The following is a 1153433-nucleotide window of genomic DNA, read 5'->3' on the forward strand; positions in this document are numbered from 1 at the left end:
CCAGGGGATTTTCCCAGCACAGAGATTGAACCCTCGTCTCCTGCATTGGCAGGTGAATTCTTTCCACCGAGCCACCTGGGAAGCCCAGTTTCTTTTAGAAGGCAATGGTATTTTGAAGTGACAACCCAGGCACAAAGTATGTTCATTACTACTGTGTTGGTTATTGTTTTTAGGCCTTTTCAGCAGATGGAACTAGGAAATATCCATATATTTTTAAAGATAAAATGCCTCATAAGTTCATTTTGATATTTTCAGTTCAAATTTGATGTTGTAGGTTTTTTTTTTCTGTTTGTTTTTAAACACAGTAGTCTCAGAACAATTATACTATTACTAAGGCCACCAATATGATAATTAAGAGACATTTTAAAATTTGTTCTCTGCTTTTGCCTCTATTTTTATATGTGTGTGCTTTATTTTTTAACTTTTTAAATAGATTTTATTTTCTAGAGCAGTTTTAGGCTCACAGCAAAATTAAGCAGAAGGTAACAGAGATTTCCGCTTACTCTTCTGCTCCAACTTACACACACTCTCCCACTATCAACATTCTCTACCAGAGTGCTACAGTTATGACAATTTGGTGAATGTTATTGGCATACCATTATCACTTGAAGTCCACAGTTTACATTAGAATTTATTTCTGATGATATATATATATTATATGGATGTGGAAAAATGCATAATGACATGTATTCCTCATTATGTCATACTGAATAGTTTCATAGCTCTAAAAAATCCTCTCTGTTCTGTCTGTTCACCCCTCCTTTTTCCTCCCCTTGATCTTTTTACTGTCTTATTTTTCCTTTCCCAGAGGAAAGGAAATCATGTATTATGTAGCCTTTTTAGGTTGGCTTCTTTCACTTAGTAATGTGCATTTGTTTCCTCCATGCCTTTTTGTGGCTTGGTAGCTCATTTACTCATCTACCTGTTACTGTAATTCTAAGTATGGTAGCTCATTCTTTTTACCACTGAATAATATTCCATTGTCTAGATGTAACACAGTTTATTTATTCATTCTCTTTCTGCAGAACATCTTAATTACTTCCAAGTTCTGTCAGTTATGAATAAAGCTGCTATAAACATCTGTACATAGATTTTTCTGTGTGTGGATATAAGTTTTGAACTCCTTTTGATAAATACCAAGACTCATGATTGCTGGGTCATATAGTAAGAGTATGATTAATTTTATAAGGAGCTGCTGACTTGTCTTTCAAAATGGCTATACCATTTTTCATTCCTATCAGCCATGAATGAGAGTTCCTGTTGCTCCATATCCTTATCAGCATTTGATGTTTTCAGTGTTTTGGAGTTTGGCCATTCTAATAGGTGTGTATCTCATTGTTCTTTTAATTTCCAGTTTCCTAATGATATACAACGTTGGGCATCTTTTCATATGCTTATTTGCCATTTGCTTATCTGTTTTTGGTTAGGCATCTGTTCAGGTCTTTGGCCCCTTTTCTAACTTAGTTGCATTCTACCCACTTTTGAGTGTGCCATACTTAGAATTAGAGTAACAAGTAGATGAGTTATTCAGCAGGAGCCTAAGATGTATCCACTATGAGTTTCTGATGTTTGATGAATTGGAAGAACAGATAGGTAGAAGGCTATTTGCATGTAGAGTTTCTTGGAGATGAATCCATTAGGAGCAATTCTGAAGGCAGTAAAATGTATATTACTCCTACTTACCTCATGTCTGATTACTATAGATGTGGTTGGCTATAGATAAAAACTAAACGAGTGATTTCACCAAAAACTATGTCTGGTAGTATGAATAGGCTAGCTAATGATGCAGTAACAACCAAGTGTGGAATCCCAGTGGCTTGATAGCACTGGGATAGAAATAAATAATTAATTTATTTCTCATTCTACATGGTCAGTGCAGATTGGTGGGGGCTTCATTACCCCAGTCACTGGGACCCGGATTGATAAAGGCTCTATCATTTTAAGTTTGTACTGTGTGGAACACATGACCTTCTTGGTTAGAGGGACAGACTCAGGGAAGGTTCTATATTGGCTTTTCTACATTGAAGCCTGAAAATGACACACATCCTTTCTATTCACAGTCCATTGACCAGCACTAGTCAAGTGGATGCCTAACTGCAAGAGGGCTGGAAAATGTGGGAAATCAGCTGGAATGTTTGGTGAATTCCACTGTTTCTGCCATACTCCGTTAGCCATTGTGTGGACTCAATGAAGGTGATGGAAATCCTCATTTGGAGACTTGGAGACAGAGTCCAGCAGGAAATAGTGGTACCCAGTGAGAATTAGAGGTGATGCTTATCAGGAGACTTCAGGTAATAGAGGGAAATGAGGATATTTAGTTCTTATCCAAAGCTTACACACTTATTACAAGCTTCGTAATTGTATTATTGCTTCACATAAAACCTGAAATTACCAACCCTCTTAATTTGCATAGTACAAAAATGAGAGGAAGTTGCTACAAGAAAATATGATAGTTTTCAAACCTGAGCTGTGAAACAAGTCATAGGAAGAGGAAATACTTGTAACTCACCATGGTTCTTAAAGTACTGTGACTTCAAGTTCCAGGATTTTTTTTTTTTCCATTTTTTAAATTGTTCTAAAATACACATAATATAAAATGTATCATTGTAACTATTTTTAGGTATATAGGTAAGTGGTATAAAATACATTCGTAGTGTTGTGGGACCATAATCACCATCTAACTCCCTAAGCCTTTTATCTTGTAAAACTGAAACTCCATACTCATTAAACAATACCCGCCCATTCCTCTCTCACCCCGAGTCCCTGGCAACCACCATTCTACTTCCAAATCTCTATGATTTTGACTATGCTAAGTACCTCATATAAATGGAATCGTAAAGTATTTGTCTTTTTTTGTTACTGACTTATTTCACAATAATGTCCTCAAGGTTCATTCATGTTGTAGGATACATAGATTTTTCTTTCCTTTTAAAGTTGAACAATTTTCATTGTATATTTATATCACATTTTGCTTATCCATTGATTTGTCAATAGATTCTTGGGTTGCTTCCATATTTTAGCCATTGTGAATAATGCTGCTAAGAACATGGGTATACATATACGAGATCCTGTTTTCAATAACTTGGGGTATATACACAAAAATGGAATTGATAGATCATGTAGTAATTTCATTTTTAAGTGTTTGAGGAAACCCCATACTGGTTTCTACAGAGATTGTATCATTTCACATTACCAGCAGTGCACAAGAGTTTTAATTTCTCCACACCCTCACTAACACTTATCTTCTGTTTTTATCTGATTTTTAAATAGTAGCCATCCTAATGGGTGTGAGGTGGTATCTCATTTTAGTTTTGATTTGCATTTCCCCAAATGTTAGTGGTGTTGAGTGTCTTTTTCTGTGTGCTTATTGTCCATTTATTTATTTTCTCTAGAGAAATAAAGTTCTTTGCTCATTTTAAAATCAGGTTGTTTCATGTTGTTGATTTTAGGAGGTTTTGGTTTTTTAAAAATATATTCTGGGTATTAATCCCTTATCAGATGTGTGATTTATAAATATTTTTCTTCCATTCTGTGGATTGCCTTTTTACTCTGTTGATATCATCTACTGATGCACAAAAATTAAAAAATTTTGCAAAGTCTGGTTTTTTCCTTGGTTACTTGTGCCTTTCAAGTCGTGTTCTAAAAATCATTGTCAAATACAGTGTCATAAAGTTTTGTTGTATTTTTCCCTAAGGGTTTTACGGTTTTAGCTCTTACAATATGTTCTTGATCCATTTTGGGTTAATTTTTGTGTATGGAGTTAAGTTAGGGTCCACTTTCATTTTTTTGCATATGAATATCTAATTTTCCCAAGACCATTTATTGAAAAAGCTGTCCTTTCCTCATTGAATGGTGTTGGTTGCCTTGTCAAAATCATTTGGCCATATTTTCCAGGGTTTATTGTGGGCTCTCTTCTATTTGTTGGTGTATCTGCCTATTTTATGCCAATACCACATTGTTTTGATTACTGTAGCTTTTTAGTAAGTTTTAAAATTAGGAAGTGTGAGTCTTCCAGTTTTGTGCTTTCTTTTGAAGATTGTTCTGGTATTCTGGGTCCCTTGATATTTCATGTGAATTTTAGGATGAGTTTTTCTCTTTAAAAAAAAAAAAATATATATATATATATATATATCATTGGGATTTTGATAGGGATTACGTTGAACCTGTAGCTTGCTTTGTGTAGAACCGACACTTGAACAATATGAAGTCTTCCAGTCTGTAGACATGGGATATGTTTCCATTTATTTATACTGTTTAAAATTTCTTTCAACAATGTTCTGTCATTGTACAATTCTTCTACCCCCTTGGTTTAGGCAATTTCTAAGTGTTTTATTATTTCTGATGCTATTGTGAATGGAGTTGTTTTTGTAATTTCTTTTTTCAGATTGTTAATTCTTCATGTATAGAAATGCAACTGATTTTTGTGTGTTGACTTTTCCCCTGGTACTTTACTAAATTAATTAATTCTAACTATATATATATATTTGTGTGTGTGTGTGTGGCCTGTGAAAGCTTTAGAACTTTCTACATGTAAGATCACATTATCTGCAACTGGAGATAATTTTACTTCCTTTCTGGTTTGGATGCTTTTTCTTTCTTTTTCTTGCCTAATTGTTCTGGCTAGATCAATACTATGTTGAATAGAAGTGGTGAAAGCAGGCATCTTTGCACTGTTCTTGAACTTAGAGGAAATGGTTTCAGTGCTTTACCATTGAGTTTGATGTTTACTATAGATTTTTTGTATGTGGCTTTTATTATAAGGTAGTTTTTGTGAAGTCCTATTTTTTTGTATTTTTATCATGAGTTTTGTCAAATGCTTTTGCTGCATCAACTAAGATGATCATGTGAGTTTTTATCCCCTTTGCATTCTGTTGATGTACTGTATTACGTTAATTAGTTTATGTATGTTGAATCATTCCTGCATTCCAGGAACAAATCCCACTTGGTCATGGTGTATAATTCTTTTAATATGCCACTGAATTAAGTTGCTAGTATATTTTGTGGAGGATTTTTTGCATCAATGTTGATAAGAGATATTTGTCTGTAGTTTTCTTATAGTGCTTTTGTCTGGCTTTGCTATCAGGGTCGGAGAAGGCAATGGCAACCCACTCCAGTACTCTTGCCTGGCAAATCCCACGGATGGAGGAGCCTGGTGGGCTGCAGTCCATGGGGTCCGTGGGAGTCGGACATGACTGAGAGACTTCACTTTCACTTTTCACTTTCATGCATTGGAGAAGGAAATGGCAGCACACTCCAGTGTTCTTGCCTGGAGAATCCCAGGGACGGGGGAGCCTGGTGGGCTGCCGTCGCTGGGGTCATACAGAGTTGGACACGACTGAAGCGACTAAGTAGCAGCAGCAGCTATCAGGGTAATGCTGGCCTCATAGAATGAGTTAAAATGTGTTGTTCACTTTTCTTAATTTTTTTTGGAAAAGCTTGAGAGAGGTTGGTGTTAGTTCTTTAAATATTTGGCAGAATTCATCAGTGAAGACAGTATCAGGTCCACAACTTTTATTTTTGGGGGAGATTTTCTGATTACTGATTCAAAATCCTTTTAGGAAAAGGATTATTAAGATTTTCTGTTTCTTCCTGATTTAGTCTCTATAGGTTTTATGTTTCTAGAAGTTCATCCATTTCACACAACTTACCCAATTCGTCACTGTACTTGATCATAGTATTTTCATACAATCTTTTATATTTCTATAGAATTGGTAGTAGTGTTCCCACTTTAATTTATGATTTTAGTAATTTGAATCTTCTCTCTTTTTTTCTTAGTCCATCTAGGTAAAGTTTTGTCAATTGTGCTGACCTTTTCAAAGAACCAACTTTCGGTTTTATTGTTTTTTCTATTATTTTTCTGTTTTCTGCTTTGTTGATCTCTAGTCTAGTTTCTATTATTTCCTTCCTTCTGCTAGTTTTGTGTTGTTTGCTCTTATTAGCACTTTAGGCTGTAAAGTTCAGTTGTTGATTTGAGATTTTTTTCTTTTTAATGTAATGTAATGTAAAAAAAGTTTCTTTTAAAACTATAAATTTCTCCTTAGTGCTGCTTTTGCTGTGTCACATAAATTTTGGTGTGTTGTATTTTTATTTTCATTCATTGCTAAGATTTTCTAAGTTCTTTGTGATTTTTTTCTTTAATTAACTGGTTGTTTAACAGTGTACTATTTAGTTTCCAAATATTTATGGATTTTCTAGTTTTACTTCTATTATTGATTTCTAACTTAATCCTGTTGTGGTCAAAGAAGATACTTTGCTTGGTACTTGTCTTTAAAAATCTATTAGTACTTCATTTTTGACCTAAAATATGGTCTATCCTAGTAAATGTCCCATATGCACTTGAGAAAAATGTGTATAGTATTGTTCTGAGTATAATGTTCTGTTTACATCTATTAGATTTAGTTGGCTAATTGTGTTAAGTCCTCTATTTTGTTACTTATGTTGTCTGATTGTTCTATTCATTATTGAGAATGGGATATTGAAATCTCCAGCTTTGATTGTAAAACTATGCATTTCTCTTTTCAGTTCTGTCAGTCTTGCTTTCTATATTTTTTATGATCATTAGGTGCATACATGTTTATAATTATTTTATCTTCTTGCTTTGTTGAAACTTTTATTAATATACAATGCACTACTTTGTATCTTGTGACTGTAAAAGCAACTTAAAGTCTATTTTGTCTGATATTAGTATGGCCACCTCTGTTCTCTTTTGGTTATTATTTTCATGGAATGTTTTTTTCCTTCCTTTCACTTTCAGTCTCTAAAGTGAGCCTCTTATAGACAGCATATAGTTGGATCATGTTTTTAAAACCATTCTGCCAACCTCTGTATTTTGGTTAGGGTTTAATCTATTTACATTCAAGTAATCCCTGAGGATTTGTCATTTTGGTATTTGTTCTATATATGCCTTGTAGTTTTTTGTCCCTCATTTCCTGCATTACTGTCTTATTTTGTGTTTGGTTGATTTTTATAGTGAGACATATATGTATCTTCCTAATTTTCTTTTGTATATATTCTATTGCTGTTTTCTTTGTGATTGTAAAAACAGATAACATTTAATATCCTAAAATTATAGCAATGTAATTTGAATTTATACTCACTTCAATAACATACAAAATTTCTACCTCTTTAACATCTCTGTTAACGATGACCCTCTCAGTTGTTGATGTCACAAAATTACATCTTAATGTATTGTTCCAAAATATAAACTAACACTTCTTTTAAATGCATTAATATCTTAAATTATTTAAAAACCAAAATGTGTAGTTACAAACTAATGCTTACAATCATACTAGCTTTTAGACTAATGATTATTTTTAAAATGTGAATTAGTCTCTTAAGTCATATTTAAAACAAGAAGTGAAGTTACGAATGACTGTTATAACAATATTAACTTTTATAATTGTCCACCTGTTTTCCTTTATTAAGATACTTATTTCTTTATATGGCTTTTTCTAGTGTTCTTTCATTTCAGCTTGCAATAGTCCCTTTGTTGTAGCCAAGCGTTCTGGGAAACAAACCCACTCAGAAGGACAATGCAGATAGTGGAGTACCGGCGGGCCCAAGGCAGTCTCCTGACCAGTTTTTCTGAAAACCTTATATACCCTAAGTGTACGTGCCTAAACCCACCTCCCCAAATTCCCTGAAACTAGTCTGAAGAAAGGAAAAGAAAGATACAATCAAAGTCAACCCGTGACTCATATGCCTTAGGCCTACATAGTTAACAGTGGACAATTATCAATATGCCTGTGGTCATACCCCAATAAGGATAATAGAGTTTATGATTCTATTCAGTTACACAGAAAATTAGGGTATTCTTTTAGGCAACAGAGAGTCTAGGTATGAGCCCTGGGGCTCTTCCATCCAGGGGGCCTGGTTTTCCAGTTGGTATGTCGTTTCCATAGATACTGGGCATATATCTCAAAGTCCACAGTCTGGCCCAAGATGGAGTCCTGCTTTCAAGATGGAGTCTGTTCTATCTGTTTCCTCCTTCATTTCCCCCTCTTGATGCTCTTAACTCATAGTATGAGCATCATTCATAGGGATATATTGCACCCTGACTCTCTGACCTCCAATTTGGGAGAACAACATCAACCTTTGGGTTACAAAGTTCATAATAGATTGTAAAATAAAGGGTTCACAAAGCAGAACTATCAAGGCAACTATAACAATTATAAATATAGTTTTCCACCAATCACCCTTCACCCAAGATAGGACCGAAGTCCAAAAAGGAAGATTATCATCAGACATATCTTTTACCTGACCCTCATGTCATCTAGGGTGGCTGATATTTAGCCAGATAAATCAGGAATATATGTACAACATTCAACTTTGATTATAGCACAGGTCCCTCTTTGTACTGAAACTCTGGTTAGTCTCAAGATGATACCAGGAAGTCCTTGTAGCAGCAGTTGATTGTAGAGCTTCACCTCTTGTTCTTCTTTAAGATGATCTTGGTTTCATGGGGATCAGAGGGGTCCTTTTGTGTAGTCCACTTGGTGTCCTCTGGGTCTGCGTGGTATGCTCTCTTCAGTCTCATGTGGTGGATCCAAGGAGTGACACCTGCAAATTTAACTGGATTAGGGCTGGTTAGAACAACAGCATATGGATCCTTCCAATGTGGGGTCCCATCAGTTCATGGGAAATAGATGGGGAAACAATGGAAACAGTGTCAGACTTTATTTTTTGGGACTCCAAAATCACTGCAGATGGTGACTGCAGCCATGATATTAAAAGACACTTACTCCTTGGAAGGAAAGTTATGACCAACCTAGATAGCATATTCAAAAGCAGACACATTACTTTGCCAACAAAGGTTCATCTAGTCAAGGCTATGGTTTTTCCAGTGGTCATCTATGAACACGATAGTTGGACTGTGAAGAAAGCTGAGCCCCAAAGAATTGATGCTTTTGAACTGTGGTGTTGGAGAAGACTCTTGAGAGTCCCTTGGACTGCAAGAAGATCCAACCAGTCCATTCTAAAGGAGATCAGTCCTGGGTGTTCTTTGGAAGGAATGACGCTGAAGCTGAAACTCCAGTATTTTGGCCACCTCATGCAAAGGGTTGACTCATTGGAAAAGACTCTGATGCTGGGAGGGATTGGGGGCAGGAGGAGAAGGGGACGACAGAGGATGAGATGGCTGGATGGCATCACTGATTTGATGGAGAAGAGTTTGAGTGAACTCCGGGAGTTGGTGATGGACAGGGAGGCCTGATGTGCTGCAGTTCATGGGGTCTCAAAGAGTTAGACACGACTGAGCAACTGAAATGAACTGAATGTGGTTCCAAGGAATCATGTTTCCAGTCCTTGACCACACCTGATCCCTGGGCACAAATTCGTGAATCTGTTTCCCAAGGGGGAATGGCACCTTTTCTTGTACAAACTTAGTTACCTGATTTATTACCTTACCCAGTTATTCCATCTGCTGTGAAATCTCATCTCCCCTTACCTGAGGCAAATTTGTTGACACCTGTTTTATTATGGGAGGGGGCCTCCCATACACAATCTTGTATGGAGACGAGCCATGGGACTGTGGGGTCATCCTGAATCTGAGCAGAGCCGTCAGAAACAAGTCCACCCAGGAACCATCAGTCTCTAAGATCCACTTGGAGAGTGTCTCTTTAAGTGTCTGGTTGGTTCCTTCCACCATCCCAGAACTCTGGGGCCTATATGCTGTATGTAATTTCCACCTGATGTTTAAAGTTTTGCTTACTTGTTATACTAAATCAGCTACGAAAGCTGGGCCATTGTCCGATCCAATGCTGGTAGGAAATCCAAATCTGGGAACTATCTCCCTAAGCAGGCACCAGTCTACCTTTGATGCTCTTTCAGTCTGGGTATGAAAATCTTCTACCCATCCCGAGAACATACATAGTATGACCAGCAGGTAATGGTAGTGTCTGTGAGGTTTCATTTCAGGGAAGTCCACTTCCAGGTGTTCAAAAGGCAGCATGCCTTTTACCTGAATCCCTGGAGTTTTCTGTCTGTGCCAAGAGGCAGCATTGGCCTGTGAGCAGGCAGTGCAGTTCTGAGATTTTGTCCTGCATGGGGAAGACAGGTGGGGAACCAAGAAATAGTTTCAAATTATCTCTTCCAATTTATCATGGCCTAGATGGGTCGCTTGGTGTGTTTGGCTTACCAGAATGGGTGCCAGCTCCTCCGGTACCCATAATTGGCCACTTGGCAATTCCCACCATCCCTTTTCAGTCTTGATGGCCCCTTCTGCTTTGGCTAGTTAGTTTTGAGCTTCAGTGTATTTTGGAGAGTCTAGTGTTAGCTCAGGTAGCTCCGCCAATACGAGAGCTTTAATAGGGGCTTCACTTGCCACCCCCAAGCCCTCGGCTGCTTGTTTCAAGGTCTTATCTGCCAGTCTGTTCCCTGAGCCCAGGGAGTATCCTCTTTCTGACGTTCTCAGCATTGTATGACTGCAACTCTTTCTGGTTCCCAGGCAGTATCTAATAGAGTCTTAATTTCTTCCTTATTTTAAATATCTTTTTCACTAGCTTTCAAAGGCCTTTCTCCTTATACAGAGCCCTGTAGTGTGGCAAAAGCATACCTGGAGTCGGTGTCAAGGTTTGTCTTCTTACCTTTTGACAGCTGGAGGGTCTGGATTAGAGCATATAGTTTGGCCTGTTGAGTGGAGCAGTGTGATGGCAGAGAGCTAGCCTCTACGATGGTTTCTTCTGTGACCACTGCATATCCCGACAGTCATTGTCCTTGTTTCACCAGGCTGGTGCCGTTGGTGTACACGACCGAATCTGGGTCCGGGATTGGCTGGTCTCTCAAGTTAGGTCTGCTAGCATATTTCCTTGCAATCACATGAGGGCCCACCTTCTCCCACAAGAAAGAGAGTGGCCAGATTCAGGGCCTGACGAGGCTAGTAGTAACATGGGGGTTCTCACATAACAGTCCCTGGTATTGCATAATCTGGGATGTTGACAGTCATTTATGGGGGTCCCCTCACAGGAGAGTATTGACCTTGTGCAGGACATTTACGAACAAATCTTGGACCAAATCAGCTTGGTTGCGTCCCAGACCAGTAAGGCAACTGCAGCAACTGCCCATAATCATCCCAGCCACCCAGTGGCAACACTGTCCAGCCGATTAGAGATAAGTCACAGGTCTGTCCCATGTCCCCATAGTCTGGGACAACACTCCCATAGCCACCTTGTCCTTTTCAGTCACATAAAGAGTAAATGGCTAAGCAAGGTCTGGCAGGCCCAAGGCGGGTGCTGATGTAACTGTACTGGGTTTGAGTTCTATTGCCAGTGGGACTTGTTTTGCAAGCCTGGGGGGCGGGGGGCGGGGGTTGTCTTCTGCCCAGACCTCAGGGAATTGTTGAGTTAACTCTCTCTCTTGACCATTTAGCCTGTCCGGTTTCCCTTCTGGGAGATCGTGCAACCTCCCTTCATCTTGTGGGGTTACTGAGAGGAAGTAAATAGGTGGTTGAGCCCACTCAAACAGTGGGTCTTTCGTTGGGGGAAAGGTGACTTGTGCCCCCAATTTAGACAGCAAGTCTCTTCCTAACAAAGGCACTGGGCATTCAGGGATGTATAAAAATTCATGGGTCACTTGGTGCCCCCCCCCCGCCCCCCATCTGACATTTTCAGGGTAGGCTAGAGACAAAGGCTGCATTTATCACCATCTGAGACCCAGCAGCCTCTGGCTGGGTCTATTGGTGTATAAAGTCTATAGGCCTTGCACAGTCTTTTGCAGAACTCAGAGGATGATTCGCTTTCCCTTTGAATCACTTCGGAGGGTTTTTCGATACTCATAGCTTTTTGGGCCTCCCTCTTGAGACCTTGTAAAATAGTCACCCGGATAACTCTCCAGGTGGCCCCTTCCTTCCTCTGTGTTACAGTCCCAGCTGGGCCTCACCTCGGGGGTGGCTCGTTCTGCCCACGGCGGCGGGTTTGCAATACCCTCAGGTGCCATTTTTCTTAACCATTTTCTGGCCTCAGTTAGGATCCTGTGTCTGTCCTCAGTGCTGAAAAGGGAGACTAGTAGTTGGATTATGTCATCCTATGTAGGGCGGTGGGTTCAAAAAATAGTCTCCAATAGCCTAATCATGGCTTGTGGCTGCCCGAGTATGGTGGGGAATGTTTCTGCCAGTTTAATATATCCATAGAGGAAAATGGCTGGTAATAATAGGCTACAGGGGCTGATAGTAGTGCCTCATGCATCCTGAACCGGAGGCTGCTGTAGCTCTCTGAGGGGCATCTGTAGTGGGGTTCTTCCCCCTGTTCCTTGGCAGAGTGCAGCCTCTGTCTAATTGCTGTGTTTTCGCCCCCCTTCCTATCAGTACTCACTGGGAGAGGTGGATATAATCTAGGAGGTCCAGCTGAGGTGGAATTCTGGGGGCACTGACCAGAGGTCTCCATTGCTGGGATTGGAGCCTGCTGAAACGGCGGCTCTATGAACTCCAGGAGAGCTGGTTGAAGACCAGTGGCTGCTGCAGGAACTTCACCTGGCAGTAAGGTGGCCTCCGGTCCTGGTGGAGCACTGGGAGGCAGGCGTGTCATTATCCGGTATGGGGGAGGGGTCAGGTCATCCCCGTCCAAATCTTGTAGAATTTCCTTTTTTATCATCAGTCAATTTTTGTGCCATTAATATTTTTCCCTTTCCCTTCTGGATACAGAACCTTGTCCAAGTAGGAGCGTCTTGAGCTAATCCTAGCCATGAATCAATATATGGATATTGATCCAGGTGTCCTGGCTCTCCTGTGACTACTGTATAGGCTGCTTCCATTTTTTTTAAGTTCATGGTGTTCTCTGGTGGTCATCCTACTCCCATAGTGGGCCATTCGACCTCACAGAGTATGTGGAGGTGGTTAGGCTTCATCTTCACCCCATAGTCTCCTCCAAATCCCTTCTTTAAATGTTTAATCATGCACTCCAATACAGTTGCCTTAGATTCACTTCCTCCCATCTTGCTTACCTTCTCAGACCTTCTTCTACTTTTCCTTTTCGTTCTATGAAGTTCTCAGTACCCTATGTACTTCTGATATTTCCACTCAGTGACACTCAAATTGCCATTCTGCCTCCTTCCTAATTGGGGTGAGAAGAGCCTTACCTGCCAGATCCTGGAGGGAGAAGGGGGACCAGAGTGTCTTCACCTGCCAGTCAGCCCAGCCGAACCAGAACACCACGCGATCCAAGACTGTTTCTCCTTTAACTTTTGAAGTCCATTCTGCCTTGGTGGGCTTGATCAGGTGTGGATGAAAATATAGATGGTCCCATGTCCCAGGCCATCTCCGGAAAAGCCTATTTGTACTGACTTATATATCCCCCTCCTTCTATCCTGAGAATTCCAAGGGGGTAAAGAATTTCATAGCAGATGGGACACCTTTTTGGGAAGGGCAGTATACGAGCACATGAAAACCAAGTTTCTTCTCCTAAAAATCCCCTGGCAATTGCTTGGTAATAATTTTCCCAAGACGGGGTGGACACCACCTCCTAAATGCCCTTCACAAATTGCCTTCCTAAGCCCTAACACGCTCGTCAACCTGTGTACGAAGAAATCATTGCCACCTGCCGATTCCAGGCTCCGGTGGTTCTGTGCCCCTTCTAATCCCTCCCAGGGGAGTGATCAGGCCCCCCTCTTCCACCCTACTGGGTGTGTTCCTCCTCATTTAGTGCTCAGTTCCCCTGCTGCCATCCACTACCTGCTAACCTGAATGGTCTGGGCATTGAGAAGCAGAATCCTTCCAGAAGGGCGAGGTGCCTTCCCCCCTCTAGAAGCTTCAAGCCACAAAGCCTCAGAGTAGTCCCCAATGGGACTTGTCTCCTCAAAGTGAGGAGTTTTCCTGGCCCATGCACCAAATGTTGGGGCCACGCGTTCTGGGAAAAAAACTCACTCAGAAGGACAATGCAGATAGTGGAGTGCAATTTATTACATCGGCAGGTCCAAGGCAGAGTCTCCTCTTAGCCAAGGACCCTGACCAGTTTTTCTGAAAACCTTATATACCCTAAGTGTACGTGCCTAAACCCACCTCCCCAGATTCCCTGAAACTAGTCTGAAGAAAGGAAAAGAAAGATACAATCAAAGTCAACCCGTGACTCATATGCCTTAAGCCTACATAGTTAACAGTGGACAATTATCAATAGGCCTATGGTCATACCCCAATAAGGATAATAGAGTTTATGATTCTATTCGGTTACACAGAAAATTAGGGTATTCTTTTAGGCAACAGAGAGTCTAGGTATGGGCCCTGGGGCTCTTCCATCCAGGGGGCCTGGTTTTCCAGTTGGTATGTTGTCTCCATAGATACTGGGCATATAGCTCAAAGTCCACAGTCCGGCCCAAGATGGAGTCCTGCTTTCAAGATGGAGTCTGTTCTATCTGTTTCCTCCTTCATTTCCCCCTCTTGATGCTCTTAACTCATAGTATGAGCATCATTCATAGGGATATATTGCACCCTGACTCTCTGACCTCCAATTTGGGAGAACAACATCAACCTTTGGGTTACAAAGTTCATAATAGATTGTAAAATAAAGGGTTCACAAAGCAGAGCTATCCAGGCAACTATAACAATAGTAAATATAGTTTTCCACCAATCACCCTTCACCCAAGATAGGACCAAAGTCCAAAAAGGAAGGTTTCATCAGATATAACTTTAACCTGACTTTTCATGTTATCTAGGGTGGCTGATAGCCAGATAATCAGGAATATATGTACAACATTCAACTTTGATTATAGCACAGGTCCCTCTTTGTACTGAAACTCTGGTTAGTCTCAAGATGATACCAACAAGTCCTTGTAGCAGCAGTTGATTGTAGAGCTTCACCTCTTGTTCTTCTTTAAGATGATCTTGGTTTCATGGGGATCAGAGGGGTCCTTTTGTGTAGTCCACTTGGTGTCCTCTGGGTCTGCGTGGTATGCTCTCTTCAGTCTCATGTGGTGGATCCAAGGGGTGACACCTGCAAATTTAACTGGATTAGGGCTGGTTAGAACAACAGCATATGTACCCTTCCAATGTGGGGCCAAGGAGTCTTGTTTCCAGTCCTTGACCACACCCGATCCCTGGGCACAAATTCGTGAATCTGTTCCCCAAGGGGGAATGGCACCCTTTCTTGTACAAACTTAGTTACCTAATTTACTACCTTACCCAGTTGTTCCATCTGCTGTGAAATCTCATCTCCCTTTACCTGAGGCAAATTTGTTGACACCTGTTTTATTATGGGAGGGGGCCTCCCATACACAATCTTGTATGGAGATGAGCCATGGGACTGTGGGGTCATCCTGAGTCTGAGCAGAGCTGTCGGAAACAAATCCACGCAGCAATCATCAGTCTCTAAGATCCATTTGGAGAATGTCTGTTTAAGTGTCCGGGTGGTTCCTTCCACCATCCCAGAACTCTGGGGCCTATATGCTGTATGTAATTTCCACCTGATGTTTAAAGTTTTGCTTACTTGTTATACTAAATCAGCTACGAAAGCTGGGCCATTGTCCAATCCAATGCTGGTAGGAAATCCAAATCTGGGAACTATCTCCCTAAGCAGGCACCAGGCTACCTTTGATGTTCTTTCAGTGCGGGTAGGAAAACCTTCTACCCATCCCGAGAACGTACATACCATGATCAGCAGGTAATGGTAGTGTCAGTGAGGTTTCATTTCAGGGAAGTCCACTTCCAGGTGTTCAAAGGTCAGCATGCCTTTTACCTGAATCCCTGGCGTTTTCTGTCTGTGCCAAGAAGCAGCATTGACCTGTGAGCAGGCAGTGCAGTTCTGAGACTTCGTCCTGCTTAAGAGAAAGAGTTGGTTTTTTCCCTTTTAGGGGATAGAGTTTAGGACAAATTGGGGATCTGTTCTTGGGTCTTAGTGGCTCCTCATTATGGTGTTTATTGATATAAATGAATCAGTGAATGCATGAATGAATAAATATATGTGTAAGTGAATAAAGACAAATGGGTCACACGTGGGTATCCATGTTGGCATTCAAAGTTGGTGGGAGGATGATATAGTCATATATTTAGAAGCCTGGTGGCAATGGTTAGCATTTTTGGTATTCAAGTATACAGTGTGTAGATTCTCAGGTAATTGAGATAATATGATTTATCTTGAATGATTATTTTAAAAAGGTAAACTATGAACAAAGATGGAGTATGTGTTCTGAAGTAAGGTTTATAGCTAATAGTGATCTATCCTACTGATGCTCATATGAAGACAATAGGACCTAGTTTCTTCCTTCTAAGTCACATAGAGACTTATGCATGTGAAAATAGTGTTTCAGTTCTGGGTTTCAGTTAGAGAGTTTAAAACTTCATATATATGCATATATATAATTTTATTATAGTTTATATTTACAGTATATATTTTATTACATATTTGATATTTATACAATTTTATAACTTATTATAAGTGATATATTTTTTAGGAAAATAAATCGATGGTCAGATTATTCCGTCACAAATTAAATACATGAATGAAAGGCTTTGTAAAGTCATAGAGTAAGATAAAGCTAGGATTATTTGTGAGAATGTGCCATGACACTCGGAGAAGGCAATGGCACCCGACTCCTATACTCTTGCCTGGAAAATCCCATGGATAGAGGAGCCTGGAAGGCTGCAGTCCATGGGGTCGCTGAGGGTCGGAAACGACTGAGCGACTTCACTTAGGGAAGAGAAGCGGGGAACCAAGAAATATTTTTAAATTAGTTCTTCCAGTTTATCATGGCCTAAATGGGTCGCTTGGTGTGTTTGGCTACCAGAGTGGGTGCCAGCTCCTCCCGTAATTTGCCACTTGGCAATTCCCACCATGCCTTTTCAGTCTTGATAGGCCCTTCTGCTTTGGCTAGTTAGTTTTGAGCTTCAGTGTATTTTGGAGAGTCTAGCGTTAGCTCAGGTAGCTCTGCCAATATGAGAGCTTTAATAGGGGCTTCACTTGTCACCCCCAAGCCCTCGGCTGCTTGTTTCAAGGTCTTATCTGCCAGTCTGTTCCCTGAGCCTGGGGGGTATCCTCTTTTTGACGTTCTCAGCCGTGTATGACTGCAACCCTTTCTGGTTCCCAGGCAGCATCTAATAGGGTCTTAATTTCTTCCTTATTTTTAATATCTTTTTCACTAGCTTTCAAAGGCCTCTCTCCTTATACAGAGCCCTGTAGTGTGGCAAAAGCATACCGAGTCTGTGTAAATGTTTGTCTTCTTACCTTTTGATAGCTAGAGGGCCTGGATTAGAGCATATAGTTTGGCCTGTTGAGTGGACCAGTTCTGCCGAGAGGGAGCCTCAACTATGGTTTCTCCCATGACTACTGCATATCCCGACAGTCACTGTTCTTGTTTCACCAGGCTGGTGCCGTTGGTGTACACGACCGAATCTGGGTCCGGGATTGGCTGGTCTCTCAAGTCAGGTCTGCTGGCATATTTTCTTGCAATCACGTGAGGGCCCACCTTCTCCCACAAGAAAGAGAGTGGCCAGATTCAGGGCCTGACGAGGCTCAGTAGTAACATGGGGGTTCTCACATAACAGTCCCTGGTATTACGTAATCCAGGATGTTGACAGCCATTTATGGGGGTCCCCTCGCAGGAGAGAGTTGACCTCATGTGGGACATTTACTAATAAATCTTGGACCAAATCAGCTTGGTTGCGTCCCGGACCAGTAAGGCACTTGCCCATAATCATCCCAGCCACCCAGTGGCAACACTGTCCAGCCGATTAGAGATAAGTCACAGGTCTGTCCCATGTCCCCATAGTCTGGGACAACACTCCCATAGCCACCTTGTCCTTTTCAGTCACATAAAGAGTAAATGGCTAAGCAAGGTCTGGCAGGCCCAAGGCGGGTGCTGATGTAACTGTACTGGGTTTGAGTTCTATTGCCAGTGGGACTTGTTTTGCAAGCCTGGGGGGTTGTCTTCTGCCCAGACCTCAGGGAATTGTTGAGTTAACTCTCTCTCTTGACCATTTAGCCTGTCCGGTTTCCCTTCTGGGAGATCGTGCAACCTTCATTCATCTTGAGGGGTTACTGAGAGGAAGTAAATAGGTGGTTGAGCCCACTCGAACAGTGGGTCTTTCGTGGGGAAAAGGTGACTTGTGCCCCCAATTTAGACAGCAAGTCTCTTCCTAACAAAGGCACTGGGCATTCAGGGATGTATAAAAATTCGTGGGTCACTTGGTGCCCCTCCCCCCGCCCTCTGACATTTTCAGGGTAAGCTAGAGACAAAGGCTGCGTTTATCACCATCTGAGACCCAGTAGCCCTGGCTGGGTCTATTGGTGTATAAAGTCTATAGGCCTTGCACAGTCTTTCTCAGAACTCAGAGGATGATTCAATTTCTGTTTGAATCACTTCGGAGCGTTTTGCAATACTCATAGCTTTTTGGGCCTCCCTCTTGAGACTTTGTAAAATAGTCACCCGGATAACTCTCCAGGTGGCCCCTCCTTCCTCTGTGTTACAGTCCCAGCTGGGCCTCTCCTCGGGGGTGGCTAGTTCTGCCCACCGCTGCGGGTTTGCAGTACCCTCAGGTGCCATTTTTCTTAACCATTTTCTGGCCTCAGTTAGGATCCTGTGTCTGTCCTCAGTGCTGAAAAGGGAGACTAGTAGTTGGATTATGTTATCCTATATAGGGCGGTGGGTTTGAAAAATAGTCTCCATTAGCCTAATCATGGCTTGTGGCTGCCCCGAGTATGGTGGAGCGTGTTTCTGCCAGTTTAATATATCCATAGAGGAAAATGGCTGGTAATAATAGGCTACAGGGGCTGATGGTAGTGCCCCATGCGTCCTGAACCAGAGGCTGTTGTAGCTCTCTGAGGGGCATCTGTAGTGGGGTTCTTCCCCCTGTTCCTTGGTGGAGCTCAGGCTCTAATTGCTGTGTTTTCGTCCCCCTTCCTATCAGTATTCACTGGGAGAGGTGGATACAATCTAGGAGGTCCAGCTGAGGTGGAATTCTGGGGGCACTGACCAGAGGTCTCCATTGCTGGGATTGGAACCTGCTGAAACGGCGGCTCTACGAACTCTGGGAGAGCTGGTGGAAGACCAGTGGCTGCTGCAGGAACTTCACCTGGCCCTGGATGGGGCAGTAAGGCGGCCTCCGGTCCTGGTGGAGCACTGGGAGGCAAGCGTGTCATTATCCGGTATGGGGGAGGGGTCAGGTCATCCCCGTCCAAATCCTGTAGAATTTCCTTTTTTATCATCAGTCAATTTTTGTGCCATTAATATTTTTCCCTTTCCCTTCTGGATACAAAACCTTGTCCAAGTAGGAGCGTCTTGAGCTAATCCTAGCCATGAGTCAACATATGGATATTGATCCAGGTGTCCTGGCTCTCCTGAGACTACTGTATAGACTGCTTCCACTATTTGTAAGTTCATGGTGTTCTCTGGTGGCCATCCTACTCCCATAGGGGGCCATTCGACCTCAGAGTATGTGGAGGTGGTTAGGCTTCATCTTCACCCCATAGTCTCCTCCAAATCCCTTCTTTAAATTTTTAATCATGCACTCCAATACAGTTGCCTTAGATTCACTTCCTCCCATCTTGCTTACCTTCTCAGACCTTCTTCTACTTTTCCTTTTCGTTCTGTCTATGAAGTTCTCAGTACCCTATGTACTTCTGATATTTCCACTCAGTGACACTCAAATTGCCATTCTGCCTCCTTCCTAATTGGGGTGAGAAGAGCCTTACCTGCCAGATCCCAGAGGGAGAAGTGGGATCAGCGTGTCTTCACCTGCCAGTCAGCACAGCTGAACCAGAACACCACGTGATCCAAGACTGTTTCTCCCTTAACTTTTGAAGTCCATTCTGCCTTGGTGGGCTTGATCAGGTACGGATGGAAATACAGATGGGTTAAATATCCCACGTCCCAGGCCATCTCTGGAAAAGCCAATTTGTACTCACTTATGTATCCCCCTCCTTCTATTCTGAGAATTCCGAGCGGGTCAAGGATTTCATAGCAGATGGGACTCCTTCTTGGGGAGGACAGAATATGAGCACACAAAAATCAAGTTTCTTCTAAAAATCCCCTGGCAATTGCTTGGTAATAGTTTTCCCAAGACGGCGTGGACACCACCTCCTAAATGCCCTTCACAAATTTCCTTCCTAAGCCCTAACATGTTCATCAACCTGTGTACCAAGCAATCGTTGCCACCTGCCTATTCCAGGCTCCTGTGGGTCTGTGCCCCTTCTAATCCCTCCCAGGGGGGTGATCAGGCCCCCTCTTCCACCCTGCCGGGTGGGTTCCTCCTCACCTGAGCTCTCAGTTCCCCTGCTTCCATCCACTACCTGCTAACATGAAAGGTCTGGGCATTGAGAAGCAGAATCCTTCGAGAAGGGCGAGGCTCCTTCCCCCCTCTAGAAGATTTGAGCCGCAAGGCCTCGGAGTAGTCCCCAGTGGGACTTGTCTCCTCAAAGTGAGGAGTTTCCTGGCCCATGCACCAAATGTTGGGGCCACACGTTCTGGGAAACAAACTCACTCAGAAGGACAATGCAGATAGTGGAGTGCAGTTTATTACACTGGCGGGCCCAAGGCAGAGTCTCCTCTTAGCCAAGGTTTCTAAAAACCTTATATACCCTAAGTGTACGTGCCCAAACCCACCTCCCCAAAGTCCCTGAAACTAGTCTGAAGAAAGGAAAAGAAAGATACAATCAAAGTCAACCGGTGACTCATATGCCTTAAGCCCGCATAGTTAACAGTGGACAATTATCAATATGCTTGTGGTCATATCCCAATAAGCATAATAGAGTTTATGATTCTATTCAGTTACACAGAATATTAGGATATTCTTTTAGGCAACAGAGAGTCTAGGTATGAGCCCTGGGGCTCTTCCATCCAGGGAGCCTGGTTTTCCAGTTGGTATGTTGTCTCCATAGATACTGGGCATATAGCTCAAAGTCCACAGTCCGGCCCAAGATGGAGTCCTGCTTTCAAGATGGAGTCTGTTCTGTCTGTTTCCTCCTTCATCACCCCCACCCCCCGATGCTCTTAACTCATAGTATGAGCATCATTCGTAGGGAAATATTGCACCCTGAATCTCTGATCTCCAATTTGGGAGAACAACATCAACCTTTGGGTTACAAAGTTCATAATAGATTGTAAAATAAAGGGTCCACAAAGCAGAACTATCAAGGCAACTATAACAATTATAAATATAGTTTTCCACCAATCACCCTTCACCCAAGATAGGACTGAAGTCCAAAAAGGAAGATTATCATCAGACATATCTTTTACCTGACCCTCATGTCATCTAGGGTGGCTGATATTTAGCCAGATAATCAGGAATATATGTACAACATTCAACTTTGATTATAGCACAGGTCCCTCTTTGTACTGAAACTCTGGTTAGTCTCAAGATGATACCAACAAGTCCTTGTAGCAGCAGTTGATTGTAGAGCTTCACCTCTTGTTCTTCTTTAAGATGATCTTGGTTTCACAGGGATCAGTGGGGTCCTTTTGTGTAGTCCACTAGGACTACACAAGGAACTTTAAGTTGTTTGTTCCACATGCTCAAATATGTTTTTGAATCTCTCTTTTGAATTTTAAATTTCAGGTATTGTACTTTTTAGATCCAGCGTTGCTTTTTGATTTCTTTTTTAGGTTTTCTATCTCTTTATTGATATTTCTATTTTGTTGGTACACCATTTCTTGACTTTACATATTCCTTTAGTTCTTTGGTTTTCTTTAAGACAGTTGTTTTAAAGTCTTTGTCTAGTAGATCTGCCATCAAATCTTTTTCAGGGACAATTTCTGTTGATTTATTAATTTCCCTTTGAATGGGCCATACTTTCCTAGTTTTTTTGTATGCTTTGTGTTCTGTGTGTAAGTGTTGAAAACTAAACATTTAAATCTAATGTGGTTATTTTGGAGACCAGATTTTCTTCCCTGAGAAAGAGTTCGACATTTTTGCTATTGTTTTGTTATATATATATTTTTTATTTTTAAGTTGTTGTATACTGTCTTTTTGCCAAGGATAATCCTGAGGTGTATATTTAGTCTTCTCAGGCTTTTTCCTGAGCCTGCATCTTTCCCTGGGTTTTCATGTTCGTTTTCTAATTTTTCTATATATGCAGTTGCTTTTGAATATCTTAGTCTTTAATGTCTGGCTCCCAAAAGGGGAAAAAGAGAGACATGAAGAGAAGAAACAAAAGAGCACTATCTCTTTAAATCTCCAGGAAGTCACTTCAGCCAGTGGGGAGAGGCTTGACACAAAGAGGGGAAGTACAACAAAGGCAGCCCATTTCCTTGTCTACATCTCAGTGATTAGACACAGAATGCAGAGATGGAAGCACAGACCCCTGATATTTTGAGGAGAGGGTTCTTAATTCCTGTCCTGACTTGTGCAAAGTGTGTGCACAGGAACACATATATTGCTGCCTGCCGTGTGGCTAGAAGTGAGGGGTAGACAGCTTCAACTGTTTGAAAAGCTGAAATTGCACAAAAATTAACCGCAATTTACCATCCAAACCTTCTCCTGGAAGTCGCAAGCCTCAACAGACTCTGAAGTTCCAAAATGGTTACGTCAGACAGATTCTGTCAGTGCAATTATTGTCTAGGTCAGGAGACAGGTTCCTGGTGCTTCCTACTCCATCTTCTTAGAATTTTTTTCCAAGCCACAGGATTTTGCACTTGGAAAAACCATGTGTTATATCAATAGGAGGGCAAAACAAGCAAGATAGAAAATTATATGTGCAGTACACAAACATCTACGTTAAACAACTACAACAGAAGCTCAACACAGAAAAAAATGGAAAGAAAATAAATCGAAAGTGTAAATGTAGTAGTCATCTTCGGTGGGTGGTCTTAAGCAAAATATCTTTTTATTATCCTTTTCTGTATTTTCCATACTCCCTATGTTGAAAACAAAAACAGAATGAATTTACATCATAAATAAGTACCTAAGTTCTATGCTATAAAACTGTTCCTGGGGCACGTGACTCATTTGAAACATGTGCAATAGAAAGCCACACTGTCATTAACTCTGGGCTGGCACAGAGTAGGTGCTCAATAAATATTTGTTGACTGAATGACTACGTGTGTGCGTGTATGTGTGTGTCTGTGTGTATGACTTGGCTCACAAATAACCAAACACCTAGTATAGGTGTGGAGTTTTTAATGGAGTGTTACTGAAAATGAAAAGCCCAGATTCTCCATTCCTGGCCTGGCATCGGTTGTTCCTGGCCTCAGTGCATCCTTACAGGAGGAAGGTCTACACCAGGAAGACATGGTTGCCTCTTTTAGTCAGCAGCAAGAACCGTGTGTTCTGTCATTTTGTCCTCCTGATACCAGGAATAGCCCTGGCAAGAGAAGTTCCTGTCATTATGGACCTTCCAGGATGGGAACTGGGGAAAAAAAAAAAAAAAAGCCAGAAAATCCTACTTTCTAAAAATCTCACCAGACAGGTTAAATGATCGAAAGAGGTCATTTGGCAATATCTTGGGTGAGGCAAGAAAATAACTCAACATCTTACATTCCTTTTAATAGAGATTAGCAACTTTAGTATGTTCTTTTACTTTGGTTTTTGGAGGATGGGAGAGGGAAGTGGTTTGAGAAGGTGGGAAAGAGTGATAGCCAGCTGTCACTTCATTAGGAAATTCTGAAAAATTAGGATGGTAAAATGTTAAAAGAGAAGTCACCTATCTTGAGACATCTAAGTGGTACCTATAATGGAAATGGGAAACAGAAACCAAAAGTAATTGCTAGACTTGCAGAGGGTGCAATTTTGCAATGTTAGTAAGGTATTGGATTTTCTGAGTTACTGTAGTTATCTGGTGCTGTGACTTTAAAAGACTTCTGTAAAATTTCAGAGCAAAGACTGTTTCATAAAGTTTTGATCATCTGCCCTAATATCTTTCCTGATGGCCAGGCCAGTATCCTTTTAAAACAGGAAAGGGAAAATATTGAAAACACATTGTCAAGAAGGCTTTCATCTCAGTCTTGCCAACATCTGAATCTCTTAATGATATAAAAATGTGGCTCAAAAAATACCAACAAACACTTGTGTCTCATGTCTATAATATATGTTCCTTGAGAGCAAGGAACTTGCCCATCTTATTCCCTGTGACCCAACACCTAGAACAGTGCCAGCACACAGGCGATTCTCAATGTTTATTTGTTGACTGAATGTCATGTGTTCTTTGCCATACTCGTGGTTCTGAGAATCTAGGAGTAGAGGCTCAAGTTCCCATTATAGTAAGGAAGACAGATGATGACTGTCATTGTTTCCTAAAATCAGTGACCTGGTCTCCAAGTGGCATGCTTTCTTGTGATGGGATGTGACAGAGATAAAGTCGGAGTGGGCCAGGTCGTTAGCAAGAGTATGGAGGCTATTGGCTTTGTCTGAGGAGACCCCCAAAGTGGCATTTGGAATGGGTATCAGGGTGGTAATGAGTAGTCTCTTACAGCTATGGCAAGGAAGTATCAGACATTCTCATTCCACCAGCAGCAACAATTAGAAACCAAAATAGCCAGTTGGGTATGGGAGACAAGAACTGGAAATCAGAAATTTGGTGGTTCAGATGAATTTCAATGACTGTTTTTAATGGAATGGCCCTGTGTGTTCTGGATGCCATTGTGGGGACCATTTACTGGCACCACATGGCTTCTGTGCCCAGGCTAGCCAGAATGAGCATCTGTGTTATTATTCAGAGCAGAATAGCCCTCCTGTCCTTCCTGGTTTCAGACTTTTCAGGCATATAGAACTTAATGCATGAGAAAAAGAAATATTTCTCTACCTCAGGGAGAATAGACTCCCAGCAGGAAATTTTATTTCTCATCCACACCTGAGAATCAGACTATTCAGAATTATCCGAACACTAGCCTTTGGAAGGAATTCACCTCACTCTTGACTTTGGAGATCTTATTTAGAGGAAAGATAAGAAGTGTTCCGCTGCCCTGAAGCCTTAATCCCAGGTCCAATTCCTTGTACTGACTTCTTCCAGTAACTCTTGTTGAACAAAATATGGTGCCTGGAACAAAGAACTCCTGGAAACCAAAGCATCCTTAAAGCTTGCCAAGACTAATGTGTGGGATTCAGGGACTCTGGAGTGGTTCAAAACATGCCTGGGGCCTTGGGTACCTTCAGAGCACCTGGAAGCAGAGCCATAAACAGGGTGCTAGCTTAGGCACCCAGAGTCAGTGAGCTGGGGCTCCCACTTGTGTGGCCTTAAGTGGGGCTCCAGGAGGAAGACTGACCTGTCCCTCACTGACACTTAGACTCAAGAACTCCCTCCCAACAATGTGGTTGCTCAAGATTTGTTTTTGTGGGTACACTGCAAAGCCAACAAGACCCCTGAACTCTCACTTTAATGGCACTTTTTATTTCAGTTGATCTGTTTGCCCAGTTGTCACTTTGGGAACCATGGCCTGACTGTATCAGCATCATATGGAAAGACTTTAACAATGACAGATTCCTGAGTTCTTCCTTGGAGGTTATAATTCTATATCTATCAGATGGAAGCCCTGGGATGTGTATTTTTAGAAAAGATTCTGATGTGAAGTCAGTCTGCAACCAAGTGGTCTATTGCCCCTCCTTTGGCTCTGGCTTCCCTTGTGGCTCAGCTGATACAATTCGGGAGACCTGGGTTTGATCCCTGGGTTGGGAAGATCCTCTGGAGAAGGGAAAGGCTGCTCACTCCAGTATTCTGGCCTGGAGAATTCTGTGGACTATGCAGTCCATATGATTGCAAAGAGTTTGACACGACTGAACGACTTACACTTTCACTTTCAGCTCCTGGATATTTGTTGAGGAAAGCTCTCAGCCTTGTTGCCATGTTGATGAGGCACTGGGAACCTCAAAATCCTCCAAATGGTTTGATTAGAACTTTAAGTTGGTCAAAGTCATCATCCTTAAGAAATCTCAACAGCCCCCTCCAAGGTCATAACTATCCTCTTCCTCTTTAGCTTTCAAGAGCAGCTCCAAAGAAACACCCTCTCAATCCCATCTAACTGCTCTCAAGAAGAGAAAGTAGATCTGTATGAGAAAGACAGTTTTTGATTCCTTTATTCTTCCTAACAGAATCTCCGCTCCCCCCTCCCCTCATCCTATCCTTCCTCTTAGGATCTTGGCCCTGTTACTCCTCCTTCCTGTGACTTTGGTACATGTCAGTATTCCCTGTGACAGACTTGGGGAATGTGTCCAGAATTTTAAAATCATGGCTTTCTCAATAAGAAATGCATTTTATATTGTGACTCATTATAAACATTTGTTGTTGTTGTTTAGTTGCTAAGTCGCGTCTGACTCTTTGTGACTCTGTGGACTGAAGCTCAACAGGTTCCTATGTCCATAAGATTTCCCAAGCAAGAATATAGAAGTGGGTTGCCATTTCCTTCTCCTGAGGATCTTCCCAGACCAGGGATCGAACCCACGTGTCCTGCATTGGTAGGTGAATTCTCTACCACTGATCCACCAGGGAAGCCCCATTACAAGTATATATACCTAAAGAAAGGTTACATAGTGTTTATGATCTCTTGCTACATGTGATACACTCCAGTCTCTAGTGTATATACTATTCTGTTTAATTTTAAAAAGTAAAGTGGCTTAGATCTACAAAATTGTTTTTATGATCCACTTAGGAGATCAGTCCTGGGTATTCTTTGGAAGGACTGATGTTAAAGCTGAAACTCCAGTACTTTGGCCACCTCATGCAAAGAGTTGACTCATTGGAAAAGACTCTGATGCTGGGAGGGATTGGGGGCAGGAGGAGAAGGGGACGACGGAGGATGAGATGGCTGGATGGCATCACTGATTTGATGGAAGTGAATCTGGGTGAACTCTGGGAGTTGGTGATGGACAGGGAGGCCTGGTGTGCTGCAATTCATGGGGTCACAAAGAGTCGGACACGACTGAGTGACTGAACTGAGCTGGTTGAACCAAAGGGGGTTCAACCCAGTTTTGAAAAACACTACTGTCAGGATTCCCAGACTGACCTATATCTTAAATATGGGTGTGAAGAGAGTGAAAAACAGAGAATTCAAGTTATCAACAGATTATCAGCCTAGTTATTTGCTCTTTAAGACATGGGTCAATTATGTGGATTCAATATGTAGTAGTTAGAGCTTATAGGCAATACCTAATGCAATATTATCTGGAAACTGCTGGCATGCTAGCCTTGGCTAGGGTCTATAGCTGAATATTTTGAGTGGGATCAGCTCCTGAAAAGACTATAAAGGAAGAAGCACTTGCCAAACTGTGGAGCACAAGCCATCAAAGGCACTTCATTTTCAGCAACAGGAGACTGAGGAATCTTTGCTAAGAATCTATATGGATTTCAAACAGCATTCCAGTGGACTATAGTCCTATATGGTGGTGGTTGTTGTTGGTGTTCAGTTGCCAAGTCATGTTGGACTCTGTGACCCTATAGACCGCAGCACGCCAGGCTTCCCACCCTTCACTACCTCCCAGAGTTTGCTCAAACTCACGCCCATTGATTCAGTGATGCCATCCAACTCTATGATAGATTCCTTTTAAAAACACCTTGAATGTACTAAGAGTACAGGCTCATGGTTAAGATAGCAGGCTCAGGAACCAGATAAACTCTGATTTGGTTTCTAGCTCTTCAACTTACTAGCTGTGTGCCCTGGGGTAAATTACCTAACCTCTCTGAGTTTCAATAAAATGGGGAGGTAAGTAGAATCAACTTACCATTAGGGATATTATGAGGATCAAATGAAGGAACATCAAGTGTTAGGTAGGGTGCTTTACACAGCAATAAGCACAGCCTGTCAGTAATGATCTGCATCACATCAAATGCTAAAGTAGTGGATTTATTTTTACCTCAGAATATGTGGACCTCAGCTTGAGAATGTGTGGACAGAGACCTTATCTAAGCTAGGAGTATTGTGCTGCAGTATTCTTGAGCAACTGGTTAGGTGAAACAGAGAATGGCCAGCAAGACTGGTCAGGCTTCTCTGTGCTCTGTCAATCCTGGGCTCAGAGATACCGTGCAGTCTTGCTGAGTTCCTTGTGAAGCCTCTCCAGCCAGGTCCTCATCCTATCTATATTTATCCTATTTATATTACAGTCACCTATTTATATTATTGCAAAGAGTTGGACCAAACTTAGTGACTGAACAACAACAGATTCATATTATAGGAATTAAACTCTGCTCTCCCTTTGGTGGAGCTGAATCAAGCTGTACTGAGATGAGATTTAAGTTATGTAAGACCTTAAGGGCTGACTGGCTGTTTAGTATTTCTACATTAATTAACAAATGAGGACATTTCCTCCATGAGAACTTGACAAGAATCCTACTCAATTAATATTTTGGGGGCACTGATAATAATTATTAAAGTAATCATATCAGCTAACACATCTATAAGCACTATGTGTTCTAGAAATCTTTACATATATTATCTCACTTATGTATCACAGAAACCCACGGGATAGGTACTATTATTATCTCCATTTTGAAGATGAAGAAACTAAAGCACAGAGAGGTGAAGTAATTTCCCCCGGGTCACACAGCAAGTAGACTAAAGCACATGAGGTGACATGTGGACCCAGCCGGTTTTGGCTTTTCGCTTTCTCCTGTGAAGGTTGTGGTGGGTGGATGGTGGAGAGTAGCAGGAGAGTCACTCAAAAATAGGGAGCAGTGATTCTTTGGCCTTTGCAATTGCAGGATAATTATACAACAGCATCTGAACAGTAAGAAAGTCTCCCTAAGAAACAGCACCCCTTAACTTAGATATGGGTTGAAGGCTTCCCTGGTGGCTTAGATATAGCTGGAGAGGGACAAGTGTTAGACAGTAGGTGACATGACTCGGGGTGAGCAGTCTGTGAGGACCCTCGGGAATTCCCGTAGGTGTTTGCTGAGTAATCGTAGAGGGAGCCGACTCAGCGAAACGTCATGAACCAGGATTGTCCTCTCACGGCCTCTTCATTCCTGGCACTTTTCTCTTTACTGTTCGTCAATCTGTGTAACTTAGTACCTAGTAAGTTTCAAGCTTCTCTAGAGAAAACCCAAATATGTTGCTTTGACTCGAGGCGTTTCCCTTTTTCCAAATTCTGCGTCAAGAAGCCTCAGCATGTGAGATGAAAACAGTGAGTTGATTTGTAAAATTGACCGTCATTGCTTTATTCCCTGAGTTTACAGCACATCAGCACAGAAAGTTAAAAAAAAAAAAAGTTATTTTCTCAAGCCTGGATTTGAAGATTTATCTTTTGGAAGAGCAATATACAGGGAAGTGCCCATGGCCCGGGGCCCCTCTCCACCTCCTCTTGGCCCCAGGGTAGGGTTTCCAGCTGACTGACAACCTCTGAGGCCGTGCACTGAACACTGCTGCTCACTAACTCTTGCTGGAGAGAAGCCAGCTGGTGGAAGAGGGGGTGTGTGTGGAGAGCAGCCTTCTCTCCCCAGGCCTGCTGTCCACACCTACCTCCCTCGACTAGGCATGTAACTGGGCTTCCTCAGTTCCCAGCTTGGCTTGGCAGTACTGCTCTGAGCACCAGTCTCCAAGAAGTCTCTCTGCCTCCCCGGCTCCTGGGGCACCCGCAAGGGCAGTGCTGGATAAGTCTCAGGAACACAGAGCAGCCCCGGGGACCAGCCTGCTCCATGGTTTCTGGGCGGGCAGACCTGAAATGAGCTGGCAGGCTTTACTCCAGTCCTGAGGGACAGGTACCCACATCAGGAAACCACCATCTGAACTGGCCCCCTTCTTGGCAGTCTGAACTGAGAGGCCGAGAAGGGAAAAGGCGAAGGTAGAATTCCACCCTACCTTTAGGGCAGGCATGTGGTTGGCGGGGAATGGAGATGGGCAGGCCTGAAGGACCAGGTGGGGTCGGGGACAGGCAGGGGTCACTGGGTAGCACACGAGTCGTCTGCTGGGCAAGGTCTATCTTTGTAGACGTCCATCCTGTACATCTTTCTGCGCTCATAGGGGCACCCAGATGCGACAGAGAATGGATGAAGGAAAATATTTTCTTTTTCCAGCAGTAATTTCCTTCCATGACACTGGTTAGGACCTCCTTCTCTCCCTCTCCGCACCCCTCCCTTTGGCCCTTGCCAGGAAGGAAAATCCTACGTACACACCTGGAATCGTAGACTAGACGAAAACACTGAAGCCAGTCACCCGACTGTGCACACTTTCTACAGCTTCCCGGGGTGTCCGCACTAAACATCTCTCCTGGACATACCTGTGACTGCGTGTGGGAGGGAAGCCCCTCCTCTGCCCCGGCCCCCTACCCACACCCCCGAGTGCCTTCTTCTTGTCGTCTTGCTCTGCCCTCAGCCCATCTGCCACCACCCATCCTGTTAATGCAGCCGGATTGTGAAAGGGTGGAGGGTTTCTGAAAATAAGTCTGACCCCAAAGTGACGAAGGAGGGAAGAGAAGCTTTCTGAATATTGGATTAAGACTGGCTCCAAGAATATTGATATTCCCATAAGAAGGCCGTTAGCTTGCCCACTACTTTAGATCCCCATGAATATTTCATGGGTTGATTTAAGCTCTGAGATTTTTAAAACACACAGACATAGACACAGACAAAGCACCTTTTCAGCAACAGGGCCATCGTGCCCTCCTCCTGTGCTGGGGCTCAGACACACACTGGGGTGATGCCATGTGGCAGCTTGGAGACAGAGCTGTCTGTCCACCTCACAGGGATCTAAATTTATATCTTACCGGGGACATCTCCTAGTGTGGCCAGGGCAAGGCTTCCAGAAGGCAAACAGTGGTTTAACACACACGTGTGACTCATCAAGGAAGCTGATGTCCCTAGCTACCCATTGCCGAGGGGGACTGGTTGTCAAATTAGCTTATTGTGTCTGCAACTGAGTTAATCAAGGGGGCGAATCAGCTTTACTATAGCATCTGGGGGTAAAAGGAAAACTGAGACTATGATTTATATTGCCCTAGCCCTAGACAAGAATGGATGTTCTTAAAAGGATTTTTACATATTTCCAATTAATTTCAAAATAGCTTTTTACTAGTTCCCTCAGTCACATTCCCCTCTGATACTTTGACATTCTCCATTCTTCACTATGACACATTCTCATGCCATAGAGGGAAACGAGAAAGGCCATTCAATACAATCCAGAAAAATCTTCAGTCATACCAAAAGGTGTTAGTCCTCTTTCTTCCCTAAGCTGATTGCTGGCAGTCATAATGAATGCTGCTGCTTTCCTTCGCAAAGAGTTTGGTTTAGTGGAAAGAACTGCTAGAGATGGAAGACTTGGAAAGCACTGTTAGAAATAGAAGACCTGGTTTATAAAGTCAGCTTGACCACAGAGACTTTAGGCAAGTCAATTCTCTCATCAGTTGTTCTCCATTCTACAAGCGCTAATTAAACATCAGTATTTTGCTCATGACTCTCTCAGTTGTAAGTGAAGAAAACTAAAACACCATTGTCAGGAATAGAAAAGAAGGAGTTTATAATCTCATGTAACTGAAAAACCCGGAGTGGCTTCAGGCTAACTAGATCTGAGGGCTCACACACATGTCATTGGGGTTTGTTTTTTCTTAGCTATGGTTTTTTTGCATTGGCTCCATTTTCAGTCAGACTCTCCTGTTTGGGTGGTACAGTGAATACCAGCATCTCTGGGCTTATAACCTGTCTTCCCAGCTTCATGTCCAGTGGGAAAAGGATTCCTATTTCCTGGATGCTCTAGTCTTGCTGCCTGGGATGTCAATCTCAGTGAAGCAATTTGGGTTATGTGCTCATCTCTGAACCAGTCATTGTAACAAATGGGTGCCTTGCTCTGGCCAGGCTTATCATATGCCCAGCTGTGGAGTCAAGCCTACTCAGACCAGAGGTAATGAGAGAAGACAGTGGATGGCTTCCCAACAAAATCAGGACCTGATACCATGAATTGTGTGTGTTGGGGGGAGTTGATGGACAGGTAAAATTGGTCTACACTCTTTTCAAGGTTACCGAAAGTCCTCTGCATTGCTGTATCCCAGTATCAGTTCTCCATCCTCCTCTTACATTATAATCATCACCATTTGACTCACTGGGTGGCTCTCAATTTCCAGAATGTTTTCTTCCCTGGGATTCCAGGCCCCGCCCCCTTCTACCTGTCTTTGTTCGTCATTGACTGCTCCTTTGCCGGGTCCTTTCCTCTCCTTGACAGTATCAGTTAGGACCCAATCAGAAAACACACGAGTGATTCAAACAGAAAAATTATGATATGAAGAATTGTTTCATACTAGTGTATCAATTTCGGAGAAGTCAATGGCAACCCACTCCAGTACTCTTGCCTGGAAAATCCCATGGGCGGAGGAACCTGGTAGGCAGCACTCCATGGGGTCTCCGAGAGTAGGACGCGACCGAGCGACTTCACTTTCACTTTTCAGTTTCATGCATTGGAGAAGGAAATGGCAACCCACTCCAGTGTTCTTGCCTGGAGAATCCCAGGGATGGGGGAGCCTGGTGGGCTGCGGTCTATGGGGTCGCACAGAGTTGGACACGACTGAAGTGACTTAGCAGCAGCAGCAGCAGTGTATCATTTTACACACTAGAAAAAGTGGCTGAGAGAAGGAGTAAAAGAGGACTCTAAGGGAAATAGCAATAGCAAATGCAGAAATCCACCCCCAGCTGAGATTCAGAGCTTTTTGAGGGTAGCATGTCCACTCCAAGAACACGAAGCCTGACAGTGGTGAAGAAATGTGCCAGAGGCCGTGGGCAGAAGCTGTTGGGTGTGGGCTGCAGCTGATCCATGCAGACTACGAGGGGGTGGCTTCCAGAGCTCGGAACCCAGTCCTCACTCAGTAAATTGCACAGAATCCAAACCTATCTCTCAGTAAATGGCAACTCTGCATGTAGTTCATTTCAGTTCAGTTCAGTCACTCAGTCATGTCCGACTCTTTGCGACCCCATGAATCGCAGCATGCCAGGTCTCCGCGTCCATCACCAACTCCCGGAGTTCACCCAGACTCATGTCCATCGAGTCAGTGATGCCATCCAGCCATCTCATCCTCTGTTGTCCCCTTCTCCTCCTGCCCCCAATCCCTCCCAGCATCAGAGTCTTTTCCAATGAGTCAACTCTTCGCATGAGTTGCTCAGGCTAAAACATTAGAGTCAACGTCTCTTTTTGCGCACTCTGTGCTTAATTTCTCAGCATATCCTGTTGGGCCTGCATATAGATGTATCCAGACTTAGACCACCTCCACTGCTACCTCCCAGGTCCACATCAAAGTTCTCTCTCACCTGGATAATTACATTATCTCCTAATTGGCTTCCTTGTGTTAGCCCTTTCTCAGCTGCCACAATTGCAGTTCAACACAGCAGCTAGAGAGACTTTGTAAAAAATTAAGATAGAGTACATCATTCTTCTGCTCAAAAGCCTTGAGCAGAATTGTTTACATCATACTCAGAGTAAAAGCCCAAAGTCCTCATAATGGTTTGGTGGTTTAGTCGCTAAGTCATGTCCAATTCTTTTGCGACCCCATGGACTGTAGCCCGCCAGACTTCTCTGTCCATTGAATTTTCTAGGCAAGAATACTTGAGTGGGTTACCAATTCCTTTTCCAGGGGATCTTCCCAACCCAGGGATCAAACCCAGGTCTCCTACATTGCAGGTGGTCTCTCACATTGAAGACAGATTCTTTACTAACTGAGCCACTAGGAAAGTTCATAATGGTTTACAAGGTCTTAAATGATGTTTCTCCCCATTACCTCTTAGACCTCATATCTTTCTTTTTGTCTCATTCCAGCCACGCTGACCTCCTTTCTATTCCTCAGACTCTTCAGACATATATATTTCAGACCTTTTCAGTTGTTTGTCCTTGTGTCTAGAAGCTACATGATTCACTTTCCTATCTCCTTCAGTTCTTTGCTTCTATGTCAACGTCTTAGGGAAGTATTTTCTTATAATTTTCTTTGGATGTTTTAAAAGAATTTTTTACTACACTTTATTTTGCTTCATAGAACTCACTATGCTGACATCTGAATTTATATAGTATCTATAATGAGAGAATGCATGTGTACTCTGATAATATGTATGGGAGTCTGTGCAAGGGTCTGGAATGTTCAGTTCAGTCACCCAGTAGTGTCTGACTCTTTGTGACCCCATGAACCACAGCACACCAGGCCTCCCTGTCCATCACCAACTCTTGGAGTTCACCCAAACCCATGTCTATTGAGTCAGTGATGCCATCCAACCATCTCATCCTCTGTCCCCTTCTCCTCCTGCCCTCAATGTTTCCCAGCATCAAGGTCTTTTCAAATGAGTCAGCTCTTTGAATCAGGTGGCCAAAGTATTGGCATTTCACCTTCAGCATCAGTCCTTCCAATGAATATTCAGGACTGATTTCCTTTAGGATGGACTGGTTGGATCTCCTTGCAGACTCTCAAGAGTCTTCTCCAACACCACAGTTCAAAAGCATCAATTCTTCAGCACTCAGCTTTCTTTATAGTCCAGCTCTCACATCCATACATGACCACTGGAAAAACATAGCCTTGACTAGATGGACCTTTGTTGACAAAGTAATGTCTCTGCTTTTGAATATGCTGTCTAGGTTGGTCATAACTTTCCTTCCAAGGAGTAAGCATCTTTTAATTTCATGGCTTCAATCACCATCTGCAGTGATTTTGGAGCCCAGTAAAATAAAGTCAGCCACTGTTTCCACTGTTTCACCCTCTATTTGCCATGTCTGGAATGTTACAGACATATAATAACATATATTCCTCACCCTCGAGGAATGTACAGTCTAGTAGGAATACTCAGACAGGTATGGACATATTTATAGTGCAAGGTAGAATATCAATTCATACTACAAGAGAAGTTCTTATGTATCAAGTGCTATTGGGATTGGAACTTAGAGAGATCATACAGAATTTAGGGAATCAGGAAAGACTTCATGAAGGAGGTACTGTTTGAGCAGTATCTTATTTCTAGATGGAGAGCAAATGGAAGACTTCCAAATGGAGGGACCATCACAAGCAAAGGTCTAGAAATGAGAAAGCGCAGAGCGTGTTTTGAAACTGGTGAAGGTTCCGTTTGGGGTATCTCTATAGATAGGGATGGCAGCAGATCAGAATGGAAAGACACATTGGGACTAGATTATACTTGGCCTTGCATGTCAGATAAGGACAGTGTACTCAGAATTTAGGAGGCATTGGAGAGCCACTGAGGGTTTTTGAAGAAAGAGACTCTAGACATCTTGATCATGTTTACGGGTAGAAAGAAGAAGAAATGTTGCCATATGGAGGGGGAGGAAGGCTGAAGAATAAGAAATACTTGAAGTGGAACCAAGTCTAAAGAAGGTGAAAGGGGATGAGATCAAGAACCAGGAGAAAACAGCCAAAAGAGCTTACACACATCTTAAGGGAGAGCAATGTAACAAATTAAACAAGATAATCAAACATTTAAAAACATGCCTTGGAAAATATGAATGTAGATGATCGTTTTTTGTGTGTGGGTGTTAGTTACTCAGTTGTGTCCAACTCTTTGTGATCCCGTGGACTCAAGCCCACCGGGCTTCTCTGTCCATGGAATTCTCTAGGCAAGAATACTGGAGTGGGTTGCCATTCCCTTCTCCAGGGGATTCTCCTGACCCAGGGATCAAACCCAGGTGTCCTGTATTGTCGGCAGATTCTTTTTATTAAGAAGCAGCAAAATGAGTAGTTCTGAAAACATGGCTGTCAGTGTTACCAGTGGCTGGGTTTCGAGTCAAGACCATCTTGACTAAAAGCCACCCTGTAGCCACTACCTAACTGGCATCCCTTTGAAAACATGCTCTAACTCCAGCAGTATCCAGAAAGCCTGCAGCTGCCAAGCCTCCATATCTGCCCCTGAAGCTCCTGCATTAAAGTCTTCACTCCTGGAGCTGTTGATGACCAGCTGCTATTCTCTGCTGGTGTTCACATCTACCTTGGCTGCTATGGCCAGGTAGTCAGAATGTAACTGGGAAGCAAGTTGGTGAGATTTCAGAGAAAAAGTTCTAAACCGTGACTGGTAATTCAGTTATAAGAAATCCCAGAGAGATGAAATATAAGCTTTTATTATTCTTTTAAATTTTCATTATTTTTCTAGTTCTTCTGACTTTAGTTTTGGGCAAAAGCCTAGCAGGATACAGTCTATGGGATTGCCAAGGGTCAGACACGACTGAGCAACTAACACTTTCACTTTCACACCAAGACATAAAGGAGTGGGCATGCCATGTAGGTGGACAGGTCTGGGGTCAGTATTCACAGAAGAAACATGACCAGTTCCACACACTGACAGTCAGACTCTTTAGGCTGGTGGTTCCCCAGGAGTCATTGTTGTAACTCTTGGCAACCCCATGGACTGCGGGCCTCCAGGCTCCTCTGTCCATGGGATTCTCCAGGCAAAAGTACTCATGTGAGTTGCCATTTCTTCCTCCAGAGCGGTCCCAAAGAGTTGGATATGACTGAGTGACTAATTTTTTTTATATATTGCTACATATTTTCTTCCATATATTTTCGTACGTGTTCATCTTCTCCACTCGGGGATGCAGAAAGACTCCATCAGTCCACGCAGATGGCTGTGAGTTCATGTTTGTCTGAAGTATCCAGAGCTCAAAGTAGCCAGTACAGGCACTAGGAATCAGTTGCTCCATCGTGGTTCAGTACTCCTTAGTAAGAGCCATGCACTATGATGGATGGTGGGAAGGTTCAAAGGACCCAGGCCACTTGACCGCCCCTCCTGACACTCAGTAACTGTGGCAGGAATCCTGCATCCTATGTGAACCCCAAGATTTTCAACATTCTCTAAATAAGATTTTTTTTTTAATTACTGCACATCTTAGTCCAAACTACAGACTATCATTACTTACTGCAGAATGTCTGGTGACCATATGCTGATCTCCTCAGTCTGAAAATTGATTTATAACCTGATCACAAGGGCCTGTGACTCACAAGGGCTGGGCCTCTAACTGGCTTTGGTGCCTGATGGAGAAGAATGAGAATTTCTTTCATAACCTTGTCCAAGGCTATAAATATTGAGGAGTCATGATAACCTTGTTCTTTGATCAGACATTTACTATATATTTGTTTGTTAAGTGCCACGCACTGTGGAAAGGCTGGGATGTCAAACACGGAGGGAAGAGTCTCTGCCCTCAAGGGGCTGACGGTCTAGGGGAGAACAGATAGAACTGCGATGATATCCTGGGATACTTCCTATGCTATCCATAGGGATTACATGCTATGGGAGTCCTGAAGTGGGAAAAATTAGTTTTGTTTACGGAAGGTTCCCTGGAGAAGGGAATGTCAACCCACTCCAGTATTTTTTCCTGGAGAATTCCATGGCAGAGGAGCCTGGTGGGCTACAGTCCATGTGGTCACAGAGAGTTGGACACAACTGAGCAACTAACACTTTCCCCCTTTTTTTTCAGGGAGAAGTTGGGAGCTGCCTTTGCAGATAAGGTGACGTTTGGGCTGGGCTTGAAGGCGAGTGTGTCATTAGGGGAGGGAACAAGACCTTTGCATGAACAAAAACATGGGATTATGAAAATGGTGGACATGTTTGGGAAGTGCTGAGGCTGAGTGTGGGTACTGCATGGGGTGAGCAGAGTTGGGGAACAATGGAAAATGAAATAAAAACTGTAAGTAGAACCAGACTGTGAGAGGGAATGAATATCAAAGGAAGTTGCTTTTTGTATAAATAGTAATGTCATACTTAGTCGCTCAATCGTGTCCGACCTTTTGCGCCCCCACTGACTGTAGCCCACCAGGCTTCCTTGTCCCTGGAATTTCCCAGGACAAGAATACTGGAGTGGGTTGCCATTTCCTTTTCCAGGGGATCTTCCTGACCCAAGGATCGAACCCGTGTCTCCTGTCTTCTGCATTGCAGGCAGATCGTTTAACTGGGGGAAGCCCCAATAAATAGTAAATGCCAACTTGAAAAAAAAGAACAATATTTATTACTATTTTTATTTACTTAAAAGCATTTCTAAAATATATGTTACAGTATAACATATTGTTTTGCTCTCATTAATATCACTCTGGGGAAGTTGAAATATTTCCAAATGTTCATTAACTGCATTTTGACTCTTGATTTTCTATTTGGTCTTTGTCTGACCTCATTGGAGGAAGCAAGTATGATCAGAGAAATGGAATGATTTAGCAAGGTTATGAGAGAAAGTGGCAGAATTGAAATATGTGCTGAGGTTTCCCTTCCCTAAGACCTGCACTTGTCCAATGTAGCTGGGGCCCAGGCTCTTCTGTTATTGGCAAGCGTGTGGCTGGGTGCACAGTGGATGCTTTGGAACACTGAGTCTTGAACCCTGAGTCAAAATGCCAGTGGGTCAAACGTGTGTGACTGGCTAGAGCAGGATATTAGACGTGGGGATGCAAAATGTTATACCTATGGCTGATTCATGTTGATGTTTGACAGAAACCAACACAATTCTGTAAAGCAATTATCCTTCAATTAAAAGAATAAATGAATTTAAAATTAAAAAAAAGAAAAGCTAGAGGGTAGAGTCAGTGGTGTTCAGAGGGCCCTGGGCGATCAAGAGCCCAGTGCAGTGTGTCTCACGGGTGCCTGACACAGGTCATGGGAGATGAAGCAGAGCCCTCTCTCCCCCTTCCCTGGCTGTCCCTCAGCGCAGGCAACATCTCTGTCTCATCAGGGGCCCTGCAGCTTCTCCAGTAAAAACAAGGAGTATTTTTTTTTCATGTTTTCAGACTATAAAACAAAAATAGTTGATTTGATGATGGCGATGATAATAATGGTGATATCCTAAGACTTGGGGAAGTTAAATAATTTGGCTCAAGTTGTATAGTGAGTCAGTGGCACAGCTAAATTTGGATCCCAGTCTGTATAACTCCAGAGTCTGCCATAGCCATTACCTTACCCTGCAGCCTAAGGATCAGTCTGACTGATCTGGAGCTTGGTGCACACCTTACCTAGAGTTGCAAGCTTCTTAGAAGAGTGTAAGTGTGGGGTTGGGCCTGGTACTATGACTGCTTTCATGTTGAAGAGCTGCACAAAATTGAAGATCAGACATTTCCCCCATCATCATCATCATTATCATTGAGAAATCAAAACAACAGCTTCAATGTGGTTTGAGCCTTATGGTTTTCAAAGTATTTTCATATGCATACTCTCTTTTAGAACTACTTGGCTTCGTAGATAGAGTGGGTCCACAGTTAAGGAAAGTGGTTGAGGGTTAAGTGGAAAGTTGGAAAAACTGAATAGATTTCAAACATTTTAATCATAATCCACGATAAAAATATGTATTTTATATTATGATCCAGATTATCATGCCCTCTGACCTATTCTGTTTATTTCATTTCATTTCAAAGTCTTGGTCACCATCCAATAAATTGATTTCATGGCATGCTAACACCAATTTTGACTTTCAATTTGAAAACCACTGGAGATCTATCAGAGTTTCTCCACTCTGATGTGTTATAGTTCCATAATATATCGATAGTAAACGTTAAATCATGAATTATTCACCAAGTGTCAAAACCAAATTGAGCTTTGAAGGAGAGTGAGGACAGTGGATTCTTGCCGCATCAACCCTCCTCTCCCAATCTGATTTTCAAAGGCTGCCACTTTTAAGATGTGTTTTCTCTTTGATATTTGCTCCCCTATTTCTAAGTGATGTTCTTAGAAATTAATTGATCAGTTTTAGACATTAGCTGATAATTTATTGCTTGTCTGCCAATGCCCCTTCATTAAAATGTCAAGCTGGCAGATATCAAGATGGTGGCTCTGTTGCTCCTGAAGCTGTTGGAGAAAGTGGTTGACATAAGATGGGTTTGTGAATACCAGTCTCTGAAATATAAAAGACTTCATCCTCAGTCACAGGCAGAATCTTCACAGTGACAAAATCTGTGGCACAGGTGCAAAGCAAAAAAACATGTTCTCTGTAGGCAGGAAGATCCCAAAGACAGAGAAGCTGAGATACATTTGTTCTTGCTCCCAGCTTTCCCATTCATATAATCTATCTCTCCCTTAAGGAGGAGGGAGCAAGAAGTGACAAGTGGCCAAAAAGGCTTTGCTAGGTCAGGTCACCCATAAGGAAACTCACAGCTCAAGAGACACACTCAGGCACCCATCCTAGTTCTAAATAATTCAAGAGAAAGCCTGCTTCTCTGGACCCAAAGCAGGAAATAGATTTTGAGTAGCTGGATAAAGGAATCAGAAGGATCTCCACTCTCAGTTAAAGGATTTTTTTTGGTCCATTGGCCTGGCTTAATATTTCTGTTGAATCGTGTTTTACCACTTAGAAACTTACTGCCAGATGCTCAGGTCTGGGAGATCCAATTGTTAACATCATAGCATAAAATTAAATTAAAATTTTTACAAAACCACACATATATTAAGACAATGCTATGGATATGCCTGAAAATAAATTAGACTGAAATTTAGTTTGAAAACTCCAAGAATGCTAAGCCCCTAAATTTCATTACATAATTCCCCAGACATCTAAGGTGGGGAGTGGAGTCTGATCGGCACCACCATCTGATTTCAGCATGGTTGTTAAGCCCAGATGAGAAATGGAATTCTGTAACTGACAACGAATTAGGGCTACATGTTAGAGTCTTATCTGGAGCCACAGACAAAATCTTGGAATTGTACTTAAAGGTCTCACTGCAGCGGGCAGCCACACACAACTCATCAGCACCATACAATCAGGCGCTTCCAAGTCAGACTTGAGAAATTCAGTACTCGCTTAATGACATGGTCTGTGCAAAAGAGGAGATTGCCAACAGAACAAAATTCTGTTGCATTTTCCTGACCCTCTGGGGTTTAAATTTGCAACCTGCATCAGCAAAACATTTTGGCATGTAATTCTATTAAAATCAAAGAGCCAAACTTCTGCCTCCTGTTACATGAGCACCGTTCCTACTGACGTCAATGAAAGCTGTGCATGCATAACTGAGGGCAGATTTTGGCCTGGGCTGTAGACATATGAGAACTGGCACAACATGCTCACATCAAAACTCTGTCCCACCCGGCCTTCTGATAACGCAGCCTCCTCCTTCGTAACTCTCTCTCCACACACTGGGAGCTGGGCCTTTACCCAAAACACAAATTAGAAGCATCATCTCCTACAGAAATCTAAGCCAGATGCAAATTTAATTTAGATATGGCAAAAGTCACCTGAGTGGGTAACTAATTGCAAATTTCACAAACATTATCGGTGACCTCCTCTTGAAGCATAGTCCGAGTAGTTTTTGATCTATGTATGTAATCAGTTAGGAGAAGGGGGCTTGCCCCTATTCCAACCCGCTATTTAGTTTTTGTACTTGAGAAAGCACTGCCTACACCACTCAGACTTCTGTTGCTGGTTTAGGAAATACTACAAATATCCCTGTGCCTGGTGTATTGCCTGGTACAGAGGACATGCAGCCTAGTGAATGACTATGGGACAAATGGATTTTATGAAGCAAGAGATAGTCATAATAGCTTACAGTCACACAGTGCTGTGTGTCAGGCACTGTCTTGCTTATATTGAATTATTTAATTCTCACCACACCCTATCATGTAAGTTTACTATTTTATAAATGAGCAAACTACAGAAGTTAAGCAACTTAACAGCTAGTAAGTGGGGGAGTTGGGATTTTAATCCAGGCAATCCGGCTTCAGAGGTCAGGTCATTATTCACTCTGCTAAACTGCCTCTCAGTAAAATGCAGGAATTGTTTATTATTAATTAGTTACCAGTCAAATAATGTTTATTAATGGCTGGGTAATTCTACTGAGAAAGATAGAAACATTTTATTAGCAACAGCTTGTCAAGAACTATTTGTGTGATCTTAATTGTCTGAGTTTGGTTTTCAACCAGTTTTTCTAAATACTAAGAGCCATAGTGTAACTTCACAGCCTAGTGAAACATATTAGTCTCATGGCATCCTTGACAATTTTCAGCAAATAGGGAAATGAATTTTGTAGTGAATTTTGAGACAAACTGCATGTGTATCACATTTAAACAAAATTTAGTATTACACTGACCATTATCTCCTTCAACTAATATTTCTGTAGTCACTTTTAAAAAATTAAATATGTTAGGATTCACATGACTGTTTTTTAACATTGGCCATCTTTTCTCTCATGAGAGTCTATCTGAAGTTATAGCTGAGTTTGATACATATGATTTGACATATATTCACTTTACATGGAGGTTTCAGGGATACTGCTGCAACCAGAGGATGGAATCTTCTTCCTCGGCCCAAATTCTACTGGCAAAAAAATGGGAAGAGGATGGCCCTATCTAGAACTTATCAGGCCCCTGTGGAGGTAATTTCTGAGCTTTGGTTTGGTTTTTCTATTGCCCATGGTATACCTTTATGAACCCCACGGCTCAGCAATAGACCTGCTTTCTTATTCTGAGCACATCATTGTCTTTGGTTTCAAGTGGAAATTCTCTGTGTTGTCCTCCTACACCAGGATGCCTAGTTTCCTTTCTTTGATGTCATCTTAGAAGCTTCCTTCATGATAGCGGGCAGGGGATTTGCCGCTGGAGTCCAGAAAAAGTCAAATTTTGCAACTTTCCTTGACATGAGGAAATCAAGAAAGGAACATATTCTTCTTATGAGAAGAAAAGACAGTGAGGGGAACTGTTTTGGCAATCTTGAATTTGAAACCATGCTAGATTGTTACGCTGTTTGGAGAGTGAGGAATGTGACTTGTCCATGGTCATGTGACTCATGAGTAACAGAACAAGGACAAGAATCCAGAACACTTAACCCCCAAAACCACACTCCCCTCATTCCAAACATGCTAAGACATGTCATAGGGGCCAGGAAGACGTTTTTTGCAACTAGACGGAAAGAGATTTGGATTTATGTCCATTAAAATCCTATCCCATTGCCAGCACATGTGACATACGTATCTTCAGTGTGATCTTGCCTGCAGTTAGAAATATCATGCCATGTTGGCTCTCTCCGTTGTCTCTTTCAGTGATGTGTTAAACTCCAAGAGGATTATAGAGTTCTTAAATATTGTTTTCTACTTCTTCAGAATCTCTCTTGGAGAACACTTTCTGACCTCATTTCCAAAATTTCAATCTGTAGACCTTTATTGTGGACCAGTCAGGATCCCCTAATACCAGATTCATTTCCATAATATTCCTTAATGATAATCATTGGCTTCTACTTACCTACATCCAGGGACAGTGCACTAATTCACAAAACATCTACCACACAATTGAAGAGCTCTAGCTATTAAACTACATATAAATGATAAAAACTAAAACCCTAACTCGTAAGAATTTGAGTGATGAGTTTTAGATTTGCCTTCTTGAGCAGATATTTCAATCTGGCACCCCATGGAGGACCCCTTTCAACATAGTATTTTGTTTGGCCTGCTTGTTGCTTTTTAAAAAGAATCAGCCAACATTGAAGAAATTGAGACGTTTCATGTAAAAATAAGATTTTATAGCTTTTCTTTAAAAAAGAAAGATCTTGTAATATTGCAGCCACATTCTTAACAGTAACAGGTGTTTGTGTTAGTCGTTAGTTAAGTCTGACTCTGTGATTCTGTGGACGGTAGCTTGCCAGGCTCCCCTGTGCACATTCTTAAGGTCTTACGGACCTTAGTGGGAACTGCCTTTTTCAGAAGGGGCGTAAGTTCTGCAGGTCTCCAGAGACATCTGCTTCCTGTAGATTTCCACATCTTATGGCTGAGTGTCACTTACATTAATTATCATGCATATACTATTACTTTTCTAACATCTGGCCAGCTCTATTCCTTATGTTACCTTTCTGAGTCCTGTAGGCACATTTGTGACCCCAAGAACTAGGCAGCACAGAGCAAATATGCCCCTTCATGTACATGAAAAAGTTATCTTTTTTCCTGTACCTGTCTTTCGTCTTCCTTAAGTTTCCGTTCCTTTAACTGTACCTTGTATAGCTTCTAACACCATCCTTCCTCTGGACATTTCTTCAGTTTGTTAAAACATGGAACCCAGAACTTAGCACAGAGGTGAAAAGCTGGAACCATAGACTTTTATTATCCTTTCCAGTTCTTACGTCATGAGAATCTGGTAAGCAGTACAGATTGAATGAGTTCTATTCTGATTGCACGGCAGCTTCTTTCTTTCTAGACATAACCCGCTCCTCTTCTTTGGGATTTGTTCCTTGCCATGCTCTACTCTGGGAGCTGCTAGCTTGATAAGACCTTGGCCATAGAGATTCATCCCAGGATGGGCACCTGTCACAGACCAAGACAATGAGGAATTTTCCTGAATTTGTTTCTAACCAGAGCTTGAAATTTTGCTTTCTGAAATCATAACAAGAAAATCTGAAGCTACAGGTGACCAGCCTCCATGCCTGTTGGAAATGCTGGTCAGAGAGAAACCACCACACAGAATCACAAGAAAAAAAGCACCAGTTAGTGTCACTGAAGTCCCTGGTGCCAGTCATCCCCAAGCCTGCCCTTTGCACAGTGTTATTTTTTAAGCCAGTGTATTCTTTTTCCTTCTTACTATCCTTCCTTTCCTCCTCTCCCCACCTCCTTCCATCTTTTCTTCATTCCTACTTTAGAAAAAAATTTAGTTATTTATTAAAAATACCCCACAAGACTTTATTATTCCTATCACAAAGGGCAGGTTCTTGCAGGACTGGGGGCGGTATAAGAGGGTGAGAAGGAGACTCTTCCTTGGCAGCCATGAGTGGGTTCTGCAGGGCTGTGATAACCAATTTCCGGTGCAGGAACACCTTGGAGATGAAGCAGCACTTGGACTGCTTACCTTGCCACTCTTGGGAACGCTGGTCCCCATGGCCTTCACATCGTCCAGCACCATGCTGTAGTGCCTGTCAAAGGCCTTCACGTGGCACAGGAACTTCTCGTTGAAACAGCCTTGAGCACTTGAGTGGTGGTGTTGACCAACTGCACGAGCAGAGAGAGTGGACCCACTCCTCCCTTCTGCCCTGAAGGTGTCAGGAGGGGGCTTGCTGAGGGGCTTTCAGTGGTGGTGACTGCGCTCTCAGGTCTAGCCTATGCCTATCTTCTTTGTGTTGCTTCTGCCTCTGAGAAGAGTCTTGTCTAATTTAAACTGCCTTGGTCTAGCTGGCAACCAAGTAAGAAAATCTTACCTAGCAAATGAGTGACTCATAGGTGATGTGACTGCGGGGAAGAACAAATGACTCCCTGGCTGAATGAGAACTGGTTTCACTCTAGGATGGGCTGTGAATGGCCTATGATTTCTAGTCCACAGTCATCAGTTCTGGACCACATATTTGGGGGTATAATTATTTACTAAATTGACTTCAATAATGTCTTGTTAATCCTTGCATTTAAGGAGTAGTAAGTTAATAATAAATAATGATTCAATTTAATGGATTAGAATTTTAGAATATGTGGCTAGTCCTGCCATGGTCCCAGAATAGATCATAATTTAATCTTTATGTATACGGGATTCTCCTCATCCTGAAAACTACAAAGTCTGCAGGGCAGTTTATCACACTCATTTTGAACTAGTGGTTTGAATTTATCTGGACCAGGAAATGTACAATTAAAATAGATCTTACTGTAGAAATGGGCAGCATTGCTTCAGTTGCTGTGATCTCTGCTTCTGTGGAGCATTTGTGTCCCCAAATTTGACTTTTAGCTCAGATCTGGCTTCCAGCTGGGGAGGGGAGACAGGGATGGACAGCTCCCTTTATTAGCTCTCTTCCATTGTGATCCTCTCTACAATTCTCAGAAAGGGATTCTGAGGCTGAAAAGAACCACTGCATAAAGGAGAACTTGCCTAACACTGGCCTTATCACAGCCCATCCTTTATGGACAATTGACTAACTCATGCTTTAATTTATTTTGTTGATAATAACCTTTTGAGTCTGTGAGTAGGTCACTGTCTCTCTCCTAGCTCCTTGCAACTGAACAAATGCTTGCAACATCTCCCTGGGTCTCTCTGTGTCTATGTATGTATGGATTCGGAGATCACCGTGTTCTTTCAATAATTAATGAGAACACCTTGCTCTAAGCTTGAAATGTTCATACCCCTTTGCAATTTAATTATAAACAGGAATCCTACAATAAATAAGGGTGTGTTTAGATGCACATGGACAAATGTATTTAAATCAAAAAAGGTGACACTTCTTAAACTTTTTATTTACAAGTATCTATATGTGTGGAGAAAGTTGTGAGATTTTGTTAACTTGGTAAAAATAGAGTAATTTTCCAGTTATTTTGTCCTTCCTCCCACTGCTTCTCCCCCACCTAAAAAACATTGGAAAATTTTTCTATGTATTTTTTGTTTTCCAGGTATTTATATTTAAAAGATAAAAAAACAACAACTTTAAGGACAAGCCAAATTAAAAAGTGTATTTATATATTCCTAAACAAAAGAATGATCTTGATCCCTGTCTCCTGTACAATGTCACGAACCTCATTCCATAGTTCATCCAGCACTCTGTCTATCAGATCTATACCCTTAAATCTATTTCTCACTTCCACCATATAATCATAAGGGATTTGATTTAGGTCATACCTGAATGGTCTAGTGGTTTTCCCTACTTTCTTCAATTTAAGTCTGAATTTGGCAATAAGGAGTTCATGGTCTGAGCCACAGTCAGCTACTGGTCTTGTTTTTGCTGACTGTATAGAGCTTCTCCATCTTTGGCTGAAAAGAATATAATCAATCTGATTTCCGTGTTGACCATCTGGTGATGTCCATGTGTAGAGTCTTCTCTTGTGTTGTTGGAAGAGGGTGTTTGTTATGACCAGTGCATTTTCTTGGCAAAACTCTATTCGTCTTTGCCCTGCTTCATTCCGTATTCCAAGGCCAAATTTGCCTGTTACTCCAGGTGTTTCTTGACTTCCTACTTTTGCATTCCAGTCCCCTATAATGAAAAGGACATCTTTTTTGGGTGTTAGTTCTAAAAGGTCTTGTAGGTCTTCATAGAACCGTTCAACTTCAGCTTCTTCAGCATTACTGGTTGGGGCATAGACTTGGATTACTGTGATATTGAATGGTTTGCCTTGGAAACGAACAGAGATTATTCTGTCGTTTTTGAGACTGCATCCAAGTACTGCATTTCGGACTCTTTTGTTGACCATGATGGCTACTCCATTTCTTCTGAGGGATTCCTGCCCGCAGTAGTAGATATAATGGTCATCTGAGTTAAATTCACCCATTCCAGTCCATTTCAGTTCACTGATTCCTAGAATGTCGACATTCACTCTTGCCATCTCGTGTTTGACCACTTCCAATTTGCCTTGATTCATGGACCTGACATTCCAGGTTCCTATGCAATATTGCTCTTTACAGCATCGGACCTTGCTTCTATCACCAGTCACATCCACAGCTGGGTATTCTTTTTGCTTTGGCTCCATCTCTTCCTTCTTTCTGGAGTTATTTCTCCACTGATCTCCAGTAGCATATTGGGCACCTACTGACCTGGGGAGTTTCTCTTTCAGTATCCTATCATTTTGCCTTTTCATACTGTTCATGGGGTTCTCAAGGCAAGAACACTGAAGTGGTTTGCCATTCCCTTCTCCAATGGACCACATTCTGTCAGATCTCTCCACCATGACCCGCCCGTCTTGGGTTGCCCCATGGGCATGGCTTAGTTTCATTGAGTCAGACAAGGCTGTGGTCCTAGTGTGATTAGATTAACTAGTTTTCTGTGAGTATGGTTTCAGTATATTTGCTCTCTGATGCCCTCTTGCAACACCTACCGTCTTACTTGGGTTTCTCTTACCTTGGGCGTGGGGTATCTCTTCACGGCTGCTCCAGCAAAGCGCAACCATTGCTCCTTACCTTGGACGAGCGGTATCTCCTCACTGCTGCCCTTCCTGACCTTCAATGTAGGATAGCTCCTCTAGGCCCTCCTGCGCCCGCGCAGCCACGGCTCCTTGGACGTGGGGTTGGTCCTCCCGGCCACCGCCCCTGGCCTCGGTCCTGCGGTTGCTTCTCCCCGCCACCGCCCTTGGCCTCAGGCTTAGGGGAGTGGGGTAGCTCCTCCCACCCTTCGCCCCTGGCCTCGGGCTTAGGGGCGTGGGGTAGCTCCTCCCAGCCTCCGCCCCTGACCTCGGATGCTGGGTAACTCCTCTCTTAACTCCTCTCGTCGCCGCCCCTGGCCTCGGGCGTGGGTTGCTGTGAAAAGAAGAGAAGCGAAAAGCAAAGGAGAAAAGGAAAGATATAAACATCTGAATGCAGAGTTCCAAAGAACATCAAGAAGAGATAAGAAAGCCTTCTTCAGCGATCAATGCAAAGAAATAGAGGAAAACAACAGAATGGGAAAGACTAAGGATCTCTTCAAGAAAATCAGAGATACCAAAGGAACATTTCATGCAAAGATGAGCTCGACAAAGGACAGAAATGATATGGATCTAACAGAAGCAGAAGATATTAAGAAGAGATGGCAAGAATACACAGAAGAACTATACAAAAAATATCTTCACGACCCAGATAATCACAATGGTGTGATCACTCACCTAGAGCCAAACATCCTGGAATGTGAAGTTAAGTGGGCCTTAGAAAGCATCACTACGAACAAAGCTAGTGGAGGTGATGGAATTCCAGTTGAACTATTCCAAATTCTGAAAGTTGATGCTGTGAAAGTGCCACACTCAATATGCCAGCACATTTGGAAAACTCAGCAGTGGCCACAGGACTGGAAAAGGTCCGTTTTCATTCCAGTCCCAAAGAAAGGCAATGCCAAAGAATGCTCAAACTACCGCACAATTGCACTCATTTCACACGCTAGTAAAGTAATGCTCAAAATTCTCCCCAGGCTTCAGCAATATGTGAACCGTGAACTTCCTGATGTTCAAGCTGGCTTTAGAAAAGGCAGAGGAACCAGAGATCAAATTGCCAACATCTGCTGGATCATCGAAAAAGCAAGAGAGTTCCAGAAAAACATCTATTTCTGTTTTTATCGACTATGCCAAAGCCTTTGACTGTGTGGATCACAATAAACTATGGAGAATTCTGAAAGAGATGGGAATACCAGACCACCTGATCTGCCTCTTGAGAAATTTCTATGCAGGACAGGAAGCAACAGTTAGAACTGGACATGGAACAACAGACTGGTTCCAAATAGGAAAAGGAGTTCATCAAGGCTGTATATTGTCACCCTGCTTATTTAACTTATATGCAGAGTACATCATGAAAAACGCTGGACTGGAAGAAACACAAACTGGAATCAAGATTGCCGGGAGAAATATCAAGAACCTCAGATATGCAGATGATACCACCCTTATGGCAGAAAGTGAAGAGGAACTCAAAAGCCTCTTGATGAAAGTGAAAGTGAAGAATGAAAAAGTTGGCTTAAAGCTCAATATTTAGAAAACGAAGATCATGGCATCCGGTCCCACCACTTCATGGGAAACAGATGGGGAAACAGTGGAAACAGTGTCAGACTTTATTTTTCTGGGCTCCAAAATCATTGCAGATGGTGACTGCAGCCATTAAATTAAAAGACACTTACTCCTTGGAAGGAAAGTTATGACCAACCTAGATAGCATATTCAAAAGCAGAGACATTACTTTGCCAACAAAGGTTCGTCTAGTCAAGGCTATGGTTTTTCCTGTGGTCATGTATGGATGTGAGAGTTGGACTGTGAAGAAGGCTGAGCACCGAAGAATTGATGCTTTTGAACTGTGGTGTTGGAGAAGACTCTTGAGAGTCCCTTGGACTGCAAGGAGATCCAACCAGTCCATTCTGAAGGAGATCAGCCCTGGGATTTCTTTGGAAGGAATGATGCTAAAGCTGAAACTCCAGTACTTTGGCCACCTCATGCGAAGAGTTGACTCATTGGAAAAGACTCTGAATCTGGGAGGGATTGGGGACAGGAGGAGAAGGGGATGACAGAGGATGAGATGGCTGGATGGCATCGCTGACTCGATGGACTTGAGTCTCAGTGAACTCCGGGAGTTGGTGATGGACAGGGAGGCCTGGTGTGCTGCGATTCATGGGGTCTCAAAGAGTCGGACACAACTGAGCGACTGATCTGATTTGATCTGAAACAAAAGAAAAATGTGACCCATTGAAAAGAACATTAAAAGAAAAAAAAATTCAATTTGTGATATATTTTATTTCCAAAAATATTTTGCCTTAAGTTAAATTTTAAATAAAGTTTATCTCTACATGTGTGTCCATCTATGCATAGCCAATTGACTTAATACACCTGATCTGTGAGTTTTATACAGTCTTACAATAATAATTGCCATTTATGCCTCTTTATTCCAAATATCTTTGACCAGCAATATGAATTTGGAAATGTACCTCATGGAGACATACATTCTATAGTCATTCAATAAATCAAATAGAAACAGTTCTTACTGGAATTAACCTTTGATAATGACTCAATACCAATTTCCCCTAACCTATGTACTTAATGACATAAATCTAAACCATGGGTTACTGTTGACGTCAGCAGTTTTAATTGGCTAATGCCTAAAACGTCCTTGAAAAGTCATCCTGGGGCAGCTCATTTGAAATATTGACTAATATGTGCTTTACTTTGCTAACAGTCTGAACAAATTGGTTTTCCTTTATAGCATGTTAGTACTTGGAAGACTAGGTTAGCATCAGCTGACTATTGTCAGCCTTACCTGTTTCCAAATGTTAATCGTAAAATATATTTTAAAATATGTGTATGCATGCATATATACATATGTTACAAAATATATAAGAAAGAAAGCGATACCTACTTAATAAGACTGAATCCAAAAATCCAAAAGTTAAAATCATAGAAACAGTAGCAGTAAAGCAAATTCCCACAGTTGATGGAAAAGTCTTTTCTTACAGTTTTATTATCCCTTACAAGTTAGTTTTAATGTGGCTTCTAATAAATACCTTTCTATTGGTTTAGTTACTCCCTGTAACACTGTTTCTATTATTTTGAATGGTAATTGCAAACAAACAATAAGTGACAGGTTTCTGTTTAAGAGAACCTAATATTACTGCAAAATTCTTCTATGTGAAGTTGCCCCGTTTCCCTTTCCCCCCCTCTTTATCCCTCAGGCCACTCTTTTCCAAACCCCTGAAAAACATCCTAATCTCTGTTAAAGCAGATGAAACACAAAACTACAGAAATTGAAAATGGTGTAAATGAGACCAACAGACTCATAATGAACTACTGTACCCCTTGGCATTTGTGAAACCTTTTCTCTCTCGCTAATGTAATTTTCCAGTCAGAGATGGGGAAGCCTTTCTCGAGGTTATGTCTGTACAAATGGTTGAGGAAGAGCCCAGAGACTCCATTTCATCCTTTGTAATAGTCACAGAAGAGTGATTGCTTCCTTGACTTTGTGGCCCTGATCATTCCTTAAGTGGTTGAGTAAAAAACAACAATATGTCCCTGGAGGAGAGCTTTCTAATGGTTTTTCTGTGGTTGATTACTCCAGGGATGCTCACCATCACAGTAGGTCGCCATGGTGATGCCCCATTCTGTAGCCTCCTTCGGAACCTTTTGCGATAGGGACGCCAACATCTCATTTATAAAATGAATGCATTGTAGTCCAGCTTCACAGTTGCTAATAACAATCTTTTGTGGACTAAATAAGTGAAATAGTGTTGAACATAGACTGGCATAAGGAATAACTTCTGCTCTAAGTTCTCTGTTATGTCCGGATGTAGCCGTTTTAAAAAGTAAGCAGGACTAACACGTATTGTTGAACATAGGGATGACCTATCAAGCAATGTTAAAAAAAAAAAAACATGCAAATTTTTAAATCAATTTTTCTCCAAACATCTGATTTAACAGATTCTAATTGTTTGCACCATCCTTTCAGAAGTCTAACCATTTGTTTGAGAGCATTAGAACAAAGAGGTGATGCCCAGACAAGGTTCTGGCCCATTTTTCTTTCAGTGTAAATGATATTAGTGAAAACCCATGTCTGACATGATGTTGTACTAGCAACTATCCCATAGCTATAAAGCTCGAGATGAATTTCATTGTATTGTTGGTCATTCTTATGTACTGTTTCTCTGAAGTGGTTAATAAAATCTACATGAGAAAGTGTCAATCAGTTTTTGTCTTGGAAAAAATTTGTTGTTGAGTTATGCTAAGTAGGCTTATGTATATTATTCTTAATAGTCTCCTATTAGGGAAGTTGGGTCTTTCTCACACTGTATCACTCCAACACAGATATTCCTTCTGCCTCCCACCTCCAGTCAGCCAACCTTAATTCCATTTGCAGTCTTACTATAATTTAACATAATTTGTTTCCAGTTTGTCACGTAACATATTTATACATCCTAGAACTAGGACATAGGCATCTTTGGGTGGCCGTTCTGTCTCCCACATGAATATAAAAAGAAGAATTTCAAGAGAGGTTTAGTTAGTATCTAAACTACTTAGTATCTAAACATTAAAAATTTCAAAACACAGCCACAGAGATAACTATGAAATTTACTCTCACAATAAGAGCAATAGTTTCTTAGTCATTGTTCTGGTGCAAAGTTGACCTTGTTCTTGATAAAGAGGTCACTATTCCAATACTGTGAAGTAAGAGGTTTTGGGGGAAAGTGGTGTCTGTTCTTTGTAAAGTTTAAGCATAAGCATTCTGGAAAGTTATGTACTTGTTCCTATGCTTAGAAGGCAGGGGCTATAGAAAGAGCTGAAATAGTTAGTTCATAATGACAGATGTGAAGAAGGAAAATATGGCAGGAAAGGAGTTGTATAATTAAGCAGTAAACTGTCTGATCTCAGGGATCAGATTACATGAACTAAATATTTCATCAGCATAAGATGAAAAATGTCAGCATCAATGTCAGGACCTAAGGAGGTAACTTGAAAGTTTCATTTCATAGTTATATTTTTTCATTAAGTTGATCTCCAGAATCTATGAAAGACTTCCTGAAATGGGTCTAAAAGAGTTCATTGTCAGTTGATTCTTTGCTTTATCTTATGATCATTCTGCTGTGTGGTACCGTATCTTTTTATGATCCTCTAGAACATTGCTGGGGAAATTGGTTGACTGATATCAAACTCTTGTATATATATACACATACACATTCTTTCTAAAATTCTTTTCCATTATGATTTATCACAAGATATTAATATGGTTAAATATATCTGTATCACTTTGCAGTAAAACAAATTAACACAAAATTGTAAAGCAACTATACATCAATAAAAAAGAAAATAATAAATACCCTTGAAAAGATTTAAATAGTGCAAAAGGGCACACTATAAGAACACCTCTCTCAATTGAGAAAGCAGTACTGACATATATACACTATCATATGGAAAACAAATAGTTAGTGGGGAGTTGCTTTGTAACACAGGGAGCCCAGCCTGGCACTCTGTGATGACCCAGAGGGATGGAATAGGGGGAAAGGCAGGAGTCTCAAGAGGGAGGTGATGTATGTATACCTATGGCAGTGGCCGCAGGACTGGAAAAGGTCAGTTTTCATTCCAATCCCAAAGAAAGGCAATGCCAAAGAATGCTCAAACTACCGCACAATTGCATTCATCTCACACGCTAGTAAAGTAATGCTCAAAATTCTCCAAGCCAGGCTTCAGCAATATGTGAACCGTGAACTTCCAGATGTTCAAGCTAGTTTTAGAAAAGGCAGAGGAACCAGAGATCAAATTGCCAACATCCGCTGGATCATGGAAAAAGGAAGAGAGTTCCAGAAGAACATCTATTTCTGCTTTATTGACTATGCCAAAGCCTTTGACTGTGTGGATCACAATAAACTGTGGAGAAATTCTGAAAGAGATGGGAATACCAGACCACCTGACCTGCCTCTTGATAAATCTGTATGCAGGACAGGAAGCAACAGTTAGAACTGGACATGGAACAACAGACTGGTTCCAAATAGGAAAAGGAGTATGTCAAGGCTGTATATTGTCACCCTGCTTATTTAACTTATATGCAGAGTACATCATGAGAAACACTGGGCTGGCAGAAGCACAAGCTGGAATCAAGATTGCCGGGAGAAATATCAATAACCTCAGATATGCAGATGATACCACCCTTATGGCAGACAGTGAAGAAGAACTAAAGAGCCTCTTGATGAAAGTGAAAGAGGAGAGTGAAAAAGCTGGCTTACAGCTCAACATTCAGAAAACTAAGATCATGGCATCTGGTCCCATCACTTCATGGCAAATAGATAGGGAAACAGTGGGAACAGTGGCAGATTTTATTTTTGGGGCCTCCAAAATCACTGCAGATGGTGATTGCAGCCATGAAATTAAAAGACGCTTACTCCTTGGAAGGAAAGTTATAACCAACTTTCCTTAGACAGCATATTAAAAAGCAGAGACATTACTTTGACAACCAAGGTCCTTCTAGTCAAGGCTATGGTTTTTCCAGTCGTCATGTATGAATGTGAGAGTTGGACTATAAAGAAAGCTGAGTGCTGAAGAATTGATGCTTTTGAACTGTGGTGTTGGAGAAGATTTTTGAGAGCCCCTTGGACTGCAACGGGATCCAAACAGTCCCTCTTAAAGGAGATCAGTCATGGGTGTTTATTGGAAGGACTGATGCTGAAGCTGAAACTCCAATACTTTGGTAACCTGATGGGTAGAGCTGACTAATTTGAAAAGCCCCTGATGCTGGGAAAGATTGAAGGTGGGAGGAGAAGGGTCAACAGAGGATGAGATGGTTGGATGGCATTGCGACTCAACGGACATGAATTTGGATAAACTCTGGGAGTTGGTGACGGACAGGGAGGCCTGGCATGCTGCAGTCCATGGGGTCACAAAGAGTTGGACACGACTGAGTGCCTGAACTGAACTGAACTGATGGCTGTTTCATGTTGATGTATGGCAGAAACCAGCACAATATTGTAAAATAATTATCTATCAATGAAAATTAAATACATTAAAAAAATTTTAAAAAGATGAAGACAGAAAGAAATGAAAAAAAAGAGGGAGGGGATATTACATATATATATTTTTATAATTATAACTGATTTGTATTGTTGTATGGAAGAAACCAACACAACATTCTAAAGGAATTTTCCTCCAATTAAAATAAAAGAGTAAATCCTAAGACTTCTCATCACAAGAAAAAAAAATTAAAAATAAAAATAAGTAAATAAAAGACAAAAGGAAAAAGAAGAGTAGGAGAGGAAAGGGGGAAAAGGCCACATGAAGTCTGAGGCCGAGGGTGAAGTGATGCTGCCATAAGCCAAGTAACATCTAGGGCCACCAGAAGCTGGCAAAGGTAATGAAGGAGTCTCCTTTAGAGCTTTCAGAGGAAGTACAGCCCTGCTAACACCTTGTTTTCAGACTTCTGGTATGGGACGTGAGAATAAATTTCTGTTGTTTAAAGCCCCCCCCCGCAAAAAAAAAATCTCTCCCAGACTAGACCCTTATGTTCTACTCTAAGGAATCATTTCCTGGATATTTAGAAACATCTATTTCTTGTGCATTCTTTTAGAATATTTTACGCATACACATGCAGATATATGCATATATATTTCTTTTTACACAAATGAAAGTATATCATAAACTCTAGTCTGTATCTTACTTTTGTTCACTTAATATATTTTGGTAGTGTCCACATAGCAGTGGATGTAGAATCCGTTTACTCTTTTGAAGGCTCATAGTAGTCATTTAAGTACAGACTATGTGCAGTTTCAGGATGGAATCTATATTCAAATACTTAACTACATTTCTTGATGCTGTTTAGCTTTATGTTAGGAGCTAATCCAAGACAGAAGATGATAGGTATAGAGACACAGTAGGCTGTATTAACATTTACAAAGTATTTTTTCCCCTATAGAAAGATTTTATATCCTCAGCTTGTTGGAATAATGCATGGCCATGTGACTTGAGCCAATGCAATGCTGAAAATGTGTCATCTTCAAGGTAGAAGTTAACAGCTTATTAAGTTGAAAATGTGTCATCTTCAAGGTAGAAGTTAACAGCTTATGGCGCAGACAGACACCACTTCTTCTGCTGGGTTGCACAATGAATATGACATGGAACTTAGCTGTAACTTGTAACTCACCCATAACGGATGGGTAGCAAGAGTGAAAAATAAAATTTCATTATCTTAAGTAACTGATTTCAGGAAGTTGCTTGGAATCACAAAATGATTTAGTTTATCCTGCCTAATACAGGCAGCAACCTAAGAAACAATGAGAGTGTGAACATTTTTAATAAAATAGCTTTTCCTGTCAAGAAATGATTTTCCAGTGACTCTTTTTCCTAATTCCTTCTTTCTCAATTCATTAAATCAAGTGACCAAAAAAAACCTCACTAATAATATTTTCATTCTATGTATTCATTTTTAGACTATTTTCATTCTATTTCAAATTTTTCTAGGCTATTTTGTCCACAGATCAAAGTAATCAATATTCTTGTACTTTAAAAACAAATAATTTGGGGGAAAGGTGCAAATGTCTGCTCCTGGCCATGTGCTTTATTTTAGTTTTAGGTTTGAGGGATTCCTTAACAAAAGAAACCACTCACTACACACACATAACAACTTCAATATTGAACAGAGAATTATTTAACTTGATCTCAATATATAATCACTAAAAGAAAAGAAAAAAATAGAAACGATAGAGAAAGGTAATAGTACATACATTACAAAATTGAGCTGACCAACATCCAAAGCAGAATTAAACAGCACAGGGAAGTCTCTTGTTAACAATAATCTGGAGTCCCCGTGGGAAAAAGATCGTGCGTGGTGCATCCACACCATGGGTGAGACCTCACATTGCAGTTTTGAAGGCTCCTGCTTATAACCCCAGGCCACGACTGATACCATCATCAGTTTGCACACAAAAATGTGGCTCTGGTGTCAATTTAATCTTTTTGCAGTATTGTTTGTTTCACCTGTGTGTCACAGAATTTCATTAGACCCCAAGGAATGGCCAGACACTCAGGGGCTCAAAAATTCCAAGACCCATTTCCTTTCTTGTCTAAAGTGCTGCCTGACTTGCTGTGCTTGCAGGCAGGCATGGAACCCGGTCAATGTTCAGGCAGGGCAGAAGCAGGTCAGAGACCTGCTCTCCTGCTTCTGCAACCTGAACAAGACTTCCTCTATTTTAATTTCCCTAACAGCCTGATGGAATAACTGGGTCCAGAACGTCCCACTGTAAACAACTAGAAAACTGGACAAAATACATGGAGCAACTGTTTTGGATGTTGGAAAACAGGTGGCAAAGGACTGTGATTCCTGAAAGTAGAGAAGTAGAGAAACAAGTGAGGGAAGCTTAAGACTGTCCAACTTTATGGCGGAAGGCACTTTCCTCACCCTGATTCAAAGAGGGGGATCCTAAGCAGAGCACTGAAAATTTCCGAGTTTCTGAATCAATACTGGAGGTCAGAATGGCTGAGGTGATTGGAATTATCAGGACATAGTATTGGCAAATAGATGGGGAAAAAGTGGAAACAGTGGCAGATTTTATTTTCTTGTGCTCCAAAATTACTGCAGATGGTGACTGCAGTCATGAAATTAAAAAACGTTTGCTCCTTGGAAGCAAAGTATGACAAACCTTGTCAGTGTATTAAAAAGCAGAGACATCACTTTGCTGACAAAAGTCCATATAGTTAAGGCTATGGTTTTTCCAGTAGTCATGTATGGATGTGAAAGTTGGACCATAAAGAAGATTGAGCACCAAAGAACTGATGCTTCAAACTGGAACTGGAAAAGACTCTTGAGAGTCCCTTGGACAGCAAAGAGAGCAAACTGGTCAATCCTAAAGGAAATCAACCCTGAATATTAATTGGAAGGACTAATGTTGAAACAGATGCTCCAATACTTTGGCCAACTGATGCAAAAAGCTGACTTATTGGAAAAGACCCTGATGTTGGGAAAGATTGAGGGCAGGAGGAGAAGGAGGCAACAGAGGATGGGATGGTTGAATGGCATCATCGACTCAATGGACATGAGTTTGAGCAAACTCCATGAGATAGTGAAAAATAGGGAAGCCTGGTGTGCTGCAGTTCACGGGGTTGCAAAGAGTTGGACACAACTTAGCAACTGAAAAACAACAAGAAACATTGGAGAGAAGGGAATTGCAGGGGAAAAAAGATTCAGAAATATCCTAGGGATTCCCTTGAGTTTGTTGTTGAATTCTCTACTGTGCATGTATAAGGAGAAACACTGCAAAATTGGGCTATGAATGATGAAGCAGCTATGTTTCACAAGGTCTGGAAAATATTCAAGTTCTGGGCAATGAGGGTTCTTGTTGAAAACTTGGGACAATTGATGGCAATCTCAGAGCGGTCATGCCTAAATGGTGGGGCTGAACTAGATATTTAGTTTGTTTAGCTAAACTAAACAAGTGAACATTTCATGAAAAGATGAGAAAAATAAGGGATAGAAATGGTATGGACCTAACAGAAGCCAATGATATTAAGAAGAGGTGGCAAGAATACACAGAAGAACTATACAAAAAGGATCTTCATGACCCAGATGATCACAATGGTGTGATCACTCACCTAGAACCAGGCATCCCGGAATTCGAAGTCAAGTGGGCCTTAGGAAGCATCACTATGAATAAAGATAGTGGAGGTGGTGGAATTCCAGGTGAGCTATTTCAAATCCTAAAAGATGATGCTGTGAAAGTGCTGCACTGAATATGCCAGCACATTTGGAAAACTCAGCAGTGGCCACAACACTGGAAAAAGTCAGTTTTCATTCCAATCCCAAAGAAGGGCAATGCCAAAGAATGTTCAAACTGCAGTTGCACTCATCTCACATGCTAGTAAAGTAATGCTCAAAATTCTCCAAGCCAGGCTTCAGCAATACATGAACTGTGAACTTGCAGATGTTCAAGCTGGATTTAGAAAACGCAGAGGAACCAGAGATCAAATTGCCAACATCTGTTGGATCATCAAAAAAGCAAGAAATTCCAGAAAAACATCTACTTCTGCTTTATTGATTATACCAAAGCCTTTGACTGTGTGGATCACAATAAACTGTGGAAAATTCTGAAAGAGATGGGAATACCAGACCACCTGACCTGCCTCTTGAGAAATCTGTATGTAGGTCAAGAAGCAACAGTTAGAACTGGACATGGAACAACAGACTGGTTCCAAATCAGGAAAAGAGTATGTCAAGGCTGTATATTGTCACCCTGTTTATTTAACTTATATGCAGAGTACATCATGAGAAATGTTGGGCTGGATGAAGCACAAGCTGGAATCAAGTTTGCTGCGAGAATTATCAAGAACCTCAGATATGCAGATGACACCACCCTTATGGCAGAAAGTGAAGAACTAAAGAGTCTCTTGATAAAAGTGAAAGAGGAGAATGTAAAAGTAGGCTTAAAACTCAACATTCAGAAAACTAAGATCATGGCAGTCAGTCCCATCACTTCATGCAAATAGATGAGGAAATAATGGAAACAGAGAAATACTTAATTTTGGGGGGTTCCAAGATCACTGCAGATAGTGACTGTAGTCATGAAATTAAAAGATGCTTTATCCTTGGAAGAAAAGCTATGAACAACCTAGACAGCATATTAAAAAGCAGAGACATTACTTTTCCAACAAATCTGTCTAGTCAGAGCTATAATTTTTCCACTAGTCATGTATGGATGTGAGAGTTGGACCATAAAGAAAGCTGAGCACTGAAGAATTTATGCTTTTGAACTGTGGTGTTTGAGAAGACTCTTGTGAGTACCTTGGATTGCAAGGAGATCAAACCAGTGAATCCTAAAGGAAATCAGTCCTGAATATTCATTGGAAGGATTGATGCTGAAGCTGAAACTCCAATACTTTGACCACCTGATGTGAAGAACTGACTCATTGGAAAAGTCCCTGATGCTGGGAAGGATTGAAGGCAGCAGGAGAAGGGGACAACAGAGGATGAGATGGTTGGATGGCATCATTGACTCGATGGACATGAGTTTGAGCAGGTTTCAGGAGTTGGTGATGGACAGGGAAGCCTCGCATGCTGCAGTCCATGGGGGTGCAAAGAGTCGGACACGACTGAGCGACTGAACTGAACTGAAACTAGCTGTAGAGTAAAAGTCACTCAAGATCCACTTTGCAAAGCTTAAAAACAAATCGAAAACAATCAAGATGAGCTTTACGTAATGTAACTTTCTGTCCAAACAAAGTGCACCACTCTTTCAAGGAAGACCACAAAATCCAGAATTCAACAACATAAGACTAACCAAGTTCAGCGTTCAATTAAAAAATTGACCATGTGATCTTGTGAAAATAGGAAAATATGATCCCTATTTAATAGAAAATAAGTCAAAAGAAACCTGTAAGAAGTAACAGAGATGATGGAATTATCAAAAAATTTTTTAAACAGCTGTTACATGTGTGTATGTTAATTGCTCAGTTGTGTCCAAGTCTGTGCCCCTATGGACTGCAGTCTATCAGTCTCCTCTGTCCATGGGATTCTCCAGGCAAGAACACTGGAGTGGGTTGCCATTTCCTTCTCCATGCATAAGTACTTGAAGACAAATATGAACATAAAGAGGAGCAAAGTGAAATAGTATATAGAGCAAAGCAGAAACTCTAGTTTTGAAAAGTAGACTATCCAAAATGAAAGAGCACTGGGTGAGATTCAGAGCAGATTAGACATTGCAGAAGAAAATCAGTGGACTTGAAATCATAACAATAAAAATAAAATAAAGCAATAAACAAAAAACAAAAAAATAATAACAAGAAAATAAACAATAAATATCATCTAAAATTAAGTGCATATAGAAAAAAACTGAAACAAACAAATGAACAGAGGATCAGGAAATTTGGGAAACTTTCCCAACAGTCTAGCATTTATGTAAACGATATTCCAGAAGGATGGGAGAGGACAGAAAGATATTTAAAGAAATAATGGCTGAAATGTTCTAAATTTGCTGAAAACTGTAAGCCCACAGATCTGAAAAGTTCAAGGAATTTCAAATATGATAAACACAAAGAAAACCACGTTAAGACACATCATAAACAAATTGGTAAAAACCAGTGATAAAGAGAAAATCTTAAAAAGCAGCCAGAGAGGAAAAATCACATGTTATGGATGGAAGAATGAAGATAATTATGGTAGTTTTCTCATCCGAAATGGTGCAGACCAGAAGACAATGGAACAGCGTGTTTAAAGTGCTGAAACTAAAAACAAAACCAAAAACAGAACAAGAAAAGCCAGCAACCAAAAGTACCCTGTCAAACTAGATTGCTGTATCAAGTGAGTATTTCTTTCAAAAAAATAGAGGTGAAGTAGTGACTTTTTAGCAAACAAAAGTTGAAAGAAGTTATATCCAGGAGATTTAATCTATGAGGAATGCTAAAAGACATTGTAGAGGCAGAAATTTAGAGCTATATAAAGAAATAAAACCTCTACAAATTGCAAATTGTGGGTAAGGTTAAAAGAATTTTTTTTTTTCATTTTAAAATTTCATTGAAAGGCAACTGTTTGAAGCAAAATTAAGATTATATTTTGAGGTTTATAATGCTTGAAGAAATAAAATATTTAACCACAAAAAAGTTGGGAAAGAAGAAATGGAAGCATACTAATGTAATTGGTATAATAACATTTTAAGGTAGACTTTGATAAGTTAAAAATGTATATTTTAAACCCTAGAACAAACACACACGCACAAGCCATAACCTAAAAATACAGAGACAGAGGTAATAAACCAATAGTAAAGATAAAATCCAATCATAAAAGATTTTTAATTTAATCTAGGAAAAGGCAGAACAAGACTGGAAAAAAGAAAGAATCTAAGGAACAAACAGTAAACACTATCAATCTAGTCAATTCAAGCCTAACCTTATCAATAATATTAAATGTAAAGTCTAAACAATTCAACTAAAAGGCTGACATTGTCAGAATGGATGAAAGTGTAGGAACCATTGTTCTTGTTATTACATGTCTTTTAAAAGCCTACATTAAACATAAGATCACATATAGCTAAAATGTAAAAGAATTGAAAAAGATATATCATACAAACCCTAATTAAATGAAAGCTGGAATGGTTGTATTAACATCAGAAAAAGTGGATTTTAGTACAAGGTATGTATGTTATCAGGAAATATAAAGAAAAAGCGATTGAAAAAAATGCAAACTCCATTCATGATCAAAACTAGGAATAGAAGTAAGTTTTCTTAACCTAATTTACAGGGCATCTATAAAAAACTACAGTGAACACTCATACTTCATGGGGAACAATAGAATACTTTTCCACCTAAGATTATAAATAGATCAAGGATATTTGGTCTTGCCACTTCCATTCAACAGTTGACTAATGGTTCTAGCTGATACAATAGGACAGGAAAAGTAAATAAAAGGCATATCATTAGAAAAGAAGAAGAAAATAGTTTTATTTGTGGATAACCTGATGATTGTTAAGGGCTGAACTGTGTTCCTCCAGGTTCACGTGATCAAGCTCTCAATCCCAACACCCTAGAATATGACTATATTTGGAGATAGGCCTTTGAGGGGTGATTAAATTAAAATAAGGCCTTTAAGGAAACCCTGAATCCCATCTGACTGGTGTCCTTATAAGAAGAGGAAATTTGGGCACACAGACACAAGGAGCAGGCACAGGAGAGAGCTCATGTGAAGACAGAGTGAGAAGTGCGAGCTGCAAGTCAGTGAAAGAGTCCTCAGAAGAAAGCAGATCTGCTGACTCCTTGATCTTGGGCTTCCAGGCCCCAGAACTGTGAGAAATAAATTTCTGTTAGGTCACCCATTCTTTGGCATTTTGTTATGGTAGCCCTAACAAATTAATATGATGGCATTATAGACAGCCCTAAGTAATCTTGAGCAAAAGGGCATTAGAACTAACAAGTAAATTTAGGAGGATGATAGGATACAAAATCAGTATACAAAAATCAACCGTGTTTCTGCATAGTTACAACCGATTGGAATGGTGAAATCAACATGCGGTGCCACTAGCCCAATAACAAAAACAGGAAATTATAAAATACTGAGGGGTAATTTAGCAAAATATTTTCAATACTTGTGCAGTAAAAACTACAAAGCATTAAATGGAAAAATTAAATAATACTTAAATAAATGGAGCCATACATCATGCAAATCAAAAGACTCGATATTGTAAGTCAAATATTCCTTAAGTTCATCTACAGATTCAATGTAATCCCAATCATAATTCCAGAGATGGTTCTATACAAACTTTATTCTAAAGTTTATATGGAAATGTGAAAGACCTAGAAGAGCCAAAGCAATTTTGAAAAAGTAAAACAAAGTATGAAGATTTACATTATGGAGTTTAAGTATTTCCATAGAGCTACAGGATTCAAGACAGGGTGGTATTCATGTAAGCAAGTTTATGAAACACAACAGAATCCAGATATAGACCCCCATGCTGCTGCTGCTGCTGCTGCTGCTGCTGCTGCTGCTGCTAATTCGCTTCAGTCATGTCGGACTCTGTGCGATCCCATAGACAGCAGCCCACCAGGCTCCCCCACCCCTGGGATTCTCCAGGCAAGAACACTGGAGTGGGTTGCCATTTCCTTCTCCAATGCGTGAAAGTGAAAAGTGAATGTGAAGTCGCTCAGTCCTGTCCGACTCTTAGCGACCCCTTGGACTGCAGCCTACCAGGCTCCTCCATCCATGGGATTTTCCAGGCAAGAGTACTGTAGTGGGGTGCCATGCCTTCTCCGAGACCCCCATATACATGGCCAATTGATTTGAACAAAGGAATTAAGGAAATTTAATGGGAAAGGATAGTTTTTAAACAAATGGTGCTGAAACTAATGAATATCCACACAGAAAAAAATTAACATTTACCATTACTTTATTTCATAAACATTAATTTACTTGAAATGGATCATGGAACTTAACATAAAGGCTAAAACTATAAATCTTCTAGGGAAAAAAATGGGAGAAAGATCTTAACAACCTTGAAATAAAGATTTTTTGACATATAAAGCATAAGAAGAAATTACGAATTATAAATTATCAAAGTTAAAATCTTTAAAAGGTTAAGAAAATTAAAATTCAAGCCACAGATTGGGAGAAAAATACAGTATCTATGTCAAACAGAGGACTTGTATCAAACATATACAAAGAACACTTACAACTTAGAATTTAAAAATAGCAAAATATTTTATTATCACTGCACACAAGGAAATATATAAATGGCCAATAAACACTGAAAATACGTTCAATATTAACACTCATCAATCTCTAAAACCCAAAATAAAACTTTACAAGATAAAAAAATATATTAACACTCATCAACAAACGTAATTAAAACCACAGTGAGGTACCACTACATCTCTTCTAGGAAAACATTTAAAAAAACAACCCCACTAAGGGTTAGTGAGAATGTGAAACAACCAGATCTTTCCTACATTATTGGTGAGAATGTGAAAGTTGTACAACCAACTTTGAAAACAGTTTGGCAGCTTAGCATACTTTGGTCCTGTGATTCAATAATCACATTTCAAGAGAAATGAAAACTTGTCCACTTGAGGACTACTACATGAACATGTTTCAGTTCATAGCAACTTCAATCATTACAGTCCCAAACTGGGAATAACCCAAATAGCCATCGTTATGTGGCAAACTTGTATGTTCATACACTGGAATACCACTCAGAAATAAAAAGGAATGTAAGACTTTCCTGGTGGTGTACTGAATTAGAATCCACCTACCAGTGCAGGGACAGGGTTAGATCTCTGGTCTGGGAAGATTCCACATGCTGCCAACCAACAAAGCCTGTGTGCCCTAACTACTGAGCCCACACTCTAGAGCCCACAAGCTCCAACTACTAAAGCCCGTGTGTCTAGAGACTGTGCTTTGCACAAAAGAGAAGCCACTGCAATGACAAGCCCGTGCAGCTGCTACTAGAAAAAACCCATGTGTAGCAGTGAAGACTCAGCGCAGCTAAAAATAAATAAATAATACATATATGTACAGCAATGTATACATGTCAAAATAAGTAAATAAAAAACAAAAAGGAATGTACTGCTTCTAACAAATGCAACAACATGATGAGATTTAGTTGCTCAGTCGTGTCCAACTCTTTGGCTCCTCTGTCCATGGGATTCTCCAGGCAAGAATACTGAAGTGCATTGTCATTTCCTTCACCAGAGGATCTTCTCCACTCAGGGATCAAACCCAGGTCTCCTGCATCGCAGGCAGATTCTTTACAATCTGAGCTAAAGGGAAATCCTCAGCAACATGAATGAATCTCAGAAGAATTATGCTAAGTAAAAGAAGTCAGACAGAAAAGAGTACATGTGCTGTCATTCCATTTGTAAGAATGGAAAAGATCCTGATGGAAAAGATAACACTAATCCAAAGGAATAGAAAGTAGGTCATTCATTATATGGAACAAAGGGTGGAGGAACTGACTATAAAGGAGCATGATGGAGGTTTTTTAGGGTGATGGAAATATTCCATATTTTTTATAGTACTAATTACACTGATTGACATATATATATGTGTGTGTCAAAACTCACTGAACTATTGCTTAAAATGGGCCTTTTTGTTTATAGAATTATTCTTCAATAAGCTTGATCAAAACAATTTTTAAAACTTTAATAAAACATAATGGATTCTTTGACATTTCAGTCTCTGTTCAAATAAACAAAAGCAACATAAAAAGTGCCACTGGGTCATGAGGACAATATTTCTGGGTAACAGTTTGAGCACCAGTCTCACCAGATGTTTTGTGGGATGCTGATGAATTGTGACAGTTTCGAATTTTAGGGATGACCTGGTTTTTCTAAAAATTGTGAATGGCTATGACCTATTCATTTTTCTCTCATATTTTGTAGCTTGTTGGATAAACTCTTACCTGCTTATATTTTTCAAAATTTTCAGATAAAAATTTTAATTTTTCTTTCATTTTCTTCCTTCCTTCACTCCCTCTCTTTCCTTTTTCTCTCTCTTGTCCCTCTCCTCCCCTTTCCTTGTTCTTTCTTCATATGTTTTAAAGGGAAGATCTACCTCTTCTCTCTTACCCTCACTGGTTCACCCTTTCTACTTTTCAGCTAAAGAAACATTTATCAAAATGGGAAATACAGCTTAACGTTCTGAGAAGAGAAATCATAGCATGGTATCAATAAAACTCGGAAGATCTGGCTTCCCATCTTAGCTGTTCTGTGAATCGGCCGTGTTATCTTGAGCCAGTTGGCCATTCTCTCATTCCACAAACTCTCTGATTTTGGCTTCAAGTTCCTCATTTGTAAAATGAGAGAGCTAAATTCTATGATCTCTTCTGTTTCTCACAGTTCTTCCCTGAAAGTCCGACTGATAGAAGCCTCACAATTACTCCCTTGTCATTTACAAACTGCATCCTCTGTTATAGAGCAGTCCACGTCGTCTTGCTGGCAACTCAGGAGGAAGAAGAGGAAAAACTTTAAGCGTCTTACTTGGGCTTGGTTTAAAGATAACTCACTGTGGGGAAAGCATGATCATACAATTTTCCCCAAAGAGCACGACACACTCACGCTCAGGGCTCTCACACACGGGCTCTCAACATGAGTGGGTGGGCAGGGTTTATCACCACAATGTCATGGACAACTGTCTTAGATGGTAGGATATGCCTTGACTCCCCAGACCTTAACCAGGTCAGCTTCTGGAGTCCTTCCCTTTACCGTATGGGTTTGGCATGACAAAATCAAAACCCAAGTCCCTTCAGGCTTCAAATCATTCGGACTCAACCTCTGCTTCACTGCACCCAGGCTTTGTTTATTTTGACAAAACATAAAACTTTCAAAAAGAGGTGTAAATTTGTTCCTCCACAGTCTTCTACATGGATTGGATCTGTTTCAAGGAAATCTGGGGCTTTGCATTAAATCTTGGGCATGACTAAGACCAAAAAGGAGGCTCTGTGGGAATATGGTGATAAGGATGGCGGACTGGGAGAGCTCTCCCTGCACATCTGCAGGAGGTTTGCCCACCTCACACTGGCCCCATTGATCATGGCCTGTGCCTCCAACATCCAACAGTCCTTCCTTGGTGTAGAAATCACTCTTGAGCTCTCAGTGTGTACTCAGAATTGTTGAAGAGACAATGATGAGTCAGAATGAGGCAGCACTCTGGAGTTCGACTGCCATTGCCCTAATCTTGTTATATCAGGTGTGTGACCATGGGCAAGATATTCACCAAATTTACTAAACTTTAGTTTCATCATCAACAAAATGAGGAGAATAAAAAATATATACTCCTAGGATTAAGTGAGGTAGAGTCCATAAAACAATGGGCACAGTACTCGGTAGTTGGAAAGCCTTTCAATAACTGTTAGCAAATGTCACATCATTATTATTGAGGGAGAGAGAATTACAAATGTCAACAGAGCACAAGTATCCTTCAGGTATCCAAAGTGAGGAATGACTAGTCCTGGCCAGGTTAATGGGGCTGACTTCCCTGAGTAAGGGGCAACTGTGATGCCCTGAAGTGAGAGTGGGAGTTTGATAGCTGAAACTGGCAAAGGGCATTCCGGTTGGATGGATCAGCAATACAGGCCATACATGACCTCACCCAGGAGGATGTGACTGCTCAGTCATTGAAAAAAATAAAGAGCCCTAAGCTGACAATGGGAGCAGACGCGATGGAAGGACAATTAAGCTGCAGCCTGTTCATGGACTTCCTGCTGAACCTAAACAGATTTCTCAGGCCAGTGACTCATCAACAGGGCAGACTACATGTACCTGTTGCGTAAACCCAGTGCTTTTGGTTTATTTTTATCTTGCTTCTGTAACCTCTCTTTGTTCCATTATTAATACTCAGTGCATTGGGCGATGCAATCAACTCCTTTTTGGCTTTTTGCATTCATTTTGCATTTTGTGGCCAAGAGAGTGACTTCCTCTCCACCCATTTTCTTTCCTTTTTCTGGAAAAAATGTTCTTCTCTCTGATGTGTTACCTATATGACACAAAGTAGCTGTCATTTCTACACTTTGTTGCATAGTGTGATCACCATGGATATTCAATTGGAATTAATATTTACCGTCTATTGTGCTAGGCACTTCGAAGGCTTTTTCCCATTTAGTTCTCATGACAGTTCTCTGGTGTAGGTACGGTTTTAGCATTTTGTGGATGGGACTCAAAGAGGTGAAGTAACCCGACGAATGTCAGCAGGCCTGAATATGAAGTGTGCTGCTTGCTGACTTTCTTTTGTGGCTCTTGCTCTCAGGACTGGACAAATGTCCACAAGACATCCAGGCCTGGGAAGAGCAGCTGTGTGGGGAAGGCAGAGACCATTTCTTCCTTCTCTGACATTTAGAGCTCCCTCAAGCTCAGGTCTGTGGCTGTTGGGTGTCTCACTGCAGATGCTGCCAAGATTTCCATTTCTATCCATTCAGGTCAAATTTGCTCCATTGCTTTCACATATCTGAGGGTAGTTTAATTACAAATACCCTTGTTCTCATCACTTACCACGATGTTTTTTGTTTTTGTTTTTTTTAGGCAAAACAGGGTCCATTTTTAAGTCTTGGTGTTAAAGCATGGCAGAGACAGAGAAAAATAAGTGACCACACTTTTATCTGTGGATAATTTTCTCATCTACTGAATAGTGGGAACTATCTATCGCTGTACTTTTCACTTTTATATTATTTTTAAAAATTAAAAAATATATATATTATGTGCTTCTCCAATTCTCCGTTCTGTGATTTCTGATATGAACAAAACTTGTGAAGATTCTTAAGGAGTAATAAACTGAACTCACTTCAGTGTGAGCAATTAATCCACAATCTCTGATCAACAGTTCCACTCTTATCAATTCCCATATTCATAGAGATCCTTCTGCAACTTTCCTAATAAACCGGGAGAAGATTTCCTTTATTTAATATGCTCTTTTCTCATTAGGAAGCCAACACTACAATGGCATTTCTTCCTTTCTTCCCCGCCTGTCTGGCTTTGACTGGCGGTGGGATTAATTGGGCCATGATCAATCTCCTAAAAGATGGCAAATTGGGAATGGCAGGTGGAAGGAGGAAAGCATGAATATTAATTAGCTAGGATTCCAAACAGAAGCCTTTTAATTATATTAAAATGCACAGGCCTGCAGGCAGTGAGATGATTCCTGCTGTAAATCTGTCGACAGGCCATTAGCTCAGCCACGTCAATGCCTTTTTATGAATGAATATATACATTTCAAGTGGGGGAGAGAGAAATACTTTCCTGTTTATAAATATTAAAAGGAAAACTATCAACCTGAGGTGATATCTATGACAGCTTCTTTCAGGCTGGAGGTGTTTGGGGAAGGCAGGGAAGGTAGTCCCCATGAACTGCTCATCCAGGCTGTGAAATTGAAGCCTGTGGCTTATATGGGGACTGATACAATCAATAACCAATGACTGCAGCCAGGGTGACCCAGCAGCCCAGGTTCACTGCTGGTCTATGAGTGAGGCATTTGAGGAAGTTACATGAACTTTTCAGGTCACTTTCAAACCATTTGCTACAGGAAACAAGGAAGTCAGTTCTTGGCTTCTTGTTAACATGAAGAAAAGCATTTAAAGATTGAAAAGTGGCCAGTCACCATGGGGAAAGGGCCATGAACTGAGAAGTGTTAGAAATCCATGGCGGTAAAGAAATGGTAGAGAATAAATATAAGGACACCAAAGGGGAAAGGGGTGAAGTGGGAGTAATTGGGAGATTAAGATCGACACATATACAATACTTACACTATTTATAAAATAGGTAACTAATAAGCACATACTGTTATAGCACAGGGAACTCTACTTAATGCACTGTGGTGACCTGAATGGGAAGGAAGGCCAAAGATAGGAGATAATATGTGTATGTATGGCTGATTCATTTTGCTGTACAGTGGAAACTAGCACCACATTGTAAAGCAAATATACACCAATCAAAATTAAGTAAAAATAAAAATCACATCCATTCAACACTTTTCATACACCACCCAATACAAGGTGAATTTAACCCTATTCTTTTAATAATGCCAAACTGAACGCACACATGCCATGTGGATCAGCTATATATGACCTCATTAATTGAGTTCTAGAGAATGGAGACTTTTGGTCAAAACCTCAAAGAGTGCATTTGTTTATGGTGTTTTGTAGGGGGAAAAAAACAGTGCTGAAAAGTTACTGAATAAACATTCAATTTGCTCAAATAAATAAATAAAACCCCCAAAACAGAAATGAAATTTAAGCAGGCAGATCTCCATAGATCTAGTCACCTTGAGAAGGTCTGTGGAAGAGAATGGCAGGGAATATGGAAACACACCATGAGAATGGGAAAGTGGGATGAAGGAAAGCTGGTCACAGATGACGTCACAGATTCAAAAGGCTTGAACAGAGCTCAGTGACCCACTAGTCCAACCTCCTCATTTTAGAGAATTAGAAACTGAGCCCCAGAGGGGAGGAATGCCTTGTACAGAGTGCTTAGTTGGTAGAGGAATCCTCTTTTCTTCCCTACCTACCTACTTACTTATGTATCCATCTCCTTAACTATCTACCTACTTACCTATTTACCTATTCATGTACCACTTCCTTCTGTAAAATATCTGAGGATTCTCTTGACCCTCAGTCTGGAGGATTTTTAAAGACCTCTTGCTGCCTTCCTATTAATAACTTTAAATAAGAACACATTTGAGAGAACAAACTTATGGTTGCTGGGGGGGGGGGGTGATAGGAAGAAGAGGGGAAGGATAGTTAGGGAGTTTGAATGAACATGTACACACGGCTATATTTAAAATGGATAACCAAAAATACCTACTGTATAGCATGTGGAAATCTGCTCAATGTTCTGTGGCAGCCTGGATGTGAGGGAGTTTGGGGGAGAATGCTGCTGCTGCTGTTAAGTCGCTTCAGTTGTATCCGACTCTGTGCGACCCCATGGACTGCAGCCTACCAGGCTTCTCCGTCCATGGGATTCTCCAGGAAAGAACACTGGAGCGGGTTGCCATTTCCTTCGCCAATGCATGAAAGTGGAAAGTGAAAGTGAAGTCGCTCAGTTGTGTCCGACTCTTAGCGACCCCACAGACTGCAGCCTACCAGGCTCCTCCATCCATGGGATTTTCCAGGCAAGAGTACTGGAGTGGGGTGCCATTGCCTTCTCCTGGAGGAGAATAGATACATGTATATATACAGCTGAGTCCCTTTGCCATCCACCCGAAACTATCACAACATTGTTAATCAACTACACTCCGATACAAAATAAAAATTTAAAAAAGAACACATTCGAGGAAACTGCATATTATGCACACTTTAATCTGAGAATATCCATTGATAGGGCCATAATAGTTCAACCCAACTGCAGAGATGCTACACGATTCATCCCAGTCTACTGGAATGCCACCAAAAGAATGCAATGACTTAGTGGAGCTACCCTTGAATTACCCTTGATTTTGAAAGCCTTTCAGGTGAAAAAAGAAGCTCACCAGAAGATACCTGAGAACATTCAGGCCTGGACGTTCAGTACTGGTGACTATGAAAATAATTCTTTTGAGCACAATTTTTAAAAATGCTATATAGTTGAAATCCAATCAAGAGTCCTTATGATTCTGAAAAGCTTTTTGTGGACTTTTTAAGGATAAGTTCAGAAACCAGCTGCAGATGGGCACTCTCCTGTACACATACCTACACGTGTGTGGGAGTGTGTATGTATAGGTTTTGGGAGAGCAAGTCATAAGTTGGTTCTATCGTCAATGGAACAGCATTTCCAGGATGGATACACAGCTCCCAAACATCTGGCTTTAGCACAATAGGAACTCAGGAGAGAGAATGTGGATGACTTAACAAAGGACACTTCTTATTGGAGAAGCAGCTTAAAGAGTACGTCAAGAAAGGAATATGAAAGTATTGCTGCCGTGGGCTTCTCTGTTGGCTCAGACGGTAAAGAATCTTCCTGCAATGCGGGAGATGCATGCTCGATCCCGGGCTTGGGAAGATCCCCTGGGGAAGGTGAGGTCTACCCATTCCAGTGTTCTTACCTGGAAAATTCCATGGACAGTTGCTGCTGCTGTGTGTTCTCACACATTTTTCTAGCCACAGGGATCAGGCATGCTCAAAACTTCTTTGAGATGCACTTAATCTAGCCTCACGACTATGAAACATAGTAATGTACTTTATTTGGTAATATCGAGGAGAAGATAGAGGATGATAAATGTCACACTGCAGTATGTTAGATGTCCATTCAGCTCAGTTCAATGTGGATTCAATATTTCTTATGTGCCAGAGAGGGGATTAGGGGCAACTGTTTGTGGTATAGTGGTGAGCATAGCTGCCTTCTGGAGAGGGGATTAGGATCTAATGATGCAAAGGAGAATAAGACACAATGCTGCTCATTTTCAGCCTCCTCTTAAGGAAAGACATGACCAAGTAACTGTAACACCCTGGGGCAAATATAGCAGCAGGGGTGTGTACAGAAAACAAAGGGGTGCAGAAGAACAGCACTGACCTCGCTTGTGGGGTTGGGGTGGTTCTCGGAGAAGATACAGTCTGAGAATGAGCTTGGGTGGACAAGAGAAGGTTGGAGGGAGAGAGGGAGACAGGGAAGGGAAAAGACATGACCTTCAGACTTAGTATCAGCAGCAAAGGTAGATAATATGTGTGCTTCTTGACACTATGTTTCTTGTTAAAGAAAAACTTATTTTGCAGTTCCTGCTTTCAGATGAAGCTCAAGGTTCATCTGAATTAGAAATTTGCCTCTCCATGAGATGATGATAAGAAAAACTAATAAAACAGTGCATTCAACAACCCACCATTCGCTGTCCCGAGTTGTTCCTCTTTTCTACCTAGCTATTTGGAAGATTTGAGCACTGCTTATCTCCAGGAAGTGGAAACAACATGAATGGCCATCACCTGTTTGGATAATGAATTGCAGTTAATCAATATAAGCCAGGACAGTAATTTATCACAAACTCCCTGTATTTGCTGCTGGCACTCTTTCTTTTTTAATATTTATAGTAAGACAGTGAAACCGAAAGGCAGTAGTTGGCTAGAAGCTACAATGGGAATAAATTCATTGTCCCTTTGGTTTTTATTAAGCACTCTTCTTTTTTATTTATTTATTTGTTTGGCCGTGTTGGTTCTTAGTTGCAGCATGCAGCAAACACTTCTTTCTCTTTGTGGCTTGCAGACTTAGTTGCTCTATGGCATGTGGGATCTTAGTTTTCTGACCAGGAATTAAACCCCTGTCCCCTGCTTTGGGAGACAGGCTTTTAACCACTGGACCACTGGGGAAGTTCCAAGGGGTCTACTTCTTGATGCATTTCTTCTGTAAGGTGAGGGCGAAGCACAGCCGTGTGAATCTGGAAGAGTGGACTGGGGGAAGACTGTACCTTATCTCTGATTTAATTTGGTAATTAAGTTGGTTATTGGTAGTCTAGTTGGTAATTGTCCTTGGGGCAAGATTTTAGCAGTTGATCAGGTCAGAATCTTGGTTGCCTAGAGAACGGACAGTAGAAAAGTCATTCTTCTACAGAGTTAGCAGTTTTGTCTTCTGTGGGATAAGATGGGAATTAGAAATGTTATGCTTCTCTTTTTCCTGCTTGTCCAAATTCGTCTTCTACATTTATCCCCTAGGATTTTTGCTTGCCTCGGATCCAGACCCAAGGTTGATCAGGGCCCGTACTGTGCTGGAGATTTGTTGGGGGTGAATGGGCCTGTGTGGTTTTTCACCATCTTAGCTTCCCAGAACTACCAGAAACTTCTGGAACTGCATCTATTCAGTTAAGTTCAGGAACTTGTCTCACTGGGAGTCTTTTTAAAGTAGTTCAGGTTCAGGAAGTTCAAGCACACTTTCAGAGAGCTGAATTGCTGTGCTGGGTTAGATTTGGGGAACTTTCAGTGATATATGACTATCATGAACACTTTGAAGAGCCTGTCATCTCTGTGCCAATACCAGATACGTAGCAGAGACATTCCATAGTTAGCCCCTTATCAAAGATGGCACATGCCTATCTTTCTGATTAAGGTGAACTCGTGTTCTTTTGAGTAAACCAATGAAAGACAAGCTTCGACATGGTACACAAACCCTGTGATAAATGGACTAGTCAAAGGAGGAAGTGTGGTTGACTAAAAAGGGAGTTCAGGCAGAAAGAGACTGCTTGGCAGGGAAGAATTGATTCACTAGACTGGTCCTGCTACCAGACTCTCCTGTTCTGATGTCTAAGGCTTAGGGTGATGCTAATGGAAATAGAGTGGTTCTCATATAGATTCGGCAAGAAGTTGGAAATAGAGGGATCCTCAGAAAGTCAACAAGAGAAAGTACAGCAGTAGGGTGTGTGTGTAGTGTGTGTGTAGATGGCGGGGGGCAGAGTAGGTGGTATAGAATATTAAAGATGACTTCCAGTTTTCTTTCTTTCTTTTCTCCCCCGCTCAACTATTCCCCGCATCAAGAAGTAGAATATAGTTCCCCTCCCTTTAGGTTTTACCAATAGAATGCTGTAGAAGTGATGGTATATAACTTTGGAGATCAGGCCTTAAGAGATCTACAGCTTTTCCTTTCACTTTTCTTGGAACTCACTCCCCACATTGTGAGTAAGCCCAAGAAACCACAGAGTAAGACCTGCTGGAGGGGAACCAAAGCCTCCAGCCTCCAACCCAGCTGAGCTGCAGCCTGCAGAGCCAGCGCTAACCACCAGCCATAGTGAACGAGGTCATTTTTGATCTTCTAGCATCCTCATGTCCCACATGAAGCAAAAAAGATGCTCAGTCAATCCACAGGAACATGAGAGATAATAAGTCCTTGTTCGAAAACCACCAAGTTTTGGGGTGGTTTGTTACATAGTCATATATAACTAAAACATGTGGAATCTCCACGCTTTAGAAAGGATGGCTTAACTGGGATGCAGCTTTGGTCAGGAGAGAAGGGGACAGCCACTTGAAGCCACATCTGTGGTAAGAGGTAGTGCTGGAAGTGGGAAGGCATTCCCATAAGGCAAGCAGGCAAGGAGGAAAAATGATGATGGCCAAGTGGTGGCAGACAGTCTTAGTCTGGCATACATGGGCAATGTACCTAAAGAACATCTAGAAAGATTTGGGGGAGATTTTGTTGAGAGTGAAAGTGAGATCTATAAGTTCTACAAAAGCATGAACCCCAGAATGCCAATATACATGGATTTTTGTTATTAATCTATAATCTTGATGTTAGCTGGGCCTTTCTTTCTTCTTGAGATCTGGATAAGATTTGGTTGATGCACCAATTCCTCATTGTGAAAGACTAAAAGACTCCCCAGGATTAGTATGGATTTCTAGGGAAATTGTTTTTTATTCTTTAGCCTTAACTCTAAACTCTGGCTTCTTTTATGGGTGGTCTCACTGTCCTCTTTATGCTTTTTCTGTTTCACATAATATCAATCTAAACATTAAATCTTCTCTTAATTTTCACAATTTCTATGCATAGAAATTGTGCAAAAAATATGCATTTTTTTGTGATTAGTAGATATTAATAAGAAATGCTGGAGTCTGTGAAGAGTATTTTAAAGTGTAGCAATATGAACTTCAAATTGAACCCAAGACCATCCTCATATTTTTTGTTGTTGAACACTCACAAAGAGCTGCGTTTTTGTTTTGTTTTTGGCCATGCAGAGTGGAATGTAGGATCTTTGTTCCCTGACAGGGGATCAAGCCTATGTCCTTTGCAATGGAAGTGCAGTCTTAACCACTGGACTGCCAGGGAAGTCTCCTGTCCTTATTCTTTTTTTTTTTTTGTCCTTATTCTTAAAAATACTTTTGCCCCAGCACTGGAGAATTTTCACAAACAGTCACTCCAAGTGCTGGCCGAACCTTATTCTACGTCATGATTCCTCTTTTCCTTACATCTTTCAGGAACGAAACAAATTTCTCTCATCTTCTCATATAGAATAGCTATCTATCTGTTTATTACACTCAGGGACTCACTCTCCAACCTGAGCTGCTTATCAAGATATTTACTCAGTAGATACGCTTGTCCTCTGAGGAACAATTATGATGTCAGTTGTTATAGTGATAACATTTCACTCTCCCATTTTCTATCCTACTAAAATGACTGCAGTTTCCTGCGAAGGTACGCCAGTGTTGTTCTTTCTCTGTCCCTCTTGAGTGTTGACTGAAGGAAAATCAAACCTAATAAACCTGGGCTATACCCGACTCACTGCCTTGCCTCTCTTTCCTTCCTCTTAGAGGGTGGAGATTAGGTTCTCTTTAAGATGTTGCTTTCTTTGTGTAAACTCTTCTTCATTGCCTAGGTGAGGAAGGAAGAATCTCTGAATCTATTCTCTGGTGGGTGCCATTTTCAGTTTTGGGGAGATTTTAATGGGAGTGAAAGTGAGATCTAGAGATTGCACAGTAAGGAATAGGCATAAACCAGAGAACTCCAGCCTATGCAGGATTTCTGTTATTAGCCAATTGGAGACCCTCTTACACACAACAGTAGCATGTCAGAGATGGTGAGTGGTTTGTTTCAATTAGAAATCCATTCATTCATTCATTAAAAATTTTTTGGCATGACTTTATAGGAGACTTCTAAGGAAGTCAAACATGACTGAGACAGAATCTCTTGTTGAAAGAGCTTCTGATTCAGTAGGAGAAATAAAAGAACAAAATACCTACCCAGTTTGGCAGTATTGATGTCCCCTTGGAAAAGGGAGCTTTAACTGAGTCAGTGCAATAAGTTATTTGTGGTACAGTTCCTGTGGAATTACATTCCCTTCTTTGTACACTGGGCAAATGGCTCTTCTCTACCCTCCAGCTTGTCTGAGTCTATGACCTGTGGGGCTGTGATCCTTCAGCCCCATTCATACAATTGTCTGTTAGTCCTCTAAGGGGATGGTGATGGTTTAGGCCCCTCAAAATGTCAAAGGACTCCCATCAGTCTCTTGCCTGCTGACTTTTACCCTCTCTTTTCTTATCTATGATCATTTTCTTGAAGAATTTTTAAGCTCCTACAAAACTTACCTTTTGACATTCACCATATGACTCTCATGTTTTTCTTTCTAGTGCTATCATTTGCAGACATTTCCTCAGTTATTATGGGTCAAAGTGGTTGCTCTACAAACGTAAAACAAATGGAGGAATTCCCCGTCAGTTCAGCAGTTAGAACTCAGCGGTTTCACAGCTGTGGCCCAGGTTCAATCCCTGAATGGGGAGCTATTATCCCACAAGCTGCATGGCAAAAAACAAAAAGACAAATGGCAGACATAGAGTAAATGATGGATAAGCCACACCCACTGCAGAACACACTCAACTCTGATTAGCACTGGTTAGGAAATGGCAACCCACTCCAATACTCTTGCCTGGAAAATTCCAAGGATGGAGGAGCCTGGAGGGCTACAGTCCATGGGGTCACAAAGAGTTGGACATGACTGAGTGACTTCACTTCACTTCTTCACTTCACAGTATCCTTTTTGAGGGGGAGCATTTGCAACACGGTGCACTAACACCCAATGGCCAAGAGTGCAGGCATCAGGCTGCCACGCTAGTTCTCATCAGCTGGTACTCAGGTCATAGGAAAGAGAGCAAAAGACTAGCACACTTAAACAGACTTTTAAAGCAGAGTTAACAAGTTACCTCCAGTAAAGAGAGCAGAAGTATGGTCTCATGGAGCTGTACTGGCTCTTAATAAAATGTTCAGTTCAGTTCAGTTCAGTTCAGTCGCTCAGTCGTGTCCAACTCTGTGACCCCATGAATTGCAGCACGCCAGGCCTCCCTGTCCATCACCAACTCCCAGAGTTCACTCAAACTCTTGTCCATCAAGTTGGTGATGCCATCCAGCCATCTCATCCTCTGTTGTCCTCTTCTCCTCCTGCCCTCAATCCCTCCCAGCATCAGAGTCTTTTCCAATGAGTCAACTCTTCATATCAGGTGGCCAAAGTACTGGAGTTTCAGCTTTAGCAACAGTCCTGACAAAGAACATCCAGGACTGATCTCCTTTAGGATGGACTGGTTGGATCTCCTTGCAGTGCAAGGGACTCGCAAGAGTCTTCTCCAACACCACAGTTCAAAAGCATCAATTCTTCGGCGCTCAGCCTTCTTCACAGTCCAACTCTCACATCCATACATGACCACAGGAAAAACCATAGCCTTGACTAGACGGACCTTTGTTGGCAAAGTAATGTCTCTGCTTTTGAATATGCTATCTAGGTTGGTCATAACTTTCCTTCCAAGGAGTAAGCATCTTTTAATTTCATGGCTGCAGTCACCATCTGTAATGATTTTGGAGCCCAGAAAAACAAAGTCTGACACTGTTTCCACTGTTTCCCCATCTATTTCCCATGAAGTGGTGGGACCGGATGCCATGATCTTCATTTTCTGAATGTTGAGCTTTAAGCCAACTTTTTCACTCTCCACTTTCACTTTCATCAAGAGGCTTTTGAGTTCCTCTTCACTTTCTGCCATAAGGGTGGTGTCATCTGCATATCTGAGGTTATTGATATTTCTCCTGGCAATCTTGATCCCAGCTTGTGCTTCTTCCAGTCCAGCGTTTTTCATGATGTACTCTGCATAGAAGTTAAATAAGCAGGGTGACAATATACAGCCTTGACGTTAATAAATGTTACAGGCTTCAAATTTCAGAAGCATTTTGGTGGGTACTTTTAGGAAGCAAGCTTGATTGTAGCTTTCCTTTCCTTATCTTCTGGAAATATAGGAAATATTTATTTTTATATTCTTAGAGTCTAGCACAGTACCTGGCAAATGGCTCAATAATAATTTGCTAACTGATTGGTTGAATGAGTGAATGAATCAATCACTCAATCAAATAAAACTTTTCTGCTTTCTGATCCACTCTGTGTCTTCATTTAAGCATTTGTCTGTCAAGTTTAAAATGTTTATATTCACATTATGGTGCATTTGCTTGTGTTGTTCAACACTCTAAAAGCTATAACATGTTAGAGTGGAATTCTACTTTATTTAATAAATTATAAGGTGGATAAATAGGTATGTCAAAAAGATGTTTAGGATTTCTTTTAATAAATTAGGATAGAGGTTCTTAATGAGGTTAATAGAACAGTGCCAATCTGGCTATCTCATTATTAGCTGGAAAACTTGAAGCAGTTCAGATTTCTGGTTCTTACTTCTGTATTTTTGAAAATTTCCTCAGATGATCCTGATACACAGTCAGGTTTGAGAACCACTGCCATCTTCTTTAAAGTAAGATCAAAACTTAGAAAATCCTAGCTGTTGGCAATTTTCCAAAAATAGATCATGTAGTACAGGCCCACTGCAAGTTACCAAGGTAGCTTTTGGGAGGGAGGTACTGGTCTTTCTGAAAGTTATACTTCTTAATGCAAGCATTCGCCGAGTGCTTCTCTGGTCTTTTACCAACAATGTGTTTATTGTGTGTTCACAGACTCTTTCTCTGAATGCAAGTTGGCACCATTATCTTGGGCTTTTGAGATAGTTCTTATTTCAAATAATCTTCCCTCTTATTCTCACGAGTATAGATGTGCCACTAGGATCCACGCTTTTGAGATGGAGTTCCATGCTCACAGAGATTATAAACCTGCCCAGTGACTTCAAGCTGGTGAGGGGAACTCAGGGTCATGTTTGCCTCATTATACCCTTTGCCGCTCCTCTGTGACTGTTGACTAAGGGCTTATACTGACTCTGGAGCTCTGTATACATTCCTCTAGTCCTTGCAATAACCTTGCAAAGAAAATACCTCTGGAGTCCTCCATTTTGTGGATGGAGTTTTTCAAGAGTTGAGTATTTCCACCACATTGTTGCCATTCAAATATTCTTTCCCACTCTGGCAAAGATTGCTCTGTGTTCACTAAACCCCATTGCCTTTTCCTCATGCATGTACACCCACACTACATTTCCCAGCACCTGTTTCATTAGATGTGACCATGTGATTGAGTACTGGCCAATAGAATATGGGCAAAATTGATCACTCCACTTCCAAGGTTAGCCCCTTAAGAAGCCCCAGTATTATCCTTTGGGCTTTTTCTCTTTTCCCATCGGCAAGCTGAATGCAGCAGATGAAAAAAACAAAAAACAAAAAACAAAACCCTAGAGGATTCAGAAAAAAACTTGATTGTGTGGCTCCTTGTCAGAATTCTGTGGTGAGAAATAATTCTCACTGTGTTAAGATGGCCATGAGCCTCCCCTGATTAATGCATCTGCCCTGCCTTTGGCCCATAGCCTCTGCAGCTATAACACCAATCTCTGACCTGAGAGCCCCAGAGCAGTGGGCAAAGGTGAGCAGTCTCTCAAAGGAGCTGCCAGGAGGCAATGTGACATGAGGAAAAGCACTGGCTTGGAGCTGGAAGAAATGGGTTCACATTCTCATTCTTGGTCTAAGTGTGTGAACTTAACTGATTGCTGTTACAGCCAGAGAGTGTTCCCCTGTGAAATGGGAATAATGAGAGACGATATATATAAAAGAATCTGGTCGTGATGCCTAGTAAATCTAAAAACTCTTCAGAAATGTAGCAAGAGTTTGGCAGAACCTGGGACTTCCCTGGTGGTCCAGTGTTCAAGAACCTGCGTGTGCAACTGCTGAAGCCCGCAAGCCATGACTAAAGGGTCTGTGCTCGGCAACAAAGATCCTGCATGATGCAATGAAGATCCTGTGTGTCACAACTAAGACCCAATGAAGCCAAATAAAAACATAAGTAAAGCTGGTAGAAACTGAAGGAAGTGTCAAAGAGGAACAGTTTGTAGCAAGTCCAGAGAGTCGGAGGTACCCCCATGGTTATACTGGGCAGCTTCCTGCATGACAGCTCTGTAGTGAGGGTTCTGTGTGTATTACAACACATTTGACCCTATGATGGCTCTAGTAGGCTTGTCTAAGTCACTTGCATCTGAATAATTTTTTGAATCTTTTTTCCCCCTGCTTCTTTCTTGTTTCAGGATAATGATAGAATGTCAGTTCAATGAGGAGAGGCCTGCCATCTTTTCCCCTGATGTACATGGAGCACCAGCCCCAGAGCCTGGTACATTGCATGTGCTATATTTGTACAGGACATATTGTATTCGGCTCAATGACTGACTCATCTCAGAGGAACAAAAGGATGATTTGTTCTTTTCCTTTTATCCTCATATCTTTCTCCTCTCTCCTGCAGGTTTGAATGGTCAAGCCTGTATATTTAGACTTCTGGACAACTTTGCTTCTGGGGTTGTTTGATGAGTTTTTGGTTCACCTCAGGAAAAAAAAAAAAAAAGGAAGAAGAAATTGCCAGATATTCAGAAGAAATTCCTCACCCAGTTTAGGACTTCGGTTTAAAGAAGTAGAACTGGCTTTGAGACATAGATGGGAAGCTAGTAGCAAGTTCTTCCACATCTGTTGGCCCTATCCTATTCCCTGATAGAGCTCTGGTTAGACCAGAGTCTCTGGTGGGGTTGGGGACAGGTGAATGCCACAGATCTGGACACAGAGTGCCAGATAGGGTGGCCAGTTCATCCTAATTTGCTCTGGTCTTTCCAGGTTTGAAAACTGAAAGCCTTGCATCCTGGAAACCCCTTCAGTCCTGGGAAAACCAGGACAGTTGGTCACTACTGCCATGTTTCAGGACCTATCATCAGAGATCAACATGCCAAGCTCTTAGGGAAATTAAAATAGAGGAAGTCTTGTTCAGGCTTCAGAATCAGGAGAGCAGGCCTCTGACTGGATTCCATGCCTACCTGCAAGCAGGCAGGTCAGGCAGCACTTTAGATAGGAAAAGAAGTGGGTTTTGGAATTTTTGAGCCTCTGGAGGTCTGGCCAACCCCAGGGTCTAACAAAATCCTATGACCGACAAGGTGAAACAAAAGGAATTGCAAACAGTTTAAAGTAAAACCAGAGGTACATTTTTTGCACAGCCTGAGATTTTAAGTGGGAGCCCTCAAAACTGCAATTTGAAGTTTCACCCATGAGGTGGATGCACTGCCCAAGACCCTTTCCCAATTGGGACCCCAGATTGCTGTTAACAAGGGACTTCCCAGGGCTGTTTAATTCTGCACTGTATGTTGGTTGGCCCAATTTTGTGATGTACATGCTGTTACTTCTCTCTATTGTTTCTATTTCTTTTCTTTTAATGACTGCATATTGAAATTAAGTCAAATAATCTTCTATAAAACATTGAAATTGTTTATATGTGTAATGAGTGATTTCTTTTGTTAACAAATCCTTCAAACCTAAAGTGAAAGTAAAACTTTAAGCGAAACACAAGCGTAGCTGGGGGAAATGGAACCTTCCACATTCAGTGGACCCTGAGGGCTCAGATGTTAAGAAGTCAATATGCTGAGATGAACTAAAGAATAGAGATCTTTCCCCTTTCCTGTGGTTGCACCAGTCTTCTGAGATTCTGCTCTTCCACTGATCTTCGTCTACCCCCACCGATGATAGAGAATTCATTTCTTGTTTGCTAGCAAACATACAGAAGGAGATTTAATTTGACTTGGAAAAGGAGGGTAATGTGATGTTTCTTATATCTTAGGAGATGAGCAGATTCATAGTAGTTACCCAAGACTTGCTCAAAGGCCCAGAGCTAAATAGTGTAGAATCACTACTTGAATAGAGCTCTATCTGGCCCAAATGTTGGTTTTCTTTCCATTCTTCAGCACCTTAGGAGGTATTGAATGAAACACTGAATGAAAAGAAAAGTAACAATTTGTCCCTTCAAGTGGACTTTTAGACATGCTCTCATTCATAACTATCTTTTTCTTTGTTTCATTGGATTGATTTGATTTAGCCTCTACAGCACCAGCTCTCCCTTCTTTCCCAATGCAAATTTCTCAGTCTGACATTCAAGACTACTGGCTTTAGCTCTAGCCTACCTTTTTGGAGGTACTGCCCTGACATCTTCCATGTATCCTGTGCTTCCTCCAGGCAGGGCTCTTCACACTTTCCCCCTCTAAGTGTCTTCTGCTGTGCCTATACCATGGAATGCTCTTTCCCCAACCTCCCTTATCAAGATCCTACTGTCCTTCAAATTCCCATGAAGACTTTATTGATCCTTCCTTTCTGATATCCTGAGTTAAACATACCCTCATTCACTTAGTGCCATAATAACTTATTCTGCTTACTAGAGGGTTCCTTGAAGGCAGATTATTTTTTTTTAATAATATCCAAGATATCTTAGAACAGCAATCTGTACATAGTAGACACTCTATAAATACTTGTTGAAATGCAGTCCAGAGAATTAAAGGGAATTTAGATTTTCCCTGGTGTATGACTTAGAACTGGGACAAAAGCAATTTTGCTGGAGTATGTTTGAGAAAAATCAGGTGGGGAAAAAACAGATAATAGAAACAGAAGTGAGAGAGTGAGGCCAGCAGCCCATTTCATTCTAAGAGTGTCCCCGAAAGTCTCAGAAGGAGCCAGAGATTGATCTCTCTGACCTTCCTCCAAGTGTTAGGACACACCTCCCTGTGGGTAGAAGCCTATCCAAGGCTCTGCTTCCAGCCTGCAGTTAACCAGGGAAAGCAGTCAATCAGAGAATGCGCTGGATCTGACCTCCTGGCTGCTGAACTCACCGAGGTCTGATCTTCAAAGTGCTGGGGATGTCAGTTATATAAAGTTGTATGGCATGTTCTTCTCTCCTGGGGTGAGGGGAGGGTACTGGGGGGAGGATGAGGGAAGGAGAACAGCTATCAGCCCAAGAGAACTGCTGCAAGAGCTAGGGTTCTGCCTTCCCTCACCACACACATCTCCTCCAAATGTGCCCTTGATGTTGCATTCTCCAACCCAAACAAAAAACCTGGAGAAAAAATGATTTTGTGGCTAGCTCTGTTTTCAATACCGTGGAACATTTGCCGGCATGGTGATCCATCACCAGACTTTTTTTTTTTAACCTTGCAAGATGGCCACTTGTCTTTTTAATCAGCATGTTTGCATCCATGTTGCTACTTACTTTCTCTCAAGGCCAAGTTTTCTTTCTTTTCCTTTCTCCCCGATTTTTGCCATCTGTACCATATTTCTTTAGAGTTTTTCTTCTCTAATCCCCTCTTTAGTGCCAGGAGAAGTCATACCAATAGGCTGGAGAGATTCCGAAGCTTGATGCACAGAACTGGCTGAAAAATCTCAACTACATCACACACATTCTGGAAATTTTGCTCTTTCATATTTGTAAGTGGGCACATAGCATGCGCTGTGTGAAAAGGTGAGGCTCACGATTCATCAGAGACTTGTGAGCTACCTGTTCTTAGAACTGGATCAGTATAGTCCCTGCTGCCATCCGAAGTCCTGGAGATGAGATATCCCTGGGGATGTGAGGTGGCCAGGCCTAGGAATCACAACTCCATTTAAAAGAAATAAAATCTTCACTCTTTTCTCAGGTGTTGAACTGTCTTAAGTCGGCAGCTGTAAAACCTGTGAAGCTTAAGGCTCATTGCCATCTTTAGAGAGCTACGGAGACTTCCCTTTTCCCTCTTAAACTGTCCTGTGGTAGGTATAAAGAGGCTGAGACTGTGATACAGACTCCCACCAAGCAGTTCTGTTATCTTGGACAAGTCACTTAAAATCTCTGGATCTTAATTTCTTTATTCATAAAATTAGAGTTGGAAAAGTGCATGATTCTATATTAGGGGGTCTATATTTCATGGAGTTCTCTCAGCTACTGGGATTGCATTGGTATGAAAAACAGGGTCTAAGAACTGGAATCCAAAGTTTTACAGAGCTTAAAGGAGTTTGTACATATTTTTTTCCCTTTTCCTTTTCTCTGCACTTTCATGCATTTCTACTTCTTGCTTCCAACTGGGAGAATCAATTCTACAACCACATAAAAGTCTCCTTAGGCCCAATATCTTAGGCTACTTTGGTAGTTCATAAAAGACGACTGAAGTTTTAGCTCTGTCTACATGAGGCTCCCAGGCCAGACTGGAACTGAATGTTCTAATTTGTATTGAATTATTTGCCAAGCAAATATGAAGCTCTTTTGATGTAAACAGGAATATTCACACCAACATGGTCCTAGCAGCAGGCAGGCAGACCAGATCCAACTTGGATCCTGCCTGCTTCCGGTAGCTCTGCATTACTATTGATGTAAGTTAGTCCAGCTTGATCCGTGGGATGTTCGAGGTTCGCCATCATTGGTTTTCAGTGTATTGTGTCAAAGCCTAAGGCTGCAAGATGCCCAACTTTCTGAAAAAGGATGAAATCTGAAAAAGGCTGTGTCTGGGCATTAGAATGCTTAGCATGTTTTTAAGCATGATGTAAAGATGGGTGGAAGCCTGGAATTATAGTCAGAGAATCAATCACTGTTTATTGAGAACCTTTTGTAGGTGCTGGGGGATATCGCACTGATCATGTTTCTTGAAGTGCTATTTTTGCCCTTTTCAAGTTTTCCCAAAGAATCTAGATTTTCAGTGAATTTCCTCAAGCACACTGGTTACTGTTCTACCTTTATTAAGGTAGAGGAAAGGAAAGCAGCTTTCCTTTCTAGAATTTCCAGGAGTTCCTTACAAGGATTTGCTAAGGTTGCTGTTTAACAAACAGCTGATATCCGAGTTTGCTTAGGGGTTCCAGGTGTCCGTGTTTCTCTTTACATAATTCCCAGGACCTTCTTTCCAACTGAAGCGTGGGAAGTACACAAGTCAGTTTTAAAAAATCTCCAAATATAAAATGAAGTAAGTAGTCCTTGGTATATTATAGAACACCTAATAAACACAGGTTGGCCCTCTGGGGCATTTGGGAACAGATAGATGTTGATGCTAACAGTAGCATATCTATATCCTGGAAACTGGGCTCCCTAGAGACCTCCTGATTAAGGGCTGCCTGGGCTCAGAATCTGCCCTGACATTCTGGCAGAGGTGCTAAAGAGAAGCTGTCTCTCACTCTGAGGTTTTTCAGTCCATAAAGCAGGAGCAATTTTGTTGTGGAAGACCCCGGCAGAAACAACATGAGAAAATTGAAAACACATAAGCACATTTGCTGGGTTTAATAGCCCTGCTCAGGCTCTCCATCTCCGGTACCTTAGGCATAAATTGCTGACCTCTATTTAATTTTCTGAACTGCAAGAATTATGGGCCCAAAGTTCAGTGAATTGGAAGAGGTAAGCTTTTATGCCTCTGAGCCAGCTTCCCCATAAGCATTAAGTCTACAAATAAAAGCAACATTTCTATTTATACTTCCTGGGGTTTGTGTATCAGAGAAGCCAAGCACATCCCTGCAGCTAGGCGAAGGTGACTGCATGGTCAAATCTCCGTCCAGGTAGCGCGACGGAGCCTTCCAATTTGGGCCAGAGGAAACAACCAGAGCAGATGGACAAGAGATATTAAAAATAACACACGCAATTTCATTCGGAAAAGGGCACCTGCTCAAACAGTGACTGATTTACTCACAGCGGTGTTTGTTTGATTCTCCTTCTGGCCGCTGGTGACAAATGTGTACTAGGGAAGTCTTACGTCCAGACCCTTCCTGGGCACTCACCTTTAATGATGGCCAAGGACCCAAAGGGCAACCAGCTTCCTGTGCCCACCTGGCCGTGGGTCAACACAGCGTCATCCTCTCATTCCGGACACGCAAGAGCGTCATTCTGGCCACCACCATGCACGCAGGTGATCCAAACACCCACGTCATATTTTCTTCATGGCCTCGCCTGACTCTTTCTGCTCCATGCTCCCTGGACCCATCTTGGCCTCTGTTTTTTTCTCCATCTCTGGTGCCCAGTGTCAGCATCATCACTTGACTCCACACACGTGTATTGAACACTGCCCACCAGCCAGGGGTGGGGGCTACCCCTGACAGACTAGAAGCTTCTCTGTTCACCCCAGTATCCTCTCAACTAGGGGGATTAACTCAGATTTGTCCTTGGCAATAATATAGGTGATTCACAGTGAAGTAAAGCGCAGCTTTGTGAAATTTGTGTTTGATTCCCCACTCGTGCTTCTTTACATGCCCGCTGTCTTTCCTCGGGGTCATTCATTACTTGCTTCTTTCTTCAAACCATTTCCTCCTATTCCTGTCAAGGCATCGACTTTCTGCTCCTTTCCTCCTGCATGTGTGCTATAAGCAGATTCTCAATCCGGTTGCAAGTAAACCTATATGGGGAACCCCTTTCTAGGGATGAGCTTTGTATGTCATGTTGCCTAGGGCTTTCTGAAAATAACACCTCAATTCTAAAGTGTAATTCAAATGGTAAAAATTATAGCCACCTTGGCAGGCTGCTAGGGAGCTATTTTGGGGGAAGCGGTGATTCTGCTTGCAATATTCCCTGGCTCTATCTATAGGTTCTGCCTTGGCAAGGAGGTAGGTCAGGGACACCATCATCTTAAGCCATTTTAGACACCATCATCTTAAGCCATTTTATTCAGGCTGAGTGCAGGGTCCTGCAGCTGCGGAAAATGTGGTCAGTCTTTTATTTCTTTAAACCACTCGAGTTGGAGCTATTTGTTCTTCGACTGTAGTGATAGTTTCCCTGTTTTCCTCTGAGCAACCTGCCAGAGTTGAGTAAGCCCATTTTGCACTGCCTCCCTGCCCCCTTCTTTAGTGATGCTCAGACCTTCCTAAACATTTGTCACAAAGCACTTTCTTCTAAAGACTTCTGCTTGTGTCTGTGGTAGCACTTTTCAAACTCATATGTGCCTATCTCCTGGAGATCTGGTTAAAATGCAGGTTCCCGGATTCAGCAGTTTTCACCAAACTCCCAAGTGTCTGTTGATGGTGCTGGTTCCTAGAGCCGGCTTTCAGCAGAGTAGGTCTAGACCTTCGCTGTCCAACATAGCTCTCATTGGCTGTATGCGGCTACTGAGCTTTGGATGAGACTGGTTCAAACACGTGCCATAAGTGTGAAATACACACCAGATGTTGAAGACATAGTATATAAAACAAGAATGTAAAGAAGTCTCAGAGATAATTTTTTAAAATAATATTGGTTTAGATTTTGAAATTATAGTATTTTGAATATATTTTATTCCATAAACCGTATTTTTATTTATTTCACCTTTAAGAAACATGACTACAAGACGATTTTAAATGATATCCAGGACTTGTGTTACATTTCTGTGGGACAGTGTCTTTCCAGAGAACCATGCAACAGAAGAGAGATGAATTGCCAATTTGAGCTCTGGTCATCTCCCTGCATTTGTGTCCTGAGGTCCCAGCATATTTAATTGCTATTAGCTCCCTGTCTAGCTTGCCTTGCTTCTAACATTAGGATCTAGGTTGATTTCTTATTTCTGGGTGTTCTCAGGGCCCAACCTAATTACTCACTTTTCTCACAGTTCTGACTTCCCTCTCAATCTCCATGATTCATCACTTCCCAAAGCCTCAGCAAGATGGTGGCTCAACACCGTCCAGACTGGAAGAATCATTCCTACTGAGAACAAGGGAAGAACATGTTGTAAGTGTCAAATTGCCTTTAGATAAGAGAAAAATAATAAAAGAAGGAACACTTTTGAACGTTCTTGATGACTTCAACAGATACAATGGATTCACAATTAGAAGGAGGTTATTTGTTTCAATGCATGCTGTGGCTTAACTGAATCCGAGTTTATAGTGGGTGTCTGCACAGGAGAAGCAGTCCCCACACTGGGGCTAATCTCTGGGAGTAGCAAGTGTTCTCTAACTCAGTTGCCTTCTCCTGGGTAACCAGAGCAAATTGAGACTCCTGAAGCAGACATGCAGTGATGCAGCTTTGAGAGGGTTTAGAAAGAAGAATGAAGGAGAAGAGGGAAAGTTAACAAACAGTTGGGATGAAAATGATTTGCTTTGGGCATCCTGCTTGAAATTACAGTGAAATCTTTTGTAAATTGCTAAATGTCTTGCTTTTTGGGTGCAAAAGGATCCGAGATTGCTCTTTACCATGTTCCTCATACTCCTGTTACCATTCTCAAGATCAGAGGGAGATTGTAGAAGGCTGTGATAAAAAGTGGAGAGTGGAGAGGAATGGACCAGCTTGCTACAGGGTAGAGAAAAACAGGAAGAATGAAATGATAAAGAGGTAAAGGGTCAATGAATAAAATATGAGAAAAGATGTTAGGAAAAAGAAGCATGCCCTCTTCCAATTTCCTCCACATTGCTGGCTGGAATGTAGATGTGATGTCTGGAGCTCATGTAGCCATATCGGACTTTGAGGCAGAAATGTCGATACTGTGGAGCAACAAGAGAGAAGGGACCCTATTCTTGATGACTGGGGAGCCCATACTATGCTATTTCGCTGACCTCCAGATTTCATTTTCATAAGAGCTGAATTAAAAATCTTCCATCTGGCTGAATCTACTATTCTTCAGAATTGCTCTTTATCACAATTAAGCTAATTCTCCTGAGCACTGAGGCATGAAATGCATATAACTTGGGGAAACGAGCACAGTGGCCTACAGGCACGTGAGAAAACTAGGGGCTAGTGTTGGGGTTTCTTATGAGAGCAAAGCATGTTAGGGGGGACAGAGGAGAAGAGCACCAGGCTGGAGAGAGAGGGTGTAATTAGGGCCAGGGAAACAGCACCTACAGCAGTAACAAGAATGGAATCAGACAGACTAGGATTTTAGTGCCAGCTATGTCACTTACTAGCTTTGTGACCTCAGAAACATTCGTTATGTCTCTGAGTCTCAGTTTTCTCATATATACTTTAGGGATAAGAATCGTCCTTGCTTTTTAGATTTTTGTGAGGAATCAATGAGAAAATGCACATAAAGTGCTTGCGTAGTGCCTGGCACAGAGTAAATGCTACCTGTTATTGTTTGAAAGGGAAGGCAGGAAGCCCTGAGGACACATTCCATCTAGTGCTTTTGATTTTGAAGGTCTCCTACAAGCACTCTTAGGACCTAGGACTGTAAAGTCCCTGTGGGAACATATAAGGCTAGAATCTAAAGTTGATGGAAGAAGGGCTCGTCACTAATTAAACTAATTAACCATTCATCAGAGCAGCCTGTGGGGTAATACTGTCATGGGTATTTCCACTCACAAGAAAAATAATAGCATCATTAGCAGCAACCTGTCAGGGAAACAAGGCAAAAAGTTCTGAAGCAGCAGCCACCTGCTCGGTTTGTCTAATACTTTTCTTTCTGTGGAAAGAACAGCAGGTTGTGAGAAAGATGTTTTGCCTGTGACAGTTACAGAGGGCACAGGGGGTTGGGGGACCTTCTTGTGCTCCTCTAAAGAGTAATGATTATAATAGTAACAATAACAGTAACACATTAATAATAATGGTGTATCCGTTATCTATTGCCACAATGATGCTGTGTAAGAAACAATATTGTAACAAAGAAAACCGCAGTGGCACACAATGATACAGATTTATGTATCTCAGGAGTTTGTGGAATTTAGTTGATTTGACCTGGCTGATGTCTGCTAGACTAGTTCATGCTTCTGAGGTTAGCTGCAGTTTGGGTGTGTGCTCTGCGGCTCTAGGTTAGATTTGCTTATGTATGCGGAGTTGGCGAGTACTGCCTGGTCTAGAATTGGCTCAGTCAGGATGACTGAGAGCACTCTCGCTGGTTCCTAGTTCTCATCCTCCAGCAGCTCAACCTCTGTTTTCAAGGATACAGCAGAGCAGCAAGGTCAAGTACATCCAAAAAGGCAAATCATCCTCTACTTGGTCTTGTTCACTAATGTCCCACCAGCCAAGCCTGGAGCCAGTGTGGGAGGGTCCCACTGAGACAAAAATAGGAAAGAATAAGGAGCTGAGGGTGTTGACCAATTGCAGCAAGTGTTATTAATAGTAACTGATGTTGCAAACATGCAGTCTACATTAACACTGTTAAGCTCTGTTCATTATTATCTCATATAATCTGCCTCTACCCCTATGAAGGAGGTACAAGTATCATCCTGATTTTGTAGATGAGCAACAGAGGCATAGAGAAGTCATAGATTTAGCATTCAGCAGAGCTAGGCTTTGGGACTTCCTGGTGGCTCAGAGTAAAGAATCTGCCTGCAATGCAGGAGACCTGAGTTTGATCCCTGGATCTGGAAGATCTTCTGGAGAAGGGCATGGCAACCCACTCCAGTATTCTTGTCTGGAGAATCCCCATGGACAGAGGAGTCATGTACAGGCCATGGGGTCACAAAGAGTCAGACACGACTGCGTGCGCGCACACACACACTAGAGCTAGTCTTGGACCTCACTTACCTAACTCTGAAGCCCATGCATTTAACTTCTGTACCACACTGCTTCCATTCATGACCATGTTAAGATATAGCTCATTTTCTGGGAGTTTCTTTTTAAAGGGATCTTTATAGATTCCTGTAGATCTGGTTGAGAATGAGGGGAAAGCATGTTGTAGAAATAATTTATAGTCTGATAGCTTCTTTGCTTTGAGTTCACTTTGTACAGATTCAATTCTGCTCCCCAGTGGTGACTCGGTAGATTTCCACTGTCCACTTCCTCCAAGGCAGTGGGCAAGACTTAGACATTGGAAAGTGCAGAAGTCTGAATGTCGTCATCCATGCTGTACCATCTTACACCCTTGGTCCACCACTTGGTGACTATTATCTTGGGACTTAAGTTATTCTTATGCCATTTCATCTAGCATATACTTTCAGTGGTTCTATAAATGCAAGAGGTGCTCAATTAATTCTATATTTTGACATTTTAAAGTTCTGCAGATTAGTGATCAGATATTGGCATATAAAACTGGAAAACACCTTGCACCTTGTTCATGCGCCAAGTTCTGTGTCTTATTCTCCTTCTTTGCTCAGTACTTAAGGAGCCACATCTTTTTTTTTTTTTTCCACTGAAAAAAGAGAGAAGATGATCATTTAAAAGCAGAGGAGGTATGTTGTGTGTCTGTGTGTATGCTGCTGTAATTTCTTGATATGGTTAATCAATGAATAAAAGTAATTTGGGGAAGACTTAAGTTCAGCATTTCTGCAAATGTAAGAGAGACAACTCTTCAATTTCTCTGTGAAATTACCTCCTGAGACACCTTGATAAGGGACTCTGGTTCTGTTCACCTCATGCATCTGAAAGCCTGGTCAACACAAACAGAATAAGCAACCATGCCCTAGGGCCATTCATCTTTGGCTGTTAATGCCCTGAACTCTGAGATCCTGACCTCGCTGCTTAGACCTGTAGTGTGACCCTGTTCACCCTGCCTTTTCACCTCCTGGCTGCCTGGACCTCTGCTGATTCTTTCACCTCTTCCCCTCCTCATGTTTCACGGAATCCTTCTTCCTACTTGAGTCCCATGTCCTGAATCCAACCGTTCAGCCCAAGCCTACTTCTTTCTTTACTCTGAGGAAGGCTCTTGCCTCAGCTTTGTTTATTCTTCATCTCAACACATTGACTCAAAGCACCGTGGTCTTTCTTGGGTCTCATTATTTCTTATCCTCCCATCCTAACACTTCGCTCTACTCACACAAACTCCCAAGTGACAGGATTCCACTTCTAAATCTCCTCCCTCCTTTTCCAGCCCCAACCCATAGAGCCAGGACAAAACCTCGGACGGTCAGTCTTCACTTGTCTGGAACATGTGTTAGCTGTCAGACTGGAGCTGCGCACTTTACAGTCATTCTTCTATTTATTTGTTAATATTTACTTATTTATTTATTTGATTGCATCAGGTCTGAGTTGTGGCACATGGATTAGTTAACCTGCGGCGCGTGGGATCTTTGTTCCTGGACCAGGGATAGAACCCACGTCCCCTGCATTGCCAGGAAGATTCTTAACCACTGGACCACCAGGGAAGTCCAAGTCATCTTTTTGTTTAATCCTCACAACAACGTATGCAGCAGGTACTGCGGTAATTTTTCCACTCTGTAAAGGTGGAAACCAAGACAGGGAGGTCAGGACATTTATCTAAGGTCACACTGGTACTGAATGATGACACCAGGCTTCTGAACCACATCTGATTAACTCCAGAGCCTGTGCCTTGATTCACTATATTCTCTTCCAGATTTCTTCCTGAAGCCAAACCAAGCTGTTCTCCACTCCATTTTTGGGTCAATCTTGCTTTTCTTCAGTCCCTTTCTCTACTCCCCCTCCCCATAGTCCATGCTAGTCCAAGCTCCCTAAGCAAAATTCACACTCGTGCGATCTCTTTTCAAAATCCCTCTGCCTTATCTCTAGACAGTATTTCACAAATTTAAGCCAGCTATAACTCCTGCTTCCAGCTCTTCAATCACAAGTCTTTGAAAGAGATAAAAGAGGCCAGCAGAGATTCTGGTTCTGAAAGTCTTACAGTCTGTTTTTGCTTGGCCTCACAGGTTTAAAAAGTTTTGGTTAAAATTATGGTTGTTTACATAACCTTTACAGATTATCCTTCAGATTCTTGAAGAGACTTCAGTCATCTCTGAATCCTTTTTCTTTCACCTACATCATAATGGCTTGGTGGGTCCTGAGGCTTACATGGTGATGAATGAAATTGGGATTTGAGTTTAATAGGTGCTAAATAAAGGCCTTTTATTTCCCTGCTGGATAAGCCCCCTACCCCACCCTCTCAGTTCAAATGCCTGTGTGCTGGTCTAACCAGGCAGAGAAGAGCCATTCTGATGGCAGAGCTAGAGGGCTCAAGAGTTGTGCCAGTTTTCTCATCTGGCTTTCTGGGTTGGTATGGAGTGCAGGGCATGCACTGAGGTTGGCTGGACTGCTCTGGGCCTAGCCAAGGAGGAGGTGGCCAGAGCAGGTGGAAGGCAGTTGGAGGGGACTACAGGCTCAGGTCATGGTGGCCTGACTGTGGGAGCCACAGATGCCACCACGCTCAGCAGGGCAGATCCCTTGCACATGGCCTCTATTTCTGCTCAGTTCTGCAAATGTTTACCCTGGCTCCTATTTTATTGTCTAGGCTCTGTCCTAGGTTATAAAGACACAGGGCTGAATGAGAAAAGGTCCATGAGCTTAAGCAGCTAATAGTCTGGGGCAGAAGGAAGACATAGCAAGAGAGAGAAATGTCTGGGGCGCTGCTTATGACTCTAGCTGAGTACTATGTGGGTTTTTCCTCATAAGATATATGGCATGTGTTGAGCTGGTAGAGCAGAGATTTATGCACTTGGAAGTGAGTGCTGCTGCTCCAATAAATCTCTCTTCCTTTACTGAACAGAGATTTCTTTAGACACCTGATCTCCTACCCTTCATTCCACTGGGACTCCATGTGGGTCCTGCTCCATTCTCAGGAGACCTCATGTCAGGCAGGAAGTCAGAGAACATTCTGGTTTTGGCCGTGCTTTAAAAAAATTTTTTTCCAGCTTTATTGAAGTTTAATTGACAAATAAAAATTATATATATTTAGGGTATAAAATGTGATAATTTACTGTACATACACATTGAAAAATGATTTAAAAATCAAATTAATTAACACATCTATCACCTCACATGTACTATTTTTTAGGGAAAGGGGGATGAGAATGCTTACCATCTACTCTCTTAGTAACTTCCGGTCTACAATATAGTATTATTAATTATAGTCAGCATGCTGTACATTAGATCCTGGAAAATACTCATCAGTTTTGGTACCCTTTGACCAATGTCTTCCCACTTCCCCTACCCCCAACCCCTGGCAACCACAGTTCCTCTGTCTGGTTCTACAAGTTATACTTTTTTAGATTTTGTATATAAGTTGAGATCAGACAGTATTTATCTTTCTCTGTCTGACTTCTTTCACTTAGCATAGTGTCTTCCAGGTTTATCCATCCATGTTGTTGTGAATGGCAGTTTCCTTCTTTCTCACAGCTGAGTTATATATATATATGCGTGTGTGTGTGTGTGTGTGTGTGTATAACAATACATATGTATGTGTATTGTTGTTTAGTTACTCAGTCATGTACGATTCTTGGCAATCCCATGGACTGTAGCCCGCCAGGCTCCTCTGTCCATGGGATTCTCCTGGCAAGAGTACTGGAGTGAGTTGCTAATTCCTTCTTCGAGGGTTCTTCCTGATCCAGGGATTGAATCTGCGTTTCCTGCACTGGCAGGCAGATTCTTTACCACTGAGCCAGTAGGGAAGCCCATATATGTATAGATGTATACACATATATAATATATATAATATACACAATATTATATAATACACACACATATATATAATATACATATATATATATGTATACACACACATATATAAAATATATATATATGGGCTTCCCAGGTAGCTCCAGTGGTAAAGAACACATCTGCCAGTGCAAGACATGTAAGATATGAAGGTTCAATCCCAGGGTTGGAAAGATACCCTGGAGGAGAGCATGGCAACCAGCCCCAGTAATCTTGATGGGAGAATTCCATGGACAGAGGAGCCTGGTGGCTACAGTCCATAGGGTGGCAAAGAGTCGGACACAGATGAAGTGATTTACTGTGTGTGTGTGTGTGTGTGTATTTATATTTATCAAAGATTAATCCTGTGTCAGTTGCTTCATTTGCAATTATTTTCTCCCATTCTAAGGCTTGTCTTTTCATCTGCTGTGCTTTTTTTTTTTTAAAGCTCTTATTTTCAATTAAGTTCCTTTCATTTATTTTTGTTTTTATTTCCATTACTCTAGGAGGTGGGTCAAAGAGGATCTTGCTGTGATTTATGTCAGAGTGTTCTGCAAATGTTTTTCTCTAAGAGGTTTATAGTTTCTGGTCTTACATTTAAGTCTTTAATCCATTTTGAGTTAATTTATGTGTGTGGTGTTAGGAAGTGTTATATGTGTTTTGCATGTAACTATTCAGTTTTCCCAGCACCACTTATTGAAGAGGCTGTCTTTTCTCCATTGTATAGTCTTGCCTCCTTTGTCAAAAATAAGGTGTCCATAGACACATGAATTTGTCTCTGGGCTTTCTATCTTGTTCCATTGAGCTATATTTCAATTTTTGTGCCAGTACCATACTGTCTTGATTCCTGTAGCTTTGTAGGATAATCTGAAGCAAGGCAAGTTGATTCCTCCAGCTGTTTTTCTTCCTCAAGATTGCTTTGACTATTCAGGATCTTTTGTGTTTCTATACACATTGTAAAATTTTTTGCTCTAGTTCTATGGCAAATGCCATAGGTAATTTGGTAGAGATAGTACTGGATCTGTAGATTGCCTTGGGTGGTATAGTCATTCTCACAATATTGATTCTTCCCATCTAAGAACATGGTATATCTCTCCATCTGTCTGTGTCATCTTTGATTTCTTTCATCAGTGTCTTATAGTTTTTTGCATACAGGTCTTTTGTCTCCTTAGGTAGGTTTATTCCTAGGTATTTTATTCTTTTTATTGCAATGGTGAATGGGATTGTCGCCTTAGTTTCTCTTTCTGATTTTTTATTGTTAGTGTATAGGAATGCAAAGGATTTCTGTGTATTGATTTTGTATCCTGTGACTTTCCTAATTTCCTAATTTCAGCTCTAGCAATTTTCTAGTGGTATCTTTAGGATTTTCTATGTACAGTATTATGTCATTTGCAAACAGTGAGAGTTTTACTTCTTTTTTTTCCAATCTGAATTCCTTTTATTTCTTTTTCTTCTCTGACTGCCATGGCTAGGACTTCCAAAACAATGTTGAATAATAGTGGTGGGAGTGAGCACCATTGTCTTATTCATGATATTAAAGGAAATACTTTCAGTTTTTCAGTCCTGAGAATGTTTGCTGTGGGTTTGCCATATATGGCCCTTGTTATGTTGAGGTAGATTCCTTCTATGTCTATTTTCTAAAGAGTTTTTTTTTTCTTTAAATCATAAATTGATGTTGAATTTTATCAAAAGCTTTTTCTATATCTATTGAGATTATCATATGATTTTTATCTTTCAGTCTAATATGGTGTATCACATTGATCGATTTGCATATATTGAGGAATCTTTGCATCCCTGAGATAAACTCCATTTGATCATTGTATATGATCCTTTTAATGTGTTGTTGGATTCTGTTTGCTAGTGTTTTGTTGAAGATTTTTGCATCTATGTTCATCAGTGATATTGGCCTGTAATTTTCTCTTTTTGTGTGATATCTTTGGTTTTGGTATCAGTGTGATAATGGTCTTATAAAGCAGTTTGGGAGTGTTCCTCCATCTGTAATTTTTTAGGAGAGTCTGAGAAGGATAAGCATAAGCTCTGCTCTAGACATTTGACAGAATTTGCTTGTGAAGCCATCTGGTTCTTTGCATTTGATTTTTGGGAGATTTTTGGTCACAGTTTCAATTTCTGTGGTCTGGTCATAATTTCTATTCCTTTCTGGTTCAGTCTTGGAAGGTTATACTTTTCTAAGAATTTGCCCATTTCTTCAGGGTTGTCCATTTTATTGGCATATAGTTACTCATAGTAGTCTCTTATGATACTTGGTATTTCTAGGTTGTCTATTGCAACCTCTCTTTTTTCATTTCTAATTTTATTGATTTGAGACTTTGTTTTTTGATCAGTCTGGCTAATGGTTTGTCAATTTTGGTTATCTTCTCAAGGAACTGCTTTTACTTTTATTAATCTTTGCTATTGTTTTCTTCTTTTTCACTTATTTCTGCTCTGAACTTTATGATTTCTTTCCTTCTACTAACTTTGGTAAGTTTTTTGTTCTTCTCTTTCTAGTTGCTCTAAGTGTAAAGTGATGTTGTCTATTTGATGTTTTTCTTGCTTCTTGAGGTAGGATTGTATTGCTGTAAACTTCCCTTTTAGAACTGCTTTTTCTGCATCCCATAGGCTTTGGGTTGTCATGCTTTCATTATCATTTGTATCTGGGTAGATTTTTATTTCCTCTTTGATTTCTTCCGTAACGTCTTTGTTATTTGCAAGTGTGTTGTTTAACCTCACGTGTTTGTGTTTTTACAGTTTTTCTCCTATAATAGACACCTAATCTCACAGTATTGTGCCCAGAAAAGATGCTTGATATGATTTCAGTTTTCTTAAATATACCAAGGCTTGATTTGTGACTTAAGATATGATTTATCCTGGAGAATGTTCAGTGTGCACTTGAGAAAAAGTGTATTCTGATGCTTTTGGATGGAATGCTTTGATGATATAAACTAGGTCCACTGGGCATAATGTGTCATTTAAGGCTTGTGTTTCCTTATTACTTTTCTGTCTGGATGATCTCTGGTGTAAGTTAGTTGTTAAAGTCCCCTATTATTACATGTTGCTGTCAATTTCCCCTTTTATGTTTGTTATCGTTTGTCTTATGTATTGAGGTGCTCCTATGCTGGGTGCATAAATATTTACAATTGGTATGTCTTCTTCTTGGTTGATCCCTTGATCATTTTATAGTGTCTTTCATTGTCTCTTGTTTTATTCTTTATTTTAAAGTCTATTTCATCTATGAGAATTGCGACACTGCCTTTCTTTTGATTTCCACTTGCATGGGATATCTTTTTCCATCCCCTTACTTTCAGTCTGTATGTGTCTCTAGGTCTGAAGTGGATCTCCTGTAGATAGCATATATATTTTGTATCCATTCAGCCAGTCTGTGTCTTTTGGATGGAGTGTTTAGTCCATTTACATTTAAAGTAATTATTGACATTTATGTTCCTATTAGCATTTTCTTAATTGTTTTGGGTTTGTTTTTGTAGGTCTTTTCCTTCTCTTGCATTTCTTGCCTAGAGAAGTTCTTTTAGCATTTGCTATAAAGATACTTTGGGGGTGCTGAGTTCTCTTTAACTTTTGCTTGTTTGTAAAGCTTTTTGTTTTTCCATCAATTTTGAATGAGATGATTGTTAGATAGAGTAATATTGATTGTAGGTTTTTCCTTTCATTACTTTAATTGTACCCTGGCATTCTTTTCTGGCCTGCAGAGTTTTTGCTAAAAGATCAGCTGTTAACTTTATGGGGATTCCCTTGCATGTCACTTGTTGCTTTTCCTTTGCTGCTTTTAATATTTTCTTTGTGTTTAATTTTTGTTAGTTTTATTAATATGTGATTCAGCATGTTTCGCCTTGAGTTTATCCTGTATTGCACTCTCAGTGCTTCCTGGACTTGACTGACTATTTCTTTTCCCACGTTAGAGAAGTTTTCAACTATAATCTCTTCAAAATTTTTCTCAGACCCTATCTCTTCTTTTCTTCTTCTGGGTCCCCTATAATTTGAATGTTGGCGCATTCAATTTAATATTGTCCCAGAGTCTCTAAGACTACCTGTAATTGTTTTCATTCTTTGTCTTTATTCTGCTCTTCAGCAGTTATTTCCACCATTCTATCTTCCAGCTCACTTATCCGTTCTTCTGCCTCAGTTATTCTGCTATTGATTCCTTCTAGAGTATTTTTAATTTCAGTAATTGTGTTGTTTGTCACTGTTTGCTTATTCTTTATTTCCTCTAAGCCCTTGTTAAATATGTTGAAAGATTCTTGTATTTTTTCCATTCTGTTTTTGAGATTTTGGATCATCTTTATTATCATTACTCTGAATTCTTTTTTTCAGGTAGTTTGCCTATTTCCTCTTCATTTATTTGGTCTTGTGGGGTTTTACCTTGTTCCTTCATCTGCACAATATTTTTCTGTCTTTTCATTTTTTCTAACTTATTGTGTTTAAGATCTCCTTTTCCCAGGCTATAGGGTCATAGTTCTTGCTTTTGATCTCTGCTCTCAGTGAGTGAGGATGGTCCAGGGGCTTATGTAGGCTTTGGGTTGGGAGGGACTTGTGCCTGTATTCTTGTGGGAGAAGATAAGTTTTTTCCCTCTGATGGGCAGGATCTTGTGAGGTTGTGTGTTTTGGGGTGTCTATGGGCCACCTGTCTGCTGATGATTGGGTCTGTTTTCCTATCTTGCTGGTCTTTTGGGTGAGGCATCCAGCACTAGGTGCCGCAGACAGTTGGGTGATGCCAGGTCTTGGATTCAAGAGGAGGCCTTCATGGGCATTCTCCCTGATTAATGCACCTGCGACTCAGGAGTTTGCTGGTGGTCTAGAATCCTGGACTCTCCACTCCCACCCCAGAGACTCAGACCCAGCATCTGATTGGGGAATCAAGATCCCACATGACAGCTGTTTGTCATGGAAATAAAGTGGATTAAAACAAACAAAAGAAACAAAAAATGAAACCAAGACAAATCGCAAAAGAAAAATCAGGCAAATAGAAACAAAAACAAAGGGACACACACACCTACAACAAAACCAAAAGAGACCAATGAAAACAAAGGACAAGAGAGTGACCCAGTGAGCAAAGGAAACCGAAAAAATCATGCCAACCAATTAAAAACAAAATTAACCAAAACAAAAAGCAGAAAACAAACCAAAGCAGAATGCCAACTGAGAAATAAAGCAAAGAAAACAAGACAAACAAATAGAAATGGTGAAAAAATAGAAAAGCAAAATTAAAGAGAAGTATAGAAAAGATCTATGTCTATTAACGAAAAGCTACAAGAGAAGAACCGAAATAAATAAATAAATAAAAAACCACCAACAAAACAAACAAACAAAAAAACCTCAAAGAACTGCAGAAAGCCAAAGTAGAAGTAGAAATATGTAAAAGAAATTGAAAGTGTGATTTAAAAATGTTCCCCAAAGCCTAAATAGAAACAGTAATAATAAAAACAACAGAGAAAAAAAAAAAAAAGAGGAGGGGAAAAAAAGCCAGAATCAACCACAGAGCAAATCAAAACATGAGAATAATAATAAATGTTTTCTTTGTGTCTCAGCTGTCAGCATCCTTTCCCCCAGCTAGAAGACACAGCCCACCTCCCCCTCCCTAAGAGGCCCTCCAGTGCTGGGGAGGGCTGATCTCTGGACCTGTTGTGAGGACAGCTCAGACTCTGGTCCTATTGCTGTGTGCCCTTGCCTCCAGTGTCCACAGCTCACAGAGCTCTAGAGTGTTTTCTTTTTTGGGTACACTCATTGTCCTTTTATATATTCCAAAGACACAGAGTCTACCTAATTGATCTTGTGAATTTAATCTGCAGCTTATTTAGCTGGAAAGTTTTTTGATTCTCTTCCTTAGTTGCTCCACACCTGGAGCTCAATTGTGATTTTATGCCCACCTCTGCATGTGGGTCATCCAAAGGAATTTGCTCCTGAGGCTGCCCTGGAGGACGTGGGTCTGCCCCAGAGAGGACCAGATGTGGAGGTGGCATGGCTGCTTGGATTGCAGGGACCCTGGCAGCACCAGGAGAGCCAGAGGCCACCAGCGCAGGACATATGGCTCTATTAGGATTCTTTTCTAGCCTCTGGGAGCTTACATTCAAAGGGCTTCCCTGGCTGATCCTTCACTATTGCTCAGTGCATCAGGCACTCAAAGGGCCACTCTTACTGGGGTCTTTCTTTACTGCTCATCTGCTGCTGCCAGCATGTATGGGGGAGAGAGGTTATGGTGATGACTCCAGCCCCTGCCCATGACTCAGTAGTAGCACCCTGCTTCCACACCCACTTTCCTCCAAAGGCATTCCCCACAATGGATTTCCATCCTCCCATCTCCTCAGGCCATCTCCCCATAGTCAAAAACAGCCCTGGCTCCCCCCTGGGATTGCTCTGCCATCCCTGCCTCCAGCTCCCAGCCACTGTGCACACTGGTGGAGTTGCATTCCTGTCTTGAGGTATGTAGGGCCATGGCACGGATGGTCTGTGTGGTTCTCACTCCATTCAGAGTGTCACAGATCAGCTGCCTCACTCTCTGATAGCCTCAAATGTTTCCCCTCTGTCCCAACCGATTGCCTCGGATGCAGGGGTATCTCCCCTGCTTCAGCTTCCCAACCCTCAGCTGCAGGTCTTGTCCCGCTTTCTCTCCTTCTCTCTTCTTTCCTTCATCCTACAGACTTGTGTGTGGATCCACATATTTCTTTCCAGTTGTCATGGACATCAGCTGGTGTTTTATGAGAACTGCTGCATCTGTAGATGTATTCTTGATGCATCCATGGAAGGAGATTTGCTCCATGTCCACCTACTCCTCCACCATGTCGTCAACCCTCTGTTTCTAATTATTATGTATTTAACCACTAACATTCTAATCCAAGTGAGTTATGTCTTGCAATAATACTTTATTTATTTAAAATTGAAAAAAATGAAGCAACATTGATTTATAAGAGTATGTAAGTTCCATGTTTACAACATTATTTTTCTACTTCTCTATAGCCTACAACGTGCTTACTACCAAAAGGTATTTTTCATCCATCATCATACAGTGGTCCCCTTTGCTCATTGTGCCATCCTCCCAGCCCCTTACCCTCTGCTAACCACTACTCTCTTTTTTCGTACTCCCATGTTTATTTTTGTTTGGTTTGGTTTGTTGTTTCATTTTGTTTGTGTTTGTTTATTAGTTTTTTATATTCCACATGTGAGTGAAATCATATGATGTCTTTCTCTGACTTATTTCACTTAGCATAATACCCTGAAGGTCTCTATTTATTTTTAAGTAGAGGGAGCTTAATGGAATGGAGTGAACTGCTCCTTGAGCAAGGAGAAGTTCCCTGGAAGATATTTAGAAAGATGATCATTTGACAGAATGTGTGTTCTATACATCTTTGTGTGTATATGAGATACACAGAGTTCAAACCACTATTAAGGAGTATACACTTCAGCTTTATCACCAAATACCATAAAAATTGCAGGTAGAAGCCTCCACATGATTTCCTTCCTTATGGATGTTGGCAGTATGTCAAGAGCAAATATACACATAAGGTTCTATTAGATTTGTCTGCATAGTATTTTGGCCTCGAATTAGTCGAGTGGTTCTCAGTGGGGGAAGTGCTGCCCCCTAGGGACATTCTGGGAAACAGCGAGGGTGGTTTTGGTGTCACAATGACTGGAGGTTACCGCTGGCATTCAGTGAGTAGGCGCCAGGGACATCAGGCATCCCTGTAGTGCATGAATAGTCCCACTAAGTGAATCATCCTGCATCCTGTTTGATTCTTGAATGCTTGGGCAAACATTCATGTAGACGAAAAACTCATTTATCATGATCTGAGTCTAGGAGCTAATTCTACGTTCAATATAAATGCTGAATCACAAAAGTATTGTTTTGTATACTTCAAATAAACTCCCCAGGAATGCAACCATTATGTTTTTGAAGGAAGATTCCTTTTGATTTGTTTGCAAATTTTACCAAGAGTTGTTTCCCGTTCTGGAAAGTCACGCCCTTGATGACAGTGCCGCTTATAGTATTCAGTCACCCACACATACACCTCCATTGGTCTGCATTTGGAACTACTACAGTTATGCTGACTCTGTGAAAATACTACTTTACTTTGAATTCAAAATACAATATCAGTGTAGAGAAAAACACCTGTAATGTTTGGTGAATATTTTCTTCTCTCTCTTACATCTGAATCTATTCATGAGTAGGTTCAAGCATTTGATTGCTTCATTTTACTTTACTCTTTGAATGCAGTTGTGTCAGACACATTTATATATTGAAATTCATTTTAATTCAATGTAAAATATTTTCTTTTAATATAAATAGGACATTAATTTTTTTTTAAATTATGTAAGGTAGGTCCTACTATGTTTGGATTTTTAATACGGAATGTTTGCTATAAAAATGAGACTTGTGGGGCTGTCAGGAATGGGGATGATAGATTTAGACAGACAAAAGAGCGATTGGGACATATGAAAGGCTTATCTTTTGAGTACAGTGAGAAGCGGCATCAAGATGGGTCATTGGGAGTGATGGAAAGTGTAAGGCTTGTAAGGTAGAACATTTGAAGGCATTGACTTCTTCGATAGTACTCATGTTTATCTAATATTTACTCTGTGTCAGATTCATTGCTGAGAAATGCTCCTTATTACAGCCTCTCGCCAATGGCACAGGCATGCTCTTATCCTTAGAGGTGGCCCTGAAACCTAAGCCAGACCACACAGGCCATGCTTGTCATCCACAGTGCCTACCTTCTTAACTCTATGCACCACAGAGTTTAGTCTGAAAAAGAGAAACCTGAACTTTTCCTGGCACCTACTGGAAAGGGTCTCTGTTGAATGAGTTGAAGGGCATCTGACAGCTTAGGGGCTCAGCCCACCTTGGTTTGTGTTCCTGCCTCCAGCTCTGACTGTGATCTATGCAAAAGCTGGGCTGGGCTGGGCTGGAAGAAGGGTACCTTTCCTTTCTCATACACAGGCCTGCTTTCTTTGCTGAAGACATCTGGGGGACATATCCATTTTGAAATATTTATACATGGACCATGTTTTGGCAATTAAATGACATGAATACTACTCAATATTTAGAATCTGGGCTAAAACCTGGAGTTCTGTATCAGAGCTGACCTTAACATAGGAAGTACATATTTTATGATAGTTAGTAGACCATCAACTAATAGCTGTTATTAGTATTAAAAGTTTGTATCGGTTATAATAAATAGACAACCCAATATTTATCCATCTTGCTTGATACCTCCCAGATGGAGTTAATGAGTTGGAGAAGTGACTGGTTTTTCCTTTATGGCTGGTTGGTTAAAAGTCCCCTAGATTTTCAGTGTGAATATGGTGGATAGGGTTAGGGGGAGGGCAAGGGCAGTGAGCAGAGACACTCACAGGGATGTGTGAACGGTACCTTAGCACTGGCAGAGGTGCAGTCTGTGGCCGGCTGCTGCTATCAGCATGGTCATGTTTCTTGGAGGCTTTAGACCCTCAACAATGAGAGACTTGAGGGAGAGATTTAAGAAAAGTCTTCCCTTTACTCCAGAGAAACCACTGGGATGTCCTCAGCAGGAAAGTCTGGTTTTGGTGTGCTGAGAGTCACAGCATCATCAGCATGTACTTAAGTCCTCCATGGAGAGGCAACACAGGATAGTGATGGAGAGCAAGGACTTTGGAGACAGGTAGATCTTTTCCAGGTGGATAAGTTCAAATAAGTTGCTTGAACTCTATTACCTTAGTTTTTTCACCTAAAAATGGGGATCATAGTGGAGCTATCTCATAGATTAGTTGTTTGATTAAATGAGATAATTTATGTACATTGCTTAGTACATGCTACTTTGAGCACATAGTAGGTACTCAATAGGTGTTAGCTGCTACTTCTCTTCATGCGAGCATGAGGATAATGAAAGCACCCACTCAGAGAACTGTTGTAATATATATAAAGTGGCCAGAACTCTGCCTGCCATATTGTAAGTAATACATGTTCGTTATCACTATTACTGTCATTAATACTTTTATTATTACCACTGTGGGAAATTAGCAGACTTTAAGAATCTAGCACAGTATCAAATTTAAAACTTGTTCCTCGTAAGTGTTTTCATACTAAAACCATGTGTTCTAATATTTGATTTGCTAAATACATGGTATTGGCTCATATGTAGAGGACACCTATATGTATTAGAGCTTGAAAACTTCCCACACACTATCCTTGTTTTTGCCTATTGGTGTTCCAGTGGAGTTATTAATACATTGAATATATGGTTTTCTTTAAGGACTAAAATAAGTGTCATGTATCCATTGTTACTGTACACTTGAGTCTCTGGGATATTTAGGGAGGTGGGCAATGGCTTTATTTTTTCTTTGTAATAACTGAGCAAACAAAATCTCAGGAAAGTGTGGGGTTGAAAAATTAGAGAATGTTAAGTGTGACCTGGAAGGGAACTCGGAGTCTCCTGTTCCAAGCTCTCATTTTACATTTTAGATGGCTTAGAGAAGTTCAACAACTTGCCCAAGGACAGGTAGCTACTGAATGGCAGAGCAGGTCATTGACCAGTGCTCATTTGGGGATTGCTTATTTGATGTATTAGAATCCTTTGGGTTGATGGAACTGGGACCAGAAGCCAGCTGTGCCCTGTTCAGTTTGGTTCCTTAGGGTCCCCTCAGCCGGTAGGCAAGAGGATCAGCAGAGAGTTTGGGCCCAGAGTGGCCCCAACCCACCAGCAAGCAGTGTCATGCTGTCCTTTGATCTTTGGACACTTGCAGGATATAGACAGAAGAATCCTGTATTCAGAATAAAAAAAAACCCTGGCCTTACCTCTGGCTCCATTTTTCTGTCCCAGGTTTACTGAGGTATAATTTACATAACAGTAATCTATTTTCTTTTAGTTTACAGTTCTTTGAGTTTCGAAAAATGCATAGAGTCACGCATTGTCACACAATCAAGATAGTGAACACCCCAGTCACCCCAAGTCCCTTTGTGCGCCGTGTATTCAGCTTCCCCCCACCAGACCTGACACCCAGCTCCTGGCAACCACTAATCTAGTCTATCTCTATTGATTTGCTTCTTCTAGAATGTCACATAAATGAAATTATACCAGATGTGGCCTTTGAGTCTTTTTTTTTTCCCATGTAGCACAACACATTTAAGATTTGTCCCGGCCGCGTTCTCAGAGTCTACAGGTCCTTGAGTGAGTTGCTTAACTTTCAGCTTCAGTGTTCTTATCGGTAAAATGGGCATAGCCTTGCCTTGCATTTTTGTTGTTGTGGTTAGGAAGAAAGAATGCACGCCAATGTGCACCAGTTCAAAGGAAAAGCAAGTATATACAAGTGTACTTGTTGTTCTTGCTATGAGGTTGCCTCTTGAAGAGGTTCCAAGTACAAAGCAAACTCTAATTCAAGCAGAAACCCTGCAGAGCCTTTGTTTTTCTGATGAGCAGGGCAAGGTCTAGCATCTCTGCTAAACGTTTCCCCTGCCAAAGGGCTGTGCAAACTGGCTCCAAGATTTAAAATGTGGCCGGCAACACTTCCCAACAGGGACTATCACTAGGGGAAATAGATCTCTGGCATGTTACCTTCATCAGGCAGTTCTCATGGGGTTGGGAAGCCTAACCTGTGGATGAACTACTCTGATCTCTTTGGATGAAGCCACTTTGCAAGGCATTACAACTCACATCGATAATAAAATGGGAATAGCATTGTGGAAAAAAGATATGATTATCTAGCATACGGAGCAACAAACAGTTAGACAAAAAGATAGGGGCCTCTCTTGGCTTAAAATGCACAGGGGGGAGGTTGAAATTCAGATCTCTACTTTCGTCTGCATGTGATTCTGAGTTACAGAACACACGTGACCAACATACATTCCTTGGGCATCGCTGCCTGAGTGTGGAATGGGAGGGGCCCGCCTTCGATATTATCCTTCCATCCAATGAGAATGTGGGTGGCAGACAGCAAGACAGGTGTATACCAGAGGAGGGAAAGCCTGGACAGGGATTCAGGAGGCCTGGTACCCTATCTGGCCCTGCCCATTAATTGTGTGCCTTCACTCTTGTTCATCACCCATGGAAGAGGGGGCTATAATAGGTCACCCTGAAGGGATCTCAAGTGACCCCCATGAGTGACAGAGTAGCTGACCCCCAGCTCTGTGTATGGAAAAGGGTGTGCATGTATGCACGCATGCTCAGTCATGTCTGACTCTTTGCAGCGCTTTGGATTGTAGCCCACCAGATTCCTCCGTCTTTAGAATTTTCCAGGCAAAGAATACTGGAGTGGGTTGCTATTTCCTCCTCCAGAGGATCTTCCTGACCAAGGGATTGAACCCGCATCTCCTGTCTCCTGCATTGGCAGGCAGATTCTTTACCACTGAAGCCACCTGGGAAGCCCGTATGGAAGGGGGTGGGTGCAGAAAGCAACAACCCTGAGCCTTTAAGTGAAATCCTTCAGAAAAGCTCACTCTTTCCAGCACTAGCTGAATAAGATTCCAATAAACATATTGCTGAAATGTTTGTTTCCGGGTGTCATTTCAGACTTCAAGTAGCTAAAACAGATCCGGTTCCTATATATAGATACTGCATTTGGTTGTGTTCTGGGAGGTTTTTATTACTACACTCCCTGGCCGGCTCCCAGCTGAGCTTTTCCCTCAAGGGATCAGATTTTGGAATCAGAAAGTCAGAAAGGATCAGTGACCATATTAAGGGGTCTTTCTCCCTCCTCTCTCTCCCCACTGTGGCTCTATACTGCAGGTGGACGCCAGCGTGGACTGGCTCCTCCCTTTTGCTCAAAGACTCTTAATAATAATGATGACAATGCTGATGGAAACTGACCAGCTCCACTATGGCAGCAAATACAAGCAAAACAGCCCTGACGGTTCTGGGCTTAAAGGAAACATAGTATAATTTGGGTTGAAATGAAGTGCAGATTGTCACAAACAGCTCAGTCTTTAGATAACAGGAGCCAGGACTCTCTGAGGATAGAAGCAAAGACAGGGGATAGTAAGGGTGGGTTTTTTGGGAGGTGGGTGAATGGGTGGGTGGGTTGGTGAGTTCTGAATTTTACTCCTGAATTCTCCAGGGGAGGAATACTGGGAATAAAAAGGTTCATGAAGGAAGGTGGAGGTGGGGATTGGAGGAAGAGATGAAGGCAGGGAAGGAGGAAGGGGTAAGGGGTTTACTTAAAGAAATAAGGTTGAAGCCTGGGAGTCTGACTTTTTTCCGTGTGTCCGATCACTAACAGCGAAGCCCTCCACCGTATGCCCTTTGTTTTCTGTTCAGAAAACCGAACCTCTGCCCCACTTTATCGTGTCTGCCTTCACCTGCCTCTCTGACTCCTTTAAGTTTAACTGTCATGGGTCTGACTGCCTTCCTGGTCTCCATATTTTATGTGCCTCACCACCCCTTCTCTTTTTTTCTTCCTCTCTGTCCCTTTCTTCCCTCCTCTCTTCGCTGCTTTTCTGTTGCAGTCCTTTCTCCTCCCAGGCTCTGGTCTTTGCCCTTGCTCCCCCCTCCCCGTCCCCTTCCATTTCTCCCTTTTCCTCTTCCATCCCTCCCCTCCCCCTCCTTTCCCCTTTTCCTTCTTCCCTCCCTCCTCATCCCTCCCTTCCTCCTCTTTTCCCCTTGCCCCCTTCTGCCCTTCTCCCCTTCCCTCCTGTCTCCTCGTCCCCATCTCCCCATCCCCTCTCCCTCTCTCCTCTCTCCCCTGCTTCCCCTTTCCCTCCCTCTCCCTCTCGGTCCTTGTTTATCTGTAAGCTCCAATTTCTTGCCTTATAGATTTACCTGCAGAACAAGACACCGCTCCTCTTGCAAAAACTGTTTAAGAAATCCATATCCTCTCCCCTTCATTCCTTGGGCATTTCAGAAATGATATTCCTCCCCAACTACCCCCGTCAAAACAAAATAAATTCAGCCAGCTCCTGCTGTGTGTCCTTAGATCCATTCCTTCTAGCTTCGCTGGTTTGAAAGCCTGTACCCTAGAAGGGGCCTCCTGCATTTGCTGGCAACCCTGCTCCAGTCTGATCGCCACAGATAGTGCTTTGGAGTGAAAAAAAGGGGGAAAAACCCTCTCGTTGGAGATTTCAAAACAGATCCTACCAGCTTTCAAATCTGTGCACTTGTGGAGTGGCAGGGCTTGGGGAAGAGGCGTAGGAGACTTGGGGTGCGGGTGTTTGTCATAAACAAATAAGCCACAGGATTTATACATATATATAAATGTGCGTTTCCCTTGGCGTGTTTGGTGTCTTTCTCCCTGGCATCCAGGGTGGGTGGTGTGCAAGTCTGACTTCTCTCACACTTTGACTGGGGTCTGGCGAGTGAGCGTGTGTGATGGAATTGAGGAGGGGGTTGCTGGGTTTTTGATCTGATTCACTTGACAGATTATTTGAATCCAGCCCACCTTTCCGCACATGTCAAACAGATGGGATCATTGTTAAAGCCTTGGGAGAGCCGTGGCTGAGCGGTGGGTAAGGCAGGGAGGGGAAGAGAGGAGGGGGACGGTGCAGAGGGGGTGCCTTCCAGTAGCTTTGTGTTTTCACACGTTGGAACTGACAGGAGCCCTTCTTCTCCGTGGGGGGTGTTTTGGGGGCATGGGGCTGATGAGGGGTGGGATGGAAAGGAGAGAGAGAGGTGGGGTGTTGGTGGGCAGGGTTATGATGTCACAGCAAAAGTTACAACAGGAGGAAAACACAGAAATGGTTCAACATTTTTTTTTTAAACTTTGGACTGCCAAGAGCTGAAGGAGAGTGGTGAGCAAAGGAATGAAGGGGAGAGAGAGAGAAACTAAACTGGAAGCTTGAGTTTTGTGTAGCTTCTTGAAACCTTATGAATGGATTACTAGCAGCTGAGAACCAAGAGAGACCTATAGGGGATGCAAGATCATTCACACACTAGAAGGGGGAGAAACAAACGCACGGCGGAATTCTTCCTTGCTGTGTATCCCTCCTCCCTGAAATGAATGGTATGAATCCTTTTTCTGAGGGTCCTGGGGGTGGCATAGGGAGGGGCAAGTTTACTTCTCCTTTACTTACCTGGGTATCTTCCCTTCATTTAAACTGAGGCTCCTCTCCTTCCTTCCCTCCTTTCTGCCCTGGTTTCTCTCTCTCTCTGTCTCCTCTGCTTTCTGTCTTTCTCTGCAACCCCCCTACCCCTTTCCAAAGCCCCAATCTCTGTTTAGCTGCTTTGGTGGGAGGCGGGGAGGTGGAGGAAAGGACTGAGACAGAAAAGTGAAGGAAGACAGGGAGACGCTAAGAGGAAAAGGCACAGTCTAGGATTGAGGGATTTCTGTTTAGTGATATCCACGTGCCTGAATTGATATCTTCTTCAGGGACTTGCCTTGAAGTGTCAGTGGATGCTGTATAGGGAGACAGGGCACACCAGCGATGGAGGCTTTAGGATACAGCATTTGTAAAGCACATCAATCAGTGATTAGCTAGGGTAGAGGAACTTAGAAGATGATGAGGGGACCCAAGGCAGAAGAGGCAGGGTGATCTTACTCCAAAGTAATGTGGGCTGCATGTTTTATACGTGGGCAACACAAGCAGTGGTTTTAGAACTGTAAATGATTTTTCTTATTATTGAATGAAGGACCCAATATATTCCTCTCCCTGCTTTGTACTCACCCATGGTCAAACACCCTTACCTGTATTGAGAATTCAGACCCGCTTAGTGTGTATGCATGTGTGTGTGTGTGTGTGTGTGTGTGTGTGTGGGTACACACATGATTTTAGGGGGTAGGACTCCTTGAGATAGCTTACATCTAGGCAAACAGAAATTTGGAGGTTAAATACACATTATTTATTTCCCCATTTTATCCATTCATTTCAAATCAATGAAAAAAACTAGTTGTTTGGGTCTAGCTGCTGATATTTGTAATTTACTTATTTTGAGCATCTCATTTGTTTATTTGCTCACTCAGCATATGGTGACTTTTAGTAACTTCAGAGTGAGAAACTTGAGCGAGAATAAGAACTATATCGTGCAAATCCATGGCATTTCCTCTGAATGCTTCCTACAGCAGGATAATTGATTTCTCCTTTCTCCCAATGGCTAATGTGAAGTGAATTTGGGGTATTGTCCTTTCAAATCCCAAATGATTGAAATAAGAAAAGAATACAGTATATATGTGGCAAAACAAACAAACAAACAAAGCGAGACAAGTGGTCCCTAAAAGAGTGGTGTGGGTTTATTAGGCAGGAAGCAAGTCTGTTCACAACACATGTGTGAGTATGTGTATGTGAGTGTGTGTGTGAGAGAGAGAGAGAGAGAATACATACAGAAGAGAGTGCTCCAAAACAGTATTGATTGTTGGCTATTGATTGTGTAGGCTGCGGCTGCTGGAAGAGAAAGCGGGAGATGTTTACGGGGGAAACCAAGAGTAGCATCTGTCCCCTGTGCCTCAGTGAGGTGGGGAGGTTTTCAGGAGGGAGGAGGGGACAGGCAGGAGGTGGAGAGATGCACCGAACTTATTAGCTTTGACATCATCATTGTCTTTAAATGAAACAAACAAGAAGATAATTATAGGCAGAGAGGAAGGGAGAGAAGGGGAGCAGGAGGGACTGGAGAGCACAGGTCCCCTGAAGGATATGCTCTTCTTCTCATTCTCTTTTCCATCTTCCCAGGGACCCACAAGACTCCCAGAAGGTGAAGTCAAGGGCTCTCAGACTCCTAAGGTTATTAGGGCACCAGACTGGCAGCCCAGAGGAGAACTTTACGGAGACTTGCAACACACCAACAAGTTGGAAGGGGATTAAAAACAACCTTCAGCACTCACCAACCCCAGAGCTGAGGGAAACATTCTGACCTGCACAGGCAGACTGGAGGCTGGATGGGGAGCTGGCTGAGGAGGACATCTGGAAGTGAAGGCTAAGTACCAGCTGGCATTTTTTGTGCCCCCTAGATTCTTTTTTTTTTTTTTGCCTTTTTAGATAGTCAGCGTCAAATTCTGTTTCTCTGTATACCAGTTTTTCTAGCAATTTGTTGGAAGGTAAGTGTATTTGAGGTTAAAGACGACAAAGAAAAGGTAACTCCTAGGGAAGGAAGGGGGATAAAGAAAAGAACATTGGAGGCTAATATTCTTTTTAATAACTTCAGGTAGTGAGTGGTATGTGTGTGCACAAATGTGTATTTGAGAAGATTTGGCTCCTGCCCACGTGTCCCCCTCCTAGTATCAACGAGGGGAGGAGCTATTGAAGAAGGGGGAAAAAAAAGAAAAAGAAAGAAACCTGAGCTCTCTGGAAGAAATTCAAATGAACCCAGAGAAATGGACTTCATTCTTCAAGGACTGAACTAGAGCAAGGAGAGAGAGAGAGAGGTCAAGGGAGAGGTTGAGGGACATATATAGGGAGAGGTTGAGGGACAGAGGCTACGCGGTCACAGCACCCAGCGCAGGCAGCCAGGAGAGGTGCTCTTTGGGGGCTGCTTGAAAAGTCTGGTCCCTGAACAAAACAATTTGCCAGGGGACAGCAAATCCACAGCTAGCTGTCTCCTCCTCTTAACCCCATCACCCCGGTGTGGTACCCAGAAGCTGACTTCTGGTTCTGTATAAAGAGCCGGGGGGAGGTATGATGTGCTTCAAGATTCTGAGGGTAAGCCTGGTAGTTCTGGCTGGGTGGGCGCTCAGTACTGTTAGCTCGGAGCTGGGCTGGACGCGCAAGAGATCCTTGGCCCAAAGAGGACACCTGAGCCAGGTGCTGTCGGAAGGAGAGCACTGTTGGCTGGGGGCCAAGGTTCGAAGACCCAGAGTTGCTCCTCAGCATCACCTCTTTGGGGTCTATCCCAGCCTGCCTGGGGACTACCTGAGGCCCTACCCTGCAGGAGATCAGGGAAGGAACCATGCAGAATGCAGTGAGCAAGATGCCGAGGGAATGGCTGTGAGCTCTGTGCCCCCAGACCCAACTGCAAGTGCAAGAATGAGGAGTGAGGCTGAGCGGCCAGCCGCTCCATGGGGAGGGGACAGTCCTATTGGGCAGTCGGAGCTACTGGGAGATGATGACACTTATCTTGGCGATGGAGGATCCAAGGAGCCTGTAGGTGAGGCTGGGACTCTAGAAGGCACAGCCTCGGCTGCCACCATGATCACCACCTTCCCATGCCCAGGGGAATCCGGACCAGAGACCCAAAGGAAGGGTCAGACCAAGACCAGGCGTCGGCGCCAGGTGGTGAAGGGACAGGCAGGAGGCCTGTGGGGAGACCCCAAGTTTGCGCCCCAGCACTTCCAGCTGTGGCCTAAGCATCCCCTCACGCCTAGGGTCCGAACCGGCCCATCAGAGAGTGGCATCCGGAATGGTGGAGGGGACCCCTCCTGGGAAGCAGAGACCGTGAGCCCCCAAGGAAGACTGCCTGTCTTGTACTTCTCTGGGAGGCGGGAGCCGCTGCTGCTGCGTCCAGAAGTGCTGGCTGACATTCCCCGGGAGGCGTTCACAGTGGAAGCCTGGGTGAGACCGGAGGGAGGACAGAACAGCCCAGCCATCATTGCAGGTAATCACCCACTCCTGGGCTTTCCGTAGTCCGCGGGGTAGGGCTGGCTTCTGGTTTTGGTGAGGTTAGACATCGGGGGCAAGGAGGGGAAAGGGGCAGAACAGAAGAGCCAGGGAGGGCTAGCCGGGCAGAGGGGGGGAAGGGCCTCTATTCATCTGCGCAGCAGAATCCCAGGCATCATCTGCATTAATGACTCTATAACCACAAGAGCATTTGTCCCCTGTATTGATCTCGTGTGCTTCTATACATTGTGCTGGCACTTAGGAGACCTCCAGCTCACTCTCTCATCCCTCTTTAAAGGGGAAGATCTCTGGTTCTTTGTCAGTGGGGAAGAGGTGTCACACTCCATTTCTTATAGTCCAGTGTGAGAAACCCAGGCAACTTTGAAACGACATGAAAGTGTACAGACCTGGGCAGTGAGTCATGCCTGGGCTGGACTAGGTAGTGAGGAAACAAGGCTGCCGGCTACATAGCCAATGGGTCCTGGTTGGTTTCCTTTTCTTCGAGTAGCCCTGGAATGTAGCAGAACGCTACTACCTTGACCAGGTCCTGGAGTCCCCTTTGTCTTGTCCTAAAAATCATGTGTCCAGCCTGGGACTAGCAAGGTCTACTGGAAAAGATGGGCACTCACAAGCCAGGACCCTGGTTTCTGACCCGGGCTGTTGTAAAAGGGACCAGAAATGCACCTTGTATAATTCTATGGTCTTCATTAGGAACAGTGTTTGGGAACACTCTCCACATTTATTTTACAGTATACCCGGATCTTGGCTTTCATGGAAAGTCACCCAGAAGGACAAAGAAAAGAGTAGGATTAGGAATAACTGTCTCCCTTGCCTCAATGGGGGTGGGGGACGGTTGGGGGATACTGGTTTCAAGCAGGGAGTGGGTAAGGGATTAGAAGTGATACATGATCATTCAGTGTCTCTTTATCCCTTCAAAGCCCCCACCCCAGGACAGAACCTCACACAAACCTAGGTACATAGTAGAACCATTTTCATCTTATTAATCTGGATTGTACACAACACGCTTTGATGCTTGGCAGTCCCATGACATGGATGGGGAAACCAAAGTCGTGAGAGGTATGCCTGGGGCAGACGGGGAGCGGAACTCCAGAACCCCTGAAGGGCTTGACAGCTCCCAATATTAAAGACTTCTCAGGCTGGTGGGTGCCTGCAAATAAATTTTAGACCAGAGAAAGAAATCTGGAAGGAGGGAGCCTCTTGTGATGGTGTGTTGCTGGAACATCCCTTCCGGACACGCTGTCTTCCCCCCTCTTTGGCTGTAATTTCTCTTTTGGAAGCTGGGATTCCCAGACACTGAGCACTCTAGACTCTTGTGGTTTTGCTTGATTTTATTTTGGGGTGGGAAAGGGGGTGAGGGGAGAGGATAGAGAAGGGGCTGGGCTGGATGATAGGTTGGGGCAGAGAAAGAGTAGAAGGAAATCCTTATTCTGAGGCCAAATGGAAGAAATAATGAGATGATTATCTGATCGGAGTTGGCAGCTTCACAGTTTTTCCCAGATGACATCTTCTTGCTGCCTAATCTCGCTTCCTAGTACCCATCTGCCAGGGAAACTGTGTGCTTGCCGTCTAGACCACGACTCCACTTACCCCTCCTCTGGCAGTAGCAGCACAGGGACCTGGGATCAGTTCCCTGGCTCTGAAGAATCGGAGAAAGATCCAGCAGGAATATAGGAGGGAGGATCTAAGAAACCAGTGGTCTGAGTTGTTAAAATTTAGACCTGAGGGAACAGTTTCTGGACAGTGGGTACCTGACCCCTGTTCCTGAACTTTCTGCATCCTTCTGTTCTCATTCTCTGAAGAGAGGAGAACAGGGTCAGGATTTGGTTCCAGTTATAGGGCTCCTGTCTATGGGGTCGCACAGAGTCAGACATGACTGAAGTGACTTAGCAGCAGCAGCATAGGGCTTCCTAAGTGGCTCAGTGGGTAAAAGAATCTGCCTGCAATGCTGGAGACTCAGGAGAAGCGTGTTCAGTCCCTGGGTTGGGAAGATCCCCTGGAGGAGGGCATGGCAACCCACTCCAGTATTCTTGCCTGAAGAATCCCATGAACAGAGGAGCCTGGCAGGCTACAGTCCATGGGGTCACAAAGAGTCAGGCAAGACTGAAGTGACTGAGCATGCACCTACACAGCTTTCCTTAATGTACCAGCCCTCCCCCGCCAGCCCATACCTCTCCCTCCCATGCCCACCTCCACTGCCGCCCCCTGCCCCCCAACCTTGCCACAGCGCATACTCAACTCCTTCTCCAAGGTGCCCATCTGAGCCCTTGCCACCTCCCTAAGCATGTAAAATTAGGCAGGAAATCTTTCGCAGACAGTCTAGCCTCTGAGGTTTCTTTCTCTTCAAATCAAAGCATTCCCGGAGCTGTGCTGGCATGTCCCCTGTAGGTCCACACCGGAAAGACGGACAGCAGAGAATACTCGGGTCTGTCTCCTCTCCACCTCCCACCCTGTATCTTTGTTCAGATTTGTGCACCTCAGAAAATATTCAGAAAAGATTTAGGGTAAAAGTTTGGGAGAGATAGGGGCTGAGAACCCAGCCTTCGTTCTTCAGGATTCTAGCAACTGGGTTCCCAGGACATAGGCATCCTTGTCGACTCGCTGTGGTCAGCTCCATATGCTTTCCCTGGGGCCCCCTGGGCTGAGAACCATGAAGGGCCAAGGGTAGTCACCCCCAGGAATAAAAGTCTCCGATTTGCTCATCTATTCACTCTTACCAACAGATCAGCCCATCTTCCCTCTCTGACCCTAGCCCTGGTCCTTTTAGCCGGTACCTGCCTGTTCCTGGGATGGTTGGCCTTCAGCTGTTGCAGAATGACCACAGCTGAACTGTGCTCCTGAGGTAAATACAATTCAACCACGGGAGTTCTGCTGCCCCACTGAGGATAACACAAGATGATACAACACTTGGCTCCCACACTCTTCTAACAGCTCTCAAACCTCAGGTTCTACCTACTTAACCTAGACCCAGTTTTCTCCATCTACCAAACTTGGGGCATTTTCTCCTCGGCAGAGATATCAAGGGCTTCAGTTGCCCTAGCCGTGGTAGAGGAACCATCCCCCACCCCCACCCCCCCACCCCACCCCCAGAGATAGGAGGCCTCGGAGAATACTTCCTACACAGAGCACTAGGTGGCAGTGTTGCTTCGTGCACAGGAGAGTAGGCGGTGCCTTGGAAGCCAAGCAGTGGGGAATGCAGTCTGGTTTCTTGGAGGGCTGTCCCTTCCCGGGCCTCTGGGAGGTATTTGATCATTCCCTCCCAGAGCGTGTTGGTAGGCATCCCTGAGGGTCGGCTTCATACGAGTCTCTTTGCAGGGCCCATGTGAAAGGGCTCAAGTGGCATTCTTTGGGTTATGACTAACCGGCACTTGTAACAACTGTAAAGAAAACAAAATCAACTCGAGTTACCTCCCCCCTCCCCTCCCCCCCCCCCCAACTCCCACATGCTTCCAAAATAGGAAGTTTTTGGATTCCGGGTGGATTGCTGGAATACTTTCATTTAGGGCTGAGAGGACAATGTGGGCCTCACAGGCTGTAGGTGTTTAGCTTCTCTCTGGCCCCTGGAGGGGGAGCGATGGTGCTGGGCCGCCCGCAGCTTAGATCTTCTGAAGTTGCCAATCTCCTGTAGCTCTGACTCCCGGCAAGCAGGAAAGGACTGTGTGTGGCTGCTCCAGTGTCAGGGCCTCCATAAAGGTCACTGCTCGGGGGCCTGGCAATTCAGGGATTTGTGGCCACCGAGGAGTAGCCTGGGGTCAGCAGCCCATTTGGACGGGCTTTTGGAACTCAGCTGTGGACATAAGTCAAATGCTGTCCTATCCTGGTGTGAAATCTTTAAGCTCCAGCACTCAGTCCTGAAACCACCCTGTTTCCCTCCTTCTCAACTTCCTTTCCTCTCCTTCCACACCAACACACACAGAAGAGGAACTTCTAATGGGTTCCTCCTCACCCGTAATTGATTTCAAATGTTCCCTGAAGTTGCCCAGCTGACTAACCACCTGCAACTCCAAGTGGCCGGAGACTGAGTCAGTAAGTCCATGGCAGGATTGGAGCCCAAGCCCACGCTTCTTCATTCAACAAATATTTATTGAGTGCTTTGCCATGCAAAGCAGGGCAAGGCTTTGTGGGGGAATACAAAGATGTCTAAGAAACTGTCCCTGACTTGAAGATGAGTTTTCTTTCTCTGAGGATCCAGGTTGAGGTAGAGATCCCAGGGCAGAATCTGGGAGTCAGACCTGGAATCAGATTCCATCTGACACTTATCAGTGCTGGGATCTGTGGCAATCCATTCAACTTTTCTGAGCTTTGGTTTCCTCACTTGGAGAAATGGGAAAATGTCGCAAAGAGTTGTTATAGTGTTTAAAGAAGCCATGTATGTAAAGTGCCCAACACAGACTTGACTGTAAAATTCATTTATGAAGTGCTATAACAGCAGGAGGTGATCATTGCTAACAGCAGTGTATTAGCCTACTCATCTTTGGTACTAACCTGTCAACCTGTAATCTTTTCTTAGGTAGGGTATTAATTTCTTAAGAATTTAACTTACTCATTTGTCCAGCAGGAATGGTGGTAAATAGGGTTTTTTTTTTTTTTTTTTTTGCAAGATGGTCTCAAGATGATTGAGAACACTATTGAGTCAGTGGCTTGAAAAGACCGGTTTTTTTTTTGATCCTTTTTTTTTTTTTTTTTTTTTAAAGCCTGGGCTATACTCTTGCCTGGAAAATCCCATGGATGGAGGAGCCTGGTGGGCTGCAGTCCATGGGGTCGCTGAGGGTCAGACACGACTGAGTGACTTCACTTTCACTTTTCACTTTCATGCATTGGAGAAGGAAATGGCAACCCACTCCAGTGTTCTTGCCTGGAGAATCCCAGGGATGGGGGAGCCTGGTGGGCTGCTGTCTATGGGGTCGCACAGAGTCGGACACAACTGAAGTGACCTATATACTATTTAATACGTTGGACAGTGGTCCAAGGCTATTTTGGGGTCATGCACCCTTTTGGGAATATGATGGAAGCTCTGCTCACTTTTTAGCAATATGCCCAAGTCACATATTTCATGTAAGTTTCAAAGGTCTCTGGATTTCCTGGTAGGAAGGTCAGCATTTGCTGACCTTGTTTAAGGCATATGGATAGCTTTTGTTTTGAACGACCCCAGAGAAATGAGATTTCACAGGACTCTGTAACATCCCCTTCTCTCAGTAAGGGAGTAGCAGCCCCGGGGTGAGGAGTTTTATTGATGTGGGGTGTGGAGCTTTGCAGAAGGCAGATTGACACATGGAAGTATCCACAGAGATGTAAAGAGAATTTAAAAGGAAGGCCACGTGTGCTGCCTCCCCTAGTATCCAGCAGGGCTCAGTGACATGTGAAGCACCATGTCCATACCTTTCCCAGGGCTCCTGTGAAGATAAGGTTTCCATTACCCTCCTCCTCAGCTGCCTCTTCCTATACTGCATTGGTGGTCAAGGTCAGAGTGTTTGCCCTCGTGGGACCCTGAGGAATTGCCCATTTTATTCTCACTTAGTTCTGCTCCTTGATCTTGCCCCAGACATTCAGTGAAGTCATAGTAACCCTGCGTGAAAGAACTGTGGACACGAGATTGTTGGTCTCCGGGGGTGAGTATGCCCACTGTGATGGGAATGAGATCCATGAGTCTGCTTGTGTGGGCAAGCCATGTGCCCCGATGGATGTAAGTTAGCATCTGTGTACAGAAGAGTCTGTCCTGTGGAGGTGTGGTCCTCCAGAAGAGAGGCATTGTCTGGTTTTAGAAGGAAAACAGATGGTCAGTCTGCCCCCTCCTTTCACAGCTCCCTGACCCTTGTCCACAGAATCTTCCGGATTCCCTGTGTGGAAAAGATCTCCTCCACTGCTCAGTCTCCATAGTCCTTGACCTGTGACTTCCTGGGGTGCACATTGCTCCCTGCTGCCGTGGTTCTATACAGGTCTTGTTTTTATTTACTGAAAGTTCCCCAGGAGCCAAATGCGTGTCTGATTCACTTTTGTCGTCCCTAAGTACCTAGCACAGTGTTAGACTGTCAGCTATGTTTGTAGAATGGATAAAGTAGAAAGTTAGGTTGCCGATGCCCACTAGGAATGAGAAAAAGGTGAGAGAAACTTTCTGTAACTCGAGGCTCTTTGTGGGGAACCAGGGCAGTGACTTTCAGATTCTGATTTTGTTGCCTACAGAGGTGTCTCAGTGGTTTTTGAGGGGAACTGTTGGACACGGGGCTTCCTGCCCACCATCAAGATGGGTAGCCCCTCTCTTACCTGTTTCATATGAAAAAAGAGTTTCTGCTGTGCTTAGCCACTCAATCGTGTCTGACTTTTGAGACCCAGCGTGGGCCACAGGCCTTGCGTAGCCTACCAGGCTCCTCTGTCCATGGGGATTCTCCAAGCAAGAACACTGGAATGGGTTGCCATGCCCTCCTCCAGGGGATCTTCCCAATCCAGGGATCGAACCTAGGTCTCTCTCATTGTAGGCAGATTCTTTACTGTTTAGCCACCAGGGAAGCCCGCCCTCCCACCCCACCCCCCAAAAGTGTTTAATTGCTTCTAAAAAGTTTAAACCCTGTAACTCTAGAGCAGAGGTTGGTATACTCTGGCCCATGGGCCACATCTTGTCCAAAGCAAAAGTCTGTTTTTATAAAGAAAGTTTTATTAGAACCCAGCCACACCCAATTGGTTATGTGTTCTCTGGAGCTGCTCCTACTTTGAATGGCAGAGTAGTTGCAACAGAGAAGATATTGCCCACAAAGCCTAAAATATGTGCTGTGTGGCCCTTTGTAGAAAGTTGGCTAACTCCTGCCCTTGAGTTTGCTTCTCAAACTTAAATGTGCATAGAGATCCCCTGCAATTCTTCTCAAAGTGATCTCACTGCTATGGGAATACACCTTGCCGCAGATGCAATGAGAATGCCAAGTACAGTGCATTTCCTTTCCGAAGGACCAGAGGCGCTGTGCTATGAATTTGTCACCGCATGTACACTAAGGCTGGATGCCTTGGTGCAGCAGGGATAAAGGAAAACCAGTTTCTGAGAGATTCAGGACTCCTTTGACAGCCGACTCTGCCTTGAGGATTCATGAGGGCTTTGCAGATCACGCTTTAGACCGTATAGCAGTTTACAATGCTTTCACCCGATCTTCCTCCTCTCTTTCCTTCCCTCGAGGTCAGACCTGCATCGTGGACTAATGGCTCTCCTGGCCTTTTCGGGCTTCCTCCCTGTTTTATCTCCTAGTTATCTCTCCTAATAAAGTCCGTGTATATTGAGCTCCATCTTGACATCTGCTTCTTTCACTAATGCAACTAACTAACACAAGGTCTGGGGGAACCTGAGATTCTGCATTTCTAACAGGCTCCTTGGTGCTGCTGCTACTAGCATGCAGATCATGACTTAGGACTTAAGTGGACACATGAGTCTCGAGAAGTGTCAGCAAAAAAGTGCCTTTTTCTTTAAAGGCACAAGAATTTAGTAAATAATTTAGACTTTACAGGTTGCACAGTCTCCATTGAAACTATTCTGTTCCTAGAATGTCCAAGCCCCTATAAACAATATATAAATGAATGAGCAGAGCTGTGTTTCAATAAAACTTTATTTACGAAGACAAGTGGCAGATCTGATTTTGGCTGTGGGCAGATCAGATTTTGGCTGTGAGCAGATCTGATTTTGGCTGGCTATTTGCCAGCTCCTGGTATCCAGGACTCTTCCTGCATGCTGTGCGTCTTCCTCAATCCTCTTTTGCTTTGCTTCCTAGTTCTACACTATGCAGGATAATGCCTACAGAGAGACTGACAGTATCAGGGGTAGGAAAACTCCTTTTATTCAAGTAAACACAAAAATTCCCAGAAATTTCCTGCAAAAAAAAACAAATCCTGATGGTAACATTCCAGATGGAGTTTGTATTTATTTAGAGCTGACCCTTGAACAACGTGAGTTTGAGCTGTTGAATCTGAGGATGTGGACCCAGATATGGAGGAGATGGGAATACAGAGGGCTAACTATAAGTTGCACATGGATTTCTGAATGCATGGAGTGTTGGTGACCCTAACCCTTGCATTGTGCAACATCAACTATATTTTCTTTTTATGGCATTTTGAGATAAAACTTTTATACTGTAAACTTCACCTGTTCAAACTCTACAATTTATGTTTTTTAGAATATTTACAGAGTTGTGCAACTGTCACTACAATCTAATTTTAGAACATTTTCATTCTACCCAAAAGAAACAACTTACTCATTAGTAGTCACTCCCCATTTCCTTCCCCTTCTTCCCAAATACACAATAACTAGTCAGTTCAGTCGCTCACTCGTGTCTGACTCTTTGTGACACCATAAATTGCAGAACTCCAGGCCTCCCTGTCCATCACCAACTCCCGGAGTTCACTCAAACTCATGTCCATCAAGTTGGTGATGCCATCCAGCCATCTCATCCTCTGTCGTCCCCTTCTCCTCCTGCCCCCAATCCCTCCCAGCATCAGAGTCTTTTCCAATGAGTCAACTCTTCGCATGAGGTGGCCAAAGTACTGGAGTTTCAGCTTTAGCATCAGTCCTTCCAAAGAACACCCAGGACTGATCTCCTTTAGAATGGACTGGTTGGATCTCCTTGCAGTCCAAGGGACTCTCAGGAGTCTCCAACACCACAGTTCAAAAGCATCAGTTCTTCGGCACTCAGTTTTCTTCACAGTCCAAATCTCACATCCATGCATGACTACTGGAAAAACCAGAGCCTTGACTAGACGGACCTTTGTTGGCAAAGTAATGTCTCTGCTTTTCAATATGCTATCTAGGTTGGTCATAACTTTCCTTCCAAGGAGTAAGCTTCTTTTAATTTCATGGCTGCAATCACCATCTGCACTGATTTTGGAGCCCCCAAAAATAAAGTCTGACATTGTTTCCACTGTTTCCCCATCTATTTCCCATGAAGTGATGGGACCAGATGCCATGATCTTAGTTTTTTGAATGTTGCAACCACTATTTTCTGTCTCTGTAGATTTGGCTACTCCGGTCATTCCATGTAATACAGTAAGTACCCTACATGTGAATCTTTAACTTGAGAACTTCAAAGATGCGAACTTGTGTTTGCATGTCTAATCATGTAAGTTAGTTCACATGCCTGGCATATTTTTCAAGGTATTGTGCTGTGAGATTAAATATGTTCTATTTTTGTGTGTGTTTGTTTTTTATGCATTATTTGTGTGAAAAGTATTACAAATCTATTCAGCACAGTACTATACAGCTGATTGTATCTGGTACCTAGGCTAACTTTGTTGGACTTATATGAACAAATTGGATTTGTGAACTCTCAGAAGGGAACTCATTCATATGTAGCAGGCTTACTCTGTGTGGTCTTTTGAATCTGGTTTCTTTCACTTGAGGTTTGCTTTTTTTAGTATGTATTGGAGCTTCATTCCTTTTTATTGCTGAATACTATTCCTTATATATGTCCTATTTTGTTTATTCATTCTGCAGTTGATGGACATTTTAGTGGCTTCCGCTTTTGGGCTGTTACAAATAGTGCTGCTATGGACCCTGCACAAGCAGACTTATGTTTTTATTTCTGCTGGGTAGGCACCTAAGAGTGGGATTGTATATGGTAACTCTGTGTTAAACATTTTGAAGCACTGACAGACTGTTTTCCAAAATGGCTACACCATTTTGCACTCCTCAGCAATGCACGAGAGTTTGGTTTTATATTTTTGACCCACTGAAATGAAAAGGGCTTCTCTGGGCTTGTTGAAGGCTAGGGCTTGGCCACTGCTTACATCTGGTAGCACCTGGGTCTTCTTTGAGGAATGTGCTGATGTTTTGTACAATGAATAAACACCTGGATCTCTGCACTGAGACCTCTGCAATCACATGAAGGTCTTACTGATTGAGAAGGAAATTATCATCAAGCTCCTTCCTTCAGCCACTTAAGGGCATCCTAAGAGGGCCCTTTCTTCCCTGAACCTAACTCTGCCTGATGGAGTTTCCCTTCAGCCTGAACTGCATTACTTTCTATGGCTTTCCACCACATGAGCTCAGAATGACATGCTCATGGGGAACACTCAGGCCCTCCACAGTGCCTCAGATTCTGATGCAGCAGCACCTTCAGGAAGCAAAAGAGAGAAACAGAAGGGAGGAGGGAAAATAAAGGCCATAGAGTTCTGCTAATATGACCTGAACTTTTCCCTGGACTCCAGCTCTGGGTGCTCAGGCATTGCCATCTCCCTGTGGCCCACACTATTCAGGGCCTGTGTCTGACTCCCAGGGGGTTGGGATGCTGAAGTCACCCAGGTGTCTGGGGTACAGGTCAGGAAAGGAGACTCACTTCCAGGTGGTAGCACAGAGGGGCTTTCTCTGAGCATGACTGTGTGATTGTCCTCATCACATTGCAGGTGTGTTGCTTGACACCGCTCCCTGCCCTTCCTGTCTTCATCCCCTTCTTCAGTTACTACCCCCCTTCATGGCATCTACAATCTCAGGATGACAGTGTAGTCAGGAGGAGCCTTGGCCAATCCACGTGCCACCATCTGCTTCTCTCTTCTCTTTGTCTATTGGTTGTATATTCTCTCCATCCTCAGAGATGAGATGGAAACCCACAGGCACTCTCAGTGTAGTTCTTGGGTGGAGTACAGGTTGTCAGGTGGAAATATTCAGGAGTAATAGGGGTGCAGCTGGAAAGTAGGCATCACCTTTGGCAGCCCAAGTAAATTCACCCGTTTGCCCTGCACTGGCAATGCTTTGTCCTTCCTCACCTTCTGCTCCCTCCTCCGTGCTCTGCTTTATTGTTCCTCTGGAGCTGCCCATCTGAGTCATTTGGGATGTGTGTGCCAGGTGGCTTGGCTTCTTCCTGTTCCCATCCTAGCCCATGCCTTGAGGAGGCAAAATAAATAGGAGTGGAAGGCGGCACGTTAGTTTGTATTCTGAGCCTGTATACCCTGACTGTCCCTTAGCTTTGGTTCCTGCTGCCATAAACAAGTACATCAATTCCATGCTTCTGTGTTCTGAGGGTCAGTTACTCTGGGTACTCATCAGATTCCTTCCTGCTCACATCATACACCCCATGACCCTGGCACCTTCTAGAAAACACATCTCTATGTTAAGTTTGTGTCCCAAAAATAACATCCCCTCCTTCTCATGTTCATTACCTGCCTTAAAAAAATCCCGTGCTTTGAATTTTTTTAAAAAAGAGAGCATCCAGGAAATAAAGCCCAGTGGGCAAACAAAAACATCCCAATTCTCTTTATGAGTCAGAAGTGAGTCGTAGAGAAAAGTGGTCCTGCCCAAATATACAAAACGGTCATTGGAACCCAACATTTCAGAGCATTTTGAAGTTGAAACGTTGCCATGGCAATGCTTGGGATATCAAGACCAGTAATCATGGCTCATTTCTGGATTAGAAATCCAGTGGCTGATCAGAGGGGAAGTCACAGAGCTTAAAAGTTAATCAATCAGTTAGTGAGTCATCATTCAAGCAGTGACTCAGCATTTGCTGACTTTCATACAACTTGTTGCCCTGCATTTTGGACAGGTTAGAAAATAAATATACTTTTTTTTGGGTTCTGTTTATTATTTTATCCATTCATCCCACATTTATTGAGTTCCTCTTAGGTGAAGTATTAGACATTTAGTCATATGTTGGGGGAATCAAGAGAGCAAGGCAGAGGCCATACCTGGAAGATTCTCTCTGTCCGGTGGGAGCTGACCTGTAATTAGACTATTGCAGCTTGGCCTCTGGGAGATCCCAGTCCTATCTCGATGAGACCGAGAATTCCTCGAGGCTAGAAAGGGAGAGCCAGTAACTGGAGAGACTGAAGGAGGCCTGAAGGCAGCAGAATTGGGGAAAAGAGAAAAGGATGGATTTACCAAAGTGTCAGATGGTACAGAGCTACCCGATACGAGATCAGGCCTGAACTGGGCCCATTGGATGCAGCTGTTAGAAAATCATCAGGGACTTTAGAGAGAGCAGTTTCACTCTGGAGTTGGGGGTTCAGAGGGGACTCCACATTACAGCGGGTGGAGTTATGAGTGAGATGTGAGACTATGAAGACCCAGAACAGGGCCCAGCACAATCTGCTCAGAAACTGGCCATGGACAGAAGGCAGAAGTAGACACAGGGGTGTAGAGGGAATTTTTTAAGGTAAGAGAGAGCCAACGTCCTGTAATAAAGCACTAGTCATATAAAAGAGAAGGCAGCATAACACACAGGGAGGTGATACGAGATGGATCCCGGAAATGGAGAGCATGCCCATGCAAGTTCCAGTGTTTCAAGAAATTATTGAAAGGATTTTTATTTGACAAATACTTATGTAGTATTTACTCAACAGCACATGTAACTGTGGTCACTTTGAAAATGTTAACTCATGAACTCAGAACAACTCAAGGAAGTGGATGGAGAAGCTATAGCACAGAGAGGAATAGGATGACACACAGCTGCTCCTGCAGCATCGAGATTTGAACCTGAACGCTCGGTCCCTAGGATCAAAGTGAAGGTGAAAGTGTTAGTTGCTCAGTCACATCCAACTCTTTGCAACCTCATGGACTGTAGATCATCAGGTTCCTCTGCCCATGAGATTCTCTGGGCAAAAATAGTAGAGTGGGTTGCTATGCCCTTCTCCAGGGGATCTTCCTGACTCAGGGATCAGACCCAGGTCTCCCAAATTGCAGGCTGATTCTTTACCGTCTGAGCTACCAGGGAAGCCCAAGAAACTACTCCCCAAACCCACACTCACCAAACTTACTTCAAGTCACTCCCTGGGATTTTAGTTAATATGACACCTTTTCTAGAAAACCTTCCTTGGCCTCACTGATATAGATTTGTTCTCCAATGAATACTGATATCCTGCTGTTGTTATTGTTGCTTAGTTGCTAAGTCATGTCTGACTCTTTTGTGACCCCATGGACCCTGTCAGGTTCCTGTCTGTAGGATTCTCCAGGCCAAAATCCTGGAGTGCGTTGTCATCTCCTTCTCCAGGGCATCTTCCTGATCCAGGGACTGAACACATGTCTCCTACATTGCAGGTGGATTCTTTACTATTGAGTCACCTGGAAAGCCCCTGATATCCTGCACTAAGCCTTATCAAAACACTTAGGTCAACTTACTGTAATTTCCATCTTACGTTTTAATCATTAAACAGATACTCTTTGAGTTCCTACTGTGTGTCAGGCCCTGTGCTGGGGACTGTTAGACAGACATGGCCCTACTGCCATATTTCTCTTTTGGCTAGCTCTGCTCCTGGGCTACTGGAGGTCAAGGCTGTGGTTTGTTCATTGGACCTAGTGCAGCGATAGCAAATGAAACTCATCTGATAAATATTTGATAAGAGGATGAATGAATGAGTGAACAAACAGAAGGCACGATTAGTCTTACAAACTGGGAAGCGAATTTTTCTACTCGGAAGTAGGCACAGGTAACCTTTACATCCTATTGATTTGGAAAGTGACTAATATGTCTGAAATTCACTCAAAAATAACTAGAAGGGATGATTACCCTTATCTTCCACCTCGAATTCCTTTTCCTCAACCCCCCTCAATACATCTTTATTTGATAAATATTGACTGGAAACTAGTCTCCTAGAAGAATTGGATATAGTTAAAACTTGATTTAACTATGATCATTTTTGACCTTTCAGATATTATCTGTTCTATTTATTTGCTTCTTGCGGTTTGTATGCATTGTCTCTTTTATGCTCACATTATTCCTTGTGGAAGAGGGAGAAAGCAGTGTTTGTAGAAAAAAATCTTGCCAATCCAGAAAAGAGGTCAACAGTGGTCCAGAAACTTTCCTTAGTTTCCAAGTCTTTCCTGCCTTTGCTTCTGTGGTCTTCTCGAAATCTGGAGTTATTACAAAGTTTGGGGGGTGGGGGCGGGGAGGTGAAATTCTTTTAACATAAGATACTTATAGGTCTGAACACACCTGATCTCGTCTGATAAAACACTTAGAGGAAGTACATAGCTCTAAGTGCTTTTTAATCCGTTCACTCACCTACTAATTTATTTATTCAACAGGACTCTACTGAGCACAGAGTGTATGACAGGACTACCTGCTCTTAAGGAGTTTATAATACAAGGGAAGACATAAGCCCTATACCTGTTAAAATGATAATATTAACTCTGAGGGACTTCCCTGGTGTTCCAGGAGCTAAGGCACCATGCTCTCAACGCAGGCAGCCTGGTTTGATCCCTGGTCAGGGAGCTAGATCCTACATGCCACAACTGAAAGATCCTGCAGGCTGCAATAAAGATCAAAGATCCTGCATGACCCAGCTAAGACCTAGCACAGTCAAGTAAATAAATAAATAAGAAAATAGTATTTGGCAAAGTAATGGATAATAATATTGAGTGCTTATTGTGTGTTAAGCACTGTTTTCATTATTTTACATGTGTGAATTAATTTAATCCTCCCTCAAACCCTGTAAATTAGGTATCACTATTATCTCCATTTCATGGATGAGGAAAATGGGAGAGGATTGCTCTAGGCTGTAGAGTTATTAAGTTTGGCTGGTCTGGTGGATCTCACTCCACAATCTGCTCTATTAACTTCAGCTGAGTTCAGTTACTCAGTCATGTCCAACTCTTTGTGAACCTATGGACTGCAGCACGCCAGGCTTCCCTGTCCATCACCAACACCAGGAGCTTGCTCAAACACGTCCATTGAGTTGGTGATGCCATCTAACTATCTCATCCTCTGTCATCCCCTTCTCCTCCTGCCTTCAATCTTTTCCAGCATCAGGATCTTATCCAGTGACTCAGTTCTTTGCAACAGGTAGCCAAAGTATTGGAGTTTCAGCTTCAGCATCAGTCCTTCCAATGAATATTCAGGACTGATTTCCTTTAGGATGGACTGGTTGGATCTCCTTGCAGTCCAAGGGACTCTCAAGAGTCTTCTCCAACACCACAGTTCAAAAGCATCAGCTCTTCGCTGCTCAGCTTTCTTTATGCTCCAACTCTCACATCCATACACAACTACTGGACAAACTATAGCTTTGGTTAGACAGACCTTTGTCAGTAAAGTAATGTCTCTGCTTTTTAATATGCTGTCTAGGTTGGTCATAGCTTTTCTTCCAAGGAGCAAGTGTCTTTTAATTTCATGGCTGCAGTCATCAACTGCAGTGATTTTGGAACCCAAGAAAATAAAATCTGTCACTGTTTCCACTTTTCCCCCATCTATTTGCCGTGAAACAATGGGACCGGATGTCCTGATTTTCATTTTCTTGAATATTGAGTTTTAAGTCAGCTTTTTCACTCTCTTCTTTCATCAAGAGGCTCTTTAGTTCCTCTTCGTTGTCTGCCATAAGGGCAGTGTCCTCTGCATATCTGAGATTATTTATATTTCTCCCAGCAATCTTGATTTCAGCTTGTGCTTCTTCCAGCCCAGCATTTCGCATGATGTACTCTGCATATCAGTTAAACAAGCAGGGTGACAATATACAGCCTTGACGTTCAGTTCAGTCGTTCAGTTGTGTCCATGTCTTTGCAAACCCGTGGACTGAAGCACGCCAGACCTCCCTGTCCATCACCAACTCCTGGAGTTTACCCAATCTCATGTCCATTGAGTCAGTGATGCCATCCAACCATCTCATCCTCTGTTGTCCCCTTCTCCCCCTACCTTCAATCTTTCCCAGCATCAAGGTCTTTTCAAATGAGTCAGTTCTTCTCATCAGGTGGCCCAGTTTTGAAACAGTCCATTGTTCCATGTCTGATTCTAACTGCTGCTTCTTGACCTGCACACAGGTTTCTCAGCAGGCAGGTAAGGTGGTCTGGCATTCCCATCTCTTGAAGAATTTTCCACAGTTTGTTGTGATCCACACAGTCAAAGACTTAAGTGTAGTTAATGAAGCAGAAGTAGTTGATTTTCTGGAACTCTCTTGCTTTTTCTATGATCCAATGATGTTGGCAATTTGAGCTCTAGTTCCTCTGCCTTTTCTAAATCCAGTTTGAACATCTGGAAGTTCATGGTTCACATACTATTGAAGGCTAGCTTGGAGAATTTTGAGCATTACTTTGCTAGCATGTGAGATGAGTGCAATTGTGCAGTAGTTCGAACATTCTTTGGCATTGCCTTTCTTTGGGATTGGAATGAAAACTGACCTTTTGCAGTCCTGTGGCAAGTGCTGAGTTTTACAAATTTGCTCACATATTATGTGCAGCACTTTGACAGCATCATCTTTTAGGATTTGAAATACCTCGGCTGGAATTCCCTCACCTCCACTAGCTTTGTTTGTAGTGATGCTTCCTAAAGCCCACTTGACTTCCCACTCCAGGATGTCTGGCTCTAGGTGAGTGATCACACCATCATGGTTATCTGGGTCATGAAGATATTTTTTGTCTAGTTCTTCTGTATATTCTTGCCACTTCTTAGTATCTTCTGCTTCTGTTAGGTCCCTACCATTTCTGTCCTTTATTGAACCCATCTTTATATGAAATGTTCCCTGGTGTCTCTAATTTTCTTGAAGAGATCTCTAGTCTTTCCCATTCTATTGTTTTCCTCTATTTCTTTGCATTGATCACTTAGCAAGGCTTTCTTATCTCTCCTTGCTATTCTTTGGAACTCTGCATTCAGATGGTTATATCTTTCCTTTTCTCCTTTGCCTTTTGTGACTTGTCTTTACTGAGCTATTTTTAAGGCCTCCTCAGACAACCATTTTGCCTTTTTGCATTTCTTTTTCTTGGGGATGGTTTTGATCACTACCTCCTTTACAATGTCATGAACCTCCATCCACAGTTCTTCAGGCACTCTATCAAATCTAATCCCTTGAATGTATTTTTCACTTTCACTGTATAGTTGTAAGGGATTTGATTTAGGTCATACCTGAATGGGGGTCTAGCAGTTTTCCCTAGTTTCTTCCATTTCAGTCTGAATTTGGCAATAAGGAGTTCATGATCTGAGCCAGAGTCAACTCCCAGTCTTGTTTTTGCTGACTGTATAGAGCTTCTCTATCTTCAACTGCAAAGAATACAATCAATCTGATTTCAGTATTGACCCTCTGGTGATGTCCACCTCTTGATGTAGAGCCATCTCTTGTGTTTTTGGAAGAGGGTGTTTGCTATGGCTAGTGTGTTCTCATGGCAAAACACTGTTAGTCTTACCCTGCTTCATTTTGTACTCCAAGGCCAAACTTGGCCTGTTACACCAGGTATCTCTTGACTTCCTACTTTTGCATTCCAGTGCCCTATGATGATAAGGACATCTTTTTCTGGTGTTAGTTCTAGAAGGTCTTGTAGGTCATCAGAGAACTGTTCAGCTTCTTTGGCATTAGTGGTTGGGGCATAGATTTGGATTATTGTGATATTGAATGATTTGCCTTGGAAATGAACAAAGATCATTCTGTCATTTTTGAGACTGCACCTAAATACTGCATTTCAGACTCTTTTGTTGATTATGAGGGCTACTCTATTTTCTGAGGGATTCTTGCCCACAGTAGTAGATATAATGGTCATCTGAATTAAATTCGCCCGTTCCCGTCCATTTTAGATCACTGATTCCTAGAATGTTGAGGCTCACTCTTGCCATCTCCTGTTTGACCACTTCCAGTTTGCCTTGATTCATGGGCCTAACATTCCAGGTTCCCATGCAATATTGTTCTTTACAGCATCGGACTTTATTTCCATCACCAGTCACATCCACAACTGGGCATTGGTTTTACTTTGGCTCAGCCTCTTCATTCTTTCTGTAGCTATTTCTCCACTCTTCTCCAGTAGCATATTGGGCACCTCCCGACCTGAGGCGTTCATCTTTCAGTGTCATATCTTTTTGCCTTTAGATTAACCCACTACCCTTACCTTCCCAGTGAGATTTATTCTTTCATATGTGTTCTTGTTATTAATTAGCATCATTTCTTTTCAGCTTGAAGAAGTCCTTTTAATGTTTCTTGTAAGCCTTGTTTAGTGGTGATGAACTCTTTTATCATTTGCTTTTCTGAAAAGCAATTTATTCTTTCCTTCTTAATATTAATTTTGCTGATAATATTAACTTTGGAGGTTCTTCATATACACACTAAGATCTGAGCAGCTCTGGTCTAGAGCTGGCCTTGTCTTTGTGCACTTTTAGCCTAGTTCAGCAAGTAGAAAATAGTACCTCTTTTAAAGGTAGAAAGTAGTAGTGCTTTTCATTTAATTCCTCATGTCCACTCTCACCCTCATCCATAACAATAATAATAACTTTGAGATTAGCTAACATTTGGTGATGCTTTGATTGAAGGCGGGAGAAGAAGGGGACAACAGAGGATGAAATGGTTGGATGGTATCACCAACTCAATGGACAGGAGTTTGGGTAAACTCTGGGAGTTGGTGATGGACAGGGAGGCCTGGTCCATGGGGCTGCAGTCCATGGAGTGCTGCAGTCCATGGGGTCACAAAGAGTCGGACACGACTGAGTGACTGAACTGAATTGAGTGACGCTTTGTGTCAGGCAACTTGTTAACTACTTTCCATGGATGCTATGTATGGGTCACCTCTTCTGAGGATGTGCATGCCTTTGGATTTTTGTCCTTCATCTTATCATTCTGTGTTTCTCTGCTCTCCTCTCCCTGCCAATCTGCCTCATTCACTCACCGTATGCATGCATGGCCTACAGAAAGCATGGGACATCTCATTCTGATTGCTATCATCGTAAGGCATGACTAAAATGAAGAGTGGACTGTAAAGAGGTTTAAATTTTTTTCTGGGAAGATGCTAGTGAAATATTCTCAGGAGGTCCCCCCCCGCCCCCCCGCCCTGTAAAAACTTGAACTCATAGTTAAAAAGTGAGCCTAATCCTATCTTGAAGGAAAGTCATCTATAACAGCTGAAAAATACCTCCCTGGGCTTTTTTTCACTTTCTCCAGCTGACACAATCCTGCTCTCTGCCAGGTTGCACGGCTTTTGATGGATGGCCTCTCTCCTCCTCTTTGTTCCTTTTTGTTCCCCGCATGCTCTCCCTGGGTGGGGCGGTAAGGTATTGGGTAAGTAGTTCTGCAGAAGGCAGCAAATAGTTGTGCAGAGAGGCCATAGGCATAACTTCCTGAGAAAGAACCTTGCCTTGTACCAGGTTGATTTATAATCATGACCTAACCCGGCCCTATTTTTTGCTCATTTTTTTCCTGAAATCAAACTTGCACCACACAGCATGTTTTTCCAGTTACCAGAACTGATGACACTGTGCGTGACTTCTTTCTTTTACTGAACCTCACCTTCCTGGAAGCCAATGGGCTTTCCAAGAGAAGCAGAACTCTCACTCCGGACTCTAACCCTCCCAGAAGTACAGAGGAGAACTCAGCTGTGGTAGTTACTGGAACTGAGATTCTGCAGCCATTTCTGTGCCAAGGACAGCATTTTTATCTGGACTTTTTCTTCTTCCACCTTGACCTGTAGTTAAGTGATCTCCTCTATGAGACTCTGTTATAGGTAAATGACAGAGCAGGTCAGATGCAATTGCAGGGTGAGTGGGCAGCCCTACCCCCTACCCAACCATTGTCCCCTCTCCCCAAGAATGGTGGGATATCCTCCTTCCCCAAGTTAAGATTCTAATGACTTAGTTTGACTTTCAGAGAAGGTAGAAGGTAGGAACTAAAACTTGTTCCTCCCTTGACCCTTTGCAAATTCACAGGTGTCTAAGACAGGATCTTCTTCTCAAGGAACGTTCAAATTGCTTGGTTGAATAATGTAATAGCTGCAGTGCTATGAGGGTCAGCAAGCTGCAACAGAAAACTGCTTTGATTAAAGTATGGCCAAGCAAGGATTGGAGAAGGCAATGGCAACTCACTCCGGTACTCTTGCCTGGAAAATCCCATGGACGGAGGAGCCTAGTGGGCTGCAGTCCATGGGGTTGCTAAGAGTCGGACACGACTGAGTGACTTCACTTTCACTTTTCACTTTCATGCATTGGAGAAGGAAATGGCAACCCACTCCAGTGTTCTTGCCTGGAGAATCCCAGGGACGGGGGAGCCTGGTGGGCTGCCGTCTGTGGGGTCGCACAGAGTCGGACACGACTGAAGCGACTTAGCAGCAAGCAAGGATTCATGTACAAAGTGAAGTTTAGGTTAATTTTGAAGGGCACACCTGTAGATGGGACCCACTTCAGATAAAGGGAGCTCTCTAGCATTATTTAGGGAGTTGAGACTGTATTTGATGTTGGTTTTAGGAAAGTGGCATGTTGACTGGAGAGCAGGATTTTAATTGGGGAGTGTACAAGAATGAAGTCTCAATGCGTCGTGCGTCGTTCTCAGCATTACGCCTACATAGCCTCTCAGACAGGGACATATTTTTGGCTTTGCCTTTATTTCAACACTCTGAAACTGAAGTCCACATAATGTTCTTGAAACGCAGACACTTTTCTGCTTTGAGGAAGAAAAGGGTATGAACTGCTCCTTTCCCCCTTTTGTTATTATCGTAAAATCAAAATGCCAAGGACAGGTTGATTCCTGACAGTTCTCACTTCATATTGACCTTTATAAGTCCTGGGGTGGACACAGTCCCCCTCATTGTGATGCCAAGAGCACTGTTGGAGCACAACTCCCTCTTTCTGGTCTTGTGTTCAGGGGAGTCTCTTCTGGCAAAACCGCCTGACAGAAGCTTCTAGTTAGGGGAGCAAGGTGAGATTTCTGATGGAAAGGTAGGTGAGCAGTCAGAACAGTGTGATTGCATTGTTTGAGAGCAACTCTTACCTGGACCATCTCGCTTCCTGTCTCTGATGCGAACTCTTCCTCCACCAGTTACAATCCTAGTGGGGAAACCAAGAAGAAGGAGGAAATGCAGATGGAAGCCACAGGTTTGCAGGAGAGCTTTCAGTTGAGTATTCATATTAGCTCCCTTCCCACTTTCTCCAGCCTTTAGTCACTGTCCTGGCTTTGGGATACGAAGCTCTCCCTTTCTCTCAGCGTCCTCTAGAATTCATTACTGAGTGTCATGTGTCACAGAAAACCCTGAAGGGCCACCCAGATGTTTTATCAAATGTCAACAAGGCAGCCTGTCAGTTCAGATACTGGCCAACCTGGAGATATTAACTGATATCTCAGTTAATATTAACTCTCACCTCCAAACTATTTCCAGGTGTAAATGTCAGCTTATGCATTTTTTTTTTTTTTTTGAAAATCAGATCCCAGACAGTTTTAAACAAATGGTCTGAAAATTTGTTAATGTTATACTCACCAGCTTTTTTGCTCTTCATGCTCCAAAAGAGCAACTAACCACTTATTTATTTATTTATTTTAGTATTTGAAATGTTTTAGTGCAGTGGACTCGGAGAAGGCGATGGCACCCCACTCCAGTACTCTTGCCTGGAAAATCCCATGGACGGAGGAGCCTGGTAGGCTGCAGTCCACTGGGTTGCTAGGAGTTGGACATGACTGAGTGACTTCACTTTCACTTTTCACTTTCATGCATTGGAGAAGGAAACAGCAACCCACTCTAGTGTTCTTGCCTGGAGAATCTCAGGGACGGGGAAGCCTGGTGGGCTGCTGTCTATGGGGTTGCACAGAGTGGGATATAACTGAAGCAACTTAGCAGCAGCAGCAACAGCAGTGCAGTGGAAAGAGTATGGGCTTTTGGGTCAAAGAGATCTGGTTTTGATCCCTGCCTCTGGTTCTTCCTAAATGTAAGACTGTGGAAAACTTAACTTCTATGATCTTCAGCTTTTTGGTTTCTAAGTGAAGATAATAAAATTTAGTTCATACATTTGTGGTAGAGTTTAAAAGGGCTGGCACATGTCCGGTGTCTGGAGTATAGTAGATATTTAATAAAAGAGTGTGTCTTTTTACTTCTTCTTGGCATGAGCAGATCTCCTGAGTGCAGAGAAAGAAGCCCAGGAGGGAAAGAAGCAGGCTTACTCCTCTATAAGGGTTACATTTAAAAATTTCCACATTAAACAATTGTCTGTATCTCTCTGGCTTTGATGTTCACTACTATTAGACTTTTATCACCAGGGAGAGTAATTGATTCTATTAACTCTAAATTCTGGCCATTAATAATAGTAGAGAACTGAATGTAAATGATTTTTCCTGAAGACCCACATGAGTGTGTATACATCTCTGTTAAAGTAACCATAGTCTCTAAATACAACTTTTGGAGTTGAGAGCAGGAATAAAATGAAAAAGTTATGCTCTCTCAATTTACTTCCCTTTCAAAACTTAAGTACAGGGTGAAGTATCTGAATAATTTTAAATTTAATAAACATTATATTTAGTAAACATTGGTAAATAATGGAAGCCAGTTCCAAGGAAGAGCTGAAAGATTTTTTTTTTAATTGTGGTATAACTGATATAACATTAGTTTCAGGTATATAACGTAATGTTGTGATATTTGTATATACTACAAAATGATCACCGCGATGTCTAGTTATCATCCATCACCATACAAAATTTACATATATATATATTTTATGATGAGAACTTGTAAGATTTACTTTTTTGGCAACTTTCAAGTATGTACTATAATATTATTGATTATGGTCACTATCTTCTACATTACATACCCATGACTTACTTATTTTATTACTGGAAGTTTGGACGTCTTGAACCCCTTTACCTATTATATCTACCCCCTCAATCTCCTACTCTTTTGGTGACCACCATTCTGTTCTCTGTATCTATGAGTTTTATTTGTTGGTTTGTTTTGGTTTGTAGATTCCACATGTAAGTGAAATCATACAGTATTTGTTTCTCTCTGCATGACTTAAAAAAATGTTTTTATGAGAATATGATTGATTTACAATGTTGTGTTAGTTTCTGGTATATAGCAAAATGATTCAGAGAACATATATATACATATATAAAACTTTTCCATTATGATTTATTATACTATTGGCTTATTTGACTTAGCATGGTATCCTCAAGATCCATCTATGTTGTCACAAATGCAAGATTTCATTCTGCTTTATGGATGAATAGTATTCTATTGAGTCTATTTACCACATCTTTTTATCCATTCATCCACCGATGAACACTTAGGTTGTTTACATATCTTGGCTATTATAAATAATGCTGCAATGAACATGAAGGTGCACATATCTTGCCAAATTACTGTTTTCATTTTCTTCAGATAAACACCCAGAAGTAGAATTGTTGGTTCATATGTTAGTTCTAGTTTTAATATTTTGAGGAAACTCCCTACTGTTTTTCATAGTGGCTGCAACAATTTTTGTGCACACTAACAGTGCAGAGGGATTCCCTTTTCTCCACATCCTCACCCACATTTGTTATTTCTTAGCTTCTTGTTAATAGGCATTCTGACAGATGAAGGGTGATATCTCTTTGCAATTTTGGTTTGCATTTCCCTGGTGATGATTGATGTAGAACATTTTTAAAAATACCTGTTGGTCATCACTATGTCTTCATTGGAAATATATGTGTTCACATCTTCTACCACTTTTGAAACCAGATTTCTTTTGGCTTTTGTTTTGCTATTGAATTGTTCAAGTTCTTTATACATTTTGGATATTAGACCCTAATCACATATAAGATGTACATGTACTTTCACTATTTGGTAGGTTGCCTTTTCACTTTATTGACGGTTTCCTTTGCTGTGCAGGTTTTTGTTTGTCTGTTTGATACAGTCCCATTTATTTTTGCTTGGTTTGCCTTTACTTTTGGAGTCAGATCCAAAAAATCACTGCCAAGAGTAAGGTTGAGGAGCTTATATTCTGTTTTTCTTCTAGGCGTTTTATGGTTGTAGGTTTTACATTCTAGTCTTTAATCCATTTTGAGGTAATTTTTGTGTGTAAGATAGCTGTTTTCATCCTTTACAAGTGCTATCCAGATTTCCCAAGAGCATTTTTTGAAAAGAAGACTTGTGGCTCAGTGATAAATAATCTGCCTGACAATGCAGGAAATGTGGGTTTGATCCCTGGGTCAGAAAGATCCTCTGGAGAAGGAAATGGCAACCCACTCCAGTATTCTTGCCTGGGAAACCCTATGGACAGAGAGCTTGGCAGGCTGTAATCCATGGGGTGTGCAAAGGAATCAGACACAACTTACTGACTAAACAACAGCAATTTTTTTTTTTTTTTTTAAGAGACAGTCCTGTTCCCATTGTGTTCTTGATTCTTGTGTCACAAATCAATAGATCATATACAAGCAGATTTATTTCTGGATTCTCTAGTCTGTTTCACTAATCCATATGTCTACTTTTATAGCAATTCTCTTTTGATTACTATAGCTTTGTAGAATAGTTTGAAATCGGGGAGCATGAAGCCTCCACTTTGTTTGATTTTTTCTCAAGATTACTTTGGCTATTTGGGGTCTTTTGTGGCTTAGGACTCCTAAACCATACAAATTTTAGGGTTTTTTGTTCTATTTCTGTGAAAAATGCCCAACAATTTTGATAGGAGTCACACTGAATCTGTAGATTGTTTTGGGTAATACATACATTTTAGCAATATTAATTCTTCCAACCCATAAGCATGAACTATATTGCTATTTATATGTGTCCTATTCAATTTCTTTCATCAATTAATCTCTCACCTCCTTGGCTAAATTTATTTCTAGGTATTTTATTTTTCTTGATGCTATTCTAAATGCATTGTTGTCTTAACTTCTCTTTCTGATAGTGTGCGTAAACACAAGAGATTTTTGCACATTGGTATTGTATCCTGCAACTTTACTGAATTTGTTTGCTAGTCCTAACAATTTTTTGGTGTAATCTTTAGGATTTTTCTGTATATAAAATCATGTCATTCACAAATAGTGACAGTTTACTTCTTCCTTTCCAGTTTGGATGCCTCTTATTTCATTTTCCTTCCTAACTGCTCTGGCTAGAACTTCCAATACTATGTTAAATAAAACTGAAATAGTGAACAACCTTGTCTTGTTTCTGATATTTAAGGAAAAGCTGTTAGCCTTTTACCCTTGAATATTATTGGTGAAAAGTATGGACTTGTTATATATGACCTTTATTGTGTTGAAGTATATTTCCTCTATATTGACTTTATTGAATGTTTTTATTGTAAATGGAGGTTGAATTTGTGAAATGCTTTTTTGCATCTGTTGAGATGATCACATGATTTTCAGCCTCCATTTTGTTAATGTGGTATATCACACTGATTGATTTGCAGATGTTGAACCATTCTTGCATCTCTGGAATAAATCCCACTTGATCATCTCTGGAATAAATCCCACTGGTGTATGATTTTTTTAAATGTGTTGTTAAATTTGTTTTGTTAATATTTTGTTGAGAATTGTTGCCTCTATTTACATCAGGGGTATTGTCCTGTAATCTTCTTTTTTGTGGTATTCTTGTCTATTTTTGGTATCATGGTAATGTTGGTTTTATTAAATGAGTTTGGAAGTATCTCCTCCTCTTCAATTTTGTGGAAGTGTTTGAGAAAATTTGTATTAAATCTTTTTTAAATATGTGGTATAATTAATCAGAGAAGCCATCTGGTCCTGGGCTTTTGTTTGTTGGGAGGTTTTTGATTATAATTCAATATGCTTGCTAGTAGCTTGTCTACTCAAAACTACTATTTCTTCATGAAATTTCTTCTACTTGAAAGATCATTTGTTTCTGGGAGTTTATCCATTGCTTCTAGGTTGTCCAGTGTGTTGGTGTATAATTGTTCATAATAGTCTCTTACCACCCTTTGTATTTCTGTGGTATCAATTGTAACTTCTTATTTTTTAATTTCTGATTTTAATTGAGCCCTCTCTCTCTCTTTGCTGAGTGTAGATAAAGGTTTGTCATATTTGTTTATCTTTTCAAAGAAACTGCCCTTAGTTTCACTGATATTTTTTATTGTTTTTTAGCTTCTATTTCATTTACTTCCACTCTGGTCTTTGTTATATCCTTCCTCTTACCAACTCTGGACTTGCTTTATTATATTTTTAATTTGTTAAACAATTCCTTTAGGTGTCAGGGTATGTTGTTTATTTGGGATTTTTTCCTGTTTCTTGAGGCATTTATTACTATGAACATCTTTCTTAGTATTTCTTTTGCTTCATGTTTTAGATTTTGGTGTGTTGTATTTCCATTCTCATTTGTCATAAGGTATTTTTAAAATTTCTCCTTTGATTTCTTTGTTTACCCATTGATTATTCAGTAGAATGTTGTTCAATCTCCACATCAGTTCAGTTTAGTCGCTCAGTCGTGTCTGACTCTTTGTGACCCCATGAATAGCAGCATGCCAGGCCTCCCTGTCCATCACCAACTCCCAGAGTTCACTCAGATGCACGTCCATCGAGTCAGTGATGCCATCCAGCCATCTCACCCTCTGTCGTCCCCTTTTCCTCCTGCCCCCAATCCCTCCCAGCATCAGGGTCTTTTCCAATGAGTCAACTCTTCGCATGAGGTGGCCAAAGTACTGGAGTTTCAGCTTTAGCATCATTCCTTCCAAAGAAATCCCAGGGCTGATCTTCAGAAAGGACTGGTTGGATCTCCTTGCAGTCCAAGGGACTCTCAAGAGTCTTCTCCAACAACACAGTTCAAAAGCATCAATTCTTTGGCGCTCAGCCTTCTTCACAGTCCAACTCTCACATCCATACATGACCACTGGAAAAACCAGAGCCTTGACTAGACAAACCTTTGTTGGCAAAGTAATGTCTCTGCTTTTCAATATGCTATCTAGGTTGGTCATAACTTTCCTTCCAAGGAGTAAGCGTCTTTTAATTTCCTGGCTGCAGTCACCATCTGCAGTGATTTTGGAGCCCAAAAAGATAAAGTCTGACACTGTTTCCACTGTTTCCCCATCTATTTTCCATGAAGTGATGGGACCGGATGCCATGATCTTCACATATTTGTGAAGAAAAAAAATTTTTTTTTCTTGTAATTGATACTTAGTTTTATATCATTGTGGTTAGAAAAGATGCATAATATGATTTCTGTATTATATTTATTGAGACTTATTTCATAGCCATATAATTCACCCTGAAGAATGTTTTGTGAGCACTTAAGAATGTATATTCTGCTGCTTTTGAATGGAATGTTTTATATATAATGATTAAGTATATCTGGCTTAATGTATCATTTAAAGCTAATGTTTCACCATTGATTTTCTGTCTGGATGATCTAACCATTGATGTAAGTAGGGTATTAAGTCTTCTACTATTATTGTATTACTGTCTATTTCTCCCTCTAGGTCTACTATTATTTGCTTTATATATTTAGGTGCTCCTATGTTGATTGCATAAACATTTACAAATATAATATCCTCTTGTTGAATTGACCCCTTTATTATTATGTGAGACTCTTCTTTGTCTTTTATTACAGTGTTTTTTTTAAAGTCTCTTTCTTTTGATAACAGTACATCTGCTTCAATTTTCTTTTGGTTTCCATTTGAATGGAATATCTTTTTTCATTCCTTCACTTTTAGGCTGTGTATATCCTTATATCTGAAGTTAATCTTTGTTGGCAGTGTATAGAAGAGTCTTCTTTTTTTTTATTTCATTCAACTTCTCTATTAAAGAATGATTCTTAAAGTTTTAAGACGACATGACCCACATGTTTGGCTTCAGTACCACGATCATTTTTTGAGTTACGTCACTTGATCTGATTTTTCTAACTCATGTGCTTTTGTAGTTCAGTTTGGTGCTGAGTGATTTTATAAATTATGTTGATGATCTGGTCCCTCTGTTCCTCCCAAGAATGTGGTTTTGATGAGTAAACAACAGTTATAACATATTTGCTTCTGTCACATGTACGTCCAAAGTTATAAAATCTCAATATTGCATAAGCTCAGTTTCATCAAGTACATTGTGTTGGCTTAGCCTGTGTTGGCTTTGTAAGCCTTTACTCTGCTAGACTGAGAAATCTCCTAAATGAGGATATTGATAATTTTTCTTTTTTATCAGAGTCCGTCTTGCTTCTCCTTGGCAGAGTTAAGGAAGTAGGGCTGAGGATCACTCCTGAGGGCTTGTGGATGAGCTGTGCAGGTTTTTCTGTGATCCTAGTTCATGGTTGAAGGATATGAAAAGCAGCCCTGGTATGGGCAGATTTTATTTTATAGGCGCAGTTGGTTGCTGTGTGCTCTGGTAATTTTAAGGCTCAAAACCCAGAGTGGAAGTAATATTTACCTTTTCCCCCACCCAGTGTCTTTTAAAAATACTTACACTTTTTTAAAATAGCAGTTTTAGGTATGCAATAAAATTGGAAGGAAGATACATAGATTTCCCATGTATTCCTTGCCCATACACATGCTTTGCCTCCTCCATTATCAACATCACTTACTAAAATAATCTTTTTTTTTTTAAATTTCCTAGGATGAATCTATACTGATGCATCATAATCACCCAAAGACCATAGTTTAGAGTTTAATCTTGTGTTCTGTACATTCTATGGGTTTGGACACAAGTATAATGATGTGTATCTGTTATTATAATATCATACAGATTATTTTCACTGTCTGAAAGATCCTCTTTGCTCTGCCTATTCATATCTCTCCCCTCACCCCTGGCGACCACTAATCTTTTAATTGTCTTCATAGTTTTGCCCTTTCTAGAATACCATATTGTTGGTATCATGTAGTATTTAGCTCTTTTAGATTGGCTTCTTTCCCTTAATTAAATGCATTGACATTTCCTTCATGCTTTTCATGGGTTGGTAGCTCATTTATTTTTAGCACTGAATAATATTGTATTGTCTGGATGTATCATAGTTAACGTACCCATTCAATTACCGTAGAATGTCTTGGTTGCTTTTGAGATTTGGCAATTATAATAAAGTTGCTATAAATATCCATGTGCAGGCTTTTGTGTGGATAGAATTACAATTTTTTCTGGGTGAATACCAAGGAGAATGATTGCTGGATCGTATGGTAAGAGTATGTTTAGTTTCTTAAGAAAATGCCAAATGGTTTTCCAAAGAGGCTATATTGTTTTGTATTACACCAGCAATGTAGGACAGTTTCTGTTGCCCCACATCTTGAGAAGCATTTGATGGTGTCAGTGTTCTGTATTTTGACCTTCCTACTAGGTGTATGAAAGTGATGGTGTTAGTCGCTTAGTTGTGTTCTACTCTTTACAACCCGATTGACTGTAGCCTGCCAGGCTCCTCTGTCCATGGAATTTTCCTGGCAAGAATATTGGAGTGGGTAGCCATTCTGATCTCCAGGGGATCTTCTAAACCCAGGGATTGAACCGGAGTCTCCTGCATTGCAGGTAGATTCTTCACCATTAGTGGTTTCTAATTGTTGTTTTCTCTTTTTCTTTGTATTGATCGCTGAGGAAGGTTTTCTTATCTCTACTTGCTATTCTTTGGAACTCTGCATTCAGTTGCTTATATCTTCCCTTTTATCCTTTGTTTTTCACTTCTCTTCTTTTCACAGCTATTTGTAAGTCCTCCTCAGACAGCCATTTTGCGTTTTTGCATTTCTTTTCCATGGGAATGGTCTTGATCCCTGTCTTCTGTACAATGTCATGAACCTCATTCCATAGTTCATCAGGTACTCTGTCTATCAGATCTAGCCCCTTAAATCTATTTCTCACTTCCACTGTATAATCATAAGAGATTTGATTTAGGTCATACCTGAATGGTCTAGTGGTTTTCCCTACTTTCTTCAATTTAAGTCTGAATTTGGCAATAAGGAGTTCATGATCTGAGCCACAGTCAGCTCCTGGTCTTGTTTTTGCTGACTTTATATAGCTTCTCCATGTTTGGCTGCAAAGAATATAATCAATCTGATTTCGGTGTTGACCATCTGGTGATGTCCATGTGTAGAGTCTTCTCTTGTGTTGTTGGAAGAGGGTGTTTGCTATGACCACTGTGTTCTCTTGGCAAAACTCTATTAGCCTTTGCCCTGCTTCATTCTGTATTCCAAGGCCAAATTTTCCCGTTACTCTAGGTGTTTCTTGACTTCCTACTTTTGCATTTCAGTCCCCTATAATGAAAAGGACATCTTTTTTGGGTGTTAGTTCTAAAAGGTCTTATAGGTCTTCATAGAACAATTCTTCTTCAGCTTCTTCAGCATTACTGGTTGGGGCATAGGCTTGGTTCAAGATTGCCAGGAGAAATATCAATAACCTCAGATATGCAGATGACACCACCCTTATGGCAGAAAGTGAAGAGGAACTCAAAAGCCTCTTGATGAAAGTGAAAGAGGAGATTGAAAAAGTTAGCTTAAAACTCAACATTGAGAAAATGAAGATCATGGCATCTGACCCCATCACTTCATGGGAAATAGATGGGGAAACAGTGGAAACAGTGTCAGACTTTATTTTTCTGGGCTTCAAAATCATTGCAGATGGTGATTGCAGCCATGAAATTAAAAGATGCTTACTCCTTGGAAGGAAAGTTATGACCAACATAGATAGCATATTCAAAAGCAGAGATATTACTTTGCCAACAAAGGTCCATCTAGTCAAGGCTGTGGTTTTTCCAGTGGTCATGTATGGATGTGAGAGTTGGACTGTGAAGAAAGCTGAGTGCCAAAGAATCGATGCTTTTGAACTGGGGTATTGGAGAAGACTCTTGAGAGTCTCTTGGACTGCAAGGAGATCCAACCAGTCCATTCTAAAGGAGAATAGTCCTGGGTGTCCTTTGGAAGGACTGATGGTGAAGCTGAAACTCCAATACTTTGGCCCCCTCATGCGAAGAGTTGACTCATTGGAAAAGACCTTGATGCTGGGAGGGATTGGGGGCAGGAGGAGAAGGGAACAACAGAGGATGAGATGGCTGGATGGCGTCACTGACTCGATGTACATGAGTCTGAGTTGAACTCCAGGAGTTGGTGATGGACAGGGAGGCCTGCCTGCTGTGATTCATGATGTCGCAAGGAGTCGGACATGACTGAGAGACTGAACTGAACTGATTGTTGTTTTAATTTGGATTTCCCTGATGATATGTGACTTGGCACATTTTTTCATATGCCTTTTTGCCATCTGTGTACCTTATTTAGCGAGGTATTGTTACAGTTTTGAGCTCATTTTAAAAATGGACCATTTCTTTCTTATTGTTAAGTTTCAAGGGTTCTTTGTATATTTTGGATAACAATCCTTTGTTAGACATATCTTTTTGCAAATGTTTTCTCCCAATGTGTAGCTTGTCTTCTAGTCCTTGTGAGACCATACCATGTCTTTAGAAGAAAAAAATAGTATTTAATTTTAATGACATCCAGGTTATAAACTATTTCTTTTATGGATCATGTTTTGGTGTTGTATTTTAAAAGGCATCATCATACTGAAGGTCAGTTAGGTTTTCTTTCATATGTTATCTTCTACAAGTTTTGCTGTTTTACTTTTTACATAAGGTCAATGACCCATTGTGAGTTAATTGTGGTGAAGAATATAAGGTCTGTTTCTAGATTCTTTTTTTTGTTGTTGTTATGGGAATATCTGAATGTTCCAACACCATTTGTCGAAGAGAGTATCTTTGCTCCATTGTACTTAGTTTGCTCCTGGTCAAGATAAATTGGTTATATGTTGGCTTAAAGCTCAACATTCAGAAAACGAAGATCATGGCATCCAGTCCCATCACTTCATGGGAAATAGATGGGGAAACAGTGGAAACAGTGTCAGACTTTATTTTTCTGGGCTCCAAAATCATTACAGATGGTGATTGCAGCCATGAAATTAAAAGACGCTTACTCCTTGGAAGGAAAGTTATGACCAACCTAGATAGCACATTGAAAAGCAGAGACATTACTTTGCCAACAAAGGTTTGTTTAGTCAAGGCTATGGTTTTTCCTGTGGTCATGTATGGATGTGAGAGTTGGACTGTGAGGAAAGCTGAGCACCGAAGAATCGATGCTTTTGAACTGTGTTGTTGGAGAAGACTCTTGAGAGTCCCTTGGACTGCGAGGAGATCCAACCAGTCCATTCTTAAGGAGATTAGCCCTGGGTGTTCTTTGGAAGGAATGATGCTAAAGCTGAAACTCCAGTACTTTGGCCACCTCATGCGAAGAGTTGACTCATTGGAAAAGACTCTGATGCTGGGAGGGATTGGGGGCAGGAGGAGAAGGGGACAACAGAGCATGAGATGGCTGGATGGCATCACTGACTCGATGGACATGAGTCTCTGTGAACTCCGGGAGTTGGTGATGGACAGGGAGGCCTGGCGTGCTGCGATTCATGGGGTCTCAAAGAGTTGGACACGACTGAGCGACTGATCTGATCTGATCTCTGATGGGCTCTCTATTTTGTTCCATTGATCTATTTGTCTGCTCTTTCACCAATACCACAGTATCTTGATTATTATAGCTTTATGGTAAGTCTCAAATTCACACTTACCCCTTTTTAATTGTAAAAAATCTGATGGCCCACAAAGCAGCTACATCTACTTTAATAGCATGGGGTGAAGGGGACACATAGTGGCTTGCGTCTGCTTTCCTTTTGAGTCTTTCTAGTGGTGGGACTGACTTAGCCTAGCTCATCAGAGCCAGCTGTACACATCTCTCCCCAACTCCATGTTCAGTGATGTCAGTAAATTAGAATTTTACACCATAGAAACTAGCAAATGTTACAAATCAGTATTCACTTGGTTTTCTTCAGAGAGCCAGTTGTTAAACATGTATCTGCAAAACACTAATTTTATATCTAATTTGTTCTTCCCTTTGATAGTTCATCATCAAACTCCTTTTAGTTATCACAGATATGGTTTATTAATCACTTTGTATGCATTAGGCACTGTGCCAAGATCTTTCACATGTGTTATTTAATTCTCACAACAATGTCTTGAAGTAGGTCTGTAGTCTCAACTTGTAGTTGAAGAATGCTGAAGAGAAGAGCAGTGGCAGACAGATTTTTATTTTACAGGTATAATTTGCAAATGAGTAAACTGAGGTTCAGCAAGAAGATGTAATTTTTCTGAGGTCATATAGCATAAGCTGGAGACTGAGACTCCATATTCAGACTGGAGACCTAAGCTTCTGACTGACTCATGCATGTAATCATCATGCTCTATGGTCTTCCCCAGCATTGAAAACTGTTCTGGGCTCTGAATTATGACACCTTGCTTCTAGTGAACACTCTACACCCAGCCTGATAACCTGACCTCTCAGAACCTCAGTGTCCTCATCTATATAATAAGACTGGTGATGATAATAATCCTGCCTAACTCACAGGAGGCTTTACCATTTAAATGATACTTGTACAAGATTGCTTTGGAAAGCTCAGGTACTGTATAAATGGGTGATATCATTACATGATAAGGAGTGAAGGGAAAAAAATATTTACCAAAAGAACACCACATCACAGTTTAGAGGATTCAGCTAAAGTGGATATTCAATATAAATGTAGTTTCTATGGAATTTTACAGTGAATGTTTCTAAGTGAATTGGAAGGATTCTTGATCTGGGAATGCCTGAACTTATCTCTTGGAATTCTTTGGTTTTGGGTCTCCCTAACCTTCCTGGACAGTCTGATTGGTAATCAAGGTAACCTTAGTTTCATGGCAGATTTGATTGAAATTAAGTTATGAAGTGAAATTGCTCAGTCATGTCTGACTCTTTGTGACCCCATAGACTGTAGCCTACCAGGCTCCTCTGTCCATGGGATTTTCCAGGCAATAGTACTGGAGTGGATTGCCAATTCCTTCTCCAGGGGATCTTCCCAACCCAGGGCTCAAACCCGGGTCTCCCGCATTCTAGACAGACGCTTTACCATCTGAGCCACCAGGGAAGTCATACGAGTAGCTGTGAAAAGAAGAGAAGTGAAAAGCAAAGGAGAAAAGGAAAGATATAAACATCTGAATGCAGAGTTCCAAAGAATAGCAAGAAGAGATAAGAAAGCCTTTTTCAGCGATCAATGCAAAGAAATAGAGGAAAACAACAGAATGGGAAAGACTAGAGATCTCTTCAAGAAAATTAGAGATACCAAGGGAACATTTCATGCAAAGATGGGCTCGATAAAGGACAGAAATGATATGGATCTAACAGACGCAGAAGATATTAAGAGGAGATGGCAAGAATACACAGAAGAACTGTACAGAGAAGATCTTCATGACCAAGATAATCACAATGTTGTGATCACTCACCTAGAGCCAGACATCCTGGAATGTGAAGTCAAGTGGGCCTTAGAAAGCATCACTACAAACAAAGCTAGTGGAGGTGATGGAATTCCAGTGGAGCTATTTCAAATCCTGAAAGATGATGCTGTGAAAGTGCTGCACTCAATATGCCAGTACATTTGGAAAACTCAGCAGTGACCACAGGACTGAAAAAGGTCAGTTTTCATTCCAATCCCAAAGAAAGGCAATGCCAAAGAATGCTCAAACTACCGCACAATTGCAGTCATCTCACACACTAGTAAAGTAATGCTCAAAATTCTCCAAGCCAGGCTTCAGCAATACATGAGCCATGAACTTCCTGCTGTTCAAGCTGGTTTTAGAAAAGGCAGAGGAACCAGAGATCAAATTGCCAACATCCGCTGGATCATGGAAAAAGCAAGAGAGTTCCAGAAGAACATCTATTTCTGCTTTATTGACTATGCCAAAGCCTTTGACTGTGTGGATCACAATAAACTGTGGAAAATTCTAAAAGATGGGAATACCAGACCACCTGACCTGCCTCTTGAGAAACCTGTATGCAGGACAGGAAGCAACAGTTAGAACTGGACATGGAACAACAGACTGGTTCCAAATAGGAAAAGGAGTATGTCAAGGCTGTGTATTGTCACCCTGCTTATTTAACTTCTATGCAGAGTATATCATGAGAAATGCTGGGCTGGAAGAAGCACAAGCTGGAATCAAGATTGCTGGGAGAAATCTCAATAACCTCAGATATGCAGATGACACCACCCTTATGGCAGAAAGTGAAGAGGAGCTAAAAAGCCTCTTGATGAAAGTGAAAGAGGAGAGTGAAAAAATTGGCTTAAAGCTCAAATTCAGAAAACGAAGATCATGGCATCCGGTCCCATCACTTCATGGGAAATAGATGGGGAAACAGTAGAAACAGTGAGAGACTATTTTACTGGGCTCCAAAATCACTGCAGATGGTGACTGCAGCCATGAAATTAAAAGACACTTGCTCCTTGGAAGGAAAGTTATGACCAACCTAGATAGCATATTGCAAAGCAGAGACATTACTTTGCCAACAAAGGTCCGTCTAGTCAAGGCTATGGTTTTTCCTGTGATCATGTATGGATGTGAGAGTTGGACTGTGAGGAAAGCTGAGCACCGAAGAATCGATGCTTTTGAACTGTGGTGTTGGAGAATACTCTTGAGAGTCCCTTGGACTGCAAGGGGATCCAATCAGTCCATTCTAAAGGAGATCAGCCCTGGGTGTTCTTTGGAAGGAATGATGCTAAAGCTGAAACTCCAGTACTTTGGCCACCTCATGCGAAGAGCTGACTCATTGGAAAAGACTCTGATGCTGGGAGGGATTGGGGGCAGGAGGAGAAGGGGACGACAGAGCATGAGATGGCTGGATGGCATCACTGACTCGATGGATGTGAATTTGAGTGAACTCCAGAGATGTTGATGAACAGGGAAGCCTGGCGTGCTTCGATTCACGGGATCGCAAAGAATTGGACACGACTGAGTGACTGATCTGATCTGATCTGAAGTTATTACCACAATAGGCCAGTGCTGGAAAGTTGACATTTAGTAACTTTAGGGAGAATTTTGCCATATTATGTCCATGTTTTAATGAAGACTTTTCTTCATTTGCTGTTCACATAGCTATTTATACTTCGAACTGTCAGCATTGTTCATTTTAGCTACTTATTTAAGGTTTATATTCTTCCCTATACCAACTCCTTTTGATGTCAAGTAACCATTTGATCACTATAGATATCCCCAGCACTGCGTACTGACATAAGCAGCTAGTGTTGCTTCATAAATATTTATTCAACAAGTGCATGGGTGAGTTAACTACATGCAACTTGTTGTGTTCATGTTTTCCTTGTGCTGCAGTTGTCTATCCGCAGGCTTTGAGAATTTTTCTTAATTTAAGTTGAAGTAGTGTGCAAGGCAAGGTCAACCATGTGATGTTTCAGGCTAGAGTTTATCTGTGTGCTCTTAGCATATCAGAGACAGTTGACAGCAATAGGAAAGCCCCTAGGTGTTCCCTAACTTATACAGTCCAAGTCCCTAGTTGTGTTTACAAGAACTACCTTGACACGTTTCACCTCTGGTGCTCTCCATCCTGCCACTGTGTGAAACGATCTGTCGTTCTTTCTCCTGGCCAATTCTTACACACTTTTCAAGAGTAGGTTTGGGTCTCATTCCCTCAGGAAATCATCTCTGAACTATGAGTTGAAATTAGGTTCTGTTTTCACTCACTGATGTATTTATTTATTTTAAAAAATTTTGTTACTTTTTGCTATACAACAGCATGAATCAGCTCTATAAATGTGTATATCCCCGACCCCAGCTGGAGCCTCCTTCCCACCCCCATCCCATCCCTCTAGGTCATCACAGAGCACCAGCCTGGGCTTCCGGTGTGATGCAGCAGCTTCCCAGGGGCTGTCTGTTTCACACATGGTGGTGTACATATGTCATTGCTACTCTCTCAATTTGATCCACCCTCTCCTTCTCCCAGGGACGGGGGAGCCTGGTGGGCTGCCAGACGTCTATGGGGTCGCACAGAGTTGGACACGACTGAAGCGACTTAGCAGTAGCAGCAGCAGCAGCTCCTTCTCCCACTGTGTCTACAAGTCTGTTCTCTACATCTGCATCTCTTTTCCTGTCCTGCAAATAGATTCATCAGTATCATTTTTCTAGATTCCATATATATTTTCTAGAATCCATATATATATATATGTGTGTGTGTGTATATATATATATATATATATATATATATATATTGTTCTCTTTCTGACTTACTTCACTCTGTGTGACAGACTCTAGGTTCACCAACATCACTACAAATGACTCATTTTGTTCTTTTTTATGACTGAGGAATATTCCATTGTATATATGTACCACATCTTCTTTATCCATTCATCTGTCAGTGAACATCTAGGTTGCTTCCATGTCCTGGCTATTGTAAATAGTGCTGCAATAAGCATCAGGGTACACGTGTCTTTTTTTTTTTTTTTTAATGTGCCATTTAAATTAATTTTATTTTATTTTTAAACTTTACATAATTGTATTAGTTTTGCCAAATATCAAAGTGAATCTGCCACAGGTATACATGTGTTCCCCATCCTGAACCCTCCTCCCTCCTCCCTCCCCATACCATCCCTCTGGGTTGTCCCAGTGCACTAGCCTCAAGCATCCAGTATTGTCTTTTTGAATTATGGTTTTCTCAGGAAACTTCCCTGGTGGCTCAGACAGTAAAGCATCTGCCTACAATGTGGGTAACCCAGGTTGGATCCCTGGGTTGGGAAGATCTCCCAGAGAAAGAAATGGCAACCCACTCCAGTACTCTTGCCTGGAAAATCCCATGGACAGAGGAGCCTGGTAGGCTACAGGCCATGGGGTCACAAAGAGTTGGACAGAACTGAGCAACTTCACTTTCACTTTTCACTTTTACTTTCAGGGTATATGCCCAGAAGTAGGATTGCTGGGTCATATGACTTCCCTGGTGGCTCAGACAATAAAGAATCTGCCTGTGATGTGGGAGACCTGGCTTTGATCCCTGAGTAGAGATGATCCTCTGGAGAATGGAATGGCTACCCACTCCAATATTCTTGCCTGGAGAATTCCACAGAGGAGCCTGGCAAGCTACAGTCCACGGGCTTGCAAAGAGTTGGACATAACTGAGTGACTAACAGTTTCAATACCTGTGGTGGTTTTATTCCTAGTTTCTTAAGGAACTGCCACACTGGTTTCCACTGTGGTTGTATCAGTTTATATTCCCAGTAACAGTGCATGAAGATTCCCTTTTCTCCACACCCTCTCCAGCAGTTTTTGTTTGTAGATTTTTTAAATTTTTATTTTATTTTTAAACTTTACATAATTGTATTAGTTTTGCCAAATATCAAAATAAATCCGCCACAGGTATACATGTGTTCCCCATCCTAAACCCTCCTCCCTCCTCCCTCCCCATACCATCCCTCTGGGTCGTCCCAGTGCACTAGCCCCAAGCATCCAGTGATGATGGCCATTCTGACTGGTGTGAGGTGATACCTCATTATAGTTTTGATTTGCATTTCTCTAATAATGGGTGATGTTGAGCATCTTTTCATGTTTGTTGACCATCTGTTGCTTAGGTCTTCTGCCCAATTTTTGATTGGGCTGTTCATTTTTCTGATATTGAGCTGCATGAGCTGCTTGTATATTTTGGAAATTAATCTTCTGTCAGTTGCTTCATTTGCAATTATATTCTCCCATTCTGAGGGTTGTCTTTTCATCTTATTTCATCAGAGGGTTTTATGTATTTCTTGTGCTTAGTTCTGATATTATATTAAAATTATCTCCTATGTTGCTCATTCTCCCATGAGACTATAACTCCTGAAGGGCAAAAACTACCTTTATTTCCAAACTAAGAAGAATGTATATGGCTGGCATGCATAAGATGCTCAGTAAACGTTTGAGGAGCCTAAAGGACTAATTCCAAGTGGAATTTCTTTTTCCAGAAGGAGTAAGATAGTGAGAGGAAATGCAAATCCTTTGAGGCTTCATGGGGTGACTGCCCCAAGCGACAAAGCAGGATCCTCTTCCCACCAGCTACAGGGGGTGAAGCAGAGCACTTCCAGGTCAGAGGTTCACCGTTGGGGTAAATCTGTGTTTTTCTGAGCACAGACTGCAATTCTGGTCTAACTGTAGTCTGGCTTACTCAGTCTCAAGGTAGAAGTGAACCAGATACTTTTCCATTCAATATCACACAGATTGGAGGAACAGATTATCACCCCTACAGACTATGAGAATATAGAAAATGCAGGGGCTAGAAGCATTTATCTACTTTGTCCTTGGAAATTTTGAAAATCCCCAGAAGGACACACTCGTGATCTCATGAAAGAGATTGGTGTGGCTGGCAGTGATTCTCAGAGAGATGTCAGCATACTGTTCTTCAGGGCCACAGTTTCTTCTCTGGGAATAATAGATTTTTTAGTGAGAACAGGGGGCATTTATTTCCATTTCAGCAGTCTTAAATATGAGTTGAATTATAGATAATAAAAACTCTAATTAATTACCAGTCCTAGACAACCAATTAACCATCTTCTCTAACAGCATTATATCAGTACACTTCATAACAGACACCTGTTTGTTTTAACTGCCTTTCATTCCACTAGTTTCCAGAGTTAATGAGCAAGAATGCACTATGGTTATGTAGAGACCTCAGACAAACCTAAAATACTTGATCTGATATTAGTCCTTAAATAAATGGTTTAAAAGAATCTCAGATGCTATTTCCACTTTCCTGTCTGACTTAACTTATTAATAACAAATTTTCTAATGCTTTTCCACTGGTGGAAATTCTAAGACCCCCAGCTTCTGTCTTCTGCATTTCCACCTACTGAGCTGCAGGGAAAAGCTTGACTTGTTTTGTAAATATAGAATATCAGCAGATCTCAACATGGTTTCACAAGAATCTGTATTTGTGAAAGTAGCACATGTGATTCTGATCCACAGCTAGTGTTGAGGATAGTGATGTCTTCGTTTAGGCTGCTATAACAAAAATACCATAACTGGGTGTCTTTTTTTTTTTTTTTAAATCAGAGGATAATTGCTTTACAAGGGCTTCCCAGGTGGCGTTAGTAGTAAAGAACCTGCCTGCCAGTGCAGGAGACGTAAGGGACAGAGGTTCAATCCCTGGGTCAGAAAGATCCCCTGGAGGAGGAAATGGCTACCTACTCCAGCATTCTTGCTTGGAGATTCCCCATGGACAGAGGAGCCTGGCAGCCTACAGTCCATAGGGTCGCACAGAGTCGGACTCGACTGAAGCAATTTAGCATGCATGCACATGCTTTACAATGTTGTCTTGGTTCCTGCCAAACAGCAAGGTGAATCAGTCATAATTATATATATACCCCCTCCCTTTCAAGCCTCCCTTCTTCCTCCCATCCTACCCTCTAGGTGAATGGGTGTCTTAAACAAAAGAAATTAATCTCTCACTGTTCTGGAGGCAAGGAAATCTAATATGAAGGCACTAGCAGATCTGGTATCCAGTGAGAATCCTCTTCTTGGTTGGCAGATGTTTGTCTTCTTGTATCCTCAGATAGTGGAGAGCAGAGAGAGGGGCTAGCTCTGTCCTTCTTAAAAGGACACTAATCCCATCATGAGGGCACCACCCTTATGACCTAATAACCTCCCAAAAGGCTCTGTCTCCAAATATCATTACATGAGACAGTAGGGTTCCTGTAAATGAATTTGGGAGGTGGTGGGGAATACACATGTTCAGTTCACAGTAATTGGATTAGAAAATGCTATTTGTTAAGTATGCTTCTTTTTTTCCTGGAATGAGTGCAAGGCAATGCTTCACCAATTATTTACCCTCTTCCTATAGATGAAATATGAAAAGTGGTAATATAGCAAGTAAAATGCAGTTGTCCAGGTACCTAGTGAGGTTTCACATATACTGCTTGGACATCTTATTAAATGAAAGTAAAGAATCATTACTTTCATAATCATTTAAAAAGTAATACCTCTATATACTTCCTACAACTCCCAACTAGAACTATTTTAATACCCTTGGCCAATAAATCCTTTATATTAATAATAGAGTTACTAAAATTTAGATTAATCAGAACTAATAAGAAAATTCCATCTTCTGTGTAGTGTGTCAAGAAGTTAGAGATAAAATCTTAGACACACTATAATTATAATAATTTTAATAGCTTCCTTTGGGTTAAATGAGGATGAGATGGCTGGATGGCATCACTGACTCGATGGACGTGAGTCTGAGTGAACTCTGGGAGTTGGTGATGGACAGGGAGGCCTGGCGCTGCGATTCATGGGGTCACAAAGAGTCGGACACGATTGAGTGACTGGTCTGATCTGATCTTGGGTTAAATAGATTTCCCAGGTGGCAGAGTGGTAAAGAATCTGCCTGCCAATGCAGGAGATGTTGTTCAATCTCTGGGTCAGGAAGATCCTCTGGAGAAGGAAATGGCAACCCAGTCCAGGATTATTGCCTGGGAAATCCTGTGGACAGAGAAGCCTGGTGGGAGTATGTCCTACGGGGTTGCAAAAGAGTCATATACAACTCAGAGACTAAACAATGAGATTAACTAAGTAGAAACAATTAAATTGTTGCTACTAGAATATAGGTTCTAAGGATAATAAGTTAAAATGTTCAGAATTGCAATTATAAGATTTTGGCAAGTGACACGCTTCAGTTCAGTTCAGTCGCTCAGTTGTGTCTGACTCTGCAACCTCATGAATTGCAGCACGCCAGGCCTCCCTGTCCATCACCAACTCCTCGAGTTCACTCAAACTCACGTCCATTGAGTTGGTGATGCCATCCAGCCATCTCATCCTCTGTCATCCCCTTCTCCTCCTGCCCCCAATCCCTCCCAGCATCAGAGTCTTTTCCAATGAGTCAACTCTTCACATCAGGTGGCCAATGTATTGGAGTTTCAGCTTTAACATCACTCCTTCCGAAGAACACCCAGGGCTGATTTCCTTCAGAATGGACTGGTTGGATCTCCTTGCAGTCCAAGGGCCTCTCAAGAGTCTTCTCCAACACCACAGTTCAAAAGCATCAATTCTTTGGTGCTCAGCTTTCTTCACAGTCCAACTCTCACATCCATACATGACCACTGGAAAAACCATTGCCTTGACTAGACAGACCTTTGTTGGCAAAGTAATGTCTCTGCTTTTCAATATGCTATCTAGGATGGTCATAACTTTCCTCCCAAGGAGTAAACGTCTTTTAATTCCATGGCTGCAATCACCATCTGCAGTGATTTTAGAGCCCAGAAAAATAAAGTTAGCCACTGTTGCCACCGTTTCCCCATCTATTTCCCATGAAGTGATGGGACCAGATACCATGATCTTTGTTTTCTGAATATTGAGCTTTAAGCCAACTTTTTCACTCTCCTCTTTCACTTTCATCAAGAGGCTTTTTAGTTCCTCTTCACTTTCTGCCATAAGGGTGGTGTCATCTGCATATCTGAGGTTATTGATATTTCTCCTGGCAATCTTGATTCCAGCTTGTGCTTCTTTCAGCCCAGCGTTTCTCATGATGTACTCTGCGTATAAATTAAATAAGCAGGGTAACAATACCCAGCCTTGATATACTCCTTTTCCTATTTGGAACCAGTCTTTTGTTCCATGTCCAGTTCTAACTGTTGCTTCCTGACCTGCATATAGGTTTCTCAAGACACATGTCAGGTGGTCTGGTATTCCCATCTCTTTCAGAATTTTCCACAGTTTATTGTGATCCACACAGTCAAAGGCTTTGGCATAGTCAATAAAGCAGAAATAGATGTTCTTCTGGAACTCTCTTGCTTTTTCCATGATCCAGTGGATGTTGGCAATTTGATCTCTGGTTCCTCTGCCTTTTCTAAAACCGGCTTGAACATCAGGAAGTTCATGGTTCACATATTGCTGAAGCCTGGCTTGGAGAATTTTGAGCATTACTTTACTAGCATGTGAGATGAGTGCAATTGTGTGGCAGTTTGAGCATTCTTTGGCATTGCCTTTCTTTGGAACTGGAATGAAAACTGACCTTTTCCAGTCCTGTGGCCACTGCTGAGTTTTCCAAATGTGCTGGCATATTGAGTGCAGCATTTACACAGCATCATCTTCCAGGATTTTAAGTAGCTCCACTGGAATTCCATCACCTCCACTAGCTTTGTTCATAGTGATGCTTTCTAAGACCCACTTAATTTCACATTCCAGGATGTCTGGCTCTAGGTGAGTGATCACACCATCGTGATTATCTGAGTCATGAAGATATTTTTTTGTACAGTTCTTTTGTGTATTCTTGCCACCTCTTCTTAATATCTTCTGCTTCCATTAGGTCCATACCACTTCTGTCCTATATCGAGCCCATCTTTGCATGAAATATTCCCTTGGTATCTCTAATTTTCTTGAAGAGATCTCTAGTCTTTCCTGTTATATCGTTTTCCTCTCTGTTTGCATTGATCGCTGAGGAAGGCTTTCTTATCTCTCCTTGCTATTCTTTGGAACTCTGCATTCAGTTGCTTATATCTTCCCTTTTCTCCTTTGTTTTTCACTTCTCTTCTTTTCACAGCTATTTGTAAGGCCTCCTCAGACAACCATTTTACTTTTTTGCATTTCTTTTCCATGGGGATGGTCTTGATCCCTGTCTCCTGTACAATGTCACGAACCTCATTCCATAGTTCATCAGGCACTCTATCTATCAGATCTAGTCCCTTAAATCTATTTCTCACTTCCACTGTATAATCATAAGAGATTTGATTTAGGTCATACCTGAATGGTCTAGTGGTTTTCCCTACTTTCTTCAATTTAAGTCTGAATTTGGCAATAAGGAGTTCATGATCTGAGCCACAGTCAGCTCCCAGTCTTTTTTTTTGCTGACTGTATAGAGCTTCTCCATGTTTGGCTGCAAAGAATATAATCAATCTGATTTAGGTGTTCACTATCTGGTGATGTCCACGTGTAGAGTCTTCTCTTGTGTTGTTGGAAGAGGGTGTTTGCTATGAACAGTGTGTTCTCTTGGCAAAACTCTATTAGCCTTTGCCCTGTTTCATTCCGTACTCCAAGGCCAAATTTGCCTGTTACTCCAGGTGTTTCCTGATTTCCTACTTTTGCATTCTAGTCCCCTATAATGAAAAGGACATCTTTTTTGGGTTTTAGTTCTAAAAGGTCTTGTAGGTTTTCATAGAACCATTCAATTTCAGCTTCTTCAGCATTTCTGGTTGGGGAATAGGCTTGGGTCACTGTGATGTTGAATGGTTTGCCTTGGAAATGAACAGAAATCATTCTGTCGTTTTTGAGATTGCATCCAAGTACTGCATTTCAGACTCTCTTGTTGACCATGATGGCTACTCCATTTCTTCTAAGGAATTTCTGCCCACAGTAGTAGATATAATGGTCATATGAGTTAATTCACCTATTCCAGTCCATCTTAGTTCGCTGATTCCTAGAATGTCAACATTCACTCTTGCCATTTCCTGTTTGACCACTTCCAATTTGCCTTGATTCATGGACCTAACGTTCCAGGTTCCTATGCAATATTGCTCTTTACAGCATCGGACCTTGCTTCTATCACCAGTCACATCCACAACTTGGTATTGTTTTTGTTTTGGCTCCATCCCTTCATTCTTTCTGGAGCTATTTCTCCACTGATCTCCAGTAGCATATTGGGCACCTACTGACCTGGGGAGTTCCTCTTTCAGTATCCTATCATTTTGCCCTTTCATACTGTTCATGGGGTTCTCAAGGCAAGAATACTGAAGTGGTTTGCCATTCCCTTCTCCAGTGGACCACATTCTGTCAGACCTCTCCACCATGACCCTTCCATTTTGGGTGGCCCCACAGCATGGCTAGTTTCATTGAGTTAGACAAGGCTGTGGTCCATGTGATCAGATTGGCTAGTTTTCTGTGAGTATGGTTTCAGTGTGTCTGCCCTCTGATGCCCTCGCACAATAACTACTATCTTACTTGGGTTTCTCTTACCTTGGACCTGGGGTGCTTCTTCACGGCTGCTCCAGCAAAGCACAGATGCTGCTCCTTATCTTGGACAAGTTGCCCCTCCCGACCTTGAACATCGAGTAGCTCCTCTTGGCTCTCCTGCTTGCAGCCACTGCTCCTTGGAGGTGGGGTTGCTCCTCTTGGCCACTGCCCCTGACCTCGGACGTGGGGTAGCTCCTCTTGGCCGCTCCTGTGCTGTCGCAGCCTGGCACGGGGACATAAAAGGGACAGAGAAATCTTCTAACACAGACATCAGAAGAGGGACAGAGAATACCCCCCTCACTAGAGTTAGCTATGGAGTTATATACTTTTTAATTAATTATTACAGTAAATCAAAAGAATGTCTCAAGTTTGTGAAAATTTTACCAGACCCACTCCCACAATTTACATTTTAGGATAACAGGCTTAGAACTTAGTAATAGAAAGATCCTACCAAACCCACTCCCATAATATACATTCTAAGATATCAGGTTTCTCAAGAAGGTCAGGAAGCAATAATTAGAACTGGACATGAAACAATAGACTGGTTCCAAATAGGAATGGGAATTTGAGTGAACTTCGGGAGTTGGTGATGGACAGGGAGGCCTGGCGTGCTGCGATTCATGGGGTTGCAAAGAGTCGGACACGACTAAAGTGACTTAGCAGCAGCAGTACAGGAGAAGGCAATGGCACCCCACTCCAGTACTTTTGCCTGGAAAATCCCATGGACGGAGGACCCTGGTGGGCTGCAGTCCATGGGGTCGCTAGAGTCGGACACGACTGAGCGACTTCACTTTCACTTTTCACTTTCATACATTGGAGAAGGAAATAGCTACCCACTCCAGTGTTCTTGCCTGGAGAATCCCAGGGACGAGGGAGCCTGGTGGGCTGCCGTCTATGGGGTCGCACAGAGTCAGACATGATTGAAGCGACTTAGCAGCCTCAGCAGCAGTACAGAGTTTAAACTGAGTTTTTTGTTGTGTAATCATCAGTTTCAGGCTTAAAAAAAAAAAAAATTATGTGACTAAGACAAATGAATGTAGAGGAAAAAAAAAAAGTTTGTCTTTTCCTCCTCCTCAAGAACCCCAGACCTCTCTCTCCTCAGGGACCTCTAGACTTCTTATCAACCTGCCTAGGAATTGACTTTCTCAATACAAAACCAGAATATCACCGTTTTATTACTCCTAGTGTTCACTTGCAAGTATAATTGGTAGAATTACTAGATTGGGGAGGAGTTGCCTTTGTTAAAAAGAACATTTATTTTTTTAAAACACAAGTTATTGATTTATACTAGAGACAGAAGGGGAGAAGGCAATGGCACCCCACTCCAGTACTCTTGCCTGGAAAATCCCATGGATGAAGGAGCCTGGTAGGCTGCAGTCCATGGGGTCACTAAGAGTCAGACACGACTGAGCAACTTCACTTTAACTTTTCACTTTCATGCATTGGAGGAGGAAATGGCAACCCACTCCAGTGTTCTTGCCTGGAGAATCCCAGGGACGGCAGGGCCTGTTGGGCTGCCATCTATGGGGTCACACAGAGTCGGACATGACTGAAGCGACTTAGCAGCAGCAGCAGCAGAGACAGAAGAGAAGATAATCTATCCTTTTATGAAAGCATAGCTACTTTTGATACTTGCCTGCGATTAGAATGGGGGGACTCATGGCTTTAAAATTCAGACTCTCCATAGGATAGTACCATTTGAGTGCATTACGTAGAAGTTGAGAGGAATAAGTAAAATTCTTGCCTGGGGGGTGTGTCGGGGGCTGGGGAAGAATGACTCTTGTTAGCTTCCTGTGTCTATCTAAAGGCCAGTCAACTTTTCCATTATCCATTCATTCTTAAAGCAGTATTTACTAAGCATTTCCTGTGTGAATGTACTACCTCTACGTAAATTACAAGACTGTTTAACTACATAGACTCTGCCTATGTACAGGAAGAGGTACTGGGAGGAGGTGGTGAACTCATAACTGCAGATGGCTTTGCCAGGAACATTCGAGGCCTCCATATTGTCTGAGGCTTCCTCTTTCATCTGTCACATATGACTACTCCTTCCTGCTGCCAAATTCTTAGTGATATAGTTATCTACAGGAATTCTCTGCTTTGTTTATGGGACTTCATAGTCCTGGGCCTGCAATGAATATGATGCTAAGGCAGCATGTGGTAAGGAGCTTCATTTATCTGGAAAGATTCCACTTCTGCACTGTGGTAGGCATTATGGGTCATAAGAACAATTATTCTTATAGTTTGACTAGGTTTTTATAGTCTAGGACCATGGGGCAATACTCCTTTGCTTACTTAGGGGAACACCTGTTCACTTCAGATGGGCGTTCTTGCCCTTAGGCATCAGAGGGAATAACATGTCTAGGATGTTACAGTCTTCTTATTTTCCCCACAGGATTCGTCATTTCAATATTCAATAGAAAAAAAATCTTTTTTGGGGGGTAGATTACTATATTTTGTAAAAACTACAATGGCCCTTGTGAATTCTAAGGAAGTGGAAAGAGAAGAAGGCATGGATGCGAAGTCAGCATGAGAAATGTTTGTGACAAAGTAGTGAGGATATTTGTCACTTGCACTGTGACAAATCCCCTTCCAGCTTCCATTTTGGTTATTTAAAAATACTGGAATGCGTTAAATTGGATGGAATCTCAAATTAAATTCCTTTGGGGAAAGTTGTTGCCAGAACATCTAATATGGGGTACTGGACAAGCATCTTAGGTGGGGACTCTGTATCAATTTTTTTTTCCCATTAAAAACCTACATTCTTGCTATTTATACGGGTTTTCTTCTCCCTTTCTCCATCCCTTTTGCATCTGGTATTTCTCCCTCGACTCTTCCTTCTTTCCCAGGTGTGTTTGATAACTGCTCCCACGCTATCAGTGACAAGGGCTGGGCCCTGGGGATCCGCTCAGGGAAGGATGTGGGAAGGCGAGATGCTCGCTTCTTCTTCTCTCTTCGCACCGATCGAGTGAAGAAAGCCACCACTGTGATGGGCCACAGTCGCTACCAACCGGGCAAGTGGACCCACGTGGCAGCCACTTACGATGGACAGCGCATGGCCTTGTATGTGGATGGCACTCAGGTGGCTAGTAGTCCAGATCAGTCTGGTCCCCTGAACAGCCCCTTCATGGCATCTTGTCGCTCTCTCCTCCTTGGGGGGGACAGCTCAGAAGACGGGCACTCTTTCCGTGGACACCTGGGCATCCTGGTCTTCTGGTCGACAGCCCGCTCACAAAGCCACCTTCAGCACAGTCCTCAGCAGCCAATGGAGGTGGAGGATTTGACCACCCTGCTACTGACCGCCAGTTTTGAGCCCCTGGAAGAACAGTGGGTCCCCTTTAGAGATGGGAAGTACCCACGGCTTGAGGTTCTCCAGGGCTTTGAGTCAGAGCCTGAGATTCTGTCCCCTCTGCAGCCCCCGCTCTGTGGGCAGACAGCATGTGACAATGTGGAATTGATCTCTCAGTACAATGGGCACTGGCCCCTCCGGGGAGAGAAGGTGATCCGCTACCGGCTGGTGAACATCTATGACGACGAGGGTCTGAACCCCACGGTGAGTGAGGAGCAGATCCGTCGGCAGCACGAGGTGCTCAATGACGCCTTCAGCCGCTACAACATCAGCTGGCAGCTGAGCGTCCACCGCGTCCAAAACTCCACCCTGCGCCACCGCATCGTGCTGCTGAACTGTGAGCCCAGCAAAATTGGCAACGACCACTGTGACCCCGAGTGCGAGCACCCACTCACGGGCTATGATGGGGGTGACTGCCGCCTGCGGGGCCGGTGCTACCCCTGGAATCGCAAGGACGGGCGCTGCCATGTGGGGTGCAACAACATGCTGAACGACTTTGACGAGGGCGACTGCTGTGACCCAGACGTGGCCGAGGTGCGCAAGACCTGCTTTGACCCTGACTCACCCAGGAGGTAAGGGACCGGGGCCAGGGGGTATCCTGCTTGGAGGGTGCATTCCTGACGTCATTTTATCTTTTTGGCTTCTGGAAACAAAAGAGTGTTCACGCAACCTCCAAATAGAACAATTATCTACTCCACCAGATATCGGTGAGCTTTCATCAAGTACTAGATGCTGTGCTGGGTAATTAGGGACACACGGATGACTAAGATGAAAACACGACCCTTACAAACTCAGTTTCTTTGAAGCACACAACTGTGGATGTGGTGTGAGCCGCACATACACCAGGTGCTTGAGATACAGGGAAGCTGAATGACTTTATCTGTCCAAGGAAGCCAGGGCATCTTTGCAGAGAACAAACGGGGTATACATTGATAGACAGCACTCATACAGGAGCCAGGAGACCCAGGTTTGATCCCTGGGTTGGGAAGACTCGCTGGAGGAGGAAATGGCAACCTACTCCAGTACTCTTGCCTGGAGAACTGCATGGACAGGCTACAGTCCATAGTATTGCAAAGAGTCGGACATGACTGATCGACTAACACTTTCACTTCCATTCTTTTCACAGTCTTTGGTTTCCAGCAAAGTAGTGCAAATTCATGAGGAGGCCCCATGTGTGCTTAGTCTGTGACGTGGACTGAGCAGTTCAGCAGCTTTATGAACCTAAGATGTTTCACATCTAAGCACAATTGCAGGCTTCCTCTTTTGCTCCATTAAATTTCATTCTCCACACAGTATTTGGAACAATCCCACTGGAAAGGTGCATCAGATCTGGTCACTTGCCTCCTTACATGTTTTCCTACTACACTTAGAATGAAACCCGAGCCCCACTCCTGTCTCCTGGATCACGAACCCTGTCTACCTCTCCAGCCTCTCTCCCACCCCAGCCTGGTTCTCCACACCCACACTACACAGCCTCGCAGACTCTAGTCTGTTCCATGGCACACATTAAGCTTGTCCCTGCCCCAGAGCTTTGCACTAGCTGTTTCACCTTGGAATCTTCTTTTCCTTAATCTTCCCTTGGTGAGTGTTCTCTTGTCATTCCAAAATCTATTTAAATGTCACCTCCTGGCGAGACCTTTCCTGATCACCCAATCTAAGTTGATTAGTCAATCTCTATTATGTCAACTAATTTAAATTATCTCCATAACACTTCTCACCTCTGGTGTTTTTCTTGTGCACTTGTTGATTTGTCTTTCCCTGGCCTGGAATATCAGTTCTTGTTACATTCCCAGTGCCTAGAGCAGCAGCTGAAACATAGTTGTCTATTTTATGTTTATTTTAATGAATAAATGAATCTGATGTGTCATCTGTTGTGAGACAGAAGCCAATAGGAGGATTTCTGCTTGATGGTTGATGCCAGGGTTGAGGACTATTAGAGGGAGTTAAGAAAGGATAGAGATAGTGGTAAACTTGTTGATTTGTGCATATGGACAAGGGTTCCCTACTTATAACTTGTACCTTTGTATGAAATATAAAATGCCTCACACCTGAGCTAGGGTGTTATGTTGGTGGGAGGTGGGAGGATTGGATATCAGTTTCCACCCAATACCTGAATGGCTGCCTTTGAATTTTTTGGACACGATTTGTGTGGTAATTCGTGGTCTTGTGTGTGGGCAGTCCTCTTGATGCCCCTGTGTGTGGGTGGTTAGAACCAATTAATAGATTCTCCTATATCTCAGACATGTGATGTCAAAACGGTAAGATTTGCAAAGAGGGAACAGAGTTGAATTCCAGAGCCCTTGTTACTTAACCAGCTATGTAAATTGTACAAGTCACTTTTGGAAACCCAGATGTCTTGTCTGTAAAACAAGGGTTGCAGTAATACTTGGTGTTACCTATATCTTTGGGTTATTTTGTGAAGCAAATGAAATAAGGTACAGGAAATGTGTTAGTCACTCAGTCGTGTCTGACTCTTTACAACTGTAGCCCATTCATGGAATTCTCCAGGCAAGAATATTGGAGTGGGTAGCCATTCCCTTCTCCAGGGGATCTCCCTGACCCATTGAACTCGGATCTCCTGCATTGCAGGCAAATTCTTTACCATCTGAGCCACCAGGGAAGCAAGGTACAGGAAAGTGCTTGGTAACTCTAAAGTTTTCCTAGTACAAAAATAGTTCTAAACTAACATTAGTTATTATCATTATTAGAACTGACAGATGGGAAGCCTTTGTTTACATAATAATACCCAGGGAACTGATCATATTACCAGAAATATTTGCATAAGAAAGATTCTGTTTGGGTTTGGTTTTTAGATTTTGATAACCTTAAGCAGAAGCTAAACCTCACTAGCAACAGTGTTTGCCAACTCAGGATCTCCAGAGAGCTCTCCAGGCAAATCTGGCTTGTTCTCATTTGTCTACTAGCTCATTATAACAACACACTGCCTTGACTGACAGAGATGTCTTTCATGGTACCTACGCATCTTTCTCCTTAGAGTGGCCCCTTATCTCTGAATCCTTACTGCCACTGCTAGTACCCAGGGGTTTATAACTTATTCACCTTACTCCTTCAGAGTTGCCATGGTAACTTATCCTTTTCTATCTGTGGACCCAGATGTGTTTCAAACTTTCTTACCCTTAGATGCAAAACTTGCTTTACGGAATAAAAGGAACTATTCATACTTTTTTGGTTGTTGTTGTTTAGTTGTTAAGTTGTATCTGACTCTCTTGTGACCCCACGGACTATAGCCCACCTGGTTCCACTGTCCATGGGGTTTCCTAGGCAAGAATACTAGAATGCTTGCCATTTCCTTCTCCAGGGGATGTTCCTGACCCAGGGATCAAACCTGAGTCTCCTGCATTGGCAGTCAGATTCTTTACCACTGAGCCACAGGGAAGCCCAAATAAATGTCCCTGGTTAAAATATCAAATGTACTGAAGACAACTGTACCAAAAAATAAGGAATGGCAATCCTCTGCCTAACTCTTCCTCGTCCTTCTCTACTCTCTAGCCTTACTCCTATCTTTAATTATTTTACTTGCCTTTTTGGTAATATCCAAACATTATATTTATATTACTTGATTCATCTATTTTATTTTTAAAAAAATTTTGGCAGGGAACATGCACATGGCTTGCATTAGTTCCCTGACCAGGGATCAAACCGACGCCTTTGGCAGTGAAAGTGCAGAGTCTGAACCACTGGATCAACTTATTTTCATCCATTTTAAACATTATGTTTAAACATTAGTTTTAAATATTATGACTTGCTTTTATTATAACGATGAGAGTTTTACTTTACTCCCACATTGCATCTGCATTTTTTAATATATTTTAAAATTAATGTTTTAATTTTACTGTTTGTAGTTGGCTCAGTTATATATATTTATAATATTGTGACTATAAAATATTTTTCTTTGGTTGCAGAACAAGGTTCTGTTCTATTACTATGCTTTCTTTCTGGCATAGCTCTTCCACTTCCCCATACACATGGACCCTATCCCTTGAGTCTCTATTTCCTCCTTCCCTTCTATCTTCCTTCCTTTTTGATGTCTTCATTTTCAAATGCTTTATCATATCTATAGAATAGATAAATAGATCTATAGAAAGTGTCTTTTAATTTTTTTAACACTCCTCTGGAGCTCTCCCTTCCAGTTCATTCCACTTTTCTCTCCTCTTCCGACTTCACCAGTTATATTTAGTTCTGCTGCACAGTTGTTATCCTGAAATTTCTCATCACTGATTTTTTGGGAGGATTGGAGTCACTGTGTCCTCAATTGCATGAATATCTCTTAATTTAAAGCTTAATTTTTTTCCTGGAAAACCTCCTTAAGTAACTTTCTAAGAAAGGATGTTTTAGATAACTTTTCCAGAAAAGCATTTCTCAAAATGCTTTTATTTTGCCTTTACCCAAAACGGATAGTTTGTCCTGGTGTAAAATTTGAGTTGGGAAATATTTTCTCTTAAATTTTTGAAGAAATTCATTAATTGTCTCTAGCTTCTATTCTAATAATTATGTGTTTTAGAGGTGAATTTTTTTCCTATTAAAAATCATTTTGGATTTTTAGCCATGTTACTTTAGGGATTTTATGATAATTTTTGGAAGGGTTGGCCTTTCATTCTTCTTTTGTTGATATTCAATGATTCTTTCAGTTTGGACACATGCCTCTTGTTGTCGTCATTGTTGTTGATCAGTTGTTCAGTACTCAGTCGTGTCCGACTCTTTGAGGCCCCACGGACTGCAGCATGCCAGGCTTCCCTGTCCTTCACCATCTCCGAGGCTTGTTCAATCTCATGTCCACTGAGTGATGCCATCCTTATCTCTAGCAAATTTTCTGAAATTATTAGGTTGATATTTCTTAATTCTCTGATCTCTTTTTCCCCTCTGAACCTTCTGAGGATGATCTGAATTTATTCTGTCCTTTTTCTCTTATATGTTCTATCTCATTGTTATTTAGTTCTATTTTTTGGAGATTTCCTTGAGTTTATCTTCTAAATCTTCTGCTGAATTTTTTTTTAATCTTAGCAATCATATATTTAAGACTTTACTCTGATTTTTCTATATTAGTCTGTTTTTAAGGGTGCAGCCATTTTCTGAGGCTAAAAGTAAGATGAATTCTGAATTTTTTTCCTGGTGCAGTATATTTGATTCATCTGTAGTCAACTTTTATTTTTCCTTTTTTTCCCCTCTTAATTCTGATCTGTCTTTCATGCTGGTGGATTTTCTCAAGTGCATAGTGCTTATTCACAATAAGAAACACACTTTTATAGCCCTATTATTATGATTTAAAAAAGGATACTTATTTGTGAATTTCTTCTTTTAGGGGGAGAATCCTGAAGACAGTGGGTTTTTTTTCCTCAGTTCCCTTATACTTATTTCATGTACAGACCTTTTATTCTACTCCACTTTCTCTGCTTTGTATTTCTTGTGTTAAATTTTTATTATTAAAAACATTGAATGTTTTTCATAACTCTTATTGGCAGGAACCATATTTTGAAAAACAATTATTTATCAAGTTTCTCTGATATGCCAGACACAGTAAGACAAGCAAAGGGACAAATATAAAGAATACATAGAACAAGTGCTCATATCTTAGTGGAGGGGTTTAATAATTTTATCTAAATACCCAGGTTTAAATCCAGTCTGACCCACTAAAAGCAGAACATAGAGTGTAGACTGCTTTTCTGTGCCATAGCTTAGATTGTTTGAAAGGACTTTGGATTCACAGAGATGTAGATCTCTGGATTTCTATGAGGGCCTATGACTTAGTGGAGTTAGTGGTTGTCTCTGAACTAAATTACCAGTATCTAGCATCTCTATTCGGAGAAGGCAATGGCACCCCACTCCAGTACTCTTGCTTGGAAAATCCCATGGACGGAGGAGCCTGGTAGGCTGTAGTCCATGGGGTTATGAAGAGTTGGACACGACTGAGCGACTTCACTTTCACTTTTCACTTTCATGCATTGGAGAAGGAAATGGCAACCCACTCCAGCATTCTTGCCTGGAGAATCCCAGGGACGGCGGAGCCTGGTGGGCTGCCGTCTATGGGGTCACACAGAGTTGGACACGACTGAAGTGACTTAGCAGCAGCAGCAGCAGCAGCAGCATCTCTATGGAGCTTCCCTGATGGCTCAGCAAGTAAAAATTCACCTTCAGTGCAGGAGACATGGGAGACATAGATTTGATTCTTGGGTTGGGAAGATTCTCTGGAGAAGGAAATGGCAACCTGCTCCAGTATTCTTGCCTGGAAAAACCCCATGGACAGAGGAACCTGGTGGGCTATCCTTTAAAGCGTCTCAGAGAGTCAGACACGACTAAGCATTCAGGTACCACACGGCAAGGCATGGCATAGCATCTGTATTGTTACAATTAAATCACAGTGCTCAAGTTCACAGTCCCTTTATTCTGTGACTCTGAAGAACCCAACTTCTACAAATGTTTTATCAGACATTTTTTGAGGAGCACAGTGTGTCAGGCACAGAATCCCTCTGTTCAGGAACTCACAGCGTTGGTTGGAAAGTGGGGGACACATCTACAGACAGATCACTAACATGCAAGCACAGTGATGGCTCTATGAACAATCCTCTTCATTTTTCCAATCCTACTTAGTGTTCCCTCTTCCCCCACCCACAGCAAGAAACCAGAAATGTAGCCCAAAGGAGTTCCTCTCCCAAAGGCTCTGAGATGAGGAGGGAGTCTGAGGACTCCCACACCAAACATCTGTAACCCAGATGCACCTATCAAAGGCAGAGTATTTATCAGACTTGGGACTGGTCAGAAGGAGATATGAATTATAGATAACATTACCCAGCCAGTTGAGCAGAATTACCAAGATAGAGAAACTTGGCTTGTGGAAAGTGAAGGCTACATAGGCCAGATGTCTATTTCTACATCGTAGCTACCCTAAGAGAGGGTCTACAATTGCTGTGGGAAAGAGGGCTTGAAAGTCCTCTTTAGTAAAATCCCAAATGTCGTTGGCTACTCCCTATGATGCATCTTAGAAAGCCAAGCGAAGGGAATGTCTATGCCCTAAGGGAAACCCAGCTTTCCTGACCTTTGCGGTCTGCAGCTTCTTTTTTGGTCATGATTTATTTTTGTTGTTTTTCTCTCTAAAATTATGTCCCAGAGATGAAGGGTGCTTTGTTGCTGAATCTACTTTCCATCCCTCATTCTCCCTCCCCTTTTCACATGAGTTTAGTATCCAACCAAATCTAGAACATCGCGTTTACCTCTTTGCTTTGGTTTCTGTCAGATTTCATCACTCTATTATCATGTGGAGGAGGACAATCACCAAGTAAAAATAAATGACTGAGCATAGTTTAAGCGAGTCATTAGCCACCTAGTGTCACTATGCTCTGAAGCAGACAATGGGATGACGATGGCATGCATTTGTTTACTGATGCCTGTGGTGGGCTGAGGTCTCTGTGTCTTGGTGCCTCATTGTCTCTCCTCTGCCTCATTGCCTGAGTTTTGATGGTGAGGAGTTTGAGGGCAGAAAGACTATTGTATATAGCAATGCTAGAGCATGGTCCAGACTTGCGTTTGTGCTAAGTTGCTTTAATCATGTCTTATTCTTTTGCAAGTCCATAACCTGTAGCCCACCTATCTCCTCTGTCCATGGGAATTCTCCAGGCAAGAATACTAGAGTGGGTTGCCATGCCCTCCTCCAGGGTACCTTCCCAACCCAGGGATCAAGCCCACGTCTTTTGTGTCTCCTGCATTTACAAACAGGTTCTTTACCACTAGTACCACTGGGGAAGCCCCAGAGCATGGTCCACTTCCCTCTAAACAGGTCCTCAAGAGGGTGGACTGGGAGGTGCCCTAAAGGAGCATGCCAGAGAGTGGTGCCTGCAGTTGCATGCTCTTGGATGTGTATCTCAGGACAGGAGGGCAGATGCACATGACATCCAAGGGAACAGGTGGAGAAATGGGTGCTGCACAGAGCTGGGTGCTCTGGTTTAGCTGTGCTTTGCTCACTCACCTTCTGTGGCTGTTGAGCCAAAGGAACGGCTGGACTGGGCCCCTACAGAGGCAGATCTGTTAAACATCAGCCAGGCTTCATTATAGGTTTCTTTTGAAGTTGGGATTCAAAGTTCCCTGTAGCCAAAAAAAACATGGATGGGGAAAATAAGTGTAAGGGGGTAGAAGAGGGCAGAGAGAAAATAAATGAAGGAGAAACTTTAAAACTAAACAGCAAGAAAACCTCTGAACCTCTCTACTGCAATATGCAGAGGCCACACAAACTCTAAAGAAACAAATCTCACCTTCTCATACGCACTTTACCTGGCAAAGGGAATAGAAGGGAAGGAATAGGAGAATAACTTGCAGGTAAGCTCAGAAAGTATACTAACAAATAGAAATGTCTCTCAGTTGCTTTCCTACAGGCCAATTTCTCCATAGTTTCAATAGGTACTATTTTATGGAGTAAATCATATCCACAATTTTTCTGTTCACTTAGCTGGCTCAGTGAATCTCTCTCCCCAGGTGAGTGGGGAGAGGTTGTTTTTCTCCTTTTCGGGGCTATTTTCTAGCCAAATAGGCCGACTTGTGAGAGAGCCTTGTGGTATGTCTGGGTTAAAAATATTTCCTCTTAGAAAAATTTTAGGAGAGACCCTGGTCTCCAAACACATTCAGTTGTTCAAGATACTTGGGTATTTTCCTAGGAGCTGGGGTTCTGGCCCTAGTACCCTGGCCAGATGCCAGTCTGTCTCAGAGGATTTCACTTAGGGATCTTTTCTTAGAATTTAAGCCTAGGAATCTGAAAGACAGCTGCACACTTACACATGTTTTCCTTTTTTTCCCCCTCTAGGAACTCTGTTTGCATTTTACTTTAGTGACTGAATGGAAGTCGCAGAGAAGTAGGTTGGGGAGTGGATGGAATATGTAGTTTGGCCATCATGGGTTTTTCTGAAGATTTGTTTCACCTTCAGGAGGAAGATGCTGACTCACTTATTTTCTGAACCCTCACATATCTCTCACTTCTCATCAGGAGCTCTATCTGCAGCAGTAGACCTGATTCTCTTCTCTTGATGCTTGGCTAATTCCTACTTTTAAGTCCAGTTCCCATGTCATTCCCTCTTTCCTAGGAATAGTCCTCTGTCCTCAAATAGAGGTTGGTTTGGTCGCTAAGTCATGCCCGACTTTTGTGAGCCCATGGACTAGAAGCCTTCCAGGTTCCTCTGTCCATGGGATTCTCCAGGCAAGAGTACTGGAGTGGGTTGCCATTTTATCTCATTTGATCCCTCTTTCAGATGGGCTTCTCCAATGGCTCAGTGGGTAAAGAATTTGCCTGCAATGCAGGAGACACAGGAGACATGGGTTGGGAAGATCCCCTGGAAAAGGAAACGGCAACCTGCTCTAATATTCTTGCCTGGGAAACCCCATGGACAGAGGAGCCTGGTGGGTTACAGTCCATAGGGTCTCAAAGAGTTGGACACGACTGAGCGACTAACAGACACACACACATTTCATTCGTACCACTCTTCATCCCCTATTGCCATCACTCTGCTCTAGTCCCATTGTCTCTCACCTGTGTTATTACAATAGTCTCCTAAGAGGTCTCCCCACTTTTGCTCTTGCACACCACCTCTGCCCCGCCCGGGTCTGTTTTTAACATAGCAGCCAGAGTAACCCTAGTAGACTACACTTCAGTCCAGTCATTCTTCTGCCCGGATTCTGCAGCAGCTTCCCAGCTCACTCAGAGTCAAGGCCAACAGCAGTGCAGTGACCGACCGGGCCCTCACTGGTCTGGTACCAGTTACTCTGTGGCCTCATCTCCCACCAGGCTTCCCTTGTGTGCTCCATTCCAGCCATAGTGGCCTTCTCATTGTCCCTTGGCTTAACAGACACACTCCTGCTGCATAAACTTCTCAGTGACTTTTCATTCTGCTGGAATGTTCATCCTCCAGATTCCTACATGGCTTGTGTTCCCACTTCCTTCCAGGCTTTTTTTCAAAGTCACCTTCTAGTGAAGCCTTTCCTGGTGACCTCACTTAAAATCCCAATTCCTCTAACTCTTCGTGATTTCTTCTCTGTTTTATTTTTCTTTTTAGAATCTGACACTAACAGGCTACATATTTTTAATTTTTGCTTAATGTCCATATTCTCTATTAGAATGCAAGTTCCATTAGAGAGAGAGTTTTTGTATATTTGAGTTATTATTTACCCTAGCACTTAGAAAAACAAATGCTATGAGTGTTCAAGAAATAACTGTTGAATAAACGAATATTCTTATCCTCATATAGTGGTTGGCAAACTATGTCCTGTGGACTAAATTTATCTAAGGACCTGTTTTTGTAAATTAATTTTTATCAGAATGAAGTCACATGCATTTATTCACATGTTGTCTATCACTGCTTTCATGTGGCAGAGTTGTGTAGTTACAACAGAAACTGTGTGGCCCACAAAACCTGAAATATTTGCTATTTGGCCTTTTACAGAGAAAGTTTGCCAACTCCTTGAGTATGTACTTACCACACAATGTTATAATTACGTAAGCTTCCCAGGTGGCACTAGTGGTAAAAACCCACCTGCCAATACAGGAGACTTAAGAGACTCAGGCTCAATCCCTTGGTCAGAAAGATCCTGGAGAAGGAAATGGCAAGCCACTGCCATATTCTTGCCTGGAGAATCCCATGGACAGAGGAGCCCAGCAAAATATGGTCCATAGGATGGCAAAGATTGGACACGACTGAAGGGACTTAGTGTGCATGCATTCATGCATTATCATTGTCCATTGTTATTTGTCTCTTGTACAAAACTTTAGGCTGTTTATTCATAGTTCTTGTAACATAGGAAGCACTCAATTGATATTTTTTAAATGAATTTACATATATATGAATGCAAAATCAGTGACATGGGGGAAATGACAGTGTTGGGCAAGGGTTTGGGAAGGGTAGAGTATGCTACTCTGTATTGAAGGAAGACGGGTATTCAGAATCTATATTCTAGCCATCCTTCCTGCTGGCTCCCTTACTGTGGTAGGATTGCCATATTCAGATGTAAGTGAAATAACTAAAGATACCCATGAAAAGTTAATGTATTAGCTGAGGGAAAGGCTGTAAGCCATTTTAAAAACAATTTTGCTTATTTATTTTATTTTTGGTTGCACCATGTCTTTGCTGGTGTTCAAGGGCTTTTCCCTGGTTGCAATGCACAGACTTCTCATTGCAGTGGCCTCTCTTGTTGCAGAGCACAGGCTCTAGGCATGTGGATTCAGTAGTCGTAGCACATGGGCTCAGTAGTTATAGCTTACGGGCCCTAGAATGTGTGCGCTTCAATAGTCTGGCTCCCGGGCTCTAGAGCACAGGCTCAGTAGTTGTGGTACACAGGCTTAGTTAGCCTGCAGCATATGCAGTCTTCCCAGACAAGACATTGAACCCATGTCTCCTGCATTGGCAGGTGGATTCTTCACAACTGAGCCATGAGGAAAGACCCCTGGGAAGCCATTTTACTCATTGTCTCATTATTTGAGTGACTGAACTCCCAGATGGCTCTGAAACTATGAAACATGGAGTAAAGTTTATAATCAGAGAAATAGTCAATTAAAGTAGCCAGGAAGTAAGATGCATCCTCATTAGCTGGAGAGACAGTGAATGAGAGAAAGAGCAGACTCTGCAAAGGGGTGCTGCTGCTGCTGCTGCTAAGTCACTTCAGTCGTGTCTGACTATGTGCGACCCCATAGACGGCAGCCCACCAGTCTCCCCAGTCCCTGGGATTCTCCAGGCAAGAACACTGGAGTGTATTGCCATTTCCTTCTCCAATGCATGAAAGTGAAAAGTGAAAGTGAAGTTGCTCAGTTGTGTCCGACTCCTATCGACCCCCTGGACTGCAGCCTACCAGGCTCCTCTGTCCATGGGATTTTCCAGGCAAGAGTACTGGAGTGGGGTGCCATTGCCTTCTCCGAAAGGGGTGCAGAGCCCTTCAATGGGTAATGGCCTCTTTGAGGTGATGTCAGAGATTAGCCAAGTTCCTACCAAACATTTAGCTTTTGTGGTGGTAAAAAACAGAAATTCACTCAAGTTAGCTTAAAAAAAAAAAAAAAGGATTTTTTGTACAATTACAAATGGACTGGAGCTACAAGGCTGCTAGGGACTAAGGCAGGTTTTGTGCTTCATTTCTCTGCAAGGTTCTCTGCATCTTAGTGCATCTGCACCATTCACTCCTTGGTCCTAGTTTGCTGGATTACTCGTAGTTCCTATTCTCGTATGGCTTTGGTTTAAAACAACTCAGCTTTCTGTGGCTCCTGCTTTATCTCATTGAGTCTTAAGATTCATATCCAATTGCTAATTGCCTCAGCCTCTTGCAAATTGTTGCTCAAATTCTGCAGATAATCAACAGTGACTTGGCCTAACTCATCTCTACACATCAGGCTAGAAATCATAGGTTTCTGGCCAGCTTTGAATTTAAGCAACTGTGGCCAAAAAACAGGATGACAGGGAGGGCGCCTCAGGGTTCCAAGGCAACATCACTCAACTGGTGCCAACACTCTGGGTAGAGCAAGCTGGTTTTTCATCTTTACTTCTTGGAGACTCCTGACATGCATAATTTCTTAAAGAGCTTCACGACCCAGATAATCACGATGGTGTGATCACTCACCTAGAGCCAGACATGTTGGAATGTGAAGTCAAGTGGTCCTTAGAAAGCATCACTATGAACAAAGCTAGTGGAGGTGATGGAATTCCAGTGGAGCTATTTCAAATACTGGAAGATGATGCTGTGAAAGTGCTGCACTCAATATGCCAGCACATTTGGAAAATTCAGCAGTGGCCACAGGACTGGAAAAGGTCAGTTTTCATTCCAATCCCAAAGAAAGGCAATGCCAAAGAATGCTCAAACTACCACACAATTACAGTCATCTCACACGCTAGTAAAGTAATGCTCAAAATTCTCCAAGCCAGGCTTCAGCAATATGTGAACTGCAAACTTCCAGATGTTCAAGCTGATTTTAGAAAAGGCAGAGGAACCAGAGACCAAATTGCCAACATCCGCTGGATCATGGAAAAAGCAAGAGAGTTCTAGAAAAACATCTATTTCTGCCTTATTGACTATGCCAAAGCCTTTGACTGTGTGGATCACAATAAACTGTGGGAAATTCTGAAAGATGGGAATACCAGACCACCTGACCTGCCTCTTGAGAAACCTGTATGCAGGTCAGGAAGCAACAGTTAGAACTGGACATGGAACAACAGACTGGTTCCAAATAGGAAAAGGAGTACATCAAGGCTGTATGTTGTCACCTTGCTTATTTAACTTCTATGCAGAGTACATTATGAGAAACGCTGGGCTGGAAGAAGCACAAGCTGGAATCAAGATTGCCAGGAGAAATATCAATAACCTCAGATATGCAGATAACACCACCCTTATGGCAGAAAGTGAAGAGGAACTAAAAAGCCTCTTGAAGAAAGTGAAAGAGGAGATTGAAAAAGTTGGCTTAAAGCTCAACATTCAGAAAATGAAGATCATGGTATCTGGTCCCATCACTTCATGGGAAATAGATGAGGAAACTGTGGCAGACTTTAATTTTTTGGGCTCCAAAATCACTGCAGACGGTGATTGCAGCCATGAAATTAAAAGACGCTTATTCCTTGGAAGGAAAGTTATGACCAACCTAGATAGCGTATTGAAAAGCAGAGACAATTCTTTGCCAACAAAGGTCCATCTAGTCAAGGCTATGGTTTTTCCTGTGGTCATGTATGGATGTGAGAGTTGGACTGTGAAGAAAGCTGAGCACCGAAGAATTGATGCTTTTGAACTGTGGTGTTGGAGAAGACTCTTGAGAGGCCCTTGGACTGCAAGGAGATCCAACCAGCCAATTCTAAAGATCAGTCCTGGGTGTTCATTGGAAGGACTGATGCTGAAGCTGAAACTCCTGTACTTTGGCCACCTCATGCAAAGAGTTGACTCATTGGAGAAGACCCTGATGCTGTGAGGGATTGGGGGCAGGAGGATAAGGGGATGACAGAGGATGAGATGGCTGGATGGCATCACCAACTTACAATGTGAACATAATTGTAAGCATAAGCTTTGTATGAATCAAAAGTGTGATGTGGCCATTAAAAGTGTGCCAACAATTTGGGGCTTTCTTAAAAAGGGATAAAGTGTTCAGATGACTGGAAGAGATGCTCTGAGTCCTGATCAGGCTCTATCTGGAGCCTAGGCTTAGTTCTGGGCAGCAGGTTTTATGAGGAACACCAGCAACCTGGAGGACATCCAAAGTTTGGGGAAGAGAGTAATGATGAGCAAGATGGTAAAATGGCCCTGTTTCCCTTCAGATGTGGATTTTTAACTTTTCCCTACTTGACTAAGGAATAAGCCTAAATAGTCATGTGTTTTTTTAAGAAGTCACAACGGCCTCTTTTATATCTTATTCATTCTATTCATTCATCTACTCATTCATTAATTCATTGTTTCTAACAAATGTTTATTAGGTGGCTACTGTGTTTTAGTGGAGAAGGAAATGGCAAACTTACTCCAGTAGTCTTGATGAGAGAACTCCATGGACAGAAGAGCCTGGCAGGCTACAGTCCATGGGGTCGCAAACAGTCAGATGCAACTTAGCGACTGAACAACAACTATGTTTTAGACACAGTACCAGGCTCTAGGGATATGATTCTTGTCTGAAAATGAGTGCAGGTGGGAGAAACAAACACATATGAATATAATTGTAATGCTGCCGCTGCTGCTGCTAAATCACTTCAGTCGTGTCTGACTCTGTGCAACCCCATAGACGGAAGCCCACCAGGCTCCCCCGTCCCTGGGATTCTCCAGGCAAGAACACTGGAGTGGGTTGCCGTTTCCTTCTCCAATGCATGAAAGTGAAAAGTGGAAGTGAAGTCACTCAGCTAAGTGCTATCTCTAGTCATCTTTGGTCCCCCTAAAGCCAAACTTCTGCATCAACTGACTTGTCTTTCTATTTTTAGTTTTTCTCCATCCTAACCTAAAAATTAACTCAGTTAACTCCTGCATCAGAGTAATCATTCTAAAATCATTTATGTGGAAGCACTCAATTGGGTAATAGAGATCAGAGTGGGGAGTATGCTAAGCAGAGGCTCAAGGTAAACTGAGAATCAGCAACTATCACATAGTATAAGGGGATTTCCTGGTGATTCAGTGGGAAAGAACCTTCCTGCAATGCAGGAGACACAGAAGATACAGGTTCTATCCCTGGGTCAGGAAGATCCCCCGGAGGAGGGCATGGCAACCTACTCCAATATTCTTGCCAGGAAAATCCCATGGTAGGCTACAGTCCACAGGGTCACAATGAGTCAGACATGACTGAGCTTGCACGAACGTGTATAAGATTTAGGGTAACAACTGTAATAATAGTTGCCATTTATTCAATGACCTAACCATTAATAATGAAAATGGGACATCATCAATTGGTATTCACAGTATAATACTGGAAGAACAGTTTTTCAGACTGACTCCATGTGGAGCATAATACTTTTAGTTAAATACATTTTATAATTACATCTAAATCTACCTCTTTTGTTCAATAGTTTGGTCTACTTCTTTTCCATAGATTTTAATATAATAGAAAAAAAAATCTATCACATGTAGCTTTGGAAAGAACACAGAGTGAAAATGGCCTATGGAGTCATGGTCCATCCTGTGTTTAGAGTTCTTAGGGAACTATCACAGCATCTTTATGCAATTAATTTGAGTGGATCAAGTATTTTATTTTAAATTTAATTATTTTATTTTATTTTTAATTTAATAATTTTAATTCTTTTCCCAACTGCACCTAACTACTCAAGCTGCTAGGTAGCAGATGAAGGTGAATCTGCCTCAGTGTCTTCATTTCATTCCATGGTCTACTTCACCCCATTGTCTCAAAACTATCTGGGGGCTGAGAAGGAAAGATTTGAAGCCACAGATTCCTTACTGGATTCCCTTATCTATGTGGCCATGTGCTTATCTGGTTTAATAGTTTCATATAATGCAACCATTGGTGGAATACATGATGACTGGGAAAGAGAAAAATAGGGATATTGAGAAAAATAAGACGTGAAGTAAAGTTTAGAATAAGAATAAAGCCCAGAACTGCCATGACTTTGGGTAACGTGACTCCCATGAAATTAGAATGGACTGAGTCTGTGGTGTCCATGGCTGGATGCCCTGGCAGGCGGCTGGCTTGGTGACCAAGTAGCTCTTCTCTTTGCAATTGGCATGGAGAACAGCATGCAAATCCCAATTTAAAAGGACAAAGAGCAGTGTGCCCATGCTTCACTGCAGTTGCCACAGCAGAGGTTGGGAAATAAGGAAAAATTCCAATGATGCATGGGCTGAGAAAGCCATATCATTTTTCCAGAGAAGGCAGTATTCTTCTGCCTTGAAGAATGAGTAAATCATTAACCCAAGCCAGGGTGGTGTGCAGGGAGAAACGGCAAGGGAGATCAAGAGGGTTGGATGGTGAAGGGAAAGAGGGGGATGAGTGGAGGAAGCAAAGAACCGGAGTATGGAGACCATTTTTGTTTTTCCTTTAATTGTGAACTTGCATCTTAATTTTTTTAAATGTTATACTTCATTTATAGTTACTATAAAACATTGGCTACACCCCATGTGCTATACGATATGTCCTTGTGACTTGCTCCTTAATTTACCAGGATTTGCTGCTGCTACTGCTGCTGCTAAGTCGCTTCAGTGATGTCCGATATTGTGCGACCCCATAGACGGTAGCCCACCAGGCTCCCCGTCCTTGGGATTCTCCAGGCAAAAACACTGGAGTGGGTTGCCATTTCCTTCTCCAATGCATGAAAGTGAAAAGTGAAAGTGAAGTCGCTCAGTCGTGCCTGACTCTAGCGACCCCATGGACTGCAGCCCACCAGGCTCCTCCGTCCATGGGATTTTCCAGGCAAAAGAGTACTGGAGTGGGGTGCCATTGCCTTCTCCGTACCAGAATTTAATAAGAGCTAAATGGAGATCAGTTAGTCCATTTATTGCCACATGAGGGGTCAACCATAGCCATTTCCCTAGAGATATGGAAGCTCCATTAATTGGGCCACATGCTATACTGTAGCAGGAGCTGGTATTAGGTTCGGCTCACCTGAAGTTTGCTGAATAACCTCTGTTCTTACATATGAAAACTTGAAATGTTGGCCAGAAACAAATATTTTGAGTTTATATTTCCTTCTTAATTCACTCCCTGCCAAATGTATGTAAGGGCCTCCTCAGGCATCTAGAACCCTTACATTATGTCTAAGCAGGGTTTTAAGACAATAATTAGTCTTATTTCTGAGTTAACTGTGGTGTGTGGAGAAGCCCCCTAGTCAAAGTAAACTCCATAGGAGACTGAACAGGCTCTCTTTCTTAGGGAATCAGAACATCTTATTGGTTATAATGATCTGTCTGAAAATCTGACAAGTGCTAAAGACCTAAAAAGTACTCATAATTCTTCCTTTCATAGAATGTTAAGACCTATAAGTAATGGCTTTGGAGCTGTGAAAATGATAGTCGGATCATAAGCTAGAATTTAAGAAACATAATTGTGTCATGAGAGATAATCCCTAGCATATTTCTAGTCCCAGTAAGTACTGATTTTTGTAGTCTCTTAGCTCTAGTCTAGCTCCTCCATTTGGAAATTTGAGATATTTTAATATCAAATTAGACCTTGAACTCGTGGCCACTATAGAATCAAGTTGATGACCTCTGTTCATGGATCATATTCTGAGAACCCTCTTGTCCAAGCTAACTTTTCCAAATGGGCCACCTGGATCATCAGATGTCATCAGATCCATGCCCTCTATTCAGAAATGGGCCAATATTTACTACTAGCCATACGAAAATACCTAGGCAAGGAAATGTTATCATGTTTCTATTAACCACTCAAATGCACCAGGAAATTAAAAAGGAATTCTGCCCTATGGTAACATGTTGCTTTTGATTTGTTATTGCTGTTCAGTCACCAAGTCATGTCCAACTCTTTGTGACCCCACGGCTATAGCACTCCAGGCTTCCCTGTCCTTCCCCATCTCCCAGAATTTGCTCAAATTCATGTCCCTTGAGTCAGTGATTCTAACCATCTCATCCTTGGCTTCAGTCTTCTCCTCTTGCCTTCAACCTTTCCCAGCATCAAGGTCTTTTCCAATAAGTTGACTCTCTGCATTAGGTGGCCAAGTATTGAAGGTTCAGCATCAGTATTAGTCTTTCCAATGAATATTCAGGGCTGATTTTCTTTAAGATCGACTGGTTTGATCTCCTTGCAGTCCAAGGGACTCCTTAGAGTCTTATTCAGCACCACAATTTGAAAGCATCAATTCTTCAGCACTCAGCCTTCTTTGTGGTCCAATTCTCACATTCATACATGACTACTGGAAAACCCATAGCTAATATCTCAGTTAACGAATTTGGTTAGTATAATCTTCTATGGTGTTGTAAAAAACATAATGAGGAAGATTGAATAATGTGGCCAAGAAAGTTTCCTATGAGAATTCATTAGTTTATTCATTTACACAAACAAGTTTTATGGGGCATACATGGTATCCAAAGTACTATTTCTCTGTGAAGTTCACTGTAAGGGGTAACTTAACTATTAGAACTCTTATGATCTTAAGAATTTGTTAATTCAACAAATGATTCTTGGTGTCTAGTATGTGTGAGTCAGTAGGGATTAAAGATTAATTGAAATTTTGTTTGCTACATGTCTATTTTAGTACCCTTGTAGAGTGAAACACAGTAGCCCTCATAGTTCATGATCTAGACTGGGAAGTGGATTATGAAAGCACAAATAAAAACTAAAATAATTATTATATGTGAAATAATTTGTCAACTCTAAGCTATTAATTACTGAAGGAATGTTAGGGAAAGGAGAAAGGCCTCTTCCAAATTGGATGATCAATCAGATGACTATATAATTTCTCATACAGATTGGGACACCATTGAAAAAGAAAAGGTATGGTTAATAATAATGGTAGGATAAGAGAAACACATTTTTCTGTAAGTCTAGGTGTCAGAAAACTTTTTTCTATAAAGGACAGATAATAAGTAGTTTAGACTACAGTCTCTGGCTCAACAACTCCACACTGTTGTAGTCTAGACACAGTCCTAGATGATATGAATGTATGGTTGTATTCCAGTAAAACTTTACTTACAAAAAGAGGCACTGGCCTGTCTTGTACAAGGAGATGTTGTCATCCAATATCTATTGCTGAATAACATGTTGGTAGCTTGAAATGCAAAGAAGGCGATGGCACCCCACTCCAGTACTCTTGCCTGGAAAATCCCATGGATGGAGGAGCCTGGTAGGCTGCAGTCCATGGGGTGGCTAAGAGTCGGGCATGACTGAGCGACTTCACTTTCATTTTTCACTTTCATGCATTGGAGAAGGAAATGGCAACCCACCCCAGTGTTCTTGCCTGGAGAATCCCAGGGACGGGGGAGCCTGGTGGGCTGCCGTCTATGGAGTCACACAGAATCGGACACGACTGAAGCGACTTAGCAGCAGCAGCAGCAGCAGCAGCTTGAAATGATAAACCTTTGTGGTTTCACAGTTTCTGAGGACTGGGAGTTGGGAATGGCTTAGGTAGGTATTTCTGGTGCTTGGTCTCTCAGGAGGCTGTAGTCAAGGTATCACATTGGGTTGTAATCACTGATGCTCGACTGAGTCAGTTTCTAAGCTCACTCATGTGGCTGTTGTGAAGAGATGTTCATTCTTCATCATGCGGTGCTCCACTACATGGCTTTCATCAGAGCATGTGAGTAAAAACAACAGCAATAAAAACAAAACAAACAAACAAAAAGCCAAGATGGAATCTGCAGTCTTATTATAGCCTAATCTTGGAAGCACACCCTATTCTTTCTGCCTCTACCCTGTTCTTTAGAAGTGAGTCATGAAGCCCAGTGCACACTCAAGCAGAGGGGATTATACAAGGTTGTGAATACCAGGAGACAAAAATCACTGATTCATGATGTCTATCACACTCCATTATGGTGATTCTCATTAGACAATTTTTTAGAACTTTATGAGAAATGAATTAATCATAAGGACTATTTGAGTTTAGTTCTATCTCATGTTCTGGTGACCTCAAGTAATGAAAATTAGTGTGAATATATAACTGTTGTTCCAGAAGTGGTACAGAAAATAGTACTAGAAGTGGCTCCAGAAATTCTGTTTCATGTTCTGTGTTCTCCTCCTCCCCATACCTTCACCTTCCCCAAACAGAGAAGATCCAACTGGGTCAGTGAGTCACAACCCATTATAGAACATTGTTATTCGGTAGCTCTCAATTCACATAATAATTCCTGATCTAATCTGTTATGGCCAATAAAATAAAGCCTATTCAGTCTAAGTAGATGACTTTGCAACGCATAAAAAAATGGTGCACTTCCTCAGAAAAGAGAGATAAAACTAGCATACATTTAAGACTTCACTACCTTTCCCAGAAACGGGCTATGTATATACAGCAATGTGTATAGAAGGCCAGTTCACTCAATGAAAATGCTTTCTGATAGCCATTGCAAAGTCACATGCTAGACATATGTTCTGGAAGATGTTTATTGACCTGTTTCTGTTAATGTATGTTTTGGTAAAGAAGTGGCTTATGAAAACGTATTTACCCAATTACTTCTCAAGATGACAGGTTACTGCCTGACACAGTCACATTTCTTTAGATGAAGAAAAGGGGGCAACATTGCAAGGGAGACTTGATTTACAGACATTTATTCTAGAAGCAAATACGCTCAGAAGGGATTGAATACAAACAGTAAAAAAAAAAAAAGTGCAATTTGCATTATGTACACTGTCTCAAGATAGTCATTACTTAATATCTCTTTTCCCATAGTATAATAAAAGTATAATAATATCCCTATGCATGCTACTTAAAGGCACACTCTGCCTTTAATTATGGAAATATAAACAAAGAGAAAAAGATTCCACATGGGGGATTGAGAGAGAGGAAGTGGGGTGGGGCGATAAAGTGGCTCCTAAGTGAGAGAAGACAATAGCAACAGAAAACCCCAGGCCAAGAGGATTGTTGAAAGACAGAAGAAGGCACGACCCCTCCTTTTTTTTTTTTTAATATATTTGTAAGTGGGGAAAGATGTTGCTTCATGAGTATGGTAATAATTCAATCTTCTTTGGAGGTTAAGGACATCTGGTAAGTCATGGATCTGAAAGCTGCTTGGGGTCTTCTGGGATGTCCCCAGATTGTCTTATTTTTTAAACTCAACAAACATTCATTGCAATGGAAAAATACCAGCCTAATATGAGGAAGAATATAATGGGTTCACCTAAAACACAAATGCCTTGGCTGCAGTCATGGACAAAGCAGGGGACCTCCTACCTGGTGGTCAAAGCTGCTCTTCTTATGGTCATCACCCTGGCTCCCTGCCACAATATCTGGAATGACCAGTTCCCTTAGTTTTTATTCACGTTTCCCAGTCAGACTTCACTTTTCTAAGTAATTTAGCACATGAAATCTTAATGTTAAAGAAAATGTAACAGAGAAAAAAGTTACTTTTGACAAAGCCAACTTCTCAGGAGTAAAGATTAAAATTCCACTCAAAACACCAGGAAAGACAAGTTGATGGCAGTGGTTTTTCTCTGGCATAAGCGGCTCCCATGAGGCACCTGCTCTGTCAGTAAGGACTCAGTGTGGGGATCAATGGCCTTCTGTCGTAGTAACTGCATCTAGTGGACCCAAGACCTCTTCATGCCAGGAAACATTGCTCTCTCTTCCTTGCCCTCCTTCTCTTTTTAAAAAGTAGTAGTTATGAACACTTTCAACAAGTTACAAAGTATCTTGGACAAGAGCTATTATTCAAGTTCATTGTCATTTGACAACACTCTGGTGATGTCCTCACTAATCACTTATATTTAAACTTAAAAATATTCCATAGCTTTCTTTTAGTACCTAAAGGGGATGTAGAGTTAGGGTCTATAAGGCATGCAGGAGAAAGCTCCATGGGGCTCTCAGCCCAGAAGACTCAGCATTAAGTTTGACCCAGCATGGCTGCTCAAAGAGCCTAGGAAGGATCAGGTGGTACTTCCAGGATGCAGGGTTGGTTTCAGTCTTGATCTATACTCTGAGTTCCTTGAAGGAAGAGAAGTGTGCCTATTTATCTTTGTACTGCCACAGTTGAAAGCGATGACTATTAAGCCTTGATTTTGTGTGGGCACTGCTGCTGCTGCTGCTGCTAAGTCATTTCAGTCGTAGGTACTACATGTATGCTAAGTCGCTTCAGTCGTTTCCGACTCTGCGATCCCATGGACAGTAGCCAGCCAGGCTCCTCTGTCCATGGGATTCTCCAGGCCAGAATACTGAAGAGGGTTGCCATTTCCTTCTCCAGGGCATCTTCTTGACCCAGGAATCAAACCCAAGTCTCTTATGTCTCCTACATTGGCAGGCGGATTCTTTACCACTAGGCCACCTAGGAAGCCCCAGGAGCTGAGCTATTTTATGTTTATTGTGTCATTTAATTACCATTCTGAGAGATGAATACTATCCTCATTTTATAGATGAAACTCAATCTCTCACAGTTTGCTTTATATAATCTCATATAGAGAATACGATCGGTTCTTAATTGTGCTAAACAAATTTGCTGAAGGTATAAATACACAAACTATGATATAAGGAGATCAAGGACAATCTCTGAAGATTAAATGAGCCCTACAATTACAACTTTAGACCAAGAACCATCCTTGGAGGCCATTTAACCATGAGTTTTCCTTTTGTTTGCTATCAAGCTGTCAAAATACTTTACTAGCAAACTTGATCATAGTAAACTCTAATAAGACTGTGAGGCTTCTTCTGAGGTGGGATTTTGAGTTTGAGCACACTTGAGATACAGAGAGTTGGTAAACCATGAAGGCAGGCTCTGATATAATGGAACTTCCAAAATCATCTGCTCTTATCCACTCCAGTTATGCCCGCCTAAGTCTGTGAGGAATAAAAATGGGGTAAAGCAATAAGGAAACTCATTGACCAGATAGATAGCTTGAGATATTTAGTTCCTTTTATTCTTATTAGAACCATTTTACATCTGTCTCAAGAACTTCCATTTTGATTCCCCCTTTCAGGCCTAATAAGTTTTCCCTTTCTCATTCTGTTCTGAACAAAGTCCTCTTGGCTGGTTGAGTCACTGTGTCTCTACTTCAGAGAGGTGAACAGGTCTGTGTATGTCTGATGATTCACTATTGGCAGTGTAAATCACTGGGCAGTGAATAGACCCTGGCAGCCTGAAATGAATAGTGTAAACTCCCCCAGTGCCAGCAAGAGTTAGAGCCAGTCTTCATTTTGGTTGGGCCCAGAAAACAGCCAGTCCTCATTTCACCTGGGACTGTCCTTGTTGAAGACCTCCCTTCCTGAGCAACTACCTTTTCTACATGGATCCGGAGAGAGAGCTGTGCTGATATTCAAAAGAATAAAATTAAGTGTATGGAACTCTGGGGAGATTTCCCAAAGGCTCAGGGTTTTATTTGCTTCAGTTTAAATGTATTCACTAACAATTGGCTGAACACCTCTTGTTCTCCTTCTATCGCCTTAAATAAGTTCATTAAAATCACTGTGCCTCTGAGCAGGTGCTGTACCTGCAGCTTCTTCTACTATCTCCTTCCCAAGAAAATGGTGTGGATGTTTGAGGTTGTATTAAAAAAGCTCAGAGTTCCTTGAATGCTAAGCCTTATAAATTACGTGTGAGTAAGCCCACACTAATCTCCAAGTAACAGAATGCATTACTTTGGTTCAGGTCAGGTCACTTCATCGTTTGTGACAGGAATGTATTAAATGCATACCAAATAGGACACATTTTTTACTAGCGAGGCGCTACAGAGCTTTCTTCATTATCTTATCTACTGCTCTGTTCTCATATCTCATCATTCTTTGAACGCACAAAACTTCTCATCATTTTCCAAATGTGTCAGACTTCTCCCCATATTTATGCCTTTGAAGAAGTTGTTCCTTTTTGCTGGAATACTCCTTTGCTCCCTCATCTGGTACACTTCTTCTTGTGACTCAGCTCAGTTGTTTCCTCCAATCCTGTTCCCTTTCTCTGAGCTTTTGTATCACTCTGTAGGCACCTCTATGGTTTTATTTATTGCATTGGCATCATAGTTTCAATGGGTTGTGAGCTATGCCTTCTGAGACTGCTCAGGGGAAAGGCAGAGAGAGCGAGAACTTGGCAAGTCTAGGACTGGGAGACTTAACTGGGTTGCATGACGGACCCCCAAGAGGGTCAGAAGGCAGGCAGAAAGGGTGCTTGGTGGATATGAGTGTGTGGATACTAACAAGAGGCAGCCCAGTCGTGAAGAACACTGCAGCCAAGGACACTGAGCCTTTCAGGATACTACACGAGGGAGGTGTCTGGAGGCCACATGCTGTTAGATCACTCAGATCAGTGGTCAGTGGCAACCCAGCCGACTGGAGGAGTTCAAAGACTGTGCTAGGAGGAGAAACTAGACAGTGGACCTGATCAATGTCACAGAGGTAAGAAGCCTAAGACTGACTCTGCCCTGATGGGTACTGAGTCTGACAACATGGTCAGTTCCCATACTTGAGCAAGAAATGGTTCCTGAGACTGCCAGTGGAGCTGTGGTCCAGGTAGTTGGCTTGGAAATTAGAGAATGAGACAACAGAAGAGCATGAAAACCTCCAGCTAGAAAGAGTGCGAGAGGCAGGGGATGATTATCACTTTGAAAAACTGGAAAGGTGCTAGTCTTCTAGCAGTAGATCATATGCTCTTGAGAATAGAGTTCACATCTTATTCATTTTTTCTCTACTGCCTAACACTGTGCCTGACATGTATCAGGTTCTCAGTAGGTGTTGATTAAAGTAGTGAATTAATGGATAAATGAACAGTCCTCAGCTCCTATAAAATGCACTCACATACACACAATCCTGAGACATACACACAATCAGGTTTATGAGAATACTAAACCAATACATAGTTATATAATCCATAATTATTTGGGTATGAGTGCCCTTTCCATCTTCTAATCCCACTGTTTTCCCAAACTAAAAAGTTCAAGAAGTCAAATTTACTTTAAAACAATGTTGGTGCTAATTTGTTCTTTTTTATAAAAATGTTATACTTAAAGAAGGGTTTGTAAGGCATATGTACATGATTTTTAAAATAATTACAAAGTTAGCATCCACCACTCAAGTTGAGACATAGATCACTAATGCCTTAGAAAAGCTCTGATTACCCTCTGTGTCTGACTTCAGCCCTCCATTCCCCGATATCCTAATGTTTGTGACAATAATTTATTTACTTTTAGTTAGGGGTTTCCCAGGTGGTGCTCATGGTGAAGAACCTGCCTGCCAGTGCAGGAGATGTAGGAGACATGGGTTTGATCCCTAGGTCAGGAAGATCCCCTGGAGGAGGGCATGGCAATCCACTCTAGTATTCTCGCCTGGAGAATCCCATGGACAGAGAAGCCTGGCGATCTGCAGTCCATGGGGTCAGAAAGAGTCAGACATCACTGAAGTTACTTAGCATGAACACATAGTTTTATCACATGCCTGTATTCCTAAAATATATATTTAATTTGCCTGGTTTTGAATTTTATTTAAAGAGAAGCTTCCTGCATACATTTGTGTCTGGCTTCTTCTGCTAAACCTTACTGGAGTGGGGTGCCACTGCCTTCTCTGACTATATTCATTAATCTGTGTTAATTTGTGTTGAGATTTTATTTTTAACCTTTTTGTTGCTGAGATGACTGGAGAATATGCCTGCCTTCTACCCTTTGAGTAAATGTTTGAATGAGCTATAATGTACACCCAGGACCCTCTTTCAGGAAAGCCAAACTGACAAATATTGAGGGTAGTTTGTTTTCTTTTCTTTCCTAAATGATTTACCGTACTAGCCATTTAAAATTTAAAATATTATTGGGTTAAAATTAAAGCTTAGATAGTGTTTTAGAAATCTCTATCAATACAGTTATACCTGAATTGATTTCACATGGAGAACAAAAGTAAATGCACTTGAGGGTTGGATAAAAGAAGAGTGTACAATTATAATAAGGATTAGGGAGGATGCTGGAAGCTTTATGTCCAGACAATAGAAGGTGATAAGAAATCTCACTACATTTCTGGGCCAGGTATGTGTCTTATTTTTCCTCGGAGAATAAAATGCTGTTTTTTGTGTTTTTTTTCAGTGAGGTTAGATGTATAGGTGGCCTGCAGATCACACATTTTTTCCTGTTTTGTCTGAAGAGCTTCCTGTATTTCTTCCTATTTCTTTAATTATTCGGGCCAATACATCCAGACCCATGCTACTGGGAACCAAGAGAAAAAAAAATTGGCACTGCTTTCTGAAGGATTTAGATACAAGGAAGGTGAATTTTCTGTTAATTATTCAGCTAACTTCAGCTGCATGGATTTGCTATGACTTTGTCTATATGTGTTCTCTGGTTTGGCATCAAACCCAATTTGTACCAAATACCCAATTGTTCTGATTACAATTATTTGGATTAAGTCAGCAATTTGTTTTCCATAAATTGCACTGAAAAAAATGCAGGTGCTAGATGAGACACTAGCACTTGGATGGGACAGCAAAGATCTTTAAGTCTAATCCTCTGAGACAGAGAAGCTTAGTCAACTGCCCAAAGGACAGGAACTAGACCCTGGTCCAGAGTTCTTTCTCCAACCTCCAGTTCTGATTTAATTTGGTTAGGGTGTATAAACTGAACTTTATTTTGATGTTATTCTTTTCAAGAGAAACTAGACACAGATGACATTTTCATTACTTTAAATAGCCAGTTTCATCCTTCCTTGTAGGGAAAACTTATGAGGAAGATACTCTTGGAAGCTAGAGCATGTCATTTTGAAATTTAAATCATCTTGGGGGGAACTATTGAAAGATATCCTAGAGACGGTGAAGAGGGATTAAAATCTAGGCCACAATAGGAGGACTAGCTTTCGGCCAGAGCCTGACTGATTCACTCACCTAACAGTAGGAAGAGGAGACATAGTGTCCAGTGGACAGGTAGGTTAAATGGCAGGAGCTAGTCTAAATGGTCTTCTCCATGCTACGTCCCCATGAAGGAAGCATTAAGGTAATCGATTGAGAGTGAAGATTTGAAGAGGAAGGTATTGAAGGTTTGAAGAGAGAAAATAAGTTGTGAAATACTTACCAGGTGAACAGAACATTGAATGGACCAGGGAAATGTGTTAGGATCTGAACAGCATAGGGGCCCAGGTGAGGTTAAAGGCCATGCATTTAAATTGAAACCAGAAGCATATTTGTGTGTTTTTCTTTGATGATCTGAAGCTACATGGATGCAAACAGCACCTGCAACAAGATAGATTTCACTAGTTTTGGGGTTTTTGCCGAGGACGTGCGCTGAAATAAGAGAGTCAAGGCAGAGGAGTTGAGAAGGTATGTAAAGGGAGCAGTCTAATGATGAAAAATGGTGATATCTGTGTCTCAGAAGTCTTTGTTTCCTATAGAAACATTTGCCAAATTCAGAACTATCTTCAGACTGGGACATAGTGGGCACTTCGTACATATTTGCTGAAGTATGATTTTCAATTAATGAAATCATTATTAATCATAAGTTTGCATTACCATGCTAAGTGCTATGGGGACAACATAGAGAAATATGCCATGATTTCTACCCTAAAGGGATTTATACCCTAATCAAAAAATAGAACATAATGTACAAAATGTAATAAAATATGGAATGAAACCTTTTAGAAGTGTTTATATGGTTTATAACATTATTACTTGATCACTACTGGATATTTTTTTGAATAAATGCTATCTCTTGAATGTATTCAAGCACAGACTGATCTCTAGTTGATGAATGCAAGGAATGTAGAAGGAGATACAATGAGTCTGCATAGGCTGATTTTTCAAATTTCTTTTAAAAACATAATCTTGTATTTGCCTTTTCATTTAGTGGATCATATGGAATTGAAACTCTCAGTGTTGAATAAGGATTTTCAGGCTCTTATTTTTAAATAACTTGCATGCAGATAAAATTTAATTTTCCTTTCTGGTTCTGCTCTTCACAAGATGTATTACATTTGACATATCTTTTATGTTAAAAGCTGGATATGAAATCTTAGGCTGCAGGTGCGATTTATGCTTCCCATAAAACTTAAGACCTTCACCAACAATGGAAAAGCAATCAAGAAATGGTATAAACAGGCCAAATTGACCCCTATCTGTTGTGGTTTATAGTATATTCCCAGCGAGAGACATTTACTCCAATAACTGCCTCTGATATTAATGGAAGGTTATACACAGTCAGGGTTAGCTTCCTTTTGAGTAGATGAATACAGGTAGACACACAAGTGGAATGAATTCAGAGTTTCTAGCAGGCCATTGGTCCATTTGAGAGTGGTTCCTCCCACCAGCTGATAATGCCCCAAATTCCATAAATAGAACATTATTTACAAGATTTCAATCAAATAAGAGTTTGTTCCCTGTTAAAAGGAAATGTAACCTTATTTATCATTTAATGATGGATTAACATGTAAAACAATGGAGTATCCAAGTGCGTAATCACAGGGATGATGGATAATATATATACCTCCTTGAAAGTCCAGACATGCAGGTAGACAGTTGGGCAACTGGTCCCAAATGAGACTGTTAGAACCTCAGATATCAAGATGGAATTTAGAATTTCAGTCCCTGAAAGAGATCTGTGTAGGAATTAGGCTCAGGTTGGAATCCAATTCTGTGTGAGCTTAAGCTACTCAGCAGGTAATAAGGAAATGGACCCAGGGAGAGGGACATGAGTACAAGTTCAATTATTAGGAGTGGCAGACACTGGGTCCTGTGATGAAGACTTCCGTTCATGCACTCATTTTCATTCACGAATTCCTTAATTGACCAAGTACTTATCGAACATCTACTGTGTGCCAAGCACTGGTGACGACACTGGGGTATGTAAAGATAATAATTATCCTGCAATATGATAGATATTGTGACAGAATGTATCAGTTAATATTCTAGAAGTACTTGGGTGAATCATGCAGAGAAGACTGGGGAGAAAGGGAAAGAAAGCTTCATGGAAAATGTAAGATACATTTTTGAACATTATTGAAGGCCAAATATATGCCAACCAAGGTACTAGGCACTCAAAGGACACAAAGTTAAATGGGAGGTAAGTTTTGCTTTCAAAAACTTACAGTGTAATGTGGTCAGTACTTAGTTAGCACCGATGAGAGTATTTACATCAGCCAGGAATGTGTCTTAGAGGAAACTTCCCTATGTGGTGAACTTTGAGTGATAAGAAAGAGTTATTTAGGTAAAGGTTATTAATACATGCATTAATATATTTATATCTATTGATCTTTACCTAGCTAAATATATTTCATATATTTATGTAAAATAAATGTTTGTTTTTATAAGTAAATATATTCTAGGTAAAGTGAGAAGTTTGTCAAAAGCACATGAATGTGAAATTGCAATCAAGGAATTTCAAGCTGGAGCAAAAAATATATTGGGAAAAAGCTCTTGATGCTAGAGAATTAGGCAAGGAGAAGATAACAAAGAACCACGTGTGCTAAACCATTGAAGATTATTTAAGTAGATTATGTGACAAGATTAGCATTTGTAGAAATAAGGAGAATGGATGGGGGGCAGGTATTGTAAAGGTTCTTTTGGTAATGCTTGTAGGAAATGACAAAGGCTTAGCCTAAAAGAAGGCAGTGACAGTAAAAGCTGAGAGAAAATGATGCCATGTATGAAGGGCATTAGGGCTTCCCTGGTGGCTCAGCAGTAAAGAATCCACCTGCACTGTAGAAGATATGGGTTCCTATCCCTGGGTTGGGAAGATTCCCTGGAAAAGAAATGTCAATCCATTCTAGTATTCTTGCCTGGGAAATCCCATGGACAGAGGAGCCTGTCAGGATATAGTCCATGGGGTTGCAAAAGAGTCGGGCACAACTTGGACTAAACGACAACAGTGAGGGGCATTAATGTCTATATGGGCTTTGGGAAAGGATAAAAGATGAAGAGGAGCTTAGGGATGGGATGACTCATGTATTTATGGCAGAGATAAATAAGTGGTGGGCAATTTCACCATAGTGAAGAATTGATGAGAAATAGCTGGTTAGGGATTAAGAAGTGGAGGTAAGAGATAAATTCAACTTGGACTAACTGAATTTGAAACATTCAGAGAAATATACCCAGGTGAAAATGTCCAGTAGAAAATTGGCTATGCAGTTTGAAACTTAGAGAATAGCCTGTGAGTCATAGGTATTGCTTTAATAGTCATCAACAAATTGGTGGCAGCTGATGCTATAGATTTTGATGAATTCATCCATGGAAAGTCTGTAGAATGTAAACACCAGACAGTTAAATTATGAGAAGTTGGAAGAAAAAGCCTTTGATGAAACTGGGGGGGAAAACAGGTAAAGGAAATCCAGGAGGTTATGTTGTCACAGAAATTAAGGAGGAGATAATTTCTTAAAGGATTGCAAAGTTGATAATAAAATATGGTATGTCCATGCAATGGAATATTATCCAACACAAAAAGGAATGAAGTATTGGTATACATGCCACAGCATAAATGAAACTTGGAGTATTATATTAAGTGAAAGAAGCTAGTCATGAAAGATCACATATTCTATGATTCCATCTATACAAAAGGTCCAGAATAGACCAGTCTATAGAGACAGAAAGCAGATTAGTGGTTGCTTAGAGTTGGGGAAGATGGGGGAAATAGGGAGATGGTAGCTAAGCAATATAAGGTTTTTCTTCATGATAATGAAAATATTCTAAAACTGCACATATTTGTGATTATACTCAAAACATTGAATTTCCCCTTCAAATGGATAAATTGCATATTATGTAGATTTTATTGCAATAAATCTCTTTAAAAGAAAAAGAATATGGAGTAAAATCAAGTGTAGCATAGAGGTCTAACAAAATAAGCATAGAAAAATCTCAATTGAATTTGAGACTACCGAGAGATCATTGGCAAATTTAATGCTATGGGGGTGTCAAGTACAGATGACAGTGGTAGAAGGAGGTGAAAATGATCTTTTTGAAGAACCTTGACTGAGATAGGAAAAGAGAGTTGAATGCTAAGAGCAATGAAAGTATTTCTCTAAAACTGGAGGACAGCTAGGAGAACATGAATGTTTCAATATACAGGAGTGAGGAGGGGTGATTAACGAAAGGAATTATGAATAGGTAGAAAGTGATAGGATCTGTTGCCCAGGTAGAGGAGAAGTTGTGGGTAACTGAGAAGGAGGAAATTCAATCAAGTGTTGCCATGCAGGTTCTATATTTCCATCAAGTTGGGAAGCAAATCTTCTATGGTTGAGTGGCATTTAGCCTGGTCGATGGTTTAAGTGGGGAATAAGGATTTTCAGTCGTGAAGGAAATGGAGGAAGGAGCTTACTGAGACACATTGGATTGCTAGGCAGCAGTGAATGTTCCACTGAGGCTGAAGACCAGAATTAGTAGTATGTGTATGTTTTATTATCATCAGCTCTCAGGAACCTGGAGAGAAGAACAAGTGCTGGAATTGATTCAACTTTGAACATTTATAGAGCACTGCGTGCAAGGAGAAGCAGAGAATCAAATTTCAAGATACATGGCTGATTAGCATGATGGGTAGGGAGAAAGAAAGTGAAGTCAATGGATACTGATAGTGGTCTAGTGGTCTAAAAGGGTTGCTCAAGTCTTATTTTAGCAATGGAGCTATTCTGTTTAGTGAAATCAATTTTAAAAAATTAAAAAATCAATTTTTTAGTGAAATCAATTAAAAAAAAAACAGCCCCCCAAAGTACACACAAAGTTTTCTTATTAGTGACCTGGAGATACACCTCTCAGCATGTTCTTCCCTTCTTCAGCAGTCCCTGAGTAGCTTCTTGGGGTCCTATGGCTCTTAGAACAGAGTTTGAAAACCACTGGTCTATGGAGTACTTAATGAAGTGGAACAAGGAAAGCAAGATATATGAGATTAATGACATTAACAATAACAACAATAACCACTAACAAGAGGAAGATGGAAGAGGTGGAGAAGGAGGAAGTAGAAGAGAAGAGGAAGAAGAAAAAACACTCAATGAGCAGCTACTTTTCACCAGGCACCAGTCTAAGTGCTTTATATCTAATCTTCACAATAACTAAATGAGTGAAGAAAAACTATTATCTCTGTTTTCACAGATGAGGACACTGAAGCATAGGGAGGTAATCACTTGCTGAGGGGTAATTGGCTTAGCAGTAGCTGGAGCACTTCATGAGAGTGGCTTAATGCTTACCTCTGAGATGAATGATTTGTTGGTAAATTCTTCTACCTTGACTCTAGATGGGACTCAGTCTGAGAATCAAGTGACACCAGAAAGAAAGTGAAGTCAGTGGATACTGATAGATCAATAGAGATGATAAGGGATGTAGAAGTGTGGAAATGAATTAGACCTGGTAGGATCAATAGGACTTAGTAAATGATGTGAGATGAAGGGAGGGCAAGGAATCAAGAATTATTCCAATAATTCAAGTTCTGGAGAAATGTTGCATTTTGTAAAAATTTGGAAATTGATGAGAAATTTGGTTTGAGGGGGCAGGGAAATATTAGGTATTATGAAGCACATAATGTATCCAAAAGGCCATTATACTTAATATACATTATTATTTTTAATGTAAGAAAATATTATTATCTATATTTGATAGATTAAGAAATTGAAGCTTTCAGAGATTTATTTCCCCAAAGTGACACAGTCAGTAGATGATGGTATCAGACTTTGGATCCAGGTGATTTTACTTCTGCTGCTACCGTTGCTAAGTTGCTTCAGTCGTGTCCGACTCTGTGCAACCCCAGAGACGGCAGCCCACCAGGCTCCCCCATCCCTGGGATTCTCCAGGCAAGAACACTGGAGTGGGTTGCCATTTCCTTCTCCAAAGCATGAAAGTGAAAAGTGAAAGTGAAGTTGCTCAGTTGTGTCCGACTCTTAGCGACCCCATGAACTGCAGCCTACCAGGCTCCTCCATCCATGGGATTTTCTAGGCAAGAGTACTGGAGTGGGGTGCCAGTGCCTTCTCCGATTTTACTTCCAGGTACATTCATTTTGGGGATTGATGGGGGAGTGATATTCAGTAGGTACCTGAGGCCAGATGATCGTAATCTGGAAAGAGATACATTTGGGAGACAGAAATTTCTTATAGACCCTCTTGGAATTGGTAGGTGTAGTTAAAATTTCCGCGGGCACAGCATATACATAACAGAGCAAAGAACTGAGGACTAAATTTTGGGGACTGCTCATGTGTCAGAAGAGAGGAGGGAAAATATGAGCTCTCTAAGAAAACAGAAAATGATTCAAGAGGTAGAACAATAACTCCTATAATATTATCTTTCATGTCTTTACCCTGACTCCCAGTTAGAAAAAGCATTTTGTCTGGCAACCCAATATGTGTATATGTGTATATTTATGTATATGTGTAAACCCAAAGTTTCCAAATGCAGTACTTACTGTTAACAGTGCTGATATTTCCCCTTCTATTCTTTTTTTTAATATAAAAAAATACTTGTTGATTAGCAACCCACTAAATTTGTTTCATAACAATAATGGTCCACAATCCAGTGTTTGAAAATACTATAGCTACCCTCAAACATTCAGGGTACCACGATGACATGTGGGCATAGGGAATTCTCAAGTTTGGCTAGTCATCTTGGAATAATAGCAAATATTAATGACTCTCAATGACCACTTTGTGTAATTTATCATGGGGAATTGTAACAATTGCCCCATCTCTAAGGCCCGTTCTCTTTCTGTTTCCCTGTCCCAGGGTTTGTTTTCCCCTTCTTTAATTTCCTGTTTTCCACTCAACTTTCCTTGGTCCCTTCGGTTTAGAAATTAATTCTTCCTGGGTTTGTTCTTCTTTTTATTGTTGTTTTTTTCTAAATGAATTAAAATAATTTTAAGGCTGACCTTTCCATGTCATTTCCAATCATCCCTTGTGGCCGTTTTATGCTCAAGTATACTGTACCACAGTAGGAGAATGAACATTTTATTGTGTGGTACATAGTTTTCATTATATAATAATTTAATTATATGACAAATGAGGTTGCAAAACTAATGTTACTCACAGCACCTCGTACAGTGCTGCCAAATGCCCCGAGTTAACCTGACGTTACCAGGAATGAATCTTGGAGACCCAGATGTCACAGATCCAGAAATGCCAAGTGGTTTGCCATCAATTCTGAAACCTGGGAATCAGAGTAAATAACATGGAACAACTTTGCCTCAATATCTTTCTTCCTCTGTGGTGCCCATATAAAAAGATTTCTTGTTGATGCACTCTGCTATTGAGACTATGAAAGGGACTCAGACAACAAACACAATTGTAAAGTGACAGTTATATAAATTAATGGAGAATTTCTTTGGGGGCTATCACATTTTGCAGAGGTAACTGTAGAATTTTTAAGAGGTACTGATTTTGCTTATTTCTTTGTTTCCATATTTTGTCAGGGAAACCAAGGCTTGGGGTCCTAAGCGACTTAAACTAAAGAATCCCCAGCTACGAGTTTAGACATCCTGAATTTAGAATTTAAGACTGGCAACTGGTTAAGCTCTAAATTTAAATAGCTAGCAAGTATCTCCAAACAGAAACTTTCTCAGAAAGGTTGGCTCTCTACTTGTTAGTTACTTGGAGTAATCAATTAGATGAAAGGTCAAATGGGGAATATTGGGCAAACAAATTAGATTTTGTTAGCATGGACCACAGATGGGAAAGTTGGTAGAATCTGTAGGCTAATTTCAACTTCTGACTTGAACTTAAATCTTTGGGATCACTAACACAATTTTTTCATCATTAACATTTTATAGATTATGGCCTTGCAAGTTTTGTAGTACACCAGAATCATCAGGTTTTTAAAAATTCTCATGTCTACACTCTAACCAAATATATTTTAAAATAAATCTTAGAGGTGATAGTAGTGCATAGAAAAGTTTGAAAATTCTCAGTGACTCATTTTGGGTACATAAATATCTAGATTCACTTATTTGTAAAATAAGTCAGTGCTGAGTGTATCCAATGAGAACCTCAGTTCTTCATGGGAGAAAAAAAAAGTAAGACATATAGTCGATGAACTCACAATGTGGTGGGGGGGTAAGTACAAATATAAACATGAAGGAAGGTAAAATGTGGTTACAGGTTAAAATAAGGTAAGGATAATACAATAGGAGTGAAAAGGTGGGAATTAGGCTCTGGTGGTTCAGTGGTAAAAAACCCACCTGCCAATGCAGGAGACACAGTTTCCATCTCTGGGTCAGGAAGATCCCCTGAAGAGGGAAATGGCAACCCACTCCAGTACTCTTGCCTGGGAAATCCCATGGGCAGAGGAGCCTGACTGGCTATAGTCCGTGGTGTCACAGAGTCAGGCACGACTTAGCAACTTAGGAAAAAAGCAACAAAGCAGTGAGGTTTCATTGTAGATACAGTAGAACAGGAGTGAAGAGGAGGGAATTAGGTCATACTTCTGCTGCTGCTGCTGCTAAGTCGCTTCAGTCGTGCCCGACTCTGTGCGACCCCATAGACGGCAGCCCACCAGGCTCCCCCATCCCTGGGATTTTCCAGGCAAGAACACTGGAGTGGGTTGCCATTTCCTTCTACAATGCATGAAAGTGAAAAAATAAAGTGAAGTCGCTCAGTCATGTCCGACTCCTAGCGATCCCATGGACTGCAGCCCACCAGACCCCTCCGTCCATGGGATTTTCTAGGCAACAGTACTGGAGTGGGTTGCCATTGCCTTCTCCGAGGTCATACTTCTAAAGGAGGGCAAAAATTCATCTGGGTGTTGATGTATTGATAAGACTTGGTAGGTGAAGGTTTGGGATTTCTGGCAATGGACACAGCATGAATGAAAGTTTGTAGATAATTTCCAGGTATATTTAGGGAGTAGAGAGCAGTGTCATTCAACTGGATCATGGTACTTACAGAAAGATAGAGAAAGAAGAGGCCAAAAGCAAGAGCATAAAAGATCTTCAACACAAAACTAAGGATTTTGAAACTAGGTACTGGAAAATGAAGAGCCACATGTGGTTTTCTGAGCAGAGACTGATATGATATGAGCAGCAGGGTGTAGGATGGCTTGGTAGGGAGACAACCTGGATCTAAACAGATAGGTTGCAGGACTCATACATTGCTTCAGGCCAAAGCTTCCCCATGGCTTGCTCAAAATCTCTCCTTTATAAACATGTACATAACACCATTTTTGACTTGCTCCTTCTGTGATTTTTGAATTGCTGAATTAATGACAGATTCCTCCAGGTCTCAGTACCTGGATCTGAATCAGTGGAAAGTGGTACCATAGTTTGTTTATATGTCACATGAATTATAATAAAAATAAGAGACTCTTGGGGTTTTAACAGAAACTGTATTGGATGAGAAAACCTGAAGACATGTTCCAAATCGTAGTGACAGCATTGCATTCTTTTGAAAGAATTTCATGACTTTCTCTTGATACTTGGAAGGTGAGAGAGCATGAGATCTAATTCCAACTGGTTTTAATTGCTTTTCTTATATAAGGGTAGAAAAGATTGGTCTAATGTACAACGGCAATTTAATGGCAGGTGGCCTTCCCTATTATGAACATCTTTATTTTCTCTTTCTTTGCCTACTCTTTTGCTTCTTTTCTCACTTTATGTTCTGACCCTAACTTTTTTACTCTTTCTCATTTTTCTTTCTTTCATTATGACCAGCAATCTCTTCTTTTGGTCTGCCCCAAAGGGTCATCATGACCCTTTTCCTTGGGAGAAGAGGGGATGAGAGTTATTTGTTAATCATTGTCTAGGGTGGAGACCTTTTTTCTTAGTTAAATTATCTCAGTGTCATCCCGAGTGCTTTGCACAGTGCTAGGAAATGTTAAGTTCACAAAAAATGATTTTTGAAAGAAAATGCAAGATATAACCTCAGACATGTTTTTGTCCTTAATAATGAAGGTTGACCCTACTTGAGTTTTTCAGAACATTTGTGATTTCAACTATTCTATTCTATTGTTTTATAAAGTATACTTATACTATAAAACTACATCTTAATTTTTGGTTTGAAAATATGCTCACCCTACCCATGAAAAGTAAACATTAATCTGTACCCCAAATATAATCCATATTAAAAAAGAGAACATTCTTTGGGTATTTTACATTCTCCTCTTGGAAAAGGCCAAAATGAAAAAAATATAAATAAGTGAAAGAAAGAAAAAAAAATTGAGTGGCAAGAAGGAGGAGGTGGTGGGTAGAGATTTGGCGGGTTTTGTTTAGCTCCAGTAGAAGGCTCTCTGGAACAATTTAGCCAGCATTTTCATTGGCAGGCCTTAGTAGAGCCATTAGGGCTATTAAACGAATGTATTGTTTTGAGTTTTCTTTGGCCCAAACTCCCCTATTATTTAGGGAAATGGAATTGCACATTTGCAGAGAAGAGAGGAGACTGAATGCCAGTTAACTCGAACCTTCCTTCATGGTGCGCTGTGGATGAACAGCCTGTAGAGCTGAGGATTGCTGAGAATTCCTAGCCCTTACAGATTCCCATGTGCCAAGTGCAATACTGAATCTGATCAGGATTCTTGGATATTTTTTTCACTTTCTGGTTAAAAAGTAATCAAGGCTTGGTGAAAGTTCCTCTAATAAATTATACAGGGGCCTTTTTATATCTGGCAAGAAAGCCCTTTTACAATGTCTGTTCAGGAGCAGAGGGCCCTGATCTGGAACACCCAATCTCTCTAGCCTAAAAATAAACTTGGGTTTTAAGAAATTGCATGTATGTGTGTGTGCATGTGCTTGCGCCTCTGTGTGTGTGTGCGTATGTGTGTGTGTGTGTGTGTGAGGGGAGACAATGGAGAAAGCTGAATGTAGAAAATACTTTGTTAATAGATCTTGGAGTTGGAAATGCTGACTTTTTCTTTTTAAATAAAGGATGAGGCTTAACAGATGACCCATCCATCCTTCTTCTCAGCTTGTCAAGAATGTCTTTAGGATGTATGCCAAGTGGAAAAAACTAGGATGAACCCAGTTGGTCCTTACTCTCGTATGTTTTTCTTTTCTCTGTTAGTTATTGTTGGTCGACCCTTTTGCTGGTTCCAAACACTGGGCCAGAGTTAGAATAATAGAGATTAAGTAGCCCACACTCTGCCTAGGAAAGCTCTTACATAGGCAAGTGTTGCCTTACCTTATCTTCATTTGCAGAGCTTGATGCACTAGCCTCTGGGTGCTGGCCTTTTAACTGTGAAGCAGCTTTTGTTTTCTAGCGTATAAAATGGTGGTATAGTATAGGGTGAATAGTCTAACAAGGTCTAATTTGTCCTTCTTCTTCTTTAGAAATTGTTTCTCCTCTAGAATAATACATTCTCCTTGTAAATTTTCAAACAGTAAAGAAATAGTTATAAGTTCTGTCTTTGTTCTACTTTCCCCATCTATTTCTTTCCATCTTTCCACAACTTTTGAAAGCACGCCTAATTCTGAGTTTAGGTCAGTTTGTGAAAGTGTGTTCCATTGGTTTTTAAATAAGCATTCTTTGAAAAACAATAAAAAGTGTGCCATTTTCACATATGATTGAGGAAGGCCAAGTTAAATCAATCGCTCTTCTGCATCCTCCATGTTTTGCCTTGTACTTTACATACATTATTTCATTTATTTTTTTTTTATTATTTACTAGTTTTGAAAACTTAAGTAAGCTTTATTTTTTTAATATAAATTTATTCATTTTAATTGGAGGTTAATTACTTTACAGTATTGTATTGGTTTTGCCATACATCAACATGAATCCACCACAGGTATACACGTGTTCCCCATCCTGAATCCCCCTCCCATCTCCCTCCCCATACCATCCCTCTGGGTCATCCCAGTGTACCAGCCCCGAGCGTCCTGTATCCTGCATCAAACCTGGACTGGCGATTCGTTTCATATATGATATTATACATGTTTCAATGCCATTCTCCCAAATCATCTCACCCTCACCCTCTCTCACAGAGTCCAAGAGACTGTTCTATACATCTGTGTCTCTTTTGCTGTCTCACATACAGGATTATCATTACCATCTTTCTAAATTCCATATTATGTGTTAGTATACTGTATTGGTGTTTTTATTTCTGACTTACTTCATTCTGTATAATAGGCTCCAGTTTCATCCACCTCATTAGAACTGATTCAAATGTATTCTTTTTAATGGCTGAGTAATACTCCATTGTGTATACGTACCACAGCTTTCTTATCCATTCATCTGCTGATGGACATCTAGGTTGCTTCCATGTCCTGGCTATTATAAACAGTGCTGCGATGAACATTGAGGTACACGTGTCTCTTTAAATTTTGGTTTCCTCGGTGTGTATGCCCAGCAGTGGGATTGCTGGATCATAAGGCAGTTCTATTTCCAGTTTTTTAAGGAATCTCCACACTGTTCTCCATAGTGGCTGTACTAGTTTGCATTCCCACCAACAATATAAGAGGGTTCCCTTTTCTCCACACCCTCTCCAGCATTTATTGCTTGTAGACTTTTGGATAGCAGCCATTCTGACTGGCACGAAATGGTACCTCATTGTGGCTTTGATTTGCATTTCTCTGATAATGAGTGATGTTGAGCATGTTTTCATGTGTTTGTTAGCCATCTGTATGTCTTCTTTGGAGAAATGTCTATTTAGTTCTTTGGCCCATTTTTTGATTGGGTCATTTATTTTTCTGGAATTGAGCTGCAGGTGTTGCTTGTATATTTTTGAGATTAGTTGTTTGTCAGTTGCTTCATTTGCTATTATTTTCTCCCATTCTGAAGGCTGTCTTTTCACCTTTCTTATAGTTTCCTTTGTTGTGCAGAAGCTTTTAAGTTTAATTAGGTCCCATTTGTTTATTTTTGCTTTTATTTCCAATATTCTGGGAGGTGGGTCATAAAGGATCTTGCTGTGATGTTATGTCAGAGAGTGTTTTGCCTATGTTCTCCTCTAGGAGTTTCATAGTTTCTTGTCTTCCGTTTAGATCTTTAATCCATTTTGAGTTTATTTTTGTATATGGTGTTAGAAAGTGTTCTAGTTTCATTCTTTTACAAGTGGTTGACCAGTTTTCCCAGCACCACTTGTTAAAGAGATTATCTTTAATCCATTGTATATTCTTGCCTCCTTTGTCAAAGATAAGGTGTCCATAGGTGTGTGGATTTATCTCTAGGCTTTCTATTTTGTTCCATTGATCTATATTTCTGTCTTTGTGCTAGTACCATACTGTCTTGATGACTGTGGCTTTGTAGTAGAGCCTGAAGTCAGGTAGGTTGATTCCTCCAGTTCCATTCTTCTTTCTCAAGATTGCTTATTTCATTTAACCTGCGTAGTCAGTCTTAAGAGTCAATCTTGTTTATATCCTTAGGCTATTATTATTCCAGCTTTCTAGGTTATTTTTAAGTTCATTTTTAAAATAATCACAATCATTTTTTCAAGTTATGAAACCAAGTCTTAGTAAGATTATATAATACTCCAAAACATTTGATAAGAAGTTGGCAAAGCCCAAATCAACCCAGGTCATCTTAATTCAGAGCTGCAATCTGTATTTACTTATGCCATCTCCTAGGAATTTAAACAGATTTTAGTTTTATTAGGTACAGAATTCTCAGAACATTTAATAATTTGCATTTAGAATAAAGAGGACAGTCTACTCCTTTCCTTTTTTTTTTTTTGACTGTGGTATTCCTTTGGTGAAACACATTTAAGGAGCCATTATTCCTCACAGAACAGAATCTAGTCTGAATCAATTTCATTGATAATGAAATGTGACCATTGATCTTAAGAGCTTCATGGTGACAGTGACATTACTGAGACTCACGCCAGTCTTTTCATGAACACTGAGGTAAGTCAAGGAGATTTAAGTTAGTGTGTACAATTTTATAGGTTTCCTAGATAGTGCTAATGGTTAAGAACCTGCATGCCAATGTAGGAGACATAAAAGATGTGGGTTTGATCCCTGGTTTGAGAAGATCCCCTGGAAAGAGGATGGCAACCCACTCCAGTATTCTTGCCTGGAGAATCCCATGGACAGAGGAGTCTGGCAGGCTGTAGTCCATAGGGTCACAAAGAGTGGGACATGACTGAAGCGACTTAGCACACATGCATGTACAATTTTATTTACAGCAAAGTCAGTTCAAATATACACATTACTCCCAGAATTGCCACTTAACTTTAACCAAATTGCAACTTGTCTCTATAACTAAACTTATTGTGAGAAGGAAAGATTTGATGTTCCCAGATTTTTCTTTTCATTCCATGCCCCAGTGAAAGATAATTGCTCCACTTTTCTGGGCAGTGCCCAAGGCATGCTTACTTTTACAGAAATTCCTCTGAATGAAATGAGAAAATCTGTTGCCCAAAAGAGTAAATGGCTGAGAAAACCACGACTGTCAATTTTCTATGGTTTATTACAGTTTAAATGACAATAATTGCAAAGGATAGCTTATTGCATATTTGGTTGAACAAGATAAATTTGTGTTGATCAAAAAAATAATAACAGTGAAATACCAAGAGCTTAAGATGCATGCCCCAAATTCTATAAATTATTGTGTGTATATGCACAAATAGAAACAAACAAATCAAAATATTAATAGCAATTATCTCTGAAAGATTAGAATTTGGGTACTATATAATTTTCTTTTAATTCTTTTTGCATTCTTAATTGTCAATTATAACCATGTAGTAGTTTTATTATTAAAAAGAAGGGGTTAGGTAGAATGAATAACACAAGCAAAGGATGATGGCACTGAACAATATAGTTGATCGTGGATGGGGAGCTGTAAGTAGTTTGATGTTGTTGTGAGTAGAGCAATGAGCTGGACAGTGACAAGAGATGAGGTGGTTGTAAGGAAGGTCACAGGTTGGTGAGAATGGTGGCTTGGGTGGATAACTCCAGCAGCAATATGAGTAACAGTTTGGGGAAGGGAAGCAAGAAGATAGGCTTCCCTGGTGGCTCAGATGGTAAAGAATCCACCTGCAATGTGGGAGACCTGGGTTCAATCCCTGGGTTGGGAAGATCCCTGGAGGAGGGCATGGCAACTCACTCCAGTATTCTTGCCTGGAAAATCCCATGGATGGAGGAGCCTGGCAAGCTACAGCCTATGGGGTCATAAAGAGTCGGACATGACTGAGCAACTAAGCACAGCACAGCACAGGCAAGAAGACAGAAGACCACTGTTTGGGCAAGAGATAATGAGAGCCCATGGCAGTGACATTAGAGTGAAGGGGACAGATTTGAAAATAATTCATAGGTAAATTAGGTAAGGCTTCAGTGATTGAATGGATATTAAGGTTGAGGATAAATATGGAGGAGAAAGGATTACTCTCAGGTGTCTGCCTAGGGTGAAAAGAAGTGGAAAATATAACTCTGAGATCTTCTTCCATCGAAACAGTTTGGAGCCATATATGGAAGCATTTGTTCTCCTTTTTGAGAGTGAAGATATAGATCCAATCACAGGAGAGTTAGGAGATTTGGCGATGGTATAGAGGTGAGCATAGCTGCCTTCCAAGCAGTTGACCCGGTTTTGATTCCCAGCCAACTCAGTGGGCCGACCTTAGGCTTCCCTTGTAGCTCAGCTGGTAGAGAATCTGCCTGCAATGTGGGAGATCTGGGTTTGCTCTCTGGGTTGGGAAGATCCCCTGGAGAAGGGAAAGGCTATTCACTCCAGTGTTCTGGCCTGGAGAGTTCTATGGACTGTATAGTCCATGGGGTTTCAAAGAGTCAGACACAACTGAGAGACTTTCACATTCCACATTGGTCTGAAAGGGCATGGCCTTTCCTGTGTGCCTCCTTTTCCTGTGTAAGCATACAAGGTGTATTAGACTTCCCCCACCAATCAAAAATAACAGTTACAAAAATAGCTACTATTTATTCTACTCTTCTTACTCATAGACACTATGATAAATACTTTATATAGCATATCATTTTTGCCTTCCCATCAGTCATTGGAGTTAATTATTAATTTATGTTACAGATGAGAAAACTGAGGTTCAGCAAGGTTAAATACTGTGTCCAGGGTCACATAGCTAGTAAGTGACAGAGCTTGACTATAAATTCATGTCTGTCTGATTGACTCATGGACTTCCCTGGTGGCTCAGATGATGAAGAATCTGCCTGCAATGCGGGAGACCTGGGTTCAATCCCTGAGTTGGGAAGATCCCCTGGAGAAGGGAATGGCTACCCACTCCATTATTCTTACCTGGAGAATCCCATGGACAGAGGAGCCTGGTGGGCTACAGTCCATGTGGTCGCAAAGAATTGGACACAACTGAGCGACTTTCACTCTAACTTAGAACCATACTTTAATATAGAATAAAAGTTCAGTTCAGTTCAGTCACTCAGTCATGTCTGACTCTTTGCAACCCCATGGACTGCAGCATGCCAGGCCTCCCTGTCCACCACCAGCTCCCAGAGTTTACTCAAACTCATGTCCATTGAGTTGGTGATACCATTCAACCATCTCACCCTCTGTTGTCCTCTTCTTCTCCCGCCTTCAATTTTCCCCAGCATCAGGGTCTTTTCCACTGAGTCAGTTCTTTGCATGAGGTGGCCAAAGTACAGGAGTTTCAGCTTCAGCATCAGTCCTTCCAATGAACACCCAGGACTGATCTCCTTTAGAATTGGCTGGTTGGATCTCCTTGCAGTCCAAGGAACCCTCAAGACTCTTCTCCAACACCACAGTTCAAAAGCATCAATTCTTCAGTGCTCTGCTTTCTTTATAGTCCACATCCATAAATGACTACTGGAAAAACCATAGCTTTGACTAGGCAGACCTTTGTCAGTGAAGTAATGTCTCTGCTTTTGAATATGCTGTCTAGATTGGTCATAACGTTTCTTCCAAGGAGCAAGCGTCTTTTAATTTCATGGCTGCAGTCACCATCTGCAAGATGAAGTCCGTCACTGTTTCCATTGTCTCCCCATCAATTTGCCATGAAGTGATGGGACCAGATACCATGATCTTAGCTTTCTGAATATTGAGTTTTAAGAATAGAAGTTGGCAAACATTTTTTTTTTCTGTAAATGGCTAGATAGTAAATATCTTTTATCTTTCAGGTCACATATGGTTTCTCTTGCATCCTCTTCTTCTGTTTTGTTTTTTTTTTTTTTAACAAGTTTTAAACATATAAACTTGATTCTTAGTTTGTAAGCCATACAAAACTAGCCACAGGCTGAATTTGCATATCCCTGGTTTATAGCAGACAAACACATGCATACATGTATACACCTTTTAGAGAGAATACTGGTGATGAAAGGGTCATATGAAGCATGCTGGAGGAGAAGGAGAAAAATGGAGAAATCACTTAGCTCTACATTTCCTGGGGAAAGGGAAATCCAGCTGGAATAGAATATCCATGGTAAACACAGGGAGACCACAAGAGTGTGAGTCATCACTCGGCCATAGTCTGAACATGATCACTCAGCCAACAAATGATCCTCAGATGGCTTAAAAGCATTAATGTCAGGGGCGGGTGAGGAAGAGAGATTGAGGAAAAGAAATATGTTCCTTAGATAGAACACTGGCCCTGACCTTCTGGAAAGAAAGCCCAGTGCAAGGGATGAAGAAGCGTGCCTTTCTGGGTCCCAACTCTCAGAGGAAAGGAGAGGGTGAGAGAAAAGCCAGGGGATAGGAGTGAAGAAGGGAAGGTGGGGAGGTTGCCTCCATGTGTATATACAGACATCTCTTTCCTCAGCCACAACAACACTTGCAAATTTCAGATGGACAGGAGTGGTCTGGCATCTTTCTGGAATCAAAGTCTACAAACAATAATTTTGGTTTGCAAAAGACAAACCAAAACTCTCCCATCAAAAGAGGATACACATGTACTGAATATCCGTATGGAGTCTGTGGGCTTTCAAGAACTTCCTAGGTGAAAGGATGGAATTAGAAGCAGAAGCTTCTCTGTCCCTTGAGAGATAATGACAAGTGAGCCTTGGCTACAGGTTCATGAGACTTCTGGAGAGGTTGTGAGCACCATCAGAAGGATCCAGAAAGCTTTGGTGGATTGGATCTTCCCATGCTGTGTGTCCTTCAGTTCAGTTCAGTCGCTCAGTCGTGTCCAACTCTTTGCAACCCCATGATCGAAGCACGCCAGGCCTCCCTGTCCATCACCAACTCCTGGAGTTCACTCAGACTCACGGCCATCGAGTCAGTGATGCCATCCAGCCATCTCATCCTCTGTCGTCCCCTTCTCCTCCTGTCCCCAATCCCTCCCAGCATCAGAGTCTTTTCCAATGACTCAGCTCTTCGCATGAGGTGGCCAAAGTATTGGAGTTTCAGCTTTAGCACCAGTCCTTCCAATGAACACCCAGGACTGAACTCCTTTAGGATGGACTGGTTGGATCTCCTTGCAGTCCAAGGGACTTTCAAGAGTCTTGTCCAACACCATGGTTCAAAAGCATCAATTCTTCGGCGCTCAGCCTTCTTCACAGTCCAACTCTCACATCCATACATGACCACAGGAAAAACCATAGCCTTGACCAGACAACCAGTAATACTTTTCCTGGAGTCTATGAGTGACAGAATATTTTTTAAACATCTGTTTTATTATCTAGTTATCCTTTGTATTTCATTGTTTCATCAAAAGGAGTTATATGGATACAGAAAAGGCTCTTTTCTGCATTGCAATGTGTATGTCCCACAGTGGGATTTGTTTTAATTCTTTTTAGGAATATTTCTTAATATTGAGAAATATTTAATCTATCATGACAGACAATACTGTACCATAGAGAAATTGTTGTAGAATCACAAACATCTCAGTTACAGTTTCATCCCTCCACCTGTCAGCAGCATAATGAAATCAATGCTTTGATGAGGGACACAGACTGAGCTAAGGTGGGTTCAGCTGCTGGGACAAATGTCAAGAAATCTTCCTAGGAGAGGTGACATCTGTACCAATTTTGACAATGTGTAGTTATTGCAAAAATACACTGGAAAAGAGCATTCTAGGCTAAATAATACATGTGAACTCTCATGGAACCAAGGGAGAGCCTAACAGAGGCACAGAACTTTAAGTAGTTTGGGGATTCAGAAAAAACAATAGAAGAGAAATAACAGTGAGAGACGAAGTTAGTTACATAGCAAGGGCCAGATCATGAAAGGTTTGAAGATGTATTAAGGCATTTGGATTTTGTCTCAAATACACTGAACACCATTGATGTGTTTTAAACAGGAACACGGTTTGCTCAGATTTCCATAAGGGAGATGAAAGAAGATGGAGGAAGATGGGAGATATTCCAGGCAGTAAAGATTTTGCTCCATAAACATGAGAAAGTACGATAGTGTAAAGCAATAGTAAACAGTGGAAGGGAGAGATTTTAGAAATATTCAGAATGTATAACTTATAGGACCTGGTAAATGATTGGATATGGAAGTGAGAAAAAGAGAAGCATTTAGGGTAACTATAGACTAAACCACCACCACCACCATAGGGTTCTGGTTTAGATACAAAGTATTGGTGAGGTCTGTCTCCATGATTCAGTTAGTTCAGTTCAGTCGCTCTGTCGTGTCCAACTCTTTGTGACCCCATGAATTGCAGTACGCCAGGCCTCCCTGTCCATGACCAACTCCTGGAGTTCACCCAAACTCATGTCCATTGAGTTGGTGATGCCATCCAGTCATCTCATCCTCTGTCATCCCCTTCTCCTCCTGCCCCCAATCCCTCCCAGCATCAGAGTCCTTACCAATGAATCAACTCTTCGCATGAGGTGGCCAAAGTATTGGAGTTTCAGCTTTAGCATCAGTCCTTCCAAAGAACACACAGAACTGATCTCCTTTAGAATGGACTGGTTGGATCTCCTTGCAGTCCAAGGGACTCTCAAGAGTCTTCTCCAACACCACAGTTCAAAAGCATCAATTCTTCGGTGCTCAGCTTTCTTCACAGTCCGACTTCAAAAAGTGAAAATTGAATGGAAGGATGAGTTGAGTTTTAGACTTGCTGAGTTGGAGGTCTCTAAGGCTTTCCCAGTGACTCAGTGGTAAAGAATTTGCCTGCAATGCAGGAGACACAAGTTTGATCCCTGGGTCAGGAAGATCCCCTGGAGTAGGAAATGGCAACCCACTTCAGTATTCTTGCCTGGAGAATCCCATGAACAGAGGAGCCTGGTGGGTAACAGTCCAAAGGGTTGCACAGAGTCAGACATGACTAAAGTGACTGAGCATGCACATAAGGCATGTTTAGGCATGATGTTTAGGCATGATTCATTTTATATATATATATCAGAAAGTGGAGGATGGGCCCTGGGGGAGTGACGGGGAGAAAAAGAAAAAGAGGTGTATACATGAGAGTGTATATGAAGGAATATCCTTAGAGATAGGAGGCAGAATAGGAATATGATGACACACTGAAGCCAAGGGAAGAAGAAGTTTCAAGAAGAAAATGATCAACAATGTCAATGCCCTAGAAAGATCAAGAAGATAAGGACAGAATGTGTCCACTTCATAGAAAAACTGGGACATTATTGATGACCTGCAGAGGGAAATTTTACTATGAATGTTGAAGATGAAAGCAGAAAATTTTGAATTCAATTTATAATTAACAATTTTTCATTGTTTAGTTTTTATAAATTCAAAATCTGGAAGTGTTAATTGCTCAGCCATGCCCAACCCTTTTGCGACCCCATGGACTGTAGCCCTCCAGTCTCCTCTGTCCATGGAATCCTCCAGGCAAGAATACTGGAGTGGGTTGCCATTTCCTTTTTTAGGGGATCTTCCTGATATGGATTGAACCTGGGTCTCCTGCATTGAAGACAGATATCTGAGCTACCAGGGAAGCTCAAAATCTAAGAATGATCATATACTGTGAAATCATTAATAACAGCAGAATTTCTTCTTTGTCCTGCTCTTTAGATTTTTCAAATTAGGTGTTTAACTAGATTTGGGAGAAGGTGGCATCAAAGTATTTGTTACTGAACCTCATCTAATTAACCCCCCTACATCTCTCTAGTAAGTGGTTGGTGTCCTTTTCTGTCTCCTCCCACAATTAGTATCTCACACCTTCTAAGTCTTCTCAAGTTCCTATCCCCATTACCTCACGCTGTGTCACAGGAGATACCCCCACCTTCTCCTTTATTTCTAGAGCAGCATTAATTAAAGAAGCATTCCTCAATGTAATACCTGCCATCAACCCTAGAAACCTTGTGCATTCTTTCCTCCCTTCCCTCCTCCCTTTCTAATTCGTGAGCAATTTTCTCTTGATATTCAAGGAGATTCCCAGGAAGTGATGCCAGAGACAGGAATTTTTGTAATTTACTGAGGGTTTCTTTTAGCAGAAAGGGATGAGGAAAACAGAAAAACAAGCAGAATGAGGGGCTAAGCAAGCATGTGGTCTCACAGTCCAATCCCATAGGGAGCTCTGGAGCATAAATTGCATCATGGATTTGGTCCTATCTTGGGGCAAAGGCTGGCTTTTTGTAACTTTCTGTCAATTGGTCATTGTCTGCCAGCCACCCTGGGAAAAGGCAGACATAACCATGCTTTGAGGCAGCTCCTATTTGGAGAAAAGAGATTTTTCCAAAGAAAAGCACCAGCAGTAAGCTGTTAGCCAGTACTCACAGTAGCTAGGTGTTGGTGGTACCTGCTTGGGCGGAGCACCAACAATATCCACCACTTCTGTGCATGATGTATCTTTTCTGATGAGTTCTGCATTTAATTACACTAATTAAATCTTTCTTTTCCTTTTATATTATCTCCCCTTACTGCTGTTTTCCTATTAAACTATTTTGCTGCTGCTGCTGCTGCTAAGTGGCTTCAGTCGTGTCCGACTCTGTGCAACCCCATAGATGGAAGCCCACCAGGCTCCCCTGCCCCTGGGATTCTCCAGGCAAGAACACTCGAGTGGGCTGCCATTTCCTTCTCCAGTTCATGAAAGTGAAAAGTGAAAGTGAAGTCGCTCAGTCATGTCTGACTCTCAGCGACCCATGGACTGCAGCCCACCAGGCTCCTCCGCCCATGGGATTTTCCAGGCAAGAGTACTGGAGTGGACTATTTTAGTGATGCTTAAATCTCCTACCATAAACATTTTCCATCCTCCTCTACATCCTCACATTTTTTCCTTCACTGCCAAGATCCTTGTCTTTGCCCATTATCTTCTCTTCCTTAAGAGCCACTCATTCTCCAACCCACTGCAGTCTGGTTTCTGCCTCTACTGTTTTTCTGAAATTGCTTTTGTCAATGTTACTGACCTTCTTGTTTCTAGTTCTGGTGGAGACTTTTCTGTTCTTCTGCTATTTCAATCGCCAGGAACATTTGGATTGATCTTCACCCTGGGCTTTGGAGATGCCAACTCACCTGGATTTCTTCCTACCTCTTCATCACTGCTTCTCAGATGTCTTTGCCAATTTCCTTTCTTCTGCCTATTCCTTAAAGTTACTATTCCTCAGTGTTTGATTTGGTACCTTCTCTTCTCACTCTGTATACCTTTTCCTGGACCAGTCTGAGCTTCTGAGACCATCAGAAAAGATCACCCTCTGCTGTTCTATGATATGTAATTCAGAAGTAAACACATATTTTTAAACAAAGGAGAAACAATATGGTCTCTCTAGTCTTTTAAATCGTACAGCTCTGGATAAATTTTTGAAAATGAACTACCTAGAACACATGCTTTCTTTCTCTCTCTCCCTCTGTTGGATCCCTAAGCATGTATTGTGTTGAGTAAACCTATTAGGAGGTCAGGAATGCATTATCTCATTCATTCTACAGTTTTTATTATTACCAATTTCTGAATTTACATACTGCTCAGATCTAAAGAACCATATATACAAGCATCTAGTAAGCATCTATAATTTGATTATCGCAATGACTTCAAACTGTCACCAATATCTGTTCCTCCTTCTATTTCCCACTTCAGTGAATTGTGTTAAGCAGTTACTTAATTTAAAACCCCAGGGGTCATTTTGGACTCTTCCTCTTGCTCACCCTAACCTCATCCAGTTCACCACCAATTGCTATTAGTCCTTTCCCTAAATATCTCTCATATATATCCACAGCCTCTGAATAGGTTTCTCTGCCTCCAGTTTTGTGCTCCTCAAATCCATAGATACTTTCTGAATTGAGGAGTGTGTTATTCCACCTTACAAAGTCCAAGTATAAAGGATTTTCAATCATCAGCGTTCTTATAGAATTCATTCACCTGTCCCATGTCAATAGAATAGAAAGTTGAGAGTTCCGTTTGGTGAACTGACTGAACTGTCAGTTCAGTTTGAATCATCAAAAAGAACTGACTTCTGTGGCGTATGTATGTGTGTATGTGCACGTGTATGACATAATATGCAAAGAATGTTTTGTTTGAAAACAGGGTTTGAAATAAACCTTTTAAAATAGTCTAAAGCAGTGAAAGAGAGAACTGAAAGAGAGAACTAAAAGGGAAAAGAAGAGAAACACACACACAAAAGACTAAAATATGGGATGACTTCATGGGTCTTTACCCGTGAAGTTGAAACACATCATATCTGCTCCAGTCACCCACAAGGACCACTTCTCTAGGGAAAAGCTTCCTATTTTTAAACCTAGTGTAATGCCTGTGGAATTACATTGCCTATTCCCACCCAGGCCCCCAGAGTTTATCATTACACACTGTTTTTGCCAAGAACCTGTTCTGTCTCTAGTTATCAACAAAGAGATGTCAAAGGGCATACACTTGGGGCTTTGGGTGTATTTTTGTCTCTTGTTCTCTACCAGAGCAGCAGCTCCTGTGTGCTACCCTTTGAAATCTAGTTCTTTCAGATGTAAACAGGCCCTGTGGCTTAGGATGGTTCTGCAGCTGGGGAGTATCGGCAAACTTGGGAGGTGGGAAGAGTGGGGTGTTCTCTGCCTCATCTTCAAGTTACAGCCCATCTGCACCATTCATATATTCAGCTAGTATTAAATGAGCACTTAATAATACACAAGATGATGTGCTAGGTTGTTCTCACAATGATGTGGTGCTTGACTTCTGGGAACTTTGTCCAGCTAATGAGATTAGGAATGCTCTATAATATTAAAATAAAGAATGCTTGGTATTATATATACATAAATATATGCACACATGTATATGTATCTGTATGTAAAGACCTATGCATACCTATATGTGTAGGTTACACATATGCATGCTGCTGCTGCTAAGTCACTTCAGTCGTGTCCAACTCTGTGTGATCCCATAGACGGCAGCCCACCAGGCTCCGCTGTCCCTGGGATTCTCCAGGCAAGAACACTGGAGTGGATTGCCATTTCCTTCTCCAATGCATGAAAGTGAAAAGCGAAAGTGAAGTTGCTCAGTCGTGTCTGACCGTCAGTGACCCCATGGACCGCAGTCTTCCAGGCTCCTCCGTCCATGGGATTTTCCAGGCAAGAGTACTGGAGTGGGGTGCCATTGCCTTCTCCAACACATATGCATACATATAAATAAATGTGTGTGTGTGTGTATATGTGTGTGTATATATATATATATATATAATATATATATGTAAAGACCAATACAGAAGAATACAAATAAGAAAAGAGAATTACTTCAAATCCCATGACCTGTTTCATCCCCTTCTAAATATCTAGATTGACATTTGATATGGTTTAAAATAAATAGAATTATACTTACTGTTGTACAGCCAGACTTTTTACTCAATAATATGTTGGGGACATTTTTCAATTTTAATAAAAAAATCTAAATTATTGTTAATGATTTCATGTGAATGTTATATATTCTTAATTTATATTGCCAGATCCATGGTAATGGAAGTTTGCACTACATTTTTTTGCGATTATACTTGTGCTTCCTGTTACACTATTCTATGTTATTGCACTATATTTTTTGCTATTGTTCCATTATTTTTGATGCATATATGAAACTCATACAAATATCTTCTTAAGTTAAATATACTAGAGGTAAGATTTCTACTGTTGGCAAATATTACCAAAGCAGGCTTACATATGGTAATTACCTATTCTAATCTATCTATTATAGACTAGACTAAATGACTTAGAAATTCAGATTTAGGGGCTCCTTTCAGTCTGGGATGATCATTGTGGGATTCATGCGAAAGTTAAGATAGAAAATGGGCCTTGAATATTAGATACATTTTTGATAATTATATATGTAAGGAAAGTACACCTTAAACAAAGCAGTGAGGCAAAAAATAAATGAATTAATTAAAAAACCAAACGAATAAAAATGACTCAAAACAAAAAACTCAGGAGCATGTTTGACATCAGTGAGTAAATCAGTTTTGCTCAATTGATGGCACAGTGGAGTTGGGGTGATCCTGGAGGGTAGGCTGAGTGTCAGATGAAGGGCAACTTTGAGTGGCAACTTATAGGGTATCTGCAGGGCTATCGTGTAGGGCTGAGGGAACCAAGAGGAACAGAACACCAATTCGAATATCATATGGCATGGCTGGAGTACGTATATCATTAGAGCGAGAAAAATAAGAAGACATCTTAGCACATGACAAAGTAAAATTCTCTATTCCAGATAGTGACAGTGGGAAAGGGAATATAGGAATGTATTCTAGAGACTTTGTGAAAGAAGAGTCTATAGAAACTGGGACAAAACATCCCCTTAATCACCAACTTCTATAGAATCTTCTTTGACAAAGTCTCTAAACCCCAGCTGCCATCACTGAGTCGTGCCAAGTCTGCTAGACCCACACCAGCAAAGAGGGTTTGCCTCACAGCCTACTTCTCCACACCCTCACTGCCAGTGGCTGGGCTGGGCACTGTAACAGAATGGTCCAGCCCTGCTTGGAGGCAAAGAGAGAAGCAGCAGTCAGAAGTGAGGTCTTCATGTTGGCATCACCTGCCAACTAGAGCCCAGCTGATTGGTAGACTCTAAATGACATCCAGATCCCTAGGTGCAAGGGAGCTGGACCAATGTAGAGTTCAACTTTCCTGTTTTCCAGAACAGGAAGATACCTAGAAGGAGGAAAGAATTGATGTGCACAAACCAGCTGACAGTATCCACCAGAAACTTCAAAAAACCTTACTCATGTCTGCTTCTCTGAGCTGGTTTTCCCTTTGTCTCCCATTCTTGCATACAGTTCTGGGCACCCTGCTGTTACAATGCCTTGCACCTTGCATTATAATCATTTGTTTCCATGGTTGTTTTCTTCACTAGACTGAACTTCTTGAAAACGAGAGTCATGCCTTATGCATCTTTTCATTGCCAAGGCCCAACACAGTGACTCACAGATCCTAGGGAGACCAACTGAAGAACAGGGGAAAGAATGTGGGCTTTGGAGTTAAAGGAACTCAAGTTTAAAACTTGCCTCCAAAACTTACAAGCGGTGTGGTTTGGGGCGAGTGACTTTATCTCTGTAAGTTTTAGTTTCTAATCTGTAAAATAAAATAATACTGACTTCATAGACTTGAGAGCTTACATGAGAAAATATATATGAAGCATCTGGCATGTATTTGGGATTCAGTTCATTGTGATCACTATTATTATTAGGGATACATAAACTATTGCCAAGTTAATGACTTATTAAGCGCATTTCTTCATGATTATTTGTCTTGGCAGCAAAGCAGACTTTGAAGAGTTCAGTTTTTTCCCTTCTGTATTATTATACTCTATCTTGCTTACTATTCTGAATGCAGATTTTGTAAATTTTAAAATTTATCACTTTGCATTTTTATGTTTATGCTGGCTTTATATTTATTTTTGACCTTATTTTTTAATAGTTTGTGCTGTTCCTCTTTCCAAAATCTACATATGCTCTGTTAAAATTTTAGCTCAGCAAGGAGTTCTTTTACAGAACCTCGTTCTTCCTATTACTTTCTGTCTCCTTTCTGCCTTATTGGGATAACCTAGAATTATGCTGATTTTCAAGGTTTATACACTTTCACCTACAAAGGGCCATTTTCCCCTTGAGACTATACCATATTCCCTTTTAGAAATCTGTTTTCTTGAACTCTAATCCCTGATGTTACCAGTCCTGGCCATTGCAAGAACTAAAATAGAATTTCTTTCATTAAAAGAACTCTCCCGTGCCATGTCACCATCTAGTTCTTTCTTATTAATATGAATTAAAATAAATTATCATAACCCTGCTTTTTTCTTGAACGTTTTTGAGAGATATTACCCGAAAGTCATATAAAGTATTTATCAGAAGTTCTGCCATTGCTATTAGCAGCACCTGTCTTCGGGCAGAAACTTTCTCACCTGAAGTTCTAGATTATCACTGTATTTTTATTCTGTGTCAGTTTTAGAAACTGCCTTTGGGATGTATCAAAGCTATCCTTTGCCTGACCATGCCCAGCAGTAGTTTATGCCTAGAAAATGTTCATTGCTATTTTATTTTCACTAAATGTTTTCCATTGTGGATTTACTTCGGGTGTCTTATTTCAGTTGCATTTCCTTTCTTTTTGCACTGTGGTATTACTTCTATTTCACTTAACTTCATTTCTGTCACACCAGGTATGCCTGTCCTCAGACATAGTTGTCTTCAACAAGTGACTAGCTACCCAGAGTCTTTAAGCTGATACTTGCTTTCCTGTATTATGATTTTTGAACTTTGTTGCTGATTATGTAGACATTTGAGACCTTAGATATTGTTATTAATAATATAATGTTTATTGATGATGTCTTATGTGTGATTTTTATATATGTTACCTGATTTTTATTTGTAATAAGTATACACAGATTATACTTTCATTATTCTCATTTTACAGATAAAGAAACTGAGAAGGAATGATGACAGGCAGCTTGTCAGTGCCACATGGCCAGTGAGTGGTAGAGGTGGGACATGAGACCAAGTCATTCTGGCTTAAGCACCTGTTCTCCTCGGGGTGCTGACATGCTACCTCTGACTTTTGGTTCAACCATTTTCTCTTAAGTTTTACTGGGTACTTCTTCCCTCATGCTTTTCTTTTTTCTTATCCTGACCCAATAAGCTATATGGGTATTTTTATGCTACCCTTCCAAATAAATTTCAGGGTGTGACTCTCTTGGTCAGATAAATAAACTACTGCCAAGAACTGGAAAGGTGGAATTTACTCTCTTCTGCCTTTTGAGCCAGTTATCTAGGCAATCACACCTTCTTTTAAAACAGGTTCTTTGCTTTGAAACCATCTTTGGAAGCCAGACATTCATTCTCTGTATGCTCTTTTATTTTCCAAAGATATTGTATTTAAGTGAGAGAAGATATATTCATTTTCTATTCCTGCTGCAACAAGTGATCACAAGCTTAATGGCTGAAAATGACACATATTGATCACCTTACAATCCTGTAGGTCAGAAGTTTGACATGGGTCTCACCAAGCTAATATCAAGGTGTTAGGGCTGTGTATCTTTCTGGAGGATCTGCAGGAGAAACCACTTCTTTGCCTTTTCCAGCTTCTAAAGGCTGCCCACATTCTTTGGCTTGCAATCCCCTTCCCTTCAGCTCCAAAGCCAGCAATGTAATATTTCTCTGACTCTGCTTCCATGGCCACCTCTTTCTGTGATCACAGATGGGAAATGTTCTCATCTAATTGGATTGGACCCACTTAGAAAATCCTGAATAGTCTCCTCATCTCAAAGTGCATTCCTAAGCATCACTGCAAAGTCCCCTTTTCCATGTAAAGTAACATAGTGCCAGATTGCAGGGATTAGAACATGGACAACTTTGGGAGTATTATTCTGCCTAGCACAGAAGACATTAGACTTCAAATCCTTTAAATTTCCAGTTAACTCTTATATTTCAACCTCAAGTTCTTACAATACATAAACATTTCAGGAGAATAATTCCATTTTATTTCCAGTAGTACTACTCACTCCCATATGCATTAGCAGAAGTGAGTTAGTATTTTGGGTGTAAAAAGTGTTGTCAAGTTCTCCACATTTGAATTTCAAGAAAAAAAAAAATGTTGTTCCCAGTTGATTATGTCTGAGAGATGATGATATCTTGGCTCTTTTGTGGCATTCAGAAGAGAAACAATCATCATTTTGAGATCTTATCTTCCTGGGGTCATTAGTAGGTGGTTATTGAGAGAATTCAGAGAAGGCAATGGCACCCCACTCTAGTACTCTTGCCTGGAAAATCCCGTGGATGGAGGAGCCTGGAAGGCTGCAGTCCATGGGGTCGCTAGGAGTCGGACACGACTGAGTGACTTCACTTTCACTTTTCATTTTCATGCATTGGAGAAGGAAATGGCAACCCACTCCAGTGTTCTTGCCTGGAGAATCCCAGGGACAGGGGAGCCTGGTAAGCTGCTGTCTATGGGGTCGCACAGAGTCGGACACGATTGAAGCGACTTAGCAGCAGCAGCAGCAGCATTGAGAGAACTGAAGTCAAGGGTGAGGGAAGGAAGTATTGAGGAGGAATCCTGGCTTTTCTTCTCGTGTCATAGAGAGGGTAATAGAAGTGGCAGCAATTCAGAGAGAGGCACTGGAGGAGAAGATAGTGTGGGGAAGAAGACTATGAGTTCAGTGTTAGAGACAAACTGAATATCCTCCAGTCCACATGCCCCCTGAGAACGAATGATGTCACACTGCTATTAACAATCAAATTACACGAGTAGAATGTATAACTATAAAATCTTATCTTCATACATTGCCCCTTTCTTTAGTATTTCTGGGAGTCTTCAGACTGGTGTGCCATAAAAATCCATGCCCACTGGCATCTATGGTTCTGTTGCTGTTTGCTGTTGCATGCTGGCAATGGTATTTACCTTGTCTGCTGACACTCAACATTTCCAGCTGATGCTCTGCCCTCACTGTTTCTCTAGGGAAAAGCTGGCCTTATTAGTGAGCTGGCTTCTAATGCAACCCAAGGCTGTAAAACTTTCAAGTGTTAGAATGGTGCTGACAGCCCTTAATTCTTTCCAGAAATGGAGAGAGTATCCCTTATCCTCAATTGGTGCTTCATTTTGTTATTAGACCTTAAAGTATTGCTTATGTATCCTGGGTTGTACCAGTTTTCCTATGAAAAGAGTTCTTTTTGTTTCTTACTAAAGAACTCGAAATCCAGTCTCTAAAATCAAGTAATGGACAGAATGTCATTGTGGTTCTTCCCTTGTTCTTGCCTTTTTGGTTTTCTGTGGACACCGTCACATACTGCTTCTGCCTTTGGCCAAAATTCAAACCCTTCTTGCAAATATATCCATGGAAAAATATCCACAGATTCATCAATTAGACTACTATTTCAGATGGGAATTAAAATTCAGTGTCTGAAATTTGTTTCTGCTCAGGTAGAACACCCATAACATTGACATGTTGACTTCAAGATGTCTGTGGGGGATCCAGATACACACACACACACACACACACACACACACAGGCACTTCATAGTTCAAGAATAGAAAATTTCCCAGTGGTGAACAAGGTGAATGACAAAAGAATGGATTGCAATCATGACCCAGGAGAATAACTTATAAGAATCAGAAAGGGAAAGAGAAACCCACAATGGAGACTGAGAATCTGTGATCACAAAAGCAAGGAAAGAATTGGGAAAGAACACTGCAATAAAAGCAGAGAACTTCAAGAATCAGGAAGTAACTAACAATATAAACATGAAAGTGGTTCTCATAAAAACCAGGTTACAGTGGGATTGGGGGGTATGTGATGAAAACAGAAACAAATGGGAGATGAAGAAATTATCTTTTCAAGAGATTTGAATTAGAAAGGAAGAACCCTTTTTTCTTCCTAGCTATGATTTTCTCAGAAGCCTCATCCTGTAGGACAAGAAGAAAGGTAATAAAAATAAGTAAAGAAATAAATGTTGGAGTGTGTTTGTGTGTGAGGGAGTGATTAGTTCAGTCCAGTCACTCAGTCATGTCTAACTCTTTGCAACCTCATGCACTGTGGCAAGCCAGGCTTCCCTGTTCTTCACCAACTCCTGGAGCTTGCTCAAACTCATGTTCATTGAGTTGGTGATGCCATCCAACCATCTCATCCTCTGTCATCCCCTTCTCCTCCTGCCTTCAATCTTTCCCAGCATCAGGATCTTTTTCTAAGAGTCTATTCTATACATCAGATGGCCAAAGTATTGGAGCTTCAGCTTCAGCATCAGTCCTTCCAATGACTGTTCAGGACTGAGTTCCTTTAGGATTGACTGATTTGATCTCCTTGAAGTCTAAGGGACTCTCGGGAGTCTTCTCCAATACCACAGTTCAAAAGCATAAATTGTTTGGTGCTAAGCTTTCTTTATAGTCCAACTCTCATATCCATACATGACTAGTGGAAAAATAATAGCTTTGACTAGATGGACCTTTGAGGGCAAAGTGATGTCTCTGCTTTTTAATATGTTGTCTAGGTTGGTCATAGCTTTTCTTCCAAGGAGCAAGTGTGTATTAATTGCATGGCTGCAGTCACCATCTGGAGGAATTTGGAGCCCCCCAAAATAAAGTCTCTCATTGTTTCCATTGTTTCTCCATCTATTTGCCATGAAGTGATGGGACTGGATGCCATGATCTTAGTTTTATGAATGTTGAGCTTTAAGCCAACTTTTTCACTCTCCTCTTTCACTTTCATCAAGAGGCTCTTAAGTTCTTTGCTGCCATAAGGATGGTGTCATATGCAAATCTAAGGTTATTGATATTTCTACCCGACATCTTGATTCCAGCTTGTGATTCCTCCAGCCTGACATTTCACATGATGTACTCTGCATATAAGTTAAATAAGCAGGGTGACAATACACAGCCTTGGCTTACTCCTTTTCCTGTTTGGAACCAGTCTGTTGTTCCATGTCCGGTTTTTACTGTTGCTTCTTGACCTGCATATAGATTTCTCAGGAGGCAGGTAAAGTGGTCTGGTATTCCCATCTCTTTCAGAATTTTCCAGTTTGTTGTGATCCACAGAGTCAAAGGCTTTGGCATAGTCAATAAAGCAAAAGTAGATGTTTGTCTGGAACTCTCTTGCTTTTTTCATGATCCAATGGATGTTGGCAATTTGGTCTCTGGTTCCTCTGCCTTTCATAAATCCAGCTTGAACATCTGGAAGTTCACAGTTCACGTACTGTTGAAGCCCGGCTTGGAGAATTTTGAACATTACTTTGATAGTGTGTGAAATGAGTACAGTTGTATGGTAGTTTGAACATTCTTTGGCAATGCCTTCTTTGGGATTGGAATGAAAACTGACCTTTTCCAGTCCTGTGGCTACTGCTGAGTTTCCCAAATTGGCTGGCATATTGAGTGCAGCACTTTAACAGCATCATCTTTTAGGAATTGAAATAGCTCAGCTGGAATTCCATCACCTCCACTAGCTTTGTTCAAGGGAGTGATAGAGCTCATGATAAGTGGCCTACATTTTATCATCAAAGAAAGAGGCATACTTGTGTAGGAGTCAGAGGAGATTGAGGTTGGTGAGGAAGAAGGGGCAAGAAAAATGGTGAATATTTTGAATAATTCCTGAAGAAGAGATGACCATAAACAATTTAGACAAGTGCCACTAAAGATCCACATTAGATCAGAAATAAAAAATCAATCTGAGTTAGGGTGACATTGAGAATGGTGTGCAAAGGTCATTGGAAGTAAGGGAGTGTGTTGACATTTCTTCAAGTGACTCTAGGAGCTGGGCAAAGGGAAAGACTGTGAGTCAGACTGTGAAGCCCTTGATGTGTAGGGGACAGCTGGGGGATGGGAAAATGAAAGAAAATAGAAAGATACAGTGACATATTAGAGTGCCACGTGCACAGTAGCAGGAGCACTTTGACAGAGGTAGAAAACACTAAGTTTTTGAAGTTGCCCTAAGCATCTAGGAGAATACTAGTTAGTACTCTGGGGACCTGTAAGCCTTATGGTGTGAGAACAGCCCAAGGATTGGGGGAGCAGGTCAAAGGGGATAGTCGCCCAGAGGAAGAAACAGAACTGGCAAAGTGGCTAGCAGATGCAGGTGGCAGAGGGAAATCATTCTGCGTATTTTGTGTTGAGAACCAACGGATGGACAACAGTGACAGAAAGATTTAGATTTAACCAAACCCAGATATCCAAGATTTGGCCCAAGTTGTTTCTGTGAGGGGAATTGGCTGAGGGTCCTTGGGGGCATCTGGTTTTGTTCTCCTGGAGGCTGCCTGACCACCTGTGGCATGCAGGCAGCATCTTCCTCTGGAGGGGGCTTGCTCTGCCTGTGGGTAACAGTGCCCTGGGTCCCAGTCTTAGGGCACACATGTATGCATCTTTTTATGTCTCATTTTTTAACATGAGAATTTTTGATGCTCATTCAACTTCCTTCAGACAGCTCAGGATCTTTTTCTTCTTTCTGGCCTGAATTACTTCTCTTGGTTTATAAGGGAGCTGTTTGACTGACTATTAAACTAGAACACAAGAGGCATTATTGTTATATTCTTTTACTTTTACCTAATTGGAAACTAAGCAAGAGTTGGGACTTTCATGGAAAGTTAGATATTAGAGTGCGGCTGCTGCTGCTACTGCTGCTAAGTCGCTTCAGTCGTGTCGGACTCTGTGTGACCCCATAGACGGCAGCCCACCAGGCTCTCCCGTCCCTGGGATTCTCCAGGCAAGAACACTGGAGTGGGTTGCCATTTCCTTCTCCAATGCATGAAAGTGAAAAGTGAAAGTGAAGATGCTCAGTTGTGTCCGACTCTTAGCGACCCCATGGACTGCAGCCTTCCAGGCTCCTCTGTCCATGGGATTTTCCAGGCAAGAGTACTGGAGTGGGTGCCACTGCCTTCTCTGAGAGTGTGGCTAGGGGTCAGCAGTTGTGGAGCCCAACAAAGGAATGTGGTAGGCTGGACACTGGACAATGGTTAATCTCAAATCAGTAGGTGACAGTGATAAAATAGTGAAACAAGTGTGTATTCTTCCAGGAGGCATACCAGAAATAAAAGACTTAAGTTATGGCAGAACAACTTGCTATGTCAGCCTCAAGGAAAGCTTGATTTTGAGACAGTGTTTATGAAGATCAAGGTGAAACTTCACTTTGCTCTGTCTGAGCCCTCAGAGAGAAGTTCATGGCGAGTATTTCCATCTAGGGTGTGGAGAAGATGAGTAAAGGGAGATCTTGGCAGAAATTAAGTAGATTAATACAGCTCGTCTCTCTTTTCAGGGTCCTAGGTGGAATGGTGGTAAAGAATCTGCCTGCCAATGCAGGAGATGCAAGAGATGCAGGGTCGATTCCTGGGCTAGGAAGATCCCCTGGAGGAGGAAATGGCAACCCACTCCAGTATTCTTGCCTGGGAAATCCCATGGACACAGGAGCCTGGTTGGCTATAATCCATGGGGTAGCAAAGAGTCGAACACGACTGAGTGACTGAACACATCTCTCTTGTAACACATAGTTCTAGACAGTTCATGAACCTATGCTTTTTATGACATTTATGTACATTGGTCCCGGTCAGTTCATGAGCTTATGCATTTTATGACACTTATGTATGTCATTTCTTCTTTGAATATTAAGATATTTTGGATGACAAGTATATCTCTTAATAACTTATTTCTGAAGCAAGATGTTATAGTTTGAATTTTTGAATAATGTCCATTCTCTTCACTGTAGGTCTGAGCCAGGCTCTGGTCATATTAGTGGACAAACTAAGACATTTATGTTATTAGCTCAGATTAAATACTGAAATGGCATACATGTATTATAATAGGTGAGGCAGTCTACGTGCAAAGTGAACACCCTTTGGATAGCTACACTTTTACCCTTTTTTGGTTTAGGGAAAAATCTGGACAAAAATGTTTGTCTCCAACAAAATAAGACTCTCCTCTATAGTTTTCCTTAATGACCGTTTCCTACTGTCTCTAGCTTTTAAAAATGTATTTTTCCCTTATACTTGCCGACTTCTACCTATGTCTTTTTGGAGTACAGGAGTTAGAGCGACTGCATCCAGTTTGCTACCAGCATTACATAAACACTCTCATCTGGAAGAGTAATTTATGGCTGGGAGAGGGATGGGCAAGGAAGGAAAGGGAAATGAGTAGACCCAACTGATGAGTTGGTGGTGGAGGAGGAGGCCTCTTGGAGAATGGCTCAAAGGAAATTATTGGAACTGCTGGGTTGAGGGAGAACAGAAGGATGGTGGCCAAGGTTGGTAAGTGGCAGACAGGGAAGCCAGGAACACACAGGTAGCCCAAGTAAACCATGCCAGGAACAGGGGGACTTGGGGAAAGTGAGGGAGGAGAAAAGAGAGAAAACTGTCAAGTTCCCAATTCCTAATTTTAGTGGGCTGTCTGAAAAGGAACAGAGGGTGCAGTTTTTCTTCCTTGGTACCCTGCCTCTGTGAAGGCTCAGTCACTGGTCCTTCTCCTTTCTTTTCTAATCGTTTCTTTTTTCCTTTCCTTTTCTTTCTTCTTTCTTTCCTCCTTTCCATGCTGCCTCTTCTTTCGTCTGACCGATTAGAACATCTCCATGTTGAAGAGTTACTTGATGTCATCATAGCTCCAAACCATCGATTTGTCATTGCAGGAAATTGTAATTGTTTTTAATAAAGGAGAAAAGGAAAGGGAATGTGACTAATGTCTGTGGAAAACCAGGCGACAGTTCAAAAACCACTGAGTCTCCAGGAAAGCAGAAGAAGGAATATCCTTCTGATCACATCTGACATCACTTCATGGAATCTGGATGGTTTCTTGGGAGAGGAGAACTATTTTTCCAAGATATTATAAGTCAATAAGAAAGGATATTTTAAAACCCCCTTTCTCCTAAGCACTTTTGGTTTTAAAGCAAAGTCTTTTTGTGCTTCTTTATTCCTCTTTTTGGTTCTGTGCCAAAGAACACAAATACAGTCTTCTTTGGGATCTCTATTTCTTGGATACTCCTTGCCAATATATCTTACATGTGGATTAAATAGATGGCATCAACAGTGTAGTTGGGAGGCAAAGTAAGCAAGAGAAGAGGGTCATGCTGTTCTCACATGAGCTTCAGGGTTGAGTGATTTCAGTGTCTGCAGCTTGTCTACCAGAGTAGTAAGCATAAAGCATCAATCTATAAAGGATATTTTCAACTATGTTGAGAGAGCTGTCTGCATAGTTGAAGCTGTGATAGGATCATTGCTATTTTTGGAGCAGCATTTCCAGTGAATCCAAGGGGCGACTCAGTTTTGGTTTAGTTGTTCTTTCTTAAAATAACTCTCCATTGAGAATGATGAGGCTCTGTTTGCTCATGGTGAAGTTTTAAGTTTCACTCGTGTCAGGAAAATGAAGGTCTTTGACTATATATGAGCTTTAAAAGAGATCGAATGCTTGTTTCCCCCTTTATTCTATGGGCCATGGGGCATGTGTTTTTAATAGACCTTTAAGTCTGCAAATAAGTACAAACATAATATTACCTAGTTCTTTGAAGGCCACCAATAGAGATACTCAGTGAGTATAAAGTAGTCAGAGTAGGGTTAGAGAGTTTATGGATTAAGGTACTAGAAAGAGAAAAAATATACATAAAACTAATATTTTCTGCAGTAGCTTTATGTTATCCTTTCCTTCCTATAACTCATCTCTTTTTCCTCTTTAACTTTGTGTTTCCTGGTTACTATTTACCTTTTTTAAAAATGCCCAAAGCAAGCATATGCTGAAATAGAGATTTAATCAATCTTCTTATAGTAAAGATCGTGCAGTGTGATAGAACCAGAGATTGAGAACTGGAAGGCCTCATTCACCATGGACTGGAGAGTAATTCTCAAGGCATAGAATTAAGAGTATCATTGGGTTTATCTTGAAGAAATAATCTAGGCGTTAAGTGGGGAACTGAGTATGATGTCAAATACTGAGTATTCATATAAATATTATGGTGCCAAAAAAGGTAGGATATTATTTATCTTGGAATAAATATTCTAAATGAGTATTAGTGTCTTTTTTGAGAGCACCATGATACCTGGTCTCAGCCTCTTTGCCCTTCTCCTCTAAAAGGCAATGATGGTTGGGAAGCCAGAGTCTGATTAGATCTGGCTCTGTTCCTTTCTATGTACTGATCCTTTGGTGTGACATTTCCTGTCTTATGTGCTCCCCAGGGCGTACATGAGTGTGAAGGAGCTGAAGGAGGCACTGCAGCTCAACAGCACCCACTTCCTCAATGTCTACTTTGGCAACTCAGTACGAGAAGACCTTGCAGGTGCTGCCACCTGGCCTTGGGACAAGGAAGCCATCAGTCACCTGGGTAAGTAAAGTTGAAGAACAACTACAGTTGGAGAAATGAGCAGGTTGGAAGGGAATCTGTGAAAGTTAGTTTGGGGGGAAATGGAGAGAAAAATAAATTTACTTAATAAATTAGCTTCTTTGGGCTGATAATAGCTTTGAGGAGAGTTTTTCAAAATGTTTTAATGAAGACAGGTAAGATGTACTAGGGCAATGTGGCAAATACTCAGAATGTTCTAGATCAAATATTCAGAAGATTCTAGACCAAATAATCTAGATGCAAATAAATTGCTGACATGGGATAAGATCCATTTTGTGTCTTGATTAATCTCAAGAGGGAACCAAGCAAAAAGGTGGCTAGACTGTGAAATCTGGTTTGCAATAATCACTGTGCCAGAAGATTGCTGGTCATCTTGCATGGATGTGTCCAAAAGATTGGGGAAGGAATAAGAAGCAATAGGTTAACAATAGATGAAAAGATATTGTTCCTGTTCAAGAGGAAACCAGAACATAGAAATCCCTGTAGCGAATTAGGTCAGCATACAGTAGGGCTATATATCTCAAGAAAGGAAGAGATAATAAAAAGTTAAACCTGTAGTGATCCAAACTGAATGCTTTGTTTATCCTGGGTTTCATTGGCTCTATAGTCATCTGATACAGTTTTAGGGCTCTCCTTTTATCATTAAATTTTGTATTTTCAGTTGTCAGTATATGATAAGTCAGAAATTTGTGAGGTGAGTGGTGCTGTCCAAATCAAAACTAATGTGAGTCATTCTAGTCTTCATGGTTGTAAGAGGCAAGCTGGAAGGTTATATGCCAATAAATCATTTAGTAGTGAGTTTGAGTATCTTGAATTATCCTCATGATAAACAGTGGTAACAGAGGAGCATACAAAACTTTAAGAAAATATCTCCAAATTGGCTCACATCTGATTCACCAAATGTTACGTTTCAGTATATATGACAGCAAGGTTTATCAATAATGGTTTCTAAGAATCCTAGGTCAGTCATTGGGAATTGAATCTACTTGTTCAAAAAACCTTCAAAAAAAAAAAAAAAAAAGATCTGCCTAGCCATTATGGAGACAAATCTTGGCCCCTTAATAAGAATTGTTGAGATGGGAGCAGAGCCTTGAGTATTTTCTAACTTTTCTGGTACTAGGCCATTGACAAAATTCATTTAAATAAAAAAAATGGACAAAATACCAAAAAATTAGCTACTTGAAAACATCAGACATCAGCCAAGACAATGATTTCAGAGAACCAATCCTCAATTAGAAGAAAGCTGCATTGACGTGAGATCTACATATAGCTCAGTTTTGGGTTTTTGTTTTTTTCTCCTTGAGGGAAATTGCCAATTCTCAGTAAAAGTAATAGAAGCAGATCAGAGAGCAGCAGTCCAGAGCATGTTTCAGTCTCACTACTGGGGAGACAAAAACTATAAGTCAGAACTTCTAAGGTATCCAGACTAGAGGGATCAAGTTCCCAGAGAAATAGAAACCATGGAAAAAATAAATGTGATATTCTACTCATAATTTTAAGATATTTTCTGATTTCTGAACTATGCATTCTCTAAGTCAGTGACCAAGAAAACAAGAATTGCTGTAAAATAGCTGCTATTAGATAAAAAAGCTGAAAAGTAATATCAGGAGTCTTACAGTGGGGGGGACAAAAAAATGGAATTGAGATTCTGTCAAGGAGGGGCATTGAGACACTCTATGAAATACTCTTCATAGACATTCTATGAAGGAAAACATAAATAGTCTAGCTTACACAAAGCATAAAATTCAGCCTGAAACACTCTTAAATACCTGTTTTTAGGAAGGTCATCTTGCCTGGAGGATCCCACGGAAAAAGGAGCCTGGCAGAATACAGTCTATAGAGTCACAGAGTCAGACATGACTGAAGTGACCTAGCAGCAGCAGTAGCAGCATCTGCCTATATTTAACTGCCTAACAAAAGAAAGTTAAATATGCTCTGGAGGAAGACAATATCATCAAAAACCTCTACAAATTTCCATGCACAATGTCCTGAAACCAGTAAAAAAAAAAAATTCCAGTTATGCCAAGAGACAGGATCAAATGATGGTAAACAAAACTAAACAAAGAAATAAGCAATCACTCCATAAATGCAGATCCACAGATTATCCAGATATTGGAGTTATGGAATAGTGGCTTAAGATAATTATGATTAATATGTTCAAGATAGATAAAAAGTTGTAGAGTGTCCTCAGAGAATTAGAATCTATATTAGTGAATCAAAGGGAAATTTTAGGACAAAAATATAGTAGCTAAAATTAAGAAATTAATAGATTAGTTTGTGAGCAGGAGAAAAGATTTAGAAAACTAAAGAACACATAGATATTGAAGCTCAAAGAGAAAAAGTGATGTAAAAATATAGAAAACAGCATGAAGCATTTGAGACCTGATGAAAAATTCCTACTGTAAATTGGAGTTCTAGAAGCAAAAGAGAAAGATTTTGAGGCAGAAACAATATCAAAGAGATAGCAGCTGAGAATTTTGCAAGGTGACAAAAAATATCAAACTACAGATTCAAAATGTTTCTCAAACCCTAAGAAGGATAAATAGAAAGAAAATCACAACTTGATTCATTATAGCAAACATGCTGAAAATCAAAGGCAAACAGAAAATACTCAAAAGTAACCAGAGAAAAATTGTTACTTTAAAAGAAGCAGCAGTAAGATTGGCATGCTGATTTTTCAACAGAAACTATGGAAGTCATAAAACACAGATTGATAGATTTTTTAAAATGCTAAAAGAATAATTGCCAAGTTATAATTCTATATTCAGCAAAAAAATCTTTTAAAGAAAAATTAAACATATTTTCAGACAAAAATAGATAATTTAATACCAGCAGTAAAGTAAATATTGAAGAAAGCTATCCAAATAGAAAGAAGATGACCCCAAATGGAAACAGAGACATACAAAAAGAAATGAACCACACTAGATAGGAGAAAAATATTAAAAGTAATAAAAAATTTTTTTGGTTTAAAGTATATGTGGTTAAAACATGACAACAATGGCATGAAAGACAAAAAAAAAGTAAAGTAAATTAAATGATTTAAGCCCCTTCTATACCAATATCTAGAAAAATTACTGATTTATTCATTTTAGACAGCTTATATATACCTTATATAAGAATTAGATCAAAATTCTTAGATCAAAATAGATCATAGGTTTAAATATAAAAAGTAATACTGTATAACTTCATAAAGAAATCATAAGAGAAGATCTTCAGGGCAAGGTTAGGTGAAGAGTGCTTATATATCACACCCAAAGCATAGTCCATAGACATGACAATGGATAAATTGAACTTAATCAAAATTAAAATTTTTTGTCTGAGAAACACCTTATTAAGATGAACAAAGCAATGGCAGACTTGGCAGAAGTATCTGCAAACCGTCGTACATCTCACAAAGGATTTGTGTCTATAATATATAAAGAACTTTGAAAACAAGAGTAAACAAATATTCCAGTTAGAAAATGGGCCAAAGCACAGACATTTTGCCAAAGAAGATATACAGATGGGAAGTAAGCACATGAAAAAATATTTAATATCATTAGGGAAAAACAAATTAAAGCCACAATGAGGCTACACTTACTAAAAGACCTAAAAAGTAATAATAACAATACTAATTGCTAGTGAGAATGCAGAGAACTGGATATTGCATATATTGCTAATGAAAAAGTAAAACGGCACAACCAGTTTGGAGAATACTTTGGCAGTTTCTTGTAAAATTAAATGTATACTTACCATATGACCCAGTAACTGGACTACTGAATATTTGTCCCAGAAAAGTGAAAATATATGTCCACTCCAAAACCTGTGTATTGATCTTCATAGTAGCTCTATTTGCAATAGAGCAAAACTGGAAATGACAAGAGTATTTTTTAGTGATAACTTTAAGCAAACAATGATACATCCGTACAGTGGAATGTGCACGTGTGCCTGCTGTGCTCAGTCGCTCAGTTGTGTCCGACCCTGCAACCCCATGGATTGTAGCCCACCAGGCTCCTCTGTACATGGGATTTTCCAGGCAAGAATACTGGAGTGGGTTGGCATTTCCTACTCCAGAGGATCTTCCTGACCCAGGGATGGAACCTGCACCTCCTGCTTGGCAGGTGGGTTCTTTACTGCTGAGACACCTGCGAAGCCAACAACACTACTCAGTAATAAAAAAAAAAAACAGAGTATTGATACATGCAACAATTTACATGGATCTCAAGGGTGGTATGGGGAGTGAAAGAAATCTCACAAGTTGCATGTTTGAGAATATTATATAATATTCTCAAAAATTCATGTGGTATTCTCAAAGTTAAAAAAGAAGACTAGAGAGAGAGAACAAGCTAGTGGTTGTCAGGGGTTAGGAATAGTAGAGGATTGAGGAGAGAGGTATGCGTGAGGGGGGGCGCGAAGGATAATAGAGGAGCAATCTTAATGGTGATTGAACGTTTCAGTGTCTTGATTGTGGTGGTAGTACACCAAGGTATACGAACATGTGATAAAATTTCACAGAACTACACGCATACACACCAGACTGCATGCAGAAACTGGTGAAATCTAAATAAGGTCAGTAGTCTCTATGCATAAATAGAACATATCACATAGAGCTTTTTGAAAGCTCACTGAATGAAGGGATGAATGAATAAATGAATGAAGGTATTAAATTTAAATGGTTTCAAGAAATGTTTGTTCAAACTAGGGTTCTGTAACAACCTAAGGGGTGGGATGGGGTGGGAAGTGGGAGGGAGTATCAAGAGGGAGGGGACATAGGTGTACCTATGACTGATTCAGTTGATGTATAGCAGAAACCAACACAATATTGTAAAGCAATTATCCTTCAATTAAAAATAAATATTTTTTTAAAAAAGAGAAAAGAAATATTTAAATTATGTCATTGGTCACTGACTCATAATGAATTGAAAAAGAAGCTAGGGATTTTAAATTTTATTCTTAAACCTTTTAAGAGTAACTAGTTCCCCACCACATGTTTCCTAATTTGTTTTTAAGAAGTAGAAGAGTAGACTGAACAGCTGAAATGTCTGACTCAATATGAAATTTCTCATGTTCTTATTTACTTTTTCTTGTTCAATCATAACTGTGATTGAATAAAGGAACTATATTGACCTAAATCAGGTGTAGAGTAGTACAGACAGCTGAAATAACATGATAGAGGAAGACGTTTATGATTTTCTAAACACAGTCTTTACAAAACTCAAGATAAGATTATCTGTGTCAACATTCAAGACTCTGTATTTTGAGGGTCACTTGAGTGACCTGGCAGATAAGTACACTAGTCTGAAAGTTGGAAGATTGAGGCCAATTTCTGACTACAAACAGCTTAAGTCACTATGTGGAAAAACCAAGGTAATCTGTGGTCAACCCATTTCTGACCTTAGCATGATTTTGTACTGTCAATGCTGTGGTAATGCAGGGCAGAATCTTTTTTAATCAGTAAATGAATAAGTGAGATCCCCTTGAGCTCAGTGTTTTGACTATCTCTACCTTTAGTGTACAACAACACTTAAACTGAAAACATGTCTTCAAAGGCAGAAGTCTTAAGTTAGTGCTTGTTATTATTGTTCAGTCGCTAAGTCCAACTCTTCATGACCCCATGAACTGCAGCATGCCAGGCTTCCCTGTCCTTCAGTATTTCCTGGAGTGCTCAAATTCATGTCCATTGAGTCACTGATGCCATTCAACCATCTCATCCTCTGCTGCACCTTCTCCTCCTGTCTTCAATCTTTCCCAGCTTCAGGGTCTTTTCCAATGAGTTTGCTCTTCGCATCAGGTGGTCAAAGTATTGGGGCTTCAGCTTCAGCATCAGTCCTTCCAACAAATATTCAGGGTTGATTTCTTTTAGAATTGACTGGTTTGATCTCTTTACTGTCCAAGGGACTCTCAGGAGTCTTCTGCAGCACCACAGTTTGAAAACATCAAGTCTTCAATGCTCAGCCTTCTTTAGAGTCCAACTCTCACAACCACACATGACTACTGGAAAATTGAATTGAATTCATTTCATGGTACTGTCAAAGATAGAATAATTAGAAGAAGTTCACTGTAGGGATATGCACAGCAAAATTGGGAGACAGACAGGCAAATACAAACTTATAGTCATACTATGTGAATCTGCTGCACATGAGGGCAAGTAGGAACGTGACAAGAAAGTGCTTGGTTATGCCAAAAATATCAGAGAAGAAGGGGAGAGCGGGCTGAGGGGCTGAGGCTGGAGTAGAGAGTTAAAAGATAAGCAGAAGTTTGTGTGGCAGACAATGGCAGGGCATTCCAGAGCGAAACAAAAGGTAGATGCCAATGTTTAGACTGTTATAAATCTAGACTTGCTTAGAAATGGAATGTCCTTGGAATCGCTAGAACAGTGCTCTTCAAACTCATTTTTGCTTTCTTGTAACTCCTAAAAGACTTTTGAAAAACCCCTTTACCCCTTCATAGATTTTAAAAGTAACAACTAAAAATTTAGCCATAAGTTTAAATTATAGCAATTTAATTATATTATATTGCTGGTATATTGTCTAAATTATTGACATTTAAAAATGCTTTTTAAATCTCCTCTACTAAATGTATCCTCACTAACATAACAATTTGATAATTACTATCATTCATTTAAAAATGTATGGCCATGTACTTTTTTTCCCATTTTTAAAAAAAATTTTTTTTTAGATTATTTTAGCATTCTTTTATTTTTTTTAAATTTTATTTTATTTTTAAACTTTACAATATTGTATTGGTTTTGCCAAATATCAAAATGAATCCACCACAGGTATACATGTGTTCCCCATCCTGAACCCTCCTCCCTCCTCCCTCCCCATACCATCCCTCTGGGTCATCCCAGTGCACCAGCCCCAAGCATCCAGTATCGTGCATCGAACCTGGACTGGCGACTCGTTTCATACATGATAGTATACATGTTTCAATGCCATTCTCCCAAATCTTCCCACCCTCTCCCTCTCCCACAGAGTCCATAAGACTGTTCTATACATCAGTGTGTCTTTTGCTGTCTCGTATACAGGGTTATTATTACCATCTTTCTAAATTCCATATATATATGTTAGTATACTGTATTGGTGTTTTTCTTTCTGGCTTACTTCACTCTGTATAATAGGCTCCAGTTTCATCCACCTCATTAAAACTGATTCAAATGAATTCTTTTTAATGGCGGAGTAATACTCCATTGTGTATATGTACCATAGCTTTCTTATCCATTCATCTGCTACTATTTTAACATTGAGAAATTGCTCATTGCTCCTTTTTTCTCTTTGGATTTGTGTTTCCATTTCATTGCTCCTATAGAAGTTTGTGGGCTTCCCCGATATCTCAACAGTAAAGAATCTGCCTGCAGTGCAGGAGACATAAGAGATGCAGGTTCGATCCCTCATTTGGAAAGATCCCTGGAGGAGGGAATGGCAACCCACTCCAGTATTATTGCCTGGAGAATCCTAGGTACAGGGCAGCCTGGAGAGTGATAGTCCATAAGGTTGCAAAGAGTTGGACATGACTGAAGTGACTGAGTGTGCGTGCCCGTGCGCACACACACCACCCACACATATAGAACTTTGCACTTAATGTAACAATGAAAGGAAGTGAAAGTGAAGTCACTCAATCATGTCTGACTCTTTGTGACCCCACTGACTGTAGCCCACTAGGCTCCTCCATCCATGGGATTTTCCAGGCAAGAATACTGGAGTGGGTTTAGTAAGTCACCTGTTTATCTTCTAAAAACAGATTTTGAGTAAAACAACTCTTTTGTGATATCTTTTAATTAAATTTTTTATTTTGAGATAATTGTATATTCACATGTGGTTGTAAGAAATAGTACAAAGAGATTCCACATATCCTTTACCCATTTTCCTTCAAGGGAAGCATCTGCAAAACTATAATACAATATCACAAACAGGATATTAATGTTGATACTGATCATAAGTTATAATGAGTTAAAAATTTCTTCTCAATTGAGTTAGCTTTTGAAATGTTTCCTTGTCCAAAATTGATCAAAACAATACTTTAAAATGTTGATTGATGACTAGTAAGCAAAGTGGAAAATGCACATTTAGTGAGTTGAGAATGGCTTTTCTGTCCCAGATTAGTTCTTGTGTCAGTGGATGAAAAGTAATTACTGCTATAATAAGACAGGATTTAGCATCAGTTATATTGCTTTTTTTTTTCTTTTTTAGCTCTAAGTGCTGAGAAACTTTTTTCACATAAATAAATAGATGAGGGAAATAGAGTTGTGTTTGACTGAGTGGATGGTGGTGCCAAGGTAGAAAATATAGAAAAAAAAGAGGAGCAAAGAGCGAAGTAGTTTGATTTTGGAGGTGTTAAATTTGGGGTCTCTACCAATTTGACCATGCAAAGGATTTCCACAAAAGCAGAGGAGGAGCAGGATTCAGAAGTGTACCAGACACCAAAGGAAAGAGGGGTTTGAGAGAGTCCCTTGAGGCCCACAAATATGCCTGCTTCAGAAAGATGAAGTAAGTACAAGGGCATCTTGGCTAGGTTAGAAAGGACAGTCGGTCACTCTCTGGCATGGACGTTGAACACTTCAGAGTGTTCTGGGCCAACCATCTTTCTAATTGTCCTAGGGAATGTTGTACTGCCAAGAACATTCAGAGATACTGATCAGATCACAAGCAACATGCCCCAACACATGCGACCTAAGAACTGTGTGGGAGGGAACTTGAGCCTGGCTTACAATGGGGCTTTAGACATATAGGATCTTCTAAGGAGTCCAGGTAATACGACCCTTGTAGGAAAAAATATATTTGAGTGATAGAGTGGGCTATGGCTTCCAAAAGATAGGAAGAAATATATGTTAAGCAAGTCACCTAATATATAAAATGGGAATAAAGGAAGAGTGCCTGGCACATGGACTTCCCTGGTGGTCCAGTGGCTAAGACTGCACTCCCAATGCAGGGGGCCCAGGTTCAATCCCCGGTCAGGGAACTAGATCCCACATGGTGCAACTAAGACACAGCACAGCCAAATTAATAAATGAATGAATTTTAAAAGTACCTGGTGCATAGTAGGGCTTCAGTAAATATTAGCCCCACTGGTACTAGCAGTAGTAGCAACAGCAGAAGTTCCACATACCACGTGTCTGTGGCTGACATTCTTGGTTGTGCCCTTAACCTCTCACCTAACTCATCTCCATCCTAGAGAATTTTAGTGTCCTAGAAAGATGTTCGCTCCTTTGTAAAAGAGTAAACAATGTGTTTTAAGGGTCAAACTTTTTGCAGAGGCAAAGCAACTTATAAGAAGCAAAGAGATACCACATATATGCGTAATATGCAATATTTATTTTTCTCTTTCTCACTTTACTCTGAATAACAGGCTCTAGGTTAACTCACCTTAGTTCAACTGACTCCCATTCTTTCTTTTTTATGGCTAATACTCCTTTGTATATATGTGCCACAATTTCTTTATCCATTCATCTGTCAATGGACATCTAGGTTGCTTAGGGGAAAGAGGGGGTGGGCCTAACTGAGGGGCCTAATTGAGAAGGTAGCCTGAACATATACACAGTACCTAATGTGTAAAGCGGATAGCTAATATATATAACACAGGGAGCCCAAGGAAGCTGCTCTATAACACAAGGAGCCCAGCCTGGCACTCTGTGACCATCGAGAAGGGAGGGATAGGGGATGGGGTGGGAGGGAGGCTCAAGAGGGATATATGCCTCCCTAGTAGCTCAGTGGTGAAGAATCTGCTTGTAATACAGGAGCCACAGGAGACATGGGTTCAATCCCTGGGTCCAGAAGATCTCTGGAGGAGGTCATGGCACCCCACTCCCATATTCTTGCCTGAGAATCCCAAGGACAGAGGAGCCTGGTAGACTATATAGTCCATAGGGTTGCAAAGAGTTGGACATGGTGACTGAAGTGACTTAGCTCGCACACGTGTGTGTGTGTGTGTATATGTATATATATATATATATTCAGTTTTAGCTGATTCGTGTTGTTACACAGCAGGAATCAGCACAACATTGTAAAGCAATTGTTGTTCTTCAGTTGCTAATTCACGTCTGATTATTTGCAACCCTATGGACTGCAGCATGCCAGGCTTCACAGTCCTTCACTATCTTCTGGAGTTTGCTCAGATTCATGTCCTTTGAGTTGGTAAAGCCATTATTCTACAAAAAAAAAAAAAAGCAGAAAAATTAAAAGAAGCAAAAGTAATCTCCTTGTGAGTCACAGAAGGAAAGAATAAGTGATTGTTGGCAGTTTGGGGGTGGTGGCATGGGTGTGGCATATATCTGGTGGAAGGCAAAGCAGGAGCTGCATGGCCCGGCAGGGGAAGACGGAAGCAGCAGATGTGAGCCCACAGGGGATACAAACTTCCCTCACCTAGAATTTTCATAGGGCATCCCCATCCCCCCACCCCGCAAGACAAAGCTTGACGTCCTCCTAACCAAACAGTTGGCATTGAGATTGGACTCTGACATCAGTTGTGACACATTCATTCACAATGTGAGCGAGAAACAGCCATGGATTTGGCAAGTGGGAAGTCTTTGGTAATCTCAGCCCGATTGTCTCTGAGGAGTGTGGATGAAGGAACCAGAGTGGGAAGGGTCGAAGAGTCTGCAGGAGGTGAAGAGGGGCACCCTGGTGCAACAAACCACTAAATGATGGGGCTAGAGCAAAGCAGCTTCATTCTTCTCCACTGTCTCCTCTTCACTGTGCCAAAGTGGAGTGATTCTTATGTGAGATTAGGAGCAAACAAGACATGTAAACTGGAGCACACCAGGTTCCTATGAGGACTTACAGAATCATTAATGAGAAAAGCTGCAGGGCGAGAACAGGATAAGGGCGTTTACTGGCCATTGCCCACTGGCTGCTTCTGCAGATTATTTAATTATCAGAAGACGACATTCTATAAGTGGTGTTATTTTAGGTTGCTTGGGGTTTCAAACATAGTGGGCACTCTTAGACATTGAAACCCTGAAAAAATTATCCTCTGGTATGAACTACATGTCCTGAAATTGGGGTGGCCCAAAGATAGGTTTGAACAAATGGCAGGAATATACAGAAAAGCTATACAAAAAAATCATAATGTCCCAGATAACCACGATGGTGTAATTGCTCACCTAAAGCTAGACATCCTGAGCTTGAAGTCAAGGGGGCCTTAGGAAGCATCACTACAAACAAAGCTAGTGGAGGTGATGGAATTCCAGCTGAGCTATTTCAAATCCTAAAAGATGATGCTGTTAAAGTTCTGCACTCAATATGCTAGCAAATCTGGAAAACTCAGCAGTGGCCACAGAATTGGAAAAGGTCAGTTTTCATTCCAATCCCAAAGAAGGGCAATGCCAAAGAATGCTCAAACTACCACACAATTGTACTCATTTCATGCACTAGCAAAGTAATGCCCAAAATTCTCCAAGCTAGGCTTCAACAGTATGTGAACTAAGAACTTCCAGAAGTTCAAACTGGGTTTAGAAAAGGCAAAGGAACCAGAGGTCAAATTGCCAACATCTGTTGGATCTTAAGAAAAACAAGAGAATTCTAGAGAAACATTTACTTCTGCTTCATTGACTACACTAAAGCCTTTGACTGTGTGGATCACAACAAAGTGTGGAAAATTCTTAAAGAAATGGGAATGCCAAACCACCTTACCTTTCTTCTGAGAAACCTGTATGCAGGTCAAGAAGCAGCAGTTAGAACTGGACACGAAACAACTGACTGGTTCAAAATTAGGAAAGGAGTGCATCAAGGCTGTGTATTGTCACCCTGCTTATTTACTGATATGCAGAGGACATCATGCAAAATGCCAAGCTGAATAAAGCACAAGCTGGAATCAAGATTGCAGGAGAAATATCAATAACCTCAGACATGCAGAAGACACCACTCTTATGGCAGAAAGGGAAGAGGAACTAAAGAGCCTCTTGATGAAGGTGAAAGAGGAGAGTGAAAAAGCTGGCTTAAAACTCAACATTCAAAAAACTAAGATCTTGGCATCCAGTCCCATAACTTCATGTCAAATAGATGGGGAAATGATGGAAACAGTGGCAAACTTTTTTTTCTTGGGCTCCAAAATCGCTGTAGATGGTGACTGGAGCCATGAAATTAAAAGACACTTTCTCCTTGGAAGAAAAGCTATGACAAACCTAGACAGTGTACTAAAAAGCAGAGAGATTACTTTGCTGACAAAGGTCTATATAGTTAAAGCTATGGTTTTTCCAGTAGTCATGTATGGATGTGAGAGTTGGACTATAAAGAAAGCTGAGTGCTGAAGAATTGATGCTTTTGAACTGTGGTGTTGGAGAAGACTCTTGAGAGTCTCTTGGACTGCAAGGAGGTCAAACCAGCCAATCCTAAAATAAATAAATCCTGAATATTCATTGGAAGGGCTGAAGTTGAAGCTCCAATAGTTTGGCCACCTAATACAAAGAGCCAACTCATTGAAAAAGAATCTGATACTGGAAAAGACTGAAGGCAGGAGGAGAAAGGGATGGAGTACGAGATGGTTGAATGGCATCACCGACTCAATGGACATGAATTTGAATAAGCTCTGGGAGTTGGTGAACAAGGAAGCCTGGTGTGCTGCAGTCCATGAGGTCACAAAAAGTCCGACACGACCAAGCAACTGAATAACAGAAGACAGATTTGAGGAGGACATGGCAACCCACTCCAGTATTCTTGCCTGGAAAATCCCATGGAAAGAGGAGCCTGGCAGTCTGCAGTCCATAGGGTCACACAGAGTTGGACACGACTGAAGTGACTTAGCATGCACGCATGTAAAGATAGTTTTATGCATTCGTGAGTATGTGGAGTATTAATAAACAATCACCTTTATATGTGATACCTTGAAAGATCTCCTCTACTAGAACATATCCTAGTAATCACTGAATCCTTTGTTTCCAGAACAGTGTTGTTGGTCACCAAGTCATGCCCCATTCTTCTGCAGTCCCATGCAATATAGCACACAAGGCTCCTTTGTCTATGGGATTTCCCAGGCAAGAATATTGGAGTGAGTTGCCATTTCCTCCTCCAGAGAATCTTCCCTACTCAGGGACTGAACCTGTGTTTCCCACATTGGTAGGCAGATTCTTTACTGTTGAGTCACCAGGGAAGCCCTAGAACAGGACCTGACACTGAATAGATGCACAATAAAGGCTGAATTGATAAATCAATTATGGAAAATGTCTTTCCCATTCATACTCTGTAGCGCCTAAGATTTTGGCATGAGGTTGTGTATGTGTGTGTGTGTGTGTGTGTGTGTGTGTGTGAAGCAACACCCTCATCCAATAGCAAAGAAATGATTACATCATAGGTCTCCAAAGCCTCAGTAATAACATCTTCAGTTTTCATTAATCAAATTACTTTTCTCCCATGGTATGAGAGTGGTTAGAAAGCCTGGAGTGCTTGCGAGTTGGGGGGTAGAAATGGCTGAAAGAGTGTAAAAGGAGACAAGAAACAACATCAAGCTTTGCAAAATCTTTACCCTCTACACACTCTACTCTTAGTTCAGTCTTGTCCAGAATAAGGACTCCTTTCTCATGAGACCACAGGCTGTAAAACCAAGAGACCAGTACAGGGCTCGGAGATGAATGATGCCTGGATTGGTCCTGTTAAAAATTTGCTTCATTTTCTAAGTGCTAGTGGCTTTTTGAAATATTTTCCATTTCTTTCTCTCCCTTTGTCTGTCTGTCCACGTCTGCCACTTTCCTCCCTTGCCCTGCCCACAAGTGCTCCTTCCTCGGACCCACACACATCCTGATGGCTTTGTTCTTTACTTGCAGAAGGTGTGTTTGGAGGAGTGTGTTTCAGCCAGTAACTGGAAGTAATCACAAGGCACCTGCAGACCAGCTCTCAACTTCCTTGTTTTATGGGCATATAACATTCAGCCCTAAAAGTTTTACAGAACAGTTTTAAAGTCATTTCAACTCATGTCCTTTTCCTCAAGCCGCCAGAGGTTTTTTTTTTTTTTTTAGACAGAAGTGACTTTGGGAATCATTTCCTTCCCACACGCCACTCTGGCGGTCTTGTGCTGAAGTGGGGAAAAGTTGGAACTTGGGAATACAGCATCACTTTGGGAGCTTGGCTGTCTGCTACTGAGATTTCATCTTTTAATCAGCAACTTCTCTTGCTTTTCTTCCTCTGCACCATCCTCCAGACCACACAACAACCCTGTCTTATTGTTTTAGTTCATCTCTTATAATCAAAGCTGAAAGGTCTTCTAAGAAGGCATTTGTGCTCCCCGCCAGTCCATTAAGCAACAGCTGTGCCACACGTGGCCACCAGTTGCTAAATCAAGGGAGCCTCATTCATACTGTGTTCTGTGTATAAGTCAGTGGTACTGGTACGTATTGAGTTCAAGGTCCAGTACCACATTCAGATATGCAAGAAATGTAATCTTTGTTTATTCTTCTATAATTGAATTTTATTTCTATTTTGAGCCTCTCTGTTGCTGGGTAGTAGAAATTTACTCTTAACGTAATTTCCTTTGCTTGGGACTGTATCTAACTGCAGATCTGGCTTATAAATGCCAAGGTCATAGAGGGAAGGTTCATTTTATCCTTAGTTATCAGGTGATGCTGATCATCTGAAATGACCCTTGTTCCCATCACAGAGTCCTCCACCTTCAGGGATTCCCTGGAAGGCCCTCTGTTACCCTTCCCTCTTAGCATCACTGGGCAGCTATTCTTTTTTAGAACCAGGTGCTTTAATCAGGAACCCATCACTAGAATGAGGCAAGACCCCTCTGGTTGTCAGATCATATGCACATATTTTGAATCTTTATCCCTTTATTGGAGTCTCAAAAGATGGACTACAGTCCATTTTATCTGGACCCCCCATCATCTATACATTCCCATTATGTCCTTTTTATCTCTTCTTTCTTCCTCCAGCTTAAGAGAATCTTTCCAAGGCTAAGAGGATGGTGGTGGTGTTGGTAATGTGAGGCAAGGATTACTTTCCTGCATTTATCCACCATGCTAACTGAACCATAGAGTCCTCTCAGTGTCTCAGTGGCATAGGCTTTGGAAATCTCACAGCCAGAAAAGGACTGCTGCTTTCCTTGCTTTTCACTCTTTCATATACCTCCTAGTAAGGTAATAAATGTATGCAAGAGAGTCTGGCAATAGGGTAAGAGGGAGAGAGGCAAGGAACCACTTGGGTGAAATGTTAGTATTTATAAAATGTTGCTGAAAGTCTCCCCTGCATAGGTACTCCTGTTCTGGTCATCAGTTCCTAGAAGCCCTTTGTGGGACAGGTATTAGAAGGTGAATGAGAGTAGAGAAAGTCCAATAGTGTCTTAAAGTGAAGACTGAGGGGCCAAGGTATGGTTAAAACAAATATTGGTATGTCTTTCTACTTCCTGTTTCAATGTGGCAGGTGACATCAGAGAACACAAAAGAAGGAATTCTATTGTAGAGGAAATCCTATCCCTCCCAATCTACCACCAGATTTATCTATCAGCTGTGTTTTATTTTTACCCTCCCAGATGAGGAAAGAAACATGAACAGTGGTTTCGATATAGGAAATGATAATTAAATTTTTTGAAATTAGAGATGTGATAAGGAAAAGGATTGACACTACAGAAAAAAAGGTGTCTTGTACAAATCTGACCTGCCAGTAAGGTCTATGAAGCAGTCAGCTTACTTTCCCAATCCCTTAAAATTTCCTTTCCTCTTACGATCATTAATTTTAGGCCAAAGTAGTTTTGAATGCCAGTATATTGTCTCTGAAGAGATTGGGCACTTGTCTATTTGCAACTCTGTTCAATTCATTTCTGTCTTCTGGGTGCCCATGGTCTCAAGATTAGAACAACTTGGAAGCAAAGTATGAGCATCTTAGAAGCAAATCAGAGCTCCTCATGTGAGGGTGTTTGTCTGCCTTGCTTGGTGATGTCTGCTATCACTCTGGGAGGTTTGCCCTGTTTGTGGCCAGACCTTAGCTTTCATTTTCCAGTTGAATGAAGATGGTTAGGTGAGAGCCAGCGAGGGGTGGGGGCAAATGAGTGCATGTGGCCAGGATGCATTATGTAATTATAATAATATTGACAAATAGTCTAATACACTTTTTCAGTTACTTTGTTCTGGAAAATAAGTGAAATGTTTATTAATCTACATTGCTACTTCAATCTTCATAACAACTCTTTAAGGTAGGAACTCTTGTTGTGACCACTGAACAGATCTGCAAAGAGCCTAGCACTTTTAAGCAATGTCCCCCTAAATAAAGACCAATACATTCCCAGTGAAAGTCCACAGCCAGAGAAGGAGCCCTGGTCCCTCCAAAGTGCAGTGGTGTAAGGCCCCACTTATAACCACACAGAGTCGGACCCACACATGGTGCTGGTAAATAAATGAAAATGGAGGAACTGTGGGGCGTAGGTATCCGCTTCAGGAAATGGTGCTGATTTGTTTGAATATTAGTACAAAATAGTCCTGGAAAGTAGCATTTTGCACCATCTTTTCCTTGTTTCTACTAAGTTTCTCCTGGAAAAGCATTGCCCATTTCCTTGAGAGGGTGAGAATTTACAGTTCCTTGGATCCTCCCTGGTCAGACCCAAATGGCAGAGAAGGCGGGAAGGAGTTGCCATTCTGGCAGCTGGACTTAGTTTTTACTTATTATATTTCACGTCTTATTCCTTCTTTTTAAAAAATTGAAACATAGTTATTTACAATGTTGTGTTAGTTTCAGGTGTGTGTGTGTGTGTGTGTGTGTGCATGCGCACGTGCATGCATGTGTTTGCCAAGTCACTTCAGTCACATCTGACTTTTTTCGACCCTATGGACTGTAGCCTGCCAATCTCCTCTGTCCATAGGATTCTCCAGGCAAGAATACTGGAGTGGTTTGCTGTGTCCTTCTCCAGGGAATCTTCCCAACCCAGGGATCCAACTTGCATCTCCTGAAGCTCCTGCATTGCAGGTGGATTCTTTACAGCCGAGCAACTGGAAGTCCATACACACACACGTGTGTGTGTGTGTGTGCACTTTTTCAGATTCTTTTCTGTTATAGGTTATTACAAGATACTGAATACAGTTCCCAGTGCTATGCAGTAGGTCCCTGTTGTTCATCTGGTTTATATATAGCAGTATGTATCTGTCAATCACCAACACCTATTCTATCCCTCCCCTACCTTTCCCCTTTGGTAACCATAAGTTTGTTTTCTATGTTTGTGAATCTATTTCTATTTTGTAAATAAGCTCATTTGTATCTTTTTAAAAGTCATATTCCACATATGAGTGATATCATATGATATTTGGTTTTCTTTGTCTGACTTACTTCACTCAGCATGACAATTTCTAGGTCCATCCCTGTTGCTATAAATGGCATTATTTTGCTCTTTTTATGGCTGAGTAACTATATATATATATATATATATATATATATATATATATATACACCACATTTTCTTTATCGACTCCACTGTCAATGGACATTTAGGTTGCCTCCATGTCTTGGCTATTATAAATAGTGCTATTATGTACATTGGGATGCATATATCTTTTTGACTGAGTTTTTGTTTCTTCTGGATATATGTCCAGGGGTGGGATTGCTGGATCACATGGTCACTCTATTTTTAGTTTCTTAAGGACCCTCCTTACTGTTCTCTATAGTGGCTGCACCAATCTCATTCTCACCGTTCCCAATGTAAGAAGGTTCCCTTTTTTTATACCCTCTTCCATTTCCTTCTTAATGGAAAAAAGTTGTCACCTTTTTTTTTCCAGATTTTGGATGATATTTCTCTTTAGATTCTGAACTTGTATGCCTCCCTCAGGCTTTGGCATGAGCCTGTGTGTGTATGTGTGTGTGTGTGTGTGTAATTATTATGAAAATGTGGAAGAACTTTTATAAACTAAACCATGACATAAATTAATGCCTTTCATCCCCATATGGGTGTATCAGTGTGTGTGTGTCTGAGTAACTAAAATGCACTCCTCTAATAACTTAACCAGTTTGTCTTGGCTGGGATAAAGAGGGGCTGAGACCAGCGTGGGGCCCCAGGGCACGAAGGAGGAAGGAGAGCATTCAGGGGCGGAAAGGGTGTGAGGATGAACAGGCAGTGGTTGGACCGCTTGAATGTCTGCAGCAGAGCAAGATGCATTGTCTGTGGCTGCTCATTCCCAGCCTTTCCCCTTCCCCTCAGGCTGCTTAGAGTTGGGAACACAGTTTACCAAGCTGAGGTGGTGACAGTCCATAACATGAATTATCCACATGGTGTCTATGATTGTCTCACTCAGTCCTGCATGTGAGCTCTCAGAGGCCCAGGAGGAGAACAGGAAGGACTCTCAACCATAAGCCCGTGGAGGCGCCTCACTTTAGAGATGAGGAGGTCTAGGGAAAAGTTAAAGAGCAGGGCCAGCATTACATAGCTAGTCAGAGTCACATTTCAAGGTCCTTAAGTTCGGATGCATAACTTTGAAATCTAGTGGGCAGAATTACCTTAAGAGGTCCAGGGTCTTGTACTTTTTCCGTAACAGGTATTGGTGTGCACAGCACTCACTCCTCAATGAGAATATGTAGTATGCTATTTAAGCCACATATAGTAACTAAGGGGCTTCCCTGTTGGCTCAGACAGTAAAGAATCCGTGTGCAATGCAGGAGACCTGTATTCTATCCCTGGGTTGGGAAGATAGAAGAGACTAGCTACCCACTCCAGTTTTCTTGCCTGAAGAATTCCATGGACAGAGGAGCCTGGCAGGCTGCAGTCCATGGGGTTGCAAAGAATCAGAAATGACTCAGTGACTAGTAACTAAACTCATTACAAGGCATTCCATACAGATAATTTGGGGCTAGAAGTCTTTGGAATCAAAAACGTAACTCTGAGAAAATATGTTCAAAGGCTTTTGCTTTGCATTAAAATTTAAGTGCTGTCTAGTTAAATCTATATTCTCCTTCTTTGATAATATATCTTGAAGGTATAGTGGAGGAGAACTCTGGCCAGTTGTCTTGAGCATGGAGGAGACTTTCTGGCAGGGTTGATGATTTGCATTTTTACACTTCTTCTTCCTCTTATAAATAACCAAGTTGACTGAAAGGAGACTAAATATTTTTGGGTTTGGAGAAATCTTATCTAGACTTGAGGCACAGACTTCTAGAGGTTGAGAGATTGCTAAGAAGCCCACTGTTATCATGACCACACTCATATCCACTCTGAGTGCCCTGGGGCCTCACTGCCTGCCAGCCCTGTGTCACTGACACATGCTACTTTTGCCAGCCCTTCTTCCTGGAATCTTACTTCTTTCTTTCAGCTCTAGTTCCTTTCTCTACTGCTGGAGGAGATCCCAAGAGGACTTGGGCTAGACTGACCATAGGATGAGAGCTATTTGATATTTGCTCAGGGGCAAGAATATGGATAGAAAATAACTACTGATTGGGAAGCTTTTTGGTCCTTGGATTAGTATTTCATGAATTGTGCTCCAAGTAATTCAGTACTCCAGATGACAAAAAGTATTCTATCCCAAACGAGTTCCATGTCCAAACAAGTATGGGGACAAAGGATTAAAGAACATTGTTGTAGGACTTTTTAGAACTTTTAATGTAACAGTTCTCAGGTACAATGTGAATCTTCAGAAGGTTGGTATGGCACATTTTTCTCAAGCACATTTAACCACTGATACTACTTTTTTTTTGCAAAGTATCACCCAGGACCGGAGTTTATGAATACAATTTGGGAAAGGCTACTCAGCATAGACACTCAAAACTTTCGGCAAGTTACAGTCTTTCAAAGTTTGATATCTGACAAATTGATGTAGGTATTTTTCAGAGAACAGAAATGTATTCTCTTACAATCTTCACTGATGTGAAGGTTGATATTGCTGTTGGAGAACTGAGAGCATAATGGAGTATGAACTTCAGTGATGATTATTACTAAAACTGGATATGTAAACATGAAAGGGAAGGCATCTTGAGAAGTGAACATATTTCACTTCCCCAGGTTTATTCAAATACTAGGCACCCTGGATTTTTTAAAAATAGATCTGTTTTCAAACTTCTTTTTAACTTTATATTGACATAATAATGATGTACAAATGAATAAAATTATACAAAATACATTTTTATAAAAGACTAATGTTGATTTTTTTTTACTGGAAGTAATAGAAATGATAAACAAGGGACTACTTTTATTTTAGATGTGAAAGTAGAAAGTATATCTGAGGACAATTCTAAACATGCCTTGGTTGATGTCAGCATGGCTGACTAGACTGGAAGAAACTAGAACTTGGATTTAAAAACTGTCCTGCACAGCAAAAGAGACATAGATGTATAGAACAGTCTTTTGGACTCTGTGGGAGAGGGAGACGGTGGGATGATTTGGGAGAATGGCATTGAAACATGTATAATATCATATAAGAAATGAATCACCAGTCCAGGTTCGATGCAGGATACAGGATGCTTGGGGCTCGTGCACTGGGATGACCCAGAGGGATAGTACAGGGAGGGAAGTGGGAGGGGGGGGATCAGGATGGGGAGCCTGTGTACACCCGTGGCAGATTCATGTTGATGTATGGCAAAATCAATACAGTATTGTAAAGTAATTAGCCTCCGATTAAAGTAAATAAATTTAAATTAAAAAAAATAAAAACTATCCTGCAAATTAAGTAGTCACTAAAAAGGCACACTGAGCTGCCCATTACAGAAACCAATGGATATGATGCTGGATACCCTGGTGATTGTGTTCTGCCCGTAAAACCATGTAAAGTAGTTCTCTCTCGGGTATTGCATAGAGTTCAGGGTGGATCATATGGAATATCATCTGGCAAAAGAAAGGCAGAGGGATTCTTCTGGGGGCTCCTGCTCTACTCAGCTGACTACTGATATACAAAGGGCTTAGGTATGAGGAATAAAGCAAGTCCTGGAAACTAGGATCGGATCTAGGACACAAGGCGGGGGGCCAGCCTGCAAACACAGCTAAGGTGACTCTGAAGCCTAGGGTCGGTTGGTCCAGACCTGTTGACATGCTGTTTCAGGTCCTGGAGATGAGAATTGGTCTGATCCTGATAATGTTTAGGGGTGAAAAAGGAAAGTCTTCCATGGGAAGAGGAGAAAAGGAGGGACTAGACAGAAGTTAGGACACTCAGAGATCCTAAGCCTTTTCTTTTGTAACAACAGTGATGCCACTGGCTGTTTCGTCCAAGTCCATATTGGATGTAATGAACTCTTCTCTGAAATATCTCTCTTGGTGTTCTTGGGGAGACTGGGGGAAACGAGGGTGGAGCATATTCCCTGTAGAGCCTGTGACATTTGGAATTTCATGATAGTTCAGTTGGACGTCTCTTTTGTCTCAGTGGTTGTTAGTTCCTTGAGAGCATGGGTCATAAAATCAGAAGCAACATGTACAACTGTCACTTACTGAACTCTTTCAATATGCCAAATGCTTTAAACAAAAAAAGAGGAGTGTTATTATCTCTACTTTACAGACAGCAGAACTGATCTTCTAGAACGTCAGATAGCTGTTCAAGTCCTCAGAGAATTGCATGTGCTTTCATTTAAGACCAATGGCTCTCAACCTGGGAAGTTTTAAAAAAATATTGAGTCATGTACCCTATCCTCAGCTATTCATTTCACTGGGGCTGGCATTTGGACATCTGTATTTTTCAACGCCGTGAGGTGATTTTAATGTGCAACCAGGGCTCAGAATCTTGGCCTTCTCTCATGTCGCCTTGTCGTATTGTTATCCCTGGTGTCCAGTACAACACTCACCCAAGACAAAGGTTAGAGACATGTTTATTGATTAGTTCAGAAGGTGTTTGTGGCAAAAGGGAAGAGCAGGGGCTGAATGCCACTAGAAGTTATAAACTGTTCCCCTTAGAGGCTGGAAATGAACACTGTTTCCAGAAGGCAGAGGCTGGTTATTCATTCTATGCTTAGAGATATTTTGCAAACCTTCCATTGCAGGTGGTGTTGTCCTCAACCCAGCCTATTATGGCATGCCTGGCCACACCAACATCATGATCCATGAGGTGGGGCATGTCCTGGGACTCTACCATGTCTTCAAAGGGGTCAGTGAGAGAGAATCCTGTGATGACCCCTGCAGGGAGACTGTGCCATCCATGGAGACAGGAGACCTCTGCGCTGACACTGCCCCCACTCCCAAGAGTAAGCTGTGCCAGAACCCAGAGCCTGCCAATGACACCTGTGGCTTCACCCACTTCCCAGGGGCTCCATTCAACAACTACATGAGTTATACAGGTATCACCACTGTCCTGATGGATTTCTTTTCTGTTAAGATTACATGGAGGCCTTTGCTGGCTGGGAGGGCGGAGGTATGAGAATTAGAGAGTATCATCAAGAGTCACTCATGCCAGAGAATTGAAGTGTATTTATCATGGCATTTATTTTCATGTTCTTGAAGAACTTACAGAAATATTGAAGTTTGGATTAGTCTCATTGACTACATTCTCCTCCACTAAAAACTAAAAGAAAAACACACCTCTGACACAGATAGTTAAAGAGAGAGACAAAGTCAAACACTCTCTTGAGAGCCCCTTGACCTCTAGAACTTGGTTATCCTGCTTCTTTGCCACATTCTTAGGGATTTACTCTGAAGGAGAGTCCAAAAGTGATGGAGAAAGAGGTTTTTGGGTCAAGGTGGCTGTTTTTACTGGTTTTGAAGTTGATCAGAAAGATGGTTCTGGTTAATGTTAGGCTCAGAGTTCCTTTTTCTTTTATGTTATTTTTAGAAGTATCAGATTCTCCTCTTCCAACACTAGCCAAGGGCTGATTCTTAGTCTTCCTATAAAAAATGGTGCTGTCTCACTTAAAAACGGTAATTTCCTGGTCCTGGGGACAACTTTAGTGTCTGGTTTTGTTGTCTTGGATTATGCTTCTTCTTTATCCTTCCACATCTTTCCTGTTTCTGTCAAAAAGCAATACTAGTCATCATCTCCTGATAATGGGCTTACATTTATCCCTAAAATTGAGGAGTGATGTGATTCGATGACTTATCCTGGTGGTGAAGGAAAGAAGTAATTTTTCTATAAGGTTCAGGGACTTGGTCATAAGTTCCAAAACCACCCCCTCCCCCCAAAAAGGTAAATGATAAGAAGCTGGCCGTGCCTTTGAAGGGAAGAGAGTGCTGAACTAGTCCTGTCCATGACCCATCAATATATTCCTATCTAAATCTAATCTAGGCACATGATTCAGGTACATAAAATTCATGAGGACCAGCCCTCCAGCAGTGTCCCTTTCCAGGGCAGAGGGACAAGGCAATGGGGTGCGGAGGGCAGAGCTCTTTAGACACCACCTTTGAAGTGGAGAGAGAAAACACCTAAGAAGTAAGGAGAGTGTTGTGTGTGCTTTCATGGAAAAAGACCTGGAAACTAAGATAACTCTCTTTCTAACTTTATGAAAAGTGTCCCTAATGGGGAATTTTGCAGCTCCAAAAGGAAGTTGGGGATCACCACTCCCAGGTGTGATGCCTCCTTGACGTTTTGGCCCTCTTTCCTCGAGCATCTCCACTGAATGCTCACTAACCTTGGCCAAAGTCCCCAGGCATGAAGCAGGTGTCTAACTCCACACACGGTCATGGATAAAGGGTCATACGCTGAAACACTGCCATCTTGTGGTTTCCTGGATAAACAGTGTCAGCTCAGAGCAACCTGTACCGCAGGGCTTGAGTCTCTCACTGGCCCAGCCCAAGGTAAACATCAAGCCCAATTTGCTTTAGAGATAAGCCACTGCTCTTCTCTGCCTTCTCTTTCCCATCTCCAGCCTAGATACTTTCTGGCAAAATCTATCCCCACTTTGGTGGACTTCTCAGGGTAAAGCCTCCATCTCTCTTGTTCCCTTTTTTTGTCTCCGCAGACGATGACTGCACTGACAACTTCACCCCCAACCAGGTGGCCCGAATGCACTGCTATCTGGACCTTGTATATCAGCAGTGGAGCCAGAGCCAGAAGCCCACCCCCATCCCCATCCCCCCCATGGTCATCGGGCAGACTCAAAAGTCCCTCACTATCCACTGGCTGCCTCCTATTAGTGGAGTTATGTATGACAGGTGAGAGGGCGCTGGCTGTGGGTGAGCTGGTATCTTCCTCCGTGGCGTTTCTTATGAATGAGGGAAAGAATGTGAAATTGGGGGAACCCCAGTTTGTAACAATAAGTGTGCACCATTGCTCAGGGCTGCGTCAGCCTCCCTGCTCCATCCTTATCTCCTGAGCAGGGTTCCTGGGGCTCTCACGTAAGCCAACACTGCATCATGTGTGCCTGCTCCTTGGCTAGGGGCATCTCCGATGTTTCCTTATGTCACATCTGGCATGGTCCCAGGAGCTGTGAAGAGGTTGACAAACGTGGTAACAATGATCTGGCAAAACTGGGACGGCACTTGCTTCCTGCCCAGGTCAGCTGTTATGCTTGGAGTAAGGATGGAGAACAGTAGTAAGGGGCTTACTACTTGCGCAGTAGTGTCTGGATGAAGGGAAGTGCACCGTCTTCCTCCAGGCAATTCTGGGGCTGGGTGGGTAACTGGCCTATTCAAGCCATGTATCAGGGGCTTAACTGGTTTGGGTGGGTGTTTCTAATGCCTCTTTTCTATCTTGTTATACCCTGTGCCTGCCTCAGTTATGGCTATTATATCTCGTGCAGTTGTCATTATCTGTTCATTTTCCTGTCTGTTCCACTGCTCAACTGGTAGTCCCAAGGGGGCAGAACTGCTTTCTGTTATCTTGGTCTCTTGGCCTGCCACAATAAACACCTAATTCATATTTAGTGAAGAGAATCATTCTAGCTAAAGTTGGTTTTTATTCATCCTCTGCATATTGCTGTAATGATTACCAGGAACATTTCTGTGGCAAAGAGAGATGGAAGGAAAAGGGTGATCTCTGACAATTGGTGGGAAGATGCGGGATGTCGTTTAATGGGGAAGGGTCGGAACCCCATCCACGACCTGCTGTCCATTTTCCCAAAACCTGCCACTGTCTTCTAAATAACCAGTGGTCGTGGTTTACTGGGGCCTTCTGTGTGAGAGGCATTCACTATGTGAGATGTTTTACCTGAAATTATTTTCTTTAATTCTTGCGGTGAGCCCAATCCCTGCTGTATCAGTGAGCAATCCAAGGCAGGGTAGAGGTGAACTGGGTACATCCCCGGGAATTTCAGAAGTGGAGGATGTGGAATAGATTGTTTCTTTGAATTTGGGGCTTTCTCATTGAGCAGGTGGATAGCCCCTCATCTGTGTGACACCTTTCTGGGTGTCAGATCCCTGCTGAGGAGATGAGTGTCCCTGAAGCATGTTCCCGTGTATTCCAGCTTTTCCGAAAACCTAGGAGAGAGGACAGGCAGAGACAGGGATGGGAAGAAGCAGGTGAATCATTTTGCAAAGTGGCTTTCCCAGCCTTCTGGGATCTTGGTACTTTGCTAGCCCAATATGCACTTACTGCATGATGGTACTTAAGACTCACAAGCCTATAAAGCAGTTTCGATTTTCATCAGCCCCCAAGCTCTCACAGACCCCTTTTGTGAGTTGACCTATATCTCTGTGATGTGTGGAAGAAACCTCTTCTTGCGAATGTGACCTTGGGTGGCTCTGGCTGAACAGTAGGCCCTCCCTGGGTATGTGCAAACCCACGTTTTTACATCAGTTTATGTAACACGTGTAAACAATTTAATCTTTCAATTCTCTCTCTGGTACAAACGTTACGATAAAGCAGACATCACTGCTGGCTGGCTGCGAGGCTGTTGGCAGCAAAGGCTGCAGTTGGCTTCCTTTTCTCAGCGAGGTGGGCCACAGCGCCGAGGCCTCACGACACGTGTGTCGGGGAGACTCACGTCACGTTCCCAGGGATTTGTGTCATGCTTGGAGTTGTGTTTACTCCTCTCCAGTAGGTATTTGGAATCCTTATGTCAGAGAGAGCCCAACCACGCACTCAGCGGCGGCCCCGGAAGAGCCAAGTGCATCAGGGAACTGTGGTTTGGAATTGTGTCCGCAGCGGCCGTGAGTGCTGACTGCAGTCACGGGTTGCAGTTAATGACACCTTTTCATTGCCAAAGTCCTGGACACTTGATGGTGTTTGGGAATTTGCTCAGAGAAATTAAGAAATTTCTGACTGTAGGCAGTTCATCTCTCTGAGCCTGAGTATCCTCACTCGTAAACAGGGATGAGAAATAATTTATGAAAAGCATCTCGTGGGACAATGCCAGGTATTAAGCACACAATAGTGTGCTTAATACACAGCAGCTGGTAGTGAGAGGGTAACAGGTAGGAAGGCCAGAGGTCCCCAAGCGGCAGGAGGAAATAGACAGCAAGTGTATTTCCTCCTCTACACAGAATTGAAAGAGGCTTCTTTTAATTCTGTGTTGAAGACACCTGGTTCTGCCTTGAGCTAATCGATGTGTTTTTCTTATGGAAATATTTTTCTTAAGCTATGTTAATGAAACTATGTTATCTGCTTTGGAACTGCCTGTCTTCAAAATGGTTCCACCTAAGACTAACTTTTTCACTTTTCTCAAACCTTGGGTCGATAATGGCTCAACAAACCAGTATTCATTGCAACTGTTTTATGGCCAGGGGATGACACACCTCCTGCCCTCCTATCTCAAAAATGCATATCGTGGAAGAGCAGCCTGGTGAAACTCCCTCAGGCTTAAGGTGTTTCTTTTATCTGATTGAGAAGACTCTTGAGAGTCCCTTGGACTGCAAGGAGATCCAACCAGTCCATTCTGAAGGAGATCAGCCCTGGGATTTCTTTGGAAGGAATGCTGCTAAAGCTGAAACTCCAGGACTTTGGCCACCTCATGCGAAGAGTTGACTCATTGGAAAAGACTCTGATGCTGGGAGGGATTGGGGGCAGGAGGAGAAGGGGATGACAGAGGATGAGATGGCTGGATGGCATCACTGACTCGATGGACGTGAGTCTGAGTGAACTCCGGGAGTTGGTGACGGACAGGGAGGCCTGGTGTGCTGCGATTCATGGGGTCGCAAAGAGTTGGACACGACTGAGCGACTGATGTGATCTGATCTTTATCTGATTAGAAGCTAACAGACAATGGCTCAGCCAGTAAAGAATCTGCCTGCAATGTAGGAGACCTGGGTTTGATACCTGGGAAGATCCCCAGGAGGAGGGAAAGGCTACCCACTCCAATATTCTGGCCTGGAGAATTCCATGAACTGTGTAGTCCATGGGGTCACAAAGAGTTGGACACAACTGAGTGACTTTCACTTTAAACAAGCATAAAACACCTTGTTAAAAACTATCAAGCAGGCACTCTTTCTGTCCCCTTCTGATGTTTATGTCAGAAGCTTTTCCAATCTCTGTTATACTTTAATAGAACTTTGCTACAGAAAAGGGTCCAAGTAGTCGAGCCTGGTCTCTGACCCCAAATCAAAATCCTCTCTTCTGGAGGTCACGAATCCCAGCGTAACACACAGCTCACAGCAGCAACCTTTCAGTAGCACAATCATTACCCTTATTTGACAATACTGTTTTTCTACCATATTATTGGATTTTACTTTTCTCTTGCTGCTTCTTGAGAGACCTTGATTCGGTACCTCTGTTTGCAGATGGATCATTCACAGTGGGGTTTCCACAAACTATTACGTGTAAAATAAGCTACAAGGATATGCTGTACATCATGGGGAATACGGCCAATATCTCATAATCACTGTAAATGGAGTATACCCTTTAAAACTGAATCACTGTTTATATATCTAGAACTTATATAATATTATATAACAGCTGGCCTGGCGTGCTGCAATTCATGGGGTTGCAAAGAGTCGGACACGACTGAGTGACTGAACCGAACTGAGACTTCAATAAATTAAAAAAAATTCTAAGTATCAGAAACAGGCTTCATCAAGTGATTTACCCTTGCTATTTAGCTATTTACATTACTCTTCAAGATATGGTGCTTGAAGAGCTCTTCATAGTCTTATTAATAGTCTCAAGGATGCCCACAGAACAAGCTCTCACTGAGGGACCGCTTAGACCAGTCTCTGTCCTAACTGCTAGGCACAGAAAGAATAGAGCTCAGCCTGGAACCCCTCCAGGAGAAGGAATGGGAATGGGGATTGTCAATACCAAATATCAGTGTCCCAAGATGGGAGCTAGAAGATGTAGTAGGTGCCCAGAGGGGAGAGTGCTGGTCATCCAGAGGAGTCAGGCTAAGTACCATTGCAGGGGATACACTTGCATAGGTTTTGAGGGATGAATAGGAGCTTGCTAAATAAAGAAGCTTGGAAAGTCGACTTAGCAGGAGAGAGTACATCATGTTTCATGGAACTGTGTGATGGGTAGGATGTTTTTGTGAAGTGGTGATTTGTTATTGTGATGGGAACATAAAATTCATGAAGAAACTGAAGGAGGTAAGGCTAGAGCTCTTCTCTGAAGGATCTTGGGTCATGATCAGGAATTTAGGCATATCCCCATAGGTGTTGGAGAACCAAGAGGCATTATATTTCATATGACCCTTACATGTGTGATTAAAAAGTGGAGTGTTAAAACATAAGACCACATATAGCTAGTAAGTTTACTGTGAAAACTGCTGTTCGTTTTACTCAGGGGAATGCAAGGAGCCTCTGGCTGACTTATTGAGAATCAGCAAAAAAGCTGTTTTATGCTGAAAGATTCAGATTGTAATTATTTTGTGTTGACCATTGCTGGGATAGAAGTCCTCTTTCATCTCCACAGGCCTCCTTTATGACTTAGTTAAATTCTTCTGCTTCATAACCTTGAGATTTTCATGTCACTCTGAATTTTGCAAAGGTGAGGTCTATACAAGAAGGGAGTGAGTTGCGAAAGAGCTGTGTTCCCAGTTACCCCCCAGGGCCTCCATACCCACTGTCACTTCCCTGCCCCAAAAGTCATCTGAATTTTGTTGTCCCAGTCCATCTGACCTATTCTTCCCGTCTCCACCCCCCACGTTGTTTTCGCAGGGCCCCGGGCAGCGTGTGTGGCGCCTGCACTGAAGATGGCACGTTCCGTCAGTACGTGCACACGGCTTCCTCCCAGCGTGTGTGTGACTCCTCAGGTTACTGGACTCCAGAGGAGGCCGTGGGTAAAGGACCATGGCTTTTTCATTTACACCTTGGTGGCCACTGAGAATGGGGGTGGGGGTAAAGGGTGAAGTGGTGGCAGTGAGAATAAGGCAGTGTGCGTGCGTGTGTGTGTCTGTGTGTATGGTTTGCTGGAAACCTCCAGGGATCTGCAAGTGACTCTGGCTGGGATCTTTGTGCGGATGGCCCACCTGTGCTTAAGGTGGTGGTGGCTGTGCTGAGTCAGAGGACAGATGGGGGACCGGGGGAGGAGAACTCTGGGGACGACTTCAGGATGAGCTGGCTCCAGCACATCATGCTATTTGTGCCCGCCAGCCCATGGAACAGCCTTGCCACAGGATGACGTAAGCTGATCTCGTCCCTGCCTCTGTCAGGAAACACTTATGCACACTTACTGAGCCAGCCGGGGTGGGGGTGGGGTGGACTAGGTGTTCCAAACTCATCGTTCTCATCTATGCTATTTTATGAGTCTATTAACCTGTGGTGCTGGTTGTGCTTTGGATGTGATCTAAGCTAGGCTCTGGGAGGGGAAAATGTTTTTAGCTGTTGTCCCCTTTCCTGTCCCACCCCCCAACTTCTCAGTTACATATTCACTCACATACGTGTATCAGTGCCTTACAGCAAATTAGAGCGTGAATGCTATCCCAATTCAAGTCCCAAATATGCTGTTGACATGAGTTTCAGCATCTTCTAATGAATGGCTTGACTTTTTCCATCATGACTGTCCTGTTTGGTCCATCAAACCATCAGCGCTTACCTAGTCATCATCTTCTCTTGAGTAAAACAATTCAATCAGATGTGTTGGGCATGGTCCTATTTGAGTTAGTTTGCAATCTTGACTCTGATAAGAAAAAAAGGAGAACGTTGGTCTAAGAATCTACCATGTCCCCTTGGGCTCCCAGTTACTCAAACAACAGGAGCCTGAAGGAGAAATCTGGAGGGAGACAATTGACCTGACTGATCATATAGGACTTTTTTCAAATGAGTTTTCAGGGAAGAATGGAAAGTGACTATAAAATTTACATTGGCACGGCACAGGACTCATTTAGAGACTGGCATTTCATAAAAGGCCATTCTTGTGGCAAACAGTTTGTCCTGCACTAGTGTTTTAATGCCTATTTGACTGTCTGGCCCTGTACTTTTTCCTTTTTAATTCTTGGAAAAATTTAAAGTTATCTGGTAGAGGTGAAAGGAATTAGAAGTTCTGGTTTCTAACTCTTGTATTGTGTCTCCAAGCAAACCAAATTAGCTTTTAGGGCCTCCACTCCATCTTTTCACATGAGATCATAATAAAAACTTTCTGACAGACAGTGCTACTGTTGAGGAGCTGGCTTCCAAGGGCCTGCAGTCTGCTAGTATTTGGGGATGACTATTGGAAAATACTGCTGGGAAATACTGGTATTCCTTTGTTTTGAACAGGTGAAGAATCAAGTCATATTTTAAATATATAAAATGAAAGGAATTGACTCCCAAGCAGAACACACACAAACACAGATATGATCAAAATGTATTTAATGATACTTATTGGACGTTTATTGATCACCAACTACATTATGAGTACTATAAAGATTAGAAAATTGAACCAGATATATTCCCTGCTTAAATATCATCTTCTTGGAGAGAACTTCCCTGGCTACATGATCTGAAATAGCCCCCAGTCTCACCCCATCATTCTCTAGTCCTTTTTCCTCCTTTATTTTTCTTCAGAGATGACATTACCACTTGAAATTACACCTCTTTATTTACTGTTGCACCTATCACCCTACAGTAAGATATATGTGGTCAGTATCTTTATCTTGTTCATTACTCAATCTCTGATACCTAGTTTAGTGCTAGATATAAAAGAGGTATACAGTCAATTTTTATTGAGTTAATGAATGAATGGATTCACAATATAGGGAAAAAACAATAGGGACTGAAAGATGTAACACACACACACACACACACACACACACACTTGAACTTATTTCCTCTGGGATATGGAACATTGTTTTCCAAATCCTGAAGGGATAAGTCATTCTATTTTTGCACATATAGTTTGCAAATATTCCTATGAAACATCGTACAGATCTTCTATACTAAGTAAGTGAAAGTGAAAGTCACTCAATCCTGTCTGACTTTTCAACTCCATGGACTATACAGTCCACAGAATTCTCCAGGCCAGAATACTGGTGTAGGTAGCCTTTCCCTTCTCCAGGGGATCTTCCCAACCCAGGGATCAAACCCATGTCTCATGCACTGTAGGCAGATTCTTTACCAGCTGAGCCACCAGGAACTACTAAGTAAGGCAGGGTTAAATAGGCCTTGTTTTATAAATGAGGACACGAAGGCTTAGAGAGACTGGCCATAGTCACATAGCTAATGCACAGCACCAAGCAGAGCCAAACTACGTTTTTTTTTTAATTTAGCAGTTTTCTTTTAATTCCCTTTGTGGGATATAAAAGGAAACCACCTTGTATATAGATTATTTCCACAGAGATGACCTTAATATGTTAGCAATCTTTGATTTTTCACCATTACATTTTTGGCTACCTGGCTACTGAATCTCCTTTTTCTTCTACTAAAGAAAAGTGTTTCTATTTCCTGCGGGCAGTTTCCTGATCTCCTGCCTTACACATATCTGAACTAAAGGGGAAATTTCAGTGTATGGTTTTAAAGTTTGACTTACAGTCCTTTGGAAGGCTTTCTAAGGTATGATCTTAGGGAATCAAAGTTTTGTGAAGAGCAACAGTTAAACAGTGTAGCAACAGCCTGAAAAAAACATTGGCCTTATTAATAAAATAGGGCTTCAGAAGCATTGCTTTATCATAAATTATTAATAAACTAAGTACAAATAGTTCTTCTTGGCTCAAGAATTCTTTTTTTTAAATTTTAAAAATATTTTAAAGTTATTTATTTATTTATTTTTGGCTGTGCTGGGTCTTCACTGTTGCATGTGGGATTTCTCTAGTTGCAGCGAGCAGGGGCTACTCTTCATTGTGGTGCTCAGGCTTCTCATTGCGGTGGCTTCTGTTGTTGCAGAGCTTGGGTCTAGAGCGTGGGCTGAGGAGTTGTGGTGCATGGGTTTAGTTGTACCAAGCATATGGAATCTTCCCCACCCAGGGACTGAACCTGTGTCCCTGCATTGGCAGGCAGACTCTTAAGTCCTAGACCACCAGGGAAGTCCTGCTCAAGGATTCTTTAAGGCTTACCTTATCTCCATCAGCCTCATGTTTCCACTTAGGATTGGGGTCACTCCATTCTCAGTGCCATGCTGGGTTTCTCTTGTTAAAGGGCACCAGACAGAGGTGATTTGGAGCAGAGTGCTTTAGAATCATTAGAGCTTTATCTTCAGTAAGGGCTTCCTAGGTGGCTCAAGGGGTAAAGAATCCACCTGCCCAATAAAGGAGCTGCTGGAGATGCAGGTTTGATCCCTGGATCAGGAAGATACCCTGGAGGAGGAAATGGCAACCCACTCCAGTATTATTGCTAGGAAAATCCCCCAACCTACTAAGCTGACCAGTTCCTATAAGAATATGCTCCAAATTCTCTTCTTCTTCATTTTCTTTCCTGACTATTGATAGGGGTGACTCATTTTCAGATTTTTATTGGTGGTTCCTGATGCATCTGTCTTTTGGCTCGTCTCCCTCAGGGCCTCCGGACGTGGATCGGCCTTGTGAGCCGAGCCTGCAGGCCTGGAGTCCCGAGCTCCACCTGTACCACATGAACATGACGGTCCCCTGCCCCGCGGAAGGCTGCAGCCTGGAGCTGCTCTTTCAGCACCCGGTCCAAGCTGACACTCTCACCCTATGGGTCACCTACCTCTCCATGGGCTCTTCCCCGGTGCTCTTTGACACGGAGATCTTGCTGGAACACCAGAAGTCTGTGCACCTGGGCCCCTTGGACACTTTCTGTGACACACCGCTCACTATCAAACTGCATGTTGATGGGAAGGTCGTGGGGGTGAAAGTCTACACCTTTGATGAGCGGATGGAGATTGACGCAGCTCTCCTGACTTCTCAGCCCCACAGTCCCCTGTGTTCTGGCTGCAGGCCTGTGAAATACCAGGTCCTCCGTGAGCCCCCATTTGCCAGTGGCTTGCCTGTGGTGGTGACGCATCCTCTCCGGAAGTTCACAGACACGTGAGTTGGGCAGCAGGGCTTTCTAAACCATGGGGCCTCCTGAGGCTTTGGAAGTGGGTTTTGCTTCCTTTTTCTTTGTTGTGTTTTTTTGTTTTTGTTTGTTTTACATTCCAACATGCCCTTATTTGGAGAAACATTCAGACCCTCGGAGGGGCTTTTATTCTAAAGTGGCATCTCTGAGATGAACAAAAATATTTCCCAGAAAAGGGAAAGTGGATGTCCTGATTGATGATGCCATCGTTATGATTATGGACAAAAGAGGTCCGTGAATGATATGTTGGTATCCCCTGGTGGCTCAGATGGTAAAGAATCCACCTGTAGTGCAGGAGACCTGGATTCCATCCCTGGGTGAGGAAGATCCTCTGGAGAAGGACATGGCAACCCACTTCAGTATTCTTGCCTAAAGAATCCCTTGGACAGAGGAGCCTTGCAACTCTTTGCAGGGTTGCAAAGAGTCAGATGCAACATGCATGTATGTTTCAGTTGGGCTGAAAGTAATTGCCAGAAATAAGTTGATCAGAGTCAGATACTCCTATCTGGTGACACCATCTGATTTTTGATCTTTGCCGCAACTTTTAAATAATCTGCCACAGCTCCTATATCATTCAAAGGTTATAGTCACCTCTTCCACAGCTAAGCAGAGAAGCCTAGGGTTCCTGAAACACTATACTTTCATGAATTTCATTTTTCACTCCTCCTTTATTTCCTCCCTCCTTCTCTCTTTCCTTCTCTTACAACCCTTCTCTTTCTTTTTCTTCTGTTCTTCCTACATTTAGTGTTCTTCAGTGCTCCTGGCACTGTGTGCTCAGTGGAGGGGACACAGACTAAGATAAGATCATTGGCTTAAAGAGTTCAAAAGTAGGAGGCTGGTGTCTCCAAAGGCAAATTTTCCTCACCTCATAATTTTTTCAGAGGCTGCCCTGAGGGCAGAACTCTGGGTAAAACAAAAGTTTTATCAGAGGTGCTGTATTGGTTAGTTTTTGCCACATGAGAAATCATCACAAAGCATAGTGGTTTAAAACAACAAACACATTTCTCATGGTTCTGTGTGTTGGCTGGGTGCACTCATCCAGACCAGCTTGACCAAGGCTACATGGCCCCAGATGACCTCATGCACACATGAAGCTCAGCTAAGATGCTGGCCTGGCTGGGAGGATGAAGTTCTCTTTCCACATGTCTCCTTCACTGGGAGGCTTTGCCTGGGCTTGTCCTCATGGTGCTTCACCGTGCTCAGTCGCTTCAGTCATATCTGACTCTTTGCAACCCTATGAACTGTAGACCGCCAGGCTCCTCTGTCCATGGGATTCTCCAGGCAAGATGACTGGAGTGGGTTGCCATTTCCTCCTCCAGGGGATCTTCCCCATCCAGGGATGGAACCTGCATCTCTTATGCCTCCTGCATTGGTGGGCAGGTTCTTTACCACTCATGCCACCCAGGAAGTCCTCATGGTGGTAGAAGGCTTTCCAGAAGCAGGAAGGGCAAGTCCCCAAATTCTCATACTTTTCAGGCCTCTGCTTGTATCACTCATGATACCATTTCACTAGTCAAAACAGATCACAAAGAATTTCAGATTCTGGTGGTGACAAAATTGATTCTATCTCTTAATGAGAGAAACAGTAAAGTCACATCACAGAAGGGCATACATCTGGGATGGGAAGAATTTGTGGCCACTTTTCAGTCTGCCATAGTTACAAATGAGTCAAGAAAAGCGTTCACCTTGAATTTTACTGCAATTTTCTTTCCATACTTGCTCTCTGAATTAGAACTAGAGGATAGTGAAATGGTCAAAAAGTTCATGCAAATGGGAGGATAGATCATGGGACAGGTCTGAAAAGAAAAAAAATGTTATTTAGGGGGACTTTCTTTAGTAAGCCAATTAAAATGTTATTTTTTATCTTTTTAAATAATTTTTTATTGTTATTTTTGTTACATTTAGTAAGTCAAGTTTTGTGTTCCCTCATCATGATTTTCAAAATATAAGCTATCTAGTGATATTTTTTAACTTCATGATTTTCAAAGCATGAGCTATTTAATGATATTTATTATCTAACTTGATATACACACATTCTCACACATACACTTACACACAAAAAACATTTAAGGATAATAATATTCTATTTTATAGATAAGAGAACTAAGGCTTAACTTTAATTTTGTTGAACAGAGCTAGTAAGTGGCAAACTCAAGAATAAAATCCAATTTTCTGACTAAATCTCATTTTGGTTCCTTAGTAACACATTACTTTTACAAACTCAGCTCATTGAAGATTGGGGCTACCTGCTGCTGAGTTTTCTCCCCAAGAAGCGTAAACATGTCCTGATGCTTCTTTCCAATCCTTTACCAGCTAGAGATCAGTGTAAGACTTTTATGCATGGCTGGATGAGAAGTCAGACAGAAACCTCCCTGTGAAAGGGGAGCCATCAGAATTGATTAGGATATAAAACTTGTTTTGCTTTTGAAATACCTGGCAGTCTTATGAAAAGAGTGCTTCCCTACAGAAAACTAATTTGGAAATTTAAAAGTCTTTAATATTTAGGTGTCTTTCCTATTAAAATAACTAAAAACCAGTACAGAGATGTTTAAAGGTGTTTTTGAAACCCCGTGACATTTCCTGTTTGCTGCTTGCAGCATCAAGCAGAAGAGTAGAAGCTTTGTGGTTGAGTTGAAGAGTGTGCTAAAGCAGAGAGGGCTTTGGCAGGACATCTGTGGGTACCTCTTGTGGGAGAACCAATAGCCCTTTGAGATCCTATTCTTCTAAGTCACTCCCATTCTAGCTTGACTCTAGTGGTACTTTTCCAATTAGGGTAAGCGTTAGATAAAAATTAAGTTGAAGGCAGAATTCATCTTTGGAACCAGCAGCTCCCCTCCAACCCCCACACCACTGGCTCCCTTGCAAACGTTCAGTCTCTCACAGTCTCCACTTGATTAGTGCTCTTGGGCTCCAGAGAGTCCAATAAACTCCTTCCATCTCTGGTGTCAATTGATAAAACTCCATTCCTGGTTTATATGTATTTTGGAGCTGAGGAGTTATTTAATGCATTTCCAGTTGTGGAATTTCTTGCATCCCTAAAATAAGGATGGAAGATTTTCTCATCTCCTTCTAGGAGAAAGTTGCTTTTCCTCATAAGCATTCAGTCTCCTCAAGACAAGAATTCTCTTGAGAGACAAGAATTCTCTTGAGAGACAAGAAAACTATGATTCACGGACCCAAGAAGGGCCTTGCTGAGCCCAAACTCTGAAGCTTTCATCTTCAGCTTTACAATCATTTCAATGATACAGAGGAGTTTCCCAGGTGGGGCTAGTGGTAAAGAACCTGCCTGCCAACGTAGGAGACATGAGACACAGGTTTGATCCCTGGATCAGGAAGATCCCCTGGAGGAGGGCACAGCAACCCACTCCAGTATTCTTGCCTGGAGAATTCCATGGAAAGAGGAGCCTGGCTGGCTATGGTCCATAGGCTCACAAAGAGGTGGACATGACTGAAGCAACTTAGCATGTACGCACACATGCAGTGATATAGAAGACTAGGTTTTCAAAGTTGGTGGGTTTGTGTGTGTATGTTTATGTAACATGGTAAAGATATGCTCGAAATACCATCCTCCCGGATTGTGTGGGACTGTTAGTTGGTTCAGCGTTCACTAAACAACCACTTGTTGTACATTGACTATATAAAAGGTACTGGGAATACAGAGATGAATATGGTTTCAAATGCTCTGTCAGACTATATGCCCTGCTCTTTGTTTCAAACAACATGGCACATGTTTAACATTTATATTCCCTGTAATATTTATTTAAAATTCCTTCACACCATCTGAAAAAGACCCAGGGCCTGCTCCACTTCCCAGATGTATGGTTACAGCCCACTGGTTTCCACAGGGAGGTCATGCCTGGGCAGATGTATCGGTACCAAGTTCAAGCTGCAGCTGGAGCAGAACTGGGAGAAGCTTCACCTCCTCTGAGCCACATCCATGGAGCTCCTTACTGTGGAGATGGGAAGGTTGCAAGGTGAGGACATACTGGGTGCCTTGGGCTGGGTGTCAGAGGATGTCCCGCCTTGCTTGGACCATGAGGGTTCACCTTGAGACTGGTTTGGGAAGTGAAAGGGGCAAGGCACTGTGTGATTCTGGTATTGAACAAAATCTGGGACCTGGTAGTGATCTTGAGGGGTCATTCACATCTCTACATAGTTAAGGATGGACCCACTTTCATTTAGTACCAAGATATTGGGGCTGATTCTGTGGGGATCTTCTTCAGGTTTCAGAGAACAAGTGCTGGGCAGTGATTCAGGGAAGGAATTCATGGTGGAGAAGGTTATTGCCAAATGATGCTAAAAGAGGATGTGAGGGTATCTTTTGGATCAGTTGCCTGTCTTATGACCCAAGGAAAGTCACTATAGCTTTATGAGCTTCAGTTGCTCATTTGATCCCTGGAAGACCTCATTGCAATGCAATTTACAACTATTCTATAAAAGCACCAAGGTAAAAATGGAACCACTCTTTTGATTTCTTAACATACTACCTTCCTTTTCCTGTTGCCCTTTAGTTAGTTATTTCAATCTCTCAGTCATGTCTGACTCTTTGCAACACCAGGGACTGTAGCATACCAGGCTTCCCTGTCCATCACCAACTCCCTGAGCTTGCTTAGACTCATTTCCATAAAGTCAGTGATGCCATCCAACCATCTCACCCTCTGTCGTCCCCTTCTTCTCCTGCCTTCAGTCTTTCCCAGCATCAGGGTCTTTTTCCAATGAGTCAGTTCTTTGCATCAGGTGGTCAAAGTATTGGAGCTTCAGCTTTAGCATCAGTCCTTCCATAGACTATTCAGGACTGATTTCCTTTAGGATTGACTAGTTTGATCTCCTTGTAGTCCAAGAGACTCCCAAGAGACTTCTCCAACACCACAGTTCAAAAGCATCAATTCTTCAGTGCTCAGCTTTCTTTATGGTCTTTCTCTATGCCCTTTAGTGATATCAACTTAATTCCTTCTGATTTGCCAGGCACTTGCCAAAATTTTTCACTGAATATCCCCATGTCCCAGTGACCACCCTATATTAATCTATTCTAAATGCTTAGCTCACCTAATATGTTGTTTATATAAAGCTGCTGGGAGTAAAAGACTGGAAGCCCAGGTACTGTAATTTGTCTCAGAGTCTGTATCCTAATAAGATGGCTTGTTTTTAGCTTTCCAGATCAAGTAAAAATATCTTGTATCTTGAAGGCCTAATTGAAAGCAATCTATAGCCTTTCTTGGGGTTTTATCCCATTGTTTAGTAATTACTAAATATTGTTTGTCTTCTCAATCTTCTAAGATTCTTAAGCTTTAGTGTAAGTCTACTCCTTTTCATAGTAGCATAAACACCAAATGTTCCCAGACTTCAGAAATACATCCAAGAGACTGAGATCACTTTAATACCCAAACCTTGCTAGTTTGCTGAGGCCACCTTCTGCCTCAGTCTCAGCTTACCCTCCCCCCCCCCCCCCATCTCAATTAAATATCTCCCTGTGAAACCATTAGGTGACATTTCAGGGACTTGCAAGAGCTCCAGTACCACAGTCCTTTACGTCTCAGCAAAGAAAAGAATTCAGCTATAGGCAAAGTGATAGATAAGAAGTGATTTATTAGATTAGGATGCTTGTAAGACTTATAAGCTGGCAAGGACTGGCAGGAGGCAGTAGTGGTGAAGGTTCTCAACCAGAGAACTTACTGGGCTACAGTTTTATAATCAAAGGAAAAGTGGGGAGGGGGAGAAGAACTTCTTTGTCTTTCTTGAGTAGATGCCATGCTTCCATCATCAGCTCTTCCTCCTGGTTGAGCAGGGGAGTTTTCTTGTCCCTACTTGATCAAGCTTGGTCTGCAAATTATTGTTTTTTATGTGTGCAGAGAGAATGTTCTAGGGATAATTAGCTTACTGAGCTTACTGGGCAGGATGTGGGTCTCATGACAACACTTATTTGATCATTTGGGGGCAGTGTCTCGTGCTTCTGTTGCATGATTTTGTTGCTAAGCAAGCCAGCTTGGTTTTGTGGTTAAGTAAACCTGCAAGAAGATCCAACCAGTCCATTCTAAAGGAGATCGGTACTGGGTGTTCTTTGGAAGGAATGATGCTAAAGCTGAAACTCCAATACTTTGGCCACCTCATGCAAAGAGTTGACTCATTGGAAAAGACTCTGATGCTGGGAGGGATTGGGGGCAGGAGGAGAAGGGGACGACAGAGGATGAGATGACTGGATGGCATCACTGACTCGATGGACGTGAGTCAGTGAACTCTGGGATTTGGTGATGGACAGGGAGGCCTGGCGTGCTGCGATTCATGGGGTCGCAAAGAGTCAGACACAACTGAGCGACTGAACTGAACTGAAACCTGCTCAACTGAGTAATCAGTAACTTACAGGGGTCACCCATATTTTTCTACATACAATCCCCTCATGGAATTAACTACTTAATCACCAACTTTGTCCCTATTTTGAGCTTCCCTGGTGGCTCAGACGGTAAAGTGTCTGCCTGCAATGCAGAAGACCTCGGTTTGATCCCTGGGTCAGGAAGATCTTCTGGAGAAGGAAATGGCAACCCACCCCAGTAGTCTTGCCTGGAAAATTCCATGGACCGAGGGGCCTGGAGGGCTACAGTCCATGGGGTTGCAAAGAGTTGGATGCGACTGAGTGACTTCACTTTCACTTTTGTCCCTATCACCTAGGGATGACTCAACGTGTGCACAGAACAAATCTGGTTGTTGTTGATGTTTTCCGTGGCTACCTCATTTTAAACCTGCCGCCCACTAATTAAGGTGTCTGCAGGACTAGGTGACCATTACTACCCAGAGAGAGCCCTGCTTGAACAAAACATTTGATCTTATGTTGTAGCATCTCCTACAGCAGTCCTCCAATGAAGATTCTCATGTCCCAGGATGCCACATCTGTCTGGGGTTCTGGGGCAGAACAAGATGAGGGCCATCTTCCTAATCTGACATTGTACATTCTAGCCTGAGCCTTGAAACAGCTTCATCTGTAGTGACACCTGCTTGGCTACTGGGCTTCACAAAGCTCCTTATCAAAATGTTCCTTTGAACTCTGCCTATACCACCTCTCTATAGAGTGTCATACTTTGTTCTTGTGACATTGGAAAGCCCTGCCTGCCAATGCAGGAGACATGGTTCATGGGAGATCATGGATTCCCTGATCCAGGAAGATCCCATATGCCTCAGAGCAACTTAGCCCACGTACCACAACTATTGAGCCTGTGCTCTAGATCCTGGGAGCTGCAACTACAGAAGCCCTTGCACCCTAGACCCTGTGCTCTACAATGAGAGAAGCCGCTGCAATGAGAAACCCACACACCACACTGAGAGAGTAGCCCCTGCTCTCTGAAACTAGAGAAAAGCCGGCACAGCAACCAAAACTAACTAAATATTTTTTAAAATGATGTTAACTACAAGAGAAAAATCATTTTATGTATACAAGTGTGTGTGTTTGTATATCAGAATGTATACTTTTACCTTGTAGGAACCTGGGAGAAGAGTGTGATGATGGAGACCTTTTGAATGGAGACGGCTGCTCAAGGGCATGTGAGTTAGAGGAAGGTTTCAACTGTGTAGGTGAGTTTAGGAGCACCTGCCCAGGCTTATATCCTATGTTTGGAGGTGTCTCCAATTCTTACTCTTGTGAGCCCTTGATATCTGGCAATGTGTAATTTAGTGGTAATAATGATAACATTTGCTGTGTCTGTTATGTGCCTGGCACTAACTGTTTCACATATATTATCCTGTTTAATCCCTACAATAAATATAAGGAGACTAAACAGAGGCACAGAGAGCTTAAATAACTTGCTTTCTCTTACACAGCTGGCAGTGATGAAGTCAGGATTTGAACCAGGGAAGCAAATCCACATGTTAAACTACTAAGTTACCTGGCCTCCTAGATTAATGTTACCAAAGATTGCTCTTGGGTCCTCATGTCTCACATCAGACTGTCAGCCAAGTAGCACAATCACAGATTCAACATAAAAATTATGGTGGGACATGTTTTAAGCCAAAGAGAGTACAAGATATCTCTTGGTGTCTGTGTTTAGTAGATAAGATTATGAATAGTGACACACAGAATTTCTTAATCTGGGAATATCACTGGTAATGTTATTGCTAGGTGCCATTGACTCTAGACTCTTGCCACACAGGAAGGCCCTCCAGAACACTTTCCCTGATTTTGATTAAAGCCATCAACAGGCTTCTTTGTAGATTTTAATTTTTTCATTCCTATGAGCATGCACACTTAGTCGCTCAGTCAGGTCCAACTCTTTGTGACCCCATGGGCTGTCTCCTGCCAGGCTCCTCTGTCCATGGAACTCTCCAGGCAAGAACACTGGAGTGGGTAGCCTTTCCCTTCTCCAAGGGATCTTCCTGACCCAGGTATCGAATCTGGGTCTCCTACATTGCAGGCGGATTCTTTACCATCTGAGCCATCAGGGAAGCCCTCCTATGTGCATACATTGAAGTAATTCTGTGGAACATATTTACTCAGCAAAGTTATTTTTTAAAGCAGTGCATTTAACAATATTTTAATGTTTATAAATTTCAAGACAAAGTTGGATATGATTATAATTATGTATAATTTATTAAGGTATTAAATACCACAAAGAACACACAAATGCTCCTGCTTTCCTGAGCAGAATAATAAAATTATAAAATCTTAGTGGTCTTACATCTATCCGTATAACAAACTATGTTCAGTGCCCTCTGTATAGCACAAGTCTAATAGAGACCCTGATCCCTTCATATGCCCAGCCTCTTTACCTTATAGAAATTGCTGTATCAGTTCTCGAGCTTTTCTTACATGCATCTAGCAGTAAAGATTGCACCTTGAAAGACCATTCTGTTTAAAAGTGGCTTTATCTATTATAAAATTCTTCTCCCCCTTTCTGGTTTGGAAACTGATGTTCAGAGCATTTTAGTGACTTGTCCATGGGCATATAATGAAGTGTCTACAAAGCCAGCATTGGAACTCAGCTTTCCTAATTCTTAATCAAGTGCTTTTTCCTTGCTATGAAACTACAGAGGATACATTTTTTTTCCCCTGTTTTATTTGACTACCATTCAGATATTTGAAATGCCTCCCTATTATTCTCCTTTCCAGTCCAAACATCCCCTGATGTGATTAGGTTTCCAGGCCCTTTCCTATTTACCCTAACTTGGCATGCTTTCTGTGGTCAATGCCCAGAAAGGAATTCAATACTCCAGATACGGTCTGGCTGTGTAAAATACACTGAACCGATTACCTCCCCTCTTCTGTATACCAGTATTTGTTAATGCCATCTCTGTTTGCATCATTCCTTTTTTCACATAATGGGCTCATGATACACACACACAAACACACACACACACACACACACAGCCTTTGCCACTGCAGCTCATCTCATCTGTCTTAAAAGTGGACCTTACTTTGTTTCCATCACATTTAATTCCATTAAATTTGGTTCATATTCCTTTACCCTCCAACTCCAGGAAGATCATAGTTAAATTATTTTAGCTTTACATGGCAAAGTTAAAATGGTCTATTCCACAGCTAGATATTTATTTCAGTTATTTAGTTCTATAGTTCTATAGCATATAGCTCTAAAGCTCATAGCATATGCTAAGCATATAGTTCTGTTCCATCATTTCTCAAGAGACTAAGTTTGAAGGAACCATAGTGAAATGTGTTATAAAAGCCTCCATGTTCATATATGACTGCAGTGAGCGAATTCTAGCAGATAATATTTTCATCATTTAAATTGTTTTTTTTTAATAATTGTGCAGTTGAAGTATTATATAAATAATTCTGAAGTTAACACATTTCAGCAGAGTTTTTTTCTTCTACTGTATTATTTTCTTGGAATAAATATAAATCAGTTACTTTAAAAAAAAAAAAAGTGGTCTGCTATTTTTGCATTGATTTGAAGAAACAGAAGCAAAATTTTTAAGTTGATGGTAAACAAAAAATAGGGAAGAAGCGAGGAGAGACTGTCACTGGATTATATAGAAAAATAAGATATGTATACATATGTATATTATAAAAATGTCATAAAATATATATTATAAAACAAACACATTCATATGTACATATGTGTATATTCAAAATATGCACATACATATTAAACTCTACATACATGCATATGTATGAATATATGTGTGTATGTATATAAACTATATAAACATATAAACTATACATATATATGCATGTGTATATATATATATATATATATATATATATGGAACAATCATGGAAAAGTCATTCCAAATACACATATATTGGCTTTGGGGAGTAACTTAGAAAGGCCTTGGATTTAATGGCATACAGGAGTTGAAAACCCAAAATAGGCTCAGAACCAAGTCCTCGGAACAGGAGCATACCCCTGGCAAGTAGAGATAGATTTACTAGAGAAGCGTCTTTGACTTGAAGAGATTATGAAGGAAAATAATTAGTAACTACATGTTGATGAACAGTTGAAAAATTACTGAAGCAGTCCTGTGGTATTTCTGTAAAGAATTTAAAATTAAAAGAATGAAATAGTAACAGTTAATTTTAGTGATGTTACTGAATGTGGATCTATGCAGTCGCTTTCGTCGTGTCTGACTCTTTGTGACCATATGTACTATAGCCTGCCAGGCTCCTTTGTCCATGGGATTCTCTAGGGAAGAATGCTGGAGTGGGTTGCCATGTCCTTCTCCAGGGGATCTTCCCAACCCAGGGATCACATTGGTGCCTTTTATATCTCCTGCATTGGCAGGTGGGTTATTTACCACTAGTGCCACCTGGAAAGCCCATGTAGCTATGGGTTGATCTATTTTAAATCTTGATCTTATTTTCATGTCCTATTATTTTAGGTAGAAATGAAGAATTAGAATTGTGTTACTAATAGGGGTAGACAGGGCAATAATACTTAATAAATAAATGGCTTTATAACTGCATCTCAGGTTTTTACATTTGAAGAAAGCTAAGTTACATATCAAGTGGCTCAGGGGTAAAGAATCTGCCTGCAATGCAGGAGACACAGGAGACATGGGTTTGATTCCTGGGCCATGACAATCCCCTGGAGGAGGGCATGGCAACCCACTCCATATTCCTACCTGGAGAATCCCATAGACAGAGGAGCCTACATGGACAGAGCAGGCTACAGTCCATAGGGTCCCCAAGAGTTGGACATGACTGAAGTTTACTGAAGTTACTGAAGATATGTAAACCCACGCAGTTTATATATCTATAGTTAGTGAGGACTATCCATGTAGTAGAAGTTATCCTACAAGCAAGTAAGGACCTTGTCCAAGGAATTATAGCTTGCTTTACAGACCCAGTGATTGTTCTCATATGTTCATTACTCACACATTTGCTCCTGAAGACAGTCTCTCTGCCTTGGTTGAGGTACTGTGGAGTAAGAGAAAGCCCCTGAACCTGCTTCCTGTAAGCCTGGCTCAAAGCCAAGCAGTACTGCTTCTGCATCAAGGGAACTTTGACAAATCACTTATAATCATGGAGTCTCAGATTGTCTATTGATGAAACAAACAAAAAATACATACCTCACATGGTTATTGTAAGACAATAATAGATGTGTAACCCTTATAAACCTGGAGCCCATATTGTCCATTTCAGAGCAAATTGCATGGTTAACTGAAGAAATACAGCAGCAAAAATGTAATTGAAAACAAATCCCTCAAATGTTTTATTTAAAATTTCAAAGACTATGATGAGGTTCCAAGTACATATCACATCCTACCATCTATTTAAATTTCCTTTATTCTTTTACCTAGCTTCCCCTAGCTTCCCCTAGTACTTTGCTCAATGATTCCTTAAAGTTTCTTTCTATATCCACCCCACAGCTGCTTTTTTCCTTCCTGTTCCTTTTCCCTAACCCCACCCACTTTGTAGACTTTTTATTATCTCAATGGATTTTACCATTCTCCCCATGAAAATGTATCCTTCTTTAGGGGTATGATATCTATATGTTTGAGGTGGGCATTAGACTGGTTAGTAGTTACAGGATTCTCTCTAGCAGCTGGAGTAAAAATGTAATTATTTTTACTTATATAAAAATACCTTTTCAAATGTCAAACAATGTTTCTTGACAGGGGAACCAAGCCTGTGCTATATACATGAGGGAGATGGAATATGTGAGCCTTTTGAGAAGGAAACCAGCATTGTAGACTGTGGTCTCTATACTCCCAAAGGATACCTGGATCAGTGGGCTACCCAAGCTTTTTCTTCTCATGAAGACAAGAAGAAATGTCCTGCTTCCTTGGTAACTGGAGCACCTCACTCCATGGTAAGTTAAGACTAGTCAAGGGTAAACAAAATTGTTAAGTGATTCCCCCAGATACTGACCTTGAGCTTACATTTTTTTCTCCTAACTTTGATGCCAAATTTAGTTAACGAACTCAGAATAAAATAATGTTAAATGAAAAGCTTCTAGGCTATCAGTTAAATCTCCTCCCCAACCCTCACCCCACTTACCTTCACTAGTTTTCATCTAGGAACCTTTGACTATGCAATAACTGGCTTAAAAGTACACAAAAGCATCTCAAAATTAGCCTTATAATATGCATGTCAGAAATTACACTTAGGCTTTGAGTTTGGAAGAATTTATCTTGAAAGAAGATAAACGAGCAGTAAAGTCAGAATACTTGGATGACACTGTTGGATCTATCAGTATCATTATGATTATTACTAAGTGACATTTGGCAAGTCACTCAACTTTTCTGGGCCCCAATTATCTCATATGTAAATCTTTTGCATTTAACTCAAGGTTTATTGCAAGGATCAAGTGAAATTTAAAATATATATTAAAGATCAAAATATAATTTGATTTAAAAATTATTATTATTAAAGACTTTCTAGAATTAGTACTAAATCAAATCCATAGGCACACAATTTTCCATGAATATCTACCTAAGTAAATAGAAGATCTTCCGAGAGCTTTGAGGACTGACTTCTGTGAATTATAAATACCTAAAAGAAGATTAAGTGAAAAAAGTGAAAGTGTTAATTGTTCAGTGGTGTCCGACTCTTTGCAACCCCATGGACTATAGCCCACTGGGCTCCTCTGTCCGTGGGAGGCAAGATACAGGAGTGGGTTGCCATTCCCTCCTCCAGGGGATCCTCCCAACCCAGGGATAGAACGTGGTTCTCCTGCCATGCAGGTGGATTCTTTACTGTCTGAGCCATCAGGGAAACCCAAAGATTAAGGGCTTTGGTTTTTGAATGCTATTCTAGATGTTTCCATTGCCAAATATACTCTTCCATACTTTATAACAATAAGTAATATAGTCATTTTTGACAGAAGTAAGATTTGTTAATAGCTCTCTAGGTATTTTAGGCCAGAGGCAAATCATTGGTTTTTGGTCTTGAGGAGACAGCCCAAGAGACTGAGGAACTAGCCAAGGCTAGTGGTCCAGGTCAAGGAACTCATCAAGGACCTAAGTGTCGCTGAGATTTTGGCTCTTTCCACACTTGACTTGCAGTTTTCTTCCTCAAGCTCATGAGACGACTACTGCCCTCCAGGTGTGAAGTCATTATTCAAGCAGGAAGAAGAGGGAAGGTCAAAGGGAAATAAATGCATGCGAGCTGAGTCTGTTTTTAGTGGCAAAATGGGAGCTGTTCCAGGAATATAGGCATCTACCAACATCCCATTGTTCAGATCCAGGTCACTTCACCAGCCTTAGCTGTAAGGGACCCTGAGGAGATGAGCATTTATAGCTGGATACACTGTCACCTTGATCAAGATTAGAATTAATAAGAAAGAGGGAGGTATGGATATGGACAGCCAATTAGCCATGCCTGTCTCTCTCCTTTCGCTAATTCTGAAGGCATCTTTCTCAAGAATTCTGATGCCCAGTGGTAGGAAGTTAGGAAAGTTAGGTGATTCTGAGTTAGTAACAGCTCTCTAAAGCGGCTTTAGTCTAGCTTGTCTGTCTTCCCCAAGTGAAGTGGGAAAATTTTCTGAAATTTCTCTTTCCTGGTTCCTTTTCCCATCTTAGTGTTTCCTTGACTCGGTTGTCTCACTCCTGGGCCAGTAGATCCTTCCTGTTAAGGACAGAATCATCATCTTGAACAGATTTCCCTAACTAATCCTAGGAGCAGTTGTCTGAAACATGCCAGGAGAATTCGTTGAGCAAGGTCCCTGGACCACCAATGGGCTGTAAGTTGTCACGTGTGTTCTTCCTCCCTGGAAAGTTGGATATTGAGGCTAAGAGAGAGCACTGAGACATTCTACCTTGAGAAAAGTTTTCTGCCAATAATGTCATCATGAGGCATTCAGAAAGAGGAAAACATTGATTTTGAGCTGGGAGTTTCATTATCTTTACTTGTCTCTCACCCTTCATGTCTAATTTTTGGTTGAAATTGCATTTCAGGTTTGCACATCATACCGTCCAGATTTACCAGAGCACCGACCCATAATTGGCTGGTTTCCCTGTGTCCCCAGTGGAAATGGACCTGAAGATGAAGGGAGTAAGCAGCCAAAAGGTAGCCTGCAGAGAGAGGATGAGGTTTGGCTCAAAGTAAGTGACCCAAATGTTTTTTTTTGTGAAAACTGGATAGATTGTGCGTGCGTGTGTGTGTGTGTGTGTGTGTGTGTATAAATGATACATTGGAATGTCAGGAAATTTCCTTTTGTCATCTAAAAGTTTTTATGTTTTGAGTTTATTTTCATTTCTTTTTGAATGTTGGACTTTTCTTTATAAGCAATCACACTATCAAAGTGTAATACACATATAGAAAAGTACAAAAATCAGAAAGGATTGATAAATTTTTACAAAGTAATCATCCTCTCTAACCACCACAGAGATCAAAAAACAGAAAATTAACATCACCCCCCAAAGGCTCTGTCCTTCTCCCTCTCTTTATACTACAGAGGTATCTACTATTTTTCCTTTTATCACCAAAGATTAGTTTTGCCTGTTTGTATTTTATGTGAAAAATTTGACAGTCTGTAGTATTTGTGTCTGATTCTTTCTTACTCAGCATTCTATCTCTGGGATTCATTCAGGCTGCTATACTTAGCAGTAGTGTTCATGTCCACTGCGGAGCAGAATTCCAGTGCATCAATGGGCCATACTTTAATTAATCATAGTAATGAAACTTTCGTTTATTTCTAATTTTTCTCTATTGTATATTACAAATAGTTCTGCTATAAACACTTCTGTACATTTCTTTTGGTGAATGTATACAGACAGTTGGGTATATTTGGAACTGCTGCTAAGTCACTTCAGTCGTGTCCGACTCTGTGCAACCGCATAGACGGAAGCCCAGCAGGCTTCCCCGTCCCTGGGATTCTCCAGGCAAGAACACTGGAGTGGGTTGCCATTTCCTTCTACAATGCATAAAAGTGAAAGTGAAGTCGCTCAGTCGTGTCCAACTCTCAGCGACCCCATGGACTGCAGCCTACCAGGCTCCTCCATCCATGGGATTTTCCAGGCAAGAGTACTGGAGTGGGGTGCCATTGCCTTCTCCGATATTTGGAACTGCTAGATAGTAATTAGGCAGATGATCAGCTTTAGTAGATAATACCAAATGGTGTTCTACTTGGTTATACTAGTTTATACTCCCAACAGAGGCTTATGAGGCAATTGCTTTATATTTTTACTGATTACTTAGTATTTTAAGTCTTAATTTTAACCATTAAGTATGTAAATGTACCTCCCTATGGTTTCAATTTACATTTACATTTTGACTAATGAAGTTGTAATGTTTATATGTATATCGGCCATTTGTATCGATATATCCTTTTTCCCTCTTTTTTTCTGAAGGGTTTATTCAAGTCTTTTGCTCAATCTTCTATTGGACTGTCATTTTCTTCTTAATTTATATGATTTCTTTACAATTTTTGGAATATATAAATCATATTTCAGTTGTATATTATTTAATATTTTCCAGCATTTCATGGCTTACTTTTTTTTTTTTTTTTACTCTTAGTGGTGTATTTGATGAAGAGTTCTAAATTTTACCACAATCCAATTTCTTTTTCTTTTTCTTTATGGTTAGTGCTAATCGTGTACTGTATTAAGAAGTCTTTGCTTACCACAAAGACATACTTTCCTATGTTATCTTCTAGAAACGTTATTGTTTCACCTTTTATATATAGATCTACAATCCTCTGGAATTTTTACATATTGTGTGAGGTAGGGATCAAGATTTTTTCCCCCTAGAACTAGAACCACCATTGAAAGTGAAAATGTTAGTTGCTCAGTCATGTCTGATTCTTGTGACCCTATGGACTGTAGCCCACCAGGCTCTTCTGTCCATGGAATTCTCCAGGCAAGAATCCTGGAGTGGGTAGCCATTTTCTTCTCTAGGGATCTTCCTGACCCAGGGATCAAACCTGGGTCTCCTGCATTGCAAGCAGATTCTTTACCATCTGGGCCACCAAAATAACAACTTGAAGGCAATGTATAATCCTTTGCCAATAGTTTTGGATACTTTTTGTGAATATATTAAGTGTTTTTTCTTTTATATTCATTAGAGCTTGGTCCCTACATTAAAAAAGAAAAATGTTACTATCTTGTCAGGTTTATGATGAAGGCCAGGTTTGACTCCTAGAGTAAGTTTCCTTTATTCCCCAGTTTTCTGGAATATTTTGTGAAAGGTTGGTGTTAAATTTTCGTGAACTTCATCAGTAAAGCTATCTGAGTCTGGTATTTTCTTTGAGGAAAATATTTAAATATATGTTAAAATCTTAAACCAAATATTGCAGAATTGGGGCTTTCTATTTCTTCTTAGGTTAACTTTGGAAGAAGTTATTTTTTTTTTTCCAAATAATTTGTCCATTTTTTTCCTAAAATTTTGAATTTGTTGGCATTAAGTTTTTCATAATGCTCTCTTATTTTGTATATTTCTATACTCCCTAGGACTTTTTTTAGTTATTCTATGGCTAATTTTTGGCTTCTCTCTTTTATTTTTTTGCTTAGTATTGCTAAAGACTTAACAGTTACATTAATCTTTCATTAATGTTTTTATAGAACCAAAGATTATACATGTGTGTATATATGTATGCTTATATATATATATACATATATACATAAATATACATATGTAAACATAAAAGGAAGGAAATAATGAAAGTAGCATGCATGTGTGCTCTTATTTTCATTATTGCCTCTTTTTATGTTTACATTTAATTTGCTCTTGAGATGATGCTTATATCATTAATTTTTAGCTTCTTTCTTTTTAAAATATAAACATTAAGGTGGCAAATTTCTTTCTAAATGTGACTTTTGCAACATATTACATTTCATATGTCTTATGTCTATTATCATTCAGTTCAAACATATTTTCTAATTTTTATTTGATTACTTTTTTGATCCCTGAGTTATATATAAATATGCTGATGAATGTCCAAATATTTGTTTGGAAATTATTTATTTTTTGTTTTTTATTTATAGCTAGAGTCTTCTGTGCTTAAAGATTATATTTGGTATGATGTCAAGCCTTTTTAATTTGTTGACCTTTGAATTATGGAAAAACATATGGTTAATTGGGCTTCCCTGGTGGCTCAGTGGTAAAGAATCTGCCTGCCAAATAGGAGATGCAGGTTCGATCCCAGGTTTGGGAAGATCCCCAGAGAAGGAAATGGCCACCTTCTCCAGTATTCCTGCCTGGAAAATCCCATGGATAGAGGAGCCTGGCAGGTTACTGTCCATAGGGTAACAAAAGAGTTAGATACAACTTACTGACTAAACAACAACAATATGGTTAATATTGATAAATATTACATGTACTTTGAAAGAAATATGTAGTCTGAAATAGTTGGATATAGCATTCTATATATTTAACATAGATCAAGTTCATCCATCATGTTGTTAAAATTTCCCATATTGTATATTTTCCTTGATACTCTTTCCACCAGTTACTGAGATACATGTGTTAGACTTTCTTACCATAATCTTAAATTTGCCTGTTTCTCTTTTATTTTTGCCAGTGGTTGATCTACGCATTGATTTATTTACATTTTGAGACTATTATTAAATATTCAGGCAATTCTCACTTTGTAGCGTGGAAACACAAAATGACCATGTATCCTAAAACTGTACAAAGCAAGCTAAATAACCAATGGTGAAAATTACAATTGTTACATGATATGTTTGTCACAACATTAAAAACTTTTATTTTTAGAAGTATATGTGAAATAAAATGAAAAAATAGTAAAATTTAACTCATAATTTAAAACATTACAGAGAATTAGTGTTTCATTTCTTTGTAAAATAAATTTATAAGCATAGTTTTAACAATTCTTGCCTTTTTTTGCATCATATGACTTATATTACAAAGCAAGCAATTTTTCTATGCCATTGTGAATTGTAATATTCCTTTCCAAGTTTGATTATCTTCTAATACTTTATGGTACTTTACACTTTCAATGTTATGAAACATCTCTGAGAGTTCTTTTGATATGAATTTTTTCTTGGCATCATTTCCTCTGGGACATCTTTATCCTTTTTGTCACAACCACTTTACTCCTTTTTGCTGATAATTTCATTTTCACTAAGTTCCTCTGGCTGCAAATACAGAGTCTCTCAAATGGCAGCAGCAGCAGCATTCCCATACCCAATTATTTCATCTATAATTCTATTTACCTTTCATTCAAATTTCACCTCCAGCATTATAATTTTTTATTTCTTTGCCACACTTTCATCTTTCCTAGAGATCCCTTCTTTTGATTATCCATTTTTGTAAAATGTCATGTGGGTAATATGTCAGTGGGAGATGAGACAGTGCAGCTGCACATTTTTCTGTCTCTGTGTGAACAAAATAACAGGTACACAGGGACCAATCAATGACAATTTGAATTAAGAGATGTAATTGGTCACTTTATCATGATTCTCATTGGTTATTTATATGGTGATTTATATGGTGATACGGAAGGACTATTCATGGAGTTTACACTTTCTGCAGTTACAATTAATACTTTTTGCTAGTTGAAATTTGAATCACATTATCTGGTATTATATACCTAAATTGTGATAACTGATATTTGTGTATATGGAAACTACATAAAATGAAACTACTGCCAGTAGATGATTTTAGAACTTACTGTATCTTTCCCATTCTGTTGTTTTCCCCTATTTCTTTGCACTGATCCCTGAGGAAGGCTTTCTTATCTCTCCTTGCTATTCTTTGGAACTCTGCATTCAGATGCTTATATCTTTCCTTTTCTCCTTTGCTTTTCACTTCTCTTCTTTTCTCAGCTATTTGTAAGACCTCCCTAGACAGCCATTTTGCTTTTTTGCATTTCTTTTCCATGGGGATGATCTTGATCCCTGTCTCCTGTACAATGTCACAAACTTCCGTCCACAGTTCATCAGGCACTCTGTCTATCAGATCTAGTCCCTTAAATCTGTTTCTCACTTGCACTGTATAATCATAAGGGATTTGATTTAGGTCATACCTGAATGGTCTAGTGGTTTTCCCCACTGTCTTCAATTTAAGTCTGAATTTGGCAATAAGGAGTTGATGATCTGAGCCACAGTCAGCTCCCGGTCTTGTTTTTGCTGACTGTATAGAGCTTCTCCATCTTTGGCTGCAAAGAATATAATCAGTCTGATTTCAGTGTTGACCATCTGGTGATGTCCATGTGTAGAGTCTTCTCTTGTGTTGTTGGAAGAGAGTGTTTGCTATGACCAGTGCATTCTCTTGGCAGAACTCTATTAGCCTTTGCCTTGCTTCATGCCATACTCAAAGGCCAAATTTGCCTGTTACTCCAGGTATTTCTTGACTTCTTACTTTTGCATTACAGTCCCCTATAATGAAAAGGACATCTTTTAGGGGTGTTAGTTCTAGAAGGTCTTGTAGGTCTTCATAGAACCATCAACTTCAGCTTCTTCAGCATTACTGATTGGGACATAGGCTTGGATTACCATGGTATTGAATGGTTTGCCTTGGAAATGAACAGAGATCATTCTGTCATTTTTGAGATTGCCTCCAAGTACTGCATTTCGGACTCTTTTCTTGACCATGATGGCTACTCCATTTCTTCTTAGGGATTCCTGCCCACAGTAGTAAATATAATTGTCATCTGAGTTAAATACACCCATTCCAGTCCATTTTAGTTCGCTGATTCCTGGAATGTTGACATTCACTCTTGCCATCTCCTGTTTGACCACTTCCAATTTGCCTTGCTTTCATGGACCTGACATTCTAGGTTCCTATGCAATATTGCTCTTTACAGCATTGGACCTTGCTTCTATCACCAGTCACATCCACAACTGGGTATTGTTTTTGCTTTGGCTCCATCCCTTTATTCTTTCTGAAGTTATTTCTCCATGGATCTCCAGTAGCATATTGAGCACCTACCAACCCGGGGAGTTCCTCTTTCAGTATCCTATCATTTTGCCCTTTCATACTGTTCATGGGGTTCTCAAGGCAAGACTACTGAAGTGGTTTGCCATTCCTTTCTCCAGTGGACCACATTCTGTCAGACCTCTCCACCATGACCTGCCCATCTTGGGTGGCCCCACATGGCATGACTTAGTTTCATTGAGTTAGACAAGGCTGTGGTCCATGTGATCAGATTGGCTAGTTTTCTGTGATTGTGGTTTCAGTGTGTCTGCCCTCTGATGCTGTCTCACAACACCTACCGTCCTACTTGGGTTTCTCTTACCTTGGATAAGGGGTATCTCCTCACTGCTGCCCCTCCTGACCTTGAACGTGGAGTAGCTCCTTTCAGCCCTCCTGCGCCTATGCAGCAGCAGCTCTTTGGACGTGGGGTTGCTCCTATGGTATGGACCTAACAAAAGCAGAAGATATTAAGAAGAGGTGGCAAGAATACACAGAAGAACTGTACAAAAAAATCCTCATGACCAAGATAATCATGATGGTGTGATCACTGACCTAGAGCCAGACATCTTGGAATGTGAAGTCAACTGGGCCTTAGAAAGCATCACTACGAACAAAGCTAGTGGAGGTGATGGAATTCCAGTTGAGCTATTCCAAATCCTGAGAGATGATGCTGTGAATGTGCTGTACTCAATATGCCAGCAAATTTGGAAAACTCAGCAGTGGCCATGGGATTGGAAAAAGTCAGTTTTCATTCCAATCCCAAAGAAGGGCAATGCCAAAGAATGCTCAAACTACCGCACAATTGCACTCATCTCACACGCTAGTAAAGTAATGCTCAAAATTCTCCAAGCTAGGCTTCAGCAATATGTGAACCATGAACTTCCAGATGTTCAAGCTGGTTTTAGAAAAGGCAGAGGAACCGGAGAACAAATTGCCAACATCCACTGGATCATCAAAAAAGCAAGAGAGTGCCAGAGAAACATCTATTTCTGCTTTATTGATTAGGCCAAGGCCTTTGACTGTGTGGATCACAATAAACTGTGGAAAATTCTGAAAGAGATGGGAATACCAGACCACCAGACCTGCCTCTTGAGAAACCTGTATGCAGGTCAGGAAGCAACAGTTAGAACTGGACATGGAACAACAGACTGGTTCCAAATAGGAAAATGAGTATGTCAAGGCTGTATATTGTCACCCTGCTTATTTAACGTCTATGCAGAGTACATCATGAGAAATGCTGGGCTGGAAGAAACACAAGCTGAAATCAAGATTGCCATGAGAAATCTCAATAACCTCAGATATGCAGATGACACCACCCTTATGGCAGAAAGTGAAGAGGAACTCAAAAGCCTCTTGATGAAAGTGAAAGAGGATAGTGAAAAAGTTGGCTTAAAGCTCAACATTCAGAAAACGAAGATCATGGCATCTGGTCCCATCACTTCATGGGAAACAGATGGGGAAACAGTGGAAACAATGTCACACTTTATTTTTGCGGGCTCCAAAATCACTGCAGATGGTGATTGCAGCCATGAAATTAAAAGACACGTGCTCCTTGGAAGGAAAGTTATGACCAACCTAGATAGCATATTGAAAAGCAGAGACATTACTTTGCCAACAAAGGTCCATCTAGTCAAGGCTATGGTTTTTCCAGTGGTCATGTATGGATGTGAGAGTTGGACTGTGAAGAAAGCTGAGTGCCGAAGAATTGATACTTTTGAACTGTGGTGTTGGTGAAGACTCTTCAGAGTCCCTTGGACTGCAAGGAGATACATCCAGTCCATTCTAAAGGAGATCAATCCTGGGTGTTCATTGGAAGGACTGATGCTAAAACTGAAACTCCAATACTTTGGCTACCTCATGTGAAGAGTTGACTCATTGGAAAAGACTCTGATGCTGGGAGGGACTGGGGGCAGGAGGAGAATGGGACGACAGAGGATGAGATGGCTGGATGGCATCACCGACTCGAAGGACATGAGTCTGAGTGAACTCTGGGAGTTGATGATGGACAGGGAGGCCTGGCGTGCTGCAATTCATGGGGTTGCAAAGAGTTGGACACGACTGAGTGACTGAACTGAACTGAACTATATCTTCCTTGTGGATTATCTCTTTTAACACTAAGAAATGTCTATCTCTAAGAATATTTCTTGCTGCACTATAAACTTTGTATAATATTAGTATAGATATGTCTTTTTTGTTTGCATATTGTTTACTCTTCTATTACTTTTAATCCTTCTGTGCAATTATATTTAATATACTTTGTTTGAAATTAACATATTTTTATATATATGTAAATAATATAAATAAATCTAAGAAACCGCTATATATATAAATCTAAAATTCTTTATTTTCCAATTGTAGTATTTAGTCCAGTTACATTTAATGTAATTAATGATGCTTCCCTGGTGACTCAGTGGTAAAGAATCTGCCTGCCAGTGCAGGAATGCAGGAGATGTGGATTTGATCCCTGGATCAGGAAGGTCCCTTGGAAGGAAATGGCAGCCCACTCTAATAATCTTGCCTGGGAAATCCCATGGACAGAGGAGCTTGGCAAGCTACAGTGTGTGGGGTCACAAAAGAGTCAAAAACAATTTAGCAACTAAGCAGTTTTATATTTACCAGGGAATCATTTGTTTCTCACTTTTCCCTTGTACTCTGTTTTTTTCTATTTCTTGCCCTTTTTAGATTAAATCATTTCAGTTCAGTCACTCAGTCATGTCCAACTCTTTGCAACCCCATGGACTGCAGCACGCCAGGCTTCTCTGTCCATCACCAACTCCCTGAGCTTGCTCAGACCCACGTCCATCGAGTCGGTGATGCCATCCAACCATGTCATCCTCTGTCGTCCCCTTCTCCTCCTACCTTCAATCTTTCCCAGCATCAGGGTCTTTTCCAATGAGTCAGTTCTTCACATCAGGTGGCCAAAATACGAGTTTCAGCTTCAGCATCAGTCCTTCCAATGAATATTCAGGACTTATTTCCTTTAGAATGGACTGGTTGGATGTCCTTGCAGTCCAAGGGACTCTCAAAAGTCTTGTCCAACACAACAGTTCAAAAGCATCAATTCTTTGGCGCTCAGTTCAGTTCAGTTCAGTCACTCAGTCATGTCCAACTCTTTGTGACCCCATGGACTGCAGCACGCCAGGCCTCCCTATCCATCACCAACTCCTGGAATCCACCTAATCCCATGTCCATCGAGTCAGTGATGTCATCCAACCATCTCATCCTCTGTTGTCCCCTTCTCCTCCTGCCCTCAATCTTTCCCAGCATCAGGGTCTTTTCCAATGAGTCAGCTCTTCACAGCAGGTGGGCAAAGTATTGGAGTTTCAGCTTCAACATCAGTCCGTCCAATACTCTCACATCCATACATGACTACTGGAAAAACCATGGCTTTGACTAGATGGAACTTTGTCAGCAAATATTGTCTCTGCTTTTGAATATGCTGTCTAGGTTGGTCGTGGCTTTTCCTCCAAGGAGCAAGCATCTTTTATTTCCATGGCTGCAATCACCATCTGCAGTGATTTTGGAGCCCAAGAAAATACAGTCTGTCACTTCTCCATTGTTTCCCCATCTATTTCCCATGAAGTGATGGGACCGGATGCCATGATCCTTGTTTTTTAAATGTTGAGTTTTAAGCCAGCTTTTTCACTCTCCTCTTTCACTTTCAACAATACACTCTTTAGTTCTTTGCTTTCTGCCATGAGGGTGGTGTTATCTGCATATCTGGGGTTATTGATATTTCTCATGGCAATCTTAATTCCAGCTTGTGCTTCATCCAGCCTGGCATTCCGCATGATGTACTTTGCATATAAGTTACCTAAGCATGGTGACAATATACAGCCTTGACATACGCCTTTCCCAATGCCCTCCTTTTTGAGCCCTTAGATTAAATAAGTGTTTTTATTATTTTATTTTCCATTCTATCAATTTGTTGATAGAGAATACTTTTATTCTCTATCTTTGTTACCCTATAGATAACAAGCTGTGTACTTAACTGGTTAGAGTCTACTATGAATTAGTATTCTCACAATTTCATAATCAATAAGTAACTTAGAATGCTTTGTCTCTATTTTCTGTTTCCTGGCTTTTTAAAGATAAAATGATTTAATATCACCTAACATTGACCGTCTCCAGTGTTCTTTGGTCCTTTCTGTATTTCTATGCTTTTTACTTTTATTTAGCTTGAAGAAATTCATTTATTATTATTTTTAATGTGAATCTTCTGGCAGTGAATTCTTCTGGTTTTTGTATAGCTGAAAATATCCTTGACATTTATTTTCAAAGTATATCTTTGCCTGGTATAAAATTCTAGGTGGCCAGTTGTAGTTTTCACTGGTTTAAAGATGTTATTTTGTTGCCTTTTTACCTACATACTTTCTCTGGAAATTTAGCTGAACATTTGATATATATTACCTTGAAGGCAATGTCTTTTATTCTCTGGTGCTTTTAACATAATCTTCTTATATTTTGTCTTCAACAGTTTTACTGTAATATTCCTAAGTCTGTTTTTCTTTGCATATATCTGGCGAAGAGTTTATCAAGCTTCTTGAATCTATAGCTTAATGTCCTTGCTTGCTCTTTCGTTTTTTGAACACCAAATTACTTTCTGCTGTATATTGTTTGTTCCTTTTTACTTTGTTCTATTTTCCATTCCTTTTGTTCCCCATGCTGAAGCCTGGTTATTTTATGCATAAAATATTCTTAATTATATTCTTAATCTTCATAGCTTAGAATTTGAAAAATACCTCAGTGGCAATAGTGGCACAGAATGTTAGGTTACCTTCAATGTGATTTCTTTTTGAGTCTCTTCAGTCCTGACTGCCTTAGTTGCTCTCAAATGCTTTCAAACTTTCTTTTTTACTTTATTAATATTTTAAAACTGTTCTTACCAAGAGTATGTGTTTTGCTATATATTACTTCATTGTAATTGGAAGCAAAAATCTACAACTGGAATTTTATTAATGTATAATAGTTAGCTACCATATGTATTTTAGGTTTGCACTCTGTTATTACAAGTGATATAAGAGTAATAATACTTGTATAACAAAAAAGTAACTAATATAATTGAAAATTAATATATAAAAGCTATTTAAAAAATTTAGTTTTCACAAATTCACATAATACCAAATAAATGAGAAAGTGATTTTTTAAAATAATCTGATTAAGGTTTTTTCAAAGTTCTTTTGAGGACTGAATGATTTTTGATTCTTCATTATTTCTTTAATCTCACTTTAATCTTTATTTGATATACAAATATGATTTGTATTCTGTGGATCAGAGACAAATTTATTACAGTGAGAAACAACTGTACTGGAAAATATTAGCCTTGAAAATGCCTTTCCAAAATCTTTCCTTGCTACTTGCCTAACAATTTCTTTCATTTTAGTCCATATTTACTAAGGTAACTTGTCTCTTTTAGTTTTCCTTATCATTATTTCCTTACATCTTGGGTCAATAGACAAAATTATGAGATCTCTTACATAGCATAAAGTGTAGATTATTTTTATTATTTATAATAATAAGTACACTTTAAGGCCACTCATAGTTTACAATGTACATTCTCACACACACTTTTATTTGAACCCCTTAATAGTCCTATGAATTTGGCAAAGTAGTTGTTTTCCTGTTTTATAGATGGGGGAAATCAGAATCAAATACTCAGAGTGCTTTTTCCTACATCACCCAAGAATAAAAGAGTAAATCTGAAGTTCAGACTCATGCCTCTTGATCTAATCCCATGTTTATTTCTTTGCACTATGTTGCATCATTCAATCAACATTCATTAGGTACCTGTGATATGCCAAACCCATAAATAATCACTGGGAATAAACAGGGAAATATGACATGAGCAAGAAAACAAGTTAAAACATATGTGGACTTGGAAGAAAAGGTTCCCTTTTTTCTTTTGTTGGATTTCTTCTAAATTCTTCAAAGACAATATCTGTGGATCTAGTTCACAGGATTTATTAAGTGCATATTGTAAACTCTAGGTGCCATTAGGGAATAGAGAAAGAAACAGAAGGCATGATCCTTCTCAGAAAGTCCTTTGACACTAAGCAATATAGACAACCAATGAAGCAATCTGAAAAGCAAGTATCCAGTGAATTACTTGTTGTTTGGCTTTACATGGAGCCCATCATCATATGCAAACCTCACATGTTCATGTTTATTTTCATTGCTGTTATAAAATCAAAAGTTAAGAATGGCCTCACTCAGGCTAGACTGGTTAGCATTCCTAATAGAAGCCATCAGGTGGTTGGTCATAGTATCTGAAATACTAGGGTTCTCCACATTGGTTATAAATTATGGACCACTGCCTGGAAACCCTCGCTACATAAAACCTAAAGCCTGTTACCATGATTTCCGTCTTTTCTTTGAGTTTAACTAGCCAGACTCTCGGAGAAGGCAATGGCACCCCACTCCAGTACTCTTGCCTGGAAAATCCCATGGATGGAGGAGCCTGGTGGGCTGCAGTCCATGGGGTCGCTGGGAGTTGGACACGACCGAGCGACTTCACTTTCACTTTTCACTTTCATGCATTGGAGAAGGAGATGGCAACCCACTCCAGTGTTCTTGCCTGGAGAATCCCAGTGACGGGGGAGCCTGGTGGGCTGCCGTCTGTGGGGTCGCACAGAGTTGGACACGACTGAAGCAACTTAGCAGCAGCAGCAGCAGCCAAACTCTGCATATGAATCCTCAACAGAAATGTAGCGTATATTTAATTGATTGGATTTCAAAGATGAGAATCCATAAAACTAGGCTTTAAGAGCATAAAAAGTGACACATTTATTGTGATTTAATCTTTTCCAGATATCTTATTATCAATTCTTATACAAATTTTTATCAGAGATATGAGTTTTCTGATTCTAAAAATGATTATCTGAAAACTGAGAGATGCTAAGCATTTCAGATAACACAGCAGAGGTACAGATAGAATTCAAATTCAAATCCAGCTTATTTCAAAGTCCATGATTTTTCTTCTATACCAGGAGTTGGGAAATATTTTCTTTGAAGAGCCAGGTAACAAATATTTTAGGGTTTGTGGGCCATTTGGTCTCTGTCACAGTTATAGCTTCCCAGGTGGCACTAGCGGTAAAGAACCCACCTGCCAATGCAGAAGATGTAAGAGATGCAGGTTTGATTTCTGGGTTGGGAAGATCCCCCGGAGGAGGGCATGGCAGTCAACTCCAGTATTCTTGCCTGGAGAAGCCCATGGATGGAGGAGCCCGGCGGGCTACGGTCCATAGGGTCGCACAGAGTCAGACATGACTGAAGTGACTTAACACACAGTTACTTAACACTGCTGTTACAGAGTGAAAGTAGCATAGACAATACAGAAAGGAATGAGCATGGTTGTGCTATAATAAAATATATTTATGAACACAAAAATTTCAATTTCATATAATTTTCACAATATTCACATTATTTTTCTTTGAATTGTTTTTCAACCATTTCAAAATGCAAAAGTCATTCTTAGCTCACAGACCATAAAAAACAGGCAATGGGTCCGTTTTGGCCCATGGGCTATAGAGTCTGACCTCTGCTGTATTTCTAGTTTCCAGTCCACTACCTAAAATGAACAGAATATTGTATTGTAGAGGGATTCGATGAGGAATGAATCTTCACCCTTAAGGTACATACTCCTCAGCGATCACATTTATGCAATACTGCAGAAGACAAAATGCTATGCTACAAATATTGTTAAGTGTAAAATAGACTCAAAAGGACCTGGTGATTGATTGGACATAGAGAGACAGAGATAGCTTTGTCTCAAATGCAATTTCCCCATTCATCTAATCTTCCACACCCCTCTATACCCCTCCCCACCCACACACATATACACATTCTACGAGTTAGAAATTTTAGTCATAACAGATTGCTTTCAGTGCTAGAAAACACCAAAGTTTTTATATTTCCCTAGCCTTTCAGGTAAGGAGTTCATGTTTTTCTTCTTGGTAAGTGCTTTCTCCACTTGGACTTTCCAAAAAACACATACTAATCTTCTAAGATTTAGCTCAAGGATTACTTCTATTATAAGGCCTAGACTTTTCTGAATTTTTCTCCCAAACCCTACATAGTATGTGTAATTAATCTCTTCCTCCTCTGTGCTTCCTCAATAAACATTTCTGTCACAGTTCCTATATACTTGCAAATAATCCATAGTTCAAAGAAGACTTTATAGGGAAATTAGAAAATATTTTGAGTTGAATGAAAATAATATGTCAAATTTTATGGGATGCAATTAAAGCAATGTTAAAGGGAAATTTATAGCTTTAAATGTCTATGTTTGGTGGGAGTAGCGGGGTGAGGAGGTAGTTAGGGTTGAGGGAAAGCATTATTAAGGGCTTCCCCAGTGGTTCAGATGGTAAAGAATCTGCCTGGAATGCAAAAGACTTAGGTTCAATCCCTGGGTTGGGAAGATCCCCTGGAGAAGAGAATGGCTACACAATCTACTATTTTTGCCTGGAGAATTCCATGGACAGAGGAGCCTGGCAGGGTAAGGTCCATGGAGTCACAAAGAGTCAGATGCAACTGAGTAACTAAGACTTCTACTTTTTTCAAGCATTATAAAATCAATAATCAATTTTCACCTGAAGTAATTGGAAAAAGAGCAAATAAAAACCAAAGTAAAAATAAAAAGGAAATAACAAAGAGCAAAAGTCAGTCAAGTAGGAAAAAAAAATTCCTGTATCATCACTGTTATTTTATTTTCTCTAGAAATAGCAGCAGTGCAATTAGACTTTTAGTTTTACACTTTATGAGATATAAAATAAATGAAGTATAAAACATGAAAAAAAGACTTAAAATTTAAATCATTTTCTCATAAACTGAATTAACATCTAAAGAGAAAAACAACCTGAAAATTATTTCACTTATCTATTTGTTTTATAGTTTTGCCTCTTAAAATTTAGTTTTTAACATATTTAAAATTCATTTTCATATGCAGAATACGATAGAGTCCCATTTTGTTTTCTAAATACAATAAGCCAGTTTTTCTAATTCTATCCATTCAAACTTTAATCCTTAGCCTGATAATTTGTGGCACTACATTAACTATATACTAGTTTCTGGAATATTCAAGAGACAGTTTTTAAACACTCTGTTCTATTCCATTGATCTATTTTTCTACTCCTTACACTAGCAATACAATACACTGTTTCTCTTACTATAACTTTTTACTATGTAAAACATTTCTGGTGGAGCATATCCTCCCCCCTTTCCAATTTTTGTACATCTTTTTCAAAATTGAGTTCCAAAGAATAGCAAGAAGAGATAAGAAAGCCTTTTTCAGCGATCAATGCAAAGAAATAGAGGAAAACAACAGAATGGGAAAGACTAGAGATCTCTTCAAGAAAATCAGAGATACCAAAGGAACATTTCATGCAAAGATGGGCTTGATAAAGGACAGAAATGGTATGGACCTAACAGAAGCAGAAGATATTAAGAAGAAGTGGCAAGAATACACAGAAGAACTATACAAAGAAGATCTTCATCACCAAGATAATCACGATGGTGTGATCACTCACCTAGATCCAGACATCCTGGAATGTGAAGTCAAGTGGGCCTTAGAAAGCATCACTACGAACAAAGCTAGTGGAGGTGATAGAATTCCAGTTGAGCTATTCCAAATCCTGAGAGATGATGCTGTGAAAGTGCTGCACTCAATATGCCAGCAAATTTGGAAAATTCAGCAGTGGCCACAGGACTGGAAAAGGTCAGTTTTCATTCCAATCCCAAAGAAGGGCAATGCCAAAGAATGCTCAAACTACCGCACAATTGCACTCATCTCACATGCTAGTAAAGTAATGCTCAAAATTCTCCAAGCCAGGCTTCAGCAATATGTGAACCGTGAACTTCCAGATGTTCAAGCTGGTTTTAGAAAAGGCAGAGGAACCAGAGATCTAATTGCCAACATCCGCTGGATCATGGAAAAACATCTATTTCCAGAAAAACATCTATTTCTCCTTTATTGACTATGCTAAAGCCTTTGACTGTGTGGGTCACAATAAACTGTGGAAAATTCTGAAAGAGATGGGAATACCAGACCACCGGACCTACCTCTTGAGAAACCTGTATGCAGGTCAGGAAGCAACAGTTAGAACTGGACATGGAACAACAGACTGGTTCCAAATAGGAAAAGGAGTATGTCAAGGCTGTATATTGTCACCCTGTTTATTTAACTTATATGCAGAGTACATCATGAGAAACGCTGGGCTGGAAGAAACACAAGCTGAAATCAAGATTGCCAGGAGAAATCTCAATAACCTCAGATATGCAGATGACACCACCCTTATGGCAGAAAGTGAAGAGGAACTCAAAAGCCTCTTGATGAAAGTGAAAGAGGATAGTGAAAAAGTTGGCTTAAAGCTCAACATTCAGAAAACGAAGATCATGGCATCTGGTCCCATCACTTCATGGGAAATAGATGGGGAAACAGTGGAAACAGTGGCTGACTTTATTCTTTTGGGCTCGAAAATCACTGCAAATGGTGATTGCAGCCATGAAATTAAAAGACGCTTATTCCTTGGAAGGAAAGTTATGACCAACCTAGATAGCATATTGAAAAGCAGAGACATTACTTTGCCAACAAAGGTCCATCTAGTCAAGGCTATGGTTTTTCCTGTGGTCATGTATGGATGTGAGAGTTGGACTGTGAAGAAGGCTGAGCGCCGAAGAATTGATGCTTTTGAACTGTGGTGTTGGAGAAGACTCTTGAGAGTCCCTTGGACTGCAAGGACATCCAACCAGTCCATTCTGAAGGAGATCAGCCCTGGGATTTCTTTGGAAGGAATGATGCTAAAGCTGAAACTCCAGGACTTTGGCCACCTCATGCGAAGGGTTGACTCATTGGAAAAGACTCTGATGCTGGGAGGGATTGGGGGCAGGAGGAGAAGGGGACGACAGAGGATGAGATGGCTGGATGGCATCACTGACTCGATGGACGTGAGTCAGTGAACTCCGGGATTTGGTGATGGACAGGGAGGCCTGGAGTGCTGCGATTCATGGGGTCACAAAGAGTCGGACACGACTGAGCGACTGATCTGATCTGATTCACTTATTTCATATTATTCACTTATTTCACATTATTCACTTATTTTCCAATTTTATAATAAGCTTTGGATAGTTTCTTCCACTTCTTGAAAAGCATACTGGTACATATGAGCTGAATTTAATCAAACACTTGATTTTCACTGTTTAATATTATCTTGTGATTTCTCTTCTTTGGTCCATCATTATGTTGAATTACATTGCTGGATTTCTTTTTTAAGATATCAAATCATATTTGCCTTTGTGGAGTGAACTTGCTTGTTTATTATATATAATATTTAAGCATACTCTTGGATTTTATTGATTTTTAATCTTGGATTCTTACTTTTACATTTATATGTGAAATTAGTTTATATATTTCTTTTTTGAATGTTCAGAATATACAACTCTCATAAAATTGTTTGGGAAATTTTTCACCTTTTCTATTTTTTGAAACCACTTGCATAAAATAAGAATTATCTGTTCCTTCAAAATTTGTCAGAACCCACCTGTAAAACCAATTGAGCCTGGGGCTTTTTTGAGGAAACATTTATAATTTATAATTTCTATTTAAATGTTTTTGATTTTTATTAATATATTCAATTTTTCTTTTCCAGTTTTGGATTACTAGATAGTTCTTCTATATATTCAAATTTTAATACAGATAGTTGTTCATAATATATTTACGAATAACTCTGTTTTAGGTATAGTTAGGTTTAGGTATAGTTTTCACTCCCTTTATACTGGAATTTTTTGAACCTTCCTCTTCTCTTGTTTTCTTAATTACACATGCCTGGTACTTCTTCAAAGAACAAATTTTAGTTTTATTCATTTCTGTTTTTATTCTAGTTACTATTCTCCAAGTCACTGATTTCTGTCCTCTTTATTATTTCCTCCCTTCCTGTTTCTCTGCATTTACTCTGATGTTCTATTTTAGATTCTTATGTTGGACACTTGGATAATTTGTTGTCACTGTTTCATAAATTTTCCCTCTAGATGTTATTTTAACTGTAGTCCATAAATACTGATATATAGTTCTTTTATTGTCAACGAGTCCTAAGTATTTTTTATACCTCATAATTTCTTTTTGAAGTTGTAAAATTTTAATAGCATTTTGTTTCTAGCGCTGATTTTTCAGAGCATAACAACTTTAATTGTGCCAGTTATGTCAATATTAGAGTTTTACTCCTCTTCCACTTGGCCCAAGAGTTTATTAGGAAGTACTTAAATAGTGAGCCTTTATTCATTCAGAAATTAAGGACCAGTCTGTATCAGAGATGTATTAGAGATTCTCCTAGCTGGTCAAAAAGTGTTTACCAGTACTCTTACCATTTTTTTCTTTTTTTTTTTTTAATATACAGAAATATGTACAAAATCCTTTTTCCTTTCCTCTTTTCTTATTTTAAAAATTTGTGTTCTTTGCTCTTCTTACTTTTATTCTTTATTTTCAAATTATTTATTGTTTAATTGAGGCATAACTTATATTCAAGATTATTTTCGTTTTAGGTATAAAACATAGTGATTCAATATTTGTATATATTGGGAAATGATCACCAGAGTGAGTCTAGTTAACATCCATCATCATACTTAGTTACAGTTTTTTTTCTTGTGATGGGAGCTTTTAAGATCGACTCTTTTAGCAACTTTCAAATATGTAGTACATTATTAACCATAGTTGCCACCCTGCACAGTACATCCCCTTGACTGTGTTTTATAACTGAAAGTTTGTACATTTTGACTCTCCTGATCTATTTTGTCCACTCCCTAATCCCCACCTCTGGCAAACACTAATCTGTTCTCTGTATCTATGAGCTTGCTTTTTTCCCCTTTTAAAAAAATCCCATATCTAAGTGAGATCATAGGGTATTTGCCTATCTCTGTTATTTTACTTAGCATAAAGCCCTCAAGTTCTGTCCATGTTGTCACAATGGCAATATCTCCTTGTTTTTTATGACTGAATATATGTGTATACACACACACACACACCATATTTTCTTTATATATTCATCCATTGTTAGACACTTGGGTTGTCTCCATATATTGGCTATTGTAAGTAACATTACAGTGAACATGAGGGTACATATATATTTTTGAGTTAGTCTTTTCATTTTCTTTGGCTAAATACCCAGAAGTGGAATTGCTAGATCACATGGTGGTTCTATTTTTCAAAATGTTTTGAGGAAACTCCATACTACTTTCCTTAGTGCTGCTGCTGCTGCTGCTGCTGCTAAATCGCTTCAGTTGTGTCCGACTCTGTATGACCCCAGAGATGACAGCCCACTAGGCTCCCCCATCCCTGGGATTCTCCAGGCAAGAACACTGGAGTGGGTTGCCATTTCCTTCTCCAATGCATGAAAGTGAAAAGTGAAAGGGAAGTCGCTCAGTCGTGTCCGACTCCTAGCGACCCCATGGACTGCAGCCTTCCAGGTTCCTCCATCCATGGGATTTTCCAGGCAAGAGTACTGGAGTGGGGTGCCATTGCCTTCTCTGTTCCTTAGTGGCTGCACCAATATACATTCCCATCAACAGTGCACAGAGTTACCCTTTCTCCATGTCTTTGTCAATACTAGCTGCTGCTTACCTTTTTGATAGTAGTCATTCTAGCATTTTTTCAGAGTACAGGTCTTTCACCACCTTGATTAAATTTGTTTCTAGGTATTTTATTCTTTTTATGCAATTGGAAATGGAACAGTTTTCTCAATTTTTCTTTCTGATAGTTTCTTAGTGTTTAGGAATGCAACCAATTCTGTGTACTGATTTTGTATCCTGCAACTTTACTGAATTCACATTAGTTCTAATAGTTTTCTGGTGGTATCTTTAGGTTCTATATATAAAATCATATCATCTGCAAATAGTGACAGTTTTACTTCTCCCTTTCCAATTAAGATGCCTATTATTTATTTTTCTTGCCTAATGTTCTGGCTAGAATAACCAATACTATGTTGAATAGAAGTGGCAAAATTGGGCATCCTTGTCTTTTTCCTGATCTTGGAGGAAGTTTTCAGCTTTTCACTACTGATATGATGTTAGCTGTAGATTTGTCATAAATGGCCTTTATTATGTTGAGGTTTATTCCCTGGATACCGACTTTGAGAGTTTTTATCATAAATATATGTTGAATTTTGTCAGATGTTTTTTCTGCATCACATTGTTTTTATTCTTCATTTTCTTAATGTGGTGTATCATGTTGGTTGATTTGCAAATGGTGAACTATCCTTTCATCTCTGGAATATGTTCTACTCTGTCATGGTATATAATACTCTTAATGTAATGTTGAATTTGGTTTGCTAATATTTTGTTAAGGATTTTTCCATTTATATTCATCGGGGATATTAACCTGTAATTTTCTTTTCTTGTGGTATCCTTGTCTGGTTTTGGTACCAGGCTAATGCTGGCCTCATGAAATGAGTTTGAAAGTATTCCCTCCTCTTCTGTGTTCTGAAGAGTTCAAGAAGAATTGGCTTTAATTCTTGGAAAGTTTGGTAGAATTCACCAGTATAGATGTCTCATCCTGGACATTTCTGTAGAGAGTTTTTAAATTAATGATTCAGTCGCCATACTAGTCACTGGTCTGTTCAGATTTTCTATTTCTTCATTACTTGGCTCTGGAAAGTTGTATGTTTCTAGTAATTTATCCATTTCTTCTGGATTGTTTAATTTGCTAGTGTATAATTGTTTGTAGTAATCTCTTCTGATCCTTTATATTTCTGTGGTACCTGTTGTAATGTTTCCTGTTTTATTTATGATTTTATTTGAACCCTCTCTATTTTTCTTCTTGGTAAGTCTGACTAAAGGTTTATCAGTTTTGCTGATCTTTTAAAAAAAATCAGCCCTTGGTTTTATTGATTTTTTTCTATTTTCTTTCTATTCTCTGTATTATTTATTTCTGTACTGACTTTAATCCCTTCCTTCTACTGTCTTTGGGCTTTGTTCTTTCTTCTTTTTCTAGTTCCTTTAGGTGTAAAGTTAGGTTGTTTATCTGAAATTTTTGTTACATTTTGAGGCAGCCATTTATTTCTATGAACTTCTCTCTTATAACTGCTTTAGAATTGAACATATTTACTTTTAAAGTAGTGATAAGTATGTACTTTCTGACATTTTGTTAATTGTTTTCTTGCTGTTTTGTAGTTTCTTTTTTTACTAGTTCTTCTCTTGCTTCCTTTGTGGCTTGATGACTTTTAAGAATGATATGCTTAGTTTCCTTTTTCATTATCTTTTTTGTATCTATTACAGGTTTTCTGTATCTATTACAGTCAGAGGCTATATTCAAGGCATACTTATACTAAATATTTTTTCTCTGACATTTAAGTTTATATGGTGTGCTGTTTTTATTTTGCTAGATCTGACAATTCTTTTTTTTTTTATTTCATAAATTGGAAGGTAAGCCTCTGTTCAAAGATTCATCCAGAAAACTATAACCATCCAGAAAACTGTCCAGATATCATAATTTAGCAAAAAAAGAAAAAATTCATGTGTAGAAGTTTCCTAGTCTAGCCACAACTTCTTTGACTTTATTTGTAGAAAAGTTGGCAAGGTCTTTTGTCAGAATCTATTAACTTAATATAAATTTCTAAAAATATTAGTTATCTGAATTTCAATCTTTAATGGGAAAGGTGAAACCAATTAGTCAGGGATTTAGACACTGACAAAAATGTATGCTCAGAGGAATATTGTAAGCTCTGTTTTTACCATTTATCAGTCATGACCTTATATAATCATATATCCTTCTTTGGCATCATTTTTATTTGAATTAAAATGAGGTGTTTGGGCTAGGTGATTCCTTTCAGCTCTGGTTGTATTTCAAGCTTGATGGTGAATTATAGAAAAGATAATATAATAAATAAGTATGATCAATCAAGTAATTGTAGTCTTAGGCTATTAAGTGATAAGGACAAAGATAATCATATCTATTGATTCTTTTAGAGTTTTGCTACTTAAAACCTGATTGGCTTCCAAAAGCATCAGTGTCACCTGCGAGTTAGGTAGAAATACAAATCTCAGCTGTATTAAATCAGAATCTTTAGTTTAACATGATTCTCAGGAGATTTGTAAGGTTAAAGGAGCTCTACAGGATTATTATCTCATCAGTAAAATAACTGATGTTCAAAATGATGCCTCCAATTATGAAAATTCACTTAAGTACAGGATCCTGTTTTTAAGAGGGAAGAAAATTTTCTAATATATATATTGGGATTATTTCTATGCACATGATTTAACTTCTGAAAAGTTCTTGCTTTCCAAAATAAAATTTTCTCCTTGGAAAATTAACCTAGGTGAATTCCTACAGTCCCTGGGAATCCTAAAAAAAACAAATATGACTATGCATATATAATTTTCACTTCCATCAAAGAATAGCCTAATGCATTGAAAGAAGAATTTCATCTCTCCTTGGCGAAGCAGTTTAGCCCCAGAGATAAAGGACTCATTTTCCTTTTTCCTATCTGATTGCTACTAACACAACTTGATTGATTTTACATGGAAACTTTTCCAGGCCTTAGATATGACAACTTGGCAAACTGTAAGTTTCATAAATACTTGGATAGCAATTTTCTTTTAATCAGAAGGAAAGAGTTCTTGGCTCCACAGTGAATCCCTCATCCCCTCACTTACGCAGTCTAGTTCCCAAGAGACCTTTCATTATCAATATTTCTTAATATGTTTTCACATTCTCAGATTTTGTCTTAAGTGGAGTTTCCCCAGGATTCAGACTATGAGATAAAGATTTGCACGCAGAAAGTTTATTAAGAACTTTCTTTGGGATCAATACCTAGGGGAGAATGAAAGATCCAGGAGTTGGCAGAGAGAGGAGTAGGACTGTGAAACATTTAAACAAAGGTTTCAGCATCCCACAGGGAACTAGGATGGCCCTTCAGAATTGTCCCACTTTGTTCCACACAATCCTATCAAAAGGTCATTAGACATGGGGTTCTCCTCTCCCCCTACTCCAGGGAAGTGGCATGACCTTTTGGAGGCTTTCTTTCTCTGAAGGCAGAGACTTGATGTGAGCTGAATGCTCAGTCATGAAGCAGGGGATTTTGGTGGCACACCACAGTATTCTCTACAGATTTGATTTTTGCCTTTATGATCCCCCTCTGAGTCTCACAAGTTCTTCTAACACAAAGTTTCTGAAGACTTAGTTCTGGTATCTAAAATCACAGCTGAGGAGTTGCTATTAGAAGGAACTAAGCAATAAATTGATTTTGGTCAGAGCCCTTCCACTGACCTGCCAAATCACACCCTGGCATATGCCTCCTCCTGGATAATTGAGGTCATAATGGAGATTTCTTCATTTCATAAAATTTACAAGGTGACCTCACTCTTCTGAAAAAAGAACTACATAAGCTCATGATATTTATAACCTTACTTGTATGATGATGGGATAATGCTAGAAATCAACTGGACTTTAAGCAATATCCAGAGAGATAGGTGTCCGGGCACCAGAAGGAAGTCAAACTCTGCTGAAAACTCCTCCCACATTTTGACCCACGCCCTCAAGTAGAGAGGCCACCAAGAGATCTCAAGCTCAGAGGCAAGACGCTAGTTGCCTCTCACCTTCCCTTCATCTGTTGGATTTGGACTTCAGGTTAGATACCTTGAAGGTTTCAGAGTTATTCTCTCCATTCTCAAATTTCTGAAGTCTACATAGACAGTAATATTATTAGAGTAAACCATATAAAATTGCCAGTATTTGATAATTTTTCACCTATAAAAAAAAGGCATATGGTTCCACCAACAGTGTAAGCATTCTTAATCTAATTTCTATTGACCCTACTTGAACTGTGAATGGCTTTCAAAGGGCTCTCTTAGCTCCCTGAAATAGTATCATGTTTTTATACCTAAGTATTTATGTGACTTCACTTTTTGTGGAGAGAGAGGGCACACATGTCAACAAATTTTCTAAGAACTTTGTGATTTTCTGCTCACCAAAATTAGGAACCCTTAGGCAGTCAAAATAATACAGAAAACCCAAATTCCTAACTGTCTAACATTCACGTTGGAGAAAGTCACTTAAGCTCTCAGAATCCTACCTCCCACTTCTATAATATAACCTTTGTATCCTAAGGATATTATAGTAAAAAAAAAAAAAAAAAAATAGTGTCTCAGATAGGAACAAAAACCTAATGAGCTTAATGGAGGCTCCAGGAAAGCATGGTTGGGGAACCGTAAAGTACTTATAAAGAGAAAGTAGTATGTGCCCACTTTCTCCTGTTCAAGGGCCTTCCCTTTCTCTCTGAAATCAGGAAGTGCCATAGATGAATGAAAATGGAAAGGCACACAGAAAAAAATAACATCTCAGTAACTAACCAAAAACATTTTAAAACCTCAGAGAAGATTCTTTTCAAGTTTGTGGTATAGTTTCAGGGTTTGCTGTCCAGGGACCACCGCAAAGGATGACCTGAACGTCAAGATGCTTGGTTTAGGAGTCAATTAAGTGTGTTTGTACCCAGCAGGCAGACTGAAGAGGGATTTCTTAAGCCCAAAAAAGTTCTACACCAGGGAAGCATTCTTTCAGTCTTACCCTTTAGCAGGGGCCAGAAGTCAGATCCGGCTGTTAATGTGCAGACTTTGGATGGAAAGCAACTGAATGCATGAGACTGGTTTTCCATTTCTTTCTGTCAGTCGGTTTCTATCTATCTATCTACCTATTATCTATGTACTCCATACTCTCTGTTTCAAAGTATTTTGCTAGAGATTCACTGAGCTAATTTAACTGGCTATCATTCTATCTTTAAGCCATTCCTCAGTTCTGTCTGAGAATCAATTGCTTTTCTAAAAGATCTTGCCTTGTTTTGATATCTAACTATAGTTTGTCCTCTTCCTAAAAGCCACATTCAAATTAATTTTATATTGCCCTGTAATACATAAACGCAATTTTCTTGTTAAAACAAGCAGTAAAATATTACAAATAAAGCTAACAATTCCCTTGACCTCTTAGCATCCTGGACTCTTCTCTTGGGGCATGCCTGGTGCTCATTTCAGATTTGCGCAGTCCCCAGTTAGTTGCCTCTAGTGTATTTTGTCTAGAAGAGGGCAGCTGTTCGCATTGTGCGTTTGGTGTGGTGATTAGAGGAATGTCTTACTTATGTAGTGACCATGGTGGCATGAGGTGAGAATAAGCAGGATTTTGTGTTGCCAGATTTTCTGCTCTAGCCACTACCTACTTTTGTTTAAGAGCACAAAATTCATTGTTTATTTCATATAAAGTAAAAATAGCCTAGACTGTTATATAAATTAAAATAGATGCGACTTGGCTGTAGAAAGAGCAGCTTTGAAAAATATAATGTTTGTTCAAATAAAGAATGCATTTTAGTATTCTAATTATACTGTCAATTCTAGAAATGTCCTTATTTATATGTACAGCAAAAGTAGATTTTTAATAAACACATATTGAACTGAATTTTTTAAAATCTCTATTAAAAGTTATATATACAAAATGTATTTTTCATGGATTCTGTATATAAAGTAGAGATGCATTCTATACCAAGAGCCTCAAATATTGCCAGTTTCTATGGAAGCAGAACCTGCAGTACCAATTCACATCTACAAGTATCATTTTAAAACAACATATGTGAGATTCTTTAGCCTATAAATTTCAGAAAAGCATAATTCTCTATATATCAAAATACATAGTTGTGTGTTTATTTAAATGTTTCTTCTTTATCCTGATCTTCCTGAAGTGTAAACAGAATTTTTTTTTAAATATTCCTTTTTGGAAATAAAAATTCTTGAGCATTGAGTCTTTACTAGATCGTAGGCATTATCTTTGTGCTTTCACATGATTTCATTTCATCCTCATAGTAGCCAAGTGAGATGGGTAGTATGTCGGCTCCTCAGGTGTGGAAAAGAAGAACCCTAGGCTCAGAGAGAAGAAATGGATTGTCAAATTTAGTTTACCCAGCTAGTAAAGATAGGGCTAGGACTATTCCAGGTGGCACAGTGGTAAAGAATCTACCTGCCAATGCAGGAGACGTGGGTTCGATCTCTAGGTCAGGAAGATCCCCCTAAGAAGGAAATGGCAATCGGGAAATCCCATGGACAGAGGAGCCTGGCAGGCTATATATAGTCCACAGGATCCCAAAAGAGTCAGACATGACTGAGCGACTAAACAATAATAAAAAAGATGGGCTAAGAGTTAAACCCAGGGTTCGGCCTGGCCATCCTTCCCTTCAGAATGGTGCACTTACTAGATTCCCTTTACCGTGGTTAGCATTCATTGCACAGACTTGAACCGGTCTCTGGTTTGAGGTTCCAATAATTATACGACAGAGTTCTACTTCTTTGCACTGAGTTGCTCCTGTGGGGGCATATTCGGTATTCAGATGAGAATGAGGTGTGGCTACCTCCCTTGTGTCACTGTGAGAGGAAATGCCCAAGACTCGGCATCCTGTATCGTGATCAGACTTTCCTCTGCCAGTGTCTCACTTGTGGTTTCCCTACTAAAGCCATGGCCGGGAAATCCTGGCATAACCACTTCCCACAAATCACAAATCAAGGCACAGAGACACTGCCACTGCCACAGGAACAGGCTTTAAGGTTCAAAGCGATTTGGGATTCAAAGACCCTTAGAGCAAGGCGATGCAAAATGACTCAGAGGTTTTGGGCACAGGCCCTCAAGACAGAGAAAGCCACAGCATAAGGCCTACTAATTAGTTTCAGGTGGGTGGTGTCTATTTGGGGACCCAACAGAAAGTGGGAAAACTGAGCCCTCCTGTTCCTCACTGAAGCCACCCCACTCTTCCTGAGACCTATTCGGGTAAAGCCACCAGGTACTTCTTTGGGCTCTGTTTGTTCCTGGCTCAGGAAATAACCCAGAGCTTTCTTCCAGTACTTGGGTCTCTTTTGTGGTGTATGAAAAGGAAGAGGTTGTGGGCATTCCCGGGGGACTTTGATGTCTCTGGGGGCTGGAGTTGAGGGCTTTGCATTAGGCTCCTGGTTAACTTATGGTGTGTTTCATGTCTAGCCCTCATCTAGCAAGGAACAAAGGACCTCGTATTGCAAGCCATAACCTATGGGTCTGGAAGTTTTTTAAGTTATAAAGAAATATTTACTACTTCAAAGAGGGGAAATGAAAAGGTGGGGGGCGGGGTGGAAATGACACTGTAAAAAATAGAGCGTGGCTGGTCTTTTCCTCAAAGGTGGAGAACAAGAAGGGAGAGTGTGCTACATTGACCACTGAAAATCATAAAATCACCCTAATTAAGCCAGTAGTGCAAATGGACACTCTATAAACATACCACCAAGGCTCAGGGAGAGTAGGTCTGTGGACAAGGAAAAATTCTCGTTAAAATAGAAAACATGTTTGACTCTCATGCTCCCCTTTTAAGAAAAGCCCTCTGCCTTTAGATGTCGTACCCTGCTCTGACACTGAGGACAGTGTTTGGGGGCGCTTCCCTGGTACCTCAGCTGGTAAAGAATCTGCCTGCAATGCAGGAGACCCCAGTTCAATTCCTGGGTCCACAAGATCCCCTGGAGAAGGACGAGGCTACCAACTCCAGTATTCTTGGGCTTCCTTCATGGCTCAGACAGTAAATAATCCACCTGCAATGTGGGACACTTGGGTTTGATCTTTGGGTTGGGAAGATCCCCTGGAGGAGGGCATGGCAACCCATTTCAGTATTCTTGCCTGGAGAATTCCCATGGACAGAGGAGCCTGGGGGGCTAGAGTCCATAGGGATGCAGAGAGTCAGATACAAGTGAGAGACTAAGCATAGCACAGCACATCCCTTTCAGAACCTGATACAAAGCTAGAGAAATACATGCAGACTGATGTATGTTCTAGCCCTAGATTCTAATAAAGCAGCAACCATGCAACACCGGGGAAGATGGGAGATGACTCTCAATATCTTAGTGTTAAGAGCAACATTGAGCTCTAGGAAATAAGACAAAAGTAGAATTGCAACATCAGATAATGGAAGATAAGTTCTTCATGTCATTCCCCAATCTCCGAAATGTTTTATTTTAAAGAATTTTTAGGGACAAGACTGCTTCATTGTTAATTAGTCTAGCCATCTAGAATATTTCTTACAGATAACTGAATTTCCCTGTGAATTTTCGGCGCTGGCTTATTTTCCCGCCATGGACAGGGTAAATGTTGTGCTTGGGGCACCAGAAGAATAAGAATAAGCAGTTTGGCAGCATCCAGTTTCTGAAGCAACAGACTCTGCAGTGACCTTTCTCCTGTGTCATAGTTGAAATGCCAAGTGAGAGGTTCTGATAACAATTTTAAGGGGGAGACAAGGAGACAGGGAGGGTTTCCCTGGTGGTTCAGTGGTAAAGAATCCACCTGCCAGCACAGGAGACATAAGTTCGATCCCTGGGTCAGGCAGATTCCCCTGGAGAAGAAAATGGCTACTGACTCCAGTATTCTTGCCTGGGAAATCCCATGGATAGAGGAACTGGCAGGCAACAGTCCATGGGGTTGCAAAAGAGTCAGATGTGACTTAGCGACTAAACAACAGCAACAAAGGAGATGCTAAGTTGCTTCAGTCGTGTCCGACTCTGTGCGACCCCATAAACAGCAGCCCACCAGGCTCCCCTGTCCCTGGGATTCTCCAGGCAAGAACACTGGAGTGGGTTGCCATTTCCTTCTCCAATGAATGAAAGTGAAAAGTGAAAGTGAAGTCACTTAGTCATGTCTGACTCTTTGCGACCCCATGGACTGTAGCCTACCAGGTTCCTCCATCCATGGGATTTTCCAGGCAAGAGTACTGGAGTGGGTTGCCATTGCCTTCTCCAAACAAAGGAGATAGGGAAGGATAATTAGCTATGCCACTTGAGAACAAAGCATTAGCTTGGTGATCATCTTGTCCACGTCTCTCACATTGGAGATAGGGAGGTATTGGCTGGCTATGCAGTGGTTTACCGTCTCCAACAATGGTCTCCTTGAGTGATCTTTTAGAGAAGTGTAAAGAAAGATTCAAGTGAAAAAGAACTGGTTGAAGTAAAAAGTCTCAGAAAAAGATGGGACTCTCAGTAGCTGAAAGTTAGCTACTTTCCAGCTAATTTTTACTTTTGATAAGACCATGGCTATCTTTCTGTGCCTACTCCATGTTTTTTTTTCCCATTTGTAAAGGAGGGAGTTCTTATCTTCTAAGTGGCGAGCTATTTGAGAAGGATAAAAGTAGTGTGACATGTGCCTTGAGAGCCCACTGGAAATAATGGCTCGTACATATATGTGCTTGTGCCTAGGTTTGTTTCAATAGACCAGGAGTGGCCACAGCAATTTTCATTTTCTTGACATCTGATGGCCTGGTACCTGGGAAACGTCAGCGGCCAACAGTGACCCTTTACCTGACCGATGTCAGTGGAAACAACCACTCTCTTGGTGAGTCTGACAGTTATCCCTTTAGGGCCACCAGAGGAAAATCCAGTTTTGACCCAGGATTCAGCTCGATGTCTGTCTCTGATATTCTTTGAGACCTTGTTACATAATATAGCTATGGAGAAGATAAAATGAACACTAGGTATGGAAACTTGATGCTACACGAATGGCTTAAAATATTATTCGATCCCCTTGTTTCTCTTCAGGAACCTATGAACTGTCATGCCAGCATAACCCGCTGGTTATCAACATAACTCATCACTCAAACGTCCTCTTCCACCATGCCACATCAGTGCTGCTGAATTTCTCAACCCCATTGGTGGGCATCTCGGCGGTGGCTCTAAGGACACCCTCCGACATAAGTCCTTCAGCTCCCAACAGCTGCATCATCCCAGAGCACAAGGGGCAAAATCATCAGGGACAAAGGTATAAAGTCCCCTTACTTCCTTTTCCCTTTCTTTTTCAACAACTGCTATCATTTTCTACATACTGTTGTATATAAAGTAGGTGTTTGTTTGCCAACTAAAAATGGGTCTCAGTTCAGTTCAGTCGCTCAGTCGTGTTCGACTCTTTGCGACCCCATGAATCGCAGCATGCCAGGCCTCCCTGTCCATCACCAACTCCCGGAATTCACTCAAATTCATGTCCATCAAATCGGTAATGCCATCCAGCCATCTCATCCTCTGTCATCCCCTTGTCTGCCTGCCCGCAATCCCTCCCTGCATCAGAGTCTTTTCCAATGAGTCAACTCTTTGCATCAGGTAGCCAAAGTATTGGAGTTTCAGCTTTAGCATCAGTCCTTCCAGTGAACACCCAGGACTAATCTCCTTTAGAATGGACTGGTTGAATCTCCTTGCAGTCCAAGGAACTCTCAAAAGTCTTCTCCAACACCACAGTTTGAAAGCATCAATTCTTCGGTGCTCAGCTTTCTTCACAGTCCAACTCTCACATCCATACATGACCACAGGAAAAAACAATAGCCTTGACTAGATCGACCTTTGTTGGCAAAGTAATGTCTTTACTTTTGGATATACTATCTAGGTTGATCATAACTTTCCTTCCAAGGAATAAGTGTCTTTTAATTTCATGGCTGCAGTCACCATCTGCAGTGATTTTGGAGCCCCAAAAAATAAAGTCTGACACTGTTTCCTCATCTATTTCCCATGAAGTGATGGGACCAGATGCCATGATCTTCGTTTTCTGAATGTTGAGCTTTAAGCCAACTTTTCACTCTCCTCTTTCACTTTCTTCAAGAGGCTTTTTAGTTCCTCTTCACTTTCTGCCATAAGGGTGGTGTCATCTGCATATCTGAGGTTATTGAGATTTCTCCCAGCAATCTTGATTCCAGCTTGTGCTTTTTCCAGCCCAGCATTTCTCATGATGTACTCTGCATAGAAGTTAAATAAGCAGGGTGACAGTATACAGCCTTGACGTACTCCTTTTCCTATTTGGAACCAGTCTGTTGTTCCATGTCCAGTTCTAACTGTTGCTTCCTGACCTGCATACAGGTTTCTCAAGAGGCAGGTCAGGTGGTCTGATATTCCCATCTCTTTCAGAATTTTCCATAGTTCACTGTGATCCACAAAGTCAAAGGCCTTGGCATAGTCAATAAAGCAGAAATAGATGTTTTTCTGGAACTCTCTTGCTTTTTCCATGATCCAGTGGATGTTGGCAATTTGATCTCTGGTTCCTCTGCCTTTTCTAAAACCAGCTTGAATATCTGGAAGTTCACAGTTCACGTATTGCTGAAGCCTGGCTTGGAGAATTTTGAGCACTACTTTACTAGCATGTGAGATGAGTGCAATTGTGCAGTAGTTTGAGCATTCTTTGGTATTGCCTTTCTTTGGGATTGGAATGAAAACCGACCTTTTCCAGTCCTGTAGCCACTGCCGAGTTTTCCAAATTTGTTGGCATATTGAGTGCATCATTTTCACAGCATCATCTTTCAGGATTTGGAATAGTTCAACTGGAATTCCATCACCTCCACTAGCTTTGTTCGTAGTGATGCTTTCTAAGGCCCACTTGACTTCACATTCCAAGATCTCTGGCTCTAGGTGAGTGATCACACCATCGTGGTTATCTTGGTGATGAAGATCTTTTTTGTATAGTTCTTCTGTGTATTCTTGCCACTTCTTCTTAATATCTTCTGCGTCTGTTAGGTCCATACCATTTCTATCCTTTATCGACCCCATCTTTGCATGAAATGTTCCCTTGGTATCTCTAAATTTCTTGAAGATATCTCTAGTCTTTCCCATTCTGTTGTTTTCCTCTATTTCTTTGCATTGATCGCTGAGGAAGGCTTTCTTATCTCTTCTTTGGAACTCTGCATTCAGATGCTTATATCTTTCCTTTTCTCCTTTGCTTTTCGCTTCTCTTCTTTTCACAGCTTTGTAAGACCTCCTCACACAGCCATTTTGCTTTTTTGCATTTCTTTTCCATGGGGATGGTCTTGATCCCTGTCTCCTCTGCAATGTCACGAACCTCTGTCCATAGTCATCAGGCACTCTATCTATCAGATCTAGTCCCTTAAATCTATTTCTCACTTCCACTGTGTAATCATAAGGCATTTGATTTGGGTCATAATGTCTAGTGGTTTTCCCTACTTTCTTCAATTTAATTCTGAGTTTGGCAATAAGGAGTTCATGATCTGAGCCACAGTCAGTCCCAGTCTTGTTTTTGCTGACTGTATAGAGCTTCTCGATCTTTGGCTGCAAATAATATAATCAATCTGATTTTGGTGTTGACCATCTGGTGATGTCCATATGTAGAGTCTTCTCTTGTGTTGTTGGAAGAGGGTGTTTGCTATGCCCAGTGTGTTCTCTTGGCAAAACTCTATTAGCCTCTGCCCTGCTGCATTCCAGTCTAAGAACTACTAAAAAAGACATAAGAACCAAGCAAAGAACAACTCATAGAAGGCACACTTGCATTTTATATTTTGCTCTTCTTTCCTTAGCTGAGAATAATTTTTATGTAAATATTTATCATCTTTACTAGGTCTTAAAATCTCTTGTACATATAAAACCACTGCCTTCAAATCAACGTTGCTATGTAAACTGCCAAATTTCCCTGCCAAAAACTCAATGTTCCCAAGGTGATGTATATTTTTCCACTTGTTCCCGCCTGGACAGTGTATGTAGTGAGTTTAACAATTAGTCTCTAAGGCGTGCTATGTAATCAATTAGACTTACATATGGTAGTCAGGTGGAGAAAGCAATGGCACCCCACTCCAGTACTCTTGCCTGGAAAATCCCATGGACAGAGGAGCCTGGTAGGCTGCAGTTCATGGGGTCGCTAAGAGTTGGACACGACTGAGCGACTTCACTTTCACTTTTCACCTTCATGCATTGGAGAAGGAAATGGCAACCCACTCCAATGTTCTTGCCTGGAGAATCCCAGGGATGGGGGAGCCTGGTGGGCTGCCATCTATGGGGTCGCACAGAGTCGGACACGACTGAAGTGACTTAGCAGCAGCAGCAGCAGCAGCAGCATGGAAGTCAGGACTATATGAGCTATGTGTGCCCTTCTGTAGACATCTGTGACTGTCACCATGTAGATAGTGTTTCCTGGACTCTCAGCCACAGCTAGTAATGAACGTTGGTGTGGTCAAGGTTGGCCCTGATGAGGCAAGGAGCAAGTCAGACACGGTAATCTGTGCTGCACTTGTGCTGAATTCATTCTCTGAAAGGTCTAATCAGGTAAGTAGGACTACAGGTAACAGAGTTTGTTTCCTCAAGGAGTGAAGTGTCAGGCAATCGGGATCCTAGTCAAAAAGCTGGGGTTGTAGACAGTGCTCCATCAAGGAGGGACTCCGATACCACCATGCCCAACCTAGGTATCCCAGAAACCCAATCTTGATTAGGAGGTAGACGATACTAATATAGTATTTTAGTTATCTTTTGCTCTGTAGCAAATTATATTAATACCAACATTTAGTGGCTTATCACAGTTTCTGTTGGTAAGAAATCTGGATGCAACTCAGCTAGGTGCCTCTGGCTTAGTGTCCCTTATGAGGTTGCCATTAGCTCTTGGCCAAGGCTGCAGTAACCTAGGCTCAAGTGGAGCCTTGCAGAATTCACTTCCAAGCTCACTCACGTGGCTATTGGCAAGCCTCGGGAGATCTGTGGCCAAATTAATTCGCATAGGTGCTGGTGTGGGCACAGTCACATAAGCATTGCTCAGTTCCTTGCCACATGTTCAGTTCAGTTCAGTCGCTCAGTTGTGTCCAGCACTTTGCGACCCCATGAATTGCAGCACGCCAGGCCTCCCTGTCCATCACCAACTCCCAGAGTTCACCGAGACTCACGTCCATTGAGTCAGTGATGCCATCCAGCCATCTCATCCTCTGTTGTCCCCTTCTCCTCCTGCCCCCAATCCCTCCCAGCATCAGAGTCTTTTCCAGTGAGTCAACTCTTCGCATGAGGTGACCAAAGTACTGGAGTTTCAGCTTTAGCATCTTTCCTTCCAAAGAAATCCCAGGGCTGATCTTCTTCATAATGGACTGGTTGGATCTCTTTGCAGTCCAAGAGACTCTCAAGAGCCTTCTCCAGCACCACAGTTCAAAAGCATCAATTCTTTGGCGCTCAGCCTTCTTCACAGTCCAACTCTCACATCCATACATGACCACAGGAAAAACCATAGCCTTGACTAGACGAACCTTTGTTGGCAAAGTAATGTCTCTGCTTTTGAATATGCTATCTAGGTTGGTCATAACTTTCCTTCCAAGGAGTAAGCGTCTTTTAATTTCATGGCTGCAGTCACCATCTGCAGAGATTTTGGAGCCCCCCAAAATAGTCTGACACTGTTTCCACTGTTTCCCCATCTATTTCCCATGAAGTGATGGGACCAGATGCCATGATCTTCGTTTTCTGAATGTTGAGCTTTAAGCCAACTTTTTCACTCTCCACTTTCACTTTCATCAAGAGGCTTTTTAGTTCCTCTTCACTTTCTGCCATAAGGGTGGTGTCATCTGCATATCTGAGGTTATTGAGATTTCTCCCGGCAATCTTGATTCCAGCTTGTGCTTCTTCCAGTCCAGCGTTTCTCAGGAAGTACTCTGCATGTAAGTTAAATAAGCAGAGTGACAATATACAGCCTTGACGTACTCCTTTTCCTATTTGAAACTAGTCTGTTGTTCCATGTCCAGTTCTAACTGTTGCTTCCTGACCTGCATACAGGTTTCTCAAGAGGCGGATCAGGTGGTCTGGTATTCCCATCCTTGCCACATGAGCATCTCCATAATCTGCCTGAATGTCTTTATGACATGATGGCTAATAATCCAAAAACATAAAAAGAGCCAGAAAGGGTGAGTAGATGAGAATCTGCCCCAAAGGGAAGCCAGTCTTTTTATAACATAATGTTGGAATTGACACCCCATTACTTCTGGCATATTCTATTCATCAGAAATGAGTCAATTAGTCCTGCCCATACTCAAGAGGAAGGACGAGCATCAGTGCACAAATTATTAGTGGTCATTTACCACATGCAATGATAGTAGTTTATGTTAATTGAGTATTAACTATGTGCCAGACATTGTTGTAAGTGCTAGGAAGGAATGGGGTCTCGGTAATGGACATTGCAACATTAGCTAGTTCATCTGTGACTTTTAAGTCTCCTGAGTGAGCAAACATCTTCAAATATTAATGCAAGAATGTAGACTGTTAAAATAACATTGTTTACTAGAATGATTGCCTCTGTCTCATGTGTTTTCCAATTATTTTCTTTACTGGCTCTACCTCTGGCCTCAAGCAATACAGAATTTCTTTCAGGTCCCTGGAACATGTGTTCTTGATGAGCTCCATGTCTTTGCACATAATGTTCCTACTTTCTTGAATGCTGTCCAGTACTTCTTCACTTCAACTCACACTTGACCATCAGGATTCACCTTCTTCTATGAAGTTTTGGCAAGCCCCATCCTTGTTTCCATAGGACATTGCATACAACCCACACTCTACAAAAGCAGCTTTCTCATTGGGTGGTAGCTTATTTATTTTCTTGTTCTTTCCCACTCTGAACTCCCTACAGTAGACATTCTGCTCAGTATCTCTCAATACCTAGCAGAGGCCCTGATGTATCAGAGATGTCGGAAACTGTACATCGCATGATGGTTACAGACCTTACCTCTAAATCCTCCACGGAACAGAACTGAACAAGCAAACCAAAAAAGAGGTCACAACCTCTCTAGGCCCAAGGGACAAGAATTCCCTTACACCATCACAGCTGTGAAATTTTGACAAAGAAGTTGATTAATTATGATCACTGCTGCTAATTCTTTGCTTATTTTCATTTGGCACTGTGGGAAAACAAGTTTTCTTACATGCATGCGTGCAAACCAGTAGAAATAGGATATGATTCTCCAGTTTACACAGAATGTATCTGGAATGCATAAGCATGTCCAAACCACGTCTGACTGACAGGAGCCATGCAAATTGGCTTTTCCTTCTCAGCCAGCAAATCAGTGCAATATAGTAAATTTTGATATATAGGGGACCTAATAGATCCCACATATTTTCTTTGTGGACAGATTTAAAATCTGAACCCCTATATATTCTCAAAGGATGGAAGTCTTTTAGCATCTTTGTATCAATCACAGTTGTAAATGTAGATAGACCATAATATGAAAGCCTCAAATTCTGGGCATAGTAAGAGGGATTCCTGGCTACCTCCTCTTACCCCTTATGACCTGAATTCCATTAATACTAAAATGGGCAAGGGAGAGCTGACAGATGCCTGGCAGTAGAAGATGTGTTATCCATTTTGTATTTAACCATTAGTAACCAATGGCCCAACTTCCTACATCAATGCACCTCTGTTTATTCTTTGAAATAGACTCTATTTCTTAGAGCAGTTTTGGATTCACAGCAAAACTGACTGGAAAGTACAGAGATTTCGCATAAACCACGCCCCCCCCCCCCCCCCCGACACACACACAGTCACAGTCTCCCCCAACTGTCACACCTTCATCAGACGCACAATCAATGAACCTACAGGGACACATGATCATCACCCAGAGTCCACAGTTTACATTAGGTTCATTCATGGTTTTGCATGTTCTATAGGTTTGAACAAATACTTAATGACATATATCTGTTACAGTGTCATAGAGTAGTTTCACGGCCCTGAAAATGCTCCGTGCTCTGCGTTACAATACTGCATCTTTAAACCAGTGTGACTGGTCCACAGAATCTCAGCTGAGCTTCCAGTAAACCTAAGCCTGGCTTCCCGGTGACATTCATGATGCTTACTTTGGACTCTTTGGCTTTGATCTCTCTCTTCATCTTGTTTCCCATTTTGCCATGATGGCTACCCAGTTTATGACCCTTTGGGCTTAGTCTTTTGATAATGGATCCTTAGTCTTGAAAACCAAGTTTAGTGTTCCAGGATTCGGTCTCCTCATGCCCGCATGTGGTCAGTCGTGTCTGACTCTTTGCGATCCCATGGACTGTAGCTTGCCAGGCTCCTCTTTCCATGGAATTTTCCAGGTAAGAATATGGGAGTGGGTTGACATTTCCTCCTCCAGGGCATCTTCCCAACCCGGGGAAAGAACCCATGTCTCCTGTGTCTCCTGCATTGGCAGGTGGATTGTTTACCACTGCGCCACCTGGGAAGCCCCACCAGTGCCCAGTAACAGTTTCCTGCATTTTTTTTTTACTCTCTATTTCTTGCTCTAGCCACCTTTGGGAAAGGCCTTGCATAACCTTCCATAGTATCCCAGGAGTTGGAGTCTCAGGCAGATTCCCAGCCATCCCAGGGTTGTGTCGATAGCTTTGGAAAGTGGGAACCATCTTTTTGATTAATACAGTGGGGTTTTGAATGTTTCCAAAATAGAATCCATGCACTAACAGGTTAATTTTCCTAAATGAGTAGATTAGCTCACAGATAATCAAGATTCATATAATCTACCTTGGAAATTCACAAGATCAAGTCTAGCAGAATTTGCTAATAGACAAGAATTTCTCATGGACGTGTGTTTCCCGTGCAACAAGATTCTGTTCTTTCAGTCATATGAACACAATTAAAATACTAGTTGCAACTTCTCTGACCCTGCCTGATGGTATAGCCATTAAATGCCCCAGTGTTGAGTCTTCTGAAGTTGAAGAATAGTGTCCCCTTTTCCAGGGTCTGGGCTGATAGCAATGGTTGAAACTTCTGATCACCCATTTCTTTTCAGCATTTATACTTTCTTTTTATTGATTTTTTTTCCTACCTACCTGCCTTATAAAAGGTTGAGAATATAACCTCCCAAACAATTGTGCTTCTTTCAATTTATCCTTATATTTCAAACAGTTCTGGATTTTTATAATTTGTGTTACATAATTAGGTGTAGAAGTACTTGTGACTGTTTTATCTTTATTGGGATCATACCTCTTGCCAACCCTTTTGCCCCTTTAAAAGGATTTGGCTTTGTATCACACTTTGTCTGGAATTAAAATTTCCATCCATGCTTTCTCTTTGTTTGTATTTGTTTGATAAATATTTGCCTTTCTTTTATTTTTAACCTTTCTCTATCTTCACTGCCAATGAGTCCAGGGCTTATTGTTTCATTGCACTGTTTACAAAGACAGTAGGATTTCATTGTGTAAAACTACTCCAAGCTTTTATTCTGAAATTTCATCTCATGTTCCCTAAGCCCATAATATTCTTTAGGATGCTGTAGCATCTTTACCTTTGGGATGTTTATCTCCCAGCACTCAGTGGCCTTTGTCAATGGTTCTCCCTTCCCCTCACTCACTCCTACCTCACTCCACCAAGACCCTTATACTTTCTGACTGGAAATTGTGAAATGAGTAAAGAAAGAGTACTGCTGAAGACTGATGGATAGAGGACAGATATGTGACCCCTGAAAAGTAGTGCCCAGTTTCCTGGTCTTTACAGGGGCCAGGGAATGAAGAAAGACTGACTTGTTTCTTTTCTTTTAGTATAGCTCTATTCTTTATTTGCTTTGTGCTTTTTTTTTTTTCTTTTTTCAGAAAATAAACAACAACAACAGAAATCACATTTTGGCTTCCAGTGATGTTTCTCAATTCAATTCCAATACATTTTGAAATCAGGGCAGGGGAATCCTCAGAGTCCAGCTATCCACCTTGGTTTTTGGTGTTAATCAGAGTTTTCCTATGTTTCTGTATTGTTGATATTTAAGTGGGAAGCAGGGAGAAACTACCTTTGAGGATTCTTGTGAGACTGCTTGAGAATGATCTATGTGGAGTTTGTAACCCATTCAAGCACCAGGTGGGACCAGTTCCACACCATTTCCCATCCTTATCTTTTTTTACCACCCTCCTTTTACAAAATGTGACAGTTATCCATCAGTTTACTGCTTCTCATCTCTAAAGTCACCCTCATCACCCTAACTTGTAGTACTAAGAATAGGATTCTGTTTGCTGACTGACACAGTGTTAACTCTTGTCAACAGAGAGTTCTGGAGACACACTGCAGGAGGAAGGGGCTTCTCTTCCTGTTCGGATATGCCATCTTCCCTCTGGCTGCCGTGACATGCTCACCAGTGATGTGCAGGACACCTGTGGTCAAGGATGGCGGCCTTTGTGCTCCAGATGGCTCTTCACCGCAGTAGTTAGAGGTGGCAGCTTAGTAATTGTGGTCCCACAGCCTGTCACTCAAACACACAGGCACAACCAAACCGATTCCCTCCATCTATGTGACTCTGTCTTCTACCATCATTTCCAGTTCCATTCTGTGTCAGTCAGTCAAGCAGGACACCATAATTAGAATGGGGAAGATTAATATAAGTAACTAGTAACAGAAAAGGAACTCTTAAGGGGTAAGGAGAACACCTTGGTAGTTAATTTTAGAGAAGAATGGTGGGTCAAGGGGGCAACCATTACTTTTAGGGATGGGGGGAGATTATCTTGAGGAAGAGCGCTCCACTCCCTCCAAGGCTGTGATTTTTATCTCATTGGACAGGGTGGAGCAGGGTAACAGAGAAGGGTGCTGAGGTTTTGTAGGCTAAGACTGGGAATCAAGAAACCACCCTCTGGGGTGCTGATCAAGGCTCATTAGGAAGCTGTCTGTTGAGGTTCTATTGGGACTTTCTGAAAAGCTGTCATAGCAAATGCTACTGAAACTGTCCAGGAGGTCACCTGCTGTGCACTGATGAACTTGATGGAAAGCCACCCATTGGGATACCAATGAGACTTTCTGGGAAGTCATTCAGTGGGGTACCTTTGCTGGAAATCCAGCTAGGGTGCTGGTAGGAGTTCTGGGACATGCAGGGTGTCACTGAAACTCTGATGCTGTGTCAGACATCAAATGCTGCTGAAGCAAGGAGAGAAAAGCACACGAGAATCAAGAAGAGACACCCCTTTCTCCTACAATGTCTCCCCAGTTATATCTACTGGGCAAACATAATGTTATACTAACTGGCAAAAGAGCAATACTTGCATGGTCCCTCTTTAGTATCTCAAAGCAGGGTAATTAAGAGTGGGCATTTGGAAATGACGGGCCATAAGTTGATTGCTGGCAGAAAATATTTTGTCAAATAACCATGAAGAAACCCGTTTTCTCTCTGCCTTTGATGTTCCAGATTAAGATTTTCCTGGCTTGAATTCTAAGACCAATTTCTTCTTTCTTTCCTTTTTTAATTGAAGGATAATTGCTTTACAGAATTTTGTTGTTTTCTGCCAAACATCAACATGGATCAACCACAGGTATACATATGTCCCCTCCCTCTTGAATCTCCCTCGGCATCCCACCCCTCTAGGTTGTTACAGAGCCCCAGTTTGAGTTCCCTGAGTCGTAGAGCAAATTCCCATTGACTATCTATCTGACTGACTACTTACATGGTAATGTAAGTTTTCATGTTACTCTCTCCATACCTCTCACCCTCTCCTTCCTCCCCCCTACATCCCATGTCCATAAGTCTGTTCTCTATGTCTGTGTCTGCACTGCCACCCTACAAACAATTTCATCAGTACCATCTTTCTAAATTCCATATATATGTGTTAGTATACGATATTCGTTTTTCTCTTTCTGACTTACTTCACTCTATAATAGGCTCTAGGTTCATCCACCTCATTAGAACTGACTCAAATGCATTCCTTTTTATGGCTGAGTAATATACCATTGTGGGCTTCCCCGGTAGCTCAGCTGGTAAAGAATCCGACTACAATGCAGGAGACTCCGGTTCAATTTCTGGGTTGAAAAGATCCCCTGGAGATGGGATAGGCTACCCTCATGGGTTTCCCTGATGGGGAAGAATCAGACAGTAAAGAATCCACCTGCAATGTGGTCAACCTGGGCTATATCCCTGGGTTGAGAAGATCCCCTGGAGGAGGGCATGGCAACCCACTCCGGTATTCTTGCCTAGAGAATCTATATAGACAAAGGAGCCTGGCGGGCTACATTTCATGGGGTCACAAACAGTCAGACACAACTGAGTGAGTGACTAAGCACAGCACAGCACACAACATTCCTTTGTATATATGTAACACAATTTCTTTATCCACTCATCTGTCGGTGGACATCTAGGTTCCTTCCTGTTCTCAGTTCTAGTTATTGTAAATAGTGCTGCAATGAACATGAGGGTACATGTGTCTTTTTCAATTTTGGTTTCTTCAGGGTATATGCCTAGTAGTGGGATTTCTGGGTCACATGGTGGTTTTCTTCCTGGTTTTTTAAGGAGTCTCCATATTGTCTTCCATAGTGGCTGTATCAATTGACAGTCCCACCAACAGTGCAAGAGGATTCCCTTTTCTCTACACCTTCTCCAGCATTTATTGTTTGTAGACTTTTTGGAGTCTACATGGCACCCCACTCCAGTACTCTTGCCTGGAAAATTCCATGAACAGAGGAGCCTGGAAGGCTGCAGTCCATGGCGTCGGTGAGGGTCAGACATGACTGAGCGACTTCACTTTCACTTTTCACTTTCATGCATTGGAGAAGGAAATGGCAACCCACTCCAGTGTTCTTGCCTGGAGAATCCCAGGGACGGGGGAGCCTGGTGGGCTGCCGTCTGTGGGGTCGCACAGAGTCGGACACAACTGAAGTGACTTAGCAGCGGCAGACTTTTTGATAATGACCATTCTGACTGGTATGAGATGGTATCTTATTGTAGTTTTGGTTTGCTTTTCTCTAATAATGAGCAATGTTGAGCATCTTTTCATTTGTTTGTTAGCTGTCTTTTCAATGGCTAAGACCAGTTTTCAATATAACTTCTAAGTAGACTGAACTAACTGGACATTTATATTTTCTCTTTTTAATGTTTTGAACTTATTTTAAGTCCAAGGCAAACATAAGGTAAAAATATCACTTTAACTTATTCAGTATAAGTGCACATTCTGATTGAGATGGAAAACAAGTAATAGATACTCATAAATATAAAACTGTAGTGGGTTCTGAGGTTTACCTTAAACTGTAGCTTATTAAAACCAAGTATTCTACTATAAAACTGAAAAAGACATTTATCTTTTAAAACAAATATCCATGTGGAAACCAGAGTTATTTCTTCTCTTTCTCTCTTGTTCTCACTTTCATTCTTTTTCACTCACTATATATAATCATGTTTGATCCTTTTTATCATTATGGATAATTGAGAGCAGAATTATGTAACAATTTAGGTCTAAAACAACGAATGTTTATGTGTGTGTGTGTGTGTATACATTGTATTTATATTGCTGTGTTTTATTTCACATAGAAGAAAGGCTTCTGAAAAATTTAATGTAGAGTGATTTGTAAAACTAATTATTCTATATAGTGTGTGTGTGTGTCTGTATAGAGAAAGGGGCAGACTATATTTTAATATAGAAGTATTCAAAAAATGTTTATTAAGTGCCTACAATATGCCAGGAATCATTTTTCAGTTGAGGAAACTGAGACTCAGTGTGTACAAATTCACTTTATTTTAAATTAGCAAAATTAAGACTAGAGTCAAATTAGTTTTTCTGTAAAGAAAGTTTCCATTTTATGAATGAAAAACTATTTTATAAATATACTCCTGTCTATTACTACCCAGGAAATCCTACCCTCTCCCTCCAACCATATTAAGATTAGGATAACAAGAGGTTAGCTGGCATAATTAAAGAACACCTGTATTTTAGATATATTTATGCAAATGGCATATTTCTTTTGTGGAATACATGAAATTAAATATAGATGTGGGTGCCAAGTAATGTAGGTGAGCTTGTGACATTTGATGGAGTAGGTGATAAGTGATGGAACTGTCAAGATACTTTGGGGGCTTCCCTGGTTAAGAATTCACCTGCCAGTATAGAGAATACCGGTCAGACCCCTGCTCCGGGAAGATCCCACATGCCTCAGGGCAACTAAACCCATGCACCACAACTACTGAGCCCATGCTCCAGAGCCCAAGAGCTGCAGCTACAGAAGCCCGAGTGCCCTAGAGCTTGTGCTCTGCAGCAAAAGAAGCTATTGCAATGGGAAGCCTGGTCACCAAAACCAGAGAGTAACCCCCTCTCGCCGCAACTAGAGAAAAGACCAAGTATGAAGCAGTCAAAACCAAAGCACAGCCAAAGATAAACAAAGCAAATAAATCTTTAAAAAAATACTTTGAACTTTGGGAAAATTCAGGAAATGAATTATCTGGAGTGGAGCAATTTTATGGGCAGAATCCAGAGGATTTGGGGTCATTAGAAAAAGAGATTTTGACCTAGCTCCTATGGGGTCCTTGTTGTTTTTGTTCAGTCACTCAGTAGTGTCCAACTCTTTGCAACCCCATGGACTGCAGCACAGGCTTCCATGACCTTCACCATCTCCCAGAGCTTGCTCAAATTCATGTCCATCAAGTCAGTGATGCCATCCAACCATCTCATCCTCTGTCAATCCCTTCTCCTGCCTTCAATCTTTCCCAGAATCAGGGTCTTTTCTAATGAATCAGTTCTTCGCATCAGGTGGCCAAAGTATTAGAGCTTCAGCTTCAGCATGTTGTCCTAGCCCAGGCAAAAAGAATCTCAGTCCCCAGAGGAGAGAAAATCAGAGAAATAAATATTCCCTTCTCTTGGAGATTAGAAGTACAGATAAGCCAGAAAGAAGTTACAACTTAAAGCCAGGTTTATGTGTGTATTCGTTTTCTATTGCCATGCAGCAATACTGCTATGTACTGAGCAGCTTAAACCAACACACATTTACACTCTCACAGTTTCTGAGACTCAAGATTCTAGGCCAGATTTGCAGCAACATGGATGACCTAGGGATTGTCATACTGAGTGAAGTTGGTCAGACAGAGAAGGAGAAATACCTTATATGTGGAATTGAAAAAGAAATGATACAAGTGAATTTACTTACAAAACAGAAAGAGATTCACAGACTTAGAGAATGAATTTATAGTTGCTGAGTGGAAGGGATAGTTAGGGAGTTTGGAACAGACGTGTACACACTGCTATATTTAAAATGGATAACCAGCAAGGACCTACTGTATAGCACATGGGACTCTACTCCATGTTACGTGGCAGCCTGGCTGGGACAGAAGTTTGGGGGAGAATGGATACATGTGTATGTATGACTGGGTCCCTTCCCTGTTCATCTGAAACTATTACAGCATTGTTAATCAGCTGTCAGTCAGTCAGTTCAGTCACTCAGTCGTGTCCAACTCTTTGCGATCCCATGAATTGCAGCACGCCAGGCCTCCCTGTCCATCACCAACTCCCGAAGTTTACTCAAACTCATGTCCATCGAGTCAGTGATGCCATCCAGCCATCTCATCCTCTGTCATCCCTTTTTCCTCCTGCCCCAAATCCCTCCCAGCATCAGAGTCTTTTCCAATGAGTCAACTCTTCACGTGAGGTGGCCAAAGTACTAGAGTTTCAGCTTTAGCATCATTCCTTCCAAAGAACACCCAGGGCTGATCTCCTTTAGAATAATCAGCTGTACCCAAATATAAAATAAGTTTAAAATAATAATAATTTTAAAAAGATTCTAGGCCAGGCTCAACTGGATCCTCTATAAGGCTATAATGAGGTGTCGGCCAGGTCAGGTCATTTGAAAGCTCCTGTGGGGAAAGTCAGTTTCTAAGCTCACACAGTTGTTGACATTTGGTCCCAGAAGGCTGCCCGACTAAGGGCTCCATTTCCTGCTGGCTGTTGCACAGGTCCTGTCCTTAGTTCCTTGCCCTATAGCCCTCTCCACTGGGCAGCTTATGCATGGCAGCTTGTTTCTTTAAAGCCAGCAAAGGGAGAGTTTCGCAGCAAGAGTACCTTTCAGTCTTAGGTTATGTATAATGATCAGAAGGGACATTGTCACCTCTGCCATATTCAACTGGTTAGACTTAAGTCATTGGTCCCACCTGCACTCAGGTTGAGGGAATTACACAAGATTTTGGATTCCAACAAGCTGGAATCATGTGCGCCAAAATGCGTTAGCCTGGACTAGCTGGCTGTGTGCTTAGACCTTGGAGTTACAAGGACCTCACTCCTGATGGAGCCACATACGGTATTGATGTAGTTTTAACTTACAGGACAGCTTGGCTCACAAGGACATGCGAGGAATTTACATGCAGAAATAAATCAGAAGGGAAGAACAACGATTCTGAAAGGATGGTCTTTCTTTGTAGGAATTCCCCAGTTCTTGGCAGGTGGATTATCTAGGCAGCCTTTTACCAGAGGATGTCCTCTTTATGCTCCAGTATCTAGATACTTCACATCCATTTCATGACTGATCCATTTTTACCTTTTATTCCCGAGTTCATTTTCCCTTTTGTCTAAGCCTGAGCCAACTTCTCAATAGCTCAGCTGGAATTAATAGTATTCATTAAAGTGAAAAATAATCAGTAATATTAATTGGGTTTCCTAGAAAGTCATAAAATTATTAAGAATCTTTAAAAATGGGATTATTATTAAAATAGCCTGCATTCTGACTCCTCATAATATAGGAGAATTGAGAGTTAATTGTTTTTAGCAATTTGGGTGCAGTAAAATGTAGTTATATGTGTGTAAATGTGTTTGTGTATATTTTACTATACACAAAGCAGTCTTTTGGAAAACATTAATGTTCACTGAATTATATAGCTGCATTTTGAAGCGAGAAGTGACTTAACTTTTTAAATGGCAACCCACTCCAGTGTTCTTGCCTGGAGAATCCCAGGGGCAGGAGAGCCTGGTGGGCTGACATCTATGGGGTCACACAGAGTCAGACATGACTGAACTGACTTAGCAGCAGCAACTTTGTAAATGATAGTGCCTTTCAAAAAGGTATTATTTTTTAGGTAAAAAAACAAATATTTTTGTAAAGAGCAGTGTTATCCTCAGATTTTCTCCTCTTTCTTTCCTTTTTTTCTTATCTGCATAAATCTTCATTTTCCTATTTGCTTAAAGCAAAATGAACATGAACACATAAAGTTTAAGTCAAGAGAAAATAATGAACACATATTGTACTCTTGTACGATTCTATATTCAAGGCAACAACTTTTAAGCAGATTTTATCTTCTGCATTAAAAACATTTCCTATTAGTCTGTTCTTGTGGAAATCAGTTGGAGTTCAGCCCCAACTTCTGTGTACTTGACATAAATATGCCTTAACATACTTACCATACTTTGTTAATCATGCTTGTGTGAAGAAAAGAATCAGATAATTAAAAAGTGAGTCATCAAAGAATAGTGTGTAGCTGGTTTGGTTTCAAATGCCTCGGGATGCACAGAGACTGGCCAATTAGTGTGCATGGATACTCGTGTGGTCAGCAGCAGTCCTTCCAGTGAATATTCAGGGTTGATTTCCTTTAGAATTGACTGGTTTGAACTTCTTACAGTCCAAAGGACTCTCAAGAGTCTTTTCCGGCACCACAATTAAAAAAACATTAATTCTTCAGCACTCAGCCTTCTTTACAGTCCAACTCTCCATCCATATATTACTACTGAAAAAATTATAACTTTGACTATATGGACCTTTGTTGGCAAAGTGATGTCTCTGTTTTTTAATACATTGCCTAGATTTATCAAAACTTTTCTTCCAAGGATCAAGCATCTTTTAATTTCATGACTGCAGTCACCATCCACAGTGATTTTGGAGCCCAGGAAAATAACATCTGTCTTTGCTTCCACTTTTTTCCCTTCTATTTGCCATAAAATGATTGGACTGAATGCCATGATCTTAGTTTTTAATGGTGAGTTTCAAGCCAGCTTTTCACTTTCCTCCTTAAGATGCTTTTAAGTTCCTCTTCAGAGTGGTATCATCTGCATATCTGAGGTTGTTCATATTTATCCCAGCAATCTTGATTCCAGCTTGTGATTCATCCAGCCTGACATTTTGCATGATGTACTCTGCATATAAGTTAAATAAGCAGGTGACAATGTACAGGCTTGTACTCCTTTCCCAATTTTGAACTGGTCAGTTGTTTCATGTCTGGCTCTAATTATTGCTTCTTGACCTGCATACAGGTTTCTCAGGAGACACATAAGGTAGTCTGGTGCAAAGAGCCAATTCATTGGAAAAGACTCTGATGCTGGGAAAGATTGAAGACAAAAGGAGAAGGGGGCAGCAGAGGATGAGAGAGTTAGATAGCATCACCCACTCAATGGACATGAATTTGAGCAAACTCTGGGGGCTAGTGGAAGACAGAGGAGCCTGGCATGCTGCAGTCCCTGGGGTTGCAAAGCATCAGATATGACTTAGTGACTGAACAGCAACAACAAATACTAGTTCAGTCACCTTTGTTTTCTCTGTGAAGCTTCTGTTCTTCAGATCCTGTCTCCTGAAGCAGAGACTGCAACAATAAATAATCAAAAGAGAAAAACCAACAATCAACTACCACCAAATCACCTATAACATTCCACTTGCAATTTGTGAACCTTGGTAACATGCAGGGTTAAAGCTGCCTCAGGCTATCTGCCTCAGCTGCATCATGTCTTCAGATCCCTTTCCATGACATCCCTGTACTGTGACACAAAAGATGTCTTTAGCCTTAGAAAGCAAATCCTGAAAGGGTAGATCTGCTGACAGTGAAGATAGGGCCTTCATCAGTAAGTCAAGTACAGAAGATTTCTGGGTCACCCTCCATTGTCCCTGGAGAATTTTCTGTAGACATGGGATTTTGATTGGGGTGGGGGGAGGTTGGAGGGATGTGGTAGAAATGAAAGCACTTTTTCCATAGAATTCACTTGACTTGAATAATCCCCAGATAATTTCTGGGAGGAAGTGGCTATGTTTTTCCATTTGGAAGATGCTGGGACTCGGGTGTGAAAAGGTGTCTTCTTGGCTGCAGCGTAGATTGCAGGTAGAGCTAGGGCTACATTATAATAAGGTCCTGAGCCCTCAAAACCCTGAGGGCTCTGAGTCCAGGGACATGTAGCCAGAGCACAGCTCAGCGCCTTGTACTGCATCCCTGCTATAACCAGTTTGTGATCCTGGTCTTGGTAATAGGATCATTCCATCTCTATTGTCCGTCATTCTGCTTCATGCTTCATTATTCCCTGGAACCCTCATTGCTGCTGCTTTACCAGTTCAAATTGTACTTCAGTTATTTGAAGCTCAAATTTAAAATGCTGACCCTTTCCCTTCCTTCTCTGCCTGGATTGGGCTCCTACACCTTGCCAGGCCCTTTCTTCCCCTACTCAGTCCTATGTAAACCATTCCAATCACTTCCCTTCTGATAGCCTCACAAAGTAAAGGACTACTTCCTTTTTTTGTGCTAGGGGCTGCAGGTTAAAGCATCAATTTATCCTTTGGCTCTTCATCTTTTCTATTTAGCAGAGAGTTTCCTTCTAATGTTCCAGGATGATGGGAAGTGTCATCTCTTGCTGCTGGGAAAGGCACTATAGAAAATGAAATATGTATTATATTTCTATTCATTTGATTATCTTCTTCCCTAAAGCAGCTTAGCAAATTAACATTGAATCTATTGTCTTTCTTAAGCAGGAAAAGAATTATAACTGCTCACTTGTTCCCTAGATTTCTTGCTCAACTTCGTCTTCCCAGAATTATTTGTCCATAAAATAAGAGGGAAGCAGGAGAATCCACTGGCGAGGATTCTGGTTCTCCTGGCTGATGACAGAAGGTCTGGTGAACCGCAGATCTGCTTTGGGAGCTGTAGAGTTTTTTCAACTGTTTGCTGTCATGGGGTTATAGAGGAAAAATGGAAAGGTCACGGACATGGTCTCACTTAGGGCTTTATTGGGCTTCCCTGGTGGCTCAGAGGTTAAAGCGTCTGCCTCCAATGTGAGGAACATGGCTAGACTATTCTAGAAAAATCCTGGTTCCTAGTGGGATACATTCTTAGAGCCAGTTGGGTGGCAGCTTTCAGGTTTTGAGTTTCAGTGCTAGGGACAGGCTCAGGCAACTTAGGACGACCTGAGGCTGGAGACTACTGCTAAAGATGGTTTAAAAACAATGACTTCAGGACGCTAACTCCCAATGTCTTATCATAGTGTCTAAAACTCCACGGTTAGGAATTATTTTAAGTCCTGATAATCTCCAGCAGTCTCTTTAAAATAGTCAATAACCACCTAATAGAAGTAGAAATGTTTTAAGTCATTATCAGCTATTTATGTCAAAGATATTCTCTTATAGACCTTGCCAGTTGGAAATCAGACCAGAGCCCTGCTGAAATGCAACCTAGTGTAGGCATCTGGAAGTTTGAGGGAGTATGAGAAGCAGGAAAAGTGGTGCCAAAATGAGAAATTAGTTTAAAATATCACCTGCTTCCCGATTTTGCTCAGGGCTAGCCCTATGCTAATGGTATTATTGGCAGCTGATGGAGAAAGCACAGAAAATAAAACAAACCAATATTTCCAGGGTTCTGTTGTTTTGCCAGCCTGCCAAACAGGCTGTTGATAGATATGACCCTGCATTCTGGTTGGAATGACTCTCAGGCTGTGTCTGGTTCTGTGTAGCCATAACCGCAAGAGCAGCAGAAGCCCGGTGATTTGAATGGTAGCGAGCCTATTGTCCAGACCCCTGCCTCTCACATCTGGCCACATCATCTAGTCTCGCCACACAGTTTTAGGAAGTCTCTTTGCTCCTTTGGGCCTTCCTATCTCCATAAGCAAATGAGCCATTGATGTTGCAAGGCTTGGGAATGCTTGCAACAGGACAGAAGGCAGTAATATTCCAAATCTGGTGTCAACCCAGGACTGATAAATTCCTGAATTACAAGATGATAGGAACAATGTGAGGCTTCTGTTGAGGAGTCTAGAAACTTTATAGGCAAAAGAAGCCAAGGGGAAGAGTCCTGGGCTGACATATGTTTTATGTTCTACTTCTATATATGAATTTGGGACTCATTCAAGGTTGTAGCTCGTGACTCCTTAAGACCTCAGTCAACACAAAGCTTGTATATTATAGCATGCAGAAGCCATGCTACCCTTTCTTCATGCCTTTTAGATACTGTTCTAGGATTGCCATATGTGAAAGCTCATCCGCATTACACTTTATTCACAGTACTATGCTGTTCCCTCACTTACCTCCACCTGTTTCACCATTCCTCAGCTATGGCTTATGAATATGTCTGGGGAAGTGTCACTCCTGAATTAATAGTTTAATTGAGGCCCAAGGATACTTTTATTATTTATTTTTTAACTGGAGGAATGCCCAAGGAGAAGTGGTGGTGCAGTGGGAGTCAGCAGTGTGGTCATTTTGGGGTTCCATTGATCACTCTTCATTAGGAAACGCACCATGTGGAGATCGTTCCTGCCTTTGCAAGTGGGAAAAAATGTTTATGTATATTTATTATATAGATATATAGATATGTATTATGTATATTATGTTTGTTATTAATATCGTTATTTCTGATGAGTGATTATGCTTCCCTGGTGCTGTTCTAGGGTGCACATTCTTTGCTACTTAGCCAGAAATTGCTTTGACTCTTTTTTTGGTGTTTTACATATTTTATAACTACATTAAAATTGTCAGTTCTGAAACTTGGTGAGACGGCTTTGGAAAGGCAGTACATATTGGCTGTGTGATGGAAATCTGTTTTACTTTAGAAGAAAGTGAAAATGAAATTCGCTCAGTCGTGTCTGACTCTATGACCCCCATGAACTCTAGCCTGCCAGGTTCCTCTGTCCATGGAATTCTCCAGGCCAGATGACTGGAGTGGGTAGCCATTCCCTTCTCCAGAGGATCTTCCCAACCCTGGGCTCGCAACCAGGTCTCCCACATTGCAGGTGGATTCTTTACCGTCTGAGCCACCAGGGAAGAAGAGGGGGCCTTTGGACGGGACTTCTAGCATTACAGTCAGGCATGACAAAAGTTGGGCCCAGAACTAGAAATGAACAAAGCAAATTACCCAGTACTGGGGCTACTGGAGTCCAGTCCTGAACTTATGAATAGGTTACATTCTAGGACATGTCTCCTGACAGAGGTCTTTTCAGGGGCCAACTTTGGGTCAGAGACTTCAATTGAAGGGCAGAGAAAACCTCTGCTTTCCCAGGATACAGGAAGGAGAAGTCTACTTAGTCCAATATTAATTTCTTTGTCACATGACGGAAGAATCAGAATTATTACTGAGATGCCCCTGTTTCTGTCAGATGAGATTCTTTAGAGGAGAAAAATTTGAATCCATTTTCTCTTCTTGGTGAATATGTTCTTTCAGTAAAACCCTCAAAGTACTGGCTTTGTTCTGTTCAAGAAGGCCAATGGAAATGTACTTGACATTTAGTCTGGTTCTTGTCCTACAGAGTGAAGATGGAACCAGTAGAGAGGAAGAGGTAGAATGGGAGCCAAAAGGAGGCCATATCTTTTTGTATTTGTTTGGAGAAACAGCAGAGCTCTCTAAGAATGGATGTTATTATTATTATTTGGTTTTCCTATTGGTGGTGGGATGATTAATGAGGACTCCATCTCTTCTGGTCCATTCTACATTCTGTACATTCTTCTTCCATCTGCTGCCAAATCCAGAGCATACATTCCTTCTTATCCCATAGCCTCTTATTTCAATAAGAATCAGTAAAACAGTGAAGGAACGCAGAGACATCTGATCCTCTTTTACTATTTAACCTTCAAAGAGTTGTTTCTACAGAAACCACTGGGATTGCTATTTGGTCAATGGTGACACTTCTTGGATAAATGAATTGCAATATTTTGTTTAACTTAACAACTTAAAGGTTGGGACATTAAGCAAAAAACTTACGCTGGGCAAGGAAGATTGTGAGTAACTCTTTTCTTGGTTCTCTACCACATCCTCCCCATTCATGGGTTTTTTGTACTCCCACCCCAATACCACCATCACTTCATCTAGGATATTAAATACCATGTTAAAGCTGGAAGAGACCTTTAAGAGAACATAGTTCAACTTCATCATTTTATAAATTTGCAAACAAAAGGCCAGAGTGATTAAGAGACTTACCCAATGTGACAGAGCTAAGCAGGGACATGCCAAGACCTGAACCCAAGTCATGTGGGCCTTGATCTACTACTTTCTCCATCATATTAGGCTATTTCTCAAAAACTGTGGTACAGAAACCAGAATGTTTCTCCTAAACTAACCTGGATTCCAGGTATCAAAATGGAGGCCTGAGAGAAGGTGGGACATTGACTTTAGAAAAGTTCACAAGCTGATGTCATCCTGATTTTGAGTTTGAGCTAAAGCTTAATTGGATGTTTGTTTGTTATTATATTGTAGTCTGAGTATGGTAGGAAGTTCTGAAATATCCCATCATTTCTGTTAGGGTGTTTCCTCATCTCTAAAATGGAAAATTAAGGTTGAATTATCTTTAAGGTCACTTAAATTAAGGTCACTTGAATTATCCTCTAAGATCAGTTTTAAAGGTCTTCTCCACTCTCCAGCAGTAACATGCAAGAAATGGGGTCTTTGGTGCATAATTTCTCATTAGCTCCTACATGGAAGAAATAAGGTTTCACTATTGATTCTGACTGACTCTAAATAGTGTCACAACCTCCTGAAATTCCTCATGGGTAGCTCAGACCCTCAGGGGAACCTTACACCAAAGCTGTGAGGAAGCCAGGACTTTGCCTATTCCTAAGGAACTACCCAGCTTTCCAAGTATGGCCCTTGGCTGGAAGTGAGGCCAGCTTCCCTCTAGTGGCCTCATGCAATGGAAAAAATTTTAATGTGCCTTATTTGGCATACCTTGGGAGACAGCTCATGGCAGATTTGTTGGTGAGTCTGTCTGCTCTTTGCTGAGAATGCTGTCTGCTTTCTGGTGTTAGCCATGCTCTTTCCTCACCAACCTTTGGAAGGTAGGAGAAGATTTGGGAAACTTGCTTCTAAGCCTATCATCAAATACTGATGTTGATGCTTTTCCATATCAGTTCAGTTCAGTTCAGTTGCTCAGTTGTGTCTGACTGTTTGCAACCCCATGGAGCATACCAGGCTTCCCTGTTCATCAGCAAACCCCAGAGCTTGCTCAAACTCATGTCCATTGAGTTGGTGATGCCATCCACCCATCTCATCTGCTGTAATCCCCTTCTCCTCCTGCTCTCAATCTTTTCCAGCATCAGGGTCTTTTCCAATGAGTCAGTTCTTTGAATCAGGCGGCCAAAGTATTGGAATTTCAGCTTCAACATCAGTCCTTCCAATGAATATTCAGGACTTCCGTATAGGTTCTCTAAATTTGTTAGTCAGGATTTAAGAGACCCACACCTACTGAATTTTCTTCAGTTCTCAGTGGATCAAATATTGATGATGACTCTTCTTCTTATAGGTTCTCTAAATTTGTTAGTCAAAATTAGAGACCCACACCTACTGAATTTTCTTTAGCTCTCAGTGGAAAGGAAATGGTGATTTTTTGTCTAGGTTTTTAGAGGGTTGCTTTGTGCTGTGTTCTGTCTGGTCTGGAAAGCATTGGTGATAACTTACTGGCATATCTCTTTTGCCTTTCCAAATCCTATTAATTTATTGAGGTCAAATCATATTCAATGATAAAATTTCTCTGGAACAGCCATGGATTTATAATTGGTACCACATGATTTAATTATTTTCTCTCTTTGACTATATTGAAAGCTTCTTCAGAATTAGGGAAATGTTTTACACTTTTGATCTGTCTTATGGCTCCCATGTGATAATTTGTGCTGAAAACATTAAAGCATAATGATGAAACAGTGGGACCAGTTTCTCCTTCTGGAATCAGTATTATTATTTTATAGTCTTGGGCTATGGAATTTGTTGACTTATCTTTCAGGTTACACATATCCAAATCTTTGTGGTACTGTGTTTCACTCCTCATGAGCATCAAGAACTTTGAAATGCAAAATAAAATCACCACTGTGAGGATCCCACCACAGGCCTACAAAATCAAACTCTCCAGGGGGAAAAGCCTGGGTATCTGTATTTTTTAAATGCTGCCTAAGTGAGTCAAAAACACAATGATGGTTGGCAATGTCTGCCTTGTGACAGATGAGGGCCATTCTTTTATGGAACTCTGCCAACAGAGATTTCCCAAGGCATCATTCGGAGGCCCAAACACAAAGGAAACACACACATCATTTTGGTAGGATGGTGCTAGAAGTGTGCCTGGATACCCACGAGCAGATTTTATGCAAGAGGATAGTCCAGGTATAACGCACATTTTGCAACAGAATTTCTCTATTGAAAGCGTTTTCTAAAACCCTCAAATGCAATGACTTTGGGGAGTGAGAACCAGAAGAGACAGCGAGAATAGAGGCATAGTGGGGAAGTGGAGAGACAGAGAGCAAAGCTGGAAGGATGGGTAAGGGGACCATCTACATAGTGTAATCTCTAAGGACCTATTGACTTAAAATTCCACCATGAAAAACTCATTCTTCAGTCTGCAAATGTTGTCTCCCATTAAAATGGAAATAGCTGTGAATCATGTCTGACTGGGTGTATCATACTCTTACCTGAGAACACATTGTGATGGGGTGTCAGGAACGGTCTGGAAAAAATGGGTGAAAGAGTAAGCTTGCCCAAGGAGGAAGCAGGCTTACCAGGGCATCTTGCAGACAAAGGCAGCTGGACAGAGACCGTTAATTTGACTTGCTATCACTTAAAAGTAGACTGCTCAAAACTAAGAACGACCATGAAATATATCCACCGTTTCCCCCCAACCACCCTGCTAAGGAACTTCTTGGCTCATCCTGGCCAATGATGTTAGCTCCTGAATGGAGAAGAAAGCAACAGGAGACCCAACTCATCTCCAGGGAGATGGCCTGGTGGTCTAAGCTGGCTTGGAGAGTGAGAGCTCTGCATTCCAGTTTGAGGGTTTTCCTGACTCTCTGTGTGGCCTTTAGCCAGACTCCAAACAGCTTTAGTTTCTTTGTATGTCAAACCAAGATAAATACCTAACTTCCCATCTCTCGCATGGTAAGGCTTTGTTGCTGCCGCTTTCATTGACATGTGTCCAAAGACCATAAGAAGAAAGCTTTTGAAAAGTTTGAAGGCTAATTATGTTTACTAGCAACATTATCATTATGACACTGGGGCTTAATGTTATAGTAGCCAGAAAGAAGAATGTATCAGGAGCGTGGGAAAATGGAGAATACAGTACTTCACTCAGAGAAGCAGTGTATTTGTAGTGGAAGAGAAACGCAAAAGGGGTTTTGGGGATAGGGTGCAAGGCAGAGAAGTCTACAATTGGTACCAGATGCCATCAGAAGCTAACGACCTGACAAACACCGTCCTCATAAAACAAATTCCTTAAAAAGGAAGCAAATGGAAATATAAGCTAGTGAAAGAATTTGCAGCGGCTGCCCTAAAACCATTTCTCACTTCATAAACAGGTCTGTGTTTGATGCTTTTTCTTTTTTTTGTCTTGGTCTTATTTCATGCCTTTCCCCCTCTTCTGTGATCCCCTGTTCTGTTCTGCCTCCCTTGCTGCCAGTGCTGATGGACTTCGCACACAGGTAGTCATAGCAACCATAGTCAATGGAACACCACCTTGATGGAAGGAGGCTCATTCAGAGTATTTGTTTTGTGTCTTATCTCAGCACGTATTTGTCCTCAGTGATGACACTGAGGATGAATTGGATGGGGTCACTGGAAAATAGCACGTGCTATTTCACATTAATTTCCTGGCAGTGAGCTGACATGAGCCAGAACTGTTAATGACTCTGTTTTCCAGTCCTCTCTGCTTAACACACTGAAGAAATATTACATCTTGTGCTTATCAAAGGCATGTAGTATCTATGGAACTTGGAGTTGTTTAGCATCACTAATGAGAGGTTCTCATCTCATTCCATGAAGGATGGTCAGGTTTCAGATTCCTTATGCCGCGAGGCTGAATGAAGGCTCAGAGACAAAGCTTTATTTCCTGTATTGCAGACCTAATTAGCAGTGCTGAATTTGAAGAATCCATCTCCCTCAACTCATATATTCCTCCCTTCATCAGGCTCCGTGCAGTGAGTCTGAGGCAATACTTCACAATCCCAGAGAATAATCAGGGTTTACAGGAGAAAAACATTTACTGCATACCACTCAAATGCAGTTCCTCCATCCTATGCCTGATAAGCATGGGTAAAAAAAAATGAGAATGTCACTGACATAGTTTAAATCCCATGGGTACAAGATCAGAGGCAGCAACTTTAGCATATTCAAATCAAATCCATACTTCTTGGACTAGTGCTTTTTAAATCAATTCTCAATTATTTCAAGTGCAATTCAATGACATTTTGTTTTCCACTTTCTTATACTGTTGCCCAGTTCTTTGATAAAAGTCTTTGGCCTCTAACAAAATTCAAGAGCAAATAAAACAAATGAATGATGAGGGGATTCACAGAGGTCATTTTGATTAAGATTTACCACCACTGGCAAAGACATCATGAGCAAGAAAGTATAAAAAGTATCATGCTGTTTTCCCTCACTAGACTATGAGTTCTTTAAGGGCATACTTATTTTATCCCAATACTGAGACCGATGCGCTAAGTGCTTGGGAAATGTTTATGAATGAATGAAGCAGTAGGGCAAGATGATTGAATCGTTGTTTGATAATGATTGTTCTTAACTTTGTATCCCCATCTATCACTATAAAATTTAACAAATTTACCATTTTGATAGCCATTGACTTACTTTGATGTCTATGACACGAAAATATTTAATTCAGCAAACATTTGTTGCATCTCTCACAATGAAGGGTATGGTAAATACAAAAGTGGGTAGAAGTCAGTATTTGTCTTCAAGGACATCATAGTCTAGTTGGGAGATTCAGCAGCATTTAGGAGACACTTGTGTACCCATTGCCTTGTGGATCAAAGAATGGATGCATTAACTAAAAATTGTGGCAATAATGCAGATAGAGTAAAAGAAATGTTAGCAAAGTTATTTTTTAAATTTCCCTTCAAGATTCAAAGAAGGAAGATATCTGGAGGGGCTTCTTGGAGTGGGAAAGCCTTTTTTTTTTTTTTAAACTTTACATAATTGTATTAGTTTTGCCAAATATCGAAATGAATCCACCACAGGTATACATGTGTTCCCCATCCTGAACCCTCCTCCCTCCTCCCTCCCCATACCATGGGAAGGCCTTTTAAAAGGTTCAATAAATTGAGCAAAGGTACAGCCATAGGAAAACCAAGACATGTGGGTGACTCATAGGAAACAGGCCATTGAATGTGGGATGAAGGCCATTTGCAGTGGAGCAGTAGAGAGAATGAACCTAGGAACAGCAGCTGCGTATGGGGACACACCGTTATCGTCCTCATCTCATGGGGGAAGGACTTGAAACCCTGGGGAATAAATAGCTCAACCATATCACACAGGTAGTAAATGGTGAAGCCAGGATTCAAATTCACCCAGCCTGAGGGCAGTGCTCTAAATTTTAATCTCTGTGGCTCTGCCTTGATAAAAGAGTAACCCTCTTTGGAATCTGTTACATCCTTGATGCTGTCATGGTCCTGACAGGGTCCCCTCGAACCCCGGGGAGTTTAACTGTCTCTCCTATTCCCTCGTGACTAGCTTTAGAGATCCAGACGGCAGTTCTCCCATGAGATAATGTCCTGGAAACATCCAGCACATTAGGCATGTGGCAGGGGCTTAATATGTGTGAGTTTTTTCTTCTTTCTGTCATGGGCTCAATTTCTGATTTGTTGTTCAGTCGCTCAGTCGTGTCTAACTCTTTGTGATCCCATGGATTGCAGCATGCCCAGTTTCCCTGTCCTCCACTATCTCCTGGAGTTTGCTCAAACTCATGTCCATTGAGTCGGTGATGCCATCAAACCATCCAATCCTCTGTCACCTGCTTCTCCTGCCCTCAACCTTTCCCAGCATCATCTTTTCCAATGAGTCAGCTCTTTGCATCAAGCGGCCAAAGTACTGGAGCTTCAGCTTTAGCATCAGTCCTTCCAATGAGTATTCAGAGTTGATTTCCTTTAGGATTGATTGGTTTGATCTCTTTGCTGTCCAAGAGACTCTCAAAACTCTTCTCCAGCACCACAGTTTAAAAGCACCAATTCTTCGGCATCAGACTTCTTTATGGTCCAACTCTCACATCTGTACGTGACTACTGGGAAAACCATAGCTTTGACTATATGGACCTTTGTTGGCAAAGTGACATGTCTGCTTTTTAATATGCTGTCTAGATTTTTCATAGCTTTTCTTCCAAGCCAGTGTTGATATTCAGTGGTATATGTGTGCATGTGTGCTAAGTAACTTCAGTCATGTCTGACTCTTTGTGACCCTGTGGACTGTAGCCTGCCAGGCTCTTCTATCAGTGGAATTCTCCAGGCAAGAATACTAGAGTGGGTTGTCATGCCCTTCTCCAGGGAGTCTTCCTAACCCAGGGATTGAACCCATGTCTCTTAAAAACTCCTGTATTGGCAGGCAGCTTCTTTACCACTAGTGCCGCATGACTGCTATATTCAAAGAGTATAACCATCAAGGTCCTACTGTATAGCATATAGAACTCTGCTCAGTGTTATTTGGCAGCCTGGATGGGCGGGGATTTTGGGGAGACTGGATATAGGTATATGTATGGCTGAGTCCCTTTGCTATTCACCTGAACTATCACAACGTTGATTGTTAATTGTTGTTAAATGTTGGTTGTTAATACTCCAAAACAAAATAAGAAGTTTAAAAAAATACTCCATGCCAATCAGTAAATAAATGTTGCCTTTTCTGCCAGCTCAAACACCTGTTCTACAGGGCCCCCTGAGACCAACCCATGATAGAAAAACAAAAAGATTTCTGCCTGACACAATCAGGGGCCTCTAGAATTCACTCCTTATCTTTGCCGTGCATCTGTTCTGATTGTTTGGGTCTCAGAAGTACTGGCTGTGAAATATTTTGAGGATTACCCTCTGATCTATTCACTGCTATGCATCAAGAGCTATGGGGACACTCTCCCCTCCTGTCTCATCATCATTTTCTCTTCCTGGAAGATCCATAGAAAGCTGGTTCATAATCGCTTGGCAGCTGATACTGTTTCTGTTTACTCTACGTTGCTGGGTTCCAGGTCACAAGAAGGAAGTGATGAGTTTAATGTAGGTTTTCAAGAAAGTGTTCTCTTTGGTTTAGAGACCCTTCTCAAAGGTAGAGGCAAAGCCTTTGCTGCTGCCTAGCAAGTCAATGTAAGATATTTCTGCTTCTATCATCTCCAGCTGTGTCCATCGGCCCTGTGGGGAGCAGGGCAACTGTGTGCCTTTGGTGCTTGATCACACGGATGTGGTGAACTGTACCTCTGGTGGCCCGGGTCACATGAAGTGCTCTATCACCTGTCAGAGGGGGTTTGCCCTTCAGGCCAGCAATGGGCAGTACCTCAGGCCCATACAGGTGAGTTGGAAATCTGTGGTCATCAGGACCAAGCCTCTGGGGAGGGACAATATGCATGCTCCTCCTCCTGGCTGGATGGGGGAAAGGCCTGTGTTTTTAAATCATCTGAAAGGAAAAATGAGAACTCTAACAATCAAGGAGACACATGGATTTATAGAAATGCAAGGTATAAGTAGAAATATATAAGAAGTGTAAGAAATTATGATCCCGACTTTTGGCTTCAAGATGAGAGTGTTACAGTTTAGACCTGTCCAAAATTTGCAGGCAAGATAGGATGCAATCAGCTTTTTTGTGGTCCATCTTTTGCCTGTTCCCCCAAGTCCGACCCTCCTTATAAGAATACTGGAGGGAAAATTATGATTTTCTTTCTTCTGCTACTGAAGTAGGACTTATATCAAGATTCTAGTTTTGACTGAATTTTTCAAATTTCTGTAAGCTACCATGGCACCACTTCCAGGATTTTAAGGTGGTCTGAAGGTAGTAGAATATATTAGTGAAGAGCATGGCTTGGGAGACAGACTTGGAATGAAATTTGACTCCTCTGTATATTGTGTAATTTTAGGTAAAGACAAGCAAAACATGCCAACCTCTTTAAGGTTGTTTCCACATTTGTAAAATAGTTAGATCAGAGGTATTTATGTCCTTGGGCTGTTTTGATGACTGAGTAGAAATAATTCATAAGCTTCTATCAAAATGGTAGGCACCTAGCTCTCTGCAAAGCTGCCATTATGATGACAATGATGATGTATTGTCGACTAAGAATTTTGTTTTCCCTCTTTCCTTTAGAAAGCTTTCCATATTCTACAGAGGAATTTGAAATTTGAGAACACATGAGCACAATATGATAGAGAGACAGGATGCATTAGGCAAAAGGTAAATGGTGCTTGAGAAGAATATGAGGGAGATGAGGTATGATGAAGGACGAGTGGAAGCATGATTTGTAGTCAGGTACCAATGGCTTGGAAGATTGGAATTGTTTTTCATATTGTACCAGTTGACTGCTCAGCAGATTGTGGATCCGTGGAGGAATTTCACTTGCTTAGACACAGAATTTAAAGATACAATCTTTGGTTTCAGATGGCTTAAAGAGACTTTGTAGAGAGACCGTTTTGACATACCTTGAGGCATCAGCTCCTTGGTTTGTGATGCTCTGGTCAGAAAAGCAGAACTCTTACCACCTACCTGTCCTTAACTCAGCTTACCTCACACTAGAAAAGAGATGGAAAGAAGGAAAAAGAACAAAAACAATGTAGGAACCAACTACATTTGTGTGCTAGGTAAAGAAGGAGAGAGAAGAAAAGATGGTGTGTGCAATTCATTAAAATTAGGAGCAAATTCAAAACAGAACAGTCAATACTTATTGGAGCCAGGAGAAAACCCAGACAATATAGACAGTGTTTGAGAGACATTCTGTAAGTGATCACTGTGAGTGGAGCCAGTCTTCTAGGCTGTGAGCATTGCGGTTGCGGCCAAGTTGGGAGAAGGAAGGTGGGAGCTCTCCCTTTGCCAGTCATATGATGGAATCATCAAGCACAGCTCTCCAGTTGACTGCTCCCATCACCTGAGCCTGGCCCCCCTAAAGAAATGATATGATCCCAGCTCGTGATCACACGACAGCAGGGATATCTGCTTTTTGTTGACATAAGAACTGAAACTAACCAGAAAAATGTGTCTGGCTTTGAACTGGGGCCTTCTGGCAGGGAACCTGGGGACATTGGGAAGGACGGAGGGGCAGCCAGGCAGGAGTAGGTGTCAGGGGTGACAGGTGCTTCCACCAGTCGTTCTACCTTCAGCTTTGGTGCCACTGTGGTCTCCCGGTGGGATGCTGGCTGAGCCCCAGAATCTCCCTTCTCTCCCTTTGCCTTTTGGTAACCTACTATGGTGACACTTTTCACCCAACAAGCCATGAGTGTCCAGGTCTCTGAGTGCCTGCCCATCCTGTTCCTCTCACTCTGAAACTTCCTTATCCTTGCTTCTCCTCTGCTGCTGGGAAGTCTTGCTTATCTTTCAAAGACCAGTTCCTGAGTTATCTACTATGTGAATCTCCCCGCAAACACTCTCCCTCCTACCCAAGATGGGCAATCCCTTCTCCAGCCTCTGTAGTGCTATCTTACCACCATAAAACAAGCATGCCTATATGATGTTGCTGTTATTTAGTAGAACAGTTTGTATTCTCCTTCTTCTTGGTCCATGTTTTCTATTTTATGATTTGCATTCTTTGTATTACATTCTCACAAATCATCATAGAAGGGAGTAAGATATAACCAAAATGCATCTCCCATATTTTCCTTTTTAACTTCTTCTCCTTCCTTCTTCTCTCTCTTTCTTCTTTCCATTCTCCCCACTTCAGATGTTTTCTGATTCACTGCTTCAACCTGTGATGAGCTCTGCTGGTAACTCCTTAAGGGTCTTGTTTATCCAAACTTGAAAGTACCTGGCCCTTCTAAGTGCTCAAAAAAAAAGTCTCCTCATTTGTTTCATGGTGATGAATTCTAGGACCCCCTACATAAGCCATAGCCCCAAGGAAATGGCTGGAATCTCTTAAATTTAACTACAAGAGTTTGGAAGATGCCTCATGTGCATTAATTCTCAGGTGTTCTTAAAGACTAGGCACCATTCTCAGAGAATATGATTATGTTTATTATGTACCATTATCAGTCAGCTTATCAGTAAAGGTCCCAGCAGGAAACCGACGAATGCCCAAAAGGGGGCAATTTGAGGAACTTCAGTCAAGGGACTGCTGATAAAAGTGGGGGCAGGATATAGGAAATGGCAAAGAGATGGTCCAGAATCCCAGGGTGAAAGGGTCATATCCCTTCTAGACCTAAAGAGTTGACTGTAAGGGGCAGTTAGCAGAACCCATGAGAAAGAGTGCAGCAGGCGTGTGAAGAGCTCTGCCAAAGGAGGAGCCACCCTACAGCGACCCAAGGGAGGGAGTAGCAAGAATCAGCACCCCGACCTCCCTTGCTTCTCTGCCTCTTCAGTCTCCTACCAGTGTTACCTTGGGTGCTACAGCAGACACAAGTCAAAAGCATGAAGTCCACAAGGGCCAGGGGCCCAGAGCACACAGCAGGGTAGAGTAGGGTGGAGAGTCATCTGGAGAAGCATGTGAGGAGAGCCAAGAGTTGGCCTGGAGGAGCGTCTTCATTTAATGACTCCCTTGAGCTCACATGCACCTTTCATCAACAATGTACTTGGGTATTGTGAAATTGCACATTAAGACAAGGCATAAAGAGGGAGGGAGGCAAAATCATTTTGCCCATTGTGAATATTTGCACAAATAATCATCAGGACTCTGCCAAATCCTGGGAACTATTTTGATAAGCCTTTTTGTGTGACTTTGATAACAGAAAACTTTCTGTTTCTAGAAGGAAATTCTGCTTACATGTTCCTCTGGGCACTGGGACCGGGTTGTGAGCTGCCAGCCCCTTGACTGTGGTGTCCCCGACGCATCTTTGGTGAATTATGCAAAATTCTCCTGCTCAGAGGGAACCAACTTTCTGAAACGCTGCTCTATCTCCTGTGTCCCACCAGCCAAGCTTCAAGGTATTTTCTGGCTAAGCAGGAGTTATATGCAAGTTCTCTTCAGGTTCTCTCTCTTTTTTTGGGGGGGGGAGGGGGCGTGTACTTTGGGGATATTTTCTTTACTCCAGTGACCTTCCCACCTGACTCTGCTGAAGCACCCTCTTTTGACAAGCAAGAGGCAACACATTCCTTGTCTCAAACACTTGGAAGGATGCCCCTAACTCAAGATCTCATTGATGAAAGAAACTGAGACTTTCCTGTTTTTATTTGAGTTTATGTTCTCTGGAGTCAAGCCAACTAACAGTTTTCTGAGAGTATTAATAATTCAGATACCCTTTATCATGCACATTTTAAAATGTAATATTTAAAACCCTTCTATGAGTTAGGTGCCTTTAGTCCTGTTTTAGCAATGAGAGCACAGTTGTATGAGCTGTACTGCTAGGGAGAGATGAGGATGTGGTAGAACTTCTTCTGATCCCACATCTTTTTGTTGTTGTTGTTTAAGAGAGCGTGGGAATAGGCTATTTTATTTTACTTGTTTTTTAATTTATTTTGGCCACACCCTGAAGCATGTAGGATCTAGTTTCCCGACCAGGGATCGAACCCATGCCCCCTGCCTCGGAAACACAGATTCTTAACCGCTGAATTGCCAGGGAGGTCCCTCTGACCCCACATCTTGCTCTCCCTCATGAACTTAGGTGTGCCCAACAGTGATCCAGCAGACTTGTTACAAATGCAGATTCTTAGGCTCATGCTGACAGAGTCTGCTTTAGTAAACCTGAAGTGGGTTGGTGATACTACTCTATGGGGTGTCCATAGATTGAACTCAGAGAAACCGCGGAGGCATAGGGAGTATGGTATTGAAGTACAGAAGTTTGCATCAAACTGCGAGTTCAAACCCTGCCTCTGCCCTTACTAGCTTGGACAAATTACTTAAACTCAATTTCCTCATCTGCAAAATAGGAGATAATGATGGTATCTATTTCACAGGATTGTTTGAGGTTTGAAGTTCACACAAGTGATACATGTAAAATGCTTACAGCAGTGCCTGGCATGTAATGAGCCCTATAAAAGTGTCATCTAGTATTATTATAATCCTTTCCGCAATACTGTCACTACTTGATTTTTATTATTTGTAGTGAGGAGTGAGGTAAGGATTTGGTTGGTAGCCCTTCTTTCATTCAGGTCAAAAACTAGCTTTGTGACCTCTATGCTACAGAAGAGAGCGCAGTAGACGCTCTGTGGGTAGAAAGATATAGGATAAACATTTGACCTGATGTTTTAGAGGAGCTGCTCCATGAAAAATACTGTGACTTTCCAAGAATGCCTGTCTGTTGATAGGTCTTCGTTCTTTCTGTTTGTTATTTTATTTTTGGACTCTCTGTTCTGAGCATTCTGTGCTTCTCTTTCTTGGAGTCAGGACTGAGCCCGTGGCTGACCTGTCTTGAAGATGGGCTCTGGTCTCTCCCTGAAGCTTACTGCAAGTTGGAGTGTGATGCTCCTCCTGTTATCCCGAATGCCAACCTGCTCCAGCCTCGCTGCCTCAAGGGCAACCATGACGTGGGCTCTACCTGCAGATACGAATGCAAACCAGGTTACTACGTGATGGGAAGCACAGAGAATAAAGTCAGGAAGTAAGTTGGAATGTTCCTGGTCTTTGCAGTTCTCTCTACCCTTGTACCTTGCTCCTGTTCTTTCACTTGCAAATCCAAGACCATTGTTTTGGAAATAACATTAAGGCCTTCTGGGTTGTCCACCATTTGTTGTGTGTGTTTTTCTGTATAATCTCTCTTCGACTGCACAAGTGTGTTCCCCAGTCGTGACCGGCAGACTGGCCAGACATGCTTCCTGTAAAGATATGATTTCCCATAGCAGATTCCAGAGTCTCATCTTGGTGTGTTTTAAAAGAATCTCTGCCCATATTATTATTTTCCTTGAAAGTAAGTGTTAGGAGCTTCTTAACTGGTACACACATCACCCGAATCCAACTCTGTCCTAGAACATCATCATCAGGCCCATTGGAAGTTTAAAATTGTGGCTGTGGCAGAAATTGTCTAGGGTGGTCTCCAACTCAGATTCTTATTAGGTATGTGATGCTGGGAAGTTTCTCTGTCTCAGTCTCTCATCTGTAAAATGAGGATAATGATAATAATAATGTAGGAACTAAGTAAATTAATATGTATAAAACATGAGTCAGTGAATTAATTTTTTTAATTTTATTTTTGGCTGTGCTGGATCTTCAGTGCTGTGCTCAGGCTTTCTCTAGTTGCAGCACGTGGGGGTTACTCCCTATTGCAGTGACTTCTATTGCAGAGCATGGGCTCAGTAGTTGAGGCTCATGGACTTTGTTGCTCTGCAGCATATGGAATCTTCCTGGACCAGGAATCGAACTCATGTTCCCTTGATTGGCAGGCAGATTCTTAACCACTGGACCACCAGGGAAATCTAGTAAATCTATTTTTAAAACATAAAACTCAATACATATTATCTATTACTATTGTAATTACAGTGTCTCTGCTTTATCCTTCCTGGACTTTGTGTGTATACATTCCTAGACCCAGAAATCAAGAGGACCTTTCTTCAAAGTGCATGGCGGACCAGAAAGAATAAAAGATTTGCTGCATAATTTAAGAGAAACTGTTTTGAAGATACTTGTGCTGGGGTTCTCATCCCAGTTATCACCCATTTTATTAGCTGAGTAACCTCAGGCAAGTTACCGAACTCTTTGGGTCTCATCTCCTTTGTAAACTAGGGATAATACCTGCATCAAAGTGCTCAGTTGAGGATTAAACAAGATAATACATATTCAGCCCCAATAGCTCAGCAGGCAAAGAATTTGCCTGCAATACAGGAGATGTGGGTTCAGTCCCTGGGTTGGGAAGATCCGATGGAGGAAGGCGTGGCAACCCACTCCAGTATTCTTGCCTGGGAAATCCCATGGACAGAACCTGAGGGGCTACATTCTATGGAGTTGGATACAACAGAGCTCACACGCAATACAATAATGTACAGCTCAGTGCCTGACTTGTGCTAAATGCTCAATAAATTGTTTCAAAAAAAAAAGAAAGAAAGAAACATTTTCTGAACAAACAAAACAAGCAAAAAACTTTCAGAAGAAGAAACTCCTTGTACTCAGTAAATTGTAACTATTATTTTCCTACCATAGATTATGTCTTATTACTTATCTAGGACTTAATTCAAAATCTGACCATAGTAGGTATTCTTTTTAAAAGATTTTTTTTTTGAATTGACAAAATCCTAGCCATGGCATTACCAGTGATTCCAGAAGATATCAACTTCGATTGTAAACTAGAATTTTCTAAGGGAGCGGAAGAAAATTAGGAAGCTAACTTTCTGGCTTGCATTTGCCCTTCTCTAGTCTACATCCAGCCATCTCAGTATGGGATGGATTGAGTCTGGCTTCACCCAGAGCCTTTCACTCCTGAGAAAACCCAAGATAATATTTGGGGTGGGGGGAGCCTCCTCCTCATCTCAGCCCAAGGCAAGAGCCATACTAATTAGAACATGAATAATACTGATGAAAAATTCATAGGAAGTAGCATTCTGGTTCAGTGACTCTAGCAGGTACAGTCTACAGTTTTTGACAACCAAAAACACATTTGCATGTTCTGGTCATAGGGTCTAGATCAATTTGCATCAACATACATTGATAGGCAGGGAGGGCCCAGGTCATCTTCCAGTGAGAATGTCATTACAACCAGCCCTGGAGGCTGTTGTTTTCTTGCCTTTTTTTCTTTTCTTCTTGCCTCCCTTCTTTCACACCTGCAGCCAACTCAGGGGTCTGCAGAACAGTGCAATAAAGACCAACAGTCTCGGGACCAGGAGGAATTCAGGGCAGAGGGATTTTTCCTAGCTCTCCAGGCCCATCGCTGAGCTTTGCATTGGGAAGAGTGTGGCTTCCCCCCCAGACGATGGGCTTCTACTGCATCCACATCTCCACCAGCTTCCCCGCCCCAGCAGGGGCAAACAGGGGCCATTTGCTGGCATGACTTTCTTTTCTGGTTGAGAAACTGGAAGCTTATGTCACAACGTCAGCATGGGTTTGAGCTTAAACATTTACATTTGCAAGCACCATCCTGAGGAGAGATTAAATTATTTACCCCACTGTGTAAACTGATTTCAGTCTTAGTTTACACCTGTTTACATACAGCAGTAGATTGGTAATCAGAAGTTTGCAAGTCAGGAGTAAATCACTGTCACTTGCTGCTTGTGTTTACCCAACAAATTATGTCAGCCTTGTCCCTCACTTGGAGCCCAGCATTGTACAAATGGAGCCCTGAAAATTCTTTCTAGGGCATGCAGGCAGGGGGAGAAGAGGTTGAGAGAAGTTGGCAGGGAAATCAGCTCAGACAGAGTGGGCATGCGCTAGTCTTCTGCACCTCTTTGAGAAGTGGAAAAAGCCCCCTGATGGTCAAGTTCGCCCCTTGTTCTTTGCATGACCCTGAATAAGGTACTCCACAATCATAGCCATGTGTCTCAGACTTTGCATTCTTAATGTGAGGGGCGGTAATGACTTCTACCGAACAGTATTGTTTTGATGCCCAAAGTAGGTAATGTCCTGAAAGTGTTTTATAAACTATGAGTTCAATACGTGTGCTAGATGTAACTTTGTGTTCATTTCTTTTTGGAAGAAGGAAACAGCTACCAAAATATCAGCCAAGTACATTGCCTTCCTGCTTCTTCTCAAGTCTGTTGAATATTGTTTCAAAAGAGAAAAAGAGAAGTGCTGCGTCTGACTTTTCTCTTCCATCCGGCTTGTTTAAGTTTTGTGCCATTGCACTTGGAGGTTAGCATGGAAGGCACAGCTGCAGCTACCACTTTCTCACGAGCATGCTCTGTGTCAGCCTTGGAGTTAGGAGCAAAGACCCCTGTAAGAGTAGGACCAAGGCTCTGGCCTCCAGGAGCACACAGCCGCCATGCTCCCTGTTTCATGGGCATCATTTCTTCTTGCAAGAGAGCATAGGAGTGGACACGGACCACAGTAGGCCCTTTCTCTTGGCCCTTGGATCCCTTGCCCCTTCTTTCTGGGATTTGAAGATGCACTGTTCACACTGAATCTAGTCCCTGAGGACAGAGAAATGCAATGGTTTGGCCTGGGTAGTGCACTCTGATCTTGAAGTCCTGAGTAGAGTCAGTATTACCCAAACCATATAGATTCTATAGAGGGAAAAACTGAGAAGGAGGTTAAGTGGATGTGGGGTGACAAATATTCAGTGAAACAAATGCCCATTATATGGTACAATCATAGGCTGGTACAGGCACATTGTGAGGTATCCTTCTAAACATTAAAGATGTTTAGAAGAATATTATGGACATGGGAAAACATTCACAATATGGCAAATGGATAAAAGCAAGAACATAATTATTATAAATGACACAATCCCCATTTTCCACATTAAATGTATATTTTTAGCATTCTTTTTCAGTAGCTAGAAGTGATGATGATATTAACAGCCATAATCTTTATATAGTAAGTTTATAGGGAATATAGCTTTTATTTTTCTGCTGTTTATATATGCTAAATTTTCTAGACTTTAGAATGAGATAAATAGTTTAAAAATGAAGTAATGGAGTGGATATCATAGCCATTTGTGGAGGTGGAGAGTGATAAAAGGAGAACTAGCCACATCTTTCTAAACAGGCAAACCAAACAGAGACCAGCAGTCCAAGATGGCATTAAGACAGGAACTTGCCACTGGCATCCTGCTCCTAGACTCATCTATATTTTTTAAATTGGAGTATAATTGCTTTACTCTGTTGTGTTAGCTTCTGCTGTGTAATAATGTGAGTCAGCTCTAAGTATACATATATCGCCTCGCTCTTGGGCCTCCCTCCCACCCCTCTCCATCCCACCCCTCTAGTTCATCACAGAGCACTGAGCTGAGCCTCCTGTGCTACCCAGCAGCTTCCCACTAGCTGTCTATTTTACAAGTGGCAGTGTGCATACGCCAGTACCACTCTCCTGATTCATCTCACCCCCCGTCCCCCTCCATGTCACATGTCCGTTCTCTGCATCTGCATCTCTATTCCTGCCCTGCAGATAGGTTCATCTGTACCATTTTTCTCGATTCCACATATATACCTTAATATACAAGCACCATCTCTGTTCTTGAAGGCTGTCTCAGACCTCATCTCCTCCAGTCCTAACTCCTCTTCCCTAACTTCCAGCAGATCATCCTACTCCCAAAGCGCAAAGGTCTGCCCACCGGTGTGCCAGCCAAATGACACCTCCAAACAGGCTTTCCCCCTTCTTACTGTCTAAAATGAATTAAGACCAACAAGGACCTACTGTACAGCACAGGGAACTTACTCTGTTTTGTAATAAACTATAAGGGAAACAAATCTGAAAAAGAATATATATATATATAATATATATATACTTTATGTATTATATGTATCAGATCAGATCAGTCGCTCAGTCATGTCCGACTCCTTGCAACCCCATGAATCGCAGCATGCCAGGCCTCCCTGTCCATCACCAACTCCCGGAGTTCACCGAGACTCTGTACACCTGAAACTAACACAGCATTGTAAATCAACTATAGTTCAAAAAAACCCAAAAACCTCAAATATATATATATGTATGTATGTATGTATATATATATATGTATATATATATATATTTACTAGAAAGAAAAAAAAACCCAGCAAAATGTCAAGACCATGGGCAAGTGGCAGGACTTAGGGAGATTTTTTTTGTTTTCTGATTTGAGGTTCTGTTAATAAATAATATTTTATAATAAATAAAATAAAAGGAACTCCTCCACCTTTACCCTGGATCCCGTAATCTTTCTCAAACATTTCCCTCAACTTCTTCACCTTCCTCTTTCCTGCAGCTGAAGCCTCTCTCTTCCTCACGCCAGGTTACTTCTCTTTAATTGTGCTCAGGTCTCTCCTACATTAAAACTCAAACAAGCAGAGCCTTTTCTTGACCCATGTTCCTCTCCAGCTATCACAGCTTCCCCCTCCCTTATGAAATGTGTAAAAGAGTCATTTGTATTCACTGTCCCTGTCTTATAGTTTTTTCTCTCCTTCACACTTTGACACTCAGGTTTCCATTCCCATCTCTCCACTAAAGCTGAGGGTGCCATGAACATCGCTGCCAAATGCAAGGACTCTTCTTGGACCTAATGTGGTGTTAATTGCTCCAACTACACCTGTCCAACTCTTTGTGACCGCATGGACTGTAGCCCATCAGGCTCCTCTGTCCATGGAATTCTCTAGGCAAGAACACTGGAGTGGGTTGCCTTTCCCTTCTCTAGGGGATCTTCCTGACCCAGAGATTGAAACTGGGTCTCCTGTATTACTGGTAGATTCTTTACCATCTGAGACACCAGGAACCTAACGTTATGTGGGAATATTTGGCTTATGTTGTAATCACCCTGTGAGATAAAATGGATCCTCCCACCCAAATTTGGTTTGGCTATGGAAAGTAATGATGCCATACATACAAGACCAAGAGAGCGTTAAGAGGGTTGTTAGTCACATAATGAGACTTTTGGCGGAGAGAAGGGGAAAATCCCAGGTTGGTCTTCAAATAGCTTGAGTAATCAGGGTAAAGAGGCTGGTCAGGAGTTGGATGGTAGTTAGGGTGTGGGGCTTGAGTGAGGGTTTGTGCATGTGAGGGCTTCCCTAATAGCTCAGTTGGTAAAGAATCTGCCTGCAATGCAGGAGACCCTGGTTTGATTCCTGGGTCAGGAAGATCCCCTGGAGGAGGGATAGGCTACTCACTCCAGTATTCTTGGACTTCCCTTGTAGTTCAGCTGGTAAAGAACCTGCCTGCGATGCAGGAGACCTGAGTTCGATCCCTGAGTTGGGAGGATCCCCTGAAGAAGGGAAAGGCTACGCACTCCAGTATTCTGGCCTGAAGAATTCCATGGACTGCATAGTTCACGGGGTCACAGAGTTGCACATGACTGAGTGACTTTCACTTTCACTTGTGCTTGTGAACAGGACCTGCTATGGTTTGAACTTTATGCTGAGGCCAAAAGAGAAGGCACCCAGGCTTTCTTATAGGCTTGCTCGGAGGTGGGAGATGGTAGGGCTCGGACGCTATCAAGAGTCAAACATCAAAGATAGAGTCTGGCTCTTCAGTAAAACACACTTGTCTGAGCCCTACTTGAGTCTTCTTCCTTGATCTTGCTCTCTGTCACCCCCTTGATTTTCCTCTTCTCTGCCTCTTCTCAATTTCCTTTTCTGGCTTTTCCTCCACTGCCCATGGCTTCAATGTTGGTGTTTCTCTGAACTCACTCTTCTCTTGTGTTCTGCACATTTGTCTGGCCTGAAGCTCATTTACCCCAATGGCCTCCACTACCTTCCACATGCTGATGACCCTTAAACCCACACCTGCTATCTAATCTCTTCCCATAAGGGCTATAAGACTCATTAAGACAATTGCCTGCAGATAAAGCCACTTGGATATCTGGAATGCATTTCAAACTCTCCCTATATAAAACAGAGCCTATTATAAACTCTTTCAAATCTGTACATCCTTCTGTGTTCCATGTGGTTGGACAGGTCAGGTGAGAGATCTGCATATAACCTGAGACACATTTTTTTTAATCCATATATGGGTTTATTTTTTTTTTTATTTATAAAGTGTTATGGAAAGGACTTCCAGTGTTCAAGCTGTTTTCAGGAAAGGCAGAGGAACCAGAGAACAAATTGCCAACATCTGCTGGATCATGGAAAAAGCAAGAGAATTCTAGAAAAACATCTATTTCTGCTTTATTGACTATGCCAAAGCCTTTGACTGTGTGGATCACAATACACTGTGGAAAATTCTGAAAGAGATGGGAATACCAGACCACCTGACCTGCCTCTTGAGAAACCTGTATGCAGGTCAGGAAGCAACAGTTAGAACTGGACATGGAACAACAGACTGGTTCCAAATAGGAAAAGGAGTACATCAAGGCTGTATATTGTCACCCTGGTTATTTAACTTCTATGCAGAGTACATCATGAGAAATGCTGGGCTGGAAGAAGCACAAGCTGGAATCAAGATTGCTGGGAGAAATCTCAATAACCTCAGATATGCAGATGACACCACCCTTATGGCAGAAAGTGAAGAGGGACTAAAAAGCCTTTTGATGAAGGTGAAAGAAGAGACTGAAAAGTTGGTTTAAAACTCAACATTCAGAAAACGAAGATCATGGCATCTGGTCCCATCACTTCATGGGAAATAGATGGGGAAACAGTGGAAACAGTGGCTGACTTTATTTTTTAGGGCTCCAACATCACTGCAGATGGTGACTGCAGCCATGAAATTAAAAGACACTTACTCCTTGGAAGGAAAGTTATAACCAACCTAGATAGCATATTGAAAAGCAGAGAAATTACTTTGCCAACAAAAGTCCGTCTAGTCAAGGCTATGGTTTTTCCTGTGGTCACGTATGGATGTGAGAGTTGGACTGTGAAGAAAGCTGAGCGCCAAAGAATTGATGCTTTTGAAGTGTGGTGTTGGAGAAAACTCTTGAGAGTCCCTTGGACTGCAAGGAGATCCAACCAGTCCATTCTGAAGGAGATCAGCCCTGGGATTTCTTTGGAAGGAATGATGCTAAAGCTGAAACTCCAGTGCTTTGGCCACCTCATGCAAAGAGCTGACTCATTGGAAAAGACTCTGATGCTGGGAGGGATTGGGGGCAGGAGGAGAAGGGGATGACAGAGGATGAGATGGCTGGATGGCATCACTGACTTACAGGGAGGCCTGGCGTGCTGTGATTCATGGTGTCGCAAAGAGTCGGACACGACTAAGTGACTGAACTGAACTGAACTGATGGAAAGAACACATCTGAGTATTATTCTATTGGTGATGACAATTGAACAATACTCACAAAACGTAACTCTTCCTGAGTAACTAATAATGATCCGAGACTATAATTGTACACTATTGAGAAACATCGAACAACTAGAGGACAATTGCTCTACAATATTGTGTTGGCCTCTGCCACATGGCAACACAGATTGGCCTGAGACTCTTGAACATCCTTCTCCCTCAGTCAAATCAGTCATCAGCTTCCATCAAATGTCATTATCTTATTGACTCTTGGCCATTTCTCCTCACCCTGCTGCCACTTCTCTATGACAAATCACTATCCTTTGTCATGTATGAACTGAGCTTTCTGACTCCAGTCTTTCCCCCTTCACTACATTCACTACTTTGCAGTAATAGCAATCTTCAACAAATTTCAACCCAGTTATAGTATTTCCCTTATATAAAACTAAATGGCCAGCCTTTCTGCTATTTCATCTAAGACACTAAAAAAACTTAAAATTAAAAATATTTTCAAGGTCTTGCATGATCTTGCCAGGCCTGGCTTACCTCTCCAGGGTCATCAGTATCTTCCCTGGGAGATCACTTGCCTCCAACTATTACACACAAAACCTTCTGTAGTGTAGGTTCTAATGCTCTGGGTTTCTTTTACTTCTTTATATGCACCATAGCTAGCATGCCTCTGGGCTTTCAAACATGCTATTCCTTCTGGTCTGAGCTCTCCCCAACAGTGGCCTTTTGCTTGACTAACTCTTGCATGCGTGTGTGCATGGTAAGTCACTTCAGTTGTGTTCAACTCTTTGCAACTCTATGGACCATAGCCCGGCAGGCTCCTCTGTCCATGGGATTCTCCAGCAAGAATACTGGAGTGGGTTGCCATGCCCTTCTCCAGGGGATCTTCCTGTCCCAGGGATTGAATTTGTGTCTCTATGTCTCCTGCATTGGCAGGCAGATTCTTCACCATTAGCCTTACTGTCCTATTTTTAAGATAGGTGTGATTTTTATTTCCAAAGCCTTCCAGATCTCCCCAGTCTGTAGGAAGTGTCCCTCCCATGGTTTCCCACTGCACAAAAGACTTCGCTGACAACATCATTTATTTCACTGAGTAGAAGTGGTTTGATTACCTGTTCAGTAGACCATGGATTCCTGTTTAGCATCATGTGGCCAGTGGCTTCTACATTTATTGATAGGTACTCAATAAACACTTTCTAAATGGGTGAAAAGACTGCCTTATTAGAAAAGTTGTGGTAGAATTTTAATGTTAAATTTGATGCTAAAATAGTGAAGGGAAGTTTTGTTTTCTTATGAGGGGTGGAAATTTCTATTTCAAGTGCTTTAGAGTGAAAGAAACCCTTAAAACTATTGTGTTTTTTTTTTTTTCTAGCAGTTTGTGTCAGCAACCTAGAAGGAATAATCATTCTTCAGAGATAGTTTTAATTTTGTTCATTGAACTGACATTTAAACTTGATCGGCAAACTCTGCAGAAGTTGGTGGTAACAGAAAAGGGGTCAGATGTCTCAACAAGCTCACCAGAACAGTGGTTCTCATACCTGGCTGTGTGTAAGCATCAGCTGGGACAAGTTCAAATACCTCAGTGCTTTGCATTAATCTTCTGCAAAGCTGCCTAAGTCACTCCAATGTGCAGCCAAAATGACGAAGCACAGTCTAGAAGCAAGAACCTTTCTGCATGTAAGAACGGTATCGGTCATGGGACTTATACTTTCCTAAAAATATCCATAGTAACACTTTCTTTTCTCAAAATTAATTATAGCAGCACTTTTGCATGCTAGATTTCACACGTCTCTTTGGGTTTATTTATTTTTGGAGTTAATAGAGAAAATACAAACAATGGTAACTCCAAAGAAATGGTCAAGTTAGACAGTTTGGGGAGTTCTTTCTCGTTCATATTTTATAACATACACACACACACACACACACACGCACACACACGCACACACACACACCCTTCTTTTCATCCCATGCGATTTACTTTCACATACATATTATCATTAATCACATTTGTCAGGTTAATGTTTCATTAACCCAACTTCCCAGGAAGCTAAAATAAATGTGCTTGACTTATATTTTATAAAAAAGACCATATTCTATTCTCCCTCATCTTTCGCTCCAATGGTTACGTTTTTCTCATTAGTTGCTATCTTTAATGTGTGGAGTTTAGATTAACCCCATTAGGGCCCACAATTAATTGAAATTAGAAATTATCCCAGCCTTCTAACTTAGATAGCCTCCCCCTCTATAAGTTAGTCATTCATCACGATGCCATCTGAAAGGTAGTGTCATAGTAAGATCTTTTTAAAAGTAATTGTAAATAGCCGTCTTTCTGAGGGTCACTTTTCCAGTGAACTTAAATCTATTGAAGGGCTATAAACACAAACATAGGTTCAGACTCAATACTGTAAAAAGGCCTCACGTTGTGCTTATGCATCGTTTGACAGTGTTTGGTTGTCAACACCTTCAGTGAGGTTTGTCTGATCTGATTTGGGAGAAGAGTGGGAGAGGGCTTTATAGTTACATGTGTGTACCTGACCCATCTCTACACACGTAGGGAGATTGTTTAGTGTGGCAGAGAGTTAAAAAGCATAAGGTCTTGACTCTGTTCTATTGGGTTAATGATGATGATGACAATGATAATTCATCACTATATGCTATATGAAGCACTTTACATATATTACCTCATTTAGTTCTTATGACACTGATAAATCTTATTATATAATAAAATAATAGTATAATGTAGAATAACATACTATGATATGATAATATACAACTTGAAATAATAATAGTAATACATTTAATTTAATTTATATTAATACTTATACTTAATATAATACTTAATACAGTATTATAATACCACAATTTAATAATAAATACATTATTATCACCTCTTTCAGAGACTCAGAGTATTGTTAAGCAGCCATCCCATGGTCACTCAACCAATATATGATGTTAATTAAGCTCACTCTAAGACCAAAGCCCATGCTCTTGGCTAACAACACTTTTGATCTTGAGTAAATTACTACATTTCTCTGAGGTTCTTTTTTCCACCTCTGCAAAATAATGGAAAATCTTGAGTGACTTTAAACTCTGTAAGTCTGTCTCAACAGAATCAATGAGGAGAGTTATAACTTTGGTACAAGACCAGTGAGAGAAGTGGTACATGAAATTTGTTACCACCAGGAAAAAAAGAAGCAAGGTGATTTATAAACATAAACACTACACAGACATGATCTTAGTAGGCAATATTCAAGGTACTACTTGGAGAGATTCTGATGTGGATGAACAGCCAAGGTTTTATTCTCTTCCTTTTGATGGGTTTTGGTGAATTGTTCTCCATTCACACCCAAGAGGATGAGTTCTAGATCTTTCTTGAAGGCAGAATATTGCATACGTTTATTAAGATTTCTAGAATTGAGTTGAAAGATTAAGCAAGTCTCTAAAACTTCTAAAAAGAAAATTTAGTCAAATTCTTAGGAAGATTTTCCTTTGTGCAAAATTTCTCTCTTGGCTTAGTGCATGCGTGCATGCCAAGTCACTTCAGTTGTATCTGACTCTTTGCAACCCTATGGACTGTAGCCCTCCAGGCTCCTCTGTCCATGGGGATTCTCCAGGAAAGAATGTATTAGAGTGGGTTGCCATGCCCTCCTCCAGGGGTTCTTCCCAATCCAGGGCTTGAACCTCCATCTCTTATGTCTCCTGCATTGGCCGGCATGTTCTTCACCACTAGCACCACTTGGGAAGTCCCTTGGCTTAGTATTAATAGTTAATTACACAGGTTCTGAGGTTAGTGAGATCTAAATTTGCATCCCCACTCTTCTATTTATTAGCTCTTTGATCTTGGGAAAGTCATTGATCTCTATCAAAGAAAGAGGGATACTTACAAATTTTTACAAGGATTGAATGAGACAATAGACAGATGAACTGAGCACAGTTCTTAGTCTTGTTCAGCTTCAAGTCAGCAATAGATGCTGTTTATCAGCATCATCATCTCCAACAGGTTGCTGCTCCTTGTAAAATGACTGTTGCTTTTGGTGTGTTTAATGGGTAATTTTCTTTAGCCAGGAATCTACTCAGCTACATTTTTTATCAAGGGCTATCATCTCCCATTCTGTGGTTGGTTTCTATACCCCAGAAAAACAACATAGAGACCAGAAAGACTGAAAGTGGCATTCCAAATGGGAAGTACAAGCCTTCAGTTACAGGGTGGTAAGGGAGTACATTTCCCCTGCATGAAGGAAAAAACACACATCAAAACAGAATCTTCATTAAATTAAGAAAAATGCTTGTACTTCCCTCCACTAGTCAGAACCCCCTCTGAATGTTGCTTCTCACCCCACTCTGAGTTATCCAAACACTACTGTGGCTTCAAGTAGCCCATGAAAAGGGAAAAGGGGAATGTGGCGAAAAGGAAACGGAAATTAACTCATCAAAAAATACAGGTGGACATACTTCAAAAATTAGGGTGGGCAAATACGGTCAAGCTGGTCTCAGAGGAGAAGGGAAGGGCATGTTCTTAGAGATATTGCCTAAATTTTTAGGCTCTTTTCATCTTTTTGAACCATAGCTTGATTTTCTGAGGTTCAGTTGATTTTATTCTACCATTGGAAGGGAGAGAAAGTCTTGGCAAATGAAATGAAATGCTCAGTTGAGGCAAATGCTAAAAACCTTAAGTACCCTGGATTTGTAATTTTAAAAATTCAGTAAAATAATGTACTTAATTTTTAAGCTCTCTGTCATAACATCATGCATATACATACATGACTAGATACTGAAGTGAGTAAACCTATGTATATAGAGACACATGTCCTAGCCATGATTTGCCAATTAATGGGTCACACTGTAATCTTTGTGAACACCCATGCATCTGTGAGAAACAGAAATTTGTTTTCTTTCCATTAAGACATTGTCTGGCTTTCTAATTAGTGTTTATAGTAAATACATTCAAAGTTTATCCTTGGAATGCTCAATTCTTTTGCCATTGTAGGATACTGTGAGCTTTAGGCTAATTTATTACAGCCTCTTTTGGCAGAAAAGTGACTGAACCTCTGCTCCAAGCCTTGGACACTTGCATGCACACCTGGCTACAGGCCAGCTTGCTGCCGTAGGCTTCACAGGCTCAGGCGATTGGCATGCAGCCTTCACTTTGAACACAGCATTTGTTGAACTTAAAAATTTCCCTGTGACCTTCAATCCCAGACTAGGGAGAGTCTTATTGTAAAAACTGCCCTTTCTCTTCTAATATTATATTGACCACTGATTTCTCTATTCATCAGGAAAAATAACTTTAAAAATCTAGTAAGAATAAGTGCTGGGTTGTTAAATAGAAGCCAATAGGTTCTTCAATCCAGAATTTCTCTCCCTGATGCCCTTTCTACACTTCCTTTTTGCTTCTCCATCCAGTCTCAGGCTCCTGCCAAGTCCTTCTTCAGCATAGTGGGTGAGCATTTTGATTGTGAGCTTGGCTTTGTTCTTAAGGGTCAGGTCAGGCCCAGCTAATTTATGAACTGTCTCCTGAAGGATTCTGGGTGGGACAAAAATCTGAAGAATTAAGTAGGGTGGAAAGACTGAGTAGAATGTTAACATTCCACATTTTAATCACATACACACAGGGAAAGGGTGGAGAGCTTGGTCATCCGAGCTAATAATTTCCCTGGGTTTTTGAGCCTTGTATGTGCCAGTCATTGGACTATATGCTATCTATACACTAACTTATAGAATCTTCTAGTGACCCTGTAAGGAAGCTCTCATCCCCATTTTTCAGATAGGAGAACTGAGAGAAGAAAATGTCAGGGAGTCAGGAAGGGCCACAGCTGGGCTTTGAGCATTGGTTTCCTGACTTTGCTGTCTGCTCTTAACCACACTGCACACCATCTTTCTGATGGGAACTACTCAGTGTGGTCACTAACAGCCTGCTGAAGGCCACTATGACCTCTGACTCCTTCTCTTCAGTCAGGAAAAGCTGGTCAATATTAATCAACCTTTCCATTCCAGCCCACATCAGACGGATGAGGCAAATTCAGGGTCTACCTGTGTGAATTCTGAAGTCATGACATAGGTCACAACTTGCCACTCATTCTCATAACTCACTAGTAGACTCAGGTCTCATCACTGCTGTGGCTTCTGGGCAAGAGCCATGTCAGGAACTTTGCTTTCTGAGAGACCAACAGTGACGGGCAGAATGGGGTCATGAACTCCCAGGTGAGGGTGTGGATGTGTGTACATTCTGTGAGCACTTTTCATCAGGCCTGTCTGTGAGTTGGACTGACCAGGAATAGGAATAGAACAACACCGAGAAGAACTCTTCAACTATAAGCATTATGAAGATAGCTGAGGGATTCCTTATGGGTGAGAGAGCCCACCCTCTGAAATGGAATCCATGCAATTTGCAGCTCTTTTCTGCCAGACTTTTATCCCATACAGGCTCTCTTCTTCCTGCCCTGCCTCTTCCCCACAGAGGTTACATATATGCCTTTTTTTCCATTTACACATTAGACCAATGCTTGAAACACAAACTGCCTTTTGCATCACTGGCCCTTGCATGCACTGTTCCTTCTGTGTGGAGGGCCTTTCTCCTTCTCTAACAAACCCATCTTTAAGTGATCCCTTCCTGATAGCCTTCCTTCTGTTCCTCTTTGGGGCCCCACAGTTTAGTCTTCTGGCCTAATTATAGTATTAATATTTGTTTCTACAATAGCAGGACCTAATGCAATACATAGCACATACTAGTCCTTAATGAATATTTGTTGACTGAACATCAGTTCAGTTCAGTTCAGTCACTCAGTCATGTCCGACTCTTTGTGACCCCATGAATCGCAGCATGCCAGGCCTCCCTGTCCATCACCAACTCCTGGAGTTCACTCAGACTCACGTCCATCGAGTCAGTGACGCCATCCAGCCATCTCATCCTCTGTCGTCCCCTTCTCCTCCTGCCCCCAATCCCTCCCAGCATCAGAGTCTTTTCCAATGAGTCAGCTCTTCACATGAGGTAGCCAAAGTATTGGAGTTTCAGCTTTAGCATCATTCCTTCCAAAGAACACCCAGGGCTGATCTCCTTCAGAATGGACTGGTTGGATCTCCTTGCAGTCCAAGGGACTCTCAAGAGTCTTCTCCAACACCACAGCTCAAAAGCATCAATTCTTCAGCGCTCAGCTTTCTTCACAGACTGAACATATGAATGGACAAATACAGGCATACCTCATTTTATTGCTCTTTGCTTTATTATGCTTTGTAGATAATTGTGTTTGTTTTACAAATGTAATGTTTGTGATAACCCTGTATTGAGCATTGAGCAAGTTTATTGGCACCATTTTTCTAATGGCATTTAGTGTCTCTATATCACATTTTGGTAATTCTTGCAATGTTTCAAATCTTCCACCAGCAAAAGATTATGACTTACTAAAGGTCCTGATGATGGTTAGCATTTTTTAGCAATAAAGAATTTTTAAATTAATATATGTACATTTTTTAAATATAAAGCTATTGCACACTCAGTAGATTATAGTATAGTGTAAACATAACTTTCATATGCAGTGGGAAAACAACAAATGCCTACGACTTATTTTATTGTGATATTCACTTTATTGCAGTGGTCTGGAACTAAACCCACAATATCTTCAAGGTATGCCTGTGACTAAATGATAAAAAACAACGAAATCAAGAGATTCCTATTTAATGTTCCCATGTTTTAAACTCAGTTCATCACTGCATTTCAGTGTAATCACTAACTCTTCAAACACACACTGAAGGGAACAGATACAGAATTCTGAGGAATAATTTTAATAGTTATTATACATGTTTGGCTTTAAATTGTAGGCATTGGAGAAACCTCAGGATGTTTTTAGATCTGGAGGTAACCTGAGGAGATTTAGTAGGAAGATAGCTGTCAGCTGTGTGAAGAATGCATGAGAGGCGCCAAGATACTCGTAGAAAAGAGGTTAAGCGGGGGCTATTGAACTCCATCCCTGGGTCAGGAAGATCCCCTGGAGTAGGAAATGGCAAACCATTCCCGTATTCTTGCCTGGAAAACCTTATGGACAGAGGAGCCTGGCAGGCTACAGTCCATGGGGTCACAAAGAGTCAGACATGACTGACTGCACACATGTGTGTGTGCACGTGCGCGCGTGCGCGCACACACACACACACACACACACACACACACACACACTGAACTTGAAGTGAGAGAGGCTAAAGGTTGGACAGTTTAGGCAGTGGTAGTGAGGGATGAAGAAGGGGCCCCAAACTTGAGGTAGGGGATCAGACTTAGGGGCAGGACATTATTGCATCTGCTAATTTGGAGACCTGAAAGTTCACAGCAGGAAATCCAAAGATAGAAGTGAGGGGTGGGACTTCAAAGGAGACTGGTGACCACATGATTGTAGGGGTCAGCAGATTGCTCATTCTCACAGAGAGGCTCTGTTTTACATGGAAGAGGAGCTTTGTAAGTTACAGGCGCTTTTATGAGTCAGGGAAGAATGAAAGGTCAAAGCCCATGTGTCCAATGTGCTGGCCCTGCTGAACTGTTTCTCTTCTAGTCAAGTGGACTGGGGCTGGATTTCAGGCGGCCTGGTGTGAGAGAAGACAGGATAACTGCGATCGGCTGTGGACTAGCTATGCCTGGAGTCTGCTGCTCTCCGTTTAGGATGCTGGCTTGAGAAACCAGGTCTGCAGTTTGTTAATAAAGCTGGCCTGGTGTTTGGAAGCGCTGATGGTTCTGTCTGGGGTGGGGTAGAGTACCAGAGGACCGAGTCTTTTAAAATGGTCTAGAAGGCTAATTATTAAACTTTAATGAGAATAGGAATCACTTGGTGACTTTGTTAAAATGCAGATTCTGAGTGAGTCTGAGTAGAGCTGGAGATTCTGCATTTGCAACAAGCTCCCTGGTGATTTCAGTGCTGCTGTTCTGCAGCCATACTCAGACGGGCGAGGATATTCTCAGTGAAGAGTCTTTCTAATTTTAACCCCCAAACGGACCATATGCCATGTAAAACATTGGGCCAATTAACACTTCGGTTTCCTAACCTATGTAATGGAAAGAGTGACCTGGTTACTCCTCACTCTTACATTTCCATTTTCAGGATATTCTGCGTGGAGGGACTTTGAGATACTTGGTGCAAAGGCACAAAGTAAAGGGAGGTAATTTATGTGCAGCTCCACTTCTAGTAACTCTAGTGCTTCCATATTATGACTTAAGTATTGGCATCAGACAGATCCTGGTATGGGCATACCTCAGAAATAGTTGGGATTTGGTTCTAGACCACTGCAATAAATCAAATATTGTAATAAAGCAAGTCATACAAATTTTTTGGCTTCCCAATGCACATAAAAGTTATGTTTACACGATACTGTAGTCTCTTAAGTGTGCCATAGCATTATGTCTTAAAAACCAATGTACATAATTTAAAAACACTTTATTGCCAAAAAAAAAAGCTAACCATCATTTGCCAACACAGAGTTGCCAAAAACCTTCAGTTTGTAAAAATTGCAGTATCTATGAAGTGCAGTAAACAAAGCAAAACAAAATGAGGTATGCCTGTACTTATCCCTGCTCTGCCTTTAACCAGCTAGGTAACCTCAAGCTGGTTATTTTATTTTTCTAAACCTGCTTACTTAATCTATAAAATGAACATCTATACATTCATTGAACCTGAGTTTATTGGCACCTATTCCATACCAGACATTTTGCTGAGAGCTGAGGATATAACACTAAATGAGATTTTGCCCTCGCCAAGCTCAGAACCCAAAGGGGGAGATACGAAAAAAAATGAAATAATTACACAGTATGCATTCTATGTAAAAATGTACAGGTGTTTTGATGAAAGCCCAAAACATTAGAGGCATAAAATAAAGATACTCTCGGGTGGCAAACATTCTCCTTAGATAGGAAGACGAGCCCGCCATGGGAAGAAAAAAAAGAAAAGCATCAGAAGCAGAGAGAATGGTACTAACTTCCTTTGGCAGGAAAGAGCTTGAGTTGTGCTTGGGATTCTAAGTCCAGTGTGGACAAAGTAAGTAAGATGACTGGGGCATAGTATCAGTTCAGTTCAGCTGCTCAGTCGTGTCCAACTCTTTGCGATCCCGTAGACTGCAGCACTCCAGGCTTCCCTGTCTATCACCAACTCCTGGAGCTTGCTCAAATGCATGTCCATTGAGTCAGTGATGCCATCCAACCATCTCATCCTCTGTCGTCCACTACTCCTCCTGCCTTTACTCTTTTCCACTTCAGGGTCTTTTCTAGTGAGTCAGTTCTTCGCATCAGATGGCCAAGGTATTGGAGCTTCAGCTTCAGCATCAGTCCTTCCAATGAATATTCAGGACTGATTTCCTTTAGGATTGACTGGTTTGATCTCCTTGCAGTCCAAGGGACTCTCAAGAGTCTTCCCCAGCACCACAGTTCAAAAGCATCAATTCTTTGGCGCTCAGCTTTCTTTATGGCCCAACTCTCACATCCATACATGACTACTGGAAAAACCATAGCTTCGACTATAAGGACCTTTGTTGGTAACGTCTCTGCTTTTTAATATGCTGTCTAGGTTTGTCATAGCTTTTCTTCGAAGGACATAGGATGAGGTCAGAAAAATTTGGGCTAGATCATGCGGGACCACATGAGCAAAAAAGTTTGGATTTTATTTTTCATGTAACAGGAGGCAATTGGAATATCCTAAGCAGGAAAATGACATTCTGATTTATTTGTTTGTTTTTACAAAGTATCCCTCTGACTGGTGTTTCTGGACCAGGAAGGAAGGGGTCCAGAGGAGAAGTGAAGTCTCTAGTTGGGAGATGAGCACTAAGAATGTGGGCTAGTGCTCACGGCAGTAGAGATGCAAGAGATGTGGGGACAGATGGAGATATTTGGGAGGTAAAACTAAGAGGCCCTACTGATAGAACATGAGCAAATGGGAGCTTGGGGGAAAATATAAGATTGGGGTGAAGAGTGAAATCAAGGATGTCTCCTACATTTCAAGTTTGGGCAACAGCATAGATGGTGGTATCATTTGTTGAGCTAGGAATGATTGGAGAAGAGCATGTGTGGAGAGAAGGGAATCAAGAACTCAGGTAATGATAGATCTTATCACACAGAATGGGTTTGAGGGGAAATGCTATAGATATATATCCTTCAGTACAATGACTAGCACTTCAATACTCAGTATTTTATTGTTTTTCTGTTAATATTATTATTACTCATGAAGGACTACTCATTGGAGACACCAGATGCCCTTGATCAGTAAAGACATGATAATTCCCTTGGACTCAATAATCATACTTTTATTTTCTCCAATGGAAAATAAATATTACTTTTGAAAACCCTGCAGTGGTGATAGAAGGATGGGATAGACTCACGTGTGCCTCGAGCAACATCAATCAAACTTTCAGCCAAGTTTTGATTACAAGATCTTTATTTCTGGCAATGATGTAAGAAGCAGAAAGAGCACAGCTGGATTTTCAGTACTAGGTGGATACCACATGTTCTGAAAATTGGAAAAAAGCATCTTCTAACTTGGAAATTGTGGTGATTTGTCTGGAGTAGTTAGAGGGAAAATAAATATAAACCTTCCCCGACCCCCAACCCTTCATGGTACCATTTACAGAGTAAGTTGTCTGGCTGTAACTGTCCTCTTTGGTCTTTGCTAAACATCCAGTCTTTTGGCTGGTGTTGTTAGGTGGGTGATTTTGCACTCTGATTTCTATACCTATGGTTTATTTTTACTAGCATAGGAAAGTAGCATAGATTTTAGCAGTTTGCCAACCTAACTACATATTAGACTGCTGACAAATTAAAAAATAAAGAGTGTGAGGCCAATTCCATGAAACTTAGACAATCTAGTTTTTATACAGTTCCTACATGAGTTTGATGGGCTGGTCTACAAATGTCATTTGGAAACCATTGTTCTAATGGTTGGGGTGTTACGTTATGATTGCAAAACTCTGAATTCTATCCTTGCTTTTGCCAGTGACTAGCTTGCTGTGTGGCATTGAGCAAGTCAGTTCATAGTTATTAATGTGCAGTTTCCTGCCTGTAAAATGAGATGTTTTAGCCTCTCTTACTCCATCAGGATAAAGAAAATGCAGAAAGCTTTGAGTCAATAGAATATCTCAGTTGAAAGGCACTTGCACTAGATTATCAAAAAAGTCTTGGAATCTGTCCTGGTGAGGACCTGCCTGTGTGCTTTGTCTAATATCCAATACCATCCTTCTTTAAAATGCAAACTGATTCACTTCATGACATAAGAAATCTCTCTCTCTCTCTTTTTTAAATTCATACACATTACACAAAGAAGGTGGACCATTCTGAAAAAACCAATGTTTTCATAATGATTTTTTAAGTGTCAGAGACTACTCCTCAAGATCACCAAACTAGAAGAAACACAGAGGCAGTTTGGGTATCACTGGGGATTAAAGTTCTGCCTTTGCGATATAGGCTTTAGTCCTCTTCAGGGACCTACATGGAAATAAAATTTTCTGAAGCTGGGAGGAAATACAAGACGCCCTCAATTCCTCCTGCAATCACAGTACCTTTTTGAACAAAATGAAAAGAACCAGCCTATGGCACTCAAGTGTCAACCTCCATACCAGGGGCTCTTATTTCATAAACCCATATAGATATGCACTGTGGAGCTGTGAGACCGCCGGGGCTATGAGGAAAGGACCAATCAAATGCTTTGTGAGAAGTGTGTGGGCGGAGCCTGAGTTGTGTCATCTGCTTGGGTGACATGCAGAAGCCAGCCCCTGTATAAGGGAGATGAAACTGTGAGGAGAATCCTTGAGGTGGAGGGGGCATAGGAACCCTTATAAGAAGGAAAAGATATTTCCTAGGGAATCAGGACTCTCCCAGTCTGTCCCTTGTCCTGCCTGTAGTGCCTCCTCTGGGGCACCAATGTGAACTGTGCTGCTTCCGGCCACCTCACAGCCTTCTTCCTCCCTCATCACCGATATGACAGGTAGTTTGCAGCACAGGGCCGGTCACGTTGCCTGGGTACCACCCACAACATCCAACTCACTCTTCCCCAGCCAAGTGTGATCTGTCTACCCTCACCTCTGAGGTTATTAAACTGGCAAAGAGATATATGGAGTCGACATTCTTGAATGGCTCTTCACTCTGGGCAAGGGAAGACAGGACTGTTTCCATGGTTTAAGCGTTCCAGCCAATTCAGAGAAAAATACCACACGAAGTCAAAATATTGTCGTCCTAGCCAAGCAAGGGTTTTCCTTTATAACCATGCTGACATGCAAGGTTTACAGCCTTGCCTCTCCCCTGGTGTCAGTGGTATTGCCTGCTCTCTGCAGCCGGGGGATGTCAGTTCAGCCGAGGTTGGGGGCAGATTTCATCTGTGGGACGTGGTAGAAAGGAGAGTCTCTGGGAGGATATAAACTCTGTAGCGTGAAAAAGGAGTAGAATATCCAGTCTTGGAGAGAGACAAACAAGAGCTTCATTATAGTAAAAAGAACTGCCTACACTTCCTTGAAGATAGATTTGAGAAGACATTTTGAAAATGTCATCTTCCTTTGGGGAAAGAGGCCATGTAGTACATGGTGCATGATTTCATTTATATCAAGTTCAAGAACAGGCAAAATAAATCCACACTGATGAAAGTCAGAAAAGTATGGATTGCAGGGGTATTCAGTTGTGAAGGGAGATTTTTAGGGGGACTGGAAATTCTCTGTGTCTTGATCCGAGTGATGAGTACCCAGGTTATTCACATGTAAAAATTCTTGAGCTGTATACCAAGTTATGCAGTTTTCTATATGTAATTTATTGCTCAATGCAAAAATTTCAAATGAATCTTCTTTTCTTTCTTTTTTTTTGGTCACACTTACAAATGTGGCATCTGAATAAAGGACTGTTCAGTAGAGAAGAGATGTTATGGATACTCAAAGTGGAGAAGAGATGTTATGGATAATCAAAGTGGATTGTAGAGCATAACATGCAGAAGAACCTGACCCAGGAAGGACCATAGGATTCAATGGGAGGCTGATGTGGGTCCAAATCCTGTCTGCAGCTTTAACTGTGGATCTTTGAGCTAGCTTTAAATCTCTCAGGCTCAGTTTTCTTCCCTGAAATGTGGATAATAATATTTACCTTTAACTGATATTTGGGGGATTTGATGAAATTATGTGTGTAGGTATTTTGCCAAACACCTGAAATATAGCTCAAAAATAATATTTATTATTGACAGATACTAGACATATGTCCACATAAACTATGATGCTAAAGAATTCCAGTCATAAAATCAGCCTTCTTTCCTAGAGTACTACTGGGGATGAAGGTATGAATATGAATCTAAATAACTGTTTAACCATAAATTAAGTACTCCTTCATGAATATCTAAATGGATACTGTTAAAATACGTTAAACTACTGTGGTGGTTTAGTAGCTAAGTCGTATTTGATTCTTGTGAACCCATGGACTGTAGCACGCTAGGCTCCTCTGTCCATGGGATTTTCCAGGCAAGAATACTGGAGGGCTGCCATTTCCTTCTCCAGGGGATCTTCCAGACCGAGGAATCGAATCCGGGTCTCCTGCATTGCAGGTGGATTCTTTACTGACTGAGATATGAGAAAAGCCCTTTAAACTACTAAAATATATAATGTTAAACTATTAAAATTTATAATGTTAAACTATTAAAATTTATTTAAATTACTCAAAATCAACTACATTCTGGGCTGTAGGATCTTGGTAAAATTACTGAACATCTTGGAGTAGTTTCTTTATCTATGAAATGGGAATGATAATACTACTTCAGTAGAGCTATCCTGGTGATTTGGTTTACTAAAATATTTTGTGTGCTCTGCATTGTGTTTAATGCACTGTGAGTTTTGGTTAACTAATTCAGTTTGGTAAATGTTTCATTAATGCCTAATATAAGACAGATTTTTTGTTGTTGTTCTTGGGAATTGAAATTAAGAATAAAACACAATCCTTGCCTTCAGGCAGCTTCTAGCCTAGTGGGAAAGACAAACATATACACATTTATAAAATAATTTGATAAATGTTATACTAGTATAATATTAGAATACTGGCAAAGCATGCAGGAGGCATTGTACAGAAGTCCATTAAAAGTGTGTGGGTGAGGGCCATATTTAAATTTTCAAAGGGCATCATGATACTGGAAAATAACAATTCAAGGCCATCATGTGATTGAATCAGTGGTTGTTGTTGTTTAGTCGCTAAGGCGTGTCTGACTCTGTAACCTCGTGGACTGTAGCCGGCCAGGCTCCTCTGTCCATGCGATTTCCCAGGCGAGAATACTGGAGTGGGTTGCCATTTCCTCCTCTGTGGGATCTTCCTGACCCAGGGATTGAACCTGCTTCTCCTGCATTGGCAGGCAGGTTCTTTACCACTGAGCCACCAGGGAAGCCCTTGAATCAATGGACAAAGGATTATTTCTATTTTAGAATCACAAGATTATCTGACTGGGAATGTTCTAAATCAGAACTGGATGCGTTAAAACAGCAAATGGAAAGCACTTTCAGTTTGGCAATGAGTTAGGAAGGAAATGGGATGGAGTTTGAAGTGGTAAGACCTAATCCTGCTGATTATCGACTACCTCAAATGCAGTTCTTCTGGGTGGAGGCCGTATCTCTGCATGGGAAGGAAGGGCAGTTATTCCAGGACACTATTGAGTCATGTCTACTTTGAGAATCTGATGAAAGCTATGAATACTTTCCAAGAAAAAAAAATGGACTTGCCAGCAAACAAAATGGCCATAGTCATTTCCAGCAATACTCTTGCCCTTATGAAATTCAGGGTAAGAGCTTCTGTTTTAAGAAGACCCCCCACTGCTGTATCTTTTCTCCTCTCTGGAGAACCAATAAATATTGGCAGCTTCATTGATTCCATTACCATATTAATACTGATGATCCTCAGATGATTTCTGGGTAGTCCCCTGAGTGTGTGATAACCTTTGCTGTACACCATCCTACCTGGTATTTCCCAGTGCACTTAAGTGTGAGACTGCTCCAAGATGACAACCTTAGAGAAAACCCAATTGCAAAATCTAGACGCTGCACAGATAGTTAACAAGGTCTCTGGAGAGGAATATATCAATATTACTACATAACAATGCAATCACTGCTGTAAAGTGCATTATTACTGTTTTTCCTTCCATGGCTTAGAAATTAGGATGAAGAGGTAAGACACTGGGCTAACAAGAACCAACTGCTCCCGTCTATTAGCTAATCCTTGTCCCATGTTGCTGAGGGTCCAGACTTCTCCCATAACCCCCTTGAGGATTCTGATGGACTCTTTTGTCTTGTCAGGAAGTCCCTGAAGATTCAGTGCCTGGAGAGTGGAATCTGGGAGCAAGGCAGCTGTGTCCCAGTGGTGTGCAAGCCCCCCTCCCCTGTCTTTGAAGGCATGTATGAATGCACCAATGGCTTTGAGCTCGACAGCCAGTGTTTGGTCAAATGTAACCAGGAAAGTAAAAGGGTAAGGATGACTTGAACTTTATTTTGGAGCAGGCTGTGCTCCAATCTTGGTGACCAATCCGAGAATGTTGAATAAAATAATCTAAATGAATGGCATCAGACAGGGGCTAAGTTGGGATTCTAACCAGAGATGTTGATATCATTTAATAGGGAATTCAGAAGATGCTACATTCTTGGAATATTCTCTCCTCTTGGATAAGAAGAACAACCTGATAGGTTAGATACCTGAGTAAACTGCAAAAAGGCTCAGATTCTGATTTGGCAATGTGATTTCCCCAAACTAACTTGGCTAGAAATGCTGGTATCATACTTTTTAATAGAAAACAGTCTTGAACAGAAACACAAATTCCTCAGCAAAGGCAAAGCTGAAAGCACTGTTGGACTGTTGTTCTCCCTAGGATTTTGGCGCAAGAGGTCTCAAACAAAAACCACAGTCTTATCGTGGTTGGGCGACTAAAGTCAATTTTATTTTAGAAGCCTTTCAAGTACCCTACACAAACCAGAGACAGGAAGTTAAGCAGACTTCCTAAGCAGACTTTACCTTCAATGACTTTACCTTCTCTCCTGGCATGTGCCTTTATCTCAATGTTCAGTACTCCAAGGTAAAGCCCACAGGACACATGTGAAAAGAATACTCCATGAAATGAGTCCCCTGGGAAATCAAGCACACCTGCTCGCACTAATTGTTTAAGGGCTCAAGGAGTTGGCCGGATGAAGGGAGAGTTTATCTGTAATTCTAAAATCTTATTTTCTTGGGCTTTGTGAGTTAGTGCTATTCTCTATGTTCTGCATATAAGATATTTAGTGATTACTGGGGACATGAAGCCAAGAGTTACACAAACAAGCACACATGTAGAAAAAGGGAATAGAACTTTGATGAGATGAAAAGCAGCTATGACGTGTCCATTCAACCAGACAGAAAAGCAAAAAGCACCTTCAGAAAAATTATGAATTAGTCCCACTGGCTCAAACTCATCTTGCAAAAAATCTGACATCTGCCACAAGCAGCATTTGTGGGAGAGTATGAATGGATCAGTGCAAAAATGACACCATCTGGGAAAAAAATTTCCCAAGGCTATCTCAGAATACATGGGTCCCATTTGGTAGCTTACTGTATCCTTATATCCAAAGGAAGACACACTGTTAATGATTTTCTAATGACAAAATTATTCATGATTCCTTCACATCAAAACAGTAAAAAACTTGTCTTGACTTTTTTGGGGAAAAGTCAATAGCAACATAGTTTATTATCTTAATAGTGTCTTTTAGTCCAGGTTCTACAATTGGAGAATGCTACCATTTAAGCAGACCACTTTTGCCCACACCTTAAAAGAAGTTAGCAAAACTATAATGTCCATGTTTTCAACTTTTGATATTCTAGCTTCCCATCCGCTGCACGAAGGAGGGAGTGTGGAGTGAGGAGTTCAAGTTATGTGAGAACCTGCAAGGGGAATGCCCACCACCCACCTCGGAGCCGAAACTCGTGGAGTACAAGTGTGAACAAGGATACGGGATAGGTATGTTTGGGAAGAGAGTCTGACTTCTGCTCTCAAGTAATCCTTCTATCAGGCCTGGCTGGGTCTTAGATCAGCTCCATCATTCTGCCTGAGGAGTGGACAGAAATCCAAGTTGACTTTGAGCTGCTTCGGTTAAAATGAAATTTATGACACTTTTTTTTTCCCCCACTCCTCCACACACATGTAATGTTGGTGGTGCTGCTGAGTGATTTGTTACCCAGTATAGCCTGAAAATGGATTGATTTTTGGTAGGAGTTGTAGTTCAAAGAGGAAAGGTGGGAATGTGTAGCCACATACCACACATGCATTGGACACCTGCTTCATTCTCTCTGCTGCTGTACCTTGAGCAGAGAGTTCCCAAAGGAGCAATTTGAGATTGTCTTTGATTGCCTGGATCAGCAGCCATTCTTTCTCTATGGTGAACCTGGCTCCAGAACCTAGGGACAACTTTTGTTTTTTAATTGGGGGATAGTTGTTTTACAATGTGTTACTTTCTGCTGCACAATGAAGTGAATAAGCTGCTGCTGCTGCTAAGTCGTTTCAGTTGTGTCTGACTCTGTGCGACCCCAGAGACGGCAGCCCACCAGGCTCCCCCGTTCCTGGGATTCTCCAGGCAAGAACACTGGAGTGGGTTGCCATTTCCTTCTCCAAAGCATGAAAGTGAAAAGTGAAAGCGAAGTCGCTCAGTTGTGTCCAACTCTTAGCCAACCCAATGGACTGCAGCCCACCAGGCTCCTCCGTCCATGGGATTTTCCAGGCAAGAGTACTGGAGTAGGGTGCCATTGCCTTCTCTGCTCCTATAAGCTATATGTATGCATATATTCGTCCTTTCTTGGACCCCCTCCCACCCCCCACCCCACCTATCTAGGTCATCACAGAGCACTAAGCTGAACTCCCTGTGTTATACAGCAGGTTCCCACTAGCTATTTTACACATGGTAATGTATAAATGTCAATGCTCCTCTCTCAATTCATCCCACCCTTCATTTGCCTCTTGTGTCCACGTGTATATTCTCAATGTCTGTGTCTCTATTCCTGCCCTGCAAATAGGTTCGTCTGTACCATTTTTCTAGATTCCATATATAAGTATTCAGTTCAGTTCAGTTCAGTAGCTCAGTTGTGTCCAACTCTTCACAACCCCATGAACTGCTGCACACCAGGCCTCCCTGTCCATCACCAACTCCCAGAGTCCACCCAAACCCATGTCCATTGAGTCGGTAGTGCCATCCAACCATCTCATCCTCTGTCGTCCCCTTCTCCTCCTGCCCTCAATCTTTCCCAGCATCAAGGTCTTTTCCAATGATATATGTATTAATATACAATATTTTTTTTTCTCTTTCTGATTTACTACACTCTGTATAACAGTCTCTAGGTAGATCCATGTCTCTACAAATGACTCAATTTCTTTCCTTTCTATGGCTAAATAATATTCCATTGTATATATGTGCTACATCTTCTTTATCCATTCATCTGTTGATAGATATTTAGGTTGCTTCCATGTCCTGGATATTGTAAATAGTGCTGTATTGAACATCGGGGTGCATATGTCTTTTCGAATTATGAAGCAAGTGAAGATAAAAGTCTCTGTGGCCAGGGATAATTCAAAGTGAAATTAACTCAAATTGGCTCTGTGTGAACTTAAGCATCATAGAAAAGAGATCCTGTTTGTGAAAAAAAGTGTTGAGACTAACCCTAAGTTTTTAATTGCATGAGCAAGGAGTAATTTTCCAAGACATTCTAACATGTGTAACGCCAGTAGATAAAACTTGAGTTAATGAGAAAGCTTGTTAGTTTCTGAGACTGTTTTTTACCATCTTCAATTTACTGTTTGCACTGAAAAATCTTGTGGCCAGACAAGGAGTAGTTAGATGCTGAGACTGTGCTTCTTGCGTGGTGCCTCATGAGAAAATTCTTATATCCCCACCCTCTAATTTCTACATTAATGTATCATATGCTAACATGTGTAGAGTCCTTAAGATTCATGTAATTCTTTGAGTTATACAAGTCAGTGTAAAACAGGAGTATAGATAACACTGAAAAGAAACTTGGAGATCATAAAATCTTTAGATGAGGAAATAGAGAACCTTGAGAGTCTGCCTTCTTTGAATAGAATTTTAGAAGATACTCAGGCTTCATGTACAAAGAAATAGAGTGGGATTTTCCTTTGAAAGGCCACCACAGGACCAAAGTCTCTGCTTTTGTTTTCTCCTCATTTCCTCTTTTAATCAGTAGGTTTCTTGGCTACCAGAGTAATGATCTTCAGTGTTTCAGGCACTATAAATCCACCTTCATGATTTCTGGGCCATTTTCTCCCCAGTTAGTAAAGTTTTTAGATAATAGATCCTGCAATTATCAGCTTCAGGAAATCATATAAGCAGGAATGCTATTAAAAGTACTTAAAAGGCATCAACCAATCAGTATAGACCTTAGCTGGCCAGAGTCCTGGAGTGGGGTCTCAGAGGTCTGCAGAGCAGGAATTAAATCTTTTATTGCTGGGTCATACAGAGATTTCAGGGATTCTAGAGGAAGGGGTATATGTGACCAGAAAGGGGAAGAGCACTTGGAGCCAGGGACTTAACTTGGTGCAGTGGTTCTTTACTTGTGAGTGTAGGAGCATCCCTACAGGTGCATAGTCAATGAGTATCAGCCTTGCCTGTGACCATGTTAATGAGGTGATCTACAATGTAGAATGATGGACTCTATGGACATGAATTCTAGCAGACTTCCAGGAGACACTGGAGGACAGGGAAGTGTGGTGTGCTGCAGTCCATGACGTTGCAAAGAGTCAGACATGACTTAGCGACTGAACAACAACAACACAATATAGAAAGCAATTGTTTTTGAAAAACAAAGCTAATGATTCCAGGAAGTGAAACACTGAGATGCATGAAGTCTATCGTAAATTTCTGTTCCTTCAGGTGCAGTGTGTTCCCCATTGTGTACCGTCCTCCCTAATGATCCTGTAATCCTTCCTGAGAATGTCACTACTGACACTCTGGAGCACTGGATGGAACCCGTCAGAGTACAGGTAAGAAAAAGAGTCATTTTTATATGCTAAGGAGGTAAGACACTAAGCAATTCTCAACTGGCAGCATATTCCCAGGTGTAATTTCAGAGGCTTTCAAAGCATCCTTAGAACAAACAACCACATGGATCATTCCTAGAGAGAGGAACTGAAAATAAATAAGAAAAGAGAAAAGCTTGAGAAAAGATGACCCATATCCAAAGGAAAGTTTAAAAGAATATAGAAGGATGACCTAGAGGCATAAAATATGATAATACAGGAAGGAAATTTAAAGAGAAAATTACCACTAATAAAAAAAAAAGATTGTAAATCAATTCTATTCCAATAAAAAGCTTTTTAAAAAATAGAACAGCAAAATGTAGGATAAGCCAAAGTTATGAATAAAGATAAGAGAAGGGTAGAGAGGAAAAGATAAAACAATGAAAAAAACTGAAAACAGGGAAAGAATGATGAAAGGAAGTAAGAGAAGTTGACTTTATTTATTTAATTAATTTTATTTTTTAATGGCTGTGCTGGGTATTCAGTGCTGTGCATGGGCTTTCTCTAGTTGTGGTTCATGGACTCCAAGCTGCACAGGATTAAGCAGTGGCACACAAGCTTAGTTGACTTGAGGCATGTGGGATCAACCCAGACCAAGGATTGAACCCATGTCCTCTAATTGGCAGACAGATTCTTAACCACTGGACCACCAGGGATGTCCCTCCCCTGGTTTCTTAACCACTTTAGCTCTTGACTTGTAGTTACCTTACCTAATACTACTGGCATAACTCTTACTGAATTCAACATCCACACATATGGTCCTTCTGAAACCTTGGTTCTCAGTTCCATGGCCTCCTCTGATCACCTTTAGCTCCCTGACTTCCTCTCCCACATGCCTTCCTTGGCTCACTCTAACCTTGCCACAGTAGCTCTTGGCTGATTCTTGAACATGCCAGACAGATCCCACCTCAGGACCTTTGCCCCGTGGTTCCCTCTGCCTGGAATGCTCTTCTCCTGGGTATCTTCATGTCCTGCTCCTCAGCTTCCTTCCTCAATTTACTCAATGTCTGGAAGGCCTCCTTTGACTCTACTATCTAAAATGTTAACTCCCCTACACTTTTGTCTCTCTTCCCTCTTTTATCTTTTTCTCCTTAGGACTTATCGTGACCATACATAGTATATATTTAACTCATTTATCTTATATATTAATCAGTCTCTTTCTGCCACTAGAATAAAAAGATCAAAAGATCACTGAAGAATTATGGTTCACTACCATATCCCAGATCCTAGAATACTACCTACTATGTAGTAAGTGTTCAATAAATACTTGTGTGAAATGAATAAATGAAAAAGAGAAAGATGGATAAGATGGTGATACATTATTTCTTCTTAGAATGGGAGGGTGGGACTATCATAAAGCCTGGAAGATGGCTTGTTTTATTAAACTGTCTAATAAGCAAAAACCTTAGAAGTTTGTTCTTGCAGAGTCACCAAGACATAGGCTCTAGAGAGGTACCACATTTCATTTGGAATTCATTCTCAGATTGCTCCCTTTTCCTCACAGGCTAATTGTGCTGTGTTATTGGTGAGGATGTGTGTTAAAGCAGGAGGATAAGGAACAAATACATAAGTATGATTCAGGGGTGGGGGATGGGAGGAGTGTGACCCTATCAATTCAGTCACTCAGCAAACACTTACTGGAGCTTACTGTGTGCCCTAGAACTATGCTAAGTGCTGGGAATATAAAGAGGGAAAAATGAGAGTCCCTCTGTTTACAAGAGTTACAATCTGGCCATAAAAATGGCCATTTATAATAATGCAACATGAGAAGTGCCTTGTTTGTGGTAGAGAACTATAGGAACACCTAAGAGGAAGCAACTAATTCTTCTGCTGGGGAACTCTGGGGGGGTGTGCATTAGTCCTTCAGTCATGTCAGACTCTTTGGGGCCCCATGAACTGTCATCTGTCAGATTCTTCTGTCCATGGCGTTCTCCAGGCAAGAATACCAGGGTTGCCATTCCCTTCTCCAGGGGATCTTTCCAACCCTGGTCTCCTGCACTGCAGACAGATTCTTTATCATCTGAGCCACCAGGGAAGACCTTGGAGTTGGGGAAGGAGCAATAGACCAGGAAGCTCTTCCTTTGGGTCATAAACTATGATCAAAGGGAACATTCTAGTGGGTAAGAAGTTCTGTGTGTCTGAAACCAGAGTATGCACTGTGGTGAGGGAGAGGGGAGATGGGAGCTAGAAAGATGGGAAAGCACAGAGGCAGGCAGATGAGACCCTGTAGTGCATGGTGAACTCCTCTAAGGATGTTGAACCCAAAGAGAAAACTGCACCAGTGGGAGGGACTCTGGGAAGTCCAGTTGGAAGTGGAAAGGAGAAAGCCAGAAAAACACCTTGCCTGGTTCTCCCATCCCCTGGCCTTTCTGGACTTTCTGCACCATTTCCCACAATCTGTTGTGAAGGTTTAGCTGGAATTAGAATACCTGAAGAAAGGACTTCTGCCTCGTGTTCCTGGGGTGCCAGGCAGAGTATCCCCTGTCAGTCCCTCTAGCTCAACTTCTTATGTGAAAGACTTCTCTTTCTCTATAAGCAGCTAAAGGGGGAAAGGCTTGGACCTTTTACAATCCATTTTCTCCACCTGAGAGATGAACTGCTTCAGGAACCCTTCTACACTTACTTTAGCATCTGCCCAACAAGGTATCCGATGAGCATAGTCGGTGGATTCAGGGTTTGTGAGACCAGAGGGCAGGCCTTCCAGTGATAGGGGTTCTTCCACTTCCACTTTCTGAATGGGACATTCAGAAAGAGCAGTTCACTTTTCTTCATGAAGACAGCAGAGACTTGACTATTTCCAAACTGGAAAACAGTATCTTCTGTTTTATTAAAACCTCTCCTTTCTCCACTGTCCTTCAGGGCAGTCACTATTATTTATTTCTCTATTCCATAGCATTTTGTTCGTGTTTATATTCCTACTTCCTTTTTCAGCACGGGGCAAATTGTAGGTGTCTTATAAATGTCAGTCGAGTAAGCAAAGAAATTGCTATGGCATCATTTTCTACTTTGGAAGTAAATACATATCTTCTCCTCAAACTGGGTATGTTGCTGCAGCTTCCTACAGTTATATATAATTATATCCTTGTCAATTGCAAGTTGCAAACGCCAGATAGAAAATGCAGAATTTATTTTCTTCTTAAGCCAAACATCAAACGTTATCATTTGTATCATTGCATTTATCATGACTATGGTCTAGTAAGTAAATTCCTGGTTTTGGAAAATAGGTTATCCAAGCACAATTTTGAGGATGATAACATCTAAGGAATACTGTAGATCTTGGGATAAAAAAATTGTGTTTAAAAAAAAGTTGAGTTTTTATTCATAATCTCTGTTCTTCACGAGCTACATAATTTTAGGCTGCTTTTCTGTTCTGTGACTCCATTTCCTTGTGTGTAAAATAGGTGTAATACTTAACTCATAAGGTTAGTATGAGTATCAGATGAGAAGCATATGACTAGAATTTAATTTTGTGATTGATGCATAATAATCTTTCTTGGTTGGCTGTCATTCCTACTGGAGACAAGCTGCTTCCCCTCACTTCTGCATGCCTCTTCTCATCTGTAATGGCACACCATGCTTTTTATAATTTGGAGATGCAACTAAATAATGTCATGGTGGGTCACAGTGTGCAATATGGTTAGCAGCACCATTACTTTAGTGGTACCCTTGAGACTTGTGCCATGTTTCTGTGTGAAAATAAAGTGAAATAATTAAATTAGCTGCTTCCAACACTGTCGTGGAAGAATTGAAGTAACTCACAAAATGAACTTCATTCCTACCTTGAAAGAGTAACTTGTTCCTAAAAAAAACCCAAAAGTCAGAAGTTCAAAGGTTGAAAGCATAATTGACATTTCCTGAATGCCCAAATCAGTATTTTTTATGCCAAAAGGAAACCGAGGGTTAATCCAGTGTTAATACTCATTATCATACAGTCGCTAACCACCATGCTGTTACCTGTACTCTCTCAGCTCTTTTATAGATATAATGAAGTTAAGAAGGATTGCTTACAAATGAAGCTTACATGGAATGCTTCACCTTTAGGGAACTGAAACTTTATTAGGACAGAAAAACAAGAAAAAGTCAATGGAAGCACAGGAGACAATGATGAGGTTATTACGCTTGTGTTCCCAGATCCATAGAAATGAGATTATGCACTAACCACTGCTGCTGCTGCTGCTAAGTCACTTCAGTCGTGTCCGACTCTGTGCGACCACATAGACGGCAGCCCACCAGTCCCCACCGTCCCTGGGATTCTCCAGGCAAGAACACTGGAGTGGGTTGCCATTTCCTCCTCCAATGCATGAAAGTGAAAACAGATAATGTCTGCCACTTTGTGGCATTCAATGGCTCTTGAGGGGCGGGAGATCTAAGCCTGTCCTCATGTCACGTGAGTATATGTTCCTCGGTTCTCGGTCTCGTTACAACAAAGATTTGGAGTGACGGACATTAAAGCCCTCTCGGCGTGTCACAGTTCTCAAGTCTTGGATAGACTGCATTATAGCTCTCAGGTCTCGAAAGGACCATGTTATAGCTCTTAGACAAATCAGTGTTACAGCTCAGTGTTACAGCTCTATTTTATTTAGAAGATAGCAGGAAAATCCATCTCTGAGGCGTGAGGACACGTTGATCCAAAGACACGAGGAGAAGAGTGCCCCAGCATGTGGGAGAGAGAGAGAGAGAGCTAGCTTTGGCTCCTCTTTTTATATGTTTATCTCTCCCTGGGCCTGTCCTATGTAAATTGGGCCAGCCAGGAGTGTTGCTTGTTTTACCTGAGGTCCTGACCCCGGTCCTCAGACCTTCTTTTGTTCTATTTTCGCGGGCTTTTCCCTTCTTTGTCTTTTAGCCACTGCCATTTAGGACTCCTTTCCCTAGTCTACCTACCTAACACTCACAAAGAAGTGCCTATTACACCAAAGCAGTTGTATTAAATGAAAATCTTCCTCAAGTAAAAGCTTCATAGCTTACATCGATTTATCTTGAAGGATGTTCCATATTATACTCAATCTTAAGTTTTGGTGTCCTTTAGAATCACTTGGGCAGTTTGTAAAGGGAGCAGACCTGTCTTCCCCTCTTCAGAGAGGCTCGCAGTGCCTTGGGGTATGTATTTTTTAACAGGCACCCCAAGTAATTCTGTTGTAAAACTTCACAAAACACTGCTATTATAAAATTCTGGCAACATAAATGTTTTAAGTAAAAGCACACCTATTTGGAGCCTGGCTCATTTGTTTAGTAAATGATGATCTCCTATTACATGTAAACCCCTGCTATCTCCCATACTTCAAATACCTGGTATCTGGCAAGACAACAGAGCAGTGGATTAAATTGCATCATTTTCTCTAGTCTATTTCCAATGATTTCATTCTTTATAATAAAAATGATGTCTTACATTTGGATAACACTTTATTGCCTGCAAAGTTGTATATATAAAATATATATTTTAGGTATTTATAATTTCATTTGAATCTTCTCATAAACCAATAAACTAGGGGAAAAAAGATTTTATTATCCTTATTTCACAGACAAATTAGATCTTGTTGGATGATCTGTCCAAGGTTGCATGGCTTTCAAGAACTGGAGAGAGCAGTGCAACCAACTTTTCTGACTTCAAGTTCAGTGATTTCCCCTGAATCACCGTGTTTTCTGTAGTCTGGTGTACATTTGGATTACTTTGCCCATCAAATAGAAAAGAAGTCCCTTGTCACAACCATGAGAGCCTCCTTGTTCCCACACTTTCCTTCCCTCCCCGTGAAGTCTAACAAAATAATTTGGAGAGATATTTCCCTATAGTACTGCTTTTCCTCATTGTGAGTTTGTTTTTAAAGAACAATCAAGTAAACTTTTCAGGTTCCTATAAAATTTGTTTGCCTGTCTTTGGGGATTCTGCTGGATTTTACTCCTGAAAATGACACCTGAGTCCTAGAATAATATACTTTTCGTTAAAGGAAGAATTTCCAAGAACTTAGGTAGTAAGGAATTTTGATGAAAAACAACTCCAAGTGGCAACTGTCATAAAAGGAAGAGTGAGGCTCTCCTGGGTTCAAATACTATTTGACTTACCCCTTGGAGCCTCTTCCTGCTCAGCGGCAAGAATGGGGATGGTATTCTGTCTTGAAGGTGAAAGGTTGCTGCTGAAAGCCATGTGTTATGCTGGGATTCGTGACCTCTGGAGGAGAGGATTTCGATTCTGGGTCAGAGACAAGGCTTGACTACTTGGAGCTTTTTGTGTAGCAAAGTTTTATTAAAGTATAATAGAGACAGGGAAAGCTTCTGACACAGATATCGTAAGGGGACAGAAAGAGTGCCCCTTTGCTAGTTTTTGAAGTGAGAAATAGATTTAAGGGCCTAGATCTGATAGATAGAGTGCCTGATGAACTATGGAATGAGGTTCGTGACATTGTACAAGAGACAGGGATCAAGACCATCCCCATGGAAAAAAATGCAAAAAAGCAAAATGGCTGTCTGGGGAGGCCTTACAAATAGCTGTGAAAATAAGAGAAGTGAAAAGCAAAGGAGAAAAGGAAAGATATAAGCATCTGAATGCAGAGTTCCAAAGAATAGCAAGAAGAGATAAGAAAGCCTTCTTCAACGATCAGTGCAAAGAAATAGAGGAAAACAACAGAATGGGAAAGACGAGATCTCTTCAAGAAAATTAGAGATACCAAGGGAACATTTCATGCAAAGATGGGCTCGATAAAGGACAGAAATGGTATGGATCTAACAGAAGCAGAAGATATTAAGAAGAGATGGCAAGAATACACAGAAGAACTGTACAAAAAAGATCTTCACAACACAGATAATCATGATGGTGTGGTCACTGACCTAGAACCAGACATCCTGGAATGTGAAGTCAAGTGGGCCTTAGAAAGCATCACTACGAACAAAGCTAGTGGAGGTGATGGAATTCCAGTTGAGCTATTTCAAATCAGGAAAGATGATGCTGTGAAAGTGCTGCACTCAATATGCCAGCAAATTTGGAAAACTCAGCAATGGCCACAGGACTGGAAAAGGTCAGTTTTCATTCCAATCCCAAAGAAGGGCAATGCTAAAGAATGCTCAAACTACTGCACAGTTGCACTCATCTCACACGCTAGTAAAGTAATGCTCAAAATTCTCCAAGCCAGGCTTCAGCAATATGTGAACCGTGAACTTCCTGATGTTCAAGTTGGTTTTAGAAAAGGCAGAGGAACCAGAGATCAAATTGCCAACACCCGCTGGATCATGGAAAAAGCAAGAGCGTTCCAGAAAAACATCTATTTCTACTTTATTGACTATGCCAAAGCCTTTGACTGTGTGGATCACAATAAACTGTGGAAAATTCTCAAAGAGATGGGAATACCAGACCACCTGATCTGCCTCTTGAGAAATCTGTATGCAGGTCAAGAAGCAACAGTTAGAACTGGACATGAAACAACAAACCGGTTCCAAATAGGAAAAGGAGTACGTCAAGGCTGTATATTGTCACCTGCTTATTTAACTTATATGCAGAGTACATCATGAGAAACGCTGGACTGGAAGAAGCACAAGCTGGAATCAAGATTGCCAGGAGAAATATCAATAACCTCAGATATGCAGATGACACCACCCTTATGGCAGAAAGTGAAGAGGAACTCAAAAGCCTCTTGATGAAAGTGAAAGTGGAGAGTGAAAAAGTTGGCTTAAAGCTCAATATTCAGAAAATGAAGATCATGGCATCTGGTCCCATCACTTTATGGGAAATAGATGGGGAAACAGTGGAAACAGTGTCAGACTTTATTTTTCTGGGCTCCAAAATCACTGCAGATGGTGATTACAGCCATGAAATTAAAAGACGCTTACTCCTTGGAAGGAAAATTATGACCAACCTAGATAGCATATTCAAAAGCAGAGACATTACTTTGCCGACAAAGGTTCGTCTAGTCAAGGCTATGGTTTTTCCTGTGGTCATGTATGGATGTGAGAGTTGGTCTGTGAAGAAGGCTGAGCACCAAAGAATTGATGCTTTTGAACTGTGGTGTTGGAGAAGACTCTTGAGAGTCCCTTGGACTGCAAGGAGATCCAACCAGTCCATTCTGAAGGAGATCAGCCCTGGGATTTCTTTGGAAGGAATGATGCTAAAGCTGAAACTCCAGTACTTTGGCCACCTCATGCGAAGAGTTGACTCATTGGAAAAGACTCTGATGCTGGGAGGGATTGGGGGCAGGAGGAGAAGGGGATGACAGAGGATGAGATGGCTGGATGGCATCACTGACTCAATGGACGTGAGTCTGGGTGAACTCCGGGAGTTGGTGATGGACAGGGAGGCCTGGTGTGCTGTGATTCATGGGGTCACAAAGAGTCGGACACGACTGAGCGACTGAACTGAACTGAACTTTGGGTCTTTTGGTGCTGCTAAGCAGATAAGAGAGACACCTCAAGGCTGAGGGATTTCACCAGGCCCCTCTCCTATCATATGCACTTTTGAGATAGGATAGCACGAGGTGTGTCATCCATCCGCCCCCAATAAGATTGACATGAATACTGGTTTATTGAGCCATTATCAGCCCAAGGTTTGAAAAATGAAAAATAAAAAGCTAGCTTTAAGCAGAACCATTTTGAAGAAAGGGCAGATTCCCAAGCAAATACATAGTTTCATTAACATAGCTTAAGCAAAATATTTCCATAAGAAAAACGCATTGGTTAGCTCTAGGCTGAACCAGGTATCATCAACACAGAATTAAAAGAAGGCTCTTAATTTTGTGTAGAGAAGGAAAAACAGAAACAAAATCTTCTGCCACTTGCAGTTCATTTCCTTCTGCCACTTGGGGATCTCTGCCCTTCCTGCCTGTTACCCTCTCAAAGGGTTGCTATAAAAATTCAAAATAACACTTTTGCAATGTTTTTCAGTTTCTTGCACATAGTTTTGAATTATGTAAAAATGGAATTTGTGTTCACTTAGTACAAATCTCACCTTTGGAAATTTCCTACACCTATGAAAAGATATCACCAGCTATCTATAAGAAAGAGAAATATTATTCTACAAGTTCTATGCTCTGCTTGTTAGTGTGTGTGTGTATGTACAGATTGATGTATGTAGGCCTTTTTTTTTTTTTTTTTTTCTGTGCCTTTTACAAATGGGGCTGGGAAGACAATGGCGATTCAGTGCTTCCTATTGGAATACCTCTGACTAAAGATGCAATGTCTAATGGCTTGGTTATGAGTCTGAGAAGAGAGTAAGGATGAACATATACTATTCTGTTATATCTAAATGTTTCGAGAGCATTGTGGCTTAGGAAACGTGAAGTAAGGATTTGAAATTCCCAAATGAGCTGTCTGAGCCTTTGCTGTTGTAATAATGTCTTCCTCCTTCACCTACTACGTCTGCAGACATAGACTTTTCTATAATGATGGCGTCAGCAGAGACCTTGCAGAAAGAGAGGACATAAAACAAAAAGGCTTCTTGGCTGTCAAATAAATTCCTGCCAGTTAAAGTGACTGAGCAGTGGAATCTGGCAGCTGGGACAGACAGGAGCAGCCAACTGTGCACTCAGTGTCGCCACTCATATCTAGGGGGCCTGAGCTGAGGGTATGGGAAAAGCTCCACGTGGACTTCCACTGAGAGCACTGTGTGCTTTTCTCATCCCTGCTTTTTATCTTCTTCCTTTCCCCTTCTTCTTCCTCTTTTCTGTCACTCTAATACCAAACTGTAAGTCTTAGAGGGAGAAGGCAGTGGCAACCCACTCCAGTACTCTTGCCTGGAGAATCCCATGGACAGAAGAGCCTGGTAGGCTGCAGTCCATGGGGTCACGAAGAGTCGGACATGACTGAGTGACTTCACTTTCACTTTTCACTTTCATGCATTGGAGAAGGAAATGGCAACCCACTCCAGTGTTCTTGCCTGGAGAATCCCAGGGACGGGGGAGCCTGGTGGGCTGCCGTCTCTGGGGTCGCACAGCGGACACGACTGATGCAACTTAGCAGCAGCAGCAGCAGCAGCAAGAGTCTTAGAGATAAGAATGATGTCTTACCTTCATCCCCATGTGTGCATGCCAAGTTGTTTCAGTCATGTTGGATGCTTTGCGACCCTATAGACCAGTAGACCACCAGGTTCCCCTGTCCACGGGATTCTCCAGGCAAGAATACTAGAGTGGGTTACCACGTCCTCCTCCAGGGGATCTTCCTGACCCAGGGATGGAACCAGCGTCTCTTACCTCTCCTGCATTGGCGGGCGGGTTCTCTATCACTCATGCCACCTGAGAAGCCCCACCTTCATCTCTAGACCTCCTCCTCAATGCAAGATTCATTTCACTTGCTGCTCAGAAGGCAGTTGCTGTGCGAAACCAAAGACCTGGAAAAAGAATGGCTCCCACCCCTCCAGGGCCATTTCTCATGGCAAACCTTTGGGTTTTTCCAAAAAGACACCCACTCCAGTATTCTTGGGCTTCCCTTGTGGCTCAGCTGGTAAAGAATCTGCCTGCAATGCAGGAGACCTGGGTTCAGTCCCTGAGTTGGGTAGATCCCCTGGAGAAGGGAAAGGCTACCTACTCCAGTATTCTGGCCTGGAGAATTCCATGGACTGTATAGTTCATGGGGTCACAAAGAGTCAGACACGACTGACCGACTTTCCCTGAGTGACAAAAAAATAATAAGATTAATTTTTTTATTATTGTCCTTAACCACTGTGTCTGGAGAATGTTTAATTATATCTTGTGACTTTCCTTTCTAAAATAGGAAAATTGGCATTTTGACTTACCTTATAAAGAAGTGGTCTTTTGAGAACCAGATTTCATGGAGAGGTTTTTCTTAAAAATACATAGTATGGCAATTGTTTGCATGTAAATGAATTTTTTAAAAAAATGTTTCTTTCTGAAATACAAAAGAATCCATCACAACAGCTCATTTTCACTATTGGTTTGTTTCATAAATTCAGTTTTCTCAGATTGGATAATACTTTTTTCCAGTATATCATAATTAGGAATTATTTAATATATCATAATTTAGTATATCATAATTAGGAAGTCCAAGTTAATGAGATTTTCCTGGGGCTACACTCATTAGGTTTGCAAAAATTCTAAACACTGTGTGGAATTCCTCTCTCAACTCCTCAGCTCATCAACAGAATTGCTCAGTCCAAACAAATCTTATAATTTCTGACTTTGTTTTCCCAAGTTGGTCCCAGAAGGATTAATAACATCTTAAATAAAACCAAACTGTTTTAAGAGAAAGAAAAAGCAGGAAGAAAAAAAGACAATACCCTTCAGTGGCATAGCTCCCTACTATTTGGTATCATCCTCCTGGTGTCCCCTTGTCTCCTAATCCTTGCCCTCCCCTCACCTCAAGGGTCCTCTTGAGAGGTGCAGTTATGAGTAACAGCCCTAGTGACACTTGCCACACACCATGAGAGAACAAATCCTTCAGATGTGAGTCATGCAAAGATCTTTGTTCGTCTGTTTTAAGCATGGAATTGTTCCCTCTCTGCTTGAGTAAGTCTCAAGCATCAATTTCCTCTTCTCTAGAGAACAGACAAGGGGGTCTTGGAAGATGAGGGAAGAGGAACCAAAAGCCTACTGGAGGGTAATGTGCTATGGTCCAAATAGATATTCAGAATAACACTGTATTTTATTTAGGGCTGCATACATATATAGTACTGATGATAAGGAAACCATCACAAACCTGGGCAGGAGCAGAACTTTGTGGCCTGATGTGATTAGTTGCCCATTCTGTTAAGTAACTTATTCCTGATAAAAAAAAAAAAAAAAAACAATTGAGCAATTTTTTGTTAGACTTTAATGTTGGCTAACCATCAGTCTTGTGACTTTCAGCAACACATTTAAACATGCAACAACCTTCATACAGCCCTATGACCTTCTGAATAACCCTAACTAGTTTCCCTTCCCCTCCTCCCTCCCTCCCTCCCCTCTCTCTCTGTCTCCTTCTCTCTCCCTCCACTCCCTCTCTCTACCCTCTTTTCTTCTCTCCCATCTGCTCTCCCTTTGTTCTTCCTTCCTCTCTTCTCTTCTTTTCCCTTGATTTTTTTAAAAAATTAAAGTAGCTCAATCAAAAGAAAATCTTTAAACTGGTTTTCTCATGAATCTTTTCCTTTTGAAAAGTTCAAAACAAATCCTTGGCACTCAGTTGTTCCCAATTGACTCATCTGAGAAGTGGATTGCTAACAGTGTAACAGCTATATAATCATATACTAATGTGTAGAAATAATAATTTAAAATGTCAGAATAGTTGTTACCAGAAGGGAGAAAGGAAGGAAAATGATGTTAGAGGGATACACATAGGGGACTTTAACTGAACCTCTAATGACTTAAACTCCAGAAGCACATAAAGTGAAATGTTATAATTTGATAAAGCTGGGCAGAGGGTTATTTTTTCAATTATTCTCCATAACTTTTCAAATATAATATATAGGATTATAATTTGTCAAAAAAATATTCCAGGAAGTAAGAAAATCATATTGAACTGTTAAAAGACAAACTGAGGCATATTATTAAAGGTTTTAAGAGTTTATAGGAACAAATCTCAATTTGAATTAGACAATGCCAAACTGGAACTGGTTAGGAGTACTCCACCAGGAGGTGTTGGGGAGAGATTTGATTATAGAGAACAGGCAAAAGAAAGTAAGGAAATCATTGATTGGTTATTGCGTAAAGCCTAATTGGTTGTCCTTTGTTTTCAATTTCATAACCTTGAGGCATTGATGGGCTTAGATTCCGGTTTACTTCCACAGGCCACCATGGCATTTAGAGCCATCTTAGCATGACCTTCTTGTTTAGTTAATTTAACATACCTCACCAGGAGCTGGCCCTTCTCTGCCAGCTTCTCCCTAACTTCCCTCCTGTTTCACATCCGTCTTTCAGCTCACCACCACAAATGTGCACATAAAAATGTAGGACCTGGAAAACATTTGAAATTTTCCGCCAATTTTAATTAGTAAGTAGTTATTCAATTAATTCTGTATGCAGATCTTTTCTTATGAGATGAATGATTTTCATAGGCCAGAAGATAAAGAAAAATCCTAAAAATACAGCATCCTATTTAGTGGTTGACAAATACTTAAAAAACATTGTCTCTCTCTAAGTCACTGAGATAAGGTTATGAGTTGGATACAGTCTCTATTTGCCGGGGTCCAGCCCCAGGGGATCCAGGGAATTAGAAGGGGAGATGGCTTCGGCGATAAGGATACGATAGCTTTAATTAAATGTTAATTAGAGATATAAAGAGTAATAAAATAAGGATAGCTCAGGAGGAAAATTCAGTGGAGAAAAGAGGCTGAATAACTTGGTTTACGTGGAAAGCTAATAAAATTCCAAGGCAAGGAATTTACGTCAGCTACGTAGGCCTCAGGCATACTCCCGTTCTCCGGAAGGAGAGGAGACACTAAGGCCTCCCTGGTCAGATCTTAGAAGCCCAGGCATAATTAATAGGCTTGATGAGCCTCCACGTTTCAGATGGGAATTCAGCCAGAAGGTGAGAGAAAGAACGACATGGGGAGACCAGTCTTTCAAGGAACTGATCCCATTTTTCATTTTCCAGGGTCTGTTTTTATAACTGAGATGTTATACAAAAGTCACGTGGGGACAGCAGTCCTGACTTTTATTAAAGTCAGGTGCTTTATACAAATGTATACAGAGGTCTTAGGGGTGTTACATCATCTTTTGGCCAGGGGGCCTGCTGACAATTTATGACCCTCTCCTTGTGACAGTGGTCAGTCAACCAGAACACTTATTTCTCCAGGGGTGAGTATTCTTAAAACAGATGCCACCTTCCGAAGGTACCAGATAAAGTTACATTCCTATAGGGTGAGGGTGTAGTGGGTTTTAATTAAGGAAAGAATTTGCTTAGCCTAAGGTCTAACGTGATTAGTATCAAAAGTTAATACTTATATCTTCTATATATTCATTAATGTGTATAAGGGCAGGGGATGTGAGACTTAGCAGCAAACATTGGCTCAACAAATGAAAAACCCTTCACCAATACAATTTCTAATCAGCCCACTATACTATACTAATAGTTTTCTAACTTCTCTAAAGAACCTATTTTTAGAAGGTTTACAGCATCTCGTGCCTCTCACGGTTGGGAGGCTGTGAACAATCACATGTGGCCGGACAAGCCTGTCAGGCAGGCTAGAGAACCTTCAGAGGAGTTTGTAGGTTGAAACACTCCTATCACGCCCAGGAATTATTACTAACTGGTGCTCTAAGTTAACTCCTTCTCTGAAAGAGGTGGTGGGGGACAGCCCCCCGTAAAGTCAGAGAGCACAAAGTAGTAAAGTAGGCAGACTCTAGTTTTGGGGGTAGATGCTGTAGAATTTCCAGGGGTACTCCTCAGGCTCAATCCCGCCTTTGCGTATGTCGAGCCGCCTTCCTCATGACCTTTGTCATGGGCGGAGTTCCTCACGCTGGCTCCCGGCATCTATTCACAAGGGTTTGCAGTCTACAAAGCATGTGACACAAGTACCAGAAACTGATGTGGTTTTTACAGAGATTAAAGAGGTTGCCACTCTGAATTAGTCTTAAGACTGAATCATAGAATATTTTAAAAATCATTGAAATGGCTATTGTCAATTCCACTATCATGAGTTTATTCTACAGATGTGGTTACACATGTATGAAATGATTTATACATAAGCCTTGTTTGTTAGAGCAAAAGACTGAAAATAACTTAAATACCCATTAATATGAGTGTGATTAAACTAGGGTAAATCCATGAAATGGAATAATATACAATCAATAGAATGCAGGATCCCGTGTACCATAAAATGAACAGAACACCAAGAAACATTATGAAGTGAAATCAAGTAAGATAATCAGACAAACAATAATAAAATAAAGCACTAAATAAAATTTCAGTATTTTATAACCTGTGTGAGGAAATAATTTAATATGCATATGTATATTCATAGACTATCTCTGTAATGATATAAACAAGAACTAAAAATAGGATGGAAGAAATTGGGTAGTTGAGGAACAGATGTAGGAGGGAGATGTGTATCCTTTAATGCCGTGTATATTTTATACAGTGAACATATATCACATAGTAATAAAATTAAATTATGTAAAAATACAAAGATGTAGGTGAGTTCCATGGTTAGGATTCCAGGTTTTCAGTGCTATAGCCTGGGTTCAATCCCTGATCAGGGAACTGGGATCCCACAAGCCACATGGCACAGCCAAAAAAAAAAATACAAAAAGGTAAAAAATAAATTGGAAGTAATAACAGAAAATAGCACTGGGAAAAAGAGTTAAAAGTAAAGACAGACTCTTTTCCTTCCTTTTTTTTTTCCTTTGCAAAATATGTTTAGAATTTTTCAGTTTAGAAGATCAGTGCTCTGGCCTATGAAGGTGATGGATGAAGTAGAAGGTATGAAGGGCATAAGAGAAACTGATCCAGTCAGAGGGTTCTGGCAAGTTCTAGCTATAGTCATCATGCAAGGATGCTAAGGCTGTTTCCTTTCGTGTAGAGAAATTGATGGACTTCCAGCTGCCTCCTCCCCCATAGACTCTGAGCTCGCTGAGGCAGCGAGGGGACCGAAGGATTTTCAGAGCTCTCGTGTTCCCTGGGGATTCTGGCCCCTAGCTACTGATACATTTGATTTGAATGACTGACTGACTAGGGTGCGACCTGGGGGTCCTTAGTGAATTCAATGAACAAGAAGGAACAGAGTTGCCGTGTATTTGCTGTTCAAATTATTATGTTTTGCCATTACCATTATCTAATGATAAAACATTGAGAAAAAACTCAGAAAGATATAAAAAAAATACTCGAATTTGCTGCTTTCAGGCAACTATTTTCATAGAATCTACATTGTTTTAGGTATTATAAGTAATCCAGAGGTGATTTAAAGTATACATAGGGTGTTATATGCAAATAGTATGTCATTTTATATAAGGGACTTGAGCATCCTTGGATTTTGATATCTGTGGAGGTCCTGGAACCAATCCCCTGTGGATATCAAGTTATGACTGTATACATTTAATAATCCTTTTTTTTTTTAGCACAATGATAAGTTAAGCAAAGTCATCTTCTATATTATTATAGTATAGAGTTTTGAATATCAAGGTTTTTTTAAGATTTATAGTATTTATTTCCTCTCTTTGGAAACTGTGAAGCAGGACTTTTAGTTTATAGTAACATAACTCCAGAAAAATACTACAGATTCCCATTTTCATAACTGACTGTGAGGTATATATTTATATACCTGCAGGTTAATATATGAAAATGTCTTCAATCTGATTGCTCCAGTCTTATCATTCTAGAATGTATAATTTTCAATTACTAAAGGTCTATTTAATGTAAAACTCATGTCTCACAGTGTATTTTTTTTTGTATGGTTTCCCTGAATTTCTGTTGTACTGAATTTAAAATGTGCATATGAAGGTCCGCAAATGGTTGGATGAGTAGCCAGTTATAGGGAGAATCTCTTTTTCTCTTTGAAACTTCTCATGGGACTTTCTCTTTTCCTGAAGCGTATCTTTTGAAAGTGTAAAAGGCAAAAATTAGAAGGGAAAAAACCTCCATGAACATGAGTTTTTATTATTCACAAAGAGCAGATAACCGTTTGTTAAAAGTCACATTAGCAAATGGCCATTGGGATTTAGAGGGAGTCACCAGTGTTTTAAAAGGAACATAGGAACACACTTTTACACTCTCACCAGTTAATGCTGGTGCCATTTGAGTCCCAGTGTTGGGGTGTTGTGCTGTTCAATCACTAAGTCATGTCTGACTCTGTGAGCCTGTGGACTGCAGCACGCCAGGATTCCCTGTCCTTCACTATCTTCCGAAGTTGGCCCACGCTGGTGGTTTCACATTAAACGTCTATGTGCAGTGCGTAGACCCTCTTTCATTTCTCACAGGGAGGGGATATATGGTGCTAATGACTTGCAGAGTGCTGTTTGGCCTCCACTCCTCTCTTGGGCACTCACATCTAGTGATCTAGGATTCCCGAAATCCACTTTTAGTTCAAGGCTCTTCTGATGAAGCTCTATTTCTCAGCCTTTAAAACTCCATGGTGCTTCCTGATCAACACAACCATCTCACAATTTCTTGCAACATTAAAATTTCAAAACAAGTGGGACCAATATTGTGCCTAGAGCCAAAATAAAGTCATTTTAGTACTGAGGATGCTTTTTTAAAATTTTTATATATTTTTTAATTGAAAGATAATTGCTTTACAGAATTTTGTTGTTTTCTGTCAAACCTCAACATGAGGATGCTTTTTTTTAACCACACTGACACCACCCTGGAAATTTTAATAGCTCTGGGAAGGTGAAGACATTGAAGAGGATGAAAACTTCCCTTTGCTAAGAGTTTCTACCTTGGCTCTATCCGGCTGGATTAGCAGTTCCAAGGGAAGGACTGGGCAGCTGCCTTTGACCTCTTCATGCAGCCTGATTGGGGCTCGTTCCTCAGGGAGGGCGTTGGGCTGATGGAGTAAGCTCAGAATTTGCCCCTCCTCTCACTGACCAGGTATCTCAGCTTTGGTTTTCTGTTCTTTCCCTCTTCCCTTTCAGAGCATCATGTGTACTGGGCGGCGTCAGTGGCACCCAGACCCCCTTCTGATCCACTGCATCCAGTCCTGCGAGGTAAGGTACCCCCCCTCCCTCAAACCCAGACCAGCACTCTCTGCTCTGCTCAACTCACAGAGATTTGAGTCCTTCTGGTTCAGTATCTTGCCCTTTCTCTGCTCCAGTGCCCTCTGTTCAATCTCTTACATGTAGCTCCATAATCCCCAAATTACAGATATTAGGATTTCTGATTTTGCCTTTTTTTTTAAAGGCAAAATCTCCAGGGTTCCATTTTAAATTACTTAATAAAAAATAAAGTTAAACGCAAGTCAGAATGATTTATGGTTTGGGATTCTCTAACTGGGCCTCACTGGAGCTTAGTTAGATCAGAGTTTTGCAGCTCGATGGCCCACAGACAGGGGTTTGGCCAGGGCAGTGTCTTAAAAAAAATTTTGTTTTGGTTGCTAATGCTTAAAAATTGGGATTTCCACACAAAATTCGTATGTGTATAGGTAACATTTTACATACACCAAATAAATATAAAATCTGTGCAAAGATTTTTCTCTTGAAAAACAAGAATATCTGGCAACTATGGCAACAATTAACTGGATCTGAGTGGCAGCTAGAATGCCAGAAGGGCCGCTGCCCTCCAGTTCACACCGTCCTTAGCTTTCCCTGTAGCTTCTCACCTCCTGGGCTTCTCTCATTGACATCAACTGTCGGGGTCACACAGGCATCTCAGTTTGCAACCTCTGAGGAGGACCTGTAGTCCACTGGTGATTAACCCAAACTAGATTTTTACCAACTCAAGAAATCCTGTTTACGTCTTCACTCAGGGCATCCCCCTACCAGGAGGTAAGTTAGGGGGTTGTGAATTCCTTGACTAAATTAAGAGAAGTTATTACAAGGAAGAGTCAAGAATGAGGTAGAGCCTTGCTCACAGAGCATGACAAAGGAATCCTGATATGTATACACACACACACACACACACACACACACGTTCTTGTACCCAGGGAATAGCCAGTAACAAATACAAGTACTCTAGTCTCAGTCACAACAGCCTTTGTTATCCAGACCTCTCACTGGAAATAATTCAGCCACTTAGCAGCAACACTCGATAATTCTGGCTGCACCTCGAGCGCCAGAGGGAGCTGTTTAACTGCCCTTGACTTCAGCACCCTCCAGTCATAAACACCCAACTCTCTCCATTCTTCTGTATCTCTGTTTCTCTTGATCTAATTCTGGGAAACTGGGATCTATGTGAAGCCAAAGGGGGGAAAAGGGTGGGGTTTGAGACAAAGAGAAAACTGGGTGGGGAAATGATACCAGTAAACTGGCGTGGGGAGAGTGCATCAGGAGAAACGCTAGCTTGGAGTGTGCTTTGTTACGGTGTCAGCCAGCAAAACAGCTCATCTTCTGCCATCATTAGAAAAACAGATGGCAGTGGGGAGGGGAGGAGGGGGAGTGACTCATCCCCCAAGCAGGGGGTAAGAAGGGGGAAGAAGAGGCCAGGGAAGGAGGGAGATAAACAGACAGAAGACTGGAGAACTGGGACGAGATCAAAGGTATCCTGAGAATTCCCTTCTGGTGCTTCCACGCATGATCGCAAGAGGGAGGGTAGACAGCAGGCCCTGGAGCTGGCTTCGGTGTTTCCCAGAAGGTTACAACACACAGCTTTCCCACTTTGTCCTCCCTCCACACTGAACCCAGCGCATGCTGTGGTATCCAGAGCATCCCAGGCTGCTCTCAGCTCCTTTGCTGATGCGATGAAGAACAAAACTGTGTTCCCTCTTATGACCCCCCACCACCCAACTACTATCAGGCACAGACGAGGACTGACCACCACACACCTGTTGGTACCCCTACTCCGGGGGTTCTCAAAGTGTGACCCATGGATAAGCACAATTGGCGTCATCTAGGAACCTTCACTTTCACTTTTCACTTTCATGCATTGGACAAGGCAATGGCAACCCACTCCAGTGTTCTTGCCTGGAGAATCCCAGGGATGGGGGAGCCTGGTGGGCTGCCGTCTATAGGGTCGCACAGAGTCGGACACGACTGACTTAGCAGCAGCAGCAGGAACCTGTTAAAAGTGCCTATTCTCAGGCCCCATCCCAGACTTATTGAATCAGAGGCTCTGGGGGTGGGGCCCATCAATCTGTGCTTTTTATTCTTTTTTTTTTTAATTACTTTTTAATTTTTTTTAATTGGAGGAAAATTGCTTTTCAATGTTGTCTTGGTTTTTGCTGTGCAATAATGTAAATAAATTATAATTATGTGTGTGTATATATATATATAAATATATAAAATATGCTTAGACCTTCAATCATGTCTGACTCTTTGAGACCCCATGGACTGTAACCCGCCAGGTTTCTCTGTCCATGGGAATTGTTCAGGCAAGAATATTGTAGTGGGTTGCCATGCCCTCCTCCAGGGGATCTTCCCAATCCAGGGATTGAACCCAGGTCTCCCACACTACAAGCAGATTCTTTACCATCTGAGCCACCAAGGAAGCCCAAGAATACTGGAGTGGGTAGCCTATCCCTTTTCCAGGGGACCTTCCTGACCTATTGTAGCGGGGAGGGTTTTCCTCATTTTGTGGGGTGATAATTGAAGTGAGTGGTCATTGCATCCATGAACACATAATACTGTCAGATCATATAAGTGTTATCTTCTGTCTTTTTTCCCCTTCCTGCTTCCCTCCCTCCCTCCCTTCCTTCCTTCCTTTTCTTCTTTCCTTCCCAAAAGTCATATTTATGAATTCTAACAAAATGTACAGTCCTAGGTTCCACTTAAATTAAGAACATCTTGTTCTCTAGGGAATGCAAAGGAAATAAAGGCCACACTTCAGCCTCCCTTTGGATAGAAACGACTAACTTACTTCCTGTAGGATAATTAACATGGAGTGCCCATTGGCTACATTTTGGCTCTACTTTTTCTTTGAGCATGTATCTCTTGCAAGTTCATTGTGCTTCCCAGCAGCACCCATTTTGGCTTACAATTTCTGATAGTCTCTCTTCAACCTTTTGCAGGTTCTTGTAGAGTTGTGCTCTTTCTTTTTGGACAAAAAGGGAGCCATGCAGGAGGACGAAGCAGAATGATGTCAGAATTAGGTTCAAATTCTGAGTCTACCTTTGTTAACTGCGTACAGTATCTGTCTGGCTTTGTCTCAAAACTTCTGTGAGAATCAAGTGAAATAACTGATTTTAAGGTGCTGTGTAATTTGTATGTAATGTAACATATTTGTTGCAGTATTGGCTAAGGAACAATATACATCAGCATGTAAGGATGGGATCTTATTGAAACAATATATAAATATTAAGACTCAAGAAACAGTTCACACACCCATAAGTCTTATGAGTATTATTATATACTGAAGATGGATATGGTTAATTGATGTTCTAGAGGCTTCCAATAAACTGTAGAAAATTTTTAAAGAGTTTTGGGGATGTTTCAAGTAAGTTTCTCTGGGCATGCTACTGTTTCTCCTATAAATTCTGATATATATCCTTGTAAATGACTGTCATCTCACTTATCACATTATTTCAAGATTATATGACAGGTCCATCCTTCCAACAATCTGTGAGCTCCTAGGGATAGGATTGGAGAAGGAAATGGCAACCCACTCCAGTGTTCTTGCCTGGAGAATCCCAGGGACGGGGGAGCCTGGTGGGCTGCCGTCTATGGGGTCGCACAGAGTCGGACACGACTGAAGTGACTTAGCAGCAGCAGCAGCAGTGATAGGATGTGTGTTATTCCCTTGAAAAGCACAGGCCTAACTCTTCAGTGACTCCTGCTTCTTCCCCTTCACAGGCAAGCAGAGAGAGTTGAGCATCTCAAATTGAGAAAGATAGTATCAGTTTTCTGAAGAGTAGCACAGTGGAGAGAAATGTAGGGAAGGAGTAGAAGGACCAGGAGAGAATACAACCCTGTGATGCTTAGAATCGGAGAGCCTTGCAATGAGGGCAGCCTGGAGGAGCCGAGGGAGGCTGTCAGGAGTCTGGAGGCAGGCTTCAACCTCAGTTTCATCCGTTGGTACATGCTTCTTGGACAAGTCCATTGACTTTTCTGAATTGTTTCCTCAGCTTTACAGTTAGATGGATACAATTTATCTTTTAAACTTGTTGATCAGATACCAGGTTCAGTAAACAATGGAGATGGACCTGGGGCCAGGTGTCATTTGGGGCCTTCAAAGTGGCCCCAGAAGAATGTAGATCATGATGATTTTTCAGAAATAACTGCAAATCTCCCTTGTTACTGGGACTTTTCCCTTCTGTATACATTTTGAACTTGATTATACCCATGAGTCTTTCTCTTAACGAACTCCAGTTCAGATCTGTGGCCTTCTTGGTTAGCCTTTATTTCTTATTCACTGACTGCATTTACTTAAGTGTAGGTGGGCAGTTGTATTGTTTTTACACATTTGGTAGCTGATATCAACAATGCTTCCATCACTAATTCATTCCATCTGCTCCACCATTCCTTAGATTCTTTCTTCTGTGTCGTCTTGGCCTTCTCTCTTCCCTTCGTTTGTTGTTCGTATTCCAGATGGTAGCCCTGTTAGCTGTGTCAGTGTGCTTCAGGATCACTTATGGCACTGTCTGGGTTTCCTGCTGTACCTCTAGGATGTGGGGGCCTATATATAATACATGGGGTAGAAATAATGGCATGAAAATCAAGTTTTTATTGCACCTTTTCTTCTTCCCCAAACTTTAAGCCCAGAGGGGTAGAGAGGAGCTAGAGTCAGACTAAAATGCCCCTTTACAGAGATGTGCTTTATATTTGGGTGATGAATGCCTGCCTGCATCTCTGACCATTCTGCATCTCTGATCATGGGGTGGGGGGAGATGGGGGTGGGAGAGGCTCACAGGTTAGCCTACATGTGATAAATACCCAAGAAGTAAGTGATTGTGATTGTTACGGGTTTCTACCTGATGTGTGGTCCTTTCGGACTAAGGTTTAAAAATATAAGCCTTCACTTGGTCCCATAGTAACCCCTATTCAGCCATTTTTTTATTGAACTTTTATCCTTTCTATCTGTATGGTTTATCTCTATTACTGTGCTTTAGTAATGCCTTTTTCATCACTAGTCACAACATTTTTTTAATACATGCCCAGAACTTGATCTTTGAAGTGTGAACTCATGGAATTGCTACTGATCTTTCTGAGAAAAAAAAGAAAAACAGTCACCTGAGTATGTCTTTATAAATTCCTTATTGAAAAGAGAAAAGTGAGTCTTTTTGAGGATACCTGTATTCAGAAAACCAAATGTTCCAATCCAGATTTTATCACTCTAGGCACTGTGTGATTGCAAAGTTGTTTAACTTCTCTTTATTTCCTTTTCATTGATATTTTGTCATTTAAATAACAGCCAACAATTAAACTTCTCTGTGCCACATTTTAGCTGTTTACAAATCAGACATAATAATCAACCCCTCCCTTGATTCTCAGAAGACAAATCATATGAGCTTACTTTTCTTTTACATTCTTGCCAAGTTCTTCAGTATCTGAGTGGAAAGGAGTTAATTAGGGTGGAAATAATAATGACCTAACAGCCAATAATGAGTATAGCTACTCCACTTCTGGTAGGAATTGTGTGGGTTCACACAAATCTAAATCTAAATATGTGTTAGACGTGCTAAAATCCAGAGAAAAAAATGAAAATTAGCTTACATTGGAACTGTCTTACAGGCTCACTGGCTGCCAAACTCCAGTCCCCTTGAGATTTATTTGTGAATGTCTCTGCCAGTTTTGTGCAATCTCTGCACCAGGCTGGAGATCTGGGCATGGCTTTAGGTTTGTCCAGAGTCCCCTTTGGGTCCAGGGCTTGACTTTAGATCCTCCAGCTGAAATCTCTGAAAATTGGACTGCAAATGTTAATTAGGACTAGGTTTTCATATTGAAAACTAAAACCATTGTGTTTTTCCCCCTCTGCTTTCCAAAAACAAGAAAAGAAAGAAACATTAAAAGCACAACCATGCAAATTGTAAAACCTCCTCTAGATTAGCAAAATTCATGAGAATTTATGTTTGTCTAAGTCTCCTGCAGAACCAGGCTGTGACAGCCTGATGGGCTTTCTACATTTTGCTCCTTTTGTCTTCTCCAGCTTCCTGTGTGGGCCACTTTCTCACTCTGTTAATTCCTTTGTGACATAGGCTTTCCCTATTTCTCTTCCAACCACACCCGTTTTCTGATTTACTTTGTACTTTTCCTTATTGTACTGCTCTTTTGAGTCTTCATTTGTAATCCAGGTTTGCAGACAATTGAAATATTACTTGCTTATAAAAATAATATGGAAATTCTACAGTTTCTTTCATCTGTCCAGGTGCTTTCTAATCATTATGCTGAGTTTATAAGAATTCAGTTCAGTTCAGTCGCTCAGTTGTGTCTGACCCTTTGTGACCCCATGAATCGCAGCACGCCAGGCCTCCCTGTCCATCACCAACTCCTGGAGTTCACTCAAACTCATGTCTATCGAGTCGGTGATGCCATCCAGCCATCTCATCCTCTGTCGTCCCCTTCTCCTCCTGCCCCCAATCCCTCCCAGCATTAGAGTCTTTTCCAATGAGTCAACTCTTCGCATGAGGTGGCCAAAGTATTGGAATTTCAGCTTTAGCATCAGTCCTTCCAATGAACACCCAGGACTGATCTCCTTTAGATTGGACTGGTTAGATCTCCTTGCAGTCCAAGGAACTCTCAAGAGTCTTCTCCAACACCAACAGTTCAAAAGCATCAATTCTTCAGCGCTCAGCTTTCTTCACAGTCCAACTCTCACATCCATACATGACCACTGGAAAAACCATAGCCTTGACTAGACGGACCTTTCTTGGCAAAGTAATGTCTCTGCTTTTGAATATGCTATCTAGGTTGGTCATAACTTTCCTTCCAAGGAGTAAGTGTCTTTTAATCTCATGGCTGCAGTCACCATCTGCAGTGATTTTGGAGCCCCCCAAAATAAAGTCTGACACTGTTATAAGAATTAGCAGTGAGCAAATAAAACCTGATTCTATCCATAAATAACTCTATCCCTTTCCTCTTTTTATAAGGCCTTTCTCCACTAAGATTTCTAATGGTTATCGACTGAAAATACACATACAACCTAAAAGTTCAGAGTTATGTTTTATTATGTGGAAATTTTTAGAACTTCAAGCCTTGGAGGCAGATCTCAAATAACCCTGATAGAACTGCTCTGAGGAAGCAAAGGGAGGAACCAGGTTATGTAGAAGCTCTGCAACAAAAGACAGGTAGCTTGAATGTCAGAAGTTTTTAAAAAGTTTTTTTGTTCATTAAAGAGAACCAGATATCCCAAGCCAAGGAACTTAGAGCTTTTCTCTGTATGGGGCGATGCAAGAGTCTGGGCTCACTGAAGTCATTCCTTTGATATGCACCTCAGGGATCTGGAACCAGTGTCCCTGTGTTTTCCCTTAGTCATGTCCGACTCTTTGTGACCCCATGGACTACAGCACGTCAGGCTTCCCTGTCCATCAACAACTCCTGGAGCTTACACAAACTCATGTCCATCAAGTCGGTGATATCATACAGTCATCTCATCCTCTGTCATCTCCATCTCCTTCTCCTTCTCTCTTCAATCTATCCCAACATCAGGGTCTTTTCCAATGAGTCAGTTCTTCACATCAGGTGGCCAAGGTATTGAAGTTTCAGGTTCAGCATCAGTCCTTCCAATGAACATTCAGGACTGATTTTCTTCAGGATTGACTGATTTGATCTCTTTGCAGTCCAAGGGACTCTCAAGAGTCTTCTCAAACACCACAGTTCAAAAGCATCAATTCTTCAGTGCTCAGCTTTATTTATTGTCCAACTTTCACATCCATACATGACCACTGGAAAAACCACAGCTTTGACTGGACCTTTGTTGGCAGAGTAATGTTTCTGATTTTTAATATGCTGTCTAGGTTTGTCATTGCTTTTCTTCCAAGGAGCAAGCGTCTTTTGAATTCATAGCTACAGTCACCATCTGCAGTGATTTTGGAGCCCAAGAAAATAAAGAGTGTCACTAATTCCATTGTTTCCCCATTTTTTGCCATGAAGTGATTGGAATGGATGTCATGATTTTAGTTTTTTGAATGTTGAGTTTTAAGCCAGCTTTTTCACTCTCCTCTTTTACTATCATCAAGAGGCTCATTAGTTCTTCACTTTCTGCCATAAGAGTAGTGTCATCTGCGTATCTGAGATTATTGATATTTTTCCTGATAATCTTGATTCCAGCTTGTGCTTCATCCAGCCTGGCATTTCACATGATGTACTCTGCATATAAGTTAAATAATCAGGGTGACAATATACAGCCTTGACGTACTCCTTTCCCAGTTTGGAACCAGTCCATTGCTCCATGTCTGGTTCTAACTGTTGCTTCTTGACCTGCATACAGATTTTTCAGGAGGCAGGTAAGGTGGTCTGGTATTCCCGTCTCTTGAAGAATTTTCCACAGCTTGTTGTGATCCACACAGTCAAAGGCTTTAGTGTAGTCAAAGATGGCAGGTATTCTCCTTTCTGAATTCCCTCAGGGTTCACCACTCACAGTGGGGGGCTGCAATCGCTTGTAACTGTGATTCTGATAACTGGTAATTGATGCTTTTGAATTGTGCTGTTGGAGAACACTCTTGAGAGTTCCTTGGACTGCAAGGAGATCAAACCAGTCAATCCTGAAGGAAATCAGTCCTGAATATTCATTGGTAGTATTGATGCTGAAGCTGAAACTCCAATACTTTGGCCACCTGATGTGAAGAACTGACTCATTGGAAAAGACCCTGATGCTGGGAAAGATTGAAGGCAGGAGAAGGAGATGACAGAGGATGAGATGGTTGGATGGCATCACTGACTCGATGGACATGAATTTGAGCAAGCTCCAGGAGTTGGTGATGCACAGGGAAGCCTGGCATGCTGCAGTCCATGGTATTACAAAGAGTCAGACATGACTGAGCAACTGAACTGAACTGTGACGTTCTTGTTTACTGATATGACAGGAAAGATTCCATTTCTCACTGTGTTCCTAAAATATATTTTAAATGCAGTCTAAGCATGACTCAAATATGTTCACTGAGACTGTTCTTAAAGTTCATAAAATGTTGATTAGTTTACCATTTACCTTCATGGTCATTTGCATATCCTTTATCAAATAGTCATATTGACAAGCTCTTTCAGAAAAGTCATTTCTAATTTATCCTATTAAAATAGATATTCCTTTAAGTGAAATTATTTTATTCAATTCAGTTCAGTTCAGTCGCTCAGTCATCTCTGACTCTTTGCAACCCCATGAATCACAGCATGCCAGGCCTCCCTGTCCATCACCAACTCCTGGAGTTCACTCAAACTCATGTCCATCGAGTCAGTGATGCCATCCAGCCATCTCATCTTCTCTCATCCCCTTCTCCTCCTGCCCCCAATCCCTCCCAGCATCAGAGTCTTTTCCAATGAGTCAACTCTTCACATGAGGTGGCCAAAGTATTGGAGTTTCAGCTTCAGCATCAGTCCTTCCAGTGAATACCCAGGACTGATCTCCTTTAGGATGGGCTGGTTGGATCTCCTTGCAGTCCAAGGGACTCTCAAGAGTCTTCTCCAACACCAACAGTTCAAAAGCATCAATTCTTCAGCACTCAGATTTCTTCACAGTCCAACTCTCACATCCATACATGACCACTGGAAAAGCCATAGCCTTGACTAGATAGACCTTTGTTGGCAAGGTAATATCTCTGTTTTTCAGTACTTGCTTTTGGTAGCAACTGAATGATAAAAGGTTTTTTTAAGTCTCATACTTAATTTTTTAAAACATATGAAGTACATGTGTGTGTGTATGCTAAGTCACTCCAGTTGTGTCCAGCTCATTGTGACCTATGAACTGTAGCCCGCCAAACTCTTCTCTCCATGGGATTTTTCAGGCAAGAATTCTGAGTGTGTTGCCATGCTCTCTTCTAGGAGATCTTCCAGACCCAGGGATCAAATTTACGTCTCTTATGTCTCCTGCATTGCCAGACAGGTTCTTTACTGCTAGCACCATCTGGGAAGCCCTTATATGAAGTGCATATGTATACCTATATACATGTATGTGTGTGTGGTTGTGTATGTTTGTAAGTTTGTTGTGATTAACCCTATAATGACATAGTGAACAATAAAAGGGTAGCAGTCCCAATCTGATTGTAATTATTGGCAAATTGGAGCAAATAGTGTGCAGAGCAGAAAGGATACACATTTTAGAAAGTGAAAGTGAAAGTCATGTGACCCCATGGACTATATAGTCCATGGAATTCTCCAGCCCAGAATACTGGAGTAGGTAGCCTTTCCCTTCTCCAGGGGATCTCCCCAACCCAGGGATCGAACCCAGGTCTTCTGCATTGCAGGCAGATTCTTTACCAGCTGAGCCACAAGAGAAACCCAAGAATACTGGAATGGGTAGCCTATCCCTTCTCCAGGGGATCTTCCCAACCACTAATGGGTTTAAATCTCAGCTCTGCCCTTATTAGCCATATTTTCATGTAATATTTTTTAATTTCATTTTAATTCTATAAAAGTAATACATGTACCTAGTATAAAAAGCCAGTTAGCTCCTCTGGTTTTTTTTGAAAACTGGCAGTGTCTGCCCCTCTCTGGCTAACCTCGCCTCCCAAGGCAGAGACAACTCTTTCATGTCTTTTTTGCTTCTCCTCTTTAATTCTTTAATTTCATCAGGAAATTATGTCTATAAATATCTGTATCTATGCATGCATGCGTGCGTGCTCAGTCACTTCAGTTATGTACAATTTTTTTGTGACTCTATAGACTGTAACTCATCAGGTTTTTCTGTCCATGGGATTTTCCAGGCAAGAATACTAGAGTGGGTTGCCATTTGCTTCTCCAGGGTATTTTCCCTGACCCAGGGATAGAATGCTCATCTCCTGTGTCTCATGCATTGCAGGTGGATTCTTTACCACTGAGTCACCAATGGCCCATGTATATTTGTGTCTATATATATATCTACATATATATAGATAGATAGATAGATAGATACGCACACACATATATCTGTTTAATAATGCTTGTACTGCCAATCTTGATTTTTCTTTTCGTTTGTGGCATTATGTACGGACTTCTTAATATAGGAGGTGGGGTTTGAGCTCTCTGACATGCTCTCTTGCTCTCTCTCTTTCTCTCACAGACACACACACAAACACTCACCTATATAGCTGCCTGCAGAGGTACTTGACAATCCTAATTCCTGAGTTTTTCTGGTGTTCTGTGCATTTCAGGCATTTAGGTTTCTGTTTTCTCAGATCTGCTCTGTCAGCTACTACTCCTTCATGAACTTTCCACTTTCTTAAACTTTGTTGGATTCTCCATTGGCTGTCATGGTCTTGCCTGTCCTCTTTGCTCTTGTGATTTCATACCTTCTTTACTCCTTTATTCCCATATTAGGGGACTTCCAGAAGGAGCAGATATAAAAACAAATTCAGTTCATATGTTTTACCAGCACTAAGCCTGAAATGCAGTAGATATGCAGTGATCAATATACCATCACTCCTCAATATTCCCGTCAACAGGGTTTATGCTGATATAGAGGAAAACAGAGGCACTTGATAGAGACAATGTTTCTTATTTTGGTATTTTTCCCTCTACTGTCTCTTCTAATTTCTTATTTTAACCTAGAGCCAAGAAGAAATGTCTTCAAGGCGCTCAACTCTTGAAAGTGTAGGATTTAGATAAACAAGCACTCATTCACAGAACATACATTTATTGTCCATGTATAGTCTATGACTCTTGGGATGTTAAAAGAATCAAGATGAAACTCCTGTCTCTGGTAATCCACTCTGACTTGAGGGAGGCACGTTTTCAAAGTTCTTTGGGAATAAAGGAAAGATACTGTATTTACTTACTGAACAGGCAGAGGATGGGTGTGGGACATACGATTTGGGGAAGATTTCAGAGCAAAGTGACACTCTTGTAGGATTTGATGGTTTTATTAGTTGGTGTTAAAGTTGAAAGCCCTGTGGGCAGAGAGGATGGTATGTGTACAAGGAACAGGGATTTGAAACACAGGGAAAGTTTGGAGAACCCTTTGGAGACTACAGATGAGGCTGATGGGGCTCAGGCTAGATGAAGACATGGCTTGAATGTTGCCCTACTCAGACGATCAACTTTATTCCAATGGTATTGAAGAGCATCTCCAGGAAGCTGAGAGATCAGATAAGGTAGAAAAATTGTTGAAAATGAAGCCCTTGCAGAAGAGACACGTGATAAGTGGAATGGTTAGGAGACAATACTTGCATCTCAAGAGAGAGATGTTGAGAACCCAGACTCAGCCCCACTTGGTAAGGATGGAAAGAAGTCATGACTGAGGGCTTTCCTTTTAAGATATGAAATCGATTCTAAAATCCCAGCCAATGGGGACCAAGAAGATCTATATCTGACTCCCTGGTGCTTGGATGGATAGTGGATGCCATTCACCTCTGTAAAAAAAAAAAAAAGAAGAAGAAGAAGCAGGCTTGTAGGAGAAGATAATGAGCTTGGCTTTAGATAGAGTGAGTTTAGTAGAGTTGGAAATAAAAAGTCTAGAGTTCAGTCACACAGTCTCAGTTGATGACCTGTTGAGAAATGAGGGAAATATGGATGATAATTAAAGGTAGGTGAGGGGATAAGATCATGCCAGAAATGTGAATGGGGAGGGGTGGAGAAAAAAGGCATGGGAGGAGGGAAGTAATACAGGGAAGAACAGAGGAAGTAAAACTAGTCAAGGGAATAGAGAATGATTAGAAAAGTAGAAAGAAATACAGGAGAGAATGGTTGTATTAAGAGGAAAACCATGGAAGAGGAGAGAGATGGCAAATGGTGGGAAATGCTAAAGAGCGGACAGATGAATTGAGTATTGACAAGAGACAATTAGGCTTATGATTTCAACATTTGCTGTAATCCCAGACACAGTGGTAACCGTGGAACCGGAGAGAGGGAAGTATGTTGAGAAATAGATAAGAACATGGATGCAGCAAATAAAAATATTGTTTCCAAAAGTTGGCCAGTACAAGGAGTGAGATGAACAATAACTTAAGTGGAAGACAGTGTTTATGGAAAGACTTTTGATATGAATGAAACTTTAATATATTATCTGTGGATAATAAACTGATTAAAAGTCTGGACACCCAAGGTAAAGAGGAGATAGAAGGGATTACAAACACTGTTGGCTCTGAGTCAGATGGGAAGGAAGGCACAATGACTGAAGACAAAGTTTGTAGTGCTGACTTAAAAAACATTCACAGCCTAAAAGTTGAGAGTTATGTTTTATTCTGCGGGGACTTTTAGAACTTCAAGCCCAAGAGACAGCATCTCAAGTAACCTTGAGAGAACTGCTCCGAGACTGGGGGAGGAGCCCGGTTATATAGAAATTTTGAAAATAATAATAATAATAAAGGGTAGGTAGTCTGAACATCAAAAGATTATTGTTAATTAAAGAAAACCAGATAACCCCAGACAAGGAATTTAACGCTTTTCTATGTATTGGAAGATGCAAGAGTCTGGGCTCATTGAAGTCATTCCTTTGATAGGCACCTCAGCTATTTGGGGCCAGTATCCTGTGTTTTTACAACATCCTAAGTTCCTTGGGTAGAGAAGGCAATGGCAACCCACTCCAGTACTCTTGCCTGGAAAATCCCATGGGTGGAGGAGCCTGGTAGGCTGCGGTCCATGGGGTCCTGAAGAGTCAGACACGACTGAGCAACTTCACTTTCGTGCATTGGAGAAGGAAATGGTGACCCACTCCAGTATTCTTCCCTGGAGAATCCCAGGGACGGGGGAGCCTGGTGGGCTGCCGTCTATGGGATCATAGAGAGTCAGATATGACAGAAGCGACTTAGCAGCAGCAGCGGCAAGTTCCTTGGGACTCACCACCCTAGGAAGTGGCTGTAGTCTAGTGGCTGCTAGATGGCAGGTATTCTTCCCTTTCCTGAGTTCTTCACTGGCTCACATTGGTAGGCTGCAATAGACTCTGACACCCTTGTTTATTGATATGGAAGTAAATATGTAAATGTGGTAGTATTTTTCCATTTCTTAGTAGAGTAGCAAACAGAATTTAAGAATTCAAGGAGTTCATATGCAACAGTTTATCATTTCTCTGTGCAGACTTCCCCATCTTAGTTGATGGCAACTTTATCCTTCCTGTGGCTCAGGACAAAGTCCTGGGTGTCATCTTAATCCCCCTCTCTCATTCTCCACATCCAATTCATCAGTTCAGTCCACTAGTTCTGCCTTGAAAATCCATCCACAGTTCAATCGCTTTTCACCATCTCATCTGCTGCCACCCTGGTTTGAGCTATCATCCTCTACTACCTGGATTCCCGCAACAGCCTCCAGACTGGTCTCACTCCTACCCCTGTTTTAGCACTTTTTATTCTCAACACAGCAGCCAAAGGGGCCTCTTCTGCCAAAACCCTCCCAGGATTCCTCAGTTCATTCAGGGTAAAATACAGAGGCCTTGCTATGGTGTACACAGCCCTCCAAATTTCCCTTCTCTGATCATTTGACTGTAAATGACAACTGTCCTCTCATTCTCTGCCCATCCCTCAACCTAGAGCACTCCCTTGCTGTGCTGTGCTTAGTCGCTCAGTCATGTCCGATCCTGCAGCCCCATGGACTGTAGCCCTCCAGGATCCTCTGTCTGTGGAGATTCACCAGGCAAGAATACTGGATGGGTTGCCATGCCCTTCTCCAGGGGTTTTTCCCAACCCAGGGATCAAACCCAGGTCTCCTGCTTTGCAGGCAGATTTCTTACCTTCTGAGCCACCAGGGAAGCCAATAAATTCTGGAGTGAGTAGCCTTTTCCTTCTCCAGGGGATCTTCCTGACCCAGGAATCGAATTGGGGTCTCCTGCATTGCAGGCAGATTCTTTATCAGCTGAGCTACCAGGGAAGCCCCAGAGCACTCCCTTGTGAAATCACTCAGTCGTGTTCGACTCTTTGTAACTCCATGGACTGTAGCCTGAGAGGCTCCTTTGTCCATGGGATTTTCCAGGCAAGTATACTGGAGTGGGTTGCCATTTCCTTCTCCACAGGATCTTCCTGACCCAGGAATAGAACTCAGGTCTCCCGTACTGCAGGCAGATCTTTACCATCTGAGCCATTAGGGAAGCCCAGGGAGCACTCCCTCACTTTGCCCTATTTTTTAAAAATAAGGCTGTTAAAATAAATAAATAAATAAATAAAAATAAAAATAAGGCTGTTACTTTCTAATTCCCTAAATAATTATTTGTTATGTTGTTCATTCACTAAGTCATGTCTGACTCTTTTCGACCCCATGGACTGTAGCACGCCAGGCTTCCCTGCCCTTCACTATCTCTTGGAGTTTCCTCAAACTTATGTCCATTGAGTCAGTGATACCATCTGACCATCTTGTTCTCTGTCATCCCCTTCTCCTGCCTTCAGTCTTTCTCAGCGTCAGGGTCTTTTCCAATAAGTCAGCTCTATGCATCAGGTGGCCAAAATATTGGCGCTTCAGCATCAGTCCTTCCAATGAATATTCAGGGTTTATTTCCTTTAGAGTTGATTGGTTTGATTTCCTTGCTGTCCGAGGGACTCTCAAGAGTTTTCTCAAGCACCACAGTTTGAAAGCCTCAATTCTTCAGCACTCCCCTTCTTTATTTGTTACACTTAATGTCAATATTCCTCACTGGGATATAAGCTCTACAGGGAAGGGTTTTCTGTTTATTTTATTCACTGATAAACCTCAAGTGCTTAGTACAGGGGTGCAGTGATTGGCACAGGGTAAATGTTCGATAAATATGTCTTGAGTGGATGAATGAGGTAGCAATTAAGGGCAGCCACAGATTGGGAAGAAGATGGCAGTCGGGTAAAGATCTGGAGAAGAAACTTGATTACTATGGGGAAAAGGAAAATTTTGCTAACTTGTGAAGAATAAAAAGGTTGCCAAGAGACCCTGAGTTTTATGACTCCTTTAAGACTCTTTTTTACTGGATACTCTTTTTTTATTGAGAGAAGCCTGTAGTTAGCATGGCCCTGTCTTGGGACTTGGGGGGTGAGTGATGACATTTAGATTCCCTTCAACTCTTTGAAGGCTATTTGTGCAATGGGTAGAGAAAGCTTGGTTCCATGGATTGCTTCTCTTCTTAGCTATGTGATCTCAAACAAAGCCATTTCCCTCCTATGGGAAAATAACATCTCCCTTGGTTGACTTTGAATTTTGTTTTTGGCTCTCTGATGTTTACGAAAGCATTGACAGACACTCGGGTGCTACACACGTGTATAGGATTATCATCATTGTTATCATCCCTGTGTGAGAAGTCACCTGAAGCAAGACCAGGTTGAAGCATGCCAACAGGGATGGGTGACATGTGCTACATGCTGCGCACTGGAGGTCCTGGCTGAGGAAGCCAAACGTTCTCCATGAGGTGAACGCAGAAAGCTTCAGCAGGAATCCAGTAGAAGCAGAACCTCCACTTTCCTCCTTTCAACTCAGTCTGATTTTTTTTTTTTTTTTTCCAGGCCTGCAGCTTTGAGCTAAGTTTTTGTGTCTCTTTCCGTCTACCTTTCCAGGTGTAGGCACCCCACTTGGGCACCATAACCTTATTTAAAGGGCTAAAAACATTTCAGATCTGAGTCTTGCTGGCAGCATACCAGCTCCAGCCTATCAGCTGGGGGTAAATTTCCTTAGACACTTGCCTTGAGAGGGTGCTCATTATCCATAGAGGATATAAGGCCTCCACCTTATTTTACCTCTATTTCATTGCACAGAGTAACAAGAATAAGAGAGAAAACAAGCCTTTGAATGTCAAACAAGAATGAAGCAAAACAACAACAGAAAAAAACCACGCCAAACCATGCACTAATTTGAAAACAGACTCATTGCCTCTTTCCTGTCTGACACCTCTAGCCCAGCGACCCTAAGTAAGCCTTTTTTCCCCAGTGGATTCTCCATAGCCTCTTCAGCCTTATACATTGTTTTCCTTCCTATTTGAGATCAGTAATGAGGACTTGGCAGGAATAAGATTCAAATGGGTCAGGAGGCCCTTGTGGCTTTTCTCGGGCTTGTTTTCCACAGCCCATTCTAGCCTGCAACATACTTCGCAAGAATAAGTTGGCTGCCGATCTAGCTCACGGTGAGAGGCCGCCACGGAGGGTAGCATTTCAGGCTAGTGAGCCTGGAGCCACGAGCAGGCTTCCTGAAGCCCAGAGCCTGGGTGTTTCCTTACACGTGCACACGCACATACACGTGTACACTCAGCAGCACACACGGGGGGTCCTTATCTAGACCAGATGCTGCTGCCCACTGTGCCAGCCATGTGTCGTGCATGGCATTTTCTTCTGTTAAGCTCCTGGCAACTGTTTTTCCTTTCTTCTTTCCTCCCTCCACCTCCCACCCCTTACATCCACTGCATGTCCAGATTGTCTCCTGATTCATACTGGGCCAGCCTCATATTTTTGTTGTTGTTATTGCAAACATTAGATGCTTCCAAAGCTGGAAAAAAATAAAAAGGAAAGAAAAGAGAAAAAAGAAATAAACCACAACAACCCCCAAAGAAAACATGTTCTAACCAGGAATGTACAATACTTCATGCATGGGAAGCATCTTCCCACCTCTCCAAGCTTAGCTACAGAATCTAGGGCTCCAAATTCCAACACATGAAAAAACAAATTCATCTAGCTCTTTTTTTTTAAAATATGAGCTTCATACCATTTCTCAATCTAAAAGCTTGCTGCTCCCCCCAATGGCTAGGATTTGCACAAGTTGCATAGCCTCTTCTCCCAGCTTACACCATGGTCACTAAACTATGATCGCTCTTTCAGTTTCCTTTATTCATTTCTTCACTTAAAATAGCATTTTCTGAGTGCCAAGTATGTGTCAAGATTACAAAAATGAATAAGGAATTTCCAACACAGCATACAACAGAGGTAAAAAGATCAAATTGCTACTCAATGAGTAATAATACAAAGATATGAGCATAGTCACATAGAGGCACAGAGAATAAAGCAAATAACTTGCCTCAATTATGTTAAGAAGATCTTACAGAGGGGTAACCATCTGAGGTGAATTTTGAAGGAAAAATAGAAACATATGGAAAGGCAAAAATGTGAAAGGAAATTGTATGATGCCGTGATCCAGTTTTTTATACCATGTGTATGTGTGTGTGTTGGTCACTCAGTCACGTCCGACTCTTTGTGACCCTATGGACCCTGTAACCCACCAGGCTCCACTGTCCATGGGATTCTCCAGGCAAAAATACTGGAGTGGGTAGCCATTCCTTTCTCCAGGGGATCACCTTCCTGGCCCAGGGATCGAACCTGGGTCTCCTGTATGGCAGGCAGATTCTTTACCATCTGAACCACCAGGGAAGCCCCTTTTGCATAACAAATCATCCTCAAATATCAATGTCCTGTATCAAGAACATTTATTTCTCACTCATTCATCTGCTGGTTGGCTAAAGTGGTTCTGCCTTAGGTTTGGGGTTGGATAACTCCACCTAACTCTCACTCAAGGACCCAGGCTTCAAAGTTTTAGGGTCAGTAGATACCCAGTATATGTTCTTCACATGGTGGGTTGCATGAGTAGGAAAAAACCAGAAAAGGCATACCAAGACATTCAAAACCTCTTGTCAAATGTAGCACTTGTTATATATATTCATGTTCCATTGGCCAAGGCAAATCATATGGCTCCATTTAAAATTTGTAGGAGGGGAAATTATACTCTACTGATAGTGAATTCCTGGCAAAGGAAGAGAGCTCCGAAGGCGCTATGGGCATGTAACAATATCTTCCAGTCAGTCTCTTTGGTCACAGACATTTGTTATATTCAAATTTATTTCACCCTACCCCAAGATACTCTAAATGTCTTATCGAGTCTAGTATCAGGCTTAAAAATCTCAAATAACATGATTTACATCAGGTACAAGATAGCTTCTCTTAATCTCGAGTCCGATGTGATAAAATTACAGATTCTCTTCCTTCCTCGGACTTGATGGCAAAGTAGAGTAGAAACAAGAAAACCACAGTAACTGTCCCCTTTCAAGGAGAAAAAGGAAAAATCACATAACACAAAAATTCTGAAATCTCTCCAAGAAAAGTGGCAAAAATTATACTCTATGAATAGAGAGTGCTGCTTGTTCAATGCCTATTGATTACCCCCTAGGTAAAACTCCCAGGTTCATTTTGATTCATGGCTCTTGGTTTGGCTTTCTTGGACATCCTTCCTTTTCTATTATCCTCTTGGGTCACAAGAAGAGAGCACTAGGGAACATCCTCCTATTGGAAACTGAGTCGTTTTCTCAGACTTCTTTCTTCTGGTATAGAATATGGGGAATCCAAAAATCTATCAAAATTCTCTAGCAGCAGATCTCTTTTGACACAAGCTGATGTTACTTTTGGAAATTGAATTCTCACAGACTTTTTTGGCTTTGCATATATTTAATTTCAGTCAAATCCATATTATAAGAGCTAGCCTCACAGTCTTTTCAAGATGTACCTCTTCATATCGATTTGATTATAGATATTCTGAGCTTATGAGGCTTGTCTTGTTTGATAAAGTCTTTAGTCTCTTTTCTAGAAGTCGCTTTGTTCAGCTACAAGGATTTCAGCTACACTGAAATCCAACTAAAAGTGTGAACAAATGATGAAATAGTCCTTGATTTGGTCTTTGCCTGAGATTAGTCCTTAACTTCACTCTTAGAAGGCATTTCTATTACAAAGTATTACTCAGTTTCATCTTTTGCTCGTTGGAAATGAGAAATAAGTTTGTTTTTCACTACAAATCCTGGAATTTTTAGTACTTTATGTTACCTGTCAAGTCTGCTGGCAAGGCAGCAACATTTTCTGAGCTCATCTCTTCTTGCAGCACCTTATCAAATGAAGGTAGCCAACACTAACTAACTCTGGTAATACTCTTCTTTAAATCCTCCTTTCCCAAAGCCAATAGGCTATTAAATAAATTTTCTGATATACAAGTTATAACAGTTAACTTTTCTCACAACTACAGGAAACATTTAATATTTTTTTCCCCACTACATGAGTGAAGTAACTGATTTTTCCAGCTTCTTAAAACAGCTCCTTTGCTTCCTGACTCACCATTCTGGAACCAGGGCCACACATTTTAGATTTTGTGATGGCAGCACCCCACTTCTAATACCAATCTCTATAGTATTTAAATGTTGCCACAGTCATAGCCTATAACAGACAACCCCCAAATCCCAGTGGCATATCACAGAAAATATTACTCATCTGCTCTGTGAAGCTGATCTTGGGGAACATGAAGGAATGTGGAATGATTGGGGGTTAAAGAGCTCAGTTAGGGCTAGATCACTCAAGTTTTTGTGTGCTGAGCTAATGAGTTTAGATTTTATCCTGGAGCCAGTGTCGAGGTTTATAAATAGAATATGAATTAATTGGGATAGGCTGTGGTCCCCAGTGAACCTAGAAATCTCAAGTGACTGAACGTGACAAAGGATTTGTTTCTTACTCCCATGAAGTCTGGTGTAACTCTCTGGAGCACGCATTTATTTCTTCCATCTCACACCTCTGTCTTCTCAAAATGTGGTCTCCATGATTTCTTCCAAAAGGGCAGAGAAGAAATATAGAGAGAGGCCAATAACTCTTGAGTCCTTTGGGTGAAAAGTAGTGCATTAAGTCTGCTTGCCTTCCCATTTGCCAGAACATGGTCTCGTGGCCTCAACTGAGTTCGGGGAAACACACAGATATTAGGTGAGCATTAAACATCTCAGTCACAGAACAAAGATGATAAGATTTCTATTTAAGGAAGAAAATCATGGTGGCAAATTTGAACCACAGAAGTCAGAACCTTATCCTCTCTCACCTAAAATAATGTAACAGCCACCTCACTGAACTGGGGAAGCAGAAAGAGAAGAGTGAAAAGAGGCTGCATACAAAATTATTTCTTCAGTAGAAGGGTGTGATGGATTATGAGAGAGACATTGAAGATGAAATAACCGAATGGTAGGAGGGGAGGTGTATGATGATACTATGAGCTTGCCTCTCACACTAGTAATATCTCAGTTTGATCTGGAATAAGCTCAGCCAATAGTTTATCAACACATGGTGCTTAAACATCTACTTTGGGGAACAAAGAAAAGAGCTGGTTCCTGTCTACACGGCTAGTGGTGGTGATTTAGTTGCTAAGTGGTGTCCGACTCTTGTGACCCCATGGACTGTAGCCTACCAGGCTTCTCTGTCCAAGGGATTCTCCGGGCAAGAATACTGGAGTAGGTTGTCATTTCCTTCTCCAGGGGATCTTCCCGACCCAGGAATCAAACCCGGGTCTCCTGTATTGCAGGCAGATTCTTTAATGATTGAGCTATGTAGCTAGAGGTGTGTACTATTTGTATTGGTTACTATTTTGAATGTTCAGTTAGATCAATTAGACCAGCTTCTAGTGGACAAAAATCATGTTTTAGTCTTCTGTGTTTATATACACCCCCTACAATGTAGGATAATATTGAACATTCCATAAATAGTCAATGTTGTTGTTTAGTCATTAAGTCATATCCGACTCTTTGTGACCCCCATGGATGGTAGCCTGCCAGGCTCCTCTGTTCATGGGATTTCCCAGGCAAGAATACTTTAGTGGGTTGCCATTTCCTTATCCAGAGGCTCTTACTGACCAGAGATTGAACGCACGTCTCCTGCATTGGATAAATAGTCAATATATATTCACATTTGTCTAAGTAATACTCATTTTATTACCTTTCTTTGGGGCTGCTCCTGGCATAGAATACTTGATAAATTCCTTATGCATTGAAAATTGAATATTGGAGTTCAGAAGTAGAATGAGTCCTTTATTTTTTAATTAGAGAAACCAAGTAGTAAATTGAATATGCATTATCCAGATGTGAAAGATTCTGAACAAAAGGAGATGAAATCAACTCCCCACTGTCCTCTCCCTTGTGTGCTAGTTGGGAAATTTAAAATGCTTAATTTTCACCTCTATTGCTCATTCCCTAAGTGACCTTGAGGCATGGCCCTTTGTTTCATTTTCCCCATCAGTGGAATATGGATAATCATATTAATCTGCCTCACCAGGCGATGTGAGGACTAATTAAAAATGAGATTAGATTCAATTGAAGTCTTTCTAATGTGGGAAATATTAAACTTGGTGGTGCATGTCTGCAGTGCTGTTAGGTCTCTGGGAATGGTCTCTGGCCTTGGAACCACTCAAGACCCTGAGGACACTAGAGCTGAGTTGGAGTGGCTACCGTTGCCCAAGTTGTTGGCTTCGCTCACCTGTCCTGGTTTCAGGCCCTGCGTGCCTAACTCATGGGTCAAACCCATGCAAAACTGCCTTGTTACTGCATAGCAGAAACCAACGGTCTTTTTAACTTCTTTAGGTTCCCTCTGAAAGCTGCTTCCTGCCTGTTTGTCCTCTTCTTACCTCTTTTTCATGCTCCTTTTTTCAGACAAAAATCTCTAGGAATTCTTTAGGTTGACAAATCAGTAAAGGGGAAAAAAAAAAGCTAAAGTAATAAATTCACTAAATAAATCTTGAGTGTTTGTCTGCTTGGTCTTCTGTTTACAATATGCATTGGCTAGCTGGCTTAAACAATAGACACTTATTTCTCACAGTTCTGGAGGCCAGGAAATCCCAAATCAAGGTGCTGGCTGATCCAATTTCCTAGAGAGGGCTCTCCTCCTGGTGTGCAGACGGTCACCTTCTCACTGTGTCTTCAGCTGGCAGAGAGGGATAGAAAGTTCTGGTGTCTCTTCTAGTAAGGGCAATAATTCCATTATGAGAGCCCTCTGTGCTATGTGCTAAAACTCTTCAGTCATACCCAACTCTGCAACCCTATGGGCTGTAGCCCATCAGGTTCCTCTGTACATGGGATTCTCCAGGCCAGAATACTGGAGTGGGTAGCCATTCCTTTCTCCAGGGGATCCTCCTGGCCCAGGGATTGAATCTGGGTCTCCTACATTGCTGGCAGATTCATTACCATCTGAGCCACCAGGGAAGCTATCCAACAGAACCTAAGAGAGATGACTTGTATTTCAGATAGCTTTGCTTAATTTGCCTGCCTTAAGGCTGTGTTGCAGTGGTAAAGAATCTGCCTTCCAATGAAGGAGACACAGGAGATGCGGGTTTGATCCCTGGGTTGGGAAGATCCCCTGGAGAAAGAAATGGCAACCCACCCAGTATTCTTGCCTGGAGAATCCCTTAGACAGAGGAGCCTGGTGAGCTACAGTCCATGGGGTCACAAAGAGTTGGACATGATGGGCAACTGAGCACAGAGCGAAAGCTGTGTTATGTATGTAGAGTCATTCTGTCCCTATAGTTGGGCAAGTTTAATGGTAAGATCCCTGGTATTACTGGTCATAGTTGCAAGAGAAGAATAACCAGGCTTTCTGGTAGCCGCCTCTGAAGAACTACTTTCCACTTTCACCAATAGGGAAGCATGGATACCCAGAGTATGCAGGCTTGCTGCACTCAGGAGACAGAAAAATAACTCCTGCTTCCATGGTATAATTAATAACATTATTGGATGTTTATTGAATGCCAGGTGCATTCTATGAGAAATTATTACCATTCGTATCCTTCTTGTTTTCGTGATGAGGAAACTAGGGGGCTAAGGATTCAATTACATTTCCAAATCCCCACAGCTAGAGCAGTGTGAGGCTGTAAATGAACCCAGGCAGCCCATTCCATCCCATCCCTGCCCTGTTCTTAAACTGGTAGGAAGATTAAGAACAAATAAACAAATAGAGAACACACGAACTAGCAATGCAGCATTTGTAGGGAACTCGGGTGAGAGATGAACGTGGGGTGCTGGTCACCTGTTAGGATCTCTCCCTGGGCTTTGCAGGCTTGCCCCCAGAAGAGGAGGCCTGCTTAGCAAGGATCAGAGACCAGCAAAGTGAGCCTGGAGAACATGTTGTGAAACAGATGCAGCTGATCAGCGGATGAGTGAATAAGATACACAGACAAGCATCCCGTAGATAAAGGGAATGTAAACAAGACACTTGCACAGAGAATAGGTTCCATATGGGTGAAAGTGAGACTGGATGGATGGACCAATTAACGGAGAACAGAACAGCCAGGCTGACAACCCAGGATGGCGTGACAGGTTGAGGATGGGAACCACAGTAACCAGCCACACAAACTGAGCTCCTTGCAGACACAGGAACTAAAAATTAGATCGGGGCTAAAAGAAATGACTCTTGGCAAGAAAGTATTCCAGAATAAACATGCCACCTCCCTCCTGCCATTCCTCAACTTAGCTGGACCTGAATATTACTTGGGGTGATAAAATAGTCACGGCCAAGTTGTGGGGAAAACCTAGCAGAAGTTGGGCAGGAGAGACCCTCTGGGCCTTTGTTTAAATGGACAAAGAAGATGTGTAGAGCTTCTCACTGTGAGATAGTATAGAGTTTGCTGATAGGTTTTGTTTTGACTCAGTCCTTAGATTTAGTGAGGAGTCTTTCTAGCTGTTTTCTCAATGAGCTAATTTTTTGAGAAAAGCTTATCATGATTTGAGTAAATTGTCACAGACAGACCTTCATTACCGTGGTCTTCTAACCAAATGTGGCCACTTGCCGAGTCCTGACAATTTTCCTTCATAAGACCCCTCCCTTCTTTTTTCCTGTTGCATATTATGACCAGACAATTCTGTTCTTCTCAGTTCCTATCTGCTTGAGATCAACTTCTACCTACTGTGGAGCCCTCCAGTTCTCTCCTAAACATTCCCCGCACTGTCCCCAGATCCAACGTTTGAAAGACAACTTTTACCATATTCTTCTTCTACACACACACACACACACACACACACACACACACACACACACTCACACACACTCTCCCAGATTTCATTGCTCCCTACTTTTTTCAGGGATAAGGACTAGATTCCTCTAGATGGAGATTTTGACCTAGTTCCAAACTTAGGCCATTAATAATCCAGGCAGAAAACCACAGATATATCTTTTCTTTTTCCATTTGAAATCTTGGCGTATATTTGCCCTCCTGCTGGGATTTTTCTCCCGGTTCCTCTGCCCAAATCCTCCACCCTCAAAGATTAAGTCTAATCCCATTTACTCCATTAAGCCTTTCTGAAATGCCCCAGACCCTTTCCTATTCTGAACTTCTATAGGTCTTATTGTTGCCATTAATTCCTTTGGCAATTAATCCTGCATTGGCTTGTGATTTTTTTTCCCCTGTTGTCTCAGATTCTGCCCTATTCAATGCTGATGCCGCCAAAACTTCTTTAAGGCAGATACTTAGTCATAGCTTGTATTTAGGATACACACTAAGTATCTATCAAATAGACATTCCAGAATTCCATTAAATAGCTCCATGCCTGGCTCATCGTATATTTTGAAGATGATAACACTTCTCAGGAGCCTCTGTGACACTGACTTTCCATCCAGAAAGTGACTACTTCACGCCCATAATTATGGTAGAGATTGAACCAGGTATGCGGTTCTGAAAAGTAAAGTGAGGGGTATCATTATTTTATGGTGAATGATGTTGGAGGCAGAGTAAGCCTCCCAAGATGTTTATAGCACAGACCTGGGTGTCAGATGGCAGCTCTGCATCTTTTCTAGAGACAGATTTCTTAACAGCTCTGATCCCTGGTTTTTCTCATGTATAAAATGGGTTGTTGTGAGGGTTCAATACAATCATGAGTACAAACCTTATAGCACAGCTCCTGATACACAGAAAATGTCAAATATAAAATAAAAATAGTATCTTATCTCTATGTGTCGATTTCTAGTTGTAAAAATATTTTTACCTTTAAGAGTCACTGTTTCTGCCTGGGGCTTCCAGAGAAATTGAATGTGTGTGTGTGTGAGTGTGTGTGTGTATAAAATGTAGCGTATATTTTTAAATTCATTTGTTTTTAAATTCGAGAGTAATTGCTTGACAACACTGTGTTGGTTTCTGCCATACATCAACACGAACCAGTCAGAGGTGTACATATGTGCCCTCCCTCTTGAAACCCCCTCCCACCTCCCACACCATCCCAACACTCTAAGTTGTGACAGAGCACCAGGTTTGAGCTCGCTTGTCATATAGCAAATTCCCACTAGCTATGTGTTTTACATATAATAATGTATATCGTTCCATGCTACTCTCTCAATTCCTCCCACCCTCCCCTTCCCTCACGGTGTCCATAAATCTCTGTGTCTGCACATTCACTGCTGCCCTGAAAATAGGTTCATCGGTACCATTTTTCTAGATTTCATATATATGTGTCAGTGTGCGATATTTATTTTTCTTTCTGACTTACTTCACTCTGTATAATAGGCTCTAGGTTCATCCACCTCATTAAAACTAAGTCAAATGTATTCCTTTTATGGCTGAGTAATATTCCATTGTACATATGTATCACAGCTGCTTTATCCACTCATCTGTTAGTGGACACCTAGGTTGCTTCCATGTCCTAGCTATTGTAAATAGTGCTACAGTGAACACTGGGGTACATGTGTCTTCAATTATGGTTTTCTCGGGCTTGTAACGCATATTTTAAGGTTATGTATCTGTCTTCTAATCATTATATATTAGGGATTGTTATTTACACATTTATCTTATATAAGAATGATATATGTTATTTATGCATTATATTTTTGTGTATATATGTGCATACTCAGTCACTCCATCGTGTCCAACTCTTTGTGACCCCGTGGACTACAGCCCACCAGGCTCCTCTGTCCATGGGATTTCCCAGGCAAGAATACTGGAGTGGGTTACCATTTCCCTCTGCAGAGGATCTTCCCAACCCAGGGATTGAACCCTCGTCTCCTGCATTGGCAGGTGGATTCTTTACCACTGAACCATCTGGAAAGCCCTATGTATATATGTGTATACATATATATACACACATATTGCACATATATGAAAGAAGGAGCGAATAAGAGAGAAAACAAGCACTATGGGTTATATCCCAAGAAGACTTATGCAAACTCAAAGCAATGTAGGTTTAGATTTATCCCAAAGTGAAACATCCTTGTGAAGAGCTGGTTATGGTACCAGAATGGCAAAAGCCTTTGTCAACTACTTTAATTTCCTTCAACAGCTCTTCCCACCCTAGGAGTTTCTGCTTTCTCCTTGAAGTTTCTCTCAGTGTGCTTGATTACTGAGGAGGAGGTGAGAGAGAGAGAGAGAGGAAGGGAGAGGGGGAGAGAGAGAAGTAGAGGGAGGGAGGAGGGAAAGAAAGAGAGAATGGGAAGGGGGGGAAAAAGACGCTCAGCAAACAACAGGAGGGCCAAGAAAAATATTTAATCCAAACAATGAATATTGTCATTTCCTCCCACAGTCTGCATTCCCAGTCATCTTCCACGGGCAGGCTTAGGGAGCCAAGAAATGCCGAGCTGCCTGGCAGGAGAGTGCGTGTGGCGGGGGCGCCTGGGGGCGAGCACGCGTGTCGGGGGCTGCGGTGGAACATTCCTGTCGTCGGCTTGGGCTGCTTCAACCTCCCATGAACTGCAGGCTGGCTAAAAAACCAGGAGACGGGGACAGGGGGAGGTGAAGGCTGGAAGTCAGAGCAGGAACCCCACCATCAGGCCCAGGCCTTCTTCCAGGTTTCACGTGTTCTGTCCCTGTCTCTGGCGGCAGGTCCTCCACCTCTGACTTCTGCCTGTTTCCTCTGGCTTTCACCTCCTTGTCCTCCAAGAGCGTGAACAGAGCCTATAGGGCTCCATGTCTTGATCATGTGGGCTGGGGTACTGGCACCGCAGATGGCAGATGCCCAGGGAGGAAGCGGGGATGAAGGACCACCTACAGAGGTGCCTGGAAGCCAGGCAGAAGGTCCCACCTGCTGGGCAAGGTGCCTGTAGCAGCCTGGTGTTGTGCTCTTAGCTTTCTTCTTCTGAGTCTTTCAGTTTGGTTTCCTGAGAATCTGTTGGTGAACCTCTCCCTGGAAGGTCATGCCAAGCTCATATTTCAAGTGATGCTTTAGAGAGTCCTTGATAGTGAGAACAGATATCCGGGGAGGGTAGAGAACCAGAGAGAGGAAAATACCTTATCTTGGAGGAAAGTCCAGAGGAGTAGAAAGCAAACACTATTCTGCTTTCTGAGCTTATAAAGTCAATTCTCACAGGTCTCATCCACTGGATATTCAGGAAGTACCTACTGTGGTGTGTTAGGCCTTATGCTAACGCAGGGCCCTCATTGCATGAGGACAAACTGGAAGTGCCCCTATCCCCATGGCCCTTGTAGACATCAAACTTCTTGTGTTCAACATTTCTACCTCTGGCCTTGAACCACAGTAGGTTGCTCCAGTTAGCTGGATCCAAGGCAGGAAATTCCCATGAACAAACAATTGTTAACTTATTCCTCTTTTAAAGACGAAAGCCAAATGCCCTGTAGCAAGACTATCAGGAGAGCTTGTAGGCCACCTAAAATGTCCCTCCTACCATGAAAACTAGACAGGCAAAATCATGAGAATTAATGGGTCCACCAGCCTCGTGATGGAGACATGGGTGGGGTCTTGAGAGTGTGTTGTCATCATCTCCCACTGGGAACCTCAGCACAGCCATCAGGCCACCCGAAGGACTGCTGCTGGGTCACCTGACCGTATCTTAAGAAGCACTACTGTGTGGTTCAATTTGGAGATGAGACAGGTGATGCTGCCATGAAATCCTGGTTTGCCAGCGAAGGACTGGGAACCACTGGCATCAAAACTGGACAAGCTGATTGTGCAGGATCAACTGCTCTGGAGGAAAGGAAAGCATGAGAGAGAGGAGTAAGACCAAAGGCGGAGGAGAGGAAAGGTTTAGGGGCCTTGTGTTTAGGACATGGAGTTGGGGTTTGAGGCCGAGGGCAGGCAGTGACCTTGTGAGTAACTATGGGGATTTGAGAAGGGAGTTAAGGGATTTGAGAAGGGAGTTAAGGGATTTGGGAAAGGTGTCTGATGGCTCAACGGGTAAAGAATCTGCCTGCAGAGCAGGAGACACAAGAGACACAGGTTCAGTCCCTGGGTTGGGAAGATCCCTTGGAGAAGGACATGGCAACCCACTCCAGTATTCTTGCCTGGAAAACCCCATGGACAGAGGAGCCTGGTGGGCTACAGTCCAGAAGGGCACAAAGAGTCGGACACGACTGAGCGACTGAGCACACATACACTGGGAGTGGAGTACCGGTTCTGTCACAGCCTCATACAGTTTTGGTAAAAGGTAGAGGGAGGTAAAGGCCCGAGGCACAGAGTGTCTTACTATCCGTGAGGCCTCCCTGGGCACTTGAGGGCTAGGACATGGTCCCACCAGCAGCAGGGGTTCGATTTGGTAAACATTTCTCAGCAGAGGGACAGATCACAAATTTGCAGGAGGATTTTGTCCTTTTATTAAGCTCCCTGAGAGAGAATGACAAGGACCCTGGAGACATATCCTCTTCTCCTCTCTCCTGTGAGAAGCAGAGCTCTGACTTGGAGCCCATGATTTTCTGGCACAGGGAAGTGCAGCCTCTACCTGAACACCCTGCTGCCCCTGGTTCCCCATCAGGACCTTAATATACCCTGCCCTGCCGGGTGTGGGTGAGAAGCACCAGGGCCGTGCTGAGCCAAGAGAAGGGCCACGTGGGGAAGCAGGTGGTGTATGTTTGTAAATGAAGTGGGGAGTCTGAGCTTCTGGGTCTTTTTTTTGCAGCTAAATGGAAGGAACTGCTAGGAGGTTTTTTTTGGCTGAAAAATAAGTCACAGAGTCTTCTCACCTTCCTGTTTTCCTCCAGTGCCCGTCAGGGAAGAGGTGTCTGTGATGGTTTGGGGTTTTTCAGAGGCTAAGACACCCGAGTCACCACTATGGTTTTTAGGGGAGCCCTGGTTTCCAGAAGCCAGGAAGACTTTTCCCAGTCGGTTTTAATAAGTCCCAGACCCATTTCCCTTGTCATCCGACTCTCCTCCGTGACTCAGATAGGTACATTTATGGTTGAGAGTGGTGGGAGCAGAGATGAAAGCGTCCACAGCTTTGATCCTAAAATGTTGGTGGCAGAATCTTGATGTCTTTTTGACCAGAGTCTCTATGGAGGGAGCTCAGACACCAACCCACACCCTGGTAAAAGCAATGGTACATTCCTGGCACCTTTATAAAACTAGGATTGATCGAGTACTTACTGTGGGCCAGGTACAGGGCTAAGCATTTCATCCCCATTCACTCATTTTTTCTTGACAGCGACTCTGTAAATAGGTGTTATTCCTATTTACAAAGGAGAATACTGCAGCTTAAAGTGCAGTAACTCGCTCAGGCTCTAACAGTTGCTGAGGAGCAGAGCTGGGACCTGGGTGTAGGTTTATCTCACAGTATACCTCATGTTCTGAATCACCATACTGTACAGCATCTTACTGGGCAGGAGCTTTGAAGTTCTGGGTACCTCACTGCAGATAAACGTGTTATAGCTGAAAGAAGTAATTTGAGCTTATTTTGTTTGCTTTTCTTTTCCTGTCCATTGTATCCTGTTTCTTGCAGAAGGGATTCATTTTTGCACTACTTGGTTATTCCTGTTCTAAGATTGTATTTGGTTTTAGTGTCAGATAGAGGTAACCTGGTAATAATCAGGCTTCTGTTTCTGACCTTGTCAAGGTCCCCCTTGGTTTTCTCTTGAGGGTCTAGTGACCTCATATGGACCAGTAAAGCACAATAGACCACAGGAGTAGACCTGAGTACTGACCCCTCTCTGAGGGCCACGAAATGGGACTGCTCCCCTCTGCTCATCCAATAGAATGTGTATCTTTATTGCCTCCCTCTCAATTGTGTCTTGCTTATCTGTTGTTTGAAGAGTAGACTGTTGGCCTTCAAGAAGGCACTCTTCATGGTTTCACTTGTTAGCTGGGCACCTAGGAGGTCTTTAATATCTTAGTGATTAGTGACCTTGCCACTCCTTGGATTAAATCATGGAGATTTGAGGTCAGGTAGGTAGGCACAGGAAAATCTCTTAGTTCCGGATGAGTTAAGCTACCTGTGCAGCATTACCGTATATATGTTGTTCCATGGGCTTCCCAGATGGTGCTAGAGGTAAAGAACCCGTATACGTGCATGCATAGCATGCATACAAAATGCTAACAGAGCCACTTAAAATATCCCCATTTTGCAAAGATCCAAGACCTGGGTCCCTGTTCCTGATCAACTGTTAAAACTCAACCACTTGATCACAGATAGTATTTGCAAGCATTCCAAGGGCAGTCACAGTTTCACTGCCTTCTTTCTGCTCTAGATTTTGGCCCCTGGCAATTTCGATTCTTCCCTTATTATCCCACCTATAGAACTAAGACGATGTTGATAAATCTGTTCAGTATTTCTAGATTGTTTATAGAGGGAGAATTTTCAGACAGTGCATCCTACTATCTCTTCCCACTCAGTAATAAGTGTGTATCCATACTGTGCACCTTGGAGGAGAGGACTAATGAAAAGGACAATCGGCTCATAAAGTATGCTAAGAAAATGTGGATAGACACCATCATGGTTATTTATTTGTTGGGAACCTGCAGTGCATCAGGCGCTGAGCTAGTACCTGGCACTACAGAAGTGATTAGACTCTGAGCCCTTGACAGGACATGCTGAATGTTAGGTCCTATAAAGCATATATGGATAAAATATGCCATAGTACACAGGCACGGAGAGTTCTCTGGGTCTAGGACACCAGATGAGATTTTCCAGAGGACATTGTATCTAAGAAATTCTTCCTGCACAATCCATCTCAGGATATCTGTCAATTTGAATTTTGCATTTTCAAGAAGATTGTTGCAAACCCACAAATGTGAGATCACTGGCACCCTCCCACCCCAATGGGTGAACACAGGAAGAGTGGAATGACTCCATTCCCTCTTTTCCTCAGCTGACTGCAGTGAGCAGAAAATGCCTGGCTTTATCATCTTTCTTCTTGTTGTTCAGTTGCTAAGTCATGACCAACTCTTTGTGACCCCGTGGACTGTAGCATGCCAGGCATCCCTGTCCTTCACTATCTCCTAGAGTTTGCTCAAACTCATGTCCATTGAGTTAGTGATGCTATCCAACCATCTCGTCCTCTGTTGCCTCCTTTTCCTCCTGCCCTCAATCTTTCCAGTGTCAGAGTCTTTTCCAATGAGTCAGCTCTTCACCCAGGTGGCCAAAGTATTGGAGTTCAGCTTCAGCATCAGTCCTTCCAATAAATATTCAGGATTGATTTCCTTTAGGATTGACTGGTTTGATATCCTTGCTGTCCAAGGGACTCTCAAGAGTCTTCTCTAGCACCACAATTCAAAAACATCAATTCTTCAGTGTTCGGTCTTCTTGATGGTCCAACTCTCATATCCATACATGACTAATGGAAAACAAAAGCCATATCTTTGATTATACAGACCTTCAGCACCAAAGTGATGTCTCTGCTTTTTGATACACTATCTAGGTTTGTCATAGCTTTCCTTCCAAGAAGAAAGCATCTTTTAATTTTGTGGCTGCAGTTACTGTCTGCAATGATTTTGAAGCCCAAGAAAATAAAATCTATCACTGTTTCCATTTTTTCCCTATCTATTTTCCATGAAGTTATGGGCCAGATGTCATGATCTTATTTTTTTGAATATTGAGTTTTAAGACAACTTTTTTACTCTCCTCTTTCACCCTCATCAAGAGGCTCTTTAGTTCCTCTTTCACCATTAGAGTGGTATCATCTGCATATCTGAGGTTGTTGATATTGCTTCTAGCAGTTTTGATTCCAGCTTGTGATTCATCTGGCATTTCATTTGATGTCCTCTGTACATATACAGAGTATATATGCATATATAGAGCCTTGATGTACTCCTTTCCCAATTTTGAACCAGTCCATTGTTCCATGTCAAATTCTAACTGTTGCTTTTTCATCTGTGTACAAGTTTCTCAGGAGACAAGTAAGGTGGTCTAATATTCCCATTGAAGAGTTTTCCACAGTTTATTGTGATCCACACAAAGGCTTTAGCATAGTCAATGAAGCAGAAGTAGATGTTTTTCTGGAATTCCCTTGCTTTTTATATGATCCAGTAGATGTTGGCAATTTGACCTCTGGTTCCTCTGCCTTTTCTAAATCTAGCTTGTACATCTGGAAATTCTTGGTTCACATACTGCTGAAACACAGCTTGAAGTTGCTGGGTGGGTAACCTACAAACTGGAGAATAATAATACCAAAGAAGTTCTCACACTACTGTGAAGGTTCTAGGTCCCACATCAGACTTCCCAACCTGAGGATCCGGCAAAAGGACTAGAAAACCCCAGGGAACCTGATTTTGAAGAACAGAGAGATCTGATTACAATTCTAAGGCCCAGAAATCAATGTTTCTGGGTGGCAGGTATCTGCTGATGAGATGAAAGCTCAGCACTGCTTCCTCCTGGCAGAATCAGCTCTAGGGAAAGAAACATGGACCAATTGAGCCCCAAGATCAGAAGGAGCTATAGTATCAGGTTGCTTATTGGCACAAACCTTTAACCTGAAACTGAGAAAAACTGAAGTGAGGTTGTGGGGGCCCAGGAGAATTGCAAGTATAGGTATGACCCTTTCCTGGTTTCTGTATTAGATCACTGAGTTCACTTCATTATTAACATTCCTACAACTAAGCCCTTCTTATAGAGGTGCCAAAGGAATTTAAGTTACTCTGTAGTCCACAAAAATGAAAAGGTTAATGAAATAATCAGATGGTGGTAGCATGGTTTAGTAGAAAGAAGATCAAGAATTAAGAAATTTGGGCTCTCTTCCCAGGATTGCCATATCTAGCCTTTCAAACAAGACATTTCACCTTATTAAAGGGCCATTTCATCATTTGTAAAGTAAGAGTTTGGTACCAAATAGTCCTCAGGGATCTATCAGCCTTAGAATTTTATGTATCGGTGGTCTTTTTAAAGAAAAAGCAAGTAGTGTTGTGGTCATTAAGAGTCCCTGCAGGGGCTCAAAAATCTCTCAGATTTTGCCCCTGAGATTCTGAGAGGCCTTGCAGTGAAACCCAGGCAGTATGGACATATGGGCAGATCCAAGGGCTGAAAGAACGAGGCTGGAGATCACCATTCATTGGAGAATCAGAGAGCTTCCATCTGCTGCATGGACTTCCCTGGGTGTGATACCACAGCTGCCTTGGAGAAAGGCTTCTTTTGGCCTGATGCAGCCTAATCAATATGGAGAAATGGGTGTGGGTCTGATTTGTCATTCACATAACGAGAAAGTTTTGATGGGAAATGATGTAGGAGAAAGAAAATAGTGTTAGGCATGCAAAAATGTGATTAGCATCTTCTCCTATTCTAAAACACCTCTTAAGATACAAATACAAAAAGATACAAATACAAAGGCTTTTGTCCCAGACTTTGGGGATATAATCATTTTTGGCTAAGATCTCAGTCTTCCAGTTAGCAGAGCAGAAGGTCTGAAGTCCAAAACTAACCTTTCTAAAACATCAGTGAGGCCATGTGTTCCATTGCATGCTGTAGAGGAAAAGTGTTCTTAATCTAATTCACAAAATAGGGGTACTATCAGCCAATCAGTCAAAGTTTAAATTTATGGCACTCTTCCTGACACTGGGTTCTGTGAGAAGCCATCTGGGACCACCTACCTGTCTATTTTCACCCTCTCCTTCCACTTGTACAGTTTCAGGTCCTTCTGCATCATCCAGCGCTAGGCTCTTTTTCACAAGGGTTAGAAGGAGTAGCGCCAACCCCTGAAAGCTCATGCAATCCTTCCGCTGCTCTCATCCACCCCAAATCTGAATTAGGTACTTCTCGTCTGTCTGTATCTCTGTGCTAGCTCAGCAGCAGCAGCAGCAGCTGTGATTGCTAATGGGGATCTTCTTGAGGACTGGAGCCCTGTTTTATTTCTCTCTGTATCCCCATAGCAATGCCTTGCACAAATAGGTGTGGAATAAATGTTAAGTGATTGAATGAATGACTATATCCATAGGCAACAGATAGAGCTACCATTCCCATACCTAACTCCCCAGAGCAATTTAAACAGAAAATATCACCAGATAATATAACATAAAGAAGAAATTATCTTTTTTTTTTTTCTAATTTTATTTTATTTTTAAACTTTACATAATTGTATTAGTTTTGCCAAATATCAAAATGAATCCGCCACAGGTATACATGTGTTCCCCATCCCGAACCCTCCTCCCTCCTCCCTCCCCATACCATCCCTCTGGGCCGTCCCAGTGCACCAGCCCCAAGCATCCAGCATCGTGCATCGAACCTGGACTGGCAACTCGTTTCCTACATGATATTTTACATGTTTCATTGCCATTCTCCCAAATCTTCCCACCCTCTCCCTCTCCCACAGAGTCCATAAGACTGTTCTATACATCAGTGTCTCTTTTGCTGTCTCACCAGATAATATAACATAAAGAAGAAATTATCTTTACTCTTAAGAAGTCAAGTCATAGGGACAGGACAGACTGACAGCCTTTCCTCTTTGTATTGCATCACTTACGCATAGTCATTTATACGGCCACTTCATCTGATTGGAACACAGCCAACTGCAACAAAAGCTTTCCTGTAGGTATCATCAAACATCATAAGAAGAGCAACTCAGCCTCTCTCTCAGATTTACGTATTTACTTTAGGTTGATTCTACAAAACTAGATCCATGAGGATGTCTGTGTGTGTGTGTGTGTGTGTGTGTGTGTGTGTGTGTGTGTGTGGTGTTGTGTTGTGTGTATGTTGAAGGAGGCTTGTTTAGTAAAGAAGTAACTATCCCAATGCAAAGAGCTTCCTTGTGAGTAAAAATGAAAAATATTCAAGTCAATGACTTTGTATTCTCTAATTTATCAAAAGACAGAGAAACTGGAATTTTATAAAAGGTTTTTTTTTCTTCTGTGAAAATAGTTAAAATAAAAATTAAAAGTGGCTCTTAAAGAAATAAGTGTTAGGTATTTGAAAAATTCACTTGTGTGGAACACTGTAACGATACAGGAAAGTGAAGTGCGCGAGTGAGTAATGAAGATTTCACCTATGGACGCAGAGAAACCGATCCTGTACCCTCTCTTGGGGAAGCTTCCTGTAGGGAAGAGTGACGTCCCAAATCAGACAGCTTTCCGTTAGTGTGATTTACATCTCCCAGTCTACATCCAGTCTTCAGATAATTTAAAAATTTTGGATCAATTAGGCGTTTTTCCCTTCCTATTTTTTCCATTGTGATTTTGGACTCAAGCTGTCAAGCTTCCCAGGCACATGTTGCCATAGGAGACTCTGTTTGTTTAGGGTGGAGTAGTTGTTTTTTGGCAGGTTAGGGGAGGAACAATTAATTCTAATAGGTATACAGTAAATTAAATACTTGGGTCTTTTCAACCTTTTCTTTGTATTTATGCTCCTTTTCATAAATTCCTTTCTCTTCCCAGATGACCTTTAAGAACATAAAAGAAGCAATTTTTAGAAATCATGTCCAGGCTATAGCCATTGTTGTCCAGTGGGATCTGCAGAGCCTAGACCTAGACCATTTCTGCTCTTTTCAACACATCTTCCCTAATGCTCTTGAGATGAGAGAGGCCATCCTTGGGGAAGATATTGGAAAGAAAGACTCCAAAGGATCTCTTATTAATCCATTCAAATGTCTAAGTGGTTCTTATGAAAAGGAAGATCTTTTTTAGCTCTCCCTTTAGTCCTCCATATTGAAGCCCATGCTTTTATAATGTGGGAAAAGTATTTTGGGTGCTCTTTGGATTTTTATAGACAATTACATGAAAGAGAAAGAAGGAACAAGATTAGTTTTGCCAGTGAGTCAGTCAGGGTTGGAGGAAAAGTAACAGATGCAGTGTTAGATGAGGAAAATATACTCCAAACACATGAAAAAGAAAAAAAAAAAATCTGGGGGAATCTCAGTGGGATGCACTTGGTCCTCCCAGGAGAACCGGGGCATCTACAGGTGTTAAGGATGTGGCTAGTTGCATTTTGACTCCTCTTATTTGGCTGTAATTGTAGATTTAAGTGCTTATTGTACAGTTATTCCAAGTTCTCCAGAGCCAGAGCAATGGGCTCCAGCATTGAAAACAATGCTCATCTCAGAATCTTTGTCTTTTATCCCAGCGAGGCCTATGTTGAGAACAGAATTCATTTTCACTTCCCACTGTCATCTGACATTGCTGTATGTGCAGCTGTACGACAGCTGTTGAGTTCCACCCCACAAGTAGCAGCTTCTCAGGGGTTGGCAAACTGGTATATATCTGGAATGGTGTTCCAGTGACCTCTGGACCCCATAGAATAAATCAAAACATTGAAGTAATAGCTTGGATGAACTTGTTCTGATGTAACGCAATTGCTGAAAATTATTTAATGGCCTTTTTTTTTTTTTTTTTTTTAGTTTAGTGATCTGTCTCATCAAAGCACAGTGAAATAGGGAACAGTCATTCTATTTGACCTTTAAGGAGGGTGGGGAAAGAGAAAGTGATTTGAATGTGGGAACTGAAAGGTGGTCTCAGGATTCAAGAGTCTACTGACCGTCTGTGGCCCCAAGAGTTTGATCACGAGATGTCTCGTGAGCTTTATAATGAGGCATCCACTCAGCATGGGGAGCAGCTGATGTGATTGAGTAGGTGGGCTGGGTTGGCTGGTGTGCCTTCCAGGATGCTGCGGGAAGCTGTTTCCTTCCAGGAGTGGTTCTAGAGAAACGACACATTGGGCTGCCGAGCTATTTTGTAACCACTGGTTGCTGTTCTTATCATACATTCCCTTTGGGGGTGAAACACTCCATTAACTCTGGTTTGGCCTGGGCCCCTTTCCCATTTTGGTTTCTCTTAACTTGTAGCAGTAATAGGAATAGATGGAAACTGTTTGGCTTTCTCTGCTCTAACCCTGTGCTTTCTCTGCTCTAACCCTGTGTCTAGCCGCTATGCGTGAGGTAGCTGTACAAGCGGGATGACTTGTGTTCCAGCATGGTATACCAAACCCTAGGACCATTGCACTCTGCACAGACAGCATTTGAGTCAATATAGCAACCCAGAACTGGGTCTCTAAGTACAAACACCAGAAGAAGTGGAGGTTACAGTCCTTAATCTGTCTTGTTGTTCAGTCACTCAGTTGTGTCCAACTCTTTGTGACCCCATGGACTGGAGCACACCAGGCTTCCCTGTCCATCACCATCTCCCAGATTTTGCTCAAACTCATGTGCACTGAGTCAGTGATGCCATCCAACCATATCATCCTCTGTCACTCCCTTCTCCTTCTGCATTCAGTCTTTCCCAGCATCAGGGTCTTTTCCAATCAGTTGGCTCTTTGCATCAGGTGGCCAAAGTATTGGAGCTTCAGCATCAGTCTGTCCAATGAATATTCAGGGTTGATCTCCTTTAGGATTGACTGGTTTGATCTTCTTGCTGTCCAAGGGACTCACAAGAGTCTTTTCCAGCACCACAGTTTGAAAGCATCAATTCTTCAGTGCTCAGCCTTCTTTATGGTCCAACTCAGCCTTCTTTATGGTTCAACAAGCAGCAAAAAGTCAAGATACATGACTTTTAATCCCAAATTCTACTTGACCCTAGCTGTGTGACCTGGGGAGATTTTTGTCAACTCTATTTATCTCCATTTCCTCACTAATGAAATAGGACTTTTAAAGCCAAATTTGCCTGATGCACAGCTTTTCTTGATGACCAACAGAGTTAACACATGTAAATATATATATATATATTTTTTTAATTTTCTTGTATGTAAAAATATTCTGTAAACCACATGATATAAAGACCTACTATTACAAGAAGGTGAAAAAGTTGATCAAGGAATTCAGTGAACCATTCTGGACCCTAGAATAGGCCAGGAACAGATGCTAGGTATGAAATTTGACAATTCCTTAGATCCAAGGGTCTTATCTTGAGACTTTTCAACTTCTTGAGTATGTTGGGTCAGTTTTGACCCTGCCCTTTGGGTGTGCTCCCATAATAATGTATCTTGAGTTCTGTGGATTATATTGAGGTGGGCTAAGTGGGAGAAAAGGGTGAAACAGAGTGAATTTGTACTTAGACACTGACCTGCCACCTCCTTACCAGCCTTTCCAAGGGGACGGTTGGTGTGACACCATCAATAACCGGGCCTACTGCAACTATGATGGGGGAGACTGCTGCCCTTCTACACTCTCCTCCAAGAAGGTAAGTGAGGACACCTGGGAGTGGGGAGAGAGGGTAGTAGCCCCAGAAACAAGTAGGGGCTTCAGCTAGCTCTACTTTGTGGCACATCATGGTTTTTCTTCAACAGTCAAGAGGACGGAATGACAATGAGCAAACACGGGAGCCTCTATGGTGACAGGATGAAGGACTGTAATTTTAGGATAAGTTGTTAGAAAACACTACTTCTCTCATTGTCAGTCCTGCAGCTGGTTCAGAAAAGCCATGCTGCTGCTCCTCAGAGATTCACACCTGCTTATCATTGTCCAGGAAATGTTTCTATGAGCAGAGAATAACGGCTTCCACTCCTTGGGGAGGCAGGATTACCCATGAAGTGGTATCTGTGTGTGCTCAGTCTCTCAGTCATATCTGATTCTTTGCAACCCCATGGACTGTAGCCTGCCAGGCTCTTCTGTCCATGGGAGTTTTCAGGCAAGGATACTGGAGTGGGTTTCCATTTCCTACTTCAGAGCAGGGCTTCCTACCTAGTGCTTTAAATGTCTCCAGCTATTATTAAATATTCATAGCTAAATTAAAAATCCTATAAAGTGTCTAGCAAGCATATTGCAGGTATTTGTTGAGCAACCATCACAAGCTCCCTGGAACACTCCCTAGACTGTATCCTGAGCAGTAGTTCTTTTCTCCTTTTATCCTGTTGCTCTGGGCTCTATAAAATTAGAAGATATGCTCAAGTTAAACATATAAAATCGAGTGGGCTGAAAACTTGGAATAATATGATTGAAAACCCAAGAACTCCAAAGATATTTGATGCTAGTTGGCTGACTTGATGAATCAGAAATACACAAGAGATAATGTTTTCTTCCTTGTATTCATCTCCACAATAAAGTCACACCTATGATTACCTGTACACAGACCTGAATACTCCTTCTAAGAGACAATATTTACCGATGACTCACTCTGTGCTAGGCATTCTTCTCACTGCTGACATGAATTAACTTATTTAGTGCAGAAAACTCAAGGGCTCATTGTGTCACTGTTGAGTTTGCTCTAAAAACCATTAAATCCCAAACTATGAGAAAGAGATCAAGAGCTTGGAATGCAGGTAAGAAATCATGCCAACTAGTTCCTGGTCTCACTTGAAGAAAGTAACTGGTCATGGGTCCCTTTTCTACCCAGGAAGGCATAACCACTTGAGAAGAAAGCAGTCAATTCTCTCCTCGTCTCCATCTCACATTCTGCAGTTCTAGGGTTTGCCTTTAATGGATTTCAGTGGCTGTGGCTAGTATACACAAAAGGGATTGAAAAATCATTTGACTCTTGTTGACTCTTAAATTAGTGAATTCATATATGAAAATATGCTGGGACATTTCCTCAAACCCTACCACCCATTCTCCACCACTTGCCCAATCACCAAGACTGTCTCTTCAGTGCACTTGAACTATTAAATGATACCCTGATCTATTTTTGTTTCATTTGACCATCCATGCCCAGAGAGCAGAATCTTTGTCACTTTTATGTCATGTCTCCTAAATGCCCACTTGTCTCTGAAGCTAATTATGGACACTCAAACTGTATGGTTATCTGTTGGTAGCAGTGCAAACAGGAAGAGAGAAAATGTTGCTGGGCCATCTCTGGCCTGGAGGAGGGATAATCACATAGCAGGAAGGCAATCTAGCCACAAACAATGAGCAGAGAGATGCATCGTTTCACCAAGCCTAAGTATAGTCTAGGTTCAAGAAGGGCAAAACCTCAAACTTACAAAAATAGCAGAGATGACCCTATGGCCCCAAGAACACCAAGGGAATAGAAAACATAGAGCTAGGTTATAGAGTCTTAGGTAGAGTTATACTACTACCTACCTATAGAGCTAGGTAGTAGTGTCATGACCTTGAGTTAAGGCACCCTACCTCTCTTGACCTCTAAGAAGAAAATACTAACATTCGTCTTACCTGCTTTACAGGGATTTTGTGAAAACATTAGTGGTAATGTTAGAAGTAGTAGTAACAGGTGTTAGAGGTACCTAGAATATGTTTTTCATATCCATCATCTTATTGAAACCATCCAAACACCCTCTGAGGTAGATGCTGTTGCCCTCCCACCTTATATGTAAAGAAAGCAAAACAAGATTTACCTTGCCCAAGGAGACATGGTGTGTAAGTGAAAGAACTGAGTGTTAATTTCAGTTCTGTGATACTGACATGCTATCCCACACTTCCTCGGGGACCAAGTGAGAAAAGCAAAGGCTGGTTGAAAGTGTGAAGCTTGGTGCAAAAATGGGTGATTTCAACTTCTCTTTGGTCATTTGGTGATTTCAACTTCTCTTCCCTTAGGTCATTCCATTTGCTGCTGACTGTGATCAGGATGAATGCACCTGCCGAGACCCCAGGGCTGAAGAAAACCTGTAACTGTAGGATCAAGCCCTTCCTTCCACTGCCCTGGAGGCAGTAAGAAGAGGGGCCTCCACAAAAGGAAAGAAAAGATGAGTGAAAAAGAAAGGGCATAAAGTGAAGGAAGAAGAACATGAAGGATCTTAAAGCAAGAGGACGTTTATAGGTGCCAACTATTGTATCAAGTAGCCCAAGTAAGGAAGAATCACAGGCAAAAGTTTCTTCAAAGAGGCAGTTGATTTAAAATGGAAAGAGAAATATGATAGATATACAAGGACCCTCCTCCCCCATTTATATTCTATCCAATCCCATCCTCAACTCTTGCCCTGCTCCCTACTCTGCACCCTGCCAACTATTCAGCCCCACCCAACTTGTAAAACAATACCAAAACACTAGAAGAGCAGTTGCCAGGGACACTCTGTTAATACCCATTTTGAATGGATTGCCATCTTTCAGGGCTCATCTAATCTAAACTGGCTCTCTCCTTTCTTTGTGTAGTCTCCCTTAGTAATAATGAGGTTAGTTATTAATTCTTTATAAGTATTTAAACATAATGATATAAATATATTATATATATTATATTTTTTGCTGTCTACTAAGCTAAAAATTATCCATTGTTCCACACATGCTGCTGTGAAGTTCACATCCAAAATGAATGCTGAGGGTTTGAGGACTGAGTTCTTCTACCATCTTTCTATTCATAGGGATTAGCAGGTTGAGAGAGAACTGGGGAAGCAAAGAGAGAGATTGGATGGAGTTTTTGATGATCGCATGTCAGCTAATCATCTTTTTATGAGCTGAGAGATGGGCCCACTTTGAGGAGAGGGGGACTTGGAATAATACTAAGGGGCATGGAAAGGTGGGTGGGGGTATCCGTTGGTGAGGGGTCCAGGAAAACTAGACTATGAGTCTTGAGTATCCATCCAAAAAGTACTTCTCTTCACTTCTCAGAACTCATAATTGCAGTCGGTGAAGCCCAGGGTTTTCTGCATTTCCACAGGTGCCTGTTCCAGGGGTGGCTCTTGGCCAGTCAACAAGTCTGTATGCAGGATCACCTTCCTGTCACCAGGATTATAGGAACGCATGCATCCCTCATACTTGGTCTGTGGTTTCCCATCTTCTAATTCGCTGAGCCTGGCCATCATTCACAGCCACATGACCTATTGTTGACTTTCTGGGGGAGAAAATGTCAAGGAAATGACATGGGGGAAAGGTGAGAGTAGATGGAAGAATAGGCAGGGATGAAGGAGCTGACAGAGGCCATTCACAGGGTAGACACTGGGGTCAATCAGAGCCCAGGACTGGAGGACAAATTGAGTCAAGGAGACTCAGTTTTGTTTCAGGTCTCCACAGCACACCACTGGGATCCTCTGAACAATGCAGAATGGGAGATAAAGTCTATTCAAGTGCTTTGTGTCAAATCTGTGTCCCAGAGAGCTCCCTTTGAGTGAGTTCTGAAAATACATGGAGCAAGGGTGACACTCTGTGGGGAGAGAGAAGAATTTCAACTATTTAGAGTCCATTTTGTCATTGTGATCCTTTCTTGCTCAATAGATGAACAATGTGTGAAGTGACCATGTTAACCTGCCTCTGTCTACAGCCTGGGCTGACTCTTTCTGCATGTGGTCTATTGCAGTTGTTTTTGGTTTTTTTTTTTGGGGGGGGGGGGTAATGATTTATGGAGTAGGCCTTTTTGGAGGAAGAGAGAGTAAGGAACTAGTTTCTTTTTCTTTATGGAGAAAGAGAGTAAGGAGCTAGTTTCTTTTTCAACACCCCAGCTGATCATCTCAGGAAAGGAAGAACAGGCAAAAGGTTGAGGGCAGTCTTGGTCTCTCTGGATCACCTGCTCTTTGCCTCTAACCACAGTTTTCTACTCTTCCCATCAACACTGAAGCCTTGGCTATGCAAATAGGAAAAAGGAAATATTACCTTCCCCCACTCCAACCTGAGCCAGACTTCATGTAGGAAAGAACAACATTCTGGAATGGAATAAAAAGGAAAAGGGGATATGTACAGATTTATCTATAGGGATCTAAAAGGAGAGTGGCAGAGTCATGGGGGAAGGTAAAGAGCCAGAGGTTACCCGTCCAAAATACTCTTGTCCTCTGTATTCCCAGCCATAACAGAAACAACAATATAGATACCTATTCTTCCTTATCTGGCTTCACATTTAGTGCTCTCAAGGAAAGAATATTTATTTCCGGGATTCTGATAGGCTTCAGTATGGAAAAGGAGAGTAGACAAGTTTCAATTCTTCATTTTAAAACAGCTGTAAAATCACTATCCAAATTTCCTGAAGCATGTCAAACTCCATTCAGGGGAATCCTGCCATGTCTGAGGCTGAGGTAGCAGGAGAGTTATCCTGGGCATTGCCCAGCTCAAGAAGGTTACAGCCCCCATTGCTACCCACCCCCACCATGGGAATGTGGAACCTGTGGTTCATGATGGTGTGTGTCTGGCCTCAGTCTCCCCACAGAAGTAACCGTGAGAACATTTCTCTTTTGTACTTCATTTTTAAAAAAAATTTAGTCTCTGTTGGCAACATCTGCTGTTCATCACTTCCCTAGGAAGGTGACAGGAGGGATCTGGGGGTGTGTGGAATGCCTTTTAGACTACAGGTTGCCCAGCCTGAGTCAGCCCTGGCCATTCAGAAACAGCAGGTTCTTCCAGCCTTTTCCCCTGGAGCCTAGTGTTTTGAGCTCCTCCAGTCACAATAAAGTTGAAGGTCTGAGATACCACAGTTCCAGATCCCCCGTGGATGTCAGCTCACACTCAGTCCACATGGTGGTCTGCATTCTGCTGCTCCTCCCCATACATGGGGTCACAGAGAGCCTCTCCCAGAGGCTCTTCCCTCTGTTTCCTTGTTCAAAAATTGCTTCTCTGCTTCCTCTTTTTCCTAGTGACTAGGAGCTCTGGGGTTCAGGTTGCCCAGGGCTGAATGATTCTGGCAATTAGTATGACAGCCTCCGAGCAGACAGATGAGAGGACAGAGTGAGAACTGTCAGCTGGCAAACCTGTACATGAAAGCAAAGAGCTATTCTTGATTTTCTCCTCTTCTTCCCTCCATTGCAAGGCATTGGGTTTGGCACGTCCTCTCCTCTGTGGGATCACTATTGAGTGCATTGGTTAGCACTCCAAGGGGATGGTTTGATTGGGAACACAGTGAAAGGAGCTGATCTACTGTATTGTAACGTAAAACAGCTACAGCCAGTTATTTTGTAAGACTATAAGATGTTCATTAAAAAAAAATCAGCACACAAAATGGGATGCGTCTTTGGTGCCTTATTCTTTGTTTAAATCATTCCATCACTTCCAAATTGTTTTTCATTTACTCATGCCAGGTCCAGACATCCATCATTGATCAGTTGATTGATGAGTTCTTTCAGTCACTTAAAAACTATTTATTAAGTAAATGGTATGTGTAAGGAAGATAAACATGAACGTTTACAAGAAGAGATGACATATACAAAAGCAGAGTACACAGTAGTCATGTTAAGTGCCTCATGAATTGTAGGAATAAAATGCAAGAATCATTTACAGTTCAGGGGAAGTAGCGTCACTCCTGGATGCCAAAGGGAGGAAGTATTTGAAAGATGGTCCATGAGGGATGCACATGAGCTTGATAGGCAGAAATGGGACAGGAAAAAGAAGAGTCCAGGCAAAGTAAAGAACAGGGATAACACTATGGAGGTAGAAAAGAAAAGGCTGGGAGACAGTGAACATCTCTGGAGCATCTAACTTAGCTAGAAGGCAGAATTCAGCTCACATGTACCCCACATGTGGCAAACCCAAGCTGATTTAATCATCACAGACAGACCTACAACTTTCATTGTTTCATTTCACAGATGTGGACATCAAGGGTCAGTGTAAATAAAATTGTTTATGGTCATAAGCCAAGAGTCAAGCTTGGTTCTGCGAGACACCAAGACGTAAGAAAGAAAAGAAAAAATGATGGTTCATAGGATGGGAAAGGGTGGAAGTGGAGAGAAATGTCAAAGACGATGTCTCTGCCTTCTCTTTTTGTCCATCACAGAAAAGGGAAGCTGGGAGGAGGAAGCTTTTGAAGAAAGAGAATCTATTTGCTTTTTGATAAAATCATTTTAAAAGTCAGAGAGATAATTAGTTGGAATTTTCACATAAAGTAGTGTTTAGCAAGCTGGAGGAGACTTCTGCACCTGGGGGGCAGCTCACCAAGGTCTCTGGCCCTGCCACGCACCACCTGGCTGCCAGAAGGGCTGGGCGGTTATCTCAGTACATCTATGAGCTGTTTGGGAGCTTCTGCAGAAGAGACAGTTAGATATGTGAGCTTGGAAATTGATGGTAGGGTGTACAACTAGAAGCAGACATTTGAGAGTGAAAATTATGTTACCTGATATTTTCTTCATGGGCTGCAAAATACCTTCATATACTTTATTCTACCCATGGGTTAAGCAGAAGAACTTCTTCTAAATTTCCATTTTACAAATAAACTGTGTATTAGAGAGGCCATTGAAGAATCTAAGTTCATATAACTAAGTGGAGGTTGGGATAGGAATCCAAGTTTTCTTTCCCAAATGTGATGTGCTTTCCACTACATGAAGTTCAGCCCAGTAGACCCAGAGTGAACCCAGACTTGACCAAATGGAATGGGAAAGTTAAATGTCTTTTTGCTTGTTTATGTTTCAAGGTGCTCATTGGCTTCCCAGTGGCTTTCTTGGTAGCTGGTGGTAGGAAAACTGAGAGGAAACCTTCTGGAGCATCATTCCAGGGCCTTCTGCTCATGCCAGGCCCTGAGTATAAGCAGATGCCCTGCACATGCCAGTTAGGCCAGCTGAACTGAGACGTCTGGCAAGGCTGCTTTCTCCCTAATAGCTTCCCCTGGGAGAGTCCTGGAGAAAGACATTGGACCTCTGGTTTCCATTGACTGACAAACTTAAATGACATGATGAGTCACCCATCAGCTGGGAGACTCACTACTCTTTGATTCCTGCCAACCAGATAATGAGGGGCTCGGAATGGGAAAGAGGGCAATGTGGGTTTTTTTAAAAACTTTTTATTTTGTATCAGAGTGTGGCCAATGAACAATGTTGTGATAGTTTCGGGTGCACAACAGAGACTTAGTCATACACACACTTGTATACATTCTCCCCCAAACTCCCTGCCCATCCAGTTGCCACATAACATTGAGCTGAGTTCCCTGTGTTATATACAGTAGATCCTTGTTGGTTATCCATTTAAAATATAGCAGTATGATATGGTTTTTCACTTACAAATAACTCCAGGGCATCTCTAGAGCTAGCTGTCTTTGGGTCATCTCTTTTCATGTCATCCCAAGAAGACCACTGGTTCTTTACCACTAACCTTTCAGTTTGCCCAGTGGTTGGCACAGGAAAAAGGGTAGTGATGAAAACCTTATATCTATAATATATGTCCACACCCACAAAACCTACACATGCCCTGGGTATGTGAGTTGAGAACAAAGTAAGACTGATTCGAGAATAATGATTATTTTCAAGTGTGTGAGTGATTTGTTGATGACTTCAAGTTTTATTTGTTTTTCCCTTGATTCTGCCACTAGATCCTCAGGTTACATTGCCAAGTGTTAGGAAGAACTGCTGGGACAATGGCAAAGTCCATTCTTAAAAGGATCTACAGGTCAAATCTATTTAACATTCCAAATCAGTATAATAAAAACGTCCCCAAGCCTTGAAAGGTAGTCCAGACAGACTACAGTTTGCTAATGTTCTTTAAATCAAATTTTCTTCTGAGGATAACTTAATACAGACAAGCTTCCTTCACTTTGTCTTTGTCCACCTAAAAGTCACTTATTCAAATGCAGAAAACAAATAAGAGTTGGCTTTTAATGACTACCTATCGTGGACAGAGTAGCCTGATGGGCCACAGCCCACAGGGTTGCAAAAGTTGGACATGACTGAGCAGGCACACACACATACACATCACGTTATATCAATTTGCCTTTCCTCTCCCTGTGAGAACTGCTCTCTGAAGACAGCTGCTTTGTAAAAAAAAAAAAAAAAATGTACACATAGAAGTCACAATATTTCAATCTCACAAAAGGTTATCAAAGTTCAAGAAAGTTCCCATACCACAACTCAACATGTGCCATTCAGAGTGCTTTCTGAATAGTAGAGCCAAGTTGTATTAGGACATAATTTCCAAGGAATGATTTTGTTGGGAGCAAATCAGTAACCTATAGAATAATCTGGAAGAGAGTTCTTGCAGCTTCTTCAAATGTCCTGGGAAATACTCATGAACTCAACACTGCTCTTGACGTCTCTGCTCTGCCAGGTCACCTGCTACAGGGACCCTGAGAAATCAGTGACTGAGGAGCAGAAAAACACTTAACAAAAACAAGACAGGAGAAGTATTGAGAGAAGTACAAAGACACCTGGGGTGGTACAGCTAATAAGCGGCAGAGCCAGGATTTGGACCCTGGTTCCAAGGTCTATGCGTTGGCCCTCTGTGCTCTAACAGAACACTCCCTTTCTGGGAGTACTTGGATCTGTAGATTTGCAGGCTTGAAAGGGTCTCCAAAAGGCTGAATTATTCACACAATGTTTCCTACGATGGGTTGTCCTGCCTAACTGTGAATCAGTCTACTATTAAGAAGCTCACTGTCTGTCAGGGTTGCACATTTTATATCTGGACTGTTCTGCCTTTGAAAGTGAAAGTCGTTCAGTCAACGTGTCCAACTCTTTGGGAACCCATGGACTGTACAGTCCATGGAATTCTCCAGGCCAGAATACTGGAGTGGGTAACCTTTCCCTTCTCCAGGGTTATCTTCCCAACCTAGGGATCGAATCCAGGTCTCCGACATTGCAGGTAGATTCTTCACCAGCTAGTGTGTGATATCAATATTTATTGAACAACTATTCTGTGCCAAGTGCAAGGGATGCAGCAGTGAACAAACAAAGCTTCTTATTTGGAAAGAAGTTCGTTCCCTGGTAGCTTGGATGGTAAAGCATCTGTCTACAATGCAGGAGACCCGGGTTCGATCCCTGGATTGGGAAGATACCCTGGAGAAGGAAATGGCAACCCACTCCAGTATTCATGCCTGGAAAATCCCATGGACCGAGGAGCTTGGTGGGCAACAGTCCATGGGGTTGCAAAGAGTCGGACACGACTGAACGACTTCTCTTCTTCTCTCTTGGTGGAGACAGACAATACACTGTGTGTGTGTGTGTGTGTGTGTGTGTGTGTGTGTAGCCAGTGATGAGTGTTACAAAGAAAGCTAAGATGCAGTGAGGTAAGGAGTAGCTGGGGTAGGGAGGTGCTGGTGTCTCTAGGGAAGGTCCGTGAATGCTTCTCAACAGCAGGAAGTGAGAGTGAGGCCGGTGGATACCTAAGGTAGAGTCAGCACAGGGAGCACCAGGGGTGAGGTGGGAGAGAACTTAGTGTGTCTGCAGAAGAAGAGAACAAGGGAGGTAGGTGAGAGCAGAGAGGCATGGGAGATCGGGAGTGGTCACAGAGGGTCTCCTTAGCCACGGTAGTGACTCTGGCTTTTACTCGGAGGGAAATTGTTTTCCACGCCAGTTTCTCTGTGTCTGCACATAATCCATCATATCTCTTTCCTAACTCTCACATCCATCCTCCTCCTTTCTGCTTGCCGTCCTCTCATCCCATCTCAGGCTGCCACCAACTTCTCAACAGCCATGGTAACATTACCAAGCCACGTCCCTTCTCCTGCTTCTTCCCCCACAGTCCACTGGCACTCGGCTTCCACATCATTTCTTCCTAAAGCACAGTTCTTGTCCCATCACCCAGGACTCAGGGAAATGAGTTCATGGTATCTGCCTGTTCTGAAGGGTCAGACCAGTCTCAGCAGAGCCAACCTGTGACACTGGCTTCCCGCTGCTTCTGAACTAGTGGTCCTCCACTCACCTCTACCCCCACCCCATCCCAGAGGATGTGCCCCCAGCCCCTGAAGATCCTGCTTCTGCTGGTGCTAATCCCTAACCTGGATGCCTCCCTCCATCTCCATATGCCCCAAACCTGCTCATTTCCCCAGTTCCTTCTCAGGTTCTCCAGTTTCATGAAGTTGTTCTTCCTCCCCCATCTGATGAGATACACTGTGTGTATGGCACCTTATTGTCCCCTCCCAGGGCTGCCATCTATGGGGTTGCACAGAGCCGGACATGACTGAAGTGACTTAGCAGCCGCAGGATAATCAACCTGATTGATGTTTTGATAGTTCTGTTCTGATCTTTCCCTCCTATTCAATGTAAACTCTTCAAAGCCAGATGAACTCAGGGCTCTACTAGACATTCAATACCATTTCTGAGAAGTGAAAAAAAAAAAAAAAAAAAAAGTACTCCTTCATTTGAATGAAAGAAAACCAGTGTCAGAAACCATGACTTGAAAAGTGTAGCCCAGGCTGGATTTCTGGCCATATTCACTCCTTGGAACAGGCAGGCTAGGGCAAGACACAACTTCACATCTCTACACGGTAACCCTAGAAACACTATCTTACTCAATTTTGGATCTCTGACACTGCCTTACACAGTGCCCTTCCTGAATAGAACCTTGGAATTTGCTGAATTGAATCCAAATCCTGATTTTTATGAATGTGAGAGACAAAAGGAAAGAAGATGTTGTGTTTGAGGCTGGAGATGGGCTGGTGGGTCTGTACACTCGGGTGGTATGCTTTGACTTGTTCTTTAACAACAGTCTAAGCAGTGATTATAACACACAACACTGTGGTTGTGAGTCTATGGTATCAAAATGACTCATTTTGAAGTTGACCACTGAATTCAGGGTTCATCAGTCAATTTTCCATTGAGGTGTGCTCAGCTCAGATGCTCACATTTTGGTTTTAGATGTGCTATCTGCATGGATTAGGAAGAGGTAGCAACTGTTGATCAGGTGTGATAAGAGAATTGAGATGAAGTTAAGTGACATTAAGCAAGTTACTTAATGACTCAAGATTCAACTTTCCCATCTGTAAAGTGGAATGATAATTCCTAACTTAAGGAATTTTAATGTGTATTTACTGCAATAAGCACAAAGTGCCTTCCATGGAGGCACTTCTAAAAATGGTGGTTATAAGTATTATTACCCAAGATCAATAGAAGTATCCCTGTTATAGAAGGAACCAGGAAGAAACAGAGTAGTGGAGATGGTGATTGGCTGGATTTTGAGCTTCCATGCACTTTCTGGCCTAGGATGTGAACTATTCTAATGGGTACTCCACCCCCCACTCTCACACACACACACACACACACACATACACACAACCCATATATTCACTGCTACTGCTAAGTCACTTTAGTCATGTCCGACTCTTAGCGACCCCATAGACAGCAGCCCACCAGGCTCCCCCATCCTTGGGATTCTCCAGGCAAGAACACTGGAGTGGGTTGCCATTTCCTTCTCCAATGCATGAAAGTGAAAAGTGAAAGTGAAGTCACTCAGTCATGTCCGACCTTCAGCGACCCCATGGACTGCAGCCTTCCAGGCTCCTCCGTCCATGGGATTTTCCAGGCAAGAATACTGGAGTGGGGTGCCATTGCCTTCTCTGCCATATACTCACATAGGTTGCATATTCACATGCAATTAAGTGTTCTGTGAACCTCTGGTGATGTTTTAAATATAATTTCATTTAAAACCATGTCATATGCCCGTTTGAGGCCCCAAATTAAATAATTAGAATGTGACCCTGATTCCAAGTATTAAGGGGAGGAAAAAAATTGTTTAAACTATGTCAGCAAGACGACATCATTTATTCTCAATTTTAGAGGGTCATGTTGATGCCAGAGCATGTCCTAGGGCTCTGCCTGGCAGTATACTCACAAATAAGCAATGTGTATCCACTCATACTAATTGTAGTCTTAGACAATTCACCTTCATGAAGTAAAAGAGAGCTCCAGGCAAGGGTGTTGGCTTGAGGAGAATAACAAGGTTTCTTCTAGATGTAAATGAAGTTCCTGGAGGTATCAAGACTTTACTGTCTCAAAGAGAACATTGGTAGGAATTATAGGCATTTATGTATTCATCTTGCTCATTCAGAGATTGTAGATTTCAGACTGAAAACCTACTGTGGACTCTCAATTCAAGATGTTGGGCAATGAGTCTTTTAGGACCCATTTCTAATGTGGGCATGAACTTTGCAGGGCCATTATGAGCACTTGATGGGGTAACCTTAGTAACCCTTGAAAACACTTAGCATGTGAAGTGTTCCATGTGTTTCTTTCCCATAGCACAGCTGGAGCTCAATAAATACTTATTAATAATAAATATTTATTAGAGAATGGATTTCCTTCTTTCTTTTCCATTGACGTGCCCAGAATCTTTCTATTAGCATTTCAATTGCACTTAAAAATCTCACCACTTGCTTCCAGTTTCCATTCATGCAATAGCTTAGACCAGAGTTTCTGCTAAGCTAGTTAAGGCTTCGGGGAAGAGGAAATGGGACAGAAAAGAGTTGCATCTGGAGAAGGGTTGAGTCTGGCAAGACCTGGAGGTGAAGGCAAAGTCAGATTCCTGCAACACCTTTTATGGGCTCTAGGGAGAGCTCCAGACCTCCTTCGTCATAAATACCTTGGCCACTACCTCATTCTTAATCAGGTTTCTTACACATCTCTTGGTTAGTGAAGCCACATTGAATCACTGGGTTTCCGACACAGACCCTGCCTTGACCTCAGACTTTCATGAGCTCCTTAACTCCAGCTTTTCAAGTCATGCCAGTCCCAGGCCTTCACTGTCCTTGTGGTCTTGTCTGTCAGGGATCCAGCATCTTTGCACACTTGCCTCTTCAACCCACTGCCACCCACATTACTGTTGCTCACATACACCATGGATCTGTCTTCTACTTGACCCAACTGTGAGGGTTTGGGGATCCCAAGGCCATGCCCACAGTGAGAATACCACCCCGGGGAAGGGCAGGCAACAAAGAGAATGACAGAAGTGAACTTTTGCAGGGAAGAACTTTCAAAGTGCCTGCTCATACCTTAAAGAATGTCCGGCTCAGAGTTTTTTGGGGGAAAAAAAATAGTTTGTAGATCAAGTCTCTTTTGGCTCTTTGTGGAGATTTCCAAATTTCTTCTGGGAGGCCCCTGGTCTGTGGCCGGGGGAAAGGAAAACCCACACCTGGGAGGTCAGCTTGTCTTTTCCAGGCTGTCTTCATCCTGAGGAATCCTGAGAGGTAGGGCAGTCTTTGGTTGTGGCCCGGGCCCAGGCTCTGTGGGGAGGAATGAGGCTCCGCTCAGACATTCCAGCGGCTGCTCAAACCCAGTGGCACTTCGTTAAGTCTCGGGCCACACCCTCTCCTCTGAGTGTTTGCTGGGATTGCTACGGCAACCAGTACACCCTCTCTTTATGCTCGCCTCTCCTTGCCCCACACCGGTCAGCTCCATCACCAACACCTCTACGGTGGGCCTTTTCAGATTCCTTCCTCGTTTCCAAGGGACATGGAGGCTACAGGGTGAGGATCAAAACATCTTACCCTGTCAGATACCCGAGAGTGAGATCGTAAGGTCCAGAGATCCAAAGGGCACTAGACTGACCTTCTTGTTCCGGGGTTACCATGGTGTAGACATAACAGATCCGTGGGTGTGGTCGAAAGCTTCTATTCTAGAACTGTAGAGACATCTGCATAGCTGGAACGATCTTCCTGAGAATACGACCAGGCTGGAGGGTGGGAATGGCTCTTAACGTCAGTATAGATCAAAAAGTCCGTGAGCTCAGACGTGGGAGGAATTCCATGTCCATGCACACCAGTAAACTCATGTCATTAAGAATCCTTGAAAATGCATAGGCCCAGCTCCCTAGTAATGCCTTCTCCACAGCAGGGACTGATGCTGGGCTGATGACCAGGATGAAGCAGCAACACATGGACATGTAAAGATCATCGGGTCTCCTTTGTCAGTTTTGCTGCATCCAAGGAAACCCCTCCCCGCTTCATCAGCAAAACAAAACATAGCGAAATAACAGGCAAAATAAGCATTTTCAGTCAAACTGTGCTCTTGGTTAAACCCAGTCACCATGTTGACCATAGGCTCCAAGTGTCCCGGGTGAAGGAGGGTGGTCTAAGTGGCACACGTGCAGCAATGGAGGGCAGTAAAAAGGGTACACTCTTATAGCTGTTGCACAGCAGAAATTAATACAACATTGTGAAGTAATGTTGTTGTTTTTTAATACTCCAAGTAAAGTTTTTTAAAAAATGGTCCTGTAAAAAATTTTTTTGTTAAATAAAAATTTTAAAAAGATACACTCTGGCTCCCATACTTACCTGCCCTATGGCCTTGGGAAAGGTACTGAAAGTTTCTGAGTTTCCTCATCTTTAAAATGTAGATACTAACAATATCTGTCCACAGGCTTGTTGGGAGAATTAGACAAAAGAAGCCATGTCAAAGTGATGGTACCTAGCACATAATAAGCAATCAATATCACTTGCTATTAAAAACTACATCTTCAGTGACAAATCTCCCATAAAATGGTGAAACCTCTTAGAATTTGGTTTCAAAGATAGCACATTGTAGCATATACAGAAGTTGAACTATAATGTTGTCACATGAAACTTATATAATGTTATAAACCAATGTTTCCTCAAAAACAAAATCCAGAGGAAAACAATAAAAGAATGCATAATATGAACTTGAAACATGTTTTCTTGATATGCTATAATGTGGTCAAGAGAAATGAAAGGGTCAGTCGCTCAGTTGTGTCTGACTCTTTGCAGCTTCCTGGACTGTAGCCCGCCAGGCTCCTCTGTCCATGGGATTCTCCAGCAAGAATACTGGAGTGGGTTGCCCTGCTCTCCTCCACATCAAGAGAAAGCAATTGGGAAAGGATAATATTAGTGGCCATAATATTAGTGGCCTGTGTGGCTCTATTTCAGTGTGTAAGAAGAGTAGACAGCCCAACCAGGGAGCACCAATGCTGTGGGGCATTTACTAGGTGTATTCCAAGCACTGTGCTAACGAGCTTCCAAAACCTTCCATCATCTCATCTTCAGGCTGCTGTGTCAGTTCCTAAGCTACTGTTTCCCAGCTCAAACCCACCCTTTTGGCCTCTGCTTTGTAATGCTGCTTTTAAAATACTACAAACTGCAGTTCCTTTTGGTCATGCTAGGTTTTGTCAATAGGGGCCACGAGAGAGAGAGACTGGAGGAAAGAAGGGAGAAAGGAGTGGTCCCTTCTGGTTTGCTTGTGGTTCGTGTCGGCATCATCCTGCCAATGGCTCTTCACTGTGGCAGCACCAGTTGGTTCTAGTCTCTGTTGTCTTGGTGCCCTTGACGGACCTGCAAAAAAGCCCCATCACCAGGCAAATGGCCTCTCCCTGAGGAAACTTTCTTTTTCCTCCCTTTGTCCTCTGAGTCCAAGAGGAGTGGCTGCTTCCTGAAGGTATTCATACCTCTGTGCTATCTCAGTGCTTCAAATAGTTATGCTTTTTTTTTTTGATCCTCTACTATCTTTGAACCAATTCCCTCTATTAAATTATTTCTGTGGAAATCCTCACTGGATCTTAACTAACACACTGTTCAAGAGGCAGAAACCGAAGGAGACTTTGGGAATCCTTTGTTTCATGCCACTTAAGATCCCAAATGAACCATGAAGACTATCTTAAAAGACAGATTCAGAAATGGAAAACAATGGTTCAGAAAATATAAATAAAATGCTGTGAAAGTGATTGTGTAGTAACAGGCCCAGAGATCTCAGAAATGTTTTTTGTTCTTACTCTATTTCCATTATCAGTGCACAATGAATGTGCATTCACTTCTGTATATGTCATAAGTTATGTGATATTATTATATATAATATTATAGTGCATACATACAGGATTTTCCTGGGGGACTTCCCATGTGATCTAGTGATTAAGAATCCCCCTGCTAAAGCAAGGGACATGAGTTCGATGCCTGGTCCAGGACATAAGGTCCCACGCCATGGGGCAACCAAGCCAAAGTACCACAACTACTGAGCCCAGGCACCTCAACTAGAAAGCCTGTGTGATGCAAACCACAGAGTCCACGTGCTCTGGAGCCTGTGTGCCACAATAAGCAGCTCACAGCTGCAACCAATACCAGATGCAGCTAAATATAAATAAATACATTTTTTAAATGATTTTTCTGGAGAGTCCTGATTTTTGGTATTCTGCGCCTATTCTTTTTCTGTAAATTAGGGAAGGCAAATGGATGGCACATAACTTATCATTCACCATTTCCATATCCATACTAGGCATTCATCACACCTCTCACCACTCCTTCTGGCCAGATCCAGATCCAGCCTCAGACGCCTTCTCAAATCACAGGCAGCCACTACACTCGATCAAATTTAGCACTCAAGTGAAAACCCATTTGCCAACCTTGCAATCAATCTTTGAGTTTATGGAAATTTCTTTACTTTTGGCATCAGTATTCATCTTCCAGATTGTCACTCAGACCCCTAAAGAGTTACAAAATTACTATGCCAAATGATACATAATAATTTTGAGTTTAAAGTATCTATTAGTTAAGACCCAGTAAGGAAAGCAGAACACATTTTAGATAATTCAATAGGAAAAAAAAAAAAAAAAAGGGAAGCCAATTAGAAAGGTTTAGGAGTAACAGAAAGGGCATGTGAAAAATCATGGGCCAACCCCAAAGATTGGGGACAGCGGAAAACTCCTGCTTGAGGAGATAAGATAGTGTTACTGAAACCCAGGACTTGGAGCCACCTAAAGGGAGATGAAAGCATGGCAGGAATGTGCTGGAGGAGTTCTGAAGCCAGAGTGGCAGCTGGAATCACAGAGGAGATGCTAAGGACACCATCCAGTCAGAGAGAGGAAGAAATACCCTGGCTTATTCCCTCTCCCTGTCCTCCAATCTTCCCCCAGTGCCTGCCATTGCCCGCCCCCACCCCCGGGGCTGAAAGCCTGTTGGCAAAGGTGTGTGGGAAGTGCAACTTGAAAGAACCAGCTCTGTGTGACACAGAGCAGAGCAGCAGAAGGCTGGGGAATGGATCTTAGGACAAACAGGCAGTAGGCTGTTGAGCAGTACTTGCATTACTGAGTTACGCTCAACAGTCCCTGGGGCAAAAAGGCCATGAAGGCGTGTCCCACCTGGTCTTATCCACAGGCTCTTAGGTGCCAGGACATCGCAAAGACACAGCGGGAGACAGCTTCATCTTTAAGCCAGTCGATCACAGAACACTGACTAACTGAACAGCAAAGGCCTCAGAGTCATCTGACATTTGAATCCTTCTGAATAAAGTTGCTTTTAATTATTAAGTGCAGAATACAGCTGGGGTTTTCCTCCTGGGACAGGTAGCAAGAAATCAATTAGACTAATTTGTAGCCCTGTGTGAACAGACATATTCATAAACTCTAAGAAAAGGCAGTTTGGGTGATGAAATAAGATATCAAAACCTGTCCATCAGTTTAATTACAGCACACCCTGCAAATTCCTGGCACAAAGAGGGTTTTCTCCCTCTCACTTTGGAACAGTAAAGACACGAGTCAAATTCTGGAGTCTTACATGCATCAAAGAGAAACTGTCAGCTGTTCCATATAATGCTGAGGTTTCATTTGACACTAAGCTGCTCATTCACTGGTTCAGTTGAAATGACAATGAAATGGAAATTGACAATGGAAATGGATAGGAGCCTGTAGGTTATCAAAATCAGGCTGGAGTCCTGCATCAACGCATTAAGCTTTGCTATCCTGAGGGACAGGAGGCTTTTGTTTCCCAAGTTCTCACTCAAGTATCAGGTGTTAACCATGGATGCATGCAGAACACCAAGAACAGAGGAAAACAACCATTAAAGACCAACACTAGGCTACATTCAACAGACAGATGGAGTCCCAGTCTTTCTTGGCTCTCTGTTTTCCTCCTGTGACAGACAAAAACAAGCCAAACAAATCCCAGACCAAGCCAAAGAGACAAGCAAACCAGCTTGCAAACAAGCTATGAACCCTGAGTTCTTTTCCTGATCATGGTAGGTTTGCATGGGTCCGGCCACATTCTCCTTTATGATCTGACATAGGGTAACCAGCAAGTGATTTGTAAAAATCTCCATGGGAGTTTTTTCCCTTTCTAGGAAACTCAATGAGAAGCCAACTCAAGAATGATGGAAGCCAGATGGTATAACGGTTAGAGTCAGACAGCCCTTGGTGCAGATGCCTATATGTCTATGCCGCTGAGAACTAGGGCAAGTTACATAAAATCTCTGTGGTTTTGCTTCCTCTTCCCTAGGAGTATCCAGTTCACAGAACCACCATGAAGACTGAGGATGAGCATGTCGTTAAAGTGTTCAGTGCAGTGCCTAGCACACTTTACGTGTGGAATGGACACATACTTATATCCAGGAAGTTTCAAACACAGAGACAGAAAAACAAATAATTAGAAGAAACCCTTCCCTCCTAATATTCTTTTTCGCCCCCAAATTGTCTTCTTCTTTCCTTTTATTTTCTTTTGCTGGCTCTAGAAGAACGATCCCCTTTCCTAGAGTTTCTACTAAGTTCCTGAGGTTGATGGCTCAGCTGGTAAAGAAGCCGCCTGCAATGTGGGAGACCTGGGTTTGATCCCTGTGTTGGGAAGATCCCCTGGAGAAGGGAAAGGCTACCCACTCCAGTATTCTGGCCTGGAGAATTCCATGGTATAGTCCATGGGTTCCCAAAGAGTTGGACACGACTGAGCGACTTTCACTTTCCTGAGGTTCACCCTCTCCGAGGTACTGGGATGAAGCATCACCCTTCTTTTTTATCCTCCTCTGTTAGAGCAGAGACTCACCCTGCTGGTGAGTGGGACATTGTGCTTATGCAGCCCAGCCTGGGTAAACTCACCTCTCCTTTTCACGGTGAGTTCCGGGACAGGAACTGCTTTAATGATCAATCCCTGCATGGATGGACTAGACGTCACTGACCCCCCATCAGATTTCCTTAGTTTAGCAGACAGATCCCCATAGTGGCTTGAAACAATAACCATTTTGTTGCGTTGCATAATTTTCCGGGCTGGGAATTCAGGTGGGGCTTGGTGGGTGATTCTTTTCTCCCTTGTGATGTTGATAAGAGGTTGCTGGGTGGTGTGCTGCTGGCAGAAGGGCCAAGACAGCTTCATTCACGTGTCTGGGGCCTTTGCTGGCATGTCTGGGAGGCCGGGCTCCACTAGCCCAGGGTGCTTACCCGTGACCTCTCCAGCATGGTGGCCCCAGCCCGGTGGCCTCCGATTACCACTCCAAGAGCAAGAGTTCCAGAGAAAAAGGCAGAAGCCTCAAGGCTTTTTATGACTCAGACTTGGAAGTCAGAGCGTTCCATGTCCATCATCATCTATTGGTCAAAACACTCATAAACTTGCCCAGATTCCAGAGGAGAGGCAGCAGAATACCCTTCTAGACAGGAGGGGTGTTGAAGAATTTATGGCTGTCTTTTAAAACTGCCAGTCTTCATCTTATTTTAATAATTCCCGCTTGTGCACACAGACCAGAGCGCTCACAGTCACTTTTCAAGAGGGCCGACAAGTGCCCAGGCACTAAATATCCGGCTTTTAAAGAATTGAATCATGTGTGTTGGTGGCAGCACAAAGAACATCTATATAAAGTTACAACATAGGGAGGGGTTGAAAAAGATTGAGGGTTTTGCGCTACAGTTCATTACAGCCAGCCTCTCCCAAGTGCCTATAGATAAGAACGCGTCAGGCAGGGCCTCCTGCAATATTATTCTTAGATGCCCAATGTATAAATATCACAACTCCCACAGTGTCCTGTCCATCTCTGTCATAGTTCTTGTCACCCTTGTAAGGATGGGTTCAGTGTCTAACTTTTCCTATAAATGCCATACTCAGTGCGGTAGAACTAGCTTGTCTAATCAGCAGTGTATTCCCTACACTGCACAGTGTCTGAAATACAGCAGATGAGCAATAAATACATTTTATTGGCTAATTATTTGGAGATGGTGGTAGAAAGAAGATGAAAACTGCTAGTATCTAACAATAAGCTTATAATTTTCTATGAAGGTTTAACTTTTTTCCTATTTAGGTTGATGGGCTATAACGCTTATGTATATAGTATCTAAAGGCTTCCCAGGTGGCTCTAGTGGTAAAGAACCTAGTCACCAATGCAGGAGAGGTTAGAAATACAGGTTCAACCCCTGAGTTGGAAAGATCCCCTGGAGGAGGGCATGGCAACCCACTCAGTATTCTTTCTAGGAAAACCCCATGGACAGAAGAGCCTGGCAGGCTGCAGTCCATAGGGTCCCAAAGAGTTGGACATGACTGAGTGACTTAGCACGCACACATGTAGAATCTAAAGTATGACATTTAAAGCTTTAATATTAGTAATTCTTCAGTTGGTCTGATCAGATTAGCCTGATTATTGAAAGACACAGGTAACATCCACACATCCAACACTTACTAATAGCTTAGTTTATTATTTAGTTGATTATTCCATTTGTATAATCGTACAGTGATTCTCTTTTAAACAATACTGCTATACCTGAAGTTGGTCACACTATATCTCCCTTCCTTCTATAGTAGTAAAGTGGTTTTTTTCCACACTCAGTTTTTTTTAACAGAACATTTTCAAATATCAAGAAGTACGATGAACTAAAAAGAATGAATGGAGCAAGCTCCATGGAAAACGATTGCACACTCAGTTAAAGGTCTAATGCCATTACCGTGGGCCATGTCCATTCAGGAGGAACCCCCGGGGGTCTCGTGGGAGCTGGGGCTGGCAGCGTGTTGCTGGGTATAAGTGACTCCCTAAAGACCTGTTTGGCAGCTTGGAAAGTTGAGGTTTAATACTGGCCCCATCCATTACCTTTCTAGTCAGAATGGGTTCCTCCCACTGGGCAGTGTTTCGGACTGTGACTGCAGGGGCCTTCCTCGGGCAAAATCCTCCAGTGAAATCCTCGGGGGAACCTCACGCGCTGTCCCGCTCCATTCATACTGATCTTATCTTAACTGAAAGTAAATGGGACCCAGGCATAGGGGCCGTGTGTACAGTGTATACAGTTTGTGTATATGCTGCGTGTTTCTGTAGTGCATGAATAATGTGTGTATACTGTATATATATACAGTATGTCTGTAGAAAGTATATGCAGTGTGTGTATTCTCTGTAGTGTGTGTTGTGTATGTACAGTGGATATGCAGTGTGTGTGTATATAGTGTGAGTGCCTATGTGTAGTGTGTATATATAGTGTGTGTGCACAGGGGCTGTGTGTACCTATTGCTTGTATTTGTGTAGTGTGTAAATAGTGTGTGTAATCTATAGTGTGTGTGTAGAAGGTACATATGTACAGTGTACACAGTGTGTGGATAGCATGTGTGTGTAGAGTGTGTACAATGTGGATGCAGTCTGCACTGTGCTGTGCATGTAGTGTGTGTACACTGTGAAGAGTTTATAATGCATGCAGTGTGTCTGCGTGTGTGTAAACACTGTGTTGTGTGTGGTGTGTGCATGTGTGTGTGTGTATATACTGTGTAGAGTTTGGAGAGTGTGTCTGCAGTATGTGCACACTTTATGTGTGTGTGTGTGTGTAAACAGTCTCTGTTGAGAGTGTGTGGTGTGTGTGTACTGTGTGGAGTGTGTACAATGTGTGTGCAGTGTGTGTATATAATGTGTCGAGTGTGTGTTATGTGTGCGTGTGTGTTGTGTGTGTATATATATATATATATACTGTGTCGTGTGTGTGTGCGTGTGTGTTGTGTGTATATATATATACTGTGCCGTGTGTGTGTGTGTGTGTGTGTTGTGTGTATATATATATATACATATATACTGTGTCGTGTGCGTGTGTGCGTGTGTGTGTATATAATGTGTGTCGTGTGTGTGTGTGCGTGTGTGTTGTGTGTATATATATACATATATACTGTGTCGCGTGCATGTGTGCGTGTGTGTGTATATAATGTGTGTCGTGTGTGTGTGTGCGTGTGTGTTGTGTATATATATATACTGTGTCGTGTGTGTGTGCGTGTGTGTTGTGTGTATATATATATATATATATATATATATATATATACATATATACTGTGTCGTGTGTGTGTGCGTGTGTGTGTAGGGCACAGGGGACATTGAAGGAGAAAGGGCTCGCAGAGGCAGAGGAAGGGGTTGGGGAGGGTCGTAGGCAGGAGAAGCAGACAAAGATAAGGAGGGACCTTGTTCGAGGGGCCAGGAAGAGGGAGGGAAGTGTGAGCCTGCTTCATTTCAGTAACACACAAGGAGGGGCAGGAACAAGGAATGGTGGTCCTGATGCCACTCCCTGGCCCTGCCCCAGCCCAAGATAGCAGCAGCCCGGACGTCCTCTCGTTGGCTGTGCGGAACCCCTGTGAGACTTGAATAAAGGACCGAGACATGGCAGCAGGGGCAAAACCAGGCCTTCCCAGGCCCCACCCCATTGGCTGGGGTCCCCCCTCTGCTGCCTGTACCCCTTCCTGTCTGGTCAAGGTGAGACACTGACCCTTGAGGCGTTTCACTTGAGGGGTGTCTCGGGGTTTTCTGCCAACCCTTGCTCTGGAGGTGCATTCCAGAACTTGATATAAAACCTTTCCATCTTTCTGTGGAAAGAGAGGGGCGTGAGGTCACAGGCTCGCTCCCAGGCACCAGCGAGGAAGACTTGTGACCTGCCCTGAGGTCCCAAAGGGCACCCAGCTGCAGGGCGAGGGTGCCGTGTCCCCTCCCACTGCACCACACTGCGGGCACATCTGTGCCAAGGAGGCAGGGGCCAAGGAGAGCGGGGCCCGGGCAATACTGAAGGCAGTGCTGAGGAGGGTGAGGGCTTACAATCCTGTGCTCTGGAGTCTGGAGCCTGAATTCATACGGTACCTCAGGCAGGTAAGAAAGAGTAGCTGTGAGAATCCGCTGTCAGTAAAGTGCTTAGAGCAGTGTCTGGCACACAGTAAGCACTCAATAAACGAGCTCTGTCATTCTAACCGGGCTTCCCAGGTGGTGCTAGACCCACCTGCCAATGCAGGAGACATAGAGACGCCAATTCCATCCCTGGGTCAGGACGATCCCTTGGAGGAGGGCATGACAATCCACTCCAGTATTCTTGCCTGGAAAATCCCAAGGATAGAGGAGCCTGGCAGGCTACAGTCCATGGGATCACAAACAGTAAGACACGACTGATCCAACTTAGCACGCATGTCATTCTAACCATTTAGAAAAACATCAATCGGGTTCAACAATGGGCTTTAAAGATTCTTGTCTACTTCCCTTGTGTTTCTAAGTGCAGAGTCCTGGTCAAAGGCAGGTTGGCTGAAAGCACGTGTTCAGGCCTCTGAGGTGCGTGTGTGGGGACAGTTAAGGCCGTTACTGGTCCACAGGACCCTGCAGAGCTCTTTCTGAGGGGCTAGGTTTCCCTCTGGTTGGGCACCTATTCATGCCAGTGCTAATGCTCAGGGAACCGAGCAGAAACAATGACCCGATCTTTACCTGCAGTCAGGGGAGCTCACCTACACAGCACTGCTAACGCTTCTGCAACTAGAAGGGGGTTAAAATGGTGGAATTCTCATCCAGAGAAATGATTTGCAAAACTAGCAACATAATTAAGGAAATCTGGCAAAGGGGGTGTGGGGGAGTGGATGGAAGGGTTTTCTGAGGGGTAATAACTTCAGTTCGTTACAACACTGCCATGGAGGTCTGGAGCCCACCTGACCAAAGCAGGCATCAGCCAGGACTGGTCTGTGCAGGATAAAGGCTGTGGAGACCACAGATTCCAGGTGTGTGATGTGTACTGCTGGTCTGGAGAAGCTCACCCTGGAGGTGCTGGAGTTTTTAAAAGAAGAAACTATACTTTCATAGTTTCAGTCCACAGAATGTGGACTGTTAACTAGACTCCCAGGTAGACTGCTCCACGGGTACATTATGTTGCCTCTTAAAGATCATATTGTTTGGAGGAGGAAAGGGCAGAGTTCTTCTGGAAGGAGATTTAATTCCAGTCCTGTCTTAAAAGATTGTTATTGTTCAGTAGCTCAGTCCTGTCTGACTCTTTGCGACCCCATGGACTGCAGCACACCAGGCTTCCCTATCCTTTACCATCTCCAGAAGTCTGCTCAAACTCATGTCCATTGAGTCGGTGACACCATCCAACCATCGAATCCTCTGTTGTCTTCTCCTCCTGCTTCAATCTTTCCTACCACCAGGGTCTTTTCCAATGAGTTGACTCTTTGCATCAGGTGGCCAAAGTATTGGAGCTTCAGCTTCAGCATCAGTCCTTCCAATGAATATTCAGGATTGATTTCCTTTAGGATTGACTGGTTTGATCTCCTTAAAATAAGGGAGGACCCAAAAAGCCAGGAGGCTTTTGGAGGCTGAGTTCACCTGTGAGGTGTGAAGAGAGCAATCGGAAGGCCTGGGGAGCAATCACAAGACCCACAGAGCAGCCACCTTCCCAGCTTTCTTGTCGTTCTCTGTGAGCAGAGATTAGGTTCCCAGCATGAGAGTTTCTGGAGGACATGTGAGAGTACAGCCTGAGGCTGTTCTGACAACTTTCTGGCCTCATCTCTGTCCCTAGTTGCACGGGACTTAGGAATTCAGCACAGGTGCACCAACCAAGTGGCCCTTTCACGAGAAGCATGGCAGAACTCGAGCATTCTGATGAACCTCTTGGACAAAAAGTGAACAAAACAAACTAACTGCAAAACAAGCCCCAAAGTAACCCCCTAAAGAGAAATTTATGAAGCCCTGGGTAGCAGGCTTACTGACCACGCAGATGGAGAACATGATACCAAAGAAGTTCCGCAGGGAGCAAGGGTCACCTTCTCCCCGGTTTAGATGTTGCTTGTGGAGGTTTGAATGTTCCATTAAAAAATATTAAAAATCCGCACGCCAACCCAGACATTCCCCTCCTCTCTCCTGCTTCCTTTCGGCAGCCACTCTCTGGCATCATCGCACTAGATGTCTTTGCTGTCCCCGTAATCATTGTAGGGGATACTCAGGGTCTGCTCCTCGCACGTCTTCCTGAGGTCCCGGCTGAGCTCTGACCAGTCAAGTCCATAGGGCTTGATCTCGCTGTAGCGGCAGCCCAGGTACTTGAGGGAGCTGCGTCGCAAGCCTATCTTGGGTTCCTGGAGGAGTCCATTGCACCAACCGCTGAGATCTCCAAGCTGAGAAAGGATGAGGCCAGCTTTCCTATGGAGCAAGCACAGAGGATGCTTAAGTTAGAAAGACAAGAAGACAGCAAGGACAAATAGTGTGAAATTGTAAGCTCCAAGAGGGCAGAGCCCAGTCTGTTTTGCTTACTGTTCCATGTTTAATGCTTAGAAACAGGGGCGGGCCGGTGGGGGGAACTTCCATACATGCTCATCAAGAATGAGTGGATGTTCGCAGCAGCACCTTTTACAGTAGCTAGGACACAGACACGACCTAAATGTCCATCCACAGATGAGTGGATACATACATTGTGGTATTTATACACAATGAAATATTACTCAGCTATAAAAAAGAATGCATTCCAGTCAGTCCTAATGATGTGGATGAACCTAGAGCCTATGACACAGAGTGAAGCAAGTCAGAAAGAGAAAGACAAATACTGTATATTAATGCATGCTTACTTATGGAATCTAGAAAGATGATACTGATGAACCTATTTGCAAGGCAGCAATGGAGACACAGACCTAGAAAACACATTTATAGACATGGGAGTGGGGGTGGAAGGAGAGGGTGGGACGAATGGGGAGAGTAGCGTGGAAACATACATTACCATATGGAGAATAGATAGCAAGTGGGAATTGCTGTGTGACACAGGGAGCTCAACCCAGTGCTCTGTGGAATGATGCCCTAGAGGGGTGGGATGGGGTGGGAAATGGGAGGGTGGGTTCAGGAGGGAGGGGACATATGTATACCTGTGGCTGACTCATGTTGATGTATGGCAGACACCAACACGATATTGTAAAGCAATTATCCTCCAATAAAAAAACATAAGTAAGGGAAAAATGAATGAGTGAAATAATTAATTAATAAGGCCGGGTGAGCAAAGTAGGGCACCGAGATGAAACAAAGAAACAAAACGCAATGAGGACAAATAAGAAAAAATGACTAATACTTTAGAAATTCATGCCCTCTTAAAATCATAGAGTTGTCAGTTTTGAAAGGCAAGTCAGATCAATTTACTTTAAAGCCAGTAATTTATCATCATTAAATGACAAACATAATATGTTTGACTGGATATTTCCCTTTTCAAGGCTATTTCTGAACTGAGTAGAAGCAGCCAATATATTGCACTCGGGGGATATCAAATGTAACTAATTATGCCTGTCTGAAGGTAATTATAGTGTGATAAGGGCGCCAACAATAAAGTCCTCAGTGCATACTACACAGGGTCATTCTTTGGGAAAATGCAGACTCTCAGTAGCACACATCACCTAATTAATCCCCAGGTGAGTGCCTGCTCTGTTTTGTAATCCCCCTCTAAAGTCAGGAGGCCCCCATCCAAAGAGCAGGAAGACAAGGAGGTGATGAGATAGCACCTGAGCTGTTGCAGATCCAGAGAACCAGAACCAGAACCAGAGAACCAGACAGAGGAGGGCAAGGTCTCCCCAGGTTCACACATGCTAGAAAGGAGTGATCCCACAGGGCTAAGAATAGAGAGTGGGATCCTGCATGTAGCCCGGGGAAGCTGGCTGTCACCACGATCTTGTTAATCGGTGTACAGCTTCTCCCTGGCCTCCACTTCTGATGTTAGAGACAGGACCCCCTGATAACCAGTTTTCAGCCCACACTGGCTTTGACTCTGAACACTTAGGAATAAATGAAGGAATGGGGTCCCCTTCATTTAGCTCTGTTCTTTCCCTTCTTCCAAAACCCACGGGTGACCAGAGACCCATGAAGGAATAGTCTCTTATTCCAACAAGCCCATGCAAAGCTGTAAAATCTGTTCTGGAAAGCTCAGGGAGCAGGACCCCTTGCGGTATTTACATGGGAGGAATCATCTCTTTTCTAATTCAGTCCACAACTCTCTCCAGAAACTGGAAGTTTACACGTTGAGTTTAGAATGAGCTCTCAAGAACAAGAAGCACGTTCATTTCAAGCCTCTTCTTCCGTCCTGGCTCTGAGCACAACAGGGGTGAGCTCACCGCATTCCTAGGAGGGCAAGTGAGGGATTGTGGGGGGGATGATGTTGGAGGCAAGGTATTGAGCTGCGGCAGCAAAGTCAAGGGGCCGTTGGAGTGTGAGGTCATCGGGGGCCAGCTGCATCTTCTCCCACTTCAGTGGTGGGTCAGAGAAAATCAAATAAACACTCTGCCCACTAAGTCACATCTTATTCAGATTGTCTCTCCTCTGCCCATCAGCCTCTGCCGTTTGGCCAAGCAGCCTTTCCAAAAGCCATCAGCAACAGGGTCTTTGGTGGCCTTCCTCTTAATCTGTCCTGCTGCATGTCATTAGCTGCTGACACATTCTTGGGAGGTGGATGAAGGGCGAGGGAAGGAAGACCGAAGGGCAGCCTCTGCATCTGCATCTTGAGGAGATGGATAAAGGAACACATCCTAGCCATTCTTTCAAACAAATGGATTCAATTAGCCCATGGAGTTTTGTGGCTATTATCATCACTCGCTTAAAAAAAGAAAATAATTAATTTGGGTCTGCCCTTGACTATCTCAGAGCCTGCAGCTTTCTTCTTTCTTAAGAGTGAGGCAACCAATGCTGTCCTCAAGATAGTTCAACTCTCAACTCAATCTGGAGGCCTCCGTGAATTTGGATGCAACCGGATTGAATTGAACCAATCCTTTCTCCTTGCTTGCAGGACACATGTACCCACCGACCCTTTTCTGTTCATTCTCACAGCTAACTCGAAAGTGGGTTGATGCATCTCAAGGCAAGAGACTTGTTGTTTCCTGTGGTTCTCCCTCGGATCCATAACACTGAAAAATAAAATTTTATTTTCCATGGGATAATGAAACTACAATTTCCCCCTAATATATAGCCTTGAAAACCCAATATTACACATGAGAGAATCTTCTGGGAAGAGTTTTGAGAAGAGTGTCAAGTCAGCAGCAGGCCTTACTTTACAGTGAGATCTACTTTTTTTTCCCCTGCTCACTTTCATTAACCAATTTTCCTTCTGACTCTTGAGTTACAAGAGAGAAATTTTAAAAGCAATCCATACTGCCTTCCATCGAGATGATGCATGCAAGGTTAGTGCTATTCAAATTGTGACATTTACATTTCCTGACAAAGAACTGCATATATGCACACTCCACAAATGTCAGAGAGAAGAAGGCAGGGAGCAGGAAACCAAAAGGAAAGCAGCGAGCACAGAGGGAAAGGGGGACAGAGCTGGAGAGAAGGGATGATACCCATTATGAGTAATAATGAGGGCAGGAGTAAGGGTAAGGTATGGAACAAGGAAGATATTTCTTAATATGTATCTACTTTCTAACCCAGGGTTTGCTTTTTACCAAAACTGAGACAAAACAAATTAAAAGGCCCTTATATAGTGCTGTCTGCATCCCATCCATAGCCATGGCATCTGTTTACCCAAGGACTATCAACCGTCATAAATTTCAGGAAATAGTTTATGGAATGCCAAAAGATTCTTCCTGATCTTACACATAAAATCATTTTATTTTAGGAAGATAATCCTAAATTCTCTCCTTCCTTCAAAAGTAAGAGAATAGGTGGTGGAGGACAGATGTCCTACATGAGGGTCTCCTAAGAGAGTTTATAATTTCAGGTCACAAGAGAAACCGTGAGGCCAAGTCACCCTTCAGTCTGATGAGAGGCCAGATGGTTGGGATAACCTCTGCGTGATACCTTTGTTCATCTCATTGGCAGGAAGGCAAGAATTCTGAGTGCCAGAGGATACTACTATGTTGATTTTCTTCATTTATTTTCTCCTCTTTTTCTTTCTCTTCCTTGTTCTCTCCCCTCCTTCTTTCCTTATTTTTGCTCGTTTATGAACTCTTACATAGTTTGGGAACATAGAAGTCCCAACATTCTACACGAAAAGCCTCTTCACTGTGTCTATCTGAAAATTCCATTATTGCCAGGGAAATCTTCTCTTCTCAGAGCAGCAGTGCACAGCCATGATGAATGGAACAGATGAAAGGGGACTCTACACATTCCCCCCATTCCTCTCTTTCCAAGAACTCTATCTGCGTTGTTGTTTTTGTTCAGTCGCTAAATTCTGTCTAACTCTTTGCGACCCCATGGACTGCAGCATGCCAGGCTTCCCTGCCCATCACTATTTCCCGGAGTTTGCTCAAATTAACGTCCATTGAGTTGGTGATGCCATCCAACCATCTCATCCTCTGTCACCCTCTTCTCCTGCCCTCAATCCCAGCATGAAGGTCTTTTCCAATAAGTCAGCATCAGGTGGCCAAAATATTGGAGCTTCAGCATCAGTCCTTCAATAAATATCCGGGGTTGATTTCCTTTAGGATTGACTGGTTTGATCTCCTTGCTGTCCAAGGGTCTCTCAAAGTCTTCTCCAGCACCACAGTTCAGAAGCATTAATTCTTCAGCACTCAGTCTTCATCACAGCTCAACTCTCACATCCAGGCATGACTATGGTCCAAATTTCACATACATGCATGACTACTGGAAAAACCATGGCTTTGACTATATGGACCTTTGCTAGCAAAGTGGTATCTCTGCTTTTCAATATGCCATCTAGGTTTGTCATAGCTTTCCTTTCAAGGAGCAAGCATCTTTTAATTTCATGGCTGCAGTCATCATCCACAGTGATTTTGGAGCCCAAGAAAATAAAATCTGTCACTGTTTCCACAATCCTCATCCATTTGCATGAAATGATGGGACTGGATGTCATGATCTTAGTTTTTTGAATGTTGAGTTTTAAGCTGGCTTTTTACTCTCCTCTTTCATCCTCATCAAGAGGCTCTTTAGTTCCTCTTTGCTTTCTGCTATTAGAGTGGTATCATCTATGTATCTAAGGTTGTTGATATTTCTTCCAGCAATCTTGGTTCCAGCTTGTGAGTCATTCAGCTTGGCATTTCACATGATGTACTCTGCATAGAAGTTAAATAAGCAAGGTGACAATATACAGCCTTGATGTAATCCTTTCCCAATTTGGAACCAGTTTGTTGTTCCAAGTCCAGTTCTAACTGTTGCTTCAGCATAAAAGTTTCACAGGAGACAGGTAAGGTGCTCTGGCATTCCCGTTTCTTTAAGAATTTTCCAGTTTGTTGTGATCCACATAGTCAAACACTTTAGCATAGTCAGTGAAGCAGAAGTAGAGATGCTTTCCTGGAATTCCTTTGCTTTTTCTATGATCCAACAGATGTTGGCAATTTGATCTCTGGTTCCCCTGCCTTTTTTAAATCCAGATTATACGTCTGGAAGTTCTCAGTTTGCTGAAGTGAGGCTATTGAAGCCTCACTTGGAGAATTTTGAGAATTACCTTCCTAGCATGTGAGATGAGTGCAATTGTGCAGTAGTTTGAGCATTCTTTGGCATTGCCTTTCTTTGGGATTGAAGTGAAAACTGACCTTTTCCAGTCCTGTGGCCACTGTTGAGTTTCCAAATTTGCTGGCATATTGAGTGTAGCACTTTCACAGCATCATCTTTCAGGATTTGAAATAGCTCAACTGGAATTCCATTACCTCCACTAGCTTTGTTTGTAGTAATGCTTCCTAAGGCCCACTTGACTTCACATTCCAGGATGTCGGGCTCTAGGTGAGTGACCATACTATCTTGATTATCCAAGACCTTTTTTTTTTAAATAGTTCTTCTGCATATTCTTGCCACCTCTTCTTAATCTCTTTTGCTTCTGTTAGGTCCTTTCTGTTTCTGTCCTATATTGTGCCCATCCTTGCATGAAATGTTCCCTTGGTATTTCCAATTTTCTAGAAGAGATCTCTAGATTTTCCCTTTCTACTGTATTCCTCCATTTCTTTGCACTGTTCACATAAGAAGGCTTTCTTATCTCCACTTGCTATTCTCTGGAACTCTGCATTCAGTGGGTATATCTTTCCCTTCTCTTCTTTTTCTCAGCTATCTGTAAGGCCTCGTCAGACACCACTTTGCCTTCTTGCATTTCTTTTTCTTTGAGATGGGTTTGGTCACCGCCTCCTATACAATGTTGTGAACCTCCATCCATGGTTCTTCAGGCACTCTGTCTACCAGCTCTAATCCCTTGAATCTATGTGTCACCTCTACTGTAAAATCACAAAGGATCTGACTTAGGTCATGCCTGAATGGCCTAGTGGTTTTCCCTATTTTCTTCAATTTATGCCTGAATTTTGCAATAAGGAGCCGATGATCTGAGCTACAGTCAGCTCCAGGTCTTGCTTTGCTGACTGTATAGAGCTTCTCCATCTCTGGCTGCAAAGAATATAATCAATCTGATTTGGTATATATAACCTATCTCTTGAGTTATATAACCTAAAAGCAGAGGAAGTTTAGGAAGTTGTAGCCTCGGGGCCATGGTAGTTTGACAAACACTACATTATCCCAACTTTGGCCAAGTTAGATGCCAGGGTGGGTCATTGGCTATCCCTACTCTGCCTTTCAAGAGAACACAGAATTTAGCTCAAAATATATCTGTATGGACTACCCTGGTGGTCCAGTGGTTAAGAATCCGCCTGCCAGTGCAGGGGGCACCGGCTGGATCCTTGGCCCAGGAAGATCCCATGTGTCACGGGGCAACTAAGTCCTTGTGCCACCACTACTGAGGCCCGTGCCCTAGAGCCCGTGCTCCGCCACAGAAGAAGCCACCGCAACGAGAAGCTCGCGCGCTGCGAGGAAGAGCAGTCCCTGCTCTCTGCAACGTGAGAAAGCCCTCCCAAAGCAACGAAGATCCAGTGCAGCCAAAAATAAAAATTAACTGATCAACTAATTTAAAAAATAAATCTGTATATGCACATAACACCTGCAAAGTTCATATACAATGAATTTTTTGGATAACCCCTTCAATAAAATTTCTAATTTTCTTTCAAAAGACTAAGCTTTTGGCTCCTACAGTTTAGCCTTTGGAATGCTGCATCAGCATGATAAAGAATGGGTAAAACAGCTTAAGGGCAAAGGTTTTTTTTCAGAGTTCAGGAAATGCATTCATGACTTGACTCCTTAATACAGCTTATCCATAACGAATCTGTATGAACTGAGCTGCCTAAAAGCATGGGACCTACTTCTCCAGGCACCTAGGCTCATCCAGGATATCTGCAAATTCATGAAGGCAGTATTACAGTGGAAGAGGTACAACGTTTCCAAGAGCTGAGGTCTATAAAAGAGACGATGAAGCTTATTGATTACCTGGGGCCCAATTCATCCTCACACCGCCAGGTGAATTCTCCAAAACTCTCATAATGCTGGTTATAGTGGTAGAGGACTCGATGGAGAGTTGGGGAGCCCAGATCCAGAAGCGTGTTGTAGGCCGTCTGCTGCTCCTTCCCACTGGTATAGCCATTGAAGAGATTGTAGATCTTGTCTGCTATTTCTGACAAGGGGAGAAAAGGCACATAAATAAGATTTTATATATGTGTGTGTCGGGGTGTGTGTGTGTGTGCACGCACGCTAAGTTGCTTCAGTTGTGTCTGACTCTTTGTGACCCTGTGTACTGTAGCCCGCCAGCCTCCTCTGTCCATGGGACTTCTCCAGGCAAGAAAACAGGAGTGGGCTGCAACACCCTTCTCCAGGGGAGTCTTCCTGAATGAGGGATTGAACCAGCATCTCTTAGGAAGCCCATGCTGCTGCTGCTGCTGCTAAGTCACTTCAGTTGTGTCCAACTCTGGCGACTCCATAGACGGCAGCCCACCAGGCTCCCCTGTCCCTGGGATTCTCCAGGCAAGAACACTGGAGTGGGTTGCCATTTCCTTCTCCAATGCATGAAAGTGAAAAGTGAAAGTGAAGTCGCTCAGTCCTGTCCGACTTTGAGCGACCCCATGGACTGCAGCCTACCAGGCTCCTCTGACCATGGGATTTTCCAGGCAAGAGTACTGGAGTGGGGTGCCATCGCCTTCTCTGAGAAAGCCTATATAAATATATATATATATATATGTATATATGTATATATATGTATATATTTATATACATATAAATCACTTTTGTGTATATATATATATAAATGATTATAAATATAAGCATGTATGTGTATATATGCATATAAGTGTGTATTTGGATATATATGCATGTGTATATGTGTGTGTGTTTGATACTTAAAGAATACTCAACCTAAAGCCTGGAGAAAAGTGGTTTGAGTAATTTACTTTATTTCTGCTCCATCAAGTTTCAGTTTTCTCGTCTATAAAATGAAAGGCTTCAAACAGAATCACTCTAAGGTGAACTGCAGTGATAATTTTCTTTGTCTTCACCCATGTTTCCTAAAAATACAGAGCCGGAGGCAAAAGCTCATAGATTGATACTGTATTGGCAAATGCAGTCCCAGGGAAGCAGAAGGGAGGATAGAGAGAAATGAGGCAAGAAAGGAGGCAGAGTAAAATATTAGAAATTGCTCTAAGGAACTGATGGTGGTTTTGCAGGAGAGGATGTATGAAGCTACCCGGTTCCCACCAGTCCCTCCACAGGGAGAAAGGAAGAAGACTTTACGTCCAGCTCCCATCCAGGATCAGTCCACGGGACTTTCACACTTGCCCCTGGGAGACATTAACTCCCCTGCACCTCTAGGCCACATAGTTTGGGTACAAATGGGATTCTGCATAAGCAGTGTGGAAGCCCTGAGCAGTGGGGAGCAGCATGTGGCTCAGGGATGAAGTGAGGCACGGCCAGGTCATGGTTCCAGCTACATGAAGACCTGGAGTAGCTGCAGTGCCAAAGGGAACCTGACCCTGTGGCCACAGGAATGCAGGTCCTTTGCTAGGGCCACCCAGACAGCTGGGAAGGCAAGCTTGCGGTGCTGGATCTGTGCTGAATTGAATCCAGTGCATTCCGCAGTTCCAAACGAGTGATCTTTTGCTTTAATTTATACCCCTTAGATTTCTGCCTCCAGGGTATGCATTGATAAGCCCAAAGCTGGTGATGTGGCAGAGTGGCAGTGATTTTGTGTAGTCTTGGCATTCTTTCCTGGGGAGCTCAAAGCACTTTATCATTAAATACTTTCTCTTTAAACCTGTCAGAAAGGACATTTGTTCACACTTCCTTCCTAAACGGCTGGGAACTGATTACTGGGAAAGCAATGCTTTGTCTTGGACCCAGAGATAAATCTGGGGACGGAGAAGCCAAGCTCTTCAGGCCTCGAAGTCAGACTTTGCCCACCTGACTCCCTGTTGGCCAAAATGCCCTGATTCCTTCTCAAAATTTCAAATGAATTCAAGGCTGCTGGTAACGACAGAGCCATCATTGTGAGTTTCCTGGGTTGGAATGACTACAATTTTTACCTCTGCCCAAACACTGCAGTGATTTCATTTTTTATTCTATCCTGCTCATTGTCCAGGAGCCAGATATTACTTCTTTAGTGTCTTGAGTGGCCAGAATAAGGCTAAGTAAGTAAGTGAAGTCGCTCAGTCATGTCCGACTCTTTGCAACCCCATGGACTGTAGTCTACCAGCCTCCTCTGTCCATGGGATTTTCCAGGCAATAGTACTGGAGTGGATTGCCATTTCCTTCTCTAGTGGATCTTCCCAAACCAGGGATTGAACCCTGGTCTCCCGCATTGTAGACAGACACTTTACCATCTGAGCCGCCAAGGAAGTCCAGAATAAGGCTAGACACTGTAATAGATTCAAAAATGTTAGCTCAATGGGTGAAATTCATGACTTTGGGAGTCATTTGAGTCTATTTTGGGGGAGGGTTTCTGGTGATGTATCTCCAGACCAGGTTATACCAACCCATTAGCAGTTAAACCCTTGTAACCAGCATCTTTAGCTGCAATAAAAATAATTTTAGTCCAGAAATTCATTTGGATTTTCAGGACTTTAAAATTATCAGGTTGTTAAAATAAGACCAAGAAATAAAGTGGACAGTGATTTAGACTATAAAGATCTCTGTTATTTATTATATATTAATAGAATATAAAGAATATAAATAAAATTATATAGATTATAAACAGCTCTGGTATTTGTTAACAGCCTATTGACTGCCAAGAACGTTACACCTATGAATTCTAATCCTCACACGAGCACTGCACAATGATTATGAATGTTCTTGTCCTACAAATGAGGACAGTCACAGAGGCCAGGTTGTCTGCCCAAGGTTGCATAGCCCGTGTGGGCTGGAGTCAGGGTTGAAAATGTTATCTATCTCCCATTGCTCTCTTGTATCAATGTTCAGGGGATGGCAGTGTTTAACCAATTTAACATGCAGGAGGCAGGGTCTTGGGGGATGTTTTCTGGAGTGATTACTTCTGGCAGAGGACATTTCCCTGGCTGACCCATAGATGCTACATGAGAAAGAGTTGAGTCAATATGCAGGAAGTCTGTCATTTCTGCAGTAGGGATGGAAAGAAGCAGAGGGACTATCCTAAGAGCTGTGCTGTGTTCAATGGGAGACAGGGAGTGCGCACATAGAGAAGGATGACCTATAGAGGAAAACGCATGTGATGAGATCAGGGCCCCGACAGGGAGGTCTGGGGTTCCTTCTCCCTTTTACTGATGTCAGTCTATTCTTATTTCTGGTGATGGGACATAGCATCCCAGGCTCCGGCCCTGGTGGTGACATTCTGCTGAGGAACAGTGATGACGAGAAGGTGTTTTCCGGCATATTTACTATTCTCCCAACACAACAGTAATATCCAACTAGAGAAGGCCGTTAGCATCAGCATTTGTGTCCGAGACCAGGTGAGATAGGCCCAGGTTCCATGATAAATCTCCTAAAACCAAGGTAACCTAACTCCAGGGTGTGCTTAAAAGCCTACATCAGTAAATGGGATGCTATATTCAGAAAGATCTACATGCTAGGCTTCTAGAGACTGAGTATTTCTGGCTCTTCCTAGCTCCACTGAGGGAATTTATGGATATTGTTTCATTAGTTTTCAAAGCATCTGAGGAATTCACTAACTCAAAGAATGTTAAAGACTCTAAGGTATTTTTGGTTATCATTTACCCAGCTTTCAGCTTCCCAGAAGTCTTGAGCTATCCAAAATACATATGGGTCTTTCCTCTCTTGACATGCAGGGTGTTCAGGAATAGTTAAAATGCCAGTGAAGAGATGGCAACATGTCAACATATGCAGCCTCATCACAAAAAAGAAAAAAAAAAGAGAGAGAGAAGGGAGTTAAGAACTCCTGGGCAGCAGAATAAATCAACAGGGTTGGGATTAAAGGCCTCAGGCCCAAAGTTATGGTTTTAGAACAGGCACCATAGCACCGAATGGAGTTGGGCTCCACTGGCTGTGTGACCTTGGACAAGTTACTTAACCTCTCTGGGTTTTAGTTTCCTTGTTTGTTCATTGATGATCAATAATGCATATCTTCCAAGAGTACTGTGAGGCTAAAAGTGATGATGAATGTAAAGCCTTTCTTTTACATGATGTCTGGAAGGAGCAAGTACACATTTACTGACTCATTGATTCATTCTAAAACATTTTTAACTGAGTGCTTACCACATGCTTGACATTCTTCTATGTACTTGGGCTACATAAGGGAGAAACTTTGATAAAAGTTCTCATTTTAGGATACAGTCTGGTGGTAAGACGCGTTCAGTGAAGCAATAGACATAATATATAAGTAAAATACGGTGTGTTAAAAAGTAAAACAGGAGAAGGAAGACTGGGAGTGCTGGATGAGGCACTGCAATTTTAAATATGAGGGAATCACTGGAAAGATGACAATCAAGCTGAGGCTTGGAGAAGCGGAGAGAATGAGCTGGGGACATCTGTGGCAGAGCAGACCAGGGAGAGGGAACAGCAGCACAGAAGCTCCCCAGATATGGTGGCCAGCAGATCTGAAACACGTGATCACCCATGGTGTTTGGAAGTGAGGGAGGGAGAGAGCTGGACAACACTAGATATTATTTTTAAAAAATCACTGTTACTGGGTCTCTACTTGATCATGTTTTTCCCAGTGCCATGAGACAGAGATTGAAACACAGGGCAAGAGCGGGGCAGGGGGAAATAGTCTTATTTAAATGAAAAGGAGTGACTCCAAGGGCAGGAGGGAGCTTTCTTATCCCCCAGCAGTGGTTGCTCTTTTTACTAAGAAATAAGCATCCTGGGAAGCATCTATCCCTTCTGCAATGGCTTCCTTGGCTGCTGTGATGAAAGTCTCCTGAATGGAGGTCCTAAGTCATCAGTTTCATTGTTTTGGTGGGGAACTACCTAAAACCCCGGTCTGTCCCTGCACTGATGTAATTGACCATAGAATTTCACATGAAAATTTGAGGACCATGAATCCCAACTGGCTTTTTATCTTTGTCATTCTGGCATGCTGTGTTTAGTCACTCGGTCGTGTCTGACTCTTTGCGACCCCATGGACTAGCCCACCAGGCTTCTCTGTCCATGGGGATTCTCCAGGTGAGAATATTGAAGTGGGTTGCCATGCCCTCCCCCAGGGGATCTTCCCAACCCAGGGATCAAATCCAGGTCCCCTGCTTTGCATTCTTGCTGCTAAGTCGCTTCACTCTTGTCCGACTCTGTGCGACCCCATAGACGGCAGCCCACCAGGCTCTGCCATCCCTCGGATTCTCCAGGCAAGAACACTGGAGTGGGTTGCCATTTCCTTCTCCAATGCATGAAACTGAAAAGTGAAAGTGAAGTCACTTAGTCGTGTCCGATTAGTCGTGTCCGACTCTTCGAGACCCCATGGACTGCAGCCTGCCAGGCTCCTCCATCCGTGGGATTTCCCAGGCAAGAGTACTGGAGTGGGGTGCCACTGCCTTCTCTGCTTCTTAGCACTGTCCAAACTGCAAAGTCCCTTCCCCCGCATCCTCCAAGTCTGCCTGTCCCCTCCCCCGCCTCTCTCTCTCTATGCTGCTCTGTGCTTCCTTCACACCAGGGATTCTCAAACTTGAGAACTAAACTTGATTCACAGCCAGGAGGGCTTGTGAAAGCCCAGGTTTCTGGTTCCCACTAGAGTTCCTGATCCAGTAGGTCTCAGATAGAACCTGAGTGTCTGCATTTCCAATGAGCTCCCAGGTGGTGCTGCTGTTGCTGGTATGGACCACTCTTTGACCACCACGTTCTATACTAATTCACTCTCTCAAAACTTTCTTACTTCCTCTGGGACCAGCACGGCTACATGGCAACCAACTCTCCCTTCGCCCTTGACCTTGGCACACTCTTCCTTCCCTCCATATCCCTACGATGGCTGAAACCTGCAGAAGGCCCCTCCCCCAGACTTCTGTGTGTCTTCCTTCCTCAGCTGCTTCCCAGCCCACTCTAGTTGAAATTCTACTCTCTGCAGCTCTTAAACCATTCCCCTGCTTGCATGTCTCCATAACATATGTCACTATCTGACACAGTATTTATTTTCCCAACTTTTTTTTTGGTTTTTTGCTTTGTCATCCCTGCTTAAACATAGTCTCCATGAGGCAAGGGATTTTTTTCCCCGCTAAAGCCTAAGTCAGATATTTAGGAAGGGCTTGAAATAAGCTGTTTTATTTGATAAATTCAGAAATCTGATGACAGAATTCTTGCAAATAGATTCTGAGCCTTGTTCTTTTTGTTTCTTTAGCATCTAATACCAGGGTGTGTTATTAATGAATAAATGGCTGTGGAAGTAGCAATGAAGAAATGGATAGGATTTATGCTTGACATCAGGAGAGGAGGATGGATGCTGGAGGAAAGATGGATCAGAACTAGCCTTTGCTTAGTGAAGAACTCCTATAAGGCCGCACCCCAAACCTAGAGACTAAGTTGATCTTATTACTGAACATAGCCTTTCCTGCTAGGAGAAGGGTGGTTTTACTGGTAGAAACTTTTTTGGTCAAAGGCTTTACAGTCATGAGGTTCTAAAATTCTTCATAGAAGAATTCCTAGTTTAGGAAAATGATCATATAAGAAATAGAGTCTGGCTTTCTATTAGATAATTAGGAGCTGAGGTCATGCTCTGGGTCACTTAAAAGGTAATTCCCATTTGTTACTAGTTGTAAACTCCACTCAAGTGAGTTATATTTATGATCACCATCTGGGTTTGAAGAACGCAAAGCATTTTTTTGTTTTTTTTGGATAACTGCTAGGCCAGTACTAATTTGCAAGGATGCCCTTAATTAGTCTAATTCATTAATCTCCATACCTGCTCTGTACAGGACTCCTTCCTGGCTGAAGGATAACAGGACCTGGAAACATTATTTCATTCTCTCAGCATTAAATTGCCTCTTGTACTCTCAGCTACGCTGCTGGGGTTTCAGAAAGTCTTCTTTGCCAGGGAGCACAAATGATCAGAAGCATATTTTGATATGCTTTGGGTACTAGAATTAACACAAAGAAGCCCCACAGAGAAATAGTACAGGGGTCTCTCCCTGGCTGATTACTCTACCTCGTGTACATGCTAAATTGCTTCAGTCGTGCCCAGGTCTTTGTGACCCCATGGACTGTAGCCTGCCAGGCTCCTCTGTCCATGGGATTCTCCAGGCAAGAATACTGGAGTGGGTTGCCATGCCTTCCTCCAGGGGATCTTCCTGACCCAGGGATCAAACCTGTCTCTTTAATGACTCCTGCAGTGGCAGGTGGGTTCTTGACTGCTAGTGCCACCTGGGAAGTCCTACTCTTTATTCCAGAGTTGCTCTATCCATCTCTTCCTGCAGGTGGCATTATGAGGCATCTCGCCTACCTGCTGATCACCCACTGATGTCAACCAGCCCACTGCCTACTCAGCAAGGAAGTCCAGGGTGCCTGCTGCTGCCAGCAAGGACACTGGCAAAGTCTCCAAAACAGAAAGAACTGGGGCACCTTCTCACCATCTGTCCCTGCTCTGGCTTGGAGTAAGAAATCAAGAGATGATAAGGTAAGGGTGCCATGGGTCCTCCCCAGTCTCTCCTCTAAGGATATTCCACCTCAGATTATGCTTTCATCATGGAGGGATTTCTCAGATGTTCAAAACTCATTCTGTCCACACCTTACAAGCCAGGCAGCATTTGCTCCAGAGAGAAGCACATTGGTCTTATACTTAAAGGTCTCCAGTCAGCCACAACATCTCAGTGAAGACCAACAGTCCTGACAGGGGGAATTATTTTGATATATAGCTGAAAACTATTTTCTAATAGAGGTCTTCTCTTCATTAGCATTGAGAGACAAAGGAAGGTTTTCTGTCTTTTACATAATAACCCTCTAAATATCTAATTTAACATTATAAGCAAAATGGGAATTACCACAGGATAAGAGGGAGGAGGGATAAATGCGAAGATTGGGGTCGACTTTATATATACACTTTATATATACACACTAGTATATATAAAGTAGATAATGAATAAAGACCTACCATATAGCACAGGGAACTCTACTCAATAGTCTGCAATAGCCTATGTGGGAAAAGAACCTAAAGAATGGATCTATGTATACGTATAACTGATCACCTTGCTGTACATCTGAAACTAACACAACATTATAAATCAATTATACTCCAATAATTTTTTTAAAAAGTTACATAAATTTACTTACTGAACTATCAGTTCAGTTCAGTTCAGTTGCTCAGTTGTGTCTCACTCCTTGTGGCCCCATGAACTGCAGCACGCCAGGCCTCCCCATCCATCACCAACTCCCGGAGCTTGCTCAAATTCATGTCCGTTGAGTCGGTGACACAATTCAACCATCTCATCCTCTGTCATCCCTTTCTCCTCCCGCCCTCAATCTTTCCCAGCATCAGCGTCTTTTCAAATGAGTCAACTCTTCGTGTGAGGTGGCCAAAGTATTGGAGTTTCAGCTTCAACATCAGTCCTTCCAGTGAACACCCAGGACTGATCTCCTTTAGGATGGACTGGTTGGATCTCCTTGCAGTCCAAGGGACTCTCAAGAGTCTTCTCTAACACTACAGTTCAAAAGCATCAATTCTTCAGCACTCAGCTTTCTTTATAGTCCAACTCTCACATCCATACATGACTACTGGTGGTCTGGTATTCCCATTTCTTTCAGAATTTTCCATAGTTTGTTGTGATCCACACAGTCAAAGGCTTATTGAAATCTCACTGGAAACTAATTACCTAGGGTATCATAATCCCCACTCCATTTTACAGAGTAATAAGCTGAGGCATGGAGTGAAATAACCTGCTCAGGGTCAAGTAGTTAGATGGCAGAGCAGAAACTTGACCTTGCATGGTCCGACTCCACAGTCTAAGTTTTCTGGAACCAGTTGGTCAGCATGTTGCTTTCTGAGTGTTAGGGACCCCATTGTGAGCAGAACTCTGCTCTCAGGGAACTCACTGACTAATGAGGAAGACAGGCATTGAATACTGCTGCTGCTGCTAAGTCGCTTCAGTCGTGTCCGACTCTGTGTGACCCCTTGGACGGCAGCCCAGCAGGCTCCCCCGTCCCTGGGATTCTCCAGGCAAGAACACTGGAGTGGGTTGCCATTTCCTTCTCCAATGCATGAAACTGAAAAGTGAAAGTGAAGTCACTCAGTCATGTCCGACCCTCAGCGACCCCGTGGACTGCAGCCTTCCAGGCTCCTCCATCCATGGGATTTTCCAGGCAAGCGTACTGGAGTGGGGTGCCATTGCCTTCTCCCAGGCATTGAATAAGGCATTATAATAAAAAACTGAGATAAGTGTTCTGAAGGAAAGAAACATGGTACCACGAGGGCATTGAGCTGTGGCCCTGGACCCCTGCTCGGAGCAGGGATGCTCGCTCAGAACTGTAGACTGAGAGGAGTTGATGAGTGGAAGGGGTGGGGCTGGAGTACACTTGAGGTCAAAGGCCAACGTAGGCAGAGCCTCCATGTTGGAAATGATGTGCCGAGGTACTGAGAGACGCAGTGAGGCTTCAGAAAATACAGAGATTGCTGGGGAGCAGGGGCAAGAAGAAGCCAGAGAAGTGGGCAAGGGCTCCTCTATTTAGGTCCTAATATGCCTGATACATATTTTTATCTTCATCAGGAAAAGAATGGAAACCCATTAAAGGGTTGTAAGATGAGGCATTACAATGATCAGATTTCTGTGTTGAAAATAACTATGCTTTTAGAGTACGATGCATGTTTAATGAGGCAGTAAATGAAGGTCCTTCCCTTTCAAAAGTTCTAAAGTGCTACAGCATCAGGGATCCTAATTAAGTAGATCTAGGGTTTCCCTAGAAGGCAGAAGAAGAAGAGGGCAACAAAAGATGAGATGGTTGGATGGCATCACCAATTCAATGAACGTGAAACTTGGGCAAAGTCTGAGAGATACTGAGGGACAGGGAGGCCTGGTGTGCTGCTGTCCATGGGGTTGCAAAGAGTCAGTCACGATTTGGGGACTGAACAACAACAGGCCTTCCCTGGTGATCCAGGGGTGAAGAATCCACCCTGCAACAGGAGACACAGGTTCGATCCCTAGTCCAGGAAGATCCCACATGACTCAGAGCAGCTAAGCCCACAACTGCTGAGCCCAAGCTTTAGAGCCTGAGGGCAGCAACTACTGAGCCCACGTGCTGCAACTACGGAGGCCTGCAAGCCCTAGAGTCTGCTCCACAGCCAGAGAAGCCCACGCACCACAGCCAAAGAGCAGCCACCGCTCTCTTCAACTAGAAGACCCAGCGCAGCCAAAGTAAATAGATAGATAAAATATTTTTTTAAATAAATAAAGTAGGTTTAGGTCTCTCTTCCCAGTGTGATTTTGCATTACCATGGCATCACCCCTTGAACATTGTGGGATTCTGTCAACTCATAACCAACTTGAGGCAGCTGGCGTGATTTGAGGTGTACCACACAGGCCAGCTTGTGGTACCCCTATGCCCCAACCAGTAACGCTGAAGAAACTGAAGTTGAATGGTTCTATGAAGACCTATAAGACCTTTTAGAACTAACACCCAAAAGAGATGTCCTTTTCATTATAGAGGACTGGAATGCAGAAGTAGGAAGTCAAGAAACACCTGGAGGTGTTTCAGGCAAATTTGGCCTTGGAATATGCAATGAAGCAGGGCAAAGACAAAAGAGTTTTGCCAAGAAAATGCACTGGTCATAACAAACACCATCCTCCAACAACACAAGAGAAGACTCTACACATGGACATCACCAGATGGTCAACACCAAAATCAGATTGATTATATTCTTTGCAGCCAAAGATGGAGAAGCTCTGTACAGTCAGCAAAAACAAGACCAGGAGCTGACTGTGGCTCAGACCATGAACTCATTGCCAAATTCAGACTTAAATCGAAGAAAATAGGGAAAACCACTAGACCATTCAGGTATGACCTAAATCAAATACCTTATGATTATACATTGGAAGTGAGAAATAGATTGAAGGGCCTAGATGTGATAGATAGAGTGCCTGATGAACTATGGAATGAGGTTCGTGACATTGTACACGAGACAGGGATCAAGACCGTTCCCATGGAAAAGAAATGCAAAAAAGCAAAATGGCTGTCTGGGGAGGCCTTACAAAAGCTGTGAAAAGAAGAGAAGCAAAAAGCAAAGGAGAAAAGGAAAGATATAAACATCTGAATGCAGAGTTCCAAAGAATAGCAAGAAGAGATAAGAAAGCCTTCTTCAGCAATCAATGCAAAGAAATAGAGGAAAACAACAGAATGGGAAAGACTAGGTATCTCTTCAGAGATACCAAAGGCACATTTCATGCAAAGATGGGCTCAATAAAGGACAGAAATGGTATGGACCTAACAAAAGCAGAAGATATTAAAAAGAGATGGCAAGAATACACAGAAGAACTGTACAAAAAAGATCTTCACGACCCAGATAATATTGATGGTGTGGTCACTGACCTAGAGCCAGACATCCTGGAATGTGAAGTCAAGTGGGCCTTAGAAAGCATCACTACGAACAAAGCTAGTGGAGGTGATAGAATTCCAGTTGAGCTATTCCAAATCCTGAAAGATGATGCTGTGAAAGTGCTGCTTCCAGCACATTTGGAAAACTCAGCAGTGGCCACAGGACTGGAAAAGGTCATTTTTCATTCCAATCCCAAAGAAAGGCAATGCCAAAGAATGCTCAAAGTACCTCACAATTGCACTCATCTCACACGCTAGTAAAATAATGCTCAAAATTCTCCAAGCCAGGGTTCAGCAATACGTGAACCATGAACTTCCAGATGTTCAAGCTGGTTTTAGAAAAGGCAGAGGAACCAGAGATCAAATTGCCAACACCCGCTGAATCATGGAAAAAGCAAGAGAGTTTCAGAAGATCATCTATTTCTGCTTTATTGACTATGCCAAAGCCTTTGACTGTGTGGATCACAATACACTGTGGAAAATTCTGAAAGAGATGGGAATACCAGACCACCTGATCTGCCTCTTGAGAAATTTGTATGCAGGTCAGGAAGCAACAGTTAGAACTGGACATGGAAAAACAGACTGGTTCCAAATTGGAAAAGGAGGACATCAAGGCTGTATATTGTCACCCTGATTATTTAACTTATATGCAGAGTACATCATGAGAACCGCTGGACTGGAAGAAACACAAGCTGGAATCAAGATTGCTGGGAGAAATATCAATAACCTCAGATATGCAGATGACATCACCCTTATGGCAGAAAGTGAAGAGGAACTCAAAAGCCTCTTGATGAAAGTGAAAGAGGAGAGTGAAAAAGTTGGCTCAAAGCTCAACATTCAGAAAACGAAAATCATGGCATCCGGTCCCATCACTTCATGGGAAATAGATGGGGAAACAGTGGAAACAGTGTCAGACTTTATTTTTGGGGACTCCAAAATCACTGCAGATGGTGACTGCAGCCATGAAATTAAAAGACGCTTACTCCTTGGAAGGAAAGTTATGACCAACCTAGATAGCATATTCAAAAGCAGAGACATTACTTTGCCAACAAAGCTTCGTCTAGTCAAGGCTATGGTTTTTCCTGTGGTCATGTATGGATGTGAGAGTTGGACTGTGAAGAAGGCTGAGTGCCGAAGAATTGATGCTTTTGAACTGTGGTGTTGGAGAAGACTCTTGAGAGTCCCTTGGACTGCAAGGAGATCCAACCAGTCTATTCTAAAGGAGATCAGTCCTGGGTGTTCTTTGGAAGGACTGATGCTTAAACTGAAACTCCAGTACTTTGGCCACCTCATGCAATGAGTTGACTCATTGGAAAAGACTCTGATGCTGGGAGGGATTGGGGGCAGGAGGAGAAGAGGACGACAGAGGATGAGATGACTGGATGGCATTACTGACTCGATGGACGTGAGTCTGGGTGAACTCCAGGAGTTGGTGATGGACAGGGAGGCCTGGCGTGCTGTGATTCATGGGGTTGCAAAGAGTCGGACACGACTGAGTAACTGATCTGATCTGATCTGACAGGCCAGCTTGGCAAGAAAACTTCTCTTATCAAAACCTGAGCAACCTAAACTTCTAACATCAGTCACCATTTCTGTTAATATGCACATGCTATTGCTAACCCTTATGGCAGAAAATGAAGAGAAACTAAAAAGCCTCTTGATGAAAGTGAAAGAGGAGAGTGAAAAAGTTGGCTTAAAGCTCAACGTTCAGAAAATGAAGATCAAGGCATCTGGTCCCATCACTTCATGGAAAATAGATGGGGAAACAGTGGCAATAGTGTCAGACTTTATTTTGGGGGGCTCCAAAATCACTGCAGATAGTGAATGTAGCCATGAAATTAAAAGACGCTTACTCCTTGGAAGGAAAGTTATGACCAACCTAGATAGCATATTCAAAAGCAGAGACATTACTTTGCCAACAAAGCTTCGTCTAGTCTATGGTTTTTCCAGTGGTCATGTATGGATGTGAAAGTTGGACTGTGAAGAAAGCTGAGCGCTAAAGAATTGATGTTTTTAAACTGTGGTGTTGGAGAAGACTCTTGAGAGTCCCTTGGACTGCAAGGAGATCCAACCAGTCTATTCTAAAGGAGATCAGTCTTGGGTGTTCTTTGGAAGGACTGATGCTTAAACTGAAACTCCAATACTTAGGCCACCTCATGCGATGAGTTGACTCATTGGAAAAGACTCTGATGCTGGGAGGGATTGGGGGCAGGAGGAGAAGGGGATGACAGAGGATGAGATCGCTGGACGGCATCACCAACTCGATGGACATGAGTTTGGGTGAACTCCAGGAGTTGGTGATGGACAGGGAGGCCTGGTGTGCTGTGATTCATGGGGTCACAAAGAGTCAGACATGACTGAACAACTGAACTGAACTGAACTGATTGCTCCATTAGCAGTCCAAGTGCTAGTACATATTGGTAGTTGATCAGATCACTTTAACTAGTGCCAGGGCCCTGCAGAAGGGGTGCCCAGCAGGGTAAAATCCTGGTTGTGGAGGGAATGTAATACACCTTAGAGCAAGGGACGCTATCCAGACACCAGGAAGCTTCATGAGAAGCAGCAGTCAGAAATGTGCTATCTATATAATGGATGTTGACTGAAAACCAACTCTTCCTAACTGACAAGGGCTCATTCTGGTGCATTGAAAAAGGACAATTCTTTACCAAAGAACTGATCCATAACAATTCCAAAATACAGAATGAAGATTTCGACACATCTTTTGTAGGAGGGAGTCATACAGCAATGCATTCTAAATCTGTAGTCTTCGTTTACTGTAATTCAGAATAATCTTTCAGATGTACCAAAAAAAAAAAAAAAACGGGAAGAGGGTAAGTGAGCTGATGAGCATCCTGAGGGCAGAGGTCACAGGTATTAAAGCACCTGGCATCACGTCCCTAAGCACCTGGTGTACTGCCATGTGTGGCTGGGGCCTTTACCAGTGTCTGCTACATCCCTGACTCACAGGCCATGTGGAATACCGGGGCGCAATGCAGATTTCCACACCAGAGGCAGAGGTTGAGGAGTTCCTGCAAAGGAATTGCTCCACTCCTGAGCCTTGAATTCTCCCCCTTCCCCACTGAACTCCAGACTGCTCTGTTTGACTCCCTTTCTCCCCATGGCGAGGGGAGGTCCCCAGAGCATCCCTCATCAGACTCTGCTGGCCTCCGTGTCTCTTACCTTGAGCTTTGACATCATCCACCACGGGGCAAGGGGTCTTCACAATCACATCACTTGGCCTGGAGCGTCGCCCTGTGTTGTCCACGCCCCACAGGGTGAACCTGGCAGGGAGAGGAGGGCATCAACAGAGAGAACTCACCGGGTTCTGGCTGACAACCCAGCCTTGCCCAGATGGACGGGTTTCCCCTGGCTATTCTTGCCACCCAGTCGTGCACTTACCACCGTCACCCAGGTCATAAAGTATGTAGTATAGTGTCTTTTACTACTTCTTGGTAGGTCCTGGGCTGTCATTTGCTGTCTTGAGGATATTGCATGATAGCAACCATCTTGGCACAGGGCAGTGTTTCTCCAAGTAGGGTCCCCAGACCAGTAGTATCGCCAGGGAAGTGGACAGCAATGAAATTCCTCATACCCCATGCCAGATCTACTGAATCAGAAACTCTAGGCATGAGGACAAAATCTGTGCTATGACAAGCCTTCCAGGTGACTCTGATGCCTGTTGCTGCTGCTGCTGCTGCTGCTAAGTCGCTTCAGTCATGACCAACTCTGTGCGACCCCATAGACGGCAGCCCACCAGGCTCCCCTGTCCCTGGGATTCTCCAGGCAAGAACACTGGAGTGGGTCGCCTGATGACTGTTACATCCTGACAACTACTGAGCTGAGGAAAAGAGCATGCATCTACAGAAACAGATGGTCTGATGTGGGTCTGAAACCTCTACTTCCTGCCATGTGGAGTTGTAGTTAACACCTCTGAGCTTTATTTTCCCTCTCTGTGAAATGGGGATGATAATAAAATTGCTTGCAGATCACTGTGAAGATGAAACAGGATAATAAGGCTCAGAAACACCTAACATAGTACCTGGCGCCCAATGACACGGCTATCAATTCTGTTCTGTCCATCTTGTGCTCAGTTGAGGCTTTTGTGCCAAGCACTGAGGACAGTTTTCCTCTTTAAAGTCAGAAGTGAAACAGCCAGAGTCAAGGGGCCTGACTTGCCTATGACTGAACCCTCTATTTCCTACATGAGACTCCTTTTGACCCATGGAGATGCTACCAGCCATGGACCAGGAGGCCAGAGTGGAAACCTTATGCTAGCCCTGGCAATGAGAAGATGTGGTTCTAAGAGCCCCCTCCACCCTTCAACACACACACACACACACACACACACACACTCACCCCAGAAAGAGGATAAAGACCCAGCCATCAAAGGCTGAATGTAAAACTTCCCCCTCGGGTGACAGAGCTGGATGCAGAGGAAAAAGCAACACCAGGCTCTGCTACTCAGGGAGGAATTTGAATATAACCATGAAGATAACCCCTGGTGTCAGTGCCCAGGGCCTCTAACAACTAATCTAGTGAGTCTAAAGCAAATCATTAACACTGCTTTTCTTGTCTCTTTCTCTTTTGCTGTGTCTCCTTGGGAGGTTGCATTTATTGGCAAGTCTGGATCTTCTTTCCTCTGGGCAGAGCTGCAGCGGGGAAGAGAGGTGAAAAGAAGAAAGAGGCCCCGAGACAGAGGGGCTTGGGTACCTGTTCAGGTAAATGAGCCTCAGACAGCTGAACTGGTGAGGCAGAAAAGAAATGGAAATTGCCTAAAGACTCTGCCAGGAAATACACGAGTCTCTCGGCAGAGAAAAGACAGCCTTGCATCTACCCGCCGAGAAACCCGGGAAATGGTCAGTGCTACGAACCTGTGTGTCCTGATGTGCTGTTTTCCCTCCCTCTGCCCTCCTCAGAGTCTCATGCTGGAATCCCACCCCACCGGCTGTTCAGGACCGCCCCGCCTCTTTGCTTTCAATCAAACAAGGACCAGGTGTGTGGCTTTCCCATCTTAGGTGTACATGTGACTCTGTCAATTCTACTGCCCTCTGCTTCTTGCCTTGCTCCTTAGTTCAGATCCAGCACCTTGCCTGGTATTAAACCCCTCTGCCACCCTGATCCAAAACTCAGGGGCTGGCTGCCCTTCTCCCCGACCATCCCTCCCCTCCTAGATCAGAGCCCTTGGCATCCAGGCCCACACTCTGGGCTGCCTGGATCCCTAGCAATGCAGCCCCCAGAATTTTTCATCATTCCTTCTAGACCCTGCAACACACAAACACAAACCTCTTGCCACTATTTCTAGAATTGTGACTGAGGCCACCAAATCTGAATCTGGCACATCTGATCTGCCCTTCTGGTACCTGCTCTGTTTCGCAGTCTTATCCCCACATCCCGGTCTCAGGCCAGGTCCACCTTCCTTCTCTGCCCTTCTGCTCGAGATCATCTTGAGCTGTTTGTCAGGGATGGGCCCAGAGGTACGCAGGGCAGACTGCAGACCTGCGCCCCACTTTCAGGGACTCCCACATGAATGCATTCCCCCTCACCCTCACATGCAGACTCTACCCTGACCCCATTTCCAGTGTCCCTTCTCACCAGAGTCAGCAAAGAGGAAATCCTATTCTCCATGAGGTCAATGCCCCGCTGCCAGCAAAGTCACAGGACTGCTAGCGTGAGCCTGGCCCTGTGCCCTGCTCTTACCACCAGGCTCTCTTCCTTCACCGACCCCTCCCCAACTATGTGTCTGAGCCCACCTCCTGAACCCCCTCCCTGAGATCCAGCTTGCCTGATGTCCCATCCTCTGTAAGATCGCTCTGCTTCATCTTTTCCCGTCCACCTCCCAGGGTCTTGAGAATCGCCTTAGGACTCCAGGTCAGGGCTGGCATCTTGCTAGCTGCTGATGGGCCATGTGATGCTGTCTGCCTGAATATTTACCAGTTTAGGGGTCACCTGCCCTGGACTGTCGATAATGGGTTCCAGCCACCTCTTGTAGCACACCTTATTGGACGCTTGATTTCTAGCAGTTTCCCTGGACTGAAACGTCCTAAGTCTCAGGCAGCACAGTGGCTGTCAGATGGATGCTCTCTCTCAGTGCCTGGGATGCAGTTAATCCTCACCCCACCCCACTTGGCCCATTCCTCTGAGTTTCGCTTTGTGCTTCATCCTGCTGTGAGTTCTCACTGAGTCTACTGGATTCTGGGCTGGGATGAAATTGTGTGTGCTGTATTTAATTCTCATTGCTCTGACTGAGCAATTAGTATACAATTTAGGGTCCTAAGCCCTTATCATTTTTAATAGCAAAGCAAGGTATTAGGAAAGGCAATGCTTCCCCACATGCTTCTAAATAAAGAAGACTCTTGGCCTAAGAGACCGTCCTCAGGGGTCCTGGCTCTCTCAGTCCTGGAGGGACCCTGAGGAGTAGCCAGATTACTTTTACTGTTGAAGCAAGCTTGGGGAACACTTTATGCATTTCAAGCGGAAATGTCACGTGCAGTTACTTCAGGAAGTCTTCTCTGTTCATTGTCAGCATCATCATTTCTACTTTTGGACACTTATAGGACAGTAAGTAGCTGGAATCAGTGGGCAGAAGAGATAAGCTCTGCCCCCAGTCCGGAGGGCTGATGTGTAGGTGCTCCTACGGCCTTGCCCAGAGCTGCCGGTCCCTTTCCACCACTGCTTGCCTGCTGGGATTGCTCAGCCTGTCGTCAGAGCCTGTGTGATGACATGTGTATCGTGAGGATGTGTGTTTGTGAACCACTGAAACCCTGCTCTGGCTTCAGGGCTGATGTTTTAAAGGACTGAAACTTAATGTGCAAGGAGCATCCTTGGGCTTCCTGCCGAGGGCTGACTGCCTCTATCTGCAACTTTCACCCTTGCCCGCTCCAGGCGTGGTGGTTTCTGCAGATGGCTCCAAATCCACTCCCTCTTTCTGAATTATCTGTTCACTGTCTCATCCCCCACCCTCCAAAGGCAGCAGCTCTCCTGTGGGCACACACTGTGATGTGGATGGTGGGCTACAAGGCTCAGGAGTCATCTCCCCACTCTGGCCTCAGTTTCCTCGTGTGTAAAATGAAGATGTTGGACCGGACACTCCCTGTTAACCAGGGATTCTTAGCTGTTTTTGCACTGTAGGCCTTTCTCAGAATAATGCTTTTCCAATGCGTCAAATAAAGTGGGTAGGATGACAAAGTGAGCCAGTTATACTGAAAGGATGTTCTGCCTCTGTGGACCTCAGGTGAAGATCCAGCTCTGTGCTTTAACGTGAGTAATAAGATCATGCTTTATCCTTCCAGTAGCCTGGGCTGGCTGGGAGTGAGGTGCAGTGAAGAAAGTGCAAACATTGATTCAGTTCTTAACCACCCACCACTGCCAGACGACAAGCTGTGTGATTCAGAGGAAGTTACTTAGTGCTGCTGAACTCAGTTTCCTCAACTATAAAATGGGAACAGTAACCCTAATCTCGCAAGGTTGGAGGGTTCCTAGAAACACCTACATCTAGTGAACGTGCCGTAAGTGAAGGCTGCCTTCCTCTGTATTACAGATAAGGAAACAGCTGCAGAAACGTTGTGTCCCACTTCATCACTCGTCGGCTAGGAACAAAGCCAGGTGTGGGGCCCGTGTGTTCTTAGCTCTTAATGCAGGGCTCCCCTCCTTAAGCCAGGGACTGATGCCCTGGTTCACTTGATAGCTCTGCAGAGAGGAGCCTCTCTCCCAGGCCTGCCCGCGTGCCCTCTGCATGTGATCTGCAGCGCCACCTAGTGGAGGTTGGCTGTTTATTTTTCCCTCTGGCTCCTGCAGTCTCATCATTTCTTCTGCAATCAACCTTGACAGAACGTTTGTGTTTTACAAGACTTAAGTGGGAGACACTGAAAACTCACCTGGGATAGCAGAGTTGGAGAAGCCATCAGACTCAGGTCTTTGATCAGGAAATGTAGCCAGACCAAGGCCAACATGAGGAGGGTCCCAGGGTGGGTAAGGACTGGTGCTCCTAACAGACACCCAGGCCAGCCTCCCGCTCATAGGAGCCTTGAAATTCCTCATTAACAGCTGTAACTTAGTGACAGGAATTACTGAGCCCTCATTATATATGGGAATTCCAGTTGCACCGAGTTTGAGGCATTTCCAGTGGGTTAGGTGTTCCATATTTCCAAACCTTTGTTTCTCGTGTTGGTTCCTCTACTAATGAAGGACGTGCATGCTCAGTCACTCAGTCATGTCCGACTCTTTGCAATCCCATAGACTGTATCCCATCAGGTTCCTCTGTCCATGAGATTCTCCAGGCAAGAATACTGGAGTGGGTTGCCATGCCCTCCTCCAGGGGATCTTCCCAACCCAGATATCAAATGCTTGACTCTTGCATCTCCTGCATTGGCAGGAGGAGCCTTTAACACTGAACCAAGGCTGCCCAAACCACAGGCCAGCTAATGAGAATCCTGAGCAGACTTGCCTTTGTCCTACTATCCCCATTTATGTCTCTCTATATTTTCCAGCTCCTCCAGAATATCACTTGTCTTTATGTATTTTGCTGTCATCAGCCCAGCCCCTTGGTTACATCTCTCTTTCCTGTACTGAAGACATTCAGCCTGAGCATGGAAGTTCATTTTGCAATCCATGTCACTCACATTTCCGGTGCTTTTCATCTTTGAACTCTTTCACTGTGGAAATAGAAACGATTTATTCTGGAAACCTTAACTCTATTCTCATGACCTCATCTATAAACTGCTAAATGTTTTTCATACTGATGGGGTCAAAGGGTCCCAGAACTACATCACTATGAATTCTGCCTTCGTCCCCCAGTGTTCCCATCATGACTTAGATTCCATCACTATCTCTCCTCTTTTGGTGTCTTTTATGTTTGTTTCGAAAATACTTCACAGTTGTTCCCAGAGCACAGAGGGAACCAGGGAAGCGCTACCAGCAAGAATAGAGCCGGTCCAAGTGCCCCAAGATAGGAGCTCGCTGTATTTTCTTTGAAGAAAGACCATCTCTCACCTCTATAAAGCTATTTCAATGTGGCTGAGGCTAGATTTTTTAAAGCAGAGCTCTTAGTATTCTATCCTCTGACTTTCAGCATTCACTTTATTCTCCTGAGTTCACTTTCGTCTAGCCCCTTTCTTCACCATCTGTTTCCACCCCATCGCCTCCTGGCCTCTCGCCATCGCCCCTCTTCACCTCTGCCCTTGCTGTTTGCTCCACCTGGTGTGCCTTTTCTAACATGGCGCTGCTGCTGCTGCTGCTGCTAAGTCGCTTCAGTCGTGTCTGACTCTGTGCGACCCCATAGACGGCAGCCCACCAGGCTCTGCCATCCCTGGGATTCTCCAGGCAAGAACACTGGAGTGGGTTGCCATTAAATCTGTACAACCCAGTTCAGATGACTTCCACTCTACTTAGAATGAATCACAACTTTCTTTTCTCTTCTACGACATGTTCGTTGCTCTTTTATATCTAGCTTTTATTTCATTCTGCTTGATGTTAAAGCTAGCTGTTTATGTTTTTCCCCTCTGTGTTGCAAATTAGGATGGGATTATATTATCTTTTTTGATCCTCCCCATCCATTGTTTAGAAAGTCCCTTATAATGCCAGGGTTTCCCTGGTGGCTCAGACTGTAAAGAATCTGCCTGCCATGTGGGAGACCTACCTGGGTCAGAAGATTCCCTGAAGAAGGATATGACAACCCACTCCAGTCTTCTTGCCTGGAAAACCCCATGGTGGGCTACAGTCCATGGGGTCACAAAGAGTCAGACATGACTAAGCGACTAACACACAAAACACTATAATGATGATTGAGACAAGATTTGGAACACTTACATTTTTCCAAGTCTGTAAAGGAGCTCAAGTAGTAAAAAGGAACGAGCTAAAAGGTTTGGGGCGTTCAAGACAAGGAATAACGAGGTGGGTGTCTGTCACTCACATGTAGATGGTGTCGGGTTCCAGGCATCGGATGATCAGAGAGATTGTGGTGAGCTGCTTGTCTGGGACCTGAGAGGGCATCGCACAAGGAGACTTCGCTCCGGAGATGATGTCGTCTACGAAGCTTAGCACCGTTTCTGCCCAGAACAGCAAGTAATAGAAAAGGCATGAGAAACAGTGATGGCCAAGCAATGTCTGGTGATGATCAACTCCATGAAAACTTAATATGCAAATCATTTGGTCCCCCATCTTCTTTTTTGTTTTTTTTTTGTAATTAATTAATTTATAGATTCCCTTGGACTGCAAGGAGATCAAACCAGTCATTCCTAAAGGAAATCAGGACTGCAAGGAGATCAAACCAGTCCATCCTAAAGGAAATCAGTCCTGAATGTTCATTGGAAGGACTGATGCTGAAGCTGAAGCTCCAATACTTCGACTACCTGATGTGAAGAACTGACTCATTGGAAAAGACCCTGATGCTGGGAAAGATTGAAGGCAGGAGGAGAAGGGGATGACAGAGGATGAAATGGTTGGATGGCATCAATGACTTGATGGACATAAGTTTGAGCAGGCTCCAGGAGCTGGTGATGGACAGGGAGGTCTGGCATGCTGTAGTCCATGGGGTCGCAAAGATTTGGACATGACTGTTTGACTGAACTGAGCTGAATTTATTATTTTTTAAATTTTGGCTGCACCCAAGGGCATGTGGGATTTCAGTTCCCCAATCAGGGATAGAACTTCACATCTCTGGCGTTGGAAGGTGGGGTCTTAACCCCTGGACCGCCAAGGAAGTCTTGATCCCTGATCTTAAATTCCCAGTAGGGAAAGGAGACCTAGAAGGAATGGTCTTTTCTGAGTGATTCACACCTAACTAATCAGTTTGGAGCCATCTGTCCAGAGTTAGTTCAGAAACAACCAAGGCACGATGGACCCAGCACACCAGCCAGCCCTTTTATGACACGTTCTTGGCTCTGGCAGAGAACATCTGTTCTGGTCAGTGGTCACAGCCAGACCTTTTCTCAGACCTTCACAATACCTGTGCACATAAGGAAAGGCCCAGAAGAAGCAGGAGCCAGCTCTCCATGCCCGAAGGCAGCGCATATGTTCCCAAGCCTCCGTGATAGCTTCAGCAGAAGTTATTTGCCCTGAATGAGACCACCCTGCTGGTGCTCATGTTCATGCGTCGGTTTTAGGAATGATTTATGTTGACTTTTCTCTATGTGTAGACAGTAAATAGGCATGAAACATTTTTCACGGGGTACTTCCACTCCTTTAAGACTTCCCTCTTCCAGCAGGCCCTGGCAAAAGCAGGTCCTTGCTTTAGGACAAGCAAAAGGATCTTTTGCTTGCTTGCTTTAGGACCTGGCAAAAGCCTGTCCTTGCTTTAGGACAAGACACAGGGTAATAAGCACATCTGTTTCTACATGCTTTTGCCTGGCTGGGGTGGGGAGTGCGGGTTATAGCAAAGGGATTTTATTTTTTTTTCCTGTAATCATGGCAGTGGTTAACACAGAATTGTTTCCTAATTGTGGCCTAGGATAACTAGCATATTATATTGTTGTTTCTTTGTAAGTGTGCCTAGAGGCAATGAAACGGACACCTCTTTCATAAACAAAGAGGAAAACAAAATCAAAACAAGACTTCGTCAGCTACTCACAATGCAAAAACTCTTAAACGGGAAAGACGGCTGCTGCTGCTTCTCCCTGCTCTTCCCACGTGACCCGGGGATCCTGGGGACCGGGGGCAAAGGCAGGAGGCAGGACATTTTCCTTTTCTCTTTGCTACCTTGGATCAAGATGAGCCTGCCCAGTGGGAGACGCTCACCTGTCTCCACTTTGGAGTGGTCCATCCTGTCAGTGACTTTCTCTTGACGGATGAGGTAATCAACAATCTGCACCCCGATCGGAGGCTCTGAGTGTTCCCACTCCAGGACCACAAGGGTGCTGCTGGGCTCGTGAACTGTGGACAGTCTCAGCCTGAGTGCAGACAGGAAGAAACGTGAGACAAGGACCCGGCCCAGACCTGGGATGTCTCCTGATACCACCGCTGGCCACCTTCCCAACTGTTACATGGTAAACTCTCTTTTTTCTAACTTTTCTTGACCAGCCACTAAAATGATGTATTTGAGAGCCTGTCTCCTTGACTAAAAAGTAAAGATTCTTGAAGGTCCTTAAAGTCTATATTTTGTTCCTCTAAGAGCCCATTACAAATTGGGAACTCAACATTTATTGGTAAATAAATAAGCAGGTAAGTCAAAGATAAACGAATACTTATATTGCACAGGGTGAGTGGAGAGGGCCTTTAATTTCTGGATTTGCTCTTGAAAATAAGAAAATGTCCCTATAAGACTCATACCAAGGCCCACTGAAGGTAATGTCTGGGAGAACTCTTTATTAAGAAGGACAGTCGGCTCAGCTTCGAGAACATTATAGGGTCTGCCCTACTGGGGGAACCCTGGCTTCCCCTCTTGTTACGGGGACCGACATCTGCTCAGTTTGGAGTTCATGTTCACTGGACACATGTCCAGTTCTCCTTAGGGCGATGGCCTGCGTCTGCAAACGCAGGTTCTGATTTCAGTTTCTATCTTTGCTCTTGGGTTCCTATGAAGATCCCGATTCCTGATTCCAGTCTTTCATCGCTTTTCCCAATTCACTGTCTCCTCATGTCATGTCAGGCGTCCATTTTGACCACTCTTTGCCACCTCATCTCTGATTGTGCATGGTAGAGATTCAAGAAACATTACTGACATCCACTGGTATGGATTTTCTAATGATCCAAGAGGTTTCCCTTCTCTGTCTTTGTTCTGGCTTCATGTGTGTGCTGTAGGTTTCTCATTTGCTTCTTGTCTTTGTTCCTTCCTAGACCACTGGCTTCGGGGAGTTTTCCCAGTTCTTGATCACGCCAGCCGCCTTCCCTTACGTGTGTCTCTGCCATTCATTCCCAACCTTGACTCCTCTATCTCATGACCACCCATAAGCAAGGGCCTCTAGTCTCTGCTGAGCTCAAAGAGGTATCACTGGTCTCAAGGATTCCCAGGCAAGGTAGTGTGGACGGATCATACCAAAGCAATGTTCAATTTCAGTTCAACACATGTTTATTAAGCACCCATTACTTGTAAGAATATGCTTGGTGCTGAGGATGCCTGAGCCAGCTCCAGTCCCTTCTTCTAGGGAGTGGTCACCAGACCAACACACAATTATACATGTGATTGGAATCACGTGTGATAAGAACTCTAACAAGAAATCATGGGAGACTCTGGGAGTGACAGCAAGGAATTCAACTGGTGGGAAAATAATACAAACCACATGCTCTTCAGTGGCTTACTAGGAAGGAGTGCATAGTTTGCATATGACAGTAAAGATGGAGCAGACCCAAAACAGTGCAAAGACTGACAAATTCATTAATTAGAATCATATGCACAGGGCTATTTTGAAGGAAAAAAAAAAAAAAAAACATTAGGAAGCTTAAGTAACTAAGGCTTTCTGAGAATTCAGATTCTGTGAAAATAGGGACTAAGGCTGTGGCCTCTACCGAAAAATAGGACTGTGTATGATTTACACAGGCTTGTGTAGAACTTAGAGTGCATCTCTATATCTAACTACTGATAAAAATTCAAGAAATTAAGGTCTGGTGATGGAAGAAGTGATTAGAGTTGACAAGGAAGGCAAAATCCTTAATAGACTTTCCTGTTTATGGAAATTTAGCCCAGTTTGATTTTTTGCTGTGACATTTAGTCAATGCAGCTTTAGAAATGAAATCAGCTCACACTAATAACTGGATTTTGTGTCCGCCTGATGATAACAATTTGGTGGCTTCAGTATTTCAAAGCTAGCTGTTTTAGTTGGTGAATCAGTCTAGAAGCACCATTTTTAGGGTCTCCCTTTGTACCAAAAGAAAGAGCTTTTACTCATAATGAGCTTGATTCCCTTTCAAGTTAAGAGGTCCACATCATGGCTATAAAGAGCAAGAAGCCAGTGGCTGGTGTGTCTAAAGTTGCCCAAATAGAAAAGACCTAAGGAGACATTGGACTTGTAATGACCCTCCAGCACTGTGCTCTCCTCAGTCTCAGTGTTCTTCCTGCTCAGTCCTGGCCCTCTAATGCCCACCAGCACCTGCATGGAACAGATCAGAGGGCAGTGTGCACCCAGGCCAGCCTCTCCCTTGCTTGTTTTCTCCTACCCTCTTGCTCCCACTTACTCAGCCCTCCAGTTACCAGGTCCTGATCCTCCCTTTGGGCTCCCTTTGCGTGACAGTTCATGGGGCCAGGCTTCTCTAGCTTGTCCAACCAGCCCTCTTTAGTAGACACAGTATTTCTGTGCCTCACTCCCATGGTTGAAGCCCCACTGTAGACTAACAGGGGTTCCTGCCCTTTACATGAGTCCAGCCAATTCTGTTCAGCCTTCCGCGGAGGGGATGGAATCCAGGGATGGAAGCTGGACATGTTCATTCTCAGCTACCTTTGAGCCCTTTGCATTTGTTCATTCCTCAAATGCAGATACCCCTTAGCACGCGTCCTTGACCTGCCACTCTTTATGGTTGATAGTCTGGAGCACCCTTTCTCCTAGCTCTGGTTCTGTTTCTCATTTCTTCGGGGCTGAGTTCAACCTTCTTATCTCTAGTGGTTACTTTGTTACAGAGCTCAGATCATCTTTCCTGCTGACCAGTGACCATCTCTGTAAGACTGTCCCACTATAACTCTAAGGCAGGTCCGGAGGGAGTCAACCTCCTCCTCAAACCTGCTTCTCCTGGGATGCTTCTTTTCTCAGTTGTAGCCTATTCATCTTCCCAGCCACTCCAGTCATAAGGCTTAAGTCCATTCTCAACTTCTCCTTCCTTCTCACTCCCATACTCAACCAGTCACCAAACTCTACTGGTTTGACCCAAAGTCATCTCTCAGAGGTATCCTCTCTGTACTATGATGGCTAAGACCACGGTCTCTCAGCTATGGCTCTGCTTCCTGTTCTATGACTTTAGAAAAAACTATTTCATCCTCCTGAGTCCATTTCCCTGTCTATTAAAGGGGAAGGGTGATAACTGCTTTACCGTTCTACACGCTGCCTGCCGCCCAGTCAGTGTGCTTTTCGCCCGGGCCTTATAATTGATCTCTAACTTCGTCCACTTCTAGCACATTTTCCCCTCTTAGCTTTGAGCCATGTTATCCTGCTTTCTCCACCTTCAGGGAGAAATTCCAGTGCCATCTCCTTCATGAAGGCTTCATTATTCTTCAGATTCATACTTGACCATTTCTTTTTCACATTGTCTTTAAATGTCTCATATGATCCCCCCTTTTTTTGGCTGCACCACATGGAAAGTGGTATCTTAGTTCCCCAGACCAGGGATCAACCCCTGCCCCCTGTCCCCTGCTCCCTGCAGAGGAAGCACAGAGTCTTAACCACTGGACCACCAGGGAAGTCCTTGTCTCATATAACTCTTATCAAACCCTTCCCCACTACTGTTAAATTTGTGAACCTGCCTCCCCTGAAAGACTGAAAGTGCTCCAAAGGCAGACACTGCACCATCTTTTTTCTTTCTGTTCCCCAGTACCCAGCCCATTGCCTGGAAAATAGTGAACAATCTTTAATATACATTTGCAGGATAATGCTAAGATGTGCCAGCAAGAGAAAGCCCAGAAAGGAGGGACTCGTACACGGGCTGAGGGAGAGGCGCGCAGGTGGGGAGCCCGTCAGCTCCGAAAGCAGTGGAGTCACATCGACACCAGTCCTCGATGACGTCTCCGGTTCCCGAGCACCAGAGGGAGCTCATGGTGGCCTCCAGCAAGAGCTGCAAGGGAGGGCAGAGACAAGAGTGAGTGTCAGGGTGCCAGGGCCGGGTCATCAGACTCTAGAGACGGAGTTATCAGGGCTCTGCTTGGCCCTAAATAAGTCCAGCCAGCCAGCTGCAGCACCACGTCTCCGTGTATTTCTACCCCAGGGGCGTGTTTCTGGGAAAGCTGGACCTCAGAGGACTTGTAGGGTGTCCCTGTCTCATTAGCATCCCTGTGGTTGAGGGCTGGAACCTTGGGAGCCAGTCTTATTCCACCTTGCCTCTCCCTCCCATTCTGCACCAGCATTCTATACTCTAGCTCCAGCGACACAACCTCGTCTCCATCCACTCAGCGGGGTTACCCTTGGCCCAGAGGCACTCAGCCTTTTCTCAAATGCCTCTCAGGGCATCCTCCTCTGCCCTCTTCACCCCACCCCAGTATTTCCTCTGTACTCCTTCAGTTGATGTCTTGTATCTCACTTACAATATGTATGCAGTTCTGCCTTGGGCTGTGACTACGCATCATGCCTCTCTTTCTAATGGAAGGTAGAAGCCACGTGACACACAGGCTGAGACCCGGGCTCTGGAGCAGTCCCTCTGGGTGAGAACTCCAGCTCTGCCAACCCCTGCTCTGTGACTTTGGGCAAATGACATAAACTCATTGGTAAAATGGTAAAATGGGATAAAAACAGCACTTTCCCTATAAGGATGTTGTGACAGTTAAATGAAACAACTCTATGCCAAGGAGCACAGCAGAGTGCCCATGCTAATGCACACATTGAATTGAAGGAAGCAAAAGTTGCTCAGTCGTGCCCGACTCTTTACGACCCCAGGGACTGTCCTCTGTCCATGGAATTTTTTTTCAATTCAATTTTTTTTCAGAAAGTTTTCAAGTTTACAAAGCCCTTGTAGATGCTAACTCCTTTGTATCAGAGTGGAGCCCTGTAGAGCCTTCCCCTTCATCCTTCGCTCTGGCTCCTCTCTGAAGTACCTAGATAATATATCTGATGCACATTTCCTGAGTTGTTTTACAGATGTCAATCCCCCACCAAATGGAAGATGTGTCTACTTGATGACCAGGCTTCCTAGAACCTAAGGACTGCATCGATAATGTTAACCCCCGAGACACTATCCTGTTCCCTCACCATCAGCCATTCAGAGAATTGTTCACCACGAATTGATCACATACCCTCCTCCTTCACCTGGCCTTTAAAACTGTTTTGCTGAAACCTTTCCAGGAGTTTAGGGTTTTGGAGCATAAGCCACTGTCCTTGTATTGGCAACCTTCACAATGTAAGCTGCATTTTCCTTCATCATGACCGGGTGTCAGTAGATTGGCTTTACCACATGCAGGAGAGCAGACCTGAGTTTGGATCAGTGACACTTTAATTTGAGCTCCATGATTAACATGATTCACAGTGGAAGACACTTACAGAGTCCAAGAGGTTGGGTCACCATGAACTTGCTCATGGTCACAGGTTAGTAAATGGGCAACAGAATGGATTTGGTATCTCAGGCTAGATGGACACATCAAGCTGTCTTGATTAATGCCATATCCACTAGCTCCCAAGATGAAGCCTGGTCCGTACTAAGTGCTCACTTCATGTTTTCCTGGACTGAACTATATTAAAATATGCATATATATATATATATATATACACACACACATATATATAAATATGTATATAAAGATACATATATATATATATTTTTTTTTTAAACTAGGAAAACAGAAAACCTTTGAGATGAGCAGAATGGAGAGGATTTCATGGCTGCTGCCTTAGTCTTTAATCGACTATTATTGATTCAGCACCTATAAAGACCATTTCCTGTGCTAAGCATTAAGGATACAATGCAAAGGTAAATACGGCCCCTGCTTGCATTAAGTCTTACAGTTAATAAACAAATAATAAACAAAAGTTCCATAAATAACCACAGCTGTGACAAGGACTCCAGAAAGGGCTGAGATGGTGGCAGGAGGCACAAGGAGGGGGCCCGTATCACAGACGAGTGCGGGAATGCCTTCGAGAGACTGGAGGGATAGGTCAAGAGTAATCGAGTCACAAAAGTTGGAGAAGTGTTCCAGGTGGAAAAAAACCAACATTAAGAAGACTTTAGCCTGTATGAGACTTTACTTCTAACATCAACTGAGAAAAAGTTCACCTGGCTGTGAGAGAAAGCAGGGGCAAAGAGATGCTGAGGAAGTGGGAGGGCGGCAGGGTTGATTACAGAGAGTCCTTGGACACTGCGTGGGAAGGTGTCATGTTCTAAGAGCAACAGGCAGTCATCAGAATGTTTCACACAAGGGAGCAACATGACCAGATTGTCCTCCCAAAGGCGTGACGACCGTCACTTACGATGACAAACATTCTGAATGCCATTTCAGACCATTCCCTGCAAGTTCCTCCTCTTTATGTTCTGTGCGAGAGGTAACTGTGAAGGTAGGTTGAGGGTACCAGAGAGGAATTGACAGGGACAGAGGAAAGGGGGAAAGTGATTAAATAGTTAATCCCACTAGGGGACTGTAAGTAAAGAAAAAGTATGGGAGATCCTGTAAGTTAATAATCACTCAAGAAAGCAGCTTTGCTTAACCAAAACCAAGCAGGCTTGGTTAGCGACAAAACCATGCTACGGAAGCATGGGACATGCCCCCAAACAACCAAACGGTGGTGGCATGAGACCCGCATCCTGCCCAGTGAGCCCAGTGAGTTACTGACTCCTAGGACATGCTCTCTGCACACACAAAACCCAACAATTTATGGAAAGTGACATCTCACAGTGAAAGGCCCTCGTTGTGCATGCAATGCTTAGTTGCTTCAGTCGTGTCCAGCTCTTTGCGACCCCATGGACCGTAGCTCACCAGGCTCCTCTGTCCATGGGATTCTCCAGGCAAGAATACGGGAGTGGGTTGCCAGGGGATCTTCCTGACCCAGGGATCAAACCCTCAGCTTTACATCTCCTGCATTGCCAGGTGGGTACTTTACCACTAGCACCGCCTGGGAAGCCCGTCCTCATTGAAATGAGACCTAAATTAATTTTTCCACAGTGCCACGACAGTCCTAGCCCGCTCATATAGGAAAACTCCCCGGCTCAACCCAGAGGAGGAGCCGATAGAAGCGTGATGTCTATTCAAGAATGAGGAAAAAAGTGTTTTTTTCCCCTCCTCACTCTTCCTTTGATTATAAAACTGTAGCCTACTAAGTTCTCAGTGCCCAGCCCCCTCTAACCTGCCCATTTATAAGCCTCACAAGCACCTTGTTCTAATAGGTCACTTCTTACCTATCGCTGTGCCTCTCACTGAGTTCTTTCTGTGCGAAGGCATAAAGGACTGGATCTCCTTGGAGCACACCCTGAAATGGCTGAAGTGATTTCAGAATCAAGAAGGTACGATTTGGGAAAGAAAGAGAAGGGAAAATTACATTTTTCTTTGTCCCTCCAATGTGCCCGGCATTGCATAGGACTCCTGGTTTGTCATTAGATTTAATTCTGATTCTAAAAAAGAAATCTAATTTCCAACTTTTATTATTTTTTTTCTAAGGAGAGCAGCTGAACTTTCAAGTTCATCTATCCATTCATTTCTTTTTATTGATCCTTTTGCTTATTCATTCTGCAGAATGACATCTGTGTGTGACTCTTGTCAGGCACTGGGATTTCATTTTTTTTAAATATAGATTTACTTATTTTAATTGGAGGCTAATTACTTTACAATATTTTATTGGTTTTGCCATACATCAACATGAATCTGCCACGGGTGTACAGGTGTTCCCCATCCTGAACCCGCCTCCCACCTCCATTCCCATCCCATCCCTCTGGGTCGTCCCAATGCACCAGCCCCAAGCATCCTGTATCATGCATCGAACCTGGACTGGCGATTCGTTTCACATATGATAATATACATGTTTCAAAGGCATTGGGATTTCATAGAGGAGAAAGATTCTCACAGTCTAGGGGAGAGTGAACATGTATATAAACGGAAGAGTAATAGGTAAGGCATGCTTTAAAAGATGCACACACCTGTACCATGGGGGCTACATGAAGGAACACCGGGTCGGCCTGGGAGAGTAAGGGAGGGTCATGTTTGAGCTGGAACTTGGAAGTAACAATAGGAGTCTGCCAGGGGCAGTAATGTGGGAGAAAGCACTTCTGGGAGAGAGAGCTGCAAATCTGAAGGACCAGAAGCATGGGAGAAAACATTTTGTGTTTAAGGAGATACAAGGAGTTAAATTTTAGAGGATAAAGTATAGCGTGGGCGCAGCCTAACCATGTAAGTGAAGACGAAATTCGATAGTGACCTGCCCTTGTTAATGATGTGCTAAAGGCTTTAGATGGTGTCAAGAGATTCTACCGAGCCACTGAATTACTTTGCTGCTATATGATCAGAAGTGCATATTAGACTAATTAGTTAGATGACTCTGACTGGTCTAACAGGAAAACCAGTAAGAAGGCAACTGTAATAAGATGGTGGCCTGATGTTACAGTGGATAACTGAAATACAATCCATGCGTGCTCGGTCACTGAGTCGTGCCAACTCTTTGCGACCCTTTGTACTGTAGCCCACCAGACTCCTCTGTCCATGGGATTTCCTAGGCAAGAATACTGGAGTGGGTTGCCATTTCTTCCTCCTGACCCAGGGATTGAATACCTGTTTCCTATGTCCTGACCCAGGGATTGAATACCTGTTTCCTATGTCTCCTGCACTGCAGGCTGGTTCATTACCCACTGAGCTCCTTTCCACACGGTGCTCGTGGCATAGAACCCACCTGCTAATGCAGGAGATGTAAGAGTTATGGGTTCAATCAATGGGATGGGAGGATCCCCTGGAGAAGGGCATGGCAACCCACTCCTGTATTCTTGCCTGGAGAATCCCATGGACAGAGGAGCCTAGTCGGCTACAGTCCATTGGGTCACAAAGAGTTGAACACAACTAAAGCAACTTAACATGACTGAAATATAATAGTTAGGCTGTGATGGGGGTTTGATAAAAAGAGATGGATTTGAGATATTTGTGGCCCTTGGTGATGGAATAGATGTCAGGGACAAGAAAAGTATAGGAAGCATCCTTGGTCTCCAGTTTGGGCAACTTGGTAGAAAATAATGTCTTTCACTGAGACGGAAGCATGGCAGGTATGGCTTAGGGTGGAAGATGGTGAGTTTGTTGGATTTGAGATACCTGGTTGGTAATATGGCTTGACTTAAAAAGTGAAGTCGCTCAGTAATGTCCAACTCTTTGTGATCCCAGGGACTGCAGCCTGCCAGGCTCCTCTGCCCATAGGATGTTCCAGGCAAGAATATTGGTTTGACTTACATGTTTTTAAACTGCAATCACAGACTAGACTGAAATATGGCATTAGGGAGTATTTAGTCCAACAGAAGGAAGATAATAAGGCCAAGATGTTGGAAAATTGGCTCAAAGATCCATCAGAGAGGTGGGGATAGGGACACACTGAGTTACTAATGCCAGGACTCAGCTCCCCTCCCCTGGTCCTTGGCTTGTCACTCCTCATCTCCATCCTTTGGGAGGAAGGGTACAGTTAGAAAGAAAAGCAGAGGAGCAGAGAGAATGGTGGAGACAGAGGACGTCTAAGGAAGATGAGTGAGGAGAAACAGGGCGCAGTGACTGAACTACAGTTCAAGCCACCTTTCTACGTGCTTAGAAATTCAGGGTTCAAAATATGGCCAGATAGGAGAGAGGTTGAGAGACGCCTCCTAAGACCAGTGCAGGAAGACAGGAAGGGGCTAAGTTCAGGCTAGCAGGGGATCCAGAAAAGGGGGCTGCTAAAGACGAAACTTCCTCCAGCTTCCTCATTCTGCTGGTGTTGGCCATACAGGAAGCAGGGGCTCTAGCCACCCCCGACTCTCCCACAAAGCTCATCCCTGTCTGCAGCTTCACACACTCTGCCTGTCTCATAGGATGGTTCTGTGCCTGAGCGCTGTGACTCTGCTGTTTCCAGCCAAGTGTACAGGAGCTCCTGGATACCAGCTGAAGCAGCTTGGGGTGGGAAAGGTTAGGGGAGGGCTGGGCATTGGAGTAAAAGCACTGCAGCTTTGGGTTTCCATGGTGACACAAGCCCCGCCTTCTCTTCATCCTTTCAAGCCCACCTCCCATGGTCTCTCTTCTCCCACTTCTCTTCCCATAGTCACTTCTATCAGATTGAAGAGAAATTTGTAGGCCAAAGGAACAATTTATCTTTTTGTTCCTATGAAAAACCTTATTTTCAAACACCCAGTGAAATATCTGCGGTGGAGGCAGAGAGGCGAGAGAAACACACACACATGCAAAATCCTTCCTGTTGGTTTGAGCATCACCTGTGGAGCAAACTGTGACACACCAGGTGTTCCTCAAAAGAGAAAAGAGAAAGCAATTAACACCCACCTGGATAGACACACACCTCAGGCCTGCCAGCAGCTCACTGCTGTGACTACTGTACCTTGTCCCCAAGGTGGGCTTTGCCTGGAGTCTCAGAAGTCCCCACCTTGAGCTTTTGTGTTTATTTTGTGATTGTCAATGTTGTTGTTGTTGCCTGTGTTTTGACTCACCCTGTTCTTCACATCCTTGAGGAGATCAGAGAGCTAGGGAGTGAGGTAAGCCTGCCTGTACTGCACTTATTCAGCTTATCCTTAGGGCTCCATTTATTTCCTCCTAGCACTTTGGGAGAGGGATCAGCAGAAGAAAAGGAGAAGTGGTTGGGGGAAACGTCATGACCCAGCTGCATAAGAGAAGGCAGAAAGATCTGCATTGGTTTGGAGTTTTGCTCTTAGAGTCAGAGTGATCACCAGGAAAGCAGCCCCTCCAGGCTAAGGTGGGCCGACCTTTCCCCTGGGGACCTGTATCCCTAAGGTGCTCCTTCTCATCTGGCTGCAGCTGGTCCTAGGTTTGGATCAGTTAGGAACGCTGGTCTACCTGCCATGCCAACAAGAAGGGGCCGCATTGCTGAACCCCTCCCATGACCATCCCCTCCTGAGGCTTTCTGAACACTGTTTTGATGACTATAATTGCTTATGCCTCCCCATCCCCTTCTTTCCTACTAGCCCTTGTTGCTCAAAGACTTGTACAAATGCTGAACAGTGACTCCTGAGTCATCACCATGGGTGACGCGAAGGCACTGACTGGATTTAACATGCAAATATGCAAATCTAAGAAAATTAGATGCCTGGAGTTGTTAAAAAAAAAAGTCCTGCTCTCCACGTCCTAGCCTGGAGCTCAGCTGACCCTGTGACCTCCTCAGACCATTTGCAAAGCCCTCTGTTGTTGTTGATGCCACCCTGAGCCACGAGTCCCAGGCCTCTTACCCTCTGGGTCTGGTTGTTGGTCACCAGCTCATAGATGGGGGCGGCTCTGGTCACCTCCAGCAGAACTGGCTCGGCAGGGGTGTCAGGGCTGGATGTCACGTGACACAGGGGGCAGGACGAGGGGCATCGGCCCTTGCTCTGGCACTCCATGCGGACTCCGGCTGCCACGCGCTTGGTGCCAGACTCTGAGAGGCTCGCGATGTACTCTGGGAACGTCAGCACCTTGGGGTCTCTTTCCCGCTCCTCTGACTCGTCGGATGGGGAGTTGCCTGCCAGACACAGAATGAAAGGGAACAGAGAGGTGAGACAGCAGGGACTCGCATGGCCTCCTGGCCCCAGTGCTGGAGTCAGGTTCTTGAGAAGTCAGAAAGTGTCTGTGAGGGGTAAGAATGTGACGCTGTCATCCCACTCAGTTTGGGGAACCCATACTCTCAGAAAGCCACAGAGTTGGAAATAGTCCTTCCAAATGTGAGACAGTTTTTTTCCTTCCTTGCTTTCTGAGTGTCATGAGCCCCATGAATCATTTCAGAGGGAGGCTTCTGCAGTATCTGTGCAGGTTTTATGGCTATCATCAATAACATAAACAATAATAGCAGTGATTATTCTATAAATCACTCTCTTCATCCCAAAATGAAGATATCAATAATACCTGCCCCTAGCATTGTGTAATAAATAAACAGCCAAACATTTTTCAAGCACAAAACACAATGACTAGTGCGTGTCAAATCACCATCATTATAGTTTTAATCATAACTAGCAGTAAGATTCATCAAGTCTGAACTATGAAAGTGAGAGCTGTTTAAGACCTCCCTGAACCCCTACCACAGCTCTCTGCGTGAATTCTATCATCACACCCATTTTACAGATGAGGAGAGTAAATCCAAGAGCCTCAAGAAGACACAGCTATCGTGAGATCTGAACCCTAAAGCCTTTAAGTCACAGGGAAGAATAAGAATTCTCTGCTTCATTATCAATTGGTGTATGGAAGATGGGGAGGGGATTTTGACTTTTTCAAAAAGAGTTGTACTCCAGAGCCTGAGAGATGGATCCATATTGCTCTTGACTGATGAGTAAAAGGTAGTTGGGGATGCTCTTGATTTATATTTGGTGAAAAACAGTGGAAATGCCTGCCAGAAAAGAAGTGTTTGCTCCTTACAGAAGAAAGCACTGCTTGGTATTTCTTTTCCAAGCCTTCATGACTTTTAAGTTATTAAGTCTAAAGGAAGATGGAAGTAGAATCTGCTGACAAACTCCGTGTTCCTTAGGTGACCCCTGGTCCTTTGTGCCCAGTTGTATGCCTGAACATGAAAAAATTTCAGGGGGACACCTGGGCTTTTGGAAATGATGGGCAGATATAATAGAACATTCCTTCTGCTACTCAAGCTCATCCAGGGTGCCATCCTTAATGAACTGGATCTTTGGGGGAACTGTTTGGAATGATCTACAAAGCGGTTCCAGAAGGTGATCATGAGATATGACTTATAGCCTTACAGCAGAGTCTCCTCTTACAGGGTTCAGGGAGCTCTGCTATTCCCCTTGTTTGCAATGTAATGTAAGACCATTTGGAAGAGTCCAGAGGTATTTCAGCACTATCATTTCCCACATGAGCATTATCACTACGCAGACAAGGCATTTTTTAATCAGCAGTTCCATTGACACCAGACTCCTTCTTTGCGCAAAGGCAAAGACTCAGAGACTATAAATATGGAATATCATTTATTTCACACTCACATTTTGTTTAATAACAGATCCGAGATTGAGCTCAAGCCCTTGCTAGGTTATAAGAGAACTAAGTAACTGCACACACCAAAACCAAGAATGATGGCCTCAAATGGAAGATCCAGGAGCCCACAGTAGTTAACCTCAAAGTCACTCCAAGCCATGTGCAAATCTTGATTGATACTCAGGCTCACGCAACTCAGTCCACCTCACGGCTGGGAGTGTTCATAAAGTGGCCATGACCTGGCAGGACCCATCCAGCCCTTTGGCCAAGCTTCCATTCTTCTTCAACAGGCTGTGTGGACTGGGCTGCAATAAGGGGGGTGGGGTGAGAGCTTTGAATCCATGATGTGACTTCTAGAAAAGCAGGCCCTCATTCATCGAGAAAGTAAAAGAATTAAAAAAAAAAAAAAATCAGTAAAGAGATCATGCTTCTTTTCAAGATAAGATTTAAAACATTTCTCTGTGCAAGCTTCGAAGGAGAGCCTGAGGGTCTCCTGCTGGCCCTCTGCCCCTCCCTCACATGCATTTCATTATCCAGCCAGCCAAGAGGTTGAGAAAGTAACTCAACACAGGCTTGGAAAAGCACTTCTATGAAATGGCCACTAGATGGTGATATAAAGTCTAAAATGACTTCTGTGAGAGGAAAGAAAAGGTGTGATAAATTCATCACGGCCACTTTGGACAGAAGAGATACTTATGGAAAAGTAATGCCTGGCTACTTAAAAAAAAAACGTGATGGTACAATTTCCATTCAGTCAAATAACAAAAAGTTGAGTAAAACAAATTCCATAAAACTTATGCAGAGAAAGATAGAGTGAGAGACATAATGGGGAGAAACATAAGATAATGAAAAGAATAAAATTCAGAGGGAAAATTAAAATCTCCTCAATATCCTTCACATGAAGTATAAACTACTTCAAGGGGAAAATAATATGGCATCACATTTATTTTCTCTCACCTTTAATTCCCCAATACCCAGAAATTCCCTCTAGATCCTACACACACATCCATACACATACGATGGTGGTTTAGTCGCTAAGTCGTGTCCAATTCTTGCGACCCCATGGGCTGTAGCCTGCCAAGCTCCTCTGTCCATGGGATTCTCCAGGCAAGAATACTGGAGTGGGTTGCCATTTCCTTCTCCAGGGGATCTTCACCACCCAGGAATTAAACCCGGATCTCCTGCATTTGCAGACAAATTCTTGACTGAATGAACTATGAGGGAAGCTCCAATACATGACATATAAGCTCTGCCCATTCACCACTTAGGGTGCACCAGATGGCAGACAAATTTGGCCACTAGAGGGCACTGCACCCCAACCACAGTGGAGCTGAGTGACAGCCTCCCTGCCCTCCAGCGTGCCATCATTAAGGCTTGTAATTGCTGTAAACATTTGAGGGGTGGTTCCTCTTGCTGCTGTCTTCTGGCTTTCCCAATTAAAGGCAAGATGCAACTAATCCCCTTCGATATCCTTCAGCCCTGGATTGGTGCAAGGTTAGGACACAGAGAAACGCAGGAAGCGGTTTACAGAGGAAGATGGTGGGAGGCCACCAAACTCTTGGTTTCATCAGAACTTTATTTTCCTTCTCCTGAAAATATTCAGGCCCATATAGAGCAGGTTCTGCTGGAGGCCAAGACGAACTGCCCCTCTGGTCCCCTCGTCATGCAGGATGGAGCTGTCAGGAGAGGAGCAAGATTTACACAGAAGCAACGAGCAGCTAACTCCCCAAAGCCATCTATTCAGGCTCCAGCGAAGAATAGAGATGTGTGTATGAGAGAGATTTTTCAAAAAGGAAATGCATTTTCCATGCACTGTTAAAGATACAATTGGGAAATACTCCTTAAAATGATGGAGTCTGGTGATGAAAGCCCAGATAAATCTCCCTTTGCCCAAAGAGAGCACCAATAACCATCATGTCTGTGGTGAGTGGAAGAAGAGTTTCGAATCCTAAATGCTGCAGGACAGTCTGATCTTTGACATCTGCTTTTAACCCCATCCTGGGTGCTGGAGTGGGTGGTGGCGTGGTCTAGACGTGGAAGGAGGAGACGCTTCTGTATTTCCTAATGGCTCAATGCCTGCCTTCGTCCGCTGCCCACTCCAGTTACAGTCTTTTCTTACTTTCCCCTCTTCTACCTTCTAGGTCCCGGGTAGAAGGGTAAAAATGCTCTTGTAATTCAAGACATGATATTGTCTCTTAATAAAATGAATATTCTATTTCAACAAACACACAGTTTCTGGACATAAATAAGTTACAGTTAAGGTCTTGGTCGGATGGCATCATCGACTCCATGGACATGAGTTTGAGCAGACTCTGGGAGATAGTGAAGGACCGGGAAGCCTGGTGTGCTGCAGTCCATGGGGTCGCGAAGAGTCAGACGCAACTGAGTAACTGAACAGTGACAAAGGTCTTAAAAGTTGTAACTGACAAAGGTGCCTTCTGAGTAAAAACACTCGTGTGCCCCCCCCACTCACCCCGATTTGCAAAATTTACCCCTCTGCTCTCAGGGGAGGCTTTGGGGTCCTCATCACACTTAGCTTTCTTACAAGCAGAAGAACAGCCAACCTGGAAAGTCGTTAACAACCCCCAAACTGCAAAGCATTTTGCAAATACAGTTTGCTATAAATACATGCCATTTGCTTTAGGCTAAATCTGTATCCTACAGCACACAGCGGATGACTTTCCCGAGTAGAATATCACGGTATGAGATTATTGGCATCCTTTGTGTTCAAAATCTCTTTGCGGATGTGCCTGTGGCCTTAGGCCTGTGCATATTGACTCACCTAGACTCAGGAGCCTAGGAGGATGGTAATAAAAGTATGACCATCCTCATGCAGGGTCTGCTCTGCTGCTGGAAACTGACAGGTCATGAGGGTGAATTAGTTGTTATGAAGTAAATTGGTACAATTCCTGTAGGATTCTGGGGCTGCCTAAGAACCTCTCTCCTGAGTTGCTGCCCAAGGCAATGAGATGCTAATGACATCACAGCTAGAACTACAGAGGCAGTTCATTAGGCTGCAGAAAACCAAATGCAAACTCATCAGATCCCAGGTTTTGGAGACAGCTTAGGACCCACAGGAAAGAAGGCTTGACATGGGGTAAATGAAGCACAGCCACAGGGAAGTGTACCCTGAAGCTGACGCCCCAATGTCCATGTACCTGCCCCACCCTGGTCCACTTCTGTTCACATTAGAAGTCTTGAAATTACCAGAATTCACATTTCCACCCACATACCCAGGCTCAAATCAGCCTCTCACGGCATTTGGTTATGTCTGTAGACAGAGAGGGTCAAGTTGCTCTGGATGGCCTTAAAGTGAACTCCTAGACCTGCCATGCCAAAGCTATGGTTTTTTTCCAGTAATAATGTGCAGATGCGAGAACTGGGCCATAAAGAAGGCTGAGCACTGAAGAACTGATGCTTTTGAACGGTGGTGCTGGAGAGGACTCTTGAGAGTCCCTTGGACAGTGAGAAGATCAAACCAGTCAATCCTAAAAGAAATCAACCCTAAATATTCATTGGAAGGATTGATGCTGAAGCTGAAACTCCAAAATTTGACCACTTGATACGAAGAGCCAACTCACTTGAAAAGACTCTGATGCTAGGAAAGATTGAGGGCAGGAGGAAGAGAAGAAGGCAAAAGAGATGGTTGAATGGCATCACCAATTCAAAGGGCATGAGTTTGAGCAAACTCCAGGAGATGGTGAGGGACAAGGGAGCCTGGCGTGCTGCAGTTCATGGGGTCACAAAGAGTCGGATACGACTGAACAACTGAACTGAACTGAGCTGGACAACATACGATAGGATGGGTTCCAAATCAGGGACAAGTGGGTAGGGCGTAACCCGGCCACTTCTCTCTACACCTGAGCAGCAGGGAGTGGGTGCTTTGGGTAGGAGGATTTCGTCTTCATATTTGAAACTCCTCTCCCTAGTTTAGGTGCAAATATCCATTTTCATGTCCATATTTTTCTATGTCTATCCATATATCCGTGGAGAGATATATATATACAGAGAGAGAGAGAGAGAGGGAAAGGAGGAGTAAACATAGAAGTCATGAACCATGAATTTAAATTTTGAAAACAAGCCAAACATAAAGAATAAAGTCACAGCATCTGTAAATGTCTCCAGCCCCTTATTAAAGCTTCAAGCAGTCAAGCAGAAAGAACAAAGAATCATCTGATAACAGCCAAAGCTACATCTCTAGCCACGATTGCTTCCCCCAGTATAACAGAAACTTAAGATACTTGTTTGAAAATCCATGTGAATGGTCAACATGCAAACTCAACGTGTCCCAGATTACCGTCCTCACGCCTCCACACTTTCCCCAGAACTTCCTCCTCCTTCGGTCCTTCCCTCAGCAAAGGGCATCAGCTTCTGTGTCACTGGAGCCAGAAATCCTGGGTTCTTTGTGGGTTCTTCCTTGCTCGCCCAATTCGTCTCGAGTCTCCGTCATTTAGGTCCCCCAAGCCATCCACTTCTCTGTGAGGTCTGAGTCGCACTGCCTGGGTTTGATTTCTCACCTTACCACTTGTTAGCTGTGTAACTTCAGGGCGGCTTCTTAACCTTTCTGTGCCTGGGCCTTCTCATACATAAAATAGAGTTGATAATAGCCGATTTCGTAAGCCGTGGTAATGATCAACTGATAAAATCCATGAAGAGAATTTAGCAGATACGGGACACAGCGAGGACTCTAAAATGAAGGATACTCACAGTGCCTGTCTACTTACCTGCACTGCGGCCAGCCACACCATCAAATGGTAGGCTCCTTGGAGGGCGAAATTAAGTCTTCTTCGCCACTGTAATATCCCACAGTGCCTAATAGGTAATGTAACTAATGCATTCAACAATTCATTAAACAAATATTTATGGGATGCATACAAATGTCTGTCCAATTAATAAATCATTTAAATGGCTTATATACGAAGTGCCTGCTCTCTGCGTTCTGCAGGTACTAACTAGACAGGCTGAGTTTAATGTTACTTTTCCCCGTAACTTCCTAGGTTCTTTTGAGATTTTCTAGTTTCCTTCAAGGAAGAGAGACATCAGTTCTGAGTAAGTTCTGCTACTTTCATGTACAAACAGAAATTGGCCAGAGATAATCTAGTTGCAAAGATTTGAGATAATATTGCAAAAATACATTCTGCAAACTTTAAAGCATACACATGTAGCTCAAAGGTTACTAACGTGCGTTGGGTAAATCACTTTGGGATTTAAGGATTTACACATAGGAAAGGGAGTAGCCAAGGGTGGTGCTGAAGAGAAAACTGGTTCTTTCGTGACTTGAAAATGTGAGAAAGTTGTGGCCACTGATGTCACATCGCTTGTGCGGGTTCTGGGCAGCCCTGAGAGCTGAGGGATAGCAGTGTACCGGGATTCATTGCATGGACCACTTCACCAACAAATAAGACACAGAGACAGGCACTCTGGACCCCAAAGATGGTTACAGAGATGAAGCATGAAAACCACGTCTTCTTCACTTTTTCTGCTCTGTCCAACCTCAGCCTGCACATAGGAGCCCATTCACCTCTCCTGCCAATCATCCATCACTACCCCTTAGCTCAGAGGAAGCACAACTTTCTTTTGGGATTAAATACTAGACAACTATCCAACTATCAGAAACAGTCCCAGTTCCAGAGAACGTATACTCTTGTCCTTTCTTACAAATCAATCTACAATTAAAAAACAAACATCCTTTGTCAGGATGTATCCCTTGTATTCTAAAATTAAAGTTACATGAAGAGGTACCAACTACTAAATAGAAAATAAATGATATGCAAGGATGTGATGTAGGACAACAATGACAATAAAACTAAAGTCACTGCACACATCAGTTCTAGTTCTTTGTTATTCCTTCAGAAAGCTTCTGGAAATAGCAGATGGTCTTTGTTTTAAGCATGAGCAGCATGTCTGGGTATGGTAAAATCCAGAGTAACAGTCAGGTGTCATCAAATACCCACTGGGCACCTCAGCAAAGCCCCATTAATGGGGATGTTGAAGAAAAGATGTCTTCTGGACAAGCGATTTTTTTTTTTTTCTTAACTGGTACTTAGCCAGAAAATGCTCAGTTTTTCTCCAATCCTTGTTGACATTTTTTCTTCTCTAAAAATGCAGTTTTCCAATTCCCTCATGAAGAATTGCCTACAAAACAGAATTAAACCTTTCCCCAAGGCGCCTCCAGGTGCTGATTTTGTTCATCAATTATGACCATGCAGATTTGGAAGCTGTAGGAGACAGAAAGAAAATGGTATCTAGTCCCCAAAAGGCTCTTAAAAAGCTGATCAATAACATAAGGATAAGGTTACATTTCCTGAAGACTGCCCCCGTCTTAATAAGAATGTCATCAAACAAATAATTTCCTGGTTGAGGCTCCTGGTTCACGTGAAACTGAAGCTTGGGGGTAGCTGCAATGCTTTATCTTTGCCCAAAGTTGTTAAGTCACCTTTGACGTGGGACCAGGTTTAATTTCATAATAAACTGACAAGCTGGCTAAAGCCTCTGTCAGCCTCTTTTCTGGTCAGTCATAGTGATGTTTGGAATGAGAGGCTGAGTCCGAGAAATAGCAGGATAGCAGCAGCTACCAAGGGATCAATAAAAACCCAAAACCAACCTTTGTTTAACAGTGACTTCAAGTGCTTAAAAAAAAAGTGACTTCTTTTTAATCTTCAACTTAGTGTGAAAAGGGAAATATGAATGCAGCCCAGTGATGCAACCAACACTTTAAAGATGCCTGAAGATGCATCTCAGCCCGTATATCTCAAGAGGAACAAAAACAAAATCCAAACATTTCTGGGAAGCCCTAAAGCTCTGACCACAGAAATGAGCCCTTCTAATCACTAGATTGCTAGTCCCCAGTGGGCAAGAAGGTGCGTTTTCATCCAATGCCCTGTCCTTGATAAGCATTCAACAAACACACAGGGATGGAAAGAAGCAAAGGCATTTAAGCTCTCTGACTGCCTGCAATTCCTCAAGACTGCCACCCAAAGCCTCATTAGGATACATCCTAAAGGCCAGGCCAGGCAGCCTGAGGTGGCTCACAGAGATTGGCCAGAAGTACCTACTCAGTGCCCATGTCTATGGGCCATGGGAGACCAGCTGAGACTGTGGTTGTCCCCACACTCTCTAAAAATGTCTCTCCCTTTTACTTTCTTTTTCTTCCTTCCTTCCTGTTCCCTCCCTCCCTTCCTGTCACTCTTCCATCCTTCCCCATAAATATACTGGTGCCACTCTGCTCCCATCACCCCTAATAGAAGTCATCCCCCTGGAACTTTGTGCCAGGGTCCAGAGAGGGTACCTACCACCCTGAATCAGACTGAGTTTGGGGTTATGTCTTGTCCATCCTACTCGCTTCCAGGGTGGGACCTGCTCCTCCCTGCAACCCTAGAGGCCAGCACCAGGTACTCCGTAGGTTTACACTGACACTCACATTTGTAATGTTTATAGGATTCTGGTTTTTCATTTGCCTGTTATAGTCTCATTTCTTTATTCACTAAATGCCTCTCATGTGACTAAGTGGATCACCAAGCTTTTTGTTCACATCAAATCCTTCCCTTTCTGTTTCCTAAAGCTGCCATAATAAATGACGTCACATGACTGACTTAAAACAATAAAAATTTATTTCTCCAGTTCTGGGGGTTGCAAGTCCCAAGCCAAGGTGTCGGCAGGGCTGCACGCCCTCTGAAGGCTCTAGAGGAGGATGCTTCCTGCCTCTTCTTGTTTCCAGTGGCTCCCTGCAATCCTTGGCATTTCTGGGCTTAAAGCTGCATCATTCCAGTTTCATCCTTGGGTGTTAACGAGGCCATCTTCTCTGTCTATCTTTCCCAAATCTCCCTCTCTTATAAAGATACCAGGCCCACCCTAAATCCAGGATAACTTTATCTTAACCGAATTACATCAGCAAAGATCCTATTTCCAAATAAGGTCATATTCTGAGCTTCCAGAAGAGCATGGCTTTGGGGGGAGACAGTATTCAACCCATTGGAGCATCCTGTGCTCCAATGTGACACTGACAGTCAGCCCTCCCCTGATCGGTGGCCAGGGACTATTCATTAGCTGGCCACTTGGGAGCTGGCCATCCACCCCCTGGACTTCCGCCCAGGACAACGGGCCACAGGAAGAGGGGAGAAGTTTCTGGCTCCGTCAGCATCCCCGGCCCAGCCTCAGCTGTGTTCATCTTCTTGTCAACATCAAAATAAACCTGACATAGAGATTCAGAGTCACAGCCTTCTGGATGCACAGAGCTGCGCTGGATTATCCCTGCTGATTCGCTGCAGACAGAGCAGCATGGAGGGAGGGCGGGGCAGAGAGGACGAGTCTGGGAGAGAGGTGAAAATGAGGAACACCTGCGGGATTACTTATTTTCAAATCTCCATTAGCAGGAAGATCATGTGAGTGAGTGGGCATGCTCAGTGGGCCGCCAGGAATCTCCCGTGCCCTTGCCTGGAGACTAAGGTTTTGTTTTATTTTCCTAGTCTTGTTTTTCTGTCTGAGAGGCTGAGCTGAGAAGCCAAGTGTGCACTCCCAGACCACTCCGGAGCAGGAGCCGTTCCTCTTTCCTGGTCCTCCCCAAGAAGGAGCCAGGAAAACACAGCGGAATAGTCCTGGGACAGGTAGAGGGAGGCAACTAATAGAAATAGAGAGAGTGTAGAGGAAAGGGCGCTCCCGGAACTAGCTTTGGCCTCTGCTATCGTGGAGGGCTCGACTGGGGCCTCTCTCAACTTCCGGCTGTATCCACAGAGTGAAATTAAATGATGCTTCTGCCCTCTGTCAGCCACACGGCATTATTTATCCGCTAGGGGGCGCCCATGAGTCCCCCTTCGCTTTGCCTGAACCATCAGCCCAATGACACTGTCTTTGTGACTCTATTCCATTTCCTCTCATCAGCTCCAGCTTCTGCCTCCATTACCTCTTCTATTTCTGGCTTCAAACCTGGACAAGAGGAGCACAGTCTGAGACACCCCGTGAGAATTATGAAATGGGAAAAACTGACACATGACCATTTCTTGCCTATCTCCAGATTACAAAGACTCAGCAGTACATTGTGTACTGTGTGTGTGTGTGTGTGTGTGTGTGTGTGTGTGTGTACATGTGTCCAGGATGCTAACCTGAGTTCCATGCAGGTGGAAGTCCTTGGTGCTTGTGTGATTCCACAGCGGGAGATTCAGTACCTCGCTGAGATGCTGCAAGGGCTTGCTTATAAATATCTTTAACTACCAAATGGTCTAGAAATGTTTAATAAAAATATTATTCAATAATAATACTACTCCATCCGGCGAGGGAATGTTGTAACGGTCTCCATTTTCCTCTTGATACTCATCTAGCTTCTGTTTTGCAAATGAATTTGGATGTTAAATCCTTTTGCTGCCCTGACCAATTTATTCTGCAAATTAACTATATATGACAGAACTTAAAGTCCGTTACCACTTAGCTTTGCTTCACTGAAATTTATGCTGCTTTTCTGTCCATTGGAGCCACCAGCTCAAATAGATTGTGGCTCCTGGTGGTGATTTTGGATTCCACACAAGTCCCTCACCTCTTGGTCCTCTTGAGTTTAAAAATGCGCTGAGTGGACTGGGTTCTTTTCACCTCTCAGTGACCCGTGCCCTCTCTTCTCAGACTCTCAGGTCTCTGCAGCTGCCCATCCAAACTTAATGAAAGTCTCTTTATATGACTCGGTTTCACCCAGAGCTGCAACCCACATTGGTTTGTGAGGCACACTCAGAGACTTAGCCTGGTTGCAAAACAGTTTCTAAATTGTGGAAAATCATGGGAAAACAAAGGTTACAAGATAAAGAGGCTGGCAATGAGTGGAGCATGACTGCTCAGCCCATGAATATAATCTTACATTTTATTAAGACAGTGTGGTGACCAAGATGACGGAGAGAAACAGTGTCTTGTCAAGCCACACACCATGAGTTGGTTCAGGACTGAGTGACCCAAGTGAGACTAGGACAAACGCTGGGCAATCAGGATTTCGGGGACCCTGGAGACAGCGTTTTAAGGGCAATGGCTGAAGGAATTGAGGGAGTTAGAACAGATACAAGGAGTCTTAGAAGCAGGCTTAGCAGCGCTCTCTGTAAATATGTGAAGCGTTGTCATGTGGAAGAGGGATCAAACGAATTCTGTACATTTCAGAGGGCAAAATGAAGATCCAGGGTGGGTATTCTTATTAAATGAGAGGGAGATGAGTTGACTGAACCACACTTTCATTGAGTGCTACTATGTGTCAGGTGGTGGCTCAGCAGTAAAGAGTCCATCTGACAATGGAGGAGACTCAGGTTCGATCCCTGGGTGGGGAAGATCTTCTGGAGAAGGAAATGGCAACCCACTCCAGTATTCTGCCTGGAGAATTCCATGGACAGAGGAGACTGGCATGCTACAGTCCATGGAGTTGATAAGAGTCAGAAATGGCTTCACAGCTGAACAACAATAATGTGTCAAGTAGAGTACCCAGGGCGGGGGAGCCTGGTGGGCTGCCGTCTATCGGGTTGAACAGAGTCGGACACGACTGCAGTGACTTAGCAGCAGCAGCGGAGTACTCAGTGCTAATGTACACAGATAAATAAGAGGGAAAAAAAGGTCATCTTCCAGGTGCATGGTGAGGGGAGTGGATAGGAAAGGAGACAATGATATGACAGGGGTGGGGGGTGATATTAGAGGCAGCAAAGACAGGCTCTGAGTATACCGGGAAGAAGCTCTGAAACCCACTCTTGGGGTGGGGGAGGTGAAAGGAAGCCTCTTGATTCCTTCAGGGACAATTTTTCTATTAATTTATAACTGATTCAAATCAGGATGGGCAGACTTGGAGATGACAAGCCTGGCTGACAGCAGGGTTCTTGTGGAAACTAGATAGCCACTTGTCAGGGACTTCACAGCGGGGGAGGGGCATTTCAGAAGAACGAGTTCCATGTTCCTTTTAACAGCCAAATGTCAAATGTCTATTATTCTGTGACCTGATCTTCTCAGTGTTTCCTTACATCAGTGAGGTGGAGCTGGGAATATGCATGGTATCAGGCACACCAAAAGATTCTGACTTCAGATAACACTTCTCTGGTGGACTTCCCTGGTGGCTCAGACAGTAAGGCATCTGCCTACAATGCGGGAGACCCGGGTTCGATCCCTGGGTTGGGAAGATCCTCTAGAGAAGGAAATGGCAACCCACTCCAGTACTCTTGCCTGGAAAATCCCATAGATGGAGGAGCCTGGTAGGCTACAGTCCATGGGGTCTCAAAGAGTTGGACATGATTGAGCAACTTCACTTCAGATAGCACAGCAGTCTTCAGATTACATGTTGAAGATCACCAAGAGTAATTTATTTTATAAATATTGTCAGACACTTTTTAAAAATTCTATAACTAATCCAAATATGTAAAAGAGATAAAAGTCAAGAATAAGATTGCTTAGGCATTTAATATCATTACTGTTTGGTAAAAATAAACAACTCCATTGTTTATGGAATCATTCAAGCATTTACTCAGAGCCCCAGGGTACAAGCAGCCCAATTTGAAAACTACTGATTCAGACTCTGATGACATTGGCCTGAACTTTTCCAGAAGTAACCAAGCGTGCTCCCCAGCCAATAGGACCCCGTGCTGGCCCTAGGAAGACTATTGCCACAAAGAGTAGATTCCAACTAGACATCTATAATCACTTTGCATCCTGGGTTTTGCTAGACAAAAAGCACCATGTGGTCAGTCTTATTTTAGATGTATAATAATGAAGATTAGAAAACTTTTAGACTGTTGACCAAAAATAGATCTACTCAATCACGCATGTTCATCTCATAAAGAAAGGATGTCAAGGAAAGTGAAAAGGAAGCAACATCTATGCAGACAGTTCCATTCAAGGGGGTGACAAATTGAGGAGCAATTGTAGAAGCCAAATCTAATACTCTCCTTCAGATAGTAGTTAGGAGGTGAATGCTGCTGCTAAGTCACTTCAGTCATGTCTGACTCTGTGTGACCCCATAGACAGCAGCCCACCAGGCTCCCCTGTCCCTGGGATTCTCCAGGCAAGAACACTGGAGTGGGTTGCCATTTCCTTCTCCAATGCATGAAAGTGAAAAGTGAAAGGGAAGTCGCTCATTCGTGTCCAACTCTTAGCGACCCCATGGACTGCAGCCTACCAGGCTCCTCTGTCCATGGGATTTTCCAGGCAAGAGTACTGGAGTGGGGTGCCATTGCCTTCTCTGAGGAGGTTCATATATATTAATAAATTCCACTGTTACCTCATTTCATTCAAGTGCCATAAGGAAAACTTCATCATTATATCCAACCAAGGGAAGTAACGTAAAATCACAGCACCAGTTACTTCCCTGAATTCTTGTAATAATAATAGATACTAAAACAATTACAAATGTTAAAATGTACTTCTAGGGCACTGCCAAAGGGAAGCTGTTACTTGTGTAGCAGGGCCCAGCTGGCAGTTATGATAACCAGTACAGATGGCCATCTTGTAATTCCGATCGTTAAAGCCAGGGTCTTCTTTAATGTCTCACTCTCTCTCATACACACACACACAGACACACACAGACACACACACACACAGTTTTTGTTTTTCAATAAAGAAACTACTGGGCAATGACTACTAGGGAGCAGCAACAGTCACAGCCCCAGATAGCCAGCCAGCCAGCTAGCCGTGGCCCACCCAGCTAGTGCCAGCAGAAACTCCAAGACCCAATGGTACATGAGGACATGGTCTATGAAGAGGCCAGAGTCTCTGAGACCCTTGAGGATGGACTACCTGTCAAAATGGGAAAGCATATGCCTGATCCTGGAAATGAAGGGAGAGGCCAGAGACAGGTGCAGTAGCCCTTCTGGTCTCACAGTAAGCAGCAGAGGGAGATGCTGTGAGCATGTCTTATCCCAGGCCCCCACCTCAACTGGCCAAGATCCATGTTCACCCAGAATTCCTTATCTGATGAATGGGGCTTTTAGGTTTGGGTTCAGATTCAGAACTCTGAGACTTCTAAGACTTGACTTCTTTGGGCCGCAGTTTCCTGATCTGTAAAATGGATTTCTAACAGAATTTATCTCATAAAATTGTCTGGGATTCAATGGGATAGTTCATGTAGAACCCTTGGCATGACCTCTGGTATCTTAGCTCTCACTGGGAGCCAATATTCACCATTATAACTCCATTGCCCAGCACAGTCTTAACATCCAATAGGTACTCAATAAATACATAATGATTTCTTAAAAATTGATGCTGATGCTCAAAAAACCTACAAACAACCAAGAATCTTCATGGGCTAGCGATGGCAGAATACTCAAGAATACCCCGTAATAGGGACTAAACCAGCAGGGTTCAAGGGCTTCCCAGGTGGCACTAGTGGTAAAAAAAAAAACAAAAACCCACTTGCCAATGCAGGTAGATGTAAGAGACAAGGGTTCCATCCCTGGGTCAGGAAAATCCTCTAGAGCGGAGCATGGCAACCCACTCTAGCAGTCTCGCCTACAGAATCCCATGGACAGAGGATCTTGGCAGGTTGCAGTCCATAGGGTCGCAAAGAGTCCAACATGATTGAAGTGACTTAGCACGCATGAACACACAGCAGGCTTCAAGTCTGCAGGAACTTAACTCACCAAGGTGGCTGTAAGGCCAGTTCCCACACAGTAAAGGAATCAGAAGTCCCCCACATTGTGGGGAAATAATACTAGGATCAAGGAAGGGCTCCACTACCTGCATCCCAAAATGAGGCTGAGAGAGCAATGACTTAGTCCAGACCTCTGACGTTACTGAGCTGGCAGAAGGGAGCAGAGAATGAATAAGTCTGAGTTACTGCTTCAGGACTGGAGTCACAAAGTGCCCAAGAGCCCAGTGGGATGGGAAAGAAGGAAGGGATAGATGCCGTTAAATTTATAATTAGTTTATGACAATGTGCTTCCACGTACAGCTCTGACGCATGACATTGATCAAAAGATGTGGCTGGTCATCTCTCAGGCATCCTTGCTGTTGATAGCAAGCTTGTTCAGAGTGACATGCTCTCTATGGTCCCAAGGGGACCGTCAAGGCTGCAGCCAACTTCTCTGGGAGTTGAGTGATTCTTTAATTAGTATTAGGGGAAATGCGTAGAAAGGATGCTGTTGACCATTGTTGCTGTACAGTCGCTAAGTCATGTCTAACTCTTTGTAACCCATATGGCACACCAGGCTCTCCAGTCCTTCACTATCTCCCGGTGTTTGCTCAGACTCATGTCCATTGAGTCGGTGATGCTATCTAACCATGCATACTCTGTTACCCCCTTCTCCTTTTGCCTTCAATCTTTCCCAACCTCAGTGTCTTTTCCAACCAGTTGGCTCTTCACATCAGCTGTTGACCACATTGAGCTTTAACTACTTCAAATAAAGATGCAACACTAGTGAAATAAGATGAAATTTTGATCTCCCAAACCAGCCTTTCTAGTTACAAAATATTTATCCCTGAAATACAACGCTATTCAAATAGTGTTTACATGGAGTGGATGCTTTATAAATGGTAATATTGAAGGACCTCCATTCCATGTGTTAGATAACTATTTACAATACTTAGGTGTTAGTCAGAGAAGGCAATGGCACCCACTCCAGTACTCTTGCCTGGAAAATCCCATGGACGGAGGACCCTGGTGGGCCACAGTCCATGGGGTCGCTAAGAGTCAGACATGACTGAGCTACTTCACTCTCACTTCTCACTTCCATGCATTGGAGAAGGAAATGGCAACCCACTCCAGTGTTCTTGCCTGGAGAATCCCAGGGATGGGGGAGCCTGGTGGGCTGCCGTCTATGGGATCGCACAGAGTCGGACACGACTGAAGCGACTTAGCAGCAGCAGCAGCATCAGGTGTTAGTACTAAAAGAGCACTAGGATTTTTAGATTCTGTTTTATTTTCATGGAAAAGATAAAAAGCAAATCCCTCTTAGGTATCAGCAATGTCCCAGGGGTATCTTTCCCTTGTATCACTCTGGAATCAAAAACCCACAGCGAAATACAGAAAATAAGCCACTTCAGATATATTAAGTCATGAATTATGTCTGTTTCTAAAGCTTGCAACTATAGGATCTTGTATTTAATTTTCATTCCTACAGTGGAAGATAATTCAGATATTTGTCTTTATTCTAGTCTAGTGCCAAACAAAAAAAGGAACAAAATGGAACAAACATCTACCTTAAGAATGTACATGCACACGCACACGTGCGCACGCGCGCACACACACACACACACACACACACACACACACAAAATAAAACCTTTCTCCCAATGCCAGGAACTTACAGGGTGTCAAGAAACCTGAGAGAATAGGACCCTTTTAAAATGGTAGGTAGCAAGATTCACCTTTAATTTCTCAAAGCCCCTGAGGCACATCTAATTGTGCACTTTCAGAAATAGTAGGAAATGGATACTGTCAACAAGTAACCGGTGCTGAAATTCTGTGTGTACAGTGCCATGTACTCATTTTAAGGTTGTTACCACTAAAAGATGCTTACTCCTTGGAAGGAAAGTTATGACCAACCTAGATAGCATATTCAAAAGCAGAGATATTACTTTGCCAACAAAGGTCCGTCTAGTCAAGGCTATGGTTTTTCCAGTGGTCATGTATGAATGTGAGAGTTGGACTGTGAAGAAAGCTGAGCACCGAGGAATTGATGCTTTTGAGCTGTGGTGTTGGAGAAGACTCTTGAGAGTCCCTCAGACTGCAAGGAGATCCAACCAGTCCATTCTAAAGGAGATCAGTCCTGAGTGTTCATTGGAAGGACTGATGCTGAAGCTGAAACTCCAATACTTAGGCCACCTCATGCGAAGAGTTGACTCATTGGAAAAGACTCTGATGCTGGGAGGGATTGGGGGCAGGAGGAGAAGGGGAAGACAGAGGATGAGATGGCTGGTTGGCATCACCGACTCAATGGACATGAATCTGAGTGAACTCCGGGAGTTGGTGATGGACAGGGAGGCCTGGCGTGCTGTGATTCATGGGGTCGCAAAGAGTCGGACATGACTGAGCGACTGAACTGAATGAACTGAACCATTACTCAGTTTTTTTGAGTGCAAATCTTTTTAGCCCCTTCTTATGCTTCTGTTTTTAGCCTCCCAGGACATTCCTTCCATCAAAAAGTTGGCTGACATCAGGCAAAAGTCAGAAGACACAGGCTCATTGAAGAACTCAATTCAATAGAGCAAATACTAAATTATTGAATGTCTATTTACAAGGTACTGTGCAGGTCTTCTGAATATACCAAAATGAATTATGTGTAATCCCTACATTCAAAGGATGTACTACCTTATAGAGGAGATAAGATAGACATACAGAATTTAAGTGCTGTTTTTCTAGAGGATCAAACAAGGACCAGATAATATCAGGACAGTTAGTTCAGAAGAGGCTTCACTGAGGAGGAGGCTGTTGGGCTTGGCCTTGAGGGATGCTGTTATTGTTTAGTTCTCAGTTGTGGCCAACTTTTTTGGGACCCCACGGATTGTAACCAACCTGGCTTCTCTGTCCATGGGCTTCCTCAGGCAAGAACACTGAAGTGAGTTGCCAGTTCCTTCTCCAGGGGATCTTCCCAACCCAGGGACAGAACATGCGTCTCCTGCATTGGCAGGTGGGTTCTTTACCACTTGAGCTACCAGGGAAGCCCCTTGAGGAATGACAGCATCCTTAATAACAAGAGCTACCATTTATGGCAGAAATTGGCAATTTTTTTTTTCCTGCAAAGGGCCAGATATAGTTTATGCTTTGCAGGCTACACAACTATGCCTTTGAGTGTCAAAGCAGCTACAGACAATACGTAAATGAATGTTCATGGCTCTGTGCCAATAAAACATTATTTATGGATACTGAAATTTAAATTTTATTGAATGTTCATGTCATAAAATATTATTTTGCTTTTTATTATTATTTCCCATTCATTTAAAGAGGCAGAAACCATTCTCAGTTTGTGGGTCATCCAGTCACAGGGAGTAGGTCATATTTGTTGACCTCTGATAAAGCTTAACATTCAGAAAACTAAGATCATGGCATCTGGTCCCGTCACTTCATGGCAAATAGATGGGGAAACAGTGGAATCAGTGGCAGACTTTATTTTTCTGGGCTCCAAAATCACTGTGGATGGTGATTGCAGCCATGAAATTAAAAGATACTTGCTCCTTGGAAGGAAAGTTATGACCAACCTAGACAGCATATTAAAAATCAGAGATATTACTTGGCCAATAAAGGCCCGTCTAGTCAAGGCTATGGTTTTTTCAGTAGTCATGTATGGATGTGAGAGTTGGACTATAAAGAAAGCTGAGTGCTGAAGAATTGATGCTTTTGAACTGTGGTACTGGAGAAGACTCTTGAGAGTCCCTTGGACTGCAAGGAGATCCAGTCCATCCTAAAGGAGATCAGTCCTGGGTGTTCATTGGAGGGACTATGTTGAAGCTGAAACTCTAATACTTTGGCCACCTGATGCAAAGAGCTGACTCATTTGAAAAGACCTTGATGCTGGGAAAGATTGAGGGCAGGAGGAGAAGGGGACAACAGAGGATGAGATGGTTGGATGGCATCACCAACTCAATGGACATGGGGTTGGGTGGACTCCAGGAGCTGTGATGGACAGGGAGGCCTGGCATGCTGTGATTCATGGGGTTGCAAAGAGTTGGACATGACTGAGCTTCTGAACTGAACTGATCTACGGAGTCCTCACTATAAATATAATGCTTTGTTATACTTGATCTCATTGAATCCTTACACCTTGCTCTATGAGGGGTAAGGATATTTTTCTAGCTATCCAAAGTAAAGCTTAGAGAACTGAGGTTATACAGGTTTCAAAGATCTTGCTTTTAACCACCAGGCCATACTGTCTTCCAGTAATGGTAAGGAAATCATGGGAAAGGTGAAATGAACATGTTTCCTTTGGCCAGGGGCATTTAGTTCATCTAAAAATACTTTAAACAACAAATATGAGGTTTGCTATCATGGCTTACTCAGAGTAAACTCATTTTAAACCTCTGTTATCACCACCCTCTCTCTTTCCACAAGTCATGCAGGACACAGGTATAATATTTAATAACTTCTACTGCCCAGAATATAATATCCTCCCATACATGAAGCAAAAAGAACAGCCTTCTAGCATTTGTTCCAACCTCCCCACTCCCACTCCTCCCCATGGTTACCCAGAGCCACACACAGAAGGTGTCACTCGACCCTGCAGGTGATGGTAAGCTTAGAGACACAGTTCTCTCCGAGTTGCTAACTCCTTTCTTTCTCTCCTCACCATTGTCAGCAATGATTCTCTCTTACAGGGCTTCTTTACTGTCTATTGTTTTAAAGCAATTTTATGAGCTAGAGAAGATGGAAGGGAAACAAGAGTTGCCATGGTTTCTTATCACCTGTTAAGATGACTGCTGCTGCTGCTGCTAAGTCACTTCAGTCGTGTCCGACTCTGTGCAGCCCCATAGACGGCAGCCCACCAGGCTCCCCTGTCCCTGGGATTCTCCAGGCAAAAACACTGGAGTGGGTTGCCATTTCCTTCTCCAATGCATGAAAGTGAAAAGCGAAAGTGAAGTCGCTCAGTCATGTCCGACCCTCAGTGACCCCATGGACTGCAGCCTACTAGGCTTCTCCATCCATGGGATTTTTCAAGCAAGAGTACTGGAGTGGGGTGCCATTGCCTTCTCCGTAAGATGACTGCAGGTGGTGTCAATCCTTCTTTGGTCACCTTCTTTTCTGAACAAAGGTCAAGTATCCTTACACCGTCTGTCGAGTTGTTCACAAACGTAGGATCACACTGGGTTCCACATATGACAATGGCAAGGTCATCAGTCGTTCAGTCTATGTCTATTGGGGCTTCCCCAGTGGCTCATCAATAAAGAGTAGGCCTGCAATGGACACAGGAGATGTTGGTTCAATCCTTGGATTGGGCAGATCCCCTGGAGGAGGAAATAGAAACCCACCTCATTAGTCTTGCCTGGGCAATCCCATGGACAGAGGAGCCTGGTGGGCTACAGTCTGACCATAGCATCACAAAGAGTTGGACACAATGGAGTACTTGCACTACAGCTATTAAAGATGTGTTATGTGCCCAGGACTCTGTTAGGTCCTGTGGGGAGCTCTAAAGTATGAGACTGACCTCAAGGAATTTGCAATTCTACCTGGGCTAGCAAGATAAGAAAACATAAGGATGATAACAGAGCTACTCTCTATTACACATCATGGCACTCTGTAGAACACTCTACATGTATTCTGTCAAGCAAAAGGCAAATCTAGACTAAGTAGGGTGCCTTATTAAAAAAGACTATTGCCAGACACGTCTACGCTAAAGCCTTTGACTATGTGTGGTATCTGTACATGCTCAGCCGTGTCCAGCTCTTTATGACCCCAGATACTGTAGCCTGCCAGGCTCCTCTGTCCATAGAATTTTCCAGGGAAGAATACTAGAGTAGGTTGCCATTTTGTACTTTAAAAAAGTGGAAGTGTTAGTTGCTCAGTTGTGTTCGACTCTTTTGAATCCATTGACTATAACCTGCCAGGTTCCTCTGTCTATGGAATGCTCCAGGGAAGAAACTGGAGTGGGTAGCTATTCCCTTCTCTGGGGGATCTTTCCAACCCAAGGATAGAACCCAGGTCTCCTGTACTGCAGGCAGATGCTGGGATGGATTAAGCACAAGCTGGAATCAAGATTGCTGGGAGAAATATCAACCATCTCAAATATGCAGATGATACCACTCTAATGGTAGAAAGTGAGAGAAATAAAGAGCCTCTTGATGAAAGTGAAAGAGGAGAGTGAAAAAACTTGCTTAAAACTCAACATTCAAAAAACTAAGATCATGGCATCTGGTCATATCACTTCATGGCAAATAGATGGGGGAAAAATGGAAACAGTGACAGACTTTATTTTCCTGGGCTCCAAAATCACTGCAGATGGTGACTGCAGCCATGAAATTAAAATGTACTTGCTCCTTGGAAGATAAGCTATGACAAACCTAGACAGTGTATTAAAAAGCAGAGATATCACTTTGCCAACAAAGGTCCACCTAATCAAGGCTGTGGTTTTTCCCATAGTCATGTACAGATGTAAGAAGGCTGAGGGCTAAAGAATTGATACTTTTGAACTGTGGTGGTGGAGAAGACTCTTGAGAGTCCTTTGAACTGCAAGGTCAATCCTAAAGGAAATCAACCCTGAATATTCATTGGAAGGACTGATGCTAAAGCTGAAGTTTCAATACTTTGGCCACCTGATGCAGAGTGGACTCATTGGAAAAGACCCTGATGCTGGGAAGCATTGCAGGCTGGAGGAGAAGTGGGTGACAGAGGATGAGATGGTTGGATGGCTCAGTGACTCAATGGACATGAGTTTGAGCAAACTCCAGGAGATAGTGAAGGACAGGGAAGCCTGGAGTGCTGCAGTCTGTGGGTTAAGAAAGTATTGTTGGACATGACTGAGCGACTGAACAAGAAGACGACCTGTCTGGGGGAGATATGCAAGACATGACTGTCATAATAGAGGGGGATGATTACAACTGGCGGGCTCTGATAAGATTTGCCAGTATCTTGAAGTTAGGGGGAAAAAAAGAGTTTTTCTTTTATGGAGAGTAGTAAACAAAGCTAGAAAGAACCACATGTAGGGAAGTGGTGTGAGACTAGTCCATTCTCAGGAGTGGCTGTATACTGGCTTAGGCTGAAGGTGGGCCAAAGTTCAGGAGCCTGAAGAAAGGAGAGAAGCTTAACCAAAATCCAATTAACAAGGATTTTGTTCTGATTGATCAGTGATGACAGCAGTTCAGCTAATCATTTATATGGCAAAGAATGGGAATTTCCAGGGTCTGTGTCTGGACTTGTCATTGATAAAACAAGGAGGGCATCTGTGACTCTCCTAAGTGGGAAGGATGATTCTCTGCAGCAAGACATCTTGCAGAACATGAAAGGATGACTGGATTTCTTAAATATCCAGGTAAGAGTTAATGATGAGATCAGTACTCCATATTGACCTTTGTGGCTGGTGCGGAAATTGTCCCTCTTTTAAAGATGATAAAATTGAGCAACAGAGAGGTTAATTACTCTGCCCACGCTCACAAGTTTCTCACTAGAAGAGGCAAAACTTATACCCAGGTCTGTCTGACTCCAGGGTATCCAATCAGTCCTTTATCACGTGGCCAAGATTAGTACTTGTTACAGGAGTTTGAAGAAGAGGGGTTATCAGTGAGGCCAGAGAAATCTCAGGAAGCTTCATGTTCAGTTGCTCAGTTGTATCCAACTCTTTGTGACCCCATGGGCTGTAGCCTGCCAGGCTCCTCTGTCCATGGGGGTTCTCCAGGCAACAATACTGGAGTGGGTTGCCATGCTATGTTTAGAAGAATGGGAGGAGCTGACCAGGTAGATATGACAATGTGGAGTATCACGGTGGGGGCAGAAAGGTCAAAAGTAGAGGTAATGGGAGCCAAGGAGGCCATTAAAGAGTTTAACACTGTGACACAGAGCTGTTGACTGGAAAAATAATAAGCATTAAAGTTACATAAACAAAGTAGGGCCATATTGAATGGGCTCCTGAAGAAGCAGACTAGGTTGTTTAGGCTTGAAGCAACAGTTAGCAATCAATCTTTGCTAAAACTGGGCAGGAAATAGCATAGAGGATGCAAACAGCTGAGGAAGATGAGTCAGGTGGTGAAATGTAGACTGACTTCAAATGAATGAGAAACTAGAGGCAAAAAAGACTAGCCAGGGGGCTATAGTAACGATAAAAACTTGGAGGTCTGGGGATTGGACTGGTGCGGCCCAGAATGAGGGGCAAACAAAGGGAGTATTTCAGAAGAAATGAGGATTTGATACTGGGTCTGGAGAAAGGAGTTTAAAAGCAAAGCTTCTACCTTATTAGAAACAGCATAACTATAAACTCAGGGCTTCCCTGGTGGCTCAGTGGTAATGAATCCGCCTGGCAATGCAGTAGACCTGGGTTCAATTCCTGGGTGGGGAAGATCCCCTGGAGAAGGAAGTGGCAACCCACTCCAGTACTCTTGCCTGGGAAATCCCATGGACAGAGGAGCCTGGTGGGCTACAGTCCCTGGGGCCGCAAAGAGTTGGACACGACTGAGAAACTAAACAACGAGCTACAAACTCAGAATTTTTCTAAGTAGTTCTCATAGAACTTCTCTCTTTTAGGATCTGTTAATATCATTACTCAAAATAACAGACAGACAAAAAGATATTCAATCTCTCATGTGAGGGAGCAACCTGAGTGAAAGTTAAGCAAATCTTAAAATCTTGGTAAATCTTCAAAAAGCCTTTAAAATTCTCATCTGTATTGCAAATCTCTGAGAAGGAAATAAAGCAGCCAGTGTTGTCAAAAATAACTTGAACATGAAATTCATGTCGTGCAGAAAATACTGTAGGACTTGTGTGCTACAGAGCCTATCTTAGAAAATCACCTAATGGTTACATTCTTGAGGACCCACTAGGGACTGATGTTGAAGCTGAAGCTTCAATACTTTGGCCTCTTAATGCGAACAGTGGATTCACTGGAAAAGACCCTGATGCTGGGAAAGACTGAGGGCAGGAGAAGAGGGAGGCAGAGAATGAGATGGTTAAATAGCATCACCAACTCAATGGACATGAATTTGAGCAAACTCTGGGAGACAGTGGAGGACAGAGGAGCCTGTCATGCTGGAGGTCCACGGGATCACAAAGAATTGGACATGACTTAGTGACTGAACAACTAGGGACCGGGGCTCTGCCAACCTTAAGACTCTTAGTCCTGACAATCCTCTGCGAAATTCTCATTATCCTGCTTTGCAAATGAGGATTTGTTTTAAAATCACTCAGCCACTGAGTCTCTAACTCCCCAGTCCTCCTCCCTTTGCATCCGGCTTTCTTCCACATCATAGATACACGAGATCTTCAGAATCAGACTTCCCCAGCTTTCTCGAGAACACCCGATCACTGCATTTTGCTGAGGTGCTTTCGACAATTTCTGAAGTCCCTTCCTGGGATGCAGGATTTCATGCATCACAGGACTGCTGATACCAGCCTCCAATCTGTTGGCATTCACCTGCCGTTACACACAGCTTCCGGTGGAATCATTCGGATTTTAGATTACTTCTCTTCCTTTGTTCCCCAGAACCTGACATCTATAAACATGACAACACCGGCAGAAAAGGGCAGGAGGAACAGTCTCCAGCTTCCTAATGGGGGCTGGTGTGATGTGGGGAGGAGAGGGAGGGTGCGGATAAGGTCCTGATGTCTCAGGCAGCCCTGGAATTGACACGTACCACTCCAGTGCTTGCAGTCGCCGCCATCACACACTGCTCGGTGTTAAATTTAGAATAAAAACCAATTAAAAGATAACAAGGAAACATATGCTCGGGATGGTAAGAAATCTGAGTGTTTATGGAAATATGACCTCCAGCTGCTGTAGGAAAGCACCGGTGTGTTGTATAAACCTGAATCCTGCCTGCCCTACCCCTTCTCCATCTTTCACCCATGGCCCGAACTCATCTCTGCCCAGATGGCTTGCAGCAGAAAAATTGCAGTGATTTTTACTGTGGTGGATGGACTAACTTGTACCTGAAAATCAGAGATCATGTAGGTCACTGCTGAGTGTTTTCTTCTGTGCTAGGCCAGATGACTGGGTCTGGGCTGGTTGGAGGAAGTGTTCACATCGTGCCTTGAGCTGGGTTCAAGGTGTTTCCACTTGGGGTTCCAGACAAAGCACAGGCTACTCGTGATGTAAGGATGCAGGTGAGTAGTTAGGGTTTTCATTCCTCCCTGCCTCTCCATAAGGCATGCCTGCAGTTCAAGAGCCCCGAAAAAGGGAGCTCTTGCTAGGATGGACACCCCAGAAAGGTGAGTTTACTACCTTTGGCATCCTCTACCATGTCAGCATTCGTAAGCAAACTGTACTATCGTGAAAAGCAAAAATTCTGCTACTCTGCAATCCATGTCAGCTCAGTTTAATGTCTGGGTTAAAGAGTTTTCAACTCCTGCCATTCCATAACTGGGGAAATCACTGCAGGAGACCCAGGTTTTCCATTTCTGCCTATCTAGAACATTTCCAGGGCTGGGCCTTGCCATGGCTGACCACGTTCTCACCTTCCACATCCAAAAAGTCACCTATTAGCGATGTTTCCAAAATTACTGTCACATCTACCCTACACTCAACGTTTCTTCCCCCTTAGTCCAGACCTTCAGCAGTTCCCATCTGGTCGTCTCCAAAACTGTCTGACTGGTCAATCTACCTCTGGTTTTCATGTCAGTTATCCTCCATGTTGTCCAGGGGTAAGTTTCTAGAGCATGGTGGGAACACATCCTTTCTCTGCTGGAATTCTTTAACAACTCCCAAACCACATAAAGTACAAGTAGGTCCTTCAAACCTCTTTAAGATAGAAGTAGGGGAACAGCGCTTGGCCAGTGGGCCCTTTACACCTCCCTACCAACCCACCCTTCCTGCCCACCGACCCTGCCTCCAGCTGTCCCGCACGTGCCAGGGGTACTGTGTCATCTCATTCCTTGCGTTTACGTGCCCTGCCTTTTCCCACTGAGAACACCTTTCCCCCAGGGGTTGCCTGTCAATGTCCACCCACCCTCCATCTTTTTGTCTAGGCAACACTCCAGGAGGGTTTCACAAATTGGCTCCAGTCTGGGCTAGGAGCTTCTCTTCCCTGCTGATTGTTTTCCAGTCTCTTATAGTCGTTATCACATTATATTGCAATTTCTGGTTTACTGGACACCCTCCCACATAATTTATGAACAGCTTGAGGGCAGGGCCTGGCTCTTATTCATCAGCGTATTCTGGACACTTGGCATAGGAACTGGCATTCCGTATATTTTTAGCAGTAGGTATTCAGTGACTGTTTCTTAAGTTGTGGAAAGGAACTCTCTTCCCAGGACTGGGATGGCAAAGTAAGAAGTGGGCAGAGTAAAGATTTTATTTTGTTTGCTATTATGCCAGTCATGCCTAGTAATAATACAACTGTTAAGAGTGGACCATCTCAAGTAGAATCTGGCAGCCTGATGGGAGGGGGTGTTTATCCTGAGATAGCATTGTGGGATGATCCAAAATTCAAAGACACATCCAGTCAATGGTACAAGCATCCCAAGCCCTCCTGATTTTTAATACATTCATAAAGCAAAGCACAGATCTGCGACACAAGGACAATGAATGACCAAGCTTGGGCTCCACTCCTGGTTCTGCCACTCTCTATGTGACCACAGACTAGTGTCTGCTCCTCCCCCGGAACTGGGGGTGCAGGACTGTCAGTGGGAGGGGTGGGGGCATCCTTCAAGAGCACAGGCTCTGCAGGCAGACATCCCGTATGGGGAATGGTTCCACCGCTCAGCACCCCGAGGATCTCTAACAACACGCTCACTCTGGAGATGCCCTGAAGGACAGAGTTCTGTTTTGCAAAGCACCTTTCGTGGCTTCACAATTCAAACTGAAGCCATTGTGAGTGAGCACGACTCACAAAGACCCTTCACCAGACAGGATCATAATAAGAACCTACCTCCTCACTTCATAATTGTGGGGAGAGGTATGAGCTATGTGAAAAATACTCATCATTGGAAGTTCCTGTGCATATTTCACCAGGGCCTTTGTGATGGCAATAATTTATGATTTTCTAAGGGAACACTGCTCTAAGGCTATGATGTTTGACCTACAGATCTCAGTCAGCAGGACAAGACAGCCGTCCACTCTCTTCCTCACCTCAGCCTTCCTCGGATCCTCCCGCCTCCCTGCTGATCCCTCATGGTCTCCTTTGCTGAACTACCCCTCCACCTGCCATCTTCACCTGGCCTCTAACCGTGCAAGCAATTCAGAGTTCGGGCCGGGGCCCACTTCGCTTCTCTGTCTTCCTCCCCGGGTAAGATCATCCAGGATGCTGGTTGAACTCTGCAGGCTCCCACTTGAAACTCCAGCACTGACCTCTCCTCTGAGCTCCAGGCCTGCACAGCTAATGGCTTACTTGACCTCTCCACCTGGCTGTCTCCATAGCAACTCCAAGTCTGAACGAAGCTCTTCCCTCCCCAACCTGTTCCATCCCATCACCCCTCAATGTGTCAAAGGTGCTCCAGCATCATCAGTTGCCCAAGCAAATATCTAGAAACTATCTCGACTCCTCTTCCCCAGCTCCTCTCTCTCCCAGACTCACCCTGTCTTCAAGTTTCTCTATGCCATAAACAAACCTTGCTCTGTTCTTGCCTCTCCAATGTCCACTGCCCAGGTTCCTGCTTTAGGTCCTTATTGGTGTCCATGTGACCACTCAGACCTCCCTCGAAGCTGTTCTCTACCCAGTGCAGTGCCCCAGGTGTGCCTGGGGTACTTGCCTCCATGACTGCCCAGCCATCCCCATCCTTTCCAGCTCCAGCCAGGCCAAGGTTTCCTCACTCTCCAGGCTGTAACCCCGCTAGGCCTCCCTACCTCAGTACTTTGCACTGGCCATTCCCCTTTCCTGGGATGGCTTTCCTCCAGCTCAGCCTCCAATCTCAACATAAACGCCGCTCACATCCTCCCAGATGACCCTTTCTAAAGTGGACATTGCCTCGCCACCCTGTCACTGCACCCACATTATCCTCATAGCTCAAAGTTTCTAGTATTTTGTTTATTCCTTACTGACTTGTTTATATTCTGTCTCATCCACGTCTTCTCCATGAGAGCAGGAATCAAGTTCCTTCTACAGTGCTGTTTGCCCGATGTCTACACAAAGCAGAACCTCAATCAATATTCACTGAATGATAAAATAGTTTTTTAAAAATGACTGATTGAACTATAATTGGTTTCGATTTGTTTTTATGTCCCCTCCCTCTTCAACCTCTCTCCCACCTCCTACCCAGTCCCACCCATGGCTGATTTATGTGGATGTATGGCAGGAATTAACACAATATTGTGGAGCAATTATTCTCCAATTAAAAATAAATAAGTTTATTTTAAAATTTTGCTTTTATATTTATCTGTAGATCATGAATGATCTTTACCAGCCCATTGAATGCAAGATTCATGATCCACACAGGACCCAACACATGGATTACCCTCAAAGGGAGATACAATGGAAATTCTGAAATTCTAAAAAAATAACACTTCCTTCTACCCAGCTGTGTAAAAGAATGCAGCGACTGACCAGTAAAACTTTGGGGCTGCCATCTTTTGATTATCTACAGCCACATTACCATGATCAGTATTGAATGTGAACGTGCTGTGAGCAGAGTCTGAAGTAACAGCTATGGGGAGATGCAAAGATGTGGGCAGAGTCGCTGCTCTCTTAAGAAGGCAAATCAGACTCAGTGAAAATACATAAAGCCACAAATGCCCCAAACACATCAATATATATAGAACCAATTACCGCAGTAATCGACTGGACTTGCAATACATTGACAAGAGGGACCACAGCAGTCAGGGCGGGCGACAGAGGCACACACACACTGACTTTATAAGCTGCCCCTGTGGAATCAAGCTGACTAAAGAAAAACCCCAGGGAAACAAGAAAATGTCAAGGGAGTCTAGGCTATTGGCTGACCCGATTAGGCTGTTTTCCCCTGTCACAGGCACTCCCATTTTACCTACAAATCACATATTTTAACTGGCAGATTTATTGAGAAATTGCACTGGAGAAATGCTTCGACCTTTCTTTTTCTTTCTTTGTTATTTTGTTGATCAGCAAAAGGAAAATATTTTCAAGTCTTTTGAACCTGCTTGCCTTTTGCAGTTGCTCTAAACCAAGGGTTTCTGTGCTGTTAGATTCTAACTCTGTGGAATGAACCCCATCCCCTGCCAGACTTGATCAACTGGATAGGCCTTGTGTGGTTGTCTTTGCCAAGCTCTCTATCCCTTTCCAGTCACGTTAGGCTTTAAGGGGAGACTGGTGTGACCCCTTCCTGGAGCCCCAGGGCATGAACTCTGTTTAGGTAGGTACCATCCCCCTCTCTGGCCTCAGCGGGAGGTTGCCAGACCACAGGTGGTCTGCACACAGCCCTGCACAAAGCAGCCAGCCAGTGGTGTGGCCATCACACATGACCAGGGAATGGTCCAACCTAGCCCAATAGCCCCTCTCCCCAGGAATTGTTGGCACTGCCATGGGTCTTCCATCTAAAGCTCTCCACACCTGTCCCTTTGCGTCCCATCTTCAGTGTCTCACAGATTGCTCCTGGGAGCAGCAGCCACCTTGAATATGGGCACTTTGGCAGTAGACAGAATACACACAGGTTGAAGAAACTTTCCAAGGAACGGGATGAACTCTCAGGGTGGGAAATATGTTTGGGACCTTGCAACAACTTTCTCTGCCTCTTTTGTGGGTCAAAGAAAAGACCAGAGAGGGCTTGCCTGGTGGCTCAGATGGTAAAGAATTCATCTGCAATGCAGGAGACTTGGGTTTGATCCCTGGGTCAGAAAGATTCATCCACTGGAGAAGGAAATGGCACGCCAGCATTCTTGCCTAGAGAATCCCATGGACAGAGGAGCCTGGTGGGCTACAGTCCATGGGATTGCAAGGAGTCGAACACGACTGAACAACCAACCCTTTCTTTCACTTTGTTTTCATAGAGTTCAGTCATGCTGGCCCACAGATGCTGACTAGCCAAACAAAAGAAGAGAAGACGTAAGACGAGGCTGGCAAAAGAAAGAGCTGTGCTTGGCCTCAACATCTAGAATCCCACAGTGGGCCAGGAGCCTTCTCTTACTATCCATGTACTCCTGACGCCTAGCACGGCACTGATCTACAGCAAACGACATACATTTCTGAATGAAGGCATACACACCATTACTTTGCAGAGGAACTCAGCCTTCCCTCACGGTACTGCTAATCGAGGTCTATGTGCCCTTGACCCTGCTGTCCCCAATATATCAGCCGTTGTGTCAAAGGGTACTAGTGAATTTCTTAGAGGGAAGTTGATCTGATTGGAAAACCATCTTCCTCTCAGTAACAGAGATAGAAATGATGTATACTGGGGCCTTTGACTGTTGTAACATTAATCAGCTTCATTTTGTAGTGTAGCTGGCAGCTGGGGCCACGTTCAAAAATGATGTCAACTACTCGCATTTTTTTCTAAATTAATTACTTACCTAATCCATTATTTTTTCTGCTGATTTCCTTGACATTTTTTCTTATGTATTTTTAATTTTTTCATTTAATTTTCATCTTTTAGTAATTGAACCAACTTCCAAAGAGTTCCATGAGATTCAGGGAGACAGTCTCTGATGACAGAGGAATGCAAACTAGTAATAAGTTGTGGCCAAATGGATACGCTTTGATGAAAGGGGTTTGTTGATTTGTTGGTTTAAGTCAATGTAGTTTTATGTCTTGTGTTGCATTCCTACGTAAGTTGCATTCCTACTTGCTTTTAGAAAAAGCAATGATAGGAAAGGTGGTAAAGAAAAACTATTGTTGGCTCCTACAGCACTAACTGGTAGCCAGAAAGTTGAAATAACCATCACATATTGGAGGTCCACACATGCATTTGCCCCAGTTCCTAGTATATAATAACCTTGTGCTGGTCACTCGGTTTTAAAGACTAGCCTATTCTTCCTGTGCCAATTCCTAGGACATGACATAGATCCCGAGACAGGGCAAGTGCATGACGTCCCCCACACGAAACAATCAAACCTGGAGATACGGAAGAGGGATGATGAGAGAGAGGACTAGCCAGGGGCTGAAGGAAAAGGTGTTTGAGGCGATGCTGTCTTAGACAACAGGCTGCTGTTTCCCTTGGAAGGGGAAAAGGAGGAGACAAAAGTATGGCACTCACTCACTTATTCAACCAACATGTACTGATTGCCTGCTAGATGCCGTGCTTGGCATTATATGTTGCGAGAGACGGGGTAGGAGTAGGGAGTGACCTCGGAGATTCGTTAGCTGTAGCCCCCACCTTTCAGAAATTGTTGACCCCCTTGTGCCTCTGAGAATACAAGAGTATTCCTCTAAAGCACGTTATTAAGAGAGAACAGGAAAAGATAGGAGCCTAACAAAAACACAGAAACTATTAGTCAATTATCTCTCAACTCCAACACCCACTTACGCTGGAACTTGGGTTGCTACTAGAGCCAAGGTCTCCCCTCTGGGGCTCAAGGGGAACCCCAGTCTGCATCTGTATGCAGCCGGTTCAACCAGACAGTTCAGGTTTCGAGTCAGAAGTAAAGGGAAGGCTGCTGCAGCTGGACACCTGCATGAATTTCCCCCTGCAGAAGATGCACCTGTCAGCTCCCTTGCACTTAAAAAGCAGCAACACCGGCTGCTTATCAGAGCTTCCCAGGGATTCTTTTCCACAGAGAGCACAGTCTTATAGCCTCCCTTCCCCCATCAAAAAAAAAAAAAAAAAATCCCTCTCATATGGGTGGGGTTTATTTCCTGGTCTTTTCTCAGCAAAAGAGCTACATAACTGGGACTGAAAATAGCTCCCAAAAGATGTGATTCTGGTCTTGATTTTTGTAATGGAGGTTTGACGTCCCTGTTCCACTGGGCTAGTTAGTGATTTGTGACTTCTAAAAGACATAGCGGTGTTTCTAGGAAGAACACATTTATCCAGTTTTACTCCCTGACATTTTGATCAGCTGCTATTTTGTTCAAAAATTAGTGAACTGAACTGAAAATTTTATTGAAATAATGCTAGTAATAATAATAATAATAGTGCTAATAATAAGTCAAAATGCATAGAACAGTTACAGGATGCTAGACACTCTGTTTCATAAATAATTATTGTATCTGATCCTTACTTGTAAGCCAAATATCAATAGCCCTGTTTTACAGACAGGGAAAATGAGGCTCACAGCCATTAAGTAAACTTAATAAAAATTCTGATGCCTATCTGTCTGACTTTAAATTCTCACTATAAACAACAGTATTAAACTCCTTCCATTGCAGTATCAGTTGAGTTAGCCTATTGAACCTTGATCCAGGCCTTATTAAATGCTGCATTCTATTATTATAGTATTCTATTATCTGTTCTATTCTATTATTCTATCTATTATCTATTATTCTATTTCTAATATGTAGAAATAATTTGCTGTGTATATAGAGTCACAGAGAACTAAATGTAAAAGAAGCTCTAAGTATTACCTAATTCAAGTTAGTTATTATACAGATGGGAAGATGGTTTTGAAGAGCGTTAAGTAATTTACCCAAGGTCAGCTGGCTGGCTAATGGCTCAACTGAGCACAATAGCCCGGGTCTCCTGACCGCTCCCCACCCTCTCCGTCCCCTGCCCCACCCCCACCAGTGCTCTTTTCCTCAACACACTGTCTTAGAGTAGGATAGACTATAATATAGGTATATTGCACTTAAGACACAAGGCATCCATCCCCCCAAATGCAGAAAGCCCAAGTGATGTCAAGTTCAAATTTTCACCTTGGTGCAGAATTTCCCATTGCCTCATTACTTGTCTTGCAATTTTCCCCCCATTTTTTTGTGTAGAGATAAACTATTAGTTTTGTTATGGAGACCATAACTTAAGATCAAGATAAGTCTTAGTAAGTATAGGAATTGTACTCTTAAACCTGCTGCCATATGCTTATTTTTCTTGGATCAGTAGCACCATGGGCAGCCCAATGAGCACTGATCTACATTTTGGATAAAAGAAGTGGGGGATAAACAAATGGATCTCAGCCTGGCTTGCAGAATTTAGGAAACAACAAGTATGGCTAGAAGTAGAGTTTCTTCTCTTCATAGTCCACCGGAGAATCCAGGCCTCTTTCTTCTGAGTAATAGTGGTTATGAGTCTGATATTTACTAAGTAAATTCTATATGTGCTACATGATGCTAGAAGCTATGAGAATTCAAAAACTTATGAAGCCTTTGCATTTTCTACGTCCCCTGCCTGGATTGTTCGGTTCCTAGATCTTTGCATGATTAGCTCTGTCTGCCACATCTCAGCTCAAACTCCCTGCTTCATCACTATCATTGAGGCCTTCTCTATGCCTGCCGTCTTAATCAGCACCCCTTTCCCCATCGTCCAGTCACCCTCTATTACTTCCTCTGATTTTTGTTTCTTCATAGTATCTATCACTGTCTAGAATCATTGCTCTCATTTATTTGTCACTTGCCACTTTCTTTCTCTCTTCACTAAGATACGAGCTCTGTAGAAGCAGGGAGTTTTTCTGTGTCATTTGCCATTATATGCAAAGTGCCTAGACCAATATTCAGATATAGAAGGAAATGAATGAATGAGCCCATCCTCAGGAAGCAATCCATCAAGCTGTGAAGGCAAAAGCTTACATATTTTGAGCAGCTATATCCAGAAAGCTATATAATCAACTATTAACTTGTGTATTATGGACAAGATGTCACTATTGTCAGGCTCATCATTATATGAAAGAAGTTCGATATTGCCAACAGAATTGTCATCCCATCAATTAAATACTAGCCAGGTTAAAATATGGAACTCTAATAAATTTTTATTTTGAGAGGAAAACAAGTGGGGGACTCAAACACTATTTTAAAAAAAATAGAATCCTTGAGATAGTACGATGAGGATAGTGTTGTCTACAGTACTAAATGATTTTTAAAAAAAGCGTATCTCATTTAATCCTAATTGTTGGCATGTTTCCAATTCCTTTCAGTGCCCATAGGCTTAAGACTGTTCAATTCTGCACAGAAGCCTAATAATCAATGGCTTTAAGGAGAAAAGTCCTGGTCCAAAATGAAAACCATTCAGGTTTGTCCTCCTCTCTGCGACAGACTGTCCTCTGCAGAGATGACACCAGGACACAGCCCTTGAGTCCACCATGCCGTGGCTCCTGTGTTGAGGTTCCTGCGCCAGGTAGGATAAGCAGGATGATGAAGGAACCCACACCCTGTTGGTCTCTGAGGAGAGAATCTAGCTTTGCTGTTTGGTGTCATCTAGGAGCTTGTTAGACATGCAGAATCTCAGGCTCCACCCAGACTTACTGAATCAGAATCGCCATTTCAAGAAGATCCCAGGTGATACACAGGCATATTAAATTTTGAGAAGCACTGCCGCACAGGAAAACAAACACTCCTCCAGAATCTGGGTTGTCACCGTTGATCGTGGGCCACCACTCCTCCCCCCACACCCAAAAAATCAACACCAACAACCCAACATTCAGAAAACTCAAGGTGAAAGGCAGTAGGTCCATCATGAAGTGTAACCACGGTTGACATCTGGCCCTGTGGTGGTGACTTTAGACCAGTGACTCGGCTTTAGTTCCATCTTGATCTCACTTCCATTTTGCCCACTAACCTTCCCACCTTCATCTCTTCTTGTGCCACGGGCAGGCAAAGTAGCATGCCGCCATTTGCAACGTATCTTGGTAGGTGAAGGCATTCTTCTTGTCTTCACTCAGTCACTTACTGCTTTGGTGACCACACGCAAGTTACTTAAGTTCTCTGTGGCTTTACTTTCTTATCTATAAATAGGGAAGGTAAGACTTAAGTGATGTGTTGTCTGGAGGGCTTCCCAGGTGGCACAGTGATAAAGACGCCACCTACGAATGCAGGAGACTCAGAAGACTTGAATTCAGTCCTTGGTTCAGGAAGATCCCCTGGAGGAGGAAATGGCAACCTGTTCTAGTTTTTTTTTTTTTTTTTTTCCATTCTAGTATTATTGCTTGGAGAATTTCATGGACAGAGGAGCCTGGTGAGCTACAACCCACAAGGTCACAAAAGACTCAGACATGACTAAGTGACTGAGCACACGTTTGAGGATTAAATGAGAAAAGCTACGTAACAGGCTGTTTGGTAATATTATTTTGATAACTTCTTCCCTCAACCTACAGATCCAGTTTACTCCGGACTCTGCACCAGAGCCTGGGGACTTGAAGACTCAAATTAAATCCACTCACATATGTTTCAAAAAGCTTAGATCCTCCTGGAAGCTGCTGTTTAATACACCACCCGGCTCAGCATCAGTAGCACCTTCATCAGGCCTGTCTGCCTGGGAATGCCATAGAACAGCTGTTTCCTCTAAACCCCCTCTCTGCTCACTACAGGGTTTTGCATGTAGCAGGCCCTCAGCAAACGTTTGTTGAATGAATTAATTAATCATTGAAAGAAAATAGCTATATGCTATAATCGCTTTGCCATTTGAGTGCTAACTTTGTCATTGTAAATGTACATAAAAAGAGCCTTTGCAGCTGGTTTGCAACCCTGGGGTTGTAACACATAAAGTATTACACAGACGTAAGTTATTATTCTTCACTGGCTTTCTATGTTCTGCTTTTAATGTAACAGGGTTTTGTGCCATGTAGCACAGTTATGCCTGTTAGCCTATGGACCACACCAGCATCATATACACCAGACTATGTCTCTGCTGACCAAGTCTCACAGACTGGATCAGATGCTGATGACTGATTCAGCTATTGTTTTTGCTTCAGCTATGGCCGAAATCTGTTCACTGTCTTAGGAAGATGAACCAATTGAGTCTTTCTTGGCTTCTATCCACCCAAAAACTAATTGATGAAAATTGGGAAAGGTGGCATTCTGTGTGGTAGAAATATAATGTCATTCAGGTGGTTTACTTCTTTCTTTGATTCTAACCTAAGACCTCTCAGAGCTAGAGAGTCCCCTTAAGGGAAAAACTCTCAGCTTGCGTCTTGGAAGAAGAGGAAGATTCTTCTTGGCTTTCACCATGGAAAGGAAGTAACCGGCTGGAAACCAAACAATCAATGCCCCTACCCACTGACCATTGCCTAACCCCTAGTAGATTATGGACTAGAAGGTACAGCTGAAAGGAAGAGCTTGCTAAGTCACTTCAGTCGTGTGCAACCCCATAGATGGCAGCCCACCAGGCTCCCCTGCCCCTGGGATTCTCCAGGCAAGAATATTGAAGTGGGCTGCCAGGAAGAGCTTACTTATCACCAATTGTCACCCAGATAACCCCACGGATATGCCCCAAAAGCAATGGCAAGGAAGAGCTATGACAAAGGTCAGATCTAATGTACCAATGAAAGTGCCACTGGGAAAGAAAAGAAAGACCCAAGGAAATCCACTCCCAAATGGAGTACCAAAAAAGAAAAAGAAAGAAGAAAGAGAGAAAGAAAATATATTGAGCTTAATGTGTCAGGCTAAGGATTAAAATTAAGCCTGTGGAAGTTATTTTTTGGTCACTTTTCTGAAATCTACAGATCTATGGCTCTTTTTACTGGTTTCTTCTGAAGTAAGAACAGAATAAAGGATTTACTCGTTTGACAATAGTGATGCTAATTATACTCCAGGCACTGTGTCAGGGGTGAAGACTCAAAGATTAATAAGAAATGATCTATTGTTTTGCACTTTCTCCCAGATTTCTATCTAGGGTTCAGCTCTTTGTAAATACAACGTGTGTTTTCTTCTTTTTCCAGTTAACTTTCTAAATCTTTACTCGAGATAATAGAAAACTTTTCAGAATATATTTTTAATGTGTTAAAAAAGATTTATTGAAAAGTGGCCCATGCTTATTGTGGAAAAAGCAAAAGAAGCTTTTAGTACAAAAATAAAAGCCCCTACCCTATACCATATCCCTAATCTTGAAATAAACAAATAATTTGTGTGTATACACACACACACACACACACACAGAAATATACATATGTGGTACGAGAGAGAATGTATGTGTGTGTGTGTGGCTCAGTCACTTCAATAGTGTCTGACTCTTTGCAACCCTTGGGGCTGTAGCCCACCAGGCTCCTCTGTCCATTGGATTCTCCAGGCAAGAACACTGGAGTGGGTTGCCATGCCCTCTTCCAGGGGTCTTCCCTACCCAGGCACAAACCCACATCTCCTGAGCCTCCTACATTGCAGAAGGATTCTTTACTGCTGAGCCACCAGGGAAGGCCCTGAGAGAGAGGCTAAAGATTATATTTATATAGATGGGTATATGCATATTTTTATATACAGCATTTTTGAAACAGACAAGACCCTAATATATCTATTTTTCTGCAACATGCTTTGTTCACTTCCAAATGGTTAGGAATAGAGCATCTCTGGACAGATAGATAGTAAACTGTAGTAATGGTTTCCTGGTTGCCTCTGGGGAATGGAACTAGATTACTGGGAAATAAGAGTGAGAAGAAGATTTATTTTTCACTTTATTCTGTTTTATACATTTTGCATTTTTTAAATAAACTTTTTAAATTACATAAGTCAGGGAAATATGGTACATGCTTTCAAGTCTATTATCACAGGAGACAGTCATACAGGGAAATGACAATACAGGGACATGTGAAGAGCACTGCTAAAGGATATAGATAAGGAGCTCTAAGAGCATAAAACAGGAAGCAAAGATTCTGACTACAGCATCATGGAAGACTTGGTGAAAGTGGTGACGTTAGAACTGGCTCTTGAAGAGCAGGAAGGAGGTGATAGAATGTAGGTAGATAGGAGACAAGGTTGGGTAGGCTCAACAGTGTGGAACAGCTCAATGCCCTCTTCCAAACCAGTGGGAATCTTGACCCTGGACCCAGAGTTTGGGCCTGACATTGGGTCAGGGTATCATTTAATTGCAGATGGCAATTTATGGAGCTGACGTCTGTAATTAAAAGACACAAGTGAGAGACAGAAATCATAACTAGGAAGACAAACCTGTAGATCCTAAGGGCCTAAGCAGAGCATAAGATCCACCCAGAAATGAGACAAAGGAACAGACACTAGAAAAAAGAGTTTCAAGGGAGGAGGCAAGAGAGGGGCCCAAGAAAAAATTTCTGAGTGAGAAAAGTAGTCGTAGAAACTTTAGAGCACATACCTGTGGCCTCAGACTGAGGCAAGAAGGGAGCCTCAAAGCCTAAAACTGTATAGAATCAAATGCAACAATTTTTGGATTGATGCAAGTAATCTTGTGTCATCAGAGAGGAGGAATGCTCGAGGTAGGGAATGGTCAGTGACACAATAGCTAGAGAGGGCAGAGGGGATGGGAGGCTAAATGTTTGCTCCCAAAGATGCCCTGGTCCTAATTTCTAGAACCTGTGAATGTTACCAGATCAGATCAGTCGCTCAGTCGTGTCCGACTCTTTGCGACCCCATGAATCGCAGCACGCCAGGCCTCCTTGTCCATCACCAACTCCTGGAGTTCACCCAGACCCACGTCCATCGAGTCAATGATGCCATCCAGCCATCTCATCCTCTGTTGTACCCTTCGCCTCCTGCCCCCAATCCCTCCCAGCATCAGAGTCTTTTCCAATGAGTCAACTCTTCGCATGAGGTGGCCAAAGGACTGGAGTTTCAGCTTTAGCATCATTCCTTCCAAAGAAATCCCAGGGCTGATCTCCTTCTGAATGGACTGGTTGGATCTCCTTGCAGTCCAAGGGACTCTCAAGAGTCTTCTCCAACACCACAGTTCAAAAGCATCAATTCTTCGGCGCTCAGCCTTCTTCACAGTCCAACTCTCACATCCATACATGACCACAGGAAAAACCATAGCCTTGACTAGACGAACCTTTATTGCAAAGTAATGTCTCTGCTTTTGAATATGCTATCTAGGTTGGTCATAACTTTCCTTCCAAGGAGTAAGCATCTTTTAATTTCATGGCTGCAGTCACCATCTGTAGTGATTTTGGAGCCCAGAAAAATAAAGTCTGACACTGTTTCCCCATCTATTTCCCATGAAGTGGTGGGACCAGATGCCATGATCTTCGTTTTCTGAATGTTGAGCTTAACTTTTCACTCTTTTTCACTCTCCACTTTCACTTTCATCAAGAGGCTTTTTAGTTCCTCTTCACTTTTTGCATGATTGGCAAAAGAGATTGTGCAGATATGCTTAAATGACGAGTCTTGAGATGGGGAGAGTATCCTGCATTATCTGGTTGGGTCCAACGTAATCAAAAAGCTCCTTATAAGAGAAGGCAGGAGGAGTTAGAGAGAAGACCATGTCACTCAGGGACTGGAGTGATGCCCTTTGAAGATGGAGGAAGGAGACTCAACCAAGGAATACAGGTAGCCACTACAAGCTGGAAACGGCAAAAAAGGCAAGGGGGCGGTTTTCCCCTAGAACTTTCAGAAGCTGGCCTCACTGATACCTTGAGCTTAGTCCACTGAAACTGATTTTGGACCTCTGGTCCCAGAACTTTCGGGAATAAATGTATGATGTTTTAAGCCATCAAGTTCATAGTAATTTGTTACAGCAGCCATAGGAAACTAAGACAGGGAGTGAAGCCAGGTTCATGATGTAAGGCATTAGTGAAAGGCTTCAAGCTGAAGAGTCCAGGCATTAAGGGGCATTTTAAAAAAGATAACAGATGGTGAAATGTAGAATGGACTACACAGGCATGAAACTGAACAAAAAGAGGCACATGAGGATGCTACTTCAATATTTCCTATGAGCTGATACCGTAAAGAGATGCAATTTTGAGAAATGGATAGGAGAAGACACCTGTTAAAGAACTATTTAGGTGCTAAAAAAAATAAAACTTTGTAAATGGTTGAACGTGGAGGGGGGAGGAGAATATAAAGAAGGGCTCCTCACTTTATATTTTGGCCCATCAATCTGGTTCACGAATCAACTATGTGGTTCACGAATCAATGTGGTTCACAAATACAGAGAAAAGAGATGATCACGGAATATCCAGGTAGAAATGGTAAACACTCACAGACAAATGGGTTTTTTACTTTCAGGGAGAAAGGAAGGATTTGAGATATGGGTTGAGGTAGATACAGAAGAGAATCACCCAGCATCAGTGAAGATGAGATGAACATTAAGGATGAAATCCTGAAAAATGACCAAAACTTAAGTGATTTCTTTAGAGGAGCGAGGGCAAAAAAGAATGAGAAATGAAGGCCCAAGATTAATAAAGAGAATCTGAACAGAATACCATCAGGAACACCAAAGGAGAGAATTTACAAAAAGGCAGACTTGGCCAACAGGAACAAATTCTTCTGCCGAGATAAGATAAAATGATAGTTCAGTTTTAAACTAAACTAAAATGATAATTTGGTTTAGTTTTCTATAGAATAGAAAACAGAAATTCTGCTTAGAAAGTCCTTAGTTTCCTTCTCCAGAGTTATTTCTGTAGTGTAACAGGGTTGGAAGAAATTATCTGAAGAGTGAAAAGAAGTTGAGGAAGTAGAGAAAAGATGTACAAACGACTTACTTAAGAAATTTGATTGTGATGTGTTCTGGAGCTAGTGGTAAAGAACCTGTCTGCCAATGTAGGAGATGTAAGAGACCCAGGTTCGATCCCTGAGTGGGGAAGATCCCCTGGAGGAGGGCATGGCAACACACTCCAGTATTCCTGCCTGGAGAATCCCATGGACAGAGGAGTCTGGTGGGCTACAGTCCAGAGTGGCACAGAGTTGAACACGACTGAAGCAACTTAGCACAGCACATGTTGAAAGGAAACAGTGATAAAAAAGTTGCATATTTATAAAAATTTCATTTTTTTGAAAATAGAAACTCAGGCTGAAGAGGCTGTAGAGATGAAAAAGGAGGAGACCAATGAGTGAGGACTAAGAGGAGGCAGAGAGGGAAGGAAGCAAGGGCACAGGGGGAGAGACTCAGCTGAAAAGGAAGAACTCACTACAGTTCCTGAGGCACGAGGGCAAAGGATAAGGAAGAAGATGGAAGTGAGTGTAGAAGTGGAGAGATCAAGGTTGGAAAATTTCAATTCAGATAGTCTTTATATGCTCTGTTAAAAAAGAAGAGAGACTAATCTTAGACAATGAGAAATGGCAAGTATCTTTTTTGACTGGAGTTCCAGTCAGACTTGTCTGAAGACAGTTGAAGTGTTAGTTCAGTTATGTCTGACTCTTTGAGACCCCATGAACTGTAGCCCACCAGTCTCCTCCATCCATGGGATTCTCCAGGCAAGAATATTGGAGTGGGTTGCCATTCCCTTCTCCAGGGGATCTTCCATGACCCAGGGATCAAAGCTGGGTCTCTATTGCAAGCAGATTCTCTACCACTGAGCCACAGGGAAGCCCTATCTGAAGACAAGTGGTCCTAAATATTGGTCTGACCAAACCATATAGTGCTTGTATGACACGTAAGTGTCCACTGAAACAAAGGCTGCCCTTTGAAGATCTGGTCAAAAATATCCATCTCTAAGGACATCCCTCGTGGTCCAGTGGTTGAGACTTCACCTTCTAATGGGCTCAGTCCCTGGTCGGGGAGCTAAGAATCCACATGCCTTGTCACCAAAGTACCAAAACATAAAACAGAAGCAATATTGTGATACATTTAATAAAGACTTTAAAACAGGTCCACATCAAAAAGATTTCATATCCACCTTTTATTCTCATCAGGCAGGCATACCTAAACCATTTCATGTGTCTGTGATAAAACCCACATAGGAAGTCATCACATGAGAAGGGCCTTTACCACCACTCCCCCCACCAACAGCAGCAGCAGCAACAACCAACGCTTGTTGAGGGATTGTCCTGTGCCCAGCTCTGTGCTGGACCCTGGGATTTTAAAGTTGAATAAGGCATAGAACCCACCCTTGAGAAGCTGCATAGTGATTTAAAGAAAGAGAAGGAAAGTCTTTAACTCATATGCCTGACCTGAGAAAACCTCTCACATGAAGGGAGACTCCGAGGATCCATAAAGTGTCAGAGCTGGAAGGCACCATGAGAGCTTTACAGGGAAGGTGCTGATAGTTAATTGAATAAACAAAGTCGCCTGGCTGATTCTAGACTCCCAACCCCTAGTCCTATGATCTTTCCACTTCATTTCACCCCTGACAAATCTCCTTTCCTATTCAATCCATAAGCAATTTTAGGTACCTAATCATAGGTACAAAAGCAAAGAACAGAAAACCCCTTTTCACTGGAAAGTTTTAAAGTTAGAGCAGGTAAGAACCTATAATCAAAGGACTCGAGTCTAAAAAGGTGTCACTTTTATGTCATGGCAGGTATAGTCCTCTCAGAACACTTGTCACCACTGGTGTATAAATTCCATTTTGGAACAACAGTCCCCAGAGTGCAGAAAAGCAGAAGAAAATCTTCCTTTGTCTTATGTACTTATAATTCTTAATCAGTAGCAGGCTTCACGCTTTTGGAATAAAAAGAAATTAGTGCCTAGAGAGAAAAATATATTTTAGTGTAAGAATCAGACCCAAGGATAAGAGACGCAAAGTGAGTGACACAGAGGTCAGATTTAGGGGTCAGCTGGGGGGTAGGTATATGTGGACAACTACAACAGATCAAAATAGACATACTAAAGTGGTTGAATGGATTTTAATATCTATAACACGCAAGGGCTGATATACATCATATTTATGGGAAAATAAAGCCAACAGTTGGACTGTGACAAAACCAGCTCCTGTGTGCAAGAATGGCTTGAGATCAAGAGGGATAAGGGCACAATGCCAAGGCCATGGACAAATGTTCCTCTTGGGCTTAGTGAGGACATTACAATGCTCAGGAGAGATGCAAGGGCAGAACCAGGAGTTCTGAGGAAGGTCAGACTTGCCTCTCCCAACAGTCCCAGAGCCTGGCAATCCTTGAACCCCTGGCAAACAGAAATGGAGGAGGGTTTAGCCCTTTGGTTCAATCAGGAGACTCTGGCGTGGAAACATAAGAAAGTTTTGCCAGCTGGAACTGGTCTTATCGAAATGTGCTTACATTATACTCCTTTCTTGGCAAACTGGAATCAGAATAATTTTAAGATGTTGACATTTGAATGGAGACAAGAAGTCTGTGGTTGTGTCTTTGAGCTTACAGGAATCAGGACCTGGTGGGGGACAGGAGAGGAAGTCTGCAGCCCAGGCACAAGCCTCTTGCCTCTTTTGGAAGAAAGTGTCCAGTGGAAGGAGAGGCTCTCGTGCCTCTACTACCTCTTAAGCAAGACAAAACAGAAATCTGTGTGGAGCTCAGAGAACCAAGAGTGTCTAAACCATGGGAGCACATTTTCCCCACTGCAGCCCTGCTGACAGCAGAGGGTCCCTAGTCTCAGAGAGAAGCTTGGTCATCAAATCTTAGCTTGACCTACTTCTTGAGTTTTCATTGTGCTCATTTCATCACTTGCCCTTTAACAACTCACACCTCCATAATTTGGCCTCATCAGAATGCCGTGAGGATAAGCTCAGATGAAGAAATTCCATGAATGGCAATTCTAAACCAAGTCTTGCTCAGTCAGAATACAAATTTACCAGCCAGTACTCCTCCTCCACTAGAAGGTGAATTCAAAAGGTTTGAGAAATTCCAGTTCCTTATACATACTTGGACTGAATACTAACTTGCCATCAAACACTGGACATTTGTGAGACTGTTATCCACAGCTATATAAACACGCGGGGCAATGGAGATTTCCTCATAGCACAGAGCAGCAGGAAACAATGCTCCTAAACACAGGGCAGGATGGAGTGAGAAGGGGTTTGCTATGCAGTTAGTTACTGGAAGGGGTTGCCAGCCAGCGCACGATGGGATTGCTGGGGGCAGGAAGTGACAGGGAGGCTGCAAGGCTGTTCTTTCCCCCCTACTGCAGAAGAACGATCTAATACATTGCCTGTGCTGTGGTAGTGGGATGAGTGGTGGCTGGTAAAAACCTTTAGATTACTTTCTCTGCGTTAACCAGTTCAGTGACCAGACAGCTTTGACTCTGTGCTGTATCTAAAGTTTGCCCAAATTCCTCTGTTTTGATATTTAGCTTTAGTAACCAAACCGTGACAATTCAAAGGATAGAAAACAGCATTGAGGAGAATTAAACCTTCACCTCCAGACTCCCTGCATTTGGTCCCATAGATGCATGCAGGCAGCCAGGGCTTGTACAAAGCATAGCACTTGTCAATGAGCAGGTCACTCACCTTTGCTGATGTCTTCATATTCCAGCCAGAGTCGCCGCTGGACCTGCTTGTTTGGGTACCAGATAGAGCAGGATTCCTCAAAGCCATAGATAGCTTCCTGGATGTAGTGGTTGCCAAACTGGTCCAACAAGGCTACAAAATCCCCACGAGATGTAGCCCCGTCCAGGGAGTGGAGAGCGTTGCTGAGGGCTACGGAGAAACATCACCCAGGATTAAGAGTGAGGATTCACAATATGGGCATCCTGGATTCTCAGGCCCTCCAGCCTTAAATCTGCAAGAGCCACGTGGCCCAAAGTGATGCTGGAGAGCTGGCTGGAACTATCGGGTGAGTCTTTCCAGGTAGCTGAAGCAGACATTTCAGTTCCTAAAAGAATATTTCTTCAAGCCAATTGGTTGTTAACTTTGTACAAGTTGAGTAAAACATTGTCACATCTCTACCACCCACCTGCTTAAGTCAGTTTTTTTTTTTTTCCAAATCACAATCATGACATTAAATCAACTTAGTGAGCTCAAATAATAGCATTAAAAATGAAGGAGAATAGCATAGTTTAAAATAGAAACACAAATACCAGCAGAGAACATTTCCCATCAGAAGATGAAATATGGCTTCATGAAACTTCTGTTGTGTGTATGTGGGGGTGTGTGTATGTACAAGGCCACAGTGTAAAATGTATTTTAACTGTGTGTAGGGATCAAAAAAGTCTGCAGGATTTTGTTCTTCATGCAGAGACATTGGTAATGGAAAGACAATGGAAGATGAATAAAAAGGAAAGTCACTAAAACACTGCTTATATCTATTTAGGAAAAAAGTATATAAAGACTGGGAAATGGCAAATGGAACAAAGAACCTGTTTGGCGCCTCACTCGCCTCCCCAGACAAATCTTGGATTTGCTTTCCCTGTTTAAGAGAATTATGTTTATCAGCAAGATAATCTATGGCAAATTTTTCAAACCCAGTATCTTCTCTGACCAACGTTGTACAGCCTTCCTTTTGACACACCTGTGTCCTGTCAGGGCAAGGCAGAGCATGGCTGAAGCTTAAGAACCCAAGTGCAGACACCCATATCATCCATGATGCCATGTGTGGCTTCGAAAGGCATGTGGCAGCAGAAATACCCGACTGTTATCCCCTGGTAGGCATATAGCATCTGGGCTGAGTGCAAATGAGTATGTGCTCAGGGTAGGGTCTCTATTGCCATGTTTGTCTAGAATGAAGAGTAGCTTATCTCATTCTAGGCGTTTTCTGCACCAGCAGATTTTACTTCACTAATAATCCCTTCTTGCCAAGAACTCTGGTGATAGAAAAGATCTAAACCCCTGTGTGTACTCTGGAGATATTCTATATCCTTAATGCCTCTTCTTTCTCTCCGCATCAAGCTTTACCTTTAGCAAGTATATGTCTCACTGCTCTTTCTCTCTATCCCTGACCTTCCATCTCTCTCTCTCATTGGCCCTAAAGCTCAGCCTCCCTGTTGCCGACCCTGAGTCCTCTCACCTGTCTGGTCATCCTGTGTCAACAAAAGCATTCAGCTCTAGTCCCCCTTCCACTCAACACAGCGAAGCCAGACTCTGGAGCATAAAGCTCAGGTTTGGAACATTCTTGTAGCCCCCGAGCAATGAGTGGAGTCACGTTCTTCTAGTCCATGGGGCTGAGGTGAAATAGGGATGCAAGCCCATGTTAAGGCCGTTTTGTTAGATATTTCCTCTTTTGCAAACTTCACAGTGGGATTGCTCAAATGTTAGGAAAAACTTGATTCAAGGCATTTATCACTAAGGTTTGAAGAATACTTACACAAGATGCCTCACTGTTCTGTTTTGGAATAATTTATCCTAAGTAAGTTTAGAATTCACTGTTTCTTAACTTACTAGATACAGATATAAAGACATAAGTATGTGTGTGTGTATACACACACACATATATAGTAGATAAATCTATATCTACCTATCTTGTTTACTTACTGTTTAGAAATCTTTGCTGTGTTTAGTCACTACATTGTATCCAAGTGTTTGTGACCCTGTGGACTGTAGCCCACCGGGCTCCTCTGTCCATGGGACTTCCCAGGCAAGAATACTGGAGTGGGTTGTTTTCTATTTTTCTTCACCACTTCCCCTTTATTGCCCTCTTTCCCGTATTTCTTTCAGCAGATAGAACCTCTAAAGTATACTCTTTGCATTTGGAAAATTTTATTCTGTCAATTTATAAAAAGTCTGCTTTTGTATGACCCCAGGAAAAATGATAAAGTAGGTGCTCATCTTCCATGGTTCCCACACTGCCCTTTCCATCTCTTCTATCATCCAAGATAGAACTTGCAATTTAATCTATGCTAAGAAAATGATCCCATTCCAGCCATTTGCCCTGAAGGGTGAATCGAGTGAACAGGTTATAGATCTTGTGAAGTGGCTACATTTTTGGACGGCATCTTCACCATGGATAAAAGGTTTGTGCCCTGGGGAAGGAACTCCACACCCCGGGGGTGGATGACAGCTCACAGCTGCGCTCACCCTGAGAGACGGCCACTTGGTTGAGCTTGATATGGTACATCACGGAGCGGACCTTCCAGTGCTGCAGCACGGGGTATCCGGACACCTCACTGAAGTTCACCATCCCTAGGGACAGAGGAGATGAGGGCTCAGTGCGGGCAGTTGATTCCTAAGTCCCAAGTCTTCTGGTTAGGGTGTGTAATCGTGAGAAAATGAGAAAGTGTGTTTGGATGCAGAAACTCTCTGGAGTCATAGTAACAACAGCTATAAACCTTTACTCGGTGGCAGGCATTTGGCTGAGCACTTTGTATATAGTCACATGATCCTTGTGAGCTGGGTGCTCTTGTTTGTATCTTATAAATGAGGAAATGGAAGCGTAGAGAGGGTGTTTGCATAAGGGACCTACACAGAGCCAGACAGAGTTCCAGGTGTGTCTGAGACCAGGCCTGGGTTCTCAACCTTTCTCCTCTGCTGCTGCTGCTCCTAAGTCACTTCAGTTGTGTCCGACTCTGTGTGACCCCATAGACAGCAGCCCACCAGGCTCCCCTGTCCCTGGGATTCTCCAGGCAAGAATACTGGAGTGGGTTGCCATTTCCTTCTCCAAGGCATGAAAGTAAAAAGTGAAAGTGAAGTCGCTCAGCCGTGTCTGACTCTTAGGAACCCCATGGACTGCAGCCTACCAGGCTCCTCCGTCCATGGGATTTTCCAGGCAAGAGTACTGGAGTGGGGTGCCATTGCCTTCTCCATTCTCCTCTAATACTCCCTTAATAAACTTATATGAAACTCTAGGCTTACTGGAACACACAGGTTTTTACTCTCTTTAATAGCTGTAGTAATTGACTCAGCTCACGTTCCTGATAACATTGATTTTTGTGTCCTATTTAACTGATTTGTGTTCAGTATTAAGGTTTTAATTACTCTAAAGCTGATAATGCTGTTTTGTCTTTACCAGGAGCGACTGTATTAGCATAAGTAAGCTAGTAAGGGGCAGGAATGGGCCCTATACCAAGGGTTCCCAACCTCTAGGATCTAATACCTGATGATCTGAGGTGGAGCTGATATAATAACAATAGCATATGATGATTATTTTTATCATTTCATAATCATAATTTGTTTGATAATATTATTATAATTACTATCAAACTGATATAATTAAAGTTAATAATAGTAATAACTTTATTGTGAAATAAAGCACACAATAAATGTAATGCATTTGAATCATCCTGAAAACAACCCTTCACCCACCTCCCCTCCCAGCTCTGTAAAAAAATTGTCTTCCATGAAATCATGAAAATGGTGCCAAAAAGGCTGGGGACCACTGCCTTCTACTGAATGTCATCAATGTGCCAGACATGCCATAGACACTTTATGTGTGGTCCCTCTTTTATAAATGGGAAAACTGAGGCTCTGAGAAGCCAAGTTACTTACCCAAGGTTATTCTCAATTAATACACCCTGTATAGCCTCTTATTGATGCTATAATGAGCTGTTCTTGCTTGAACACCTTGGAGAAAGAGTGGCATTCTACTGGAATTCTAGTCATTACTATAAATGTAAAATGCTACAGAAACAAAATAATTAGGCCATAGGAAACAAAGAAATCACCTTGCTAACTTTAGAAAGTCAATTTTAGCTTCATTTCTCTGCCTAATGTATACATATGTGTGTGTGTATATATATATATGTACTTATGCAGATATAATGATCACAGGTATGATAAACTTAGATAGTGAGTGTGTCTGCATAAATATAATGGCAATAACACACACACAGTGAATTATCTTGCCATTTTGACCCATGCTTCCTTTGAGCTAAATCAACTAATTTAGTACCTAAACTGGATGAAGAGTGGGCGGGATTAATTAGCTGCTTGTCAACTCCAATCAAATTAGCTAAGTAATTGCCAAATTTCCATTTCTGTGTGAATCATATGGGAATAATTATAGATAAGAAAAACGGGAAAAAAGGTCAGGAGAGGTGCTTACTGAATCAATTGCTTAAATTTGATCTCAGGTAATCAAAGATAAGTTACTTGAAACTCAGAAAAGGTTTTCAGTATGCTTCCTTTCAGATGCTCTTCTTTTAGGGCATTAAGCTTTGTGATGCCAGTTTTACTTCTGCATACTCTGGCTTTTAGCCTTTATGTTAATCGGAGAAGAATATAAAGGAAATTCTAACTTTATAAGTATAAGACTGCAGTCACAGGCCTCCAAGGTATGTTTTCTTAGAGTTATAATGTGCATGTTTTGTAAAATTGTTCTATGAAGCACACATTCTCTAGTGATGCTAGCTCATCAGCTTGCTGCTATTTCAGAAACTCTATTAATAAAAAGATAGCAAGCCTGATAAATAAAGATTGTTTTCAATATATCAGAAAACATTCCCTTTAAGGGAATTGTTTCCTAGCAGGAAAACAAAAGGGCAGGGAATCAGGAGGTGGGACCTGGCCAGGGGATCTAGTGGTTCCCAGCGTTGCATCTGTAAAGTGAGCAGCTGAGTTGAGATGACCCCTGGCCTCCTTTTCAATTCTGTAATTCCAATCAGTGTGATTTGGGGCTCAGCAACTCATTTCTTTCAGTTTTTGTATCTGAAAAATAGGGGATAATAGAATTCATCCAGGCTACTTTATAGGTAGGTTATCAGGACAAATAAAGTTACAGGTACAAAAGCCCACGGAGAAAATATGAAGCATCATGCAGATCATTACCCCTAACTGGGTGAACCTGACATTTGTTAACTGATTTTTTGTTATAAATTCCCAGGCCTTGGTTCAGGTCGACAGAGGGAGGAAAGCAGAAAGTAAGCTTGGATGTTGGGGGTGAGCAGGGGTGACAGTGTCTCACACTCAGCCACGTTGAGCCAAACATCTGAACTCCATTACTTCACTGCTAAACAGCAATCTACCAAGTGCATTTACCCTACACCACACTCAGGGAAACAGTTACGTAACTGTGAAGGCTCGGGAAATGATGTTCTGTGCTCACTTACAGATAATACTTCCATTAGTTAAAAAGAAAGGGATATTTTAAAGTATGTATTTTCTTGCTGAGTCATAGGGTTCTTTCTCAGTGTGCCCTTGCAATGCAGTGAGTTTTAGTTTTTTCTTTTATTATTGTTTGGGATACTTTTGTGAATGGCTTTTTTTCCAAACAAAATATCTATTTTCTCAAGAAAGGAGATTATTTTTCTGTTCATATGCTTGAAAAAAGAATGACTTAATAGAACTGTGTGAAAGAAAGGAGGAAAGGAAGAAAAGAAGGAAGGAAAGGAAGAAAAGAGAAGGAAAGCAAGCGGGCAGGCAAGGAAGATAAGGAGGAAAGAAAACAGAAAGAAGGAAGGAGACAAGGAAGGGAGGGAGGAAGAAAGAAAATAAGGAATTTAGTCTACTCCTGTTATTTTATTGAAATGTCAAGGGGATGTTTAATCCCCAAAGCGCTGAAGATAAGAGTCTGCTTCCTTTGGATGAACTTGAAGAAATTCCAAAACAGCCCAGAGCTCTGAATCTTCACATAGGATTTCTTGATTATGGCACGCAATATGCCCATGGATGTGGCCTCCTCTGCCTCCTTGGTCTGCCTCTACACTCTCTTCTTTTCTCAACTGAGAGACTGAAAATCAAATGGACAATAGCCAGGCCACATGAAAACTAGAACTCTGACAATCTACAGCAACCAGCCCAAGAAGCGAGCCTACCATCTCTAAGTCAGACTTGTAGGAAGTCAGACCACTATCTATTGGAAGTTCAGCAAGCCAAACAGTAACTCCTGTAACAATCAAGCCAAAATCAGCAGGACTTGATTAAGACTTGATTAATAACTGACAGCTTCCCTAAGTTTTGTTCTTGCTTGCAAGTTAGGCTCCACCAGAGAGAGTCACATACATCTCCTAAACATTTACCTAAGAATACCTCCCTCCTGGTTAGTTGGGTCACCTACCTGCCAACAGCCTACATGCCAATCAATGCCTATCTGAAGCCCTCCTTTTTTTCCACTTTACAGCTTTCCTATTTCTCTGTCTCTTGGTCTCTGCAAAAAAGCAGGTGATGGTGGCTGACCCCCTCGCTGTGTGTAAGTAGCCTTCACTTGTTCCCATTTTGTTGGTCTTCATTTATTTCCACACGCTTATAACACCCAAAAGGCTAGTCAAGCTTTGAGTTCTTAACTGTTTTGATAAGGAGGAAAGAAGTCTGCAAGATAAAACACATACATCAGTAACTTTCCAGTATATATATATATATATTTTTGGCTGCACTGGGTCTTTGTCGCTGTGTGCAGGTTTTCTCTAGTTGTGGAGAGCTTCTCTAGTTGTGGCACGTGAGTCAGTCTAGACTAGGTCCCCATTGTGGTCCAAGAATCCCTGAGGGAGCCTGAGATCCGTACATGGAATATTCAAGGTCCTGCCTTTTCCAACTACAGAAAGCATGGGTTTTCTTCATATACTTTGACCCAAACAACATATTAAAATAAATTGAATGCAGAGGTGAGAATTCAGCTGTCTTCTATAAAGTCAGCCCACCAGGGCTTCCCTGGTGGTTCAGACGGTAAAGCGCCTGCCTGCAATGCGGGAGACTCGGGTTTGATCCCAGGTTGGGAAGATCTTCTTCATTGTGGTGTGTGGGCTTCTCATCGCAGTGGCGTTTGTTGTGGAACACAAGCTCTAGGGTGCGTGGGCTCAGTAGCTGGGGCACACAGGCTTAGTTGCCCGGTGTCTTGTGGGATCTTAATTCCTGGGCCAGGGATCATACCTGTGTCCTCTGCACTGGTAAGCAGACTCTTACCACTGGATCACCAAAGGAAATCCCTCCAGTACTTTCTTTAAGCCTATAATTCTGTTATGTGTAAGAGGATTCTCTAGTTAAATAGATTAGGGAATTTCTGGACTAAGTAAAAGGTGTTTCTTTAGGGCAGGACTTCTTGGAATCTCTTCCATGCTCAGGTGTTACAAATTGCTGAGAGGTTGATGCTATAGTCTTTCCAGAGGAATTTGAAGATAACCTACTTATGAGTGGAGCACTGTTTTTTCATAAAAAAATGAAATAAAATGCTTGAAAATGCTGATATTGAAGAATTTGAAGATCATTTTTTGCTCTGAAATCTTGTGAGCTTAAAGTTTTATGGGGATTTAGACCTATAATAGTGCATAGTGAGGCACGCTATGACATTCTCTGTATGACTCTCAGGAAAGATATAATTAAAATGCTACCAGAACTAGAAAATAAATATGGAAGAAATGTGGTCAATAGTCTCTTTAACTGATTCTTTTTTTTTTTTTCCAAATATTTATTTATTTGGCTGGTCTTAGTTGTGGCACATAGGGAATCGTTTTACTTTTAGTTGTGTGTGTGTGTGCTCAGTCTCTCAGTTGTGTCTGACTCTTTGCAGCCGCATGTACTGAAGGAGAAAACAGACAGAGCCTGACTCCATCTTAGGCCAGGCTGCGAACATTAGGCTACACGCATGGTCACCCTCCCAGTGGATTCTGAACTTTGTGCCCGGTGTCTATAGAAATGGCATACCAATGGAAAACCAGACTCCCCAGATAAAAGAGCCTCAGGACTTGGACTTGGACTCCCCGTTGCCTAAAAGAATATGCTAATTATCTCTGTAACAGAACAAAGTGGTAAATTCCATTATGTTTATCGGGCTATGACCACAGGCCTATTGATAAATACCCACTGTTTATCTAGTCTTGTGACACATGAATCATGGGTTAACTTTGATCATATCTCTCTTTTACCTTGTCCAGGCTAGTTTCAAGGAATTTGGGGAGATGGGTTTGAACAAGTACACTTAGGGTATATAAAGTTTTCACAAAAACTGGTCTGGGTCCTTGGCCAAGAGGAGACTCTGCCTTGGGCCCGCCGGTGTAATAAGCTGCACTCCACTATCTGCATTGTCCTTCTCAATGAGTTTGTTTACCGGAATGTGTGGCTACAACAGTACTGCAGCCCGCCAGCCAGGCTTCTCTTCCTATGGACTTTTCCAGGCAAGAATCCTGGAGTGGGTTGCCATTTCCTACTTCAGAGGATCTTCCCCACCCAGGGTACAAACCTGTGTCTCTTGCATTGGCAACTGCAGCACGCAATTAGTTGCAGGATGTGGGATCTAGTTTCCTCACTAGGGGTAAAGCCTGGGTCCCCTGCACTGGGAGCATGGGATCTTAGCCACTGGATCACCAGGGAAGTCCCCCTTTTAACTGATTCTTCTAGTTATTCCAGGCTTTGAAAAAACAAGACTGATTCCTTCTTACGTCAAAGGAAATACCTACTCTTAGTCTAACTGGTATCACTTTTTAATCAAAATAGGTTAAAAAATAAAAGGCTGGGAATAAAATCAGCAGGTCACAAAAAATTCTCTCTATACTTTTAGGAATGCCATTGCCTCAAACCCTGAAAAAGGAAGTGTCCCACCAGGACATCCTTCTCCTTTGGCCTCAGATATGCCAAACCAGGAGGGGTCCAAGGACATGGGGAAGAAAGATATTTCCCTTGCGGATGAGAACCAAGTTTGGATCTTTTTCTTATTTCCAAAGATGGAGATTCAGACACATGTTTTCCTGATGTTTCTCAGACCTGTTCTCCCCCCAGCCCCAAAGTTCAGGTCGCATCCAGGACTGCGTCCTCCAGCCTGGCATCTGAAGCCCAGCTCCTCACTTTCGTGTAAGTTCTAACCTGTGAGCAAGTTGTCCTGGTGACTCACTAAACAGAAGCCAGGTGGTTTAGCGGTGGTGTGGAGCCTGTCCCGCTTCTGTGTGCCATCTCACACCTCCTTTACAAGGCATTTTACACACGCTCAGGAAGTGTTTCTCAGCAAATGACATGGAAACAAGAAAACCAGATTGCCAAACACTAGCAATGTAGGCTGCAGTAATACACCCAGAGGTGCACTTTAATTTTTTCAGAGGTGTGTGTGTGTGTGTGTGTGTGTGTGCAGGCACATGTGCATGTGTGCAATATTTTAGAAGGCAGGTTATTTATATTTATTTCCAGTACAGAAAATATCTAATTGTTTTCTCTCTTGTTCTTTTTCCTTCTGCTATAAGGGAGACACAATTTGGGAGCTTGAGTGTCCATATTTTCTTTCTCCTTTGGTATATTTATTTATTTATTTATCTCCTTTGGTATATTTGTTTATTTACTAAACATTCATCTCACTATGCATCAGGAACTGCTCTAAAAACCTTACAAATATTTGTTCTTTACACTAATCCTATCAGAAAGGCAATGTTATAACACCCCTTTTTTACAGGTAAAAAAAACTGAGGCACAGAGAAGGTAAGTAACTTGTCCCAGATTGTACAGCCAGTGAAGAGCTGAGAACTGCTGTCAGGCTCCAGAGGCTGAGCTAGTAATCACTGCGCTATGCTACCTCAGATGGACCTGCTTTTAATCCCATTCCAGTCTAAAGGAATGTTTCAGACATGATATCTGAAAAAGGCTCACATTCAGTTCAAGCCATTCTTCAGAAAAGGGGGTAATAAAAGGGATAAAGGTCTAGAATAAGGAAGACATAGAATGGAGAAGGAAGAGGAGCATGGAGAAATGACCAAAGCTGACAGCAGACGAGCTCGTGTCCAGTCTTCTAGTAAGTGACGCCGAGTTCCCAGATGGCTGCGTCGTATGGGTCTCTGGAAACCTCTGAAGTGTCTTCTTTGGTCCAGGAAGCACTCACTGGGGTCTTCAGTGGCACAGAATGGAGAAGCATCCCCAGGTATGCCCACCTCTCCCAAGCACCTCATAACTTCATCCATAATGAGCCCAGGAGAGGAGTGCCACTGGGCTCAAAACAACATTGAGGAACAGGTGCCATGATCTCCATCTTACAACGGGGGCCATAATACCCCAAGAGACTGTGCTGTCTACTGTCACACAGCTGGAATGTAGCAGAGCTAGGACTCATCTGACAGTCAGACTCAGGGTCGTTTGACAACAAAGCTCTATCACTTTCTATTCCCTCACACTGCTCTCTAGGCGCTTGTCAGGGAAACACAGCCATCCACATGACAGACATTCAGCCTGGAAGCCATCCACCTTCTTTCTACCTCTACTCTTGACCCGGTCACTTCCTCTAATCCATTGAGAACTCTTCACTCTTACATATCTATTATCTCATTTGTTTTCAAAGCATCCCAATAAAGCTAGCAGGGAAAGGTATTATTATGGCCATTTTGCAGATAATTATGTAATAATATTGGCTGTTTTACTGACAAATAATCCTGCTGATGTTGTTTTAGGACTGAGCTTTTAGCATGTATCAAGGAAATCACAGGCTTTGAAACCAAGATAAGCAAGGTCAAGACTCTTGAGCTCCTAAGGTCACAGGGAGCTGCTTGCTTCTGCCAGTTAAGTAAGGTGCATGGTACACTCACCAGTCAGGAAGTCGGGGTCTGGGGTGGGCTCCGAGATTTCCTCCAGGCACTGATTCTCCAGGGGGACAGTGGCCACCACAAGACCGTCTGGCAGTTGCTGGTCTAAACCTCGAGCAAAGTTGTTTTGCCTGAAAACAGAGGCAGACTTTCATCTCTGAGTATTCAGGTGAGCCCCAGTCGTCAGTGGGGGAGCTGTATCTCATCCCACGGTGGACCAAATATTCCCCTCGTGGTGAACCCCACTCAGTGTACATGTCTCAAGTAAGATTCGAGTGCGAGAAGTAAGGTGAGGGCTGGGGGAGATGAGAAACAAACCTGCTGAAAAGGTCTACTTACAAGACAGAGAATATTCTTCCCTCCCTTCCAGTTCTTACTCCCTGAGCCCCTCTCCACAGAGCAAATGCAGCCACCACAATATTTCCCATGAGACCTCACTGCTTGCCATTGGCAAACGAGGTCCCAGGATAAGAGGAGAAATTTTATAAAGTCTACTGTCTGTAACAGAAAATGCGGCTGACTCTAAGAACTAGCTCGAAAATTGACTATAGGTTTTTTTCTTGTAAGAACCCAGACCCAGCTTGCTATCAATTGCTGGTCCATATTATAACACTTTCATCATCATCTTTACCTGAAATGCATGGGTTCTGAGGAAGATGTACTCAAATAACCTAAGCTAGATGAAGGACAGGGCTCAAATGGAGAATTTCCTAGAAACAGTCTAAGTCAGTGGTTTGAGACATTTTGTTCTCCGGATCCTTTTTACTCTTAAAAAATAACTGAATACTCCAAGTAGGTTTTTTTTGTATATCTATCAACACTTACCATTTATCAATTTCATATTATAAAATGAAAGAAAAATTTTAAAATCCTATTGATCCATTTTAAATGATAGTAATAAACCCATTTAATATTAACTTGTTTTGAATAATGATGACAAGTGGCAATACTTTACATTTTTTGCAAATTTTTTAAATGTCTGACTTTATAGAAAACAGCTGAATTCTCACCTCTGCATTCAATTTATTGCGATATATTGTTTGGGTCAAAGTATATGAAGAAAACCCACACTCTCTGTAGTTGGAAAAGGCAGGACCTTGAATATTCCCTGTAAGGATCTCAGGGTCCCTCGGGGATTCTTGGACCAAAATGGGGACTTATTCTAGATTGACTCACATGCCAAGACTCAGAGTGATGACAGAACCTGGGCACTTTGTGGTGGCTTCCATGGAAAATCTTACAGTCCCTGCCTGGACAAGGTAAAAATTTACTTAACACTTTACTGTTCATGGTTCTTGGGTTCTGGAAGAAGGAGTATAAACCTAGAAAAGACCAGGGGGCAGAATTAACCTATCCTTTTAGGGTTGCATTTACGTGGATCCAAGATACAAGACTTTATGCTGGCTTTATGGCCCATCAGGGACAAGATTCATCAACAGCCCTGAATAACCAGCTCTATGGATGTGGGGTTCACCTGAATGTTCCTTTCAGCACCTGTCCAGCCGCCACTTCCTTGGAATGGTTATTGTAACCAAAGAACATCTCCCCAAAGAGGGTCTGGTTCATGGGAAGCTCTCTGCTTTCCCCACAGTCACCTCCCTCTGGGCATGTCTCCGTGATGAGTTGGCAAGAGCGTCCGTCCACACCAAGCTTGTAATCCTCGATGCATCTAGCATAGTGGAAAACTCAAGATAAGAAGTTACTCCATCAATAAGCCATGCAGCCAACTCCTAGGTTGGGGGAAAAAAGATGCCTTCAGAAGAGTGTTGGATAGCCAAAGATTATGAGTATCCTGAATTGATTTTGTCCCCTTTATAACTCAGTTTCTTAGGTCTATAAATGGAGTCTCCTTGCATTATGTGATCATACAGAACCTCTCACCTTTCCTTCGCAGATAAGTGCTTTCCAGAGCTCTGCAGTTCTCTCTCCTCTATATGTATGATTTCCCAGATACGGTAAGAAACACTGGAGATAAGCTTATAAATGAATTAACATATTTATTACTCACTCCTTGGAAACCTTTTTTTTTTTTTAATTGGAGTATAGTTGTTTTACCATGTGAGTAGACACATTTAAATCCAAGATGTTCTAGAGCCTTTCTCCAGAACAATCTATATGGTCAGACCCTGCATTTGTTTGGAGGGTAATTAGGCAGCAAAAAGAATGACACTTAACAAATTAATAACCTTCTAATCTGGTCCTGTGACAAGTCAACTAAGAAATTAAAAAGATTGATCATCTTGCAGCTGTGTTCTGTTTGAACGTGTCCAAACGCAAGATCAACCTGTATTAACTCCCCTTCATTCAGAGTAGCCTTCCTGAACGAAATAGTTACTAGGACATGCTGTGTGGACACCTCCTGGGCGTCCTCCCCATTAAGCATGTGCAGTTACTTTAATGGAAGAGCAATACTAATGTTGGTAAACATGGGTCAATGACCCATAAGTCATTAATGGGGCTCTACTTGTAGTTCTAGTGAGAAGAACATAATTTGTTCCTTCAAGTAAGAAATATTTTGATAAAGCTGTCATTTTAAAAGCATATTGATTTAATTTGGGTCTCTCCTTAGAAGCATTCCAAATTTAGAATTTATAGATATTCATGACATTAAAACACATCATTTATTGCTATCTACAGTAAATGTTGCAGTAAGATAAAGACCTCTGTTCTAAAGAGAGGAACAAATAATCACAGTTTTAAGTGCTGAGAAGCAATTTTATCACGGCAATACTGCTGCCCTTTACTGAATGACCTTGAATCAGTTGACTGACCTCTCAAGAGCTCCAGTTTCCACATCTGTAAAAGTGGGATAAACAGTAGCTGCTTTGTTGGGTTACTGAGAAGTTTGCATAAGATAAAGAAGGTGCCTAGCTTCTAATAGGTGCTCATTAAATGTTGCTATCCTCATTAGCAGAGGTACAAATGGAGCCTATGTTAAGGCAACGTTGTTGCAGCCTCTATTTACCATTTATATATCGCGTGAACAGGTGTAAGCAGAGCGCTTTAATTACAAGCGCATGTGATTTGGTCTTCCTAAAGAACCTCAAATCAAGGACTTCTTCTGGCAGGCTATATATATAGTGGCTTGGAGAGTGCTAAATATACATGTGTACCAAATCCTGATGAAATAGGAAAGAAAAGTCCAGTTAGGGACCTACTGCATGGTCTAAGCAACAGACTTGACTTGAGACCCACAAAGGAATGAAGGTTCCCTCTCAGTCCACCCTGAGCATCTCGACAACTTGCCCTCCCCCTGCCCCAGCTCCACCATTCTTTGTGCTCATGGCTGCACATTGCTGTTCAGCTGGCCAGTCATGTCTGATTCCGTGCAGCCCCATGGACTGCAGCCTGCCAGGCTTCCCTGTCCTTCACTATCTCCCCGAGCTGGCTCCAACTCATGTCCATTGAGTCAGTGATGCCATCCAACCATCCCATCCTCTGTTGCCCTGGCTGTGTGTCCCACTGTAAACTCCTCTGAGAGGGAGGAGAACAGACCTCACATCCTGCTCTGTCTCCTACACGTGACACTTAACTCGTTTGTCTGCACAGAGTGGGTGTTCAGACACGTTTGTTAAATAAATGAGTGTGATGCAACTTTGGCTACATTTACTTCATTAATTGAAGTGGGTCAATCATAATGATACCATTATAGAGGCATTAAAATAGAGATCAAGCTTCCATTTATGGAATGGGATTTTACAAAAAAAAAAAAAAAAACTAAACAGGAATATTGCTCAATTGCAAAGAAAGAAAATAAAATGAAATACAATAAAATAACATTACTAGTCCGCTGAATAATGTTCTCATGATTATTATTCAAGGCAGGCACTGGCTTTTAGCAACAATCCAGCATAGCTTTATTCCTATAAACACTGATTTGCATTGCAAGCCTATTGAATTGTGAGATCCTTGAGGACAAGAACTACATGTCCTTCATCTTTGCAGCCCTGTGGCCAACAGGGTATATGGCATAAAATCAGTGCTCTCCCTGACAGGCAGGAGAGGAGAGACAGGGAACGAGGTGGGGGAGGTGAGCTGGAGGAAGAGGAGGAGGAAACCACGGCTGCAGAAGAACAGGCCAAATCTTTACTTACTTTATAAATACACCATGAAAATATTTTTAAATATAATTCCAGTCAGTGGTATAAATTTAAATTTTGAGGGAACTGCAGAATTTTTGAAAAACCAGAGAGGGCCTGAATTCTAGTGCTCATCTTCCCACTTAGCAACTCCCCAGTCTTGAGGGTCTCAACCTCACAGGTGCATTACTTATTTTTATCAACTGTAAAATGGTGTGGCATCGCCTGCCCTCATGGGGCGAGCCTTAGAACAAATGACGGGACCAAGCCGCTCCATGGGAAATGGCTCTTTACACTGAAGATCGTCTACGTCTGAGGGAGTATGGCTGCACCAAATGCTGGGACTTCAGCGGCAGAATTTAACCATGCCTGCACTCCCGCCTCGTCCCTTCTTTGATACGTGATTAGCTTTACATAATCTTCCCCAGGCTTTTGGACCACAGCATCCTATTGTCACAAAGCAATTAACACAGCACCACAAAACACAGTTTGGAAATTCTAGTGTAAGCTGGCAATGACTTAGGGGTTTTTCCCTCATTGTCTGTCAGTACTGACATGAGACTCCCTGAGGGTCCTCCCAACTCTGACTCTAAAAATGCTCCTCTTCCAGTCCTGAAGGCAGTTTCCTCAGACCTAAGGGCTGGCCTAGGTCGACCAGTTCTCTGTGATCTACTTTTCTGAAAGTCCCACATCCCCACCAGTAGGTTGGCCTTGAGGGCAGCTCAACTCACCCACAGAACATGAGGATGTTGTACACGGCAGGGTCATCCGGGAAGGGCGCCATCTGCTGCAGACACAGCTGCTCACAGCCCCCGTTGAAGCCATCAGAGCAGTCCACCCCAATGTGGCGGTCGTAGCAGCCGGAGCTGTCCTTCATGGGGCTGAGTCCGGAGGGACACTGGCACAATCAGAAAGCATCCACACAGGTGGGTGAGCCAGGGGCCGGGGTTCTCTGGGAACCAGAGTGTAGCCACTGATGCCTATTTTTAGCACTCAGACTTGAAGCCGTCAACACTGGTAAGTCGTGCACGAATTTCCCACTAAGCTGGACTCCCTGTAAAAGCAAGGGACCTCTCGCTGCTTCTCCCTGGGCACAGATCACACACATCTGCATTAAAGCTGATCCCTCCAAGCAGGCTGGAAGGGAGCACGGTGGCAAGACAGCGCCGAGGTGCCCCGGCCTCCCAGCTGGGCCTTAGGCTGGCAGGAGAGTGGAAGCTGGATGGGCCGGAACTAAAATGCATTTGCAGGGATTCCTTTGGGCAAGGGGCAGGGAGTGCTGCTGTTTGGACTTTGGATTGATAGGACTTTATTTTTTATGTTTCAAAGCACTTTGTCAATGTTGGTGATGGATGGCGGTGTTGGAGAAAGTGGACTGAGTCAGGGCTGCGAGCTGGAAGAAGGAAGTGGACCTTCTCCATGACCTTGAAGGGAGGTTTGATGGCTCTTCTTGTGATGGTCCTGCCTCGAGGATGCCCTGGGGAAGATGCACAGTCAAGGGCGTGACCTCAAGGACCCACAGGGGCCACACTTGGGTTTGGGCTTTATCCCAGTTCCCTGGACACTCAGGGTAAAACATTTAGCTTTTTCTACACTGCCATGTCCTCCATAAATGTCTCAAGAATGACAGCAAAGGAGGTGATCCAGGAAGAGATAACTGGTCAGGTCTCAGGGAGGACAGGGAGGCTTGGGGAGCAGTAGGAAGGCTCACAAGGCACCCATGGTAAGCCAGGCAGTGGCCAACATTCCTACATCTTACTTATATAAGCCTCACAGCATCTCATAAGGTAAGCAGGCTGATCATCCTCAATTTACATGTGAAGACACTGGGGCACAGAAAGCTTAACCTTCCTAATGTCACACGGCTGATCACAAGAGGACCATCCTAAAACCCTGGCTGGCTGGCTGTGGAGTCCATGACTTGGTTGCTCCGTCATCACCTCACAGCCACATCAGGCTCTCATGCAACAGTCACCGTAAACTGAACACTTACTAGTAGCTCTTGCTTTGTTATGTGCTAAGTCACTTGAGTTGTGTCTGACTCTTTGCGACTGTAGCCTGCCAGGCTCCTCTGTCCATGGGATTCTCCAGGCAAGAATACTGGAGCGGGTTGCCATGCCCTCCTCAGGGGATCTTTCTGACCCAGGGATAGAGCCTGTGTCTCTTATGTTACCTGCACTGGCAGGTGGATTCTTTACCACTAGCACCGCCTGGGAAGCCCATATTATTCTCATTTAACAGACTTGGAAACTATTAGCATTGCCAATTAATGCATAAACTTCTCACCTCACTGGACTCCATCTAAAAGCCAAAGGATATTTTTTTTTTCCAACCTGCTTCCTCTGTCTATGCAATAGAGGCTGTATGTCTGCATTACAATGGATTCTTTCCAACAGGATGGAAGGAGACAGATAACTTGCCCAGGGTCCAGCAGTCTGTATGGGGCAGAGCTGGGCAGGTCTGTCTAGATCTGACCTACTATCAGCTAGCTAACACACTCCTTCAAAACTGGAACCAAACCAAAAAATGCCTTTAAAAACTCAGTGGAACCCTGTTAAACACTGCCCCTCCTGCCCTGCTGCCTGGCTAGCTACTGCTCCTGATTGCCAAGCATCCTGACCTAGTAGCCTGGAGCTGTCACAGGTGTGGCCCTGAAAATCCACCTCCCTGCCCTCCATGCTTCCCAACTGAAGATCACAGCAGGATCACACTGTTTGCTGACGCTAATTTTGCAATTTCCCAAACAAATGCCCCCCCCCCCCCCCCCCCCCCCGCCACCAGGGGCCTGCCAGGCTTCCAGCCTGGTCCATCCCCTCTCTCCCCACGAAGCCAGCTGGAGTGCTGGAAGGTGACAGCATTTAAAGATGCTTCCAAGGGCTTCCTCGTGCCATGCAAACCCAGATGTTTCAGATGCTGGTAAACAAGCAAACGAGGCAGCTGAGGATTGCACCCCACATTCTGTTAGCCCCCCAACTCATCCATTTTCTTTGCCACCCAGCTGTTAGGCCAGATGTGGCACCAGAAGGGAGCTGGCTTCACCGCTGTGAGGCTGCCCAGGCATGGATGCGGGTACTGAAACATAGACATTTGATTGGAATTAAATGGGCTGCACTGGTTGCCACGAGTTCTTTTTTTTTCCTTCTATGAAGCTTGAGAAAAGCCATCAGAGAGACAAAGCCAGTACTCTTGTTATTCCCACCTCATGTGGTTTCAACCCTTGTACCAGCTAGCTGTCTCAGTCATCAGCCAGGACTCCCCATCTTCTCAACCACCCGCTTTGTTTCAGAATGCCCCATCAGGTGTAATGTTTGACAAAGATGTCACCAAAGAAACCCGAGCAGGCTTTGTTCCAAAATGCCCCAAACCTAGCACATGGGCATCTTGCCAGGCCCTGGTGTCAGATAACCATCGCTGTGCCAAATTGGACCACCTGATGTTTACACTTTCTCAGGAGATTTGGAAAGAAGACAGAGTTAGTTGCTTTGTCCAAGCTGGATATTCTTTTCTCCTAAGCAAAGCTAAAAATAATAATAACAGCTATTGGGAATTAAGCAATTCTATGTGCAGAACAATCTACATAAATTATCTTCAGTCCTAACTACACAATTAGACTTTTCCCCCCTCATTTCATAAAAGAACAAACTTAGACTGAAGGATTAAGTGGTAACTTGTTTCAAGTCACAGAGGTGAACAATGGCAGAATCAGAATTTGGATCTAGTTCTATCTGACCCCAAAGTTCAGTTGTGTCTCTTCAACTCGGCAAGGCTGCTTCTCAAGTGTGAAAAAAACCTGGATCTTGGGATCACTAAAAAATAAGTCAACGTGTCAACAAAATAAAGAAATCCTGCAGATGTGTTGTTTATCTGATTGTCTTAAGCAACTCCTCCAGTACATTCTGAAATCAATTAAGGATTTGTAGATTCAGTCTGATATTCTCTCTCTCTCCTCTTCTCTTCACACACACACACACACAAACACACACTGTATTATGGGTACATATATTTATAGGACAAAACACTGCAAACCATTCAAAGCAATGACCATGAAGGCAAGACAAGATCCTCAATCACTAAAAAAGATGCAATTATCTTTACTGCACTGTAACTTACTTGGGTTGCAGTTCAAAGTAAAAGATTTTTGAAAGATTTCCAGAAAAATAAAAAGCTGAAACCAAAAATAGTTTCCTTCTTAACCCTTGTTGAACTAGAACTTCCATCCCCAAGGAGTCTAATCAATCAAGTTTCCCATGGTATAAATCTGCTTCTGTTTTAGCCTGAATATTTTTTGTGCTATTGTCATCACATTTTGAGATTCTCAAAATCTGCATGTATATTGTAATTAGCCTCCAATTAAAATAAATAAATTTTTTAAAAAATGAAAAAAAAAATCTGTATGTAAATACAATGCAACTATAGGCTCTTATGCCTGGAGAATCTCAGGGACGGGGGAGCCTGGTGGGCTGCCGTCTATGGGGTCGCACAGAGTCAGACACGACTGAAGTGACTTAGCAGCAGTAGCATAGGCTCTAAATCATGGCCTTTTCCTAGAAGTCCTTAAAGCCAGAGACAAGTTGTCAGGAGAGAAATCCTGCCTCCAGGAGGAGTTTGTATTTTCCCTCTTCAAGGACTGGCTGCTCTCTTCTCCTGGCTTGTGGACAATCCCTCCACTTCTTCCTTAAAAGAGAACTGCCTGGAGACTTCCTTGGTAGTCCGGTGGTTGAGAATCCATGCTTCCAATGAAGGGGATGCAGGTTCGATCCCTGGTCAGGGAATTAAGATCCCATATGCAGTGCACCACAGAAAGACCCTGTGCTGCAGCTAGAGAAGCCTGCGCACCACAAAGAAGACCCCCGTAGTCAAAATAAAAGCAAAAACTTTTTTTAATTTAGAAAAAAAGAGAACTTTTTGATCAGGATTGAGCTCCAAGGTCAGATCTTAATCCGTCTTTGTGCATAGGTTACATTTAGCAGTTCAAGTAAGAAAACTCCATTTATTATGGCAACTACCCTCCCCCATCAAGAGGGTCTAATAAATGAGCTCATATTTCAGTGACCCCTAAAATACACAAGGTTAATCATCTTTCACGAGATGCTCATGGCTTCTTGACTTATTACTGGTCTAAAGCACGATGTGCTAATGAGATTAAAATGATTTTCCCCATTCAACTCCTTTTCTTCTCTGTCTTTTCCCTCTGTTTCTACCAATGCTTTTTGGTTGATTAATTACCTGGGAGTCTAGTCAAATCTCACTCAGCCTAAGACACACACACCTCAGTTCCAGACTATGAGATGAAGGCCCTGTTGGCAGATGAATATGACGGATGGACACAGGGTGTCTTCAGGGTCCCTGAGAGAAGAGGAACCACTTTTCTGCAGCTGAGCCTGCCTTGCTTTACCTGGATGATTCATAAGATACACAACTATAATTCCTACCCAAAATAGGCTTTTTTTTTTTTTTTTTTACAACACAGCAGTCTTATTCCTCTCATAATGATTTCCCTCACTGTTTGATGGGGACATGTAAGCCCAAGCCATGCAGTACTTCTCCCAAGGGGGAAAAGTTTGATTATGGAATGAAATTTATATTTCAACATCCTGCCCTTACTTCTCTGAAAGCCTCTGAGGCAGACCCTTCTGCTTACTGTCCTACAGAGAGATGGTCATCTGTAATGGTCTCTGCACAGCTGTGCTCCAGTAGAGGTGAAATGACACATTTCATGGGAAACCACTGCGGACAGCAAGTGGACAGAAGGGCGGCAGGGTCACTGGGTAATTCAAAGCTCATTAGAGTACGATGCTCTGGCAAGGAAGGTCATGTGTTCAATACACGAGAAGCGGGACAGCAGACCTCTTCCTTCCAAGGCCACAGTCTGCTCATCTCCGCATGTGCAGACACCTCCAGAAGCAGAAGGCATTTGGGGCAGAGGGGCACTGTCAGGATGAGTGTGAAGATAAGGAAGAAGCATTAGAGCACAGGTTTTCCATTTTATAGTGTTTTTTTATAGTTTTATAGTGTTGGAAATCATTTTCAAACTTTCAAATAAAGCCTTACATTAAGCCTCAACAGGTAGGCTTGATAAGGAACATGCTCTGGTTCAAGCTGGGAGAGAGGAGACTGGTGTTCCACCCACCAAGGCAGCCCCAGTCTCCACTGCTGTCTCCAAGGATGTCTGTGACATAGTCCCGGGAACCTGTGACAAAAGGGGCTTTTTAAGGCTCCTGAGATGAGGAGATGATCCTGGATTATCCAAGTGAGCCCAAGGGAATCACAGGAGTCCTTAAAGGGGAAGAGGGAGGGCAGAAGAGAAGAGGTGCTACAGAAGAATGGTCCGGAAAATGCAACAAAGCTGATTTAAAGATGGTGGAAGGGGACCATGAGTCCCCAAATGCTGGCAACCTTTGGAAGTGGGACAAGGCCAGGAATGGAGCCTCCAGAAAGGAACGCAGCCCTGCTCACACCCCGGTGTTAGCCCAGTGACACAGAACTGGATTCTCACCTACCAAGATAAGAAAACGGCTATTGTTTTAGGCCATCAAACCTGGGGTAATTTGTCATAGCAGCCATAGGCCACTAACTCAGGGACTCTGCAGGACGGCCTGGGGCTCCACCAAACAGAGCACCAACCTTTGTGCTATCCAGGTGGTTACCACTGCTCCCACCCACCATGCCACAATAGGGACAATGGGAAGCAGTAAGACCCATTGTCCGAGGTGGTAAAGGGTGGATCTCTGCTCTGGGAACCATTCCTGGGTTTAGCAATCCTGCCATGGAGTGTGGTTTGTTTTGGAACAGAGTGGACTGAGGCTGATACAGGGCTGAGCCTTTCACGGGCATTTGTTTCCTGTCCCCAGAGACTATATAAACAACAGGGCAATTAACTGAGTAGCAATTAACCCTGTGGGAGTCCATGCGTAGCAGAGAGACGTGCCCTGCCTTCCTAGAAAGAAGGAAGGTTGAGCAGCCAATGTGGACCACCCCACCTGTCTGGCTTGAATTCAGTCATGAAAATTTGTGGTTGAATATGGTCTCTTCCCACATCTCTGTCCCCTTTCCAGATCCCGTCAGGGCCAGCTCTGAGTGCCTCCTCTCCTTTCATAAGCATAAGCCTTTCTGGGGAAGCCTTTCAGTTCAGCGCCCAGAGAACTGAATGCCAGGGTTGCTGTGGATGGAGAGGAGGAAGGCAGCCGATTCTCCCCCCAAACTGCAGGTGCTACAGCTGATGCCCTTGTCCCCGGCCCACCTCCTGATGACATAGGGCCGCCGTGCTAAGATGACGAGGCTTTAGGAGGGTGCTGCTGCTCGGTGGAGTCAGATCAGGCTCAGTGTCCTCAGTAGGGTCACGGGATTATGATGTGGTCACCTTTCAAGTCCCAGCCTTCCTGCCTCAGGGATCCTGGGCTTCATGGCCAATGAGAAGCAGTCACTTGAATGGGCCTGGCCCCCTCCTCCCTCCAAGAGCCACGTGGGCCACTGACTTCAAAGTCTTACGCTAATGCCAAGCTCCGGTGTAATTGGGCAACTTCTCAGTGGCTCTGATTTGTAAATGCAGCAGCCCTACAGCAAATGCATATTCATCGTAACTATTCCTGTGAGTTCTGTCTCACAGATCACAGAGTCAAAGGTACAAAAATACATCAGCACGGCAGTATGCCAAGTGGAAGGGCCTAGGATCACCAACAGAAGGCAGCTGACAGGCAAACCCTGGGGGGCTCCGAGAAGGGGCAGAGGAGCGGGAAGAGATGGGGAATAGGTCCATGTGCACGTGTGTGTGTGCGTGGGCACGCTCAGACTCACTTGAGGGGAGGGATGTATACATAGGTGCACACGCAGGGTTTCAGTACTTAGAAAGACCCACCCGAGAGAGCACCAAGGATGGAAAGGTTAAAATCTGGAGGAAATGCAGGTTGAATAGCTAAAGAACAAAAAACAACAACAGCTGTCCCGGCTGGGAACTCCATTAGACAGTGAGACCGTCTCCCGAGGGGGCCAGTTGGGAAGTTCATTGCTTAAGACAACTGAGGGTGGAATAGGAAGCTGGGGAACCCCTGGGACATCCACTTACTACTGACTGCTTCTGGGAGACATGACCTAAAGAGCACTTTTCTTTGTTTCCTGGTAGTCTTCTCTGCCTTCTCTTCTTTTTGATGGACTGGCCAGGTCCTCCACCTCCCTGCCCCTCTGGTCTTTCTCTTTCCTTTTTCTTCATTTTCTGTCTTTCTCAGGAGAATCAGGCTCCTGTCAACTGCTGCTCAATCTATGAAGACTGGGGAGGTCTCAGGGCTCTGCACCCAGTACATATACATCTTTGATGGAGAACAGCTCCCTGCACAGAGCAGGTGCTCAGAGACAAGGAAGTGGGGGGTATGAAGGATGGAATTGGCCCAGCATCCTCCCAGCTTGCCCCTGCTCTGGGTCCCTTTACAAGAGCACAGCTGCCAGACTGGGAAGCAAGATGAAGCTTATATCCTCCCTAGACCTGGAGGCTCCCAGCTCTGCCTGGAAACACTGCATAACAATGTGTCTCAATTAATCACCTCTTCCACTCCTTCATGCCAACTTTGTGTACAGCATTCCTGTCTCTCTTCTCTGCCCCATTCCCTTTCCTCTCTGTGAGGACTGCATCATTCCATCCTTAAGAGAAGGGAAGGCTGAAAACTGATAGTGTTGATGGGCAAGAAAATGATCAATATAAAGGCACCAGCAGGCTTGCCCACCTGCTCCTGCCTCCATTCACCTACGCAGGTCCACCAGTTTTCACATCCATGGCATGGCATGGAGCTTAGTTCACTCCAGCCCAGTCTTTGTATGTCATAGCATCACACAGCTTATACATCGTCAAAGCCCATGAAGTGAAAGTGAAAGTCACTCAGTCGTGTCTGACTCTTTGCGACCCCATGGACTAGAACCAATAAAATAGGAAACCATCTTTGGTGAAGCAAGAGTTCATTGCCATAGTTTCAAAGGGGATGTATTTTTATTGTTTCTCTGCCATTCCTGGCATAACTTACTTCTTTTATCATTTTGGACTTAGGTAGGTATCTTCTAAAATTTCCTATTACAGTCAATGTAATTTGACTCTAAACAAAGGTAGGCATCTTCTAGAATTTCCTATTGTAGTAAATGCAGTCTATTTCCTATTGGAGTCAATATTTTACCATTGAGCAGTTAATTAGTTCTCAAATTGTTTGAGGATATCGCTCATCAACTAGAGTGCAAGACTATTAAGAAAGAAAGAACCATGCTACACAGTTCATGACATTTTCCTTGGATAGTTGCACACAGTAGGTGCTGCATAAATACCTCTAGATTAGCTCTGCATAAATACCTCTAATTAGCTCCTTAGCTCTGTCAAAAGAAAATTCATAACATAGACTAGACAGTAGTTAAAGCTAGGGAGGAATCACTCTCGACCCTCTGTTTTACTCACAATATGTTTCCACCTCTATCTTCATTGTGTCTTATCCTGTGGCCCCACTTTCTGAAATTACAAGCTCAACAGGGCAGACGTACCACGCAGCCGGTCGAATCCAGTTTGCGATCTGAGATGCAACGGAAGTTCTTACTGCAGCCCCCATTGTCCTTGCTGCAATCACGGACTGGTCCAAACGAGTCTAAGAGGACCTCCAGGCTGTCGAAGGAGGACGAGGTCATCAGCTCCTCTCTGTGGGAAGAAGTGGCAGGAGGTGGGAGGAGGTCAGGGGACGCCAGGTGCAACAGGTAGCTTCACATCCCACTTTCCTGTCTGGCCGACCAGATCACGTCTCACTCTCTCTTACAAATACTAAAGATCAACCAGTCTTGGAGCCTTGAACTAACAAATTATAGACGTTCTCCATCTCTGGGAAATAAGCCAAGGCAGTAACACCTGGTCAAAGAAGGAGGTCTAAACTCAGGCAAAGAAATTAACATTTTATTGCCTGTCAGTCCTGAGGGGCCGTAGGAAGTGCTTACAAACTCTCATTTTATGTCCTCTCTCGGTGCATCAGCCTTGCGGTGTGCAATATTGACCCAGATAGAGTAGACCTTGGCACTGCATCTGGGGAAGCGGAAGGCAGCCTGCCAGCTTCTCCTTCCAGCTTGATTCCTCTCCCAGCGCTCGGGACCTTCGGGTAGTTTCTCACCCAGCCTCCCAAACTCAGTGCGTGCCTCGGGCCCCGAGGCTGGACTCACCGGACCTCCACAGCATCTTCCATCACTGTCATGTCTGTCTTACACTTTGCTGATGGGTTGATGGCCAGTTCAGCAGGTGGAATCACAAAGCTTTTGCTGAGCGGCAGCCACATGCCCTCCCCAAGCGTGTAGGTGAATCTGCAGGGACACCCAACACCACCTGGTTAGGGATGGGGGATAAACACCACCGGAGGACCTGGCACCCTAACTCCAGCTGCTTCCTTCTCAACCCTTGTAGTCCTTTCCAAAAAGGAGAGCATATTCCCATTTTATGGATGAGATAATTGAGTCTGATGGAGGCAGAGAGGCTGACCCCTGCTCACGCATCCAGACCATTGGAGAGCTCAACATGTTATCCACTCGCCAGCTGCTAAAAGTGTCTCTTCTTCAAACCATAAGACATCGAGTTCCAGTTTCCTTCAGATTTGAAGCTGGCTTCCATGATCTTGCTGCTGCTGCTGCTAAGTCGATTCAGTCGTGTCCGACTCTGTGCGACCCCATAGACGGCAGCCCACCAGCCTCCCCCATCCCTGGGATTCTCCAGGCAAGAACACTGGAGTGGGTTGCCATTTCCTTCTCCAATGCATGAAAGTGAAAAGTGAAAGTGAAGTCGCTCAGCCGTGTCTGACTCTTAGCGACCCCATGGACTGTAGCCCACCAGGCTCCTCCATCCATGGAACTCTCCAGGCAAGAGTACTGGAGTGGGGTGCCATTGTCTTCTCCCTGATCTTAAGTCAGATATAACTGGAAGCATTTTAATTGAAAAGACACACCGGCCTCCCACCATTCCCATCCCTCAAATTGCACACCCACACTGGTAGCGATGCTTTCTCTCTGTGCCTGGAGGAACCCTACCAAGGAAAGGAAAGAAGCAAACTCCCTTTTTCTGGCTTCTGTGAGATGGGAGCGGAAACAATTGAAGCCAGGAGCCTCCCAGGGGGAGAGAAGAAGATGAACAAGGCAAGCCTAGATGTATTCTCTGCTCTCTCTCTCTACCCACACCCCTAGCTAATGGCGCTAACCCTCTGGAGGCAAGGAAGATTTTTTTTTTTTCCTATAACAAGGGCTAAAAGGAATAAAGGAATCAATCAGCATTTCACGGGAGAGCTTAAGGAAACCATGAGAGAGTATTTGTTTATTTATTCATTCATTTGATTCCAAAGGCATTCAAATGCTCTGTGTTCACAGTCAAAAATAGTCCCTGGGATAAAAGCCAGTGTGGGTGGGATATCACGAGGCTGTGGCAGTCTGGCGTCCCCTTCCCACTTAATGTGCAGGGTGGAACAATGGAAGGATGCGTACAATTAAACAGAACCAGCACCGGCTCCATTAGCATGCTGGTCGCTGAGCACCACTGCAGGTCCCACTCCTTTCTCTCCCCTAACCCACACGCTCCTCTCTCCACCACCGCCCCCCCCCCACCCCCTGCCGCTCCAGGTTGCCTGAGATGCTAGGAAAGCAGACTGATGACGTGAGATCTTTTATGAGACATGTAGCCCTGCTTAGGATGTGGGCCACAGAGAATCCCCATGGCCCAAGGCTCATGAGTTACTTAGTAACTAAGCCCCATGCTTTTTCAGCCACTCTCTGAAGGACAGACCTGGGTAGTAGAGGAGCTGAAAGAAGAGAAAGCAGGGGCCCAGGGTGGCTGGGGGGCAAAACCACTGAGCACGTGGGTTTGGGGCAGGACTGGGGAGGTTTCTCCCCGATTCCCAGCCTGACTCTCAGGGCCCTACTTCTCTGACCTGTGGGGGCACCTCTGCATTAGGCAGCACTGAAATAGCAGAGATGCTTTTGCTCTGAAGGAGGCACTCAGTTCTCCCTACCCATGGGAACCAGAGGCAATGGGGGGGTGATGTCTGTGGGGGAGCTGTCTGCTCCAAATGAGGGAAGCCCATTACTAGGGGGACAGAAGAGGAGACCCACCACCCCACTCTTCTGAGAAATTGTGCCTGGTGAAAGTATGCCAGCTTCTTCACACACACACACACACACACACACACACACACCCCTCCTATATACACACACACATGCTTGGGGAGGGCATTTGGTGGGTGTGTGTGTGTGCAGGAGACCTGGGTTCAGTCCCGGGTTGGAAGATCCCCTGGAGGCGGGCATGGCAACCCACTCCAGTATTCTTGCCTGGAGAATTCCATGCACAAAGGAGCCTGGTGGGGTCATAAAGAGCCTGACATGACTCAGCGATTAACCCTTTACTTTAAACCACAGAACTCAGTCCACATCTCCAAAGATGTCAGTGTCCAGTGGCTTCTGTCACCAAAATCGCTTCAAACTTTCTGTTCCTACAATGCAATTGGACTATGGCTCCTAAAGTTGTCCTGATTTTCTCATCTCTTTGCCTTTGCTCTTAATCCTCCTTTCTGAATTTTCTTTCCTCTCCTTTGCCAGACTCATTTTAAGACTCAGTTAAGGGCCCACCTCTTCCTGAAAGCTCCCCAGGGCCTTCACACTCTTAGGCTGAGTAAGGGACTCTCTTCTGCACATGGCACCTTATCACCCTGAGATGCTGATCTATACCCACCTTTTCACATGTCCATCACCATTCATACAAACATTCTCTCTTGGATGGCAGAGGACAGTTCTTTGTCATCTTTGTATTCCCCACTGCCAAACATAATTTCTGACCCAGGAAGGTCACTCCATGAATATTTACTGACTGATCAACAGGAGATTTAGTTATGTTCTTTAGTTTGAACAGGCTGCTAGCGGATATAATCCCAATTTCCCAATTTAAAGATAGAGGCGGTGGTGGAAATTCTTGTTCATTTAAAATAGGATATGGGTTAATCGCTCTGTTTGAATACATTTAATGGTTGAGATGGATCTGGATTTGATAGGATAAAGATCTTCCTGAATGCACAGCAGCTTCTGAAACATGACACTCTACCAAGTTAATAAGAAAACCTCCACTCTCTGGTAGGGTCAAGGTGAAGAAGTCCTGTAGGTGAAGCAAAGTCAGGTGTGGGTAGAGACCAACGTTTATTGAGAACTTTCTAAAGCAGGTGCTCTGTAGGACTGTGTGATTTATCCTCACCGCTGCCCTCTGAGATTAGTCATTTTCTCCCATTCTACCAAGGTGTCGACTAATGTTTTAAAAAGTTTAGCAACCTCCCAAGGTCACCTCTCCTTAAGTGGGAAAGATGGGCAATAGCCTGATTCTCAAGTGTTGCTCACAGCCGCTTTCCAGCCCATGTTGGCTCATGCCTATGAAATTCTGAAGTTTTCTTTTATCTGCAAAATCTACTGAGTGACTCCAAAATCCAAATATAGAACAAACTGTCAGAGAAAAGCTGCTTTCTAAAATCTCATCTGTCCCTCATCCATGTGGATTTGGCAGGAAGGACTTCAAAAAGCCACCAAACAGAAGTTGGGTGAACATCTGGAACGCTTTCCCAGGTTGGGTCTTCTCGCATGACAGTTGGTGGTGACCAGCACCGTTGATGGCTCAGCTGTGGATTGAGCCCTGCACATGGCCCTGTTGAACTGGCACTTGAAATTTCTGTCCAGAAGCAAATGTTTGCCAGAAAGCACTGGACGGAATAAGCCTGTGCTCTCGCTGTGGCTTGGCATGAAACAGAATGTGGGAAAACTGAAAAGTCGCTCTTAGCCTGGCGTCTCCACCCTTTCCTAGAGCAGGCCATTCCAGAAGGAGGTCTTATTCCAAGGAACGCAAGTACAGACTTGGGAGGACGGTCTTCGAGAGAAAAATTTGGTCTGTACTCACCCCTGCCACCAGAGGGTCTAGTGGAATAGAGTGACCCTAGCTACCATAGAAAGACCATCTTCAGCACCAGGAAAGTTGGCTGAGGAGACGCATCCTGGAGGTTCAGGGTTCCCCTGGACCCTGTGAGTCTAGCTTGGACCCCTTCTAAGGCATTCTTTGGGATTACAGATTACCAAGGTTAGGTTTCAAGGCCTTTTCTCAATCTAATTAGGAAATACTTGAAATGATCATCTACAGATATTTACTGAAAACCTACTTGCTCAAAGGGCTTCCCTTGTAGCTCAGTTGGTAAAGAATCTGCCTGCATTGCAGAAGATCTGGGTTTGAATCCTGGGTCAGGAAGATCCCCTAGAAAAGGAAATGGCAACCCACTCCAATATTTTTGACTGGAGAATCCCATGGACAGAGGAGCTTGGTAGGCTACAGTCCATGGGGTCGCAAGAGTCAGACATGACTTAGTGACTCAACCACCACCTATATGTTCAAAGGGCTTCCCAGGTGACTCAGTGGTGAAGAATCCACCTGCCAATACAGGAGATGCAAGAAATGTGGTTTCTATTCCTGGCTTGGGAAGATCCCCTGGAGTAGGAAATGGCAACCCACCCCAGTATTCTTGCCTGGAAAATTCCATGGACAGAACAGCCTGGCAGGCTACAGTCCATAGGGTAGCAAAGAATTGGACACAACTGAGTGACTGAGTACACACATGCTTGTTCAAAATGGTGTGCCAGATATTAAATATTTAAAACCATAACAGGTACTCCCCTCCCTTCAGGATGACAACCATTTCATTGGAGAAGCAAATACACAAATTAGAAATAACCATGAAATAAATAATTGACAAATACATAGTAAAGTCAGTATATATACAAATCTGGAGGTAGAAAGTCATTGTGAATTGATGCAATGGATTGGAGAAGCTCCAGGCCAGTGTTTCTCAATCCCAGGTACAGATTGGAATTACCGTGGTGTTTTTACAAAACACTCATGCCCTGGTCCCACCGAGACTCTATATCACATATACAGTTTATGTGTCAAAATTCTATATCATAAGTGAACAGAGTACCAAGTAAATAGTTATTTAGCTCCTTTAAGAAATTGTCGGAGGAGGTGATGGCACCCCACTCCAGTACTCTTGCCTGGAAAATCCCATGGACGGAGGAGCCTGGTAGGCTGCAGTCCATGAGGTCATGAAGAGTCGGACACGACTGAGCAACTTCACTTTCACTTTTCACTTTCATGCATTGGAGAAGGAAATGGCAACCCACTCCAGTGTTCTTGCCTGGAGAATCCCAGGGACAGGGGAGCCTGATGGGCTGCAGTCCATGGGGTTGCACAGGGTCGGACACGACTGAAGCGACTTAGCAGCAGCAGCAGTAGCAGCAGCAAGAAATTGTAGTCACTGACCAGATCACAGAATTTTCCAGAGTGGCCACTGGTAGTTGGTTTACTCAGATCACAGAAGGTTCTGATTAAAATTCTAAGTATCTGAAATAAGGAGATCATGACCCAGTGTTCTCATCTGAGAGCCTAGTTACTGTCTTGTTAAGGATCAAAATGATTAATCACTTATGGATTAACCCACCGACTTCTGAGATAGTTGACCGCATGGGTCAAACCACACAACTGACTCCTTCTGTCGTAAGTGGGTATCACATCCAGTTGGTACCTAACAAATTTGAACAGATGGTGCTTGTGGGGATAGAAACACGATTTTTGTGCAGGTTCTTCTCTAACAGCAATTTCATGGAGGCCCTAGTTTTTCTGACTTTTAGGGGAGTGGGAACTTATCCATGTTAATCAACCCCCACCAGACTCCCCATCTGCCTTATCTTTATCACCTTTCGAAGGTCCCAACAGACAAGTGGTAGGAAAACGGGAGGAAAAAAAGAGTCAGCCCGATAATAAATCATTGTTGGAAAGTTTAAATGCTTGAGTCATAGTCTAAGGAATACAGCTGACATCTCTTGTGGAACAAATCCTCAAAAGCCGCCTGCGGCCAAGGCCATTAATATAACCCAGCCTGTCTCAGGAGAGACACTCGGAAGAGAAAAGGGCAGGGAAGGCTCTGGGAGAAAGCAGTTCTGTGAATCTGGACTCCCAGCTAGAAAGGTGCTTTAGGAGAGCGTGGCAGTGGCCAAGCCCAGTCTATCCCAGACAGAGAGAAGGAGCAGGAGAAGCTGAGGCAGAGGAACCAGCTCAAGGAGGCAAATACAGGAGAAAGATTAGCATCAAGGCTGGAACTGGCTGATAGTGGGGGCTGGGGCAGGGAATAGGCAAGACTCTGTACACACCCTCTGACTGCAGTGAACAGGAAGCAAGTTTTCTCTTTGCATGTCATTCCTCTAACATGCCATGCAGTAGCTATTGCTCCTCTGACATCAGACACTTGGGCAGGACTATTTATGCCTCTCCCAGAGGACTTGTTCACGAAGGGAGGTGCACTCATGTCCGCACAGGCAGCACAAGCACAATCTCTGGCACTTACTGGGTACTCAGCAGATGCACATTGAGTGAAAAATAGACTGACAGAATAAATGGAAGATACAGTCTTAGCCTGGAGATAGACTTGTGTTCCAGCTAAGGTCTGGTGGGAATTAGACTTTATGAAAATCCCATAGTTCATGGCTGGCACCCAAATTCTTCCTCTGCCTGCTGACTTGTCTAATACATACCATTCCCAGGTATGTAGGTAGAAATTTGGGAGAGACTGGAAACATCCAATTCGACGAGGAAGGTGGTAGATTAAAGAAAATAATTATGAAGTATGGCTGAGAAAGGACAGAGGCAGAGGTGGGAGGGGTTTGTTCTAAACAACTTAAGGCTTTATGTGGAAGGTGCAAATTAGATGCAAAATGGAGAGGCAAAAACTAACAATAATTGCTTGTTCTTTGCCAGTTCCCTTGCTGGGGGCTTTCCCCGCATTATCTCATGTATTCTTCACAACAATAGAGCCTGGCATGCAACGCAGTTCTGTTTAACAAGTGTGGAATCAGGGGGTTCCAAGAGTGGGGGTTCCAGAGCAGGCAAGGAAGGAAGCCAGGACCTCAACAGGATCCATTCATCCTCCACGCACTCCACGCTCTCACTGGATGAAGGGGGCAAGGGTTCCTCTTACTGGAAGGGTAGAATGACTACATGTGTTCCCCATTTTATAAATTACCACTAGGAAAGAAAGTTCAGTGGGATGTGGGGCTTGCACATCCCTATGTAAGCACATCCCTAGGCAACCACTTACCTGAATATTTTATCAGAAGGCTGTTCTCCCAAAACCAGGTCAAAGCCTCGCTGAAATATTGTGTAAGGCCAAGGCCTGAAAGGAGAAACAGCACACAATTAAAGTCAATCAACAAACATTCCCTGAATGTCCACTCTGTGCCTAGTACCATGCCAAGGTTCTGGAGACCCAAAGACAGAGGGGACCTAGTCCGGGTTCTCAAGAATCCCACTAATGTGAGTTCACAAGACACAGAATGCTGGCACTCAATTAAGAACAGTATCAATCCAAAAATCACTGACCCACCAGAAAAGTGGAATTTAATAGACATGACAATTGGAACTCCATAGAGAAAAAAATTATAATAATATCATAGCCAGAATTTATGGCCCTTCAGTGACTTAGCAACAAGTATAGATTTAACAGATCCTTAGCTTTGTCTCCGGAGAAGGCAATGGCACCCCACTCCAGTACTCTTGCCTGGAAAATCCCATGGATGGAGGAGCCTGGTAGGCTGCAGTCCATGGGGTCGCTAAGAATCGGACATGACTGAGCGACTTCACTTTCACTTTTCACTTTCATGCATTGGAGAAGGAAATGGCAACCCACTCCAGTGTTCTTGCCTGGAGAATCCCAGGGATGGGGGAGCCTGGTGGGCTGCCGTCTATGGGGTCACACAGAGTCAGACACGACTGAAGTGACTTAGCAGCAGCAGTAGCTTTGTCTCACTGAAGAAAGAGGGGGAGTATGATTTCTTGGAAAGACAAAGCCTCCGGAATCAGACAGTTCTGGGTTCAAACTCTGTTCTACTGTTGAGTCAGCTGTTTGTCTTTGGGTGATTATTTGCCTTGTTGAGTCTAATTTTATCATTTTTAAAAACAGGATTGTTAATAGTGGCTTCATAGACACCATGAAGATGAAGCAAACCTTTTAGGCCAAAGCCACAGCTCACAGTGGGTTCTCATCATGCTCCCTTCCCCTCAAAATGACTTGAAGGTTCTGGGTTTTTGACAGGTCCCAGATGGTTTCAATCATTACCATGTCACTCATTCAACCAGAAACAACCATGGTATTTTTGAATAAGACTTAACTACCTTCCCTGGTGGCTCAGACAGTAAAGAATCTGCATGCAATGTGGGAGACTCAATCCCTGGGTTGGGACAATCCCCTGGAAAAGGAAATGGCAACCCAGTCCAGTATTCTTGCCTGGAAAATCCCATGGACGGAGGAGCCTGGCGGGCTATAGTCCATGGGTTGCAAAGAGTTAGACACGACTGAGCGACTAACACTTTCTTTTCACCAGTCTCTCTAGTGAGTGGGCCTCCAAGGTGGAGCTTGTAGTAAAGAACTCACTTGCCAATGCAGGAGACTAAGAGACAAGGGTTCAAACACTAAGCAGCTAAGCATGCACACGCACCCTAGCATTTGGATGTCGCATATACTTGAAACTACCAAAACTATTTCTTTTCAATAGCATTTATCTCTATGTTAACCCAGATGTCCAACTCCCAAATTATTTACTCCTTCCAGCAAGACTTATAAAGCCCAGCCTCATGTGGATACTAGGTATGTACTAGGTACAGAGTGAACTGGGCCCTTGCTCTCATGGAATGTACAGTCTCCATGTATAACCAATCATACCAACCAATAACCTAACTACTGAGGATTTTATTGCAGACGTCGTGCCTTTGGCTTTCAAGGACTACAGAAAGTCAGGAGAATAAATCGACATAATCATTTGAGACTAAATCCAACACTAGGAATTAACCCAGTTGTTGTCAATGGTGTCAACAATAGAGGGCATTTAGGGAAAATTTAGGGCAATCGTCATTGAATGACACAATGACTGCAGGATATTACTGGCATTTAGCATGTGAAAGTCGCTCAGTAGTGTCTGACTCTTTGCAACCCCATGGACTATACAGTCTATGGAATTCTCTAGGCCAGAATACTGGAGCGGGTAGCCTATCCCTTCTCCAGGGGATCTTCCCAACCCAGGGATCAAACCCAGGTCTCCCACATTGCAGACGGATTCTTTACCAGCTGAGGCATAAGGAAAGCCCAAGAATACTGGAGTGGGTAGCCTATCCCTTCTCCAGTGGATCTTCCTGACCCAAGATCTTCCTGATTTAGTGGATCTCCTGACCCAGCAATCGACCCGGGGTCTCCAGCATTGCAGGTGAATTCTTTAAAGGGCATTTAGAAGTCTCGAATTTAGAAGGCTGTCCAGTGTTCAGGACAGCCCTGCATGACAAAAAATTCCCCCAGGCCCTGCAAACTTTTGAATGTCTTGCTGCACATTTACATAGGTAAAAACCTGCTTATTATTATCTCAGCCTAGACACTAACTCCATTTACCCACAAGCACAAAGCAGCTTGTACTGTTTTAATATAAGATGAATTGTCTAGGTGTATAACTACCATGTAAATTAAGAGAAGATTATACAAGATTACTCGGAAATTTTGCCAAGATTCGTTCATAGTTTTGGAAAATCACATCATTGTTTGCAGTGCTGTTCATGGTCTTTGAGTCACCAATACAGCATGTCTACATCAACCCAATTGCTCTTATATATATTGTGTATTACATATTACTTCACATTTTATATTATGGGGACCCTACATTAGTAGAGTCTACATGTCTACATTTGACATGCAAATGTCTGTCAACTTTATTTCTCCTATTGTAATACTGCAGAGAATTTATACATTAAAATAGCTACATTACTATAAATTATTTATTATCACTTCTCTTTTAATTATTCAGAAAACGAAGATCATAGCATCCAGTCCCATCACTTCATGGGAAATAGATGGGGAAACAGTGGAAACAGTGTCAGACTTTATTTTTGGGGGCTCCAAAATCACTGCAGATGGTGACTGCAGCCATGAAATTAAAAGACGCTTACTCCTTGGAAGGAAAGTTATGACCAACCTAGATAGCATATTCAAAAGCAGAGACGTTACTCTGCCAACAAAGGTCCGTCTAATCAAGGCTATGGTTTTTCCTGTGGTCATGTATGGATGTGAGAGTTGGACTGTAAAGAAAGCTGAGCACTGAAGAACTGATGCTTTTGAACTGTGGTGTTGGAGAAGACTCTTGAGAGTCCCTTGGACTGCAAGGAGATCCAACCAGTCCATTCTGAAGGAGATCAGCCCTGGGATTTCTTTGGAGGGAATGATGCTGAAGCTGAAACTCCAGTACTTTGGCCACCTCATGCGAAGAGTTTACTCATTGGAAAAGACTCTGATCCTGGGAGGGATTGGGGGCAGGAGGAGAAGGGGACGACAGAGGATGTGATGGCTGGATTGCATCACTGACTCGATGGACATGGGTCTGAGTGAACTCCGGGAGCTGGTGATGGACAGGGAGGCCTGGCGTGCCATGATTCATGGGATCATGAAGAGACGGACACGACTGAGCAACTGAACTGAACTGAACTGAACCACTTCATATTATTTTAAATTTTTATTTATTTAGGCTTTATTATATATGATTTCATTTACAGATTAAAAAAAGAGTTAAATTTGTCATAAAATAGAGTGTTGGGTCCGATAGCGTTGAGACACCAACTTAACCCAACCAGCTAACCAATTAACTACTTGAAGGAGTTGGTAGCTGCAAAATAAGGCCACTGGGTCTCTATAAAGGAGTGGCTGGGATGAGTGCATTCCTTTTTTATGCTCATTATTTATAAACACTTTATTCCTGGAATTCAACTTAGGAATACCCTGAGGCAACTAGAATTGGCTCCCAAAGGTATCCAAACACCATCCTATGAATAACCCCTGCATCAAATAAATAGCCCACGTGTGTTTTTCATGTTTGTTTTGTTCATTGGAGGTAAAGCCACAGAGTGGGGTTTGAATATGATTCTTTTTTGCTGAACAGTAAGTGTGGCTTAAGAGCAGCTAAAAAATACGTACTAATTCAAGAAAAAGACTAAAAATTAGGGGAAAAAAATGTCCCATCTGATTCTAGATACCTAGAGAAGGCAATAAAAAGAGAAAAGGGACCTGCAACTTTCTCTCTCCTTTGGACAAAATCATATTTTATTTACTATCAGTTGAATAATTTTAAACAACACACGTTTTGCTTTCAAGTCATCTCCAGTACTCAAAATGGGTATAGTGTGTAATTAGCGTTAATTCTTGGCATGATTCCTTGGTTGTTTGAAATATATTTTGTGGAGCCAAATTTTAGACTAGCATTGATTACAGCGTGGACAATTAAATACATAGAATAATATAAATAAACCTGTATTCAAGCCATAGGTAAAGAATCAGTGAGCCCAGAAACATTGATTAAGCACACGTTGACGTGCTGTCAGATAGTCAGGGCAAAGAGACTTCCTGCTCTCAAGAGTCCCGAGTGTCAAAACAGGCAACTCAGATGTGCCATCTGGACCCCACCCTGTTCACAGGGACAGGCAGCAGGACATAGTGGGTAGGCCGTGGGTTCTGGCCTGCCTATTCCAATTCCAGCTTAGCGATCAATTGCTGTGTGACCTTGACCAAGTCCCTTAATCATTCTGTGTCCCCATTTCCTCATCTGTGAAATGAGGCTGAGAGTAATAACTTTATCAACCTGGCAAGGCTGTCATGAGGTGGAACTAGTTACTATGATTAAAGCGTTCCGAACAGCGTCCGGCATTCAGTGAGTGCCATACCAGCATCTGTTACATAAGTGAAATGTACTAGTTACCTGAATCCAATATAAATACTACAAAAAGGAGATTCCCAAGCTTTTAATGAGGAAGCAGTGTCTTCCCTTCAGAGGCAAACACAGTACCACACCAGGCTTTAACTCAGCTTGTAAATGTATTTGTGTTGTCTGGAGAGGAGCCAATGATGCGTGTGGGAGACAGACCCCACTCCCACCTCCCACCCAGGCCCCACTTCACAGGGACTCTACAGCACTGACCTGAGATGCAGAGAGGAGAAGGGCACGCTGTGAGAGGGGAAGAGGAATCAGAGAGTCTGCAAATTGCTTCAGCGAGGAAGGAAAAGAGAATTGACTTCTTTCCTTCCCTTGAGTCAGGGATGATCTGTCAGGGAGATGGGGATTCTTATTTGATTTATTTAGCAAATATTTATGGAGGGCCTATTGTGTGTGAACTGTGATACTAGGCAACGGGAGTCGGCATAAAGAGATTCTTGCTCTCAAAGGAATCTATAGTCTTTCTGAAGAAACACACGAACGCCCAGACAAATAGCAGGGAATGAGTAAAAAGGAGGAGGCATGGGACTGGAGCAGATAAGCTAAGTGGTCCTGGCAGTGGCAGATCACTCACCCTGGGCGCCGGGAGGGCTGGGTGTTGGCGGTGCGTGGCGGGGTAGCAGAGGGGAGAATGATGCATGTGAGTGGAGAGGCCACAGGGGGCCACCTAGGAAAAGGCAGGGTGAAGTGATGGAGTATGTGTGCTCGGTCATGTCCGACTCTTTGCAACCTCACAGACTGTGGTCCGCCAGGCTCCTCTGTCCATGGGATTTTTCCAGCAAGAATACTGGAGTAGGTTGCCATTTCCTCCTCCAGGGGACCTTCTTGACTCAGGGATCGAACCCAAGTCTTCTGACTCTCCTGAATTGGCAGGCAGATTCTTTACCACTGAACCACCTGGGAATCCCTAAGTGATGAAGAGCTAGACCTAAAAGTGCTGAAAACACTTAGAGCTGAGTTACCTGAGACCAACTGAAAGAGGAAGAGGTCTTTGCATTAGGCATTCTGCATGTGAGCCCAAGATACATATCCATTTCCAAGCTCAGATGGAAGCTGTCACGGGGATGCCCGGCAACAGGTCTAGAGGCCCTAATAATTGTCCCTCTTCTCTGTTTCTCACTCTATCGGACCATTTTTTCAAAATGGCTCATGCACATGGTGGAGACTTGGCCTCTCATAGCTCCAACTCATGTCTTTACAAGCTCAGGCCACAGAGAGACACTGCCCATCCACGGAAACAATAATCCATGGAAGAACTGCTTGATCTATCTCAGATCAGATGAGGAACCCGGACCAGTCTCTGGGGCCAGGGAAGCAGAAGCATCCAAACAGCTTCAACTCTCATTCAGTTTCCAGGGCTAGAGCCGGGAGGATGGGGAGTGTCAAACAAAACGATCATTTCTAGCCCAGGTTCCCTCTGCTCGTGGTGGCAAGAGCTCGGCCTCCCACCAGGAATGGGTGGCATTACAGAACAGACTACACCAATATTAGTTTTGGGGAAAGAGTACCCACCTCGGAACCCAAGGATAGCATCAGGCCAGATGCGGGGCAGGAGACTGAACACCGTAGTTGGAAGAAAACCTGAGTCTTTTGACTCCAGCTTAGGTAATGTGGCCTGCAATATTCTCTGTCTTACGCTGGGCAACCCAGTCACATCTTGGTTTAGGAAAATTAGCAGAATTGGAAGTCAGAATAGAGCTTATCTGTTTGTTTGTCAATATCGCCAGTCTGACAAATCAAGACCCTGAAGATGGTCCTCCTGTGTGGGCAGCTACAGATGGCCTAGATTCAGGGTCCTCTCGGGCCAGCACAGGAGCCATCTGGGGTTTCACTACCTTGAGCAGAGGCATAATCTGCACCACAGAGGAGCCACTGTCACAGGAAGACATCAGCCACTGGGACACACGTGCAAACTGGATAGGCTGAGAGCTATTCATAACCTCGTCTTTGCCTTTTCTTCTCTGCCCTGTCTCACATAATTCCAAACAGTTTATGCAGAGGCTTTGTTAAGCACTGGAAATTTCTAAGCTTTCAGTTTCTCTCCTCAGTTCTTGCTCCTCTTTCCCAAGACATATCCGCTATCACAGGGTTTTTTCCATTAGTTTTTCCTTCTGGTTAGCCCAGAAGTTGGTCGTGGCCTTGACCTGACTTGACCGGTTGCTTGGGCATTCCTTCCACCATGTAGCCTAGACCCAACTGCATGAGTGGAATCCAGCATGGCCACACCAATGGGATGAGCCCTGCACATCTGTTCTCCTAGGGCAGAAAGGGACCACTCCTGCTCTGGATAAGAGTATTTTTAAATTTGCTTTTTGATTAAATGCTAGTCCCAGCTTTCCAGGCTTCCCTGGGAGCTCAGTCGATAAAGAATCTGCCTGCAGTGCAGGAGACGCAGGTTCGATTCCTGAGTCGGGAAGGTCCCCTGGAGAAGGAAATGGCAATCCACTCCAGTATTCTTGCCTGGAAAATCCTATGGACATAGGATCCTGGCAGGCTACAGTCCATGGGGTCACAAGAGTCAGACCCGATTTAGGGATTAAACCACCACCCAGCTTTCCACCTGGGAAGGGAACTTGAAAGTTTCAGAATGGGAGAAAATAATAGCAAATGAAGCAACTGACAAACAACTAATCTCAAAAATATACAAGCAACTCCTACAGCTCAACTCCAGAAAAATAAACGACCCAATCAAAAAATGGGCCAAAGAACTAAATAGATATTTCTCCAAAGAAGACATACAGATGGCTAACAAACACATGAAAAGATGCTCAACATCACTCATTATCAGAGAAATGCAAATCAAAACCACTATGAGATACCATTTCACACCAGTCAGAATGGCTGCGATCCAAAAGTCTACAAATAATAAATGCTGGAGAGGGTGTGGAGAAAAGGGAACCCTCTTACACTGTTGGTGGGAATGCAAACTAGTACAGCCACTATGGAGAACAGTGTGGAGATTCCTTCAAAAACTGGAAATAGAACTGCCTTATGATCCAGCAATCCCACTGCTGGGCATACACACTGAGGAAACCAGAAGGGAAAGAGACACGTGTACCCCAGTGTTCATCGCAGCACTGTTTATAATAGCCAGGACATGGGAGCAACATAGATGTCCATCAGCAGATGAATGGATAAGAAAGCTGTGGTATATATACACAATGGAGTATTACTCAGCCATTAAAAAGAATACATTTGAATCAGTTCTAATGAGGTGGATGAAACTGGAGCCTATTATACAGAGTGAAGTAAGCCAGAAGGAAAAACATAAATACAGTATACTAACACATATATATGGAATTTAGAAAGATGGTAACAATAACCCGGTGTACGAGACAGCAAAAGAGACACTGATGTATAGAACAGTCTTATGGACTCTGTGGGAGAAGGAGAGGGTGGGAAGATTTGGGAGAATGACATTGAAACATGTAAAATATCATGTAAGAAACGAGTTGCCAGTCCAGGTTCGATACACGATACTGGATGCTTGGGGCTAGTGCACTGGGACGACCCAGAGGGATGGTATGGGGAGGGAGGAGGGAGGAGGGTTCAGGATGGGGAACACATGTATACCTGTGGCAGATTCATTTTGATATTTGGCAAAACTAATACAATTATGTAAAGTTTAAAAATAAAATAAAATTAAAAAAAAAAAAAGAAAGTTTCTGGTGAGCATTGTCTGGTGATGGGTTTCCTTGTAGAGGACTTAGGACTCATCACCTGGGAATGAATGAGGGGGAGAGATACAGATGAGAGATAGATAGATGATAATAAATAGACATGGAACAGGTGAGGGGATAGTGTGAGAGAGAATACATGTATGTATATATGTATGTATGAATGTGCATACACAGTTCAGTGTATGGAAAGAATATTTCATCTGGAGGCAATAATGAAAAAGGCATTTCACGATGGACTTTTAAAAACAAGGAGCTTCTTCTGAACTCATATATTCTTCTACCTATCCTTAAAGAGATCATTTTACAAATGAAAATAATGTGTCCATAGTTAAATGAAAGCACATCCTTTTAAGCTTGCTTCTGGCCCACACTAGGCTAGATTTCCGGCAGAAGCATGGTTCCAAGGTTTCCCCCCAGCCAGTCAGAACACTCTGGGGTTCTGGTATAGGTTGTCATATCCACATGCAATGTGAGGGCTTTTGAGAAAAATGTTCCTGTTCTTAACTAGGTAAATGCATTTGCAAGGAAGGAGCAGTGAAACAGAGAGAATAGAGGTTTATTTTTTTTTTAAGTTTCTGGGAAAAGGTAGTTTGAGAGATATCCAGGAGAAAAGGTGAAGAGAAAATTGGTAAAAATGAGTTTTCTAGCTATGCAGTTGGGTGAAACATTCCACACCTCAATTTACCATGATGATAAAATGACATTATTATGTGCCACTATCTTCATATCAGCACCAGTTCTGGGAGGAATAAGGGCTGGAATGGCTGATTTCTCGGATATCTGGTAAAGCTATAGCTTTATCAGAAGTTAAATGACAAGAATAATGATGTCTAGTGTTCCTACAGGACACTTGAGGGCCTGGAGGCCTTTGCAGACGTTTCTTTACCTGGAATTGTTTCCCTCTCTCATTTGTTTGGGTAACTTACACTATTCTTTAATTCTAGCCTAAAAATTACTTCCCAAAATAGACCTTCCCCTCCAAGACTAGGTTATGGTCCCTTGTTATATAAAGCACCCTGCACTTTCCTTTATAGAACCTATAAATATAATCAATATGTTATACATTTAGTTAATATGGTCCCCTCATCAGATATAAAAGACTCTATCATCATCTTTGCCACGTCCTCACTATCCACCGTAGAGCCATCACACAGCAGGTACTTGGTAATGAACCAGACCACATTGCAAATGAGGTTTCGGGTTGGACAGATCCGCAGTCCATTGTCAGATAAGACTTAATTTTTTCAGCCCTGGTTTCTAAAGCTATAAAATGAGGATAAAATAGCACCTAGAGTTGTTAAGGGAGCGTGTAGAGACCTCACACAGTGCCGGCCACACAGAACAAACTCAGTAAATGTTATTGTTCATTATAATTAATATTCCCATTTGGTAAATAGAAAATTCATGTCTAACACTACATTTTAAACATAAAGTGTGATGACAGGCTGTCTTTTCAAACTGTGTTATCTTTAAGTATGTAAATCTCATGTAAAGAAAAATGAAATATTGGTGTGATTTTATTCATTATTTATTACCTATTAATCATCTGGTCCCATCACTTCATGGGAAATAGATGGGGAAACAGTGGAAACAGTGTCAGACTTTGTTTTTTTGGGCTCCAAAATCACTGCAGATGGTGATTGCAGCCATGAAATTAAAAGAAGCTTACTCCTTGGAAGGAAAGTTACAACCAACTTAGATAGCATATTAAAAAGCAGAGATATTACTTTGCCAACAAAGGTCCATCTAGTCAAGGCTATGGTTTTTCTAGTGGTCATGTATGGATGTGAGAGTTGGACTGCGAAGAAAGCTGAGCACTGAAGAATTGATGCTTTTGAACTGTGGTGTTGGAGAAGACTCTTGAGAGTCCCTTGGACTCCAGCAAGGAGATCCAACCAGTCCATCCTAAAGGAGATCACTCCTGGGTGTTCATTGGAAGGACTGATGCTAAAGGTGAAACTCCAATACTTTGGCCACCTCATGCGAAGAGTTGACTCATTGGAAAAGACCCTGATGCTGGGAGGGATTGGGGGCAGAAGGAGAAGGGGACGACAGAGGATGAGATGGCTGGATGGCATCACCGACTCAATGGACATAAGTTTGAGTGAACTTGGAGTTGGTGATGGACAGGGAGGCCTGGTGTGCTGCGATTCATGGGGTCGCAAAGAGTCGGACATGACTGAGCGACTTAACTGAACTGAACTGATAAAGGAGTTTACTTAGAGGTTTTTTTATGCAGAAAAATAACATACTTCTCAGTAACTAGCAAAGCAGCTGGAGTGTGACCATGGAGCCAGACTGAGTAGGGTTAAAACTTGCCACTGCAACTTACTAACCTCAGGTCCTTGGTTAAGGTCATTGACTTTTGCCATCAGACGATCCTATCCACTTGCCCTAGTCATGCCAACACCACCCCACCCCCACCCTCCCTCCACAATTCAGAGGCTGGCTCCTTTCATAATTTTTGTTGACTTCAGTAGCCATTAAAACGATCTTTCCAATTCTCAAACCATTCACTGCCTTGACTTCTCTCCTCAAACGATCCTGTCCCCCACTCTCACTCCCATGATCGTAGCCTAGATTGCCAATATCTGCAACCTCTCCTTGGTCACAGCTTCAAGAATCCCTATATCTGACCAACACTTCCTGCCCTCCCAGTTCATTCTTCCTATACCCACAGAATATTTTCTATCCATCTGAGCCTTAAAATGCATTCATCTAACCACCATTTTATTGACCCTCACCCACCTCATGTACCCTCTTTCCTCTTTACTCAAATTAAATTCTGTGATCCATTATTGTAATCACGCTTTCAAGGAACCTCAACTCTCTTGCCCTCCATTGCTTCATCATACTTGTCTGAAACACTCCAACACTGGTTAAACTCAATGACCCCGTGGCTTCCATTTCTGTGTCTGCACAAATGAATGTTGCTGGCAACCACGCTGATTGGTCTCCCTTTAAATCCTACACCACTGACCTCAAGTGGGCTCTGCATACTGCCTACTGATCAAACTACATCTTCCCTGTCTGCTCTCCCTCCCACTCTCAAGATCATTATCTCATACCTTCTTTCTCCTCACACCTCCAACACCTCCTCCCCCATCCTCACCCTCAGCTAATGGTCTGCTTCCTACATAATTGGGAAAACAGAGGCAGTCAGATTAAAAGCTGGCCCCACCACATCCACCCACCCACCCGCTCCTGTGCCCAGTACTTGGCCCTCCTTCCAATAATTAGGCAGAAACAGTTTGTGCTCCTGTTCAGAATAATCCTTCCTTGACTTACCCTTGGACACCAAGCAATGAGATCTAAGGGGAGAAGCCCTAGATGGAAGTTACAAGTTCAACATCCTTCTGCTATTATGACCTCAAGCAAGTGAGACTACCTTAGAGCCTCTGTTTCTTCAGATGCAGAGTGGGGATCCTGAGTTGAGCATACTTAAAACTTTATACTGCTGACCAAACTGTGTATACATTTCAGATGTTTAACAATCTTCGATTTTTCATTTTTAATCAACTTTATTTTTGCAGTATTTACTCTTTTGCATACATGTGCTTGAGTTTTGCATACATGAGTTTGAGTAATCTCTGGGAGTTGGTGATAGACAGGGAGGCCTGGTGTGCTGCAGTCCATGGGGTCACAAAGAGTCGGACACGACTGAGCGACTGAACTGAATTGAACTGAATTGATACGTGTGCTTGTGTATGTTTAACATGTTATCTCATTTAAAGATAGAATGGTGAAAAACTGACACAGATCCTGCCTCTCTGTGGCTCAGTTTTCTTATAAAATGGGATAACAATGTTGAGTCCTGCCCCCAAAGCCACAGGTGCAAGGCAGTGCACCAAGGCCAGAGAAGCAGAGTCCAGAACCAAGGTCACCTCCGAAGCTGACCGAGCCTCTCTGTAATCCTGCCAAAACCCTCGCTGGTCATCACTAACACTCTCCCTGACTTCCAGTTAGGCAAAGATGCCCACTCCAGTAGACACCCTATAGCGCCCAGACCAATCACCTAACACCAACCTTCCAGCAGGAATTTTCTTTGTCTTGAGGCTATAAAAATTGGTTACTAACCCACGAAAACTGTCAACTCTCCCTGGTCTGTCAGAAGGTTGGCCTGCTGTGCTCACAATGCCCACTTTATCTCTGCTTTTTGTTCTTAATAAACTCACTCCTTTCTGTAATATGCTATGTCTGGAAATTCTTTTCTAACCCACACTCGGACTGCCTCAACAAATACTACTACCCACCTCACTGATTGAACAGGATTAAGCAATCTAATATCTGTAAAACCTTATAATAACCTTGGATATAGTAAGTCCTGAATAATCAATGTAGGCTGTTATTACTCACATCTTGTTTGGAATGTTGGTTCTAAAACTTGAAGAGGCTTTCTGCTCAAGAAATTTTGAAATATATAAAATGATTTTGAAAATCACAATAATAAACACATATTGTGACTTTCCCCCCAAATTTTGGAATTCAGGAATACAACCTTGATCCCCCAAAGTGGCAGTGAAGACAAACACACACATCGTGATGGTTGATTTTATGAGCCCACTTGACTGGGCCACAGGGTGCCTAGATATTTGGTCACGCATTATTCTGTGTATTTCAGTGAGGATGTTTGAATGGGATTAACATTTGAATTGATAGACTGAGTAAAGCAGATGGCCCTCCACAATCTGGGTGGGCTTCATCCAATCAGCTGAAGGTCTGAATAGGATTAGAAGACTCACCCTCCCCAAAGTAAGAGAGAATTCCTTCTGCCTGATGGCTTCAAACTGAGACATCCAATTTTTCTGCCTTTGAGCTCAAAGTTAAACACTGATTTTTCTTGGGTCTTGAGCCAACTAGGACTACATCATTCACTTCTCCTAGATCTCAGGCCTCTGGAATCATATCCAACTACCCTATTGGGTCTCCTGGGTTTCCTGATTGCTGACTGCAAACCTTGGGACTTGTCAGCCTCCATAATCACATGAGCCAGTGCCTTACATCCTTCTTTATATTCTGCATCCTATTGGTTTTGTTTCTGTGAAGAACGCTAATGTGACCCCATGGACTGTACCCTTGCCAGGCTCTTCTGTCCATGGGATTCTCCAGGCATGAATACTGGAGTGGGTAGCAATCTCCTTCTCCAGGGACCTTCCTGACCCAGGGATAGAACCCGGGTCTCCCACACTGCAGGCAGATTCTTTATCATCTGAACCACCAGGGAAGCCCATACACCGATATCCACACAGATACTGTACATATAAATACAGAATCCACACTTAACCTTTTTGTCAACACAAAGCATGTCAGAGAATTACAGCAGTGAGAAAACATGGGCATGGGCCCCAGTTTTGCAGAAGACATTGTAACTTGATTCCTGTCACTTGCCTTATGGGGAGAAAGGATAAGCATCTGCTTCAGCAGACTCAGGGAGCATCCTAGAAGGCTGAGTCCATATGTCCTCAGTTGGGGAAAACTGGCCTAGAGACTTGCAGTTCCCCTGTATATTCTGAGATCAGAGATTATATAAAGCAGAAGGAGAAAATCTTGAGTGGGTCAGAAAAAGTTGGAAATTGTAGCTGTCATTCATTGACCACTGACCACGTGCCAGGCAGGCACATGTTCAGTGCTGCATACACATCAGCACACGCTTTCACTGCTACCTGGGGGCCACACAGCTATATAGTTATTATGCTCAGGTTTCCAAGATAAACAAAGGTTGAGCATGGCTAAGTCAGTTGCCTAAGGTCACTCAGCCAGCAAGGAAGGGCACAGGTGAGTGTTACCATGGATCACAGAACCTGCATTTTGTCCTATGCCTTGCCTCCTCTTCAACTAGCACCAGGTCTACAGACAAGGATGTTGTCTGTGTTTTGACCTGGCTTGCCCACCGCTGGCTTCTAAGTGCCGGTGGGGGCCTGGGGGCAAATGTTATCTATAATGTCCAAGAATTACCTGCTCCTTTGCCTGTGTTTTCATTGGACAGTCTGTGATGTACCATGTGGTATTAAAGTCACCAGTCTTCCTCTTTGGGTGTCCTTGCACTGCTTATAGCTACTGAATCTCATTTATCCCTGCATCTCTCATAAGTGCTATCTGGCATAATGGTTCTCAAACTCTGGGGTACATCAGATTCATACCACACACGGGCACAATGCTTCTTAAACTTTAGTTGCTCCCATTTATCTATCTAGGGTGGGGCCAGACATCAGTATTTTTTAAAAGTTAGGCAGCTGGTTCTGCTGCTACGGCTAAGTCACTTCAGTTGTGTCCGACTCTGTGCAACCCCATAGACGGTAGCCCACCAGGCTCTGCCGTCCCTGGGATTCTCCAGGCAAGAATACTGGAGTGGGTTGCCATTTCCTTCTCCAATGCATGAAAGTAAAAAGCGAAAGTGAAGTCACTCAGTCCTTAGCGACCCTATGGACTGCAGCCTACCAGGCTCCTCCATCCATGGGATTTGCCAGGCAAGAGTACTGGAGTGGAGTGCCATTGCCTTCTCCGAGGCAGCTGGTTCTAATGCACACAATAGGTTGAGAATTGTGGACCTAACATATGTACACTCATACTCTCTGTCAATCTTTACAAATGAGTTTGGTTTTCTATACAACATGATTGCCATAAAAACAGAAGTTACAATCTAGACTAAGGATTCACTGGAACCCATTTTTTAAATTTATGAATAATAATGAGGGACAAAGCATATTGAGTTCCTTCCTATTCCCTTTATTGATGAATTAATTTCATTATAATTATATAAGGTGTATATTTGGGTTTTTTTAATTGTCATTTTGATTTTAGTGGGCCACTTTCATCAAAACAGTATTATACAAAATTGTGGCTTCCCTGGTAGCTCAGCTGGTAAAGAATCCACCTGCACTGCAGGAGACCCTGGTTCTATTCCTGGGTTGGGAAGATCCCCTGGAGAAAGGAATAGGCTACCCACTCCAGTATTCATGTGTTTCCCTGGTGGCTCAGATAGTAAAGAATCTGCCTTTGATGCGGGAGACCTGGGTTCGGCCCCTGGGCTTGGGACATTTGTTCCACTGTCTGGATGTATCACTTTGAATTTTGGATCATCCCACAATGCTGTCCCAGGATAAACACCCCCCTCCCATAAGGCTACCAGATCCTACTTGAGATGGTCCACTCCTAACAGTTTATTACTAGGTATTAGTAACATAATGGGCTTCCCAGGTGGTGCTAGTAGTAACAAACTTGCCCGACAATGCAGGAGACATAAAAGACATAAGTTCAGTCTCTGGGTCGGGAAGATCCCCTGGAGGAGGGCATGGCAACCCACTCCAGTATTCTTGCCTGGAGAATCACCATAGATAGAAGGGCCTGGCGGGATACAGTCCATGGGGTCACAAAGTTGGACATGACTGAGCGACTAAGCACAACATAGCACATACAGCATTGAGATTTTCATGTTTATAAATTCACTCACAAATACAGATACACCCCCATACCAACATACACACATGCATACATACAAGTGTCTGTGTTCATGACACACACACTCATTCACAAACTCACACACCTTGCCACACTACTGCAACACTTCCTTTGGGAGCCCGAGCGAGGGCTGGTCAGATGGCTGGTAGGATTCACAGTTGTTCTCTGCCACCTCTCTTAACCCCCTGGCAGCTTCTGTGGGCACTGAAAGCAGACCTGGGAGAGGAGCCCCTGATAGCAGAGTCTCCTGCAGACACATCTGGGCCTTCAGTCGTTCACATAAATTACCCCAAAAGGCTCAGATTTTGTGGGTGGGCTCTGGAGTCAGATCCCCCTTCAAGTCCAAGGTCTGGACTTGAGCTCCTTGCCAGAGGTGTGAAACTGACCAGATATTTACCCTTTTCAGCCCTCACTTTCTTTCGCTGTGAAATTGTGATAATAGTAACTGCCTGTTACTTCTAGGGCTGTAGAAGAATAAATGAATAAACACAGTTTCAGGACAATGACTGACATACAGTTGTCACTTTCTAAATGTAAGTTTCCTTCCTTATTTGTCTCTGGACTGTATCTACAGACTCAGTTGATTTTTCACTCTGGGCTAATGCAGCCAGGGTCTCAAGTTCAATCCTCCTGAAAGCTTGTTAGTCTCTCCTACTCCTGCCTTATGGGCAAAGCCTGCACCGGATATCGCTGGACACCCATCTTTGCTCACAAATGCACAGGACAGGAGCTTAGTGACGGATCTGCGCAAATCCATCTCTGCACAAGAAAAACGGCTCAACACTTACTTGCTGTGGAGTGTGACCTCCCGGTAAGAGAAGGGCACAAACCTGGGAGCCCCTCCTCCTCCACAGATGCAGCCCTTCCATTTCAGTGAGGAGGTAGGAGAGTGAACAACACAACACGAAAGCAGAGTGACAGACCAGAGGCAGAGGATATACAGGAGAAGAGACAGCTTCCTCCATTTCTGTGATCTTATGTGAAGGGAAATTGACAATGTAAATAAGCCGGGGAACCAGGGAGAATCACAATGGTCACCAAGGACTTGTCTTTAGTATGAGTACAGCGCTTTTAGCCTTTCCCCAAAGTCCTTTCATATCTACTAATTTGCTTCCATTCAACGTGTTACTTAACACATTTCACTATTAATGCAATCCCTCATTCACTCATTCCTTTATTTATTTACTTGAAAAATATGAATTAACCACTTGCATTGCTAAACACCATCAAGGGACACAGAAATGATTTAATACACAGTCTCTGTCATCAAGGACTTCATTTATGAAGTGAGTCATTCCTCGAGCAGTGATTCTGCACCTCTGATGAGCCAGATGTAATGGGGAGTGCTGAGACACAGATGAAAGGCGGGTCCCTGTCTGGGATCACGGTAAAATGGTGTAAGAATGACGGTAAACAATCCATGACATTTGGTTTGTCAATTTTTATGATAAAGCAAGTAAAAATCATCATTTACTGTACATTTACTGGCAGTCAATGAGCCAAGGGCTTTATATTTATCATTTCACTTAATTCTCATAAAATCTTTTGAGATATAGGCACTAATTTTTGGTGTTTTAGTCGCTAAGTCGTATCTGACTCTTGTGACCCTGTATGTAGCCTGCCAGGTTCCTCTGTGCATGGGATTTCCCAGGCAAGAATGGGTTGCCATTTCCTTCTCCAGGGGATCTTCCCGACCAAGAGATCGAATCTGGGTCTCCAATATTGGCATGCGGCTTCTTTACCACTGAACCACCAGGGAAGCCTATAGTATTCCCATTTGATAGACGGGGAAAGTGAGGCTTAGGAAAGATAAATAACATGTGGCAAAGTCCCACAGCTAATGCTTGGCAGAGTCCAGGCTCCAGCTCAGTGCTCTCAGATGCCAAAGCCCTTGCAACAACCTCCATGAACATCATTCTCCCTGGTGCTATGGGGGACAAAGGGGAGTTGTTGGGCTGCCCTGGCTGGAAGGGTTAATGAGATGAGGACACATCTGCACTCCCAAGCAGAGATGAGGAGGTGGGAGGGAAAAGACAGTTTTAACTGAGAGCATCTGGCGAGATGTGGAGTAGGCAGCGAGACAAGCAGGGCTGGCATTTAAAAGAGAAGGAAATACAGAAAGAGAATGGGAGTGAAAACAGGGGCCATGGGAGGAGCAGAGCAAGTGTTGATAATAACAAGTGACTGATCAATCACTTACTATCCCCATTTACCTCTATTTCGTATTAATAGATAAGATCATTGAGGCTCAGCGAGGTTACACTGTGGAAAATAACACAGAAGACTGATGAAGTAGCATCATTCATTCATTCATTTGCTCAGCATATATGTAGTCAGCAGTTAGCATGGGCCACGTTCTGTGTTCCGGGGATACAGAGGTGAACAGAAGTGAAGATGGTGAAGTTCTGCATCATGAGTTTATACTAATGAATATATAGTCATCACAGTTGATGCGAGTGCTCTGAAGAAAGGAGTGTGGCCCTTGGGTGTATATGGTTAAGGAGAGCCTGTCTGAGAAGGTGAAGTTTAAGCCCTGGGGGAGATCTTTCCATACAAATCTGATCCTATCTCAACCTTTAAAGTCCTGATTGGCCCCTCAGGGCGACCCTGACCCTTCCCTACCTCCCCAACTTCTTCCATAGCCTCTCCTCGTTTGTTACACCAGAGTCGTGGACCCTGACAGTTCCTACAGGGGGCCAGGCTTTTCTCTCCCCAGGAGACCATCCAGGGAATGCTAGTCCTACAGAGCCTTGTACCTCATCCTCAACTGGCTGCTGCTTCCTCATCTCTCAGTTTCAATGGGAACATAGCCGCAGAGACCTCAGATTTCAAGTTACCCATCTCCTCCCCTCACTTCAGTTGTTCTCTGTTAGCCCTTTTCCCTCACGGTATTTTCACAACCCATAAGTACTCTGTTTTGAGTTTGTTTTCTTGTTTGTTCTAGTGCCTTCCTTCCTCATCAGACTGTTGAGGGCAGGAGCCTTGCAAGTCTACTCCTTATGGTATCTGCATTAATTTTTTTAAATTAATTAATTTATTTTAATTGGAGGCTAATTAAGTTACAATATTGTAGTGGGTTTTGCCATACATTGACATGAATCAGCCATGGGTGTTCATGTGTTCCCCATCCTGGACCCCTCTCCTACCTCCCTCCTCAATGGTATATTCAATTCTTAGCAGAACCCAACACACAGTAAACTCTCAAGAAAAAAAATTAATGCATGATTTTGATGATTATAAATAAGCAAGCATGTGTGTGTGGTGTCCATCTATATTAGAAAGAGGAAAAATAAAAGAATCACCAAGCATAGTTTCAAGGTAATAATTATAAAACCAGCATCAATAGTCTTCATGAAGAAATTAACTGACAATAAAAGCAGAGACAAAATTTGTAGATATTTTCCTTAAGAAAGTAAATGAGAAAAATAAAAGGGAGCAATAATAAGGTCAAGGGATCATTTGACATTTGAATAAAGGACAGAAGGTGTCTGGATACAAACAATGCAAGAAATAGTTGATTGGACAGCAAGGGTGCTTAGAAAGTAAGAAGAGTTGGAATGATGGATTAAGGTAGGGAATTTAGCTTTAGCACTGAGAAGAACACAGCTATTTCGAAGACAGGCGTGAGGCAGGGTAATGACAAGGACAGACTCAAAGTAGATAGAAGGAAGGAAAGGGAGCCTGTGCTGCATAGCTTTGATTTTGCTAAGTCAGATCTGAGGTTAGGAGCTGAGAGCCAGGGTCTGGGACAGAACTGAGTACTTGAGGAGAGGGAAAGGTTTTTGACCCAGGACAGGGGATGAATAAGAAGACTCGATGCTGCTCTGAGTCCCTGGTTGGAATTATAGAAAGAACACCCATTAGCAGGTTTGTCCGGGATTCTCTCTAGCTCTAAGAAGATGTGGAGCAGCAGAGAAGCAAATAGAAAGCTCTCATAAAGGCTGGAATGGGCCAGGGAAGAAAGAATAAAGGACAAGGATGCCTTCCCTCGGGGTCTAGGCTGCCTGGAGCCAGGAAAGAGACAATGGATTTGATGGATATTGAAAAAAGAAGTCGAAGAGTCTTTGGGAGGTTGGAGTGGGGTAAGGAGAATCTGGGAGGCTGTGGAGAACTTCAGAGTTCAAAAACTTAATGGTGAGATGTTTTTAAAATATAATGCTATTAAAGAGTGGCCTTGCTGGGAATCACCTAAAGTAGAGGAGAATTAGAAGACCTTGATGAACTGAGATGTCTGTTAGAAGGAAAATTAACATACGTGTTTCTTTGTTCATGCAGTCAGCCAACAATTACTAAGGATTTGCTGCTGCTAAGTCGCTTCAGTCATGTCCGACTCTGTGCGACCCCATAGACAGAAGCCCACCAGATTCCCCCGTCCCTGGGATTCTCCAGGCAAGAACACTGGAGTGGGTTGCCATTTCCTTCTCCAATGCATGAAAGTGAAAAGTGAAAGTGAAGTCGCTCAGTCGTGTCCGACTCTTATCGACTCCATGGACTGCAGCCTACCAGGCTCCTCCATCCATGGGATTCTCCAGGCAAGAGTACTGGAGTGGGGTGCCATTGCCTTCTCTGAGTTAGAAGACTGCTGCTTCTGCTGCTAAGTCTAGCAGAGGTCAAAGGGAGTCTAGATGAAGAAGCATGTATATGCACATATTTATGTAAGGTAAGAGAAGTGAGTCATGGAGGTTTGGAAAACAATGGTGCAATGCTTTGGGAAAGCAGGGGAAAGCCACAGAGTTGATAACCAAGGTGGGATTTGGAAAGAGAGACTGGAAAAGAGAAGAGGTTTGACCTTCCAGGTTGGTCACTGGGAGGTGGAGGGCAGTGGTGATGCACAGACGGTGAAGCTGGCTGTCGACTGAGGTGGTGTGCCTGTCCAGGAAGGGGAGAGAGCCCAAGAGTGTGGTTTGCTTGGATAACACTAGTGGTTCAGTGGAGCAGAGGCACCCGGACCACAGAAGCTAAAGCCTGGGATGAGGCTGATTGGGCTTGTGGGGGGCAGGTCAGGGAGCAGCATGAAAACCAGGCTGAGACTCTGGGTCATCTGGGGTCACAGGGAGCGTGCGAAGAACTTCCTGCAGTGGCCCAGGCTTTCCCACTGGGCTCCCGTCCCAGCCTCATGGTTATGGCCTCCCACTGAAAATCATGACAACTCCTCGCATTTTCTTGTTATTTCTCATGTAAAAGACAGATAGGAAAAAGCAATTCAGCGCCTCGGTCTTGTTATACTCGCAGTAGATTTCAATCCCCTTTACTTATTTACGGACCTATTTTTCCCAGGTGTGCCTTTTCCCTGGTGTATTTGTAAACACCATTTTTATTTCTCTTAATCCTTTTGGCAGCATTAACTCATTCTGTACTCACTGCCCTTATCTCTCCTGTGAAAATGTTCATAGACATGGTTAAAATTCAGATTTTAATTTTTTTTACTGTTTTCTCCCAAAACTTTTTCTGATTTGGGGTTTGGGGCTGTTTTCTCTCATAGACGAGATTTGCTGAAGGCAACTCACTCATCAGCTTGAGATGTATTCTCTACCTTTTGTAACTCAGTGCCCTTGAGATGCACATATGGGCCTCTTTCTCTCTCTCAAACCTGCAGAGTATTTGCTCTGACCTTGGCCTTGGGCACAGTGGTTGAGCAGCCTCAGGCCTCTGGGCTCACAAAAGATTTCGGATTCCCGTGGCTGTCCCTCCTGCAGACCCCACTGGCCTCAAATGCACTCATACAAATGACAGCTGCTGGGCCTGCCACTCTTGGATTGTGCTGTTGTAGAATGTTCCAGCCAGAGTTTAATCCATTCTGTCAAGCCCACTGCAAGTCCGGCAATTGTAAGGGCCCAGTCAGAGGCCAGAGAAAAACACAGCAGCGGAGGCTGTCCTCCTAACTCATTGATTCAGTGCAAGTGATTTTGCGATTTCTTGGGTCTTTTAGCATCCTCCAAGAAGGGGCCTTTATTCTCCCTCCACACTGCTGCTGCTGGCACCAGGAACAAAGGCCAGGCTCAGCAATTGTTCTGTGCAGACAGCAAGGAGAAAGGAGTGCTCATCTGTACTGTTTGGCTTTTGATTTCTTCTCCTTCCAATTTAAGTGATGGGGGATGGTCAGCATTGCACTGGGGAGAAGGAAATGGGGGGACTTTACCTTCATTAGAACCATCCAGAAATGAAAACCACAGCCGGGTAGGCAATGAGGTCACCATCACACTGAAGGCTGAGAGGTCAGATACTTTGGGAATGCTGGCGAGATGATTACGGCCTCCGGGGAAGGGCCAGACTTGAGGAGATCATAAGATCAAAAGACTTCAAGACCATATCCCTTACTGCAAACCCACCACCATGTGTCCACTGAACCATCGCGAGTCTCAGCCCCCAGATTTCAGATAATGGGACACACTCACTGCCTCCTAGGGCAGAACATTCTGTTCTGAGATGCTGTTACACAGTCAACACTTTTCTTATTGAAATAAAATCTGCTTCCTTCTCATCTGTACCCATTAGTCTTGGGTCTGCCTTTCTGGAGCAAAACAGCGCAAGTCTAACTTTTCCTGCTGCAGCTGTTACCACACCCTCCCTTCAATTCGCCTTCTCTAGACTGAACAACCCCAGGCGCTGTACCTAGCCTGCCAACTGGCTGACCAGCCTCTGGTCACAATCATCTGGGCACTGTCCAGATTGTCACTGAGCTGCCCAGACCTAAAGCTTGAAATTTATGAATAGCCAGACCAGGGTACCCTGGAGCAAGATTCGTGCACGCCTCCACCACCGTCACAACATTTTCCTGCATATCCCGACAGCACTGATCCCGTGCAAAGCTGCCTTAGACACGGGGCAGGTAACAGCTCTCACTCCCCAGGGACCGAGGCCGACGAGGACACCCACATTCTCACTATTGTGCCGCTGTTGTGGGTGCTCTGGGGAACCTTCCCTCAGGATCCAGGCCTGAAGGTGTGGCTGCAGACAGACCTCAGCTGAGGCCCTCTCTGGGAAGCTGCTTTGCCCAATGTAGCCTGCCTCTGGTGATGGGTCCATGTGGGGTCAAGGCCCGATACCCTTGCCTCGATTTGAGATACCTCTAAAGGTCTGTCCCAGCTCCAGAGTTCCCCTGGGGCTGGCCAAAGCCTCTGCTATCACTGCCTGGCATGTGACCACCCGCTGCTGCTGCTGCTGCTAAGTCACTTCAGTCGTGTCCGACTCTGTGCAACCCCATAGACAGCAGTCCACCAGGCTCCCTTGTCCCTGGGATTCTCCAGGCAAGAACAATGGAGTGGGTTGCCATTTCCTTCTCCAATGCATGAAAGTGAAAAGTGAAAGTGAAGTCGCTCAGTCATGTCTGACTCTTCAGGACCCCATGGACTGCAGCCTACCAGGCTCCTCCATCCATGGGATTTTCCAGGCAAGAATACTGGAGTGGGCCGCCTACCTCTGCCCGGTTGGTTTCCTCTCACTGCCTCCCTCTGAGTTACTGCTCCCAAGGAGAACTCCCCAGCACATGCAAGTCCTGCTTGGGGGTCTGTATCTGGGGAAAGCTGACCCTCTACACTCAGGTGGCACTAGTGGTAAAGAACACATCGCCAATGCAGGAGACGTAAGAGATGTGGTTTAGATTCCTGGGTTGGGAAGATCCCCTGGAGGAAGGCATGGAAATCCACTCCAGTATTCTTGCCTGGAGAATCCCATGGACAGAGGAACTTGTCAGTCCATCGAGTCCATAGGGTTGGACAGAGTCAGACATGACTGCAGCACCTTAGCATGACCTGCTGTAGGCATGCACACACCTCCTCTCCACCTAGCTTTCAGGCCTTCATAAGAAAGAAACTGTGCCCTCACCTTCTGTTAGTCCTCACCTTTTGCTTCAAGTCCAGGGACTTCTGTGCTCCGAACCCCTGTCCAGCCTAGAGAAATCATCTGTTCTGTGTATACAACAGGCCCTCTCTCACTGTCCCCTTCAAGGGACAAAACAAGGCCTAGATGACATGGAAAACCTTTTCCTGGGGCCAGGATGTCTCAGAGAGGAAGACCCAGAGCCTACTCTGCATCATCTCGCAGAATCCTGCCCTCTTTCCCCACTGTTCTGCACCTGCTGCCTGTAGCACTGCTCTGCCCTTGGCTACACCCACTTCCTCCTGCTCCTCTCCACACATTCCATCCTCTTTCCCCCGACTCCTAGTTCTCAAAGTCACTGCAGCCTCTTCCTTCTGCTGTGAGCTCCGTGCTCTTGACTGTCACCACACCCCTGATACACCCTGGCAGTTATAAAAGAACTGGAGCTGATCCACCAAGGAGTCTGGGCTGGATGGGGAGGATGAGAAACCCTTAGGCCATCAGGAAGGCAGCATCCGGCTTTCATTATTGCCCTTCCCTGCTTGTTGACACCCAGCAGCCCCGTAGGACCAGCTCAAAGCCAAGGAAGCAGCTTGTGAGTGTTAGCTTCTTCTGTTCATTTCATCCCCCTGCCCAAAGTCCCAGGCACCAAGAAACCCTCTACCTGGACAGGGGCTGACCACTCATCCACCCAGCCATCCCCCTGGGGAACAGTATTCAACCCTGTCCTCCATTAGCTGAGTGACTTGGCTCCCACACTCTTACCTTGAGACCTAGCTGTTTTATTGCCATTCTGTCTCCAGCACACACACACACACACACACACACACACACACGGAGTATTTTTCTTTCCATGCAGGCCATCTTCCGAATAAAAGTGGATCTACCATGCCTGAGGGAGACAGGCATTTTCTCTTCTCACGACAGAAGCGGACGACCCCAACATTACTTGGACTCTGATACACTCAGGAGCCCGTAGGCAGAGTATATTGGATGGCAAATTCCAATGCTGGCTCCCAGCACTGCCTCTGAAGCTGATGCTCAGACTTGCTCTTCTGTCCCTAGAAGGACTGTCTCCTTTTATAAATGCCTTCCAGCTTATTTCATTTTCCCAGGCTCATCTTCTGCCCATTTGTCTTCCCAACGTTTGCATTCTCCGTTGACAGTATAACCAAGAAGGTGACAGAAGAGTTGCCAGGTACAAACAAGAAATAAATTTAAAGACAGTGCCAAACCACAGGAAAGAGGTTGTAATCGCTTTATAAGAGTGAATATGAATTCACGACTCTAAAAACATGCGCTCTGTGATGACCTAGAGGGGTGGGATGGTGGGAGGTGGGAGGGAGTCTCAAGAGGGAAGGGATATGTGTATACTTATAAATGATTCACTTTGTTGTGTAACAGAAACTAACACAACATTGTAAAGCAATTATATGCTAATAACAAAAAAATTTAAATAAAAATGTGGTAGAATCATAAAGAATATTCACACCCAAACAAAGGCAACCATGACCGTCTTTACAGTTGAAGCCTTGTGGTCTCATGCCTGACTCAGGGACATTTCTACGTGTTAGGAAAAAAGGGAGGAAAAGCTGAGGGCAGCACCTTCAAAGTGCAGGGATACCTGAAGAGATTGTCCCACTGCTCACGATTAGAGTGAAGTAAAAATAGCTTAGAAGTGGGGGGAAGGAAACAGTTCAAATGCCTATTTTCTAACCACTTCCATGTCTATTAAGCTATCAAGATAGATTTATTTTTCATTTCTCACTAGTCTCATGGTTAAGAATGTGAATTCAGGAGCCAGACCACCTGAGTTCAAAACCTGGCTTACCACTTATTAGCTGGGTGACCTTGAGAAAAGCACTTTACTCCGACCTCATTTCCTTGTATGTAAAACAATGAGAGTAACTGTATCGCCTTACAAGAGACTAATGACAAAATAGTAGCCAGTTCCTAGGGCTGTTGAAAAGATTAAATGAATTAATACATACAATGTATCTTTAGTGGCAGGCGCACGCTACATACAATGTAACAGTTTGCTGTCACTATTAAAATCATCCTTATCTGTTGTAACAGATAAGGACAATTAAATTGTCTCCAATACTGCTGGCTTCACTATAATCTAATGGGAGGAGATTTTTACTCCTCTCCTGATTGGGCAATGTTTGGAGACATTTTTGATTGTCATATCTAAGGGGTCGGGGTGCTGCCTTTATGTAGTGGGTGGAAGTTAAGGTTAGAGTCAAGGACATTCTTAAACATCTTGCAACCCACAGGACAGCCCCCTGCAACAAGGAATGTAGATAATGTTGAGGTTGAGAAACCCTGATTTACTGCAGGAGACATCAGACTTTTCCCATGGCGGGCCAGGGAATGAATACATTTGGCTTTGCAGCCATATGGTCCAATGGTCCATACTCCAACTACCCAACTCTGCCTTTGCAGTGAGAAAGCAGCCATGGACAATACACATACAAATGAGTGCCACTGTGTTCCAACAAAACTTTATTTACAAAAACAGATGGCAGACCGGCTTTGGCTTGATGGCAGTAGTTTGCAGGTCCCTGAGCTAATGCCTCCTGTGTCTTCTTTAAATATCATGTTCATCACTTCCGCCCTGGTTCAAAATATACTCTACCAGCTTCCCATTTCCTACAAGTAAAGACCAGACTCCTTGTTGGGAATCTAAAGCCTTCTGGCCAGTGCTTCTCTTTCCCCCTTATCCTTTATGCCTCTACTGTAAGGCCTGCAGCCCCACCATACCCACCATTTCCTGAACAAGCCACAAGCTTTCCCTCCTCCTTCCCTTGACTCTGTTCATAGTCACGTCCCCACCATGCACATCCTCTAATTCCTCAGGTCTTTCTTCTCTTTCTCTCTCCCTTTTCAACAGGTGAGCCTAATGGCACTGAAAGCAATGAGCAAGATGTTAGGAAAGTTGAAGGCAATGGATTGTCCTAGAGTAAGGCAACAGCTTTGGGAATAGAGAGGAACTACTGGGTTTGAGAGGCATTTCTGAGAAGAGCAAAGAGGATCTGGTGGCTAACCAGGTGTGTGTGAACGGGAGAGAGGAGAGAGAACTGTGGGGGGCTTAGGGGGAGAATGGCCCCAAGTTTCTCATCTGGGAGACTGAGTGATTGATTCTATTTACACAGACCCAAAAGTGTGGGAGCTGGAACTGGGTATCAGGGTGGGAGTGGGTTTCGCTTTCAATTCTGGACAAGTGAATTTGAGATACTTGTAGGACACCCATAAGAAAATGTCCAGAAAACAGTTGGAAATGGAGGTCTGAAACCAAGAAAAGAGATTCAAGCTAGAGAGCCAGATTTGGGAAATAAGCACATAGATCATGTTTGAGACAGTGGGAGAAGGGGGATGATCTAGGGGAAAAAACAAGCTAGTAAGAGAAGGGAAACAAAGACCCTGCCAAAACCTCTTCCTGGAGGTTTCAGCTTCCCTTTCAGATGCTTAAATGTTTAATCTTTGTCCAGAACAGTTTCAGTGTGGGGAAAGCTGAAGGCCAAGGCATCCCTTCAGGTTATTCACAAATTAATCCATACAAGAAAATGAACTTTCATCCCTAGGTATAGTGAGAAAGCAATTTCCAAATTAATTCCCGACTCCTTCAAAATAACTTGGCTCTGGGTATAAATCTACATTCTATCCAAACCTTAATGTTTTTAAGAATCTCCAACTGATGCTAGTTCTTCTCATGGTTATAAAGCTGGGAGGCAGCATTTACTCCTTGAAGGAACCTAAGAGACACAATCCCATTTGCCTCTCTGCACTCTTCAAAGATATTCTGGTTGAAAGATTTTGCAAATTTTTCAGAGTTGCAGTTGATACTGATATGTATGTATATTTATATGCCTGGCACCTAGTACCAGGTCACAGCTCTGAGTAAAGGGACAAGAAGAATAATCTGGCAAAGGAAATCAAGACACAGCATTAGGATGTAGAGCCCAGATGCACCTCAGTGTCTACACAAATATGCACATTTATTTGTTTGTTCAGATGAGGCTAAAATGATTGATTTCATGGATAAGGAACATTGGCTGGGATAGTCACTGTTTTGTTAAAACTGTAAGGCTCTGAACAATGGGATTAGCACCACTTCTAAGTGTCTGCTGTGTGGACAATTATCTGGGTTGACGTTTCACCAACAGAGAGGTCTTCAGCACTTAATATGCTCAAACTCAGGGGTAAGAAGGGGTATTCTCAAAAAAAAAAAAAAAAAAGAAGGGGTATTCTCCCTATTTCGACTCTGCCCTGGCCCTTGGCAGAATTGGATTTGGAGAAGTAAAGTAGATTTGCCACTGTTTTACTCACATAGAGTTTTAAGTGTGAATAGGGAAAGAATACTTTGACAAGAAGGCTCATTTTGATCTTTGGGATTCATGTTACCTTCTGATTGACTTCAGATTTAGGCATTCAATTTATTCTTATTTAGCAACTTTTTATCCAGCTGTCAAAGGCATTAGATCTAATCACTGCCACTTTCTTTAGAGAACAGTAACCTCTGCGAGGAGATATTTTTCCTCTTTTCAATGGTGGGAAAAGAGCCAATTAAGCCTCATCCTGCAGAGATACAGTGGCCTCACACACAAAACATAAACCTAGCAACTCCATTAAACTTTTGCATTCCTATCCCCAGACAAATGAAATAGGGAAAGATGATGTCAGCCACTCTGGGTCTCCACGGTTCACTTTCTTTCTAAATCAAGACTATACAGGTGGCCCCCTCCCTCCTGTTTATTCCTTCTTCCTTCCTACGGAGCACAGGGAGAGCAGGAAGAAGAGAAAAGGAGAGAAGGAATTAGCCAGGACCATGATTTTTGCCAGTAATGGAGGAATAATGGCTCATTCCAGGAAGACAGAGGAAATGGGCTAAATTAGAAAACATTTCACAATGCCGGGCCTCGGTATCAAGTTGAGCCAAACTCAATCCAGCACAGCAATTTCCCACCTCCCAACCGCGTCTGCTTGTGCTCAAAGCTCCAATTATATCAGCCTGAATGCTTCTCCTAAAACTACTACTTCTCTTGTCCGCCTTCTGCTGCCCCCATCCTGAGCTCTCTCTGACTCCAAAAAGGGAGTTTTAACTGTCAGTGGATTTGGGCTTCAGCCCCTCCTTCAGCTTTCTTGAGTTGCCTTTCTCTCTCCTCCAGCTTCTTTATTAAAAATGCTAATACTAACGTTTTCTGCCTGGATTTCCAAAAAAAAAAAAAAAAAAAAATGCAGTAAAGCGGGGCTGAGGTTGGTAAGGAAGAGAAGCAGAGATGATCCGAACCAAGCAGGGGCTTTTTATCTGGCTGTCCCTCAACTGATGCTCGCAGCCCAGAAAGCGGAGAAGGCACAGCGTAGGGAGAGAGAAGAGACTGCGATTTTTTTTTCCCTTTTAAAATTAAAACTCCCTGAAAAGAGAAAATGCTGTCCTTGTAACTTTGGCAGGGACTTTCAGCTTTTGTTCCCTTTGTCAGAGGGGCAAATTTCATCTCCTCCTTGGGAAGAAGAGAGGGGAAGAGCAATGGCCCAGAAACCTGGCATGTGCCAGGGACCAGAGAAAGAGGAGGAGGAAGATGGGCAGGGGGAGGATAACTAGAGGAGAAAAAAAGAACATCAAAAGCGACTCTGAGGATGAGGGGGCAGATAGAAGCAAAAGGGAGAAAAGAAGTATGGAAAGAAGTACCTGAATTGCTGGGAAATGAACAGGAAGGGACCATACAGAAAGGGCAAAGAGCACAATAGGAGACACAAGAAAAACTACAGCTGTTAAAGAAGCATAGAAGTGGTCAATAGGAAAGACTATGCAGGTGATTCCCAGGGGTTAGTGTGGTCATCCTCTCAGGCATTTTCCACAATGTTTATATAAATCAGGCAATGGAATCTTCCACTCCCCCCTCTCCACACTGGCTAATAAATAACAGCATATCTTCAACTTACATTTTTCTCTCTCTTTCTCACCCATTTCCTAGTTTTCTCCACTGAATAACTTCTCTGCCTTTTCTTGTGACATTTATATTGCTTAGACATTAATAGATGATGCCACTCCCCACTTACATTGGCTTCGCCCAAGTTATATATTACATGATTCTTCTTTTCCAATTTCCATGTAAACCAAACCCTCTGCTGCCATCATGAATCTCAGGGTCGTTCCCCCAAAGTCCTTCATTTCTCTGTGCTTTAGGTAATAAAGGAACAATAACAGGTGGTTGCCCAAAGCCGGCAAGAGAGAGGAAATAATGCAGAAGTAAGAGTCAGGAGACTGGATCCCCAGATTAAATTCTATTACTAACTCGTTGTGTGATTGGGCCAGATTGTGAGTTGAGCTGGATTCCTGTCAAAGCCTGTTTTAGCTCTGACAGCCTAAGAGATTTAATCTTTGTTAACTCTGTAGTAGACAACTTTGTGAAGGCACTGGGCTTCCCTGATGGCTCAGACGGTAAAGAATCCACCTGCAACGCATGAGACCTGGGTTCAATGCCTGGGTCAGGAAGATCCCCTAGAGAAGGGAATGGCAATCCACTCCAGGATTCTTGCCTGGAGAATTCCATGGGCAGAGGAGCCTGGTAGACTATAATCCATGGAGTTGCAGAGACTCAGACACGACTGAGCAACTAACACACATACAGGCTTTAAAATCTTGCTCCACTGTTTACTTGTAAGCCACTTGACCTTGTAGTAATTTACTTGATTCTTCTGACCCTGAGTGTCCTCAGAGGTAAACTTGAGAAAATATTGCCAACCTGATTGGGGATCTTACTGTATGAAGTAAACAGAAGTTCCCAAACTTTCCCAACCCGTAGCACTCGAAGTGACTCCCCTACACCTAAAGAAATTCTACTAGCTTTATTAAGTAGTCTAGTCCAAACAACTTAATAAGGTGTTCACATTCTAACAACTTAGTAGTCATTTGAAAAAAACAATACTTTCAAAAATTGAAAGTACCTTGTGTGGTCTCTGTCAGATATGCTCATGTTTCCCTTGATAATTTAAAATATCTTGCAGTGCCCCTGTAAGACAGCTGTGTGTCCCAAATCTTTAAGGGTATAGTCGAGGCATCAGGAAAGTTAAGTGTAAGTAAGGCTATGGTAAATACAGAGCAGGGACCCAACAAATGGCAGTTATTCTGCTACCAACTGGAACACTCCCTTAGCATCTAAACTGGCTCTAGAAACGTGAATTGAAGTTAATCTCATTCAGACTCATTGCTTCCCCATGTGTTAAATACAGGGTCCAGAGGAGCTGGGAGAAAATGGGAGATGTGAACTCCTGAGTTGAACACTGCATTTAAGAAAAACACATATTATATTGGATACTTTGAACATTGTGAAAGAGAGTTACAAAGATGACCTTGGAGAGTAAGAATTCTACTTCTAAACTCATTAAGGACACCGAGTTGGACCCAGTGGCTCCTGAAATGAAAAGGCTAGATGAGAAAGGATCTTCCTCAACTGTATAGAATGAAATAGTGAAAGAAACTCATGTCTCCCTTCTCTTTCCAATGAGACCTGACATCACTCCTAATATGATCTTTGTTGCAGTCCCTCTCATTGGATATTACTTTGGGGATGGATACAGGAAGAGAGAGATACTCAGACAGGTAAGAAAAAATGCCTGCTAGCCTCCCCTCTCAGAAAGTGACTATAGGGGAACTATCAACCACTTGGAAATATTTGTTCATTGATTCCATTATTGATTTAATGTCTTTTGAGCATCTACTGTATGACTAATAGAGGGCCTGCTGATACAAACACAAAAACAGACAAGAAAGGATAAAAAGGGACAGCCTCAGTCTTTAAGGAGTTTCCCCTGCTTGTACAGTCCAATGGGAAACCAGACCAAGCATTGTACTGAATTGGGCCCTTATTTGGCTATCTGCTTGGACTTCCCTCATAGCTCAGTTAGTAAAGAATCCACTTGCAATGCAGGAGACCCTGGTTTGATTCCTGGGTGGGGAAGATCCCCTGGAGAAGGGATAGGCTACCCACTCTAGTATTCTTGGGCTTTCCTTGTGGCTCAGCTGGTAAAGAATCTGCCTGCAATGTGGGAGACCTGGGTTCGATCCCTGGGTTGGGAAGATCCCCTGGATAAGGGAAAGGCTACCCACTCCAGTATTGTGACCTGGATAATTCAATGGACTGTATAGTCCATGGGGTCGCAAAGAGTTAGACATGACTGAGTGACTTTCACACTTTCAGCTATCTGCAGGTGCTATGGAAATCTCAAGTAAGAATCTTTTAAATCTACCAAAGCAGGGAGGAGAAGAACACAAACAAGAGTGTTCTGGGAAGGCTTTTTGGGACAGGAATTGGAGGTAAATAGAGGCAGGATAATATGTATCCTTAACTCTCCCATCCCCTAAATAAATCAAACTTCAAAGAAAAAAAAATCATAAAGAAGCTAGTAACTCTCCCAGGAACACTCTCTTCTGAGAACATCACCTACTATAAAATCTGGCTGCACCCATCTCACCGACACACACCGAGGCCTAACCTGGGTCAGTGGGGGCCCTGTTAGCCTGACGGACGGTTGGTGACAGCCACCATCCCACTTGTGTACTAATGCTCTAGTTATCAGTCGGAGTATTTCAGGACGGCTCTACTTTCTTCGGTTGGAACTATCTAAGTCTTTCGTCAGGATGCTTCCTTCTCATGCTTTTATTCATCTCAACTCATTCATTCATTCATTCAACAGACTCTATTTACAGTCAGCCTCCAAGTTTCCTATATTTAAATCTCTTGTAGTTTATGCTTCGTGTACATTATGCACTGTTCTATGCTGAATGTAAATGTTCATCGTAATTTTGATGGAGACTCATTTTCTTCCTTGAGGCTGCCCTCTATCAGAGCCTCACCTGGGTGGTAATGATGTGTGTGTGAGTGTGTGAGTGTGTGAGTGTGTGTGTGTGTAGGCAGTGGTAGCATAAGTTCCATACATTCTAATATTGTGGATGTTGAAGTTAACATCCCTACCCATAAAGACTAGCAGATTGGAAAGAACCAGTAGACAAATTCTTCTAATTCTTCTCCATTCCTACCTATTCTCTGCCACTATGGACTGTTTAGAGGTATTTGTGTGCATGCTAAGTCGCTTCAGTCGTGTCTGACTCTGTGTGACCCTATAGACTGTAGCTTACCAGGCTCCTCTGTCCATGGGATTCTCCAGACATGAACACTAGAGTGGGTTGGTGTGCTCTCCTCCAAGTAATCTTTCCAATCCAAGGATCAAACCCATCTCTTACGTCTCCTGCACTGGCAGTCAGGGTCTTTACCACTAGCGCCACCTGGGAAGCCAGCTCAGAGTTACAGAGTTCCATAAAGCTTATCGATGCTACATACTGTGTCCAAAAGCTGGCTTCTTCTAAAGCTGTGGCCAGCTTACCGGTGCGCTACATTGCATTTCTTTTTCCCTCCCTCTTGCTACCCTGGGGTTCTGCTGTTGTTTAGTCGCTAAATCACATTCGACCCTTTTACAACCCCATGCACTGTAGCCTGTCGGGTCACTCTGTCCATGAGGTTTCCCAGGCCAGAATGCTGGAGTAGGTTGCCATTTGCTTTTCTGGGGGATCTTCCCAACCCAGGGATTGAACCAGTGTCTCTTGCATTGGCAAGTGGATTCTTTGCCACTGAGTCACCAGGGAAGCCCTGCCTGGCAGTGCCTTCCTATAAAACTCCAGCACACATGCTTGGTTTCTAGGGTGCTCAGGCTAGGGCAGGCTACATCCTTCAATTTCTGCAACTGAAAAATATGGGTGTAGAGTAATAGTATCTACTTCAAAAGTTGTGAGGATTAAATGAGTTAATATTAAGTGTTTAGAACAGTGACTAGCATATAATAAGCCCTACATGATTGTTGACTATTATTATTAATCTCTTTTTTTCCCAGTCACTTACAATCTCTGAGACATGGAAGGTCACTGGTAAATGTTTTTCAAATGAATAAATGATGGATGTACCCTATTTAAGTGACACTGGGTAGATAGATGAGTTAACTCAGAAATGAACACTATGCTAAGCATTAACTATAACTAAACCAATTTCTCTTTTGTTCCTGGAGAGACCAAAGCACCAAGAAACACACTGATGAGAAAATCACGCAGAGGTCTGCTTAGAACTTGCGTGTATAACTTCACGTGCAACCATTCACTTGTTCACTCAACAAACATTTACTCGGTGCTTAATCCTGAATGTGGCAGAAAATCTCGGAAGGCTACAAAGACGAGTAAAACACAGTCTTGAACTTAGGGCACTTGTGAGTTGGGATAGTAGGGGCAGAGACAGATACATGAACAGATGATTAGGGTTATCAGATCATGATATGGTGTGAAAACAATGGCGGAGATGGTGCCTGGGAGTCGCTGGATCACAGAAGAGGGTCCCTTTGTGAAGACCCTCTTCACAACAGATAGGGAGCAACAGATAGATATCTCAGAGGGGGCTATCTGTTCTTTTTTTACATTTTATATTGGGACATAGTCGATTATTAAAAAGCACAGGCATCACTTTGCCGACAGCATGCAGTATGCAGCATGGTGTACACACAAGCTCTACAACAGACTCAATGTCCTTGTAATCTACATTCCTGGGAATGACTGGAGATAATGCGGCTGAAGGGGTTGGCAGGAATCAGGTCAGAAAGAGCCTATAAGCCTCCTTAGAAAGGTCCAGATTTGTTCTGTAGGGCCATAGGTTGTGTTGGCAAGCCTTAGGCGGGGTGTAAAGTGAAAACTCATTGGACAGATCTTTCTGGTGAGTGAAGGGGAAGGGTTTGAGGCCAAGTCAGAGGGCAGGGAGCCTATCATGGTGGTCTAGGTGAGAAATAAAGTGCTGGCCTGAGAGAGTGGAGTGTGTAGGTGAGACTGTGTGTGTGTGTGTGTGAGATGGGCCTCTGGATGAATACTGCAGTGGTGCAGAGGAGATGCCAGAGTCCACCAGGGGCATCCTGTGGTCCTGGGTAAGGCCCTGGAGATCTGGACTCAAACACCTGCCCTCTTAAGAATCCCATGATGGGGCTCCACCTACAGATCTTCCGAAGACAGAGCAGGTTAGGTGGCCCTCAGACTTCAGTGCTGAAACCTCAGGCCGGGGTTCATGCAGAAATCTAAGATCCGGGTCTAAGTGAATGGCTCTGTTAAACAATATTTCTTTCACAACTGTCACTGAATTTCCAGGGGATTGAGAATGAAAGTTAGAAATAGAGAGGTTGTACAGGTAAATGATGAGTGAGACGCAAGGCCAGGACACAAATCCAGGCTTCTGTAACCAAAGTCCAGGAGTATTCTTGCTCTCTGTCTTACACACATACACACACACACAGAATTTTAACTTCAGCAGAATCCTCATAGTTGTTATGTGCATGCTGAGGGGCTAGAGCCTCAGAGCCACTCTCGCTACCTTCCCAACCCCCTTTCCTTAGGGCCTTAGATTGCAGACTGAAACCTTAACTATGTCCAACATATCATATTCCCAGCCCTAGCAAGTGTAATTGCTAAAATGGCTAAAACTGAAAGAATGGGGAGAGGTTTTGTGATAGCATCACCAGCCCTCTCCCTGGGCTTCAGTTCAAAGGGATCTCAGTTCAGGACCAGAGGACAGAAGAGCAGACTTAATGCACTCAGAGACTCTCCACTCTCCCAATCTGCAATCCTCTGGTGAGCAAGCGCGCAGCACAGAGTGCTGGGAACCAGAGTCTTTGATGATGAGCTCTTCCTGCTGTGAAGACGAGTGACTTCAAAGAGGGCATCCTGCCATGAGAGGGGCTTGCGTGGAAAAGCGGACAGCAGTGTAATTAGGCAAGAGACCCAAGTTTAGGCTGGTGTGCCCAACAGCACCGTCCTCTGCCTAGGGGTAAGAACAATATGGGGAAGGGAGAGACAATGCTTTTGAAGAGCAGGAGTGTGTCTTCATGTTGCTCTAATGCTGACAGAGAGAAAGAGAAATTCAAACTAAAACAAAGAGACTCAGCCTGGCCAGTGGTCAAAATGGAAAGATTTTCAATCATGGAAGGAGGACCTCCCTTCTGAAAACCACTCCCCTGGCAGGCATTATGATCCTTGCTACAAGATCCTCCGACTCTTAGAAGAAGGGTCGTCTGATCCCCTTGCCACCTGGTATTACCAAAACTCTCCATGAGCTAGACACTCTTCTCTCCACAGTTCTACTCTTTAAGTCTCAGATGGACATGCGTTTGAGCAAACTCTGGGAGACGACTGAAGGACACAGAAGCCTGGCATGCTGCAGCCCATGGGGTCACAAAGAGTCGGTCACAACTTAGCAACTGAACAGCAACAACAATGAACTATGAGGTACTGTATATCATCATCTTTGGTTCACAGGGGAGGAAGCTGAGGCACAGAGAGCTTAAGCAATTTACCCAAGAAAAGGGGGAAAGCCAGTTAGTGGTAAGGCTGGAGTGACACTCAGGTGGTCCACTTGCATAGTTATTATTATTATTATTATTATTTTGGCTGCACTGTGCAGCATGTGGGATCTTAGTTCCCTGACCAAGAATCAAACCCACCCCCCCTGCACTGGAAGCACAGAGTCTTAACCACTGGACTGCCATGGAAGTCCCTTGCTTGTATAGCTTTGACCATTATGTTCTATGGGCTCAACTCCTAATGTATTTAAGCACTTGATGGGTTGGGACTTATAGAACTGTTGTGAGGGTGGAATAGAGTGTCCAGCACAAAAGAAGTCCTCAGGAGAAGTGATGTGAGTCATCTTAAGATGATCCCCTTCCTGCCTCCAACATACATATCTTTTCTATTGGTTCATTTCTCTTAATGCTTGGAATCTCACAAGCAGCAAGCCAGTTTCTGTAGTGTAGTGGTTATCATGCTCACCTCACAAGCAACAATTAATTTTTACTGACCAACTACTACATGCAAAACACTGTGTACTTGAGAATAAGATTCAAAATTAATCCCTTGTACTACAATTCTTATTGTCTACAAGGAATCAAGACAAGTCTAGGTGTATAAACAAGGCCCAATGTGGCAATGACCACAAGAGAAAGTTACAGGGCTGAGGCAGCCCAAAGGAGGAAGGGTTAGCTTTCAACTGGAGAACAGAGAAAGCTTTACAAAGAAGCAAGAGTTTGGACTGGACCCAGGAGAATGGGAGTGAGGAAGGGCACTGGGGGGAGAGAACTGCAGGAGAAGAGATGTCCTGAGCAAAAGTAGCCAGAAGATAAAGTAACAGGGTAGCGTGATCAAGAGCAAGCAGTTCAGCTGGGCTGGAAACAAATGCTGGAGCCTTGACAGCTGGGAGGGATCTATGGCTGAGAGGCTCTATGGCAGGGATCCCCCAGACGTTTGGGTACCGGGGACTGGTTTCATGGAAGGTGGTTTTTCCAAAGATGGGGGCTGGGGGAGGTGCAGGGGATGGTTTCAGGATGATTCTCATAAGCATACAACCTAGATCCCCTGCATGCACAGTTCACAGGAAGGTTCACTCTCCTATGAGAATCTAATGCACGCACTGATCTGACAGGAGGAGGAGCTCAGGCAGTAATGTGAGTGATGCGGAGCAGCTGTAAATATACATGAGGCTTGGCTTGCTTGCTTGCTTCTCACCTCCTGCTGTGTGGCCAGGTTCCTAACAGGCCACAGATCAGTTAGTTCCAGTCCATGGCCTAGGGGTTGGGGACCCCTAGTCTGAGGTGGCCAAACTCATCCATATGCATCCCACCAAGCGCCTAGACTCAGCCAGACTGCTGGGGTCATCCATCGTCCTCCACTCCTACTGCGTGCTCCAAGCAAGTGACTGTATCCCTCTGTGCCATGACTTTCCCATCTGCATGGTGTGAGGAAGGGATGCTGTGAACACTCACAAAGCACCTACAGATGATGCCTTCGTGGAGAGAGCCCTCAGTAAATATTGGCTATTATTATTTAAATGAGGTAATGGATATAAAACACCTGGAAGAGAGCTGGATCCATGGAAGGAGCTCATGACACCCTGACTCCCTCACCTTGTTCAGGTGGAACACCCCGAGTATCTCTCTATGCGCACTTCATTGACATGGAAAGTAGCTCATTCCCTTGGGCTAAACTCCACATCTCTGTGGGCTTTCAAAGAGCAAGTGCTTCTGGGACCTGGGAGAAACCCAAAAGTGGCTGACAGTGGAGAGAAGATGGCTACATTAGCTCAATCCCCAAGAAGTGGAGAACTGAGAACTAAGGTGGAGGGCAATCCTGATCATTGTGCCTGCCGTCAGCTTAGCGTCCTGACTCAGGATACTTCACAGAAGGGAGTGTGGCGGGTGGGACAAGACACAAGTGAAGGGGGCATTCACTGCCCACAGACTTGCTTGTTCACAGAGTAAATCCTTTCCTTGTCAGGCAGCACCCTGAGAGTTACATGCACGGACTCCAGACAGACTGCCTTGGTTTGAATCCCAATTATGCCACTCTATGGTCTAAGCTTTGGGCAAGCTAGTAAACTTCTCTCTGCCTCAGTCTCCCCATCTATAAAAAGTGGATAGCTTCAAATAGTTGTGGTAAGATTCAGATCTATTATAAGCTCTTAGAAATATGTCCGGTTCAGTGTAAACTCTCAGTAAATAATAGCTCTTATAGGATCTTTACATTCACTCAGTCAGGTAGGAGCCCACTGAGGGTCATATCACTAGAACTCTCTGTGAGGCAAGATTCTGAATGACATAAAACTGCATGGTCTGGCGAAATAGATGTCTAAGAGCCACATGGATAGTGTGCAGGGAAATTTTCAGCAGCTTTGGGCTCTTCAGAGACAGAGGATAGATCATTATTAAAAAAATCAAGAATGCCAAGATGTCTAAGAGCTAGACTGGGTTCATGAACAAGGGGGAATCCCAAGCTAGGCTCATGACCATTTCTGATGGCACCTCCATGTCGGCATTTCAAAGGGTGGCACAAAAGTTAGCTATCCCTGATTTCAGAAAGGCACTCATTCCCTGGCTTAGAAAATGTACTGAGTACTCATTCTGGGACAGACACTTGACAAAATCTTTTATAAGGACTAGATGCAAATATGAAGGTTGAATGATTATACAGCTGATGAATTTCTGTGTGATGGAACAAATGTAACCTACAAGTTTTGAGTAAGGGGTCAAGGTCAACCTGCAAGAAAGTCTCTGAAGGGAGCAGGGCTTTGTGGTGTTCTCTTTAACAATTTTGTCGGTTACCTGGAGAAGGTCACCAAAGGTATGTTAATTAAATTCATATATAACGTGAAATAGCAGAGATAGCTAATACATAGGATGACAAAGTCAAGATCCAAAGGATTTCAATGGCTACAAGCAAAAATTTAATAGAGTTTTATATAAGACCTGAATTTAGGTTAAGAAAATTGACTTCAGTCTTAAATATACTTTCCCTTTTTGACAGCAGTCCCTGTGAAAAAGATCTTTAGTTGACCATAAACTAAATATAAGCTAACACCACAGCTCTTCTCTTAAAGGGCCTAACACAAACCTGGCTTGAAATTCATTAATAGAAAATGCAGGGGAAGAAACAGACATGATACTTTCTATAAGGTGGTTTGATTAGTCCTGGGCAACATATTCTGAAAGGCATTCTGAAAAACTAGGGGGATGCAGCATGCAGTTGGTAGGGACTTAAAGGGATTCAGGAAAATTGTGATCTAAAGAACAGCTGAAGGAATTAGGTATATTCAGAAGAGAAGACTTGGGGAGATTATCACAACTATTGGAAACAGTAGGGACTTCTCTGGTGGTCTAGTGGCTAAGACTCCATGCTCCCGATGCAGGGGGCCCAGGCTTGATCCCTGGCTGGGGAACTAGATCCCATATGCCACAACAAAAGATCCAATATACCAAAACTAAAATATCCCACATGCTACAATGACGACGGAAGATCCCATGTGCTGCAACTAAGAACTGGTGCCGCCAAATAAATAAATACTAAAAAAAGAAACATTAATATGTAGCCAGCCCATATAAGGTGGCCTATTTGTTCACAGGCATCCACCCTACACCCTGTAATAGGTAGGCACATTTTTATAATGCACGCAAAGGCACCATATAAGCTGGCAGTCCTCAGCATAAAAGAAGCAAATCAATATATTCTGTATTGTTTCCAAAGGACAGAGCTGACCAAATGGGTGGACGTTACAGGAAAACACATTTTGGCTCAGCCTCAAGGAGCACTGTCTAGGAATCTGCCTTACAACAATGAAATGAGCCGCCTTTTCCAAGAACACAGTCACTGATCGTATTCAGGTGGCCATCTGTGAGAAAGGCTGTAGGAGGGATTCCTACCCCAGGTGGCAGGTGAGATGCTATGGCCTTGAGGTGGGCTCCCGGCTCTGAATGTGTGGCTGATATTCAGCTGATATTCTTACTCCTATTCCCTGAAATTAGGGAGGCGAGTCACCACTCTCATGAGAGAGTCTAAAGATCCAATTAGGTTCAGAAAAGAGGTCTGTGTGTGTCTTGCCCAAAGATGAACACGTGTCTTTATTTATTTAACAAATATTTATTGAGTATTATCTATGTGCCAAGCAGTGTGTTGCTGCTGCTGCTGCTGCTAAGTTGCTTCAGTCGTGACTGACTCTGTGCGACCCCATAGGGTCTGACAGTGCAATCAAGACAAGAGACTGTATTTATACCTTCATGGAATTTACATTCTAGAGGTAGATTATTCTCAACCCCACTTGCCAAATTGATGTTAAGATCACATCATTTGGAGGCAGTTCAAAGAACATAAATGAGGCAATGACCAATGCAAAACATCATCAGTGGGATACTTAATGCCATCACTTATTGAGTGCTTACATATTTTATGTAACATTATTGAGTGCAACATTCTTTTCACCGAAAAGGAAATTGAGGCTCAAAAGAGTTATGAAGCTAACCAAAAATAAAGCGCTTTTAGTAGAATCTCAAGCCTGTCTGACTCCAACTCCGTGCTCCTCCCATTGTGCTCTGCTGCCTCCTATGGAGAAAAAAGCATGAGCAGGTGAACAAAACTACTCTTGGAGGTGAGGTGTCCACAGCTTCTGGTTACGAGGAGACTGTTTGACCAAGGCTATTAAGCGAACTCTGGTTGACAATATTTAAGGCTACATTTGGAAACAAAAACCTCTGAGCATATCTCAGACTATGTTCTTTTTAGAGCAAGTAGCCTGAAGAAAATGGACGGCCCCATCCTTCAAAGGTGAGGACCTCGCTTCAACACACTGTGCAAAGGCGCTAGGAACTTCGCCAAGAGCAAGGACTTGCCTTGGTGTTTTTGTCTCTCATATTTGCACCGGTAAATGGGCAAATGAAATGCTGCAGAGGGTCCATGGTGAAGAGTATGCCATGACCTCTGGTATAATGGACCATCTTGACTTGAATCCACAGTGATAATTTTACATGAGCCATAGCACAGAGCTGCTCAGTAACAGGTGCGTGGCCCCAGTAGTTACGAGCCCCCAGTTTAGGTCCAGCTAGGTCCCTTGAGGGACTTGTCACTCTCCCTGGGACACTTCATCATTCAGGAAGAGATGCTTAACTACAGACTGCATCCTTATTGCTTTAATCAAGGCATCTACTCACGGGGATCCCCTACCACCAGAGCGTCAAGGTTGAATGGTAGTTTCTCTCCTGCTTTCATTTTGAGACTCTCAGAACAGTAGCCTTTGAGAGGTTTGGCAAGAGAAAGGTCTCCTTTAGGACTGCGATTTTCTTTTCTTTCCCATGAGACTTTGAATATTGCTGCAATATTCAATAGATTCACCAGTAAAAGGGAGACAACAAGAGTTTTTACTCAAAGTGTTGAAATGAGAAATAAATTTGTTGGTACATGACAAGAACTTGGAAGGCTGGTAGGTGCATCCCAAGAACTATGTAAGTGTCAGCTGTTATTGTTACCGTATTAGTACCATGACTATTACTACTACTGCATCTGAAGGGTAGAGTGTGGGAAATGCTATAACACCAGGCATGTAAAGTACTAAGGCTCACTGGTGTTGACCATTTTAGTTTCTTAAATTTATGTATTTATGGTTGTGCTGGGTCTTCATTGCTGCACACAGGTTTTCTTTTGTTGTGGTGAGCAGGGTCTACTCTTTGTTATGGTGCCTGGGCTGCTCTTTTTTGCCGAGCACTGGCCCTAGAGTGCAGGCTCAGTAGTTGGGGTGCACAGGCTTAGTTGCTCCATGGCATGTGGGATCTTCCGGGACAGGGATTGAACCTGTGTCCCCTGCACTAGCAGGTGGATTCTTAATCACTGGACCACCAGGGAAGTCCAACACTGATGTTAATTTCCCTCCAGATGGCTTCACCCAGTATGAAATATGCTCCTATTCCACCCATGGTGAGCATCCACTCCATTTAAAGTTATCCTTCTCATATGGAAGCAATATAATAAGACAGACTCATGGATACAGAGAACTAGTAGTTACCAGTGGGGAGAGGAAAGTGGGGAGGAGTGAGATGAGAGCAGGGGATTACGAGGTACAAACTACTATACAAACAGGGATGTATGCCAGTGTTCTGTAATACCTCTGAATGGAAGGTAATCTATAAAAATATTGAACCACTATGCTGTGTACCTGAAACTAATATAAATCAACTATACGTCAATAAATAATACACACATAAACAAAGCCATCTTTCTCATTTAGTTGTGAGCAAGGGAGACCCTGCTCACAGGGTACATCAGGATTAGAGGAAGCCCATGCCAACCACTGTGGTCTGGGCAGCCACATGGAAATCCTCCACCTCCAAGGCTAATTGGGTGAGTGCGGCATCAGGGCATTGAACAGCTGTTCATGGCCTCCTTTCACAGTCCTCAGCAACAGAAATCTGGGGACTCTGCTCCATCCAAAGATCTGAGATCCAAAAGCCAACCTCGGCTGAAAAGCCTGGTTTCCAGCCTATCTCTCCTCAAGCCAAAAATAATGCTTTCAGTGTGGAAAACTGTGTAGAAAGGTTAATAAACTTGGTGGGAAGGAGAGCACAAGGGAAGGAAAAGATTATCCCAACCATTGAGCTGTATCATGATTTAGTGAGAAGAGCCTACATGTTGGCATCAGGCAATTCTGTTCACCACTGTGACCCTGGTCACCACACTACTGAGCCCCACATGAAAACAGGTACTTTTCTTATTAAATATACATATATATGTGTGTATGTGTGTATATGCATATGTGACTATATAAGACAAAGCAAGAGATATGCCAATATAATGTGATTTTTGTTAAAAAAATATTATCCCTAAACAAAAGAGTTGAGAATGTGTTCCCTTTAGGAGATGCCACTTCAGGTGGCTTGGATTGCTTCCTTTTTACTGTTCTGTGGGTTTTTTTTTTCCTCTCTCTCCTTTTTTTTTTTTTAGATTTTCCACTAATTATATGCATTCCTTTTATAAGAACAACAGAAAAGATCAAGTAAAAACCACAATGTGCAGTGACAAAATGCTTGCTCTCCAATTTCTGAAATTATATAAAGTTAAAACTTAGGGAAAAAATTGCAGTGTGAATGTTTGAACAAGAATTCATAAATACTTATCTAGGAAGACTAAACCTTAAGATGGCTTTTACCGAAATTGCTTTCACAGAAATTGTAAATGGAATAAACGTTACTAACTGCTTACCTCTTAACCAGTTTGGAGGATTTTAATCAAGATTAGTGATGATATTTAAACACACACACACACACACACACACAGCCCACCACTACACACTTAATAAAAAGCAGCAATTAATCAGCATTATCTGAGGGCTTACTGAAAATCTCCAGTGACATTGAAGTTGTACTGTTTTAAAGACTGTGCTGAATTTGAGGGTCACTTCTTGGTGTTCATCCAGTCCTTTATTATACACAAACTAACAGCGATGTGTACTTTAGACGACTCTGACCTGAACACTAGACTCTAACCATTTTCTTCTTCCTCCAAAACCAGGGTTTAAACTAAGGGTTGTCAGTTAGACATTAAGAATAACTTCCCCAGAGAAAACATTTTGAGAAAAATAATGTACCCCAATGACACTTTTAAAGCTCCCTTCTTAAATTTCCCCCAAATTTTGTGGTTACAAAAATAATACACGCTCATTATCAAATAATGAAAGTGAACAACATGCATTCAAAACTGGGGGGAGGGCAGTGGGAAATAAAACTTCTGATTCATAGAAAAAGAAACGGGGAAGAAAGATGCCAAAATGCTAACAGTGGTTTTCTCTGAGCATGGGATAACGAGTGGATTTTTTTCTATTTATTTTAAAGGAAGAAAAAGATAAATAGCCAAGATCTCCAAAGCCCGGGAAAATGACAGCCCTCTCAAACCCAGTATTCTTAGACCAAAACCCAAAGAAGCCGGAGGTCCGGGGAGCATTCCTAGTAGAAAACATCCATGCATTCAGTAGAATATATAAATTCAGGACACTATCTGGAAAGCCTGGGCCAGACATAAAACATTCATTTCTATAAAATTGAAACAATTTATCTTCCATTCTTGAGCAGATGGGAGGGTAAATTGAGGTTGATTTTTTTTTCACCCTGGTGGTCATGTCGGAGGAAATATGAGTGTTCCCGCCTCCAGCGCTGTTTAAAATAAGTCTCTTGGTGCTGTGACTGGACTAGTCAGAAAGAGCACTGTGGAGGTTTCACCCTCCTCCACGGGGTAGGCAGTACTGTAGGGGGGCTGCAGATGCTTGTCACGTGGGGGAGGGTGAGATGAAGCTGAGCCCCCTTGGTGCCTTGCAAAGGATGTAGAGAAGCAGGAGGGAACCACAGAATGCCCACCTCTCTTCTACAGCTGATGACTGACTTTCAGAATGTCACGTGCTTATCACACTGAGCCCTCTTTGAAACCAGTATTTACTCAACTCATTTATCTCAAGTACCCACCTGTCACTATAATACTTGGCTACTGGCTATGTGATCTTGAACAAGTTTCTTCAACTCTCTGACCCTCTATTTCCCAATCAGTAAAATGCAAGAATCCTTTAAGATGCACTAAGCCACTAGTCTACAAGCCCATTATTTTCATCAGTGGGGATGGTGTGCAGTTAAGAGGATGTCTCCCTGGGGCATGGGGGATGTGGAGACTCCACACCTTACTCAGGAAGGGCTCTAAAGTCTAGCTGGACTGCAGAAGCATATGGGGGAGCTTTTCATATGTACAGAGTCTGGGCCCTCGCTCAGACCCATGAAACTAAAATCTCATGGGGCAGCAATCGAAAGTCAGTATTTTAAATAAGCTCCCCAGATGATTCTTAAGTATCTGCTCTATGGACTGGCATCAGAGAGTCAATTATTAGGGCATATTTTGCTCTTGTATCATCCCGAGTAACTAAAAAGGTTCAGGTTGCCTCTAAGAGGGGAGCAAAGGGCATCACCCAAGACAATCACCACCAAGGGAGTACAAGCTCCTCAAGTGCCTTGGTGCACAGTAGAAAAAGGCGGGCATCAGGGCAGATGTCCCCTCCCCGCCCCACCCCCCCACACCCTCCCAGCGTCTCAGGGTTTGCTTTGCTTGGGCCCACAGGCACGAGGTTTCAGCCCTTAGCTGCTCTTTCTGCCAGCTGTCTACCTGCAACACACAAAGCATATGGCTGTACTCAGCTGACTGACCACACATTCGCCATGAAAATGGGTCAAATTAAACATGCTGCCACTTGAGAAAATCCCTAAGAATGAGATGCAGGGTTCCCTGAGCCAACAGGGGGGACTTGATCCCCTGAAGCCCATCTGAGGTCATCTTGGTAGGTGGAGATCCACTTTACATTCAGTTCCTGCCTGCGTAACCATCGGGAGTCAGTTCTCCTTCTAAGGGGCAACATTTCAGCTGGAATCAGGCTACATCAAAGCTTCTCGTAAGAGAAGGAACTAGGAACATTAGGTTTCATTTGAAGAGCTAAGATGACCTGTTTGTTGTTGAAATAGGTGGGAGAAAGGACAGTCACATTTCTACTGAGTCCTGGACGAAGAGGAGGCGATGCAAGAAAAAAAAAATGGAGGGGGAAAGAAAAGGAGAATGAGAAATAAAAGGCCAAATAAAAACACTAGAAACCCTCACTAGGAAGAAGGGAATAAGTGAGGGTAATTAGAAGGAGTCACACACACACACACAGAAAAAAGGAGAATAAAAAGAGAGCTAATGGGAGGGTAATCACATTTGTGCCTGGCATGGCAGTGACAGGAGCTGGGCACAGACAATGAAGCCAGGGCTGGAGGGAAGGGAGGAGGGTGCCCACAGATAAAAGAGCAGCAGCAGGCTGGCCTGCAAATCTTGTCTGGTGTGGGGGGTGGCTGGAGGAAGGTGAATAGGGCATCGCTGACACAGACAGGCAGCGGGGTGGGGACGCAAAAGCCAGATGATGAGCTAGAAATGGACAAAAGAAAGTCAGGAAATGTCATGTGTCACACAGGGCTGTCTGACTCCATCTGAGTCACTTCTGATGAGACCTCGGGCAGGTCAGAGAAGGCCAAACACTGCCCACGACCTGGGCTGGGAATCAGAGCTACCCCCCAGCATTCTAGTCGCTGCCCTACAATGGTTCTATTTGCTCTTTGATGGTCAGAAAGCTAAGAGAATATTCCTGCTCAGTTTTAGGGGGTCTGGAGGGGAGAACGGATTTTGGATCCTTTTGAATAATCTGAGTAGGTAGTGTCTGCTAACACCTAGAACCCAGAGGGAAAGGCAGCCTCCCCACTGGGCTGTGGTCATTTTCCTGTGAGTGGTCTCTAGGGAAATGTTTAGGATGGCATCATTCAGACAGACCTAAATAAAATTACCTTCTGTCAAGGACGTTTCTGAAAAAGACAGAGGGGCTGAGACCAACCATGACAAACACCGTCCTCCTTCTTGGCTTGAAAAGGAAACCGGATGCTTTGGTGTGGGACATTTGTTTCTTGTACAGATTTAGAATCCCCAAGCAGTCACTCCTGGGAGGGTGAGGAGCAGTGGGGAGTTGTAGAAATAGAAAGAGCAGTACGCACCTGAGACAATGAAGAGGCCTTAAGATGCATGGGCTGTGTGAGGGTATGTGTGCGCACACACACACACACACACACACACACACACAAGGCACGGATCTGAGGGGAGACCGTGGTACGTTAGTTGCCTCCTGAGCAGGCAGTGAGAGGAGTGCTCTGATGAGCAGGTCTAGTTCTAACAATGGCTTTTAACACCTTGAGAAACACCTGTTCATTTTCCACAGCTGGTCTCTTCCCATCTCATAAATCATCGCTCCATCGCCATCCTTCAGCACTGAAATCTAGTACTATGTTCTCCAGTGGGGACTCTCCTTGGTGTCACCCTCTGTATCTGAGATGCCAGAATAAGAAACCAGACTGCTCTTTACTGGGAACACCGTCAAATGCATGAATGTAATCTAATGGTGGTGTTCTGAAAAACATATCGAGAGGCTGTTGGGTGCACTCTTTATCAAAAGACATCATTAGAGCCTTTCTTAATAACCTCCAAAGTGGCTAAATACATTTGTTTTTTCTCCTCTCATATTTTCATGTAAATCAATCTCTCTTGCCTCCCTCACCCTCATCTATTGGTTCCTTTCTTGTCTTTATTGATGTTATTGGTTTCAAGAATCCGCCTGCAATGCAGGAGACTCTGGTTCGATTCTGGGTCAGAAAGATCTGCTGGAGACGGGATAGGCTACCCACTCCAGTATTCTTGGGCTTCCCTTGTTGCTTAGCTGGTAAAGAATCTGCCCGCAATGTGGGAGACCTGGGTTCAATCCCTGGGTTAGGAAGATACCCTGGAGAAGGGAAAGGCTACCCACTCCAGTTATGGCCTGGAGAATTCCATGGACTGTATAATCCAGGGGGTCGCAAGAGTTGGACACGACTGAGTGACTTTCACTTTCACTTTTCTTGTCTGTGAAAATTTTCACTTTGTCCCTGTTGTCCTAGCAGACAAATACCATATAGAGACCCCAAAGGCCTCTGGCTGTGTCTATGCGGCCACAGGGGTCAGAAGGCTGAGCACTTGTGAATCCACACAGGTTAGACAGAGATGTGGCGAAGCCCTGGGTCAGGGTAGGACCCTCCCATGCTGGGACTTCTGCTGGGACTTCTGCTGGGCACCAGGTTACCAGGGGTGCTGGGTCAGTCAGGCAGTGATTGATTTTGTTGCCAACCTCAGAGACCAAGGATGTAACCTCAAACATCCCATGTTCTTTTAATAACTCATTAGAAGTCTGTCATCCATGACTTTGTTTGAATCTTTTTGAAGCTATTTTTACTTTTAGTGAATCGGAGCCTCTTGTGTAATGAGTTCATTGATTTTACAACCTGCCACCCTGCCTGGATCCTGTCACTTGGGTGAACCACAGTGACTGACATTATTACCAAGATTCACACATGAATGTCTCAACCTGCCTCACTTCTCCTTGGGCATTTTTGGCAAAACCAGAGTCACCAAGATGGTTGCAATGTCCTCAATTTACATATCATGTACATATATGGTCCCCAGTTCTCTGAAACTCTTTGCTGTGTGGTCTTGAAAACTTTTATCTACAGGATAATTTTAAGATTATGTTTTACTTGCACAATCCAGATAAGTAAAACTAGATAGTCTTGAGAGGTTTCTTGTGTGTTTGTTCTGCTTTATTTTTAAGATGTCTTATTTTGAAGGGTCCAGAAAAATAACACGCAGTGAGAGAACAATCCACCACATATACAGGCACCTCCTGCTCATCATTCAAGGGGTGTACACATGGAGCTTTAAGGTTCAAAGCCTTAGTAAGCAAGAGCTCTTCAGATCTAGTCTAATTTTTAGGCTGTGCCAGGACTCAGTTGCGGCACATAGGATCTTTAGTTGTGGCACGCGGGATCTAGTTCCCTGACCAGGGATCGAACCCAGGCCCCTGCATTGGGAGCACATAGGCTTAAGTCACTGGAGCACCAGGGAAGTCCCCAAGATCTAGTGGTTATCCACCTTACCAGCCTCTTCTCCTGTCTCTGTGGACTGCACCTGTAAGCTACACTGAGCTACTTGTTTGTCATTCCTGGAAAAATCATGCTTCTTGAGTCTCCATGCCTTGGTATATGCTGTTCTTTCTGTTTAAAATTACCTTTGGTACCTATTAAACAGAATAGTTTAAGATCTAACTTCTCCATGAAACCATATTCCAGATTCTGGGATGTCCCATAAAGAACTCCTTAAATGGTAGTCCTATTAAACTTTGCTCAGACCTTTATGATCACTCACCTAGAGCCAGACATCCTGGAATGTGAAGTCAAGTGGGCCTTAGAAAGCATCACTCTGCACAAAGCTAGTTGAGATGATGGAATTCCACTTGAGCTATTTCAAATCCTAAAAGATGATGCTGTGAAAGTGCTGCACTCAATATGCCAGTAAATTTGGAAAACTCAGCAGTGGCCACAGGACTGGAAAAGGTTGGTTTTCATTCCAATTCCAAAGAAAGGCGATGCCAAAGAATGTTCAAACTACAGCACAATTGCACTCATCTCACATGCTAGTAAAGTAATGCTCAAAATTCTCCAAGCCAGGCTTCAAGAGTACGTGAACCATGAACTTCCCGATGTTCAAGCTGGTTTTAGAGAAGGCAGAGGAACCAGAGATCAAATTGCCAACATCCGCTGGATCATTGAAAAAGCAAGAGAGTTCCAGAAAGACATCTATTTCTGCTTTATTGAATATGCCACAGCCTTTGAATGTGTGGATCACAACAAACTGTGGAAAATTCTTCAAGAGATGGAAATACCAGACCACCTGACCTGCCTCTTGAGAAATCTGTATGCAGGTCAGGAAGCAACAGTTAGAACTGGACATGGAACAATAGACTAGTTTCAAATTGGGAAAGGAGTACATCAAGGCTGTATATTGTCACCTTGCTTATTTAACTTATATGCAGAGTACATCATGAGAAACATTGGGCTGGAAGAAGCACAAGCTAGAATCAAGATTTCCAGGAGAAATATCAATAACCTCAGATATGCAGATGACACCACCCTTATGGCAGAAAGTGAAGAAGAACTAAAGAGCCTCTTGATGAAAGTGAAAGAGGAGAGTGAAAAAGTTGGCTTAAAGCTCAACATTCAGAAAACTAAGATCACGGCATCTGGTCCCATCACTTCATGGGAAATAGATGGGGAAACAGTGGAAACAGTGACAGACTTTATTTTCTTGGGCTACCAAATCACTGCAGATGGTGACTGCTGCCATGAAATTGAAAGACTCTTGCTCCTTGGAAGAAAAGTCATGACCAACTTAGATAGCATATTGAAAAGCAGAGACATTACTTTGCCAACAAAGGTCCATCTAGTCAAGCTTATGGTGTTTCCAGTGGCGTGTATGGATGTGAGAATTGGACTATAAAGAAAGCTGTGTGCCGAGAATTGATGCTTTTGAACTGTGGTGTTGGAGAAGACTCTTGAGAGACCCTTGGATAGTAAGGAGACCCAACCAGTCCATCCTAAAGCAAATCAGTCCTGAATATTCATTGGAAGGACTGATGTTGAAGCTGAAACTCCAATACTTTGGCCACCTGATGTGAAGAGCTGACTCACTTGAAAAGACCCTGATGCTGGGAAAGATTGAAGATGGGAGGAGAAGGGGACGACAGGATGAGATGATTGGATAGCATCACTGACTCAATGGACATGAGTCTGAGTGAACTCCAGGAGTTGGTGATGGACAGGGAACCCTGGCGTGCTGTAGTCCATGGGGTCACAAAAAGTCAGACACGACTGAGCGACTGAACTGAACTGAACTGAAACCTTTAACTGGTTTTAGAATTCACTGCAATTTCCTTGTTATGTGCCCACCTATCTATCTAGACTATTAGTTCTTCCAGAGCAGAGACAACATCTTCTTCTTATAATTAGCAACCTAGCCTATCCTGGGCCACAATGGGTAATACAGTGAATATTTGCTGAAAACATGAATGAGTGAGAGAGTAAACGACGGAATGGCATGGTGAGAAAGTGTGTGTTAATCGCTTCAGCTGTGTCTGACTCTTTTTGACCCCATGGATTATAGCCCGCCAGTTTCCCTTGTCCACGCTCCAGGCAAGAATATTGGAGTGGGTTGCCATTTCCTTCTCTAGAGGATCTCCCTAAACAAGAGATCAAACCCAGATCTCCTACACTGCAGGCAGATTATTTACTGTCTGAGCCACCAGGGAATCCTGGAGCAGTGAGGGGATTTCTATAAACAAATCTGCTCACTCAGACACACATATCACTCACACATACATCACATACCACACTCACACGAACACATATAGATCCAGGTAAACTGAAGCACAATGCAGTGGCCGGATAAAGTTGCAGGTAAATCCTCTGTCTCACAGAATTATCCACTGGATATTTTTTTTGTATTAACGTCCTTGATCAATGTTCTTCCTTGTCTGAAAGTCATGACTGCTTCATTGCTACTTTTCCTTTGGTACATTAACCTAGATTTTTCACAAGGGAATTCATCTTAGCTTTCAGTGGCCTAGGATTTGGTTGTTTGACTTCAAAAGAATGTTCAGGTATTTTAACGTATGCGATATAGGAATACTAAGTGAAAAATGTAAATTCCCATACTTGCAGCTCACCTCCACCTCCTGGAACATTAAATAAATTATTCAGGAAAATCAGGCCTACCATTGATTTTTCCATAATACCCCAATACATGTCATTAGTTAGCAATCCGTCAGGTAATTTTCAATTCAAGTGACAGTTTTCACGTTGAAATCAATTTCGATTAATTTTGTAAGAATAATTTAAAGAAACATGGCATCAGACCCCTGATTTAGATCAAGATGTATGGCGTCTTCTGCTTTTCATTTATCTTGTCATTTTAGGAGGAAAATGCAGTCCTTTGTCTGGCACTTCTTTATATACATATAAACTCATGCTGCTTATCACTCCTGGCTCCATTATTCTCCAGATAGTCACTTTTCCCCCACCTCCTAACAGTTGCTCCATTATTTTATTAGTGTCCAAAACGAGACCTCGTAGACAGTGATGATCAGAGAATAATGGAAATTAGAGATGGAAATGACAGATTAGGTCTACTTGTCTGTTTCCTGGGGCTAATGTTCCTGTCAGTCTGTAACTTGGGGCTTTAGCCTGTCTTATTTTAAATGACACCATCGTGGGGCCTCCACCATTTCCCTGGAGGCTCTTGTCTACATCCTAAGACTGTCTCTACACACAGCCAGAGGGAATGACGAAGCCTTGTGCAATTACCCAGTGAAGTCAGGCCCATCCTCACATGATCTGTCTACAAGACAAGGGGCACGGAGGCTTGAGTGATTAGCCCCCAAATCCAATCACTGCAGACAGCCAGCCCTGATCATTCAGGGCACAAAGTGAAATGATTTTTTGTCATTGTTTACTTCAGCAGCAGGTATGCTGGCTAAGAGATCTCTTTGTCAGTTATTCATCAGCTTTCCCAATATTTTACTCAGTAAGAATCATAGTCAACTGAGATTCTCAGCCATAGGCTAAAATCCTGGTGCCCCAGCAACCATGCAAACATGTCAGGGGTCAGAGAGGAAGAGGACTGAGCTGCCTTTACACGTGCACCATTCACACTCTGCTTGGCATCTCTGAGCCAAGCTCTCCCACCAGTCTTTCAACAGCAGGCCACCTCATATGCATTTACCCTTCTCCAAACTCCTTCCTCTACATTTTGCAGCCTGACTCCCTGACACAATCACCAATTCAGTAGAAACGGAGTCATCCTTCATTTTCACTAACAGAGAAATTTCATGGCATTCTGACTTCCCCCAAGTTTTCTGACCTGTGACTCGGATTTCCTTTCCTTAACTTCATTCTCTCTTGTCCTTATCACTCAACTTCAACCCGTTCCAGCACATTTGCCCTCATCGAACGTCTACGGGCATCTATCATGCCTTGACTTAGTCATCAGCTGGCCAAGTTCTCTGAGTGGAGTTCTTCTATCCCTTCATCATAAATCACTCCCTCGGGCTCTTCAATCATTTTTATTGCTCTTCTCCAAACTCTCACCCATTTGTCTCCATATTTATTGCTTTGAGAGTCCAGAACTACATTCAATATTCTAGGTTTGGGCTCATCAGAAACATACAGAGGAGGCTAAGCACCGACCTCAGGGCTAAGAGTCCTCAGTGGTGCTATGGGAAGGGATGGTGGTTTCTTTTCTCCACCTTGTCAGGCTGCAAATACATTTCAACTCTGCAGTCCAAGCAATCACTCCAAGAGGGCTTTTGCCCTGATTTCCAGTTTCCCCTGCCCCACTGACTGCTATTATTAGCATTATTGACCCTTGTCTCCCCACGCTTTCCTACTGAACACAGTCAAGGCAGAAAATGGGTTCTCAGCACCCTGAATAAAGTATAAAAAGATTAAAAAAGCAACAGAAGATAGACAGTGGTGATAGTGACCCAATACTATGTGCACTTAGTGCCATTGAATTGTACACTTAAGAATGGGGAAAATAATCATTTCTATGTTACGTATATTTTATCACCATGAAAAATTTTAAAAAGTAAAATAGATTTAAAAACAAAGCAATGGACATGGTAACTATTAATATTTTACCCCAGTTGTCTATGCTCGGGGGAAAGCAAAGGTCTCACAGAGAGATGGCAATTGGGGATCAGACAAAACTCCTTTATCTCAATCCTGCATTCCCCGAGTCTTTGCATCTCACCCTCTCTGACAGTGCTGGTGAAAACAAGCTTCTACTCATGTCAGTCTCACAAAGCTCGTGGAGCTCTGGGGGAGCTGTGCTAGAGTCTGTGTGTCTTCACGTGTCTCCAACAAAATCATCAGCTAAGTCCTGTCTGTGGAATCCTCATGGTTGACGGCGGTAAGAAAAGGAAGCCTGATTCCCAGATCCCAGCTGAAGGCTCTGAACTCATAAGCAGAGAGAAAGAAGAGAAGGACGTCACTGGGATGGTGTAAATATGGATGCACAGTGACAGGTCACCCATTTGATGTTCAGAATAGAACCACCCTTTAGCTCTGTCCCTCTAGAGGCAATTGCTCTGCATCCTGTCTGCCTGAGGGCGTGGTAATATCCAGGAACCGGCTAATTCGCCATCCCCTCACTTACCCCTGGTTGGTTCCCCATTCATTCCGAATGCAAAGATGCTTGTGTACTGGATCCTTCATGTAACCTTCGTAGCAGAGGCATTCCCCTTAGAAGCAGGGTGAGGAAGAAGGAAAAGAAACACAAAGAAATTGATTGACATGTCTGTGTTGGAGAAAATGTAATGATCAGATCAAACTCTAACAGTGGCAGGGATGAGGCCATAAATCCCATTATGCCATACATTCCCATCTCCACTGCCCATGTAAGGGAACACAGCACCAATCGTCCATTTTCACTACATGATGACTTTCACTAGTGGAGGAAACTAACATTTACACAGCACCTGTTACATGGGCTCCGCAGACACAAAATCCAAGAAGGACTGAGCAAGGGACTTTTTCATCTTTATTTTCTCAGTGGCCAAATACTGCAAGGTACGTATTAGATGATCAGTACATGTTCAAAGACCACATAAGTGAGTTATTTTATCAAATATTTCTAAGAAACTTGAAAAGTATGTATTATTAGCGATGTTATGCTGATAATGGAAACTGAGGCTCAGAAAAATTAAGGGATTTGGAGAAAGCTTTTAAATGGCAGAGTTAGCATTTGAAGCTATGTCAGTCTGACTACAGACCTTTTTCCCCAACCAGGCTGTGTAGCTAGCCCAAGTACAACGGCTGTATTTAGAGGAGGCCACTTATAGCTATTATGATTTTATAAGAACTCTAGGTTTTTAAATGAAAATAGCTATAATTTTTTTTTTAATTTCTGGCTACACCCCGAGGCATGTGAGACCCTAGTTCCCCAACCAGGGATCTAGCTCTTATCCCCTGCATTGGAAGGTGGCATCTTAACCACTGGACATCCAGGGAAGTCCAAAGCTAATCATCTTTGTGCTGATAAACAGAAGGATCACCTATGTTTGTTTATGGTATCACTATGTTTCATTACCATTCATTACTCCGATAGGGTACCAAGAGGTCCACAGCCTCTCTGGCTGCTAACTGCTGCTGCTAACTTGCTTCAGTCGTGTCTGACTCTGCGACTCCATAGATGGCAGCCCACCAGTCTGCCCCGTCCCTGGGATTCTCCAGGCAAGAACACTGGAGTGGGCTGCCATTTCCTTCTCCAGTGCATAAAAGTGAAAAGTGAAAATGAATTTGCTCAGTCATGTCTGACTCCTAGCAACCCCATGGACTGGAGCCCACCAGGCTCCTCCGTCCATGGGATTCTCCAGGCAAGAGTACTGGAGTGGGGTGCCATCGCCTTCTCTGGAATTGTATGCAAAACTGAAGTGTGTTTATGTGCATCTTTCCTGAGCAGCCTTCCATAACATTCATCAGATTTACCAGCCAATCCAAGACCCCCCAAAAGATCAAGAACCATTGCTCTACTTAGAATGGCTTTGAAGAAAATTGTAACTGTTTCCTCCTGTTAACAATTCCTCGGGTGATGCTATGCATCCCTAAACTGCTGAGACCAGTTTCACTACAGCACCAGTACTGACTCTGTCACAGACTGCTTCTTTAACTTGTAGACAGTGAAAGAACAGGGTGTGACTCCCTAAAACTTGGAAATTGCTATACAGGCACCAGGCCCTACAGAGACAAGGGGTAAGGTTTCTTTATCTCCTTGGGAAGAGATGCTCTAAAAGGACAGAGATGGAATAAAAGCTTTGAGAGCTATTTCCTCTTTTCAAAGATAAAAAACAATAAAAATGAAGTGAAGGGGCCTTACAGTTATGAGGGCAGGGATTGTGTAGGCTCTGAGCAAGAAGTTTTTGTTAAACTCTAAGCACAGACATTCTTGCCAAAATTGCCCTATAAGCTACTGCCCATCAGAGTCTCACAACCAGATAACACTCATCGTCCTCTCCCGCACCGACTCAGTCAAGGTGCTCAGGAGTGGAGTGAAAATGAATAACTTCCTTTGTGAGGGATACAAAGGGAGCGTTAGAGCAGTGCTTTGTCTTCTGGATGACAAATTTAGGCTTCCACGTGGGCCAGATTCACAACGGGCTCCAATTTACTGGCTTCAGAGGTGCTGAGCTGAATCTAGGCATGGTCACGAAGCTGGGAGTCAAACATAAGAAAGCACAGCTGATGATAAGGCTTCTGGTGAAGGCTGTTTTGCTGATAGAAGGAAAGAAAATGGACGAGGACCAGAGGAGGGCAAGAAGGGAAATACCACGAGCTGGGCTTCATATCATATCAGTTCCAAAGAAAGCGTGGACTCTAGACTGAAAGTTACACAAGCGGAGGAATAAGCTGGTTTTTCCTCTTTTTGAATAGACCTTGTATAAATACTGTGTAATGGACAATAATAAATTAAAGTGTGCCCTAAATTTATAGATACCACCACCTCTCCCCAAGATGCCAATATCAAGCCAATTAATGGGTCAAGTGTCCAGATATGATTCTCCCTTAAGCAGATCATCTTTTAATTTCCTTGTGGACATTTAGGCATGGATATGATATTACAAAACAGGAAGTAATCTCAAGAGGTTGTCAAACCCATCACTCTGACTCTTAGAAAGTTCTTGGCTGGATGCCTTGCCTAGAATTAAAGACTGACAAAAAAGTGAATCCTTCCTCCACACTTGAGATCTAGTTACCACAAAACGTGTAGAAATAAATGCAGTAACAACCCAGAGTTCAAGCAGAGCTTGATTTTCCTAATGATGGCAATACCTACCATTTGTAGAGCACATTTACCTTCCACAAATTGCCTTCATAGTCATTATCCCCTTATGAGGTTTCCATCATTCATTACTATGTGGGGACACTACTGACAACAAAAGCTTTTCTCCATACAATGGTAAATGCAGCCCCAAGTCAGAGCAACAGAGAGATGTTTCAAACATATCAGGTTAGGGTTTGAGGATTTCCAAAATTTGCCTCTTAAATCATCCTCATTTCTGGGACTCACCAAACTTTTCTCTTCTGTATTCCTCTTCAAAACCAGTTTGGCCATCTACATTGAAAGGAGTTCAGACTTGATGAGGAAAGTTGCTATGGCAACCAACAGCTAAATCTTGACTTTAAGAGGGGTTTCGTGCAAGCACAGGCTCTGACTGTTAGCTGTGAATTTTAAAGACCCCACAAGGGTGTTGGATGCCCTCCTAAGCTCGAAGTGTTACAGTCTCTGCATCTGCTGTGACAGATGGCAGGGAACACATGACGTGCCGACTCTGTGGTGGTGTTCATAGGAATCCAATGCAGAGACGTGTCTCGGCCACAGAGAAGTGCCCAACTGCGATGAAGCGTGCCCTGCAGGAGGCACTCAAAGGCAGCCACATTGCCAGAGAGCACAACCCCACCCAAGAGATGATCCATGTAGGGCCTGGAGATGCTTACACTTGATCTGCGCTTGACACCCTGAAGGCAGACACCTCGAGGTACCTTCCGTGATGTGCAGTGCCTTCGGTCATTTCCCACTCATTCCACAGACAGATGGAGGCACAAACCTCTTTGAAGGGTTAAAGGAAGACCTTGAAGCCAGAGCTCCTCAGACATGACTGGGCTGAACACAAGTTCTTCATGAGGTAAATACAGAAATCAATGCCAAAAAGCCCTGATCATCTCCAACCTTCAGGTAGCTGCTGACTTTTATTTAAATGAATTGGGTATGCTTCATCCAAAAAGAGAAATCTTTGCAAGACATCTGGGAGGGAATAACATCTAATTGCCTGGTCTCCTCTTCTGGGCAGACATCAGGCTCAGAATCAAATAGCCATAGGTGACTCTGGGAGGACAGACAGAGGGAAATAAGCCAAAAGTACACCCTGAAGCAAGGTGCTTTAACTGAGCCACAAAAGGAGTTTGGGGTGAGTGGGCAATCCAGTGGGCAGGAACAAAATGGGAGCTGTGGTACCCCGCCAAACTGGGTTCTGAAAACTAGGGAAGACTAGAGAAAAAGAGAGAGAAAGGTCTTTTTTCAGAGCAAGGAAAAGGGAGGAGGGCTAGAGTGAGTCTGGGAACTAGTCAATGCCCCTCACCAGATTTTACACACTTCTTCCAGGATGGGACTGGCCTACACAAAGATCTGGGACAGAAAGAATTTCAGTGACTATCTTGGATGGGGATTAAAACTTGATTTAGCTTGGAAGCCAATCCTCCTTGCAGACTCATAAAAGCTACATATCCTGAAAAGGGCAATGAAGGTCTGTGGCCAGAAATGATGGGGGCTGTGAAATCCAGCAGGTGTGTGAAGCCTCCACAGCTGCCCATATGGCAGAACAAAGGCCAGGAAGGGAGCAGAGAGAGAGAGAAGTTGCTGAAGCTAGTCAGTCTGTATTGCCATCAGAAAACCAATCAACCAAAATATAGCTGCCACAAAAACCCTTAGAAAGTACAGAAAAAGTCAACACCTGGCTGGATCCAGGCAGGATACAATTTCAGTAGTGTGCTGTTAGCCCCACGTGACCAGAGACACACCCAGGGTCACCAACCTGGCAGGATCTGGGAGAGAAAGTCAGTATGTGGTTGCCAGAGGGCTCCCAGGCTAGTAAATTTAGGTACATAATGTCCTGCCCAAATAGCACAGTGGGAGAACGGCAAGGGGAGGCTGGAATATGGATCTCAAGTTCCTTCTAGCTCTAGGCCTTCTGCAGATTCCTGACCCATCTCTCGGTCTGTGTAGCCACCCTCCATAAACCATGCCAGGGCGACATACAGAGGGCATAACAATGTTTATTTTTCCTCTGTCCTTTTTCTCCTTCCCTGGTGTGTTATTTTTCTATAGTCACCATAAAAAAATTACCGCAAACTTAGTGGTTTAAGACAAGAGAAATTTACTACCTTGCAGTTCTGCAGGTCAGAAATCTGATGTGAGTCTCACTGGGCTAAAAACAAGGTGTCCATGGAGCTGTGTTCCTTTCTAGAGGCTTCAGGGGAGAATCATCTTCCTTGCCTTTTCCACCTTCTAGAGGATGCCTCGGAGAAGGTGATGGCACCCCACTCCAGTATTCTTGCCTGGAAAGTCCCATGGACGGAGGAGCCTGATAGGCTGCAGTCCATGGGATCGCTAAGAGTCGAACACGACTGAGCGACTTCACTTTCACTTTTCACTTTCATGCATTGGAGAAGGAAATGGCAACCCACTCCAGTGTTCTTGCCTGGAGAACCCAGGGATGGCGGAGCCTGGTGGGCTGCCATCTTTGGGGTCGCACAGAGTCGGACACGACTGAAGCGACTTAGCAGCAGCAGCAGAGGATGCCTGCATTCACTGGCTCCTCAGCCTTCAAATCCAGCAATGGTTGGTGGAGTGCTTTTCATGTGGCATCACTCTGGCCTCTTCTCCCTTCCTCTTCCACTGTTAAGCACTCTTGTGATTTCATTGGGCCTACTTGATTAATTCAGGATACTCCCCTTATTTTAAGATCAGATGTCCAGCAACCTTAATTTCACCTGCAACTTGAATTCATTTTTGCCAGGTAACATAACATTTTAACAGGTTCTTCAGATTAGGAAGTGAACATATTTAGGAGCCCATTACAACACCTGACTTCACTGGTGGCTCAGACGGTAAAGCATCTGTCTACAATGTGGGAGACCTGAGTTCCATCCCTGGGTCAGGAAGATCCCTTGGAGAAGGAAATGGCAACCCACTCCAGTACTATTGCCTGGAAAATCCCATGGATGGAGGAGCCTGCTAGGCTACCGTCCATGGGATCGCAAAGAGCCAGACACGATGAGCAACTCCACTTCACTTCACTTCACAACACCTGAACCCTGAAGAATTGACGCTTTCAAATTGTGATGCTGGAGAAGACTCTTTCTTGAGAGTCCTATGGACAACAGGGAGATCAAACCAGTCAATCCTGAGGGAAATCAACCCTGAATATTCATTGGAAAGACTGATGTTGAAGCTGAGGCTCCAATACTTTGTCCACCTGATGCAAAGAGCTGACTCATTGGAAAAGACCCTGATGCTGGGAAAGACTGAGGGTAGGCGGAGAAGGGGTCAACAGAGGATGAGATGGCTGGATGGCATCACTGACTCAATGGACATGAGTTTGAGCAAACTCCAGGAGATAGTGAAGGACAGGGAGGCCTGGCATGCTGCAGTCCATGGGGTCACAAAGAGTTGGACACGACTGAGCGACTAAACAATCTACAACACCTACCCCACCTGGTACTCCAAATTTCTGTGCGGGTGATGAGTAAACACACACTTAAGTTTGGAACACGTTGGAAGGGTGCCTAAGGAGAGCTTCAGGCTCTGGGGGAGGGGGTGCTCCTTTGAGGTGACTGAGCACCAGTGCTTGCGTGTGTGTTTGTGTGTGTGAAAAAGTATACATGTGCACTTGCACAGTTCTACCCATCCACATGGGCAGAGCCCTCAGCATGGCTGGGAAAGCACATGTCCCAACACTATGGCATTTCCAAGTGAGTTAGCTGGAGGACTGCAAAAATAACGTGGGCTTGACTTGCAGCCAATTCCCACACTGAGCTCCTTGGAGAAAGGCTCTAGGATAGAGTGTGGGAGGCGATAAAGTTTCTTGCTGATGATTGTGTGGGATGACCACATCATCCCCTGCTCAGACAGAAGCAGGGCGGGAAGGGGGAGGGTTTCCAACCCCAGCATTGATGGAAATGGAAGTCTCTGCAGCCATCATTTCCCAGCGGCTACCCTGAATGAAGATATCGCACCTTAGTTCTGTTGGGGGTTCTTGTTTTAACTTCCACCCCTGGCTTTCCAGTTGGAATTTCATTAATTGCCACAAATACTGGGAAGCCACTGGCAGGGGAGGGGCTTCCCAAAGGCATCTGCAGTGAGGATTAGCAATGAGACATCAGGAGGGGCTGAAGAGGTGATGGGAGCTTCGCTGTGGACAAGTAGCTTCTTCAGCTTCCAGCTTGGGAAACAGGGATGTCCAGCAGTGGTGACTGGTGAATAGTGTTACAGTGACAGGTATGTTGGCCTTGACCTTTACAACCCCACTTCTGCTCCGATTTCATGGTGGATAGAACACCAACTCTGCCTGCGGTAGCCATGGGACTTCAGGCAAGGCATGTACTTCTTAGGGAATTTGAGCACTGACCTAAAGTAAGGAGGGGTTTATCTCTAAGACCGACCAAGCTTAAAACATCAATCCCTCTTTCCACGTGTTATTCAAAAAAGCTTCCTGTTCTTTAAAACCTCAGGTGAAGCTTCCAAGACCCTCTGGATGTCATGCTTCTCTCAGAAGTGACTTTAACAAGTGAGATTGGCCAGGGTCTCCCCATGCAGGTCAGAGGGGGCCAGAGACTACTCAGTTGCCTGGAGAGGCCCCACCACTGAGATAAGCCTGCTTTTCTCTCCTGAGCACGCTGGCTTTTGGGCATGGTGCACAGCCCATCTGTCTGGTTTGGTGTTTGCCTGACAGCGTGGGAGGAGCAGCAAGTAAGCACAGTCTTAGACATCAGATGTTTAAAATGCTGTGCTTTCTCCTCCATATGGGGGCCTAGAATCTCTGCGATGGGCCCACGTAACAACAACTTTTAGACCTAACAAGGTGAACTTTTGATGCTGCGGTTACCTGTTATTCCCCCAGAGAGCTGAAATGATGGATTATAACAGAAGTAAGAGCCAAGTCTCTTGGAGGCAACTTCTACTGATATCCTTACAGCCTGGCACCTGACTGAGATGCATCTGTATGTGTGTGTGTGTGTGTGTGTGTGTGTGTGTGTGTGTCTGTATGTGCATGTGTATAGGAGGAGGAAGAAGAGGGGGTGGTACATGAGGTACAGAGAGCTGGAGGAGCCGGCTCTAGACTCCAACAATGTTTCACCTGGGGGTCTTAGATGTCAGTACATCCCCTTCCCTGGTTCTAAGGTATTTTACCATGCCTCTGGTAAGGAGAAAGAGAAAGATATAAGCATCTGAATGCAGAGTTCCAAAGAATAGCAAGGAGAGATAAGAAAGCTTTCCTAAATGATCAATGCAAAGAAACAGAGGAAAACTATAGAATGGGAAAGACTAGAGATCTCTTCAGGAGGATTAGAGTACCAAGGGAACATTTCATGCAAAGATGGGCTCAATAAAGGACAGAACTGGTATGGACCTAACAGAAGGAGAAGATATTAAGAAGAGATGACAAGAATACACAGAAAAACCATACAAAAAATATCTTCATGACCCGGATAACCACAATGGTGTGATTACTCACCTAGAACCAGACATCCTGGAGCGCAAAATCAAGTGGGCCTTAGGAAGCATCACTATGAACAAAGCTAGTGGTGGTGATGGAATTCTAGTTGAGCTATTTCAAATCCTAAAAGATGATGCTGTGAAAGTGTTGCACTCAATATGCCAGCAAGTTTGGAAAACTCAGCAGTAGCCACAGGACTGGAAAAGGTCAGTTTCCATTCCAATCCCAAAGAAAGGCAATGCCAAAGAATGTTCAAACTACCACACAATTGTACTCATCTCACATGCTAGTAAAGTAATGCTCAAAATTCTCCAAGCAAGGCTTCAACAGTATGTGAACTAAGAACTTCCAGATGTTCAAGCTGGATTTAGAAAACGCAGAGGAACCAGAGATCAAATTGCCAACATGCATTGGAAAAGAAAGGAAATTCCAGAAAAAACATCTACTTCTGCTTCATTGACTATGCTGAAGCCTTTGACTGTGTGGATCATGACAAACTGGAAAATTCTTAAAGAGATGGGAATACCAGACCACCTTACCTGCCTCCTAAAAAGTCTGTATGCAGGTCAAGAATAACAGTTAGAACCAGACATGGAACAACAGACTGATTCCAGTTGGGAAAGGAGTATATCAAGGTTGCATATTGTCACTCTGCTTGCTGTTGCTGCTGCTGCTAAGCTACTTCAGTTGTGTCCGACTCTGTGCGACTCCATAGACGGCAGCCCACCAGGCTCCCCCATCCCTGGGATTCTCAAGAACACTGGAGTGGGTTGCCATTTCCTTTTCCAATGCATGGAAGTGAAAAGTGAATGTGAAGTCGCTCAGTTGTGTCCGACCCTCAGCGACCCCATGGACTGCAGCCTTCCAGGCTCCTCCATCCATGGGATTTTCCAGGCAAGAGTAATGGAGTGGGGTGCCATTGCCTTCTCCGTGTCACTCTGCTTATTTAACTTCTATGTAGAGCACATCATGAAAAATGCCGGGCTGGGTGAAGCACAAGCTGGAATCAAGATTGCCAGGAGAAATATCAATAACCTCAGATATGAAGATGATACCACCCTTAAGGCAGAAAGCCTGGCTTAAAACTCAACATTCAAAAAAGATCATGGCATCCGATCCCATCCTTTCATGGCAAAGAGATGGGAAAACAATGGAAACAGTGACAGACTTTATTTTCTTGGGCTCCAAAATCACTGCAGATGGTGACTGCAGCCATTAAATTAAAAGATGCTTGCTACTTGGAAGAAAAGCTATGACCAACCTAGACAGCATATTAAAAAGCAGAGACATTACTTTGCCAACAAAGGTCCATCTAGTCAAAGCTATGGTTTTTCCAGTAGTCATGTATGGATGTGAGAGTTGGACTATAAATCAAGTTCAGTGCTGAAGAATTGATGCTTTTGAACTGTGGTGTTGGAGAAGACTCTTAAAATCCCTTGGACTGCACAGAGATCAAACCAGTCAATCATAAAGGAAATCAGTCCTGAATATTCATGGGGGAACTGATGCTGAAGCTGAAACTCCAATACTTTAGCCACCTGATGTGAAGAACTGACTCATTGGAAAAGACCCTGACGCTGGGAAAGATGGAAGGCAGGAGGAAAAGGGGATGACAGGGAATGAGAAGATTGGATGGCATTACAGACTCAATGGATATGAATTTGAGCAAGCTCCGGGAGTTGGTGATGGACAGGGAGGCCTGGCATGCTGCAGTCCATTGGGTTGCAGAGCATTGGACACAAGCAACTGAACTGAACTGAACTGAACCAGGCTCTGAGAAGGAGCTATCTGTGTACTGAATCTGCTGGAACTAGGTCTTTATAAAGAATATCATAGATGAAGTCCTTCTACAACGAAAGTGCAAAGCAACCTGGGATGAAGGCTCCATATTCCTGGTATATTGGAGCTCAAAAAGCACTGTGAACACCCCAACGCATACTGTGTCTGAATTCAAACCCTCTCTCAGAGCAGTCCCAGCCCCACTGGATAATATAACAGCCTGAAAGATGCCTATACCCTTTGGCCCAGTAATCTCTCTTCTAAGATTTATTTGAAGAACATGACTTCAAATGTGCCTTACATTTATGTGGAAAGATATTCATTTTAATAGTATTTGTAAAAATTAAAAATTTAATGCATCCTAAATGTCAAATAATACAGGACTATTTAAATGAGCTATGATACAGACATACAATAGAATACCAAATGGTCATTAGAAATTACATTATTGAGGATTATTTAGTGTTTCTAGAAAATTCCCGTGATAGAATGTGTGAAAAAAATCAAGAAAACTCTACAGGACTTAGTGTGCTTACAAACTTCTAAGAATCAGTCACTGTAAAAGATCAGAGGGGAGGACATTAAAATTTTTAAATGATTTCTCCAGGAGATAGAATTATAGATGAGAATCATTTCCTTCTATATGCTTTTCTAAATTCTCCAAATTTTCTGCAGTAAACATGCATAATGATTTCAGACCCCATAGCTGATATCCCCCGACTGCAGGGAAATGGGCTATGGAGGTCATCCTGAGATATCTGTGGGGCTTGTGGCTATAGTCAGGATGTTTCCAAGGCTTCTGCCAGAAGATGACCCACATTTCAAGCCAGCACGCTCAGGGGCCCAACCTGAGCTGCCAGTCTGCACAGCTTTGGCTCCCAATGATAATGGGTCAATCAGGAGGGGTGGCCTGGATTTTGAGGGGGTGCTTGCAAGAGGCATGAACTCTGACAGTTACCCGCTGCCCGATGCTCCCGCCTACCAGTTTCGGGGTCGCATTGGTGTTCACAGGGGTCCAGGAGCCGCCGGGCACAGAGGTCCATGGCCCAGGGTCCACTGGAGTTCTGCTGAGAGAAGAGAACCACTTGGGCAGGGTTCAGCCAGTCACTGGCATCCAACTGGCTCCCCTCCAGCAAGATGAAGCGGCTCCCTGCAGGGGGAGAGAGAGGAGATGTGCTTGTGTGTGCACATAACACCACCACCCACCCCTCGACACACATACACATGCATCACGGAAGACAGAATAAGGGGTGCTCTGCAGATTAGCCCCAACCCAAGGTCATTACCTCTACTAATCCTGGCCCACAGTGAGTCACAGAGCAAGGAGTCAGCAGACAGATGCTCGGCCACCTCTTGGACCTCCTGCCACATCATCCCTTGCTGACTCGCCCCATCCCATCTCTACTAGGGTGGTCCCAAGGGATAGAGGGACAGAGCAGCTCTGTGATGGCTGTGGCATGGCTCCATCAGACCCAGCCACAGGCGCTGGCACTCATCCAAGGAACAGGGACCTGCTGCCTGTCTTCAGTTGCCATGAAATAGCAGGCTCTCTAACCCCCTGGACAGTCCCCACCTGTTTTCAGCCTTAACAGCAACTGAGAGAACAGACATTAACAAGTCAATTAGGTGCTCTGGGCTTTACTAATTCAGGGACTCTCCAAACCTATATTATTCCTTCATTATATTGGGGTTCCCCTGGGTGAAAGTAAATTATTGCTTCAGCTTGCTAGGCTCATAGCAAGTTACTGCAATTAGGAATTTCTCACCAGGCATACCAATTGGAAACATGACTGATACTTCAACACTTGACTATTTCACTTAGCTTTTCCCCATTCAAAGGCTAAGAGAATCTTGGTGGCTATGTATCTATAGCCAGTAAGCTCTGTATTTATCCACCAAGTGAAGTGAAGTTGCTCAGTTGTGTCTGACTTTTTGATCCCATGGACTGTAGCCTACCAGGTTCCTCTGTCCATAGGATTTTCCAGGTGAGAGTACTGGAGTGGGTTGTCATTTTCTTCTCCAGGGTATCTTCCCAACCCAGGGATTGAACCCAGGTCTCCTGCATTGTAGGCAGATGCTTTACCGTCTGAGACAGGTGCTTATTGAAAAGCAAACAGAAATGGGCACAGAGAGGAGACAGTGATCTGCTCATTTTTTTTTAATCTGTTTTCTGATTCCATCAGAAATGGACATGAACTTGGGCAAACTCCAGGAGATGGTGACGGACAGGGAGGCCTGGCGTGCTGCAGTCCATGAGGTCACAAAGAGTCGGACACAACTGGGCGACTGAACAACACAACAATCTGATTTCATTGGTGGACAATCTAATTTTGTCCTCTGTCTTTCTTATCTGGGTATATTTTTTTTCTCACTAATAGTAATAGGTCACAGTGGACCCTGGCTTGTCTGTATCTTTCCTGCCCACCCTGAAGCCTTCCTCTCTGGGTGGGGGCAGAGGAATGGCATCCTCAGAGGTGGGCTTACCATCAGCGATGAGGTGCTCGGGGACGTGCAGGGTGATTCTGACCACGAGGGGGCAGCTGACATGGGAGGAGCACACAAGGCCGATCACGCAGCTGGTGATGCTGATCAATGTCAAGGTCGTCTTGTTCACAGGACTTCGGGGAGAGCCCACTGAAAACAAGACAAGAGCAAAGCGTTTGGTGTTAAGAATCTTGGCAGTAAAGGGCCTTTTGCTGCCCAACCTGGCAAATAGGGGAGGGAGCATGCAAACACAGCCCCGGTGGGAGATGTGTCTAGTCCATGAGCTTCAGGGAACACCATGGCATTGCCTGGAGTCAGAGGGGACTGGGCCATAGGTGGTCGTCAGTGTGAACAGCGGTCAGTTGCAAGCAAGTTCCTGTGCATGCCTCCTGAGCCAGGTTCAAAAGGGAAATCATAAAGGAGGGCACTGCCGCCCTCTACTCAGCTGGCTGGTGGGGCTCTAACCTCTTGCTCAAGGGTGGTGGGAAGGCTTTCACCCAGCGCTGGAAGTCCCTGCACTTTCCATGGTTTTCCACAGAGGGTGCTCTCACAAACCAGCTCCTCCACTCCTGGAGCTCAAACCACCTCCCACCCCTAGGCAGGCGTCCTAGGGCCTGGAAGGAGGAAAGCAAGGAAAGCTGGCTCTTGTCACACCTGAAGGCTCTCCCTAGTCCTGCAGTCCTTGAGGTATGGTTATAAACAGAAGCTTAGAGATAAAATAAGAAAGCTGAGGGATAAGAAACATGTCCAGGTAGGTAGGGACAGGGCTCAGAAGGGAGGTTTTGGGGGTGTGTTTTCTGTTTGGGAGTTAACAAGAGGGACCTTTCATAGATGTGGGAACTTAAGAAAGCAAGGCAAGCTGCCAATAAAATGTGTGGATCCTATGGAATTATCTTATAGTCTGTGTAAGTACTTATTACTGATAGCAATAAAAGGCATCTATTTTGGCCGGCAATGTGCTCAGTGTTTTTACATACATGACGTTAAACATTTGCTTCCTGACGACACGTCTATGAGTCTGAACAGAAACTGCCCACTTTACAGATAAGGGAAATAAGGCTCAAAGGGACCATCCTAACAGTGACAGTTAACACTCATGCAGTGTGATTATGTGTCAGGCACCAGTGCCCAGGGTCTTCCATAGTTCACATCATTAACAGTGATGCAGCCTAATGAGGCAGCGCCCACAGAAATACTGCACAGAGAGGCCACAGGGCAAGTCTAGAGTCAAGCAGCTACTCAGGAGGGGAGCCAGAATCAGCACACAGGTCCAGCAAGGCTACGACCCCCAGACAATTCACTATTCACTCGCTGGCCCAGTGAGGTCTTTGGAACCACTGTTCTCAGGAACACAGGGAAAGATTTGGTCTCTGGATGCACACATCTTTGATGGGAGCAGGTTCCCTGAGTGGGTGTGTTGGCAAAAGCCGGGAAGGAGAGACTCCAGAATCACAGGTGGCCTCTGGAACCCCTGTCCCTTGTTATCTGGAGATATTCTATTCATGTGAGTATCCTTCAACGTGGAGCCTGTTTCCCACACGTACACACTCTACCTCCAGCCCACACCAGGTCCGAGCAGCAGATAGATATGCTACCAGAATGGCCCTCAGGCACTCAAATGCAATACCCAGAACTGGGCTTTCCACTTTCCCTCCAGTCCTACTCTCCTGCCCACTTCCACTGCCCAATGAATGGCACTGCCGTCTCCTTGGTTTCCAAGTTCAAAAACCCCACCATGTCTAACTTTTCCTTCTCTCATAAGCCACGCCCTCCCTGACACCAGTGTCATGAGATCTTTTTCATTCTGTGTCTGAAATTTCTCTTACTCCACCCTCTGCCTCCCTACCTGTGTCCATCATCTCACCCGCAGACTATGGCCATAGCCTTCCACCCAGTCTCCCTGGTCAACACCCCACCCCTCCCCTACTCTCATCTAGCCTCCACACTGCCCTGGAGGGATGGTTCACGAAGCTGAGCAGACCAGGGAGTTGGCTCTTTAAAAACCTTCCATGATTCCAACCGATGTGTCAGGTCCAAGTCCTTCAGCCGAGGCAGTGGACTTTCTCCTGATCTTCCAGCCTTGTCTCTGAAGCAAACCACAGGCTTGCCCCGGAAGCTTGATTCTAGTAAACCATTCACTGCGCTCTGACTAGACAATTATAGTTTATGTCCCTGTGACTCTGCACATATTATTCCCTCCTCCACAGAATGCCATTTTGTCACCTTGTCAGCCTATTCTTCAGGTCTCAGCTCAAACAATATCTCCCTGTAAACACTTCCCTGAAGCCTTCAAGGGATTCTCACCCATTCCTTGCTCTCCCTCCAGCCCTCCTGCACCCTGCTGTTCCAGCCCTCCTCACAGTGCTGTCACTGTTCACAGGAGCTTGCCACTGCTCTCCTGTGACAGCAACGACTCGCTACCCAGCCTCTTGTCTCTCTGGTCCTTCTGCAGCATCAACCCATCACCCAGCATCTCTACCCGACTTCACAATTTCCAGGGGTTCCCTTTGACCTACAGTGGTGGTGGCTGTTTAGTTGCTAAGTCGTGTCTGACTCTTACCACCCCATGGACAGTAGCCTGCCAGGCTCCTCTGTCCATGGTATTCTCCAGGCAAGAATACTGGAGGGGATTGCCATCTCCTTCTCCAGAGTATCTCCCCAACCCAGAAATCGAACTCAGGTCTCCTGAATTGTAGGCAGATTCTTTACCAACTGAGCTACAAGGCTTAAATGCATTTGACCTACGGAACCAAGTGCAAACCCAGTAAATGGTTTGCATGGTCCTCTGGCAGCAAGCCTGTTACCCACCCACATCCCTCATCTCCTGGTGTGCCTGTTTATGCCATACTGAACTCCTTTTCCTTGCTTGAAAATGCCATGTTCTTTGGCGCTTTCAAGGCTTTGTATTACTCTTTTCCTCTACTGAAATGCCCTTCCCCTAGATTTTTCTCTTTCAAGAAATTCTATACATTGTATACAAACCAAGGCTAATTATTTTCTCCTTTTTTTGTCTCCTTTTGCTGCCAGGTAGAATTAACTGTTCTCTCTTCTGAGTACTCATTTTACTTTATTTATATTATTAAATTAAGCCTTATCACTGTGCCATGTTTTCATGTTTCTACTACCGATCACAAAGCCTGACCCATGGCGTGTGGGTTATAAAATTTCCTGCTGGCCTGATTGATGTATCCAGTTCAATTCAACAAACACTGGCAAGCATCTATTACAGGCAAAATCCCTCACTAGGCACTTTGGAAAAATAAATTAGACATGCCCATCCATAAGAAGCTTACAGTCTAGTTAATCGCAACAAACAGTTGATTCACTAGGAGAGCTTGGTATTTTAAAAGGAATAGTTTTATGCTGCAAAGAAACTCATTCTAATTCATTACTATAGATTTTCCTAGGCAGGGTTTTATTAAAGCAGAAACCTACCCTGCTTTGTTGTGGCCTAGGATTGATGAGTCTAGGTCAACTCTCTGCTGTATAGAAATATGTAATGAGGGTCAAAGGTCTATATTCTCACCTCAGGGATACTGGGACATCAGAGATTAGGTGGCCCAGAGCCCCACTGATCTCTTGAGGAAAGTGGTGGGAAGAACTTTTGTACTGATAGCAGCAGAGCCTGCAGAAACCAGAAGTAAGGAATTCACAGAGCTTCTTTCAATCTCTGGGAAGAATTTCTCAGTATGTCACGAACTTGAGTGGAGGTGGGAGAGAGCCAAAAGATAGGTGTCTACTAAGGGGCATCGGTTGATTACTGGTTGGGGGAAAGGTTACTGACTATAACACAAGGTGAGGTCAAATACCCTCCAATACATCTCGAGGACCCCCTGTCTAAAATTACTTAAGATGAAATGCTGTAGAAACCCCAAGTTTCCACTGTAAAGAGTTCTAACAGCAACACAGTAGAGATCTCATAATGCCTTGTCAGTCACCGTAAGAGTACATTTTAATATAACTTAGCCCTGTGCATGAGGTATTGCTCACCCATTTAACATGGAAACGGAGGCTCAGAGAAGTTGTTGTCCTTATCTAATATCACACAGCAAGTAAATGGTGAAGCTGATTGGTGCCTGAACACAGACCTCCCTCAGCAATGATGACGGTGAGACCTCAAGGTCAAAGGCAGTGGCAGCCACAGCTGCGACAGCCACACCTGAAACCACTGAACATCAGGGTGGGGAGGCGTGGGCTGCGGCTGCATGGTGGACAACTCTATCGATGCTGAGGAGAATGAACGAACCAAGCCAGGTCCTGCCAGGAGAAGGGAGGGGACTTGGACAGTGGGGGTCCTGTGATTCTGCTGGGTGGATGATTAAAGGCCAAAAACCATTCCACATGTTTTTTCAGGCCACATGGTTCCTCAACTATCCCACCCCCTAAGGCCTGTCTGTCTCACTCAATCTCAGGATGGCTGGGTAAGCATGGGTACATATGTTGTCTATTTTTCACATAACACACTTTATCAACTTTATTTCCTGTGTCTAAACAGCAAACTATGACTCCTGAGGCTTCCAGAAGGAATTGAGAGTCTTCTGACCAAGAAACAGCCTTTCAAACAACCTGGAAACCTGTTTGAGAGTGCCATTATCTGGGAGAGATGATTCTCTGAAGTCTTCCACGCTGGCTCTTCCTTCCTCCTTAGAAGGAGATGCCAATCTTCCTGCAGAAACTGGCTTTAGTCGCCAGAGCCCCCACCTAGACCCAGCACCTCTGCAGCTCCTCGCCTCCTCTCTCCACTGCCCCTCTCTCCCCACTTTCCCCTCCAGCCTTCCTACCTCTACTGCGCCTTCGGCTCCGTGAGGGGTCGGTGTAAAAGGTCAGTTGGGGGTCATTTTCTGCCTCCGTGCTAGAATCCCCTTCAGGGTTCAGGAAGGCGGAACCAGCTGTAGTCAAAAGACAAGAGCAAAGAAACAGTGTCTTCAGTTTTGTCTTCATGACACCAAATCACTGGGCAAGCTCAAGGGAAAAACGAGAGCAGGGTGACTGACAGTCTGGGAGGATTAGCCACAGAGACCAGAGCTTCCGGATACACAGATGTATTGGAGAAGTGGATCTTTATGTGACGGCCATCACTGGAGCCCTATCTCCACCCAGCCCATCCTCCTACCGAGGAGGGCCACCTGCCAGAGAAGGACGGTGTGGATGGCAGGTGGACAAGGGGAAAAGGGAAAGTGTCTTCATTACACGTCATGATTCTGGTGGATAGAGATTGGAATCATGTCTTAAGGGGCACATGTCTGTATGTCTTAATATCTATATTTTTTCTGGTTCTAGGTTTAATATATATTCAATGTGGAAAAGAGAGAAAAAAGTCAAAAGATCCCAAAACGCATAAAAGGAACAACCTTGATGTCCTCTAAATCGGAGAAAGACTCTGTGAACATTTGATGAATGCACCCTGTCTTTTTTCTGATACAGAAGCAGATAAAGGTTTTTTTAAAATTCTCCTTAAAAATGGCATCCTGCTGTACCTTCTATTTTATAACATCATTTTCCCCCATTGAATAGATGGTGGGCTACTTTCCATATTAACAGATATAGATCTACAGTATCATCTTAAGTCACTGGACGGGAGACAGATGTACAGGTAGTTAAGCAATTCTCCACTGATGGACACTTAAGCTATTTCCAATTTTTCGCTCTTTTAAACAATGCTGTGATGAACAGTCTTTTACACACATCTTTGCACACTTGTCCAGTTATTTACTAAGGATAAATTCTCACCAGTGAAATTACTTGGTCAAAAGAATTGTATGTATTTACATTTTTGGTAAGTAGCACTCAGCAGGCCTGCAGAAATACTGCTCAGGGACTTCCCTAGTGGTCCAGTAGTTAAGACTCCACCTTGAAGTGCTGGGGAGTGTGGGTTTGGTCCCTGGTTAGGGAGTGGGGCCCCACAAACCATGGGGAGACTAGGTCTGTGTGCCATCAGTGAGGATCCCTCATGTTGCATCTGGGACCTGACACAGCCAAATAAATAAAATGTAGTTGGAAATAAAATAAAATAAAATAAAGGCAGGAGAGCTGGAAGACATAAAAAAAAAAAAAAGAAAAAGAAATACTGCTCAAATACAGTCATCCTAGCCATGCTTGAGAGGGGGTCAAGGATATTAGTGGCCCTGCCTCCCCTGATATTAAGGAAGCCACCGTTAAGCCCTCATATAAGACATGGATACCTCTTGCTTTGTTGTTGATCCTCTTTCTCTGGCTACTCGAGGTGTGAGAGAGCAGAGTGGCCTGCTGGTGGTTGGAGTCCACGGGGCTGGTGGCGATGATATTATCTTTATACTTGTTCATCAGCGACAGCTTGGCATTGTCGCTTCCTGTATAAGGAAAGGTCAAGGCAGAAACTTGAAGAGAAAAAGTGGAAAGAAAGTGAGAGCAAGGAAATCTGCATGAACCAGGTAGATAGGGTTTCATAGAAATTGAAATGGGAAAGCTTTAAAGTGAGAGACTGGAAGAGATTAAAATACTTCTCTTTGATTTCTAGGGGATGACAGAGTTATAAAAGAAGGTGTGAAGAAAGGAAATCCAATTCAACCACTTCTGTATTGCCAGGGTCACCATGTGTGGCCGTTTGGTGAGAGAGAGACTGCAGATTTCTTTCCTTTGGTAAGAACAAGGTTTGACAAAAATTTGAATTTCAGTGCCTTCAGACAGAACTTGCCCCCTCTCTGTCATCCCAGTCTGGACCATTCCCTATCGTCTGACAGCTGGCTCTCTCACATGTTCGTGCTATCTGCCTGTTCCCCAAGTCTCTAATCACATGGCTACTCGGTGGGCTTAGCACTATGGCAGGTGCTATGAAAAATAAGAGGTATTAAAGATATGTCCCCTTACTCTCCAGGAATTTCTGACTTTAAATCTTATTAAGTCATTCCTAGTCTTAGGGAATCTTCTCTAGATAAGCAGAATGGAAACCTCCATGATGCAATTTCACTCTTTTCAAGCCCCACTGAAAGTCCATACACTGTAAGCAAGATTCATTTCAAAAAGTGTCTTCTCCAAAGATAATTGGGCAGTTCCTTGAAGGATCATTGCCTTGGGATTTTATCAACAGATAGTTGTTATTTATAGAAGTATGAGAGAGAGAGGCTGTAAATGAAAAGTACAGTCTTTTCCTCTCTGCATTTTATCGACCTTGGTCTTGCTCAGCCACATTAGGTCCAAGACTCTTCTATACTCAGCGTTTCACAGATATACAAAGTGTCTAAGGTCAAACGGTTTGCTTGCATTCCTCAATTTTCTTTGAAGAAGTACATCTCTTGTAAAGACCACAGAGGTTATAGGCAAGGCAGAACAACTTTCCCAGGCCAAAGTCTCAGGAGTCATAGAAAAGAACAGATACCTCTGTCCCCTCCATGTCAATGGAAAATTAAATTGCCCACACAAACATACGACCTGCAAAAATGTCATACACATCTTTCTTGCTATCTCTTATTTCCCTGAGGATTGCTCATTGCATATGAAAAAGCTTCTAACCCACTCTTCTGTTGGATATTAAAGTACCTCTGCTTCCCAACCTAGATGTCCATCAACAGATGAGTGGATAAAGAAGATGTGGTACATATGAACAAAGGAATATTACTCAGCCATAAAAAGAACAAATTTGAGTCAGTTCTAGTGAGGTGAATGAACCTAGAACACAGAGTGAAGTAAGTCAGAAAGAGAAAAGCAAACATCATATATTAATGCACATAAATGGAATCTAGGAAACTGGTACTGATGAATGTATTTGCAGGACATAATGGAGACACAGATACAGAGAACAAACTTGTGGACACAGCAGGGGAAGGAGAGAGTGGGATGAATGGAGAAAGTAGCATTGTCATATATACACTACCATGTGTGAAACAGATAGCTGGTGAGAAGTTGTTCTATAACACAGGGAGAGCCTGGTGCTCTTTAACTACCTGGAGGGATGGGCTGGGGGCAGGGGAGGGAGGCTCAAGAGGGAGGCAATAAATGTGTAATTATGGCTGATTCGCCTTGTTACATGGAAGAAACCAATACAACATTGTAAAGCAATTCTCTTTCGATTAAAAAATAAATTAAAAAATTTTTTTTCAAAGTATCTCTGTTTTCAGTGCCAAGTGGAAATGGAGAGGAATCCAATTTATCCTTGTACTGATTTTCTATATTAGAAGACAGCTCCCATCATAGCAAGAGAAAGCTTATTCTTCTTGCCCACTTGGGAAAGGGCCCTGGCTCATCTCAATATGTACGTATGACAATCAACCATGAAATTAGAGAACAGCTGTTCCCTAGCGCCCCCTAAAGCCACGAGATGAGAACGGAGTCACCCACCTGGCGTGAGGTCCATCCCTGCCTTCTCGTTACAGCCCTGCAGTGAGTCAAGGGTGCGGGTGACCTGGCTGGCAAAGTCCTCCCCTCCGTTCATGCACTCCCGCTGCAGGTGGTGGCGCAGGTCGGTGATGTCGTACTCGTAGCCGTCCAGGATAGGCGTCTCCCGGATGCTCAGGGTGCCGCTAGAGTTGTGACCCTGCACACGGGCGTTGCGCAGACTCTCCCGCCCGTGCCCGCCAATGAGCACGGAAGGAATGTAGTGAATCTCGTTGGCCGCCTCGGCGCTGGCACTCTTCTGGGGTTGGGGGACCCGGCGGCGCTTGCACCAGCGCCGGCGAGTGTACAGGATCATCACCAGGCATAAGATAGACAGCAGCAGTGCGATCATGCCACCCTGGGAAGGAGGACAGTAAATGGACAGTGAAAACAGGTGAGCTCCTCCCACCAAGAGGCGTCGACCCCTCCCATTGTCACCATCCATCACTCACCCATTTATTTATTCATTCATTCACTGAGGTGCAGTAAGTACTTAGAGCAAGCTTCACTCAGCAGCACAGGGACAAGTCTGCTGTGATCAGCGTTCAAGGTGAAAGAAAAATGGAACTGGGGTAATCACACATCATTTCAAGTGATCCACAGTTGCTTCTGGCTTAGCAAACAATTTAAAGAAGAAAGAAGTCTTTGTGATTGTGTGTATGTGTCTGTGTGTGTGATTTCAGCTGCTGAAATAAGGGAGAAGGTTTGTTAAGGTAGATCTGCTGCATGTAAAGCTGGTTTCAGGCCAGTTTTTTGGCAGTGGAATGGCAACTAGTTTCTTCCTCTTTCACATCTTAAAATCAATCACGTACAGATTCTAACTCTGGCTCCACCAACAGTCAACAAGTCCTATAAATCTGAAACCTCAGATTCCCATCTGTATAGTGGAGAAGGTACCATTTACCCTCGCAGGGTGGGTTAAGGAATGTTACGGAACTATGCAGAGTATCTAATGGAGTGTACCACAGGGCATCAAGGATGTCAGCCCAACCTTAAATGTCTCCCAAGTGCCCAGGCAGGAGAAAACCAGCGACCTAACCAAAGAGAAGTTTACATCCATCAGAAACTCACAACCAAGTGTGCAGAGAAATCTCATCATTCGAACGTGACTTTGGGGGTTACTGCTGCTTTAGGAGACAGCTTTCTCCCACTCCACAGTCTTGAGTGACGTTTCATCCTTGCTCTCGCTCAAGAGAAGGGACTCCACCTTCTCTGTCAGATGGGCAGAGGAGTTTCCTTCTGAACTTTCTGGTGCCCCAAGGCCATCCTTTGAGGCCATCACTTAAAAACCTGAACACCACTCAGTTTTCTGTCAGAGATGAGGATGTAGTTTTTGGTGAGACTGAACATCTCTCGCCTTGACATGCACCCGGGGCAGGATTTGGAGGGAAGCTTGCAGGCACATCACTGCACAGCACTCAGTGGGCATAAATCTTCCCGTGCACAATCTGTATTCACTCCCTTTATTTTGGTCAATATCCCTCCGAACCTATTTCATTTGGTGGGAGTGTGCCAAATGGTTCTGCTCTCAACCTTGGGCTTCGATCACTGCCACCCCATCATATAAGCTAGAGATGAAAACCCTCTATTAATTCCCAGGGACCCACCCACACAAGGCTGGGTCAAGATGATTCCCTTGAATGTATTAGAGGGGGCCTTTTCCAGTCTCATAATAATTATGTCTTGGATTTATAAAGTTCCTCTCCCTGTAAATATTCCCATTTATCCTCCCTCTCCCCCCACCATTACTGTGAGCAAAGGAGCATGTGTACACATGCATACACGCACATACACAATGTTGTTGCTTTCACACAGGCAGCTCAGAGAGCTGACAAGAAGCAACCATCAGCTCCCAAATGACAGGTCATGTCAGGTGGGTTTTGGGGGACCATACACTGGCCTCCAGGTTTTCACATTTTTATTTTATCTGCATAACCCTTTCTCCTGGTGCGATCTCTCAAGCAAACACAGAGAAAGCAGGAATATGAAGCTGCTCAGGTTACAGTGGGCTTCCCTTATAGCTCAGTCTGTAAAGAATCCACCTGCAATGAAGGAGACCCCGGTTCAATTCCTGGGTCGGGAAGATCCAGTGGAGAAGGGATAGGCTACCCATTCCGGTATTCTTGGGTTTTCCTTGTGGCTTAGCTGGTAAAGAATACACCTGCAATGCAGGAGACCTAGGTTCGATCCCAAGGGAAAGGCTACCCACTCCAGTATTCTGGCCTGGAGAATTCCATGGACTATATAGTCCATGGGGTCGCAGAGTTGGACATGACTGAGTGACTTTCACTTTCAGATTACAGTGGGAGTCCATAGCCACACGTACTAGGTCCAGGCTAAGCACCGAACCTGGTCCCTCCTGGCAGCCCTGCAGATGTGCGCACAGAGCCCCTGGGGCACCTCACTGGGTGTCCTCAGTGGAAGGAAGTTCTGCATCTATCTGCTGAGAATGAGTGTTTGAGTCCAATCCAATGGTTTTTCGGCAGACCCTTTATCTCAGAGTCAGACCCACTATCCTTTCCTTCACCCCACACTGAAACTGCAACAACAGGTAATTAAGCCACTCAGAAGGAATAACTACCCAAGCAAGAGAAGTTGTCAGACACTGAATTAAGTTAGCTAAAGCTTGAGGTAATTTTATTCCCTAAAGAGCTGTAAGGGGAGCATAAACATCAGTCTCCCAGGAATGGTTGAAGCACCATCTAATGCCCTGGGTGAGGTCTTCAGGCGCCCCTTCCTCTCTGATTCTCCTTTCAGGTGCTCACAACGGGGCTGTGATAAGATCCAGGACATAACTTCATGCCCCATATTATGCAGGAATAAAGCAAGTTCAGTGGTCTGTTATGGGGTTTTACTATGTATCAGACATTTGCCCCCAGTGCTCTACACTTTAAAGGTAGGGTCAACAATTTCCCCATTTTACATTTGAAAAGGCTTCAGCACAGAGGCTGAATAACTTTCCCAAGGCCACAGAGCAAGTGAATCATAGGACTGGAATAGAACCAAAACAACTCCCACTCCAGAGCCTACCTGCTTAACCATGAAACTGCAGTCATTCTGAGTGAGCTCTGCTCACTAGAGACATACACAGCCTGGCATCTATCTCATGAATTGTAAGAGGACAGAGAAAGTATGGGTGATTCCACCTAGATCCACCCTAACTTCTTGAAGAAAAAACAGAAACTACTCAAAGTGCACATCTGGCTGACAAAGAGGCACTACTGCAAACAAAGGACCTGGCACCAAGCACCTACTCAGCGTCCAACTCAAGGTTAGTCTGCAGGGTAAAGACAGCAGGTACATCTCAAAGTCTCTGTGTTAAAATAAGCCTGTGCATCACACACTACTACATGCCTGGAGGATACCATTAGACTCTCAACTTAGCTGCGTTTTCAACATAGAAATCTATGTTCTCTCCTAACTGCAAGATCCAGTAAAAATCTTCGGACTCAGGTCCTCCTTTTCTGAAGAAATAAAGGCAGAGAAACTACAAAACTTGGCAGTGCAGAACTAGTTCTACACCCAGATCCTCTTCCACTGATCTTTTCACGGCCCTATTTTGTCAGGCTCATCTGAAGTCCCCTCAGGGGCTTCCCTAGTGGCTCAGTGGTAAAGAATCTGCCTGCCAGTGCAGGAAACATGGGTTCAATCCTAATCTGGGAGGAACCCACATGCCGCAGAGAACTAAGCCTGTGCACCACAACTACTGAGCCAGCACTCTAGAGCCCACGTGCTGAGCTACTGAGCCCGCGTGCTGCAGCTGCTGAGCCCATGTGCCCTAGAGCCCACGCTCCTCAACAGGAGAAGCCACCACAATGAGAACCTGCACACTGCAACTAGGGAGTAGCCCCTACTTCCTGCAAAAATAAAATAAATAAATAAAATTGTTTTTTTTTTTACAAAAAGGATTGCTAAAAAAATAAAAAAGTCCCCTCTACCATGTAGGAGCCTAGATATCTCAATTAGCAATATTTTATACTAATTTTTTAAAAAATAAGCCATAGGGAGCTAGAACACAAGTTTTCATTTGGCTAAGCCAGTTCATTTAGCATGTCTAGTACTGCTTTAGCAAAACATTCCCTCTGCGTAGAGTCACTGACTTCAGATGACCTCAGCTTTTTAATAATCTGTTACCAGTAATGATCTCCAGCCATCAGGTGAAACTCAGCAAAGGCATATGAAAAAATATTCACAGTCACTCAAGCTGTGGAAAGGCCTCTCTGCATCAATAACCCAAACTGACGGCAGGTGTCACAACACCTTGCTATGACTTGCTAATTGTGGACTATTACCGAAATAATAATATGCATAAGTTATATGATAATAATTTGTAATATTATTTAATAATAATATTTTGCAATAATAATTTGTAAAATCACCACACACAAATCCCCTGACTGTTTATCTGCTCTATCCAGTGAGGAGGGTAAAGGTAGGTGAACTGTATGTGCAGGGCCTCCTCTATTCTGGGAAAAGGCATGGGTGTAGCCACTTTGATAATGTTCTTTCTATGGTGAGGTCTCAGAAAGCCGATGCTCAAATTCCATCGCTTTTGCATTCTCATGATAAACCATAGTTCTCTGATGTTATCATTAATCCTTGTACTTCTACTGGGGATTTCAAGCAGTTTCCATGTCACAGATACTCTAAGACTTTTCTTTCAAATAATCTAATGAAACCAACAGGTGGTAGATGAATGGAAAGAAAGCCCAGGCCAAGAAGGGCTAGGAGCTTAATAACCAAATCAAAAAGAGCAAGGTGAGTTGTACAATCTTCTTGTCTGACAAAAGACAATTTGTTGGCAAACTTATGGTTACCAAAGGGGAAAGAGGAGAGTGATAAAATAGGAGCTTGGGATTAGCAGATATAAACTACTATATATAAAACAGATACAGACTTCCTGGCGGTCAGTCGTTAACTTCGCCTCCCAATGCAGTGGGTGTATGGGTTTGATTCCTGGTTGGGGAAATTAAGATCCCACATGCCTAGTGACCAAAAAAACCAAAACAAAAACAGAAGCAATACTGTAACAAACTCAAGACACTCAAAGACATTAAAAATAGTCCACATCAACAAAAAAAAAACCTGTAAAAAATAAAATATATAAACAGGGTCCTACTGTGTAGCACAGGGAACTATGTTCAGTGTCTTATAATAACCTACAGTGTAAAAAAAATCTGAAAAAAATATATACAACTCACTCACTTTGCTAAATCTGAAACTAACATAACATTGTAAATCAACTATACTGTAATTTAAAGAAAGGAAGTCTGTTGAGAGGAACGAACTTCCTCCAAGCATTCAACCCCATTAGAGTAGACTTGCCCATGGCTTGTGAACAGGAGCACAGAGATGATCGCTGTGGGCAAGGTTGTCCCTCAGGCTTCACAGAGGGTGCACAGTTCTTCGTATACCTACCCCTGGCTTTGAGCTTTGGCATCACCTTAGCTGTGCTCAGAGTATGTACTTCATTTATGTGTTAAGTTTGGTTTTTATGGCATTAAAAACAAAACAAACAGAACAAGCATTAAGGTACACATGGACCCAACTGACAAGTAACAAATGCAAACTTTGAACATTTAAAAAAAATAACACCAATGGCAAGATACGGAATTATTGTGTTCTTTATTCATTGTTTCATGAGATTTCTGATTATTCTATTGATTTCGCTCAAAACTGTTACAATTTTGTATCTAGAAGTTTGTTTGGGGCCTATGGGATCTCCACATCTATTAATAAGACGCTTACAAAAGATGGCATTAAAAATATATTTTTCTTTAAAAAATCAATAAATCATTTCTAGCAGCTGTAATAGAGATCAAACAAATGAAATCAGCTTTTATTTCATCATGAAACTGGCATTTCTGGCACTTAGCTGAGACAGTAGTATGAGGTTTGTCAGACAATTTGCAGATTTTGGAATATTTTTGTAACTGTTTTATATAACATTGCTGGTGACTGCTCAGGGATAGAAAATTCGAAGCAGATTTCCCTTTTATGCTCATCTCAGTCATGTAGGCCAACCACAAGACTGTCTCATTATCTGACCTGCCTATCTGTCCTGCGTCTGGGTCATTTCTCTCTCCCTAACCCTTACTTGTCCTTCAAAGTCAGTGATATAACTCAGCCAATTCTCTATGTTATGGAACCATCCACAGAATGCTTCACGTAACTAACCACAAGTATTTTTATCTTTGATTTGCTTGTTGTTCTCATCTGTTAGATTACAGACTTCATGGGAGCAGAGGACACCAAGCTCCACGGTCAATCGCAGCACCTTCCGTGAAGTAGGTGTTCAATAGTTGTGGGAGGAAGAGGTGGAAGAAGGGAGGGGGGAAAGAAGGAGAGAAGGAGGGAAGGAAGGAAGTGAAGGTCAACTTTGAATAACTTTCAATATGGACATCACTTCCATGCCTGCAAACAAAGCTTATATGAGTCCGTTGTTTATGTGACTCACTCATTTAACTCATCACTCAATCATTCAACAAGTATTTACTCACTTCAGAATTTTTCTGATGGTCACTGTTATGGGGATTCTGCAGTGACTAATACAGGTATAGGTCCTGATGCCACCTGGTTTACATTAGAGGAAACAATCTTTATAATTTGGTTTTTAAAGGTAATTGAAAATTTGTAGGCACAAAAGGAAGACAAAAAACAGATCACAAGGCCTATAAATAGATTGCCATGACTTCTCTTATAACAGAAGACAGTATGATAGGTAAAGACATCTCAGACTGAGGTGATACTCTAGGTATCATGCCAGGGGCCAGTAGAACTCTTCCATTATCCTAAATCAGTGTCCTGTGATCAGCAAATCCCATCATAAACAATCTGGATTTATCACATTTCACCAAAGTTTAGGGAGTCACCTGGGTTTTGTGGACCCTTGGCAGGGAAATGGGAAAGCTGAGATTAAGTTTCCAGCTACCATCTGTCAAGGCGCTGCAGCCAATCAATCAGTTCACATTTCAAAGCTTTGCTTGGCCCTAGGAGTAACCAGAAGAGTGAATCTGAGACATAATTAATTATCCCTCAAGGCAATTGGATACACTGAATTCAAATTATATTCCTATAGGAATTAAATGGTGGTTAAAAAAAAATAAGAATCAAATAGACAAGTTTGGTGGCCTGTGTCACCTACTTTTCCCCAAAGCTAAGCCCAAAGGTCTAGGGCAAAGGCCCTCTTTCATATATAACAGTGATCATTCCTGTCTGTCTCTAGCTTTCAAAGAAGACAGACTGAGAGGAGAAAAACAGTGTGGCCCATATGGTGATGCTGGTCACTTCCTAATCTAGATCAAAATATCCCAGGGGTAGGCAATGGATAAGGTGAATGTTCAAGGTCCCATCCACTCCTGTGTTTCTCTGAGTCCAGTGAAAAACTACACTGGGTTTCCAGTAGCAGGAAAGTCACCAATAAAACAGCAGAATTAACCAGCAGCACAATTCTGGGCACCTGACAGCCTCTTTGAACCTACCCCGGCCTTCATCTATCAAAGGAGATGATTAAAAGAAATGCACTGATTCTTCCAAATTTGAAATTTCCTTATTATAACACTGACCCCTGTCAAAATGGAAACAGTTCTAACTGGTGAAGTGGGTGTGTGTGCTAAGTCACTTCGGTTGTGTCCAACTTATTGTGAGCCCATGGACTGCAGCCCGCCGGGCTCCTCTGTCCGTGGGATTCTCCAGGCAAGAATACTGGAATGGGCTGCCTTGTCCTCCTCCAGGGGATCTTCCCAACCCAAGGATCAAACCTGTGTCTCTTATGTCTAACCTTCATTGGCAGGCGGGTGCTTTACCACTAGCGCCACCTGGGAAGCCCACTGGTAAACTAATGGTGGAAAGAAATATTTGAGAGCTCTTCTCGCTCAGCAGTGCCAGAAACTACAGATCAAAGAACTGATCCTTCAGAGGGGGGCCATCAACTTCATCCAGCCAGCGAAGCCCTGATAAGCAGACCCACCACCTTCCCCAAAGGCACAATAAGGCCTTGCAAATCAGAAGATGCCACTGAAATTGCAGTGACATGTTGACCGTCAGGATCCCTTTACTGCTAGGAGTCCCCAAACTAGAATAGAAAGCCCTTTGGTTTGCTTTTCTGGAAGATTCTCTTCTCTGTGGTGGCTGATCAATAGAAATCCACTATCCTCTGTCTAGGCTTCCCTGATGGCTCAGTGGTAAAGAATCCTCCTGCAATGCAAGACATGTAGGAGATGTGGGTTCAATTGCTGGGTCGAGAAGATCCCTTGGAACAGGAAATGGCAACCCACTCCAGTATCTTGCTGGGAAAATCCCATGGACAGAGGAGCCTGGTGGGCTACAGTCCATGGGGTCACAAAGAGTCGGACAGGACTGAAGTGACTAAGACAGATCTTCTGCCCGTCTGCTTCCCAAATGGAAGACAAGAGCTACATGTTAAGCATATTAAGTAACGGGCTCAATTTATAAATTATTAGGAACTTTACCTCCTCTTGAGGGTTTGCTGAAGTCTTTAATCGTGTCAAAATGCTTGCCAGTTGCCATGGGCCACCACGTTAATTAAGAGGCTTCAATATTCCTCTGGGGGTTCTGATGAGAATTGCACATCCCACTGGAAGGGGACAGACCCACACCACATGGTTAGTCTCTCACTGGGTCCTGCTGCCACGAGATGCTTCAGAACCCCTTCCCCAGCTTTCTAGAACCAAGTATCTAAAATGCAGGGAAAACATAATGATGTCGCCCAAGATTTCTCATTAAAATGCCATTTGAGGGTAAAGAAAGGGACTAGACAACCTTCCATACATAAACAAGAGACAAACTCTAAGCTCAAGAGCCCCCCAGGTTAGGCAAGTTGATATCTAAGGGCTCTCCCAATCCAAGATGAGTATGAGTATGAAGTTCTTTTCAAGAGGAAACTCAACTTTAGCGCTTTTTTTTTTTTTTTTCTTTTCCCAGGTCTAAAAGTTTTTATTCTGTTAGGTTTGATCACAGTCTTTCTTCTTTAATCTGGTAATTTTGTCTTCAATTTCTTTATGAGGCTTCAGGAGTTTCATCTAATGAGAGCCTGAAGCTCTGCAGGGAAAGTGTCTGGAGGCTAGCATGCTGGAGTCAGCTTGGGCTATTTCAAGTTGTCCTCTTTCAGGTTCTTTTTATAGAGTTGCTTTTTTCGTTCTTGGGATTTTTCTTACCTCTGAGCCTTGACTTTGCTGTCCCAAAGTGAAAGCAAGGGAGTACATTTGTTCATAAGGAGCTCAGAGCTCTCTGATCACTAGTAGCTTGGGCTATCTGCCTGGGTACATATGTACCTGCTTGGGTACATATTCATCACTATCAGTCTCTAAACCAGTGAAGATTTGAAAGGTCTTTTTCATCCCCAGCTAACAACTGAGATGGGCCATTAAAGGCTGCAGGATTCAGGAGATTCCTCCTAGTGAGGGGACAAGGGACAGTTTGCCTTAATAAGGCTGAGGTCTAGTGGAGCTGGATGAAGCAGGCTGACAGAAGCAGCTTGCCATGGACTGGGTTCTCCAGGCCCAAGGCTCCCTTCATGGATCCCCTAATTCCAAAGATTGGCAGAGTGAGAGAGTCGAGTGGAACGACCAGGTGACTGGGCAAAGCTGAGGTCTTCCACTCCCTCTGGCTGTAGACTTAGCAAATTTCTGAGAGATGCTGCTGCTGAGTCAAACATTATGGATGGGCCCCCAATCAGTGCTGTGTTGAGAGTCTGGCCCCATGTGTGACCCACCGTGTAGGTATGTGCGTGCATACACGTGCACTAATGTGTACATTGTGCATGATGACCAGGCTGGGAGATAAAGGGGCCCACACAGAAGCAAAAGCACTCCAGGTCGCTGCCTCAGCAACCCACGGGCAGAGCGGTGTGAGACAGGCTCCCAGCCTGTCAGAACTTCACAAGCCGAGCATGAAGCCAATAAATAAATATCTCCAGCTGGATAATGCTCCATGCCTATTCTTGGCCACGTTCCTTTCCCCCTTTCCTCTTTGTTTTTATGCAGTAGGTGATCTTGGTGAAATAAAATAATAACAATAATCTGTTCCATTAGGGTCAAACATTAAGGGAATTATTGAACAAGTAACAGAAGAGACAGCTGGCACCTCTATGCTAATGACCACTAGACTTTAACCTTCTTTCTCTCTGACCATAATGGAGTAGCTAAATCCCTCTTCTTCCCATCTCCCCTAAACATCAGGCAGCCCAGCCCAAGGCGAGAAGAGCAGGTCTCAGAGACCTTAACAGCTCTGTGGGCAGCAGCTGGGGCTGAGCAAATGAAAATCAACATTAACATTAGTTGCTGAGAGCAGACCTTATGCAAGACCCCTATGGGGATTCCAATGGCCTGTGGGAGCTCCACTGACTTTAGATGAAAAAAGCTGACATGTCCAGATCTCCCTGACTTGGGTACATATTCATCATTAAGTCCCTAAGTGAAGTCGCTCAGTCGTGGCCGACTCTTTGTGACCCCGTGGACTGTAGCCCACCAGGCTCCTCCATTCATGGGATTCTCCAGGCAAGAATACTGGAGTGGGTTGCCATTTCCTTCTCCAGGGGATCTTCCTGACCCAGGGATCGAACCCGGGTCTCCCGCATTGCCAGCAGATGCTTTAACCTCTGAACCACCAGGGAAGCCCACTATCACTCTCTAAACCAGCGAAGATTTGAAAGGTCTTTTCCCTCCCCAGCTAACAACTGAGATGGACCATTAAAAGCTTCAGGATTCAGGAGATGCCTCCTAGTGAGGGGACAGGTGGAAGGCCCTTCACATAGGTGTGGGCCTCGATCATATTTCTGTCCCACACACAGAGGTCCAACTTTATCGTCATGATTGCCACAAGGTCTGGTGTGGTTGCCATTTCCTTCTCCAATGCATGAAAGTGAAAAGTCAAAGTGAAGTCGCTCAGTCGTGTCCAACTCTTAGCGACCTCATGGACTGCAGCCTACCAGGGTCCTCCGTCCATGGGATTTTCCAGGCAAGAGTACTGGAGTGGGGAGCCATTGCCTTCTCCCATTACGTATGTGTAATTCCTTCCCTGAATTCTTGCCTTATTTTGCAATTCTATGTTCACACTGCCTTATTCCTATAGTATCGGTATGATAAGGAAATAATAACAACTACCATGTGTGAAGTATTTACTGTGTGCCAAACACAGTGAATGGTGAACTACATTCATTATTTAACCCTACGAATAAATATATGTAGTAGAAATTACCATTTTCATTTTTAGATGAGGAAACAGAAGATCAGAGGGGTTAAATCATTTGCCCAAGTTTACATGGTATTATGAGGCCAAACAGAGACTCAATCACTGATCTGAACGATGCTGTTTTATGACCCTGTTGAGCAGAAAGGGGTCCAGCACTGTAGCCTGGGCCACATTTCCCTACTTTACATCTTCTCTAAATTAAACCCAGGGGTCTTTCTCCTACACCTAACTCTTAGGGGTGTTCAATAAGGATTCCGAAATGTCTACACTCAGTACTATCTTCACTGCCTACCCCAGAGGCCCCCAATCTTCTTCAGTTAAACTGATCAGTTAATGTGATCACTGGGTTGACCAAATGCATAATTTCAAGCAATACTTTAGTTGTGCCAAGGGTGGCCATACTTACTGGGCTGTCATTTTGACATTGGAAGGGAAAACCAGTGGGGACATCTATTCTTGGGTGGGTGTTTTCTAAATGAAATCAAACATCTTCCGGGTCAACAGGTACAGATGCTCAGCTATTTCCTTGAGAACAGTCTGCCACACTTGCACATAAGCTCAGGTCTCTCTTTACTGTCTGCAAGCCCTTGTTCTGGAGTCAGAGCCCTAAGAGGAGCAGTAGACATGTTCCATAATATAACAACACATGTAGAAGACAGACTGGGGAGAAAATGTGGGACTTTATCACTTTCAGAGAAATTAGAACCTGCGTCAGTCAGTTCATCCAAAAGACTACTAGCCAACAGATTTGGAAAAGGGATGTGAAACCCTGCAGGTCATGTTTTGCATTAAGACCCAAACAATGATAATGGTTACTCCCAATGCAAATCATTTGTAGTGGTGGTTGTTGTTTAGTTGCTAAGTTGTATCTGACTCTTTGCAACCCCATGGACTGTAGCTTGCCAGGCTCCTCTGTCCATGGGATGTCCCAAGCAAGAGTACTGGAGTGCATTGCCCTTTCCTTCTCCAGGGAATCTTCCCAGCCCAGGGATTGAATGCACATCTCCTGCATTGGCAGGCAGGTTCTTTACCACTAAGCCACCAGGGAAGATCCACAACTCATTTAATGCTGATCAAATACAGAGGTTAGCAAAACTCCTATCCATGGCTTTCTGCTCATAAAGCTCTTCTAACCTGTAACTTATTTGACCCACAATGCTGAGGAGAATAACAGGCATTCATTGTCTTATAACACTCCATGGTCTTGTTACATCTCTTGTAACACTCCAGTTGCAACTCAATCTTGGCACCAAGTGATATGCATAATAGAGCTGAAGAACTGTAGCAAAGGAACAGGTGAGGGAATCAAAGACTAGAGGTGATGCTGACATAAACACGACTAGTGTACCATACATTCAAATTCCTCCCAAACCCCTCACTCCTTGCCGGTGAGCTTTGTCTGACAGCAAAGAGAGGAGAGAGAGGGAAGATTGACAGTCAAAAGGGTCTCTTCTTGGGCCATACAAGTGTGTGGCCCTTGTTTCTCCCTGTTAAAAAAATTATTATAATTCATTTCTCTGGAACTAATCAAGCACAAAATCTGGAGAAGAGGCCTGGTTTGTGAAGGTAATCTCCGAGCAAGACACTGACGTTCTCATTAGGGCAGGCTTCATTAAGCCACCAGTTCCAACATCAGCAGCATATTGTCTTCAGCTAATTAGGTTTTTGCTGGCAAAGCCATTGTACAAGTCTCTAAATCCTTCCCATCATTAATTTAAAAAACACACAACATCGGCCCTGATCAGCCTCCTCCCTCGCTAGCATCCCACCCACCAGAGCCTCTCTGCATGCTGTCAGCTTTGTTCTTCTGGTTTCCCAGGATTTCTCTCTTGTATCGGGCTTTGGGTGGGTGTGTGGAGGGTGATGAGGTGGAGTAGGGAACCTGACACCTGTAAGCTTGATTTCTTCACTAGTTGATCATGTCTCGCTTTGGTCCTGTCCAGACGCCAGTGATGCATACCAGGACGTGGGGTGCAGGCCCAGTGCTTACCAGCAAAGATGGGCCAAAGTAAAGGGAAATTGGAAGTTGAACCCGTCTCTGTCTTACCCCACCCATGGAAAGTGACAAAAGGCGGAACTCTGCTATTGTTTTGATTTACTGATCAGCAGCTTGATCACGCAGAGTGAATCCACAGGTCAGCCTGATCTGGCCAGAGACGCTCACATGATACAGAAACAGTCAGGGTTTCGTGCTTCCAAGACAACTGAATGAAGCAGGCATCATCCACCGAGCAAATGCATAATTCTCTACCCTAAGCAGGCATGTTTTCCTGACCCCACGGAGGCCATCCCAAGCCAGGCTGAAACATCATTATGACTGAATTTGAATCATGGCATTCATGAGTTTTCACTTTTCTACTTTTTTAATAGTAGTGACTTATTTATTTTTTGAAATATATATATGACTGTTCCAGGTCTCAGTTGAGGCATGAGAACTCTTGGTTTTGTCCCGTAGGATCTAGTTCTCTGACCAGGGATCGAACCTGGGTCCCCCTGCATTGGAAGTGCAGAGTCTTAGCCACTGGACCAGCAAGGAGGCCCCAACAGTAGTGATTTTTTTTCCCTGTTCTTAGCATTCAGTTCAACTGTAAGGGAGGGAAGGGCAGAAAAAGAACAGGACGGGGTGATAGCATCGTCCATGCTCATCTCTGAGCCTCTGTGCCCTCTCCCTTCTCTGACATGCTCTTCCCACCCTCTTCCATCTCAATCCTTCATACCCTAATAAGTCCCAGCATAAGTTCATCTGCTTCCTGAAACCTATTTTGATTACTCCAATCCTCAGACATGCCATTCTCTCCCAACATTGAAAACACATAAGAGCTTTTCTTAATTAATCTCCAATCCCCAATTCTGCTGTTTCCCATAACATAGCTCTGACTAGACTTGCAGGCAGAGACCATGGCTTAAAAACTCAATACAGAGTCAGCCTTCGCAAAGGGCCCCACCCAGAACTGACCCTCCGTCAACAGTACAGTGCTTGATTCATTACAGGGAGCCACGTTCAGCTGGCTTGGTGAAGCTGATAAAGCACAAAAAGCATGACGTCTATACCATCAGCTCAGAATTAAGGTTTCCATCTGGAAGCCCTCTTTTCTCAGCTGGCTTCTTGGCCAACCCTCAGATGCTCCCTTGGCTGGAAAGCCTCCCAGGACGGTGTCAGTTGCAGTAGGGTATCTGCTGCCTCAAGATATTTAAAAGGGAGGTCCATGATACATCATCCAGGAGATAATAACTGTGTTTTCAGAAAGCATGACGGCTTCTACCAACCCAGCCTCATTCTAGCTCGGATCTTTCTGTACCATTAGCAAGCCATCAGGAGACGGCAGAGGGCTTGCTGAAGCTGACAACGATGCTTTTCAAGAAAAAGTGAACCGACCTGTGCTTGGTTCTGACTGTTCATGCTGTCCTCCACAGAGCTCCGCATGAATACAGTCTCATCGCCAGAGAGGTCAGAGACATCTGTTACCACATTTATAAAACATCTATTTAGTACCTAATCATAGGAAGAGCTATACTGTGTGCTTTACAAAAAGAATAGTGTAAAAAGAAGTTCCTTTTCTAGAAACTAAAGTTTTAATTTTTGTGTTTTTAATAATTATGCATTTTTTTGTTTTTAATAATATATGCATTTTTTGTATTACCAGATGGCTTAATTGATAAAGAATCCACCTACCAATGGAGGAGATGTGGGTTCACTCCTTGGGTCGGGAAGATCCCCTGGAGAAGGAAATAGCAACTCACTCCTGTATTCTTGCCTGGAAAATTCTATGGACAGAGGAGCCCCACAGGCTACAGTTCATGGGGCCGCGAAAGAGTCAGACACAATTTAGTGGCGAAACGACAACATTTATATATGTATATATAAAATGTATATTATATACATATGTTTACATTTGTACTTGTAGTTTTGCAGAGTGACCACAGGTAAGATGGAGAAGTTCTTGCTCACTCTGTTCTGCAGTTGGGGAAATTAAATTTGCCTTAGCAAGAGGGCTACACAATGTCAGGACCAACACTTTGCACCAATTCTCTCTGCCATCACACCATGACAAATGTGGGCCGCACCCTGGATAGACCTCACAGGCACACCGGGGGTTTGATGTACTCCCAGCACCAGCCAGAACTCCATTTTTTCCCTCTCTGTCAAGAAGCTGCACCAGAATGCAAGTTGAGTGCGAATGACCTTATTACAGGTCATTTATAACGTTGACTCCACTCTAATGGAAAAAAGGAAACCAGTCACAAATTTCAGCACTTTACCTATTATTAGTATCAAATTCACTTGCCACACTTTACAATTGATGGGGTCATGGCATTGTGGCTGCAAACTGCAGAGGTGTGAATACAGCCACTGAGGACAGGGGGAAAAAAGTTGTTTTTTTTTTTCCCCCTAGGAGCCTAGCTTTACCCAGAAGGCTGGATCAGGGACTGTTGTAGCTTCAGGTTCCGGGTGGGGGTCGGAGGGAGGTGAGGCCTCTTCATCGTACAACACCAGGTGATACCACCTCGGTCCTCACGATATGCCGTGTAATGCTCACAACTGAAGTTCTCACTCTGAGAATCTTTCATGGCAATCTTGCCTGGTGTCAGTTAAAACAAACATTTAGTATAAACACATACAGAGAGAAGGTCCTGTGACCTGGCCAGTGCTGGTGTGTGTTAGTCTTCCCTGAGTTCCTTTTCCATGACAATGTGGAGGAAAGAAGAGAGGCGAGGGTTTAGTGGAGGGAAAGGAGCCCCAGCAACCAGAGAGGAGCCCTGAGGAGAACATCTCCCAAAGGTCCTGCAACACAGAGCAAGGGGCACCGACTGAGCACCTGGGCCCAGTCCTGGCAGTGCCACGTCCCAGGCGTTTGGCCCTTTGGCCTCTGTGAGCCCAGCTTGCTCCACCTTCCTCACGGGGTCGTCTCTTCATTCCCAGAGTCCCTTTCGGCCAGGCCTACGGGTGGGACACAGTCGAGAGGCCATCACATTCTGGGGAGACAGACTCCCGTAAGGATGGGACCAGGGCAGAATTATGCACCAGGAATTGCCCAGGCAGGGACCCATCATAGAGGGAAGGGGGCTCAGGAGCGCCTCCTAGGGGAAGTCATGGACAAATTTTAAAAACAGTCATTAGAAGTGACCTGGTTTGGAGAAGACGAAAGACATTTTACATCAAAAGTACAGTGAAATCATGTGCTAAGTCACTTTAGTTCTGTTGGACTTTGTGACGCCATAGGCTGTAGTCTGCCAGACTCCTCCATCCATGGCATTCTCCAGGCAAGAATATTGGAGTGGATTGCCATGCCCTCCTCCAGGGGATCTTCCCAACCAGGGATTAAACCTGTCTCTTATGTCTTCTGCATTGGCAGGTGGGTTCTTTGCCACTAATGCCACCTGGGAATAAATGTATTAAATAGCAAGAGAGGTCCAACGAAGATGAATGAGCTAGTCAGTGTGGCTAGAAGAGAGAGCGGACACAGTGAGGAGCCATGGGAGAGGAGGGTCAGGTCATGAGAGTTGCAACCTCTCAGAGTTTACCCTCCAGAGTGGAGGAACAAACCCATGCGTTTCACTGGGGACACTGTCGAAGCTGGATTTCACTAGGGACGGCCCAGCGACAGTGAGAGGGGGCTTTTGAGGGGATGGAGTCAGAATGCAGCGTGAACAGGTAGAAAACTCCTGCAGCAGTCAGGTGAGAGGTGATCGGGGACCTGTATCAGCGGTGGTGCTAGGGAGGCAAAGAAGAGAGGGATTCTAGAGACTTTCGGGAAAATCAAATGAGCAGAGCTTGGTGCCAGACGGAATGAGGAGGGAAAGGGAGGAGAGGGGATGATGCTGGTGGTCCTTGCCCAAGAGAGGCAGAGAACACAAGAGGTGGGGAGGATGGTGGGGAAGGTATATGCTACATTTCACCAAATTCATGCAGTTCAGAATGTATGTGAGACACCCGCATACAGATAGATCTGTAAGTCAGAAGCTTGAGGGAGAGAAGCCAGGGCTGGAGAGAGAGATAGATGGAAAGACCAAGGGGAAAACACACGATACAAACAAATAATATTCATTCCACAAACACCAACTGGGGATGTATCTTGTGTGAAGCGTTGTGCTGGTAGCTGTAAGAAATACAAAGATGAATCAGACTCAGACCAGATCCTGCCATTTAGGAGCCTAGTAGAGAAGAAAAGAGTCATCAAAATTCGAACACATTGGAAAGAGATAGATACCAGCCATGAGAGGCGCTCAGAGAAATTTTTCCTGGTGGTCCAGCCATAGGAAATCAAGAAGGCACGGTCTCTGGTTGAGAGATTAGGGGAGGTGCCAGGGGGTGATGTTTAAGGGAGGACATAAAAGATAGGTACGATTTGCATACATACACGTGGAAGGGAATGGAGGGCACAAGGGGACAATGCCAAGGCCGGGGCGGGTACACTGAACAGGATAGTGCAGAAAGGGGGATCCTGGGCCAGAGAATGAACAGGAAGATTGAGATCCTTCTGTTCCCAGACAATACAATGCTCTGTTTCTGTGGGTGATTTGCAAGCAAAATGACAATCTTTCTCCTTTGTGATCCTGCTGTTGCTGCTGCTGCTGCAAAGTCGCTTCAGTCGTGTCTGACTCTGTATGACCCCATAGTCAGTAGCCCACCAGGCTCCTCCATCCCTGAGATTCTCCAGGCAAGAATACTGGAGTCGGTTGCCAGTTCCTTCTCCAATGCATGCATGCATGCTAAGTTGCTCAGTCATGTCCAACTCTATGAGACCCTATGGACAGCAGCCCATCAGGCTTATCTATACACAGGATTCTCTAGGCAAGAATACTGGAGTGGGTTGCCATTTCCTACAACCCTAGTGACCTGAAATGATGTTACTTGGGTAATGCAGCATTTAGCATGAATGCTGGTGAACAATGTCTGGATGTAGACACAGCCCTTCAAAAGTGCTCACAGTATCACACAGAAATAGTTACATGGCCCACTTCCCACTCCAACTTTTTTCATTAGATAAAACTACGTAAAAATGCACATCGAATCCAAGCTTGAGCAAAGAGGTAAAGGAACTCACTGGCGTGTAGGAGAGGGAAGCAGGGAAGAGGAAGACAGCTGAATGCCCAGTGCCTCAGAGAGGACCTCGAGCAACTTCCTGATTCCTGGTAGAAATCCAGCATTGCCTTGTCCCGGTCCCCATGCTGAGGACCAGGGAACCCACCAGGAAGGGGAGTCTGGCAGGTACCCTGTAAGTCCCTGTACTATCAGTCAGCAAAGCAAGGTCCCCTATCCTGTCAGGACTTTTCTTTCCAAAGCAGATTTTTCCCCCTAACTGCTGTCCTGAGAACAGAGCTCACGGGGCAACTGAGGCCCTCAGGTGAGGAGGAAATATAAAACCACTGGCTCAGCAGTGCTCGCCAGGAATCCAGCTGCCTCTGAAGTCATTTTAGATAGGAGGATAAAGATCCCCTTCTTAGAACATCCCAAGTCCTCTAGAGGTGATTCCTCATGCTCTGTGTGACACTTCCCCTTACCAAATCCCCCAAGCTGGACACTGGGGGCCCTTTCCATGACCTGATCCCTCACATGGTCCAAGGACCACTCCATCCTGGAGCACTTCCTGCCAGCCAAGATGGGGCACATCTAGGGAGACTCCCTGGGGACTGTGAGAAGCAGAGGGGGCTAAGCACAGGGGCCCTGGGCCAGCAGTTCAGCAAGACTCCAGGGTGACTGCAGAGTAGTCCCAGTGGGCCACAGGAAAGGGGTCACAGTGACCAAACTCTTTTCAATGGATCAGCACCATGGGACAGCTCCCTCCCAGGGCAGAAGTGCATCCATCAACCCAACCTATAGGCACAGAAGCCCACCCCTGACCCCATAGATCCTCATCTTACATTCATAAATGGAAAAAAGAAGAGTAGAGTTGCTTCAGGGGATGGAATAAAGTTTCTTTATCTATTACTCTGAAGTCTATTTTAACCAGGGATTGCTACTATCCCATACATCCTTCACTCTCATTCCTAGAAGGTATGAGCTGCAGACAACTTGAAGGTCATCTAGGCTGGGCTTCCCAAGGCACAGTCCCTGAAGCCCTTCTAGTGTTCCTGATTGATGGCATGCCAATGGCTGGTAAAAGTGTTAAACATTTTTATTTCATAAAACGTTTTTTTTTTCCCTAGCATATTTTGAAATAATGAACTATTACTTCAGACCCATGGTTTTGTTGGCAGTTTCATCTAAGATAAAGCTAAAATAAGTTCAAACCGAAAAAGACAGTCAATTTAAATAAAAATATTCTGAAAACACTAACACAGATTGTATAAAAATTTGGCAAAAAAAAAAAAAAAACAAAACCCTGAATGCCTAAAGTTTTGAAAACATTCATTTACAGATAAGAAAATTGAGGTTCAGGATGGTGAAGGAGCTTGCCTGAGGTTTCACAAACTTTCAAAAGGACTAGACTGGACACCTCCTGACTTCTTACTTAGTGGTCTTATCCAGCATGAGGCTGCTGGTCTACTTGGCCTTTTTTTTTTTTTTTTAAGAGATTTAGATGTGGACTATTTTTAAAGTCTCTTCTCCAGTAGCATATTGGGCATCTACCAACTTGGGGAGTTCATCTTTCAGTGTCATATCTTTTAGCCTTTTCATACTGTTTATGGGGTTCTCAAGGCAAGAATACTGGAGTAGTTTGCCATTCTCTTCTCCACTGGACCATGTTTTGTCAGAACTCTCCACTATGACCTGTCATCTTAGATGACCCTACATGGCATGGCTCATAGTTTCATTGAGTTAGACAAGGCAGTGGTCCATGTAATCAGTTTGATTAGTTTTCTGTGATTATGGTTTTCATTCTGTCTGCCCTCTGATGGATAAGGATAAGAGGCTTATGGAAACTTCTTGATGGGAGAGACTGACTGTGGGAGAAACTGGGTCTTGTTTTGATGGGCAGGGCCATGTTCAGTCAGTCAGTTCAGTTCAGTCAGTTCAGTTGCTCAGTCATGTCTGACTCTTTGCAACCCCATGGACTGCAGGTTGCCAGGCTTCCCTGCCCATCACCAACTCCCAGAGCTTACTCAAACTCATGTCCATCGAGTTGGTGATGCCATCCAACCATCTCATTCTTTGTCATCCCCTTCTTCTCCTGCCTTCAATCTTTCCCAGCATCAGGGTCTTTTCCAAGGAGTCAGTTCTTCCCATCCAGTGGCCAAAGTATTATCTTTAATCCAATATTCTGTTGATGGGCAGGACTGTTTTCCCTCCCTGTTGTTTGATTGGAGACCAAGCTATGGTAGGGGTAATGAAGATAATAGTGACCTCCTTCAAAAGGTCTTGTGCACACACTGTTTTTTCCGTACCCCGACCCTGGAGCAGGCCACTGTTGACCCATGCCTCTGGCCAGAGACTCCTGAGCATTCACAGGCAAGACTGGGTGAGTCTCTTGTGGGGTCACTGCTCCTTTCTCTTGGGTCCAGATGTGCACGAGGTTTTGTTTGTGCCCTCCAAGAGTCTGTTTCCCCAGTCCTGTGAAACTTCTGTAATCAAATCCCACTGGCCTCCAAAGTCAAATTCCCTGGGGGTTCTCAATCCCTTTGTCAGATTCCCAGGTTGGGAAATCTGCTGTGGGTCCTAAACTTTCTTAACAGTGCGAGAATTTATTTGGTATAATTGTTCTGCAGTTTGCAGGTTGTCCGCTCGGCAGCCTTATGGTGGGATTAATGGCAACCTCTCCAAGAAGGCTTACAGAATCAAGACTGCCAGGAGAAACATCAATAATCTCAGATACACAGATGACACCACCTTTATAGCAGAAAGCAAAGAAGAACTAAAGAGCCTCTTGATGAAAGTGAAAGAGGAGAGTGAAAAAGCTGTTTTAAAACTCAACATTCAACAAATGAAGATCATGGCATCTGGTCACATCACTTCATGGCAAATAGATGGGGAAACAATGCAAACAATGACAGACTTTCTTTTCTTGGGCTCCAAAATCACTGCAGATGCTAACTGCAGCCATGAAATTAAAAGACTCTTGCTCCTTGGAAGATAAGCTATGACCAGCTTAGACAGCATATTAAAAAGCAGAGACATTACTTTGCCAACAAAGGTCCATCTAGTCAAAGCTATGGTTTTTCCAGTAGTCATGTATGGATGTGAGAAGTGAGTGAAGTGAAGTGAAGGTGCTCAGTCGTGTCCGACTCTTTGTGACCCTGTGGACTGTAGCCCACCAGGCTCCTCCGTCCATGGGATTCTCCAGGCAAGAATAGTGGAGTGGGTTGCCATTTCCTTCTCCAGGGGATCTTCCCAACCCAGGGATCAAACCCAGGTTTCCCGCATTGCAGGCAGATGCTTTAACCTCTGAGCCACTGGACTATAAAGAAAGCTGAGCACCAAAAAATTGATGCTTTTGAATTGTGGTGTTGGAGAAGACTCTTGAGAGTTCCTTGAATAGCAAGGAGACCCAACCAGTCCATCCTAAAGGAAATCAGTCCTGAATATTGATTGGAAGGACTGATGCTGAAACTGAAACTCCAATACTTTGGCCACCCGGTGCAAAGAACTGACCCATTGGAAAAGACCCTGACACTGGGAAAGATTGAAGGCAGGAGGAGAAGGGAATGACAGAGGATGAGATGGTTGGATGGCATAACCGACTTGATGGACATGAGCTTGAGCAAACTTCAAGAGTTGGTGATGGACAGGGAAGCCTGGCGTCCTGCAGTCCATAGGGTCGCAAAAAGTTGGACACAACTGAGTGACTGAATTGAACTGATTTTTAAAGTCTCTATTGAATTTGTTATGATATATTACTTTTGCTTTGTGTCTTGCCTCTTTGGCCATGAGGCATGTGGGATCCTAGCTCCCTGAACAGGGATGGAACCCATACTCTCTGCATTAGAAGGCAAAGTCTCAACCACTGGACCACCAGGGAAGTCCCTTAACCAAGTCCCCAGTCCACTCTTATGGAGAGCAGGTGGGCTCGTGGCCCCACTCTGCCATGGGAGTTCTGAACAGAGCCCCACCTGGGACATGTGGGCACACCCCCATCTGAACTCCAGGTGGAGTCCAAGGAAGGTGACCATGCCCTGGAGAGGCTGGAGGCTTTAGATGTTGGGGCTGCTTACTCTGATCAGCAAAGCACTGAGTAGAGTGGGGCCAGAGACTGACACAACCAGTGTAAAGCCTAAGGATGGTGACCTGGATGCATACACTCCATGAAATTTGGGGAATAAAGACAGAATCATGGAGAAGGAAATGGCAATCCACTCCGGTATTCTTGCCTGAGAAATCCCATAGACAGAGGAGCCTGGCGGGCTACAGTCCACAGGGTTGCAAAGAGTTGGAAATGACTTAGAGACTAAGCAACTACAACAATATAATTTTTTTATTCTTACATGTAATTTGATAACAAAATAGGCTAACAATTGTACAAAAAAAAAAAGAATCAAAGAGAGATGCTTTGACATCACTGCTGGGATGCATAATGCTTCTGAGTTTGGTTGGTGTAGCGACTGACCTCACTCTGTATGTAATACCATGTTTAAAGCCCATAAAGGTCAAACTATGACATACTCACTCAAAAATCCATAACACTTATGCATCTTAATCCCAAAGCCTTCTGCCCTCTCCCTCAGACAAAAAGGAGGGAGGAAACAAAAGGCTGAATCCTTCAACAAACGTTTGGTGTCAGAGCTCCTGCTGGGATCCCACACACCCCTGTCTCCCTCATGGTGTTGGAGCAGCAGACGTCACCTTAAGTTCACCCTAAGCCAACTCTGGGAGTGGGAGCCAGAGCCCAGAAGGGCTCAGATACTGTTCCGTGAAGCCCTGGCTGCTGTCAGCCACAGTCCAATGTACCAACAAACAGAACAGCTGATTCATCCCAAGTTAGAAGGCTCCTTGACTCATCTTTGTCGCTATTCATGGACGTCAGCAGCAGCAAGAGGTGTCAGGAGAATCATAAATAGCAGGGCAGCATTAAGAGGCTTCTGACCTCCCTGGATGTACCATGGGGACCCCAAAGCAATATTGGGGAGGGCTACCGACATCAGCCTCTCATGTAGTCAAGACTTTTAATAAACTTCCACAGATACTTGAAAGACTCACAGCTGATTTTACAAAAGAAAGAAAGTGAAGTTGCTCAGTCGTGTCCGACTCTTTGCAACCCCATGGAATGTAGCCTACCAGGCTCCTCCGTCCATGGAATTTTCCAGGCAAGAGTACTGGAGTGGGTTGCTATTTCCTTCTCCAGGGTATCTTCCCGACCCAGGGATTGAACTCGGGTCTTCCACATTGTAGGCAGACGCTTTACTGTCTGAGCCACCAGGGAAGCCCCTGCTTTGTCCATCCTCAGACTCCTCAGCAAGGCAGAGAGCCCCCACCAACTTATAAATCCTTCCATATCGCCAACTTGATTGTGACATGTCTGAAAGCACAATTCTACTTCTATGTATGAATGTACATTTATATGAGGTATTTTGCTTTAAGGTATACTCTAACATGTATACATACAACTCTACTACATATGGCAAAGTTGAAGCCAAGCAGGAGACACAGGGAAGAGAAGATAGCATGTTTGCTAATCGGTGTCCTGTTTATATTTCTTTTGTCAAGTTTTAAGCACATTTTTGTTTTCATCAATGTTTATCTTCACAAAACCCAGCAATACCATTCAGGAAAGGCTAATGTGAGTGTATTTCACCTTAATCTGTAAACACCACATGCCTGTATTATAGCAAGAGCAATCTTTATCAATGTCTTCCTTAAGTGACAATTGTAATCAATCTATGGGAGTCTAACAAAAACTAGCAAACCATTATCTTTCACTCTGTGAATAGGACCTTATCACTTCTACCAATTGTTAGAGTCTAGTCTGTTTGGGATCTGCAGGCAAAATGAGGAGAATGTACTAATCAGGGTCACTAGACTGTGGCCTCCAGGCCAAATGTGGCCCACTGCCTGTTTTTATAAATAAAGCTCTATTGGAACACAGCCACATACACTATTCATACAGTGTGTATGGCTGCTTTGGCACTATGATGGCAAGAGTTGGATAGTTGCAACAAAGCTTAAATGGCCTTCAAAGCTGAACATGTTTACCATTTGGCCCTTTACAGATCCTTGGCCTAATTTTCTGCCTTTAGCCATGCTAGGGGTCTCTCTGTGGGCATAAGCTGGCTCTATCTACTACGCATAAATCTAGCCTTCTCCAACCAAGCCCCATGGGTGTGAGTTTGTGGTCATAAATATGGGCAAACTTCAGGTCTGTGAGAGAATCCCAAAGCTTTAGGGAGGGGCAGAAGGTGAGGGAAGACAGCAAGATCTGGAGGAAAGATAACATCATTAGGAATAAGAATCTGAGTTTTTCCGCCAGTGCTGACCTGAATATCCCCCACCATTATGTATATGCCTTCTTTTGGCTGTTGAGAATGTAATAACAATCTTTGTATCTGTGGATACATGGGCAGAAAAGGAATTCCCATAATGACATCATTTGGTTTGATGAAAAAAATAAATGAGGGAAGTTCTTCCAGGGAAGTTTGGAGCTGAGATTATCATGCTAAACTACAGGATAGCTGCTAGGAAACCCTGTAAACAACAAAACTGAAGTTGACTTAACAATGCCCTGGATGTATATGACCACGTCCCATCTTTGTCACGGGCACCTCCTGTGGCCCTGATGGCCCTAATTGCCTCAGTCTTCTCCCTGAGCCAAACTCCTCGAGGACTCCTCTAAGAGGTTGCTATGATCCCACCTGCTTTCCTGGCTCCCCAAGGCAGAGGGCCCCTGGGTAACACACTGCACACAGAAATTGTTACAGCTAGCTTACATGGCATCGCAAGAGTTTATCTAGGTGATATTTACTAGGCATCTCCCAGGGGCCAGGCACATAGGAAGTGCTTAATAATAATCATCTCATTTAATCATCATACCAGCCCTAAGAGGTAGAATCTATGATTATTCCCATTCTATAGATAAGAAAAGTGAGAATAGAGAGATTGAGCAATTTTTGCCAAGGTCACTGGAATATCTAGTCAGTGGAGGAATGAGGATTTAATTTTGTGGTCTTTCTGGTAGCAAAACCATTGCTATAAACTACCAGAGCTAGACCATAGAACTACACAGTACTACACATAGGACTTACCGTCTTCACTGGCTTCTTGGCTTCTCAATGACTTTTGCTCAGATCCAACCTCAGGCTTCTATAATGCTTGGTCTTGTGGCCCAATCTAGTTCTTCACTCTTTGAAGTGGCTTAGAGACTCCAGCATAACAATACCTTGCCCAATTCTCTATGTGTCTTCCTAACCTCCATTAAGTAAAGGTTTCTTGCTGTGCTACCCAAAAGAAGCACATTTGTTCCACAGCCCGCAAAACTGGAGAAGCCAGCCAACTCTCATGCCACCAAGCTGCAGTCTTAATGTCAGAGTCAAGTCTGAAGTCAGATGTACTTGTCTTGAAAACTGGTTCCACCTGCGTGACCTTGGGTCTGTAATTTACTTTCTGTCTCAGTGTTCATATCCAAAATATGGGAGAATTAATGTCTATTTCACAAAGCTGCTACAGAAATTGCTATTGTTCCTGAAGATAATCCCATACATTGTCTGGAACAGAATGAGTGAAGGGACAGCTTCTTTACTATGAATATTACCAACTCTTAATATTGAGTTAAACCCCACGGAGATCATGATGCTTGCTTTCAAATAGATCATCAGGGATTTTTGAAACTAAGTATTTAAAAGTAAATTGTTGGCATCTATATCAAAACTAAGCTAAATTGCTGAAGAGAATATTACATCAAGTTGTTAACAGATATTAGTATCCTTAAAAGATATTAGTATCCTAGTGAAAATTTGGCCTCTTAGCTATTTTCCTTGCTGTCTGGAAAAATGAGGGTAACTGAAGGCCTCTGTGAGCTTCAGGAAAGAGAAGAACAGAATTATAAAGAGGGTATAAAGAATGGGATGGAATGGGAAAGCACTTGGCACACAGTTCTGCTGAAGATCATCGTCAAATGTTAAGTGTTAATGATATGATTGAATGTTCCTTGAAAGTACAATCTTGTCTTATGAAATTTCTCTCTCCATAATTAAAAAAAAGTACCTGAAGGCTGCCATGAAAGGATCAATGACTAAATGAATGAATGCATTGATGATTTTTTTTAAATCAATGACAGGTCAGTAATGCTTTAAAAATGTTTTTTGGTGTTTTTTTGTGTTTTTTTTTTAGTTTCTAGAAATTAACTGCAAAAGTGTGAGAACATATATATGAAGAAGCCTAAGTTTACTGTTACTTGACTTTCACAATTTTAGAGTTGGAAGTTCCCAACTTCCCTCATTCCTTCTCTGCCAATAAACCTGCTGCCAGCTGTGAGAGAGAGTGGCTGAAGCCAAGGTTAGCAGGTGGGGTCAGCAGAGCTGAACAGACTCTGAGCTTTTGGCTTAGCTGCCTGGTAGAGCCACAGAAAGACAGACCTTAAGCCCACCCCAGCTGTGGGTCCTAGCACTCATAGAGTGACTGGCTTTAGAATAAAAATGGGACACGTGTCAAATGAGTTCCAGCATACAGAATAACAAAACCCAGTAAAAGGGCATGTAATGAAAATATCTTGGGCACTCACCATGGACCAGATATGAACTGGGTACTTCTTAGACTGTATCATGATTGTGCTTAGTCTCTCGGTTGTGTCTGACTCTTTGCAACCCAATGGACTACAGCCTGCCAAGTCCCTCTGTCCGTGGTATTTCCCAGGAAAGAAACTGGAGTGGGTTGTCATTTCCTCCTCCAGATCTTCCCAACCTGGGCATCAAACCCATGACTTCTGCATTGGCAGGCAGATTCTTTACCACTTGAGCTCCCTCTTAGAGTATATAGACTCTGACAACTGCCTCAGTTCAAATCTTAGCTCTGCAACCTTAGAGTGGTTTCACTTTAGGCAGGTTACTTAGCTTGTCTGTTCCTCAATCCCTTCATCTGTAAAGTGAGATAATAAATTCTACCTAAGGATGTTGTGGAAAAAGCAAAAGAGTTTCAGAAAAACATCTATTTCTGCTTTATTGACTATGCCAAAGCCTTTGACTGTGTGGATCACAATAAACTGTGGAAAATTCTTCAAGAGATGGGAATACCAGACCACCTGATCTGCCTCTTGAGAAATTTGTATGCAGGTCAGGAAGCAACAGTTAGAACTGGACATGGAACAACGGACTGGTTCCAAATAGGAAAAGGAATTTGTCAAGGCTGTATATTGTCACCCTGTTTATTTAATTTATATGCAGAGTACATCATGAGAAATGCTGGGCTGGAAGAAACACAAGCTGGAATCAAGATTGCTGGGAGAAACATCAATAACCTCAGATATGCAGATGACACCACCCTTATGGCAGAAAGTGAAGAGGAACTCAAAAGCCTCTTGATGAAAGTGAAAGTGGAGAGTGAAAAAGTTGGCTAAAAGCTCAACATTCAGAAAACAAAGATCATGGCATCCGGTCCCACCACTTCATGGGAAATAGATGGGGAAACAGTGGAAACAGTGTCAGACTTTATTTTTCTGGGCTCCAAAATCACTGCAGATGGTGACTGCAGCCATGAAATTAGAAGACGCTTACTCCTTGGAAGGAAAGTTATGACCAACCTAGATAGCATATTCAAAAGCAGAGACATTACTTTGCCAACAAAGGTTCGTCTAGTCAAAGCTACAGTTTTTCCTGTGGTCATGTATGGATGTGAGAGTTGGACTGTGAAGGAGGCTGAGCGCCGAAGAATTGATGCTTTGGAACTGTGGTGTTGGAGAAGACTCTTGAGAATCCCTTGGACTGCAAGGAGATCCAACCAGTCCATTCTGAAGGAGATCAGCCCTGGGATTTCTTTGGAAGGAATGATGCTAAAGCTGAAACTCCAGTCCTTTGGCCACCTCATGCGAAGAGTTGACTCATTGGAAAAGACTCTGATGCTGGGAGGGATTGGGGGCAAGAGGAGAAGGGGATGACAGAGGATGAGATGGCTGGATGGCATCACTGACTCGATGGACGTGAGTCTGAGTGAACTCCGGGAGTTGGTGATGGACAGGGAGGCCTGGCGTGCTGTGATTCATGGGGTCGCAAAGAGTTGGACACGACTGAGCAACTGATCTGATCTGAAGGATATTGTGACATGAATGACAAATAAATGGATGCATTTTGAAAGTACTTAGTAGTAAACACATAGTAAGTGCAAAATAAGATCGTGATGATGGTGGTGGTGGTGGTGGTGGTGGTGAGATCTTCCGATCCATCAACATCTCTACAACTGAGACTGTGTTGCCTACTGTGTTAAATGAGTGAATCAGGGACTCATGGCTTCTCAGCCTCCAATAAAGGAAATGGTTCCAAGCTGTATCTGGAGCAGAAGTCCACCATTTTCTGTGTCACCTAAGCCAACCTCTTCATAATAACAGCCAACAGAAGGAGGTTTGTTAAGGTTGCATCCACCTATGGGCTATTCGACAGGAAAGTCTCTGAAGATACAGAACTACGGTAACCAGCGAGGTCCATCCACTTGTTTCCCTGAGCTAGAATAAGAGTGGCGGAAAGAGGGGAAGCTGGCAGCCCAGGAATAACATGAGAAACCTCGTAAAGCTGAGAGGAGTCAGGCGAGGTCTGAAGTGAGGTGACCTAATGAGTGAATGGATAGTATGAACATTTAATAAAGGCATCAAAATGGGGACATTTACAGTGTAGACTGGACAAAGTTTCCCATTCATGGCCACAGGAGCAACAGAAACAGGTGCAAAAAGCCAAACCACAAAGTGCTGAGGCTGGGGGCTCACAAGATGACTTGGATCCTGCCCAACCCACCAGTCTCAGGTTTCATGAAATTTTGCTTTTAAGATTTTTTTTTTCAATATCAGAAGATTCCTGTCTCCCTTACCTCCCTATGAATTTCTACAGTAAAACTTCATTACAGAGATGGTCTGAGTAGATCTCCAGTCTTTAAAGCTAAAAAGTTTAATTAATACATTCATGTCACAGATGAGGTCATGAAGGCTCCCCAAAGGATAGCCTTCTTTTAAAGGATAAAATGTTAAAGCCAGGATCTGAAGACCACCTTCCAACTAAATGTAAGGTTTCTTTCCACTATACCCCAGTTCCCACTCTACAGGAATGGGGGAGGGTAGCCAGCAAGACGGATAGCTAATCAATTGCAACGGCTAATAGATTCACAAGTTCCTGCATCTGCTGCATCTTGGCAAGAGATGCACTGCCAGACCACGGTGCCAGGTGGGGGAGGTTTGCAAGGCAATTGTCCCGCGGCTTTTGGAATAGCCCTCAAATGGACCTGGGGGTCTTGCACATCAGACTGTTGAGACAACCAAAAAGCAAAGCATTTGTGTTATTTAGGGGTCTTGCTATTTTAGGAACTGCCCACCATTTTCCTAATGGGAGGCCAGGAACACAAAGATGGGTTTGGCAGGGGAACAGTGTGGCCAATAAGTCAGTCTAGCCCCATCATGGATGGCTTGAGTCCCTAGATAAGCTCCTTGGACTGAATCAGGACCTGTCTTTTTGTACCTTCCAATTTATTACTCGAGTTCTGTTCTTTGTGGTAACACAAAATGTCTTAACTCCTCTATCTGGTTCTTAAAGATCAGAAGGACCAGCTCTGATAAATTAGGGCCTGCTCTCTTCAACTAAACAAATAATATCAATTGAAAAGAAAGATGCAAAAGTGACTCTGAAGAATGAGATTGCTAACCAATTTTTGGTAACAGGTTTGCTGAACATTAAAGGTGCTGAAAGGAAAAGCATCTTGCCCTGTTTCCCTCGCGCACGTACATTTAATAAGTACCTGACAGTCTCGGTGGCATATAACGATGACCATGCTTACAACTGCTCTTCTCTGCCCTAGAAATGGTTGAGCTTGAGGAGGGAAATGAAGACAGCTTCAAGCAAAGTAATATGTGACTCTAGACAACTGAAGTGAACTTGATTAAGGATGCTCAGGTAGGAGCAAGAATGCGTCTTCTGGCACAAGTGGCCTGTCGTCCTGGAAACACAGCCCTAGGGCTCCCCACATGTGTGTTCTCTGGGCTTTGCGCTAACTCAGCCTGAAGAGTGACCTACCCAGAATGGAACTTCCAGAACCTTATTTTCTAAATTGTTTCTCCCAGAAGAAAACTATGTGTCTTGGGCTTACCTGGGGCTCCCAGAAACAAGAAGCTTGCGGACCCCCGAGGAGCCAGCAGTTGAAGGCTGTAAGAACTGGCTGACGCTGGCCAGTGGGCTCTACACAGGGGCTAGTGGTTCTGAGCAGCACCCAGCCTTGATTGATGGGTTCTCCTCACAAAACTCTCAGGAGGAATAGACAAATGCTTAGATTTTTTTTCCCCTCAATTGTGAACTGTGCCTGAGAAGAGTGAACTATAAAAGATATCATCTAACAGTGGGAGTTATCATATATATATGTATGTATACATATAAACACAAACACACATATATCAAACTGAAGCATTTTTGAAAGGCTACTTGCTGTGAAAAATATACTTAACCAACCCATATGCATACAGGAAGTCTATTAACACTGTCATCTTTAATTACGAACATGAAATATGTAGATAATACATTAAAATTACATTATGCACTGTAAAATTCTTTTGCACACTTTAAGAAGAAAAATGTAGATCACATGGTAAATTAGCAAAATTACAACATGAAAATTTAAATTCATAGGCTGATTATCTAATGTAAACTTGTATTAAAACCTGATCTTCAATGGAGTAAATGATTTGCTAATAACTGAAGAATTCCTTGACTTTGGTTTAAGCTCACATATCAGTTTACAATTGATTTTGTTTTCACTTGTTCAAGAGCTTGCAAAATAGTATCCTTGTGCGCTTTTGTAGTTTTAAGTGTCAATTATCTGGCTAAATTCGAAATAAATCTCTTCAGCCAAGTTTGAATCATGCAAGAGGTTAAAATACATCGTGTGACCCTCTAAGCAATAATATAAGATTTCTGGAGGGAAATCCAATTGTTTTATGTAAGGAAGAAATAGTACCTCCTTGGAAAAAATAATTCAAAAGTTTTAGGATATGATTGAAAAATAAGAAAAGCAAAAGGTTTTTCAAAGTTTTAAATTGCCAAGTTCTCAGCTGAGGTATTGGTTTTCTGTAAGCTCAAGATTTTGCTGATGGTATATTTACACTGGGCACAGTGTAAGAAGGAACTTACCAATTCTCATCCATACAGTGTCAAAAGGATACACAAAAGGGTTTTTCTTGGCATCTCATTCTCTCATTACTTACATTTTGTGTGTAAAACAAAACACAGCCAACAGTGAATGCAAAATATAAAAATAAACAGTGGTCCCTGCACTGAGGTAATATGGATGAGAAAAGTGTAAATACAAAATGAAAGAAATGCAAACTTTAAGGTGTTCACAGAACCATTAATTCCCTCTGCACATATTGGAAATATTTAGGATTATCAGTTAAGCTTTTAAATATACATTTTCTTAACAAGAGAGAAAAGGTTGGGTATATTCATGTTTTGATAATAACCTTAACTTTTCTCTTTTTTGAATTATGCTATTTGGATCCAACTGAAAGCCTCATCAGTATTGATCATTACAGTTAATGAAAAATAGCCCTGCTATTGTTATTTCATAACTAACAGGGTTTGGGTAATAAGATTTCATTTAAGTGCCTTTTGCTGCCCAACACTGTTACTAGTCAAAGGACTTTGCTACCTTCTAACACTTATACTGCTGTCATGGAGGAGCCTTAAATGGCTGCCTACTTACTTCCAAAGGATACTGCATAAAGAGTATCAGATAGTCTACCAGTCCCTGAGTTTCTTAAGAAGAAACCATCAGAGACTCTGGGAACGACATCTTCAAACAGGATACCCTCAGGCTTGATTTCTAAGCTGAGGGCAGATAGACAACTTCAGACTTTGAAACTGTTTCTAGAATACAACGTAAAGGATAGGAGAGGCCGAGTCTGAGGGTGGATGGAATAGGGCTGGAGGAAGGTGGGATGGGAAGAGGCGCTGCGGGAGGCTCCACTGACCACATCGTCTCTGCAAGGATGTGAGGCAGCACTTAGGTCTTCAGTTTGCCTGGGGAGCCCTGTGCTCCTGCAGAAGTCATAGGCTTTCCTGAATTTTCCACGGAGGTGTGGGTCTATCCACATCCGAGGGCAAGTCGGAGACACATACAAGACTTGCCCACCCTCACGCTTTGCCCAAGCCCTTCTAAGGGCTGCTCTGCCCGCTCCAGTTCAGTTGAAAATAACATGGCATAAACTAAAGTCAAGCTGAAGGAGTAATCTCATTTTATTTGGAAAGCTGAACGTCACTGTTGGTCTGTCATGGGTAACCAGTAGCATATGAAGGAAAGAGCTCAGAGTCCCAGGTTTAAGGCTGATTTTTGTTCTTTCCAATTCCTTGTCCACTGTCCATTAATTTCTGCTCAGGAAAACTCAACAAAAAGCATTAGCAATACAGGACTTTTCCTAAGGGTTATTACATTCTAAGGACACCATCTATTTCCTCAAATTATTTGGCATCCTTGATCAGCCACCCATCGCCATAAATATGTGCACACATACGCATCTCCACACTCACACTTCTCTAGCAAACCTATTGGAGCATCTCATTCTGCAGACAGAAGGCGGGGTCCTTGCTGTGGTGAAGATAGGGTGTGGCAGCCAGGACAGCTTCAGTCTATCTTCCCTCAGAATCTCACAGCACTCCCCCTATCCCCACGAAACACACCTTCTGACACCTCATCCGTCCTAAGCTCATACTTTGGGTCTTTCTTTCACGCACAACCACATCCAACAGGAATTCCTAGGAATCTCTTTACAGTTCTCTTCACCCTAAACATTTTTGTGGTGTTCTCTGAAATGGCCTTGGACCAAAAGAAACCAAACAAAAACTATCCAAGACAAAGACCACTTCCCACATTGATAGGAGGCTGTGGATGGCCGGTGGGAAGTCCACCATCGTGCCTTTCTTTTCAGTCAGACCATCTGATAAACACAAGAACAATGCAGCTCCTACCTCTGTCTCCCTAGTCAATGCCAGGGAGGCCACTGGCGATCTGCTCGTTCTCACCACAATCTGGAAACTGCAAGCTACACTGAAGAAAACAAGCTTCCTCGAGAGAGGAAACGCTGGTCTTTAATGAAGGATGTACAGGTACTCTAGCTCTTATGTTGTAAACATCAATTAGCACAATAATCTCATTTACCCATTCACTTTCTGGCATATCTGAGGTTGACCATTTGCTATGGAAAGACTCTTCTCAACCACATAGTTTCAACAAACTAGAGCAGCTTACACATATACAGGTAATCTATCAAATAAGTCATTCCTGGAGACACTGGCTGAAGGAGAAACAGAAGACTTGCCTTTTGAGATTTTATGGGGATATCTTCCATGCCAAATAGTTAGATAATGGAAATTCTAATATATCTAAAACATGCTCAGTTTTCCCCAATCTAATACACAAAGCTAAATAGCACATAGTGATGGTTCAAGAGTAATAGATTAATTACAGTTTAGACCAAGACCTCATTTGGTTTGAAAGAGCCCATCCTCTCCCATACACAGACAATCAGTCAAGTCTCAGCTTGCTTTCAGGCTACCCTCAGAGCAGGTGATGTATTGATTTTACTAATAAAAATATTGAGTGAGTCAGGCATTTTTCATTTCTACTGGGAAACACATTCATTTATTCCACAAATAATTGTTTAGTACTATGTGAATACATTATTCCAGGTATTGAAGATATACCAATGAACAAAACAATATCAAACAAAACCCATGCCTGTCACCGTAGCACTTAATGTCTGTCTAGTGAGACTCTAAAATATAGAATGTTAGAGAAAATTCTCTAATTTTCAGAAGGGATGCTGATGGGATGTTTCTGAGCTGGACTAGTGGGAGAGGCAAGGCTCTATTTATTGGCATGTCCTTTACTGTAAGAGGACAGAAAGCCAGGACTAACTTTCTCCCAGCTGGGAGAAGATACCTCAGGAGCAGCAAGCAGATTGGGCAATCCAGTCACTCAGCAAACATTCATGGAGAAACTATTAGAAGATATTCTGATCTAACTGAATAATCCCTTTCTAAGACAATCCAATGCCCCCATCTGAGGTTGTCTCTGATTTGTAAGTTACTCCCTATCTAGGCATGTTCCTAGAGAACTGTCAGGGAGTGGTGCTGTGCAAATAACTGCAATTTTTACTTACACCACAGGTGGAGACATTTCCCATAAATGAGAAATCAACTTATGCACAAGATCAATGATGAGATTGTGGAGATGGATCCTCCAGGGCTGTGGCACCCACGTTCTTAAGGTCAAGGTAGTATAGCCTGAGAGGCTATGGTTGCACTGCTCTTACCATGACTGAGATGTGCAGGATTCTCAGCTCCTCTTCTGCTGACTCATGCTGGGGTTCTTCGGTTGGGTCTTGCCCAGGGAGGCTTGGGGCACCATCCTGGTGGTGGATGTGAAAAAGTAAAGTGCCATTCTCCAGCCACTGCTGCCTCCAGCGCACCAGAGGGATGTCCTCCGTGTTCCCTGAGATCTCTAGAGCACAGACACCAAAGGCACAGGTCAGAATTCCGAGTGGACCAGTCCACATCTATGGTTTCATCTTCTTTTAAGACACTGCCTCTGATTAGTCAATGTCAGCTGAAGACAACAAAGGGTTTCTAACTACAGTTGAGTCAGGCTGACTGCCGCTTCAAATCTCAAGGAGGGGAAGAGGCCCTGAGAAGAACAGAATTAATCCCCCATAAACTAATGGCCCGGGCTCCCGCCCATTGAGAAAAATACACAGGTAAGAATTCAAGTTTTTCACCATATTTCTATGATCAACAGCATCCTTTACTCACCACAGTTTGAATACCCTGATGACCCACTGAGGTAAACATAAGGTTGTTTGCCTCTTGTAAATTTGAAAGTGTGAGTTCCCTAGCAATTACTCGTAGACACCAGTGAGTCTACCAAGGAGAGAGTTAGTAATTACTGTGCAGAGAACTGGCACTTATGGAAGAGTCCTGGGAGGGTACTGCAGAGCAACTGGAGCTGGCAGGTTATTTCTAAAACCACCATCATCTGCTACTTAGTCCACTGGAGATGTCTGATACCGGCTTTTGGCAGGTAATGTTTTAATTCCCTTTAACTTTTCTCTTCATTTTTGCAGAGCAAAGGTGATGTACATGAGAGGATGATGAAGAAGTGGGCCCTTATCACAGACTTAAGCACTCATCTGCCTCCTGAGCTCTAGATGCAGGCACTGAGATAACTAACATCAACAATGAATACCAATGTACGCAAACCAGTTATGCACTCTGCACGATAGGAGCTCAGCTGTGCTGCAGAAGTATACTGCTATATGTCTCTTCCTCTAATATTCCTAAGCAGTATTGTATCAAAGTTTTGAGACATCCCACTATAGAAAGAACCTGATTAACCCAGCATTCTTGAGCTTCATTTGGCCCTAACACCATTTTTTTCCCCTTAACAACTACTATCGTCCTCAAAAACTAATATTCTGCTGAACATACTTGGCAAACCATTGCTTTAAAATTTTCATTTTTTTTGAAAGGCATGGCTTCTTCTCCCAAAATTTATCACCTTTGACCAAAAAATTCAATATACATAAAAAAGATTTAATAAGATCCATTTAGAAGAGTATTTTCATCAAGTACCACAATCATAAAGAGGAAAGCAATTTTAAATATTTATCGAGTTTATAAATATCTTTCACTATTTGTGGGAGTGTACAAATGATGTTCTGCTGTATTTATTTACTTATATATTTATTCTTTAATTTATTTAACCTACACGCACTGGATATATGCTGCGTATGCACTGGCACTGCTCTAGGCGCCCAGAGACTAAACTGAATGAAATCCTCAACAAGTTCTCCAAAGCAACCCACTGTGAGTGAATGTGTCCTGTTACACCACATGCATAAAAGCTTTGTGGAGACAGAAGGAAAGAGTAATCTTGCTTGGATAGAGGGTGGACGATGGAAGGAAAGAAGATTTGCCAAAAGAAGATGTTATGGTGTTGGGCCTTGAAGACTGGACTTTGTTAAGTAGACACAGATGTGGGGAATGGACATTCAGACACTGATAGGAGAATACGGAGAAGCAAGAAGAGGCATATTGGCTAGTCCTCTCAGGAAAGATAAGTGAGAGGGATTCATGATCCACAGGTCATCAGCCTGTCTCTAAAAGACACTGCGATGATTCTCTGGCTCAGGGGTTCACACCCCTGGGGCCATGGGCCAGTACCGGTCTGCACTGCAGGAGGTGAGGGGTGCACACGGAAGCAAAGCTTCATCTGCTGCTCCTCATCACTCCCCATCGCTCACATTACACCTGAATCATCCCCTCCCCACCCCTCTATTTGGGCCCCCCACCCTGTCCATGGAAAACCTGTCTTCCACGAAACTGGTCCCTGCTGCCAAAGAGGCTGGGGACTGCTGCCCCAGTTCATCCTACCATCCTACAGACCAGAGAGGAGAATACACTTAGAAGCGTGCAGGAGGGTGAGGGTGTAGCAAAGACAAGAGTCCCCTTCATTCTCAGCCTCTCTCCCTAATTATCTGAAGGATTCAGTTGGCCTGTTGGGCTGGTCAGCTGTCTATGCTCTCGAAGTGACTGGCACGGAGGACACTGCAGTGGGCAGAGGGTATGAGAATGGAACATGCCCTGCAGCCCAGCCCGGCCTTCCCCCAGGCACAGCTCCATTTGTTAAGTGAGGAAGTGACACGGGCTTCCCAAATCCACCTTTCCTCTAAGGATTTTTTAAGATTTCCAGGTAAACAGACACCCTTGGGCACACCTCCGTGGGTACCTGGGTCGACCCGTGGCTACCACACCATGCTTCATCACAAGCCCTGCAATCACAAACCCCACTCCCCAGCACTTACACTTTCTAAGCACTCAGGCCTCCACATCAAAGCACTGGAAGATTCCTCCTGGGAGACACTCTTCCCCTTCCCAGGTCTGTTTCCTGCAGCTGCGGTAGAAACCAAACTCTATCTCCTCCTCACCACAGACATAAAAGTCACAGGCAGGGATGGACATGTACACACTGCTGTATTTAAAATGGATAACCAACAAGGTCCTCCTGTATAGCACAGGGAAATCTGTTCAGTGTTATGTGGCAGTCTGGATGGGGAGGGAGTTAGGGGGAGAATAGACACATGTATATGTACGGCTGGGTCGCTTTGTGATGCACCTGAACTGTCACGACATTGTTAATGAGCTCTACTCCAATATGAAATATAAGTTTAAATTAAAAAATTACAAGCAGCAACAGCCCCTAATAGAGCACTTAATGGCCTAATTAAATCATCTAGAGCAACACACATTCAGCCTCTTCCCTGCACTTGCTCTAACCCACCTTCGAATTTATTCTGCACATGCTGGGTGCCTCTTTAGCCCTTCCTGTAACTATTCAAGAGGAATCCAGCACATGATACCTCTAAAGCACTCAACAAACGGCTTTTTATCTCCCAGGAGACCCTCATCAAGGAGGTCAGGCTCATTAGCTCTGTTTTAACTGTGGAAGCAAAGACAAGTAAATACCCAGACCAAAGTCACCCCAGCCTGACACAGAACAGGGACTAAGACAGATGAAGGAACTTCTATCAGATCTCCTCAACCTCCAACACACGCATCAGACAACATGACCTTCAAACATGCATAAAGGGGGAAGACATTGAGTTTAAAGTCCGTGGGGTCTTTTAGGAGTTTTTGTGCTGCAGTACTTTAAGTCTTTGCACAAAGTCTTGGTATTCCATGAGTTATTTTACAATTGAAATATAATTCACAAACCATAAAATTCACCCTCTCAAATATATACAATTCAGTGGGTTTAAGCATATTCACAAAGTTGTGCGACCATCACCACTGTAATCCAGAAACTTTTCATCACCCTCCAGAAGAAATCCTGCACCCAGAGGCAGCCAAGACTGTTTTGAGAAGGAAGGAGTTCTGCTTCAAGATTCTAGGGGTGATAGTAACAAGCAAGGAACAGGTGCAGTGGGTATATGGGGACGTGGGCTGAGAACACAGAATCTCTACCCTTGGCTTCCAGTCCAGCCCTCTGAACCTATCTATGAGTTGATGCCAAATTCCTTTGGAAAATTATATTCTGTTTCTGTCCAGACCAGAACTATCATAGAGAGCAAAGGGCAAAAGAAGGAAGTTACCATACCTGCCACTGAAGGTGGCTGTCATTTTTTAGATTAAACATAATTACAGAATGATAAGTTCCTCCTTGGCTTTTTCCCACCTCTCCTGGCAACATCTGGCATGGGAGAGCTAAAACGCTAAACCAGGAAGTTATTTACTTAGGCTCTATCTGGCCTGGGTTAACCAAAGAAAAACCACACAGGGACAGTAAATGTCTTGTGAATTTCATCACAGGGGGGCTGAGATCAGAGGCTTGGAACATCAGTGTAATCACGTTGGTCTGGATGTCAGCAAAATGGCTCAAGAACAATAAATGCTCAGAAATTGCTTGATCAATGCAAACCTGACCTGGGACTCTGAAGCAGCAAATATGGGACGTGATCAAATAGTTACTTTAGTCCAAGGCCTCCTGAGGGCTGTGGATGAGGCTCCAACAGAGCCTTTGCCAGTGTACTGAATAAAACAAGTGCCAAGAGGAGCCAGTGTCATCTCAGGGTACCACCATGGCCATCTATCATACTGTGGGGCTGAGATCTCCAAAGAGGTAGGGCTGCCCTCTCTTTTAGCGTTCCAGTCCTTCCAAGCTTCCCCTCCATGAACCTTATGGATCTCAGCACCTCCAAAATTTTTGAATGTCTGAAACACACAGAAACCAGGATGCCATTTATTCTTGTATTCAGCCAAGATCCTTGGAGCACACCCTGTTATTGGTGTTTAGTTGCTTAGCCGTGTCTGACTCTACATGGGCTCCTCTGCCCGTGGGACTTCCCAGGCAAGAACACTGGAGTGGGCTGCCATTTCCTCCTCCAGGGGATCTTCCCGACCCAGGAATGAAACCCACATCTCTTCCACTGGCAGGCAGATTCTTTACCACTGAGCCACCTGGAAAGTCCACCCTATTTGCCACATTTAGCAAGTTGTGCTGCAGGTTTTCTACTCTCAGGGAGGTGTTGGTCTAGTAAGAAACTGAAGACAGAGCCATAAATAACTACTCTAAACAGTAACAGCAGTGCTGGGTGAGAGGGTGGAACTTGGCTGGGCCTGTTCCCTTGGGAAGGGATAAAATGGGAAGAAGTGTTGGGAGGCAATTCGAGATGAAGAGAACAGTGTATAAGGAACAGCAGGTGCTGCATGCTTGCAGAACCACGGGAGGTCTGGTTATGCTGCAGAGTGAAGACACGCAGGGCAGTAGTGGAGAACTGGGGCTGAAAAGCCAGACTGGGGTCAACTGTAAAAGCTGTGAATGCCAGTTTAAGGAGTTGAGCCCCAATGCAAAGTCACCCTTGGCTTTATTAAACAGAAGGATGAATAAAGCCATGATTATAGAGATGAAGAAGAACAGAAAGAGCAGCAACAGATGAGACTCGGTCACAGTCTCACCGTCATGCTGATCCTCTATTCCACAGAGACCACAATACTAAGACCTCGGTCTGGAGGAACCTTAAATGAGACATCAGGCTTGGGTTTTCTTCTCTGTATACGGAGGAGCTGCGTCGATGAATTTTAAGATCCTTTTTAAGTTGCCAGTCCACAATTCTAAATCCAAAGGGTGTGCTTCACCTTAGGGTGTGAGCACCTTAAAAGACAATGATTTCAATGTCCCAAGCAATGTCAAATCTTCACTCCAGTCTAACCTCACTCTACGTCTCCCCTTTCTCTTGACCACACAGTGGACACGTTAGGGATGATGTGATTGGAGACTTTAGGGGCCAGGTCCATCTTCAGACTAGACCTCAGGTTGGTGAGAAAGGTTCTCATCCAGGCTGGTATAGATATGTAGATTCTAAGAAAGAAACCTTGGAGCTTCTGCACACAATAGAGAACGAGGAAGACAGGAACTTAGGTAAGGAAAGTCATACTACAGAATAACCTGGGACGGGCAAAGGCAGAGAGGAGGAGAGTGAGATGAACTCACTCTTACATAGGCCTTAGTCATTGTTCTAATGTTAGCCTGTGTGCTCTGAGCTTGCCACACTGTCTTTCTGAGGGGTTAGCTTAGGACACCCAAAACTCACTGCAGAAATCCCTGGTCCTTCTTTAGGCATCGCTTCACACTGAGTCCCTGAACTGACCTGCTAAGACGATGCATCACATCAGAGTATCAGAATCTGCCCAAAGGACAACTTCATCGAGGACCAGATGCATGATTTCCTCTTTCAAAGAATCTGGCAATTTAAAGTCAAATGTGGATTTTAACTTGGGAAATTCTCAAAGATCCTTTAATTCACTGAATAACTTAAGAGTAGCTTAGAGCAGACCTGGCATTCTGGGTCCCCTTTCCCTCTGCTGGCAAGGCCGAGTTTCACGCTAAATCCAGCTGAGTAGTAATGAGGTGGCTCAGGTGTTGACGTCAAGCCAGAAGGAAGCATTAACTTGTCCATTCTTAGCCTCTTGTTAAGGGCACCTGATGAACTGACCCCGCAGTCTTTCAAGATTGAGGGTGATACCCCCTGATGGCCATGACTATTAGAAGACTTTGCTTAGATCAGGATTTTTAAATTCATTGTTAATCTTAAAAACCTTGCCTCCAAACCAAATCTAATATGGCTTCGGAAGGGGCTCCCCAGAGCAGAGTTAGAAAAGGACTGGATCAATTGGAAGACAAATAAAATGCACAACCATGAAATTCCCTGCCATTAGGGGATTGGAGGGGGAGTGTCTATGGGTTATTAGTTTTGCTTGGTTGTTTTTTCAATTCTATTAAGTGTGGTATTGTGAAGAGCTTCATATTCTTCATGAAAGAATTACAAGCGAAAGGGAACATCTCTAAAAATAGAATCTAGCCACCCATTCAACCTCTGCTCTCTACGCTGCCATTCTGAGTTGTTCTCTGCCACAGGGATTGAGCTCAGAACTTTAGTGGTGATAAGCTAATTATCCCAAACTAAGGATAACAAGTGGGTCTTGTCCATCAGTGACTAACATTAAGGCGACCAAAGGTAGGCCTGTGATAGAATTACACCTTTTTCTTCCATTCTTTTTTTAATCGCCCCCGCCCCCGACTTCAGAGTTTGAAAGGTATTAATGGTAGGTCTATGTTTCCCACATGCTCTCATTATGGTCTTCGGACGGAAACTGTTAACAATGGCAGTAACTTTCAACACCTCTGTAAGAAAATAACCTGCTAAAGGTCAGGGGTTAATAACAGCAGAGGATCACTAATTATCCTGTAAATCTTTACTCTGGTATCAAACGTGACCCAAGTCTTTATTGCTTTAGGAACAGCAGCCTCTAAAGACCCCAAGTTGTTCCATAAACATAATGAGAGCAGCACATTAGTGTCCTGGCCATCTGTGAGGAAGGATAAGGGACAGATGAAAATCAGGCAAAGGAGATGGATGCAGAGAGAAAGGACAAAGTCAGGAGAAGCACGGACAGGAGACCAGCCAGAGAAACAATATCCCATGGGTTGAGTTGGCTGGGTCTCCACACCTCTTGCCGCCGGTACCATCTGGTACGGAGTTCTGAAGTGATGCAATCCCACATCCCAGAGAGAGAGCCACATACAATAAGGTGCCCTACTAGGTCTAAAAAAATCCACCAGCACGGATGCCAGGAACACCAATGATTTGCCCGAAGTTTGTGCCTACATAGGCTTGGCTAAGTGAATAATCAAGTGACAGATAACATGGCCAGGTAATTCTTTTGTAAACATGTCCAGAACACAACTGGAAACGGAACTCTGTTTGTGGTTCTTCTATTCAACACACTGTCGACCATGGAGCTGCTGCTTATTATCTCATTCTCACTCCTCTGCCCCCACACACAACTATATGAGCAAAAGCTTCACAGCAAAATGGCTTAAAATTTAAGAATCTCTCGCCCAACAGAAGAACAAGATGTTCCTTTTCCAAGTAACTGGAATCTTTTTGACTTTCTGAGATTTGGAATAGAAATTTCCACTTCTGACCAGGAGAGGGATAATTGAATTTCTATTTCCTCTGCTTGGTGACATTTGCTCTCAATGGCAAAAATAAGACAGCCTCAAATCATTAATGATCCCATGCTGAGAAATGGAATGGCAGGTTAAAGAGAGCTTTGTGTTGGGGTGGGGGTGGGGGACGCAGGAGAATCAGGTTGCTGTAATTTCCCCAGAGCCCACTTTTCTCATCTTCAAATGATGAGACTAGGAGGTCTCTGAGGACCAACCCCTCCCAGTTCTAACCATGGTATTCAATGACACTGGCTCTAGTCACACCCCAAATCAGGTGCAGGCTGAGTAAATTTCTGCATGCCAATGAGATAAACGTCTCTGGAAGTTTTTCCAATTCAGACTTTCCTCTTGGGTTTTGGGATGCTTCCAGCTTAGTCCAGCCTATCAGTTTATAGACTGGTTACATTGAAACTCAAGACAGGGACCTATAGGGAACTATAGTGACTTAGAGGGAACTCTAATTAGCAGCCCCCCAGTAAGAAAGAATTATCTAGCCTACAGATGTCAACAAAGGGTCTCAAATGACTTTTTACTTTTCGTGTTTATGTGGACAAGGGTAGTCTAAAGAAGAAAATTGCATCTGATCTCTCTCGGCAGCCTCACCAATAGCCCTTTATAGAGCTATATTCTAAAAATCAGAAATGTCAGCTTCCTTAAAAGCTGCTTACCCATCCACTTCTCTGTTTTCTGGAGAGGTTTACAACTGACTAAAATAAACAGATATGGAAAGAAGGAGTGATGGGAGAGAGAAATAAGGACTCATATAGTATGTTGCCTCTAGGGGTGGGTGGAGGCAGAAGCTGCAGAAAGCGGAGGGTGGTTTTGTAAATCGGACTTGATGGAAAGCAGTGAAGCTTTCTATGGATGCTGCTGGAAGTAGGTCACTCTCTGCTACTGTGTGCTGGCATGAATAGCAATTGAGCAACTCTTCGAACATTCTATTTACCTAGCCATGAAGATGAAAACATTCCTGTGGGGGGAAAATGCGGCCAAAAGGTTCTGACACAACCAGAGAGATGAGGAGACATTCAAATGGCTTATGATTTCATCCAAAATGCTTTGCTTGTTCCTATGACAGTGTTTCTCTGGATCTTTTCAAACCTCTGCAAAGAGTTTATCCACATGATACTCATTAAAGTCTCATTTGAAAGGGGAAAAAAAAAGCCCAAGGCTCTTTGAAAAAGGCAGGGTTATCTGGGCTACAGATGTACGGGTAAAAAGATTTTTAAATATATCTAGTTCTATTCTCCACTGCCATCTGACTGACCTTTGTAAATTGAGATAACGGCACACATTTAACAAAATCTGACATCAAGTAAGATGTGTAATAATATTTAAACTCTGTAATATTAAAATACATATTTATGGATCATTTTGTACATTGTAATGAGAATAAGTCATTTTCAAGCCTGCAGTCTCACAATCGGAATGCTGATTTGAGCTTTGCAAGTCCTTGGGGGCCACTTGGCTGCAGCGTAGCATTGAAAGCAATATGGACACATGGGTTTGGGAAAACCAGGACACTGGCTACAGGGAGATTGCAAGGAAACTGTCCGGTAGATCCAGTGAGAGCTATGTTCACTCTTAGTCCTCCCTCTTGTACTCCAGTCTTTTATTGACAAAGAGCTTAATATTTGCTCTAATTCTCTGATCTTGAACAGCGACGTTCCCTCACTAGCTCTCAGCTTATAAAACGGAGGAGAAGAGGACGATAATGACAAAGTATCACCTGCACATGACTTACATAAGGAGGCTGGCCCTCTGCTTCTCCTAAACAGTCTTGACTCATTTCCATTTCTGATGACTTTTCCTACCTTGTATTTCTGTTCTTATCATCTGTGACTCAACCCAACCAGCAATGATGTACCTATTACAAGCTGGCTCTGCAAAGAAGCCCTTTCAACATTCACGAGCTAATTTAATCTTCAACGATGCTTTAATGGGGGTATTTATATTCCCATTTTACAAACAGGGAGCTCCAAAAAGTCAACCTACTTGACCAAGTTCACCCAGTTGTAAATACTAAAGTTACAGGGGGAAATTCCTATGTCTTTTGGCTTCAAGGCTATGGTTCTTTTCCACTACTTCAGTCCCTATTCCTTCATTTTACACTTCTCAGTCAGTTCAGTCGCTCAGTTGTGTCCGATTCTTTGCAACCCCATGGACTGCAGCATGCCAGGCTTCCCTGTCCATCACCAACTCCTGGAGCTTGCTCAAATTCATATGCATCAAGTCGGTGATGGCATCCAACCATCTCATCCTCTGTCATCCCCTTCTCCTCCTGCCTTCAACTTTCCCAGCATCAGGGTCTTTTCTAACAAGTCAGTGCTTTGCATCAGGTGGCCAAAGTATTGGAGTTTCAGTTTCAGCATCAGTCCTTCCAATGAATATTCAGGACTGATTTCCTTTAGGATGGATTGGTTGTATCTCCTCGCAGTCCAAAGGACTCTCAAGAGTCTTTTCCAACATCACAGTTCAAAAGCATTAATTTTTTGGCGGTCAGCTTTCTTTATAGTCCATCTCTCACATCCATCCATGACTACTGGAAAAACCATAGCTTTGACGAGACGAACCTTTTTTGGCAAAGTAATGTCTCTGCTTTTTAACATGCTGTCTAGGTTTTTCACAGTTTTTCTTCCGAGAAGCAAGTGTCTTAATTTCATGGCTGCAGTTACCATCTGCAGTGATTTTGAAGCCTAAGAGAATAAAATCTGTCACTGTTTCCATTGTTTCCCCATCTATTTGCAATGAAGTGAGGGGACCAGATGCCATGATCTTAGTTTTTTGAATGTTGATTTTCAAGCCAGCTTTTTCACTCTCCTCTTCCACTTTCATCAAGAGGCTCTTTAGTTCCTCTTCACTTTCTGCCATAAGGGTGGTATCATCTGCATATCTGAAGTTATTGATATTTCTCCTGGCAATCTTGATTCCAGCTTGTGCTTCATCCAGCCTGGCATTTCTCATGATGTACTCTGCATATAAGTTAAATAAGCAGTGTGAGAATGTACAGCCTTGACATACTCCTTTCCCAATTTTCAACCAGTTTGTTGTTCCATGTCTGGTTCTAACTGTTGGTTCTTGACCTGCGTACAAATTCCTCTGGAGGCAGATAAGGTGGTCTGGTATTCCCATCTCTTTAAGAATTTTCCAGAAGGAAACTATAAGCAAGGTGAAAAGACAGCCTTCAGAATGGGAGAAAATAATAGTAAATGAAGCAACTGACAAAGGATTAATCTCAAAAATATACAAGAAACTCCTGCAGCTCAATTTCAGAAAAATAAATGACCCAATCAAAAAATGGGCCAAAGAACTAAACAGACATTTTTCCAAAGAAGACATACAGATGGCTAACAAACACATGAAAAGATGCTCAACATCACTCATTATCAGAGAAATGCAAATCAAAACCACTATGAGGTACCATTTCACGCCAGTCAGAATGGCTGAGATCCAAAAGTCTACAAGCAATAAATGCTGGAGAGGGTGTGGAGAAAAGGGAACCCTCTTACACTGTTGGTGGGAATGCAAACTAGTACAGCCACTATGGAGAACAGTGTGGAGATTCCTTAAAAAAACTGGAAATAGAACTGCCATATGACCCAGCAATCCCACTGCTGGGCATACACACCGAGGAAACCAGAATTGAAAGAGACACGTGTACCTCAATGTTCATCGCAGCACTGTTTATAATAGCCAGGACATGGAAGCAACCTAGATGTCCATCAGCAGACAAATGTATAAGAAAGCTGTGGTACATATACACAATGGAGTATTACTCAGCCATTAAAAAAAATATATTTGAATCAGTTCTAATGAGGTGGATGAAACTGGAGCCTATTATACAGAGTGAAGTAAGCCAGAAAGAAAAACACCAATATAGTATACTAATGCATATATATGGAATTTAGAAAGATGGTAACAGTAACCCTGTATGAAGACAGCAAAAGAGACACAGATGTATAGAACAGTCTTATGGACTCTGTGGGAGAGGGCAAGGGTGGGATGATTTGGGAGAATGGCATTGAAACATATATAATATCATATGTGAAATGAATCACCAGTCTAGGTTCGATGCATGATACAGGATGCTCGGGGCTGGTGCACTGGGATGACCCAGAGGGATGGTATGGGGAGGAAGGTGGGAGGGGGGTTCAAGATGGGGAACTCGTGGAGGATTCATGTTGATGAATGGCAAAATCAATACAATATTGTAAAGTAACTAGCCTCCAATTAAAATAAATAAATTTATATTAAAATAAAAGGAAAAAAAAATTTTTCCAGTTTGTTGTGATCCACCAAAGGCTTTACCACAGTTAATGAAGCAGAAGTAGATGTTTTTCTGGAATTCTCTTACTTTTTCTTCCTTTTCCAATGGAGGTTGGCAATTCGATCTCTAGTTACTCTGCCTTTTCTAAACCCAGCTTGAACATCTTTTTGAAGTTATCTGTTCTGTTGAAGCATAGCATGGAGAATGAGTGCAATTGTGCGGTAGTTTGAACATTCTTTGGCATGGCCTTTCTTTGGGATTGGAATGAAAACTGACCTTTTCCAGTCCTGTGGCCACCACTGAATTTTCCAAATTTGCTGGCATATTGAGTGCAGCACTTTCACAGCATCATCTTTTAGGATTTGAAATAGCTCAGCTGGAATTCTATCACCTCCACGAGCTTTGTTCATAATGATGCTTCCCAAGGCCCACTTGACCTCACACTCCAGGATGTCCGGCTCCAGGTGAGTGATCACACCATTGTGGCTAACTGGGTCATGAAGATCTTTTTTGTATAATTCTGTGTTTTCTTGCCACCTCTTCTTAATATCTTCTGCTTTTGCTAGGTCTATAATATTTCTGTCCTTTATTGTGCCCATCTTTGCACAAAATGTTCTCTTGGTATCTCTAATTTTCTTGAAGAGATCTCTAGTCTTTCCTATTCTATTGTTTTCCTCTATCTCTTTTCATTGATCACTTAGGAAGGCTTTCTTATCTCTCTTTGCTCTTCTTTGGAACTCTGCATTCAGATGGCTGTATCTTTCCTTTTCTCCTATGCCTTTCACTTGTCTTCTTTTCTCAGCTATTTGCAAGGCTGCCTCAGACAACCAGTTTGCCTTTTTACATTTCTTTTTCTTGGGAATGGTTGTGATCACTGCCTCCTGTACACTGTTACAAACCTGTGTCCATAGTTCTTCAGGCGCTCTGTCTATCGGATCTAATCCCTTGAATCTGCTTGTCACTTCCACTGTATAATTTTAAGGGATTTGATTTATGTTGTACCTGAATGGTCTAGTGGTTTTCCCTACTTTCTTCAATTTAAGTCTAAATTTGGCAATAAGGAGTTCATGATCTGAGCCACAGTCAGCTCCCTGTCTTGTTTTTGCTGACTGTATAGAGCTTCTCCATCTTTGGCTGCAAAGAATATATCAGTCTGATTTTGTATTGACTATCTGGTGATGTCCATGTGTAGAGTTGTCTCTTGTGTTGTTGGAGGATGGTGTTTACACATCTCAATCCAAGATAATAAAAGTAAAGTGCTTAGCAATATGTGGCATACAATGAATACCCATCAACATCAATATTGTCATTATTAATACTATGTTTTTTTTGTTTTCACCATTAGTATCACTCATAGAAATTCCAAAATTGAGTAATAATCATTGGGAGAGTTAAGCCAAGTGTAACTTTAACTGTCACAAGCTGCCTAAAAGTCTTCCTAAGCCCAGGAACCATTAAGAATCAGCTCAGTTCCAGTGAGGAACTTGGCCAAGTCATACTTGTATATCTCTCCAATGCTCCTTAAAAAATTGAACGTTCCTTAGATATCTCTGATAAAATCTCACTTACACTGTCTGCTTTAATATCTGGCCACTGGGGCTTTCACAGATGATGTCAAGTTATCCATGCCCATGGATGCCCAAGCTATCCATGGCCCAAGCTCAGCCAAATCCCCTGAGCTTGCTATAAGGCAAAACACTCAGTAATTGATGCTGTGGGTTGCTGGACACAAAATTCTTAGTGATACTCTTTTTTTTATATATATATATAGGAAATAGGCTTCATTCAGCCTCTAAGACATTCCCTGATCAAGATCATCCCCAAGAAAAAGATATACAAAAAGGCAAAATGGTTGTCTGAGGAGGCCTTAAAAATAGCTGAGAAAACAAGAGGCAAAAGGCAAAGGAGAAAAGGAAAGATATACCCATTTGAATGCAGAGTTTCAAAGAATAGCAATGAGAGATAAGAAAGCCTTCCTCAGTGATCAATGCAAAGAAATAGAGGAAAACAACAGAATGGGAAAGACTAGAGATCTCTTCAAGAAAATTAGAGATACCAAGGGAACATTTCATGCAAAGATGGGCTCGATAAAGGACAGAAATGGTACAGACCTAACAGAAGAAGAAGATATTAAGAAGAGGTGGCAAGAATACACAGAAGAATTATACAAAAAAGATCTTCATGACCCAGATAACCACAATGGTGTGATCAGTCAGCTAGAGCCAGACATCCTGGAATGCAAAGTCAAGTGGGTCTTAGGAAGCATCACTATGAACAAAGCTAGTGGAGGTGATGGAATTCCAGTTGAGCTATTTCAAATCCTAAAAGATGATGCTGTGAAAGTGCTGCACTCAATATGCCAGCAAATTTGGAAAATCCAGCAGTGGCCACAGGACTAGAAAAGGTCAGTGCTCATTCCAATCCCAAAGAATACTCAAACTACCACACAATTGTTCATCTCACATGCTAGTAAAGTAATGCTCAAAATTTTCCAAGCCAGGCTTAAACAGTAGATGAACTGTGATCTTCTGGATGTTCAAGCTGGATTTAGAAAAGGCAGAGGAACCAGATATCAAACTGCCAACATCTGGATCATCAAAAAAGCAAGAGAGTTCCAGAAAAACATCTACTTCTGCTTTATTGACTATGCCAAAGCCTTTGACTGTGTGGATATCAACAAACTGTGGAAAAGTCTGCAAGAGATGGGAATACCAGACCACCTTACCTGCCTCCTGAAAAATCTGTATGCAGTCAAGAAGTAACAGTTAGAACTGGACATGGAACAACAGACTGGTTCCAAATCGGGAAAGGAGTATGTCAAGGCTGTATATTGTCATCCTGCTTATTTAACTTATATGCAGAGTACATCATGAGAAATGCTGGGCTGGATGAAGCACAATCTGGAATCAAGATTGCCAGGAGAAATATCAATGACCTCAGATATGCAGATGACACCACCCTTATGGCAGAAAGCAAAGAAGAACTAAAGAGCCTCTTGATGAAAGTGAAAGAGGAGAGTGAAAAAGTTGGCTTAAAACTCAACATTCAGAAAACTAAGATCATGGCATCTGGTTCCATCACTTCATGGCAAAGAGATGGGAAAACAATGGAAACAGTGACAGACTTTATTTTCTTGGGCTCCAAAATCACTGCAGATGGTGACTGCAGCTATTAAATTAAAAAAGGTTTGCTTCTTGGAAGAAAAGTTATGACCAACCTAGACAGCAAATTAAAAAGCAGAGACATTACTTTTCCAACAAAGGTCCATCTAGTCAAAGCAACGGTGTTTCCAATAGTCATGTATGGATGTAAGAGTTGGACTATAAAGAAAGCTGAGCACTGAAGAATTGATGCTTTTGAACTGTGGTGTTGGAGAAGACTCTTGAGAGTCCCTTGGACTGCAAGGAGATCCAACCAGACCATCCTAAAGGAAATCAGTCCTGAATATTCATTGGAAGGACTGATGCTGAAACTAAAACTCCAATACTTTGGCCACCTGATGCGAAGAGCTGTCTCACTGGAAAAGACCCTGATGCTGGGAAAGATTGAAGGCAGGAGGAACGGGAGATGACAGAGGATGAGATGGTTGGATGGCATCACCGACTCAATGGGCATGAGTTTGATATACTTTGGGAGTTGGTGATGCACAGGGAAGCCTGGAGTGCTGCAGTCCATGGGGTCACAAAGAGTTGGACATGACTGACTGAACTGAACTGAGCTGAATTGCACTCAAGGGGAACCTTCTATCCTCATTTTCTCCTTGGGGGACAAAGCTTTATTTAAAATTTTTTTTATTGTGGTAAATGCCACATAATATAAAACATACTACTTTAACCATGTTTATCTGTACAGTTCAGTGGCACTAAGTACATTCACATTTTGGTGTAACTCTCATCATCATCCATCTCACAAATTTTTCACCTTCCTAAACTGATACTTTGTCCCCATTAAACACTAACTTTCCACTTCCCCTGTTCACCCCTTTAAACCCTCCTCTGCCCCTGGGCATCTACCAATGTACTTTCTGACCCTGAATTTGATTATTCTATATGCCTTGTATAAGTGCAATCAAACGGTGTTTGTCTATACCCACTGTATATTGGAATGAATGCATTTTTAAGGTTAACTTAATACATGGGAGACAGAGCTTTCTACCCCATTCCTACAGACCTGTGAGCTCCCCTGTCTGACCTTGAGCACTGCCCTCTTGCACACATACAGTCAGGGAGCCTTAGACAGTCAGCCAGTCATCTGCCTAAGCTCTTCTCTCTAAACCACTTTCTCCTACGGAAAAGAGGGGTCAAAGTAGCTTCTAAAGCCTCTTCTCACCCTAAGACTCTCTGGTTTTATTTTTTATCTTCCTTCGATCTGCAATCACCATATAAGAGGCTGAATCATCAGTTCCTATGAAGTGAAGCTGAGAAGTGGTAGCAGTCTTCTGCGTCTCTGTTGTGTTTTTCAAGGCAAGAAAGGGGAGTGGGACAGCATTCTACGGCACATGGAAAATTCCTATTATACCACTGTGTTTCAACTTAAAAAGGCCTTTCTTATAAGGCCTCTTGTCTGTTCATTCATCAGTCCTCTGCAGTGGTAGGTTTTACAGAATTAGGACTGAAGGCCAAAGAGGGTAACTGATGATCTCAAGGATTAGAGGTAAAGTGACAGAGATAAAAAGTCTCAAATCCAGCTCTCTGACTCCCACAGTGCTCTTTCTATCAACCTGTGCTGTCTACCAAAGCGATGCTGATTTTACCAAGAAATCATGAACCACGGTGCTTGTATGTCAGCTTAATGAATTAGATACACAGAAGATACACATCAATAATAAATACCGTCAGGAGTTTGAAGAGTTTGGGCTTATAGACCTGGGAATGAAATTGAGTTATTAACCAATTCATACTAGTATACAAATCACATGACAAGCTGATGTGATTTCCCTGTGACAGACTCCCCTGGGGGATCAGATCTACTTCTTCCTGGATTCCAGCTACTGGTCTAAAGACACTAGACACTATCTTGGGCCCATTTCTGCAGGCTATTGTGTAAATGTTCCTTACAAAAGAGGTCAAGATGACCTCTAAGTAACCTGACAGATATCTCCAGGGAAATATTAATCTAGCCATCTAGTCTCTGCCGGATGAAAGATAATGATTTAAAGGAAATACAAGGGCACTTGATTGCTAAAATACGTTGCTGCTCAGCTGGGAATAAAGTATTGACAGTACCAGTTGCTGACATCTTTCCACTTTTCTCCTCTTTCTTTCTTATAGCCTTCTTCCCGTGTGTGCGTGTGTGAGTGTCATGTTCGACTCTTTGCGACCCCGTGGACTGTACCCCGCTAGGTTCTTCTGTCCATGGGATTTCCGAGGCAAGAATACTGGAATGGGTTGCCATTCCCTTCTCCAAGCCCTCTCCCTACTCCACCTTAATTCTACAGCCCTCCCTCCTCTACAGTCCCCCCAAAAATACTCATTATGGGACTGACAGTGAAAAGTGGGAACCATGTATTCCTCACAAGGGGTGTATTTTAGAAAACAGGCTTCCACTTTGCATTGGTCAACCGCACCACCCCTCATGCCTCCTGCATTCCTCCAGCTCCTCTCTGTGCCAGGCACTGCTCTGTGGGTGTGCGTTTGAACTTCTGGGTTCAGATAATCATATGTACATCATGGAGCCAAGGATGGTTTCCTCTTTTTTCCAATCCCTATTACAAGAGTTTACACTCATTCATGCTTTGCACAGGCCAAGTTTAGTGTCCGTAAAGTTCTCAGTGATGTGATGATTAGGCTGAAGCTAACAAGATAAAGCACAACAATGGATAATTATTACTATTTTTCACAACAGCTACTTACACTGAGCACTAGCTCTGTGGTAGGTAATGGGCTAAACACACATGTTCTCGTTAAGCTATTTGACGGGTGAAAGGCAGGTACTATTATTATCATCATCTCTGGCTTAGGGAAGTGAGACACAAGAGGTCAGGTAACTGGTCATGACTTTGGCATCGTGACTCTAGGAAGGGAACACACTCTTCCTGAACCTTTACCCTTTCCACTTGCCACTGGGTAAAAGACAGGGCCAGTGCAGGATCATCAGCATGCAGGCCAACACATCGACTCCAACTCTTGCCCGCCTTGACCACTGCGGTAGGAGAGAGGTGAGGCGGTGTCCTTGTTACTATCCGCATGGTCCTGAAAATGGGGAGGGCTGACACATGAACAGGACTTGATAATCTGTCTATATATTCCCTTTTTTTTACTTTGATCAAGTCAAGAGTGGGAAAGCATTATCTGAGTACATGAAAAAGCACCAGTCCCCAGATTGTCTATTAACCCAATATACAATATAGCTAATGCCTTTGAAGTATGTATGTCAGGTGCTATCTAAGGGCTTTGGAATACATTAACTCATTTCATCTTCACAGAAATTATGAGTTGGATACCAATTCCAAGTGAGAGGGCTGAGGTACAGAAAAGTAAAGTAACTTGTCTAGCATCATACATTTAGCAAGTGAAAGAGACTAGGTTCAAACAGGCTGTGTAGCTCCAGGGTCTGAGCTCTGAAACACCATACTTCCCTGCCTCTTCCCTATGAAAGACCCTAACATATAGTTTCTGCTATAAGACTAATTTCTAACCATCCTTCTTGCTCATATGTCTTCCTTGCTCCCTTCCCCTTGGTTTTCTGCCCTTGGTTTCCATACCCTAAAGGGCATTGCATTTCTTCTAGAGTTTAATTTTTAATTTTTAGTAGCGCTCCACACATATTTCCACTGCAAGGTGACTTCCTATGGTTGGTTCTCCTCCATACCCTACCAGAACCAAAGATCAGGAAATTAACAGGTGGCACTGACATTTCTATTCACTACTTAGTAGCTCTAGCCCGTTAATTAGAAGATGCCACTAAAACAATGCTAGTGGAGTTTTGCATAACCAAAAAAAGGTGCTGGGTTTTCAGCTTGTTTCTGCAAGAGCACACTCTGAAGGAATACAGCCATGTTTCACAATCAAGCCATTAAACTGTGAACACAAGTGATGGTAAGTGAAATAAGTGGATGATTAGACTTCAGTCAGGACACAAAGACGAGAACTTCGGGACAGCTGATAGCTTCTCATCTAGCTCTCAAATTGTGGCCAGAAAGGCACAGAGCTGGAAGACAATTCTGTCAAGGGCCCATACCCACTCTGACATCAGCCTTAAAAGCTGATCTCAACTCCTTAGCAACTATGTCTCTTTCATTCACAAAATTTTCAGTATCTTTTTCTGTTTACTGCGTCTATATTTTCTGATTGTACCGCACACTGGAAAATAAGTTCCCTATGAATCATACCTTCTGGGTGAAGTGGAACTTTTCATTTGCCCTTCACACATGATGGGGTCACAAAGAGTTGGACATGACTTATACACTGAACAGCACCACCTCTTTGGGGTTTCAAATAGAGCTTTGAGTCTTGGCAGTTGAGTATTTGGTAAACAAGGTCACATACACTTCATGTGATGAATATGGATCACATTCTTCTCTTAGTCTTTGTATCCACAGACTCATTCATATTTCTTTCATCCTTATTTGGCTGTCATGTCTAGCATGTGTCAGGCTTTTTATTCCGCCTTCACACAACCACACCGACTTCTGCTGACCATTACGGCTGCCTTTCTGTACACTTCTCTAGGTTCATTACATGCATTCTCTGGAGTGGCTTCATGCAACGTAGTGGAAATAGGAAGGATTTTAATATAGAAAAACCTGAGACAAGGTTCTTACACCTAATACTGCTGAAATCTGTAGGCCTCAGTTTCTCAGTCTTTCAAAAAATGGGAATAATACAAACACCGACCTCACAGGGCCGTAAAAGTGAGAATGCACATGGGGGTGTTTTGAAATATGAGAAATAAAAGTTGTAGTTATTACTAATATTATGATCATTAAAGATTGGTGACAAGAATAACTTTTTTATTCCTAGTTAAAAAAAAATCAATGTGATTCTACTTTAGTGTAGAGGGCTGTTGTGTTTCCCAAGCCCTTCATAATGCCATTTCATTCTTCTTTTTTCAGAGAGGATAGCATATCAGGTCAATGTTTTCAGAAAATGATTTTAATAAACCCTAGGTTATTTTCCTGAGTCATTAATGGTATGGAAAAGAATATTTTATTTTATAACTCTAACTAGAGCCTGTATCTGGGAGAGTGTTACCTTGAAGTTGATGACATGAAAATCACCATACTCTCTTCTGTCCTCTACATAGATTCTAATGTTCTTGCAGTCTGTCTCCATCAATTTGACTTCTTAGTATATAAAGTTAGTACCCTCTAAACCTTGCACGAAGACTGATTATTTACTGCTTTAATAACTGAGACTCCATGCCCAACAAATAGGATAGTAATTTACCATTTAAAAAGATACATTTCAAAGGTAGCACATGCCAGAGCTTTTTGAAAATCTAAGTAGATGCCCTTGATCAACACGTATGGTACACCCCTATAGAACAAGGATCGTTCAGACTTGACTTCCCTTTCTAGGTTCCCACTGTTAACAGGCGCTTACCTCTTCCATGCCTGCTAGGTTCAATTACTGCACAAGTGTTTACAGATCACATCCGTTAGCGTCAGCTTTGATGGTTTGTCCCCAGTAAGTGCTCAGAATCCTTACGAACAGGGAAGGTCTGACAGATCAGGTTGAAGTATTACTTTGTTCACTTTCCTTAACTTCATGTCTGAGGTTCTTTGGGATGCATGGGCGTGTCTCAGGCAGCACCAGTAATTTAACTGTTCTTGTTACCCAGTTTAGGGTGCTCTTTGTCCTCAATATTACTTGTTTAAGAAATTAAAATGTTAGGAAGTCACATGCTTGCTGGAAATTCACAAATTCTTCAGTACAAAAATAGAAAAGTCATTCCATCAGTTAATTTTAACATTTTCTCATTTATAATCATGAGAGAATCTAAGGTTTTTCTGACCTTTTTTTTCTTTTCAAACATTTTACTTTATTTATTTAAATTTTAAGGCTAGGTTTTATTTATACCAATACATCCAAACTCTTATTATTTCAACGTGTAACTGATGTGAAAAATACACATAATTGATTTTTTTCATTCCAAGTCGTTTTACTTAACTTTTTATTTTATATTAGAGTATAGTTGATTAACAATGTGAAAATTTCAGGTGAATAGTAAAGGGACTCAGTCATACATGTACATGCATCCATTCTCCTTCAAACCCTGCTCCCAGCCAGGCTGCCATATAACACTGAGCAGAGTTCCCTGTGCTGTGTAGTAGTCCTTGTTAGTTATCCATTTTAAATACAGCACTGTGTACCTGTTCATCCCAAACTCCCTAACTATCCCTCCCCCCACCTCCCTGCCCCAACCGGACGTTCATTCTCGAAGTATGTTACTCTGTTTCTGTTTTATATTTGCCTTGACTGTGCTGGGTGCTGGTTCTACACTGCAGAGCACTGGCTTAGTTGTCCAGCAGCACCTGCCTTCACCAACCAGGGATCAGACTCGTGTTCCCTGCACTGGAAGGCTGATTCTTAACCAGGGAAGTACCTGGCATCAGTTCTTTATATCTTATCCTATATCCTTATATCCTACCCCCTGATGGTTATAAAAATCTATTTTTGGTCAAAAAATTTCTATTTAGCACACATTTTTCCTACATGATAACCTATCAGAGTTTTCCAAATCCTTTTTTTTTTTTTCAATTTTGATACTTAAGTTGTCCCTTTAGTACAAAACATAGACTGGATAGCTTTGTCCTCTTGTGAGAGGTTTCTTCTACCATTTAAGGGATAGTTTACATACTACTCTGTGTTACCTTCGGTTTTTCATGAACAGCCAGACCTGGTCTTGGAGGAAAAAAGCTTCTGGTGTAAATGCGGCTTTTCTTTTATCCGGGTCGGCCTTTCCGTCTTAGGTGAGGGATCCCTAAACTGCAATGGAGACCCTTCACCACCTCCATTTGCCTTATGGGAGTGAACTAGAAAGTCTAGCTGACTGGCCTCTGAAGTGAGACGAATGGAGAGGGAAATACAGTCTTTGCCAAGATGGAGGGCCAATCATTTGGGGAGGGATGGGAGAGGGAAAGATTCTTCCCGTCTAGAGTTTCTAATATTGTGTTATAGATGATAAAACTAAGACGAAGGGGCTTCTAAAAGTAGCCAGCTCGGCCTCTTTAATTACCCTGTCTAGAGAGAAAGTCTGTCATCAGGGCTGGAGTCTGGGACTGTTCAAGAGATTGATTGGAGGAAGACACTTTTTCGTCCCATCTAGATTGCTGCGGTTTTACTGGAATTGAGGCCGGCCATAAACCTATCAGTGACTCAAGAAAATTGAAGCAATTAAGCCTGCAGGTGCGCCTATTTGTCATATTAATGATGGATCTGTGTTAATCTAAGTCAGAGAAGGCGTCGCAGGGCGCGTTCACGGCTGTGGGGGCGCAAGGACCTGGGGGCGGCGCTGCAGCTCCACCGCTACAATGGGGGAGCACGGGCTCCTGGCTGCTGAACCCCCCAAGCTGCTTCCCTCCATCTCAGGGGCTCCAATGCCAATCAAACTAGTTCATAGATGGTTAATTTGACTCAGGTGAAGAAAACGCTAGTGGAAGAGATGTAGTTTGATGTGAAAAAAATATGATTTGCAGTCCTGATTTTGCAGTCAGACAGACCTGGTTTGAATAGCAGCCTTTCTACTCAGTACTGGTTTGTCTTGAACAGGTTATTTAAGCCCAGTGAGGACTGTGATATCTACTTTAGAAAGCTGTTGTGAGCAGGGAATGGAGTCATAAATGCAAAGCTCTTAATACGGTGTCTGGGAGCTATGGCCACTTTAATGATTTCTCCTTTTCTGACCTTGAAAATATTTTAGCTCCTAAGAATTAATTTCCAGTCATTTCTTTACAGGCTGCCAACTCCTCCTAGGTGAGGAATAGTATTAGCAAAGTTGAGAAAGATGAGTAGACCAGTCACTAGGCAGGCCAATCCAGCACCTGCCCAAGGCTCCTCCCACAGGAAGCTGCCCCCACCCACCCACCCTGCCCCTTCCTCAGGCCCTTCTTTCTACAAGAGCCCGAGGACAGCCTGCAGTGTTTGGGAGATCAGGGGCCTGCAGATCTCTCAAAGGGTGACCATGATTTCTACTACTGGAAAGATCAAGAAACATTTTGATTTTGATCCTGAATGTCCAGTCTCACAAGTTGGATTTTAGCCAATTGACATCAAGCATATGCAGTCTTGGTTTTTGCATGGGAATTATTGTAATGCTTACAAATGAAAATGAAACCAACTATCTTAAGTCATACAAAAATAATAATAATAACAAACATACTGGCCTTGGGGGAAAAAAAAATGTGGGAACCTCATCAGAGAACAGCCTGTCTATAGACTTAGCTCAGCCCATGAACTTGAGCAAGCCAGATTCTCTCACTCTTAGCAATTGGAAATAGTGAATGTGGCAGGGATCAAGTCTAAATCAGTGGAAACAAGCTTGGAGAGATGCACAGGAAAAGCACAGATGGATCATGGCCATAATGGCCACTTCAAACTGGAGAGATGAAAAAACAGAAAAAAAAACATGAGTAAGTAAGGCTCCAAGGTAGAGGACAGACACTGTGCACAGAAGGAAACGCTAGGCAAGCCGGCAGGGGGGCAGATAGGAGTCAATGCTTGGCAGGAGCTGAGGCACATTCATGCAGGACAACACAGGGAGGACCCCAGAGCCCTTTACGGAGCCCTGAGTGCCATCCTGGATCTGGGTCCACCTGCCTCGAGGCCTGGGAGGAGCATGGCTCATGCTCTGTCCTTCCTTCGAGGTCACTGCCTCCTGCTGATGTGAGTGACTCTTGAGGACTCTCCATCATGGAGTGACATCAGTCACTGTACCTTACGATCAAAGGAACCTTACCCACTGAGCTGTGATGTACCCTTCAGAGGATCTCAGAGAATGCTCAGAGAATTCCAGATGCTGGCCTCTCCTCTGATCACAGCACTCAGCCCAGGCCTCCTCTGATCGCCTATCACAGTTTACAGAAGAGTCTCTCCCTCCCCACCCCCGAACAACAGGTAAATACATGTAACTCTTTATGAGAGAAATCATTAAAACAAATGTTTAGACAGTGATAGAGTAACGGGAACCCCGGTTTTTTTTTCAGAAGTGGGCCTTTTCAGTCTAGCTATGGCCCTGAAGTCTCTTTATAATTTTGTTTCCATCTGCAAAATGGGAGTCATGATAGCACAATGGCAAATGACAATATGCTGCGTCTGTGAGGTTGTGAAACACGCAGGCAGCTAATGACAATAGAATGGCAATGCATTCTCCTTTATTATAAAAGAAAAGATTTTCCTTTGCCAACCCACATAACTTTAACAGTCAGCAATAATGAGAAAGGGAACAACAAAAACACCGTACATGACAGCTAAAATCAGAATTTGATAAAATATTCTACTTCGAAAGGGATACTGTCAAGTAAAACAAAAAAATCAATTTGGGTAGGAAAAAAAAATCTGGTTTGTTTATTAGTTTTGCTTCTAATGCCACCAAATGGACCTCAATCTGAAATGGCCTTTGAAATCAAATTTGCTGTTCTCCAATTCTGCAACTTACTCTTTATGCTAATTTGTCTGCACCTGCAGGGACAAAGAAACTGGCAGCATTGAGCATGAGATCCAGGAAGAAAAAGCAACACAAGGATTCAGGAAATGAAACCAGGACTAAATCATATTAGGTGTATAAAGGTAGGACTTTTGATAAAACAAGGGAAGAGTGGATTGAATAACTGAGAGAGTATTCCAACTGTAAAAACGACAGACCCTGGTGAAGGGCCTGGTGAAGGGCCCGGTGTCTTTCCCGGGTCCCAGAAGAATGGCAATGTGGGGTGTGGAGCAGTTTGTAAGGCTAAGTGCTGGGCCAAGCTGGGTCTCTCCCAGCCTTCATACCCCTGATCATGGAGGTTACTGTAAAAATGTCTCAAGGAGTTTTCATCCTTTAGAAAGCCTCTAGAAGTTTGGGTTAATTCTCCTTTCCAACTTAAAAAGCCTCTTTTGTCAGGGTCTATGTTGAAAGAAGTATTGCAATTTTAAGAAGAGACCCGGTCACTATTTTCCCATTGTTTTTCATTATCTGGGCCCCATTTGATGCTAAAGCTGAAACTCCAGTACTTTGGCCACCTCATGTGAAGAGTTGACTCATTGGAAAAGACTCTGATGCTGGGAGGGATTGGGGGTAGGAGGAGAAGGGGACGACAGAGAATGAGATGGCTGGATGGCATCGCTGACTCGATGGATGTGAGTTTGAGTGAATTCCGAGAGTTGGTGATGGACAGGGAGGCCTAGCGTGCTGTGATTCATGGGGTCGCAAAGAGTCGGACACGACTGAGCGACTGATCTGATCTGATCCCTTCTCTTGCTTCCAGCTGCCACATCACCAGGTATGCTCTAAAGGTGCCTGGGAACCAACTTGAGTATCCCCACCATCATAAAACCTAAAGACACATGTACTACAAAGGAACTCAGAGATGCTGTCCTCATTTTATAGATGCCCAATCCTTCAAGGGCATAAATGTGCACACACACCCCTCATTTAAAACATCACAAAAACTTAGTTAAGTATTTTGCCCAAGGTCACACAGAGCATAAGCCCATAAGAAATCCAGAGAAAGAATCTCTTTCTGTTATACTGCCTCTCAAAAAAATATTTGAAAAGGTTTTTAAAAATATTCTAAGATGCTTCTATTTCGAATATTCTCTCTATTGCTCTGTCCGGTATATTTAATTTTAGACTCCCTGCACTATATAAAATTGCTGTCAAAATTCGAATTCTGTCAACAGCCAGTATCTGTTGAGGTCCAATGAATGCTGTGAATGTTATGTGTTTAATGCTCAAGCAAAAATGTCAATTTCCACCTTGGAGTTATTAAACCTAGGGAAAAAATCAATTTGGCAGGTAAAACGTTCAACAGCCACACTCCTTGTGTCCTTCCTCTTCTCCTCTTAAGCATCTCTTCTCTTCTCCATTTTCTGTCCTATCACCAGGGGTAAAAGAATATTGGTATCACACATCCCAAAGAAGACTTTTTATAAAATTAAATAAAAAGGGAATCAATTTTTTTTTATCCACTGCTTAATTTTCACTAGACCAGCTGTCTTATCTCCTTTAGACCAGTACTAGTTTCATAGAGAAAGAAGGTCACTTTTATGGCTTAATCATTGCAGCAAATGCATTTCTGGAACAAATGATACAAATTCACTTATGAAGAAATTCTTTTTCATTAACTGAGTGATTGATGAGGAAAGTCTGTGTGTCCTGTATTTGTGAATATAAAGAGATGGGAAATAAGAGGTTAATGCAAAACCAATACAATATTGTAAAGTAATTAGCCTCCAATTAAAATAAATAAATAAAAGGAAAAAAAAAGAGGTTAATGGACTTTCTCAGTATCATACCATGCAATAGGATAAGAGTTAGCACTCACAGCTCCTGCCTCTTCAGTCCAATTTGTTATTGGAGTCACAGAGGAATGTCTTTTAGTGAAACTTCTTGAGATTTTATGTCCCTAATTCTGTTCTGTCTCCCTAGGGAGGAAGTGTAGTGAAGGGGAAAGAGAATGGACTTTAGAATCAGACAGACGTGGTTAGACTCCCAACTCTGACATTTGCTGGTCACGTGATGCAAGTTGCATCACCTCAGAGCTTGTGTCTTCATCTGTAAAAGGCAGATAATAATACACACTTCGAAGGGTGCATGAGGCTTAAATGAAACTATATGTGAGTGTACAGCAGGCACTTAATACACGTGTGCACCTTTCACATCTGTATTTTTCTTGGACAACTAAACTATAATTGAGCCACAAGAGAAAGAAAACAAATCTAGAAAGTGAAGATTCGTCTTCACTTACTTCCAATTAGTTTTGTGAGTTCCAACATTTTAACTTGAAAATAAGCTCAATTTTGTACAGAAAATGCATTGATGGTACCACTTTAAATGCCAGGGTCTTCTCCCTGGGCAGCAGGTTCCATTGATCTCTCTATTCACGTGTCAGTGCCCCATTTCATTACCAAGACTATCATACATATCGTCAGGAAAAGAGGAACTAGAAAAAGGAAAACCAGGGACCTCTCTCTTGACTGAATCACTAGTGGGCTGTGTGTACTTGCATTCATTTGTTTCTTTGGAAAGTATTTTATTGAATGCTACCTTCATGCCACCTGGAGTAGGAAATTGCGACCCATTCCAGCACTCTTGCCTGGTAAATTCCATGGACAGAGAAGTCTGGCAGGCTATGGTCCACAGGGTTGCAAAGAGTCAGACACAATTTAGTGACTGAGCACACAGAGAGTGCATGTGCATGCGTGCACACACACACACCCACACACACACACAACTTAATGCCAGAGGCTAAAGGTTACAAATATGAATAAACCTGCTTCAAAGGAGTTTACATCCCAAAATGGACAGGGAAACACCAACAACCAAGAATGAAATAAAGGGGCCACGGGAGACGTATATACAGAATGGTGGTTGTTGTTCAGTTGCCAAGTCGTGTCTGACTCTCTCCAACCCCATGGGGTGCAGCATGCCAGGCTCCCTTGTCCTTCACTATCTCCTGGAGTTTGTTCAAACTCATGTCCATTGAGTCGGTGATGCCATTCAACTATATCATTCTCTGTTGCCCCCTTCTCCTCCTGCCCTCAATCTTTGCCAGCATCAAGGTCTTTTCTAATAAGTTGGCTCCCAGGATGGAGTAAGGGTATCAGGAAAGAGTAGCCCCATCTTCCTAAGGAGAGGGCATCAGAATGGTTTAAAAGAAAAGATGGTATCTACACTAAGCTTAAAGATAATTGTGGCTATCCCAGCAGAGTGTATGTGTTGAAGGGAAGGTACTCCATGCTATGCATGTTAGTTACTCAGTCGTGTCCGACTCTTTGTGACCTCATGGACTGTAGCCCACCAGGCTCCTCTGTTCATGGAATTCTCCAGGCAAGAATACTGGAGTGGGTTGTCAGTCCCTTCTCCAGGGGATCTTCCTGACCCAGGGATTGAAGCCAGGTCTCCTGCATTGTAGACAGATTCTTTACCATCTGAGCCATAGGGAAGCCCACTCCATGCTACAGAGCCGTGTAATAATAGCAAGGCAACCTCCTAGAACTTCAAGATGGCACTTGGCAGGCTATCGTATGCTGATGAGATCACTGGAGGTCACATTACAGAGTATACTGTGTGGCATGCTTAAGAGTTTGAACTTTATCCTCCAGGAAGAAGGGAATGGAAAGACAAGACCTGATTCAGGCTTTTAGAAAGGTGCTTTTGGAATGTAAAAACCAGATGGGCTGAGATCAAAGTCAGGAAGATCAACCACTACAGAGTCTTCAAGCTAAGAGGAGTTAAGGGTTTGCCCGATGGAAAGAAGCTGGAAAAGACAGGAGACTAATGGGACAGGAGGAATTAACAGACTGGATCACTGCTTGGATGTGGGGATGAAGGGAAGGATAACCCTGAGAGGCCAGTGTGAGGTTTACGCCATTCACCCAGAGAGGAAACAAGGCCTGGGGAGCAGCTTTTCTGGGGAGTGAAGGTGCAGATATGCTGACTTTGAATTACACGTTGGACCTCCATGTAGGAATGCCCCATGGACGGGTACATGGAAATAGATCCTCTGGGGTCATGTACAAGTGATGGTAAGGTGAAGCCATGGGAATGTATGAACTCACCTGCGAGTGTGCGGTGTGTAAGGGTCAGGGGCAATGATGAGAACAGGGACAACACCGTCCTCTAAGGGAAAGGCCTCACTGGGCCTCAATTTCCTCTCCTGTTAAGTGAGAGGGGTGGGCTTCCGGGCTCTCTTGGGTGACTTTCACCTCTACACCGTCTCATTCCATGCCTTTTTATTTGGCTCAGGCTTTCGCTCACAGACGGCTCTTTCTTCCTCCTTTGTTATTTTTGGAAAAAGGCTGTTTGAAGTTTAAGCTCCTCTGAAGTGGCCCCTTGATCTTTCTGTCATAAGGACACACATACAAAGAGTACAGCTGGGAGACTTTGGAGCAGAAGAAAAGGCAAGTGGAAACAAGGGCCAGTCTCAGTGCCAGGACGTGACCCTTCTCGTCCCTTCAAAGGAGCCACAATAGCATGTATTTCCCTCCCACTCATCAGTTGTTCAGGGTAGGTGTTTTTGATACAAACCAGAAGAATAACACCAGCACCTTGTGTTAAATACTCCTGGCTTCCCTTCATTACTCTCTCTCCTGACACTGGAGGCAGCTCAGCCACTACAGTCTGGCCGAAGGTATTGGTACTAGTAGGATTTGAAATATTAGGACCGTTACATATTCATTGTCCATAGCCCCTTTTATAATTTTACCCCCTCTTCTTCTTATCAATGCACCGTATTTCCTATTTTTCCACATCCCACCTGCTTAAAGCACATTAGGATGTTCTCTACAGAAAAATACACCCAAATTCCTATTAAACTCAAGATAAAGAGGCAGAAATTCAATTTAATTTTTGTATACTGCCCGTTTCTCATTAGCCTTGGCTTCTTAAGCCCTCGGGTTATGGGCCAGTGCTTATTTTCATGGTTGCATTACTAGATTTTATTACATTTGTACTGAGAGGCAAGATAGTCTCATTTTATACTTGGAGAAATAGGTTTAGTGACTGATGACAACAACTGGCCATGGATCAGTATATTTTCTTTATTATTAGTGAGTCCAGAGCTGTGTATTTTTGGCTGTCTGGGCAGAGCATAAAATATATTGCCGATCATACTCAACTTCAACGCTAGTAATAATCTATAGTCTTCTTTCTGGAACCACTCAGTATCAGAAGATGGCAACCCTCCAGATTTTCTAAAATTGCTGTAGGAAATCTGTAGGTCCAGCAGCATCATTCTTTTCTCCATGCCAAATTAGGTCAAGTGCCATTAAGAAAAATGTTTCACTTCAAAGTTAAAAATAAAAACATTGTTTTTAGTTATTAGAAATTAAGAATTACAAGTGTAGTCAGAAACGAATGAAAATGCAACCAATGGGCTTTCCCTATACAAAACTGTGATGGGGTATTAGGTTTCTAACCCCTGGAATAGAATACTTTCCTCTTGAGACAGTCATTTATACATCAGGAAAGCAATAGAAGAGTTCTTTCTCCCTTGTTGTGTGTGTGTGTGTGTGTGTGTGTGTGTGTGTGTGTGTGTAACTCTCCCCCAAATCCTCTGTTGGGAACATGGTCTCCTTAAACTGGATCATTCTCAGCAATCACCACCTGGGGTCAGGTTATCAAGGTTATAAATGAAACATATAACTGTAAGGGAGTCTTAACCCCACTTGGAGCAAACCCCTGTGGGATGCTTTTCTACATCGCAGGTACCCAGACAAATGAGGCCCTGGAGGTTCCTAGGGCTAGGTGTTCTACATCCTCCAAATCCTCTCCACAGCATACTTACCTTAACTTACTAAGATGCTTTTCTTCTTTTGTCTGAGAAAATCCCCCTGTTGCTGTCATTTAAACCTGCTCCTTTCAGCTCTGTCTTCTGCGGAGATGGGAAGTAGTTAGGTTGGAGCCTCCTAATAATACCTTCAGAGACGTGACCACTACCTCTGAAGCGCCATATGCCTCTGACTGCAAAGCACAGCGCTGCCTCCGTTCCCGGTCACGTGGGGGAGTGAAGGTCTCCCAGTCATCCTTCTGAAACCAGCAGGGAGAGAATGGTTGCAGGGGTCACAGTTTCCACTCAGGAGCAAAGAAAGGCAAATGGACCACGTGGACCAAGGACGAGAGAACCAGCTAATTAAGCGCTTACACAGTCCCACGGCCTGCACATCTCCCACTAAAGGCAGAGGCTGCTATGTAAGCTCTTACATATTTTCTATATCTTCCCAATCACAGAGGTGCCAGAGAACATGCTCCCCTCCAGATAAAAATCTCCAGAGTGGGAACATCTGAGCTCAAGTCTTGCTTGCATAACTCAAACCTGTTATCCCCATCTCAGTCCATCTTCGGGAGAAGAGAACTTGGTTACCTTCCCTGCCCTTCACTTCAAGACTTTTCCTACCTGCACTTTTCTTTTCATACCCCTTCCGGCCTAAAGGGATTCTTTGTTCTTCTTCTTCTCAAAGTTCAATCCCTCTCCCTGGGCCCGCAACTTCTCCCTGACTTGCTACCTCTAAAGATTCTGCTCTGCTCTCCTGACTCTTTTACCTTCAATCTATCTTTCCAGTGTTTCTTCCTCCTTGGTCTAAAACAATGCTAAAAGTCCTTCTCACCTCTGTCTCTGCCAAAAAAAAAAAAAACCTTCTGATCTTAATTCTGACTTTTCTGATTTTCTCCCTTTCATTAACTGCTCAATCTTTCAAAACTTGAACCTATGAATTCATTTACTCTACTCATTCTCACTTGTACTTCTTAACCCATTAACATCCAGTTTCTTCCCCAAAGATATAGGGTGTGAGCAAAAAAGCACTGGCATGAAAGTCTTCTAAATGGGCCAAGAACCTCTTGAATTCATGGCCTGGGCATAGCAAGTGATGGCTGAATGAATAAGGGATGGGACAGCAAAGAGGAAACATAAGGGGTGAACTTTATTGAATGACTGGTACTAATCTATGCCAGGCACTGTGTTTGGTGTTACTTACACTTGCCTTCTTTGATCACAGAAAACATTGATTCTTAATTCAGTTCTGCTTTTAATCATCCAAATGATACTGAATAAATCAATGACCTTTTTCTGGAGCCTAGTGTCTCATCTATAAAACAAGGTGATGTGACTAAAGGATTTCTCATGCTCCTTGACACCTAAAGAGATATGAAAGAAAAGCATCTGGTTGTATATGTTGGAGGAGAGCTTAGAGATGAAATAGTCCTGTGTTTCTAAAGCTCTCTTTCTTCACTTTTTAAAAAGAAAATTTGATTTGAAACCTTGAATAATATTTATATTCCTGTTTACCACACATATTTATTGGGGAATTAATTTATTCTTTTTCTCTTTTTATTCAAAGACATAGATACCCGGGGTTATGTGGCCCAGTGACAGGATCACAGGTTTTGAAAACGGGCAGTATGAATTTGAATCCCACTTTGTCGCTTACTAGCCCTATGACCTTGGACAGGCTACTTAACTGATATAAGCCTTAGATTCCTTGCCTGTAAAATGCAGCTAAGGCAGTAAAGGGCACCTGCAAAACCCCTGCCTCCAAGGATTTTTATGAGAGGTGGTAGAGATAAAAAGCCTGCTTCACAGAATGGTTGGCAGAGAGGAATGGAATATGTGAGTTTCCCTGCTTTTCTCTTTATCTTTTTCTTCAATAGCAGGGGCAAAGTTTCTATCAGGTTCTTAACAAACACTGCAAGTATCTTGTAGGCACCCTTTACTCTCTCAGTGGCTTTTAGGTGGTCTGGCGTCTTTCTCAGGAAATGTTCTGATCTACTGGAACTCCTTCATTAAATGATAAAATAACAGAGTTTAACCCAAGTTCGTGGCAATGTCAAAATCAGCAAGGTTGTTTCACTCTCCAGGTGATTCTTATTCAAAGTCCTCAGGATACTGCTCAGGGGGGTTCTCCATGGCTAATTTTGTGTTTCTCAGAAATGGAATATTTTTTCACTCAATAATTACGATCTGACCCAAAGGCTTTTCTGTATTATTGAGGTTGTCAGATGTTCTGGTCTTCCATAAGGGCAGAGAAACCCTCCTCTTCCTCCACACGTCTTCTCCTAGTGTTTTTCTTGCCTACTTCTTGTCTCTCTGGTGTTATCTTCTCTACTGTCCCATGGATCATTGAACCAACCCCTTTCTCCACCTTTAGCTTTCTTTTCATGTCAACTCGTTTTAAACATAAACACAGACTTCAAGATGGGCAACAGCCATAACCTGAAATACATATATAGTGGTAAAACAATTACTGCAAACATGTTCCTCTTAGAATTTAACTTGCAGATGCTGGAATCCATCTAGATGCTCAGCAATAGAAAAAAGATGGATAAATGCTGGCATGGACATATGAACTAGGATGTGACAGTAAATACAATAACCATCATGTTTCAATGAACATTTAACCTTACATTGTAAGTGATTTGCCACACAATGTTTTCAGACTTTTAAAAAATTGTGTAAAAGATGATCTCAGGTTTTAAAAAGCAATTTTGTATGAACAGGAAGTTGGCAAAACATGTAACTAATGTTTATAGTTCATCTCTGGAGAGTGAGGTTACGGGAGATTCTAAATTTCTTCTTTATTATGTTTTGTGTGTTTCCTCTAATTTTACTATGATCGATAAATAGTTTTTAATGAAAAGAAAATAATAGCTTTTATTTTGACACCACAGATTGTTAGGTGTCTTCTCTGGCAACAAATGTGAATACACTGGGTGTTTTGTTTGTAAAACTGCCAAAGCTATTTGCATGGGTGCAGGCTATTATAGCTGGAGAGAACTACAAAATAGCAACTATTCTCAACATTTTCTCAACAGCAGAACTCTTTCTTCAAAAGAAACCTTTATTGAGATACTTACTATGTCAACAAAGATAAAAGCAAAGTGGTTCTCATCCCAGTAGGGATAATAGGCCCAGCGTCCCATCTTTTCCATCTCCCCGCCCTCCTGAGAGCAGCTGAAGCCTGTTAATGAACTCCCTAGGACTCTGTGAGACACCATGTGTCAGGATCCTGATTTAGTACAACCTCTCTGTGCCGCAAGAATCAGGCACCGGGAGAGGCAGTGACTTGCAGGAAGTCATCAGGGTTCTGGACCAGGGCAAAACAAAAATTGCCAATTTTCATACCCCGGAGCTGATTGCATGAGAGACCTGCCCAGAAGAGAAAAGCACCTTTCCCTGATGTTCTTGAGATACCAAGACTAGAAATAGGACCTGTGATGCTGACCACAAGGAGTCACCCATCCTCAGCAATGCACTCAGCAAGCCATATGCGGAATTCTGCCGGTTCAGCAAGAGCCTGGACATCATTTATTATTTGGAGGTGACCACAGCCTCCTTTTCCACCTTCAGACTCTGTGAATCTCTGATCCCCACCTCCACCCTCAAGCTGCCTAGGCTTACAAGAAATACTGGTAAACCCTTTCCCCTCGTTGCAATGAATCAATGTCCCTGTGGCCTGCAGCCCTCAACCGTGTTTCACGTGGAGCCAGCTTTCGGATGGAAGCATAAAACCCCAAATTTTGCCAAAGCTGTTCAGAGAACCCAAGGTGCTGGTGGAAGCTAGGGAGTGTTAATCTCCACGTGCAAGGCCAGTTCCTACTCTGGTAATTGCATTTTGCTTCAAAAAAGTGTCCCTGCTGCTGCTGGGAGATGCAGTCTTCATTTTCACCTCTTCAAGTGACGTTGGGAGTTAAGGTCTCTCTGAGGGTGGCCTGCTGACCCTGGAGGTGGCTTCGTTTAGGGCATGGCTGCATATCAACAGTGGCTGAGCAGGGCTCTGGGTCCTGGGGTTTGCTGAGCTGTTTGCAAAGAGTTTTAGATTAAAGAAGTTGTATACCTGTAAGGTATTATTATAACCTAATCTTTTTCAATCTTCAACTCCAGTCCTAGTGATGAGGAACCAACCTGATGTGCCTCAGAGTTGGATTTTGAAAATATATCTGAACCCCTCAGATGTGACAGAATTGAACTGGAAATCTACTTAAGCACCTAAAGAGAATGGAAGGCTTCCTACGGCTACCCACAGAGATGCCGGCCTGCCTGCTGCTGCTGCCGCCGCTGAGAAACCAAGACAAAGTTCCATTGCCAGAGTTGAAAAATACTCACTCCTAAGTGCCCAGCCAAGCTTTCCGGTGCTCCCTATCTCACAAGGGATGAAATGCAGGTAGTTTTCTTGAGCTTGAGAATCAGGTCCATAAGCCAAAGACACAGATAAGCTGGCATAGCTGTGCCACCATGTGCCTGAAGAGATACTTCACTGAGCACAGCTAGCATCACCATCAAAAAATCAGGGAGGCAGGCAGGACATACGCAGGGGAAAATACATGTATTTTTAAGTTAACAATAAGCCAAAAGGTGATACATTCATCTTTTTTAAAAAAATTCTGTTGATGTTGCTGCTGCTGTTTAGTCACTAAGTTGTGTTCAACTCTTTGTTGAACAGACCCCATGGACAGTAGCCAGCCAGGCTCCTCTGTCCATGGGCCTTCCCAGGCAAGAAGATTGCAGTGGGTTGCCATTTCCTTCTCCAGGGGATCTTCCTGACCCAGGGACTGAGCCTGCTGTTTCCTGTACTGGCAGGCAGATTCTTTACCATTGACCCACCCGGGAAGACACTGCTGATAGTACTTATTTTTAAAATTATTTTAAACGTTTCTCTTTTAAAATGTAGCATGCTCAGTCTAAGAAAATGAACATCTATGCCTCTATCTTGCAATTCCACTCCTGGAGAGTGAGCTAATAGTAAAGTTCAAAATACATCTTTGCACACCCTCCTCTAAACTTGTAAATATAGACAAGCACACATAGAGTTTTTCTTCTCTCTTGCTTTTTTCCTTCTCTTTCTTCCTTTTTCAAAAAAAAAAAAAACAGTAGTCAAAACATCAAAATTCTTCCATTAAGGTTTAGAAAACTCATTGGATATGAGCTGCCCTGCCTGGCCTAGAGTCAGAACTAGACAAAAAATTATTGCATGTCTCTTGTCTCTCTCCCCCTACCACACTCCCTTCTCCTTTATGGGAGGGACAATGGGCATCAGATCCATGGGCAGTGAGCAAGCAAGAGAGGATGTTGGTTTTTCTTGGTTTATGTAACCAACACAGCCAGTCCTTCTGAGCAGTGGAGGTGACCCAGGAGCCCTTGCCTAATCTCATCACTGTGGAGGCATGGAGGCTCCCAGATCACTGTACTCTGTCTGATGCCAAGAGTCTTCCTGCTCAGTGGGGCGCTCACGCCACCAGGTGGTTCTTGATGGCCCCATGAGTGTTTCTGAGCTGTTTCTGAATGGGACCAGACTTGACCCTTCCAATAACAAAGGCTTCTATGGAGCGTGGTTAAAGCCATTTCTGTTCGTTAATGTATTCATCTTTGTTCCATAGCTATTATGGGAAGGAAAGAGAGACCCAGAACGAGGCAGCATAGCGACACTACAACCTGAAAACATTTGAGGGAAATAAGATCAACAAGCACAAGCACTTCTCAATTTCCCGAGTCCAGAATGCTCGAAACCTTATCTGGTGCTCCCCAGGATACACATACCTACCCACACCACCCTTTCTCACACACACTCATAACTCACACAGAGACAGATGGAGAATGAGTTATATCTATTCTTACTCACCCTATGGCCTCTTCCCTGAACTGCCCCAGTTCAAGCCCTGCTCTGCACTTGCACATCACACTCTCCCCAGCTCTCGCTGAGGTTCTTCCACAACCCGACAAACCCCATCAAAACCGACCCTTAGAAAAGGGCTTGAAATCAGACACTGAAACAGAAATTAGAAGTCACTGAAAACAAGTCACTTTTCCCAGGGTGTAAACAGTCAGTAGCTGAACAAAGCTCTGATTTCCTTTAATTGCCTGGAAAATCCCATGGACGGAGGAGTCTGGTAGGCTGCAGTCCATGGGGTCGCTAAGAGTCGGGCATGATTTCACTTTCACTTTTCACTTTCATGCATTGGAGAAGGAAATGGCAACCCACTCCAGTATTCTTGCCTGGAGAATCCCAGGGACGGGGGAGCCTAATGAGCTGCCGTCTATGAGGTCGCACAGAGTCGGACATGACTGAAGCGACTTAGCAGCAGCAGCAGCTTCACTTCTACGACCAAAATCACTAGTTGCTCACATATTAGTTTAACTCTGCTCACATGAGCTTAAATGTATACACCTGTGAACCACACCACTCAATCACCACCACTAGCATCAATGCAATCCAATCAACACAACTCTACACAACACATGACAAAGGTCCCATCAATTTAGAAAGTCATGACCTATACACAGTTAAACTGATAATCTCTACAATTCATTTTTACTATAAGAGCCAACCATCACCATATGACAAGGCCCTAGATGAAGGACACTCCGTACAATCAGTGACCTACAAAATAGCACTTTGTTCATCTACTATATATGTATATATCCACACTCACATCTACTATATATATGCATATATCTACGCATTTACTATATTTAGTTTCTCTGTCTTCCCTTATTTAAAACATCACTAACATTTAGCTGAGTTTATGCTATGTGCTAGACACAGACCTTCCTTTACTAACATTAAACTGTTTAATCCTCAGAAGAACTCCATGGTGTTGGTATTCTCTTTTGACTGTGAGCTTCCTAAAGGATAAAGATTCCTGAGGCAGTCTTATGTTTGCAGTCTCTTGGTAGTGTGTCTAATACATGAACCAGGAGGGCAGCTTGAGAGATAATTAATATCATGATGAAATCTTTAAACTGTAAGAGATTACAAAAGTCATCTAGATCTTATATCCATCTGATCATAAATTCCATTTAAACGGTCATCTGGTTTGTGCCAACAAAGCTCAAGCAACACTCCACCTTTGAATAAAGACCACCCATCCACAGGGAGCTCAGTTGAAATGCTCTCTACTTTGAGTCAAAACATTTCCTTCTCTGAAGCCTCAATCCATCAATCCCTTGTATTCATTAGTCTTTTCCTACATCTACATGAAAGACCTTCAAATATTTGAAGTCTGCTCCAGTGGTTTCCAGATCTTTTTCTGATGAAACAGAACTAGTTCATTCAATTGTTCCTCATCCTTTCAACATCTTCTGGGACTCCTTTACTATTCTTTTTACCTGCCTTTGTTTTCAAGAGTGGATGGAAAGAAGACTAAACTCAAATGTTAATAAGGAGCAGGTGGGTAACATAAATGTATGAGTGTGGCCCTGCTTATAGTAATGAAGGAGTCATAGGGCTGGGAGTGAAAGAAGAGGCCCATCTTACCAAAATGCCTTCAATGAGAAAACAGGCTTTGTGAAAGGCAACTGTAACATGTATTTGGCCTAGAGTCACCCACTAACTAGATATTTCCTGAATCACAGCAACCAGAACTGACCTCAAAAGTCTGGGTGTCATTTGACCAGCTCAAAAGAAATGATGTTAATCTCTCATTGGAGTAACTATACTTCTATTAATGCTGCAAACATTACATTAACCTTTTAGGATGTGACATTCTGTTGATTCACATCAAGCTCTCTGTGAAGTAATGCCTGGAATTATTTTTATAGGGCTGTTATTAGTTGTTTTTCTTGAATGCAGTTTTACGACTCTATGTTTATTCCTATGAAATTTGACCTTGTCAGATTCATCCCATCTTTCCAATCATCAAGATTTTTCTGAGTACTGACTTTGCCATTTTTGCCATCCAATGCAAATATTCCCCTTGCTAATTTCAAGTAACCTGTAATTATGATAAGCACACATTTTTATTGAGATATAATTCACATACCCTATAATCTACCCTTGTATATTGTACCATCAGTGATTTTTAATATATTTTCAAAGTTATACAACCAGCACGACTATCTAATTCCAGAAAGTTTTCATTATGCCAAAAAGAAACTCTATTCCCACTAGCAGTCCCCATCCCTAATCCCCCCATCCTCTGGCAACCACTAATTTACTTTCTATGGAGTCTCTATGGAGTTGCCTATTATGGGCATCCCACATAAATGCAGTCATACATGGTCTTTTGTGTCTGATTTCCTTCATGTAGCATAATGTTTTTAAAGAGGCATCCAAGTTGTATCAATACTTATCAATACTTCATTTGTATGTTCAAATACTAGTATATTGTATGGATATAACACATTTTTGTTTATTCATTCTTCAAAAAATGTACACTTGGATTGTTTGCATTTTTGCATGTTATAAATAATGCTTCTATGAACATTTATGTGTAAATTTTCTCGCTGATAGATGTTTTCAAATCTCTTGGGCATATACCTAAAAGTGGAATGGCTGGGTCATATGGTAACTCTATGTTTAACTATTTTGAAAAAATGCCAAATCATTTCCTGTGTCAGCTAAACAATTTTACATTCCCATCAGCAGTGTGTGAAGGTTCTGATTTCTCCACATTCTGTCAACACTTATTACTGTGTTTGATTTTAGCTGTCCTAGTGGCTATGAAGTGGTATTTCTTTATAGTTTTTATTTGTAGCTCCCTAAAGACTAATGCTGTTGAGCATCTTTTTATGGGCTTATTGATCATTTGTACATTTTCTTTGGAGGATGTCTATTCAAATCTTAGCCCAATTTTTAATTGGATTACTAGTCTTTATTGTTGAGCTATAGTTTGTTATATCTTTTTTGGATACATGATTTTTAAAAGTCTTTTGGATTCTTGATCAGATACATGATTTGCAAATATTTACTCTTACCCTGTGGGTTGTATTTTCAATTGCCCCATGTTATTCTTTGAAACAGAGTTTTGAATTTTGAAGTCCAATTTATCTGATTTTTTTCCTTTGTTTCTTGTGGTTTCAGTGCCATAGCATTGCCTAATCCAAAGTCACAAAGACTTAAACCTGTGTTTTCTTCTAAAGGTTTTGTAGTTTTAGCTCTTACATTTATATATTAAATCACTGTATTTTTTGCACTAGTGTGAGATAAGGGTTCTAATCACTCTTGTGCATGGGATATGCCGTTTAACAGTTATACTAGCACCATTTCCACTGCCCCTCCATTGGACGGCCCAGGCACCCTTATCAGAAAATTGTCTATAAACATAAGGGTTTATCTCTGTCATCTCAATTACATTCCATTTATATACATCTATCCTTATGCCAGTAGTGTGCTGTCTTCATTACTGTGGCTTTGTAGGACAAACAGGAAAGAGCCTTGTGGCATTAGAATATAAGCTCCATGAAGACAAAGTAGGGGCTTTGTCTACTTTGGTGAAGAGTACATCTTCAGTATTTAGAGAAGTGTCTGACACATGGTAAAGCTCAGAATAAATATCCTTTGACATTGAAAAAATGATTGAATAAAAATATGATTAGAATCACTATCAAATTTCAACCACACATGAATCTACTTCTTGGGCCAACATTCTGCTGTCTCCTTCCATCAAGTCTGGGAGGCTTGTGTGGAAGACCTTGCCAAATATTTTGCTGAAGTCTAAAGGACATTTATTTTGATGCTCACTGTCAGAATACCCTATGTGACATCTATCAACTTAGAGTTACCCAAAGAACAATGACTTAGACCATTCCTAGCACAGGCAGGACATCAGCAGCTGATTTAAGGAAATTCGTTCTTACTTATTTCTTTAAAACCATTATTACCAACTTAGAAGAACTGCAAAATCCTGTGACAACCACACTCATATCATTTCAAAGTTTAAGAACCCATCTGATAAGCTGATACTCTGAGATGTCACATTTGCCCTTTTGGAAGGGCAAGCCCAGGAAGCAACATTGAAAAACAAGCAAATGACAACCCTCAATATTGGCTCTGTCAGAGCTCTCCCCATTTCTGAATGGGACCTAAATGACTGAAAGATTGGGTAGTGGGTAGATTTTGTCAAAAAAAGAGAAATATCAACAAAGAAAAGGAGACATTTCAAATTTTCCCACAGATAAACAACTACCAGTTTTAATTTTTAAAGTTCTAATTTTTCCTTAATTGTGTGTGACAGTGGACTTTTCCGCTGTGTGTCTATATACAGGACTGTTAGGTCTCCAAATTTAATTGAAGGTTTACATTTGGGGCTTTATGTTTTGCATGCAGATCTGCATACAAATACTGATACTGACATCAGCTCCCAAGAGAGCCCGACTTAGAGAAATATCCTTGCCTGAAATCTCATGAACTTTCAGGCAACTTCCATAATTCAGTCATTACAGCCTTATGTACTTATGCTGCCTCCTTACTAAAAAAAAAAAAAAAAAAACTTCACAATTGTCATTTGAGATTGCTACACAAATTGCCTCATTTAATCTTCTCAATTGAAATAGATATTGTCTTCTGCTGCAAAGATGAGAACAGCAAGGCTGAGAGAAGAAAATTATCAGTTCATAATCAGAGGAGCCAAGTTTCAAACCCAGGTCGGTCTGACACCAAACTGTACATCCTACCTCTCCAAAGAATATAATGCATTATAAATGCACAACGGGTAGTTTCAAACAAAGAGTGGCTGCCTGAGCACATGACTGTCTCCTGCGTAAAATCCAATTGCCTCTCTTTCTCTAAATCCTTGCCTTAGACTTTGCCAATTCAAATGCTCATAATCTCAAGCCCACTACCTTTTCATCTTTCTCACATTCTTAACATGTATTTTCATTCTCAATGTTTGCTTTTGGGGGGGGAGGGGCAAAAAACATTTTGTGTGACATCTATCTTTTTAACAAGTTTTTGAGTGTACAGTACAGTGCTGTTAACTATATACACAGCTCTGTTGTATAACAGAGCTCTAAAACTTTTCCATCTTGGATTCCTGAAACTCTTCACCCATGGAAAAGCAACTTCCCATGTCTTCCCCGCTCTGGTCTCCGGTATCCACCATTCTACTTTCTGTATCTATGCATTTTACCTCTTTGAATACCTAATGTAACTGGAATTATATATTATGTATCCTTCTGTGATGTTTATTTTCATTTATTCATAACAGAAATTTAGATTGTCCCATATCTTGGATATTGTTAATAATGGGCAATGAAAATGGAAATGCAAATATCTCTGTGAGATCCTGTTTTCAGTCCTTTTGAATAAGTAGCCAGAAGTGGGATTGCTAGATTGTTTTATATAGTAGGTCTACTTTTAATGTTTTGAGGAATCTTCATAAACTTTTCCGTAGTGGCTGAACCATTTTACATTCCTACAAACAGTCTATGATGGTTCAAATTTCTCCACAGCCTTATCAACACTCTTCTTTTTTTATGACAGCCACTGCAACAGGTATGAAGTGATAGCTTATGATCTGTACTTCTCTGGTGATTACATATGTTGAGCATCTTTCATAAACCTGTTGACCATTTGTGTGTATTGGAGAAACATCTATTCAAGTCCTTGCATGCTACGCTAAGTCGCTTCAGTCATGTCCAACTTTCTGGGACCCCATGGACTGTAGCCTGCAAGGCTCCTCTGTCCATGGGATTCTCCAGGCAAGAATACTGGAGTGGGTGGCTATGCCCTCCTCCAGAGGATCTTCCCAACCTAGGGTTCGAAACCACGTCTCTTATGTCTTGGGCATTGGCAGGAAGGTTCTTTGCCATGAGTGCCACCGAGTCCTTAGCCCATTTTTAAATGAAGTTATTTGGTTTTATCATTGCATTGTTGGAGTTCCTTAACCTCCTATCATACTCACAGTTTGCAAATATTTTCCCATTCCACAGGTTGCCTTTTTACTCTGTTGACTGTTTTCTTTGATGTACAGAAGCTTTTCAGTTTGATGTAATCCCACTTGTCTATCTTTCTTTTGCTACCTATGTTTTTGATGTCATAGCCAAGAAATGATTGCCAACACCAACCTTATACAGATTTTCCTTTCTGTTTTCTTCAAGAAGTTTTATAGTTTCAGGTTTTATGCTTAAGTATTTAATCCATTTGGAGTTGATTTTTGTGTATGCTGTAAAATAAGGGTCCAACTTCATTCTTTAGCAGGTAGATATTCAGATTTCCCAATGCCATTTATTAAAGAAACTTTTCTTCCCCCATTGTGTAATCTTGGCAATACTGTTAAAGATCATTTGACCACATGTACTTGGATCTACACTCTTTATTCTGTTCTATTGGTCTATATGTTTCCTATTATGCCAATACCACACTGTTTTGATCAGCACAGCTTTATGTTTTGAAGTCAAAATGAAAACACATCCCCTGTGCATGGGTTAAAAGACTTCCTATTCTTAAAATATCCATATTATTTAAAGTGATCTAAAGATTCAATGCAAGGCCTATTAAAAACTCCAATGGCAAATTTTTAAGAAATAGGAAAAATATCCTAAAATTCATACAGAATCATGAGGATCCTGATAGCCAAAACAATCTTGAGAAATAAGAACAAAACTCAATGAGTGTTTTTTTTTTTTTTTTTTTTTTTTTACTATCTTTGCTTCTTATGAATCAACCCCTAAAAAGAAAATGGCAGGAATTTTTGCCGGTCTATGACACACTCTTTTTGAATACCAGCTCTGAGAGAGAACTTCATTGTCATTCAGATGCATGAATCCCAGACAATTCAAGACTGCTTGTGCATCTCAAGTCTAATATAGCTAACTTCTAGAAGTAAACCCAATTTAGAACAACTCACGGTGGTGATGGTTAAGTCACTAAGTCGTGTCTGACTCTTGCGACCCCATAGTCTGTAGTCTGGCTGATTCTTCTGTCCACGGGATTTCCCAGGCAAGAATACTAGGTTGTCATTTCCTTCTCCAGGAAATCTTCCTAACTGAGGGATCAAACTCCTGCCTCCTGCATTGCAGGCAGATTCTTTCACTGCTGAACCACTAGGAAGCCCCAGAACAACTTATACAGAGATCTTAATGGTTTCCTCATTCTTTCTCAGCCTTGACAAAACTGCCATCATTTTGTTCATCACTATCATTTCTCCCATCATCACCACCACTAGGAAAAAGCTGTGGTATTTTCAAAGAAAATTTACATTATTGTTTCTTCCCTACTGCCCAATACTTTCACCTTATATCATGGACAAATTTCTCCATACAGGTTCAGCCTTAACCAAGTGCAGCTCTCACTGAACACAGTCTTTAGGGTTAGAACCTGGTTTCAGTCCCAGATTCATCATCTATCAGCCGTATGTCTTGACACAACTCATTTAATAAATCTAATCCTCAATTTCCTCACCTAAAAGTAGCTGTAATGACAACTATACCAAAGGTTTATCATAAAAATGAAATAAATAATACAGTGCCTGCCTGGCGCACAGAGAAGCTTGCATTACAGCTATTCTTATTTGTGGCTTCCCTAGTGGCTCAGACAGTAAAGAATCTGCCTGCAATGCGATAGACTCAGATTCCGTCCTTGGGTCGAGATGATCCCATGGAGGAAATGGCAAACCATCCCAGTATTTTTGCCTGGAAAATCTCATGGACAGAGGGGCCTAGCAGGCTACAGACTGTGGGGTCCCAAAGACTTGGACACGACTGAACAACTAACACAGTATTATTATTACCATTATTTTGGTTTCATTTTCCATTTGAAAAAAAAAAAAAAGCCCCTAAATTCTCTGGCTTCGAGGAAGCGTCAGAGAAACCAAGTGCCATTTCAGAACACGTTGTAAAGTGAGACCTAGATGCACACGCCGCAGGGAACGCCTCTGGTTGCTCAGTGTAGCATGCAGGCCGTCGGGAAACTATGCGGACTGCACTAGGGGTGCGACCCGCCCCACTCTTACCTGCGGTGTTGCCCGTTTTAAGGCGCTTGTCTCCCACTGCTTGGCCAGTAGTGCAGAACAGACACAAGAAGACCCACGAGGCCACTTGGTGGCCGCCATGCCATGCGTTCCGGCGCACTCCCGGAGCAGGTGGGCTGCAACCCGCCTGCCCCCCGCCCCGGGACACACCTGCCAGGCCTGGGCTTGGGAGTAGCGTATGGATTGGGGGCTGCCCTCACCCAGCCTTCCCCTTTGGTCTGGGGGAGGCTCACCCCTGGCAGCAACGCCTAGCAGGCTCACCTCGAGAAAACGCTCCGGATGGAAGAAGACCAACTTGCACTTTATGAAACTAACAGGATGGGCGGCCAAGCAGTCCGCGTCCAGCTGCGGCCAAGTGGCCATGGACAAGTTGGCCCCGAGGGGCTGCAGCGGGACGATTCAGGGGCCATGGCATCAGGGTCGCATGTGTCGCTGCAGCGATTTTCTCGTTCTCTTCTGAAAGAAACAGCAGCACCTTGGTGTCATCAGCCACCTCCACCTCTGCAGGGACTGTGATAGGGATGCTGAAGTGACCAGCAGTGGGGTTGTCGGCATTCAGGTGCCTGTTGATTGAGTTCAGTGCCTTGTTTCTGCAGGGTAGCAGGGGTTCGTTGCGCACTGGAGGCTGCGAGGGCGGGTCAATGGGGACCGTGCTACAGGCATGGGGAGGGGCTATCCGGCTCAGTCGTAGCCAACCACGAGGTGGCTGTGGTCAAGCCCGGGCAGGTGGTCGGAGTCCGGCCCTGGGAAGAAGTCCAGGCGTCGCTCATGGGTCGGGTACAAGGCCGTCTGCTCCGGGAAGCTCTCGCGGAGCATCTCGATGAGCGTGGCCCGCTTGGTGTCCGGGATCTTCTGGGAACTTTTCTTCGAGCACGTGGGCCTTGAACCCCTGGCCACGTGGGCTGCCGCACAGGAATAACAGGAACCCCGTGGCCCAGGGTCTCCAGATCGTCTTGGTGGCTCTGCTCCTGCCCAGGTACGTGTTGATGCTCAAGCAGCGCACCGTGCCCATCACCTCTTGTGCTCGCGGTACGGGATGTGATCCTTGGTCTCGGGGTCGCTGGACTCCTCGGCCAGGTGCAAGTTGATGATGTGGGTGGTGTGCTGCTGCTTGGTGCCCTGCGGCCCCCTCCACCCACCACCACCAAGAAAATTCTCGGGCTTCACATCCGGGTAGATGAGGTTTTGGTGTGCGTGTTCTCACTCCAGGCGGGGGACCAGAAGGACTGCGATTGTGAGCACTGTTTTGAGAATGAATGTGCAGTTGGAGTAGAACAGGTCCTCCACGCCGAGCAACTCCAACTCTGAGGTGTTGTGCTTCCCCCACTGGTCAAAGGAGTGAGGACGCCCTCTGTGTCGCTGAGCTGCTCTCGGAAGCAGGCCTCCAGGTACATACAGCTGCGGCACCAGGACTTTACGGGCTCTAACTTGATAGCTAGGTTTTCATTTGTATAGAGATTATTTTCTAGCCAACGTTTCTAACTGTTGCTAAGTGGCTGTCTACTCTCCCCAAACCTCTTAAATGACCCAGTCTGTGATTTAGGTTCCAAGAGGTCATGAAGTGAACCCAGATCACCTTCTATTAATGTTAAATGAGCCTGTAAATGCACGTTGGGCAGCAAATCAAAACCACTGTTAGCAGCTACTCTAACTGAAGAAGTTCCTGTCTGTTAAAGGACCAGCTGCCCTTTCATAAAAGACCACTTTTTTTTTCCTATGAATAATACATAAAATAGTAGGAAAGAAAACACATTTCCATTAAGCAATATCAATTCTCAACACACTGGATATAATCTCTTATACCTCTATAATTAAAAATTAAACACAAAGTATTATGTTGAAGAAACTCCAAAGCTGATTTTTATGTACTCTCTTTTTTCTCTGAAAACCTCATTCTTACCAGCCTTTCAATATAATTATATTCCAGGGAAAAAGTGGCAGGCAGAAAAGAATAAATCAACATATAATCTTCCTTTAAAGTCCTGGCTTATATTTTATGATGTGTACAGGCTGTTTAAAAAAAATCAGTCTGAAATGTTCCACAATGAACATATGCTAACTTCCATTATTGTGCTATTTTAAGGGGAAAATCATGCAACATATCAGATCTGTTGTATTCCTAGACACAAGAGACTTTAGTTTACTGTGCAGACTTTCATTGACTGTGTGGGTTTCTATTAACCTATTTCTAGATCTTTTTTTTTTTAATATAAATTTATTTATTTTAATTGAACCTATTTCTAGATCTTAAGTCCCTGACAAATAGCTGGTGCTTAATGAATATTTTTCTGAATAAATAACTACTAATATTAAAAATAAAGACTAAGAAGATATTTGAGGATGGGACAATTCAATGTTTTGCCAATATTATTGCCCAGTGAATTTTCTCCTCCTCTGCTTCACTTTCCTCTTTACTAAATAAAGACAGAGCAATTTCAGGGAAACTATCATTAGGAAGTGGGAGGATTCTTCTTACTGTTGTCCTTAATTCACTTGGGACAAGCATTCTCATTTATTTAACAAAGTCCATTGAGTAAAAGTCCATTAAGTAAAAGTCACTGAACTCAGGAAAGTATGGGCATCTATCTTCTTTAGCTATGAAAGTAAAAAGTAATAATATATTACAACAAAACACTAGGTTATATGCATTTCAATCAACATACCCAAATTGATTAAAATTCAAATCACAGGATTTTTAAAGATTCTTACTGTCTTGGAAAATAACCCTTCCTTTTTAAAACTGTGGAAGCTGAGGTAGAAGAAGTTAAGTGACAGTCCCAAAGATACAGAGGTAGTAAATGACAGAAGAGACTTGTTCTCAGGTACTAATTCCAATTTCAACACATGTTCTATTTCACCTCATTCTACTATAAACCCCTTAGTGCTTTATGTTCAGACAATAAAAATTAGTTAATGCAGATGATGACGATAATGAAATTTCACTGTGCTGGAAACAGGGAAATGAGGTCAGTTAGCTGGCATTTGGTGATGCTTTTGTTAAGGCAGAACATTTATTATTCTCTCTCTCTGCATATTAAAAAAAATCTATGTACTTTGCTAAAAAAAAAAAAAAAGCCTTAGGCAACTAAATATCATTCATTAAAACATTTAAGACAAGTAACAGCTTCTAGTAATACATTTCCAGAACAGAACAAGCAGGATAAAGATAGCTTAGAAACTGCATACATAGAGAATTTTTCCACAGATACCCTAATCCCCTGCTGGCCAATTTTTAAAAGTGGGCTTTTATTGTACCATAAAAATGAACGGGCTGAGGCTTTCACATCCGGAGAAAGGTTGGTACCTGCACGAAAAATGTTTTGCCTTTCAGAGTCCAGGATGAGACAAAATCCTTGTTACTCCTGGGTGAGGAAAACTAACCACTGTGATAGAATTGGGTATTGAAATGCCATTTGTGAGTAGCATATAAACTATAACTGAGCAAGATAATTCCATTTCTAAGATGATTACTGATGCCAGGTTGATCCCAGGGTCTTTTCCCAGTGTTACCACTAATATGACCTTGTCTTTTCAAAACCAAAGACCCAGCTTTGGAGAACTGTTTGACAGTAGCTTTGAAAGCTAAGCACTTTGTATCCAGAAATTCCAGTCATCAGTGTATACCTAACTAATATGCATTTGTATATGAGTCAAAAAACATTCACAAGAATGCTCATGACACCCCTATTCAAAACTGCCCCAGACTGGAAACTACCCAAATGGCCATCGTGAGTAGGATGGATAAATACATTGTGTTATAGTCACACAATGGAGTACTGTTTTGCAGTGATAGTGAGTGAACTAGAGCTACTCTCAATAACACAAACAAATTTTCACAAAAACATATTGTAGAGTAAAAGAAGCCACACAAAAAGTTTGAACCCTATGATTCTGTTATATAAAATTTCAAAGTGATCCAGTTAATCTGTGGTGTTAAAAATCCAGTTAATGCTTCCCCTGGTGGAGGGGGTGGTGGTGACTAGAAGGGGCACAAGGAGGATTTTGCGGGGGTGTGTGCTCATTCTGTTTTCTTTCTTGATCAGGGTCCTGGTTATACAAGGTTGTTATCTTTGCTTAAATGCACTGACCTTTATGCTTATGATTTGCAAGTTAATATGAGTGTGTATCTATGTCATTTAAAAAAAATTGAGCTCTGAGCATTTTCCTATAGAAACAAGATAGGGCGAGAGTGACACGTTAGTAGAAGAGATGTCCCATTAGTAAGATAAAGAATGACTGCACCCACAGGCAGCCTTCCCTCCCTTGCCCGGTTTTACCCTCATCATTGCTTATGAAACTGGTCATCAGCCTGCAAATGAGGAACACAAATGTGTAAATGTCACATTCTTATGCAGGAACCAGGCACTCGCTTCTTTTTGCCCCAAGGCAGGATTGGGTCTCAGTTTTCATATACTAAAAATGGACCTATTAGGGTAATGAGTGAGTTCATGTCTGTCATTTCAAGTTGATTGCTGGCAGTCTGTGTTATCTGAGCTGTGTCCCACTAATTAAAGAGAAATCAGATAAATACAGGGAACATACATCATTTGGGGACATGGACTAATTGGGCATTTGTAAGGACTACTGAGGGAACACAGAGGTCTGTCCTCAAGATTTAATAAATGGAGGAAGGAATAAACTTTTAAGTACTTATTATGAGCCAATACAGTGTTAGGCATTTAAATAATCTTCACAGTAGCTTTCCAGGGCAGGTAATACTGGCCTCATTTTACAGAGAAGGAAACAAACTCTGAAAAAGGATGAAGCCTATGGAAATTGTACTGCTGCTAAGGGAAAAGAGATTCAAATTTGGGACCATTGACTCCTCAGGCTGTTTTCATATAGTCTAGTTTCTATGGAGATCAACAGCCCTTTGGCAAAATGTCTGTATTCTATGGAGAAAGATATGGCAACCCACTTCAGCATTCTTGCCTAGGAAATCCTATGGACAGAAGGGCCTGGCAGGCTACAGTCCTTGGGGTCATATAGAGTCAGACACGACTGAGCGATTAAATAACAACAATCAGATTCCTCAGAGAAAAGAACCTAAGGATTCTTTTCAACTCTGCTTCAAATCAATCCAAACACCAGGGAGTATTCCAAGTGCAAGAAAAAACAGAGTTTTGCCTGGGGGGGAAAAAAAAGTCTTAAATAGCTGGGAGTAGTGAAGGTTTAAAATTTTCACAGTTGTCATCACTGGGTCAGACCACTTTCTCAGTCAACCCCAATATTCTTTCAGAAATGATGGTATCTAAGGGGTGGTCTATGAAATACCTTCCAAAAGGCAGTCCTCAAAATTTTAGGCATTCACATTCACGTTTAATGCATCTAACTTCCTTTAGACTCAAGAAGAAATTACTCCTAGCACTATAGAACTGGCCCAGATCCAAAGAGGAAGAAGAAAGCAGTGGTGCCAACCCAAAAGACTTTAGAGAAACCATAAACCGGATGTATTGCTTTGAGGTATCAGAACTCCAACTGGGAGCAGACCTTGCCTGAAAGCTATTCCCTGACCATTGTGGCTATTGCTATGACCTAGAATAAACATCTGATTCTGCCTACTTAGCTTTCCCACACTGAAAAAGGATGATAAGAACTCCTGCCTGTCCTCAAGGATGTTAAAAGAACCCACTAATGTTTGCAGGAAGAAGCATCATGTAAGGGCTAAGTGACCACCAGTTCAGGGAGCCTTGAGCAAGGCAGGTTGGTGTTGTTCTTGCAGAGATCATATGTGTTCTCACCTCCCAAAAGAGAAGGTTTGAGAGTGACCTCCTAACTCATCATAAGACACAAAAGCAAATGGATGATGTAGAGATATACTGGGGGACTGAATGAAGAAGTCAGAAAAAAATTAGAGTGCAATTTGCCAGGCTAAATGAGATCTCCAGTGGCCCTGTCCTTACACTCAAAATCACAGGCAGCCCTGTGTCCTCTGCATGCTCTCTGGCAGGGTTAGCAGGACTGGGCACTGGGAGAGTTGAATGAAGCCACACTGGAGGGCTGTCAGGAGAAAGCAGCCACAGAGACTCTGAATTAAAACTCATCTAACATGACAACAGAGAAGAGGATACACTGAGTGACAGAGACAGAGCAGCAGGTACTCAGTGGGTCTGCAGAAACAGCAAAGCAATAGATAGATCAAACTTAGTAGCTGGCTTCTGATCAGGTGACTCTCCTCCAGAGCTTCCATCAGGTGGCAAGCAGAAGTGAATACTAAGAACGAACTCCCAGACGCTGAGTTAGGCCATTTTACATGTTTATCAAACCAGTCAATCCTAAAGGAAATCAGCCCTGAATATTCATTGGAAGGACTGATGCTGAAGCTGAAGCTATAATGCTTGGCTGAAGCTATAATACTTCGGCCACCTGATGCAAAGAGCCAAACCACTGGGAAAGGCAGAAGGAGAAGAGGATGATAGAGGAAGAGGATGAGATGGTTGGATGACATCACTGACTCAATGGACGTGAGTTTGAGCAAGTTCTGGGAGATGGTAAAGGACAGGGAAGCCTGGTGGGCTGCAGTCCGTGGGGTGGCAAAGAGTTGGACTTGACTTAGTGACTGAACAAAACGTTTATCACACAGTGTTCACCAGCCCCTGAGAAGTGGGTACTATCATTTTTCAAGAAATGAGTTCAAAATGAAAAAGTAGCTTGCCTAAGATAATGACATCATTACTAAAATATAGGTCTGGCTGACACAGGAGCCCTTACTCATTAAACTGGGTCCTCCATCTCATCACAGTTATTCACGATGTCAACTAGCTCTAAGCACATACCTAGGCCAGCTCAGTTAAACATCCAAACCATGGTACCTGGCTTTAGAGTTAAAGCGTATGGCCTGAACTGCAGTAACTCATCCAACAAGCATTTGAAGAGGGCCTGCTATGGGACAGGCTTGTGCTAGATGTGTATAATGCAGGCAAAAGAAGACCGACTCCTTGACTTTGGTGATGTCCTTCAGCTCCAACAAGCACGGTGGGGTAGCCATTCTGGGCAAGTGCTCCACAGCGCAAACCTCAGCCATAGTTGGCGAGATGCATAAGCAACCACCGGAGGTTCTAGCCCCTTGGAAGCCATTCTCAAGGAGCCCCTCAGCAAACAGAGAATATTCTTTAGTCTGAGTTTTGACAGTTCTATATTAATCTCCTGAGGCTTATGCAGCTAAAATCTGCTGCACGTTCCTTTACTTTTAATTACAGTCCTATGAAAGGTTTGATATTATTTTTTGGAAAGAAAAAAAGAAACTAGTAAAGTTACTGCAGAAGAAAAAAGTTCTTAATAATTTATTCATAATGCTATTAAGACAAAGTCATGTTTTATTGGGCTCTATGTGTTTATGTTATGACGCAGAAGTCAATAAGAGGGAGCTTTAGTAATATATAATATCTATTAATATTCTCCACATATGTTCACCAAACAAACAATGTCTCAGCATCGGTAAAGGATTTCAATAATTAAAAAGTATGATTTTTCCCAGTTTAACTATTTCCTATAAAAAGGATGCCATAGACACTTATACTGACAGCCTCTCATTCCCAGCGAAAGCAATTGCACTTTATGGGAAGAGAGAGTGAAATGAGCCATAGTCCAGGAAGGGGCTCTTGGCTCCATGCTGACACTAACTGCAAATGACCTTGAGGTCTAGACCCTTCCCTCTTCATCTGTAGGCTGAAAAGATTTAGATGAGGCGATAGCCATGTCTTCCCCTGCTTTCCAATTGTGAAATAGTACTCCCTTGGGCCTTATCTTTATCCCTCCTTGATCACTGCTACCTTTTGTCAAGGATCTTTTTGAAATGAGTTTCTTGTTTTCCCAAATGGGCCTTGCTCTTCGACTGCTTAGCCTGGCTCACAGAGTTAATAGGCAGAATGGAGGCCCACCGGCTACGGAGACAAGCGATGGCTTCCTCTCTGACTTGCCGTTTGCCCTTGATCAGAGAGTCCTTAGGAATTCCAGGCCCATCATTTCCTCGCTGATGGGGGATTATGTGATGATACTTAGCTACTATGAAGGAGTGAGAGAAGATTAAATAATATACTTGTATGGGACTTAGCCAGTACTTGATGGTACACTGGATACTTGGTAGTAATTACCTTTTGAGTCTCCCAGAACTTACCTGAAATACCTTCCTGATTCAAGGACTAAATGGTTCCATAAGAGGGTTTAATTCCTTTTCACTCCTGAAAAAAACTGTGCCACAAACTGAAAGCTTGATATACCATTGCGAGCATGAATTTCCTTCACCTTAGTTCCTCGGAATCACTGACGAATCACAGTCACTGTGTTTCACACTCTCAAATCATTGTTCCCATGTTCCTTTACAGATAGATGCTTATTGTGCTATAAACATAAAGGGAACATATCCTGTGGGTATTTCAACACTGTTAAGACTCCCTCTCCACTATAACGAACTGGGTCATCCCACTGTAATCCAGAGAACACAACCTGGCTTCATGGAAAGAACTCACATTTAAGCAGGAAATCAAACTCAGTGAGATGAAGATAATAATTATTGTTAGTGCTGATTGAGAAATTAGTCTATGCCTGCATTGTTCTGAGAAATTTTCACTTATCAAGTCCTTTATTCCTCCAGACAACCCTATGAGCTTGTTACTATTTTCATGTCCATTTCACTGTGTAAAGAACGCACAGCGCAGGGAGGTTAAAAGCTTCAGAACGCCACATTTCCAGGAATCGGTGCACACCAGATTTAAACCCAAGCAATTTAGCGTCTGGGCTTTTAATTATGCTACTCTCCAGAGCTGGCAGGATGATCTGAAAGAATATATCAATATGTAGAGAACTGGCCATACCGAAGGCACACAGAGAACAGTATTTCTATACTGTTTAGGTTAAAATCGCTATTTTCTTAAATGCTGCTGCTTTTCCCAATTGATGATGACAAAGATTTATCCTTTCTAGTCCTCTTCTCCACTTTTACTCCCCATGTCTTTAGTTCCACTGGTCTCGCTGCTATCTCAGTCCACAGGCACAAGGCTGGGTGGCGTCCATCGACATGAACCTTCTCCCAATGTCACCTGGTAACTTCCCCAGGTCCGCCTCTCAGAGTTCCACCTCTTCATCACTCAGCTTCCTGTCTGAAATAAAACTCAGAGGAACACGTCTCTCCCCCTCTCCCTATGCCTCCATCACTATTTGTACAGCTTCAGCCTCTGACAAACTGGTCCCTTGTTTTGTAAGATATGTTAAGATACAATAAAATTTTAGGCTGCGATACCTTACCCTGGTAAAAGAAAGCTCACCTTAAGATTACAGACTCCTTATTTCCTGCAATTCACTGATCCAGTTACTAAAACATCATCAGCTTATTTGGCTCAGGTGAGCATCAAGCTGAATGGTGTTCAAACAAATGGCAGCAGTGGTGAGGCAGATAGCAGGTCATAGAAGACACCATTCCCAGAAGATAATCATAGTTATTTGCTGTCATCATTCCCTCACAAGTCCAGGAAAAAGAGTAGCATTAAAACCCATGTAGAAGGCAGAAATTTTGAAACTTGGAGAAGTACATCATACACTTGAATCCTGGGAACTGGTGGTAAAGCCAAGAAATAATGAAGTAGCAGATGGCAGACCGTCAGCAGAAAGGTGGACCCTCCCACTGCCGCACCTAACTAATTTCAGGGCAGCTGGTAGTTTATCTAAAGATCATTTTAAAATCCTGCAGTGCCTTGCTCTTCAAAATGTGGTCCATGGACCAGCTGCATGGACATCACTTGGGAAGATGTTTGAAACAAAGACTCTCAGGTCCCTCCCCAGACCTCCTGAGTCTGAATCAGCATTGGAAGCTGCTTATTCCTGAGTCTTGAGAAGTTTTGGTGGGGGGCTCATAGCTCAGGTTAAGACTAGCAGGTCTGACCTAGCTATAAAGTAGAGTCTATTTTGCAATTTCATTGAATAAGTAAGAACATGCTGCTGCTGCTGCTAAGTCGCTTCAGTAGTGTTCGACTCTGTGCGATCCCATAGATGGCAGCCTACCAGGCTCCCCTGTCCCTGGGATTCTCCAGGCAAGAACACTGGAGTGGGTTGCCATTTCCTTCTCCAATGCATGAAAGTGAAAAATGAAAGTGAAGTCACTCAGTCATGTCCGACTCTTCGAGATCCCATGGACTGCAGCCTTCCAGGCTCCTCTGTCCATGGGATTTTCCAGGCAAGAGTACTGGAGTGGGGTGCCATTGCCTTCTCCAAAGTAAGAACGTATGATAATATAAAAGCAAAATTAAGCAAGAGTGAAAAATGTTTAAATTGTGCTCAGAATAAAGCTGCAGTATTAAAGAAGAAGATGGCAAAAGATCTACATGGCAACCCAATAGGAATATTCCATTTGCTGTTCTGATGCACCATTCACTGTTCATCCTGCTCTGAGACCAGAGACGCTGACCTCTGTGAGAGCAGAGGGATGAAGAAGGCTGAGATTCCTCAGGGGCCCCCTCGTGCCTCAGTGAAAGTCACAGCTCTGTCCCAACAACCCTCACCATCTCGGGGTTCTGGTAACCCCTCTTCCTCCTGCTGTTCTTCAGGCCTGAGACTGGTCACAACACTTTACTGTTTAACAGCCTCTGCATACTGCACTATTCCCTTTTGCACCTGGCAAATAATCCCTCAGTAAATTCTGTAAGACTCAGTTGGAGTATATAACTTGTTTTCTGCCGGCACCTTGATTGATAGATTTAGACAAAACTGTTGGTTCAAAGGAAGAAAGAAGAGTGGAGAACATTAACCAATCATAGGGGAGGGAACTTAAAATATAAGAATGGTCCAGGCGAAAGAGGAGAAGGCAATGGCACCCCACTCCAGTACTCTTGCCTGGAAAATCCCATGGACAGAGGAGCCTCGTAGGCTGCAGTCCATGGAGTCCATAGAGTCGCAAAGAGTCGGACACGACTTCACTTTCACTTTCACTTTCATGCATTGGAGAAGGAAATGGCAACCCATTCCAGTACTCTTGCCTGCAGAATCCCAGGGACAGAGGAGCCTGGTGGGCTGCCGTCTATGGGGTCGCACAGAGTCGGACACGACTGATGCAACTTAGCAGCAGCAGCAGGGGAAAGAGATAGCAACGAATTGTAACTAAGGGCCATGTTCCAGCACACAGATGTCTAACATAGGAAACAGACTCTGAAAGTGTTTAATAGCAAGCTTACCCGTCATCTGTTAAGAAATCCTAATTCTCAAAATGGGGTTTCCACTGCATTTCAATCCATAAGTGCATCCTAGTTATGTCTCGGCATCCCTTTAGATGCTCATCTGGCCTGTATCCACAAACAGCCTTTGAAGATAAGTCATCCCTTGAAAGTGTCCCCTCTCCATCCCTTCTCCCTAAAGTACAGCATTGATTGGATAAGCCCGCCCTTTCCCTGTAAGACCTATCCTCTCACAATCAACGTGTTCAAGTCCCCCATTCCTTTGTTTAGTATGACCCCTATTTTGCAGGAGCTTCCAGAATTAGATACGATCTAATTTATTTCTGACTCCTTTACATCACAGACTGTCACACGTGTACATGCATTTGCCTATCTACAAAACCACATGCTACTCTCCCCGAGTGGAGTTTGGCCCACACCGCTCCAGAGGGCCCACCTCTACAAGGAGTCAGCATGACCAGACTGGTCAGGTAAGAAGGCTTTCCTGCAGCTGCCCATCCATAACTGCCACTCGGGTGTCAAGCTTATTCCTACCATATCTTCATTCTGTCCCTCTAGCTATAATCTTATCACCAGCAACCGGTTCTTAAGTCACCCAGCATTCAAGGCCCTTAGCAGGCTCCTTCTTTGTAAGTCTTCCCTGCAACTGTAAAATATAAAAATTCCTCCTTTATCAAAACTCTTTTTGGTGCTTGCTTCTAAGTTTGAAACCAGGGGGTTTCTGTAAGCAAAGCACATGTGCAAACAGAAATAGATACATGGGGCAAGAAGATTCAGGCATAACCTCTAGGTTCCTGGCTTAAGACCCCAGGTGGAAGGTGGTGTTGTTTACTCCTTTCTTTATTTTTATCTCTTAGGCCTCCTTTATTCCATAATCATTCTTCCCTCCCTCTCTCCTCCTTTTTTATGCCTTTGATTTTTTACTAAAACCTGGTCATTTGTCCTAGAGCATGTTCCACATTCTGGGATTGCTTTATGTGGTGTCTTTTAACATGTTGCCTTACTTTTTTTGTCTTTTAAAAGTTTGTAGTGAGATATGTATAGCATGAAATTTAACATCTCTAACTATTTTTAAGTCGGCATTTACAGGACACTAAAGTACATTCACATTGTTGTACAATCATTACCCCCACCATCCATCTCCAGAATTCTCATCTTCCTAAACCGAATCTCTGTACCAGTTAAACAGCAACCCTCTCTTCCCCATAGCCCCTTCCTCTCAACCCGTGGCAGTGATCACTCTACTTTCTGTCTGTGAATCTGATCACTCTAGGAATAAGTGGAATCATTTACTGGCTTATTTGTGCCTGGCTTATTTCACGTAGCATAACGTCCTCAAGGGTTATCCATGCTATAGCATGTGTCAGCATTTCCTTCTTTTTAAGGCCGAATAATATTCCATTGTATGTGTATAACACATTTTATCTATTCATCTGCTGATGGAAAATTGGGTTCTTTCCACCTTTTGGTTATTGTGAATAGTGGGCAGTGCCAATTATTGGGTTGGGAAAAACAGAAGGAAGAGGGATGGTAGGTAAAGGGAGAAACAGTAAATCTAGTTTGGAGCATGTTAACATTCTGTGCCTCTGAGATATAAAAATGCTCATATTTGATATACAAATACTATACATACAGCTTTTGAGTTCAGAAGAATATCTGAACTGGAGGACTAGATTTAGCAGTTGTGTGCATTTAGGTAGCAATAAAATCAACAGAGTAAATGAGATCACCTATGGAGAACAAGCAGAAGATCTAGGACTGAGTCTTGAAGGTGGTGAGGTAGAGAAGGATGAGGGCTTCCCAGGTGGCTCGTGGTAAAGAATCCACCTGCCAATGCAGGTGACACAGGTTCCATTCCTGGGTTGGGAAGATCCCCTGGAGCAGGAAATGGCAGCCCACTCCAGTGTTCTTGCCTGGAAAATGCCATGGATAGAGGAGCCTGGCAGGCTACAGTCCATGGGGTCACAAAAAGAGTTGGACATGACTTAGCAACTAAACCACCACCACCACCACAAAAGAATGATGAGCAAGAAAAGGAGATAGAACAGCATAGGGAAAAATGAGAAGAAATTCAACAAAATGTGGGGCTATTTGATTCTGCACAACATCTAGAATAGATAGAGGATGTCAGGCCTCATCAGTTTGGTAAAAATTAAAATTGAGAATAGACATAAGTGAAATTCTTTAAATTACAAATATTGACTTTTCAAATATAGTTTGCTACACTTAAAAGTATTTACTTGAAGCTCACAGAAAATAGGTAGTAAATCTAAGGAATTCATTTGTTCAGGAAATAGTAGAGGAATATAGATACTTACTAGGAAAGTGTGCATGAAATCGCTGATGTTACATTTGTGACACATTGTTAGAAGATATTTGAGACACACCTGATAAAACTCTCAAAGTGGTTTTAAAGGAGCTAAATTGTGTTTCACACACACACATGCACATACACTATCCCAGGGGACAGAAGGCTTCACTGCATTGGATGTAAGAATGCTCTAGGATACAATTTTTGAACTCCAGTGCTTAGCAGAATACTGTCTATAAAAATCACTGTTGAGGGCTTCCATAGTGGCTCAGTGGTAAAGAATCCGCCTGCCAATGCAGGAGACATGGGTTCGATCCCCGACCCAGGAAGATTCCACGTGCTCTGGAGCAACTAAATCTGTGTGCCACAACTGTTGAGCCTGTGCTCTAGAGCCCAGGAACTGCAACTGCTGGGCCCAAGTGCCACAGCTACTGAAGCCTGTGCACCCTAGAGCCTGTGCTCTGCAACAGGAGATGCCACCACAATGAGAAACCCAAGCACCACAACCAAGAATAGCCTCTGTTCTCTGCAACTAGAGAAAAGCCAGTGCAGCAGCAAAGACCCAGCACAGCCAAAAAATGTATTTTTTTTTTTTAAATCGCTGTTGAACAAGAAACATGAGACCTTGGTTGAAGAAGGAAAATGTTAGTCACTCAGTTGTGTCCGACTCTTTGTGACCCCATGGACTGTAGCCACCAGGCTCCTCTGTCCATGGCATTCTCCAGGCAAGAAGACTGGAGGGGTTGCCATTTCCTCCTCCAGGGGATCTTCCCAACCCGTGAGACCTCAGTTAGATTTCAGGAAAAGCAACCTGTGATTGGAACTTGCTTAAAACTTTCAAATTTGTAGAATGCTAATTGAAATCAAGAGGCTATAGCATATCTTCCTCTAACATTGTTTAAAAAGCAAAAATGGGTTCTCATCTGTCTGGTACTGTAAGTGCAGGGATGACTCAAGATAAAGAAGACAGACTTGAAGATCTCTCATGGTTCCTTCCTTTCATAAGATTATATGATGTTCTCCAGTTTTACTGCTTTTGGTGGAAGAGCTTTCATTTTTCCAAACTACTAAAATAGATAGCCTGGCCAGGTTTTTCAGACTTACTGATTTTTCCACTTCCTTGAAAAGCTCAGTTGAAGGCATCTTTCATCTTTAATTTTACTTCTGAATATTTCCCTCTTACACTACTTATTATCATTCACTTGTTACTTGCCCTTCCTTCTCCATCCTTTCTCTACCTTATTTATTTATCCATAAAACACACTAATATTTGATTTTTTTTTTCACTGAAGTCTATTGGTTTGAGAACTCAAAGTTGGTAGGTAAATTTAAACCATATATTGTAATATGTGAAAAATTAGTAATAAGAATTTTACTAGGTCAGAATTTTAATTCTTTTGGTCAAAGGCCATCACTAAACTTACAGAGGAAAGAGAACATATAAAGAAAACTTTAAGTTATAAAGATCAAACAAGGACTAAGTTAGCATGATTTCCTAGGTGTACAAATAGGTAACATTTCATGGTTAATTTATTAAAACCATAAGACTGATTCATCAGTATACTCTATGGGCTGGAGTGTCTAACCTAACATAAACTCCAATTCTGAAATAGTCAATGAGTAATAGAGGATCAAAAATTATGCATGTGTCACTGACAGGCAAACCTTCCTTTTTCCAGTGATGTTCCAGAGTAAATATTAGTTTTCATTATTTTGATTATCCTCCAAAAAGGTTTAGAATTATTTCTAGATACAAAGCAGGAGGAAATAAATATGCAGTAACACGTACTCTGTGCAAGGTTCTATGCTTTCAGTGTATATAGATTTTGACTTACTCTTTACAGTGACCCTAGTAGATAAGGACTTTTCAGTGCTGTGTTGTACATAAGTTCATAGACAGTAGATAACTCCTCCAGGTCCTACTTTAGTAAATCGCAGAACTAGAATCTGGTTCAATATACCAACAAATCTGGAAAACTCAGCAGTGGTCACAGGACTGGAAAAGGTCAGTTTTCATTCCAATCCCAAAGAAAAGCAAGGCCAAAGAATATTGAAACTACCACACAATTGCACTCATCTCACAGGCTAGCAAAAAAAAATGCTCAAAATTCTCTAAGCAAGGCTTCAATAGTATGTAGACTGAGAACTTCCAGATGTTCAAGCTGGATTTAGAAAAGGCAGAGGAACCAGAGATCAAACTGCTACCATCCGTTGGAAAATTAAGAAAAAGAGAATTCCAGAAGAATGTCTACTTCTGCTTTATTGACTAAACCAAAGCCTTTGACTGTGTGGATCACAACAAACTGTGGAAAATTCTTCAAGAGATGGCAATACCAGACCACCTTACCTGCCTCCTGAGAAATCTATATGTGGGTCAAGAAGCAACAGTTAGAACCAGACATGGAACTGGTTCCAAATTGGGAAAGGAGTACATCAAGGCTGTATATTGTCACCCTGCTTATTTAACTTATATTCAGAGTACATCATGAGAAATGCCAGGCTGGATGAAGCACAAGCTGGAATCAAAATTGCCAGGAGAAATATCAATAACCTCAGATATGCAGATGACACCACCCTTATGGCAGAAAGCAAAGAGGAACTGAAGAGCCTCTTGATGAAAGTGAAAGAGAAGAGTGAAAAAGCTGGCTTAAAACTCAACATTCAAAAAATGAAAATCATGGCATCTGGTCCCATCATTTCATGGCAAATAGATGGGGAAGCATCTATTTGGAATGGAAACAGTGACAGACTTTATTCTCTTAGGCTCCAAAATCACTGCAGATGGTGACTGCAGCCATGAAATTAAGATGCTTGCTCCGTGGAAGAAAAGCTATGACAAACCTAGATTGCATATTAAAAAGCAGAGACATTACTTTGCAAACCAAGTTCTGTCTAGTCAAAGCTATGGTTTTTTTCCAGTAGTCATGTATGAATATGCGAGTTGGACTATAAAGAAAGCTGAGCTCTAAAGAACTGATGCTTTTGAACTGTGGTCTTGGAGAAAACTTTTGAGAGTCCCCTGGACTGCAAGGAGATCCAACCAGTCCATCCTAAAGGAAATCAGTCCTGAATATTCATTGGAAAGACTGACGCTGTAGCTGAAGCTCCAACACTTTGGCTACCTGATGCAAAGAACTGACCCATTGGAAAAGACCTTGATGCTGGGAAAGATCAAATGTAGAAGGAGAAGGGGACAACAGAGAATGAGATAGTTGGATGGCATCATCAACTCTATGGACATGAGTTTGAGCAAGTTCTAGGAGTTGGTGATGGACAGGGAAGCCTCTTGTGCTGCAGTCCATAGGGTCACAAAGTTTTTGAACACAACTGAGTAACCAAACTGAACTGAGAATCTGGACTCAAAACTGTCAGAATGCAAGCCCTGAGCAGGTGCACCACTGTCCACTTTAGAGAAAAGGAAACGTGAAAGGTGCCCTGATGCCAGCTTGCTTCGAGTATGGGCTCAACAGACCAGGAAATAAGCCAGCATCTTGCCTTTAATTATGAAGTAGACATAATTTAGAAAAAGATTGCTGTGAAAGCCTGGCTGAGTTTGAGAGAGGGAAGATCGATCAAGCAAAGTGGAATTCTGTGTAACCCTCCTATACCACTTGAACAGACCAGCTTCTATAAAAGCTAGCCTTTTAGAAATGGGGGCATACTGTATTTCACTCAAAGGTTCTTTAACAAGAAAACTAGGTTAGTGGGGAGACCGTGTGTTCATTCGTTCTCATTGGCAGCCACTTGATATGAATTAGTTCCCTGAGTTCTCACAACCACCCTGGCACTATGACTTTATACTGGAGAGATTGTGTCTCAGAGAAATTAGTATTTCTTGGTCAGTGTCATGAAGTAATGGAGCTAAGGTGTGGATCTAGGGCTAAGTGCGAAGACCAAGCTTGCTCTGTTATAATACCATGGAGAGAAGGCTGCTGAAGACAGTTGTGGCAGTGCTTCTCAGCCTTCAGAGTGCATATAAACCACCTGGGATCTTGTTGAAGCACATGTCTAGTTCACCCGGTGTGGGATGGAGCCTTAGAATCTACATTTCTGAGAGGCTCCCAGGTGATGCTGCTGGTCTGCAGCCACTCTTAAGGCTAGAAATGATGACAATGTATTTACGAAGCGACTCCTACAAGTATATTCCCAACCCGGGTGTGCTTCGCCAGATGGCTTCAGTGAAACTTTGTGCTTTCTAGAATATCCAGTTAGTGCTCTAAGTCAGCAGCCCCCAACTTTTTTGGTACCAGGGACTGGTTTTGTGGAAGACACTCTTTCCATGGACAGAGTGCGGGCTGAAGGAATGGTTCAGGCAGTACCGGGACAGATGGGGAGCGGCAGGGAAAGCTTCGCTCCCTCACCTCCTGCGATGCAGCCCAGTTCCTAACAGGCCGTGTGCATGGGTACCGGGGGTTGGGGACCCCCTGCTCTAAGTGAGAGGATGGTGATTGTCTTGCTATAGATGCTAAGATAGAGAATGGGAACACAGAAAAGATGGGGTTGAAGGATTAAGTGTTCCCCATGTGTATCACCCTTGGCTTCCTTGGTGGCTCAGAGGATAAAGCATCTGCCTGTGATGCAGGAGACCTGGGTTCAATCCCTGGGTTGGGAAGATCCCCTGGAGAAGGAAATGGCAACCCACTCCAGTACTCTTGCCTGGAGAATCCCATGGACAGAGGAGTCTGGCGGGCTACAGTCCACGGGGTCGCAAAGAGTCAGACATGACTGAGCGACTTCATACACACACACACACACACACACACACACACACACACACACGTGTATCACCCTAGGCCCTCACTTCAGTTCTGCAAGCATCTGGCCAGCTGCGCAGCAAAGCAAGGACTCCAGAGCAGCTGTGAGCAGTTCCTTTTGTAAGGCAGAATTTCCCTGTGTCTCCTGAGATCCTGGAGGCTGCAGCAGTTCTCCAATGAGCCAGATCCCATGTGACAGGCCCACATCCATAGAAGGGGACGGAGGGGCTGGCCACTTGGAAATGTTTGTTACAAAGTTGTTTTGTGACTGTTTACCGTGGTCCTCTGCTCTGCTTTGCATTTCACGTCTTCCTCCCTGCCCCACCCCACTCCCTCTCTCCCTCCCTATAGAAGCCCAATGACAAGGGACCCTCCTCCATGTCTATGAATCAGGCATCAAGGCAGCTTCCACAAATGTTCTCTATTTTAATGGAAACCGACTTCATAGAAGATTGCTTTGGATACCACTGCGGTCACTTAGGTGTCTACCTAGTCTGCGATAATTGCTTCATTTCAGCAGCAAAAAAAAAAAAAAAAAAACTTATTACCATGTTTTTGCAGCTCACAGTGGCTTTTGTGTAGAGAATCTTTCACATCAAAGGCAAAAGGACTCTGTTGACGACACACATACCAGCTGCTTCCAGAACTGCTGGCCCCTCCCTGCCACACCTCCTCTGTGGGCCAGCTGCGGCCCTGCTCACCGGGAGTGAGTTCCACGAGGACACTGGGCATCCACCTGTGTCTGGCAGCGGTGGGTGCCACCTGGCGACAATCAGCCTGGGAACACGGACTCAAAGGCAGACGCGGGTAATGAGGTCCAATGGGGGAGATGGCTTCAAACTGCTCTTGATCAATATTGCCACAACGAGTAGATTTTGCTCCCTCCCAAACAGGCAGCTCTGCTTTCTCTTCATCTCACATCCCTAATGCCCCTGGGTCTGAGATGTAGCCGGGAAAAGGGGGGGGTGGAGGAGAAACGCATGAGGTGCAGACATCCCCCTATTCTAATAAGATAGCTGTGTTACCTTTTATCTCTACATTTCATGCAGCTTAGACAGTCCCAGGGCAGCCCAGAATCCTTTCCTTGTTTCCCCTTTTCAAGTCAGTCTGTTATCATGCCCAGTGCTCTCCTCATTAATTTTTTTTTTCCCTACATCATCTCCTGCTCCTCCCTCTGCTATGACCTCTCTCCCCTGTGACTGGTTGTGAAGGTTCTCTTTCATTTCTCTTTCTGAGGCAGTCTTTGTAGAGCTAACTTTAACTAGCCGACCAATTCTTTCCCAAGCCTCTACAAAGCATCTCATAAAAAGGGACAGGCAAGCATAAGACAGAGCCGACCCACGTGAAGCCTGCAGCCCTCTCCTATCTCCATCCTTCTCTGCAAACATTCAGCCTTTTCCCAGAGATGGCCTGGAAACTGCCTCTTTATCACAAGGAGTTCAGCCTCCAAGTGGCACCGGGCAGCCAGTTCACCATAGGAGACAATAAGTCATAGCCACTGCACAGAGACAATAAGTCATAACCACTGCACTTGCTCCAAATCAGGCCATCAGCACCTAAGGCTGTTTCTGGTTTCCATGTGGCAGAAAAGAGACCATTTTCCCTCCAGAACTAAAAGGGATCATATATAATATTAGGGGGCTTCCCAGGTGGCGCTAGTGGTAAAGAACCTGCCTGTCAATGCAGGGGATGTAAGAGACACAGGTTCAATCCCTGGGCTGGGAAGATCCCCTGGAGAAAGGCATGGCAACCCACTCCAGTCTTCTTGCCTACAGAATCCCATGGACAGAGGAGCCTGGTGGGCTACAGTTCATAGGGTCCCAAAGAGCTGGACACAACTGAAGCGACGGAGCACACAGCACACGTGAAATATTATGACACTCGAGGTTCAGTGATTAAAGTCTTAAAACACCTTGGAGCCAGGATGAGCTGAGTGACATGTCTACTGTCTGTTCTGGAATTGATTGTTTCTCATGGGAAGCATACCAGACCATTCCAGCTGGAAAGCCATTTTCCACTGTTACCCTTTTGACCTTGGGTTTGCTCTCGTCCACACCACCCTCTACTGCCATCTTGTTTCCTCTCAATGTGCCAGTTCTGGAGCTGGACTTGCGTGGCTTTTTATCTTTTCTGTCTCCCCACTTCCCATGCACCTCCCTGGCTTAAACTCACTTCTTTGCTCTCACTCACATGTGTTCAACCACCACCCTGGTTCCAGAAGCTAATCTCTGCCCTGATACCATTTTTCAGGCCCTCCCAACCTTGCCACACTCTCCCAATTCCGGCTACAGGATTCATCTGTATTCCATTAATGCCCTGCATTAACTGAGTATGTAGACAAGCCCCACCTAATCTCCATAATTATTCAGTACGTGGTAAGGGAGTGGGGAGTTTCCCAAAGAAACCTAAGAGAGTGAGTTCCAATTTAAAAACACATAACTCTCTGCATAGCAGGGAATAAACTTGATTGATGGTAAATTTGATATAATAAACTGGAGATAGTAAAATTGGTCATATAAAAAAGTGTTGTAAGTATTTAGATAAACTCTTAGGGGAACAGCCCCAAAGGATTGATGCAAAGAAATGATGGCTGGGAGGTCACAAGACACCCCCTATCTGAGTTAAATATCATTCAAAGCAAACGTGTTACTTGACAGAACACAAAAGGAGTACAGCTTAGGGATTAAGTGTGTTTGCTTTGGAGCCAGACCACCTGGGTTGGTTCATTACTTTGCAATTACTAGCTGGGCAAGTGTGGCAAGTTACTTAATTTTTTTGAGCTCAGTTTCCTTATATATCACATAAGGACAATAATACCCATCATAAGGTGGATGAACTTCTTAAAAGAATACTGCAAAGTGCTTGTTTAGCATTGCGCCTAATGCATAATAATCCCATAATGGATATTTGTTTAAAACCCTTTGTTCTTATTATCAGATCAGACTCTTGAGCCATGTGAACTGTGGCTCTTACATGACATGAATAGCTCACACATACTTTTTTATTTTTTAGTTGAACTTTATTTTGAGATAACTGTGGCGTGACATGCTGTTGGGAGAAATGGTAGAGATGGCACATGTCCTCTACTCAGCTTTCCCAGTGGTAGCATTTTGCAGAACATTTTACAGTATCAGAGTATGGCAGTCAGGATATTGACAATGATGTAAACAAAGCACTGATCTCACTCAGAATTGCTCTTTTACTTACACTCGTGTGTGTGTGTGTGTGCGAGTGTGTGCGTGTGTGCGTGTGTGTGTGTTTATCCTGTGCAGTTTGGTTGCATGTGTAGCGTCAGGCATCCACCACCACAATCAAGATGTGCAGCAGTACTCCAATTTAAAAAAAAAAGATGCGTAGAGGTTTCATTCCCACAAACATACATGTTTTGGCCTCTAGCTTTATTTTCTTCTTTTTAAATTAATTTTTATTGCAGTGTAGCTGCTGTACCTTGCGGTCTTAGTTGCTACCGGACAGCAGGATGAATCGGCCATACATATGCATACATCCCTCCATTCTGGACTTCCATCCCATTCAGGTTCCCGTAGTGCATTACGTGAGAGTTCCCTGTGCTATATATTTTTTTTTAAATCAGGATTTTAAACAGCCTAATTTGGGTGGCCACAGCCAAAATGCTCATTTCTGCCTTTCTTCTGGTTCCTAGTACATTTTATCAGTGACGCTCACAGATTTTTCCTGAGCCAGCGCTTTATCCTCCAATGCATGTGGTTCAAGCGCAGCAGTGCAGCACTTGGCCATCAAAGATTCAGAGCCCAGGAAAAGAAGAGGAGGAATGGAGGAGAGGGAGAAAGGGTAGGAGGAGGAAGAGGAAGAGAGGGAGGAATAAGAGTGAGGGCAGAGAAGAGAGAGGAGCAGGCATGGCAGCCCCTTCCCTGCCCAGGTCAGGAGAAGCACCCCCATCTCCCCAGTCTTGATGCCAACCCCCATTTCGCCCACAGGGAGTATCTGGTGATCAGTCAGTTCTGATTTGCTGATTTGCTCTAGTCCAGAGTCTAAAGGGAGCCTGTTCTGACTCATACTGAGGTCTGAATATAAACATAAAACCATGGGGATTATGAATTTAGCACCCCTCAATCCAGACCCTATTCTGGTGAAAATGAAATGGAAAGACACATATAGGAGAACACATGTGCAATTATGCTTTTGTGAGATTGAAGTTCAGGTTCAAACAGTTTTTTATAATTATAAAAATACTTGGCAAGTACCTTTTTTCTATTTTCTAAAAATAGAAAAAGCAAAATAATAATCATTCCTAATCCTATCACCATAGATAACTATCATTAGCATTTCTGGAGTATAATGCTCCCTCATGGAGAAGGAAATGGCAACCCTTTCCAGTGTTCTTGCCTGGAGAATCCCAGGGACGGGGGAGCCTCTTGGGCTGCCGTCTCAGGGCTCGCACAGAGTCGGACACGACTGAAGCGACTTAGCAGCAGCAATGCTCCCTCAGGTTTTTTCTATGCAAATATATCTATATGTGCAACACTGAATTTTATAAAACTTGTATCGTACTACATAGCAATGTGTATTCTGGATTTTCCCTTGTTCAGTTTCTAAGTCATGTCCGGCTATTTGCAACTCCAGGGACTGCAGTAAGCCAGGCTTCCCTGTCCTTCACTATATCCCAGAGTTTGCTCAAAATCATGTCCATTGAGTCAATCATGGCATCCAACCATCTCATCCTCTGTCACCCACTTCTCCTGCCCTCAATCCTTCCCAGCATCAGGGTCTTTTTCAATAAGTCAGCTCTTCAAATCAGATGATCAAGGTATTGGAGCTTCAGCTTCAGCATCAATCCTTCCCATATTCAAGGTTGATTTCCTTTAGGACTGTCTGGTTTGATCTCCTTGTGGTCCAAGGGACTCAAAAAGAGGCTTCTCCAAATTGAATATTATGAAAAGGATTTTCCCTGGAATGTCTTATTGGGTTTCCTCCATGTTTTGAATCTGCTAATTATGGTGTAAGGTGAATTTAGAGCGGCATAGTTTATTCAGCTATTCCCCTGATATTGCTTAGATATTTTATCCGCTTCTATTTCTCAGTGTACCTGCATCAATGCTGCTTTCATCATTTATGTTGTCTTTTAGTCTTGTTTTTGAATGATGATTTTTTTTATAAAAAAAAGCAAAAAACTAAGAATTTTTTGTATTGTCAGTGTGGTTTTCCACTCAGTAACATACCCACATATCCAAGTTGATCTAATCATGGTTGCTGTGAGATTCCAATAAGTAGAGGACCTTGAAATGTGTAGAATTCTTTCTGCCCCAACAATGTTTCTATAACACTAATTCTTTCCTAGAACTCTGAAAACACAAGGTAAAAATCTTCAACTTTCAAGAAGGGGATAAAGAAAAATGTGTTTGTTTCTATTTGGCTATATGATTTGGTTAAGAAAACATGGGGGGAAATGTTTTTCCATTTGTTTCTATGCCAGTTCTACCCTCTGACTGGCCAAAACAAGGCAATCGCATAAAATTGCATGAGATCCTTTCCCAAATAAACTATACCACTGCTACTAGGTCCCAGGCACGCTAACGTGGGTGGGACATTATAATTCTGAGACAGTGTTCATGGAAGGCTTCTGGAGGGCAAGGTGAAAGATCCAATGACCTTCCAAAGTACCTCAACATCCAGAATTCCTAGGAATTCATGAAACCCAAATGTAGGACTATCAAGTCCTCACTCTGTCTAAGCTGACTTTCCTCCCACTTGGGACTCTGCAGCCATCACCAGGCAATGACGAAACAGGGACAGGCAGATCGTGATGTGAGTACCTCTTCCGCCTCACAGCCATTTACAGAAAGAAACCCTCTTTCCATAGATGAAATCTGAGACTTTATCAGTAAGACTAAATATCATTTTTATGTATCATGCTTGACATTATTACACTAAAACTTCTCAGATGCTTCACTGAATTTTATGTGTAGATGAAAGCTGTATCTTAAGCTTCTTTTCTCAAAATCAAAATATTTTTCTTTTAGAAACAGCTAAGAGCTTATTGTTAAGTTGTGGCATAAAAGCTTGCCTCTCACAAGCTCACAAACTTACTTCTCTTCTTAAAAAAAAATGTCTTTTCTCAACTTTGATTTCCCCTGAAGCCAAACCCTCCTCTCTCTTTTCATTCACTGCCAAATTTCTTAAAGCACTCTGCATTCTGCACCCCATTTTGTCATCTAACATTTTCATCTTTCTGTGTTTCCTGCCTCCACCATTCTACTCACCTGACTGGTAGCTCTTGACTGTCTAATCCAAGGGGTTCTTATCAGCCTTCGCCCTTCATGGTTTTCCACCAGACTCAGTTATTTGCTCACATTCTCAATCAGAAAACACTCCCCTGACTTCTTTGACTCTCCGTTCTCCTACTTTTAGCCCTAACTTCCCTTCCCAGTTCTCAAGCTTTTGAATTTCCTACTCATGAGAAGCAAGCCTTCCTCGGACTCCTCGTCCCATCCTTATCAGTCCTCATGCCCTCCCCAGGAAACCCGGGGCCCCTGCTCTTTGTGTATTTGTTACTACCTTTATCCTAACAACTCCCACACCCTTCAGTGCAGCCCTTCTCTCCCAAACTGAGCTCTACTCCCCAGCTGTCCCTTTGAGTATGCACATGAATTTCCCAGCTGCACCTCAGATTCAACTTTTCCAAAAGCAAAGTTATTGTCTTTCTCTTCTCAGCTGCTCCCCACCCTCAACTTGGAAGCAACTCCTCCCTTGCAGTTCTGAGCCTTGGTGAACAGCAGGCTGGTTATTTTTAAACATACAGAGGACATCTTTGACCCTCACCCTCACATTCACTCAGTGACCAAGTCCTCTGGAGCTTTCCCCAGACCTCCCATTCACAGTTCTTGTCCTTTCTCGTATCACTCTCAGCTTCAGTCTCGTAGGTGTTCACCTGAACTTAGCTTCCACCTTGCATCTCTTTCCTGAAATCCTTTCCATCTCCCTTTTCATCATGCCCAGAAACAAATTCTTAAATTTGTTTTAAGAATTTACACGATTGGTAGAACCCCATTCACCAGCTATCTACTGAGGATCTGCTGTGTGCCAGGCCCGGGTTAGCCCTCGGGATATATGAGAGGACAAAGGTGACAAAAAGCCTCCCCTGGTGGAGCCCGTGTCCTGTGGGAGCTCACAGGATGAGCAATAAGCATCCAGCATGGACTTCCTCCTCACTTCCCTGGCTACTCGTTTCTGCCTACCCCACCAGCACCATAAAAATAAATCCAAACTGTGAGGCATGATGATGTTCAAGATTCTCCAAAGCCGAGGGCCTGGTTTCCAGGTGCCTCACACTGCATCTCCCGTCACTGCACCATTCACCATTTCCCAGGCGCACGCACCACAGGCCTCCTCCCAGCCTTTGTCCGGGCTGTTTCCTCAGCCTGGGCTGCCCTTCTCCTCCATACCTACAAAACAGCCATCATCCTTTGAGATTCGACATAGATGTTACTTTGTCTGTAAAGCTTTTCTGTTCTGGAAGCCCTGGGCACCCATCAAAGTCAATCCTTTCTTTTATGCATGTTTACAGCATGTTTATCCTATCAATCACTTTACACTTACAGAATGTGTTATATGTGAAGCGTGGTACTAGATATAGGTCTCACTCTCTATGTATATATATTTATGTATGTATACACACAAATATATATATATATATATACAGCAACTACTTCATTTTCTGTATTATATTTATTTATAATGCCCCACCCTACATCCCATAAACACAGTAAATGGTAAGATTCTTCCGAATAGGACTTGTTCTTTTCTGCATTTATTTCCCCATCACATTGTGTTAAACATAGCTGTTAGATGAATGGATAAAAGACCAAATATATATTAGTAATAATACTGAGTGTGATAATGACAATCTGATTATTTAGTGAATCTAGGTAATAAAATAGTTTTTGTATAAAAGTGCAATCAGTTGAGGCGACTTTCATCTTTAAGGATGATGGGTGTTATTTTTCAATTATCACCAATTAATATGCATGGCGTGTTCACAGGATGACTGGTGCTGATCCTAGGGGGGGCTCTATGGACTATTACTGAGGTGAGCCTCGCTCTCCAGTGCTCTGGGAGAAGTAATTTGTCTTGATATTCTTGGTGTCAGTATGCAAATTAGTATATCCCTAGGAGCATAAAGAAACCAGCTAGTTAAAGTAAAGACCACTAGGTGGTTCAGAACAGGTACGTCTTTCTTTAAAAAAGTCATTACGCAGAGTCAAACTAATGGTGGAATGTCTTAGGGAGAAAGTATTCTAATCCCCAAACAAAAGGCTTTTCAAACAGTTCACTCTAAGCTGTCTTTAAAAGGCAGTCCTGACCATCCTCTGAGCCTCTCACGATACTTGCTTTGCTAGTATTATCTTTCCACATAAGGCTAGAAATGCATTTTCCCGTTAAAACAAGTGTGTAAGTGAGCCCCATAAAGGACTGGGAAATCCTGTCAGTCTACAGCCTTTTACGTATTTGTTTATTTATTTTTGGCTGTGCTGGGTGCTCATTGCTGCCATGGGCTTTCTCTAGCTGCAGCGAGGGTGGGTGGCTACCCTCTGGCTGTGGTGCACAGGCTTCTCACTCTGGTGGCTTCTCTTGTTGGGGAGCACAGTCTCCAGGCATATGGACTTCAGCAGTTGTGGCTCCTGGGCTTAGTTGCTCCGAGGCATGTGGGTTCTTCCCAGACCAGGGATTGAACTCGTGTCCCTGTGTTGGCAGGTGGATTCTTAACCACTGGACCAGCAGGGAAGTCCCAGTCCACAGATTTAAAATCAACCCAAAGAAGTAATGCTGCAGCCAGAAGCTCACGGGCTGATGGGCAGAAGCTCCGGAGAGGGCAGAACTAATGGGAGACAGGTTGGGGGGGATCTCAAAGCCATGTCAAGAAACAAAGTCATAATTTGCTTTATTTCCTGCTGTAAAGATATTTTTCCCACAGGAATTCCCTTCTTCTCACATTCTCCACCTGGACAATTCCTGTTCATTTCTTCTTTGTCAGTTCTTGAATGTTATTATCACTGGGAAACCGTCCCAACCCCTATGCGTTAGCTACACCCTCCTCTGTGCTTGTGCAATGCCCAGCACGTAAATGCCAAATGGCACAGATCCCCTGGGGTGGTAGCCTCATCAATGTCAAAGGCTATTTCTTATTCACCCCGGTGTCCTAGAACCTACCCAGTGCATTCATGTTTAAGGTCAAGGAAGAAAAATGGCATTCACTACTGAATACACAGATTCCTACATACCTCTCTGTGAATATGTTTAATATTAATAATGCAGGAAACCAAACTTCTCCTATTCCATTTTCTGGTTCAGCAACACTAGATCCAGAGTGGGTTGTCACAGCTTTGCAGGCTGCAAGTGGGTTGCCATGGAAACAAGGTTCTGGTTGGAGGCTCTGGCTAAAGAGCCCTTCTCAACTCAGACAAAGCTGCAGAAATGCAAAGGGTATTTCAGTTCCCCGCCTTCTCTTTTCCCAAACCTTCCGCTCATTTGAGCAACTTGAATGCTGAAGCCAGCTGAGTTCTGGGAGCCAGTTCTCCTAGAACTCCATATACTCCTGGAAAGGCCTTGCCCACATGAAACAATACACAGTTAGCTCTGGACACTTTTTAATGCCTTCTGTGCTTCTCTTTTCCTTCTGCCTTTTGTGGTCATTCTTGCTCTGCCTTCCCTTGTCTCATTCTCAGTATCACAAAGAACTACCCCAAGTATGTCCACTAACAATCTTCTCGTTGTCTACCAGAAGCCACCCACCTCAGTCCTAAAATAGCAGGGAAAGCAATGGGGCAGGCCAGGCCATGGGGAGCTGTTGAAAGAACCCGTTCTCTGGTTCAGAAGCCAGGTGCTTTGTTGCACGATCCACGGTCAGAAACTCACCAAGTCTTCCAGGAAATAGGCTGCTCCTTCTCCTCCTTTTCTGTGAGGCACCAGGAAGCAGCCATGTTTTGCTGATGTGTGTTTGCTCCCTGCTACACCAAAAGCAGCAGCAGCATGGCCTCAGAGCTGGAACAGGGAGCAGCGGTTTAAAGCTCCTGTCTCTGGTCTCGTGCTGGAAAGTCTCCTCGAAGTGTTTCTGTGATTCCTTGATATTTAATTGAAGTATTAAAATGCTGAGCTGCAACATTGATACTCAATACATCCTCAACTACCCTGGTGAAAGTTAAACACTGGGAAATTTTACATAAAGACAGTATGGAAACCAGGCATTGAGAAGGCTGTTGGTGCCCAGAGCCCCGCTGCTTACGAAGTCACATAACCCACTGTCTTTCCACGAAGGGCTTTCTCCTCCCCTTAGGCATCTCAAAGGGGTTTTCTTGATCTGGATTCACACAAAGCTGGAAATCCAAGGCCAAAACCCTGACAGAAACGTATTTCCACAATCAAATTGAAAAGACATTCCTAAGGCTAGTTCCCAGGAGTTATTTAGTTCTCTCAGCTTCTAGGTTTCTTTTTCCTTTTCTTAAATAAGCTTATGCGTTTGATGCAATATTCATGACTCCCAGACACAGGAGGGTCCTCCATTGCAGAAAGACAGCACTTTCTTCTCCAATGAGTTTCACCCTTCCTATCTCCCTCACACAGGCTCTGCCTCTCAGTTTTTCTAAGTTGGTATCTGCCTTTAGCTTGCCTCTTAGCTGCAGGAGTTTGATGGAGAACCCCAGCCATTAGAAATGTCTAGCCATTAGGAAGAGGGCTTCTGCCTGACCAGATGATGTGGTCCTGCTTCACTGGGTCAAGACAGATCCTTGGCACAGGTTCCTGCTTCCTGGTGGGGATCCTTAGCCAGGACCCTTCTCTCTCTTCTGAACCAAGCTCAGCAGATCTAATACCAGTCTGTCCTCTGGTCACGGTTTTGTTTGTCTTTGGTTTAATGACTGTCACTGCTGCTGCTGCCATCTTCACATAAGGAGCAGCCATGTCAGTGTCAAGACATCGGTGTTGACATTTACACACCATGTAAACCACCTGTGAGCTTTATGAGGATAAAAGGCTTCCAGTTTCAATCAAATGACTCGGAGATAGGGCCACCAGCCATCCTCATAATCCTGCAGCGGTGGAGGGAGTTCTGGAAGGACACCAGGTAAAAGCTTGAGATCTGTGCTCCTAAAAAAGGCCAAAGACCTTGAAGAGGTGATACCCACCCTGCTTGCTCAGCAGGGAAATAGAAGGATGAGCCCAGGTGAACTTTAAGTCAGGAGAAGGACATTTGTGGAGAAACAGGGCCCTTGAAGTCAGAAGGACCTGGGTGTACAGCAGGCTGGCCATGTGACGGTGGCCAGGATACTGTCCCCTCTGGGTCTGAAGGTTCTCATCCTCTCACTCTGTCACTTTCTCAGGTTTGGGGTGAAAATAAAGGGAGACAGCCTTTCCGTATTTGTAGCAGAAAAGAAATGATCTGTGAAAGTCAGCACTTCCGCCTCCATCTCCCCTTCCCCCAGCTCCTCCAAAGCCTCTATTAGCTCTCACATCCGAGACGCCTTGACACCAGGTGAAAAGACAGGCTATGGCGAATGTTCTGCACATCCCTTTGAAGAGTCTGGGTTTCGTGGTGAGGACCCAGCTGTAACCCGGGAGGGAGGTTAAACGTGTCGAATTTGAAGCCGGGGCAGGACGGGAATCGTTCCCAGAACGGCTCAGGGATGCTGTCAACAGGGCTGAAGCAGAGGCAGGCACACGAGAGGACCTCTCGACCCACTTAGCACAGAGCTGGCAGTCTGATTTCTTGGTTCAAGCAGAGGGATAAATGCTGAGGGAGAGCAGTATCGCTGCTACCTGGGGCACTTTGGGGTTGTGGGGTTAAAAAGAGATCGATGGGCACCCTACTGTTACCTGCCAAGGCCTATTCTCCTTGAGCCCAGGTGGTTTTTAAATGAGTTGTAAGAGATATGAAGAGATAGTGAGGGTAAGCCCTGTGTGACCGAGGGGCTGAGAGAATGTGGACAGCAGAAGGCTTGGAGCAGGAGGAGACAGGGACCAGAAGTGATGGGAGCCAAGTCTTGCCTGTTCTTTGAGAGGCAGAGCCCGATGCTACGCAAAGCAAAACGAAGAGAGTGGAGCTGTCTTTGCTTCCTGTCAACTCGATTAGTCATAATATCTGGGAACGCTAGAGTGGAGCAGCGCAGCTCAGAAGTACTTGACGAGTGCTAGAATGTGGCAGCAAGGCCAGGCCTCAGCTTGCAAGGTCAAGGGTGCTAGAGAGAAGATTTTTTATGGAGTTGAGTGGGGACACTCCCATCTCTCTGCCCTCTCCCACTCCTCCCTGCTCCGAACCCCATATGCCACTCAGATGCCTGCTGGGCAGGCTGTGACCACACCCCTCATCCTGGTGAGGTGACCACTCATGTCACCCCTTGAGTTTTATTTTGCACTTGGCCACCCCACACTCCTTACTTCACAGGAGCCAGTGTTCTGTCCAGACATTACCTAACTCATCAGATTCACTGTGTTCCCACAAGAGAGGTGATGGGAATTATCCTCCTTATTTCAAAGAACTGAAGTCAGAAAGGCCCCAGATCTAAGGTCTTCTCAAGCTGCTTGCAGTAAATTATGGAAAAGGCTGAAAGAGAAGATCCCTTGAGATAGAAAGCGAGAATCAAAATTAACTTAACTGCACTGCCTCACCTGGACCCCTCCCCCTTCTTCCTTCCATGGATGACCCTGGCTGAAGCACTCCCTGGAGCACGAGCCCCCAGCTTCAAGGTCAGGACACCTCTCAGCATCGCAGGGAACACCCAGTGTGGTAGGCTCGGCCTAACTTAGTTTAAAACCACACATAACTCCATACAGCTGGACTTGACCACAGGGTCAGTTACCATTCTTTTGCACGGTTTCATAGAGGGGGTCGAGGAAAAGTATGTGCTGAATAGAAAGCATTGTGAGTGGCCCTGAGCAAACCCTCACCGTACATGACATGGCTTCAATAGTCGGTGGGAGATATGGAAGATCAATACAAACTTCTACCAAAATTTTCAAAGCACTCTTTTAAAACAAAGGAGAAAAACTGACTAAATAATAATCATTATTGGACTTCCATTTCCACTAATGATAATTAACATCCAACAACTGCCCGATACCTTTCGAGTTCTTAGATGTGGGGAGTAGATGTAGGGACATCTACTCCTCATCAGAACCATGGAGAGGAAGTAGGGTAGGTACTATTTTTTCCCTTTTACAGATGAAATGGGCAACAGAGGCTCTAAAATGCACAACCTAAGCCAGCATCCCAAAGATGGCAATCATGGAAGGTAGACCTTCACCTCCCTACCCTTCCCCCAAACCAGTGGCACCCAGTGGCCCATGGGCTCCTTCTTCATTTGTGCTAGGAGTTCAGGGTTCTCTACAATAGCCTTTCTCCACAGACAGCAGCTATTCATTCCAAGCTGCATCTTACCTGCCCTGGCTCTGAGCTGATTACATCTTGGCCATGGATGCAGAGAGCAGCTGGCATGGCCAAGCCACTGGGAGGCCTCAGGATCCACTTGTAAGCTAATCCCGGGCAGGAAACCAAATCCAGTGGCTGATCAGTGAGGAGACGGGAAGTAAGGGAATTAAGCCCCAGAGTTGCGAGACTGTTTTCATCTTGCCTAGGAAGAGACAGGTCCATTGTGTAAAAGGTTTGATTTAAGGGCATTTAATTTTGTTCTCTCTGATAGAGATGTTTTCAAGGAAGCCTTCCAGCTGCACATCTGATTATCTTAGGGCTTTGTGAGCTGCCTCCCACTGTGGGCTTAACTTTTCCTTCCAAGTATACCACAGTCCTCCTTCTAAGAAGCACATGGCACAGTTGAGCATTTTTTTTTTCTGCCAGATGAGCACATGAGTTTAAAGCAGGTAGCCAGAATCCTGGGTAGGAGATTCAACCTACCAGCGGGGCCCCAGAAACTTTCCTCACTTGCCCTGCATTTATATGTTTTTATCTCACTCCATCCTCACTTGAAGCGTCTGGAAAATAATAGTAAAAGTGGGGCTGATAGACGTTCAGTAGCATGTTCCAGGCCAAACTGCTCAGGCCATTCTCGCTCCAGTCTTTCCTCTGCCTATTACAAATGGATCCACTCCCTCCACATTTACTCCAAAACTAAAAAGATGATGGCTCTTGAGACCCCATCACAGATGTGGTGAGAGTGTGAGGGGAAGCTCGATGTTGCTTTGGCTAAACTCAGTAGTATCGTCTCAGATTTGAGCTTGGAAGGAATTTATTAATAGTAATGAAGGATTTCTGTATCTGATGTATTTTGCCTGAAGCATCTGGCTAACAGCGACCACAGAAGCCACTGCCCAGAGGAACAAGAGGACAAACGTAGAGAAGGCAGATTCCTTTTCTGAAATCAGATAGGAGAATAAATTCTTTTTATTATCAATTAGGAGGTCTTTAGGATTCCCCAGCATGTTTTGATAGAGGAGGAGAGGGAGTGGGGGGGAGTTAACACCATAAAAGGGGGCAGTAACTTTTATTACTCTTGGTGAAAATTAAGGACTGCCTTCATTATCCAAAAGCAATGAGGAAGCATTTTCACCTGGAGCTACAGCGAGCTGCCTGCAGTCCTGAGTCTATCTGGATGGCAGCGCACACATGCTCTTCTCACCTGCCAAACCACCACCCCCTGCACATGTTCATCAAGCGTCCACTGAGTGCCTGGCATTGTGCGACATGTAGGGGCAACCTGAGAGGACCAGGTGACCTCACTGCTGCTCTCAAAAGGGCTTAAAATCCAGTTAGCGCAACGTGATTTATGTACAAACAAAGTGATTAGCAGCCAATTCAGGAGAGCATAAAGCTGAGTATTTATGATTGCGATAATAAATGTCAAATGATTTAAAGCAGCAAAAGGCTGTGAAGAACGAAGTGGTCAGAGAAGGTTTTATGGAGAAATGGGAATTGGCCTAAGCCTTGCAGTGCATGGATTTGGATAAACAGAGAGAGGAGACAATCCAAGTATAGAGATTAACGCAAGCAAAGGACTAGAGTTCAGAATGAGTGTGAGGAAACTAATGACTTTATTGTATTTGTGTTTCAAATGACTATGCAAAGATCAAGTGAATTGATGGCCCATTTAATTCCCCACTGGTTTGTAGAGGAGAATTAAATGCTAAAAGACTCAGTGTTGACAAAGGCAGAGTCATCCTTAAATGTTCCTTAAAGTGAACATTGTCCTTCTGTCAGAAGGCAGGATGCTTTTCTAGATCTAAAGACCACAATGCTAAAGCACCCTCCACCTTCCCCAAGGGAAAAGGTCCCTGAAATTACCATGGATATTAGTGATAAAAATAGATAATGTAAAACACTCAGACCAATGATCCATTCAGACCAGGATTCAGTCATTGAAAATGACACCAAGGAAGGACATTACTGTCTTCTGTGATCTCAATCTCAAAAGGTTAGGACTTGTACCCTAAACACTCTTAATTTCCTCCTAGTAGCCGATTATGGTGCCATAAAATATAAACTTACCTAAATTATTCTCCAACCAATTTGTATTTTCTGACAGCATCACCTCCGAGGATAATACATTCTATGTGTTTACTGCCCACTATATTAAGTCATAGTAATACCCCCTTTCACTTCTCCCAAATTAAGTCTCTCCTTCAAGCTTCAAGGGATGCCCCTAATTTCTGATATTCCAAGACATTGTGAACAAATCCATATTCACATAATTAGAATTTCTCTTGGCTTTCACCTTTCTAAATGGAAGACTGTTGAACCTATCCTTACATTAAATATTTCTTCTATTTGTTTATTCTTGTGGATCTCTTCTGGTGCTTTCTTAACACCACTTCTTGCTGGCTGCAGTTCTTTATCATCATCATCATCATCATCATCCTATCAGATTCTTCTTATTAACTTCATCTGATTCCCTTAGCCTTACCTGCCTCGGAGACCCTCAGCTGCTTGCTCCATCCCCAGCTATCTTTGTGGCAGATGAACTGACCTAAACCAGCATGGAACCAGGCAGTTCCTGCCTAGGAATGACAGACCTCCACCTTGGCTGGGGACTTACAACCCGGCTAACCAGCTGGACCCCTTGAGTCCTGGCATCTCTTGCAATGTCTGGGTCAGATGGAGCACCACATTTTAGGGTGTGAGATCTAGCTTGCCGAGTGGCCACTGCAGGGGCCAGGAGATGCAACTCCGCAGCACAGGGAAGGTAACTCCTTGGTACAGACTTTGACCAATGAGAAACAGAAGACGGGAAGGAGCCAGGCAGATAATCTCCCCTTCCTCCCTTCCACAGACTGGTCCAGGGAGTGGTGCAGCCATGTCCAAAAACTCCCCGTGTGGCAGAGCCAAATGTGTGCGCCAGCCAGCTGGCCTGCTGTCTTCTGGCCAGTGTCATGGAGCCACGGCCATTACGGTAATGTGTCCTCTCACATCTCTTCTCAGTCTTCCCTCTCTCATCCCCCTCCTCCTCACTTTTGAGGTCCTTGCCTTGTAAATAAAGCATTAGAACTTGCTTCTTAGGTCCTGTTTTCTTGGGAATTTGAGCTAAGGTAATCATCAAGAATACCATTAAAGGCTGACCAAGGATCTAGTGGCTTCTGGGTTCTGTGATAGGTTGTAGTGATACCATACCACAAGGAAAAGGACAGTGTGACTGGAGATTCAAGATACATACAAGAAAAGGTAATGTTTTAAAGCTACCATATGCCCCACGTCAAAAAAAGAGCACACACAACAAAGATCAAAGGCATGAAGAGGGGTAAACAATCGTTGGAACTGTCAGACAACCTTGTGTAGGTAGGTCATTAATTATGTGGGCAGCAAAGAATGAAGCTTCAAGTGTTTACAAAAGTTACCTTTCCATTCCCTCACCTAAAGCTTCTCTCTGAAATTCTACTGGCTTGACACAAACTATTAACATGTTAAATTAAAACTTCTGAAGTGTTCATTTCTAGAATACCCCATGGTTAATGCTTTTTATTCTAAGAAACACCCATTTATCGTCTCCCTGATATCTAAGCCCACTCTTCACCCATGTCACAGTGAAGAATTTCTGCCCTTCTGCCCACACCCAGTGCCTTCTCCACAGCTTCAGCACATCTGACCCACTGCATCTGGGTCTGAAACCCAGGATCCTAACCACCATACTGTCCTTCAGTTCTGGATATGACTTTGTATCTATTCACTGACCGTCTATTTATAAGCACGTCACCTCTTTCTTGCAGGAATAAGAAGGAATAGAGGCCCAGAGGTCCATTCCTGCCCATCCCTGGGCATCCCTGACAGTTACCCAGGCAATCCAGTGAGTCAGGCTGCTCATACAGGAGCCATCTGACATATTCAACCCCCAGTTTTACAATTCCACTCTCAAGTTCTTTCAAAGCTATTGGATGGATGGCATCCCATTTTGATGATTTATTTAAACAGTTTGTCAGGTCAACCACATCCTGTACGCATATGATTCAAAACATAAATGTTTGCTGTAGATGTAATTTTTCATGTCAACTTCTGCACCAACAGAAAATGACCTTTATTCCAGAGCGATGCAATTTCTTTACAAATAGTAACTTGCAATGCCCTGGTGAAGCAATCATTAAGTTCTAATAAAAAATATAATAACATAAATGTAATGTTTAACTGAACAGCAGAAACGGTTTGGAGGCCTTCAACATTTCTTAATTGCAACTCTACATGAGAATTTAAGATTATTCACAAAATTACTTGCCATTAGATGGATTTGAACAAATAATGCACTTTTGAAGAAGAGTCATAATTTCAAAGTACAATATAAAAAGAAAACAAAGAAGAGGTATTCATCAGATACCTTGTATCTTTGTACAAGCCTCTCCAGAGAATCTTTCTTGAATCTGTAAGGTATACTCTCCCCAGATTTTCTTATTATGCACAATAGGAACTCTATGCCTGGGACTGGCCTTTCCATAGTGAATTCAAAAACTGCAAACACACGTTTAATATTTGCTTAATTGAATCAAAATTCTAAAAGTCAAACATTATGAGGATAGAATTAAATTTTTCCCCTCAAATTATCCATATATTGCTTTCAAAAGTCAAGTTACTTTTAAATTTGAAAATATTATTTGTGGAAAATATTATTCCACAAATTTGAAAATATTATTGCCCTTAGTTCGGAGAAGGCACTGGCACCCGATTCCAGTACTCTTGCCTGGAAAATCCCTTGGATGGAGGAGCCTGGTAGGCTATAGTCCATGGGGTTGCAAAGAGTTGAACGTGACTAAGCAAGTTCACTTTCACTTTTCCCTTTCATGCCTTGGAGAAGGAAATGGCAACCCATTCCAGTGTTCTTGCCTGGAGAATCCCAGGGATGGAGGAGCCTGGTAGTCTGCCGTCTATGGGATCGCATAGAGTCGGACACGACTGAAGTGACTTAGCAGCAGCAGCAGCAGCAGCAGCAGCAGCAGCAGCATCGCCCTTAGTTTGAGGAACTCATAGTACCACTGCTATTTTTAAAGTTGACACAAGTCTGATTGTATGCATATTAGCTCAATACAAGATCCTGTAAGCAACTCCTAAATTAAAATCTTGAAGAAACATCTGTGATAAAATGATTCTTCTCTTTCCTCTGTGATTTCAACAGTATGTTTATGCTCTTTAGGTATTAGATAAGAACCAAAAGTGCCCTTAGGGGGCACTTGAAAGAAAGAGTTATTTCATTTTCTACAATGGATTGAAGAGAAACTGGAGAAGTGGATAGAACTAGCAACTCAACCCAGTAAAGTCTGGATCGGCCACTGACCTGAGGACATTGCAATCACTTGTCTCAGCTCTGAATATAATATGAGGGCTGTAATTTCTCATCAGCATGGATTAGGAATATGATAAACAGTCAAAAAAGAAGTGTCAGTGTAAGAACAGAGAAAGAACCAGCAGCCTGTTTGTCAGAGGTAGAAAATGAGCTCTAAGGAAGGATGGTGCCACCGTCATGCTTTACTAGCAGGTCAGTGAGCCCAACTAGACCAGCAGGTGACGATGCCTCATTTCACCAGCTGATAGGATTATCTTACTAGGGAAGGAAATTCATAAATAGCCTTCAGGAAATATGAAAAATGCCAGTAAGCATGTGTAAGGGATGAAAGTATAACTTCCAGGGATATATAATCATTTCCTTCATAGAACAAATTGATCCACGGGAGAAATTTACATTCAGAATGTTGAGAACCAGATATGAATGAAAGAGATAATTATAGTTTCAGCATCAAGTTAAAAATCAGTTTAAAGACACAGAAATAGGTTCGGATGCAGAGGTAAAACTGGACAGCAGCTTTTGTAGGATCTGAGGATCCCGGCAAACAAGGAAGCAGGTTGTTAGAAAGGGTCTACGTTGCTACCAGACCTGGAAGCGCCTGTCAACCCAAATCTCCCTCAGACTGGGAGTCAGGATGTCTGTGTAGAGTATGCACTGAGGAGAGAGCTGAGTAAAGGAAAAAACAGGGCTTCCCTGGTTTTGCATCCACCTGACCGTGCAAGGGACACGAGTTTGATCCCTGTTCCGGGAAGATCCCACGTGCCATGGAGCAACTAAGCCCACGCACCACAACTACTGAGGCTGCACACCTAGAGCCTGAGCTCCTCAACAAGGGAAGCCCTGCAACAAGAGCCTCACATCCAGACAAAGAGTAGTCCCTGCTCTGCACAACTATTCATAAGGCCCATGAACAGCAGCGAAGACCCACCATGGCCAAAAAATTAAAAAAAAAATTTTAACTCTTAAAGAAAAAACATAGGAAAACAACAACAAAAAAGCACCTGCCATTTGCTGCGCCCCAAGAAGGTGTTAAAAACCATATTTCTTTCTCCTCATTGTGCCTCTGTCTTTTAATGTTAACAAGAATCTTGCTGTGTGAGTACTATGAGCTCCATTTCACAGATGAGGACACCAGTTAACTAACTGGCCCCAAGGTCACAGAACTTGTGAACAGACAATCTCATTCATGGCTAAACCTTATTTTGCAAACTCAGCTATTTTTTTTTTTTTTTTCAAATTCATTTGACACTTTCTAATGTTTCTTCCTATTGAAATTCCTTTTTTAAAACAGTCATCTTGCCATGCTTACCAAAGAAGACCAGGGATAAATCTTGTTGGATAGGTTGGTCTATGTAACCCTGGTCAGAAGACCCCTCCAGAGTGGCCAGCAGGCACACCCACCCTCCCACCCAGCCGTATGGTTTGCCAGTAAGGAGACTTTTAATGAGCAGCACAAAAGCAATATGGTCCTCGTCCTCAGGAAGACAACTGCATGGCAGGAAAAATGGCGTGGCACCCACATAATGCCTACATGCTTAAAACTCTCCCTGTGTACTTACTGGCTAATGATTTAGGGCCTGGAAACTGTGATGTGTCACCTCCTCACTTAGAAGCATCACCCTGCAGGTCAGCAGATGGTGCTTTGTCAGCTGCATTGAGGTCCCTGAGCTGGGAACGGGTTTTCTGCACCCACCAGAGTTAGCCTGGGTGAGGACCACCCCCTTCAGGTAATGCTCTAAATCCTCAAGATGCAGCTCATTACGGACCCTAGCTCGTTAAGGCCTATCACACACTGTCAAGGGTAATTAAATCAGGGATTAGTGTCACCCAGAGAGCTTGGCAGAAGCCTGGTCCATGTTAAAGTGAGTGACTCTGAGTGGTGAGGGCAGACAAGGTTACTGTTGGCTCCCAGCAGGGAGCCTCCTCTGAGGCTGGCAGGGGCTGCCGGTTAGGTCCCTTGAGCAGAAGAAAACTACGTATTTTCGTTTTCCTCACACGTTCTCTACTCTGAACCCTGTTTTACACTTATTGGATTTCTTTTTAATTAAGCTACATGACATTTCACTCTCAAGATTCTATTTAAAAACACCTTCCCCTCAATTCACCAGAAGTTTTCTTGTCCATCTTAGATGGATAGAGCAGGCTGTGTGGTCCTTGGTATCTGTTAACTCGCTATCTGTCTGGAGTACAGTGAAATGTGCCTCTCACATACCTCATGTGGAAGTGTAAATTAATGCAACCTTTCTGGAAAGCAACTTGGTATTATCTTCTAAGAACTTTAAAAATGCTCATATCCTTTTTGACTGAGTATATAATTACACTGCTGGGAATATATCTGAAGAAAACCATCAGAAATACAAAAGAGGTTTGTTGTACCAGAGATGTTCACTGCAGCATTATGTATAATAGAAAACAAATTGGAAACATCAGTATTATTTAGTAGAATACCAAACATTCATATGGTTAGAATATCATTGTTCATTTTATTCAGCAAATGTTTATTTACTAGGCACTAAGAAACAGAGGATGAGATGGCTGGATGGCATCACTGACTCGATGGACGTGAGTCTGGGTGAACTCTGGGAGTTGGTGATGGACAGGGAGGCCTGGCGTGCTGTGATTCATGGGGTCGCAAAGAGTCGGACACGACTGAGCGACTGAATTGAACTGAACTGAGAATTTAGTGGTAAACCATCTATACCTCTCCACTGCCTTCTCAGAGTTTATAAAGTTAGTGTTTTTAAATGTTGATAATATGGGAATTTGCTTATATTAAAGTTTCAAATGGAAACCCAAGATTTGGGGACTTCTCTGGTGGACAAGTGGTCAAGACCTCGCACTTCCAATGCAGGGATTGAAAGTCCGATCCCTGGTTGGGAAACTAAGATCTCACATGCTATGTGGCATAGCCAAAAAAGAAGAAATTATATCTACATGTCAACAGGGTTACCTGTTTGAAGAAGTTAAGAGCAATTTTTTTCTTTTTTATGCTTTCCTGTTTATTCTGAGACAAATATTATGAACACAGATGGTTTTTTTTGCATGGGTGCTCAGTCATGTCCAGCTCTTTGCAACCCCATGGACTATAGCCCACCAGTCTCCCCTGTCTGTGGAATTGTCCAGGCAAGAATACTGGAGCAGGTTGCCATTTCCTATTCCAGGGGATCCTCCCGACCCGGGGACTGAACCCACATGTCCTGCAAGTCTCCTGCATTGCAGGCATATTCTTTACCGCTGAACCACTGGAGAAGCCTGTGAGTATACATTACTTTTATAATTGAAGGAGGTAGAGGAAATATTCCATTTCTAAAAACATGCACACAAACAAAAATATATAAAGATATCCAACTCCTTTCCCCTCTGAGTAGGAAATGTGATTCTTACCTTTGCTAAGAAGACTCACTTCTTTCAAGCTACCAATTACTATCTTCCATTTGGATTTAATCATCACCAAGGAGCAATGACTGGGAGCAAATGAAGTCACCAAATAGGTATGGTGACAGTTTGCTTTCCCCACGCTATAGTTTTATTCACATGGTTTTGTGATTCCCTATGTCTCCTACTGACCCCAACATCTCCTAATCTCACTCATCAGAAGGAAAGTGCAGGTATGCAAGCAACAGGAGTTCAGTTCCTCATTTAGATCATAAATCCAACAAAATATTAAAGATAGGAGTCTGGAAGTATTAGTCCAGAATTCTCCTGAGGACCAAGTATAAGCCAGGAGAGAGCTGGCTCCTTGGACTCTAGAGCCCTGATGGAAACAGTGCTGATGTCATTCCTCTCTGAAAGCCACCCAGTAGACTGCCTTGGTATCTGTTCTAGCACTTGCTAAGCAGACTGCCTGTGTTTAACAGGTGTAACTGCTATGCTGCCAACAAAGCTGCTCATTGAAGACCTGGAGTCATGTGTGTTTGCTTCTGCACATTCCAAGTAGGATTGTAGGTGCTGCTGGATATTCATACCCAAAATGAGAAGAGGGTAAACAAATGAGGGAGATGTTCCAAGGTTGGGATACTCCCTCTCTAAGTCACCTGGCTTGGGGCAGATTTCCCCCCAGCTGATCAAACAGTCCACTTTTAAAGACAGCTTTTAGGGTGGCCTTAATATTCTAGAGCCACGAACATCTGTGCTCATCCTATTGGGCCTTGTTTTTAATCACACACATCAATTAGTCATCCAGCTGAGGTACGTGCAAGGATACCTAAGTAACTGACCTAGGTAATAATCAGAAGAAGAAGAGCTATTCATCAGCAATTACATGCTAGGCAATTTACAGTTTCTAAGCTTCCCCACCATCCAAAGAATACTCCATCCCAGGGAAGTTAAGTAAATGGATGACAATCACCCACAGACTGAATTCAAAACACGTTCTGATTGGGTACAAAGCCCAATCTCTTCTCTTTCCACCAAATTCTGTGACCTCAAAAAAAAACTGTTTTTTTCTGAGACTGGAACATTTCTCCTCTACCTAACAAAATACACCATAAAAAATCCATGTGTTATGTAAGCATACTACCCTATAATCCAAACACCTCATCACTGCCTCTCTCTTCCCTCTAATTGGTGATAGGAAAGCAAGAATAGTATGGTCAGAACTTAATAACAGGGCAGGAATGGGGATTCTTTTGTGATGAATATAACTTGCATGTTGAATACCATCAGAACAAAGGTGAACGCCATTATTCTTGCCTGCAGTCCAGCAAACATAAACACTTAAACATCTAATAGTAATTTATAGGAAAGCATCTCTGCTTATCCAAATGGATGAGTTCACAGGTTAGCCCTGTAAAGGTCAGTTATTTTTTATTTTTGAGGTGGGGAAAGTGAGACATAAGAATGTGACTGATTTTCTACAGACAACACGCTTCTGAGGGCTTCCCAAGTGGCTCAGTGGTAAAGAGTCCTCCTACCAATGTAGGACATGCAAGAGACATGGGTTCAATCCCTGGGATGGGAAGATCCCCTGGAGTAGGAAATGGTAACCCATTCCAGTATTGTTGCCTGAAAAATCCCACGGACAGAGGAACCTGGCAGGCTACAGGCCATGGGGTCACAAAGAGCTGGACATGACTGAGCAGCTAAGCACACACACATGCACATGCTTCAGAAAGCTGCATGGGGGTAAGGAATAGGTCCAGCTGCTTTCGTTTATATGCAGTTTATTCATATACTGAGTTATTCAACAAACTTATTCTGAGTACCTACCACATATGAGATGCTAGGGGAACAAAATCATATGTGCCTAGGATGGTGCTGTGCCCACAGAAGTCACCCAGGGACTGTGCCTTGAAAACATTTATTGATTGCAGATAAGAGTGGCAGAAATGAGGGCACCGATGTCTGGATCTACAAATTCCGATCTATTGCTCTAACACCTACAAAATTCATCATTCCGTGTATGAAGGTGGCCTCTGAGCTTCCAAGGAGCGCAGAGATCCACAGATTAGTAATGGATTGCAAACATAAGACTGTCATTTCATCAACACTAAACGGGTTACACTTTCATTCCACTGAGTGCCTTCTTGCCTCTGAAACGTGGGCCCGGGAAAGCGGTCGCACCTCTCTGACCTCTGCGCCACTCATTATCCACTGCTGCTCCATCTCAAAGGTCTAATCAGCTCTTACGGTTCTGATCTTGTTAGAGAACACTGGTCTCCTGCCTAATTCACTACTGGGCGCAACCTCGCAGGAGTTGAGAATCACCAGGTGTCTAGATTCCAACCGGATACCCTCGTTCTGTTCCTGATGTGGGTCCCCACCCCACCAACCCAAGGACTGAATTTAGGTCAACACTAAATTGCTACCTGTCAGTCTTACTACTATTCAAAATAGAATAATAAAAGCTACCCTCCCTAATACTTTAAAGGAATACAAAGGGGATTTATGGTCTGATGTCTGCAAAAATCCTCACAGAAAAGTCCTGTGAAAAACAATGGATTTTTATGGCTTAAAATATTGATTTTTTTCCCCTCAAATTTTAAAAACGACTACACTGGATGCTACTATAGAATGCAAAGAGGAAATATCAAGAATGCATAGAGAATGGAGAGGAAACTTTAGCAATAATAACCACTCTTTGGTAAAGAATCTGCCTGCAATGTAGGAGACATGAGTTTGATCGCTGGGTTGGGAAGATCCCCTGGAGAAGGAAATGGGAACCCACTCCAGTATCCTTGCCTGGAGAATCCCATGGACAAAGGAGCCTGGCGGGCTACAGGGGGTCACATGGGGTCACAATAGAGTCGGACATGACTGAGCAAAAAAACAACAACAAGAAGAGGTAGAATCATTATTTTCAAATGAGTTTTGAGAAACGTCTTAGGAATTCCCAGAGGGCTACCCAAAGGTAACCATAGTGGTTAGTGATAACGATGACTGAAAAGCAACAAGATGCCAGGGAAGGCCTTGAATAAGCAAATGAATAAGGAGGAGTTTCAAGTGAATGAAGGCCTAGGTCTCCTCTCTCCTTCCTCGCCCTCTCTCACGGCCCTCCAGTGCAGTATTAATAGAAGAGTTCCCTGGGGTCCTAAGAGAACCTTTGCTGCATGTGGAGGGGCAGGAAGTTGTGCTTACTGCCACAGGAGACTGGTTTGGCTATGTTGCCTGTGTCTCAACAGCAAGGAGTGCCAGTTCACATTAAGCTCTGTGCATCTCGTCACATCAGCCGTGGCCCTGAGCCAGGATGTGATGGGTGCTGGGACTCAGCATCTGTGACCAAGGTTAGAGCCCATCTCAAGGAGTACGCTCACCAAATGAAAATGGCACCTGCTTCTCCTGCCAGTAGCCCATCACCAGTCTCCTGCCCACCCAGCCCTGCTTCCTGCATCCCCCAGATTTACTGCCGAGAAGGCAGGAGGCATCAGGACAAAGGATGTGAGCAGTGATGACCATCAGCCTCCAAATGACAGAGACATCTCGGCTACAGCACACTTCACAGGGACCACAGCCCACTTGTTTCTAAAAAGAGAAATTCAAGACCCAACAGCTATGAAAGATGGCGCAGCACTGCCAGAGTGGGGAAGGTGTGGGCACTGGGCTGGACACAGACATCTGGTCACCACGCTCTTTCCATGACTGCCCTAGAGTCTGCAGGCCTCACTTTCGTCATTTATAAAATATAGGCTCAGATTCAGTGACCTTTAAAATACTTCCAGCTTTAACATTCTAAAAATTTGTCACTCTGGGTACACCCAGGGCCCAGCAACACCCATGTGTACAGTGTGTATAACGATAGCTTATTAGACATGGAATGTCCTGGTCCCTACCCCGGAAATACTTAAAGAGACCCTGCATTTTAACAGTATCTCCAGGTGATTCATATGCACATTAAAGTTTTACAATTATTGTTCTAGAATATTTGATCACAGGTTTATAGAGAATCATCCATCCTAAGTTGAGAATTATAAAGCAAAACAAATGCAGACTAGATGACCTGTCTTCTTTAAAAAGTATCACTGTAGCTCATTAATAGGACCCGACACTGTGCTTTAAAACTTGTCATCGAATTAAACCTTATCCCAGGCTTTGACTCGCTGTTTTACTCAGAGCAAGCGCCCCGTGCCTCAGAAGGCACCGCTGTAGTCCCAGTGCTTCTCAGGCAGCGTGTCCTCTTTTGAACATATCTCCGCTGCCTTGCTTAAAGGTCTTAGTGCATTCGGTAACTATTTCAACAGAACAGCCTTCACACACGTGAAAATACAATATTATATGAGGTATCAAATAGCAGTTTTAGGCAAACCTCCCTTTCCGGATGCAACTACCCGATTGTAACATGACTAAATCTGCAGGTGGAGTGGCTCTGTTTACCAACCCAGGGGTTCGTGTGTCTAACAGTAATAGATGATTCCTCTCTTTCTTGTTAGGTAGCCCTGTGCTGCAGAACATTCACGTGGAAATGGACATATCTGGCCCCTGCACTTACAGAATTAAAAATGGTTATATGAGAGTGTCTAAATGCCAGCACTACTGACGTTTCGGACCTGACAATTCTTTGTTGCGGGGGCTGTCCTGTGCATTGGAGGTTGTTTAGCAGCATCTCTGGCCTGTATCCACCAGATGCCTGAAGCAGTCACCGTTCAGCTGTGGCAGCCAGGATGTCTCCAGACATTGCCAAACGTTCCTTGGGGGAAGGGGGGTACAATCACCCCTGGTGGAGAACCACTGGACTAGAAAACACTAGTGAGGACTACCCGGAAAGCATAAGGAAGACGTCTATGAGGATGTGACTGGAAACAACCACAGCACACACGCTGAGCAATTATATTAATGGTGAAATAAACAATGAGGTATTCATAACACATGCAAGTCAACAGGCCGGGGAGGACAGGAGGAAGAATCAAGTGAGATCCATGACCCAGAAAGGAGAACCCAAGGGGAACAGGCTACCTCTACTTCCAGCAAACACCTCATATTGAAGAGCAGAGTTCCTGATCACAGGCTGTTTCTCAGCCACAGACATTATTAACAAAGATGGAAGTAATGTCAGAGACAAAGAAGAGTTCAAGGATGTCAGACAAGAAAGGCTGTAACAGTATACTGTTACAGTATTTGAAGTATACTGTTACAATACTCTGAAGTATTAGTTCTCAGAGGCAGGTGTGCTGCACAGAGATTCATAAAATCTACAGCTGGAATGGGCCTTAGATTCACCTCCTCCAATGCCATCATCCTGCACATAACCCAGAGAGGCAAATGCACTAGTCCAAGTTACAGCTACCTCGAGGCGGAGTGGGGACACTTGTCTATGGAGGCGCAGGCTTGGTGTTGGTCTCTGTTGCCCGGCACCCAGAGCAGGGCCTGGAGAATCCTGAGGACCAGGGACGGTTGAGTAGTCAAAGTGAACCTGGATCTCTGGCCGCACAGCCTGATACTCTTCCTGCCATGCCCCTCTACCTGCTGGGACTTAGGAGGCTTTTTAGAGTGTGGCAAGTCCGTTGGTGAAATGCTAATTAAAATAGCATTCTAGTGTACTGGAAAACATAAAATGTGCATCTGTGGGTCTTCCAATAGAAAATGAGAGGAATAGGGTTGAGAGAGGTTAAGATACCTCACCTGGGGGAGAGTGAGTTGTATGCCTTCCAGGGTATAGTGGCAGGGAATAGAGGCTAGAAATTAAAAAGAAGGTGTAAGTGTTAGTCACTCAGTTTTGTGTCCGACGCTTCAATCCCATGGACTCTAGCCCGCCAGGCTCCTCTGTCCGTAAGATTTCCAGGCAAGAATACTGGAGTGGGTAGCCATTCCCTTCTCCAGGGGATCTTGCCGACCCAGGGATCAAACCTAGGTCTCTTGCATTACAGGCAGATACTTTACCATCTGAGCCACCAGGGAAGCAAGGCTGGAAGATGCCTATCACACCAGTACTCACTTCTCTATTCAGTACCTGCCAGCCACCTGAGCAAGTTCCAGAACCCAGCCCAGGTCAGCTCTCCCTGGGAGAAGAGGGAACAGAGCCATGGAGAAAGAAGAGATGCCCCTTTTGAAACAGTCATATCCTATAACCTTAAAAACGCTAAATTTTGGTTTATGTTCAAGGTCAACCTTGGAACTGACAGATTGGGATTTCAGAATTTTCCTGCTCCAGAAAATCTCTCTGCTAGGGGAGCACTCTTATCATGAGACCAAAGTTTCTCATACCACCATAAACCAAAAAGGCTTAAAACATAACTGCTGGTTGGGCTAACACATTAGCTAAAATCCAATCTCATTCAAGTACCATCAGTTAATAAAAAAGCATTAATTGGGGCTTCCCTGGTGGCTCAGTGGTAAAGAATCCACCTGCCAACGCAGGATACTCGGGTTTGATCCCTGTCCAGGAAGATCCCACATGCCACAGAGCAGCTAAGCCCATGCGCTACAACTGCTGAGCCTGTGCTCGAGAGCCAGGGAGCTGCAACTGCAAAGCCCATGTGCTGCATCAACTGAAGCCCGCATGCCCTAGAGCCCGTGCTCTGCAACACAAGAAGCCACCACAATGAGAAGCCCGTGCACCTCAACTAGAGAGTAGCCCCATTTGCCGCAATTAGAGAAAAGCCCTCAGAGCAGTGAAGCCCCAGTATGGCCAAAATAAATAAATAAAAATCATTAATTGCGTCAGATCCTTTACAGTTTTTGTGGTGGGATGGAAGCAAAGTCATGGAGGAATCTCTGGTTGCTGAGGAGGGGAAGAAAGAGGGAAAGCACAGAAAGAAAAGGCTGTGGATCCAGATAAATTTAGAACACTTGGTCATTTTGCTGAGCCAACAGGGCTCCCTCTTCAACTGGACTGGGACAAATAGCTGTGTCTCAAGGTGGCTTTGTCATGCTAATGAACCCAGACAGCTCTGCTTCCCAAGATTTAGAGGAGGTTTTGTGAGTTTGTTAGAACCAATCTGAGCTTCCTTAGAAAGCTTTTCATTAATCAGGATATCACTGAACAGAACCAGTACTTGGGAGCCACCCGATTAAAGGCAGAGGAGAAGGTGCAGCCTGGGTGGCGTCCAAGTGGATCTACAACATGAAGCATCGCCTCAGTGCTGGACATTGTGCCAGCTTCCTTACAAAAGTGATTTCTAGCACTCTTACGAGAAAAGCATTATCTGGACAACGCAGATGAGGCAGCCAATGTTTATGGGCTTTGAATAAAACTGGGCTGTGGTCATTTAATGAATAACTGCTGGAGTCTCTGACACCAAAGTTCAGGCTCTTTCTACTCCACCATGAAGAAAAGCTAGAAAGAAAAAGGACAATCCATTGAAAAACCCTTCCCGATGTGAATCACAAAAAGCACTCAGGATTTAGTGCATCTCGGCAAATGAGGACTTCTGCATTTACTCTGTAACTGTTGAGCATCTTTGATGAGCAGAGTATTGTTCTGGGCTCCAACAAAAGACACATGGGAAATACTACTTCCTAATACGGGCTTGCCATCTAGCCGGGAGGAAAAATGAACACAGAGCAAATACTTAAGTCACATAAAATGATGCACGTTAGATAACAAGGACTGTGGGACTTTGGAAATGAGAGATGTCTATGTGAGACAGTGTAATTAAGGGAAGCTTTTATCAGAGAGACACAGGCTGTTCTCTTAGAACTAATAAACTTTTAAATAACTTTTAGTATTTCAGGAAACAGAGAAGTAGAAAAGAACATCCCAGACAAAAACGAAGTGATATGAACCAAGTCAGGACCACGACAGGTGTCCTGAACAGGAGCTCAGAGCTTGAATCCATGAAGGCACTTCAGATGCAATGATGAGCACAGCCTTGCTGGAGAACAGATACTGTGGAACTGACAGAAGCTTGAATGTCAGAAAGTCTATTGGGAATGAAGGAAAAACCTAGTGAGTTTTTAAGATTTATCTGATACTATTTATTATTCTAACTTGACAAGTAGAGTTTTACTAGACTTTTCAAAGTGGACAGAGATCCAATGGCTTCATCTACAGAGAACAGCCAGAGGGTATGATAAAGCCAGGAAAACTCTACTCATCTTTCTTGTTAACCTTCCAGGGGTCTCACTGAGAATCCCAACAAAATGAGTCACAAGTCCTTGGTCTGTTCCATCTAAATATCCCAAGCACCTTCACTACTTTATCAGGGTATTTTTATCACCTAAAAATAAATCTTTTTAGGAGAGTTTTCCATATATAGCTGAGAGCATAGAAAGGAGACAGGTGTGCATGCGTGCTCGGTCAAGTCCAACTCTTTGCAACCCCATGGATGATAGCCCACCGGGCTCCTCTGTCCCTGGAATTTCCCAGACAAGAATACTGGAGCAAGTTGCCATTTGCTTCTCCAAGGGATCTTCCCAAGCCAGGGATTGAACCCGAGTTTTCTGCATTGGTCGCAGATTCTATATCACTGAGCCACCTGGAAAGTCCCTAGGAAGGAAACAATATACTTGTAAATGAGCTAAAGTTCACTAACCACTAAGTGAGTGAGAGTGTCTCAAAAACACTGCCATTTTAAGCTCATTTTTTGTCACTCAGTCATGTTGACTCTTTGCGATCACTAGGACTGTAGCCCACCAGGCTCCTTTGTCCATGGGATTTCCCAGATAAGAATACTGGAGTAGGTTACCATGCCCTTCTCCCAGGGATCTTCATGACCCAGGAATCGAACATGCAGCTCCTATGTCTCCTGCATCGCAAGTGGATTCTTTACCTGCTAAGCCATTGGGGAAGCTCCAATTTTTGTCGCAGTTGGCCCCAGTCAGGCAGAATCATGAGAAATAAACATATAACTCCACTGGCACCTTTAAACATGTAACTGAACAAATGAATGAATGGATGGATTCCATCACTGTGGTGATGCTAGAGGTACCTGTGGCATAAGAAGAAATATGTGTTGGTCTCTGCCACTTGTTCCTGAACCAGAGCTCCTAAAATTCTTATAATACCCTGAGTGATGAGGGTAACAGGAGTGGCACACCGAACTCCTAAATCCTTTGGAATTTTCTGGGCTTTGGAGCATCTTGTGTTCTAGGGAGGTGACTCTTGGTGGTCTCCTGTGTGGGCTCCTGTGTGGGAACTGGTCACTAAAAAGAGGAGGCCATGATTCGATGCTTGGCACTTTCAGCCCTACTCCTTGTCTTCTGGCAAAGGGAGAGGACCTGAAGATTGAGTTAATTATCAGTGATGTCCACATGGTGAAGCCTCCATTTAAAGAATCCCTGAAGTGGGACTTCTGTGGTGGTCCAATGGGTAAGACTGTGGCTCCCAATGCCAGGGTCCTGGGTCCATTCGCTGGTCAGGGAACTAGATCCCACATGCCACAATGAACAGTTCACATGCTACAACTAAGACCCAGTTCTGCCAAGTAAATAAATAAAATATATTTTTTTTAATCCCTAAAGTACACCATTTGAGGAGCTCGTGGATGGTGAGCATTCATGTGTCAGGAGAGAGATGCACCATACTTTCAAGAACAGACACCCCTGTGCTTGGGACCAGGCTCCATCTTGTGTACCTCTTCCTCTGGGTGTTCACCTATTTCCTCTATTCTTCATAATAAATAGGCAAATTTTAGTGTTTCCCTGAATTCTTTGAGCTATTAGAGTAAATTATTGAAACCGAGGACGGGGCTTTGGGAACCCCAGTCTATAGCTGGTTGTTCAGAAGTACAGGTGACGACCTGGGACTTCCGACTGCATCTGTGGGGGCCGATCTTACAGGGTTGAGCCCTCAACTTATGGAGTTTCCAGTAACTCCAGGTAGTCAGTGTCATAACTGCAGGATACCCAGCTATTGTCCAGGGAGTTGAAAAACTGGTCAATGTGGGGGAAAATACCCACACATTTAGCATTAGTGTTGTGAGTAGGATAAAAGCTGTTTTATCAGTCTAATGCAATGAGAGTGTTTTTGAGAAGAATGAGAATTAAGCTAGCTAAAAATAGGTCTGTCAAGAATCCACCATAGCTTGCATATATACAATGGAATATTACGCAGCCATATATAGGAATGAAATTGGGTCATTTGTAGAGATGTGGATGGATCTAGAGAGTGTTGTACAGAGTGAAATAAGTCAGAAAGAGAAAAACATAGTATATTAACGCATATATATGGAATCTAGAAAAAATGGTATAGATGATCTTATTTGCAAAGCAGAAATAGAGACACAGATATAGAGAACAAATATATGGATACCAAGAGGGAAAAGGGAGGGTGAGAGGAATTGGGAGGTTGGGATTGACATATATACACTATTGGTGTTGTTTAGTCGCTAAGTCACATCTGACTCTTTTGTAACCCCAAGGGCTATAGCCCACCAAGCTCCCCTGTCCATGGGATTTCCAAGGCAAGAATACTGCAGTGGGTTGCCATTTCCTTCTCCAGGGGATCTTCCTGATCCAAGGATTGAACCCGTGTCTCCTTCACTGGCAGACAGATTCTTTACCACTGTGCCACCTGGCCTTTTAAACAACCTTCCCTTTTATGGGTATGTCTGCTGCTGCTGCTAAGTTGCATCAGTCATGTCCGACTCTGTGCAACCCCATAGATGGCAGCCCACCAGGCTCCCCCGTCCCTGGGATTCTCCAGGCAAGAACACTGGAGTGGGTTGCCATTTCCTTTTCCAATGTATGAAAGTGAAAAGTGAAAGTGAAGTCGCTCAGTCCTGTCCGACCCTCAGCGACCCCATGGACTGCAGTCTACCAGGCTCCTCCATCCATGGGATTTTCCAGGCAAGAGTACTGGAGTGGGGTGCCATTGCCTTCTCCAATGGGTGTGTCTACAGCCTCATAATTTTAGGTCATGTGAGCATCCTTTCTCCCATCAAAGCATCCCCCTAACATAGCCCCAAGCCTCCTGGTACAGAATGTTGTTGTTGTTCAGTCGCTCAGTCCTGTCTGACTCTGTGACCTCACGGACTGCAGCATGCCAGGCTTCCCTGTCCTTTACCATCTCCCAGAGCTTGCTTAAACTGATTTCCATTGAGTCAGTGGTACAGATTGGATACCTTATAAATATTTTATGGACAAGTGCGTGAAAGAATCTCATAAGCACAAGTGCCCCAGTTTACCACTTTATGGGAAGCAAGGCTAACATCCTTTACCCAGCATGTGGCAGCTCTCAGATACAGAACATTTTGCAAAAAGCATGGGCACCCTTCACTCCCCCATCTAAAATGTGTGTCCTTCCTCCATACATGGGGTCCATGGGCATCCACAGATGTGCCAGCTAACTATAGTTTACAATCATCCTATACTCTGTATTCCTTATATGACTTCTTTCATCAAAGTCAGGATTGTTTTCCCCATTGAGCGGATAGTGAAACCAAGAAACAGTGCAACTCTGTGTCCAGATATGCTAAGGTGAGAAGTCTTATTAAATGTAAAATGTTTGAGATTTCTCATGTACTTTGGTTATGAGCATAGGCTTGGGGTCAGATAGGCTGAAGAATGCCTCTCTGGTAGCTCAGTGGTACAGAATCTGTCTGCCAATGCAGGAGACACAGGTTTGATCCCTGGGTTGGAAAGATCCCCTGGAGGAGGAAATGGTAACCCACTCCAGTATTCTTGCCTGGAGAATCCTATTGATATAGGAGCCTGGCAGGCTGCAGTCCATGCAAAGAGTCGGACACAACTGAGCTACCAAACAACAACAACATTGCTGAAGAATGAATTGTGTCCACATTTTCCAGCTGTGTGACCTTGGGGAAACTACCCTTGTGAAGCCTTAGTTTCTGCCTTAGTAAAGTAGCAGTTATTTCATAGGATTGTTGAGATCATGGAGGTGGTGGGTTAAGCACAGACCCTGGTACACAGTGAGTGTCCAGGATGGTGGGGACCCTCTTTTCCACTGGATCTGTTCTTCCGTGTGGGAGAGGTCTCCATCAGGCAGGACTGCTAGTCTCTCTCTGCCCGAGCACTCCCTGTGTGAGTGGTGAGTACGGGGAAAGAGCTGAGCTGGCAGGACTCAGCCCCACCAGGCCTGGCTGTGTGTGTGTTTGAAGTCTGCAGGCCTGAGAAAAGTGCACCCTCTGCTGTGCTTTCCAGCAAGGCCAGCTCTACTTCCAGGCTTCCCTGGTGGCTCAGAGGGTAAGGCATCTGCCTGCAATGCAGGAGACTCAGATTTGATTCCTGGGTCAGGAAGATCCCCTGGAGAAGGAAATGGCAACCCACTCCAGTACGCTTGCCTGGAAAATCCCATGGACGGAGAAGCCTGGTAGGCTACAGTCCATGGGGTCACAAAGAGTTGGACACAACTGAGCGACTTCACTTCACTTCTGACATTCAGGAATGAAAGTTTAGCTGGAAAGAATGTCAGGCAAGCCTTTTGACCATCTCTAAGCCATGTGCCCCAGCATAGTTTCATCAGTAATAAAGGTGGTACTTTGGCCACTGATGCAAAGTACTGACTCATTGGAAAAGACCCTGATGCTGAGAAAGATTGAAGGTAGGAGGAGAAGGAGATGACAGAGGATGAGATGGTTGGATGGCATCACCAACTTGATGGACATGAGACTGAGCAAGCTCCGGGAGTTCATAGACAGGGAAGCCTGGTGTGCTGCAGCCCATGGGTTGCAAAGGGTCAGACATGACTAAGCGACTGAACTGAAAGTTGGTACTTTCATAGTCAACTGCCTATCTCCTATCTCTGCTTCTCAGTTGGTCCTTAACTTGGGTGAAGAAGAGGAGGGTCATTCATTGGGTCCACTCACCCCCAACAATAAGTATTTCACCCATGGCACCTGGAGGCATAACCAGAGCCTAGCTGCGTGCAGTACGTCTCACCTGATGGTAGGAAATGACGCAACACTGTGTCCGTGGTTACAAGACATTACAGGGCACGTAAGTGTAGCGGTTTACCTGCCAAGTTTGTGGGAATAAATAAGCCAGTTTACTGGACGCCCCTCATGGGTCCTGGGGGCAATATCAGCGTCTACCAGACTAATGGCAGCGATAGGAGACAGTGCACCTCATTATAGCACGAACCCCAGCTCTAATGGTTATGCAGACATGCTCTGCTGACAACTCCCTTCTGTAGCAATTGCTGTTTGAAGCAATAAAAATAATCATTACACATTGCCAGCAAATTTACAAATTCTGGGCAAGGTAGTCAGCATGTGGCCCAATCGTCAAATTTCCATTGTCTTTTTTTAAATGACACTTGTAATGCCAGTGGTTGTATGTAATGTGATAAGTTACACATTAAAAAATAAATAATTTTTTTAATAAAAGAATTTATTTTTAATGATTTAAATTTTTTAAGTGATTTTTTTATATTAATAAACAAATAAGAGTCCTAGCAAAAACAGAGGACCAGCAGTACATATGCTTGATGTTTAGAAATCAGAACCCTTCTGTTATTCCTGAATAGCTCAGGAGTCGGGGTTACTTTGGAAGATGTGGAATGGTCTGGAAAGCCAGGCAAATATAAACAGAAAAAAAAAAAAAATACAGAAGGCTGCCAAGTGGCAGCTACCAATCAAATATCCCATTATACATCACTGTCACTCTTCATGTCCAAGATGTTCTATAAAAAATAAAAATGGGGAAAAGCAAGGGCATCCGAAAGTCAGTGAAACTGAGTCTATTTTCCTTTTGGTTAAAAAAAAATTCAAAAATACACCATGTAACAAAAAGTACTTTTGCATTTCTGGAGGTCATGATTTAATCAAACAGATTAGGTTTAACAGATTAATCCAAACAGATTAATCCAACAAGGAAAGTGGGGGACTTATTTAAGCCCTCTGTCTCACTAACTTTCACTAGCAACAAGAACATGCCTGCGAAAGCAGGGAGAAAGGAAGGAGGAAATACCAAAAGGAAGGCTGAGCTTCAGGACAAATTAGTTAAAGTGAGTTTGACTCCTAAGGGAGAAGAAACACTGAACTTCAGAAGAGAGATGTGGTCAGCAAATTCCCTTCCAGATTCAACACAAGTCCTCCTAGCCTTCTGCATGCCCTCATGACTGTCTAAACTCCTCAAATAGCTACCCAGCTCCAGAGTTCTTAGTAATCACCTCGGCACAGAACCTGGGAGAACATAAAACTGCCAGGCAGCTATGTGATTTAGATGGTGACCTGAAGATGAAGGCAGTTTTTGCATTTCTATTGGGGAAAACCCATTAACTGGATAATTTACATTTCCCTCTCCAATCTCCCTCTGGTATGAACATTTCCAAGTTTTTGTCAATGTCCAGTCTTAGGAAGAACATTAACTTCCGTCATCACCACCATAATCATCAATCTATATTGTAATGTGAGGATTCTAGGGAAGTCAGCTTTGCTATGGAGATGGGCAGGGACATTATTCTAGTCTTGACCATCGTCAGCTTACTGGATGGAGAGCGCAAATCACTCAGGGGTGGCACTCAGAAGCCATAAAGCCTGCCCTGGGAAGCCAGCATCCCAGGAGTGACTCCCAAGATAGTAGGAAGACAGAAGTAAATTCTTAAAATGTCTAAGTCATGCAGTTACTTTGACAGAGAGTCCCAATGCCACTCATTCAAGTAATATCTTCCTGATTTAATTTTGCCATGTCCACCAACCACCTAAAATGGTAGTCACTTTCATGTTTTTAAACTAAAATTTACTTTAAATTTTTTGCCTAATCTGAATTTTTGTCACAAAAATCAATGAAATTATGAGTTTGAAATACATTTTATTTTATAATATGCATATTTTCTAATATATGCTTAAATATTATATTTTTAAACAATAGGCCATGTACCACCTAAAAATATTCTCATACCAATGAATGCTAATTACTTAATTTTGATCATTCATTACACTTGAGCAACATGTAAATTAGGAGAAGCTGAGTGAAGGGTGTATGAGCATTCTCTGAATTATTAATATTTTTGCAACTATTCTGCATGCTTAACATTATTTCCCAAAAATAAGTTATCATTTATTGGGCAGTGCTGACATTGAACAAAGTCCCACGGGTAAACAAAATGTCAACTTTCTTTTCCTTTAGGTTTGGCTAGAACTTTTTAAAGTCCCAATGGAAATTATGGGTTATTACAAGTTTCCACAGAGTATAACTTACTGTTGATGAAGTCTTGAGAAATTCTGGAGCATGGTCTCTAAGCTAGATTACTGGACTAAATATGAACAGTACCTAAAGCTGAGACCAAAACAGGTCAGAAGCAGGAGAAGAGTCCAGAGGTTTGGTGTTATCTCTGAGCTGGTTTAACCCAATGGATAACAGCCCAGTGGTTTAGGGGCAACTGGTTCAATCTGGAGGGGTGTGTGTGTGTGCGTTAGTCACTCAGTGGTGTTCAACTCTTTGCAACCCTATGGTCTGTAGCCCACCAGGCTCCTCTATCCATAGAATTCTCCAGGCAAGAATACTGGAGTGAGTAGCCATTCCCTTCTCCAGAGAATCTTCCCAACCTAGGGATCAAACCCAGGTCCCAGGGAAGATCTTAGGAAGGTTATTGATCTCTCACTTCACATAAGGAATCCATATAGGGTATAATGAGATTCTGCTTCCTTCCCACAAAGACATTTTAGATTAGAAAAGAATTTCCCAGTTCAGTCATGTCCAACTCTTTGTGATCCTATGGACTGTAGCCCACCAGGCTCCTCTGTCCATGGGATTCTCCAGGCAAAACATACTGGAGTGGATTGCCATGCCCTCCTCCATGGGATCTTTCCAACCCAGGAAAGAATCTGCATCTCTTACCTGGCAGACAGGTTCTTTACCACTTGCGCCACCTGTGAAGCCTTCATATCATATTGGTATGCTACAAATGGATTACAGATGTGCTGTGATGTTCAGTTACCTTAGGGTAACTGATGGGGTCTAGTATAAGCCACGGTCCCTAAACCATCACCTGTAGCCATGAGAAGACACATATCATCATTTTTAGAGATCTCCTGCCATGGAAAAGTTTGTGAAGCTCTGATCTAGAATCTTTCAGAATGCCTTAAATCCCCACCTCTCTGAGACTCCAAGTATTTAATCCCCAGGATTGAGTAGTCCAGGACCAAGATTTAAGAAAGCTGGATTTTTCACTAGATTGCTTTAATCTGAAATCAACTTTCAGCTATTTCTCTGGTGGCAAATGAAGTTGAAAACACCTTGGATTTAGTCTGTGTATTAGAGTGGCTTGAACTCTTCCATGTGGCTCTAAAACAATAACCATGCCCTTTGCATTTAGTCGCAAGACCCCTGGGAAATAAGCCTAAGTTGCTTTAAATGTCATAGTCTCTCAATCAGCCTCCCCTGTGACCTGTAGGTAATGATAACAGTGTATCTTCCAGGCTCACTGTACATCCAAAACTCCAAAGAAAGTGGCTAAACAAATGCACCTTTGAAAGTAATTGAGGCACCATGATTCAGAGATTTTTTTTTTAATTTATTTTTATTTGGAGGGTAATGTACAATGTTGTGTTGGTTTCTGCCATACAGCAATGTGAATCAGCCATTAGTCCCCTGACCACTTTTCCTTCCTGATCTCTAGAAACTCCCTGCATGGCTGAAGGGTACAGGGGCCAAGCATAGCACCTCTAATTGGTAGAAGTTATACTGTGTGTCTGAGGAAGGCAATAGCAACTCCAGCAGTGGTCCCTGGATAATCCCATGGACAGAGGAGCCTGGTAGGCTACAGTCTACAGGATTGCAAAGAGTTGGACACAACTGAGCATGCGTGCATAATGTGTGTACAGCTCTGCCCTCCAAAGGAACCACAAAATGCTCTTTGAAATTCAGTAACAAACACCTGGAGTAGAAGGAGGAGACCAGGAAACTTCTTTCATTCATTCATCAAGCACTAAAGTATCGACATGTACCAGCACTAGGCTCACAGGCTAGAAAAAACAGGCATACAAACTAATATGTTACTCTATAGGAAGGAAGGTAACAGATATATCACAGAAATTGTAAACCAAGCACTGTCCCACACACATGAAAGGTAATTAATTCTCCCTAGGATGCCAGGGTCAGTTCCCAGTTGAGGTGCCCAGTGAGGTCCCACACATATGAAAGGTAATTAATTCTCCCTAGGATGCCAGGGTCAGTTCCCAGTTGAGGTGCCCAGTGAGGTAGATCAATGGTTCTCAAACATCTTGTCTCAGCAACCCTTTTCATTCTTAAAAATTATTGAGAACAACACAGATCTTTTTGTTTATGTGGGTTAAATCTATCAATGTTTACCGTATTTGAAGCCAGTCTGAGAAATGTCTTGAGTATTTATTAATTCATTTGAAAATAGGAAACTCACTACATGTTAACATAAACAATATATTTTATGAAAAAAATACTGTTTGTGATAAAAGGAACAGTGAGAGGAGTGACACTGTCATACATTTTTTTGTGCAACTTTTTAAACTATCAAGCTTAATAAAAGAGGCTTCTCATCTATACTTCTGCATTAAATACACTGCGGCTTATTATTTTGGCTAAAGTATATGAAGAAAATAGATGGGGAAACAGTGGAAACAGTGTCAGACTTTATTTTGGGGGGCTCCAAAATCACTGCAGATGGTGACTGCAGCCATGAAATTAAAAGACGCTTACTCCTTGGAAGGAAAGTTATGTCCAACCTAGACAGCATATTCAAAAGCAGAGACATTACTTTGCCAACAAAGGTCCGGCTAGTCAAGGCTATGGTTTTTCCTGTGGTCATGTATGGATGTGAGAGTTGGACTATGAAGAAAGCTGAGCACCGAAGAATTGATGCTTTTGAACTGTGGTGTTGGAGAAGACTCTTGAGCGTCCCTTGGACTGCAAGGAGATCCAACCGGCCCATTCTGAAGGAGATCAGTCCTGGGTGTTCTTTGGAAGGAATGATGCTAAGGCTGAAACTCCAGTACTTTGGCCACCTCATGCAAAGAGTTGACTCATTGGAAAAGACTCTGATGCTGTGAGGGATTGGGGGCAGGAGGAGAAGGGGATGACAGAGGATGAGATGGCTGGATGGCATCACTGACTCGATGGACATGAGTCTGAGTGAACTCCAGGAGTTGGTGATGGACAGGGAGGCCTGGCACGCTGCGATTCATGGGGTTGCAAAGAGTCGGACACGACTGAGTGACTGAACTGAACTGAACTGATGAAGAAAATCTTACCCACACAGAGACAAAGTTAGAAAAGGGAGGAGTATTTTCATAGCCACTTTAAAAAATTGTGGTCAGTCTCTGATACTATATCAAAACTCAGTAAAATATTACGAAAACTCTATATCTTAAAGGTGCACTGCAGTTTGGAAATAGAAGCCATACATTGAACATTGAACTCATGCTTCAGCAAAACCCATTCCCATGTTGAAATCTGAACATACTGTTTTTACTCATTCATGGTTTTGAAACATTAGGCACTGGTCATTTCGAAAATATTGGCTAATGGATTTACACAGATCTTCCAACTGTTGGCAGATTTCATTACACAATTTCAAAAACTCTCATTCATTAATAGCAGTGCTGGTCTCCAGAGAAAAGTCTATAAGTATTGGAAAGCTGTCAAGTTCACTGTGGCATTTATGAGTGTTTTTAAAATATTTTTTCTCTTGAAAGCTTGGACTTTACCATTAGCTACAAATATTGTCAGTCATTTTCCAAGCACACTTTGTTCATTTTCAAGAAAATGGCAGCCAAATATCTATTACAATTTCTATTACAAGTACCCAACTCTGAATAAATATAGTTTTCCTGTTCTTTCAGGCAAAAATTGTGGCACATGACAAAGGGAAATAGTTTAGCTTCCAACTCAAAATAATCACGCTTCAGCCTGGAGCATAAGTGCTGTACGCATACTTGCCATTTTCAAGTTAGAATATTAAGAGGACATGTACTCAAGGGTCACTGTTTCATAAATTGCTCCATCTAGGATACCCCTAGCAAAACCAGATTAAAATAAAATAAAAACTATAGGTGTGGTGACAAGTGCAGTGACAGCTAGCATGGTTTGGTGTCAATGAATCAATTCCTGTTAAGGCATCTGCAGTTTGCAGGTTTTCCCACCACTGCTTATGTACCATCATCACTCACTGGAAAAGACAAATAAGATCTTTATATTATGAGGAAAGTAGTTTCCACTTCAAAAAGCCTCTGGAAAGGACCTCATCAATCCATGGGAAGATCTGTGGAACACTTTGAGAACCACTGAGCTGGACTTGAAGGCTCCATAGGAATTAGCCCATGAAGTTCAGAGGAACCAAGTTCAACATACATTCACAAAGGACATATTCCATGCCAAACTAGCACTGTGCTAGAAGCCGAGGATACTGAGCTGAATAAGAAGTTATCTGCCTTTAAGGAGCTTATCATATCATGGGATAAGCAAACAGGGAAGAAAGTAATTTAGAATAATAGTGTATTATAGGTATGCACGTGAGAATACAGGAAAAGGGCAAAGAATTTAAAAGAATGAAATAATGTCATTTACAGCAACATGGATGGAACTAGAGATTATCATACTGAGTGAAGTAAGTCAGACAGAGAAGGAGAAATATTGTATGGCATCCTTTATATGTGGAATCTAAAAGGAAATGATACAAATGAACTTATTTACAGAAACAAACTTAGTGAAGGAAGTTATGGTTGCTGGGAGTAAGGATGTGAGGAAGGGATAGTTAGGGAGTTTGGAATGGACAGGTACACACTTCTATATTTAAAATGGATCATCAACCAGGACCTATTGTATAGCACAGGGAATTGTGCTCAATGTTATGTGGCAGGCTGCATGGGAGGGGAGTTTGGGGGAGAATGGATACATGTATACGTATGACTCAGTCCCTTCACTGTTCACCTGAAACCATGACAATGCTGTTAATCAGCTATACCCCAAAATAAAAACTTTGAAAAAAAAAAGGGCCGAGAACCCTCAGAAGAGGAGGTGGTATCTCAGATGTATACAGAATACTGAAAAGAATTAGGGGGAAATTTTAAAGAGATAAAAATAGGTCACCATTCCCAAAGAAGGAAGTAGAGTTGTTGAGGTGACTTTGAGGTGTCCTCCTCAATTTCCTTCTCCCCATCCAGTCTGGAATTTTGATTCCAGCTCCAGGAATGGGCCCTGAGTAGCTGTTATTGACTGGTTTATTGCTCCTGTCTTGATACAGGAGATTGGTACAGGGCTGGGCAGGTCTGAGTCAACTCATGCCAAAGAATTGCAAGGAGAGGCTTGCAGGGGGGGTGTTAGGAGACAACAGCCTTCTCCCTCTTATGAAAGAACTCTCAGGAGCAACTCTGATCCTTCCTCCAGACATATTTCCATACTTTTCCATATGAATTTGATGCCCAGAACTGCTGCAGCTCTCTAACCACCAGTCTAAGGACGTATCCACCCAAGAGGCCAGAGCCCACCGAACTGCAAAGACACACACCTGGAGCCCTGAAAGAAGAAAGCCCGGTGGCCACTTTTACTGACCTAAGTCTATGGATCCTTTTTATCATTTACATCAATTTCAGTTTTCTCTTACTTGCAATGGAAAAATTCTAAATTAATATGAGGTTAATTTGAGATGGTGCTAGTGACAGAGGAACCAGATCAGGAGTACTTTGCATGCCTTGCTAAGAATCCTGAGCATCTCCAGCAAATTCTAGGAGTTATTACACTACTGCAAACTGGGAAATAATAAGGCTTTTGAAGTTACCACCAGCTGATTTTGGAAAAACTCTTTCTACTTTTATGCCCAGGTTGCAGTGGCTTTCTTTAAGTTTTACAAGGCACCTTCCTACCTGTAAGGAGGTTGTACAGTATCCATGAAAAGGAGGAGAACAATTTCATTGAAGATCAGCAGTGGCAAATGCAACAGTGGGCCATTAAGATGATAATAGCAGAGTATTCCTTGGATTAAACGTTAGCTGTCAATGGCAACTTCAATGCAATGAAGTAGACAAGAAGCCAAAAGCCATTGTGATCAGTGAGAGGCTGATAAGGTACTCACTAAGAAGGTACACAAGTAAATGGATGATTTTTTAAAATAGGAGAGACATGAATATATTGATAGGCTGGACGGAAAGCTTGAGGAAAAAGGAGAAAGAAAAAGTAAAACGCTATAAGAGACAAATGAAAAATACGGTGAGGGCCCAGAAGAGGCAGAATTCTAGGTTCTATAAGGACAGGATTGTGTCTTTTTCATTTCTCCTTGCATCCTGAGAACTTAATATCATGACTGGTACTTAACAGCTGCTCAGAAAATTCTGGAAGTTGGAGATGAGAAGCTAAGAATGAATATGGAAGTAGGTCTACACATTTGAGAGTTGAGGTGTACAGAGATTATGTCTGATAGCCTGAATTTTTTTAGGTAAAGCATGAGGCAAGGTCTTATGCTAAGTATAAAGATGTATATATTAAGTTGGGAGCTTAACTGTGTTATTAAAGGTTTGAAATAGTCACTGAGGGCAATGAAAGAAGTTTATCAAGGATGATAAAAAGTAAGCAATGTTTAGAACCAAACTAGATTAGAACCTAGATATTTATAGTACCACAAATCCATGCAAATGGGAATATTTATACAGAGATCTCAGCGCTCAGTGCGGGGGCAGAAGTAAAGCATGTGGTTCAGGGAAACTGATCCACATTTGGACACTTAACTGGTAGATGGTATAGAATGACAAGAAGCACTGAAATTGAGGGTTCTGATCAAAAGGCACTTCAGGAAGAGGAGGAGATGCCAGAAACATGCCAGTAGATATGGAGAAAATAAAAAGATCAATGAAATGGTGAATTTGCAAAGAGGAAAGATCAGTCAAGGGAAAAGGAAAGCATGAGAGCTGAAAAGAAGACGTTGTGGTCTGAATAGGGCCGGTTTCAGAGCTGAGTTCTGGGGACAAGGGGTTGTGACCATTGTCATAGGAGAATAAAGTGGGAGTTTTGATGGTCAGTGGAGTTGTAGGAGTCAAGGAATCCAGTTCAGTTCAGTCACTCAGTCGTGTCTGACTCTTTGCAACCCCATGAATCGCAGCACACCAGGCCTCCCTATCCATCACCAACTCCTGGAGTTCACTCAGACTCACATCCATCAAGTCAGTGATGCCATCCAGCCAGCTCATCCTCTGTCGTCCCCTTCTCCTCCTGCACCCAACCATTCCAGCATCAGAGTCTTTTCCAATGAGTCAACTCTTCGCATGAGGTGGCCTAAGTACTGGAGTTTCAGCCTTAGCATCATTTCTTCCAAAGAAATCTCAGGGCTGATCTCCTTCAAAATGGACTGGTTGGATCTCCTTGCAGTCCAAGGGACTCTCAAGAGTCTTCTCCAACACCACAGTTCAAAAGCATCAATTCTTCGGCGCTCAGCTTTCTTCACAGTCCAACTCTCACATCCATACATGACCACTGGAAAAACCATAGCCCTTGACTAGATAGACCTTTGTAGGCAAAGTAATGGCTATGCTTTTGAATATGCTATCTAGGTTGGTCATAACTTTTCTTCCAAGGAGTAAGCGTCTTTTAATTTCATGGCTGCAGTCACCATCTGCAGTGATTTTGGAGCCCCCCAAAATAAAGCGTGACACTGTTTCCACTATTTTCCCATCTATTTCCCATGAAGTGGTGGGACCAGATGCCATGATCTTCGTTTTCTGAATGTTGAGCTTTAAGCCAACTTTTTCACTCTCCACTTTCACTTTCATCAAGAGGCTTTTTAGTTCCTCTTCACTTTCTGCCATAAGGGTGGTGTCATCTGCATATCTGAGGTGACTGATATTTCTCCTGGCAATCTTGATTCCAGCTTGTGCTTCTTCCAGCCCAGCATTTATCATGATGTAGTCTGCATATAAGTTAAATAAGCAGGGTGACAATATACAGCCTTGACGTACTCCTTTTCCTATTTGGAACCAGTCTGTTGTTCCAAGTCCAGTTCTAACTGTTGCTTCCTGACCTGCATATAGGTTTGAATTATAAAATAGGATACTGGATGTACTGTCCACATCAGGCGTTGACAAACTACGGTCTGGGAGTTACTTGCTTACTTTTAAAAATAAAGTTTTCATGGAACACAGCCACATCCACTTATTTACATATTGTCTATGGCTGCTTTTCTCCTACAAAGATATATTTGAGTAGTTGCAATGGAGACTATATGGCCTGAAAAACCCAAAATATTTACTGTCTTGCCCTCTAAGACTAGGTTTGTTGACCTGGGTCTACATGGTTAATGACATGTTCTTGGGTAAGAGAGCAAAACCAGAGGGGCAAAACCAGTGGTGGAAGTCTAGGAAGCTGGTAAGTGGAGACAACTAGGAGGGGCAGATGGTGACGAACCTGAAGCTGTGTCCTTCCAAGAAGGAGGTGCTTCCTGAAAGGAGCGTGGAATTGTATGGGTCTAGAAGGATGGTAGTTAACTGTTTTTGAGATCCTTTTGCCAAAGACTGCTTTCCCCCCCAAAAAAATCTTTGCCTTGTCTTGCCTTCCCTTCCCTCCTCACCCCTGCTTCTCCTCCTTCCCTTCCCCCCTCCTTCTTCTCTCTCTCCCTGTGTGTGTGTGTCTCTCTCTCTCATTTAACTTCTCTCTCTCATTTAACTCAAGCACATAACCACCCACCTAAGACTGCATTTCCCAGCATCATTTCCCAAGATTTGATTCAGGTAAACAATGACATGGGAAAAAGCTAGATATGTGCAATTTGTGCTTCATTTGCTTAAATTAAAAAAAAATACACTAAGAAAATTGTTACTCTGAACTCATGCCCTTCTCCTTTGTGTGAGCTAAAACACACAAGCTGGTGAGCCTGCTTTCATATATAGAAAAGATAAAGACCTGGGGATTTAAAGAGCAACAAGAGGAAAGGATTCTGCATTTCTGAACAACTGCAGGAAGGGGAGCTGCCCTTTCAAACTGAACTACTCACCTTGAAAGTGTCATCATCTGACAGTAAACTTTTCTTCTTTAAGTCATGTTTGTAAGGTCTCTTCATTCCAGAAGGTTAACTCCTTCCCTACTTACAGTACCCCCTTTAAAATCTGATTTAAGCTATAGACTCACTTTCCAGGGGCTTCCCAGGTGGCACCTGGTAAAGAATCGGTGGTAAAGAATTTGTCTGCCAATGCAGGAGACTCAGGAGATGCAAGTTCAATCCCTGGGTCCAAAAGATCCCCTGGAGAAGGAAATGGCAGTTCACTCCAGTATTCTTGCCTGAAAAATCCCATGGATAGAGGAGACTGGTGGGCTAGAGTCCATAAGATGGCAAAGAATCAGATGCAACTGGGCACACACTCACTTTCCAAGAAACTGCACATAAGATCTATACACAATAGACTCTGGATCAAAAGTGGCCCTAAGGCTATATAGAGGCATCAGTGAAGAAAATAGGAAATGGCCATTCCTCCCATGTGTTTGGGGGATATTCCGAGAAGCTATCCAGGAAGTATCCACTTTTTGATAAAATTGCCACTGTTTGTCATTGCACCCTTTTAGGTTATATCCCTGATTAGTGCTACTGAAAAGAGTCATCTAGAGGACACTGGGAAGGAAAGGAGAAGGGCTATGGGAAGGAGAATAAGGTCAAGGCACAGGATAGATAATGATGGAGGAAAATAAGTCAGAGCATTTTAATCCTCAGAATTCATACCTGGGGGAAAGTAGATATCTAGGGGAGAACAGGACAATCTGTAGTCATCAGTCAAGGCCACTAAAGGTACACAGACTTTGCACAACTCCAGGTGATGCTGCGTGGACATAAGTTTCAGTGGGAATGGTGCCTCATGGAGCTATATAAGTGGATTTACTGTGAGTATTCCCTCACTACCTAGAATTGTAAAAACTACCTGCTGCTGCTGCTGCTGCTAAGTCGCTTCAGTCGTGTCCGACTCTGTGCGACCCCATAGACGACAGCCCACCAGGCTCCCCCGTCCCTGGGATTCCCCAGGCAAGAACACTAGAGTGGGTTGCCATTTCCTTCTCCAATGCATGAAAGTGAAAAGTGAAAGTGAAGTTGCTCAGTCGTGTCCAACTCTGTGCGACCCCATGGACTGCTGCCTACCAGGCTCTTCCGTCCATGGGATTTTCCAGGCAAGAGTACTGGAGTGGGGTGCCATTGCCTTCTCCAGTTTACACGCTCAGCTTCATAGCCCTTCAATCAAAGATTGTCAACTTTGACTTAAGTACCAAATGTGACACTGTACTTCCTTTCACCCACTTTGGTTTTGTTGTTCAGTTGCTCAGTCGTGTCCGACTCTTTGCAACCTTATGGACTGTAGCACGCCAGGCTTCCCTGTCCTTCAACATCTCCCAGAGTTTGCTGAAACTCATGTCCATTGAGTCAATGATGCCATCCAACCATCTCATCCTCTGTTGCCCCCTTCTCCTCCTGCCTTCAATCTTTCCCAGCATCAGGGTCTTTTCCAGTGAGTAGGCTCTTCATATCAGGTGGCCAAAGGATTGGCACTTTAGCCTTTCTGTTTTCTAGGGCTGTAATTTCTTTTCCAAACTCAGAATACCCAGTCAGCAGACTAACTCCCACCATTCTCTGAATCTCAACTTAGAGCACTGTCTCTAGAAGGAGTTCCCTATTATCCTGTCTGATATAGTTGTTCATTGTTTACTAACAAAGTAGTCAGTTCTTGATTCATTCATTACACTCACCATACTTTGTGGTACAGTGATTAAGATTACAAATCCCATACATAATTTCAATGCTATTTAAATTATTCTAGAGCAAACAAAGAAGGGAAATTTGAAAACTATTTTTATTAAAAGTGTAAATATATCAAATATAAAACTGATGTGTCGCTTAGTCGCTCAGTTCAGTTCAGTTCAGTCGCTCAGTCGTGTCTGACTCTTTGCAACCCCATGAACCACAGCACACCAGGCCTCCCTGTCCATCACCAATTCCCAGAGTTTACTTAAACTCACACCCATCAAGTTGGTGATGCCATCCAGCCATCTCATCCTCTGCCGTCCCCTTCTCCTCCTGCCCCCAACCCCTCCCAGCTTCAGGGTCTTTTCCAGTGAGTCAACTCTTCGCATGAGGTGGCCAAAGTATTGGAGTTTCAGCTTTAGCATCAGTCCTTCCAATGAACACCCAGGACTGATCTCCTTTAGGATGGACTGGTTGGATCTCCTTGCAGTCCAAGGGACTCTCAAGAGTCTTCTCCAACACCACAGTTCAAAAGCATCAATTCTTTGGTGCTCAGCTTTCTTTACAGTCCAACTCTCACATCCATACATGACCACTGGAAAAACCATAGCCTTGACTAGATGGACCTTTGTCAGCAAAGTAATATCTCTGCTTTTCAATATGCTATCTAGGCTCAGTCATGTGCAAATCTTTGTGACCCCGTGGTCACAAAGTATGTATCCACCATCCATCCCAAGGATGGATCCACCTGAATGTATCCCACCAGGCTCCTCCATCCATGTGATTTTCCAGGCAAGAATACTGGAGTGAGTTGCCATTTCTTTTTCCAGGGGATCTCCCAAACTCAGGGATCAAACCCGTGCCTCTCACATTTGGGCAGACTCTTTACCATCTGATCCACCAGGGAAACCCATCATAAAATTGATGACCTATCCTGAAAAAGATTATACACACAAAGACAAGAAAACCCAAGTCTATCTCACTTAGGAATACTGACGCAAAATCAGTTCAGTTTAGTTGCTCAGTTGTGTCCGATTCTTTGCGACCCCATGGACTGCAGCACGCCAGGCTTCCCTGTCCATCACCAATTCCCGGAGCTTACTCAAACTCATGTCCATCGAGTTGGTGATGCCATCCAACCATCTCATCCTCTGTCATGCCCTTCTCCTCCCACCTTCAATCTTTCTCAGCATCACGGTCTTTTCCAATGAGTCAGTTCTTCACATCAGGTAGCCAAATACTCATAATAAAATATTAGCAAACAGAATCCAACAGCATATTAAAGGGATAATGCATCATTCACCAAGGAAGAATTATTACATGAATGCAGATAGGTCAGTATTTGAAAGTTTATTAATATAATGTATCCTTTTAATAAATCTAAAGAGAAAAATCACATGATTATCTCTCTAGATACAGAAAATATAATTTTTAGAAAAAAATTATCAATAGGGAAAAAACACTTAATTCGTCCTTAATATGGTAATTTTTGCTTACCTTAATCCAAAAGCCATTAACATTATTGCAAGACAGCAGTGCTGTTGCCATTAAAGTCAGGAAAAGACAAGAATTCACATTATCACATTGTTTTTTGACCTTATATTGGAGTTACAACCAGTGCAATTAGATAAGAGAATGAAATTAGAGGTAAAGAAACTGAAGGAAAGGATATAAAATTATCAGTATTTGCATATGATATGTCTATGAAGCTAAAATATTCAGAAGAAGCAACTGAAACACTACTATGGTTAGAGATTTAGTAATGTAGTGGGGGTTGAAAATTAACACAAACATTAGTAGCCTTCATATATACAAATATAATTGTTGAAAAATACACACACACACACACATATATATATATATTCAAAGCTATGGACTTTCCAGTAGTCATGTACAGATTGAGAGTTTGACCATAAAAAGGCAGAATGCCAAAAAATTGATGCTTTAGAACTGTAGTGCTGGAGAAGACTTCAGAGTCCCTTGGACACCAAGGAGATCAAACCAGTCAATCCTAAATAAAATCAACCTTGAATACTCATCAGAAAGACTGATGCTGAAGCTGAAGCTCCAATACTTTGACCACTTGATAAACTTCCCCTAAGACTTAAGATGTAGAAGCCAAAAATAAATAATCATTAAATTACATAAAATTCAAAAGCTTCTGGAAAACCATCCAACTAAACAAAAACAGAGGTGATATCAGAAGACATACATATACATCCACTTGAGAAAACAATTTCTCTGTAATCCATATTATAATCAAAGAGATAAGTGCCTCAGGGTTTTAAAGTGCTGCTAAAAATGCAAAGTGAAGTAACAATGACACATCACTTTATACTTAGTAGACTGACAAAAATTAGAACACTGGACAATGCCAATTGTTGGCAGGAGTATAGGGATGTAGGAACTCTCAAACACTACTAATGAGAATATACAGTGGGGCAGCCATTCTGACAGTGCTTAGTCAAATTAAGTGTATATAATCCTCACGAGCCAGCAATGCTACTCCTGCTGTATATCCCAGAGAAATTTCACAATGATCTCTGAGGAAATGTGCATAAAAATGGCTACTGCAAAATTATTTATAGAGATAAGAAGTTGGAGGCAGTCTGGACATACATCATTGAACGGACTGGTAAAATCTGGTGGATGGCCATCATGGATTGCTAGACCTATGCTGTCCAATTAGCCTTTCTGCAATGATGGAAATGTTCTATATATGCACTTTTAAAATGATGGTCACTAGCCTATCATAAGGTTATTTAAATATTGATTACTTAATTTTTTAAAGAAAAAATTGGTTCCTTAGCAGCACTAGCTAAATTTCAAATGCTAAAAAGCCACACATAGGCTACGGACTACCATATTGAATAAGGCAGGTATAGAACATTATCATTATTGCAGAAATTTAATTACAGACTAGAGTGTTGGGCTGTGTTCACACATAGTAACATGAGTGGATCTTAAACTATAGTGTTGACTGAAAAGAGTAAGAATCAGAATGTCATTCTATCACATCACCATTTAGTTAAATTAAAAATACACGACCACATAAAAACTATCCACATTTCACAAGAACAAATTTAAGAAAAGATACACATTAAAAAAATTAGAACGCTGGCCTGTGAGAAAGAGTAGCTGTAAATTGGAAGTAGGGATCTGTTGTGTATGTGTGTTCAGTCGTGTCCCACTCTTTGTGACCCTATGGACTGTGGCCTGCCAGGGATAAAGAGAGCCAAAAAACAAGTGAGCCACGGTAGGAGCAGGGCTCTCTCAGATCTATGATAAAATGGATTTGGATTAGGGAGTACAATCAACTCAAACCTCTCCATTGAGATTACAAAAGCAAAACAAACCAAAAAAAGCGGCAACATTCAAGAAAACCACCTGCTAATATTTATAGCAGTATTATTCTTAATTGTTAAAAACTGGAAGCAACCAAAATGCCTTTTCCTAGGTGACCAGATAAACAATCAGTGGCATATCCACACAATGTAATATTATTCAGCACTAAAACAAATGAACTAACAAGCCATAAAAAATCTATATGAATGAATCTTAAATGCATAACGTTAAGTAAAAGGAGCAAGTCTGAAGAGGCCACATACTGTGTAATTTCAATTATAAGACATTCTAGAAAAGGCAAAACAAAGTGAGACTAAAAGATCAGTGGTTGCCAGAGTTTGGGGGTAATGAAGAAAGGGCTGAATAGGTGAAAGGTGAAGGATTTTGTGGGGCAGTACAACTATTTTGTATGATAATGTAATTGTGGATGTTTGACACTGTATATTTGTTAAAACCCCATAGAACTTTGTATAAAAGTTCAGAGAAAAGAAATGACAAATTAAGAGAAAAGAACAAATTAAGAAATATCATTTAGGAGGTGGGGTGATCCCAGAATGGAATGCAGAATGTGACAAAACATGAACCGTTTCATAAATAAATGAAACAACTTCTCTGCAGGAGTAGAGGAAGGTAAAGGTATTGATCTAAGTAACTAAGTGACCAAAGAAATGAGTAGGATCTGTAAGACTAAAGGAACTGTACACAGGAGCTGTACTCTAGCTGGTAAAGTTTTTCCCTATGGGGATATAAGTGAAATTCTGATACTTCCATACATGTATAGTGGAGTAGAACAATTAAATAAATGGATGGAAGACAGTGGGAATCAGGTTTTCTCACTGTTGGAGTGGAATAAATAAGGGAAGGGGGCTAGAATGATCCACAGACTAGATACACATAGTAGATGTTATTAGATAATTAGATAATGGATTATAGCTGGAGACATCAGTATGAAGTTATGCTCAATATACATACAGATGGTTACATATGGAAATATTTATAGGTATGTGTATACATATGACTTAGTAAAGTGAGAGAAAAGTGGAAGTGTTAAGTCACTCAGTCATGTCCGACTCTTTGCAACCCCATGGACTGCAGCCAGTCAGGCTTCTCTGTCCATAGAATTCTCCAGGCAAGAATAAGTGGAGTGGGTAGCCATTCCCTTCTCCAGGGGATCTTCCCGACCCAGGGATTAAACCTGGGTCTCCTGCATTGCCGGCGGATTCTTTACTGTCTGAGCCCCAAGGGAATCCCTATGACTTAGTAACACATATATTTCTTCATTCTGTTAACTGAAAGGGCCTAGAAGCAACTAACACTCAGTATAAATCAGTATACCTAGTCCCTAGATCTTGGTTTTTAGTATTGTTTCTCCAGTGAACAAACTTGGGGCTCATTGGAGAAATAGCTGATTCTATGGCACCCCACTCCAGTACTCTTGCCTGGAAAATCCCATGGACGGAGGAGCCTGGTAGGCTGCAGTCCATGGGGTCGCAAAGAGTCAGGACATGACTGAGCGACTTCACTTTCACTTTTCACTTTCATACATTGGAGAAGGAAATGGCAACCCACTCCATTGTTCTTGCCTGGAGAATCCCGGGGACAGGGGGAGCCTGGTGGGCTGCTGTCTATGGGGTCGCACAGAGTCGGACACGACTGAAGCGACGTAGCAGCAGCAGCAGCAGGAATGGACAGTGGTGGGATGGGGAAGCAATATACAAGATGAGCTTGGAGCAGCTTGTAGTGACAAAAATAGCAAAGTGCTTAAAAATCAAAAACAACAAAAATCTATATGTATTAATGGGGTTATGTCAAAGAAACACAGAAGGCAACTGAAAGAGCTCACATTAGCTAAAGCTCAAACAATTTGAGCAATAAAATCAATAAAATAGTATTGGGTATGATCCAACGTATAAAATAAATATTCATGAGTTCATATGATATAAATAAATGATTAAATCAATACATTAATGAGACATAAGGGAAGATTCTCTCCTAGAATAATTCAAAACAATTTATATAGATTCTTGGCCTTCAAAAAGGTAGACCCATAACTTCCCCATTCTTTTTGTATGGGATATGCGTAATGAACTCCCTTCAAAGAGAACAACGTGGAAAAGGGGAAAGAAAAGTAACTTCTCAGTGTAGAAAAGTGACAAATTCAGCCAGGTGATCGAGGTCAACAGGTCATAATGATGAAATGCACCCTTGACATGATGCAATGAAAATGACACTTTACAGCTTCCTCCCCCAAACTCAAAGTCCGAATCTAAGCATGAGAAAACGTTAGACAGATCCAAACATTAGACAATCCAAACAAATTGAGGGACATTCTACAAAATACCTGGGGAATACTCCTCAAAACTGCCAAAATCATCAAAAAGAAGTTTAAGAAACTCTCATAGTAAAAAGATGCCTAAGGAGATGTGATGATTCAATGTTAAGATTCAGGTAGGATCTTGAGGCAGAAAGAAGATAAAAACTAAGGAAACTTAGTTTTTAAAGATAAAAACTAGGTAAAAATTAAGGAAATCTGAATAAAGTATAGACTTTAGTTAATAGTGACATGTCAATATTGGTTCTTTAATTGTTAAATGTATCATACTAATAAAGATGTTAATAACAGGAGGAGCTGGGTGCAGGGTATATGGACCTCTGTATGGTCTTTATAATTTTTCTCTAAATCTAAATCTGCTATAAAAATTGTTTACTTCTTTCAAAAAGGCAAAAAAAATTGAGAACTGCCATATATTGGCGAAAAGCTTATTTTGAAAGGATACATGCACCCCAGTGTTCACTGTAGCACTATTTACAATAGGCACAACATGGAAGAATCTAAATGTCTCTTGACAGAGGAATGGATAAAGACAGTGTGGTACACCCACAACACACACACACACACATACACACTGCATTAAAAAGAAAGAAATAATGCCACTTGCAGAGTGACATGATGGACCTAGAGACTGTCATGCTGAATGAAGTAAGTCAAAGAAAGACAAATATATGATATTGCTTATATGTGTAACCTTAGGGTCTTCCCTGTAGCTCAAAGGGTTAAGAGTTCTCCTGCAATGCAGGAGACCAGGGTTCGATTCCTGGGTCAGGAAGATCCTCCGGAGAAGGGAATGGCAATCCACTCCAGTATTCTTGCCTGGAGAATCCCATGGACAGAGGAGACTGAAGGGGTCCGTGGGGTGGAAAACAGTCAGACACGACTGAGCCACTACTACTACTACTACACTATGTGTGTAATCTAAAAACTGGTACAAATGAACCTATTTACAAAACAGAAATTGTAGAAATTGAGTCACAGATGTAGAACAAACTTGTGGTTACCAAGGGGGAAAGGGATGGGGAGGGATAAACTGGGAGACTGGGATTGACATGTACACACTAGTAGATATAAAAGAGATAACTACTAAGAACCTGCTGGATAGCACAGGGGACTCCATTCAGTACTCTGTAATGACCTATATGGGCATAGAATATAAAACTAGTAGATATAGGTATATGTATACCTGACTCACTTTGCAGCACAATTGAAAGTATCACAACATTGTAAATAAACAATATTCCAATAAAAATTAATTCCAAAAGAACTGCCAGAATGTTTGAAGCCCCTTTTCTTTCCCTCTTCCTTCACATCATCTACCTTCTCACCAGAAGTAACACCCATCCTTTGTGTTTTTCTGACACCTTGCTTTTCATACAAATTGTACATGTGCATGTATACCTAAACATGTTGTTAGTTTGAATTTTATACAAATGGAATTGTATCATTTGTATTTTTAAGCTAGTAGCTATTTTCACTTAATGATACACTTGTGAGGTTTCCCCATGTTGGTATGCTATGCTATGCTATGTTAAGTCACTTCAGTCGTGTCCGACTCTGTGCGACCCCAGAGACGGCAGCCCACCAGGCTTCCCCATCCCTGGGATTCTCCAGGCAAGAACACTGGAGTGGGTTGCCATTTCCTTCTCCAACGCATGAAAGTGAAAAGAGAAAGTGAAGTCACTCAGTCGTGTCCAACTCTTAGAGACTCCATGGACTGCAGCCTACCAGGCTCCTCCGTCCATGGGATTTTCCAGGCAAGAGTACTGGAGTGGGGTGCCATTGCCTTCTCCTCATGTTGGTATATGTAGCTGCAACTCATTATTGGTAAATGTGGCTAGATAATACACTATTGAGTGACTATACGCCTTGTATACGTCTAGCCTTCTATTAACAGAGGTTGGGTTGCTTCCAGGTTTTGCTACTACCAGCAATGCCACCACAAATGTTCTTGTATATACATGTAAGAAGTCCTGTGTAATAAAAACTTAGAAGTGGAATTACTGGGTCATGAAGCATGTATATTTTTAACTTTACTATGTAATATATACCAAATTGTTCTACAAAAGTCATCATGTCAATTCAGACTGCCATCAGGAACAATTTAATTTTTCCAAATTTTGTTCCTTGGAAATGTGGAGATCAATAGAGGCACTTTGTTTTTTTCTCTCAGTCTTTAAAGTATATATGATTTTAAAAATATTAACTCTATTTATAATATTTATAGTAACAGTGATGATAAATGGCATGTTTTGGTATATTGAAATTTACCATAGGCTTTAACTTGTCCTTGGAGATTAACTTGCTCAAAATAGAGCTTTTTCTGCTATCCATGTACATGTATTTGAACTTGGTATAAAAGTGAAGAAATAAAGACTTGGCATATTCCTGCTGAAAAGGTGCCAAGTTCTGTTCTTGTAAACTGGCCTTAATCTGAGAAACTACTACATTTTGATTACATTCCTCAAAAATAAAGTATAAAATATATGTATATAAAATATATAGATATATATATATTCTGTAAAACAAGACCTCAATCTTGCCTTCAAAGATATATAAAGAAATTAAGCTTGTATTTTACTTTTCTTTCAAAAACTTGAATTCAGACCAGCTCAGTATATCTAGAAGAGCATTTGAAGCATTGTAAAATTCATCACTCTTGCATTCAACATTCCTTTGATGTAAAGTCCACAGTTCTGTAGAGAAACAGTAAATAGTAACCCTCTCAATACCATAAATTAGTGCATTCTGCTAGTATGAGTTACATGAGTGCTGAATTCCCTACCTTAGGATTGCTACCAGTCAGCCTCCCATGTTTTAGATGGGGCTGCCACTCTATATGAATGTGTGTGCTGTTTACCTGGGCAGCTCACTGTAGCAGACAGCAAAAAGAAGGAAAAGGAACAAATTTCCAAGTTTCTTCTTGAATGGGAAGATGGATGGATATGTGAAAAAACAGTGCAGTACTTCCTATTAGGCAAAGCTCAAAGGTAAGTAGAAAACTATGTCTGATGTTATATTTGAAGCCAATCAAAAAGCTCAGTAACTGCTATTCAAGCAGCATCACTGTGCTCTGACGGTGAATTCTAAGGACAAGATCACCCGCTACAAACTTCGGTGGCCTTGGTCAAGAAGCCGAAAACACAGTGCCTTCTGGATGGCTCCGTTTCACAGCGGAGCCTGCTCTCTGGGATCCCCAGTTTATATTTCTGTGGGGCCTTTCTCAGAAAAGCACAGAGAGTGTTCCCTTAATCCCTACCTACCCTACCATGTTCATCATGACTGTGGATGCCATTGCATGCCATACAACATGACTACTCAGACCTGGAAACTATGAATGAAGCAAGAATTCCCCGATTCTGCTTAGGTAAGTACACCTACTTAGATAAATACTTCTTGATGAAGTTCACCCTCTTCAGCATTAAGGCTTATGTGAGAAATCACTCAATGGACACATATTCAAAAGGTATTTACATAGAAGCCACAAAGGACTCCTTTATACAAACTGAATATATTTTCCTACTCTATCCATTGCCAGGGCTCCTTTTATTAAACCATGAAAAAGAATAGATTTTTAAAACTTTTAAGATATATGAAATAGTAACTAAGAGAAAGACTTAAATGTCATATTGACCTGAGTTCGAGTTACAGATCCATCAGTTATTAGCTATGTGACCCTGAGTAAGTTACTTAACCTCTCCATCCTTTCCTTTTTCTCCACTATGGAATAAGTGGAAAGTCCTCCTGAGTTGACACCAGATCTGTCTTCAAAGCCTGTTCTTTTAACCACCACACTGGCCTGCTCCAGACACTTTGAATAGCACCTTGCATGCAGGAACTCACTACATCTCCGCAGGCTGATTGATTTATCTTGAGGCATACCTTCTTCAATCAAAAGCCATGACAGCTAAAGCGAAACTCCCAGGCACAAGAGGAACAGCTTTCTTCACTAAGTTTTACACACGCTCAATAGCTGGGTCTGAAACAGAGGAGCATCCCTTTCAAATAGTAATGAGACTGATAAATATGTTCTGTTCACATCACAGAAAACCACACTTCAGCACAGAAGCCATACTTCAGGTTAACCAGTTGTCTCAAAATCAGATATGCCTCCAAAGCTGGAAAGTCTACTGTTTTGAAAGATGAAGATGCATGATTTTAGTTAAGATATGAAATTTTAATTGGCTAGTTCAGCAAAATTTTATAGTTTCCTGTCTTCTGTATCTAAATATCTTGAATTAGGAACTGCAGTTATTTTGCATGTTATAGAAAGTTTACAACACTTCTGAAAACAGGGGTTGAGATGACCTAAGAGGTGCCAGATAGGTGCCATAAAAAGAGGCGCAGCCATAGTACAACCAATATTCCTAGGAAGTATGGCAATCTAGAGATGGCACAGCTTCAGTAAGAACATTCAAATTCAAAACTATGTGTAGCCAAACAAAACACATCTGAAAGTTACATATGGCCCTTTCACCAGAATTTGCAAATCCTATTTGCAAATTCAGAGAACAGGAAATAACGCCACCTCCTTCACTGTCCCTCAGTTATCCTGCAAGCAAAATTGACAGTGGTTTTGATGGCTGAGACAGCCTCTGCAAGTCAGGCTTCAGTGCTTCTTACGTCAAGTCAACCCTCCCCTGCCTGGCTTTTAAGCCATGGGCCACATCCCACTCTCAGAGCCAGACATGGTTGTCTATACTCTCAGACCACCAGGCTAATCTCCGTACTACTCCATATGCATGCTAGTCCCACACTCATTCCTGCCACCATCCTTGGCTCATCCTTTCCATGACCTCAAATGGCTTCACCACTTCTAGGCCAAGCCAAATTTAACCTATCTTTAATTTTGTTCGTGTCTGTGTATGTGTGTGCACGCAACGCATGTGCACTTTTTTAAATTCATGCAAAGAGCACAGAAAAGGGATGAATGAACCCAAACTACTTTGGTTGGGGTAGGGAAGGCTTCACAGAAAGGTGACATGTGAGCAGGGTATAGAAGGAAGAAGGCCGCCAAGTGGAGGAGAGGGAGGAGCGTGTATAGAATCCCGAGAGCCAGAGCAGGCTTGCAGAGATAAAAGGCTGGAGAAGGCTATGGTCAGAAGACCCTTGATGCCTCAATGAAGTGATAGGACTTGATCATGGAGACAGAAGGATCTGATCAAGGCCCCTAGTCAATCCCATATCTTCCATGGAGTCTGCTCTTGCCATGCAAGTGTCTTCCTCCGAATTCCTACAGCCTTTAAGAACCACACAATCAGGTGTTATTACTCTCAGTTCTCAGGGCAGGAACCTTCTTCTTTTTAACTTCTATACCCTAACAGCACTTAAAAATGCTTAGCAAGTAAATGCTCAGTAAATTCCCAGAACTGACTGATTCAAATTCTTCTAGGGGTGGATTAAACAAACCAGGTTCTAGAGATAAGAGTAGGAAAAACTCTATAAGTCAAGGTCACTATAGACCTTACTATTGACCACGAGTGACAGGATACAGGACTACAAAAATTAAGTTCAAAAGCAACCACACTTGACTTCTGTGAACTTGGACTCCTCTCCTTTTGTCCCCTGCTTTGGCCCACTGCCCCAGCTGAGATTCACTCCTATTTCCCCTGGGAATTTAGAGCCAAAAGGGGAGGTACCAGCATATCTCTGGCTCTGAACATACCCCCACTGACTGGGAGGGCTGGGGACAATCAATGCATTTAGCAAATGCATCTGCCCCTGAAATAAAAGTGTGTGTCTGCTCCTGTGTGTCAATGCCAAGTTGCAGAAGGTTACCATAGCAACTCCAGCAGGATGCTGCAGTGGGCAGCTTTGCACAGAGGTGCAGAAAACCCATTCTTTAACATGTGGGCTTTTGCTGTACACATTGGATCTGAGCAGGCACATCATGGCTTCAGGCCCTGCCTTTGGGATTCTGCAAAAAAGGAAGTGGAACATTGAACATCTGCTCATCCAATCTTCCTTTTTTCATGTACCACACATGTCCCTTCTCATGCACAGTAAGCACTGCATGTAGAGCCCTCAAATAGGCTCTTTAGAAACATATAATTCCCTACACTCGTTCTTACACTGGATGATGAACAGACTGTGTACTTACTTGCACATCAGCATGACTTCCAACACAAAATTTACATCCACCAAATAACCCAGCAATTGTACATTTCAATGAACAGCGTATCCACAATGTCAGCATTCCCAGCCAGCCCCCAGTTTTTGTATTATTAGTACATTTCTAATGCAAAAGTAAACACCATCAAGACTATAGGTTGGGCTTAATGAGATCTACCGAGCTCTACTCCAGGAACTATAAACCAACTTTTCAAAGGACCAGGCAGTTTTTGAAATTGTTTTTCCACAGACTGGAGAGTGGGGGTTTACTCATCCACTTCTTAATGTTTCATGTCTCATAAGGAAAGAACATGAAAGGGATGTGAAATACCATTCCATTTGTGGTTCTAACCTACATATAGCCATCAGGAAGCCATGTCCCTACAAAGTGAACTTTAGTTGGTAGGGTAGTCAAACGGATGGAAAGCTTCCTGGACATTTTCACATTTTTTTCCTTGGATCTAGAAACTTACTGGTGGCTGTCTGTTAATTCTCTCCTTGGCAAAATAAGAATGGTGGTTTATAGCAGCACTAAAGAAATGGACTGCATGGCTGGCCTGCACCGCAAGGTGAGGTGGATCTGCACAGGGAGAAGTGAAGGAAATTTTGGATAACAAAGTCACATGCACCTGTGCATGCAAGCTGCAGAAGCAGGACCACAGTATCTTTTGCAGCTCAGTAGTGAAAAAAAGAGGAGTGGACTAGAAGTAATGTAGAAGTTCGAGTATCTGAAGGAGTTTTGTGGGCTAAGAAAATTAAAATAGGATACCAAGAGAGAGATGTAAACAAAGGAAGGAAGAGCTTCTTGACCCAGGGAAGCCATTCTTTGTGCAGGAATGCCCGTGTCTATCTCTCTAAGGAGGTTGAGAAAAAAGATGCCAATGTTAACAGACCACAGTCTGGATGATTTCTTTATTCAAGGAGTTGGAGACTTGGAGGTGTCTGTTACACGAAAGCATGGAGCTAGGACTTGCCAGATTGGACACCAAGGCTGTAAGAAACTTGTGTTCCGAAGGAAGGCCAGAGTGTCAGCAGCCTGTGTGTGCTTAGTCCTGTCTGACTCTTTGCGACCCCCTGGACTGCAGCCGGCCAGGCTCCTCTGCCCATGGGATTCTCCAGGCAAGAATACTGGAGTGGGTTGCCATGTCCTCCTCCAGGGGATCTTCCCAACCCAGGGATGGAACCCAGGGTCAGCAGCCTAGTGACAGATAAAGAGCTCTCACTGAGAGAATTCTTGAGAATCACCCAATCTGCCCTGCACAGGCCTGGCTAGGTGAGCAGTAGATACCTATTTTTAACTGTCCCCAGGAGATGCTGTTGGGGTCGGGGGGGAGGGGGGGTGGTCCAGGGGGCTTGAAGCCAAGAACTGAGCTTGTGGCCTGGGAGCAGGAAAAGGGCTTCTGGGAGTTGAGCTGGGAGCAGCCAAGAAGGGCTCCGGTGCGTGTGCTTATGAATGAAAGCCGGGGACGGTTTCAGAGGGACTCGGGCAACCTGTTCCTTGGGGGCCAAGGCAGCGCAGAGGAGGTGGGAGGCCCAGCATCCGGGTCGGATTCGGGGGAGAAGTCAGGTGCACTGAAGCGCCCGCCTGTAGGTCGGCTTGGAGAATGGTCTGGGTACGGGGCGGATCCAGGGAGGTAGGGTGGGGGAGGGGAGGTAGTCGGCGAGTGGGTGTGGAGAGCGAGCCAGAGTGGGGGGGCTGGGGGCGCCGGGCCAGCGCCTCGGGCCGCCTCGACCTCCCCCGGGACTCACCCAACACGAAGTAGGGCAGCTCCGTGTTCTCCAGGTCGTCCACCACGACCATTTCTCCCGGGAAGTCGTTGCGTACGGAGAAGAGGAGCTTGGGTTCGGAGGCCGAGGGGCTGTGCATGATGTTCAGGTCGTTCTCGCGCAGGAAGGGCAGCGCCGACACCGTGATGCTCTTGAGCTTGCACTCCAACTCCTTGGAAGGATCCACGTCGCCGGCGGCCGTGGCCAGCACCGTCGCCGGCCCCCAGCAGCAGGCGAGCAGGGCGCAGAGCCCGGCTAAAGCCATCTTGAGCCCCGGCCGCCTTCCTCCCAGCGCTGCGAAGGTGGGGGAGGCAGCGAGCGGGGAGGGAGCGAGCGAGCGAGCGAGCGCGGGAGGCGGGGGAGGTTGGGGAGGGGATGCGGAGCCGGGAAAGCCCGGGTCCCCCGGACCCAGATGCCGCTGGCCTGGTGCACGGCTGAGGAGAGCCCGCGCGCTCTTTGTTTCCCGGAGCTGCTTATCTGGGGAAGGCAAGAGGGGAGGTGGGGGGGAAGTGGGGAGAGAAGAAAGGAGAAGGAAGGACGTCGGAGGAAAGAGGAAGGGAGCTGAAGATTCTGGGGAATCAGGTCAGCCCCCAGCGGGCAGCCGGTGCTGCCGCCTTCCTCCTTTGCATCCCCCCAGCAGGAGCACGCTCTTGGCTATTAACTACCTGCACAGCATTTTTTTTTTTTTTCCCAGCCGTTTTTCCAATGCAAAATCTTCCCTCCCGCATTATCTTCCTGATGGCTTGGGAAGGGCGCGCGCGCACACCCCTTTAAATGTGCTTCCTCAAAGCCAGTGATGGGGGGTCTGTAGATGCAAATACTCCCCCAGTTGTTTTGTAGATATAGGTGGTTCCATTCTTGTCTTTTTTTACCCACTAAAATTGGATTTTTATATTGGATAAACGTGTGCTGGAATAAATGCACGTGTGTGTTATTACTCAGCACTAACGATGCAGAAATATGTTTAGAGGGAATATTTTGTATGTACATATATATAGATAGATTGTGTGAATGACAAATAACAAAGTCAGTGTATTGCATACAGTTAAGCAGGGAATTAGAACTTTTATTTGCTATTTCTCTTTCCCTTTTCCGTTCCATTTCTGTTACCAATCTTATCTGTGGTGAGCAATATAAAGATCATTTGGAGCTGGCTATAATTGATAGAAAAAGTAGAGCTAGCTCAAAGAATTGTTGAGCTTTTAGTTATAGAGAATCCAGTAAACAGAACAGAGCTGGAAGAAAATGTGAGAAAAACAAAGTTTCTAGACACCCTTAACAAACGGAAAAGGAATAAAAAAATATCCTTGGGCATGGGCCAGGTCAAACCCAGTCCAATCAAGAGTAGAACAGGGTAGATAATAAAAACGTCACTAACAACAAAAACCCTTGAAAGTTTTGTTTCCATTAGTGCTGGGCAGTAATGCCTTAAGTCTTAACAAAATGATGATAGTATGCAATAAACTGATAGAAAAGTGATTTTTGTATGTGCTAGTATCTGATGATTAACTGAACTTTCTCTTACAGGATAACCTTTAACTCATTTCAAAAGTTTGCCGAAACTAACACAACATTGTAAATGAACTATACTTCAATTAAAAAAAAAGTTTGCCCTTAAACATTTATTCAATGCTGACTTAAATACTAAGTGCTGTAAGACTATGTTATAAATAATTTCTAATCTCTGGGAATTTAATGCACCACCATTTTCAAAGAGGATTTCCACTTTAGAACAATTTCATTCTCATTCTACCTAGTGTCAATTTATTGGCATCTCTGAATGTATGTCCTTTTAAAGAAACAACAAAAAAAGCTTTTGCCATATATTTGACAAGGTTACTCTAGTTGATGAATGGGAATAAAGAAAATGAGTCATATATTTAAGGTCACATTTAAGGAGTGAAGGTCTTGCTTATAAGAAAAGAGATAAAGACTTTATAACAGTTTTTTTTTTTTAACATATCTAAGAACTATTACCATGTAGCATTGCAAATTACTGCAAAAAGCATTTATCAGCTAATGACTTTTTTAAACTCTTCTTCATAGGAGATACTGAGATAAAGACCCCATGGTGTCTCTTTTGCCTACTCTCTCTAGCATAAAAACCAGTATTAACTTTGTTACTCAAGGTTTCCCATTGAAAAATTAGAGTGATAACGAGAAAATACACTTGGTCTTAGAATGTGAGAAATAGCATGAAACTACCAGATCATCTATTAGTCCAGTTTCTCATTTGACAGATAAGGAAGCTGAGGACAGTGAAACAGTGAAGCAGTTTGCATGCTTTCGTGTGGTCAATCGCTTCTGCTGCTGCTGCTGCTAAGTTGCTTCAGTTGTGTCTGACTCTATGTGACGCCATAGACGGCAGCCCACCAGGCTTCTCTGTCCCTGAGATTCTCCAGGCAAGAACACTGGAGTGGGTTGCCATTTCCTTCTCCAATGCATGCATGCATGCTAAATCACTTCAATCGTGTCCGATTCTGTGCGACCCCATGGACTTCAGCCCGCCAGGCTCCCCTGTCCATGGGATTCGCCAGGCAAGAATACTGGGACGGGCTGCCATGCCCTCCTCCAGGGGATCTTCATGTGTTGCCAGCTGACTGTTCACCTCTGAGCCAGGGGAGGAAGCCCCAGTGAAGCAGTTTACCCAAGATCAATCTGCCAAGAAGGAGTGGGGGAGTGAAGACCACAAACAAGATTTTGCCTAGGGCCCTTTCCACTACACAATTACAGGATATCTAGGTACACCCATGGATAATTTCTGGACTTTAATGGCTCCCAGTAATTCATTCAGTAAACATTTGCATACCTACCATATGCTGTGCATTAGACTAAGCATGGACAGATTCTAGGAAAAATACTCTTCTTGCTTTTGAGTAGCATATAATCTATTATTGTTTTGAAATCTTTCTTCCTCATTTTCTGAAGTGTATTGAGTCATTTTAGAAAACCCAAGTGAACCATTTGATTTTCTGATAAGTCAATATTGACTTTACTTTGCCTATCTATAGTTTTTACATGATTACATTTTTACATACTTTCTCATTCACAGTCACAAGAAAAAGGGTACATGGATTAAACGTCCATTTAGAAGAGGACGGCAGAGGATGAGACGGTTAGATAGCATTACCGACTCAATGGATATGAATTTGAGCAAGCTCCAGGACATAGGGAAGGACAGGGAAGCCCAGCGTGCTGCAATCCATGGGGTATCAAAGAGTCGGACACAACTGAGTGACTGAACAACAACAAATTGAATTGGAAAGACTTGGAATTTGTGGAAGGGTCGAGCAAGAGGACTATGCACATAAAAAGAGATAGTATATCGCCAGGGCACTGGATTCCTGTAAATATGCATACACTGTGATGTGGCCTTTTCTTAGGGAAGTAAACACCTAGAGATGGGGAGAAGTTGAAGTTCACAGGAACTAGAGCATCTCTTCTGTATGATGTTTTACTTTTAAATGGGACTGGGAGAAATTTGTATACATCTAAATAACTACCTTTGTATACAGGCAACATGATGTAGAGAAGCAATAGACTTGAAGTCAAGTCTCAACTCCATAATTTGCTTCTTTGGAGGTGAGCCTGGAACATTATTATTTTGCATATTAATAACAGATAGGTTTATTACTACATATCCATCAGTGCAGCTTTTAATACCACTTTAAACATGCATATCATCCTAGAGACAAATCAGTTTGAACCTGGACTATTCTTATCTTCATTGTCCCCCTCAATAAAATGGGGCCACTGATCTCTGCCCATCCCACAGGTTATAGAAGTACAAATACTTATATTGACTAAGACACTATAAAATAGCAGGTTCTGTCATCTCCAATCCTGACTTTCTTCCTGAGGTCTGACTTCCATATTCCAGCTCCAATGGCCTTGCTCCCTGACTCATAATAGCTTTTGAATGCTTCTCCTGCTTTTAAACTCTTTCTTAGACAGCTACCAGGTTGATCTTTATTAATCTTACTTTCCTCATGCCATTCTAGTTTTTCTTTTCCCACAGGATAAAGTTCAAACACCATAGTTTGGAAATTCAAAAACTTTTCCAAATTTCATACTCTTTATTCTGTTAGATGTTGTGCTTACTACACTGTCCGGTTCCCATTCCCCCGCAACACACAAACACATCCCCACCAAATTAAAGTCCGCAACCCATTTTTACTCCTCCCATGCCATTCTGTCCACCACTCAGTGTTCTCCAGATCCTCTCTTATCTGCAGATGAATCTCAGCCCTTAGCTATGAAGTGAGACTTTCCATCACTCCCTTTACCCATAGGTCCCTTCACAGAGCCCTTATGTGCGTGCACACGTGCACACACATGCACACACATGCACACACACACACACACAAAACCTTAGAAGGTCAATGGCCATTTCCCAACATAGTGTCTTACATTTTTATTAGCAAAATAGAACATTTTTATTAGCAAAACAGAAACAATAATGCATGCTTTTTAGAATAGGTGTGAGAAGGAAATGAGACTATGTATATAAAGGATCTAAAATTTTGACAGTTGGTGCTCATGAGTGATAGCCGTTGCCACTCTTCAATTATTTCAGAAAGAAAATAGGCTTCAGAACTTTTTTCATGAGATTTTTTTCCCAGGTAGTAACCAAAAGCAAATCAAGTGACTAATACTCTTTGGCATATACCCAGGATAAATGATATGTCCACCAAAAGAATGTACAAGAACATTAATTGCATGTTTACTCATGTAAAACAAAAATGGAAACAACTCAACTATGCATCAATAGGAGAATGAATAAATAGCATACAGTCATGTGATGGAATACTACACAGCAATAAAAAATATTGTGCAACAATGTGGATGAATTTTGCAGACATAGGGGAATGAAACCAGACACAGAAGAGGTTATCCTCTAAGATAAAATATTTATGAAATTCATGACAAGGTAACATTACTCTTTGATGCTGGAAGTCAGAATAGTGGTTATCTCTGCAGGGAAGGGAGTTTGGACTGAGAATGTCAGGACAAGCTTCTTGGAAATGCTGTGGGTAGTGATCACATGGATGCATGTATAGGCAAAATATATCAAACTGTACACTGATGGAATTTGTAATGTCTAGTTCAGTTCAGTTGCTCAGTTGTGTCTGACTCTTTGCAACCCCACGGACTGCAGCATCCCAGGCCTCCTTGTCCATCACCAACTTCCGGAGCTTGCTCAAACTCATATCCATCAAGTTGTTGATGCCATCCAACCATCTCATCCTCTGTCATCCCCTTCTCCTCCTGCCTTCAATCTTTCCCAGCATCAGGGTCTTTTCCAGTAAGTTAGTTCTTCACATCAGGTGGCCAAAGTATTGGAGCTTCAGCTTCAGTATCAGTCCTTCCAATGAATATTCAGGACCGGTTTCCTTTAGGATGGTCTGGTTTGATATCCTTGCAGTCCAAGGTACTCTCAAGAGTCTTCTCCAACACCACAGTTCAAAAGCATCAATTCTTCAGTGCTCAGCTTTCTTTGTGGTCTAGTAATGTCTAGTATACCTAACTAAGCTGTTTTTTACATGGCTTTGGACACGACTGAAGCAACTTAGCAGCAGCAGCAGCAGCGGACCCTATAGAAGAAGAAAGCAGATGCAATTTTTTTTCTTTCTACAAGTTGTTTTCTTGTCTCCCAACTCTATACCCTTTCCTTCTTCTTTAGAGGTTTTGGAAATTTTAACTTTCCTTCCCTGAAGATTGGTAGTCATTTGTTCAACTTCCCCTTTCCTTTACCACTCCTTTCTACTATTTTTTTTTATAAGAGTCTCGAAATTTGGTGTCTTTTCACCAGGGAAAGTTCAGGGGGCCTCTGTCTCTAGGAAGCGCAGGAGTAAATAACTCAGCAGTTGGATAGTAACAGATTTAGACTTTCACTGGTCCACTTCCATGTTTTTATCCTCGGGACTGCTCTCTGACATGTTTTGTAGCTTAAGGCGAAAAGATACCTACAATCCAGAGAGGGAAGGTCAAAGCTATAAAAGATGCAGAGGAGAGAGTAGAGGTGAAAGAGATGAGTGGAGCTAAGGGGTATGTATGGGAGGAATATTTCTCATTTTCCCCATTCACTCAGAACAGCTGGCTTCCTGATGCTTTTTAGATAATCCTGGTATATACTACTTCAACATTCGGTAAACCTCTGTCTGCTTTTCTTTTTTATGCTTCTTTATGAAAATAATCCTTAATGTTGGTTTCCATTTTTAAATGAAACTAAATCAAAAGACTTCTCTCCCTTTCTGACTTCGTATTTTCCTCTCCATATTTTCCCCATCATACAAGTTAGTGTGAACCCCTCACATCCCTTTGCCAGCTCCAACCCCCAGCTCTTCTGTTGAATTGGATTCTTTCTTCAACTATTACGCTCCCATGCTCTGCCAAAATTTAGTGCAGTATGCTAGTTAGCTGGAAATATTAATTCAGTTTTGCACCCTCATTAGGACATTTAGAACTATATTTCATATTTTTTGATTCAAAGTTAATATTTTTTCCTTTACTCTTTCCTTCCCACCCCCATCTCTCTCTCTCTTTCATTCTTCCTTTTTCTCTCTCTTCTCTCAATTCACAGGCTCAGCAACAGCACCTGCTTCACAGAAACACAGAAACAAGGCTGTTCCTGTTCTGACTTCTCTAGTCTTCCTTTAAAAACCAAGTGGAGATTCCCTCTTCCTGACACACACTAAAGTGAAAAGAGGCATGCCCAAGGAAAACACCACAGGCAAAACAGTTCACTTTGGGGGAGGCAGGACATTTTTTCCTCTTAATTTCGCCCCAGAAACCTAAAGTTCTTTACTTTGCCTTTGTCTTCACAGTCCTGGTTTGGGGACATAATGTTTCTTGATTTAGCTGTTCAGAGTCTCTAGATCTCTTTCTCTGTCTGCTCACTGAGTTCCTGCTGTCTTTTGCCTCTCTCTCTCTCTCCTTGATCTATGATGTGTGTACATGTATGTGAGAGAGGCAGAAAATACAATAAGATAAAGATTCTCACCTGGGCAGTGATTTCTAATTAAGTAATTCAGGACCGTGACCAAGAGGCTAAAATGCACAAAACAACCAAATAAAACCTCAAATTAGAAGGAAAATGGTTCAAATGGGTCCTTATCTCTGCAAGTTCTAGTTAAGCAAGCAAACAAAATGGTCTGGGACAAATGATTATGGAAACTCAGAAGAATAGAAGAAAATGTAATTAGCTTCCAAGCGTCTTTCTGTTCCTCAGCCTTCTTCGACTATCCAACTCCCCAGTCATGAATTTATCCAAGGCTCCCTTATCCATACCAAAAAAAAAAAAAAAGTCTCTGCTGCAAAGCTGGGAGGGTTAACAGAGCTGGTACCCCAGCCAGCCAGCTAACCAAAGAAGACAGCCGGTGAGGCCCCGAGCCCGCCCCCAGTCAAGCCTCCCAGCCAATGGGCGCCCGTGGGGAGTGTGGAGCTGCGTCTCATTGGCTGCCCACCTACGTGCATTAGAAAGAAAGCGAGAGGCAGGCAGGGGAGCATTGTTATCTTAAGACACTCATCTGGTGTGTGAGCCTGCAGGTGAAACTGCTTAGGTGAAAAGCGCGGAGTCGGAGCGGGGACACGCTGGGCTACAGCCTGGGATGGAATCCGCCCGCCTCGGAAGCTGCTCTGCTCGCGGCTGCTCGGGCAGCGTCTTCGCTGAGCTCAGAGGACACCGTTAGCATTTGCCCGGGGATGTGCACCTGCCGTGCGCGGCGAGCGTCCGGGCAGGTCTGCAGGCAGCCGAGGGAGCAGTGAAGCTGGAGGAACTGTCTCTACCCATGGGCAAGGCAGTAATTCCGGGAGACAGACAGGGCGAGTGAGTCTCTACAGAGTTGGGAGGAAGGCACGAGCTTGGCTTTCTCTTCGGTGCAGGGATAGAGGACTCCCCGGGTCGGGGTTGGTACTTTCCTTCCCTCTCCACCCGCGAGCGCCCCGACCCAGCGTCCGAGCCCCACTTCAAACATGCTGTGGATGCCAGGCATCCTGGCTGCTCAGCTGGAAGAAGGCAGCAGGCAAGTGGTCTGACGGCGGCGCGGCGGCGGCAGCGGCAGCAGCAAAGCGGGGAGCAAGATTTGAAAAGAGACATCCGCTCCCTTTCACACGCTGAGCGGGAGGCATTCACGTTTTCCCCAAATGAGAAGGAGCCACGAGACATCATGAAGTAAAAACTTTGGAAAGCTGCCATTGGAGATGTTGCACAAAAACCTGGAACCTTTCAGGAGTCTCCTCCCAGGCGGTGGAGGTTTGGGGAGCAGCTGATAGAGCAAGGAGGGCTCTTGCAGGACTCAAGGTAACAGTGCAGGGGGTTGGTGGTTTTTCTCCACCGCCCTTTTTCGTTGTCTTTTTGGTGTGTCTCTTGATAAGGGGATGCTTTTGCTCTCCTACAGCCTTCTTGTCCTGGTGCCTGGCAGTTGCAGGCAGAGGGAATGATCCCCCTCGCCTGTCTTGTGGGGCTGAGCAGTGGACTTTGGGGTTTAGCTTGAGACCGTCCTGTTATTGCCTCCTGGTGTTGGTTGCATGGCTGTCACACGACTTGGGCACTCTGCCTGACCTATATTGCTTTTGCTTGGTTTAAGTCCTCAAAGTTAGTGCAACTCCCATTAGCTTCAGAAAACCTGTCAGGCTGCATAATTGCAGAAGATGACAAGGACTTCTGCCTACCCAGCGGATGCTGGATTGGACTGTACATGGTTCCCTATGTTTGGGACGGGCCCCCAAGAGCTGAGGTCGGCATACACGATCCACACGTTCACAGATATTCACACATTCCTAGAGCTCTATTCACATGTCCATAGAGCTCCCTGGCATGTCTGTAGAGGCCTGTCTCTTGCTCCCACGCACATACAGCCAGGAACAAATAAAGATTGAAGAGTGAACCCTGTGGGTTGCAAATAGTCTCCCCAGGGTGGCAGCAGGAACCCCACTGATTGAGTGGAAACTGGTAGCTTGCTGGGGACACTGGGGAGAGAATTGCTATGCTGGAAGGAAGGGCACGCTGAGATTATCTGGCCATCTTTCTGGGTACTCATCTAATGCTGCCTATGGTATGTGTGTGTGTGTGTTTGTGTGTGCCTGTTAACAGCTATATGAAGGAAGCAGGCTGCCTCTAGAAGCAGCATGCATGTGCAACTCCCTGCCCAGGCCCCAGATGCCTGGAGTGTTCTGCCTAGTAGGAACATGAACTTGGGAGCTGCTCTTCCAGCCCAGAGGAGTTTTCTGCTCACCAAGCAGTCCCTCTGCATGGTACATATTTATCCAGGGTATATAGACCTAAGCCAAATATCAACTAATAATCAAGCTAATGCACTGTAACATGACTGAACAGACCCCATCCATAAAGAACTGTGTGTGCTCTTCCTCGCTCTCGGAGTCAGGTGCCCTGAGCAGAAGCAAATGTTTTTGTTCAAAGGAGAGCAATTATAACAGGCCAGGCTTCTAGCTGGGCAATCTGAGCCTCGTCCAGCAGGGACAATGATCTGTCAGCATAGAGCCATCAGGAGAATAAAAGGTATGTTGTAAGTCAAGTATTTCTGCCTCTGTCTTCTCCAGACATGTGCAGGGCGAAGAGATTCTCTTTCTGACCATGCTTCCTAGAATACGTGCAATTGCCAGTGTTAACCAAGAAGCTAAAGTATTTTACAAAATCCCCTGGGGGGCAGTCTGATGACATCAGACGACAGCAAAGTGATTCTGGAGTTTGTGTGTTTTCCCTCTTGGTTTCACACAGTTATGTGTATGTTATTTGTTGATGGCAGGACCCTCTGGAGTTCCCTTCCATCCAAAATAAGTTGCTTTGCAGCACTGGGGGCATGACCAAGCACTGCTGTCACAATGATCCTGAAATTTTCCATCACAGCTGCTGCTATACATATATGTGTGTGTGTGTGTGTGTGTGTGTGTGTGTATACCTTCTTTTTAGCTTCTGACTACTTGCCTACTGTGGGGAAAAACGCATGCTTTTTTCTTCGAGGAGGGATATGTTTTGAGTTGGTAGAGAGCCTGGATACTGTGAAATGTTTGAGGAAAAAGCAAATATCAGACCATGGTTTTCCCTGCTGGAGGGCAGCTGGCACCAAAGGGTTTAACAGCTGTTCTGCAGCCATGGAGAAGACAGTAGCATCCCGGACTCTTGCTTCTCACTCCTCCCCAAAAATGGGGCTGGCTTTGTCTCCAAGAATGGAGGGATGTGTGCTGCAGTGTGGCCACAAGAAAGGAGGAAAGGAGGGATGGGCTGGGGAGTGAGGAGGGTTCCTGCTCTGTTAGCATTGGGCCAGACTCAGAGATGGGCGATGTCTTCCCCCATTTAGGCCCTTAAGATCATCCTCTGGGTTTTCCCTTCTGGACTTCTAACAGGTTGTTTACTGAGCAAGACCAGAGGGCAAAGAACATACCTGCGTCATCACCTCCTTCTGATCCCCTTTCCCAAGACACAGGCTGGCCACTGGGGAGCCTGGCACAAAAACATCCTCTGAGACGGTGCTCCAAAATCCCTCCCCAGCTCATAAACAAGAAGTAATCTGGAGGGACTGGAGACATCTGTGTGGGTACTTTCTGCTGAGTGGGATGCTTAGTGTTGAGGGTTCCTGATTAGTGTTTTGTTTTCTCCACTGTGCAGATTATTTTTGGTGATTCAACTCTTTCTCTTAAATAATAAGACCTTGTATGTACATTTTACAATGGCATACTTTTCCAAAGGGCTAAAGGTATTTTAGGGAGTTCATCTAATTAATCTTCACATGCCTTATGGTCTCATTTATCTTTGATTACCCTAACAAGTAGAGCTACAATGAGTTTAGCCTCCTTCTTGGAAAAAGGAGGGCAGAGGACCTTGGAAGATGAACTAGTTTACTCTGAAACAATTCAGGGAAACTACGGAATGGGGTCTGGGTCTCGTCACTCCTAAATCACTCCCAGGCTCTCCAGGTATCTCCTAGGGAATGGTTTAATTGTGGTAGCCATGATTTGACTCAGCTGTTCTATAATTCGCAGGAATGGGAGGCTGCAGTAACCTAGGACTTCGCCTCTAGCACTGACCTAAGAGCTACGAGGGATACGAAGTCTTATTAAGACCTTGTCTTTGCCCTCAATGATCTTACATTCTAGTTAGGAAAATAGGCTTACATCTGGGGAAAAGGTAAATGACAACATACATTCTAAACAGCCATTCAATACAAGAAATTCACAAGGCTGACCTAATTCATCTACAATCGATTTGTGCAGATAACAAGAGCTCTCAATATTCCAAGGAAGGAAAATTTGAATTGTGCCTTGGGATAGAGTGGGATTTGTTTGGAGAGGAAGAGATGGTAAAAAGATCCCAGTTGACAGAGAGGCTCACTGCAGCACAGTTGAGGAAGCTGGAAACTTCAAGGCTTGCATGTTTCCATGGGATTTGCTCTAAGCCACTTCTCCACTTGGATCCTGGTAACTGCATACATCTGGGTTAATTACTTGAAGCATAGAGTGGCCTAGGGGAAGCTGCCCTCACATGAGACGGAGGGATTTGAAATGTTGGACATCTCATTAGACACTGAAAATTACCTAAGCCTTCTACCCACCCTCAAGTCTAATCCATATATTATAGGAAAAATAGTGCTCAAGGTCAGAGAGCTTTTCAACAGCATATCAAAAATTTTGGAGAAAGATATTGGGGAGGGGAGTAGGCAAATTTCAAGAGAATATGAGAAAATCTCATATTTTTTTTTTTTAGACTGAGAATCTCCTGAGAGCGAGAGCCTTGATTTTCCTTCATTTCCTGTTTCCCCACCCAAATATCCCTATTGAGGTTTACTTGGAGCCGGCAAAACGCCAAAGCCCTCAGGCGTTTAGCATTGAGGAGACTTTCCATCTTAAGATTCTTGAGCGTGCCCATGTACATAACCTCTCATCTTCCCTCCTTTTCCTTTTTAATAAAACATATGCTGTAGCAGTCACCAAGGAGGAGACCACAAAAGCAAGAGGGTGGGTGTGGTATTGCCCGCAGCTGTACCACGAGGAACTGTGATTGCTCAGCTGAACAGCAGAGGGGGGGAGTCAATCTGCCAGCCAAGGAAGGGCCAAGGGCTGCCTGGCACCTGGAGATGGCTCCGACCTGACAGCCACACACACTGACTCCAGTCATGAGCCTTGTTTTCTAGCGAAGGGGTCAAGGCAAACACAGAACTGGTGAAACCCTATTCCTCAGCCTTCGCTTGGTTTGAGACCTTCATTCACTCTACCTGTCACTGGTTGCTTCGGTGGCCCCATTCTGACATGGACAAAATTCCAGTGGGGCCCTGAGAACTGAATGACTTACCTAAAGTCACTTCATCGTGGCTCTCAGGTCAAAAGGAAGGTCCCCAAGAACCTGGTGGGTGTGTGATTGCTTAGCCCCAGGAGTTCACTCTGAGGACAAGTCCTCAGGGATATGTACTTTCTCTTGAAAATTCTCCCTTAGGCCTTGTTTTCACCTTTGTTTCCTATGTTAAGTGACCCTGAGTTGGTTGGTGGGACAGAGGCCCTTTATTTTATTCTCAAGTATTGCCTGCCATGTTTGGGGGCTAACCTAGAGGTCCAGGCCCATGGGCATGTGGTTAGTGACTGTGGGCCAAAGCCCCTTCCATTTGGGGGTGAAGAGAGGCAGCCCAGTTGTCCTTCAGCCTGGGGGCTGCGAGGGATGGGTCTCATTTCAGTGACTAGGATGCAGGCTGCTGTCTCTGTAAACTATTGCTCTGCCGTGCAGATGGAAGTAAAGTTGAGGAACATCATTAGAGTATGGAATTCTCAACAGCCAAATGTTCTATCATTCCTTTCACTGAAGCTCACGTGAAACATAAATATACCTGGCATGCTGGATTAGGTGAAGGTGGGCAATCTGATACCTTCCAGGACTGAGCTCTGCCCCACACTGTAGTACTCATATGGCGGCTACCAGCCACGTGTAACTCTTGAGCACTTGCAGTGAGTGTCGAAAGTGTAAAAATGCACACTGAGTTTTGAAGACGTGGCTTAAAGGAAGAGAATTTCAAATACCACAGTTTCTTTTAATATTGATTACACATTAAAATTATACTGTATATATTAGGTTAAATAAGATATATTATGATTAGTTTCACCCATTTCCCTTTACTTTCTAATGTGGCTATGTGGCTCACATTATATTTCTTTTGGGCAGTAGCAGCCCAAAGAATGTCTGTCATGTATTTCCAAAGTTGAAAGTCAAGGAGGGTACAGTTAGCTGAAGCTGGCTTGTTTGATGGTGACCTTACCAACTGTGACTCAGCCCAGTCTTAAGCATTTGTAGAGCATTGCTGCTCCCAGTTCACATGGAAACAATTAGCAGGTAGGAGGCCTAGGAATTTTATCCTAATTTTTTTGTGGTTCTGCCTGACAGTAGAAATATCCAAGTTAAATATCTTTAGGGTCTCACTCTAACATGTGAGGACACAGTAGTTGGGATCAGCTGGGTCTGTTTGACTTTCAAATCCCCTTCTTCCTTCTCATGCCTATCATATCATCATCTTTCCTTGGGAGAGTTTTCCTTCAAACAATATGTGTTGATGGTTTGGTGGGGAGAAAGAAAAGTTACCGCTGTGTGTTAGAGATTCTTTTGTGGACCTATCAGTAAGAAGAATGGGGAGAAGGCATAATTGTTGAATTTTATTTATTAAGTACAGATTTGAACACTAAAGTCCACCCATTGTTATGTTCTTTATTATTATTTGTTGCAATAAGGTTTGGCCACAACTGGAATTCCTCATATTTGCTTAGCCTTCTATAGTTTACAAAATGCTTTATACGCTTTCTCTCAACCAATTTTTACAACATCCCTGTGGGGTGGTTAATATCTCAATTCAAATTTTTCCATGATCTGCCCCTAAACTTTATTTTCTGATCCCTCTCTTTATATGCACTTCATTCAATCTTGCTTAATCAAACTGGTTTTCTTACTGTTCTTCAGTGTTCACTGTGTAAAGTAGGGATCTTAAATGAACCTCAGTTTTATCATTTATAAAAAAAAAATAATGCCCCATATCTCAATCTGTTCTAAATATTAAATGAGATGAAATACATAAGAAGCCAAACACAGTTCCAGGCACATGACAAATGTCAACATTCTTTCCAACCAAACATATTTCACTTTGATGATTGCCAAGATTAAAATTTCATAGGTTAACACATTATGTACCCATTTCACACACACAATGATTCCTCTCTCCAAATTCCCTGCTTTGGTTAATGGGAAGACCAATCCCCCAGGGCCAAATTTAAGACATACAGGTTGTCCTGAGCTCTGCTTTCTCTCACACAGCTCCTCCCTTCACCCCCAGTTCAGTTCATTCACTCAGTCATGTCCGACTCTTTGCGACTCCATGGACTGAAGCATGCCAGGCTTCCCTGTCCATTACCAGCTCCCGGAACTTGCTAAAATTCATGTCCATCAAGTCGGTGGACCACAACCTTATCTAACTCAATTAAACTATGAGCCATTCCATGTAGGGCCACCCAAGACGGACGGGTCATGGTGAAGAGTTCTGACAAAACGTGGCCCACTGGAGAAGGGAATGGCAAACCACTTCAGTATTCTTGCCTTGAGAACCCCATGAACAGTATGAAAAGGCAAAAAGATAGGACACTGAAAGATGAACTCCCCAGCTAGGTAGGTGCCCAATATGCTACTGGAGGTCAGCGGAGAAACAACTCCAGAAAGAATGAAGAGGCAGAGCAGAGTCAAAGTGAAAACAACGCCCAGCTGTGGATGTGACTGGTGGTGGAAGTAAAGTCTGATGCTGTAAAGAGCAATATTGCATAGGAACCTGGGATGTTAGGTCCGTGAATCAAGGCAAACTGGAAGTCGTCAAACAGGAGATGGCAAGAGTGAACATTGACATTTTAGAAATCAGCGAACTAAAATGGGCTGGAATGGACGAATTTAATTCATATGACCATTATATCTACTACTGTGGGCAAGAATCCTTTACAAGAAATGGAGTAACCCTAATAGTCAGCAAAGAAGAGTCTGAAATGCAGTATGTGTGTTCAGTCTCAAAAATGACAGAATCATCTCTTCGTTTTCAAAGCAAACCATTCAGTATCACAGTAATCCAAGTCTATGTCCCAACCAGTAATGCTGAAGAAGCTGAAATTGAATGGTTCTATGAAGACCTACAAGACCTTCTAGAACTAACACCCAAAAAAGATGTCATTTTCATCATAGAGGACTGGAATGCCAAAAGTAGGAAGTCAAGGGATACTGGAGTAACAGGCAAATTTGGCTTTGGAGTACAAAATGAAGCAGGGCAAAGGCTAACAGAGTTTGCCAAGAGAACACACTGATCATAGCAAACACCCTCTTCCAACAACACAAAAGAAAACTTGACTACACATGGACATCACCAGATGGTCAATACTGAAATCAAATTGATTATATTCTTTGCAGCCAAAGATGGAGAAGCTCTATACAAGCAGCAAAAACAAGACCAGGAGCTGACTGTGGCTCAGATCATGAACTCCTTATTGCCAAGTTCAGACTTAAATTGAAGAAAGTAGGGAAAACCACTAGACCATTCAGGTATGACCTAAATCAAATCCCTTACAATTATACAGTGAAAGTGACAAACAGAGTCAAGGGATTAGATCTGATAGAGGGTCTGAAGAACTATGGATGGAGGTTCGTGACATTGTACAGGAGGCAGTGATCAAGACCATCCCCAAGAAAAAGAAATGCACAAAGGCAAAATGGTAGGTTGAGGAGGCCTTACAAATAGCTGAGAAAAGAAGTGAAAGGCAAAGGAGAAAAGGAAAGATATACCCATCTGAATCCACCCCTACACCCAATCAATTCCATCAATTTGGACTTAAGGAGATCTACCTCCTGCTGATCTCTCAAAGCCGTCCTCCCCTTCCCTCCTCCTCCAGCCCCTATCTATCTGGCTCTCATCCCTCTCACCTGGACTTGCCCTGTACTTGGTCTCCCTGTCTCCTTTTTTTAAGGACTAGCCAACCCAGCCTCTGGCTGGAGTGATCTTTCAAACGGGTAAATGCCATTACGCTCTTTCCTTTAGTATGGTTCTCCTGTGGCTCCTCACGGCTATCAGGAGAAAAACCCAAGTTTGTTAGCATCACAAAGAGGAGGCCCTTCACGATCTGGTCCAGCAGCCTCTCCATGTCTCTGTTTCCTTACCCCTTCTCAGTTCAGCTACCTGAACTCCAGGCAGTTTCCTCAGTATCCCAAGCTGTCAGATGTGCTGTGTTGCTTTTGTGGAGAACCTTCCCTTGCCCTGTGGTCTGTTTCTTGAGGGTTACTAAGCTTTAACACTACGTAAGGATACTCTCCTTATGGAAGAGAAGACTTGCCCAAGACAAGGAATTAACTGCCTCCTCTTCTACACCCCTGCACGTCTCACTCAAACTCTGTTTTTGTACTATACCCAGCACACTATAGTTATCTGTTCCTATGGCCCTCTCCTGTACTCAGAGGCACTGTTGGGGTTGGAGTTCTAAGATGCATTTGTCAGGAACTATTTATTCAGAATATTATGGATACGGTATGTACCAGGTACTCTTCTTAGGCACTGGGAGTTCTGCAGTGAATAACAGATAAAAACCCTGCCATCAAGATGCTTACACTCTAGAGGATGATAATCATGATGATGATTACTATTGGCATGGCTGATAAAAGAGGTACTTTATGTGTAGTCCTTATCTGTCTTACACAGAAGTACTTACACTTTAGTAGGACTTATGTGTCAGGCCCTATACTGAAGGTTTTACGTATATTAACTCATTGCCTTCATGTCATGATTCTATCATTCTCATTTTAATAAATCTTATATTCCCATTTTACAGATGATGAATTGGAAGCCCAGGGAGGTTAAACAATTTGTCCAAAGTCACACAGCTAGTAAGAGGTGGCTGACATTCTAACCCAGTTTAGATACTGAGTCTATATTGTTTATTACTATATATCCATAAAGAGAAATATGTAGACAAATAAATGAGATATTTTCCGTGCTGATAATGAAGAAAAGCATCAAAATAGAGCACAGTAGGAGAGAGTGATTGAGGAAGATGTCTTTGAGAAGGGAACATTTAAATTGGAAATGGATCTGTCCGTTTGCATGTGTGCATGCTAAGTCGCTTCACTCATGTCTGCCTCTGTGAGACCCCATGGACTGTAGCCACCAGGCTCCTCCATCCATGGGATTCTCCAGGCAAGAATACTGGAGTGGGGTGCCATGCCCTCCTCCAGGGGATCTTCCTGATCCAGGGATGGAACCTGTATCTCTTATGTCTCCTGCATCGGCAGGCAGGTTCTTTAGCACTAGCGCCACCTGGAAATTCCAGGTGGGATAGAATCTGGGGTCTAAAGGAAAAAAAAACCTTGTGGACTCAGTAATCAAGTTCTGGTGGCTGTAATGTAATGAGCATCCGCCACCACTGAAGGCACCGGATTTGGTCCAGGCTGGGGGAGGGGGGGTACAGTGCAAGTGCTAGGAAGCAGCCCAAATGTTTGCAAGCCTCTCTCCCGTCAGTCCACTTGTCCTTCTGTTCTTTGCGGTTAAGACATGTCTCACAGGATGTCTGGTTGGCTGCTCTCCACAGAGGTGGGAGGTGTGGACACACACGCACGCACGCACGTGTGTCCCTGCTGCCGAACCACTTGGTTTCATGCCTCTCCTGTGAATGACGTGTCGCTCAGAATCTTAGTCAAGTGACAGGCACAGGCACAGCAAAAAGGCCAGAGACGAGCCGGTGGCATGAGCGAAAGGGGAAAGGAAAATTATTTTTCAACAAGACAAGAAGTGAATTGGACTGGAGGGAGAAATGGGAATTTGACCAGGGAGGGGTATACAGAGGGCAGTGCTTCTGAGATGCTGACAGTTGACCTGGATGGTAGTCTGTGCTATAATTTTTCATATATATGTATATATACATGCACATATATACATATATGTTCACATGCACTACTCCACATAGATACACATACATACATATGTATCTTTTCTATAAATATTTCTGGTAAAAAGATTAAAAAAATAAATGATTTGGAGACCAGATAAAACCTGGGAGGGGGCAAGTTCATACCTATTTAATATACATCTGAAGCATACTTGATAAACACTGTACTAGGCTTTTTTTGAAACCTATATTTTCTCATTTAATTTTTTACTATAACCTTATGAAGTGTCATTCCTGTTTACAGACTGAAATTGGGGAAGGAAAAACCCAGAGATTCTTGCCCCTGTGCCATGCCCTCTGCTTTCCTCCTAGGAAAAGTTCTGAGAGTCAGCAAGGTGGGGAGAAAAGGCTCCTGATTTCGGGGTCAGACAAATTGGGCTTTGATCTAGTCCTGGTCACTCGGTAGCTGTGTGACCTTGGATATATTACACAACCTCTCTGAGCTTCAGTTTGCCCATATAGTAAGATGGAGAGGCTATCCCCTTATATCATGAAGTGCAAACATCATGAAGATTAAAGATGATGTTTGAAAAACATCAGCAATGTGCCTGCCACACAATGGGCTTTGAGAAAATGACAGCTGCTGGTTTTGTATCCCTAAGTATTAAATCTCACAAGACGTTGACTTCCTTAGAGAACAGAAATGGCATTTAGCTACAGTCAGTGAGGGTCAGGTACTAGCTTCAGGATTTGCTATTGGACACCTGGCAGCAGTTACCATGTGAAGTGCTCACCAGGCATCGCTCATTTAATCATCTAACAACACTTTGAGAAAGGTTGTTATCTTCTGTTTATAGTTGAAGAAATTTAAGTTCAGGGATATAAAATAACCTGAGGTCAGCAGAGCTCACGTTTGAACTCAGATCTGTGAGATCCCCAGGCCCATGCTCTTCGACACTGGACTTTCAATGTGATCATTGTCTTAGGTAGCATGCAGGGGAAAGGGCGCCTTTGTGGTCAAGGTCGGGGTAGCTGCTCTGAGGACAAGGCTAAATCGGTTAGGAGTGGGATGGAAGCATTGTTAAACCCTCGGGTATTTCTGGAGCAGGTCACAAGGCTGGAGCTACAAAGTTTTAAGTGCAATGCTTTACACACATTGGGTACTTAAGATGTATGGGCTGGATGTAAGTGCCTCTGTTTCTGGATACAGGTGCACTCCACGTTCAAATGAAATAAGAGGTGAGTGTCCTTACGCTTGGAGGAAAGGTTTCCCTGAATTACACAAAGGTATATTGCCAGCGGTTTTAACCTTTTTTAAAAGCAGTAGAAGACTAATCAAATAAATCCTTACCCAGAACCCCAATATGTGAAACAGATAAAAGTAGACGTCTTTGACTGGAGCAGGTCTGGGGGCCCGGAGCTTCCCCACCTGTCAGTTCTCTTTCTTCACCTGCAAGTGATCCTTGAGACACCTCCTTGGAACCTAAAGGCTGTTCAAAAACGCGTTGAAAATCACCATGCTACAGAGTTCCTTTAAAACACCGGGCTTATGATTGATTTACTAAAATTGATTTTAAAATATAAGATTATCATTAATGCTGACACACCTGTGGAGGGAGCCTAGGATGAATTCCTCTTGCTCTCGGTCATTGAAGATGTGTGAAATTCAATGCCTATGCACAAATGCCTGTGGTGTGTCACACACAGTGCTAGGCACCCAATGTACCAGCTGCGCAATCTTTTAGTTATAATTACTTCCTTTGCAATAGATGGGCTTCCCAGGTGGCTCAGTGGTAAAGAATCGAGAGTTTGATCTCTGGGTCTGGAAGATCCCCTGGAGGAGGAAATGGCAAGCCACTCCAGTCTTCTTGCCTGGAAAATCCCATGTGCAAAAAAGCCTGACAGGCTGCAGTTCATGGGGTGACCAAGAGTGAGACACGACTGAGTGGCTGAGCCTGCACATGCAATAGATATCACTATTCCCATTATAAAGATTAAAAAAAAAAAAAGAGTACTCAGAGGTTGAGTCAGTTACCCAAGATCTCACAGCTAGTGGCGCTGCGATTCAAACCCAAGACACGAGATGGGTTAGAGAGCTGGAGTCTTGCTGCCGACCCTGCAGCCTGTTCAAGCATGGGTGGGGAAGAATAGTGCCTCTCTCAAAGTTTCTTGCTTTTCCTGATGCTCCTCAGTTGTGAGATTTTCCAAAAAAAATCTCTGGACCCTCTGGCCTTCAGTGACTTTGCTTTCATAGGACACGCAGGTCTCCCAGGAGCCAGGCTGTGGTCCTCGCCCATTATCTGTCCTTTCCCTCCCTCAGACCCAACCTCAGAGAGGGTCTGGCCATCAGAGTCCAGCCTCAGCAGCAAGGGCGGGACCCTGCTCTGACCCTCACTCGGGGCAGCAGCCCAGTTCAGGCTGAGCCTGCGGTGATTCCCGCTCTGAAGTAGCTGAGATGGGGCTTCCGGGAAGAGTGCGGGGTGGGGCTGCAGAGGGAAGTCCTTGGAATCCCCTTGAGGTATAAGAACGCTTAAGCACTCAGTACGGAGTGCGGGGGCAGTTAATGTCTGCCTCCCCCTCACTCTCTGTTCAGCCATTTAGCATATTATAAATGCGCCGACAGGCAGGAGCTGGGGAGGTCGATGAGCACTGTTCCCGGCGGGTGAGGGGGTCCTGGGGGGTGCTCCCAACACGCGCCGCTTTCCCTTTCCGCAATCTTCGCCCTCTGGGATGTGAGCCCTGCGGGATAACAGAGCAAGGTCAGCTTCCTCCTGAAGCCTCAGGGCACTGGAGACCCCTAGAGGCAGACGGCTGTGTTACACGCCCTCTGGCCGTGGAGGCGCAGGCAAGATTCTTGCCTGGAAGATGCTGAGGAGTGGCTGGAACCTTTCTTAAAAGCCTTACCTGTGAGTACAGTCCCTGCAGGCTCCAAAGGGAAAGCAGAGGGTGTGTGTGTATGTGTATGTATGTATGTGTGTGGGTATGTGTGGGTGCCTGTGTATGTGGATGTGAGTGAGTGAGTGAGTGAGTGAGTGAGATATACTATGGTCCTTCCTCCTCCCCTCCCTCCCTGCCCCACCCATTCAACTCCCCACCACCTCCATCAAAATGATATCTTTTCCTCAGGGCCCTTCACACCTCTCAGTAACCTGATCAACTAATTTGTGCTGAAGCATTAATGACTAATAACGATTTAATGTGCTGCCCTCTCAATTAACACTTGAGCATTTTGAAAGAGAAATTCACAGATTTTAACCTAAGTAGGAGACTTGGTGTGTTTTCCCCCCCTTTTGAGAGGAACTGGAGGCCCCTTAAAAGGGACCACACTGACAGCTGCCTATTCAGTACATTTGCCTCACTCTTGACTTTAGCAAGGTTTGGAAATATTATGCAGGGCTTCGCACAGAATTTTCCAGAGGCTTGCTCTAATCCACAGTCCTTCAAAACAGTGCCTTGTGTTGCTGGTGGGAGGACATAGGACGCCTCATCTTCTTCTCTTCCTCTTGCCAAGCTAAGTGGGGATTTATTTGACGGAACCTAAGGCAACTGAGCCCGTGACAACACCCCTATAACCTTTGTTAAGAGAAAGCTGCAGCATAAGAATTGGCCTAGATGCTTACTGATATCTCAGTATTATCTCTCCAGAAGTTGAATATGCTCTAACTTACAGATAAGATGACCTAATCATCGAGAGAATAGGCTCAGGGACTATAACTTGGGTTTAAGTCATTGGTAAGCCTTGCCGTGTGCTAAGTATGTGACCTTGCCAAGTTACCTATGTAAGCCTCAGTTTCCACGTCTGTAAAATGGATGTATTGTGTACTCATAGGATAGTTTTGAGTATGAAATGAAATAATGCAGAATTAGTATTTACTGTCTGGGTACACAGAGAGTGCTCAATAAGTGACAGTTCTTTTTCTTAATCACCATACTTTTTTACCATTTTAATTATTTTTGCCCTATCCCAAACTTTCAGTGCAGGGCAGCATACATATGCAGTATTTATTACTGAAAAGCAGGTGTAGCAACCCAGCCTCTTAGGCATGGTTGGCTTGATAATGAACTAGATTTCTCTCCAGGTGACAGCACCGTATGAGGTTTTTTTTCTTTTTTGCCCCTCTGCTTGGTTTCTTTAAATGTATCTCAAAAATGCAGTGAGCAAAATGGATTTGGCAGTGACTTAAAAAGACTTAATGCATTTTGGAAAGAAAAAAAAGCCACAACAAAAACCGGTTTGTTTCTGTGATATATGGTGCGTGTGATATGACAAAAATCCATTTTTATGCTTAGGAAAATTGGCTAATTTTAAAACAGTTGACACATGCCATATGCACGTAGAGTCGTGATAGATTTTGCTCAGGCAAACAACAGAAGAGCGCAGGGCCAGTGATAGCTCACTGGTTAACCAATGACTTAAGCTTCCGACGGTTAAATTCTTATTTAGTGGCAGCCCTGCTCCACAGAGAACAGAGGGAAAAAGGAAAATGGACTCACTGTGGCTTCAGGTGCTGGAGTCAGATATTTGATCATAAAGATACCTATGACTGAGCTGGGGACACAGACGCTGTTGTGATGACAGGAGTAGGAAGAGACTCAGGAACCTACCAATATAGCAAGCTTCATGTGCAAGAGAGTGAACAGCTTATTATAAAGATATCACCTGGATAAACGAGGAGAATATTGCAAAGGACACTGAATTATTGAGCTGCCTTGATTTGGGGAAACTCCTGAGCTTTGCCTGCTCAGTTCTCCTGTTGTACACGTAGATGATTTTTGGATTTCAAATACTACTTAGGATGTCCTTTAGAATCATCTGATCCTCTGGTTTATAGTTCTGCATAAACCACACTGAAAGGGAAATTCCGTATATTTTCATTTATTGCTAGTTAGGGCAAAGAGACTACATATGAAAATAAAATGCTCTAAAAATAATACATGAATTCAGGAGTGATTATGAAAAGTTTAAAACAGAGATAAGCCCTCTATTGACCTGCTCCACATTCATGCCTGTGTAGGTCAGCCAGATACCAACCCCATTATAGTCTCAGGATATGCATTCTGTTTGACTCAAAAAAAAAGCCTTTGTATTTTTTTTCTTTATTTTTAGGCAATATTTAATTAGCGACTATAGAGGGAAAAAGCTGAACAGTTCAGAGAAGGCTTATGGTTTAGGTCTGCAGGACTCAGCAATTTGACATTCTATTTCTGTTGTTTCTCACCTTAAACTGAACAGAGTCAGCAGGGTTTTGTTTGTTTGTTTGTTTGTTTGTTTTTTCCTTCCCTGAACTCATCTCCCTATTAGGTTTCCTTGCCCATTACTTCCCACTCTCATCGTTTACTTCATTTGCTTTCTTCTGTTTCCTACTCCATTTTCCCCCAGGATATCAAAAACAGACCCTCCTCCCAATCTTCATTTGTGACTGAGCCATTTAAGAGAGAAATTAATTATTTTTCTCCCTACTTGAAGCTTCCCAGGTGGTGCAGTGGTAAAGAATCTGCCTGCCAATGCAGGAGATGCAAGAGTTCGATCCCTGGGTCGGGAAGAATCCCTGGAGTATGAAATGGCAACCCACTCCAGTATTCTTGTCTAGGAAATCCTATGGACAGGGGAGCCTGGCAGGCTACAGTCTGTGGGGTCACAGTCAGTCAGACATGACTGAGCACAGGTGCATACTCCCTACTTTAATTGCTAGGATGAGTCCCTTGAATCCTATGTGAACTTGGCTACTGAGTGACTGCAGCCAAAGCCCTCCAGTGATTCCAGGCAGGAGGCTGAGTGTCTCCGTGTGTGCATGCTAAATTGCTTCAGTCGTGTCTGACTCTGTGCAACCCTATGAACTATTGCTCACCACACTCCTCTGTCCACAGGATTCTCCAGGCAAGAATACTAGAGTAGGTTGCCATGCCCTCCTCCAGGGAATCTTCCCAACCCAGGGAGCAAACCCTTGTCTCTTACATCTCCTGTGTTGGCAGGTGGGTTCTTTACCACTAACACTACCTGGGGGGCCCTAAGCGTCCCCAGTTCCCTTTATAATTATAGACTGTAAACACCTTGAAGGCAGGGTCTGGGCATTGTATCTCCAGCTCCTTGGCACAGTACCGAGCACAGGGAAAACCGTTACTGTTTATGCAATTAAACCAACAGACAAACCTCGCTAGTCATCCCACTGTACCTCCTTTTTATTAAAATAGGGGCTTCTGGGAACTTAATGAGTATTCTTCCTATTAAGGAAAATTTAGTATTCAAGATTTCAGATGTATAGAATTCCAAAATTAGGGCTGTGTTTTCTTTAAGGTCGTTGTTCTCAAAATTTAATGTGCACCTGGGGAGCTTGTTAAAATGCAGAATCTTCAGCCCTTCCTTCAGAGTCTGATTCTGTAGGGCATGTGTGAAATTCAGAAAACTGCATTTTTAACAACCAGATGATATAAAAACTACCCTTTAAGGCAAAGGAGGGCATGGCAACCCACTCCAGTACTCTCGCCTGGAGAATCCCATGGACAGAGGAGCCTAGTGGGCTACAGTCCATGGGGTCGCAAATAGCTGGACACGACTGAAGTGACTTAGCACACATAGATGAAGTGTTATCCAACTCAGTTTCGTAGAACGTTAATGTCCCTTAAGCAATGAGTGAATGTCATGTAGAAGAAAAGGTCTGGGTTTGGAAAAGTTGGGGAACCCAGCAGTATTCTTCCCCTCTTATGCCCATCCCCTCCTTCACGATTATAGGTTTGCAATATGTGTAACATGTTAGATGTTCTGAAAAGTTCTGCAATAAAGAAATGGTTTCAGTTTTGTTTAACCAAATATTTCCAGTACATGTCTGACTCTTAGCGACCCCATGGACTGCAGCCTACCAGACTCCTCCGTCCGTGGGATTTTCCAGGCAAGAGTACTGGAGTGGGTTGCCATTGCCTTCTCCAATGTCTGGATGTTAAGTTTATTTTATTGCTAAAAGCTTATTGTGACGAATTTGGTATGGAGAACATTGCCACGAGGGGGTGACTGATACCTGCTGGGCAAGAGTGATATTGCAGCCCAGCTCAACTACAAATTAAATTCCTCAAGGAGAGAATGAACAAAGTTGAGTGTGGAGTTGAGGGAATCACTAAACATGGGGGATATCTCATAGTCTGGAGATGTGTTTGGTATAATAGCCATTATTTGTTAAGCATTTACTATTTCCCAGGCATGACTCTACATTTTGTTTTTAATGTGCACTAACTCATTTACTTCTCAGAACAAGCCATGAATCAAATATTTTTATTATCCCCATTCACGGAGGATGAAACTGACATACTGAGAGGCTAATAATGTGCTCAAGATCCCAGAGTTTGAAAGTGGTGGAGTGGGATTTGAACCCAGGCAATCTGCCTCTAGAGCCTACCCTGTTATCCACTCTATCAGCCAGCCTCTCCTCCAGTAATGAGGCTCTGGAAATTTATTTCTGGGAGGAACAACAGCTCCAGCAGACATAGCCTGTTCAGGAGCCATGCTGCCTCAGCCCCTGAGGATTCTCTCCTATATATGTGGGCCTGTGATCATTGCCCCTATTCATCAGAGAATTTATTATAATGACCGCCTGAACCTCTGAAAGATTTTGCTGTACTTAAACACAAAATATGCTTAGCAAAACAACCTGACAATGATGATTCATGGAGAGCAATTAGGTGTAGAATTTTGTGCCTACAGAATGTCAGACTGAGTTGAAGATCTGACCATCCTGCTGACACCTTGGTATGGAATGCAATAGCTTGGCCCTTGTGTCTCTACCCTACTCTCAACTCCCTCATTGTTCCTGAGCATGAGAAGTACCCCTGAAGGGCCAAGGTGGGCTGGCTGGATGACACAATTCCAACACTGGCTTTTGGCAAGTTACAATACCTCCTTGGCCCTTGGTTCTAATATTAACAGAAAGAAAGGAGAAGAGAGACTAATGATACCACATTGCTATAAGCAATATATGTATATATTATATATGTGTGTATAGATAGATAGATATGATATTGGAGAAGAAATGGCAACCCACTCCAGTATTCTTGCCTGGAGAGTTCCACAGACAGAGGAGCCTGGTGGGCTACAGTCCATCGAGTTGCAAAGAGTTGGACACAACTGTAGTGACTGAGCACACATATATATGATATATATACATACACTGTGTGTATTTATCTATACATACGTTGTGGGTCTGTGTGTGTACATGTATTTATAGACATAAACACAGTTCTTGGGGCTTTCCAGGTGACTCAGTGGTAAAGAATCTGTCTGCCAATGCAGGAGATGTGGGTTCGATCTCTGGGTCAGGAAGATCCCCCTGGAGGAAGAAATGGCAACCCACTACAGTATTCTTGCCTGAGAAATCCCATGGACAGAGGGCCCTGGTGGCCTACAGTCCATGGGATCACAAAGAGTGGGACATTACTTAGCAACTGAGCACTCAGGCTTACAGTACTTATGGACAGGGAAGATGTTCAGTTTCTTGTTCCTGTACTATTACAGCCTGAGGATGACATGGTACAGTAGGAGAACACTGAGAACGGGTCAGTGCCTTCAAAGGTGTTAATGTGGACATAACAGAAAGTCAGAGTTATGACCCTGGAGAGTGAGAAAGAATTGAGAAGTGAGAGGGAATTGGGCTCAAGATCCTGGCTCTCTTCCAAAATGCGGGTGGGATGTGGGTCACTGGGACTTACAATCCAATAAGGATTCCTTGTTACTTCAGTTTCCTTCTTTGTAAAAATATGAATAATATCAGTTATAGACACATTTCACCAGGGATCTCCACCCTGTCTTCATTAATGAATGCTAAAGTGTCACGTGACAGAAAGGAAGAACATTCCAACCCCGATTCCTAGAGAATTAACGTGTTCCAGGCATCATGTTCAGTTCAGTCGCTCAGTCGTGTCTGACTCTTTGTGACCCCATGGACTGCAGCATGCTAGGCTTCCTTGTCCTTCACCAACTCCCAGAGCTTGCTCTAACTCCTGTCCATCAAGTCAGTGATGCCATCCAACCACCTTATCCTCTGTTGTCCCCTTCTCCTCCTGCATTCAATCTTTCCCATCATCAGGGTCTTTTCCAATGAATCAGTTCTTCACAACAGGTGGCCAAAGGATCGGAGTTTGGCATCATGTTAGACACCTGAAATATGCACTATACAAGCTGCCCCCTTTAGATCAGGAAGCTGAGATTTAGGCAAGTTTTTTTTTTTTTTTTATTGGTTTGAGGTCACATAAGTATGAGAGGCAGGGTATGATCCCAAGTTAGGTCTGTCTAACACAAGCTGGAATCAAGATTGCTGGGAGAAATATCAATAACCTCAGATATGCAGATGATACCACCCTTATGGCAGAAAGTGAAGAGGAACTCAAAAGCCTCTTGATGAAAGTGAAAGTGGAGAGTGAAAAAATTGGCTTAAAGCTCAACATTCAGAAAACAAAGATCATGGTATCTGGTCCCATCACTTCATGGCAAATAGATGGGGAAACAGTGGAAACAGTATCAGACTTTATTTTTCTGGGTTCCAAAATCACTGCAGATGGTGACTGCAGCCATGAAATTAAAAGACACTCCTTGGAAGGAAAGTTATGACCAACCTAGATAGCATATTCAAAAGCAGAGACATTACTTTGCCAACAAAGGTTCGTCTAGTCAAGGCTATGGTTTTTCCTGTGGTCATGTATGGATGTGAGAGTTGGACTGTGAAGAAGGCGGAGCACCGAAGAATTGATGCTTTTGAACTATGGTGTTGGAGAAGACTCTTGAGAGTCCCTTGGACTGCAAGGAGTTCCAACCAGTCCATTCTGAAGGAGATCAGCCCTGGGATTCCTTTGGAAGGAATGATGCGAAAGCTGAAACTCCAGTACTTTGGCCACCTCATGTGAAGAGTTGACTCATTGGGAAGGACTCTGATGCTGGGAGGGATTGGATGCAGGAGGAGAAGGGGACAACAGAGGATAAGATGGCTGGATAGCATCACCCACTCAATGGACGTGAGTCTGAGTGAACTCCGGGAGTTGGTGATGGACAGGGAGGCCTGGCGTGCTGCGATTCATGGGGTCGCAAAGAGTTGGACACGACTGAGTGACTGAACTGAACTGAACATAAATTCCTGATTCTTCCTCTCAACCGCTTGGAGAAGTCAGGGGAGGAAAGACAGCAGCAGGGACCTCTGTGGACTTGCTCTCCCGTTAGAAAGAGCTGCTCAAGATTACATCAGTATCTTTAGGAAGTAAGCCTTCCCAGCACCCCTTTTATACCCAAGTTCTGTGACTTCCTAAGTCTGCTGTGTCCAGCCATAGTATTGTGTACCCACCTCTTAGCCCCTAAATACTGATGGTCCCTCCAGGCTCACCATCAGCCACCAGCACCCCAAAGTGATACCTGGTCTTAGTCCTTGGGTACTTCAAGGGTCTCCTTTCCTGAACTTGTTCCTCTGGACTCTGAACCCTGTGTAATGAGGCTTAGTGGAAAGTTCTTTCTTGCCAACCTAAGCATATCTACTCACCCTAACGAGTGCTCACTCAGTTTTCCTTTGGATCAGGCCTCACGAATCCTGAGCACAGGGTTAGGAACAGAAGAGACAGGGTAGTCCATCCCCTGTGGCCTCACATGAAGCCTGGATGATGAGCTGGTGAGGAGGAGTTGAGAAAGGAAAGGAGGGGAGTTTAACCAACGTGGACCTTCTGGAGGCTTTCCTGACTACTCTCATGTGTAGACTGCTCATAAGGAGTCAAATTTCTGTTTCATTTGTTTCTTCATATAGTAAGTGGTTAAGATCATGACCTCTGACAACCAGGTTGGCTATGGATTTATGGTTGTTGGTTGAAGATGAGCAGTGAATACAGAGGGTTTCATAACATGATTCTAATTTTATATATGTTTGGAAAAGTTCTATAATTAAAACAATAGAAAAGTTATGGCTTCTGAGGTGAAAGAGTCTTGTACTGAAACTCCAACACAGTAGCTACTTTCCTGCTATGTTATCTGGGACGGATGATTTAAATTTTCTGAGCCTTTGTTTTCTTATCAATATAAGGGAGTAAATATCTATTTAAAAGGATTATGGTGGAAATTAAATAATGAGCTTAGCACAGTGACAGGCCCCAAATAAGTGCTCCATAAATAACAACCATCACTGTTGTTGCTATTAGTGTTTCTCTTGATTGTTAGTGTCATTCTGAGTTCCTTACAGCAGGTTCTGTTAACTAATCATTCTTCCTTTCTATTTATTTTTTAAATTTTATATTGAATTATAGTTGATTTACAATGTTTTATTAGTTTCAAATGTACAGCAAAGTGATTCATCTATACATATATCTATTCTTTTTCAGATTCTTTTCCCATTTAGGTTATTATGGAATATAACATTATATTCCATAATATAATTATTTATATTTATTATTTAGGAATATTTAGGAATATTATGGAATATGTGTAGAGTTCCTTGTGCTATACAGTAGGTCTTTGTTGCTTATCTATTTTGTATATAGTAGTGTATATATGTTAATCCCAAACTCCTAGTTCATTCCCCCACCAACATTTCCCCTTTGGTAACCATAAGTTTGCTTTCAAAATCTGTGAGTCTGTTTCTATTTTGTAAATAAGTTCATTTCTATCATGATTTTTAGATTCCGCAAATAAGTGATATCACATGTATTTGTCTTCCTTTGACTTCACTTGGTGTGAAATCTCTAGGTCCATCCATAATGAAATGTCATTATTTCATTCTTTTTATGGCTGAATAATATTTCTTTATATATATGTACCACATTTTCTTTATCCTTTCATCCATCAATGAATATTTAGCTGGCTTCCATGTCTTAGATATTGTAAATAGTGCTGCTTTGAACTTTGGGGTTCATGTATCTTTTTGAAGTATGGTTTTCTCTGGATATCTGCCCAGGATTGAGATTGATGGACCATATGGTAATTCTATTTTTAGTGTTTTAAGGAACATCCATCCTGTTCTCCATAGTGGCTGTACCAATTTACATTCCCACCGACAGTATAGAAGGTTTCCCTTTTCTCCACATCCTCTCCAGAATTTATTGGAGAGGTTTGTAGACTTTCCAGTGATTACCATTCTGACTGGTGTGAGATCATCGTAGATTTGATTTGCATTTCTCTGATAAGTAATGATGTTGAGCATCTTTTCATGTACTTTTTGGCCATTTGTATATCTTCTTTAAAGAAATGTCTATTAAAAAAAAAAAAAGAAATGTCTATTTAGATCTTCTGCGCACATTTTTAAAAAATAATTTTTTTTTTTTGATTGAAGAGTAATTCTACCCACTTTTGACTATGTTGTTTCTTAGTATTGAGCTGCATGAGTTGTTTGTATATTTTGGAGATTAATCTCTTGTGGGTCACATTGTTTACAAATATTTTCTCCCATTATGTGGATTGTCTTTTCATTTTGTTGATGGTTTTCTTTGCTGGGTACACACTTTTAAAATGTAATTAGGTCCCCTTTTTTTTTTTTTTCTTTCTGGCTGCATCGGATCTTCGTTGTGTTGCTTGGGCTTCTCTAGTTGCGGTGCATGGGCTCAGCAGTTGTGGCGCCCAGGCATCCCTGGCTGTGGTGCGTGGGCTTTTGTTCTTAGCGTATAGAAATGCTGCAGATGTTTTTGTATATGAATTTTGTATCCTGAAACTTTATTGCATTCATTGATGAGCTCTAGTAACTTTCTGGTAGCATCTTTAGGATTTTTCTATGTATAGTATCATGTCATCAGCTAACAGTGACAATTTTACTTCTTTTCCAACTTGGATTTTAAAATTTATTTTTCTTCTCTGATTACCATGGGTAGGACTCCCAAAACTATGTTGAATAAAAGTGGTGAGAGTGAACATCCTTGTTTTGTTCCTGATCTTAGAGAAAATGCTTTCAGTTTTTTACTGTTGAGTGTGATGTTAGATGTGGGTTTGTCATATAGGATTTCTATTATGTTGAGGAATGTTCCCTCTATGCCCACTTTCCATTTTTGATAAATGGATGTTGAATTTTATCAAAAGCTTTTTATGCATCTATTGAGATAACCATATGGTTTTTATTCATCAATTTGTTAATGAGGTATATCATACTGATTTACTTGTGGATGCTGAAAAATCCTTGCATCCCTGGGATAAACCCCACTAGATCATGGTGTATGACTCTTTAGTTTTGTATTCATTCTATCTAACTCAACTTCAAGGTCATGCAATACAAATAACACATATTTATTGTTTCTCCAAAGTGCTGTTCACTTTCTAGGAGCTAAAGATTTAACAGTGAACAAAGTGGACAAAAATTAAAATTCCTGCCCCTTATGGAACTTATATTTTTGTGGGAGAGACAGAAAAGAACCCAAATCCTAATAAATTAATGAGATTTTTTTGGGGGTTTTTTGTTAGAAGATAGAAAGCACTATGGGAAAACTATAGTAGGGAAGATTGGAACACCACAGGAGCATTCCAAAATTAAGTGGGATAGTCAGGGTGGGGCTCAATGAAGAGGTGACACTGAGGAAAGACTGCAACAAGGTGAGGAAGTGAGCCTTGTGAACATCTGGAAAAATTTCCACACAATGGGAAATGAATATATTTTGTCCAGTAACTCTTTGATACCTATTTAACTCTTTTATTACCACTTAGCTTCTGAGATATGCATGTCTTTTCCCCGGGTAGTCTCCTTGATTGCTTAGAGCATGCATTATACTTTATATCTGTGCTAGTTCAGAGCTGCATACTCAGTACTATGCGTAGGTTGTTTGTAGAAAATAAACCCACACCTATCTTCCTGAGAATACATTTTTTTTTTAAGAGCAGAAATTGAAGTGTATAGGTTTACATAAAACCCTTCTCTTTCCCCTGTATCTTTATAAAACACTTGTCTTTTCTAGGTTTTATTGGCTTGATGTTTTCAATTAAGCTAACTCAGGACAAAGCACAGGTTAATTGTAGGGAAATCTGTAGCACAAGAGAATTCTCAGGGAGGTGGAAAAGGTCAGGGTATAGGAGGAGGGAGAAACACAACTGAAGTCTTTAATGCAGTTTTAACTATGACAAAACATTTTAAAATCTTGCTGCATGTTGAGAATTGCAGTTATACATTATGTGATCTTAATTGAAAGCAGTAGTTCCAGTTAGATTTAATTCCAAAAAGGCAAACAAATGACCAAAGGATGCTATTAAGAAAGTTGAAAAAAAGATACCTGAAAAAGAAAAGATTTTCTTATGATGCAATCAGCAGGATTTTCTTCCAGAGTTATCTGACTGGTGAGACTATTTGTCAACAAAGTCTATTCAGTAATAAGGTTCTTTAGCAACCAAACCTCCCAGAATAGGGCCCAAGCCAGCCTCACCTCTGGCCAAGCCCCTGGCCACAGTAAATGGTATAGAGAGATGGCAGAATGATTCATTTGGTTGTCCCTGATCTCTTCCAGAGAAGAACCATGGCCGACAAAGGTAAATTACCTTCAGGATGGTAAATAACCTTCTGGCTTGTTGCAGATCCAACCAGTCAGAGGTACTGATCTGTCCTCCTTAACACAGACCTACCCTGTCTGGTGCTGAGGAATCTTTTTTTTTTTTCTCTCCAAGCAGCTATATCAATATAAATGCTTCTCAACTTGGGACCTATGCAACATTGATCATTATTTTAAACAGAGGGCTCTACATTGAGATATTTTGTCCTCATAGAGCTGGATGGAGTAGCACATTTTACAGCTGCCGCTCTCCAGAGAGACCCTCACAAAAGCAGGTTGTCTATCTCCTGTCTCCCAAGGCGACCTCATGAATAAACCATCTTAATGTTAAGTCATGTGCATAAATAATTTAAGCTAGCTTGGGAGGGAAAAGGAAAGGCAAGTATGTGGGACACTGATCACACCACCAGTAGTCTGTCAGCCAAGATTTGAGAGGATCCTTGCAGCTTAGTAATAGATGATATATATCCATGAGGTTCAGCTGAACAGAAATTCCGTTTTACCTTATTGTCCTCTTTCTGGAACTCAGTTGACAATGGATGGGAACTGATAATCCTAAGCTTCTTCAAGATGTTTCGAGCTTCTGTTCTTCCACGAGGCTAACTCCAAACTAGAGTGACTAGGGCAAGTTTATCTTTGGACGTAGATTTGGATCTTTAATTCCTTGTAGGGGGAGTCTTTTGTATCTTTCCACTGGGAAACTGCAGAAACACTATGGAGAGTAGCCTGCTTCTCTCGTTTCTGACTGTGTGTTCTGCCTCACTTTTCCTCACTAGATTGGAGTTATGTGGCATTTTAAAAAATGTTCTTTCAAGTCTATTTACCCATCTGTCTCCTAGATCAGTCCCCATCCCTCAATCTTCTTCTCTTCCATGTATATTTCAAGTTTAGCTCTTTCTGCTTATGTCACACTTCCCTCCAATCTCTTTCCCTTGTTCTTTGTCAGCCAGCAAAAATCTCTCTCTCCTCATCTCCAAAACAGCCTACACACCATCTGTCGAGGTTGGCAGGCTCCTGTTCTCTCCTCTCTTTCTTCCCCTGGTGGGAGTCAGTCAAGAAAAGCATGTGGATCCCCTGTGAAGCAGCTATAGGCAAACTGGACCCATCTGATGGTTCCCTCTTCACTAATGATGGCAGTTTCACAGGATCGGAAGTGAGCCCTGGGTACCAGTCTGTCTACTTAGACCCAGGTGAAGAGATACACACAGGGTTAGGAGTGAACTCCAGGGTCAGACAGTTTTGGTTTCAGTTCTGGGCTCTACTAGTCCTGTGATCATGGGTGAGTCACTTAACACATATAAGCATCCTCATATAGAAAATGTATATGTGTCTCCTTCATAGGGCTTATGGTGAGGAGTTAATGAGATAATTCAGAGCTTACTTAGCACAGTCACCTGGCCGATAAATGTTAGCTTTAATTTTTGTGCTGTGATGCTGTGCTCAGTTGTGTCTGATTCTTTGCAACCCCATGGGCTATAGCCCGCCAGGCTCCTCTCTCCATGGGATTTCCCAGGCAAGAGTACTGGAGTGGGTTACCATTTCCTCCTCCAGGGGTCTTCCCGACCCAGGGATTGAACCTGTGTCTTCTGCATCTCCTGTATTGACTGGTGGATTCTTTACTACTGTGCTACCTGGGAAGCCCCTGCTCTTATTATTATGTCATCCCAAGCTGATAAGCCAAGTATTTCTCTCAACAGTTGAGAGAAATATTGAACACTTTCATATTGCAGAGGACCCTGGCTGTGTCAGTATCCAGAGAGCATTGTCCCTCCAGGAAACTATGTCTCTCTTGACTTTTTAGCCACAGAGTGGTAATTTACTAACCAAGGACCTCATTACTAAGAAGCCCTATCAAAATATGTTCTAATTGAACATTTGCACTTAGAGCATTTCTGGGGCTACATTTTAAAGAACAGCCAGGGTTTCAGTCATCAGGAAAGTGTTCTAATGGCACACTCTTGTTATCCAGAACTTTTCCTCTGGGTGATACACTGCTTAATACATTTCAAACTAAACTGGCTAAAACTCTGAGGAGGGGGACAAACTACAGTGGTCCTTAGGGACATAGGACTTAATGGCCTGGTGGCCCCTTTCTACATCTGGTTCACTTGATTCCTGTGTCTTTCACCTTTAATGTGTATAGAGGAAACCCAAATTGGAAACACCAAAAATTTTCAGTTCTCTAGCTGTATATTTTGAAGCAAACAGATCTACAGTGAATAACCCTTACAAAAATCAGGTCTATTTTCTATGGTATGAAGCATAATTAGTGCTTCTTATATTTTCTTTAATGCCTATCATGGTTTAATCTTACATTAAAAAATAGAAGACTATAATGAAAGACCATATTTCTTTCAAATAGTTTTGGAAGTGGCCTCGATCAATTGGAATAATGAAAATAATGGGGAAACAACTTTAAGTGTGGGATTCATGTTCACAGTAGAGCGATTATTCCAATAATTGCTCTGCTATGAGCTGAGATAATAGGGGTCTCCTGCAAACTTCATCTCCTCTCGTTACTTCTCATTTTTGATGGAGGTTCCTCAACCAGTCTTGCAAAGTTAAGTGTTCTGATTTGAACCTTCTTTAACATGGAAAGGGTAAACCTTTTGCAGCTGAGACAAGAGACTTGGCTTCTTTCACTGACAGCCCACTGCATATATCACCATGCCTCTCAGTATACTGATGGATCTCCACTTCAGCTGTGAATGGGTGGGCCTGGTAATTATCAAAGGATTAGTCTAAGAGGGAAGTGATTTGCAGAAATGGAGATGAGATTAGAGAGGCCCACTGTGAAAGCCGTCTGGTCCCAAACTCAGTCTAACATTTTCTTTTCTCTTACTGCAATGCCTGGGTCTGTGCATATGTGTTGCTTTGTGGAGAGGAAATGAGGCTATCCAAGCTCTACTCTTATTAAGAACATCACTCATGTCCCTGGTCCACCTGAGTTTCAGCTTTTATTACTACCACTGACCAGTGGCTGGACCTTATGCTCCACTTTGGATTATTTATAGTGGTGGGTCAGACATGAATAAATGCAATTCACAAAAATACTTATTTTGCCCAAGCCTTCCTAGAGATATCTCACTGGAGCCATGAAGATATCAGATCAGGATCAAAAGAGATCAGGTTTTACCCTGCTCAGCCAATAATCAGAAATGAATAAGCAATCAGATAACTGAAACTATAAGGTAAGCAAGTGAAGACTTTGAATAGCTTAAAAGCCAATTAGATTTAGGGATATCTAAGACCGCATAGCCCAAGAATAATGAAGATTTGATGAAATGGTAAGAGCCAGCCTGCAAAGGCTGTATGGTGAGCCCATTCCAGCAGATGTAACCTCCCAGAAATAGCCAACCACTGCCCATGTGAGACAGAAGAATCTTGGGAGAAGAAACCCACCTAGTCTGTGAAGTATAATCTCTTCACAAGATCAGTCTTGTGTTCAGATGCAGTGCAGTGAGGACTGGGGCAGGTTCTGGCCACCCTTTTCCTTCCTCCCCGTAGGTTTCAAAGTATGGATCTCAGTACAAGTGGTTCATTTCACCCACCTGGAAGACAAGAGCATGTGATGTGTGAAGCGAAGGGGCCAAACCTCCTCAGTAACTGTCATGTTTCCAAAGCAGTTTTGATCAACAATAACAAATGGCTGGATTTGAACAATTGCAAAGGATTACATGGGCTGTGAGGGGGAGGGATTAGAGAGACAATTAGACAAAATCATCTGTGTTATCTTATTGAAAGCAAATATCTGCCTTATGTTAATGGCATTTATAGGATCCACAGAAAGAATACTAATGGAATTATAGGGGACGTGGCCAGGAATGCCCAATAGGCGCCTATGATAATTCAATTAGAAGAACCTTCAGGAACCATATAATTGCATGAAATTCGTAGTTTCCTCTTTGTTGGGCAGTTTAACAAAAGCTTTATCAGTCTCTCTTTGCATGGGGAAGGAGATGAAAGTGTGTGCTTTCTTGAACTTGAGCCAGGCCACTAAAACATCCCTCAGGTAGAATATAACAGTGAGAACCTGGCCAGGTCCATCATGTGCCCTCTACAAAGGCAAGGTCTTTTCAGCAGACATTCTTGAGGAAGTTATAGAATGAATTGCATGCATGTCTTTCCTATCACATGATGAAACTGTGTTTAGCAAGTATTAGCCTGCCAATCCTGGAAGGAGAATCAGCTACTATCCACTCCAATCACCCTATTATTCAGGAGGCTACAAAAACTCAGGGGAGTAGCTTGTTCAAGGTCACAGAGCTAATTATGGATAAAAACTGCAACTAGAACCCAGATCCCACTCTTCCCAGGATATGACCCTAGATTTTTCCATACTGCTATTGCAATAGAAATGCTGGTGTTTGGCCTAGACAGAGTTTGACATGTAAAGAATATAGTGATGCTTATGAGATATTTAGTTATGTATCTTAATTATTTGGACCATGCAGAAAGGAATATCCCGTTGTTATTCAACAGAAGACACATGGGAGGGTTGTTTTTGTTTTTCTGTTTTCTCCAATAGCATTTTTGTGGTAACTTGTAGAAGACAAATTTTCTACTCTTCTTGATGCCCTAAAAATCTCTCTATCATATGACTTAGTCCTGCTTCTTTCCATAAACAGGATATTTTATTTTGCCTCTGTTTTGTCATCCACAATTCAAAGAGGATAGATAGTGGGGTTCTTTCCCCTAATATGTTTTTGAGAATCTAGGTCGAGATTGAGGACACTGTGCTATGTCCAATTCCACCTCACCAGGCTATCCAGGACTGGGTCACAAAGGAGTTGAGAAATAATCATTTGCCTGATATCAGGCAATAGGGATAAGACACATTCTCAATTTGCAGGCAGAATCTTGCGTATAACCACTTAGTGTATCAAATCTGCTTCTATCCCCTTTTGATTTTAATAAGCCTTCATTTTTCCCTCTCTCCTGAACAGCTACCCATGACTAAGAAGATTTAACTTTCTTTCCATACATATAGGAATGTCTTGTACATATTTGCATATGGATAGAAAAGGTAAGTTATGAGTATGTGTGAGCACGCCTGGATGTGAATACAGCATATGTCAATGCATCAAGAACTGTATTCCTCACTCTGATTTGTCCTCAAACAGCCTCTGATTCCCTTGAGAGGCTCATCACTAAATTAGAACATCTTGGATATCCTTTTAAAAATATCACATTTGGGCCCCATACCAAAGTATTTTCTAGTTCATTTGTTCAGTGTTTCATCAAACACCTTTCGGTCAGTTATCGTATGTCAAGCAATATGGCAGAACCTGAGGTATAAAATTTAGAAATGACATTCTCACTGTTATTGAGGTTACAGCCCAGGGTTTTTCTGAACATATCCCATTCATCTTCATTGTCATCTTTTTTATTCATCATATTTGGTTCTAAGTGACTTTTTATTTAAATATAAAATATTTCCTCAAAGGACAAATATTTGCCGCCATTAATTATATTTACAAGGATGTGCTTCAGGTTTTGGAAGCACTTCCAAAAGTGTTTTGGGTCATTGCCACATCCCTGGAATAAAGCAGTGTACTTAAGGGATTTCTTTGATGAGCTGCTGCTGCTGCTGCTGCTAAGTCACTTCAGTCGTGTCCGACTCTGTGCGACCCCAGAGACGGCAGCCCACCAGGCTCCCCCGTCCCTGGGATTCTCCAGGCAAGAACACTGGAGTGGGTTGCCATTTCCTTCTGCAGTTCATGAAAGTGAAAAGTGAAAGTGAAGGTGCTCAGTCGTGTCTGACTCTTTGCAACTCTATGGACTGCAGCCCACCAGGCTCCTCCACCCATGGGATTTTTTAGGCAAGAGTACTGGAGTGAGGTGCCATTGCCTTCTCCGTTTGATGAGCTAAATACTCATTTTAGATGGTTAAATTCTAGCATGTTTAGCAAACTATTGTTACTGTTTTATCTTATTTTTTAAACTATTTCATATCTTTAAATATTTATGTATGTCATTAGTTTTCATGCTTTTTTGACTGTACTGTACGAACTTCAGCTGAGAGTGCACACACATACACAACACTGATTCCAACAGGTCATGAAACAACACTCACCTTTACAAGGACGGGTGCTCTCTAATATTTTTCTTTTTTGTTTTTTTTAAGCCCTAACATAACCCACCAACTTAGTTCATGGGCCACTCGAGGCTCTTGACTGCAGTGTACAGTACTCAGTCTGACACTGTCCTTATTCTTTATTACATATATTTTAAACACTTCCCTAATACAATAGAGAATTATCACATTTATTCTCCAAACTTCCAACCTTCCAAAGTATCCTGGAAGTATCACCTTAAAAAACAGCTTTACTACACATTAGTACTTCTTTATTTATTATCTATCAATCAATGGATTGATCTATTGCTACTTCCCCTGTTTTTACCCTATTCTCGATTCCTAGGTGAAGAAAAGTGCGGCCGATGTACCACAATGACTTTTTTCTTTCTGTATTTGCCCCATCTCTGTGCTATATTTATTTCTATGCTGATAGTATTTTCTTATTTAAGCACTTAACAACTATATCAAAATAAGCATCCAATAGAGTTAGATTTACTGCTTAATAATGAATCCTTAATTATGCTATGTACTCAATCGCTCAGTTGTGTCTGACTCTTTGCGACCCTATGGACTATAGCCCATCAGGCTCCTCCGTCTGTGGGATTCTCCGGGCAAGAATACTGGAGTGTGTTGCCATTTCCTTCTCCAGAGGATCTTCCCGACCCAGGGATTGAACCGAGGTCTCCTGCATCGCAGGTGGATTCTTTACCAACTGAGCTATGAAGGAAGCTTAATTATGCTGGGTGAAAACTAATTGACATCTTTTCTTTTAACCTTTTGACCTCTGTCACCCATTTAAAACTAGTATTGTTATTCATTTATAGTTTAGTCTTAGGCCCACATACTCAGATGTGGCCCTGGGCGGACTTGCATAGGATAAAGCAGGTGCCCAGCGCCTTGTCCTCCCTTGCCGCATCCTCTCCTCTTCTGTGCCCACTCCTTCCCTCAAAGCACTGAGTCCTCCTCAGTTTCCTGCTTGATCTGGGTTTGAATCCTGATCCTTCCCTCACTGACTTTGTCTAAGCAAGTCATTTAACTGCTCTCAACTGAAGTTTCTTTAATCATACTATTGGGGAATTGTGAGTTGCTGACTTTGGGCAGAGTGAAGTCAAACCAACACCTGTAAGCAGGGGATGAGGTTAATCCGTGAAAAGCACCTAGGAGAGAGCCATGCCAGCTTAAGGTTGCCAAGGGGCAGAGCAGACATCACTGGCCAGCCATGGAACGAAGTGTCTCCAATGCCAAGTGGAGAAAAATATTTGGAATCCAAGTCCTAGATGAGCAGCAGAGATGGCTTATAGGTAGCATTGTTAATAGCAGATCGGCCAAGAGCAAAAAAAAAAAAAAACAACCCCTGGCAGATGGCATTTTGCTGATTTGTTGCTTCTTTTAAAAGGGTTTGGTGTGTACCCCCCTCTCCAGGCTGTTGCCTCAAAGCATTTGTAAAGAATAATGATACCTTCCTCACTGGGTTATTTTAAGATTTTGATGACACACTGAGTATGAAAGTGCTTTGAAAACTGTAAAGTGCTCTACAAATGCTAATTTCTCTATTTACCCCTTTTCAAAACTGTTCAAAGCTGGCAATTTATATTGGGATAAGAGAAAGAAGTTTATGGTCAGGAGTAGAAGACTGATAATTGTGAATGAAATGCACATTTTAGTAGATGCATTCTCCCAGCTTGTTTGTTTCCAACTCAGGCTATTCATTAGAATCACCTGATGAACTCTGACGCTTTACCGGTGCCCAGGGCCTCCACCCAGAGATTCTGCACTGCTTCGTCTGGGGAGGGGCTCAAGTAGCACCGTGGTATAAAAGGTGCTTCTAATATGTTGCCATAATTGAGAACCCCTGTCAAAAGAGGAAGTCTCCTGTGTTAGAATTGAGGGGAAAACCTAAATGATAACCAGACAGCTGTTCTTACGGAGTCCAGGCAACCCTGCATAGATTATCACAAATGCACGGGACTCTGCATCAATTTCTTCAATAAAAATATATTCACTGGGCAGCTGGTCTGTGTCACACATATTCTGGGAAATCAAAGGTAAATAATACAAAATTCCTATCCTTAAGCAGTTCAGTCTGTGGAAGACGTAGGCTTTTGTGTAAGTTGTAAATAGTTACGATTCCATGTGATAAGTTCCGGAGAAGGCAATGGCACCCCACTCCAGTACTCTTGCCTGGAAAATCACATGGACGGAGGAGCCTGGTGGGCTGCAGTCCATGGGGTCGCTAAGAGTCGGACACGACTGAGCGACTTCACTTTCACTTTTCACTTTCATGCATTGGAGAAGGAAATGGCAACCCACTCCATGTTCTTGCCTGGAGAATCCCAGGGATGGGGGAGCCTGGTGAGCTGCTGTCTATGGGGTCGCACAGAGTCAGACACGACTGAAGTGACTTAGCAGCAGCAGTGATAAGTTCTATAATGAGGTTGGGAGGCTACAGGTGTAAGACTGCATATTCTACTAGGAAATATCAGGAAAGCTTTTCCGCAAGTGTGAAGCAGAAACTGAGTGATGAAAAACGTACAATTTTGCCAGACAGAATAATTATAACTAGCATTCATTGGGCAATTAGCATAACCAGTCACTGCTTTGAACAACTTATGTTTGGGCTTCTCTGGTGCCTCAGAATGCCAGTTCTGCACACATCTCCAAGGCCACATGTGTGCAGGCACTCGATCCCTGCTCTGTGGGGGACCAGCCTTACTGGATCTCATGGACAGACCTGGAGAACATTGTGGGAGCGGGGGCATCTCCTGGGGAGGACATGCATCCAGACCAAACAGGCCCATGTTCAAGGCTTCCTGGCCTCAAGCCATAGACCTGGGCTCCCAGAGCCGCCTTCTTGAGAGCCAGGGATCCCTCTGAGTACCCCCTGGTACATCCACCTGCCACCTCCCTTAGTAATCTGCCTGCAATGCAGGAGACCTGGGTTCAACCCCTGGGTTAGGAAGATACCCCTTGGAGAAGGGAATGGCTACCCACTCCAGTATTCTTTCCTGGAAAATTCCATGAACAGAGGAGCCTGGCAGGCTATAGTCCATGGGGTTGCAGAGAGTTGGACATGACTGAGTGACTTTCACACACACAATCATTCTGATGACAAACTTAGGAGGTAGGTGCTAATATTTGCCTCATTTTATTATAGGGAAGTGGTTTTTCTAGATGCAGTGCCTCCAACAGCAGCAGCAGAGCATCTCTATGGACCTCGAAAGAAATGCAAGCTCTCAGTCCCCTTCCACCCCAACCTATTCACTGGTCTGTTCTCTGGGTGTGCTTCAGTAACTTGTGTTTTAATAAGCCCTCCAGCTGATTCTGATGCACTTACATTCTGGAAAACTGCGGCCATAGGGAAACTAAGATACAGATTAAATAACCTGCTCAGAGTCACTCAGAGACTAAATGGCAGAAGGATTCAAAGCCAGGTGGCCTGGCACAGGGTCCCCACTCTTAACTTCCGTGCTGAAAGCAAAATCCTCAGTCCTACTGTGGACTGAATTGTGTCCTCCCCAAATTCATGCATTGAGATCTTAACCCCTAACGTGAATATATCTGGAGAGAGCATCTTTCAGTTCAGTGCAGTCGCTCAGTTGTGTCTGACTGGACTGTAGCACGCCAGGCCTCCCTGTCCATCACCAACTCCCAGAGCTTACTTAAACTCACGTCCATCGCGTCAGTCATGCTATCCAACCATCTCATCCTCTGTCGCCCCCTTCTCCTCCTGCCTTCAATCCTTCCCAGCATCAGGGTCTTTTCCAATGAGTCGGTTCTTCGCATCTTTAGGAGGACGTTAAGAGTAAATGAAATCATAGGGTGGAGCTCTAATATCATAGGACTGTGGCCTTATAAGAAGAGACAAAAATCTCCCTTCTCCTTCCTTCCCTCCCTCTCTCCCTTCTCTCCCTCCCCAACCTCTCTCTGCCCTGTGTGAGGACACAGAAAGAAGATGGCATCTGCCAGCCAGGAAGGGGCCTCTCAACAGAACCCAGCCATGCTGATACTCTGATCTTAGATTTAAAATTTCTGTTCTTTTTTTTTCCTAATTTTATTTTATTTTTAATCTTTACATAATTGTATTAGTTTTGCCAAATATCAAAATGAATCCGCCACAGGTATACATGTGTTCCCCATCCCGAACCCTCCTCCCTCCTCCCTCCCCATACCAACCCTCTGGGCCGTCCAGTGCACCAGCCCCAAGCATCCAGCATCGTGCATCGAACCTGGACTGGCAACTCGTTTCCTACATGGTATTTTACATGTTTCAATGCCATTCTCCCAAATCTTCCCACCCTCTCCCTCTCCCACAGAGTCCATAAGACTGTTCTATACATCAGTGTCTCTCTTGCTGTCTCATATACAGAGTTATTGTTACCATCTTTCTAAATTCCATATATATGCGTTAGTATACTGTATTTATGTTTTTCCTTCTGGCTTACTTCACTCTGTATAATAGGCTCCAGTTTCATCCACCTCATTAGAACTGATTCAAATGTATTCTTTTTAATGGCTGAGTAATACTCCATTGTGTATATGTACCACGGCTTTCTTATCCATTCATCTGCTGATGGACATCTACAAATGGGACCTAATTAACCTTAAAAGCTTCTGCACATCAAAGGAAACTATTAGCAAGGTGAAAAGACAGCCTTCAGAATGGGAGAAAATAATAGCAAATGAAGCAACCGACAAACAACTAATCTCAAAAATATACAAGCAACTCCTACAGCTCAACTCCAGAAAAATAAACGACCCAATCAAAAAATGGGCCAAAGAACTAAATAGACATTTCTCCAAAGAAGACATACAGATGGCTAACAAACACATGAAAAGATGCTCAACATCACTCATTATCAGAGAAATGCAAATCAAAACCACTATGAGGTACCATTTCACACCAGTCAGAATGGCTGCGATCCAAAAGTCTACAAATAATAAATGCTGGAGAGGGTGTGGAGAAAAGGGAACCCTCTTACACTGTTGGTGGGAATGCAACCTAGTACAGCCACTATGGAGAACAGTGTGGAGATTCCTTAAAAAACTGGAAGTAGAACTGCCTTATGATCCAGCAATCCCACTGCTGGGCATACACACTGAGGAAACCAGAAGGGAAAGAGACACGTGTACCCCAGTGTTCATCGCAGCACTGTTTATAAAATTTCTGCTCTTTAAACCACCCACCTTATGATATTCTGTCATACTTCCACCCAGGAAGAGGGAACATTGTATGGGAAGGAGCAAAAATAAGAGAAAGCCTGAAATTTCCCAAAGCATACAGGAATAGGAGGGGAGAGAAGGTGTTGGACAAGGGGCCCAGGATGGAGAATGATGTGTGATGAAAACTAAGGCTTGAGGGACTGAGGTCAGATACTGAAGGCCCTTGTATGTAAGGGAAATGTGTTTCCACTTTTTCATAGGAACAATGATGAACCACTGAGTTTAAGTAGATCAGATTTGCATTTTAGGACACTATCAGGAGAGAAGTGTATGGATAGGTATATGGTGATTTGAGGGGTAGATTGATGCATTAGGAAAATCCTGTCTCACTCCAGGTTCAAAGCAAAGCAAGCATAAAGTCATAGAAATTTGGGTCTAAAGTTTAAATATAAGATAAACTGAGATTAAGATGCCTATAGGAAATGTATATATAAACATATATGTGTGTAACATATAAACAGATCTACATATTGATTTATATGAATATGGATGGGAGAAAGTTGCTTAAAGATGCACACAGTAAGTTGTTCATATTTCTTGTTCAGACTAGAGAAATTGGAGAGGGAAGGAAAAATAATGACTATTTCCTCATATCTCTGCATTATACTTGTTGCAATGAGCATGCAGTCCCTAATTAATTTTTTAACAAACCTAATAATGATCACATGCAGAGACGTCCATGTGGTTCTAGAGCTCAGGTGTGAGAGCTTGGCTCGAGGCGTAAATTGGGGTGACGTGGCTGAAGGGGTATCAGTGAAGACTGTGGGAGTTGAACAGCCTTGGAACTGAGCAGAAAAGTCCTCTAAGAATGACAGGCGGGGACCTACCCTGTATAAAGCCTGGTGAGGAAAGCGTGGGAGCCTAGAAGGAGTTCAGAGAAGGGACGCCGGAAGAGTCCATGACCCCAGGGAAGCAGACTCGTCCTCCCCGGGGTCCCCCCAGCCTTCTTGCCAGGTCACATGTGCTCACACAGCCACTTAAGAGCTGAAGTTTGAAAGAACATGTGTTCACAAGGGGAGCAACGTCAGCACAGTACTGGGAGAGCCAGATGAGCCCTGTGAAACACCCTTGAAATCGGTGAGTTAGAAGGTTTCTGAGTCAAAAGAAAAGTCATGGTTAGTTTTTATTTTCTTCTCTGTCATTTCTCATCTGATATCCCCTTTCTTAATCCTAAAAGAAATGCACACTCATAGGTGTACAAACACATTTCATTCACACCTAGATTCACATGAACGGGGTATCCTAGTTTTGGTCCTGAGGTAATATTTTAGGAAAGAAAAAAAAAACACCCTTAGATATTTTTCTTATTGTAAGATAGGGACGGGGGGTATAAGTAAGTGTATATAAAGATCTTTCATGCTTACTGTATTGTTGAAGTCATAAACTTTTAGTCTTGGCAGCGTGATCGTTCTCTCAGAGACAGGAGGAAGAAGCGTGAGGAAAATCAATGGCCTGTTAACAGCAGGGCGGTGGTTTCTGCTCCCAACTTTGGTCACGTGCGTGGGAGCACTTTTCTGTTTGCCTCTTAAAGAGCAAATTTGCACAGCATGAGACCAGGAGAGAGAAGGACTGTTGTCAGCTCCTCCAAAGCCCAAGTCAACAGAGGTGAGAGGAGATTGGAGGGCTACCACCCCTTGCCTGGATGTCCCAGACAGACTGGAATGAGGGCTTTTAAGGATTCAGCCCCACAGATCATTGCTCACAGCGTTTGATCTGGTTTCCTTGTATTCATCAGCTCTCCATCACACTCCAGCTGAAGCCCTTTCCCTCATCTTTCTTTGGGGAGATACAAAAATGACAGCATTTTCAGGGTAAAAAGTGCTTCTTAGCATTCTGATTCTTAAATTTTTGTCGAGATTGAGAAATTTGGGATGCAGGCATGTCCCAAGATTGTTTTGTTGATGTTGTTGCATGAAAGCAGAGTAAGAAAGAGACTTAAGGATACTTTATTTTTTTTAATGCACTGAATCCTAGAACATGGCCAGATTCCTTTTTTTCCTTATTCTCTCAAACCAATCAATGTATCAGTGCATACCAATGGCTCCACATGTGAGATATGGAGAAGATCTGACCGTTTTTCACCATATCCACAGCTGTAATCATCTTTTGCCTGGCCAATTGTCCTGACCTCTGAACAGGTCTCTGCTCCACCAAGGGCATCCTAGAAGTTACTCTCTATAGAGCAGCTGGAACAAGACTGGTAAACAGAATGTTATACTCAGATTTCAGCTCGAGTCCTTACAGAGTCTACACGATCTAGTTGGCTGTTGCCTCTCTGACCTTGCGTTCTCCTACTTTCTCATCCCCTCTCTGTGCTATAGCCCCTCTGGCCTCTTTGCTGTTCCCCTAGCTGCCAAAGAGAGCTCCTGCTGCTCTCACTGTTACCTGGGCCTGGCATGCTTTTATCCTCAAATGCCCTCGCTTGCTTTGAATCTTTGTTCAAATACCCTATTACTCAACTTGTTGTTGTTGTTCAGCCACTCAGTTGTGTCTGACTCTTTGTGACCCCATGGACTGCAGCATAACAGGCTTCCCTGTCCTTCACTATCTCCTGGAGTTTGCTCAAACTCATGTCTATTGAATCGATGATGCCATCCAGGCATCTCATCCTCTGATATCCCCTTCTCCTCCTGCCCTCAATCTTTCCCAGCATCAGGGTCTTTTCCATTGAGTTGGCTCTTTGCATCAGGTGGGCCAAAGTATCGGAGCTTCAGCATCAGTCCAATGATTCAGGGTTGATTTCCTTTAGAACTGGCTGGTTTGATCTGCTTGCTGTCCAAGGGACTCTCAAGAGTCTTCTCCAACACCACAGTTCGAAAGCATCAATTCTTCAGTTCTCAGCCTTCCTTATGGTCTAACCCTCACATCTGTACATGACTACTAGTAAAACCATAGCCTTGACTAGATGGACCTTTGTTGGCAAAGTGATGTCTCTGCTTTTGAATACACTGTCTAGGTTATTCATAGCTTTTCTTCCAAGGAGCAAGCACATTTTAATTTCATGGCTGCAGTCACCATCTGCAGTGATTTTTTTGGCCATGCCAGGTGGCATGTGGGATCTTAGTACCCTGACCAGGGATCCAATCCATGCCCCCTGCATTGGAAGCATGGATTCCTAACCACTGCACCACTAGAGAAGTCCCTTTCATGACTTTTTCAGGGCAAACTTTGTACAGCATGAGACCAGCAGAGATTAAAAAAAAAAAAACAAAAAACTTTCTCTATATAAAACAGCAACCCTCACTGGTGTTCCCTATCCCCTTGTCCTGCTTTAGTCTGCATATAATTGTTATTACCTGATCCGTTGTGTGTGTATTTGTTGATATGCTTGCTGAGTGTACCCTTGCCTATTAGAGTGCAAATTAAGGAAGTAGTTGATTAGTACTTTGCATTTAACAATTAGTAGGTATTTTATGGGATAAATATAAGCTACAAAAATATTTGTTGTGCCTCATAGTGTATAACGTAGGTGTTGAATAGAACTTAGATATTCAAGAGTTCTAGAAGCCTAAATTTATGATGATATATCTGTACTTTCAGATTATTTTCTCCTAACTTGTCCCTCATTTAATTAGGATCAGCATAAACAGGAGTCTTTCAGCTTAATCCATCAGATCTAAGGGACTATTTCTTTAATAAAAGAGAAGGTGTAATATGTCTTCAGTTTTCTTCTGAGAACCTAAAACAGTTTTCTTCCCTGTTATAGGAAGTCAGAGACTTTGCATTGCATTGTACCTCTTGGCAGCCCCCATGATAACTAACACATTACCTTATGTGCAGTTGGTTGTCATTAAAAATAGTTTGCTTGAAGAGTAAAAATTATTGGCTCTTTGTCTGGTTGTAGTTAGTTTTCCCCAAAGCCTATGGCATGTCTAGAACTCCCACGCTTGAATCTGGAATGAAGGTCAGTCTTATAAACTTTGATCTAATCAGGATGCATTGAGATGAAATTAGAGCCAGTGCTCTAAACAAAAGTCACATCCAATTTATGTCCATTCATTCAGGGAACATTTAAGTGCCTATTATGTATTAGTTAATATGCTAAGTACTGGAGAAAAATGATGAGCCCAAAGGAGTCACACTAGCCTTCATGGAACTTACAGACTAACTGGGGGGACAGACCTTGATGAAACAATGATGCAAACAGTTATGTAAAGTCATAGTTCGTAAGTGCTATGAGCAAAAGAGACATGATGCTGCAGGAGGCTATAATTAGGAATTTGATCCTGATAGGGAGATTTAAGGAAGGCTTCCTTAAGGAAGTGAATTGACTAAGAATTAGAACAGAGCCTTCGAGGTAGAGGCAACATGAGGTACAAATGCCCCCTGGTTGAAGGACATTGGACGGGTCTGGGGTCCTAAAGAAGGTCTGCATGGTGGGTGTATGGAGCAGGATAGAACATATGAGGCTGGAGATGTGGGTGAGGCCAGGTCTTTCATAGCTTCCCAGGTTGTTTTAATAATTTCTTAAACATATATCTAAAGAGTGATGGGAAGCCATGGAATGATTGATATGTTTGGGGGTTGAGAGTAAGGAGCTGCATAACAAATTACCCCAAATCTAGTGACTTAAACAAACTCACATTAATAATTCCACAGTTTGCACAGGTTGGGAATCTGAGCATGACTTAGCCAGATTCTCTGCTTAGGGTCTCCCAAGTCTACAGTCAGGGTGTTGTTGATCTGGCTACATTGTTACCTAGAAGCTCAGGTAGGAAAGAATCCACTTCCAAGTGCTTTCAGTGTGATAACAGAATGTATTTCCTGGCAGTTACAGGTCTGAAGACCCTAGTTTCTTACTGGCTGTCAGCTGGAGGCTGCCCTCCGATCCCTGCCCCATGGTCCTGCAGAGGCAGTTCAGGATATGGTTGTTTTCTTCTTCAAAGCTGCAGAAGAATCTCTTCTCTCTGCTAATGTGGAGTCTTACATAATACACTGTAATCATGAGAATGACAGCCTGTTCTCTTTGCTGCATTCTACTGGTTAGAAATAAATTACAGATCCTCCCTGTACTCAAGGGGAGGGAGTGACATAAGAGTATGACTCCTCGGGGGCCACCTTAGAGTGCGTCCACCATAGGAAGGAAAAAGAGAGTGACAAACATTCAGATCTGAGTTCCAAAGAATAGCAAGGAGAATTAAGAAAGCCTTCCTCAGTGATCAATGCAAAGAAATAGAGGAAAACAACAGAATGGGAAAGACTAGAGATCTCATCAAGAAAATTAGAGCTACTAAGGGAACTTTTCATGCAAAGAAGGGCACAATAAAGGACAGAAATAGTATGGACCACACAGAAGCAGAAGATATTAAGAGATGGCAAGAATACACAGAATAACTATACAAAAAAGATCTTCATGACCCAGATAATCACGATGCTGTGGTCACTCACCTAGAGCCAGACATCCTGGAATGTGAAGTCAAGTGGGCCTTAGAAAGCATCACTACAAAGCTAGTGGAGGTGATGGAATTCCAGTTGAGCTGTTTCAAATCCTCAAAGATGATGCTGTTAAAGTGTTGCACTCAATATGCCAGCAAATTTGGAAAACTCAGCAGTGGCCACAGGACTGGAAAAGGTCAGTTTTCATTCCAATCCCAAAGAAAGGCAATGCCAAAGAATGTTCAAACTATGATACAATTGTACTCATCTCACACACTAATAAAGTAATGCTCAAAATTCTCCAAGCCAGGCTTCAGCAATAAGTGAACCGTAAACTTACAGATGTTCAAGCTGGATTCGAAAAGGCAGAGGAACCAGAGATCAAATTGCCAACATTTGTTGGATCATCGAAAAATCAAGAGAGTTCCAGAAAAGCATATATTTCTCCTTTATTGACTATGCCAAAGCCTTAGACTGTGTGGATCACAACAAACTGTGGAAAATTCTTCAAGAGATGGGAATACCAGACCACCTTACCTGCTTCCTGAGGAATCTGTATGCAGGTCAAGAAGCAACAGTTAGAACTGGACATGGAACAACAGACTGGTTCCAAATAGGAAAAGGAGTATGTCAAGGCTGTATATTGCCACCCTGCTTATTTAACTTATATGTAGAGTACATCTTGAGAAATGCTGGACTGGAAGAAGCACAAACTGGAATCAAGATTGCCAGGAGAAATATCAGTAACCTCAGATATGGAGATGACACTACTCCTATGGCAGAAAGCAAAGAAGACCTAAAGAGCCTCTTGATCAAAGAGGAGAGTGAAAAAGTTGGCTTAAAACTCAACATTCAGAAAACGAAGATCATGTCATCTGGTCCCATCACTTCATGGCAAATATGGTGAAAACAGTGACAGACTTTATTTTGGGGGACTCCAAAATCACTGCAGATGGTGACTGCAGCCATGAAATTAAAAGACACTTGCTCCTTGGAAGGAAAGCTATGACCAACCTAGACAGCATATTAAAAAGCAGAGGCATTACTTTGCCAACAAAGGTCTGTCTAGTCAAAACTATGGTTTTTCCAGTAGTCTTGTATGGATGTGAGAGTTGGACTATAAAGAAAGCTGAGCGCTGAAGAATTGATGCTTTTGAACTGTGGTGTTGGAGAAGACCCTTGAGAGTCCCTTGGACTGCAAGGAGATCCAACAGGTCTGTCCTAAAGGAAATCAGTCCTGAATATTCATTGGAAGGACTGATGCTGAAATTCCAATACTTTGGTCACCTGATGCAAAGAACTGACTCATTTGAAAAGCACCTGATTCTGGGAAAGATTGAAGGCAGGAGAAGGGGACAACAGAGGATGAGATGGTTGGATGGCATCACCGACTCAATGGACATGAGTTTGAGTGAGCTCCAGGAGTTGGTGATGGACAGGGAAGCCTGGTGTGCTGCAGTCCATGGGGTCACAAAGAGTCAGACATGACTGAGTGAACTGAACTGAACTGAAACCTACCAACCAATAACTATATTTGGTATATATCTATCTCTTTGGAGTTCTTTTTTAAACAAGTACACATTATTTTTTAACAGAATAATAATCTGCATACTGGCTTATAATTTATGTTTTTCACTTAATATATCCTGTGCAATTTTCCATATCATTAAATATTCCTACAGAGTACACTTTTAAATGGTCACATTTTACTGAATTGTATGGATAAGCCATAATTTGTTCAAGCATATCTATCATTTGACATTTAGGTTGTTTTGAGTTTTCCACTATTATTAAAATGACAGTATAAAATAAAAGACATAATTGTGAATATAAGGGGTCACAAAAGCACTCAAGATTTGGGGTCTAATTTAGGAGTAAGACACAGGTAAAGAGCAGCTTTATTTCTGAAAGAGTTTGTAGAGAATGTGGCCTAGATCTGGAACCAAATCAGGAATAGACAACACAAGCCTTCCCATTGCAACCTCTCCAAACTAACCACCATGCCACAGAAGCAGAGCCTGCTCTTGCTAACTTATTGGAAGATGTGCTCAGTCACTCAGTCATGTCCCACTCTTTGAAGCCCCGTGGACTGTAGCCTATGAGGTTCCTCTGTCCATGGAATTTTCCAGGCACGAATCCTGGAGTGGGTTTCCACTTCCTACTCCAGGGGATCCTCCTGACCCAGGGATCGAACCTATGTCGCTGGTGTCTCCGGCACTGGCAGGCAGATTCTTTACCACTAGTGCCACCTGGGATGGAACAGGCATAATGCACATCCCCTGCAGGCAAACAGGAAGTCTAGAATTAACAGGGCCAGAGCAGCTCTGTTCTTCTCTCAAAATCACAGTACAAACAATCCCTGGAGGGTACTTCTCTTGTTGAAGTCTTCCCCGTATGTGATAGCTAGCTTTCAAGACAGCCTCCAGAGATTCTCATTTCTGCTGTCCACCCCCTTTTTGTGCATCCCCCTCCCACAGGGTATCAGGCTTGGTCTCCATGAACAATAAACACAGCAGAGATGATGGGGTGTGACTTGCCAGGCTAGCTCATAAAAGGCATTACAGCTTGTGCCTTGCTTTCTTTTGGATCATTCACTCTGAGGAGAGCTGGCTCTCACGTTGTGAGGATCCTCAGTCTCCCTGTGGAGAGGTCTGTATGAGAAGGAACAGAGGCCTCCAACCACAGCCAGCATCAACCAAGCTGCCAGCCTTGAAAATGACGCTACTTAGGCACGGAGACTGAATCCCCAGTCAAGCCTTCAGATGCCTGTAGCCTTAGCTGATATCATGACTACAGCCTCACAAGAGACCCAGAGCCAGAACCACCCAAATTCCTGACCCACAAACATTGCATGAGATAGTAAATTTTTAAAAAATTGTTTTCAGCCACTAAGTTTTCTGATCATTTGCTACACAGTAATAGATCATTAATATACTTTGGAAACATAAATGGCTCTTTCTCTCTTTCAATTGCCAACCAATAAATATCTTGGTAGCTGAATCTTTCTGCATATTTTTGAAATAACTGTCTAGATGTAGACTTGCTAGATGGAAGGAAATGCAGAATTCCAGTGTTATATGGTTAAATCTTAAATGTGCTCTTTTAGACATCACGGCATTGGCCTTAAAGTGTGTGGTCATGCCATCACTACTCTGTTCCCCTTCGCACAGCTGCCAGCAGGACTGTGTCTTTGTTTTCTGTGTGGAGAGATTGGGATGGGAACAGGAGGAAGGACAGAACAATGACAGGAGCCCCCAAAAGGTTTAAGGGAAGCAAGAAGTGTCCTAGGGCATGTGGTGACTTTTGGAGGATTACCTTTGTAAATATATCAGAAAGATATCTGTTTACGTATGCTGTGTGTGGCAACAGTGAAAAATGAGACTTGATGCACTGACAGAAGTATTTGGAGTGTTAGATAGATGGAAATGCAGAATTCCTGGAAAGAAGAAAAAGGACAGATGCAGAGCCCAGGAAAGGGATGCGTGGAGAGAAGAGAGAGGAGGCAAGAATAAAAGAAACAAAGAGCCCCACAGCAATAGATAACACATATGGTGTTCGAGTTAGAGGAAGACATAACTACCACAGGGAGAGGGAGCTTTCAGCTAATGATCCCACCCATAGCAAGCTGCTCCTGTTTATGGGCAGGAAGCTATAAAGTTCCAACGGTAGCAGCCTCATGCTTTTCAAAGGCCTAATTTTAGAATACTCTTGATAATGCCCCAGGAGTTGCTAGATCTGAATTAAAAACTCCAGGTCCTTCCCTCCCCCTTTTCTAAATAAAGGCTTATTGATTTACTAATGGCCTTTACATCCTGCTGAAAACAACCCTGTAGAAGAAGAAAGATGTTACCTAGACCCTGGAGTGGCTAATAGCCTGGAAAAACCCAAATCGCAGGTAGACAGAAGATAGGGTCTGAGAAAACTCAGCACCTGAGACAAAAGGAGGGGAGAAATGCAGGGTAGGAAGAGGCTTTGGCAGGGAAGAGTGGGGCTGCTGAGATAAGGCTTATGCTAGGATCCAAATATGTAAGGACAGGCATGTGGAAGTCCCGTGTGGATAATGGGGTCCCTCGAGGGTTTGTTGAAACCATAGGTTTGTCAGAAGGGTGGGGTGCAGTGAAGGGTCCCTGGGCTGAGTGGCAAAGGCCTGTCTTGATTCTAATCTCAGATCTCCCCGCAACAGGCCACATAAGCGGACTCCTTGTAACCAACCCTGGCCTCTGGTGTTCCTCTGTGAAGCAAAGGGCCTTTTGTCAAGTCTAGAATCCCAGTGTTCACTTCAGCAGCACATACACTAAAATTAGAATTCCAAATATCAGTTGCTAATGTGGTAGCCATCTTCCTGGGATTTTTTTCTACCTGTATCATTAAGGTTTTTGTTTTGTTTTTCCTGTTGTTTCCTTTTTGCCACTCCCTAAAGAAAGCTGATTTTCAGGGCTGAGAATTAGAATAGATCCTGGTGGCTCAGATGGTAAAGAATCTGCCTGTAATGCAGAAGAACCCTGTTTCAATCCCTGGGTCAGGAAGATCCCCTGGAGAAGGAGATAGCAACCCATTCCAGTATTCTTGCCTGGAGAATTCCATGGATGGAGGAACCTGGCGGGCTTTAGTCCATGGGGTCGCAAAGAGTCAGACATGACTGAGTGACTAACACTTCCACTTTTTTTTCACTGAATGGTTGGAGGATGACCGAAAGTGAGGGGATCAGGAAGCTGGATTTGGAGGAAGAGGCAGGAACAACTAGGGGAGGCAGAAATTCAGGCACAGGCGGACAGAGAAGTCAGGCAGAGGGGCCATGAGGGAGAAAGGGGCTGAGGGGTTACAACCTGTCCTCTGGTGCTAGACAGCCCACCCTGGCCATAAGATGCTGACACCTTGAGAAATTACTAGATCTCTTTAGCTCCAAATTTCCTCATCCATAAAAAGGAAATAACAGAACACAATGCTATTTATTGTCCTGCGGATCAAATGAGACAGTGTCTGTAAAGCAATGAACACAACATCTGGCACCCAGTTAGTACTCAATAAGTAGTTGCCACAGGTACTAAAAAGTCTCTCCAGTTTGGAGATTGCAAACTTGGGGCACGTTTGCAGAAGTCAAACTTAATGATGTCCGTGGGCTGGGGCACAGGGCTGTTTGTGTGTAGGTTCGAGAGCTATGTGCTGACAATTTAAGGAGTGATAGTTCTGTGTCTCTGAGATAAACTGAACAAACAAAAGTTTGAAGATGAGTATTTTAAGAAGTGTGCTTGCCATCCCCTCTCCACAGTGTGGTAGCAAGTATGACCCATTAACTGCTGATAACTGCCCTCCAGAGAAGTACTGAATCTATAAACCACGCAAGTGACTCTTTGGGCCCTCCTCCACCATGTTCTATATTTGCACCATAGATTCAGATGTTTTAATCCTGGCAAGCTCAGGGGACTCTGCTCTTGGGGTGTATCGATGGTACCCAGCATTGTCCTTCATGATCAGACAAATTTATCTCTCTTTTCCTTTGCCCTTTGAGTTTTCTTGTATATGGTCCCTACTTCTGTGCAACTGTGCCATGTCACAGAGAGGGAGGCTTAATTGTCATTCTGAAGGCAAAGGGAAAATATAGGACCTGAAAAGGCTTGACCGCATAGGTTGTGTTCCTTTCAACAATGCAGGATGCCATTCGCTTAGACCACGACGTGCGTGGTGTGTCTTGGTGTGGTACAAGGTCAGTCTGAACTACAGTATGGGATAGTCTCACTGGGGAGAAAAGGGTTCTACATCAGGATGAAAAAAAACAAAACACCAAAACCCAGGAACTGGGAGCATCTTTCATTGAAACTTCAGGGGACAGTGAGCACAGAAAGCATATGGGTAATTGCTCCCCAGGTCTTCCATGCCAGCTGTGATGTCAGGAGGGCAGTTTCAGCCTTTGGACAGCTCATTAGGGCAGGGCATGAGGATGGATTGGCTGAGATAGAAAGCCCTGAACTGCTGAATCACCAACCCGAGTTCCAGGAGCTGCCAAGGCCATCCCCACAGTCTGTCTGGCTGAGGACTGAACAAGCCTGATGAGGCTGGGGAGTTGGCAAAATGTCAAGGGTGGTGGAGCCAGTTAAGAGCTGAAGGAGCGACATTTGTGAATGAGTGTGATGAATCGTTTCTGTTTGTTTCCACTAAACCCCAGCTCCGCCTCACATTAGTGGAGCAACCGAGTGTGAGGAGCTGAGATGGTTGGAAATGGAAGGTTTGTCGGTCCAGCTGTTCTAATTGGTGGTTGAAGCTTTCAAGTCAGAACAGCTAAGACTTGGGTCTCACATAGATACGTGATGAGAAAAATGGAGACAGAAGTTCTCTTGATGCCTTGTACTCAATTTTTCTAACTAGGAAAAGTTTTTTTTTTTTTTTCTGATTATACAACTCATGCATTGTTTTGTAGAAACTTTGGAAAAACAGAAACTCATAACAAAGACAATAAGATGTACCCATAATTGCATTACTTGGCAACAATTATCAATATAAATTCACTTGCAACATTTTTTTCCTTTCAGGAGAGCCAGGCATTTTGGGAATATGTTCTAATTCATTCTGTAGTGCAGGTGTGTTAGGGTTGGTTGCAAGTGGGTAGTGCTTCCTTTTATTATTATTCTGGGGAAGTCAAAATAGAAAATTCACTGACTTGTTCAAAGTCTTTGTGATGGCAATGGCGTCTGTCCACTGGTTCTGGCTTCTAATAATAAAAATGGCCTGAACAATTACTATTTTTTTAGTGTTTTTCAGTTGGAAAGAACTTTCACTTGCAGCATCATTCTGCTTTGTATCTTTCATACTTATTCACCTGTATTCTAGCTTTTAGGCAGCTGCAGCCATGATTTAAAGGGCTTCCCTTGTGGCTCAGCTGTTAAAGAATCTGCCTTCAATGCAGGAGAGCTGGGTTTGATCCCTGGGTTGGGAAGATCCCCTGGAGAAGGGAAAGGCTACCCACTCCAGTATTCTGGCCTGGAGAGCTCCATGAACTGTGTAATCCACGGGGTTGCAAAGAATCAGACATGACTGAGCAACTTTTACTCATTCACTCACTCACTCAAAAGTAGTTCAAGGTAGATAACTAGGAGCCAGGACTTCCGATCCCTTCACTTGTGTGAAACCATGCTTCACTCAAAATCTTCATGGGAACAGTATAAGCAACTGCATTCACAGGGGTATAATAGAGCAGATGACCTATATGCCCCTATGCAGCTGTGCATTGTCCAATATGGTAGCTCCTAGCTGCATATGATTCTTGCAAATAAAAAACTGTTTTCAGATTTAATTTAATTTTAATTAATTTAAATGTTAAAATTCATACTTCAATTATTAGAAAAAAATTTAAGTATGCTTGAAATAACTTATGCATGTGAATTTTTCTCAGTTATAGATTATTCAAAGCTAAATACAGAATCAAGTATTTCTGGTGAAAAATTAGTCTCTACTCTGAGATGTGCTTTAGGTGTAAAGTACACCCCGGATTTCAAACTTGGTGTGAAATAATGTAAAATGTCTTGATAATGATTTTCTTATATTAATTACATGATCCAATGAAAATATTTTGGACTCATTAGGTTAAATATACTATTAAAATTAATTGCATCAATTTTATCTTATCTTTTTAATATAGCTGCTAATCCATTGAAAATTTTTATGTGATTTGCATTATATTTTGATTGGACGACACTGGACACAGCCACCTGTAGCAAGTCCCCAGTTGTATCTTCTAAGCAATGAGCAGTGAAGGTCTTTTTTAAACTATGTGTTAAACATCTCTCCTTGAGTTCAGTAGACAAACGTATTTTAGAATCACGGATTGGTAAATGACATAGGTGTCAAAGTAAAACAACGGGAGGTTCAGTGTGGGCTGCATTAACTGTCTAACAACATATGCTCCTATTTTTCATTTTTTCCTTTGTTGATGTTCACTCACTAAGTTGTGTCTGACTCTTTGCAGCCTCATGGACTGCAGCAGGCCAGGCTTCCCTGTCTTTCACTATCTCCCAGAGTTTGCCCAAACTCATGTCCATTGAGTTGGTGATGCTATCCAACCATCTAATCCTCTGTTGTCCCCTTTTCCTCCTACCCTCAATCTTTTCCAGCACCCAGGGTCTTTCCCAGTGAGTCGGCTCTTTGTATCAGGTGGCCTAAGTATTGGAGCTTCAGCTTCAGCATCAGTACTTCCAATGAATCTTCAGAGTTGATTTCCTTTAGGATTGACTGGTTTGATCTCCTTGCCATCCAAGGGACTCTCAGAGTCTTCTCCTGGAGATCAAACCAGTTAGAAAGCATCAATTCTTTGGTGCTCAGCCTTCTTTATGGTCCAACTTTCATATCTGTACATGACTACTAGAAAAACCATAGCTTTGATGATATGAAACCTTGACAGCAAAGTGATGTCTCTGATTTTTAATATGCTGTCTGGGTTTGTCATAGCATTTCTTCCAAGGAGCAAGTGTCTGTTAATTGTACATTATAATAATTTCAATCTTATAGGAAAGGTATGCAGGAGCACTGGGGACTCTCATATGCCCTTTCTCCATCCACCCCATTCAAACGTTGCAGCTGACCCAATAATGTCTCTTACAACAGAAGATCCAACCCAGACTGTGCATGGCACAAAGTTACCTTGTCGCTCCAGTGCCCTTCTATCAGAATGATTAGTTCCTCAGATCTCAGACCTTCCTAATCTTAATACTTTTGAAGATTACAGGCTTGTTATTTGTAAAGTGAAAGTAGCTCAGTCGTGTCCGAATCTTGCAACTCCATGGCCTATACAGTCCATGGAATTCTCCAGGCCAGAATGCTGGAATGGGTGGCCTTTCCCTTCTCCAGGGTATCTACCCAACCCAGGGATCGAACCCAGGCCTCTGCATTGCAGGCAGATTCTTTGCCAACTGAACCACAGGGGAAGCTGTATTTGTAGGATGTCCTTAAATTTAGGTTTGTCTGACAATTTCCTCATGTTGAATTCAAGTTATGAATTTTTGGTCAGAATGTCATGGAAGTGATGTTGTGATCCCATTGGATCCTATTTAGTGGATATGATTTGTATTTGTCCAATTTCCAGTGACGTTGACTTTGATCACTTGAATAAGATGGTGGCTGCCAGTTTTGTTCACCGTAATGTTATTTTTCCTCTGAATAAAGGATAAACACTTCAAGTAAGATATTTTGAGGCTATGAAATACCCTGTTCTTCACCAAATTTTACCTCCTAGTTTATACTGATTTGTATTTCTTGCCAGAGTGGATTATAACCATGACAATTACTAAAGTATAATTTTCTAATTCCATAATTTTTCTATCTGTATTAGAAATTATTAATTAATTATTATATACTAAATTATGGGCTTCCCCAATGGGTTCAGTGGGTAAAGAATCTGCCTGCAATGCGAGACATAGGAGATGCAAGTTTGATCCTTGGGTTGGGAAGAACCCCTGGAGGAGGAAATGACAGCCCACTCCAGTATTTTTGCCTGAAAAATGCTAGAGGACCCTGGTAGGCTACAGTCCAAAGGGTGGCAAAGAGTTGGACACAACTGAGCGACCGAGCCCACACATTCTCAGTTATAAATTATGATTATTTTTCTATATTTATTTTTCTCTCTATATAATGACTTTAAAATTCAGTTTTTCTACATTTATTAGAAATTATACTCTAAATTTTTGCCTAATTGTATAATCATTTAGAAAATATTCTTTACTTTTTCCCACATGTATTGTGTAAATATAGTATGGCTTTTTGGATTCTTGCTTTGTTCAAAGGAATATAATCCATTACTATTGTTGTGTCGAATTGTCCCAAGATTCATGAGGGGAAGCCTTTTAAGGAGCTCTGTGTCCTTTTGACATGCGCTCATCATTCTTTAGGTACTTTTTAATCCAGTGGTTTGCAAGAACTGGCTTAAACTGTTTTGTAAGAGCCCATTTGAAATTTCTCAGGAAATTTGCGAGTGCTAACTAACATCGGTGGTGCTTGTGTTATCGAACCTGCCTGCCAATGCAGGAGACATAGAGATGTGGGTTCAATCCCTGGGTCAGGAAGATCTCCTGGAGAAGGAAACAGCAACCCACTCCAGTATTCTTGCCTGGAGAATTCCATGGACAGAGGAAACTGGCAGACTAGAGTCCATGGGGTTGCAAAGAGTCAGACACGACTGACACCTCAAACCGCACAGCTAACATCAAGTTGGTAGCTTAGAATCAAGCACGTTGGGAGTATTCACTTACTTCATAGAAATGGGCAAAATCTGCAACCAGAACTTTTCCCTCCAAAGATCTAATTGTTAAAAATTTGCCAGCACACAAAAAGTTTCTGTCACAAAAAAATGTTCCAGACTAATCTTATACCTTAACTGCTACAGACCTGTAATCATCCATTTCTCCAAGAATCTTTGATTCCTTTTAGTGGAGAACAGGACTTAGAAACCAAGATCCTGAAGCTAGTGAATTCTACAGGATGTACTTGGGTGAACTGAACTGGGAAAGATTGCTTTGTGTGTATTTGTATATGTACATATATTGCTATGAAACCTATGTATAATTTACCTATATGCATGCATACACTCTAATTTTAAATAAACATTTTATTTTGGAGTAATTTTAGACTTACAGAAAAGTTAGAGTGCAGTATTCTGTGTATCCTTGACCTAGCTTCCTCTAATTGTATCTTTTTGATTGAAGTATAGTTGATTTACAATGCTGTGTTATTTCTGCTGTAAAGTGATTCAGTTATGTGTACTGTGCTTAATCACTCAGTTGTACCTGACTCTATGACCCCAGGGACTGTAGCCCACCAGGCTCCTCTGTCCATGGGGATTCTCCTGGCAAAAATACTGGAGTAGGTTTCCATGCCTTCCTCCAGGGGGTCTTCCCAACCCAGGTCTCCCACACTGCAGGCAGATTCTTTACTGTCTGAGCCACCAGGGAACCCAAGAATACTAGAGTGGGTAGCTTATCCCTTCTCCAGGGGAGCTTCCCAGCCCAAGAATAGAACCAGTGTCTCCTGTATTGTAGGTGGATTGTTTACCAGTCAAGCTACCCAGGAAGCCCCAATTTAGTTACACACACACACACACACACACACACACACACACACACACACACACACACTTTCTTTTTAATATTATTTTCCATTGTGGTTTATCACAGGATATTGAATGCATTTCTTTGTGCTATACTGTCAGACAGTAGTTTATCCATTCTATATATAATAGCTTACATCTGCTAACCCCCGCTTCCCTCTCACCCCTCCCTGACCCTGTCAACAAGTTTGTTCTCTGTGAGCCTGTTTCTGTTTTGTACAATAGGTTCATTTCTGTGTATTTTAGATTCCACATATAAATGATATCATATGTTATTTGTCTTTCTCTTTTTGCCTTCACTTAGTTTAATAATTCGTAGTTGCATTCATGTTGCTGCAGATAGCATTATTTCATTCCTTTTATGGCTGAGTAGTATTCCATTGTGTATAGATACCACATCCTTTTTATCCATTCATCTGTTGACAGGCATTAGAGTGTTTCCGTATTTTGACTGTTGTGAATATGTTGCTATGAACATAGGGGTGCATGTGTCTTTCTGAATTACAGTTTCATTTGGATGTATGCCAGGAGTGAGATTGCTGGATCATATGGTAATTCCACTTTTAGTTTTTTGAGGAACCTCCATAATGTCTTCCATAGTGGCCGCACCAAAATATATTCCCGTAAATAGTGTAGGAGGGTTTCCTTTCCTCTGTATTCACTCTGGTATTTGTTACTTGTGGACTTTTTAATGATGGCTATTCTAACTTGTGTGAGGTGGTACCTCATTGTAGTTTTGATTTGCATTTCTCTAATAATTAGCTATATTGAACATCGTTTTTTGTGCCTATTTGCCAGGTATATTTCCTTTTTGGAGAAATGTCTATTTAGGTCTTCTACCCATGCTTCAACTGGGTTTTGTTGTTGTTGAGTTGTATGAACTGTTTGTATGTTTTGGAAATTAAGCTCTTATAGGTTGCATCATTTGCAAATATTTTCTCCCATTCTGTAGGTTATCTTCTTGTTTTGTTCACGGTTTCCATTGCTTTGTAAAAGCTTACATGTTTAATTAGGTCAAATTTGTTTATTTTTGTTTTTATTTCTATTGCCTTGGGAGACTGACCTAAAACGTTGGTGTGACTTATATCTAAGAATGTTTTGTTTATAATCTCTTCTAGGAGTTTTATGGTGTCATGTCTTTATGTTTAAGGCTTTAAGCCATTTTGAATTTATTTTTGTGTATGGTGTGAGAGTGTGTTCTAACTTCATTAATTTACTTGTGGCTGTCCAACTTTCACAGTACTACTTGCTGAAGAGACTGTCTTTTTTTCTATTGTTTATTCTTGTCTCCTTTGTGAAGATTAATTGACCATAGGTATGTGGGTTTATTTCTAGACTCTTTTCTGTTCCATATGTCTGTTTTTGTGTATCATGCTGTTTTGATTACTGTAGCTTTGTAGTGTTGTCTGAAGTCTGTGAGGGTTATGCCTCTTGCTTTGTTCTTTTCTTCAGGACTGTTTTGGCAATTCTGGGTGTTTTATAATTCCATATAAATTTTAGGAATATCTGTTATCATTTTGTCAGAAATGTCATGGATAATTTGATAGGGATCACACTAAATTCCTAGAATGCTTTTGGGTAGTAAGGCCATTTTAACAATATTAATTCTTCCAATCCAAAAACTTTTTGTTTCTTTGAATCATCTTCAGTTTTCTTGGTAAAGTCTTATTGTTCTCAGTGTATGTTTTTCACCTCCTTGATCAGGTTTGTTTTTAAGTATTTTAATTTTGGGGTGATGTGATTTTAAAAGGTATTTCTTTTAACATTCCATTTTTGATGTTTCATTGTCAGTGCAATGAAATCAACTGATTTCTGTCTGTTAATCTTGTCTCCTGCTCCCTTGCTGAATTTGTTTATCAGTTCTAGTAGTTTCTGTGTGAAGTCCTTAGGGTTTTCTATATATAGTACCATGTCATGTGCATATAATGACAATTTTTACTCTCTCCTTCTAATTTGGATACTTTTATTTCTTTTTCATGTTTGACTATTGTGGCTGAGACTTCTAATACTGTGATGAATAGAAGAGGTGAGAGTATCCTTGTTTTGTTCCAGATTTTAGCAGAAAGGTTTTCAGCTTTTCACTGTTGGATATATTGGCTGTGGATTTGTCATAAGTAACTTTTATTATATTGACGTATGTTCCCTTTATACCCACTTTGGTAAGAGTTTTTGTCATTAATGGATGTTGAATTTTGTCAAATGCTTTTCTGAATCAACTGAGATGCTCTGGTGTTTTTCGTTGCTTGCTTTATTGGTGTGGTGTATCACGTTGATTGTACACGTGTTGAACAGTCCTTGTGAACTTGGGATGCATCCCACCTGGTTGTGGGGCGTGATTTTTCATGCATTGGAGTCAGTTGGCTAATAGTTTCTTGAGAATTATTGCATCTATATTGGAGATATTGGCCTGTGATTTCCTGTTTTGGTGGTATCATGTCTGGTTTTGATATCAGGGTGATGGTGGCTTCATAGAATATCTTTGAGAGTGTTCCTTTCATTTTTTTGAAGATTTTGGGAAGGATTGGTATAAGTTCTTCTTGTATATTTGATTGAACTTGTCTGTAAAGCCATCTAGTCCTGGACTTTTGTTTGTAGGGGAGGTTTTTTTTTTTAATTTAATTAATTTTTTTTAATTGAATGATAATTGCCTCACAGAATTTTGTTGTTTTTTGTCAAACCCCACATGAATCAGCCATAGGTATACATATGTCCCCTCCCCCTTGAACATCCTTCCCATCTCCCTCCCCATCCAACCCCCTAGGTGGGCACAGAGCCCCTGTTTGAGTTCCCTGAGGCATACAACAAATTTGTAGGGACATTTTTAAATTACAGATTATATTTCACTTCTAGTGATTGGTCTGTTCAAATTATTAATTTCTTCTTCGTTCAGTTTTGGTGAGCTCTGTTTCTAGAAACTTGTCCATTTCTTCTAGGTTGTTGAATTTGTTGGCATATTATTGTTCATAGTATTCTCTTATGTTCTTTTGTATTTCTATATCAGTTGATTTATCTCCTTTTTCATTCCATATATTGTTTATTTTGGTTCTCTCTCTTTTCTTCTTGGTGAGTCTGCCCAGAGATTTATCAATTTTGTCTACCCTTTCAAGGATCCAGCTTTTGGTTTTATTGATTTTTTGTATTGTTTTTTGAATCTCTATTTTATTTATTTCCTTCCTTCTGCTGACCTTAAGTTTTATTTTTTCTTCTTTTTCTAATTATTTTAAGTGATAGGTAGGCTGTTTATTTGAGATTTTTCTTGTGTGTGTGTTTTATAAGGAAGGCCTGAATTGTTATGAAGTTCCCTATAAGAACCACTTATGCTGCTTACAATAGATTTTGTATAGTTGTGTTTTCATTGTCATTTGCCTCCATGTATTTGTTAAATTTCCTTTGATCTCTTCTTTTACCCATGGTTTTTTTAGTAGCATATTGTTTTGTTGGTGTTTACTTGCTGAGTCATGTGTGATTCTTTACGACCCCATAGACTGTAGACTGCCAGGCTTCTCTGTCCATGGGATTTCCCAGGCAAGAATACTAGAGTGGGCTGTCATTTCCTTCTCCAGGGAATCTTCCCAACCCAGGGATCAAACCTGCCTCTCTTGCATCGCCAGGCAGATTCTTTACCATTGAACCACCTGGGAAACCCAGCATGTTGTGTAGTCTCCATATAATTATTTTTCCCCCTTATTTCTCTTTCTGTGATTGATCTCTAGTTCCATGTAGCTTTCTTTGATTTTAATATCTTATGTAACTGAGGAATATATATCAAAACAAAATTAACATTGGTGGAGTACTATTAACTAAACTCAAACTACTTAGATTTCATCAGTTTTTCCACTAGTATCATTTTTCTGTTCCAGAATTCAATCCAGAATATATTACATTTAACATATACACACAAACACATACTTTTATTCTATCCATCTATTTCTTTCAAAGAAATCCAAGTCCAGAATCTTTCCATCTCTTTATAACCCTCTATTTCTCTACCTATGTTTAGAACTACAAGTTTATACCTCTAATCCCAAGGCTGTGCCACAGGGTTTATCCTAGCTTTTGTATTTCCCATATTTATAATTTTCTTAACCATGAGAAACTTAGCTCTTGTTATCCTCAATATATTCACTTATTGGCTAGACCCCCTTTGTGTGCATGCTCAGTCTGTCAGTCATGTTTGACTCTCTGTGACCTCATGGACTGTAGCCTGACAGGTCTCTCTGTGTATGAAATTTTCCAGGCAAGAATACTGGAGTGGGTTGCCATTTCCTATTCCAGGGGATATTCCTGATCCAGGGATTGTACCCACATCTCCTGCATTGGCAGTGAGATTCTTTACGACTAAGCCACCTGGACAGCCCCTAGATGCCCCTGTATGTAACCAGTTTTCTTCTGCCACTAGTTGTTGCCCCTTTCAACCACCTATCTCACATGATTTAAGACCCTTACTATGTCACCCCTATCATATAGGACTATTGACTTTGTGACTGAATTAGGAAAGAAAGTAGGAAGGCAAGAAGTTGCAAAATTTTCTTAATCTCTTAGAATCTCACTTTCCTTCTATTAAGTGCTCAGTTCAGTTCAGTCGCTCAGTCGTGTCTGACTCTTTGCGACGCCATGAATCGCAGCACGCCAGGCCTCCCTGTCCATCACCAACTCATGGAGTTCACCCAGACTCACATCCATCGAGTCAGTGATGCCATCCAGCCATCTCATCCTCTGTCGTCCTCTTCTCCTCCTGCCCCCAATCCTTCCCAGCATCAGAGTCTTTTCCAATGAGTCAACTCTTCTCATGAAGTGGCCAAAGTACTTCAGCTTTAGCATCATTCTTTCCAAAGAAATCCCAGGGCTGATCTCCTTCAGAATGGACTGGTTGGATCTCCTTGCAGTCCAAGGGACTCTCAAGAATCTTCTCCAACACCAACAGTTCAAAAGCATCAATTCTTTGGCGCTCAGCTTTCTTCACAGTCCAACTCTCACATCCATACATGACCACTGGAAAAACCATAGCCCTTGACTAGATAGACCTTTGTAGGCAAAGTAATGTCTCTGCTTTTGAATATGCTATCTAGGTTGGTCATAACTTTCCTTCCAAGGAGTAAGCGTCTTTTAATTTCATGGCTGCAGTCACCATCTGCAGTGATTTTGGAGCCCCCCAAAATAAAGTCTGACATTGTTTCCACTGTTTCCCCATCTATTTCCCATGAAGTGATGGAACCGGATGCCATGATCTTCATTTTCTGAATGTTGAGTTTTAAGCCAACTTTTTCACTCTCCTCTTTCACTTTCATCAAGAGGCTTTTTAGTTTCTCTTCACTTTCTGCCATAAGGGTGGTGTCATCTGCATATCTGAGGTGATTGATATTTCTCCCGGCAATCTTGATTCCAGCTTGTGTTTCTTCCAGTCCAGCGTTTCTCATGATGTACTCTGCACATAAGTTAAATAAGAAGGGTGTCAATATACAGCCTTGACGTACTCCTTTTCCTATTTGGAACCAGTCTGTTGTTCCATGTCCAGTTCTAACTCTTGCTTCCTGACCTGCATACAAATTTCTCAAGAGGCAGGTCAGGTGGTCTGGTATTCCCATCTCTTTCAGAATTTTCCACAGTTTATTGTGATCCACACAGTCAAAGGCTTTGGCATAGTCAAGAAAGCAGAAATAGATGTTTTTCTGGAACTCTCTTGCTTTTTCCATGATCCAGCGGATGTTGGCAATTTGGTCTCTGGTTCCTCTGCCTTTTCTAAAACCAGCTTGAAAATCTGGAAGTTCACGGTTTACATACTGCTGAAGCCTGGCTTGGAGAATTTTGAGCATTACTTTACTAGCGTGTGAGATGAGTGCAATTGTGCAGTAGTTTGAGCATTCTTTGGCATTGCCTTTCTTTGGGATTGGAATGAAAACTGACCTTTTCCAGTCCTGTGGCCACTGCTGAGTTTTCCAAATTTGCTGGCATATTGTGTGCAGCACTTTCACAGCATCATCTTTGAGGATTTGAAATAGCTCAACTGGAATTCCATCCCCTCCACTAGCTTTGTTCGTAATGATGCTTTCTAAGGCCCACTTGATTTCACATTCCAGGAAGTCTGGGTCTAGGTCAGTGATCACACCATCGTGATTATCTGGGTCATGAAGGTCTTTTTTGTACAGTTCTTCTGTGTATTCTTGCCATCTCTTCTTAATATCTTCTGCTTCTGTTAGTGCTCAGGGATCAATAATACCCACTTTGTTGCAAGTAAAGTGCTTAGCACAGCATCCAGTAGAAAATAAGCCATCAGTAAATAGGACTTTGTACCATGATTAACCTAACAATATAAAATAATTACATACAATTTGGGGGTCAAGCAGAGTGATGTGGCACATGGAAGTACATACCATACGTGCACATGTTTTCATCTGCTCAGTCTGTCTGTGTCTTTTGGTTGTTGCATTTAATCCATTTATCCATTTACATTTAAGGTAATTATCAATATGTTTGATCCTATTACTGTTTTCTTAATTGTTTTGGGTTTATTTTCTGTAGGTAGGTCTTTTCCTTCTCTTGTTTCCTGCCTAGAGAAGTTCCTGAAGCATTTGTTGTAAAGTTGGTTTGGTAGTGCCGAATTCTCTTAACTTTTGCTTGTCTGGAAAGCTTTTGATTTCTCCATCAAATCTGAAAGAGACTTGCTGGGTAGAATATCCTTGGTTGTAGGTTGTTCCCTTTCATCACTTTAAATATATCATGCCATTCCCTTCTGGCTTGGAGAGTTTCTGTTGAGAAATCAGCTGAGAGGCTAATAGAAGTTCCTTTGTGTGTTATTTGTCAATTTTCCCTTGTTGCTTTTAATATTTTAGCTCTGTCTTTAATTTTTGTCAGATTACTATGTGTCTTGGTGTGTTCCTTCTTGGGTTTATCCTGCCTGGGACTCTCTGTGCTTCCTGTACTTGGCTGACTCTTTCCTTTGCTATGTTAGAGAAGTTTTCAGCTATTATCTCTTCAAGGATTTTCTCAGGTCTTTTCACTTTTCTCTTTCTGGTACCCCAATAATGCAAATGTTGGTGCATTTATTTTTTTTAATTTAATTTTATTTTTTAACTTTACAATATTGTATTGGTTTTGCCATATATCAAAATGAATCCACCACAGGTATACATGTGTTCCCCATCCTGAACACTCCTTCCTCCTCCCTCCCCATACCACCCCTCTGGGTCGTCCCAGTGCACTAAGCCCAAAGAAGAGAAGCAAAAAAGCAAAGGAGAAAAGGAAAGATATACCCATTTGAATGCAGAGTTCCAAAGAATAGCAAGGAGAGATAAGAAAGTCTTCCTCAGTGATCAGTGCAAAGAAATAGAGGAAGACAATAGAATAGGAAAGACTAGAGATCTCTTCAAGAAAATTAGAGATACCAAGGGAACATTTCATGCAAACATGGGCTCAATAAAAGACAGAAATGGTATGGACCTAACAGAGGCAGAAGATATTAAGAAGGGATGACAAGAATACACAGAAGAACTGTACAAAAAAGATCTTCACGACCCAGATAATCACGATGGTGTGATCATTCACCTAGAACCAGACATCCTGAAATGTGAAGTCAAGTGGGCCTTAGGAAGCATCACTATGAACAAAGCTAGTAAAAGTGATGGAATTCCAGTTGAGCTATTTCAAATCCTGAAAGACCATGCTGTGAAAGTGCTGTATTCAATATGGCAGCAAATTTGGAAAACTCCTGTTGCCACAGGACTGGAAAAAATTAGTTTCCATTCCAATCCCTAAGAAAGGCAGTGCCAAAGAATGCTCAAATTACTGCACAATTGTACTCATCTCACACACTAGTAAAGTAATGCTCAAAATTCTCCAAGCCAGGCTTCAACAATACATGAACCATGAACTTCCAGATGTTCAAGCTGGTTTTAGAAAAGGCAGAGGAACCAGAGATCAAATTGCCAACATCCGCTGGATCATCAAAAAAGCAAGAGAGTTCCAGAAAAACATCTATTTCTGCTTTATTGACTGTGCCAAAGCCTTTGACTGTGTGCAAAATTCTGAAAGAGATGGGAATACCAGACCACCTGACCTGCCTCTTGAGAAATCTGTATGCAGGCCAGGAAGCAACAGTTAGAACTGGACATGGAACAACAGACTGGTTCCAAATAGGAAAAGGAGTATGTCAAGGCTGTATATTGACACCCTTCTTATTTAACTTATATGCAGAGTACATCATGAGAAAGGCTGGGCTGGAAGAAGCACAAGCTGGAATCAAGATTGCTTGGAGAAATATCAACCTCAGATATGCAGATGACACCACCCTTATGGCAGAAAGCAAAGAAGAATTAAAAAGCCTCTTGATTAAATTGAAAGAGGAGAGTGAAAAAGTTGGTTTAAAGCTCAACATTCAGAAAACAAAGATCTTGGCATCGGGTCCCATCAATTCATGGCATATAGATGGAGAAACAGTGGAAACAGTGAGAGATTTTATTTTTTTGGCTCCAAAATCACTGCAGATTATGACTGCAGCCATGAAACTAGAAGACACTTACTCCTTGGAAGGAAAGTTATGACCAATATAGACAGCATATTAAAAAGCAGACACATTACTTTGCCAACCAAGGCCTGTCTAGTCAAGGCTATGGTTTTTCCAGTAGTCATGTATGGATGTGAGAGTTGGACTATAAAGAAAGCTGAGCACCAAAGAATTGATGCTTTTGAACTGTGGTGTTGGAGAAGACTCTTGAGAGTCCCTTGGACTGCAAGGATATCCAACCAGTCCAGCCTAAAGGAAATCAGTCCTGAATATTCATCGGAAGGACTGATGTTAAAGCTGAAACTCCAATACTTTGGCCACCTGATGTGAAGAGCTGACTCATTTGAAAAGACCCTGATGCTTGGAAAGATTGAAGGTGGGAGGAGAAGCAGACAACAGAGGATGAGATGGTTGGATGGCATCACTGACTCAATGGACATGAGTTTGGGTAAACTCCAGGAGTTGGTGATGGACAGGGAGGCTTGGCTTGCTTCAGTCCTTGGGGTCACAAAGAGTTGGACACAAGTGAGCAACTGAACTGACTGGTGCATTTAATGTTGTCCCAGAGGTCTCTTAAGTTGTCTTCATTTCTTTCCATTCTTTTTTTTCTATAATCTGTTCTGCAGCAGTGATTTCCACCATTCTGTCCTCCAGCTCATTTATCTATTCTTCTGCCTCAGTTATTCTCCTATTGATTCCTTCTGGTGTATCACTCATCTGTTTGTTTGCTCTTTAATTCTTCTAGGTCTTTGGTAAACATTTCTTGCATCTTTTTAATCTTTGCCTCCATGCTTTTTCCAAGATCCTGAATCATCTTCACTATCATTATTCTGAATTCTTCTTCTGGAAGGCTGCCTATCTCCACTTTGTTTAGGTTTTTTCCTGGTGTTTTATCTTGTCCCTTCATCTGGGACAGGATTTTCTGCTTTTTCATGCTGATTAACATTCTATAATGTGGTTTTTATTTTAGTCCCTGTGGCATTATGATTCTTTTTGCTTCTTCTGTCTGCCCTCTGATGGAGGAGGCTAATAGGCTTTTTTTTTTTTTTTTTTTGGTAGGTTTCAGCATTCTCCTGTTGATTGTTGTTCAACAGCTAGTTGTAATTTTAATGCTCTCACAGCAGTTTTCTAAAGATTTAGACTGACAATAGCACAATTCAAAATTGGGCTGAAAATAATTTTATCTCAGTTTTGATTTGGAAGTTGCTGATTCAAGCCTCAGTTATCCCTAAGATGTGGACACATGCAAATTCTGTTTAGCATAGAGTCTTCCCACTGTGACTTTGGCTAAGAAGGCTTGTTATAAGAAAGTTGTAACAAAGATTCATACTCACCTTGCTTTCAAAGAAATCCAAGGACTGCCTTCTAGTCTTTTCTTCCACAGTCCCCACATGCATTTTACATTCTAGCTAAATGGAATGTTCTTTGTCCAATAAACATTAGTTGGAATAATGTGCAGATATTTATTAACTTTCCTAAAAGGAAGAAAGTGGGAAACTTGCTACCACATTTTACAAAAGGCTTAATTTGTCAAAAATAGTTTAGATAGTCAGTAGCAGTGTGAGACAGAATGAATTGTGAATTAAGACTTTAAAAGCTTTGCTCTAGTTCTTCCACTGAAGTCTCTGAAAACTTTTTGCACAAGGATCTCCAGATAGTACCAGAATTGCTACAGTCTAAGTATATAGCTTCTCCTTTCAGTGGAGATAGAACTTGCTGTTAAATAATTGAGTAAAAGTGTTAGTCACTCAGTTGTATCCGAGTCTTTGCCACCCCATGGACTGTAGCCCACCAGGCTCCTCTGTCCATAGAATTCTCCAGGCAAGAATACCAGAGTGGGTTGCCATTCCCTTCTCCAGGGGATCTTCCCAACCCAGGAATCAAACCAGGGTCCTCTTCATTGCAGGCAGATTCTTCACCATCTGAGCCACCAGGGAAGCAAAGGAACATCATAAAAAAGCAAGCAAACAAATAAAAGCAGCAGTTACATGACATGATCAACACAAGTAAAAACCTTAACTCCTCAGGGTAATACTGAAGAGACCCTAGATTCAAAGCACCCCTCCTTCTGTACCACTTCCTAGAGTGGAGGTTTGGTGATCTGGGTAGGGCACAGTGAGCTTTGCATCAGCACAAAGGGTTGCATGGCAATAAGCCATGTCAGCTTAAGCCAGATGGAGAGAGAGTGCTCAGTAAACTCTTGCAGAATGCTGATTTTAGTGTGGGAATACCTGCTTCTGTTAACCTGCCATTATTAATACAAGATGTTGGTAATATATGAGCCACCTGTAGTAATCCTAGCAAAAGAAGGTGAATAATTTAGTTTGAGAACCAAAGAGCAGATGTATAGTGATGGGTAAGCATGTTTCCCTTAAACAATCTTTCCAAACCACCAATGGCCTCACGCCATACTTTTAGAAATGGTGCCCCTTGGTCATCAGTCCCCAAAAAAGTTGACTAGTGATTTCTTTGTCTACCTGGTAACCTCCCAGCTGGCTCCTGTCACCATACCATACACACTGCTCCCAACATACCTGACTTAGTGATGGCATCCACTTTGTCTCTTCACACCACCCTCCCCCAGCTGCCTGCAATACCAGTCCAAGGCCCGAGGGAGAAAAAAATTTGCCTTCATCAAAAAACAAACAACTGAAAAATCACTTAGAGATGGGTTTCTTGGACCCTGCTACAGAAAGGGATAATGATTCTTTCTCAGTGTACTTATTGACATTCATTGAGCAGCATATAGTTTATTTTAGCTAGAGTTTGTGATGTAGCATCTATATTTAATTCCACAAGCTGTCGGGCAACTCATGTATTTACAAACACAATCCCGGAAACACTGTTGTTTGCTGGTCACAGCTGCATCTGTAACATCTCCGGAGCTCTGTACTGTTTGGCAGAGCTCAGGGCATTATCACTTTACATTCTGATCTGTGCCAAGGCCCCAGTAGGGCAGAGCTGGGGCTAAAAGTTCAGATTCCGTGACAGGTGTGGCAGAAAGCCAAGAGCGAGAGTCACTGTGAGGGTTGTGGATCACAATGGAGTTCCTCGTCAGTGCTGCAGCCTGCACAGTGGTGGCCAATCTCCATGTCATTGGCCTCGACTTCTTTCAGCTTCTCAGTCCTGAGAGAAACACTTAAATTCGCCTATGTAGACAGAGGCTGGCTCCTCTGGGAAGTGAGCTGGGGCTTCAACAATGGAAGCCAGACCATGGGGAAGGAGGCAGGAACAGAAAAGTCTTCCTCTCTGGAGGGTGGAACCAGCTGTCTGCCAGGGATGTGGTGGAGATGACTAAGTCAGCGTCAGTAGCTGGACCAGGGAGAGTGGCTGGCCATAGCCAGGGGCAGGTGCCAAATGGCATGATTCAGGCAGTCTTGGTAACAGAATATATAAAGAGGGCTATATCAAGAGCTGGTGGGACAATTCCAAATTGGGCAAAGGGACAGGTAATTCTTGGAGATCTGTCTCCTACAGTGGGAAATGGGAAACTGAGAGCAAGGGGTGCAGGAGCCAGAAATAACAGACTATTAAAAAGCAGAGAAATCACTTTGCTGACAAAGGTCCATCTAGTCAAAGATATGGTTTTTCCAGTAGTCACATACAGATGTGAGAGTTGGACCATAAAGAAGGCTGAGTGCTGAAGAACTGATGCTTTCAAACTGGTGTTACAGAAGACTTTTGAGAGTTTGTTGGACAGCAAGGAGATCAAACTAGATGATCCTAAAGGAAATCAGTCCTGAATATTTATTGAAAGGACTAAAGCTGAAGCTCCAATACTTTGGCCACCTGATGAGAAGAGCTGACTCATTGGAAAAGACCCAGATGCTTTCATTGGCAAAGACTGAGGGCAGGAGGAGAAGGGGGCAACACAGAATGAGGTGGTTGGATGGCATCACTGACTCAATGGACATGAGTTTGAGTAAATTCCAGAAGATAGTGAAGGACAGGGAAGCCTGGTGTGCTGTAATCCATGGGGTTGCAAAGAGTTGGACAGGATTTAGCAACTGAACATCAACAACAGTTGGGTTTGGGGGGAATCTAAGGAAAGAGCACTGTAACTCAGGGCATGCAGGATACCAGCAGTTGTTGGTTGTCTATCAGGGCCCAGGTTGGGGAAACACACCTGACCTTATGGTTTTTTAAGATAGTACAAGGGATATATAGCTACCTTCTTATAAGGCCCATGCTGACAGACCATCTGAACAGGAGCCACAAAGCTTCCCCCAAAGCAGAAGGTTTAAGCATCCTTTTCCAAGCCAAGAAATTGATTTTAGGTGAGTGTTGCTTTTGTTCTCTAAGATTTTTAGGCTTGTCGTCAATCCATAGAGATTTTTAAAATGAGGGTGACCAAGAGGAATTTAGTATAACCTTCTGTGGCCACAGTTCCCTTATAAGATTAACATCTATGGATCTTAGGTGGTTTACACTGTCCAAAGGACATTTTTGGGATACCATCACTGACTTCTCTGTTCTTGAGTTTGTTCCTCTGTAAAAATGGGCATAACAGCAACATCAGCTTCATAAAGTGTTTTAAGAATTAAGTGAGCCAATGAATGGAAAGTTTTTAGATCAATGTCTGGCATATAATAATTGGTATCAAAACATAATTGTCGATGATGACGGAAGCTCTGGAATTTATGGATTTCAGCTTCTTAAAATTTCAATTAACTTCTGACACAAGTGATATAAAGACAAAATGTGCCCTAGGCTTAGTGCTAAGAAACCCAGGTTCATGTCCTGTTTTTGTCCCAAATCTTGAATAATGGATTGTAACTCACTGAACTTCTGTGGCCCTACATTTTCTTATCAATCAAACAATGTGAAGGGGGTTCCATCAGTGGCTCAGCCTGGAGAGTTACATCAAAATCTTCTTGGAGGTTTTCCAAATATTATAAAATATAGAAATAGAAATACACCCCAACCCAAGATATCAGTTATTCCTCTCTTCTCCTCCTTCCTTTTCTCCATGCCACTCCTCCTTCCTCCAGCACACATACCACACACACACTCCAGGCTGCTGAGAACACTGGGGCCAGGCAATCTCTAGGATCTCACTCCTTGCCTCTAGTTCCATGATCTGATCAGGTGCAAATTTATCAGAGACCAAAGACTGTAGGAAGGCAAAGGAAGCAAGTAATCAACACACAGGCTAGTGTTGACAGACTCTTTGGAGAACATGAGTCTCAAAGATGTGCGAGATATAGACTTACAGAGAAAAAAGGAAGACAGGAGTGAGTGTATGGTGAAACGCATGGCCGGACTATCAGAGGTCAAGTGACAGAGGCCACAGAGAAGGGCAAAAGGCCTGTCTACCTCTGCTGTCATTAACTAGAGACTGTTGGGGGAAGAGGACCAGTTAGGCCACTGGAGTCACATGTAGAGACCCTGGAGGGCTGATGAGGACACATTTTTAGCAGAGATTTTGTCTTCCCAGGCTTCTTACCTGTAAACAATGTGCCCGCATTGAATGAGGTGGTGGCTCATTGAATGCGGTGGTGGCTCTGGACTCTTGGGCTTCAAAAACCTATATAGACGCCTTGGAAGAAACAGCAGTGAACACACACAGCACTCACCAGGGCCAGGCACTTTTCGGGCTTTTACAAATGTTAGTGCATTTAATGCCCACAGCCCTATGAGGAGGCAGTATTATTTTGTTCTTCTTTTTTTTAAACAGTTGAGGAGGCTGAGCCAAGAGAGGTGGAGCCAGCCTGAGAAGCCAGGCATTCTGGCTCTGTGGTCTCTACTCGTTACTCCTCCACTGCGGAGCAGCTGATGGGGGCTCAGTGCCTGGGGGAGGAAGGAAGACAGGTTTGTTCTCAGGCACAAGGAGCTACTGGAGTGTCATGGAAGTGGTTTTGAGGAAGGTTAATCTGCATGGAGATCAGGTTTCAAAGGCTTTGAAATGTGCAGCTTTTTGCTTAGAGATTCTGGTCTGCCTTGCCTTCTCTCTTCTGGAGAACCCTGTGACCTCAAGGGAAGTTCTGGGCCAGAGGGGCCTCCCGGGTCTGCACACAGTGACCCAGGCTTTATCACATGAGGCTCTGGGTGAGGCTCTCAGTTAGCTTGTCTCCCCAAGGAAAGTGCCAAGGACACCTGGCAAGCAAGTCTGAAGCTTCTGCCACTGACAGATGAATCCGTCTTTGATGAGTGAAGGGCTGCTTATCACACAGCAAAAACTTGTAAACTGGGGGCCCTCAGGGGATGGAGCCTATGAGGTCCCATGTCAGTAAAGTTCTGTGTGAGTATGTGTGTGAGAGAGAAAGAGGGAGGGAGAGAACATTATTCTTTTAAGCTCATTACAGAATCTTCAAGTTCTATATTTTTTGTTGCTCCCTGAAGGCAAGTATTGGGTCTAACTTGTACCGTCATCCAGTACGGTCCTTGTGCATAGAAACTGCTTATTAACTGATTGTCTATTCCATGGGCAGAGGTGAGGGAGGGTGAGAAGAGCTGAGTGATAGGTTTTAGAGACGAATATGTGAGTTTGATTTTTGCTTTCTTGTGGAATGGTCTCCATCAAGTCCCTTCACCTCTCACACTCTCTCCTCTTAAAGGTCTCCTATGAATACAAGGCCATTTAGTAATTATTGGGTTGGCCAGAAAATTCGTTTGGGTTTTTCTGTAACCTCTGATGAAAAGCCCCAATGAACTTTTTAGCCAACCCAATAGTCATCATGATTAGCACTTACCTTTGCACACATCATCATTAACACTGTTAACCTGATTCTGTGCAGGGAGGCTGTCCCTATGCTTCTGTTAAGTTTAGCAGTGGGGGAATGCATCAAGTGTACCCTGCCAGTTCCATGCCACTTTGGGGGTGGGGTGAGTGACACTGAAAGCCACATCCAGAGCCTGGAGGGGACAGTGGCAGTTGGGGAGTGACATCTTCCCCGGGTGCACATGAGGAATGATGGGCACTGTTGAAGCTCTCTGATGTGCTACCAGGAGTGTGTTATAAGGGTAAAAACACCATGGTTAGTGTGTGTTGAAGCTGGCAGATCATCCCAACAAGAGAGGAGAATGCAAGTCATTCATCTGAACTGACAGTGCTTCCACCATCCTCCCCTTGGGGAACCTCCACTGCAGGATGTCCTGTCATTTTTCTGGTCTGCTCTCCCTTTCTAGTCAAAACAGGAGGATTTAAAAGAGGTTTTACATCAAGATGCCGTAGATTAAAAGAATAACATTTTCTGTGAGTTTGTACCATGGATGCCCTCAGATTTATTCAAGAAAACATCTCTTCAATAGAGTTGGCCAATTAACCACTCAAATGACTTGAAAACTTATTTAATGTCACTGCCTAATCACTTTATTAAATGTCACTGCTCCAACAGGCAAGAATCTCTGTTTTACCCCTCGCTTCTCTTATGCTTCACTCCCTTTCAAAAACAAAGAGCCTCCTCCCAAAGAAGACTAAAATCTCAGAGCCTCATCCCTTATATTTGTCCTCCTTTTATCTGCTTAGAATTAAGGGATTTCAGCATTGGGCAGGACCATAGGGATTATTTCACGGATGACCATAGGGAGGCTCTCAGAGCGAAGTGACTTGCTCCCAAGGGAACAAACTTGTAAGTGGAAAAGCCTGTGTATTTTTGTAGCTGTAAATCATGTGAGTGGTGCACAAAGTAAAAATACTAGCGGAACCAGAATAGGTAGACCCAAATCTGCCACCAACATACATGACCTTGTGCAACTCGCTTATCTATTCCTAGGCTCAGTGTTCTCATCTGTTAAAGGGGGAGCCTAAAATCTGAGAAACAAAGATCAAGCATCATTTTATTATCTTTTGCTTCTTAAGCAGTAACTATTGGTATATTCTATTTTCTACACAGATAGAAAATGATGTCTGCTGGTGTTAAGGATAATTGTTAACAAATTAACTCTTTGGTTAATTATAATAAAATAGCAATAGCTTAGCATATCCTTGACTTGCAGTAGCTTGTTGTTGTTGTCTAGTTGCCAAATTGTGTCTATTTTGTGACCCCATGGACTATAGCCAGCCAGGCTCCTCTGTCCATGGGATTCTCCAGGCAAGAATAGTGGAGTAAGTTGCTGTTTCTTTTTGCAGGGAATCTTCTTGACCCAGGGGTAGGACCTGCATGTCCTGCATTGGCAGGCAGATGCTTTACCTCTGAGCCGCCTGGGCTTAGCCATGTCCTTACCTCCTCTAACACGCAACCTGTCCCCTGCATGGTATTTATCAGTCAACTCTAGCTCCCTTGCCAAGATTTAGTACTTGAGCAGCTGATGTCCCAGATTCTGATTGTTCTGTAGACAGATCTAGCGTGCATGAAGATGGAGACCAGCAGGAGGAGAGAAAAGAGTCCCCATAAGTCTTCAACTGGGTGACATCTTGATGGAGATGTGATTCTTATAAGCTGTCCCCTGGAGACCACACTGCCCACTTGTCATGTGATTTCATCTGCATCTTATTTTCTCAGTTGACAAAACTGGAGCCCATTGAAATCATGGCTTAGTGGACAGATCTGAGCTAACACACAAAGGAAAAGTCATGACTAATTAATTCTACTAGTACCTTTGGGCTAAAACTTTATTATTTGTATTGGTGTAAACTCTGTCCTGAGTTGTTGTTGTTTTTGTTGTTCAGTCGCTCATTCATGTCTGAATCTGTGACCCCATGGACTGCAGCACACCAGGCTTCCCTGTCCTTCACCATCTTCCGGAGCTTGTACAAACTCATGTCCATTGAGTCTGTGGTGCCATTCAACTGTCTCATACTCTGTCATCCTCTTCTCTGCCTGCCTTCAACCTTTCCCAGCATCAGGGTCTTTTCTAATGAGTCAGCACTTCACATCAGGTGGCAGCAGTTTTGGAGCTTCACTTTCAGCATCAGTGCTTTTAATGAATATTTAGGATTGATTTCCTTTAAGATTGACTGGTTTGATCTCCTTGCAGTCCAAGGGACTCTCAAGAGTCTTCTCCAACACCACAGTTCAAAAGCATCAGTTCTTCAGTGCTCAGCCTTCTTTATGGTCCAACCCTCACATCCATATCTGACTACTGGAAAAACCATAGCTTTGACTAAAAGGACCTTTGTTGGCAAAGTAATCTCTCTGCTTTTTAATATGCTGTCTAGGTTTGGCATAGCTTTGCTTCCAAGGAGCAAGTGTCTTTTAATTTCACGGCTGCAGTCACCATCTGCAGTGAGTTTAGAGCCCAAGAACATAAAGTCTGTCACTGTTTCCATTGCTTCCCCATCTATTTGCCATGAAGTGATGGGACTGGATGCCTTGATCTTCGTATTTTGAATATTGAGTTTTAAGTCAGCTTTTTCATTCTTCTCTTTCACTTTCATCAAGAGGCTCCTTAGTTCCTCCTCACTTTCTGCCATAATGGTGATGTCATCTGCATATCTGAGGTTATTGATGTTTCTCCTGGAAATTTTGATTCCAGCTTGTGCTTCATCCAGCCTGGCATTTTTCACGTTATACTCTGAATATAAGTTAAATAAGCAAGGTGACAATATACAGTCTTGATGTACTTTCCCAATTTTTAACCAGTCCATTGTTCCATGTCCGGTTCTAACGGTTGCTTCTTGACCTGCATACAGATTTCTCAGGAGGCAGGTCAGGTGGTCTGGTATTCCCATCTCTTTAAGAATTTCCAGTTTGTTGTGATCGACACAGTCAAAGGTTTTAGCATAGTGGGTGAGGTGGAAGTAGTTGTTTTTCTGGAATTCTCTTGCTTTTTCTATGATTCATCATGTTGACAATTTGATCTCTGGCTCCTCTGCCTTTTCTAAATCCAGCTTGAACATCTGGAAATTCTCTGTTCACATAGTGTTGAAGCCTAGCTTGGGGAATTTTGAGCATTACTTTGCTAGCAAGTGAAAGTGAAGTCGCTCAGTCGTGTCTGACTCTCTGCGACCCCATGGACTGTAGACTACAACACTGCTCCGTCCATGGGATTTTCCAGGCAAGACTACTGGAGTGGGTTGCCATTTCCTTCTCCAGAGGATCTTCCCAACTCAGGGATCGAATCTGGGTCTCCCGCATTGTAGGCAGATGCTTTACCATCTGAGCCACCAGGGAAGTCTAGTTTGTGAGATGAGGGCAATTGTGCAGTAGTTTGAGCATTCTTTGGCATTGCCTTTCTTTGGGATTGGCATGAAAACTGACCTTTTCCAGTCCTGTGGCCACTGCTGAGTTTTCCAAATTTGCTGGCATATTGAGTGCAGCACTTTTACAGCATCATCATCATCCTTTAGGATTTGAAATAGATCAGCTGGAATTCCATCACCTCCATTAACTTTGTAATGATGCTTCCTAAGGCCTGCTTGACTTTGTACTCCGAGATATCTGACTCTAGGTGAGTGATCACACCATTATGGTTACTTGGGTCATTGAGATCTTTTTGGTACAATTCTTCTGTGTATTCTTGCCACCTCTTCCTGATATGTTCTGCTCCTGTTAGGTTCATACCATTTTTGCCCTTTATTGTGCCCATCTTTGCATGAAATGTTCCCTTGGTATCTCTAATTTTCTTGAAGAGATCTCTAGAATTACCCATTCTATTATTTTCCTCTATCTCTTTGCACTGGTCACTTAGGAAGGCTTTCTTACCTTTCCTTGCTATACTTTGTAACTCTGCATTCTGATGGGTATATCTTTCCTTATCTCTTTTCCCTTTCACTTGTCTTCTTTTCTCAGCTGTTTGCAAGACCTCCTCAGATGAGCAATTTGCCTTTTTGCATTTCTTTTTCTTGGGGACAGTTCTGATCACCGCCTCCTGTACAGTGTTATGAACCTCCATCTATAGTTCTTTCCGGGACTCTATCAGATCTAATCCCTTGAATCTATTTCTCACTTCCACTGTATAATCATAAGGGATTCGATTTAGGTCATGCCTAAATGGCCTAGTGGTTTTCCATACTTTCTTCAAGTTAAGTCTGAATTTTGCAATAAGGAGTTCATGATCTGAGTGACAGTCAGCTCCCAGTCTTGTTTTTGCTGACTGTATAGAGCTTCTCCCAGAGAAGGCAATGGCAACCCACTCCAGTACTCTTGCCTGGAAAATCCCATGGATGGAGGAGCCTGGTAGACTGCAGTCCATGGGGTCGCACAGAGTTGGACATGACTGAAGTGACTTAGCAGTAGCAGCATAGAGCTTCTCCGTATTTGACTGCAAAGAATATAATCAATCTGATTTCGGTATTGACCATCTGGTGACGTCCATGTGTAGAGTCTTCTCTTGTGTTGTTGGAAGAGAGTGTTTGCTATGACCAGTGTGTTCTCTTAGCAAAACTTTGTTAACCTTTGTCCTGCTTCATTTGGTACTCAAAGACCAAACTTGCCTATTACTCCATTTATCTCTTGACTTCCTACTTTTGCATTCCAGTCCCCTATGAAAAAAAAGGGGGGGGCAACTTTTTTTGTGTGTTAGTTCTAGAAGGTCTTGTAGATCTTCATAGAACCCATCAACTTCAGCTTCTTCGGCATTAGTAGTTGGGGCATAGACTTGGATTACTGTGATACTGAATGGTTTGCCTAGGAAATGAACAGAGATCATTCTGTCATTTTTGAAATTGCACCCAAATGCTGCATTTCATACTCTTTTGTTGATGATGAGGGCTGCTCCATTTCTTCTAAAGAATTCTTGCCCACAGTAGTAGATATAATGGCCGTGTGAATTAAATTTGCCCATTTTGGTCCATTTTAGCTCACTGTTTCCTAAAATGTCAATGTTCACTGTTGTCATCTCCTGTTTGACCAAAGGGACTAGATCTGATAGATAGAGTGCCTGATGAACTATGGACTGAGGTTCGTGACATTGTACAGGAGACAGGGATCAAAACCATCTGCATGGAAAAGAAATGCAAAAAAGCAAAATGGCTGCCTGGGGAGGGCTTACAACTAGCTGTGAAAAGAAAAGAAGTGAAAAGCAAAGGAGAAAAGGAAAGATGTAAGCATCTGAATGCAGAGTTCCAAAGAATAGAAAGAGATAAGAAAGACTTCTTCAGCGATCAATGCAAAGAAATAGAGGAAAACAACAGAATGGGAAAGACTAGAGATCTCTTCAAGAAAATTAGAGATACCAAGGGGACATTTCATGCAAAGATGGGCTCGATAAAGGACAGAAATGGTATGGACCTAGCAGAAGATATTAAGAAGAGGTGGCAAGAATACACAGAAGAACTGTACAAAAAAGATCTTCATGACCCAGATAATCATGATGGTGTGATCATTCACCTAGAGCAAGACATCCTGGAATGTGAAGTCAAGTAGCCTTAGAAAGCATCACTATGAACAAAGCTAGTGGAGGTGATGGAATTCCAGTTGAGGTCTTTCAAATACTGAAAGATGATGCTGTGTAAGTGCTGCACTCAATATGCCAGCAAATTTGGAAAACTTTGGAAAAAAAAATTTTGGAAAAGGTCAGTTTTCATTCCAATCCAAAAGAAAGGCAATGCCAAAGAATGCTCAAACTACCGCACAATTGCACTCATCTCACACGCTAGTAAAGTAATGCTCAAAATTCTTCAAGCCAGGCTTCAGCAGTATGTGAACAATGAACTTCCAGATGTTCAAGCTGGCTTTAGAAAAGGCAGAGGAACCAGAGACCAAATTGCCAACATCCACTGGATCATGGAAAAAGCAAGAGAGTTCCAGAAAAACATCTATTTCTGCTTTATTGACTATGCCAAAGCCTTTGACTGTGTGGATCACAATAGACTGTGGAAAATTCTGAAAGAGATGGGAATACCAGACCACCTGATCTGCCTCTTGAGAAATTTGTATGCAGGTCAGGAAGCAAGAGTTAGAACTGGACATGGAACAACAGACTGGTTCCAAATAGGAAAAGGAGTACGTCAAGGCTGTATATTGACACCCTTCTTATTTAACTTATATGCAGAGTACATCATGAGAAAGGCTTGGCTGGAAGAAACACAAGCTGGAATCAAGATTGCTGGGAGAAATATCAATCACCTCAGATATGCAGATGACACCACCCTTATGGCAGAAAGTGAAGAGGGACTAAAAAGCCTCTTGATGAAGGTGAAAGAAGAGAGTGAAAAAGTTGGCTTAAAACTCAACATTCAGAAAATGAAGATCATGGCATCTGGTCCCATCACATCATGGGTAATAGATGGGGAAACAGTGGAAACAGTGTCAGACTTTATTTTTGGGGGCTCCAAAATCACTGCAGATGGTGACTGCAGTCATGAAATTAAAAGACGCTTATTCCTTGGAAGAAAAGTTATGACTAACCTAGATAGCATATTCAAAAGCAGAGACATTACTTTGCCAACAAAGGCCTGTCTAGTCAAGGCTATGGTTTTTCCAGTGGTCATGTATGGATGTGAGAGTTGGACTGTGAAGAAAGCTGAGCGCCAAAGAATTGATGCTTTTGAACTGTTGGTGTTGGAGAAGACTCTCGAGAGTCCCTTGGACTGCAAGGAGATCCAACCTGTCCATTCTGAAGGAGATCAGCCCTGGGATTTCTTTGGAAGGAGTGATGCTAAAGCTGAAACTCTAGTACTTTGGCCACCTCATGCGAAGAGTTGACTCATTGGAAAAGACTCTGATTCTTGGAGGGATTGAGGGCAGGAGGAGAAGGGGATGACAGAGGATGAGATGGCTGGATGGCATCACTGACTCGATGGACGTGGGTCTGAGTGAACTCTAGGAGTTGGTGATGGACAGGGAGGCCTGGTGTGCTGCGATTCATGGGGTCGTAAAGAGTCGGACATGACTGAGCGACTGAACTGAACTGAATGGACCTAACATTCCAGGTTCCTATGCAATATTTTTCTTTACAGCATTGGACTTTACTTTCACCACCAGACATATCCACAACTGGGCATTGTTTCCACTTTAGCTCAGCCTCTTCATTTCTTCTGGAGCTATTTCTCTACTCTTCTCCAGTAGCATATTAGGCACCTAATGGCCTGGGGAGTTCATCTTTCATTTTTTTTGCCTTTTCATGCTGTTCATGGGGTTCTTAAGGCAAGAATGCTGAAGTGGTTTGCCATTCCTCCTCCACTGGACCATGTTTTGTCAGAACTCTCCACCATGACCTGTCCTTCTTGGGTGGCCCTACATGGTATGGCTCATAGTTTCATTGAGTTAGACAAAGCTGTGGTCCATATGATCAGATTGGTTAGTTTTCTGGGATTGTGATTTTCATTCTCTCTGGCCTCTGATGTGCAAGGATAAGAGGTTTACAGAGGCTTCCTTATGGGAGGTACTGGCTTTGGGGCAAACTGAGTCTTGCTCTGATGGGTGGGCCATGCTCAGTAAATCATTAATGCAACCTTCTGCTGATGTGTGGGGCTGTGTTCCCTCCCTGACTGTGGTAGGGGTAATGGTGACCTCCTTCAAAAGGACTTATACCAGCATTCCATGGCTCCCAGGACTGTTGTAATCAGTGCCCCTGACGCCGTGGCAGGCCACTGTCAACCCATGCCTCTGCAGGAGACTCCCGGACACTCACAGGCAAGTGTGGCTCAGTTTGTTGTGGGGTCACTGCTCCTTTCTCCTGGGTTCTGGTGCACACAGGTTTTGTTTGTGCCCTCCAGGAGTCTGTTTCCCCAGTCCTGTGGAAATTCTATAATCAAGTCCCACTGGCCTTCAAAGTCATACTCCCTGGGGATTCTGGGGGTTCTCAGTCCCTTTGCTGGATCCCTAGGTTAGGGATCCAGCAAGTTGTTCTGCAGTTTGTGGGTCATCTGCCCCACAGCTCTGTGGTGGGACTATGGTAACCTCCTCCAAGAGGGCTTATGCTACATGTAGTGCCTCCCAGATGTGCTGCAGCCAGAGCCCCTGTCCCTGCTGCAGGTCACTGCTGACCTGTGCTGCTCTAGGCAACACTCAGACACTCAAAGGCAGGTCTGATTCAGTCTCTTGTGGGGTCCCTGGGTCCTGCTGTGCTCAAGGTTTTGTTTGTGCCCTCCGAGTGTCTCTGGTGGGAAGAGATTTAATTCTAAACATAATTTTGCTCCTCCTACTGTCTTGTTGGGCTTCTCCTTTGCCCCTGGATGTGGGGTATTTTTTTGGTGGGATCCAACATTCTCCTGTCGATGGTTGTTCAGCAGCTGGTTGTAGTTTTGGAGTTCTTGCCGGAGAAGATGAGCACACGTCTTTCTACTCCACCATCTTGTAACCACAGTACAAGTTGTTTAGTCACTCAATTGTGTCCAATTGGACAGCAGCACAATAGGCTTCCCTGTCCTTCACTATCTCCTGGGGTTTGCTCTAAGTCTTGTCCATCGAGTCAGTGATGCCATCCAACCATCTCATCTTCTGTTTCCCCCTTCTCCTCCTGCCTTCAATCTACCAGCGTCAGGGTCTTTTCCAATGAGTCAGTTCTTTGTATCAGGTGGCCAAAGTATTGGAGCTTCAGCTTCAGCATCTTCCCTTCCAATGAACATTCAGGCCTTATTTCCTTTAGAATTGACTGGTTTGATCTCCTTGCTGTCCTGAGTAGAGTCTAAGTAAGTGAAATTATTTGGCTTTCACACGTAAATTTCTACTTTTTTCGTCAATAAGCTGGCTTAGCTGTGACTTTGATAAACTCACATGTAACATGGAGTTTTACTTTCACAGCCAGTTTTAGGACAAAGTGGATACACTGAAGCATCATGAGGAAGGTGCAGATTGTTTTAAGCTGCTGAATATTAGCGGTACCAGCACAAGACGTGAGAATCTAGATATTTAAAATTTGCTTGACAGGTTGCTATTACAACCTGTGGGCATAAACAGGAAATGGCCAAAAGCTCTTCTCTTTGAGAAGCCCAATTTTTACACAGCTGTCAATGCAGCAATTATTCTGTCATCTTCTTTTTTTTTTTTTTTTTTTAAGTGAAGGGACATGTTCTAGGTATCCTTTTTTTAAGGAAAATCTTTAAACATGTTTAAAATTTTTCTTAAAAAAGGATTTTTTTTTTTTTTAGTCAAAATGTCTTCAGATCCTGAGAAAAACCAATGAAATGGAAACCATATGATTCTGAGGCCAGGTTTTTCAGAAGCGCCGTCAGCACTGAATTCAGGCATTCTTGCTGTGCTCAGCAGACCCAGCCCGGCAATCAAAACTGATTCTAAAGCTGATACTCCTATAACCAGGCAGGTTCCTGCACATTGTGAGCCCTGAAAAAGCATAATTACAAACAAAGACTGACAAGAAGCACACGTTGACTTAATATAGCTCGATTCTTTCAAAGAGCACACAGCTTTTCACACACATGCTCACACCTGTCCTTAGAAACCCTTGATTAGCAGAGGAGGGGTGGCTGCCATCCCCTGTGTTATAGCAGAGGCCACCAAGATGCCACCAAGATGGCTGGGCCAGGGCCACATGTTGTCACCAGCTCAAATTGCTGTCTCTATGAAATGCATGGAATTGATTCACCCTGTATTTTTTAAAGACTATGTAAGTGCTAGAGTTTTTTATAAAAAGAAAGACCCGGCCCTGACCTTGAGAGGTCTTTAACCTGATGAGGGGTGATGTTGTATGGCTCAGTGGAGATGATCAGATGAGGGGGAAATGATCATCATCACTGCACTCAAGAAATTGCCATGCTACCTTTTTCTCCAGAAAGCACCAAGAACCCTCACAGGCATGCAGAATGGGAGAGAGGTATCATTGTCTTTTTCTGGCTGTGCTGGGTGTTGTGGTACGCAGAATCTTCATTATCACAGGCGAGATCTTTAGTTGTGGCATGTGGGATCTTTTTTCTTTTTTTTTCCAGTGGCAGCATGCAAACTCTTAGTTGCGGCATGTGGAATCTAGTTCCCTGACCGGGGATTGAACCCTGGCCCCCTGCAGTGGGATTGTGCAGTCTTAGCCACTGAGGGACCACCACAGAAGTCCCTTATTGTCTTTTATGTGTCTATTATTTTTCAATTGCTGTGTTAAGAATTACCACAACCTTAGTGACATAAAGCAATATGAATTCACTGTGTCACAGTTTCTGTGGGTTAGGAGTGCAGGTATAGGTTAACTGGGTTCTCTGCTCGGGGTCTCACAAGACTGAAATCAAAGCATCAGTCAGGGTAGCAGTTCTCTTCTGGGGCTCAGAGGTCTCTTCCAGGCTCATGAGGTCGTTGGTCGAACTGGATTTCTTGAGGTGGTTCCACTGTGGTTCCCATATTCTTACTGGCTATTGACTGGGGATTGTATTCAGTTCCTAGAGGCTACCCACAATCCCTTGCTTCATAAGCCCCATAGACCATACATAGCATAACTGTTTGCTTTCTTCCAGGCCAGCAGGAGCCATTCTCTCAGACACTTCACTTTCTTTTGGAGGTTCATCTGATTAAGCCAGGCCTACCCAAGATACTTTTCCTTTTGGTTAATTCAAAGTCAACTGATTAGTAACCTGATCATGGGAAGAGTGTCTGATCACATTCACAGGGCCTGCCTGTACTCAGCAGGAGGGGATGATATGGGACATAAACAGAAGGACTCAGGAATGTTGGGGACCATTTCAGAAACTGGCATTCTGCAGTGTCCTTCCCATGTCAGTGCTTGTCCACCCGACTGTGTTTGCTGCTTTGGCCTACTGTGTCAAGCAGCCCCAGTCCCCAGAATGTGCCTCCACCACTGTGCCTTTAGAAAGAGAACAGTATTTTTTAAGAGGAACTAATCACTGATGGTAGGCAGTGTTTCAGACAATGTAACGAGTACTTGTTTTCATGTTGTCAGGACTCAGCAGAGTGTCTGGCACTTAGGAGTCCTCAATTTCTGTTTCTCATGCAATGAATGCATAGATGATTAAATGAGAAATATTTTGGGCATCCTCATCAGATTACATCCCATAAAAATAAATGCCTACCTCCCCATGTGCAAGGCTGATGCCTCCTTTTAGTTTATAGCTCTTTCCCCACCCCCTGGTTTAAAAAGTAATGCTTGCTTATTATAAAAACACTCTTGGAAATATTGCTTCTTTCTATGGTTTTATTTTTTATATTTAACTTTTTTAATCCATCTGGAACTAATTTCCCAATACTATGTATAAAATAATCCATCCCCTACCCATTTAATCCGTGATGCTTATATATATATATATATGCATATACACTAAGTTCTTATGTATAATACGGTGTATTTCTGAGCTAGCTGTTCTGTTTCATTGATGTGCCCACCCACTTTGTATGTCAGTATCACCTAGTTATTGGAATTTTATTATATGTTTTAAGATCTGGCAGGTCAGGTATTGCCCCACTATTCCTCCTTCAGCTGCTCTCTCCACCAGTTCATTAAACACAAGTCTATCTTGCTGCCCACTCTAGTACTTTTGAGAGCAAAGCATTCTTTGGCAAAGTCTGGACATGGAACCAGATCTAGGTTCATAGTCTGCCTTTGCGGCTTCCTAGCTCAATGCCTCTCAATCTCAGGGATATGTAAACAGGCAGTGAAATGTTCAGAGTAGAAACTTATTGTCATAATGAACTGGAGTAACACCTAAGAATGATCCAGTACATAGTAGATGGTCAATACCTACTATCTGGAGTGGAGGAGTGACTCTGAAGGCCCAGGCACCTTTGCTTCTGTCCCTTCATCCTTATCAGCAGACATGGCAAATCTTTTGAAAACCTCTTGTACAAATGCTGAGGCTTGGATCTCTCAGCCTCAGGCCAGCTTTTAGGCTTAGAGTATCCAGGATTAAGACTTGGCCCAGCCTCTGGGCAGCCTCTTCAGGGTTTGCATTGGTCCAAGGAAAGTCTGGTGGTTGTGCTGAATTGGAGTCATTTCAGAGTGATCTGGGGGCCTTGGGGAGTGGGCGTGAGTAAAGTGCTGAAATCCGCTTTACCTAACCTTAAAGGAAATGCCAGGGAATTAATACCTTTTGCTTCATCCCCAGGGAGCCCATCTTTAGATTGGCAGCCAGAGAAAGGCTTCAGTCCACAAATTACAGGTGTTGGCGATGGGAAGTCATTCTAGCACAGACAGAGGTGGTAGAGATGGGCCAGACTCTGACAGCATGTGCTAGACTTTGAAGGTGAAAGACATGTATTGGATTGCAAAAGCCCCCACAGTATTGAGTTAGTCTTGTGCACTTGCCCAGAGGTTTATAAAGGTGACTAGTTATACTTAGACAAGTACAAGCACTAGAAAGCAAAGTCCTGGGGTGAGTCATAGGGAGCCAGGAGTTTTGAAGGCCAAAACTTTACTTCTTTCCTGGAACTTTCCCTCCAACTCAGAGAGGCCAGGACAGGAAGCATCCCTGAAGGCCTACTGTGTGCTCTCAGGAGCTAGGATAGGAGGATAGACAGCTGTGACCTCAGAGAACTTCCATATAACACAGTGAGGAGAAAGCGTGATGGTCATCCTCATGTTCCTGGATTTGCTCTCTGATGATGCCAATGAGGCAGTTTGATTTCCCACTCTAGCTATATCCCTGCATGGCCTTCTGTGAAAGAACAGATCAGATGTTCACAGCTAGAAGTCAAAAGCTGGACTATTATCTAGTCAAGCCTTTTTCTCTCCTCCTTTTTTATTTTTATTTTTTAATAAAAAACATAGTTTAATCCTACATTGTTTTATTTTTTAGTTGAAGTATGGTTGATTTACAATGGTGTGTTAGTTTCAGGTGTATGGCACAGGATTCAGTTATCTATATATATGTGTGTGTGTGTGTGTGTGTGTATATATATATATATATATAAAGTATTTTATTTATAAAGTGCATATGTGTGCATGTTAGTCACTCAGTCATGTCTATCTCTTTGCAACCCCATGGACTGTAGCCCACCAGGCTCCTCTGTCCATGGAATTTTCCAGGCAAGAATACTGAAGTGGGTTGCCATTCCCTTCTTCAGAAGATCTTCCTGACTCGGGGATCAAACCCAGGTCTCCTGCATTGCAGACAGATTCTTTACTGTCTGAACCACCAGGGAAGCCATATATATATTTGCTGTTGATTAGTCACTCAGTCATGTCCCTAAGAGTCCACAACTCTTTGTGACCCCATGGACTGCAGCACACCAGGCTTCCCTGTCCTTCAGTATCTCCTGGGGTTTGCTCAAACTCATGTCCATTGAGCTGATGGTACCATCCAACCATCTCATCCTCTGTTGCCCCCTTCTCTTCATGCACTCAATCTTTCCTAGAATCAGTGTCTTTTCCAATGAGTCAGCTGTTTCCATCAGGTGGCCAAAGTATTGGAGCTTCAGCATCAGTCCTTCAGTGAATATTCAGGTTTGATTTCCTTTACAATTAACTGCTTTGATCTCCTTACTGTCCAAGGGACTCTCAAGAATCTTCTCCAGTACCACTGTTTGAAAGCATCAATTCTTCGGTGCTCAGCCTTCTTTATGGTCCAGCTCTCACATCCATAAATGACTACTGGGAAAAACATAGCTTTGACTACAGGGACCTTTATTGGCAAAGTGATGTCTCTGCTTTTTAACATGCTGTCTAGGTTTGTCATAGTTTTTCTTCCAAGGTGCAAAGATCTTTTAATTTTATGGCCACAGTCACCATCCACAGTGATTTTGCAGCCCAAGAAAACAAAGTCTGTCACTGTTTCCATTTATTCCCCATCTATTTGCTATGAAGTGTGGGGGCCAGATGCCATGATCTTAGTTTTTTGAATGTTGAGTTTTAAGCCAGCCTTCTCACTCTCCTCTTTCACTTTCATCAAGAGGCTCTTTAGTTCCTCTTCACTTTCTGCCATTAAGGTGGTGTCATCTGCATATCTGAGGTTACTGATATTTCTCCCGGCAATCTTATTTCCAGCTCGAGCTTCATCCTTCCTGGCATTTTGGATAATGTACTCTGCATAGAAGTTAAATAAGCAGAGTGACAATATACAGCCTTGACGTCCTTCTTTCCCAATTTTGAACCAGTTTGTTGTTTCATGTCTAGTTCTAACTGTTGCTTCCTGACCTGCATATAGGCTTCTCAGGAGGCAGATAAGGTGGTCTGGTATTCCTATCTCTTTAAGAATTTTCCACAGCTTGTTGTGATCCACACAGTCAAAGGTTCTAGCGTAGTCAGTGAAGCAGAAGTAGATGTTTTTCTGGAATTCCTTTGCTTTTTCTATCATCTACCAGATGTTGGCAATTTGATCCCTGGTTCTTCTGCCTTTTCTAAATCCAGCTGGTACATCTGGAAATTCTCGGTTCACATACTGTTGAAGCCTCGCCTGAAGGATTTTGAGCATTACCTTGCTAGCGTGTGAAATGAGTGCAATTGTGCAGTAGATTGAACATTATTTGGCATTGCCTTTCTTTGGGATTGGAAAGAAAACTGACCTTTTCCAGTCCTGTGGCCACTGCTGAGTTTCCAACTTTGCTGGCATATTGAGTGCACCACTTTAATAGCATCATCTTTTAGGATTTGAAATAGCTCAGCTATTTCATATATACATGTGTGTGTATATATATGTATATAATTTTTCAGATTATTTTCTCTTATAAGTTTTTACAAAATATTGAGTACAGTTCCCTGTGCTATACAGTAGGTCCTTGTTGCTCATCTATTTTATGTATCGTAGTGTGTATATGTTAATCCCAAACTCCTGGTTTATCCCAACCCCACCCCTTTCCCCTTTAGTAACTCTAGGTTTGTTTTCTATGTCTGTGGGTCTATTTCTGTTTTGCAAATAAGTTAATTTGTGTCTTTATTTTTTTATCCACATATAAGTGATATATTTGTCTTTCTCTGACTTACTTCACTTTGTATGATAATATCTACATCCATCCGTATTGCTGCTAATGGCATGACTTCGTTCTTTTTTTTGATGGAGTAATGTACCACTATGCACATATACAACATCTTCTTTATCCATTTACCTGTCAGTGGACGTTTAGGTTACTTCCATGTCTTGGTTCTTATAAATAGTGCTTATGTGAACACTGGGGTGACTGTATCTTTTCAAATTATGGTTTTCTCTGGATATATGCCCAGGAATGGGATTGAGGGATGATATGGTAACTCTGTTTTTTGTTTTATAAGGAACCCCCATACTGTTCTCCATAGAAGCCTCTCTATTTTCTGTAAGAGATAACTCAGAGAAAGGTGGTGATTTGCCCAAGTTAATCCAGCTTCATAACAGTGATGGGAGTTCACTATTCTACCCACAATTCACCATCAGAAAAACGGGGTTTCTCTTTGCTTTACATCAAGCCTCCAGAGACAGCACACAGTCTATGAGTCTATCACTGGTACACCGTCAGCATTTACATTTTTGAAAGAGGAAGACAAATGTGGATGGTGTCGAGTTTACATAGAAAACAAGAAAGCAACACACCATAAGAGTTAGAGTTAGACCAGCTGATGTCAAAATTCTGGTTTCAAAAGCTGCATGAACGTAAGCAGCTTTGTTCATCTCACTATACCTTATCTTCTTATCTGTAAAATGATCATGATGGTGTTGCCCATAGGATTGTTTTAAGAATTACATGAAATGTACACGGACACTTAGCTCAAGGCCTAGAATGAAGGTGTATCACTAGGATGAAGGGTTCCTAGAAGGGTCCCTGCCCAGGGAGGTTTGATGTTCTCAGGCCCACGGGGTCAGATCAGGGTGTGCAACTGACATCTCCGTGTGGCCCTTTTCCAGTTCCAGGAGCCCTGGAGGAGCGGCACAGAGCGGGAGAGTGTGGCGAGAGAATGAAGACACCAACCGCCCGGGAGAAGCATGAGGTGGCAGAGCAGCGCTCGGTTTAGAGGGCTTCGGCCGGTGGCGGCGGCCCCATGGGCAACTCTACTGGCTCTAGGCCTCCCCGGTTGGGTGCTGGCTGTCTCGGCCACGGCGGCCGCTGTGGTTGCCGAGCATCATGCCTCCACGGCTGGCCAGCCGCCCCTGGACTGGCTTCTTACCGATCGGGGCCCCTTCCACCGCGCGCAGGAGTACACGGACTTTGTGGAGCGCTACCGCCAGGGTTTCACCACCAGATACAGGATCTACAGGTGAGTGGGGCTCCCCTCCGAAGCCAGTCTGTGTCTGCACGGGTGCCAACCGCCAAGCCAGCTGGCAGACTGCAGACTGCACTAGGAGAGAGCTGGAGGAGTAGCAGGCAGGGCGAACAAGCTTGCCATGTTTTTTTTTTTTTTTTTTAAAGCAAGAAGAAAACACATACAAGCTGGAAAACCTGCTGATGCCTCCTGGGGAACTTAGCAAAAGGGTTTCTATTTATAGGTTGTACTGCTTATAAATTGAGGACAAATCAGGCGGCATGGAGTCAGCATGTGGCCTGCGCTGCTGCAGGAGGTCAGAGTCAAATGCTGGGGACGGGTTTTAACTAATGGGTGAGATGCGTTTATGAGTTGTAATTACCTCAACTTGCAAATGAAGACAGGGCAGCTCCAGTTCCTGCCTTAGAAGTGGGGGGAGCCCCACAGGGGCAGGGAGGGGCCTGCCCTCACCCTTGTCAACACCACAGCCTCAGCTGGCCTTGTGCAGGAAAGGGGCTGTGTCTTCCTGCCCTCTCTCTGCATGTCCCTCAGGAGCATCAGAGCTGAAAGTCAAACAAGTGACCTACCTGGTCCCTCTGACTAGGCACAAATTCCCGGCTGCTGGAGCAGCACTTCAAAAGCACAAGGCTCCTCGAAACCCTCACCTTGGGTGACTCGGTGAGCCTCAGCACTCTCTGGAGTGTATCCCTGAATTCAACCTTGCCCTTCATCCCTGGGCTCAGTCTCTCCCTTAAGTGTCAACCCCTTTTCCTCTTCACATTGACTGTAGTCTTCAGATAACTCTAGGAGCTTTGCTAAAATTTTCTTTTTAATTAAAGACATTTACTTTTCAATTACAGATTATTTCCTAATGAAAGGAGTGGAGATGGAATATGAAAAAACACAAGAGAAACAGAATCAGAAAATCACCTATTCTTTTTTCAGGTAGAGGTTGCTATCTGTAAGCTGAGTGTATGCATTCTTAGTCTTATGAACACGCTAAAGGTTTCACCCTCTTTCTAGATCTAGCAGTTTACATGCCTTATGTATGTGAACTCACTTACTCTTTCTAACAATCCTCTGTGGGAGGAACAATTATTCTCCCCATTACACAGATGAGAAAATCGAGGTCCAGAGAAGTTAAGGAACTTGTCCAGGGGCACACAGCTGGTAAATGGTGAAGCCAGGATTAGCTCCCAAGCAGTCAGACTCCAAAGTCTGGGTCCTTAAATTATATTTAAAGAAATTATATATTTTCTGTTTTTAGGTTTTTTTAAAATTTATTGTTGTTTTACTTATACAGTAACCTGTTTGGGTTAGTACGGAGTCTTAGAAATGAGGGTTTAACATATTCAGCACTGAGAGATTCATGTATAGGGGCCATTCTCCTAGTACATGATTTCCCACATGGCAGATGCAGACAGACAGACAAGATGAGGTGTTTGAGGGGCTGGTGCTTTACGAGTGCAGAGGTTTGTAGAAACAAAAGCCATTTCTCTCCCAATCTGGTCTCAGAAAGGACTGCAGCTGATGCTCTCTGATTCAGCAGCTCTGGTCCTTGCCGTCCTCCACACACCACGGTGGGGATTCTCACAGGGCCACTGAGGTGGAGACCAGCTCGAGCGGAGTGACTGAGCGAAGCCTGCTCCAGGGAGAGAGGTTAACTTGAATCTCAGTAAATATGTAAATTAGAACTGTATCCTCCACAGATTTTCTATAAGGTAAATTCAGGGTGATACTTCTTATCAAAGAATTTCCTTTTCCATCCCTCCAAAAAAAAAAAGAAAAAGGAAAACAGAAAATCTACCCTAGAATTCATTTAGTGGTGAATTCCTCTGGTCCAGGAAAACAAGATTTAATTCATCTCAGACTTTTCAGTTTACCCCCAAATCTTTCAAAACACTGTTATCACCAAATATATATATTTTTTTTTTCTTTTTTTTTTTTTCAAGTAAATGGGAACTGAAATGTCAGACTGGGAATCCTAACACCACCATTCCTGTCTAAGGACTCTGGGATCTAGAGGAGTTAAAGCACCAGTTTCCTTCTCCCGTCCACAGATGTTTCTTGTCATCAGGCCCCCGCCTCAAGCCTGGCAACCACTGAATGCCTGGGTGGCAGCTCAGAGCTGGCCCCCCAGGAGTGTCTGGAATCACTTCTGCACCACCAACGTTCTATCAGTTGGTAATAGTTTTTTGATCATTTAATGTGACAAGCTCATACACTGTGCCGCTCTGTTTCTCTGGGGTCAGTTATTGCACCTGAACTTGTGCTTGGGGAAACAGTAACCAGTCATTCTGACAGGAATGCAGCGCTCTGATTTGCAACCCTGTGAGGGGGCAATGAGAGAAGGGTCCCACACGGCTGCTCCAGGAGCATTCTGGGAGTCCTGCTTTTAGTTCTTAAGCAAGATGCTGGATCCAGGTACACAAGTGTTGCAGGGGTCTGTATTATCCCCATGAGAACTCACTCTTATCCCTTCCCCTTTTGTCTGTAGTGGTGATTCCCTCAAGCAATTCAAGACCTTGCTTACTGGGATGAGAACAGGTCATGGAAAACTGGTAGAATATATATTGAGGGTCATCTCCGATGACTAGAAGGGCATTTTGTCTAGAAGGCCAGATGGAGAAAGAGTTTACAGAGAATATCAGAAATGCTCTGCAGTGAGAGATTGAGCCTTGAACAGAATTAGTCTTCTATTACTTTTTTTTCTGTGTTTGGCTGTGCTGGGACTCAGTTGTGGCATGCAGCATCTTCATTGCGTCACGTGGGCTCTTCCATGGTGGCACACGGCCGGTGGGGCAGTGGGCTCAGTAGTTGCAGCACAAAAACTCAGTTGCTCTGGGGCAGGTGAGATCTTAATCCCCCCACCAGGGATCGAACATGAATCCCCTGCATTGCAAGGCAGATTACTAACCCCTGGACCACCAGGAAGTCTCTTATCCAACATTTTAAGAAAGCTTTTGGTGCTTGGAGATCTTATGGTATCTGCATGTGCTTTCATACAAGAAAGGAGGTGAACTGTAATGGGGGAAGAATAAGACTTTCCAGTGGGGTTAGAGTATTTGGTGTAGAATTTCACGAAGCTCTCTCTCATAGCAGAAGAGAGGCCCTTCTTCTCTTCTAGCTGTGTGTGAGCATATCATAACAATTACACAACCAAATTCTAAGATTAAACTCCAAGTCCTACCTCTTCTTTTCATTTTTTCCATTCTTATTTGGAAATTAGAGTGTTCTCTCACTTGGAGGAGATGACTGATTTTTCTAAAATAGCTCTGGCCTCTCTAACCGTGGGTCCCCAGAGATCATTGCTCTCTCCATTTAGGTTTGTATTCACGTAGGCACAGGTGCTTCAAAGTGAAGGTTCTGGAGCCAAATGACCTGAACTCTAATCCTGGAGCTGCAGCTTACTAGCTTTATAATGTTGGGGTAATTATTTAATTTCTTTGTTCCTCACTTTCTTTATTTGTAAATTTGGGACAGGTATAGTGCCCACCTCTAATGGACTGATGCGAAAATTTAAAGAGTTGATAGACGTAAAACACTTAGAATAGTGCTTAATAAATATTACCTGTTATTAGAATATCCTCAATAAATATTAACCAATGGAAAAGTTATAATGAGATGAGAGCCATGGGTACTCTCCTTGTGATAACATCTGCTGGGGACTTAGCATTTGACAACTTGCATTAGAAGGAGAAAAAAAATGTTCTCATGTTTTGTGTTTTTTAATAAATAGAGAAGTGTTTCATGCTTCTCTATTTTTTAAATTAATTAATTTATTTGTGGCCCTACCTCAGAGCATGCAGAACTTCCCCAACCAGGGGTCAAACCTATATCCCCTCCATTGCAAGCACAGAGACCCAAACAATGGAATCACAAGGGAAGTCCCTCTTGCTTTCTTTTTTAAAGTGTATTAACCTTAATTCCTTCTCTCTCTCTCTCAACTGGAGAATGAATGTATCTTCTCTGGGGCACACTCTTACTGGTCTTATGGACTACCATGAAGAGCTAGCTTATTTCCAGCCTGTTTTAGAGTCACCACAGAGAATGACCTTTCTTCTAAAGTCGGGGATAGCCAACTGAGCAGGCCTGCCTTGAGGTGTCCTACAGAAGGGAGTCAGTGGTCCCTGCCAGCTCCCTGGTCCCAGGGCTAACATGAACAGTCTCAGGGGCACCATTATGAGAAAAGAGACGATATACATACTTGTGAAAACTTTCTAAATAGCAGGATGGGGCTTGGCCATCTTACTCAATTTTTGGTCAGCTTTTAAATTCCATTAGCCGACCTCTCAGCAACTCCTCAAGACCTGTCAGACCAAGATCTGAGCAATCAGCCCACTTCTCAGACACTGTCTCTTAACAGGCTAGTGGTAAGAGCTGTAAGAGCAGAGATCCTGTCTCTAATTCCATTTGTGACCCCTGCATGCCCACATTTGCTCCACTCTAGCCCTCAGTACAATAAACATTTAAAGTGATCTGCTCTCACACCAGCCCTGTGAGGCAGGTGTGGACTCTTAGGGTTCAAAGTAGTGAGTTGGACTTGTTCAAGGTCAGAGAGGTAGCCAGTCACAGCCAGAAATAACACTCAGGGCTCCTGACTTGAAGTCTCCTGCTCATAACTCTAGACCACGCCACTTCCCTTTGACTGGTAAATGCATCTTCTTCATAATGCGCAACCTAATCAGGCACCTAAATTGAGCTGATGCAAATGTAAATATGGTTTCTCGAAACACTCTAGCGGTAATGTTCCATTCTCTCTTTGCTACAAATCAAAGTAATGAGCAGTCTGGGTTTTTTTTTTTTTTTTTAAATTTCTTTTTGTATTAAGGCTTTAATAGAGAGATAATCATGGGATTGGAAAAAATCCAAGCCGCTATGATGAAACACTTAAAACTTGGAAAGAATAAATTAAAACGAAGAGAGAAAGTTAGAAATAGTATAGAACAATGAGTGTGATATGGTGGTTGGAAGAAAAAAGCAAGGCCAGGTATAATTCCAAATTATTGATCTTAGTCATTAATGCCTGCATTTCTATCTGTCTCTCTTTTAGAAAAGAAGGGGTCTGGGGATGTATTAGAAGCCTTTTGAGAGAACAAATAAAAAATTAATAGATATCTTCATTTTTAAAATGACCTTTGTATTTTTTATCATATTCTGGGCAGAGTTTGCAAATTTTGAGAACCAAAGTAGAGCAAAGCTTAAAACCAAGAGGTCGGAGTGGTACCCAAAGGTGGGCAGTGTAGAAACAGAAATGTGTTGTAGGAGGTGCATCTGGAGACATCCAACAGGACAAACTGGGGTAGAATCAGACGATGACGTCCGCTAAAAGGACCTTTCCATGGGCACCAGAGCAGTTATCTTAAGGAAAGATAATTCTGTTTATGATTCATCAGGATGAAAAACAAGGCTTGGCAATAGTACCTGAGATGGAAGTGAGACAGGCAAAACCCAATATTTTGTCCATACTGCTCCATGTGTGGTCTATGGACCGGCAGCACTGGCATTACCTGAGAGCTCGTGAAAACTGCAGAACCTCAAGCCTTGTCCCAGCCCACAAAATCAGAACATGCATTTTAGCAAGAGCCCCACACGAACCATATAGCACTAACGCTTGATTAGATTAAGTGCTTGGGAGATGGAGAGGAGAGCCGAGTGGCCAGAGTGGAGAAGGACAGAAGGCTTCACGGTAGGGCAGCATCCTCCATGATGCACTTGAGGTAGTGAGAATATTTACAGGAGATGCTACAAATAGAGGAGGAGTCATAGGAAGTTGAATTTAGGAATTATTAGTGCCAAGGCACATAAACTCATAAGAATAGATCCAAGCAGCTGGGGGAAAAGATTTTTAAAAGCAGAAAAGGCTGGAGGGCCTAGAACCAGCCTGTGGGTGCCTTGTGGGAGATGGAGAGGTGAGGAAGCAGAGAGCAGCTGTGGAAGCCATCACAGAGGGAGCACCAGAGCTGATTTATCATCCGGACCACGTCTCACGGACTAACAAACACTGATTTGAATAAACAGCAAACCCTGGGAGAGGCAGCATCTCCAATTAAGAGATCACAATCCACATAAATAAACGGCAACCTCAGTCTGCCTGGGTAAATCCCAGTGATTTCCTAGGTGTTCATTACGGCTGCAGAGGTAGAGAAAGGTTGTGTTATCACACAGCTGCAGGGCACCACCAGGGAAGCCCTGGTTCTCAGGCGGATGGGACAGGCAGGGAAGGAGGTGAGCTCTGCCAGAAACACTACCATCACCTGAGCAAACTGGTTGATCTCTGCCCTTCTTGCTAGGTTTCTATTTTGGCAAGGGAGTTTCCTGAGATGGAAGAAGAGGAAGAAATAGTATGAAAACTAGAGCAAAGCAAAACAAAACAGAGGCATTGCAGAGTGATGAGCCTAGAGACTCATCACAGGTACTCTTTCTTGGTCCATAGAGGTGAGGAGGTGGGAGGGGAACAGAATGAAATGTCTAGAATCCACTTTCCTCAAGAGTTCACTGCTGGCTAAATGTACAGCCCAATATCTGACATAGACTATCTAATCTAGGCTGTAGACCCAGCCCAAGGACTTCACCCAAGGAATTTTACTCCAGAAGTGTCTGGAGGTTGAGCACTACAAGGGCATACAGGCTCTGGAATCAGGCCTTGCAGACCCTCATCCTTGGAGAGCATTTCCTCTCCATCTTAACATGGCAACATCTGGGACCAGTAGAGCCAACCTATGTGAATGAGGAAGTGTGCTGCTCACTTGGAGAAAGGAGGAAGCACAGAAACAGACAAAGGCAGTTCAAGAGCGTGAGAAGAGCAGAATCCCTTCCATCCGTTTTATTGAAGGCCAACTCTGTGCTTATCCTTCTATAAGACTCTGATAATAATCATTAATGGGGAGGACACGGCCCTTGATCTGGAACTCACAAGACCAGTGCATTTGGAGAACGTGCTAGATGGCTCTGAACAGAAAGGTGAGGAAAGCTGCAATGAAGTAATGCCTTGGCTGGACTCTCATGGCTGAGTGGGAGCTATCCAGGTGGAGAGCTTGAGGAACTGTGCCGTGGACACAGAAGCGGTATAACCAACGGTGTAGGAGCGCCAAGTGTGCTTTAGAAACTGAGCAGCCAGTTCCAGTTATCCATTGTAAATGCCGAGAAGCATGTGACTGTCCCTCCTCCACCTGTTCTGCCCCACTGCCTTATGTCTGCCATATCTTGTCCCTCCAACATGCCAAAAGGGTCTCCTAGACACTGATTTCTTTCACGGTGCAGTTTTAAAAAGCCTCTTTCCTGAAGTGGCATGTCATTTTCCTGTATTAGCGATGAGTAAAATGAAGTAGAAGTAATTACATATCTGTAGAAAGTAGGACCAAAGGCAATTCCTTGTGTTTCTACCTGGGGAAAAATGGACTTTGAATAGCACCCGGTGAGAAAATGATATGCTGTGCTTTGAGATCTTATAAAGCCACCTGTTCAACTGAAAATCCAGTGTCATCCATGCTTTAAAAATTGAATTTAGAGTAAGCTTCCCACACGGTGTGTTTGCTCACTTGGTCCTCTTGCAAGCATTTATGGAACATCTACTTTGTGGAAAGCATTATTCTGGGCACCATAGCAGGCTGCCAAAAAGAAAACAGGATTCTACTGGTTTCCAGGGGTTCAGCTGTCCAGTTTGAGTGACAGCACACTCACGGGAAAAACACATTAGAATGTAGCATCCCAGGCTCTGGGGAGAAGGAGGTATTTAGCACACTCTCAGTGAGTGATGGATAGATTTGGCCCATGAATGCCGTATCAGAATAAATTCTCAGGATGTCAGTCCCATGCTCCCCAAGGGCAAAATGACTCTTGCCCCAAATTTTCTCATGTCTTCTGGGGGGCTATATCCAGGTCATTCACATGGGATTGAAATAGGATTGCACAGGTGGTCTGTGAATAGAAAAGGTAAAAAAAAAAAAAGTGCAAAAAAGGCAGGGAAAAAACCAGGAAGGCCAGGGGGAGAAAGCCAGTTCAGTTTTGTTTTCAGATGAGATTTAGTAGACAGATCTTGAGTCAGTCAGGCAGAGAAAAAGAGGATTAATTTTTGCTTTGAGAAATAATTAATTTTATTCATGAATGAATTGCTACTTAGAGGCGCGTAGATGTAGAAAGGAATGAGGTAGGCTTCATCTAGAAACCGTCGTGACACAGATGTAGACAGGGACACTGGCTAGCCACGTGGTCTTTTCATTTTTTTTTTTTTTTCCCTCAAGAGAAGAGCTTTTTCTGGGTCAGGGATTCTCCGTTTTTCTTCCTGCTATTCAGCTTCTGCCACATTTATCCCACCTCAGGGCTTCCCACATCTCCTACAAGAAAATTATGTCAGTCCACATTGTTTAGAACAGTGAGTGGCATGTGGTGGGGCATTTATTTGCTCATGTATGTTTATTACCTCTGTGTGCTGGCCGCTCCCCAAGGGCAGGGGGCACAGCTGTGAATGAGATGCGGCCCAGGCCTCAGGGAGCTCTGCCCTCCAGGAAGGCAGACCCACGGGAGCAAATGGTTGGAAGTGGGCTGAGGTCTGTGCAGCTGACCAAAACGCTGGGTGTGAGTTTGGTTCCCAATGCCAGTTATCCATTTTCTCCTCCGGGATTTGAAACAGGTGAGAGTGCTCGCAAGGTGCTTAAAGCCAGTGGGACAGATTTATCACCATAAAGCAGGGCTGGAGATGAAGGTTTGGACCTGAGTCTGAGACAGTTGTGTGAATTCCTCTTCTCACAATCTGTCCTGACTCAAAGACAGCTTTCTGGTCTTTCAGACTGATTTGCCCAATCCGACATGAAGCAACCGGAGAAGGCATCATTGGATACTGCAGATGGGCTGGGCAGGTGACCTCAGATGGAGCTCTACCAGCTGAGCAGGAGAAAACCCTGGAAGGGATTGCTGACTGGAGGGTGTGGGTATACAAGAGACAGAAGCTTTCTGTGTACAGGGATCTCAAAGCATTGACTGTTGTTGCTGTTCAGTCACCAAGTCGTGTCCAACTCTGCCACCTCATGGACTGCAACATGCCAGGCTTCCCTGTCCCTCACCATCCCCTGGAGTTTACCCAAGTCCATGTCCATTGAATCAGTGATGCTATCCAACAATCTCATCATCCATTTCTTTCTTCTCCTGCCTTCAGTCTTTCCTAGCATCAGGGTCTTTTCCAATAAGTCAGCTGTTAGCATCAGATGGCCAAGTATTGGAGCTTCAGCTTCAGTGTCAGTCTTCCAAAGAGTATTCAGGGTTGATTTCCTTTAAGATTGACTGGTTTGATCTCCTTGCTGTCCAAGGGACCCTCAAGGGTCTTCTCCAACACCACAGTAAAGTATCAATTCTTTAGTACTCTGCCTTCTTTATTGTCCAGTTCTCACATCTGTACATGACTACTGGAAAAACTGTAGCTTTGACTATACAGACCTTTGTCAGCAAAGTGATGTCTTTGCTTTTTAACACACTGTCCAGGTTTGTCATAGATTTCCTGCCAAGAAGCAATCATCTTCTGATTTCATGACTGCAGTCACCACCCGCAGTGATTTAAGAATCCAAGAAGAGGAACTCTGTCACTGCTTCCACATTTTCCCCTTCTATTTGCCATGAAGTGATGGGGCCAGATGCCACGATCTTGGGTTTTTTTTAAATATTGAGTTTTAAGCCAGCCTTTTCACTCTCCTCCTTCACCCTCATCAAGAGGTTCTTTAATTCCTCTTCGCTTTCTGCCATTAGACTGGTATCATCTCAGAACCAGAGATCAAATTGCCAACATTCACTGGATCATAGAGAAAGCAAGGGAATTCCAGGAAAACATCTACCCCTGTTTCAAAGGTCTATATATTTAGAGCTATATATAGCCAACAAGCTATATATAGCTGTATAGCCGACAAAGTTCCATCTAGTCAAAGCTATGGCAGTTTGTATGGATGTAAGTAGTTGTACCATAAAGAAAACTGAGCACCGAAGAACTGATGCTTCTGAACTGTGGTGCTGGAGAAGATTCTTGAGAGTCCCTTGGACTGAAAGGAAATCAAACTAGTCAATCCTAAAGGAAATCCTGAATATTCATTGGAAGGACTGATGCTGAAGCTGAAGCTCCAATACTTTGGACACTTGATGAGAAGAGCCGACTCATTGGAAAAGACCCTGATTCTGGGAAAGACTGAGGGCAGGACGAGAAGGGGATGACAGAGGATGAGGTGGTTGGATGGCGTCTCCAACTTGATGAATGTGAGTTTGAGCAAGCTTCTGAAGACAGTGATGAACAGGGAAGCCTGGTGTGCTGCAGTCCATGTTATCGCAAAGAGTCAGACACAACTCAGCAACAGAACTGTTTCATTGACTACGCCAAAAGCTTTGACTGTGTGGATCATAACAAACTGTTGAAAACTCTTAAAGAGATGGGAATGCTAGACCTCCTGAGAAAGGTGTAGACTACACAATATTAAAGTGCGGGCCACAGGCATCAGGCTGTCACTAACCTTCCCAGTTTCTTCATGGGATGAAAGGAGTAAGGGGGCAAAGAAGGAAGATTGTTTTGAAAGGCAAATGCATAAATTATAAGAAAGTGTTCTCTCTATATTGTGACGTAGTAATAACAATAATAAATATTGACTATATATATTGAATATTCACAATGTTCCTAACATCTTATTAAGTGCCAGTTCAGTCACTCAGTCATGTCCGATTCTTTGCGACCCCATGAATCGCAGCATGCCAGGCCTCCTTGTCCATCACCAACTCCTGGAGTTCACTCAAACTCATGTCTATTGAGTCGGTGATGCCATCCAGCCATCTCATCCTCTGTCATCCCCTTCTCCTCCTGCCCCCAATCCCTCCCAGCATCAGTGTCTTTTCCAATGAGTCAACTCTTTGCATGAGGTGGACAAAGTACCGAAGTTTCAGCTTTAGCATCATTCCTTCCAAAGAAATCCCAGGGCTGATCTCCTTCAGAATGGACTGGTTGGATCTCCTTGCAGTCCAAGGGACTCTCAAGAGTCTTCTCCAACACCACAGTTCAAAAGCATACTAAATGCATAATAATATGTAATTTTGCATGTGCATGCTCAGTCGTGTCCAACTGTTTGTGACCTTGTGGACTGTAGGCCACCAGGCTCCTCTGTCCATGGAATTTTCCAGGCAAGAATACCGGAGTGTGTTGCCATTTCCCACTCCAAGGGATCTTTCTGACCCCAGGATTGAACCCAGTTCACTTGTGTATCCGGCATTGGCAGGCGGGTTATTTACCACTGTGCCATCTAGGAAACCCTGAAGCATGCACCCAATGTGGGGCTCAAACCCACAACCCTGAGATTAAGAGTCTCATATATGTTAAAATTATCATTATGAGAAATGTACCAGGGAGATACTTTTGGTGTACATTTTTACAGATGAAGACACTGGGTTTTTGAGGGTGTTAATGCAACTGGTAAGAGGAAGAGTTAGCAGTCAATACAGTAGAGGATCTGACCATTATATGATTATTATTGAATAAAATCTGAACCTGGGATTCTTAATGCTCCAAGAGAAATGGGGCCTTCTCTTATAACTACTTCTGCTCTCTGCCCCTCCTACTCTTCCTTCTGGCATTCTGGCAGATCTTTGGGATGGAGAGCTAGGTCTCAGGGGGCTAGAAGGTGTCTCATCCCACTCAAAGACCCTGTAGTTCTGTGTTTCCACCTGAGCTCTCCATCTGTACTTGGGCTCTGGGGAACCCTTAGTGGGAGGAAGCTACAGATGAACCTTCCTGGAGCAGCTCACCCACAGAGAATTTTGTATGTGTCGGCTTTGCATTGTGGTGTATTTCTCTAAGGGTGCGGTGTAAATTGAATTTCTGCAAATCAAATCCTCTACTGGAGGAACACTTAATGCCATTTCCAAAATGCAGTATCTTATTTTTTTTCCCCTGGCAATGGCTTATAAAAATCCAGTGCTAAGCCAATCTCTAGCCCCTGACTTTAGGATCCAGTAGCTACTGATTCATAAGCACACACTATCCACTTGGAAATGTCTTATATTTCAAGGAATATTTCCATCCAGCCAGAAGAAACCATGGGTGATGGATATAACCTATGCTTATTGGGCCACTGTGTAAATGTGGAGTTTCATGTAACGACAAGATTGGTATATGCTCTGGGTCATTCCCACTTACCCTTTGTGTCCACAGCGTATCATGGAATCAGATGAAGCAGTGAAAGAGACCTAGAGGCTGGGACTCCCAAGTCAGCTTTAGAATTTGTAGGAATAGGGTGAGCAGATTAGCCACCTGGACCATGGCTTAGAGGCAGAGCTCCTCCTTGGTGCTGTGTGATTCCCTCTGCACTTATTTAATGCTCCCTAGTTCTGCCACCATGCCAGGTTCTCCCCTGAGCCCAGAAATGTGCCTCTTTATCCCTCCCCCTTGCGGAAAAAAAAAAAAAAAAAAAACCAGGCTGTGGACGTCAGAATGAACACATAGTCTCACGGGCCAGGCAGGAGGCCCTAGAGGGATTAAAATGAGGTAGCCAGAACTAGCTTTGCACCAGACCTTCATTACTAGCCTTGCTGCCTGGGAGAATTCTCATCTTCCATGCATGTTGGCAGTGCCTGCGCCTCACTGGGGACACACTAGTGACGGAGGAGGAAGAGGAAGGAAGACTCTTTGGGGAGTGAGCTCTCCTGAAGCTACAGAGGCATGTAAATACCTAATGATCCCTCAAAGGGGGTCACATAGTTGGTTTATTAGTAACAGAGGTAAACTTCAGTGTGATGAGCCAGGCTTTGCTTAGCTGTGTTCTGTTTATGTTCTAAAGGGTGAGTCTAATAAAGACCACATGCAGAGGAAAGGAGGTTGTCAAGTCCTTGAAGGTCAGCCTCAGTCATCTGAAAATTGATGCTCAAATGGGACTCCGTAGAGGAAATGTGGCTCTAGAGGCTGATAATACATTCGTCTGCCTTCTGTTTCCACCAAGTAGGGTGATGTCCATTCTGGTGCCTGCAGCCCTGGAGACTAAATCAAAGAACCACAGATTTAGTGGTTGGTCTAGAGTAAGAGCCCAGAGCTACAGAAACAGTGTCTGAGGATGTAGGGCAGCCTGGCAACATGAGATGGCAGAATGGAGCCAAGGTGCCCAGAAATGCGAATTAGAAGGAAAGTTTATTTTTATTTTTTATTAAAGTTTAGTTGATTTACAATATTGTGTTAGTTTCAAGTGTACAGCACAGTGATTCAGTTACACACACACACCACACATTGTTGTTGTTCAGTCCCTAAGTCGTGTCCAATTCTTTGTGACCCCATGGACTGCAGCATGCCAGATTCCCCTATCCTTCACTATATCTGAGTTTGCTCAAATTCATGTCCATCGAGTCAGTGATGCTATCTAACCATTTCATTCTCTGCTGCCCCCTTCTCATTTTGCCTTCAATTTTTCTTAGCATCAGGGTTTTTTCCAATGAGTTGGCTCTTTGCATCAGGTGGGCGAAGTATTGGAGCTTCAGCATCAGTCATTCCAATGAATATTCAGGTTGATTTCCTTTAAGATTGACTGGTTTGATCTCCTTGCAGTCCAAGAGACTCTCAAGAGTCCTCCAGCACCACAGTTAGAAAAGATAAATTCTTCGGCCCTCAGCCTTCTTTGTGGTCCAGCTCTGACATCTGTACATGACTACTGGAGTAACCATAGCTTTGACTTTACAGACCTTTGTTTACAAAGTGATATCTCTGCTTGTTAATATGCTGTCTAGGTTTGTCATAGATTTTCTTCTAAGGAGCAAGTATCTTTTGATTTCATGGCTGCAGTCACTGTCCACAGTGATTTTGGAGCCCCCCAAAATAAAGTCTGTCATTGTTTCCATTTTCCCCCATCTATTTACCATGAAGTGGTGGGACAAGATGCATGATCTTAGTTTTTGAATCTTGAGTTTTAAGGTAGCTTTTAAATTCTCCTCTTTCACCTTCTCCAAGAGGTTCTTTAGTTCCTCTTCACTTTCTGCCATTAGGGTGGTATCATCTGCATATCTGAGATTATTGATATTTCAGTCTTGATGCCAGCTTGATCCAGCCCAGCATTTTGCTTGATGTACTCTGCATATAAGTTAAATAAGCAGGATGACAGTATACAGCCTTGATGTACTCCTTTCCCAATTTTCCCAGTTTGTTGCTCCATGTCCAGTTCTAACTGTTGCTTCTTGACCTGCATATAGGTTTCTCAGGAGGAGGTAAGGTGGTCTTGTATTCCCATCTCTTTAAGAATTTTCCACAGTGTGTTGTGATCCACACAGTCAAAGGCTCTAGTGTAGTCAATGAAGCAGAATTAGATGTTTTTATGAAATTCCTTTGCTTTTCCTAGGATCCAACAGATTTGGGCAATTTGATCTCTGGTTCCTCTCCATTTTCTAAGTCCAGCTGTACATCTGGAAGTTCTCAGTTCACATACTGTTGAAGCCGAGTTTGAAGGATTTTGTGCATATAATTTAAATAAGCCGGGTGACATATACAGCCTTGCCATACTCCTTTGGTAACCATTCGTGTGTTTCCTATGTCTGTGAGTCTGTTTCTGTTTTGTAAATAAGTTCATTTGTATCACTTTTTAAGATTCTACATATAAGTGTTATTGTATATTAAGTGTATATTGTATTTGTCTTTCTCTTCTGACTTTACTAAGCATGATAGGTTCTAGGTTCATCCACATTGCTGCAAATGGCATTATTTCGTTCATTTTTATGGGCCAAGTAATTCTCCACTGTGCATCTGTACCACGTCTTCTCTATCCATTCCTCTGTTGATGGGTATTTAGGTTGTTTCCATGCCTTGGCTACTGTAACTAGTGCTGCTGTGAATGTTGGGGTACATGTATCTTTTTGAATTAGAGCTTTTGTATTTTTCTGGATATATGCCCAGGGGTGGGGTTGTTGAATCATATGGTAATTCTATTTTTTTTTTCTTTTTTAAGGAACCTCCATACTGTCATACATAGTGGGTGTACCAATTTACATTCCCACCAACAGTAGAAGAGAGTTCCATAAGCAAACTTTAAAATCATTTATTTCCTACCCAAGGCAGACAACCACTCCACAAATCCCCAAGAAAGTGATCAACCTGGCTCAGGGAGGTCCAGTCCTGAGTGTTTTCTGAAGCCAATTTCCATCCAGTAGCCCCAAACATGCTACAGATTTTTATGAAACTGAATCTCAGTTTTTTGTCTTTTTTTTCCTTTTCATAATTCTACTCATTGTTTCTGAGTCTTCTTTCTCCTGTGTATCTAGAATAAGTGAAAATGCCTCTTCTTCACAAAAAGTTCTCCAGATGCTTGAAAACAGTTGTTATTCTCTGCGCTTCTTTGACTTACTAGCATACTGAGACTTCCCTCCAGAAGTTCTTTTCTCTCTCTTTCCCCTTTTTCATGTTATGTCTCTCAAACTTGTTTGTTGTCCTTGTTTCTTTTTTCCCTCCTCTCTCTTTTCCATCTTGGACCTTCATGATATCATTCAGGACTAAGACTCATATCCCATCACTCTGTCATCACCTAGGGCCTCTGAGTTCTTTACTGGGCCCTGGTAAACAAGGAAAGAGATAATAAACAAGAAATTGATGTCAACATAAGGTTTTTTTTTTTTTTTTTTTTTTCTGGCTCCTGGAGAGCTTGCTTGCTTAGTCACCTTTCAAAGTGCTCAAGACTTTTGTCACAAATCAGTATCAATTCACCATTCTGGAGTTTCTCAGACCAAGCACTTTCCCTCTCCACAGATTTTCTTTAACTTCTTGTATTCTGTGCAGTTCTTGAAAATTAGTGATATAGGTCATGGTGCACCTCAGAAAATGTGGTGACTCTATTCAGGACCTGAAGCATCAGTTCTACAAGAAAAGTGGGAAATATGTTGTGGGTTTTTGTTGCTATTTAGCTGCTAAGTCGTGTCCAGTGCTTTCTGACCCCATGGACTATACAGCACGCCTGGCTTTGCTGTCCTTCACTATCTCCTGAACTTTGCTCAAACTCATGTCCATCGAGTCAGTGATGCCATCCAACCATCTCATCCTCTCTCATCCTCTTCTCCTCCCACCCTCAATATTTTCCAGCATCAGGGTCTTTCCCAATGGATCAGCTCTTTGTATCAGGTGGCCAAAATATTGGAGTTTCAGCATCAGTCTTTCCAATGAATATTAAGGGTTAATTTTCTTTAGGATTGACTGGTTGGATCTCCTTGCAGTCCAAGGGGCTCTCAAGAGTCTTCTCCAGCACCACAGTTAGAAAGTATGCATCAATTCTTAGGCACTCAGACTTCTTTATGGTCCAACTCTCACATGCATACATCACTACCGGAAAAATCATAGCTCTGGCTAGATGGACCTGTGTTGACAAAGTGATATCTCTATTTTTTAATATGCTGTCTAGGTTTGTCCTAACTTTTCTTCCAAGGGGCAAATGTCTTTTAATTTCATGGCTGTAGTCACCATCCACAGTGATTTTGGAGCCCCTCCCCCCAAATAAAGTCTGTCACTGTTTCCATTTTTTATTCATCTATTTGCCATGAAGTGATGGGACTGGATGTCATGATTGTAGTTTTTTGAATCTTGAGTTTTAAGCCAACTTTTTAATTCTCCTCTTTCATCTTCATCAAGAGCCTCTTTATTTCCTCTCTGCTTGCTGCCATTATGGTGGTATCATCTGCATATCTGAGGTTATTGATATTTATCCCAGCAATCTTGATTCCAGCTTGTGATTCATCCAGCCTGGCATTTCTCTTTCTGGGTTTATGGTGAGAGAATGAATCTAGGTTTTTCATTCAAGTGAAATGTAGTGGGGGGAAGGAAGTCCTGACTTTTTTCCTCAGCTTCTCAAAGAATTGCGCCTCCCACTTGATTTGATTTTGTACACCTAGGCTTATTTGTGTTAAAGTCATAGCCAGAATGGCCCTCATCCTGTTCTCTACACAATTATTGCATTTCCCATATTATTTGCTGTGCTTCATAGCATGACCAGTCACCTATAACTTCCACCTCTTCCCCATCTTCCATTTGACTTGTGCGGCTTTCATCTCAGCACTGCCTTTCAAAGCCAGGCTCTTCTCTCTTGTCGCAGCTTCATTTACCACTTGGCCTTTTCTCTCTTCTCTAATCCAACCTGCCTAAAATCTTCTGTTGGGCCCTCTGTGCCCAAAGGATAAAACCCAGTGTGCTTTCTAAACATGAAAGTCTCTTCTAAATCCATCCATTCACTGTTCCAATAGTTATTCCTTGAATTCTGACCTTGTGCCACTGATCATACCCCACCTGCTTATCCTCTCTATTTCTTCCTGCAGAGGATAAGCAGGATAACTCTGTTTCAGTCTCAGTGAGCATCTCCAGATTTGCCCAGATGCGGAAGACTTCCTAAGATCCCATGTGTCTTTCCATATCCCATTTCGTCTTCCGGCAAAGCTCTTGTCATTTTCTCTACCAGCTAAGCTCTAACTCACCTTTCAAACCCGTATCCAAATATCACCTCCCTATAGCATCTTCTTTGGCTCCCACAGACAAGTTAGTTATTCCTACTTCTGGTTCCACGACAACTGTTCATATTTCTGCTTTAGAACTTATTTTGTACATTTAGTTAATTATTTATTTGACTATCTCTGTTTGCTCTTCACTTGGCTCTGAGCTCCTGAAGACAAAAAACATGTATTTCACCTTTGTAGCTTTAGATTCCTGTACTATGTCTAACACATGTAAGGATATAATAAGAGAACGAAGTCACTCCCTAAGAGTAGGGTGATCTGGGACTGAATTAGATGAAGCAGAAAGCAAGCAGGTAAGGCTTCAGGCTCTACATTTATACTATGTGGGTTTAAACTGACCTTCTACTACTTCTAGCTGTGTGAACTTGTACAAGTTGTTTCATATCTGAGCTTCATATTTCTCATCAATCAAATGGGTAGAATAATAGGACTTTTTTTATAGGCTTATTTGGTGATAACTAAAAAATAAATTTGTTTTATTTAAAGATAAGTGCATATTCTTCTTGTGAGGGATCTCTTGAGAATAAATATGGAAAACAATAGAGTGGAAAATCTTAGGAAGAAAGAGAAAATGAAGAAAGATTCATTGAAAAAGATGTAACAAAGAAGGGGAAGCCCTTCAAACTCTTTCTACTGCAATCTTCATGCATTAATCAAATTTATCACTTCAAATCTACATATTGTTCTCCCGAACTGTATCCTGAGTTAATTTATCCAATGATTTTATAGTTTCAGTTCAGTTCAGTCAAGGTTGTGTCCAACTCCTTGCGATCCCATAAATCGCAGCACGCCAGGCCTCCCTGTCCATTACCAACTCCCAGAGTTCACTCAAACTCATGTGCATCAAGTCAGTGATACCATCCAGCCATCTCTTCCTCTGTCATCCCCTACTCCTCCTGCCCCCAATCCCTCCCAGCATCAGGGTCTTTTCCAATGAATCAGCTCTTTGCATGAGGTGACCAAAGTATTGGAGTTTCAGCTTTAGCATCAGTCCTTCCAATGAACATCCAGGACTGATCTCCTTTAGGGTGGACTGGTTGGATCTCCTTGCAGTCCAAGGGACTCTCAAGAGTCTTCTCCAGCACCACAGTTCAAAAGCATCAATTCTTCGGCACTCAGCTTTCTTCACAGTCCAACTCTCACATCCATAATGACCACTGGAAAAACCATAGCCTTGACTAGATGGACCTTTGTTGGCATAGTAATGTCTCTGCTTTTGAATATGCTATCTAGGTTGGTCATAACTTTCCTTCCAAGGAGTAGATAGTCCCAAATAAATCCTTAACAGTGACAGGTGGTTTCCCTGTGGAACACAACTCATGCACCACGATCCCACAGCATTGAAGTCAAGGCCTCAAGACCAACATCATTTCCATCTGGACTCACAAAGTAAGGATGAAAGACGCACATACGGGAATGTTACTGAACTGGGGCAATATGAGAGCATGGATGCTTGACCACATAGGCAATAAAATTAGATAATTGAAAGGGACCCTTATCCAGATGCTAGTGCTAAAGAACCTGCCTGCCAATGCAGGAGACATAAGAGACACAGGTTCGATCCCGGGGTCAGGAAGATCCCCTAAAGGAGGAAATGGCTACCTACTCCAGTATTTTTGCCTGGAGAATCCCATGGACAGAGAAACCCTGTGCGTGGGCTATAGTACATAGGACTGCAGAGAGTCAGACATAACTAAAGCGACTTAACACACACAACACACACTTATCCAGGTAAGTAATAATATCAAGTGAAGATTACTTGCCAGGCTGTGATATGAGATTGCGACCAAGAATATGGTTATAGAAATATCCCGCAGACTCTGTAGCTTAAAACCGTCATTTTTCTCATGCAGCATCTGTAGGTTGGCTGAGTTAACCATGCTCAGGTTGTGTGTGTGCACAAGTTGTGCATCTGCACGATCAGGGTGGAATTAGAGTTGGCTAACTGCTGGCACAAAGGGTCCCCAAATCTCAGTGACTTAAATCATGTTTGTTTATTTTTTTTATTTTTGCTCATGTCCAGTGCAATTTGTGATTGGATTAAGAGGAGACTGCCCTGTGAAATCATTCAGAACCAAGACTCTTTCTGTCTATCCAGTCACTGTCATTACTTCAGGCCTCAGAGTTCCCCTGTGGGTCCTACTAAACAAGGAAAGAGAGAGAACATGAATGATTTCATAGGCAGTCTTGTGGGCTAGATCTTGGTTGATATTCCACTGGCCAAAACTCAGTCATGTGCTTATGCTAAAATGCAGAGGAAGCTGGGAAAGCTCTCTGTGAGTTCAGGAGGAAAATTAAATTACTTACAGAACAACTTTCCAGTCTCTTCCACAAAGGAGAGAAATGCAAGAAAAGGGGGAAATGGAGAGCCCTGAGTTTAAGTTCAAAATGTCAACTGCATAAATAGAGTACAGGAATCCTGGCTTAGCTGTGGAAAAAATGTCTAAGGTTGGAAAAAATGTGGAGGTGTCTGGTTCACCATGAGATTACTGTTAGCCCAGAATGTTTGTCTCAAAAAAAATGCAATATTCAGGTGCATCAGTGAAGGAAATGTATATAGGAGAAAGATCACAGTCTATCTTCACTTTTAAGAAAATTATATTTATCTATTTTTGCAGGCACTGGGTCTTTGTTACTATGTGTGAGCTATCTCTAGTTGCAGTGAGCAGGGGTTACTCTCTAGTTGTGGTGTGCAGGCTTCTCATTCTGGTGGCTTCATGAGCTCAATAATTGTGGCACACAGGCTTAGTTGCTACATGGCATGTGGAATCTTCCTGGACCAGGGATCAAACCTGTGTCCTCTGCATTGGCAGACAGATTCTTAACCACTGGACCACTAGGGAAGACCTATCCTCAATTTTGGTTGGTTATTATCTTTGATGAAGATACTTTAATTATCTGAGTCTCAGCTAGCTTGTCTATAAAATAAGACAAGTTTGTGGTGTGTATCAGTTAATTATGGCCATGGATATAATAAGATCCCCCACTCTCAGTAGCTCAAAACAATAATCATTTTGCTCACTCAGCGCCTGTAGGTTGGCTGAGTTATCTATACTACAGGTTGTGCGTCTGCACAAGGGCCATTAGGTCTTTCCTCCAATGATGCTTATTATGGGTCTCAGGCTAAAAGGCAGTATCTTATAGCTACATTTTTTGTTGTTCAGTTGCTAAGTTGTGTCTGACTTTACGGCCCGATGGACTGCAACACACCAGGCTTCCCTCTCCTTCACTATATCCCCAAATTTGCTCAAACTCATGCCCGTTGAGTTGGTGATGCCATCCAACCATCTCATCCTGTCATCCCCCTCTCCTTCTGCCTTCAATCTTTCCTAGCATCAGCTTCTTTTCCAGTGAGTCAGCTCTTTGCATCAGGTGGCCAAAGTATTAGAGCTTCAGCATCGGTCTTTCCAATGAATATTCAGGGTTAATTTCCTTTTGGATTGACTGGTTTGATTTCCTTGCTGTCCAAGGGAGTCTCAAGAGTCTTCTCCAGCACCACAGTTTGAAAGCATCAATTCTTCAGCACTCAGCCTTCTTTATGGTCCAACTCTCACATCCATGCATGATTACTGGAAAAACCATAGCTTTGACTAGACAGTCTAGGGATCTGGAAGCTGTATTGAAGGAACTAAAAATAGTTAATCCAAAGAAGAGTGACCTGTATAAAAAGCAAATGCACCCAAATACCAGAAGGGCTTTCTCATTGCAACAGGAATAAACTTGTCAAATAACAGAAGGAACTGCCAGTCAGGGGGATTTCTCTTGGGGTTAAATAGATGATTGGAAGCCCGTGGGTGTTTGCTGGGGAGAAGCCTGGCATGGGCTGTCAGCTTGCTGAGCAAAGACAACCACAACAGGAGGTGAAGAGTAGTGAACAAAGCTATTTTCTCCTCAGTTAAAAAGATGAGCTGTGGGGAGCAGGTTTGGAGGTCAGGGCAGAGCTGAGGTTTCTGTGCCTTGGAAAACACAGGCCTTAGCTCCATTTTCAGTTCCTTCTAGTCTCCTAGATCCACTGGTCCTTCATTTCAATGTGTCTGCTGTATATCTTATTGATTCCGCAAGCATAACCACTCTCAGCACCCTCTCCACACCCCTGAGCCCGGACTGTGCGGTGCGAGGTTCACCAGGGATCCCGTCCTCCTCCTTTAAACTTGAGTCTCCCCTCCCCATTTCTCCCAATCAGCCTTAATTAAACTGTTTGAAAGCTACAGCTTGATTTTAATTAGAGCAAAATTGGGAAGATTAGAATGAAATTGGCCAATCATTGTTTACGGACCGTTGTTTGAGAACACAGGCTGCTGAATTACCTCCATGCCAGGCTTCTTGAATTCTTCCAGTGGGTGGACTGGGGGCACTGGAGCATGTGGGGTGGGCTGGACTTCTTTATGCTTCTGTGCCTCCTAGAGTTGCAGGGGCCGAGACATTATTTAACCAAATGCTTCTGGACTGGAGTTTTTCTGCCTGGAGATTTCTCCCAGCCGCAGTGGTAAATGGGACAAAAGAATTTCCTGGGAAGTGTCAACATGACAAAGAGGGACAGTGGTCTTTGAACTTGAACACAGGTCATAGACAAAGGTAGAAAACCACTTGTGCCATGACGTGGGTGCTCACCAAACTCTACCGCCGATCAATGGAGACTTGGTCCTTTTTCTCAATTTCTATCTCTTCGTTTGTTAACCTCTAAAAAGTTCATAAAAAGTCAAGTAGTGATAAATCCATTTCCTCTTTTTTGAAGTCCTTGCATTTCTAAAATTGTTGAGCTTGTGTAAAAATTGTGTACAGTTTTCTTTTTTTTTACAAAACTAAGGGAAAACTCTATGCCAATACAAGAGGTTATGGTTTTATTATAATTTATTTTTATAGCTCAGATTAATCATGTCTTATTCATTATAGCAGTAAAGACTCTAATAGCCAAGTACATTATAGTGAGCTGTTGTTGAGATGGAAATCTCTTGATGATATGATGTATTTAGAAATACTGGCTTCTGTACAGGAGCCAAAGCATGATATATCCCTCAGTCTCTAAAATATCCACCTTAAGAGCATGAAACCACCTTGACTGAGTCACTGAGGTAAATAACAGGCATCCTTCAATGTATATGTTGGCTTTGGCTGTTCTTTTTCCTGTGAATTTCCTAAGGCAAAGAATATGAGTCCTATGAAAAGGAAAACATGATGATGCCTTAGCTTGATGGATTGAGTTCTGTGAAGAGAGAAATAGCCTGAAATACAAAGAATATTGGTGGAAAGATGAAGAAAGAGAATGCTTCTTTCCTAGAATCCTTAGGAAAATCAACAGTCCAACACTCAGTGTTGACTCATGTCATATTGGCTAGTATCAAGCTAGTCGGAAAAAGGCAACTCTCCAAGAGATAGGTGGGCTCTGAGAACAAAGATATTTGCATTCATCTAGAACTGGGTGGTATGTAAGAAGTTTTCCCATAGTCATTGGTTGACAATTTCCATAGACAATGTCAAGTCACAGGAAAAATGACAGGAAATCTATTTTTGTACTTGGCTTAAAGCCAACTCATCTTTTTCTCTCCAAAGTTCTTAACTATTTTATTTAATGACCTGGCCTGTGTCTTCCTTCATTTTTCAAGGAAAATCAGTTATGTATTTTTTCTTAAAAGTATGGTTCATATCAAAACAGCCTTTTGGAGGATGATAGTTCAGTCCCTATTATCACTGCAGCCCTTTAAATACTAAAGTTCGGAGGTGGTTACCCCCCAAAGAGAAGTTGTTGGAAATGGATAAGGAGAGATAAGGACTAGAAAAGGGAGACATTGCTGACCACACCAGCCCACTGTTTCCGCCATTGTGTTCAAAGTAGAGCTGGAGTTGAGCATCTTGGACTTACAGGTGAACTTACAGGTGACCTTAAGGCCTCTCCCAGCCTCTCAGGTAGTACCAGAACCTCTTTTAGAACTGCTGCCTGAGTGAGCAGGTGATGATCAATTGGCTCTGCTGGAAACAGCATGGAATCCCTCCCCGGTAAAACCAGGCTGGATTCTAATTTAGGGGGAACAAATGAGCTCTGGGCACTCAGGGGCACACTGACACTGGGACAGGATGGAACAAGTTGGCAGGAGTGCAGAGCTGGACTGGGCTGAGGAGGGGGCTGGGCTAAGCCACTCTCTCGGGATACAGGAAATGTGATTTTCCAAATGGCAGCCATATTAGTGGTCTTGGAAATGAGCCTAAATGTGCTTCCCACGCAGAGGAAAAGATGTGGAAAACTGGTAATAATAATCGGCTCTTAACATGAGGTCTCAGTACCATCACCCATATTGTAGGTTGCAGTGCTCATTACTACTAAGTTTCAGCCTCACTGAGGTATAGTTTTGTTTTTGTTTTTAAACTATGGATTAAAAAAAATTATTGGAGTATAGTTGGCTTATAGTGTTGTGTTGCTGCTGCTGCTGCTAAGTCACTTCAGTCGTGTCCGACTCTGCAATCCCAGAGACGGCAGCCTACCAGGCTCCCTTGTCCCTGGGATTCTCCAGGCAAGAACACTGGAGTGGGTTGCCATTTCCTTCTCTAATGCATGAAAGTGAAAAGTGAAAGTGAAGTCGCCCAGTCGTGTCCAACTCTTAGCGACCCCATGGACTGCAGCCTACCAGGCTCCTCTGTCCATGGGATTTTCCAGGCAAGAGTACTGGAGTGGGGTGCCATTGCCTTCTCTGAGTGTTGTGTTAGTTTCTGCCATATAGCAAAGTAAATCAGTTATGAAAGTGACAGTGAAAGTTGCTCAGTAGTGTCCAACTCTTTGTGACCCCATGGATTATACAGTCCATGGAATTCTGCAGGCCAGAATACTGGAGTGAGTAGCCTTTCTCTTCTTCAGGGAATCTTCCCAACCCAGGAATCAAACCCTGCCAGAACTGCAGGTGAATTCTTTACCAGCTGAGCCACAAGGGAAGCTCACGTATGCATATATTCATTCTTTTTTGGATTATTTTCCAATATAGGTCATTACAGAGTATTGAGTAGAGTTTCCTGTGCTATACAGTAGGTCCTTATTAGTTACCTTCAATGGCACCCCAATGGCAAATTTAGGGAGATGGTGAGGGACGGGGAGGCCTGGCATGTTGCAGTCTATGGGACCACAAAGAGTCAGACACGACTGGGTGACTGAACAACTGACCCCTGATAACCATTAGTTTATTTTCTACATCTTTAACTCTATTTCTGATTAAACTATGGATTTTTAAAAAATACTTTCTCCCTTAAGGTTTCATAGGGAGGGAAGCTCATGGATCATGACTCTTCAAGGGGGCTGGATTGATATTCTCAATTTATAAGAGATTCTCAGATTCTCAGTTTACAAGCCCAAAAAGTGGTTCTTCAGCACATTGCTGCTGGAAATCTCACCTGGATGGAAGCCACCAGCTGTGCTCTTTGCCTCTTTCATGACTAAGAGTACAGGACTCTGCAGGGTGGGGGACTCTTGCTAGCAGTTCTTGTTGACCTTGTGTGTGACAGAGGAACACAGTACTTCGGGGGAGGGTGACACGCGTGTCGGTAGCTGTGACGTGGGGGCACCCCTTTTCATTTACAGTTTTCAAACTGGGAACACCTTGTAGCCATTTAGTCTTCTAATCAGAGGCCCTTTTTCTTCAGATCCAGAGCTGGCCTGCTCCCCAGGCCCTGCTGAAGCTCCCATCGCCTGAGGCTTGGCACTCGGCTGCCGGTTTAGCTCTCCTGTCACAGGCCCCTTTGGATCCCAGAAAAATCCCTCAACTCATGTATAAGCAGAAGCATCATGTATTGGCAATCTGGACCAGTAGTGTTAAGCAGTTTGAGGCAAAGATAACTATAATCACTTCTGCTAGGTCACTTCAGTTGTGTCTGACTGTGTGATCCTATGGACTGTAGCCTGCCAGGCTCCTCTGTCCAAGGGGTTCTCCAGGCAAGAATACTGGAGTGGTTGCCATGCCCTCCTCCAGGGGATCTTCCCAACCGAGGGGTGGAACCCGAGTCTCATGTGTCCTGCATTGGCAGGCGGGTTCTTTACCACTTTTGGAGAAGGAAATGGCAACCCACTCCAGTACTCTTGCCTGAAAATTTCCACAGACAGAGGAGCCTGGTGGGCTACAGTCCATGGGGTCGCAAAGAGTCGGACACAACTGAGCGACTTTGCACTCTCTTTACCACCAGTGCCACCTCGGAAGCCCAGTCTGGATCATATCTTCCCTAAACTTTGTTTTGGTTATTAATGATTGTATGGGTATGCTAAATCCTTTGACAGAAATATGTGTGATTCACTCTAGGCTAATTTAAAATGCAATAGCAAATGGCCTAAACTTCTGTTAATTCCAGCACCTTTTTGAAGTGCTGGATGAACACCTTTGCAGGCAGAGTCCACACTGGAGAGCTCTGGTCGCCCTTGATTTCGCCCTTTGCTGCTTTAAGGGTCCTTTCCAAATGGGCTTCCCTAGTGCTTAAAATGTTTGCTTTCACATACTGTTGACTGTGAAACAGTCACAGTAGGAGAAGATTTTAGGAGAAATGGCTAAATTGAAATGGAAATTTACTTGATGTCTTAATTGAAACAAAGATGATGGCTTAATTGTAGTAGTATGTGTTAATGTAATTGATATATAGAAAACATCCTTTTCCTAGGGAAAAAAAGAGCCTTGATTATTTTATTATGAAAAAAAAAAAAACCCACTACTAAATGAAAAATTGGAAATGAACATTTACTCTTTGAATAGCTCAGGCTGCCTTCCAGTATTGCCTTCTGAGGTTTTCAGATGCTGGAAGGAACCAGGTTAATAAGTTCTGTAAGCACAATTTCTACCACTTTGGCTCAAACTCCATTCACAGATGTTTTCTCCATTATTTTGATTCAGTGAAGGGCCCCAAAGGGCAGGCAGGAAATTTAGTGAAGTAGAAGGGAAAACCGCTGGGTGCCCTCGCAGCCTGAACCTTCTTGCCACCAGCAGAAGCCTGATGCTTATTTCTGATTCGGTGCCCTACCAGTTTATGGAGGAGGTTTTTGTTTGGGGAGAGTATTTTTCTCCAGTGACATGCTCCTACCACTTACACACGCACAGCGTACCTGCCTGCACACGTGTGCTTCCACTCATAAAATCACAACTGCTCCTTTGAGTTTCGCAGGGGAGGTGGTATAACATCTTGGTGAATACTGTGGATCTTGGGGCCAGGCAGCCTGTGTTTAATTCCTGACTTTGGGTATTACCTACTGGGCAAATTATCTGTGCCTCAATTTCCTTGTCTGTAAAATGAGGATAATTATATTTTATTACTTATAGGGGTCTTTTGAATATTATATCGAATATTTTCAATATTATATTGACTATTTTGACTATTATGTTGGTTAATACTTGCAAGATACTTGGAATGCCTGGCACATGCTAAGAATTCATTAAATGTTAACCATTATTTTTTTTATTATTGGCTCATAAAAAGCTTCCTAAGACAGTATCATTCATTTTCTAAGTCGTTTGTTATTCTGTGTTATGATTTCCAGAGCAGGCATAGGCACCGGATTCAGGCCTTCATCTCTGATTCCTTGCATGGTACCCGGTGCATGGACTTGATTTTTTTTTTTTCCTAGGTCTCAATTTTCCTCCCACAAATGGGTGTCTTGAAACTACCTTTGTCCAAAGAGGGTTTTGCTTTGGCGTATGCCTCGCACTATGCTTTGGATATATAGTACATTCTGTTTAGTGTAGGTAATAAAAGGAAGTAAGTGTTCTGGGCAATGAAAATATTTTGTTAAAAGACAGTAAACACTTAAAAAGAATTAGCATAAAGTAAAATACACTTAATTGAAAGTACACAAAGGAAAACTGTGTTATAGAAACAGCAGTATGGTATTGACCTGGGTTTTGATCTCAGCTCTGCCACTTACTGTGTGATTTTTTGCAAGTTATTAACTTCTCTGGGTCTCATTGTTATGATTGTCGTCATAATCATAGTTGCTGTTAATAGCTCTGAGAGAGGGTTAGGACACTAGATTTTGTTCTGGTTCTAACGCCAAATGGTTATATTGCTTTCGGGAAACTAATTCATGGTTTTCTTGTGATGCAAGAGGAATGGAAGAGAGGGTCTCAGCTTCTGTGCAGGCTGGCATGTGTGCTGCTACAAATGCGTCATGGACAGGTGTGTCCATGTATTGATGCCCTCAGCCCTTGGGGCAGTTGGGCAGGGTCTGGGGCGGCAGAACTACCTGTGCGTGTCTCCTCAGGCCTGAGAAGCCTCATTCATTGATCCCAGTTCAAAACATACAGAGAATTGTGAGTGTACACAACGACAGGAGAACGATTGGCGAATCGTACTCAAATGCTTCTCCTAACAGCCCCAGTTTCCCTCTTGGTAGTCCTGTGACATCAGGCAACTGACTAAGTTTTCTGAACTTCAGTATATTCAACTTACGTAAGATACAGTCAGATCTTTGGTTTGGTTTGGATAAAATACGTGATACAATAAAATACGTCAAGTCTCATGTTGGACAACAGAAGGTTAAGACTAAGGAAAAGTACAAGACTTCAGGATCATTGCCTCTTTGGGGATCTTTAACTCTGTGAGTGTGGCAAAAATTGTTGTTAGACACAGTATAGAGGGTTGGAGCTCGAGATCATTAACACTGAGTGTAAAGCACAGCCGAGTCCGAATGGGCGCTCTGTACTCACTGGACTTGTGTGTGTGGACTGTGGACAGTCATCGGAAGTTGTCCATGTCCACTGACAACAATGGAAGAGGACCCAGACTCAGTTTACCAAAGCATAAGAAAATATCAGTGCCTTGATTTATATATAAGAAGTCACAGAAGTATGCCCTTAAGTTACATTTTTATAAGTCAAATTTAATTTTCCCTTTGATATGCATACACATTTAGAATGCTTTACTTTTATTTCACGTCAATCATTAAGTGCTTTTTGCTTCTATGTATTCTCATCCTGTAAGTTCTTTTATCACGTTGTCAATAATTTGCAAACAACTAGAGGATTAGGAGAGCTGTGACATAAATGATTGTTTATTTTAAATAAACAAAATAAATGAGAGAATCATTCAACAACATCTACTGAATATCTACTGTTGTTCTGTTTTGGAATATCTAGCATTATTTTATTGCTGCTGGATAAGACAGAATCATTCCTGCCCTCACAGAATTTATGTTCTAGTGGGAGAGAAAGAGAATTGAAAATATGTATTATTTCAGCTAGTGATAAGTGCTAAAAAGATTTATAAAGCATAGAGACAGAGAGTGAGTGATGGGGATACCCTTTTGGATGGGGTAGTCAGGGCAAGTTTCTTGAAGGAGATACTAGTCAGTAGTCTTGAATGAAGTGCACTGAGTAAGCAATGTGACCACCAGTTTTTATTTACTAGATTTAATTAAAGTGGGAGCCACCTCTTTTTTAAGATGGTTTTACCTTTCAGTGAGGGTATTTCACCACTGTAAGAAACTGTGGAAAATAGAAGAGTCCTTGTGTTTTTCACCCTCTAACAATTTAATAGAATAGAAATTGATAGGATAGAAATTCTTTGTTATTTAATAACATCTAAATGTGGTCTTTAACAAATCAGGGACAATTGTTTGGTGCCAGAAACAAACAACATCACCAAGATTCATGTCAACGAGCGTATTGCCTAGGTTTTCTTCTAAGAGTTTTATAGTATCAAGTTTTAAGTTCAATTCTGTAATCCATTTTGAATTGATTTTATGTATAATGTAATTTAGGGGTCCAGTTTAATTTGTTAGCATATAGTTATCCAATTTTCCAATTATCATTCCCATTATCTCAAAGAAGACTATCTTTTCTCCGTTGAATATTTTTGGCCCCTTACATGTGTGGGTTTATTTCTAGGCTCTCTGTTTTGTTCCTTCAATCAATTGTGTCTATTTTTTTAATGTCAATATCATACTGTTTTGACTACTATAGCTTTGTAGTATAATTTGAAACAAGAAGTGTGATACTTCCAGTTTTGTCCTCTTACTCAGGGTTGCTGTGGCTGGTCATAGTATTTGGGGGTTCCATACTAATTTTAGGATTGTCTTTTCTACTTTGGTAGAAAGTAGTAAAAAATACCATTGGAATTTTCATAGGGATTGCAATTGCTTTGGGTCGTATGGGCATTTTAACAATACTGATTTTTCCAATGCGTGAACATGGAATATTTTCCTATGTATTTGTGTCTTCTTAATTTCTTTCATCAGTGACTTACAGTTTGCAGTGTTTGAATATTTTACCTCCTTCATTTAATTTATTCCTAGGTATTTTATTCTTTTTAATGCAAATGTAAATGGGGATTGTTTCCTTAATTTCTCTGATATTTCACCATTAGTTTATAGAAATCCAACTGTATTTGTATATTTTTGTATCCTTCATCTTTATTGAATTTATTAGTTCTAACAGTTTTGGGTGAAGTTTTTAGGGTTTTCTATGTATAATATTATGCCATCTACCAGTAGAGACAATTTTACTTATTTCTTTCCGATTTGAGTGACTTATTTCTTGCCTGTTATTTCTTGATAGTGCTTACAGTACTATCTTGGATAAAAGTGAAGAGAATGGACAATGTTGTGTTATTTCTGATGCTAGAGAAAAAGCTTTCAGCTTTTCATCATTGAATATGATATTATCTGTGGGCTTGTCATTGATGGCCATTATAATGTTGAGGCTTTCCTGGTAGCTCAGATGGTAAAGAATCCACCGGCAAAGCAGGAGACCTGGCTTTTATCCCTGGGCTGGGAAGATCCCCTAGAGGAGGAAATGGCAAGCCACTCCAGTATTATTGTCTGGAGAATCCTGTGGACAGAGGAGTTTGGTGGGCTGAAGTCTGTGGAGTCATGAAGTCAGACACTACTGAGTCACTAAGCATGCAGGCTTGCACTTGTTCCCGCTGTACCCACTTTGCTGAGAATTTTTATCACAAATGAATGTTGAATTTTGTCACATGCTTTTTCTACATCTATGGAGATAATCATATGATTTTTATCCTTTGTTTTGTTAATATGGTGTATCATATTGATCCTTGCATCTTTGGAATAAATCCCATTTGATTAAGGTGTTTTATCCTTTTAATGTACTATTGAATTCAGTTTGCTAACATTTTGTTGAGAATTTTTTGCATCTATGTTTATTGGGGATATTGGCCTGCTATTTTCTTTTCTTATAATGTCCTTGTCTGGTTTTGGTATCAGGATAAAGGTGGCCTAATAAAATGAGTATGAAAGTTTCCCTCCTCTTCTATTTGCCTGAAAGAGTTTGAGAAGGATCAGGTTAATTCTTCTCTAAATGTTTGGTAGAGTTTGCCATTGAAGCCATCTGGTCCTGTACTTTTGTGCATTGGGAATTTTGTTTTTGGTTTTATTAGTAATTTGACTGTTAAGGTTTTCTATTTCTTAATGATTCTGTACTGGTAGATTTATCTATCCCTTCTAGGTTGCCTAATTTCTGTAGTAGTCTTTTATCCTTTGTGTGGTATCATTTTTAATGTCTCTTCTTTCATTTCTAATCTGAGTCTTTTTTTGGTTCTGCCTTCATTTAGTCTAGTTAACAATTTGTCTATTTAACCTTTCAAAAAATAGTCTAAGTTTCATTGGTCTTTTCTGTTGTCTTCTTAGTTACTATGTCATTCATTTCCGCTCTGATCTTGTTATTTTCTTTCTTCTACTAACGTTGGGCTTAGTTTGTTCTTTTTTTCTGGTGCCTTGTGGTATAAAGTTAGATTGTTTATTTAAGGTCTTTATTTTTTCTTAATGTAGGTATTTATTGCTATAAATTTTCCTCTTAGAACTGCCCTTACTACTTCCCACAGGTTTTTGCATTTGTGTTTCCATTTTCATTTGTCTCAAGATTTTATTTTTTTGATATATTCTTTGATTCACTGGTTGTTTGGGAGCCTGCTGTTTAATCTCTATGCATTAGTGAATTTGAATTTTCCATTTTTCTTTTGGTAATTGATTTCTAAGTTCATACCATTATGGTCAGAGAAGATGTGTGATATGATTTTAGTCTTCTTCAATTTATGAAGGTTTGTTTAGTGGCTTAATATATGCGCTATCCTGGAGAATGATCCATGTGTGTTTGAGAAATATATTCTGCTGATGAATGGGATATTCTATAAATAAATATCTGTTATGTCCACTTAGTCTAACATGTAGTTTAAGTCCAGTGTTTACTTGCTGATTTCTGTCTGGATGATCTTTCCATTTTTGAAAGTGGGGTACTGAAGTTGCTTTCTATTATTGCATTGCTGTCTATTTTTCCTTTCAGATCTATTATTATTTGCTTTCCATATTTAGATGCTCCTATGTTGGGTGCATAAATATTTATAAATGTTATATTTTCTTGATGAATCGATCTCTTTATCATTATGTAATGACTTTCTTTGTCTCTTATTATAGTCTTTGACTTTACACCTATTTTTTTTTAAATAAGCTACCCCAGCTTTCTTTTAGTTTCCATTTGCATGGGATATCTTTGATCATCCCTTCACTTTCAGTATAGTCCTTGTGTGTGTGTAGTCGTGTCTGACTCTCTGTGACCCCATGGACTGCAGCCTGCCAGGCTCCTCCGTCCATGGGATTCTCCAGGCAAGAATACTGGAGTAGATTGCCATTTCCTCCTTCAGTGGATCTTCCCCACTCAGGGATGGAGCCCAGATCTCCTGCATTGCAGGAAGATTCTTTACTGTCTAAGCCACCAGGGAAGCCCTACTTTCAATATGTGTCCTTAAAGCTGAAATGAGTCTTGTGTGCAGAACATGGCTGGGTCTTGTTTTGTTTTTGTTTTTTTAGTAAGCTCCTCTATGTGTTTGATTGGCTGTCCAGCCAGTAAGAAGTGAAACCAAGCAACTGTTCATTATGCTGCAGTGGGATTTGAGATAGAAAATACTTTTCACAAATACCCTACTTTAATTAAAGTTTAGCATTTCCCACACAAAGGAAATAAATGATAATGCATTATTATGAACTTGTCTGCTTAGATAAATAAAACCACACAATGGGAATTGTAAAAGGTTTTGTGGGAACCCATGAATTATTAGTCATCTCTTTTCCTTTATTTCTCTGGTAATGTTTGGAACATGCCCCCTCTCTTAGTTTCTGGAATTAGATAGGAGGATTCTATAGTCTCCAGTGGACATGCTCTTTATTTATTTATTCTGAATTATTTTTTTCTGTGGCCTTGTCATTTTTGCTTCATAGATTTGGAGGGAAGGTTAGACCAAGGTTTGGCACTATTATAAAGAGCAGAGTTGAGTGAGAATGTTAAGACTTTATTTACATGTTGTGGTTTTCTAAGGCAGTGGAGCTGATCCTTTCTACTATAATTTGGGAGGCAATGGAAAAGAACTCCCTCTTTTTTTTTTTTTTTTTCTTCTTACTAGTGGATATATTCATTTAAATTTCATCCTTTAAAATACAAATATTTCAGTGAGGAGAAAAGCATGAATATTAACGTTCCAGATGGGACTAGAAAGGAACTTTGCCATCATTTAGTATAAAGGTTCTTAAAATGCATATCCCCTTAGTTCCTTTCAAGATGTCCATGTTGACATTGCAGTAAATGTGCAAAAGTAATGGTGAATGAAACTGCTGGCATCTTAAATTGAATAAGGGCAGTCTCACTCAATGACGCTGGTAGTCATATAGTCATCATTACATACTTGAACCAAAATGCATACACATATACATGCGTGTTAGCTTCACGGATGCCCCTGAAGCAGTAAAATCTATTTTTATTGGATCTTGACCATGAGCTCATGTCTTTTTAATATTTTGTATGACAAAGTGAAAAGTACACATAAAGGCATGTTTGAGGTTACTGAAGAATGGTGGTCTCAGAGAAAAATAGTTTTCTGATTGAGTTGAGTTGAAATAGCCATTTTTTTCATGGAACGACTTAAATTTTCTCGAACAACCAAGAGACAAACTATGGTTATTCAGATTGTAGTGTTTGGCAGACAGTTTCTCAAAAATAAATAAATAAAAGAATGAAGCAAGCCTGCTTCTTTAAGGGAAACAACGGGCAGTATTTATTACCAGTGATAAAATGTAAGCTTTCAAATGAAAATTAGAATTTTGGAAAACTTGTATTTGTCATCATAAGCTTGACAGCTTTCCAATATTTAAGGACTTTTTTGATGAGATTTGTGGTGATATTAACAAATATGATGTTTTGATATTATATAATAAAAAATGTCAAAATATGGAAGATCTGAATAACTCAATGGTCCTATATTTTGCAGATGGATGACCAGTATATGATGTTTCAAAATCACAGAGTAAAAAGATGCATTCGAAGTGCATAATAGAACACTGGATTTTAATGTAACTGAGTATGAAAAATTTATTGGTATGGTTTCAGAGTCCACACAGTAATTAACCTTTAAGAAAGTATGCTTGTTGAGTGTAGTGTGGTCCCAAAGAAGAATATTCACAATTATCACAACAGATTGAACACAGAATACAAGAATGCAGCTCTCTTCTGCTAAGCCAGAAACTCAAGAGATTTGCCAAAAGGCAAAGAAAATGCCATTCTTCTTACTAAATCTGTTTTGCTTCAGAACATACAGTGATTGTCACACAAATATGTTATTTATGTTGCTTGTAATGGCTTTATTTCTGTTATAATGAAAAAGTGGATTTAAATTTCTCAGTTTAAATTTCTAAAGTTGTAATTATCATTAGATATAAGCCACATGAATACAGGGGGCTCTTCATTTTTAAGAGTGTGGTAGTATCTTGAGACTGAAAAGTTTAAGAACTATTGTTCTAAACCAATCTTCTGACTTCAAAAATGGGTAACAGAGGTCGTGAGGTGACTCATCCACTGAGTTGCAATTGTGACTAGGTCTTATTTCTGCTTGTCTGGTGGCTCAGATGGTAAAGAATCTGCCTGCAGTGCAGCAGACCTGGGCTCGATCCCTGGGTTGGGAAGATCCCCTGGAGAAGGGAATGGCAACCCATTCTAGTATATTTGCCTGGAGAACCCCATGGACAGAGGAGCCTGGTGGGCTACAGTCCATGGGGTTGCAAAGAGTCGGACATGACTAAGTGACTATACTTTCTTTCATTTTCCTATTTCTGAAAACCACTTCCAATATTTTCATTGTTTGTTTTTCCCCTACTACACACTACTACCATGACTGCCTTCGGGAGAAGGGAAGCCACTCTCCAATGAGAAGGCCGGGTGGGAGCATATTCTGGGAGGTCAACTGGGATAGGGATTTCTTACCACCTGGGAATGAGACGCCAGAGGGCCTCTTTTAGGCACTGGTGCCTGCATCTGCAGAGATGTGTGCTGAGAGGAGATGAGGCTGTGCGAGTGAAGAAAGAACCGCGCCTGCTCCCAACTTTATTCCTCTTGTCCCAGAATACAATGAACTTTCCCTTGTCTTTCCCTCCAGGGAGTTTGCACGTTGGAAAGTGAACAACCTGGCTCTGGAAAGGAAGGACTTCTTTAGTTTGCCACTGCCTCTTGCCCCAGAGTTTATCCGGAACATACGCCTCCTGGGAAGGAGACCCAACCTGCAACAGGTCACCGAAAGCCTGATCAAAAAGTATGGCACTCACTTCCTACTTTCTGCCACCCTCGGAGGTAAGCAGTACCTTGATCCTACCATCCTACACTCGCTGGTTGCCAGACCATTGGAAATAGCTTTCTAACACCTATTGACTACAGCTTCGATACTTTTCCTGGATCTTTTATTCTTCCTTTTTTTTTTTTAAAAAACCTAATCAGAATATTTTTAAGAAAAAGTGAATCAAGAAGCAACTGTTTACACTACACATCTAAGTGTCGGCACATCCATTTTTTAAAAAAATTTTTTTTAATTAATTTTATTTTATTTTTAAACTTTACATAATTGTATTAGTTTTGCCAAATATCAAAATGAATCCACCACAGGTATACATGTGTTCCCCATCATTTTTTTTTTTTTTTACTGGGAAATGTTCTCCTTCTGGTGCATTTGTCAACAGTGTAATCTCTTGACATCCAATTTCATTGCCAGAACATTGCTCTTTGCTTATAAGCATCCTCTTGGGGAGGGGGTTGTAGCATAAGGAGGTTGGGGGACAGACGTTTACTAAGAATTTGCCAGCAGGGGGCGCTCCCAGTTTTCTTTTGACTGAGCCATCTAACCCTGAAGTTTCTCCATATCCTAATATTGGCTGTGGCTACAGTAGTATGTCCACTCAGTCATGTCCAGTGCTTTGTGACTCCATGGACTGTAGCCTGCCAAGCTCCTCTGTCCATGGCATTCTCCAGGCAAGAATACTGGAATGAGTAGCCATTTCCTCCTCCAGGGGATCTTCCCAACCCAGGAATTGAACCTGCGTCGCCTTCATGGCAGCCTAGGCGGCACTAGTGGTAAAGAACCAGCCTGCCAATGCAGGAGACATAAGAAACCTGGGTTCAATCCCTGGTGGGGAAGATCCCCTGGAGGAGGAAATGGCAACCCACTCCATTATTCTTGTCCAGGGACAGAGGAGCCTGGCTGGCTACTGTCCACAGGGTCACACAGAGTTGGACGCGACTGAAGTGACTTAGCACCCACGCACTCCTGCATTGCAGGTAGACTCGTTACCGCCTGAGCCACCAGGGAAGCCCAGACACATAGGCAAAAAAGTAAATGTTCATTAAGTTCCTGATCTCTCTGCTACCACTCTGTAGAGACTGGTAACCAGCCAAACAGATTCCAATGATTCCGGGCTGGATGGAGGCAAAGGTGGGGTGGTACAACCTCTGGCTAGGACCCAGAGCAGAATTGAGAGCTGGAAAGAGGCAGAGTTCTCTCTGTCCTGGAAAGAAGAAAGCAGGCTTTATTATAACATTTAGCTCACTGTCTTATGGACTACAAAGGAACACGCCAAGGGTTCAGGCCAGCTGCTGACATGTCGTAGGTGTTGAGTGTTTGAGGGGGAAAAGGGAGGTTGAGCTTCAAGGCTTTTGCCCTTTCTTAGGGAGCAGAAATATCCACGGTGATTCTTTATAAACAACTTGAGAGAGAGAATTTTATCTTCCCCATAGAGGTGGATTGCCTGAGACAGAGATCAATAAAGGATGTTAAATGGATAAGCTGGAGGGGCGGGGGATGAGCTTTGGGAGATTACAGAAGTGAGGAGGAGGAGGCTGGCCTCTCATGCAGTGATGCCCTTCTGCTGTGGTGCAGTTTGATGAGAGTGCTCCGAGCATGGTAGGGATGGGAAAAGGCTGTCAGCAGGGGCCACAGTAAGGCTCAGTCTGAGGGTTTCATGTTCTTACGGGTAGGGGCTTGGGGAGCTGGGGGCCTCACCAGGACACCCATGTTGTTTGCTGTAGGAGAAGAGTCCCTGACCATCTTTGTGGACAAGCGGAAACTGAGCCGGAAGTCGGAGACGGCAGGAAGTGCCTCTGTGATCGGGGGCAGTGGGAACAGCTCCGCCGTGTCCTTGGAGACCCTGCACCAGCTGGCAGCCTCCTACTTCATCGACAGAGAGAGCACCCTGCGGCGGCTGCACCACATCCAGATAGCCACGGGGGCCATCAAGGTAAGGGCCTGAGAGGTCCTGGGGGAGGCAGGCAGAGACAGGCAGGCAGAGACACCAGGCGGAGGCCTGGGTCTTCGCCAGCTCCACGTCAGCTGGGCCTGACTGAAGGTAGTCGGAAAGCAACTTTCTGATGTGGGCACAGCCCTAAACCAGCCCTAAAGCCTGGGCAGGCGCTTCCTTCTGCAGCAAAGAGCCACATGGCATCTTCCCTAAGGCAGGCTCCCACTGAGGGAACCTCAGCGAAAGGCAACCAGGGCCACTGCTTTCCAGAGGTCACATTATAGTGGGGGAATGAACATAATAAACTTGTAAAAGTCAGCAGAGTCACTCCAGGTTATGATGTAAGGGGAAAACAGGGTCATAGGTGCAGACTTCTGAGGCGAGAGGGGCAGGGGAGGGCACTTGGGGTTTAGACTGGGGTCTGAATCCTTAGAAGCCAGCTGTGTGTAGATCTGAGGGAAGGGTGTTCAGGAGGAGGGAATGGTAAGTGCTAAGGTGCTGAGGCAGGAACCATGGTGAAAGCCAGGACTGCTGTGACTCCAGAGAGGTGAGCAAGAAAGATGCTGGTGCAAGATGACGTTCAGAGGTAGGCTGGAGCCGGCTCACATGGCTGGGATAAGACTTTTAATATAAGTCAAAGCACAGTAGAAAACAAGCAGAGGAGTGATGGGATTTCATGTATATTTGAAAAGCTCAATACTTCCTATGATTTAAATAACTGTAACATCCATCCCATGTTCTCTAGAAGATTTCTAGGACAGTTCATGTTGTATAAGGGAAGAGAAGAGTAGTGATGATACTTGGGATCACTGGAGATTCTACTTCTAAACATAGAGTGAGGCTGTTCAGAATCAGTCTTATACTCTGCTTTTATCCCACGCAAGAATCACAAGGAAGTTTTGTTCATTCATTCATTTATTCAATAAGTATTCAAAATTTTTTAAATTTTATATTATAGTTGATTCACAATGTTGTGTTAGTTTCAGGTGTACAGCAAAGTGATTTAGTTATACACATTCATATATCTATTCTTTTTCAGATCCTTTTCCCATATAAGTTATTACAGAGTATTGAGTAGAGCTCCTTGTGCTATACAGTTGGTCCTCTTTGGCTATCTGTTTTACATACAGCAATGTGCATATGCCAATTCAACCTTACTGAACACCTATTATGTGTCAGGCACTCTTCTGGGTACACTGAGAATCCAAAAGTGAGTTACAACATATAAGGTCCCTCCCCTCATGAAGCTGAAATTCTAGTGGTGGAGACATAATTAAACACATAGATAATGTTGGGTGGGATTATTGGTAGAAAGACACACAGTCGGGGACGAGTATAGAGGGTGATGGGAACATGGTACTTTAGGGAAGACCAGATCAGAGATATCAGTGAAGCGAGGGCGTGAGTCACAAGGGTATCTTGAGTGACTGCATTCAAGACAGAGCAGGGAGGGAGTGCAACTGCCCTAAGTGGGAGTGTGCTTGGTATGATCCAGGAGCACCGGTAGTGTGGCTGGAGTGGAGTCAGAGTGAAGAGGCAGATGAGGCAACAGTGGTTGCAGGGGCCAGACCATGAGGGCATTGCTGATGAGAGAAGGGGGTTCCTGGAGCCCAGTGGACCCATTACTGCACTGGCCAAGATGAACAACAGTGACTTGGATGAAGTTGGTGCAATAGTGCTGATGTGAAGCTCCCAGGTTCAGGTTATACTTGATGGTAGAGCCTATCCAGGTAAGAAACTGGAAGAAAGGAGTCAAGATTAACCACACGATTTTTGGCCTGAGTAACATGATGAACAGTGATTTCATTAACAGATAACACTGGGGCAAGGTGCCGATCTGAAAGAAATGAGAAATCAAGAGTTCAGTTTTAGACACACTGGATTTGACATTCCTATTAGATATCTAACAGGCGATCAGCTATACACACCAGGATTTCAAGAGAGAGGTCGATATTGGAGATGTAAGTTTGGCATGCAAATATATCCACATGTGTAGTTGGTATTTAAAACTATAGGAAAGGATGAAGTGAGATCACTTGAGGACTGAATGCTGCTGATAAACTGGACCTAGGGCTTTGGATCATGAAGTACATCAGTTTTCAGCAATGGGCCAAATGAGGAGGATTCAACAAAGGAAGCTGAGACAGAGCATAAAGGTAAGAGGAGAACCAAAGTTGGATTACAAAGCCATGTGAAGAAAGGGCTTTCCAAAAGAAGGAGCAGGCAACTTAAGCAGTCAGATTGTGAATATGACCTTCAACCTGGCAGTGTGGAGGTAACTGGTAACCTAAATAAGAGTAGTTTCAGTGGCATGAAAGGTATAAAAGGCTGAGTAGAAAAGGTTCAATAGAGAGAGTGGAGTGAGCATTAGAATCATGGAGACAGTCCTTGAAAAGTTGTGCTATAAAGGCAAATAGAAAAATAGGTGATGGCTGGAGAGTGATGTGGGATCAAGGGAGCTTGTGTTTTTGTTTTAAAAATGGGAGATATTCCAAGATATTGGTATGTTAATTACAATGACTCAGTAGAGAGGGGGGAAATCATGGTGCAGGAGAGACGGGAGATGACTGCCGAAGCAATTGAGGAGGTGAGAGAGGTGGTTACTCCAGGCAGGAGTGGCGTGGCAGGCCTCACATAGGAGCACAGACACTGCATCCCTTGTAGCACGAGGCAGTACAGAGCACACAGCACACACGCAGTGAGAAGACAGCTGTGATGGTGGGGGACACGGGTATTCTCTTCTGATTTATTCCATTTCCTTGATGAAACAAGCTAAGTCCGTGGCTAAATGGAAGAAGGAATTGCTGAGAAAAGAATGTATGAAATGGTTTTTCAGAGAGTTAAGGTTATCAATTGACTAGATAAATGGAGTGAATTGTCGAGGGGCACAAAAGGCCCATTTGAGGCCCATGGTCATAATTGTTACATGAGGCCAATCAGCAGAGTTGTGAGTTTTATCAGCTATATTCAGCCCTTCATGTTCAGACAAGCATGAGATAGATGGAGAGTTGAATTAAACCAAGATATGTGTGTGTGTGTGTGTGTATGTGTACAAGATGAAAGGAAAAATAGGCAAGAGAGTTGAAAGTATATAGAAAGAGTGATTATAGTGATGGATCAAGGGATTTGAAACCATTAGGGGATGATAGAAAGTGAAAAGTTGACTAGGTCAAAAGATTGGAAGCCTAAATAGGTTTGATGACTTGTTACAGGGAAGAGACTAGAGGAGGTACAAGTGTGTGATGTTTAATATAGCAGTTACAGAGGGTCAGGTTCTGGGGCATGACCATAGGCATGGGAGGCCAAGATGGGATTCACTGGAGGACAAGATGAGGAGGTGGGGAGGGCAGGGTATTAAAGGATCACCTACGTGGATGCTGAAGTCATCAGGGATGATTCAGATCTGTTTGTGGTAAGAAAGATGGTGATAAGCAAGCTAAACTCTGAAAATCCTTAGGGAGAGGGAGTAACAAGAAAAATAGACTGCGATATGGAGGTGTAGTGAATGATAGTCCTGAGGGTTCTGACCTCAGAGGGGCCAGAGGTTAGAGAGGAAGGAGGACCATTGGTCCTAGAGAAGACTGTGGGGGAGACACATCCTCAGAAGCTGCCAAGTTGTGCTTAGGACCAAAAGGTGAGGTGGACTCCTGAGAATAGATTGAGGTTATAGATGTTCTTGCCAGGACTGATCATGAGATTCAGAGGGCATGATGGAGCATAAGTGGAGAGGAGGGCTCAGGTTGGGGGATGTCCAGGGTCTGGGGTGAGAGTCTGAGAGAGGAGGAAGACAGATGTTCAGGCAGACTTGGGGTACATTTTGGAGGCTGGTGTCTCAGCTTAAACTGATAAAAGAAGGACTGTAATAGCATGGAGTGGGTTTTACTAAGAAGACAGAGCTATGTAGAAGCCCCCTCTCCAACCCTCTAGTGGGCTGTGTTAAAGTTGAAGAAGAATTGGCCTTATCCATTCATGAAAGGTAGACCTGGATGAATAACCCCGTGGTCCCATTAATGTCCCTTTCTAGCCTTTGACCTGACCAACTTTTCTCTATCATTCCTCCAGGGCCTCGTTGTCCATCTTAGATCCCTAGATCCATCACTAGAATCACTCCCTTGCATGTCATGTCTTCAGCTCACTTATTGCCTCCTCTCTGTGCTCATGGCCATTCAGAAGATCATCAACTCTTACCTGATTTTCTTGCATAATTAGTCTTCCCATCCTCATTCTCCACTCTGCTCCCTGATTCATCATCTATGCTGCTTGCATGAGTACAAATCATATCATTCCACTGCTTAAACTCCTTCAGTGGTTCCTGACTATACATGGGGTATGGCTCATCTCCCATTCAGGGAGGTAGTGTGATGCATGGGAAAGAACCCAAGAGTCTGAGCTCAGCTCATGGCAAGGCTTTGAACAACTTACCAAACTTCTCTGAGCTCTAATTAGTTCCTTCTAAAATCATTGAACAATCAGAATAATTTCTACTGTGAAGGATTTCTGGGAAGATCTAATAAGAAAATATATAGACAGCATGAGCAACTGGACCTTGAAAAGGAATAATTCTTCTGCTTAACAAGATGGGAAGGCAATTGAAGACCTACTGTGCCTGTTGTCTTCTTAGTTTTAGCTCCAAGCAATCCTTTTACACTCTTCTCAACCCTTGCTTCCCCCGCTGCCCTGGCCCCTGTCACAACCCTTCACTAACCATTTATACCATTTTCTTGTGTCTCCCTTCCCCAGCACCTGCTCTTTTTTGCTTGCAATGGTTGTCTGTTTACCTGAGTGGCTCTTCCTACCCCTTCTTTGTTTGGCTCAAAAAGGTAACTCTTTCATGAAGCCATTCCTGACTGCCAAGGTAGTTAAATGCCCCTCTTCGGTATTTCAAGCATGCCTCCTTTATAGGGATTGTCATTTGAACTGAGTGCTCATTAACAAGAGGACCTCTGAGACTCTGAGGTCCTTATGGGAGGGACTGGGTCTTAGGCATCTTTGGTTCCCAGTAGGAGTACAGAGCTTGCCACATTATGGGTCATGAGTCAAGGTTCATTGGGTGAATGAGTCACGGACCCCACTTATCACAAAGGTTGGGCTCAGTGTGTGTGCAACTGCATGTGAGCATGTTAAGTTGAAAGAAAAAGGTAGCTTGAATGTCAGGACTGTCTGCTAAGAGGATTCTGGTGAAGGATAACAGAGCTCTTAAAAACAAGACACTGGATCCAGTGTAGACCCATGGGCATAGTAAAAGGACAGTAACACTCCCAAGATGCTCTGTTTCTTGTTGTAATACATCTCTACATTTTCATCTCTACCTGCTTCACCTTCCTGCTTCTCTAGTTCAAGTTCTTGCCTCTGTTTATTCTAGACTTTCTGTATGCCACGGACTTCAGCCTGCATTTAGCTTTTTCTTGCTCTGAAGCTGGACCTGGCTGAACGTTACCTTTCTGTTTTGTCTCAGCCAGTGCCATCAGGACAAAGAGCCCTCTCTTGTTCACTGTAGCAGTCTCAGTTCCTGGTACATGCTGCTAAGTCGCTTCAGTCGTGTCTGACTCTGTGCAACCCCATAGACGGCAGCCCACCAGGCTCTGCTGTCCCTGGGATTCTCCAGGCAAGAACACTGGAGTGGGTTGCCATTTCCTTCTCCAGTGCATGAAAGTGAAAAGTAAAAGTGAAGTAGCTCAGTTGTGTCTGACTCTTATCGACCCAATGGACTGCAGCCCACCAGGGTCCTTGGTCCATGGGATTTGCCAGGCAAGAGTACTGGAGTGGGCTGCCATTGCCTTCTCCTCCTGGTACATAGTAGGTGCTTTAGTTACTCTGAATTTCATAAGTCTCCCTAATTACCCCTTAAGTTTTCCCTCACCTGGCCAGTATCATAGTTCTGAATTCCCCAGAGGAACCTGGTTCAGGATTCACCTTAGTCCAGCACAAAGACGGGGAGTTATCTCAGCCATGGCTTCCTGGACTCACCTCTTTAGCAAGGACTGTGGTGACAGTGAGAGGTGGGCAGGCACTCAAATCCTGTCTGTTATACGCCTGTAGATGCACATCCTAGAACTAGAGTCGCTGTCCATCTCCTCCAAAGAGGGGCCACCATCCTCAGAAGCTTATTCTTGGAATTCCTGAGTCACAGGTGGGAAGATGACTTGTTCAGTTTCCACTGGGCTACTTGACCTGGAGTTATTTCTGTTTGGGAGCACCATGGGTGCTCCCCATGGGCTATATAGTTCAGAGAACCATGAAAAAAAAGGGCATTTAGTGTCTTATTCCACCTCTCAGTATAACCCAGTCCTTGCTAAAGGGCATACCCTAGACCAGGGAGCAAAGGGAGGTGTTGGCATCCCATCCCATGGCTCTGCTCCCTCCATATGGTTGACCTGACCATTCCATCCTGATAGTAATGGTACCCCACTGGAGACCACCTCTTTGCTTTAACACCCAGCACTTGCAAATCCAGACAGCACCCCCACACCCCACCCCCCCACAGTAGCACACCCTTGCGAGCTCAAACTCTACTGCTGGTGCTGCAGCCCCTGCCACCTGCTTCCTCTACTGAAGGCTCCTTTACAGGGGATGAGCTGGCTTCCAGCGCAGTCAGTATTCTGGGTGGAGGTAGGTGGGGGTGAGGGGGTCTGCCCACCTGCTCAACTTTGGTGAAGGAAAAACTCTCGAGTCAATCTGCCGGTTTCTTGTTTCTCTAAGCAGAGGTGCTCTTACTTTCTACCCTTTGTTAGCAACTTCTTTTCACTAACGGCAAGAAAGAGGCACCCTACCCACTTTTGTTTATCTAACACATGCCCAAGACCCCACTGAACACCCCCTCTGGTGCAAGGTTTGCCGTGGGCAGTACGTATCTCTGTTCCAGGATGTGTCACGTTAGACTGCAGCTGTTTCTGCGCCTGTCTCCACCTCCCCACACGCAACATCGGGCTTAGGCAGCAGGGAGTGTCATACGCATACAGTTCCAGGTCTCTTCGCGGTGCTGGGTGTGTGGTGAGACACCCACTAAAGTGCCTGATGGGGCTGGCAGGCTGCCTGGTTTAATGGGAGAGGAACTTCCTCAAGTGAGAAGACAGGGACTGGGTTTCAGCCTTGATATTTACTATTCCTGTGACCTTGAGACGTTAGTTATTAAACTCCATGACCTGGATTTACCAACTATTTGACTCACCTGTACAGGACTGAGATTCAGCTGACTCGGCCACCATACAGTGGTGAGTCATCTTCATGTAGTCTGCTATGTGCCGCTCTAACCACCTTTATCCCTTTCCTGGAACCCCAGGATCTCCCCGAATAGTAACCAGAGGACTGATGCACGTTGGGATCATTGCACCTCACTATGGCCCTATAGCTGACACTTCTTCTGATTAGTGAGCACACCCCTGTCCCCTCCCTGCTGATACACACTGTGAATAACATATGGTGAATATCACCCCTTACTCTGCTGTAGGATCGGGTGGCACCAAATGATATGGTTTACATGAAAACACTTTGCAAACTGGAAAGGGCTGAACACAGATTCATCCTATCCGTAATTCCTGGGAAGGGATAAAAGCCCAGAAGAGGGCAGGGGCGTATTTTGTAGTTGTAGCTCATGTGTGCATGCTAAGTCACTGCAGTTGTGTCCGACTCTTTGCAGACCCTATGGCCTGTGACCTTCCAGGCTCCTGTGTCCTAGAGATTCTCCAGGCAAGAATATCAAAATTGGTTGCCAGGTCCTCCTCCAGGGGATCTTCCCCATCCAGGAGTTGAACCTGTACCTCTTCTATCTCCTGCACTGGCAGGCAGGTTCTTTGTCACTAGCGCCACCTGGGAAACCCCAGTTGTGACTCACCCTCTACTTAATTGAAGACTGAGGAAGGAATTGGCGGGGAGTCTGAGAGGCTCCTGAACTGCCTGAAAAGAACCCACACACAATTTTGCATAGACCTCAGGATGGCAAGAGGGAGCTGTTCTCATAAGCATCCTTAAAGTGACTTGTCCAGATTCCTGCCTGTAGCAGCCTGGGATTCAATTTGCAGCTCTTTGAATCCCACACACTCTCAGATGTGCTTCTCTGGCCAGCCCTATCGCCACAGTTAGAAGCCCATTTTACTGGAGCTTAGCTGTGCAGCAAGCCAGCCCCCCTCCCCACCAGGTAGGATGGGAGCAGCCAGAGAGTGAAGGGCAAGGGGAGGAGAGCAGGCTCACCCGAATGAGGCTTTGCACAATCCGGCATTTATGGAAAATTGGATGTGCTAATGAACCTGAGATCCATCAGGGCTTTCTGAAGGCAGGATGGTTTCTGTCAACAGACCAATTAGCACACAATTATTTTCTCTTTCTGAAAGCTTATCTGAGGCTCTCTTTGAGCTGCACTTTCCATTACCTCTGCTGGCCCTCTTTATAATCCACCAAAGCTGTCTGCCTCTTCTACAGGGAGAGACACAGGGTTTCCTGGACCAACCTGCCAGGGACTCTGGGACTTTCATCACTCCACAGGTTCGGGGGTCCTTGGCTCATCCTGCTTGTCAAGTCAGTGCTCAGGCACCATCTCAAGAGGACCCTCTACAGCTCCCCTCCTGCTTCCCACCTCCTTGCTTCTCTGGGAGGTCAGAGGTGGCTCAGGGCAGAGGAGCCATGGAAAGGGCAGTGACTCTGGGATCTGGTAAAACCTGAGTGAGCCTTCCTCACTTGTGGAGATCTGGCTTGAATCATTCCCTCTAACAAGAAATGAACAGGGGGATCGCAGTTTCTATCTGTTCCTTGTTCCCATCCTTGTGCTGCAATTAACAAAGTAGAGCTACACACACCCTTTCAATGACTCACCTAATTGATTATTCTCTTTAGAACGGATCTTCGGAAATGGGCAAGTAAAGGTCAGAAAATTGCATGGGAGCCGGCCCTAGAATGTTGAACAAGATGGTGGTGGGGTTGGGGAGGGGGCAGATGAATCAGTGGTAGGGAGGGAGGGACAGAGTGGAATGAAAGAGCGGAAAGTTGCTGTGCTCTGTTCGCCCCCTTGGGAGTTGTCCTACTTCTGCATAAGGCATGTAGCTTTCTCCCTGCATGGACCCAATGCTGGGAGTGGGTGGGTAGAAAAGCCAGTGCAGAACTCAGTGGCAGTGTGGTGGCCAGCTTACCTGGAGGCGGGGACAGGCAGACCTCCCAAATACCACACACCCCCATCCCACTCTGTCTTTCAGCCCACTCCATTCCAAGAGAGACAGGCTTCCCCGAATAGCTGGGCTAGTCCTTGGCCACAGCTCCTATAGGAATTTTTGCACCATATAGATAAAGAAAGCTTTACCTTGAAATAATCCTGGTTCTGCCTTCTCACTGCAGTAGCCAGTCGCCAACTCACTCAATACAGAGACATTATTCAGCACCAAGTGCCCACCTGTGGAGGGAGGGAGGCTCATGTGTAACACTGGGATTATGTCAGTATAAACATGTTTCCACTTGTCTGTAAACTCCTTATGGTTGTGACTGGCTCACTGTGAGTTTTGGATTCTCCTGGAATATTTCATAAATGAATAAATGAGTGAAAGAAAGAATGAGTGAGTCAAATGAACCATAGCCCTGCAGCTGACTGTGTGACCTTGAAGAAATCACTTAACCTATCTGGTCTTGATTTCCTCATCTGTAATCATAATATCTAAAGTCTTCTGATACAATGCACAAATTAGATGACTCGTGAGAACCTACTATATAGCAGGGAACTCTATACAATGCTCTGTGGTGACTTAAATGGGAAAAGAAATCCAAAAAAGAGGGGATATGGGTATATTTATAGCAGATTCACTTTGCTGTACAGTAGAAATTAACACAACACTGTGAAGCAAATATATTCCAATAAAAAATAAAAGAAGTCTATACAATTTGTCTTATGCCTTGTTCACCTTCTGCAGAGAGGGTAGATCACTAAAATGTTTTGGATGAACTGGTCTGTTGACACTTGTTTTTTAGAGTGATGTCATCTACATGCATTTAACTCCATTTTCAGCAGCCCTTTGATATGCCCTCAAAGGAGACACTGGGGCCAGGAACTGAAGTCTGAGGATTCAGAAGTCAAAATCCTGTCTCATCTACTCAATAGTGCTGAGTCTTTGGGCCCAGTATCTTCCTAAACCTTGTATCTTTCCCTGAAACATGATAGTAGTGCAATCTGTCTCAGAGTTAGTGTGAAGGTTAAATGGGACGATCTTGGAGGATGAGCCTGGGAACTGTAAAGGGGTTTCCTGCCTCTGTCATGGCCTTGATCCTATTCCCCATCCAGGCTGGGTCTTGCTGCTTTTCATGCCCAGGATCTATTGCTTGCCCTGTAGTCTTTCTCTTCCAATTCTCCTCTTCGCTCTTATCCTTTAAGACCAATTTATGGATCACCTCCTCCATGAAGCCTTTTCCTACTACTTTAAGCAACAACGTTTTTTTCCCTTCTCTCTCTTCACTGTATTAGTATCACACCATCTCTCATTTACTGTGTTCCAAATGTAGTTTTCAGGACTAACTATACTAAATTCTCTTTAATGATGTCACTTACACTTTGGAATTCACTGTGATAACTGGCAGAGTGGCAGACACATTACATCTCACACTATCAAGCCCATATGTTGTAGATCATGCCGCCCCTTCTTTTTCTGAGAGTACTTCCCCTCCATTCTCTTCCTGTCCATGTTTTACTCATCTTGAAGGAACAACTCAGTTGCTCTCTCCTCTGAAACTCCTTCCCTTGCTTAGAATTGCACTTTCCTCAGGGCTCATTATGACACGTTGCCTCTTCCCCACCTGGAGGTGTATCAATCAGTTGGGTATGTACCTGTCTTCCCATAGGTTGTAACCTCCTGGAGGATACACAATATAACCTGTACATCTTTGTGTCTACCTCTCCACCCCTCAAAGCCTGAAACATATTACTCACACACACTCTAATTTATTGAGTACGTATTAGGTGCCAGCCACTGCGTTAATTGCTGTTGACAACCTCATGAGCAAAATAACTATGAGTTGACCTCTATGGAGCCTTTCATGTGTGGAGGACTCAGGCTTTAAATACTTGCAGAAAAGGATGAAAAACTCCAAGTCATCTTCTTGCTGCAGAGCAGAGGTGCCTGGAGCTAGGCGAGAAGGTCAGAGGTATCAGAGCCCACTTCCTTGAAGAACTCTGAGAAAGGCACTCTATGAATGTTTGATAAATTGCAGGGAATTGAACAGTGGCTGCCCAATAAATACCAGTTGATTGGTTGATTGATTGTTGGCAGAGCCTCCAGAGATCCTGAAAAGAAAGGGCCTCAGGTCCCCATCAGTCTTATTACATAATTATTTCAGTGCATTTAAAGCTCCCCATTTTTCATCTTATACTTTAAACATCAGGGAAAAACTGATAGTCCAACTTTATAATATTTTAACATGACTCTGTGGTGTTTTGGAATATTACATAGCTATAAGAGATTATGTATATTTAATATACTTATTAAAATATGCAGTAAGCCCACGGCTGATTTTCTCTAAGGACGTCTCAGTGCCGAGGTGGAACTTAAATGTTTAATATTAATAATAATACTCATAACTCATATTTCTCTAGTGTGTTTCATCTTTGGGATCCCTAAAGCCTGTGAGCACCACATCAAGTGGCTACAGCTGGGCTGGCCAGTGGGCTGACAGCATCTGCATCTGGCCTCCGGTCTTTCTCTGGGGGAGGAGATGGGGGAACTTCAGTGTGGAGGCTCAGCTTCCTCTTCCTATACTGAGTTTCTTTTTTTCAGACACAAAGTCCCCCTGGCTTCTCTGAAAGGCTTGCACTTCTGGACAGCTGCTGCTGCCAGCCCTACACCACTGATATTCCCCGTCTCAGAACAAGGGGAAAAGTGGCTTCATGCTCCCAGGGTAGGACGAGCCATGTCCTTCCTTGGGCCAGTCCAGGACAGGACACAGAGCCTGAGAATGGCTGACCGGAAGAGAGCAGGGCAAAGGGAAAGCCTTGGCTTGTTGTCTAAACCCGCCCTTCCTTCTCTAGGTCACGGAGACCAGAACTGGCCCCCTGGGCTGCAGCAACTACGACAACCTGGACTCAGTCAGCTCTGTTCTGGTACAGAGTCCAGAGAACAAGGTGCAGCTGCTCGGTAAGGTACCCTGTGGTGATTTCCACACTTTCCATAGCTGGTTAAAAAAAAGAAAAAGTTTAGATCACCCAAAGGAAAAGGTCCCATCTGCCCCATTTGGCTAAACCCTTCCAAAGACAAGAACTACCCCTAGTTCATTCTGAAGGAGATCAGCCCTGGGATTTCTTTGGAAGGAATGATGCTAAAGCTGAAACTCCAGTACTTTGGTTACCTCATGCAAAGAGTTGACTCATTGGAAAAGACTCTGATGCTGGGAGGGATTGGGGGCAGGAGGAGAAGGGGACGACAGAGGATGAGATGGCTGGATGGCATCACTGACTCAATGGACGTGAGTCTGAGTGAACTCCAGGAGTTGGTGATGGACAGGGAGGCCTGGCATGCTGCGATTCATGGGGTCGCAAAGAGTCGGACACGACTGAGTGACTGAACTGAACTGAACCCTTAGTTCTGGGACCTGTAATTAACAACTTCCCATCACTCTTTGGAGAAAACTTCTGGTTTTCATGGTTTACTTTACACCTCAATCATTGCTCAAACCACTTGACACCTGAATCCTCCTACCTCCCAGTCCTGCCCAAGATCTCTGTCACTATGCTACTGTAAGAGCACACCCATCCTTCTATGCCTTGATCTAGCTGGGCAATCTCCCTTGTTGTCCAAAGAACCCTCTGCTTTATCCTAAGGACACAGTGGGGAACAGCTGGTCTTTGCAGAGTGATCATGGGACATCGTCTCTAGCTCAACTAAGAGCTACACAAAACGTGGGGCTACTGGTTATCCTGAGAATGGTCCCTACCTTTTGTTACTAGTCTGCATCCTTCCGTGGGAGATCAAAGCCAGGAGAAGAGTTTGAAAGGAATGGGAGCCTCAACCGGGGACAGAACAAGCAGAAACAGAAAGGCAAAAGGAACAGGAATGACACTAGGTCTGGAGGCTGGGAGATAAGGGGATGCACTCAGGTGTTCCCCAAGCATCCCAGGGGCAGAGCTATGTAGATGGAGTCAGAGCTGTTTGGCAGTGGGGAACATTCATTCTTCTTAAGGCCTAATGGAATTGAACTCTGTTTAAGATATGATTGTCTTGGTATTATAAAATCAATAGCCCTCACCCAGGATCTACGATGACAAATTCCAGCCAACCTAAGTCAGATGCAACCCCTGAATGCTTTAGGCATCAAGAAACATAATAAAAAGGAGGAAAAGCCTCCTTTCTTAAAAGCCTCACAATGCAATTAGCATCCCTCTTCTCCTAGGTCCCTGGGTGGACTGGGTTTGTGTCTGGAAATTAGTGATGAGTGAAGTTCAGAGTGTCTGGTGGTTCATTTGGAATAGTTTATGCCATTTAATTTTATAGCCCATCACTCATGCAGACATTGCTCAGGGCACTTATTTTATAGCAATGGGAAATGTTATGGGGAGGAGGAGGGAGCTAATGGGGGAGGTGAGAGGAAAGGGCTTGGAGAGGGGTGAGTGTGGGAAGCAAGCACGTGTGGACAGGGTACATGGGGAGGGCTGCCCAAGTGCCACTGCAGGGACATCGTCAGGAAAGAGAAACGTAGGAGCAGTTCTGAACAGGAGTAGATCTCAAACAAGAGCAACAAACATCTACTACAGCTGCAATTCTAAGTTTTATTTTAAGGTCTGCTGACACCAGCATACATCCTTTGGACTCTGGTTTCCTGCCAAGGTCAAGGGTGTGACGATAAAGAGCCGGCAGATATTTGATGAAAGGGGAGCCCATCCCATCCAGAAGTCCTCTCGTCCCTCACTCTCCTGGCACAGTGTCTCCTAGGGTCCCTATTCAGGGAGCCTCCTGTGGGTCTTACCTCGAACCTGGCCAGCTTGCATCCCAAGGCATACCTGTGATTCACTGACCTCTTCATAGGCTTCCAACAGCCACCATGTCTAGCTAGAAGCCAACTAGGAGTCTATCCTGCTGCTGATAAACCAATGTCCACCACTCCAGCGGTGCTAGTATTAAAGAACCCGCCTGCCAATCAGGAGACACAAGAGACATGGTTTCAATCTCTGGATTGGGAAAAGGGCATGGCAACCCACTCCAGTATTCATGCCTGAGAAATCCTATGAACAGAGTGGCCTGGTGGGCTACAGTCCTTAGGATTGCAAGGAGTCAGACATGACTGAAGTGACTTCGCAAGCAGGCACCACAGATGGGTAGGAAAACTGAATCTTGGAGTAACTGAGTGGATTATATTCAAGACCAGAGGCAGCTAATTAGAAAGGAGCTGAGCATTTATATTTAACTTGGGGCATCTACCACCACCTTGTTTTCATATCTCATCAAGAGTGAAAGCCTGAGATGGGCAGCCAGTCTGACACCCCTTGGGTAGGACCCAAGGGGACAAGGGCACAGTCTGACACCAAGTGGCTTTACTAGCACTGTGACTTGGGCAGACCACTGTGCTCATGAGGATTGGACTTCCTCACCTATAAGAGCCTCGGTATGACCACAAGTGTTACCTGCAGTCATATATGGGAAGTATTACTTGGTGTCATACCTGGCCACTACATACCCACAACACCTGTCCGTACCTCCTAAGCAGGGCAGCCTCCTTGGTCTTCAGGATTAAGGTGGGAGGCCCAGGAGGGTCAGCATTTAGTAATATCCTAGGAGGCCCGCTGCTCATCTCAGAGAAGTTAGGGATAGAATGGCCCTTGGAAGCAGAGCAAAAAGTCCAACAAGCCTTGATGTTTTTCCCCCATGAGGACTCTAAGCTCTTCCTTTATCTGAAACACCGTTGCATTTCTATCCTAGAAATGCTGACGTGTAGCCAAGAAGCCCATTCATTTGATAGGCATGTTCTCAATTTGGCTGATGTGGGGGTTCAACCAAGCCTTGAGCTTTGACGTACCCCATCTGTCACAGGGGTAGCAGTAACCCTCTGTCCCAACCAGCTTAGCAGGATCGGGCCTGGGGTGCCCATCGTTGGACCCAGGATGTACAAGTCAGCAGAACTCCAGCCAGGGACTCTGCAGCCTCGAGTGTGGGAAGACGAGTACCCACGGGTCCTGCCCGGCAGTTTTCCCTGATCCATCTTTTCCTTAGGCCTGCAGGTGCTGCTGCCCGAGTACCTGCGTGAGCGCTTTGTGGCCGCTGCACTCAGCTACATCACTTGCAGCTCCGAGGGCGAGCTCATCTGCAAGGGGAATGACTGTTGGTGCAAGTGCAGCCCCACCTTCCCAGAATGCAACTGTCCTGACGCCGACATCCAGGCCATGGAGGACAGCCTGCTGCAGATCCAGGACTCCTGGGCGACTCACAACCGGCAGTTCGAGGAGTCAGGTGAGCAGTGGGTTGGCCCAGATTTCCTCCCTGTGAATGGGAGGAGGCCATGAGGTACTCCACGGGACACTCAGCTTGGTTCCTGACTCAGCCACATCACTGGCCTGTGACCTCTAGCAGGTTATATCACCACCCCAAGTCTCAGTCGTTTTCTTTTGTTGTATATGCAAATAGACCTAATACCTACCAAAGAGATGCATTTCAAGCTAAGGTAAATATAATCAAGGCCATAAACCTCATCTATCTTGTTTGCCACAGAGTCCACCGTCCCTGCACGTCAGGTGCACGGTGAATATTGGTTGAATGAGTGAGGTGCATAGCATGTTTCTAGAGTCACTAGTTCATGCTGGTGACTGCTTACTTAGTGCCAGTATAACTGATATCAGTGTCACCTTGAGACTTAGACTCAGAGGACTGGGTTTTGAGTTCTTATTCTGTGTTACAGATTGAATGTCTGTGTCTCTGCCCCCAATTCATATGTTGAAAATCTAATGCCCAAGGTGATGGTATTAGGAGGTGGGGACCTGGGGAAGTGATTAGGTCATGAGAGCAGAATCCTCATGAATGGGACTGGCACTCTCATATAAAAGGAGTCCCAGAGAGATCCCTTACCTCTTCCACCACGTGAGGATCCAGCAGGAATTCGGCCATTTTCAGCTCAGGAGAGGACCTTCACCAGAACCTGGCCACAGCCTCTTGACCTTAGACTTCCAGCCCCTGGAAATGTATTTTGGTTGTTTATAAGCCATCCATTCTGTTGTATTTTGCTGTAACATCTTGGGCAGACCTAATACTCTCTATTACTGACCCTTTGTATGACTGGTTTAGCCATGCAGCCACTCAGTGCCTCCATTTCTTCATCTGTAAATGTAGGAAAATGATAGCAATCGGTGGATGGAAGACTCATATGGAACAATGTGGATGAAATTATAAAGAACTCTGCATGATATACATTTCACTACTACATGAATAATAGTTATGTCTCAGAAAACAATATTGGATAAAACAAGGCAAATGAAAAAGGCTATGTGTTACATATTTATATTTATGTAATACTTATATATAATACTATAATACATTATTAACATAATGCATATTTAGTACTATTTACTTGATGTTTAAAAACATACTAGCCAATACTTAATATTTTCATGGATAAATGTATTCACAGAAAATGTTAAAAAATATATGATAACGATAAAGAAAACATTCAAGAGAGTAGTTACATCTAGATAAATACAGAGGGGAAGTTTAGGGCCTTCAAGTATATTTGCTTTGCCCATTTCTTCAAAAAAAATCTGAATTCAATATAGCAAGATGGCAAGATCTAGGTGGTGGACTTGTGGGAGTTTATTTTGATATTCTCTGTGCCATTTTGTATACTTAAGTGTTTTATAAGAAGAATTATGCATATCCTAGTTGTTAATGTCATTACTAGGTGTGATTTTTCCAGTTACCTGGGTGGGGGATGAAGAACCAGGGGCTGGAGAAATCAGGAATCAGAGTGGAGGACCCAGGCACTGCCAGCTCAAGTCTTAGACAAGGTATTCAGTAGCTGAGGAGAGTAGCAACCCTGGCTGCACTGGACCGGGGTGGTGGCATTGGGATGGTAGTATGGGAAGGTAGTTCAGACGGTAGTGGGATGCTCGAGTATGGAGGCAAGGACTATGGGCTCTCAGCACTGAGTTACTGCTAACGAGTGAAGGAGGGCTATTTGGACTGCTATCAGGAGACCTGATGGCTGCAGGTCCTAAGTGAAAGCAGATTTGTGGACAGAGATCTGAGCATGACTTCAGAAAACACATTGTTCCCAGGAAGCTCTGAGGAGAACTCAGACCTGTAGAAGGAACTAAGAACCAGAAAGCACTCTGCTTCTGGACTAACTTCAAAAAAGTATGGGTATCTAGCCAAGGTGCGTGTGTTCGTCGCTCAGTCACGTCCAACTCTTTGAAACCCCACAGACTGTAGCCCGACAGGCTCCTCTGTCCATGGGATTCTCCAGGCAGGAATACTGGATGGCTTGCCATTCCCTTCTCCAGAGGATCTTCCCCACCCAGGGACTGAACCCTGGTCTCCTGCATTACACGCAGATTCTTTACTGTTTGAACTACAGGAAGTCCTTAATCTGGTCAAGGGGTGAATCTCAAAAGAGAGGAAGGATGTGCTAGAGTCAGAGAGAAGGATGTTGGGGGGAGAGGCTGGTCTCAGGAACTGAAAGCCTTCTAAGACTTCTGAGGTGGGTATTCTGTCTTCTGTGCCCACATTTGCCAGTCTTGCCCACCCTCACCTTAACCAGCTTCCCTAAGGGGGCTGTGGTGTGATCCAAGAAGGTTGTGCGTAATTTATAAGGAGGTATTAATGGCAAAAGAGATGCGTCCCAAGGTCACTGGCCACATGGGTGGTGACAGAGATGTTTTTTGAAATTCAGAAGTATATTAGGGTAGAGGGGAAAGAATCCTGGAGCCTTATCTTATGGTATGTCAATCATAAACAGCTTTCTCAGTAAAGCTGTTTAAAAAGAAAGAAATCAAAAGTCCTGGGAGAATGGTGTGAAGCCTCCTGCCTCATACAGTGATGGATGGGCAAGCTGGGTCTTGGGGGTAGAGGGGGCTCTTGCCCACCCAGGGTCTGAAGGGCACCCCCTCAGCTCAGCCCATGTGTCCTTACCACAGAGGAATTCCAGGCCCTGCTGAAGCGGCTGCCGGATGACAGATTCCTGAACTCCACAGCCATCTCCCAGTTCTGGGCGGTGGACACCAGCCTTCAGCACCGCTACCAGCAGCTGGGAGCCAGCTTGCGAGTGCTGTTCAAGAAGACCCATCGCATCGTCCGCCGGCTCTTCAACCTCTGCAAGCGCTGTCACCGGCAGCCCCGCTTCCGTCTGCCCAAGGAGAGGTGAGCACCCCTGTGTCTGAGCCAGAGCCACGCCACCCACGAAAGTGGCTGAGGCCCTGGAGGGCCCCTGTCCAACACGGCAGAGCTGGGCTTGCGGACGCACATGTGGCCTTTCAGAGGCTCCCGTTATCTTGACCTACTTGCGCTTCAGTCTCAATTATGAGATGTGTCTGAAGTGAAAAAAAAAGAGAAGCTAATTTTACTTTTATATAAATTATAGTCGATTCGAATGTTACTCTAATAATACTCTAATTCTCACTCACTCATTTCCATTTTAATAAGTCTTTGAGGAAAGGAAAGGGTGGAGTTAAAGCTCACACACTGATTATGTATGATGAGAAACACACACAATAGATCATTTCCAACAGCAACTCTGCTCTGAGTCACAGGAGCGAAGGGAGCTGTGTCCTTAGGAACAGAGGGGGCTGGGTCATCACTGGCCTTCAAGCATCCATCACTCATTCACACATGCATTCAACAAGCCTTTGTTGAGTCTACCTTATATGGCCTAAGATTAAGCAGTGAGAGCATTTGTTAATTGGAAAGATATAATAAATATATAGGAACATCAAAGCTAGAAAATTATTACTATGCAGCAGCTACTTAATTTCATGTTGCGTGCTCAGTTGCTTCAGTTGTATTCAACTCTTGTGACCCCATGGACTGTAGCCCGCCAGGCTCCTCTGTTCATGGGGATTCTCCAGACAAGACTACTGGAGTGGGTTGTCATGCCCTCCTCCAGGGGATCTTGCCGACCCAGGTATCGAAGCAGCATCTCTCATGTCTCTTGCATTGGCAGGCAGGTTCTTTCCCACTAGCTCCACCTGGGAAGCTCAAATTCATGTTGGTAGAACATAAATCGAAGACATGTCCTAATAATAGCAAAGGTCCAAGAGAAAAGCCATCTGGGAGAAGGACGTCTTGACCAGATTGTCCAGGAGGAGAGGAAAGTGGGCTGGTGCTTGTGAGCCAGAGCCTTCCAGTAGAGGGTGCTGCCCTCACAGGAACCCAGAGGTGCACCTCTAACTGAGGCCCAGGTGACAAGGGACACATGAGTGGAGAGGACAGACCAGCAAGGGCTTTTGAGAAAGGTTTCCCCACCCCCCCTCCAAGTAATAGTTAAGAAATGCTTACCAGGCACCAGGAACAGTCCTAGTTTCTGAAGATGTGTTGGTGAAGAATGTAGTTCCCTGCTCTCGTGGCATTTGCAGGGGAGCCATCTCTGAACAAGTCAATGGTAAACAAACACAATCCATTTTGATACTGATCATGGCTGTGGATCACATCAAAGCAGCGTGATATGACAAAGAGGGGCTGGGTGGTGCTTTTGAGGGGAGTCATGGAAGACCTCTTTGAGGAGGTATCATAAGAACTGAAATGAGGGAGCCAACCATAGAGAAGTCCTGTCCTTGACCGGAGAGTTCTAGAAAGGACAGATCTGGATTGTGAAGAGGGAACGAGGTGGGCACATCATTGGGAAGTTTGGAGAGCCAGTTGTTGGAAGATCTTACGTAAGAGGCTGAAAACTAGATTGGATATGGAAGACATTGAGCTCTTCTGCAGGCTTTTGAATGAGGGAATGAGGTGGTACTTGGGAGGGATGAGTGCAAATCTGATGTCAGACCTTTCTGATGCTGATCCATCAGATACCCAGCTCCAGGCCGTGCTGGTCATCCCAAAGTGGTACAGTAGGGTTTCCCTCATTCAGAGAACCTGGGGCTCTTATCTTCCTCATCAACTTCCCTAGCAGTGTGTGGCTTCCTATGACTCTTGTTTCATTTCTGTCTCCCCTCCCACAGGTCCTTGCCCTACTGGTGGAACCGTATCCAGTCCCTCCTCTACTGTGGGGAGAGCACCTTCCCTGGAACCTTCCTGGAACAGAGCCACAGCTGCACCTGCCCCTACGACCAGTCTTCCTGCCAGGGCCCCATCCCCTGTGCCTTGGGCGAAGGGCCCGCCTGTGCCCACTGTGCCCCAGACAACAGTACCCGCTGCGGGAGCTGCAACCCGGGCTACGTGCTCGCCCAGGGGTTGTGCCGCCCCGAGGTAGCCGAGTCCCTGGAGAACTTTCTGGGGCTGGAGACAGACCTGCAGGACCTAGAGCTGAAGTACCTGCTGCAGAAGCGGGACAGCCGCATCGAGGTGCACTCCATCTTCATCAGCAACGACATGCGTCTGGGCAGCTGGTTCGACCCCTCCTGGAGGAAGCGCATGCTGCTCACCCTCAAGAGCAACAAGTACAAGCCTGGGCTGGTGCACGTGATGCTGGCCCTGTCCCTGCAGATCTGCCTCACCAAGAACAGCACCCTGGAGCCTGTCATGGCCATCTACGTCAACCCCTTCGGGGGCAGCCACTCTGAGAGCTGGTTCATGCCCGTGAGTGAGGGCAACTTTCCTGACTGGGAGAGGACTAACGTGGACGCAGCCGCCCAGTGCCAAAATTGGACTATCACCTTGGGCAACAGGTGGAAGACCTTCTTTGAGACGGTCCACGTTTATCTACGGAGCCGAATCAAGTCCCTGGATGACAACTCCAACGAGACAATATACTACGAGCCCCTGGAGATGACCGATCCCTCCAAGAACTTGGGCTATATGAAAATCAACACCTTGCAGGTCTTTGGTTACAGCCTGCCCTTTGACCCAGATGCCATCCGGGACTTAATTCTCCAGTTAGACTACCCATACACGCAAGGTTCCCAGGACTCCGCCCTCTTGCAGCTCATTGAGCTTAGGGACCGGGTCAACCAGCTTTCTCCACCTGGCAAGGTCCGGCTTGACCTTTTCTCCTGCTTGCTCCGGCATCGGCTCAAGCTGGCCAACAACGAGGTGGGCAGGATCCAGTCTTCTCTGAGGGCTTTCAACTCCAAGCTGCCAAACCCTGTGGAATATGAGACTGGCAAACTCTGTAGCTAATGGGGGACCCACTCCAGCACCGGGCAGGGAAGGGACCCATGAATCCAGGGTGCGGAGTTCATCCAAGCCCTGATCTTAGTGCCAACAGGGTGCTCCCTGAAGACTGTCAGAACCCAGCAGATGGGACCTCGGGGCTTGGACTGAAGCAGGCAGGAGAGAGAGAAGCAACCACTGCACACATGCACAACACACGTGCCCACACACACACACACACTCGCACCAGGAGGCGGCCACTCAGCAGCCCTGAAGCTGTAAAGTCGGTGCTTTCTCAAATGAATGCAGTTGAAGGAGAGGAGCCAAGGGAGAGATTCAGTGAAAGAACCAGCCAAACCCAGCAACACACAAATCCTTGAAAGTGATTCTTATCATTTAAGAGAACAACACAGAACAACAGGAGGGGTAGGAACACCACCTCCCCCTCCGTGGAGTCACTTTTGTATTCTTTTTAACCAGATTTCTTAAAATGGCGCTGTTTCGTGATTTCCCCACGTTGGTTCTTACTCTTTTGTATGCTGCCTCCACTGAGCTCTCCAGACACGGACTGCCCCTCAAGCTGGCTCCCTTGGGAAACAAGCGACAGCCCCCCCCACCCCCGGCCCCCGCCCACAGAGGACCGCTCAGGGCAGGCAGGCAGCCGTGTTTCCCACCCGCTCCCTTAGCTCCTCTGCTTCCTCGACCTCCCCAGTTTCAGGGCCTGGCTGCCTCCATGTTCTGCTCATGGGCCAGTCAGAGCGCCTCTTCCAACAGCATCTGTTCTGTCCAAGAAAGCAGCTCTGTCAAGTTAGAGACCATGTATAGGGAAATGTTTTTCTTTTTTTTAAGAAAAAAGAAAAAACCAACAAAAATATTTATTTTGTGATTGTTTTTCTTGTCAATCAGCTCCAGCAACATGAACATATGAGGTAAAACTGATCTGGTTTAATACATATATTTTTTAAAAAGACCTTTTTTTAGGGGAAAAATGAGAGCGAAAAGAAGAAAAGGATAGTTTCCTGGGCTGCTTGGATTTTTAAAAATTGCTCTGTGTGTGACATGTGGGTGTCCCATGGATGGAGGATATTGCTGTGTAGGAGGCTGGGTGATTAGTGAACACACAAGTGAAGACATGTCTGGCTTGACTGTGTGTGTGAGAGAGAGACAGAGAGGTTGAGATGGACATTCGATAAAGAATGGAGTGAGGCAGAACTCTTCCAGAGAATTATCAGCTCATCCCACACCTTTTATCCCAGGTGTGAGGGCTGACACAGGTCCTAGAACCAAGACCTCCTACTATCCAGAGAAGAGTATGAAAGCTCCTACTCTCTAGGAAAACTGCAGCCATTGGTCTAGGGTAGATGCCTGCCAAGGGTGGGGGGGGGGGGCTCCCCTTTGCCCACCATGCTGCGGACATCAGGAGACTTTTCCATACTCTGCATCTTATGGTCTGGGATCTCCATTTGCTAAAATTGGGAACCATGCAGTGATGGCCTTGGTTTTCTCCCTTCTGTCTGATGACTACTTCCCCAGCCTAAAAAGCAGGTTTGACATAAGCCACACAGAATAATTCATCATTCTGCCTTAGTGCCTCCCTCAGGTGGTATGAGAAGCATTTCATAGCAAATCTTTTGGAGAACAATTCCCTATCTATTCTCCACGTGATCCAAGTACAATGAGTAGGCATGACAACCCCCATTTTATTCAGGCAGAAGTCACCAGGTACATACTAAGTACCTCATTCCCTACCTGTGGTACATCTCGGTTGGTACAAAATGAACTGGGAGACAGAAAGGATGGTCATGTGTCTCTTCCCAGGGCTATCTACATTTATTGTTGTATAGAGAGAAGAATTCAGCATTCTATTACTATACCATCAATCCAAGAGGACCTGAAATCCTTGGTAGACATAAGCAGCCTAGGGCATTTCATTCTTTACAATTCCCCTAAAGGCTTTTAGTGTAGAAATCCAGAGTGATGGAATGATGTGGGGACGAACGCAGGTATTGGGTGCCTATTAATGCTTCAATCACTGCTTGCTCCAGGGAGTTTGTATCAAGTTCCTCTTCTGTGGAACATGGAGCCATCAGATGTCATTTTCATCAGTGGGGGTGTGGATGTGCCAGAGCAGTGTGCTTTTGTTGAGAAAGGGATTGCAACTAGTTGTAAGGCTTTGATAGCTTTCCTGGATGGGGTTTGAGAGGTGTAAGGCAGACAGGAGAGTCTGGTTGCCTGCATGCCATCAGAATGGGTGGGCAGAGGGTTTCACCCACAGATGAAAGGCACGTTGTACACAGCAATGTTCAGAGTGTGGAGGACAGCAATTGAGAAAGTGTTGTGCACAAAAGTAGCAGTTGGATCCTCAGTAGCATGAAGGTCATTGTCCCAGTGGGAACTGAGTCAGCATGTGAGGGCTCACATCCCGCCTGAGCCAGTGTCCCAGCTGAGGGTGGGGGAGACTTCAGCTGTCAGTCTCTGAATTGGAGAGCAGACCAGGGAAGAGCCCACCTACAGGGTTATTAGGAAGGATGCTACATCTCCGTATCTCAGACTCTGTCTTAGGAAAGCTCTGGGAAGATTCTGGTGTGACATGGTTTTGAAAATATATGCATTCAGTTACAAAGATTTCCAACTCTTGCTTGCATCAAGGTTTAAACCATGAAGCTGAGTGTATCGACTCCATCTGAAAGTAGTATTTATTTTTGTTGTTTGGTTGCTAAGTTGTGTTTGACTCTTATGCGGCCCCATGGACTGTAGCCCACCAGGTCCCACTGTCCATGGGACTTACCAGGCAAGACTACTACAGCAGATTGCTATTTCCTCCTCCAGGAGATCTTCCCAACCCAGGAATTCAACATGCATCTCCTGCATTGGGAGGTATATTCTTTACCGCTGAGCCACCAGGGAAGCCCCAAAGTACTATTACAGGTTGGTAAGTATTTAGGAGTGCCCATCTGAGCCAAGAAGTAAGCACCATATTGATAGAAGGCCTAAAAGACATTACTAATTATAGTAGTAGACAAGTTTATATTTGACCTACTCACCTGTCATCTGTGATGGATGCCTGATGCCTCTGTTCTGAGACAGTGATGGGGTAGCTGGTATAGAAGAGTTTGGATCAAAGCAGCAGACCAAAGACTCAGCTTCTAGAAGGCGGGTGGGAAGAAGAGGGAGAGTAAACAATGTGTAGGTTTTCTTATGAGGCTTTTAAAGGCTTGAATTCAGTATGTGTTTCTCAGACAGCTAGGCTGAGAAATGCCATAATAAGGAAAGGCCATCTCCAAATGTCTGCCTGAAGAGTCTACAATAATCAGAAGATGTGACTTACCTATTCTCAGACAGTTGCAAATAAAGAATCGTCACTAATTAGTACTAGGTTGTCAGTGTTGGTGAACTCATTGTGGAATTAAAAGCCAAATCACAATTCAGTTAGTGGATATAACAATTGGAAATTCAAGCTTTAATTGTAACCCCTGGAGAACTAATACATCAAGTGCTAATCTGCCCTAATACTCAAGACTAAAACCACTAATACTAAATTATATATTTAACATCTTCTGCTGATAATATGCAGAAGGCAATGGCACCCCACTCCAGTACTCTTGCCTGGAGAATCCCATAGATGGAGGAGCCTGGTGGGCTGCCATCTCTGGGGTCGCACAGAGTCAGACATGACTGAAGCGACTTAGCAGCAGCAGCAGCTGATAATAAAATGCATACTTATGCATGCATAGCCAAAAACAGAAATGAAGATTGCTTCTAATACTGGGTATCAAATATAGTTCAGATCTGGTTCCTGATACGAAATATGAAAATAGTGAATTTTTTCTAAATTTCACTAAATATGAAAATAGTGGTCATGATGGGCAGAACTGCCTTGAGTGGACAGAAGACATTGCCTACATGGTGACTTGCCCCAAAATAGCACTTCTAGTATATGTAATTTCATCATGTAAGTTTATTCTCTTGCATACAAAAGAGACCTTTTTGCTATTATATTTTGTTTAAAAATAAAATAACACTGAGGAAGAAATAGTCAAGTTTAGCTCAATGGCAAACTAGAGGATTAGATTTTTGGAACTGGAAGTTTTTTAGAGATCATCCAGTCTACTGATTTCTGACACAAGCAAGAGGTGACGGAACTTTGCCAAGGTTGTATCTATTAACAGGACTAGGAATAGCAGTCGGATCTGCTTTCTCTACCTCTCTCTCTGCCAGTAAATGACATCTGCATCTTGGGAGATGACAAGGACTCAGTTCAGGGCTTGGAAGTATGAGGGTGGAGAAGCAAAGACCATTTTCCAGAAAGCAGAAGAGGACTACTAAAGAGGCAAGAATGGGACTTCGCTGGTGGCCCAGTGGTTAAGAATTTGTCTTGTAATAATGCAGAGAACACAGGTTCGATTCCTGGTCAGAAAATTGAGGTCCCACATGCCACAGGGCTACTAAGCCCATGCACTGCAACTAGAGAAACCCCTGTACACTGCAATGAAAACCCAGCACAGACTAAATAAGTAAATAGGTGAAAGAATCCTTACATCTTTTCCTGGGATTTTTTTCTAGCAAAAATAATCAGTGGCTATAACAAGTGAAAGACAAAAGACTTAAGTTTCTCCCCTGGGAAGCTCTAAACGGAGTAGACACGTTTCCGTCTGAGATGGAGGGATGAACTTTCTAGTTTCCTGATGACTCTATCAGCTCAGTGGTTTTTAATTATAGCATCCTGTCACTAATTAGACTTTGAATATCTTTATAAATCTGATAGTTTCTGCAAAACATCTTCCAGGTAAAGGTTAAAGGCATCTGGGTACCACTAACCTCCAAAGGCCTTAAACTATATAATCACTTTGGCAACACTCTGCTGTGCACTAAGAGTCCTTGCTTCTTGCAGAGGAACAGCAAGAGACTGTGGACTGAAGGAGCCATCCAAGACACGAAACTAAGGCCTGCACTCCAGATCTGGAAAGATAAGATAGGGAAATTCAGGTGGTATGACTAGGCTGAAGACACATACCTTTCTTCTGGTTTCTTATTCTGGTTCTGCCACCAGCCAGTTCTGTAACTGTGGACAAGTCACTCCACCTCTCTGGGAGTTTGTGTCCCTGTGGATGAGGGAGTTGGGTGTGCTCTGCAGGTACTGGCGAAAACTTCTAGGGCTATCCTTTTATGACATTCAAAGCAGGGTGATACAGAAGACACATAAGCCATCCATCAGACAGGCCTGGATTCCCATGTTGGCTCCACACTTATATTCAAGTGACCTTAATTCTTAGTTTATTCTCTTATCTGTAACCCAACAGCTTCATCCCTACCTCCCTAAGATGTTTTGTTTTTTTTTTTCTTTCTGAACACTCACTTCTCAGCATACTTTCATCATACTCTCCAACATCCAGGGTATTTGTGTACCTTCAGTTCTCTAAAACTCAGGTCCATTACTTCTCTCCCTCTCTCCTTTCTTCCTTTCCTCCTCTTATGTATTCATCTGGGTCATGAAAGGTTGTACAATATCAAGTGAGGGATGGGGATGCATAAACCAATCACAGTGGTGCATTCTCTAGTGGAGATATGCAGTCTTGATGGAGCACAGGAAGAGAGCAAATCCCTTCCTGGATGACACATAGGTGACATCTGTTATGAACCTTCTAATAATTATGGAAGCAATACTCCAGGTCTCCAGATGATCTACATAGTTATGAGGCAAAGACTGAGCACCTAACATGTATCTCCCCTCTCAGAGGACAGAGAAGAGCAATGACAGTAGCGGAGCCTCACTGAAGGCTCACACTTCATCTGGCTGGTGCCCTTATTTGCAGCTCCTGAGCCCCATGTCAGCAGCTTGTTATGCACTCCAAGACACTCACAGCACTGCCCTGGGAGATCTGTTTTGTGGAAGAGATGCCTCCTCCCCTGGAGGGTGAAGAGTTCTAAAATCAAGGCTCCCCGACTTTAATGTGTGTATGATTCACCTGTAATTTGAACTCAGCTGGTCTGTAGGCACTCAGATTCTGTGCTTCTAAGAAGCTCCCAGGTGCTGCTGCTGCTGCTGCTGCTGCTGAGCTGAAGATCACACTTGGAGGAGTACTCTTTTAGAGAGAATGTCTCTCATCCTCCTGTAGTGCTCAGGACTCAAAAAGAAACAAAAACAAAACAAAACAAAAAAAAACCCCAAAACAGAGCCTCCAAGAAAGAACAGGGGCTAAGGGAGCAAAGGGTCAATGGTGTGATGACTTGCTTATGAAATCTTGGAGCTCCCTTAGCCTTTAATCTCTCAACTGGTTAGGGGGCAGATGCCTGACCTATATATACTGGTAGTCCAAGAAAAAAAAAGAGAGAGAAAGGAGAAAGGAAACTTAACTAAATCAAAATGCTATGGGCTGAGAGCTAGCCTGCTTGTGAATGTGTTTACAGGTAAGCAGCCTCACAGACTGGCTGAATCATGCTGGCTGAGTAAAAGGCTTTTTCCCCCAAGCCTATCAGAGTAAATCTGTTCAGAAGTGGGATAGGGAGTACCTGTCACTCTACAGAAACATACATCAGATGAGATGATTAAATCTGCAGCAGCAATGTGCAAGCACCCAGAGGCCCCAGACTTTAGACTGCTAAGGTGCCATGCCACCTCCAGGCACCTAATCTAAGAAATAAAATGAATTATTTCTGCTTTTCAATTCTGTCCTCCTCTCCTCCAGTCTGTGTGATTACTGCCCTTGCATCATTAATAAAAACAGCCACCAGGATTTATGTAGGGTCATTCTTCCAAGGATCTCAAACTTGGAGGAATGCATCAATCAGTGTTATTTATTGAGCATTTTCAGATAGGAGAAGTGGGGAGTTAAAAACACCCATGTATTTAGTATGTACATTCCCTTAATTCAAAAATTGTGCAGGTGAATTATAGAATGAAACGTGGGAGAGCCTATGCAGCTAAGTGAAAGCAGAAGCTGAACTTAGCATGCTTTCGGCAGTCAGGCTGCTTTGGTTCAAATCCCATCCCTGTCCTTTACAATTGTGAAGGGCGGGATATGTCATTTCATCTGTTTTAGCCTCAGTCTGCACATCTGTAAAAGAGGGGTGATAACTTTGTGTACATCATAGGATGTTGTGATGGTCAAATAAGGTAAATCCTATAAAGGGTAGAGTAAGCGCACAGCACATATCGCATTAGATGTGCATTGTCGTTTAGTTGCTAAGTCGTGTCCTACTCTTTGCAACTCCATGAACCATAGCCCCCTAGGCTCCTCTGTCCATGAGATTTTTCAGGCAAGAATACTGGAGTGGGTTACCATTTCCTCCTCCAGGGTATCTTCCTAACCCAGGGATTGAACCTATGTCTTCTGTATGTTCTACATTGCAGATGGATTGTTTACCTGCTGAGCCATCAGGGAGGCCCAAGCTCACAGCACATATAGATAGTCTCCGTGTTTAGAGGAAAGGAAAGGGAAGCAAAGGAAAGGTAAAAGGAATATTCATACTACTCACAGCAAACTTCGTCCTCGAAACAGAGAAATTTATCATCTGGGGCCCTTACATCAGGGTCACTGGCTAATATAATAGAAAGGTCTTCAATGACAGTTTTGTGGCAGACATAGATAAGTCATTCAAACAGATATTTCTTAGATAAATCCTCTAAAAAAGCAGAGAATATAATATTATAACATCACCTATCACCAAAATGCCCGTGTCTGACTAGGTTACATGGCCCAGGTACATTGTTTCTGATGATATAAATTATTAGAATGATAGAGCTTGAAGCATCAGAGAGAATGGCTAGTTAACATTCCCATTAGACCATCTCTTTCAAAGATGTGCATCTCTTTCAAGAGTGCACATCCTAAGTGCACTTCTAGCGAGTACCAGATTGCAGGCAATTCCTAGTTGAATTCCGTGATGGAAAACCAGAATATAGTTCTACCATAATATTTTTAGATACCGACATGAGGGAGGCAGAGTGTCTCCTCCAGTTCCATTAGAAGAAGAAGACATATGTGAATAGACAGAAAGGTGGGAAAGTGGTACCTAAGAAGTGGTAGCACCATGAGCCTAGGCCCATGTTCCTAGACACAGTGACAAGTCAGCCTGATGTTCACATCCCAGACCCATCCTCCTGCCCTCCATTCTTTTCTTTTTAAAACACCAGCTCTGGGACTTCCCTGGTGGTTCAGTGGTTAAGGCTCCATGCTTCCAATGCAGGAGGCCGGGGTTCGTTTCCTGGTTGGGGACCTAGATAGATCTCACATGCCACAACCAGAAGATCCTGCATCGTGCAATGAAGATCAAAGGTCCCATATGCTGCAGCTAAGACCTGGCACAGCCCAATAAGTAAATATTGAAACAAAATACTAGCTTTATTGAGATACAATTCACATACTATAAATTTCACCTCTCTAAAGTGTACAATTCAGTAGTTCTTATTCAAAACTTTGTACATCAAGCACCACTCTCTAATTCCAGAACATTCACCTGCCCCAAGAAAGAAATCCTGTGACTACTATCAGCAGTCACTCTGCATACCTCCCTGACCCTCAGCCCTTGACGACTAATCTCTTTTCTGTTTCAGTGGGTTTGCCTATTTTGAACATTTCATATAAATGGAATCATATAATATGTATGATTTTCTTTTCACTTGCTTGAGAGAATCCTTTGAAGCACACACTAAAATTTTGATAAAGTCCAATTTGTTTTTTTTTCTTTTGTTGCTTTGGTGTCGTATCTAAAACTCTACTGCCTAATCTAAAGTCATATAGATTTATACCTGTGTTTTCCTTTAAGAGTCTTATAGCTATTATATTTAGACTTCTGATCCATTTTGAGTTAATGTTTGTATACAGTTTGAGATGGGAGTCCAACTTTATACTTTTATATGTGTATATCCAGTTGTCCCAAAATTTGTTGAAAAGATTTTTTCCCCCCATGGAATTGTCTTAGCACATGTGCTAAAAATTTATTTATTGACCGTATATGTATAGCTCAATTATATTTGATTGATCTCTATGTCTATCTTAATGCCAGTACCACACTGCATTCATTACTGTAACTTTGTACTGAGTTTGGAAATCAGGAAATGTGTGACCTCCAACTTTTTCTTTGTCAATATATTATGACTATTCTGGGTTTTTTTGAAGTTCACCTTGTCATTTTCTATAAAAAATACAGCTGAAATTTGATAGGAATTGTGGTGAATCTGTAAATCAATTTGCCCAGTATTGCCATCTTAACAACATTAAATCTTCTGGTCTATAAATATGGAACGTCTTTCCATTTAAATGTTTAATTTAATGATACTTTGTAGTTTTGGTCTTAAATCCTCACACTTCTGCTAAATTTATTCCTAAATATTTTATTCTTTTTGATGCTATTATAAATGGGTTTTCTTCCTTAATTTTGTTTTTGGATTGTTCAGTGTTTGTACCATATATAGAACTAAAATAGATTTCCATACATTGATCTTACAACCTGAAACCTTGCTGAACTAATAAGTTCTAATTTTTTGTGGATCCTTCAGAATTTTCTATTTACAAAGGCATATCATCTTCAAACACAGTCTTACTGTGCCCCTTATTTTTAATGACTCTTCCTCAGCCAATGCATTCTTGCTTTTGCTGTCAAGATGCATTCTTGTTCTTGTTGCCTCCTGTGAAGGCAAAAGAATTTTTTCTTTATGATCCTACTGGGAGCACCTGAGAAAATTGTTTTACTGCAGAGTCAGACTGGTCTATAGAAAAATATATCACTCTTAGCACTATTTGTGAGCACACAGATGCATCCAAAGGGCTGCCCAGGTGGCTCAGTGGTAAAGAATCTGCCTGCCAATGCAGGAGATATGGGTTCAATCCCTGGGTCAGGAAGATCCCTTGGAGGAGGAAATGGCAACCCACTCCAGTATCCTTGTCTGGAGAAGCCCATGGACAGAGGAGCCTGGTGGGCTTCAGTCTCTGGGGTCACAAAGAGTCAGACACAACTGAGCAATTGAGCACACCTACACAAATGCATCTGAAAGCTAACATGATGAAAGAGTGAGAATAATCAATATTCTTAGCCCATCTCCAAAGTTCTCAGCTGCCTCCAAGAACCATTCAATGGCAGCAGTGACCAGATCAGCATGGGAAACCACACACACAGCCTCCATACTTATTCCCATGACTCTTTAGTTCATGCAGCCATTGTGCCAGCACTAGAGTGTCAAATGACAGATATTGGCTTTGACCAGCTGACCAATTCATATGTCTAAATGTATAGTATCTGTTCCATAGTAGTTCTCTGCTGAGCATTAATATGTAGTTCAAAAACCTTCACACTTCCTGTTCACGTCTACAGATCCATCCACACACCTCTTTTCTAGACTTCTCTGTCTCTGATCTTTCAATCTTTCTCCTTCCAGGACCATGTCTGACCAACCATGCCATTCATGACTACCCATGAGTTTCTCTATATTTTAATCTCAGACCACTTCTCTTTCTACCAAAAGTTGATGACCTACTGACTGCACCTGACATCAAAATTCTTCTCACTAAGAGGATATGCCCTCATCACGATCTATCACCACCACCCTACAAATTAAGGTTGGCCTTTTAATTTCTCTGTTATCTGGTCATAAAGGCCTCCGATTAGGCCACAGATATGAGCTATGGGAAGTACACTAGTGCAACACTGATGGATGCCACTTGGCTCTGGACAGCTACTCAACTGGTTTACTTGTGCTCTCTTAACTTTGCTTGTTCCCAATCTTGGGTATACCACATCCACATTAGAGTGGACTACTGGGGACGAGGCAGCTTTGACTGAATCCAGCTCATGATGGATACTCTGGTCACAGTGTCTTTGGTATCTCATAGTGAGCAGCTCTGTATTTACTAAAGTCAATTAGCACATCAGAAACTGCTTCCTAAGGCTGATAGTCCTCTGCTGTAGATGGTAGGGACTCTCTTCAGAACCTCAGAGGTCCATATTGGGATTCTTCTATTTAGGTTTTCTATAAACTCTACACACTATCTTCACCCACCATAGATGCTGTTAGTCTTATAGGGTCTCCTGGGGCATACGGCTCAAGTGTCAAGACCAATGTGCACGGCCTGGCCCTTCTGATAAGTTTTCCTGACTGAGACACTATTCTAATGTCACTCAGTAAACAGGGAAGCAGTACTGCCAGGGATGGAATATGCTCCCTCTAGAACCTGAAAAGGCTACTAACATTTATGCTCTCTTAGTAGTGGGAGAACTCCAGTACTCTTGCCTGGAAAATCCCATGGATTGAGGAGCCTGGTAGGCTACAGTCCATGGGGTCTCAAAGAGTCAGACATGACTGAGCGCTTTCACTTTCACTTTTCACTTTCATTCATTGGAGAAAGAAATGGCAACCCACTCCAGTATTCTTGCCTGGAGAATCCCAGGGATAGAGGAGCCTGATGGGCTGCCATCTATGGGGTTGCACAGAGTCAGACATGACTGAAGCAACTTAGTAGTAGTGGGATATATAATATCTTGTTGTTTAATTTGGAGAGGATGGTCTAGCTTTCTTCAGATCCAAACATTTGGATCCCTAAATAGTTGATTAACGTGCTGGGGTTCTGAAGTTTTAATCTCCACCCTCCAGGGCACATCTGTTTTGCCCAGGCTTCCAACATACCTGCTATTTCTTGCTCATCTGGCCTGATTAGCATGACGCTGTCAATATAATGGGCCAACATGATATCCTGTAGAATGCCAGACACTTCATATCCCTACTAGCAATATTATAACAGGGAGTCAAAGTGTTAATATAAACTGACACAAGACCCATAACTGTATACTTCTGACCATCTCACATAAATATGAACTGTATCTGGTCTTCTTCCTACAGGGATAGAAAAGAATGCACTCATCAGATCAATGGCCACTTAGTATGTGTTGGAGGCTATATTAATCTGCTTTAGTAAAATCACATCTGGGGAAGCAGCTGCAATTGGAGCCACTACTTGATTTGCATCATTCAGTTGCAATTCATTCTATTTTTGTGTGGGACATTCTATTGAATTAAATGGGGATTTGTCACAGACCGTCACCCTTGTATTCCTTACTTCTTTTAAGATAACACTAATGTTTGCTATTCTCCCCAGGTTGCAATATCATTGTTTTATTTACTATTGATTAGAAGTTGCAGAGACTTCCATCCAGTTTTTACTACTATATTTCATTGTTGTTGTTGTTTACTCACTCAGTTGTGTCCAACTCTTTGCGACCCCATGGACTGCAGCATGCCAGGCTTCCTTGTCCTTCACCATCTCCTGGAGCTTGTTCAAACTCATATCCATTGAGTCTGTGATGCCATCCAGCCATTTTGTACTCTGTCATCCCCTTCTCCTCCTGCCTTCACTCTTTTCCCTATATTTCTTACTCTATGGATTAAAGAACGAATGCCAAATCCAAATTTCTGCCAAATGCCAAGCATGCTAATTTCAATTATACCAGCAGACGACCATCAGGTGTATCTTTAAATCCTGTAGACCCACTGTGAGCCAGACCAAGGATTCCAGAATTTCATTTATTTTCTGGCACATACAGCATCACTGTATGGCAATGCTCCCCAGATTGACCTCTGAATTCAACTCTAACAGAAAAGCTCTTTTACCATATTGAAGACTGGGTATTCTCTTCTACCAAATGCATGTCAGGAAATAAAACAGCTATGGTTCCTGAGAGAGGGACTAGAGGAGGTTTCAACTGAACACAATCGCATGATTCCTTTTCACAGGGAACCAGAATCTCTTTCTGCCTTTGGTGTTCTGGTTCTGAGAACTGACTCCAGTTTGGAAACTTGAGGATTTTTCTGGTAGTACAGTGGATACAAATCCACCTGCCAGTGCAGTGGACACGGACTTGACCCCTGGACCTGGGAAGATTCCACATCCTGCAGAGTAACTAGACCTGTATAACTTACCTACTGAACCCACACTCTAGAGACCACCAGTTGCCACAACTACTGAGCCTGCACACCACAACTACTGAAACCCACGTGCCCTAGGTCCCATGTGCTCTAGGACCCACATGCCCTAGTGCCCTAGGACCCACGTGCCCTAGGACCCATGTGCCCTAGTGCCCTAGGACCCACGTGCCCTGGGACCCACGTGCCCTGGGACCCACGTGCCCTAGGACCCACGTGCCCTGGGACCCACGTGCCCTAGGACCCACGTGCCCTAGGACCCACAAGCCACAACTACTGAGCCCGCGTGCTGCAAATACTGAAGCTCATGCACCTAAAGCCTGTGCTCTGCAACAAGAGAAGCCACTGCAATGAGAAGCGCGCACAGCAGTGAAGAGTAGCCCCCACTTGCCACAACTAGAGAAAGCCTGCACACGGCAACAAGACCCAGCACAACCCCCCAAAAAGTTTGGAAATGACAAAATAAATAAGAATTTTAATTTGAGAAGTTGCCTTCATCCCTTCCTATTGTCCATCCTAGATACCTTTTGTATATGTTAACTAAGAAATATCCACTTTGCCTAATTATCCTCTAACTTCCTTCTGAAAACATCAAAGTTCCCATTAATATCTCCTTAGCTATTTGGAAATTAAATTCCCTCTCCAGCCCAATCCAAAGGCCCTTGGATTTTGCCACATAATGTGGTATCTGTGGGCATCTTTCTTAATTACAATAATTGCAACTACCTTGCTTCAGAGGGTTTGAGTGTTACCATGTGAACCCTTATTGTTTGGGGGTCTAGTCTCTACAGTAGCCTTTCGTATCATCAGTCTTGATCTATAGAGAACTGTCATCACCAAGCTGATCTGACTTTCACCAGTGTATTCCTTATTGGTATGACACTTGGAGTATCATTCAGGCCCTCTCATGGAACATATTCAACAGGTGGGTTTCCAACCTTATATAGTATATGAAGTCTCATGTGTCAACTTCCTTGAAATTTTTGATCTGTTCCTTCAACATACTCCATGGAAATTTTAGCATTTCTAATTCACAATATGTGTGCCTAGCCTTTTTCTGGAGAAGGCAATGGCACCCCACTCCAGTACTCTTGCCTGGAAAATCCCATGGGCAGAGGAGCCTGGTAGGCTGCAGTCCATGGGGTCGCTAAGAGTTAGACATGACTGAGCGACTTCCCTTTCACTTTTCACTTTCATGCATTGGAGAAGGAAATGGCAACCCACTCCAGTGTTCTTGCCTGGAGAATCACAGGGATGGCGGAGCCTGGTGGGCTGCCATCTACGGGGTCGCACAGAGTTGAACACGACTGAAGCAACTTAGCAGCAGCAGCAGCAGCCTTTTTCCAGATCTAAAGTCCTTCTAGCAATAGGTTGGTAACATCTCTTAGGTCTTTGTGAGGGTGTTAAATCATATAAAAAGAAGACTGTTCCTGAATTGATAAGCTTCATCAATCTAGCTAATCAGGCTAGCTTTACTAGCCTGTATTATCTAATCTTATATTCTGTCCTTCTAGACCCAGGACTCCAGGATTCAGTCCCGTGCATTTGGTATCAGCTACTACAAGTATCAATTAGCCATGCCTTACAGATCCTTTGGAATATTCCCTCTCTCTTCTACAGCAAGCTTAGCACATCTCTAGTTTGATTTACTGAGATTCAATATTCCTTATTGGATTGGTTGCCAAGAGGGGTTCTGGGAGTGATCCTGAGGCAGGCAATCATTGCCTTATAAAGTGAGTGTCTCATTTGAGGTCTCTGCAACATCTTCAAGCAAAGGCAGGGATACTGTCTCCTAACAAGGCAGATGGGAGGAGGGGACTTCTGAAGGCCTAGCAAGTCAAGGTCTTTACTGTATCTACTTAGCCCATTTCAAGTCTCAGCATCCTATTTCTTCCCCAATAGGGCCCTGTATTTGGCATAGGGACTTACTGAGGCTGAGAATTCAATCCAATCTGAAGTTCTACTACTTTAATGATTAAGTCCTGAGCCTAGGTTTTTATTCTCTTGCTATGTACTCTGGTTGTAGGAGACCAGGGTTTCTCTAAGTGCAGCTAAGAAGGCCCTCTAGCTTTCATGTTTTGTCTTGAAATGGTGATTAATCATCTGAGCCTGTCATTATTTATCTTTCAAAAATCAATGGTGCTCAGCAATAGGCACCCAATTCCATGGTCCTTATAATTACATTTCCCTTATCCCTTCAATCATGAGAAACATTGCACCAGGGCATGTATCCCCTTCTATGGATATCCCATATCATTCTACTTATCATTTGCACAGAAATCTCGCTGATTCTAACAACTGTACTGCCACAGCATCTCAGGGGTAAATTCAACTCTATCTACTACCAGTGATAAGTTTTTCCTTGCCAGAGATCCAATGACAGACCTATCTCCAAAACCCATTTTGAAAGTCAGCTTCCTACAACTGCTTTTTGTAACAATGAATTCCTAGATTAGAAGCTTCATGCAGAAGCTTTAATGGGAGCAGTTCTTGAGGGATACATATGTAAGCAAGTGAAGACAGAAAGTTTGAGCAGAAGCAATGGATGACTTATAATGCGGTTGTCCCTGATGGCTTAGACAGTAAAGAATCTGCCTGCCATGACTCGATCCCTGCATTGGGAAGATCCTCTGGAGAAGGGAATGGCAACCCACTCCAGTATTCTTGCCTGGAGAATTCCATGGATAGAGGAGCCTGGCAGGCTACAGTTCATGGGGTCACAAAGAGTCAGATACAACTGAGCAACTAATACTTTCACTTTTCGACTGAGACCTAAGCAGACTCTATGAGGAGTTTTGGAGCTTGAGTGGCCTTTCAGAGTTGTCCCAAATTGAGGAAAGACAGCCAGGCTTTTAAATCTCTAGGTAGACAGTCATTAGCCACAGGTTACCTGGAAGGAGTTGTGCATGGGAGGAGGCATAACTTTGGTCAAGGCAATTCTGAGTGAGAGGCATAGCTGTGATCTGTGAGCAGCCAGCAGTTAGTACCCCAAGAAGCAAGGGGATACGTCACCAACCCTGAAGAGGAAACCTCCATGGCACATAACAGCATCTGTTACAATGACATCTCTATTATCACCCAACCAGGACCACTGCCTGCATTTCACAGTATCTTACTAGACTGGCATCTCTGCACCCTTGCAGCTATAGCTGTTTATTCTAGACATTTGGGGTGCTTTCTTCCCCCCCAGGATAGATTTTTTTTTAGTAAAAAGAAAATACTCTGCTGCCATAGTACCATCACAAAAGATCCACTTGGCTGGATCCAAAAGATACTTGGCTGGCAATAGGGGTCCTGGGTGTGATCATATCAGGTATTTTTGCCAAAAGCATTTTTACTGTGAGTGTTTCTGCCACAGATATTTTCACCACAACTAATTGGACATAAAGTGATTTCGTTGTAAAAAATAAAATAATAAAACATAAAAGAAGGCCATAATGAAACATGAAAAACGAGGAACAAAATTAAAAAGACTATTAAAAAATACAAAGTATTTGAATATATTTTAAATGGGTAAAGATTCATGGCAAGAGTGTGTAAATAACTGATTTTATTTTGTGGGTTGTCTTCCAAGTCTTTTGTTCCTAGTGTTTATATATGTGTGTGTGTATTGTGTGTGTGTGTATATATATGTATATATATAAACATTTATTTTTTGCTCATTGATTTGTCTCCTCATTCAGCATTGCACTTTTTCTTTTTTGCTTAAATTTCTTCCTTCATTAAGAAGAGGTATCAGTTTCCCAATACTAGGATGAATGTTTGTAACCAAGCTTTATACTGTGTTGTGAAAGCCTCTGAACTGTTGTTTGTCCTTAACATCTTGTCAATGAAGGCAACTTCATAGACTTTCCAAAGTGCTATGGGAAATGTAGGCTCAACCCTGTGTCTTCGGGGCCCTTGGTTTCTCTTTCCTCCAATGTAGTGAGTTTCAAAATAAGAAACCAGTTTGAACTGTGGTATTAGAGAAGACTCTTGAGAGTCCCTTGGACTGCAAGGAGATCAACCAGTCCATCTTAAAGGAGATTGGTCCTGAATATTCATTGGAAGGACTGATGCTGAAACTCCAATACTTTGGCCACCTGATGTGAAAAACTGACTCATTAGAAAAGACCCTGATGCTGGGAAAAACTGAAGGTGGGAGGAGAAGGGGATGACAGAGGATGAGATGGTTGGATGACATCACTGACTCAAAGGACATGAGTTTGAGTAAACTCCGGGAGTTGGTGATGGACAGGGAGGCCTGGTGTGCTATAGTCCATGGGTTGCAGAGTCGGACACAACTGAGCGACTGAACTGAACTGAACTGGGGGGTGATTTATTATCACTTGACAGCTGGATAAAGCCATCAATAAAGCTGCTAACTGGAAGAAATACTAACTCGTTTCCATCAGTTGACACCAAACTGTTAAGCTAAAACCCATCAACCAGTTATCTTATCTTCTACAGCAAAATTGCCTTATGGCCAGTTAATTATGTGGTGAAAATATTTGCAGCAAAGATGCTTATGGCAAAAGTACCTAGAACCCTAGATGACAACATGGTGCCAATTAGTGATGAAAGACTAGACCAGCCCACCACTCTGTTGGCACACTGGTTGCAACACCTTTCCTTTCTTTGGCCCAGAAACTGACAAAATAGGTCTGGAATACGAGGAAAAAAATATAAATTGGCATTTCAACCTCTTGCCCATGACATTTTGCTGATTAATAATCACCTTGAAACTACAGATCATCGCCCTCTAATTAAAGTTGCCCCTCTCCTGCAGTCTTCTGACCCCCAAACCTTCAGGGTCAAGTCAGAGCCCGAAACTGTCCATTTTATTTTCATCAGAGAAAGAGAGAAAGAAAGAGTGACAAAGACCTACTAGATGCTAGCAAACCTTTTCCTATTTCTCCTTCACACATAGTCTGTATATTTTGCCAGCTTCCTTGAGTTAAGTGCACCCATGTGCCTGAATTGTGGACAAAGGAATTGGGCAGAGATGATGCACCTCCTCCCATGCCTGCCCCATGGACACTCCACAAATGCAATTCTCTTTTTTCTTTCCTCTCCTATGAGAAGACAGGAAACTGTTCTGAGGGCTGACGGTTAGAGCCATGACATGTAAGGTCTCCTTGGAAGATAGTTGTCCAGGGAAACTGCTCCTCTAAATCAGACTGTGACACAATCATTTGTTAGGCTATATCCCAGTGGAATTTGGAGGTTGTTTGTTACAACAGTTGGCTTACACTGACTAATACAGAGATAAGCAAATTCATGTGAATCAGAGGGAACCCAAAGGAACCTGAGCTGTACTTCTCTGCAGCTCTAGGTGTTTATTACTCAGTCACTTTTAAAAATCCTCAGCACCTACTCAGTGACTTCAGCTGATCAAAATCATCATTTTGGAAATGAACAAAGATTCATCTGAAAGTTACCCTGGTGGAAAGATGAGGTAAGTTGGAGTTTCCTGTGATGAGAAGGGTCTTAAGGAGGCTGAGGTTTCTGTGCAGCCCCTGTCTTACTCTTTGGACACCCCACATGCAGATGGAGTTCTCACGGAGCACAGAATGACATATCTTCTCTCCATCCTATGCCCCACCCCTTTCTTCAATATAATCAGCTCTATCTGGAGGGCTGTATCTTGCATCTACCCGGAAAGGGTTTTGTTTTGCTTTTTAAAAATAATTCCAAGGAACATAGATCTGTTCACAGGGTTTTGGGCTGGGGGTATTTCCCAAGAAAATACACGTTTATCAACCTAAGGCAAGGAAAGTGGGCTGCAGGGAAACACTTGCACTTAGCCATGCCAGGCTGACACTCCACAGTGTCTGTACTCTTCCAATTAAGCTGTTCAGTTCTCAATCATCTGGAGCTTGCTGCCAACTGCTGGCTGCTGATAGTCAGAGTGGCTGCTGCCCAGAATGTCAGCAATTCCACTTTTCTGCCTGTTCTGGACTGGCTTCATGTACTCTTCCAGCCTTCCCATGACAGTCAGGAACAAACTTCCCTTCACTTGGGTGATATCAAGGGAGACACCTTTGAAGGTGCAGTGGGGTTACTGTGCCATCATTTGTTTTAGGGACCACAGTCTATGCATGTTACTGCACCATTCCGGTGCTTTAAAACCCCACCTTATCCAAGTCAGATGTCAATCCTTATTTCTGAGAGAGCATACAGCTTGGGTTGTGGGAAGAATGATGGCTGAACCTACTTTCCCTGTCTGCCTGGGCTGGTGCTTTATATGTGCTCAATTGCTCAGTCATGTCTGACTCTTGGTGGCCTCAGAAACTGTAGCCCACCAGGTTCCACTGCCCATGGAATTTTCCAGGCAAGAATACTAGAGTGGGTTGCCATTTACCCCTCCAAGGGATCTTTCCAGCCCAGGGATTGAAACTGCCTCTCTTGCATCTTCTGTATTAGTAGGCAGATTCTTTATCACTAGCTCCACCTGGGAAGCTCAGTGCTTTATATACATCATCTCAGAGATTCTTTGCATCATCCAGGAAGGTAAATGCTGTACCCTGATTTCACAAAAAAAGAAGCTAGAAGAAGCTAAGTCACTGGACAATCTATCACTTTCTCTCCATTTCCATTAGCAACACGCTGGATTAGAAACCTACCATCTTCCCCCAAACCTTGTAAAAGTCTGCTTCAGTATTTTAGCATCTGGTGTCCATCCTTGAGACATGCATAATTCAATATTGTAGCCTTGTAGCCGCTAGCCAGCTACCGAGCATTGGAAATGTGGTTCTTCAGAATTGAGATGTGCTATAAGCATGAATTACACACTGGATTTTGAGGTCTTGGTACAATAAAAAAGGCATATAAAATATCTCATTAATAATGTTTAATATTGATTACATGCTGAAATGGTTATAATGATTATATTTGAATGTCAAGTCAAATAAAATATTCAAAGTAGTTTCTCCTTTTCCTCTCCCTTTTTAAATGCGGCCACTACCAAATTTAAGTTTATACACATGGCTTGCGTTTATGGTGCATAATATCTGTGAATCGGATGGCACAGAGGTTGACCAGAATGTTCTGTTTGACGCACAGACAGAGCATGTTACTCTTCTGCTTCCACAGCCAGCAGGATAAATCCCAAGGTCATTACCAAGACTGACAAGACCCCACCATGTTCTCTTTCTCACCTGTCTCATGTCTCTTCACCCTCCACCTTTAATTTTATGCCTCTACTACCTCAACGAGGGGGGTCATTCTTCATTCACATCATAATGTTTCTAGCGCCTCTGCTTTGTTTATATTCTTCCTTCTGCCTGAAATAACTTTCTCCTAAGAGACCCTTGCAAGACTACTTCCTATTCGTTTTTTCAGACTGAAAGACTCCTTCCAGAAACCTTCTCTAACCCTTCTCCTTACCTCAGGGCCAGACCTAGGGTAAGGAAGGTAGGGCACCTATAGCACAAAATGTAAATGGGTTGTTCTACAAATCTAAGAGGAGCGCCTCCTTAACCCTGTTGCCCCAGACACCCAGCTGGCCTCAGCCTAGCCAGCCCAGCACCATCTTGTTGGATATTCTCCCCCTTGGAGTAACGTCCCTATGTAAGTCTATGGCTGCACTGTAGCCATGTCTTAAAATCATCTTTCAGTGTGACACAGGGTCCTGGAAACAGAATTCTTTCTGTGTCTCCCATCTCTTGCAGCAGGGAATAGACTCCAGCCTCCAAGACCTTTCCTGAGTTCCAAAGGGCAGATTCAAACAGTTGTTAATCAGGTAAAGGGGGCAATACAGAGACAAGGGAGGAGCAGCCAAGAAACAATAGTGTAGCCTTGGGGCAGGGTCCTGGCTCCACCTCAAGGGATAACAGAACACTGTCTTTGAGCTTTTCTGAAGAACTCAGAGCAATCAGATTAATCATGTTCTTTGCAGCTGAAGATGGAGAAGCTTGATACAGTCAGCAAAAATAAGACTGGGAGCTGACTGTGGCTCAGATCATGAGCTCCTTGTGCAAAAAGGGAGAAAGTAGGGAAAACCACTAGACCACTCAGGTATTACCTAAATCAAATCCCTTACTATTAAACAGTGGAAGTGACAAACAGATTCAAGGGATTAGATCTGATAGACAGAGTGCCTGAAGAACTATGGGTGGAGGTTTGTGACATTGTACAGGAGGCGGTGATCAAGACCATCCCCAGGAAAAAGAAATGCAAAAAGGCAAAATGGTTGTCTGAGGAGGCCTTACAAATAGCTGAGAAAAAAAAAGAAGCGAAAGCCAAAGAAGAAAAGGAAAGAATACCCATCTGAATGCAGAGTTCCAAAGAATAGCAAGGAGAGATAAGAAAGCCTTCCTCAGTGATCAGTGAAAAGAAATAGAGGAAAACAATAGAATGTGAAAGACTAGGGATCTCTTTAAGAAAATTAGAGACACCAAGAAAACATTTAATGCAAAGATAAACACAATAAAGGACAGAAATGGTATGGACCTAACAGAAACAGAAGATATTAAGAAGAGATGGCAAGAATACACAGAAGAACTGTACAAAAGAAGATCTTCATGACCCAGATAACCACGATGATGTGATCACTTACCTAGAGCCAGACATCCTGGAATGTGAAGTCAAGTGGGCCTTAGAAAGCATCACTACAAACAAACCTAGTGAAAGTGATGGAATTCCTGCTGAGCTATTTCAAATCCTCAGAGATGATGCTGTGAAAGTGCTGCACTCAATATGCCAGCAAATTTGGAAAACCCAGCAGTGGCCACAGGACTGGAAAAGGTCAGTTTTCATTCCAATCCCAAAGAAGGGCAATGCCAAAGAATGTTTAAACTACCGCACAATTGCCCTCATCTCACATACCAGCAAAGTAATGTTCAAAATTCTCCAAGCCAGGCTTCAACACTATGTGAACCAAGAACTTCCAGATGTTCAAGCTGGATTTAGAAAAGGCAGAGGAACCAGAAATCAAATTTCCAATAGCCATTGGATCATAGAAAAAGCAACAGAATTCCAGAAAAACATCTATGTCTGCTTTATTGACTACATCAAAGCCTTTGACTGTTTGGGTCACAACAAACTGTGGAAAATTCTTTAAGAGATGGAAATACCAGACCATCTTACCTGCCTCCTGAGAAATTTGTATGTGGGTCAGGAAGCAACAGTTAGAACTGGACATGGAAGAATGTACTGGTTCCAAACTGGGAAAGGAGTATGTCAAGGCTGTATATTGCCACCCTGCTTATTTAACTTATATGCAGAATATATCATGAGAAATGCCAGGCTAGATGAAGGACAAGCTGGAATCAAGATTTCTGGGAGAAATATTAATAACTTCAGATATGCAGATGACATCACCCTTATGGCAGAAAGTGAAGAGGAACTAAAGAGCCTCTTGATGAAAGTGAAAGAGGAAAGTGAAAAAGTTGTTTTAAAACTCAACGTTCAAAAAATGAAGATCATGGCATCTGGTCCCATTACTTCATGCCAAATAGATGGGGAAGCAATGGAAACAGTGACAGATTTTATTTTCTTGGGCTCCAAAATCACTGTGGATGGTGACTGTGGCCATGAAATTAAAAGACGTTTGTGCCTTGGAAGAAAAGCTATGACAAACCTAGACAGCATATTAAAAAGCAGGGACATTACTTTGCCAACAAAGGTCCTCTGGTCAAAGCTATGGTTTTTCCAGCAGTCATGTATGGATGTGAGAGTTGGACTCTAAAGGAAGCTGAGCGCCGAAGAATTGATGCTTTTGAACTGTGGTGTTGGAGAAGACTTTTGAGCATCCCTTGGACTGCAAGGAGATCAAACCAGTCAATCCTAAAGGATATCAGTCCTGAATATTCATTGGAAGGACTGATGCTGAAGCTAAAGCTCCAATACATTGGCCACCTGATGGAAGAACTGACTCATTGGAAAAGACCCTGATGCTGGGAAAGATTGAAGGCAGGAGGAGAAGGGGACAACAGAGGATGAGATGGTTGTATGGCATCACCAACTTGATGGACATGAGTTTGAGCAAGTTCCAGGAGTTGGTGATGGACAGGGAAGCCTGGCATGCTGCAGTCCAGGAGTTTGCAGAGTTGGGCACGACTCAGTGACTGAACTGAACTGACTGAAGAACTAATAACCCCAACCAACAGAAGATGTTAATACTTGATGAAACATTTCATTCCAGAGAGATGGTAGAGTGTGATAACCTTGAGAACCACAGAAATTCATCAGGAGACCACCTGAGGCTAGATAAAAGAGTTCATGCCCGGCACCAACCCTGACCTTTATCAGCAATCCTGTCCTGCCCTTGACCCACTGCTATAAAACTCCTCACCAAAACCTCTCAGGTTGGGATGCACAATTTTGAAGGCACAAGCCCACTATGTCCCTCTTGCCTGGTAAAGCAATAGTTATTCTTTTCTTCATCGCCCAAAACTCTGTCTCCAAAATTCAATTTAGCACTGGTACACAGAGGCTGAGTTTTTTGCATCAATCATTACTGAAACTCCAGAAACCTGCTTTCCACCAAAACATTGTAAAATAAAAATTTGTCCTGAATGTCAATCTGTTGTTTTTCAGGCACTGTGCTGTGTGCTGGGGATTCAACAATGATGTTCCATGCCCTTTAACAGCAATAACAACAAAATCCCAAAACCCTGTTATACATTCTCCACTTTCCCATTTGGAGGAGAAATTTCCCAGGTTTGAAACACTGACTACCCATGTAACCAGCTGACATACAGATTCCCAGGTCCCATTTCAGAGTTCCCAAGTCTAGGGTTTCTGTGAGTTCAGACATTCCACAATCAAATTTAGAGAAACATTTCTCGCCTACATCCCTTCATCCACTTATTTATTTGCTCATTTGACTGTTATTGAGTGCCTACTCTGTGTAAGTCTTTGTGCCAGGGCTGTCAGGGAAAAACAAAGATAAATCAGGGAAGAATGCTGTCTTATATAAGACTCCTATAGTTTATGAAATGTCTCTGTACATGTATTTTGTTCGCTCAGTGGATTAAGGATTATCTCCCTCTTAGAGATAAGGCTTATTTGCTCAAAATCACACATAAGTAGGTAGTGGGAACTAGGCTGAAGGTCACATAGTCAGTAGTGGGGACTGAGACCAAGGTCACAAAATCAGTGGTGGAGCCTGGGATCAGGGTCGCAGTGAATACACTGGGGGATAGGATGAAGGTCACATAATAAGCAGTGGGGACTAGGATCAAGGTCACAGAGCCATTACATACTGGGAACTGGAACAGAGCCCAGCTACATCTTCCCAATTAACACAAGAGTCTGCTCTCAAAAGGTGATCTTGAGATTGACTGGAATTTCAAACCTAGGAATTTGGGTCCAGCAGAAAGAAAGGGAGGAGGAGAAAGATAGAGGGATCCTGGAAGCTGGGGTGTGTGGATAAGAAAAGGGAAAGGCCAGCTCATTCCTGTAGTGACTGCTAGCTAACCGGAAGGCTATTGTTATTCAGTCCTGAGGTGACAGGGGTCAAAGGTGGGGTCCCTGCACCTGTGTGCCTGGAGTGAGCTCTGGAAATGTCTCAACTTCCTCTGCCCCCTTGCCTCCTTCACTTCCACCCTCCCTAGTTCTGAGGCACCTGTCCTATTCCAGCTAAGAGAGGGTGTCCGGAGAGGTCCTGACTCCCCTCCACACAGCTACCTTTATACCCTGAGCCCCCTGCTTCCCCTGGTTGACCACAGACCACACCCCCACCTCACTGCCCACTGGTTGGCAGCCAGCCCTGTCCTCTCCCGGGGCTGGGCTCCCAGGGCTCTGGTTGTCAGTTAAGCAGCCCTGACAGCTGACAGCTTTCCGGAGCAGCCGGAGCCCAGTTAGCGTTCCTTCTCTCTTTTTTTTTTTTTTCCTGCTCTTCCTTTCCCCTGGTGTTGTTGCAAGACTGGAAGCCTGACTGGAATTTAAAGCAAGGCTTTGGGATAAAAATGTATGCTAGCACCAAGCCGTGCTCTCCCAGCCTCCCAATTCAGATTGACAGCTGCCCACTTTCCGGGTCTGAGAACAGAACAACTGCCGATTGTTAGAGGAAAGGTCTGGAGTACGAAGGTGAGCGGTCACTGAGATGCCTGAGGAACCCTCTCTGTCTGGGTGCTAGTTGTCTTTTTATTCGGGGTACAGGGTGGGAATCCTTCAGGGAAGTGTTTGGAACCTGTCCTCCAGGTCCCCAATCCCCTTCCCTGTCCTGAAGTCTGGGATGCCAGGAGGCACCTGTGCCCGCCACTAATCCATCCTACTCATGTTATCTGTCTGTCCCCCTATTGGTCCGTGCTTACGACAGATAGATAAATAGACAGATAGATAAGAAGGAGAGACCCTAAACAGCTTAGATAAACTATCCTATTTACATCTCCGGGTCCAATCCATCAATCCATCCTTCTGTCTATTGTGTTTGTGCTCTCTCTCAATCTGCCACTTCAGCCCCCATTAACCATTCATCTGTCTTCCTTCTGCCCGACACTTTCGCCTTCCACCCCCTATTTCCTGGCATCAGAATAAATCCAAAGCTGAGACTCCATGAGACATGTCCTTCCACTCCAGTTATCCTAGAAGGGTGGCCATGGCCGCTGACGCTGGTGGCTTCCTAGAATGCTTCTCCCTCGGGACATATGCAGATAGCTCTGTGAACACTCTGGGAGACAAACACCAAGGGACTGGTCTGCTGCTGGGCTGGTCCCAAATTCACAGGTTTACGAATAGAGCCAAAAGTTGCTTAATCTAGGCTCTCTTGGGATCAGGGAGGTGGTGGGAGAGGACAGTGGGCTGGGGAAAGGGAAGAAAAGGAAGGCTTTGTATATTTGTACACAAAACAGTTTTATCCCCTTTCAAGTGATTTGGACAAACTGGGTGAAGTGAGAGAGTAGGAGAGAGAGAGAAAAGATGGGAATTTTATATGTTTCATAAATGGTCCTACTTGTTGGCATTCAGTTAATTTCTTTAGATTCTCTGAACTTCAGATTTCACTGCTAACAGCATGAAGGGACTATTTTGAATGACTACATGTATATTAAGTTGCTTCAGTTGTGTCCGACTCTTTGCGACCCCATGGACTGTAACCTTCTCTGTCCATGAGATTCCCCAGACAAGAATACTAGAGTGGGTTGCCATTTCCTCCTCCAGGGGATCTTCCCAACCCAGGGATCAAACTTGTATCTCCTGTGGCTACTGCATTGCAGGTGGATTCTTAATGATTAGATTTCCAGAAAATGGAGTGAAAATTCATGATACTAATGGTGTATACAAATATCAGTAATTTAAAAGAAATACTGAAAGAAAAAGAAAAAAGAATCCACCTTCATCTAATCAAGAGTCTCTTCCATATGCTAGCTAGGTGCACACACACACACACAAAGCAGAGTATCTTGCCTTTTCCTGGGGCCAACAGGCATCTAATTATATTTGGCTCAGACAATGCAGCAAATCTCCAACTTCTCATTGCCCTTACAAAGACCATTACAATCCTGTTCCCATAAGCTATCCCAGGATTTGAGTCCACAGTTGATGGCCCCAGGGCCTTTGGTGCTTACACATCCCCCTGTTGACGTCTGGATGGATGTGAGCAAAGGGCAGCTTACAGAATCTACTCCGTCCAGAAACTCTTTTTAACAAGAACACAATGCGATACGGTAGACTTTGTTTAAACTGAGAAATATCAAGTCTCTGATTAGCTCAATCCCGACACACAGGTCAGAGATGTGGGTCCACTCCCTCACCCTCCAAAGGGTGTGATTTGCCACAGGATGGCAGCAGCATTCGACCCTGTGAAGTTACTATTGAGGACCCAGAGGAACAGGGACAGCAGGGCTCCAGCTGCTGCAGCCCCACTCCAGCAGAGCCCCGGACAGCTTCTGGAACTGCCTGGAGACCTGCTTCCGCATCAGTGTTGGAGACTGCTGGTGACAGGTGAGCAGAGCATCTTGGAACAGAAACACAGTAAAAAGGGGAGGAGCAGAGCTTGGGGAAGCACTGTCATCCTCTAGGGCTAGAGAGACTCTCTGAAAAACATTTGCGGCCCCGTGTAGCCTAGGAAAATAAGGTTCAGCGAACATTTCACTTATCCACCATGTAATAGACATTGGCTGGCTCAGTCTGGGAGAATGTGATATTTATTTATAAGCCGACAGGGAGAATATCAGATAAGTAATTATGAACCCTGAAGAAGAAGGCCCGTTCCCTAAGCCAGCTAGATGAATATATGAAAGGAACTATTTTTTAAATGGGAGAATATTGCTTCCACATACTTTATTTTAGAATAAAAAGTTCTGAATAAACATTATTTTAAGAAATAAAACGGAGAGATCTAAGCCCTACATTTCTTGATTCTGATGCTGGGAAAATCATTTAGGGCTCCTGACTTCTATTTAGTTTATTTTGTGAATGGGGAAATGAGGCTGATGGTCCCTTACCTTTTTGAGGACTGGGTCTCTTGAGGCCCCTCCCAACTGTCTGATCCATGAATCCGAGGCATTCAAGATTTCACCACTGAAGGGAAGAAAAGCTTCCTTCTTACATTAAAGATAATCCCCGGAAAGAGAAAAGCAAACAGTGAAGCAGAAAGTCACGTCGTCTTACTTCTCTACTTATTCAAGTCAGAAAAGAAGAAATCAAAGGCTTTAAATCATGGGCCTCATGTTGACTAAGGAGCTTCTGAAAAGGAATACAGTGGAATAAATTAGCACTGTGCCAGGCACATCATAGGTGCAAAATAAATGTCTGTATGAATGGACAAATGAATGAATACATGAATCATGAAGATGCACTGAGCTGTGGCTGACTCATATGACTACTTGATAAAAAGAGCATCTCTAGTAAAGGAAGTTGCAAAAATTCCATGGAGATCTTTAAAAAGAAATAGACTATTTCGTGTGATGCTTTAGGAGTGGTTCCTTATGAAGATAGTGGGAAGGCTTGATTAGTATATGGACAAGCTGTATCACATCTCCCAGGGAACTTAATAAAAGTACAGGTTCCCGGGTGCCACCTTGGATCTACTGAATCAGAATCCTCAGAGTGGTGCCTGGCAACTGTATTTAATACACTTCCAGCTGGTTCTCATGTAGCCATCCATTAACAGTTCCCAGATCAGCACTGGGGAACTACTGTTCTAGATGACATCTCAAGGGCCTTTCCAACCCAAGGATTCCACAATTGTGTAAAACTGACACTGGGGGTAGAGATCCAGGCAAGGGGAGTTCATTCATACCACATGAGCATACACTAGATGCCAAGTATTGGAAATACAATAGTAGATAAGGAAGTATAACCAGGTTTCTACGGCCTCTCGCTGAGTAAAAACAGCCTGACCTCCAGAGAAGTCCAGGAGAAATCTACTCCCACCACCATCATTATCATCAACCAAAGGACAAGATTTTTTTTTTCAACTTTGGGTCTCAGAAAATAGAAATAATTAGTTAGATCATATAAACTTTCACATTTAATAAAGTGCTTTTACACACAGCAGTTACATGTTACAACAAGGCAGCTATGGTTATTATCCTAACTTCATATATGAGAAAACCAAGGCTTAGAAAAGTTTAATTACTTCCCCAGCATCATTTAGCTCTTATGTAGGAGGACCAGGAATCCAATCCAGGTTTTGAAACTCCAAATACAATGCTATTTTAACTATTCCCTAGAGACACTTCATCTGTGGAGTTTGGCTTAGATGTCCCTGTGAAATTGCTGATATTTTTTTCATATTTTATCTGTGCAATAATATCATCTCCTAAGGCAAGGAAAGTGCCATCTTCCTCAGTAAAATAAAACCTAGATCTACAAGGAGAAGGGCAGCAAGACAGATTGGCCTTCATTTTCCCCCAAGATCCATCTTCCCTTTGCAAAATTTCTTAAAGTGTGTTCTTCAAAACACTGATGCTACAAAAATTTCCTGAAAAGAGGGTTGTTTTATCACAGAGGTTTAAGGAACACTTCACAACACTTACCTCATCCTAGAGATGCACACTGCTTACAATGTAGTCTGGGCTTTAGTGTGTTAAATGGTGACCCTGTGAAAAGACATATTCACTTCCAAACCCCTGGTGCCTGTGAATATTACTTAATACAGCAAAAGATGTGATTAAATTAAGGATCTAGAGAGGAGTAGTTTATCCTTAGGTGGGCTCTAAATGCAATCACATGTATCCTCATAAGAGGGAAGCAAAGGGAGGTTAAATACACACACACGGACACACAGAGAAGAAGATGCTGTGAAGATAGAGAAAAGAGAGAGATTTGAAGATGCTATTGAAGATTGGAATGATGAGGACATAAGCCAAAAAATATGGACACCTACCAGAGCTGAAAGAGGCAAGGAAAAGATTCTCTCTTAGAGCTTGTGTGGAGGATACAGCCCTGCCAACACCTTGATTTCAGGTCAGTTATACTGACTTGAGACTTCTGAGCTCCAGACCTGTGAGAATGAAAGTCACCAAGTGTAAGCAGTTAGTTACAGGAGCTACAGAAAACTAGTGGAAAAGCCTTGAGGAGTCTTGCTAGGAATCAACTCGTTTAACATGCTTTACCCAGCATTCCCCAAACCTGGTTAGCCATGGTGCTCTTTTTCCCTACAAGGCTTATTAATATCCAAACGGAACTCACATTATATGCAACCCACTTTGGAAAACACTGCCTAAGGGAAATCTTTTGTTAATTACCAGGGCCACCACTGCTCATCTGGGGACAGAGCTGCTCCTACTTCATTTTCTGACCAAACATGAGCCAGGATACTGTCCTGCCAACTCTATAGCACAGCTAAAACCAGGGGGAGTATTTAAACAAGACTTTCTGAAGGCTGGGGACAACAAAAGGAGAATACCAAGAGGGCTATAAACATAAAACTAGATGATGATGCTGCCAAAGAACTTTGCAGGGAGGGTCCATCAGCGTTCCCTGATGGGATATTGCCTTGCTTAGTATCTTACCAATGGCATAGGGCCCCAAATATAAACCCAATACCCTAGAGCATATTGAAATGCCTCTAGGCTTTGCTCTAGAGAGAAAAACCCACGTGTAAAGAAAGAGGTGCTCTGTGCTGACCTAGATGGTGGGGTGGGAGGGGAGAGGGAGGAAGGTCCAAGAGGGAGAGGATATATATGGCTGATTCACTTTGTTGTACAGCGGAAACTAACACTGTAAAGCAATTATACTCCAATAAAAAAAAAAAAAGAAGGGAGAGAGTGTGTAAACAACAAGGTCCTACTCTAAAGCACAGGGAACTATTGATATATTCAGTATCCTGTAATAAATCAAAATGGATGGGATGGGGTGGGAGATGGGAGGGAGGGGACATATGTATACCTATGGCTGATCCATGTTGATGTATGGCAGAAACCAACATAATATTGTAATTACCCTTTAATTAAAAATAAAGAAAAAAACATAATGAAAAGAATATGAAAAAGAATATATATACACATATATATAACTGAATCATTTTGCTGTACACTATAAACATGACATTGTAAATCAACTATACTTCAATAAAACAAATTTTTTAAAAAAGAGTCCGTCTCAGCAAAAGAGACACAGATGTATAGAACAGTCTTTTGGACTCTGTGGGAGAGGGAGGGGGTATGATTTGGGAGAATGGCATTAAAACATGTATAATATCATATAAGAAATGAATCGCCAGTCCAGGTTCGATGCAGGATACAGGAAGCTTGGGGCTGGTGCACTGGGATGACCCAGAGGGATGGTATGGGGAGGGAGGTGGGAGGGGGGTTCAGGATGGGGAACATGTGTACACCCGTGGCAGATTCATGTTGATGTATGGCAAACCAATACTATATTGTAAAGTAAAAAATAATAATAATAATAATAAAAATAAAACAACATTGTGCAGAGGGCTTCTGAAAGACAAAATTTATCAATGACCTAAAAAGAAGTAAATCTGTCAACATCTTTTGTTTTCCTGTGAAACTTCACTTTGCATAGATGTTTCATAATATTTTAGACATGTGAATAAAGGATTTCTGCACAGCTCCTGAAAAAAAAAAAAAAAAAGAGTCTGTCTGAGACGGCTCTTCTGCAGTAACAAGACCTGTTCAGTGGTTGCTGGGCCTCGCATAATAACTGTGTCCAACCATGGTGGGGTATCTTTAGTAGTAGTGCAAGAGATAAACATGGAAGAAAGCAATGCAACCCACTCCTTCCTTTCATCTAACTCCAGATGACACCCTCATCCTCACCACGCATCTGTGCATAATCAAGGACCAAGTCAAAACACAAGGCATAAGGTCAGCGTGGTCGTCCCCAGCCCAGGAAGGAAATGCCTCCCTCTTGTTTTGTAGGAGTTACATACAGAATTGCAATAATGGGGAAGATGTGTTTTATTACAGCCCCCGTTTCCAGCCTGACTTCCCTAATATCTGCTTGCTGTTGTGACTATTAGCATTATTTTACACACCTCTTTCACATGAATGGCTGGCTATAAAGCAGTACTCGTTTTCTTTATGGCCATTTGCCTTATGTAGGCCATTAAGACTTTACCACTCAAGCAAGGAGGCCTAACTTTATTTTTAAATAAGAACGTGTTATGACTTCAAGACATTTGTACACTCCAGCTGGAAGGCATCTGGCCTTTTTGTGAAGGACAAAGGACTTGGTGTCCTGGCCACTGAGTCTTTGACCACGACCTTCTAGCAGCCGCTATATGAGTTCTCCTGCCTATGGATTTTTAGGAAAACATTTGGAAAGAAAGCAAGAAACAGAGCAAGATGACTTCAAGATGGAAGAATGTTTACAGAAGAAGGGACCCACAAAGGACATGTGACAGACAGAAGAAAAGTGGCTGCAGGGCTCAAGAGGCCAGGTTTCAGGACAATTACTTAAAGCTAGGCTGCCCATGCTCTTCACTGAGCTGATTCCTCTTGACAAGGAAGGGAAAGGGCCCAGGGAGGGAAACAGACTTATTGTCTCCACCAGGCTGCTGAATATTCTATGAATGCTCCTTTATGATAGGGAGAATGGCTATGTGAACTCGATTGATATTTGTAATGTGCAGAAGCCAGCCTCCTGGTAATAGACTCTAAAAGCATTCACAAAAGCCTTAGCAAGGGGCACTGAGAGGCGCGTGCATCCCTTCTTGAGATCTGAATGGAATCCTTTTTTCAGAGTGACCTCAGGCTCCTGGAAGGCCATTTCACCCCCAGAAGCTACAGAATTGCTTTATTAATAAATCTGAACAGGTCAGCCCAAGGGGTACATCTTTAAAGAAGTTTCTATAATTTCCATTCAATGATGGGAGAGGAAGCCACTTCTTCCTGCCAGGGTAAAGGAGGGCAAACTCCCCAGGCAGCCTCAAGAAGGAAGGAGAGTACATTCTAGGGGCGGGGAGGGTGGTGAGAGAAGGAAAAAATATCACTCTGGAGGCTGAGCAGCAGGCAACCCCCTCCTCTCTGGCTGAGCACTTGGCAGCTTTGTGGATGTGCCTCAGAATGGTGACAGCTGGAAACAGGTGGATTGGTGCAGATAAAAGAGCCCACCCCACCTCTGGAAACAGGGAAACACTCTCCACTAACCTTTATATGAGGCATTTGTTCTCTCCCCATCATTGTCTCTGCCTTTCTGAAGCCCTGGATGGAGCTAGTGTCGTAAATACCAACATGCCAATTAGAAATGTAAGGATGCAAGCGCAACTGTGCCAGAGTCCGTGGGTCTGCAGTGGGCCAGTGATGGAGGGGAGACAACTGAAATCTAATGGACGCCCCTGGGGCTCACCTGCCTCTCCACACTATTTCCTGCCATCGTCACTGACCCCAAATGGGACCATCTGACAGGGAATGGGCTGTGCAATCCGCAGACAGAGTCCGCGCCATATGGAACAGGCATTCCAGTTGCCCATTGCAATACATAAAAACAATTCAGGATTCTAACTTGATTTCCCTGGCAATCGAGTTTAACTATCACTGGGCTCACTCTAATCGGATTCTGCTGCTGTATTTATTAAATATAAGTTGCTAAACATATGGCTCAAGGGATGGGTAATAGGATGTGGAGTCAGGCTTAGCAGGAAGATCATTTTTCAGGTCTTCCCCCCAGGTATTCAAGGCAGGCAGTGCGAAGCAGCTTACCACTGCTCAGAGCCAGCGAAGAATGGATCTTCTCTGTCATGGAAGTGGGTTCTCATAAGGCTGTATGTAGATGGTTAGACGGAGAAGGCAATGGCATCCCACTCCAGTACTCTTGCCTGACAAATCCCATGGATGGAGGGGCCTGGTAGGCTGAAGTCCATGGGGTCGCTGGGAGTTGGACACGACTGAGCGACTTCACTTTCACTTTTCACTTCCATGCATTGGAGAAGGAAATGACAACCCACTCCAGTGTTCTTGCCTGGAGAATCCCATGGATGGGGGAGCCTGGTGGGCTGCTATCTCTGGGGTCGCACAAAGTCGGACACAACTGAAGCAACTTAGCAGCAGATGGTTAGAAGTTCCAACTAAGGAGGTCAAGGTTATGGGTTCAATCCTGGTGTCAGATAGCTTTGTCTCCTCTGTATTCAGTCAACATTTTAGTGAACAACTATTATATACCATGCCCAGGGCTAGGACTTGATGATACCAGGCTAAGTAAATCATGACCGATATGCCTGCCCAGAAGCTGCTCAGTCTAACATAGGAGAAGGACAGAAAACAGGCATTTCACTCTAGTGTGGTTTCTATTGTAAAATAAATAAATGTGTATAGATTGATAAGTTTGGGAGCCAAGAAAGGGGAGCAATGAAAATATAATGTTTCCTATCAATTATACAGAGCTTTACCTGGTAGCTCAGTGGGTAAAGAATCTGCCTGGAATGCAGGAGGTCTGGGTTTGATTTCTGGGTAGGGAAGATCCCCTGGAGAAGGGCATGGCAACCCACTCCAGTATTCTTGCCTGGAGAATTTCACAGGCAGAGCACCCTGGCAGCCTGCAATCCATGGGTCACAAAGAATCGGACACAACTAACACTTTCAGTTTCAATTACAGTTTACAATTTCTAAGCCTAACACAAAATATGGAAGCAGAGGTGTGTTTGCGTCACCAGGGAAAGAACTGACGTCAGATGTTTTAATTGTCCAAGGTCACAGAGACATGAATCACCATCATGGGAAAACAGACTGTTCCCCTGAGCCTTGCTAACCAGTTTACACGTGTGAACTGCTGATCACACACCGAGAGCCTGTCGGCTGATCAGAAAAATTCCTTCTCAAGACTCATAGCTCAAATCCCTCACCAATGACTTGCAGCAGCAGCTTCATAGACTAAGGTAACCCATTTATTAATTATCTGGATGGCAGCCCTCATTATTTATAGCCCAAAAAGGCAGAACCAGAATCATGAGAAATGCATTGAGAAGTATAATTGTGAAGAGTGGCAGACAAACACACTTGCATATTTCTGCATCTTCCTGAAAACCCACAAATAGGATGATTTTTTAAAGGCGGCATTTGGTCATAAGAGTCAAGAAAAATAAAGTGGGGAAGAAGGCCACAAAACTTTAGCTCTAGAGGGAATAGATGAACAAGTGGTAAACTTAGCATGTCAGAGGAGGGCAAAAACAGAGCTTGCCATGAGAAAAGTTCAGAAGCAAGCAGGTCTATACCCCTGAAGCCTAGAAAAGCCCAGGAATAGTAAGCAGTTATACTTTCAGAAGTGGGAGTACAGGCAAGGCTAAAAAACAAACAAAAAAAGCATTTGTTAAATGACTATGTAAGAAGCAGGTAAGTTCCCAGAGCCCCTCTCTTACTCTGCAAAACTAGGCGACGGTCAACTCAAAACCAGATGTGGTCAGATGTGCAGTCTGTGAAGAGATGCGTCTAGCTAAGGAATACGAGGCTCAGCAGAGGCAACAAGCCAACGTGTGGAACACAGTGGGCTGTAGGAAAGCCAGCAGAGTGCCCTGGAGCATCTGGGCCCCTTACCCAGCTCAGTGTCAAGAACTCTGGCTATCAGGTTTAGACCCCCACAATCCAGGCAAGAGATTAAGCAGCCTAAGACCTATACCCCTCAGGGACTCTACAACGAAATGTCCAGATTACCCACGGTGAAACCCACCTATGCACAAGCCAAGTATAAACACCAGAGTATGAAATCATCATGTGAATTTCTCACTGTTACAAGATCCTGAAATGCTGGAGGAAAGCCTCATGGAAAAAAAAAAAAAAGAGAGAGAGAGAAACCAAAACAAACAGGAAAAAAAGCAGAGACAAAGCAGGAAGCATAAATGAATTTTCAAGGAAAAAAGTCCTTGTAATTAATATTTGTACAAAGATGAAAGAAGAGATAACATACATCATAATAAGGGCTGACATGTACTGAGCACTCTATATGCTGGGCAAGTACTCTCAAAGTAACTTACTGAGTCCTCACACTAACCTGCATGAAGTGGATGCTGTTACTATCCCTATTTTACAGCTGAGAAAACTGAGCCACAGAGGGTGTAAGTATGTTGTCAAATGTTAACACAGCTGGTTAAGCAGTTGAGCTGCAGTTTTCACCCAGGCAATCTGCTTGTTCAGTTTATGAGCTCAACCATCATGCAAACTATGCTGCTCTAAGAGGCCATAAAAGGGAACATTCAGAGAACAAAAAAGAGTTACTGGGAATTAAAACTACAATTGCAGAAATGAAACATTCATTACTGAAAAATAAAGTCAAGGAAATCTTCCGGAAAGCAAAACACAGAGATATAGAATGAGAAACAATAGGAGGGAACATGTAAGAACAAACAAACAAAATAACCCACTTCCCTGCCCCTAAATCTCTAGGACCAACCCAGCAACCCCATCTGAAAAAAAAGGGGGGGGGGACAACAAACAATTAATACTCCAAAAAAAGAAAAGAGAATGTGAAAGGAAGAAATTATTAGAGAAGTAATTTGAGAAAATTTTCCAGAACACAAAGGCCTGAGTTTCTAGAATGAAAGTACCTACTAGAATGAAAAGGGACATGCAGACACTCTATAATGAAATGTGAGGGTTTCTGGGAAAGTGATAAGATCTTAAATGCTTTCCAAAAAGAAAAAAAATAGATTAAATGTTAAAAAGTGGGATTAAAAACAGTCTGAGATTTTTTTTGATAGTGACATAGGCAACTAGAAGACAATGGATAGATAGATGAGTTCAAGTTCTTGAGGAAAAACTATTTCAAATAGATGGCACTCAATCTATTTGAATAGAATAATGATTTTTTTCAGATATAAAAGTTATCTAAAATTTATCTTCAATTCGTGTACCCTTTTTGGAAAACTACTGCGTAGATTTGAGAGTAAACTGAGAAAGAGGGGGAAAAAGGGATCTAGGGAATCAGGGACCCCAGCACAGAGGAAAGTGTCATTCCTGTGTGCAACTGTAAGTTAAAGATGCTGTCAGGAGGGCAGCTGGAAGCAGATCCAGAGAGCAGCTATCTAATGGCAGGAGAGGATGCAGGCTCCACAAAGGATGCTTCCAAAAAAAGGAGTGACAAGGAGAGATTATACTCCATGTGCTTTGAAACGTTTGAGAGGGGATCTGGTTGGGGGACGAATTAAAGGTGGTTACATGTATAACTGATTGAAAGGATAACCTAGTCAAAATACTCACTTTAGGGAAAAAACTACAAGAAAAAAAAATCCTAGTGTTCTATATGATTCAACAGTATAAGCATCTTATTTATAACTTCACAGTAAGTAAACAATGTGTATTGATCCCATGAAAAGTCACGATATTCTTTCAAATCATCCCACAGTCTCCTTCCTCCACTGAGTCCAAAAGCCTGTTCTTTGTGTCTCCCTTGCTGCCCTGCATGTAGGACTGTGACCATGTTTCTAGATTCCATATATATATTCACATATATATAGTAACATACAATATTTGTCTTTCTCTTTCTGACTTATTTCATTCTGTATAATAGGCTCTAGGTTCATCCACCTCATTAGAACTGACTCAAATGCATTCCTTTTTATAGCTGAGTAATACTTCATTGTGTATATATACCACAACTTCCTTATCCATTCATTGGGAAGAAGGAGAGGGTGGGATGATTTGAGAGAATAGTACTGAAACATAAATGCTACCATATGTACAACAGACGGCCAGTGGGAGTTTGATACATGATGCAGGGCACCCAAAGCTGGGGCTCTATGACAACCTGGAGGGATGAGGTGAGGGGTAGGGGGGCTGGTTCTGGAGGGAGGGGACAAACGTAAGCCTATGACGGATTCATGTTGATGTATGGCAAAAACCATCACAATATTGTAAAGTAATTACCTGCCAATTAAAAAAAAGCCATAAATGTAGTAGGATAATGAAGGGAAGAGGGGTGTGTGTGTGTGTGTGTATGCACACACGTGCATGCTCGTGAGCACATGTGTGTGTGTGTATAGGTATGCATCAGAGAGTTAAATTTCAATGTTTAGTAGTAGCAAAATCAGTAGATTATGCATACCATTGAAAAACTAGCAGTGTAAGCATGTTATTTAAAATTACTGAGGTAACTACCAAAGGAAGGATTAAATAATTGAAAGCAAAAATTGTCTCTGGGGAGTAAGAATTTGGAGCTGGGGCAGGGCAGTGAGGGTTCTATTGTAAACCTCACAGAACTATGTGGGCTTTCTGAATCGTGTACATCTTGTCAAAATTAAAACTTTTTTTTTTTTAAAGAACAATACTTGTCTTACTGAGGGCAGTATCCAGTGGACACTAAAGGGTCATTTTGACTGGACTACTACAGTTTCTTTTGTGAGAACACTGCTTCCAACTAGTTACCAGGGAGCTTCTCTGTGCTGAAATTCAACCCTCAGTGGACTGGAGCTTGCTGGGCCTGGGTGATCTCATTTCTGCCAGCCACAAATGCCAAGAAATTCACTGCTAATGGATCCTGGGGGACGCAACAGGAAACACTGGGATAAGCAGGATTTCATTGCATGTGAATCAGAGCGAGCCTGGCCTGCTTTCCCAAAGGATAAAGGGCTCTTTTCACTCTAACTAGGATTTTTTCTCCCCTTTCAAGGCAGGTTGTTTCACAGCAACCACAATACTAAGGAAGACGGATTAATGTTTTGAATGAAATAGGGAAGAGGTTATTTTTCTCGTTGGCCTGAGCCCAGCAAGGTAGACCAGCTCTGTTCTTAACCTTATTAATCAGTAGGTCAAACAGCAAAGATAGAATTTCTATAATGGAATGAGACACTATGGATAGATATAAAAGCAGCCAATGAGGTTTTCACACTAATGGAGGGACAGGGAATGCACGTGGCCCAGGCACACACCTGCATGCATATAACCACAGTAGGCATAGGAATCATCTTAGACACTTAACTTAAATCCTGATGGACAGTGTTTCCCCTTGCACATCCGGTTTAGCCATAACTGGATTAAAACTGAAACAGAGCTCTACTTTATCCATCTCTGCCATCATCTCTGATGGGTGCCTTTGGTTGGCACCATCCAAAGAGAAAAATATTGGTGAAGATTGTGAGGGATTTCACCCATCAAAAGCCACAGTCTTTTCCCATTTCATTGCAGTATCTCATTTCTTCCTTTCTGCCTTCTCCAGACCAAACACACAGTGAGGTACTAACCCAAGGAGCTGTTGTGGAGGAAACACCTTATTTGGTTTCAAGTTTCCAAATGAAGGGACCTCATTTGGTAATGCATAAACTACCAAATGCGTAAGCCTCCTGGCCTCTGCTTTCAGAAACAATGATCTCTTTGTTTGGTGGGTTTGGGAGAAGGAACTGAGTTATGTATGTGGTCCAGTCTTCTTCTTTCTCTCTTTTGGGGTTAGCAGCCTACTCAGTGGCAAGCCTCACCCTCTGTTTCTCCATGGGGTAAATTGCAGATCCAGGTCCAGGAGGGCTTCCCAGGGGGCACTAGTGGTAAAGAACTTGCCTGCCAATGCAGGAGACATAAAAGACATGAGTTTGATCCCTGGGTGGGGAAGATCTCTTGGAGGAGGGCATGGCAATTCTCTAGTATTCGTTCCTGGAGAATCCCAAGGACAGAGGAGCCTGGTGGCTTACAGTTCATAGGGTCATGAAGAGTCAAACATGACTGAAGTGACTCAGCACGTACACGAATTTCAGTGGGATGCTGGTGTCTTTAAACCAGGCTTGGATAGGCAAGTTTAATTCTGAGGTGTATAGGCAAGCTCCTTGCCCAGAGAGCCAGGCCATACCCTCTAATCTGCCTTTTTTTCGGCTATAAAGCTTCCATTTTTATCTCCAACTGCCTACTGTTCCCTCATCCTTCAACAGTATCACATATCTCCCACCAGGCTGCCTGCTGCTAGTTTCTAGAACATACCAAGCTGTCTTACCCTCTGGGCCACTGTGCCTGCTGTCTCCTTTGCCTTCATGGTTTGGAACTCCCTCCTCACAACCCTTTTTATGACTGATCGTTACTTTTCAGTTCTCCCAGGGAGGTCTTCCCAAACCACTCTATCTCATAAACCTATCTCTACTCATTTTTCTTAATCATGGCTCTCTGTGTGTTATCCTTATGGTGCTAATGATAGCATATATTCTTACATATTTATTGATGTATTGTGTTAAATCTGCCCTATATGATCAAAACTCTATGGGGCAGGGGCTTTATCTTATTCTTTATTGTTTCCAGCATCTACCATAATGCCTTGCTCATAGCAAGTCCTTTGTAAGTATCTGTTGAATCAATTAATGAAGTTACTGTTTTCTATAAAAGAAAAATTTTTGTTACACCTTTAGGTATTAAACCATGTAATAGCTCTGTTTGCTAATATTGGTCAATAGCTCAACAAGTAATACTCCTCCAGGGATCTCTTTCCCTCTGCTTCATTAAATCACCAGTCAGCTCTTGATCAACAGAATGTTGATTACAGTGGGGCTTCCCAGACTAGCATGTGAACCTGGCTCTTACCAGGGACATTTTGACTTTTCTGTTGCCTTTCTGCAACCTGTGACACGAGTTCTCACACAGACTGTGTTGAGTTTCTACACAATCCAGGCACCGTTTCAGATATTATTTGCCATGTCAGTGTATTCAACCCTATCTTTCGTTTCTTCACTCCTTCCACATTCCAGTTTGCTTTTGTTACTCTCTGTCTCTCTGTCCAAAAGGAAGCAGTAACACTCACTTCTCAACTCTTCCTTCAATTTAGAGATCATTTTTCCCTTGGGATTTCTCCTTCAAGGCCTCATGACATTCTGCATTTAAAAATTAATATCCATATACCTTTTAAAAGTTTTATATTTTGATAGAAATAATCCTCATCCACAGTCTAGGTGGATTCTCTGGAGTTTTTAACCATAGTTCTAGGAAGAGTCTATGCTATGTCTTACAGAGTTAATGAGTAAAACTGCAGCTAGATGATACAACTGAGATTAAATGGCCACCTCTGGATCTAGAAAGATCTATGACCATCTGTCTTAGATGGCCCTGCCAGGACAAAGACAAGGGATAAAACCAATCATGGGAGGTTTTGTTCTCATGGGATTTTGAATTTAGCCCAACTATACTTGACCTGTAAGGCTCTTAAGTAGTTCAAAGTCATTCTTAGACTTCCCTAGTTTGAGATGTGAAGTTTATAAAGGTTTTACCCATTGTGACTCATTGCCTTAAAAGCATTCTGCCTGTGAATCATATTTATATATAATCATATATATATGAATCATAAAATATATATGATCATATATGAGACTTATTTAAGGCAGAGCTGTAAATGGCATTTGAAAATTATATCTCCAATTGCAAGTGGTGTTCCAAATTAGAGTATTCTGAATTTGGAGTATTTTCTTTCATCTCTCCTTCCTGAGAGGAGAGGTCTAGGGACAGACTGCCCTAACAGTAGACTTTTTTGAATTTCAGGAAATTCTTATCCTTCTTACCCTGAATTTCCTTGGACCTGAGCAGACCAGAGTCTTAAACAGATGATAATATGGAATATGCTGATTTAATACATAAATGGGCCTAAATGTTATACCTAATGATGTCTAGGTAGCCTAAGAAAACTATTGGCTGGGTTCATGCTCTACACATGAAGAAAACATGTAGCAAGATAAATGTATTCAATTAGCTTTTCCTATTTTACCTTAATTTTTATGTTTCCATCCTAATATCTTGTGAACTGAGTCTATTTCTATTTTGTCCATGCTGTATCTAATATTATAGACAGGCAAAAGCAATACTTACATTGTCTTATGTAATATTATATAAAATCCCATGGACAGAGGAGCCTGGTAGGCTACAGTATATGAGGTTGCAAAGAGTCAGACATGACTTAGCTACTGAGCACACACACACATATATATGTGTGTGTGTGTGTGTGTGTGTATCCTGCTGCTGCTAAGTCGCTTCAGTCGTGTCCGACTCTGTGCGACCCCATAGACGGAAGCCCACCAGGCACCCCTGTCCCTGGGATTCTCCAGGCAAGAACACTGGAGTGGCTTGCCATTTCCTTCTCCAATGCATGAAAGTGAAAAGTGAAAGTGAAGTCGCTCAGTTGTGTCCAATTCTTAGCGACCCCATGGACTGCAGCCTACCAGGCTCCTCCATCCATGTGATTTTCCAGGCAAGAGTACTGGAGTGGGGTGCCATTGCCTTCTCCATATATATATATATATATATATATACACACACACACACATATATATATATATATATATATATATATATATATAACATGAAATTGAGAGGTAATCCTATAATAAATATTTCAGTCCAATAACATGTCCCTGTCATGGCAATTTGATCTGACCAAAAAAAAAAAAAAAATACTTTGTCTCCCATTTGTTAAGATTCATTGTCTCCTATTTATACAGGTTGGAAAATGTTCTGTGGTAAGAGATACAAGCTTATGGAAAACAAATCTTGAAAGGAGAAGGTATGCCTGATGATATGCTTAAGTTAAAACTGTTTCTAGAGGCAACCTGAGTCACTGATTGCAAATAAAGTACTGATCAGAAAGACAGAAACTTGAAGGACTTCCCAAGGTGGGGCGGAGAATATATATATCATCATTTCAGAGGAAGTGGTCTTAAGGCTCTGTTATGCGGCTTTTCTCACCCTTTCTATGTCAGCCTAGCCTATGGGAGAGAACACACAGGGCTGTCAGGAAGAATATGAGACACAGATGTAAAAGACAAATGAAGTTTGTCCCTCTAATTTAAAAGAAGTCGGGTTGTTGGTAATAAAGAGCTAGAGACACAATCAGGACTCAGCTTCTGTCTTTCCTCAACCACTATGCCCTGTGCTATTCCTGAGGTGTGAGATTCAAGAGCCCCCAGTGCCTAACACTAGAAGTGGTGGAAGCCACACACTTCAGGCCTTCTCAGAGCAGTCCGTACTCTAACTGACATCCTATGAAAAAGAGGACCGCGAAAGAAAGATCCCCAAAGAGATGAGTAGACTCAGACTGCAGCTCTATAAATTCCTTGACTTGGGTTGATTATATCACATCATCCCTTCTTCACTATGGGATGGGGTAAGTCAGGGGAGAAGCTGGCAGAGAGGACATCTGGTTACTCCTGAGCCGAGAATCCAGCTCTAAACTGCAGACAGGGTGAATAGACCAATAATAAAGGGGACAAAGGAAAGAAGTCCCTGAATCTCTGGGAGTCCCAGCCCCTGAGGGGTTGCTGTTGCAAAAAGATTCCAAACTAATATGCCAGTTCCGAAGAATGGCACCATGATGGGATTCAGAGTTCATTACAAAGGAAGGAGGCAATTTTAATCAAGGTATGAGCATAAGATGAGAATTAGATTATCATAATTTGTGAGAAATGCTCCCTAAGAGCCTGTTCTTTCTGATTAGGTGCATCATCAATAAATTAGAAATTGATAGTATAAAGTTTCTATATTATTGCCATAAGTATATGATTACTTTCATGTCAGGCAAAATTTCTAGGATGTAAGTAATTTTGCCTGGCAATGTTCCAGGCACATGGTAGATTTACTAAATATCCATTGAATTAGTGACTTGCTAAATGAATAAGATCTAATCTGTATTTTTAACCTCATGGTTTTATGACCATGAGTAGCCCAGAGTCTTAAACAAGTGATCATATGATATGTTCTGATTCAATACACAAACAGGCCTAAATGATATACCTAATGAGATCCAGGTAGCCTAAGAAACTACTGGCTGCTTCACTAATTGTAAGCAAAAAGTGCCAGATGAGAAGAAATGTAATAACATTGACGTATTAGTAAATAATACTGGCAAGGGGTTTGTGGGTTTGTTTTATTTTTGTTTGTGTTTAACAAGAAATACACTAACGAAGGCTTCCCCAATGGCTCAGCGGGTAAAGAATCCATCCGCAATGCAAGGGACACAGGAGACTAGTGTTGATCCTTGGGTCGGGAAGATCCCTCGGAGAAGGAAATGGCAACCCACTCCAGTATTCTTGCCTGGGAGATCCCATGGACAGAGAAGCCTGCCAGGCTACAGTCCATGGGGTCACAAAGAGTCAGACACGACTGAGTGACTAAGTACATACTAATGATAGGTTGTATAAAGGCTTGTATTATTATTTGAAATGATCAGGAGAGCCAAAAGAAAAAAATGATCTCTGAAGTCCTACCTTATTTACTTGGAATTTATCTTGGCTTCTGGAGCATTTTCTCATATATAGAAGTTTTGAAACAGTAGAACTCTTTCTTATAATATCCCTTGACTCATAAGTCACAGGAGAACTAATAACACTCTAAACGTTTCTAAAGAGTTTAAGGCGATATTCATTCTCCAGCATCAGGAGATGAGCATATGGGTCCAGTGGGCTTTCGGAACCACCTCCTCACTGACAAGGATGGATTTTACTTCTAGCCAAGAAGAGAATAGAGGGAGCTGACACAGGCTTTCTATTTTTTACTCTAATGAACGCTATTTCCATTTGTGTTAGAGAGAAGTCCCCAAGAAGACTAGTGACAAGATCAAGGTTCGCTGGTTTCCTTTTTCCTGACAGGTTCAAAAGTGCTGAGCAGGTGGCAAATTAGACGTGGCTTCCCATTAATTGGTAGGAAGAAACTTTCTCTCCTGCTGTTCAGATTGTCATTGGATCCTTTAGCACACACTGAGGTTTTGTGAAATTATCATTATTATATTTATCACTGCCTCTGCTAGTGCTGTAGGCAATATTTCGGAGAAAATGGTGAAGGGCTGATATCAGTTAGAGCCCTTCAAGTAACTAGAAATTGGAGATAACTCTTGGTGGGGTGAGGAGAAAACCAGCTGATAGAAATTCTGAGCTCTGGCTTTGGGTAAAGAACTTATTCTATGGCTGTCCTTAAAGACTTAAAGAAAATTAAAAAGTATTGAGATGATGATTATGATGCTCAGTGTAGGCAGCACAGTGTTTTACCTCTATTTTGTCACTTGAGCTACAGAGCAACCCTAAGAGGGGATTATTCTTTGAACCCTGGGGATGTAAGGGATTGGCCCAACTTTATAGCTTGTAAGTGGAAAAGCCACTATTCAAGCCCAGTTCATACCTGGAAGGACTGCAACAAAGCAAACCACAAGGAGAAGAGGATTGGCCCATCCTTTCTAGGACATTCCAGCAAACAGAGTCAAAAACATACATGGTGAAACCAGGCAGGATTCACACCCAAGAAGGACAACTAAAGGAAGAACAGGAGAGAAGAATGTGTCTTTCTAAAGGTTAATGGTTCTTCCCATGGAATTCAGGGAAGAATTTCTTCTTGATAGACCAGCCCTCCATCTGCGGTGGGATTAAAACCCTGAGAGCGCAGAACATATGTAAGTGTTGAACCTTATGATGGTTTTGTAACATGTCAAGTTGGCTAAACTAAACTACATTCCCTAGAATTCCTTTTCTAGTATGCTTCTGGCCATGGTGGGCTACAAGGGAGATTCTTTCAGGAGAACCGGAGTGTCAAAGGGAGACAAGAGCCTTTTTATTACATACAAACATCCGCTCCCAGTTATTTAACCAAACGTGTCTTAGGTGCTACAGTGAAAGGATTTTTCAGATGCAATTGAACCCCCACATCAGTTGATTTTGAACTAATGAAAAGCAAGAGTATTGTGGATGGGCCTGACTGAATTAGGTGGAAGCCTTTTGAAGACTAAGCCCTCCTTGAATAGCAAAGATTCCAGGCAGTAGAGAAAGTAAACAGTAAAATATCGCCACATTCTGAGATTTCTACACTCACATCATTGTTGCAGATCTGCCAACTCACCTCATTGACATGAAGCAGCAGCTGGAGCTACAACTGCTCTCTTCCTTCCTGATTGCCTGCCCTGTGGACTTCAGGATTATGAAGCCAGCTCCTATAGTACATAAGCCTATGTCTTGTAACTAATCATATGTATACGATTAATACATACAAACTTATACATAGATATACACAGCTACATACACAAGCTCCTCTGGTGGCACTCTGATACAAATACTGAGAGACAGGAGAACTGCAGCACATTTGAAAACCATTGCTGTCCACCAGCTAAATAGGCTTATATAAAGAGTTAAGATGACAGGAGAGGAGAGGACTGATTGGAACAGTATTCTAGGTAAAAGAGTAAGTGGGAAAAATTAATATAAATCCATGTCCAACAGTGACAGAGAGCATGTTCTTTAAATGGAACAGCACATTGTATTGGTCTGCTCAGGCTGCCATAACAAAATACCAGAGACCTAGTGGTTCAACCAATAGAAACGTCTTCTCTCACAGTTGTGGAGGCTGGAAGTCCAAGGTCAAGTTGCCGTCAGGGCTGGTTTTAGGAAGGGGCTCCTCCTTCTGCCTTGTATACAGCTCCTTCTCATTTTGTCCTCTCACAGCCTTTCCTTTGTGTGTGCAAAGAGAACTCTCTGGTGTCTCTTCTTCTGCTTATAAGGACACCAATCTTGTCAGATTAGGGCCCCACTCTTACAACCTCATTGAACTGGTTACCTCACTGAAGTCTCTATCTCCACTCTCTATCACATTGGAGATCAAGGTTTCAACTTATGTATTTTGGAAGGACACAGTTCAATCTATAATGTACATCTTGTGAACAAAAAGAAGAAAAATGTTTCCAAAATTAGGACAGTCATTCCTACTAAGGATTAGCTAATCATTGTTGGAAAGAAGAGTTCTACTGTTTACATTGTCACTGGGCAGCTCAGCTCATTTTTATTCAACTTCTCTCCTGCCCTGGGTTTCCATCAACTGGGCAGAATGTCTTTGTCTTGTCTTTACCAGATTGTATGTCAATATCAGCTTCTTCATTGTTTTTCAAAAGAAATCCTGTTCATGTTTGTGAATAGATTTTATTGAAGAATCATAGCAAAACAGAAAGCAGAGTTTATATTTCACCCCCCGCCCCATAGCAAAGTACCTCTTCTTACCAGATATAACTCTCTTATATTTCCACTGTGGGCCTCATACAGAATTCCCACACCTGGAGTCATCCCTTTTTTCCTCTAATGTCTCATGTAATTCTGCCCCTAATTTGAATACTCCACCAGGTTGCTGTTATGTAATATAACATAAATGTGAAGTCTCATCTCACCAGCCTAAGTGATTCGTTTCAAACGCACAATGGTCTCCCTTGAAAAAGTTCTGGTAAAACATAGTTTCTCCTTCTACTTGAAGAAAAATAGAAGTGTTCAAGGAGTTTGAGGCCTGTACAAGACAGCTACACTCCATCAAAAGGACACCCTTAAATGGATGACTGTGACACAGCTGGTTAGTCACTGGTGGAGGTGGGATGATTCAGGCAAGGGACAGGGTGGAGGAAGAGGTGGACTTCAAGTGACCAAAGACAAGCTGATATTGTTTCATGAAGGCCAGATTAAGTTCTCTAAGAAAGAAGAAATAAGGCTTCCTTGGTGGTTCAGTGGCTAGGACTCTGCACTCCCAAAGCAGGGGGCCCAGGTTCAATCCCTGATCAGGGAACTATATGCCACAAGCCTCAACTCAGAATTCACAAGCAGCAACTAAAGATCCCACATGCCACAAGACCCTAAATAAATATTTTTAAAAAAGAAATAAAAAAGTGCAGCAAACCTGGTGTCATTGTAGCCATGGCTCCTAATCATCAAAGAGAAACAGGCACTGTCTTGACAGCCTGTTGGGACAGTTGGGTTCACGGCATATCTCATGCAGCTCCCCCTGAAGGAATCCTCTCTGCTGCTTATGCTGCTGCTACTGCTGCTAAGTCGCTTCAGTCGTGTCCGACTCTGTGTGACCCCATAGTCGGAAGCCCATCAGGCTCCCCTGTCCTTGGGATTCTCCAGGCAAGAACACTGGAGTGGGTTGCCATTTCCTTCTCCAATGCATGAGAGTGAAAAGTGAAAGGGAAGTCGCTCAGTCGTGCCCGACTCTTTGCGACCCCATGGACTGCAGCCTACCAGGCTCCTCTGCCCATGGGATTTTCCAGGCAAGAGTACTGGAGTGGGGTGCCATTGCCTTAAATGACCAAATTAACACAGGAGCCGGAGAAGGCAATGGCACCCCACTCCAGTACTCTTGCCTGGAAAATCCATGGACGGAGGAGCCTGGTAGGCTGTAGTCCATGGGGTCGCTAAGAGTCAGACAGGACTGAGCGACTTCACTTTCACTTTTCTCTTTCATGCATTGGAGAAGGAAATGGCAACCCACTCCAGTATTCTTGCCTGGAGAATCCCAGGGACAGCGGAGCCTGGTGGGCTTCCATTGATGGGGTCGCACAGAGTTGGACACGACTGAAGCGACTTAGCAGCAGCAGCAACACAGGACCAAATTAATAATGGAACATAACTTTGCCACAGCACCAAAGGCCTCACATTTGTCTGCTGCCATGTTGGGACGTGGCCTCTCCATGCCCTTCCCTCATCTCACTACACAAGTACCTCTTTCCGGATCTCACTGAGAACCATAGCTTGTGGAACTCTGATACTTGGGTGTCTGAAAAATGCTTCAGCACTCAGTTTAGGAGAGGCAACGTGGTGTAACAGGGAGAGTTTGGGGAATAATATATGTGAGTGTGTTTTGTTAATGAATGAGATAACACGTGCATGTACATTGTATTTTTAATGAGTCAGGAGCCAAGGGTACTAATACCCACTTAACTAATGCGCCTCAGAAAGTCACTTTACCTCTGGAGAATTGAGTTTCTGTATTTGTAAAAATGGTATTATTTAACTAGATGCTCTGTAAGATCCCTTCTGGATGAATAATGACCATCATCCTAGTGATGACTTGCTATTTATTGCATGCCCAACATACTAGGGCAGTCTTCTAACCCTTGTACATGTACTATCTCATTTATTCCCCAAAATAATCTTATTCAAATATTATTATCATCATCCCTATTTTTCAAATTGACAGAAGCTGAGGCACAATTGCATCAAGCAGCTTGTCTAAAGTCATTCAGCTAAAAAGAAGAGCTAGGATTTTAACCCAGCAATGTGGGTTGCCTACACTCAGCCACTATGCTATACTGCTATTATGAGTATGTTTTAATTATGTGCTCTATAGAAACAAAAACAAACAGATAAAAAAAAAAAGCTTTGAGATTGCCAACACAACATGGGTAAACAGCCAGTGTAAAACTGGATATTTTTACAGTGGTGGCAGATTCTTCACAACTCATTTATGTTCTTCTCTAGATTTCTTATAACTAACATCGAACAGTTGACCTGGTGTTAGAAAGCACACACTTATGTCGTGAAACAGGCAAAGCTAACTGGCCTACCCAGGATTGAACAGTTGACCTTGGGCACTTGATCATTTGGAAATATTTCACTTCCCATTTGGGGCAGCTATTTGCTCATGCTGTGCCTGGAGAACCAGGCTTTGAGATCACCAGCACGGACAGTGTTGATGGCCTGCTCGTGGGCAAATGGCTTCTTGTCTCACCTTCCCCTGGGGAGCCATCTGAAGGTACAAAATACAGTTCAAAAGAGGCAGCCTTTCACTCAGTGCTTAGAGACAGCTCAGAGTATCAGCTTTCGGTTAGCTCTGGTTCCTACTATAGCTGAGCACATTTTCCATAGGTTGAATGGCTTGCCCCTTCTGCCTGTCAACTGCTAACCCGCTCACCCTCCAGAATAGCCATTCACATCGATCGATCCCACTTTGAACTTGTGTAGTATTGTCAGCTCTGCAACAGAATTTAGTGTCTGATTTTGAGTTTTATCCTACTGCTCTGTGGCCATTTCACGTGTTGTCAGATCTAATCTGCACCAACAGGTGCCTTGAAGAAAACAAGACATACCTCTTTTATTCCTCTGTAGCACCTGGGTCAGTGATGTACCAGAACACAGTTCTGTTACTACCAGCAACATATTTGCTGGATTAGATTGAAAAGAAGAATTACATACAGGTATCATCTTTTGAAGAAAGAGCTTTAGAACTCAGGAGTCTTTGTAGAAATGAGAACTCCTGATCACCATTTGCATGTAGGCTCCTACAGACCTAACTCTGTTGTCACAGCCACAATTGCCATTTCTTCAGATTGCAAAATCAACAAAAGTTTTAAAGGATAATGTCACCTGGGAATGATACCAGCACAAAAACTTGCAACATGAAACAGCCAGCCATGGTTAACTCAATTCCAATTGGGCTGGTAGAAAGCAAGCAGAAAGTTAGATCCCCATGGGAATCACCTCAGGAAGGAACAAAAGGTCAGGTCTAAAGAGGGAGTCATTCTTGGACAACAACACAGAAGGTGGGTAGGCAGGAAAGGAGGAATGCCAAAAAAGGAAGGCAGAAAGCCCCCAGAAACTGTGTGTCATTAGGCCAACCTTTGGGGATGCCTCTTGAGTACATTTTTGTGATAACATGTGCATGTGGAGATTCAAGACATTTCCTCCAGCAGGAGACACCAGATAATATCTCATCAATTCATAGTCTAAGGAGTCAAGGAGTTTGCTTGTGTTGTCTTGATCTGATTGGCATTCTAGGCTGCAACAGAATAGTGATGTCTTAATTTGAAGAAACTGCTTTTCAATCATCCATCTCTTTCTGTAAAGCCATTATAACCATGGTTCTCAAAGAAGACTTACTGGGTGGAAGGGATGTTTGTGCATTTTCCCTTCCTGAAGTTTCCTAGGGTGGATAGTGGAACATCCGATCTGCTCAGTTGAGTGTGTATATGCTCAGAGTACAGCAGAAGAGAGACCATTTGATTGCTCCTGTCAGGGTATGTGTGAGGTTGACTGTGAAACAAATGTAGGCAGTCCTGAGCCAAATGTCCATTGCAGTCCAAGGCATCTGCAAGGCACATTTGCTTTTTGGCTGTGATGGAAAGGGGTTGGCTATGTCTGTCGTGTCTTCCTTTCCAGCTCTGATCCCCTGAGCTAGAGGAAGGTGTTGCCATTGATGTCTTTCCCAGGTACATTTTTTTTGTTTGTTTTTTCTTTTGTAGATTTTATGCATTGACAGCCCAAAGCCTTGAGTAAAGAAACGATTCTTTAGGAACAAAAAAGCTCTTTTTTGTCTGTGACATTTAGGACATCAGGCAGAATGGTCTTTCCAGATAAAGTTGGCTGGTGATGGGAAGAGTGGCGTCTACGGGTCATAAAGCACCATGTCTGTACATATTTCCTGCCGACAGGCACTTACTCTGTGTGCCAACCCCATGTGTTAATGTCACCACTTCCTTCTCCATGGGGCTTCCAGGTTTCTTTGCTGAATAATTCTGCCTGTGGAGCTTCTGTTGGTAGAACTGGGAAGGAAAACTGTGCTGACATGAACACCTTCTTCAGTGAGTTTATTTTTTTAGTTGGCTATTTCCAAATATTAAAAAATTTCTAACAAGCAGAAGGAAAAGGTAGAATAAAAGGAAATAAACAGCATTTAACTACACATTATTATAATTTTTTTTTTTTTGCTGGATTCAGAACTTAGAATTTGACTAGGTATTGAATCTGGTGCTAATGCATACATTTAATAAACTTTTTAGAATCCAACAAGAGAGACAAGAAAGTCCCAAGCCCCTAGTGGTACCAGAGGTGTCACTGACTAAGTGAACACAACTACTATCCAAGTGCTGGAAGAGGAGTGGGCTTCCCAGGAGGTGCAGGTGGTAAAAAATCCACCTGCCAGTGAAGGTGATGTGGGTTCAATCCCTGGGTAGGGAAGATCCCCTGGGGAAGGAAATGGCAACCCACTCTAGTATTCTTGCCTGGAGAATCCCATGGCCAGAGGGGCCATAGGCCATGGGGTCATAAAGGAGCTGGACACAACCTAATGACTAAACAACAAGAGGAGGAACATGTGGTCAAAGTGACTTGATTGTGGATGGAGATCTCTACTCCTTTCTGTTAACCTTGTTGTAGCTCCCAAAGATATGTCCTCCCCCAACCCAGGGCACTCCTGTGATCTTTCATGACATGAGGAAATATACACAAGAACATTCTTTTTAAGTCCAAACTAAAATTATCTCCTAGGGATTTGGTAAAACAAACAGTTTGGGTTATTTTGGATGGGGGTAGAGAGAGAGAGGGTGTTTTCTCACTTTTTACTTGACACTTTCTTTCTTGTAAGAGGGGGAAAAGGTTACAGAAACGTGAGAAAAAATATGAGCTTGTCTGACCCACCCTTCCCTCTAGGTATTGGGCAGCTGTAAATCTGGATTGAGCAATGCGTAAAAGAAGTCTGGTCACTTTCAGTGATTTTTGTAGCATATCACTGTGATCTGTGATTTTAAAAATTGTTTTCAATTTTATATGCTTTATAACTTTAGGTTAGGTTTTTAAAAAATGAAATATAGGGCAACAAAAGGAAATTGAAATGTATGTTTTCTTAAGTGAAATTAGTGTGAATCTTTAATAATATTAATCACAATTTATCACATCAAAAAAAAAAAAAAAAAAAAGTATATCTTCGGCATGTCTCTCTGAAGTTCTCCTCAGGATCCAGAACTCAGAATTGCCTTAGTCTAAAAATACTTCATAACTCTAATGCTACAAAGGCAACAATTCAGTCTGAGGTAGAAGATTCTGAAGAAAGAAGAGGTGCTTTCAATTACAGGGACTGCTATTACAAGAAAGATGGCAATCATATGTTCTCTATTCCTAATGACGAGAAAATTAATTTAAAAAAACACTTGAATAAAGAAAAGCTAGCTAGACATAAGGAAGAATGAGCTAACAGTGATGTTTGTGGAAAATGAGAGCCAACAAGGGGTATTTTCCTGTTTCTGTTCTTGAATAGTCAGTATATGGATTAAAGACACCAGTGTCTTAGAGGAGGCTTACGGGTTTCACCTCAGTGCACAGAAGGGGCATTGCTGCTGCTGCTGCTAAGTCCCTTCAGTCGTGTCTGACTCTGTGCGACCCCATAGACAGCAGCCCACCAGGCTCCCCCGGCCCTGGGATTCTCCAGGCAAGTGTACTGGAGTGGGGTGCCATTGCCTTCTCTGGGGACATGTCTAAGTAGCCAAAAAACAAGAAAATAGTGCAAATGTTCACAAACTTGGTGCCAGGACAAAGCATCCCCAGAAACAGTGATACAGTAGATGTGGCGTGGTCTCTGGAAATCTGTACTGCTTTTGAAGAATAACAAAACTTGTGAAGCACAGATGCAGTGCTGAAGTCTCTGACTTAGGTGCCAGGAGCCTGGGTTCATCCCCTAGTCTGTCCCTAATTCATGAAAGATCCTGGCAAGTGGCAGTTTCTTTGCCTAGAACACCCATATTTCACTTGGTCCTTCTGTCTCATGAGAAAAGAGCTGCAGAAGGTTTTCTAAGGTAGAAAAGCACTTTACAAATCTGATGGCATATTCTTTTTATCAAATTTTACATCCCCCATTAATCACTCTCCCAAATTAATCAGAGAAAGCCTTCTCTTCCCCCAGCTAATATGATACAGGGGATTGCAAATCCACAGATACTAATTAGGAGCCTGCCCTGTGAGCACACCTGTAGAACCCAGTCTGCTACTTTCCACCTTTGTGATCTCAGGGAAATTATTCAAATTTTCCGAGTTTCTGTAACCTCATTTGTGAAATGGAGATGCTTTTACTTGCCCTAAGGCAATGGCACCCCACTCCAGTGCTCTTGCCTGGAAAATCCCATGGACGGAGGAGCCTGGTGGGCTGCAGTCCATGGGGTTGCTGAGGGTCAGACAACACTGAGCGACTTCACTTTCACTTTTCACTTTCCTGCATTGGAGAAGGAAATGGCAACCCACTCCAGTGTTCTTGCCTGGAGAATCCCAGGGACGGGGGAGCCTGGTGGGCTGCCGTCTATGTGGTCGCACAGAGTCGGACACGACTGAAGTGACTTAGCAGCCCAGTTGTCATGAGGATGAAACCTGTAAAGTTCTTGCTATCCTTCAGAGCAGTCTGAGTCTTCTCGCCCAGAAATCCTTTCCTTCTCTTTCAATAGTTCCTTCTTCTACTTTTGAATGTGACTGTCTTATGGCAGAGACTGAATGGCAAAATTGGACTGGAAAAAAGTTAAGGTGAACAGAAAATGGCCTAGAATTAACAGAAATAAGTGTTTTACTTTCTCCGAAAGCTATATATATATATATTTGAGAAGGAAATGGCAACCCACTCCAGTATTCTTGCCTGGAAAATCCCATGGATGGAGAGGCCTGGAGGGCTACAGTCCATGAGGGTCACAAAGAGTTGGACATGAATGAGCGACTAACACACACACACACACACACACACACACACACACACACATTGAGAAAAGAGTCAGTGGTGCCTGTCCCTGGGTGTGTGGTGAGGGACATAAAATTCCCTCGGAGCATCTGTAAACTCAACTTCATTGAGAACTCAAGGCTCTTTGGCAAACAGAACACATGGAATTTCTAGAGGCTCCTATAATGATGTTTAAAAAGCAAACAGATATATTCAGTAAGGTCTTTTCTGGCCTCAGCTCTGGAATGATTCTTGCCCTTTTTCTGTTAAGAAGGGACTTATGAGAGAGAATAGAAGCTGTAGTGTCAGACAGAAGAACAATGGAGCCATGTTTTAGGTGGGATTTAAAAAATTACAGCTATGGAACACTTCATTCCTAAAAATCTCTGGCATCAACAGAGAATAGATACAGCAGGTGCTTCTGGAAACATAAGTTTTCTTTTTTTTTGGCAGTGGGGTGGGTGAGTCCTTGTTCAAAATAGGTTAGTGATATAACTGCAGTCCTCAAAGAGAGTATAATACCCAACTAGAGATCGCCTACTCTTTTCTTTTATTGCAGACAAGCTCAATATGATGGGAGAAATGTCCTTGAAGCATTGACCTGAGTGCCTTCATAGGTGGAGATGGCATTGCCATCTGACAATCAATTAGGCACTTGAGAAGTTGTTTTTGAAGCCACCCTTGTATCCCAAATGCTTAGTGGCAGAAGAGATTCTGTGGCAGAGACTGGCTGGTCACTTCCCTGAGTCTAGGGGTGTGACAAGAAGCCCAGACTCTCCAGTGTGACACCTGAGGGCTTTCCTGATATGCCACAGGCTTTCCTCTCTAACTTATCCTTTACTTGCCCCTCTTCCACAACCCACTGTCCCCCTCACCGAATGCATGAATAAATGAATGGATCATTTCCAGTAACTCCTTAAAAGCAAAAATCCGACCCTTCCCTACCTCCATCTCTCACAACTCTACATTTTGAAAGATGCAACTATGGTACTTTGTTCTAGAACCAAGAAGTTTTGAGGGGTAAGGATTTGCTGACAAATGGTCCTTTGAGTTCTTGTAAGATAAAGACTCTAATCCCATTACCCAACCATAGATATAGAACATATCTTATCTATGTGCACATGTGCTTAGCTGCATTCAACTCTTTGCGACCCCATGGACTGTAGTCTGCTAGGCTCCTCTGTCCCTGGGATTTTTCAGGCAAGAATACTGGAGTGGGTTGCCATTTCCTCCTCCAGGGGATGTTCCTGATCCAGGGATTCAATTTGCATCTCCTGCATTGGTAGATGGATTCTTTACCACTGAGCCACCTGGGAAGCCCTTACCTATGAGTATAGAGTGAATATTTGTGTCTCCTCAAAAATTCATGCACTGAAGCCCTAATCCCCACTGCACTAGCACTCGGAGAAAAGGCCTTTGGGAGAGGCATTAGAGTTACATGAGGTTATGATCTCATGATGGGACTACTGCCCTTATAGGGAAAGGAAGAGACACGAGATCTTTGTCTGCCATGTGAGGTACAGCAAGAAGACAGCCATCTGCAAGGGAGCCCTCCCCAAACAGAACCAACTATGATAGCACCTTGATCTTAGATTTCCCAGCTCCCAGAATGGTGAGAAATAAATTCCTGTTATATAAGCTGCCCAGTCTGTGGTATTTTGTTATAGCAGCCTCAGCAGACTAAGACAGAAATTGGTATTGATCATGGGATACTGCTGTAACAAGTACCTAACAATATGGATGTGGAACTGGGCAGAGAGCAGGAACTGGAAGAGTCTTGAGGTGCTTGCTGGAAAGAGCCCATATTGCCAAGAAAGGAGAGTTAAAGGTATTCTGGTGCGGGCTCAGACAGTGTGGAACAAAGAGCGTGGCTGTGTTCCTCAAAGGCTTTGAGATCCGCTCACATCCATGGCTCCTTTACACGGAGGCCCTTGGGCAACATGGCAACAGTGGAAAAGCAGAGGGACTGGATCCTCCTTGTGCTGGTGGCAACGCCTGGCTTCCAGGTGCTAGCTTTGATAGGGGGATAGTGTTCTAGAAAGCTAACTTGGAATTGGTCTAGTCTGGAAAACAGAACATTTTAAATGGAAAGAGACAATTTCTGGGGAATCTTGCAAGAGATAAAAGTGGGGAAAATTGAGAGAGAGAGGGCAAGTAAAGGAATGGACTCTAAAGGAGAGCCAGGGACTTCCCTAGTAGTCCAGTGGTTAAGAATCCATCTACCAATGTAGGGGCCATGAGTTCAATTCCTAGTCAGGGATTGTCCCCCACATGCTGTGGGGCAACTAAACGCATTCACCACAACTACTGAAGCCCACGTGCTCTAGAACCCATGCTCTGCAACAAGAGAAGCTACCACGATAGAAGCCTGTGCCCCACAACTAGAAAAGATTGTGCACAGCAACGAAGACCCAGTGCAGCCAAAAACAAACAAGCAAACAAATAAAACAAGGAGCCATTTTGTTGTGCGGTGTTTTTAAGAGTTGTCAGATGGCTCAGGTCCATTGCCACCAGGTGAGGAGCGGAAAACTCATTTGCTAATCTTTCCTGCCACCAAACCCCACCCTCCAACTTGTTATACTACTCGTAGTCATCCAACAAGTAGTGATGCCTCTTTCTGGCACATTAAGCATTGTGCTAAACCTTATGGGTCATATAGAAAATATAGGAGACACAGGTATGTACCTAAGTTTCTAGCTTCACAGAGGGAACAGGGCTCATTCCTGTGTAAGCGAGCACTAGAAAAACAGAAACAATTTGAGATGGTGCAGTTCACAAAGTGCTCTAGATGGCAGTTCTTTGTTGCATATTAGAACTGGTTGGGGGAACTTTTAAAAATCATGAGCCCAGGCTATACCCCATCGAGGTGAAATCAGAATCTCTGGGAGTGGAACCCAGACATCAGTATATTTTAGTTGCCCAAGTGATCCCAGTGTCTTACAACCAAGTTTGAGAAACCATGCTCTAACTGAAAAACTAGCTCTAATGGAGAAAAAAATCCAAGCTGTACATTCATTAGCTCTGTAATCTTGGACTAGCCAATGATAATTCTGGGGCCTGACTATTTCAAAGATTTTTGTAAGTCCCATTAAGAGCACTTTATGTCTCCAATGATTAGCATAATGACTGCCGCATAGAAGGTACCCAACAAAGATGCATTTATTTGAATGGATGATATTGGAAGAGTTATTTAATAAGCTTGAAAATTAATAGCAGTATTATTTGCAAAAGGTGGTTTAGTGACAATATCCGTAGTAAAAGTTGTGGTGATTCAGATTCCAAGGTAAACAGTAGAGTTAAGGCCCAGGGTTTAACATGGTGGCTGTTCATAATGATGTACCACACATGTTTGCTAAATTGAGAAGTGCCTTGGGTGGATTGAAAGAATCAAGAGTAAAGCCTTTTAGTTCACCTTGGGAAATGATCTGCTTCATTGCTCTGGTCTCTGTCCATCTGTCCATGTACCACTGAGATGCCAAGCCAATAAGCCTATGGCAGATGTCCAGGAAAGTACAGAGGATATGGGAAAGCTAGAGAGATGGGGGGAGGGAGAGGAAAGGAGGGAGAAGACAGGAGTAGGGGGCGGTGGGTAGTAGGAGGTGAGGATTTTTGGTAAAGGAGGAAGAGGCGGGTACGACAGCATACCAAGAAGGAATTAAGAGAGGTTGGGAGGATGGAGAGTGATGGAAGAGACAGGGAAATGCTGGCTGGGCCAATGATTCAAGGCAATGAGATGACAATAAAGGTTTGGTTTCATGATGATTTGAAGGTCCCAGGAGATGAGGGCCGAGAAGAGAGGAGAACGTGAAGTCGCTCAGTCGTGTCCAACTCTTTGCAACCCCATGGACTGTAGCCTACCAGGCTTCTCTGTCCATGGGATTTTCCAGGCAATAGTACTGGAGTGGATTGCCATTTCCTTCTCCAAGGGATTCTTCCCAACCCAGGGATCGAACCCGAGTCTCCCACATTGTAGACAGGCGCTTTACCGTCTGAGCCACCAAGGAAGTCCAGAAGAGAGAGGGGACTTGTCAAAGGAGCTGAAAAACCATAAGAATTCAAAGAACGTGGCTATATAGCCCACCAAGAGCAGGTCAGGTTTTACTTTCCCAGCACTCTGAAAGCCTGAAGGTTGGTAAATTGCCTCCCATTCCTGAAAAAGCCCAGGCAGGCAGCTCCCTCTGGGACTTGCATTAACCCAAGTGCTCCACTGCCAGAAACGGGCTCACTCCACTGGTCTGTCTGCAGTCCTAGCCTAGCAACACGATCAAACTTTATGAGGCTTGTTACAAGCAAATTACATGGGAAGCTGCAAAGGGTTGGAGGGAGGAGGATGGCAGTGGGGGGCCAAATACACTGCTGGGGAAGGGGCGCCAGGGTAGGATACTGGGCTCAGCCTTGACTTGGAAAGCATTAGAGCCCATCACAGAGCAGCTGGCGGCTCCCGCCTCCAGGGCCCAATTTTCCGACTGATAACTTGAGTGTTCACACCTGCACTGGCTGGGACCGAGGCCCTCCTTCCGAAGAGTTAATGGAGCAAGCAGAACCGAGGAATGCTTTTGGCCACGACAACCATTTCTCTCCTCCTTGGCCCCACCCTCTCTACTGGCAGAGCAGGTTTCTCTCCAGCCCCATGTCAGCTTCTCCTTCCAGGCCTCTCTGCTGCTGAGGTGTGCAGTCTCCATGCTGGTCCCCCACTCCACCTACTAGGTAGCCTCAGAGAGACCTGCTCCAAGACACACAAGAATCCCAGCACCTCTCCCCTGAGATGAGCTGCTGGTCTCTCCCTTGCCAAGTGGCTTCTTCTTCCCCTTCCAAATGTACAGACCCAAAACTATTCACTGGACTTTGTCCTGCATAACATAGCCTTGGACAATTCTGCTTACTTTTATTTGGCTTCCTCAGTATATTCTGCTGGAAAACAGACAGGATGGAATAACTACAAATATCCCTGGAGTAGGAGTTCCTGTGGTTCAATGTAACTTTTACAGAGAAGAAAAAAACTCATGCAGATAATATTGCTTGAACACTTTCCTATAGGAACTGAATCTTTGGAGAGCCTCTACAACCAGAGTTCCTCTCTTCAGCAGTACACACTTGTGTGTGTGTGTGTGTGTGTGTGTGTGTGTGTGTGTTTGTGTATGTGTGTGGCTTCCCAGGTGGCACAGTGGTAAAGAATATGCCTGCCAATGCAGAAGTCGCTAGAGACGAGGGTTCAATCCCTGGGTCAAGCAGATTCTCTGGAGTAGGAAATGGCAACCAACTCCAGCATTCTTGCTTGGAGAGAAGAGCCTGGTGGGCTACAGTCCAGGGAATCACAAAGAGTCAGACATGACTGAGGGACTGAAAGTGCACATGTGTTTTGCCAGCACACACGTGTATATACACACGCACACACACACACACGTTCAAATGAAAACATGGTCACTCACAATCTTGCTGGAGCAGGACCAAATCAGAGTGTCCAAACAGGACTGATGGTTTTGGACAATTTAGGAGATGGATGCAGGGTAAGGTCAACCCTGGGCAGTTTTGGACAGATGCTTTAGACTAATCTGAGATGCAGGGAAACCAGGGAAGCAAAGGAAAGATGCTATGTGAATGATGTTATATAAATTTTCTCTCCCAGCACAGCCCGAGGTGGTTAGATGCTGTTTCTATCCAATGGGAGCTCCTTATGCTCTCCCACTAATGCTGGAAAAACATTCACTTAGCAGGCTTGTCCAAACAATTCCCTTTTTAATTCAGACATGATGAACAGCAGGGGAGAAGCAAAGCCCCAGGGCTGTCCACCTCAATACCATCACTCCTGACAGGGCACAGAGCCACGCGTCCACCTCAACGGTCCATTAAAAAGCCTGATGGGGAAACTGTGTTTATGGCCAGGTTACAGAACAGGCGGGAAACAATGCCTTTCCCCACAGCCCCTTTCCTTCTATTTTCCCTCCTACCCAATGCGTGCTCACAAACCCAACTCCATCCCTGGCCTTAAATACTCTTTGACAAGCTTTCTCTGGCCCACCCAAGCTCCTTGCACAGTGGTTCTCTCAGAGCACACCTAGCAGGAAAAACCATATTTACATGTGGACCTCTCCGTCTCAGATCACATCTAGACTCACAGACTCTTCCTTCTTTTCCATCCACACTTACGTCTAAACAGGTTCTGGTGCAGCTGTAAACAATTGCCTGCCAATGCAGGAGACAGAAGAGACATGGATGCAGATTCAATCCCTGGATTGGGAAGATCCCCTGGAAAAGGAAATGGCAGCCCACTCCAGTATGCTTGTCTGGAAAATTCCATGGACAGATGAGCCTAGTGGACTATGGGCCATGGGTTGCAAGGAGTCGAACACAATTGAGCACTCAGCACACATTCATTTGCCATTTCATCTCCCTGACCTTGAACCTGCTCCCATCTTCTTTTCATACACAATCGTTCAGAAAAACATCCCTGCCTCTCTTCCTTCCCTAACCCAACCCTCCACCATGGCTCTAATTTCCCTCCACCTCTCAGCGGCCAATTCAGCACCTGCCCACTCTCCTCCTGGAGCTCACAAGAAGCTTCTATGCGAGGCAGTCTTATAACTATTTTATTGCTCCCTCTCTCTCTCTCTCAATATATTCCTGTCCTTCCAACTGAACTAGATTCCCCTGAGTTAAAAAACCTGCCTTTGGATTATGTAACAAGTTCCTCAGGGAATACATGAGGATTCAGCCAGTCAAAAGTAAAGCGAACTGCCAAAAAAAAAAAAAAAAAAACCTATTAAAAAAAATGGCTAGTTTACATAGGAACCTAATTAGAGAGAGATCTAGTTGGTGGAAAGTAGTGGGAATCAAGACAGTTCTAGGTTGGGGAATGTTAGTTTCTTATCCGACAGCCATTTTGCAAGCATTAACAGGATGAAAAATGCCACTGAGGGGAAGAGGCATCTTTGAATACCTAATATGTGCTTTCCGAGGTACAGCAACTGTTCAAATATAGCAGTATTCACTGTAGCAATACAAAACATATACCACAAGTGTGATTAATTAGCCAGAGACGATCTATACCATATGCTATCAGACAGTCACTATTATATGAAGTTTAATAACATGACATATCGCACTGTGATTAATATACATTCAATTATTCAAATATGGCTGTGCTGCGCTTATAGTTTCTTTGTAAGAAATGGAAATCATTGTAACACGTTTCACACATATTTCCATATATAACTTTATTTTTCTGTGATATTTCAAGAAGTTGGATATTGTCCTCATGGGACTGCTCAAATAAAAGTCTCGCGTACATTGGAAGCAGGCTGGCTTCCAAAAAGAGCAGTGTGAGATGTACCTACGAGGAATGCAGGTGCTGAGGGGCAGGGCAGAGCCAGAGAGAGAATCGGAAGGCCTTTCAGAAAAGATACGCAGTAACAAAGAACTGCTAAGCGCTTCTTGCTGTGGGAAACTGAGACTACTAAATTCAATTGACAGGCCAACGTTTAAGATGCTATCTACTGCAGGGGTCAGCAGACAGCAAATCTGCCAGGAAAGGGGCAGATAGTAAATGTGTTGATTTGGGGGCCATATGGCCCCTGTCACACCTGCTCAACTCTGCTGCCGAGGTGCAAAGGCGGTGATAGTCAATAATCAATGGGTAGAGCCCCACTCCAAGAGAACTTTATTTATGGACACTGATATTCGGATTTCATATAATTTTCACACGGCACCAAATATTATTCCTCAGTTGATTTTTTTCATTTAAATATGCAGAAACGATTTGTAGCTCATGGGCTGTGGAGAAACAGGTGGTGGGCTGGATTTGGCACACGGGCTGCGGTTGCTGACTCTGATTTCAAGTGTTATATTGCAGACGTTTACCGACTGTCTAACTCCCTCCCTGCCCTGCCCTCTTCTCTCGCCCCTCTCTACTTCTTCTCTCTCTTTTCTTTCTCTACCTCCAGCTTGTGCCTGTTTCACCTCCAAAAGTTATCAAGGGCATCCTGATATGCCAGATAGTGTATCTATGGAATCCTTCTCTGTTTTTTCTCTATTCTATTTCCAAAGAGTGGGGATTTCTGTTATTTCTTCTAGGGGAAAATAACACTGAGGAGATACCTTTCTAGATACCCTTCTCAAAGAAGCTCCTTCTTCTCACCTCCAGAGAATGGGAACTCTTACTCCTGTTCAGGAGTGGGGAGGGGGCAAAAGCCTTCACAGATCTTGTGTCTTAGCATCAGCCATGTTTCTCTACATGTTCCTACCAGACAACCACAGCCAGCGCTTCAGAAAGTGTGTGGAGGAGGATGGGGACCTGGTCAGTCATTTGGGCCCCTGAATAGGGACTCACGAAGCATAGGTACCATCACCCACATATGTGTGTGCTTCGTTGCTCAGTTGCGGCCAACTCTTTGCCACCCCATGGACTGTAGCCTGGCAGGCTCTCTGTCCATGGAATTTTTTAGGCAAGAATACTGGAGTGGGTTGCCATTTCCTCCTCCAGGGGATCTTCCCAATCCAGAGATTGAAACTGCTTCTCCTGCATTGGCAGGCAGACTCTTTACTGCACCACCATATGGGCAGCTGCTCCCTATACCAGTCTTACCAATTCCCAAATCGTATCACCCATGTCCCATGCCAATTCCCTGCTGGGGGAATCCCTGGAATCCGATTTGACATTCACTCCGCACCCGAGAGCTGGAGGTAAAGTGGAGACATTCAGAGGCTCACTGTGTCTTGTCTCTGAGTTCTCATCCAGAAGCACAGAATTGGCATTAGAAGTGGACCTCCAAGCAAAGTGCATGTGAACTTCACGTGGGGTACACTTTTGCCTCAGGCCAACCCTGACCTTAATTGGCTATAATGAGCTAAATGATATGTGAGGAGCCAAGCAAAGTGCTAAATTGCCCCTAATTTGTAAACAGGGACACTGAGGTTCAAAGTCAGGAAGTAAAATGTCCACAGTCACAACGTGAGATACAGCTGCTGCTGTAGGAAATCACAAAGACTTCTCTCTATCAGCAGTCCTTGGTCTCTATTATAGGAGTCCTGTATAAATATCTGTTACTTTATTTGTCCACTGTGAGCACTCTAGCATTTCTATAGCCATGACATTTGCCAAAACGCAATGGCACGAGGTTAATAAATGTCATACACGAAGCAGCCCCTCTTCCACCCCCAGGTTCTGGGAATGGGAGAAATTCTACTAGATCTAAAACAAGCAAAATCACTGAACTAAAGACAAGTACACGTTGTAAACAAAAAGTCTTCGTCCCTACTCTGGTGCTGTCCTTCCCCTGTGATCTATGTTGTCTGCTTAACGATACTCGCCTGTGAGAAGCCAATAAGCGATGGGAGGTTCCTGAGAGCTGGGGAAAGTCTGAACATGTTCACAGCATTTTAAATCTCTCTACATAGTCTGATATCACTGCAAGCCCACACTCTCCCTCCAACTAGTTATTTTTAACGACAGCAAAACAGCAGCAGCATAGCTGTAGGGATGGGCAGCCGGGAAGTGCTGTACCAACCGCCAAACCTCCCTTCTGCCTGCAAGCAGACAAGCAAAGCGTCCTTCTTTTGAATGAGAACTCATCTCTCCAAGGGCCTAGAATCCATATCAATATTAACCAACTGGTCATCTACTCAAACGGTTGGAAAAACAAAGGTGCCTTGCTACTCTGCATTGCCATTGCAAGAGGTCAAGGTGGATTTAATCAAAGCTCTCATCATGTGAGTAAGATGCAGGAATCAATGTAAGCAACAAAACTGATATGTAGAAAGGGGTAATGATCGGCCAGTGTCTGGTTACTCTGAATCAAAGCACATGATCCTGTGAAGAGCAGCTAGGATTGCCAAGATACATCCGAGAAGACCCCAGCAGGAGTTTGTAATGATATTCCTCTACAGTATGAGTTATATGTTAAGCAAATGTCCTCAAATACTTCATGAAACAAGCTATCAAAAGCCAACTGTTGACCGCGTGTGCTTTCCTTTGAAAGAAACAGAATGTATTTTATGATTAGTTCAGAGGCTCAATATTTAGGACATGGAGGACGAGATATGGGTATACCCAAATCACAACTTAAAAGGTAAGACTTGCAAGGCCAGTGGAACAGAATTATGCCTAAGCATCTCTTTAAAGAAATGGTTCTAACATTTAAGACCCAAATGAGAATGCAGTTTACTTTCAGACAACGTGGCACCCCATCCCTCCATTTTCCATGCAGTGAAAATCTGAGTTATAGTCTGCTCTGGGCATCTGTGGTTCTGCATCTACATATTCAGTCAACCTCAGATTGTGTAGTATGCATTTAGTAAAAAAAAAAAAAATCCACTTGTAAGTGAACCCACGCAGTTCAAAGTCATGTGGTTCAAGGGTCAACTATACTTAATAAATTCCTCATGGGAATATTTCAATTGATTACAAAACCAGCAATGAAAAAATGTTGACATGAAGAAAAAACACTTGTCTCTGCCATCAATTAGCTTACAGTTTAATATGGAAGCCGACATGAAAATAAACAATTATAGTACAACACAATTAGATAATATCTACCAAAAAAGGCATGAAACGGAAATAGCTACCATTAGTGTTAAGCTCAGCAAGTGACTTAGGGACAGATTATTTATATTATTTACATAAAATTTAAAAGGTATGAGAGTCTAGGATAAGTGTCTTAATCTTCCTAGGAAGGTCAGGGAAGGCTTCTTAGAGGAGATACTACTTAAGTTTTCCAAAAAGGCATGCAGGCTGCCTCCCAGACAGAAGAGACCGCACACACGAAGGCATGGTGACACAAGAGCATGGTGCATAGAGCAATTCCTAGTAGATCAGAGGCTTCTGGAGGAACTTAGCAAAGTGAGAATCTCCCCTATGTGATTCTTCCCTCTAAGGACATTTGTTGCTGTTTAGTCTCTAAGCTGTGTCTAACTCTTTTGCTACCCTGTGGATTGGGGCCCGCGAGGTTCCTCTGTTCATGAGATTTCCTAGGGAAGAATACTGGGGTGGATTTCAGTTTCCTCCTCCAGAGGAACTTGCCAGCTCAGGGATCGAACCTGTGTCTCCTGCACTGGCAGGTGGATTCTTTACCATTGAGCCACCTGGGAAGGGCATAAATGATTCTTCAAACCCTGACAGCTTTTCTCCAGTGGGAGGCATGGTTATCCCAGTTGATTTCTTGCAGATCCATAAGTAAGCTCTCCATACCCTGTTTCTTTACCTGTTCTCTACCCCTAGCTGATGATGATCTGTCCTGGTAGAAGCAATAGATTGCATGCTGTTTTTCAGCCAGTAGGCAGAGATAATCAAGCTATTTCAAATCCTAAAAGATGATGCTCTGTAAATGCTGCACTCAATATGCCAGCAAATTTGGAAAACTCAGCAGTGGCCACATGACTGAAAAAGGTCAGTTTTCATTCCAATCCCAAAGAAAGGAATGCCAAAGAATGTTCAAACTACTGCACAATTGAACTCATCTCACGTGCTAGCAATGTAATGCTCAAAATTCTTCAAGCCAGGTTTCAATAGTATGTGAACTGTGAATTTCCAGATTTTCAAGCTGGATTTAGAAAAGGCAGAAGAACCAGAGATCAAATTGCCAACATCTGCTGTATCAAAAAAAAAGCAAGAGTTCCAAAAAACATACGCTTCTGCTTTATTGACTGTCAAAGCCTTTGACTGTGTGGACTACAACAAATTGTGGAAAACTCTTAAAGAGATGGGAATACCAGACCACCTTACCTGCCTCCTGAGAAATCAGTATGCAGGTCAAGAAGCAACAGTTAGAACCAGACATGGAAAAATAGACTGGTTCCAAATTGGGAAAGGAGTATGTCAAGGCTGTATACTGCCACCCTGCTTATTTAACTTATATGCACAGTACATCATGTGAAATGCCGGGCTGGATGAAGCACAAGCTGGCATCAAGATTGCCAGGAGAAATATCAATAACCTCAGATATGCAGATGACACCACCCTTAGGGCAGAAAGAGAAGAAAAACTAAAGAGCCTCTTGAGGAAAGTGAAAGTGAAAAAAGTTGGCTTAAAGCTCAACATTCAGAAAACTAAGATCATGGCATTTGGTCCCATCACTTCATGGCAAATAGATGGAGAAACAACGGAAACAGTGACAGACTTTATTTTTTGGGTCCCCAAATCACTGCATATGGTGATTGCAGCCATGAAATTAAAAGATTCTTGCTCCTCGGAAGAAAAGCTATGACAAACCTGGATAGCATATTAAAAAGCAGAGACATTACTTTGCTGACAAAGGTCTATCTAGTCAAGGCTATGGTTTTTCCAGTAGTCATGTGTGGATGTGGGAGTTGGACCATAAAGAAAGCTGAGCATCACAGAATTGATGCTTTTGAACTGTGGTGTTGGAAAAGACTCTTGAGTGTCCTCTGGACTGCAAGGAGATCAAACCAGCCTATCCTAAAGGAAATCAGTCCTGAATATTCACTGGAAGGACTGATGCTGAAGCTCCAATATTTTGGATACCTGATGTGAAGAACTGACTCATTGGAAAAGATGCTGATGCTGGGAAAGATTGAAGGCAGGAGGAGAAGGGGACGACAGAGGATGAGATGGTTGGATGGCATCACTGACTCGATAGACGTGAGTTTGAGCAAGTTCTGGGAGTTGGTGATGAACAGGAAAGCCTGGCATGCTGCAGTCCATGGGGTCACAAAGAGTCAGACACAACTGAGCAGCTGAACTCAACTGAGGCAGCGACAGGCCAAGCAGTACTGCCACAAACTTGCCCCACACTCACATCTTTGACCACAGCCATGGAAAAACATGCTCCAAGGGCCTGCTGCTGCTAAGTCACTTCAGTCGTGTCCAACTCTGTGCAACCCCATAGACGGCAGCCCACCAGGCTCCCCTGTCTCTGGGATTCTCCAGGCAAGAACAGTGGAGTGGGTTGCCATTTCCTTCTCCAGTGCAGGAAAGTGAAAAGTGAAAGTGAGGCCACTCAGTCATGTCCAACTCTTCACGACCCCATGGACTACAGCCTACCAGGCTCCCTCGTCCCTGGGATTCTCCAGGCAAGAGTACTGGAGTGGGGTGCCATTGCCTTCTCCCTGAGGGCCTAGGGTCCAAGAATATTTACCAACTGTTACATCTAACCCTTACCCCTAGAAACCTGATATTTCTGTTGACTAGGGAAGCAGCATTTTTAGAACAGTCTGATGCATTGGGAAGAGCACTGGATTAGAAGTGAAGAGGTCCATCTGTGGAGGTCCACCCACATCCGTGGGTCTACCATTAATTAGCATCATTTTTCTGCCTTGTCTCTTAACCTCTCTGGACCTTGGTTTCCACATCTGTAGAATGGATAGATTGGCATAGGTCACTCTCATGGTCCTTTCTGGCTCTAAGATTCTGAGGGAATTACTCAGGGAATACAACGGGTAGAGGTTGTCACTAAACACACAGTTCAACCAGACTCTGTGTCATGAAAGATTATTCTAGAACAGGGGCTGACAAACTACAGCCCATGGGTCATACCTGGTTTGCAGCCTGTTTTGGTACAGTCCACAGTCTGAAAATGGTTAGAACATTAAAAAAAATTAAAAATAAAACAAAAAAAGAATATGTGACAGAGACTATATGTGGCTCACAAAGCATAATATATTTACTATTTGGCCCTTTACACAAAAAACTTTGCTGATCTCTGCTCTAGAATACCCAGAAACTGTCCATATTGGAGGCTTTAGTCATTTAATATTCTTGAAAAACAGTTATTTCCTAACTTTTCTTAGGTTATGTGACAGATTAAATATGATCATAATTTTTTTACATTCTTCCCATTGGTTTGTGTCTCTGCCTGTTGGCTCTGGGGGGGATCTGTGACTCCAATAAGACACTGAGGACATGTACTAAGCCAGTGTTGGGACCAAGGCCTTGAGAAATTGGCAGGTCCCTCTTTCTGTTTCTTGGGACACCCTTTCTGGGAGCCTGAAATTCCCAGATAGGAGACATCTATATGTATGAAGTGAAGCCACCCGGGCCCTCCAGACTGGCTCATCTGCTACCTGACCGCCACCAAGGATCCTCGGTCAGAATCACATGGAACAGAAGATCTAGCTAGTCAAGTCTTGCCTAAATTCATGACCCACAAAACCTGTACATGTAATAACATGACTGTTGTATAGACCCTCTATGTTTTGGGGGAGTCTGTCATATAATAAGAGATAACTGGAATAGGACCAGTGTGCAGTGCTAATGAAATACACATCAGGAGCTTCCTCTGTCTTGGGTGGTGCCCTGAATCTATATTTTAATAAGGCCCTTCAGGTAATTCATATTCTCAAACAAGTTGGAGAATTAATCTTCACAGTGACTCTATGACTTTCTGAAATATGCTTGGGATCACGCATAAAAGCACCTAGATTCTTCTGTTGTACCTTCTGGAGGACTCTAGGTAAGGCCTGGGTGTGGCCATAGCCCACTGCCCAATACTAGTCACTCCAAGACACTGAGTGCCTTCTTTGGACAGAACCCTGCCCCAGGCACTGTGGGAGACTGGACTGATTGTAAATACCTGAAGGCTGGGTCTTGGGGTCATTTGTCATCCTACCCTAGCACCTAGCATGGATCCTGACTGGTCACAGAGTAATTGCTTAATACATGCTTATGGGTTAAAAGCAAGTAATAATTACCATATACCTGTTGATAATTTATTTCATCCTAGCATTTAGTTTCCTATGATTATTTCATTTAATCCTTACAGTGATCCTCAGAGGTAGTTGTTATTTACTTTATCTTAAGAATAACAAACATAAAATTCAGGGTATTCAACTCCCAGAATTTGCCTGAGGTAGCTCATAGAACAGGACCAGCTATTCAGATAAAATGCCTGACTTTAGTGTTCATAACCACCCCACAATCCCCGCTTGGGTGACACATTCATAGTCCCCAACTTTGAGGGGCTTCAAAGCTATGACAAACCTAGACAGCATATTAAAAAGCAGAGACACCACTTTGCTGACAAATATCCACATTGTCAAAGCTACGGTTTTTCCAGTAGTCATGTATAGATGTGAGAGTTGGACCATAAAGAAATCTGAGTGCCGAAGAATTGATGCTTTTGAACTGTGATGCTGGAGAAAACTCTTGAGAGTACCTTGGACAGCAAGGAGATCAAACCAATCAATCCTAAATGAAATCAACCCTGAATATTCAGTGGAAGGATTGATGCTGATGCTGAAGCTCCAATTCTTTGGCCACCTGATATGAAGAGTCAACTCACTGGAAAATACCCTGATGCTGGGAAAGAGTGAAGGTGGGATAAGGGGACAACAGAGGATGAGATGGTTAAATGGCATCACTGACTCAACTGACATGAGTTTGAGCAAACTCTAGAAGATGGTGAAGGACAGGAAAGCTTGGCTTGCTGCAGATCATGAAGTTGCAAAGAGACATGACTTAGCAACTGAAAAACAACAAACCTGTGAAAGCCATGGCACAAGTACATACCTGGGAATATTGCACAGAGTGGACTGTGTCAGTGGTCTGGCTCTGCTGGCAGACGGCTGTGGGGGTCCATGAGAGCTGAATCAGTTGACTGTTGCTTCATAGCAAACAACCACAGTCTTCAGTTCAGTTGCTCAGTCATGTCTGACTCTTTGAGACCCCATGGACTTCAGCACGCCAGGCTTTCCTGTTCATCACCAACTCCCAGAACTTGCTCAAACTCATGTCCATTGAGTTGGTGATGCCATCCAACCATTTAACTACAGTATTAATGGTTTTAAAAACTCATTCATTAGCTCACAGTTCTGAATGTCGGAGGTCCTAGCACAGCATGGGTGTGTTCTCTGAACATGGGTCCCTCGAGGCTAAAATCAAGGTATCAGCCAGGCTGCAATCTCATCTGAAGCTCAGGGACCTTTTCTAAGCTCGTGTGGTTGTGGCAGAATTCAGTTTCTTGAGGTCACAGCACTGACTAAGGCTCCTGGGTCCTTGTTGACTATCAGCCACGGGCTCCTCAGAGCTCCTAGAGGTCACCCATAATTCTCATTCCCTGGCCCCTCCATTTTCAAAGCTAGTGATGGAGAGCCACCCTGCTGTTAAATCCCTTTCGCACTTCAAACTCTTTAGGAACAGCCCAGTGCCTGTTAAGAGTTCCTCTGATTAGGTCAGATTTCCCCAGCATACTCTTTTCTTTAAAGTCAATTGATTTTGGACCTTAATGATGTCTGCAAGATCTCTTCACAACACGCTTCAAACACAATTCCTTCAAACACCTAGATCGGTGCTTGCCTGAATATGTGGGAGAGGATGGGGATCTTGGAGACCATCCTGGAATCCTGCCCAGCAGGAGAGCACTGAAGAGACTGAAGAACAGAAGCTGCTTCATAGGCATGTCCTCTTACAAAGATGCTCCCTTTCTCTGTACTCAGAGGTCCCAGTGGAGAGGAATCCATTCTGGAACCTTAAGGCATGTGATTATACAGTGACTTCTTAATCTGAGAGTGGGATTCGGGGAGGAGGGAGTGCTGGCCCATAAAACAATGACTCTGCATATTAATGTGCTGTACAGAGGTAGAGAGGCTGTGAAAAGCGGTGCCCCATGCTGGTTCCCCGTCTTTCTCCTCTTAATAAGGTCTCTGTGGAGAGCATCTGCCCCAGAGGTGTGAGCTGGGCAGAGTCTGAGTTTGCCTTCCCTCCCCTCCACCACAGCCCTGTGTTCTCTGCAGAATCTGCTGCTTTTGTCAGGGAAGTTGATTACTGAATAATGAATTATCGTTCTTTTTCCATTTTCCAGCCCTCTTCAGAAATGTGGCCCTACTTTTCTACTTACTGAGGCTCAAAATGGAAAGAAAAAGAGAAGATTCTTCTTTCATCCAGAGAGAGGAAGAAGAAGAAGAAGAAGAAAAAAAAAACCAACCACAATCTTACCTAACAGCTCCATCTCACTCCCGGGGATGATAGTGATAATTGTTTTAATTAATTCAATTTCTAACTTCAGAGTAATTTCATTTCTTCCTTGACCGGATGATAATGTCTCTGGTCAATGAAGTGAAGTTTCACTAGATAATACCAGTCAGGGTCACTTGGTCAGATCAGAAAAGTCCTTGCCCTCTTGGCAGGGGGTGGGGGGTGCGGGGTGGGGGCATAGCCCAGAAATGAGAGTTCCACTCTAAGAGAATAGAGCTGTTCCTGCATCAGAGAGCAGTGTCGTGTTAGAAAGTCTTCCCAGGGCAGTGGTGGAGGTTCCCCTATACATCACAGGTGTGGGAGTTCTCCACAACATGAGAGTTATTCTCCTGGGAAAAGGAACTCAGAGGCAGGTAGCCGTAGGTGAGAAAGGGTAATGTCACAGACCAGAATTCATGCAGAGCAGAGTGAGCAGAAGGAGCTTCAGATGCAACATGAAAACTGACCTGTGACCCAAGACCAGTCCTTAAGTTACGTACCCCCAAATGAGAGCCCGAGGAAGGAAAAGCTGACAGACAGCTGGTTCTGGGATATCACTGCCCTGGGGCCCTTCTTCAAGGGCCCATTATAAGCTGCACAGCATCAGTGAGGTTCTATCATAGGGACCTTGGTATGTGTGAGAGCATGCGTGTGAAGGGGAGTGTGCGTGAGAATAAGTGTGAGCATGCGTGTGAAGGGGAGTGTGCGTGAGAATAAGTGTGAGAGACTGAGTGTGTGTGCATATATGTGAGAGGGTGTTGTGAGGGTTGTGTGAGAGAGTGGATGGTAAGTGTGTGTGTGTGTGTGTGTGTGTGTGTGTGTGATGCTGGAAGGAATCCTGACATAAGCCAGGTTGCCTGAGTGACCTTTATACCAGATTAAAATCCCCAAGGAGAAGGAATGGTAGGACCCAGCAGGGCACTGGTGGGAAGAAGCAGGAATGGATTCAGTACTTAGTAAACAGAGGCAACTGAATCAGGTGACTGGGGAAAGAGAGGTGGGGAGTGGACGTCAGGAGGCATCTGAGCTTGTGACTTGAGCAGCTGGGTGAATAGCGGCCCCCAAAGGGGCAGGATGGGATGGGTGGGAGGGAGGTTCAAGAGGGAGCGGATATATATATATATATATATATATATATATATATATATACATATGTGTGTGTGTGTATGTATGTATATGTATATAAACAGGGCATGGCAACTCACTCAAGTATTCTTGCTGGAAAATCCCATGGACAGAGGAACCTGGTGGGCTACAGCCCATGGGGTTACAAAGAGTCGGACATGACTGAGCAACTAAGCATATATATACATATGCATATACATATATATATATATATATACAGTTATAGACTGATTTGCAAAGTTGTATGACAGAAATCAACAAAATATTGTAAAGCAATTATCCTCCAATTAAAAATAAAATAGATAATAGAGAAAAATGAAAGCAAAGTTGATGGGACATCATTTGAAACAAGTGTATGCTTTTCAGGAAACTACATGGGTCTTCAAGAAATATTTTCTGTCTTCAGAGTCTGCAAAAGCCTTATGTCTACCATCATTCACACTTTGAACTACCAAGAATATAATAAAGCATGCTTCTAATATGCTTTAATCAGTTTCCTATCTCTTGATCTGTCTTCCTCTGTGTCTACCAGGCTTCTCTTTCTATCCTGTCTTTTGAGCACCCCACCTCAGTGATCATGTACCCTTCCTGTTAAGGCAGCATTATCTCCACAGTCTGTTAGCTCACACTGAATGCAAGCACAGCCAGGGCATCCGGAGCAGCTGTTTGCTGACTTGAACTCCATACAACTAAGGATCTAAGACAGATCCAAGCTTTTCTGTAGCTTTAATAGTGTTTAAAACTTTGTTAGCTTGATAGCTACTAGGGAAGCTCCAGAATATCAAAAATTAAATAGAAACTAAAATAAAAGCCAAGGTTTCTTTTGAGAGATCTTGGCCTTCTCCATTATTAGCATATTCAGGTAACTACCTCAGTAGAACCTGGTCTTCAAAGTGAGTTGGTAGCTCCTGGGAGGTTAAGAATATTGTTGGGGATGGAGAGGTGATGAGATGGCATCACTGTCCACCTTCAGTTAGAAATATCCTGGGAAAGACAAGGAACATTGAGACTTGGAGACCAGGGGAATGGGAGAAGACAGCTTCCTTGAAAGGTGAGCAGGCAAGCCCAGGACAGGACATGTGACAGGCTCCTGTGTCACAGGAGGCTCCAACCGAGAGAGAGGCTGTCTTTTCAGATGGTCCATTACTGGAGGATTACAATTTTAAAAATTAACTAACCCCCTTATGAGAGGGACCAGATTGAAGGCAATATGCTGCTTTGTTTCCTAGTTCTCTTCCATGGCAAACAAGGCTTTAAAAATGCTCTGCAGAACTAAATCATGAATCATGCAAGAGAGAGCAGTAAAGTCCAGACGAAGGGCAGGCTGCTGTAATAAACTCCCAGAAAAACCTCAGGAAGGCTACTGCCGGCAGGAGTTGAAGGGTAAAACATTGTGCAGTGAGAGTTGTGGAAATGTACAGAAAGACAAGGGCAAGAAACCTGAGGACTGAGAAAATTGGGGGTGGGGGAGGCGGGAGGATCAGGTTATAAGGAGCAATAACAGAGGTCATGAATCTCATCCTATGAACTGCAAGGTATCCCTGTAACAGGTCTGGATCATGGTGGATTGGTGTGCCTTGAAGGGCGTATGAAGAGCTTACTTGCAGACACAGGTCAGATCACCCCTGGCAACCCCAACCTCCTTCTCTGGCATCTAGATCATCAGTGTCATAGAGATGAGCAGCCTCCAACTCAGACATCACAGAAGCAAGACTCTAGGCAGGCCAAGTGAGTGAACCCAGTTAGGCACAGGAAAAGCCATTTATCTGGATTTCACAATTGATGGAAATGTGGATGCAGACAAATATTTCTCTACCATCAGGAAATCTGCAGTGTGAGAGAGTGGCCGCGGGCCCCTGGCACTCAGCCTCAGTGTTGGAAACCAATAGGATGTGGAGGGAGAGGTGGCAAGCTGGATGGTAATGATGCGGCCACACTCCCTACAACCTACTGCCAGCAAAGGAGATTGAGTGGCCTATGGCTGCCACATCCAACTGTCAAAAGAAGCTGTACTAATTTTCATATGGTGTCTGCCAATTTTTAAAAAGTTCAGATTTTAAAGGTAGAAATAAAACACCTAGGAAGGTTGCATTCAACCTGTATGCAGTCAGTTTTAAATTTCTTATCTGGTTCAATACTCTCATTTTATAAATAAGAAAACTGAGGCCCATGGAGAAGTGTCTGATCTTCTGCTACACTGTGAATTGAGGCCAAGGCTACACCTAGAGCTTAGATCTTCCCTTCTGCAGGCCTCCTGCCATCTCCCAGCTTCTCTGGCTGCATTAGGATCCTCTCATAATCTGTTTCAGCCTCTTTACTGCCCCCTGGCAGTCAGAAGCATCATTGCACTACTCCACTCCGTGGCAAATAGATGGGGAAACAATGGAAACAGAGACAGAGCTTAATGTGGGGGCTCCAGAATCACTGCAGATGGTGATTGCAGCCATGGAATTAAAACATGCTTGCTTCTTGAAAGAAAAACCATGACAAACCTAGACAGCATATTAAAAAGCAGAGACATTACTTTGTCAACAAAGGTCCGTCTAATCCAAGCTATGATTTTCCCAGTAGTCATGTATGGATGTAACAGTTGAACCACAAAGAAGGCTGAGCGCCAAAGAATTGATGCTTTTGAACTGTGGTGTTGGAGAAGACTCTTGAGAGTCCCTTGGACTGCAAGGAGATCCAACCAGTCCATCCTCAAGGAGATCAGTCCTGGGTGTTCATTGCAAGGACTGTTGCTGAAGCTGAAACTCCAATACTTTGGCCACCTGATGTGAAGAGCCAACTCATTAGGAAAGACCCTGATGCTGGGGAAGATTGAAGGCGGGAGGAGAAGGGGATTACAGAGGATGAGATAGCTGGATGGCATCACTGACTCATGAGTCTGAGCAAGCTCCAGCTGATGGTGATGGATAGGGATGCTTGGCGTCCTACAGTTCATGGGGGTCACAAAGTGTCAGACATGACTGAGTGACTGAACAACAAAAACCCCACTCAGGAATATTCTGTGTACCTCACACATTCTACATGCCAAAAGGAAACAAAACAAGATAATTTACCCATTCCTCCAGGACCTACAGTGGTTTAAATGATGCCCCCTAAAGATATTCATGTCCTAATCCTCGGAACCTATAAATGCCATCTTATGTACAAGGAGTATCTTTGCACATGTCAAGTTAAAGATGTTGAGATGAGATAATTTGGGGTTAGCCATGTGGGCCTGAAACCCATTGATGAGCATTCTTATAAGAGGGAGGCGAAAGAAGATTACGTGGACAACAAAGATGGAGGTTGGAGTGATGTGGCCCTAAGTTAAGGAATGCTGGCAGCCACCAGCAGCGAGAAGAGGCAAAGTGTGCATTTCCTCCAGGTCCTCCAGGGGAAGTACATCCCTGCCAAACCTTGACAAATCTGGCCTCTAGAACTATGAGAGAATAAATTGTGATTTGTTATGGCAGCCACAGAAAACCAACACAGGATGCTTCCTTCTCCAGGGAATAGGAATTTCCTGTGAGACTAAAAACAATTTGTTGACTACTTCATTTATACCGGGCACATATGTTTTTTCCAATCCCCATATCACTCATTGCCTGAAGGAGGGCAGGGCAACCCACTCCAGTATTCTTGCCTGGAGAATCCCATGGACAGAGGAGCCTGGTGGGCTGCAGTCCATGGGGTCACAAAGAGTTGGACACCACTGAGCAATTAAGGAGACATGTAACTTTTTATGATAGGTGTTATCTCTTCTCCCACCCCTAACGCCAACTCATGACACAAACAGGGAAATGGAGAAGCCCACAGCTCCTAAGCAGTAGAGCCAAGGTTTTGAAACTGTGTACAGCCCCTGTGTCCTTGTCTTTTAAAGGAAAAGACTGACTCCAGCGTTAATGATTGGGAACTGTGAAGATGTAGAAACAAACAACAGCTACTGGGCTGGGGAGCTGGTAGCAATTTAGACCATAATTCTGTCACATAGCAGAATCAGTGAACTCCCAGTTCCCTGAAAGATAGAAATAAAGGCCTGACACACATTTCTAAATTGTTTTTGTATGAAGCAGACCCCCTCTAGATGGAAACTGCTGACCACAAGAACATAGAGCCCAGGCTAGTTGAAACCAGAAGGTAGATGATGCTTGAAACTTCACTTTGATGCCAATCAATCCAAGCACTGTCCATGAGCTGATCACACCCTGCTCCTTGAACACTGTAAAACTTCTCACTACCCCCTCCAGGGTGGGTCAAACAGTCTCAAGGGCATGAGGCCACTGTGGCCCCCTTTGCCTGGCAAAGCAATTAACAGATATTCTTCTCTACTCTGCCCCAAACCCTGTCTTTGTGTTTCTATTAGGCATCTGTGAACAGAGGCCAGATTTCAGCAACAATTTGAAGCCCACGCTTTTTCTTCTCACCACCCTGCTCATATGGAACTTCCTCAAATAAGCTCTTGTAATATAACGCTGAGCTTCCTTAGCTCCACAAAGCAGCTCTGAAGGTGGGAATCTCCTATTGTTAGAACAGATCAGTGCAAACATTTTTTTTTAACAATGGCCAAGTTTTAAAAATTTAATATTTTAGGCAAAATCCTGCCAATATTACAGAAAGAGCAGTGCTTGGTGGGCAAATGCACATCACTCTCAGATGCAGGCACTATGGAACTGTACCCTGAATCATCATGAGGAGAGTCTCAATTCATGCACTGATAACTTGATGTTTTTCAGACTCTAGGAATAACCACCACACGAATGTATGAAGTAAGGAAAATATAACTTCACATGCACAGAGTAGAGGCAAAGCACAGTTGATCAACACTGTGATAGGCTTTACTAGAGAAAAGAAAAACACCTAGAATCATCTGATGTTTAAGTAACCAGAAATATTTTGAGAAGTTGATTCTGATCCAGAGAAATAAGATCTAAGAGTGGATGTTAAATAGTAATCATCAGTGTTTAGATAATTGAATTTAGTCTCTTTGAGACTCAATTTTCAAATCTACAAAATGTGAGAATAGAAATAATGTGTACATATCATATGATCAGGTTGTAGCACACATCTGGTTCCTAATAAACAATAGCTATTAAATAATTACTATCACTGTTGTTCATTGTCCTGACTCTTCCCGATTTTATCATATAAAAATTTAATTCAAATATTCTGTAAGAGGATATAATGAAAATTATCCAATCACCAGTTTAATTTCTCTTTTTATAGTTACACAGAGAATTGTAATTCCACACCAGAAATAAGCACCCTTTCAAATTATCCTTTAAAATAACTTGTTGCGAGCATACATAAATTCACTCCATGTATAATATTCTTTCAATTGACTTAGAGATGGGAAGGCAGACTTGTTAGAGGGGGAAAAAAATCTATAAAGGCTACACTCATTCATCCACTAGATATTTATGGAGGAATGTCTCCAGAATCAATGCAAAGTACAATAATTGCCCTAAGAGTTTTGAGTAAAATGCTATGGGATTATAAAGAGAAATAACACAGTCAAGTTTGTTAATTAGAAAAATGTGAATTCAAAAGAGGGAGAATTCCTTTCCAATACTTTATGGGACTGGGGGAGGGGAAATGAATGATGGGGAAGAAAGTATAGCATACAGAGATACTCTGCAAAGGAGGTAGTTTCCAGTTGAACCTTAAAGGAGAAGGCAGATTTCAACATGGGAAGCAAGAGTTTTCTACACAAAAAGATAGAACCAAAAATTCTAGGTGACTGTGGGAAGTAGCAAATAAGTTTGTTTTGATGAGGCAAAGAGTATATAAAAGTGAATATTTGATTTGCTATTGGACAGGTAGGTAATAGAGAGCTCACATATTACCTGAGCATTTTGAACCTATTTGTTAGATACTGATGTCCTTAACACCCTTAATGGAGCAGAGATATGATTGGAAATGGGCATTTTGTAACTTGAGGGTGTAGCCTGTGTTGGTGGGAATGGAAACAGAAGGGCCATGTAGGAGGCTTGGTCATCATCTAAGTGAAAGGAAAATGAATGATCAGCTAGCCAGGAGAGAGTGAGGTGGGAAGGGAGTGAAAGATAAGAAGGAAGAGCCAGGAGATGTTGTGGTCCAAGGATGCCCAAGAAAAACTTCTGGTAGTAACAAGAATAAGGAGCACAGAACAAAGAGTAGACTCATCTGGAGGAATTGCTATGCTTAGTTAGGGATGCAAAGAGATGCCCACCATACAAATGAAAACAAAACACCCTTAGTTTAGAAGAAAGCTTGACCTTGGAGATAGGAAATAGTATTCTGCAAAAGGTAATGGTTTTTAGCCTTGAGAAAACTCAGATTACTGAGGGAACTACAACGAGAAAGAAAAAGAGGAGACAGGCAGGCTCTAGGTGGCAACGTCTGATTTCATAGAGGTAATTCATGCCTTGGAGAAGGAAATGGCAAGCCACTCCAGTGTTCTTGCCTGGAGAATCCCAGGGACGGGGGAGCCTGATGGGCTGCCATCTGTGGGTTCGCGCAGAGTCGGACATGACTGAAACGACTTAGCAGCAGCAGTAGCAGCAAGAGTAGACTAACAAGGGTAGTCTGAGAAATAGAAGGAAACTGAAACTTGTCCATTGTCTCTAGTCTTTGAAAATGAGGAAGGCAGAGCTATTTTACAGGCCAAGATCTAACAGAAAGCTGTTGCTTTTGCCAATGCTGTTTCTGTCTAGAATGCCTACCTCACCTCCACTTTCCTCCATCTATCCAAGTCCAATTAAACTATGAGGCTCACTGTGAATGCCACCTCCTCTGTGAAACCATCCTAAGCCAGGTCCTAAGAAAAAGTGATCTTGTCCTCTCTCTGTTACAGGAATTCTCAGTCTACATTATCATGTAGACTTGCTTCCAGTCATGTGATCATATGGTAGACTTTCTCCAAATGCTTGTTGATGGGAGCAGGGCCAGGATTGAAGGCATAAGAGAAGGAGCTAGTCTTGGCCAGTAGGAAAGATACTTTTATTCTAATATAGGAGACAAGGGAAGTCTTCTATGCTTAGTATCTAGGGTTGATAGGCTTTTCAAGGGCTTCCATAATATTTGGGACCAAAAAACAAACCAAAAAAAAAAAAAAAAATCCCTCCAAAATGTGAAAAAATGAAAAGGAAAAATAATAAATGTTTCAGTTAAGTTCAGTTGAGTCGCTCAGTCGTGTCCGACTGTTCGCGACCCCATGAATCACAGCATGCCAGGCCTCCCTGTCCATCACCAACTCCCGGAGTTCACCCAGACCCACGTCCATCGAGTCAGTGATGCCATCCAGCCATCTCATCCTCTGTCGTCCCCTTCTCCTCTTGCCCCCAATCCCTCCCAGCATCAGCGTCTTTTCCAATGAGTCAACTCTTCACATGAGGTGACCAAAGTACTGGAGTTTCAGCTTCAGCATCATTCCCTCCAAAGAAATCCCAGGGCTGATCTCCTTCAGAGTGGACTGGTTGGATCTCCTTGCAGTCCAAGGGACTTGCAAGAGTCTTCTCCAACACCATAGTTCAAAAGCATCAATTCTTCGGCGCTCAGTTTTCTTCACAGTCCAACTCTCACATCCATACATGACCACTGGAAAAACCATAGCTTTGACTAGACGGACCTTTGTTGGCAAAGTAATGTCTCTGCTTTTGAATATGCTATCTAGGTTGGTCATAACTTTCCTTCCAAGGAGTAAGTGTCTTTTAATTTCATAGCTGCAATCACCATGTGCAGTGATTTTGGAGCCCCCAAAAATAAAATCTGACACTGTATCCACTGTTTCCCCATCTATTTCCTATGAAGTGATGGGACCGGATACCATGATCTTTGTTTTCTGAATGTTGAGCTTTAAGTATCTACAAATGTTATTATATCGAATAGTCTGAGAAAATTCAAGTTCTCTCTTTGATAATCATACATAAATGTGATTTCATGTGAGGTATGGTGCATTAAATACATATATAATAGACAAACAGGTTTGATATGGTTTGAGGTGGTATATCCACCTCAAAGAGTAGGCATGCCCAGAAACCAGGAATGCCTGAACCCATCCTGAGAGAAGGCCACCAGAGGAATTTTGAAGTGGAGAGGACAGAAGTAACAATGCCTACTTTACAGGCCATCTATGCAGGTTTGTATTTCACATACATCATTAAAATAAAGGTGTGATGTTACTGTAAAGACTGAGAAATTAATCCCATACAAACGTTCTCTTTCTGAGCCTGGTTACTACTTCCGACTCATCCTTGTTTCATTTGCAGCAAAGACAGGGAGGCTGGTCTACCAATCAAGACTTTGACCTTCAGGAGCAAAGATTAGCATGTGTGATCCTGGCAATCTAGTGATCTCAGCCCAAACCTTACAAAGAAGTACTTGATTATGATAAAAATTGCAATTATTAATAAAGAAATATAGACAAAACAAGCTACATAGAATAGCCACAAAGCATAATTATGATATTTTCAGAAACAAGCTACCACTTGCCAGACAACTCACTAGGCGACTTTCAGCCTGTGGTAAATCTATACACTTAGCTTTGCTGTCTTTATAAAATACATTAACAAAGTAATAGCAATATGGCTGCTGAAAAGATGCAATGTCTGGATGAAGCCCTAAGGGAATTTTATAAAGTAAAGCAATCAAATGAAGATAAACAGTGCCCTTTCCCTTAAAAAAACTGCTATGGAGTTTTTTTTTTTTTATTAATTTCCAATTTTAAAATTATTAAAAATGGGACTACATGCACAAAATATATCTCATTTATAAAAATGACAGCCTCAAATCCCATTTCAAGCCCAATTTTCAATACATGGAAGTTGTTCATGAGCATCAGTCATATTAGGATATTCTTATTAAAATTACCACAGTCTGTGGTGAAAATTAGCTTTCTAAAGTATCCCATAGGTGCAAAAATTTAAGTTTTAAAATTAGCATTCAATTTTCTGAAATATATTGCTGGGTTTCCTAAGACTGTGCTTTGGAATAAAATCAGATCAGATCAGTCTCTCAGTCGTGTTCGACTCTTTGTGACCCCATGGACTGCAGCACTCCAGGCCTCCCTGTCCATTGCCAACTCCCAGAGTTCACTCAAACTCATGTCCATTGAGTTGGTGATGCCATCCAACTGTCTCATCCTCTGTCGTCCCTGTCTCCTCCTACCTTCAATCTTTCCCAGCATCAGGGTCTTTTCAAACGAGTCAGTTCTTCGCATCAGGTGGCCAAAGTATTGGAGTTTCAGCTTCATCATCAGTCCTTCCAATGGATATTCAGGACTGATTTCCTTCAGAACTGACTGGATCTCCTTGCTGTCCAAGGGACTCTCAAGAGTCTTCAACACCATAGTTTAAAAGCATCAATTCTTCGGTGCTCAGCTTTCTTTATAGTCCAACTCTCACATCCATACATGACTAGGGAAAAACCAGTTTTGACTAGATGGACCTTTGTTGGCAAAGTAATGTTTCTGCTTTTTAATATGCTGTCTAAGTTTGTCATAACTTTTCTTCCAAGGAGCAAGCGTCTTTTAATTTCATGGCTACAGTCACCATCTGCAATGATTTTGAAGCACCCCAAAATAAAGTCTCTCACTGTTTCCACTGTTTCCCCATCTATTCCCATGAAGTGATGGGACCAGATGCCATGATCTTAGTTTTCTGAATGTTGACCTTTAAACCAACTTTTTCACTCTCCTCTTTCACTTTCATCAAGAGGCTCTTTAGTTCTTTTTCCCTTTCTGCCATAAGGGTGATGTCATCTGCATATCTGAGGTTATTGATATTTCTCTCAGCAATCTTGATTCCAGCTTGCACTTCATCCAGCCCAGCGTTTCTCATGATGTACTGTGTATATTAAGTTAAATAAGCAGGGTGACAATATATATAGAACATACGTACTCCTTTCCTGATTTGGAAGCAGTCTGTTGTTCCATGTCCAGTTCTATCTATTGCTTCCTGACCTGCATATAGATGCAGTTCTTAATAGAATTATATGATAATTTTATATTCCATATCTGAGATTGATTCAGTTTCTCTACATAAGCATCTTTCTCTCTGATTATTTAAAATGAAAAATCTCACTGATGTTTTATTGCTGTATCTCTAAGAAGAGAAACACAGAGGCAACTGCCTTCCCTGGCTGGCCATCAACCGCTGCCACATTCTTTTCACATTTTCCTTAAGAAATTGCATTTATGAAAATCAGCAGTCATGGGGGTAGGTATTATAGGAATCTGAGATGAGGAGGCAAAGATAAAGTTTGAAACCAATGGTCATTTCAAAGGGCAAATATAAGGCCGGGCTTAATTTTTGTTTTAAAACCAGGCATTTTCTCAACCTCTTGTGTATTGTCCTAGATATAAAGCTGTGCCTTGGAATATCTCCCTTCCCTGAAACCACACCAAAGAATCAAGAATACATGTCAGCTTCTTCAGACTACTGTGGAGTTGGCAAAGGGGCGGCAGTCATGCAGAGTGACAGGGAGAGTCAGGCTGGCAGTCTGTAATTGCCCCATTTGCACTTTAATGGTTCTTTCTGCTGACTTCCATTTTGCAGAACTTCTTTTAATGATCAACAGGCTATATACAAGGTACTTACTGTGCTTTTAAAACTTTTAAAACTACTTAGAGCCACTTACACATTTGGGAAGAATTCCATTTGCAGGGACCACGCTACAACATTAGTTGGGTGAATATGCATTTTAAAGATTACACATTAATGAGACCAAGTAAAATTTGGTAATTTGAACAACTGACCAGGCATGCAAATGCTGGGACTCTATGTACAAAAGAAAGTTCTTAATTGGGTCATTGATTTGCATAATTAAAGCAATTCCCTTGGTGTCCTGCTTTAGTCTGACCATAAAATTCACTAGACCATGGAAAAGGGTCTAAGTGTCAATCAGAATGATGACAGATCTTAACCCTTTCCCTGCCCAAATTGTACCTGCAGGTTATTTGGTTATTTCCCTGTGATGTACCCAGTATACTAGATCACTGAGGATTTTTCTCTTACTTTTAGTTTGGGGAAACACAGAGTCAGAGTCACAAGTTTTGAGTCTTGATTTCTTGACTACAGTCATTGAACTCAGGAAAAGAGTGTGGAAGGGAGGCCAAAAGAGTGGACCATGTAGAAGTTAAGAGAATATATTTTTGATCTAAAGTTTGTGGCTACTGGGCTGTGTAACTCTCATCAGTCATGTCCCCTTCTCCATCCCTCAGAAGACCTTAGGTAGAATGACCAGAGGTACCAAAGTGAGGGCCAAGGGAAAGGATCTGGATTAGATAAAATCACTTCCTAAAGCCTGAATGTGGCTGAGCTCATCAGAGTGGGTTTGGAGAACCCTGCTCAAGTATCAGAATGAATCATATGAAAAGTACATTTTTCTCTGAGAAAACAAGTGGCCATTTTATATGGTTCAATTTAGTTATAAAATGTGTTTTGCTGGAGTTTCCTAACTGGGTCTTAGAGGTTCAGATGCTGATCTCCTTCAATACATTTTCTCAATATATGTTGGTTTTAAATAACAACTTTATAAGTAAAAGCTGGTATAGCATTTGATAGCTTATGAATTGCTTCAACACATTTAATCTGATTGAATCCTCACAGCCTTATCAGAAAAAACCCCATTATCATTTCTGGGCTCCCAACACATGGCACTATTCTATTTATTCTCCTTTTCATGGTACATTCCTTCTCTAACTTCCTAACAGGCTTTTCTGTGTCGGCTGCTTGTTTAAGGGTGAGCATTTCTCAAGGCCCAAGCCTCATGTCTCTTCTCTATCCCAGAAACATCATCCATTTTCCCACTAATGACCACATTTTTATCTCCTACCTGGACCTTTTCTCTAAACTCTACTTCCACTATTCAAACTGCCAGATGGACACCTGCTACTTAATTTTGCAGCCTGACCTCAAACTCAACTACTTTATAACTGAATTCATCATTTCTTTCCCCTCCTCCCTTCAACCCTTGTGGTTCTTCCATCTGACTTTTGTACTCCATTAATAGTATCGTCCTTCTCACAGGAACCGAAATTCAATATGCGCATCATCCTGTACTCCTTTCTCCCTTTTCTTCTATATTTCATCAGTTGCCAAGGTTTTCTCATCATTTCTTAATAATTTCTCTCCAGCCACAGGGTCAGAAAATAGAGACAATCACAAGATAATTTACCCCTTATTATCTGAATGCACTCTTACTTCACTAGCCCAAGGAAGACACTGATGAATTTCCCCATGTTCCATAACATTTGTGCCCTTTGAGTGGTAGAGTGAAAAAATGCAAGTGTTAGTCACTCAGTCGTGTCCAACTCTTTACACCCCCATGGACTGTAGCCCACCAGGCTCCTCTGTCCATAGTATTTCCCAGGCAAGTACTGGAGTAGGTTGCCATTTCCTTCTCCAGGGGATCTTCCTGATCCAGGGGTTGAACTGGGTCTCCTGCATTGCAGGCAGATTCTTTACCGTCTGAGACACGAGGGAAGCCCCTTCAAATTCAAGAGCATCAGGTAAAAAAATAAGCGGACAAAGCCTTCCCTGGGGGCTGTTTAGCTTGGGGCTGCTGGGTTGGGGAACTGAGGTAGAGAGGGGCTTTTGGACAGTTAACTTGGGGAATCCAGACTTTAAATTCACAACACTAAATAAATGGGAGACCCCAAGGAATTCCAAGGAAGTATACAGAATTACAGAGGAAGATTGATTTGGCTCTGAAATCCTAATTTCTTGCAATTTCAAACATTATTTTATCCCTCAAGACAAAGAAAGTGATACATTGCAACCTTCAGAACAACAACAAAGCAGCCCCTATTTCATTTTTTTTTCTATTTCTTCTTCCTGAGTAGAAGTACAGGTAAAAATTGCTAATTTCAGACTAGGTTGATGAGAAAGATAATGTAGAGATTTAAATAAGTAAACTAATTTAGTTAGATGATTGGGAACAATGCAAACATGACCATAGAGAAAGACACAGCAGAGAAAGAGTGGTCACCAAGGAGATGCTCCATACCTTTCAGCTCAGTCCAGTCCAGTCGCTCAGTCGTGTCCAACTCTTTGTGACCCCATGAATTGCAGCACGCCAGGCCTCCTTGTCCATCACCAACTCCCAGAGTTCACTCAAACTCACGTCCATCAAGTCGGTGATGCCATCCAGCCATCTCATCCTCTGTCTTCCCCTTCTCCTCCTACCCCCAATCCCTCCCAGCATCAGGGTCTGGGTCTCAGCAATTTGTTGTAAAATTATTATAATAATCAAGTTATACATATAATGTATGTAAAGATTAAGTCAGGGGACACAAGCCTGATGCATCCATTAGGGACAGCAATGATGTTTCAGATGTCAAAACCATCCATGTCCAAGTGATGTTTGTAAGCTCTACACACTGACACTTTATTCCCAAAGGGATGATAGAGCAGTGAGGTTCAGACAGGCTTGGAGTTGTGCTTTTCCATCACCAATTGCCATATTACTTCATTTTTAGGTTTCAGCTTCTTTATCTCTACAACATGGGAATTAATGATGATGTCTACCTCATAAGTCGTAAGGATTTAGTGAAATAATGCATGGAAAGCACTTAGCTTTAGTAGACTTCAGTAAGAATCCAATTACTCATAACTTTATCATCATAGTGTTATTATCCTGTTTTCATGTAAATGTGCACTGAGAAATAAAGTCAAGCTGAGGAGAGTGCTATTGTTAGGCAAATACTCATACTTCTTAACCTACAGTGAATTGGTAATAGTTTTAGCAGGTGAGTGCAGAGCTCTTTTGTGTTTAAGCACAATAATTTAGTGTGTTTGAAAAACCCACAATAACTTTCAGCAAATTATTATTCATTATGGTATATTACATGATGGAATACTCTAACAAAAGCATGCTTGTCAGTCCTAAGCCTTAGGGTGAGTCTCATTTGATTCAAAGAGCCATGGTTGGTGTCCAGCTAAACCAGGTCTCTCCAATCTCTATGATAGAAATGCCACTGGTTCCCAAGGAGAAGACAAGAAGATTAATGCCTCAACATACCTACTTGAACTACTAAAAAGTTATTCAAAGGGCAGCCCAATAGGATGCTTTTAATCCAGGAAGGGGGGCAGGGGCCCTTTTGTATATTCTTCTCATGAGATGGAAGGAATGGAGGATTCTCTTTTCAGGGAGAGTGTTATAACACCAACATACTGATCATCCAGTACATAAGCAAGGTATGGGAGAGGAGACCATAAGACTTCAATATCTCACAAGGAAAAGGCTTATAAGAGGTTAAAGAACTTTTTTCAAATTATAAATACATTTATATTATTATTGTTTATTCCAGAGATCAGAATTTGTTAAAGTTAAATGAACAGTTAATGGGCTACTTTATGTTTTATCTTTGTATCATCATTAAATTAGAGAGTTTTCTCTTAAGGATGCTGGAAGGCAAGATGGTTTCAGTTTTTTGTATTTATTGTTATTTTTCTTTCATTAATATCCAATGAATTACTCCTAAAGAATTAACAAAGGCACTGATGATACCAGGTTCCTCTTTTCCACTCTCTCAAGTGTAGAAAACAGTATTTTTTGGAAATCTTTTTTTTTTTTCCCCCAAACTCATTTCTTTGATCTTCATTTGGCCTCAAATTGATCCCTCCCCACCCTCCAATGAACATTAGAAAGAGGAGGAGGCTGGAGAGGAAGTGAGAAGGTTGGAAGAATATCATGGTATTCACAGCCTTTCCCTACTCATGCCTAGCACTAGAGGAAGGAGCTTCAATACATAACCAAGACAACACCACACCTCTCATTCCTTTGTCCTTTTATATACAACTGCTTAAATTAGCTTTATGTTCCCAGAAGATAGAAATAAGGTCTATTTTCAAACTGTGTTCAGGATCTAGCACCTTGCTTAATCAATGTTAAATAGTAACAGTGCATTTTAATTGGCCTACTTTCAGAGCATCAGATTAAATTATTCTGCTAATTAATTGGTTGATCTCATATTTCACTTGTATTGTCAGGTTATTATTTTTCCCTTAAGGACTCAAGATACCACTGACAGTTCAAATACTTCTTCATTAATTACCATGTCTTAGATTTCACATAATCTTATTATAATTATTTTGATATCATATTTATTGAGGACCAGCATGTATTATGAGTGATTAAGAACAGAGAATTAGTTTCACCTCTTCTCACTAATATGCACATTGGTTCATTGCTCAAAATCCAATGAAAGGTATAGTTGGCTTGGCAGAAGACTGCCTTCAATTAGGTTTAATTGGTTAGACATTAAACTAGTTTCATGTAAGTGATCGATAAACATTTTATAACACTGGATCAAGTTTCTGATTCACTAGCCAAACGTTTCCTGTTAATCGGCTCATCCTGTCTTCCCTCGGTAGCTGTGATATATAACTAGAACAATTGCTGCACTTTAAGAGAGAACCAGGCAAATTGGTAGGTTTTAAGGGAAAAAGAAGCAAGTCAGAGAAGGATTTTAAAGTCAACACAGGTCAAATGGCTAAAGAAACTAAGTTTAGCTTGGAAAACAGAAAATGTGGTGAGACACAAAAGCTACATGAAATATTTAGAAGAATTTACATAGATAATAAATGGATTGATTTCATGTAACAAAACAAAGTCCAATGGGTGGATGTTACAGGGAGAAAACATTGTGCACAATAAGCAAAATGCTAGAATAATATATACATTGGAGGACCCTTATACAGAGTCCCCTGTCACTCCTGGAGTTGCTAAAGAGGATAATTTTTTAAAATTCAATTAGTAATTATGAATGCCTACTATGTGAGAAGCATTTATAATTTGCATGTAAGGCAATAAATAAATAAATAAAATGCTATTTAAAAAAATAACCTCAGGGTCTACCTTCAAAGCAGGCCCTGGTGCTCAGTAAATGTCAGTGGATTCCCAAAGTCTAAGTTCCTTGAGGATGAGAAAAACACACCAAGTATAGTTCTACTACCCTGAGGAGATACTCAGCTCTGCCTATGAAGCCGCTTCTTCTTATGAGTCTCATAGGAATTAGTCCTTCGTGTCACGGTCTCTACGTGTTTGCCTTAACTCACTCTAGATAAATTGCTTCTTGGAAAAAAAAAAAAATTGCTTCTTGGCGTTAATATTTTTGCTAAACGTCTAACTACCCGATAGGTTCCCAAGGACCAACAGACGTCTTCCCAGAGGCCTCCTTGCCTGCTCTCCCCCTCCTCCTCACACTCACCGGACCACTTCCTTTGTTTCGCCTAATCCACGGTTTGTTTGCCCCTCTTGTACTATGAGGCAGAGGGGAAAATAACAGTGACCCAACACTCATCTGCACTTGCAACAAACAGAAGTTGTTGCCAAGGCAACCGCACCAGAGAGTCCTGCATCCAGCCAACAGGGTGTGAAGGGAGTTTGAGATGAGCTCACTTGAGGAGCAAGGGGACCCTTCAGGAGAAAAGCTGCCCTGATAAAGGAACCAAGGATTTGTCATTCCAAGGGATAGCTTTATCTCTTTCTCAATAAAGAGAAGAGCTTGTGAAAGCCCTGAAAGAGGGCAGGTTGGGTAAACAAAATGGGATTTCAAAGGATCTCGTTCAATTAATCTGACTGCGGGCAGATCAGAACAGCTGTGCTTGTGGGAACACGCAGAGGGAAGACTTTAGGGCAAGGAGACACAAGAAAAGGTGGCAGGGCATTAAACACACTTCTGAACATGGTGTACACTCTAATAGGAGTGACTGCCTTTATTTCTACAATGCCTTTTGTCCAGGATCCTGCAAGCACAGAATAGATATTACCTCCCTGGGCTTCCAAACACCCCTGTGAGCCTCAGCAGATCAAGGGTGGGGATTATATTACAGATGGGAAAGCTGGCACTCAAAAGCAGCATATGTGCCAAGGCCCATTCACAAAGCGGTGGCATAGCCAGAAACAGGATGCAGGTAAAAATAACAATACATTTCTTTCTCTTTTTTGTTGCTTCTTAACATCTTCCCTACTGGATCAAGATCTAGTTCACAAAACGAGTTTAAAGAGCCAGATTCTTCCTTTTCCCCCAACAAGGTGACTTTATATTCTCTGAATGTAATTGTTTAAGCCCTGACACTGCGGACGGAGAGGCGGGTCAAGGGTGGGCTTGTGGACTACAGAGATCACGTGAAAATGTCCCTGAATAGTCCTGCAGCTGCTTTGGACTTTGCTCTCCTGGTTTACTGGCAGTAATTTTAGGGGATTCATTTTGGCACCTCCCAACCATGCGGATTCTCAATCTGGGAATCTTAATCAATAAACAAATGTTTATTGATTTCCTACCATGTTCAGACCTAGTGCTATGACTAAATAACAAATGTTAGCTTTGGTACTCTCCTGCCCCCAAATACTATATATCTACCACAGAGCCTTCTACAGAAGAAGTACTGAAAACATGTAGTGAACAATAAATAAAGAGAAAATGAAAACGAAGACACCATAGACCATATGGCAGAGCGCAGCAGGGTTCTGAAAAAGTGGAGTATTGGGACTTGAAGCCAGGGGAGCCTTGATCAAGGAGGGGTCCTTGAACCAACTGTCAGAGGCTCGTCCTCTGAGTGGAATCATATGGCACCAGCCACAGATGAAACAGATCTGTACGCACACCATTTCACAGTATCTTTCACGTGTGCTTCAGTGAAAACATATGATGAATAAATGGATGGGTGAATCAACATCCCAAGACAGTCATCACCGTCAGCATCATCAGCATGACCAACACCATCACATAATGCTACTTTCCATTGCATCAGAAATTCATAGCTGATACTCAATTAATGAGACCTCTAAGTTCTCACACAGTACAGAAGGCCAAGATCTGGGGGGTCTGAGTCTTGCCTCTGCCCCTTTATACCCTTATGTCTTTAGGACAAGCCTCCAAGTCTCTGCCTCTTCCTTTATAAATTATGAATGAAATAATTATATTTACCTCAGTGGTTTTGGTAGGGATGAAATTAAATAATGCATGCAAAGGTGCCTTGCAAACTGTAAAACAGTGTACAAATCTCAGTCATTATTGCCATCAATAATGTAACTTAGCATGCCATGAATTGATGTCATGTGTTCCATACTTTCCCCACCAAAGTACTGTCATATATCACAGGTCATTTAAGATAAGTAAGTCAAAGTTGATGTAAAATTATTTTGTTCCAAGGTCTAACAGCCAAAAGTGGAGTCACGTTTCAGACTCCTGGCCTGAACCCCTTCCACAAAGCAGCTCCTAGAAGGCCAATTTAGCAGATTCTGTTGTAAGGATAGAAGCTGAATGTTTGCCTTTCTCCCTTCTCTGTTCTCATCTCTCAGTGTCACCACATCAAAGCAGGATTGGAAACATTTTTTCAGTTGTTTCTTGTCTCTGTCCTCACTCAAGGCCAGATGCTGCTCCTGTTTACTAAAGACTGTGGCAGCCCTCAGTCAGCCTCTGAGTTGGACTCCTTCCCCTATCACACTCCAGTCTGGACTCTGATGTTAAGTTAGCTTTATCAAGCATCATGTGAACATGTGACTGCCCTTCTCAACCCCTTCAAGCAGCTTCAGCTTGCTTCTATTCCTAAAAGCCCCGTTCATGGAATTTGAACCTTTAACTGGATGCTCTCCAGCTCTCAGAGCCCAGAGTTTAGGTGGGGTGGGACTGTCCAGTTAGCATTGTATTTACCATCTCCTTGCAGAGTACTAGTCCCCACTAGATCCTTGATATGAATTTATTCACTTAGAGGAATCAGATTGAACCCTACACAGCAGCCACTCTTCCAACTTCCCCTCTGTGTCCTTATACACAAGCTCACAAATTCCCAGCCACACCTCATATCCACAAATTTCATAGCAGGTATTCAAAAAAATACTTGATACAGGCATCTCCAATGAGGGTGGTAATTCATGATATTTACCCTTCTTCTCCTTTCCTGTATACCAGTAGCTGCCCTCTTATTCATCACCTTCCCTGGCTTGGTGGCAGCAATTCCCTCACCCACCAATCCCACACAGGCATCCATTATCCTTCACATTTTGCACAATATGCTTGCTGTCACCCCACAGAACCACCCTCCCTAGTCTTCTCCAGCAAGAGATGGGCCCATCTCCCAGTTAGAACTGTGTTTGAGTCCCCTCTAGCAGAAGCCCCTCCAAACACCCTCCCAAATATTCTTCCATGGGGTCTATTTCAAAATGGGACTCTCTTCCACAGCAGCCAATTGGTATTGAGTGCCTGTTATTTACAGGTCCTACTATGAGATGCCAAGAAAGCTACTTGATGTGTGTTTTAATCCCCCTTTGGGGACCTTAAGATGAAGTTGGTGATACAAGAAGGGTACATCAGATAGTTATGATGGCTTACAAGGTCCTTACATCTGTAGGCATTTCTTTTTTTTTTTTTTCACTTGGTTTTTCATTCTCTTTTTTTTTATTTTATTTTATTTTTAAACTTTACATAATTGTATTAGTTTTGCCAAATATCAAAATGAATCCATTTCTTTTTGACCTTTACATGGGATCTATTTATGTAGCTGGAGCCAGCTGCCCACTGGTTGTTTTTGTATCTGTATTCCTTCTGCAGTCTGCTTGTTTGTAAAGATTTCTGAGTGTCAGTTCTACTCAGGGGTCTTTGTATACATTTTTAATTGGAGGATAATTGCTTTACAATATTGTATTGGTTCCTGCTGTACAAAAATGTGAATCAGCTATAAGGATACATATGTTCCCTCCCTCTTGAACCTCCTGCCTACCCCGCTGTGTAAATTTTTTTTTTTTTTTTTTTTTTTATGAATGCCTAAACTCTCCTACCAGAACAGAAGTAGAGGGTTGTTACACTTAGGTCCTTTCTGTCACCCCACAGACTGCTACATGCAATGGCTTTCAGGAAGTGCCGGTGATGGAAGCTGGCTAAAAGAGGTAATCTGACCTTGTTATCATTGTCACACACACACAGATCTGGAAGCATTGACCTCCATTAGGAGAAGGAAATGGCAACCTACTCCAGTGTTCTTGCCTGGAGAATCCCAGGGACGGGGGAGCCTCGTGGGCTGCCATCTATGAGGTCGCACAGGGTCAGACATGACTGAAGCAACTTAGCAGCAGAATCTCAATGTCACCCTTTCCAGAAGAATGTTAATCAACTCATATCAACTTCCTTATGATTGAGGGACTCCATAACTTAATCTGACACCAGATTTTGAGATATGACTATGCCTGCAATCAGGTGCCTAGGATCACAAAAATCTCCACAATTTTACCATAGTTCTTCAAGAAATTGCTTTCTCCATCCCCTTCTAAATTCTTTCAGAATATGTTGTTTCTCTTATGCTCTTAACACATGACATACATTACCTCCTAGTTGATTGACTGATTCATTCAAAAATATTTATTATCTCTCTATATTGTACACTGGTGATAAAAACAACATGGTCATCTCTGATGAAAATAATTCAGTGTCCAAAAAAATAAATAGCTTACTTTCTAGTGAGAAAAACAGCTAAAAACACAGGAAACTCAAAGTGCAAAGGTGAAGGTAGGAAAAGAGTTCAATTAAAGCCAATAAGTGGGGGACCTAACCCAGGAAGGGTGGATTTCCTCAAAAAGGTAGCCACAAAATTTGATCTGAGGATGAGTAAGTCTTTAGTGAGATACAGGGAGAAGGAGAGAAACACCTGAAGATGTAAGGGATTTGTAAGCCATGTAACTATGTTATGCATATTTCATGTATCACCAACTTCATCGTAAGGTCCCTAAAGGCAGGAACTAAAACACATATTATGTCACTTCCTTGGCACCTAATATGAAGACCTGTCTCTAACAGGCAAACTGTATCTACTGGCGACTGTGAGAATCTCATTTTGATGTGTCTTAGTTGTCAAATTCTGAGGAAAAGTACTAGCCTTCAGGGGAGACAGCCTGCTCATCCACTGCCATAACTGACAAAAAAAGATGGTCATAATATGCAGATGACGGGGAATCCTCCACTCTTTCTTTGTTAGAGGGTCTAGAAGAGAATGGGACATCTCCACCTTCAACTATAATCCTGTACACTGGCAATATGCTGAGACAGGGAAGTCAGGAGATCTGGGAAACCTAGCCACATCAGAAAGTGAGGACAGCCATGTCTGAAGACCCTTTTGCAGGCCTCTGTTGCCTGGTGCAGGGCCTGTAGTGTGAAAGAAGCACCTAGAAAGGTTGCTATCTACTCCCACTTAGGAACCTATTCGTAATCATGTCTGTTCTAAAGAGCTTCTTTTTGTTCTCATGATTAGGAAAAGGAGGTAGAAGGATGATGCCCACATTCAGATGGGCTTGTCCAATGATCCTCCCCAGAGAGAGCAGAGAACCAGCTCAGGGAGGAGCAGAGAGATGGCAGTGTGGTATCAGAGACCCACCCTCGTTCCCTCCCCTCAGCCCTACCTGGCTCTTTACCAAGTCAGACTAGAAGTACTACTTGCTCCAGCCCCAAGTTACTCAGATGATTTACTCATAAGCCAATGGCGTAAATGTTGGAGAACATAGATTTTAAAATGCTTGACTTTTCTGAAAATGCCTGGATAACACGAGCTGTAAATAACTAATACTCAGCAAATAAAACCTGCTACTTGAACAGTAGGATTTTTGGCTCTTAGGAGATTCTATCCATAAGTCTCCCAAGTCTCCCAAGGCAAGTGTCTTTACAAAGTCATCTTCAACTAAGCTAGGAAATCTATGAAGAGAAATGGAAAAGACACGTATAGGGGCGGCTGGGAGCAAGTGGGAGTGAGAAAGTTAGCACAGGAGCTCTTGATCACCTGCATAGCTTCAGACCGGTATTCTGCTGAGGCATTACAGAATGTAGAAAATGGTAAGAAGGAAGAAAAAGAATATGTATATGTGTATAACTGAGCCACTTTGCTGTACAGCAGAGATGGGCACAACATTTTAAATTAACTATATTCAATAAAAAATAAACATATCTGAAACCAACAAATCAATAAAGACAAAAATTTTAAAGGGAAAAAATAAAAAATAAAAGATAGTTTAAAAAAACAGATGAGGGTTTCCCTGGTGGTCCAGTGGCTGGGAGTTGCCTGCCAATGCAGGAAATACGGGTTTGGTTCCTGTTCTGGCAAGTAAGTGGTGAACCACAACTACAGAGCCCATGTGCTGTAAATACTGAAGCCTGAGGGTCCTGGAACCCCGGCTCCACAACAAGAGAAGTCGCTGCAGTGAGAAAACCGCCCACAGCAACTACAGAGTAGCCCCTGCTCTCCATAACTAGAGAAAGCCCACACATAGCAATGAAGACTCAGCAGGGCCAAAAAAAAAAAAAAAAAAAAAACCCAGATAAAATGCAGACTAGAAGTAAAAGACCAGAAATGTTAAAAAGAATAACAGATAACGGGAAGCAACAAGACAATAAACTTAAAGTTTAGGCTAAAAATCTCAAATGATTAAGGACTAGAAAATAAGGCCGAGCCAAATAACTGGTGAGAAAACAAAAGCCCTGAGCTATCAAGTCAAGAGATTAAAATGTGGAGTTAAAAGATGTAAGAGTGTGATAAAGCTAAAATCCAAAGATAAACTTAGAGCTTTGGGGAACCAGGGCTAAAAATCAATAGAAGGAAAGAACAAGCTCATAGGCCAGGAGGTGGGGGGAAGGGCAGAGAAGAAGAGAAAAAAGAGCTGGTGAAAAAATAAGAGAGGGTCTGATGGGAGGGTCTTGAAACCTCAGCTTATGAACAGGAAGCAGGCTTCTCTGGCCACAGTATCCTTGTTGCTTATCAGAGACAAATGTATCTAGAGTCAAATGCAGCCATTTCTATCTTGACCCTAGGGTGCTTCTGGAGATTTCTGACACAGTATCAGGCTTCAGTTTCACTCTGCCTATGAGGAAGAGGAAAGAGCCCAACGCGACTGAGCGACTGAACTGAACTGAACCAGGCTTCAGTTTCATTCTGCCTATGAGGAAGAGGAAAGATGTATAGGTCTTCCAGAGCTGGGCCACAGATAACTAACCTCCTCAGATGCCACGAGCTTCGATGTTACCTTTTCCCAGAAGGAAAACTCTACTCTCAGCCCTAGGTTAGCTCTGCATCAGAGCACTTGGCTTGAGAGTCAGGAATCTGGTACTCATGACCCCACACGCCCCCACAGAGACCTGACTGCTGCTGCCAATCTCCTAACCACTCTTGCTTGTCTGATGTTGAAAAACCACATGTTGAAAAACATATCAGTAGCTAAATTATATCCAGCACATCAAAAACCAAGCTGGGCCAAGGCGAGGCTGTCAAGTGGAGCCATAGGGTCTCCCTAGGTCCTGTCTCCCAGAGTCCCAGCTGTTTTCCCCTTTCTGCTTCCCAGGTCTTTCTCCTGTTATGTCTGGAGACTGATCTGGCTTGTCTCATCATCTCCCAGTGCACTCCCACCCTTTGACCCTGCGTTTTGGATCATGAACTAAGGTCAACATCTTTCTGGTACTCTAGGGCACACCTGAATATCCCATAGTGTTGACCTTATTTCTGTGTAAGCCTGGGCAAGGCAGCTTCTCTTTCTTCCAGTGATAACATACTCTGACTCTAATTCCAACCAGCTATCTTACAGCATTGGTCACAAGGGAGACCAGGAGAGTATGTTTCTGATTCTGCGTAAAACCATCCTGGCTGCTAGAAAAACAAAGCACAACACATGCTGTATGAAGAATAAGCCCATCACATCACGCTCCTGTGTGAGGGCAGGCCAATTCATTTTTAAAAATCGAGACACTTTATGGGGAAGCAAATCTCGCAGATTTCTCTTGTTCTTTGCCCTCAACTAATTCTTCGAAATGGAAAGACAGCACCGTGGGAGAAATATGTCCTGGTGTTACTAACACAGAGAGATCCTGGGAAACAAGAGGAAGTTTTGTTACCATTGAGGTGATGTCCATTCAGATCTGTCATGTCTGACACTGCTTCCTGTCTCTTTGCCTTAATAATGAGTTTCCAGAAATCAAGTGATGAAGGCTCCCTGAGTAATGCAACTGGAGAGGAATTCATCTGTGATGCTGCAAGTGACAACATAGACTGCTTTTCACGTTGCTTAAAGCATGCGATATGCCATTCTTGTAGTACAACACCTCACAAAACCTGTCCATAGAAATGACGCTGGAGGAGCCTATCAGCTCTAGAATACCAAATCTTCCTCCAATAAACTACCCTTGCAGATGGGGCAACTAATTAGGTCCCATGTGCTGAATGCAGAGGAACTTTAAAATAATCTTTTTTTTTTTTTTTCAGGGTAACCTGAGCCTGGAGAAAACAATGGGCAATTTAGTGTAGACAACTGTGAAGTGTTGACTTTGGCAGGGGATACATGGAGTGAGCCCAGTGTGAGAGTTTATGGGTCCAGAGTGGGCCAGGCAAATGAGTGAATGTTTTGCTTGGCTAGTTACACTACCAGAGTGTCCTCCAGACAAAGGCTGACCTCCTTTGGAGATCTGGGTCAAGGTGAGGGAAGAAATATCTTTTGTTTGTTAATCCCAGTGCTACCTATTTCCCCTGGGGTTGGATTAGTGTCCTTTCAAAGAAAGAGCCAGAAAAACAGAAATCAGTGTGTCAGCTTATCAACTGAGGGCTCACAGCTTTACCATTCAACAAATAACAGTCACTCAAGGGCGATCTTAGGTAGGGATGTAGTCTCTTTTAAAACGCCATGAATGTAAATTGGTGCAGCCACTATGGAGAACAGTATGTTCCCTAAAAAACTAAAAATAGAGCTACCTCATGATCTACTCCTGGGCATATATCCAGAGAAAACCATGGTTCAAAGGTTGCATGCACCTCAAGGTTTATTGCAGCACAACTTTACTACAGCCAAGACATGGAAGCAACCTAAATGTCCATCTACAGATGAGTGGATAAAGAATATGTGGTGCATATATACAATGGAATATTACTCAGCCATTAAAAAAGGAAATAATGCCATTTGTAGCAACACAGATGGACCTGGAGATTATTATACTAAACGAAGTAAGTTAGACAGAGAAAGATAAATATCATATGATATAATTTATATGAGAAATCTAAAAGCAGTGATACAGATGAATTTACTTACAAACAGAAACAGATTCATAGACATAGAAAACAAGCTTATGGTCACCAGAGAAAAGGTGAGGGCTAGGGACAGATTGGGAATTTGGGATTGACATAGTACACTCCTATATTTAAAATAGATAACAAACAAAGACCTACTGTCTGGCACAGGAAACTGCTCAATAATCTGTAATAACTTAAATGGGAAAAGAATAGATATATGGGTGCATGTGTGCATGCTCATTCGCTTCAGTTATGTCCAACTCTTTGCCACCCTATGGACTGTAGCCCACCAGGCTCCTCAGTCCATGAGATTTTCTAGGCAAGTTTTTCTAGGGGTGCCATGCCCTCCTCCAGGGGATCTTCCCGACCCTGGGCTTGAACCTGCATCTCCTGCATTGAAGGCAGAGTCTTTTCTGCTGAGCCACCAGGGAAGTCCCAGATATATGTGTATGTATAACCAAATCACTTTGCTATATAACTGAAAGTAAGATAACATTGTAAATCAACTATCAGTTCAGTTCAGTTCAGTTGCTTAGTCATGTCCGACTCTTTGTGACCCCACGAATCACAGCACGCCAGGCCTCCCTGTCCATCACCAACTCCTGGAGTTCACTCAGACTCACGTCCATTGAGTCAGTGATGCCATCCAGCCATCTCATCCTCTGTCATCCCCTTCTCCTCCTGCCCCCAATCCCTCCCAGCATCAGAATCTTTTCCAATGAGTCAACTCTTCGCATGCTGGACTAGAAGAAACACAAGCTGGAATCAAGATTGCCAGGAGAAATATCAATAACCTCAGATATGCAGATGACACCACCCTTATGGCAGAAAATGAAGAGGAACTAAAAAGCCTCTTGATGAAGGTGAAAGTGGAGAGTGAAAAAGTTGGCTTAAAGCTCAACATTCAGAAAACGAAGATCATGGCATCCGGCCCCATCACTTCATGAGAAATAGATGGGGAAACAGTTGAAACAGTGTCAGACTTTATTTTTTTGGGCTCCAAAATCACTGCAGATGGTGACTGCAGCCATGAAATTAAAAGACGCTTACTCCTTGGAAGGAAAGTTATGACCAACCTAGATAGCATATTGAAAAGCAGAGAGATTACTTTGCCAACAAAGGTCCGTCTAGTCAAGGCTATGGTTTTTCCAGTGATCATGTATGGATGTGAGAGTTGGACTGTGAAGAAGGTGCCGAAGAACTGATGCTTTTGAACTGTGGTGTTGGAGAAGACTCTTGAGAGTCCCTTGGACTGCAAGGAGATCCAATCAGTCCATTCTGAAGGAGATCAGCCCTGGGATTTCTTTGGAAGGAATGATGCTAAAGCTGAAACTCCAGTACTTTGGCCCCAATATAAAATAAAATTTTAAATAAACAAATTCCACATACAAGAAATATATAGAAAAAAAATCTATTGATTGATTGCTTGATCTATCTATTGAGAGACAGGAGACAAAATGCAAATGTGATAAAAAAAAATTTAGAACAAAATTCCCAGGTTTTCCCTTTAACCAGAAGCTCCCACTCCCAACTTTTAGGATGCACATGCACATCCAGACATCAGAGGGCACACACCACTGCCCTGGCTGGATCTTACTTGAGATACAACCATATCTGAGACTATAGGAAGTAATGACTCATTATTCAGTTCAGTTTGGCAGCCATGAAGTCCACACACATCAGGTTTTTGATACCTCCGTTTTTCCTTCCAGGCTTTTCTATAGGTAGAAATCTAGAGCAACGCCTCAATCTTCTTAGTGACTGAGGAATTCAACTCAATTGTGTCTCAGTTTTGTAGAACCCATACTCAGCTGACTCACCTCCCATTCGCTCAGAACTCAGCCTGGACACATTCCTACCTTCTGTCCACAGAACTTCTCTGAACCCCAGAAGTGTCTGTGTTTTGGGGTGTTTGTGAACATACTGTCAACCTTTTGTATCTTCTTCTGTTACGAATTACTTCACACTTTTTGACTCACAGTCAGAAAGTGACTGCACCCAAATTCATCTATTTTAAGAATGTTCTCTCTGCTGAACACTAGATGAGGTTTTGCACTTCTCTTAGGTCCAAGCACATGTTCCTTCTATACAGGGATTTTCCACCAGTGGAAACAAACCTCAGTGCAAATATTTTAATAACCCTGCTTTTTTTTTTTTCTTATATCTACTGACCCAACAGTAGTGGGGTGAAAAGTGGGAATTCTTTATCTATAAAGAAAATTTAGCTTAGAGAGAATCATTGAAGATTTCAAAAATGAAAAAAAAAAAAGACACATTTAAAAAATCTGTTAATATGGACTAAAATGTTCAGACTGTGTGAGCATTAACCAAACTCTCCTTCTTAAGCCTCAGTATTGTTAATAAGTCACTTGATACAGAGTGGCAGGAAAAGAAAGAGATGGGTTGAATTGAGGATGTAAAAAGTTCAGTTTCCTATGGTGAGCGACAAGCCAAACATGAAATGATCCTTTTAGGAAGCCACCACTTGGAATACATCAGCTGGAATATGCTATTGCTTAAAAATAAAGAAAAGAAAAAAGTCAAGCAACTCAATTTCCTTTTACGAGTGGGATTCAGCTAGGGTAGCTGTGCAGGATAGGGACATCTATTTTATTTTCAGATGCACATATTATGGAAAGAGTCCACATGAGAGCCATGAATGTTACCATAATTCTTGAAGGAGCCATCAAAGAGAATGGGTTATGGAGCTGGATGACGGATGTGTATGTCCTTCTAGCAGTCCCACTTATGAACAATGTGACAAGGACTGAAGTTCTGCATGCAGATTGCCGATACAACTGTTTGCATATTAAATGTCTCTGTGCTCCTCTATTGCCTGCCTGCCTTAAATCACCATTTCCTAGGTACCTACCCAAAAGGCTTATCTGCTCTGACCCAACATCTAATGGGCAATCACTTAGATGTAATGCATTTGGACTCCTAGAATTGTAGGCTGGAGAAAACCTTAGAGATACTTTAAAACTCAATTCTTATTCAATAACATGTATTTCTCTCAAATTATAAAATTGGCATGGACTCATTTTATGGAATATGAAAAACAGTGTAAAAGTGAAATAACCTAGAATTCACTAATCCTTTCTGAATTTCCTCTTAGGTTTTTTTGGTGGGAGGATGGTGTATATACATATAAAAATATTTGCATATATGGTAAATATATATGTGTGCATATATATATATATATATACACAAACATATGCATATGCACATGCTCACACATTTTTAAGTTTACAAAATTGAGATTATACTGTAAGTCCAGCTTTTAACAATACGTACATGATGTGAATTTTCCTATATCAGTACATATTCTTCAAAAGCCACAATTAAAAATATAATTAAGTGAGGTGAAATACACATAGTATAAAGTTAACCTTTTGAAAATGAACAATTTAGTGGCATCTAGCACATTCACCATGCTGTGCAACTGCCACCTGTCTCCAGCTCCACCGCATTTTTGTCACTCCAAGATAAAACCCCACATCCATTAAAGAGTCTCTCTCCATTCTTCCCTCCCCTGCTTCCATAACCTGTGCACTACCACTCTACATTCTGTCCCTATGAATTACCTATTCTGAATATTTCATATACATGGAATCATGCAAGATGTGACCCTTTTGTGTCTGACTTTCTTCCCTCAGAATAAAATTTTTGAGGTTCATCCATATTGTACAGTGTATCAGTACTTCATACTTTGTTATGGCTGAGAAGCCGTTCACAGCATGTATATATCACAATTCACTCTGCCATTCACCAGTTAGTGGTATTTGGGCTGTTTCCACCTTTTGGTTACTGTGAACAGCACTGCTGTGAACACGTGTATACATAAACTTCTTTGAGTCCTTGTTTTCAGTTTTTTCGGGTAAATATGGAAGAGAGGTATTATAGGATCATATGATAATTCCATTTAACTCCTTAAGTAACCATGAAATTATTTTTCATAGCTTTTGGATCATTTAACATTTCTACCAGCAATGTACCAGAGGCTTCCCTGGTGGCTGAAATGGTAAAGAATCTGCCTGCAGTGCAGGAGACCTGGGTTTGATCCTTGGGTCGGGAAGATCTCCTGGAGGAGGAAATGACAAACCATTCTAGTATTCTTGCCTGGAAAAGCCCATGGACAGAGGAGCCTGGCGGGCCATAGTCCATGGGGTCACAAACAGTTGGATACAACTGAGCAACTAACACTTTCGCTTTCACACTTTCCAGCAATGCACAAGGGTTATATTTTCTCCACATCCTCACCATTACTTGCTATCTTATGTTTTTAAAAAAATCTATAGTAGCCATCTCTTATTGTGGGCATTAAGTGGTACCTCATTATGGTAAAACCACAATTTTTAAATGTCAACTGGTTTTTCCATAATATGTTAACCAGTTCCTATCCTTTCTTGGCATTTAGTTTCTATTGAAATTGTCCCTACTGTAAATAGCTATATGATGAAATCCTTTGGTTCAGTTCAGTACAGTCACTCGGTCGTATCTTACTCTTTGCGACCCCATGAATCGCAGCACGCCAGGCCTCCCTGTCCATTACCAACTCCCAGAGTTTACCCAAAGTCATGTCCATCAAGTCGGTGATGCCATCAAGCCATCTCATCCTCTGTCATCCCCTTCTCCTTCTGCCCCCAGTCCCTCCCAGCATCAGGGTCTTTTCCAATAAGTCAACTCTTCGCATGAGGTGGCCAAAGTACTGGAGTTTCAGCTTTAGCATCATCCCTTCCAATGAACACCCAGGACTGATCTCCTTTAGGATGGACTGGTTGGATGTCCTTGCAGTCCAAGGGACTCTCAAGAGTCTTCTCCAACACCACAGTTCAAAAGCATCAATTCTTCGGTGCTCAGCTTTCTTCACAGTCCAACTCTTACATCCATACGTGACCCCTGGAAAAACCATAGCCTTGACTAGACGGACCTTTGTTGGCAAAGTAATGTCTCTGCTTTTTAATATACTGTCTAGGTTGGTCATAACTTTCCTTCCAAGGAGTAAGCGTCTTTTAATTTCATGGCTGCAATCACCATCTGCAGTGATGAAATCCTTACACAATACATAAATCTTTAATTAAATCTCATTATTTCTTAGTGAAAGTTCTTGGGGGCAGTCATCTGATTTTGCAGATGAAGAAGCTAACATTTGCTGGGACCATAACTTGGGTTGCCTTATACCTCAGCCTGTGCTTTCCATTGATTTTTTTTTATGAGGTTGGGTCAGTTTTTCACATGTCAGATGTGTTGCAAATTGGGTGAAACTCAGCTAAAAAACAGTGAATTCTTCAGTGTCAGGTCTGATGTTCTGTGGAACTGATGAATCCAAAGCTATCTGTAGCACTATTTTAACTCATTCTGTTTTTGTTCTACATAGAAAAAGGGCTGTAAACACAGCAAAAAGCACTGTGTGCCCACACACGGTGTTGTACACTGGATACCATCAACAAATTAACATGCATCGCCTTGAATAAAGTCTCCCATAACTCCCTCTATTCTGCGTGTGCTACAGACTCCTGGTGGAGCGCGCTCAACTCAATCACACTGGGTCAGGGGCCCTTCTGCGACATTGTTTTGCCACCTTCATGGTGTTCTATGGGTGGATAGGAGAATTATATGTAGATTTGTGCTGTCATTGGCAGACCTCTATTTAAATGGCATTTTCAATGAGGTTTGAGGTGGTAAGAGAGGGAGATGCAGTGATACATTTTGAAGTTTTTAGTGAGATCCCAAAAAGAAATATATCCAGCCACATACAGTACATAAAACTACAGTCTGTTTCCCCTCTAATTGGTAATAAATGTAAATGTTTAGTTATGCCTGACTAGGGAGCTATGAACAACACATCTGTCTGACTGCTTTTGCTGTCTTCACAAGGACTGCAGCATTTATACCATCTGTAGCTTGCGAAGGAAGGAAGAGACAGAGAGAAAGTGAGGCTGAAATACAGAGAATGGATATTACTAGAGGTGCATAGGGAATTGACTCGTTCAACAAATATTTATTGAACATCTATTATGGCCTGGGAACCAGGCAAGAAAAAGAGGGAGATAATAAATATCTTCCCTTCCAAAATTCTAAATAAATTGATGGAGTGAAGATCAGGAAAATGAAGATATAAATGCCTAATTTGTTACTGAAAACAAATTCTCAAGTATCCATTATTGGGTTGGGGTAAGAATGGGTTTCCTAATGGTAAACTCTAGGATTAGACAAGTCCATCTGCCCTGATGCAGACAGCACTGGAGGACAGCAAGCTTACCCACAAGGGCAGAGCCCTGACTGTTTATCTCAAGGCCTCTCCAGGAGCAGAGCAGGTCAGCAGGGCAGGGGAGGAGAGGACGGCTAGGAGTGGCTACAGGCCAGTCTTCCTCTTCTACTCAGATGAGTGAGAGAGTAACAGGGAAAGACCAGAACATACACACAAACACTCTGACTCTCTGACCCGCCTGTAGGTTAGGATCACCTGGGAGCTTTAGCAAAACATAGATTCAGTCCCCCAAACCAGAGCTTCTGATTCTATCAGACATTGATTGTGCATAGGTGTGAATTTTTTAAACTCCCCTCATAATTCTATGTGCATCAGGGGTTGAGCATCACCTAATAGGGAGTGAGGGGAAAAGAGCCCCCATTCTGCACAGCCTGCCTGCAAGCTTAGTTGTGTCTGACTTTTTGGGAGTCCATGGACCATAGCCTGCCAGGCTTCTCTGTCCATGGGGTTTTCCAGGCAAAAATACTGGAGTGGGTTGCTATTTTCTTCTCCAGGGGATTTTCCTGACCCAGGGATTGAACCCACGTCTCCTGTGTCTCCTGCATTGCAGGCAGATTCTTTACCATCTGAGCCATCGGGGAAGTCCAGATGTTATAAAGATACATGAGGGACAGTCCCTCTCTTCCAGAATCTCTCACTCTCCTGAGACTAAGTCACAAAAGCAACCACAGTGCCCTTTGCTGAGTGCACTGGCACTCAGAGGGTAGAAAGACAAAAGACCCAGGATTTCAGAGACCTTCCCAGGACCATGGGGGCCCAGGTTCAGAAGGTCACCCTGGCAGTTGTGGAAGAGGCAATAAGAGGAAGGCTGATGACCCAAGAGGTTACTATAGATTGAGAGAGAATAAAGTAAAAAGGAAGCCAGGCAGCTAGGGACACAGACTGCTCATTAATGAGCATCCTTCCAGTTTCAGACTTGGAATAACAAACCTTCCTTTTTCAAGCAGGCTGTCTGTGGTCTGCCTTGGCCACACTGGGTGCTGGGGTTCTGCACTGAGGAGCTCAAGTTCCCTGGGGTTATACTGAGGATTAGAGGAGAGGATGTCTATCAGGGCCACAGCCTAGAGCCTGGCAAAGAGGATGTCTTTATTAAATTTTGCTGCTGCTAAGCTGCTGCTAAGTTGCTTCAGTCATGTTTGACTCTGTGTGACCCCATAGACGGCAGCCCACTAGGCTCCGCCATCCCTGGGATTCTCCAGGCAAGAACACTGGAGTGGGTTGCCATTTCCTTCTCCAATGCATGAAAGTGAAAAGTGAAAGTGAAGTCGCTCAGTCGTATCCGACTCCTAGCGACGCCATGGACTGCAGCCTACCAGGCTCCTCCGTCCATGGGATTTTCCAGGCAAGAGTACTGGAGTGGGGTGCCATTGCCTTCTCCTTATTAGATGTTAGATGCTCCTGTTTGTTTTGGGAAGCCACAGAAACTACAGCAACAAAGCCTTAGCCTGGCTAGTTTGCTGTGAGCTCTGATTCACCTGCGTGAAAGTGGAGATTTACATGGATTATCACAAACTAACAGTTTTGCAGAAATTCCAGGTAGTTTTAGTCCATTTAAAAATATTTATTCTTTTGAATTTATTTGACTGCGCTGGGTCTTACTTGCAGCATGCAGAAACTTTTTTGGGATCTTCAGCTGTGGCATGCAGACTCTTAGTTGCAGCATGTGGGATCTAGTTCCCTGACCAGGGATGGGACCCAGCCTTCCTGTATTGGGGGCACAGAGTCTTAGCCACTGGACCAAATATCAGTAATTGGCAATAAAGGAAAAAAAAGTTGTGGATTTCTGAACAATGTATCTTAATGAGTTTTACTGGTCACCAGACCCCAAATCAGGATTCAATACCAAACAAATTTTTTTTTCTTTTTATTTAACCCTCATAGCTACAGAGTGAGGTGAATTTATGATCCCATTTTGCAGATGAGAAGTCTGAGGTTTGGAGAAGTTAAATAATATTTCTGTCAGCTTTTAACAAAAGAAGGATGAAAAGTAAAGGGTTGTTCTGTTTCCATATCTGGCTCTGTTTCAATTTTATAACACCAACTTAAAGGTGCTCATGGCCTTTAAGGACAAGGAGGACAAAGGTATGATTCTTAAGTCCTCTGGAAGTGCTGCGTACAAATTGCCTTTGTGATGTATAGAGATAGGGCTTTACCAGCTTGAGAATTCTTGCTATGCTCTATTTCCCAGAAAAGTCACTGTTTCTCTTCTATACATTACTGGAATTCCTTACATGAAGGCGAGAGTAAGTTAACATTGATACTCTCCAAAAATGTGTTCTCCAAGCAGTCTATGGAGTCTCTGAAGACTGTGAGAACTTTTTGAACGCAGAGTCACTCGTTTCTCTAATTTAATTGCATGTGTCCCTTAGACAAGTATCCTCATTTTATGTATTATGTGCCTTCAGACAATCCATGGGAAATACCATGAAGAATGTCGGCCATAAATTCCTTAAATTTACATTTGTGACTTGCATTTAATGGGTGACTTTTGACCAAATGAATGAGTGAGTGAATGTTGGGGAAGATTCATATTTTTGAATTCAAAAGGTGGCAGAGATACTGTGCTTCACTTAGGAGATATTTTAGAGCATGGGAGGGTCTGAGCAGCTGGAGTCTGACAGCACAAGGGGAAGCTGAGAAGGGAAGAAAGGGTCCTCCTCTCCCCCAGGGCCTGGCCACCAAGACCTTCACTATGACTATAAGTACTTGATGCCATTCCTCATCTTAATTTCAAACTGATTCTTCACTTTGCAGCAGTTAGACATTGCGTGTTAGCCGTGCAGCACAATACCACTTGTCTTCCAGGCCTTCCCAGAGGTCATATCTTGGCAGTACTTCCAGCTGACTTGCAATTATCCTCACCTGGCTTTTAAAGAGGCACTTGACAAGGAAACTCACTGTAACGAGAAGGAAATGGTCGCTCCACTTTTTCCCATGACTGATGGCAACGAAAGTGGTACCTCAAAGTAACTTTGTCCCACTTTGTAGTCTCAGTTCAATTCAGTCCGCATTTATGGAGGCCATTCTCTGTGTGGGACACTGTGATAGAGTCTCTCAGAGTCTCAAGGATAAATGAGTCCTGAGCCTTGTCTTCCAGGTGGAAACACTGGAGCAGACACTAAGACATGTTACATAAATAACAAGAGAACACTGGAGCCTCTACTGTCTAATAACTCGACACAGTTAGATCATGGGAAGTTTCATCGCCCAGGCCATGGACATGTATCTTACCAACCTCTTATTTAATATAGGTTTAGCCACAGGGTTTTCCAGGTGGCTCTACTGGTAAAGAACCTGGCCTGCCAATGCAGGAGACATAAGAGATGTGGCTTTCATCCCTAGGTCTGGAAGATCCTCTAGAGTAGGAAATGTCAACTTGCTCTAGTATTCTTGCCTGGAGAATCCCATGGACAGAGGAGCCTGGCAGGCTACAGTCTATAGAGTCGCAAAGAGTTGGACACACTGAAGTGACTTAGTATGGACACCACAAATAAAAAGGTAAAAAAGAGCAGTTAGTGCTCTGCAATTTCTGCACAGTCTTGTCCGACTCTTTGCGACCCCATGGACTATAGCCTGCCAGGCTCCTCTGTCCATGGGATTCTCCAGGCAACAATACTGCAGTGGGTTGCCATGCCTTCCTCCAGGGGATCTTCCTGACCTAGGGATCAAACCCACATCTCCTGTGTCTTCTGCATTGCAGGTGGATTCTTTATCACTGAGCCACTTGGGAAGCCCTGGTTAGTGCTATAACTATATGCTAAGGCCTCTGAATCCTGCTGTGGTGGTGGGGAGAAGTCATGAAAGTGTTTTTGAATACAAGGTTTGAAATATTAGAAACTATGAAATCTGGAGAACTACAGACACTTTTAATTTGTAGGTTAGGGATGTCCTGATGTTATCTTAGGTGTAAAGATGCCGTATCTAGAACTCAAAGTTTCTCCCTCCTAAAGCATCTTTTGGATCAGCAAACATTTGTGGACTACCTACCATGAGCTGCCCATTTAGCTGGGTCCTGGGGAGTAGGTACTAAGATAATTAAGACACATTTCCTGCCTCAAAGGAGTTTACAACCTTGCAAGTGGTGCAAAAACATAATTTCAATAACTAATGTTAGATAGTTAGGCAGAGAAGCACACAGTACACTATCCTAGCAGAAAAAGGGAGTGCATAGTCCAGGCAGAGGGTTTGAAAGGTTTGCTGAAGACGCAGCTGTTCTTCTAGGCCTTGAGGTTTGGTCAGGTGAAGAAAGGTGTGAAGGGAAGTCTAGGTACAGGGAGAAGACAAGCCATGGAGGATAAAAGTATGTGGTGTCAGAAATCAAACCAGTATTATAAAGCAATCATCAACCAAAAAATCATCAACCAAAAAATGTATATGGTGTTTTGGGGAGGATTCCTAATTAGTTATTTTTTTTGAATGAAGTGCATGTCAGGACATGGTGGATGCTCCTGGAAAGATAGGTGGGCCAGGCTTAAGGAGGTTTTGGTACCATGGAAGGAAGTTTAGGTCCCATGATAGAGGAGCTGCCCTGAAAGTCACTGAGATTGTAATATAGGGAATGGGGTTAAACGGAGCAAAGCAGTGGGTGGGAAATGGAGCTTGGTTCAGGAAAGTTGAAAGTTTAGCGCATCCGACTCTGTGACCCCATGGACTGTACCCACCAGGCTCCTCCAACCACGAGATTTTCCAGGCAAGAGTACTGGAGTGGGTTGCCATTGCCTTCTCCAGAGGATCTTCCCGACCCAGGGATCGAACCTGGGTCTCCCGCATTGTAGGCAGACACTTGAGACTGTGAAGATGTGAGCTAGGCTGTGACAATAAAGGGGAAGAGAAGGGTAAAACTTTGGAGGTGAAAACTGGGTGTGACTATTGAGGAAGAAGGAGTCTAATGACTCTGAAGTTGAGTGCTTGGAGGACAAGGTGGATGGTGGTATCATTTACAGGCACTGGAAGAAATGAAAGAACAGAAAGGATAGGGCGAGGAAGAGAAGTCCGCGTTGGGATATGTGTTGAATCTGAGGCACCCGACAGACAACTGTGGGAGATACCAAATAGGATATTGGATGGACAAGTCAAAAGTTCAGAGGAGAGGCTAGGGCTGGAAATACAAGCAGAGAACTTGTCTTCTAATTCTCCTCTCTTAGATCAGAGCTTGGGAGGTAGGAAGGAAGGAAGGAAATGTTACAAGTTTAAGGCTGACTTCTTCGGGGCCAAAGGACAGAGCTATTTGCTATAGAAAAGGAGAGTAAAGAAAATCTTTTAAGATTTTCTATGCCTTAGATTCTCAAGTACAGAAAAATATACTTTAGACCAGGACAGGAGTTGGCTGTTAATCCCAGCCTGAAAGCATTTTTTTTCCCCTTTACCTATTTTTGGTGTCATTCAGTTTATTTTTAGACACCATTGGAATTAATTTTGGAGAATCTCCTCTTGAATTTTATCCAGGGGAAGGTGACCTGGATAGTGAACTATCTGGGAATCTTTTCATATTAGGATCGATTTAAACACTTTCAGATATTCATCCAGAGAAACACACACACAGACAGACACAAACACTCACACAGATAGTTGCATATATAATAAAAGTGAAGTGAAGTCACTCAGTCGTGTCCGAATCTTTGTGACCCCATGGCCTATAGCCTACCAGGCTTCTCTGTCCATGGGATTTTCCAGGCAAGAATACTGGAGTGGGTTACCATTTCCTTCTCCAGGAGATCTTCCCAACCTAGGGATTGAACCTGGGTCTCCCGCACTGTAGGCAGACGCTTTACCATCATCCTCCAAACATTTAAATGGTCATCACATAGAAGAAACAATTGTTTATTGAACATATCTCCAGCAGATCAATGAATGAAAGTCATATGCAGGAAGAGTTAATATTAATTCAATAAATAAATATTAAGGGCCTAAGTTTAGTAAGCACTGTTTCTAGGTACAGGTACAGGACTCTAATGAGGAACTTGATAGATAAAGTCCCTTTTCTCCTGAAGTCCATATTCTAGTGATAGGACTAGACAGATAATCAAGATGATAAATGGCTTTAGGTATTGGTAAGAACTATGAGGAAAGGAGTGCATACAAAGAAAGAGAGTGGAGGGGGGGTACAAAATGGGGGACACACTCCTTAGATGGGATGCTGGAGAAGACCTTCCGAGGAAGTGACATGCTGAAGTCAGAATGACAAGAAGAAGCCAGTCTTAGGAAGAGCTATCTGGGCAGCGTCGACATGCAGTGAAAGGCTACAACTCAGGATTGAGCCCGAGCTCATGAAGACAAGAAAGTAGGTCAATGTGATTGAAGGAGGAGAATGGGGAATCAGATGAAGTCAGATATTAGATAGATAATGCTCATCCAGTCTCTCTTTTGTTTTTTCCCCAAGTGTGATGGGAGACTATGTATTGTGAAAGTTTTGGATAGGATTTGTTCAAGAAGTAAAATGATCAAAACTCTATTTTGAATGATCACTCTGGCCATTGGGCATAGAATGGAATGTGGGGGTTGATGCTATGGAAGAATTCCAGGGGAAAAAAAGCCAGTAGCTTGAAACAAGTTGGTAATACTGTAGAAAGAGAAAAATGAATGGATTCCAGAAACATTTAAAAATAGAAATGTGAGGAGCTGCTGGTGAATTCAATGTTGTGGGGAGGTATTGGTGAAGAAAAGGGAAAATTAAGGATGACTCTTGGGTTTTTGGCTAAACTATTCAGTTGAATGGTGCTGACCCTTATTAAGATGAAGAAATACTAGGAGGAACAAATTGTGGACACTAAACAGGGTTAAGAGTTATGTTTTGGATATATTGTGCTGAAATCTCAATTGACTCTCAAGGGAATATATCATGTAGGAAGTCAAATACAGGAGTCTGGAGCTCACAAGAGAGGTCACAGCTGCAGAAATAAAGATTGGAAATCATCAACACATAGATGAGACATGATTCATGGGACCAGGAATAGGAGGAAATAAAAGAGACACCAAACTGAGCTTTAGGGACTTTTACTATTTAGAGATCAGTTACAGAAGGCAGAATCAGTAAAAAGGATAACTAATGAGACACGCAGGTCAGGAAGCAACAGTTAGAACTGGACATGGAACAACAGACTGGTTCCAAATAGGAAAAGGAGTACATCAAGGCTGTATATTGTCACCCTGCTTATTTAACTTCTATGCAGAGTACATCATTAGAAACGCTGGGCTGGAAGAAGCACAAGCTGGAATCAAGATTGCCGGGAGAAATATCAGTAACCTCAGATATGCAGATGACACCACCCTTATGGCAGAAAGTGAAGAGGAACTAAAAAGCCTCTTGATGAAAGTGAAAGAGGAGAATGAAAAAGTTGGCTTAAAGCTCAACATTCAGAAAACGAAGATCATAGCATTCTGGTCCCATCACTTCATGGGAAATAGATGGGGAAACAGTGTCAGACTTTATTTTTGAGGGCTCCAAAATCTCTGCAGATGGTGACTGCAGCCATGAAATTAAAAGACGCTTACTCCTTGGAAGGAAATTTATGACCACCCTAGATAGCATATTAAAAAGCAGAGACATTACTTTACCAACAAAGGTTCATCTAGTCAAGGCTATGGTTTTTCCAGTGATTATGTATGGATGTGAGAGTTGGACTGTGAAGAAAGCTGAGCACTGAAGAATTGATGCTTTTGAACTGTGATGTTGGAGAAGACTCTTGAGAGTCCCTTGGACTTCAAGGAGATCCAACCAGTCCATTCTAAAGGAGATTGGTCCTGAGTGTTCTTTGGAAGGAATGATGCTAAAGCTGAAACTCCAATACTTTGGCCACCTCATGCGAAGAGTTGACTCACTGGAAAAGACTCTGATGCTGGGAGGGATTGGGGACAGAAGGAGAAGGGGACAACAGAGGATGAGAAGGCAGGATGGAATCACTGACTCGATGGACGTGAGTCTGGGTGAACTCCAGGAGTTGGTGATGGACAGGGAGGCCTGGCGTGCTGCGATTCATGGGGTCACAAAGAGTGGGACACAACTGAGCAACTGAACTGAACTGAATGAGATAAGAGACAAACCAGGAGAAGGTATTAATAGAATAATGAAAATTGAAAGAAGAAAGTGTTTGAAGAAGAAGTCACTCTATTTAAGGAAAATTCCATGAAAATTAGATTTTTTCCTACTGTAGAAGGAAATTCACAGTCCCCTGTGAAGACCTTACTGTTCCCTATCTCTCCTCTTCTGGATGATGAAGACAACTTTGCCAGCAGGCAAAGAGCACCCAGACCAGGACTGGTGCTGAAGAAGGGACAGAGAGACTCTTACTGGTTGTTCAAGACTTGGCCTCTGGGAAGTATTGTTAAGAGACATTACTGAACCCTTGGAAACTCATTTCCCTAAAGCTGGGTCCCTTCCTTGTTTTCAGGTCCCAGGAAGGTTTTTCTCGTCTATTGCAGGACTGTACCCTCAGTTAGATTCTGATTTCTGCTGTCAGATCTCACTACCACCACCACTTCTATGATGGTCTAACTTCTCAAGTCCTTCATTACAACCCATCATTACAATTAGGGTTGCATCCTGATTATAGACCAACTCTCAGACTCATGTCATGTGTCTTGTAAAAGAGCCTTAACCTTTGCCCAGCATCACAAATCTTTCTAGATCCCATCACTGGGTTGCATTTGGTCTGGGGCTACTCATGGCACTAGAACCAGGTTGTCATCATCATGAGTGGCCAAGCTTAGGTGGGATGAAGAATGTGGAAAGGATCCTACTCTTAGGAGGACACTTGCCCCACATGGGGGTGAAGTATGGATGGCCTTTGAAGACCCTTCCAACACCCAAGATTCTGTGATATTTTCAGACACTATGTAGAATAACAAATCCTGGGTCATTTTGGGGGGATCATTTTGAAAGCAGACATTTCATGAAATAAAATTATTTATTTTTCCCTAGTGTATGTCTATTCTCATCCTGAAATTCTGTTTTTTGATTTCTTTCATTTTGGGGAGGAGGAGGGGTTGACGGAGCTCTTATTAGGCCGGCATGAGATTTCGCTGGAGGCTAGCATATTGCTACTCAGGCATAATTCCAAAATTGTACACTAGAGAGTTCAGATCCTTTTGGTCAAAACTAACCTAATATTTGCTTGCACATAGTAGGTGCTTGGTAAATAGTTAATGAGTTGAACATAAACCTTTTTAAAAGTGGTTTCCTTACTAAAGCAAATGGCTTGTGTTGGTGTTCATTACCAGGACCTAGCAGAGGATGGGGAAAGGCATCTTGATGAGCACACTTTCTGTTCCTTCCCTCATCTAACCTCTTAATGTGGAAATGACAGGTTGATGCTTTCTTATTTGTACTGAGAATGTTGACAAGAAATTATAAATTATAGATTTGGAAAATTCCAAAATATTTATACACTTACCTAGAAAATGGCATTAGCTTAGTATGTCAGAATGTGAGGTGGGTTCATGTGACACTGCCTTGTCCCTTGTGCCCATCCCACGGCCACATTTGGCACAGTGTTAGCTTGCAGTGTCCGGGGTAGGGGAAGGGTTATGTCTAACACCTCACATAGAAGTCATCAACCAGTGGTCTCCATGTTTAGGGCACTTGACCGACAGAAGGTTCCTAAAACATTTAGGAGCCAAGAGTTGTCCAGGTTCTATTCTTTTCCACTGTATTGCTCTTGGCCTGAATCATTCATTTTTTCTACCTGCTATGTTTGGGATGCTTTTCAATGTGCAAACCTGGTCTAAAACATGATAAAACAGGAAATATGGCAATACTTATAAATTGCCATACCCAGGTTTTATTTGGACTGCAACAGTGTAAGACAGAAAACTCTGTAAACAGAGTTTCAAGACAGAAATGAATGTAAACGATAACCAGTTCAGTTTACTGATCCAGCTGGAATGAGAAAGGGGAAGGCAGAAAGCAGCTCTGTTCTCTTACCACTGCCCCCTTTACTCCCTCTGTGGAATTATTCTTCCCCACCATTGGATGACTCTTGGGCATGTCCTTATTTTTTCCATCACTTTAAGGCATTAATGAAAAACCTGACTTATATAGTATGTAGAAAGTCCAGTCCAGTCTGACACTGAAACTTCAATTTCTTGTCCAACTGAAGTGCCCCACTGCTGGCCTTATACATCAACTGGAGGCTCACTCAGGTCCAAAAGCCTGGGATGAAGCAGGCTGAGATTACTTTCTTCATTCTTTGTCCTCCTCTACTTTTTTCTTCTCTACCTCTTTCCAACTCTCTAAATCCTATTTGTGCTCTCCTCACAGGCTGGACACAGGAGAAGAGTGATCAGAGAAAAGGTCACAGTATTCCTTTGATGGTATGTTTGTATTAGGGTATCAGAAGCCCACATTTGAGTCTTTTCCTTAAAAGTCAAATTTGTGGGTGTGTCTGTCACATAATTCCCACCCACGGCTTCCCATTTGTGGGAGATATCTTCTCCAAAGGGATTTTTATGATTCCTTTATCATTTCTCGATCCTGGCCCATTAGCACAGACTTTGTCTCTTGAAAATAGTACCTTATTTCTCCGGAGTGTCCCAATAGGAAAGTTTCTCTTACAAAATCCTAAGACTACCTACTTATTTGTGAGATTGATATATGACTGACAGGGCTTCCCAGGTCGTTCACTGGTAAAGAATCTGAGTACTCAGGCAGAAGACATAGGTGATGCGGGTTTGATCCCTGAAAGAGGAAATATCAACCCACTCTAGTATTCTTGCCTGGGAAATCCCATGGACAGAGAGCCTGGTGGTTACAGTCCATGGGGTTGCAAAGAGTCGGGCATAACTTAGCAACTGAGCACATATGACTCATGGGGGGAAAATATTTTAAATCTGGTGAATATGGAAGTCCAAGCCATCCTCCATGAGGCCCTCTTTATTCTGCTGCTACCAGTCACTTCATGCAGCCTTTCAGCTGTTGACTTTTTTGGGTGTAGTCAGGTAGGCCCCTGAGTGCACCAAGCTTCAGGGAATACATATCAAGTTTCTTGGGTTGTTATATGAAGACTTTCCCTCATTAACTTGAAGTGGAGAAGAAAACATGCCCTGACCTCTCATGTCTGGGGGGAACAGCAAATTGACGCTCTCCCAAGATTCCAAACTCACTGCCAACTTCTGCTACATTCCCTGGAGTTGGTTGATGGGCTAATGGGACAAGACAGGCTTGGATCTGCCTCTTTCTAGACCCTGCATAAATGATGCCATGCCTTAGTTCAGAATGTAGGAATATTCACCATCTCTTATTTTCAGATTTGGGGCCTAAGCAACAAAATAAGAGATGTAAGTACTCTTGAGACCCTGCATCAGTGAAATAAAATTTCTCCTTCCCATATCTAATCACTTTGCTTCTACTTTGGATCCTGTTCTCTGTGAAGTTTCAAAGGCATCCTCCCCTCATTTTCTACACAAGCTCTCCCTCTCTACTGAAACAGTACTGTCAGTTTAAAGCAAGCTCTATAATCTCCCATCTTAAAAAACAAAAAACATTGGTAAATCTTCCTCCACCCCATGTACCTCTCTATTATTGCAACATTTTTCTGCTCCTCTTCACAAACTTCCTAAAAAGGTTTTTCCACACAAGCCATCTCCACTCTCTATGTCTGCAATTTACTCTTCACCCAAGTCTGATTCCGTCTCCATTGCTCAACTGAAACTACTCTTGTCAAAGTTAACAATCTTCATGTTGCCAAATGCAATCGACACTGCTCTTTCCTCATCTTTTGGAGTGTACCAGTATTCAACCTGACAAACTCCCCATTAGCAACATTTTCCTCTTTTGTCCCCAGGATATCACACAGTCCTGGATTTCCTCTTACTCACCTTTGTCAAATTACCCCCCACGTCTCTCCTCTTCTACTTGACCGAGGCTGTTAGACTTCCCCAGCCCCTCTTTCGGGCATGTATCCTCTTCTCTAGTCTTTCCTAGGTGATGACCTTCATTTCATAGCCACAAATACTGTCTATATTCTTATGGAAACGAAGTTGCAATCTCCAGTTCAGACTTCCCTTCTGCTCCCCACTTGCATATTCAACTGTCAACGTGACATGATGAGCAATAGCCATCTTGTACTTTATATGTTCAAATCAGAAGTGAATTTTCCTCTCCAAGCTTCTTCCCCATCTTCTCTGGAAACAACAATACCCTTCCTCCTTGTTGTGAAATCCAAAAATTTGGGAAATCTTTTTTTTTTTTTCCTGCCTCCCCTGCCCTGGTTTCAATTTGATCACACATTTTTTTTGATGATCTGTCATGTCCCTAGCCCAGGGTACCCACATTCCATTCTTCTCCAGCTCCTATTGATTTTACCTCCAAAATCTACCTCTAATGTGACTACATCTTTCCCTTCCCTGGCCTCCACTTTTTTTCAAGCCTCCATCATTTCCAGTTCAAACATCACACTCACCTTCTAACTGATCTCCTTGCTTTCATTCTGATCCCAGCCTCACACCCATCCTTTTTTCACCCAGCCTCCACAGAAATATTTACCACAGAATGATTTCACTAAACCCAAAATATTTCAATGTTTTACAATTAATATAAAATATAATACCCATTGTGGGTAAGCCCTGGTTATCTAGCTCTGCTTCTCTTTTCATTTCTAGCTGTCCCTCAGTCACAACTGTCTAGCCATGTAGGTCACTTAGTCCTCTGAACAAGCTTCTCTCTTTCCTGCCTCAGAATCTTTTCCCTTGACATACTTTTTACCCTTTACTGCTCATTTTCATCCTGCAGGCCTCAGCATAAAGTCATCTCTTCAGACATGCTACTTGTAACTAGCTTTTATAATGTTCCATTACCATTCTCTGTCTCCGCACTCTATACCTCTTCTCAGCAACAGCATAATTATTTGTTGCTGTTTAACATTTATAATTCCCAGAGGATGGTAAGTCCCATGAAGGTAGAAAGTGTGTCTGGTTGGCTCACAGTTGCATCCTTACCTACTACAGGGTCTGATTGATAGAAGGCAAGTAAAAAAGTTTAGTTTCATCAATTATTGGGTGAATATTAGCATATCTCACAGAAAGACATCTCCTCCCAATTGCCTTTCTCATTGCATTGGGTTTGGACATTATAACATGGGAGAAATATGTCAGAATATTGGAAGCATTAATTCATTCCACAAAGGTTGAAGGAATATTTATTTCCTATGTGCCCACCACTGTTATCTTCACTGGGGTTGCAGTTAACAAAGTGTCAGTGTAGTGTCTGCCCTCATGGAGGAAATATATCACAATGTATTTGACAACAGAGATCTATTATCTTGTCATCTCATGAGATATATGTATATGTTAAGAATAAAAGTAAAGCAGGCAGCAGGATAGAAAATGACGGGAATGGGGCTGTTTTAGACAAGGTGCTTGGTAAGAAAGTCCTCTCTGAAGAGGAAACATGAATAAAGATGCAGAGAAAGAGCACTTCTGATAAGGAAGCAGCAAACTTAAAGGCCGTGACACAAGAAGTAGTTTGAGAAGTTAAAGGAATAGAGGGACGTGTGAAGACTGTGAGTGTGGAGTGAGGGAAGAGTGGGAGAGGATGAGGTTGAAGAGGTGGTTAGGGGGCTGATTACAAGGAATCTTAAAGGACACAATAACATGTTGGGATTTTATTCTGAGTATGATAGGAAACTTTGCAGGGGTTAGAGAGGGAGAGTAATGTGATCTCTTTGATATCTTGGACAAACTCTCCGGCAGCCCTCTGGGAACAGACCAAAGGCAGGAGTAGAAACAGGAAGATGGGCTAGGAGATTGTTGTAGTATTAGAGTGCAGAGATGAGCTGTGAACACAGAGAAAAGTGCACAAGCTGAGGATATTCTTTGAAGGCAGGATCCAGACAACCATTGGTGGAAAGGCTGTGGGTGCGAGGCAAGGCGCTGTATTTGGGCCAGAGCAACTGGATGAATTCTGCTGCCATTTACTGTGGAGGGGAAACCTGAGGGAGAGCATGGGCATTTACTGTGGAGGGTGGTGGTGAATAAAGAGTTCTAATTTGGCCATGTTACGTTTGAGCTGTATTGAAACCTGACATAAACCAGTTTGATAATGCACAACTCTTAGGTTCACTGCGGTACACAACTATAGACTCGGAAAAGCTGCAATGGATAAATCAGCAACCTCATTACCAAGTTATAATGAAAGCAGGCTCAGATCAGATTTTACCCCATATGCAGACATAACAAGGAGGCATAAAGCAATGTATACACCTGCTTTGTAAGCCTGATGTAGTCCCAACTCACTGGCCTCCCAGTACTCCAAGGCCTGCATTGTGTGGGGTGTTCACCCTGCAGAAGACCATATTTCAGGGCAGTCAGACATCCAGAAATCCTTTGCTTTAATGGCTGGAAACAGAACTGTTTAAGAACTGATTGTAAGAATCAGGTCCTGTCCCTAAAGGGACAGCCTATCAGCTTTGTTAGACACTTACATCTTGTTTTCATATGGGTAGAGAATGTCCCTAAAATATTTCAGCCAATTCCCATATCTTGATTACCTCTAATTTGACCTATGAAAGCCCATTTCTAACATCCATTATGCTGATTAACAAGCCACTAATTTCACAAATGAAAACCCAGTTTTGACTTCAGCATGCTAATTAGCAAAATGTCTGGTGTTGATCAGAGTTAAAGATAGCTGAAGTGCTTGTAGGAGCTGCCTCTGGAGAATGGCCTCTCTGTAACGAAGCAGCTGTAGTGCACAGTCCTGATTAGGGTGACTGTCTTTACCTTGAAGCAAGTATTGGAGAACTCTCTCTTGGTTGCAGTATTATACAGCAGATGACAGACAATATCACAAGTGGCTTCATAGATACCCTCATGGAGGCTATTAGAGGTGGTTGGATACACAAGAACGACGCTCAGGACTGCAGGGGTACATTTCTGAGTCCTCAGCATACGAATCATGTTTAAAGCCATGGAGCTACATGAGCTCATCCAGGGAGTGAGAACGTATAAGAAGGAAAGCAGTCGACTGAGATCTGGGACACTGCAACTTGTAGGAGTCAATTAAACTAAAAATGTATAGCCAAGGAGATCAAGAAGTGGCCAGTGATGTAGGCACATGGTCCGAAAAGTTTGTTGACAGAAAAGCTAAGTGAAAAACGGTTCAAAAAAGAGAAATGAGCAAAAATGTCAAATGTTCCAAGAGATTAGGTAATGAGATTGAGAACTGACCATTTTGTTTTCTCAGATTGAAATGATTGACGTTCTGACAGGGATGGTTCCCATATGGGCAGAGACAGAAACCAGATTGGAGTGGATTAAGGAGAAAATGAGGAGCAGGGAAGTAGAAGCAGAGTCTGCACAACTCTTTGGAATCGTTTCCTATGGAAGGAAAAAGAGGAATGGAGTGGCAGTTGGAGAGTACAAGTGGTCTAGGAGGCATTCATTTGGGTTGTTGTTATTTGTACCATGTGAGGCAACAGACTGTCTGTACGCCAGCAGGACTGATCCACCTCGGAGAAGATATGAAGTCAGGTGAGCACCCCATCTTGCTGCTACACCATGTGTGTGCTAAGTCACTTCAGTTGTGTCTGACTCTTCGGGACCCTATGGACTGTAGCCTGCCAGGCTCCTCTGTCCATGGGATTCTCCAGGCAACAGTACTGGAGTAGGTTGCCACTTCCTTCTCCAGGAGATCTTCCTGACCCAGGGATCAAACCTACATCTCCCGAGGCTCCTGCATTGCAGGCAGATTCTTTACGACTGAGTCACCAGGGAACCCTTGCTACACCATGGGTGGGACACTACTCCCATTCCAGTTAGTAAATATCTTGCCATCAAATTTCCCTCCTAGAATAGAGTTGTAGGAGCTGCTCAGTTATTAGGGTGGGGAAAAAAAATTCCACAGTACTTAGAATTCTAAAATAGAAGACCACCAAGGAACAATACTCCAGTCTTGGCACCTCTATGTAGACCATGAGTCAGGAGTAGATGAGCATCTTCTCCTCTGCTACCCACTGGCAGTGGGTTTTGCCTGAGAAATGATCTAACTGACCCAATCCTCAACTCCGAGACCCTTCCTAACCACCTGTTACATCAGCCTCAGGAATTGTAGAAACAGCCGCTGCCTCTGGTAACAAGATCAGGAACTGGCCAGTGTCAGAGTGAAAGTGAAGGGAAGAAACATCCGACCCTGAAAGAGAACAATGAACTCCATGCTCCACTGAGGTGCAGAGGCTCCCTCCATCTCTTTCTGAGACCATGAATTATTAATAACTTGGGAGTCTCTGTGCAAAGGATGAACATGACAGAACCCTGGTAAGCCCAGGAAGTAAGGAAGTTGAATGCAAACCTCTCATCCCTCCCTACACAGAGGGCTCTGGCCTCCTGGGTCATGGGGTTTGATATGTGCCCAACTAGCCTCACTCTGCCACCCAGTCATCACCATCAATTCACTTCTGTGTATTGGCGACCCTGGCTAGGGACTTCAGGATGAAATGTGACCTCACACAGGCCACCCTACCTCTTTAGCACTGCATCCACGTCCAGTGTGATTTAGCTAGGAATGCAGTATCTTCTACCTGAAACTTCCTGCAGTCTTTTTGCTGCTAGTCTCTCCATTCTTCTATGCTCCAGTTTATGGAGATAACCAGCCTGAGAGAAATTTTACCCCACATTTCCTGTGATAAAACAGAATCTGCCACTGGTTCTCCATGGCCTATAGACTGAAAACTGAGACCTTACATGGGATGCAAGACCATTCCTAGAGTGCCCCCACCTCTTTTAAGCCCTCTTTGTCTCCTTCCATTTTGCTGCCTCATAGCTGCCACCACAGGTGCCCAGCGTGTCTCGTCCTTGGGCAAAAGCACAGCTATTTCCTAGTCTGAAAACATACTCTGAACCTTCTTTGCCTCACAAACTCTTATTTATCATTAATACCCAGCTCAAATGTCATTTTCCCTCTGAATCCTACTGCTGTGGACTTTGTTGGTTATTCACCCAGCATCTATTTCCTTCCTCCTGTATAGCACTTCCTACAGCACGCATGCGTGTGCTCGGTCACTAAGTGGTATCTGACTCTTTGAGGCGCCATGGATTATAGCCCGCCAGGCTCCTCTGTCCATGGGATTCTTGAGGCAAGAATACTGGATGGGGTAGCTATTTCCTCCTGCAGGGAATCTCCCCAAACCTAGGGTTGAACCCACATCTCCTGCATTGGCAGGCGTCTTCTTCACCACTGAGCCACCTGGGAAGCCATGCATATGACTCAAGAAAAGTTCACTTCAGGGAAAGGACCTTTTCAGTTAAAGCCCATCAAGATAACCTCCATCTTCATCAATGTTTCAGATGTCTCTTATTGTCCTTAGAGTGAGTATATGACCTGAAATGACTGAAGGAAGGAAATGTTTTTCTACGTTGAAGCAGAATTTTGACTCTCATTCCTACCGGATACAAACAAAGAAGCTGCTGGCCATTATCTTGCAGCCAGTTAGGGAAGCTGAGGTCACATTCAGCCTTTAAAGGAGGGCAGAGCTGAGAGAATAGCAGAGAAATGGAGCTGGTACCCTGGTCAGACTATAATTTTTGCTTTCCATGACTTGGATGTTGTGTTTTGTGAGAGATGATTTTCTTATTGTTTAACTCGATTTGAATTGGGTTTTCCGGTACTTGCAGCTGAATGCTTCCTACATAATGTATCCTCTCTCCTTAACCTGGAGAGAGTTCGCATTCCATGATGCTCCCCACCCCCCAACACTGGAGTATGTCATAGCAATTTACAGACTATGACCTCATCAATATCTTTAGTGTCTCGTACAGTTCCCTGCACACCATCGGCTGATGAATGTATAAGGTATGAACAGATGAATGGATAAATCCCGTGATAATCCTGAAAAGCCAATCCAACAAGTCACAATTTATCGCCCCCGTCTCCTTCTTGCCTTCAATCTTTCCCATCAACAGGTTTTTTTTCCAGTGAGCTGGTATTAAGAGGAAGGTAACAAATAAGAAACAAAGAGAAAGAAGAGCCTTTTCAAAGAGAACAGGTTAATAACTGAAGAGATGTCGGTATTTTGGATTAATTAGTATCTTTAAACTCAGTTTCCTATTGTGGCTGTACTTGCAACAGGCACAGGAAACTGCAGTAAAGTCCAGGCAGGTGAATCTACCCAAGAGCTTACACAGACTACAGATTTCTTGCAGGATAAAACCATGTCTCTAAAACTTACAGCAACTGGGCTTTGAGCAACCTTTCTGAGCGTCACCTTCTTTTCTATCAGACTGGTGCTATCTCAATACGATTGCCTGAAGTTTAAACAAGGTCAAAATAAAAAGAACTTATCCTGGTACGTGGGTAAGTAAATGCCTAAGATCATTCAGGAAGTGTGGGAAGTAGTGAGGTTTTTACATGTTTGTTTTAACTGAGAACGATTCCCTTAACAGAGCAGCTCTCTACTGTCATTCCGTTAGGATCCTTGGTTTCTTTCTGAGCTTAGCCCTAACACAGTTGTGGAGATGAAGGCAGGGCACCCGTTAGGTTGTGACAGGAGCACAGGAGTGAGCTAGTTAAACTAAACCGGAAGAGAAGAAGCTGGGTGAAAGGATGAAATGGCCATTTGCTGAATCCCTCTTCTGACTGGAGCAGCTGTCAGTGGGATGGGTGTAATTATGCCCATCTTACAAAAAAGGACTCCTAGACAGGGAGCCTAAGAACTTCCTCACACAGCTAATCAGGGGTAGAGTTTCTTATCCAAGTCCATTTGGTGTAAGAGCTCAAGAGGGAGGCCAGAGAGCCTGAGAATTAGAGACAGTCCGGAGCTGCAGCACACCAGAGTGGAGTCATAGGGAGCTAAGACTACATAGCTGGTCTATTTGCATTTTTTCCTGGGTCCTGAGAGAGAATGCTCTATTACTAATTTAATCCATTCCCTGCAGTTGGTGCAACAGAATTCTCTGACAACCTGCATTTAGGCCAGTCCACAGGGGGACCAGAAAGAATGAAACAGGACTCTCAGAAATCATGTTCCTTACATGAAAATAGATCAGGCCGTGGGAGGGGGCGAACCAAAAATAGCCTGAGGGAGTGAGAGACAAAACAAGTGAGACAGTGAAAGGAAGGCGGAGACAACCGTGATGTGGGAGGAAAGGTCAGGAGGCAGGGAAAGGGGCAGCCAGGGCGAGATGGGCTGGTTCTCCTTCAGGGTTCTTAAACCAGCCATTCATCCCCTCAGGCAGACCATTCCTAAAAAAGGCAGGGCGTTTTAAATTATGCCAGCTTAGTTAAAGCACCACTTTCCTGGTAGTCAACCTGCCCTTTTAGGAACATCTATTTTATGAAGAAAATAAATAAGTAGGGAGAGAGATAATATTTCCACCCACCCCCCCAGATTTGAAATTCATGAAGGCTTATTATATAACATTTAGAAAATACAGAAAACCATTATGAACAAAATCACTCATTCCACCACATAAATATTACCATTACTAGCATTTTATATATTGATTCCATGCTCCCTATGTGTGTATATGTGTGTGCATGTGTGTGTGTGTATGTGTATATGGACTATAGCCCACCTGGCTCCTCTGTCCATGGGATTCTCCAGACAAGAATACTGGACTGGGTTGCCATGCTCTCTTCCAGGGGATCTTCCTGACCCAAAGACTGAACCCACATCTCTTATGTCTCCTGTACTGGCAGGTGAGTTCTTCACCACTGGTTCCACCTGGGAAGCCTATATATATGTGTGTGTGTGTATATATACATACATATATATACACATATATATACATACATATATATGATAAATCCATGATGTGGCAAAGTAACAAACAGAAACGTTTACGAATCTCTAAATACCCGAATAGAAATCAGCGTTCCTCATACCCTTGTACTCTCCAGAACTACCCAAGATTTTTCAGCCTTCATTTATGCCCTATTGCTTCTGCATCACGAAATAGACTTTGTTTTTTTCCATTACTGGCAACATTTATTTTCACTTGTGATGATCCAATAACAAGAACAAAATCTACTTATAATTGGGGCACTTTTTCCCCTTGTGTAGCATACTTCCATGTGCTTATAAATCAGCATGCCATTAAAAAGACAGTAAAATAGACTTATAAAATGTTAAACACACACAGTCCTCCATCTACCACCTCATTTCTCATATCCCCCTCTTGAGAGAATTGTTTTCATAGGCTGATGCCACTTCATCGCTAATTCATTCCTATTTAAAAATTATTGTATTTATAATTTATAGATATCTTGTTATTAATTCATTTCATAATTTATTATTCATTTAATTAAATAATTGCACCTGTTGATTAATTACATAGTTATATATAATTAGTGATTGCTTGTTTTCAAAATTTCCTTCATGTACCTCCATAATTTCAGCCCCAAGTGAGCATTATCTGTAGCTCTTATCTCGGGGTTTATTTAGTTTCTTCAGAAAAGACTACTGATTTCTTCTCCAGACCTCCTAGAGTTCTGGGAAATAAATAGGGAAAGGAGGCTGATGCCTCACTTTGCAAAATGCAGGCTTTTACTCCCACCGTCCCACCTTGTGTTAGCAATCACCTCTGTTGTTCATGGGGCTGGAGGAAAATCTGGGGGTCTAATTGCTCTTCACAGGACTTCAAGGCAGTTCTCTCATTTTCAGCTCATCCTCTCAGTCCTGCTGCAGTAAATGGACCTAATTCTTTTCTCCCCTCCCTTGATCTATGGCCTTTGCCACGTGGCCTTGCCACAGCTCCTCTCACCAAAGAGTCTCTTCTTCGTCCCTTAAATTTAGGCTGGGTTATATGACTTGCTTTGGCCAATACCATGAGAGCTGAGTGAGCATTCCAGCTCAGAGCTCCATCCTGAGGGGGTCTAGAATTGCCCCCTGTGCTCCCAGGCCTCTGCCCTGGGCAGGGAAAGGCATGACTGCGCTAGTAAACTGGCCTTGAGCAAAGGATGTTGAGCACAGCCTCCCCCTCAAGGAGCCCCAGCCAAACCCAGCCTCGAGAAATGCCCCCCAGCCCACCCACAAATGCATGAGCAATCCAGCTAATCTTCAGACGTGTGAACGACAGAAGGTTCCTGCATGCTGCTGAGGTTTTAGGATTGTTATACATTTTTACTGTGACTAAACTTAATCCATGCACTTGGCTGTCTCCAATACAGCAGGGCTGGGGGTGGGTGGGAATCTCGTCTATTTTCTCTTTGTTGTCTTTTCAAACATTTACCATTTTTTCATCTAACTCATCTGATCATCACGTCCACATTTTGTTACTATCTCTCATTGTTTGCCACACATTCTCTTTACCCTTCTCAACTTCTACCTTTTTATTTTTTATTCCTTTATTTTCATTTTAGAGGCTTATTCCAAGGTTAAGGAAATAAGAGATAAATATATGTGTTTAATCAGAAGTTCCTCTTTGCTAAAATATTCTGCACTCTTAGTATGACAGAGGCAGTGCTATTGTTCACCCAACAATCTTCATTTTTCTTTCAGCTGGTTGTATCTGGGTTCTGACCTAGGTGACTCGTTCTGGCCAATACAATGTGAGCAGAAATGATTTATGCCACTTTGATGATGGTCTCTCTTCCCCACCATCTTATACATGGTATATTGGTAGTAATTATTATTTGGTCTTTAGAGTACAGGATTTCAAAGGGAATTTTGGCTGTGCCAGGAAAAGGCAAATATCCTTCCTACATAGAGACATGGAATTCTTATCTCCTTTTTGGGGGGAGAGGTAGAATAACTCTTTAGGAGAAGGCAATGGCACCCCACTCCAGTACTCTTGCCTGGAGAATCCCATGGACAGAAGACCCTGGTAGGCTGCAGGCCATGGGGTCTCAAAGAGTCAGGCACGACTTCACTTTCACCTTCACTTTTTACTTTCATGCATTGGAGAAGGAAATGGCAACCCACTCCAGTGTTCTTGCCTGGAGAATCCCAGGGACAGAGGAGCCTGGTGGGCTGCCGTCTATGGGGTCGCACAGAGTCGAACACTACTGAAGCGACTTAGCAGCAGCAGCAGCATGTAATACATAAATGTATACTGTTAGATGAATGCTTGATTCTGATATTGCTGTTATTTAGGAGTTAGATGTGGATATAAGGGTGTGTTTGGATACTGAAAATCCGAAGAAGTAGACTGTACCAGGTATTATTTATTAAACTCTGTACCTTTGCTGCCATTCTCAGCTCTTCTCACTACTTAAGATTGTAGAGCCTAAAATAGCATCTTTCAGACTTACTTAAAAGATAGTTTCCAATTAGATTCTGCTAATTAGAGGCACTAGTAGGACTAATCTGGATTCCTTCAGAGGTTGCGAATTGCAAACTACACACTGTGCTAAGGAACAGGCAGACACCACAGAGAGGCATTGCTTTCTCCTGACTGGTCCTAGTCCAGCCAACCAGATGACTCAAGGGAACCCATGCTACATTTCCCTTATCTCATGCGATGCTGAAATTCTGGACCCAGACTCTTGCCACAGGCTTTCCAGGTACACCATGCCACTTTGTTCACCTTGAGTGCAAATGTATGAATTCAGCAATCAGAGCACCTTGGGGCAGGAGCTGTATGGAGGTGATGGGACAATTCTAAGGTCCCTGCCAAGGTGACTGACTCCAAGTATGGAACAGACAGTAAGAGTATTCTAGAAGAGGCCCTTTGACTATTCAAAAGGAAATATCTGAAATCATGAGACAGAGGGGGTCCATAATAACTTAACTTCAATACTTCCTAAAGGATTGTCACCTAAGCCGTTCTCAGCCCTTTGGTGTGTTTCTCACAGGTGGTGACCTCTGCAACTAATCTTCACATTCCAGGATGTCTGGCTCTAGGTGAGTAATCACACCATCATGATTATCTGGGTCGTGAATATCTTTTTGTATAGTTCTGTGTATTCTTGCCACCTCTTCTTAATATATTTTGCTTCTGTTAGGTTCATACCATTTCTGTCCTTTATTGTGCCCATCTTTGCAGGAGATGTTCCCTTGGTACCTCTAATTTTCTTGAAGAGATCTCTAGTCTTTCCCATTCTATTGTTTTCCTCTATTTCTTTGCACTGATCACTGAGGAAGGCTTTCTTATCTCTCCTTGCTATTCTTTGGAACTCTGCATTCAAATAGGTATATCTTTCCTTTTCTCCTTTGCCTTTTGCTTCTCTTCTTTTCACAGCTATTTGTAAGGCCTCCTCAGACAACCATCTTGCCTTTCTGTATTTCTTTTTCTTGGGGATGGTCTTGATCTCTTTCTCCTGTATAATGTCACAAACCTCTGTCCATAGTTCTTCAGGCACTCTGTCTATCAGATATAATCCCTTGAATCTATTTCTCACTTCTGCTGTATAGTCATAAGGGACTTGATTTAGGTCATACCTGAATGGTCTAGTGGTTTTCCCCATTTTATCCAATTTAAGTCTGAATTTGGCAATAAGGAGTTCATGATCTGGGCCACAGTCAGATCCCGGTCTTGTTTTCGCTGACTGTGTATGGCTTCTCCATCTTTGGCTGCAAAGAATGTAATCAATCTGATTTCAGTGTTGACCATCTGGTGATGTCCATGTGTAGAGTCTTCTCTTGTGCTGTTGGAAGAGGGTGTTTGCTATGACCAGTGCCTTCTCTTGACAAAACTGTTAGCCTTTGCCCTGCTTCATTCTATACTCCAAGGCCAAATTTCTCTGTTACTCCAGGTGTTTCTTGACTTCCTACTTTTGCATTCTAGTCCCCTATAATGAAAAGGACATCTTTTCTGTGTGTTAGTTTTAGAAGGCCTTTTAGGTCTTCATAGAACTGCTCAACTTCAGCATGACTGGTTGGGGCATAGACTTGGATTACTGTGATATTTAATGGTTTGCCTTGGAAATGGACAGAAATCATTCTCTCGTTTTTGAGATTGCATCCAAGTACTACATTTAAGAATCTTTTGTTAACTATGATGGCTATTCCATTTTTTCTAAGGGATTCTTGCCCACGGTAGTAGATATAATGGTCATCTGAGTTAAATTCATCCATTCCAGTCGATTTTAGTTTGCTGATTCCTATAACCACAACAGTTCAGTTCAGTCATTCAGTCGTGTCCAACTCTTTGCGACCCCATGAATCGCAGCACGCCAGGCCTCCCTGTCCATCACCAACTCCTGGAGTTCACCCAAACTCCTGTCCATCGAGTCAGTGATGCCATCCAGCCATCTCATCCTCTGTCGTCCCTTTCTCCTCCTGCCCCCAATCCCTGCCAGCATCAGAGTTTTTTCCAATGAGTCAACTCTTCTCATGAGGTGGCCAAAGTATTGGAGTTTCAGCTTTAGCATCAGTCCTTCCAAAGAACACCCAGGACTGATCTCCTTTAGGATGGACTGGTTGGATCTCCTTTCAGTCCAAGGGACTCTCAAGAGTCTTCTCCAACACTACAGTTCAAAAGCATCAATTCTTCGGCGCTCAGCTTTCTTCACAGTCCAAATTTCACATCCATACAAGTACCCTGCTAATGAAACTAGCAACAATGAATCATAGAAGAAGAGACTAGAAAGCTATATAAGATGTCTCATCTCTCTTCAGGAGTCATTGGAGAAGGATGGAGAGTAATGCTGTGAATTCTGTTAGCATTTTCTCAACCTCTGAGCTACAGCTGAGGATGCTATTGATCCAGCTATATTCTTCAGACTTAAGAATATTCCTCTCCTGACTGTTCTTAGGAACGAACTCTTTTGGCTGCCTTAGGTGAAAAGGACCAGCCTCCTGAGGGTAGTCAATTGACCATTACTAATTAACTTCCAGTGTCTCTAAAAGTGATGCCAGTGACTAGCCTCATAGCTCTCAGGATTGAAAAGGTATGTTTCTGACAGTTGGATATAGTACATAGACATGAACTTTCAGAATCAGAATGTAGGTTGAAAGCATCTCCTGTGGGACCCTAGCAACCACATTCACAGAAACTGGCTAGAGCTCAGGGCTTCAAGCAGTCAACACAAGTCAGCCAAAAGACTTGGACACCGAGAACCTTATCAGACCATAGGAGGGTATGATGCTTCTCCAATTCAGAATGCTAACATAGGTAATCTTTCCAGTAATTTACTAAGTTATACAGTTGTAACCAAGTCTTAGATCCCAGTTCCCTATTCACATCAGGAGTGCGGCTAGTGAGTTATCACCCTTAAACATGGAACTGGCAGAACTGGGCTAACTCGCATTCTATCAAATAAATGCCACTGACTGCCAAATGAAGGGGTTATGCTTTCTCGGTCAGACAATTGAAAAGTCCCATAGTCCAAGGCTGGAGCCCAGAATTTGACCCTGTTAAGTTTCAGAGCCTTGACCATGACTGTAACAAACAATGGGGAACCTGAATACCTGCTACAATGCCTATATTCAAGAGAGCTTTTTCCCTCAGAAATATGAAATACAATTGCTGTTTGTCCTGTTTTTCATGGTCCTCAGTAATCAGTTCTGGTCTCCTTTTCTTTCCCTGTGCTCTCTCTTTTAATGACATCATCAATTTCTATGGGTTCAAATGTCATCTATATGCTGATGGTTCTCAACTATATTCTGTGCTTGTATCTTCAACATTTCTGAACTCAAGAATTGAATCCCCAACTATTCAGATGGATATCTCCACCTGAATGTCTCACAGACATCTCAGATTTGTTGTGTGCTAGACTAGAACACTTTCTCTCATTTTCTCCACTGCTACTACACTTTTCTATGCCATTATTTTTTACCTATCATGTGGATGTCATCATCTCGCAAATGGAACTCAGATTCCATGTTTGCCTTCATCCTTATGGCAAAGTAGTCTTTCAAAGTGTAAACCAGGTCATCGTATCTCACTATTTATTTGCTTAATGATTGTACAAATGCCAAATCCATGCAATGTAAAAGGCCCCCAACTGCCTCCATCATCATTTTCCCAGATTCAAGACAATGACAAGAATGTAATAAGTGTTCAGTAATTTATGGAATGAAATAATTGACATATATCTAGTAGGTCTCTTTCTGAGCCAATCTTCACAGCATTACTTGCTTTGTTGACTTTTTCTATGATTTTTCTCTCAACTGATGTCCATTTTTAAAACAAAGAAATGACATATTTTAAACTAGGACACTAGGTTTACTCTGTTAAGGAAGACACTGCACATACAAAGTTATAGATGCTGCAGTACTGATCAGATTAGCTCCTTAGCTTTGTGATCCACTCTTCAGCTTTCAGCTTTAACACAATTAAAAACTGCTACATATCACAGGCCTTTGGGATTTCTTGAAAAGTATTAAAACCATAATTATGAACTCTACCAATACCAGAAGTTTCTCTTGGCAGTTTTGTATTGATTTGTATTTTAATAATTAATTCTCATGTAATTATTACAAATTCATTAGTCAGTTGGAGAGGGTCTTCAAGTAGCTTTTTAAAAAAGGATTAAAGGGTAGTGTATTTACTAGTTCCTATATGAAAACATTTTGAACAACTGTTTGGTTGGGTATAAAATTTGGGCTAATAATCTTTATTCTCACAGCTACCAAAATTCCAGATGTTGTTCCATTGTGTTCTAGCATTTATTTTTGGAGGAAATCAATTGTCACCATTCTACTATTAATGGCTCTGTGGATAAACATTCTATTTGTTTTCTTCCTTTTTTGGAGGTACCCATAGGATATTTTCTCCTCTTTATAATTCAAAAGTTGTGCTTGACTATATCTAGATGTAGGAATCATTTTATTAATTTTGCCAATATAAGTAAGACTTTTTGGTCACCCCAGTGTGAGATCTTTTCTTGAATCAAGAAACATTTTCAATATTTTTTTTCCTAAATTAATCTGGTTCCCATAGTTTGGGTTCCCTATTCAGAAGCACTTTTAGTTATCTGGTAAAGCTGTTGCCTTCTTTCCTCTACATTCATAGTCATATTTCTCATCTTCCCCCTATTTCCTCTGCATACCTGAAGAGCTTCTCACATTGCTCTTGTGAATTGTGATTCACATTTTTTCCCCTGCAGAATCAATTCTATTCCTCGGTGCTTCTGATGCAGACTCAAATCCATCTACAGGAGATTCTGATTTATAGTTAAGAGACTTGTACTTCCTCATTCCCACAGTTGCTATGATTATTCTTAGCATGATCACAGTAATGATCTAAACTAATATTAAAGTTTAGTTAATGACTGTGAATGACACCATCGCTAATGCTATTGCCACGCCAACTCAATTATCACACTCGGTTAGCTAGTGAGGTATATCCTGCAAACATGCTTGAACTGTGAGAATCTAGTTGACTTAAGCTCTACAGTGAGACTCTTATTGAGCTAAAAGAGCAAAGAACGAGCAGATGAGAGGGAGAAAATGGACATCTCCTTTGAGAGAACCAATTAGAGGAATGTGCTGCCTCTGAGAAGACCTTGCCCTGAAGATGAACAGAAGATACCTTGGACTGACATAAAATCATGTTAAAGAGCACAGCTTGGGGAATGAAGCAAGGATTGGATACCAGCTTCTACTTGCTCCCTTGTCCAGGGACATAATGTGCAAATGCACACAACAGCTCTGTTTCCAGTGTATCCTAAGGCCAGAGCTACCAGCTTATGATTTGGTTGTTGTAGATCAATCTATTGTTTGTTTGCTTAAAAGAATTCTACCAGTTACAACTAAATAAAATTAATTTGTGTATGTATAGGATGTATTTATTCCTTCAAATGGTAACAAATAAGGTGCATAAAGTTTTGGAGTTAGTGATTAGCTGAGGCAAAAAAGGAAACTTTCTGTGATGAGTAGACTATGTATTTGAGAATTTCTTTCATTTCATGGGAATATCTGTTACACTTTTTGAGTCCTTGAATATGTGAGGCTGATATTTTTCTAATAATTCCAGTAATGCAATAAATGAGTATCTTTTTATAGCAAAAAAAGGAAGTTTAAGAATAGCCATTATTGGTACAGCCTTAGGTAGTCTTATTAATGGGCAGAGAATGTGTGAGCTGAGGTTACGCACACCAGTGAAGGAACCCGCTTTCAAGACAATAGTCCCAGAGACACCATCTCATGGTACCTTAGGTTTGAGAATGAGGACTACTTCCTCGATTATAGGGGCCAAGTTGATAAGACAGAGAATGGTGTATTTATAGCACCTTGAACATTCATAAGGGAAAGGATGTAAAAACAGATTTTCCAGTCCATAATGGAGACCTTCCTTTTGACTACTTAGACCCAGAAAATCAGTCACCGGACCCCTGCCTTTCTCCAGTGTGGTATGTGTGTGTGTGTGTGTAGGGGTGCATCCTGCAATAATCCAGTCTGACCCTTTCTGTCAACCCTGTGTACGAGACAGCAAAAGAGACACTGATGTATGGAACAGTCTTATGGACTCTGTGGGAGAGGGAGAGGGTGGGAAGATTTGGGAGAATGGCATTGAAACATGTAAAATATCATGTATGAAACGAGATGCCAGTCCAGGTTCAATGCACGATACTGGATGCTTGGGGCTAGTGCACTGGGATGACCCAGAGGGATGGTATGGAGAGGGAGGAGGGAGGAGGGTTCAGGATGGGGAGCACATGTATACCTGTGATGGATTCATTTTGATATTTGGCAAAACTAATACAATTATGTAAAGTTTAAAAATAAAATTAAATTAAAAAAATAATAATAAAATAAAATAAAATTGAAAAGAGAATTAAAAAAAAATAAAGATCATATCAATTCCAAAAAAAAAAACAATTGAAGGAAGGAAGGGAGGATGGAAGGAACTGAAAGACTCACAATAAGGTTTAAATATTGACATCAGATTAAAGTGCAACTTATCTCAGAGATAGCTATCCCATAAATAAAGGAGGCATGCCAAGCTACTGCAATTAAGCTAAAAAGATAAAGTCCTTGAAAGAACTGAATACAAGTCATGCCTAGCAAAGTGCATAGCATAGAGTAGGTTCCTGAGTAGGAAAATCCATGTTGATTGTACCAGCATGAACTCAGGGGTAACTGTGGCAGTCCCTATTCAATCCTGAGTCCATGCCTCTTTAGTGAAGCTGCCCATGCCCATGTCTCAGAGGCTTTTGACTGGCCCTTTGTGTTCCCAGCAGGCACACATCCTGTTAATACTTATATCTACTTATATTTTCCTCTGTGTATGTCCTCAAAGGGCTTCCCAGGTGGGGCAGTGGTAAAGAATCTGCCTGCCTCAAAAAAAACTCATATATATGAGCTTTTAATCTTTGTATGCTCAGGACCTGTCTGCTAAAAGTTAGTTTATTAATCTTTAATAAATTAACCAACAAATGAAAGAAGGGAGGGAGGGAAAGAAGGGAGGCCAAGAAGGGAGAAAGGAGGAAGGAAGGAGGGAGGCAGGGAAGGAAGGAAGCCTCCTAGTCTGTCCATATAAAACAAATAGAGAGAGAGCAGAGTTCATGTAGCTTTGAAAGTTGAGATGTGTAGTTTGGAGCTGCAACAGCTAACTCTGAGCAACACCGCCCCCAAGTCTACTAAAAAAAAAAAAAAAAATGAAAGCAATGTATTCATTTGGAAAGCTGTGACAATTTTTTTTTCTGTGTAATAAACTATCCCCCAAATTAATAAGATAAACAAAACAGCCATTCACTTAACTGTCAAGTTTGTAGGTTGATTGATCTAGAATGGCCTTAGCAGAGATGTTTGGCTAGCCTTGGCTTGTACTCTCACATGCTTTTGGACAGCGAGGGGTCAGCTGGCCTAGTCTGGGTAAGCCTGGGACAGTGTCGACTCCATGTGCCTCAAATTACATCCTAGGACTAGTGGGCTTGTTATTTCGTGGTAATGGCAGAGATAAAAGGGCAAACCTAAATCATGCAAGCATTTTTAAAACTCTGCTTGCGGAACACCTGTTAACATCTTACTGATCTAGGGGATGAAGAACTGGGGCCATTAAGCAATCCATCTAATTACATTAATTTAATTGACTAATCTAATGAAGAGGCTCTTCATCCTTGTGAGAGCAAATTATTTTAAAGGCACATTGTAGACATATCATTGTTTGGCACTGTCATGAACACTTTTTTCTGGGGGGAAAAGCAACTTCTAAAGCTTTCCTAGACAGTCAAATTACCAATCACAAAGTTAAAGCTCCTTTCATTAATCAAGAAGTGGTAATATATTGGTCAATCACTTGACAGGTCTAAGATTTTACACTACTTGCATGCTAACAAGTAACAAGTTAGCCCGCCACAGTTTCATGGGCACTGGCAGAAGACATGAGACTTCTGGGTCAGAAACAAAGGAGGTTTTATTCCTCATAGCAATAGTGGCTAGAGTATATCACTTTTGCATCAGTTCCCTGAGCCCAGTTCTCATCAGGCAATGCATACTGGGCCAAGTGACATCTATGTACTCAATATTTTACATTACTAGAGAGAAAAACTGAGCTTAGGAAACCCAAACCTTATATAATAGAGAGCAAGCATGCCTGCCCCTGCTCAGAGGGAAAGAGACACTATCTCCATCTTCCAAGACTTTGACTATACAACATTACTGAAAAGATAGTTAGGAGTAAAGGCAGTCAGTGCTTCTTCTCACAAGACTTAGGGAAATGCAAGAGATTCATGGAGAACTGCGTCTTGACCAACTGAAGTAATGCTGGTGCTTCCGTGTGTACCTCAGGTACATCCAAGATTCCAGGAATTCCATTCCATGCTTTAATTTCTGTTTTTGGTACCTACTTCTCTGGTGGACTCAAGTGGTAAAGAATCTGCCTGCGATGCAGGGGACACAGGAAACTTGGGTTCAATCCCTGGGTCAAGAAGATCCCCTGGAGGAGGGCATGGCAACCCACACTCTCCAGTATTCCTGCCTGGAGAATACCAAGGATAGAGGAACCTGGTGGGCTGCAGTCCATGGGGTTGCAAATGGTAGGACACTACGTGACTGAGCACGCACACACTAGTTATATACCCAGGGACACGTGCATAGACAGAACAGTAGAGGGTAAAAACCAGTCAACCTCTATCCTGTAATCTATGTTCACTAGCTCCATATACGTCTGTGCTCTGCCACTGACTGGTGGAAGAGCTGAATTGAGAGAGCAGCACTGACATATAAACACCATCATGTGTAAAACAGACAGCTTGTGGGAAGCTGCTGTATAATACAAGGAGCTCAGCTCAGCGCTCAGTGATGACTTAGAGGGTGGGATGCGGGAGGGAGCTGGGAACGAGGCTCAAGAGGGAGGTGATATATGTAATACATATATCTGATTCACTTTGCAGAAACTAACACAACCTTCTAAAGCAATTATACTCCAATTAAACATTTTCTTAAAAAAGCTTCACTTTGTGTCTCAGTTATCTCATCTGAAAACACAGGGTGGGGTCAACACTTCTGTTTACCTGCTAACTCCTCTATCCTGTGTTATAGACAGAGAATCTTTGCCTGCAGCTGTGAGTGATCCTCTCTGGGTAATTGCCCACATCCAGGCAAAAGCCACTTCGCCCAAGGTGTTAGGCCATGCCTACGCCTATGCTAAGTGAACTGGGGGGAATCAGTGTACAAAAATGCAATCCCTTCCCTTCAAGGTAGAACTCCACGGTGCATTTTATGTTCCAGGGCTCCCACAGGATCAAGCTGAGCCCAAATGTTTGCTTAACTCTTTCCTTGACACTATCTTACTACCTTCTCTCCCTTTCTCCTGAGAACATCCCCCTTATAAATCATGTGCACTCAAATCTCTGACTTGGGCTCTGACTTTAAGAGACCTAACCGGAGACAGTGAACAATAGCTGCCCCAGAGCATGACAATGAAATGTAACTTGGTATAGTTTAGAGGTAAAAGAGTTGCAGTAGTTTTCTTACCATTTCTGACTTGAGCCCATAGAATTATTTTGTACCCTAACTGTCCTGGTTTATGGAGCTGATCTTGCCACTTAAGTTGACTTTTCTTGGTCCACCAGGCTCAAAAGTGTTTCAGACCCCTGCCTTCTGTTTAGATGGTCATGATCTATCCTAAAATGGCCACATTATATTCTGTGGTGACCTGTATCAGCAAAATTCTGGGTCATCAGATAAATCTTACAGCCTCTAAACAATGCCATCTGACCTATAGGGGTCTGTAGATGTATGTGAAAGAGAAAGAAAGAAAGAGAGAGACAGAGAGAACCCTAAACATGCCCTGCTACAACAGTGCATATAACCACAGTAGATAAATGGAGGTAAAAAATAATTTGCCAGGTTGAGCCTGGGAATAACATCAAGAAAGACAATTATTCATTGAGACTGCTCTTAGTTTTCCGGTCACTGCACTTAACTGCTGCTACTACAACTTATGCAAAAGTCTATGAAGGTACATGCTAACAACACCCCTGGTTATGGCAGTACCCAGAAAGCTGCCTGCCAACTTCTTTGGCACCAATGCCACCATTAATACCAGGCTGCTGCTTCTGGGTGAATTAGCTTCACATTGGTTATAAAGATGGTCATTTCTTAATCTTTGTAGTTAAATGTTCTGATGTAAGTACCAGACCAGATAAATCCTACCCAATTTTGAGTAATTTTTACATTTTTCAAATTTCTGTTTTCAGTACCACTCTGAACTCCAAAATAGTTTGCATGACCCTCTTGCCATGATAAATGGTTGGTCCATCTCCAGAGCCCATCCTGATGGCCATATTTCTGCCTCAAACCTACTCTTTCACCCTTCATTCTCCTGCTCCCAGACGGTTACCTCTCTCAAGTTCTATAAGTCCATCAGACTCATTAGAATTTTTGACTCTTTTACCATCTAAATAAAAACTATCCTGAATACAATGTACTGGAACCTTCAACATGAACTCCAATTGGCAGCTTTTTTTTTTTTTTTACTAATACAGAAGCCTTACCCCTAAAATCAAATGAGCTAGGGTGAACCATGAGAATCCAGTTCACATCAGCAACTTCCTCCCATACCCACATCCCCCATGTGTTCAAGGAGAGCTGTGCTCTGTCTTCACTAGTCAAAGAAAGCAGAGAACTGGTATAATCATCTAGATATTTGGGGCAAAGCTCATCTTTTTATATAGAGCCATACATCTCCAATAGGGTCTTAACCCCAGAACAAATAAAATAGCAGAAAAATGGGCATGGAATCTATTCCATCTATTCTAATAGATTCAGGAAACATACCTGACTCCTCAAGAGTCTCATTTTAAAAGTGCAGAAACTCGTCATCAGAATGCAAATGCCTCTACTTAGAATGTTCTTTGACTCAACAGAGCAGCATCTGCATATTAGGAGACTTGCTAGCACAGATTTATTTCAGAAGAGAAGAAGAAATTTGTGAGCAATTGGTGCTCAGAGTCATCTTACTTCCCAGGGACTCAAAGGGAATCAGAGATGTGGCAGGGAGACAAGCACAGATGCTGCTCCAGTGCTTCCTCATTTAGAACATTCAAATCATCAGAACACTGAGATGCATTTAGTTGCTGCTCTAAATTGTTGTTTTTTTTTTTTTAATCTAAAAATATTTACTCTTTTGTCAGGCCTTAGAAAATCAAGTTCTGAAAGCCCCTCCTCTTCCCCACCCCCATTTCTATAAACACTCACAACTCACGGTCAGGGATGAATAGATATATAGACTATTCTGCGGAAAACAACAGTGACAAAGGTTTTCAGATTCTAGTTCTTGTAGTCAAGGAATAGAATTACAAGTAAAACAACCGCCTCCACATCTAGTAACAAGGCAAGGAACTGTCACTGATGAAGCTACCTCAGAAGCATCAACATACAGTAGAAGGGCTTTTCTTTAATCTCATTTTACTTTGATGTATGAGCATGGCTAATACCCAAATTAAGACATTTATTTATGCCACAAAGAAGATGACATTTGTCCATATCCTCATGAAAACTAGAATGGATCATGAAATATTGATGAGATTGTAATAATAGAAGGTGAGAGTTCATAGAGTTCAGAAAGCAGAAACAATGGAAGGATTTGCTCACTAATGTCCAAGAAAAAAGTGATCCTGAAGACGTAGAACACCATAATCAATACCAGGATAGGTGTGCTCTAGGGTAAGGCAAGAGCAGTGTAAAATTCCTTTGTAATTTCACCTACTGTTATGACTTCATTTATAGATATATACTGAGGACCATCAAAGAAAGCTCCAGACTCACTGGCCATTGCCACTTGGATATCCCATAGACACTGTACAATTCATAAAGTGAAAACTAAATTCAGTGTCTTCTCTTCTGAAACCAAAATTTGGAGGTTCTTCTCCCTCAACTGCCATAGTCAATCAATGAAATTCTATTTGTTCTTCCTCGGAATTATGGTTCACATTCCATCTCCAATAAAACTCTTTCCATCATAAATGATACTACCTTAGTTTAAGTCTATCTCATCAATTATTTCAACAATTTTTCTAATGGTTTCCCTGACTCCAACTTTGTCTCCATCAATTTATTCTTCTTCAAACCTCTCTCCTCCCACCCACACAAATGACTATTAAACCACAAATATGATTATGCCTTTGCCAGCAATGATTTATTATTGTCTTCAGGTTAACTCCCAAATGCTTTGTAAACTGTTCCCCACCCATCATGCCTATCCATCCTGACATCTTATCATCTCTCCTCCTTGTAGTATATATTCCACCATCCTGGATAATTTGTGGTTCCTTGCAGAAGCTATTCTTTTTCTTACCGCCTTCTCTTGCCCCTCCTCTTCTCTTTTACCTAACTGGATTTCACTAATTTTTCAAGACTAAATGTAGGCACACCTGATTTGCAATAACTGTTATTACTTAATATCACTTACTGTAAGGGTCTTCTTTGACTAGGCTAAGTAAGTTATTGAAGATAGCTACCACATCTTGTGTGGCACATAACACAGTGCCATAACAAAGGCTCAATAAGAATATGCTTAATTTAAGAATTCTTATCTTTTGTAGACTATGTGAGATTTCTTCGAAAACTTTTCAACTCGTTTTTAGTCTGTGCTTTCTGAGAAACTTCAAGTTACTATTCCTGTACCCTGTTACCTCGATATTGGGAAGAAATCTAGAGGGTAAACGCATCCCTAATTCTATGTATATTTTCATTATGAAAAATAATCTGAGTTATCAACAAAATCTATGCATAATCCCTTGTGTGTACTCAGTCATGTCTAAATCCTTGAGATCCACAAACTGTAGCCCACCAGGCTTTTCTGTCCATGGAATTTTCCAGGCAAGAATACTGGAGTGGGTTGCCATTTCCTACTCCAGGGGATCTTTCCGACCCAGGGATGGAAACTGTGTCTCTTGCATCTCTTGCACTGGCATGTACATTCTTTACTACTGGGCCATCTGGGACTGTCTTGCTGCTGCTGCTGCTAAGTCGCTTCAGTCATGTCTGACTCTGTCGACCCCATTGACGGCAGCCCACCAGGCTCCTCCGTCCATGGTATTTTCCAGGCAAGAGTACTGGAGAGGGTTGCCATTTCCTTCTCCTAGGACTCTCTTACCATATATCAATCCCAGAATTGCTTCCCTGTGATGAACAGATGAAGGTGAGAGGTTAAAAAAAAAGGAAAAGTCACTCTGTACTGTGGTATACATCTCCAGGATGTAGGCCATGTGACCCTGCCAGAATGTTCTATTGGTTTGACCTGTGTCCTGTGGCTAACTAGCTTTAGGTGGCTGGTATCATCACAAAAGATGAGACAATAGAGCAAGCTCTGCTTAATGTCAAGCAGTGAGGGAAATGGTGGTTAGAAGGGGGAATGAAGCAACAGACTTGCAAAGCCTTCCGCCTTTACTTCTGGAAACTGTTCAAAGGCTTACATTTGATTTCCTACTGATACAAATGGGATCTCAAAGTAAATACCTTTCATTCCTCTCGCAGATGTTCAGTCAGTGGGAATCTATCAGATACAAAGGAAGCCATCTGTCTTTTCCACACACGTCTATTGTTAGGAAATCTTGAGGGTCCTCTTAGCATTTGGCCCACTATATGCCCAAGCAACACGACACGGGTAGCTTTTCTGGATCTGACCCTGAGCACTTGGAGAAAGCATCGAAGAAAACCACACAAATGATAAAAACACAAACTGTGTTAAAGAAAGATAATGTCTTCAAATGTAGCAAATTACCTCACCTACCAATGCCAAGTCTCAGCCAAGTACTGTAGATACATACAGACAAGAAACCGATAGTTTCCAACTCTATCTCTTAGAGAGGCTAAAAGAGAAATAGCCTACATTGAGGATTATTAAATATTAGAATGGATCATCCAGAGTGAGAAATACAATCTCTTATTCTGAAAAGCGATAAGAAGAGGAGGGTCAGTATACTTGGGATACCAACTGCTGACCTGCCTGGGGCAGGGGAATGGACTCTATGGGCTTAGTTTCCCTTATGGTCCCGTGGTTCTATAAATCCTTCCAACAGAAGATTTTCCAAATATACTAAGTGATTTGTTTTTACTTTTTCCTTAAAGGAAAAAAGTGCTAAAAGCCACTGGCAGTTGGTTCATCTGAGAGCCAAGTTTTCGGGAGAAAGGAGATATATACAGATTATATATATATATATATATATATATATATATATATATATAAAATACAGATATTATATTATCTGTAAAATATATAGTGGCCACTTGACTGACACCTGCAAATGGAGCTTAGAATACAATTATAAATCAGGAGAAAATATCTGAAGCAGCCATTCTTTCTAACAGTGACTAGGAACACAATCACTCCATCAGGCAACCTGGGTTGGTACATAATAATAACAATAATGTATTTGTTGCTAAAAATTTAACACTAAGAACCAAATACAAGAGACAATCAGAAAATCAATACAAATGCTCAAATTGTATTTTTACAAAAATGCCCCATTCATAGATGAGAAAAGGATTATGTCATATTTTTCTTCTCTTAGGGGAAAACAAAGAAGAGATATTTCTAAGAAAAATCTATTGGGTGAATAGTGTGATGCACTCATTCTAAAGTTTCATGAGGTAGGTTGCAAAGGCCAAAAAAATAGAAAATTCCTAGAAAGAAGGTTCAAGATGACAGTGTAGTAAGATCCTGAGTTTACCTCCTCCCACAGAGACAACAAATCTAAAACTATATATAGATTAATCCCCTCAGGAGGGGAATGAAAACTGGATCAACAGAGCCTCCACAACAAAGGGTGAAGGGCAACATTGAGATGGGTAGGAGAGGCAGAGACATGGGCTTGCTAAGGAAAAGCCCACACCCCAGCTGCAGTGATCCACAAAGGAGTGAGAGATGAGTCCAACATCAAACACCTCAACCTTTTGATCCTTTGTTGGATAGATGAGCCCCTAGAACATATGACTTTGAAAACCAACAGAAAATATGCCCAGGAAAATTATAGAACTGCAGGGAACAGAAAACCCACTCTTCAAGGGTTCACAAGCAGACTCATTCAAACCCAAACCAGTGCAAAAACACCAGTTTGAAAAGCACGTGAACCATAGATGAATGTGACCCACTTACTAATTTTGAAGTGTCTGCCAAAGAAGCAGGAGCCAGCTGGGTCACTCCCCAGGAATGGGTCACTGGTGAGAGCCATTATGTACGTTCAGGCTACCTTGTTAATATTGCCACTAACAGGAGCCATTTTGGAAGTCTTCGTTTAACCTATTATGCCAGTGGGGGCACCCTACTAAGAGCTCTTCCCTCCAGCACGCTGTGGCAGCAGCTGCTGGGCCCCATAGCTGGTGTGGGCCAGCTAGTGCTCCATGATATCTGCAGCCCCATAACAATAAGAGGACAAGATGGACAAGCAGGGTTGAGCTTCTGAGCCCCACAGGTCAGGCCACTCTTTCAAGACTGGGAGATGACTGATATACCTAATACATAGAAAAAACACAGAGAATTAAGCAAAATGAGGACACAGAGGAATATATTCCAATCAAAGGAAGAGAAAAAAAATTTAAAAAACCTCAAAAAAGAACTGACCAAAATGGAGATAAACAATCCCTCTGATAAAGGGTTCAAAGTCATGGTCATAAAGATGCTCACTGAACTCAGGAGAAGAATGGTTGAACACAGCGTGCACTTCAACAGATAGAAAATAAGTACCAAACAGAAGTTATAACTAAACTGAAAAGCACATTAGAGGGGTTCAATTGCAGATACAGTGAGGTACAAGAATGAATCAGTAAGCTAGAAGACAAAACAATGGAACTCATCCCAGCAGAGCAGCATTTTTTTTTTCAATTTTCAAAAAGTGAAGAAAAATTATAGGACCTTTGGGACAACATCAGGTGGAATAACATTCACATAATAGGAGTGTCAGAAGGAGAAGAAGGAAATGGCCAGAAAAATTATTTGAAACAATAATGGCTGAAAACATTCCTAATTCAGGGAGGGGAACAAACATCCAGGTCCAGGAAACCCAGAGAAGCATTCAAATAGACACACCAAAGCATATAAAAATTAAAATGGTAAAAGTTAAGGAAAAAGAAGATCCTAAAAGCAGCAAAAGAAAAACAACTTGTTATGTACAAGGGAAATGCCATACGGCTACTAGCAGATTTTCATCAGAAACTTTACAGGCCAGAAGGGAGTGGCATGATATATTCAGAGTGCCAAAAGGAAAAAAAAAAGCTTCCAACCAAGATTTCTCTATCAAACAAGGTTATCATTCAGAATTTAAGGAGAGATCAAGAGTTTCCAAGAGAGAAAAAATTAAGGGAGTTTATCACCACTAAATCAGCCCTACTAGAAATACTAATGAGACATTTTTAAGCTGAAAAGAAATGGCACTAATCAATAATACAAAAACAAAAATCTCTCTGGAAGAGATAAATATATAATAAGGGTAGTGGGCCAATAATTTATAAAGCAAGCATAATGGCTAAAATATCAGTTCAGTTCAGTTGCTCAGTCGTGTCTGACTCTTTGCGACCCCATGGACTGCAGCACACCAGGCTTCCCTGTCCATTACCAACTCCCAGAGTTTACTCAAACTCATGTCCATCAAGTTGGCTAAAAGATAAAAGTAGTAGAAATAACAAAATAATTTACAGTAATCATTTAAGGGATGTATAAAAGAAAAAGATGCAAAATGTATTATCAAAAACATAAAACATGGTGGGGAGTAAAAAGATAAAGCTTTGGAAAATGTTCAAATTTAAGTTTCAACAAACTTAAAACAGGCTACTACTTACATAGGATATCATATGTGAACTTCACAGTAACCAAAAAGAAAAGATTTATAGTGAATATACAAAAGAAAATAAGAAAGAAATCTAAGCATAAAACTAAAGAAAACCACCAAAGCACAAGGAAAGTAAGAAAGAAATGAAAGAAACAGAGAGGAACTACAAAAATAATTAATAAAATGTGAATAAGTACGTGTGCAACCCCATGACCTGTAACTTACCAGGCCCCTCTGTCCATGTGATTACCCAGGCAAGGATACAGGAGTAGGTTGCATTTCCTTTTCCAGGGGATCTTCCCAACACAGGGGCTGAACCTGTGTCTGCTGCATTGGCAAGAGGATTCCTTACTGCTGAGCCACCAGGGAAACCCAAATAAGTACATGAAAGTGAAAGTGGCTCAGTGGAGTCCAACTCTTTGTGACCCCATGGACTATACAGTCCATGGAATTCTCCAGGCCAGAATACTGGAGTGAGTAGCCTTTCCCTTCTCCAGGGGATCTTCCCAACCCAGGGATCAAATCCAAGTCTCCTGCATTGCAGGCAGATTCTTTACCAACTGGGCTATCAGGAAAGCCTGAATAACTACCAGGAATTCCTTTAAAACTGACTAGACTAAATTCACCAGTCAAAAGACATAGAGTGCCAAACAGATGTAAAAAACTAAGATCCATCTATATGCAGCCTGTAAGAGAATTACTTCAGAAGAAAAAACAAATTGAAAATGAAGGGATGGAAAAAGATATTCCATTAGCAAATGGAATGAAAAGAAAGTTGGAGAAGCAATATTCATATCAGATTAAATAGACTTTAAAAAGAAGACTGTAATAAAATACAAAGAGAAATGGGTCAATTCAGCAAATGATACAACATTTATATATGTATATGCACCCAACAGAGGATCATCAAGATATATAAAGCAAATATTAATAGACTTAAAGGAAAATATTGAAAGCAATACAATAATAGTAAGGGACTTTAATATCCCATATAACAATGGATATATCATTCTAGACAGAAAGTCAATAAGGAAACATTGGCTATAAATGAAACATCAGATCAGATAGACTTAAAAGATCTATGTAGAACATTTCATTCAAAGGCAGTATAATATATTCTTCTGCAGTGCCCAAGGAACATTTTCCAGAATAGATTACTTAAGTCCAAGAAGACTAAAATCATATCAAGCACTTTCTCCAATCATATGCTATGAAATTAGAAATCAATCAAGAAAAAAATGGAGATTAAACAACATGTTACTGAACATCAATGGGCCATCTGAAAAGCCAAAAGAGAAATTAAAAAAAAAAAAAAACACTACAGACAAATGATAACAGAAATATTACATGCTAAAATCTAAGAAATAAATTTACAGCAATACTGTCTACTTCAAGAAATAAGAAAAATCCTAAGTAAGCAATCTAACCTTACATCTAAAGAATCTAGAAATAAAAGCCCCAAATTAGTAGAATTAAGGAAATTTTAAAGATCAGAGCATAAATAAAAGAGACTTATCAAAGATCAATGATCTAAGAACTGTTTTTTGAAAAGAAAAATGAAACTGATAAACCTTTAGCCAAACTCATCAAGGGAAAGAGAGAAAGAACTTGAATAAAATCAGGGATGAAAGAGAAGTTACAACTGATACCACAAAAATTATAAATGATCATAAGAGACTAATACAAAATTATATGCCAATACACTGGACATTAAATAAATGGCTAAGTTTATGGAAAACATACCATCTTCTAAGACTAAAATCATGAAGAAATCTGAATAGACTGATTACTAGTAAGGACATTGAAACAGTAATAAAAATTTCCCAAAATACAAAAACCCAGGACCAGATGTTTTCACTTAAGGTTTCTACAAAATATTCAAAGAAGATTTAATTTCTATTTTCAAAATCTCTTTTTAAAAACTCGAGAAGAGAAACCTACCAAACCTATTTTTGGAGCACTATTGCCCTTGTACCAAAACCAGACAAAGACACTACAAAAAGTAAAAATGCAGGCTATTATCCTTGATCAACATAGATGCAAAAATTCTCAACAAAATATTAGCACACCAAATCCAATAATACTTTAAAAGGATCATACACCACAATCAAGCAGGATTTATCCCAAGGATGCAAGGATGGTTCAACATCCACAAATCAATCAACATAATACATCATATTAACAAAATGAAGGAAAAAAAATCATACGATCATCTTAACACATCAATGACCAGAGATGTATTAATATGTCTTTTGTTAACGAAATGCTATTAATTGGAGACATTTAAATATTCACTTAGATAACAAACTGCTACCCACAGGCATTAGTTTCTGCAAAATTCCCCTGGTCATTAATGTGTTAAAGAAGCAGAAAAAGCATTTGACAAAATTCAACTTTTATTTATGATAAAAATTCTCAACACAGTTAGTATTGATAAAACCTACCTCAACATTATTAAGACCATGTGTAAAAAACACACAGCCAACATCATATTCAATGGTGAAAGGCTAAAAACTTTTCCTCTAACATCAGGAAGAAGATAAGGATACCCACTCTCATCACACTTAATCAATTTGGCATTAGAAATTCCAGTAAAATTAGGCAAGAAAAATAAAGGCACCCAAATTGGAGACAAAGAAGTAAAACCATCATTATTCACAGATGACATGATGTTGTGTATAAACAACCCTTAAGACTCCATCAAAAACTGTTAGAATCAATCAATGAATTCTGTAAAGTTATAGGATATAAAATCAACAGACATAAATCTATGGTATTTCCATACATAAATAATGCACAGTGAAAAAACAATCCCATTTACAATTGTATCAAAAAGCATAATATACCCAGCAGTGAATTTTGATAAAGGAGGTGAAAGACTTGTACACTGAAAACTAAAAGTTTCTGATAAAAAAAAATTAAAGAAAAATATTGTTAATGAAACAAAAAAATATTGTTAATAATAACTTGTTAATGGATTGGAGGAATTAAAATAATTAAAATGGCCATACTACCCAAAGCAATCTACAGAGTCAATGCAATGTCTACCAAAATCCTGATGGCCTATTTCACAGAACTAGAACAAATAATTCTAAATTTTGTATTAAATCACAAAAGATCCTGAATAGCCAAAACAAACTTGAGAAAGAATATCAAAGCTGGAGGTAACATGATCCTTTATTTCAAATTATACTACAAAAGTATAGTAATCAAGAAGTATGGTACTGGCCCCAAATCACACAGAGATAAATAGAATAGAACTGACATCCCAAAAATAAACTCACACAAATGCAGATAATTATGAAAAGGAATATAATGCAATTCAGAAAAGCATATCCCTTCAATAAACTGTCCTGGGAAAACTGGACAATGGGAAAAATGCAAAAGAATGAAACTAGGCTATAATCTTAAATCATATGCATTGCTTCCTGGCCTTTTGGCAGAGATCATGTGTATCATATACCTTTTACAAAAATTAACTCACATAAATACAGTATACTAACGCATATATATGGAATTTAGGAAGATGGTAACAATAACCCGGTGTACGAGACAGCAAAAGAGACACTGATGTATAGAACAGTCTTATGGACTCTGTGGGAGAGGGAGAGGGTGGGAAGATTTGGGAGAATGACATTGAAACATGTAAAATATCATGTAAGAAACGAGTTGCCAGTCCAGGTTCGATACACGATACTGGATGCTTGGGGCTAGTGCACTGGGACGACCCAGAGCGATGGTGTGGGGAGGGAGGAGGGAGGAGGGTTCAGGATGGGGAACACATGTATACCTGTGGCGGATTCATTTTGATATTTGGCAAAACTAATACAATTATGTAAAGTTTAAAAATAAAATAAAATTTAAAAAATAAATAAAAATAAAAAGTAAAAAAAAAAAAAATTAACTCACAGTATATTAAAGACTTGAATGTAAGACCTGAAACCATAAAATTTCTATGAGAAAATGTAAGTGGTGACTTCTGTGGAACTGACTCCGGCCTACTAACTGAGAGAACACATTTACAAATCACATATCCAATAAGGAGTTAATATCCAAAAATATAAAGAACTCAATAACACAGACAAACATAATTTAAAATGGGCAGAGAATCTAAAGAAACATACCAAGTGATATATGTCAGATGGAAAAAGACAGATACTGTATAATTTCACTCATATGTGGAGTCTAAAAAAAAAGCCAAGACAAAATAAAACAAAATCAAACTCAGAGAACAGATATGAATCTGTTAGTTAGAAGGGGGTTGGGGGAGGTGAGAGTGAAGGAAGTCAACTGTATGGTGATGGCTTACAACTAGACTTGTGGTGTGTATAGATGTCAAACTATAATGCTGTACCACCTGGAATCTATATTCAAAAATTCTTAGGAGAAGGAGCTCACTAAATTTTAAGATATATTTATAGATATTTGACCATGATGACCAAAGGCCTACAGAATGTGAAATCATTAATGTATTCTGAACTCAGAATTTTTAATATGTATGTTTAATATTGCATGTAGTTATTTGGATACCCTTATACCTATTCAGTAATTATGGCAATGAGGCAAAGTATCACCAGAAAAATACCCTCCTGTTATGAAGATGTATTACTTTGAAAACATAAATTAGAGGTTAAAATATATGTATTTGACAAATGCACATGAAATATTATATCTAAATATTATATCTAACTGTAAGCAAATTTGTTTTAATAAATCCTTGAGTTTGCAGTAAATCTCTATTTCAAGATTTTAGGAATACTTTTCTAACATTAGTGGTTAATTGCCACAGAACCAAAATTTGGAAGAAGGAATGAATTCACTTCAGTTCTTAGGTGAGAAAAAAAAGTTTTGACCTGAAATAACTGGCCTTGCTCTACCTCATTAAAACAGAGTTTTGAAGAACAATAACTAGGAAGTTGAAGAAGACAGTACTCCCCCTAGGGAACCTGTTCTCACTTTCCCCAATCTTCATGTCCTTAAAACCTAGCCTTAGAGAGGACCAGGGATTCAGAAATTATGGGCATGTCCTTAGGTGGTTCAGAAGGCATGGTCCTACTTTAGAGATCTGTGTCAAACTTTGCTGTCTCTCACAGTCTAACTGGGCTAATCATCAGGCTATTTCATGACAGCTGAAAACCCATCAACCACAGAATGGCTAAACAAACTCTAGGAACACCAGACTGTGGAAGTCTATGCAGCAGTTATAAATTACAACAAAATACAAGTGTATTAACATATGAAGATCTTGGAGACATATTGCCCAATGAGAAAAAGCAAGTTACAGTATGATATATACATTATGGTATTATTAATGTTAAAAATAACCCAAGATCCTTCTGCACCTACCTGGTTTATTGAAGAGTTCAGTTCATTGGGATACAAATATGGAATTGCTTTATTTTTTTCAATAGCTATCTTTAATGACATTGAATCTCTGTGTTCAAACCCTTAATGATATGCAGCACAGAACTCACAGCTTTTTGATCACTTTCACATATTAATACTTCAGTTTAGTCCTATACCTGTATCCCAGTTTATTAATTTTTTAATATTCAAACAATTTAATTAGCAATTCTGACCCTCCAAATAGAGATTATTTATTGAACAGTTTGTAAACCTTTGAAGTTGAGTGTATCTTTTAAGATTTATATTCCTGAGTATACCTAGCATGTTTTTTTAATGGGCAGAATACCTAAACAGACATTTCTCCAAAGAAGACATACAGATGGTTAAGAAGCACATGAAAGATGCTCGACATCATTAATTATTAGAGAAATGCAAATCAAAACTGCAGTGAGATATCACTGCACACCAGTCAGAAAGGGCATCATCAAAAAATTCATAAACAATAAATGCTGGAAAGGGTGTGGAGAGAAGGGAACCCTCCTATACTGTTGGTAGGAATGTAAATTGGTACAACCACTGTGGAGAACGGTATGCAGTTTCCTTAAAAACTAAAACTAAAGTTATCATATGATCTTGCAATCCCACTCCTGGGTATATACCCAGAGAAAAATATGATTATAGAGGATATATGTACCCTAATGTTCGTTGCAGCGTTGTTTGCAATAGCCAAGACATAGAAGCAATCTAAATATCCGTTGACAGAGGAATGGATAAAGAAGATGTGATACATATATACAATAGAATATTATTCAACCATTAAAAAGAATGAAATACTGCCATCTGTGCAACATGGACGAACTTCAAGATTGTTACACTGAATAAAGTAAGTCAGAGAAAGAAAAATATTTTATGATATCTGCTTATGTGCAGAATTTTAAAAAAAATGATACAAATGAACTTGTTTCCCATTTTAAATCATCAGTCTCACATCTTTCCTTCTACCTCATTCAGCCTGACCCTGTCTGGGGAACTTAGAGTGAGGAGAATGCCTGGTCTGTTCTTTTTTTTATTCTTCTGTCTCTTCTAGGTCTCTCTTTCAGCTCCAGTGTACTGGAGTAGAGAGGTGGAGCTGAAGTTGCTGTGTCTTTGAAATATGTTCTTGGTTGACACAGTCTGGCCTCTGAAGCCACTGAGCTGACAGGCATTAGGAAGAAGTCTTCCTGAAAAACATGAAAAGCTCTGGCTTGACCTCTACTGACCCACCTTCCAAGTGGTCCAAACCACACTCTCCTATTGACAGAGTCTCCTCTCGTGGAAGTCAGCTGCCTCAGTCAGAGCAGCAACGAGAGCATTTAAGCCCCCTTCCTCCATGTCCACTTCAGGCATAGAAACCTCCATGTCCACTTTGCCCTCTCTATCAATATATTTTCACCTTTCCCCAACAGGTGCTGAGTGAAGATCAACAAGTCCACTCCCTGAGCAGATGTCCAATCAGGAAATTAGAAGTCAGTTTCCTCTTCTTGTAGACATCCTCAAAATATAAAAGTGGTTTTCTTGGAGCTTTCCTCCTTTGACTTGAGGATTAGGCCAAAGTACCTCCTCTATTTCCCACAGAGATGGACGGGAAACCCACAGCACCCTCTCTAAACTAACAAATCACAATCCCACTTCTTTTCTTATAAATCTTGAGGAGGGACTTACAGGGTGGTGGTAACCTGGTCAGTTCTATTGCTTCTTAAAAAACCACAGGGAGGTTCCCAGTGACTCCTCAGCTGCATGCCCACCTATCATCCTATAACATACAGCTACATTTTGTAAAAAATAATTGACAGTTTTTCTCTGGGTAGGAACACGGCATGATAAGCTGTGGTAGATGGGCTTTGTATGTGTGCTTGAGTCATGGCTGATTCTTCGTGACACTATGAACTGTAGAGTAGCCCATCAGGCTCCTCTGTCCGTGGAATTTTCCAGGCAAGAATTCTGGAATGGGTTGCCATTCCTGACTCCAGGGGATCTTCCTGACCTAGGGATTGAACGGGCCTCTCTTGCATCTCTTGCACTGGCAGGCAGATTCTTTACCACTGTGCCATCTGGGAAGCCCAAATAGGCTTTAGTTTGCCTGTATTATTTGGGCTTTTGCAAAGAGAATGTTTTTATATATTTAATTCAGTAATTCAAAAGAAAACTGGCTTGCTGCTATAGATACCGTGGGTGACTTAACCAAGGAAGCTGAGGTTGGAGCCTCAAACCTGACTACCATTTTGTGCTAAGCACTATTGACTCTGCACTGATATATCTTCTTAAAGTTTGATGGAGGAGTTCACTTTCCCCAGGAGTAGAAACTGGCAAGTGGAGCCATGGAACACAGACTCTCTTCACCCACGTTGCTAAAGGGACACAGACTACAAGTTAATGTTTTCCTCTATGTTCCACCTGCTACAATTCTGTGTGATCATCTGCTAGACTCTGACTGATGAGAGCAGTGGAAACCCTGCAGGGTGGAAGGGGCAAGAGTCTGGCAAGAGTATTCAGAGGGAGAAGACAGCCTTGTTCTGCTATACTTGGAGCCACTTAGAGTTATCACTTGTTCTGGTTCCTTGACAAGCATTTAGAGGACAGGGGTGTGGGGCTAGGGGGATTTAGTTAGCAAGCAAGAGCCCGGGAATGCTCTCCTGTGTGTTTTTCTGCACATACAGAGTAAGAGGAGGGTCCCCAAGGCAGCTCTCCTGGCAAGGAGAGGAAGTAATACAGCTAGCTTCAACAAGGGTGGCACTGGGCACATGAAAACATAGTTTTTACATCTTTGCCAAAACGTAAGAATCTCAGTGGGTACCTGGAAAGGAGAGAAGTTTAGAGATAGTAATCTCTATCAGGCTTCACTGACATTGAACAGAAGATTCAAAAGAGAGGGAAAAAGAGAAATCTGAAAGTTTCAGATGGTAGTCCAAGTAATGTGATTTTAGTTCAAGTTTACCCTAGAGAGTACAGATGTCTAAAAACAGTTCCAAAATCTCCCCCATGATCTTGTCCTTTAACATCAAACTATGAGAGCTGTGGTATTTTGTTTGTTTTAGAAATTACAACATGTGCTGTTTTATTCCTAGTTTACTCTCTGGGTTTCCATTATACCTCTTTGATCTAAGACATATATAATTTGGTGCTGGAAAGAATTTGAAAGATTATCCATATAGCCATCTCATTTTGCAGATATGAAAAATGAGATGGTAAGTTAGTTGCTTGAGGGCTCACTGTGTTACAGCAAGAGAGGCAGTACCGTACTCAAATCCAGCTCCTTAGATTCCCATGTGCTTCATCTTTCATCACAAATCTGCTTCTAGTGGCACAAAGAAGTAGTTCTAAAAAGTACAATTGACCATCAGGATTAATGTTCAAAATCAATGTGGATGATCTAAAATATTTTCAGATCATTACAATTACCATAGTTTCACATATACAACTTCTCTTGATTGCAACCCTGATAGGCAAGCATCCTTATTAAGCCCATTTTCCAAATATGGTGACTGAGTTCCTGAGATTATATGGCTTGTTTAAAATCAGGCACAAACTGTCAGTTCTGACTCTTGGTTTAACTTTATTTCCATATCATCTATCACAAGTCTTTGTATTTTCCACGAATTTTAACATCATAATTGACTACTTCACACCTGAACTTGATGTTTTATTCATCTCCACATGGATAAGCTTCAGATCAACCATGTGTTTATTTTCCAATGTGTCTGCTAGGATTTTATTATGAGAATATGGTGTATTGAAATTAACAGCCAGAAGCCATACTGACTCAAAGAAGTTCAATATTCATTTTGTACTACTTTTCATTTTCTTAGCTTGGGCTGGACTCCTTTGGGGAAAGTTTTCAGCAGACTCAGAGATACTTTAGGAAGAGCAGGGTCAATGACCCTCAGGGGACTACTTCCAGCCCTTCTCCTCCTCCTTCACCTGTCTCCCACTCATTGCCCCCAACAAACATCCACAAAGCCACCCTCCATTGGCCCTGTGAGCAGTCAAATGGGTTAGCTGCGCCAGACAGGTCTTGACACATGGCTCACCCAGCCTCTGGTACCTCTGGCTTCTTATCTTCAATACACACCACTTGGCCAAATTAATTTCTGTCACAGGGGGGAGATTGGTCAGTGAAATCTAAATGGGCTTTTCCTATTTATTGATACAATTTCGTGGCAAGAGCAATTTTCAGAGCTTATTTTCCACTCCATTGAATCCCATGTTACTGCAAATGAATATATTCCTCGGTCAGTGCAATGGCAAAACACAGTTGTAAGTGCTTTATGCTTCATTTGGATAAAGTGTTCAGGATATTACCAAATATAAAAGGAAGTTAAGGGCTATATTTCATTAGAAGCTGTCTCCCCTGTTAATAAAACCTGATGCTGGTGGTAGATGTGTAAAGAATCAGAGCAGAGACTTGCGGCTCTGCCTGGTATTCAATAAGGCAGTACAGCGGTTGCAAACGCCACCTGAGGAGAACACCACATCTCCAGTCAAACTAATATCAACACCCCAGCCTGGGGATCAGGAAGAAACTGGATTGTAAGTTGGATGTTTCATAGAAAATTGAAAAACTTATCCCAAGGGCAAGGTATGTTCTTTGGGTGATAGCTTTGCCACCATTAAAGGAAGGCTTATGCTAACATCACTAACTGTAGGAGGTACCAGGCAAGCCTGTTGTGGGCTAATGTGTTAGAGTCTTAAAAATGGCCGTGTGGATGCGTTTCCTGTATTTTATTGGACATAGGAAAAGGTAGTACCATCTCACTTCTCAAAAGGAAAAACCCGGGAGCAGATCCTGGCAAAATGGAAGAGTTTAGTCTTTTATAAAAACTAGGTAATTCTCAAATGAAAGGCTCCTCAACATCATAAATGAAGGGTGAGGAGAGCACTCCTTTCTGCATCTGGACCTATAACCTAGTCTTCACTGTACCCCTGTCTCTATAGTGAATGATCCATATCGTAACACTCTCTACCAAATTATAACTAATTCACACGGAAATGGCTCACTCATTTGATTCAGACTCCAACCCTGGAGAAAGAGTAAGTTATTGGCTTTTACAGGCTTTTTATATACCTTCAAAATCCAGGTAATTTTCAACAGGATAAAAATGTCCTCTTTTGTCAGTTACCTGATAGGTAAATTACATCCCATACTCCAGTATCATTGAACAACCCTGAACCTTTCACGTCCAGGTCAGAAGTTCACTGACTTAAATATCACTGACCTAACTCCTCCTCATCACCCTCATTAAGCTAATTCATGGGCCTTGCCCTGCCCCTGACTTCCAAATTTCTGTTTCCTAACTTGGAGACAAGCTTTTATCTAAATTAACATCTCTAATGCCAAAGCTACTACTATATATCATCAAACTCATTTTTGTGTCACCCACAGAGGTATGAGGCCTCCTAAGAGGAGGGTCATTTGTAGACCCTAGCCTCATCCACCTACCTGCCTTACTTGTTTATGTCAAGAAAGCAGCTTTCATACAAGGCATGCAACACTTGCTTAGCACTTACTGTGTGCCAGGTATTGTTCTAATGTTTTGCATGTATTTATACATTTAATTATTTCAACTTCCCTGTTGAGGTTGGTGATATTACTGTTCCTATCTTATGAATGGAGGATGGAAAATTTGAGCACAAACAACTTATTTATAGTCATTTATCTAATAGGCAGTGGGTTCACATTTCCTATCTAGGCAGTCTCATTCCAGTTTCTGAGCTCTTTAGTTTCTTCCCTGCAATTAATACTCAGTGCAGCAGATACACTATGGACTGTTCTAAGTCCCGGTGCGTCGTATTCCAAGCTGGTGAAGTCTGGATTCTCCCTTTTATCTTGTACTTAGCTTGAATCCTCTCATCAGGCTTCATCTGTACGTAAATTCTGATTCTGGATCTTGAGCTCTGCTTTGGCCATATTTCTGCCTGTGCTTAGTGTCCAACTGGCCTTTCCAAATTAGGCCCTCAGCCCCTGCCATGACTCTTAGCATGTCTTAGCCCTCCACACAGTGACCTCAGGTACAAAACTTTGCCACTTACTGAGCAAATTTTCTCAACTCTCTGACCCTTATTTTCCCTATGTGTAAAATGAGTAGGCAATGGCACCCCACTTCAGTACTCTTGCCTGGAAAATCTCATGGACGGAGGAGCCTGGTGGGCTGCAGTCCATGGGGTCGCTAAGAATCGGACACGACTGAGCGACTTCAATTTCACTCTTCACTTTTCACTTTCATGCATTGGAGAAGGAAAAGGCAACCCACTCCAGTGTTCTTGCCTGGAGAATCCCAGGGTCTGGGAAGCCTAGTAGGCTGCCCTCTATGGAGTCACACAGAGTCGGACACAACTGAAGTGACTTAGCAGCAGCAGCAAAATAAGTATAATAATACCCATCTTATGACCAGTACAAGTTCAATGCACAAAGCAGGGCCCTCAAAGCCCGTGCTCTGGGACAAACCAGAGGGATGGGATGGGGAGAGAGGTGGGGAGGTTCAGGACGGGGGGACACATGTACACCTGTGGCTGCTTCATGTCAATGTATGGCAAAAATCACTACAACATTGTAATTAGCCCATCTTATACAGTTGTTTAAGGGTGAGATGGCTTCAGATGCCCAGTTATTAATAGGGACCAGAGAAACATTATTTCCTTCTTCTTTTTCTTGAATATTCTATTTGGTCATTGCTTAGCATTCAAGCATGGTTGTTCATGTTAACTCTGACAACTTTTCCTCCCAGAGTCACAATTCACCAGAGAAAATCCACCCAGAAATAAAACCTTTGGGTTTCAGGATTTCGTGATTTTGACTTAAAGTATAGTAGTTTGGAAGTATTCACATCAGAGCCAGGTTTTAGCTAGATTTTATCCAGAATTAGATTACCACCTATATTTTGGAAAATCTGTATCCTTCCCTAAGTGAGATAGTTTGTCATGATGTTGTCCCTTGAGTTTTAGTAAAAGGCATTTAAAAAGAAGTCCAAAATCACTTTCTCTGAACTAAGAATGAAAAATTGCTGGCTATATTTTAAAAATCATAACTTGACCAGCACAGGCAAAGCTTCCTCAAAGAAATCAGTGCAGGTGACTTGACATTGGATCTCAAACATAATTAGTGCTCAATATTGATCTCTGTGTTTCTTTCCCCAATTAATCTTCCCAGTTATTATTTTCTATCTGTTTTCCTTAACTTAGCCTCAATGTTCTCATTTGAGATGACTGAAAATAAGATTATCAAAGAAGAACTCTAAATATATCACTAATATGTACCCAGGAGAAGTTACTTTTGGTTTTTAAGTATTTGTTCAGTATTTATGAATTCATTTATACATTGTTTTAAAATAGACAATTGACTGAGCATTCATCATGTGACACTCACTCAGTTTCATGCTAGACATTCATAATCCTTATCCTGAAGACTTTCTATGGGGCAGACTGAGATGTAAAAGAGAACTTTCATGCCATTCATTAAATGTGACAGGACAGTAAAATAATTCTTTGATGGATGCAGGCATCTAGAGAGTTCTCTGTGTTTCAAGTGAAGCATAGAGTCACAGCTTAGGAGCTGATAGTTTATACTCCCAATCATCAACTATCTTATGTGTTGAACCTGGCATTTCCCCAAAGAACTATAGCAAGTTGAAAAGCCTAATGAGAAAAAGGCATTCATGTGAGTGTCATAAAGCTGGAAGATGGGGTGTGAACCATGATGGAAGCATGGGGATAAGCAGAGGAGCAGTGGGTACAGTAATGGGTGAATTTCTCAACAATGGTGAGCAAGATCAGGGAAGAGCCACAGACCCAAAATAAAAGTACCAGAGACTATCAGAGTTCTTGACATTTACACCTCCTTTCAATTAAGGGGGAACAAAAAAATCCTGAACTGACGGAATCTTTATCCAAAAGAGTTGAGGGAAAAAATGGTAGAAATGATGTTGTTACCTTAAATTTCTTCCCTTGGTAGAGTCTGAGATTTATGAACTAAGGTGAACTCAGATATAAGACAATACAGTTCCATTTATACAGTAGAGTCTGTAACTATGAAATTCATGCCATCTACATAACTACAGTAGGCTGGTTTTGTTTTTTACTGCACTAGACTGTGAGCTCCTTGGAAGAAAGATTTAGATTTGTTCATCTTTTGGAGAGTGGGCAGAGTATGTATTTTAGGAATAAGTTGGGCATTTAGTTTAAAATGGTGTAAAGCTCACGGTTCAGAAAACTAAGATCATGGCATCCAGTCCTATCACTTCATGGCAAATAGATGGGGAAACAGTGGCTGACTTTATTTTTTGGGGCTCCAAAATCACTGCAGATGGTGATTGCAGCCATGAAATTAAAAGACACTTACTCCTTGGAAGGAAAGTTATGACCAACCTAGAGAGCATATTAAAAAGCAGAGACATTACTTTGTCAACAAATGTCCAACTAGTCAAGGCTATGGTTTTTCCAGTGGTCATGTATGGATGTGACAGTTGGACTATAAAGAAAGCTGAGCACCGAAGAATTGATGCTTTTGAACTGTGGTGTTGGAGAAGACTCTTGAGAGTCACTTGGACTGCAAGGAGATCCAACCAGTCCATCCTAAAGGAGATCAGTCCTGGGTGTTCATTGGAGGGACTGATGTTGAAGCTGAAACTCCAATACTTTGGCCACCTGATGCGGAAAGCTGACTCATTTGAAAAGACCCTGATGCTGGGAAAGATTGAGGGCAGGAGGAGAAGGGGGTGACAGAGGATGAGATGCTTGGATGGCATCACTGATACAATGGACATGGGTCTGGGTGGACTCCAAGAGTTGGTGAAGGACAGGGAGGCCAGGCGTGCTACAGTTCATGGGGTCGCAAAGAGTCGGACATGACTGAGCGACTGAACTGAACTGAACTGAGCTGGGCGTTTAGAGTTTTAGCTCTGTCATTTATTGTCTGTTTAAGCTTTTGTAGTCTCTGTTTGCTCATCTGCAAACTTTAGACCATATAAGTTACCACATTTAAGGATGTTGTTTGGATTTAATTAAATAACGTGCAGAAGGTGCCTGGTACTCAGATGCTCAATTAATATTTTTACCCTGTATCTCCTCTTTCATTGGCACACAGCAAAGAATGTAATACATACCAGATGCTCAATAAACATGTGGCTTTCCCCTGTAGCACCCTACTGTAGCATCCTCCCTACTTGCACTATCCAGCTTCTCCTTCTTCTCCCCTAGTCAATTTCAAGTGGATCTTAATTAGATTTACTTTGTCCTCCCAACAACCTAATGAAGTTGTTAATGTTAATACCCCCACATTTCAGTTCAAGAAACTGAGGCACAGGATGGTTGAGTAACATCTTACAAGACATACAGCTCTTAAGATAATGGAAACAAGGCATTTCCAATTCCAGAGTCTATATCTCTAACTATTCTCCCCTCCTGATTCCAGGTCCATCCAATTCCAGGCTCATACTTTTCCACATGAACATAGCCCTCCAATTTACAGATGAATTTTTCTTCCTATAAACTCCTCATTTGGTTTGAGATGGCTTTGTTGAAGTTAAACTTTCAGCTCCACAGGGAAGAATTTTGTGATTCTGAAACTCCACAGAGAACTTTGGCATGTAGCCACCTTTACAAATTTCTGCTAAATCAGCCAGTAAGCTCTTAGTGAGAATGAATATTTGGTCTTAAGTTCTGAAGGCTTCTGGAACTCCAACTGAGGATCTTGAGCCATGGAGACAGATGGGGCATTGAAATTAACCTAATCAGTGACATGCAGTTCTTCTAGATTTCTATTTTCTCCATGGAGAGTGAAGCCCCAGGTCAGGTGCTGTGCTCTGATAGGGTTTGGCAGTCCAATTCAAGGAGACAGAGGAATCCAAAGACATCTCCCTTCTCAAACAAAAACTTCCCTGGTCTTCTCTTTTATGAGATGACAATCAGCAATGTTTCCTTCCATACCTTGAATGTCAAAGTGAGGATTTCTTGTCTACTGAGGCTATCTATTCCCAGCACATTGCAAACTCTAAGAGAGCAGGAACCATTCTCAAGCACCTCAAGTGACTAGCATAAGGGCTGGCACACTGTAGTTCTTAATAAATATGCGTTGGATTAATAATTAGATAAATTTCCTTCTCATTTTGAAAATTCTGACTCAAAAGTGTTGCATTCTTTCCCTAGTCAACTCAGTTTGGCTGAGCAGGAGAAGGGAAGGGAAATGAGATCCATTGGCCATTATATATCAGGCACAGTATTTCCTGTATGGGATGTTATTTAGTCCTCATACCAATGCTGTGAGGTAGATATTATTACTCCATTGTACAGATAAGAAACTGGATCTTACAGAGGTAAGGCAGTGAGCCCAAGAGAGCACAGCCAAAAGTAATGTCTAAGTCAATGACGTTTCCATTGTGCTTGTGGAGCAGTGCTCATGAAGGCTAATAAATTGGTTAATTTTCATGGTTTGCTGCTTCTTCAACAGTTTGATCTAATTATCATTAATAGTAAGTGTAACTTTTTTTTTTTAGCACTTACTATGTGCTGGGCATTGCTCTAATTCTTTACACATGTTAGTATATTTAATTATTTCAACATCCCTCTGAGGTTACTGATATTACTATTCTTGTCTTATGGACAATGGATGGGAAATTTAAGCACAAATAACTTATGTAAAGTCATATACTTAATAGCCAGCAGGTCTACATTTCATATTTGGCAGCCTCATTCTAGGTTCTTATATACTTTGCTATATTGTCTCTCCAAAATCTACCAGGGCTGCCAAAGACCAGCCAGTCTCTACGACAGAAGAGAAGGATATCTCTGAACGAATTTATTACATCCTGCTGCTGCTGCTAAGTCGCTTCAGTTGTGTCCAACTCTGTGCGACCCCATAGATGGCAGCCCACCAGGCCCCGCTGTCCCTGGGATTCTCCAGGCATGAATACTGGAGTGGGTTGCCATTTCCTCCTCCAATGCATGAAAGTGAAAAGTGAAAGTGAAGTCGCTCAGTCGTGTCCGAATCTTAGTGACTGCATGGACTGCAGCCTACCAGGCTCCTCTGTCCATGGGATTTTCCAGGCAAGAGTACTGGAGTGGGTTGCCATTGCCTTCTCCTATCACATCCTAGACGTTCATCACCAGCAAAGTAACTCTGGCAAATTCTGTATTGATTTGAATTGTGTAAATTCTGGTGCTTTCCTATACACAAACTAATAATTGGTGACATGGCTGTGCTTTTTGTCTTCTTAATGTAATCATTGTTTGGAATGTTTTAGATGGTGGTCTGGTTTTCTTATGTTAAAGAAAGACTTAACAGATGTTGATCACACCAAGTTTGATCACCTTACTGATCATCACCCTGCTCAAAGTCACTAGATGCTGACATTTTAAGAAACTTCAAAGAGTCCATGACACAGTTCAACCCACTGGCACAATATACTGTAAGGTGGATCAATAGGCGAACCAGATAGAATCGTTAAAATTTCAGATGCATAAAATATGAAAGGCAAAATCCTCTGGGTAAATAAGAGGAGACCAAAGTCAGGTAGAGATGAATCAAAGTGTCAAAGAATCTCTGTTTAACTTCTCCTCTATCCACCTCCGTAAAAGCTCTACTCTTGCCCTGTCCTCAAAACTAAACATGAGAGTAATCCTTAAATAGGATACTGAAATTTAATTTTTTGGTGACCTCTCATGTGGATACCATAAATAAAATATTTTTATTTTATTGTAACCATTTAATAAGCATCAGAAATAGTATTTTTCATTAAATGTTCAAGAGCAACCCAAAGATATAACTAAACTATGCTGAAGGTGGGTCTAAAAAAAGTTTTCCCCCGCAAAGAGCAGCTGCTTTTTGAAATTTAGGGCACTGATCAGCAGATGAAGTCTTTGCAAATCAGCCTGAAATTGAAGAGAGTCATCCAGAACATAACAGGTAAGCTTTTCCTTTTAAGCCAGTCCTACTCCAGTACTCTTGCCTGGAAAATCCCATGGATGGAGGAGCCTGGTGGGCTGCAGTCCATGGGGTCATGAAGAGTCGGGCACGACTGAGCGACTTCACTTTCACTTTTCACTTTCATGCATTGGGGAAGGAAATGGCAACCCACTCCAGTGTTCTTGCCTGGAGAATCCCAGGGACGGGGGAGCCTGGTGGGCTACTGTCTATGGGGTCGCACAGAGTCGGACACGACTGAAGCGACTTAGAAGCAGCAGCAGCATTCCTGTGTTGGGCCAAACAGGAGCTATAATAAGGAATTTTTCTTTGTGTCTGTTCTTGTAACACAGCTGGGGCAAGGAATGGGCAATCTCTGCCACCAGGGATTATTCCTCCGTGTCCACAAAGGCCTTGCTCTTTCTTCATTTTCCTTTGACTCCTCCCTCCCCTCACCCATCATCATTCCCCCCCTCCACCAACCCAAGGCAATGCACTCAGATAACTACATTCTAGGATGACAACAAAGACCCTCTAGGGTTCTCAAAGACCAACTTAATTCCAGGCAGCTTTGATGTTGGAGTCAGTGAACCACAGTTTCACAAATACTGAGAAAGAAACTTTAGAAATATTGCTCCCAGTGAGTAGAACAAACCGAAACCTGACAAGTCTAAAAAACCAGCTGTATCTTCTCTTCTGGCATCCACAAATCAGACTGAATTGGACATAAAGAAGCACCATTCCTGTGTTTAAGTAACCTCACAACCTCAGACAAACCACTTCTCTTCTCCGGGTCTCCATTTCCTCATCCATAATGAGAGGACGCTGGATTATCAGATTGGATGGATGACCAAGGATTTCTCCTCCTCAAACATATGATTCTAAAGATAGGCACAGGGACTTCCCTGGTTTTCCAGTGGTTAAGAATCCACCTGCCAATGCAGGGAACACAGGTTCAATCCCTGGTCCGGAAAGATCCCACATGCCTTGAGGCAACTAAGCCTGTGCACACAACTACTGAGCCCACACACCACAACTCCTGAAGCCCATGTGCTCTAGGGGCCATGCTCCTCAACAAGAGAAATAGTTGCAATGGAAAGCCTGGGCACCATGACAAAGAGTAGCCCCCACTCTTTGCAACTAGAGAAAGTCCGTGTGATCAACAAAGACCCAGCACAGTCAAAACTAAATGAAATAGAGCTTTAAGAAAACAAGGATAGGTGTAGTTTCATTTTTTTAGATTCAAAAATTCATATTTATTCACATAACTTGAGGACCCTAAGCCACTTTATTATTACTTTTTTTTTAAGCAAAAAACATATCTATACACTCCAATGTGTCTTGGCATTAGGGATCACATTCTTGGGGGCAGATGAGGTGAAATTTAGATTTTGTGTTTTCATACTGGGAGATGAATAAGATTCTTTAAAAAGCAACATGATACACTTAGAAAGGGGGTGGTTTGGAAAGATGGATGAAGGAGATATTGGTGCAAATGTCCAGGAAGAAAGCTTATAGTTGACAGTGGCAGATGATCTATATTTATAATTTATTATTTACTACTGATGTTCGTCCAACCTGTTAGAAGCAGATGTATGCAGCCACTAACCTAAGGAGCAGATCAAGGAGAGTGATAAGTGACACTGACTTGTGTCAGTGTCATCAGTTCTAACTAAAACATAAGCACTGGATCAATTTAACAAGCACATCGACCAACGCAGCACAATGTCTGCACAGAGGGACTTGATGCTATTGCAAAAGATAGAAATTTTTCCTGAAGCTTTGCTGAGATTTACAAGAGATAGTTTATGAGCAGAAGAGAGCCAGCTTTGCTGAATGTACAAGATGCATGCTACATTGAATACAGGTTTTTTTCTTACCACATTACCAAGGTTGCTTACATAAGTTTAGGAAGATTGGAGGGTTCATTGAGTTAATATCAAGAATTATGAAGGTAGTTGAACCCAGGAAGAAGACCATAAATAGGGCCCAGGCTATTCTGAAGTCCAGACTATATCCCTGCAGTGGTCCCTAGTGTGCTATTTGGCATTCCTTTTAATTTCCCTCCAGTTGTAATGAGATAACCAAGGTTTGTAATACAGTAAATGTATAATTAAATGCGGATGATATGGTATTCCTGGCAGCACAATTTAAGATTCTGGGTTTACACTACAAAATATCATGATTCCTTTGAACACAGATTTGTTGTTCAAGAAAATAAAATCTCTAGTAAAAGGGTCACTTATAAAAGTCCATTCTATTAACTTTGGTGTTGATTGGGAAATTTAGTCTTTACAAGCATTTTTTCTCCATTAGTTCACTTAATAAATATTTTTTGGACACCTACTGTGTGTCAGGCATTGTGCCGGGCCCTGAACATGGAACAGTATATACCCACATGCACCTTTGCATTCTATAGGGGAGACACTAAGCAAATGCACTAATACGTAGAAAAGTTATATATCAGGATAAGTTCTACACAGAAAACAAGCAAGGAGATAATCTTAGGAATAATGGAGAAAGGCAGTGTTTCCAACCTGTGCTACCAAAACAAACTGGATGACTAAGGAAATTATCTAAGGAAACCAGTATAAGTCTTTTGGTTCCTTATCTGAATCACTGGCGACACAGTATTGGTAGCTGCCTCTATGGCTGTCATGGGGGCTGGGGTAAGGCCTGAAACATATTCAGCTTTCACAGAGAAGCAGCAAGACACTCAAGGTTATGAATCAAAATATCTGGACTCAATTCTTTTGGATGCACTGCACAGCATGCATGATCTTACTTCCCCTCCAGGGATCGAATTCATGCCCTCTGTAGTGGAAGCATGGGGTCTTAACCTCTGGACCACCAGGGAAGTCCAGCTGGACTCAATTCTTGGTTCTGCCCATTGTTAATTGTGATTTAGGGCAAGTCAACAACTTTAATTACTGCTTTTCTCACACAAGGTGGATAACACCTATTTTGCTTTTTTCTATTATAGTGGAAGAGAGGAGCAAGTTAATATGAATTATAAGGTGGTATACAAATGTGACTTTGCCATTATTAATCAACCCTAGGAATTTTGCATTCTTTCTCTTATCTTCCAGATGCCAGCTATTATCCCATTCTTTTCCTTCTGACTTTCTATATAAAATGCCAGGAATCTGCACCCTCTGATACACAGTGCATGCAAACTTCAATCTGCGAGCAAGAGAGGCATCTTAAGTGCTCTGCACATCAGGAGTTGGGAACATGTTCGTGAGTCAGTTGTTTTAGGTCTTGGTGGTGACTTCTTTTCAGTGATCAAGTTATATAAGGAAATAATCAGTAAATAGAAAGATTGCCTCATTATGCAAAGTGAAATACAATCCACCTTAGAAATGAGAATCATGCAGAGAAGCTTGCCGAACAGACTCTGCTTCCAATTAAGCTCAGATTATAGAGCTGTACTTTAGTTGAAAATCCATTCTCCAGAATGACTTAGATTTCAAGGGACATGGTCAACATGATAATAATAATGATATCATGCTGTTCTCTATAATTCCTTTTCCCAAGGAACTCGGAGTACCATCCTGACATTGTCTTAGCTTTTATCTTCGAACCCAGTTGGGAAGATGAGGGACAGAGACTCTTTTCTCTATGCCTCTGTCTTCTAGACAGAACCAATGGGAGGAAAATCCTGTAGGGTTTGCATGGGGAGCCAGATTAGGTATTGAGGCCAGGGTCCAGGGGCTTCCTCACCAGTCTTATTGGTTAGTATCTTTGAAGTACTTACAGGTATGTGGTGAAAGTGTTAGTCACTTGGTCGTGTCCAATTCTGTGACCCCAAGGACTGTAGCCCACAAGCTCCTCTGCCCATGGAATTCTCCAGGCAAGAATATTGGAGTGGGTTGCCATTTCCTTCTCCAGGGGATCTTCCCAACCCAGGGATTGAACCTGGGTCTCCCACACTGCAGGCAGATTCTTTACCATTTGAGCCAACAGGGAAGCCCATGTGGTGATATACCAAAACTTATAAATAGCAGAGAAGGTGATCTAGTCTTTGAGACCACAAAGAAGTCAGTGGGGGAAAAAACATCTGAATAATCATTGAACAAATACCCAAATAAACTAAAACCTAGAGTATCCAAGAATTATCCCATAAACATTACTGCTGTGTCCTACCATCCATGGTTCCAAAAGACCAACAATGTATCAATATTGTATTTCATGAAATTGAAAGTGACAGTCAAGACACACCATTATCTTTCTTTACCATCAAGGAAAAAAATCTGCCAATCAAAATTTGACACACTGCTTTCTTAACATTAACTGTAGGACAAATATTGATTTTAGAGATGTTAAAATGAGGCGGGTGGGGGATGTCTCTTAGATTAATTGATAAATTTGTCATTTGTAGCATACTCTCAAAAAGACACACTAGGGAAATCTCAGGAAATTGTGCAGCTAATTTTGTAACAAAATTAGAAGGTCTCCTCTATAAGGAAAAACAAGGACTCTTTGGAAAAAATAGGAGCTTGAGGGTAGAAATGAAAGTGTTAGTCACTCAGTCATGTCCAACTCTTTGTGACCCCATGGACTGTAGCCTGCCAGGCTCCTCTGTCCATGGAATTCTCCAGGCAAGAATACTGGAGTGGGTAGCCTTTCTCTTCTCTAGGGGATCTTCCCAACAACCCAGGGATTAAACCCAGGTCTCCCATATTGCAGGCAGATTCTTTACCATCTGAGTTACCAGGGAAGCCCATGGATATAAAAGTGAAAGTGAAGGTCTCTCAGTCATGTCTGACCCTTTGCAATCCCATAGACTGGCAACCCACTCCAGTGTTCTTGCCTGGAGAATCCCAAGGACGGGGGAGCCTGGTGGGCTGCCGTCTATGGGGTCGCACAGAGTCGGACACAACTGAAGCGACTTAGCAGCAGCAGCAGCAGCATACAGTCCATGGAATTCTCCAGGTCAGAATTCTGGAGTGGGTAGCCTTTCCTTCTCCAGAGGATCTTCCCAACCCAGGGATGGAACTCAGGTCTCCTGTATTGCAGGCGGATTCTTTACCAGCTGAACCACAAGGGAAGCCCATGGATATGAAAGACACCTGCAAAATCATGCAGGGTACAGGTAAGGCACACAATGACCTACTCGCCAAATCCTATGAGTCCCTATAAACTTACAAGAAGAAATTTCAGAAACAAAAGAATGTTATTCCACACAGCAGGCAGCCGAAAAAAGGAACTCATTATCCCAAGAGATAGAGCAAACTAAAAGAAGATAATTTGATTGAAAAGGGTTTTAGATAAATTCATGGATGATAGATCCATAATGGAGTCTGTCTTCTGTACACTTAAATGTTCTTATTCAGTCATCATTTCAACTCTTTTTTTTTTTTTTTTTTCCTGTGCTAAATAATAGTGTCTCCTCTGGTTCTCCCAAATAGTCTCCAATTTCCAATCCTTCAGATTTATATGTCCTTTCAATCAGTGGCCCCTTTAAATGCGTTTTCCCCCTTTTAATGAGTCCTTAAAAATTTCAGGAAAGTTCAGGTATAATGGAATCCCAAATAACTATCAGAGCTTAAAGCTTATTGAAAGCAGAGGCATAACATCTTTATATTCGAAACTTCACAGCACCCAGCCTGGGATAAATTTCCCTTGGATGGATAAGTAAAAGAATTAGTGGATGTGTGTAAGCCCACACTGAAATCCTTCTTGAAACCTAGCTTGCTTAGGTGTCTATATGCTCTACATGGACTGTTTATGTGTGTAATGGCACACATTTCAGGTGGGTGTTGTGGGGAGGGGAGGAAACACAGATTTAAATGGAAAGGGATTTGAGTCTGCTGTCAAATGTCCTGGTTTCCTAAGTTGGTTATAATTCCTCCTACAACTAATTTAAACTTCCCTGGTAGCTCAGATGGTAAAGTGTCTGCCTGCAATGCAGGAGACCTGGGTTCGATCCCTGGGTCAGAAAGATCCTCTGGAGAAGGAAATGGCAACCCACTCCAGTATTCTTGCCTGGAGAATTCCATGGACAAAGGATCCTGGTAGGCTACAGTCCATGGGATCGCAAAGAGTCGAACACGACTGAGCGACTTCACTTCACAACTAATTTAAGCAGTGCTTAGGGAAGATGGGAGTGCAACCTAAGCCCCGTAGTCTGGTGTCTGTTATTGCCATAAGACTCAAGTTAGAAGAATAAAGTAGTAGGTAGACAAGGGGTAGAGTAGGTGTGACAAAGGCTTAGAAACACTAGGAGATAACAGACATGAAGATTGGTTTCACTTCCTTTTAGAGTAGAGGGTGCCCCTTTTGTTCACGGGCATGGAATGTTGATGGAAGTTCTCTTAATTAGAAAGACCATCAACAACACAAAGGTGACTGTGGTGACCTGGACAAGTCATCCAACAGGCCTGAACTGTATTCCAGTAGTACCCAGGTGTGGCCTGATTTAGGGCACACGCAAAGGAAAAAAACAGCAAATACTTCCATGAACTCAAAGATCATGCCCCTTTGGCTTCCTTATTCAGCAGTCTAGATTCCTGCTAATGTGGAAAAACTGAAGGAAAAATAATAATTCATGCATATGTGTGTATTTATTTCTTCAAAGCAGTTTTGTAACATCCTTTTGAGACAAGTTCTAAAACCACACTTTGACAACAAAAACTCCTTTCTGAACACATTTGTCTTTCCCCCAGCGGCCTGAGTTAGCACTCATCATTGTGTTCTTTAAATACTATATTTATGGAAGTGACATCATATGAGAAAGAGATGCTTTATGGCTGGTAATCTCTGTCTTGTTACATAGGATTTATGAGACCAGAGGGGCAGTCCTCCTCACCGGCCTTGGAGCCTGATGTTTCATGCGTTTTCCCTTCTTCTTTGTTAAGCAATTGAGGCTTCATTTTACCTTGTGTTAGCCACTGATTTTCCTTTGCTTCTGCCATATTTGCTAAATGTTTCCTATAATAGGTAAATCCTGCTGAGGCTTATCATTTGTGATATGTGCATGGGTCTGTATGCATGTGTGTCCCTATTCACATGAGGGTGTATGAGTGTGGACGAATGTAGCCTTGCACGAACACTTGCCTGTGTGTCTAAGTGGCTGGGACTACTTGGAACCACACAAGGGACAAATCCTAGTGCTACATTAAAAAAAAAAATCGTTTCCTCTAAGCATCCATCCCATTCATCCACGGTGTGCATGAAGGAGGTTGACATTCTTCAGGAGGCACAAAGGGAGTGGCTATTTCCTCTGTACACACTGGCCCCATCTGTGAGGTTCCTAAACTTTCCCTCTCACTGAGTGCCATTTGCCTTCACAGACATCTTGCCTCCACGCTCACTCACTAAACATTCTTGTTGCTACCAGTTTCTGCAACTCTCACGGGAGAATGCCACATTGTTTGGTGTCCCTGAGCTTCTAGGTTTGTCTTCCATTGAGGTCAAAGGTGGCTAGGGTTCAGTCTAGTGGATCAGAACCGGGAATTGTTCAAGACATTCAGATTTCTGGAACATCTCTAAAATATAGTGTGGAGAAAGAGGGAAGAGACAGAAACATATGGAGACCTGTTGAAATCAAAGCTCTAACTGCTTGCCTTGACAATCTTTGTAGGGACAAAACTGAACTTCCTACTGTGTGCAAAGAGCTGTTTTATATTCTCAGAGCACTTCCATATCTACTACTATACTAATATAAAATGGCATTTTTAGTCCTCCGTTTCTGCACCTGTATTTTCTCACCAAATGTTATAGATGAAGAAATTGAAGTGCAGAAAATGCGAATGGCTATACCAAAAAAATAATGGCAGAGTGTGAATTCAACCCCAGTCAGATATGGCAATACAAAATGACAGCTAGGAGCATGGTATCCATGACCAACGCCCTGGGATGCTACAAATGCCTCCTCCTATTATAACTTCCTCTCTGTGTCTCAGTCACCTGAGAAGTGGAATCACTGATGAAAGTAATTTCAACCTTAGATGAGCTAAGGAAATGACTGAATGCAACAGTGAATGTAGAGTCTTAAGCCAAGTGTCCAATCCATATTAACTTTATATTAACAGCTATAGCTATTTTATTCTTACATTTTATATTATTATTTTCAAAGAGAACCTTTGAAAGGTTTCACATTATCCCAGGATATCACATGGTTCATTTTGGCAAAGCACAGAGAATTTGAAGATTACTCAGAAGAAATGGAAAGGTAATTTTTCTGTGATAAATAAGCTTAGCATAAGGTGTTTATGAGCTGAAAATGTTTAATAAAGAGGCAATAGAAAAAAATCATCAAATCGATTGTTACCTGGGGAAATAAAAATATTAAAGGAGTATCTTTAATTACATTTGTAAGCTTCTAAATTCTAAAGGTTACTGGGGTCTAGCCTTCCTTGCATCACTTAAAAATTAATCCTGGTTGTATTCTATATTTCAAACAGTGATGGCTCAAGCATTTTCATCTGCTTTCATGAATTTTCTGCTCTGCTGTAGTGCATGGAATGCTTTTATTTTAAAATTTGGCATCACCCATCTTCAGGGGAGCCCTAGGGAGGTTTCTAGAAAAATAAGGATCAAAATACTTATTCCTCAGATTTAGATCTTGCTTAAGTTAGCTTTCACTGCACAACCAGCCCCAAAACTTAGAGGCTTAGAAACATCTCCATTTATGTAATTCACAATCCTTCTAGGTGATTCTTTTGGCCTCAGCTGGCGTAGGTTCCTTGAATCTCAGTTATGATTGTACATTATACTGAAATGAATGACCTATGAACTTGCCTCAACTTTCATAGTGCCTGGGGGTATAAATTAAAAGCTAATAGATGTTTTTTTGAGTTTATAAATAGATGAATTAATGGATGACTAAGTGAAGTTATCTCCACTTAGCTCTTCTTGGACACTGTTTGGCATAGGGCTGTCTCTTGGAGAATTGCAAAAAAAGTTATTTTCCCCAGAAATGCCCCAAAACTATCTCCTACATTGATCCAGTACATTCTGCCTCCTAGTTAGAAGACACACACTAAGACCTGCCCACCCTGAGCACTGTGCCAAGTCAATCATGTCTCCCAAATATTCCCATTCTTCTTTCCCTTTAAAATCCCCTTTTTTTCAATGTCATGAGAAAAAGTCTTCCTGGCTTGATAGGAAGAACCACAAGGTCACATTGCAAGGGAGTGGATTCTAGGAGGACATTGTGGTCATTTCTGTAATCCACCACGGGCCACAATTTACAGATTGCAAGGTGCACCATGCCATCCCAGATCACTAGGTAACATAGAAATGTTGCTGTGTAAAAGAGCAGGCATCTCTTTCTAATACTCTTCTTTCTATTTAAAAAAAACAGACACACTCCTAGATGTCAGCAATTCTCAACCTAAAATAGACGCCTCAGCCCCAGTCAAACAGCCTTTAAGCTCTTTAAAATGCATTCATCACAGACTGCAGAAGTGACAGACACTCCGGAAAGGAAATCCCAAGACCAAAATAGTCATCCGTCACTTCCGACAGAGTATGGCATGATGCTGGGAGGGGGAGCATCAGCTGAAGAGGATGATCCTTTGGTGAAGTCTGCACTGGGTCATTGCCCACTGCTCTATGGAGGATGCAAGGCAGAGAATCTGGGACCTTGCAGGGAATGTGAGAACCTGGAGGCCCGGGTCTGCTTTAAATGAGCTCCATTTCTTAGAGTAAATAATGGACTGGGCATGATTGATGGTGCGCTGCTGCTGCTGCTGCTAAGTTGCTTCAGTCATGTCCGACTCTGTGCGACCCCATAGACGGCAGCCCACCAGGCCCCGCCGTCCCTGGGATTCTCCAGGCAAGAACACTGGAGTGGGTTGCCATTTCCTCCTCCAATGCATGAAAGTGAAAAGTGTAAGTGAAGTCGCTCAGTCGTGTCCGACTCTTAGCGACCCCATGGACTGCAGCCTACCAGGCTCCTCCGTCTGAGGGATTTTCCAGGCAAGAGCATTGGAGTGGGGTGCCATTGCCTTCTCCAATACCTATACTAGAAAGGTTTTAATAGAAGGAGTTAAGTGACCAAACTTAAATGATCTGCACTTTCCAGCTTCTGAGAGGCTGTCTTGTCTTGTCTTGTCACACATGTCCTTCTGTACTCAACCACAGAACCCTGTGCTATCAACTTGTGCAGCCTCTTTTAGCTTTGTTCCCTCCTCTCCATCCCACAGCCAGCCTACAGCCTTATTCTTGCCCTTGTACCTGCTGTTCACATGTCTAACTGAGCTTCCTGCCTCTGGACCTAACTCTTTCCTATCAGTTCCACCCTCTTCCTAAAATGTAATTCTGACCATGTCACTGTTGCCCTGTTTTCAGGTCCCACACAGCTCTCAGGATCAAGCTCAGATATTCTGGTTATGTGCTCCTCTATTTCTCTCTTCTCCCACCTCCATACACACCTCTCTTCTTCCGCCCACCCTTCACCACACATTTTCAAAACAGTCATTTGAAACTACTTGTGATTCCTTAAAATACAACAGACTGCTTCAGGCTTCCAAATCTTTGCACATATTGTTCCCTCTTCCAGGAAAACACTCTCTTTGTCCCTACGTCATCTGAGACTTACTCATTCTTCTAAATGCAGCTCAAGCATCACTTCTTCCAAGAAATGTTCCTTGAGCTTCCTAATCCAATATAGATGCTGCTCCTCTGGCTCCTCTCACAGCCTTGCTACCTCTGTCTTGGCTTTGACACGTTACACTGAAATAGGTGTTGGTCTGTCTCCGCCATCGCTCTGAGTAATTTTGTCTTATTCAAGTCTCCTGGGATTGAGCACAAAGTGAAATATGGCTGAATGTTTTTTAAATGAATGAATGAACGAATGAATGAAGTTACAGTACTCATATCTTTTTGTACACTGTATGGTCCATAGCTCTCTCTTGGAGAACTGCAAGGTAATTAATTTAATGCTGCCAGATTTCTCTACCACCAATTCACATCTCTCAAGCTGATCCAGTACAATCTCCCTCCCAGTTAGACACATGCTCAGATTCAGCCTTAACAACTAAATCATGTAGCTTCTCCCAAATCATCCCTTCCTTTTTTCCTTTTGTATCCTGAGATACAGAAAGAAAACTGACAGGCAATATCATTTACAATATTTACAATGAAGTAGGAACAGCTGAAAATAATAAACCTTACAATTACATAGTGTTTTATAGTTGATGAAATGCTCACTTTCAATACTTTTATATTTTCAACAATCCTTGAGAGGTGGGCTGCACAGCTATTCCCATTTCATTTTATATCTGAGAAAACTTTAGCTCACAGTTGTTTTGTAACTTTGCCAGAATCATATAAGTAATAAGCAGTAGAATTTCAATTCATACTCTTTTTCCTTTTCATTTTTCAGAAGGTTGTAGTATATAGTGAGAGTCAGTCTTTAAGCAACTTTCATGGAATAAGAGATGAGATGTGGGAAATGTTTTACAAAACCACATTATGTTGACTAAGGGTCTTGGCTGATGCCCTGAAGTCCATGACCTGCTCATCAAAAACCCGCAACTTCTCATCACACATAGATTTATCCCAGAACCTGTATCCAAGTCCATGATGCAATCGTCTGCCCTACAGACATTTTGGGAGGCTATCCTAACCCTCAGGCAAAATATATGTGCAGTAGGAACCAGGGTATCTAGAGTAAGTCAGTGAGTGAGGAGGCTGCAAGCAGAGAAGAAATAAGAATGGGTAGCTGAAATACTCTGAGAAAAGAAGTTCCAAATTCTCATCATTAATCCTGCACAACAGTTATATGATTAGAGAGATTATCACCCACATCTATCAAAAGACTCTAAGCCCCTTTAGAGCAGCGCCTACACCACATCTCTCCCACCATGGTCTACCACCCCTGCCAGCATCTGAGGCTGCTCTTAACACCTATAAGTTCAGTTGAGGCACTCAGTCGTAATGAACTCTTTGTGACCCCGTGGCCTGCAGCATGCCAGGCTTCCCTGTCCATCACCAACACCTGTAGCTTGCCTAAACTCATGTCCATCGAGTCAGTGATGTCATCCAACCATTTCACCCTCTGTCATCCCCTTCTCCTCCTGTTTCCAATCTCTCCCAGCATCAGGGTCTTTTCCAATAGTCATTTCCTTATTGACTGCCGCCTTCCCCCTTTCATTCTGAAGACAAATTTAGGTCTTTTCCATGAATGATTATTGAAAATTTGGCTTTTTCATTTAGGTAGTACCTCAATTTTTACATAATTTTTGTATTGCGTTAGCACAGAGTCGGACACGAATGAAGTGACTTAGCAGCAGCAGCAGCGGTGCTGGCCTCCTAGGATGGGTTGAGAACTATCCTCTCCTCTTCTAGGTTTTGGAAAGAGTTTGTGAAGGTTTGGTGTTAATTCTACCTTAAAATTTTTTAGAGGTTGCTACTGAAGCCAACTGGGCCTGGGCTTTAATTTTAGGCTTTTTAAAAGCTAACTTAATCTCATACTTGTTTTAACATCTATTCATATTTTATTTCTTCTTGAGTCAGTTTCAGTTTTTTTTAATAGGAATTTTTACCTTTGTAGGAATTTACTCATTTAATTTAGGTTATGTAATTTATTGGCATATATTAAGTTGTATTATTTCCTTATAATCCTTTCCATTTCTATGAGGTTGCAGTAATGTCCTCTATATCATTCTTGATTTTAGTAATTTGGGTCTTCTCCTTTTCTCCTTTGGTCAGTCTGGTTAAATATTTGTTAATTTTTCTGACAAGGGTTTAATTTTCAAAATATACAAATACCTCATACAACTCAATAAGAAAAACAACAACAACAACAAAAAACAATCACAAAACAGGCAGAAGACCTAAACAGACATTTCTCCAAAGAAGACATACAGATGGCCAACAGGCACATAAAAAGATGCTTAACATTGCTGAATATCAGAGAAATGCAAGTTAAAATTACAATGAGGTATTACCTCACATCATCAGTATGGCTGTCATTAAAAAGTTTATAAATAATAAACACTGGAGAGAGTGTAGTGAAAAGGAAACCTTTCTAAACCAGAATGTAAATTGGTGCAGCCACTATGTAGAACAGTATAGGGGTTCTTCAAAAAATTAAAAATATGATCCCACAATCCCAGTTCTGGGCATGTGTGCAGACAAAACTACGTTTCAAAAAACTGCATGCATCCCCATGCTCACAGCAACACCATTCACAGTAGCCAAGACATGAAAACAAGCTACATGTTCACCAACAGATGAATACACAAAAAAGACCTTTATTTGTGGGATATATATCTATAATCAAATACTTCTCAGCCATAAAAAGGAATGAAATAATGCCATTTGCGGCAACAAGGGTGGGCCTAGAGATTACCATACTAAGTGAAGTAAGTCAGAAAGAGAAACACAAATATCATACCATATCACTCATATGTGGAATCTAAAATACGAAATTATATAATCATATCACATACAAATGAACTTATATAAAAAACAAAGACTGACAAAAAGAAAAAAAATAACCTGATGATTATCAAAGGGGAAAGGAGTGGGGAGGAGCAGGGATAAATTAGACATTTGGGATTTGCAAATATAAACTACTATATGTAAAATAGATAAGCAACAAGGTCCTTCTACATAGCACTGGGAATTATATACAGTATCTTGTAATAAACTATAATGGAAAATAATATGAAAAGAATATATATATGTATATATAACTGATCTGTTGTGCACCAGAAACTAACACAATATTGTAAATCATCATTGTATTCTTTATCTTATTTTTTAGTAAAAAAAAAAAAAAAAGGACAAACGTGGTACCAAAGGGGAAAGGAACAGGGAGGAATTAGCAGACATAAACTACTGTATATGGAATATCTACAACCTCAGATATGCAGATGATACCACCTTAATGGCAGAAAGTGAAGAGGAACTAAAGAGCCTCTTGAAGGTGAAAGAGAAAAGTGAAAGAGCTGGCTTAAAACTTGACATGCAAAAAAACTAAAATTATGGCATCTGGTCCCATCACTTCATGGCAAATAAATCGGGAAAAATGGAAACAGTGACAGATTTTATTTTCTTGGGCTCCAAAATCACTGTAGACAGTGACTGCAGTCTTGAAATTAAGAGATGCTTCTCCTTGGAAGAAAAACTATGACAAACCTAGAGAGTGTATTAAAAATCAGAGACATCACTTTGCCAACAAAGGTCCATATTGTCAAAGTTATGGGTTTTCCAGTAGGCGTGTATGGATGTGAGAGTTGGGCCATAAAGAAGACAATGCTGAAGAAATTGATGCTTTCAAACTGACGTGCTGGAGAGGACTCAAGAGTCCCTTGTAGAGCAAGAAGATCAAATCAGTCAATTCTAAAGGAAATCAACACAGAATATTCATGGGAAGGACTGATGCTGAAGCTCCAATACTTTGGCTATCTGATGCAAAGAGCCAACTCACTGGAAAAGACCCTGATGTTGGTCAAGATTGAAGGCAGGAAGAGAAGGGGACCACAGAGGGTGAGATGGTTGGATGGCATCACCAACTCAATGGACATGAGTTTGAGTAAGCTCTGGGAGATAGTGAAGGACAGGGGAGCGCGGTGTGCTGCAGTCCTTGGGGTTGCAGAGTTGGACACAACTGAGCGACTGAACAACAACATATATGGAAGAGATAAACAACAGGGCCTCCTGTATAGGACAGGGAACTATATTTAATATTCTGTGATAAAGGAAAAGAATATGTAAAAGACTATGTAAACATATATCTGAATCACTTTGCTGTACATCTGTAATTAATACAACAATGTAATTAAACTATACTTCAATTAAAAAATTTTAAAAGAATACAGAAGGGTACTTGCACATAGTGAGCATTATATAATGTTAACTATTTTTATTACTGTTAAAGCAATGTAAAAGACCTATGGAATTACTGCATAAGAGAAGTAAAGAAATAAAGATTTAAAAATTAAAATATACTATTAGTAACAGAAAAAAGCTCACATTCAGAAAACTAAGATCATGGCATCTGGTCCCATCACTTCATGGCAAATAGATGGGGAAACAGTGGAAACAGTGTCAGACTTTATTTTTGGGGGCTCCAAAATCACTGCAGATGGTGATTGCAACCATGAAATTAAAAGATGCTTACTCCTTGGAAGGAAAGTTATGACCAACCTAGATCATATTAAAAAGCAGAGACATTACTTTGCCAACAAATGTCCATCTAGTCAAGGCTATGGTTTTTCCAGTAGTCATGTATGGATGTGAGAGTTGGACTATGAAGAAAGCTGAGAGCCAAAGAATTGATGCTTTTGAACTGTGGTATTGGAGAAGACTCTTGAGAGTCCCTTGGACTACAAGGAGATCCAACCAGTCCATTCTGAAGGAGATCAGCCCTGGGATTTCTTTGGAAGGAATGATGCTAAAGCTGAAACTCCAGTACTTTGGCCACCTCATGAGAAGAGTTGACTCATTGGAAAAAACTCTGATGCTGGGAGGGATTGGGGGCAGGAGGAGAAGGGGACGACAGAGGATGAGATGGCTGGATGACATCACTGACTCGATGGACATGAGTCTGAGTGAACTCCAGGAGTTGGTGATGGACAGGGAGGCCTGGTGTGCTGTGATTCATGGGGTCGCAGAGGGTCGGAAACGACTGAGTGACTGAACTGAACTGAACTGAATTGTTTTCATTCATCGCAATGTATTTTCTAACTTACCTGTGATTTCTTTTTTGACCCATTATTTGTTTGTGTTGTTTAATTACTATATATTCATGAATTTCCCCAAGTTTATCCTGATACTGATTTCTAACTTCATTCCATTGTAGCAGAAGACCACACTATTAAAAATTTCAATCTTTTTAAATTAAATTGATACTAATTTTATGCCTCACATATGATCTATCCTGGAGAATGTTTCATTCAGTCCAGTCGCTCAGTCATGTCTGACTCATTGCGACCCCATGAATTGCAGAACACCAGGCCTCCCTGTCCATCACCAACTCCCAGAGTCCACCCAAACTCATGTCCATTGAGTTGTTGAGGCCATCCAACCACCAACTTTTTCACTCTCCACTTTCACTTTCATCAAGAGGCTTTTTAGTTCCTCTTCGCTTTCTGCCATAAGGGTGGTGTCATCTGCATATCTGAGGTTATTGATATTTCTCCCCGCAAACTTGATTCCAGCTTGTGTTTCTTCCAGTCCAGCATTTCTCATGATGTACTCTGCATAGAAGTTAAATAAGTATGGTGACAATATATAGCCTTGACGTACTCCTTTTCCTATTTGGAACCAGTCTGTTGTTCCATGCCCAGTTCTAACTGTTGCTTCCTGACCTGCATACAGGTTTCCTAAGAGGCAGGTCAGGTTGTCTGGTATTCCCATCTCTTTCAGAATTTTCCACAGTTTATTGTGATCCACACAGTTTAGTATGCAGCTAAAAAGAATATGTGTTACGTTGTTGATAGAGTGCTCTGCTGGTATCATTTAGGTCTACTTGGAGTATGGGCTAAGTCGCTTCAGTCATGTCCAACTCTTTGTGACCTATGGACTGTGGCCTACCAGGCTCCTCTGTCCATGGGATTCTCCAGGCAAGAACACTGGAGTGGTTTGCCATGTCCTTCTCCAGGGGATCTTCCCATCCTAGGGATCAAACCCACATCTGCTGTGTTTCCTATATTGGCAGGTGGGTTCTTTACCACTAGCGCCGCCTGGGAGGCCCTGGGAATTGGAGTATAGTGTTGTTTAAGTCTTGTTTCCTTGTTGAGCTTGTACTCAAATGCTGTATTATTGAAAATGAGGTACTAAAATTTTCAACTATTGAGTTGGCCAAAAAGTTCGTTAGGGCTTTTCTATAAGAGCTTATGAAAAACAAACTTTTTGGCCAACCCAATATTATTGCAGAATTGTACATTTCTCCCTTTAATTCTGTATTTGGGGGCTCTACTGTTAGGTTCATGTATATTTTTAATTGCTATGTCTTCCTGATGGATTGTAGGTTCTTCATTCTTAAGTACACACTCATTCCCAGAGTCATAAAGTATACATTCAGCACTTACATGACCCTGAAAGAGACCATCTCTGAATTTTCCCCCTAGATATTTTGCTGACTCACTCTAGTCCTGGCCCTGGCTAGAATAAACTTCTGTAAGTCTCAGAGTGACAACTGATACTAATCACCTCACTACTATACTATTCAATCCAGATTCCCCTCACCCTTAGCTAGTTTTTCAGTTCTTCCCAGTGATTCATCTGATGATGTACCACAGATCCTCATCCCTGAGTGGTCTGAGTTCCTGATCACTATGCTTTTCTCGGGCTAAATTGTCTTCACTTATCTGTTTCCCATCATGATTAGGCAAAGAAGTATCCAAATAGATCACCTAGATGCCAAATAAATGTCATACTTTCATAGATTAGATTCTGTAACAGGCACAGACTTTCTTTTTGAGCAGAGTCAGTTACTCTTGCCTCTTTGAAGGCAAGATTATAATGAAGATTATACCTCTTCATGCCTGCTGGTAGCTAGACTCAAAGAATTCCAAGTTCCCAGGTAGTAGCCATAACTTATAGTTCAATGATGAAAGTGTTTTCCCTCTGGGGCAAAAGATCACCATATCTTCTTTATTTATTTAGCTATCAGTGGACACAGGTTGCTTCTATGTCTTGGCTATTGTAAATAATACCGCAATAAATACAGGGATGTGTATATATTTTTTGAATTATTTGTTTTCATTTTTTTCTGATAGATATCCAGAAGTAGGATTGCTGGATGATATGGTAGTTCTATTTTTAATTTTTTGAGGATTAACTATAGTATTCTGCATGATGACTGTACCAGTTTACATTCCCACAACAGTGCACAAGCATTTGGGGCAGACTTTCCTTGCCACTGTTTTGCACATTCACTCCTGAGACACCATGCTTTGCAGTGGGTACACATTTTCAACATACCTTTATATAAAAAGCTGATCCATCCTTAAATCAAGCTAAGTTATTTTTCTCTCCCATGAGCTAGTTGTAAGATGACATGTAGGTTACTGACATGGACTTATGGAAGGACACTCTTGTAACAGTGGTTAATGTCATGGAATCTAGGCTACTTGTTCACACTACCTGCTCATGCCCTGTCCTTCCTGTACTTGATCCAAAATGGACAATGTACCTGTAAATTTTACAATAAATTGTAATCCTATGATTCGGTAGGCCTGAGCAAACTCGAATCCTAATGGCAGTTCTAAACAAATGATCATTTGACGTTCCATGTTCTATCTCTATTCTGTCTCTATCAGGGCCCAAAGACACATCAGAAGTTGTTTTTTGGAAACAGTATGGTTTCCCTGGTGGCTCAGCAGTAAAGAATCTGCCTGCCAATGGAGGAGACCTAGGTTCAGTCCCTGGGTTGGGAAGATCCCCTGGAGAAGGAAATTGCAATGCACTTCAGTATTCTTGACGGGGAAATCCCATGGACAGAGGAGCCTGGTGGGCTACAATGCATGGGGTCACAAATGAGTTGGACGTAACTTAGCAACTAAACAGCACATAACTTTTTACTGAAGGTAGCATGGACCCAGCTCCAGAACCCCAAGGTGCCTTTTGATTCTTTTATTGGATGTTGCCAAAAACTCCACATGGTATGTTTTCTCATCACTGATCTCTAATACCATAAAGTCTGCCATACTGAATGACCCAAGTGGCAGGCTACCTGGCCCAAAGCCCAGATCTTCTGAAGAATCCTTTCCTGCTCTGGGCCTGATTCAAAGCTGGGACTTTCTTTATTATACAAATTTTTTTGTATAATAGATGAAGCAGTGTTCTTAGATGTAAAATATGCTACTTCCAGGGCTTCCCTGGTAGCTCAGCTGGTAAAGAATCTGCCTACAATGCAGGAGAACCTGGTTCAATTCCTGGGTTGGGAAGATCCACTGGAGATAGGATAGGCTACTCACTCCAGTATTCTTAAGCTTCCCTGGTGGCTCAGACAGTAAAGAATCCACCTGCAATGCAGGAGACCTGGGTTCGATCCCTGGGTTGGGAAGACCCCCTAGAGAAGGAATGGCTACCCACTCCAGTATTCTGGCCTGGAGAATTCCATGGATAAAGGAGCCTGGCAGGCTACAACCCATGGGGTCACAAAGAGTTGGACAGGATTGATTGACTTCCATTCATTAGGGCCTCAAAAGGCCTATGCATCCTTCTTTGTGATGGGAAGAGCAAGATGCCATTATTTGCATTTATTTTTGAGGGAATATCCAAGAAAGCTCCTGATCACTGGACTCTTGCAAATTTTACTAACATCAGAAGATAGAAGAATTAACATAGCCCTGAGGATAAAACATTCAGAAAACGAAGATCATGGCATCTGGTCCCATCACTTCATGGCAAATAGATGGGGAAACAGTGCCAGACTTTATTTTTTGGGGCTTCAAAATCACTGCAGATGGTGATTGTAGCCATGAAATTAAAAGATGCTTACTCCTTGGAAGAAAGGTTATGACCAACCTAGATAGCATATTCAAAAGCAGAGACATTACTTTGCCAACAAAGGTCTGTCTAGTCAAGGTTATGGTTTTTCCAGTGGTCATGTATGGATATAAGAGCTGGACTGTGAAGAAAGCTGAGCGCCAAAGAATTGATGCTTTTGAACTGTGGTGTTGGAGAAGACTCTTGAGAGTCCCTTGGACTGCAAGGAGATCCAACCAGTCCATCCTAAAGGAGATCAGTCCTGGGTGTTCTTTGGAAGGAATGATGCTAAAGCTGAAACTCCAGTACTTTGGCCACATGATGCGAAGAGTTGACTCATTGGAAAAGACTCTGATGCTGGGAGGGATTGGGGGCAGGAGGAAAAGGGGACGACAGAGGACAAGATGGCTGGATGGCATCACCGACTCGATGGACATGAGTTTGAGTGAACTCCGGGAGTTGGTGATGGACAGGGAGGCCTGGTGTGCTGCGATTCAGGGGGTCGCAAAGAGTCGGACACAACTGAGTGACTGAAGTGAACTGAACTGAGGATAAAATGCAAATGTATTATTGTCTAGTCTGCAGAAATATAAACTGTTCTGATCTGCTCTTCCAACAGGGATAGGAAACCAAACATTGGCTAAATCCATGTTATATTCATGTATCTAGGCCATTTTAACCTTTCTTAGCAAGAGATACCTCATTTGGCATGCAGGTGCAATAAGGACTACAATTTGATTGATTTGTGGTAGGATCAGTCTGGTTTTGCTATAAGTGTCATATGGTGACTTACATGGAGATATAATTGAGACCACCACTCATTTCCTTTAGATCCTTAATAGTAGCATTAACTTCTGTTCTTCCCACCCCTGGAACACAATACTTTTTAGAAGTTAATGTCTTTTGCACAGATAGGGGAAGTTTAGGCACTTGCACTTGGACCTCTGTTACTATAGAAAGCTCTTACTCAGTTGGCCAAGGACCCAATGTGGAGGTTGCCCCAATTAGCAACTGTACTTTTGGAGACTGGGGAGATTGCTATTGGATGATTCACAAACTCAAGGAAAAAAACAAGCTATACCTGTGTCAAAGTCAATATTTTACCTGGACCCCATAGTCTCTGTCTTAATAGAGGGACTACAGTATGTCATGTTTCCAGGTGTCAATGTTAACTTCAACATGGTATCCAACAGTCTTCAAATTAGTTGAGTATTATTTTTTCACAAGGTTCCTGAGTAAATTGCTATATATTGCTCTGAGGAAACTTGGAGTGACATTACTGCGTAACTTGCTATGGTATTGCAGTCTTTCATTCAGGAGGTCCTATTTCCTCTTCAATCAACAAATTCAGGATCCAAAAACTGGTTCAGATCCAGAAAACAGGCAAAGAATCATGACTTTTTATTTGGGTGACTGCCCTCAGCCTCTTGATTTCCTCTGATGGTTGTTGTTTAGTCACTCAGTCGTGTCCAGCTCTTTGTGACCATATGGATGGCAGCACACCAGGCTTCCCTGTCCTTCACCATCTCCTGGAGTTTGCTCAAACTCATGTCCATTGAGTCAATAATGCAATCCAACCATCTTATCCTCTGCCTTATCCTCTGATGGTACAAGTTGAATAATAATTTTGTTTAGTGCACATCTATTCACCCACATCTACTGGGTGCCAGAGTCTGTTAACAATTCATTCAGGTCCCGTCTTCTTGCTATTTCAACCTTGCTGATCTTTATGAAAATTACATCCACCTGGCTTCTGACTGTTAAACACAGCCACCTGTCCTCATTTGTTTTAGGGATCCAATCATCCCTTTGCTATTAATGAGTTTTGTCCTGTGACAGCTTCTTCTGTCATTATCCATGACCTATATATGTGAGAGGTATCACTGAAATTCTTGATGCTGGTGACCTCATCAGAGCTTTCCTTGAGACTTTGGTAAATTGTATATCTTCTGGGTCTTCCCAAGGAACATAATCAGCTGGTAGGTGGTGTGGCTTTACACAGTATATCCATTTCAGCATGCCTCCTTTCCTGGGTCTTTTAATAATTTTCTCATTCCTCTTCCACAGAAATTCTGGCATTTCAGCCTCACTCAGCATAGGCTATTGATTTTTCATGCTTCTAGGCTTTGTAGCAAGTCAGCCATATTACTAGGGTTCTTGACATAGTATTAAATCCTGTATCTCAGAGGAATGGTCCTAATGCAATAAAATCTCCCTTATCCAGCAATATATTTAGTCCCCTTGATCAAGCACCCTCAGAATCCAGTCTCACATATACTCTCCCAGTTCCTGTCAGTACATTCTAAGTCCTGCATCTCTTTTAAAGTATAGCTTCTTTTCTTCCTTTGCAGGCTCTGTACACTTCTGGCTGCCAGTTACAAAGTCTACTGACCAAAAAGGAAGATGGGACAGATCCTGAGGACAGCATATGTTTCTCAGGGGACAGCTGGCTCCATTTTCTTCAAGCAAGAAAAGGAGTATGTTATCTATTAATAGGGATGGGTGGGCCACCTCTACAGGCTCAAAAGATTCAGGATTATCTAGAAATTTAACATTATTCAGATCAGATCAGATCAGTCACTCAGTCGTGTCTGACTCTTTGTGACCCCATGAATCACAGCACGCCAGGCCTCCCTGTCCATCACCAACTCCCAGAGTTCACTGAGACTCATGTCCATCGAGTCAGTGATGCCATCAAGCCATCTTATCCTCTGTCATCCCCTTCTCCTCCTGCCCCCAATCCCTCCCAGCATCAGAGTCTTTTCCAATGAGTCAACTCTTCGCATGAGGTGGCCAAAGTATTGGAGTTTCAACTTTATTAGGGGCATAAATCTATATGTTTCTATCTTATGTGTCAGTGATCCCTTCTTTCCTAACCCGAGTCCTGACCTTAGCATAATAGACCTTCCTTGGTTGGGAGTTTAACCTTCTTTGAAGTTTAGTCACTCCACTGATGAAGTCCTGATTTAGCTCCATAGCTTTATCTGCCCTCCAACTACATGAGATGAGAGTAGTCTATCAAAAGGCTTTCTGGGTCTCACATTTGGTTCTGAAATTGCTTGTTAATCATTCTAACTCTTCCTCTTTTTTCTTATGCTGCTGCTGCTGCTGAGTCACTTCAGTCGTGTCCGACTCTGTGTGACCCCATAGATGGCAGCCCAGTAGGCTCTGCCATCCCTGGGATTCTCCAGGCAAGAACACTGGAGTGGGTTGCCATTTCCTTCTCCAATGCACGAAAGTGAAACGTGAAAGTGAAGTCGCTCAGTCATGTCGGACTCTTAGTGACCTCATGGACAGCAGCCTACCAGGCTCCTCCGTCCATGGGATTTTCCAGGCAAGAGTACTGGAGTGGGTGCCATTGCTTTCTCCTTTTTCTTATGCAGAGGTCAGCAAACTTTTCTTTACAGGGCTATATAATGGACACTTTAAGCTTTGAAACCATAAAGTCTCTATCACAACTATTCAACTTGCCTTTGTAGTGCAAAAATAGCTATAAACAATATGTAAATGATAAAGAGGGCTTTGCTCCAATCAAACTTTATTTATAAAAATAAGCAGTGGGCAGAATTTCACCCATGGGCCCTGGTTTGCTATATCCTAACTCACTACATAAATCAAGCTCAGTAATAGCCACTCAATTCCATTGTTCTTCTAATTAAGATTTTTCCCTGTATTTCTCACATTTGAAGCATAGCATTTCCTTCACTGGTATACCATCCAACCCTGGTAAAATTCTTAATAACTGAACTTTCTCCTTGTGCCAGGGGTTCTCTCTGCTCTGCTAGTGATGGAAGACTCATTGCCAGGTGGGTAGTCAATCATTCAGCTCCAAAATTCCATCTTAATCCCTGCTTTCTTGGACTACCCTGGCACTGACTTCCCTGGTTGAGTTTTCTGGGAAACAGACTAAGATGAGGGTTAGTGTGGAGGATTCTCATTAGGAAAGCAACTGTGGAGGGGAAAGGAAAGAAGATTGAGCAAAGGGAGAAGCTGAGCTGCAATTCAGCAGTGGACAGTCCCATGGGGAGCCCTGGGGCTAAAATATTTCAATGGAGTTGTTCTGCACTGACTAAATATTTTTCCTCCCACTTCTATCAGTAATTAGATGCATGTCATTTCACACAAGGTGCTCTCTGTAGCTGATCCAATCCATAAATGAACTGAGAACTGAAGGCTGTCTACAGACAGTGCTCCCTGAAACTAGGGCAATGACTGCTGATCCTTGAACAATGTGCGTCTCAGAGGTACCGACCTTCAGCCCAGTTGAAAAACCTGTCTTTAATTATAGTTAAATTCCATTTTCAGTTCCCCATTATATATATGGTTCTTCCACATTTGTGGTTCTGCATTTGCAGATTCAAACAACCTCAGATCGTGTAGTATTGCAGTATTTATCCACATGTATGTAATTGGACCCACAAGGCTCCCAAGACTCAAACTCTGTTGTTCAAGGGTTGACTATGTTTCTTTGAAGGACTGGGCAGTGCATATCTAAGTATACATCACAGCCTTCAGCTTAGCCCTTTTACCCCCCAAACTCCCTCTTCCTGCTTCACCCATCTGTTGGTCCCTTACCACTCCCACTGGCTTTGCTTTTGCCTCTTCACTGATTCTGGCTGCAGTACATTTCACAACACTCTTCACAAGGTCTGTACCCCATGCTCCCTTCTTCTTCTTCTGACTGATACACAGATACTTTGTCCAGCTCTCACACTGATTTTCTACTTCTCTCAGTCAGGGTCCTCATTAATAATGATTTGCAGTGTTATCTCTGCTGTACTCCCATTATGTTACTAAGCACGGTGAGCGAGTAAGCACCTATGGGAGGCTTTTAACTGTATTAATATTTTTCTTCAAAAGAAAATAATTACAGATTTGTTGGGCAGTGGGAACAGAAATCAACAGATATATAAATTCAAAACTCTGGTATAAATGGTCAGATGGTTGACAAAATGGTCTCCTATTGAGTGGGACCAAGAGAGTTATCCAGAGATAAGTAGGCAGTGTGCATCCTGAACTAATGGTTCGGTGCTCCAGCTAAGTCTTCAGGCTCTAACTCCACCTCTCAACCCTTTATCAGCCCGTCTGAATGTTGAGGAATCGAGCTTTTCACCTCTACTTCTGTCCCTTGGGGGTTTGATGACCATTAAAGACGCATGCTTTTTTGAAAAGATGATACCCAAGTAGCCTTATTTTGGAGAAAAAGAAAATATTGTAAAGGGGGACTATTCAGGACAAAACTAAAGAAGAGTTAAGTTTGAAATATGGAAGAAGGAAAACAAAGTAAAATGAAAGTTGAAGCAGAGGAAATAGAATGGACAAAAAATAAAATACAGGTGGGGACATTGAAAAAAGAGGAGGAAAAAGAGAAAAGGAGAAAGCAGAAGGAGAAACATGACCACAAAGAGGAAGAAGAAGAGGAAAAGAGAAAAAAAGAGGGTTAGGAAGGACCAGTACAAGCTCTAAACTTCAAGCAGAGCAACACGTTCTCTCTAACAAACCACATCACATCCAAACTGAGCATGCATCTTATCATAGAAATAAAACTAGCAATCGAGAAAATGAAGGTCAATGAGGAAGTAAAGATCTTAGAATTTCCTCAGCTACAACTCTTCCTTGCTCCTTGTTTATTGGTCCAATACAGCTTGCTCCTTGAAAGAAAAGCTATGACAAACCTAGACAGCATATTAAAAAGCAGAGACATCACTTTGGCAACAAAGGTCTGAATAGTCAAAAGTATGGTTTTTCCAGTAGTTGTGTATGGATGTGAGAGTCGGACATAGGAAGGCTGAGCACCGAAGAACTGATGCTTTTGAACTGTGGTCTTGGAGAAGACTCTTGAGAGTCCCTTGGACTGCAAGAAGATCCAGCCAGTTGATCCTAAAGGAAATTAGTCCTGAATATTCACTGGAAGGACTGATGCTGAAGCTGAAGCTCCAATACTTTGGCCACTTGATGCAAAGAGCTGACTCCTTGGAAAGGACCCTGATGCTGGGGAAGATTGAGAGCAAAAGGAGAAGGAGACAACAGAGGATGAGATGGCTGGATAGCATCACTGACTCAATGGACATGAGTTTGAACAAACTCTGGGAGACGGTGAAGGACAGGGAAGCCTGGTATGCTGCAGTTCATGGGGTCACAAAGAGTCAGACACAACTTAGCGACTAAACAACAACAACAACAGCTTGTTGGAGGGGATGCAAGTCTCTCCAAAATCCAGGATAACTTGAAATAGGTTTCTAGAAAAAACAGAAAAAAACTCCAGCTTCCAGAAAAGAACAGAACCCACAGAGGCAGGAAATTACATATGTAGATTCACATCTATATGGTTCTCTGATTTCCCATCCCAGTCACCCCACCATCTGAGCTTACATTGGGAAACTCAACCATTATCAGAAATTATTTTTAAGGTCAAGAGAGAGTTGCACATCACCTTCCTCTGTGGATTTAATACTCAAAGAATGCCGTAAGAAATTTAAGATAACTGGAATTATTTTTTAAAGATAGCTTTATTGTGCTCTACTCCCCTGCCAGCAGTAAAGTAGACTCCTTAAATAGCCCTTGTAAAAGCAGATTATAAAAGCAAAGATCCAAAAGAAGCAGACATTTAAGCACCCCACCTGCTGTACATACAGGTCACCAAGGACCTCTGAATGCGCATGCTATGAGCAAGCACAGATTTTTATATTCTCTCTGCCTCAATTATACAGGTATCATACTCCCAGTCAATCTCCTTCACCTTTGGCAGTAATTATTCCCTATCTCAGCATTTACCCTCTTCTTCCCTTTCTTCTTGTATAATAGTTTTAGCCCTCCAGGGTGTAATCATTTCTTTGATCCAGAGAACAGAATCAAATTTGGTTTTATAAAGAATCTCTCATGGCTGGAGCTCGGAACACTAGAAAAAAGCAATGCAGATTGGGAGAAAGCTTCTAACACCCACTTCTCAGTGTTTACTTGAGTAGAGAAGATTACCTGACTCATTTTTACCCAGATGCTGGGGGTCTGAGCACAGTACTATAAGATACAGATTAACCTCTGGATGATCCTACACTAAGGAAATAGACTTTCTTTCTCTGACATTGACTAGAAAGGAGCCAGTTGTGTTGACTGTTTTCTCACTTCATTTACAAGGTCTTTGAAATTCATGAGTTTGTGTAAGGAAATAAGGTGGGGCAGAAAGGGGAAGGGGGGATTTTAAAAGCTCTCATAAAAGGAGAGAAATGTGAAGATGAGAAAGTCCAGAGGGCAGCATGTATTGGAAAGTAATCTTAACATTTCCACTTAGTAAATGCTTGTTATATGCCAGGCACTTTATATAAAAGCGCTCTACTCAAGGTGTGAGCTTCAGGCCAAATCTGGGTTTCAATTTTAGCTCCAACTGTTGTTAGCTGTATGATCTTAACAAACTAGTTTACCTCTTTGCACCTTGGTTATCTCTTCTGTTAATAGGAATAATAATACTTACTTTATAAAGTAACTGAGGTGGATTTGTGTTGCTTAATGGAAAATGATGGTAACTATCATTATTATCATCTTCAATCCAACTCTTTCTATGCATTTTAAAAGTAAGAAAACTGAGGCTCCAGAGAGTTTGAATAACTTGTTCGAGGACATAGAGCCAGTGAAGAACAGGCCTTGGATTTGAGCCCAACTATACATGACTCTTTCCACTACGTAATGACACCTCAGAGCACCCAAAATAGCATCCATGGCAACTGCAGAGCAACTTTGGTGGAGGCTTTTCTAGTTATCAGCATCATGCTAGTTCAACTCTAGGTAAGTACATCTCCATCTCCTATTCCTGTTTAAAGCTTGGCTAGCTCATTTCACTGGAGAAGGCAATGGCACCCCACTCCAGCACTCTTGCCTGGTAAATCCCATGGACGGAGGAGCCTGGTAGGCTGCAGTCCATGGGGTCTCCAAGAGTCAGACACGACTGAGCGACTTCACTTTCACTTTTCACTTTCATGCATTGGAGAAGGAAATGGCAACCCACTCCAGTGTTCTTGCCTGGAGAATCCCAGGGACGGGGGAGTCTGGTGGGCTGCAGTCTACAGGGTCCCACAGAGTCGGACACGACTGAAGCGACTTAGCAGTGGCAGCTCACTTCACTGACCTCCAGAAGTTTATTTTAGTCTAATAAGAAAAATATGCCAGTAAAATATGAGTGATGGATAATTTTCTATCTTATAATAGGATATTAGACATTAAACATGGAGGGAAGACTGATGAAATATATGTCCAGTCATCGAGTTTGACCATTTTTCTCTACCAAGTCTCCTTTCTATTCATTTATTCAACTTATATTTATTGAGCACTTACCACATGTCAGTCACTACTCTAATGCTGGGAATATGGCAGCAAACAAGAAGACAGGGTCCTTGCCCTCAAAACTAACAGGCATCATTGTAAAGACATTCTAACTGAATATCAAGACAGGAAGGAACCTTAGAGATCATTTCACCAACATCACAGCATCTGAGAATGTCTTCAATAAAATATGTAATTATAATAATTGAAGAAATGCCTAATTGAAGTAATTACAGGAGTTAAATGAGAAAGAAAGAAGGGTCAGAGATTTTAATAGCAGCGTGATGGATGGATTCAGTTAATTAGGTAAGGCATTCTCTTTACACTAATCCCTCTTAAAATGGGCTTGTCAGTCATGGAGCTTCCACACTCACCATTCCTTCTAAGGAAAACTATCTATACCACAATCTTTTCCTGAGGGTAATTGCCCTGGCGTGTTTCATAAATAAGGATTGGCCACTGATTGAACAACATAGACATCTGACCCAAATGTGGTCAATCTATGCACAATGGTCACCAATCATCCAATACTTTTGTAAGAAAAGCTCCACAGAGGGGCAGGGTAAGGGGGAGGAATAGATTGAGAGTTTGAGATTGACATGTACACACTGCTGTATTTAAAATAAATAATCAACAAGGACCTACTGTATAGCACAGGGAACTCTACTAAATATTCTGTAATAGCCTAAATGAGACAAGGATCTGAAAAAGAAGAGATATGTATAACATACACATATCTATATATACATATGTATGTATGCATATGTAAAGAAGGTAACTTGCTGTATACCTGAAACATAACATTGTTAATCAACTATGTGCCAATATAAAATAAAAATTTCAAAAATACATAAAAAGGATCTACAGTTTAGCACAGGGAAATCTACTCAATATTCTCTAATGACTTACTTATATGGGAAAAGAATCTTAAAAAAATAGATATATGTATATGCATAATAGATTCACTTTGTTGTACATCTGAAACTAGCACAACATTGTAAATCAACTCATTTTTTTTTAATGAAGGAAAAAGGAGAAAAAGAAAAAAGAAAAACTCTACGCAGTAATATAATTTTCCAAGACATTCAATATCTTTCTCCAGATTACATGTAAGAAACAAGTCGCCAGTCCAGGTTCGATGCACGATACTGGTTGCTTGGGGCTAGTGCACTGGGACGACCCAGAGGGATGGTATGGGGAGGGAGGAGGGAGGAGGGTTCAGGAGGGGGAACACATGTATACCTGTGGTGGATTCATTTTGATATTTGGCAAAACTAATACAATTATGTAAAGTTTAAAAAAAAAAAGAATACGGGAAACTGATAGAATATTTTAGCCTTAAGGGCTTTAAGTATATGAACTTATTAAGTATTCAAAACAACCAATGAGGAAAGTACCATTATTATTCCCATTTACAGATGAGGAGATTGAGGTTAAATGATTTGCACAGTTACTAAGTTATAGAGTTGATGTTTGAAACCAGGTATTTTAATTGTAGAATCTATGGTCTTCATCACTTTGGATCTCCAAATAGTGGGAAGAGAAATTATAAAGGACACAATGAGAAGTATAAACACAGAATAATAGAGCCTTGTTAATGGTATCAGAGCATAGATCTATAAATTCTTGCTCCTACAGAGACAACAGATATAACACTAGTGCTCAGGACTATGTGGGATCTCGGGTAATGGATGTTCTTCGATTCCTGTGAGAATACTCTCTTCTCTATTTTCTCATATGCCCTTTCTAGAAACTTCCATTACTAAGGTAACTGTTTCCTGCAGCCAAAATGCCTAACACTCTTTTTCATCTATGAGTTCACCATTCATAAAATTCTAGAATTTATAACTTATAAGTTGTATCTTTTACAACAATATTTAAAAAAAACATCTTTCTCTTACTTTTTTCTCTCTGTGAAGTGAAGTAAACTCACTCAGTCATGTCCGACTCCTTGTGACCCCGTGGGCTGTAGCTTGCCAGGCTCCTCTGTCCATGGGATTCTCCAGGCAAGAATACTGGAGTGGGTTGCCATTCCCTTCTCCAGCGGATTTTCCCAACACAGGGGTTAAACCTGGGTCTCTTGCACTGCAGGTAGACTTTTTACTTCTAAGCCACACCAGGGCATACAAATTGTGAATGTTGAGGAGATCTAGAAAAAGAGTAAAGTGAAGGTTAGCACACTACCTGGAGCTCTATCTTTTATGTGTTTAGCACATGGAGACCTGGCCGCTGACTACAAATATGCCTAAGCAAACTTCAGCCAGCCAAGCCTGTCATGCAGGCTCACGTGTTTGTCACTCTTGAGCACAGGCTAAGATGTAAATCCTCTGGGCATCTTTCTGCTCTTCATTTCACATCCACATGTTGCTTTGCATATCCCATACTCTTGACCCAGACTCTTACTATTCCTTTCTTTCTTATATTTTTGAGAGTGTCCTCTGGTGTGTTTAGTGAATTGCAGTTAAGTATATTCCTTCCTTCATATATAAAATAGATCAATTAAAAGGCAATTGCTTCATCTTCTTTGTTCTGAGTCTGTCTCTCTCTTTTTTTTTTGCTAACTTTGCTTACACAGTCTATATATACAACCTCCTCCAACTCCCTTCAAAGACTCTTCTCAGATTCTCTATTCATTCAGAGCAGTCCTTAGGTAATAATCACCTTTTGTCTTTTCACATAAGTATAGCTATTTAGGTAAAGGAAGATCTGAAGTTAAAATTTCATTTGTGCTTATAAGTAGGGGAGTACCCTCCCTCTAGGGTAGGGATGTACCTTAAAAATAATCACCTCTTCTACTTATTATCATTGACTTCAATATAAGACCTGTGTACAATTACTCTAAAAGAAGACGAAAAGCATTCATTGTTCGCAGGACAATAACAAGCTTTACACATGATCCCTGATTATAATAGGAATGTGTCTCCATCCTATATGTGTCAATAAGATGGTGATATTGAAATCTCCTTAGGTAACACACAATGTTATTATCAAGGAGAATGAAAACATGTAAATAATAGCCATTATTTTTCAAATTTACCTAACCTAAAAAAATTCAGTGAAAGGTTTATCCTTCAGATTTTCCTTGATTTTTCTTTCTTGGCAAAGACGATAACTCTGCCAAGTTTGAAGCTTATAGCTTTAGACATTTTCTGAGCTACACAATCACAAGAAAGAGATTGAAGTATTTTCTTTGAGAGGGAGACTTGAAGGGAGGAAAAAGCCTGTGTGGTCTGACTTGGTGGCAGAGAAACTGGTGAAATTGTAACAGTTCAAACTTTCAAAAGAAAAAAAAAAACTCACTTCAGGATGAGCCATGAAGCGTGGCCATTTTCAGGCTAGCTTTTTTATGATGAGAAAGATGAATATCCTGAAATGTCAGAGGAGAAATGGCAATGGTTCATAATTATACAGAGCTTCTCTATTGTTCAGGATCCAAGTCCACAGTTAACTCTAGCTGACTCTAGCTGAAATCACTCACATAAAAAAACACTGATTTCTAAGGAATCCTTGTCTGCAAGGTCTCAAACATGACCCTCAAATCAACCCTTAAATATAGGTATTATTAAGGCCATTTTTATGAATAAGGAAGCAGAAGCTCACCAAGATTAAATGACCTGCCTCGGGACACAGAGATGTTAATTGGCACCACCAAAAGTGGAAATCCAACCTTTCTGACTTCAAGATCTGGGCCCATTTCATTAAAGTATAAAAGAATGAGTACAATAAGTCATTGGATCAACAAAGCAAGATGCGATTCTGCATCTACCTACTACCATAACCAGGGTTGTAAAACTCAAAGTAGATTTTTGATCCATTAGAGAAGGACAAGAAAACTAAAGGATTCATCTCAACGGTAGCATCACTACCTTCAGTTTGCTCTACTGCAGATCACACCAAAGGAGCAATAGTTTTCAAAGGGAACACTGCAGCCACTGACTTTAGCTTTCCATCACACTTCTTAATTTTTTATGTAAACTTTATAAATCCTAGAAAGACATTTGCATTCTATGATTAATCAATCAAACATTAGGAAGTTCCATCTATACAATAGGCATTGTCATAAGTCCTGGAAATATAAAGAATAAAAGGTATCTTGGTCTAAGATTACTTGGTCTAAGCGTACTGTAGAAGAATGAAATTAATGAAACAATTATTACACAATACAAGTATAATTAAACAGAATGAACAAAGTACCGAGGAAAGATTCTGCCAGGAGAGTCAGAGAGATCTTTACAGAGGTGGTATTTGATCTTAAACTTGAAAGATGACTAGGAGGAAAGAGCTAAAGGCACATTCTAGAAGTCAGTTCTTTTATGTTATTTTGAATTGCATTCAGGACCTAATATGAAAAGTGGGGAGGGTGAATTTTCTAGGTTGTATAGCACATTCATAGGTTTCCAATTGATTCCCATGTTTCATGATATTAGGTTGGCTTCAGATTTGTTAATCCTTAAATACATAAGTTTTGACCATGGCATCAGGTTTTAAAGACCCACTGTAAATTTTTATTTTCCAGTTTTATTGATATGTAATTGACATGTAACACTGTGTAAATTTAAGGTATAAAATGTCTTGATTTGCTATACTTACATATTGCAAAATGATTACCAATAAAGCACTAGTTAACACCTTCCTCATACACATAATCACCATTTTTATGGTGAGAACACTTACAATCTACTCTTATCAGCTTGAAAGTATATGATAAAGTATTATTAACTATACTCATCACTCTGTATATTAGATTCTAAGAGGGTAGATTTTATTAATGGACATTTTTAAAAGACTAAAAACTCTTAGTTTATAAAAGATACAGTATCTTTTTGGATTAGGGAACTGAAAAAAATCAGTGTTTTTTGAGTTTGAAAGACTAGAAAGGCCTGTGTCTGGATGAGTTTCAAGGAATCAAATTTGTTCAGGAAAGAAGACAAATTTACTTTAAAAATAGGCATCATCTTATTATCATAACTGGAGCTCTGGGAGAAAGAAGGAATGCTTTCCTTGGAAGATCTTAGAAGACTGCCTAGGGATACCTGAATGTGAAAATACAGTCTTGGGGGCCATTTGGCAGATATGACAGGGAAAAAGAGATGTTCCTGGATTAGAAAAGGAGAGGAGAAGTTTTACTTGTTCTAGACTCAAAAGAATTGCTACAACCCAAAGAAATCCCACAGAACAAGAGAACAAGAGTGCAGTCTTACCTGTCATTTTTCCCTCAAAGGAGCTTGGATTCAGGAACTGCCCATTTTAAAGCTGAAGTTAGTCTTTAAATGGAGTCGAGGAACCACTCTACAAAGTTGTGATAGCTATAGAAAAGGATTTCAAGGGGGGGAAAAGTAGATAACTTTAAAAAGACCAGCATAAATACTCATAGCATATATTGCAGTGAGTTTCAAGGTAACACAGTTAGTGTAGGTGGGAATGCACTTTGGTGATGGTTAATATATAACAACCCACTCTCTGAAAAAAATCCTAACCTTATTGGTAGCATTTGCCAATTTCTGTGATATGAATACTGCCTCCATGGCCAATTTCAAACTTGGAATTCAGTATCACTGAACATGGGTTGGGGAATAGATGCACACGACTAGCTTTTGTGAGCCTATGTGAGCCCACTCCAGCACCCCACTGCGGGCATACAGCTACTGAAGTATGCTCAGAATTGTGTGAAATTTGGCCTCCAACGGAATGTGGGGAACAAATAAAGCATCCTAACAGGGACTTGGGGGAAACTACAGAAAAGTGAGTCCTGGACTGCCTTAGATGCTGATATGCTGCAATAATACTTCTTGGATAAGGTTAACCAACTTGGGGGTAGAAGGTAAAGAGGATTTGTTTGAACAATAGATGATGTTATTGATCAGAATGTACCAACTTTTCATGTCTCACAGTGAGGGTTCCCATAAGAAAAAAAAAAAATACACAAGCATAAATTTTTAAAAAGCCAATATCTGAGGCCGGATGGATATTTAGCTAGAAGGCACAGGTATGTAACAACACGCCCATAGGCCTTATTTACAGCCAGCCTCTCTTTTGATTGGTCAGTGCCTGTGCTATACTGAAGGTTAAATATTTGAGTATGATTCCTGTCTGGGCTAGAAATCAAAAAGTAGAGAGAAAAGAGAGCACTTAGTCTAGTAAATGCTGCCGACCTTCCATGTGGTAGAGGAGGAAAGGAACTAACTACAGAAGGAGGTTAAACTGTTGGAACCTCAGCTGAGCCTTTTTAAAAGGCACAGGAGAATTAGCAAGGAAAATGAAGCACTGGAGGCCTATCCCATGACTGCAGGAAAAAAAAAATATGGGGGAAAGAAATGTTACTTAAAGCCTGTAACATTTACACGCAGATATAGGGGGAAAATAAGAATCACATGGCAGATGTGCTCAGAGGTGCAGACTTCAGAAATGTCAACTGCAGCTTCTGTCTTTAGGCATTTTCCCAGGGTAATGCTCTGGCTAAAAGGATGTCAGGGCAAGGGTCAAAATCTTCTTAAATGATGGATTTCTTAGGATAAATAATGCCAGAGGGAAAAGCAATGTTGAGGCCACAGGACTGATAAATATCTGCACAGAAAGCCTCAAAGAGGTAATCTCCTTAAACAGAGCCCACACTAGATGTGGCTCTCAGAAGGCAGGTACAAGGACTCCAATAAAGAAAGGCAAAGTAAGAGGTTTTATATATGCAGGATGGGTAAAAAAAAGAGTTCTCAAATAAAAGTGATGCTTGTGACTGCCACCACTGCATATTTCTACATAAGAAGAACTCTGTTTTTCTGAGAAAGGGGACTACATGTAGATTCAAATTTCCCCTAAGCTCTGATAAATCCATTGCCATTAAAGAATTTTTTTTTCCCCAGCTGGGTTTAAATTCATAGGTCATGGTATATAAACTGACTGGCATCCTAGCAAAGTTGCAACTATGAAATTTCCCTTTTGGGTCTAGATTCTTCCAGATATGACTAAGTCTCCGGTATAGTCATTGGCAGAAGCCAGTATCATCTGTATAGCTAATCCCGATTCCCTGGCAGTGTATATCTGAGAGTTTGGCACTCCTGATGAGGACACACTCCAGACTCAGTTCTAAGCTGGTTGTTTAAGATGCTACTAGATGTACTAGGTCAGCTTTTCACAACCAGAGCTCCCTAAAAATATTAAGACCCAATGAAGATCTACTGCTCTAAAGCGGGCACACTTTATTAAAGGCTCAGACAGAACATAATTTAGGTTTTGTGGGTGCACTGTATGTATTTTTTATTTTCTTCATATTATGATGTTTTAACATCTTAAAAAAATCTTTCTGGTTGGGGCGAGACTGTCCCTCTCAGGAATAGCCAGTTCTTAGAAAAAGTAAAGGGCCCAGCCAGGAGCAGGCCTTCCATATATATGCTACCCTTCAGAAACTGGCTTCTGTGAACCTCTGGAGGAAATACATCTCTGCCTTAACTATCCCAGAACCAGATGTCAGATAATTAGAGACCACCTCAGAATCCACCTGCAGGAGACCCCGGTTTGACTCCTGGGTCAGGAAGGTCCCCTAGAGAAGGGATAGGCCACCCACTCCAGTATTCTTGGGCTTCCTTGGTGACTCAGATGGTAAAGAATCCACCTACAGTGTAAGAGATCTGGGTTCAGTCCTTGGGTTGGGAAGATCCCCTGGAGGAGGGCATGGCAACCTACTCCAGTATTCTCGCCTAGAGAATCCCCATGGACAGAGGAGCCTGGCGAGCTACAGTCCATGGGGTTACAAAGAGTTGGATATGAATGAGTGACTAAGCACACGGCACAGCACAGCAATAGCCCAAAGCCTGCTGAAATTATGCAAACTCACCAATGCTAAACTGTTCACTCTGACTCGCTCTGCCTTCCCAACAGAAACCCTATTAATAGTAAAGTTGGCAAGTGACCAGAGCAATCACACCTGACCCTTCACTCCTGTCTTCTGCTTTCTGACCACCCTAGTCATGTGACCATGTGCGCACGTTGTGCCTCCTGCTTCTAAGACTTGTAAGAATTATGCACTTTGTTTCCCTGGGCCTCTCCTCTGTCTCCTCTTGTGGTAGCACCTAAGTGATCGTTTCATGAAAGAATACAAAACAGTGGACCTTTGATTTTCTGTCCCGGCTTCTCAACCCTACCATTATAGCATGAATGCCACCATATGTAATATATAAACAAATAAGAGTAGCCACATTGCAATAAAATTTTATTTACAAGATCAGGCACTGGCCTGCCTCCAGTAGTAGTTGGTCAGCTCTGGCTCTGAAGTGTTTAATATATCAGGTTGGCCAAGATCATTTGGTGTTTTCCTGTAAGAGAGTATGGGGAACCGAACAAACTTTTTGGCCAAGCCAATATGTACTAACTAAGCCCCTCTAAGTGCATCTAGAATAATACTAGTTATACAAACTTTGAGGAAACTGAGAAAAGAGTTCCTCAAATAATTTTCAGGGCTCTATGCTTCAGACAAGGAATATTAGGGTGGGAAAGGCTATACTTAATAGTGTAGACACCTTAACTCAAATAATCCCACACAAACTCAAAAATGTCTCTCTCTGAAAACATGTGAGCTCCCCGACTCTAGCACTGCCTTTCCTACAGCTCCTTCTATTTTTGCTTTATCCTGGTTGTAGAAGTTGAAACCTCTTCAAATTCCAAAGGAGTTCAATGACCCTAAGACAGGGGCTGGCATCAACAAGTCATAAAGTTGGACTTTTACATACATCTCACCACAAACTTCTTTTTTTTTTTTAATGTTTGTTTTTAATTGGAGGGTAATTGCTTTACAATGTTGTATTCATTTCTGCTCTGTAACAATGTGAATCAGCTATAAGTATACACATACTTATGTATATGTGTATACATATACATATATGAACCTCTTGAACCTCCCTCCCACCCCACCCATTCCACCCCTCTAGGTCATCACAGAGCACCAAGCTGAGCTCCCTGTCACCACAAATATCTTAAACGTTCCCACTAGAATCTATCTATACCTCAAATTCCCTTCTCAGCCATGTCAATCCTGGGGGTTTGCTGCAATAATTGCACAACTGCCCTTTTGCCTGTTACTTACTCCTGGATCTTGCCTGGACTCCAACCTTCAACCATCTTTCCTCTTTATTATGCAAAGCTATCCTCCTTGGCTCCAGGGCTGTACCTTCAACTTCACATCACCAAGTCTATCCTAGACTTAAGAAAAACTGAGGCCTTGCTGTTGAAGCAAGTATACTCTGCTATGAAGCAAGCTTAGTTAAAGGTGGGAAATAAACCTTCTCGTTATACAGCTATACTCTGTCAAGCATTCTAAAGTTTGTGTGTGTGTATGGAGGGAAAAAAAGCACCATGTATTTTTACTATTCATGTTATCTATAAACCGTGCTGTTCAACCTTGTGACTCAAGCTGTAGACACCACACATAGTGTAGGATGTCCTGAATCCTGACACCACACATAGTGTAGGATGTCCTGAATCCTGGAGAAATCTTCCAGGCTGGTGAGGGTCTGATGCACAAGCTGTATGACTAGGATCCTGAGGCTGCTAGAGTGAGAGATGATGTGATCACACCAGGGGATGCTGGTGTGAGCTAGAAAAGAGAAAATGGATCCTGGGTGAGTCACTGAATACAATGATGTGAGGGAGCATGGGCAAACTATATGAGAAGTGTGTGATCATGTACAAATGATTTAGTGCATGATTATACACCATGTTTAAATTAACCTGAAAGATTGAATTCGACTGGAGAGAAATCTGGTTGTTATACACTTTGGGGATAGTTTGAAGGTTTAATGAACCTCATATAAGAAGGAAATCAGAACTGGCTGAATAGAAAAACAAGACTATTTTGTTCTGTGTCTCTTGTTTGTTTCATCAGTGCCTTCTGCTGACACCCACCTTACTTCTCCATGTCATTGGGACTTCATACTTTAGGATTCTGTGCTAGCATCCCCACCGTCATTAGAGCTGCTTCTTTGGCAGAGTGGCTTAGGGTTTTCATCTTTACAATCAAGGAGCAAAGTCCATACTTTCAGAATTTGAAGATAACTTTAGAGAAAGTAATAGCAAATAGCTCTCAACTTGCATAATAACATGAATTGGCTGGTAATGGCTATTTAAATGCTGTGTTAAGAGGGATTCTAAGGTTACATCAAGGGTAAGTAGGTAAAAGTTTGGCCCTTTTAGTATTCTAAGTACTTGTGGCCTTCCCATGCTATCAAGGATTTTCAAGGATGAGTTTGGTTGAATAAAGAGAAAGTGACTGCTTTGGAGAAAAACAAGCTTCTGTTTGAATGCTGGCTCTTCCATTTAGTATTTGTGTTTTAGGCAAAGAGCTTAAAAGCCTCTCTGAGTTCAGATACCTTTATTTGTGTCATGGTGACAATAGCAGCTACTCATGGAGTTGCTAAAAATGATTTCTCATATGTTGATATCTAGCACAGTCCCTGGCACATGGCTAGTAACTCAAAGTATGGTAGTTCCCCTTTCTGACCACAAAGATACCATGCTCTTCCATCCAAAAATCTCAGTTCTATCAACTGGTATAAAAATCACGTGATGGAAACCTTGATTCAAGACTGTAGATTTTTCCAAGATATATATTCCTCTATGTTCACTGCAGCCTTATTTACAATAGCCAAGATGGAAGAAACGAAGGTGTCTATTGATAAATAAATGGATAAAAAGATGGGTTCAGTTCAGTTCAGTCACTCAGTCATGTCCGACTCTTTGCGACCCCATGAATCGCAGCACGCCAGGCCTCCCTGTCCATCACCAACTCCCGGAGTTCACTCAGACTCACGTCCATCAAGTCAGTGATGCCATCCAGCCATCTCATCCTCTGTCGTCCCCTTCTCCTCCTGCTCCCAATCCCTACCAGCATCAGAGTCTTTTCCAATGAGTCAACTCTTCTCATGACGTGGCCAAAGTACTGGAGTTTCAGCTTTAGCATCATTCCTTCCAAAGAAATCCCAGGGCTGATCTCCTTCAGAATGGACTGGTTGGATCTCCTTGCAGTCCAAGGGACTCTCAAGAGTCTTCTCCAACACCACAGTTCAAAAGCATCAATTCTTCGGCGCTCAGCCTTCTTCACAGTCCAACTCTCACATCCATACATGACCACAGGAAAAACCATAGCCTTGACTAGACGAACCTTTATTGCAAAGTAATGTCTCTGCTTTTGAATATGCTATCTAGGTTGGTCATAACTTTCCTTCCAAGGAGTAAGCATCTTCTAATTTCATGGCTGCAGTCACCATCTGCAGTGATTTTGGAGCCCAAAAACATAAAGTCTGACACTGTTTCCACTGTTTCCCTATCTATTTCCCGTGAAGTGATGGGACTGGATGCCATGATCTTCATTTTCTGAATGTTGAGCTTTAAGCCAACTTTTTCACTCTCCACTTTCACTTTCATCAAGAGGCTTTTTAGTTCCTTTTCACTTTCTGCCATAAGGGTGGTGTCATCTGCATACCTGAGGTTATTGATATTTCTCCCGGCAATCTTGATTCCAGTCCAGCGTTTCTCATGATGTACTCTGCATATAAATTAAATAAGCAGGGTGACAATATATAGCCTTGACGAACTCCTTTTCCTATTTGGAACCAGTCTTGTTGTTCCATGTCCAGTTCTAACTGTTGCTTTCTGACCTGCATATAGATTTCTCAAAAGGCAGATCAGGTGGTCTGGTATCCCCATCTCTTTCAGAATTTTCCACAGTTTATTGTGATCCACACAGTCAAAGGCTTTGGCAGAGTCAATAAGGCAGAAATAGATGTTTTTCTGGAAGTTTCTTGCTTTTTCCATGATCCAGTGGATGTTGGCAATTTGATCTCTGGTTCCTCTGCCTTTTCTAAAACCAGCTTGAACATCAGGAAGTTCACGGTTCATATATTGCTGAAGCCTGGCTTGGAGAATTTTGAGCATTACTTGACTAGCGTGTGAGATGAGTGCAAAAGATGGGTGTATACGTATAAATAGGAAAATTACTCAGACACCAACAAGATTGAAATCTTGCCATTTGCAACAATACGGATGGACCAAGAGGGCATTGTGCTACGTGAAATAAGTCAGGCAGAGAAAGACAAGCACTGCATGACTTCACTTAAATATGCAGTCTAGAAAACCATAAAGCAAATGAATAAATAAATGAAGCAGAAACAGACTCATAGATACAGGAACAAACAAGCTCTTGCAAGAGGGGGTGGGCAATGAGTGAAACAGGAGAGGGAGATTAGGAGACAAACTTCTGGTTATAAAGTAGGCAAGTCATGGGCATGTAATGTACAGAACAGGAAATAGAGTCAATAATATAATAATTGTGTACAATAGATGGTAAGTAGATGGTAACTAGACTTATCATGGTGACCATTTAGTAATGTATGAAAATATCAAATCATTATGTTGCACACCTGAAACTAATGTAATATTGTAAATTACTTAGACTTCAATAAAAAGGAAAATTAAAGACTGAAAAAACACTGTAGATCTTTTCAATCTGGGCCAAAATATTACAGAGACCAATGTGACTGTCGACAAGTTTGTCTCTCTTTGAGGGACACAAAATTGAGAAGCAAGAACTTGAAGTGAATGAAAATGTAATTTAATTCACAATCAAATAAAAATTCTATAGCCTTGGAAACAGAGAATATTCTTGGAATGGACTCTTTTCAGTACCATAAATTTACCCAACTGAATTCTTTAAGTATCCACCTTGTCAACCTTTTGAAATGAAGGTTGATTAGGTTCAATGGGAAATCTGCATTTCATCATGAAAATGGAACACAATGTCCTTGGCTTAGTCTCCCAAGGAGTAGCAATTTGGGCACTATGTGCAAAGCATGAAGTAAAAAATACAGGTAGCAGGTTTATTTCAGGCATGACAAACGGAGGCATGTGTATGCATAGTCCAAGAAACACGAAAAGCCAGAGCCTCTACTCTCAATGTACAGACCTCTGTAAAAAAAAAAACTCCCTTAAAAGGCTTCTCCAGCCTTTCATATTACAAATAATAGTTTATGGAAATGGAGACATTATAAGGAAGGTAGACACTTTAGATTAAGTGAGTTGATTGCTTTAAATATTAGGGGGAAGAACTCAATTACCAAGGGGTAAACATGGAGAAGGCAATGGCACCCCATTCCAGTACTCTTGCCTGGAAGATCCCATGGACGGAGGAGCCTGGTGGGCTGCAGTCCATGGGGTCGCTAAAAGTCAGACACGACTGAGCAACTTCACTTTCACTTTTCACTTCCATGCATTGGAGAAGGAGATGGCAACCCACTCCAGTGTTCTTGCCTGGAGAATCCCAGGGACGGGGGAGCCTGGTGGGCTGCCGTCTATGGGGTCGCACAGAGTCGGACACGACTGAAGAGACTTAGCAGCAGCAGCAGCAAACATGGCAACAGTAAGTCTTGTCAAAAGAAAACAAACCCATTTGGGTATTTCTCAAATCCTCGCTTTTTCTGAACTGGTTTAACTCACAGCCCAAGAGAATTTAACTATCTAACAACCTTGAACAAATTTTTAAAAAGACATAGTGGGGAAAAAAAAGAGTGCATATTCTGCATCTCGTTTCTAAAACAAGAGTGAATTGTGTGTTAGATTTAGCAGGTTAATTAAGGAGTCTGTTAGCAATGATGTGAGAGCTGGCACGCTCCCAATTCTGGCTGATACTAGCCAAGACATAGACATAACTGATGTTTCTCCAATACAACCAAGATGCTTCACCTAATCCAGAGAAAACACATTATCTGTAACAGGCTTAAAGTCAGATTGGAAGCCAAAATGTTGTCAGTGTTTTCAGATCAAGTAATAGGTCTCTGAAAAGCTGAGTAAGCTGTTTGGCTGATGGAACAGTTAAAAATTGAAAGGACAGCTCAATGGGCTGACACATTAAGAGAATCATTTAGTCAAGTTCCTGACATATTCTTCCTTAATCCTGCACCTTTAAATCAAGTTGAGCATCCCTTGGATGCAGTAACCAATGGCCAGCTAAGATAAGAGGTACAGGTAAACGCATGCCCTGCAACGGTTCTGGCCCTCAACACCTGGCAGAACTACTAAGCTTTTGAAGCTTTAAAAAGAAATATAACTAGCAGGATGTCCCGTTTGTATTGTAGACCACATGTATTAATGAGTGCCCAGTATACATCTGGCTCTGTGCTCGGTATTGTGGATACATGGGTGAATAAAACATGATTCTGCCTGCAAAGAGCTCATTGTTGAGTGGGAAAAACAGATGGGAAACCGACAGTTACATTGTGAAATGGTAACATTGGCTATAAAGAACTATAGAAACTGAAATGTCAAAGGATGTTGTTCCATCATTAGGCTGTGTCCCACTCTTTTCGACCCCATGAACTGCAGCACTCCAGGCTTCCCTGTCTTTCACTATCTCCTGGAGTTTGCTTAGACTCATGTCCTTTGAGTTGAAGATTCCATCCAACTATCTCATCCTCTGTTGCCCCCTTCTCCTCTTGCCCTCAATCTTTTCCAGCATCAGGGTCTTTCTCAATAAGCTGGCTCTTTGCATCAGGTGGCCAAAGTATTGGATCTTCAGCTTCAGCATTAGCCCTTCCAATGAATATTCATGGTTGATTTCCTTTAGGATTGACTGGTTTGATCTCCTTACTGTCCAGGGACTCTCGAGAGTCTTCTCCAGCACCACAGCTCGAAAGCATCAATTCTTGAGTGCTCTGCCTTCTTTATGGTCCAGCTCTCACATCTGTGCATGACTACTGGAAAAACCATAGCTTTGACTATATGGACCTTTGTCACCTAAACAACTATAGAAATTGAAATGTGGAAAGATAGCTACTTCTTAATCAAGAGGACAAACGGAGGGTCAGAGAAAATGATTGAGGAGTGGTGATCTTTGAACAATGATCGAGTTGTCCTGTGGACAAATAGAAGGGCACATTCTAATCAATGCAGACAAAAGCCAGTGTGTGGAGGTGTGGCTAAGAAATAACAGTAAAGAGTGTGGAGTGGCTAGAATGGAGAAGCTATGTCCTAACTGAGGTTTTGACCTTTGAGACAGGGGTGGGACATCTTGATCCTTTCCACAGTGCTGTGTAAAATCCCACACCCAGCACTTCACCCAGTTGAAACTATAGTCCTGAGGAGATGAAGTCACTGTTGACAGCATCCTGCATCCTTCACACCCTCCTCTGATGAGATCTAACAGTTGTTTTTTTTTTTCTTGAATAAATACTTCCTTTCAGTAAATACGCATTGAGTTTATAGTATGCTACCATTAAGGGCTTCCCTCATAGCTCAGCAGAAAGAATTCACCTGCCAATGCAGGAAACATGAGTTAGATCCCTGGGTCAGGAAGGTCCCATGGAGAAGGAAATGGCAACCCACTCCAGTATTCTTGCCTGGCAAATCCCATAGACATAGGAGCCTGGCAGGCAACAGTTTATGGGGTCACAAAGAGTCAGACACGACTCCGACTTAACAACAGCAACATGCTAGTGTTACAAAGGGCACTGAGAAAGAAGTATGGTCATTGAGTGGAATTAACACAGGTTAAAAGTGAATGTCTTAGAGCAGTCTGTCTGGGTTCAAAGTTTGGTTTAACACTCACCAGTTGTATCATTTTAGACAAAGGACTTCATTTCTGTAAGTGAGATAATACTGGTATTTCACTGTAGCATAGGTACAAGGATTAAATGAAACAGTATATACAATACTTGAAACACTCCCTGAGATGAAATAAATGCCAGGTAAATGTTAGCTGTATCCATCATCTTCAGGTGCTAGACTGAATGAGCACTGCACAAAGTAACTCGCATATTAACTGTTTGCTTGCCCACAGCCTCCTCTGTTCCATTCATGTTTCACTCCCTGCAACAGAAGTAACACCCTTTCTAGGTGGCTCCAGACAGAGGATTCTCTCTGAACTTTTGAAGAGCTCATTATGTTAGCTGTTTCTTCTAGTAAATCACATACATTCCTCAAGACCCCACAAATCTAAACAAGCTCTTCTCAGCTTCATCCCAAACTCATATTTTCAGTGACAGATGACAAGTGCAATTTGCCACCCCTGAAAAACTCATTTATTTCAACATGAAATCAGCTTGTTCCTGATGAACTGCAATAAGACAGGTGAGGACCATGAGACCATTCAGAGGTTGGTGGTCCCCAGAATGTTATGAAGGACTAGAAAGTCAGGAGAGAGTGGGGAGGGGACAGGTGTTGGGGGACAGAATGAGAAAGGAGTCAGCGAGACCCACAGGGCTCAGGTTGCTCCTGGCAGAATCTGAGTCCAAAGAAACCTAGAAATCCCAGGATTAGCCTTTAGGGAGATGCTTCTTTCTCTGATTCCTGAACCTGAGTGACTCAGAAGGAGCCTGATGCATGGGGAAAGAAAGGAGGAGGAGGAGAGAGGAAGATTCATCGTCTATCCTTAGCAGTAAATAAGGGAAAAATCAGTACAAGCAGCAGAGCAGTTGAAAATCTGTGCCAGCCTCTCCAGTAGGATGCCACCTGCAAGCTGGTCACTGTGACATTCTGAGAACAAAACCGCAAGGAAGTGTTCATGGTAACCAGCAGCTGTGGGACTCAGTGATACGGCAACCTGAGCAGAAAGGAACCCATGTCACCAAACAGCTCTCATGCTCGGTGGTGTGTCTGTGGGTGACCAGTGTCCTGCAGACGATACATGATTTAGCTATAGCCTCCTGATTAACCTGCCAGAAACTGAAATAAAAGATCAAGAAGACAGACAGGGATGGACTAATGAAGCCATGATTTCAAAACAAAAACCCCAGTCAGTCTTAGACGAGTAACGTGCTTTTCCTACCACAATGCAGCCTCATTATTCCCTCACTCCTCTCTGAGGGAGTGGGCAGAGGTCACCTTTCTGAAGGAAGGAGATGCCAATCTTTCCTTTCCTGCCACTATCAAGATTCTAGTCGCAAATGTCCTCCCAACAAAAATCACCACTAGCAATCTCTCTTCTCTCGGACTGGAACGCAACTTCCTGCCTACAACCTAAATCTACAAGGTCTTTGAAAATGACTTCCTGATCCAGGAATCGAACCGGGGTCTTCCTGCATTGCAGGCAAATTCTTTAACAGCTGAGCTGCCAGGGAAGCCCCTTTGAAAATGCAGATAACCCCAAGAAGGGGTGGCATTTCCAGCAAGTGACCACTGAGACCTTGGTGAGAAGGATTTACAAGCAGGTTTTAATGCAGCAATATAGTTCTTGCTCAATAAATGTTTGCCAGGTGAATCTAAAAGAATTCTAGGTGTTAAAACTCAAGAGAAAGAAGTAGTCATCCCCAGACAAGCTTTGGCACAGGACTAGTTTAAAGAAAACAACACACAACAACAAAATTACCTAGCATCCAAGGAGCAGGTCAAATTTTTAGTCACACATTACACACCTGGTTTTTCCAAAGGGAAGGAGGCAAGGAAGAAGGAAGTGAGAGGCATCGCAGAGAAGGGTGGTGTTCTGAGGTAGTTTTGACAATGATTGATGGCCCCGTGCTGTATTCTCACTCATGCAGGAAATTAGAGAGAGATTGCTCCAGATACTGGCCCATCTGAGTTCCTTCTGTGTCCAGCCCCTGCCCCCAGTTTCTCTCCTGGGAGCCCTCCCTTCCTGCCTGAGAGCCTCATTATTCAAAATTCCCAGCAGAAAGAAAGTAAAACCACTTCTTTCTTTGCTATTCTCTCTCTTCTGTGAGGAATAAAATCATCATTTTGAGGAGCTCTTCACTTAGTGACTTAAGGGGAAATTCGTTTCTCTTGGTGCTTCAGGTTATTTTTCCAAGGGGTTCAAAAGCGACAGTGACAATTACTTCTGAGGGTGCCTTCATCAAATTTGCCATGGCGCCATCTCTGCTAAATTGGCCTGACTGTCTCTCCACCCCTCTGCTGGGCTCCCCCGCACCCTCCTACACATAGCCTGCTTTGTACCAGGCTGGATTTATTCTATAACTCTGCTTTTCCATTTAATTAGTTTGCTACCATTTTAGGCAGATCTTATAAGGTTTCAGTTTCTCAGTTTCTCTCCTAAGGGGCGGAGCAAATGAACATCTATATTTTTCACAGGGTCTATACTGGGTCCAAATCTAGCCTCCATCCAACCAGGGGAGGCCATCTAAAAGCTGATTTCATAAGATGCCTCCAGAAAAAAGTATGGTGGAGTGTTGTAGCATCATTTAGTTTTAAAAGGATGTCACTCTATGAATGACATTGAGTGCACTCTCATTTATTTTTTACAACCTCTGCTAATAATATCACTTTTTACAAAAACCCAAAGTCCACTGCAAGATTTGGCAAGTATATATATTTAAAGTTATAATTGGCTACCACTCTGCTTCAACATGGAAGCCTGAAATACCTACCCAACCCAGGTCAGAAGGGGATTATATTTATCAGAAGTTGCTACAAAACATTCATGCCAACCAACAGATTGATGAAAACTGTACATCCAATCAGCTACACATTAATCTGATCTTAGGTAACCAAATAATATTTTCACCCTGTTCAGGAGAAGTTTTATTTTAAAGGAAAATCATCATGAATCCTATAGTGAAGCAGATAATTGAGATACCAATCTTCTGACTTCACTGCCTAAGAACAAATATGTGTTTGCAGTACATCAGGGATTTGAACCCATGGGAGAGAAAAGGATGAGAGCTACCTCTTTGCCCCCATATCCTCTACAGCATCGTGTCATATGAAAGTTAGTCGCTCAGTCACGTCTGACTCTCTGCAACCCCTTGGACTATAGCCCGCCAGGCTCCTCTGTCCATGAAACTCTCCAGGCAAGAATATTGGAGAGGGTAGCCATTCCCTTCTCCAAGGGATCTTCCCAACCCAGGGACTGAACCTATGTCTCCTGCCTTGCAGGCAGAGTCTTTACCATCTGAGCCATCAGGGAAGCATCCTATGACCCAATACCAAAAACACTTCATCTCCATTCCTCGCAAATTCAAATCAGTACCAGGAATGTGGTTCCATCCATCTGGGGATGTGCAGTGTTGGGGTGCCACACAGTTAAAACTTTATAGATTAAATCCAGCAACTTCAGTTGCCTGAGGCAGAGTGGCGAGGCAGCGATGGGGCTAAGACCACCCTAAACTGGATAGGCAGAAATGCCATTGGAAATACCAAGTGTGTCTTCAGCCAACCTTCTTTTTAACACAAAGACTGTTTTCTGCAGAAGAACACTGGCTGAAATGTGATCTAAATTCATATCAAGAAGGAAAATGGATGCCTGGAGTTGAAATCAAGAGCTTTCTCTCCCCTTTGAGGCCCATGGCCCTCATGGAAGATGATTCCTTCGAGCTTTGTTGGAGCCAGTCTTGGACAGATCAGCACCAGGGTTGGGGTGACAGAGTTACTTTCTGGCTAACTCTTCTTCTGTCCTTTCTCCCAGCCCACGCTCTCCCTGCTGTTCTCTTCAGTACCTGCTGCCCAGCATGGCTTTGTTCTAGCTTCCGGCAAATGTAGCAAGCTTCGGTTTCTCTCACCAAATGGGCCCTTCTTGTTGAGCCCGGAGTCCTTTTTAAGTCCATTTCCTCTGCTCCCCTTTCTGTTCTTTACCTTTTTTTTTAATTTTATTTTTAAAATATTTTATTGATGTATAATTACCTGCAAAAGAATGCAAGACCTTAGGTGTTCCACTATTGTATATGCATTTAAACAA

At 42.5% G+C, this 1153433-nt stretch overlaps 3 protein-coding genes, 3 long non-coding RNA genes and 1 pseudogene across 11 annotated transcripts; 2 read left to right on the forward strand and 5 right to left on the reverse strand.

Moving 5' to 3' along the window:
* Window positions 1-14450: 14450 nt before the first annotated feature.
* On the reverse strand, window positions 14451-20065 carry LOC113906783. 2 transcript variants are annotated; one of them, XR_003514978.1, is made up of 3 exons: window positions 19608-20065; window positions 15570-15735; window positions 14451-14915 (listed from the first exon to the last, which is right to left on the reverse strand). It is a non-coding gene; the product is annotated as an uncharacterized LOC113906783 (long non-coding RNA). The 2 variants fall into 2 exon arrangements; XR_003514977.1 differs by lacking the exon at window positions 19608-20065 and having other exon boundaries at window positions 15570-16286.
* A 17697-nt stretch (window positions 20066-37762) lies between these two features.
* LOC113906239 lies at window positions 37763-51156 on the reverse strand (annotated as a pseudogene).
* Window positions 51157-109014: 57858 nt separating this feature from the next.
* Window positions 109015-426961, forward strand: PAPPA2 (pappalysin 2). The gene is made up of 23 exons (XM_027565412.1): window positions 109015-109246; window positions 110907-112764; window positions 159933-161004; window positions 224143-224288; window positions 246143-246436; window positions 248051-248243; window positions 253116-253237; window positions 256867-257356; window positions 261233-261361; window positions 264856-264947; window positions 269448-269641; window positions 271728-271874; window positions 300862-300997; window positions 301201-301420; window positions 330395-330566; window positions 333935-334112; window positions 335512-335725; window positions 360154-360322; window positions 361703-361838; window positions 364756-364865; window positions 382379-382450; window positions 421233-421331; window positions 423638-426961. The coding sequence occupies exons 2-23, from the start codon at window positions 111849-111851 to the stop codon at window positions 423710-423712; spliced, it is 5376 nt and encodes a 1791-aa protein (XP_027421213.1). The 5' UTR covers window positions 109015-109246; window positions 110907-111848; the 3' UTR covers window positions 423713-426961.
* A 19044-nt stretch (window positions 426962-446005) lies between these two features.
* ASTN1 (astrotactin 1) lies at window positions 446006-798057 on the reverse strand. 2 transcript variants are annotated; one of them, XM_027565413.1, is made up of 23 exons: window positions 797393-798057; window positions 673601-673788; window positions 639000-639393; window positions 636869-637015; window positions 635468-635575; window positions 630687-630836; window positions 629161-629352; window positions 618308-618392; window positions 564640-564714; window positions 557657-557794; window positions 556997-557147; window positions 548218-548384; window positions 544882-545076; window positions 543411-543538; window positions 535066-535170; window positions 532564-532752; window positions 488257-488525; window positions 480851-480984; window positions 477028-477179; window positions 475205-475340; window positions 468478-468578; window positions 453811-453994; window positions 446006-446730 (listed from the first exon to the last, which is right to left on the reverse strand). In XM_027565413.1, the coding sequence occupies exons 1-23, from the start codon at window positions 797673-797675 to the stop codon at window positions 446493-446495; spliced, it is 3909 nt and encodes a 1302-aa protein (XP_027421214.1). In that variant the 5' UTR covers window positions 797676-798057; the 3' UTR covers window positions 446006-446492. The 2 variants fall into 2 exon arrangements, with proteins under 2 accessions (XP_027421214.1, XP_027421215.1); XM_027565414.1 differs by having other exon boundaries at window positions 629185-629352; window positions 797393-798056.
* Window positions 798058-804883: 6826 nt separating this feature from the next.
* On the forward strand, window positions 804884-947954 carry BRINP2 (BMP/retinoic acid inducible neural specific 2). The gene is made up of 8 exons (XM_027565416.1): window positions 804884-805712; window positions 888567-888916; window positions 923771-923961; window positions 925687-925895; window positions 937888-937993; window positions 941060-941296; window positions 943969-944191; window positions 945991-947954. Exons 2-8 carry the CDS (start codon window positions 888645-888647, stop codon window positions 947105-947107), a joined length of 2355 nt encoding a protein of 784 aa, XP_027421217.1. The 5' UTR covers window positions 804884-805712; window positions 888567-888644; the 3' UTR covers window positions 947108-947954.
* LOC113906787 lies at window positions 926949-937881 on the reverse strand. 4 transcript variants are annotated; one of them, XR_003514980.1, is made up of 5 exons: window positions 936793-937881; window positions 935182-935271; window positions 934083-934176; window positions 931863-932111; window positions 926949-927633 (listed from the first exon to the last, which is right to left on the reverse strand). It is a non-coding gene; the product is annotated as an uncharacterized LOC113906787 (long non-coding RNA). The 4 variants fall into 4 exon arrangements; XR_003514982.1 differs by lacking the exon at window positions 936793-937881 and adding an exon at window positions 934701-934776 and having other exon boundaries at window positions 935182-935638; XR_003514981.1 differs by lacking the exon at window positions 936793-937881 and having other exon boundaries at window positions 931863-932014; window positions 935182-935638.
* LOC113906788 lies at window positions 941240-944051 on the reverse strand. The gene is made up of 4 exons (XR_003514983.1): window positions 943964-944051; window positions 942105-942157; window positions 941909-942013; window positions 941240-941326 (listed from the first exon to the last, which is right to left on the reverse strand). It is a non-coding gene; the product is annotated as an uncharacterized LOC113906788 (long non-coding RNA).
* Window positions 947955-1153433: the final 205479 nt, after the last annotated feature.

This window comes from Bos indicus x Bos taurus, chromosome 16 (assembly GCF_003369695.1).
Source record: "Bos indicus x Bos taurus breed Angus x Brahman F1 hybrid chromosome 16, Bos_hybrid_MaternalHap_v2.0, whole genome shotgun sequence".
Taxonomy (NCBI): domain Eukaryota; kingdom Metazoa; phylum Chordata; class Mammalia; order Artiodactyla; family Bovidae; genus Bos; species Bos indicus x Bos taurus.

Coding starts and splice junctions, on each gene's coding strand:
- BRINP2 (XM_027565416.1), top strand. CDS start 888,645: ATGAGGTGGCAGAGCAGCGCTCGGTTTAGAGGGCTTCGGCCGGTGGCG. Junction 925,896..937,887: donor TAGCCACGGGGGCCATCAAG/GTAAGGGCCTGA, acceptor TTCCTTCTCTAG/GTCACGGAGACCAGAACTGG. Junction 944,192..945,990: donor TTCCGTCTGCCCAAGGAGAG/GTGAGCACCCCT, acceptor CCCCTCCCACAG/GTCCTTGCCCTACTGGTGGA.
- PAPPA2 (XM_027565412.1), top strand. CDS start 111,849: ATGATGTGCTTCAAGATTCTGAGGGTAAGCCTGGTAGTTCTGGCTGGG. Junction 335,726..360,153: donor ACAGAGAATAAAGTCAGGAA/GTAAGTTGGAAT, acceptor TTGTCTTGTCAG/GAAGTCCCTGAAGATTCAGT. Junction 421,332..423,637: donor CTACACTCTCCTCCAAGAAG/GTAAGTGAGGAC, acceptor CTCTTCCCTTAG/GTCATTCCATTTGCTGCTGA.
- ASTN1 (XM_027565413.1), bottom strand. CDS start 797,675: ATGGCTTTAGCCGGGCTCTGCGCCCTGCTCGCCTGCTGCTGGGGGCCG. Junction 673,789..797,392: donor GCTGCCCTACTTCGTGTTGG/GTGAGTCCCGGG, acceptor TCTGTGCTCTAG/AGATCTCAGGGAACACGGAG. Junction 475,341..477,027: donor CCACTCCAAAGTGGAGACAG/GTGAGCGTCTCC, acceptor TGTTCTGGGCAG/AAACGGTGCTAAGCTTCGTA.